Source organism: Arabidopsis thaliana, assembly GCF_000001735.4.
Source record: "Arabidopsis thaliana chromosome 1 sequence".
Lineage (NCBI taxonomy): Eukaryota > Viridiplantae > Streptophyta > Magnoliopsida > Brassicales > Brassicaceae > Arabidopsis > Arabidopsis thaliana.
The window spans coordinates 10,969,839-11,888,130 of NC_003070.9; the positions used below are offsets into that span (position 1 = coordinate 10,969,839).

Below are 918,292 nucleotides of genomic sequence, written 5' to 3' on the forward strand. Positions count from 1 at the left end.
CCACAAAATATCTGTACTCTATTTCTCAAACTAGGGGTCTGCAAAAAAATATTTTGATAAAATTGTTATAAATGGATACAATTAAATGTGATCAGCTTTTTTAATTTTGTTATGACTGGAAAAAATTAGAGTATCTTGGATTTAGAAGAAAAAAATCAAGACACAAAATAGTCCTTCTTTTAATATTTTCCACTAAGCCAACTAAAATTTGTTTCCTCATTTTTCTTGATATGTTTTTTTTTTGTTTTTTTTTTACGGCAACCACTCATTTTTCTTGTTACATAGGTGAAAATTAAAAATAAACTCAAAATTTACCTGAAATATTGTTTTAAAAACCAGTCGAAACACTTGATCTCCAAAATATGGTATCAACGATGGATTATTGAAAATCTTACGTAACGGTTTCAATTATTTCTCTACATATTTAGTTTTGTAGTATACAATGCATGAAAATATCATAACATAAATTTGAGTATATCTGTTTTTAAAATAAATAAAAATTGAGTATATATTGAGATATTAACAATTAATAATTTCGTGAACTTTAGGCCTAATCCTCATAAACCGTATTTTAAGCAACTTTGTCACTAAGTAAACTGCAAAGAATCAGAAGCGGGTATTCAGAAACGAAAGTGTTTGGAAACGAGAAAGCAAAAACTTTGTTAGAATTTAGTTCGTAAACACTATTTGATTATCTAAGGTTGCAACCCCAATGTTTTTGTGTAAAAGTTTCTTTCACCTTTTTTTTTCATATGCTTTAGTGCGTAAGATCTCAATATGTGAAAGTAAATCATGTGCATCAACAGTAAAACTCTTCTCCAATCGTCTAAAATTTTGTTTGAGGTAAACCGCGAACCATCAATCGGAGTTACTCTTTTTGTCTGTTATGTACTTTTAGCCATTTCTTTCAAATTGTTTTTGGTATTCGTTCTGTCTTATGCATTTAGAATTATTATTTTCCTTCACATATGTATAATCTTGTTTGCTTTGGTAATAAAAATACATGCGATTTTAGTTTGTCTGAAGGGTCACTAGGCGAACTTCTTCGAAAGTATATCAAATGGGATGACTTTGGTAGAGGTAATCAGAAGAGAAGGCTCAATAATTTCGGAGAATGTAAGGTGTTCTTTTCGAGTTATCGTCTATTGTGTTGTCGCTCGTCTTCAAAGTCTAACGTGCGCAAATTTACATTGATGATTAGTCAGAAAGTGAAGCAATAGTTGAGCTCTAAATGCACAAGATGAGAAGAATATATTATAACTACTACGTTGATTCCAATCATCACTGGACATTTTTCGCATAATGTCTCTTCATCGTCTTTTGTTATATTATTTTGGTAATCGGTGTGCGATACTACACGAATTTGAAAGCTTCACTAGCGCTCCTATTTTTTTACCTTTGAATTTAGTATATGTCAGGGATGGTCGAATTTGGTGGATGCATGAAGATCATGAAATCGAAACTGACGAGGATGAAACTCTAGAGCTAGTTATGATTTAGGTATTTGGGAGCAGAAGACACGAGATCTGTGTGATCAACAATGAGGCTGGCCTCCAACTGTCTCCAATTTTGTTTAAACTAGATCTTGAGCTATTAATCGAATTTGTTCTTTCCGCCTCTCACGAAGTTTAAGCCGTTTATCTTGATATGTTTTCTGGGATTCGCTTTTGTCATCATTCGCGTTTCGAATTCCTATTTTTCTTGCCATTTGTAATATCTTGTATTCTTTTATGAGTTTTGTTTCTTTTCCTCTGTAAGAAAATAATTTTATACAAAGATAGATCTTCTGGCTGGAGATGCGCTCCTTATTGTTAGTCGTTTATCAGTGTTTATGTTGTAATTATTATGTGTCTTGTTTTAACGATTGGAATTTGGGTGATTTTAGATTGTTTAACGGGTTATTGAACGAACTTTCTTGATTTATTTTTAACTGAAATATAAGTTTGGCGAAAGTAATTAGAGGTGAAAACTAATCAATTCCAAAGAATGTGGGGTGATCACTTCGAATTATTGTTAATTTGTGTCCTCACACATCTTTAAAGTTTTTTGTGCAAAAATTCACTTTGATGATTTAACTGGAAAAAATAAAAACAATTTTATGATAGTTTCTTCATTATTTAAAAATTTTCCTCATCAAATATAGGTACATCTTGTAGTTCATGGTTATTTTTTCCTTTGTTTGTAAGCTTTTCAAATCAATATTAATGAAATGAAAAAACAAAATTATTGTTATTTGATAAGAAATTTAACTAATTTTAAATGAAAAAAATTTAACAAAAACTAAATAAAAACATTGAAATTAATGTGAAAAAGTGAGAGAGAGAAACTCAAATTGAATTTGAAAACATTCAATGCAAAATGTTCTGGGCTTCTGTTATTAAGTTTTTTTTTTTTTTGAAAATCAAAACTCTATTTCCAAAACCCTTTTGTACTCTCCCACATTTTTTCACCAATTACATTTGTCAGCTTGCTTCTTTCAATATCCATATCTACAGTACTTATATATGATAAAAAAAAATAAAACTAACTTATAGATTTTAAATAGATTTGTAATTATCCAATAGTTAAAGAATATATACAAAAGAATCAATAGGTGACATGATCATAACAGTAAAATCTCTTTAACAACTTTGACCTCCGATTATTTAGCTTCCTGTTATTGCTTTTATAGTTATGTAGGTTTATCATGTCTGTTTTAGAAATCATGAAGATTATTTAGTTGACTTGTTGTTACCAAAGATTCATGTTTATGCTCGAAATAATAGAACAACTATTTCATGAAAATTCTCAAAAATATGAACTATCATAACAAAAATCCCTAAGAAACTGAGAAATATTTTTCAGTTTCAAAACACTATTTTTATACGTATAACACTAAAAAAGGCGAGCTATATGGTAAATCTAATTTATTTTTATTCTCTTAAACAGCTTACTATTTCGTAAGATTTGAACCTTTTATTACATCTTATTTCATTTTATATTAAGGAGTTTTCTCTTTATTTTTGTATTTACACACTAAACAGTCTACATCTAGTTTTCCTAGATCATTCATCGCTGCCACAAAATCTCTGCACTCTATTTCTGAAACTAGGGGTCTACGCGAAAATATTTTGATAAGATTGTTTGTTATAAATGGATACAATTAAATGTGACCAATTAGATTATACAATGGAAATAGAAGAAAAAGACAAGAGAAATATTATCCTTTGGTTACTCTTCTTTTCTATGTTTATAACTAAAATTTTTGTATCCTCTCATTTTTCTTGATAGGTGAAAATTAATACAAACCCAAAGTAAAATTCAACTTAGCTGAAAAAGTATTATTATATTGTTCAAAACACCAGTCGAAGCATTAGACTTCCTGTCTACAAACATAGTTACATGAAATACACACCACTATAGAGTAGTAAATAAAATCTTATTAATTATTAATCAAGAGGTAACGGTTAAAATAAATTTATTAAAATATTTATGTCATTCACTATATATTTACATTAATGTGTGTGTGTGTTTATGCGTGGAGACTTAACGTTACACACATTTTTTTTTTTTTTCTTACACACATTAAATTTTTTTTTTTAGTGGTCAACTGGAAAAATGTGTTTTGTATTTAGTAAATCTCTTTCCTTCTTTTGAAAATACTTTTGAAGAATAGAGTATGTATTTTCCAATAGTGAAGTAATTCAAAATTATCAAAACCATTAAGTTTATGGTGAAAAATATTTTGTAACCCAAAAAAATGAATTGTACTGAAATTTAAATTTAGATTAGATGGTTTGGTTCGAGCTTGTGATCTTTAATTTCATATGATTATTAGTTTTAAGTTAGTGAACGCTATTTTTTTTGTTCGTCTGGTTAGAACTATGTATGTGTAAATAAATGTTTATTAATTTAATTAAGTTCTTGGCCCAAAACCTATGAGAATTAATTAGTTGATAAATTACATGTGTCAAATAGGTTATAGTTAGTTTCTAAAATATTTAGTCAAAGATTTTTTTTTTGACATCTATCAAATAGGTTATAAATTATATGTGTTTTAATTTTATTGGTTAAAGTAAATGATCATATAAGTTATATTATTGAATAAATATATACTAAATATTACTAGTGTTGGTTAAAAACTATGGAAAATTTTATTGTTATAGAAATATTTTTGATGGATAAACATTGTTTATCTATTAAATATATAAAAGGGAAAGTTTCTTCTATATAAACTCATGATGATAAGATTTTGAGCAAAATTACCAATTTTGTTTTCTTCTTTTGTCAATACAAAGGCTTATAACATTAATTGCTTTTATTTTGTGGTAAAGAGATATCAACAGATTTTAGATAATAAATTCATATTTCTTAATGAAAACATTGTTATTGAGGGAAATTTTTTTATCATTGTATAGAAGATTCCCTCTCTAGAAGAATATTCATATGAAATGAGATGCTGGATACCCAACTAAATATTTGTATTTTTTAGAAATTTTGTTAGTAACGACTGAATGTAGTGCATCACATTAATTGAAAATGAATTTATTTGACTATCAATATAATAATAAATGTGTTAGTATCTTTGATTTCGATAAAATCCACAATATATACATGAGTGATCAGTGTGTATTGTGTTGTTGGAGACTGAACCATCAACGCTTTTTCGACACTTCTTCTTCTTCCTCCTTTCTCTCTTCATGCAAAATCACAGTTACAAGAAATAAACAAAAGATTATAAATCAAAACATAAAGAGACAAAAATGAGTGATGGTCGAGTTAACGCAGATCCTCAACAAGAAGAGAACATGGTTAAACCACCGGTTAAGAGATCTCTCACTCTCCTCATCGTGACTTACTTTTTTCTCTTCTTCGGCTCTATCGCTTCGAGCCTTCTCGCGAAGTACTATTTCGTCTACGGTGGCTCGAGCCGGTGGGTCTCCACGTGGGTTCAATCTGCTGGCTTCCCTCTCCTCCTCATCCTAATCTACTTCCCTCACTACGTTCTCAAAACCACCACTCGCCGTCCTTTCACGCGCTTCACGCTCCGCCATCTCATCTTCTCCGTGTTGATCGGGCTTGTTCTCGGTTTCAACAACTTCCTCTTCTCATGGGGAACCTCGTACCTTCCGGTGTCCACGTCATCGCTTCTCCTCTCGACACAACTCGTCTTCACTCTCATTTTGTCTAGGATCATAGTGAAACAGAAGATCACTTTCTCAAACCTCAACTGCGTTGTCCTGTTGACGTTAAGCTCTGTTTTGTTGGCTCTTGATTCGAGTAAAGATAAACCGTCCGGTTTAACCAAAACCAAGTATTTCATCGGGTATGTATCCACGATCGGAGCCGGTTTACTCTTCGCTCTTTACCTCCCCGTGACGGAGAAGCTATACCGTACCGTTTATTGTTACGCGATGGTCATGGAGGTGCAACTGGTGATGGAATTCGCAGCGACGGTTTTCGCGACAATCGGTATGGCTTGCGAAGGCGGGTTTAAGGAAATGGTTAAGGAAGCGAACCATGTTTTCACCAAAGGACCAACATTTTATTGGACGTTTGCGATACTAGCAAATGTGGTGACGTGGCAGCTCTCTTTCGCAGCCACGTCAGGGATGGTTTACTTGACGTCAGGTATCACCGGAGGTATCTGCATGACGGCGTTGCTCGCGATGAATGTGATAGGAGGTGTGGTGGCTTACGGTGACGTGTTTGGTGGAGTGAAGATTGTGTCGACGGTGCTATGTATTTGGGGATTCTCATCTTACACATACGGGATGTATATGAAGATGAAGAAGGAGGAGAAGGAGAAGGGAGAATATTCCGGCGTAAAGACGACGGAAGACAGCGGAGAGATGGAGGTGGAAATGGGAAATGTTAAAGATGACGTGGCGGCGGCGGATGATAGGGCTTGAAGATATCTGTGTGATTGAGACGGCCGTTATGATTATTATTAGGAAGGAAGCCAACAAAAAAAAAAAAAGTAGTAGTATCTTTTTGTGTTCTTTCTTTTTCTCACCTTATGTTTTTTTAGTAATGCATTTGCTTTTGTTTTTCTTGTTTTTTTAGGTTGTTTTGTTTTTCCTTTTCTGGTTATTTTTATGAATTATCCTCTTATCATGGCCACAACTAATGATGTTGTACACTTTTTAAGTGTGGATTTTCCAATGTCGGTTGATAAGTATGTATTTTTCTGTTATCTATGGGCTTTTGATTGGTTTTATTAGATATATGGTCTGTTATTTTCCCAGTCTCCAGTGACATTGATACGAAAATTATACACCCTGTGATGACAAACAACAACACCGACGATATATTGAGAATAAGGCGACGATAAGTAGTGTTGATTGTATCGGATGCTGAAAATAAGAGTAACTGTGACAATTTATTTTTTTATCCGGTGTGACTCTTGGAGTGGTTTCGGTTTTTTTATTTTTATTTTTATTGTTGATAAGAATAGGCCAAAAAAAAAAAAAAAGTAGGCCCAAAGGAATAGGTCCAGTGTAGTTATTTAGTGAACAAAAAAAATATTAACTTTCACCTATACAAAAATGTGAATTTTTTTTTTTGTTGGAAACACTTTTTACAAAAAGATGTGATATTATTTGATCTAAGAATATCCAGAATGTGGTTTACAAATGTATACCACCTGTTTAATGTTTTGACCATGTTAATTTCCTATAGCTTGCTTCAAATCCAACTCTCGATTATACTTACAGTTCAGAGAACAACAAAACTAATCCTCTGTTTTACAACACATGACTACATTGTTAGTGTTGGTGGCAATGCCAAAGCTCTAGGAGATAATTTTTTCAATTTTTTGTTCTTGGTAATGAAAGTTTTTGAGAGAGCATGTATTTATTTCATTTATAAGGATTTAATAGATTGTGTTTTATTAGTGTTTGACTTTTTATCATAATATAAAATTTGACGGGCGCTGGTAGCCTGGTACATGTCCTTGGCGCCGTCGAGTTGAGTTGCACTCTGGTAGAATCTTATTCCAAATTACTTCATGACATTCTCCAAGACAGAATGATCTCCTCTCTTTAAGAAATTTACGATTATACTGAAGTATGATGAATTTTACAAATGATATACTATTATACAAAACATATAACAATATATATACCTGTTACACTTACAGCCAATAACATATAAAAGAACAAAAAAGGAAAAAAGTTGTCGTTTATGGGAAACAACATACCAAACAAAGAAAATGAAAGTGCTCACGATCTCTAAGATTCCAATTAGACAAATATTAATGATGATCATGATAGTTAATTAGAGTGTTAATAAAATGAGTGAGGAAATAAAGAAGAGACACGCTTAATGGTGATGATGCAGCTTGGCATTAACTCGGTGTTATTTACGAACATTGTCTCCTTAATGCTCCTTTAGTTTTTGTATTTTTCTTTGAGCACTTTAAAATGAAAAAGATGGTTTTTCTTATTATCCTTTTTTCTTATGGCTTCTGGCTCTTCACTTATATTTTAAACTCTAGTAAAAATTTCAGAGCCCACAAAATCCAAAATTTTTGTTGCTTTTGATTCAACCACAAATTATATCGAAATTGTGATCCAGTGTAGGGTAATGTATGTTTCCATGACGTGTTTTAAACACCACGCTACAATGTTAACATATCAGTAATTAATTTCCTTAATTTATAAATCTCATAGTTCCTCATAAATGAAAATGATAAAATCGTTTAAAGATTGGTTAATTCAGTCCATAAGAACCATCAAAGTGTATTATAAGTGAATCTACAATATCTCTATATGTACTAAAGAAATTAGAAAAAACGAGGAAGCAGAATTCATATGCTATGAAACAATATTGATAGATTGCATGTATATACTTGTATTCAATTGTAAATAATAAGTAAGCAGTTCTTCGTATAGGTACGCATAAAGCATGAATACTCGTCGATCTAATATTTGTCAATCTTAAAGCTGATTAAATTAATTATCTAGATTTTTATAAGGTTTTGTAATATAGATCTCTTTTGATCGATGGAATATTTTCAAAAAGAGATGAGAATACAGTGAATGGACTTTTGGGGTGAATAAAAAACTGAGGGCATGATTAACGAAAGTGCGAATGTAATGAATGACTAATGAATAACGCCATTAAGCAACCCTAAAAATGATAGAGATTGGTCAAATATATATATAGACTAAAATTAAAAAAATGCATGTTGATATATATGTATATGAAAGGGGCCTTGCTTCGTTATAGGTTTGGAGATTAGAAAGAGATTAAATTCCAAAGATTATAGATGACAGATTTGAGCTGTAATAGGGAGGTTCACACGTCTATTATCATACCAATATACATCAAAACTCTGACAGAGTTGGTACCTAAGACTGTGCCTAAGAACCTACACTAGACACAGAGATAAATGCTATGGTCTGTTGCTTTTAAAATATTAATTACGTTTCCAAGGTTTGGGGTTTGGGATATATACTAATATCTAGAGTAGCATAATATATAGATTTCGCATTCCTTGATATGTAGTTTATCAATCATATAATCTTTTAGAAATCATGTTTTTCATTGAATAATTCAAGTTTTTGATTGATAAAATTACAAAACCGTAGAATCTTGGAATCATCTTAACAAAACAGAAAAAGTAGTATAGGTGTATGATGAAACTATTAAAAGAGGAAACAAAAAATGTAATTAATACTTGCAAAGTGACAAAATTTCTTTTAGATTGTTCATTAATTTTACGGAATTCTTTGTATATCAAAATCATTTTTTTTTTAAGGATAAATTTTATGGACTGATCGGAACAGTTTCGGTAGAAATGTAACAAAGTGTTACAGAGTAGACTATAGATCAATAATCCTTTATTTCGTTTTTGTTTAGAGTGATTAGCCAAACAATTATCATCCATAAAAGAAGGGCACGCAAAAGACGACTTCGGTTATCCATAATCCCATTAGAATATAAAAATACAATTAAGGTGTTATAATTGTGTCTAAACAAATTAGCCCTATAAGAGTCCATTAAGCAAATAGCTAAACTAAAATAAAAGATATAATTGTACTTAGATAATCGACGTATAAAGATACATGTATCCGTAGGACCGTAGCAAACTATCTTCGACCTCTAAAGCAAAGTGTGCCGCCTTCTTTCTTCCTTACATAAAAAATTTCAACTTAAAAAATGTAATCAAAAGTGGACATTCGTAATGTTCATCACGACTACTAGAGATACACATGAGATTAATCATTATAAATTTAGAATAATAACATAAACAACTAAACCCACAAATATATGCTTCTAATGATGAAATGATTATGTGGAAGACGTATAAAGGTTTTCACTTTTCACCAACTAAACTCTTCACTAATCCCCCCCAACCCGCACCCCACATATATTGTCTAATATTTATTATACTATTGTCATCAGCTATATAAGATTGAGAAAACTAGACATGAGTTATAATTCCTTTGAAGTAAAATTCCATGAGAGCATACTGAAACTAGCTGATCGAATTGTTGATATATTAATAAGGCCCCATAAATATTCCAAGTCTTAATTTATCCAAATATCATTTGATAAATTTAGCTTGTTAGGATAAATTATGTCATGGAGGTGTACATAGTGTCATAGTTTACGTCTAGTTTTTTGGCATCAGAAGATAACTGCTTTATTACTATAGTCAACACCTAATCCAAATTCATTACGTTCTATACTAAAAAGTAAACAAGCAAGACTAAAATCTTTCTGTATGATAAAATCAATGGGCTTTAAATTCTTTTAATGGGCCATAAGCCCATAAATAAATTCGTGTTTCTTTTTTTCCTCGACTGTTCTTCAGATTTCAATTTCTCTTCTCTGTTTCTTCTTCTTCTTCAATTTTCAGATTTGATAGCTCTCAAAATCGTTAAACTACAGAAACGAAAAAGGAAATTGCGGCGATCTAAGGTATGCAATTTGATTAGAACCCACCACTTCAATTTTTTTTACACCCTATTCAAAGCCAATTTGATTGAAACTAATTAAAAGATGCTATGGATCGTGAAGGTTAAATCCATGGCTGATGCACATTTGAAGCAAAGAGGCTATATCTCGGCAGTTGCAGCTGGACTCAATGCAGCTCTTGCAGCAATCTCTGCTAAGTTCTTCACATCTCTTGTAAGATGTGTTGTTTCTTCTTTCTAATCAATCACTAGTGTTTTTTTAGTTTGATCAGTTACTTAAAAAGTTTTAATCTTTGACAGGTGATTAAGTATGGATTAGTTGTAATCTGCAATGTGGTTATGTGGGCATGTTATGTAAACAGTTTAAGAGCTTTGTCCTCTCTACAAGCTACTGTCACAAACTTTGCTGCTAATTTTCTATCTTCTGGTTTAGCTGGTCTCTTTCTTTTTCAAGAATCGTTATCGTTTCGTGTAAGTTCTGTTTCTTGAAAAGTGATGATCAAAGTCTTTAGACATTGACGATTGTTTTGATGAAATGTGATATTTGGCTTTGTGAGTTGAATGAGTTTTGGCTAATACATTTTTAAAACATCTTGGCAGTGGTTTGCGGGAGCTTTATCGATTACTACCGGAGTTCTTATCCTCAGTAAGTCGAGTGTCGATAAGAAGGTAAGCTCGGATTAATGGAGAATCGAATATGATAGCTTCTGTTTTGGAGAAGGCTGCTTTTGGTTGAAAGGAATTAGAGATGTTAAGTTGTTCTGAGTTTTGAGTTTTAGAGGTTAAGGGAAACATTATGTTTTAAGTATGCCAATTTGGTTCAATTCTCTTGCAGCTAGAGTCTCTAATTATCTTGACATTTCTCAGTTTTTGACAAACTATTTTAGCAGCGTGTAAAAACCGACTAAGTGAACTGTGTATGTTTATAGAAGAACTGTTTCTATAGTTCGTCATAAATAGTCGAGAGAAAGTAAAAAACGAAGCAAACAAAAGGAAATGAATAGTAACACTAGCTAGAATTTGGATGAAACTAGTAAGAAAATAAGATCCAGTGCACCTTTGGGAGCTTTGAATACAGAGGCTGTTCTGGTGATAGATCGTAAATACCTAAGCCAAAGCTGGTGGAGTTACCCACTACTTTCGTTTTAAGACCAATCCCACACCATCATTCGAGGTAGGTTTGTATATCGTAGTAAATGTTGCATCAATCTACGGAAGAAGAACAATTCATCTATTATGCCTTACCATCATGCGATTGGAACCTTTCATTCTTATACTCCAACAAAAAAAGAGAAATTATTGGTTCACGTGAAACTATTTGCCATCACTTAGTTAAAATCTATATCATATGCATTTGTGGTGGAATTCATTATCCTTACTATTTTCATGCTCCACACAAAATTAAACTAGCTTGTCAATAAAAAAAGATCAAAACATTGATTCATATGAAGCGCTATTTACCATCTAATAAACTTATAACTGAAATTTATCATGTGATTAATTTGTTCCGGAATTTATTATTCAATACCATTTTCAGGCTATACAACAAAGTCATGCAAGATATTATACTATACTACTAGTTACTTAGTTTATGAGGGTAATCAAAACACATGGTTCACATGAAAATATGAATTCAGAATAAAGAATTCAATACTATTTAGCTACTAGTCCGAGAGTTGATACATATAGGATTCTATCATTTGAACTTTAAATTGAGGATTTGCCTTTTGTCCATTACCATGAATCCGGATCCATATCACAAATTGATGATTAAACTGAATTACTCGACCCGACATACTTCCACTTGGGTTCTTGGTCGGCAAATATCATCACCATCGTGTGAAATGCTTCTAGTCCCCACGCTAGAGAGTAGAGACTTCAACACGAAATGCATCATTTGCCAACCCCCGAATTCGCCGTAGTATCTCTACAACAAATCGTTCATGCACAACCGTCCTTTTTCTGTTGCCGCTGGCTTTCCCAATAGTGGATATGCGGTTCATCAAATCTTTTGGATCTGTTCATGTGTCGGAGTGTTTGTGTGTTCATCTTACATCTAGTTAATGTATTGTCCTCTTTACTTGATGCATAAACTTTATCATGATGCTTCTTCTTCTTGCGTAATTTATAAGTTTATGCACTTATATCAATCAAATAAAAAGTATCTACTCAGAAGAAAACTAATCAACGTAAAGTAAACCGTTAATAATTTATTTATATTTAGCTAAATTTAGATTTCATGATAAATACGTGGATTCCAAGCAACCCGACATGTTAATAAATATGAAAGTAAAGGACTATATATATATATATGGGGATCAATTAAATTTGGAACGTTGATTGCTACCATTTTCTTCGCCAGTTGAATGATGTACATAAGTGTAACGCCCGTGAACCAGAAAATCGGTTAGGATTTATGTTTAAATCGTTCGGTTTAATTGGTTAGATTAATGGAAACCCTAGAGTGTGTCTATAAAAGAAGGAAACTCGAAATTAGAGCTTTGGTTAGCCACTTTTTGTTTTGTAAAGAAGAATAAGAGAGAGAAGGAAAAAGACCAAAATCGTTAGAGTTTGGGAGGAAACAGTTTCGACATATCAAATCATTTTCGAAGGTAATGAAATTTGGTAAAGTTATTCCCAAGTCTTTCATCGTCATTCTCCATTTTACAGAAGTGGATTTTGATTTAAACTCGTTGAGTTATTCACAGTTTTGTAAGACACGTTTTCTCAGATGCAAGTTAAAACTAGCGGGGATTATAACTGAGATCGTGGTCTTGTCTGGTTTCCGATCGGCACGAGATTTTGTGGAAGGCTTGATGACGTCTAAGGCTAGCGTTTCACCGGATAGTTAACGGTTAGTTTTTATTTTAGGGTTTTGTCTTTGAGACTGTTTGTCTTTGATTTTTATGTCCAGTTTGCTTCAAGATTGTTTTTGGTTGTGTGACTTGTTGTAGGATGTTTCTGGACTGTTTCAGACGCAAGGAGAGTTTCTCCTGGTTATAATTGTTGTTAGAATCAGCTTGTTAAGGTGAGTGCGTGAACATAAGCTTATCTAAGCGATTGGTTTGTATGACTAGTTTTATGTAATGATATATAGATGTGGTGAATGTGTTTTTGGGTGAACATAACAAAAATAACAAACCAGTCATTTAACAGTTCACCCAAAAACACATTCACCACACCTACATATCATCACACAAAACAAGTCATACAAACCAATCGCTCAGATAAGCCCATGGTCACACACTCATCTTAACAAGCTGATTCTAACAACAATTATAACCAGCATAGACTCTCCTTGCGTCTGAACAGTCCAGAAACATCCTACAACAAGTCACACAACCAAAAACAATCTTGAAGTAAACTGGACATAAAAATCAAAAACAAACAGTCTCGAAGATGAAACTCTAAAATAAAAACCGACTGTTAACTATCAAATCCCTCCGGTGAAAAGCTAGCCTTAGACGTCAAAAAGCTTTCCACAAAATCTAGTGCCAATCAGAAACCAGACAAGACCACGATCTCAGTTACAATTCCCGCTGGTCCTAACTCGCGTCTGAAAAAACGTGTTTTACGAAACTGCAAATAACTCAACGAGTTTAAATCCAAATTCACTTTTGTAAAATGGAGAATGACGATGAAAGACGTGGAAATAACTATACTAAATTTCGTTACCTTTGAAAACGATTTGATATGTTAAAACTGTTTCCTACCAAACTCTAACGATTCTGTCCTTTTTCTTCTCTTTAAGTGGCTAACCAAAGCCCTAATTCCTTCTTTTATAGGCATATTTTAGGGTTTCTATTAACTCAACCGATTAAACCAGACAATTTAAATATAAATCCTAACCGATTTTATGGTTCACGGGCGAGGTTAAGTTGTTTTATTTTTTTTATTATGTGTTTGTCTTTGTCTAGTTTGTTTTCATGGGCTATAATTTTCTGCAAAAAATGTCGATTTTTGTTTTATGTAACTTATGTTGAAGAGGGGAAAATTCCAAATAAGTACTTCAGTGTGGAGTAAAAGCTAAAATATCTACTAAATCTTATTTAAGAATCCAACAAAATTTGGTCCAGGCCATATACTTGCGGTCTCTATGATCCCATCATACCTAGCTACTCCAAGCCTCTACCATAAAATCATTATTTATATTTCTGCTGTTCTATAGTTTGTTTGTTTTTTCTTTTTTTCTTTAAGCATATTTAATTTTTTGTTAGTAAAATGTTCTATAGTTTGTTGATCGCAAGACAAAAACTTGTGCCATATCTGTTGTATTATGTAATTAAGGATACTGTTAAGCCTCAATGTCCAGGGTCTGGGGTATTTGGACATCTCTTGGACTCCAAGCGAGGAAGGGAAAGAGATCCACTACTATATTTATATGTTTTACTTACCATATCTTGGATCCACGAGGGTAAGAGCAGCAAAGGAGGACATTTTCCTCTCTGCTCTCTTCTTCCTTTTTTTTTGTTTTTGTTTTTGTAAATATGTGTGTGGTAATCTTATTTCTGGTTAAAGTGTGTTGTCTCCTGAAACTCTCAACGCCAAATATAACTAAATTATTGTTTGTATTATTTAGTTCCATGTTAGTTTTTCTACTGTGAACATGGAATTTTTGTTAAACATTTGTTGATTTGGACGTTTGTGGAACGTTTCAAAGAACCGCTTGTCAACATTTGCACAATTGCATTCTCTTATTGGTTAACACAGTTTCCGGGATTCTAGAACGCCAAAAAAGCACAGAAGGTTTAATACTTATTGTTTTGTCTAAGGAGAAGGAAAATGCGCAATACTTTCTTAAACCTTTTGTAGGTTTATGAAGTGTTTGATTTTTCAGATAAAATGAGAATCAAGTTCGATGTACCATGTTCACATGTGACTTTGTACTATTTCGAATGTTTCTTGGCAAGTAATTTCGAATCCTTTTCGTAAGTAGAACTAATTCCACATGTCACAAAAGTGTTGACTTACCTATAGAAAAGGCAGAGGAACACATACACACACACAAACGCTTACTAAACTCAAAAGTCAGAATGATAAGGTCACAAACTACGTGCAAACCATTTCATCGGTCCCCATCTAACATCCTAAAATTGAAAAATCAAACCTTATATTTTTTCCTTGAATTCTCATTTTATTTGAATATATTTTCGATCTATAGACACACATTAATCATGATAGTAACCACATGTCAAAATCTTAGGACAAAGATAGAACCGACATGTAAGTCACTACTTTTGCCATGAACGTGCTTACCATTTTCTTTTATATTCCTACTACTTATATCTCTATCCTCTCCATATTTTTTACCCGTAAAATTATAAACCCATTTTCAAAATCTGATCTTTTTTTTTTCGTTGACAAATCTAGTTATGCCTCCTCCGGCAATGCTTGCGTTTGACGATGGTTTAGCCCGGAAATCTAACGATAATGAGTGGCAAGGTTTCAGAGTTTTTCCAGGAGAAAATACTAACCCTAACCCTAATATAAATTTCTTGGTTAAGAAGGCAATTCTGCAGAACGAGAAATCAATCACTCCTCTTTTCTCCCGTTCGTCGGCAAGAGATGATAGCTTCAGAATTGTGTTGCCGCCGGCGTTGCCTCCTCCTAGAGACTCCACCGTTCCGCTTCCTATGCTTCCGGAGCCGATGAGAGTCCGGAAGAAGCTTAGCCACCAAGAATCAGTCATATTTATGAGCAAATCGCGTTTCGCAGAGAAAATCCTCTACAAGGAAGAAGATTTCAAATGTAACGCCTTCTGCTTGTCTCTACCTGGCTTCGGAAAGAACAAGCTGATTAGATCTTCTTCGAAACGCCAAAATTCTATGGAGAAGAAGATGATCAGAGCTTCTTCCTTCACGGGATCAACTGTTTCTGTACGCGCCTCGCTAGAGAAATTCGAATGCGGTTCTTGGGCATCGACGACAGCTCTTATTCAAGATAACGGTCGGTTGTTTTTCGATTTTCCGGTTGAGATGACGAAGTGCAACAGCCGCGGTGGAAATGGAGGAAGAGATGTGCAAGAACCGGTGACCTCTGGTTTCTTATTCGATAGAGAAACAGAGACTTTGGCTCTGAGAAGCGTTTTAAAGACGAGGAGTACTCGTGATCACCGGAGATCAGCTGAGTCTTCACCGCAACGTCGTGTTAGGTTCTCGACTTCGTCTTCATCGGCTTCAGTTTCGTGCCCTACTTCGCCTCGAACTTGTATCACTCCACGTTTGCGTAAGGCTAGAGATGACTTCAACACCTTCTTGACCGCACAAAACGCTTGAATAAGGAAAACAAAAACAGAACACAGAGTTTTATTTATAATATGTATGTATGAAATGAGTGTAATGTATCTACGGATGATGTGTAAATATTATGGAGAGAAAGAGAGTGTTGAGTCTTTGAGAAATCAAAATCGATAAAGGGTTTATGATTCTAAAACAACTCAAAAAGTATAATTTTTAGTGTTTGCTTAGAAGCTCTATCTCCAATTTTTGAGGGTTTGTTTGGCTTTGTTGAATCTTTATGAAATAAATTTGACCAAGAGTAGATGATTATGAGAGTATTTTATAATCTATGTGCTTCACTTTTGCATCGAAGATCTGTTTTCAGACTTTAATCTACAATTTTTAGAGTGTACTCAATGAGGTATCAAAATCAATGAAATGATGGTTACTAGAGTAATTGCAAAAATTCATGTATGTTTCCAAGCTCTGTTTGTGACTTGCCTTTTCAGGTTTTAAGGTTTATTTTTAGGCTATTTTCCGTTAATTTTTTTGGTTGGTTTAGGAGATCAAAAACTTCATAAAACTGGACAAAGTGTTGGTAACATAACCTAAAAACTGTATAAAGAGAGCATAATACGATATTCAGACCCAAAACGCCAAATAACGCAAACTCGATAAGGAAAAGAGGGTTTAATGGGTTAGTGAATTCTTCAGCGTTTTCAAAACGGTTGATTTCAGTTTCTTGTATCGTAGATGACACGAACAACGTCAACAATCTGAGCTCTGCAAATCGGACATTTCCCTCCACTCCAATGTAGTTCGTTGGCACATTTTAGGCACATGCACATATGTCCACACCTGTACAAAACCGCCTCGACCTGTGTTTCGTCGCAGACGCAGCATTTTCGTTTCATTGGGTTTTCTTGGTGAGCCTTGTGTTGCAAGCTCGCGTTAGCATCTAAACACGTTTTGACAGAATCTCGTAGTACTGACATTTCTTGCTGAAGCTGTTGGATCTGTGATCTCATACCGCTTATCAGCTCCATTTCCTGAAAACGTTTATATGCGGCTCAATGAGTTTACCACTAGTGCGGTTGCGAGTTTCTATAGTATAACAAGAAATCGATAAACACTCACAGGTGACTGAGGATTCTGAACAACCAAGGCAGGAGTGGAAGTAACATCAGTGTCTTGAGAACTCCATGATCCTGCAGGAGACGATGCAGATATATGTGAAGACGACGATTGGCTCAAGTCATCTCTATCATCTTGCTCTTCACCTCCTCTTAATGGCTCTTCTTTGATTTCTTCATCAATTTCAAAATTTACTTCCTCCTCTTCTTCTTGTTGCAATTCCCATTTTTTGGAGTGCTTATCCGAGTGTGTCTGTACACGGGACATCATGAGATTATCGATCTTCTCTCGCAACCCGCTGTCGAGGAAATCTGTCACCGTTCTTCTGTATTAAGCAGGGAAATTCATTTTCTTAGTCAGTTATTAACCATTAAGAAACATGAGCTTGTCAATTTTGATGGTTACTTACCGCTCAAGGAGTCTGCATATGTCATCTTTCTCAGACCTAGTGTTCATTACTTCCAGGTACCGTGACTTCCTCAATTCCTCCCAGTAACTCCGAGGCCTAGCTATTTCACTAAGCCAGTCGTCGTTATATTCTCCATAATAAGACTGCTCATCTGCATACTCTTCTTGTTCTCCCCATCTATTCAAATAGGATGTTTCTTGTTGATCAAGGCACTGGTCCATCTCATTACTCTCATGAACTAGACCTTCTGTTTCTCGAGTTTCTTGCATATACTTTCCCACATTGTTCTCGTCTTGATTCTGTCTCAACCGCGATTCTCGAGATAAATATTCACTCGGGCTAGTATTTTCTTCTTCTTTCTTTTCAGACTTGCCATCGTTGCAAGTTTCTTCTACTTCTCTTGTTTCTTGCAGCTGAAGGCAATTCTTTTGTGAATCAACTGTTCCACTTACAGATTCTTCTTCCTTACATAACGTTGCTTCCTCTATCTTGCGGTTACGGGGTCTCAACCGCTCTGCGAAAAAAGCTTCGAGAGTAACACCACCATCCTTTAACCTCGTGCTTGTGGTAGTAGTTCCTTCTGTTTCTTCTACGGATTTGTTGTTCATCTCAGTGGATCGTTGATGATTCTTCCTCTTATCTGTTGCAGCCGCAGAGTTTACTACGTTCGCATGAAATTTCTCCCTGCGTTGCCAATCAAAGATTGAAAATCTGAAGAAAGTAAACCCTAAGAACTAAACTCAAAACATAAAACAGAGAATCTGAAAAAACCTTAAATGCAGAACAGCAGAGCCTGATTCAATTCGGTTTAATCCGGTTGTTTTTGCGTTAGACCGGTTTCTATCTTGAATCACAAGACAGCGATTGAGGTTCCTTAACCTTAGCATTGACTGGTTAAATAATGTAATTAGAAAAACCATTTAGTGGATTATGAATAAAGTCACAAATATGTTAGTTATTTTTATCAAAATAGTGAAAATATAATTTACCTGGAGACGACCACGTTGAGTAAACCTAGAAACTGCGTTGCGTTCAAAAAGCGAATCCAATTCACGGTGGCGATCACGTTCCATTTGCATAAGAAAATCGGTAAACGCTTGTCGTCCTCGTATCTTCGGAGAGAAACTAACCACCGGAAAATTACTTTTCTCCGATGACGACGAAGTGCAATAAGGCCTCGGCGTTCTGATAATCTCGAGTCCACCGCCACCGCCGCTGCCATTATCTCCAGCGGTTCGTTTCTTGTCTTCGTTGCTAAGCCTCCGAATTAGGTCAGCGACTCGTCCCCATTTACTTTCTCCGGAATCAGAAACCAAACCATGTGACCTAGATTCAATCTCCACCGTTCGATCAGCAATTTCAGAATCTCCATCGATTGATGAAGATTCTGAAAGACCGGAATCTTGAACACTAACTCCTGAATCGCTCCGACTACTACTACTCGCCGTAGATTGACTGCTACTCGGCGAGTTTCCACCGTTGGATCGGTTTAGCCTCGCCTCCCATATCTGAACCAAAGAAGAAGCCACAAGATTGTCGTTTCTCTTCGATTCTAACGGAGATTCAAGAACACGATTGTTCTTGTTATTGTGAGTTTCGATCCAAGAATCAACTAAATTCTCATCGGAGACATGAGATTTCAAAACCTCTTTCACCGGAGATTTCAGATTCTTTTGAAAAACGCCAGCGTTTTGGTTACGATCTCTTAAGATTAAACCGAATCTCTGAGGAGAAGACACCATTTTTTTACGATCTAAGAATCGAACAAACGAACATAAAATCAAATAATCATTAGAGTTTTTGAATCGATCGAAAGAAGTTAGAGGACAACTCTGTTTTCTCTGTCTCTCTACAAGAAGAAGAGAAAATGGATTTGTGTTAGTGAAGAGACAGATTTTTCTCTCTGTTTTTTTTTCCTGTTAAAGAAACAGAACAACAACAAACAAACGGTGGAGATACGATGATGATGAAGAAGCAAAACAGAACCAAACAGTATTTGTGCTTATCTATTTAGTAAGAGGACTTATAAATGTTAAGAGTCCTAAAATGGCTCTGTTTTGTCCCTTAAACTGGGGAACGTGTCTGTAAAACAAGGCAATAAAGAATGAGGTGTAAGAATACAGAGAAAGAAAAGCCTTATGTGGCCAAAAGTGATAAATTGTTATAGAAAAATAAAAAAGCTACTTATAATTTTGGACAAAATTGAATTTGAAAGATATTGTATAACACATGTCATTATACTGGTAAAAGCATTTAATTGTGTAATGCATGAAAAAATTAACATTGGATTGTTATACTAATTAAAGGGTGATTAAATTATTTAATAATTAAGGCTCCTAAATATGCTAGAGTCAAAAAGGAGCCGTTGAGGAATTTAGCCGTTGTCGAGTGGGAACCATGCACTTTCTGGATTTTATGCCACATCATAAATCAAATTGAAGAACTAAAGATAACAAACAATTTTAAATTGTATAACTGACAGGAACAAAAACTTTTAAGCAAAGTAAAAATAATTTAATTAGAGAAAATTAGATGTTCAACCCAAGTTTCATGTAGTGTGCGATTTTATTGTAGTGTGGTCAATAGGCCCAGGCATAGTGGTCAATGTCGTGCTTGGGTTAGTCGAATAGAGAGAGAACTTAGGACGAGTTGTGATTTGTGACTCTTATAAAACGATTTAAGAAAAAATAGTCTCTATACAAAATAACGATAATTGAAACCAATAATAAGGTTCACAACCGATCATTTTCGGATCCCGATGAGTTAACGATTAGTCAACGATAGAGTAAAACGACCGATTAATCGAGACTTAGTGTCTATGATATTGGCACATACGACATATATTTCGTATATATATTTCAGGTAACTGGGTATCGTTTATATTAGTTGCGGCATATGTGATAATGTATTCTTCCACACTTCGTATAGCTAGCTGACAATCTTTTTTCTTAAAGTTTAAGTATTAGGAAGTATTATCCGGTAGATAAAGAAGATGGACGATTGAAAAAGCGATTGATACGATTTTTCTTCTGTGATTTTTCCGACCGGCCGGCGTTGGTTCCGACTTCGATTGTACTCTTTTCTCCTTTATAATTCTAGCAAATATTAGTTTACATACATATATTTCAGTTATTAACAATGAGTTCTAGAGAATCAACTGCTTTTGGTTGGCCTCTTTTCACACTGTTGGCGATTTTCATGACCCAAAAATTGAGTTTTCTACAATTATTTGTAAGAAATATAAATTATAAAAACTAGAAAAATATATGAAAAAGTTTAAGGTTTTGACTAGTGAGAATTTGTTGTATAGTTCAAAAAAACTCAAAATTTGAACGTTTGAAAACTTGTTGAGATGCATCAATTTTCAATAAACGTAGCCTATGGTGAATTGTTTTTTTTTTTTTGTCAACATGTCTCTAATGGACCTATTTTTCCGTGCTAAAAAATGTGCAGAGGTAATATCGCTATTTTTGTTAGAGGATCTGAGCAAATTCATTATTAATGATTGTGCAAAAAATTTGTTAATTTCGATATATCACATTTTGCTTTACGGATTACTCGAAAACATACTTTGATGTCATCATCCAGTGTATATATACGTATGTTAATTGTAGACAACAAAATAAAATAATAATAGTCTCACATAACCGACCAAAAAACAAACAAAATTAAATCAATGGAAGTTGTTGACAAATAAATTTTACAATTAATCTAATCCAAATAAGTCAAAACCCTGATTTCAGTAATGTAAAGATCATTATATCATTTTTTCTCTTGTAAAAAGGTTTTTTAAAATTATACTATTAATATATATCATTTGATCAAAAAAAAATTATATATCATAAACATTATATACGACATGCAGGCAAGTCACTCGAATATTCAAATCTTAAAGTTGTGCCTCCCACGTAAAAGCATCACATTAGTTTCCAAACCCAATTGTATATATAAATTACTACACAACACACCTCTCATCAAACAAATTCATCAAAGCCAATCAAATTGAGAGAGATATCAAGAAAGCAAAATAATGAAGTTGGCCGTGGTCTCAGTCGTTGTCATACTCGGAGTTCTCGTGGCTTGGCCGGTATCGGCTGGCCGAAAAGACTTACCTGGAGCGGGAGGATACGGAGGCGATGACGATGATGATACAAAGTCATTGTTCCCTTTGGACAACCTATTATCGTTGAATTATTATGATAGGATTTGTCCAGATTTTGAGAAAATCGTTGTTACGAAAGTGAGGGAATGGACTAAGAGTGACTCTTCCCTTGGTCCCGCCCTCCTCCGCCTTATCTTCCACGATTGTGGCGTCACGGTATTGCAATTAATCGTTCAATTATATATAGCCAATGTTTTGATTCATATATGATTTACATTGTTCTAAAAATGGGTTTCACTATTACTCTATTAGAGATTAGAATTGTTCTTCCGTCTATCTAGACCATACTTGGAACATTGATAGTATATAGATATAAGTTTCTTAATATTGAAGACGGACTTGCGCACTTTATTCTGTGTATAAACGCATCTGAGTGTTTTGCGCATATCTAATATAGTTATGCATTTTAAAAGATAACAACTTGACATTTTTGTACATGAATTAACACAACTTTCAGGGATGTGATGCGTCTGTTCTTCTAGACTACGAAGGGACAGAGAGAAGATCTCCGGCTAGCAAAACACTAAGAGGCTTCGAGCTAATTGACGATATCAAGTCCGAGATGGAGAAATCATGCCCCGGCAAAGTATCCTGCGCCGACATCCTAACATCAGCCAGCCGTGCCGCCACCGTCCAACTTGGTGGTCCTTACTGGCCCAACGTCTACGGTCGTCGTGACTCCAAACACTCTTACGCTAGAGACGTAGAGAAAGTCCCTTCAGGCCGTCGTGATGTTACCGCCCTTCTCGAAACGTTTCAGTCATACGGTCTCAACGTCCTCGACCTAGTTGTCCTTTCCGGGGCCCACACCATCGGAAAAGCGTCCTGTGGCACCATCCAGTCGAGGCTTTACAACTACAACGCAACCAGTGGTTCAGATCCTTCGATTGACGCAAAATACGCTGATTACTTGCAACGCAGGTGTCGCTGGGCCTCTGAGACCGTCGATCTCGACCCTGTAACTCCAGCAGTGTTCGATAATCAGTACTACATTAATCTTCAGAAGCATATGGGAGTTTTGTCGACTGATCAGGAGCTTGTTAAGGACCCAAGGACTGCTCCGCTTGTAAAGACTTTCGCAGAGCAATCACCTCAGATATTCAGACAGCAGTTTGCTGTGTCCATGGCTAAGCTGGTCAACGTTGGAGTTCTCACTGGTGAAGATCGTGTCGGAGAGATCAGGAAGGTTTGCAGCAAATCTAACTCCAGAGCTTACTAAATTATAATCATCATCCCTCATGAGAAGGATCTTTTGTTTCTTGAAATAATTTCTTGTTTGGTTTTTGAGCTCTTTTCTATTGCAATTTTGTAATTTGTTGTATGAACAAGAACAAAAACTGTGAATTATTTTCGTTGCAACTTCGATTTACATGAGTTCTACACTTACCGTCACTATTTGATCAAGACAATACTTAATATCAGTCCAACATGATCAATTTATGTCAAAGGGTTCATGATGTTAATGGTAATAACCCTAAACGTTAACTCTAAATCAAGTTGTGATGATAGCTTTTGGTGCAAGAAAAATGAAAGATGGGAGACACAATTCAGACGCGATCACGTTTTTAGGGTTTCTATAGTACTGAAACTCATGGAAAAAACACAGTACAAAAGATGCTATATTCTAAGACATTGAAGAACCCCAAAATTAAGAGAGAACATAAATTATGCAAGTAGAAAACAAACCCAGTAGAAGAAAGCCAAGACCAGTTTTAGTTTCGTTTGCCTCGAAGGACACCCTTACTACGACGATTCTTCATCCCCAGCTTAAACTTCTTCTTCAACTTCTTCCCAATAGGTTTTAGCGACTTGTTTTTCTTCTCATCATCCATTTCCTCATCTACAAGCAAACAACAATAGTATCCCAAAACAGAACAAACCCTTAATACCAAAACTTTCAAAGATATACTTGTAGATGCACACAAAATTCAATATAAAGAAACCAAACAAAGCTTTTAGAGCGATACGTTTCTCTTAGAGTAACAACCTTCCCAAGAGTAATGAACTAACAAGCTCCTTCAAAGATTTCAACTAAAATGAATGATTCAGTTAAATTTCAGATTCTAAAGCTTAGCTTAAATTCGATTCTTCAAGCGTTACCTTATCTAAAACCAAATCGTACAAAATCAAAGAGGCAAATTTAGAGGAGGCATACCACTATCGTTGGCGATTGTAGTGGAGGCAGATGCAGACTCAGAGGAAGGCGTCGCAACTTCCATAAACGGAGAAACTGGGGCTTGACGAACTGGTAACTTCGGAGCAGCGAGTGCGGCTTCAATAGCGGCGGATTTGGCGTCTTCTCTCGTTAGAGTGAATGATTCCTTCTCCACTATTTCTCTTCTTATTGCTCTCAATCTCTTCACCCTCTTGCATCTCATTGATTTCGCCATTGTTGTGCTTGGGGAGATTTGAAATCAGGGTTTTGAGGCAAAAGGGGTTTTAATTTCTGCGTCGGACTTCTTTTATAAAGTCTAAACCTAATTGAGGAACAAAGGAATTGCTCCGGTTCTGTTTGGTTACGAGTTTAAATGTATCCTATCCAAGTTTAGAGCCTATTCGGAAAATTATTGGCCCAATTTAGGCCCAAATAAATAGAGAAGAACGCTTCGAATGGAAAACCCGATAATACCCTTCTTCGTCTGCGTGCAGATCACACTGTTTGATTTCTGAGGAGAATCCATTGTTTCCATTTGAAGAAAACTCTAACTTTCTCGTTGAAGCTTTGAGCTCTCTACCTCTTTATCTCCGGGTTAGTTTTGATTTGGTGTGGATCGGTAGTGGAATTTTGCTCTTCGTCTTGCTATTTCGTATGCGTTGTTGTTTCTCGATTAGCGAATCAGATCTTTGTTCTTTTGTTAGATTTGATAAATTTCGATAGATTTTAGGTTTGGATTGATTGTGTTATTGAACTTGAATGCTTCTGGTTGAATCATAGATCTAGTTTTGGCTTTGCTTTGTTATGCATTGTCGTGATTGAAATTCGAAAAAGCAATGGAAGTGATTACGAATTGAGATTATGACTTTAGAATCGATATTAGGATCTAAGAAGATTCTGTGGAAATTGAAATTGAAATTTTGAAGAAGATTCTGTGGAATCTAAGAAGTAAATGTTGATAATACTGTTTGGTTTCAAGAGTTAAGAGTTTAGAAGTTGGAGATGTGTATTGACTGTGGTTGGTTTGGTTTGAGATAAAGATGTGATTGTTTTGGTTTGATGGCAGAGATGTATAATAACATGGGACCTCAACCGGGGATGCCAAGACCTCCAGGAAACCCTGAGCCTGGTCCATTTGGTAATCCTTTCACTGGAGCTGGCTCGGGTTTTATCCGTGGTGGTTTGGGAGCGTATGGGGAGAGAATTTTAGGATCGAGCTCTGAGTATGTTCAGAGCAATGTAAGTGAACTCTTTATGATTCCATATCACACGTAATATCTGGTTTTCATGGTTTTGAACTTGTTGTTATCGCAATGGAATAGATAAGCCGGTACTTCTCTGATCCGCAATACTATTTCCAAGTGAATGATCAATATGTGAGGAATAAACTGAAGGTTGTTCTGTTTCCTTTCCTACACCGGGTAAGCTAGTCTTCTCTTTTCTTCTTCTGTTTGGGACTTTCTCTTATTATCAGCCATTTAATTGTACTATTGTGGGTTCTGCTTCAAACCCTCAGGGACACTGGACCAGAATATCTGAACCAGTTGGTGGTAGGCTCTCATACAAGCCTCCAATATATGATATCAATGCTCCAGACTTGTACATTCCCTTTATGGCATTTGGTACCTACGTTGTTCTTGCTGGTCTTTCATTGGGACTTAATGGAAAGTAAGTGTTGTGCTTCGTCTCCCTCCCTATGATTCCCTCTAAATAGTTTTCTGTCTTAGGTCTTGAATGATTGTTGTGGACAGAGTGATTATTAATCCATTTCAAACCTGATTGGTCTCTAGGTTTACACCGGAAGCTTTGAATTGGCTGTTTGTGAAAGGATTGGTTGGTTGGTTTTTGCAAGTAATGCTCCTGAAAGTAACACTTCTATCACTTGGTAGTGGAGAGGCACCATTACTAGATATTGTGGCATACGGAGGGTATGCTTTTGCTGGTCTGTGTCTTGCGGGCTTTGCCAAAATAATGTGGGGATACTCGTACTACGCGTTGATGCCATGGACTTGTCTATGCACTGGGATTTTCTTGGTGAAGACGATGAAACGTGTTCTGTTTGCTGAAGTAAGAAGTTACGATTCGAGCAAACATCACTACCTTCTTCTGTTTTTAGCCTTGGTCCAGTTCCCACTTTTGATATGGCTTGGTAACATTAGTGTTAATTGGCTTCTTTGAAATGAAAAAGACGTTTTTGTGAATTCTTATTGGTATTTGTAGCGTAATTTGAACGTTCTTGGCATTTGGCAATGTATGTTTGTTGTCTATTCTATTCATTTGCATGACGTGAAGAAAAAGTTATTTTGAACATCATTGTATTAGTCTCTTGCTACTTTTTGTTACCATTTTATCTCCATTTGTAGAAAGTAGAAACTCCAATTCGATAAAATAAAATATACACATTTCTATCTTCCTGTTGTATATGAAAAAAAGCTGGCATGAGTCTCCAACCAATGAGACAATTTAAATTATGGATTGACATGTAATCATTAATCAAAATCATTGTTCACTGAATATAATAATTTTCTCTCATCCCACAAGTAGAAGATATAAATATTTAGTACTAACTATAATTCATTCTAATCATTTTACACTTAGAGACATAGTCTCTCAGCTAAATAAAAATTGCATGTTTGTAACCATTTCCCTGAACTTATATTAAAATAAACACATCATGATCTATTAAAAAAACACATCATATTCTTGGTCTGCCTTAAATATATTGGTAATAAATAGTGGTAAAGTTAACAATTAGGTTGGATAATTCATTAAACTAATCAATATTGATTAAGCAACTATTCATGTCTCCTAGTAATTGTCACATCGTCGTTTGGATGATTCTAAGTTTCTAACTTAACCCAAATGCTACTTCAATAGACTTTGCATTTTAAAAAGTCAATGAAGTAAGCATAGTCTTGATCTTTGTTATCATTATAAATTCAAAAGTATTTACATATGATGTGTCCGGATAAAAATTGAAACTTGTGGACTTAAACTTAAGCCACCCATACCTTTTTAACGTTTTGCCACTTGATTAATCTTCAAGATTAGAGCTTTGAATAAAAATGATAGGATCTCACGATTGCCTTACATTCTAAGAAAACGTTAATACTTTTTTTTTTTTTTCTCGTAAATCATTTTAAAATTGAGAGAAGAGAAAATGAAAGAAAGAGAAGTTTGTTGAATCAGTAGTTGCAGAGACATGGTTAGTTCCGCTGACTCTGTCAAGTCATCTCTTTCTCTCCCGTTTACTTTACGCTCACATCTCTTTTTCTCCACAAGGACAAAAAACAGAGTCATTCATTTTTTCTCTCAAACTCTGTTTAAGAAAAATCGAAAAAAATCATTACTTTCCGATTTGCTTTCTCACTTTCTCATGCAACAAACGTAAAACCCACAAAAGAAATTCGAAGCACAAGTTTTGAAACTCTGTTTTTTTATTGATCAGAAACAATGTCTTTGATTCATAAAGGAGCCACCTTGGCTCTGTTTCTAGCGTTGACTATGGTGGTCAACGGAGTTTTCGGGAGATTCATCGTTGAGAAGAGTAGCGTGACGATTCTAAACCCTTTGGCAATGCGGTCTAAGCACGACGCAGCCATTGCTAACTTCGGTGTTCCTAACTACGGTGGTTACATGATCGGCTCCGTCGTTTACGCCGGTCAAGGAGCTTATGGATGTGACTCTTTTGACAAAACTTTCAAACCCAAATTCCCTCGTCCTACCATTTTGATCATCGATCGTGGAGGTAACTGTTTCATTCAAATTGTTCCAAATTGCAAGTTTTTGGTTAGAAATAGAAAGTTTTGTCATTTACATGAAAGTTTTGTTGTATAATATAGCAAAAGATTTCTCTTTTATGACTTAGTTTTACATCTTTCATCCAAATTCTTTTGCAAGTTATATAATCAACCAAATTTATGGTTAAGAGATAGAAAGTTTTGTCATTTACATAGGAGACTTGTCTTAACCTTTAAAGCTCTCTCTTTTAAGTCTTAGTTTACATCTTTCAATCTCCTTTTGATCCAAATATTACTTCAAATTTGGTAATGTTCCAACTTTCTGGTATACCAGACTTGTCTCAATCTTAATTTAGTTTGTTGAAGAACTTAAAAGCTTTCTCTTTTTAAGTTCATTGAGATTGAGACAAGTCTTTCTATTTGATTTGTTCCATATTTCTGTGTAGATGTAGAAAGTTCTGTTATTTACATATGTGACAGAAATGGTAAATATTTGGTTTTGATTCATTGTTTTGTTTTGCATTAGAGTGTTACTTTGCATTAAAGGTATGGAACGGTCAACAATCCGGTGTAGCAGCAGTTTTAGTAGCTGATAACGTCGATGAGCCATTGATAACAATGGATTCACCTGAGGAATCCAAAGAAGCTGATGACTTTATAGAGAAACTCAACATTCCATCGGCTTTAATAGACTTTTCTTTCGCCAATACTCTCAAGCAAGCTCTTAAGAAAGGTGAGGAAGTAGTCCTGAAGATAGACTGGAGTGAGTCATTACCTCATCCGGATGAGAGAGTTGAGTATGAGCTATGGACTAACACGAACGATGAGTGTGGTGCACGGTGTGATGAGCAGATGAATTTCGTAAAAAACTTCAAAGGACATGCGCAGATTCTTGAAAAAGGAGGATACTCTTTGTTCACACCTCATTACATTACATGGTTTTGTCCTAAAGATTATGTTTCTAGCAATCAATGTAAGTCTCAGTGTATAAACCAAGGGAGGTATTGTGCTCCTGACCCTGAACAAGACTTTGGTGATGGATACGATGGTAAAGACATTGTCTTCGAGAACTTGAGACAGTTGTGTGTTCATAAAGTAGCTAAAGAGAATAACCGGTCTTGGGTTTGGTGGGACTATGTGACTGATTTTCACATTAGATGTTCAATGAAGGAGAAGAAGTATAGCAAAGAATGTGCAGAGAGAGTTGTTGAATCTCTAGGTAAGGGACATCACAATAATTTTTAGTACCCTTTCTTCACATTCAGCGTCTTGAGTTTTCTCTTATTCTCAGGTTTGCCACTTGACAAGATCAAGAAATGTATTGGTGATCCTGATGCTAATGTGGAGAATGAAGTTTTGAAAGCTGAGCAAGCACTTCAGGTCTTGGCTCTCTTCTTAAATGCGTCTATATTTTACCGTCTTTTTAAACCGATTCACTGAGATTTTTTTTCTTTGTTACTTATAGGTAGGACAAGGTGACCGCGGAGATGTCACAATCTTGCCAACATTGATCGTCAACAATGCTCAATACCGCGGTTTGTTTCATTCCTTCTCATTGTAAATCAGTTACCGAAAAGTTAGGATTCTTAAGTTCTTTACCTGATTTTGTTGCTCAGGTAAACTTGAGAGAAATGCAGTACTTAAGGCTATATGTTCTGGATTCAAGGAAAGAACCGAACCCGGGATCTGTCTAAGTGGAGGTTATAGAAATTCCCTTGTAAGCTTATATTCATGTGTGGTAATAGAATGTACTAAAGAAGTCTTGTTTTGTTTACACTGTTGAAACAGATATTGAAACAAATGAATGTCTCGAAGCAAATGGAGGGTGTTGGGAGGACAAGAAGTCCAATGTAACAGCTTGCAAGGTACTTAGAACCGATGAACTTAAGGGACTACATTTTTATAGATATTTGGTTAGTTTTATACCTAAAAATGGATTCTATCAGGACACATTTAGAGGAAGAGTCTGTGAATGCCCTGTTGTGAATGGTGTACAGTATAAAGGAGATGGATATACATCATGTGAACGTACGTTCTTCAACTTCTACATTGATATCTTGTAGAAACACTTCATTATAAACATTTTGTGTTCTGACTTGAATGTTATAACAGCTTATGGCCCTGCAAGATGCTCGATTAACCAAGGAGGTTGCTGGTCTGAAACCAAAAAGGGCTTAACTTTCTCGGCTTGCTCGGTTAGTTACTCTACTGTGTTATGGCCTTTTCAGTAATAATGCCATAATGTTTGAAACTTACAAATTTTCTCCAATTGTTGAGTTCAGAACTTGGAGACATCGGGATGTCGCTGCCCTCCAGGGTTTAAAGGAGATGGTCTTAAATGTGAAGGTGAAAACTTTTATTTTCTCTAGAATTCAAAATCTCTCATCATGTTTTCTTAAACTGATTCATCTACGACATATAGACATTGATGAGTGTAAGGAGCAATCAGCTTGTCAATGTGATGGATGCAACTGTAAGAACAAATGGGGAGGCTTTGAATGCAAATGCTCTGGAAATCGTCTCTACATGAAAGAACAAGACACTTGTATTGGTCAGTAAAGATCTAAAACTTTTCAGATTCTTTTTGAAACAATCCAAGAATCATATTCTCATTTCTTTGTTTTTCGTTTCTCGCAGAGAGAAGCGGATCAAGAATCGGATGGTTCCCTACATTTGTGATTCTAGCTGCAGTTGCAAGCATATGTGTAGGTGGTTACGTATTCTACAAGTATCGTCTCAGGGTATGTTTCTCCAAACATTTTTTTTCTTCTCTTTACTTAATCTTCAAACTCATTCATCATCATGAATCTATTATCTATCTAATGATCATTATTTTGTGTCAAAACGAAAATGCAGTCTTATATGGATTCAGAAATCATGGCGATTATGTCTCAGTACATGCCATTAGAGAGCCAAAACACAACCGATCCAATGACTGGTGAATCTCAACACCAACAGCTGAGATTAACTTCTGCAGCCTAATTTTATAAATCTTGAAAAGATGAAATTTTTCTTAAAGAGAGCTAAAGATGAAAAAATTTCTTTGTTTAATCTTGAAAAATACTTCTTTTTGGGTCATTTTTATTGACTCTTTTCATTCTTGTAGATAAGATATATGCATTAAGATTTAAAAAGGAAATTGTATTGAAAGTGGTAAATCAAACAGCTCTTTGGTCATCTCATACAGAGAATGAATTGGTTGGGGAAATGTAACAGTAAGGATATTTTTATCATAAACAAAGTTTGAGGCTTTAATAGAAAAACATAAGAAATTTGGGGACATAAATGAAAATATACTAATTGTAAGATTAAGTTCTTCGGGAGAAGTCAACGTTAGAGAAAAAGAAGAGATGGAGAATACTTTGTCGCCGTTGTTGTCACCGTCGCCGGCAAGTGAAGTCGCTGCGAGAGTATCGTCTTTGTTCGTTTATCCGATCAAATCATGTCGAGGAATTTCTCTGTCTCAGGCAGCTCTCACTCCCACCGGTATCAACAAAAACTAGTTTCGAGAAAAATTTCTCATTTTTTGGTTTCGAATTCGATTTTTCCTTCTTGGGTTTCATATTAGAGCTGTTTCTTCATCTGGGTTTAAGTCTTCTTACGATATTTTCGATTAGCCCGTTGTTTAAGGGTTCATCATCATTCAGTGAGACTCCTTGTTGGTGGGTCTAAGTTGTCTTTAGTGTGACTCTGAGTCTCTGAAAGTTATTAAGTGGAAAGATTGATTTTTGTGCTGTCCTCAATGATTCTCTAAAAGTGTATAAGACTTGGAATGTGAATGATTAAGTGTGAAGTAATCCAAAACAGTTTAATGAAGTTGTCATTGTGAGAGCTGATGTGATTATTTTGGTGTGATTTGTTTGGGGAAAATTAGAAAAGCTAAGTTTTTTTTGGGGTTTGGTTGCTTAGGATTTCGATGGGATCGAAACTGGTTGATTGTGAATTCTAAAGGAAGAGGATTGACTCAGAGAGTGGAACCAAAGCTTTCTTTGATTGAAGTAGAAATGCCTAAGCATGCGTTTGGAGAGGACTGGGAGCCTGAGAAGAGCTCTAACATGGGTCAGATTGTTTTTATGTCTTCTTATTCAGCTGGCTTTTTGTTTTAATGAAGTTGGTCTTTTTCTCATCTTTTGGCTGTGTTTGCAGTGGTTAGAGCTCCTGGTATGGATGCCCTTAAGGTCTCCCTAGCTAAACCCGACAAAATAGCAGACGGTGTCTCAGTTTGGGAGTGGTCTGGCTCCGCACTAGATGAAGGAGAAGAAGCATCTCAGTGGTTTACAAACTTTGTTGGGAAGCCTTGTCGACTTGTTCGTTTTAATTCAGGTCTCATAAACTTTTTTCCTGTCTTAATCAGTTAAGCTTGACTCCTTTGAAAGATTTTGGCGGTGCATATTTCATCACAAGTCACATGTTATATTGCAGCCTATGAGACTAGGCCTGTGGATCCAAATTATGCTCCAGGTCACATTGCGATGTTCTCGGATATGTATCCATTCTTGCTTATATCACAGGTCAGAGGATCAAATTCGATTTCTTTCTTTCGGTTCTGCGTTAAACAGTCTCGTGCTATTTCCAGGGTTCGCTTGATTCCCTGAATAAGCTTCTCAAGGAGCCTGTACCGATCAACCGATTTAGACCCAAGTATGCTTCAGAAAGCCTTCACTGTTTTTATTGCTTTGTAACAACACTTGATAACTCTCACTGGGAAATGTTACAGCATCTTTGTTGATGGATGTGAACCATTTGCTGAAGACTTATGGACAGAGATCCTTATAAACGGTTTCACCTTTCACGGTGTGAAATTATGCTCTCGCTGCAAGGTATATCAAAACCTTGTCATAGTTCAAAACTCCATGAAGAATCTTCTTCATTTTTGGTTTTGTTCTTTTAAGGATAAGTTTTTTTAATCCGTCCATGATCAGGTACCTACGATTAGTCAAGAAACTGGTATTGGAGGTCAAGAGCCAATTGAGACTTTGAGGACTTTCAGGTCAGACAAAGTTTTACAGCCAAAGAGTAAACCACACGGAAAGGTAAAGAAAGACCGTGGTCCGGTTTATCGTCATAACAAATGAATACGAGGGTTTTGAATGGTAGATTTAAATATGATGCAGATATACTTTGGGCAGAACATGGTTTGGAAAGACGGATTCGGCGATGGAATTGGAAAAACAATTGAAATTGGTGATTCCGTTGTTGTCCTTCGAAAACTCTCATCTCCTGCTGAAGCAGCAACTTGAAAGAGACTTGCAGCTTGTTATATATATAATTGTGAATCTTCCACAAGAACTGTGACCACTTTTACCAGAACACCCCAAATCCACGTTTGACCCCCAATTGAAGCAACCACATCAAATATATTGATTTTAAATCTGAAAAGACATACGATTTAAAAATATGAAAGCTTGATTAATCAAAAAAGTCTATGAAGGACATATGATTCAGCTATCCACAGACCTCTCCCTAACTGTCTTCTTCATGATATTCATATTCATCTCCATAGCCATCTTCATAACCATTTCATCTCCATAGCCATCTCCATCTGCATATCAATCTTCATATTCACCTCTATCTCCATAGCCATCTTCATCTTCATCTCCAATGTGATGCTCGATATGAGAGTGAACCCTAACTCTGCAATCGGTCTCAAAAGCTTCACCGTTAGCTCCAACACCTTGGAGAGTGTTTTTTTCGCGATCATATGAATTACTAGCTTTGAAAACCATCCTACTTTATATAATAAGATGACTTTATATAGATTGATTAAGATTGTAAAGGAAAACATTTATTCATTGTTTAAACATTGTTAAGATTCTCCCATATTTATTATCATCATCTCTAATTTGATGGCTTGTTGGATTGATTATACCCGTCCCTGTCCAGTCCCGGCGCTTCAGGTGTTGCAAACCGGTTATTTCCCAATGAATACCAGTAAACATCTATGCCATCAGTAAGTAGTAGGCTGGGCAGCCTCTCTTGTAATGGTTTTAGTATCAGTTTTTATTGCAGTTTTCAACTCAGTGGGAGAACCCTTTTCAATGTGTTCAGTCTATGAAACTGTTGTGTCTAATTTGGTTGTATCAAAGCCAAGACTTGTGCAGTTTCACTCACTAGATTTGCTGTGTTTGTAACAATTCCCGGCACAGCGGTTTTGGCTTTTAAATTTATGGCTTCAGAATCAGCTACAATGGCGGGTTGGTAGAGCAGAGTTAGATGGAGAGGCATTGACTGTATATGTTGAAGAGGCAGCAACAATTAATCAAACGCTGGTTCAACTAGTTTTTCTGAATATAATAAGTCTTTACTTTTAATCCGAGTTTCTCTTAAAGTGTTTACTTTTATTTTTGGGAGTCCAAATAAATAAAATGCTTGCACAGAGAAAGCAAGTAACGTTTGTTATCTCATAGAAGGGAACAATGGTTAATTATGGATCTTGATGTGTGTGACTCTGAATAAAAAATAAAATAGACAGAAATCTTAAAACATATTTTCTTATAGAACTTCATTAAATTTTCAATGGTTTACAAAGAGAGAATACAACTTGCATCAAATAGTGAAACTTTTTATCTTACTTGGGAAGCAACCATAGAACCTATGTATCATCATCATCATCATCTAAAAGACACAGAGCATTGAATTTGTTGGGGCTCTCAAGCTTACAAAGATCTTGTTGCGGGTAATTAAAAACGGTCTTCCTGAGAGAATTTTGATTTTGCAGCATATGTTGTCTTCATAATATTAAACTCAAGATCCTCTACATGGTCTACAAAGGCGTAAATTCTGTGTACGGCATACAATCCCCGGTGTAGTCCTTTGACTTCAACAGTTAAGAGAGTATTTTTGTCGGGGTTAAAGTATAAAACATAAAATGGCTTAAGTGTTTGAGTCTTCTTCACCAAAACAATTTCACCTGAAGCAGTCACCCCAACAACGGAGAGATTATATTTAACCTGATCGACTTTATTATCATCCCTCAAAGTGTAGACATATGTCGACCATTCTTCTTTTCCGACATCCTCTAGAACCCACACACTTAACTTTAGGGGAAAACCACCATCATCAACATACTCTTGATTAATCATGCCTAATTTACCCTTATAGTTTACCAATTTAGTAGAAGAGCAGTATGTGTTAAGACGTAGAAACACAAAATTCTCAGACCTAACATCAAAGCAAACTAGCACATTTTTATCCATTGCATAATTAATTTTAGCTAGGTAATACAAAATCCCATTGATGCAAATTGTTCCATTACTATGAGGAAGATAGCGTAAGGGAGATTGGATCTTCCTCCACCCAACTGTTTCAGCTCCTAATGTAAGAATATGATGATCCGTTTGATGTTTATCAAAATCGAATATCGGGATTAATACCTTGAATTGCTTGTCAATCGGATCAAACCCTAAAAATTTACCGTAAGGCACGCTCTTGAAATCCAGTAAAGGTGGTAAGATCACATACCCATACTGCCCTGTGCTAGGGTTACATATCACACCCAAGTGATCGTCACCCTTCTTTCGGATCGTCATATTAGGGAAATAGATCAAACTAGAAGCATAACTACAACCGTGTTGTGGGCGTTTGTCTTCAAAGAATTTCAGATGGAGATTAGCGGCTACTACAAGAGACGACTTCCCAAGATAATTTTTAGGTTGAGGCAACGAGAAGAATTTCCACTCCCCTTCTTGTTCGACAGCGATTAAGAGATGTGGACGAGATGAAGACCTGGTGAGGAACAACTCGGTGAAGTATGACTGACGAATCATGGATTCCCATAGCTTCGACACGCAGCGACACCTCGCGATTGACTTTGAAGGCAATCTCGAGAGTATATCAAGAATGAGATCAATAGGAATGGAATCTGTGTTTTCTTCACTATTCATGATCGTCCTTGTGTTTGCGAGAAATCGCAAATTGGTGAATCTCTGGATTATGGAAAATATCTCTGTTCAAAGACACAATCCTAAAACTTGTCATTACAATCCCTAATTCTTATTTATAAACCCAAACCGACATTTAATTTTGTTTAATTATCAAATCTAAACTCAAATTCTTATTTATAAACATACACTGATATTTAATCTTCTTTAATTAAAAATATACAGATTTGATTTCCTTATTTGTTTTCTAATTTTAATTTTGATTTATTCTTAAATATAGTGTTAAATGGCATATTATTGTATTTTGATTAGTTATTAAAGAGGGGTGAATGAACAAGAATTTTTCTAAAAAAATGCTTGTGTTAAACTTGATTTTTTGGGTGAATAAACTAAGGGATGTTATTCGTTTATGATTTTAAAAGAGTTTTAGTGATTTAAATTATCATGTATAATCTGTTGTTATTCAATCAAGATTTATTTAAAATATGTTAAAGTTTTGTGTTATTCATTTAAGATTTGTAAAAAGTAATCTAAAATCTTCATAAATTTTGGGTTATTAGATTCATACTTTTATAAAGTCATTACAAGTTTTGTGTTATTCAATTAAAACAAAAGAATCTTTGAGTGTTAATGATTGTTAATGATTTAAATTATTATGTTATTGGTTCATGACTTCTTACATTTTTCTTCACAAAATGAAGTCATGAAAAGTCATGGAAAGTATTATCAAAATAGAGAGATTGTTTGAGATTCTTTACAAGATTATAAAAAACTAATCAACAAGATTATAAAAAACTCTCTAACAATCATTTAAAATCTTTCATTTCTACTTTTAAGGATTTAATTGAAGCCAGCTTAATAGTTGACCACTGAGCTCAAACTAGTTAACTCAAAGTTAGTCGGCGAAAGAAAAAAAAAACTATTTTAAAACACATAATTTCTTGCAGCCTCTAATCGAAGTATTTACTTTTATTTTTGGAAGCCCCAAATTACATGCAGAGAGAAAGAAAGAAGAGTTTGTTATCTAATCTCATTGCAGAGAACAAATGACGTGTCACGGACCAAAAAATCTTAATATTTAAAAATTCAAGCGCAAAAGTTTATATTTCTCAGTGAGAGATCTACATCATGTTAAATTTATTTTTTTGGAGAAGAGATCTGTCTTAATGTGCCTCGAACCCCGCACCTACACCGGGAAAATTTACCACTGGGCCAACAACTCACATATCTCTCTTGATAAAAATTTCATTTTTATTTACTTGATATGTGTGTGCTTTTTTTTCCGACAGTACCAAAGGTCTTTACTACTTCTAAATCCTCAATTAGACTATTACTGACTTTAGATGAAAATGAAAATTGACAGGATCTTCATAAAAGCATAATTTCTAAAGAAATTCTTTGACATAACTTAATGTTTACAGATAGAGAGTACAAATACAATTTGCATCAATTAGAGAGCTTTTTCAGCTGAGTAAGGTAAGCAATCAGGTTTTAAATCTAGTAAATTTCAATCATCTTCTAAAAGACAGAAAGCATCAAATTAATTTGTTAATGCTCTCAAACCTACTACGAAATGATCTTGTTCCAAGTGAGCAAGGGTCCTCACTTGATGATGATGTGCTCTGTTCTGGTGGGCTTAAAGATGGTGCAACATATGTTGTCTTCATACCATCAAACCTAAGATCCTCTACATGGTCTACAAAGTAATTAATGAACTGTATGATCGTCAAACCATTCTTCCTCTTCTCTAACACCTTGGATTTCAACACTTCGGAGAGTGTTCCTATCGGGATTAAATTAGAAAACATAAAACGGTTTCTATGCATAATTCTTCGCCAAAACAATTTCACCTGAAGCAGTTGCCCCAACAACGGAAAGATTGTTGTTAAAGACTTTATTCTCATCAGCCCTCACAGTGTAGGCATATTTCTTCTATTCCCCTTTCTCGACATCCTCTAGAACCTGCATACGTAACCCAAGGAGATATCCAGCATCATAATCCTTCTCCAAATCAACCAAACCTAATTTACCCTTATAGTTTATCAATTTATAGTTTATCACACTGGAAGATACATTAGAGTTAACAGCTAAGTAATACAGAATCCCATTAATGCATATCGACCTTTTCCAACGAGGTTCATAGGTAAAGGGACATATGATCTCTCTCCACCTCACATTTTCAGTTCCTAATGTCAAAATATGATAAACCAATTCATTTCCGACTCTACAGTTGAAGACTAGAACCTTGAATTGCTTGCCAATCGGATCAAATCCTAAAAGGGGACCGAAGTTTTGGTACGTTGTTCTGAGGTCAGGTGGTAAGATCGCATATTGTCTCGTGCTAGGGTTACATATCGCACGCACTTCATCGTCCCACTCCTTTGAGATCTGGATAATAGGGAAATATATCAAACTAGAAGCATAACTACAACTGTTTGGGCTTATGTCTTTGGAGAATTTCATATGAAAATCGGCGGCTACTACAAGAGACGACTTCCCTAGTGATTCTGAGGCTAAGGAGAGGAGAAGAAGCTCCACTCCCCTTCTTGTACAATCCCAATCAAGAGACGTGGATTAGAGGATGACCAGGTGTGGAACAACTGGGGGAAATCTTGACGACGAATAATGGACTCCCTCACTCCCATAGCTTCTACACGCAACGAAACCTAAGGATTGATTTTGCAGGCAATCTCGAGAGTATGTCAGGAACAGGGCCGGCTCAAACTTTTTGAAGACCTTGTGCTGATTTATAAAAATTGGCTTTAGTTAATACTGTTTTTAATTACAGAGATTTTTGGACCCTAAAATCTTAAGTAAAATTGGAAAAAAATTGACAGAGACTCTGTACTTAAAATTCCTCAATGGTTGCTAAAACTTTTGCATTTGTTCTATGGCTATATTATATTCAGTTACCAGTATAATTAAACTGAAAGGCATAAGAAACCTAAAGAAGCTCTCGAAAGAGGAACGAAGGCTACAGTGATACTAAGATGAATAGTCAAGTGATAAAAATCGCCATGTAACAGAGAGCAACCATCTTCAAAATTTGCGTCTCTGCTTCTTCTTCTTTTGGTTTTATTTGACGTATACACTGCAAGAAACATAATATTGCTGAAGTTTATTATATACGGAAAAATCTCGTAAAGTTCAAGGTCGGCGCTAACCTATAAAGCCCGAGAAACATGGGCTTTAACCATCTAAATATACGTGAGTTTCTCACTTTCTCTGATGATTATGCTAACCTTACCGGTATTTTATTTTATAGATTAGTGTTTTCTCTTGTACAGTTGTAATTTTTATCTCAAGTAACATAATCAACACGTCAATGAGGAGTATCTGCTTGGCGTAGCAGCAAGAAGAATGACTTGAACGTGAACGGAATGCTCGAAGACATGCATTCTTCACAGGATCGGCTCATCAAACTCATTGACAAGAATGTTCGCAACCGTCTCAGCTCAATCACACACCAAGGGGATTGTCGATACGAAGACGGCTTACGGCTCACATTTTTTATCCACATTATATCTCGGCATTAGTGAGAAGAGTTTGAAACGAAGGCTAGTTCAAGTAAGAGACTGGCACAATGTATTTCTACTTCTTCTTCTGGGTTTTTCTCTGACTTCACTGCAAGAAAAACTTTTGGTGCTGAAGTTGCTTTTCTCTTCTGGTCCAGAGCCACCAAAATCTTCTTTGCAGCCTAAAAACCGCTTACCAAAATCTATTTTCTGTTTCTTGAAATTTGAATCAAAATCTACTTTTAATCTGAGTTCTTGTACACTTTCGCTAATTAATTAAGCGTCTCTAATAATGTCATTGCAGAGGTATATATGAATCTTGAGATGTCACATTCAAAAAAGCTCACGAATTTCTCCTATTAAGAAAAAAAACTCATTTGTATTCACTTGATTGCTCTTTCACTTATTTATTCTGACTTTGATTAAGTTATTGTATCGAATCTTGATGTGTCACGGGAAAATAGAAATAAGCGCATGCACGTCTCATATGTTCACGAATATCTCTATTTCAAATCCAACTTCAAGTTATTTGCTTCATTGCAACATATGTGTGCTCCTTCACCTGGCACGATAGACTCTATGATATAATAGTTAGACTCTATGATATAAACTAGAACAAAATGGTAAGCCAATATAGTGCAAATTAAAGCTCACATAAATGAGGCTTTATGTTATAAATATTATGAAGAAAACTTCAGCATGGCTCTGATTATAGAAGAAAAAACATAATTTCTGAAGAATAAATTCGCATCAAATAGAAAGATATTTCATCTGACTTGGGGGGAGCAAAAGAGGCAATCAGATTTTGTCACCTAAAAGACACAAGGCATTAAATTAACGCCTCACTATCTGATTGCAGGTGAGCAACGGTACTCCCTTAATGATCTTTAAGTACGCTTCTGTTCTGCTGGGATTCTAGCTGGTGTCTCTTTCAATTCTTAAAACTAAACTGAAGATCCTCTACATGGTCTACAAAGGCGCAAACTGTATGAAAGTTGAGGCATTTGTGGTCTTCTCCAACACCTTGGATTTCAACACTTAGGAGAGTGTTCCTTCCGGGATTAAAGTAGAACACATAAAACGGTTTGCATGCATTTGTTTTCACCAAAACAATATCACCTGTAGCAGTCATCCCAACCACGGAAACATACTTAACGACTATATTCTCAGCCATCAAAGTGTAGACATATGTCGACCATTCCTGTTTCTCAAAATCCTCTAGAACCGTCATACGTAACTGAAGGGGAAATACACGTTCATAGGCATGCGTCAAATTAATCACACCTACTTTACCCTTATAGTTTATCAATGTAGTAGAGGCTGGATATGACCAGTATCGGTTCAGATCTAAGAATGGGTTCAGCTTTACATGGCGATTTCTATCACTTCATTTGGTGTTTTTCGCCATGTAACCATCTTCAAAATATGCGTCTCTGCTTCTTCTTCTTTTGGTTTTATCTGACGTACACTGCAAGAAACATAATATTGCTGAAGTTTCTTTCCTCAGTTTCGCTACAGAGCCACCAATAATCTTCTTTGCAGCCAAGAAACGTCTTACCAAAGCCATTTTGTGTTTTCTTTTATAGTTAACCTGTGTTTCTCATATGCTTGGTTTAGGAGCAGGAAGAGTGATTTGAAGTTCTGATCTGGAATGTCAGAACTCAGAAGTAATAATGAGAAAAGTATATATCTTCAGGACGATCCAAATTCTTTCCTCTGCTTTATGGAAAAGAGTTTGGAAAAAAAAATTCATGTATTTGTTTTTTCTGAAAAACACCCTTTTAAAGTCTTTTCATTGTCATGGATATTGTTCCTATTCTTTTTATTGTTTAGATATATTATATGCAATTTTGAAGTTTAGATTTTGGAACTAACAATAATTTTGTAGAAACATGTCAAAGAAAACAAGAATACTATAGATCTTAAAAGAATTTTTTAACATTGACTACGAAGAAAACAAAGAGTTTTATGAAAACGCAATGTAGATAAAACATTTATTTGCTCAACTCCAAAGTAATGTGTAACACAATTAGGACATGCTAATCAGGACGAACATGCTAAACAGAGTGATGGAGCTCACACATTGACACAAAACTTGTAAAATGACAAGTCACACTGTCAGCCGAAATAGCTAGACTCTTATGGTATAAAGCTTATTCAGCCAACTTCGACGTTGTTGTGCTTTAGGCTATTTCGTAGTGATAAATGGGCCTGACTTGAGTTGCTTTGCATCGTTAACATTAAGATCCTCGACATGGTCTGTAATAGTGTAAACTCTACAATGATTCTCCAATCCTTGGATTTCAACTCTTTGGAGAGTTTCTCTTTCGGGATTGAAGTAGAAGACATAAAACGATTTAGATGCAAACTTCTCCGACAAAACAATTTCACATGTAGCAGTCATCCCAACGGCAAGAGAAATATTGTAGAACATGACTTCATACTCAAGAAAAGTGCAGTCGTATTTCGACCATTCATGTTTCTCGACATCCTCAAGAACCCACATACTCAACTCAAAGGTACGACTTCCATTAGCGTTACCATGTTTCCAATCAATCCCACCTAATTTTCCCTTATAATTTATCAAATGATAAAAGCAATCTACGTCAATGAACGTGAATTTTTCAAATCTAACATCAAAGCAAACTATCACAAAAGACCTTTGGTTAACCAAGGGTTCATCAATTTGGATAGCTAAGTAATATAAAACCCCATTGATGCATATCCCTTCACAAAAAGGATCATGAGTTAAGGGGCAATGGATCTTTCTCCACCTCATTCTTCTAGTTCCCAAGGTCAGAATTTTATGATCATCAGGACCAGATGGATAAGCCATGAACAATACCTTGAATTGCTTGTCAATCGGATCAAACCCTAAATAGCTATACGACTTTACATACCTTCTCAGTTTAAGACCATATACTTTCCCGTGATAGGGTTACATATCGCACGCACTACATCTTCATCATTCACTGAGATCCTCATATCAGAGAGATAGATCAAGCCAGAAGCATAGCTACAAATTTCTCGGCTTATAACTTCAGAGAACTTAGTATGAAAATCGGCAGCTACTACAAGAGACGACTTTTCATATGAATTCCGAGGCTGAGTCGACGAGAAGAAGAGGCCCTCACCGTTGGCTCGTTTGACCCCAAATAAGAGACGTGGACGAGCTGAGGACTTAGTCAGAAACAACTCGGTGAAATCTTGACGGCTGAGGATGGACCTCCGTAGCTTCGACACGCAACTACACCTTGCAACTGATTTTGCTGGCAGTCTCAAGAGTATCTCGTAAACGAGATCATCATTCGGAAACGAATTCATCATTACCAGTATGTGAAAACTCCTAAACAGTTCGACCTAAGTAGATGCTGTTAGGGGAGGTGGGTTTTTAAATTAAACCTAGTTAAGCCCAAGAAGCATACGGGTTTTTTACCATCAACATTTATATTAACTTTTTACTTTTTATTCAGTTTTGATCGAAAACGTGATGGACTTAATATTACCAGAAAGAAGGTCATGAAGAAGACCTATGAATTGGTTTCTTGAAAATGTTTTAGAGAAAATAAATTAAAGAATCAGAAGTGTCCAATTCTTTCGCATCATGATTTTGATGTGTTTGTTTAGTTTTAAGTAAAGCATAAATGTTTCATTGTTAGTTAGTGAAGTGGATTGTTCATCAAATCTTAAGAGAAAATGAAGTACAAACTTCTAATCAATCTCCATGTTTCACTGATATCTTCATTCATCTATTCATATATGACTCTCGTTAGTACTTAATAAGTGTTCTTTTAGAACATACAAAAATCTGGAATTCGAATTTCGTTACTTAACCACCTAAGCTGAAATGTTTTATTGTAATTTTACACAAAGGCATATATAATTCTCCCACGAACTTAGAGCATATATAAGAATAACTAAATTGAACAAAACAAAAAAAAAAACAGTATTACTACATGAGCTTTTAAATAAGATTTCAATTTTCTACACGAAGAATTTAGATCCCGTTAAAACCATCAATGTTTATTTATTTTCTCAGTGTTGATTTGTTTTCAAAAAAAATAATAGTATTACGTGACTGACTTGATATTGATGTGTTTCTGTTTTCATCAAGATTTTGATGTGTTTTGTTTTAGTTTAAGTAAAACATATATATCTTTTCATTGTTGGTATTGAAGCGGCTAGTGGATATATGTGGTTCATCAGATCTCAACATAAAAAATGAACTTTATTGTTTAACCATCAACTCTAACAATTCAATCATTGACCAAAACTGAGGCAAAGGTTTCTTTTCTTTTTTTCCGAAAAAGGGTTGAGTGAGGCAATGGTTTCTTGACAGTCAAGTTACTGGATTTACAAAACACTAACGCAAAACAAGATAAGATTTTGTCATGATCAGGTTCCTTTCCTCGTATGCATAATCTTACTCTCTTGTTGATGAACAGACACGAGAAATGTTGAGAGCTCATCAGTTTACCTTTGTGCTATTTGTTAAGAAAAAGAGTTGAAACAAAAATTTCTATGGATATTTCAGGAGTTGAAATACAAGTTGACATTGACGTTGAAGCCACATATAAATTCCAACTTGTTGGGGGTCGGTTCGGGCCCAGATTGTAAAGGGCTAAACCGAGCCCATTTCCTAACAGAATGAGAAACCCAGAGTGAGTCAAAGCTAGATTCAACGAACAGAAGGAATGAGGAAGAGAATGACATGTGTACGGTGAAAGAGAATAAAGAGGGTAAAAGTGTAAAGCAACAGAGGAAAAGCCCTAGAAAGAATGTTCTATAAATACAGAAATAGAAAGAATGAAAGGATATGCGCAATTTCCGCTGACGGAGAAAGGACAAAGAAAGGACGCAAGTACAACATTCGAACTCGCTTCGTCTTCATTATCTCGCCTCGTCTTCACTCCACTTCGTCTTTACATTCTCATCTAATCGCTGGCTTGTTAACCTCGACGGATTCTTCATTTATTCCTAGAGACAACTTCGTACTTGTGTGATTCTTACATCAACACAACTCCTTCTTCACATCCTTAGATTATTCTTCTCACCGTTTTTGTCACTGTCCCATTAACCTTTTGGCTGTAGTTTAAGTGGTTAGAGCTCCTGGTAACACAGACTTCGTTGGGAAGCCTCGTCGACTTGTTCGTTTTGACTCCATTTAAAGGATTGTCGCAGTGCCGTAGATCTCACGTGTTTGCTATTACATTGCAGCCTTTGTGACTAGACCTGTGGATCCAAATCATGCTCCAGATCACTTTGTGATTTCTCAGTTCAGTTTGTTTCCTTTGGGTTCTGCTCTATATAGTCTCATAATGTTGTACAAAAGTTCTCTTGATTCCCTGAATAAACTTCTCAAGGAGCCTTTACCAGTCAACCGATTTAGACCAAGTAAGTTCCAATGAAAGTCGTAGTTAGTCTCTTCAAAGCTATTATTGCTTTCAAACAACAATTTATAAATTCTGTTACTGGGAAATGTGATCATTATTAGTGGACATTGAGATAAATTAACCAAGAAAAAAAATCGAATCAGACAGATTTAGAGCCAAAGAGGAAACCAAAGGGAAGGATGATGTAATCATAACCAATGAATTATTCGACTATTGATTAGGCGTTCTGATCTTATATATGTGACAATTTTAGCTAAACCAATAGAGTCATAGAGCTAAAAATACAAAATAAATAAGACAAGAATACAAAATAGTTAGGCCAATAGAGTGATGGAGCCTGTTAGCTAGGAATTCATACTTGTTCTGATGCTTGTTCTTCAAAGACTTGGAGAGATCACTAGATGTATGCCAGCATTGTTATGGTTACGATATTTCAGTCTTGTTGTAAAGGGATTGAGTTGAGTTGCAGCATTGCATCGTTAACACTAAGATCCTCTACATAATCTACAAAGGCGTTGCAAGCTATGCGATCAGGATTAGCTCCAAGACCTTGGATTTCAACACTTTGGACTTCGAGAGAGTTCCTTTCCGGATTGAAGTAGAAAACATAAAACGGATTAGACGCAAATTTCATGAACAAAACAATGTCACCGGTAGCAGTCATCCCAGCAACGGAAAGATTCTGCTTAACCTTAACCTTAACATATGTCGACCATTCATCTTTCTCAACATCCTCTAGAACTCGCATACGTAACTTAACGGGAAATCCAACACGATAAGCATACTTCAACTTAACCCCACATAATTTCCCCTTATAGTTTATCAATCCATTAAATTCAGAACGACATTTTGTGTCAACGAGCTTAAATTTCTCATATCTAACATCAAAACAAACTATCACATAATTTCCATCAGAATTCATAGCTGAGTAATACAAAACTCCATTGATACAAATCCTTGTCCACAAAGGCTCATGGGTAAAAGGACATTGGATTGTCCTCCATTTCAATTCCCCAGTTCTCAATGTCAGAATATAATGATCTACATCCTTGGAAGCTGTATAACCAGAAGCCATGAACAATACCTTGAATTCCTTATCAACTGGATCAAACCCTAAATAGCTATACATACCAAATACTCTAGGTTCAGGTAAGATAACATACTTTCCTGTGAGAGGATCACACAACACAGGCTTTTCATCTTCATCCTCCTTTGGGATACGCATACATTTAAAATAAATCAAACCAGAGGCATAGGTAAAATAAATGGATCCACTTATGCCTGCAGAGAACTTCTTCATATGAATATCGGCGGATTCTACAACAAGAGACGAATTCTGAGGCTGAGGCAGCGAGAGAAAGCTCCACTCGCTCCACTCACCGTCTTGTACAACAAATAAGATACGAGGACGAGCCTTGGACCTTGTTAGAAACAATTCGATGAAATATTTACGGCGAAAGATGGCTCTCCATTGCTTCGACACACAATGACACCTTGCTACTGATTTTGCTGTCGATCTCGAGACTATCTCGATGATGAGATCAATAGGGATCGAATTCTTCATGTTTTCCGTCGTATTTTGGTGATCGGACGGATGATGATGATATTAGAGGTGATATTGGGCCTTTAAATCATATAAATTTATATTAACTTTCTTCTTAGGGGGTGTTATTGGTTTATGATTTCAAAGAATTTTAGTGAAGTATAATATAGAAGTATGTTAAAGTTTTGTATTATTCATTTAAGATTTGTTAACTTAAAAGTAATCTAAAATCTTAAAATTTGGGGTTATTGGATTCATATTTTTATAAAGTCGTAAAAGTTTTGTGTTATTCAATTAAAGCAAAAAAATCTCTGATTGTTAATGATTTAAATTATTATGTTATTGGTTCATAACTTTCCACACTTTTTCACAAAATCAAATCATAGAGAGTCATGAAAAATATTATCAAAATATAGAGATTGTTTGAAAAACTTTATAAGATTATAAAAAACTAATCAACAAGATTATAAAAAACTCTCTAACAATAGTTTATAATCTTTCATTTATTTACTTTGTAGGATTTTAATGAAGTCATCGAAACTCTTTGTAAATTAGTAACCAATAACACTCGTGTAATCGGAAAAATAATGTAAGCATCCAAAAGCATATGGATGGGCTCATGAAGTTAACTAATGTTTTTCGTAAGTTGATACTTTTGATGACATTTTCCCCGTAATATGATTATTTGCTGGCGGGCAGTAGAAAAGCTAAGTTGTTTTTGGGGTTTGGTTGCTAAGGATTTCAATGGGATCGAAACTGGTTAATTGAAAATTCGAAAGGAAGAGGATTGACTCAAAGAGCTCTAACTTGGGGTCAGATTGTTGTTAGGTGTTTTTCTGTCTCCTTCTTGAACTGACTTTTTATGTCTTCTTCTTGAACTGACTTTTTATGTCTTCTTCTTGAACTGACTTTTCATTTGTGAATATAGTTTTGGCTGTTTTTGTCACTGTTTCCATTAATCTTTTGGCTGCGTTTTCAGTGGTTAGAGCTCATGGTATGGTTAATCTTATTGCGCTTTTCCATTTTAAAGGACTGTCTGCGGTGCTAACTGCTGAAGAGCTCACGTACGTGTTTGCTGCTATATTGCAACCTCTGACACTAGACCTGTGGATCCAAACTATTGCTTTAGATCAGTTTGCTATGTTCTAAGCCATGAAAGAAAACGAGGATCATCTTGGATTTCTTTCTTCCGATTCTGCTCTAAATAGTCACCATAACATATCCATGAAAGTCCTAGCGGTAGTCTCATAAAAGATTTGTTATGGCAGCATATTTGTCATTGAAAGTGAACCAGTTTACCTAAGAGTTATGGAGAGAAAGATCCTTACTTAAGAGTTATGCTAAACATTGCCAGGTATATCAAAAGCTAGTCCTATTTCAAAACTACATGAAACTTTTTTTTTTATCCATGGATAAGCTTTTTAATTTGGCCATGATCAAGAAAAAATTGGGATTGGAGCTTAAGAGCCGATTGAGACTTTTGACAAAGATTTACAAACTATTAGGCATATTCACGAATGTCTCCACAGTTGATGAAAATAGCTTAGCCAACAGAGTGATAGAGAATGTTAGCTAATGATTCATACTTGTTATGCTGCTTGTTTTTCACAGACGGCGCAGACTTGCATAGGTCACGAGATGTATGCCGGCGTTGTTGTGGCTTTGACTTGTTGATAACGATACTTCGGCCCTGTAGTACACCGATTAACCTTTTACTTCACAACTCGATTACTCTTTATTTTTGTTTCGTTATTTACTCGATAAGAAATGAATTATCTAACCCAACACAACCGAATGAGATAGTTAAAAAGAAGGAAAAACAAACAAAATAAAATAGCTAAGCTAACAGAGTGATTGAGCTTGTTTGCTAAGAATTCATAATTGTCCAGTTGCTTGTTCTTCACAGACTTGGAGAGGTCATGAGATGTATCTTGGCCTTGTTGTTGTAAAGGGCTTGACTTGAGTTGCAGCACTGCATCGCTAACACTAAAATCTTCTACATAGTCAACAAAGGCATGGCAAGCTATGTGATCACGATTAGCTCCAAGACCTTGGATTTCAACACTTTGGACTTGGAGAGTGTTCCTATCCGGATTGAAGTTGAAAACATAAAACGGATTAGTTGCATCTTCCATCGATAAAACAATGTCACCGGTTGCAGTCATCCCAGAAACAGAAAGATTCCGGTTAACCTTAACGACTTCACTCTCCGTCCACAAAGAGTAGACATGTTTCGACCATTCCGGTTTCTCGACATCCTCTAAAACCCACATACTCAACTTAACAGGAAATCCACCAACATGCCTAGCATACTCCAAATTAATCCCACATAATTTCCCCTTATAGTTTATCAACTGATCGTACCGATGTTTTGTGGCTATGAAATTGAATTTCTCAGACCTAACATCAAAGCAAGCTATGAGATGAGACCTTCCATTAGAATCAGAATAGTAAGCAGAGTAATACAAAACCCCATTAATGCATATCCTCTCCCAAAAAGGCTCATGTGTAAAAGGACATTGGATCTTCCTCCACTTCAATTCTCCAGTTCCCAATGTCAAAATATAATGATCTTCATCCTTCGAAGCTATAAAATCACAAGTATCCATGAACAATACCTTGAATTCCTTATCAATCGGATCAAACCCTAAATAGCTATACGAACCACCTACTCTAAGTTCAGGTAAGATCACATACTGGCCAGTGAGAGGGTCACACAACACACGCTTTGCATCCTCATCTTCCTTTGGGATGAACATTTTTTAAAAATAGATCAAACCAGAGGCATAGGTGCACTGATGTCTGCTTTTCCCTGAAGAAAACTTGGTATGAAAATCGGCGGCAGCTACTACAAGAGACGAACTCTCGTGACGATTCTGAGGCTGAGGCGTTGAGAGAAAGCTCCACTCACCGTCTTGTTGTACACCGATTAAGAGACGTGGACGAGCGTTGGATCTTGTTAGAAAGAGTTCGGTGAAAACTTGATGGCGAAGGATGGATCTCCATCGCTTCGAAACGCAACGACACCTGGCAACTGATTTTGCTGGTAATCTCGAGAGTATTTCGTAAATGAGATCAATCGGAATCGAATTCTTCATTTTTGCCGTCGTATTTTGGTGATCGGAAATGTGAAATCTCTCCTAAATTTTCTTACTACCTAATTAGATGAATGATGATATTAAAGATGGTGTATTTGCACCTATTTAAGTCCAATAAGTAAAACATGGTTTTAGTATGGGCCTTTAACCATCTAAAATTATATTTACTTTATGGGTTTTAGTGTTTGATCGAAAAAATAATTTTCAATGGCAACAAAAAAAAACATGGTTTGGAAGATAGATTGTTATGATGTTAATAATGATTTGCTAATCAAATTTCAACCGAAAATGGCTTTTTAATTTTTCAAGCTTCACTATTATATTCGTTCATGTATTTATGTGACTTCATTGTTTTAAACATTAATTCAGCTATTTGATCATTGAGCAACTGAGGTAATGGATATATATACAAAAGACTATCTAGCATGTATGTAACTTGCGAATAACGTCACCTAATAATGATTCAGATTCATATAATAAAATACAGTTAAACCTCTATAAATTAATACTCGATAAATTAATAACCTCTATAAATTAATAAATTTTTCCGGAGTTAGGACTAGGGTAAAAAGTGACACAAATCGATAAATTAATAAGATAATAACTTTTTCGAAAGTCCTATGTAAATATATGGTCTCATCAATATCATAAATTAATAATTGTATAAATATATCAATTATATATATACATTATATGTAAGATTTTTTTTTGAAATATAATTCTAATATTTTTTTGCTTAAATTTGTATTTATTCTTATTTAAATTTTAGTTCTAGTATTTTATTTTATCAAAAACTTTTGGTGTTTTTTTCTAAACATGATATTATTTTTTATTTGTAATTGATTTTTGAAAAATATTTTCTATAATGAAAAAATCCTATAGAAAATTTTGAAAAGTTACTAAATTAGAAAAATCTCTCTATAAATTAATATTTATCGATAAATTAAAACTTCTCTAAATGAATAAAATTGTGCAGTCCCAACATTATTAATTTATAGAGATTTTACTGTAATATAGAGATTTACTTTTTACTACTAAAACTACAAAATTTTAAAAATCAAATTTGATGTTTTTGAAATTAATCTACAAGTACAACAAAGAGACAACAAAATCTAACTATTTATTTGATTATAAAGAATACTTAAATGAAAATCATATAATTTAAATATAAGATTAAATATCCATAAAATATAGACAACATTTTGTAAAAATAAAATTTCTCCACATGTTAAATCACAGTAGCATTCATTTTGCTAACATAAAATTATCACATAGACACAGATTTTACCTTTTAACACAATAAGAAAGCATTTCTAAAAATCAACGGCTACTAGATTTGCCTATCTCAGAGACTTGACATCTTATAAAGATGTATGGTGTGTCCAAGTTAAGAGATCATGAATTCATGAACAATATATAGTTAAATATGGGGAGATTCGTCGATATATTGTTCATATATTGTGCAGAGAGCGCAATTGTTACATGCTACTAACGCTAAAGAAACCTTAGTTCTACTTCTCTTCTGCATCTAGCTGGTTGAAATTCGTTCGTACTCTCCTTTTGCATCGTTTGGTGATCTTGAAGAGCTCTGATTTCATACCCAAATATGTTATCTAGTTTCGTTTCAGTGATTATACCTGATTTCTCTTCAGTGTTTTCTTTTATGAATTCTTGTAAGGTTTCTTTGTGTTTGTATTCCATGGAAATCATAACTGAAGAATTGGCTTGTTTGAGTCAATCTAGTTTAGACGTCGACAAAAAAAAAAACTACAAATTTAATTATAATAATTAAATTTGATGTTTTTGAAATTAATTTGCAAATACAATAAACATGCAACAAAATCTAACTATTTATTTGATTATAAAAAATACTAAAATGGAAAATCATATAATTAAAATATAAGATTATATATCCGTAAAATATAGACAACATTTTGTAAAAATAAAATTTCCCCACATGTTAAATCACAGTAGTATTCATTTTGCTAACATAAAATTATCACATAGACACAGATTTTACCTTTTAACACAATAAGAAAGCATTTCTAAAAAACAACGACTACTAGATTTGCCTACCTCAGAGACTTGACATCTTACAAAGACGTATGATGCGTCCAGGTTAAGAGATCATGCATTCATGAACAATATATAGTTAAATATGTGGAGATTCGTCTATATATTGTTCATGTATAGGTTTATGAGAAACTAGGTTTTCATGTACTTAAATTTGATTTTAAACTTATTTTATTATTGTAAATTATTCTTAGAGAGCACATATAACTCTTGCAGGTTCAAGCTTCATGTTCATGTTATGGATGTGATTACACCTTATGGTTTCTTCAATCCCAGGATTGGATTCTTTGACAAAGTTGACCAAGACGATGGAAATGTATATAAGTATAAATTTTTTAATATATTCAACGAAAAAAGGAAATTTCTGTTCGTCCAAAAAAGAAAGGAAACAGAGAGATTAATATGTAAATAATAGATAATTACGGATTAGGTTGTAATTACTTTTAACCTAGTCTCCTCATTGTATGACTCTATATATACTTGTAATCTCTTCACAATAATATCAAGCTTCCTATTCTACAATTAACACTTTTTGTTGTAGACTCTGTTTCAGATGCTAAATAAAGATCAATAGGTTTAACCTAACACTTTTTAACCTAAAAATAATGATTCCGATTCATATAAAACTGTCACTGAATCTATAAACTGATTTAGACCGAAGTGTGTTCCAAGGAAAGTCCTCAGTGGTAAATGTGACGACATCATCTTTGTTAATGGATTTGAACCATTTGCTCAAGACTTAAGGACAGATAAATTGTAGAGAATATCACCTTTTACTTCAAAACTCGATGACTCTTATATTTTGTTTCGTTATTTAAGGACCCACGATTCATCAAGGAAATATTTCGGATCAGACAGATTTGGAGCCAAAGGGGAACCACAAGGAAATATATTGTAAATTTGTAATCATAAGAAATGAATTATCTAACCCAACCCAACCGAATGATATAGCTAAAAAGAAGGAAAAACAAACAAAATAAAATAGCTAAGCTAACAGAGTGATTGAGCCTGTCTGCTAAGAATTCATACTTGTTCTTCACAGACGGAGCAGACTTGGAGAGGTCATGAGATGTATCTTGGCCTTGTCGTGGTTTTGGCCTCTTGGTAACGATATTTTGGCCTTGTTGTTGTAAAGGGCTTGACTTGAGTTGTCGCACTGCATCGTTAACACTAAGATCCTCTACATAGTCAGCAAAGGCGTAATAAGACATGCAAGCACGATTAGCTCCAAGACCCTCGACTTCAACACTTGGGACTTGCAGAGTTTTCCTTTCTGGATTGAAGTAGAAAACATAAAACGGCTGAGATGCATATTTTGTCGACAAAACAATGTCACCGGTAGCAGTCATCCCAGAAACAGAAAGATTATGGTTAACCTTAACGACTTGACTCTCCGTCCACAACGAGTAGACATGTTTCGACCATTCCGGTTTCTCGACATCCTCTAAAACCCACATACTCAACTTAACGGTAGATCCACCATCATGACTAGCATACTCCAAAATAATCCCACATAATTTCCCCTTATAGTTTATCAATCCATTAAATCTAGAACGGCATTCTGCGTCAACGAGCTTGAAATAACATCAAAACAAACTATCACATAATTTCCATCAGAATTCATAGCTGAGTAATACAAAACTCCATTGATACAAATCCTTTCCCACACAGGCTCATGGGTAAAAGCACATCGGATCCTCCTCCATTTCAATTCCCCAGTTCCCAATGTCAGAATATAATGATCTAGATCCTTCCAAGCTATATTATTACGAGTAGTCATGAACAATACCTTGAATTCCTTATCAACTGGATCAAACCCTAAATAGCTATACGAATCACCTACTCTAAGTTCAGGTAAGATCACATACTTTCCTGTGAGAGGGTCACATAAAACATGCTTTGCATCCTCATCCTCCTTTCGGATGCACATACCATCAAAATAAATCAAACCAGAGGCATAACTACAAGAATAATTGCTTATGCCTTTAGAAAACTTCATATGGAAATCGGCAGGAGACAACTTATTCTCACATGGATTCTGAGACTGAGGCGTTGAGTAAAACCTCCACTCACCGTCTTGTTGTACACCAATTAAGAGACGTGGACGAGCCTTGGACCTTGCTAGAAACAACTCGGTGAAAACTTGATGGCGAAGGATGGATCTCCATTGCTTTTACACACAACGACACCTCGCAACTGATATTGCTGGTAATCTCGAGAGTATCTCGTAAATGAGATCATTCGGGATCCAATTCTTCATTTTAACCGGCGTATTTTGGTGATCGGACGGCGAAGATCTGTGAAAATCTATTCGACCTAACTAGATGATGACATTAGAGGTGGTGGATTTGAAACCTAATTAACCATCCTAATTTATATGGGCTTTAGTGTTGATAGAAAATTGTTGTCCAAAAAAAAAAAAGTGTTGATCGTAAAAAAATAATATTTCAATGACAAGATAAAATTTCTGTTGACAAAAATAAAAAATAAAAAAATGGCAAGATAAATTTGGTCCGATGAGGTTTAAAAAAAAAAAAGAAATTGATGGCTTCATATTTGATAATTATTTTCTTAGTGTTGATAAAAAAAAATATATATATATCACAGTTCACACATATCATAATGATTGATGAACAAACACTAAAAAGAATATTTTTGAAAAGGCTTTAGACCATCTCCAATGGTTGTTTTTATTTTATTTTTATAAAATAGAAAAAAAAATAGAGATTTCTACTTTCACTACAATAATTCTTTAAAAATAGAGATCTTTATTTGTTAGAAGAGAAAATAGAGGCAAAAAAATAGAGATAAAAATAGAAATGGGTTGGAGTAAAATAGAGGTAGAAATAGAGTATAGAGACAAAGATAGAGATGAGTTGGAGATGTTCTTAGAGAAAATACAATTAAAGAATGAAAGTGTACAATTCTTTTGCATCAGGATTTGATGTGTTTTGTTAATGGGTAAGATTGGGCTTTATTGATTCTGTCCAATCTGAGAAACAGAACGATCAGCCCACTACAATCTTCAGGAAGCCCAATCTCGGAAACAATTACTCCGGCCCGTAATGACGACCGCCTTGTCAATGTAAGGGTATTCTCGACAAATCACCTCGGGATATCCTATTATACGGACGACTAAATAGTAGAATGGCAAGTTTGGCGAAGGGCAACTTTTTGGACCCATCAACGGAGAAAGAACAAGCAATCAACTCGTCTTCAAGATCAGCTCGTCTTCAAGATCAGCTCGTCTTCAAGATAAGCTCGTCTACCAACAATCAACTCCTACTCAAGATCAGATCGATTTAAAGCACTTAGCTCGTTCCTCAACGTCGAGCTTGTAGTCCGTCTACCTCAGCTAAAGCTCGTGATCAAGTGACTGATTCTTCATCTTCCCTAGAGACTCTATTCGTACTTGTTTGATTCGTGTATCAACATGTTTGTTAGTTTAAGTGAAACATAAATCTTTCATTATTGGCACTCATGAAGTGTCTAGTGGTAATGATTGCTCATCAAATCTCAACAGAAAAAATGGTTTCTTAATCTTCAAATATTCCTATGACTCCATTGTTCAAACATCAATTCAACTATTCAATCAGTGAGCAACTGATGAGGTAATGGTTTCTTAACAATCAAGTTATTGAATATACAAAAAAAAACACTTACACCAAACAATATAACACTTTTCATGATCAAAGCAAGTCCCTTTCCTCGTAACTAAAATCCTCACTCTCTTGTCGTTACATTTTAAACAAAATTCTTGGTTCAATACGTTTACAATGTAGGACACACTTAAACGGAGGAAAGTCAGTTTAGTTTTCTTCTCTGCTTATTCTTGGTTTAGAAATCTCTCTAGGTCTAATCTTTTACGAGAACTATTGTGATGAATAGATACCAGAAAGAAGCTCATGAAATTTAATATTTAACCAAAAAAAAAAAAAAAAAAATCATGAAGAAAACTAAACTGACTTGTTAGTTTTTCAGTAGGTTTAGAGAAACTATCAAAAGAAGCAAAATTTTCAATTCTGTGGTACAATTATTTTTTTAGTTTAAGCGAAGCATAAATCTTTCATTGTTGTTACGTAATTGGCGAATGGTATGATTGTTCAAGGCATTGCTCAACAGATCTCAATAGAAAGAAACCTCTAATCCTCAATCTTCACTGATATCTTTATATTATATTTAAACATCAACAGAATTCAAAAGGCCTTTCTGCCCCTTGTTTTTTTGAAAACGCAATGTAGGATATAACATTAGTTTGCTCTCACAATTTGGACATGATAATTAACCAGAAAATAAATATAATATTGTAAACGACAATTAAGTCACATAACTAACACTTTTTAACCAAATTATAAACATTTCTATGTATATATGTGGAGTTGAATTACAAGCTGACATTGAAGTTGAAGCCATAGATATAGATTCCAACTCTTTCACAACCTCATGTCATTATCTTGTCACTGTTTTTTTTTGTCACTTTGTGATGTTCTCAGTCATATTCAATTTCTTTCTTTCGGTTCTACTCTAAATAGTCTCATAACGTTTTCCTTCGGTTCTCTTGATTCCTTGAATAAGCTTCTCAAGATACTACTAATAAACCAATATAGCTAGACCCAAGTATGTTCCAAGGAAATTCCTAGTTAGACTCTTGAAAAATATTTGTATTGCTTTGAAACAACAATTCACAAACTCTAGATGTCACTGCGAAATGTGATGACAGCATCTTTGTTAGTGGATGTGAACCATTTTTCAAGACTTACGGATAGAGAGATAATTAAAGAAAATATCACCTTTTATGGCGTAAAATTATGATCTCGTTTGCAAGATATATTAAAAGCTTGTCCTACTTCAAAACTCCATGAATCTTGTCTTTTGTTTCGTTATCTAAGGATCAGTGTTTCAAATTTTTCCATGAACAAGAACCCACGATTAATCAAGAAAATAGCTAGGTCTGCCGAATGATATAACAAAAAAAAAAGCAAAAAACAAAAATAAAATAAAATAGCAAAGCCAACAGAGTGATATAGCATGTTAGCAAATGATTCAATGACGGTTGTGATGGTTGTTCTTCACAGACGGAGCAGACTTGCAGAGGTGACGAAATGTATGCCGGCGTTGTTGTTGTTTTGGCCTCTTGGTAACGATATTTCAGCAATTCAGCCATTTTGTAAAGAGCTTGACTTGAGTTGCATTGCATCGTTAACACTAAGATCCTCTACATAGTCTACAAAGGCATAAACTCTGCGATTAAGGTAATCTTCAAAACCTTGGATTTTAACACCTTAAAGTGTTTTTCTTTTCGGGATTGAAGTAGAAAACATAAAACGGTTTGGATGTAGATATATATGACTCCGAAAAAACAATTTCACCTATAGCATTCATCCCACCAACGCAAATATTGTAGTTACACTGCTGAAATTCAATGGTCTCCGGCAAAGAGTAAACATGTCTCGACCATTCGTGTTTCTCGACATCCTCTAGAACCCACATACGTAACTCAACGGGATATACACCACCATGATTATACGCCAAATCAATCCCACCTAATTTACCTTTGTAGTTTATCAATTTTGTAGATGAAAAAAGGAAGCTTGATGCATTGATAAAATTGAATTTCTCAGACCTAAAATCAAAAGAAACTATCAGAAGATATCCATGAGCTGAACTAGCCAGAGTAATACAAAACCCCATTGATGCATATCTCTTTCCAAAAAGGTTCATGGGGTAACGGACATTTTATCTTCCTCCATCTCAATTTTTCAGTTACGGATAGAGAGATAATTAGTCAAGAACAACTCGGTGAAATCTTGACTGCAAAGTATAGACGCCCATTGCTTCGACACGCAACGACTCCTATCGATTGACTTTGTAGACAATCTCAATAATATCTCGAGAAAGAGATCATTAGAAATGGAATCAAAAGTTTTTCCACTATCCATGATCGGACGGAAAAAGATATTTGAGGATACAAATCGCAGAGACAGCTCTCACTAGTGTTGATAACCTAATTAGATGATTTTAGTTAATCTTAGGGAGGAGGTAAACCTAAGGCCCAAGACGCATGGGCTTTTAACAATCCAAATATATATTATACTTAAAAATAGTTCAATGGCAATTACATGGTTTGGAACTTTGGAAAATGGATTCCATTATGTGGGGAAAACAAGTGAAGTTGGTGATTTTGTCGTTGTCCTTTGAAAACTCTACGCTCCTGGTGAAGCAGCAACTTGAAAAAGTCATAAGCACTCTAGTCATGGAGTATGCAAATTTCTCCATCTCTTGTTCTCATCTTTCACAAGAGAATTAAGAACTAGTAACACTTTTATTAGGATGAACAGTCAGACAGATACTTGACTTAAATTTTCTTTTGATTCTTGCAAGGCTTCTCTGTGTTTATCTTCTTAAGAATGTCATTGTGAAAGCTTTGTTTTAAGGTCTCATTCATGATTTCTCTTTTGTTTTTACTTTTAATGGTTCGTTTTTGGCTTGTGTGCATGTTTCTTTCTCATAAACTAGTTTCGAAAGATTAGTTCTCTGTTTGGTAACGATTTACTTTTACTTTTTCTTATTAAATGAGAGAGACTGTTTATGTATGTTTGATACCGATTTAAGGGGTTTTGAATTTTTTTATTTCTCTTCTATGCAGGACATGTCTCAAGATCTATCAGTGACCCTCTTTCTATCTATAGTAAAACCTCTATAAATTAATAATGTTGGGACCGACAAATTCTACTAATTTATAAAAGTATTAATTTATCGATAAATTAATTTATTGATTTATAAAGAAATATTTTTTGTTTCATTTGAAAATTTCATGTTCAAAGTCTACGATATTGCGATACCTTTAGAACCACTTACCCGTAAGAAAGTAATTATCGCGTCTAAAATTCTCTACAATTTATCAATTTCTAGTTTTATACATTTTTTGTACATATAATATTATGTTAGGCATTTTATTTCACTACTCCTTCATAAAATTATAATATGCTTGAAATGATGCAATAAGATATCGTATTCAGATTGTATATATACAACTTTATCCTTTATATACAACAGAAAATAAAAAATACTAATTAATATGAGTAATTAACGTGTGAATGTTCATAATAAGTATATAAAAAATCATTGTCATATATGTTCCACTATATACATACCCATATAAACATGCTTATCATAAGTAGTCAGGGGCGGATCTATGTTGAGACTAGGTAGGGCACGTGCCCTATACTAATTGTTAAAACAGTTTTAATTGATCATTACTTATTGATATCTCTTGGCTCATTTGGCATAGAGTACCCCAGGTTAAGTTCCTGAGCGACATGTTCGAGCCTCTTTAATCACTTTATTTTGCTCAATTTTTTTTGTCCACGTCCTCTTTTAGTCTCTTTCTAGTTCCTACATGTTTTAATTCTCCTTTATTATTAACTGCAGTTCTTTTATTGATTTTATTGTTTTCTTTATATAAAATTATGTTCCTTCAATTATATTTATCTTTGTAATTCAAGTTTAACTTTAACATATTTTATGTCATTAATTTAGTATTAATACCAATGATTTAGAGTATAAACTTTAAACTGTGTGATATTGTTAGATGCTGTAAACTTTAAGTAATATTTTATTAATAATTTACATTTTCTATTATGAGTTGTAACTATGCTATTTCAAAATTAAATATTTCTAATATATGTACTTAAGTATATTTAGATTATTTCATTAAAATTAGTGTCTTTTTTAGATTTCAAATTTAAATATTTTAAGGGTGGAAATTATATTCACGTAATATTTTATTATTAAAGTATAAGTTTAATATTGTAAATTTTAATATGTGCCCCATACAAATTTTGTTTCTAGATCCGCCACTGTAAGTAGTCATATGATCTTTTGATTGATATATTGTTATTAAACAAAATTTATTGTAGTAAATTACAAAATTTATTGTATTGTTATTTGAAATCTGAAATTTGATTGTGTATTATGCAATGTAATATCTTTTTTATATTATTTGAACCAGTGATATTTTCTACTAAAAGTATCATTATCCATACATTGATTGATATTAAACATATATATAAGTTCTATAAATAAATTAGTTATTATTTTCATTATTTTAAGAAAAAAAATTGGAATCTTCTCATTAAATTTAAGTAATATTTTATTTTTAGAATCTTCTAAATATGTATAATTTATTTAATTTAATTGATATTATATGTTTTGGAAATAATTCGTTTATAAATGTATTGGTAATATCTGATTATAAAAAATAAAGGTAGCTTATATATTAAAATCTTTGTTACATATAATTTTTATGTTTTTATATAAAAAATGAAAGTAGTTATCTAATGTTATGGTAAAGGATTCTAAAGTTATCTCTCTATTCATGATCCTTGTATTTGTTGATCGGACGGAGAGACTCCACTTTATAGAGTTTGGGGCTATGGCATTTATCGGTTTGGGTTACTCAGTTTGGTTTCGGTTTAAAAGCATGAAACCGATCAGCATTCTTTGTCATATCTCGGGTCGTACACAAATCACAATTGACAATCTAATGATGGATGTTTGTAAGAGTCGTGTCTTGAGTGAAATTTGGGATCCAGTTTCAACTATGTAGTCATTTTTTCTTCACTAATTCATACATTTCCGCCAATAAGATAGATGTGATGGTTAACCTTTCAAGCTTATAGAGAGTTCGCTAGTAGTCTCTTCTTTTTTTTGGGTTCAGTTATGAATCATCAAAATCAGTTTCTCGTAATTAAAGACTCAAAAACCAACAGAAATGTTTTACTAGATATGTTACAATGGATACAAAACGCCAAGACATCTCCCGACTGACTTTGTAGGCAATCTCGAGAAGAAGTCGAGAAAGAGATCAATTGGGATGGAATCTAGAGTTTTTTCTTTCTCTATTCATGATCGTTGTATTTGTCAATCGAACGGAGAGACTCCAATATTATAGAGTTCGAAACCTAGGGCATAAATTGGTTTGGTTTGGTTTGGTTTATCTGTTTGATGTTGGTTTAAAGGCATAAAACCGGCTCGTACATTCCTAATTCAACATTTCTTTTCTATTTTGCTTATTCTTTCTTGGCGTATTACCACTCTGCCAGAGATTTTTGTGTCAAAACATTATCTTTGTGACAAACTGATATCTTCGTAATTCATATTCATATGACTTTACTGTTTAAACATCAATTATACTAATTCATATTCAGTCATTATATTGACTCAATTGAGGCAATGGTTTCTTAACGACCAAGTTATTAGATACACAAAGACTTACGCCAACAATATAACATTTGTCACTATCAAAGCAAGTCTTTTTCCTAGTGTATAAAATCTCAGTCTTCCTGTCGTTACATATAAAGTTAAACAAGAAAAAAGAAGGTTTTTCTTAGTTCAGTTTTGGAGGGAAAGGGCACATGACATAATATAAAACGGAGGAAAGCTTCATGATGTTACAAAAATGGTACGTGGTCGAGCTCTTTAACATAAGAACATTGATTAATTCAATTTCCGATGATTCATTTTTTTTTTTTCCATTCTACTTCCTATATTTGACCTTTTTCTCTTAAATCTTGAATTTGAGCAAATGACAGCTTTTGTAGCTACTGTTTCATTCAATCTGATTATCTCATATATGCTCTACTTGTGTCTATGTATGTTTCCTTGTCCCTCCGAATTCAATCACCATTTCTAAATTTTCCCCCGGTGTTTAAAAATATAAAAGGAAATTCCCACAATTTTATAAAAAAAAAACATTTAGCTCTCATTCCCAATTTCAATTTCGAAAGGTTTTCATATATTTCACATACACAACAAATTTTCAAACTGAGATATGACCTAGTAGAAAAATCCCAACCTCGTTAGTCGTTACCTTAGTCAGCAACGATAAATAAAACGAACAAACCCACTCCCTTAACATCGATTTATTAATAAAAACTAAACATATATATGTGAGTTTGATAAATAAATAAAAACGAATTTGATTGCGTACGTTTCTTTATTTTATGTATGTCTATAGTTTTGAAAAAATAATTAACGCAATACACTCATTCACTTGTGTCATCGTAAACCCTCAAAATTTTGGATTTCTTCCAAATTCCTAACCATTCCAAATGTTGGATCTCTTTAATTATTAATTAGGACAGGTTCTACCTCATAAATTTTCGCATTTTATAGTTTTCGGATAATTCGTCGAGGAATTATTTAACATAGATCTTTCCTTCGCTGGCAAATTAGCTCACATTTAGAGTTATATCCCAGTATTTAAGTGGGAAGATGGTTACTTATCGTTCAAGGATGTTACCGGAGAGATTACAAATGTATTCGTTTTTCACTTACGCCATATAACGTTTCAAGGATACGCGGGGATAAGTGAGATTATTTCCAACAAATGAATTTGGAGGATGTTATATACTTATATTTACCATTTTATTTGTATAACTACAAAAAAAAAATCATTTGTAAGTCAACTCTCAATTTCATCAAAAATATAGTCCACTATATTTATCCTCAAATTCTTTATATACCTTTATTTATATTGTATACATTGCTAGATTCATCTACTAAAGTAAAAGTAAGGGCCAGTTGAGTTACTACTGATCTAGGTGAAAAGTTAAAATAAGTGTCAAAAGGTGAAAAACAAAATAAGGTTTGCTTGAAGAGTGAAGATAACCCAAACTACCAAGTTCGAAAAAGTTTTTAACTTTTTTCCATAAGTGGCGGTTTCGTGAAGGTTAATATTTACTTTTGAGTTCTAGAATATGATAGCTACAACTTTTTTACCCCCTCATTTCCATAGATTTTAGAGCTAAGATAGAATTTGATGAACAGACAATACATTAACATACACGTACGTACGTACATATAAACGTATGCATGCATATATGACTATTGACTATATATGTATGAGAAAGAAAATGTGTGCAGTAATCTAAAATCACATAACTGACCATAGTTTTAGTTTTTATTTATAAAATCATTTGTATGTTCCTTGATTGAATAAGTTAATAGCTTTAGTAACAAACTTTAAACTGAAAATTTACCCAAAAAAAGAACTCAGAAAAAGATGTTCTAGAGAACAAGGAGCATATTGTAATAATCCTCGAGATAAAGTCCCTAAATATATATCTAATTATACTAAATCAACAGTCACTTTTTCAATAACTGATACATTCTCCTTTCGACATGTGACATAAGTCTCATTTTTTGATGTTTTACTTTTTTTAGATCAATTTTCATTTGTTATTGGAAAAAAAATAAGTTTCCACAAAAAGAAAAAGATATTCTCCTACATCTTAGCAACTCTTCTTTTTCACGTTTTAAGAATTCTCTGTTTTAATTGCCCCACTTCTACAATTGAACAACACCTCCCCCAAAAAAAAACTATCGCTCATCTCCACGGTTTTAATTTTTTTCTGCAACTATGATATCCAATTTTCCTCGACCATACATAATTATAATCTTTGCTGATATACCAAAATTTTAGAATTTTTTTATTAAATACAGTTTACAGCGATGAAGACATTAATTTTGGCATTTGTATTTTGCGGGAGAATACAAACAACAAGGTCAGTCATCTACTTCACATGCATTCAAATTTATATTCTTTTATGTTAGACAATGTTATAAGCCTTTGTTTCTTAATTCGTAATATGGTGTTATTTTCCAAATCTATAATTTGGCTTATTAGTTTGCAGTTGAACAAGCTAGGGCATGTATAGATGTGTCTTTATAGTTATTAGCGTATACAAAGAACAAATTGGACGATAGATGTGTCTTTCAATAATTTCTTATTTTTTCCTTACAATGTTTTTTTTTGTCTTTCTGTATTTGATGTTTTCTTCATAATAATTGCATTTTCTATCCCTCTCGAAAATTAGTACCTCAATCAAATTGATCTCAAGTCAAGTTCTGGACACAACTACCTTTTATCTTTTTGAATTTAATGTTAAATTATATTCAAAATAAAAATAAACGTTTTTCTTTGAATTTAACTCTATTTGTTTTCTTTTGGAAAGTTGATGAGTGATTGTCGGTAACTATACTAAAAATGGTTTTGCATTTTTCTATAGGTGTGGTATGCCTTGGTACGTGGAGGAAACAAGTTAGACACATAAGCACATATGTACTAGACGCAAATAATGTCACAAAAACGGTTTAAAATATCTGGTTTTCAGTTTGCATGTCGTACTTATAACCGAACGTGTGTAAAGTTCTCATGTCATATACCAGTTCTGTTAAACTAATGAAATATGTTCAGAGGTTTAACCACTATAACTATTAGACCCGATTTCAATTAATCAAGAAATATCCAAACTTTTTAATATATGCATTATGCTTTACAAAATTGTTTGATCTTCTAATGATGTAAAGACATTTACAAAATATAATTATTTAATTGATTCTAACTAATTTGTCCGCGCATAACGCTGGCCGTAAACTAGTTCTTCTTACAAATTACAATATCAATTTCCACTTTGGGCCGGAAATTTATATCCATAACTCTACTACGTACCAATTAACACATGTGTGTAAATAAAACTACATAATGGCATGAATGGAGTTTCGAATCAGTTAATGTGGGCGACAAAATAAAATCAGATTATGTTTTATTATTAAGTTTAGAAAGAGATGCTTCATTAAAAGTTTATGCTTTAATGTTAAATCAGACTATTTATTATGGGTACGACTTGTAAGCGTAATTCAAAGTTAAACAAAACCTAGTTGGGAAATGGGAAGATAGATGATTTGATAAAAACAAGACACTGTTTGGTTTCAGAGACTTCCTTTAGCATCAAAACACAAACAAAAGCGAAGCCTCTTGAGTTACTGCAAATAGAGAATATTATTACCCTTTTGCGACTTGTCAGCTTCAGATATTCTCACTTGTATTATTATTTTCACGGTAAACAATGCCTTAAATAAGAAACCCTGATTGGACTTTTGATCTGACTCTACTCTTCACTCTTTCTTCTTCTTTATTTTCAGTCATGATGTCTCTCTAACCCTAATCTCAAAAAATCCAAACTCCTTTTATTTATTTCTAAACCTTGATTATAGCTAGCAATGATTAATATAAGAATTTTTTTTCTGGATAAAGAATTAATTAGAAATTGAGTTGTAAATGTTTTGTGATGTCTAAAATTCTTTTGTTTGCAAATTAGATGTAAATTGATATATTTGAGATTTGTATGAAAGCTAGTTTTATTTTCCCTAAACAAGAAGTTCATTATCTTGGACTTGGAGGTTTTAGAGTTTGAAAGAGTTTACAATTTATAAGAAAAAATAATCACTATATATATATATATAGTGTATATAATGAATTGTTTCACATTAAATTGCAACAACATCAAATAAGGGTAACATACTAACATATAGTTTGTTTGTTTACTCTTTAAAAAAAGGGGATAAACTAAGAGCTATTTCTGCTATAATTTAGGAACAAACTGGATCACATGACAAAAATGCATCATAATTCATATTAAATTTTGTGTATATCTATTTCTCATGTTTAGAAATAACATTCTTGTGTGTTATACATGTTATCAGTTTTTCTTCCTAGATGGAAGTTTTATTGTTGGAGTCTTTTAAAACCATACTCACTATGTTCCTCTTTATTTGATGTTTTGGATTTTAGATAGAAATTAATAAAAAATATGTTTTCTATTTTTATAAAATTATTTTTTTGTTAGTTTAGTAATTTTATTTTTCTTTTTTTATTATTAGTCACAAGCAAAAATAATAACAATATTTTTATAAAACATTAATTTTGGTCGAACAAGTAAAAATAACTCAAAACATCAAATAATTAGAAACTAAAAAAGTAGATATTGTCAAATTTTGTGTTGAGTTCGAATAAGATAATGTGGTCTCCTCCAACAAAATTATTTAGAATAAATGCACTTCTATGACATTAGAGAACCAACTAATTTATTTAGAATAAAACACACATATATATTAACATATAAAGTAATTCTAATTGGCTTGATATAATATATAAGTAAAAAAATGATCTTAATAATCTCTAGTTTTCTTGGGTTGATCTCCACGAGTACAATTTGACTGACCATTATAGAAGTTGAGAAGCGTGCATGTAATAAAAGTTGTATATTACAAATTAGAGAGGAAAAAGAAAGAAAGAAAAAAGATTTGAAGATGTGATCAAGTGTGAAAAGTATTGGAGTAGTCTCCAAATTAATAATTTCGATGCTGGGCATTGACAAGATAACTCTGAAGCTCTCAACTTTAAGACCATCACTTCCTCTGCCACCATTTTCACGTTTACCCAAACACACACATATACAAACAAAATTTTGTTAGTCAATAATTATCACCAAACTGGGGTTATAACAAGGCTTTTGGATACTTGTGCTTGTTGATGTTCTAGGTTCGTATGATAACAAAGTACATCCGTTATATATATTCGAAACACACTTTAATATTAAAAATATATATCCAATTTTCTTGTGAAATTTAGATTATTTGGAATTAAACCTATTTCTCTTGTCTTGGCCACTTGACCGGTTTAGTTTTTTAGACGTATTTTATTATTTCTGTTTAGAAAATAACAACATATATCAACTGATTTTTTACTTCCAATCTCTTTTTGTCAGCACACAAATAGAAAAACGTCTGTAAGCTAAGCTATCAACTAAAACATTAACATATATAATCTTTTACGTTGATAGAAAATAAACATAAATTTCTGAGTTATTTTTTTTTTGGTTGGTGTGTCACTACTTACTTACTACTATACCTTTTTAACAATAAAGAAACACTATTTCTTTTTCTATTCAATATAATATATGTTTTCTATTTGTATAAATCCATTACCTTTGTTTGTTTTATACCAAATGTTCTTTATATATAAGTATATGCCACCTTACTCTATTGAAGTCAAGAACATATCAAAAACCCATGCAAGAAGCTCACAGAGAAAGACCAAACACTTTTGTCTCTTTCTTCAAAACTTTTACATATGATCTTTGCCTCTTTTCCTACAATGGGTTTTGCATAACTTTCACCAAAACCCTCCTCAAAAGCCCTTCACATATTCCCAACACAAGAAAATAAACTCTAAATCCACTTTCACCAAATCTTTTCATTTTTCAGCTAAAATGGATTCAACTGTGTTCATCAATAACCCATCTTTAACCTTACCTTTCTCTTACACATTTACCAGTAGCAGCAACAGTAGCACAACAACGAGCACCACCACAGACTCAAGCTCCGGTCAATGGATGGACGGTCGGATTTGGAGCAAGCTACCACCTCCTCTTCTTGACCGCGTCATTGCTTTTCTTCCACCTCCGGCGTTTTTCCGGACACGTTGCGTCTGCAAGAGATTCTACAGTCTACTTTTCTCCAACACCTTCCTCGAGACATATCTACAACTACTTCCTCTCCGACACAACTGTTTCCTCTTCTTCAAACACAAAACCCTAAAGAGTTACATTTACAAGAGAGGAGGAACAAACGATGATGATTCCAATAAAGCTGAAGGCTTTTTGTTTGATCCTAATGAGATCCGATGGTACCGTCTCTCTTTTGCTTATATCCCTTCAGGGTTTTATCCTTCAGGATCATCAGGAGGGTTAGTGAGTTGGGTCTCCGAAGAAGCTGGTCTTAAAACCATTCTCTTGTGTAACCCTCTTGTCGGATCCGTGAGTCAGTTGCCACCAATATCAAGGCCAAGGCTTTTCCCTTCGATAGGTCTCTCGGTAACACCAACCTCTATTGATGTTACTGTCGCTGGAGATGATCTCATATCTCCTTACGCTGTGAAAAACCTCTCATCGGAGAGTTTCCATGTCGACGCCGGCGGATTCTTTTCCCTCTGGGCGATGACTTCTTCTTTGCCACGGCTTTGTAGCTTGGAATCTGGTAAGATGGTTTACGTGCAAGGCAAGTTTTACTGTATGAACTATAGCCCTTTTAGCGTTTTGTCCTATGAAGTTACTGGAAACCGGTGGATCAAGATTCAAGCTCCGATGAGGAGATTTCTCAGATCTCCAAGCTTGTTAGAGAGCAAAGGGAGGCTTATTCTTGTAGCAGCTGTTGAGAAAAGCAAGTTGAACGTTCCCAAAAGCCTACGACTTTGGAGTTTGCAACAAGATAACGCCACATGGGTCGAGATCGAACGGATGCCTCAGCCGCTCTACACACAGTTTGCAGCAGAAGAAGGTGGAAAAGGATTCGAGTGTGTCGGAAATCAAGAGTTTGTAATGATTGTGTTAAGAGGAACCTCGTTGCAGTTGCTGTTTGATATAGTGAGAAAAAGCTGGCTGTGGGTCCCACCGTGTCCTTACTCCGGCAGTGGTGGCGGTAGCTCAGGTGGCGGTTCAGACGGAGAGGTCTTGCAGGGTTTTGCTTATGACCCGGTGCTTACTACACCGGTGGTTAGTCTTCTTGATCAGTTAACACTTCCATTTCCTGGAGTCTGTTAGTTTTTAGACTTTAAGATAAAGAGACTACTTGTGGTTTCCACTTCTGACGTTAAGACTGCTTGTTGTTTTCTCAAAATTCTGTTTCTTTTATCTTATTACTGTCTGTATGTAGTAAGTTTATATTTCTAATGTCAAATGTCTAATCTTTGACAACATGTCAACAACATATACAGACAGATTTCTAATTGCGTACAATCCAATCCTAAATCCATCAAACTCAAAAACATAACCCTTGGGAGAATGGTTTCACTTGAGCTTAACCTGGAGAATGAGATGAACTTTGCGGTTCATTATTCTCCTGAGTTCTTCATTGGCCTCAATTCCTATCCTCCTGCAAAATTAGCATCAACATAAGATCATCCTTGAGTCATTGATTAGTCAAAAGAATGAATTATGAACGATCTTGTATGCTCTTACCCGATCTTGCAACCGCCCTTGCCTACAAGAATCTTGCGTTGGCTAAGTTTAGGAGTGATGAGATGCTGTTCAATTCTAAGAGACCCGTCACGCAGCTCTTTCCAGTCCACTAGACGGTGCTCCAGACCATATGGTATTTCCTACAATTTGTTTCAATCAATCCTGTAATTTGTCATCTTGGAATAGACGGAAACTGATACAAAATGTTATACTAGTAGAGGTTGTATTATTACCTGATGGACATGGTCTAGTAATCTCTCCCTAACAACTTCAAGAGAAATGTTCTTCAAGACTTCTTCACTCATCGTGAATGCATCTTCTTCCCATGGTTTTTTAACAGCCTGATCCATTAAGTATTGGGAAAGATCTTTCACTCCTGATCCCTTAAGTCCCGATATCATGAAGTATCTAGAAAACCAAACAGGGAAAAAGCACATTTCAATCAATTCGAAGACTTCCCCGGTAATTGTTTTTAAACTGAGTCTGGTATATATATATCCACCTTTCATATGCCGGAAGATCTTGGAACTCCTCAGCAACCTTTAATAGATCCTTTTTCTTCTCAACCAGATCAACTTTGTTCATACATAAAACGCGCTTTTGTTTCGGATTTTCTTCTTCTCCCATGTATTTGATCAAGCGTACCACTCTTGAATCGGGACTAGATAAATCAAAGAGAAAACAGAATTCACAAACTACAAAATAAGTCTAAGAGAACTCTATTTCTACTTGTAATTAATGAAAAACCACAGTCATGATGCCTTCTTCAAAAGAAAGAAATAGATGTGTCTTCCCATCGGTTTACGGTTCTCAAGCTTATGGATAATCTCGGAGAGATGAACAAGATATGAAAGATATCGAAACAGAGAAGCTAGAAATAATAATCCCACCCTAAGATACCCCACTTGATGATGATGCTCATAACCATACTACTCTCAGTTCCGAGATAACTTATGTAAAGCTAACAAAGTACAAAAACTAGTAAACGACTAACCTCATGAGATGCCTATGGACATCAAACATAACAATGAGGACATCAAACAGGTCAACAGAAGTCCAAGCATTTTGCACACGAGCCTTGATGTCTTTGTAACCATATCCGCTTTTCTTCAGCATCAGACCCGGAGTATCGAAGAAACACTGCAAGGTTCACAAATATCAAAAATTCAATCTACGAATGGCTGATCTCCACAACTAACCATAACGAGTAGTTTACATATGCAACAGATATATAAGAGAAAACTTACGACTTGTGTATCTCCTTTTGTCAATACTCCTAACACTTCATGTGTCGTCGTGTTAGTCTTCCGTGAAGCAGCAGCAACCTTTGTTCCAACCTACACTTGGACATAACGAAACACTAAGCATAACTCTCATCAAGATGCAATAAACAAAGATACACAATCACTTCAAAAATTGCAACTTTAGGACTAATCAAGAGTCATAGCAGCACTACATAAACATATACACAATGTCTCAATTGATTCTCAGAGACCAAATCACAGGAATGTGAAATTAAGGAAATGAGCCAACCATGAAATTAGTCAGCGAAGATTTTCCTGCATTAGGTGGACCGATGATGCCGACATTAAGCGACTTCTGATCTTCTTCTCTAACTTCACCTTCACCAAGTTCTTCATCTGGTGACTCTAACGCAGCCTCTAAGAGAGCCTTAGCGAGAATCCTTGACCTATCAACACTATCCTCATCATCTTCAGAACTCTCTTCTTCTGCAACTTTCACTTTACCTTTCTCTGTCAAGTTTCCAAAGAAGGCTTTGTTTACTCTTTCTCTGTACCCTTTATCCCAAGTTGCTTCCTTGGGCTTCTTCACGGAATCTACATTGGAATCGTCGATTGGGTATTGACTACTATCGAAAACAGAGTCGCTGCTTGATCCGTCTTCATTGATGGAAGTGGGTTCGTCTAGATTCGGCTGCGCTGAGTAAAATCGGCGGAGAAAGTTTTGTGCTTGATGGGGATTACGAGGTGTTGTCTTCGTCGTCGTTCGTGAGATGGAAATTAGTATACGTAGAGATCTAAAAGCTTTCATTTTTGTAACAATGGCGAAGTAGCGATCTCGGAGAAGTACAGATTTGAACGAAATGTAACAGAAGAGGCTTCCGAGGGTTTTAGAGGTTTTGATGTTTTGGGGAAGTGGTGACAAAGTAACTCAATATTACAGATAGGCCCCTCACTTTTTGACAAATCCAACGTAGTCCCTAACTTTGTATTCGATATAATTACTACTAGCAAAGTAGCAATACAACAAAAATTCATACTAATCGTATCAATTGGAGTTTGAATATACAGTTAATGGAAGGAATATTAGTCAATTTTGTTTTGGCAAAATATTGAACAACATGGTGCAAACATTTTGGGTGAATCTGTATAATATAATACTTTGATCAATTCAGAAGAAAAGGAGACAAAGTTCTTCCTCCAAGTCTCCAACGACCAAAAAAAAAAAGGACTAAACTTCTGAGAAAAAACATCTCTGAGATCCCTAAACAATGTAATGGTAAACTAACTCACCTGGCTAAAGAATACAACAGATGGAAAGTTAATAACTTAAAATCAGATCATAAATTCAGTATCTGAACAAAAGTGAGTGAAGACTTGTTGTTGTAACAAAGCCTTCATCCATATCGCCTTTTCTTTGACGCTGGTTTGGTTTGGTGCCAAATTCTAAAACGCCATCCGCCCAGCAAGCCTACTCTCTGAGATTCGTCTGTCTATCGCTGCATTTATCGAGTTCATCTGCAAACCAAAAGAAACAAACTTGGTGTTGAGTTAAGAAGTTGGATGCTTTATTTTGAAAGAGTTAAGTGCGTATTGTTTTGGTTCCCCAAGGCAGTGAGATTGTGCAAAGGTACCAAACTTTGCAGAGTTAAGAATATAAAAAGAGCTGACCTGGGTTTGAAACCAAACCTGTAGAGTATGATCTTGTGGAACCAATCACCACATTTTTAATACAATACAATAGACAGGAAATATAATGAAAAACAAACAGATACAAACGCTATGTTTCTCACTACCTACTATTGCAAGCTACAAATGATACCTTTCGAACATTGATTCAAAATGCTCAAGTTTCTTGCCTAAGTCCTTCTTATCATATTCTAAGGGAAGAAATTATAAACTGAATAATACGGTGGTACCTCTTAGCACAGAAACAATAGGATCTGGAACAGAAATGTATAAATAAAGCCTACCGAATGGGTTAGACTTGCAAAAGCAAACTCTTCTTAACTTTAAAAAGGGTAAATCAGAACTTACCTGGCTGGTTTCATCGTGCACTTTGTATTTTGGTAAGGACATTCTTCTTTCCTCCTGCAGATACAGACACATTGCGTCAGATTGGAAAACCAAATGGTTCATTACTCGAAACTTTTCCAATTGTAACCATTCCAACATGATGCATAAGAAATTAGGAATAAACTAACCATAGACATCGCTTCATCATCCCATACAAGATAGACCTCATTAGGCTGATTGCTAGGAGCTTTGTTTGCAATTACAGGAGGTGGACCAATTGAAGGACCGCTAGTGTTTGGGCCAGAGGCATAAGAATGAGCATTAGTCCCACCTACGGCAACAAAACATGAAAAAGATATTACAATTTGATACAAAACAGCTAAACCAAATGTAAGTCAATGATTCTACGAACTTGGGATTGAACCTGGAATAGAATTGTTAGGCGGATAAGCATCTGCTGATCCTAAAGCATCTGCATGAGATGGTTGCTGAGCCCCACCAACAGGCAGAGGAGCAGAAAATGGTGGAGCTTGAGAAGGAATGCTGTTATTCACAACAGGGAACAGAGGTTGAGGAACTGGCATTGCAGGTGATGATGTAGGAATTCCAGGAGGAGTTACTCCAGTGACTGGTGATGGTTGTATGGCAGGAGCTGAGGTTGGAGTTGGAGTCATCCCCATATTTTGAACAGGAAAAAGTGGTTGTGGTCGATACCCTAAATGGGCAGCTGGAGGTACAGAAAGAGCTGGATTTTGAGGATACCATTGTTGCGGACGAGGAGGTGGCATTTGCCATACAGGAGCAGGATGACGCATAGGAGGACCCGGATAATACCTGCTAACACGAAATATTTTATCATGGTCAATAGCCATACATATTACAATATCTAAGATCATGAACTATTTCAAAAAACTGTTTACTACAGGTGTTATTGTGGTCTTGAAGAGGAGCAAAAGAATGGTTCTAGGACAAAGTTCTATCCTGAAAAATCACGAGAACAAGCTAGGGAAACTAAGAACCTTATGGGTCATAGTTGGTTAAGTGCAACAATATCTTAGATAACGATCTATTTCAAAAAATGTTTACTACGGGTGTTATAGTGGTCTTATAGAAGAACAAAAGTAGAAAAGTTCTAGGACAGAGACAAACTAAAGAAACCAAGAACCTTTTGCATCAAGAGAACTAAAAGAAAAAAAGTTCCCCATCATTTAGCATGGATCGGATTTTTAAAAACAGAGACAACATCTAAGAATTCAACAAGTAACGGCCATAGAGAGAGTATAGTATAATTAGTACATACATTGGTCGTGCAGGTACAGCACCAGGTACTTGTTGAGGCGGATATACCATTCCATATGGTCTAGGAACTACACCACCAAGAGGGGCAGAAGGAATCTCAACTTTTGCAACTTTGGCTGGAGGCTCATCCTCTGCAGAAAACATGACTTCAGTTCAAAAGGTACCATATGAAACAAGCAAACATAACAATAATATATAATAACTTTGATAAGGCAAAAAGCCGCATGCAAAATCAAAACGAATTCATGACCACTAGATGCAATAGATCTACAACACTTGATGAAGAGACATACAAATTTATCGCCTTACTTCTCTAAATCAATTGCTCATAATCTAAACAGTACTCTCACTATCTCAAATGCATACCTTCTTCTCCATAATGAGCAGTCAAGACATGGGGTGGAATTCCTTGCATTCCATATATTTCAATATCAGTTGAATCTCGACCGTCTTTAGCATTAGGAACTCTGGTGTGAAAATTGTAGATAATTTCAAAGTTAGTAGTGTCATGGAATCAAATTCCAAATTCAACAGGCAAACACATTGAACAGTACCACAAATTCCAAGAAAAACCTATCAAGCAAAAGCAAAAGCAAAAGACTGTTTCTTTACAAAAATTGCAATCAGAAATTAGGGTTTATGACCAGACATATACAAATTAACCAAACCCATTCAAGAGATAATCCAAAAAAACGATTCAAATTCCAGCAAACATACACAATCAACCGATTCAAACCACAACACAACAGTCACAATTAGCGCAATCTAACAGAAATCAAACGACAATCACACACAACAAGAGCAAAAAAAAAATCAGAACTTGAACAAAGATCATAGAGGCAACAACCCTAATATTCCAAATCAACCTAACACAACAAAAAGAGCCATAGGGAAAGGGTAAAAAGAAAAGGCACATACTTTGTAACATTCTCTTTATGAACCTGAAGAACATGAATCACCATGCCACTAGCTGTAGAAAGCTTCTTATGACAGACATGACACTTAAAGTGCTTAGCTTTCTGATGCTGCACAAGAATCTTCTCATCATCAAACTCTCTATCGCAGTAATAACACCACACCTTCTCTGTAGCTCTCTTCTTCTTCTTACCCATCACTAAATCTTTCTCCTATTTGTTGATTTCAAGATTTGATCTCAAAATTGAAATCTCCAATCTCTCAAAAGTCTCGTTCTTTGTCTCCTTCCTCCGCTCGCTAGGGTTTCTAATTGGTACAAAGCGTTTTCTCGATTTCTTCTACGATCTTCAGATTCTCTGTTTTTTATTTATTTTTACTTTATCTAATGGTTACTATCTTGTATTTATAAGAAAAGGTACTTTCTTGTGTAATATTTCGTAAAGAACCCATAACTCTTGTTTAATTATATATTTTTCCAAAATGCTTAGTAAGTTATATAATGATACTATTAGTATTGGTTATGTTATCCGTTAGGATGGTCAAGTGGTCTAAGAGCAACCTCATTAGACAACTTTTTATAGATGTTTTTAGTATAAATAAATAATAAAATTAAAGACATTTCACTTTTGTTGTGTTTAAAGTGTCTCTACAGAAACACAAATCTCAAACTAAAAACATTCATAATTTTTTTATTATTATTATTTATAGTTTTATATTTAAAGACATCTACATATAAGTGACCAATGTGGATGCTCTAAGGCCTTAGACTCAAGTTTTGGTCCTCGTAAGAGGGTGTGGGTTCAAACCCCACTTCTGACATAATTTTTTATTCTTTCAAGAGTTAATTTTCTTTGTCCAATGAAATCTCAAATTAACTTAATCTCAAATTAACTTAAAATAAACTGTGAGAAAACAGAAGAAGATTAACCAACAAAGTAAGTAATCTCTCTTACAAAGAAACTTTGACCAGAAAAAAGGAATCCATGTAACAGATAAGAAGAAGAGACTATAAGAGCTAAGAATTACATAACTATTAGAAAAGATTATAAATAGAGAAAAAAACAGAAGAAGATTAACCAAAAAAGTAACTAGTCTCTATTACAAAGAAACTTTGACCAGGAAAAAAAAAGAAGAGCAATTCCTATAACAAATAAGAAGAAGAGACGATAAGAGCTAAGAATTAGATAACTATTAGAAAAGATTATAAATAGAGGATAGCTATTCATTATTTCTTAAGTACATGAAACACTTGCAACAACAAAAAAGTTAAAGATATGGGTGCTAAATGGAATTCAATGATTATAATGGTGTTTGTGGTGACAATGGTTATAGCAATGGAAAATGTCAATGGAGAGACGAAAGCTCAATGCCATGAAGATTGCATTCTAGGTTGTGCCACCACAGGAAGAATTCCGATCACGTGCCTTCAGAATTGTTACCGTCGATGTCCCGGCAAACCTCGTCGTACATTAGGTAACCATTTTTCAGAAGGTAAAAACAAACAAACAATCTAACAATTTTGGAAATATGTCAAAGAAAATCTATTTTAATGATTATTGAGATTTTTACTAACTATATAAAATATATTCCCCTTTGTATAAATAAATTTGAAGTAAGTTTGACTAGTGTAATAATAATAATAGATTAACAATGGAATGTTCAAATGATTGAACGGTATGCTAATGTTTCGAAAATGTGGTGAAAAATAAAATAGCAACATAACGTTTTGAAATAGTAAAATTTTGAGATATATTTCGGTAATAAAGTGTTTTAAATCTTAGAAACATCATTGTCACTGTTTAGGTATACATATAGTCCTGAAAATATTATTTTTTAAATTAAACTCAAGAGATTATTTGGAAAAACTAAAGGTTAAAATAATCGATGGTTCTAATTTGTATAGTGGAAGCGCAGAAATAGAAGAGACGATGAGTCATGAATCAGTGTTGGACTCTTGGGACTTTTAAACTAGCTCTTCTTCTACTTTTGTATCCTCCTTATGTAATATGATCATTGTAAATTTGTAACGCTATTAAATAAAATAAAATAAAATTTGTCCCATGTTATAAATTTCTCTTGACTGTAAACACGTCTCTGTTTAACAGTTTAAGACTCCTCTTAGATTCGAATCTCATATTTCATAATTTTGGAAGTGACATGTAGCGGCTTATTGATTTTCTTGATTCATATTTTTTATTTTAGTTATTTCAAAGTGTGATACCTTGTGGATAAAGCAAAATCCATATGACCATATTTACATGAGACAAAAGTGAAACCATCTATGTTCAGCTTCAAGAGAAAAACACTTTGTTTCAATTTATACATTTAAAATAAAACTGCCACTACTACGTTTCTCCTATTGAAGCAAAATTGGCTCTCACTTGTTTTGCCGTTTCTCTGTGCTTAAATCCGAAGCTTTTACATTTTTCTACAACTTGTGCAATGTTTGTTTAATTGTACATTTTAGCTAATGGTTACTCTCTTGTGTTTATAAGAAAAGGTACTTTCTTGTGTAATATTTCGTAAAGAACCCAAAACTCTTGCTTAATTGTATATTTTTCCAAAATGTTTAGTAAGTTACATAATCATATTATTCCACTTCTGGTCCTCGTTAGGATGGCCGAGTAGTCTAAGACTATCTACAATGATTACCTATTTATAACACCCACTTTTTCACTTTTAACACTCCACATTATTTTCTCTCTCTTCCACATCATTATTCAACACCTACATAATTTTTAATCTTACAATAGTTTTGTTTAATAAAATTACAACACCTTACCCCACCATTTTTATTTCATATTTTAACCTATACATTATTTTTGGGTCTAAAAATGGTTTTTTCTGTATTTAAATCAAATGAAAATAGTCTCTGTTTATAGAGAATGAAAATTTATAAAATTTTATATAAATTATATATATATAAATATATATAAATATTATGAAATAATTGAAGTTATATAATTAAGATGAAACAAAAATATTAGAAATCAAAGCAACCAATCAAAATATAACACTTGTCACACTTATCTTCTCCCTTCTACTTTCACGGATGTTAAAATTTATCAACACTAAATTTGCCACATCAGCTACTTTTCAATTACAAAATACCATTATAGTGGAATTTGTTTTTTCACCAGTTGTAAAATGGTTTACAACAAACCATTGTAACTAGTCTAAGGCGCTAGAGTCAAGTTCTGGTCCTCGTAAGAGGGCGTGGGTTCAAACCCCACTTCTGACATAATTAACTTAAAATAGACATACTGTGTGAAAAAACAGAAGAAGATTAACCAACAAAATAACTAATCTCTATTACAAAGAAACTTTGACCAGAAAAAGGAATCCCTATAACACATAAGAAGAAAGACGATAAGAGTTAGGAATTACTTAATTATTAGAAAATATTATAAATAGAGAAAAAAACAGAAGAAGAGTAACCAAAAAAAGTAACTAGTCTCTATTACAAAGAAACTTTGACCAGAAAAAAAAGAAGAGCAATTCCTATAACAAATAAGAAGAAGAGACGATAAGAGCTAAGAATTAGATAACTATTAGAAAAGATTATAAATAGAGGATAGCTATTCATTATTTCTTAAGTACATGAAACACTTGCAACAACAAAAAAGTTAAAGATATGGGTGCTAAATGGAATTCAATGATCATAATGGTGTTTGTGGTGACAATGGTAATAGCAATGGAAAATGTCAATGGAGAGACGAGAGCTCAATGCCATGAAGATTGCATTACAGATTGTGCCACCACAGGAATAATTCCGATCAAGTGCCTTCAGAATTGTTACCGTCGATGTCCCGGCAAACCTCGTCGTACATTAGGTCACCATTTTTCAGAAGGTAAAAAAAAAATAAAAATCTAACAATTTTGGAAATATGTCAAAGAAAATCTATTTTAATGATTATTGAGAATTTTACTAACTATATAAAATATATTCCCCTTTGTATCAATAAATTTGAAGTAAGTTTGACTAGTGTAATAATAATAATAGATTAACAATGGAGTGTTCAAATGATTAAACGGTATGCTAATGTTCGAAAATGTGGTGAAAAATAAAATAGCAACATAACGTTTTGAAAGAGTGAAATTTTGAGATATATTTCGGTAATAAAGTGTTTTAAATCTTAGAAACATCATTGTCACTGTTTAGGTATACATATAGTCTTGAAAATATTATTTTTCAAATTAAACTCAAGAGATTATTTGGAAAAACTAAAGGTTAAAATAATCGATGGTTCTGATTTGTATAGTGGAAGCGCAGACATAGAAGAGACGATGAAGTCATGAATCAGTGTTGGACTCTTGGGAGTTTTAAACTAGCTCTTCTTCTACTTCTGTATCCTCCTTATGTAATATGATCATTGTAAGTTTGTAACGCTATTAAATAAAATAAAATAAAATTTGTCCCATGTTATAAATTTCTCTTGACTGTAAACACGTCTCTGTTTAACAGTTTAAGACTCCTCTTAGATTCGAATCTCATATTTTATAATTTTGGAAGTGACATGTAGCGGCTTATTGATTTTCTTGATTCATATTTTTGACTTTAGTTATTTCAAAGTGTGATACCTTGTGGATAAAGCAAAATCCATATATATGACCATATTTACATGAGACAAAAGTGAACCAGCTATGTTTCAGCTTCAAGAGAAAAACACTTTGTTTCAATTTATACATTTAAGATAAAACTGCCACTACTACGTTTCTCCTATTGAAGCAAAATTGGCTCTCACTTGTTTTGCCGTTTCTATGTGCTTAAATCCGAAGCTTTTACATTTTTCTACAACTTGTGCAATGTTTGTTTTGATTAAAGGTTAAACACATGAACTATAGATGGTTTGATTTCAACCACTCGATGCAAACCAGATTTGGAGGCTCTTGTCATAGCGTAGATCATCAGTTGCTCTGATTGAGGAAAGATGGCTTGCTTATCAATCAATTTTATTAGAAGAGCGGCTGGTTCGGCCTCTCTCTCTCCATGCCTTCTGCCATTTCGTTCGCACCAGATTGTGTATAATGTAGCTTGGAAAACATAACGAGCAATAAAGCTCTCGATCGACTTGATCATGCCATTGACTGGAGACGGAGATAATTAGTGCAATAGTGCTTGCCAGTTCGTTGAGTATCTTGTTTTGTAGATGTTGCTGCATCTAAAGGGAGACATCCTAAGTTTAATTCGACACCTCTATATTAAACTTATGATGTCGCAAGAAGGACTTAGTTAGTTTAACATTAAACCAAAAAAAAAAAAGAAGGACTTAGTTTAACTATTTCACACTATAATTTTTAAAGAAATTTTCACAGAAGTGGCTAAAAAAAAAATTGCTCTCCTGATTTGGCAAAGTGAGATGTGGTTTTCACCATTTGTCTTTTAAATGGTTTTTAGACCAAAATACCCTTAATGGGATCAACCAAACCCCACAGCAGTTGGTTTCGGTTTAGTTTCTATGGTTTAGTTTTAAGAAAAAAAGAAAAAAAAAATGAAACGAAGAAACCAAAGAAGAAGAAAAAGAGGAAGAGAAAGAGATGGAGAGATTTGAAAGAGAAGTAGAAAGAAGTTCAAACTTCATTATTCACTTCTTCATATTTCGACATCTCTCCATTGAACTCCAAAATTGAGGAAGAAATTTCTTGTTTTCAGAGATGAACAAAATGCAAAAACAAATCACAGATTCAAACAATTTAGCTTTTTAAACTAAAGATACTCTAGGTTTACAAGATTTATATATAAATAGTAATTAAAACGTATAAAAATGAGATTTTGAGAAAACAGCTAAAGATGGCCGCAAAATTAGGTTTGCAGAAAAGGATACACAGGTTGAAGATGACTGAAAAATTACAATTATACCCTTCATTAAATTTCTTCTGTGTACGTATATTCAATTTACAGTGTACGTACACAAAGTTATTTAGTCGAACGTATATGGTACGATTTCTAATAAGTCAAGCTATTTTATTACGTATTCTTATATCTCAATAATCTCCATACATACATAATAGTTAAATAGATATAGATGGTGAAATAATATTTGTTCCTCATATTGAAAATTATGTACGTATATGTGTAATGTACGTATATTTTTGTTGGTAAATTAATGTATGTACATGTGTAATAATATACGTACATCTTTGTTTGTAAATTAAATTATTAAGAAAATTTTATTGATACAATATTAAACCAATATTGGCAGTGGGCGAGATATATTCTAAGACGTTCATACGATGTGATTTTGAAATATTCTTAATTCTTGACGACTTGAGCAGTCAAATGTCATGGACAAGTATCATCAACGCATACCATCACCAATCTTGTAGGATATGACCTAGGTTGCTTGTAGCAAAAAGATTGTTTGATTGCGAGATAAGACATTGTTTGTTGTATGACTTTTCTGTTCTTAAAAACACTCTCCAATTTATAGTGTACGTACATTGGTACAAACCATGTTGACACATAGTTCTTGGAGTCACAGCTGGTGTACGGTCACCCGGGTGAGAAATGTTATCTCCGCCAGGTACACGCTGACTTGTGTACGTACACTCTGCCAACAGAAGACTGAATTCCCTTGGATGTTGAACAGTCAGCTGTGTGAGAATGATGTTCTCCTCAACATTCCCTATTCCATATTCTTCTACAATTTCATCGTTCCACTTGTTGTAATCATAATCTTCGCCACTACTTTCACTACCATCAATAGTAGGATCGATGGTACTTCCCTCATAGATCCATCGTCACCCTGATAATCATCATACCCATCACCATCTTCGTTGTCCCCCCCCCCATCTTCATCCTCATCTGTTTTATCGTCTTCAATGTCGTCTTCCTAATCTACGGCCTCATTATTTTCATCAACATTTAAAACACTATCACACACACGGTCACTTTCAGCATCGTCACCATGAGTCCTAGAGACATTATTCCTGAGTGTCTTGACAGTTGTAATGATAGAGACAAACAAGTTGAGAGAAGGATACCCACCACGAATAAAAAAAATTGTATCCCACCCTCACTTGACTGTCAATGTAGACAGGAGGGCGTTTAGTATCTATCATCACTAACATCTCTCTCGGTATCCAGTAACTAATTATGGGATTGATCTCTATGGACTTCAAACATCTCTCTCGGTATCCAGTAACTAATTATGGGATTGATCTCTATGGACTTCAAACTGAAAGTCTCGCTTACTGTACATACAAATTCCGTGTACGTCATGTTTTCCTTAACACGTACACAGCGACCAAACATGTCTTCCTCTGGTTCAAATTTCCATTTTTCTTCTTTGCATTTCCACTCACCGACCATAGTAAATACGAGATTATCCATTACCCAACTGCATCATAAATTCAGGAGAAACCCAATAAATGCAACTGAAAACATGATTATATCGACAAAAACAAATAGAATTTCGTTATACGCACTTATAAACATAAATATCTACACATTTACCATTTTCAACTAACAAAATTAGAAATAAAAAAATTCTGGATATTTTTATAAAAAACAAAATTGATTTCGAACACAATGAAGATCATAGTGTATTATAACAAAAAAAATCTTTAAAACTTCATTACTTACACGATAATGCTTGTCTTGGCCCCAAACTTCGTAAATAAACAAGATCAACACATCTTCAACATCAATGTACGTTAGCAATTAATGTTTGTTTCTGGGTTCATCTTTAACTCAACAATTATTATCAATAATTTTATAATATTATAACATATAATGATGATTTTGCATTAATTGTGACAAGAATCACGTCTAAACTTTTTGGGCCATTAAATGTTGACGTCATTTAGTTTTTAAAGGAAAAAATCTCCCTTCTAACTGTACAGCCGCACTCCTCAAAGTGAAACAAAAATATCTCCAACTAAACCGGAACAGTGTACCTAACTAAACCTGACTAACTAAACCGTACATTCAATAGTTTCTCAACTGTAGCAGCAAAGGTAAAATGGTCAAATTTTAGCTGAAAAGACAAAACGTAAAAACCACATTTGATTTTGCCAACCCCTGAAAATAAAACATGGTCAAAGGGTGTGACATGCAAATTACCCTAATTTTTAATGCAGACTTTATCATTTACACAGTTGACTTGTATATATTTTTGGAAATTTTGTGAGAGTCAGAAAATGACCAGCAGTTCTTTTTCTTTCTTTATAATTGCTGGTCGGGTTTCTTTAAATAAATTTTAAAAAAAAAAAGACTTTCTTTACCAAAGAAAGTAAGCGCATGAAATATAAGCAAATTATTTTTTCTGAACAACTTGAGATCCACAGCGCAATTCGACACATGCTCTAAAATTATCGCATTAATATGGTTTGTATTTTATAAGAAAGCTTCTTAAAAATATATTCTTAGAATAGTGTTATTTAATGGTAATTCAATTTGGTCATAAAGAAACTAATAAATCTTAAAATGTTTTGGAAATAGAAAGTCTTCGTCATATAGCAAACCCTTTAACAAAAATGTACTCATATAATAGTAGTCAATCGAAACAGACGATAACGTGTATACAAATACGTGACCATAATTGTTTAGATATATTGAAACTGTCAGACAATTTTGAAAAGTCGTATTAACAATTACGTTGTTAATGTAGTTTGGTGTTGATCTTGCGTATATAAAGGAAAGCTTGACGAAAGTAATTGCATCAGAGAAAAAGAATTAAAACACCCGAGACATCACAACAAAGAAGTAGTCGAAACCTAATTAATCCATCAATGGCGATGTCGGGAACATACATGACGGACGTGCCTCTGAATGGATCGGCCGAGAAACACTACAAGTTGTGGAGTAGCGAGACCCATCGCATCCCTGACACTATCGGCCACCTCATCCAAGGTGTCATCCTCCACGAGGGCGATTGGGACTCTCACGGCTCCATCAAGACATGGAAGTACAATCTTGGTTCGTATTTCTACTCATTATCTCATATATGTATAACTATTCCATTTATTCCTAAAACATTATTTTCTAAACCTTTTTGTTCTACAAAAACTGATTTTCTAAATGTCTTTAATTAATTCTATGTTAATAATTTGTAAACATAAAAAAATTCTCATTGAAAATATTTTAATTTATGAATGGTTATTGGTCCATAATTATATAATATTTTTTATTGAGAGTAAATAATGTATTTAAAATAAGTAAACACTAATCAGTGTTTCTTTTTCTTTTTGTGTAAAAAGTCCTAAATAATATCAATCGGTTAGGAAGAGAGTACATGTGCTGCATTCATGAGTATCCACATATCAATCACTAGTCAGTGCGCTGCATTCATGGTATCCACATTACAAATGATTTGTTTTAATATGGAAAAAGTAGGGTTTATTTAGTATAGTAAGAAATGAATGTGTTTGGTCATCATTCATTATATATGAAGATGGGAAGGAGGAAGAGTTTAAGGAGAGAACAGAGATAGACGAAGAGAAGATGGCGGTGACGATGACTGCGCTCGATGGTCAAGTCATGGAGGAGCTTAAGGTGTATATCCCAAATCTACAATTCATCCCCGAGTCCCAAAATGCTTGTGTCTGCAAAGTTAGTGTGAAGTGGGAGAAACGCACCGAAGACTCAGAACCCGCCAAGTTTTATAAGTTTCTCGAGAAGATGATTGCTGATTCGGATGACCACATTCTCCATAACCAGGAATGATGGATCGATATGCTTAATCATCATCACATTCTCCGTTTATTATATACGTTTATTGTTTGTTTGTAATTTGTGTTCATCTCGTACCTGATATTACTACTTCTTAATTTATATATATAACAATAACATCCTGGTGTTGTATGTCCAACGTTTATTTCTATACGTATCGTTTATTTTTATTCTATTTTTTTGGAAGGTATGGCAAAGAGATTTTCAATTGCTCTCAGCATAGCTGTCACTTGTTTTGCTATTTGGAGGAGACATTTAATCTATTGTCTAAAAGACTTAGGGACAACATATGGTAATGATAATCTCCTTACAAAAGCATAGCACTCTCTACATAATCGAAAAAAGGTACCATTACAGAAATCTGAGGGAAAAGAGTTCCTAAATCAAACGCAACAGTTCTAAACCTAAGCCTATTTGTCTTGAGATCATAATAGACAACATGAGTCATACCGAATCTTACATCGCAATCGTAAGGTGCGAATATAATCTCACCCGTGTGAATATTGCCTGTAATGAGAAATGCATCGTCGTCGTCTTGTCCAAATAAATGCATAGAATGACAAATAGAGAAACGTATCTTCGACCATTTCTCAGCATCTTCCATAACCCACAATTCAAATGTATGAAGTGAAGTTTCAAAGGCTAAAGCTACTTTCCCATGGTATTTTATCAAAGATGGAGAATGCCCCGGGCGGTAACATTGTATGCTACTCTCGTTTAATCTTGAAACGAGATCCAACTTTTCGGTCCTCACATCGAATCTCATTAAGCACCATTCCAACATATCCCCGCCCGTAAAAGCGCCATAATACAAAACCCCATCCATGCACACACTGTTAGTTTTGGGACGGTGATGAATGTTACATTCAATCATCCTCCACGATTGTTCAACTTTTTGTACTCCTCCTAATGTGAACACTTGATGTTCAGAAGACGGAACATTCAAGTAATCATTCATTCTTTCCGACATGCACAGTACTTTATATTGGCCATAGACTGGATCGTATCCGAAAAAGCTTTGGATGATCTTGCTTCTTGATTTCACTTTGGGTAAGTAAATGGACTTACCTGTTCTAGGGTTAGTTATAAGTTGTTGCTGACCATATCCAAAGCATATCAAGCCACTCACGTAATGAATATCGCAGCTACGCCGATTCGGGATTTGGCAGTTGGTGCGAGAGAGAGAAGAAAGAACTCATTTCCCCGCTGAGAAAGTTGATGAAGACAAGTAGAAGAACCATTTGTGGTGTCCTTTATCTTTATCTAAGCTATTGAGAGCATAGAGCAGATGTGGCTGAATTGACGAGAACAAGAACGGGAACGATCTGATGAAATATGGACTTCGGATGATTTCTGACCATAACTTGGACACAAGGAGAAACCTCGATACATCTTTCAAAGGCAATCTCTTCACGATCTCGATCACTATGTCTATACGAACCGAATCCGAATCGTTCCTGATCTCTGTCTTTTTAGTGCGACGTCTCGTCATTCTCATGACGTTTCTTGTTTCTCAAAGCATAAACCCTAACTTTTTCCCCACGGTCTCCTCTCTTATTAATGTATAGGAGACATGGACGATTTGGACTAAGAAGGCCCAAAGAGACAGGATTTGGACTTTAGGACAATCTTCTAGTACTAAATAATCTTGTGAACAAAAATATTGGTTCAAGATGGTAAATAAATAAATAAATCCATATTTTCATGAAAAAAAGTGTTACCATCTCTGTTTCATTCTGCATCAAGACAAACTCTACGATCCAATATATGCACATAAGATCAAACTCCCACTACGATATTTCTCCTAATCCGTAGAAGTAAGAAAAAAATTAAGAGTAACGCAACATGAACATTGGTTAGAACATCTCTTGTACACCGTAGATGTCACTTGTTTTGCTCTTTGGGGGAGGCAGTTTTTCTAACACCCAGCTCGGAGAGTCACTTAGCCAGAGACCTACACCGGTTTCTTTGTGCTTAAAATCCGGCGATTTTGGGGTTCTCTACATGGATTAGAACTATAAATGATTAGTATGTTACCTATATGTGAAAACGATTGGTTAAATGTAACGGAATTTTCACCTTGTCCACTCTATTGTCCCACCACTTATTCATGTTATCTACCAAGTCCTTCCATGATTCCTCTCCGGCTTCACATGTTGAAAGAAGCAAGATTGTTAAAGAAAATTCGAATTGCATCTTCCGAGTCAGAGACGAAAAGATTAGTTGTCATTCCAATTCATAGAATACTGCAGATTCATTGGTAAGAAAACTGTTTCCTTACCCTTTGGTTGTTTTGCGTATTTTGGAATATCAAACTTCACGTCTTTGAGCTCGGACAATATCTCTGTAGGAGCATTGTTAAGCCAAAGCGCTTGACTCCCGTCTTTCTTCTTGAAATCAGGGTGTTTAGGATTAACCTGTAGACAGAGATGTCAAGAAAGAAAAAGAAAGGAGAACCTTAGCCAAATGTATCACAGAATTGTAACAAATAGAACCACTAAGACAAGTTTCATTACCGATCCATTCTGTTTCATTTCACGGTAATCACACCATTCATTCGGTTTATCAACAAGATCAAACCAAAGATTAGTTCCAAATTCTCTTCCTCTTTGAACGCTAGCTAAGAACAAGAAGATGAATGTTCATGGTTATAATCAATTTTAAACAGCCAAACCAGTAAGGATATTACAGTAAAGAAAAAAAAGAAACGGGAATGATGCGCTAGACGCTTACCAGAATGCTTTAGCACACCTTCATTTTGATCCAACGTTGGCAAAACCTTTGGCATGGCTTTAGAACCTTCAATGTAGTGGAGATCACGAACCATTACTTGATGTGAAAAGCTACCATGAAAGCTTTTAAACAACTGAACATGTGCTTGGTCAGAATTTGCTCCAGATTGAATCACATCTCCTAAAATCTGTCCAGTAATATGAACCCGATCGTTTTTCTTCAAATAAGAGTTAGCCGTATGAGCTAAATCCCCTTCAAACAGTACCGGAATCCTGATGTTCACAAAATCAATAAATTTCTTATCAATAACAATATAGTAATGCATCATCCTAACAAACATCATTTCAATTTCAACTCAATAACAGCCCAAAATCTAGCAAAATGGACCATAGGTACTCAACAAAATTCAGAATCAAAACCATAATTTCAGAGTTCATGGCTTAAAGTCTTAAACTTTACACGAACCAAATCCACAGGTAATCAACAAAATTCAGAACCAAAACCCATAAATTCACATTTCATGGCTTAAAGTCTTAAACTTTATAAGAACCAACCTACAAGACAATCAACAAAACTCAGAATCAAAACCCAAAACTTCACAAATCATGGCTTAAAGACTTGACTTTAGCCAAGTACAGAGTTACAAAACGACAATAGACCAACATGCAAAACTCTAAAACCCAAAAAAGCAACAAACTTTCAAAAGACTAACCAGAAGTTACTAGATGAATCAGACTCAGACTTGGAATCAGAAGAAGGTTCATGAGAAATGACTGTGCCTGCCCAGAATTTTCCATCGAGTGTAGAGTCGAACTGAACTGGTTGGTGAACGTAACCAATTAAATCTATAGAGTTCGCGATTTTGGGTTGGTACGGTACCTCCATCGGTCTCGGCCACTCCTCCGACGATTTCTCAGCTCTGTTTCCTCCTCCTCCTCCGCGAGTACGGCTACTACTTTCCGTAGAAGAAGTTGAAAGAAATTGCTGAGAAGAAAGAACCCATGATTTTCTAGCAGTTGAATTTAACGAAGGTCTTATCGATTTCGAAATTGATCTTCCAAGAAACTGCATTTCGTGAAGATTCAAACTTTTAGCCTTTTAGGGTTTATGGGGTTTGACGACAAAAAAAGAAAGACTACGCCTTTTTAGATTCTCGGGTTCGTCAATAAACGGTGCCGTTTCTTCACAAAGTCGTTTCGCGGCAAAAAACTAAACGATGTCGTTTCGCGTACAATAGTGCCCTTACGAAACGATGCTGTTTTTGACGGGGCTGATTTAGAAAACGTAGCTTTTGTGAGGGTTATTTTGTAATTTATTTTTGTTTAGTTTGTCACTTCGCCGTGCGCGGCGGGAGAGAACGCTGGCGGAAAAAAGAAATCGGAAAACTGGAGAAACCCTAAATCGACGAAAAGGAGAGACCTTTGAATCGAAGCTTGGTGTGTTTATACTATGAAGAGTCAATGGTCTAATTTTCATCAGGTTTTTCATCTTTCTCTGATCTTAGACCCCCAATTCCGAACCATCTCTGATTCTATTCCCAAACTCGTTGTTTTTGCAGATTGGGAGAAACTCTTTCTTAGCTGCTTCTACTGTTTACGTTTCAAACGAATTCAACTTCTTAAACACTTCTCTTCTTAATCGAAGAAGCTTCTGTTTTGCAGAAGGAGGTAAATTGCTTAATTTGGTTGTGTGTTAATTCTAATTGTTCTTGCATAGTACATGAATTGGTTCAAGGGTATTGTCTAGATGATTTTTTTTATTTGTTGAGAAACGAATTGAATCGAAAAATATGAGCTTTAAGCTTGATGGTGGTACAATGGTACCTTGTGTTTGAGGAGTTTTGCTGATCTCTGTAATTTGAAATTTAGATCGATCCAGCTTTGTAGTGTTGAAATCGGAAGCAGAGTTCAACAGTGCATTGAGTAAAGCTCGAGGTAAATAAACAAACAGTCATTGGTTTCTTTTGTTAACTACTTCAGAATTATATGAGTTGCTTAGTATGATTCAGCTCTGCTTTATCTTCTCTTGATGTTATTCATTTTTTTCAGATGGATCTTTGCCATCGGTTTTCTATTTCACTGCCGCATGGTGTGGACCTTGTAAGTTTTAGTTCCATGAAAGCTTCTGGATAGTAAATCTTTTCTACGTGTGGCGTTATTAATTTTTGTATGGTTTGGCTCTAGGCAGGCTTATCTCTCCTGTGATATTGGAGCTCAGTAATAAATATCCTGATGTAACAACGTATAAGGTCGACATTGACGAGGTGTGTTTGCATCATTAGCATGACTTTTATAGGTTTATACAAGTGTCATCATGCGACCGAAGCCATCATTGTAAATTGTTCTGTTCTGTGGTTAGAAGATTTTAGAGTATCTGCTATCAAATGCCTTTTATTAGTCGATATGTCGAACCAAATGGAGAACTCAACTAATGTTAAGTCTGAGATATGTTGCTACATTATGCTTCCTGTAACTGGTTACTGATATCACATTCTCAAAAGCGACATAAGTCACTTAGTAGAGAAATTTTGTGGTTGAGCCACACACAAATAAGCTGTCTTGTTATGAGTATCATTGTAAGCTCCGTTGACAAAGATATCTCTTATTACATATTTGCAGGGCGGTCTATCAAATGCTATTGGGAAGTTAAATGTATCTGCTGTGGTAACATCCTCTGTTCCTTTCAAAAAATACTTTACATTTTAGGATCAAGCACGAGCTAGCTTTGCATCTATATGAACTCTAATATTATCAATGTTTGAGATCCATCTAATGGAGCATTATGATAATTTGATGAATGCAGCCAACACTGCAATTCTTCAAAGGTGGCGTGAAGAAAGCAGAGATTGTAGGCGTTGATGTGGTGAGGCTGAAGAGTGTCATGGAACAACTCTACAAGTGAGAGAGACTCTTGACTTCTGTACACTACATTGCTTTGAGTTGTGATTATCTTGTGCTTTTGCTTTTAAGTTAGATTCTTTGATTCTCGTGTTCCTGCAAATTCATAAGGGTGCTAAGTTTGGTTTCTATTAAGAGTTCTTTTTCCGGTTTAGAGCATAATAAAACTGAGTTAAAATAAAATGGTGTACAATTTGTTTGTTTTCACTCTTCATTCTAAATGTTACTCATAGTTTTTTTTTTTGTGAAAGAATGTGATTTGGACATGTTTCTTGGCCCAATATGGATGGATGAAACAGAATCGGGCTAGTCTTAAGAAGATTCTTATGATTTCTCTAGACCATAAAGACAATAAAAACCAGAACAAGAATTTTAGTTGGGACTTCAAATTTGGCTAAACCAAACCGAGATTAAACCGGAAAAGGACAGGACAGTGGTAAAAATCAGTGATAAGAGAAGAAGAAACAAATACAAAGGAGGGAGTTAGATGATGATAGTGAGTAGGACCGGATTTGACCGGTATAGTACAATCTGTTTTTACAGCTCCATACAGACACTTAACAATCATTAATGAATGAGAACATTTTATGTATATACACAACAACTTCTCTTATCTCTATCCTTTTATGATTTTATCTTTGTCCTTCTTCTCTTTGTATCGTAACACTACCACTGGATCGTACCCGATACAAACGAGAAACAAAAAAAAAACACTACAAATTCGATATAAGTCATGACTTATTATTGTAATTTTCTCATACAAATTTGGCAAAAAGGTTTTAAGAAATTTCAAAACAAATTGTATACTTTTCTTCTTGTTAATTAAAGACAATTATGTAGACTTACAAGTAATGATTTCTCCAAATTTTCAAAATTCTTTGGCGTAATTCACAACAATTGTAAATTTTCATTAACTTTTGTAAGTTTTCGGTTACACATTAATATAACCGAGAACATGAACATCACCAAACATGACAAAACGTGATGAACAATATCGATAAGCATTTTCGTCTAAACAATTTTTTAATATATAAGCAAAAATATATTTCGTGAAAACAAAGTCGTGGAAGTCTAATTTGGAAGTGGGTTACCAAGGGTTAAGTTAAGTGCTTATACACCAAATTATAATTTTATGCAACAAATAAAATATAATAAACGGTTTTACAAACACTTTCACAGTAAAACAGTTTACACACATAACAAAGATCTAGTTTATGTGCTACTCAAGATGATAAAATTTACTTTCACCACATGAAATCTTAATGAACGACTCAACCAACACTACATCACAAATTTTCTGTAAGTTTACATCCATTACTATGTAATAGTTCATATTTTATGAGGATCAATCTTAGATATAAAATAGCTCATTTTAAAAATAATAAAAATAATCCTATTTAAGGTAAAATTCTTTTGTGGTCTTCTTTTACTTCAATCCTTCTTTTGGTTTTATCGAAAGCAAGTATATAATAATGATAAGAAAAATAAATGGGATGACGAGAGAGAGGAGGGTGGGGAATGGTCAAAGGAGAAGGACAATGATTTGGCCCTCTTTTGTTTCTTCAGTACTTTTATTTCAGTCTCCTTTTATTTTCCATATATTATCACTAATCTTATCATCTTTTTTGCTATTCATAGCAAAAACACGATCCATATCTATGCTTAAACAGACTTTGATAGCCAAAAGCTGTCATGAAGTTTTATAGTATTAAGTGATAACTATCTATGAAACTTTTCCTTAAACTTTTATTTGAGTTATCAAGACTTGAGGAAATGATCCTTCAATTTGGCGAAATACCGATAAGTTATATCATATGCGGCAAAAGAAAAGTTAGAAAAGTTCACAACTCTTTGATTACTAGGTAAGGAAGAAGCTATAGTATAGGGTCAAAATGTTCTATTTGGTTCAATCACAGCATATGTTTTGTCATTTTATATAATTATTATATATTAGTGCAATTAAGATTGAAGATACCATCCTATGTGTTGTCATATCAAATAAGATTATGTCATTCCCAAAAATATATTTGATAAAAGAATAATACACTCAGTTTGTCTTCTACTAGACTGTGATATAGTTAAATTTATTGCAATTTTATGATGCTTACACATTTAGGAATGGAAACATATCATATACCAACAAATCCAAGATAATCTAAATCCAACCTACAAATATTCATATTTGGATATGTAGCTTCCGGATATCCATCCAAAATTTAGAATCAAATTCGTTAAAGACAAAAGAATTTAACATAATTAAATAACATACTGAAATAATTTTAAAAATCTAATATATCATAAAATAACAAACATTGATTACTAAATATGTATCTTTATAAATAAAAGATACTATATATGTATCTTCACAAAACATATGTAAGAAATAATTTACTTATTATATATACATATATATTTATGTCTAGATGTTAAATTAGAATACTCAAATCCGAACCTAATTTTGAGGGATCCAAATTTACTTTCGGGATTTTGGACCTCTCAGATTTTGAAATTTTGAATAGGATTTGGGATCATAAATAATGATTCATCCATATACACATTTATAAGTACTATCACCGTACAAGATAAGGCGATAGAAAATTAAATGTATTTTTCACAAAAAACCACTTGATTAATTACAACTGATATGTAGACGAATTTTCTGTGATTAAACTGCAGTTTTCTGATAATTAAATCAAGAACATTGCCACCATTTGAACTCTATAATCAAGAAGACAGAACAAGATCGGTAGGAGGTCCTAAGGAGGCCAAAAGGACTGACAAGTGTTTTCAATAATGAGAGTGATCTTTTGGAGCAGTGAGTCAGATCCATCAAAATGGAGAAGACTATTTCTCTCTCCTCTCTCAATTTCAATCTCAAAGAAGGTCCCATCTAAAGAAAGGCTAATAGATTGCCAGATTCTGCAGGGAGTAAATTGGCCAGCTAGTTTTCTTTCTATGGCCTCTCTGCACCACCACCTTCATCATTTTCAACCCTCCTTTTTTCTTCACATTATATTACTATTATCTTTATTACTTACTATTCAAAGAAAAAATTGACCATTTCTTGTGGAAATATGAACTTTTCATCACTATTCAAAGAAATTGAAACCATAAGTTAATTATGGGGGTTTTAATAAACAAATTCATTAGTTAATTATGGTTTTATATAACAAATTTTCAAAGTATTTAAATTTGAAAACGTTTGAGTTTTCATATATACAATAATCCTAGATAGTCTATCATTTAGTCATGTCGACCAAAACTTAAGACATAGCTCAGTCAAAGCCATGCATATATGCGGTCTCTTACCTCGATCACCAAAGCAAACTCAATGATCAACAATAAGGGAAACAACCCAATGATGATATTAATCTATTACTTAGCAAATATAAATATAACTATTGTTTTAAGCTTAGGAGACAATTTCTTAGTGGAGATACATGGACATATTTTTTTTTCTTAAGAGATACAATGACAGAAATGGTTATTATATTGTGATACACAAAAAATGGTTAATATAAAAGCAAACATACGACTTGATGTTTCTAAATCCCATGCCGTATGCTTTAGAAGTAATTATTGAAGTCTCGCAATATTAAAGGAGTGACACTCCAGTTTTTGTTTATGTATTACAATTACATTATATGCGTTTGCAATTTGTTTCTCCTTGCAATAAGTTTATTTTCTTCTTGAAAGCTTTTGGTATCTCTCTTATTGTGTCTCAAAAATAGGGGTTTCTAGTTTATAACTAAGGTGGGTAGTCATTGTCATGTGCATTGAGGGGACATACTAAGAAACTTAATAAAAAGATAAATCAAAATACTTTGAACTGCTCATTTTTTGTATTTTTACTAGATATCTTTCTAAAATAATCACGTGGGTCCTTTAGGGAGTGAAGCCTACACATTACAAAGAAATCGACATCATGTAGGTTCCATTTACCTAAATGATTGAGTAAACGGTCAAAAGCTTCTATCATACCATATGCCTCAACTCTTTCTCTCTTTCTTTTTCTTGGAACAAATATTCCAAATGAAACTCATTGTGTTAACTATTTTATAATTAAAAATCTTATTATGTTTATTAAGATTCGACTTAGCAAGTATGTGAATTTAGCGGAAATAAGCAGATTGATTGATACGACAAGAAAACTTCATTGCACAATACTAACTACACAAGCTTTCAATACAATCAATTTCAAGTTATAACTTCATCAGCTTGTACTTTCTACTACTTCATGCCACAATGTTAGTGACAAATCCAATATTCTGATTTAACCTTAAACAACAATTCTTATATCAAACTTTTCGACATTATTAGATATAAATAGAGAAAGAAATCAAAATTTTATATTAAAATATTTCATTGACATGTCATTTTGTTGCGATAAAACTCCTTGCAACTTTACATGACATCACTACCATTTATTTTCATGTTTTATCATTATTCACAGATTCACATGATACGAAAATAATGAGTCCTAGAAACTTGGTTTGAGGCTTAACTGTGGTTAAACAATTAGAGGTCAATTTTACAACCATTGAGTATTGTTAAAATTTGGAGAACAAAGAGACACAGAAATTCCACAAAATTTGGACATTCCAAACCTCTTACAATATTCTTATATATCATTCCAGTTTTAATAATCTATAAAATTTATCGTAGTACAAACTGGAAAAGAATGGCTATAGAAAGATTTATTTGCAAAATTCTTTAAGTGGATGAAAATGTACACGATTTTTTCTCTATATTTTTCATGTGCCACTCGAATTACCAATTTTAAACTAACTTGGCCATCTAGCTAATTAACTTAAATTATACTTCAAAAACGGTTTTCCGCATACATCTCATCTTCATGTGTTCCACTGCATTAGTTGTTTGCCCTCATCGTTGCTTTTGCAGGGTACATATCATATGTTGGAGATATTATATTAATCATAATGTAGAGAAAACATATTTGAAATTCTACATCACAGATTTAGGAAATTAACTAAGCATGTAATATATTTGATCGACAATAATATGATTTATATCTTCAACATATGGTATGTATTTCGGCATTAATGTTAATTTCCATTTCATGTTGTGCCTACTATAATAAAATCATAGAATGTATACATATTATATATATAAGGTACATAAATGTTTTTCTTTATAAGATAAATAAATAATATTGATTTAGATATTTTTTCGACGATAGAGAAAGAGATCTTAGTGGACTTCTGCAACTAAAAAGGCTGTATGACACATACACACGTCCTATTGTTTCCTATCTGTCCGACTACCTCGAACCTCTTGTGCCTTGAAGCACAGGCTGTCCAGGTGATACATATCCATTATCATATTTACTTATTAATAAATATATAGTAATGTATTTGTGTAAAAGACTCATATTGTATTGACATATATTTATCGAAAGTGACCACAAAATTTTGGTGTATCATTTATATACAAAACTTCAAATTTTCATAATTATATCAAATTTTGCAGTGAGTAAAATATATAACTCAATAAAGATGTACTTACTATAGTTTTTGTTTTGCTTTATTTTTGGTGTGCATCCTAAATAATTTAATGAAATTATATTATATTATGAAAATGTGTAGTTTTTTAAATTAAAAAAGAAACGTCAGGAGTCAGGTGGGAATTGGCATGGTTCTTGAAAAAGTCTGTATGGGTGAATGGGAACCCATCTCTCCGCCTTATGCCTCTTTTCCAATAAACGAATATTAAGATCTCTATTTCTTCCCTATATATTTTTTTAAAAAAATTTAATGTTAAATTATATTTAAAAGAAAAAGTGTACTTTGTTACAACTAGTGCAGCAGGTTATTAAAAGTATTTAAGACTAATTTCTAAGACTAGAAAAACTGTTAAAAATGATCAATATCGAGCTCGTAGCCAAGCTTGGAAGGCCTTATCGTAACGCCTATCTCCGGATTGTCTGATGATTGTGATTTGGTTCCGTGTCTGCTTATCAATCCATCCAATCACAGTGGCTGGTGTGTTGGGTGCAGCATCGTGTCTCCTACCGTTTCGCTCGCGCCATACGTGATAGATTGTGGCTTGGAAGATATACCGGGTTAGAAATCCTTCTACACGGTCCTGGAAATGAGTTGATATGTGAGTGAGTAAATGGGACCACCTAGTTGAATACCTTGTTTTCCATATGCCCTTCGCAAGCGCAGCCCAAACTGTAGAAGCATATGAACAAGAGAAGAAGAGGTGTTCGAGAGTTTTGGAGTTGTTCGTACATAATACGCAGTTTCCTGATACACTTCCACTGCTATTCCACTTCAGCATACGGTCGCCCGTGGGAAGCCTATTATGGATAGCTAACCAAGTACAGAGAGCATACTTCGGAGTAGCGTGACGGAACCACACCCCTTTGTGCCAAGAGACTGTGGAGGAGGTGGCCTTAATAAGATGCCAAGTATCCCTTGTGGAGAAATGTGGTTTGAAAACATCATTTTTTCCCCTCCATAGAACCGTATCTTCTGCATCACTATGATGTATGCGTTGATATGCCATCATCTCTTCTATCTCGTTTAACAGACTAGTGCGATGGCGCCGACGACTTCTTCTAGTCCAAGCATCTGCCACTGAAGCCTCCCTGGGTATCCCGAGATCTATGGTTCCTTTGTCACCAACGGTATCAATCAATCTCCCATGAGCGGACCAATGATCATACCAGAAAGATGCACTTTCTCCATTCCCCACCTCAACTCTACTAAACGATTTAGCTACATCCCTGATTTTAAGAATCTTTCTCCAAATCCAAGAGCCCATACTCGTGCTCTGTTTTAACGACCATATAGACTTCTTTCTGATTAAGTATTCAGCAACCCATTTGGTCCAAAGTGAATTGCTATTAGAGATGATTCGCCATACCAGTTTTAGACAACTTACATCATTTGCTTCCTTTAAATTTCGTAAACCCAGACCCCCCTCAGCTTTTGGTTTGCACACTATATCCCATGAAATTTTCGCCTTATGTGAACTCATTTCAGAACCTGACCAAAGGAAGGATGAACATAACTTGTCGATCTCTCGTATGCATTGACGGGGTAACCGGAAAGCAGCCAGCCAGAAGTTACAAATACTCCAGAGAACCGACTTTATCAGATTAAAACGACCTGCGAAAGAGAAGAAACGAAAAGTCCAAGTTGCGATGCGTTTTTTGATCTGCTCAAGAAGAGGTGAGTAGTCTGCTGACGTGAGCCTTTTAGTTACCAACGGCAAACCTAGATATCGCACCGGAAGTTGCCCCACATCGAAAAGAAATTTAGCCGCTATCTCTTGTTTGATTATTGGGGAAACCCCTGCCATGTATAAAGTCGACTTTTCCAAACTTATTCTCAAACCCGAACGTTTACAAAACTCATCAAAAACCTCCAGTATTCCTTCGATAGATCGAGTCTTACCATCTGAGAGAACCATCAAATCATCTGCAAAACTAAGGTGTGTTAGTCCCAAACGTTGACACTTCGGGTGGAAACCGAATTTCCTTACACCTGCAGCCTTATCCAGCATCTTCGAAAGAACATCCATGCATATGACAAACAGATAAGGCGAGAGGGAGCAGCCCTGCCTTAGACCCCGCTTGCTCTGGAAATAACCCACAAGATCCCCATTAACCTGAACCGAGAAAGAGGCCGTAGTAATACAAAGATTAATCCAATGAATAAACGTGGGAGAGAAATTCATGGCTACCAACGTGTTTGTAAGGAAGGACCATTGGACTGAATCAAAAGCTTTAGATATGTCGATCTTTATAGCACACCGCGCCGAGATCGAATCTTTATGATAATCTTTCACAAGCTCCGTAGCAAGCAGCAGATTCTCAATTAGCAATCTGTCCTTAACGAAAGCTGATTGATTTTCAGCGATAAATCTCGGTAACAACAGTTTCAAGCGGTTTGCAATAATCTTCGAGATGACCTTGTAGAGTACATTGCAACAGGAGATTGGTCTATAATCCCGCATTTCCTTAGCTGCCAACTTCTTTGGAATAAGCGCGAGGATGATGGAATTAATGCCCTTAGGAAGAAAACCCTTCTGGAAAAAAGATTGAACAGGCAAAGTGAATTCTTGTCCAATAATATCCCAAGTTGCTTTATAAAACTCTGACGTATATCCATCAGGACCTGGAGATTTATCCTTTGGCATTGAAAATAAAACTGTTTTAATCTCCTCTGATGAGACCTCTCTTGTAAGCATCTCATTATCACTGTTTGTACAACGGAACTGCAGGAGATCTTGCAACTCTCTAACCTCGACACCCACAAAATCCTCTGGAATTAGCTGGAGAAACTCTTTAAAGAATTTTTCAGCCTCAACCATGATGTCATCCCCTTGCACCACTCTACCATCCGTACAATAAATTTCCTTAATCATGTTTTTAGTTTCCCTTTCAATAACAGCTCTGTGGAAAGTTTTGAAAAAAAAAAATTCAATAAAAAAATCATATGGATCAACAAAAAAGAATGTTGAAAAATTCATATATATATATATATATATATATATATATATATATATATATATATATATATATATATATATATATATAAACCTTCTACATTTCTAGTAGTATTCTAAAAATATTTCCTCCTTCCATTTATTAAAAATTGTTTATATTTTTTCATGTTTTCCATATTAATGAATTTTAAGCTAATAAAAATATTTTAAATTAGTCTCAGAAAAAATCATTAAAAAATGTAATGATAAGAAAATAATGATAAATCATGGAAAAGTCAATTACTATATTTTATTGTATCATTGTATGGTTAGGAACTAATCTGGATTGTAAAAAAGTGATCAGTATAGTATAATACTAACAAAACTGTGTTTGCTCCAATAAAAAAAACATTTGTATCAATTACTGGTATGAATACATATAATTATTAAGTCTTACTAATTTAGTATACTAGTTAATATTTTAATAGACTTATCTTAAAAAAATGTTAAGCCCAAAGCCATTGCATTTTGCATGTGGAGGAGAAGGAACATGAAGGTATTTATGGCAGAGAAAGACACGTGTCAAATGCCCGTTTTGCCACCTACTGTATGTACGCCAATGGACTTATATATGCTACAAAACTGTTGCATAGATTGTTACAAATATGGAAACCTAATACGAAGATGTGGACCGACCATGTGCTTTTTATCCTCATCAATCTCTGAATAATCCCTTTTTATTTCTCACGCATATTACTTTCATACGTTTCTCTAATTATAGTTTTTTGCCCTTAATTAGTAAACTGTTTCTTAATTTTTTTCACTAAGTCTTATACGCACACGTGATATTTTTTGTCTATCACCATTCAGTATTCACTGGCGACACTAATTATTAGATCACTAAATCATGTCTTTCTTGTACGGAAGTTCTGAAAAGTTGGGTAAGTGTTTCTTTTGTTTTGTTTTAATACTAAGTACTAGTAACAATTAAAATGACCAAAATGAGAGAAAAATAAAAATAAAGACAGGTTTTAAAAAAATATGTATACGGTTTAATGATTTTTACTGACAATTAAATTCAAGAGATATACTAATATTTATATATGAATTTATTTTGTCGATAAACATTTTAGAAACCGGTTTGGAATTTTATGGTGTAAGAAAGATCCTGATATCGTCTTTATATAACGATTAAATCTACTTCCATAATTGTCCTTTGAAATGTGTTTATTCATAAGAAACTATCCTTACCTCACACAAAAAAAAAAAAAACATTGATAAAATCCCCGGACCATGAGGTGGGTTTAGTTCCCGATGAAGGGATCCTAAGATACATTTGCAAGTAAAACAAACATAGAGTTCCTACAAATTAATTGAATAAATCATAAGAAAACCATTTATCAGAACCACTTATTCGATTGTGAAAACTATCACTAACAAGAGTAGAAAACCAATGTATTTTATATAGTTTATATCAATATTGTGGCAGTCTCTACACATGACCTACTGTAAAAAGGACAAACTTAAGATAAACAATTCCCACAAAAGAACACCTACTTTTTTTTGTGTTAACATACTCTTAAAATACAAGAGTTGAATATGTTTGGGCTCCATACATTTATGTTACTCCGTGTTATATAATTTACGGTTTTCTGCAAAAAAGAAAATCACCATTTTCTATAAGTTTATCATTTATCTCCAATAATACACAAATTTCAAAATGTTTCTACGGTTACATACTTTAGATTTACAAAATTTCAAATATTAACTTGGATTTTTTGTAGTGAAAATTTCAATATGATATATTATATGTTAATATTTTATGACGACAATTTATATTACATATTATTTTTGATTTCGTAGAACTAACATCATTTTTAAAAATAAATCCAAAATTGAAAAAACAACACTTTAATAGAAATCGTCAAAACTCTTAAAAATCAATTAATTATAGATAGGTTTGTCAATCAAAATAACAGTAACAAAAAAAAAGAATATTGTAAAGCGTTTAAAATTTCTGTATTATCAAACTAATTACTATGATATCACACTAAACATAAATTGATACCACTTTAAAATCTTAAACTTATTGCTTGTTGTCTGTTGAAAGTACACAACATTTTATTGGTGTTGAAAAGAAAAATAAAAAAACTAACATTTTATTTTCATACTAGTAAAGTAGAAAAAACGGTGTTGGTGACTGGTGTAATTGATGACGCAGCTAAGACTTTTCAGCTGTCCCCGTGAAAACCTGTCGTCGTCTCTTCCCTCTCCCAATGAAATTTACCCAAACTACGAGTCCTCTTCCTTTTCTTTAGATTTATTAATCTACACTTATTACGACGAATATACTTTTATATAGTACCAAAATCACATACAACTTCTTTTATTCATGAAGAGACCAATAATTCATCAACGAATACAAGTAAGAAACTAATTTGACACTACCCACAAAAGCAAGAAAAAAAAACCCCACAAAAGTAAACACATTTTCGTGATTAAAGAGTACTACTTATTTTATCGTACCCGTTACAAGATATACCTAATAAATAAAACACGCTACATATATAAATATGGAATGCTTATTTATATAAAATATATATATGATTTTTGCCTATGGTTATATTGGTTTATAATTATGAAAAAGGAGCCCTATGAGGAGCACCTTTTCTTCTATTACCAAGTGATGAAAGAACCATCCCAGGCAAGTAATTGCTCTCTGGCTTCTTCTTCTTGCTCTTCTTCTTCTCTTTCTTATGACTATTGTTACCTTGCTCAGATTCATCTGAAATTACCAGTATATCCTCCCCATCCTCCATCGTCGATATCTCTCCGAGCTGATCATGTCCGTCCATTCTCAAACCCTCGAACGTAAAATCTGATTCATCAATTCTATAGAGAATGCTTGATAAATCATCTCCTTGATATGATAAATAATCCACCTGCATTCAATTTTTTTTTAATCATTGTTAGGTAACATAATTGTGTCTTTATAATAATAACAACGCATACGGCTAATATTGGACATGATAGTTCATAACTTAGGAGAGTGCCCACTTTGTACTTGCACATGTGTTTAAGAATATTAAACAAATGAACACATTAATCCAAATTTTTTGAACATGATTATAAAGCATAGAAAAAACAGCTGTTTCCCAAAGTTTTGTTTTTTCATCTTAAGTGTAATGATTTGTTTTAAAAAAAACTTTATGTCATATGGTTAAAAAGTTGAAGCAATCATTCTATTCTATTATTTTTTCCAATTTTTACAGAATAAAAACAATCAACAAGTGAATCTCAAGAGTTAATGGGTCTCACTTTTGTTCATTCATGGGTCAACTATGTCAACAACTTATAACTAATTTCCATGTTTTTATTGCACTAGGAAGGACAAAAAAATCGAATTATAAGGTTTAAGTTATTTTTTCAATTAGGGATAACCTAAAAGTAAAATAATTTCCAAATTTTTGTTGCAATATTATTACCTTGCAAGAGAGGGAACAAAAGTGGAATGGTTCTTGAAGGATTCTATCACAAGTGAAGCAAACATTTGAAGAAACCTTAGCTCGTGATTGTTGTCTTTGGTTTAAGAATATCACTTTGGCTCCATTAATTGTATATGGCTGAATATACAAATTCTCTATCAGTATAATAAATTAAACATCAAATCAAAATCTTTAGAAAGAGTAGAATTCACCTGAACATATGAACAATCTATGAGCTTCTCAAGATCACTCAACCGAACGACGTCGTGGTATACGTATCGTCTCACCTGCCAATTCATAAACGAAAGGATTTAATTGCCACAATTTTAACTAATGGGGTAAATTTCATAATTCCTTCAAAAAAAATCCTTCTTATCTCTATTGAAGCAAACAACAGGGTAATAAATAAATCTTATAATATTATCAAGAAGGATAGATTTGCACCAATAATGTTTTTTTGGGGAATAGTGGAAAATGATTAAAAAATATGAATTGATAAAAACAAAAACCTGTTGAAAAGAAGTTAAGGGAAGTGAAGGAAAAGGAATTTGGTCAAAGCTTTGATGTTCTTTGAAAGCAACAGCACAAGAGAAGTTGAACAGAGAAGACAACAAATTTTAAAGGAACCAAGCAATTTGAAAAGAGAAAGAATTAATAAAAGATGAGAAAAAGATACATACTATATATAGAAACAAACCAAATCCACACAATAGACAATTCAAGTCCAATTACTATCATCACATAAATCCATGATACATATAAATCTATACACTGTACGGTTGGTTATACATACTCTACAATTCTCAACATAATTAGAGAAATGATCATATGTTTAGAGTAACTAAATCAAACATGTACAATTCAATCTTAGAGGAAAAACTATAGTTATGAGAAATTTAGAAAGATGGCTTAAGTAGATGAACATTATAAAGAAACATATTTTTGGGGAGAAGAAAAAGTTTATGATAATGAAAGGTCCATTAAAAAACAAAGTTCCAAAAGCTCTATGATTTGCATTTTTTTTTTTGTTAACAGGGAAAATCTTAAACCGAACTCCAGACTAGTCCCGGAATTGAGAATTTTCCGGGAAAATTACCAAGAAAAAAAAAATGGTTTATGGTTAAATTTAACAATTTGCTAACGTTTGTGAGTATATACATATTTCGCTACAATCCAAACATCTCTTATGAAAGAGAGAATTTTCTTAGAGAAATCATACGTACACAGTGATTCAGTGTAAGTACAGATTTCATCACAAAAATATAATTACAATTCACACACAAAAAAAAACATGGGTATTGAAATTGTCAAGGAATCAAATCGGTTACCTGAAGAAGAGGATGAGAGCGATGAGAAGGGAGACAGTGAGGACAAACACTGAGACAACAGAGTAAGCAAAAAACGTTCTTTTCACTTTTACGGCGAGTTTCGTGGATTCCACAGCTTGAGAAGAAAGTCTCCGCCATTAAACCTTCAAGCCATGCAGGTTTCGTTGCCATCATCATCATCATCTCTTCTTCTTCTTCACCTTCTCTAACCATTTCTGTGGATTTTTATGGTAATTAAAGAGTCACTCAATTTATTGAAGAAGAAGAACCCTAAGAGAGATTTTGATTGGGAGCTTAAATTTTGGAGAGTGTGTGTGTGTGTGTGAAGAAGAAGAGTGTGTAAATGTTTATATATAATATCTAATGTTATGTGTATGTGTATGTATGTATATAAATGGGTTTTTGTAATGTAGAGGAGGTTCCAGAATTATTGTCGCTACGTATAGAGAGAGAAAGTGTTGGTTGGGTGGGTGGGAGAAAGAGAGAGAGAGAATGTCTTTTATTGAGAAAACGAAATGTTCAAAGAAAGATCAAATCTATTTCTCCATTGGCGAAAGATCCAATTTTAAGAGAGAAGGTGTGTGACAAAATGTCATGGAGTATTAAAGATTTAGTCGTGATTTTTCCATTGGGCAAAACAAACCCAATTTGAAGTTTTTGATTACCTTTTGCATTGAACAAAAAGATTGGACTGAGATATTTCTTGAGGGGGTTTTATCTGTTTCTTTCTGTTAAGGAAAAAAGTTAAAATAAAATTAGAGATGTGTTGTGTAGTGTATATCTATTGATCTTTTGTTTGTGGTGCATTTAATTTCATTGAGGACAAGTGTCCCTGAAGATTAGTTTGTTTGGAGGGATCTCTAAGGTTAATTTACCTTTTCTGGATATGATGACTCATGTCTCCCTTCCTTCTACCTAACATAAAAAAGAAGATGTGATTTTTCTATTTAAAAAGATTTTTAAAATTTCATATTTTTGAAAAGTTTTACGTAGCTTTTATTTATAACATTTACTATCATTTATAGCATAATTACGTATATTATCACTCCTATATTTATATCTTGCGAAGGCATAGGTGTAGTTATGGTGTGATATTTATATCATATGACATTGGGAAGATATAATGGATTGATAATGATAAGAAAAGATATGGAGTGATAATTTTATCATAATAATTTTTGTAATGATAGTGATTATGTTTATACTTTATTCACACGGTATATTTGCATTTTACTAAATAAAACTCGTGACCAATTCGAAATCTATAGAAATTTGTTAATGTTAAAAACGTAGTTATTAGCATAGGAAAAATAATATACTTGGTGTCATTATGCTATGCACAGATTTAAATTTTATATTAGAAGAACAAACAAAGTTTAAAAGTGTGTAATGTTGCGTTATTAGATTATAGATTAAAAAGTTTATATAAGTTCTTAAAAATTATATCAACATTGCCACTCTCTATTTCTCTCTTTCAAAAAAGATATTAAAAAAAATCGTATTTTTGCTTTTATAATAGTACTTCAAGTTTGTAGTTTTTAATAATAATCTCCCATGCAATAAACTTAGTTAAGCCCAAATCAAATACATTATATGATGCAATTATCCTAAAATCAATCATATTGCTATCCAACTAAAGAAAACTAATTTAATTTGAAAGAATATTTATATTTAGACTTTGAAAAATCAATTTGTTCACTATAAAGACTCTTTTATTGAATAATTAATTTTAATGTACATAAAATACCATTTTGAAATGATAATACATTGTTATTGTAAAATATTTATCTACATTAATGTATAATAAAAGTGCATGGTATAAGAACATCCTCAATCGATGGCTCTTAGATTTTTTTCTTATATATAAAAATATTATTATTTTAATATAATTTAGTTATATAATTAAATTTTACTTTTAAAATAAAATTAAACCAATATATAGAAAACATGTGTTTCATATAACTTAAGTTACCGAATCTCTTGTATAAGAGCATTTTTTTTACTCTCTCTTTTTTATAACATGTTTATTTTTAATAAATAATATTCATTTAATAACGCTCTATTGAAAATGCTCTAAGATATGAAAAAATGGTAAAAAAATAGTTTTTTTTAAATAAATATAATAACGAAAAAATACAAGAGAGTATGGATGGCAGAGACTTTGGCCTTGGCAAGAGTGCTGCTCCTTTTTTTTTTAAAGCTTTTAACTCTTCTCTTCACCTCGGTTTCTTAAAGCTTTCTCGCATTTTTGTTCTCTTTGCATCTTTAATATACTTAGCTATTTTTTGCTATATAATGTGTTCATACTAGTTTTGGTTAATTAGAATTATGTGCATGATTTTTAAAATTTGCGGATAATTTTGATTATTGCATATATGTATAAGTTTTTAGATTATTGAGACTAACGGTTGAAGAGTTGATGAATATGCTTACATGCATCACGAGTGCAAAGATCAAATTTGTTTGAGATGTTGGTGTAGAGTTATTAATGATTTCCAAACACTCAAGTCAATACAAACTTGCGAATAAATGAAATTATACATGCCCATGGAATGATGCGCTAATGTTCTTCGATTTATAATTTGAATATACTTCTATAATAGAGTATTTTTGCGAAAATGCTTTAGTTTACTTACATAATTCAATATACTTATCATTTTTATGTTAACTAATGAGATGTTTAAATGTGATTGATCGTTTAAAATCTTACGTGAATATCATCAAAAACTTATAATCTCGACTTTTAGATAGTATAGATTCAACGAATTGCAAATTTCTTATAAACTTCGGTTAATCTTTATATGGTTAAGTTGATGCTTTTTTATATCTTTGAGAATTGCTTGGATCTACTCTATTGATAAAACTTAAATAGTTTATGAGTTTGTAAAATTGTTAAGTAAAGTGAAGTATTTCAGATTGAATAGACAGTTTAGACTTGCAATTCGTATATAAGTTTTCAGTATTTTTTCATAAATTGATAGGATTACATATTTTTTTCTTGTGTCAACCAAATAGAATTAGTTTATTGGTCATTTTCCAAAACATATATGGTCAGATTTTCGGTTTTCCGGAAACATTTTTTTTGTTTGTATTGTGTAGCATTAAGTCTCATGTTATAAAATAAAGGCATCGTTGGCCCAATTATAGAAAAACCCAATTCGTTTATACGCTCTCGGAAGCCCATTTACTATGCTGTGGCATCTATTATTTGGTTAAATCGTTTCAAACCGAATCAAAACCATCTACAAAAATGATGCAAAGAGAACAATCAATTTTACTTATTCTATACAAAAATGTAAAAGAAAAAAAAAACTCCAAAATTTGTGTTGCTTAAGTTTATTTTTAAAAAATCAATTTAAAGATAAGTTTGTTAACAAAATGAATTCTAAACTGAAATAAAAATCATAGTAAACCATTTGAATGGCTAACGCCTAGTCAAATGGTTGAAATCAACAAGGAATATGCCATTAATTAACTACTTTTTATTACATTGTAGTATATCTAATTCAAACTCCAATATTAATGTATTATTCTATATATGACCATAACACAATGTTTTAGGTTACGCAAGAACAATTGCAAATCAAAGAAGTGTGACCCCAATGATTAATATGCATATACTTTATGTACACATACTCTTCTCCCGTTTTACTGCTTGCTCCCTATAAAATGATCGATGTTTGGAATGGTTTACCACTACCATAATTTAATCAAATCTTTCTCTCTACACACTTTTTGCTATACTAGTCACTAACGATACAAAGAACCTCTATACGTGGGATTCCAGTAGTCAGTTGCACTGTTATCGCGGTATGCGATTGGGGTATATGAAATAGGAACCAAACAAAGCCCTCTACTCCTTAGATCAAGATGCTTCGGTCCCCTTTTGTTGTGATCTTCTCTGTCCCATCCCCCCCATGGATCCTAAAACCATACATATGACATTATGATTAATTAGCTGAAGAGATTCCATTATCTAAAACGTCATGAAGAAAATATTTTATAAACGTTACCTTCATTGATGAATTCTTCATATAAGGAGTGCTTAGCAGCTGCATGTTCGTTAAAATCACCAACAGTCAACTAAGATAGTCATGCTTGCATAGACATGCAACAATTTACCTTCATTTTCGTAAATTTTACCGTGTATGTATATAATTTACCTTAACTTGCTCTTGATAAAAATTTATGTAAGTGATGGCCTCTTGAAGCACAGAAGCAGTATCAGTCTGAAATGTTTTCAAACGAAATGTTTCATTTTCTTCGTTGTATTTTTTGAAAAGAAACGTTGAAAGAGAGAAGAACTATATATGATTTATAAAATTAAAAAAAAAAACTAAAAGCTGTTACAAAAATAAAATATTTTTAAAATAATATGACAACAAATAAAGAAAAGGAGTACGGTCTTTTTTTGTAGTACCTTTCCAAAGGGAGACACAATTTGCTGTAGAGTCGTGATCTTGTCTCGAAGTTTGGCTTTGGGTAGTTCCTGCCATTTATTTTTCGAAAATAATGTTAGAATTTTGATTTTATTTATCCGGTATGATTCAAACAATTAATATCATAACATGAACAAATCATATGAAAATAATAGTGACAAATTATTTACATATGTTTACCATACAAAATCAGGGCAATTGTTATCTATATGTCCCATTACGAATCATACATTTTTTTTAAAGATTATTTTCACATTCAGTGTTTGTCGACGTATAGTTTTTTTTTTTTTTTTAAAGTAGATTCATCACTTGTTTTTTAAGTTATCCTAAGAAACACATTATATTTTTTGCATGAATTTAGACTTACTTAGGTACACACAAAACATAATGAGATTATGTAGATTATATTACCTTCTCTGGCGAAAGTGTAGAGCCCTCACTGCACTTGGCCTTCTTTGAAACCTCATCGGAAATTTCTTCACATCTCTTCTTTTTTCCAGCGTTTGTTGTTCCCAGTCTCACTGCTGCCTGCAAAAATAGCTTCCAAATTCGGGTTTATACGTCGGTACATAGACTTTCATTTGTAATATTACATTGTTTTGTGGATTTGAATTGTATATGCAGGATGACAATTCTAAAGGCGAACTAGAAACCTCTTACGCTAAGAAACAATCCATGCAAATAGTAGCAAAAGGAAAAATAAAAACACTTTACTAAGAAAAAAAAAGGAAATTTCAACTACCACAAACTTTACATTTAGAAATAATTCCTAAAAGCTTAAGTGGTGGTACTTTTGAGAATTTTCTCAAACTTATGGCATCTTCGAAACTGAAAATTATTTGTGGTTATTTTAGTATATTTTTCAAAATAGAATATATATTTGCCACAAAATGCTGGGAAGAAATTTTAATGCATGGTAGCATCCTTAAGCAAAGTTAAAGATTGCAACAGAAATATCAACGTTAAATCCATTCTAAAGTACAACGTATTATCAAATAATAAGCAAATTGAAACGACGTCGTTAGCAAGCTATGATAATGATATCACATATTTGATAGCGTATACGTACCAGAGATGCCGTTTGATGTTCTTTCTTGTTAAACTCGGATACGTTTAAGGCCTTAAAGCATGGCTTAAATGACGGATTAATATCCGTTAATGGCCTACTTAACCTTATATCAAGGAAACTTCTAGAACTTTCTATAGGATCATGGAACAAGGAACCACCACCACTTGAGCCATTATTGTAACAAAGATCTTCCTCATTTTTCACCTCCAAGGCTTGTCTGTACATAGAAATGTCGTCGTTTTGAGAATGATCATGATCGAAGTGATGATGAAGGTTATGGTTCATGTCGGGATTATTCGGTGGTGCAATTGACCAGTGCTTGCCTACAAGATCCGTCAACTTTGACAGCCGTTGGTCACTACTTTGATCGTACCTAACTTGATTTGGGTCATAGATCCAACCGTTACCATTACCGTTATGGCACGCTGGCTCGAATGATGGTAATTCTGATGTTGTTGATGAATTTCTTGATGCTATGTGATGATGATGATCCATCATTTGATCTCCTAAGCTTCTACCAGGCCTGTCCATTTTTTAAAAATTAATGTCAATGTGTGTGTAAGAATATGGTATTTAGTATTACAAAACTTAAGTTAAATATGGGCTCGATTTTTTTTTTGGTTTTAATGAATTTAGTGTTATGCTAGATTATTAATTTTACTTAGGAAACTCTACAAATTAAAACTTCCACTAAAATAATTTTGGGAAATTGTAAAAAGTTACAACGTGGTACTTTAATTTGGTTTGCATTTGACCTTTCGTTTATATATTTTTTTGGTATGATAACGTTTTCGTATATTGTTCAAGTAATTACGTTGTCGTTTATACTTTGTTTTTAAAATTGTAAGACATGATATTGGAACCAGTAGACGCAAAAACAAAAACAAATAGTATTTTATAAACTATTAAAACTTCTTTTAATTATAAAATAAGAATAAAAATACATCTTCGAGTGGCCAATAATAAAGATGAATAATCATAAGTGCAAAATTATAGGCATACCCTAACCAATCAAACGTTAAATCATTTACTGGGGAACAATAATTCAAAAGAGCTACTAATATACTTTTTGTAAACCAACTTTTAGACCTCTCTTTTGTTTCTAATGTTTTTATTTGTTTTATTTTTAGGCCTGGAGCATTCATTCTTTTTAAACAAACGAAAGTATTAATAGTGAGAACTAGATGATTTCTTTATGGAGTGGAGCGTAGAACCTAAAACCTTAAACTAAACTTTGAATCCACAATAACCGTTATGTGAATTGTAAGTAAGAACACGATACTAAAGAAGATTTGTTAATGGTTCGAAAAGATAAATAAAATTTAAGTGTTTTGATAGATGCTTACAAGAAGGCAAGACTCCATAGATGATTATGAGAAGATACTACATGGTCGCGAAGCAACTCATCGGAGGAGGAGGCAGGCTGATTCGAAGCCGAGAGAGAGTGATGATTGGAGGATTCAGCGGTTAGGTCCAAACGATTCGAAGCGCGTACGGTAGAGACGGAGAGATTGTCTTCTTCACAGCTAGCGTTGGCGTGTGAGTTATTATTACTACTCTTATGGTAGAAAGACGTCGAACTAATCGAGTTTGCATGATCATTATGATGATGTTGAACATCTTCCCACCATGATGAACTTGGAGTACATTCTTCCCTTAACATTTTCCTATCTTCGAGCTTTTTCTTTTTGCTTCTTTCTTTTATTTTGTTGGTTAAGAGTCTAGGATATGTGCATTAGAGAATATAAAGTGTATATATGATACGATCGGTGGTGGTGACAATATTATATGCTAGTGGGGTACGTCCACTACGTTACATTTAAATTACATATAGTTATATATAAGCCACCGAAGGATGTGTTATATGCGGTCTGCGTAAGATCGTACGTCAATTGAAGATGTGTTTGACCTCTACATGAACTTGTCACATTTTTCGGCAACTAGATGGATCTTGGAATATTTTACAATCAGTTAAAATTCTATAGAAGCTAGCATATTAATCTTTGGACAGGACAACATGCAGAGTCACACAACTAACTCAAAACTTGAGTTTCCCTAAACAGCATATATATCATATACTAACTAATTGATCGACAATAATAAAAATGGTTAATCTTTTTATTAGTAATAATTATTTCCTTTTCAACCATGATATTCTAGATAACATTATAGATTTTGGAGATTAATCTAAGTTTCAAAGATTTTAAATATCACTTTTATTTCCAGAAAGTTACTGGAATAATTTATGCCTCCGCCACAAGGAGACATATCTCTGGCATAATGTACATTGTCATCAGACTTGGTATTTACCATTTGGCCAACCTGTGTTACCAAGATATGCCTCCGCCACACGTGTATGCGGCCGGGTGCCACAAGTCCGTGAATGAGGCCTAAAAATTGTTGTTTCATTCTCTTGTACAAGCATTGGTGGGAGAAGGCATGACGATACTAGAAGCTCCACGCTTCATCAATCATAAGTGCATAAGGAGTAGAATCGGACTCGGAGTCAATAGTCACTAGCTAATCTTTTATGATGATTCGTTCTAGATCCAATATAACAAAATTTACGTCGTCTTCTCTTCTCTTCATAGTATAATTTATTTTTGGTTTATCGAGAGAAGCCAATTATTTGGCTGATTCCCTTGCTACATTAGGTTTGACCAACTTCTTTTCTTTGCTCCCCAGCTTTAATAAAGATTTTGGTTTGCCGACCAAAAGGTTAGATTTTTGTTTTTGACCGATAACAAAACTTCTGATATTGAAACTAAAAGTACATACTAATAGTCATTGCGAAATTGAAGGAGTTTAGATGAAAAAAGACTAAACTAAAAACTGATTATTCACATATAGTTGATTGCTTTCTACTTGCATGTTGTATCAATACCATTATAGAGCTTCTCGTATCTACCAAAAAAAAACTTAGGGCGAAAGAGGAAGGTGTAGAAAGGGGCAGTAGGGTTTATTTCTTTTAATTAATTTTCTGCGTCCAATTATTATAAAAAGTTGGCACACGATGCCAAACAACTTAAATTAAATTAACTTGGATATGTTAATTTAATATGCAAGCGTGATTATTGATACACGTTATTATCTTTTTAATTTATGTAACCAAAAGTAAGGGGGCAATATGGAATATTAAAATATTTATTTTGTAAGGTTTCAAATTACCGAACACAGAAGCACTCATTGTTCCAATCTACATATTTTCATATAATACTCCATAGCAAATCTCAGTGTGGGTAATCCAGTTTTCAGTAATTTTGAATTATGATAGAGTGAAAAAATATATGAACCAAATAGTAATTATATCCGTTGTAACTTGTAAGCATATTGATTGGTGTAACATATAAACTATATAATAAGAAGCTTTTAACTTTTAAGGTCATGAATTCACAATTTCGAATATTAATAACAGAAGAAAACACTATTTAATTAGTTGTGATTTATCATTTGTCATAAAACATCTAAAACACAAATCTTTTCTGTTGCAGGATCCTATTGATAACACAAAAAGATAAGTAACCAATACTAATAGAAATTGGAGATTAATTTTTACAACAACCGATAGTCGATTTTAGTTTCTTGTTTCCCCTTACGATCTAGTACGTAATATTGACTTATATCGTAAGCTTAAATTTGATGCTTACTTGTTTGGTGACACGAAACCTAGCAATAAAGGGTTACGATTCCATACTGGCCCTAACTTTTAATTTCAAAAAGATAATTTAAAGTATTAATCAATAATCACGCCTGTTTAATTAATTTATTATCGTTTCTTGGTGCGCTATTTATTTTCTCAGGCATTCATACCTTTTAATCCGAGTCCAATTCCACTCCAAAAGTTTCTTGTCTTTTGCGACATCTTTTTGTTCTTCTTTCACATATTTTAATAAATAACAATTTAAAAGGAAATTGAGTGGCCAAATTTTCTGAGGTTGACTTTTGTTTATTTCATTATCATTTCTATTTGACTCTGTATATAATAGTCAATAACCAATCGATAGCAACATAACCCAAGATGTTTTTCTAATGGCCGAAAGTTTAATTGAAAATATTCAATTAGTGATTATAGTTTAGTTAAATTACATGAATGAAAGTATGAAACCATGTAAACTTTTAGTGGAAGAGAACGATTAGGCAAGTAATGGAAGTATTCTAGGCCCATTTATTTATTGGTGTTTGGATTTTCTGCATAAGCCCATTCATGATTCATGCATGAAACAATATTTTTCTAAGTTCTTTTTCTTTCCCTTTTTGTAACGCATGAAACCATCAAGTTCAGGTTCGTTGTGCGAGGAAGTTTAAAATTTGCACATCACATATTTTGTTAAACGGTAAGGACTAAGGAATAACCAAAGCCAAGGAAAAATAGTTACAATTCATGTAGAGTACCAATATCATATATTCGTTTATAATTTGTTTACCAAAGTAAGGATTTTTATTTTGGCCAACCGCCAACCAAACGATCTATTAGAACAACACAATTTAGCAACGGTTCAAAACAGCCGAACTTGGTTATATAGTTATAAGCTAAGAAAGTTTTGTCGTCTTAGCCCTAAGGGTTACCTTGATGAAAACAGTAAGGGTGGGGTGAATAACTTGGTCCAGCTATTATTTAGGAACCGGACACCTAAATAGGATGAATTATGATGTGTTTTAGTCTCTTTTCCAGTTATCCACATTACGTATAGCGCCACATTACGTATTGTTATGGTCCCAAGTAAAATGTAGCCTTTGTAAAATTTGTCATGGCTTTGTAAGTGCTACATGCTATCAGAGCCGAGGAAAAACAAATACTAAAAGTTAAGCTAATATATAACATGCTACGTGATTCACTAAAAATAAGTACAACTTTACGCTAACAATTCTCATAAACAAAATTACATATGATGTTAAGTGATTCGTCCAAGTGTTAGTGAGAACTTTTAACCCTAAATATATGGATTATTCCTGTCAACATTAAATTTTGTGTCAACAAATTGCCCAGATGATAAATGATGTGATACGCTCTAATTGTGTTATAGTATAATATTTATCAAAATTGTAAATCATATACAATTAATAACTATTTTATATATTTAGCTAGTTAAAGTATTAGGTATATACCACTAAAGGTGGCTGGATTGATGAGGCCAAACTAAATTGTGACCGTCCGGCTAACTAAGTTTGATGTAACAATTGAATAATCATCTCACCAAATCCCTAAACTCTTGTCACCAGCTCTAGTATTTTGCTTACATTTCTATGCGATATTTTCTAATAATTAGATTAAGAACAGAACAATGATTAGTTGATTATAAGTCTATGACCAAATAAAATGATGGGCAAATGTTCGTTTTTTTTTCTTTGTTTCTAGCCAACAATGATGGCCCAATGTTCAGAAAACTTAACTTCAAAATAGTATTTATTATTTAAATATGTAATCATTATTTTTCTAATAATTATCTTACTTTTGTTTAGCTGTCTTTGTTAATTAAAGTAATGTTGGGTGCACTAGAGACTAGAGGCCCCAATTCAACTCATACTCGATTTATACCTTTCTCCAATTTCTCCACCTTGAACTAAGTAACTAACGCCTAACGGTAGATTAGTGAAATATATCAATAGAAGTTTTAAATAGAAGAATAGAATACCCAATGGTCTCTGTTTCAATCTTGTCCTTATTTTCTGAGTCCATATGTAAACAACGATTACTTTTAAGTTCTAAATAAAGTTATAAGTTGAAAAAAAAAAAAGAATAGAATCCATACAGTTTCATGAATATTACAACACCATCCTTTTTTTTGTCAAGCACAACACCATCCTTTTAACATCTATTTTTTTATTTGTATTTGTATATCCACATGTTTAAATAGATATATCGATTATCATACAAAAATATAACAAAAGTGATTTTGAAATATAGAACCGTTCAATTTATTTGAAACTAGCAGTTGAACACGTACGAAGTTATACGTTTTGGGGGAAGTCGGGCAAGATCTTAAGTTGGAGCACCAATTGCATGGTTAAATAACAGTTTTCTTATAATATAAGCACAGTCCCAATGTACGATAAACACATAACGATACTTAAAACATTGGTTCCGTCCAAAATTCTTGTATTATTATTTTTCAAATTGTTGATATGTATCCATGTTTCCTTGTGATGTTTTCGATTATATATTCACTGCTTTATGTTAATAACAAAACAGTAGTATGTACATATAAATACATTTTGCGGGTTTACTGATTTTTATACAAAATTTTGTAAAGTCATGAAACCTGTTATAGTCCATGACTTAGGCATGAATCCAAAGTTCAACCATTATCAAATAGTATTCATTTTATTATTACGCTACACAGTATCAATAAAATAGCAACTCGAATACATATATATGCGTAAAGATGCTATATATAAACTCCAACAACCCATGCATAACATTGCACCTTAGTTTCATAAATACGTACGCAATTCCCCATACAATCAAACATATTTTTTCCATCACGCAATTAACAGTTCCCATTATATACTATGTCGGTCATTCATATTTTAAGGAAAAATGGGAATATAAACCAAATGATATAAGTCATATATTGTCCACTATAAATCGAAAGATCCGTCTATTGTGGATAAACTTTAATATAGCTCGTATGATATATATTAAAATAATATCAGAAAATGAGATCTAAAACCAGAAAGAGTGTGTGATTGATCCAATAATTTGTTCTAAAGGATTACAAACTCATCATATGGATCAAAACGAGGAATCAAATTCCATTATCTACCAAAATCGTTGTAGTTTTTTTTTTTTGATTACTATAAACATTTTATATAGAAAAATTATTCGATTTTTCACCGGTTTCGGCTTAGTATATGAGATTAGGACTAAGATCTAGTTTGGTTATGTTAAAAAGTCTTGTTAATAGAAATATGTATTATCACATATCTTTTTCAAAATGAGCATTTATAATTTCTATAAAAACATATACATTTTCTAAAATATACCAATACACAATGGCATTTGTATACAAATACACCAAATTTGGTATAAAGTGTCGTATTTCAAGACACTCAAAATATGCCTTTTTTGTAAATATTTCTCAGAATTGTGTATATTTTCTATCACATAAAAGTAGATATAAGATGAATAGTTTTGGTATTTAATACAATTAGAAAAGGAAACTCGAAACCCGCTTAACAAGCCAGAAGGGCTAGGCAACAAACTGTCGGAAAGCTCTGACAGAATGCATGAGACTAACAAAAGGGGTGAAACAGTCATTTCATAACTCCAGTTGTTACACGTTGGTTGATTGATTATTTGTTGATTCTTGTCTTCTTCGCCACTGTTTGCTCCGCTCGTGTTAAAACCTTATATTATAAAATCCCTTCCAAAAAACAGAACCAACTTAGCCAAACGTCACAAATCCAAAACTCAAAACCGAATCGTTTTTAGCCTCCAAGAGAGAGAGAGAGAGAGAGATCTGCATATAGAGAATGATAGAACCGTCGATGGAGAGAGAGAATGGTGCTTTAACGGCGGCGACAACAACGACGACGGCGGTGACTTCTCCTCCTCCGATGGCTTCTTCACCGCGTCAAGCTTTAGTTGAGAGATTGAAAGATTATGGACAAGAAGATATTTTCTCTCTTTGGGATGAACTTTCACCAGACGAGAAAGATTTTCTCGTTAGAGATATTGAGGTTCGTGATTTCGATTTTTTTTTTCCAGATTCTTCGTTAAGATTTGGATCTCAGATTCAGTTTAAGCGTAATTAACTGATAACACTGTTATTTTATTTTCTGCTTACAGAATTTGGATCTTCCAAGAATAGATCGGATCATTAGATGTTCACTTCACTCTCAAGGTTTTTTAATTCGTTACGCTAATCAAATTAGTTAACATGCATTGTACTATAATCTCGGTTTTTCTCGGTTAATTAGGTTTACCGGTTGCGGCGATTGAACCGGTACCGGAGAATTGGGTTTCGACAGTAGATGGTAGAACAATGGAAGATAGAGAGAAATGGTGGAAAATGGGATTAAAAACTATCTATGAAGGCAAATTAGGTGTTGTGCTTTTATCTGGTGGACAGGTAAAATTAATTAATAATGCAATTTTTCTTAAGCTATATAATTAAGTTGCTACTTAGAGTGCTAAATGATTCTCTTGTTGATGGTTGAGATTGGGAGTTTTGGAATAATGCTGCTACTACCTAACTTAAAAAGTTGAATTAATTAGATTATAAGACTTTAGTGTAGTGTTGTGTACTTTATATAATTGCTATATAGTAGTTTGAAATGGAAATAAAAGTGTTGTTTAGATAAGTAGGGTTATTAAAAGAGACAATAATGGGTTCTATTATATTGGCAAACAATAATTCATGATTAGTTTTCAGACAAATCACTGTCGGTGGTGTTTTTGAGTAATTGCGTTTTCTAGGAGGAACCTTCTGATTAACTATAACGGTGCTGATGTTGATCACGTGATCTGAAAGATGCTTTATAGGATTCCGTAACTTTTTATTATTATATTAGGAGGATGCTCTGTTTCGTGTGTTGTAAGGAAGCTTGAAAAAAAATCTGGTTTTAAAGATACGTGTTGCTTGATGTATTACTTAGTTTCGGAGATTCATAACTTGAGAAGATCTTTTATACATCCCAGTTAACTTTTTTGCAACAATCCTCAAGTGATTTGATAATGAACATGGTTTGGTTTGATTACTTAGTTTCGGAGATTTGAGAAGATCTTTTATATATCCCAGTTAACTGTTTTGCAACTATCCTTGAGTGATTTGATAATGAACATGGTTTGGTAATGAAACTAATGTAGGGAACAAGGCTTGGAAGCTCAGATCCAAAAGGATGTTTCAGTGAGTAATTCTCATTTTTGTTATGCTCTGAATAAGCTTAGGTTGTTGCATTGCTTGAAGGCATGATGGTTACTTAACAAAGTAGTTATTGACTTATTTCCATCTTAGATATCGGATTACCATCAGGGAAATCGCTCTTTCAGATTCAGGCAGAGAGAATCTTGTGTGTTCAAAGACTTGCTGCTCAAGTAGTGAGTGAAGGTGAGTGAGACTACTCATGGCTTCTTCTATATTCCAACAGATATTTGTACCGTTATGCCATATTTGACACTCTTTTCCGCATAATATCTTACGTTCAGGTCCAATTCGTCCAGTTACAATACATTGGTATATTATGACTAGTCCATTTACTGATGAAGCGACACGAAAATATTTCTCGAGTCACAAGTACTTTGGTCTTGAACCAGATCAAGTAAGATGCTGCTTATTTGTATAAACATTCCTTATTGTTGTTTCCTTCGTCTCTTAGACCAATCTTGATCACTTCTTACTACAGATCAGTTTTTTCCAACAAGGTACTTTGCCCTGCGTTACAAAGGATGGAAAGTTTATTATGGAGACACCTTTCAGTGTATGTACAATTAAAAAATGACAAGCACTCACTTTTGTTTTCAGTACTCACTTAATGAGTTTAATTACATATCATTAACAGCTAGCTAAAGCTCCAGATGGTAACGGCGGAGTCTATGCAGGTACGTTTACTAAATTTTGATTCTGTTTTTTACTATCATACATATGTTCTATTCAAACCGTTGCTGATGCTGATCCGAGATTTTTACAGCGCTAAAGTGTTCAAGGCTATTAGAGGATATGGCTTCTAGGGGGATTAAATACGTCGATTGCTATGGCGTTGACAATGTCCTGGTTAGCTCTCTAGTGTAATCTTGAGTCTTGACATGTGTTTGTTTCCTCAACGTTGTTATAATATGGAATCTTGAAAATGCAGGTTCGAGTAGCTGATCCTACTTTTCTTGGATACTTCATCGATAAAGGGGCTGCTTCGGCTGCAAAAGTTGTGCGGAAGGTATATAAGATCATACAATGTAACTGGTCTAGAAAGATTTTAAGATTAAGACTTCATCTTCTTTATATTTCTGTATGGAAAAAAAACAGGCATATCCTCAAGAACAGGTAGGAGTGTTTGTTAGAAGAGGTAAAGGAGGACCGTTGACAGTAGTTGAGTATAGTGAGCTTGATCAGTCTATGGCTTCTGCTATTAATCAACGAACAGGACGTCTTCAATATTGCTGGAGTAACGTAAATTCCTTTTTTCTTCTTCTTCTTCTTCTTATTCTTATGAATTTCACTACTAATCCAAAGTTGTGTTTTACATATTTCTTAGGTGTGCTTACACATGTTTACTTTAGATTTCCTTAATCAAGTAGCGACCGGCCTAGAAAAAGATAGCGTGTAAGTTTCTCTTCAAATACAAACGAATCTGGCAGTCAAAATGTTATTGAATTGTGGTTTGTGGCAGGTACCATTTGGCGGAGAAGAAGATACCATCTATGAATGGATACACAATGGGACTAAAACTAGAACAATTCATTTTTGATTCGTTTCCTTATGCTCCTTCAACCGCACTTTTTGAGGTATAGTATCAATTCATTTTTACACAATATACTAACTAAAGAAACCAAATATTAAAAACTGAGAAATTGGGTTGTGCTATGTGTAGGTTTTAAGGGAAGAGGAGTTTGCACCAGTGAAGAATGTTAACGGGTCTAATTTTGATACACCGGAGAGTGCGAGGCTTTTGGTTCTAAGGTTACACACACGTTGGGTTATAGCAGCTGGTGGATTTCTAACACATTCTGTGCCTTTATATGCTACTGGTAACTCTCAAAACAAATCTTCTCATTACTGTGTTTTTATTTATTTTACTTTTCTGTCCAACGAATTTATTTTTCTTATATGCAAAATCGAATAAATTTTAGGTGTAGAGGTTTCACCTTTGTGCTCATACGCCGGAGAAAATCTTGAAGCTATTTGTCGAGGAAGAACGTTTCATGCACCTTGTGAAATTTCCCTCTAATGGTTTTTGTGTTTTTGTTTTGGGGTATTAAAATCTTTTCATCATTTTTATGTGCTTTGTTTTCTTTGTTTCCGGTTGTGGTTTATATATAAACTGATTATCTTCCCATGAGAGAGAGAAAGAGAGAGTCAAAGAGGTCTTGGCGTTTTATATCCATTAATGTAACATATCTAATAAAAATTTTATGTTGGTTTTTGAATCTTTTAGGTATAGTTTTGGAGATGAGGAGCAAAGCTGATTATTAGATGATTAATAATTAACAACAAAGAAAATGAAAAAAACTACAAGCGAACTCTTTATATGCTCGAAAGCAAGTCTCAAACATAACATATTAATGAGGAAAGTCTATCACATTAGTGAAGAGCGAAGTGACTAGATACAGATCGGTTTTAGTTGATCTTATAAACCGAAATCAAACAAAACCAAACCAATTAATGCCCTAGGTTCCGATCTCTATATATTGGCTCTCTTCGTGTGTGATTGGTTCGTCTGTAACTGTAGATTTTTTTGCTGTAAAATTTTTGTTTTATTTGTGATGACTATAGCTATAGATTTTATTGCCGTAAAAATCAGTAGATTTTATTAATTTTATATTTTTATTTAAGAAATTGGTTGTAAAAATAAGATTATGGTTGTATGTATTTTTATACAAAATAAATATTATTGGTAAATTGTACTTATGTGTTATATAATTGAATTCACAAATATCAATTTAATATATATATATATATTAAAAACAATGTAAGTTATATATATGTCATAAAGTAGATATTTACCTATTATTTATATCCATAAAACTAAATTTAATATATATATATATATATATATATATATATGTATATATATATATATATGAAAACTATAGTAATATTTTTAAAGAAAATGAGAAAATAAAGTTAAAAAAGAAAGAGAAAAAAATGTACAGACTTTCTAAAGATTATTAAATTGTGCTTTAGAAAAACATGAATTTACAGACAAAATAAAAAAATAAAATTATTTGGGCTGTGAGAAAAAAAAGAAAAGCTAAAGCAAGATTGTTTCAATTTTGAGGCTGTAACTTTTTTAGTGTCTTTAAAAATTTCTTACAGCCCAACCAATCATAGACTTCGTCCGATCACAATATAAGAAGATGAATAGAGAAAAAACCTTAGATTCCATTCCAATTGATGTCTTTCTCGATATCTTCTCGAGATTACCTGCAAAGTCAGTCGGGAGGAGTTGTTGCGTGTCGAACCGATGGGCCTCCATACTTGGCAGTCAAGATTTCAAGGAGTTGTTCCTGACCATGTCTTCGACTCGTCCACGTCTCTTATTCGCCCTAAAACCATACAACGGTGATGAGTGTCTCTTCTACTCGTCACCTCACCCTCATAATCACTATGAGAAGTCTACTGTAGTAGTAACGGCCGATTTTCACACCAAGTTCCCTAAAAGCCAAAGTGATTGTATCTACGCCTCTGGTTTGTTCTATTTTCCTGATGTGCGGATCTCAAAAGATAAGGACGAGGATTCCGTGCATGTGATAACCCTATCACGGGAAACTATGCGATCTTACCTAAACTGAGGACAAGGAGAGATACCAAAAGATTTTTAGGGTTTGATCCAATTGACAAGCAATTCAATGTATTACTCATCAATAATTCAGTTAATTATGAAACGGTTCATCATATTCTGACATTAGGAGCTGGAGGAATATCCAATGTCCCTTAACCCATTATCCTCAGGGTAAAGGGATATGCATCAATGGGGTTTTGTATTACTTAGCGAGTCATGATGAAAAGCCATATATGATAGTTAGCTTTGATGTTAGGTATGAGAAATTTAGGTTTATTAACAAAAAATGCCATTCTTATGAATTGATTAACTATAAGGGTAATCCCATATGGCCTTGTTTATACATTATTGGCTCATTTTCACATTTTGCGTAACCAAATTAAATATTGAGCTTTATTACTCTGTTTGCTTATCATATTGTTTATTTTCTGGTTATGATCGTGTTTACATGTTACTTTGAATTTACTTTTACCAAATTACTATATGATCTTGTATATAACTGCCGTTTTAATCCCTATCTTAAATAAATATCGTAAGAAAAGGTGGATATAATATAAGCTAGCAAAAATGTTTCAATTGATATTTTTGTAGATATCATTGCTGAGAAGCTAAGAGATTTTGATTTCTCAAATCTCAGTTTCTTCTCAAATTTAATGTCGTACTTGTTGTAAAAACGATATTTTTCTTTGAATATAATTTAACATTAGATTTTAAAGAAAAAAACAGAGGCCTTGGATGAAGGACCAAATTAAATGTCAACATCTCTCGTCAAGCCAATTTGTGGATATTATGGAGCTTAAGGTACTAGATCATATATAGAGTTCTTTCTAAGAGGAGGCAACAATGTGATGGATAGAATTGCGAGGGAAGCTTTTACAATTACATATGTAAATTTTGTTCCCAAACTTTATTCAACTGTGACCAATTGACTAAGCCTTTAGTTGAGACCCATTAGATAATGTGGGGACATAATGCTTAGCCAATTGGTCCAATGGAGGCAACAAAGTCTATTTTTCTTAATGCTATGTAATTTTAAGAAGATGCTCTGTGTCTTTTAGAAGATGATTAATGCTATGTAATTTTTCATATCAACTTGAAACAATATTTTTAAATCTTTCCGTTTAGAAAATATAGATCGACTGTGTTTTCTATATTAACAGCTTTTCCTATGTATCAGACCAACACAGGAAAAATGAAAGTCTCTAGTTTATCAACGTGATTATTATATTGGCAGCTAAGATTTATATTCAGTAAAAATTGATTAGTCTTTACAAAATATTGAAAACTAATTGAACATATTGATATTGCTTTTTTGTTAAAAATTGAAACATCAAACACGGACCACGGTAGCAGTAGGTCACTTAACGAACTTGGGAGCTGCAACGATTTCATAGAACATTTTTGTTTCTCCATGTAACTGTTGGACTTTCGTATCTCCCTAGCTAGCTATTTGCTAAAACCTATGAAACATTTTTTGTCACACCGTACATTGAAGGGTACAATACCACCAAAAGCACAAACTGCATCTGCTTTACAGCAAGATGGTATGCAATATAACCAATTTCTCGGTTTAGCATTAGTACTGCTTAACCAGTAACCTGAAGTCATATAAAACAAGAATAAAGCATCTAGATACTTCCCCATATATACATTCTACCAAAAAATGGATTCTGAATGAATGAAGTTATCCAAAAAAAAACTTAGGAATGGTCATGTCAGATGCAAGAGCAATCAATTAGCGAAAGTGTACAAGAACTCAGATTAAAAATTCATATATCTTTAGATGGTTAAAGCCCATGTTTCTTGGGCTTTAAGTTAGCACCAAACCTTGAACTTGACGAAGATTTTTCCGCGTATAAATTCAAGAGTCTCTGCCATTGTGATTTATCTCCGTCCGATAAATATATACAAGAACAATGAACAGAGGAGCAAACTCTGCTTCCATCCCTAATGATCTCATTCTTGAAATACTCTCGAGATTGCCTGCAAAGTCAACCGGGAGGTTTCGCTGCGTGTCGAAGCTGTGGGGATCCATGCTTTGCCATTCATATTTCACGGAGTTGTTCTTAACGAGGTCCTCGGCTCGTCCACGTCTCTTAATTGGGATCCACCAAGACGGTGACCGGTTTTTCTTCTCGTGTCCTCAGCCTCAAAGCCCATATGATAACTCTTCTATTGTTTTAGCAGCAGATTTTCATATGAAGTTCGGTAGAGTTGAGGATGAATGGGTTTATCATATTCTGACATTAGGAACTGAAAATGTGAGGTGGAGGGAGATTATATGTCCCTTTTCATATGATCCTCCTCGGGAAAAGCCGATATGCATCAATGGGGTTTTGTATTACATAAGTGTCGGTAGTTATTATTCACTTATAGGTTGCTTTGATGTTAGGTCTGAGAAATTCAAGTTTTTATATCTAAGCCCAGATTGCTTTCCAAACTGGTCTAGAAAATTGATAAACTATAAGGGTAAATTAGGTGTGACTATAATGGAAGATTATCATGGTGGATTTCCCCTTAAGTTGCGTATGTGGGTTCTAGAGGATGTCGAGAAAGAGGAATGGACGAGATATGCCTACACTTTGAGGCCTGAGAATAAAGTCGAGGACAATGACTATGTATATGTTGTTGGGGCAACTGCTTCAGGTGAAATTGTTTTGACGAAACAGAATGCATATAAACCGTTTTATGTTTTCTACTTTAGTCCTGAAAGGAACACTCTCCTAAGCGTTGAAATCCAAGGTGTTGGAGAAGAATGGTTTTATCATAATGTTTACTACTTTGTAGACCATGTCGAGGATCTTAGGTTTGATGTTATGAAGACAACATATGCTGGAACATCTAGAAGCCCACCAAAACAGAGCACATCAACATCATCTAGAGAAGATCATGAAGTGAGGACCCTTGCTCACCAGAAAGAAGATCGTCTTACGTTTGAGAGTGTTAACCAATTTGATGCTCTGCGTCTTTTAGAAGATGATTAAAATTTACAGGTGTCAAAACCTGATTGCTTACCTTACTCCTCAAGTCAGCTGAAAAAGCTCTGTATTTGATGCAAGTTGTATTCTCTCTTTGTAACCATTAATAAATCAAAGAAGTTCTTAAAAAAATTGTGTTTCTATTACGATTCTGTCAAATTTATATAAAGTCGGTAACATTAACACTAAAGATTTAAAGGAAGTAACGGCCTTTGGAACTGTCTATCACACGAGTGCTAGATATGTTGCAATCAAGTGAATATAAAGGAGCTCGAAGTTCTTAACACAAGAGATCTGTGAGCTTGTTTGGTCGGTGACACATCAAGATTCATACTTCTAATAATGAATATTAATACTGTTAAGTCCAAAAGATATTTCATGTTCTAACATCAATCATAATCAAATAAATAAAAAACATTAGTGGAAAAACATTGTCATTTCTACAATTGCAACAGCTACAGTTACAGTCACGATTTCTGCTGTAAGAAGCAGAGTGTTTCCTTTTGATACGCTCTTGAACCAAAAACGTTACCTACCCAAAATATTTAGCCACCTTTGACTTTTTGTTCTTAAGATCTATCTCGGCAACTCAATTTTCCTCCTAATCTTCGGATTTTTCGCCTGCGCTTGATAAGAATCTCACTGAAAACACCTTCTACTTTATAAATATAGTGTTCCACCTCTAGTTCAAAGATTACATTCAAAGAGGTTAGAGTTTCATATTAAAAGGGATACACAAATTGTTTAGCTTTTATAAATCAGAAATGTATCAGATGAACAAAAAATGAATACATCTAAGGAAGTAAAGAAGGGACACTAGTTAATCTCATTCCTTTCTCAAAGGATCCAAAACAAGATTGAGTTTACAATACTATATTCTTTCGGAATAGATGGGATGTCAAAAGCCTACTCGACTATCCGGGTGAAATGAAGCATGCTCAGAAATTCAGAGTTGAAAAAAAATTGTGAATTTTGTCTCTATGTTTGTGAAGAAGTTAATAACCATAAATCTTATTTATTTATCGATTTTGGTTAATGTTTACATTTTTACGAATTGAAATCGACAAAGTTTATTAGTTTATCGTGTTTATTAATTTATAGAGTTTTTTATGTAGCAATATGTCATTGAATTATTTAGTAAAATATCTTCGAAATCTCTCCTTATAAAAAAAGAAATATCTACGGAAAAAAACAATTTCTCACGTTTACATACTTTAAAGTTGAAATCTATAATATTTCGATATTTTCATTTCAAGAAAAACAGATTCATTGCCTTATAAAGAAAAAGTTGGAGAAAAATCAATGACAATCCATAAAAATATTTGAATAGTAATTATTGACAATGTGGTAAAAATCTATAAAACACTTTAAGATCTCTCCACTTTTAAAATCAATAACTCTTCACAAATTCATTTCCTAATAACCCTCAAGATATTTTCCATTTCTATATATATATTTCAGAGAGTCTTCGATGAATCGACATTCATATCTCTCTCCCATGAATAAGACGATCATGAATAGAGGAGCAAACTCAGATTCCATCCCTACTGATCTCATTTACGAGATACTCTCGAGATTGTCTGTAAAGCCAATCACTAGGTTTCGATGCGTGTCGAAGCTATGGGAGTCCATTATTTGCCGTCAAGATTTCACCGAGTTATTCCACAACAGGTCCTCGTCTAATCCACGTCTCTTAATTGGGGTTATACAAGGTGGTGAGTGGAACTTCTTCTCGTCGCCTCAGCCTCAGAATCATTATGGGAAGTCGTCTCTTGTAGTAGCCGCCGATTCTCATATGAAGTTTTCTGAAGACAAACGCCCACGTTATTATAGCTATGCTTCTGGTTTGCTATATTTCCCTAATATACGTATCTCAAACCATAATGACGATGTAGTGCGTGTGATATGTAACCCTAGCACAAGACAGTATGCGATCTTACCACCTGACCTGAGAACAAGGTACCGAGACTCAGGGCGGCTTTTTAGGGTTTGATCCGATTGGCAAGCAATTCAAGGTTTTGGTCTTTAACCGTAGAGTCGATGATGAATTGGTTTATCATATTTTGACATTAGGAACTGAAAATGTGAGGTGGAGGGAGATCATATGTCCCTTTACCTATGGACACTATGGTTTTAGTTGGGAACATATATGTATCAATGGGGTTTTATATTACATAGCTAAAGACCCTAATGATATGATAGTTTGCTTTGATGTTAGGTCTGAGAAATTCAAATTATTACATCTAGCCCCATCCTTCGTTCGTTTTTGGTCTACTATATTGATAAACTATAAGAATAAACTAGGTGTGATTAATTTGGAGGATGATTATGATGGTGGATATCTCCTTAAGTTACGTATGTTTGTTCTAGAGGATTTCGAGAAACAGAAATGGACTACATATGTCCACACTTTGAGGGATGAGAATAAAATCAAGGACAATGACAATGTTTATGTTGTTGGGGCAACTGCTTCAGGTCAAATTGTTTTGGCGAGGAATAAGGCATATAAACCGTTTTATGTGTTTTACTTTAATCCCGAAAAGAGCACTCTACAAAGTGTTGAAATCCAAGGTGTTAGAGAAGAAGAAGATTGGTTTCATAGAGTTTACTACTTTGTAGACCATGTCGAGGATCTTAGGTTTGATGTTATGAAGACAACATATGCTGCAACATCGATAAGACCAGCAGAACAGAACACATCAACATCATCTAGAGAAGATCATCTAGTGAGGACCGTTAAACGTAAGAGAGCGTAAACAAATTTGATGCATTGTGTCCTTAACAAGATGATTGAAATTTTACAGGTGTTAAAACCTGATTGCTTACTTTACTCTTCAAGTTAGCTGAAAAAGCTCCCTATTTAATACAAGTTGTATTTGTATTTTCTCTCAATGTAAACATTAAGTTATAGTAAAAAAAAATCTGAAGAAATTATGTTTTTATTAAGATTCTGTCAATTTTGATTTTGATTTATTAGTCACTAAGCCTGAGTAGAGAAATTTAGAAATTAGAACCCTATACGAGTGAAAAACATAAGATAAAAGGCAAAAGGTAAGTGTGGCGCCACATAATTTGAGATAAGATACTTAATGTGGACTTTATTTCAGAGAAAATACACATTACACAAACGCAAACACAAGGAAACCACGACAATGGGACAAGTTCAATCACCAACATATATACAACAAAATCAACCAATCCTTTTGTGATTTTTGTGGAACATTTGTCTAAAACTTCTCGGGCAATTCATCTGCTGACGAAACCCTCCTTTCCGGTTTCCATTGGACACAAAACTCGTCCAGTCTTCCATCATTTGTCTTAAATCCTTGAGCTTACTTTCTTGTCCAAAGCAACAATTCCCATGCATTATGCAAATTTTGGTAATATCCCAGTGTCTTTGGCAGAAATTTCCAAAGTGTGTCATGTCGAGAAATCTTATTTTGAGCCCGATTTTCTTGACATATTGATCAGCTTTGATCCTGTTAAGCACCTTTTGCTCGTTTTTGCCAGGGAATCTTAGTCTGGACTCATACCAATAGTTGTAGAACTTGATTGTTTTACGGTTAGAAATGACGAATTTAAATCCGCCATTGGCTGTATTGTGGGTGTCACTAAGATTTCCGTTGAAGAATAAATCGCAAGCGATCTGAAAATCCGCATCCGGATCAAATTGAGGAAATGGATCTCGAAGCCAAAGTATATCCATGTCCTTTTTCACAAACATTTGGCGGAAAAACAATATTTGAATATATCTATACAAATTCTCAAGCTAAATCAGTAACATAGATAAAGTAAACAACCTAAATTCTCAAACCAATACCAAACCAAATTTCACAGCTAGATCAGTTTAAAATTTTAAAAAAAAACTAAATTACTTAACCAAATAAAAATAAAAATAACCAAACTAACATAGTTTTAATAACCAAATGTCCATCATAAATTAAACATGCAAAACTTAGAGAGCTACCGTGAAGAGGAAGTTATATCCAAGCATTTTTTTTTTTTTTTTTTTGCTAAAATGTTAATATTCATATAAATGAAAGTTCGGACTTACATATTGCAGTACCTAAAACAAATGCAATTTTGGCAAAAAAAGGTAAAAACAAGATTACAATAATTTTGGAAAAGATTTGGGTAAATCTATCGGATCCATCGAATCATTAAATTTCGCCAACGTTTTCTTTTTTTTCGAGCAGTGATAATATTACGAACCTCTCGGTCGATGAAGTGAAAAACAGTAGCAGGAGAGATAAAGATCGAGTTGTGAAGCACATTGTTTCTTTGTTTCCAGAGGTGGAAGACAGAAGCTTGAGCTGCAATTTTGCGAAGGAGAGAAGGAGCCTTAGACGAATTAATACGAGTCCAGGACAGTAGCTCAGCCCAAGAGTTGAAAATGGCTTGCGAAGGGGTCAATCTGAAGAAAACAAGTTTCCAGATTACAGCCGAGAAGACACAATACAGCAGTAGATGGTCTCTAGATTCAGGCCGAGAAGAACATAGACAACAGTCTGTTGTAGTTGTGACACCCCAGGCTGCAAGCCTTTGTCTTGTTGGCAATCTGTTTAGGTGAGAGACCCACATGTTGAAGGCATGTTTGGGGACTGAACCCTTAAACCATACAGACTTGGTCCAATCCTTAACAGGTTTCTTTGGTCTCATAGCTTCCCAAGTTCTAGCAGCAGAGAAACCGTGACAAGTGAAATCATCAACAATCCAGACAAAGGTGTCCGGTGAAGAGTCAAAACAAGGCAACGCAATGGTTGTTAGGTGAATAAGCAAGGCAAGTGCCTGGTCCGTTCTAGGCGGAGAGATGAGCCAACCAACATCAGAGCAAGCGTCAGCAACCTTAGCCTGGATAGGGATACACAATGCTCTAGGGCCCGACGACCCAAACAACTTAAACAGAGGGCCAAGGGGACTCCAGTTATCGAACCAAAAGGATATTTTTTTCCCATCCCCTAATACACTAAACAAGAATCTGCCAGCAACAGTTCTTAATCTCAACAGAGATCTCCAAGTCCAGGAGTCTGTTGCAGATTCGTCGATTTCCCAAAAAGACTTGTTTCTAAAGTTGTGAAATTTGTGCCACGCAGCCCACAGAGACTCTTTTTCAGAAAAATAATAACCAGACTAATCTTAAACAGAGAGTTGTATTCAAGACCGTGAATCTCCTAAGGCCTACTCCCCCTTCCTCTTTAGGCAAACAAACTTCGGACCATGCAACCTTTGCCCCTTTCTTCACGTCAATATTGCCAGACCAAAGGAACCGAGCACATAAAGCCTCGATTCTTTTCACGCAGCCCTTTGGCAAAATAAACGTAGAGATCCAGAAATTAATAATCCCAGAGATGACTGAAGCGATCAGTTGAACACGTCCCGCAAAAGAAAGGCATTTCACAGACCATGATCTAAATCTCTTAGCCAGCTTCTCCAAAAGAGGGCCATACTCAGCTATCCTCAATTTCCTACACATCAAGGGCAGTCCCAAGTATCTCATAGGTAGGGTTCAAATAGGGAAATCATACCTTGCAATGGTGGAAGCCTCAATACGATCCAATCCAGCCAGGTATAAATGGGTCTTCTCTCTGTTCAATACTAAACCCGACCAAAAAGCAAAGTCCTCCAACGCCTCACTAATACCATGAAGTGAGGAGCTGCCACCATCAAAGAAAACCATAATATCATCTGCAAACATTAGGTGAGAGATTGATAGTGGAGAAGTTTTTGGGTGGTAATGAATATAACCAGCCTGGAACCTTGAATTCAAAAGACTAGAGAACACCTCCATAGCTAAAACAAAGAGAAAAGGGGAAAGTGGATTCCCTTGCCTCAGCCCTCTGGTACTCTTGAAGAAACCACCTGTGTTCCCATTAACACAAACAGAGAAGGTGGGAGTAGAAATGCATTGCGTGATCCAGTAAACAAATCTGTCCGGAATACCAATAGCCTTTAAAGCAGAGATGATAAAATCCCATCTGATGGAGTCAAAAGCCTTTCTCAGATCCACTTTTAACATTCCTCTAGGATCAATATTCTGCCTATTATATCCCTGCACTAACTCAGTAGCCAACAAGACATTTTCTGCTAGAAACCTCCCTGGCAGGAAAGCAGATTGAAAGGGGGATATAACCTGCGAAAGAAGACACTGAAGTCTGTTCGTAAGCAGCCTAGCAATGACCTTATACAGAGTGATAGGACCAAAGTCGTTGCAAGAAATAGGCCTAAAATCATTCATTTTTGAGGCATTCGTGATTTTAGGGATGAGGACCAAAGTCGTTGCATTCCACTGCTTCAACAAAACACTAGACGTGAAGAACTCACTCACCGCATCCGTCACCTCAGTGCCTATAACACTCCAAGTCTCTTTAAAAAATTCAACAGGAAACCCATCCGGCCCTGAGGTCTTGTTGCTGGGAAAAGAGAAAAAAGCTGACTTAATATCCTGACGAGAGAAAGACATGGCCAACTCTTTCTTCTGATCATGAGAGCATCTGAAAGGCAGGAGCAAATCGAAATCCTCTTGAATAAGCATAGGTGGACCCACTTCTCCACCAAGAAGATTAGAAAAATATTCAATGCAATGCTCTTTAATTCCCAACTGAGTATCAATCTTAACACCGTTGTCATCTATGATGATGTGAATTGTATTAACAGCTTTTCTTGAGTCTGCCATCCTGTGGAAATAAGACGTGTTACTATCTCCCTCACCCATCCAAGTAACCCTTGACCGCTGACAAAAGAAACTTTCTTCAGCTTTAACTAGGATGAGCCATTTCCTCTGGGCTTCCATCTCTAGAGCAGCATTCGGAATTGTCGGATCAGACAAAGTCTTGTTTTGGCGATATAAGACCAGATTGTGAGCTTCTTTAACTCTTTTCTCCAAGTTTGAAAAATTCTCCATGCTGAAGGTTCTAATAGGATTCTTAAGCGCCTTTAGCTTCTTAGACATTTTGAACATGGAAGAGCCCACCACATTGATCGAATACCAGAGCTCACCAACCAGAGAAATAAAGTCAGGGTTTTGAAGCAAGAAGTTATAAAACCTGAAAGGTCTTTTTTCTCTATGCATAAGAGGGTTGATAATAACTCCACAAGAGGCATGATCCGAGAAGTCTGGTTCCCCAAAAACAGCATAGGCAGACGGGAAGCGGGAGCACCAACTCTCATTAACAAGGATTCTATCTAGCTTTTTAGCAACCGGCCTTGTAGCAGACTTGTTCCACCAAGTGAAGGTATTACCCTTAAAAACAAGGTCACATAACTCCGCTTCGAAAAGACAATCTCTGAATACCTTCATTCTTCTATTCACATTGAGCGAAGTAGCCTGAGAATGTTCAGCAGGGCATAAAACCTGATTAAAATCACCCAACATAATCCAAGGCTTGCCATTTCCTGATAAAGACACTGACAAAAGCAACAACTCCTCCCACAACTCTTTTCTGGTGATTGCCTCATTAGCAGCATAGACAATAGACACAACAACCGAGTCATCTGAATCCGGAAACATCACCTCACAAGTAACCATTTGCAAAGATTTTGCAATGATTATCACTCTCACAGTCGGATGCCAAACTACCCAAAATTTGGTTATATCCAAGCTTAAGCAGAGAACCTAAGAACTCGGTTCGGCGCCACATCATCTTGAGGTAATCCGCCGCCATGAACTGCGTCTCGCTGGAGAAATCAACTCCGGTAGTCCTCAGAAAGAAGCAACGGCGGGGGAAAACTTCCAAGCACCTTGAGTAGGCTTTATCGTCCATACACACCACCACAACGTGGCGGAGTAGCCGCTAGGTCCCTTCGCCGATTCGAAAGCCTTCAAGAAACACATCAAACGTGGAATTTGGTTCCGCCCAAGCCTGATTCATTATCGTCACTATCACCGTCTTCTCCTTGGTCGATGCTTCTTTTAGGATTCTTGCCAAATTTCTCCTATCTTCTGCCTCAATCTATCCACAAAACAAAACTAAAGTACTTTAATGAACATGCTCTAGTAAGAATCCTCCATTTATATATTTTAAGACTACTTCTCTAGGACTATACTTGCCTTAATAATATAAAATTGGATACATCACTAGTTTTTTTTCAGGCAAACACATATATAATATACTTCAACTTGATTGATATACAACATGCTTCCAATAATATGATAAATGTGTAGATCATAAAGTTAGGTTACAAACGGTATCAGTATTGTTAGAGCTTTGTTTGACTCCAATCAGCGGCGGTACAAACGCTGAAAAGCTTGAAATTTGCTGCAGCGGTAGAGGCAGTGGCTGAACAAGTGACGCCAAATAGTAAATAACTAGAGCCAGCAAAACTGTCGAAACAAATAGAAATACATTCCACTTGACCACTATCCACTTTGCTTGAAGTAGCAATGACATCTGTCTCAGCGGCAGCGACTCTAGACCGCGGCTGCTGTTGACGGAGGGGCAATTGTTGGCCGCCTTTTTCTTAGGGATGATTATACTTCGAATATAGTCTTTAAGTCAAATCTCTTTCGCTTAGTATTGCTATGTGTACTTCTTGACTCATGCGTGCAATAGATTAAATACATCCCCGATTGTTTGTGTTAACATTTTTTCTAAAGTGTAACCCACAAGTTTAACCGTTCTAAGTTAAATTAATTTGTTAATTGTGAACGTTAAAGAGCAACGGGAATATATTTTTTTTCTTTTGGCGTCTATGTTCATACTTTGTAATTAGAAGTTTTCTAGTATATTTTTAATAAAGTTCGTTTGTTGTTCTTTTTTATTTGCAAATTAAAATGCGAATTTCATTTTTTTGTTCGTTTGATATAATCTGAGTGATAGCTAAATTGAATATTGTTGTGAAAAAATCAATGCGTGTCTATATGTATTAAATTTATTAGATGTTGTTGTCAAAAAGATGCATTAAATATATTTTTTTCCTTGGCCAGGTAGAAGACTAGAGTATAGTGACTATCGACAATCTTTTTCCAAGGCACCGTGAACGTTATCAAATTAGCTGGTATTATTAGCTTGTGTGGCTTTACTGTGACGTATAAAAGTAAATCAATACCAATAATAAATACAATCAAAAGAAGATTTGAAGTTTTTTCTTCTATAAATGATTTTCACTAACAAGCGTATAAGATTATAATTTGTCTATATATGATTTCATTTACAACCGTATAAGAATCACTTTAGTGGTAGTGTAGTACACTAATACTAATATACAATTTGCAAAATTGATCGTCATCTTTTACCTTTGATTGTATCCGTTTGACGTTAACTAAGATTGGAGTCATATATTGGACTTACAAAAAAAAATTCACAATGAACAGTCTTAAGACCATGTCTATAAAGCCTCTCTGATTAAAAAGATAAGAAATTCAGAATCCATAATCAAGACTAAAAAAAAAAGGATAAGAATCTCAACATTGTGACTTGTGAGAAGAGATTGTCTAATGAGAGCATCTCCAATGGATGCAAAATGGAGTTCTCATTGTTGGTTCTCTTGAAAAAAGAGTTGAAAAATAAATCAAAATGGATTAAAAGAGAGAGAGCTGTCTCTCTTGAGAGAGTTTTTGAGAGAGATGAGAGACGATGACGTGGTGCGTTATCATTGGTCAGTTGGTTTTAACAAAACAAGCAAAAAAAAAAGCGTGAAAAGAACCCAAACATTATTTCGTTTCCCCCAACTCTTTCTCTCTCTCTCTCTGTTCTTTGCTGAAACATGCGATGCCGATTGCTTCTGATTTCTCCTGTGATTGAGGTCACAACTGAGGCTGCTGGCGACGATTGAAGGTAGTACTGAGTGTTTGGGCAGAATTCATCATTTGCAGAGCCGCATGTCACGATCGGAGTGAGAGAGATGATGCAAATCGGAGATTCATATCGACCTCTGGAGAGTAATCGATGAAGGAAGCTCGTAAATCGTAATTGGTAAGAATCTACTTCTTTTTTGTTCTGTCAGATTGATAATCCATATAGGATTTATTTCTTATAAACGTTATGTTTTGGCTTCATTGTTTAAAGCTTCTCCTGATTCTATCTTGATCATTGTTTCTAATCATATCGATGTTTTGACTTACGTTGCTTGGAAGCTCTCTGGTTTTCAGGTGAATCGAGTTCTTGGATCTGGTATACTAATCTTCTTGGTTCCGATTCTTAATCGCAGATCATCTCGATGTTAATGCTCTAGATGTAAAGGTCAGTTTCTATCTAAATTAGGGGTTTGTGTAATAAAGCTGTGCTTTTTTTGTTTATAGACTGCGATTAAGGAGTGATTAGCTAGTTTTTATATGGTTTAGTGTGATAAAAATCTATGCTTCTGTTGTTTAATACTGCAGCTACAGAAGTGTAGAGGAGTTTCACATAGACTTTCATCTCAAATACTTATGGTTCTTTGCCTTATTCGTTTTCAGGTTATCTTTGTGTGAAGAAGTTGCAGGTTTTGGTTTGAAAAATTGCAGCTTTTAATTTTTTGAGTTATAGATTGCAGGTTATTTGCATGTTTTGGTTTGAGAAATTGCAGGTTTCTGCAAGGTTTGGTTTAAGAATACGAAGCAGCACTACCTTCTTTCCAATAACTGAAAGATAGTGAAGATGGAGGTTGAGTTGTAGGTTTCATGAGTTGCAAGTGTTTGATGAGTTACAGTTTTTTCTTAACAATGATTTGAGACTTTGGGTAGTTGCAGGTTTTCAATTTGAGACTTTGAATTCATATATCAATATTCCAGTTTGTTTTCTGCAATGTTTCAGCCATATCTTAACAAAGTTTAAAAATCTTGAGTTAGTTCTTTGTGAGGCAGATGAAATTATTTCAACTCAGATATTATCATATGCAAAGATGGCAACTAATCTCTCCCTATAGACCGACCATATCATGATTTTATTACACTAGTTGGTTGTTTGACAACAACATCAATAGAATTTTTCACACTATTACAACAATTTCAACATCAAACATTTCAACATTTCGATTTCAAAATCAATAGAATTTATTTTCTGAGAACTCTACAAAGAGAGACTACCATTGGACTTTACAAAACTAAAAAAAATAACATAAGTTCTCATCTCTTCAATTTTAAAATTTTATTCTTAAAAAAATGGTGAGAGTCCCCTAGGAGGCTCTCACCATTGGAGATGCTTACAGTCACATGGTGAGAAGTGAGAGAACTTGGAAGAAAAAGTTTATTTTGTAGAGTACAACTAAATAACTAAATAAAGTATTAATCATTTAACAAATATGGCCTATTAGCTCAGTTGGTTAGAGCGTCGTGCTAATAACGCGAAGGTCACAGGTTCGATCCCTGTATAGGCCACTTTTTTATTTTTGGTAATCCACAACTTGAAAAACTCGATTTGTGATTTTTGGGGCTAATACAACATGTGATTTATATCTGTAATATCTGACTCGATTTGTGATTATATTATATGGTCACTAACCACAATTATTTTCTTTAAACAAGATATAATCAAATGAATCATGCCTAACATTTTACATGATATATTACACATAGAAAATCTGGCCAACATTTAAAAGGCTCTCCTGAGGAACATTGAAGATGGCACTGTTTTCTCTACAAATCTTCCTAAGAAACGCATAAACATAATCAATGGCTATCCTCTTGTAGAACCTTGCCTCTCTCCTGGCTCGAACCACTGTGTTCCCCATTATATGCACCACTCCTGCGTCTCTGCACCCGTTTATGAACTCCACTTCGTCCCCTCCTCCGCTCATTTGGCTCGACCCCGTCACTGTGTGACTTGTCCGTTTTGTTGTAGTGGGAGCTATAACCGACTCTATAGAATCAAATGTATCAAACGTCGACACGTTCCTAATCTCGTTCCCATTCCCGTTGACCCCATCTCTGGACTGTCGTTGTTGGCTTCCGCAGACGCTGTAATCTTCGGAATCTGAGCAGCCTTCCATCATCGATTCGAGGCGGAGGAAAAGGAAGAGGCTTTCAAAGAGCCGTTTCTCAAAGTCGTCATCTTTCTTGTGCAAGTCTCTGTATCCGTACCTCGCAACGCAGCGGAACATGTGAAAGTTTTTGGGTCCGATTCTTTTTACAAGGAACCGTTCTTCCTGGGGAACGGTGTATACGGGAAGGTTCTTGACGCAGACAAAGATCACGACAGAGTGAGTTGCCGGCAGGTTTGTGATGAAATGAGAGAAAATGTGAGGGACTCCACTAGCTAGCTCGGTGTAAACAAGGCCAATCCCAGGAACACGGACAAGACCAAGGCTAGGACCGAGTCCGAGAATCCAAGCCATGGAGACTTTACTATGCATTTCAAACTCATACCTCTTGAGGGTTCCATAATGCCAAACATACATGATGACAAGAAACGCAGCCGCAATGACCAGCGGAACCCATCCACCTTGGTTAACCTTGAAGAGCACCGCCGAGAAGTAAGTGCATTCCACAACAAGGGATAGAAGAGTAAATAAGAGGACTAGAACCCAATGGCATCGCCAAACAAGTATCATGATCAGCATCATGAGAAGCGTTGTCACGAGCATGACAATCACAACTGCAGTCCCATAAGCATTTCCTATCTGGTTCTGGTTCTTGAATCCAGCAGTGACAGCTATGCAAAGGATCATGAGGATCCAATTGATGTCTGGAACGTAAATCTGACCAAGGAATTTCCGGGAAGTATGCACGACTTTAACTCTCGGGAAACATCCATGAGCAAGAGCTTGCTTGATCAACGAGAATGTTGCGGATATTGTAGCTTGGCTTGCAACTATTGCAGCAGCAGTTGCAATTATGAACATTGGCCAATATACTCTTTCTGCAACAACAAAAAACAAAAACAGAAACTCTTCTCTAACTTTGTCCAGAGACATCCATCGATAGTACGAAAATTGATAAGAGATATATATAACAAACTTGGAATGGATTGATAAAACGCGTCTTCGACATGATGCGGGTACTTTCTAAGGTATGCAGCTTGTCCACTATAAGCCAAAAGGAGGCAAGGAAACACAATTACAGTAAAAGCGAATTGCACAGCTGAGACTGGAAAATGAGAGAGATCCGCAAAGAGAGCTTCAATCCCTGAAATATGATGGACATAACAAGAAAATATGAATATCATAAAAGATGAAGAAAACGATAAACATTTGATCAGTTTCTTTACCTGTGATACTAAGCATAATGCCTCCAAGCGAGGTCCAACGATCTTGGCCTCCTCTTTTAAAATATCGAAATATATAAACCGGGGAAAACGCTTTCAAAACGCTTGGGTCATGTTTCCATATATTGAACATACCGATACTTGCAATAAAGAGAAACCAGAGAAATACAATGGGCGCGAAAAGCCACCCGACTCTGTCTGTTCCATAATGTTGTACACTAAACAAGCTCACTAATATCACAACAGCCACAACAACAACAATACCTGTAACAACAATCAAAAAACCTAGATTGATCAACTATCATCGCTAGCGTAAATGGGCACTGTAAAACGAATGATTTAACGTAATAATCAATACCGTTGTTTATATGAGGTAGGTTTACCCTGAGCCCACCCGCAGCAGATAGAACTGCAACAGATTAAACACGATGAAATACTATCCCGGTAGAAAAACAACAAAATGTATATATTTGGAAGGTCAATGAATAATACATTACCCGAAATGGCGGGAGTAAGGATTCCATCGCCTATCACCATGCACGTACCAACAAGAACGAGAATAAGTAGCGCATTTTTCCTAGAGGTACCGTTCTCTAACCATCTCTTGGTTTTTGCAGCAAAAGAACGCTCATGAAATGTAGTACGACTATAAGTAGTAAGCTCTTCATCAGTACGGTGTTGGTTCGGAATTGTGCTAACTTTTGCATGTCTACAGAGCAAAGAATAGAGAGCAAATGTACCACCTACTCACCAAACAAGAGACAATTCAACAAAAAAACAATACGCATAGCAAAAGCCCTGAAGCCGTGAAATGTAATACTACCTTGCCCATTATCGTTTGCTTTGCATACAACGAACACATATTTGAGGAGAGGGATGAGTGTGAGGGAATATATGATTAGCGATAAAGCTCCAATGATATCTTCAGGGTCTTTGATCCCTCGAGGAAATGTATTATAGAAAACATATAGAGGAGAAGTTCCCAAATCTCCATAAACAACACCAAGACTCTGAAATGAAAGCTGCAGAAGCAAAAACGCCGAGAATTTCTGCACCAAAACCGAAAACTACATTATATCCCCCAAACTACAAAATCTTCCATATAAGTCTCTACAACAGTCTTATAGCAACAACACAACACTCAGTGTTTAGCATCACAGAGCAACTAAAACAGCCAAGATTTATCAAGAATTATAATTAAACCTTTTCTCTATACATGTTCCTGAGGCGACCAGCTTCTTCATCCATAGGTTGATCAAGTGACTGATCCAAATCCCACATACTACCTCTCTCATCACCTTCTTCATCAATCTCACCACCACCAATGGATGATTCTACTCTCCCCGCCATTTCTTACTTTCTCAATCTTATCTTTGATTCTAAAACACAAAACCCTTTTGTTGCTATAAACCCAGAACCCTAAATCCCCTCTATAACTTCAAACCCAGATCTTCACCTAACCCAAAACCTGAATATAACCTCGAATTTGGAATCACCACGTTTCAATTCCAATTTGGTGGATTCGAAATTCTCAATTAACAGAGAACCTACAAATCCCTAAAGGAGAAATAAACATTGAAAATTCACAAAGTTTACACAAAAAGGCAAACATCTACTTATGTACTGCATCCCAATTTGAGTAAGAAATTAAAAAATCGATCCTTTAAACAAACGATTAAAGGTTTAAACTTTTTTCCTGAATTTGCAAAATCAAAATTCGTCAAAGAAAAACAGAGAACCCCAAAAACCCCTATGGAGAAAGTGAAACAATTTGAAATTCTTGTATAAAGAAGAAAATGTTTTCAACGTTATGGAGCATTTACTTTGGTGGGGCTCGGTTCAATTCACAGACTCAAATTACACAAAACCCAAGCGAAGACGATCGAAGTTATCGGGAAAAAGCAGAATTGGGTTTTTTGAATTTCTTCGTTCTCTTTTAAAAACGAATTTATTCAGCTGGTGATTGATAGGAACTAAGAACTAACTGAATTCCTGTTATTTTCTCAGAGAAAGTTCTCTGATTAACAGAGTAAACAAATCAGTTTTTTTGTTATGGTGAAAGAGAGAGAGAGGGAAGAAGAACTGGGGAGGGGATATATGATTACGACAACGACGAGGATTGAGAGATTTAATTAAAAATATAATTAGCGTTTTTAAAAATTATATAATTAAACTTTATGTCATTGTATTGAAATTGTATTATACTAAAACTGTCTCTGTCTTTTGGGGACATTACCTAATTTATTTACGTATATTTAAATTTCTATACAAGGCTGTCAAAAAATAAAAATACCAAAAAATTATTTACAAGTTTATATTCCTATAGATGAAATAGGGAAGAATAAAAAAAAGGAATAGTAACTGTATTTTTAATTTGTTAAAAATATTACAGAAACACAATTGATTTGTGTTGTTATTTTTATTAACATATATAATGTGGAGTATAAATTATTAGAATAAATAAATAAATTGGACAAAAACTTCGCTGCCGGCTTTGCCGCTAGGACTTCAAGCCCAGGTAAATTCTCTTTGAAGAACAAAACTTCATTTTTCCAGCTTTGACCTTGTGAGATTTTTTAACTTCGTTTAAAAAAAAGCATAATTAAGGTCAAAGTACACTGTTCTATCTCTATCATGTGGTCTCGTACTTTACCATTTTGGGTAACCAAAATAAAATGGAAATTAGAGTTCATCAAAATTTAATTTATTTATTCCTTAATTATATTGTGTATCATCTTGTAATACGTATTTATATGTTCAAACTTCAAACATTAGACATTTGACTCAAAGAAAATGATGTTCAGAAATAGATAAATCGCAAACAAGATAATGCTTGTTTAACAATACATACACCCCAAGTATTTTTTTCTCTCTTTTTTTAGTGTTTTAAAAAGACACGTTATCTGATAAATCTTATCATCAAATGACATTCTTTAAATCGAGGATGTGCAGTTAACTTATTGGTGTAATCATGTACGAATTTTTTTTAAGTCTATAATAGTACGTAATGTTTATAGCTTCTTCTTAAATATTTGACTAAACTTGATCTCAGTTGAGGATCTTCGACTTCGAGTATGTGCTAAAGATAAACAAATAATTGTGTTATCTTGCGCGTAATAACTAATAAGAACTGTGCTATATGTTTGGCCATGAAAATCAAAATATTTATATACTAAAACAAATCATTAAAAAAAAAATAAAAAAAAATCATAACGTGTCCTCATTTTATGTTGGTAACAGGTAAGATAACCAAATTAAAATTACGATACATTTATCAAAAAAAAAATGTTTCCAATTAAGTTATTTACTTTTCATGTATATGTGCATGTGTGAATTAAAAGATACGATTAAAACTGTTTTAAATTTCTTTATCTATGATTAGAACTTGAAATACATAAGAAACTTTAAAATCTATAGCCGTAATTATCATTTTGCGATGTTTCAAAGAAATGTCTAATAACACTCTCGATCGATCTTAGATAAATTATGATAAACAAGCTAAGTTAATGTCCATTTGGTTACTAGCTACCACTAGGTTAGATAGCTAAAAGCTAGCATTCAAAATTATTTAAATGACATTTTCATAATAACAAGACAGTCTTTTGAAAAAAAAAAAAAAAAAAGCCTTTTGCCTATGAATTTTAAGTTGATGCTTTGTATTTTTCGAATTTGTTTTTGTTAAATTGTAAATATTTCATTGAAAATGAACAAAATTTAGGTTACAAACATAAAATTTGAAATCTATACATATGGATCTATGGCAAAGAAGAATAAAAACATAGATGCATAAAAGACGGTTAATTAAAAACTAAATTTTCGATCCATTTTCTCAATCTGGTATTGAAGCGAGAGAAGATTTTTTTTCGCTTCCCTTGCATGATGCAACAAACTTTTCTTTTCGAATTAAAAGTTTCAAAGTGACCATGGACTGTGACAAAGTGTGTATCATAAAAAAAAATCTTGCCTACTCTGATGATCAACCTCGAAGTCTTTTAAAAAAAAAAGAAACTAGAATTGTATGGACTCATATGTTACTACGATATGTACATGCACGTGTTTGTAACCTAAAATTGACAGAATGAGACATACAAGACAGCTGATACGGTAACCATAAGTGGTCCTTGCCCGGAAAAGAAAAACAAATATGAAAAAAAACAAAGCTGGTCCAATTTTTATCATTATTTATTATTATATTTCGTTAATTGGCTAATTACAACAACATAGATAATAAATGATGTTTAATTACAACAACAAAAAATACACCTTTTGGTTCTGGAATATCATAATATCATTATTTTCTCCCATTATTTTATATCATATCACTCAACTCTTTTATTAAACATAGACCAAAGTAACAGCTATTTATTCATGATTTTATCACCACATTACTTTTGCAAATAAGAAAATAATATTTGGGTATCTAGAAGGTTAATCCAAGTTTCAAACTCCCATGACGTGTTGGTATTGTTACTGATACGGCACACGTGCATCACGAGTTATGAAGCAAAGAGGCAAACGGCAAACAAATAAATAAGATATAGTTTTGAAACCAAACGACCAAAACCCCTATTTTCTTTTCGCGGGCACCACTTTGAGGTCATATTTGAACTCCATACAAAAGGAGCTTGTGAACTAATTAAGTGCACATCTTTAATAAGTTTGTCTTTTATCAAAGTTTTAGGTCCTTGTTCAATAATTATTCGTTGTGTTTGGGGCCGCTCGCTGATAAACCTATGGTACGGTAAAAAAAAAGTTTCTATCTAGAACAGCTCTCCATCTCTTCAATTTTGCAAGAAGACTCCAAGTACTACTTTACTAGTATCAGCTATATCAGGGACATGCATTAGCTTTCTAGGCATTTTGGTGTAAAGGGATTTATTAAGAGTTAAGATTCGAGTTGAGACTAATTAAGTGTGCTATCATGCTTGTCCAAAAATAGTATTCATTATGAATAGACAACCCACATCAGTTTAAACTACATGCTATAGATACATTATAGCTTATAATAGTGAAACTATGGATGACAACCCACATCACCATGTACATGGGTGATTTATTTTGGGTATTAATAGCTCAAAAATCATATTTTAATTGATCAAACTATGAATTTGGGCCTGATTTGTATCAGTGAACTGATATCTTTGATACTCAGTATCAGGTGACGTGACAGCATACGGTTGGTCAGTATTTTCACTCAAATCAGAAGAAATTTTTTTTTTTAGTAATCTTATGTTTTACTATATTAATTTCTGATTTTGTAATTTTTTTTTGATACTTAACTGGTCTCACCAATGCAAACATATTTAGTAGGAATATCATAAAAATTCTTAAATAATAAATAAATATTATAAATAATACTAAAAAAATACTTATGATACTATATGAGTATCACCCATATACATGCTCTAACAAAATCAATACAAAGAAAATCACTACTAGGAAGTAAGTTCGAGAACTGCTTGTTGAAGGTGCTCAGGAGATGATTGGTTAGAATAGTCAGAATTCACATTATTGGGAGTTACTATAAAGAACCTAACTGTGAAGAGAAAGGATGGAATCAAAACAAAGATAAATGGAATCACTGGTTTTTTTTTTTTTTTTTTAAACAATTTCAGAATGTTTCAATATCAGAATGTTCCTATGCAACGGAAATGTGAGAACCATTAACAACGACCATCTACAACACAAGCTATTCCACGGACTGGCAAACCATCATTAACGTCGTCTCAAACAACTGGCACGATCGCATCGCAGGCTTTCTAGCTCGTTGTCTACTGCAGGTCTCAATTCATACTATTTGGCGAGAGTGCAATGAGCGTAAACATGGTGCATCCCTGAATCCATCAAGTCGGCTAGTCGGGTGGATTGATAAACATATTCGGAATCATTTATCGGCTATCAAACATAGTGGAGATCGAAGATTTGACACATGTTTTCAAATTTGGCTTCAAACTCGAGGGATATCATAAGTGGGAAACTCTTCGTAAATTTATTGTGATTTAAATTTAAAAATTTAAATTCTCGGTAGCACTCGTTGTAACAACTTTGGCCATTTCTTTTTAAATTTAATTTAACAGAAAATTCAAAAAAAAATATATATATATATATATATATATATCGAAATCCATGTCCTTAATGCCACTTATCACATTTTATGTCCCACAAAGACAAACTTGAGAAAACAATTTAAAACCATTTAATTTGTCATTCAATTGATTTGGTCGACTTAAATCGGATTAAATTTTAATTAATATGTATAGAACGCATTGCTGATTAACATAAAAACTTTGACGTATAATTTTTTAGGTTTGACCATTCGAACATGTTAACTAGTAATCTAATTTTCTGTTTTCGTTAACTAGTAATCTATTAATCGTGTACGTATCTACATAGCTTAAAGCCTAAAACTAATATGTTTTAAGTAGTTACTCTCTATCTAAATGCGTTAAGAACTCAGAAGTTTAGGCTTACTCTGAATAATAAAATGCATAAAAATTAAAGAGAACATTTTTAAAAAAGTCGACATTTCAAAAAAAAAAATACAATTGAATAGACCAAAACCTAACATGAACTGTCACAGCATGATAATGTGATAATATACGAATCCTATCAAATCTACTTTGGGTTAACATTAATTAATCCCAAAAAAAAATATACTTTGGGTTCTGTGTAGTTGTCATATGTTGTCTTATTACTAGATTTGGTTTTTACTTCAGGGTCGTTTTTGTTTCAAGTATAGTGTACTGTTTTTTTTTTTTTTTTGATAGGTATGGTGAACTGATTTGGGACCATATAAACACACATTGTAAGCTATTTGCCTTCTAAGATTACAAAGATATTTTCTTGTGATCAGAAATTGGATCCTTGGAATATTCCCTAAGACCCTAACAAGGATGCTTAAAAAGAGTGATTCAGCCAATTATCATTTGTCCCATATATGTTAGACAGATGTGACATTTAACAACAACTTAATCCTAAGCCGAAAGAAACATGATTCACTAAAGAAGTACTATTTTAGATTTATGCAGAGCTTTATTGCTAAATAATTTCCATAACATATGGAAACTTTCTCAAGTCTCTAAGAAGTACATGAATTAATATTTGTTCCGTTATAGTAACATACAAATTTATTCATTTAACACCCTTGGTTTAACAGAATATCAACTCCATTGGCTTTTTATTAGTTTCAATTTTTTTTAAAAACATATTTATATGATGAAATTTATACTATAATGATTTGTGTTAATACTAACCTTATTTCATCATCTGAATTTAAACCCGCATATACATGTTACTCAAACAAATAGGTCTAGGAGCTGTCTAAATCCTCTCATTAGTCTTTTTATAGTAATAAGTTACTTTTAATTCCTCTAGTTGTATAAAATTACATATAACCATAGTCAACCAATGAGACAGAGTGGAGAGAGATACGTTACAACTTACAAATAAATCAAGTCCATGAGGTGGGCTTGACAATATGCATTCAATTATATCTCCACACGTTCATAAAGGATCTATAAGAAGTCTACATTATTTAACTGATTAATTAAGTCTATATTATTTCATAACATTTCTCAAGAATTTTCGTTCATATCACAAAATTTGGATCTATACTAACAAGCCTATAGTATTTTTCAATAAAAAATGTGTGCTTTATGTATCCGCTATATTTAATGCTAATGTAGTAATGTTAAGTGTGTGTTTTTTTTGTCAAAGGCTTTGCTAATGTGTGAGTGAATTTGTATATTTCATACGATCGAATGCTAGTACAATGTTAGTTGAATCTAACGTCCAAATATAGGGTATGTCACAAAATCGATCTTATCCTTGACTATATATTGAGCGTGAATGAGAATTTTCGACGCATAAAAATAAGTCAACAAACTTGACAAAGAAATATAAGAAGTTGCTTGCAGTCCTTAAAAACGTTATTTTGTTCTTGATAAAAATTCGTAAAAGAAGATGTTCTTGTTGGGCCTAGAAACCAGAGTTTAATTGGGTACTTCAGAATTAAAAGGCCCAATCAAATCTCAGTTTATATTTGGTTACATAGAACTATAGAAGTAGAACTCAAAACGATGTACCACCAATACTTGCTTGGGAGTTTAGGCTGACAAAACATTCCATGATTCACCGAAATTTTGTTATCTATGTGGCATGTATATGGTTCATTCATTTATATATTAACAAAAAAAAGGACAATTTTTGTTCCAAAACAAAACAATGCATGATCAGGGTAACAAAACAAAACATTGCATGATTCACATTGACTTATTATTCCAAATTTGTTTCATTGATCATGATTCACGATATTTAGCATTAGTTACTATTTGGGTTAGTGTTGTTGATACATCACCATCTAACTTTAAATTCACATAATACAAAATAAAAATTGATAAAATCAGATTAAAAATGAATGAAGATGTATTTTTGTTTTCTTCTTCTTCTTTGAATTAAGTTTTAAATTTGGTTTCCATTCGGTTTAGTGTAAGTTGTGTAACCAAACCTCCCACTCACGAACAAAAATTCAGATTTATAAACATTACAAAAGTATCCACAATAATTGCTCCTACGACCTTAACTTAGTGTAGGTTAATTCCAAGGTCAAATCCTACAGCTAATTACATATCTAAACAAGCCACTTCCTTCATTTATTATCAATTTAAGCATCTAAAACCCAACATTTTTAACGGATAATAATTATCATCAACATGAGAAGAATAAAACACATCTTTCAACAAGAATAAATTAGTAAACTCAAATCATGTAATAATAATCAAATGAAAACAACAACAAAGAGTGTTGAGTCTAATACATACACATTACATTAAAACTATTGTTCAGATTCCAAATTTCTTCTTCTTCTCCAATATTACAAACTACAAAGAGAGAGAGAGAATGGTAATAAGAGAAGAAAAACAGTACAAGAGAATCATCATCTTGACAAATCTTCAAATATCTAAATCCTCCAACTGAATGTTGCTCTTAAGAGGCACATAATCTCCAAGATACCCACCAAGTTGATCATACAAAGCGGTCTTATCAATAGTCTGATGATGATAACTCTTACAAACATAGTAAAACACACTCTGAACCAACAAACCCACAAGATTAACCATCACAAGAACACCAACTAACAATCCACCAACCAAAGTCCTAGTAAAAGTTCCATACTTCCCACCACCATGAACCACAACAGCACCAAAAACAACTCCAATCAATCCACAGAGGAAAAGATAAACAAAGATTAACCCCATAGCCATCTTAGTCTTCCCTTTAAGCAACTCATAAGCTTTTCTCATAGCGGCGATTCCGTAAACCGGTTCAAGAACAGAGATTACACTACCTAAATGCCATAAAGCAGTGAAATAAACATGAACACCAAAGTATAGAACAGAGATTATAACCCCGGCTACAATAGCTAAACCTAAACTATTCAAATCAAGAGCTACGAGAAGCATCACGAGGAAGACAAAGAAGACTGCGTTATAAGCAAACATCAACAGAGCAACCCAAAGGAAAGTTATAAAGAGTCGTTTAAAGACTTTGGGAATCGCAGAGAGAGTTGACGAGAAAGAAACAGGCTTTCCGGTGTAAAGAGAAGCGACGGTGAAGACAACAGCAGCGGTTGAGAGAAGAGAGAAGGCAAAGAGGAAGATCAAGTAACTGAACTGGAAGATTAGAAGAACAGTCCAATCATGACGTGAACGATCTGAGTTTGGTGGGTCGGATTTGTCGAGTTTGGCTAAGATTGGTTGAGTGAAGAGTGAGTGAGCGAGGATAGCGAAGGAGAGAGGGAAGATGAAGGAGAGGGTTATGAGGTAGAAGGTTCTTGGAGATCGTTTCTTGATTGAGATTGATTCTTGAAGTAGTTGAGGTATTGTCAAGAATTGAAGCTCTTCTGGTTGGAGATCCATGGTTTGTTTCTTTGGAATGAGGTTTGATCGGAGAAGAACAGAGAGGAGAGATTAAGAATCACCGACGGGTCAATTTCGAAATCTGAGAGAGATGAAGTTTTTTTTTTTTTGTTGAGGTGTGTTTTGTTGATATCAAGAAGATGGAGAAAAAATGTTTACGGGTAAAGACTTTTTTTTTCCTTGGAAACTTCTGGGAAACTCATATAACACGTTTTGACTAGTATTGTTATTGTGACCATTTTTTTTTGGGGGGGGGGGGCAACTAATTGTTTATTTTTTGCTTTAATTAATATGATGGAATCGTTATTTTATGGGAAAATATGTAAGTGGTAAAGAGATGGACAAAAAGGAAAAGGAGATTTGGTCAAGTTTTATGAGCACAACTCTCTTTGCATGAGCTGAGACGCAATCATGGAACTAGACTTTCTATAGAGTTTATGAATCTTGTATACTTACAAAGAAATGGTAAGATAGGGTAAATCTAATTTTGATAGAGTTTAATTATGCACCTAATACCTAATATTCACCGTGAAGAATACTCTAGAAGAGTATTCAGATTTTCATATTTGTAATACATATATATGTACTACATTTTTTTAATGTTATTTATTTACATTTTGAAATTAAATAAATAAGTTCAAAGAATAAATATGATTTAATTTGAACGACATATCAGAAATGTTGTAATCTGTTTTTTTTTTTTTTTTGAATATTGTAATCTGAAAAATGAAAGTTTAATGGTTTGATATTTCGGTTGTATGTGTGATTATGTATGTTTTGATTTGTTTTCACGTAATAATGAGGAAATCAGGATCAAAACTTTAAAAAGAGCAAACAGAAAATTAATGATGTTAAAAGTTTATTAATACGAAGAAGAAAAAAAAAAGTTTTATTGATACGACCTTGTTTGAAATAGGATTAATAAATTTTCTGATGAAGTTAATTTATGATAGAAACAAAATCAAAGATTAATGCTTACTTCCACTGAATCTGAGGTGCAGGGAAATCACATGGACCGATGGTCCCAACAGTTAACTGTCCATGTCAACTTAAATACTACTAATTTACATAATTAATAGATGTGAAAATTATCTTTGCAATGAATATTGAACTTGTAACTTTTTGTATGTGTTTAATTTGGAGATCTTATAAGTTTACGTAAGGAAATAGAACTAGCAATCAAATGTTGGTGTATAAGCACTATCCTACACACACGATTTCTTTAATTATACTTTCAATTTCGAATAGAGAAATATAAGAAATGGACAAGACCGGCCGGTCCATGATTATATACTCTCAAGTTTCAACTTTTGTTTTGGTTTTCTAACTTTTATAAAGATATGTAACAAATGTGTTTTTAATCGAATGTGTTTTAATCTTTTTTCTTCTGGCACTAGGTTCTTTCTACACTAGCTACTTTAATCGAATGACTAATGGAATGTAATAAACCAATACTTAAACTAAACACTTGCCTCTTAAAGCCTTATTACAAGAAAAATAATAGACCGTGTATCATCAAAATATTGAAAAATAAATAAATACCCCAACACGTAATTTATAACAGTAAGACTATGAATGGAGGTAGCGGACAAAGCGGTTTAATTTGTCTGCGATTTAGTCCATCTCATTTTTGAGGCGAACAATAAACCGCTGCGGACCAAGTTTATTTGTATGTAAAAACGGTCCGTAGATGATCCGCTGCGGTTTTCTTCTATTTTTTTTGGTCATTGATGAATTGTAAATAAAAATAGTCTGATTCGTTGACGGTTTTGTCCGTCCCAACCGCCATAACCATTCAAACCCTAAATCGAATTCACAAGTCATAACAACTAATTCTCCCTAAATATAAGCATATCCTAACACAAACTAAAGAAATACCTATTATTATTTAATAAATTTAGTAAGAATACCTATTATTATTTAATGAACCATCCAAACCATACTTACAAAAGTAGCAGTCCCTATCTAAATAGAAACTGTTGATCTCAAGGTTTCATTTGCTAAAAAAAAAAAAAAAAAGCAACCACATTTCTTTCTCTATCTCACTCTCTCGTTTAACATTCTCATGAAATTAGGGTTTTAGAAAGATAGATCGATTGAAGATGAGGAAAGGTAAGAGAGTGATAAAAAAGATAGAGGAGAAAATAAAGAGACAAGTGACATTCGCAAAGAGAAAGAAGAGTCTAATCAAGAAGGCATATGAACTCTCTGTTCTCTGCGATGTCCACCTTGGTCTCATCATCTTCTCTCACTCCAACAGGCTCTACGATTTCTGCTCCAACTCTACCAGGTTTATATATAAAATCATGCATATGTGTGTTCTTGTTTTGGTAAAACAAAAAGAAAAGAAAATGAATGCTCTTTAATATGGACAGAAAAAAAGAGTTATTGAAGTTTTTTTTTCTAGTTGTAATTAATCAATACCATCATCACTTGGTTTCATCTTTTCTTTTTCGTTGGTTTACTTCTTTTTTTTTGTGAAACTTTCGTTGATTTACTTAAGAGAAATAAAATGCTGACAATCTTGCCTAGGAAATGAGATGATTAATCAAAGTGTTGCTTCATTTAGTTTTTTCTGTTCACTCGTACGCAAGTTTGAAATGCTTTTGGTCATCTTTTTTTTTTTCATATAATTTGGTATTGTATCCTTTATATGCTTTCTTGGGATATTTTATTATGTACCAGGTTTAATTCTATGGAAAGTTATGATCTATGTAGGAAAAGTTATGATCTTTTGTATTATGGATCCAAAAGAAAATTCATATTAAAGTTCATTCAGAAATAACTCATCTTGATATAAAAAATTTCTTCTGTTTTCTAGTTCCTAAGTTTATTTAATTTTTGTAACATCAGCATGGAGAATCTCATCATGAGATACCAAAAGGAAAAAGAAGGTCAAACCACTGCAGAACACAGTTTCCACTCGGTAATTATTTTTGTTATAATTCACAAATTAATATTTATCTTCACATGTTTTAAATTTATGGATGTTATATATGAATATAATAAAAATTTGTTGAAATTTTTTTTTTTTAGGATCAGTGTTCAGATTGCGTGAAGACGAAGGAATCAATGATGAGAGAGATAGAGAATCTTAAGCTGAATCTTCAATTGTACGACGGACATGGCTTGAATCTCTTGACCTACGACGAGCTCCTTTCTTTTGAGCTCCATCTCGAATCTTCTCTACAACATGCTCGAGCTCGCAAGGTAAAATAATACTGTTAATATACACACTTTATATAGTCTATACATTTATTAAAGGTTCTTGTCTCTTGTTTACTAATAATGTAGTCTGAGTTCATGCATCAGCAGCAGCAGCAACAAACAGATCAAAAGCTTAAGGGAAAAGAAAAGGTGAGTTCTTGGCTTTGGTATATTTTTTCCATTAAATACATGTTAATTTTATGTAATTTTCAAAGCTTAATTTACATATAACCATTTTTTCAACTGTTTGTATTATTTTTTTCTAATAGGAAATACTTATTGATGAATAAACTCAACATTTATGTTTCGTCTGTATATGTGACTTTTACATGTAAAATAAGTTAAATGTATAAAATAGCTAACTCATTTTTCATTTCTACTTAATTAGGGTCAAGGAAGCTCTTGGGAGCAGCTGATGTGGCAAGCAGAGAGACAGATGATGACGTGTCAAAGACAAAAAGATCCTGCGCCGGCGAATGAAGGAGGAGTTCCTTTTTTACGGTGGGGAACAACCCACCGACGTTCTTCACCTCCTTAAGCTACCACAACCAGGCCCAAATACAGGCCCATAACTTCTCTCTATCTATAAAAAACAACTGATAGTAAAAAGTATTGACCCGGTTTGGTTCGGTTATGTTGATACCAGACTATTAATTAACTTCGGTTAGACGTATTTACGACTTGATGCTATCTAGACCTTTTTGCCCTTCACATAAACTAATGATTACACTTTAATTGCCACTGAATCTTCCAACACAACACCACCCAGTTAACACCACCGTTGTCGTCCACCTTAGTGGTCGGAGAAACCAAATCAGTATAAAATTCTGATGACCGGGAATGCAAACTCAACGTCTTCTTCCCTCGAGATCGGCGGCGAAATCTTTTTGAAGATCTCCTAAAGATTTACATTTCTCATTATCTCTTTTCTCCCCATTTTCAAGTTCCGATTCATGCAACAATGAACCAAATCAAAGATCCAAACCCTAATCTACCGGAACGTCTCTTCGCCGTCGATTGCTATCCCGATAAAGCCCGTCTTAATATATATTCAAGACCTGAATATCTCGGTACAATTGCTAACCTTCTCAAAGGCTCTGAAGAATGGGAACGAATCAAAAGTTCACAATTTGGTAAGCTGTTCGAATTCCCTGTCGCTCGATGCTCACATTCAGGTAAGCTGATACATGGTTTATTATCCCGACAAGTCGTAACTAAAAAGAAACACGAGTTATGGTTTGTGTTTGGTGGACACCCAATACGTTTCTCTATAAGAGAGTTTCATATAGTGACTGGTCTTAGATGTGGTAAATTACCAACAGAAGATGAGGTAAAGAAGCATCAGGATTCTAAGTATTTGTCTGTGTGGAATAGGCTTTTCGGAGAGAAAAGAATGGTTACTATTGGAGATGTGTTGGAGATGTTACAAAAGAAGAAACTTTCCTCTTGGAAAAAGCTTTGTTTAGCTCTCATTGTAATTGTGGATGGTGTTGTTGTATGTAATGACCAAAGCTTTGTAACTCTAGATTTTGTGGAGATGTTGAATGATATAGACTTCTTTTTGGAGTATCCATGGGGGAGAAAAGCTTTTCTCGCAACTATTCGTCGTTTCGGGCCACCTAAAGATGCACCTAATCCGTTAGGGAAACTTAAGAAGCGTTTGAAACAGAAGACGAGTGCGTGTTACGGTTTTCCTCTAGCTCTTCAGTTACAAGTTTTTGAATCCATTCCGGTGATATTGGAGAGGATAAAAGATCCAAACGATCTTCGGGACTTCACTGAGAGGTCATCTGAGGGGTTGTCAATAGCGTTTCTGCTTCGTAAGAGTTATATTCTTGATGCTGAAGTTGATGACAAGCTTGTGGTTGCACATACATTGGAACCTAAGGGAATGATTAATGAATCTGAGTTGGTTTGGGAAACAGAGGTTTCTGATCCCAAGGTGGATTACATTTTGAGATTGATCAACGAGGGACATTGTTTCAAACCATTTGAATGGCCACACTTGAAAGCAGCAAATCAAGAGGTCAATATTCCAGATATTGATGGTGACAGCCTTGAAGATGTCACAGATGTTAGTCAAGCAAGGCCCAAAAAGCCTCTTACTAGGTCTTCTAAGAAGGAGAAGGAAGTTGTCAAGCCTCCTAGTATCCACAAACATACTTCTCAGGAAAAAATAAAGGCTAAAGTTCATGTTGGTGGAGAAAGTAACGACCCGGGGTATGTCACGCTTGCTTACTTGAATGACATGAAGGAGTGGATACTGAAACAGAATCAAGACCTTAGAAACAAGATTAGGGAGGATGTTAAAGAAATTGTTGTTGGTCCCAAATCACCAGCAGGAGGAGCATCTAATCTGCGTCAATCAAACAGGCTTAACACCAACAGTAAGGGAAAGACTGATGCATCACCTCCTAAGAAAACCGGCAACACAGAAACGCGAAAACGAAAAAGAAAACAGGTAGAGGTTCACTCCTTATCATCTGGAAGCGAGTCAGCCGGTGACATTGAAGGTGAAGAGGATGTTCAGAGTACATGGAAAGAGGACGGAAATGCGCCAAGCTCGGGTACATTTGATGAATGTGATGATTATGGAGGTGCTCTAAAAATCACTCAGGAAGGTGATGTGATGCAAGAAGAAAGTGACTTTGTAAGTGTTCTTTACATTCTTACATCACATTCCCATATTTTATCTGATTACATTTTGTTTTTCCTCCTGTTATTGCTTATGGACTATGGTTATAACAATATCAAATTTCTTGTAGGATCACTGTTCTTCAAATTGTACAAAGATGAAAGAATCAATGATGAGAGAGATAGAGAACCTTGAACTGAAGCTTCAATTGTATGGAGGACATGGTCTGAATAATTTAACCTACGACGAGCTTCTTCATTTTGAGCATCAACTCGAATCTTCTCTCCATATTGCTCGAGCTCATAAGGTATATAATATACACACTCTAGGATATAATTATTTAAGCGACATATATATTAGATATTCATATACAGCATGTACTTTGGTATAAAATAGTTTTTTATAAGCACACACATATCCCAAATTTCACAGTTTTAGTGGTTCATGTCTCTTGTTTATTAATTATGTAGTTTTGAGTTCATGCAGCAGGAGCAGCAGCAACAACAAACAGACAAGCTTAAGGAGAATCTCATGGTGTGTCAAAGGCACGAAGATGATGACATCATGCACCGGCAAGTGAAGAAGGAGAACCCACCGGCGTTCTTCAGCTCCTCCCGCCGCCACAACCAGCCCCAAGACTAGGACAACAACTTCTCCCTATCTAATAACAACTTAAGCAGATCGACCCGGTTTGGTTCAGCTTACCAGACGGTTAATTTATTACCGGTTATTTTCTTTGCTGACTTTCTAATGAACATGTTGACCATGCTATGATAGCTTTCTGGTTTATATTAAAAGGTTTTCTTTAGCAGAAATTAACCAAACCTGTGTTCTGTTGTGTTCTCCTAACTCTCATTAATATGTACAGATCCATATACGATAATTGTAGGAGAGAAACTACTCATATCATATAAATTGTTAGTATTTATTTCTAACAATGAAAAAAGAAAAAGAATTCGATAACAATTGGAAATGGAAGCTATCTAATCTCTAGGAATTCACAACTGGATAAAATCCGATAGTGGTAAAAACTCATAAACCATATAAGAAAGGATTGTAGTTGACAATTTTGGAGCACGTTGGCTTTGGGTTGACATGAATCTTTCTTCTTAACCGGGTGGCCATTTCATCTGTCGGCCTCCGAGGACGTGCAGATGAAGATGGTAAACAGATTGGCCTGAATGAGAGGAAGTTAATTCAGTCATGTGTATGAGGACGATGATGCTTAATTGGATGGAAAAGAAAAGAAAAGACTTACAGGCTTCAACACCGTTGTTGATAACCACACGGAACCCATCAAGGATTCCTTCTTTCTCAGCAACAATCTTCGATGCATGTAGAAGTTGGCCAAGAACCTCTACGTGTCTTGGTTCAGCCTGCGACGGCGGTTCAGAGGAAGATATGTTTCAGGTAAAATCTTAATCTGTTCCACCAAAATAATACTTTTAACTCCTTTTTTAGTGTGGGTGGCAGCATTTACATATATTGACCAGAAACAGTGGCACAATACCATGATGAAACGCGTTACTAGTTACAGAACACAATGATGAGATTCTTTGAGACCTCTAAGAGCAAGACCAAAGGAAGTCACGAGAAGAAACAGATTGAATGTTAAAACATAAAACTGACTCACCTTGCCAAGCGAGGTCAAGCCATCTCTCAACTTGGGAATGACCAAAACATGAACAGGAGCCTGAGGGTTAATGTCTCTGAATGCCAAAACGTTTTCATCTTCATAGACAATATCTGAGGGAATCTCTTTTGCTATAATCTTGTCAAATCTAAAACCACAAGATACACATACACAAGAGCGTCTAGCATAAACTTCCACGAATCACATCCAAATCAATAACGAAGAATTAACTAGGTCACATATTTGAAAGATTAGGATCATTTGTAGCAAAAACACAAACATGGATTGCTTTGAAATCAAAATTAAGAGAAACCATACATGGTCGGAGCTCCGGTGTCAGCAACAGAAGCCGCAGCTTTCGCGGCGGCTTCTTCATTATGAGCAGCACGAGTAGAACAGATCAATCTACAGAGCGACTAAACCAAATCAGGTCAATTACAATAATCTCCATAACAAAGACAATATAATAGAGAAACTATAACCTTTTAGAACGAGTATAAGGAAGAACCCTAATCAATTCTCCGGTGGAGAAGAAGATCCTCGAAGTCACACGAACAGATTGAGCAACTCTTCCCACCGTAGAGAAGTTCCTAAAAAACGAAAAACCTCAACGGCATTAGCAAATTCAACAACCAATTCCTTATTTCTGTATCGAGAGAGAGTTTCACCGAAGCAGCAGCATAGAGGAAGAAGTGACAGCCATTGAAGCTCTCTCTGCTTCGATTCGCTAACCGTTTCGATCGATTTTTCTTACGACATTTTCAATCAAACGACGTCATTTAGAGATTATCAACATACGTCGTCGTTTTAACTCTTTATTAATGGGAAATACCGAAATGGAAAACTAAAACGTCTAAAACCACCAAGAAGAATGTCAATGCACACACACGTATATATAATCCAAGATACAAATCTACTTAACGGTGTCCAACTTCAAATTCACAAAATATTTTTTTAGTCAATTAGTTGGTTATTATTAGGTCCACATTCTCACTGGATCTTCTCAATTCCGAATTCAAAGCTTTTTCTCAACTCCAAATGTCACCCTTGAGAGACAAGTATCCTTCATGCTCATTGATGACTCTTCTAACTATAGCTTTGCGTTCAACATGTTCACTATTCCTACCCATGGCCAAGCCCTTAAAAGTTAGGGAGATTTTGAAAACTACCTTGTTTTTTAGTTATTATTTGAAAAATACACTTTCTTTATTTTTAAAAAATATTAAAAAATTTAATATATAAAATAACAGTTTTGTCCAGATTTAAAACAAAAGCTGTTTTCTTGATAAATTAAAAAAAAAACGAAATTTAGAAAAAATAAAATAAAATAAATATATTATGTTGTTTATTTTTCAAATATTTTTGAGATAAAAATAGTTTATTATATTTATATTAAAATTTAACAAAATGATATCTAAAATAGTTTTTAGTCTATCACTTAATAAAGTTTATTTATTTATTTGTTTTGACGAATTTTAGTTAAAAATATTTAAGAGAAAAATTATCTTTAAAATTTTTAGTTGCATCAACTTTTAAATTATGGGTTTCTTTTTATTTTAAGTTCAAAATAATTTTAATTATTGCTAAATTTTAGTGAGCCTAGTTTAATAATTTATATATTAAAAATTTAATTTTTAGAAAAGAAAAAAGGATAGGGTATTTTTCAAATGAAAGCTCATAAAGAGATTATTTTCCCAAATTTACTGTGACAATCGCACGTTTGGCGTTGAGTCTTTCATTCGGCGGCTCCACATGTTCAATAGCTACTGATTAAACCATCAAAATCGAAACACTAACAAAAACAGTAATCAGTTAGTAATATGTAAGCAAACCATTTCTAATTTAACAAAGGAACTCTACTAGTCATCTCCGACAAATCAAAGCTATGGATAATTATCCATTGTCACATTTTTCAGTGTAACTTTTCATAAATTAATAACTTAATTTTTAATTTATAGTTGTGAAAAGTTGTGTCTTTTTACGCGACTTTACTTTATTTTATTTTTTGTTATACTCAAAATTGTATTTTACAGTCATTAAAGATATTTTTGAGAATTAATTGAAGTTATATATGTTCACTTAGAGTTGTATATTTTTCACTATGTTTTATTAGTGTTTCTATTATCTTCAATAATTATGTCCCTTACCAACAATTTTGTCTATTTAAACATTCATGTCTTTTTAAATTTCTATATATTTTTCCTTTTTTGAGAATAATTGTGTATATTTATTATTTCCTTTTTATAGAAAGTTGTATTCTTTGGCTACCTAATATTCATGTATATACTTTGTCATCTACAGTAGAAACTTTATAAATTAATACTTGATAAATTAATAAACACAATAAATTAATAAATTATGTTGGTCCCAAGTCGGGCCAATGTAAAAATTAAACAAAATCGATAAGATAATAATTTTTTTGAAATCTCTATGTAAAAATATGGTCCCAATAATAACATAAATTAATAATCAAAATTTTTAAGATAATCTACTATAATATGAGTCCAGTGTTGTTTGTTGTCTTTTCTTAAAGTTTGAATCTTGTTGAATTTCATCTGTAATTTTCTTTTTATTGCATCAAAAACTCCGGGTGATATCTTCTCAATATGCATCCAAAATTTGTGAAGAGTTCTAGATGCGAAAATTGGTTTCTTACGTGTCACTATTTCCAAAAGTTTCTCATTATCGTCTTCAACTTCTTCACCAACATTATAGACATAAATAGCAATTTCTTTTAAAAACTCTAAATTTTTTACTATGATTCATTTTTACCCGAATAGTCGAGTAAGCTCTTGACATTTATTCTATTCTGAAAGAATATAGTGTTATATTTTGCTTAAATATTTCTATAAATTGATAAATATTAATTTATTAATATATAAAATAAATTAATATCACTATAAATTAATAAAATTTCATGGTCCTAACATTATTAATTTATAGAGTTTGTACTGTATATTATTATTTTTTCCTTCTAAATAACTATGAATTTCAGTTATTTGTTAATTGTTTTCCTAGGATTGTTTCTGTGAAATGTTACATCTATTTACCATAATGTTTTTCTAATACTAATATACTAAATAAATGCTTCTGAGGATTCTCTTTATCATATTTGTTTTCCATAAAATTTATTCACTCAAGCTCATATAAGTCTTATATAACCTAGTTGTTTTTTAATCCTGCATGGAAGCTTCCAGCGCAGTCCATTAGTGGGACAATAAAATTAGAGAGTAGATGCATCTGGTGGGGAGTTCGCCTAACCTTCTCTTTCATTATATCATTGCCACCAACAATGAAGTAACAGACATGTCCCAGTTTTGCTTTCTTATCTGTTCCAAGCCATCTTGGATGTGTAAAACGGTAGAGGTAACGCGGACAGAGAGGATAATAGTCGCTTTCCCATTGGCGGAGAATCCTTTTGGCACTGACTAATTAGTCAGATGCTGCATACGCCCAACAGAGAAGGTGTTGTTGTTGGTTTCTAACAAGACCTACGAAATCCTTCCATGATGTGCTAGCCAAAACAGATGATACCTAGCCAAAAGATTTAGCAAAAGATTTAAGAAATTCTCAACATATATATATTAGAGTTTGTTTGTAAAGTAGTACGTTTCTAAAACAAAATTATAAAAGTAGTACAAAAACTATTCAAAATTAGAAATGTACTATAGGTGGTTACAGTTGGTTCTTTTGTGCGTCCGGTCATGCTACTAATAAACTCATGTAATTACAGTCATGTCACTGCAACTATAATTGTTGGCTGAGAGAGAGAGAGAGTCAGATTGTTAGAAAGAAATCTAATCTTTCTTTATTATATATTCCCTCTAAGTTTAATAATTAAAATGCTCTTTAGTAAATTTTATTTTTAAAAATTGATCATATAAATAAAATCTATGTTTTTTCGCTATCATTTGATATGCATTTTGTTTAATGATTTTAAAAATTTATATTATAAACCATTGTACAGATATAGAACACTGTACAAATATAGAGCACAATACAGATATAGACCACTGTATAGTTATAAAGCATTGTACATATGCATTTTATCATTTAATATGCATTTTTATATATTCGCACAGTTGTCTACATCTTCTGTACAACCTCAAGAGTATCTTGTAAACGAGATCATTCGGAATCGAATTCATTATTACCAGTATGTGAAAACTCCTAGGGGAGGTGGATTTTTAAATTAAACCTAGTCAAGCCCAATAAGCATACTGGGCTTTTTACCATCAAAATTTATATTAACTTTTTACTTTTTTTTCCAGTTTTGATCAAAAACGTTATGGACTTAATATTGCCAGAAAGAAGGTCATAAAGAATTGGAAAATTCTGATTCTTTAATTTGTTTTCTCTAAAACCTTTTCAAGAAACTAATTCATAGTGTTTGTTTAGTTTTAAGTAAAGCATAAATGTTTCATTGTTCGTTAGTGAAGTGGATTGTTCATCGAATCTCAAGAGAAAATGAAGTACAAACTCCATGTTTCACTGATATCTTCATTCATGTATGATTATATGACTCTCGTTAATACTTAATAAGTGTTCTTTTAGAACACAGAAAAATCTGGAATTCGAGTTTCGTTACTTAACCACCTAAGCTAAAGTGTTTTATTGTAATTTTTCACAAACGCATATACTTATTTGGAAAAACAGCTAATTATCCCACAAACTTAGAGCATATATAATTTAACTAAATTGAACCCAAAAAAAAAAAAACAGTATAACTACATGAGCTTTTAATTAAGATTTCAATTTCCTACACGAACAGTTTAGATCGCGTTAAAACCATCAATTCGGCAAACAAAGTTACTGTTCCGTTAACAGATACTAACTGTGCCGCATTTACACTGAAGAATGCCACAACCACAAAATAATGTCGTTTATGAAAAAACTGTTGATTCCTCCACGAACTTAGTTGTTTTAGCATATTTAAACATAAAACTTTCTCTTGTACCTATAACTACCTGAACTTAACTAAAATTTAAATTTAAATTTCTTACATAAACAATTCGAATCTTGCTAAAACCAAAATATTCGGCAAACAGTGTTAACAGATTCTGACTAAAATGTCGCGTTTACAATCTAAAATGTCACGTGGAACCACTAAATTATGAGTTAGTAAAGCAGTAATTTATAAATAAAAAACTTACATAAAAAAAACAATGTTGAAATTGAATCTTAATTTTATGATTAACTCACCAAATTGTTGACTTTTTTTCTTCACTAACTGAACAAGCTAACAAAAATACTATTGGTTAGAACTACTAATCATTGTCGTTTTCCCCATTCAAGAAACACTAATTATTTATTTTTTTGTTTCGTTGTTTAAGGATAACCATTTTAATTTGGCCATTATAAGGTACCAACGATTAATCAAGAAAGGAACTGGGATTGGAGGTTAAGAGCCGATTGAAACTCTTGAGAAATTTTCAAAGATTTACAACTGTTAGGCATTTTCACGAATGTGTCCACACGTGACAAAAATAGCTAGGTCAACCGAATGATATAGCTAGAAAAAAAGAAATGTAACAAAAAAAAACAAAAAAAAAAAAAAAATAACTAAGCCAACAGAGTAATAGATGTTAGAGATTATGTAGGGATTAATGGGCCCATGAGATGAGAGACCCATAATCCGGAGGAAGCATGTAATGTCCCACATCGGAAAAGTGGGAGGGACCTTGACTAATATATAAGAGATATGAGCCACTCCACTTATTGCCAATTGGTTTTAGGTTGGAAGCCCATACGACTTTAATAGGTGGAATGACTCATATCTCTTATATATTAGTCAAGGTCCTTCCCACCTTTCCGATGTGGGACATTACATGCTTTTTCAGGATTATGGGCCTCCCATCTCATGGGCCCATTAATCCCTTCCTAATCTCTAACAATAGAGCATGTTAGCTAATGATTCATACTTGTTATGCTGCTTGTTTCTTCACAGACGGCGCAAGACTTGCAGAGGTCACGAGATGTATGCGGGCGTTGTTGTGGTTTCGGCTTCTTGGTAACGATATTCCGGCTTTGTTGTAAAGGGCTTGACTTGATTTGCATTGCAATGTTAACACTGATATCCTCTACATAGTCTAAAAAGGTGCAAATACGATTACCTCTAAAACCTTGGATTTCAACACTTTGAAGAGTTTTACTTTCCAGTACAACGAGTTATATGTATATCCCATCGACAAAACAATGTTACCGATAGCGGAAAGATCGTGGCCAAATTTTCTCTCAGAATACAAAGAGTAGACATCTTTCGACCATTCCTGCTTATCGACATCCTCTAGAACCCGCATAATCAACTTAAGGGGAAATCCAACATCACGAGCATACTCCACATAAATCTCACATAATTTTCCCTTATAGTTTATCAACTGATAATGGCAGTTTTCTGCACCTTCGAACTTGAATTTCTCGGACTAACAATAAAGCAAACTATCACACAAGACCTTCTTCCATCAGAATCAGAATGTTGCGCTGAGTAATACAAAAACCCCTATGAATTAGTTTCTTCTTAGAGAAGATAAAATTAAAGAAGCAAAGTGTACAGTTCTTCGACGTGTTTTGTATTTAGTTTTAAGTAAAACAGATTTCTTTCATTGTTGGTATTGTAGCGGCTAGTGGTGGTATATATGTGGAATGTGGTTCATCAGATTTCAACGAAAAAATTTGATCGAAAGAACCTCGTCAAGAACAACTCCGTGAAATATGGACGGCGAAGCATGGATTCCCATAACTTCGACACGCAACGAGACCTGGCTATTGACTTTTGCAGGTAAACTCGAGAATATCGCGAGAAAGAGATCAATTGGGATGTATTTTCCTCCATTCATGATGAGAAAGATCTATGAATACGAATCGCACAGACTCTTAATTAATCTCAAGAATTTGAACCTATTCAGAGTCGGTACTAACCTAATTAAGGCCCAAGAATATTTCAATGGGTTTATTGATTTTTTCCGATGATTTGTTTTATCTTAATGGTACTCTTTTTTTTTTTTAATGATGATAATATATAGTTTCCTCTCGTATGATACATAATTGGTCCTTTAGGGTTGGGAAAAGGAATTTATAATTATTGCTCGAGCTAACAAGCTATATAATTTACACACTCTATACACATACATATAATTATTAAAGCGACATTATGTCTGGATAGGAATGGTACTAACACAATTCTTCGCCATAGTCGACGTTGCAAATTAACTCATGGTAGTCCCTGGATGTAATAGAAAACTTGACATGATGCTATTCCGTGATTTGATTGCTGTTGCTATAATTGAGCATGATCTCCCTTTCTCATTTGTTGAATATAGAAGGATTAGGGAAGCTTTTGCATATGCTAATTCTAGTATTGAAGAGTGGAGTAGAAATATTGCAGCTGCTGATGTTCTTAAAATATTTGAGAGGGAGAAAACTAAGCTTAGAAAGATTTTGAGTGAAATTCCGGGTAAAATCTATTTGACTACTGATTTGTGGATGGCACTCACAGTGGAGGGTTATTTATGCTTAACTGCTCACTACATAGATGAGAACTGAAATTTAAAAGCAAATTAGTATCATTTTGTGCTTTTCCTCCACCTCATACGAGATAAGTGAAAGTTTGTTTTTAGGTGTTTCAACTCGCCTTTGCCTTGTCTTGTAGATCTAGTCACTTGAGCGAGTTTGTTCTCTGTCTGAAATCATTTTCGGTTTTGTACTAACTTATTGATAGTTTAGTTTGTCAAATTTATGATTATGATTGAAGTTGTTTATCATTTGCTGAGTTTTGTTTAGCTCGTGGGATTGACGTGAGGGGGTAGGGGTAGCTATATTTCTGGGAGCGAACTCCATGTGAATATGAAGCGCCTGGATACAAGTTATGACTTGGTCTGATGCTTTGGTTTGATTAGTAGCTAGATGTGCCAATTTTGTTGTTTCATTCTCTTTGAAGTTTGCTTCTTTGGATAGTATAATAGTTAGATTTGACTTGAACAGTCACTGTCACTGAGAAGTCATTTTGATAACCCCTACTTAACTGATCATGAACAAAGCAATACTATTGCCAACACAAGTGACGTGGAACTAATTTTAATCTGTGTACCAAGTAAAATTATTTTCTGTTATTGAAAGCATCCTCTATTGGCCACACATACAATCTACCTTTGTAGAAACCATGCAAAGGTGTGTAATCCTGAGGTATGAAAGGCGAGGGCTCCGTGTTCAGGCCTGAGCAAAATATTCGTTCGATCCGTTTCGACTCGCTATTCGATTTGATTTGATTCAAAAAATCCGAATATCCATAAGATTTTGGAGCAAAGCAAATAGGAAAATGTAGTATTCGTAAAAATCGAAGCAAATAACAAATACTATTTTTTTTAAAGTCGGATATTCGCTTCGATCCGTATATATATCATAATATAGGTTGTGGATTTGTATATGTTGGGATTTGGGCTTGTATTTGTATCCTTTGGGCATGTGTTTTTTTTTGTGACACAGTTTTTATTAGATAAGTGGAATTTTTTAAAATAAAATTGTTTCATATTTTATATTTTATCCTAAAATTGTCGTTTTAGTTTCCAATCCATCAAATATAAGAGCGACGTTTCTGTTTCCTTTCTTCGACCTTTCACTATTTTTATCACTCAATTTGGTTACATAATTTATAACCAGAAAATTTCCAGTTGCTCTCAATCTCACACTCGTAAGCCATAAGGTAAGAAATTTGAAATCATGTTAAATAATTTTTAAAAAAAAAATTTGGATGTAGCAAAGCAAAGCGGATATCCGGCAAATATCACACAAAAATCCGGATATTCGTATTTCTGGATATTCGGAAATTTTCGGATCAAAGCAAATAATAAAATTAAGTATTCGATTAAAACGAATCGAATAACAAATATCCCAAATTTTCCGGATATTCGCTTCGTGCCCAGGCCTAGTGTTCACTACGCAACATTAATTAGCCAACAAGTGAGATTTACGTGATGTAAAAATGAAAAAATGCACCACAAGTCACCTTTTACCTAGGGGTCTAGGTTTAGCAATACGACATATGAAATCTAAACTGCCATAACATTTTTTATTCAACTTTAACCTGAAAAGTCTCTTGCAAACGGCTGGTTGGATCGAATGCAAGCAAAGTTATGTAGAAAGAGCAAAGACAATGCATATCGTTGTTAAATCTCTTTAGGAGATCGAGCTTCAAGTTTGTCCCCTCGTAGATCAAGAAAACAAGAAACTAAGAGATATGTACAACATGTCAATAAAAAGCACAAAGAGAGGAGACTAATTTTTACATTTTTTTTTTCTTGAATATCTGGAAGTTCAAGCCCAAAGGCCCTACATCTTCCAGAGGCGGGACTCACACCAAGTTAAATTCATCTCCTTTCGAGAAGAGATCCCTCCTAACGTGCCTCGAACTCAACTACTCCATTTGGAAGATTTATCACTCGGCTAACAGCTCGTTGGTAGTTTTTACACTTGTAAAGATGAAGCCCCGTCTTCGCATAAGCTTGACCAAGGCAAGATAAGTATGCTTTTTATGACACCCTTCGCCTTCACAGTAGGAGGCTTCCAAGGCACCAGAGCTACTGATTAAACCATCAAAATCGAAACACTAACAAAAAAATAATTATTTATTAATATGTAAACTAACCATTTCTAATTTAAAAAAGGAACTCTACTAGTCATTTCCGACAAATCAAAGCTGTGGATAAATTCCAACACATGCATGGATCAACCTCTAAACAATCAGAAGATGAAAGAAACAGAATTACATCTGATCCCTCTCCACTCGACGCTTGCCGCAGTTCTCCATATCATCATCCATGGGAATCGTCATATCCTCCTCCTCGTCAAGGTTGTTCCAAATTTCGACAGAAACCAGCTGACGATGCATTTTCGATCGACTTTTGTTTTTTTTACAGGCCATGCCATCTGTGCTCATGATTTCATCTGTTTGGGTGGGCTTAAGTTGGGCTTTCTCAACCCAAATCTCGTTTACAAATATTTTTAACGAAACGACGCCGTATTTCGAGTTAATCGACATACGTCGTCGTTTTCACTCTTTATATTTCGTTCACAAATATTTTCAAATAAATATTATTTTTAGAGACGAGAGGAGACGGCGACAATGGCGAATTTGATGATGAGATTACCAATTAGCTTGAGAAGCTTCTCTGTTTCAGCTTCTTCATCCAACGGTAACGCTCTTAAGCTCTAATACTTGCACAGTAATCTGAAATTTAAGCTTGAAATTGAAGCTGAGTCTCTGCGATTGATTTTTGATTTCAAGGTTCGCCGCCGGTGATCGGAGGATCTAGCGGCGGTGTAGGACCGATGATTGTGGAATTACCGTTGGAGAAGATACGAAGACCGTTGATGCGAACCAGATCCAACGATCAGAACAAAGTGAAAGAGCTTATGGATAGTATCCGTCAAATCGGTCTTCAAGTTCCGGTTAAGCAACTCGGTTATTCAATTCTGATTTCAAATTTCTTCGGTTCATAATTCTAATTTTGTGTTTTGTTTTTGAACAGATTGATGTGATTGAAGTTGATGGAACTTACTATGGTACTTTTCTTGTTCTTTGTGATATCTGTTCTTTGAAAGCTTATAAATGATAAATTCTTCCATTGGTTTAGGGTTCTCGGGATGTCACAGATACGAGGCGCATCAGAAGCTAGGGCTTCCAACTATACGTTGCAAAATCCGTAAAGGAACAAAGGAAACATTAAGGTATGTATGTGTTTCTTTAAAGAATGAAAATTTTGGATTGGAGACTTTAGATTTGCTTTATATTGAAGGTTCTTTGGTTTCTCACAGGCATCATCTTCGCTGAAGAGAGTTTATACTTTTATGTATATTGTTTGTATGATAGGAACTCGAGAGTGTGTGTATGAAAGTGGCTATGTTTAAGTTAATAATTAGAACTTTGTACAATCTTTGTGACAGATCTAGTGACTGGATTCTACGATCTATTTGCACACTAATAAGTAGCTGAAACAATGGTTCAAAGAATTTGATCATAAATTGGACTTGTGATGGTCGAGATGATGAGTATAAAGAAGCTGTGTTCCTTATAGCTTGATTGATTACTTTGAAGATCTAAGCAGCGTTCCGGTGGCGTTTTGTATGAACATTATTCTTCTGTTATCGGTTAAGCTTTGTGGAGAGGGTTCTTTGGGCCAAGAATCTATCTATCCTCTTTACAGAACACTAATGAGTCATGTTCCGCATATGTTGGACGCAATAGAAAGAAGTGGGCTGCTGATTGCGTCCATGCCTAAGGGAGGTTAGAAGCTCTGGAGTGGTATGTGATTACTTCTTCATTTCTTTAGTAATTCTTCTTTGGCCGATTGATACCAGCAAGAGAAAGAGGGAAATGCTATAAGAACCATGTAACGCTAAGAGAGAAACATCTTTCTGATTAGTATAGGTGACGCATGACCTCGAGGCGAGGTTTACTTCGGTAACTCGAAGGGAACTCGTATATTTGGATGTTCTTTTTATTAGTCTGCATTCAATATCGAAGATACGATCGAGTTACCAAGTAAATTAAGAAGCAGAACTAATAGCAAAATTTACAAACGCTTGCAATTGTACAACAAATTGCAATCATATTATGGAATTTTAACCTCTCATGAACACAAACTTTCAACCACTTTAAGCACAAAACACTGAGCTTATAAGAAGTGCAGAGACAGAGTATATAACGCGATGAAGATGATGCAAAAGATAGAGAAGTAATGAATGCAGAGCATAAACGAGGAAACCACACACTAAAGGTTTAACGAGTTACGACATATTGTATGTTTTTAACTTGAAACACAATCTTTGTTTGACTCATCAAGTTTTCATCTTCCATATTTTATTATGGTTGTTTTTTCATTTTAATAGAGTTTGAGTTTAAAATTTGCAACTAGCATTTAATTAAAAGGGTAAAAAACATTGTGTTTGTTTCTAACTACCAACTTTGAAATAACAATAAAATAATATAAAATGCTAGGTGGCAATGCTGATTGATGGACACAAATAATCAAGTCATTGATTTGGTTTGGTTAACGAATCTTATTCACAAACTAATTGTCAAACCAAGAAAAGACGAGTGGGGATTATTTTGTTCGTCACACTTAATAAAGTCTAATTATCTTTTCTTATTCCAATCATGGGAGACATTAAAACATAATCACGTTTCTATGGACCCAATTATTAAATAATTTACGTCAATTATAACAACAAAAACAAGGAAAACATTTAATGGAGTTATCATGCATAGACTCGTAGCGTTATTATACTTGTTTCTTGTTTTTGTAGTTATTATGAAGACAATTGTGATGTACATAATTATATTATGAAGAGATATATCAACTAATTAGTAATGCCTTCGTTTAAAAGTTAAAATTAACAGTTCTTAGTTGAGTACTTTAATGTGGTTTTTTACTTTGTAAGGAAAAAATGTATGAAGCAAAATATATCTACGTACAACTGGAAATGATTCAATTTATGAGTAAAACACAAAACAAAAGACACTAGAGATGACAAGAGACAACACACTACTCAAGACAACTCCATCTTCCAACAAATCTTGTCATGCCAACGTCTATTTATTACTACTTGTAAGCACATCGATTCATTAATACACTTATTTTTGTTTCTTGTCACTCCAATTTATACACTTATATACTAGTATAATTGTATCCGAACATGGGAAGTTTTGTGATTGATTAGAAGAATGTGGTGTTTTTATGCGTGGAAATATGATTGTTTTCATAAGTAAAATAATATATCAATTTTCTTCTGGTATTGATCCGGAGACTGGCACATATATGTCTAAAAAATCTATTTCGAACGTTTTATTACGAGTGTTCGCGCATGAAATCGAAGTTTTCACATAGTAATTTACAAATATGTATAAGTGTTTTTGTGTATGCATGCATGTATGTGTGAACATGTTGGATGGATAGTGAGGGCTGAGGACAAAAAGAAAGAGGAGATGCAATAAGACAGAAGACGCGTGCAATGAAGATTTCGGATTTGTTCGTATCCTTTTCAGTTGTCTCAGCCATTAATTCCTAAAACCCTATCTTCTCTTCTTCATCCATCTTTTTCGTTTCTAGAAAAATATCTTAATATAGTTACGTAAATATTTAGTGGTGGTATGTATAATTATGGCCCGCTTATTCAATTGAGGCAAATAACCATTTGAAGATCGAAACTCTATTATGTATTTCTTTTAACGAAGGAGAAATATGAATAGACAAAAACAAAAGTTTACAATGGTAGATTTTAGTAGGTGTGCCAACTATTAATTTCCTTCTATGATTGAAGTTGTAGGTTAAAATAGATAACTAATGCCATTCTATTCATGTAAACATATGGTGTTAAACTGTTAACCATTTAACCGTTAATTTATACCATCTACTGCTAAAAATTTAGAAACAATTGTACCATATCATATGTCAACTAAACTATTTTCATTATTTATGCCATTTGGAACACTTGATTGTTAATAAAGAATTTCAATATAAACTATTTAAACTAATATATCATAGAAAGACGACAAAAAAATACTCGACATATTTGTTATTCTCTTAATAAGGATTTAATTTAGCTAAAAATGAAAAAAATTGAGTGTCAAAAACATTAATAATACTTGAATGAAACTGTCCAAACACATATTCTCCTAAATTCCCAAGGAAAATATCTTACATTGATAGATTATTTATATAATTAAGAAATATTAATATATAGATTAACCGATATTTTTAAACTATAACAAAATATCATGATCCCAACTGTATTATATTGACATTTTATCGTATACCAAAATTAAATACACATGTTGACAAAAAAATAGAAACAAAAAATACACAATTGTGGTCCATTTATCCAAACAAGGATCTGTGTAACGTGTATTATTATAATTTCTTATTTAAATAGTTATTCAAAGTTGCTGTTGGTGATAATTTTTTGTTATATACATATGTGTGTGTGTGTGAGAAAGAGAAGAATCTCGATTAAGATTATCAAGCTGAGCATTTTTCCTGTCTCTTTTCTTCTTGTTAATGTTTGCTCTCTCCTAAAAACTCAAATCTTGAAAAAAGCTTCACAAGGAGGCATTTCTCTTCTCATTCTTTTTCAATTATCTATGTTGGTTTTTAGAAGCTGAAGCTGCCAGCATGATCTGGTAATCGCTACATACGACATACACACATCACTAAACTTCTTTATAATTTATGCACACACATACAGCTCTTAATGGCCACAACTCAAAGTTATAATTAGTGCATGATCTCTAGTTATTTGACTGCTTTTAATATATGTTTATGGATTCACGCATGTGTGTGTATGTACATAATTTACATGCATGCACTTTGTGTATGGTACACATCAATTTGAACCCGTTCAAAATTCTGTTTTTATTAGTATATATATAGATGTATGTGGTGTGTGTGTCAGTGTGTGTGTGTGTTTATAGATAGTAGTACTAGGTCATCCTGCAGCTTCAGTCACTAAATCACCAACAATGCAAAAAAGATATAAACACTTCATTTCATGAGAAAGGCGTTTCCGCCTTAACTTTTACGATCCCTCTATCACCATTGGAGAGGTAACGATACATTTACTTGTCATTTTCTTAATTTTACTTCCTATAGTAAATCCAATCCAATTATGTGTTATTTTCAAAGTATCACATCTTCATTCTCCGAAATATACGCATATATGTCTTAGTTACTGTGTATAATCAATATGTCCACAAGTTCATGTTTGTTGGTAGCTAGCGACGCGTTTACATGTGCCTATGTGTTTCTTTCTCTTGACCTATTATACTTAGATCTATTATTAAATAAACATATATCTTGTGACAAAGAAAAAAAAGAAGCGTATTAGTTTAGTGACAAGACCCATGATATTAACAACAATTTATCTTATATTGGAGACTTAGGAAATATTTCAATAAAATATATATAAGTTATTAATGAACTTAAATACAATTGGCTTGTTACACATCACTCTAATCCATGTGATAGATGTTCTACAAAATATACGTTTTTATTTTAACATGGAATCTTATGATTGCTTTATTGTACATACAATGAGAGCTAATAGATCAAACTTGTTTGAATGTAAATAATTTGGAATCTTTTTTGTGGGGATATAGAGTTGGGTTTTATAATCTCCTCGAGTTAGAAACAAGCATTATTGGTTTTAGATACATCTAAGATTAATCTTGCATACTATTGCCATTTTTTTGGCTGATTGTTACTCATATATAGTTCGACCAGAGAAAAATCAACGTCTACACTTTTCATGTACAACTGACTACGGCTCAAGCCTTCTCTAATATAGATTGTGCCATATGCAAATGTAACCAATCATCGACATTGAGATTCTCTGCTTTGATCAGCAACTTCTGTTTGTTTTAAAGATTCTTAATTGAAGGATTCATAATGGAATTTTTTTTTAAGATCGTGAAGATTATACTTCCTTATAGTTTGGTTTTAAAGATGTAAAATTTATTTCATATGGTTTCTGATGTCTTTTGATCATTTGTAAGTATATTAGTTGTTTGTGCAAACAATATTACTAGTTCCATGCATCGATACATATTTGATTAAGAACATTCGCCAAATGGTCAATACAATGGGGTATCAGATCAAAGATACAAACCAAATTAAGACCCTTGGAATCTGTAACAAATATGGTGCTGGAGATAGATATCACAATTCATAATAATTAATTATAGGATTTATAATCACCATTTTAATATTGATGTATCAATTAATGGAAACAATTGCACGGACCTACTTGCAGTATATGCAAAATGAAATTGGTTTGAGCTATGTTTTGGTATTAACTTGCTTTGTAACGTTTGAATCTTTTTTTCTAAATATATTCACATTTTAATATAACATTGTACAATTACAGATGTATGAGAACTATAATATCTAAACAAAGCCATGATTAATGACAAATAATAAATTTTCGAAAGTGAATATATTATTATAGAACTTAATTATTTATTTAAAAAGTAAAAACTAATCATAACTCATGAAGTAAAAAAATAGTTGGTCTAGCCAATTGCAAAGTAGTCACATATAACCACTTCGGTTAAGACATTGGCAAAGATCAAAAAGTCACAAACATACTTTTTTCTCTGGTTGACTAAATCGTCGAACCACCACATGTAATTAATTTGACTTAAACTAACAATTAAAAAGTAAAAATAAAAAGAATAGTGGTATTTTACTGATGGGAGGACATTTTTCCAACGATTATTTTGTTTCACGAGAAAATGACTATGTACGAAATCTTCATATATGTGAGAAATCGGTTTTAGTCAACTCACGACTTGGGCCAGATTTGGAAGTTTAATTCTTTAGAACATTTTCAACGGGAGTTCTCTTGAATAATTAGATGGATTCTCTTGAATTAGTAGAATAAAAATAAATATAAACGGATTAAAAAACAGAGAACTAGCTCTCTCAAAAGAGTTTCGACTTTTGAGTAAGTGATAGAACCGGACATGTGTCAAATAGATAAAATAATACATGACGTAAAAAACAAAAACAAAAAATGTATTAGGAAAATAGTTACCTTACTTTTAATTTACTTATCTATATGTCGTGATTTCTGGTTGGTTGCCTTCAGAGACGAGGACATGAGAAATGAGACCTCTGTAAATACTGCTACTAGTTTGTATAAAACCAAAACACTAAAGATTGTAGCATCAAGTTGTATTGTAAGCGTCACTCTGAATTTGTTATTGTAAAGAAAACATTCTACGCAGACAATATCAGATCAAATAACATCATTGTCTAAGCAAATCACTTATTTTTATTTTTTTTAATTGGAAATTAAGAATCATCTCTTTTAATTTTAGTGTCTCAAATTTTAAACTACATTTTCTACCGGTTGTCATTATTTCTTATGTTTTGCATATATTTTTCTTATGTTTTGCTCATTTATGTATATTTTGCTAGTTGAATTTTTTGTTCAAAATTTCCAGTATTTATAACATATTCAATTTTAAATTTAGCATTAATTTTTTAATAAATTTAATTTGATATTTTGAATTTGTTTAATTATTTTGTTTTTATATAATGATATAATGTGTGTTAAAAAAGTGGGTTTGACTCTATTAACAAAGAGATAAATATGGGCTTACAAAACAAAAGCCCAAACCCAACTAGTGAGTTACATCGTGAGATGAGACGGATTCACACCGGAAAAATCAGAGAGATTCCGATGAAATCTTGCGATCGGTTGGAGGAAGCGTTGTTGCAGTGCCACCGTCGGATGCCGGAAGGACCGGCAAGGAGATCCGGTTGCAGACATTTGAACAAGGCGTTTGCGGAGTGCGTGGTGGCGGAGGCTTGTCCGGAGGAATCAGAGGCGGTGAGGTCTCTTTGCTCTAGCGGCGGAACAAGCCTTAAGCGTAAACAGTGCGAATACGCTCAGCTTTCACTTTCTCTCTGTCTCTCTCGCCATCAGCGAGAGTTTGAGCAGCGTTAGATACGGTGGTTTTGTTGTTGTTGTCGGCGAAAGGTTATTTTGGATCTTGTGAGCTACGTAATTGGTAAAATTAGGGTTTTAAAATTCTGATTCTTTTTTCTGCATCTGTTGGAGATAGTAAGGATGGATATTTCTGGGAATTTGAATATGTTCATCATCAAATGGCAGAAGAATGATTTAAGGAAGGTTGTGAATTTTTGTTGAATCTGTAGTAATCCTTTATATGGTTTTGGTATAATGAATTGTGTAATCAAGAATCCGTTATTCAGATTTCTATAAGCTGCTCTGAACTGAAGCAGGAGCCATTGTGGTGGAATCATTTCCTTTTGTTAGCTACTTTCAAGTTTTGGCAGCTGTTGTTGGATTCAGAAATAAGGCTGTTTCTGTTTTTGTGTAAGATGTTAGATTCAATGAGGTTTCGAGTGTGATCAATCAACAGCCTCAGGTCTATTGGTTACTACCAGAAGTTTTGGTTGTTTGTCTCAGCTTCAGCATCTTGACTTGACGTTCAATCATCTGACTGGAACTTCATCTCGGTTCTTGTTCTCTTTGCCAAACATTAGTTACTTAGACTTTGCATCTAACAAGCTCAGTGGGAAGCTACAGCATAATCTGACCTGTGGAGGCAAACTTGGATTTGTCGAATAACAGATTAATTGGGACCCCTCCCCGTTTCTTTTCCATTATTGGCAGTCATGATCAGCATCAAGAATTCGTAATCGAAGAGGCTGAAACTGAGGGAAAACAGTTCCAAGGAAGAAAGATTGGGATTTTGGTTGCTGTCCTTGGTGGAGATGTATTTGTTCTTGTGTGTATAAACCGCTGCTCTTGCTGTTGTTCAAGAGAAAGGTCAGTGCCTCAAACTCGGCTTAAGGTTGTGACAGAGATAACTCACACACCAGTCTCTCCTCCGAAGTTCTTGCTAGTGCAAGTGAGTAACTTTGACTCAAATTGTAGACCTCCGCCTGGTGGCAATTGTCTTTCAGGAATTTAATATCCTTGTACGACTTCGTCTTGCAGGGTTAATCTCTCAAGCAGCAAAGCTAGGTGCACAAGGTGTGCCCTCATTCCGGTCATTTTCTTTTGAAGAGTTAAAGGAAGCCACAGACGATTTCGATTCATCACGTTTCTTAGCTTTGGAATTATGCAGGAAAATGGCTAAAACAGAGGGCGATGTGTACAACTTTGGATTCATACTTCTGGAATCTCTGATAGGACCAGTACCTACTACAAAAAGGAGAGGCCTATCTTCTCAACGAAATGGTATCATATAGGGTAAAGAAAAGAAGCAAATCTTCATCATTGTTAATAGCTGTTGCTGCAATGTTGTATTTGCAGACGTCATTTGGGAGCCAAGACTGTCGACAGAAAATAGGAAGTCCAACGGTCCTAACAACAAGCTCGCAGGAGTCTTTACCCAATTGCCATCTCAATCGCCAATAAATGTGTTTTGCTTGAACCTTCTGCAAGACTTCCTTTAAAGATGTTCTCTGGAACTTACCATATGCAGCTCAAATGCAGTCTGCCGCAGACGCTGAACGCAAATCTGATAAGTCGTCGTGAATCCAAAGGCTAACCTGATGATTGATAGTTGTTTTCGGATTTATAAATGTTATGTTTTATAAGTTTGGTTTTTCAGTAGAAAAATGTAATACTCTAGCGGCTAAAAAACATAGTTTCTTGTCTCTCTTGAAACTTTATTCGTTTAACAAATATTGATTGAAGAAGATGTTGAGTTTTGTAGTTGGCGAGAACTTCTCAATCTTCAAGAACAAGGTACTGAGGCAGGAGACTTGTCAAATGTTCTTGGAGAATTTTGTCTTTGAATTGCAGAATCGATCCCAAATATTTTATTATTATAAAAGCTACAAGAATACAGTTTCTAATACATGTATTAGCAAAAAAGTAACAGTAAAACCAAGGGCTACACACTTTTCTTAAACAGGAACTTTGGAGTCCACTGATTTGAGAACCTCCTCACCCATTTCCTTGCATCCCACCAGTTTCTGCATTTTCAAAACACAAAAAGACTTCTTTAAGTATATTGTCATTAACTTATACAAAACAAAAGACAGAAATCATCATACACATACATTTCCGGGGGAGTAGATGTCTCCGGTTCTGAAACCTTTGTTCAGAGCATCCACGACCGCGTCTTCAATCATCTTTGCAGCCTTTTCTTCTCCAAGTCCATACTTGAGAAGCATCGCCGCACTGAGAATGGTGGCCAATGGGTTTGCCTTGTCTTGTCCAGCTATATCTGGTGCTGAACCATGTATAGGTTCAAAGAGTCCAGGTCCCTAGTTTTCATCACAAGTTTAACAATCAATATATGATAATAATAAACAGAGGAACCTTGAAATATTAGATTTAGTCTTACTTACCGATTCACCAAGACTTGCAGATGGAAGCATCCCAATGCTACCAGTGATCATTGAAGCTTCATCAGACAATATATCACCAAAAATGTTATTGGTGACGATTGTGTCAAACTGCAATAATGTTTTTAAAAATGCCGTGAGTACTACAAGTTCCACTTCTGTGTTAGCTTAATCAACGGCTAAGCTTTATATATGCGCGAAGATCACCTGTTTCGGGTCACGGACAAGCTGCATCGCAGCATTATCGACATACATATGTGATAGTTCAACATCTGGATATTCAGAGGCTAAAGCTGTTACTCTTTTCCTCCACAATATTGATGCCTATACGAAACAAAACAAAAAAATAATTGTATAACGAAAAACACACAAGAGTGGAGTGGAAAAACAATTCAAAACATACATCCAAGACATTGGCTTTGTCAACAGAACACAGCTTGCCACGCCTTTTCCTAGCAGTCTCGAATGCAACACGAGCAATTCTGTCAATCTGAAGAAGATAAAGCAATGCATTAATACACATACATTGTCACAGAGCAGCAGATTGTGAAGAGTAAGTAGTACCTCGTGAGCAGCGTAGATCTCTGTATTAAAACCGACTTCTTCGCCATTTTCGTTGATCGTAATGCCTCTTGGCTCTCCAAAGTAAATACCTCCAGTGAGCTCCCTTACAATCATCATATCAACACCTTGTGCTACTTCTTTCTTCAGTGTGGAAGCATCAACTAGCTGAACAAGCAAAAACAGAAAAATTTGAGTATATTTACAACTAGAAAGCAAAGTGATAAGCAAATCAATACCTGTGGTAAAACTGTAGCAGGTCTCAAATTAGCAAAGACATTGAGATCTCTTCGAATGTTAAGCAGACCCATCTCAGGTCTCAGATGTTTCTCATTCTTGTCCCATTTGTACCTGAACAAAAAATCATCATAAAGAGAATAAATTTGCTGAAGAAACAACACACACACGCATTACACATACCCTCCGATAGCTCCAAGAAGAATGGCATCAGACTGTTTAGCAGCAGTGGAAGTTTCCTCCGGCAATGGAACTCCGACCAAATCCAAAGCTGCTCCGCCGAAAGGCATCTCCTGGAAATCAAACTCTAGTCCTTGGAGAAATCCAGCTTTCTGAAGCACATTCTTAGCAACAGATATAACTTCTGGACCGATACCATCGCCGGGAAGCAGAGTGATGTTATACCGTTTTTTCACCGGTGAAGCGGCGGCGCACCTAATTCGATACGGCGCACGAAACTTATGATCGGTGAGAGAACTGTATCTTCCCGGTATGATCTCCAGACGGATGTTAGTTTGCAAAAACGCCGCCATCTTTTTTTCGAGTTTAGGGCACCACCATCGGCAAAAACTAACCATTTGAGTATACTACAGAGACCGGTTATCTCTGGTTATTTGTTAACCTGATTTTGGTTCAATGTTCTCATTAATTTCAATTTTAAGTTCTATCAGCTTTTTGGACTCTCTCATGTCCACCATCCGTTCACTTGGCCGCGTTCATATAAACCAAAAACCGAACAACAACAAAAATTCGAAAATTCTCCGGCGACACCAACAATGGGAAGGTCTCTAATATTCTCTGGAAACATGTCATTGAGAATCTCTCACTTACCCAGATCATCTCTTCCGCTGCAAAACCCAATTTCAGGCCGGACAGTGAACAGAACTTTCCGATATCGGTGTACGAGGATTTTGTCTAATAGCTTCAAGTCCACAACGAGACTTCAAACCAAAGCTGTTCTGTCTGAGGTTTCTGATCAGACGCGATATCCCAGAATCGGCGCTAAAACCACCGGAACTATATCTCCGGCACACCTCCTTGAAGTCGTTGAACTCGCCGCTAAAACCGGCGCTGAGGTTCGAAATTTCATGTCTGTAGAATACAATATCTGAATTTATGTTTATTGGAAACAAAAACTCTTGATGAGACTTGAAATTGTGTTCAATGGTACTAGAATCAAGTTCTTGGGTTCGTAGGGCACAACTGCACAAGGAGAATAATAACAAAACTAACTTGAATTGAATCATCTGGTTTGTTAGGTGGTTATGGAAGCTGTAAATAAGCCAAGGAATATTACTTATAAAGGTCTCAGTGACTTAGTAACTGAGTAAGGACTTCTTCACCTTTTAAAATTGTTAGCTTGAGGTTTTAACTATGTTCATGTTGACTTGATTGGTTGAAGCTATTAAAGTTTTAGTACTTTTGATGAATTTGCAGTACTGATAAAGCAAGCGAGGCTGCTATTTTGGAAGTAGTGAAGAAGAATTTTAGTGATCATCTTATTCTTGGTGAAGAAGGAGGTATCATCGGCGATTCGTCTTCTGATTACCTCTGGTGCATTGATCCTCTAGGTTTAGCTCTCTTTACAAATCTCATTGCTTTCTTTTCATGTGTTTGTGTGGAATCTCTGAGATTTTTAGTATTAGTCTCTTAATTCCTTTATGCATAGATGGAACTACAAATTTTGCTCATGGATATCCCAGTTTTGCTGTTTCCGTCGGTGTTCTGTATCGTGGAAATCCCGCCGCTGCTTCTGTGGTAAATCCAATATATACTTGCACAAACCAGCTAATGCTTGTTAGTTCCTATTTGCTGATTCTTTGGTCAGTAGGATTAACAACAAAATCTCATCATGCAGGTAGAGTTTGTCGGTGGTCCGATGTGCTGGAACACTCGAACCTTTTCTGCAACTGCAGGTACTATGTGACAAGCTTATGTTTGGCTATATATCTAAATTTTGTCTAACTAGTTCACTTCTTAGGTGGTGGAGCATTGTGTAACGGGCAAAAAATTCATGTCAGTAAGACCGATGCTGTAAGTAACTTATCAAGAATCCAATTTTAAGTTTCGACATGGTGTGTTCAATGGTTTTGGTTTATTAGATATTTATTCGGGTTTGAATGAAGGTGGAGAGAGCACTTCTTATCACAGGGTTTGGTTATGAACATGATGATGCATGGAGCACTAACATGGAACTGTTCAAAGAGTTTACTGATGTGAGTCGGGGAGTGCGAAGACTCGGTGCTGCTGCAGTTGACATGTGTCATGTTGCACTTGGGATTGCGGAATCATATTGGGAGTACCGTTTAAAGCCATGGGACATGGCTGCTGGTGTTCTTGTAGTCTTCTTCATCCTTCTTGTTGTTTTTTTCTTACTAAAGTACTTAAGTTGTAGAGCTTAATCCATGTCAGAAAATGGACACAGATAGTTGAGGAAGCTGGAGGAGCTGTGACTCGGATGGACGGAGGGAAGTTTTCTGTGTTTGATAGGTCTGTTTTGGTCTCCAACGGCGTTCTTCACCCCAAGGTTTCATGAACTGTTCATACTTTTATCAATGCTTTTAATCTGTTGTGCTTAGAGATCAGGTCTCACATATTTTTTGTTTAATCGGTGTAGCTTCTGGAAAGAATTGCACCCGCAACTGAGAATTTGAAGTCGAAAGGAATCGATTTCTCGTTATGGTTCAAACCGGAAGATTATCATACAGAGCTTTAAGACTTGTTCAAGAAAGGTATATAAGATTACATTGTTATGATCTAAAGCTCTTATATTTGAACTGAAACGAGGTATAAGATTTGCGTTCGGATTATGAAAATCAATAATGATCATATTCCCCCTTACACTTCTTGAACAAAGGCTTCGTGGATCAACAGACCTGTCTTCCATCGTCCAGTCCACACCTCATACAGACCAAACTGAAGCTTAGTATCTTGGTTAAGCGCTGTGGGACTAACCAAGATTTCAAACAGGCCATCGGACTCGTCAGGTATATTGACGGGTTCTGATCCACCTTTCAGTATACCAAAGTTCTGGCTAACGGATTTGATTCTTTTCCACACTGTCTTGCCTTTCTTCCCGATTTTAGCAGACATGAAAACAGGGGCTTTGTCCCAACCGGTCGCATCCGGTTTAAACGAGATTTTAAAACCGATTCGATATGTTTTCCCGGGTTCAATCTTGTCGAATGAACCGGTTACTTCTAACCAACTCACCATCTTCAGCTCAGCAGGCATCCTAAAACCAACAATCAAATGAATCAGTTTAAGATTTTTGGTATCAGTAAACCAAAGTTGGGTTTATCGGTTAAGTCGGAATGAATCGGATGATACCTTGGTTCTTTAGGGATAACCCAATATCTCGAGTCACCTCCCCAAACAAAGTTAAGACCACTCGGTTGTGAAATCCATGCTTTTCTATTGTTCTGCAGAATTTAACAAGGAAAATACAAAAGCAAGATAAAACATTTTTAATCAAAGTTTGGTGATTTCATTTAAAAAGATGTTGCAAATTATCTTCAATAGCAAAGAAAAGAAACTCACATCTTGTTCCATTTTGGAGTCTGCCTTATGATGCGAACTCTTTTGTGAAGACATTTCTTGATTTGCCTTTTTTACAGTAGAGAAATAACAAAACCATATCTCTCGAAATGAGCTTTATGTAGAGTATTTATTTTCTCATGTCAAAAATTCAAAGTAAGATTGTGACAGAAGAAGGAAAAATAAGTAATTTACACAAAATCCTGACTTTTCTTTCGTTGGAGGGACAAAGTTAATAAAAATGCTTCAACGGCCAACGAGAGGGAAAGCATATATCCACAACTTGTTGGTCTTAATGTGAATAAAGAATCTGAGAATCAAACAGAGCAATTAAATGACATAAATTTTCTTCAAGTGCCAAGCTTATTCTTTCCTTCTCTTTTTTCCATTTTCTTTTGGACTCATAATCATTTTACTCATTTACTCAAGTTGTATCTCTTTTATAATAATCTCATTATTCACTCATTGCTGAAACGATTAGAGAAAGTTTCAAGCTTTTGGTAAAAAAATCGTTTCTTTCTCAATAATTACATTAGGGTTTTACACTACTCTTTTATAGACATTGTAGAAGGAGCTAGATATGGAACAGTCTAGAATATGGCAGATGCTGTGTAGCTGGCTATGGTGAGTCATCAGGCAAAACGCCCCTCCTCTGTACGATCGTTGCTCTGTTTTGAGCTGGAGTCTATTTTGTCTTCTTCTATTTGACTGGGCTGAGATGGGCCTTTTGTTGTTGTTGGGCCGGTTACTTGTTTGTTGCTCACACTCCCCCTCAAACTTGGAGTGGGTGAACCAGACACACCAAGTTTGCTCCTGAGATCAACAAATGCTCGGCGTGGAAGTGACTTTGTAAACACGTCAGCTAATTGAAAGGTAGCTGAAATGTGTTGTGTTTCGATCAGACCGAGTGCGACCTGCTCCCTGATGTAGTGATAATCGGTATCAAAATGTTTTGAACGATTGTGGAGAGCCGGATTTGCAGATAGGTACACTGCGGAGAGGTTATCACAGTAAACTTGTGTAGGAAGATATTGGGGAATGCCGAGATCTCGCAGTAAGAAAGAGATCCAAGTAATTTCTCGTGCTGCATAGGTTAGAGCTCTGTATTCTGCTGCGGTAGAGGAATTAGACACTGTAGGTTGTCGTTTTGCCGACCAAGAGATCAAGTTGGAGCCTAACAAGATGCAGAATCCAGTAGTAGACCTTCTAGTATTCTTGCAGCCCGCATGATCGCTATCACTGTAGGCAGAAAGAGTAAGAGTAGAGTTCCTTTTTATTGGCAAACCCATTCCAATTGTCCCTTTGATGTACCGTAGTATCCGTTTGAGCAGTCCGAAGTCAGAGGTTGTAGGGGAGTGCATTCTCTGACAAATAAAATTGACAGCAAACTGAATGTCTGGACGTGTGATGGTAAGATACTGCAGTTTTCCCGCAAGGCTTCGAAAATAGGTTGGTTCTGCAAATAGCTCAGAATTGAGGTTGTCCAATTGTTGTGGTAGAGGAGTTGGCATGGGGTTGCAATCACTCATTCCTGCCTGTTGTAAAATGTCTGTCGCATAAGCCGTCTGATGTAGAAAGAGACCATTAGCATAATCTTCAATTTGAATACCCAAGAAATAGCGAGGTGGACCAAGATCCTTCATAGAAAACCGATTCTTGAGAGCTTGTAGAAGATCTTCTAAGAGAGATTGATCACTGCCAGTCAACAAAATGTCGTCAACATATAACAGTAAATAGAGTATTTTTCCATCTTGATGACACACAAATAATGAGGGGTCCGATTTACTGCAGACAAATCCATAATCAAGAAGAAAGTTGCTGAAAGTATCAAACCATGCCCGTGGCGCTTGTTTCAAACCGTAGATGGCTTTCGTGAGACGACAGACATGAGTGGGTTTCTGAGGATCAATAAAACCTGAGGGTTGGTACATGAAGACCGGTTCTTGCAGCTCACCGTGTAAGAAGGCATTGGAGACATCAAGCTGCTTAATAGGCCAACCTTTTGATGTTGAGACATCAAGAACAAGACGAATTGTTGCTGTCCGAACCACAGGACTGAACGTTTCTAGATAGTCCACCCCTTCCTCTTGATCGAAGCCCTTAGCCACTAGACGAGCTTTCAGTTTATCGATTGAGCCATCCGGGTGAAGTTTGGTTTTAAAAACCCACTTGGAGCTTAGAATATTCATATCATCAGTTGGAGGAACCAACGACCATGTATGCAACATATGGACCCGGTTAATCTCCTCATGTACTGCTTCATTCCAACCAGGATGCTTCATAGCGGATGCAAGGGTTTTTGGTTCAGCAGTATTCATTCGAGAGGTGATGAGAGCATACCTCGTGTTTGGCTTTTGAATTCCTGCCTTTGATCTTGTGGTCATTGCATGAGAATTGATTACTTGTTCTTGATTTGCAGCAATCTCTTCTGCTACTGGATTCACTTCTTCATCACTTCCTTCATTATTAGAGGTAGGTTCAGGATCTGTCAGTTGTTCTGTAACTTGAGATCCTGCATATGTATTAAGATCAATCGGTTTAGAAAACAATTGGACTGGAGCTGCAGGTACTGAAATCTCACTGATCTTGTTATGTTGCCAAGCTTGAAGAAGAGGTGTTGAGTACTGAGGGACTAGAGATTGATACTTTTCCTTGAATGGTAGTTCAGACTCATTGAAGATAACATTTCTTGAGATATAGACCTTGCCTGTTGGAGGGTAAAAACAGCGATATCCCTTATATTGGCTGTTATATCCAAGGAACACACATTGCAAGGAGCGCGGATCGAATTTGTTTTGAGCGAGAGGTCTGAGACAAGGATAACATGCTGAACCAAACACACGGAGAGATGAATAGTCTGGCTTTTCCCCAAATAACGCTTCATATGGACTCAAATTCTTCAAGACAGAGGATGGTAAGCGATTAATGATGTAATTGGCAGTGAAGAAGGATTCTACCCAAAACTTCTGAGGTGTATGACTATGAAAGAGCATAGACAATCCAAGCTCCACAAGATGTCTATGTTTTCGTTCGGCCAATCCGTTTTGCTGTGGGGTATAGGGGCATGAGATTCGATGATGGATGCCATGCTCACTGAGATGTGTTTTTAACTTGTTGCTCACAAACTCTCCTCCTCCATCACTCTGAAATACTTTGATCTTAGTGTTTAGCTGGTTCTCTACCAACTTCTGAAACGAAATAAAAACTGAGAGAAATTCTGACTTGTTGTGCAAAGGATAGAACCAAGAGTATCTTGAATAATCATCAACAAAAATAGCATAATATTTGAGGCCTTGGTTGGATACAACTGGAGAAGGACCCCATAAATCACAATGAATCCGATCTAGAGGATGTAAAACACGAGAATCTGAAATTAAAAATGGTAGTCTTGAACTTTTCCCCATCTGGCAAGGTTCACAAACTGGAGATGTTCTGCTCTTATTTATCTGAATCGCCTTGCTGTTTTGAAGGTGCTGGAGAGCCTTAGAATTTGCGTGTCCAAGTCGGTGATGCCATACTTCCTCTGTTGCTGCACACTGACGGTTTGAATAAAGAGCCACAAACTCTTGATTCTCCAACACATAGAGCCCATTTCTACGAGGACCCGTGGTTACCACTTTCTGTGTTTGTAAATCGATTATGCAAACCTTATTAGCATCAAAGTAAACACCGCAAGGATAGTCATCACACAACTTTGACACAGAGAGAAGAGATTTTTGTATATTTGGAACAACCAAGACTTCATTTAAAGGAATCTTACCATTTGAGGATTTGATAGTGGTAGATCCAGTGTGAGTAATCGGGAGATAAGTGCCATCGCCAACCAAGACAGCATCATCCCCTTCGTACTCTGTTGCAGACTGAAGTCCATTGGTCGATGATGTTACGTGAGCCGTCGCAGCTGAGTCGGGATGCCATTCCTTGCCTGTATCATCTGAGACCCGGAGAGTAGAAAAAGCTTGTATTTCAGCCTGGTAATTGTTATCAAACCGATTGTAACACTTGAGAGCAGTGTGACCAGTGCGACCACATATCTGACACACCGGTCTTGGACCTGAAACTTGTGGGGAGGATTGATGTTGGGAAAACCCTCGTCCACGAGTTGAGTAGCCTCCTCTGCCTTTATTTTGACCAGAACGTCCTCTTCCTTTTTGATTGGGGTTGTATTGAGGAGATCCAGACTCAGATCTTTCAATGTTGAAGGCAAGGTGAGGAGTAACAGATGCCGCTTCTTCATATGATTGTAGCTTACTGTCAAAGCCTTGAACTTCTGAGACAACATCATTGAAAGTTGGAGTCGGAAGCTTGCTGAGAGAGCTTTGAATCACCGTGGTGATGGGGTCATAGTCACGACCAAGACCGTTAAGAAAACCAAAAATTTTCATTGATTCATCGACTGGCTTGCCAATGGAGCTGAGAGCGTCGCAGATGGTCTTGAACTCTCGGCAGTAGACAGAGAAAGGCTTTTCCTTTTTGGAGAGAAGCTGGAGATTCTGACGAAGTGAGAACTCACGAGCAACACTGCTTTTGTTGAAGTTTTCAGCTAGAGACACCCAAATTTGACGAGAGGTGCTTAGATTGTGAACATGACCAAGGACTTCTTCAGACAACGTGCCAAAGAGCCATGACCGAACTAACTGATCGGTACAGAACCAAGATTCATACAGAGGATTGGGTTCCTCGGAGGTGACTTCGCCATTGACGACAAGGCGAGACTGAGATGGTGCATTGACGGCGCCATTAACAAAACCTATGAGTTTTTGACTCGATAGGAGAGACTCGAATTGAGTTTTCCACAAGAGGTAGTTACTGTCTGTGAGTTTGAGAGTAACAGAACTTGTAACATGAACATTATCTGGAAAAGGGTATGAGGTCGCCATTTGAAATACCTGTTAAGGCTACAAAGGCTCTGATACCATGAAACGATTAGAGAAAGTTTCAAGCTTTTGGTAAAAAAATCGTTTCTTTCTCAATAATTACATTAGGGTTTTACACTACTCTTTTATAGACATTGTAGAAGGAGGTAGATATGGAACAGTCTAGAATATGGCAGATGCTGTGTAGCTGGCTATGGTGAGTCATCAGGCAAAACGCCCCTCCTCTGTACGATCGTTGCTCTGTTTTGAGCTGGAGTCTATTTTGTCTTCTTCTATTTGACTGGGCTGAGATGGGCCTTTTGTTGTTGTTGGGCCGGTTACTTGTTTGTTGCTCACAATTGCCATTTTCTTATTTACAAACAATGTAACTAGGGTGTATGTCGTTTATATTTGTCTTAGTTATTTGTTTTTGATTTGCAAATCTCTAAATTCTATCAATCTGTTTTTTTTTTCTTCTAATTTTCAATATTTTTTCTATGAGTAAATTATTATATCAACTGTTTCTAAAAATTATCTAATCATGGTATGTCTTAGTTATTTGCTTTTAGATTGAATTACATATTAATTAGATAACAAAAATGGTATCGAACTTCCACCATTGGTTCAAAAAGAAGGTACCACTACAAAAAAATTAATATGCTTAACATAATTTACTTATTAAGTTAGCCCTTTTTAAAAGTGAAATTCTAATTATATAATTGCTTGTAAAATTAAGGGTTTTGTGCAAAAAAAACTAAAAGTTGTTCTTTTTTGTAACTTTACCCTTCACGTCAAAAAAATGTAAAATTATCATATGAAATCTAAAATAATATACAATATAGCTTTTCTAATTGTTAATTTTTAAAATTTTGATAAATAATATATGTACATTATGTGATTATGAAAACGTTTATAGTATATGTAAAGTTAAGAAAAATGGGTTATATATTATTGCATATTATTTTGGATTTCATATATTTATTTTGTATTTTTTAGACGTAGAAGGTAAAATTACAAAAATAGAAGAGTTTGAGAGGGTTTTTTTTTACACACCCCTATATATAATAACACTAGATATTGACCCTCGGTACACCGCGGGTTGATTATTTGCGTTAGAAATTAAATTATTATTTTTATTTAATATTATCCATATTTAATATCAAGTTATATTTTGAATTCATCATTTTACATTTTATATCTATTTACTTTTGATGTTATATTAGTATTTGTTTGGTTTGATGTTGTTTAGTTTAGAAAAATCTTTTTATTATACACATCATTTATATAGAGTGTGTATTTTATGGTACGTAATTATGTGTTTGTTATATAATACTTTTTTTTGTTAAAAGTAAAAGTATTATAACTACCTAAAATGTATATGTAGATATGGATATGACCCGCGGTACACTGCGAGTTAATTTTTTTATGACAAAATTTAAGTTGTAATTGTTTTATTAATATTGTTTGTTTGTTTTTCTTAAATTGTATTTTGATTGTTAGTTCTAGAATTTCACCCACTGTATACCGTCTATATTAATATAGACCAAAACCCGTCCTACCGTATAACAATTTTCCGTATAATTGTATAATTTTTTTTTTTTTTTTTTTAATTATATTCCTGTATAATTATATTTTGATTGTTTATTTTAGGATTTCACCCATGTTATACATCTTGTATTAATATCGACCAACCCGTGCTACCATATAATATGTCCCGTCAAATTGAACACCATATTTTTTTTTTTTTTTTTTTTGAAGATTAGCTGAAGATATAACATATTAATTTGGTTTTTTTTTTGAAGATTAGCTGAAGATATAACATATTAATTTGTCTTATTTAAATATAGATATATATCTATGTATTATTTAGTGTATGATTAGTATTGTTTAGGTTTCAATATTTAAAATTTAGATACGAAACATACAGTTCATTAAGTAACGATGTAGCAGATTTTAAAAATTGATTTTTTTTGGTTTTAGGATTTTAGTATGAAAATATTAAAAGTATATAGGAAATGGTATGTACGTGAAATAAAGAATTATTTGTTTTTTTTTTGTTCCATATATACTAAATATTATTAAAAATCTGTATAATATCTTGTATTTAAAATTTAAAATCTAAATAATTAGTGCATTATTCTAGCTGAGATTGATCCGCAATATACGACGGGCTGTTTCTTAAAAATTTTTGTTATTTATAAACTTATGATTTTGTTGTATATAAAATTAACCAATTTATTGTGTATGATTTTTAATTCGATGTAACTCTTATATTTAAAGTATAGTATTATTTAGCTTTATTATGGCTGAATATTTATATGAATATGTTTTTGACCTGATCCATCAAAATCAAGAGGTTTTAACCCCCATGGCAAATATTTAGTTTTTGTACTTTAGATTTTAAAAATAAAATTTAATATATGATTATTATTTTTAGATCAAAGTAAATATAGTAATTTTAGGTTCTATTTTATAGTCAAAGTTCTAAACCATTCACGTTTGTTTAACTATTATTTTATTTTTTTCAACGAAAAAACTTTATTGAATAAAGATTATTAGGTCCGATCATAATACAACATATCATAAATCTAAATCAAAGGACTCAAACAATCCGAGAAAAACATAGAATCTATCTAACCTTTTTCTGCCAACAAATGAGCTAACTGATTACACGATATTTTAGTAAAAGAGAAAAAGATATTTCTAAACTTGGTTGCCCAAAAGTGAATATTTTTGCGTAAGGCTTCGGTAATGAAGTCCACCGTAAGAACCTTGATGATGTTGATGAGCGCTTCAGAGTCTCTATTTTTGATAAATTGATGTATAGCAGTCAGACCACACTTGATGCATTGACATTAGTAGAGCTTTAGCTTCAGCTTCCGGTGGGGTACGTACGGCTCCCCATCTTTTTGCTTCACCTTGACATGTATATTTAATTTTTTACTTACATAAACTTCTTTACAAAATAAAAAAAAACAGAACCGCAAATACAACAAAATTAAACACACGTATATATACACACAAACGTTCATATATGAATATCTAAATAGTTTGGAACAATAATACACAGGTCGTTACCAAAAAGAAAAAAGAAATACACAATTCTCAAGTATTGTGTTCTTTAATACAGAAATCAACATCAATACATTGACATCACATTCATAAAGAAGGGTAATACGTACAAAAAAATAAAAAAAAAATAAAAAGAATGCCCATGATGTGTGTGTTTGATAATGTGATGGGAGATAAACATATGTAGTATATATAGGCTTGGAATGATTAGGTCAATATTTTGGTGAGCAAGCAAAATTAATTTGCGATCTTAACTAAAATGGAATCAAATATACGTAATTAGAATATTTTAGGTATATGCTATAAATGCGATTTGTCATAATAATTAAAATTTTCTATAAAATCTTATGTATAAATATTTTGTAGTGTATAGCAATTAGTTATGTCGAGATATTTTAGAAAGATTTTTCCGAGAATATTGGCAAAGATTTGGGAAATAATTTGATGTGGTAAGATTATGATATTGTGAGGCACTAATATTCCTTAAAATCAAGTATATGCTTATTTTAAATAAATAGAAATGTAGATATGAGTAGTTGATAAAAAATCAAATTGTTGATATTCTCATATATTTCGAAATGAATGTATATTATTGATAATAGTGGAAAGTTTTAATGGCAATTGTTTAGCGTTAATCGTTTTGTATTATACATTTTTGGATTTACTAATCAAACCGGAATTATTGTTGTAATTGATAACAAAAGAATAAATTTTGGTAAGATTTCATTAGCATTTAAAACTATAATGATTTCCGAATCTAAGTAATTATAGATATGGTTAGTTAGGATTTAGTATCAAATTTAGTAATTAGGAATTAATGATTTGCGAATTACGTAGAGTTTATAGGGATTGATTTGTGCAATTTATTAGGGTAATAATTAACAATATCTATGTTTAGGCAAGTAGTTAGTGCAATATCATAATAGTTAAACAAAAGTTTGGTCATTGTCCTAAATAAAATATCTTGTTTGATTGATTTTATAGGGACTAAACATACAATATCAAAATTGAAAAAGAATTTTTCTACACAAATCGTTCCAAAAATGTATATGTAGATTCTTAATATAAACAACAATTATTCACTTGGCCCTAATTAAACCATCAGCCCATTAAGCCTCTTATTACCAAAACCCTTCAAACCCAACTTCTTTCCTTCTTGTTGACTTTCCTTCTTACTCTGTCGTTGACTCTCTTTGCGACTTCTTCTTCTCTTTTCTTCATCTTCTTCTCCCTGATTCCTTTTTCTTTTGTTGCAGGACTAAAATCCCAACACCTCCCTCCTGAGTTCTTTGATTAAATCCCCAATTTCAATTTTAGGGTTTTGATTCCCATTGTTTCTTTTGATTTATCTTCATTCCGGAAATTGCTCCGGTGAAACAGCAGCCACCGCCACATCTTTCTCCTTCTCCGGCAAGCAACTTCATTCCGGATTTTCGTCTGAGACTTCATTCTTGTCTCCCTCTTCGACCAAACTGACACTTATTCCGACAAAACCCTCTGATTAGACCGTCGGAATGGAATCACGGGTTTTGTTCTCTAGTCAATTCAACTTCCCGGTGAATTCACCGTTTAAGACCCGTGAAACCTCGATTGCTCCGCTCACACCTTCCCGGAATGTTCTCTCCTTCTCTTTCCGTAGTCCCGCAGAGAGATGTGCGATGAGGATTGTACCGCTTGTAAAAGCTGCTTCGTCTACTCCACAGATAGTAGCGGAGGTCGATGGTTCGTCTCACGAACCAAGAAGGAAGAAGCTTGCTGTGTTTGTGTCGGGAGGTGGTTCAAATTTCAGGAAGATTCATGAGGGATGCAGTGATGGTTCTGTTAATGGTGATGTTGTTTTGTTGGTCACTAACAAAAAAGGTATCACCTTTCTTCTTCTTCTTCTTCAAGTTATTTGATTTTGGTCTTCTAAGTTGCAATTATAGTTTCTATGTTGTGGTTCTTAGAGTTAATGAATCAGAAAAGAACTGCTAATATATGATTGATTAGTTAGTGGAATTTGAATAGCTTACTTGCTTAATTTCATCAATTTAGATTGTGGAGGTGCTGAGTATGCAAGAAGTAATGGAATTCCTGTTTTAGTATTCCCAAAAGCGAAACGAGAACCATCTGATGGACTCTCTCCTTCAGAACTTGTAGATGTACTAAGGTTAGCATATCTCTTGGAAGTCTTTATTTGTATCTTTACCCTTGGAAGTGAATGTGTTTACCTCTTTGTTGAAAGTTCACTATATGTCTCTCAACTTGATGAACAGGAAATATGGTGTAGACTTTGTTCTTTTAGCTGGATATTTGAAACTTATACCGGTCGAGCTGGTCCAAGCTTTTCCTAAACGGATTCTAAATATTCATCCTGCTCTTCTTCCGGCTTTCGGAGGCAAAGGTCTTTATGGTATAAAAGTGCATAAAGCTGTTCTAGAATCGGGAGCTAGGTAAAGTTTCAAGCTCATATAATGTTATGGATGTGTAGTGTAGTTTCTTTTTTCCCTTTTCTTGTGCAAGAAAACATTCAACGGTTTTTCTTTCCGTAGATATTCGGGTCCGACAATTCACTTCGTCAATGAGGAGTACGATACAGGTCGGATACTTGCTCAAAGTGCAGTCCGTGTGATTGCTAATGATACACCAGAAGAATTGGCCAAAAGGGTTCTTCATGAGGTACTACTAAAGAATATCTTTGAACATTACATTTCACTGTTCAGAAGATTTCATTTTCTTCTTTTCTTTTTTCCATCTTGGACTCAGGAACACAAACTGTATGTCGAGGTGGTGGGTGCGATTTGCGAAGAGCGGATTAAATGGAGAGAAGACGGTGTCCCTCTCATTCAAAACAAACAAAACCCTGACGAGTACTATTAGATTCTCAACAAATGAAGTTATTCATTGGATGTTAGATTAGTCACATTTTCAAAACAAAGTGTTTCAACATAGGTTATGTAGAAGAAGTTTTTTTGCCCGAAGTATAGATTGAGACATGTTTCTGATACTAAATTTTGTTTCGGTTGGGTCAGAATCATATGGAAGGAGATGAAATTCGAGTCAGGAGACAGCATTTTAATGCTTGTGTTGTATAATACCAACAGTCTTTATTCAATTTTTTCCTAGAATGTTTTATTACCTTGAAGTTTGGTATCATCTATAGAAATCAAAATCTCTGAAATCCAAAATACATATGCTAGCATGTAGAGTGTGCTTTAAGACGGAGCCCCGAGATAGAAAGCAAGGCGAAGAATGTCACTGAAGATTCCACCGGCTGTGACTTGAGCACCAGCACCAGGTCCACGAACAATCAGAGGCTGTTCTTTGTACCGTTTGGTTGTGAAAGCGATGATGTTATCAGCACCCGATAGCTGAGCAAACGGATGATCTTTTTTGTACCGTTTCAACTCGACTGTTCCCTTTTTCTCTACTGCATCTACAACTCCTACGTATCTCAAGACCTAAACAAAGACACAACGCAACAAAATCTGAAATGAGTTCTTTTCAAGACGGCGCATTTGGTGTTAAAAAAGTTTTGCCAAGGAGGTATTACTTACTTCTCCTGCTGCTTCAGCCTCTTCTCTTTGTTTGGATAATTCTTCATCAAACTGAGGAAGCTTCTCCATGAACTCTTCTGCTGATGCACAAGCCTGTGAATAAGAAATGTCAAAAGGATTAACCTTATTGTTGATGAATTTAATTGTGTGATTATACAGAGTCTTACTTGTAACGGCTTTGGCACAAGATTCTGGACTGGAAGGCCCTCAAGATCCAATTTTAAGCCTGATTCTCTGGCAAGGATTGTTACCTGCAGAAGTAGCAGATACGAGAAGGTTCAATATTTTTTTACAAGGTGCATTGGCTCGATTTGTTGACAGGAAAAAAACCTTACTTTTCTGGCAACATCTGTTCCAGATAGATCATCTCGTGGATCTGGTTCTGTGAAACCTGCTTGCTTTGCTTCTGCTACAACTTCACTGAAGCTTCTGGTGCCGACAAAGTTGTTGAAGAGGTAACTTAAAGTACCACTGCAGAGAGGCATCAAAGCAAATTTTAGTGTGAAGGTGCAAAGCAAGGCCATTGTTGTGTTATCTGAAAAAATTACTGTGGTACCAAGACGAAGAGGAGATACCTGAAAATTCCCTCAATTCGCAGTATTTTATCCCCTGTTTCGAGGAGACCACGTAAGGTGCTAATAATTGGAAGACCAGCTCCAACGGTGGCTTCATAAAAGTAATGTGTGTACGATTTTCGTTGAAGATCTCTGATCTTTAGATACTGCATTTACAGGAGTGTTACCAATTAGTCTCTCTGTTCATAAAATCACAGAATCTTAATGGATATATATCAAGATGAACATATATGTAGCTCCCGATCCAACAGTCATTTAAACAAATATCAAACACTTTACCTGATCAAGTGGTCCAGAGTTAGCCTTTTTGTTCGGAGTGACCACATGAATTCCTCGTAGCAACCAGTCGTAGTAACAGCTAGCGATGTCAGCATCGGCTGTACAATCAACCATAACAGAGTTTGGGATGAAATGATTTCCCTTCACATATTGGGTGAACTTCTCCATGTCAGCTTTTTCTCCCTCTTCTTTCATAAGCTCTCTCCATCTTGATAAGTCAATCCCCCTAAAAAGATGACGATTGTGTAAAGATTACAGCAGTAGAAACTTCACCAAAAAGGTAATGTATCAGGTTCGTTGGCTTACGATTCACTCATCAACATTTTACTTGAGCCCGTGATCCCTATAACACGCAAGTCAATTTTAAATTCTTCTTTGAGCACTGCCGCCTGTGAAAGGAAATTTAAAGATGATGCAGCTTGAACATTGATCCATATTTTACTATAATCTCGCATATAAGTATCACATACTCACCTGATCTCTAATCTGATCAAGTAAGGTTCCACCAATTAATCCCGGTCCTATGATTCCCACTGCCAAAGTGGTTCTCGAAAGGTAAAATCTTGAGTGCACAGCTCTTAATGCCCTGATGCAGTCTTCACGCTTGACGACTACTGTAATATTGAACTCGGAGCAACCTTGGGCTATAGCACGGATGTTGATATTGGCCTGCAGTTATTTAGGTATGGCAAATGGCAATGTATCAGCAGAGCTTCTAAGCAGAAAAAAGGATATGAAATGTATGATGAACCGTCATCTGATTTTCTTTGCAAACACTACACTTAACTTACCTTTGCTAATGCATTAAAAAAAGTGGCAGAAACACCAGGAGTGCTCGCCATTTTCTGGCCAACTGCTGCTAATATGCTACAATTAGGGATGATTTCAATCTGAATGAAAACAATGAAACCATAGTTTGAGAAAAATAGTAGATGCCAAAATAATAGTCCAGTTGATTTGCTAAGAGAATAGCTATTTGATATCTTTCGAAGAACAAAGAGAGATATAAAGGCACCTGGGAAAGGCGGCCACCAGCCAAAGCTTGACGAAATCTTGAGTTCAATGCTTCAGAAACAGCTTTCACTTCCTTCTCAGGTACAGCAAAGCACACAGAATGCTCGCTACTAGCCTGCATTTTATGTAATTATATTAAGAAGTTACATTTGACAAGGGAATACATAACTGATGAAAGAAATTATAAAGCTGAACTAAATAACCTGCGATATCATAATCACATTGGCTCCAACTTCCTTGACAGCAGAAAAAATGGCACTGGCAGTACCAGGAACACCAGCCATTCCAGTTCTATAAAGAATATGCAAAGTTTGTATAAGAAATACAATAAGCAGCCGAGTGTGTAATACAATATCCACTATCAGCTCACCCTTCTACATTGACAAGAGCCAAATTGTCAATCGTCGCAAATCCTTTCACAGGAGCGTCTAATTTGAATCCATCTTCATCATCAATCTGCCGGCATATCATTGTTCCAGGGGCAGAGAGGTTGAAAATATTCCTTATTACAATTGGAATGTCATATTTCATCACTGGAATAATGGTCCGAGGATGTAAAACGTTTGCCCCAAAGTAAGACTGCGCAGGCATATGAACATGAATGTTAGGTGTAAACAACGATTCTGGAAAACTAGGCATTAAACAAGTGCAAGAGGTTGGAAATTTACCATTTCCCAAGCCTCTTGATAAGAAAGAGTCTTCAGCACAACAGCTTCACTAACTGCACCGCACAAATTCATTAGCATAACACAGACAAACATGATGAGGAACACACACATATCATGGCTCAATAACTAGTCCTAGCTATATGGCAGTTAATGTAGGCTTGCACATACCTTTCCTGGGATCTGCACTGTACACACCATCAACATCTGTCCAGATTGTGAGTTGGTGAGATCTAAACAGAGCACTCATTATAGCTGCAGAGAAGTCACTCCCATCCCTTTTAAGAGTCGTTGGAATGTTCTGTGGTGTACTGGCTATGAAACCAGTTGCTATAATAATCTTTGCCGAGTTCTGAGTAAACCATTTTTCCAGTCTTTTTTCTGATTCCACAAAGTCAGGGTCAACTTGATTAGAGCTCGTTGGAATAACAACAAGCACATCCCTTGCATCCATCCAAGTGCAGTCCAATCCGCTCTAAAAGAAAAATAGACACAGGCATATAAGAAAGGTAAACCACAGAACAACTAGTTCTTTGTAATTAGGATTTTCTCGCAGAACATCATATATGACTTTAATACCTTTCTCACAACAGCAGCTAACATCTGAGCAGACCACAACTCTCCGTGGCCAACAACGAAGTCTGAGAAAGATTCGGTTGCATGACCAGCTGCAGAAATAGAAGAGTGAGATTTCAGAAGAACACATACAAATCCAATTCAATTACTTAATAACCTCCTCCTAACAATATGCATTGAGAATTGACAAAGGCAAAAAATCAGTACCTATGTAAATGGCACGAAGCATTGCTTTGAGATTATTTATATCATCATTTAACCGAGCCAAGAAACTTGAGAGTTCATCTCCATCAAGCAAGTCAACAGCAGTTGCTCGGTGCTTTTCAAGAACACCACTCAAAGCAGACAGATATGAATCATCACGAGACTCTGCTCTGTGAATGAGATCATACATCATATCAGTGACTTTCGACATTGCTGACACAACCACCAACTTCCTCTCAGAGTCATCCTTAACAACAACAGCAGCAACATCCTTTATCCTCTCAGAATTTCCCACACAAGTTCCTCCAAATTTGTGTACAGCCCATGAATCTCCTTTGGGAAGATGACCATTCTCCACAGAATTATCCAACGCTAAATCTATTCAAATGCAAATCACCATTAGCACAATAATCACCAATTTTTCCCAGATAACAAGCAAAATCAACGTCTACATTTCAAACCTGTGACGGAACCTAAGACACGAGGACTTTGCAATTCGCTTCTTACGCATTGACCTATACAACTCCGGCGCCTCAATTTCCCGAAAGAAACACGATTCGACACTAGTCGTTTCCCATAAATGAACGGAACACGAACCGCTAAATCTCCGGCCACCGCCGGAGAAGTAACAACCTTAGCCAGAGAAACCACCGGCATATTCTGTAGCAATTTGATTTCTATAGTCAAAACCAGTGGATTACTCACTTCATAACAACGACTTATTGCAAAAGAAAATGAAGAACAAAATCATACCGTAACTCAGTCAAACACTACCGGAGATTTTCAACACGAGAATTATCTACCGGAGAAGAAGACACCACTGAGATCGGAGAACCAACAAAATCGAAAACAGTGGCAATTTCAGTAAATTTTACTAAGAAGGAAGGCGACTTGTTTTTGTTATATATATATGAAACATAGTGGAGGTAATGAAACAGTGTACCTCAAACCTCGATGGTTGCCACGTGTAAGTTTTGTTTTACTTCTCTAATGAATGGACGGTTGAGATTCATTTAGATCTTAATGAAAAATAATGTTAAGAAAAAGACTGCATACATGTGTCTATACAAGCCACACTAGAGTCAAGTTGCTTAAAAAGCTTTTTTCATATAAATACTGAATACATGAAATTTGGTGAAAAGAATAACAACATGACATTTTAGTTTTTCTAACATTTTTTAATCCACCAACCTATAGTTTGCATTATTTTGAGAAAATAAAAATGAAACAAACAATTACATACATAGCTTTCCCCAATTCTTTGAGATATAACTCATCCAATGAGTTCTCATTCTAGTTTCCAAAAGAACCACACTTCACCCACAAGCATTATATTCATGAACAAACCTCTATTTGTGAGACGAATCCGTTGTTTACTTCATCACTTGTACGATGGTTCAATGGACTAACCAAGTTAACATTGAGTAAAGTCGAACAGGTTCAACCATTTTTCTATTTCAATTTTTAAAATAATCCCATAGAAAGAAATAAAGTAAATCCTTAGAGTAATGGCTTTATAAAATAAACAATTGGAGCACCGAAACTATCAGAGAAGCAGCTCGTGCGGTAGATTCCAATTGGCCAATCACACATATACTCAAGCCTCGCGGGTTCGAATCCATCTTAAACCTCGCGATTTTGTTTTTTTCCACGTCATCAGAATAGACTAAAACGGCCACTCGCCGGCACAGTAAGTGTATCCTTCTCTAATTTTCTTCTTAACCTCAAGATCACGGCCAGATTCGCCATTGTTATTGTCCCGCGACCGCTCCAATCTCGTATCACCACCACTACTCCAATCTCGTTGTTCCATCTTGAATCTCACTTTATCTCTCATTACCGGTAATCTTCCTCCGCTTTTAGATTTCAAACTCTCCGGCAAAATTTCACGGCGAATAACGGAATCAGAGTTTTCCCACAAGTGATCAGATCTATTATCCTTTGAACAACGATCGGAGCAGAGACTAGAGTCAGGAAAAGGCGGAAGCCAAGCTGGAACTGACGTCACATCCACCGATCGAGTCACCGCCACGTGATCCAAATCTCCTCCGAACGATCCGTCTCTTTCCCGTCTCGGTAACGGTTTAGCGAAAGGAATCTCAGGAGCGTAGGTAACGAAATCGGAGAGGTTACGGAGAACAGCGGATTTGATCAGGCACTGAGATTCAATATCGTGAACCGTAGAGCCACCGGGGAAACAATCGGAAGTAGATAAAGCGATATCTTGGAGACCATTGACGATGTCGAAGAGATTAACCTCCGTGCGATTAGCGGTGTTAGAGAACGACGATGCGAGTTCGGCGAGGGATTGTAAGAATTTGGTGGTGGTTAGGGTTAGAGTGTTGAGAGCGGAGGCATCGGTGGCTTTGTATCCAATAGATTGGCAGATTTGGCTGACGGCGATTTTGGTGAGAGAGAAGGAGAACTCTGCCGTGGATGTCGGTGATTGGTCGGAGGTTTCTTCGAATTTAAGTTTGGAGTTACGGCGTCGTCGCTTCATTGGTGGTGGAGAGATTTTGAGAGGATCGAGAAAGAGAGAAGGAGGCGAATTGGAGTTTATGAATTTTTTAAAGAACCCTAAATTTTGTGAAGTATCGAACCGGCGTTGCATTGGTTATCAGTGATTTTTAATCAGCACTACAAGCCACGAAGCCAGGATCTTATTCCATCCTAAATATTAATCTAAACAAAGTATATAATTGAAGGGAAAAAATAAACTGTTAACCGATACGGATCGACCGGTTTGAGCCCATCGAACCGCGAGTGAGACCCTTGACCGGTCATGTTTATCATGAAAAACATAAGTTTGAACATATGAATTCTTAAAACCAGTGAAAACCGGCGAACCGGTAAAAACCATCCCTTACGAAATTATTGATTTTTCAAGTTTTTAAATTTTGTTAAGATCACATATCGAATTCAGGATTTGGATAGCTTTACCTTAAATTTAACATATCTGAATCCATAGACCTGAAATCAAGGATTTCATCGATCCATTTTCATCTATAAATATGTTATTATCATTAATTTTTTACTTAAAAGACAAAAACATGACATAATTCGATGATAAAATAATGAAAAAGAACATAAAACAAAAGTTTGATAATAGTTAAAAAGTGATTTAATTTATAATGAATGATGAAATAAGACAAATTCTTAAAATTTTAAGCATCTAATTTTATTAGAAGGTTGTCCTCGATTCAAAGTGCTTAATAATAAGTTATTTTAGCAAATTAAATATTGGAGGCATGATAGAACATAACTAGGGTTCATTGCAGTCAGTTACAAAGAAATTTTTAGCATAATTTATTTTGGGCAATTGGGCACAAATTGGCTCTGTTTGCGACACACGCATTTTCCATTTACGCAACACGCCCGACGATAGTCAAAGAATAGCATACTTCCACACTCAAGGTATGTGTCACGTATCCCTGATCCCTCCATGATTCACATCGATGCTTTTTGTATTCATCGCTTGGTAACGATAGACACTTGCAAATTCCGCTTTCACAGTATCGATCATCGACCTTGTCACAACTACGCATGCTTTGGCACTCAAGGTCTGTGTTACATTCCCCTATGTGATTCACGTCGACTCTTTTGGTATCCATCGCTTGTAAGTTGTAACGTAAGACACTTGCAATTTCCATTGTCGCAATATGTCAGACCTCTCTTACAAGTAAGTAGGTTGTGGCACTCAGAGTTTATGTCGCATAGCTTGACTTTTGCAAGATCCATAATCATATGAATAATATGTTAGTCACAAATGAAAAAACTTGAAGCTTGAAGCTTCAGGTTGTATATATATTCTTAGGAAAGTATTATAGTGTAATTAATTAACATTAGATTTGAAGATTTATATTGATATATTTTTTTGTGAGAAGATAGTATATATTGATAACCTGACATTTGGTAACTCTTTTGTACAGCTAAAATTGTTTGCATTACATTTTAAGATATTCATGTTAAATTAAAATTGTTTGTAACACACCACCACAAGTTATAATTATCCGTAGATTGTCATCTGTCTAAATCAATTATATTTCCGGTTTTTGGATCCATATTCTTTGGTTGGTCATATATTTCAATAATAAAATTAAGGATTTAATGTTATACGATTAAGATTAAGCAACGTCATTTAGAAATTGCTTTCATCACTTTCAAACCAAAACGGGGATATGATCCTTTTTATTAATATAAAGTAATTATCTAACAAAACATATTGATTTCAGGGTTACATCTAGTTCAGAACATAATATTCATGTATGGATAAAAGGGGAAGCATTCGGAGGGATAAATTTCTCTGAAGGGGAAGGGTTAGGAGGCGTAAGTGAAGGGGAAGCATTCGGAGTTGTTCCTGTGGGTCTCACCGAAGGAGAAGCGTAAGGAGGCGTAAGTTTCACCGAAGGGGAAGCGTTGGGAGTTCCTGCAGGTCTCATCGAAGGGGAAGCGTAAGGAGGCGTAAGTTTCACCGAAGGGGAAGCGTTGGGAGTTGTCCCTGCAGGTCTCACCGAAGGGGAAGCGTAAGGAGGCGTAAGTTTCACCGAAGGAGAAGCGTAAGGAGGCGTAAGTTTAACCGAAGGAGAAGAGTTAGGAGGTATCGAAAGAGAAGCGTTAGGAGGCACCGGAGGAGCAGAAGATCCGTAACAATTGCCTATACATGCTTTGCCTTCCCTAGCCTCGATTCGTATGCTTTGATCTTCAATTTATTTTAAGAAAAAACAAAGGTATCAAATTAGTATACTGTATATGTTTTCAAAAACTAGAAACATTAATCACATATATGATCTGTAGTAAAAGAAAAATTCCAAATGTTTTTTTAAATCCAAAAATATAAAAGAAAGATAGATTATAGTAGTAAAAATAGCTTAAGTTTAACTTAGAACATGTGAGTTTTTTTTTACTTTGTTTTTAAAACGGCAGAATTTAACATGGTAAACATAAATTACATTTCCACACAACTTGTATAATTGGTTAATTATACAAAAATGTGAACAACTTCACTATTTTACGAATTCGCAATCAAAAATTCACATTTACTTACAAGAGAGAGACAAGAAGAGGCAAAGAAGAAAAGCCATCCTAAAGTATTGGTTTGCCATAGCTAAACAATGTTTTGGTATTGGAATGCTTGATGGTTAGCTTTTGTGAGAGAACTAGCTACTCTTGCGTTTATTTATATATCGGATGAAAAAACAGCTTTTCCACTTTATTTGGAATGTACTTTAAGTTTCAGATTGTGTCTATATTTTCATTATTATGACACTTATTATCATGAAATTTCAGATTTTGTCTATATTTCATATTGGATTTTGTCTATATTTCATATTAGATTTTTTCTATATTTCATATTAGATTTTGTCTATATACAGACTTTAATTTTGTCTTCAATTAGAAATTTATTTCGTCTATATATATAGAGCAGACTTTATTATCAGTTTGACCCAACGATCCAAAATAGGGAGTATATCTTCCACAGATAAAATTACTATACAGTTTTTCAAAGTGCTTTTTTCTTTCTTTCGTTTGTACCTTTTTGTATTAAAAAATAAAACAGAAAAAATTACTTGATATAAAATGTATATACTTTAACTTTAACTATATCCTTTACACTACTGTTGTTAGAACCATCATAACATTTGTTTTTGCATTTTTCAACCAAAAAAATCATTCTATGTATAACTTAAGTAATGAACTACTCCCTTTGTCCCATATTATTATATTTTGTTATTTTTACATAAAATTTATTATTTAATATTATTTTTAAGGAATTAACAAAGAGAAAAAATCTTCAGAATACAAGTGGTCATAATATACTAAATAAATTATGCATAATTATTTGCAAAAAATCTAATAAAATGAAACAAGAAAAAACAGTCTAGACTTGGGACTGTGGGAATATTAAATAACCGGTTACTAGAGCTTGGGTCAGACTATCTCATTGACATATATTGGTATATCTTCAACTATTAACATATATCTCACAAACGCGCACTAGTAGATGTACAAAAAAGAAGAAAATAAAGAGTTAAAGGTACCTTTGGCACATCATAAAATCCACTTACCCAAGATGGCCATGCCACCGGCACCAAGCAAAACAGCCGCATATGACTTCATTTGTAGTTATTAGATGGAGTAACAATTACTATCACAATTTAAGGAACCTGTACTTGTTTTTTAACTAGTATAGAATCCAACTTAGAAAGAAAAAAATGTTGTGATAGTTAAAAAAAAAACAAATTTGATCGTAGTTATTAGATTGAGTAACAATTACTATCACAATTTAATGGATGGAGTAAGAAAAATTTGAGAGAGAAGAAGCGATCGAGTGAGCAACTGGTAACAAGAATACAAAAATGTGGCTAGGTTTTAAGGCTATTTCGTTGTTCTTCTTGCTGGGAAGCTTGATCGTAGCCACTGGTACGGTTTGAATCACGAATACAAGAACGATGGCTTCACAAAATCGCTAATGCTCGCTACTTAAATGGCTGTAACAAAGCTCTTTATCATGCTTTTGAGTTTCTAGATGTCCATGCTTCTTTTGATACACCTCCTATCAGGGGAAAGTCATTCGTCAGGCACACACATTTTGTTTTCTCTTCTACAAGTTTCCGTTGATCTAGGGTTTTGTTTGTGAATTCGCTTTCAAAATAGATATGTGATTTTGTAGATTTTGGATTACTGCTTCTTAGGTACTGGTTTTTGTGCTTTTTTGTAGTGAAATTCTATATGGAGATTACAACAATTTATATACATAAGTTACTAAATTTAGTTTTTTTTTTCCAAACTACATTTAGTTTTGTTGGTACTGAATTTTGCGCGTTTGGTGTAGTGTTGTACTCTTTACTTCATGACATGTAATCCGGAACTTGATTGCACCAAAATGAGAGGAACGGTTTGTTATGTGTCTAAACCAATATTCAATTGTTTAATGTTATAAGATTGAGCATTGTCATTTAGAAATTGATTCCATCACTATCAAACAAAATAGACATTTGATCCTTTTAATTGATATTAATTAATAAAGAAATATATTTTTACATCTATTTTATTAATAGTATTCATTCATGGGAGTAGGAGCTTTAGCTTTATGACATTTGCAATGACATTTTCTTTTATGTTGTTCAATGGGGGTAGGAGCATTAGCTTCTTCGGAATCTATTATTGAAGGTGAAGGAGTAGGAGGTTTATGTTTATGACACTTGCAATGACACTTGCTTTTATGTTCTTCAATGTCCATATATTCTTGGTCGACTCCTTGTTCTGAATCTATCATTGAAGGTGAAGGAGTAGGAGGTTCATGTTTAGGACACTTGCAATGACATTTGCTTTTATGTTCTTCAATGTCCCTATATTGTAATTGGTTGACTTCTTCTTCTAAACCTATCATTGAAGGTGAAGGAGTAGGAGGTTTATGTTTATGACACTTGCAATGACATTTGCTTTTATGTTCTTCAATGTCCCAATATTCTTGGTAGACTCCTTCTTCTGAATCTATCACTGAAGAAAAAAGATTAGGAGGACATTTGCTGCCAACTCCTTTATGGTCCATGCATTCTTTGTTGGCTCCTTCTTCTGAATCTATCATGGAAGGAGAAGGAGTAGGAGATCTATAACATATGCCTATACATCCTTTGCCTTCCCTGGCCTCAATTATTATGCTTTGATCTTCAATTTATTTTAAGAAAAAAAAAACAAAAAATGTCAAATTAGTATAAGTTTGGTAACACTGTAACTAGAATAATCCCAAAGAATTTAAATTCATGAATATAATGGAAACATAGATTATGCAAAAAATGGTTTGAGTTTAACTTAGAAACGGCATAATTGATCATAAATTACTGAATAGAAATTACAATTCCACAATTTGTATAATCGGTAGAAAACTTCACATTTACTTACGAGAGAAGGACAACAAGAGGGAGAGAAGAAAAGCGGTCATAAAGTAAATGTTGGTCATAGCTAAACGATGTTTGTATTTGGATGCTTGATGAGTATGGATTGTGAAAGAATTAGCTAGTCTTGAGTCCATTTATACATGGGATGGAAGAAGATTTTTTTAGTTTTTTTTTTTGAAAAATGTACTTTAAATTTCAGATTTTGTATATATTTAAAAAAAATAAAAAATATGACAATAATTCAATCATCTAAGATACAAAGTCTATTTACAAATACAATTACTATAATACATTCACAGATTTTTAAAATAATAAAATCACAGCTATAGTATCCTATTGCGCATTACTTTTATTTAAACAATTTTATTTTTAATTTATTTGATAATATTATATTTATCAATATAGAATAGATTTTGTATTTCAGTAATAACTTCATGTTTAATATAGAGAAGACTTATTTTCAGCTATGATCTTATGATATGGAATCTATCTTCTACAAAAATAAAAGAAAATCTAAGACCAAGTCCATCGATAGTTTTTAGTGGGTTTCTTAGTTGGTTTCTAAGAGAATAATGGGCCTAAATTAAATAAAAATTCAACAATAATTTTAGGAACGTTCCTAAAATTAGGTTTTTGGAAACTCATTAGAAACGCATACGTGGCTATTTGTGATAGATTGTTTGTTTTAAACAAAAGGAAAATTTTCTCAGCTCTCTTTTGTTTGGTTTCTTCGTCGGCGATACCAAAGGCGATTCAGCTTGATTTGTTTGATCCAGCGTTTTGATCATGAAATCGGGAGAGCAACCACATATACTCAATATACAACCGCCGGAATGATGATCGACGATGAGATTGTTCACCAAATCAACTTCAAACCGGATCTTGTGGTTATATTGTTCAATTCTTTGTAACACCAGGAGCTTCTATCATGTGGCTATCTCATGAGCTCTTACCAAGAGGTAGAATCCAGCTCTGTCTCAAGTATATCTCTTTTAATGCACTTGGAGTTTTCTGAAATTTTTGCTCAAAAAACATGGTTGTGGCAAAACAGAGCCTTTATCTGACATAGAGATGGCTTAAGAACAGGCTAATAAATGATATGTTGTCTTAAGTTTTAGGTTCTATCTGAATGTTGCATGTTTGGTCAGAATGTCCTTCACCTTCTAGTATTTCGGCTTTAAGTTTTAGCTTCTAGTATTTCGGCTTCTAGTATATGTGTAATAACTTTGAGACTGAATGTTTGGTCTGAATGTTTTCAGTTTATGGGTTAATGAGATGAGTATTTGTGTTTGGTGAGTATTTGTGTTTGGTGAATGTTTGGTCTCAATGTTTTCAGTTTATGGATTAATGAGATGAGTATTTGTGTTTGGTCTGAATGTTTGTAGTTTACGGTTTTGTTTCATCTGTTAATGTCATGATTTGCTTCATTTTGCAGGACTGCGAAGAATAGAAATGGTGCCAACATCAATTGTGGAAGAGACCAAATGCTTTAAATGTATGTATTGTTGTGAGTTTTATCGATTAATGAGTTTGGTCTGAACTTAACCATATCCATTAATGACTGAATGTGTGTGTTTGGTCTGAAATTAACCATATTGATTTATAGATGAATGTGTGTGTTTGGTCTGAACTCAACCATATCGATTAATAGATGAATGTGAGTGTTTGGTCTGAACTTAACCATTTTGGTTACAATCGAGTAATGAGTTTTATTTCATGAGTTTCATCTATTAACTTATGTACTTAACCATTTTGTTTTCCAAATTTTTTTTTTAAGAAACCCTCTTAAGGATTCTACCATTGAACCATAAAAATTACAAAAAACTCTAAATTACAAAACTATCAAAATTAACCAATAAACAATTTGAAGAAACTCATATTAGAAACCAACCAATGTGGGTGCTCTAAGAAGATAAGTTAAGAATCCCAGAAAAGAAGAAAAGATACATATCTCCTTTCAAAAAATAAAAAATTTCTACATATCTCGAAACTGACTACATGTTCATATAAAGAGATAATCATCTATTTGGATGAAATCTCTCACACAAAAACCTAAAAGACCCTTTCTAGTATGAACTTCACATGGCTTGATCTTATTACAAATGTACGTAGGCAACCTCCATGATGTGCAACTATATCATAAACAAAATTCCAATTAGTCAATTCTCTCGTGGTGAAGCTCGAGTCTTGTTGAAATCATCGTCAAACCCGACTTGATTTATCATCCAATTTATCTGTGCCGGATTCACTCGCACAATTGTCGTGTGTCTAAACCAATTTTGGTTTTTGGATCTCACATTGTTTTCTAGAGGTCGGTCACACATTTCAAAAAATTTGAAAGATTTCATGTTATAAGACTAAGAATTGTCATTTGGAAATTGATTGTATCACTATCAAACAAAAATAGAGAATAGATCTTTTTTTTTATTAATAATAATTATATGAAGAATATATATTTCAGAGTTACATCTATTTTAAATATAATATTTATTTAGGAGCTTTAGCTTTATGACATTTGCAATGACATTTTTTTTTATGTTTTTTGTTGACATCTACTTCTGAATCTATCATTGAAGGTGAATGAGTAGGAGGTCTATGTTTATGACACTTGCAATGACATTTTCTTTTATATTCTTTAGTACCGTCCATATATTCTTGGTTGAGTACTCCTTCTTCTGAATCTAGCATTGAAAGGGAAAGATTAGGAGGACATTTAATGCTAAGTCCTTTCTGGTCTATGCATTCTATGTTGGCTCCTTCTTTTGAATCTATCATCGAAGGAGAAGGAGTAGTGGATCTATAACATTTGCCTACACATTCTTTGCCTTCACTAGCCTCGATTGTTATGCTTTGCTCTTCAATTTATTTTAAGAAAAAAATGTCAAATTAGTATACAACTGGTATTATCATGACATACAAGAATCTAAGAAAAAATAAATTCATAAATATAATAGAACATAGATTTAAGCAAAAATACGCTTGAATTTAATTTAGAGCCAGCATAAATGATCACAAACTGCTAAACATAATTGGTTAAATTATGAAAAATCTTGGAAATACTTTCACCAATTTTTGAAATACCAATGAAAATTCTCATTTACTTACGGTCCTAAAGTAAATGTTGGTCATAGCTAAACAATGTTTGTATTTGGATACTTGATGAGCTTGGTTTGTGAGAGTACTAGCTAGTCTTGAGGCCATTTATATATGGGATGGAAAAACAATCTTTTCACTTTTTAAAAAAAAATGTATTTAAAATTTCAGATTTTGTATATATCTTGATTTTTAGTTTTTAATTTAGACACTCATTCAATGATCCAAGATACATAGTCTATTTTTCACAAATACAATTACGATAATAAAATCACAGATTTTTAAAATACAATTACTATAATAAAATCACTGGTATAGTATCCTATTGGGAGTTATTTTGTTTTTTTTTTTGTTTTTTGGCAAAGGGGAGTTATTTTGTTTAAGAAACAGTTTTATTTTTTAATTTATTTGAAAATTTACTCTATATATTAAAAAAAAATCAATGTAGAACAGATTTTTTTCAGTTATAACTTTGTCTAATATAGAAAAGACTTTGTTTTCAGTTATGAGTCAGTCTTATGATATGGAGTCTATCTTCCACAAAGAAAAATATTATATAATATATATACAGTTTTTAAACTGTGTTTTACCTTGTATTATATTCTAAAAAACAGCTTTTTTATTTACTTTGTTAAAACTACTTGATTTAATAATGTTGAGAAGGCAAAACAAATATATATCACACTTTCTCTATTGAGCTATAACTCATATCTAAAGTTTTACTTTACATCATAATCATCTTATGCATAATTTAAGTAACGGATTTTAGAACTTGGATCAGATGAGAAGTGTGTGTACTAATAATTTTTATTATTTGCATATCTACATATACATTTTTGCAGCCTTTTTGTGAAATAAATCTTGGAGTTGAGACTTATTTACAATGGCTGCCACTAACTTTTAATTATTGGTTTTTTTGGGTAATAAATTAATTAACAAACGAAAAATATTCCAAATATATTCTAATCTCATATGTCACGCAGATATCTCCAAAATTTGAATTAGATTTCAGCAACTATTTAAAACAAAAAATGTTTGACAAACCAAAATACAATTGAAATCCCTTAAAATGAGCAAAACACACCTAAATACATTCTTTATCTATACAATAAATCTTATTTCTCCAAAATTTGAGCTAGATTTTGGCAACTATTTAAAACAAATATTTGTTTGACAAACCAAAATACAATTGCAATCCCGTAAAATATTTATTTTAATTATATATTTAAATTAGCGGTGTACCGCGGGTTTTTTTACGGGATAGATTTGGCGGGACGGTTTGACAAGACGTTACTTAATAACAATTGTAAACTATAAAATAAAAATATTATATAAATAGATTTAAAAATTTGCAACTTTAATATATACTAATTTAAAAAATAAATTGTTCTCACGGTATACCGCGGGTTAAAATCTAGTTCGTTTACATATTTGATTCTAATATATCTAACGCCTACGATATGGTGTTATGTCAGTTGCATTGACATTTTACTAGAACAATTTAAATTAAATTATGAACAATAGAAAAGTTATATGGATGCCCATTATACGGCAATTAGTAGATCCTAGAAGATTTAATCTCTAACATAAACTCTAATGTTGTATTTCAATGTATATGTCATATCTTGTATAATTGATTGATAACAGAATGCACAATTCCCTAAAATCTCTTTGTTCACAACAAATTAGTATATGTATCTTGATGATTTATACTGCACATATATGATTATATATTTAAATATTTATATTTAATATACTGGTTCAAGTTGGAGATAAAAAATTTTAATTTACAAAAATAAGTAAATAATCTATTAACCCTTAAAATGTACATGCTAGATTCTAGAACGATTAAATACCATCTAGCGATTTATTAAATATTGGTAATTAATCTGCATTCCATAAATGTCAAGTTAAACGTACGATATTTACTAAAAACTTGTGAAAATGGCATACTACTTAGTAAAATTTTAAATGTAATATTGTGGAATTAGTATTGTATTAGTTTACCACTATCCAAATTCAACTTCGCATACGCTTTTATTTAGATAAGACAGCTTTTTATATACATTTATTAGCTAGTACACAAAATATGTGCCCAATATTTGATGTGCAAATGAGAGAAAAAGTCAATACATCTATTTGTAAGCTCCGCTCTTAACTTAAACATCATCAAGCCCACTTGGCCATGACGGACATGCCACCAGCACCAAGCAAAACGGCAGCATATGACTTTAATTGAAGCTTGATGCTCCTTTGCATTTTTTGACCCATAAAATCGGCAGCTAGAAGGTCAACTAAAGCCATGTAGATGAGTAGTCCTGCCGAGGAAGCGTTGAGCAACCCAACTGTTATAAGCGATTCAGGGCTATTCTCTTTGTATGTTTTAGATAGTGCCATCCCTAGAACCACTCCAAAAGGCGTCGTCACCGCAAAAAAGAAAGCCATCACCGCCTTTTTAACCCACCCGTACTCCGCCTACATGTATTATCAAGTTCTCATCATATATATGATTTCATATCAATTCATTCAAAAGCACGACGTTTTTCAAGAAATCAAACCATGTGGAACTTTTTGTGTTTAAACCAAGAAAAGGAAGAAAAAAAAATCATGTGGAATTTAGTTTATAGAACCAGAATGGATGGGAGTAATTACTCGGTCCGACTAATAAATTAAGTGGAAAGGAGGAACTCACCTGAAGGATGCAACCGCCGAGACCCATGCCTTCGAACATTTGATGGAAGCAAAGCGCAGCGACGAGTCCTTTGATGGTGCAAGTATTGTTAGTGTCTCCTACCGATAGTCCTATCACTATCGACTGCACCACTATTCCTAGCTCCAATACCTATTCCATTTTATTCATTTCAGCTACTCACTTATTAAATCATAATTAGTGTAAATGGTTGTCACTCAAATAAAAGCAAAAGATGAAATATAATTAGTGGAATAAATTAAAATGAAAAATTACTTGTTCCTTTTTTTTTTAACAAAGAACTGTGTTTTATTTTTATTTTTCTAACTAACACAACAAACAGGGTAACAATTTTGTTTTACACTATGCAACCTACAATTAAAATTTGAGTTACCAGTTAACCTTAGAAAAATGGCATATTAATGCCTTCGTATGTGATAATGTGAATAATCATTTTTTTCCTATAAACGAACCAAGTTATAACAATTTCACTTAGCTTTTAACACAAATGTTTCTCAATGTGAGCATTTATAAAAAAACAATTTATCTGGTTTAATGTTAAAAAAGCATTTTTGTAATTAAATCAAGTTAAGAGAGTTTTATTTTTACAAAAAAAAAAAAAAACGAGAGTGAAGGAATACTAACGATTGCAAGAATACGATACCGCAGAAGCTGTAAATAAGAACCAAGCTCTTTATCATTCTCTCCATGAAGATTGTGAGGAAGAGTATGGCTATGAACATGGCCATGAACCTGTACGTGCCCTATCTCTTGGTCAGGAGTCTCAACGGATGCTACGTCAGCACGTAGATCTTTCCTTCCTGACTTGGTGAAGACGCTGGTGGTAATAGAGTCAACCATGAGCGTGAACACGGCAGACATCATGGCTACAAAGCCGGCGAAAGGAAACTTGTGCCAGGGGTTATCGTTAAGACAAGGAGATGAAAGCATCTCGAAAGAATCAGGCAAGACATGCATGAAACCAGTGGAAAGGATGATTCCGGAGGCGAAAGATTTTACGATGAGGAAGTGAGATTTCTCGGGTTGGAAAGCGGGAATTGATCGGGCAAAGAACGGGAGGCAAACACCGATTAGACTAGTGATGAGAATTGAGAAGATTGATAAGAGTTTGAGATCTAATGCTTTGTTTTTGTCTATACATGAGTAGTTGGATTTTGATTGGCAATCTTTATTGGATTGAGAGAGAGCTCCCGGGAAATGCGAGATGGAGAGTAGGAGAAAGAGAGCGATGGAGGCAGAGAAAATGACATGAGATTTAGTCATCTTTCTATTTGTTTCTTGTGGAGTTTTTTGAGTTTGATACAAAGTACATTATGTCTTAATCTTCTTATATAAGACAAGACTTGAACCCTCGACCTCAATCAAAGTAAGTGTCGACATTACTAATTAATCAATTGTCAACATGTTTTGTTTAGAAGATATTGAAATACTCAAAAAAAGTCTAAACTAATTCTAGGCATACACACACATATAAATTTCTTGAATATGTTCTCACTTGCAAAATAAAATAAATCATGATAGTAGTTCTTGGTTATAACTTATAAAGATAAAGATATATATAGAGAAAAAGAAATTCAATTTCATATATATAGTCATTAAATCTTTAGTATTAAATAAAATGAACTGTAATTAGGTGTTATATTTTTCTCGTTGTATACGGGAGTAATAAACTAAAAGTAATCAAAAAGGTTAGATATTATTGTATAGGTCAAATTTCTTGACACTTGATCAAACTGTATAAATATCTATGTTGGGTTTAATATTACATGTTGAAAAACTTTACCTATCATCATGTTACCCACGTTATACAAATATCGGCATATGGATAAGCCGTCACACTCCACAGTCCATATATGTACTTAGTGTACGTTTTTAAGTACATGATGTAATACAATAATAGTATTCTTTTTTATTGTCAAAAAAAATTATAAACCCTAAGTTGACTTCTAACTTTTTTAAAGCTGCTAATCCATGTGGATGAGGTATCGGAGGAATGTTTCAACAAATGAACATTGATGTGATTGTCTTACAACGACATACTAAGCTATAAACAAATTGATCAGCTTTATCAAAAAAAATTGATCATGGGTAGAGAAGGATACATAGAGGTTTTGAGCTCGGCTTGACGCGAGACCTAAGACTCGTACGAGGAATGACAGACTTGTCAGTTTTGTGTAACCAACAATATCATAAATATGTTAGGATTTAGTAAAGAAGAACACAACAATTGAAGCGGGAAAAAGAAGACAATGCCAGCTCAGCTTGATACACGTGGATATGCAGGACCACAAGACAAAGAATACCCGTTTTGCTTGTCCGCTAAAGCAATGGTGTACGGAGGAGACAACTCTTGTCTTGTGTGTGAAGGCAGAAGAGCCGTTACGCCTGAACCAAAGCAGGCTACAAGACAAGCTTGGAGGCTACTGCAGAGGAGCGTGTAGAGGAGAGGAACCGAGAAGGATCCAGAAGGAGACTAGGTTAAAATCTCTTGCTCTATTTAAGTTGAGCATTGTAGAGAGAGAAAAGTTAAGAAACACAGAGGCACTTAATCGAGAGTAAACTTGTATTGGGTGTTCTTGGGGAAACAGAGAGTGAAAGAGAGTGAATCTTAGTTAGCTTTGTAAGGGGCTGAGAGGGTGAGAAATCTCTTTGTAAATCTCTAAAGGTTGATATAGTGGATTCCGGGAGAGAGTTCCCGGCCCAGACGTAGCACCGTTGGTGTGAACTGGGTTACCATTGTGTGTGTGTTCTGTTCTGCATTTCTCATTACAAAGGTTCTGTTTTTGGTTCTAAGTCGAAGTTGGTTCTAAAGCTGAAACGTTCTTGGTTTGTGGTGTGTTAATCTTCACAAAATATATAACTTCAAACTTTAAAAGAAGGAAAAAAAAATCGGTGAAATTTATTTGAAAAAGCAATTTGGAATAGGTCGAACAGAATGTTATAAAAGCTCGTTGTTGACATATATATAATTCGTACGAATGTACTTCGCTGACTTTACTTCTACTTACATCATACAGAATACGAATCCTTTTGATAAAAGTTATTAGTCGTGTTGATTTCGAAATCGCACAACCACTGTTATTATACAATCACTAATCCAAAACCACCTCATTCGTTGTTAAAGCTAATATAAATTCATCCTACCAAAAAAAAGCTAATAAAAATTTATTTGGAAATTGCAACGAAAGATCTTAAAAAGTTTAATGTTTTATATATTCGGATTATGTTATGATTGGTATATGAATCGTTTTAGTTGAATTGGTATATAATTTGGTGGTCAAGTAGGTTTGCATAAAATTTAAATACTAGCTAGCTTTATAAACTTACATTATACATAAGCACATGCCTCTCATAACATATATTGGATTTTGGCCTTTTGGTCGTTTGAGTCAAGCAATTAAAATTTTATTTGAAGAATAAATTTAAACTATCAATATTCAATCATGCCAGACGAGTCGTTAAAAGTCAATGGAATTATTGGTTGATAAGATGAGATATTTTCGATCGTTCTTATGACTATCTAGATATGAAGATGAGTCATACAAGCTATGAGTTCAAAAACGGTGTAATTTTGCCTTGTTTGAAAGGACACAACAATTATGAAATTGTGTTAGTTTAATAAAGGTTTATGAGTCTTTAAGTCAAGACGACGTGCATAATCATATGGAATGAACAAATAATTAATCTTGTAAGCTTAATATTGTTACTTTGCTAGTAAGTTCTGAATTTAACTTTGACCAAAACTAAAAAGTTTTGAATTTGATATTCACTTTGTTATACGCATATTTTAGAATAGCAATGAAATTGGAAAATTTAAAAGTAGTATTGATTTTTTTTTTTTAATCAAAGGTTTGTTTTCATTCCATTAGAGTAGCTAACACATACAAGGATAAAAGGACTCTAAGATCCCAAAATTTAGAACAACATAATAAAGGGTATACCCCAAAATTACTAACATGAAAATAAGAGAGTAGATAGAGTTAATCGACAAATTATCTTTTGAGAGCTTTGAACCAAAAGCTAAGGGGCTTTGTAGAACATGTAAGGTCAAGGTTTGTCGAAGTTTCTTCCAAGAGCGAGTCATTGGGTGAACGAATTGTTAATGTCGAGAGATGAAATATCGTTGATGAGGGGGCTAAAGATAAGCTTCTCGCCGACACGAGGAGAACTACACAAAATAGTGATTTAGCAACTGTTCGGGCAATGGTGGTGGTGTCGCAGTGAGGGTTTAAGGGCATTTGACCAATGTTGAGCAAGTAAACAAACTCGCAACTTACGGTATTTGGTGAAGCTATTATAAGGGTTCGCACATGGAGAGAGTGTAAAGCCGTAACATAATAGGTGGATCCTCTCTCATATTGATTATGACTTCGATGATGCTAAATCACAATTTGGTATTGTGCATCCGTTCACAAAAGTTAATTAAATCATTCGAATTGTATGTTCTTTGGCGACCCGTACGATACTTGTTTGTTGATAATCCACACACATGGGCTGAGGAAAGTTTTAACCTACGGCCTAAGTACTAATCACATTCTTTAATCGAACTTAAGGCCCAAGTGCTAAATCACGACACATTCTTTTAATTTCATCAGAGAGACAATAACCGTAACAGCGCAACAAATAACAAACTTTAAAGACAAAATGTATTTCCAAAGAGCAAACGTGAAACAGAAAGATCGTGGTCATAAAGACAACATCGTGGGTTCAAGATGACTAGATAAACATGAGTTATGGACCTTACGGTTTTCCAAAAATCCATTTTTTAACCATTCATTATTGGATTCTAAGAATTTTTACTAATTTCTTAACAAAATCCAAAATCTCATTTCAATGGGTTTTTTTCAATTTCCTCTACGAGATCCTTTTTTCTTTCAATTTTCCATTTGATTTTTTTTTTTTTTTTTTACTTTTGTTACAAAATCCAAAAACCAAAAACTAAGGCCATGAATGTTTGTAATTTTAAAAATGGTTTTTGGATTTTGGTTTTTGGTTTTTAGTTTTTGATTTTCTTGGTTTTTGTTTTTGGTGTAGATTTTAGTTTCTTAAAAACTTGAATGGTAGTTTGTTTAGATTTTGGTTTTTATGTTAATGGATAATATTTTTGTAACAAAAAAATCTAAAAATAAAATAAAAGAATGTAATGGATGGTTTTATGATTTTGGTTTTCTTTGAAAAATTGTTAAAACACTCAAACACTAGATTCTCTATTTTTTAGAAAAACTTATTTTTTTCAAAATCTTGAATGGATATAAAATAGATTTTGAAAAAAACTAAACCAAAATCTAGTTTAAAAACCACACCCATTCAAGGTCTTAAAACTAAAATATTTATGTATTAGTTTTAAATTACAAAGATAATAAAATTGAGGACAGTTGAAAAAGAAGAAAAAAAAGTTTGTATGTATTTGGAAGTTATTTTTCTCAAGTAGAATACTGTGAAAGACGATTCAACATCCCTTATTTTACGGTTGTGTCAAGGAACATTCGAGAACTTTTTTTAATAACTCCTTAAGGGACAAGTTCTCTCTGTTTTTCTTTTTTCAATAGCTTCTCTGACACTTTATTCTTTCTTTCTGATATTATAAACCTCCGATTTGGTTTAGTTCAAAACTAGAAGCAGCAAAATTCTGAACACGTAAAGCTTTGTTTCACTCAGTGTTTCCCGATCAGATCCAATGGAGAGAGGTGGTTATCGAGGAGGTCGTGGTGATGGCCGTGGTAGAGGTGGCCGTGGTTATGGCGGAGGCGGAGGAGGAGGAGAACAAGGTCGTGATCGTGGCTACGGCGGCGGAGAACAAGGTCGTGGTCGTGGCTCAGAGCGAGGCGGCGGAAATCGTGGTCAAGGTCGTGGTGAACAACAGGATTTTCGAAGCCAGAGTCAGCGGGGACCTCCGCCAGGTCACGGTGGCCGTGGGACGACGCAGTTCCAACAGCCTCGACCACAGGTGGCTCCGCAGCCGTCGCAGGCTCCGGCGAGTTATGCCGGTTCAGTAGGAGGAGTCGCTGGTAGAGGCGCGTGGGGTCGTAAGCCACAGGTTCCGTCTGATTCGGCTTCTCCGTCCACCAGCACCACCGTGGTTTCTGAACCCGTTCGTGGTATATATGCTCAATTTTAATTTTGTTCGAGAACTCTTTGGGAAATGAAATTAGGGCAAATTCATAGAAGCTTATAATAAATGATTAGAACTTAAATTATGAAATCATTAGAGAGATTTATGTTAGTTAATCAATAGCTTTTGATGAATGTTTTATGTGATTATTGTTTAGCTCAAAGTTGTAATTATATTTTTGAAATGTGACAGTAGCTGAAGTTATGAATCTGAAGCCATCGGTGCAAGTTGCGACTTCTGATAGGAAAGAACCAATGAAGCGACCTGATAGAGGCGGAGTTGTGGCTGTGCGGCGTGTTAATCTATATGTGAATCATTATAAAGTGAATTTCAATCCTGAAAGTGTTATAAGACATTATGATGTTGAAATCAAAGGAGAAATTCCTACCAAGAAGGTTTCGAGGTTTGAGCTAGCTATGGTTAGGGACAAGGTGTTCACTGACAATCCCGATGAGTTTCCCTTAGCTATGACAGCTTATGATGGTCAGAAGAACATTTTCAGTGCGGTTGAGTTACCTACGGGGTCATACAAGGTGGAGTATCCTAAAACTGAAGAGATGAGAGGTCGAAGCTATACGTTCACTATCAAACAGGTGAATGTGCTGAAGCTAGGTGACTTGAAAGAGTACATGACAGGGAGATCGTCTTTCAATCCGCGTGATGTGTTGCAAGGAATGGATGTTGTGATGAAGGAGCATCCTTCCAAGTGTATGATCACTGTTGGTAAAAGCTTTTTCACTCGTGAAACTGAGCCAGATGAAGATTTTCGTTTCGGGGTTATAGCTGCGAAAGGGTATCGCCACACTCTGAAGCCCACAGCACAAGGTTTGTCTTTGTGTTTGGATTACTCGGTGTTGGCGTTCCGCAAAGCAATGTCGGTCATTGAATACCTGAAGTTGTACTTTAACTGGTCTGATATGCGTCAGTTTAGGAGGCGTGATGTGGAAGAGGAATTGATTGGTTTGAAAGTCACTGTCAATCATCGGAAGAACAAGCAGAAACTCACCATTGTAGGGCTGAGTATGCAAAACACAAAAGACATCAAATTTGATCTTATTGATCAAGAGGGAAACGAGCCGCCAAGGAAGACGTCCATTGTTGAGTATTTCAGGATAAAGTATGGAAGACACATTGTTCACAAGGATATACCTTGCTTGGATTTGGGAAAAAACGGTAGGCAAAATTTTGTGCCCATGGAATTCTGTGACTTGGTTGAGGGACAGATATATCCAAAGGATAACTTGGATAAAGATTCAGCTTTGTGGCTAAAAAAGTTGTCACTGGTCAATCCACAACAAAGGCAGAGGAATATAGATAAGATGATAAAGGCTCGTAATGGACCGAGCGGGTATGTGTACAAAGAACTTCACTTTTATTGTCTATCTTTTTAAAATTTTGTCAGTCTTATATTTTTGTATGTGTGTTTATGACAGTGGTGAAATCATTGGAAACTTTGGATTGAAAGTGGATACAAACATGACACCGGTGGAAGGTCGTGTACTCAAGGCTCCATCATTGAAGTTGGCAGAGAGAGGGAGAGTTGTGCGTGAGGAACCCAACCCGAGACAGAACAACCAATGGAACCTTATGAAGAAGGGAGTCACAAGGGGATCTATAGTCAAGCATTGGGCTGTACTTGACTTCACTGCATCCGAGAGATTTAACAAGATGCCTAATGACTTTGTGGATAACCTTATTGATCGTTGTTGGAGACTTGGGATGCAGATGGAGGCTCCTATCGTTTACAAAACATCGAGAATGGAAACACTTTCTAATGGTAATGCTATTGAGGAATTGCTTCGATCCGTGATAGATGAAGCTTCTCGTAAGCATGGTGGGGCTCGTCCAACTCTTGTTCTGTGTGCTATGTCTCGGAAAGACGATGGCTATAAGACTCTGAAATGGATAGCCGAGACCAAACTTGGTCTGGTGACTCAGTGTTTCTTGACTGGTCCTGCCACTAAAGGAGGTGATCAGTACCGGGCAAATCTTGCCCTCAAGATGAACGCAAAGGTTGGTGGAAGCAATGTCGAGCTTATGGATACTTTCTCTTTCTTCAAAAAAGAGGATGAGGTCATGTTCATTGGTGCTGATGTCAATCATCCCGCTGCTCGGGACAAGATGAGCCCGTCCATTGTTGCTGTTGTGGGAACTCTTAACTGGCCTGAAGCAAATCGCTATGCAGCTAGAGTCATTGCCCAGCCTCACCGCAAAGAGGAAATACAAGGATTTGGCGACGCTTGTTTGGAGCTTGTCAAAGCTCATGTTCAGGCCACAGGGAAACGGCCTAACAAGATTGTGATATTCCGTGATGGTGTCAGCGATGCTCAGTTCGATATGGTTCTCAATGTGGAGTTGCTTGATGTTAAGCTAACTTTTGAGAAGAATGGTTACAATCCAAAGATAACGGTAATCGTAGCCCAGAAACGTCATCAAACCCGTTTCTTCCCAGCCACAAATAATGATGGAAGTGATAAGGGCAATGTGCCTTCAGGTACGGTTGTTGATACTAAAGTTATTCACCCGTATGAGTATGATTTCTACCTCTGCAGTCACCACGGAGGGATAGGGACAAGCAAACCGACTCATTACTACACTCTTTGGGACGAACTTGGATTCACTTCGGATCAGGTGCAGAAGCTCATCTTCGAGATGTGCTTCACTTTCACTCGCTGCACCAAACCCGTCTCTCTTGTTCCGCCGGTGTATTATGCTGACATGGTTGCTTTTAGAGGAAGGATGTACCACGAGGCAAGCTCTCGTGAGAAGAACTTTAAGCAGCCGCGGGGAGCGTCAACCTCTGCTGCTTCGCTTGCCTCTTCATTATCTTCTCTTACAATTGAGGACAAAGCGATTTTCAAGCTGCATGCAGAGCTTGAGAATGTTATGTTCTTCGTCTGAAGAAGAGAGTGAGTTTCTTTTGTGTTTTGGGTCTCAAGCTGAACTTAAACCTATATTCGAAATCGGAACGCCCCAATAACGCAGTTTTAACTCCTTTTTTCTGGTAGAAAGGAGTTTGTGCGTGAATCTAATTGGGTTTTTCGTAGTGTGTTTCTTTCTTTTTGGTTTTGGTGTGTTGAAACGAATTTGTAATCTCTTTTGAGCAAAAACTACGTCTTCTTCTTTTTTTGGTATTATTGTATTTCAGACTCTGCATTCAGTAATTATTTCATATTTTGCTAATTTTGTTTCTGAGTTTTGTTAAAATGCTTTAGATCTCGGAGATTAGAATTACATGTTCAGTGTGTGTCTGAAATTTAGTAAGTGCATTAACCATGATCATGTTCGGTCGCTACTGAAGTATGATAAGCTCTGTATCATTCAATTACTTCATCATTCCTTCCACTTTTGCCCCTTGTGGACTACCACAGATGTTACAAGACAAAACATAATCTGTAAATTGCTAATCTCTGAACCTAAGACTTGATATGAAACATTTATTTTTATTCCCAATCGTTTTATAAAGATTCTGTTGCTTGCACAATCTCATTCACCACACTACTCATGTACTCCCAGGTTAATCAATCAAGTTTATTTGTGTCCGAAAAAATGGAAAAATATGAGAAATTCCCATCCAATTTTAAGGATTGTTTGAATGATCAAAGTATGGTTGTTTTAGAGAAATGACCTTAAACACCCAATTTTACGTTGTTCTCGTCCAAAACTAGCGGAAAATTTATAAATTTTTCAAATACCACAAGATAGTAAGAGTTTGTAAGTTATGGTAAGTTCAGAAGAAAAGAAAAATACATAAATGATAGTTTTTTGAGAATTGAATGCATATTTCGTCTTAGAGTCAATTAGTTACAATTAACATGATTAATTAATAGTTATTTTGTTGTTTTGTTATTTGTTGTTTGTATGAAATGGTGTTGTTATATATACATTGGATACTCTTATAGAAGTTGAAGCTGCAATTTCTTCGTTGCATGACTTCAACATTTGATACTCGTTAGTCAAAATCTTTTTCGTTACATCAGACTCGATCAGGCCACATAATCATATTTAGAACTAAATTACAATCAATTACGTATTGTTCCAAACTTCCAAAAGATAATTGACCACAAACACTCATTTCCAACAGAACATGACTATTACTGACTGACTCACAAGCATACACTAATAACTATATCCATTTCTCAACATATATCTTTACATCCATTTCTCAACATAAAGGATTGAACAAATAACTTAATTTTTCATCAAAATTAACAATAACCCTATCCCTATGAATTCTCAACAAAAAAAAGTTTAAAACAACACTAGCTACGAGCTCTCAAAATGTTTGGTCGTGTGTTCGAGAACATTTATATAATTAAGTTTTTTCTCAACTTATATAATTCCATTTAGTGAAAAATCTATAGATATATTTATATAATTAAGTTTTTTCTCAACTTATATAATTCCATTTAGTGAAAAATCTATAGATATATTTAAAAAGTTTACTATTTCTTTTTGGCGGTTTAGAGAGCAATTGTTTTTTTTAATAATTGAGTTAGTATGTTTGAGTGGTCGAACTACGTATTCACTAATTAAAGACATTTTAATCTTGACATAGTCATACCATTTTACATAAGTATGGCTAAATCAAAATTAAAATGATCTTAATTAGCGCAGTGCCTAACTAAAGTTATTTTAATTTTGACATAGTAAAAGTCTAGTTTATACAATCGCCTTTATAGTGTATAATGTATTAAATAATTCTAATCAAGCAAGTGTTTTACGCAACTGATGCTTTTGTTGAAATACATTATTAGAATTTAGATTAATATATAAACCGATGTGAACGTTATGAATTTAAAACGGTGTTGGCTAGTGAATGTTGTGAAATAAATATCAGTAAATTATGCACAAGTCACATAACTTTCAGAGATTGTGCTACACTGCTACGCCTATCATTCAGCAACATGATTTTTTATCTGTCTAGTTATCTCATGTTATAGCGGTTTAGTCGAATAATATATGATTAATCAAAATTTTACACACAAAATATACGTTCGTTAATTGTATCACATCATCAATAATAAAACAAAAGATCTTTTGACTCGAGCTAAGTAAACCACGTTACATACGTAATTGATTCTCCAATCTTCTTTATTACCTTTTTCAAAAAGTATGCGTATGAGCGAACCGATGAGTAAGTAAAAGTGATCGTTGATCTGTTGGAGATGAGAGTTTGTGTAATTGACTTCATCAATCTCTTAACTAAAAATAGCAATGCGTGAGGGAAATGTTTTTCAAAAGATGAAAAGACACATAAAAACCAATGGAAAATACAACATCAAAAGATTCTTTACATAAAATGGTAAAAAGAAAAATTTACAATCAAAGTTTTCTTTTTAGAAAACTGGAAACCCACGCTAATGCGTATACAATACTCATCAGTATATGATATATCAAATATATAGCCACATATAATAAGTCCATTATTAAAAAGTACCGTTATTATCATGACCAAAATTTAAAGACAATACACACGTACAACTAATATTATTTATTAAGAACATAACAAGTATTATTATTATTAGAAGTAGAAATTTTTTTCCAAAAGAGGAAAACGAAAACTTTAACTTTATTTACTTACCTAAAAACCTTAATTTTTGACACCTCTAGTGGGTTATTATAATGTCGTTTTCGATCGAAAGTGAAACAGAGAGACAGTGGACGCAAGAAAAAAACCGTGGGTGGATGAAAGAAAGTAAACATGAGATTTTTGTTTTTCTTTGTTAATGGTTTCCTTAAATAAATTACAAACATAATTATAATTAAGAAGAGAGTTTCAAATAAAATAAAATGAAATGCCACGTCTTACAGTTGCATCTGACTCTGTTTTATGTTAATTGTGACACAAGTTTAATACAGTTGTACTTTCTTACTTTTTGGTGGTTTCGTGGAAGATTACGACAACTTTACAAACTCTACGACTTAAGCTTCTCTGTTCCTACACCTTTTGTTCTTCTATTTAAAGCCCTCTGATTTGTTACTTCACATTCACAAGTTTTGAAAGCAAACACATAAAGAAAATTCTAGTTCAATCTTTTGTCACTCAAGAGTCTTCCCGACCGTATCCAGTCAAATACCATGGATCGAGGTGGTTACCGAGGAGGTCGTGGTGATGGCCGTGGCAGAGGCGGCGGCGGAGATCGTGGTCGTGGTTACAGCGGTCGTGGTGATGGCCGTGGCAGAGGCGGCGACGGAGATCGTGGTTACAGCGGTCGTGGTGATGGCCATGGCAGAGGCGGCGGCGGAGATCGTGGTCGTGGTTACAGCGGTCGTGGTGATGGCCGTGGCAGAGGCGGCGGCGGAGATCGTGGTCGTGGTTACAGCGGTCGTGGTGATGGCCATGGCAGAGGCGGCGGCGGAGATCGTGGTCGTGGTTACAGCGGTCGTGGTCGTGGCTTTGTTCAAGATAGGGATGGTGGTTGGGTAAATCCAGGGCAAAGTTCAGGTGGTCATGTTCGTGGTCGTGGGACGCAGTTGCAACAACCTCCGCCACAGGAAGTTCCTCCGTCGTCGTCGCAAGCTCAAGTGAGTCAAGGCGTTGCACCAGGAGACGTGGGTCAAGGCGGCGTCGGAGACGTGGGTAGAGACGGCGTCGGAGACGTGGGTAGAGACGGCGTCGGAGACGTGGGTCAAGGTGGCGTCGGAGACGTGGGTCAAGTAGGCGTCGGAGACGTGGGTCAAGGCGGCGTCGGAGACGTGGGTCAAGGCGGCGTCGGAGACGTGGGTAGAGACGGCGTCGGAGACGTGGGTAGAGACGGCGTCGGAGACGTGGGTAGAGGCGGCGTCGGAGACCGTGGACAGAGTCAGTCGGGACTATCGTCGGGTCACTTTGGTCGTGGGACGCAGTTGCAACAACCTCAGCCACAGGCGGTTTCTCAGTCGTCTTCGCAGGGTCAAGTGAGTCAATCCTTTGCAACAGGAGGCGTGGGTTTAGGCGCGTGGGCTCGTAAGCCTCAACTTTTCTCTGATTCGACGGTCTTACCTTCTAGTTCTTCGTCTAACGTCGTTGCTTCTCACACCGCTAGTGGTAAGCACCATAACTCTAGATTTTTCTTTGCCATATCTTTAAGCATTTGCTATTTTTCTAACGTTCAAGTAACTAAACAATGAGTTTGTTTTAAGGTGATTAATACAGAATGAGTTTGAGAAAAACTTATGTTCTACATTACTACCTTGGAGAATTAAAATTACCCAAAATTGCTTAAATCAATAATTTTAGAATTGCTTACAAGAAATAATTTTAGAACTTAACTAATTCTGAATATTATAAGAATATTAAACATAAACAAAGATATATTATATGAATACCTTTTTTGGTTTAATGAATATTTATGTGTTTTTGAGCTACAGAGATTAACAAATAAGTTATTTGTATGTTAATTTCACAGGTTCTCAAGTTATGACTCCGAAACCATCTTCTTCTGATAAGAAAGAACCAGTAAAGCGTCCTGATAAAGGTGGTAATATAAAAGTGAAAGGCGTAATTAATCTCTCCGTCAATCATTTTAGAGTGAGTTTCTCAACAGAAAGTGTCATAAGGCACTACGATGTTGATATCAAAGGAGAAAATTCTTCAAAAAAGATATCAAGATTTGAGCTAGCTATGGTCAAAGAAAAGCTGTTCAAGGACAATAATGACTTTCCTAACGCCATGACAGCGTACGATGGTCAGAAGAACATTTTCAGCGCTGTTGAATTACCTACGGGATCATTTAAAGTTGATTTCTCAGAAACCGAGGAGATCATGAGAGGTAGAAGCTATACGTTCATCATCAAACAAGTGAAAGAGCTAAAGTTACTTGACTTGCAAGCCTACATAGATGGACGTTCCACTTTTATTCCGCGTGATGTGTTGCAAGGAATGGATGTTGTGATGAAGGAACATCCTTCAAAACGTATGATCACTGTTGGTAAAAGATTCTTTAGTACTCGGCTAGAGATTGACTTTGGATACGGAGTTGGAGCTGCGAAAGGGTTTCACCACACTCTCAAGCCCACAGTACAAGGTTTATCATTATGTTTGAACTCCTCTTTGTTGGCGTTCCGCAAAGCAATTTCAGTCATCGAATACCTGAAGTTGTACTTTGGGTGGAGAAATATACGTCAGTTTAAGAATTGTAGGCCTGATGACGTGGTACAAGAATTGATTGGTTTGAAAGTCACTGTTGATCATCGAAAGACCAAACAGAAATTCATCATTATGGGGTTGAGTAAGGACGACACAAAAGATATCAAATTCGATTTTATTGATCATGCTGGAAACCAGCCTCCAAGGAAAATATCCATTGTTGAGTATTTCAAGGAAAAGTATGGAAGAGACATTGATCACAAGGATATTCCTTGCTTGAATTTGGGGAAAAAGGGTCGGGAAAATTTTGTACCCATGGAGTTCTGTAACTTAGTCGAGGGGCAGATTTTTCCAAAAGAGAAATTGTATAGAGATTCAGCCGCGTGGTTAAAGGAGCTTTCACTAGTCACTCCACAACAAAGACTGGAGAATATAAATAAGATGATAAAGTCTAGTGATGGACCTAGAGGGTATGTGGACAAAAGATTTTTATATTTATTTTTTAGTCTTATGACCTTAATCTTATCCTTTTATGTATATTTATGACAGTGGAGATATCATTGGAAACTTCGGATTGAGAGTGGATCCAAACATGACAACGGTGGAAGGTCGTGTACTCGAGGCTCCTACACTGAAATTGACTGATCGGAGAGGCAATCCTATCCATGAGAAACTCATGAGCGAGAGCAATCAATGGAACCTTACGACAAAGGGAGTCACAAAGGGTTCAATAATCAAGCATTGGGCTGTTCTTGACTTCACTGCATCCGAGAGTTTGAAAAAAAAGATGCCTGGTTACTTTGTAAATAAACTCATCGAACGTTGTAAGGGACTTGGGATGCAGATGGAGGCTCCTATCGTTTGCAAAACATCGAGTATGGAAACACTTTATGATGGTAATGCTCTTGAGGAATTGCTTCGATCCGTGATAGATGAGGCTTCTCATAACCATGGTGGGGCTTGTCCAACTCTTGTTCTGTGTGCTATGACTGGGAAGCACGATGGATACAAGACTCTGAAATGGATAGCCGAGACCAAACTTGGTCTAGTGACTCAGTGTTTCTTGACCATATCTGCCATTAAAGGAGAAACCGTTTCTGATCAGTACTTGGCAAATCTCGCCCTCAAGATAAACGCAAAGGTTGGTGGAACGAACGTGGAGTTGGTGGATAATATTTTCTCTTTCTTCAAAAAAGAAGATAAGGTCATGTTCATTGGTGCTGATGTCAATCATCCCGCTGCTCACGACAATATGAGTCCATCCATTGTTGCTGTTGTAGGCACTCTTAACTGGCCTGAAGCTAACCGCTACGCAGCTAGAGTCAAAGCTCAGAGTCACCGTAAAGAAGAGATACAAGGGTTTGGTGAAACTTGCTGGGAGCTTATCGAAGCTCATTCTCAGGCCCCCGAGAAACGACCTAACAAGATTGTGATATTCCGTGATGGTGTCAGCGATGGTCAGTTCGATATGGTTCTCAATGTGGAGTTACAGAATGTTAAGGACGTTTTTGCCAAGGTTGGCTATAATCCGCAGATAACTGTAATTGTGGCACAGAAACGTCATCAAACCCGTTTCTTCCCCGCCACAACTAGCAAAGATGGAAGGGCTAAGGGCAATGTGCCTTCAGGTACGGTCGTTGATACCACGATCATTCACCCGTTTGAGTATGATTTCTACCTCTGTAGTCAACATGGAGCGATAGGTACAAGCAAACCAACTCATTATTATGTTCTTTCGGACGAAATCGGGTTCAACTCGAATCAGATTCAGAAACTCATCTTTGACTTGTGCTTCACGTTTACTCGCTGCACCAAACCGGTCGCTCTGGTTCCTCCGGTTTCTTATGCTGACAAGGCTGCTTCTAGAGGAAGGGTGTACTACGAGGCAAGCTTAATGAAGAAGAATTCTAAGCAGTCGCGTGGAGCGTCTTCGTCTTCTGCCTCGGTTGCCTCTTCATCCTCTTCTGTCACAATGGAGGACAAAGAGATCTTCAAGGTTCACGCAGGCATCGAGAACTTTATGTTCTTTGTCTGAAAAAAAGTTTGATCTTAAAATATTTATCTAAATAAGAACGTCTCATTAACGCAGTTCTTACTCCTTTTTCTGATTAGAAAGGATGTTTGTGCGTGAATCTAATCGTTAGATATGCAGTTTGTTTGTTTCCTTTTCGTTGTTGGTGTGTTGAAAATAGTTTGTATTTGGTATTGTAATGCTCTTTAGAGCTGAAACTATGTCATGTTATGGTATTTTATTATAGTTTTCAGACTTTGGATTCAATAAATAGTTCATATTTTGCTACTTCTCTGTTTTGTGAAGGGCTTGAGAACTCAGACATGAGTACTCTAGTTTTGGGTTTACATGTTCTGCCTTGTGTCTGAAATTCCTTTTTTCTAAACCATCTATTCATGTGGAACATTATCTATAAGGTTATTTTGTGTAATGATCAATTGATCATGCATCTCTACTTTTTTTTTTTTTTTTTTTCTTTTTTTTTTTGTCGTCGATCATGCATCTCTACTACATATGCATTCCAACAAAAAAAACATAATGGTGCTCTTGTTTTCGATATAATATCAGTTATGGGCTCTCTGTTTTTATTTTATTTTATTGGACCTTACTGATATTTCTTGGGTTCATGAACCATAGCTATACCAAATCATTAAGGTGGATTTTGCACGATTTCTCAATGTTTAATTTCATGTATTATATACTCATTGATTGGTTGTTTGCAGAATCTTATTTACTACATTGACTCTCAAGAGTCCCCTCCTATATTTCATCAAATCTATCTTTTCATTTTATAATTTTTATGTAATGATAGATTCCTCATAAATGTTTCTTGAAAACTATAAAAAGGTAACTAACATTTTTTTCCTATATATATATATGTGTGATATATATCCCATATAAAAAGTAGCAACAAGAAAATGATTTTAGAGAAGTGATACCAAACCAAATGAAAAAGACATGATAGTCGAAGTGATTCACACGAATCGAACTATAATAATCTATACTCTATCTTATTCACATTTTATCATCTTTTTGTGTTTCATGTTATTTTCTTATGTATATATTCATTTTTCGTATATTCTTTTGTTTTTATCAAAATAAATTCATTTTTCTTTTTACCCCACTCATTAACATAAGTTAGCCATATATTATTATAAGATTTTTTTCTTGCCAAATAAATGTAAGAGTTTCTTTTTCCCACAACTCATTAACAAAGTTTGGCATATGTAAAAAAAAGAATGAATTTTAAACCTAATACTAGCCTTTAAAATTCAACAATTATTTTATTTTTATTTTCTTATTTTCGTGCAACAGCTGGAGTGTTTTTTTTTTTTTTTTTTGTGTTCCCAGAGATCGAGTGTTTTGTGTTTCTTCTCTCTATCGTTCACATTTGATTAAAGCTAAAGCTTTCTTCTTCTTCAATTGATGCTACTTCTGATTTACCCTTTCTCTGCTTTTTTCTCTCACTCTCTCAGTTTTCTCCTCCTTGATTCCTAAAGTCTTCTCCTTTGCGTGCATTTCTTCAATTTTCAGATTCTTCCTAAGGTACCCTTCTCAAAATTCTTCCTTGTTTTGCGATTCTTCATCGGTTCAATGGATCCTCTTTGACTTCGATTTTGAATCCGAGCTTCGTTATCCCTCGATTGCTAATTTCACTCTTTTGTTTAGGATTCTTTCCCCAATCTAGGTATTGCTTTGCTTCTCTGTATCTATCGAATCTGCATTTTGTTAGTTTCGAAAATTTTGAAATTAGGGTTCATTTGTGATTTGTTCATACATCTTTGTTAGATTGCAGAATCTGTTCATCATTTTTCGAATTCACATAACTCAGATTAGTTTGAATCTATTGAGATTGAGAAATTTCTTAAAAACTCTGGATTTGTGTGGATTAAGATTAGTGTTTTGAGATTGATCTCTTTGTCAATATGGTTTTTTTTGGTGTAGGTGGTAGAATGATGAAATGAGAATCGATAGATAAGAGTTTAAAGAGCACCAGAATCTTTGTTATCTTGCAATGTCGACGACGTCTTTGCAAACGATTGGTGCTATTAAGTCTTATCATCATCAAGCTCAGCATTTGGTTAAGAATTATCTCTTAGCTGATCCTTTTATTCCTTACACTTCTGTCCTCACCGGCATTTTCCTTTGCAAAGTGGTAAGTTTGGATTTTTGTTTGTTACTTTCATGATTCTGTAGATCTAGGGACGATTGATTAATGATGGTTACGTTTCTTGTTTTGTTTGCAGGTTTATGATCTTTGTCATTTTATCAGCAACTCACATTCTAAGACTTATATCATCCTCACGAAAATTCAAAGAATCGAATGGAATAACCGGTTTGTGTTTGATGATTGTTAACTCTTTTTCATGTTGTGTGTGTGTGTGTGTCTATTTAGGTTTTTGAATCGTTTTGTATTGTTTGGCAGTGGTATCTCGACAGTTCATGCTATTTTTATTTCGGCTATGTCGCTGTACTTTGTGTTCTGGTCCGACCTCTTTTCCGATAGGTGGCATAATGATCTTGTTGTTTTCCGGAGCTCACGACTTTCTTCTCTTGGTTTAGGGGTAAGCACTCATTTTAGTGGATCCAAAAACGTTAATGTAAAAGTCTATGAGAGAAGAATTTCAACATTATTACATTAATGATTTGCAGATATCTATTGGTTACTTCCTTGCTGATCTTGGGATGATCTTCTGGAAATATCCTTCTTTGGGTGGAATTGAGTATGTAAGTACTTGTTCTTGTCCAAACACTTTACTCTATCTAGTGATTTCTCTCCAAAGATATTCAAAATCCTCCTTATATTCTGCTTGTTGATGTTTCAAGGCTTATATACTTGCCTTGCTACATTGCTCAACATTACTAATGTGTAAAGATAGCTAACGCCAGTCGCCAAAAGCCCAAAACTAAGATCAAGTTGACATTTTGATTTCAGATTGTGCATCACTCGCTATCGGGGGTTGCAGTTGCCTACTCTTTATTTTCCGGGGAAGGACAGTTATATACCTACATGGTCCTCATCTCCGAGATTACAACCCCAGAGATCAACTTGAGATGGTACTTCCTCTTTTCTTCGTTATACCATATACAAAACTTATCACGTTCGCAACCTTTCTCCTGACAAAAAAGTGGATTGTCTCGGTGGTCTTATGAAGGTACCTGGACACGGCTGGTATGAAAAAATCATTGGCATACGTTGTTAATGGCGTTTTCATCTTCTTGGCTTGGCTGGTACTTACAAATCCTAATCAACATTCGACTCATTTTGATACTAGGCATTTATGTGTCTACTTATCACTCAAACACTTTCATGTCAGGTTGCTAGAATTCTACTGTTCATATACATGTTTTATCATGTTTATCTCCACTACAACCAGGTAAAGCTCACTATCTAGCGGTTTTATTGATTATGCTGATACCCAATTGCTTCAAAACCTTCCCCATGAAATTAATACATCACTATGGTTTCATTTCCGGATTTTTTTTTATGGTGTGATTGAAATGGAATTACTTTGTTTTGTGGGTAGGTCATGAGGATGCACATCTTTGGTTACGTTCTGGTATTCGGCGTACCAGCTGCGCTCGGTGTCATGAACTTGATATGGTTCGGGAAGATTGTGAGAGGGGTAAAGAAAACATTAGCAAAGAGATGTGAATGTTGAGATTGGTGAGTCTTCCTCACACCGTTTCTTCACTTCATCATCTCCTTACTTCTTCGTCCCTCTGACATATGCCTGTCTCTCTAGTGTAAGTAGTTTTTGTCTGATGAAGAAAGAAAAACGAAAAAACAAAAATGATAATGATACGATCCTCTGACTCTGTAAATGATCAAAATTCAAGTCTCTTCTTTACGTTTTCTCATTATACAATGTAATTCTGTTTTCATTCTAATAGTTTTGGTTCTAGGGTTTTGATTCAATTTCTGCTACATTTCGTTTAACCGGAGTTCGATACAGTACTACCAAAATGATGAACAACTGTTTGGTGTTCAAGTTCTATGGAAGAGAAAACATTTGGTCACCGGTTTACTATTTTTTTGTTCAATATTCTCAGTAACAACAACATAACTATTGCACATACATCAACATAGGGATTGTAATTAAATAGTTAGATAAAGAATCAAAGTTTAGACATTATAACAGCTAGCAGAAAATAACATAGTGTAGAGTTTGGTGGAATACATGTATTTAAACTCGGCTCGTGAAGGCCATTATATGTCTAGCTGTTCGTGGTTATCGTCGGCTTATAGGCCCATTCAGTGAACACAACTGCACAATATGTCACATGAATTGCGTATTCGTATGTCGACATCAATGAGTTAGGATAATGTACGGATACAAACAAAGCTATGTGGCTGATTCTGTATTTAGTCTTGTTTACTTTAATTTCCATTGTTTCTATAAGAAAAAAAAATAGTGTTTCTTTCTTTTCTTTTGTTAAAAAGAATAGTGCTTCTTATTAGAAAAAAAAAAAAAATGTCAACACTATTCATTCTACCGGTTTTGATCCGAATAGTGATAGAATAATGACATTTTTACACAAATTATTAGAAGTTAATCGGTGTATAACCACATAAATAAACCATATAATCTAAAGTTTTTTGTTTGTATATCAGTCACAGTAAAACAATTTATAATCACACGAATAGATTTTTATAGATTGGATTTCAGGTACAATTTGGTGTGTCATAAGTTAACATAGCGCACCAGTCTCTATCTAGAAATGTTTTCTATTTTCATTTCATTATTATTATTGGTCATTATTTCAACACAGCTCACTTTCTCTGTAGAAAAGCTGCATCTGTGAAGGGTGTGGGGGAAGAAAAAGAGAAGCACTTTTGGCCATAGAGTACAAACACTATACACATTACATACATCACTTCTTTTTTCTTTCTATAAACATTTGTATATATGAAAAACATTATATTATATCATATTATATTTGCTTCCCCAAATTGGCCCATTGTGATTTATTGTTGTGACCCCTCATGGGTTCCTTTTATTTCCCCTTTTTCACTAACAAATAAAATATTGAACTATCGTGTTCATAAGATGGACCTTACGTGTGTTTATAGGATCTGCATTGACTATGTATCTATATGAAGCATGGTTATTCAAGTTCCACTTAGTATTTTATTTGTTACATAAGGTTTCCACTTTTCTTTAACTACATTCTTAGTTGTTGAAATCTAGTTATAGGGAAAACTCGAAACTGAAATAGGGCTTAAGTTGTTCTACATAAACCCCACCAAGGTAGGATTGTTAACTAAGCTAGGGTTAAAGTTAAAGTACGTTAATATGTTGCAGACCATATCTTTTTCTTTTATAAAACGGTATGCCGCAAACTTACTCACTTCACTATTAACTACATTATTCTTAAATTTCAACTATACCATCTTAAACTTTTGATTAACAATTAGAAAGTTTGTGTCACTAAGCTTTTGATGCATTGAAGAAAGAGAGAGAGAAGAATGAGAAGGGAACCAATAATACTCAATAGAATGGCCTCCACACTCTTCCCCTTCCTTTGACTGCTCTCTCTGCCCCCTTTGACCACTTTCTCTCTCACTTAAATGCTTCCCCCACGCACCTCTCTCTTGTGCGTTCACTCACGCTCCAAATCCAAAAGTTTCACAACTTCTTTTTTTCTTTAATTGCATGATTATGTCCATGATTAGCTTTCGACTACGTCCTTCTAACACCAATGCTATATTGAGTAAGTTGCATTACATTTACGTGTATCCGTTCAAGTCTTTTCATAATCTCAAACCGTCTAAATCAAGTATCTCTCTAGCTAATACGATACTACAATGTAGTTTGCGTTCATATGGTTATGAAAACTCAAACATATTTAGATAACAAGTAACAAAAGATATGGTTTTGACCTAATTAAAAAAAGACTAAGCACCTTAATTTGGTGTAGTTAAATTCTATATATAGGAACCTAAAATATTTTTAACCACATAAATATTATGAATCCATATCTAGTCTAAACTTATTATGTTGAAACATATCGCATTAGGTGATATGAAATTGATCCACAGTTTAACCATGTATATTAATCAACTTTATATGATCACATTTCAATTTATATTGCATGGAATCAACAATTTACTTAAGAAAACATTGAGAGTGATGAAAACAAGATTAATTAAGACTTCAATATCAATTTATGTACTCCGATCATCACGCTCAACAATTTAATCACTTCCCTAATCAAATTAACTACATAATAATCATTTAAATTACTATGGTACTGGACCTCCTTGATGCTAATTATTATGGCGAGAAGAAGAAGCCAGAGCGAAAATGGAGCTAGCTAGCTTATTAATGGCTTCCACTAATCCATTCATGCCTTCTCTATTCATCTCAACATTAGATTCTTCGATCTTGAGTCTCCTCTCTTGTACGTTCATCACTTCTTTATGTCTCCGATCTTGTCTCTCCTCACTCTCCCTAATCGCGTTTGCGATCACTGACACACTCCTTGATAACGCAGCCGCTACTGTCGTCTCTTCATCTCTCTTACTACGTCCAACCTCCTCCACATCTACACCGCCGCCGCTGGGACCGGCGGTTGTGGTTGTCGGCATTGTTCTCCTTCTCTTCGCCGGAGATGTGTCTGAATACTCACTTGTATCAGAATCTGTGCTACTATCCTTCTTCAACCAAGTTATCAAACATAATCCAAACCAAATTACTAGTTAATATAAAAAAATATTAAAGATAATGTAATGTATATATTATTTGTACTTCTTCACTGAAAATAATAAAGTGTTTAATTAAGAGTTGTATCAAACAAAAGTATACATAAGAGTGTGCATTAAACTGTATATTAAAGATTTTATTTCTCAAGTGTAATCAGACATAAATTACAAATGTATGTTTTTCTTTAAATGTCAGATTATTTAACTCTCAAATAATAAAAACTAAACTTAGAAGTTAAGAAGAGAGAGAAAGAAGGTACCTACTGTGGGCAGTATTGGCTGAGCATGAAAAGAAGGCGGTGGAGGCGGTGGCAGTAGTAGTGGTCGTGGTAACGGCTGAGACGGTGGTGGTGGCGGCGGTGGCTGAAGTGGTAACAAAACAGGTTGCTGCTGAATGATTTGATGTACTTTAGGAACAACAAATCCTAAACCTTGTTGTATCACTTTTTGGATTTGTCCACCGCCTGAACCGTTTCCACTACTAATAGCAGCAGCAGCAGCCGCAACTGCAGCGGTTACAGCGGTTACGGCGGTAGAAGAAGGAAGCGTTTTACTCTCAACAACTTCAAACAAAGCTTGGTATGTTTGAGGTAACATATTACTTGGTAAGCTTCTCTCTTTCCTCTCACTCTTCTCCATCTTCCAGTACGACGCCGTTTCTCCAGCTGGAGCTGAAGATGAAGACGACTCACCGGCGGTAATAGACGATTCTACCCTTCGTCTCTCGTACTCTCTAACTTTTTTGTAGTCTCTCATGAGATTGTCCCATTTGTCATTGCACTGATTCTGACTTCTCATACAACCTTTTCTCCAACAGTAATCTTCTATCCACTTCCACCGTAGCTCCGCCGGTTTATTACTCCGGATATCTTGTTGCTGCTCCGGCGGTGGAAGGCCGATGGACCGCCGCATCCTCCTCTCATCATCCATCCTCTTGGCCTCAATGAGAACCATCGTCTCATTCAACGTCCAGTTGCCTTTTCTGTACTCTCTCATCATAACCAACCCACCACTTTGGTCAGCCATGTTTTCTTGAAATCTTGAAAAATCAAGAACTAGAGAGAGAGAGAGGCTTTTGGTAGGTGTTGGAGAAAGGGGAGAAGAAAGGGATTGTCTTGAGGTGGGGATAGGTGTAGTGTTATGTGTGTTTAAGTTTTGGGGATAGTTCTGATTATTATTTTATTTTGTGGGTGTGTGATTGAGAAGACTGGTCAAAATCTTTTTGTTGTAGTACTAAGATTGTCACCAAGTGCAATGAGAAAGGACAAGTATTGCAATATTGGGAGCCAAGTGAAAAGAAAACTATGTAATGTGTAACCCATTCATTCATTAAATTTTGTTTGTTTGTTTTGGCAACATTCATTCATTAGTTTATTAAACTGACCATTTTCTTTTCTTTCATTTTCTTATAAAATGTTCATTCATTCATGTCTCTCTTAATTTCTTTGGGGACAGGAAATCTTAGGTGAATCTAGCATTTCTAATTATGTATACAATTTCAAATAGATGGAGTTAATGTTTCAATGTTTCATAAAATCTACTTCCCCACTGTTTCTTAAATAATCACAATGGTGAACATTTGTGATTTGTAGATTTATCAAAAACGAAGTAAATGTGGTACGTATAAATTTAGAGACCAACATTATTGGTCACAAATTTGTGACTATTTAGCAACGTTATTGTGACTATATTTATGAAAATCAGATGAGAAATTAGTAAATGAAAATCGAGAAGAACATATCTATTGATTTTTTTTCTTGTTGTTAGGTTTTTCAATCACCATTTGCTACATATTTAAATACCATAAGTTTTCTATGTTATGAAAGGTAGGCAGAGCTAGACGTGTATATATACACGACAAAATATCAAGAAAACCACAAATGAGAACAATGCGATTTCGATAAATTTTATTAGTTTAGGACCACAAATAGTTCATAAGCGGTCTTATTCAACAAGGCAATTGCATGAGTGATGTATCTGTTTTCAAACTTATAAGAAATTGGAAGATTTTGGAGGCATCCTATGTAGATCTCGTTTCCATTTTAATAAAACAAATAAAGTGATGTATATACTTTTTTCAAACTTCGAAAAGCTATTGGCTTTGCATGATGATTGCTTCTCATACTTTCTTTTTAAAAAGGATTTGATTTACGAATCTCTAATTCATGTGCACGAGCTATAAGTAGAAGAGTATAGTTACTTTTTTAATTGTCTTTGCCTTGAACCTTATTTATGCGCATGTATGTTTGTAGAATATGTGAATGCTTAGTTTCCTTATTAATATAATTGTATGACAATTGGACTCCTGTATAGGGATTTCTTATTAGGTTTCTTACACAAAACATGTTTAGAAATATATACACACATGAAACATTCCTCGGACTGGAAAGTCTCATAGCTAGATCCAACATAGAATGAATATAACATCATGCAAATTTTCAAAGGACATCAAACAAAGTTGTACATAACTACATATATATATCCTTCAAAATTTGAAATTAATTTTTAGTTAAAAAAATTTCATTTTATATATCATTTTTGGTAATTATAAGATCTTATATCAAATTTGAATTTTTGTCATATCTGTAATCAATATATAAATTTTTGTGAAAAGTAAAAAAGGTTTAATGCAAATCGATTTTTCATTTCAACTACAATTTCTAGCACCAAACAATTATTTGTTGGTTAAAATTTTATATTATGTAAATATTTTAGAAAATCTACTGCAATGTGACCTTAAAGTTTAAACGCATACAAATATTTTTTTTTCATAATTTCTCACAGTAATTAGATGTATCAATGCGTTGCATGGTGCACTCATAACTTCTTCTTTTTTCTTAAACAGTATCATTTGCTCTAAAGAACTTTCTCACTAATCAAAATAGATAAAATAATATATGGATACTAATTTGCGTACACTACGTAAGTTGCATTGCATGGCGAGGGATATTATTACATCCCATATGAAAAACACAGACCGTTCATCATTGTCTGCACAATAATACGTAAACAATCAAGTTCCCACGTTACAAGTCTACGATACAGAGATATAAGTCTTTCATGAAAGTCTAAAAACAAATGATTTCTTAGGAAATGTAATGTATAAGAAAATTACGACCAACTTTTTGAAATATATATATTTATATCCAAATTTTTTTTGGATGATTTATACGCGAAAATCAAAATTGTATTTTTTCATCTACATATATATATATATATATATATATATATACATTACTCCGAAGTCCGAACAAACAAACGTGTGTATCAAATAAGATAAGTCGATCAGTAATTCCAGTGCCGGCTCTAGGGGAGTGCTAGAGGAGCAAAAGCACAGAGTCCTCAATTATTTTTTCAAATTTTTTTTCAATTTTCTTTAAGGTTTTAGGGTCCAAAATTTTCAAAAATTAAAAACCAATATTAACTAAAGTCAGTTTTTATAAATCAGCACAAGGTATTCAAAAAGTTTGAGCCGGCCCTGAGTAATTCCTATCAGTTCTGTACTAAGAACATTGAACTAATACTAGTGGTATTGCTCATGTTGTCATGGGAAGAGCCTTGTCTACATGTAATTTATACATCCGAAAAAAATGTTTGATTTCAAATAACTTGTTGATATATTGCAACTCTACTTTACAACATCACATATGTTCGAAATAAAAAATTTTCAAAAAGCTTTCAAATATCTTTACTTTGTTTTTATTAAATTTTAAATAATTTAAGACGTCTTTCATGAGAATGTGTGTGTCTATTCTATACCTATACCTACATATTTATAAGTATGATTTGCTTCAAAGTCGATGATATATCAATAAAATAAATAAAGAAATAAAATTAAACAAGTAAAGGATCTATCGAAATTTGCATGGAGGAGTGGATTGAATCATATGTAGTTCTGCATGCATGGATCGTGTATGCTTTTCGTAAAGATCATATCTCTTAGACCTTCAAAGTTTATTTGCTTTAAATAAATAAATCAAATCTAGTATCAAAAGCATACATGAATCAATAACAAGACCGACGTTACATACAACCTTAACAATCATTAAAATGCTATGTCTCTATTTCTCTCTCTCGTCTTATTTATGTTTGTTTGATGGTTGACATGCATGCCACTATAATTAGTCACGTCAAAACAATGAAACCCTAAGGTAAAAGTATATACTTTAAATTTTTAAAATGAATATTCTTTTTTGTCATGATATGATCAAGCTATTGATATTTTGTTCTTCTTAAAATAGTGCTTGTTCAAAATATGAAATCGAAATCTTTCACTTCAAACCAAAAAAAGAAAAGAAAATCGAAGTCTATACATGCAAGGAGTCGATAGTATTTGCAAGGAATTTGTGGTTTCAACTTCCAGTAATCATGACTCATCACGACCCTATAAGTAATAATATGCACAAAATCAAAATATACAGTAATTAATAAAAACTAATTACGTTGCATCTTTTTTCTGTACTTTTTCGAAGAAAACGGAAAGCGTGTTTTGTTTCTTCTAAACGGACGCTAAATTCAAATCTTGGATGTGCCTAATCGATTCAAGTAGCTCAGTTTTGGACGTCCACCAGAATTTTTCCGATAACATTTTCGTTTATATTAATATGATTTGCTAATTTCTAAGATTTCTCGGATGATTTGATGATATGGTTCACTTGATGCTAAATTACTAACTAAAAACGAAAAGAAAAGTTTTGTGGTGAAATTGGTGATGGAAGAAAATGAATATGAGGAACTTGATGGATGCTCAGAAAATTTAAAATAGAAGTTGATTAAGACATTGAAAACCACTTTAAAACTATATTGTAAGGTTTCTTAATTATGTGATAATATATCGTACAAAATTTATAAGAATTACTTTATAATAGTTTTACCTTAAAAATAAAATTTGATGTGTAAAATTAAGAGATAGTTAGTTCAATATTTCACTAAAGCAAATAATATAAATTAAAACCTGTCAAAACTAACGATGAGTAACAAAAAAATTACACAATCGTCTTATCACTTTGCTTTTACAACTTTGTTTTGCGTTTTTCAGTTGAAAACATCTAAATATTAGAAATGATATCATTAAACCTTTGATATACGGTCTTCAGTTTTTTTGGGTGATCGTGTTTTTGAAATCAAGTGTTTCTAGATATGCTGATGCGTTGTTGCTTCATTAATAAGACAAATTTGTTTTCGACAATTTTAATATTTTGATTTTGCTAAATCTGTCGTCAATTAAGTAGAAAAATAATTACACGAAAATATAGTAGCTATGATGGTGTTAATTAACTGAATGGGATGTGATGACTTTGATTGAAATTTACATTTTCATGGTTAGAATATCCAAAACAATGCGTGATCTCAATATTTTCTTACATATGCTTGAAATTTTGTTGTGAATTGTTTTCTAAAACTACGAAATAAAGTTGGTAAAGCAAATAATATAACGATTGTGTTTTTCTTTTTTTTTGAAATCCAGGAGGTTCTGGACCGAAGCCTCTAATTCCCCAGGTCCAAAACCACAGCATGTAATATTAGTTTCGTCCCAAGCGTCACTCGAACCGGCGACTTCTAAGTTTCGCGTAGGATTTTTACCAATTGAGCTAACGACACTTGGTATAGCGATTGTGTTTTGCTTGTTAGTTTTTAAGTGTTTTTCTTTTTTTGAATTTTGTCTTTTTTATTTTTGCAAAAAAATTTGTTTACTCCAACCTTCAATAATGGATTGAATGTGGGTAAAGAGGACAACATGGTACATTTCTAGCCAATTTGATTTTTTAAAGAGAGGATTATATGAGAAAACTAATAAACGAGAAAACAAAAGTCCATTTCGTCCTTTAGGACAGGACACTGAAAAGCCTGCGTCGCCACGTCAGCTTTTTTCAAGTAATTTAATAGTGTGCCAGCTAGGACCCCCCAAGTATTCCCTTTGACCAATCACTTTTGTAGGTTTGCAATTGCAATGCGTCTAAATAACATTATTTTTGCAATCCTTTTACTTTGGTTTTATATTCATTCACTTAGGTAAAGTGATATCATAAAATATCCATACGAACACTTCTAACATCCACGAGCTAAATTGACTCAACTCCTCTCAAAATCTAGGTTTTGGTCATTTCTTTCAACTTCTCGTTGCAACTGTAAATTTATGGGACAATCCATAACTATCAGAACGAGATGATTTAAGTGACCGAAGGACCAATATGATACATAAAAAGGTTCGAAGGGCTTTTTAATTCATGATAGGGCTTTTTAAAGGGCTTAGCCCATCAAGTAACATATGAATACCGAATATGTTTTTTTTTTCTATTTGATTTAAAATTGTTGATTTATCAAAGACAGTAGCTGAACTGAACCAATATCAATTTTCGCTCTGCTTATTTTCATAATTTTCTTTTTATGTATGGACAAAATTTCTTTATATCAAATCAACAATTTTATATAACAAAGTTTTCTTTATACTTGTTTATTTCATTTTGTCATATTAAATCTCTGTTAAGACAGTGTTAATCGACGTCTATCTTAAGCCCATAAAGTTTAGAGCTAACTTTGGACAATGCTTAAGAGTTAATACACATAATTATTATATATTCTAAACTATTTAATTATTTCCAGATATCTATATATGCTCTTCCTCAATTTTGTTTATTTTGTAAATTTATGGTTTAGATATATATATATATTAATATATATAATATTTTATGTATAGGGGTGTGCTATTTTTTTTATTAATCAATGATGTATCTTTAAGAAATATAATAAAAACAAAAATCATATTCGTTTATGAAATTTTTTATTAACAAGAAAAAAACGAAAACATAAATGTATAATTTAAATTTTCAAAATTAGTTGGTAAATCTTACTGCCCCATTTAAATTGGACACTAGGTCCCCAAGTGTTGGGCATGCCTTTATATGGTTTTTACTTTTAATGACCAAAAAGTGTGATAACCCCTCTTGGGTCCCAAACTTCCTTAAACAATAATTATACAAATATGTTAAGAACATAAGTAAAATAAAAAAGAAAAAATTATACAATCTAAAATGTTAATAGGTTTATATGTAAATTTACCATTTAGCTAGAGTCATTTACAAATTTGTGATATTCTTACTAAACATTGTAAAATTAGAATACGTACGACCAAATATGAACATTGAACTTGTCACATATATTGCCTCATTAAGTAATAATACGTATATACTGTCAATCTGTCATCCAAAGATAGGTATATTACTTTTCTTCGTTTTCAAGTAAATAAAAGCCTCATATAGTACTAAACTAATTAATTATGCTTACAAAAATATAGTACTTGGATTGAGATATCATAAAAGATATAAATATGTCTTTAAAACCTTACTCTTTAAAATAGAAAACAGAAAACGTTCACTAGTCAAGTTAATTCTTGTTAAACTCGACAAGACGTGAAAGTAAATAAGGATATGTACATGCATTGTCGTCGATCTTATCGCATCTTCTTCTTTAATAAATTTCTTGCTCAAGATTACAACATATTTGTCGGCTCGACCACGATAATTCCCCAGATAAAATTTAATATTTTCTTTGCAGTTTTTTAGTAAACACCAATGGTTTGCATCTTTTGAATATTTTAATGAATTGGTGAAATTGAGATAAGTTTTACGTATCCGATTAATATAGAAGTTCCAATGGCCATAACAAATAGTTGCTTCATGGTTGCATATTTATACTACATATATCTATTCTATATACCAACTTGTTTTTTAACTGCACGTTCTATTATATATTATTATTTAGGAGTTGTTTCAAGAAAATAAAATCAAATGTCAATGTTTCTTATTGTTAAAAAATTTCTAGTTCTTAGAAAAACTTTTATCATTTGAAAAATTATATTAGTAACATTTTAAATGTTTTGACATAGTGGAGTATCTTATCTAGTATTCTTAGTATGCTGACATAATCATTATGGTAATTACTTTATTGAATTGGGTTTATATTGACAAACGTAAAGTTTGATAATTTCATTTCAATAATTGTTGATATACTTTTCTCACATTACGCTTAAACGACAAGGCACTAAACTATCCATGATGTAACCCTCCAACAAATCAACATTTATATTTCCAAATTTCCCCTTGCGGTCACCAAAAGCTAATTACTTTCCTTCTTCTATTTATTTCAATACTAAAACATAAAAAGCCCAATTCCAAAAGATTACACTTGTCTTTAAATATTTTCGGCAAATACTTAAGAAATAAATGAAGAAAAGAATAACCGGCGTTGAAGATTTTGGGTTTTTTTTTTACTTAGAGAGAGTATATATGAATTCTATACTATACTCCTGCTGTTCTTTATTAATTGATTTTTTAGAAGAAAAAAAACTGTTTCAAAAAGATTTATTTTTAAGATTTTTTTATGCACTATGTATTAGTTATTATTGATGAATTTATTATTGATAAATTTTAAACTTCAAGATAAGTAACTAAATACCATTGGTTTATAATTATAGAAAAATGTAAATTACAAAGACTGATACATTTGTAATCAATTTTAATATATTTTTTAAATTTGTGTGTTTTTTAGAAAATTAATTTAAAAAACAGATGGAGTATATAATTGATAATTTTTTAGTTATATTAGAACCAGCAATTTTAAAAAGCAAAGTTCTGGTTTTAGTTGAGTGAAGTGCTGTCCCTGACCTACAACAGTACAACCTAACATACTAGTGTTTTAGACATTAATACTCATTAACAAAAATATTTGTTTTAGACACTAAAACTGGACCGGGTTTGGATTTGAGTATTATGTTTATGTATTTTTTGTTGGCGAAAAATCAATCTTTGTCTGAAAAGCTACATAGCCTTGACTACTATGGAAAAAGAAAATTTATCCACAATGTTACATGTATCGTATTTAACAATTTAGATATAACAAACCAAATATATAATAGGAATTTCGATCACATATGTATAGCACTTTCTTTTTTATTGTTTTACGAACTTTTTTTGCTAGTTACCCGGTTCATCAAAATTTAATTTGTTGACTGTGGGAGTCATATATCTTGAGTTTGTTTGGCCAATAATCTAAAGCTAATGGATGAACGATCAGGAAGATGCAAACTACATTATCCATCAATTACTCCAAGTCGTGGCCAAAGGCAATATTTTCTCATCAAAGTAAGAATTCAACGTCTAACAAATATTCAAATCAATTTCTGCATTTGCAGGGAAGGAGAATGAAGAAAATGAAGTGGCAAGCAGTGTAAAACTATATACGATTAGAAAAAATATAACAAATTTTAGCGAATACGATTATAAAATTATATACCCAACATATTCTTTGTATGTATATTTTTTAACATAAGTAGTGAGCATTAATGTTGTCGACGAAAATTTCATTGTTAGGTAGGGGCCATAATGATATGGAAGTGATCTTCTGCTTAATTAATTGTAGTTTTAAAGTCCATGACCAGTTCTTTTCATTGAGAAATAAATTCCTCTCCAATCTAAATCTAGTTTTAGATTTTTGTTTACCATTTTTTTATTTGAATTTCCATCAACCGAAAGAGCTTTTCTTTTGGTTTGCTTTATTTCTTTTTTCATGCTCTTTCAACCGTCAAAGTAACGTCTCTAGTCTCTTTGTCTACTTCAGTTAACAGTCTTCTACTCTCTCTCTTTCTTTTATCTTTTCTCTTTTTGTTTGAACCTCTTGCCTTGAGGAACAAAGTGTTGAAACATAAATTAAGAGATGCAATTTGTAAGAATTCATACACACAAAAGATATAGTCGGAACATTGGATTATGTTTTTCAATCTAAGTAACGGAACATAGGTTCATATACTGAATTTGTTAATGATTTTTAAAAAAAATCTCATACAGTATATATCGTTTGTATAAAATTTATTAGATTTAAGTGATAATTTGATTGATTAAAGGGAAGCTAATCATCAATATCATGCTGAATACTTTTGATCATGAGAGTTGCTTTTTGATTATATTATAACTAACTTCTTGGGATGATTAACTTAAAACTATATTAATTTCATTTTTAAAATGGTTTAGTTAGGTATACTATTAACTCATGGTTTGATTGGTAATTTTTAACCGCCTCGTCTGTAACCGAAACGCTTTGAAAGTTATCAATAAATAAAGCGATTAAAAGAAGCGGTTGGAATAAGTAGATTGTTGTAGAGAGATGTTGGGAGAGAAAAAAAAATAAGACGGTTGGATTTGTTTTTTATTTATTTATAAATTCACATATATTAATCATAATTTAATTTCTTTTTATTATTTTTATTTCAACGTTCCTATTATTTGACCGCTTGTTATCAATCATAACCATAATTTTACAGCTCATTTTAATTTATTCACCTTCTCTTCTGCTTGCTCTAACAATTTTGTTCAACAACTGCTAAAAAAACTGTTAACTATATTTGTGAACGATGTTATCAATGGAACCCTCAGTCGTTTGGGTTGAGGAAATTAGAAAGTAACATTATTAAGTCAGGGAGAGGTTACAAAAAGAAGGGACAATAATAGGTAATCAATAGGGTTGTTGCATTCTTAATTTGACAAATTAACTACCACTGATTTTTATAATTACAACAAGAGTTGACCAATTGTAATAATAACACTCATGATGTAATGACAAAATTATATATTGCATGAGTAGTTTGTACATTATATTTCGTAAAAATGACTAATTCAAGGACCCCATATAATGATATATATACTCTACTTCTTAAGTAAAGTTACCCAAGTTTTGTTCCAAAAAAAAACGTATAGTTACCTAAGTATGACTATTAGAAGGGGGCTATTTAATTTAAGGATTGTCAAGAAATATTAAAAACTTTTCAAACAAGTGTTTTTTTATAATGTTAATTTATCCTCTTTACCTTTTAATTCAAATGTTGTTTTATATATAACTTAAATTTTGTTTGCTAACAAGTATAGCTTTAGGTTTTCAATATAGATTTTTGATAAAACTATCGTTTTAATGTATGAATAATGAAAAAAAAATAAATATAATAATAACTTAATAAGGGGTAAAATCCAAAGTTTGTTTTAGAAAGAAAAAAAAATATGTGAAAATTTTAAATGACACTTACTGTGGAACAGGTGGAGTATTACTCTTTAATTAACCACATTTTAGGTTATATTTTCCTAGACAAAGAATCCATAGGGATAAGGAGTGAATCCTGAACAAAACCCAATTGAGCCCAATGAATAAAAAAGACATCCAAAGTAGGTTTGAAGGAAAGGATAGTCCATGCTCCCTCCATGTAGAGTGAGTGATGGTAAGTAAATGTGTCTTATGAAGCTATCGACACCAAGTTGGAGATAAACAAAATTGAAAAGCCAATGTACGTATGATGTTGATTCAGGATTAAAAATTTATAATATGGTTATAAAGTAACATATATCGTGGATTTGAAATCTGAAAAAGTCACGTACTGTATGTTGAATATGTAAGGTGTGTTAATTGTAAATCATTATATAATAACAGGTTCAAAGAAAACGAGTAGCCACCTGCCGATGCAAATTTTTTTTTGCCAATTACAGACAAATCAAAGATTTGGGATTGGAGAGGAGAAGATCTATTGAAACCGACACATTAGGTCCAAAACATTTCATTTTAATTATTATGATTTAACGAAATAGTAAAATACATATATCAACCTTTTTGGTCCGGTCCCTGTTCTTACGTCTGTGATCATAAAGTATAGAGTGATTTTTTATTTTTTTTCATTATACAAATTACAAATGACTAATTTAATTAATTAGTGAACTTTTAATTTGTCGATAACCAATAAGAATGATGGAAAACGGCAAAAGAGTCGACTGTTGAAGTTTGTCGGAAAGACACTCCACCAAAATATAAATACAAATCTTATCACTAGTGGAAACTGTCGAGTGTGTGTAGTTCTCTTTTCCTTCTAATAAAAGAATATTATCTTTCTAAATTCTTCCAAATTCATTTTGGAATTTTCTTTCCTTTTTCTTTTTGTTGACATGAAATTTTGGAGTCTTCTTCTATCGCCAATTACGACTAAAAAAACGATTTTATATATATCAACATAGCTCTAACAAGAACATGATAATCGCAAATATACATAGATTTGCCTATTTGTACACAAGCAAAGTTAGTTTTAATACTCAGTATATTACATCTCATGAAAAGAATTTACAGTTTTTTCTATTAAAGCTGTGGGAGTTTTCTTCTAAAATGTTTTTTTTTGTCGTCCTTGTAAAATGTTCTACATTCGTCATTTTCAGGCTATCTTTGATTTCGAAAGCTGTGGGCGTTTTCTTTTTTTAATTTTTTTAATTTTTTTTTTTTTTTGTCTTTTTCTACGAAAATAAAATAGCGTGCACTGTATTGTTTCTTTCAACTTTATTTTTTGACTAGTGAAAGACTAGACATTTTGTTGCCCTGCCCCTATATTTTTTGTGTTTATTTTAAGGTTGTTTTTTCTCTTTTTATAATGACCGTAAAATGAGTTTTTACAAAATCTGCTTCAAATATGTAATGAAAACCTTGATAATATGTAAATGTACTAAAAACAAAATCTTGATATGGGTACATGTGAAAATAGTATATTTCTGTTCTAAGAATATACTGTTTTATGTTCTAAAATATCAACAAATAGATATCTTTGCATTTTTTTTTATACATCAATATTAGTATTACCTACATTGTCTAAGAGATGTAACCCAACTTATGTCGCAACTAGAACTACATCTCAGAAATCACCGAGCCGAGAGAAAATTGTAAGAGTCCTCGACCAGCAAAACGTAGGAACATCAACTCAAAGCAGTCGAGAATAAGAACCACTGACTTGCATCAAAACAGAAGATCTAACCACACCACACAGAATCCGAAAAGAAGACATCCACCATCGTTTAAACTTTCAACCCTTGACCCAACCACCGGTGATAAAGACTTGTCCATTATAGTTTACTAAAGTTTATGATCAAACTTAAAATATCTGTTGTTAGATTGATACCTCTAATTCCTTTGAATTGCTTCTTAGATTTCCACTTTACCCTTCCACGATTTTTAAGCAATGGAAAATTAAGTTTCATTTGTTTCAGATTTTAATATTAATCCCCTTCTATGCAAATTGAGGGACCACGTAGAAAGTTGTGAGAATCTCAATACACAAAAGATATAGAAACAATGATTACATGCACAAGCACGAGGCCATAAATTTCCTTATCCTATACACATTTTCAATAAAGATGTAACATTCCAAACAGAAAACCCTCTTGTAGCTCACTCTACAAAAAAAAGAGTATAGAATTCCAATATTAAAGTTTATAGGTCGACTATTTCAAAACCAATTGCTATAAAGTAAATTGATTAATATTTTTATACTCTCTTCGATTTATAATATAAGTTGTTTTGGACCAATTTTTTTGTTTTACAATTAAATTGTTTTTAAGTTTTTATGCAAACTATATATTTATTTTAATATTTTATAATTATTTATATTATGCAGTCTCTTTTGTGATTGGTTGAACTTTTTAAAAGTAAATATTCTTAATCTTCGTACTTTTAGGTAAAACAACTTATATTGTGAAACGGAGGGAGTATATCATTTACAATTTCTCTTTATTTAGTTTTGTGGTGATTCCGAATATTAATTACAACTTGTACCATTTAATTCAACCATATTCGAAGAAAACATTAAAGGCAAAACAAATTAAGGGGAAAAAGAAATCAAAAGTTAAAAAAAAAAATTAAGACCAATGAGAATAGATAAGGGGTAAAAGACAAAAAGAGAATATAAAAAAAACAAATAGCATTTGGCGCCAAAAGTAAAACTAAAATGGTCATGTCACGTGATGTTAATTTTTGCTCTACGACCAAAGCAAAACAAACCTAAAGTTTTCCAAATCTCTGGGTCCCACTCTCAGATGTGCTGACTTTTATTTTTTTTACTTTTGTCTTAAATCTTTGGAAATTTTCAGTTTTAATTTAATTTAATTCATCTCTCTTTCTCACTCTATAAATCCCCACAGATCCGTCACACTTCACCTAGAGACCCTCCCACAGCTTTCTCGATAACTGACAATCCAACGGTTGAGATTCAGTTCTTCTAGATAAATTCACATATCCAAAGGACACGTGGCGGCGAGAGATGAAAGAAAGTAGCCGGAAGCAAGGAGCTGCGTCACCGTGTGCTGCGTGTAAGCTTTTGCGGCGGCGGTGCGCTCAAGATTGCGTTTTCTCGCCGTATTTTCCGGCCGATGAGCCTCAGAAATTTGCTAATGTTCATAGAGTGTTCGGTGCTAGCAACGTCAACAAGATGCTTCAGGTTTCTTTCTTCTTGTTCTTCTTAAGAATATCTAAAACGTGCTTACTCATATGTTGGGTTAGGTTTAATTAGGATGATTTTCTTGTTTCTTATTTTAGATGAGACATTACTATCATTTCCATAACTTTTTATTGACAACTACCACATGGGCCGACCCGTTTATATTATAAGTTTAGGGATTTAAAAACAAAATTGTTGAATTTTAAGAATTTAGGAATATGTTACATTTATTAGCTGATGTTGAATTTTAACCATATTAACTTTTGTTAGCTAATGTTAATGATATGATTTACATTTCTTAGCTAGCTGATGTAGAGTCTACATTTGAGATGGATTATATAAATTTTATATAGTCTTGCGAGATTAATTGGTCTAGTGGCTGACAAAATGTTTTAAAAACTCAACAGGAATTACCAATCCACCAGCGAGGGGACGCTGTGAGCAGCATGGTTTACGAGGCTAATGCAAGAGTGCGGGATCCGGTTTACGGTTGCGTTGGGGCAATTTCGTCCCTCCAGCAACAGATAGATGTGTTGCAAGCTCAGCTAGCTCTAGCTCAAGCTGAGGTGGTGCATCTACGTGTACGCCAGTCGACTAATTTCCCAGGGCACGGACTATGCCCGGATAGTCCGAGTAGCAGCGGGTCACCGTCTTCGAAGCAAGTGAGTCCACAGGACAACAAGGGCATGTTTAGCCATATGGACATTGTGGATGAAGCCAGTTTGGGAGAGTCTATGTGGTCTTGCTAGTCAATAATGCTCTCTTTCTGCTACTGCAATTTCCTCTTCCTTTTTTGGGAAATTTCGGGATTATTATATATTAAATTTAGGGGTAGGATATGAAAATGCTCTGTTTTGACTACAGAGTGAAATTATTAACATGATATAGATACATAAAAATACTAAATATATTTATATATTATAAATCTCTCTCTATATATTTATTAGTATTTGTAACTTTGTAATTCCGGGGTATTTGGGATTTGGTGTATGTGTAGGACCTTTGGATCATGATCCGGTAGGGTTATTTTGATCATTTCCAACCGAGGAGGGATCTTTGTTATTGACCTAATGTAAATTTGTGAGATATATTATTTATCTATATCTATATACAATTATGATCATGTAACCCATGGTGTGTGCTTGACTCTGTGAGCATATTATCGTGTAATGGTCATCTTTGATACTAGCTAAGTCTAGCTTAGCAATTAGCACTAAGCACTTGTATGGGCCTGAATTTTTATTATGCAAACTTATGGCCCATTTGTCTTTATTTTTTGGTTTCCTTGCAAACATTTGCCATTTGATAGTCGCTGATAGAATCGCTCGCATATGAAGGAAACAGAAAGACCGGACCGGAGCATGTGCTTGTGGTAAGAAATTTACAGTGAGCTTAAGAAGAAACACAAGTAATTTAGTCTATTATAGTTCAAGAGCTTCTCCTGCATTCATGCAAATGCAAGAGTGGTAAAATAGCATTATACTAAGTAAATTTGGTTATGCTCCTGTGCGTTATATCAGGATATTCCCTTCAAGCAATTGAGCTTCACATAGCAATCACTAGACCGCAAAATCACAATCTGTCAATCACCATTTTAGCCATAATTCTTTCTACTTGCGCAATCCAAATTTTATAAGGTTTTCGACAATGCATTGTTTTTCAATAAGTACAATGGAAAACAAAGAGATTAGAGAGAGTAACACAAAAGCAGAAAACAAGTTCCCTTTTTAAACATCCTTAGCAATGAGATCACCATTGAGAAACTCTCTGTAGGCAGCAACGGGCCAAATGAAACCACGGAAGATGATCCGACTAGCCAAAGGAACATCGATGATGATCTCTTTCATCGCGGGTTTCTTCTCACCACTAATAGCTATTAAGTAGCTTCTTCCAACCCACCCGATCCATCCAGCAATGTAGAGGAAAAGAATCCCTGGAGTAATGAACTCTCCCCAATGCCGCTGGTCTCCGTTCACTATCAAGTGCGGTAAACCGTCTGACCCGCATAACAATCCGTACTTCCCGTAGTTGTCGAACCTAACATACATTCATAAGCACATCAACTTCAAACCAATCCACAGTTCCACAAGCTCCTCAATAGATCATATCAATGATCAAATTTAACATGTCTAGCAACTTCGAAAACTCACTAACTCACCAAAAAAATCATACTAAAGCAATGGATCTAGCAAGTAATTCACTAAAACAGAGAAAAACTCTGTTTCAGAACAGAGGAAAGCTCTGTTTCAGAACAGAGAAAAAGCTCTGGTTTAACGAAGAAATAGAAATGGAAGACGAACCTGCGTTTGGTTTTCTCGATCTGAGCATTGAGAGCAAGAGCAGGGGCAGATTCAGGAGCGTAGAGCTTAAGAGAAGATTCAAGCTTCTTGATCTGTTGCTTCTCTCTTTTAGCGAACTGTTTTGAGTCCTTGCAAGGAGTCAAACCTGAGATATCAGCGACAGCTGGCATAGGAGCAGAGAGGAGGATGGAAGAGAGGGCGACGGCGGCGGAGAAAGCTTTCATGGATTGAGGTGTGGAGGAGGAGGATTTGTCATCGGAGCAGACGAATCTTGCGGAGGATTTAGGTACGGATTGAGTGAGAGATTTGTTAGATCTCGGGTTGAGAACGAGATTCGCCGGGATAGTGAGCGACATGGCGCTTTGTCGGGTTCTTTGGAGATTTCGAATTCTAGGGTTCTGGAGTTTTGGGTGAAGTGTGGAGAGAAGACTTATGGGAGGAGCTTTAGATTCTTGAGGGGATTAGTGGAGGGAGAGGAAGATAAGAGAAGTGGTCTTGGGGTGATGAGGTGGCGTGTTGTGATTGGTTGATAAGTAACATGTCACTGGATAAGAGATTTTGCCGCGGATTTTAATAGTTTTGTCATTTTGATGTTCAAGATATGTGGACTACACACGACTTATCTTTTATTTATTTTTAATATCTATACATATTATATATACACTGAAAATAATCATATATATATATATATGTAGCAAAAAAAAAAAGAGATGTAGTTTTTTAGTCCTGATTAGTTTTTTTTTTGGCAAATAGTCCTGATTAGTAAGACTGCAAAATTGAGTCTTTTATTGGTTAACCACATAATAAGAAAATGGGATCATGAGTTTGCAATATCAAAGAATTAAATCTATATATGACCAAAATAAACATTAGCAGAATTACAACTCCTTCTACCATTCCGCCGGAAGGAGGCTACATTTTTTGTAATGTTTGTTTGAAATGCTTCACAGATATCTTCTGATAAGATCTCTTGATCTGTCTCTGAAGTCTCAACACCTTAATTAGGGTTTCATCTCTTAAGATATGCTTTTCTTTAAAGTTTTACCATTTTTTCAATGTATTAACTGTCTATTTCCTGGCAGAAGAAACAAATTTCTTCACATTTACCCATATATATATTGTTTATAGCAAAAATATTTCGTCTTTTTTTTTTTGGTCTAATTATATCCGAGAGGAGAATTTGGTTGTGTTACCACATCATACTTTGAAGTTTGAACTCGTTGAATTAATAACACGCAGTTCTGATATATATTATTCTTTTGTGAAAGAAGTTCTGATATATTTCTAGATGTTTTTTTTCCTTTTTTTTCTTTTCTAGATGTTTCTTATAGAATAATCAATGTGTAAACCATTACTAGCTTTCTTATTTACATCAAAGAGATAGGAAAATACACAAATAAAGAAGGAAATTCATCCCAAGAAAACTAAAGACAATCAAAAGATTACAAGTTACAACAATTCACAATAAGTCAAACAAAAGCATCTTCCAATAGAGACAAGCAAGACAGACAAAGAAGAGAAAATGAAGGAAAATCAGACGTTGTGAGAATTGTCGGGCTTGGCGTGTGGAGACAACGGCGGAGAGGAGGCGGCGATAGCACCGGGAGGCGGAGCTGGAGCTCCATACACCTGAGGATTTGTACGGATCTCACGACGGCCGCGAGATTTTCCGAGGAAGTAGCAGCCAAATCCGAGAAGTAGACAGAAGAAAATTAGAGGCAGAGATATGACCACAACCAAACCCATCGATCTTGACTCTTGAGATCTATGTTCAATCTTCTTTCTGATTGATTTTTATTCTTGGACTCTTGTTCTTGCTTTGATTCTACTTCACATGTATTTATATGTATGAGTTTGTGGGAGGCTCTGGAAGGATCCGATTCTGTCCGCAACGTTTATGTCTTGTAAAGCTTTAAAGCTTAACGTTTAAATCTCAACGGTCATCTTTTTTTTTGGTCGGCCCATCCATACGATTTCTTCTAGTTTTTATAATCACATTAGTCATGTCTCATGTGCTTTTCTGGCTATGAAAGTATAGAGAATCAAACTCAAGTTGACAAGTTAAGTTACTTAGAAAATTAAAGTAAAAATTGTTAAATGTGATGGACACTCATTGGATTTGACGATTTGTAACCACTATTTCATTGTAATGCAAATAAATATGGGACTATTGATGGACTCATGCAACCAGCAATCTCAATCGGCCTGGTCCGATCTTACACATAGCTCGATCCTATTTTCACATGTCTAGCCTCTTTCTTGAATGAAAGATATTCATCATAAATAGCTAAATCCCAAATAAATATGTTAAAGTACGATTCGATGTTAAACAAAACAAAATGATTCGATATTTAACAGATTATTGGTAAAATGATCCAAACCCAGTGAAACAGCATAATATTCAAAGTATCATATCCAAATTGCAATCACTTTTTTCCCATGAACTCCAACAAGCCATACAAAGAGAAAAAGATATCTTCAAGAGTTACTTCTCAGAGAAGACCAAAACCACCCCTAAGGGCAAGAACCAGATGAAGAACAGAGCCTCCCTCTATGTTGTAGTCCTTTGCCGTTTTGTCATCAGCTAGCTGTTTTCCGGCGTAGATTAGCCTGCAAACATCCATGAGATATATAAGCATCCTAGAAATACTAATGAGAATCACTGTTATATGAGACAGCATAGATTATCAGCTTGCACGCAGAGTAGAATCGTTTGATGCCAAAAGCATAAGTAAACACACTCGAAAGGAGCTGCAATTTTCTCAAGAGGGAAGCAGCCAGTCACTAAAACATGAAAATCAAGTCAATGAACCGCAACTTATACAATCAAGTAAAAGAGCTGAGCTGAAAGGAGCTGCAATTTTCACAAGAGGGGCAAGTCACTAAAACATGAAACTCAAGTCAATAAACTGCAACCTATCTTATACAATCAGTTTTGACTCAACCACACAAACAACTCTAAGAGAGCTGAGACAGATATCACAAAGAGTTAATATAGTTCAAGACTCAATGTTCCCAAGGCAAAAACTTTGCGACTCAATTCTTCTGAAGTAACTGGAAAAAAAGAAGTTATTTACCTTTGTTGAACAGGAGGGATACCTTCTTTCTCCTCAACACGTTCCTTAATCCGATCAATAGTATCGGTTGGTTCGATATCAATCTCAATTTCCTTCCCTGTGAGAGTCTTCACCTTAATCATAGTCCCACCCCTAAGCCTCAATACCAAGTGAAGAGTCGATTCTTTCTGAATGTTGTAATCCGCTAATGTTCTACCATCTTCAAGCTGCTTACCAGCAAATATCAACCTCTGTTGATCAGGTGGTATTCCCTCTTTGTCCTGTTTTCATCAAATCCCATCCATTCATAAACCAATTAGAAGAAGACCAAATCAAAAGATCATTAACAATAATCTTAATCCAATCTTCTTAAACTCAGAAACAATTAACCATTCTCAAGCAATTCACATACCTTCAAGTGTACCATAAAACATAAACAAATACGAAATTAAGCAAACACATGAAGGATTAAGAGAGCCTTTGTGCTTACTGTTACACAGAAATCTAAAGAAATCTTAACATCGATCGCTAGATAATCGGGGAAAGAAAACCTAAAAATCAATCAAACAAAGCAAACCAATCTGTGTCTCCAACAATCAAACAAATTCATAGTGCAAAACCCTAGAATCCTAAGAAAAGCACGAGGAGGTGGAATTGGGAGACGGAGAAAGAGAGAAAGAGAAACCTGAATTTTGGCTTTGACATTGTCGATGGTGTCGCTGCTTTCGACCTCTAGGGTTATGGTTTTTCCGGTGAGGGTTTTGACGAAGATCTGCATTTTTTTTTTCCTTTCTTCGCTGAAATGGTGTTTATGAATATTATTACGGACGGGAAAAGTATTATATATATACAAATAAAATTTGGGATATAGTTTTGAGGATTTTGGAATAAAAATACTTTTTGAAAGATTTGGAATAAATCCTTTGATAGAATTCGTAATTAGCTTTTGGGCTACGCTATTATTTCTTCTCCATTTCTTATATAATTTTACTAACAATTTTAAAAATTATCTTTAAATCAAATATATTAATGTGGCTTTAAATATATTGAGATTTTTTTGTTTGTTTGTTATTTTAGGATATTTAACTTTTAAAAACAAAAATTAAAAGAGTTTTTAGATTTTGTACTAAAATTAGTTTTCTTAGATTTTAAGAAAATATGGGGACATTGAATTTTTTTTTTAGTTTTAGAACCAAAAACGAAAACAACAAATTGTTGACATTCAATTTTGTTGGAATCTAGAGCTTAGTGCAAAACCCACTAGTCTCTACATACTATGGACCATGTTGTGGCAGTGAGTGGTTTGACGCGAAACCTCTTAAATACTATGGTCAAAGAGATCAAGCTATGTTCAATTTTAGACGGTGATAAACCTGAAAGGTCAAATGGAAGAATCTTAAAAGCTCGACAACATTTCATTGGACTTGAATGGGTTGTCTCTCTAGCTAGCGTTTTGTTATTATAAACGCAGACTCATCGTGAAAGAATTCACCCTTTCATGTAGGTATTGGAGACGCTTCACGCTTGTTTGGACCATATGTGTATCCCAATGGCATCATACCAAAATTAAAGACATCTCTCTAACCGTTTTCTTCTCAACCACTAAAAAGCCTTTTCACCATCTTTATTCAAACTTGTTCACATATAGAACCCATGTGATTTTAAAAGTATGAACCATATGATAGATTACAAGATGGTCCACATTGACGTGAAGAGCTCATATAAAAGATGGCCTTTATTTCTTGTCAATTTATCACAAAGAGGTCTCTCATTAAGCCCAATGGATCGGATAATTTTAAATCCAACCCAATAGATCACTTTTCTCAATTCTCTATTCTAAGGTTTTTAAGCTTTGGTTTCTACATATAAATTCAATTAATTTTCTGCTGATTTTTTATTTTCACTGACATATGTTAGCTTTCTGAAAGTTGGTTTCAGTCAATTGAAAATTGAAATCAGTTATTCAACACCACAATAAAGATGCAACGAAAAAACAAAAACAAGTTACACATAGCTAACGCCTTACAATGCATGAGAGGACTTTATAAAATAGGTGATTCTTATCCATATTTTTGTATGTCTACATCTTGAGTTGTTGAATAAACGTGGTTTGTTCTGGTTTACTCCAAGTTGGTGAGTCTCTTAACATTATAGCATCACCGATGGCTTTTGGTCAGTTTTGGTATGCTTAATCAATCTCCATAAAATAGAACAGATAATAGGTAAATGAACCATTATAAATCTCATCAAACTTAAATATTAACTTAAAATCAAATGATAAAATGAATCGACTCCCCAATGTATATATGAATAAAAGGTTTAAATGCATGTAGCGGACGAAATTCGCTAAACGATTAGCGAATTAGATTATTATATTTTTGGGATAGATAACAATCTATTGTATACCAAATTTATTTCTATGTACAAACGGATCATAGTTAGTCCGCATCAGATTTGTTATATTTTTTGACATGTACTACTATAAATTATACTAGAGGTTCACTCCATAAACGGATTCGTCCACTCCAACTATCGTAACCATTCGTATCCAAAATTTTATTTTATTTGATATGTGAAATTTCTAATAATTGTACGTTGATTCATAAAGGAGAGAGAGATATTCCATATTTCCACAACCAAACAGATTTTTATTTTTAACTACGAGTTGAATAAAAATTATATAAAGTTGTATACCATAAATTAAGATTAAAAAATTCTGACGTGTATTGTCTTTTCATTTGCAGTGCAGGTATTAAAAAATAACGACAAGATGACACTTTTCCACCAGAAAAACGGGAAAACAGAAAATAAAAAAAGTTCCGTATACTAAAGGAAAAGAATAATAATAATAATAATAATAATATCACAAAAAAAATACGTCAGCAAAAATTCGGTTGACTCATTCTTGGTAAAACATGAACCGAAACCGGTTCAAGTCCATCAGGAATCTCAACATTCCAAATCTTCGCCGGCTCCGCCGCAACATCCACCACAACAATTTTCCCATCACCAGTAACAACACAAAGTTTACCGGAATCCGCCGTTACTTGCGTAGCTCCTTTAAGCATCTCTTCTCCACCTTCAACCACAACCACTTCTCTCCACTCTCTCTTCTCATCATCGTACTTTCTCACTGTCCCTCTCCTCTCATCCACCGAATAAAGAATCTCCTCCTCCATCGCCGCAACCGGGCCTCTCCATCCAACCAACATCTCCTCCGGCATAGGTTCCCAATCATCTTTAACGACGTCGTATATAGCTCCTTCTTTAACCGCGTCTCCTTTAACATTTACCATTAAAAGCTTTCTTCTATATCCAACAGCGTCTATAGCTTCTCGACTAAACCGTAAATCTCTCATATCTCTCAATTTCTCCCAATTAAACCGGTGGTTATTCCGGTTTTGTTCGGTTAGATCTAATTTCTCGACAGATTTCGCGACGGTTGATGAGAACTGAGAACTAATTCCGCTTGCGATGTAGATAGCTCCGTCGCAAGCTCCGGTGGCGCACCACCGTCTTGGAGATCCGATTCGAGGACCGGAGCTCCAGGATGACGAAATTGGATCGAAAATTAACGGGTGAGAGATCGCCGGAGAGAGTTGTTGGTTACTTCCGGCGATGAGAATGAGTTTTCCGGCGGCGGAGACGCATTGAATCGGTAAATTAAAGGAGATAAACGACGGATGACGGTAAAGAATCCGGTGAAGAGGCGGGTCAGGTGGTGGAGGAGGAAGCGGATACCATTTTGAAGAAACCGGGTTGAAACACATAAACCGGACTGACGGGTTGACCCGACCCGTATCCGATGTTGAATCGACGAAAAGAGCGTAGAGTGACGGAAACGAAGGAAATTCCGGCGAGTAAAGAAGACGGCGCCACCGTGTACACACGGCGGAGAGTAACGACGGACGGTGAACGAGAGACAGACAGATCTCTGAGATGTGATCGGGAAGTCCTTCGATTAAAGCGGAGTTTTCATTTCCGGTGACTGTTCTTCTTCGTTTCGCCGGCGGTGATTCTGCGGCGGTGGTTGACATTGATTCACGCCGTTTCAGTTTTTTTTCCATCTCTCTCTTTTTTTGTTTTTGTTTTTTTTTGGAGTTATTAAAGAGAGATAAAGGAGGCGTGAAGTGTAATGAATGAGAGGGAAAAGTAAGTAAAGGCGTAGGAGCCATACATATATCAAAATCGAAAAGGCCAAAGTTGGAAAGTGTTACCATCTCTATCATAAATACGTAAAGCTAACTTATAAAATTAAAATTATACATTTATAGCATCACATATGATTATAGTATTCAAGTGGCTATAGAGAATTTTATCAGTAAAATAATATTAGTTATATTTGATTATCTTATACAGTATTTTAGTTTCAGAAGCCTATCAAGTATCAACCATTAAACAAAGACGTGAAGACTAGAGATTTTTAGTAAGAATTGTGGTTGGTTTCCATCGAGATCAATTTTTAATATCGAAAAAGAACCGGTGAACAGAAATAAAATTTATTTTGTAAAAACTTAGTTTTGTTGGCTTAAGCTTTTAAAATATGTGACTTCATCCTATTTAAAATATACTCATGAAAAAAACAAGAATTAACTATATTAGGGTTACTTTAGCCTTTTTGCGGATGAGATAAAAAAAAAAAAGCAGAGAAAAATCACCATAATAATTATTATTTTTTAACTCTATCACCATAATTTTTTAATTAAAAAGAATTCTCATAAACATAAAAAATAGATGAAAGAAAAAAAGAAGAAGCTGACAAGTAAGTAAAGGGTAAAGGGGAGAACCTAATCTTCTAATTATAAAATTCTATTGGCATTTAGTCATTATTAACTTATTTCCATTTTCTTCATTGTCAATTTGTCATACAATGCAAATCTATATTATAATTATATGTTATTTTCTACATTTCTATATGAATAAATTTACAAAGTTTCCACTTTCATCTTTGTGCTAGTGTGTATAATCCATATTAATATTATGTGCGCATCTTATTGGATAATATTTTTGTTGATTCATTGATAATTATGATAAGGTCCAAAATCTCCCTTTTTAGAGCAACTTCTATTATTATTTTTTATTTTTCTGGAAGGAAAAAAAAAAGTGACAGAGACATCCGTTTGGTGTGTGATCCAGATCCAGCCTTCTTTTCCCAATCTTCTCAATAATGGATATGCGTTGGATTTTAACGTACATCAATCGTTTCTTTCTCCTGAACGATCAAGTTAGTTTGATGTGTGGTGCACTGCTGCTAAATATTAATTATTCGATGTGTTTATAATCTCTGTCTAACTGTTCATTGTTCAAGTCTTCCTTTTATATAAGTCATTGAATTATAACATAAATTACTATAATTTTTTTAAAAGAAAACTATCCAAACTAAGGCAAGAAGTTATTCAATCTACAATTTTATGTACTTGTGGGTTTAGCTCGAACACTTTAATATAGTATCCCGATTGCTTAAAGATCTTTACAGTTCAATATCTAGTGTGTGGCAGTATAAGAAAATAACTTCAACTAGTAGAATAGTTTAAGAATTGAAAAAGAATACCATGTAACAATTTTATGTTTATGCATAAACTTGAATAAATAAATTTGCATCGCATATGATACGGTTCATTAAAGATATTGGTATAGCATTTTTTCATAGACCTTTTGACGTTTAAATTATAATGTTTTTGAAAGAGGTTAAATGATTCATCATCTTAGAGGTGGAAATAAATAATGTTATGTTTTTTTTAAAAGTGCATTAAGAAAACTCTCCCTTTAGAAATATAGACGAGTTTAGAAGTTTTGCTTGAGAAAAACAAAGGATTGATTTCATTTTAGTTGAATTGGCCTATGATGTTAGTAAAGTGGATTTGTGGTGGCGGCCACCGGGCACGTGATAATCCACGTGGTTTGCGTGAATAATCCGGCGAGAGAACTTTTCAATACTTATATTATAATTTAAGTTTTTTTTTTCCTTTTTATGAAGATTTAAATTTTGTGCTTATAAATAAATAACTTATAAGTTTCACTTTCGGTGCATTTGTCTCTTCTAGTTAGAGGCTAACTTTTGGTAAGACTTGCAAAAAAGTAAACTACTTTTTCAGCTTAAACTCAAACTCAAGAACAAAGAATTTATCTCATTTTAGATTAATGTATATGTTTACCAAATGAGTTTAACACTGAAATAATTATTTTTATTTTTCAATGATAGTAAATTACATGTTCTATCGATTGGAATTTCATTTTGCCATTTATGTTTTAGTTTGAGCTGTAGTTATCAAATGAGTTAACTGATTAAATGATCATAAATGGAGAAAAAGAAAGAAAGAATGTGAGTATATGACTTTTCAAAACGTGATATTGATCACTCGTCAGAAATGTATACTACGTGAAAAAGGGGTTGTGTAATAGTTTTACAATTATATATATATATATATATATATATATATATATAGGTTTAGCTCTTAAGTCTTTCAAGGCTTAGAAACTTCTTTTGGAAAACTTATCTTCAAAACGGATGTGCCTTTCTTATTGCTAAGAGTGTTACTAATGACTGTAGACTACAATCGTATGTTGCGAGTGGTCATCCTTCTTGGCTTGAAGGGGTACTCTTCGCAGAAGAAAGGGTTTGTCCTCTGCTTGAATTTGAGTTTTTGGGTTGTATGGTTCCGGGTGTGGAGTGTGTTCTTTTGTAATGGCCCTTCTTTTGGTAGTAAGAGGCTTAGTGTATAGGCTTGATGATTGTTGAGTTGTTGTTCTCACTTTCAGATGTGTGACCTCTTGGGGTTTATGATGTGAAGTTCAACCCTTCTATTAATATAATTCCAGATGACAAAAAAAATATAGGTGGGAGGCGTCATAACTATATACGAGTGATATTGACTAAACTTGAAAAATACCTTGAACTTTGTCAAAAGAAAAATCTTGATTATTTGATTTTATTATGTATGATATAGGAAAACACACGTATATACACATAACACATGTAATAATCACATTCACATATAGTTATCTATATATATGAATACGAGAGAGCCAGAGAGGGCTCTGGTTGTTCTTTTCTCGAGCGGTGCTTTTGCAAAGGAACCAAGTTGGGTTCATTAAGCTTTGTGAAAACGTTTCGAGTTTTGTTTTCGATTTTCATAAGCTTGCCTTGATCATACCCCTGACTATTGTTAGATCATCTAACATCTATAGTTTCAAGAGGTGCGTGTCACTTTCCACATCGACACTTATTGTCAATTCGATAAGGTCTACCACTTTCTTTTTACTTGTGGGTTTGACCCCTAGTTATACATCACTAGTTAAATCGTATATCTAGCAAATGAGTATAACCTTCAAAAGTTAATCCTCTTATTTCGCGATCCTGCTTTTCGAGATGGGAAGTTGAGACTGATAACTAATGTTTTCATAACATTTTGAGTGACAAATATATATATTTTTTTTCTTTAATCAATAATCATTAACATGTTCAAATTTTGACATATTGTGTTCGTCAAAAGAATAGATATATGGCCAGAGATTCTTCAATATGACCTAGAATCTCGGACATTGGAATGATATTTCATACTATTATTATTAAGGGAACGCGTAATTAGATTTTGTGGTCCTCCTTTGACATTAGAATGTCAAGCTGCCCAAATCAAATCCGTTGACCAATTGGATTAGATTGTCTGATAAATTATAAATTACGGGAAAATCATCTAATACTATTGTTTAGCAAAAAACAAACAAACTAATATTTCGTTATTCTAACCCAAATACATGCATGCATTAGGAATTTAGGATGCGTCTCAATTATTTTTTATTTTATTTATTAAAAGACAAGTTTTCTGGTGAAGTTTGCAAAAGCATTAAATGTAGAAAGCTGCTCCTTCCATGGGACAGCACGTATTTAATAAAATAAGATAATTGAATAATAGAAACAAAAAAAATTGATTATTATAGTTTGGTGTCAGTGACAAAGACAAAAGAGTGTCGTCGTCTCTTCTAATTTATTATCATCAAAGCTAGTGATTCTAAATTAAAATGCTTCTCTGTCGTCCTCTCTTGCTCTTAACTAATTTCTCTTCTTTTCAGAAACTAAGAATAATTTGTATTTTTGTATTTTAGGTAGATATTTTATTTTCTTTCTCTTTAAGGCAAACTTTTAATCAGAAAAGGAATCCTAAAATACTACACATGTACATTTGTTAATTGTTATTGCTGTCAAAATAAAAAATAAAATCAGTCTTGTTATTAATATCGAAATCACGTGAAAGATAATTGAAGAGAAAGTGCTATTTTTAACAAAAAAAAGAAAGAGAAAGTGCTATTAAATCACACTTTTATAGTATATGTATAAATACGATAAAAGTCGAAAGCAATAGTTGTACTTGTACATATTAGAATACGAGATTGTAAGAGTTAATCATTTATAGACGATAACTAATTGGTATAGGCGTATAGTTATTGAATTTCTAAATATGTGATTCCCGGCTTTAACTTTTAAGAACGTTACTTGAATATTGGTTTGGAATTTTGTTGTGATTTTTGATGAACTTGTAAAACGTAAAAGAAGAAAACGATATTGAAACAAATCGTCTTAATGTTAGGGTTTTCTATTATTAAGTTTATGAATGAGTTATTTGACCAAAAAAAAAGTGTATGAATGATAAATACAACTTGAAGGCATTGTATTTACTAGGTTGCTTATATATATATGTCCCAAATATCCAATAGGACACATGAATTTTTTTTTTAATGGTAAATTCTATGTTCACTCGAATAGGGGTTTTCAGTGGCATACCTGAAGCATATTTTTAACCCCAATATATATATGGTAAAAGATCATATAATTGGGGGAGGGGTATTTTGGAAAGTTCAAACAAAAAATTAATGATGACATACATTATTCCACTAAATTTTGTTATATAGACACTAAAACCAAAATATTTTAATATATATCTAAGTGCATGCTTCAGAGTAGAAACACCACCACAAGTGCTTAATAATATACGGGGCCAAATGACACCCTTAAGCTCTTTCTTTGCCCATGGTCCCCCTAGCTAACACTACATTATACAGTACATGCATTGAGATCTTAAGTCAACTTATTATTATAGTGTCAACCCTGACATATTATATACTTTATTTGAAACATCTAGATGTAAGTAGGTTGTTTCAGAGATGTTATTGAAAGGATACATGAATGAAATGGTTGGATTTACATATGACTTATGTATGTGCTTTAATAGATTCCAAAGTCTACGTACATAAAACCAAAAAAGAGAGAGAAGGTCTACGTACAACGTACGTGTTGACTAGAAAGGAAAGGTTTAAAACCGTGTCTAAAGTATGAGTATATTTTTTTTGTGAAAGTATTTGAGTATATACTTTGAGATAAAATAAAACATTTGTTAAAAATAACTTATATTCTTCAATGTTAATTTCAATCGATTTTTGATGTTTGCATTTTTACTATTTCGGAACTTTGTTATAAGTCAACTTTTGTTGGAGTAGCTAAACTTTACTTCTGGATATCAAAAGCTAATCTCAATAAATCATCACAGCTCGTCATGGAAATATATAATGCATAATTTTTCTTTTGTACCAATAAATTTTAACTACCGTCATATATAATACGAAAAATGTTACGTATTGGTAATGTGTATTACTCCATTATATAAAATAAATTGTTACGTATTGGGCCGTGTAAGTCGTGTTTGTATTCAAAGAGAATGTGTGGAGGAGAGATGGAGATATGTAGTTTCATGCATGTACGCCATGTATAGTGATATGACGTCCAAATCGAATCGTGAAAACGAAGAAAATCTTAGACTGGCTGGTGTAGTAGTTAATTAATAGAGTAAAATAGAGAATAGTACGAGTTATTTTTCTCAAATTTTAAACAAAATTCAGTGTGGAACAATGAAATGTACGTATTAATCAAAAGTCGTACAATATTTAAAATGACATGTTCTTCCTCTTCATCTCAAAGTTGTAAAAATAAGTCTGTTCGTTTCGTCGCCGCATGTAGTTGCGGTTGCGGCAGACGCATATCGAAGCTGTTCGTTTCACTACCGCAGATAGATGCGGTAAAACGCTGCGGCCGACGCAACGTTATGCGGCGAAAAAAATTAAACGCGGATTAAATTTAGCGTTAGAATTAAAAAGCTGCGATTAATATGCCAAATGACAGAAATACCCTTAATATATTTAGAAAACAACGATAAAACCTAACTCTAAAACCTAACACATTCACGATCTGAAAATTTTCTTCTCTTTTACACAATTTCGATCTGAAAAAGTAAAGCTCAGCGATTTCGAATTAAACTCGGCGATTTCGAAGTAATGGGTTTTGTTTTAGAAGTTCTCTGGTTGACCCTGAAGAACAAGAGATCTGTTCGCGAGACCATTCAGGAAGAAGGGTTATATTCTACTCTCCACTTACCTCATAACCTTCAAGGTCGGCGATTACGTCAATGTCAAGGTTAATGGAGCTATTCACAAGGGTATTCCTCATAAGTTCTACCATAGTCGTATTGGTCGTATCTGAAATCTCACTACGCGTGCCGTTGGTGTTGAAGTCAACAAACAGGTTTCGATTACTCAAAATTCTCATCTGTTTGGAAGAGTTTTGATTGTTGAAATTAGGATTTGAACGTTATTTTGATTCTTTGATTTGGGGTTTAATTCGTCTTTGTGTGAGCTATCTGTTTTGAATTTTGTGATGTGTGATTAGTATTGGTTTGAAAGCTTCAAGCTTTTCTTCTTGGGTCCTTCTTTTGCTACTTGTATAATTTGCAATCAATCTACTATGATTCTTAGTGATGTTTTCATTTTGACTTTGATGTTTATCATTTAGTTGAATCTCTTGGAGAGCTAATTTTGAGTTTTGGGTTGGGTTTTAGATTAAGAACAGAAACATAAGGAAGAGGATACATGTACGTGTGGAGCATGTGCAACAGTCAAGGTGTGATGAGGAGTTTAATCTCTGGAAGAAGCAGAACGATGTGCTTAAGGCTGCAACAGTCAAGGTGTGATGATGAGTTTAGTCTCAGGAAAAAGCAAAACGATGTGTTTAAGGCTGCTGCTAAAGCTAAATGTGAAACTATTAGCACTAAGAGACAACCTAAAGGTCCTAAACCTTGTTTCATGGTTGAAGGTATGACCTTGGAGACTGTCACTCCCATTCCCAATGTTGTCAACGATCTCAAAGGTGGCTATTGAGTTGTTTCCATTTTCTTCATTCTCTTCTAAGAATTTTTGCACTTGCTTTGTTCTTTTTATGATGTTTTTGTATCAAACAAGACTGAATTCTATATTGTACGAGTTCAGATTTTGTTAGGAAAGATGGTTTATCCCAATCCTTTACCTGTTCCATTTGTATTTAAAATCGTTTCTGCATTTTTCAGAAAACTGATACTTTGGGAAAAGTTGAGACATCTAATCTCTTTCAGTGTTAGCAATTTATACCACACAAAAATAAACAGAGAGAGCAATCGAAACAAAATCTCTTTGTAAAGTTGGGAAGTGCAGACAGACCTTTTAATTGCAAACCTTTTAATTCCTTTGCAGCTTCACACAATTGCCTCCTCTTCATTCATTAGTTAAATGTTTGAGTTTGCTATTTTTGTTTTAACTGAGCTTATGATTTATCACAAAATTTTATTGTTATAATTATATATATTTAACTAAAAATTATTACTCCTTACCAAAAAAAAACTAAAAACTATTACTAGCTAAACAAATACTTTTTATTGATGTAAATATATTTAAATTACATTTTTTTATATTCAGAATATAACTAAAAAAGTAAATAAAAGAATTACATGAAAATTATCGTAGCGGCGTCGAAACGAACAAAGAAACCTGCGGTTGCGGCAGCGGCTGCGGCAGCGTCTGCGGCAACAAAACGAACAACAACCTGCGGTAGTGTTTGCCGCCACCGCTACCGCAGCCGCTGCCGCAACCGCCAGCGTTAATGAAACGAACATGCTAAATATATATATTTTTTTCCAAAAGTTAACGGTAAATAACTCAATATATATAGATATATATAACTCGATCACCTTACTTATTTATCTAATAAATTTATAAACATTACTCAATATCCTGAAAAATTGAGTTAAACTAGTCATGAACTAGTCTTTAACAGTAACGTAACGTATATAAGTAGAAGCACTCAATTTTAATTAGTTCTATTGAATTTGTTATCTTCGTTCTATCCATTTTACACCATTTATCTTACTCGTTTTGTTTTGTCTTTTTATAAAACTTACTCGGTTTTTTTGATAAACCTAACTCCTTTGGTTAGTAGTTAATTTCCTTCGTTTTGCTTTTCCAATTCTATGCATATTGTTTTAACCATTTTATTACTCCGTTTCCGTTTGTTTCACTACAATTATTTGGAGCTACAGTACTACAGTAGTATATAGTTCTATGTTCATATCAAGATTGTCTTCTTGGGAAACACTTGCCCTTTGACTGGATTTGTTATATTAAAAATTGTGCAAGCACGTGTTTGCTAAAATTTAAAATGAGAAGCTGTGAGCTAAAAGCTTCGCTGTTAGGTTCATCAACTAGTCTGTCTGGTGCTTCAAAGGAATGATGACACAAGCAATGATGTAATTGGCAAAAAGGTAGTTTTGTCGTTTAGTGCTTTTAAATCGAGAGGCAGGGGATAGATCAGAGTGATCCGGTATGGGTCGCAGATTTTGTTCGGTCCCGACATGTTTTTAGTTCTATTTAAATACTTTATAAGTAAAAATAATTCTATTGTCTCGTCTCTATTATTTACATAAATTGTATGTACATTAATTGTAAGGGAAGTATGTATATAACTATAAATCTAAAAATCTTAGATTAATAAATAATACATCAAAATGCCTAACTTACATATATGTATTTATTTATTTCTATAATGAATACAGTTTTTAATTAAGAAGTGAAAATGTCTCGTCACACTTTTCAAATAGGTCATTTGGAGATATATCACATATCGAACGAATCCATGATCCCTCCAGGCTTCATCCAGTTCACTTTGACCTCACTCACTCTTCTTCTTTCTTTCAGAAAATGATTTATATAACTTTTCTTCTTCTTTTAAACATATATATTTAACAATTTTTTATAATAATTTCTATAGAATTCTTTTAATATATATATCCACAAATCCACATAGTTTTGAATAATCTTTAGATAAACTAGTCCTCTCCTTCGATGAATACTTCACGCGTACTAGTTTTTTTTCTTCATGAATACTTGTCGTTGTGATGCAGCATTTTGAAACATGAATATCTTAAAGCCTTTTGCCCAAAAAAAAAAAGAATATCTTAATGCCTAATACTTGGATTACGTATTTATGTACCAGTATCGCGATCAAAACAATCACCTTTTATTCAGTCAAATTAAACATAATTTATGATTCATATATCCTCAAAAACATATTACAAAATTACCAGGTATCTTTGTATGCTATACACCACTATTCTAAATTTAAAAATTAATATAGAGTAATATATACTATTAAGTTTTAAAAATCGAGATTCATATTAATATAAAACATCTTACTAAAACAATGATCAAAGTTTTATTCATATGCTCAATAACATTTTTATGATTAAATTAAGCATACGTCGAGCATCATTAGTTAGGTTCCAAGTACAAAAGCCCATTTAGATTATTTTAGCCCGTTTAAGGCCCAATATGTTCTGCTTCACCTCTTGCTTAGGAGCCGTTGCCGACTTCTGGGAGCGACGCCGACGACGAAAGGGTAAACACGCCGCCGTTGATTCAGCCGGAGAATCAATGGAAAGTGAAGCAATTCAAGAGGATCTTCAGAATTTAGACGTCGAGTTAAAGGATGTTCAAGGTTAAAGCATTTAGATTCTTCGTTTTGTTTTTCTTCTTCGAATTTGTGTTTCGGTTGCTTTTGGTGTATATATAACTTTAGAAAATCATTCAAAGTCTCCATTTTTTCTGCTTTATGTAATATACATTGAGGTTTTAGGTTAATTTTAGACTTCATAGCCATAGATAATTGTCTCTGATCCTTGATGGTGTTAGGAACCAGAATGGGTTAAGTGAAAGTTTTAGTTTTTTTGAATTCGTGTTGAATCTGTTGATTGAAATCTCTTTGCAGGTCAGATAAGTGCTTTGATTGAGCATCAAGATAGGTTATACGAGAGAAAGTCTGAGTTAAAGACATTGTTAAAAGCATTAGCAGCATCAGGAAGTCCTGTTGCATCATCTGGTGGCTCTAGTGCTATAGAGAATTGGTCTGAGACATTTGAGTGGGATTCTCGTGCTGACGATGTTAGGTTTAACGTTTTTGGTATATCCAAGTATAGGGCTAACCAGAAGGAAGTAAGTGACTTTCTGTATTTTCTGATCCTAAATATGATTCTTGTGTCCGCGTTTGCTAGAAATTCGTTTGATGTTCCATTTGTTGATTCTTTGAATGATATGTCAAGATTATTAACGCTATAATGACGGGAAGAGATGTCCTGGTGATCATGGCAGCAGGTGGTGGGAAGAGTCTTTGCTATCAACTTCCAGCTATGCTTCGTGGTGGGACAACTCTTGTTGTCAGTCCTCTACTTTCACTGATTCAGGATCAGGTTAGTACTAAACTTATTGAAAATAGTCTGTGTAGGCAACCTATTTGCAGAATGATTAACACTTGATCGTTAGATATTCTTTGATTAGTATGTGTGTTATGACCAATTATTGCTTATGATTGTTCAGGTTATGGGTTTGGCTGCTCTAGGAATCTCAGCCTACATGCTGACTTCTACTTCTGGCAAGGAAAATGAGAAATTTGTGTACAAGGCACTTGAAAAGGGTGAAGATGACCTCAAGATACTTTATGTAACACCCGAGAAGGTATCAAAGAGCAAAAGATTCATGTCGAAGCTTGAAAAGTGTCACAATGCTGGCCGCCTCTCTCTTATATCAATTGATGTAAGTCTCTCCTAGTTTTAGTTTCTTACTCGGAAATTGTGCTCTGCCACCTATCTTCTCACTCTCTGGCTTTAGTTTATTTGGATATATCCGCACCGTTAAACAGAAAACCTACTTTATGAATGATCAATTTCCTATGTTTGGTTTCTTTGCAGGAGGCTCATTGTTGTAGTCAGTGGGGTCATGATTTTCGCCCTGATTACAAGAACTTAAGCATTCTGAAAACCCAGTTTCCCAAAGTTCCCATGGTGGCTTTAACTGTATGTTTTTGTTTTCATTTATGGGATACCCTGTGAGCTTAAATTAGACAGCACTAGGGAGCTTGCTTCACCTTACTGTGCTTATCATAAGGACCAATTTTCTTCTGATTTGAGCTCGTTGATCTTACGTACTCGCTAGTATTGTTTAGTTATTCTGCTTCAGTGGGTGCAGAATGTCAAATTCTATAACAATCTTTTAAATATTTTGTGGAAGGTTGAATATTTCATTTTTTCCTAATTCTTTATGTCTCTATTGCAGGCAACTGCTACACAGAAAGTTCAAAATGATCTGATAGAGATGCTGCATATTCCTAAATGCGTCAAATTTGTGAGCAGTGTTAACAGGCCAAATCTCTTTTACTCGGTACGCTTTAGTAATGATTTTTATTAGTATACTTTTCTCATGCTGTAGACAGTTTGTAGGCTTGAACATGAACCAGTAAATTGTCTTGCAGGTCCGAGAAAAGTCGGCAGTTGGTAAATTAGTGGTTGATGAAATTGCAGAATTCATACGGGAATCATACTCTAACAATGAATCTGGGATAGTCTATTGTTTCTCCCGGAAGGAGTGTGAACAGGTTTGTAACTAAACTGACCATCATATTCTCATTGTGCACATTTCATTTCTGATCATAATATTTTCTATTGAACCTTGGATTGGGGGAAAAAAGCTTACATATTCTGCCTTACATGCAATGGTGATAGATTGCAGGTGATTTACGAGAGCGAGGGATTTCTGCTGATTATTACCACGCAGACATGGATGCAAATATGCGCGAAAAAGTTCATATGCGGTAAGCTAATATTTCTTAAAACATGTAGTCCGTGGTGCTTACTTGAACCCGAGATTCAAAAATCCAGCTCTGATGCAGCTCGACTCTGCTCTTGATGATCTTGTTATTGATGTGCAATTTAAGCATTGCCTGACTTTTTGCTGTGTCATGTTCACAGATGGAGCAAGAACAAGTTGCAGGTCATTGTTGGAACAGTACGTATATTCTCTGTTATCATTCCATTATTTAGTGGTACAAGGATCTACGTTAATAAACTCTAATTAGTAAAATAATTGCTTTGCAGGTTGCGTTTGGTATGGGAATCAACAAGCCTGATGGTTAGTACTTAAGTAGTGCTAATTTTTGTTTAGTTGATATTTGATATACCTTCACTTTCAGTTTTCCTTAGTGCAGATTTCTTTCTCTTGGAAGCTATTATTCTTCCAGTTACATAATACTAGTAGCTACTGATTTCTTAAAATCATTATATTTCTAAAAACCACCATCCTTCGCGTTTTATTAATCACCATTCTTACTATCTTCTCTAACTGATACATGGGGCATTGCTGTAGTCAGGTTTGTCATCCACCACAGTTTGAGCAAATCAATGGAGACTTACTACCAGGTTCCAGTCTCTTGTCCACTAAAACTCGATATAGTTATAAGGCTGCCTCTTATAACTTAACCATAATATTGTAGGAGAGTGGCCGTGCCGGTCGTGATGGCCTCCCATCCGAATGTATCCTCTTTTTTCGTTCGGCTGATGTTCCCAGGCAGGTATGCTGCAATGTTACTGTACCCTGGTTATCTGTCCTGTGTATATATCTATATATTTCTTAGATTTAGTTGATGCTTTCCTTTTCTCCTCAACAGAGTTCCATGGTCTTCTACGAGTATTCTGGTCTCCAAAATCTCTACGATATAGTAAGATACTGTCAGGTACGCTGATTCATTTCCATTTCCTGAAGCATTATCGTTATTGCACCTGTAAATATCTGGAGCAAGCTGTGGCAATCAGCACCAACTTCCGAGAGAATTGTGTACCTTGCTAAGGCTTCTTTAGACTGACTAAATTGTTTTACTCTCTATCTTGTCACGTTAAAGAATCATGATCTTGAAATATTCTAAATTGTACGCTATCTTATGAAACCTTGGTTTCTGAACTACCTTCTTGCAGTCTAAAACAAAATGTCGTCGAAGCGCATTTTTCCGTCATTTTGGGGAACCATCACAAGATTGCAATGGTATTCTTGTTTACAGTTAGTTGTCCACTACTGATAGATTTTGTACTAGGTCTATTGATTCTAGATTTTCTGATGTGCTGATCGTTTGGTAAGGAATGTGTGACAACTGTGCCTTGTCAAGTGAGGTCAAGGAAGTTGATGTATCGGGTACGTCCCTACATTCGCTTGTTGTTTTTTTGAAATACATTCCCTTGCAATTTGTTTGGAATCAGCTTGAAAGTTTCATCTTCTGCCAAAACAATTTCAGCTTATTTTGTTTAAAGGACTTACAGTTCATTTCACTTTCTCATCAACTATCAGAGTATCAGCCATATGTCGATAATATCATAATTATTTTCGGTGTCATGATTTTTGCAGACCTGTCTAAGCTCGTGGTTTCTATGGTGCAAGAAACGCAAGCCAAGGATCAAAGAGTAACGATGTTACAGTTGGGTGACAAACTCAGAAATAAGCACAAGGATCTAAGTTAGTCGTGTTTTTTTCTTCATTTCCATTGGTGTCAACTGCATTAAAATTTTTGTTGTTAATTTTTACCTCTGTGGTTGACTTTAGTTGCTGAGTTAAAGAGAGACGAGGTAGAACATCTCGTGATAAAACTGATTGTTGACTCGGTATTGGTAAGATCATTGTCCATGTTTATAGTTCTCTGTTACAATCTGACACGTGATAAACCCAGCTCAAGATAATAGCATGTCAGACAAAAACTCTAGTATCTAGCAATGCCTTATAATCTCTGTGATTGTGCCATTAGTCTCTTTAGGCTGTAAATGAGTTTGTATTTTTTGCTGCAGAAAGAAGAATTTCAGCACACACCATATTCGACAAACGCTTATGTAACAATGGGACCATTGGCCAACCAATTGTTGCAAGGTAAGGAGAAAAGAAATACCTTCTCTTCACGATCAAATGAACACTATGTAGGCTTCGGGATATGGAATACCCTTTTTTCTCGGTTTGGACGAAGTCAAATCAAAAGAAGTCATAGAAGCAGTAAATATTAGAAGCATCATTTATCGGTTTAGTGATGGACAAAACTCTGAAAACAAAAAATACCTCCTTGTATTCTGGAACAGGAAGAAAGACAATCAAAATGGAAACCTCTAGCAGGCAAACCAAGAAATTGAAAAGAAGTATTACATTTTCCGGGTTGGAACTCAAGCTCGACGAGCTACGGAAAGAGATATCTGCAGCTGATGGAAGCATACTCCCTCACACAGTCCTCTCAACCCAGCAGATTGGCTCGATAAGTTCCCAAAAACCAGTTTCATTACAAGAGGCGAGTTTGTGCTAATAAAATTGGGTTTCATTATTATATGTCTATAGGCTTTCCTTTAATCTTTATTTGGTTGGATTTGCAGTTGGAGAGTATTATAGGAAAATTGAAAACAGAAAAGTATGGAGACAGGATTCTAGAAGAAGTGATGAGACACGAAGCAGTCTCTGAACAACTTGTTGAAGATCCAACAAAGGAAGAGACATGTAAAAGCAGATTAAGAAAGAGAGCTAAGACACAGAAGGATGTTGTATTGGTAGAGAGCAGCGGAGAAGAAGAAGCTTGATGGATCAATTATCTTCTAATCCAATCATCGTAGCTGTCAAGGTTCCACATTTACACTATTCTTATGTCAGATTTTAACCAATTCTAATTAAGAAATTCCTGTACTACCATTTTCTGCATAAGCTTCATTGTCTCTAATCAAGAAATCATCATCAACATGAATAGGAACAAGTGCAATAAAAGAAACATAGGGAAACCTCAATGAGAACAAGTCTCTTGATGTTCTACACCAAAGAGTAAGAGGACTCTGTTTTCAAAACTAAAACTAAAAACAAACAGACTAGAACATCAATTAGATCCAAACTCTTAACTGCCTCAAGTCATCAAACAACATCATCTTAAGAATTCCAGCAGAGCCTCCATGTCTGCGCACTTTTGCTTCATGTCTTTCAACTCTTCCTCAATATCTTGCACCCGAGTGTCTCCATGTCTGCGCACTTTTGCACTTTTGCTTTATAAGTAAACACGTTCGGAAAACGTAGGGTCAATTTTGCTTTAAAAGCATCAAATAGGTTTGAATGATAACGAGAACTCGAGGAATGGGAAACGCTTTGGCTTCTCATAGCTTATTGGTGGGCTGATTCTTTATTGATACTTACACTAACGTATTAATTGAGACACTAACTACATTTTTAAATTCCTTTTCCATCAAGAAACATAGTGAAATTATAAAAACTTAGGTAACATCAATGACAATAATTCTCTTTTACTTTTCCAAGATTAAACGACATTCACCCAATAAGACCCAAACTCCTAACTTGTTTTAATAACTCAAGTCATCAAACAACATTCATCGTAAGAAGTCTAGAAGAGCCGTCATGTCTTTCAACTCTTCCTCAATATCTTGCACCCGAGTCTCACCAACCTCTTTCAGTTTCTTCTCCAATCAATCCAACTTGAACCCAGCTTTTGTCAAACAAATTAGTGTAGAATACGCGTTGGCAAGATCATCAATGGAGAGTTCCTCAGGGGACTGACAGTGACACAGAATCTCAGTCAAGCTTAGTAGACTATTCAAGGATGTTGTTCTCAGATGTGGGTTCTTTGGACGGAATTTCGATGCAATGTCTGGGTGCTTTTCAAACAAACTCTTCACAGATTCTACCTACAAGTGAAAAATGGACGAATAAAGTAAAACTATATCAGATAGGAGTTCTTGGTGACCTGAAAACAAATCCAAAAACCATATATGCAGCTTGAATAGTGAGCAACTCGTACGATATGGATTTAAAAATTCATTTTATACCTGTGAAGGAAGAACTTGAAACCCATTGACATCGATGCTTTCCATCACTAATGAAGTTTCCACTAACACATCTGATTTGCGAACAACTTCAAGAACACCAACCTCGGCAACAATCTTGACTTCTCCATTCACCATAAACCCGCCATTTACGTCAAGAAGTTCGTTAAGGGGAAGCATTGATCGGAAACCACAGCTGGGAAGCTTCTGATCAAACCAGGGTTGCCCTACTATAAGGTCATAATCAACATACTAACTGCTAATCATATTGCTTAATCGTCCATGTTATCCTCTTTTCATATTGCTTCTCCATTGATCTTGATGAGAGACTACTCACAACCAAACTACCAGAACACAGTGAAAAAATGAAGAACAAGAGTTTTGCTGAATAAATCCTTTTATTGATTTCACTCGATTGAAATACAGAGGATACATGGTGCTTATACTAATACTACTTCAAGAACATTCTGGAACCTTTCCTCCTAATGATGGGATCTGTTTACACTTGTCTTGCATCTAGCCACTATCTTCTGAAGGGATATGATCAAACCGGTTTGATAGTACGATCGTCGGAGAGCCAGCTGGCATTGGTATCTTGACGCTCTCCATATTTTTGTCTCTTTGTGTTGCGCAGAGGAGTTAGCTCTCTTCTTTTTGCTCCTTTGTCGTTTGTGTTTGTGAGAACAACTTTCCACATTATATGGGCCATTAACATACTAAGCCCACTTAACAATTGTTTTTGGTGATTTAGCTAAAAGATGGAACAAACAAAGAAGAAGAGGAAGAAGCAAGTGAGCAAGGAAGGACAAGAAAAGAACAAAGTTGTGTTGTGTTGGTTAATGGCTAGCTAAACAAAGTTAATGGCTAAGTCAAGAAGCAATGAGTCCCTTAGTTTAACTATCGAAATAAGAAAGAGTGTCTTGATGGTTAATGTCTAGCTAAACAAAGTGTTAAAAGTTGTTGGTGTTAAAAGTGATGTCTAGTAGTAGTAGTTGAGCTAGAGTCTTAAGTGTGTATGTGCGTGTGTATTAAGTAGAAGAAAATTCTATAAGTATGTTTGTATGATGTTATGTAAAAATCATCCAAGTGATCAATATTAAAATGTAGCCTTTATGTTCCATACGTTTTTTGTGCTTCATCAAACAAGTAGACACAAAACATAATGTTAGGTGATTTCTGTACTTTATTTGACATGATTGTTTGATTACTAATTATCCGCTGCATAAACATATCATTACTGTCTCAAATCATCTTCATATGCATCATCAGCATGAATTGAAGTACTCATTTGTGTGCTAACCAACTGTCACAGTTCAGATTTAAGGACACTAACACGTTTTTTTTATTACACAAGTCTCTTGATCTTCTACTCAAAGATTAAGAGGACATTGTTCTCAAAACTAAAACGAAAGAGAAACATCCCAGAACACCAATTAGATCCAAAGCTTTAACAGACTATAATCTACTCAAGTCATCCTCATCGTCAGAAACCCAGCAGATATTTTGTAAAAACAACAGTCAAACAACAAATTTAAGGACAAAACTATATAAAAAAGCTTGATATGACTCTTTATTGATAAGGGCACATACGTATCATCAGCACTGATTGAGACAGGAAAGACATTTTTAAATTCCTTTTCCATCAAGAAACAGTGTGAAAATAAAGAAAATTAGGGCAACATAAATAACAAGTCTCTTTTACTTATCCAAGATTAAGAGGATTCTATTCCAAAACTAAAACGAAAACAAAAGAGACCAAAACACCATTCATAGCAACTCAAGTCATCAAACAACATTCATAGTAAGAACTCCAGAAGAGCCTCCATGTCTACACACTTATGCTTCATCTCTACGCACTTTTGCTTTATGTCTTTCAACTCTTCCTCAATTTCTTGAATACGAGTCTCACCAACATCTTTCAGGTCCTTCTCCAACCAATCTAACTTAAACCCGGCTTTTGTCACATAAGAGAGCGTAGAATATGCGTTGGCCAAATCATCATTGGAAATGTTCTCAGGGGACTGGCTCAGAATCTCAGTCAAGGTTAGTAGGCTATTCAAGTATGTTATTCTCATATGTGGGTTCTTCAGATGGAGTTTTGATTCGATATCTGGGTGCTTTTCAAACAGACTCTTCACAAATTCTACCTGAAAATATCGTATATATAAAGTAAGCATATCAGATAGCAACTTTTGGTGACCTGAAAACAGATCCACCAACCATAGTGAGCGGCTCTTAGGATATGTATTTAAGAATGATTTCTCTTACCTGTGAAGGAAGAACTTGAAACCCATTGACATACATGCTTTCCATCACTAATGAAGTTTCCTCTAACACATCTGATTTGCCAACAACTTCAAGAACACCAACCTCAGCAACAATCTTGACTTCTCCATTCACCATAAACCCACCATTTTTGTCAAGAAGTTTGGTAAGGGGAACCATTGCTAGGGAACCCCGGTTGGGATACTGCTGATCAAACCAGGGTTGTCCTACTGTTTTGTCACAAAACATACTAACTACTTCAGTCAAAACAAGAATTTCACAACACATACATTGAATCTCACTGCAACACGTCCTACGTCCTATAAGTCCATGACAAGTGGAACCATAAAGTGTTTTCCTTTGTCTGCCTTAGAAACATAATCAAGCAAATGTAGAAAGAATCACCTATCTTTTTGGAGAGTTTCTCCGAAGTTTGATTAACAACAGTTAGGCGATACTTTGTGTGTCTTTTCCATCCATCAGGCAAAGATTTGGAATCAGCAACATCAAGAAACAGAGACAAACTTTTAGTTTCATGATCCACACATCCCTTGGGATAGGCCAGAAGACGCGTGCGAGTAAAAACCCAAAACCAGTAAAGCAAAGGAACAATATCACGTAAACCTAAAATAAACGAAACGTTGGAGAACACGTTTTCTTACCATTTGGAGTCACCAACTACGAAATTATCAGAATAAATAGAATCAAAATCGGATTAGTTTCGGTTAAATTATGGGTAAGTCAAACCGGATGTATAATTATCGGTTAACTGGTCGGTTCAATTGGAGGCGTAGTTTTAAGAACAAATCCGAAAGTACATGTAGTTTTATCGAGATTAAAATTGTTTGGGATTGTGACACGTTTAGACACTTTTTGATAATATTATTACTTTTAAGACACTTATGAGGGAGTGGTCACTTTGCCATCTTTTTGAGAGATAATTGGACCAATTTACCCCTGAAGTAGTGATTACGCAATAATTTTAAACTCATTATTGTTGAGATCGTTTGGGTGAGAAATTATCCTCTTTTTATCATCTCTCTTCCATATTCTTTTTTTTCCATCATTTTCAGTTCTCTCTTTCAAAATCAATGTCGTTCTCTATAATTCTTACAAAATCATGGTCGTTCCCATTAACTTTCTCTCCTTTCCATAAGAAGTCACCAATCTTCATTATATCATGTATAATCTCCTCATAAACTTTCGATTTATCGTCTCCTCATAATCTCTTCAAGAAGTTCGGTAAGGGGAAGCATTGCTGGTGAACCCCAGTAGCGAGACTTCTGATCAAACCAGCATGGTGTTACTACTGTAAAGTCACGAAACATAAAACTTAAGTCAAAACAAGAATTGCACAACTCATAAGGACTTAAGTTTTTAGTCCTATGAGTCCATGAAAAGTAGAACCATAAAATATGTACTTTCCTTTGACTAAAAGTGAGAAAAGTGTCTAATGCTTCTGAGTTCTAAAATTCGTTATCAACTCTTTTAAAGTTTTTTCCTCAGATTTCGTTCCTGTTTTTTCTTTCCCCAAGTCTAATAAAATACCACTTATTCACATCAATAATGTTAGGTTATTAATGTATTAGGCGATTTGTGTAGTTTAATCAAAGAAAACGTAGAACAACAGACTTCTTTATCTATTTTGTTCAGTTCTCTTTGGCTTGCTCAATCTATCTTCAACTTTAGCATATGAAGTATTGAATGCACGACTAATATATAGCATGAAAAAATGCAGCATCGGCTCTTCATAACACACATGTTAAACTTGCACGTGAAATTGCTCTATGTAATTATACAAAAACACAAATTATTTTATGAGTCTCTCAAAGTCCTAAAACCACCCAACACAAATAGAAGCAATAATGTGTCCTGTAGTTTCTCCACAAGGCCAGGTCATTGTGTTTGCTTCCTTATAGAGAAGAATTACTGATTATTTCTGTATAAGCATCACTACTGTCTCGTATCATCTTCGCATCATCAACATAAGTTAATTTGACTACCTTTGTGTGCCAGTGGTCACAGCAGTTTAGAATGAAGAATACCAACAACATTTATTTAACTAATTCCATCAAGAAACAAACTAAAGTGCAATAAAAAAGACGTAGGGAAACCTCAATGACAACACAAGTCTCTTGATCTTCTACTCGAAGATTAAAGGACATTGTTCTCAAAACCAAAACGAAAAACAAACAGACCAGAACACCAATTAGATATAAACTCTTAACGGACTAAAGTCGATTCAAGTCATCCTCATCGTCAGAACTCCAGCTAAAACTTTTCCTTCAAGTCCGTCAAGTCCTTCCACTCTTCATCAATTTCTTGCACCCGAGCCTCACAAACCTCTTTCAGTTTCTTCTCCAGCCAATCCAACTTAAACCCCGCTTTTTTCAAACAAGTTAGTGTAGAATACGCGTTAGCCATATCACCAGTGGAGAGTTCCTCAGAGGACTCGCACAGGATCTCAGTCAAACATAGTAGGTCATTCAAGTATGTTGTTCTCATAAGTGGGTTCTTGGAACGAAATTCTGATACGATGTCTGGGTGCTTCTCAAAGAGATTGTTCACAGATTCTACCTGCAAGGGAAACATGGACGAACCTTCTCAGATAGCATTTTTTCGAGACCTGAACCATACCCACAAACCAAATATGCAGCTTGTACAAGAAAGTAAAGTTATATAGTTACAGGTACTTTTCTTACCTGTGAAGGAAGAACTTGAAACCCATTGATATCGATGCTTTCATGAACTAATAAAGTTTCCTCTAACACATCTGATTTGCCAACGACTTCAAGAACACCTACCTCGACAACAATCTTGACATCACCATTCACCAGAAACCCACCATTTTTGTCAAGAAGTTTGGAAAGGGGAAGCATTGTTTGGAAACCAGAGATATGAAAGTTTTTATAAAACCAGCCTTGTATTACTGTAAAGTCACGAAACATAGAACTTTAGTCAAAACCAGTTTGCACAACGCATACATAGAATCTCACTATACAACACAAGTCCCATATGAGTCCATGACAAGCTGAACCATAAAATATGCACTTTCTTTTGTCCACCTTGGAAACATAAACTAGCAAATGTAGAAAGAATCACCTTCCTGTTCGGAAAGTTTCTCCGACATTTGATTAACAACAGTTAAGCGATATTTGATGTGTCTTTTCCAACCATTAGGCAAAGATTGGAAATCCGCAACATTCAGATACAGTGACAAACATTTATTAGTACTTTCACCATTTCCCTTGGGATAGGCCACAAGATGCCTGCAACCATAAACCAAAAACCAATAAGCAAAGGGTGATGTCAGGTAAACCTAAAATGAAATGTAAACTTACAAAACATTAGAGAACAAGTTTTTACCATTTGGAGTCACCAACTACGAAAATATCAGAATCAATTGCTTGAGATTGCACAAAGGAGAAATTCTTAATCGTCCATGTTATCTTCTTTTCATATTGATCTTCCATTGTTCTTGATGAAGACTCCTCACAAGTCACAACCAAACGTCCAGAAAATAATCCTAAGAAAAGAACTAGAAGAAGATGAAAAGAGAATAAATCCGAGAACCGAGTGGCATGTACAAAACTTTATAATATCACACAACAACTTTTATAAGTAGAGTCACTTCACTGTCAAATAGGTTTGAATGTGAATCGTGTTGATTACGAAAACTTGAGAATTGTGAAAACGCTTCGGCTCCTGATAGCTCATTGGTGGGCTAATAGTCCCAAGTAAATCATTTTCAAAAACACTTGACTTTCACCAACAAAACATTCACTAACACCGTTTTAGATGACTTATACTGAGAGATTGTTAAGTGATGCGAGTTCCGACGTTCTAAATGTTTTCTCCCCAAATTTCCTTCCTTTATTTTTTTAAACCAAATCTGATAAAATTATGTTATTAACCTCATAGATCACATAATCAGGCTAATGGCCAATACATTTAATAACGTTGGGCGATTTATTTACTTTAAATTCTACAAATGTTTCACCTTCTTTATTCCTTTTGTCATTTCTCTTTGGTTTGACTTTGGCATCTAAAGTGTTGAAACTAACGACTAACTAGTAACATAAGCAAATGCGATCAGCCTCTTGTTCTTCATGACATGATATTTTGTTATAAAGTGAGAGAAAACTTGTATGTCAAATTTGGGAATAATCACTGTAACATAGACATACGTTTTGCAACAGGAATAAAGTCGCTGCTACACCCAACAGTGACCCAAGATTAAGAGGACAAAGTTCTCAGAACTAAAACGAAAAACAAACAGACCAGACACCAATTAGATCCAAACAGCTAAGTCTTAACAGATCGACTCAGGTCATCCTCATCGTCAGAACTCCAGCATAAACTCTCCTTCAAGTCCTTCAAATTTTGTTCAAGTTGTTGCATCCGAGTCTTACCAACCTCTTTCAGTTTCTTTTCCAACCAATCCAACTTAAAACCGGCTTTTGTCACACAAGTTAGAGTACAGTGCGCATTGGCGAGATCAACATTGGAGAGTTTATGAGGGGACTGGCACAGAAGCTCAGTCAAGCATAGTAGGCTATTCAAGTATGTAGTTCTTAGATGAGTGTTTTCCAGACGGAAGTTTGATGCAATGTCTGGGTGATTTTTGAAGAGATTGTTCACAGATTCTACCTGCAAGTGAAACATGGACTAATAAGTAGTTTAACCATATCAGATAGGAGTTTTTCGAGACCTGAAAACATACACACTAAACCATATATGCAGCTTGTGCAAGGAAGTGGATTATATAGTTACAAGTACTTTTCTTACCTGTGAAGGAAGAACTTGAAACCCATTGACATTGATGCCTCCATTAACTAACAAAGTTTCCTCTAACACATCTGACTTGCCAACAACTTCAAGAACACCAACCTCGGCAACAATCTTGACTTGGCCACTAACCAAAAACCCACCATAAAGTTCTGTAAGTGGAAGCATTACTTGGGAACCGAAGGTAAGAGACCTCGGGTAAAACCCGCCCCGTGCTACTGTAAAGTCACGAAACTTAGAAATTTAGTTAAAACAAGGATTGCACAACACATACATAGGATCTCACTACAACACAAGTCCTATGAGTCCATGACAAGTAGAACCATAAAATATTGACTTTCCTTTGTCCGCCTAAATTAGAAACATAATCTACCAAAGGTAGAAAAAAGTTGAAAAACTCACCTTCCTGTTTGGAGAGTTTCTCCGACATTTGATTAACAACAGTAAGACGATATATGATGTGTCTTTTCCAACCAGAAGGCAAATCATCAGGATCAGGAACACCAAGAAACAGAGACAAACATTTATTAATGCTATCACCATATCCCTTGGGATAGGCCAGAAGATGCCTACAAGCATAAACCAAAAACCAATAAGCAAAGGGTAATATCAAGTAAACCTAAAATGAAACGCAAACATTAGCAAACATAAGAGAACAAGTTTTTACCATTTGGTGTCCCCAACTACAAAAATATCAAAATAAATTGCATGAGATTGCAAAGAGGAGAAATTCTTAATCGTCCATGTTATCCTCTTTTCATATTGGTCTGCCATTGATCTTAATGAAGTCTCCTTGCAACCAAACCAAAACAGAAATACCAGAGGATGAAGAGAGACTAAATCCTAGAACCGAGTGTCACACTACCATACTTGATAGAGAAAATTATCACACAACAACTTTTATAAGTAAACAGAATCGAGAAAACGCAGAGTCACTCACTTTAAAAGCATATAATACGTGTTTGAATGTGACTCGCGTTGATTACGAAAACTTGAGGAATGTGAAAACGCTTCGGCTCTTCATAGCTCATTGTTGGGCTGATAGTCCCAAGAAAAAGAACATTTAACTTTCCCTTGTTCATTTTCAAAACAAAGCATTCATTAACACCGTTTTACATGATATTTACCTCTTAGATGGCCAATAAATTAAATAATGTTAGGTTATATTAGGCGTTTTGTGTAGTTTAATTTAATTTATACACTTGTTTTGGCATCTATAGTGTTTGAACTAACGACTAACTAGTAACATGAGCAAAGGCGATCAGCCTCTGGCTCTTCATGACATGATACTCTGTTATAAGGAGATAGAAAACCCCTTATGTTAACCAACATGAAGTTGCTCTATGTAATCATACAAATGATTCCATTTCCACTTTTGTCCGTCTCTCAAATGTTCTTATTCATCTCGGAGTCAAGCTTTGCCCTAAATCCTCGAACCTTAATTGAAACAATGTCCTTTAGTTTCTCCACAAGGCCAGGTCTTTGGCTTTGCTTCCTTACAGTTTCAATCAGAAGCCGATATTCCGATAGCGTAGCCTCTGGTAAAGGTTCCAAGAACTCACACTTAGACAAGATCTCCGGAGGAGGAACACCTGTGACCAGGTTTGTGTCCAGTTTTGTTCTGTCTTTCTTTGTTTTTTCGGGTTCTGTAACCAGAGGACCATCAAGAGCTGAAGGAGATGCACCAGGAATTACTTCCCGTGTGAATGGTAACGATCTTGCAGGTTGCAAGCAGAATTCTATCCACTGGTTGATTAATGGAGATGGGCCTCGGACTCGTCCTCCTCTTTGTTCTGCTTCTTTACCAGAGTCAGAAACAGCCGGGATCGCCTTGAAAAACAATTATGCTTCACGGTTTAGTGTCCAGATATGTTATATCGTCTTTAGAACAAGAAGCATTCAAGATATCAGATGAAGGGTTAAGTGATTTTACGACGGTAACTTACCCATAGATCAGCCCATAAGGTGGCACCGGATTTGGGAACAATCACTGTAACATTAGACATACGTTTTGCGACAGGGATAACATCGCTGCTCCAACCAACAGTGACCCAGACATCTCCGACATTGAAAGCTTTTAAATAGTTGTTACTATCAAATAGTCTAATCTATAAGCAAAAGGGGAAACAAGATCAGCCACCATTGTCATTTTTTCTCAATAACTATAGAGGTTGAGTGAAACACGTCAGCCTAAACTCATCTGTTCTCTTTAGGGTATGGAGAGATAGTAAAGAGGTAATAACCTGTTTCATGAGTGATGCCAGATTTTTCTCCACTGCTAATCTTCCGCCAGGAACTTGTGAATCCAGGTCTGTCGTATTGTATGATGCTCTCATGTATTTGAGAACAGCACCAACAACCTCTCTAGGAGAATTCACCATTGCGATCCTTCCTGCAAGCTCGGGTCGCCACAGATCAGCCCAGTCCTAAATTCAGCAAAATGTTCAGTGATATTCACTTCTTTTAAATAGGAAAACACTAAGACAGCATTTAGCAACAACAAAGTATACCAACCTCTATCGGTGCCAATTTATAATTCTGAAATTTGCTCTTTTTGTATGCTATAACCATGGTGCCCCAGCGGTATGGCACAGCCCACGTTTCACCGTCAGGAGCTTTTTCTCCCGCATAGTTCCTGCGGAGATAAATCTGAGACTTTCTAAGTCATGAAATGAACCCTATGAACATTCCCAAGCTAGCAGAGTACGAAAACAAAACACATGAAAGATTATGCCTATTAAAATCTCTCAAGCTAGTGTTCTTTCAAAAAGACTCATATTCATATTGTTAAACCACTGATTTAAATTCTCACCTTCCATTTATCACTCAAGCCTTTATACCAGTCTTGATCTTCTATCCCTTTCATTGGCTCAATTAGCTTTTCCTTAATAGCAAAACTAAGCCAAGAATCACCAATGCTGATCATATCAGCTGCTGCAGTTGAAGCAGCCCCCTTTTTTCCATTCTTACTTGGTTTCGATAGATCGAAAAAGATCTCTTCAAGATTTCCTCGAAACTGAGTCTTTAACCTCACTCTCTTCCCTTGTGAGCTCATAAACTCCTAAATTCCATTCACAGAATCCAACAACATACATTTTCAACTATAAGCTTAAGATTCAAAATAGAAATGGAAACACAGACAAGTGAAACTAAAACCTTGATCCATGATGGTGGCACTGAGCCACGCAAGGCAACGAGTTTTAGCGGGACAGTAAGAGAATACACTTTAGACTTGTACGCTTCGAAATCAGCTTCCAGTTTTTCTTCATCTTCAACTTCATTTAGATTCTCTTCACCTGCAAAAACATTCCATTGGAACACAAAATTCAAATCCATCGAAATCCCAAGAGTGACGAAAATGTTCAATTTCACGCACCAGCTACAGTTTCTGTGTTGATTTCATTCTCTGTAACGACAATCGGCGGTGGTAGTATTCGAGCGGAGGCCGGAGAACAGACGCGGAGGCTACTTAAACCGATGAACAACACGGTCGAGGCAGAGAGACCAACGATCCTCTCATGAAACCGTTCGTCTCGAGAAACTCGTGCAATGGTGATTCCCCTTCCTCCGTCGCGTCGGTTTCCTCCGCAGTAGAAGCTCGCCGGCGGTTTCACGGAAATAATCGCCGCCGTAGCCATCGATATAACGCGATGGTGAAACAACGGACAACAATGGCTTCTAATCTCAAACCGGTTCAATCAAACCGCTGGGCTTATACCGTAATGGGCCTTAAAAATGGGCCCAATGATTTCGACCATTGTAGAGATTAGGCTTAGCTAAGGTCTAGCTGGCAATAATAATTGGGTTTTATGAAGAAAGCGTCGGTTGACACGTGTGGGAGGTCAAGATCGGCACGTGCGAGACCCACTTCGTTTCTTCTCATTGGTCGTATGCTTTGGAGAAGAAAGCATCTTCTTCTTCTTCACACACTCTCTCTCTCTCACTCTAGTTTTCTCTCTCTTCACTCTTACCATAAATCACACAAACAAAATAAAAAGTCGATTCCTTTTTTGTTTTTTTTATCTTCTCCTTAAGTTATATTTTTTTTTTTTTGCTTTACAGCTCAAATTAGTCATCTTCTTCTTCCTCTGTCTCAATTCTTCCTCCTCTCGGATCCATTTTTAGAGGTTCTTATAATTCTTACTAATTCTGTTTGCTTTTAAAGCTATAACCTTTGATATTGTTGGAAAGAGTGGGGTTTTGGGTCTTTTGCTGAATCGTTTTTTGGATTTGTTATATTGTTCGAATCTTCAGTTGTTATTGTGTTATAGGATTGGATGGTATCTGGGAATTTCGTAATCTATGTTAAGCTAGAGCTGTTTTTGAGCTCTTTTGTTGATGATGATTTTGAGATTGTTGGCCGAATTTAGCTCTCGTTTTCTGATTTTAGCAATTGGAAAGTGTGTATTGGTTCTTGTGAGGCAATTTCACTGTTTTGAGTACTCAAAATGTAGATGAGAGCATGCATAAGTTGTGTGGAGACTGAGCTTAATGTGTAGTGTAATTGACAATTAGTTTTGTGGGCTTTCCTTTGTTTTTCAGGAGTCTAGTTTCTTACTTGAACATAGACATGGAATCAACTAATAACTGACAACCAAGAGGCTGTTCTTTTCAAATGATTGGTAGTAGTTATATTATGCTTGGACAGTGCCATGATGGGCATCTGTGAGATGAAAAGCTGCTGCTCATGGCTTCTTTTGATCTCGTTGCTTTGCTCACTATCTAATGAAAGTCAAGCGATTAGTCCTGACGGTACGTCGATATGAATCAACTATTACTATTCATAGCGTCCTGGACCTTTTATTGAGCTTTAATCCTTTATTGCTTGTTTCCATTCTTCAGGCGAGGCGCTTCTGAGCTTCAGAAATGCAGTTACTAGATCAGATAGTTTCATCCATCAGTGGAGACCGGAAGATCCAGATCCATGTAACTGGAACGGAGTGACATGTGATGCAAAAACGAAAAGAGTTATAACCTTGTAAGTTTTCAAACTTGTCAAGGTTTACTGGTTTTCTCTTCAGTATTTGTGCTCCCTAATACTCTTGTTTCGCAGGAATCTTACTTATCACAAAATAATGGGACCTTTACCTCCTGATATTGGAAAGTTGGACCATTTAAGGCTTTTGTATGTGCTCTCTAGCCTTATTCATTTTTATTGCTTAAGAGAGTACTTCGATTCTGATCATCTGTGTGTCATTGCAGAATGCTTCACAACAATGCTTTATATGGAGCAATACCTACAGCATTGGGAAATTGCACAGCATTGGAGGAAATGTAAGCGCTTTTCCAGGATTTTATACTGATTCCACATGGTTTCTGAGAGACCAATTCCAGTTGCTTATGGTCATCAAAATTGTCCAACTGGTTTTGCAGTCACTTGCAGAGTAACTACTTCACTGGACCAATCCCAGCTGAAATGGGAGACCTGCCTGGCCTTCAAAAGCTGTATGTTTTTTTCTCTTCCCTATACGTACTTGCAAGTGCATCCTTCTTTTAGTGTATGCAATATCTATTTGTTTTTTGTTTTCATTTACTTCTATCACCATCTAGGATCATGGTAACATATGGTTGACTGCATAATGTCTTCTCATGCACATTATATTCAGAACTAGTTATACCTAAACTCTTGGTGAGCAATTTGAAAAGCATGATAATGTATTGTTTACTTCAGATTCACATATTGATTGTTCTCTTTTCTCTACTAAAACTGACTTTTGACTTTTTTATTTTATTTTCAAGGGACATGTCAAGCAACACTCTCAGTGGACCTATCCCTGCTTCGCTTGGGCAGTTAAAAAAGCTTAGTAACTTGTGAGCACCTTAATCTCTAACTTCCGCTGTAATTTATCATATTGCAGTCCTGTGAATCTTTCTGTTTCGTTTGTCTTATGAAGCAATGTCTCGAACAACTTCCTGGTGGGGCAAATACCTTCAGACGGAGTGCTCTCTGGATTTTCTAAGAACTCGTAAGACAATAAACACCCTTTTCTTCTTGTAGGGATAGAAAAATAAAGCCTCTAAAGTTACATTTTTTTTTTTTTTTTGTCAATCCTCTAAAGTTACATTTATACAGCTGATCTTTCATATTTCGCTTATATTCGAGATGATTTTTTGAACCACATAACTATTTAGCTAGATTGTATCAGTGCGACTGAAATTATATGATTCTCAAACTGATGCGTTACTACTACAGCTTCATTGGAAATCTTAACTTGTGTGGAAAGCATGTTGATGTCGTGTGCCAAGATGATAGTGGAAACCCTTCATCACATTCTCAATCAGGTAAAAGCAATTATGAATTTCTTGTGATATACAGGTTTTGTTGTGGCTCTCTATCAGTAAAGTTATATTTATTTGGTGTCTTATACTTTATAGGTCAAAATCAAAAGAAAAACTCTGGTAAGCTGCTGATTAGCGCATCAGCAACTGTAGGTGCGCTACTCCTAGTTGCACTCATGTGTTTCTGGGGATGCTTTCTATATAAAAAGCTCGGTAAAGTCGAGATTAAAAGCCTTGCAAAGGATGTTGGTGGAGGTGAGCCGTATTGATTTTTTTTGTACAGATATTATCTCGTTAAATATTGGGAAATTTCATATTTTTCTCTATCTCCTAAATCTTCATTGTGACTTTTTCAATTCAGGTGCGTCTATTGTGATGTTCCACGGAGATTTACCTTACTCTTCCAAAGATATCATTAAGAAGCTGGAAATGTTGAATGAAGAGCACATAATTGGATGTGGAGGCTTTGGAACGGTGTATAAGCTGGCCATGGATGATGGCAAAGTCTTTGCATTGAAGAGAATTCTAAAGTTAAACGAAGGGTTTGATCGGTTTTTTGAGCGGGAGCTTGAGATTCTTGGGAGCATCAAACACCGATACCTCGTGAATCTACGTGGATATTGCAATTCACCAACATCAAAGCTACTGTTATATGATTACTTGCCCGGTGGTAGCCTTGATGAAGCACTTCATGGTATGATCAATCTGCTCTTTATGGCTCTCTTCCATATTATGAATGATTCACTGAGAAGTTTGGTTCTTGAATTAGTAGAGAGAGGCGAGCAATTGGACTGGGATTCACGCGTAAATATCATCATAGGAGCTGCGAAAGGGTTATCATATTTGCATCATGATTGTTCTCCTCGGATTATACATCGTGATATAAAGTCGAGCAACATTTTGCTTGATGGCAATCTCGAGGCACGGGTATCGGATTTTGGTCTAGCCAAGTTGTTGGAAGACGAAGAATCTCATATCACAACCATTGTTGCAGGCACATTTGGGTACCTAGCTCCAGGTACATATGCCTTTTAAAAGTCTTTACTTACATAAAGATTTGATCTTTCAAATGCTGAGACTTTTCCATTTGACAGAATATATGCAAAGTGGTAGAGCAACTGAGAAAACCGATGTATACAGTTTTGGGGTTTTGGTTCTTGAAGTCTTGAGTGGGAAAAGACCAACCGATGCTTCCTTCATCGAGAAAGGCCTTAACGTTGTTGGTTGGGTATGCAAATAAGATTCTTTTTCAATACTGATATTTTGTTACGACAAACTTGACTAAAAAAGCTTTTGACTCATGATTTACAGCTAAAGTTCTTAATCAGCGAAAAACGGCCAAGGGATATTGTTGATCCAAACTGTGAAGGAATGCAGATGGAGAGCCTTGACGCTCTACTATCAATAGCAACACAGTGTGTGTCTCCGAGTCCAGAAGAGCGTCCAACGATGCATCGGGTTGTCCAGTTACTTGAATCAGAGGTCATGACTCCTTGTCCCAGCGAATTTTATGATTCCAGCTCTGATTAATTGCATAAACCCACCAGTCGAAACCTCGAGAAAAAAAGTAAACCGAGTCCGGTTTCCCGGGGAAAGCCTTCAAATGCTATTCGATTTCCGTTTTTGCTCCCCGAGAAAACCTGCAAATACCAACGAAGAGCCATAATTTTCCAGTTAATGGAACAGAGTCTTTGTGTTGTGTTGCCATTTACTTTGCCCCTCCAGTTTTACCAGATTCGAGCCATTCATTTTCAGCCCTTTCTCTTTTTGTTCTGATTTTTGGTATAAAAACTTTTATTTGAACATGAAATTGAATTGTATAGTTGTGACCTTTGTAGAAAAACTACTCTCTGCCTTTATGTTCTTTTGAAATAATCCATGTTCCTTCATCTTCTTCTTCTTCAGTCTCAATCAATCCTGATTCAGTTACAGAGAAGCTGATATCGATTCAAAACCAACATCGATTCAAAACCGGTTCATTAGCAGGGAAACAAATGTTAATGATAAGGGAAGTAGTTAGAGAATGTACAAGAAAGTTTCAGCTATCAATTTCTTTATGTTCCAAATCCAACATCAAATTTGTCGTTTGATGCAGCATTGAGTTGATCTCATCCATTTTTGGGTGTGATAATAGATCATCTCCAACAATAAACTCATGACCAACCCCATCAATCTCGATGGAGCTGCAACCAGGAAACTTTCTGATTCCCAAATCTTTCATTTTCCTTCTCACATTAGTTACATCTTCCCATCTATTAGCAGATGCATATACACTTGCAAGCAGAGTATGAGCACTGGAATCACTTACTTCCACTTTCTCAAGCTTTTCCGCTACCCGTTCTGCTATTTTTACATTCCCATAGTTCCTAGCAGCACTAAGTAAAGAACAGTATACAGGAACTAGAGTTTCATCGCTTTCACCACGCATCTTATCTATCAATTCCTCTGCTTCATCTAACAAACCAGCTCTGCATAGTAGGTCAATCAGACAGCTGCAGTGCTCTGATTTAGGCTGGACGTTATGTCTTTCGGTCATCGAATGGAAAATCTTACGGCCTTCTGCTACAAATCCACCATGATTGCAAGCTGTTAAAACCGCGACAAATGTTATAGCGTCTAGTCTAACACCAACATTTTCCATTTCGTAATACAAGTCCAGCGCTCTTCCTGACATCCCGTTCATCGCAAGACCGTAGATAAGTGATGTCCACGAAGCTGTGTCTCTCTCCTTTATTTCATAGAAAACCTCTAGAGCTGTCTCAATGCATCCACATTTTGCATACATGTCTACAAGAGCAGTACCAACTACTTTATCTACTGTAACCCTGTTCTCATTTATGTACCCATGAATCCATTTTCCTTGCTCTAAAGCTCCCGTTTGCGCGCAACCTGTCAAGAGAGAGACTAGCACGAAATTATCCGGCCTAATTCCCGCAGTTTGCATGCACCTGAACAGTTCCAATGCCTCATCAAACCGGTTAAACTGAACATACCCATTCATCATAGCTGTCCACAAAACAACATCCTTTACAGGACTTCTCTCAAACAAAACTCTAGCCTCATCAATCCTACCAGTACTAACATACCCAAAAACCATACTAGTCCAACACTTAACATTCTTGTCTCTCATCGAATCGAAAACCGCTCTAGCCTTATCGAGACACCCACATTTACAGAACATATCCACCAACGCATTCCCAATCCTAACACTCATTTCAAATTCTGTAACAACAAACCTATAAATCCTTTCACCAATTTCAAGATTCTTCAAAGCCGAACAAGCCGAAAGAGTGCTCACAATTGTACCTTCATCAAACTTCAAATTGCTCTCCTGACTCATCCGCTTAAACACACCAATGGCATCCTCAAACCTCCCATTACCAACATAACTAGAAATCAACCCATTCCAAGAAACAACATCTCGTTGAGGCATTTCATCGAACACTTTATGTGTGATCTCTATCTTACCCAATGAAGCATACATTCCCATGAGTGAATTAGATACATAAGAATCGAACTCAAGCCCAGCTTTCACAGCATAACCATGAACCTTCTCACCTTCTATAACCTTCCTCAAACGACCAATTGACTTTAGAACAACCGGTAACGTGAAATTATCAGGATACAATCCTTGTCCTCGCAATTCACCGAACAAAGCCAAAACTTTCGTGAAACTTTTACCATCAGCAAGAGATTTGAGCATCTTATTGTACATAAGAAGTGATGGAGTTTGTAACAAACTCATGTTCATGTCTCTTTAGGGGATGATATGAGATAATGAGAATGTAAAGTTGTGAACTTTGTAGAGAAAGAGAGTCTTATTATTCAAAGTTCCATCCTTTATTTTTTAAAAATCAAATTTTACTGAAAAAGAAAAGATCATTATCATTATCAGAGTAAATTACAGAAGAAACAGAGGATTGTATCTAACAAAAGATAAAACAGGATTCTCACAACTGCGTAAAGAAATGATTCAAGAGTCTAGAGTTAGACTCATGTTGATACATAAGAAAAAAGGAAGAAAACACACAAATCATTACTCTTACAAGATCATATTTACTCGTCGAAAACATATCTTTACTTACGATGATAGGTAAGAAGGAAGAGAAACACAATCATATCTTACACATACTTTTTGGTATGTATATGTTAAAGAAAGGGCATCACTGTTGCTTGGAGTTTGATTCCACGATCTTGCTTGCCGGAGCTTTCTCTTGTTTCTCTACGTACGCAGACGGAAACCATCCAGCTTTGCCTTTGTATTCTCCTTCTGACCAGCCTGTACCAGCCACCTGAATTTGTTTCATCAAACAGAACAAGATTGTTAAATCATTTTTTTTCACTGTTTTGTATGTATTGTTGAAAGGGTGTGGCAGGAAATACCTGTCGCACAATTACATAATCATCGACAGCGAGACTGAGTTCCCCTGGGGCTTGAGCATCAAACGGGTGCACAACCTGTTGAAACAAGAAAACATTAACTCTTGTTCCTCAGGATTTGTATAATCACACTCTAACCAAGTTAAGTATTTTGAAAGGTATTACCTTTGCAAGAAAGTAGGAATCATTCTGGCTGAGAAGTTGATGATTGTGATGATCATCAGACCCATTGGACTTCTTGATCTCTTCCTGTGGACTAGACTTAATTTCTTTCTGATGATTGGATTTGGTTTCTTCTTGTGGACTGGACTTCATTTCGTCCTTGGGACTAGGTTTGGTTACTTCTTGGGGATTAGACTTGATTTCTTCTCGACGACTTGCTTTGATCTTTCCCAAGGGATTTGATTTGATCTCTCCTGAGGAATTTGAATTCGGTTCTTGTTGGGGAAGAGAAGCACTATCCTCTATATGTAAAGGTAGTGACTTTGGTGATGATCCTATAGCTTCTTCCTCAGCAATCATCTGAATAAGAAGAAGGCAACCAGCTCACGTAACTAAGTGTATGTAGTCATTATCTGAAGTATATAAATAGAGAAAGTTACTGACCTCGGAATGTAGCTTGTCGAGGATATCAAGAGCATTACGATGATATGATCTTTCAGCTTCAACCTGCGTTGGTAATTTCATTTCATATCCAATCCAGGGACATGTAAACAATCATGAGCTTTGAAAGGAGATTTACCAGAGCACGGAGGCGCTGAGAAGTTACGTTCTGCTGCTGATCGTCGACTTCCAACATGGCCTTAGTAGCTTCTTTACCAAGAGTTTTCATACTTGATTTGAGCTCAGCCAATCTCGATTCAGAATTCTTAAGTTTTATGTAGGCTTCTTCAGAAATATCAGATTCCTTCAACTTTGATCTTCTCCTCAGTACATCAGTTGCCTGTTAATCGAAAGCTTTAAATGCCGCAAGAAATTCAAGGTGCCTCAAAACAAACAAAAGAGAAGTTCAACAAGACTTTACCTGAGCTTCGACTTCTTGTCTCAGCCTGTCATAGTGATTCACCAAATGCCGAGCATCCTCCAAAGGCGCACTATATATCATTGTACGAATTGGCTCACAAACCTACACAAATCAAATTACTGTAACTACACTCACAAAGTTCTCTTGACAGACCCTGCCCGGTAAAGATTAGAGAATAATATATAAACGTTCCAAGAAATTTACCTGCTCACTAAGAACTCCGAGGAGAGTTTCCCTCTCGCCTTCCACCGACTTGTAAGAGGTCCCAAAGTGATGTGCGACTCTTGATAGAGGAGTATTAGCATCAGGATTCTCATCTCCATATTTCTTGAAATCTTCAGCAAACTTCAACCCTATGGACATACACCATTACAAATGTGATTCCAAGAAGCACTATATGAGATGAAGTAGGAAACAAGAACATACCTATCTCAACAACCTTTGTGCCAGTCGCAATGAAACCTTCGAGTCCACGAACAATGTTCCTTTGCAAACGCTATGAACAGAACAACTTTGATAAGCCAAAACTAAAGAGATTATTATCCGAGAAAGCCTCAACAAAAAACCTAAAATATCTTTACCTTAGCAGCTTTAGTAGAGCTATAAAGATCTTGAAGTTTCTGATGACAATGAAGCTCTTCTTCATCAACAACAACAGCATCAGCATTAACATGCCCTAAATGCTTCAAAACCGCCTGCACAAAAACCAGATTATTTTTTTAATACAAATAAAGAAACCTACACAAATAACACAATCTTGTCTGATATTATTAGAAGGTAATCTAAACCTAAAATCAAAACAAAAAAGGCAAAATCTATGTCTAAAACAAGAAAAAAGTCCCATACTTTTCACCTAACTATAACCAATTCATACCTCAACAATCCTATCTACCCCCAAGACTATAAATTAACCATCAACCACTTCAAAGATTCCACCTTTATTAGAAATCCATACAACAAATTCTTCTCAGTAACCAGACATATAAATCTAAGAACACAGAAATCTATTACAAGCAGAAAGAAACCCACTTGCTGTTGCCTCGCGACTTGCTCTCTGAGCTTCGCAGCTTGCTTTCTTATAGCTTCCATGGCTTTCACCAAAAACAAATCAGACTCAAGTCGGTTTCTTCAGTACCAAACCAATAGATCGAGAGGTTTCGCCAAAAGGGTAGTTGAAATTACTTAATTAGAAGAAGCAGAGAGATTAAAGGTTGAGTTTTTTTGCAATAGATCTTTAACTCTCTTCTTTACAGGTAAGGTAACAGTCTGAGAAACAAAAAGGTAACGACAATGGAATGAATTAGTGGAGAAAGTTGAAGAAGCTAACTCCTTTGGTTTCAACACTTTCTTTTTGAGTGGTCTTCAATTTTGTACTTCTTTAACTTTATTTTTATTTTTAATGATGTTTCATTTTTATATTTTTCCTTAATCGTCTTTAATTAACGAAAGCTTATTATTCTGTCTATTTTAATGGCAATTATTTATTGGACCGCATGTCAAAAAATATTATTATCTTCATTTCTTTGTTTATTTGGCGAATATCGTTTTCAACATGAGGTTATCATATAACTTTCATAACAATAAAATAAATTTAAGACTTATATAATTAGTCAATTGCTGTCAAAATAAATTAAAATACTAGTCAATTTCTTCGGTCACTTTTTTGGACTGTAACTGATATGGTTAGGGCCGGGCAAAATATTCGTTCGATCCGCTTCGATTCGGTATTTGATTTGATTTGATTCGAAAAATCCAAATATCCGTAAGATTTTGGACCAAAACAAATAGGAAAATGTAGTATTCGTAAAAACCGAATCAAATAACGAATATTGTTTTTTAAAAAATCGAATATCCACTTCGATCCGTATCTTTTTATATATATTAAAAATATAGTTATATCTATATATAGATATCATAAATAGTTTGTGTATTGTTGCCATTTTATGTTTTTATGTTAAGATATTTGTTTGTTCATTTTTTTTTCATGTTATGTTTTGATCAATGGCATCAAAAACTATAGGTTTTAGTTTTTGGAATTAGTTTGATAACATTTTGCTGACCGATGATACCAACAACGGTTGTGTTTGGTATTTAAAACTTATTTTGAAAGCATGTTTAATAAAAACTTTGAATATCTGATATGGTTATATAGTATACAAATTTTTTTTAATATTTAAATGTATCAAAGCGGATATCCGCAAATATCACAAAAAATTCCGGATATTCGAAATTCCGGATATCCGGAAATTTTCGAAGCAAAGCAAATCACAAAATCAAGTATTCGTTAAAACGAATCGAATAACAAATATCACAATTTTTCCGGATATCTGCTTCGTGCCTAGACCTAAATATGGCTATTTGATTTTAGGAAGAAATTTAATTTAGTAAGTAGAGATATTATTTATACTGAATATTCATTACATTGCAATAATTATGAATATCAGATAATAAAAACGCTAGCTCTTAACGGCAACGTTTGCTTCATAAGTTCCCGGAGCAATCCATGCGTTGAAACGATACCGTTTTGGTCTCCAAGTCATAGCCAACAAGGAAATCCATTTGAACCATGTTTCCGTATATAGCAACTTCAGTTGTCGGAATCATACTCAAGCACACTGTATCTTCATTTAGTTTCACGAACGCGTTTATCGGACTCAGCTTCACGTCGGCGTTCGTGAAATGCATTGTTATCGCCGGCAAACCGATCTCTTTGTCTCCGGATTTGAAACAATGTGTTAAAAGCCCTTGTGGATCACTCACACGCTTTGCTCCGGTTACTGATTCTTCCACGGCCGTACCAAAGTCATCGTAAAATCCTGAGTCGAGAAGGGTAAGGGTTGTACCGGAATCGATTATGATGTTTCCGGTTCTCTTTGATGATTTCCCGTTTAATCCGTATCCTCCTCCGGTGTATGGAAGCTTGGTTTTGCCGACGGTGACTGCTTCGAGTGTCAAGAAATAGTAAGTCTCGGGGTCTTTTTGGATTAAGGGTGTAGTGAGCGTAGCGGAGTCTTTGCTTGGATTGGAAGGTATCGAGTTGGTTCCTAGGTTTATGACGCTTGTGCCGTTTGTTGTAGCTGCCGTGTGTGACAAGCAATACGAGAATTTCTTCCCTATGGAAGAACCAAGCTGGGAAACTAACGATAATGGACCACCTCCGAGTCCGATGATTCCGGATCCGGTTTCTTCGAATGTACCACCGTTGTTGTAGCCGCAACCAAAGACAGTACCGGGGAAAGAAACAGAGGAGCCAGAGGAAGAATCAATGGAGATTGTTTCGGTCGCAACATCTCCTTTGGTAAACGAATTATCTCCATAAGAGTAACGGTATTTGCAGATGTCTTTAGATTCGTCGCATCCTTCTTCGTGTTCGGACAAGGCTTGACAGGTTTTTGAATCGCAAGATTCTGTTTTGTAGGTGGAAGATTTCTTCTTGTCGAAGAGTGGACTGTTTTGTTTGTAACATTGTTGACATGGCTTACATTGGACCCAAGTTAGGTCACTTCCCGTGTCAGCAATGGCGAAAACTTTCGACGGTGGAGTACCGATTGAGATGGACATGAAGTATTCGCCGCCATTTGAGATTAAACCGGATTGGAGATCGGTTTTGGTTGTGAAACGGCGAGAACGTGAGATTGATCGGAGGAAAGCAGCGTTGAGACGGTCAGAGACAGTGTGGTGAGGGTTGTAGAGTGGAGAATGAGGAGAGTCACGGTGGATTAGCTCGACGGTTAAGTTCTCTCGGTTAGCTGAAGAATTGGAAGCAAAGAAGAAGCTGATGGCTAAGAGAGAACAGTAGAGAAAAGTTTTGGTTGCCATTTTTGGATGATTTGGTAAGTTTGTGGTGTAGACTTGTAGTGAGTCTGTGAGTGAAAGAGTGCAAGGGTTTATAAACAGCATGAAAGGGAACTTGAAAAGATTGAAACGGCAACGAGTTTGGCGACGTGGTGAGAATGTGATTGATAGATTAGCTTTAAATTTCATTAAGACTGCTAAGTTATTGAGAGGTTTAGTGGAGATGATTATTGATTTATTTTTAAAGAAAAAAACAGAGTCGTAGCATTAATCTTGTGAATTGGATCGTTCTGATTTTACAAAGTGTAACGTAAATTATAAATTTTCAACAAATTCTTAGGAAAGACTTGGAATTGAAATAATTAAGCTTAACAAAAATATAATACTACTTAGTTATGATTTATTTATATTTCTGGTTACATTTATATATCTATGAAGCATTTCTTCAAACCGGACTCAAAACTAAATAACCAAAACAACAAAACCAGATAAACCCAAATTGCACATTTCCCAAATCTCTCAATCATCAAAATCGAATCTAGCTGATGCATGTTTCGCCATTTTAATGATCTCAGCTGCTTCTTTCCTCATCTTCTGTTGTTCCTTAAGCGCTTTCTTCAACATTTTCCTTTGATCTTCCACTGGAAACGCATTCAAATCAGATAAAAACTCATCGAAATCAACGTTCCTCTCTCGACCAGAAGAGTAAGTAGCAGCACCAAATGATTTACAGTTTTTGAGATTCTTCTTGTTGGTTGTTGATTTTTTCGGTGAAGAACGCCAAATGGATCCGATGAGTTTCGACGGAGATAACTTATCGAACCATGACGACTTTGATTTCGGTTTCGATTTCTTTTCTGGTTCTGAATCTGTTGATGGTGGTGTAGCTAAATCGATTGACGATGATGAAGATGGTGATACGATTCTTCGTTTCTCTTTAGGAAGCTTCTTCTTCGTTTGTTGTTTCACTGGCGAGAGAATTTTACTCTCACTGATGTTTCCAGAATCTGAGAAATCTCCACTTCCATTAGAGACAAGCTCAGCTTGAGAACTCGATTTCAAATCCAGATCACGTTTTTTTCTCGAGAGATTACTCGAATCTTCATCAGATAAACTCACAGAGCCAGTTTTTTTACCTGGATTTCTTCGATTTCCTGAGAAATTCACATTCACGCTTTTGGAATGTGAGAGAGGCTTCTGCCTATTCATCGAAGAAGATGAAGATACCGGTTCGTGTCGTGGAGCAGCTGGAAGAGATTTGAGGCGACGGAAGCGAGATTCGAGATCATCTGGAAGAGTAGAATCGGTGAATCCAGAACAATTGATAGCAGCTACTTGCTCCAAATCAGAAAGCTCCTTCGCTTGCGAAATTAGCTCTTCCACTGCTGAATCGTCTGTATCTGAAAAATACCCAAAATCCGCCATTATCGATGAGATCAAGCTTCTTAGGGTTTATTTTTTGCTTTTTGGTGGAGACGAAAGAAATAAGAGTGAGAGAGAAAGAAAATGATAAAAGTCGTCACAACGGCTAATTCATGATTTTGTCAGTTACGTTGGCTCCGATTCTGTGCGCGTCAATTTTGATGACTAACCCACAAAATGTGTGATTAAGCTTTAATCTAATTACTTTATTAAAGACAATTTTAATTTAAGATTCTATTCATATAATATGTAAGCAAAAACTGGTGTCTTTCTCTCAATAAGTTCCACTAATTATCTTTTCTGTGGTTTCTTTGTGTTACAGATTTGATTTACAATGGATCAAGATCCTTGTACGATGATGTTAATGAAACCTTGTCTTGTTCAAGCCGGTGATAAACCGGTTTGGTTCGTATGTACAGTGACAGACTTGAGACGACGCCGAGGATAGACAAGCAACCCCAAAACACAAACGTTTTGAAGTAGCAATCTCTTCCGATGCAAACGATTGAGTCAGACACTATTGGTGTTATATCGGGGCTTGCGTTGGCTTCGTAAATGGAGGCAGCGATGTAACCGTATAAGAGTGAGCCGATTGGTATGTTTGTGATGAGAATGTTGTGGTTAACACCTACGCTATTGGGTCCAAAGAGATCAGATGTTATGGAGACTGCGGCTGCGAATATGAAACCTGAACTCAGACCGATTAATGCGGTTGCGGTCTGCAATGCTGTTTGTTGTGAGGATGATACCGCTAGTAAAAAGAAAGCGATTGGAGTTGGTAAGAGTGCGATTGCAAACCAGCCGGTTCTTGTTAAACGAAATCTCCTGCAAGATCCAATATTCTTGATGAGAATATGTTATTTCAATTTCACATTAAGACATTCCTTAATCTAAAATGAAACTTACTTGTGCATAAAATCTGGTGCGGCAGAGAGCAATCTACCGAAGAAGGAGAATGAAGAGTAGATTGTGACTAGTGTAGTAGAGTTTTGTCCCAAAGACTGAGCAATCTGTCCCAAATTGTTGCTGTAAACAAGGCCAATTGTGCCACCACAGAAATACGCAATGTAGTATAACCAAAACTCCAATCTACTTATGAGCAATCGAAACGAATGTTCATCACCGAGCCTCACTGTGTTCCCTTCCTTAGCAGTCCCCATATGTTCATACCCGGTTTTGCTGGAAACGGACGTTTTTTGGTTCTTGAGCTCATCTATGTTAAGCATAACATAGCCAGAGCTTTCATGGTTTAAACGAGCGTTAATGACCGGAAGAAAGTAATCCCGAGCATAAACGAGAAGAGGAGCACACAAGGGGAAAACCAGAAGGACGACAGCTCCAATGAAATTCAAACGCGCTGATGAAGTACTGGAACTAGATAGGAGAAGGTGGAAACTCGTAATGACAGCTAAAACATTCAAAATGGTAAACACATGGGAGTCATGTCTGCGGGAATCATAGTCCGGAGTAGTATCTAGAGACGGTTTAGTAAGAACTGGGTAAAGAGCAGCAAAGGAAACAACAAGGGGAACCAGAGAGTTCAGCAGAAGGTATAGATTGGACGACGACGGGTTAATTGCATTGAAAGCAAGGGAGTACAATGCTGCACTGATTCCATTGAAGCTTACCGTTAAAGATAAGGCGAGAGCACGATTGTTCGGGAAATGACGAATGCAGAGGATGAAACATGCTGTGTTGAACCAACAGATACTTAATCCAGCTAACAAGCAGCAGAGAAACACCTATCATGTTGAAAAGATTCAATTACTAAACCAAATCAAATGCAGTTCTCTCACGATTCTAACAAACTAATCTACCAATTCCACATTCAAATCAGATCCTTGAAGCAACAATATCTTAGTAAAAACTAACAAGAATTTCGTATGAATCTTTCGAATTCAAGTAGTTATATATATGTACCAGAGAATAAGGCAAAGTGATGATGTTGGTGATGACTAGCCACTGAACACCGTAACCAACAAATCCCATAGCCGCCGCAGCGAAAAGAACGACGGAGAGAGGGAAATAACCTAAAGCAATCCCAGACGACCATCCAAACGCTTTCCCCAAATCAGAAGCCACGGCGAGGTAATTTAACCTCACCTGAGAAATTCCGAGAACTGATTTGAGATGGGAAGAGTAAGCTGAGAAATCGAAGTTGGTTCCCGTCGATGCTTGGATCCAGATCGCTGCCACAAGAACAGTCCATTTCCGCCATCGACCGAACATGGTCCTGAGAGGCGGAAGATGTTTCCGGTGAAACTTTGTTTCTCCGTCGTCGAAGGAGGCTCGGTTAGGTCGGAGTTTATCTGAAACATCTCTGATACGAGGTCTCATATACAAAGGAAGATGATTGATGTTGACCGATGCTTGCAAAAAAGCGTTTAGTTGTTCATCTACCGCTTTTGATCTTTGTTCAATAAAAGGGATTTTGGGTTTTTGATGTTAATTTTTTTATTTTATTTTAACAAGTGTCGTATTTTAAATGTTTTAGGTAAAAATGGTTTAGTTGGTATTGATTTAGGCAACACTATTTATTTTGCTTTGAAGTGTAGAAAACGTAAACTGTCAAAATAAACGTAAATGAAAACAAAGAAGTGGTGAGAATTAAGGAATCTTGCACCTTAGACTAAGAATCAAGGACCATGTCAATATCATATGGTTTAGACCAACGAATTTCTTATTGGCAAAGCATTTAAATTTATTATAGTGGTTAAGATTGGTATGGTTATGAGGATGAGGTAGCACAAATGATGAACTTCTAAATTCTAACCATCCAAAAAGAAGTATTTTGAAGGTTTCAAAGCTACGATTCTTTTGGTAAGAATCTACGAAGGTGACCAACAAGTAAGTAACATAGAGCCTCATTAGATCCCAAATTTTGTAATCCTTTGGCTTTTGCTATACCATAATCGCAAGTATCTTCCTAAAAATCACTATCGGTGGAGTGATTAAGCTAAAATGGAGCTGTTAATTTATCATTTTCCATAATTCAAAACACACATGCTTGCTATCTTTAAATAACACACTATTGAAACAATTTTGGTAGATCAACACCAACACATTTTATTTTGACTTTTGGCAAATTTATCCTTCACTTGTAACAACAAGACAAATTGGTTCGTTTTTTTCGAAATTATGACTTGGCATCTACGTGGCAGTGGTTTAAGTAGATGACAGTACACGCAACCGCTGAAGCAAAGTTTCGTTGGGTTCTCTTCTCTCACGAATATTCTTCAATACCAACAAAACCAATTCAATTCGATTTCCCAGCTGTCACTCTTCTTTTTCAAACGACCTTTTTTTTTTAATTTGTTTCTTCTTCTTCTTTCTAATTCTCCTCTCGCGATTTAGCTTTATTCAAATCAAAAATCTTTAATCTTTCTGTTAAATTCTCGTCTAAAGCTTCCTCCTTTAACCCCCTCTGTATCGTGGTATGTGTTTGATTCTTTATTTTCTCTGTAGGGTTTTGTTAAATTTTCAATAATTGATCGCCGAACAGATTAGAAACTTGTAGTTGATTCGAAATTAGACTTCTTTGTTGTTTCTGATTACCGATTTAGGTTTTTGTGTGTTTGTAAGTCTAAAGTTTGATGCTTTATGATTTTCTTGATCAGATGGAAGATAGAGAGACACATTTAGGAACTCGGGAGGTTAATGAAACATCTCCTGATTTGTTAAAGAACACGCCTTCGAACATTGCGAGGTTGGAAGATGTGATTGAGCAATGCCATGGTAGACAAAAGTATCTTGCTCAGACTAGAAGTCCATCTGATGGGAGTGATGTTCGGTGGTACTTTTGTAAGGTTCCTTTGGCTGAAAATGGTGAGTCTAATTGGCTTAATTGGTTGGTTTGAGGGTTTAATAGAGAATGCAATTGTTTGTTTTGTCGAAATGTCTAATGGCTGGATTAAAGATGTAATGTGTTATTGTCTTTTCTGCAGAGTTAGCTGCTTCAGTACCTCGCACTGACGTAGTAGGAAAGAGTGAGTATTTCCGTTTTGGTATGAGGGATTCTCTTGCGATTGAGGCGTCTTTCTTGCAGGTTCTTCTTCTTCTTCTAAGCTTTTGTGGTTTTACGATGTATTTGTATATCTCGACAAGTTCTTGCCTCTTGGCTGTTTGGTTCAAGATTTGAATGAAACTATCATATCTGATAATATTTTGGGATATTTGTGCTATAGAGAGAAGATGAGTTGTTGTCACTCTGGTGGAAAGAGTACGCAGAATGCAGCGAAGGTCCGAAACTGCAAGTTAATTCTAAAAAGAAATCAATTGAAACTCCTTCAGAAGCTTCCGTGTCCTCTAGTCTATATGAAGTTGAAGAGGAGCGAGTAGGTGTACCTGTTAAGGGTGGGCTATATGAGGTACATTGTGCAGATATTTAAAGAATGTTTTAGAAGTTTCTTGTAAATTTTACGTGTTGAGCCAGTAGAGTCCTTGTGTGCAATCCATATTTCTGACCACGGAACTGGAATTCTGCAGGTGGACTTGGTGAGGAGGCATTGTTTTCCCGTGTACTGGAATGGAGATAATCGGCGTGTGCTTAGAGGTCACTGGTTTGCTCGTAAAGGTGGCCTAGACTGGCTTCCGATTCCAGAAACTGTTTCTGAGCAGTTGGAGGTTGCATATCGTAACAAGGTTAGATATCTTTCTGTGGAATACAATTTGAATTTGTGATCCCCATTTGCCTAGAACTAGAAGTAATTGATGCATTTCTGTTAAGGTTCATAAATCCACTAAAGCTATCTCTTGTTACATTTTATCTCTTTCTTTTGTATAGTTCTATGCGTATATATTGTTGATGATATGACAATAGCACCAATTACTTTGGACTTTTCAACCAGGTTTGGCGCAGAAGAAGTTTTCAACCCTCTGGGCTTTTTGCAGCTCGTATTGATTTGCAGGGTTCTAGTCTGGTATGTGTTTGATTTCATGGGAAAGAACTGTAATTTTTTCGCCAGTATAATGGTTGCATAGATAACATTATCTGAAGTCGTATATGTAGGGACTCCATGCTCTCTTTACTGGGGAGGATGACACCTGGGAAGCGTGGCTTAATGTTGATCCTTCTGGGTTCTCTGGCATCGTTGGATATACTGGGAATGGAATTAAGTTGAGACGTGGTTATGCTGGCTCCTACTCTCCAAAACCTACGCAGGTTTTAGACTATTCTGATTTATTTTCGTAACTGTCTTTGACTCTATACTTACCAGTCTCTAATGAAAAATCGAGTTAACTTCCATTTCTATATTTTTCTTATTAGCTGGTTAGTGTTCTTGTGATTGAACACACATTTCTTGTGCATTTTTTTAGGAAGAACTTCGCCAGCAAAAGGAGGAAGAGATGGATGACTATTGTTCTCAAGTATGTTTTAGTATACTTTTGTTTTCCATGAATGGCATTTGCATATCTGATCTCTGTCGTCTTATTTTTAAAATATCTCCAAATTTGAAGCTCTCTGAAACTGTTCTTTTGTGTTATTTTTTCCAGGTCCCTGTTCGGCATCTTGTATTTATGGTTCATGGTATTGGCCAAAAAGGAGAAAAGTCTAATCTTGTTGACGATGTTGGAAACTTTCGTCAAATCACGGCAGCTTTAGCGGAACGTCATCTAACCTCTCATCAGCTCAGCACTCAACGAGTTCTTTTCATCCCATGCCAGGTGGCTATACATGTATTTTTATCCCCTTCTGTTTTCATCTCTGTATAGTATGATCTTACTTTGTAGATTCTGTCTTTCTCTATTGTTTTTGTAGTGGAGAAAGGGTCTAAAGCTAAGTGGTGAAGCTGCTGTTGATAAATGTACTTTAGACGGTGTACGGCGTTTCCGAGAGATGCTAAGCGCAACTGTTCATGATGTGTTATACTACATGAGCCCCATTTATTGTCAGGCTATAATTGATTCGGTATTGATATATCCCAAATTTTATGCTCTCTCTGTCTTCTTACCAAATTGAAACCTATTCGTGATTGAGTTTTTAGATTTTGTGACACCAGAAAACCTTAATAGATATTGTTACTTTAATTTTCTGTATTGTTATAACTGATAATCTTGTTTAGTATGAAAAGTGAATTGTGCTCCATTTTCGTTTTGCAGGTTTCAAAGCAACTGAATAGACTGTATCTAAAATTTTTAAAGCGGAATCCAGACTATGTCGGAAAGGTGCCCATCTTGTTTTGTCTTTTCATTCAATTGTTGACTGGTGTAAGCTTGCATGAAGTTGGAATTCATGGTCTGTTCATGGACATATTACAGATTTCCATTTATGGACATTCTCTGGGGAGTGTTCTCTCCTATGACATCTTATGTCATCAGCACAACTTGTCATCCCCATTTCCAATGGATTCAGTATACAAGAAATTTTTCCCAGATGAAGAATCTCCTCCAACTCCAGCTAAAGCTGACAAACCTTGTAGTTCACATCCATCATCAAATTTTGAGCCAGAGAAATCTGACCAGTTGAATAACCCCGAGAAAATCACAGGTCAAGATAATAACACGATGGCTAAAGAACCAACAGTATTGGAGCATCACGATGTCATCCAGGAAGATCCTTCATTGATCTCTGATTCTGTTGTGGCCAACGTGGGTTTGGAAAGACGAGGTGGCCAGGAAGATGACCATCATGATTCTAGTGGTGCTATATCCTCACAGGATGTTCCAGATGGAGCGGACTGTAGAACGCCTGATTCTCCATCATGTTCTCAAGAACAATCATGGGATAAAGAAAGTGTCAACTCTAATAATGAGGAGAGAATCAAGTTGTTACAAGATGAGGTAAATATCGGCACTTTCAACTGTTCATTCTTGGATGAGATATGCAGTTTAGGTTCTTGTAAGCTTTCAACTCTTGTGTTCATAGCATCTGGTACTTTCTTAGTTTTGTGTTCTCTGTGGAAGTGTTGTCCAGTTTCTTTACTGTCTGACCGAAACAGAGAAGTAGTTATGTTTCCATTGATGGTAGTTATTGTTATCCCAGGTTAACTCATTGAGGTCAAAAGTCGCACAACTGCTATCAGAGAATGCCAGAATATTATCGGATGGTATTGTTTCTGACCCTTGATTTCTATCTTTCCCATATTTTGAGTTGTGTTTGAAAACTTCTTTTATGTACATCTTAGTGATGATATGAAATGATGTTATCAACAGAAAAAGCCAAGACATCTGTGGCGCCTAAGGAGCTCAACAACGAGAAGGTGCAAACTGAAGATGCCGATGCACCTACAAGCTTTACTCCTTTTATCAAGTACCAAAAGCTTGAGTTCAAGGTCTGGGATTGTACAATTAAAATATATAAATCTCATTCAGAAACTACACTGAAAAAAGTCATTCTAACTCTTAACTGCATATTCTGCTCAGGTTGACACTTTCTTTGCAGTTGGGTCTCCTCTTGGAGTTTTTCTTGCCCTTCGAAATATACGTCTTGGGATAGGTAATACTTATTTATGTAATTTCAGGATTGTGAAAACAAGAGATCCAAGAATTTTTTGTTTTTTTCTTGTATGTTCTTTACGCTGCTATTGAATTGCTTGTTTACCTTTCCTTGCAAAGTCTCTTTATATGCTCTAAAAGCTGTTCAATATGTGTTAGGTAAGGGAAAAGATTACTGGGAAGAGGAGAATGCTATTGAAGAGATGCCAGCTTGTCGTCGAATGTTCAATATATTTCACCCCTATGATCCTGTTGCATATAGGTTAGTCTTCATGGAAATAAAACAGCTTGTAGCTAGTTTATGATATCGCTGTCTTTGTTACCTTCTTTTGCAAGTGTGTAACGCCAACTAAACTTTTGTTTCACGCAGAGTGGAGCCACTTGTCTGCAAAGAGTACCTTCCCGAACGACCCGTTATTATTCCCTACCACAGAGGAGGCAAGCGGTTGCATATTGGATTACAGGTACTTGTAATTTTGTGGTTTGGTGTTTCGTTTTACTTCCTCTTCTAATTTGTTTGCTCTATGTAATGTTCTATAGGATTTCAGAGAAGATTTTGCTGCACGTTCACAGAGAATAATGAATCATTTTGATTCAGTAAGGGTGTGTGTTTTCAGACTTCTAATTACTTTTATCTATGTTTTAGTGTGACCCCAAGTTGTTATCTTTTGTGTTTCAATGTACAAAATACTTACCTTTAAATTCTCATGCAGACAAGAGTTCTCACTATTTGTCAATCCAAAAGTGCAGATAACCTAGACGGTAAAAAAGTTGTTACTTCGCAAGGTTTTTTTCTATTACCTCTGATGTACTTCTAAGTATACTTGCATGTGTGATGGAACAGAGATGGAAGAAACTGATGACGAAAAGGATGATAGGTCCTATGGTTCCTTAATGATAGAGAGATTAACTGGAACTCGAGACGGTCGGATAGATCACATGCTCCAGGTGAAGTTTTGATGCATTTCCACCTAATTTATAACTTTTATGATTTTGTTGCATTCACCTTTTCGTTTGGTTCTTGGATAAAAGAATCAGTATGTACTAGATTTGGCTAAAGCTCTCTAGTTTGCATATAATGATTGCTGAAATATTTGGGTGATGCAGGAGAAAACCTTTGAGCATCCGTATCTACAAGCAATAGGAGCTCATACGTAAGTGAAACTTTTCATTGCTTACACATTACATGTAACGTTTAGAGCCAAAAACTCAAGACTGCTATATACTGTGCAGGAACTATTGGAGAGATCAAGATACTGCTCTTTTCATAATTAAACACTTGTATCGCGAGTTACCAGACGGACCAAACTCGCCCACGGAATCCACCGAAGGAGATGATAGTCCAAAAGACTCAAGTAGACCTCATAGCTGGATAGACAGAAGAGAGGCTGATTATGATGATGAAGAGCTTCCTTTAACATTCTCCGACAAACAAATCACTAGAAGCTTCTCTGCAGAAGCCAAGAAATATTTGAAGAAGCCTTAAGACTTTGACCGTAGGTTTATATCGTATATCCGGTGAAAGCTCCCTGATTTTGTTTTTGTTTCCTGTGCAGAAGTAACATCTAGTGTAGAAAATGTGAAAAGTAAAAACTCCGACATGGTTTTGCCACATTGTAACCATAATTTTACATATAATAAAGCAAAACAATGAAAGCTTCTTCCTTTGGGGTTATTTTTTCGTTGTTAGCTTTGCTTGTTTTCAGGTCTGGAGTTGAAGATGTTTAGCAGACATTGGCTGAAACACCGAGTCAGACTCTAAAGCTGTAGCGAGTTCAGGCCACACAATAGCAGAAACCGACCACGAGCCATCATTGCAGGCGCTAGGTCGCTGGTTCAGGTAACCAACTCCTATTTTCTCAACCGTTGAACATACAGTTCCTAGGAAAGGAGCACCAAATCCAAAATCCAATTCAGCCACAGGGAACCGTCGTCCTGAAGACAAGACCAAAGCTGGTCCTTCTTGTCCGAGAACCACCCGAGCCAACATCAGTCCAGGTCGGTGACTCTCGATCCAATCTATCAAATCTGTGAAATGAGTATCGTTTGTCACTTCTGTTATCGATTTATGCACTATGTTTGCTATATCTGACACATGGTTTTTCTTCAGATTTTCGATACTGGCTTCACCTACAGCTATAGACAATACGTTTCCTATGTAGCTCGAGGTAACGGTCTCAAGTCTTCCTCTACCGTCGACAAGCCATCCCATCTTGCAGGTTTTATGACCGCTCTCTATAGAATCCACCATTTTCTTCCACACATAAGCGGAGAAAGCTTCAATCTTTGTCCTGCTCTCTCCGTTTACAGTAGCTAGAGCTTGCAACGCGTCTAGGCTCGAAGCACCGATGTGGTAGAGACGCTTGATGAGCGTTTTAGACATCGGTATGTTCTTAATGTCTTCCTCACTGCATTTTATGAAAGTTTTGTCCAAGTGAGGGTCATAACGTGGAGGAGAGCGTGCCCGGAGGAGGTTTCTCCTGTGATCTGGTACACAAGAAACCGGCTTATTTCTCGATATCTCTGACCACAAAGTGAGGAATTTCCCGAAGGAGCTCGCGTCTCCTAAAGCATGATCAAACGTGAATGTTAAAGCGAGGCCTCCACATTCGAACTCTGTCGCTTGAATCTGTAAAGAGAAATCCGGGTTAACCTGTACCAGCTTTGATTGGAGAAACGCATCAAGATTGTAAAAATCTAAACTCTTGAGATCGACATGAGCTCGGGCTTCAACGAACAAAGCTCCATTGTTGTTACAGATGATCATAGGCTCTTCTTGTGATGTTTCATTGGGAACAATCTGACCCGCGAAAGGATAGAAGTAGCTGAGAGTTTGAGAGAGAGAGCTTTGGAGGGATTTGACGATTGTTTCAAAGGATAATTGTGGTTGCTTGGGGTAGAAGTAAAAGTAGGTCACCGGAAAACGGCCGGAAAGAAGGTCAAAATTTGAGAGATTAAGGCTATTAACTTTCTCCGGTTGGTCGCCAGAAGCTTTGACTATGAACTCTCCGGTGAAACTAACATCAAAGATTTTCATTTTCAGTTTACCAGTAGGTAAAAAGGTTCTCAAGGGAAGCTTATGCTAAATGATATTTATTTATAAGAACATATAATAAGCATAGAAAATATAATATTTTTGTTCGGTTGTTTGTGATTATATATTCAAAGGAATGATCACTATCCGTTTTGAAAAAATCTTATGTTTTTGGAACATAACATTACATCACTGTCATTTTGGATAAAAGTTTGAAGAGTACGACTTTATTCAATAACAATGGTTCAAATTATCGGTGAAAGGTGAGACTGTAAAAGAATATTCGTTCGTACTCAAAATTATGATTTATTATTATAAGTTGGTGCGATAGTACAAACTTTAGTGGTTGATAGATAAAACAGATCAATGCTTGACCTAATTTTGTTGCAACTTTATTCAACAAATTGAAACGAGATCATCATATGATATTAACATGTCATTTCACTAAATCTTCTATTGTTTTTGTCTAGTTGACTACAGAATAATAGAACCAATTCTTATGTTATTTTATGAGTGCAATAAACAAGACACATTAAACAATTTCTTCTCAAGAAAATTCAAATATTCTCAGTAATTCAATGCACACAACGAAAATTTCGAGTTTATTGAGACAAAAATGATCCAAGTCCTTTAATACTTTGTGTTGTGTGTGTATGATTCACTGCTTCATGATTTCTACAAGAACCATATTCAAATGCTGAAACAATGGAGTTATGCGACAAAACTTTCTAAAGAACGAAACTTCCTATTCCCGACGAATCTCAAACTCAGCTCCTATAGGTAAATGATCACTCGGGTGATGATGATTCGGTAAGAAACCGACAACATCTGGAGAATCCGGCTCAGGTAGTTGAAGGATACTCACAGGTTTAATGAAGTCTGAAGGAGAGATGAAGATGTAGTCAAGTGTGTTTGTGAAGCCAGGAGTGCAATTTGTGAACTTAGGCTCTCCTCTTGTGACTTCATAGACACTAGACAGAGGAACTGGAGCTTCTTCTTCTTCTATGGTCTCTGTGGGTTTAGCATTACCCGATACTAGGTAACTATAAACCTGGAAAACGACGACAAGTATCAGGATTTTACCACCGTAAACCCAATCTTTTGATTTTGCAAATAGATTGAACAATTAGGGAAACTCAATGTAAGAAACTGAATCAAACCATATCCCCAGGAATTGAATTGAAGTCGCCAGCTAGTAGCAATGAAGGTGTGCACTCAAATTCATCTGATATTAGTGTTTTGAACTGAGCTAGTCGTGACAGTAGATACTTGGCTTGAGCAAGCTTGACATCAGCCAATTCAGGGTCCCTAGAGATAAGTAAACATGAGATGAAAGTTTAAAGGGTGGTAAAAGATAATCTTCAATCGGTGACAAGTATTTTTACCAGTAAAGATGTGTGTTTGCCACGATAACGATATGCTGAAACGGCTTGTTGATCCTAAAAGCAGCCATTATTCCAACGCAATCACGTTTTAGTCTCACTAGTGGATCATTAAGGTCACGACTGTCTTTTCGAGAATCTTTTGTTTGGGGCAGATTTGTGGAAACATGTGAAGAGAACATAGATAAAAGTTAGTAATGATGTTGAGATATAAAGAAACAGCACAAAGTATTTGCTTTCTTTTCCTCCAAAAGGACAAATTTATCTTTCGCTTTCTCATCACCTTTTCCTTCGTTGGATGTCTCAATCTTCTGTTCGCTGCAGGAAACACTATCTGCTTTTATTGAGTCCACAAGATCATTATATTCGATCCGTTCCTTTGTGACTAACTCTGCACTAAATCAAAAGAAGAGTGTTGTTTCAATCAGATTGATGTTTTTGCATTAAGTTAACGTCTTGTCAGGCTTAATGTTTTTATCATACCAGCTTGGCTTGTAGAAGATTGCACAACCATCACGCTTCCTCTGGCCGGTTCTCTGAATATAAATCCCAGAATATCCCAGAGAGTCCATGTTATTTCTGTAAAAGCTATCGTACTCATCTACTTCCTGCGAGCATTGCAACTATATAACTAACAAGTGGAGACACCCTTTTGTTAAACACAATTCAAAGGCCCTATGAACAAACAACACTAACATTTTTACAGGCCTGAGCTTGTCTAATGGATTGAACAAAAGAGAAGAATGAATTTTGTGTTTCATACGAAAAGGGTATCTCAATACTACCTAAACACAAAAGAAGAAGTTTTCACAAGAATAAAGTACCTGCAGACAAAAGAAATCAGCCTGGAGATTTTTGAGAACGCTGAGAATTGCATGTGAACGAGCTTTCCATCTGCAACACAAGAAAAGGAAGACCAAGTCACATTTACTACAAAACCATAACCCTTTAAGAAGCACCATTCCCTAATATTTTAACAAAGTTAATATATCGCTAAATCCAAAGTACATATTGGGTAATGGATAATTAACGTGGGTAAGACCAAACACAATATTGCCTGCTTATAGCTAAGTTCCTAAACATTCATAGAATCCATTGTTGTTTTCTGAAGCAAATCTTGACTATACTCCAGGCCATTGATTACACAACTCACAGAAAGAACTCTTGACTAGTATAAGTAAATTTGATCTCGAAACTGAGAAATGTAGAGAAAAATAATTACTTGAGACAGGCAGGTGGAGAGTGTGGGAGAAGTGCACTCTTCACATAAACCTACAAGAAATATAAAGCTCAAATAGATAAGAAACTCAACAAAGGAAAGAGCTAAAAGAACTGTCTGTATCTATAAATCAAGCTCAGAAATTCGTAAGATCGTTTAAAACTACAAAATTCGTCCAAATATTAAGCTACAAAATATCACAAAGCATATGAGAGATTAAAAAGCTTGATTATTTCTTACCTGAGCTAATATGTTATATGAAACAAGACGGAATCTGATACCTGAAAACACAAAATTCTCATTACTAGTACCAATTCTACTTAAACTTATACAGTTATATAAAGCCACAAGCTTTGATAAGTAAAGAGGAATAGCAAAAAAACCATCGGATTTATTTCTTGAACCAATATCAACTCCTTCAACAGATTCAAATTTGCGAACTTTTGGTTCAATTGCAGGATTCGTACTCATTCTTCTCGAAATAACTTTCCTGCAGACACGAGAGCTGTTGAATCAAAGGGTCAGGAAAAAAAACAATCCTTGAACATCAATATTTAGGTCAAAATTAAGAAGCTGATTTAATTCCCCATAAAATTTCAATTACAGCCCAGATAAATTCGAGATTCTAGAGGATTGGTTCCAATATAAAGATGAGAAATTTCTAAACAAATTGTATTCCTCAACGAAATTGCCCAATGACAATGAACAGAGACGATCAATTTAGTTGCATTACTAAATACGAAACTTGAGATTACAGAAAATGAAACTGTATATTGATTGATACAGAAACGAAGAAACCCACCTGGGAAGAAGAAGATTCGGACGAGGAAGATGATGCAGAGTTGTAGAACTAAACATCTATAGTGACAACAATTGACTTAACCCAATTTGGCTTTAGATTGAAGAAACTCTTGTGGGTTTTCAAATAAAATAGTGAAGAATTCGATAATTATCATTTGCTCCCTGTCTTTATATTAAAGTAGTTAGTGAGCCTTCATTTTATTTATTGGAACTTTAGAACCAAAAATAGGTCATTAGTAGGTTCATTTACTTTCCAACAAATAAAAATCCAATCGAAATCAACGTCAAAATCCAAAACCCAAAATTTTCAAAAATTCCCAAAGCACCTATATATATAACTATATAAGTTAGTATGAGTTTCTAAATCATTTACTGTCAGATATTTAGTCTATAAATGGTTGTGTACCAGACTAAAATCTAATTAATCGATATTTAACTAATTCACCATTACGGACCAATATACACTATTGCGAATTAAAAATTTCCATACTAACACTCACTTGAGCATAAAACTTTATAAGATGAGAAATTATAGATATATTTCCCAAAAAGCTTCACACCAATATTAATATAACAAGGGGATTGACGTAAATGACACTAAAAAACTTTATTATTCCAAAAAATGACACCTTTTTTTTGAAATTTCCAAAATAGCATATAAAATTTTTAATCCTCTATAAATTAATTAAATAATAAAGTTTTTTTTATTACTATTTGTATCAATCCCCCAAATAAAAATGAGAGCAAACATTAATCTAATATTAAATTGAATCAAAAAAGTTTTTAATAATAAAAATATATACCCTAAATTGAAAATAACAAACCCAAATATAATACTACAAACTAATTTGGTAAAGGACATACTACAAACTAATTTGGTAGAGGACATGCAAGCAATGGAAAACACTAATCACAGAACCGATATTCGTCAACAAGCACATGTCTCACATGCATGGTCTTGAACCGATATTCACAGTCTTCAATTACGTTCCGGCCACAGTTTCTCCATTGTGCTCAACAATTTCTTGTATCGGTATGGATTTCAACAACAAACCTAGTTTAAATTTTCAGGTTTTTAAACCGCTTTCATCTTCGGATTTATTGGAGCACAACATGTTTCATTGTGATGGTCTATTGCTAATGGTCATGGGAACCAAAATTTTAGTTTCCAATCCGTTGTTGAAAGAAGCAAGATGGATCAAATGTGGCTATAGCTTTGAGTTTGACCATTCCATCGATGCATATGGTCTTGGATACATTAGTAACGAGTCACCAAGTGGTTGTAATGATTACAAAATGGTTAGGTTTCGGTGTCCTAATAATTTAAGTGTTGAAATCTACGATTTCAAATCTGATTGTTGGAAGGTTGTTGTTGTTGATAAAACCTTCCATGGGTTCTTTCGACTACCATTGTCAAGTGTGTGTATAGGAGGAACTCCTTATTGGATAGGTTATAATATCTACGGTACCGTTTCGATACAAAGTTTCGATTTCTCAAAAGAGAGATTTGAGACCTTGTTCGAGTCTCTTCATCACTCATCCATCGGGATCCAGTGGAAAGATTCTCTTTCTTTAGGGATTTTCCGTGGAGATCATCTTTCTTTGTTACGTGAACCGCACTTAGCAGGTAAGATATACTGATGAAGAAGCATTGGAGTAGGTTAATGACAGTTTCTATAGCTCAACTTCCCAAGTTTCCAATATATCCAAGTCACTTCATTGAGAACAATGGTAAGATTCTGCTATATATTCGTCACTTTGTAACTAGGTCAATTAGCATCTACGTTGTGGGAGAGACATAAGAATGCCCGAAAGTTGAATGTTACTCTTCTATGGAGTCTTCAATTGGTGGTCCTGGTTGCTACTATATATGTCCCAAGCTTACTTCCGGTTCCAGGCTTTTCGAGGTAATTAAGAGGAAGAAGAATAAGCGTGCTCCGATCCATTGCTACGAGTTAAATGGTTATCTTCTTTCATGTTTATAATGGTCTTTACTTTCGAACTCTATAAACATAGTGGGATAACTTCATAAGAGTTTGAATCTGGTTCGAAAAAAGTGGGAAACAATATTTATGCATACAAATATGGTTTTTTATTTTGATTATTTCTATGTTCATATTATTGCTTCGGCGGATCTGAACTCAATGCCAATGAGCAAATGATCACTCGCTTTCGGTGTCTCGTAATATAAGATCATGATTTGATATTCGAGGTCTTTATGCATCCGTGGTTCCTTATTCCCCAAGCTTAATCTCTTTATTGCATAAATTGTATACGTTCTCGTCATATATTCTACTTATTTACTTGGTATAGTTATTTCTGGATATGACAAAAAGTAAACTCTACATTAATATTTTGGAGAGATTTTGAATAAGTATGGGAAAATACAAGAGAAGAATCTTTAACAAAAAAAAATACAAGGGAAGGAATGTTGTTTAAAAAGAGTTGTTTCATAGATGAAAAGTGCTTTTCTCTTATCTTAAGAAACCATCTGAATTATAACTTCTACATATATAAACGCCATGTATCACTGCTAGTGAGGTCTCCGGCGTTTACTCGGAGAATGGCGAGGTGAGCGTAAACAATGGGAGGTACCATCCTAAAGGGGTATGCAGCATCTTTGTAGCTATAGATCATGATATTGAACTTTGAGAGAATAGCATCCACACCAGCATCTTCTGGCTTCATGGACGTCTGAAGATAAGGGAACTCGAAGACTTTTCTTGCTCGAATGTTTGATGCAACATGTATACTAGTAAAAATAATAACGAACCAACCCAAAGTCAACAACTAGATCGAACATGGCAAAACACGTACAAAACAAAAAGTAACAAACAGAGGAGAAACAATTATGAGTAGAGATATTACCTTTGAGCTCCATGGAGATGATCTTCATTAATCCCAAGCTGCTCATTATGGATGTTCAAAATCTCTTCGTCAACTCTAAAGAATGGTCGCCAACTGTGATACGTCTAATGTATTTTGAGTTGGTGTGTACTCAAGAAATGCTCCATGAATGAAACCGGAGGCTAGATTTCTTCTTCGTCCTTCCTCTCAGCTAGCGTATCTTCTTGGTTTAATGGAGTCGCTATGAATCAATAACCATTTCTCTCTCCAGTGTTGAAGCTGGTCAGCTTCTTGCATGCAAGCCGCAAGAGTCATTTGTATCCATCCCACCTGATCAATTTCATCACATTGCCTATGTCTTCTTTCATATCTCCTTTAAGTATTTACGGAGAGAAACTCCTCCTCTAAGCATTTTAAAGATGTTGGATAAGAGAACAGTCGATAGATAGAAGAAAAGGTGTGAACAAACTAGGGTTCAAGAACCGTTGGATTTTTCTTGTAGAAAAAGTAACATTTGATGATTCTTCCCCAAATCCATAGGGTTTATAGAATCTCGAGCAGAGAAAATGAGAGGTTGAGAAGATGATCAATAACTTGACGAGAAGATATTAGGGTTTAGAAGCGACGGAACTTGGTTTGGGCTTCTCGCAGAAGAAAGAAACTAATATCGTTGGTGAGAGTTGTACAAGGAACAGAGTGTGAGGAGGTAGTGTTTGCAGATGATCGATCAAATGATTAAGAAGAAAGAGAAGAAGACGAACTTGAAGATGATGAAGTGTTTTCAAGAATGGGTATCTTGAAGCGCGAAGCCCTCACACTAGTGTTCCAACGGTAAATGAATGAAAGTTTATATAATACAAAACTAAATAAGGACCCACGCTATGCAACATGGGAAAATATTTGTAGAAATTTTGGATTGCTAGTTTACATCATAAATCACAGTCATAATATTTTCTATTTAATAAGCTTTTGTAATTTTATATATTAAACTTATTGTGTCATATTCCAATATGTAATCCTGCAATCGGATCAGTAAATTTGACAATCCTTCAGTAATCCATCTAATGTTAAAATTCATTGGATCATATCCATCTATGTTTTTTTGAAAAAAACAAAAACAAATCAAATACTGAATAAGTTTTGAAAACAATAATAAATATCCATATAAAACAGTATACACATTCAAGTATTGCTAAAAAAAATTAAAATATATATATTGTAGGGATTGTTAGGTTTAGTAGTCAATTTCAAATCTTCAAGATTTGAAAAATTCTTGCAAATCAAGTTTAGTACAAAATATATGAAAATTGTTTTCTAAATTATTGAATGTAAAATATAGTGAAAACGTTTTTTAAAAAAAATTATTTTGTTAATTGTTCTTAATATTAACTAAGATATAGATTTGGTCTGATATAAATATTATTTTGATATGAAATTATTATCATTTAAGATGAAGTGTGTAAAATTAAAATCAAGTTTATTATGATGATATAGATGTTAAATTGTATTGCAAAAGTAAATATGTATGGTGGAAATTTGTTTTTTTTTCTAAATACTAAATTAAAATATATAAAAATACGGAGTTACTATTTATAATTTAAATATCATCAATAAACTTAAGTGTATAAAATTAAATTGTATAATAAAATAGAATACATAAGCCTGAAATTTTGTAATAAAAAAGAATTATTTAAATTAAATAAAGAAAAATTGTAAATTGCTATTTTACTATTCCAAATTCAAATATTATCAATAATAATTTACATTTATATCTTACACCTACTTATTTAGGTGGATCTTATCTGGTATATATATTACATTGTTTTTCTCAATTATATGAGAGAAATAAAATATAATTATTGGCTATATGTTTCGGTTGATCTCAAACTCAACGCCGATGGGTAAATGATCACTCGGATGAATTTCATTGGGTAAGAAATCGACTTCGTCCGGCGAATCCAGGAGCTTCACAGGAGAAATAATTTCAGAATGCGTGTAGAACATGTAATCGAGTGTTTCAGCAAACCCTGGCACATTATTTGTGAACCTTGGCTCTCCTTTCGTAAATTCATACACACTTCGTAGATCAATATCAGACGGTATATTGTCTGAATTTATGTATTTATGCACCTGAGGAGAGTAAGAAAGAGAATAAATCCATGTTTCTTGAACAAAACTACATTAACCAAGCATGGTTGAAGTTATACGTAGGGTTTCGAATTGAAGTCACCAGCAAGGATCACCGATGGACTGCAATTTGTTAGCGCTGATATAATCTCCTTGAACGAGGCTAATTCAGTCATTAGAGTCTTGACTTGAGCTAGCTTTAAATCATCCCATCGATCAGGTTTCCTGAGTGTAAGAAAGTAAGAAAAGTATTTTAATACGATCAAAAGGTTAAAACTATGTATATCGACTCAGAAAGCGATCTAGTTAATTAAAAGTAAAATATTTACCCGGATTTTAAATGAGAGCTTGCAATAATAACGACATGATTAAATGGTTTTAAAATCTTGAACGCTACCATTACCACAGAAAGCTCTTCAGCGTTAACAACGTCACTAGACTCACTACTTACGGTACTACTACTCGGCGCCACGCAAAGGTTTTCATATTTGGTGTATCCTTGGATTCTGGTTGTTTGGTATGTAATGAACTCTGCACTGTTTAAAATAAACAAGAAGGAAGGAGAGACTTTGTTAGGCACTTTAGACAATAAAATTGTAAACTATAAAACTGAAATTGTATTCAACGTCTTAAATCTCTATTTATACAATTTGGGCTTGAAAAAGATTGCGCATTCATAGCCTTCTTTATTTTCAATAGGAATTCCAGAGTATCCTTGAGCTTCCATGTTTCTATCGAAAAAACTATGGTACTCGTCTACTTCCTGAAAATGGATTGATTGATATATATATTAGAATTCATATTAGCATACAAAATCCTATTTATGTGTGGCACGAGAGAATGAGAGAGCTAAACAAACTTGTAGACAGATGAAATCAGCTTCAAAATTCTTTATATTATCAAGAATCGCCTTCGAACGTTTCTCCCACCTATACCAAAAATTAATAACATAAATTGCGGAGGAGCCTACAGGATAGACTCTGGAGGAGAGACATACATGAGAGACGACGACGCCATCCGCTACACAAACACAAGACCCTTACTATTAAGAGCATGTCCATCGATATGTCAAAACATATATAAAGTATACTTGTATAACTAAGAGATTTTTGATAATACGACAATGAGGGAGTAAGAATAAACTACATGAGCTAGGGTGTTGTAAGAGACGACTCGAAATCTGCCTGCATATTTCAACACAAACAAGCCAATATTAGCCTATATATGTCATAGAATATTTATCATATAATTATTTGATATAGTACCGTTACTACGATGAGGCTTGTGACTAGGGACAATATCAACCCACTTTTCGGATTTCTCATGTTTCTGACATAAACAATGCTTCCACATGCCTTTTGTGAGAAATTGGATCTGAATTGTAAAGATAGTATCGTAAGTAATTGAAGAGAAGATGTTATTTTCGTATATCTTATATCTATGTATCAATGAGAATATATATATACAGGAATGAAAAATCATCAATTAATTTAAGATATCAATGCTATAGATTTTATTGATTTTAAAATGATATTTTTAATTGCACCTGATTTTACTAATAATTGACATTTGCCACATGTTTCTCTCTGTATAAAACTTGTTGGAAAAAAGTTATTTCTCACATGGTTTCCTAATTGATGTATTACAAGGTTGGTTGAAAAGCTATCCTAGTTAATGTAAGATTTTACGTTTAGTTTAAACCAATAATTATGCTAAGTTATACAATAATTAAAAAAAAAAATCTGTATACTTTTAATTTTTAATTAAACGAGATCAATTATATGTAGATTTAGACTTTATAATTAAATAAAATTATATGTTAGTTTGGATTTATAAAAAAATGGTTATAGTTTATTTACAATAAAATGAACTTATATGTCAGTTTAGATTTATAAAAGACTGGTTAGGGTTAAGATTTACAAGTAAACTAGGTTAGTACCCATCGCATGATATTCATGCTTTAATTAGTTTATAAATTTTGCTACTCTATATATTACTAATATAGTTAATACTTTGTTTGTCTATAAATATTTAATTGTGTAATTTATAAATTTTAAAAGTTTATCAATTTATTATTGGTATCATTTAAACATGGATACTATTTAATTTATTATAAAATTAATGTGTCCCTTTGTAGACGTAATTAATATTTAGTATATGTAGTTGTATATATGGTGTGTCGGGGTATAGTGATATTTTATTAACATCTTATTAGTGTGGATTAATAGTGTGGATAAATGTTAACTTCTACAATTTACAAAGTATAAAAGTCTATATTAAGTTTGAATCGTATAGTATATATAGTTGTATACATTGTGTGTTAGTATAACGTTATGTGTTAGTATATACATTGTGTGTTAGTGTATAGTAGAATTTGTAAACATGTATATTTTAGTAAATATTTGTTTTACGAATCCTGTTCTATTAGCTGAGTATTCACATATAATGAATAAAAACAACAAACATATAAATTATCAAAACCAATAATTTAAAACCACAAATTTTAAAAATAGAATGAACTTATATGTCAGTTTGGATTTATAAAATAGTGGTTAAGGTTAAGACTTACAAGTAAATGAGATTATTTGGATTTATAAAAGAATAGTTAGGGTTTAGATTTTACAACTAATTCAATTTATTGGGGGTTTAATGAATTTTGTTTATTTAGATAATACTAATTTTTTAATTAGGAGGTGTTATTGATTTCTAATTTACAAGGAATTTTGATGAATTCAATTAAATCCTTGAAAGTAAAGAAATGAAAGATTTTAAACGATTGTTAGAGAGTTTTTTATAATCTTGTTGATTAGTTTTTCATAATCTTGTAAAGTTTCTCAAACAATCTCTCTATTTTGATAATACTTGAATAACACAAAACTTTTAATGACTTTATAAAAGTATGTATCTAATAACCCAAAATTTATGAAGATTTTAGATTATTTTTTACAAATCTTAAACGAATAACACAAAACTTTAACATACTTTAAAAAATTTTGATTGAATAACAACAGATTTTACATGACAATTTATATCACTAAAACTCTTTTGAAATCATAAATGAATAACACCCCCTTAGATTATATAGTAAATTTTGATTGACTAATTAAAAAGAGAAGTTAAAAATCACTTGTTTGTTTAATTTTTAATTTTTATTTATGTATTGTATGACATGGCATAATAATTGGATTAAACTAAAAGGAGGTGGATAAAAGAACCCATAAAATATCCTTTAATGTAATCAATATTGATCTCTTCCTCGCATCATCGCATGATAACCTAGTTAATGTTGTAAATATTTTTATCTTAATATCCTATACCCTATTAATAATAAAAGGAAATCTTAAAGAAAATAACGTAAACTTGTTGAATATTACATTATATGCCATTACAGTAAAGAACAAATAAAAATAGAACATTAGGGTCAAAGTTATTTAAATACTTTTTTTTTTGAATACGAGGAAATTCTGGATTATAAATCGTAATTTTCAAAATCCGAAATCACATCATATAATTTTAGTTTTGTCCTAAATAAAAGTATTTAAATAATTAAATTTACATATTACCAATAGTCTAAAAATCTTAACATACTATCCATGTAACCGGACCATTTTTCAAGATATATATACATTTTGATTAAGGATCTCTAGAAATCTACTTCTAACACTCAACATTTTTTTTTTCATTGTAAACAGCTTTGGAAGTAGAATCCATCATTTTTACCAAATAGGAGAAGATTTCTAAACTTTTTATTTTATTTCTCAATTGAATCATGTTTTACTGTCTCTTTTGTTATATGTGTGGCAATGTCAGTAGTCCTCCAACTGAGTTTTAGGATTCTAAGTAGGATATTCATTAAATTGATAAATTGGTTGTTATTAGATTTTTTTTAATCCTTAGATCTTTTTATTCAGATATTTTACATTTTGAAATCAACTTGATAATCCTTTGTTAGATTCTAGATATTTTTCTATATCTAGAATCTATATCACCAAAAGTATTCCATGAAATGTCTGAATTAGTGTGTATTGAGCACTGCCATTTTAGCCATCGAGAATTATGCTAGAAAGTATTGTGAACTACATGAACTTGCTTGTTAATGTGAATTTGATTAGGAGATTTCAAATTACAGTTTAGTAATCAAATAGTCAAATTTTAGTGCTTGATTCCTTGAGATATGATTAATCTGATTGCGTTCATATTAATGGAACATGGCGTTTACTCTGACTTGAGTGATCACAGCTCAAGACTGTCGCTTGCGCCGGTGCTCACACTCTTTTCTTCGTGGTGTTTTATGTATCTCTAAATCCCTTTGATATTTCTCTTTGGTAATTCATCACGGTTTAAGATCTTAGAGATTGCAATGCGATTTGTTATATGACTGATAAAAGTATAGCAATATGTATATTTACTTACGTTAGGAGAGGAATTTAATTTATTGATTATTTATTATGCTGAGAAATCTTGAGATTCAATAAGACCAATCTCAAGAGTCAAGACATTGTGTATCACCAATCCAAAGATCAACATGGTGAGATCCTTTTGTTTTGGTTCCCATTTTACCAACTCTGCTTTCAGTCTGATTGGAATTACCAACATGATGAGATCAACATAGACATTTTTTTTTTTTGGTGTTTAGCACATGTATACTAAACAATACAAGCGCAGGCTTCAAAGCTACGCCAAACACTTGATGGTTACTAACAAGGACGGACGAAATAGTAAGATGGTAACATTATTTCTATTTGATCTTTTAGGCTTCTTCTAGGTTGGTATAACGTTATCTCGTGAATCAAAAGACCCTCAAAAGATGTAGTGTATACACACTTGACACTGAAAATTAGTAAAAACGTGGTGCCCACCAGACCATATGACTCACATTTAGTTGTTACTACCTCTACGTCTTGAATTAAACTCCAATTTGGATTATGACCTTGCTTCATTATTTATACTTGGAATCAAATAGAAAAAAATGCATGACTATTAATAAGGTCAGACCATTCCTCTCTAAGAGAGAAAAAATGTCTTGGAAGAAAAGGGATTGGAGTTCATATTATTATCTTTGTGTATTGTGGTCCATTTTCCTCCATTCACACTTTAATCATATGATGAAACATCTTTGATAAATTTCCAAATACAAACATAATTAAAATCCTATAGAATGATATTTGCTTCCGGGAAAGTCCTCAAAAAATGAACTATAGTTAGGGGTGTCAAAATGGGTAACCCAACTCAACTCAACTCATAATCAAATGAGTTCATTTAATTTGATGGGTTGAGTTGTTAAATGGATTAACCCATTTAAGTAATAATTTAATTAATTATTATTATAAAACAATAATAAATAATTACCATTATTAATTCATTATCATCAAACTTAGGATATTTACGGATTCCACTTTTTACGGATTTACGTTTTTGACGATAAAATCATGGGTTTAAGTTTTTGACGGGAAAATTACGGATTTACGTTTCTGGCGGGAAAATTACGGGTTTAAGTTTTTGGCGGGAAAATCTCGGGTTTACGTTTTTGGCGGGAAAATCACGGATTTACGTTTTTGGCGGGAAAATCACGGATTTACGTTTTTGGCGGGAAAATTACGAGTTTACGTTTTTGGTGGGAAAATCTCGGGGTTACGTTTTTGGCGGAAAAATTACGGGTTTACGTTTTTGGCGGGAAAATCTCGGGGTTACGTTTTGGGCGGAAAAATTACAGGTTTACGTTTTTGGCGGGAAAATTATGGATTTACATTTTTGGCGGGAAAATCTCGGGTTTACGTTTTTGGCGGGAAAATCTCGGGTTTACGTTTTTTGCGAGAAAATCACGGGTTTACTTTTTTTTGCGGGAAAATCACGGATTTATGTTTTTGGTGGAAAAATTACGAGTTTACTTTTTCTCAATTTCATCTCTTGTATATTTAAGAAATTTGGAAAAATATTAATTTTATTAAATTGGTTTAGATGTGTTGGTTAAACTTAAATTGGCATTGGTTTAGAGATTTTAGATGGTTTTATTCAATTTTACAAAATTTGATGGGTTAATTGGGTAAACCATTGAAACCATTAATCATTACAACCCAACTCATTTTACTCATCAAACCAATTGACTCAACTCATTTGACCCATCAACTCATTTAAGTCAAAATTTTCAATTCATTAGGGTTCATGGGTTGAGTTGAGTTGAGTTGACCCATGAATTTTGACCCATTTTGACACCCCTAACTATAGTATGATATTTATTAACTGTTCCAACGGAAGCGTGTTCAAGAAGGTACCCTTTTTTCCTTACTCTGTTTCATTTTTCTTGTGTTACACGCTACAATTTCGCGTAGTATACAAGAAGTAGAACTGATACAAATATTCTGTACATGACTCTAAAAGAAACAGATTTTAAAAGTTCAACAATCAAATTATAGAAACTCCATTACTCATTTTGATATCACACAGATAAGTAACAACAGAATATGGTTTATTCACTCTTGGGTCTTGGCCTTAATATGCTACATAGTTGCAGCTTCGTCTCTATATGCACATGCATAGCGATAGGCTTAATCAGATTGGAAGCAAAATTGAAAATTTTGATATATAGATATATTTTCTTCTACACAACCTCTGTAAATGAAGTTATCCGATCTCATTTCTTACGTAGCTGGAGTAGCTACAAAGCCATATAGCCAGAGCCGTCCCTAGGGATTTGGTGGCCACAAGCAAAAAAAAATTTTGGACCAACTAATTATCTCTCTTCATTACTATCTTCATAGAATCTTATACCAAATCCTTTTAATCTTATACCCGTTTGCGTAAAATTCCATCAGTTTTTTTGTATCCACAACACGACTTGCATTTGAAACAATTTGTGTTATATAGTTTATTCGGAAATAGCCTAAGTTGGTTTATGGACTTTGAAAGATGCCTAAAAACTTTGCAGGTGTGGCTACAAAGTAAGTCAGTCGTTCGATTTCTCTCCATAATAGGTGTATGCTATACATAACACTTTTCAACTATTCATAAAAAAAGAGAACTATTATAAATCACAAACTCAATTCGGGTTCACTGTAAAACTTTGTGCTAGACAGCAAATTAAAGGAATCGTTATAGTAATGAAATAAGCTTATCAAAAACGTGCAACCTAAGAACAGAAACAAAACATTTTAAAACATTCACATGAACAGCAACATCTTCATCTGCCCTGAAGACAATGAAGAATCTTGGGCTCTCCTTGTTGTTCCATAGAACCGACAGCAAAACTACTCATTCCATCACCATAAAAGTATCTCAAAGATTCATTTCTTTTTCACGTAATCTGCAAGTAAAAGAAAACAACTCATTGATCTATACTATTAAAGATCCTGACTGTGAGATATCTGATATTCTGTTCAGTTCTTGATTAATACTTACCTTGTATTGTGTATTGGTTCTCTCTATCTCAACTGTCTTCATTCTGATCAAGCTCATTGCCTAATCACTGTTTCCACACTCTTCCAACAGATTGGTCTCATTGCTTATACCATCATCGTCACTATCCCCATGCTCTTCACTCTAATCACTCTCATTGCTTATATCACTATATTCGCACTCTTCAAAGTGATCACTCTCCCTACCTATATCACTATTCATCACTGTCTCCTCGCTCTTCGCTCTGATCAGTTTAATGGCATCCATCACTGCCTTCATCAGCTTCACAAACATGCTGCATAGTGTTTGGATTACCATGTCGGTTCTTCGCTGATGACAGTCCTCTAAGTGTCGTATTTACCCCATCCGTTTAGTTTGGACGTAGACACCCTAATATTACTTATATGAAGTGATATAGCTGCAAAAGAATCTAGTTGTCAATAATGCAAAAAGAATTGAGAGATGAATAGTCATTATGTTACAATTATTGCTTAATGCTTACCCGCATGCGCTTCGTGCTTCTCTCAGTTTCTACATTGATATCTCCAGGCTCTTCACTGTGTTCAATCTCATTAACAAGTCCTTGAAGAGGTGTATACCCTTTATTACCTTCTTCGGCTTCAGAAACATGTGGAAGAGTACTGTTTGAATAATTATCAAGTCGAGTCTCCGCTGATGAACAGTCCTCTAAGAGTCGTATACCCCATTGTTCAATATCACTATATCTTTTGTCTAATTGCTCAATCTTTATATCCACATGATCGTAGTAGTTCCGTTGAGCTAGAGCAGCATTATCTTCGTTTAGAGGGATACGACAGTCCAATATAGCTATATTATAGCAATCCTCCCCATAATATCTATCTTTATTAACTTCGAAATAAATGTCATAATCAAAGTTGTTCCCAAATCTGTCTTTGAACTCACATTTTACCTCGAGCTCTACTGGCTCCTCCTTATTAGTTACCAATGCGCCAATCCTAAATCTGAAGAATGGTTGGGAGAGATGGACGTGAAGTATAGGAATGGTCAGAGAGGAGCTTCCAGTAGTACGGTAAGTGAAATATGATGGCACTTCTTCTTTCCCTGTAAATAACATGTAGTTGAAAATAATTGATTCTTGGTGATGAAGGACAGTTTCTGGATCCAAGTTGAAGCAGTCCAAGAAACTGAGTACGACTTTAGGAAGAGAAGAGGAGGCTGTGTCAATATTGTCTGCTTTCATCACCTCCATCCCACTTGGATATCCACTCAATTCAACTCTGGTCAATGTACCACAATTTCGAAACAAAGCTTCCTTAAGATGTTTCAGTTTAGACATGTGTAGGAACACACATTTTAGCCTGCTGCAACTGTTCATGCTTAGCTCAGTGAGGTTAGAGAATTTCTCGATCCACCAAGGAACCTCTTCAATCGCTGTTTCGTCTAGATAGAGCACTGAGATGTTGGTTGAGATTTCAGGAAAGCTCCTCAACTGTGAGCATCCACTGAAACAAAGGTAATCAAGAGATTGGAGGTTGATTCCGGTGGGCAGAGTCTCCAGATTTATGCAGTTTATTATGATCAAGTCCTTCAGTTGATTGAGATTCTGAAATGAGGAAGTAAGCTCCACCAAACTTGGGAGATTCTCGAGATGCAAGCTCGTCAAAGTGGGAGACAACATCATCGCCAGGAAGGGCGTAAGCGGCTGAACCAAATAACAAGTTTTACGGGTTTTCAGTGGCAAATTACTTTTAAAGTTAAATTTTAGAAAATAAATCTTTAAAAACGAAAAGAATAACAGTACTAATGTATTATGGGTAAATCTCATCGGTATTAATAGATTGTTTGGAACTTTCCATTCACGATCACATCTACTCTTTATTAAAACCGATTATTTTTTAATTACATAATATATGTCATTAGAAAATAGCTAAAAATAATAAATTAAGAAAATCCCATGTATAATTTTCTTTTACGTTTTAATGATATCACGACAAAGGAAAAAACCCAATTGATATCATCTTTAATTTCTTATTTTCTTTCCATTTTTATCTGTTTTTTACTTTTTATTTATTTTTTTTTAAAATCAGATATTTTCTTCTTCATTCTTTGTAACCAAAATTTACTTTCCAATCAAATTAAATTATTCATAAATATATAAAAATTAGTGTTTTTTAAGTTTTCACACGAGTCAACGACAATGATTTTTTTTTACTTTTATAAAAGTGTTAGGGAAAGAGTTTGGAGATAATGTTAAGTGTAGAACTACTTACCTTCTCTTCTTCCCATTGTTTCTCATCACTCTCTTCTTTTGATATTCTAAACTCAACAAGATTCTCGAGATGTAAATTAGAAGGGAAATCTTCAATGTTTGTTAGATTTAGATTGAGAACTGAGATGTTGGTTGAGAATTTGGGAAAAGTCTTCAACTTTGAGCAATGATAGAGATTGAGGCGGTCAAGAGATTTGAGGTTGAATCCGGTAGGAAGAATTTTCAGACTTTTGCAGTTTAGCATGTCCAAGTTCAACAGTTTATTGAGATTTCGTATAGAGGACGGGAGCTCGACCAAACTCTCGCAAAACTTAAGATTAAGTATCTCGAGATTAGTAGCTTCAGAAAGATCTGGAATTACTTTCAGGTTTGATGATCCGTGCAGATCCATTTCCTTTAGACATGTAAGTGGCTGTATCCAACAAAAATCAAACATAGAGCTCAAAAGAAATTACACATCATGTGGCACTATTGTCATAAAAAAACAAAATAACAACATAAGAAATTATTCTCAAAACTTACCGCAACTCCTTCCCATAGCTTATGTAGCTTGCTGTACTGCATTTCGAGCTTGACAAGGTTTTCAGGACGAAAACCAAAAGGCATACACCTCATTGGAAATTTGGACCAGCACAATAGTTTGAGTGTACGGGGCAAATAGTCGAAACTTGGAGGTAAATGCAAACCGTCTTCTTTCAAACCAAAGTTCTTAATTTCTAAGAAACGGAGATTAGACATCCCTTTGAAGGCCCTCTCATGTACATCCAACTCACGAATATTCCTTATATCCAGTGATATACCTAAAACCTTTTGAGTACCCTGAAAAATATGATATATATGAGAAATAGACAACCCCATACAATTCATCGTTTATCAGATGGCATCTCTTAAACCTTATACGTATATTGAGTTATGAAAGGATCAAAAATATTTTTTTTAAACTTACAGTGCATGCATTGAGTATATCATGTATATCATTTGGATCCACCAGAAATTCTCGTTCTCCAGGTTTGTCAATGGACTGAATGCGAACAATTTTTCTACCCATTTCTTGTAGCGAACGGTGCATCACCACATAACCTTGTCTGACATGAATGAGGGACTTATCAGCTAGGTTTTCTAGTGCAAAACTAACATCACTATCTGCCAGCAAGGACTTGATGGTTGTGACTTCCATATGATTGAAAAGACATGCGATATGACGAAATATCTCTTGATCTTCACTCTCTAACCCATCATAGCTGATTCTTAGTATTTTTTCAATTTTACCGTCTATACGTAGACTATTCTCAAGCCTTGGCAGCATATCCATCCAGTATTCCATATCCCTCCTCCGCAAATATTTACCCAAAAGATTAAGACCCAAAGGAAAATTGCCCGCATGTCTTACTACATCAACTACAAGATCCTCAAAACCTTTAGGAGCATAGTTTTGCTTGAATGCAGATTGACATAACATCTGACAAGCATGCACATCAGTTGGGAAACTTACTTCATAAATATGATCAATTCCATGAGCAATCAAGAAGTGCTTATCATTTGTAACCACAATGATTCTGCTCCCATATCCAAACCATTGAGTTTGACCCACTAATGTATCTAGTACCATTATATCATCCAAATCATCAATAATGATAAGAACTTTTTGGTGCTTTAGCCTCTCTTCCAATGCAGCTGGATCATCTATCTTTATGTCTTTTTTCCCGAGAATTTCAGATAGGAAGTGTCCTTGTAGCTGCAACTTCATATTGGGGTCGTCCGGATTGGCGCCACTATAAATATTCCGACTATAAGATACAAAAGCCCTGTCGATGAAAGTGCTACCTTGGAAATGTCGAGAAAGTCGTTTAAACAGAGCTCTTGCAATGGTAGTCTTACCAATCCCTGAGGAACCCGATATACCAACCATTCTCACTTCTTTAGATTCCAGTTGCAGCAGTAAACTCATTTCAGCGATGTGATCTTCGATGCCAACAAGTTCCTCAGAATCCTTGGGTGTAGTTAAAAGCAGTTTACCCAAAACATCATTGGCTATTTCTTCAATCATTTTTGCTTCGTCGTTCCTAATAAGATGAAAGATAATTTAACAAATATGAAACAACAATTTATTTCAAGATGTATCTAATAATAAAAAAAACATACCATTTGGCAGAGTCAAATCCAAGCATATTCGCTACAAGAGTCAACGCTTTCTTCCATTGATTTTTCACTTCCTCATCTGTTTGTCTCTTGCAAGTATTTTCAAAGATCTTTCCGAAGTCGCCGATTTGATGCCTCACTTGGGAAGGATCCACATGGTAGAAAACTGGTATGACAATTTTATCATTGCAGTTTACAATCTCCAGCAACTCGTTAAGACACCAGCTCGATGAAGCGTAGTTTTTTGAGAAAACGACCACAGCGATCCTGGATTCCTTGATGGCTTGTTCAAGATCGGGCCAGAGAGAGTGGCTTCTCTCGATCTCATTGTCTCTGAAAGCAGTGATTAGTTTCCGATCAAGCTCTTTGAGAAAGTGGCTACGGAATGTTACGCGGACGTCTTCCCCTCTGAAGCTCAAGAAAACATCATATAACCAATTGTGAGAAGAAGATGACGAAGCCATAGAGAGAGAGAGTTAGAAGGAGGAAACAAGGAACGAAGACTTTTAAGAAGAGAAATAGAGGAGAAGTAGTGAGTCTGTCTTGGTGGATATAAAACATTTAACATAACAGCTTAGAGGTAACTTGACTTAATCACGGCCACACAAGTTTTCACAATTATTTCTTAGACTTTTCTGATGCAACTTGGCGGAAGTTTCCTCTTTGTTGACTCAGTGGTCACAACCATCTTTCATAGCCTCTTGTCTTTACATTACTATCTCATTCATTTACATATTCTTAATAAAGATGTATAGTTCATCATACTCCAAATCAAGTAGATGTGCTTCTCATTTTATGCAAAGGAGAGGTTTTATGGAGAAGTATTCTCACGGGCAACATGAGTTTACTGTGAGAAATAGCAAAATGATCATTACATTAGAACGGAAAATGGGTAAAAAAAAACTCTCCTTTATCCAATAACATGTAAAAAACCGTCAACTTTTATTTTGGTATTTAAACCCTCACCTTTTAAAAAATGGTAATATAACATCTAATATTATCAAACCAAATAAATATCAAATAAACTATTATTTTGAAACATAAATAAAACAATTTAGTTTGTATTTATCTATTTCAAATTCGAGTTCGATTTCTTTTCCAGTATTTAGTTGTTGATTTTTTGCGATATAAAAAGTAAGTTTCATTGCCAATACAAATCGTTATGTAAACTAAAATTAGTTTATAGCTTAGCATATTTAATTTTATTTTTGTTCAAATTTGTTCTAACTTTTGAAATTTTAGGAAAATAAATCTTAAACCAAATTATTTTTATTATTTATATTTATTTTGTCTTATTTTAAATTAATTTAATAATCATAGGTGTTATTTTACCATTTTAAAAAAGGTGAGAGCTTAAAAACCCACAAAAATAGTTGACGGTTTTTTACATGTTTTTGGAAAAGGTGAGGGTTTCTTTACACATTTTACCTATTAGAACTAATAAGACACACATTTGGAAAGATTTTAAACAAGGACTTATTTGTGTTAAAATGTAAATATTGTCAACACGAACAAAGATAATCTAATTTTGATGCTAATTTTTAAGATTTATTTAATCAAAAATAAAATAAATCATGCATTGCTTAGTCTTGGTTCTGAATCTGTATTCATGTTGGAACTCTATTAAGTAATAAGTATCACGTTGATACTATCAACCACTTGCTGAACAATATAATAGACTGAAAATAGAGTAAAAGCTGCGTTATTGCAGTCTATATATTTTCTACAAAAGAAGTTCGAATCATATGCTAAACAACAAGAGATTTGACTATGAAGAAGCTAAGTCATTACATTATCGCAATTGGTGTAAAACTAAAATAAGCCACTGGTGTATGAGATTTTTGGGTTACCTGAAAACGTGTGTCCAGCTGGAAGGATACTGAAGTATCTCTCGCAAGATCGTTGAATTCAATGAACGCTGGACCATAACTCGTAATTTTCCAAACCCGAAGCCACAACCTCTAATTTTAGTTTTGTCCCAAATGAAAGTATTTAAATAAATAAATCTACATATTACCAATAGTCTAACAATCTTAACATACTATCCATGTAACCGGACCATTTTCCAAAATATATATACATTTAGATTAAAGATCTCTAGAAATCTACTTTTAACACTCAACATTTTTTCTTCATTGTAAACACCTTTGGAAGAAGAATCCATCATTTTTATCAAATAGGAGAAGATTTCTAAACTTTTTATTTTATTAATCAATTGAATCATGTTTTACCGTCTCTTTTGTTATATGTGTGGCAATGTCAGTAGTCCTCCAACTGGGTTTTAGGATTCTAAGTAGGAGATTCATTGAATTGATAAATTGGTTGTTATTAGAATTTTTTTATCCTTAGATCTTTTTATTCAGATATTTTACATTATGAAATCAACTTGAGCTTGTGTCAACTATTCATCAAAGAATATTGTGTTTCCAACGACTTCCTTCTTCTTAATCATTGAGCTGAGACATGACCAATCGAAAGGAGGAATCGCATATGGTCCTTTGACTAATCCATCAGCCATCGATTTGTGTGCAGCCTCAGTCATATGAAGGCCATCCCAGGCCACATACTTTGAAGGATCACTACAAGCTTCCACTCCTACACTCCCACAACTTCTACTTAAGTTGAAGTTGTACGGCCCTCCTACACCGCAACAAGCTGACAAGTGTCTGTTTATGAATCCTGACAATGTCATTGATTTTAGAAACTCGGTTAGTACCGACTCATTAACTTGGTTGTGAAGAAATCAAGAAGGCTAACCGTATTTACTTGGTTCTCGGCCAAGGCGCAATGAAGCATTGTAGTAGTCAGCATATATGATGTTGACGTGAGGGTTAAGCTTCCTGAGTCTGTTGAGTTCTTCCTGAAGCTGCTCACTGTGGTATTCTCCAAACTTGTTCAGCCATTTCAAACATCCTGTTAAAGGATCATATTCTTCCATGTTTGATGTTTGGTGTAATGTCAAAAATGCTACTGAGCATCCGAGAGGGAACCCTCCGGGCACCAGAAATGTTCTTCCTCCCATACCAATCAACTCCTGGATTCAACACAGTCCCAAAGAAACACACACGTTATAGTTTTTTACTCGTTATTGTGACTAGCAGATCAAGAATCTTATTAAAATGGTTACCGTAATCGCAGAAGAAATAGTACTAATCACCAACGGAACAAGCTCTTTGACCTCGTCCAATGGTCTGAGTTGGAAGAATGGGAAATTGTAATCATTAGCTCCAATCTCTCCCATGAGAATCAAAGCATTTCCAATCATATCTCTACAATCTAAGAACAAATACAAGTTAGCTCAAACCACTTGAAAACAAATACATTATAATCACTTTACTAAAGTTGATCTTCACTATTACTACCTGATGGTAAGCCACATAGATTTGGTAAGCTCTGCTTGAAGATCTTAAGCTGAACTCCTAAACTGAAGTTGTGAGGACAATGGTATCCTTTCTCTTCTAGAAAAGAACTTTCCAATGCAGTTGCTGAGGCTACGGCAAAATTAACTCCTTTCTCAAAGTTTCCATTTGTAGATCCGAAGTAAGGAGGCACATAAGGAAGCCCCAAAAATTCAGCTGCAAAGAAAAACAAAATTGGAGCATCACTTGAGGTTTCACAATGTTAACTTGCTGTTCAAGAAAATAGAAAAACAGAGAAAGATTTGACATAAGAAACCTAAGAATTCAGTGAACAGAACACACAAAATTAGAATGCTTTTATGTAAATTTAACCTAACAAAACTGCGCCAAAACAGTCAATTTACACATAAATAAAGAGAAGTACCGATGAAGTCAATGATGAGGCGACCGTCAGAGAAACGACCGGTTGGGTGGTGGAAGAAAGTTTCTCCGTACGGTGGAAACGCGCTCATAGGAAGATTGTTATGATCTGAGAGACCTAGCAAGTTTCCAGTGTCGGCAATCGAATCGCCGAAACTGATGATCGACTCGAAGTTCCGGCACTGCGATTCCGAGCTTACGATAGAAACAAAAAGAGTAGATAAAAAGAGGCTACCTAGTTTCATCAACACATGAGAATCTAGCGACGCCATGGGAGTGGTCCAGAGTGACTTTCTGTTTTTCTATCTTTTTATTTACTTTATATATATTATTGTTTTGGAATGTACCGTTAGTGATCAATGATGATGACTCAATGAGCCTTTCTTGTTGCCTTATAAAGAAAGGTGGGACAAGGCAATTTACTTTCTATGACCTACAAAATTTTGTATTTGTATCGTTTAAAACGAGCCTTTCTTGTTACCTTACCCACCCTCTAGAAAATATCAAAGAAACAAGTAACAACCATGAGGGAGTGGTGGGGTCAGAAAAACTAGTCAATTTCTTATAACTTCTTATCAAGAGTAAAAATCTTGTTCAGTAAATTAAACAACTAACGAATAACGATCATATACTCCAATTGCTCTTTTATTTAACCTTAGCCTTTTTGAAGCCACAAGCATTGTTAAGTCGAGAGGAATAAATAGAACGAGGCCGACAATAATACCCGAAAGAAAAGTGAGAGTAATACTATTTTACACAACCTATACACTTTTTAGGAAGTGTAGAACCACGTTAGAAAATTAGGTCTAAAAGCTTATTATCTCACGCAGTCAAATGATTTAAACATTTTGTTTTCCTAAAATAATATTAAATTAAAATCTAAATATGTTTTGGCCAACTATCAGAGAAAGATATTATAATTATAGCAATATTTTTTGGTTGATCTGAAACTCAACGCCGATGATCACTCGGGTGACTTTATTAGGTAAGAAATGGACTACATCGGGTGAAATCCAAGAGCTTCATAGGTGAAATAAAATCAGAAGGCGTGAATAACACGTAATCGAGTGTTTTAGCAAATCCTGGCACATATTTTGTGAACTTTGGCTCTCCTTTAGTGAATCCATACGCACTGCATAGTCCAAAATTCAGTGTCTTCTTCTTCACCTCCCAAAGGCCACACAATCGGTATATTGTCTGAATTTAGGTATGCATACACCTGAAGAGAGTGTGAAAGAGAATAAAATCATGTTTCTTGGACAAGAAGAAACGAAAACAAAATAACATTCCAAATATGGTTGAAGTTATACATCACTCGAGGGGTTCGAATTGAAGTCACCAGCAAGGATCACCGATGGACTGCAATTTTCTACAGCCGATATCGTCCTCTTGAACATGGCTAATCTAAACATTAGAGACTTGGCTTGAGCCAGTTTTACATCATCCCATTCATCAGGTTTCCTGCGTTTGAAAAATTATGAAAATCATATATATATGAAAGTTGGCCAACTCTCTCCAAATGAGTGACACATCATCACACAATAAAATGACATGTGTCATTCTATATTAATTAAATTAAAAGAGTAGTAAAACTAATTGAGAAAAAATCAAAAGTCTTTTGTTGTGTTAAATTCTTCATTAATTTCACTCTTAAATGAATTTTCTAAAAACATTCAATTATAAAAATTCATAATAATGTATCAAGCACTACTTTCATTCTATTCTACTTATTTTATTAAATTGTTTTTTTATCAATAATCATTAATTTAATGGCTAAATATTTACTTGTGTTGTAGTTTAGATGTTTGCTACGTAACCTCATATTAATTTAGTAATTTTAGTTAGATATTTTCTTATTATTACGTTTTCTGAATATGGTTTATCATATGACTTTCTTTCTGTACATTTTTGTGCGTTCTGATAACTTGATAACATCGATATACAATTTTTTTACGTAATAGTCATCTGAGACATTGGACATACCAAAAAAAAAAAAACATGACTATATGGCTATATGCAAGGGAAGATAATTAAAGTGTTAACTTAGATTACTAAAATATCATAATGTGATATTGTGTATTAGATGATGATAGAATATATGGAATAAAGAATTGTTTATTACAACTAAGTTAGACAAGTTTCAAAATACATAAGTAATATAACTACATACATATGTATCAATATATCATATATTGTTGTTGTATCTGATCATGATAGTGAAATATTAAAATAATAGATGTATAAATATTTATATTATATTTGAATTGATATTTCGAGTTATACATGAATCTAATTATAAAAAATAATAGTTTTATTAAATAGATATGAATTTATCAAAATGAACATCGAAATCAATAAAAAAACTCATAATCATATTTTTCCGATAATTTTAAAAATAAAAACCCACGCGTAGCATGGGCGCTCATCTAATATATATTAATAAACCAAAAGGTTAAACGAAATACTCATAAATTTCTAGCTAATGAATATTAATTATTTTACCCGGATTTTAAATGAGTGGTTGCATCTTACAACAATAACGACATGATTAAACGGTTTTAAAATCTTGAAAGCTGCCAATATTCCGAGGCAATTGCAATTTAGTTTTTTAACTGCATCACCACGTATGGTACTCGCCACACAACGGCTTTCAGCAAGATTGTTGTAGTCTACAATATTGTATGTAATCAACTCTGCTGTGTTTGAAGAAAAGAAAAAAAAGAACAAGGGACTTTGTTAGGCTCATTAATTAGACTTAAACCCTAAGATCACATTTTACGTGTTAAAGTCTCTATTTATACAATTTGGGCTTGAAAAAGATTGCACAGCCGTCTCTTTTATATCCTTCTCCTCTTGGAAAATAAATTCCAGTGTATCGAAAAAACTAATGTACTCGTCTACTTCCTGCAAATGTTTATCATGAATTTAGGCTTACACAAGTCCCCCCCATTATGTGTGATACGAGAGACAAAGAAAAAGAAACCTGTAGACAGATGAAATCAGCTTTAAAACTCGTTATATTATCAAGAATCTCCTTTGAACGGTTATCCCACCTATGAAAAAAAGATTAAAAGCATAGGCTTGATCTTTCTTTTGATAAACCATGAATCAACCAGATTGAACCGGAGTGGGCAAGTGGCACGAGATGGGTTAGTCTGCTATGGTCCATCTCAATTTATCGGAATAAAATCCTTAGATAGAGGATTGTTTTATTTAGCTAGTGTCGGAATGAACATTTGGAATTTCTAATCATGAACCCCAAAAAAAAATCATAAATAAAATTTTTGAAGAGTTTACTTGAACAGTTTTCATCAATAAAGAAAAAAAATTGTTAGCTCCAGACGCTTGATTCAGCCATTCGGGTTGTCGTATAAATTCAAGTTTTGATCAAACATTGTCTTAAATTGATATTTCGGATCTAATGAATCATTAAGTTTGGTTTTTAGATCATATAAGTTTGGATTTTTTTCTTGGACTCACTTGAGAATGGGATATTCGTATCTCAAAGCTCATACGCCAAGAGTCTTGTGACAAGGTTCAAAGTACATCCCAAGGTATATCATTTTCCAAAACACCCAAGATCATTACGGTAGAACCGTTAAAAGATGATGAAAAAAAGATGATGAAGAAGATCAGAAACTTGATGAGAAATTGTTTCAGACAGTAACCCACAAACCAAGAAGCTGCCCCACCTAAATAATGCAATGAAACCGTATCCACAGAAATACACACACACATAAATAATAAATATTAGAATAATGCATGGGGGTAAAGACATTTCGCCGAAGACTAAGAAATGATCCAAAACTCGAAGACCCTTAAGAGACTACTAAGTCGTCGATAGCTTCAACCTCTCTTCTCTTATCTCTCCGATATTTTAGTCTTATTCTCTACCATATATCTTCACTTCTCTATTCTATATAAATGCATAAACCTGAGTCACGCTGATAAGTAAATTAAGAAAGGAATATTAATTAAGATGGCATCTTCTATAGTCTCCTGCAATATAGCTTTTTCGTGTATCGATGACAGTCGATAACTCATTTTAGAGCATGTGCAATGGATAGAGATTTTATAAATCGTTTATTTAATGTACAATGTGCAATGGATAAAACTTAAATAAATAATAACCGTAATTTTAAATAAAATAAAAAAATTAAATTTTTGAATCGATAACTGTAACTAATCAAAATTTTATCATATTCGTTCTGGTTCGTTTTTTTCTTTTAAAATAACTCATTTGGATATTTTCTAAGTTTCTGGATATTTTGGTTAACCGTTTGGTTATTGGTTCGATTTTATTTTATTTAAAACTTAAATCAATAACTCAACTAAATTATATGCATTAAAATAATATATTCGATAGACTTATAAAATCTCTAAATGAGTTATCGACTGTCACGTCATCGATACACGGAAGGGCTATGTTGTAGGAGATTTTTCAGATTGTGGTTTGACATGTATTTATTTGACATGGAGGTTTATCTTGCAAAAAAAAAATTACATATAGGATTTTTTTTGCACAAAATCCTTATGTTTTCAAACGGAGTTATCTAGTGCCACGTCATCTATACACGGGAGGGTTGTATTGCGGGTGACTTTAGAGATGGTGGGGTTGACTTGCATAATTCGAACTTGGAGGGTAAACTTGCAAACGAGATTGATTTGGAGAGTTATTTTGCAGAAAACCCTTATTTATTATATACATGTGTTTTTCATATTTCACAGATTTATCAAATGCAAATACACACATATTCTATCAAATATCCAGAATGGGAAGTACTTCAAGACAATTATAAAATATGGGAAGTAGAATTTGAACAAGATAATTATATGATAAATTGGGAGGTTTGACGAGGGAATAATTAAAAACAAAATCTACTATAATATGTAGTTTTTACTTTTGAGAGCATAATTTGATAAATTAAATGAGTACTTTTAATATGAATGAAGAGATGAGAGCACAAATTTCCTCTATTCGAAATATTTAGTTGATAAACAATATGTAGTTTTAAGTTATAATTTCAGAAATGAGTACTTTTAATTGCTAATAAAGAAATAAGAGAACAAAATTACTCTTTATCACAAATTAAGATATGAAATATAGAGTTGATAGTAAATTTAAAAATTTATTATTTTACTTGTAAAAATTAACCAACTACTGTCCACATAATTCATATATCATCGAAGAGCATCATCCACCACAAACAAAAATAATATATCATCTACGACTATGATACTTATCATCTCACTACAACAAATATCTACATTATTAGCCAGTGAAAAGCGCTATAATATGTCATTAATAGCGTTTTCATAAACGCTGTCTTATGCCTTTGTTATTTTAGACATATACGATAGCGTCAGAATTGTATGATATGTTATAATTTTCTACCATAGCTCTAATGAAATGCTTTATTAGCACATACCAATATTTTTGTTAAATTATTTAATAATCCATATTCTTCGCTATGTTAGGTGTTTTAACCATAACATTACGAAAACGTTACATTACATTTGAAGTTTTTAGTAGCATGATTTGTAAATGCGATAATATATGTTTTTCATAACAATGATAACCTCTTATGATCGAAGTAACCGAAACTTTTTAACAAAAGCATCATTCATTTGCAATAAAACATCCAATACACATAAGTTTAAATCCAGGATACAAAATACAATTCTCAAGCCATGTTCTACTTAACTACATTATCCAAAACGAATTACAAACTAGGAAACACAACAAAAGTCTCAAGAGTATAGTAAACCTCAAGACATGATAACCTTGTCCTCTGGCCATGCAATGGCTGTGCCAAGTGCATCTTCCATGATCTCGACTTCATCTGATGGCCTCCACACTGTTACATCGCTTACTTTCACAATATCGACCCACACTTTAACTGCATTATCATCCAATGGAACAAAGTGAACCTTCTGTTTTGGATCGTTTGTTGCCCAACGTCTTTCAGCCATAACTCGTTTCTTTCCAGTAATATCCATCAACTTGCACTTCATATTTTTCTTAGAAATGCCTTGATTGAAACACTGCCATGTTCATAACATTAATAAACCAAAGACTGATCAGACAATTTGACAGAAGCAATTTCAAGATACTAAGGAAACATTTACCTGAGATTTTTGTAGAGTTTTCTGTATTGGAGAGCTTGAACCATTTGCATTCTCCAAAGGAGTTTCAGATCCTGAAGCTGAAGACTTAGAACTTGTGGATTTAAAAGCTGCAGATTTAGAACATGCGGCTGTAGATTTTGCCCCTGCTGAAGATTTAGAAGCTAATCCTGAGTGCTGAAGAGATAACTTCTGATTACCACTAGCAGATGGGAGATTTTCAAATACCACTTTATGCACAGGCCATGATACAAAAGCCATCAAACAATCCTCAAGGTACATCATTTCCATTGTAGGCCTCCATACAAATGTTTCTCGCATTAGCACTTTATCCACAAAAACATTAACTGCGCTCGGTCCAAGAGGAAGTCCATTAACTAATGCATTTTTCTCTTGGGTCTGCCATCGACCCTCAGCAACAATGACTTCATCTGTTGACAAATCCAATAGCTTACATTTGTTCTGAGAATTTCCTCTAAGGCCCTGTCAAACACAATCAGTTAAAAAATCAAATAAGACTCTGTCTCTACTTGATAAAACATGAACTCATCAATAAGCTGACTAAGAATGTGCTGAAATCTGCAGTTTACCAAAGGCGCAATGTCTCTGCTTCATTCTGGTAAGTTCATCTTGCAACTCATTGACCTTTTTCAATAAAAGAACTTGCTTCTCTTCCATGTCAGTCATGCACTTTCTCTTGACTTGGAGGCAAGCTAGTTTTGTTTTACTCATGCCTCTACTCATTGCTCTCAGCCTTCCCGGATTGTCTGGTCCTAAGAGTTGAGAGAGGTGATCTTCTTCTGGATTTGCTGACGTTGGTGGACCATCACTTCCAACCAGCTCAGCCGCCTTTCTCTACAGAATATGAAATTTGTGTCATCTAATAATATTGGGAAAGGAAATCATTCACACTCTTGCAGTGATTACTTACAATCTGTTCAGCAGCATTAGTGTTCACCGGCGTACCATCCTTTTTGGTACGGGACTTTACCCAGAACTTTAGCCTTGTCACTTCTGATGGATCTCCACTTTCAAGTTTCTGTGTCAAAAGGAAAATATCATTCAAAGTCTATGAGAATGCATTCTTACCGGAAGAGACAACATACATGTCAATTTACTAACCATGTCTTCTGCTAATCTCACCATTCCTTTACGACTTGTAGTATGAGGTATCTGATTCCTCCTCCTTTCTTTGTATTTATCACTCACAACCTACCAACTAAACATGTTAATAATTGACAAATAAAATTTTAAATGGTCATAATTCCAACTCATTACCTTAAAGGCTGCGCTAGTTTTGATTTTAACAAATTTCCGCCATTCTATTGGGGAAATATTCATTGGTCTCAGATTCATCTTTTGCTGATTATTAGGAGCCAGATTAATATCCTTGACAGTCCGAGACTTGTATGACCTCCACAGACTGCCCATTTGCTTTAGAACAGCAACCCTTTGAAACTCTTCATCAAGCTCAAACCTTGCCTGCAATCATTTACCATCAGACAAAGTATGGAAATAAACCTTTACATAACTAATCAAAAAAAAGAAACTGAAAAGAAGAATTTACCTGCATAGATTTCCAGGGAACAGTTTTCATATCCTGACTAACATCCTTCCAAGTTTCAATTGTGATAGGAACATGTTCACGTACCAATGTGCCTACATATGATGCCAGCTTAACTGAACCTGGACCAACAGGATCTCTCATAATAGTGTACTCAACTCTTTCTCGAACAGTTGGATCCTTGGCGATGTTCTTCATCTTTGTTGGTCCCCTTTGTCTCTTACGCTTAGCCTGAGGCTCAGTTCTTCCTGACAATTCAATCTCCCCTACCGCCTCTTCCTCATTCAGCCCATCCTTATCAGTCACTAAAGGATTTTCCTTTTGTAAAAGATCCTCCTCAGCTTGTTGGTCTACTACAGGCTCAGTTTGAGGCTCAGTTTGCTTAGCCGAAGGCTCAGTTTGCTCAGCTGCTGTATCTTGGGGCTCAATGGTGCCTATATACTCTGGCTCATCATCTGCAACTTTCTTCTTTCTTTTCTGTCCACCTTTCTTCTTTGGTCTACCCATTTCAGTTCACCTGCATTTCACAGAAAGAATTCCATGTCAGTCATACTTCAAAAAACAAAAATGACAACAAAAACTATCATGAGTAAACATAGAGCATGCAAGGCATAAAACAATAACACATAAAATGAATAAGAATCTACATTTGACACATAAATTCCTTCACAATCAGATCTAGCATATTCAGCTTCATCCATTTCAGCGTCCATGTCAATATCTGCTGGTAATGGACCAATCTCTGCGTTTCCTTCCTAAGCATCTTCTTTACTATATCTTCTAGATGAACCTTTCATAGCAACATACCAACTAGATGAATCATCTACCCTTGAATAGAAGACTTGCTTCGCCAGAGATGCTAATATAAATGGATCCTTTAAAAAGCTGACTTGACTGTGATTCTAGTTAACCAATGTGAACCCATCTTCTACCTTAACCCCATTACCTCTAACTGCCCATTGACACCGAAATATAGGAACATAGAACACATTGTAGTCCAACAATATGATGTCAGTTACTGTCCTATAGTACGATACCAAGTCAACAACCTGTGATGTATCTTTAGCACTAGATCTACATATAGTTGTTGCTTCATAATAAACTCCACTATTCTGACTTTCCCTTTCAAGTGATCGTGTGTGAAACCGTTGTCCATTCACAATATAACCAGTATAGGACCTTGCACTACACCGTGGACCATATGCAAGCCATTTAATTGTATCTTCATGTCCATTTGAAGAAAGAGGTATCTACCAAATGATAAACTAAAAGTCAGTCACTTATATTCTCATAAACCATAAAATTCAGTTAGCAAAAGTATTTGCCTGTTCTTTTAACCAAGATGCAAAATTTTTGGCATGCATATTCAATAAGAATGATGCATCACGTTTACATCTTGGATTTGTGTCTTGGAGATATTGCAAGTGCATGCTGTTCACAGTTGAATACAGGAATTTGAAAAATCAGCTTGCTATATTCAGTTTCGTAAATGAACATTAGATAAATTTCTGAAAGCGATAGAACTTACTCCACATAAGGATCCAAGGCAGCCATATTTTGGATGACAGCAAGATGGGCTATGTTCTTATCTACTTCAGTGAGCATAAATGAAGTTCCTGCGGATATTGGACGCCCTTCTAGTATGGAGTTGTTCTCATACTCTGTATTCCTTTCTGGTTTCTCTTCTACACTTGTAGTCTTTTTCAGAAAATCACTACAGAACTGCATGCATTCTTCTGCGAGATAAGACTCAGCAATACAAACGTCTGGTTTTACGGAGTTTCGTACAAAATCTTTCAGAACTTTCATGTACCTACAAAGTGGCAATGAGAAACATTATTCTATGAAAACATACAATTTTCACAGAATAACAATTTTTAAAAAACTGAAACTTTACCTTTCGAATGGATACATCCATCTAAAATGGATTGGTCCTCCTAGTCGAGCCTCTCTTCCCAAATGTACAGTCAAGTGAACCATAATATTAAAGAAGGTGGGTGGAAAAAACCGTTCAAACATACAAAGAGTTTCCACAATTTCAGCTTCCATTACTGAAATCACCTCTATGTTAATAACTCTCTGACACAAGGGATTGAAAAATGAGCATAAGCGTATTATTGCTGTCCGAGGACCTTTTGGTAACAAACCCATTAGTGCAACAGAAAGAAACTACTGCATCAAGACGTGATAATCATGAGATTTGAGTCCCATTATCTTACAATCTTCTACTGATACACACCTTCATATATTAGAACAATACCGATCAGGACCTTTAAACTCAAATAGATGCTTGCAGAATGTTTTTTTCTCTGATTTGGACAAAGACCAAGGTGCTGCTGGAAGGTTTGTTCGTTTTCCTTGTGCGTTAGGATGCAAATCCTTCCTTACACCAAGATCTTGCAGATCTTTCCTAGAATTAAGCCCATCTTTAGATTTTCCACAATGTAACAAAGTAGATACAATGCTTGCACCCACATTTCGCTCTACATGCATTACATCCAAGTTATGCCTTACCGGTAAATTCTAAACAATAGAAAAACAGTTCATAAGGATCACACCATAAACGTCACTTAAATGATCAATAGATAAATTAACGTTTACCTCCCAATAAGACAGCTTGAAAAAAATGGATCTCTTCTTCCATCTTGATAACTCATCTTCGTCTACTTCTACTTCCTCATCTTCTTCGGATTCACTAGATTCATTGTCACTATCAGTGACTGATTCAATGCAGTCATTCCTTTTTCTCTTCCTCCCAGATTCTTTAGCATTCCCGAAATCGTTTTTGAAGTTTTTCAGGTTATGTGAAACTTCACGACCTGTTAGAATTCTTGCCTTTCTCCCATGTTCTACCTTTCCGTCAAACCAAGCCTTCTTGTTTTTATAACTATGTGTTGGTGCCAACCCTTTTCTATGACACATAAACACATGCTTTCTGCTATATTTCAACCACATACTATCTGTGCCTTTTCCACATAGAGGACAGCCCATTTTACCTTTAACTTTGCATCCAGCAAGGTTTCCATAGGCGGGAAAGTCACTGATGGTCCAGAAAAGCATTGCCTTTAGAGTAAATGTAGTCTTACTGAAGGCGTCATATGTTAACTCACCCTTCTTCCACAGATGGTTAAGATCTTCAATAAAGGGTTCCAAGTACACATCAATACTATTTCCAGGTTGTTGTGGACCAGGAATAAGCAGGCTTAGCATTATGTTCTCATTCTTCATACATTGGTCAGGAGGCAAATTGTAGTTTACTAACAGAACAGGCCAGCAACTATACCTAGTATTCTTCATGTTGAATGGATTAAATCCATCTGTGGAAAGGCCAAGCCGCATGTTTCTTTCTTCAGCAGCAAATTCAGGATACTTGTCAATCATCTTATCCCATGTAACTGAATCTACAGGGTGACGATGTTTTCCATCAGTGCTTTTGTTACTATAATGCCACCTTAAGTCCTTGGCCATTTCCTTTGATCTGAACATTTTCTTAAACCGTGGAATTATCAAAAAGTATCGTAATACCTTCTGTGGGACTCCTTTCTTAGCTTCACCAGTTTGCATGTAATTCTTCCACCGTGACGCATTGCATTTAGGACAATTTTCTAGATTCTTGTACCTCTTTCTAAATAGACAGCAGTCGTTTACACATGCATGAATCTTTTCATATCCCATATCAAAGCTCTTTAAAAATTTCTTGACTTCATACAATGATGTACGAAGCACATTGTCTGCGGGCAACATCTCTGGCAATGTTCCAAGCAGTTCATTGAAACTCTTATCAGACCAACCATTTTTGGTCTTAATCCTAAAAAGAGTCACTATAGCCGACAATTGTTGTGGTTTAAACAGCTAGGATATAGAGGTGTTTCAGCATCTGCTAACTTTGCCAGGAACTCATCTTCTCTTATGTCCTCACCCTCTGCAATCTCACCTAAGTCAGCATCAAAACACTAAGCTGCTTGGTATAGCTCCAAAATTTCAGCATTCCACCGACTGAAGTTGCTTTCACAGTCAACCACTGAGTCCACGTCCCCATGATGATACCAATCAGCTCTCAACTTGTAAGCCTCATCCATCCCCTTCTTACAAGATTATCCACCACATCGCTGCCTGACTGTCGTTCCACACTACGACAGTCTTTGCAGGGACATATTATCATGTCAATGACTCCTAATGCAGCAGCCACATCGGTTACAAATTTCTGAGCACCTTTCTCATATCCAGGATCAGCTCTTCAATAAATGAGTAAACAGGAAAAATAAAAAACCTCTTAAAGCAACCAAACCTAAACAGAAAACTAACCCATATTAATTATCTGCTTACCTGCATAGACGAACCCATGCCTTGTCCAACATTATATGTTCTAAGCTTAATTAAAACCTTTGTAAGAGCAATTCAAACCATAAGCAACATTAAACTATTGAAGACAGTAACTCAAATAGCATCACAGACAAGTGCTCTTGGACCAATATACCAACTTATCTCTTATCAAGTTCATCAAATTAAGAAATAAACAATGGCAAACACAATCGACAGTAGCTCTATCTCAGATTAAATCAAAGACACATGTTTTAGGACCAACAAATTACACTATCTCAGCCAATAAAACCAATCGACAACAATCACAGCAACTTAAGTAAAGAACAGAACAAAAGAATCACAGCAACTTAAGTTCATACAACTCATAAGTAAAGAACAGAACAAAAGAATCACATGCACAAAATTTAGTTGAAAGGGACTAACCTGTCGTGTGAATAGAAGAAGAAAAGTTTCAGTTCCTCGACATTGCAATCACCAACACTTGATAAAAAACGATAATCAGTATAAGTTGAAGCAAAAAGTTTAAGAACTCTAAATCAATCTACCCTAATTTCATTCAAATCACAAAGCCCTAAATATTGAAAACAAATCGATGCATATAAACCCCAAAATCAAATCGTCACAAAGAACTAGGTCAAATTGAGAGTACAAAGGAAATTAGAGTAAGACATGCCTTGAATTTGAGCTCACTGGTGGCTGCGACAAGGTTAGAGCTCACTGGTGGCTGCGACAAGGTTAGAGCTCACTGGTGGCTGCAAAATAGAAGTGGATTCGATGAGATTAGGTCAAATTGCGAGTAAGATGGAAGCTGAAATGGATTAATAAGGAAGAAAGACAAGGTTGAAAGAGAGTAACCTTGAATTTGAGCTCAACGGTGGCTGAGCTGGAGAATGTGGCGGCGGAGAATCCGAATTTCTGGCCAGCGACAAGGTTGAATCGACTTTGGGTTGCAAATTGGAAGTGGATTCGATGGAATTGGAAGTGGATTCGACAGATCTGAAACGTTTAGGCTGAAGACTGAAATTTTGGTCTTCTCGATTTTGTTAGATTTTCTCGAAGCTGCAGAGGGAAGTGAATAATTTTGCCTAAGTGTTGGCGCTTAAGTGAATAATTTTGCCTAAGTGTTGGCGGAATAAAGTATTTTAGATTGCTAGAGGATTTTTGGTCTTAACATTTATAAGGTGCTATTAAAAAGTAACCAAAAAATTAAACTCATCTTTTATAGCAGTTCAGGAAAATGAGCTATCCTCTACTGTTATCAATGATGACTTTTTTTGTAGTGTCTGTCAATTATAAACCGACATTTTCCAATAGACTCATCAAAAATACAACAAGATCATATCTTTGAAAACCATCTAGCGTACATCATATATTTTTGGCGATGATCTTGATGCAGTAGAACTCGCTAAATGATTCATAACCCGACCATCACTATTGTTGTCATCACTTTTTTTTGTTCAACGAGAGAGAAATCACAATTTTTTAAAAAAGAAAAAAAAATTATTGAAGAAAAATCATATTCTATTTTTTTATTGTCAATAGAATTTTTATTGATAGGATTCAAGTAGGAATAGTTGGCAAGTACAAAAACACTTCTGGAGACATAAGCCAGCGAGTAAAGAAATGTAATCAATATAGTACTAGTACTGATCTCTTCCTAATGAAAGTAATCCATAAAGACGTATTTGTATATGTGAATTAGATCAATGAATTTGAAATGAGTATAGTGGTTGAACTGAATTTTTTCTTGGACTCACTTGAGAATGGGATATTCGTGTCTCAAAGCTCATACGCCAAGAGTCTTGTGACAAGGTTCAAAGTACATCCCAAGGTCTATCATTTTCCAAAACACCCAAGATCATTACGGTAGAACCGTTAAAAGATGATGAAGAAAAGATGATGAAGAAGATCAGAAACTTGATGAGAAATTGTTTCAGACAGTAACCCACAAACCAAAAAGCTGCCCCACCTAAATAATGCAATGAAACCGGTAACAATCGTGTCCACAGAAATACACACCCACACACACAAATAATAAGTATTAGCTAGAATAATGCATGGGGGCAAAGACATTTCGCCAAAGACTACGAAATGATCCAAAACTTGAAGACCCTTAAGAGACTACTAAGTCGTCGATAGCTTCAACCTCTCTTTTCTTATCTCTCAAATATTTTATTCTTATTCTCTACCATATATCTTCACCTCTCTATTCTATATAAATGCATAAACTTGAGTCACGCTGATAAGTAAATTAAGAAAGGAATATTCATTAAGATGGCATCTTCTATAGTCTCTTCCATGTTTCTCTTTCTCCTTCTTCTTCTTGTATTTCCACATATAGATAATGTCCTTGGCGCACGAATGGAACTCCGTGAACTTGGTGAGTATTTTTTATTTTGTCTCTAAATATTCGTAAGTTATTAATATTTTACTTTATCAGTTAGGTTTATTAGGGGTGTTGAGTTATATATGTATGTGTAAACCGTTTAATTGGTACTGGTGCAGGAGAGATAAATTATGCTGATCCACTAGGTTTTACTCGGCCCATTGTCCCCATTCATGTTCCGGGTTTTCCGCCTCGGCGGCCAACTATTCCGCAGTTACCACCATATCGTCCCAGAAGGTGCCCTTTCTGTTATCCTCCTCCTCCCCCAAAGGCTTTCCCAAAAAACTCACCAAGTCACTGATGTCACTATAGCTACGAAATTGCGTCAATAAATGTATGCACGTTAATTTGTTTCATTTGTGATGTGTGGGGCTCTTTATCTATTATATGCATGTCACGTGTTTGTCATATTTGCAATGTATCATGTATGTGGCTCTTTATCTATTATATGCATGTGTTTGTCAATTGTCATATTTGCGATGTATCATGTATGATGTATGTGGGCTCTTTATTTATTATATGCATGTGTTTTTCATATTTGACAGATTTATCGAATGCAAATACACACATCTTCTATCAAATATCCAGAATGGGAAGTACTCCAAGACAATTAAAAAAATGGGAAGTAGAATTTGAACAAGTTAAATTATATGATAAATTGGGAGGTTTGACGAGGGAATAATTAAAAAAAAAAATATATCGCCGAGAAACACTTTAAAAGGTAAACCTTACCCTGACTTGTTATTAACAAAAATGCTATGCTGACATGTCACGTTTAGAAAACTCCATAACCCAATTAATTATTTGTTTTTTTCTTTACTAGAATATATACATCAATTTGTCTTTAATATAACTACCACATATTTAATTTTCACTCAACTAATTAAACAAAATTACAATTTATCATCCCATTAACAAAATCGAACATCTAACATGAGTAATCTTAATAATCATTAACACAAAACTATTTAATAAATTTTACAATTTTGAACAATATATCAATCAAAATATCATATGACTACTTACAATATATGATAAGCATGTTTATATGTGTATGTATATATTGCAACATATACATCAATAATTTTTTTTTGGGTATACTTATTATGAACATCATACGTTATAATTAGTCATATTGATTAATATTATCTTTATTTTTTGTTGTATATAATGGATAAAGTTGTATATATACAATTTGAAACAGATATCTTATTGCATCATTTCAAACATATTATAAATTTATGAAGTATTAATGATATAACATGTCTAACATAATCCTAAAAATTAAAATTCATTATATATACAAGAAAAAAATTATATAAAACTAACAGTTTGAATTCTCCTCCGATTTTAGTCTTTGATCCAATTTTTTTAATATAGTTATAAAGAATCTTAACAAACTGTCTAAATCAAAAGATTTTAAAAATATTAAATCACTTTTCTCAGGTTTAAATCACTTTTCTCAGGTTTAAGTACTTTTAATTGTTAATAAAGAGATAAGAGGACAAAGTTATTCTTTATAACAAATTAAGATATGAAATATAGAGTTGATAGTAAATTTAAAAATTTATTATTTTACGTGTAAGAATTAACCAACTACTGTCTACATAATTCATATATCATCGAAGAGCATCATCCACTACAAATAAAAACAATATATCATCTACGAGACTACGACTATGATACTTATCATCTGTCAATTATATACCGACATTTTCCAATAGACTCATCAAAAATACAACAAGATAATATCTTTTAAAACCATCTAGCGTACATCAAGTATTTTTGGCGCGCGATGATCTTTCTTTCTATGATGCAATACAACTGTAACAATGTTTATCATCCAAATCTAGTTAAATAATTAAGAGTAAACAGCTACAAAAATGGCTCTTCTTTTTCTTCTCCATATGCATTTTGTCTATACCTAAAAATATTATTCATTTCATTTTTCTCCTCTTCTTCAGTTACATTTGTTGCTGAGAGTCACAGTATTGTGGATACTTACAACTGCAAGGATGATTTCTCACCTGCAAAAAGTTTGTCTCTCAATATCGCCTCAAGAAGCATATACAAGATTGCCGTGAAACTATGTTTTACCTTCCGTAATGTGAAAGATACCCTTCTAGAACTTCTTCTGATCACTTTATCCTTCACCTTGTCAATCTATTAGAGTACAGTACAGTGTTAAGCAATTGGAAGAGAATGCAGTAGGAGTTATCCTGGCGAGAGCGAAGGAGAGATTGAAATGAAGAATACCAACCTTGTGATGTGGAATGTAGTGATTCCAAGCATATCGTGCTTCACCGGATAATAAGAGCATAGACCGAGGAGGAAGATATAAGGCCTTTTTGATGCAAGAGGAGTCACCCGACTTCTCAGCATCGGTAGTTGAGGCTTTCCATGTGGAAACAGAGTATCTTCTGAATTCCATAATACAAGGACCAGCTAAAGAAAGGCTGAATATGCAATCTTCAAATGCTGAATGTGTATCAATATGAGGCGATAATCCCACACCAGATGGGTACTCATTTACCTAATATTCACAAGAATTCCTCAGCCTTCAATGTAGTTAAGAACAATTATAACAGAATCTTGATCTATATACAGAGTCTGATGATATACCGTTAACTGGTCCAAATTCAAGCTTGCTGAGCCGTTGTCAAAGTTCGGGAACAAATAGATTCTTTCAAGTATAGGAGAAACAAACGACGGAAGCTCACCGAGACGCTTTTTGGTATCAACATTTCTTGTCCCGTAACAAAACTCATATCCATAGTGTTGAACACGCCGTTTAGCAAGACCAATCCAATGTCGAGCATCAACAGCTGCAAGCAATTGCTGATAAAGACATGAACAATAATAAGTAACACAAGAGGTAAAAAAAGAAATCAAATCCCTACAACATAAGCACATTACTAAATACCATGTACCTGTTCTTCTGCCACAGTGACAAAATCAGGTAACAAGAAAAGCCCTGGAATATTCAACTCTGAATCAATCAAAGACACTGGAACACAATCATTCACCTGCGTCTAAGCAAAAACATAAAAAAGGCTCATTGCAAGCAGATACCAAACAAACATAAAGTCTCTGTCTTTTGGTAAAGATCAAAACTTTGCAACATAGAGATCTAACATTACATAAAGATCAAAACTTTGAGATCCATATAAAAATCTAATCGTGATATGATAAGACCCATTAATTGGAAGTACCTCGGAAGGTAATTGAAGAACTGAATATCGAATATGCAAAGAACGTCCTTTAAGGTCAGGACATGGTCGACCACTCAAAGCTTCTAGAGCTGCTTTCGCGGAGAAGGGATCAGCGAAAGAGACGATAACACGAACGCCGCTATCATCCGCCGCGTAGACTCCGTTTACTTCACCGAACTCAGCGAACACCGCCGCGATTGCGTTGTGTGTTAGTCCAACCGCCGGTCCACAATTCGCGACGTATAGATTTGATGAATTTGGTTCTCCAGAAATGGAAGATGGCGATGATTGCGTCGGACGGACGAATCGCGGCTGAACCATTCTCGGAATAAAAGACTGTAACTTTCTCCGATCGTATAACGGCGAGGTATCTTCGCCGATATGTTCAATGAAAAAAACGATGACGTTTACTTGAGTTAGAAGTGTCAATTGGGCTGTCCAAAGTCCAATGGTCATGTCCACTTGGAACATTTTTTTCATGGGTTCTAATGGTTGGTCCTTAATGGACAATGGTCTGAAAATTTGTCCAAGACCATTAAGGACCATTGTCCAATGGTCAGCCCATGGCCAGCCCATACAATGATGTTTATATACAATGCATTTTCACACAATCTCGTTAAAAGCTCTATTTATAACACCATAACATCAACATGAAATGAAGTAATCAACAGTGACAACTCAAACATGCATCTAAGACTCTCTATATGCACCTACAAGTAAAGAAAAGAGACTACAATGGCTACAGGGAGAATGATTTAACAGAGAAACCCACACAAAAAAAAAGATGACTTGGTGAACTAGAGTAAGAAGATGACCTCCCACGTCTCCCACAGACTCAAAACTTACATACAATTCACAAAGTCGAGTAGTTACATAGATTCTAACCACAGAGACTTTGTTCCTAAAGGGTTCAAAAGAAGGAGAAAGGTTTCAAATTTACATTACCATGAAAAAGGAATTGGGAGACTGAACAAGACGTTTGAGCTTGTGCTTTCTCTTCTCAAGCTCAGCTGGAGCCTACAAACAAAACAGATTCAAGCAAAAACAAAATTAGCTTAGAACTTTTGTTGTATCATAAATGGAAAAACCTCAAAACTGTAGTTAAATAAATGTATCTTGCATGAATAACTTATTTTCCCTATCTTGTATGTTCACAGACAAATTCAAACAAGTTTAAAGGAATGTTTTTAGTTATCCACATGATGTATGATTCTCAGAATCTTGAAAGTGATCTAACTTATTGGACTTCAGTAGTAGTGGCAGCAACAATTTCGTGTTAGTCTTTTTCATTCCCACAACAATAAGAGTATTATTGAATTAGTCATCACTTAATTGATTTCCAACGTTTGGTCAAACAAGTGACGGATTGTGGTGAGAAACGATTACTTAATTGTGGAAATTAGCTATAAGAAATGTTCATAAACATTAGCGAACACACACTTAGCTCCATACATAAACACCAAGCTCTACACAATTAATTACAAGCTCTACCAAAACCAAACTCTACATATTCTGTGAGGCATTTCATCAAACACATGGTTGGCATCAAAGGAAGGGAGAGAGAGAATAACAAAGAATAGCAAATAAGTGAAATTTGGACAAACCCACAAGCTGAAATCAAAGAAAGCATATGCAGAATCACAATTAAGGAATAGCAAAGAACAAAGCGATGAAATTGCATCAGGACTTAGAGAACAAAATCGATGAGACTAACATATGAACGCATATTTCAGAGAGAACTTATTCTAATCAACGGATTCATATTCTAATAGAACTAACCGGAGTAGGAGTCGAAAGAGAGGTCGAAGCGAGAGAGAGAGAGAGAGAGAGCTTCGTCGCCGAGAGAGAACAAAGTCGACGTGTGAGAGAGAAGAGAAGAAAACTGATGTGTTGAGAAAATTGATGGGCCAACCATAGACCGTATGGGTTAGCCCATTATACCCGTGGACAAAATTGGTCTTTAGACCATATGACCCGTTTTAGTTACGAACATTATGGATTGGGTTTAGCCCATGGTTAGATGACCATTTGACAGTTCTAACTTGAGTTATGGGCCTCATTAGGCCCATTTGATATTCACATGGGCTGATTAATATATTAAAAGAAAAAAAAAAGAAATTTGAGAAAGGAATAGCTAGGCCTAGGGCTTCGTCAGGAATCTCCATGAAACGCAAGGACGTACAGATTTTGTAGCAGCCGAAGTAAGTTAGGTCCGATATCGCTACAGTATCTAGATTGCCTGCGAAGTCTGTAATGAAGAGCCACAAAAACTAAAGTCATTTGCCGAATCAAATCTAGGGTTTGTTTAGGAGGCGCCATGAAATGTAACGAGCGAGATTGTAATAACGATAACGGGGAGGAAGATGAGAAAGACACAAACACAAGTAGGTTAGACTTAGATTCGCTCCCTCTTGATCTAAATATGGTTGTACTAGCTAGATTGCCTGCCAAGTCTCTTATGAAGTTTTGATTCGTGTCAAAGATGTGGCAATCCATCATCCGAAGCCGAGGGTTCATTGATTACTTCTTCTCTATGTCCTCGAAGCAATCGCGGTTAAATTACCTGCTACCACTGCTTTGATCGTGGGATACGATCCTATTGATGATCAACACAAAGCATTATCCTTGAAGAGAAAAAGGTATGATATCTAGTGGTCATCTGGAGAACAAGTTATGAACATTGGGAGATGGTGAAGTATGGATACACATTAAAGATACCCCTTTACCTTATAGGGCGGGTCATCAAGCGAGTGTATTCATCAACGGTTTTCTCTACTAAGCTGCTTTCTTAACCAAAACTAAAGAGACAGTTTTGGTTTGTTTTCATTTTAGAACTGAGAAACTGAGTTTTATCAATGCACTTAAGGGTTTTGTGCAATGGGGAAGTGAAGCAGTATTCATTGAATACAAAGGGAAGCTTGCTTCCATTGTGAGCGACCATTATGATCGGTTTCCATAGTTTCGATTTATGGATACTAGAAGACGTCGAGAAACATGAATGGTCAAAGCAAACATGTGTGTTTCCCTCCTCTTTTTGGGATGATGTTGAGTGTGCTAAAATGTCATTTCCAGACACCAACAAGGCTGGTGAGATCATTATTGCCCCAAAGAGGTTGTCACTCAATTTTCGACCCTTCTACATTTTCTACTACAATGTTGAAACAAAAAACATAAGAAGAGTTAAAGCTCCTAGGATTTGGAGACAGTGAAGAGTTTAGGCGCTCTTATGGATTCGAAAGAACCTCCGGCTCCCGTGAATCTCTTGTTCTGATCGCACATAACCACACGTCCAGAGTGTTGGCTTTTTTAAGGATCCTAGAATTAATTTAACTTGATTCGTAGGATCCTAATGTAAGAGATAACTGAAAACTTGCCTTTTATTTTAGTTTCATTATTTTATCATGTTGATTTTTCAAATTTTCAACACTAAACAAGCTACAGTTTGTATTGTTAATCTTTTGGGTTTGCTGAGACGTGTGTTCATTATTTATGTTCATGTTTTTACTTCTTTAGTGTGTTCATTTGCTCGCTATATAGGTAGGTGTGGGAAGTAAATAAATTATGGATTGAGAAAGAGATATACAGAGTATTGATGTTTTTGCGAATAATATATCCAAAGTAAGATTTTCTATGAAACAAAATATATTTGATTTTAGCAGATCTATTTAGTTATGTATTTTAAGAACAAAAAACAAAGTAAAAACAAATTTATGACCAAACTTCTTCAAATATAATTGAAATATCCGGCTCTACGGCGCAGAAATACATTACCCAATACATAAAAATATAACTGACTTAAAGGTAAAACCTTCAACTCTTACAACAATTAACTGAAAAGAAAAGACATTATTAGAGATTGGTCTTTTGAAATGGACAAAACACAAATGCAAACTACTGAAACACATCACACAACGGTGGTGTTGGTGGTGGTGGTGGTGGTGGCGTTGTTGGAAGGCATGTGACCGGTGGTAGTAAGACCAACGGTTGGTGGTTGGTGGTAGTTGTAGTAGTTTCCGTTCATGAAAGGGATGTGTGCATGCTCTGCAGCATAACCCACTTGTTCATAAGGATATTCCATCAACATCTCCATGAATGGATCATCTTGAAACGGATACTGATGATTTGGATCCAAACTGAGATTATCATAGATTCCATGTTGGATCTGATGATTAAAATCCACAGGAGCTTGGTATTGAATATTATCACTAAAAGCAGTAGGGATATAGGGCTGAATCGGCTCATACTGATTCTGAGCCATAGGAGGACCGGCACCCGCAACAGCAAGAGGAGCCGCACCCACACCCGCAACAGCAAGAGGACTCGCACCCGCCCCCGCAACAGCAAGAGGAGCCGCACCCGCACCCGCAACAACAAGAGGAGCAGCACCCGCACCCGCACCCGCACCCGCAACTGAAGTATGAAGCGGAGGAGGAAAGGAAGAAGAAGACGCACCATTGTTTGTAAGGAGCATGACACTTGAATTAAGCTGATTGATATAGTGATCAATATAAAGACTTAAATCTTGAAGGTCCCTTGCACCATACTGATGCTCACTCATCTTACCTTCAACACAATCAAACATAAATTGCCTAAGCTGAGATTCTCGGTTTTCACGACGTAGACTCTCCAGTTTCTTTGTTTCTTTGGTAATTTTGTCCTGCAAGTAGGTCTCATGACTCATCATCAGCTTGGATTGTTCTGTCGCCGGCCTCTCCATAAACATGGAAACCGCCTCTTGAACACCTTCGGTTGACGGCCACACCACTGGATTCTCGTACGGACTGGAGATTACCGCACATGCTTTGACGCCGCAGAGAGTTGTTAGCTCATGGAGTTTGTTCGTTATCCCTCCCTTCCTCTTCCTGAATGTGGTTCTCCTTGAGGTCTTATTAGCTATGAGTGATAACTTAATTTTCGACCTCATTATCTTTGTTTTTCTTTTCTTTGGTGTGTGTTTTGTTTACTTTCTTGGCCCAAGACTGTCTTGTTTATATAGAAATGAAAATTGTGCTTTTACACAGTACGTGGCTTTTCACGTTGCTGGACTCATTAGATTTGTTTTGTGTTTACTGTCTCATTAATTGACGAGGCCACTAATTAAAGCTATGTCTAAGAATAGATTTTCTTTTCTTTTTACTAAGAATAGTTTATCTTCCTATATTACTCTCACTTTTCTTTTAAGAGTAATTTAAAGTTTTGTTTATAAACTATGAAATTTAGTAATAGTTTGAAGTGTTTTTTTTTCTTCTTTTTAAATAGAGTACTCCATCTTCAATTTACATGTAAAATCATGAATATATACAAGCTCAAAAGAGTTGTTTATTTATAGAAAAAAAATGAAAACAATATAACGTGAGTCTTACGAAATATTTAGAAAGCACGAAAGTTTTTGAAAACAATGTAACATGAATCTCACGAAATATGTGTTCTATTTCTAAGAAAATCTTTAAACTACCTATATACATTAAAGGAGAACATACCAAGAAGTTTGTAAACCAATATAATAAGATAATAAAATATCATTAAAATTTATATTAATTAATTTAGTAAAAATATTTGATACTTACAATAATAACAAATGAAAATATATAATAGTAGAGTATTAGAGAAAAATATATTTTTTTAAATCTCAGATTTGGTTATATGAACTTTTTTAATAAATATATTAAAAGAACATTTGTCATGGCCTGCAGGTCCACCTGATTTTTTTTAATCATTAAGTTGATTCTAATTAAAAGGAAATTTGGATAAAATAACTGTTTTATACATTAATAGATGGATTTCTTTCCTCTTTTGGCTCAGTAATAAATTAGTTTAGAGATAATTTGTTAAATCATGCATATATTATACCTTTTGGAGAATACTTTTTCTTTTATTGGGTTAGAATATTTCATTGCATTGCCAGCTAATTATAAGCTGTAAATAGGGAAATTAAAGATTTTAGACTACGTATAGAAAACTTCCAGTTGTTTTTACATACCCAAAGAAATATCTAAACTTTAAAGTATTAATATTTAAATATAGTTTAATTATATATTAATTTTTGGTTTAAAAGCAAAAAATGAACCAATTAAAAAAAGACAAGTGTAATATACCCAAAGTTCAAGTTAATATACCAAAAGTTCTTATTTAAGAACCTTTCTCTTATTTCTCTCATACTTTTTTTGTGTGGTATGATTATAATGAGAGAGAATCCAAAAAAAATGGAGGTCTAACAATAACCAAAAAATAAGAAAAACAAGAATGCACATCGTTAATTAGACTTTGTTTGACTGGTTCTCTTCTTATCAATTACATTTACAAAATGTAGAAATTTCTCTAAAATAAATAGCATATTTATTGATTTTTGATTAAATGTTTTCAAATAGTTATAAAAATACTATAGAGTAGAAGATATTACATGAGAGAATGGTAAATAATTCAATCCAGTAGTAGTTTAATTTCCATTCTCTTTAAATGCTAAATTTTATTTCAAGCTCACCGTATATTTTTGGCTCAGATAATAAATAACTTTCATCTGCCATAAAACACTAATTTTCATGTTTATTTATATGTTTAGTTAGGGGCGACTTAAGCTACTTATAGTTATAGGTCATGTTCAAAAGTTTAACTATAGATATCTTAAATAAGGTCCATATATATACATAAGAACTTTTTTTGGTAATCACGATCCGTTTAATCTATGTATTTAATTTACACATACTAAAACAATTCAAGGTATAGTCGATCTTATCTGAACGTTGTAGTAAGCATAACTGGTCACCAAAAATATGTTCTTAGTTGAAGTACACACTTGAATCCAACCCAAAAAACCTCGTCAGTGTTGGGATGATACACGAAGTGAAGCCTATAGTTGAAATAGAACGCTAGGAAGCCATTTTTCTAAAAAAAAATCTTAATGAATACTTAGTAGGTGATAGGTACAGATAGAGATACATTAAGGCTTGTGTTAATTTCAAATTACCTTAGGCCCATAATATATGCATATCCTAAAATATACCTTATTTTCTTAATATCTCAGCTTTTTATTTAAAATTTTCAGAAGAGCCAAATCAATTTAACCATATTCAATCTTAATACAGTCTTTAAAACGGTTTTTAAAGGAGAAGCTTCAGGTGGCACGCATCGAACTAGGAAGACCCTCTAAATCAAGGAGAAGTATCAGAAGGCACTTTACTTAAACACCACAGTCTACTGCTTCTACTTGGAGTTGTATTCACTGAATTACCTGCCTTAGCAACTGCAAACAAAAAATAGAAAACCAGTCTCTGTCCCATCGGAGAGGCCTTACACGGGACCAAAGCAAAGGCCTTTGGGGTGCTCTTTAGGGTCACATGAGCTAAGGATGCTACTCGGTGGTGCAAGGGAGTTATAACTCTTTCAAGATTTCTCCCATTCTTGAAAGAATCCAGAAAGCAAGATTCGCAAGTGTTCGGGAATATGCTTCAAGAAGCCCATGCATGACCAATGTCCTGAAAACAAAGAAGAAGGATTTAATATCGACAAATAATTGTATTGTAAAGTATGACATGTTTCAGAACATAAACTAAGAAAGATGTAATTAGTTCTGTTTATGTTTACATTGCCATATTGGATCTTTGTGGCATTAAGAAACGAGTGAGGAAGATTAGAGTGTTTGGATTTGATCTGATTTCTAAGCGCTTCTTTTCGGTTCAAGAGTGATTCACTGCGACCAATTTCAACAATGGTTCTCCTCGTATATATACTCAATGGTACTTCTCCTCCTATATATACAACTTCCGTCCTGAACTCTCTTCAAAATATTTAATCATATAAGTATTTAACCATAATGAAGGCTTGAAAAGTATTGATGTTTTTTGGAAACAAAATCCTATCTGATTTTGGCAGATCTATTTAGTTATGCATTTTAAGAACAAAAAGCTCGTAAAAAATAATTTGTGACCAAACAGAAATGACTTCATTGAAATAGAACTGACTTAAAGGTAAAACCTTCAACTCTTACAACAACTAATTGAAAAGGAAAAGCATAATTAAATACTGGTCTTTTAAAACAAACAAAACACAAAATGCACACTACTGAAACACATCACACATTGTTGTTGTTGTTGTTGTTGGTGGTGGTGGTGGTGGTGGAAGGCATGTGACCGGTGGAAGTAAGACCAACGGTTGGTGGCTGGTGGTAGTTGTAGTAGTTTCCGTCCATGAAAGGGATGTGTGCATGCTCTCCAACATAACCCGCTTATTCATAAGGATATTCTGTCAACATATTCATGAATGGATCATTTTGAAACGGATACTGATTTGGATCCAAACTCATATTCTGGTTCAAATTCATATCATAGTTTCCTTGTTGAATCTGATGATTAAAATCAACAGGAGCTTGGTATTGAACCGGCTCCTGTTGATTTTGATTCAAATTCATATTCTCAAACTGAAAATGATCACTAAAACCAGTAGGGACATAGGGCTGAACCGGCTCATACTGATTCTGATTCATAGGAAGACCGGCACCTGCAACACCAAGAGCTTGGTAGTGAACCGGCTCTTGTTGATTTTGATACAAATTCATATGCTGATATTGAACATTATCACTAAAAACAGTAGGGATATAAGGCTGAACCGGCTCATACTGCAACTGACTCATAGGAAGACCGCCACCCGCGACAGCAAGACTCTGGTAGTGAACGGGCTCATACTGATTCTGAGTCATAGGAAGACCGGCACCCGCAACAGCAAGAGCCTGGTAATGAACCGGCTCTTGTTGGTTTTGATTGAAGTTCATATTCTGATATTGAATATGATCACTAAAACCAGTAGGGACATAGGGCTGAACCGGCTCATACTGATTCTGGTTCACATTCATGTTATGAAATCCAGTAGGAACATTAACCGCAGCTTGATCTGCAACAACAGGAAGATTGGCACCCGCAACAGCAAACAGAGGAGGAACAGTTACCGCAGCTTGATCAGCAACAACAGGAAGATTGGCACCCGCAACAGCAAACAAAGGAGGAACAGTTACCGCAGCTTGATCTGCAACAACAGGAGGATTGGCACCCGCAACATCAAACAGAGGAGGAACAGAAGAAGAAGACTCACCATATTCTGTAAGGAACTTCTTCCTGGCATTAAGCTGATTAAGATATTGATCAGTAAAAAGACTTAAATCTTGAAGGTCCCTTGCACCATACTGTTGCTCACTCATCTTGCCTCCAACGCAATCAAACATAAAATGCTTAAGCTGAGTTTCTCGGTTTTCACGACGTAGACTCTCTAGTTTGTTTTGTTCTTTGGTGATTTGGTCCCGCAAGAAAGTCTCATGACTCATCATCGTCTTGGACCGTTCTGTCGCCGGCTTCTCCATGAACTCCGAAATCACCTCTTGAACACCTTCGGTTGACGGCCACACCGTTGGATTCTCGAACGGACTGTAGATTACCGCACATGCTTTGATGTCACAGAGAGTTGTCAGCTCGTGGAGTTTCTTCCTTATCCCTGCATTCCTCTTCCTGAATGTGGCTCTCCGAAAGTGTCTATCAGGTATGAGTACTAACTTAGTCTTCGTCCTCATTATCTTTATTTTTCTTTTCTTTGGTGTTTGTGTTTGTTTAGTTTCTTGGCCCAAGACTGTTTATATAGCAACGAAAAGGGTGATTTTTTACTCAGGGTGTGGCTTATCACGTTTCTGGACTCATTAATTTGTAGTTACAGCATTAAATCTTTTGGCTACTGTCTTATTAATTGATTAGGCCACTAATTAAAGCTATGACTAAGATTGGATTCTCTTTTCTCTTTACTAAATATAGTTTATCTTCGTATATTACTCACTTTTCTTTTAAGAGTAATATTAAGCTTTGATAAACTGTGAAAATTTCTAATATTTTAAGTGTTTTTCTTTTCTTTTCGAATAGAGTTTTACAGCTTAATTTCCATGTAAAATCATGAATATATAAAAGCTTAGGAACTTTGTTTATCTATAGTAAAATTATTTCGGGAAAGAATTAACGTGTCTTACGAAATATTTAGAACGAGCGAAAATTTTGAAATATGTAGACATTAAAGGAAGCCTACATAGAAAAAAGTTTGTAAACCAATATAATAAAATAATAAATATCATTAAAATTTCTATCATGTTTTAATATATAAAAAATGCTCTTTTATATGTATAAAAATTTATCTTTACAATAATAAAATATAAAAAATAATAATAAAGTAATAAAGAAATTTTTCCTTATAAAATATTAAAATCACAGATTTAGTTATATGAATTAAATTTTTAATAAAATATTTTTAAAAAATCTGCCATGGCCAGAAGGTCCATCTAATTTTGTTTAGTCAATAAGTTGATTTTAATTAAAAGGAAATAAGGGTAAAACTGTCTTTATACATTAATATAATAATATATATGGATTTTTTCCATCTTTTGACTTATACACTAATATGACTATTTATGACATTAAAACGTATCAATTAATGTACACGTGTAAAATCATGATTGGATATAAAAGAAAATCAGTTATTTTAGAGATAAATTATGAATTCATGCATATATTATACCTTTTGGAGCATATATTTTTCTTAATTTGGTTAAAATATTCATTGTACTGCCAGCTAATTATGAGCTGTAAATATTTGAAACTAGAAATTTGACAAGAGGTTTAGAGCACTTCCAATGGTTTTCACATATCCCAAAAAAGTATCCCAACTTTTAAAGTCTTAATATTTTTAATAATTTTAATTTAAAAATAAAAATGAACAATTAAAAAGAGACAATTGTAAAGTTCTAGTTAGTATACCCAAAGTTCTTATTTGAGAAATTTTCTCTTCTTTCTATCTTAAATTTTTTTTTAGTTATGATTATAATGGGGGAGTATCTTATTAAGACCCTCCAATAATTTTCATTTTTATTTATATGTCTAGTTAGGATGTTTGAACTATATATATAGGTCATGTTCAAAAGTTTAGTTAAAGATTTTTTAAATATGGTAAAATAATCTTTTGAAAAGTTATAGGTCCTTATTGAGTTATATGTATATGAAATTTTTTACAAGAACAGTTTTTTGGTAATCAAGATCCATTTGATCTCTATACTTGCTATATTGAAAACAATTATGGTCTGTTCGATTTTCTTTGAGTTAGTAAGCATAATTGGCCTTTAACAATATTTTGTGTTAGTATCGGATGGCACAGTTGAACTTAAATCCAACCCAAAAAACCTCATTAGTGTCGGGATGATAGACGAAGTGAAGCTTGCCATTTTGTTATACTTATTAGGTAGTATGTACAAACGGAAACTCATTAAGGCTTTGTGCTAATTTCAAATTATCCTTAAGCCCATAATATGTACATATCCAACCAAGATAGATCCCTTCTAAATGAAGACTTCTTATACTCCAATCTTGCTAGTGACTTAATGGAAGTGTGCAAAAGATAGTGGCTTGGTGAAAATACCTGTTAGTTGATCATTTGTCGAGATGACAGCTAATGCTTCATTCAAAGATGGAAGTCGGGATAGTAACCTAATTGAGATTCAAATTAGATTTCAAGAAAGTAGTAATTAAAATGATTCTAGTCTAGTATATTATAAATAGATTATGGTTTTGGACATTTTTGTTTTGAATATACCTTATTTTGTAAAGTATTTTCTGGAAGAGACTAATAAATTTAATCATAATCAATCGTATCAATTTTTTTTCCCGGATTAAAAATTTGCTTTTCACCGTGAAGTTATGAACAAAATTGTATGAATTCGTACTTTAACTGCAATATGTTAATACATTTACAACATCTCAGGCTTCATAATTTAAAACCTTCAAAGTAAAGGAGAAGCTTCAGGTGGCACGCATCGAACTAGGAAGACCCTCTAAATCAAGGAGAAGTATCAGAAGGCACTTTACTCAAACACCACAGTCTACTGCTTCTACTTGGAGTTGTATTCACTGAATTACTTGCCTTAGCATCTGCAAACAAAAAATCTAAACCAGTCTCTGTCCCATCGGCTTTGTTCATGTCATCGGTTAAAGAATGCCTTACACGGGACGAAAGCAGAGGTCTCTCAGGTGTCCTATAAGGGTCACGGGAGCTAGGGAAGCAACTCGGTGGTGCAGGAGAGTTAGGGTTGCTTAAAGAATCTTCTTTCAAGATTTCTCCCATTCTTGAAAGAATCCGGAAAGCTAGATTCGCAAGTGTTCGGGAATATGCTTCGAGAACCGCATGACCTATGTCCTGAACACAGAGAAGAAAGATGTTTCAGACCATTGGACTAAGAAAGATGTAGTTAGTTTTGTTTATTTATACCTTGTCATATTGGATCTTTGTAGCATCAAGAAACGAGTGAGGGAGATTAGGGTGTTTGGATTTGATCTGAGTTCTAAGCGCTTCTGCTCGGTTCAAGAGTGACTCATTGCGACCAATTTCAGACAACGGATCTTTAGCGAATGACCACGATGCTCTTACAGGGGATTTACCATTGCTGCCTTGTTCTGTAATCCTTTCTTTCCAAGCAAACATAGCAGATTCTAACTTGTTAACTGTCTCGAGTGCTGCATGTTCGGTTCCCAGATTGAGCGATATAAAGATTTCATCTACTGTTGCAGATTCCACAGCCAACATCTTGTACAGTTCATCACCGAGGCTGTTCTTTCCAGACTGTTACAAAACAAGATTTTAGAGGTAGTTGTATAATTATGACTATCACAAGGGATAATAAAGAGTGCAAGCTTACTTTAGGTATTGCTTCCTTGATAACAATGGGAACTGGCATTTCAAGAAGAATGTTTTCGTTTATGGCTTTTGTAGCTTTGAAGACTTGATAAACAACTTTTCCTTTGTCAAGCAATTTCTTCCTTCCTGAGTTAGAGAGTCCAGGTTTAGGCACTTGTGGCGATGGAAGCCACCATCGTTTGCTCTCACTTGTACTCTTGTTCTTCCCTTCAGCTCTACTACCAATCTCAGAATACCAAAACTCTGTGTTCACCATAGAATCCAGTGTCTCCTGTGGAGTTGTAATGCAACTTTAATCAGATCAGGAAATAGAAGAATAAGAAAAGACAAGATTAACAAAAGAGATAATCCGCTCACAATTAGCATTGAGTCCAACTTCTGAAGAGCTGGGAGATTCATATGAATGTCTGCGCGGGCTTTCGGAGTCATTATCTGTTAAAACAAGGATTCAGCTCAGTTTCTTCCTCTGGAGTATATCTATTTATTTTAACACCTTAGCTACGTACCTCAAGTGATCTTCCATTGGCATCATTTTGCTTAGAAGGGACTAACTCAATCATGTAGTTAGTTGGAGAAAGTAGCCAATCCATTTCCCTTCTCCATTTCTGTTTCTTCTCTTCACACAAAGGTTCCAATTTCCAGAGCTCGCCAAAAATCGACGCTGCAAATTCATTAAAGTCAGTTACTCTTAACAGTTCACACGAAACCTCTAACCATATCAAAGAACATAAAGCTTAAGAATGCTAGGAAATTGTAAAACATACTAGCAAGATGTGTTACAGCATTTGACAAAGCCAAAGCTACTTGGACACCCTTACATCCCCCAGTGACATCTTCGCCGAGCAATAACTTAGAAAATTTCTCCTTCATAGCTTCCACATCCAAATGACAGTACACATACCCTGGTTTCTCCTTAGCATCAAAATGTTGGCTACTGCCATAGCCTTGTTTCTTCTTCTCCTTAGCATCAAAATGTTGAGACCTTCCAGATAAGTTCAAACCATCGCAACTGTGTTCATCATTCTTCATCGGTAACCATTTCGAAGAAAAAGAGCTAGAGGCATCTTTGCTTGATGAACAGCTTGAAAATGCATCATCATCTAACGAATCTGTAAGACATCCATCTCCTCGACTTGTTCCACTCTCTTCTTCATATGATTGATTATTGATAATACAAGTTTCCAAGCCATAATATGTAATCATTTCTGAAAAGAAAGGGGTACACCACCCAGTAAGAACTTTAACACATATACTTTCACCTTATATACTGTAGACTACAAAGTGGTAAGACACCGAAACTTGCACACTACAAAGAGATTGACAAAGGTAAAAGAAGAGGTCAACAATAGAAAACTAATTAAACACTGCGTATCATTAAGAGACCGTTCAGATTTTGACTATAAAGAAAACCCCACCTAGTACATCTATCTACTTCTTGTCTCATTCATCAAAAATGAGAATCAAGCAAATGGTATCACTAGACACGTTATTTATGCAGACTAGTGTTGTGTTTTCTATACAAGAAAAAACAAATGATAAAAAAGGAATAAAAGTCGTTGTGTTCCCTCTAGTCTTTAATAGCTAAAGTCAAGACTTTTGCTAACCCAAGACTGCTAAACAATTAAAATGCTTCCATTCTCAAAAGGAAATGTATAAAAAAGTCTCAAAAACAATTGAGTTAGTATCCCCATGTGGTGAAAATTTCCAAACGGACCCACTACAAAGACTTTTTATAACTTGTCACGACATGGCATTTTTTCAAACGTTCAAAAGCATACTATAAAAACATCATTATTTAATCAAGCACCAGTGATTTGATTTAATAATGATATCTACCCTTGAAATATGAGAGTTTTGTTTAGTCTTAATAACCATGTGAAACCAATAAAACTACCTACTCTTGGCAGTTTCTGAATAAATATGATTTTAAACAAATGAAAAACTTAGAGGACCCTCAAATCCTGAAACCCCACCTCCTAAGAAACAGGGTTTGGTTTAGATAGGTTATTTGATCATCACATAAAATGCTCTCGCATCATATTAAATTAAGGCATTGATGTCTCGTGGAAAGCTACAGACTTCACGCCTTATTTATTACATGAATGACCTGGTTGGTGTAGATCTTTAAAGGGTCTGAATATTGGTCCCATACCAAAACCTAAACCGGTCACAAGACCACTCACTTTTGTTTGAAAACTATACACCCAACAGTTATAGTCTAAATATTCCATATCATGCCCATAAATGCAATACCTAAAAGCTAAAAAGGTCACCATTGTAGCTATAGATTCATACTTTAAGTAAGCATCGTAAGTGTAAGAATGCAAGAATAGAGATTGGTTAAATCAGTAACTTACTATCTTGTTCATGTTCATCGAAATCGATACTAATCTCCCTCTCCCTGCTACAGCAAGCCAACCTTCTTCTCATCAGCATCATCCTTTCTTCTCTTTTGAATTCTTTTGTTGAACCAGAGAGAAGAACAAAAGCCAAGTTCTTTTCTATCTTTATCGCCAAAAAAACAAGTTTCTCCTTCTTAATCAGATGATATTAAATACACCAACCATCTTGTCCCTGCATAGAAAATTAATTACACATTAAAGATTTTACAGTCAAAGTCAATTAAAATAATTTTTAACTCATAAAGTAAAAAAGCTAACAGCAAAATCAAAATTTTAAACTTAGGTTTGTTCTTCATTATCAGCTAATATGCAACAAAACAACCACTATGCAACAATGAACAATGGAAGAAGACAAAATCATGCTTCACCATTTTAGAATATTATTAATCATACACAAAGAGACAAGAAGGAAGAATTCTTTTTTTCAACTGTACAATGAAGATAAGGCAAAACAAAAACTGAAACTCACTTGTGCCTTTTTTTTTTTGGTACTAATCAGCTTTTTTCTAATGGGGTTACTAATACAACTTTTAAGGAAAGGATTAGTAATGATGTAAAACTTTTAGTATAAAGAGGACCTTTAGCTACTTAAAAAGGCAACAATCTCAAAGTTCTTTAACTAATCTCAAAATGAAATCTTTTAAACAGATTTAACTACAAAGAATGAAACCCTAAACCAAAGAACCTAACAAAGATTTGGCTGATACATAGATCAACAAGACCTAGAACTACACTAAGAGAAACATGAGATAGATTTTGAAGAAACATTGTAAAAGAAATTTGAGCACAAACCTCAATTTCTGAAGCGAGCTTATAGGAAAAATCTAGAGTAGAAGACGATGTACTAGATCAAGTAGAATCTGAGCTTTAGAAGCAACCACATTCGTCCGTACAGTAACTGAGGTGTAATAACTGAGATGATTCCAAAAAAGAATGATCGATGGAGGAAGAAGAAGAAGAAGAAGTAGTAGAGGAATGGGTGAGAGAGAAGTAGAGAACATTTATTGTGGAGGAATATTTTTGTTGACAATGGAAAATAAATATTTGTTTTTGAAAATTAGAGATAGTGAAATAATAACAGCCGTAGGATCTTTGTTGAGCTGTTAGACGGTCGTGATATAGTGAAAGGGTTTGATTTGACAAAAGATCGAATAAAGTGGTCAGATTTATAAAATTTCAAAAACCTATTTACCGGATACTAGCGCCGCTGGTGAGAGACAATATGTATATAGACAAGACCAAATTTGGATTATATCAAAAAGATTAAACCATGTTTAAAGATACACTATCATGTAGTAATAAAAATTTCAAATCTTACTCAAATAAGAAATAATAATACAACGATGTCAAAACTGGAAAACCAGAATCATACCCACCCAGTTTCAGGGTTTATCTCTGCTGCTATGAATCATCAGTCCTCTTTCAATACCAAACACCATGAATCATCAGTCTTCTTCCATTGGTACTTCAGGAATGTCAAACCTGTCTTCTTTAGCCGGTACTGGGGCAAGTGACTTGTTGTCAAGGAAATAACATAACATGGCATAACATACTCAGATTTATATAATCACGCTCTTAAGGTAATTTCAAATAGAAATTAGAAGAAAAAAAGGATATAATTATCCACCATAGGATCTTCTTTCTCTCCACGGTTTCTGCTATCCTTAAGCTCTCTCAGAATCTCAGGAGTAACCTACAATCAAACAATGATAACCCCAATAAGTGGTGATCTACAAAACAAAAAACTTTCAAAAAATTTAGAGGTAGAAGAAGCCTTACAAGATGGTGTTTTTGCCTCTGGAGGAGAGTTTGGAGATGTTCTTTGTCTTCCTTTAGTATTTCATACTTGTACCTGCACATTGGCTAAAGCATGAGCTTACAAAATAACTTAAAAAGTTTTGTTTGATTTGTCAGACATCTTTGTAAGGACTAAGGCGAATATTACCGTTGCACAAAGGTAAGAAGAGACTGGTGCCAAATCACAGGCATAACTCTTATATCGTCAACAAATCTCATGAAGTGAGCAACCAATGCATCAAGCACCCGATACGGCATACAATATTTCTTCTCCAAAAGAACTTTTATAAAGTAACTGCGTCGTAAGAGATTATCAGCACATTCTCACAACTATTTAATTGAATGGGAGAAGGCAATCTACTATCTAACTCTCTCTATTATAAAAGTCAAGAGAATAGTACACGTTACCTTGTTGTGCCACAATAATCCATCTCAGCCAGTCTGTTCAAGGCAACACTGCAGTTCATGTAAAGAAATTAATAATTTGAAACGAATAATCTGAAAATTGTAGAAGATGTTCTATTTATGCAATCTTTGTATCGCATACCATGAGTGAAGCATAGGGATCGAACACTTTTCAAGAATGCTCCCTATAATTACAGCTTCTCTGAGATTGCATGTCCCCGACTGAATAAAGAAAAACCCAAGGAACTAGTAAGAAAACTAGTCACATTCTGAAATAGTTACTGTAGTAAGTTCAGGAGGAGGAATATATACCTTACAAAGCGGGAATAGTATCCCTTGATTGAAAGCACTAGGCTTATACAGTGACTTTTTCAGAGCCTGGTACAGAGCAAAGTGCAGCTTCTTGTGCTTTCTAATATCCTCTCTCACTCGCGGAAGCAAAACATAGTTATAAAACCGTTGAACTTGTCTGTCTTTCAAGTTGGAAGCAAAGATCCTTGTGGCTTGATACAATGCGTTAGGTGACCATTTCTCTGGCTCAGTCAAGTATAAAACATCCTCCCAGTGTTCCATTGAAGTAACAAGCTTAAATGCTTTTGGCAATTTCCCAACTGTATACTCACTCATAAACTTGCCAACACTGCATAACATCATCTCAGAAACTTGAGAACCACTTCAAAATATCGCAGAAGGAATGGATAGAACAAAACATTACCCTTTATATAACTTAGTTATTGCAGGGTCCATTTTAGGATCGGGACGCTCTTCTGCAACGGAAAGGTATCAACTTTACAATCAGCAAAGAAATACAAAATGATCAAACAAAAGCTGCAGAAGCAAACCAACCTTCAGCTAAGTCAGCATCCTTATCTTTGAGCTTCTTGATAATGATATCAGTAAGCGTACGTTGAGGAGGAGCATTCTTATTTAAGAATGACTCAAACAACTTCTCATCATCCTCATTAATCTCCTCCTAATATAAGTTACATAACAATATCAAAACATAAACATGAAAGACTCAATTTTGGCATCGTTCTAAGCAATTCAATCTAGAGCTTCCATAAACTAATGCTATATAGAATCAAGATACTCACTTGCTTATCGAATTGGCTCTGGTTTTCAAAGGTTCCATCAAAATCATCAATATCATCTTCTTCCTCCTCCAGAATTTTCTGCTCCTCTCCAGCAGTCGCAGCGCCGGCAACAGCAAAAGCGGCGCTACTAGGGTTTCTCTCGGCGTTCTCTTCATCAGCAACTTCCTTTTGTTGGGCAAGAGCTTGTTTCATGATCTTCTCGCTCATACCAGCTTCAATCAACTGCAAAAATACCCAAATTATCGATCAATTGAAACATTCTAAAAGCTTGAAATTTGAAAAAATGACGAAACTCACCTTTTCCTGTTTCTGATGGGTTTTTGGAACCTTTGATCGTTTCCTGGAAGAAGCGACGGAGGCGTCATCGGAGATAAAAGGTTGAGTGTTGACAATTCGATCTCGCTTCTTCGCCATTGTTGGTGAAAGAACGATGTTTTCCACAGGACGGCACAGGTGAGAAAGAGTAGCAATCCAGGAATCTAAAACCTTTTGTTAAAACCCTAATTGATTTTGTTTTAAAAAAAAAAAACTTTTTTGGGTAAATGGATTTACGGGTTGGGTTATTAAACTTATGGATCTTTAATTCAGCCCATTAGGCCCAACTATATTTTTATCATATGGGTCATCTTTTTTAAGCAGTGAAAAGTGTCATACGACCTACTTCCTACTACATGTAAGTTTGATGGATCATGGATTCATGGCAGGCCCGGTCCTACTTGGGGACCAAAGCAACAAAATAATTTTTTTAAGGTTATTATAAAACGTTTCAAATTTTTGGGGGCTTTTTTAATAAAAATAATTTGTTTGGGGACCTATTTGAAACTATTTTTTCTTGCAAAACTTTTGAGAAAATTTAGGGGCCACATTCATTTATTTCTCTTATTAGCCCCCTTCAGGGCTTGCCCTGATTCATGGGTCTCGGATAATAGAACGAGTAGCATGAGCTAACTATGTAAGATATAAAATATTAAAATCTATGGATAATATACGATATATGGATAGCCGTTTTTCTTCCAATTTATCAAAAATTCTATGGACATTGGAGGAGTTTGAAGGGAGAGCAAGATATAAAATCTTGAATTCGTTTCAATTTATGTTTATAGGATGAAGAATACTGGACAAATTTTTTTTTCCAAAGAGTTTATAGGCTGTTGGCGGAATCAAAAAAGGAAAAAATGTAATTTACATCGGTTTCTACTAATATTTCACTAATCATGATGAAAAATATATTATTATTATTAAAAAAACATGTATGTCATTATTAATATTACCCATTTATCATAAAGTAAAAAAAAACATATCATATAGATCAAAAATGTAGTAATAAGAAAAGACTAAATTAAAATTCTAAACTAATAAAAGTTAAGTAGCAAACAAAACTAAGTTGCAATACCCAAAAAATTTTAGTCGTTATCAAGTAATGATTTTCTTTTCTACTAATTTTCTCTCTTTTTATACTAATCGTGAATTCATAATTCATAAGCATTTTAAGGGAATCAAAATGATCATGTGATGATGTTATCTCACATCAGAAAGGCTTCCCCGGAAAAACTCCGCCCAAAACTTTGAAAATGAGTTTACAATTTTCGAACTTACATGTTACTTCATTGACATATAATCTGCATGTAACCGATTGAATACATTCAAAAATACAATCTCATTAATCCTTTATTTACCGTTCATCTAGTATAAACTTATTTGCTTACTTTCGTGGTATGCGTATGTATTCAAGTTGGATTATTCTAACAATGCTTTAGAACGGAGAATAAATTAGTGGGAGACAAAAAGGAAATAGGCGTGACCCAGAGTTGGATTAATTGTAGAATTAATTAAATTAGATTAGCACTTTAATCAAATTAGTTTAAAAGTTTTCAACTATATATATGTAGTTACGAACTTCTTCTTCTTTTTATGTAACGTAATTAGGAACTTCATGTGGAAAATCGTGAAATTTTAGTTGGTTCTTCATATTTCTTTTCCAAAATCTTGACGAAAGAAAGAAACTTTTAAAATTCCAATAGACTCATGTTCCGAACTTTTTGGTATGATATATTCATCGACATCGTATTCTGAAAAGGCATTATGCCTTGATGGTCTTATTATTGGGATCTAATATTTTCTAATTATACTCAATAATTAATGAGGAAAAGAAAAAATAAACTAAACTACTAAATAATGCGAAATTTTTATCTTTTTGTTCAAAGATATAGGTTATTGCGGCACTACTGTTTTTCTATTTTTGTGTTTGTATACCAATGAAACATAATGAGTGTAGGAGTTCAACATAACACTAAAAATTATTTAAATTTAATTAATTTGATAGAAATTTGTTTTGATCGTTGTATTATACTGTGTCTAATATTTTTTGAGAAAAAGCACTGTTATTATTACTTGAATATGTATGTATTTTTAAAAATAATATTCTTCTACTTATTACTAATTATTTACTACTTTCATATTATAATTTAATTTGTTTTATAATATTTTTATAAACTACTAATCACTAGATCATTTTAGTGTTTATTTATATATTTATTTGTGTAAAATATACATTCCATAGCTCTATATACCATGAGTTATCTTCAATTAAACTGTCAAAGGAAAAAAGTGTTTGAAGACTTTTTTGTCTTAAGAAATTTTGAATTGTCTTGATTCTAATCGATGTTTACCAACTAAAATTAAAAATATCTACTTCAATAATGTTTAATATATCTTCCTTATTTGTTTATATGAGGATCCTAGTCTAGCTATACTACATATAAGCAAAACAACAAAAGTTTCAAATTTTGTCATGAAATTTTTATATATAAAAATGGAATCATATATCAGTAATGATCCTTGGACCCCATCTTAATTATATGTAGCCACACACATATTTTCGTGATTGTGGTTTGATTATTAATGATATCCTCAAACTCACTTTAAATATTTTTCTGTCAAGTGTGAACTATAAAATGAAGTACTATACCACAAATTAATGTTATATCATTCAATTTTTCACTCACCCTTTTTGTTCCATCACCATGTGAGGTTTTTCACTTCCAAATATAAACGAACTAAAGCATTTTTACAAATACATGGTTATGGATGTTTATATAAAAATAAAGACAATTTTCAAAATTTAACGAATTTGTAATTTTTAGATAGAGAATGGGCATACGGACTAATCAAGTGTTACTTCCATATACAATTAGTTTCTTACGCAGCATGAAAGCAAAAGTTCATCTTCATGAGAATTTCATTACTCCAAAGTTTCATCTTTCTGAATGAGCATTAGTCCAAAGATTGGTTCTTCCAAACCAAAACCCAAATTTGTTTCCCCACTATTCTATATATGGGCATTGGACAGATCGCTAAGGTTACTAGAAATTATTTCATATGTCCAATTCTCCTAGTAGATGAGGATGGAGTATGAGATGTTGAATTTATGTGTATGCTTAAATCATGTTGGATAACTGTATTATTTATCGGCAATATCATCAACACCTCATAGCAGTTATGATTGATTTATCTGATGTACTATCACCAACACCTTAAACGACATTTAATTTAAAGTGGAGGAATTAAGTGTTGTTATAGTTTTTTTTAACACTAAAGTGTTATAATATTTATTCACAAAAAATATTAGCTAAAATGTTTTAAAATTTCATACAATCATCACACATTAAGTTTGACAACGTAACATTTTCAGACACCCTCTTGTTTTTTTCTTACAATTTGAAGATTTACCATTCTTCTTAATATTCTACTACTCTGTCATTGATCACTTAGTACTATGTTTGAATGGTGGCTTTAATATACGAGTGGCTGTTGGAATCTGTTCTCATCTTTATGTGAGGATTCCTCGAATAGGCCATTTAAGGTGGACGTTCCCTTAAATGAAAAAGAATGTAATTGATGGTGACTTAGTGGGTTTTCATTCATAATTTAATGTCCGCTTGTGGAATCTTTATTCTCAATAATTTACACTACATACATATGTGAACGTGCTTTAAATTTCGGCCAATAGATAGGGAGAAGTACACATATAAAGAGAGAGAGTAACAAAAACATCTGGCATGTTAAGTGGACAAAGGCACAAAGCATTTCTTGATTAAATATCCAATATGCGTATATCTGATATATGTAACTCATGATTTCCTTCTAAAAGAAGAAATCTTGAGTGTTATTCATATCGAGGCCAATGCCATTTTTGGTAAGTATTAGTGGGAGCATGCTCCTTTTCTTATTTCAAAGTATCATCAAATTGACTATGATACGACAAACAATGCCATGTTCGAACACCAACTCCTTTTAATGGAATCACAGTTTTAAACGAAACAAGAGGAAATACAAAACAAAACATAGGACTTTTGGGGTCCACTAATGGAGCCTTCTTAAGTAGCATCCTTCTCCCTTGTGTTGATGAGAAGAAGCTCAATCATTTCCTCTAGAATTCTATAAGTTCTTTTTTCTTATAAATTTGTTACACTTTTTAAGGTTTTGATTGTTCGATATTTATAGTGTTTTCACTAAGCTTTAAGTTATTGAGATGGTGAACCGTGATAATTCTATTGTGGCTTTATCCTTTTTTATGCTCTTCTTGCTTGTGTTACATCTGCATTTTGAAACTACAACAGCTGCGCGAAAACCAGTTAGAGTGTTTGGTCCGCCAAGTTCTATCGAGTGGTCACCACCATCACCACCAAAGGATGACTTTGAATGGTTCGAGATCAATATATACAAGAACATTGAACAAACTGCATTCCGACCCACTGGTCAAGGTCCTAGCCAAGGCATCGGACACAAGGATCCACCTGGTGCTCCATAAAAAAACAAATACTCGTATCCATATTTGGTTTGAGAAACTGATGTTCTTGGTATTGATCCTTCTTTTGTGTTTCTCTTTATGCAAACGGTTTTATTTTATTTTATATGGAGTGGTTATGAATATGAATCAATTAAAAGAAGGATGGGTTATATTTTTGTTCTTACTTACCAAAAAGGTGAGATCAATCTCCCATTATTTTATTTTTTCTAGTCCGCACACCACTACTTTGTTACAATTAATATATTGATAATTTAACACAATTACTAAAATTGAAGTATAACTAGATGTGAAAAACATCGTCCAGAACAGAAGTTAATTAAATACCACTTGTACGTCTGCATCTTCAAAGGCAGATATCGACATTTTGATGCCTTGATGTCAAAGGTATCGACATATGTGTATAACACCTCGATTTACTTGTCACCCTCAAGATAGGTTTACTCCCTTGGAGTATCTTTCTAACTCTCTTCCCAATGTATAACAATGCTTCCCGATATCTCTTTATCTTTAAATCACTCTCTTCTTTCCCGTCTACGTTTCTAAACTTTTTTATATTTATCTCAACATTTAACCTTATTCATAAATTAATGTCTAGGACCACAAAACCTATTTCACAATTATTTTTTTGGTAAATAATCCAATTAACAAGTTTATTATGTGTTTCAAGTGCAAAAGAAAGGGATATATTTGGTTATGTAATAAAAGTATACATGGACCACCAACCCCTAATTAACATGTTTACTTGTGTGTTTTGTATTATCGAAAGGGTAATATTTAGCTATCTAATAAAGTATTTGCATATTTATTTCGTTTGTTTAATGTAATACAATATACATGGATCATAAAACCCTAATTTACATGTTTACTTGTGTGTTACAAGTGTTAAAGAACGCGAGTGTTTTGGCTATATAAAGTATACAAAGCCCAAGTCCATCAAATCACAAAGTAATGTCTCAATTACTTCTCTTCACCATCTTAGTATTTTCTTCCGTTTTTGTAATCGGATCCTTAAGCTTCATCCCACCGCCTCACCCATTTGATCCCTTGACTGAGATCGAACTCAATCTCGTCCGTAACATCATCAACGAAAGGTACCCCATTGGTCTGGAACATAGGTTCACTTTCCAGTACGTGGGTCTCAACGAACCCGACAAGTCCCTAGTCTTATCCTGGGTTTCATCACAATACCACAATGTCAAGTCACCACCACGTCAGGCATTCGTCATCGCTCGAGATCACGGAAAGACCCGAGAGATCGTCGTGGACTTTGCCTCTCAAGCCATTGTTTCGGAAAAGATTCACGTAGGAAATGGTTACCCTATGCTTACAATTGACGAGCAACAAGCAACCAGCGAGCTTGTTCTCAAGTTCAAGCCGTTCCGTGACTCAATCAGGAGACGTGGCTTGAACGTGTCCGAGGTTGTTGTCACGACCTCAACGATGGGATGGTTTGGTGAGGCGAAGCCGGAGAGGCTTATAAAAAAGAGACCGTTTTATCTGAATGGGTCGGTGAACACTTACCTTAGACCTATAGAAGGAATGACGATAATCGTTAACCTTGACCAGATGAAAGTAACGAAGTTTAGAGATAGGTTTACGAGTCCTTTGCCTAATGCTAAGGGAACCGAGTTCCGTATCTCGAAGCTAAAACCGCCGTTTGGCCCGTCGCTTCAAAACGCCGTCCTTTTTCAGTCGGAGGGGCCTGGGTTTAAAATCGATGGACACACGGTCAGGTAAAACTAAAATATCTGTTTTTAGCTATATACTGAAAAATTCATATTTTATAGAAAAACGATATTGTATCTATTAAAAAAAAAAAAAAAATGAAATCCTAATAAAACATACATTTAATTATTATTCTGTTTTATTTTTAAAATTTTATGTGTGAAGAATAGATGGGCAAATTGGGAATTCCACATGTCATTTGACGTACGAGCTGGTCTTGTTATCTCTCTTGCGTCCATTTTCGACATGGACGTTAACAAATACCGTCAAGTCCTATACAAAGGCCATTTGTCGGAAATATTTGTACCTTATATGGATCCAAGTGAAGATTGGTACTTCAGAACTTTTTTTGACTGTGGTGAATTTGGTTGCGGCCAATATGCTGTGTCTCTTGAACCTTACACCGATTGTCCCGGTAACGCTGCCTTCATGGACGGCGTCTTTGCAAGCCAAGACGGAACTCCGATAAAAATCACAAATGTTATGTGCATCTTCGAGAAATATGCCGGAGACATTATGTGGCGGCATACCGAAATTGAAATTCCCGGCTTAAAAGTAACAAATTAAACTATCATGATCTACCCAACTAAATTCTTCAATTTATTAGTGATATATAATATGGAAAACTTTTCTATTTAAATAAGTGCTGATGTATAGATCACAGAGGTAAGACCGGACGTAAGTCTTGTGGTCCGGATGGTGACGACCGTGGGGAACTACGACTATATAGTTGATTACGAGTTCAAACCTAGTGGTTCCATCAAAATTGGGGTAACATGTCTTTCAAAAACTTTTCTAGCTTATTTGTTTTTGGTAGGAGAAACTTTTTCTAGCTTATTACATACATTTTACTTTATTGATTTAAGAACTTAATTGTTAATCATTTCTATTTTTGGTATATTGGAATATTCAGTTAATATTTCAGAGAAATACAATATTAAATTGTATTATACTAAACATTAATTGAAATTGAAAATGTAAATATGAGACACAAACACAGAAAGCATATTGCTTGTGATAAAAAGTTAAAAAAAAAATCGATTCATTTTTGTTTAATATATAGACTCAGACTCAATCATACAAACAAAATAAATAGATTCCAACTCTACCAAAAACAAACAATAAGATTTAACAGGATCAATATTCCCAATTTTATTTTGTTCTAATGTTACCGTTTTAATGTGCCTAGGTCGGTTTAACAGGTGTTTTAGAAGTTAAACCGGTGAAATATGTTAACACATCCGAGATCAAAGAAGACGATATCCATGGGACAATCGTCGCGGACAACACCATTGGAGTTAACCACGACCATTTCGTGACATACCGTCTTGATCTTGACATTGATGGCACGGATAATTCTTTTGTCCGTAGTGAACTTGTGACCAAGAGGACACCAAAATCTGTTAACACGCCTAGGAAGAGCTATTGGACAACGAAACGTAAGACAGCGAAAATCGAGGCCTAGGCTCGGGTGAAACTAGGGCTGAAAGCAGAGGAGTTGTTGGTGGTTAACCCTAGTAGGAAAACAAAGCACGGTAATGAGGTTGGATACCGTTTACTTCATGGGCCGGCTTCTGAAGGTCCACTTCTGGCTCAAGATGATTACCCACAAATTCGGGCAGCATTTACCAACTATAATGTGTGGATCACGCCGTACAACAACACGGAGGTTTGGGCCAGCGGTTTGTACGCTGACCGGAGCCAAGGCGACGACACGTTAGCCGTTTGGTCCCAAAGGTAATTTACACCTCTATTAAATCTTTAAAAAAAATTTCATCTGTTGCATTGCATGATTTGAATAATCGCATAATCAACTTTGATTTGAAACCTAATATAATTCAACTTTAAATCAACAAATATATTCGAAGGGCTTAAAACATGAACGAGCTAACACATATGATTTTTTCTTGTTTTTTTTTCCTGAAAGCGTAGTATATTTCCGCCTATCACAATGATATAGAAAAATGACTTACATTATTTTTAGATAAAATTTTAAGAGATTAATAAAGAAAATTATATATATAAAAATTCAGAACTTTGAAATTTATATATATAAATTTTAAGCTTAGTATGTGCTTTTTTTTGTGGGGGACTAAAAGTTATGTAATTGAGTGCGACAGGAATAGGAAAATAGAGAAGACAGATATAGTGATGTGGTACACTGTCGGATTCCACCATGTCCCTTGCCAGGAAGATTTTCCGACGATGCCTACTTTGTTTGGTGGCTTTGAACTCCGACCGACCAACTTTTTCGAGCAAAATCCTGACCTTAAGACCAAACCCATCAAACTCAACACCACACCAACGTGCACTGCCAGGAACGATTAATAACTAGCTTACCATTAATGATTTGATCTCTATGTGTATTCATGTGTATTCATGTAAACTGGATAATATATGCAATTAACTAAATTGACTGTTAATTTAAGGTCTACTAGTTATTATTGATAGAGTAGTTACTTTTCTATCAAATTGTTGTTAGTATTATCTCTTTTATTTTTTGGTTCATTGCTTAGTTGGATGGTTATGGAAACTATATAGCCCGAATGACTATACTTGCTTTTCTTTAGCACTAACTGCAGAAACACATAATTTGTTACAATGAGAACATTGTCCCATGCACAATAAGTTTTCTACTTGGAATTATATACTAACTCTATTATTTCCTTTCATGTGTGGTTCTAACTTCTAACTCTAGGGTATAGTTCTCACATTCTATGATTGATAAGATCATAACCAGAGTAAACCGACATTTACTTGGTCAGAAATTGAATGGAGATATAGTATCCTGTATTAATGACTTTTTCTCTCATTCATTCACGTTCCATAGACCATAGTAGTTACAAAGAAATTGTGTATGCAAGCTTTCAATACCAATTAGTCGGATGTTAAACTTTCATGGGCGTCTCTACCTTTGTTTCACCTTGTGATATATATTAGACTTTATTTGAACACATAATATGCATGTTTGAATCCACGTACTAACATATCACCGATAACTACATATCTTAGAATTACAACAAAATATTTATATACAAATCGATTCACTATTTATGTATGTGATTTCTTATAATTACTTGATCATACAAAGGATCCAAAAAATTCACTGCATTGGTTAGATGAGGCCCATCATAGGACCACTTTGGATTTGCGCATCTTTTTGTAGCCCCGTAAAAATGACATTGCATTGGTATATTTTTCGTTTATATAAAATAATGTAACGAATCTAATCATGTTAATGACATACATAAACTTAAAGGTATGATTAATAATCTCGGTTACCGCAATTATATGGATGTTAATAGCACACTAAACTATCCAGGTAAAAATGATGATGTTCATAAGTTGAGAAGTTTTAAGCGACTGAGACAACTCTCCTTGACGTTGATGATGAATTTGAAGAAAGCCTACAGCTTTTCACAAATTTTGGATGCTGCCAAAAAGACAGTTTAAAGAGTTTTTTGATGGAATAAATTTTTTAGAGATAAGCTCTAATGATATTTCAACTTTAAATAAAACAAAATGACAATTGAATCATATTTAAGTACATCAACTTAGTTATCTATGCAAAGAACTATTACCTTACATAAAAATTTAAAATTATTATTTTATCGAATATTGTGTATTTTTTTTTTACATTGATATAATTCGAGACATACAACATTAATTATGTTATCATGTTTATTAATTTATCAAATATTTACTTGTAGATGGTTTATAAATATCTAGCCAAGCTATATAGCCCTCTTGATCGTATATACGACCACAAAGTCCTCTTGATAACGAGACAATTTATGTATAGGACCCTAAAACCCTCTTGGTGACGAGACATTTATGTCTAGGACCAGAAAGCGTTTACAATATGTTTTTCAAAATTTCAAAAGAAGAAGAAATATCTGGCAGCCTTTTTCTGCTCAAATTCTCTGGTCTTTTTTTTTTGTGAATAAAAAAGAAATTTACTCTCATTGTTCTCCGTAAAGTTTTGGAAAGAATAAACCTGAAGTATCAAAAGTCAGTCAGCTTTTGCAAACTTCCCTTCTTTAAATCAGCCAACCAACTGAGAAATTCTGACTGTTAAGCAACACTTTCTTTCTGTTTGTGATTAGCATTAGTACATGTATTGTCAACAAGAAAAAAAATTAAACTTGAAAATGCCCAATAAGTTTTCTACTTGGAAATATATACTAACTCTATTATTAGTTCTAATTCTAGGATTTAAGATCGAGACATGGCTAGCAACTATTTTTTAATATTCAAATATTTTTTGCCCAAAAAACAAAATTCGTATATTTTGTGAAACAACTTAATGTTTAGAACAACAAAACCCTAACTTACATGTTTACTTTTCAAGTGCAAAATAAAAAGAAAATTTTCCTATATATAGTATACATAATCCAACTCAATCAAATCACAAAGCAATGGCTCAAGTTCACTTAACCATTTTTATATTTTCTTCCATTTTCGTAATCTCATCATCTAGCTTCATCCCACCTCCTCACCCCTTCGATCCCTTGACCGAGACTGAACTCAAACTTGTCCGTAACATCATCAACAAGTCGTACCCTATTGGTCATAACCATAAGTTCACGTTCCAATATGTGGGTCTCAACGAGCCTGAAAAGTCCCTAGTCTTGTCGTGGCACTCATCACCAGACCGCAACGTCAAACCACCACCACGTCAAGCTTTTGTCATCGCCCGAGATAAGGGCATGAGCCGAGAGATCGTTATTGACTTTTCCACTCGAGCAATTGTCTCGAACAAGATCCATGTAGGCAATGGTAACCCAATGCTAACTATTGACGAGCAGCAAGCAGCCACCGCGGTTGTTCAAAAGTACAAGCCGTTCTGTGACTCGATAATAAAACGCGGCTTGAACTTGTCGGAAGTTGTGGTCACCTCCTCAACGATGGGATGGTTTGGTGAGACAAAGACGAAGAGGTTTATAAGAACGATACCCTTTTATCTAAACGGATCGGTGAACACGTATCTTAGACCAATTGAAGGAATGACGATAATCGTTAACCTTGACCAGATGAAAGTAACGGGGTTCAAGGACAGGTTCACGGGTCCTATGCCGAAGGCTAACGGGAGAGAGTACCGTATCTCAAAGCTCAAGCCGCCGTTTGGCCCGTCGCTTCGAAGTGCCGTCGTTTTCCAGCCGGACGGTCCAGGGTTTAAGATCGATGGACACGTCGTGAGGTAAAATAATTAACAAGTATAATTAAAAACATGGTTTTAAGAAGAAAAAAAGAAAGAACAATTATGGCTATAGATCAAATTTGGCAAACAATAGTTAAGCCTATTTATGGAAATCAAAGTCTTAAAGTCGGTAAAAGGTGCAAATTAGATATGCGGACAAAATTTTGAATTAAAATGATATGTCAAAAGTTGTAGGAACTGAAACTTTAACAGTCAAATATACCTTTAAATTATTTTTCTCTAAATTAGCCAAATAACTGAGGAGCTCAACTTTTGAATCTACATCTTTCTTACTATCTTACTAATATTATTTGAAAAAAATTATTTAATGGGCATTTAAGTTCAAATTAGATTTAATAGTGAAGAATTTGTACATATCATTGTTAGGTGATCATTTATGTGGTATTGCAAAATATGGTAAAAACCAATGTCTTCAGATCTGACGCAACTCCGCAGTTGAACGTAAATCCGATGATCCAATCACTAATCCGGTTCCGGTCTAATACTAAAATTCGTTAATTATAAATATGGCTTCTGCTATATAAACTCTGTGAAAGAAACATGGAGACCGACACTATAACTGTTAAATATGAAAATAAAAATTACAATTTTCTTTTATTGATATTTTCGATGTGATGGTGAATAGATGGGCAAATTGGGAGTTTCACATGTCATTTGACGTTCGAGCCGGTCTTGTCATCTCTCTCGCGTCCATTTTCGACATGGACATGAACAGATACCGGCAAGTCCTATACAAAGGTCATTTGTCGGAGATGTTCGTACCTTACATGGACCCAAATGACGACTGGTACTTCATTAGTTACCTAGACTGTGGTGAATTTGGCTGCGGCCAAACTGCCGTATCCCTTGAGCCGTATACTGATTGTCCCCCGAATGCCGCTTTCATGGATGGCATCTTCCCGGGACAAGATGGAACTCCTACAAAAATATCGAATGTTATGTGCATTTTCGAAAAATATGCTGGAGACATTATGTGGCGACATACCGAAGCTGAAGTACCCGGCTTAAAAGTAATAAATTATAATATTATATTCTGAAATCTATCTTCGTTTATAATATTGTATAGGTTTTTCTTTGTTAATAAACAATATATTACATAGTTTACTAGTGATATATAAGATATCAATAAAAATTATATCTACACAAACTGTTGTTGCAGATCACAGAGGTTAGACCAGATGTAAGTCTTGTAGCCCGGATGGTGACGACAGTGGGGAACTACGACTACATCATCGAGTATGAGTTCAAACCAAGTGGTTCCATCAAAATGGGGGTAACATCGTTCGAAAACTTTTCCAAACTTTATACATGCATTATATATTGAATTAGGGACTTAGTTGTTTATCATTTCCATATATCTTCGGTTACAGCTCCCTTTATACATTAAAATATTATGTTTAGATTTAGAAGCAACGCAATATTTTGGTGTATTTATAAAACAGTAGTTGAAAATTCTAAATGTAAATGCAAGACCTCAAACAATTTTATCAGAAAAAAGACTGAAAACCAAAATGTGAAAAAGAAAGATTTTTTTTTAGATTATATTTGTATTCAATATAAACACATAAATGGATGTTACATTCAAACTCTAGCATAAATAAATAATAAGATTTAACCATGCATGTTAGATCGATATTCCCAAATTTAATTAGTTTTAATGTTACAACTTTGATGTGCGTAGGTCGGTTTAACCGGTGTTTTAGAAGTTAAACCTGTGGAATATGTTCACACATCAGAGATCAAAGAAGACGACATCTACGGGACAATTGTTGCTGACAACACCGTCGGAGTTAACCACGATCACTTCGTGACATTCCGTCTTGATCTTGATATAGATGGTACGGAAAATTCATTTGTTCGTACCGAACTCGTGACCAAGAGGACTCCAAAATCTGTTAACACACCGAGAAAAAGCTATTGGACAACAAAACGAAACACAGCAAAAACCGAGGCAGACGCTCGGGTGAAACTAGGCTTGAGAGCGGAGGAGTTGGTGGTCGTTAACCCTACCAAAAAAACTAAGCATGGCAATGAGGTTGGATACCGTCTACTTCCTGGGCCGGCTTCAAGCCCACTTCTTGTCCAAGATGACTACCCACAGATTCGGGCAGCATTCACCAACTACAACGTGTGGATCACACCGTATAACAAATCGGAGGTTTGGGCTAGCGGTTTGTACGCTGATCGGAGCCAAGGTGACGACACATTAGCCGTATGGTCCCAAAGGTATTTTACATCTCTACTAAAAATTGATTCTTAGTATCATTCGAATTATCGTAGTACCACATTTAATTTGAATCCTAATATAACTTTTTAATCAACGAATATATTCCAAGCCTAACTTCAAACACGAATTGAGAAAATAAAGGGTTGTATGTTTACGGGAAATGGGTAAAATTGAAATTAAATGATTAAAAAGTTTTACTATATTATCTTTTTAATTCGTAAAAAAAATTGTGCAAAACTAACCAATTAGTTTACTTCCTTTTTTTTTAAATGAAAATTTATATTTTTACGTATCTTTAAAGCACTTTGACGTAAGATTATATATAAAAAAAAATATAAAGAATTTTAAGGGATTAGTACAAGTAAAAGTATATATACATAGATCTGTCTCAAATATAGAAAAATGTAAAAACCTGAAATATTTTTGAAAACAATACAAATTTTATGAATAGGAGATGATCTTATTTGAAATTTTAGATATTATTTTATACTTATGAGACAAATTTCTGTGTATTATTATGGGACCAAAAATTATACAAATGAATGTGCAGAGATAGGGAAATAGAGAACAAAGATATAGTGATGTGGTACACCGTTGGATTCCACCATGTCCCATGCCAAGAAGATTTTCCGACGATGCCTACTATGTTTGGCGGCTTTGAACTTCGGCCAACCAACTTTTTCGAGCAAAATCCTGTTCTCAAGGCTAAACCTTTCAATCTCACCACCATTCCAAAGTGTACTACGAAGAACGAATAATAACCAGCTCATCATTCGATGAATGGCATTCATGATTTGATCTTTATGAGGAATTGTAAAGAGATTCCAAGAGATAATCATTATTCATGTGTATCCATAAAAATCAGATAATATGAATTAATAAAAGAAAGAAATTGATTTTTCGATCTTTTTCTTATAACTCATGAATGCTGGTTACGTTCGTTGTTCTTCATAATTTCAGAAGCATGATATATATATGAGAAAATTGACTAATAGGACTACACTTTTAAGTTTTGAACATAGAAATATTTGTGGTAATAAAAAGTAAAGCAAAATCAGTATCGTAATCTCTCTTGCGTTCATTTTCGACATGCACGTAATCAAATGTCCGCAAGTTATTTTATATAAAAGAAAAAACTAACAAAATTATACGGGCAAGTTCTATGTAAAGGCCACTCTTCGAAGATGTTCATACCTTACATGGACCCGAGTGGTGATTGGAATTTCATTACCTACCTTGATTGAAGCTGTGATTAGTCTGCATGTCCCCTTAGATTATTTAGCAAGTGCAGTTTTTAATGGATGGAAAATTTATTATAGGTCAAGAGCAATGTGGGATATAGGTTTTGACCCTTATGCATAATTCGGCCCAAACAAAGATTGGCTGAGTTAACATGCTACTTACACAGGAATTTGGCCCAACTTAACAACACTCGTGTCCAGCGGAAAAACAGTTTGACCCACAATCTTGGTTCGGTCCGAAGAGAAGGGCAAAAAGTAACCATGTAAAAGGAGACAAAATGAACCCTATGTTAAGCTCATAGCCTATATATAAGTAGCCAAAAATATTATTTGTAACAATATCAGACCATAAGTACCGAAAGAATTAAAGAGAGAATTGCTGCCTAGCCTAGACTATAGTTTTTTTTTTTTTTTCCGGTACTGCATGTTGTTTTGCTGATCGGTAGATTTTTTTTTTTTACTCTTTTCGGTTATTCAATTCCAACTTAAACCAGATCCCATTGAACAAACACAAGAGTAAACCGAAATCTCCAAAAAGGGATTATAACCCGGAATTGCACAAGAGGAAAAATATGGAATCACTATACTGTACATTTAACCTCCTCGGCTCTGGTCAACAAAATGAACCATATACCGGCCCAGTAGATTCGGCCCACACAGATACATGTTTTCATTTACTCCAAAGTTCAAAGGCAACCCGCACCAATACATATGTATTGATGCATTGTGCATGTATAATATCCCAAATTTTACTCCAAAGCAACATACATTTTGTCAAACATAAATCACTTCTATTATATTTGCATCAATAGAGCAAGACTTATAGTTTAGTAATTTGTATAGCAACGTCGTTTAGACACACGGAAATATCGAACTGGTAGCAAGAGAAGATATCATTTGAGATTTCGTAGATTATGTGTTAGGTAGGTAGGGTAAGACATAAGTCAAAGAACTACCATATCATATTATATGTGTAAGTTCGTGTAGTGAATTATGGCCCAAGTGAATTATTACATATAGCTATGCTTGTCCAGAGAAAATTAAAACAGTATATAACATGGGTCTACATGTCCAAAGAAAATTATTACTGTATATAATATGGCTCTTTTCTCCATAACAAACTATTACAGATTAAACTATATCACCATACGTTATATCCCTCTGATACTAATAGTTTGATGTTTTGTGGTTTTCACACATATTAAGAATTCAATCATTGTTTAATCAATTTAACTTTGTTTTTCATGTTAAATATTTTTAGTAATTATCAACCAGTAGTTGTGTAAGAAAGTTCATGATTTCTAATAATTGTATCTTGAAGTTTACAATTTACAAATATAAATCAATAAAAATAAAGAAAAATAGAAGAAAATCAATCTTTGTAGAACAAAGGAAATATAAATATTAGTTTCCTAATTATTCTTTTCGTCGAATGGTTTAATAGAGGTCGCTTCTTTGATTTCTACTTAAACGTCTATTTCTCACGTGCAAAAAGAATATATATTAATTTAATACCATCAAGGCATTTTTTTGCCTATAAAAATTTGAAGTTAAACATAAACCAAATCCATTAAAGCAAACAATAATACCTCACAAAGAACAATATGGCTCCACTTCACTTCACCATTCTCATCCTTTTCTCTTTCGTTATCGTAGTCTCATCCTCAAGCTTTACTCCACCGCGTCACCCATTTGATCCCTTAACCGAGACCGAACTCAAACTCGTCCGAACCATCATCAACAAGTCGTACCCCGTTGGTCCGAATCATAAGTTCACTTTCCAATACGTTGGTCTCAACGAACCCAACAAGTCTCTAGTCTTGTCTTGGTACTCATCACCGAATCATACCATCAAACCACCACCACGCCAAGCGTTCGTCATTGCTCGAGACAACGGAAAGACCAGAGAGATAGTCCTTGACTTTTCCTCTCGTGCCATCGTCTCGGACAAAATTCACGTAGGAAATGGTTACCCTATGCTCTCAAACGACGAGCAAGAAGCATCCACCGAGCTTGTTGTCAAGTTCAAGCCGTTTATTGACTCGGTCGCGAAACGTGGCTTAAACGTTTCGGAGATCGTGTTCACGACGTCAACGATTGGATGGTACGGTGAGACTAAGGCCGAGGCGGAGCGAGTTATTAGATTGATGCCGTTTTATCTTGACGGCACCGTTAATATGTATCTTAGACCTATTGAAGGAATGACGATAATCGTTAATCTTGATGAGATGAAGGTATCGGAGTTTAAGGACAGGTCAGTGGTTACTATGCCCATAGCTAACGGAACGGAGTACCGTATCTCGAAGCTTAACCCACCCTTTGGACCGACGCTTCATAACGCCGTCCTTTTGCAGCCGGATGGTCCGGGCTTCAAGGTCGATGGACACATCGTGAGGTAAATGATTAACAAACCCAAAAAATGACTAATATTTATGGCTATATCTCTTCCTTTGGCTCCATACGAATTATAGATCAGATTTTGCAGACAACATGCTATGCATGCTATATATGGAAATTATATTTTTAAAGTTTATCAGTGGCAAATAGCCAAATGGCATTTTTTCCTTTGGCTCCTTACGCATTATAGATCAGATTTTGCAGACAGCAATTATGCATGCTATATATAGAAATTATATTTTAAAAGTTTGTCAGTGCAAATGGCCGAATAGTAGTAACAGTGGTTTGTGTCTTTGTGAGGTAAAATGATTAACAATTATAGGTTGCTAAAGTAATGATTTGCTATGGATTTCTTATTGAATCATGAATCAAGGTTTAACATGCTTATATAGAGAGAGATAGAACTAAAGAATTGGAAAAGATAATGATAATGGAAACTAAACATATCTCTCATATTATGAGAATATTCTAAACCGCCGAATATAGGTCTCTCTGTCTCTCTATTTTCTATTAGCTCCATACGCCTGATATATGTAGATCAAATTTTGCTAAATCTGATAATTAAATCTATAAACTGTGTCGGTGTAAATAGTTCTCAAAACCTGATATATTTTCTTTTTTGCTGTTTTACGAAAATATTCTCTCAAGTGAAAGAAATCTCAAAAGTCGTCCTCACCAACCCACTTTTATTCAGCCTATACATTTCTTGAGTTTAGTCTATCCAGGACACATATGGGATGGATATCTTAAATTTCAAGAATTAGGAGAAACAATTACCTGGATCTGGATTAATTAATTTAATATACTCTCAACTTTTGAAATAAAGTTTATGTTTGGTGATAGTTTAAAGTATCACTGTACTTATAACTAGATAAGGCCCGCCTATTTAGGCGGGTGTATCCGAAATTTTCAAATATTCGAATGGGTCTAAACTTGAAAACCCGAAAAACTCGAACCCGAACCCGAATAGGTATCCAAACATATCTCAAATATAAGTATAAGTATAACTAATATATACTTATACATAGAAAATATTAGGATTTTTTTGATATTTTAGTTATTTTTGTGTATTTTTAGATATATTCGAGCAAAACTACTCGTGTTGTTTTGGGAGTTTTTGAAATTTTCAAGTAATTTAATAGATTTGCACACACAATTTGATATTTCAATATATAAATAAACTCGAACCCGAACCCAAACCGAACCCGACCCGAAATCTTAAATTACCCGAACGGATCCTAAACTTCTAAACTCGAAAACCCAAACCCGAAATACCCGACCCGAATACCCAAACGCCTAGGGCTAATAATTAATAGAAAAACAGAAATCCACAAAAATATTTAGAAACCAAACATTGTTGAAAATATATTTCTATATATGCCGTAATCTTGTAAGTTAATTTTAACATCATGCAAATATTAAATGAGTTAAAATTAATAAATGAAAATAATTGAAAAGTTAAATCCTATAAGCTAAGCTATTTTTCTCAAAATGTTCTATTTTCACTTATGATTACATGAGTTAAAGACAAATTTGTTATTTTCCTTTTATTGAATAAATGTTAATTGTTTATAAATATATAGACATATAAATTAGTATATGTAAATTTGTTTACTTTTTAAGATTTTCTATTCTTTTTAGAAAATAAAAAAGTTAAATTTTAAATGACACATGTAAACATCTGATCGTTTGACTTGACACATGGCACGATCCTATGAGTTAGCAAATTTGAAAACCATACTTTATATAATAAGATAACTCTTAAACATATAGTTTTTCTAAAATATATAATTAAAATTAAATCCGAACTAAATCTAGATATCTTAATCTTAAAATTAAATTATCCAGATTTGAAACTCCACCTACCATAAATATTTTAAAAACTAAATCTCAAATCTTGTTTTGCCTACCCCTAATATCAGTAGTGTTTACTAGTAAGCAAAAGCAAAGCCACCAATATTGCTTCACCAACAAAATTTTAACCCAGTTTGCCACTATTATTATAAGTAATCTACTAGTCTCTCATTTTTCATGTGTATGCTTATTCCGTTAATCCTTCATCTTTAAAAATACAAAAACAGAACAACTGTTGGTTTGCTTTTGCTACTTTCATTATAACCATCATATTCTTGAAGTTCGGTGTGTCGAGGACCCATGCACAATAAGTCTGTCCCAGTCTTTTCTATTTTGAAATATATATGTATCATATGTGTGGTTCTAATATTTTCGTGGATACAAAATATTATTCCTCAGATCCCTACACAGATACTTTAGGTTTCAAAATTTGGCATCATATTCTTGTTTATTCATTTATTCACACTCAAAGGTTTTCGTAATACTTTCACGGTTTTATAATATAAGACTTATTTTATCACTAAAATTAATTAAACAGACACTATTTCAATCTATGATGGGTATGGGGTCCTATTTTTGTATTTTCCAATAATGGCATTTTAACGTTTTATAAAAAATCTTATCTTTGGAATCGTTTTGTCTCGGTAAAATCTACAATGCGTTCATTGTATATATATTGCTAAAGAAACATGCATGCAAATTAATACCTATTATATCTGAATTTTTGGAAAGTAAACATGTATATACCACTTACTAATTTCATACATATGGTGATGAGTAGGTGGGCAAATTGGGAATTTCACATATCGTTCGATGTTCGAGCTGGCATCGTCATATCTCTCGCATCCCTTTTCGACACGGACGTGAACAAATACCGGCAAGTCCTATATAAAGGTCACTTATCGGAAATGTTCATACCTTACATGGACCCAAGTGATGATTGGTATTTCATTACTTATCTTGATTGTGGCGATTTTGGCTGCGGTCAATGCGCCGTATCTCTTCAACCGTACACTGATTGTCCAGCGGGTGCAGTTTTTATGGATGGTATTTTTGCTGGTCAAGATGGAACTCCCGCAAAAATCCCAAAAGTTATGTGCATTTTTGAAAAATATGCTGGAGATATCATGTGGCGACATACAGAAGCTGAAATTCCAAACTTAGAAGTAAGAAAACATATAGTTGTTGTTATGTTATGACTTATGAACAATCACTTATATAAAATACATGATTTGTATTTGCATATATAATGATGCAGATTACGGAGGTTAGACCGGACGTAAGTCTTGTAGCCCGGATTGTGACGACCGTGGGAAACTATGACTACATAGTTGATTATGAGTTCAAGCCTAGTGGTTCCATCAAAATGGGGGTAAAACCGTCTCTTTTCAACTTTGTCTTTAATATAGTATATACATTTTCATTTTTAATAATATGATATAAGCAGCAACATGAATCACGTGAAATCGTGAATCATGAATCATGATTAAACGATGACAAAAAGAATTCAGATTAATGATAAGGACTAATGACAGAAAATCAAATCTTGGTTGGACAACCATATTCTCAACTTTGCTTTGTTAATTAGATATTGGTCTGGCCATTTGAATCATTCAATTTGATTTGGCTGTTTCATATATATATATATTTTTTTTTTTGGGTTCATTCGATGTTAAATTATCTAAACCAACTAGAATCAAATTTGGTTTGGCTCGGTTTTGATAAATTTCGGTTGGTTTGATTTATATATTTTTTTAAAAATCAAATTACATACAATTTTGAATAAAGTTAAATTATGTTTTAGTGTATATTTTTACTAAAGTTGGTTTATTCGATTCGGTTTTCGTTTGTTTTATATAGATGAGAAGAAATTATCAATATTGATAAAAAGATAAATTATTGTCAATTTAGTTTTTGTTCGATCGGTTCTAAATCTAATGATACCAATTTAATATGTGCAGGTCGGCTTAACCGGTGTTTTAGAAGTGAAACCGGTAGAATATATTCACACATCCGAAATCAAACTAGGGGAAGACATACACGGGACAATTGTCGCCGACAACACCGTCGGTGTTAACCACGACCATTTCGTGACATTCCGTCTTCATCTTGACATCGACGGTACCGAAAATTCCTTTGTTCGTAACGAACTTGTGACCACGAGGTCTCCAAAATCTGTTAACACACCGAGAAAAACCTATTGGACAACGAAGCCAAAGACGGCCAAGACCGAGGCAGAGGCTCGGGTGAAACTAGGTTTGAAGGCGGAGGAGTTAGTTGTGGTTAACCCTAACCGAAAGACGAAGCATGGCAATGAGGTTGGATACCGTTTACTTCATGGATCCGCTGCAGGCCCACTCCTGGCCCAAGATGATTTCCCGCAGATTCGAGCTGCATTCACCAACTATAACGTGTGGATCACGCCGTATAACAGGTCAGAGGTTTGGGCAGGTGGTTTGTACGCTGACAGGAGCCAAGGCGACGATACGTTGGCAGTGTGGTCTCAAAGGTACTTTATATTTCTGATAAAATTTGACTATATTTCGTCCGTTGCATGATTAGAATAATTAATCGTATTATCAATGCTATAAGTTGGAGATTTGTAGAATTAACATATAAGTATATGACAGGAATAGAAAAATAGAGAAGGAAGATATAGTGATGTGGTACACCGTCGGTTTCCACCATGTTCCTAGCCAGGAAGATTACCCGACGATGCCTACTTTATCCGGTGGCTTTGAGCTCCGACCGACCAACTTTTTCGAGCGAAACCCTGTCCTCAAGACCAAACCCGTCAAAGTTACCACCGCTCGAAAGTGCACTCCTAAAAACGATTAATAAACAGCTTAATCATATCATTGATGAATTTGTTCTACTTGATGATGGACTGTAACGATTCGAGAAATAATGATGTGGTTTTAAATAAGTTGGTTTTGTTTGTATAATCATCATGTCTTTGTTGATCAATTAATTTTTCGTTTTCTCTATTTTCGCGTGATTAAAACTCGAGTGCATTCATAATGTGGTTATAAAAAAACAAGTGAGATTCTAGTTAACGAAATTCAACAACTAAAAGTGAATACTTCCCCCCCCCCCCCCCCCCCCCCCCCACAAATTTCAAGTATGTTTTACATCTATGCATGTTTCAGTTTATAGAGATTCTTGATTTCTAAACTTGAATTTCTATTGTTATGTTCAATTTGTTCATTCTTTTGTTTCTAGTCTCCACTCAAATTTTTCATATTACTACAATTGTTTTTATTATAGAAAAAGAATCGTTACGTGTTGTATTAATTACGGAAAACAAATTAGCATTCATTCTTTTGAGAATACGACATCATAAAGTTTTACCGTTTCGGTGAAAATAAATAATTAATCACTACTTAAAAGAATAAAAATAATTATGCAACAATTTTTCTATTTTCTTCCAAATTAATATGGTGTTAAATGATATGGTTATAATCACAAATAGAGAAAAAGAAAAACAAATACTTGATTAACACAAAAGCAAAGTATAGAACCCAACAACCCAACCATAAGAACAAGGAACAAATCCACTCTTTACAAACATATATACGTAAGCAAACACAAATAGTTATTCTCTGTAATCGTGGAGTAGGTCTCAAGCAATCTCGTCTTCCCTCTAAAGGGATTTAAGAACAAATCAATGGAAATTCAAAAACAAGATAACCGGGATGGGCGACCCAAATCTTTTCTCTTTTTCATGTTCATCTTTCTCTTTGGTCTCGCGGCGTTCTTCCTATGCCTTTCGGCCGAGTTTCAAAAGGCTAAGGTAAATAAATTTTCAAGTGACTTGCTGCTCAAGTTATGCATTTTACGTTCTATAAGATAACATGATTCGGGGTTGAGGCTTTGCTAAGAGCTCAGGTTTTCTTAAAGGGGAAAGATCTGAAATGGGATGGAGAATCGTGTTATTTACCAGAAAATCGTGCTTTCGGGCTAGGAATTGCTGCTTTGGTCTGTGTTTCCGTTGCTCAGATCGTCGGAAACGTTGTGATCTGTAGAGGTTTCACGAAAACGGACAAAACCAGAACGACTATATTTTGTATAATTCTTCTGTTGTTTTCTTGGTAAGAAGAAGATGAGTTTACTAACAAAAAACAAATAAGTTTGAAATAGCTTGTAATTTGGTGATCTATAGTGTTGTCACCGGATTAAATTTGCAAGTACATAATTATATAATACATGAATTTATTGCAGGGTTAATTTTGCCGTTGCGGTTACGTTGATAAGCGTTGGTGCAAGCATGAATAGAGAGCAGATATACGGCAAAGGGTGGCTAAACCGTGAGTGTTACCTTGTGAAAGACGGTGTGTTCGCAGCGTCTGGCTTTCTCTCCGTTACGACGATGGCCGCTATTCTCGGAGCGTTTGCGTTTAAAGTCAAACCATCATTACAGGTCGAGAATCATGACAAACGTCACACTCAAAATGTGTAGTAGTTTGAAAATTAAGTAGAAATTTTATCAAATGGAAATGCATGCAAAATAGCAAAATCTTTACAATCATATGGATATATTCAAGTCAAAGAATCATATAATTAAAAATATATAGAAGACTATATAGATCTGCAATTAGTTCATTATATGCTGTTATTATTATATACAAATACGAACGCAATTTATAATGGCATGATACCGTTTGCATTTAACATTTTAATCCGTATATCAAAGTGTATAATTGCAAATTCTATTTTATCATTTTTTGTTTTGAAAATGATGGGTTTTTTTTAAATAATCAAATAGGTTCTAAAGTTGAAAATCCGCGTTTAGAAATAAACAGCGTTTTCAGTTTTGAGGCCTGCTGAAACGTGTTTGGCGAGGATAGTGAGATGAAGAGAGATTGATGGTGATAGTGTTGCTAGTTGATGGAGATTGTTCATCAAAGTAATTCTCAGAAAACTGATTAAAGGTAAAAACGACGTCACGCCAAACTCTTCGTGTTTAAGAAACAACATCGTTAGTTAGGCCAAATCCATTTCAGCGTAATGTAGAAACATGTTCAAGCTATAAGCAACCTAGCTATAGTACATTAACCAGTTTGTCCATTAAAAAAAGCTATAGTACAACCAGTATATGATAACAAAGCCACAATATTTAATCAAGCAAGTAATGTTTCTTGAGCCATACGCAACCTAGATATAGTACACCCAGTCATTCATTATGCATTTCAGCGATTTGGTTTGCTCACACGATACATTCAATAATTATTGTCATTCATTATGCATTGGTGATTAATTACCCGAAAGTTGATGAGAGAAAATGAGCAAAGGAACCTTAAACATACCGAGATCGAACCAACTATTAGAGATAAGTATTTCACAAAATAAAATGATTCTACGATAAAACTTGCCAAACTACATGATATTTACCCGTAGATGGATCAAACGAGAGTTTTGTTTTCTTTTTTCTTTTGTTAACATGCCAAAATTCGATCGGGTCTAAAGTTTTCATGTACATTCCCGAAATGGACCACAAAAGAGTGCAAAAATGTTAATGAGCCCAAACTATTGGTCTCCATATAATGTCTTGATAATGTCAAGAGTCACCTAAAATAACACATACATAAGAGTCATGCAATGAAAAAGTCTATGCATTTGCAGAGAGACTTATCAAATCAAGCAGTTTAAATATTCTTTGAATCTATAAAGCAACCTAATTCAACAATTTGAATCACCATTTCACACTGAACTAGTAGCTAAAACTAAAAAAACCAAGAACAATCAGTGATGCAAAAAGAGAACATATACAATAAATGGATTCAAGCTTTTAAGTAACTATTAAAGATCACTTTAATGGATTGGTAGGTTGTAAAATTACACTATCTATACAATACAATACATACAAGAATTCATGAACATATCAACTGAGGTTTTAGGGCATTCTAAAGCAAAATGGGAATATCATATGAGTTTCTAGGGCATCCAAGCCAACCTCCCGGTAAATAAGAATATTAGTTATGTTTTGTTGCGTGCATTCATCTAGATAATCACAATAACCATTATCATTGGCAATTAGCAAAATACTACCACCTTTATTCTAAGGATTTCAATAAACTTCTTCAATCGATTGTGGTTCTCAATATCAGCGGTTTGGTTACCATCTTTTTAATCAAAAGAACAACATTAGATCTTAAAAATACTAACACAAATTCTGGAAATACACTAAAACCTGAAATTAGGGAGAAAATTTACTAAGGCTCTTCTCAGTCGCTACTACAGTTAGATAGACAAAATTGGAACTATCAGCCTTTAGTTCATATGAGACAATGTCCATAATGGAGCCAATATCTCTCCTTTTTGGGGTGTCACCCTCCTCATGCCAATAACCAGTGAGAGGATCATTTGCTTTTGAATTTGTATACCCCTAAGTTAAAAATCGATATGTGGCTTTGGAGGGGTTTTATACATAGCTGGTCCAAACATTTAAGTGCGATGGAAAAAAAATATACTTTCGACTTTGAATGGATCCATCATTTATTTTTGTTTAAAAATTGTGTATGAATTAGTTTAACTAGTGCAAAAAAATAGTAGGTTGTGTTCCAAAAATATACAAATATATATCATCTAAATTAAATTGAATGATTAAATATGTAGGTTAATGGTTTATATAAAACTGGTCCAAGACTAAAAGTGATAAAGTTTTAGGAAGCAAATGATTATATTATTCTAGTTCATATTAGAAGTTTGGCATCAGGTCTTACTGTAATTTGTAATTATTTTTTCAATAGTTTTTGTTAATGAACATCTTTCATTTTTGTAAACAACAAAATGGTTCTGGCCTGATCTCCAATAATATATAGTCCAAGATAAGTAAATAACATAAACTAAAAGAATAATAATAAAAAAATGGTTTCAATCTTAGTAATTTTTTAAAACAATTTCAAACCGAATTCAAAATTTCAACATTGTGGAACCGAACCAAACTATTTTCTATTATTTATGCCAAACCGAATCGAAAATTTACCGTGAAAACTCAAACGAATAAAAAACCGGATTCCGGTTAAACCACCTCTAAATTTTACTGTTACACGCGTGTTGGTTTTGCTTTTGCTATTGGGGGACCGCCTGGTGTATCAGGTAGAAGCAAAACAAAACACAAAACTCTTTTCTCGTTACTTCAAAATCTCTTCTCTCCTTCACGTTTTTCTCATCTCCAATTTCACTCTCTCAGTCTCAGATCTGAGAGAACTCCACCGGATCAGATTCATCGCCGCCACCGTTCACGGCACCAATCATCATCAGAACAAATCTTATTTCGCATGGTCCAATTTCCGATTTCTCATCGGAGAAATCCCTAATTCAATCCCGTTTCATCGTTATAACCAATCGGAGAAATCACCGCTCAAACTTTGTTGCTAGGGATTTGAGTGAGTGAGAGAGGAAGATGGAGCAGCTAAAGACAATTGGAAGAGAGCTAGCGATGGGATCACAAGGAGGATTTGGTCAGTCGAAAGAGTTTCTCGATCTGGTCAAATCAATCGGAGAAGCACGATCTAAAGCTGAAGAAGATCGGATCGTTCTAAGCGAGGTCGATATACTAAAACGAAGATTATTAGAGCCAGATATTCCCAAGAGGAAGATGAAAGAGTACATTATACGACTCGTTTACATTGAGATGCTAGGCCACGACGCTTCTTTTGGTTACATTTACGCCGTGAAGATGACTCACGACGATAATCTTCTTCTCAAGCGTACTGGTTACTTAGCAGTGACGTTGTTTCTCAACGAAGATCATGATCTTATTATCCTTATTGTTAACACGATTCAGAAAGATCTTAGATCCGATAACTACCTCGTCGTTTGCGCCGCGCTTAATGCGATTTGTAGGTTGATTAATGAGGAGACGATTCCGGCGGTTTTGCCTCAGGTTGTTGAGTTGCTTAATCATCAAAAGGAAGCTGTGAGGAAGAAAGCTATTATGGCTTTGCATAGATTTCATCGCAAATCTCCTTCTTCTGTTTCGCATTTGGTTTCTAATTTCAGAAAGAGGTTATGTGATAATGATCCTGGTGTTATGGGAGCGACTCTATGTCCGTTGTTTGATCTTATAAGTGAAGATGTTAACTCCTACAAGGATTTGGTTAGCAGTTTCGTTAGCATTCTCAAACAGGTCACTGAGAGAAGATTGCCTAAGAGTTATGATTATCATCAAATGCCTGCACCTTTTATCCAGGTTTCGTGTCTTTGCTTTAGTTTTCTCTTGTTGATATCTTAGTTTTTGCAACTGGTGATAATAAAAAAATTTGGTTTTTAGATCAAATTGCTGAAGATAATGGCTTTGTTGGGTAGTGGTGATAAGAATGCGAGTGATATCATGTCTATGGTGCTTGGAGATTTGTTCAGAAAGTGTGATTCTTCTACCAATATAGGGAATGCGATCCTTTATGAGTGTATTCGCTGTATTTCTTGTATACTTCCGAATCCCAAGCTTTTAGAAGCTGCTGCTGATGCTATCTCCAAGTTTTTGAAGGTTTGTTGTCTTCCTGGTATGTATGCATATACTCTTGTTAACCTTACGATTGTTATTTAAATCCCGGGCAAACTATTTGCAGAGTGATAGTCACAATCTGAAGTACATGGGTATTGATGGTCTTGGTCGATTGATAAAAATAAGCCCAGACATTGCTGAGCAGCACCAACTTGCTGTGATAGATTGTTTGGAGGTGAGCTGAAGCAAGAGAATTTTTTTTTTTTTTTTTTTCATGTGAGCTAATTGTTTGTTTTCTTGCCTGATGTTCGTTTCGTTGCTACTGTTCAACAGGATCCAGATGATACACTAAAGAGGAAGACTTTTGAATTGTTGTACAAAATGACCAAGTCGTCTAATGTAGAAGTGATTGTCGACCGAATGATTGATTACATGATTAGTATCAACGACAATCATTACAAAACTGAGATAGCATCTCGTTGTGTTGAGTTGGCCGAACAATTTGCTCCAAGCAATCAATGGTTCATCCAGGTAGCAAGCCAACCTCCATTGTAACTGTGGCCTGACAATAAACATATATACTCTTTGTTTCTGACAGAAGTTTAACTGTTTCTGTACTGCAGATCATGAATAAAGTCTTCGAGCATGCAGGAGATCTGGTAAATATTAAAGTGGCACATAATCTGATGCGTTTGATTGCTGAAGGATTTGGAGAGGACGATGATGATGCAGACAGCAAGCTCAGATTATCAGCTGTATGTTGTTCATTCCAGTTTCTGTTGGTTCTGCATTAATGTGCAAAGAAATCGGTAGCTTTTGTTTTGGTGATATATGAACTCATTTTTAGCAGATAATTGAGTTAATATCTGAAATTGCAATCTTAAAGTTAGTATTGAGTAACTTCAGTCACCTTTCTTACTTCCTGGTCTTGTGTTGTTGGCTTAGATAGTGTGATGTTATTGGCTTATGAGTGTGTTTTTCTTGATGCAGGTGGAATCGTACTTGCAGCTTATTAGCGAACCAAAACTTCCATCCCTGTTTCTTCAGGTTGATTTTGTTCTCTGATCTCTCCGCATACCATTTTTTTCCGCAACGAATTTTTGTTTCTTACTATTGGGTTTAAACTTCAGGTCATTTCTTGGGTTTTGGGAGAATATGGCACAGCTGATGGGAAATATTCTGCCTCCTATATTAGTGGAAAGCTGTGCGATGTGGCAGATGCATACTCAAGTGATGAAACTGTAAAGGTATCTCTTCAGCTTTTAAATATTATTCACCGTGAAAACCTTTACGTGCTTAGCTGTTCTGGTCTTTTAGTTCTGTGTATGCTGTAGTTTCTTGTAACACTCGACTTGTCTTTTACATCTCCATACTTAAGTTGCATTCGGACAACATGGTGAGACTGAATATCATGAATATGTGACTCAACCCATTGCGTGTTAACTCTTCTTCCTAAAATGTATAATCAACAAAAAAAATTTAACCTGGTAGATTTCTGTCAGAATTAATTGCTAGTACATGTACATGAGAGTGGTGATGTTTCTACTTACTGCAAACTTAATCCAGTTGTTTCTTGTATAACTACTGCCTAAAATGGCTTCCTCTGCTTTATGAAGGGTTATGCTGTTTCTGCACTGATGAAGATCTACGCATTTGAAATTGCATCTGGGAGAAAGGTGGATGTTTTGCCGGAGGTATGTATCTTTAGACGGTCCTGAAGTGAAAAACCAAATCTATAGCCTGCTTTTTCACGGACTGACTGGTTTTATATTGTAGTGCCAATCTTTGATTGAAGAGCTATTGGCTTCACATTCAACAGATCTTCAGCAACGTGCATATGAGCTTCAGGCTCTCCTTGCTCTAGATGCCCGTGCTGTTGAGACTATACTCCCTTTAGATGCTAGTTGCGAAGACATTGAGGTAACGTTCTCTCTTCACTAGCTTCCTTTGACGTGGATTTCGTGAATCTTATGGTCCTTTTCCTGAATTAGGTTGACAAGGATCTTTCATTTCTCAATGGCTATATCCAACAAGCTATCGAGAGTGGAGCACAACCTTATATTTCTGAGAGAGAGCGCTCGGGCATGTTTGAAACAACCGATTACCATCCCCAAGATCATCACGAAGTTCCAACTCATGCTCTTCGATTCGAAGCCTATGAACTTCCAAAGCCATCAGTGCCACCACAAGCTTCAAACGAGCTTGTTCCAGTACCCGAGCCTTCTTATTATAGCGAGTCACACCAGCCAATTTCAACATCTTTGGTTTCTGAACGAGAGTCATCAGAAATTAAGCTGCGACTCGATGGAGTTAAGCAAAAATGGGGTAGACCGAGCTATCAATCGACCACAGCAGCTTCTTCTACTACTCCACAAGCAGCAAACGGTATCTCTACACACTCAGATGCAGGAGTTGGTTCATCTAGCTCAAAGCCTCGAAGCAGTTACGAACCAAAGAAACCCGAAATCGATCCCGAGAAACAGAGACTCGCTGCATCCTTGTTTGGTGGATCATCATCAAGAACTGACAAAAGGTCTTCTTCTGGTGGTCACAAGCCGGCGAAAGGAACTGCTAACAAAACCGCAACCGTACCCAAGGAAAATCAAACCCCTGTTCAACCGCCACCGGACTTGCTCGACTTCGGTGAGCCAACTGCCACAACCGCTACAGCAATGGATCCTTTTAAAGAATTGGAAGGTCTTATGGATTCTTCGAGCCAAGACGGTGGTTCATCCGATGTGATGGGACTATACTCAGATGCAGCACCTGTGACAACAACCACAAGTGTTGACTCTCTCTTATCCGAACTGTCTGATAGCTCCAAAGGAAACTCACGCACGTACCAACCTCAAACCTCCAAAGGACCAAACACAAAGGAAGCTCTTGAGAAAGACGCTCTTGTTAGACAAATGGGTGTGAATCCAACAAGTCAGAACCCTACACTGTTCAAAGATCTCCTCGGCTAGACGAACCATTCTCCGACCAAACCAATCCATTCATCGACTCACATCATCATCATCATCATTCCATATTTGGTAATGTGCTGTGGGGTTTGGGAATTAATATGTTTCCAATTCAAGAACAGCTTTTTGTTGTACCTAAATTACTTCTCAATAGGAACCATTCAGTTTACAAAACACAACAGAGAGGTAAGTCACGCATCGAGAACTTTTTTTTCTTTTTCTTTTTTGGTTTCTCGTTTAATTTTGGAGTCATCAGGTAATGGTTTTGAGTTTGTCTTGTTGTGTCTATAGAACATTTGTAACATCTTTTACTTAAGAGGTATTTAATCTTCTTTATGTCAAAGAGTTTGTCTCTGTTTATTGGCATTTTCGTCTAAATCTCCTCCGCCATTTATTTATTCCTCATTTCACAAGTTTTAGTCTCTGAAATTGTCACCGATTGAAACATTTAAACTGACGATAGAAATGGTTAAAACGAGAGAAAAATTATGTAGTTTCATGGCAACCAAACCTTGTGTTATGGTGTAAACTTGATTTGAAAGACAACAATAGATACAAAGCTATAAGAGGCTTTTTATCGGAAAGGTGTCCCTGTCCTCGATGTGTGCAGCAACATGAACACGGTTGATGTTAGATGGGGTTCTCCACCATTTCACAAGATGAAAAATGAAAAAGTAACTATTTAGATCATAGATGAAATCTTTCGTTATGGTTACGAGTTTCTAGTGTGTGATACTGACGTATTCTTTTCTAGACAATCTTTTATTGCCAAAACATGTCTTGATGTTCACAAGGCAAGCTTTAATCTCTCTGGACAAAGGTAGAATAGGTGTAATCTTGCAATAAAAAGTTGTTTCCGAGCAGGAACGATAAGAGAGATTTTCAGAAGACGAGTGAAGATATATCTTTAGAAATGGTGTAGTTCGGAGGACGAGAAACGTAATTGGAAACCAGTTCTCCTCTTCAAACGCTGTGAGAGGCAAGAAAACGCCTTCTCGGAAAGATGAGTATTTTGTAGACTCTGAATCTCTGATGATGATTTGATGAAATTAAAAGTACTTTCAAGACTACCAAAATCAGATATGTTCTTTCTTTTTACTTGAATGTTTATAACTGAAAATTGTATCCATCTTGCATTCTAGACCTACTCACAATGATCGGGATAAAAAAAAAAAAAAACAGCCAAATGATTTATTAGAAGGTGTTCTTTTATTTAATAACATCTTCATTTAACTAATAATGGAGAAATAATTCCTAGGATCAAAAGCACCTAAATCCTTTGGAAACTAAAATAGGAGCACCTAATCTGAAAATAAAAAAGCAAGAAAACCTTCCTAAAACTAGAAAAGCGTTAAGTCTCATAAAACCAAACTAGCAAATAGCTTCGACGGCGAGTCTCTTAGCCAAAGCACCACACTCCGCTGCTCCAAACTTATCCTCGGAAACATCAATGGAACACTTTTCTTTTCCAACACATTCTTGGGTGAGGATAGCCGCAGCATTGTTGCTTGCTTCACAAGTTCCTTTCTCAAAAGATCCGCAATCGCCTCCTGGGTTACCAAAGGAAGCAAATTTGATGGCAGAAATCGGTTTTCCATTGCATGAAAGCTCAAGAACGTTCTTCTCATAGACATTTGCACAAACACTTCCAACTCCAATTGTTTGAAAATTGACAAGTGAGGGGTTTCCTCCAATCTCTTCAAACAAAACCAAGGTGTTGTCTCCTTCCGAGTTCAAGAAAGACCGAGGAACATGGTACCTAATATAAGTGAGTAAAAAGAGATTTCAATTTTATTTTATTTTATTAAAAACAGTTTAAAAATTTTAATTTTCAGACAAAACAAATTGTATAAAGGTTTGATTTTGAAACATAAGCAATTGAAAAAATATTACCATCGTTGTGTAGGTTCTCCACAATTTGTCTGACATTTTTAAGCATAGTAAGCTCCTCTATAGTTACACTCAGCGGAACAACCATCTATGTCTGAGAGAAAAGCTGGCCAGTAACGTCCAATGTTATTTCCATTGATCCAAGCCGTTCCTTTTCCAAGTCCCAAAAGATCGACCACAACTGGTTCACTTCCCAAAGGAGCTTTGAAAGTAGTCTGAAGGAAACATTAGAATAATACGATTTGAAAATGCATCTATAATTTTTTGGTAGCTATTGATTTTAATATTTACTTACCTTGTACCAAGTCATGGTTCAGTTGAATGGTACACTTTCACCTGACCATGTCGAAGGTGATTCTGAACTAAAGAGTTGGTTCTCAAACCCGCTTAAACCAGTTTTGTAACTCCATTTATGAGTAGACAAATCTTTAACTATAGTTTCATCACCATTTCTTCCAATGATAAAAACGGGTCCAGTGATTCCAGCCGAAAAGTTTTCGAAGAAAGCACCATAGTTCTAAAAAGAAAAACATGGTTAAAGTTAGGACCTTAAAAGAATGGTTTTAACTTAAGAATGATAAGATTTCAAACTCACCGGAAGGCCTACGGTTATGCTAAGGAGAGTAATGACATTAGCACCAGGGTTGAACTTTGCGTCTTGCTCAAAAACATAGTGAAACTTTCCATTTTCAACGCGATAATTACCTATAATAAAAAAATGAAGAATAATCTAAAAACTGTTTTATTTAGGTGTTAAGTGTTGTTTCAAAGGAGATAAGTCATTTACTTACCAATATGTTGTCCATTGACAAAAGCGTGAAGAACATGAGCAGTACTGTTGATACGAAGAGACATATTTTTCCCCAAAACCGGATCTTGTTCTTTGAGATTAACCGTAGTCATGTACCAAAGATAATCACTTTCGTCATTGCTTACTACTTTCTGATCAAACAACTGTCTCATTGTAGATTCTCCTTTCCCTTTCAAGAGGACACTGTCGATGTTCTCTGGTCTCCATGACCATTTCAAAGTCGAAGGCTCGTTCTCAGCTTCATTCGCTTTCTTAACCATCACCGAAGTTTGAGTGTTAATCTGAAATATATAAAACCATTAAAAAAACATAAGGATTATAACTTGAATGTAATAATGATCACCATAAAGAAAAACTGAAAAAAACTTTGAATGTAACAAAGACAAACCTTGGCGGTATTATAAGTCTCAGTTTTGCAATCCGGTAAAATGCTCACAGACCAAGCCGGGACATCATAAGATGTTCCTTGGAAATTGATTTTTGCATCTGACGTTTCATTAACGTTTCCAATGAAACAACTTGATCCTTCTTCTGTTTGATAAACTGTTGCCTATAATAATATGTGTTCAAGAATAAATTCAAGAGTAACACATTTAAATATATTAACTGAAAAAATAAGCAGAAAATGAGAATTACCGTGACTAAATTTCCAAAATCAACGGTGGAAATGTTTCCATAAGTGAGAGTTTTCTCCATAGCATGAAGAACATCATGAAGCTGTTTCAGGTGTCCGTATTTTGGTTGGTTCAAATTACCTAATAAATATTCATCATGTTAGTACCTTTTATTTTAAAAATTTTAAACTAATTTAAATGTGAATATAGTTTTTATATATATACCAAATTCGTCAAGAGGAGCATCGTAATCATATGTTGTTGTGATGTACGGACCACCCGCAGTTCTATCAAAGTTGGTACCTCCATGATACTACAAAACCAAAAATAAACATTCATTTTCTTTTTTGGATGATCATTCAATTTTTACCATGTAGATATTATAAAATTTTATTTTATTTTTTACCATGTAATAGTTCTGGAAAGTTCCTTCTTTTTGGAAAAATCTTGCAACGGCAAAAGCAACATCTTCGGTTGTTCTGTGAGGATCTTTACCTCCCCAATTCTTATACCTATACAAATATAGAATAAAAATATTTTTATAGATAAGAATAAATAAAAACAAACCACGAGAAAACATCTCTCGATCAACAAAATTCAGATTGCATAAAAGTATTCGTTCTTATTATTAGTAAAAAATATTAACTATAGCAATAACAAAATGAAAACTAACCAGCCGGTCCAATTCTCAGTCCACATTTTTGGAGTGTTGGGGTTGTTTGGTGAAAAGTTATCACAATAATAACCATTGCATGTGTTTAACTACAAAATCAAACAATTTATAGATCATTAGTGTTAATAAATGTATAAGTTAATTTCATGAAAAATCATTAACGTTAGCTAATTTTACCATTGGTTGAGGAGCATCATCTTGTTGACACATGATCCACGGAACACCAACATCAAGAGAATTAGCCATGTTTGCACACCACTGAATATATGCTTTACCCGCTTCTCCATATGATCCAATCACATTTCCATATTCATTCTCAATCTGCAAAGTTTGGAAAACTAAAATCAAAATTGTTGTAATCTAGTTCTCGCTTTTGTCGTCGAACTTTGGTAATAGGCTTTAAGAGATAGAAACAAAAGATTGTATATTATATAACCAAATAGATGTACATAATGGATAGCATAATGTAAAAAAAAATATTACCTGAGCAAGGATAATTGGACCTCCTTGTGATGCAAAAAGCTTCTCTTTCTTGACCATTTCTACTATCATTGTCGTAAAATTTTGCATCTCATTCTACATAGAAATCATCCATATACAATTAATAAAAATAAAAATATTACATATAAGATTTGATAAATGATTATCAAATGTAGATTACCATAAACGCAGTATTAGTAGTTCTGAATTCCATTCCGGGCATGTTGTGAAGCCACACTGGAAATCCTCTATTGAAAATGATTATATAAATAAAATATCAAAATTAGTGAAGAAAGATATTAACAAAAAAACAAAAAAATGCAAAAAAAAAGATAAAAACATAATATCACTATAAGCAAAGTGAGATTCTGAAAACTACCTTGTTTTTGAGTTTTTAGTTGAAAAAAAACTTTCATTATTTTTAACAAATATTATAATTTTAATATATAAAATAACAGTTTTTCTGGATTTAAAATAAAAGCTGTTTTTTTAATAAATTAAAAACTCGAAATTTAGAAGAAAAATAAAATAAAATAAATTCAATATCTTGTTTATTTTTCAAATCGTTTTTGAGATAAAAAAAGTTTATTTTTATTTTTATATTAAAAATGATATCTAAAATATTTTTTTAGTCTATCACGTAATAAGGTTCATTTATTTATTTTATTTAAAAATATTTAAGATAAGAATTATCTTTAAAATCGTAAGTTGCATCAACTTTAAATTTATGGATTTCTTTTTATTTTAAGTTCAAAATACTTTTTATTCTTGCTAAATTTTAATGAGGCTATTTGAATAATTTCTATATTAAAAGTCAATTTTTAAAAAAGAAAAATGATAGGGTATTTTTCAAATGAAAAATCATGAAGAGATTATTTTTCCAAATTTAATCATTATCAAATGGATAGACTAACATATATATATATATAAACTAATATCACTAAGAATGTATTGATGATATTAATAAGTAAAATTAAGCAAGATTAGTTTAGTACCCGTAGTTCCACTCTGCGCAAACATATGGTCCTATGCGAAGAACTCCATACATTCCTTCATTTTGAATGGTTTTCAAGAACCGAATAAGATCTAGATTTCCAGAGAAATCATATTGACGACGAGTAGGTTCATGTGCATTCCAAAAAACATAAGTCTCGATCGCATCAAGACTTCCTTCTTTGCCCTTCTTTATAAGATCCGGCCACATCTAAATGTGACAAAGTAACAACAAAATAAACGCAGTTAATTAATAATCTTATTATGCTAAATATATATAATAGATTAACCATTAACGTAGATGTAAGTTACCTCAGTGGTGCTTCTAGGATAATGGATAGAACCAGAGAGAAGAACTCGACGATGACCATCAATAGTGATGGCACGACCATCATGAGAGACGATTGTGGCGTATGCACAACTACTTACTAAAACACAACACAAAATAAAACTTAGAGAAACCATTGTTGTTATGTAGAATTTTCTTTTTCTTGAATGGAAAAGAAATAAGAGAACAATGGTATATATAGACATTGGAAAAAATCTTGACGTAAAAGATTATTTGAGATTTTGTTGAAATATGATTTTGTAAGTTTTAATTGTTTAGATATTGATAGGATTTTGAAGAAAAATATATATTTTACGTCATATGCTTCTGCGATACCTTTCACTCCCCAACTTCAACAACATTTCCACTTCAAAATCGAAATCATAGTATTTTTTTCTGACGAAAAAAAAAAAAAAATCAGCTTATTATCCCTATTATTGTGGGTTTATTTATCCATTTAGTTTTTCACTTAGAAAAAATCTTAGCTGACTTGGTAAACACAAAAAAAAAAAACAGATTTTGAAAATAATCTTTTAATAGATTTTCTTTCTTACAAATTCCAAATGATATTGTTCATTGGAATTATACACCTATATTAATCTCGATGGAGAACTCGATTACAACAATTTTGTTGTTGGAGATCCCGTATATCTTTCCCAAAAATTATTTTTGAAAATTTAAACAGATTTCTCTAAATCCATATTATTCTCAATATTCCAAAAAACAAAAAAAAAACAACCCGTAGATCTCTCCCAAACAAACAAATTCTTGAAAATTCACATAAACTTTTAATTATCTAAATCCATATTATTCTCAACGTTTTTTCCCCCAAAAAAAACAAACAAAAAGAAACACTCCACATAAAAAGTTATTAAACTGATTCACCAATACATGCATATATACAAAACTTTCCCAAAAAAAAAAGAAGAAAAAAAAATGATCATCAACGTTAATCAGTAAGAAAAATATTTCAACCATATTAAATACTCTTCATAGATACATATAGCTATATATACATCATATAAAACAAATTATACATCCACATTTTTATATTAAGCTTAATGTTAAATTGTTACGATAATATATGTAGAGAGGATGCTAATGGATCATTTCCACTTCTTTCGTCCGAACATGCCTTTGCCTCGTTTCCCTCCGAACATGCCATGCTTGCTTCTTTTGCCTCCGAACATACCGTGCTTGCCACGCTTGTACTTCCCTCCACCAAACATACTATGCTTTCCTCGCTTGTACTTTCCTCCTCCGAAAAACCCTCTTTTGTATTTTCCGTGGCCGTGGTGCCCGTAGCCTCCGTGATGACCCGCATGGTGACCTCCCATTGCAGCCGCTGCCGCTGTTGCCGCTCCTGCTATCAATCCCCCAACTCCTCCTCCAAACCCTGTTATATTCACATGAGGAGAGCATTCAATCAAAGGTTACTTGGCATGTGAACCTATCAAACCAAATTGGGCTTATAAAACTAGACCAACATTATTTATAATCCATATTAAAACATTGTAGCATTATTTATAATCCATACTAAACTGAACCAAAGCCATGTTGACAAAAAAAAAACACTGAACAAAAGCCACATTCTTCTATGTTTCTAAATTAAACAAAACAAAAAAACATTTTTAACTGAACAAAAAGCCACATATATTATATCATAAAAAGAATTTAATCAATTATTCATCAAGACATTAATTATTTTACTATTGGTTTCTTTTTGGTTGATATAACCCGCAAGAAACTTTCTTTAAATTCTTGTTCGAATTTGAAAAACTTAGAAAATCAAAGCATAAATCATTTATTATCATTTTCGTTAAAACCAAGCTTTACTTTTTGGAATTGCACATCGCATAACGCAAGATTTGGTTAAAGAACCTATTTTGGCTTTTGAATGAACCAAGATTAACTATATGCATCCCTTTAAAGAAACATTTTGTCTTCTCATAATATTTTTGAGAACTATACTATATAAAACACCACTCAAAACAAACACCAATCGGACTAATTTGTTAATAGCAAGGGCGTTTAACTAAGACTAAGAGACATAACCACATAAGACAACATTTTTGATTAAATAATAACCTGGACGAGGACCGGATGGTCCGGGATACCCGGCGGGAGGATAAGCACCGGGTGGAGGTGGGTAAGCGGCCGGTGGATAGCCGTGAGGTGGTGGAGGATAACCTTGCGGAGGGTAACCTCCCGGTGGAGGATAAGCTCCCTGCGGTGGAGGAGGATAAGCTCCTGGCGGATACCCATGGCCGTGATGATTATGATGTGAGAAGAATCTTTTGTCTTGTTCGTGGTGGTCGTCTTTACCCATCTTTAATTAAAATCAAGAACTTGAGAGATAATAAGATGATATGAATAGAGAGAGATACAAGATATGGAAAAATGAACTATATACTATGTTATGTTTAGACACATACATGTGTGCGATATTTGGTTATGTGTAGCGAAAAAGGCTCTTAGCTATTGATTTAAACCGAAATGGACGCGTTGATGCTTGCTCGTTTTAACAACGCATTCTTATTCCTCTTCTGATCATGACACGTTTCTTCTCCATCAGAGGATAAAATAATTGTGACCATTCATATGCATTAAACAATAATAACGAAATCGTTGCTCACACGACACATTAGACTATTAGAGCAGAAAGCCATCAAAGATTAGAGAGAGGAGTAATTTCACAAAATCAAACAATATTAAGATAAAATGGTCAAACTACATAATATTCTCCGGTAGATGGATCAAAAGAGAGTTATTGTTTTGGTTTGTTAACATACCAAAGTTCAAACGGGTTTAGAGTTTCATATACAACCCGAAATGAACCACAAAAGCCAAACCATTTCTTCTTAGATAGATACAACTACGTTAGATAAACATCACCAAATCAGACGGATTTAGGGAAATGTGGTGAGAGGAGCTTCATGATCTCTGTGATTCCGACTTTGTCTTTGCCATCGAAAATCGTCTTCAACTTATCATCGCAGTGAATCTCCTTCTTGTTCGCCGGATTCTACAATGAGGCAAGAAATGAATCACTCAAACAGAAACTATGAATAATCCAGAAAACAGAGAAGTTTATGGTCTACATTAGCTGCTTGTTGTTTACATTGAACAACCAATTCAACATATAGACATCATCTGTGTGTATTACATTAAATAGACTAATTCCAAAACTCAAAGAACACTACAATTCCAAGTTCTCTAAGATAATGACCAACACAACAATCCAAGTAATCTTCACAACCAAACCCACAAGATGCTTCATGTATATAGTCAAAACCAAACAATCCATTCTCAACCACAAGATAACATGCATTTTACTCAAGATCCATGTTCTACATAACAATCAAATCATCCGCCACTAAAATGCTTAATCGATTTAGTTTACATGCAACAATTCCTTCTCTAAAGCAACCAAATCCCTAAGTTCATAAACAGATCTACGCAAAGTAAAAACCTTAGAAAGCTCCAAAATCAAACAAACCTGGAGATTGTGAAGCTTCACATACTCCCAAACTTTCTTCAGAGCGGAACCACGAGTGAGTTCCCTTTCTCCGGCGAAGCTAGCTAGCTGCTGTGACACCGGACGAGTCTTGAATATCCCTTTTCCTTCTCCGGCTACAGTAACGGCCTCAACAGTCGCCGCCTTCGACATCAGTGTCCTGAACCCTCCCAAAACCCTAGAAATTCCCGCCATTTTTTATTTCCGAAAAGAGAAACAAACAACGACTAGAGAAGAAGCTAAAACCCTAACAACAGTCAAATAGAGAAAAATTCGGCGAGAGAGACAAGAAAGACTCTTAAAAGAAGATCGCTAAACTCATTTTGGGCCTTTCATAAACTATGGGCCTATTTGGGCTTCATAAAAAACGAAATATTTAGGATGTTTTATCGAAATTAAAGGTAAATGTAAGAGCTAATGTGCAATTTAAGAAGATAGCTAAAATTCAGTTTGGGCCTATTTGGGCTTCAGAAAAAAGAGAAATAATTAGGATGTTTATCGAAAATAAAGGTAAAATGTAAGGGTTAATATGCAATTTAAAATGAACTTTTAGTCTTCGGTGACAAACGGCACCGTTTAATAGTTTGATGCCGGTCGCTATTCGTACATGGCGGATGCTCCGTCGCAACATCGCCGTAGAGAGTCTTCTTCGCCGCTGCGTCACCGTCAACTTGGATGAGACATATTCTTAAAAGGAGAACGATGTGGTGAGTGGAAACCCTAATCGATATCAGTGGTTGTTAAATGTATTAGTTGATTTTAGTTGTCTTAGTCTACTAGAGATTTTTAGTTCTTGTCTCTGAGTGGTGAATGACAAGGTTTTTCACAAACTTGGTTAATATCTATGACTTAAGAGATGACATGTTTGCTCATCTTCTCTGGTTAGTTTATCTTATCTTTGTTAAGATAAAGATGCTTATGGTCATTTAGTAGACTAAAAACGGCAACTTGTGTAGTTATTATATGTGGTATAAAGGGGGAAAGAGCATGATTAGATCATATGATGATCTCTCTTGCTTTCGTATGTATATCACTCACTAGAAAGGATGATGTATTTAGGTCTGAGAAAGCAACACAAGTTAGTGAATGACGTTTCAAGTTTTTACTTGGAAGGGTTAGAAGATGGTTCTTCTAGGTGATGATAATGACACTTGACAAAGTAGAGAGTGACATGGATTTCTCTTCTTGCATCAGCTTCCACTTGACTAAAGTGAATCACGTTTTAATGTGTAAGCATATCTTGTGGGCCTTTCTCATCCAATGATTTGTTTTTTGCTCCTCTATGTTGTTTTGCAGACACTGTAGCTTCCCCACTTCTTCTTTTTGGTTTTAAATTATTGTGTAGCTAGTAACGATGTGAAGTATAACAACAGCCATTTAAAGTTTCAATTATTCGACTCGTATTTATCATGAAAGCGAAAGCACATTATTCCTGTAGCTATTGTTGACATAAATTCTGCAGTTGAAAAAAGTCTATATGTGTGGTAAAGAAAACTTCAAAGTACCAGTAAAGTTACTTGAGATGATAAGGAGAGCCATGGTCAGGTGTGTTTGCTTATGTCCTGTCGTTGTTAGTCTTATTATCCGCAAGTTGTTTAATTATCTGATACATACATTTCATTGATTTTCACCAGTTGATATGCACTTGCAGGTGACTAGTAATGTGTAGAGATAGAGTAGACCTTTTCTTTTTAAGGAACCCCACAAAAGATACAACAATCATTTCCATGGAAGAGTGGACCGAAAGTTTAGTCACTGTTTTTGCAAATGGGAATTAGTATATACTTGGTTTCCCTTCTTATCTCATACATTATCTCACTGTTTTATTCTCAAACTTAGGAGTACTATCATCATCTAGCCTAAAATAAAAAGAAAGTCGTCGGATATATATCTCGGATACGTAAGTAAAATCGACCAAAATTCGACGACTTTTATCTTTTCTAATACTACTATTATTCCTTGGTTGCAGTGGGGAAAATTTTCTTTGGAGCTTCTTGGAGTTACTTAGTTGTTGTTACCTTCGGCTGCACGTTTACCGCAACTTCACCCGATGCAGTGCCATGTAAGCCATGAGCCGATAACCCACCAACATCACTCCCATAACAAACACGTCTATCCAGAGATTGTTCAATCCCATTGACTTGATTGCTGGGAAGTCTCCAACTCTGCACCAGACTCCTTTTGAACACTCATAGTAGTCGTCATCAGTGTATTGAATACCCAAAAGCAGCTTGTAGCAGTAGTAGCTGTAGCTTAGGTACTTGAGCCATACGATGAAGGGAGGAATTTGTTGCACGTAGTATCCTCCGGCTATGAGAAAAACGAGTGTAGTAACAGATGCTAACGTTGTGGCTTGCTTGATGTTCATAAGCAGAGCACCGAAGGCTAAGCCAAGACCTTGAGCAACAAGGACAGAATAGAGAACAACCAGTAGCGAGAGGATAAACGTTGTTGGGTCAGGTTTAAGTCCACCCATCCAGTAAATTATGAACACAAAAGCAGTTGGAAGGGCAAGTTCCAAGGGCAGGTCCCCAACGTTTCTAGCCATGAAATAGGAGGAAAGACGGTACATTCCGGAAGACCGTTCCTTGATTAGCATTCTTTTCTCTTGTGGAAATGTGAAAACCGCGTTGTATAGCGGGTAGAAGCCCCAAAAGACCGAGAAGAAGAAGAGCAAAGCAGTCTGCATTCAGAATAAATGTAGAATGATGGTTAGAATTAGAATACTGATGTCTGAATAAAATGTGTGTTAGCATCTAGAAGAAGAGAGCCTTACTCTATCTTGGATGTGAGATTTTGGAGTATGCCACCATAAAAGGCCACCAAGAAAAGCAACACTGATGACTTGGAAAATCCTGAGCTTGTTGAAAGATTCGAATCTCCTCTCTCTGACTCCTCTTTGGAGCAATACAGTGAACTGGTACCACCAAGTTGTGCACCATTGTTCTGACTTGAGGTTTTTGGCTGCTCCATTTAAAGAACAGATAACATCAGATTATTAGTGGTGTAAAAGAGCAGAAGCAGAATATAACAAAACTACTTCAAAAAGTGAAAATTACCAGCAGCTTTGGTGTATTCATAGCTGTGGGATTCCGCATTGCATAGTTCAGCTTTCAGTTTAGTAGAAATGTTCTTCTCATAAGCTGAAACCAGGGTTTCTTTTACTGTCTTCTGTTCTTGTTCCGAGGTCTCCTTCTGAGTATCAGGTGGGATTCCTGAGGTTTGCCAAGTTTTCATGAATTAGAAAGGAGTTTGGTTTTTCCTCATCTTCTAGAAGCTTAAAGAGAAAGGTAGCTTACCGTTGGCGAGGTCAAGTAAGAGGTCAGCTGGGTTAACTGTCAAGGAAGTGGAGAATCCTAGAGAACTGAAATATTCCACAGCAGAAGAGGCAGCGCCATAGTAGATGGGACTTCCTTCAGATAGCAAAACCACCTTGTCAAACATATGGTAGATGCGGCTTGATGGCTGATGAATGGTTGTGACGACTGTTCTTCCTCCAGAAGCCAACCGTTTGATTGTGGTCACAATGCGATGAGCAGTGGTTGAATCAAGACCTGAAGTGGGTTCATCAAGAAGGAGCAAGCTAGGATTGATCAGCATTTCTTGACCAATGCTAACCCTTTTTTTCTCACCTCCTGATATTCCTCTGAAGAGTGGTCCTCCTATCATGCTGTTTGTACACCGATTCAATCCGAGTTCAGCAATAACTCTGTCCACATGCTCTGCTTTCTCGTCTCTCGTCAAGCTGCTTGGTAGCCGTAGAAGTGCGGTAAAGAAGAGAGTCTCCCAAACCGTGAGGTGAGGGTACAGGACATCATCCTGAGCAACAAATCCTGTTCTGCGCTTGATGCAGCCAGAGAAAGGCTGACCGTTGTACATGACTTTACCTGAGAAAGTTTTGGAGAGACGGCCCCCGAGAGCTGATAGAAGAGTGGTTTTGCCACTGCCTGATGGACCTAACATGGCTAGAAACTCTCCGGGACAAACCATTCCCGTTATCCCATTCAAAATCGTCTTCTCTTTGCTTTTCCATGATCCCATACACTGACTTGTCTGCTCTATCTTAACCTTGTACACAACCTCCTCAAACTGTACAACCACAAAGAAACCGAATGGAAAACATCGTTAGAATGATGTCATGTCTTGTAATCAACTACCAAGCTATTTGAAGAAGAGAAAGAAATACTTCTGATGAGATTTGTTGCAGGTACAACTCAAAAGCTCAGCAGAAAATAAAACAAGAAGTGATCAAGACACACACACCTTGAGAGTTATGGGATACATAGACATCTGGAGACCAGGTTGTGAAGTAATCGTAGGGAAGGCTAGTACAGACTTGCTCTGCGTGTCTGACATATCTGGCAAACCTTGAACCATGACTCCACCATCTTCTTCAGGCCTTGGTGCTATGCAGTTCTGAGGCATGATGACTCCTGAACCAGTTTCTGTACTCGTCCTTGTATTTGTTAACTGTTGCAGCCGTTGTGATGCTTTTATGGAAAGCTCTTAATGGTCCTAATGGTAAGAAAGCTTAAAAAGCAAGTGGCTTTGGTAACTTTCTTCTTGATCTCCCTCAAAGGGAAACCATGTGAGCACATGAATATATAGTAGTATGGAAAACACCCTCTCACACACACTTAGAATTACTCCTCTGTGTTGTAAGAACAGAAAAAGGAAGAGAGAGAGACATACAAAAAAAAAGGCTTTCTTTACTATGTTGGCCGATCAATCGTCTATGGTGGGTTCCCACTTTCTCTATCTCTCACTTTCCTTTTGGTTAATTTATTCTAAAGCTAACTCCTTTACCAAATATTTATACCTATCTCTTCCTTTGTTCCAATTATCAGAATCTTACCTCTAATTCCAAATAGTTTTAAGGCCATGAATGGATGCTGTTTTTAAATTCAGTTTTTGATTTGGTTATTAATTAGTTTTTGACTATTAGATTTTAGTTATAGACTTTGTTGTTAGATTTTTGTTTTAAAAACCCCCAAAAACGGTTTTTGGTTTTTGATAAAAGAAAAATAACGTAAATGGAGTAAACACTAGATTCCCTAAATTATAGGAGAATTGAAAATCTAAAATCGTGAACTGTAGATTACAACAAATAAAGTTTTCCTAAATAAACCAAAATTTAAAAATCTTGATTGGTATGAAAATGAGTTTTTAAAAATACAAAGACCAAAAACTCTTTCAAAATCTACAAAACATTCAAGGTCTTAAATAATGCACCCTCTTGAAGTCTTGACTCCTTTGGATTCTAATAGTTTTGAACTGTCGCTTTACTTACACAAAGTTGTTTCTATTTGAAAATTCATCAGCTGTGGTTGTCAGGTTCTCTCGAAGCTCTTAACCGTTTGATGTGATTGCAGATTACCAGAGTGACATGGTCGTTAGCAACTTACCAAGATCTTAAAAAAGGTGCTTCAAGCATAAGTATTAGATGCCTACACGCTTCAACTATTCGACTTGGTAACTTCTTGAACTTGTTTCTTTCACACAAGATGATTTACATTTGGGCCTTTTACATTTACATAAAACAAAAAGTGGAAATGAAAAGGAAGAGACTTTGCGGCTTTTGCATTATACATGACCAATAATTATGCTCTCCACCATTTCAGAACTCTAAACCGCCTCTATCACACCCGATCCAAGTGGGAAGATCCTCTAAATCTTCAAAAGACTAAAATATCTTATATATCTTTAGATGTATATCTCACATGGCCTCTCATATCATTTGCTATATTTTCTGCATTATCAAGCTTTCATGTGCTCATGTTGTCTGCATGTGAAACACTTTTGTTTCGTCAAGAAATCGTTTATGCCTTAAAAAAAATAGCACACCATATAAATAGTAGATAGATCTGGTGTTGTGGTCGTAGATACTCTTCCTTTCGCTATCCATATGCAAAAACTCAAAATTGTTGCACATCACAACGACATTCTTTTTAGTGTCTCATGTCTTTCGGTTCGTCATATCGTGTAGGAGTTCATATCACACATGAAAAAGTTGCAGCATGCCCGCGACAAAACCAAAGGTTATATTCTTGTGATAGCCTGAGAATCTTATACCACTATTCTTGTCTAACCACCAGAGATTTATTGTATATATGCGATTGCTCGGATTTTGAAAACATAATATGTCTTATCCGGCTACTACTAAATCTAGATTTTGTAGAGGTTAAGTTAGTTTGATAGAGAATTTCTTTAATGTCTGGTTAAAATGTATGGATAGAGACATGCATATAGAATGATCAGGCTTAACCTCTAGTGAATTCTCCATCATCCAAATAAAAAAGACAAAGTATCTTCGCACGTTGTTCAATTGTTGTTATTTGAACCAAAGGGGATACATTTTTAGACAGAAGTTGACACTCTAGGCATCTTTTCCAACGTCACATTACTATAGCAATTCTATGTGTTCTTTTTTTCTTTACTTTAAAAAAAATTGTTTACAAAATATTCTAAGCTCTTTGGTGCATTTAATTTCTAGATCCGGAGGTAGTCTTTCGTAAACAGGGGATGAACCCGGATCGGTGGATCCAAGAAGACAAGTCTAGATCCAGTAAATCCTTTGTATAGTTGTAACTAAGGAATGCATAATATTTTTTTCCTATGGTCCAAGTCTCCAAGAGAAACATTTCAGAAGTTAGTTTTTGTCATCGAATTGGAACAAATACAAATAATTTTAGTTATGTAAGATATTATTAGGTAACCTGTTATTCTCTCATTCTTAGAATTAATATTTCAACGATAAAACTAATTAATATGTTAAGAAATATATTCGGACTTGAAAAGAAGAGTAAGATTTATTATATTTTATTTTCGTTAATATGATGAAACAAGAGACAGTTTCGTTATATGTGGAAACGTTGTATGGTCGGAAATAGCCGGTGAGCATAAGATAACCAATTTGAGTAATGAAGAGCGAACCAGGCTAGGTCTTTGTATATGTCAGGTAAATGATCGCTTAAAACACATAAGTTAACCAAAAGGCCTCCCGTTCCTCCACCTGATTTTCAAACTTGAAACTTGCGATCGAGCACAAAAGGAGTCCCAACTTAAAAGTTATACCCTTAGCCACTACTATCATATGAACACATAATTTAATAATCAACTGTGAAGTATTATTTATAGTGACAACTGTATATAAAATAGATACAGATATACTATATATCACATAGGTGATAAATATGCACATGAAATTTTTATATCATTCTTTCTATTTTTGTTATTACAATCTTTTTCAAACTTTAATTTTGCAGTTAAATAATCAAATGAGGATATATAATTATATATTGCTTACTAGTTGTTATCAATATTACCACAACTCTATTAAGAAAGATTTATTAATTACTTTTGTTTTTATCTGATTTTATAAATTAGGAAGAAAAAAGGAAAAAAATAAATAAAAATTGAGACAGCGCGCGAGTTATATAAGTTGGGTTGGCGACTTTGATGGTTTTTTACACATGGACTTCAAATACTCTTACAACAACTGGTATTTAATTATTTATGATTTTCATTGCACAATTTCGGCGAAGCAATGTAGAGGTCATATGTGGATTAAAAGAAGGATCTGATTCTTGCAAATATTACCTTCTTGGCCATTGAATGCAAGAGCCAACACAGAGAACAATAGGGGCATGTGGAGCTATATTATAAGTTTTCTTATTACTAATTGTAGAAAATGAGAATAAAACACATTCCTTCTTGGTTCTTTTATTAGTTTATTCTCTTGTTATTTTAAAAATGTATTCTAATATTCTCCATGTGCATTATTTTTCTCTTGACCTTTTTTAATTTTATCTATAGAAAGAGACTAGTTCAAAATATTAATAGTGAAAACTTTCTAAATTTTCTAATTTTTGTTTTGCTTCAGCAAATCATTTAAAATGGATAACATGATAATCTTTTGTTCACGACTAGTTTCTAGAGGTTCGTTGCATGGTTATTTGAGTTGGGGGTGTTCATGAGTTAACGTCGGATTCGCATAGCAATAACATTACATGTATAGACGAATTTACGCATAATAATTGTTATTTTTACCGTAATGTGTTTGCTTTGGTTCGTGTGGTTCTTCCTTGAGAGAGCTCATGGTTATTTTAAAGAATAGCTCACGGACGAAACTGGTATTTGTTTTGTTTTTGTTCAATGCCATTGACGGATTTGATTTTTTGGGTTATCAGTGAAAGGCTTCCATTCATTTTAGTCTTCTATGAATTAATCATCACTGTTTGACAATGTAAGGTTTTTTCTTTGAGGTGTCATCATTTAGATATGTTTCAAAATCGTTTTATTACTTCATTTATTTTGAAAGCGTCATTGTTTTTGTCGTCGATGTCAGTGGTCTATTTGATTTTGCTTCCATGTTTTAAATCTTCTTTTTGCCATATAATGGATATATCTCGTATAACATCGAAAACTTTTCATTTTTTATATGAAATATCTATATTTTAGAAAGAGATAAAAGAACACGGCTCTAATTAGCTAGCCTTGGACGAGCTTGAAGTTTTTTTGTTTTGTTTTTTTAGTGTGACCATCATACCTTGGAAGATGCGTTGGTAAATTTGCATGTTAATTAGTTTGTATATTATGCATATGGTATCATATTCTACGGTTATTTCGTTATATTTATCCACTGTGAACAAATAGACATTTATACAAATGTTCATCTTTTGCATAATATATTATAAAAAGTTACATTCATTTTGATACCTCTCGTTCTCCAAGTTATTCCAACTACATTATTTGTTGAGTTAATTACTTTTTCTGCAATTTTATTTCCCAATCTATTATAATTATAAGTTTATATCACTTTTATTTTGCATATTTTATGCTATTCCGTATTGTCTTATCAGCTGAGGTTAGCAGTCAATTTTTTAAATTACTTTTTCTTGGTTAGGGCTATAATACTAAGGCCAAAGCTTTATGCAGAATAAACTGTTGGAAGATTAATTCATACTGTACTACTTGTTTTGTTTCGAGATGTCGCGTTGCGTTTACGAGCATTGCGAATGTTTTTTTCTTATCCCATATTCCATTAGCAAATTTTGTCCATATTAAATTATAATATCTTGGAAGATTGGGAATTAAGATGATTTGGAAAGAAGATTTACTTATGGCCGGTGTAAAATGATAGTTCGAATACGATCCTCCTCATCTTGATTCCCTCGCGTGGAAAGTTCTCCAATAAAAAATTCGGATTCTTTGATTTCTTATGTAATTCAAATATATGTAATGTCATTCTTTGAGTTATATAACCCACTAGCATGAATCGGAATATAAGACTATATATTATTTGAATACTAAAGATGCCAGAATTTTTCTGTTTTTTCAAATATGAAAGCAACTAAGAATTTAATGTTCAAATGGCCTAAAATTTGTAATATCATGTTTGATCTAGCAGAACTTTAAAAAAAAGAAACAAATTGCGTGAGTTAATGGGTTGTTGATGCATATATGACTAAATAAATTATGTACGACATCAGAATTTGTAACTTTGGATGTTTAACTGTAACATTAAAATTATACATTCGTTGTTAAAAAGAAAGAAAAAGAAGAAGAAGAAGACGTTAAGATGTTAAAAATAGGGTTCAAAACCAATCATAGTTGTGAGGACTCTTGGTTTAAATGGTTAAACGGATTAACCTTTGAGATCTTAAAACTTAATTAATCATGCATGTTTCATTATATTGTGATATTTTTATAAAGTTAAGTATGCAATTACTTCCAATCATAACAGATTGATCGGTTTAGTTTAAATATTGTTCTATTGTTACACCCTCAATCTGTTCATCCCCTTTCACGGTCCAAGTACTAAACCCTAGAATCGTTTGCACAATATGTAAGTTTGAATCAAATACATATATATATAGATATATATATGTACCTCTTTCGTTTAAGAAAATCTTAGTGAAAGAGACTTATCCTTTCACTTTCAACTTCATTCGTTTTACCCTTTAACCAAAAATTAAAAAATGATATTTCCCCCTACCCACGAATCCTCAAAAACGAGATACCATTGATATATAAAAATCCCATTTACCAGGACTTAATTCATTATTTTAGTATATAGCATATTCGTGTGTACATATATCTGACTCTATTACAGACCTATTCACCTTGTTATTCAACCAAAAAAGAAAGAAAGAATGATTCACCTTGTTTCATTATATTATAAATATATACACACGAACGGCTAATTCATGATTCTAAGTTCCATACATATTTTTTTTGAGTTTGATATTAAACGCTTTATACGTTGATTTAAGTTACAGATAATATAAAGAAAAGGGCATCTAATTATCTTCAAAGAATATTAAATACGCAGTACTTACATAGATTTTATTACATATTAACATTTTTTATATAATAGATAGTATAAAATAATGTGTACTATTTCAGATCTTCGCATAGCATTTGATCTTTTTAGTGTGGACTCCAAGTGGAGCTAGACAGTCTTTGCCTTTTTTCTTTCTCTTCTTTTCAAATTTTGTTCTGATTTTTAATTGTATAAGATATTGTTTTTACTAATTAAAATAATTTCTTTGGTAGAAATCTTTGGTGCGCATCCTCTCCGATGGCACCTCTTTTTGCCACCAACTTGCTTATATTATATTAAGAATATAATAATTTTATATATCATATACATTATTTTGTTATAGAATTATATGTATGAATATTTTAATGCATGTATAAATAGTAGAGTATTTTACAAGTATGAGAATCTATTTCATTGGTCTACCCGTAATTAATTTTAGAGTCAATATATAGAAGTATAAAATTATTGAATTAGGGAGAATTAACGGTAGTAATAAGAATTTGATTAGCCGCACACGCATGAGTTTACCACATTTGGAAACAAAGAAATAATATCTTATAATTCACAATGACTGTTTTCTTCTATCATTTTCAAGAACATTGATCGTAAAATTCATAATACCATATCTTCAAGAAAACATCTAAAGAGGTTTCACAACTTGATGATTAGATGGATTAGTTGAATTTCCTACAATGTTTTCTCAAGTCGTATTGTAATTGTATTTTATATTTTATTTTTGCTAAAATTATTCTAAATTTGCTCTTCTGTGATATTTCTTTTTCATTTTATATGATATTAACATTTATAACAAAAAAAAAATTGATTATTAATTATAAAACAGTAATTAACTAATTAAGTAATGTAAAATGATGATAGTCGTCGATATATGTCGTAGTGGTGGAGAAAATGTCATTTAGTGAGTTTGAATATTAGTTCAGAATTTGACACGTGTTGCGCACTCTGACACTCCAGTGGGGGGTACTTGTTCTCATGTCAGGTCCTGATTACGTTCAAATTAATTAATTAATAATTGATTTAAGAACTTAATATTGTTCAAACAAGGGGTAGATGTGACCCAGCCACTAATTCAAATTTGATTCTACTAAAACTTGTTTATCTAATTACTATAAAAAGCAAAAGCAAGTATTAAGTACGTAATTTCTCCACTTAATCTAATTCTGATATTTTCAAAAAAAATTCCTGTTCTAGTCCATTGCAGTATTGCACCGCAACATTTATAGTTGAAAACGGTAGATTATACACACGTATAGTCAATAATCACAGTGAACAAGGTTATAAGAAATATTGTTAGTCTTAATATTTAATATTGTATCTATGAAACATTCAAGCTTTGCCATTATTAAGGTTGTCTCAGAGTAAATAAAAGAGATTATTTCGATTTTATCATTTTTCATCAAAATGTTTTTGAAAAATGTCATTTCAACTAGAATTTTAAGGATTTGTCATTTTAATACTTAAAAATATACGTATTTATGTTTTTTCAGTTGTAAAAATACATACTTTATACTAAATACTAAAACCTTAAAAACAGATGGAATCGAGTAAATCCAAACATAACGAGTAAAATACATGTTTCTGTTTGTTACCAAATAGGAGGAAAACTTTAATCATATTTTTATAGTCTGAAAAAAATATATATAAACTATTCAAAAAATAGTAAATTCATTTAAAAAATATTAAATCCGTAATTAATTCTAAAAAATATATATTATATTTTCTTGCTTTAAAAAAACGAAAGAACTAAAGGAAAAATGTGTGATTACAATTATCCAGTTTCGCTAGGTTTTAAGGTTTTAGTAAGGAATCTCATCAACCATTCAATTCATACAATCAATATTACTCATTGAAGACATAACTCATCAAGCTTAAACATCCATATTTTCAGGCATCTATATCATATGATCTACACAAACAATTTCAAACACATATACGACTAGCTCCCAAGGTGTTTGATCTAAATTTTCAAATAATCACAAATCGATTTACTAGATAGAGTATTTAGAATACTATAAATGTGACAAACAATTAGTCGCAACAAGTCATATAATAAAAAATACTACAAAATTTAGGTAAGAAGACGGCTCAAGACTTGTCACCACAGTTGCAAAACGGGATCATGTATTGGCTTAATCCAAATTCTTAATATGAAATTGTCTCCCACAATTACTAAGTCGTTTCATTAAACGAGTAACAAATCCGTGAATTTTTCGGAAAACTCAACAACTTTTGAGCTGAATGCCTAAATCTATAGTGCATCACCATCTGCATCTACTCAATCTACTGTATCCACTATATAGTTTTACTTAATGTTTTTGGTATAATTTTTCATTTAGGTCATTTTAATCGAAGTTGTGAATTTGTGATATAAGTTAGGAAATGTTTTTTTAGTATTAGTTTACTATATAAAGAGAGGATGTGAAATGAAATGGAAAGAAAAAAACAAACACACACACGCGTGGAAAGTGGGAGTAACGTTGGGATGCAATCTTCGATGTTAGCTAAGAAAGCACTCAAAATGAGATCAGAAATTTTCTCACTCTCACCAATCATTGTCTCTTCTATCTTTTTTATAACTCAACTTTATTTATATTATCTTCTTCATTTCACATCATCTTTTTGTATACTGGTTTTCCCAACTGTAAATAATTGTATCATGATGAATATTAAGAAGTTTTACTTGACTGTTACAAATTTACCTTTACTTGTGAAAGATGCTATAGAAGAATACTGTTCACATGGAAGTAATTAACTATGCTGTTAGGGACTACTGGTATGATAATATAATCTTATACACTATGTTACTCTTTTCTTATTGTTGATTTTTTTGTTCATTTGATAGGTCAATGAGAGGAGACGACACTGAGGTAGTTTAATTGAGATGAATAACCAACTCTAATTTGTAAGCAGATATTAATTCAACAAGAAAGAGGTAGAGAAACTTTCATCTTTAAAGAACATTGGTATTATATTTATACAAATGTAGTTATTGCCGATTAAATTTGAAATGTAAAATCCATCAACTTTTCTATTACACGTTTATACTTTAAAACCAGCTATATTATTATTAACTTTTGAATGATAGCAAAAAAGAAGAAGTAGAAATACGTTTTCAAAACATGAACACGTGAAAATAATATATCATTCATCGCCAATGATTCAAATAGTTGACTGTCTCGAATTTTACGAAACAAATTTGGCTAGAATTAATGATACTACATAGGAAAAAAGTACATACGCCAAAATAACATGACATGATGTGTGTATACGTATACATACGAAAGACAAGATGTGAAGAAAGTGATAAAAGAAGATCTTTCAAAGTAATGTTTGTCTCTTCTCATTTGATTTTCTGGCCCCTCATCCCCTTAACCCCTAACCAATAATTTAAATTAAATAATTATATTAGTTGTCTTATATATAAAGACCCAAGTAAATCAGTCTAAATAATTGTACTTGATCTTTATTTTTTCACTTTATTTATAAAAATAAACAGAGAACGGAATATTATGTATGAATATATACATGTATATATATTAATATATACGTATAATTTTTATTGACGTTAAATATATTATGTACACTACTTATAGACAATCTGTTTGGTATGCATAATATGTTTGGTAACCTCATCGATTACTAAACTCGTTAAAACACTCTCATCTAAATATTTATATGTTTACATGAAAAATCGAACTAAGTGATGAATAAATAAAAGTGTCAATTGGTATTTTTCAAGGTAATTTAGCTCATCCGTTAACAATTATTTGCAGGCATGTTTTAATTAGTATTTTGCTAAACTGTTACTATTAATAGATTTTGCGATGAATTTTAACATTTTAACGTGGATGTGATCATTGTTACGTAAGTGTTTTCTTTTGTAACGACCGTACGTATGTTTTAGTGATAATTAACATCCAAATCCATAGGTGCCTATCATCTAGACATCTATATAGAATTTAGTGTATAGCAAATCATATTATCTACATTAATTCAACCCCATAGGTATATCATCGTAGTGAGCTAGAATATGATATGAATGGAAGTTAAAGCACGCATTCCTATTTACTATGTTTATTATCATGTGTCACCTATCTTGTTCATACTTTATAGCCTTACGACTTTGAAGCGTCGAGATAATTACAAAATATTCCAAGTTTCTATATTTTCATTTACTTTATATCATTGTTTTAAGAGAGTTAATTACAAATTGAACAATGATCCAACCCACCAATCCTAACAGAGAAGATAACCCTTAGACTAAAACTATTTTGGAGAAAATAAAAATAAAGTTTAGGATTGATTTCATAAGTAGACTAGTTTTAATTAATTACAAAAAGTGGAATTAAAATTCTGTAAAGATATTAAATTAAATTTGAATAAATTAACAAACAATAATATAAAATACTTTCGAATATCAACCTGAATCAGTTTACAAATGATCAAACTTCGTAATATGTCTATATAAAATCTAATGTAAATATAGAGTCTCATTAATATCATAAATAAGAAATTGTATAAACTTTCAGAAATATAACTAAATAAAATGGTTGGTATTTCGTATAATCATTGATACTATGGCTGCAAATCAGCAAATGTGAAATTTGTGACTGCAAACAAAAGTTGATTATATATTGGACGTGATGACTTTTAAAAAATTATGTATTACCTAAAACTCTGTTCCTCATTACTCTCATATTCTATTAAACCTACTCAACTGATTTTTTTATTAATATCCAAAGAAATCAACAACTCATATAAACCAACTATACCAGATTCGTATTCATCGTGACATTGTAAAACAGCTTTTGTTTTTGTTTTTGTTTTGTGGGAAAGGTATATGAAATTAATCTACCGGACAAAGCGTGAGAGACCGATCAATGTGTCTTTGTTTGTCCTTTTTTTCACTAGCAACCCATTGTTGGAAAATCAATCGCACGTGATTGTTCCTTTACTATCATGCTACACCAAAAAGTTACATTTATTTTTCAAGGATTTGATATGTTTATTTGTCAAACAGAAAAACTCATGCTATCATTCTACTCAGGACACGCAAAATATGATTTATACGTCCACCAAAACCTGGACTTAAAGAGTATATATTATGGAGTGTGGACACTTCTTTGTGAATTTGATCAAGAGTAACTCAAAATAAATATGACCAAATGAGTTAATCAGAAAATTAATCAAGATTTTGAGTTTTCATGTTTTCTGTATATTTTAATTAGTGTGGCTATATGTGATCAATGTTGGATTGTTTCCTTATTTCTACTTTTCCATTTTTTGTAAGAATTCATAATACAATTTTCTTGTGCTAAGCATCTTTATACTCAATTTTTTTTTTATAAATATACTCTCGAATAAAGAAGATTACGTTCATGTTTATGGTCAAATCACTAGTATACCTTTTGGTTCTTTTGCTGATTTTATTCGATTTTTTTTAGTTAAATATTTTATTTCCACTCTTTGTGTCAAGGGTATCTGTATATTTTAATATATAATTTGTTGAGTTTTTCTTAGTTAATAGATTTAACCTTTCAAAAACATATATAGCCAGCCCAATTTTTTTAATTTTTCTTTTTTCACATACATCGTATTTCTGAAAGTCCTAAACTTATGTTCTTTTGACGTAATTTGTTCTTAAAAAAATAGAATATTTGATTTAGTTAATGCATCCGATTTCAGACAAACCTATTTAAAACAAAAACAACCTAAAGTCCCATAACATTCAATACTCATGGTGCACAATAGAATCGAATATAATTCCACGAATAGAAAAACGGCGGGTAGTTAATACTAGCTACTATAGTAAAAAGTCATTACTACAAAAATATGTGTTCAATGATTTAGTTACCCAAACAATTCTTTTTGTGAGTGGAGGAAAGTATTGATACAATTTTTGATATCATTGTGAGGTTGACCATCTTAACATATCATATCATTGTGGAAGTGCTATACACACACACATATACTAATAATTAATATATATGAAAAGTATATATGTTCGGTTTTCGACTAGGATTTACAAGTAAAACTTATCACTTCAATTTATAGATATCTGTTTTTTTTGTTTAATCTTATGGTAACAAGAAGATCTCAAGAAAATTTTTGAAACTTGTTGTCGCCCGTAAGAAATTGAATTTTTATCACATAAGACCTAGCTAACCATAATTAAAAGTGTGCAATAGGAAATTTTGAATTTTGTTTCCCCAACTCCCTTTTTAACCACTAAATTACTGTGAGTTGATTGTTTTCCTTTTCCTATTGTTGATTCTATTGAACTATATTTAGCTTCCAACTAGACAAACCAAGTTACCCCTAATAAAGATATAGGGTTAAACCCAAAATAAAGATATATATGATAATCATAAAAAAAAAAAAGATATATATGATGGTATTAATAAAAAGTCATCAGCATGCAAAACCTTAGTCATATAGTTTCAAATCAGATTACACATTTTTAACAAATCCTTTGTAGTAAATGCTGTATATATTTACAGTGATCGATCCTTGTCGTGATCATGAATGCGACATTGATGCCATTAATATATATACTCTCTAAAATCTTTTTTGATTTGTCTAGCAAAATTCTTTTTGATAATTAAATGCCTAATTAGTCATATAACTAGTTCATAGGCGTGTGTGTTTTCGAGGATATTAGACCATCCTGGTCGGGCCCGTAAACCCACTTGGGAGTATTTATAGCGCTAATCATTGTTTGTCTTAATCATCATCTTGTGATGTAGCTAGCACAACTCGTCCACCATTGTTTTTTTCCCTTTTTCCTTTTTCGATTAATTATTTCGTTGCACTCTTACACAATCCTTAATAACTTTGCACCGCCCATTATTAACAAAAACTAATTATAAAGCATTTGGTTTGATCAAACGTAATGCTTATTTATAGGTAAGATGGTTTATGTTTAAGTATTCAAGGCTTTCAAGCCATAGTATAGTGTCTTTAAGTTGTAAAATTAGTAGATTCATTTTTTGTTACCAACGAAGTTAATTATGGAACTTTTTTTGGGTGTAAATGAGCTTTATCTACTAATACAAATGATTGCGTGTAAGATATGGACTGATAAAATTCAACTAGTTATAACATGATAGTTTGGCTGTAGAATCATGATTTTGCTTGAAAATAGTAGAAACCCGACTTTACGTATCACTAATGTTTTGCTTTTGAATCACATCATAACATTTTGAGGTTTTCCATCCGAACCACAAATTCATATTATGCCTCAAACTGGAAAAATCGTAAATTAACGTTAGAAAACCACTAATATATGATCTTATGTAGAGTTCAAAAGTTTGCATTGAAATCAATATTTGACGTTACAATGTCTGCGTCAGAGTATAGCAGAACCACGACTTGGCATAATTTTGGAATAAAGATTTGACGAAAACATTGTAAGGTCACAATCACATCGGAATCACAATATCGAGATTTGTCATATAATTTAAGAATAAATTATTTAACACATTTTGTGTTTATATATATTGAAACAGTATATGTATATAGCCAATGTGGAATTATGTCTGTCTCATTTGGTGAAAAAAAATTGCTGCCTCATTTGATGTCATCTATAATGGGCCATTATAAGAGGCCCATAAATAAAATATAATCTGGGCCTGACTTACTGAGTTTTTGACCCATAGAATCATTTGAGATCCGACCGTTCTGCAGGAGGAAGAAGATCATCAGAGATCGAAGAAGAAGAAGAAGAAGGCAATGCTCGAAGATCGTTTGTAGAAGAAAACCAAACGAAGCAGAGTAACAATGGCTTCGACGGTGGGATTAGCACCGGGGCTCTCCCGGAAATTGAAGAAGGTATTGGATTGTCGTACAGATAGTCCGGATCTGGTGGCGTCGCTTAACGCTTTATCCTCATTCTACGACGAGAACAGTGCTCACGCACGGAGAAATCTCAGATCGACGATCGAGAAACGAGCGCTTCAGATCAACAGTGAGTTCCTTAACGCGGCTGATTCGACTCAGATCGCATTGGATCGCGTGGAGGAGGAAGTGAATGCTTTAGCTGATTGTTGCGATAAGATTGCGGCGGCGCTAAGTAGTTCCGCGGCTACCACTAGCGATATTATTAGTACTACTGAGAGGCTAAAGCAAGAGCTTGAGGTTACTACTCAGAGGCAAGAGATCGTTAACTGTTTTCTTCGTGATTACCAGCTTTCGAATGAAGAGGTGAGTGTAATCATTAACTTAATGGTGATCAGATCTCTGGAATATGAAAATGAGTGTTGATTGTTTGATGCAATTTTGGCAGATTAAAGCGCTTAGGGAAGATGAATTGAATGAGAATTTCTTCCAAGCGTTGTCTCATGTTCAGGAAATTCATTCCAATTGCAAATTACTTCTTAGGACGCATCATCAGGTGAGATTTGCTATATTTTCACTGTGTTTTGCGAATTGTGTTTATTTTTTTGTGCAAAGTGGATTGGTGTGGTTAGTATTTGAGTGTATGGGACTTGTATACAGCGTGCGGGTTTGGAATTGATGGATATGATGGCTGTGTATCAAGAAGGAGCATATGAGCGCCTTTGCAGGTACATATCTGCTTGTTTTTTAGAAGACTTGTTAGTAGAAATTTAGAGTTTGGGTTTAGCATGACCTCCGTATTGATAATTGGTGTATCCTGAACTTCTCTGCAATGTCTCTTTACAAATCCGTTTCTTTCCAAGAAGGCTTGTTGGTAGAAACTTAGTGTTGGATTTAACATGAATTCCTCATTGCTAATTTGGAACCTAGATAGTTTGGGTGAATGTAAACTGTTTTTCATGGTTTGTACTTGTAGGACGATTATTTGTTTTCAAAAAGGGTCACCTTTTCTAAATTCGTTTAGGGCGAACGAGAAAACTCAGTACTGGCTGTTAAAGCAGAATGTTCATTATTATTGCCTTTGTTTTTGCCGTGAGCCTAGAGTTCATAGAAGTTCGAGGTATCAATTGTAACCAAAGAACCTTGAATTTTCTAGGTGGGTTCAGGCTGAGTGTAGGAAACTCGGTGATACGGATAATCCAGAGGTGAGTGAGCTTTTGAGGACTGCTGTTCGTTGTCTCAAAGAAAGACCCGTTCTCTTCAAATATTGTGCAGAGGAGGTTAGTCTTTTGGCGTCACTGAAGTTTAATTCTCTGTGAAACTGCTACGATACAGCTATATGGGGCATGTTTGTCGAGCTCCTTATGAACTATGTCAAATCATTCAGGTAGGGAATCTGAGGCACAATGCGTTATTTAGAAGATTTATTAGCGCTCTTACACGTGGAGGGCCTGGAGGAATGCCTAGACCCATTGAAGTTCATGCCCATGACCCCTTAAGATACGTGGGAGACATGCTTGGGTGGCTACATCAGGTTTGTGACCACATTTTCTTCTCATATGGTACCCTCATTTAATCCTCATGCGACTAATGTAAGAGTGATGATTTGTTTACTACACTCAACAATAGATAATCATGTTTGTGAATTGAGTACCGGATAATCATGAACATTACTATATTAGACTAAATATCCTTTTATTTGTTATTTCTTTCCTAATGTAAAATGTTACTTTGGCTGCAGGCTTTGGCATCAGAAAGAGAATTGGTTCATGCTTTATTTGATATAGACTCAGCTGACCATCAATCAAACGCAAAAAATACCTCTGAGAATATTGCCCTAAAGGCAGGAGAATCTGACTTTACATTTGTTCTGGATAGAATTTTTGAAGGAGTTTGCCGTCCATTTAAAGTGAGAGTCGAACAAGTTCTGCAGTCACAACCAAGTCTTATTATTTCTTACAAACTCACCAACACCTTGGAGTTCTACAGCTACACTGTGAGTTTTACATAGCCTCTTTTTGTACTTGTCGCTCTGTATATTATATGACATTTATCAATCTGGTGGTTTAATCATTGCCTCATTGGTTTCTTTTCCACCTTGCAGATCTCAGATTTACTTGGGCGAGACACTGCACTGTGTAATACAATTGGAATGGTAAAGGATGCTGCACAGAAAACCTTCTTTGACATTCTTAAAACCCGAGGAGAGAAACTTCTACGATACCCTCCACCTGTAGCCGTTGATCTCTCTCCTCCTCCAGCTGTCCGAGAAGGAGTTTCTCTTACTCTTGAGATTATCGAGAATTACAACAGTATGATGGTTTCTGCTTCAGGAGAGAAACCGGCTTTTGATCCCGTCCTCTCTGCACTGCTTGACCCTATTATTAAGGTACATGAAAGCTCAAACTTATGAAATATCGTGTGCATCGAAAACCATGATTGTGCATTGAAGCAGATTTCTCAACTTTCTCAAATCCGCAGATGTGCGAGCAAGCAGCAGAGGCGCATAAATCAAAGAAGAGCGGCCAATTACCCAGAAGAAGCAGAACAAGTTCTGACTCAAGCCAGTTAACCTCAGTCGATGCTCTACTCTCTAGCAGCCCATCCCCACCACAGGTATCATTTGCCTATATAAAACCAGTACAGTTTATACGTCAACGTTCATAGCCCAAAAAATTATCCTAACTTTCATTTCTTCTTATGATCTTTTTGCAGAACAACGAAACACCCTCAAAAATATTCCTCATCAACTGTTTATGCGCGATCCAACAACCATTGCTAAGACACGATGTTGCGTCCCAATACGTAACCAACATTGGATTAATGATCGAGAACCACATAAACCTCCTCGTCCAGAATGAAGTTGACACACTACTCCACAAATGCGGTCTTTCAGACAAAATGCAAATCTTCCGCTCTTCCACATCCGAACTTCCCTTATCTGAACGACAAGACACTTCACCCGCGATGCTATCCGAATGCCTCAAGGCATTCTTCGGCCTCGTTTTGGGAAGCGAAGGCTCTCTTCCTGAGTTTGAGCAGATACAGGTCCCTAAACTCAGGTCTGAAGCTTGTGTCAGGGTCGCTAAAACTTTAGCTGAAGCTTACGAAGTTATATACCAAGCTGTAACAGATCAACAAAATGGATATCCAGATCCAAAGTCTCTCGCCCGACATCCACCAGATCAGATCCGAACGATTCTTGGTATATGAATGTACGCTTGTTTTTTTTCAATTATCTTTCGTAATCATACTTGTAAACCAAACAATCAATTTATCTTTTCATCTAAATACTCTTATATATATTTACATATCAGGTTCAATCATTTTCTTTATCTACAGTTAGTTACATCTGAAGGTGGGCTTCGTTCAAAAGCGTGTCATGTGCTTTGATTCCAGTTGCTTTCATCTGATAGAGAAGCTTAATGGCTTCAATGTAAATCCCATTCTGCATATAACTTGCGACCATAGCGTTCCAGCAACTAACACTAGTCTCGTCCTTACTACTCTTAAAAACCTTTTCCGCGTCTTTCACCTTCCCATACTTCCCATACATCTCAATTAACCGACATCGGATCAAACAATCTGACTCAAATCCGAGCTTTATAGCATTCGCATGCACTTGTTGCCCGCTTCTCCCACCGTCACTGACCCATGAGCATGCTTTTAGAACATTAGAGAACACTGAGACGTTCTTCTTGATTCCATGGTTACCCATTTCGATGAAATCGCGGATTACTTCTTGAAACTCTCCTTCTCTGTAATCGTTAGTAACTTTCGCTGCCCAAGCAACAGTGTTAGCATTAGAGAGCTGGTGTAACACGAGATTAGCGTCTTCCAAACACCTGAATTCTCCGTAGAAACGTATCAAAGAACCCGATAGATATGAATCTTCTTCGTCTATAAACCCTAGCTTATGACACAAGGCATGAACCTGTTTCCCTAACTCGAAGTCTCTAATCATGGCACAAGCTTTCAAAACGCAGCCCAAGATCCAAGACGGAATCTTGAAAGCACCTTTCTGAGAATGTTTCAACATCGAAACAAAAAGGAAAGCAGCGTCCTCGTAATCACCCATTTCAATACAACCGAGGAAAACAATTGCCCAGGAATGAAAATCTCTGTGAGGCATTCTATCGAACATCTGGCGTGTAATATCTAAACGCCCACACGAAACATGCATCAAAAGAAGACGATTGATAAAAGTGATCGTGGGTCTAATACTAGACTTCATGATATGCACTTGTAGCTCGTGAGCTCCACGTTGATCGTTTTCTCTGGCTGATTCTTTGGCAAGACAAGAGTAAATATCTTCGTTTCCTGGTAAAGAAAGAGAATCCATTAGTCTGAGAATATCAGAAGTAGAACAACGAGAACTTGGATTTTGCGGTTGAATCTGAGGTTGTTGAATAACGACGACAGGTTCTGATTTTTGGTGTTTAGGTTTCCTTAGAAAAAGTTGAACATCGAAGTTGGTTCTGACATCATTCCCGACGCTTCGTGCGGTGGAATTGTAGTTAAAAGAAGGAACTAAAGACGGTGGAGATGGAGGTAAAGCTAATTCCAAAGTTTTCATCTGAAATTTTCTTTTGCAGTCGCAGAGCTTAAAGAGAAGAAAGATTCATAACGAATATTTTGTAGAAGAAGAAGATGAACAAAGCTACAAAAGCCAAGCCGGTTCGGTTCTTTTGTTTGAAATAATTTTAGGTCCGGTTTGATTATAAATCCACTAATTAACGTTAAATATGACGAACTACGCACAGATTTCGCGCGTGTACATCACTGCCACAAAACTTGCTTATGTTTGCAGGCGCGTGTGTTTGTTTATGTGTTATATAAACGTGTTTAAGGAAACTAATTAAAATAAAAATCCATTGGATTTTGTACTAAACAAAGGTAATTAATAGTGACACCTCTTAAAGAGATAATGAGTGTACGTTAGTAAAATGCACACGTCACATCTCTTCTTCTTCTTCTTCTTTTCCACTTCAGTCTCTGTTTTTAGCTCTGTGATTTGAGTTTTTATTTTGCGGTGGCGTTGTATGGCTATGGCCTTTCCTCTTTCTTATACTCCGACGATTACTGTTAAACCAGTAACGTACTCTCGGAGATCGAACTTTGTAGTTTTCTCGTCGAGTTCTAATGGACGAGATCCTTTAGAGGAGAATTCAGTACCTAATGGTGTGAAAAGCTTGGAGAAGCTTCAAGAAGAGAAGCGTCGTGCTGAGTTATCTGCTAGGATTGCTTCTGGAGCTTTCACTGTACGGAAATCTAGGTGAATTCCCATTTACCAAATCAAGAAGCATGTATTGTCCTAATGGAGCATTGATTCTGTAAATGTTTTGTCTTGATTCTCTTTTGGTTCTTGTGTGTTTTTGTTTTGGTTTGTACAAGTTTTCCATCTACAGTGAAGAATGGTTTATCTAAGATTGGAATACCAAGCAATGTTCTTGATTTCATGTTTGATTGGACTGGTTCTGACCAAGACTACCCCAAGGTTCCTGAGGCTAAAGGCTCGATTCAGGCGGTCCGGAACGAAGCTTTCTTCATCCCTTTGTATGAGCTTTTCCTTACTTATGGTGGAATTTTCAGGTTGACCTTTGGGCCTAAGGTTTGTTTCTTTCTTTATCTTCTGATTTCTTAACTACAGAGTAAAAAGTATTGGTTAAAGAATCCAATCATTTTGTGTTTGCTATTTGTATTGGTAGTCATTCTTGATCGTGTCGGATCCTTCTATTGCTAAACATATATTGAAGGACAATGCAAAAGCTTACTCCAAGGTAATAACCACTAGCAATACCAACATTTTTTACCAATGAATGGTCTCGTTTTGTGATTTTTCTTATACATCATTATCTATTTGTATATCTTAGGGGATTTTAGCTGAAATTCTAGATTTTGTGATGGGAAAAGGACTCATTCCTGCTGATGGGGAGATATGGCGTAGACGAAGGCGTGCCATTGTTCCTGCATTGCATCAAAAGGTAATCAATTCGTGAAAAAGGATAAAAAGTATGATCCTTTTGAGGTAAGAAAATATAGTCATTGTTTACATTTTCTACTGTTTTATAGTATGTAGCAGCTATGATTAGTTTATTCGGAGAAGCTTCAGATAGGCTTTGTCAGAAGCTTGATGCTGCTGCATTGAAAGGGGAAGAAGTAGAGATGGAATCACTCTTCTCTCGTTTGACACTTGATATTATTGGCAAGGCGGTTTTCAATTACGACTTTGACTCCCTTACTAATGATACCGGTGTGATCGAGGTTCCCTCATGACTATCCCTCTTTGCCTTCAGTTTTCTTTTACCTTTTTGTGTGTTGGATCAGTAAAGATGAAATGCTTCTTGTGTTCTCTTTGTTAGGCAGTGTACACTGTTCTAAGAGAAGCTGAAGACAGAAGTGTTTCACCTATTCCTGTTTGGGACATACCCATTTGGAAAGATATTTCCCCACGTCAGAGGAAAGTTGCTACTTCCTTGAAATTAATCAATGACACACTTGATGATTTGATTGCAACATGCAAGGTATAACTCGGAGTTTAAGTTCAAGAATTGTTCTTGCTCTTTGGATCTTGATTCCATTTTCTTGTCTTTATAGAGAATGGTAGAAGAAGAGGAGTTGCAGTTTCACGAGGAGTATATGAACGAAAGAGATCCTAGCATCCTTCACTTTCTTTTAGCTTCAGGAGATGATGTAATAGTCTGTTCTTTTTTCGAATCCGATAGCTAATAGGTATCAGCTTCAACGGATCTTAAATTCTGTTTCAGGTCTCTAGTAAGCAGCTTCGTGATGACTTGATGACAATGCTTATAGCCGGACATGAAACATCGGCGGCAGTATTAACATGGACCTTTTACCTTTTAACAACGGTAGAGAGTGAACATATCAACCTAAATCAAACAGTTAGTTTACTCCCAAAGAAAATTTGTAACTTTTGTTGGTATTGCAGGAACCAAGTGTAGTTGCCAAACTTCAAGAAGAGGTATGAATACATCATTCTTGAAAATGATCTTTACAGGAACATTCACATGTTAAAAGAAGAGTTTGTTTCTATTTAGGTTGATTCTGTAATTGGAGATAGATTCCCAACCATACAAGATATGAAAAAGCTGAAATACACTACTCGAGTCATGAATGAGGTAAAAGGCAATTGAAAATTCACTACTGGTTGAGGTAAAAGCTTATTTGATTTACCTTTTTACTTTGATGTTGTGCAGTCATTGAGATTATATCCACAACCACCAGTACTGATCCGTCGTTCTATAGATAATGATATACTTGGAGAGTATCCGATAAAAAGGTCACGAAAGTTTCAACATTGTGGTTTTCGTTTGTAACTTCTGAGTTCTGATAAGAGATTGTGTTTTAAAAAAACTAACAGGGGAGAGGATATCTTCATCTCGGTTTGGAATCTACATCGAAGTCCTCTGCATTGGGATGATGCAGAGAAGTTCAATCCCGAGAGATGGCCTTTGGATGGACCAAACCCAAATGAGACAAACCAAAACTTCAGGTAAAAGACTATTGTTTGTCACTTCTCATTTCATTATGATTTGATTATATCTGGAAACTTTTCTTCTCCAGTTACTTACCTTTCGGTGGAGGACCGCGGAAATGTATAGGCGACATGTTTGCTTCCTTTGAGGTAAAGAGTTAGTTGACATCAATACTTGTGACATATGAGTACCTGCTTCAGATGTTCTTGTAGTGACAGAAATCTCTGTTTGTAGAATGTGGTAGCAATCGCAATGCTTATTCGAAGATTTAACTTTCAGATTGCACCAGGAGCTCCTCCGGTAACTCTTTCTGTTCAGTCTCAATACGACACAAATATTTGAAAGCTGAACTAAGAGAAAACTTGAAATGTAAACTGAAAGATCACTAACAGTTAATTCGTTTCTCGATATTCGTTTTGTGGATGTACAGGTGAAAATGACTACAGGAGCTACAATACACACCACAGAAGGATTGAAATTGACAGTAACAAAGAGGACAAAACCTCTGGACATACCATCCGTACCGATACTTCCAATGGATACTTCACGGGATGAAGTTTCATCTGCTCTTTCTTAAGTCTTCATCTTTACAAAACTGAAAACAAACAAGCTCAGATGAAGAAGCAAAAATCTTGTGTTAGAACAGCAAATGTTGAATTGTTGGAACATGACCAATGCTTTCTGATTATTTATCTGCACTGTAAAATGCAGACAAGTAAAATGAGAAGATTTATTATTCTTTGGAAAAAAAAATGTTTTTGTCTGCACAGTGAAGATAATATAACTTCTGGGTTCTATGTAAGTTCAAATATTTTCTAGGACATAAATACGAACCTCTGATTTTACATCAATGAAGTGATCAGAGATAAAACACTTCCATCTAAACATCATAGACGTTGACTACTTTGTCTAAGATCTAGGAAAGATCTCTGCTCTTGTTCCGTATGTGCAACATTGAGTCCTATAAAACAAAGCTTTTATCGATCGATCTGAAAACCTCGGGTCTTCCGTTCAAGACCGATGTTTGTTCATGTTCTATGTCTATGGATCTGCTGGATAAGATCGTTGTCGTTATCGACGCCATCTTTCTTTGTCGCTGACTTCTCTTTAATTGCTTCTTTCTCCAGTTTCTTCTTCTCAGCCTCGGCTTGTTTTTCATTCTCCTCTCGGGATTTGATGAATGTTTTCATAAAAAGAGTCAGAATCTTGGTCACTGCAGATAGAAACATTGGTCAGAATATCAATGAATATTTGCATTTGTCCCACAATGGCTTAGACAATTTAGAAGAAGAGATTTGTCAATGTACCTTGCTCAAAAGGACATCGAGCTGGATCCTCACCGAAGTAGTGAGATAAAGAATCTGCATTTCTTCCCTGTGAATTGCAATTAATTTTAGGATTGGAACATGAGTTTGAACTGCTTGTCCCAAAAAGTGTTTAAGTAACTGATGAGCTGTTAAATATAACTCACCACTTCTGAATATAGCGAAGCAAGCGTCTTCACTTCCTCATCAGCCATATCAAGAAACTCCTTCAAGACCTGAAAACATAAACGATCTCACTTGAAACAGCTACGAAGATTTTGTAGTTCTTATCATTTGCCAATTTAGATTAATCAAGATGCCCATATGAGGAAACTAAGAACATATTTTCACATGTATCTCACCTTTCTGAAGCCCAAAGAAATTGCACCATCATTTTCTGAAGCCATGAGTTCTTGCTCAACCTTTTCAAGGCCTTTAGTCGCCGCTTGCATTTCTTCAGCCAACGTTTTCAATTCAATCTGCATTTTTAAGAAAAGAATAAAGCAGGTGCAATAAACAAGAAGGTGGAAGCTCACAGAAGTAACCATGAATAACAAGCATACCTTTGAAGCAGCTTCTAAGTGAACAAGGTCATTAGCAAAATCCAGCAATTCTGGCATTTTTTCACCAACAAGCTAAACAGTAGAAAGGAAATAAGGTATTAAGTTCATCTTCAAACAGCACCTTAGACAACTAACTGCATAAACAGTATGATGCACTTCTAGCACAAAGATGCGCTCTTGAAATAGTGATTAGAAAATTGATACCTTGCATAAGTAATGCATCAAAGTCATTTTGTTATTTCTAGCACGAGTATCAGATAATTTAAGGAGACTGTCTAGTTTGAACCCAACAGCAGACCCTGCAACACAAAGGCATTATGAGCAGATGCTTTCAGAATATCAAATTTGAAATCAATAGGAAAATATGATACCTCTCGCAGTTCCCTGATTTAGAGCATTTCCCAACGTTAAAATTGTTTGCATAATTTGACGCAACTTTGCAGACTCCTTCACCTGGTACATAATAATGAAACTTAATTACCAAGATGGAGATATATTGCCATGACTTAGAAGATCTCACCATCCACTATACCTCTTTAGTAGCAGCGTTTATTGTATTTAGGCAGCTTTTTAACTCCTCCACCTGAAAAGAACCAAAAAACCAACAACGATTACAACATGTGTGACGACAGGAGCGACCAAATTCGGAGAGTTTGACTTTTCTACCTGAGAAGCAAAGGTAATCTTAAAGCCAAACACTCGTAACTTTGCTTCTATACGTGGAACCTTCATTAGTTCCATGAAAAACTGGTACATTTGCAAGGTTAAGAGTCAGAGCAGAGATGATATACAAGTATAATCCAACGCTTTAGCAACTAAACAAACCTGTTCACACTTTCCAAGCATTTCCTTGTCACCAGTATAATTCTGAAAACAAGAACAGCATATGATTTAACTTCAGGGAATAATAAAGTGTTGAAAGGAATTTAGTCAACAGGATCTTTCTTTGGTTCAGAAACATTAATCAACCATTCAGAAGGGAAGGAAAGTAGGATTTCCAAGCAAGAAGAACCTATGAACCTGGTGCTAGAGAGAAATATGACAATGAAAATTGAAATTACCCTCAACAGTTCCATCTCTTCCTTGGTCGGACAAAATTTGATGAGATTTTCAACCTGGTCAATGTCCAGAGCTAATGAATCCAAGGCTAGCACTGCACTCTAAGATAAGAAATAGATTTGAAAGTCTCAATTAGTAGAAATCTGTAAACATTCATTGAAAAGAGATTTAACTATGCAAAATGATAGATGAAGAAGATATGTAATTATGTAAACACCAAAATCCAAAACTTGTATGTTTATTCCCTCTAAACAACCACTTCACAGTATTGTTACAATGCCAAAATGATGAGCAGAAAAGATACTGAAAGCAAAACTTACAAGCATATCTGGCAAAGGAATCTTTATTTTCGTGAGCATTATTTCACAGTTATTTGCTCTTCGCAGGTCAACCTAATACAAACACAGAAAAAAAAAAGGGGGTTAGAACTGAAAGATAAGCAAACTAAGAGGCAAGAACGTAATCATTTATTATAGTTATAGAGTATCCATTTGAGAGAATAAATGATGTTTGCAATGTCTATCAATTGTCAACTTCTTCTAGCAACCGAAGTTAACTTTAGATCATCGAAGAATCCATCTGGTTAATGTACACTATATAGCTGTAGGTGATACCTACTTAATAGATCCACTCTTGGTAATATTTGGTTTACCAAACTGTCATTTATATATATAGATGTTATATGTGTACAGAGGTGAAATTGAGCTGCCTCACCAATTGAACTTTCTCAGGTTTGCTGATACTAGAACCCCGGCGACCTGTGCTCTTCTTAGCTGTGGTATCTGAAACTGCAGAAAAAAGACTCTCGAGCTCTGATATATCTATTTCTGGGGCCCTGTCATGAAGATTCGTAAAATTCATCGGATTAGTTCAACAAAAATAGTACTTTATGGGAAACAGGTAAAATCGCAAGACAGAACTGTAAAGACAATTCATTTTTGTTTCATAATTGTTATCAGTGAATTATTCGGAAATCATGTATGTCAAGCTAAAACATTTAAAAGAAAGAAAAACACAAAGAGAAACCCACCGTGGTTGATTTTCCTGTTTCTGAGTATCAGCCCACAAACTACCTTTTGCTGCCCGAGTAACTTTAGACCAATGCAAAGGTTTTAACGCGGTTTTCTTAGGTGCAGCAGTAGGAACACTCACACCTCGGCCTCTTCCAAGTCCCAAGGAAGCTCTCCCCCTTCCTGCAGGAGGAGGTGGTGGTGGTGCATTTGAACCTTTTGCTCCCAGTGGTGGTGGGCCACTACTTGTACCACGACCCAGCCCTGGTGGAGGAGGAGGAACAGGGGTCTTGGATAGAGGTGGTGGAGGCGGAGCAGGGGTCTTGGATAGTGGTGGTGGTGGAGGAGGAGGGGGAGCACCCAACCTTGTAGATGAAGGAGGAAGTGGCGGAGGGGCTGGTGGCTTGGGGGCATTTGAAATATTAGCTTTAGGAGGAGGAGGTGGAGGTGGTGGTGGTGTCGAAGGTGGGCCAACACGAATAGAACCAGAATGAGATGTAGGTGGAGGCGGGGGTGGTGGTGGTGCACATTTAGCAGCAGGAATTCTTGTGGGAGGAGGAGGAGGTGGAGGTGGAGGTGGTTGCGCCTGACGCTTATTTCCTGTGCTCCCAAACGACGGAGGCGGTGGTGGCGGTGGCGGTGGTGCTGAGGGCGAAGGAATGCTTCTTGAAGAAGGAGGCGGAGGAGGAGGAGGAGGAGGACGTGGTGGTGGTGGTTGAGCTAATGGCGGAGGGATGCTTCTAGATGGCAGTGGCGGGGGAGGAGGAGGTGGTGGTGGAGGAGTTTTATTGATAGGTTGATGCAATGTTGTCAAAGGATCTCTATTGCTGAAACTAGGGAGAGGTGGTGGTGGGGGTGGCTGTGAGGGTGAGAATGAAGTTGTGCTCGTAAAAAGAGGGGGAGGAGGTGGCGGTGGGGGTGGCTGTGAGGGTGAGAATGAAGTTGTGCTCATAAAAAGAGGGGGAGGAGGTGGCGGTGGGGGTGGCTGTGAGGGTGAGAATGAAGTTGTGCTCGTAAAAAGAGGGGGAGGAGGTGGCGGTGGCGGTGGAGGCAGAAGTGTGACATGATCACCAGAAGATGGTGGATCTGATGGAAGATTCAAAGGGTTGTCGACACTGTCTTTCGCTGGAATTTCATGATGATGGTGATGAGAGAATTCATGAGGCTCCTCTGACGATTCGTGAGCGACAGACAAAGTAATGTCGTCTGTATCATCATTATCAAAAGGTATATGAATACGAGGTCTCTGAATGGCTTCAAAGCCTTCATCTGAACTATCAGCGGCACTAGATGTGTTTGTCTCCTCTTCAGAGTCAGGAGAATTAAAATAAAAACTCCCTTTGTGCCGAAATCTTGTAAACTCTTTTGCATCATTAATGGCAGCAAGTTGTTTCAGCAACCACAAAGCAGCATCATCTCCATTCTCAGCCAAATCCACACCGCTAAAAAGTTCTTGAACTCTAGAAAAGGCTTCAATGGGCAATCCACCAGTCTCATCACCATTTACTATTGGGGTTGGAACTTTCTGAGGCGATGCATTCTCAACTTCTCCAAACAAGACCTGAATGCAAAAAGAATGGAGTTAGAAAAAAGCACAAGTGTAGCTTAGCATGAGTATTGACTAGCTTTATCCACCAATGTAAGGTTAGTCATTTTGTGTGTGTTTGAACCTTTCCGCACCCATATTTTCTCATATCCTTTACATTCATATGAAATCAAAAGAAATGGATATTAAGGTACATACCTCTGCTCGAAACCCTTTTGGGTAATGATCCTTGGCCTCCCAAAGAATATCCAAGTTGTCAGAGTTCAACATTAGTATGTTGGACCTGATAAATGCAGTATTAAACATCACACGAAACATCATAACCTCTCGTTCTGGATCCAAATCCATATGCACACACTCCAGTACAACATCTCCTTGAACCCAGCACTGGATATCAATTTTGATTACGTCACATTCTGCCTGGAGCCATATGGTACAGATTTACGTTACTCAGAAGAGTGATACTTTATAGAAGGTGTCAAACAAATCATAAAACATAAGATCAAACCCACCTGTCTGTAATGGCGAAGGGGTTTTTTCTTATCAGACATAGAATACACCATCTCCGTTGAAAGACCAGATTTACTACTATAGTTTCTTCCAAAAATACGTATAATCGGTCTGCAGCCATGTTGAGAGTCAAAGTTTGGGATACCTCGAATTATCACACAATCCAAAGAAAGAGCTCTTTCAGGAGGTGGCCACTCAGAATTAATGTTCCTCCTCGCTACATACTGAAGATAACGAAGTTGAGAAGGAAACGGATTTAACGGTGAAAGCAGCTGCAAGAGACCCTTGGGAGCCTCTCGATGCACAATCTCAAGAGTTCTACGCTCACCACTATGAACTTTCCTGAAAATCAGAAAACTAGCTAGAATAAAAGCCAAAAGTGGCCATCCTCCTCTTTCACAGTGAAGAAGAATAACATCCTGACGGTTCCCACGAGCAAGCCAACTCTCACAAACACGGAGAAAATGTTGAATCAATGATAAAGGAAGCATAGGACAGCCTTCATACTGCCTCGGATACTCAAGAACAGTAACATCATATTCACAGAGAGTTTCAGCAAACACGCTTTTTTTCTCCCCTTCTCGGAAATTAAACGCTAAAAACGACGATTCCGGGAATTCTTCGTGTAAATCATTGATAACTTCATGCAAGAAGATCTGATACAAGCTATCAGCCAACACCTCCGTGCAAAAACATGAATCAAAAACTGTACATTTACACACAGATTTTGAATATTAGATGTCTATTAAGCTAAATTGTTAAATCACTAATACATGATTAAGAAAAGAAATGGTGATGATTACCATAAACTCTATCAGCAAATTCAAGTAATCCATCTGGTGGTCTCTTGTAAAAGAATCTACTTAACAAAGACATTGGAAGAACCTGAGACGACAACAACAACAAATCAGCTAAATAGAAGCTATACGACTAATCAAAAAACGAAATGCACAAAATACTTAGTCTGATTATTGTGGTTTATCAAAGTCAAAAGCTAAATCGAATCAAACAAAATGGGGGAAAATTCCAGAAATTAAAATCAAATTGGAGGTGAATCTAACATGAGCATCAAATTGAGGATTTGTAAACACTGCGACTGTATTAAAACCCTTCGAAATTAGGGTTTATAAGAGGAGGAAGAAGAAGACGAAAAAGTAGATGATGAAGATACCGATGACTTACCTTGTTAGAATAAGAAGACGGCTATTTACAATCACCGATGCAGCTGAAGCGGCGGAGGCGGCGGTATTGCGGCGCAAAGGCTTCCGGTGGAGAAGACAAAAGGATGAAAATCGGGAACGTTTGGTTTTCAAATTTTGAATAATGTTTAGGAGAGACAGATACAAAACCAGAGACGGATTGCTTTTTCGGTTTATTTAAAATAACATTTCCCAGTTCTTTTATGTTTTTTGCATCTTTGATAAAAGTACTCATCAATCGAATAAAAATTATTCAAACTGTTAAATTTTCTGATATATTTTGTGGAATTATAATTATGATAATACTATAATATATCCTATTTTTAATAATATCTATTTTGGTTTGGGGGTAGCCGAACAGTAGTATATGCCAAGCTTGTTCATGCATTTGTGACAATTGTAATGAACGTTTTATGGACGTTAGAATATTAAGAAATTTGGTTTTAAAATTATAAAAATATCCTTTTTCGTTAACAAAATAAAATTAAAGTAGATGAAATAGATTTTCTTGTCGTGATTTAAAAGAAATTTGTAGTGAATGAGACTCGTTTTATTTTCTATGTAAACACCAATTAATAATTATCTTCGTATTTTTGTCAATTGTTTTTGGTAACGATTGATCCTCTATATATTAAAATAGAATTTTTGGTATTTATGTGTTAAGCCCACAATTATTCAATTTTTTTAGTTTTCATTTATTTAATTTTATTATCCAATTTATGTCAAACACTTTTACTACTTATTCTTATTAACTAAACTTAACCAAAATTAAATATGTCAATTTTTTAAATAAGATAACTTCTATAAAGATTTTTTATATTAAAAATTGAGTCCAAACCAAATATTTATTGAACAATTTTGACTAAATACATATTTAACACTCAAATACTTATGATTTATGTTATTGTGGTTTTTTTCCTTGAAATTATTAAACTTTAAAAACACATTTTTCTTAATTATTCCAAATACTTATCGTCTAGACACAGCTTGTGCTTTATTAAACTAAGCGTCAGACATAAAAACACATTCTTATCTAATAAAAGATTAACATATGTGACACAAAAATATTGTAAATGAAAAAGAAAGAATTTGTGACATGGCTTGGTGTTTACGGTAAAAAGGTAAAGACGCGGATTGGCTACTGCTAAAAATATACATGTTATACCCGATATTTATCTAAAAATACATTCTTATCTAAAAATAAGAACACATTCTTACTGCAAAGCGTCAGACATAAAAACACATTCTTATCTAAAAATATACATGTCATTTTACGGGTCATAGTACACACTTGAGGAGGTTCTAAAGCCATTACTTATATGTCCATTTAGATTTAAGATTTTTCATGATAATATTAATGGATCACAATGAATAATGGTTTTATACCCGATATTTTATCTAATATGACTACGAATTGGAGCTAGTTAATCTAAAAAGCCTTTTACACACACTATCTGAGAACAAATATATACATGAGCAAATTTGGTTCGAATTTTGTTATATATATGTTTGTTAATATTTTGTTTTTCTACTTTCTGAAACTTTCAAATGTGGTCTGATTTTTTAAAATTTCTAATTCAGATTATCAGATAATTATATTACACTATAACACCAAATCTATTTGCTTTCACTACCAATTATTACTATGTTCTACATACAATTAATTAGTTTAGTACTAGATATTAACCCGCGGTATACCGCGGACCTATATTTTTATTAAATAAAAATAATTGAATATTTTTTAGGATGATTTAATAAATTTATGCTATTTTTTTATTTAAATGTATAATTCACCGCGAGACGAAATTTTATAACTCAAATTTTAAAGTTTTAAGTTGTATTTGTTTATTTTGTTAAATGTTTAATATTGTATAATTATATTTTGATTGTTGTTTTTCGGATTTCACCCGTAGTACACCATCTCATATTAATATCGAATCAAACCCGTCAATTCTAGGATTTCACCCGTAGTAATATCTAATTGTATAATTATATTTTAATTGTCATTCTAGGATTTCACTCCTAATTCTATCGCAAATTATTATCAACCCAAACCAGTCAATTCTAAAATATCACCCGTAGTACACCATCCCATATTAATATCGAATCAAGCCCGTCAATTCTAGGATTTCACCCGTGGTAGTATTTAATTGTATAATTATATTTTAATTGTCATTCTAGGATTTCACTCCTAATTCTATCGCAAATTATTATCAACCCAAACCAGTCAATTCTAAAATATCACCCGTAGTACACCATCCCATATTAATATCGAATCAAACCCGTCAATTCTAGGATTTCACCCGTGGTAATATTTAATTGTATAATTATATTTTAATTGTCATTCTAGGATTTCACTCCTAATTCTATCGTAAATTATTATCAACCCAAACCAGTCAATTCTAAAATATCACCCGTAGTACACCATCCCATATTAATATCGATTCAAACTCGTCAATTCTAGGATTTCACTCGTGGTAGTATTTAATTGTATAATTATATTTTGATTGTCATTCTAGGATTTAACTCCTAGTTCTATCGCAAATTCTTATCAACCCAAACAGTCAATTCTAAAATTTCACCCGTAGTATAAAGTTTAAATATTTATAATGTTTAAATTTTTTATAAAAGAATCAAAATGTGTTTTAAAAAAAATAAAGTTTTAAGTGTGTTTTTTTAATATTGTTAATTTTGTTTAGTGTTTAAGATTATATAATTATATTATGATTGTTATTATATGTTTTTTTCCATAGCATACTATCCCATGTTATTATCCACTCAAACCCGTCACACCATATAACCCCGTCCCGTGAAATTAAACACAAATTTGTCATTTTATTATAAATTTCAAATATTTATAAAATTAGAAACTTCAAAAAAGATTAATATTGATCCAAACTTCATCATTGAATTTTGAGTGTTATATCTAAGATTTCTCTCGCAGTATATCGTCCCGTATTAATATCTTTTATATTGTTTAAATTTCTTGTAAAATTTAATTTATAATTTCTTAAACTTTTTAAAGTTTCAATTTTTTAAAATAAATAACCCTAGTAAACAAACCATTTAATCTTGGATACCTCATAAATCAAGTTTCATGATCATTCGTAATCGAAATCATTTTGGTCCTTTTTATAGTATGGCTTGACCATTGTCCAATTTTTTTAAGCGATGTGGGACATTCTAAAATCGTAATTATTATCCACCCAAACCCGTCCTACCATATAACCCAGTCCCGTGAAATTAAACATAATTTTGTCATTTTCTTATAAATTTCAATATTATAAAATTTGAAACTTACAAAAATACAATATCGACCCAAAAATCATCATTGAATTTTGATTGTTATATTGAAGATTTTTCCTGTAATATATCGTCTCGTATTAATATATTTTTATATATTTATAATGTTTAAATTTCTTGTAAAATTCAATTTATAATTTTTAAAACTTTATAAGTTTTAAAATTATAAATATTTAAAGCATTTTTTAAAGATAAACTTTATAAAAAGTTTTTAAAATTATAATATTTAACTTTTGATAAAGTTATAATATTTATAATTTCTTGAAACATTTTAAAGTTTCAATTCTTTAAAATAAAAAATCCGAGTAAAATCGGATAACTATTTTAATTTTAGACGCCTGATAAATCAAGCTTCCTGCTCATTCGTAATCAGAATCATTTTGGTCCTTTTATAATATGGGTCTGAACTATTGTCCAATTTTTCTAAGCGATGTGGGACATTGTACACATATTATTTCTTCATAGGTTGAATAATATATTTCCGTTTTAAAAAATTTGAATTACATCATATTCAGAAAAAATATAATATTTTATTAACTATATATATTTTATATAAATTCAAAATAAATAAAGTATAAGATCAAATAAAAATGAAAGAAGAATTATATATTTATGTTTAAATTAGGTAGAAATATTTTAGGAAATTAGTTAAGGTAAATAAGAAATATGGTTAGTTTAGAGATATTGTTTATATTATGTAATTAAATCATTAATTTCGTTTTTAATTATTATTTTTTAGGTAACTTTTCCAAAAATTAATGTTATCCAAGATCAGAACAGAATTAAACATGTTATCCAGGATCCGAATAGAGTTAAATCGGGTAAAACCCACCCATTTGAATTAATTGTTGAATTATGGTTCACATCTTCAACATTATCTTCAAAAACCTCCTACAAAAATGTATATATAGATTAATTATTTCACTTATATTAAAATATATAAAAGAATTTGTTATGTTAAAGTGCATATACTATATATTTATATCGTTTAATTTTCAATTGAAAAACACAATGCATTTAATATAAAAATTCTAGATGTATAATTTTGATAAAGAGATTATCATAATACTAAATATTAGTATGTTCAACATACAATTAATTATTTTAATATTCTACAATATTATTTAATTTCTTGAATCACGGTTAAGAGATTATCATTAAGGGAAGGAAGTTAATCTACAATCAATAAAAAATAAAAGTAATTATGATCAACTCAATAAAAAAACTATTGTTTTTGTCATCTACCAAATTATAAACCTCAAATTTGTAGACACTTTAAAACTAAACGTCTATTTATTTACGAATTTGACTTTAAATAAACCACATACAATTTGAACAATTCTGCCAATGTTCGAGACGAAAAAAATAAATAAAAAATCTGCCACGTTCTTTTTTTTTCCAGCTTTTGTCTTATGTACTCCAAATTGAAATAAAACGAAAGTTTTCTAGTGAGTGGTGAATGCGATGGACCATGAAGAAAAAGACCTACGGACCAGAACGAATATATCATCTTGAATTCAACTGTTTTAACTAAGACCATATCGAGGACGGACCAAAAATAACTTATGGATTTAGTTTGCATCATGATTCTCTGTTTTAACCAATATCAAGCATTTTTAAGAGATCACACCATGTCACAAAGTAGATAGCTTAAATATGATAGAAACACAAGAGCAAGAACAAGTCTTATGCAATGTTATTTTGATGCTTAAGATAAAGTTACTGCAGATGAGGATTTGATTCATCAGGTTGAAGCCTTGGAAGCAGCAACTTCCAAGAGTTGCTTGACCTTAGTGATATAGTCATTCATGGCTTCTTCCGATGATTTCCCTGACATCATAAACAAAGAAAAGTTCAAATTCAATTCCCCAAGCACAAAAAATTGTTGAACTTGAGACAAGAATCCAAATTACAAACAAATCACTAAGCTAAAAAAGTTGATCACTTGAATTGTTTTTGTACCTTCAACAGCCTTCCAAGCATCCCACTTGGCTCTCTCCTTCATGCTGAACATTCCAGGACGACCTTTGAATCAATCAATAAACAAATACACATTATTAACAACATTACAGAAAAGTGAACTAAGAAGCAAAAATAGAGGATGTTAATATTCAGACAAAAATATTAACTGGTGTCCACAGGCCCAAACTTGGCTTGCTTGTAGAGTCCGTAGAGAATGAGCAAATCCTCGTTGGATGGCAACTCCGTGAGCGTATTCACTTTCTCAGCGTGCTCCTCAAATTCCTCCTGCAGATATATAAATCAGTGAAACAACAAATTCGAAGAAAAGATTCTTAATAGCCTAATACACCATCAAACATATTACTACTTAAAATTCTCAATCGGGATACAATAATCAAACAAAACTCAATAAAACCAAACCTAGCTCAGATTCAAAACTATATTACCCATCAGCAAACAGTGTTTAACAAATCAGTTATAAGAACAGTAAATGGACAAAATCATACAGAGAAAAAGCGTGATCAGTAATAATTCAATTCCATAAAGTGATCATTCTTGACTATACAAGCTTCAATTTCGTAACTATAAGGAACCTATATATCTGCAAATCTGGATCAAACAAGGCTACCAACACAGAAAATATAGAATTCAGGAATGGTGAACACAAACAAAACTAAGATCCGAGTAGTAATAAACCGAAACCGAGATCGGTTTGGTTCATTTTGGATCTGAACGTACCTTCAAACCCATGATGAATAGACGTCGGAAGTTGAGATTGGTAGGAGAATTAAATCAGTGTAAGACGGAGAAGACGAGGACAACGCGTGAGATATATATGGGCGTCATGATAAACCTCTCAGGCCCATAAGCCATAACTATTAAATATTTTCTTTAAAGGAAATAAATATTTTTAGAGATAGATACTGTATACGTGGATTCAGACACCCCGTTGATTGGCTTATTCTGATCAGTATGGGTACAACTGTAAAACAAAGAACATGTTCTGTTTTTTCTTTTTTTTGCTCATCGAACATGTTCCTTCTCCATTGAAATGACAATATTAATTTTCTGTTCCATCAGAAAAACCATAAGCATATCCTTTTGTAAACTTAAATAGTTTAATGAAAAAAAAACTATTTCTGTTTCTGTGCTAGTTGAATATTATCCTTTGGATCATTTTAGATATCCAGACACGTAGATTTCTTCCCACTACAACAAATCAAACCAAAAGGGATCTTTGGTGATTATAAGAAAAAAGGGAGGAAATCTTGGAAGATTACCTAACAAATCAAGGAATATAAATGTTAGATCAAAACCATAAAGACCATTCCTCCACAAGTAAACTAAACTAAATTAAAAAGAGGTTAAGGTTAGGTTATAAAACTGTACAATCAAGGCAAAATCCTCTATAGTCGCTTCACCAGGTAAACAAAAAAAGAAAAAACGGATCAATTTGCTCTTATGTTATCCCCCAAACAGCGACTATATCAAGTGTTATCTATGTCAAAACTCTCGAAATTTACTTGATATTCATTACTGAACATCAAAAACACATAGAGAGCATAGACCTGTTCGAGCAGAAATCTTCTCAATATCGCTTGCATTCCTATAATAAATCTTACCAATAGAGAGATGCTACTGAGGATAGTACGGTGGGCGGTACTGAGGTGGTGGCATCCCATAACCAGTTTGCTGCACATAAAAGACGGGTCGAGAAGCTGGAGCTGGAACCGAGCCAAATAGAGCCCTTGGGTTGCCATATGGGACAGCAACACCAGGAAGTATTGAGCTTAAAAGACCATATGGGTTCACTTGTAAAATCTGACTAGGAGTAGGCAAAAGTGGTGGTTGTTGTTGCGGCCTCAGAGGTGGGATTGTCAAATTATATTCCATACTTGAACCATTAGCAACTCGAGGACGCTTATTATCGACCTTTTGTTCTTGTGGTTGTTGGGGATTAGCAGGTGAATTGAACTTAGTGGCACGCTTCCTCTGAGCTTTCTGATCCTCCAACTCCTTAACACATTCTTCGAGTTTCTCTTCCATGAACTCGGACTCGATGTTTTTCTCTTTCACGACTTTGATAACTGCTCTCAAAGCACTTAGTTCTTTATCAGTAGCTTCGTTCTGCACCTTAAGAGAGTAATTCCCTTCAGCACAAACTCTCTTAGCAGCTTCTCTAGAGTTCTTCAAACTAGTTTTCAAAATCGAAACTGGTTCAAATTCACCCACCATCTCATTCTCGTAAATGAATCTAATAGCAACAAGTAATCTCCCAGTATCCAAAAACTTCTGAACGAGAACTCCTATTCGATTTCTATCTAAACCAATCTTCTTGCAGATCGTTGTTGCTTGTTTATACTTAGAGATCAAGAAAATGTAATCACAAATCTCCTCAGTACTAAATAAAGACCCTAATTCAAAAGCTGCAACCAAATGCAAAAACCCTAACGCTTCTGATGGTTTGTTACCTATATTTGGTTTCCAATCATAAGCAATAGTCCTAGCTCTTTCTCTCAAATCATTCGTGAGATTCGCATTGATCTCAATCAAAGCTTCTAATAACAAAACGAAGATCCTCTTCACATCGATCGCTCTCGCCGAGGAAGACGACGATGGTGATGAGCAATGGTAAGAACCTTCGATTGCATCTAGAACCAAAGGTGCTGGATTCTCTGAGCATCGAATCGCATTAGGAAGCTCTTCATTGATAGATAAACGCTTCCTCGAATTCTCAATCATGTAGTTACCCAAACCTTTTCCATCATTCTTCTCACAAAACTTTCTCAATTCCGGCCAAAGGACTGGTGTCTCCGTCGTAACCGCCGTGGGAGTTTCGATATTACCGGAATTGGAACTAGTCACGGCTGATTGGAGGCGGTTAAACAATGAAGACTGGAGAGAAGAAAAGTGAGAGTCAATCTCAGACCATGAGAGGTTAAAAGATGGTGAAAGGAGAGATCGATGAGCTTGAAGATCATCGAAAGCTTTCTTCAATTTTTGTTTCTTCTCATCAATTTGATTAATCGATGCGGCGATTGATTCCGCCGCCGTCATAATCTGAACCCTAGGTTTATTAAATTGCTTTGCTCCGCCGTATCGGAATCTCAATCTCTGAGACCGAGAGAGCGATTTATTTCCAAATCAATCACTACTTTAAAAAAAACTTTATTGCTTATATATGTGAACAGAATTTGACAAGGCTTAAGATTCCGGTTAATGAATCAAATCCCTTTGGTCCAATTATCTAAACCAGATTTTCCTCAATCTATCGACTCACTTCCTGAGACCAAGAGAGCGATTTATTTCCAAAGCAAAATAACTATTTTTGAATAACTTTATTGCTTCTATATTTGACAGGCTTATATGGTCTGGGATTAAAATGTCAAATTTTCTATTGGGTCAAAACAGGAAAACAATTCCGGTTTATTAATCAAATCGCTTTGGTCCAATTATCTAAACCCGATTTTCCTCGGATTTGAAGGAGAAAACATAACCAAGAAAAGATATAACTTGCCAAAACAAATGGTTTCTATAGTGACCATAGAATAACAAGAGACGACGACATGGGACGTTTTCTTTTCACACCCGACGTTTCCTTGGTAATCTGCAACCATTATGAGCTTTCCTAGTAGTGTCCTCGATGTAGACTATCGGATTCTGATCAGACCTCGAGTTGGTGAAACCGTCTCTAAACGCGATAATAGCTTTCTTCTTCTTTCCGAAATGCGTAAATCCGTTCACCTTAACCACCACAGATTTCAGCCCCATAGCCTTAGCTCTTCTCCCAATGTTTTCAGCGGTTGCATCAGCTGTGTAATTCGTCATCTTCCTTCCACCTTTCAGATCGGGTAAACTACCAGATGTAGCTTTGCATTTGACGTTTCCTTTGGAATCTGTAACCGTGACAAAAGTGTTGTTCCTCAACATCTTGATGTGAATGATGTCAGCATTCGTTTCGAGGTTTGGGCGTTGGAAATGAGAGAATATCCCTGCGGTTCTCCTTCCTTCATCTTCTATTACTTCTCTAACAAAATCCAGGTCGCTTGACTTCCCTCCACTGCGGGAATTCTCCTTAAGAAGCGAAGAAGATTGAGTGAAATTCTCGTAGCTTGATAAACTTGGAGCAGAGAATCCGCTTCCTCCCGTGTTTGGTAAGCCTGGATTCGTCTGACCGAACTGATCAGGTAGAGAGTTTGGTAATCTTGATCTCAGTGAACTTTTGAAGGTAGGAGGAGCATTAGGAGCCGAGAAACCATTGACTCCTCTGTTTAACAAGCCTGCTTTCATATCACCAAAAGTTCTCAAAGTCGAAGGATTAGGCTCCGGAGAGGAACCGATTCTTCCCGTGTTTGATAAGCCTGAATTATTTGCAGACTCTCCAGAAACTGGCACTTGCTCTCTGAATCTCCCTCCTGTTCAAGAAGAATCCACGAAATAAATAATCAATCAATACAGATACATTATAATTCCCTCCTTGCATATAGCCTAAGCTGCTCCAAAGAAATGTTTTCCAGATTCATGATTTGTAGATATCTCGTTACCAATTGCAATAATTGCCTAATTTCTGAATACAGCAAATTGTTAAAGAGCCATAAGAAGCTGATCCTTGAGACTAATTGATTCAAATCCTCGTTCTGTACTTCTAGGCAAAGGTTAGAATCCTGAACAATACCTAATAACGAAATTACACATTTTCATGGAGGACAACATCACTTGACGATAGTGGAAAACTTAAACGCCAAATCCAAAATATTGATTGTACAACTCAAATGCATAAATCAGATCAAACCCAGAAGAAAATTGTTCTCGATTCAATCATAGTTCTGGGTCATAACTCAAAATTGAAGAAGCAAAATATGGATCGGGAGAGATAAAAATGGGAAATGACGAACCAGAGAAGCCATCAGATTGAGACGAAAATCGACAGACCGAATTGATTCCACCATAGCTGCGAATTAATGAAAGAAGTGAAGAAGCTCGAAGATGACGAGAGACACCATTCATTTTCTTCTCGAAGCAAATTTTGGGGGTTTAGGGTTTTTTCTTCTTTCAAACATTTGTGAGCATCTCGATCACATCGTACATAAACGGTAGATCTACAAATGAATTTTGTATTACTTATTGGGCTCTCATGGGCCTCCATAAACGTATTGGGCTATCACCAATGGGTTTCATTTCAAAAGAAAAACTGAATGATACAACATTTACACATATCTTCTTGTGCTTATGATCTTAAACAGAGAACAAAGAATTTGAACAAAAAGTAAAAAACGAGCAGAAAGATATACAGTTTGTTTGAGTTTGACTATAGGTTCCAAGCTTTTTTACCTTTGTATCCCTAACGTAACAAAGACTCTTCACAATCCAAATTCTCCTTCTGAAACTCTGCCAAATCAGAACAGACTGAGAATTTGACCCATTTCTTTCCATCCATATGATTTAAACAAGGTTTCATCAAGAAACCAATGACCACCATCACAAAGCTCACAAGAGCCACTTTAATAGTAGATAGAACAATAACCAAACATATCAGTACAATCGGAGGGACACATATCAGAATCGAACCAACGGTTCCAACAGGTATCTTATACGGTCTCGATGCAGCCGGATGTTTCTTCCTCAGTCTAACAAATGCTATAAACTCCAAAATCATTCCACCACAGTAAAGCAAATTCTCTGCAGCTATAATCTCTTGAAAGCTTAATCCTGACAAGAGTAAAACACCTGAGGCTGAAAACAGAATCCCTAGTAAAGGTGTCCCGTAGCGAGATCTTTGCGCAAAGATCTCGGGAAGTATACCGAGTTCAGCCATTCCAAGTAGCTGAAAGGAATCACTACTCATTTCGGCTAAAAACATTCCCATGTTTGATGTAGCTGCAGCCGCTTGAACCCACAATTGTAACCATCCTCCACCGATGGCTTTAGCAACCTCAGCTAGATATCCATCTGTCCATAACTCACGATCCAACGGTATAGCCCCGGTTCCAGACAAAAGAGGGAGGAAGTTCGAAAGAGCGACAAAGATAACACCGTAACACAAAGCCTTAGGAAGTGTTTTCTTCGGATTTGCCACTTCACCGGCCAGTGTACTAACCGAATCCCAGTAGTTCAGATTCCATAAAAGCGTGTTGAGATACAAGTTCCAGTTGACATTTCCTAAATCCATCACAAGCCATCTCGAAGGCTCGAGCTGCGGAATAGAAACCAGACTCATTACAGCAAACGGAAGCATAGAGAAAACTCCCATAAACACAGCGGTCCAACCAACAATGGTTAGTCCTCTATAGTTTAAGTAAGTAAGCAATAGAGTCAAGATCAAGATCGATGCAACTCTTGGCAAACCAGTAGCTAAAGCCGGGACCGCGGACTTCAAATAATCGAGGAAAAGAACAGGATACAAAGCGTTATCAATAACACCGCAAAGCCATTTCATCCAACCTACTTGAAACCCCCAAAAGGTTCCCAAAGCAGAGGAGACCCAAACAACAAAACCGCCGTTTATTGGAAACATTGTACTCATCTCCGCAGTGATTAGTGCCTCAGGGATACACCAAATGAAAGGGAAGATCACAAACCCTAAAAGAGCTAACAATGGTCCTGCTGCATTCACACTACCTTCAGCACCGAAAGGACCTCCTGAGACTTCGTAGAATATGAGGAAAACGAGTGGTAACATTGAAACTTTCTGAATCGAATTGTTTCCTTCTTTAGACGATCCACCAACATCGCCATCATCATCATCGTAAAGATTACCATAAGCAAATTCATTCATGTTATAGTCTCCCATGGTAATGAACTAATGATACTTCCCTTCTGAATCAACACAAAGAAACAAAGAAAAAAAAACAATCAGATAAATTCTTGGATCCTTATACGAAAGTCTAAACATTTACGAGAGGTAAAGAAGTACAAACCGTGAGAGAATCTAGGGTTGTCTGAAGATTGAGCGATGCTTTAAGAAGAAAACAAAACTCACCCATATCGTTGTACTTGTCATATCCTGGAAAGGATTGAAGAAATTGTGGTTCTCTGTTTTGAGAGTGTCCATATCAATGACAAGTCCTAAATATTTAATAAATTATGCAGATGGAGACGATGGTGATAGAACCTCCGATCAATTGAGACTATAGCGATTTTGTTTGCGTGTCAAACACTGATACTGCTTTTTGGGGTTTTGTGAGGGTTTTTTCTCTCTTTCCAATCATTGGTGATGAAAACTTATCCAAAGATCCAAGCTTTGCAACTGTTGACCAGACTTTGATCGAAGGTTTTGTTCAAAGACTTCAAATTTCCAAAGCCATGTTTCAAATCGACAATGGCAACGACAAAAACATAACAGAGATACAAACATTGCACATTTTATTGGAACCGTGCTAACGATGACCTAACTTTACGAAAAAACTACAACTTTAGAACAAGCTGTGAATAAAACAGAGTACAGACTATGAGAAATTAAGCTTTTTTGGCTATAGCTTCCAAGCTCTGTACTTAACATAGACGAGGGAAATAACTAAGGACATTCTTAACGTATTAGAGTTTCTTCGTATTCCCGAGTCTGCTGTTGAAGGTCCGGTAAGTCAGAACTGATGGAGAATTTGACCCATCTCTTTCGATCCATATGGTTCAGTAAAGGATGTATCAGGAAACCAATGATCATCATCACAATGCTCACTGCAGCTACTTTAAGAGACGAGAGTGCTACAACAGCACAGATCAGTATGGTTGGAGGAATACACATGAGGATCGAACCTGTGGTTCCAATAGGTATCTTGTACGGTCTTGATGCAGCAGGGTGTTTCATTCTCATTCTAACAAACGCTATAAACTCTAAGATCATACCAACGCAGTAGAGTAAGTTCTCTGCAGCTACAATCTCTTGAAAGCTTAGCCAAGACAAGAGAACAACACCTGACGCTGAAAACAGAATCCCTAGTAAAGGTGTCCCGTAACGTGACCTTTTGGCAAAGAACTCGGGAAGCATACCGCGCTCAGCCATTCCGAGAAGCTGAAAAGAGTCACTACTCATCTCGGCTATAAACATTCCCATGTTTGATGTAGCTGCAGCCGCTTGAACCCACCATCTCAACCACGCTCCACCAAGAGCTTTGGCCACATCAGAAAAATACCCATCTGTCCATTTCTCACGCTCTAGCGGGATTGCCCCGATTCCAGCCAAAAGAGGGAAGATGTAAGAACAAGCAACTAAGATCACACCATAAAACAAAGCCTTTGGAAGTGTATGGTTGGGGTTTTCAACTTCACCAGCTAGTGTACTAATCGAGTCCCAATAGTTTAGATTCCAGAAAAGCGTGTTAAGATACAAATTCCAGTTCACATTCCCTAAGTCCATCACAAGCCATCTCGAAGGCTCTAGCTGCGGAATCGAAATCAAACCCATCACAGCAAACGGAAGGATGGAGAAAACTCCCATAAGCACAGCAACCCAACCAACTATAGTTAGTCCCCTGTAGTTCAGATACGTCAACAAAATAGTCAGCACCAAGATCGATGCAACTCTCGGTAAACCGCTACCTAAAGCCGGGACTCCAGACTTCAAATAGTCAAGAAACAGAACAGGATACAAAGCGTTATCAATAACACCACTAAGCCATTTCATCCAACCTTGCTGAAACCCCCAAAAAGGTCCCAAAGCAGAGGAAACCCACACAACATAACCACCATTCTCGGGATACATTGTTCCCATCTCCGCAGTAATCAAAGCCTCAGGGATACTCCAAATGAAAGGAAAGATCACAAACCCTAGAAGAGCTAATAATGGTCCTGCTGCATTCACACTATCCTCTACACCAAAAGGACCTCCTGAGACTTCATAGAATATGAGGAAAACAAGTGGCAACATGGAAACTTTCCGAATCTTATCGGTAGCTTTAGGCGGTGATGATGGAACCTCATCAGCACCGACACTTGAGTAAGGAACTTCATTATTCTCGTACTGACTCATCTCAATAGACGCGGAGGGGTTCACAGTGATGATTCTCCGCTTCTGCATAACGTCATCCAGATTTTAAACGGATTAGAACTCTCCCACATCCCAATAAGGTTTTCGTTATCTGCAACAATCCTTATAAATTACTCAAATTTGCTACAGATTCTGAATTTTGAATTTAGGGTTCGTTGTAATTGGGAAAGCAAAAAAGGACAGTTTTTTATTACTTTTCTCAGATGGGTATCTTCAATATGCATTAACAAAATCCAAAAGAACGAAAAAGGAGCTTAGACTAAAAGATCTCAGAACTAGATCACTCAAAAGTCAAAATTAGTGAACGATGACAAAAGAATAAATCTTTACGAGAGGTGAAGAAGCACGAACCGTGAGAGAATCGAGGGTCGTGTCTTGAGATCTCCGTCGTTCGTTAAGTTGATGAATAATGAAAGCTTTTGGAACGATCCAGAGATACTTGAAGAAGAAAACAAAACAAAGCCCTTTTTGTCGAATAAACCCAGATTTCAAAAGAATGAATTACAATTATTTATATATTGGAAAAACAGATATATTTGGCCTCGTGTCATCGAGTGGCTTTTTAAAAAGATTCTTGCTTCTCGGAAGAAATGTTTTTACAATGTGTGAGAGATCATGGAAGATGGAATCTGGATCTCAAATTTGCGTATGTGCTTTTTATACTACAAAAATCTAATTGAGAGTCTTAATTAGTTTACTAAATTGCTATAAATTGAGGAAGAAAGCTCTTCACTAATGCTTTTTTTTTTAGAAAATAACCAAATACACATGATTTAGAAACTTCAAACCAAAATGAAAATGTACATAATATATGAAATATAGTATGAGATTTTTTTTTTTTTTAACCCAACAAAAGATATGGAATTCATATACCACTATTAAACTTTGAATGGTTACCTAGTGTATTGCGGATCGGATTAAAGTTAGATCAATCCACACTTAATTCATGATTCGCAATTGCGGACCAATATGTAAGATTGGGGATTTAAAAATTTCATACTAGTAGGCACTTGTATATAATAACTATTTGGTTTGTTTTTTGCATTCACTCTCCAAAATCATTGTACCCCATCATAAACTTGACACCAATGTACCATTCTATGTTGTAGTGCAGACTATTGTCTATTGTTTGTTCTATACTATAGTCAAACATTTTACTTACCAAAATAATATACGCAACTACGCATGGTCTAATTTGCATCATATGAACCAACCTTTCAAAGCCTATATTATATATACTGTATTTTGAAAAATAATTACCCAAATGATAATTGAACAAGCCAAAAAAAAAGTAATTCAGGCAAAAAAAATTAGAATTTTGGTTGTTGAATTCATGGGTCCCTTGTTTAAATTGGACAAGGACAACAATACATGATTAAATTTAGGCACGTGTTCAAAAACTAAATTATATACGGATCGGTGTTTGTGGGTAGTGGCTAGCCTTTAATTGGGTTTGTACCACGATACACATGTAGCAATTGCCGTATGTCGTGATAATACGGTACAACTATTTCTTACCAATCAAACAAGAGAAAACTTCAAATATCTTCCTTTTGTGTAGCCTCAAATTAAAGAAATCTTATCACCAACAAATTCTCTTCTTTATATACATACGGCAGGCTTTTTTTGGTAAAGAGTTTTGGATTTTCACAACTGGAAAAAATAATCTTTTAATCTGTACACAAAGTATTGTGGCTTTTGTTCCAACTAATTCTCTTTAGCTTTTCGCCAATTTAAAGTGGTGTTATTCAATTATAGAGTTAAAGTCAATTCTTTAAACTTTAGATTTGTTTTCTGATATTGCTTTTAAAAATATGTTTGTATGAATTTTAAAATCTCTGCAATATGTCCAAGAATTTTACAAAGAGATTTCATTTCAAATGAATTAATATACAAAAATTTTACCAGTATTTTAGTTTTGAATAACACTGGATTTTAATGAAATATTTAAAATCTTAATTGAATAACACTAAACTTTAAAATCTATTAAGCATAATTTACAAAAATGAGTTCTAATAACACTAAATTTTAAAACTGGATTTAAAATCATTAGTTAAATAACAGTGGATTAGTGTTGGATTTCAATTCTATTAAAATCCATTAACTAATAACACCCCCTAAAGCTACAAATCAATACCAAATATCCTTAATAAAACACTAGTCGTCTCTCTATACTCTCTCGAACAAAGTCTCAACCGGTTTGGGTTGGCTTTTCTTTATAATAATTAACCACTTTATTTTTTTTGTGGGCACAAGAGAATTAACCATTTAACATTGATTATACTGTTTTTAAACTGACATTTTATAAATTAAGATTTGGAATTAGTTCACTATTCTGGAGTGGTGAAAAAACCTCAACCGGTTTCAAATGTAATTAACCGTTGTTCACATTTCTCATAGCTTAAATTATGAATAAATTTCTAAATCTATGAAATTTCTATATGTAAACAGAGTTGTTCAAGTCCTAAAGGTGGTTACTTGGTAATGGTGCAGTGAAACAACCAGCTTTTCTTGTACTTGGATTCCTTTACTTCAACAAGTTCAAACTCCAATCATTTACTCAACGTACTGTTCAATGTCAACCATCAGTGTCACGGTAACAAAGGATAAAGTTCAACAGTGAATTTATTTACCAAAACCAAGTCTTCAAATGTCCAGGGATATTATACGCAAAGTCGCAAACTCAATGAACTAAAAACAATATTGAAAAAGAATCAAACAATCGTGAAAATTGTGGATTGATACAAAAAATGTGGGAAAGATTTAGTAGTTGAGAGCGGAGAGAAAAACCGCAACAACTGTGGATCTATCCCAACGGTTGTCTGGCCGCTTACTGAATTAACAGCTATTCCTTTACGCATCCTCGAAAATGGCCATGCCATCAGAACGAGGCATGTCCTTCGATACAAGGTGCAATAAACAACAACAACTCAATAACACAAACAAACTCAAGTATTCAAAAATGAGATTCTTAATGAGAACAAGTATGTAGGATAGATTTAGTAGCTGAAAGCAGAGGAATCAATCCGCTTCACCTGTGGATCTATCCCGACGGTTGTCTGGCCGCTTGCTGATTTAACAGCTCTCTCTTTCTGCACTTTTGCATTAAAGACTATGTCACTGTAATTTGACATAGCCTTCGATACATAGTGCAATTTTCTCATCAATCTCTTAACCCCAATCACACAAAGCTCAACACCATAAATTTGAACAAATAAAACAAAAAGCATCAAACTTTGCTACCGATTCAGGATATACTGTAAATTAGAGCAACACCCATCTAAGAAAGAAACTATGACGCAGGATTTGACATTTAACGGCGGCTGATACAAGAGTGGAGAATTAGGGTTTTAAGAGAAGAGAAGAGAAGAGGGTTCCATTAAATACAGAAATGTATTCATCAATCTATTGGGCTGACCCAATAAAGCCCATAGTGTTTTAATTTATCCGGGTCGAGTTGCGATAAACCGGGTCCTTAAACGGCGGCTACTACGTGATTAGTAAAATTAGGGTTTAACGATTAAGGACGTCGCTTCAACTATATAATCAATTGGGCCGTCCACTAGAAGCCCATGCTCTTTCGTAAGTCGGTTCGGGTTATACCGGGTCAATTTAGACAAATCGGGTTGCGTTTTTCACTCTGTTTTTCGCGGGAATGGGAAATCTGTGAAACATGTTACTTTTTTCTTCATCGTCTTTGCAATTACGCGAGATTTTCTTCCCGCGGATTTTCTCTGTGTTCGTGAAGCTGAACTTTCTGAACTCTCGTGGGTTTTCGTCTGATTCTGCTAAAGCCCTCGCCGCCGGTATCTCTAAAGCAATCAAAGAAGGAAACTTTAACTTGTTAGATTCTTCTGTCTACGGTTCAAATTTGCAACGAAACGAGACGAATTTGGTCCTTCTTTCGCTTGAATCAGAACCCAATTCTGCGCTTAAGTACTTTCGATGGGCAGAGATCTCTGGAAAGGATCCTTCTTTCTATACCATTGCTCATGTTTTGATCCGAAATGGGATGTTCGATGTTGCAGATAAGGTGTTCGATGAAATGATCACCAATCGTGGGAAGGATTTCAACGTTCTGGGTTCGATTAGGGATAGGTCATTGGATGCTGATGTTTGCAAGTTTTTGATGGAATGTTGTTGTAGATATGGTATGGTTGATAAGGCTCTGGAGATATTTGTGTATAGTACTCAATTGGGTGTAGTTATACCGCAGGATTCTGTATATAGGATGCTAAATTCTTTGATTGGTTCTGATCGTGTTGACTTAATAGCTGATCATTTTGATAAACTATGTAGAGGAGGAATTGAGCCTTCAGGTGTGAGTGCTCATGGATTTGTGTTGGATGCTCTTTTCTGCAAAGGAGAGGTTACAAAGGCTTTAGATTTTCATCGACTAGTGATGGAGAGAGGTTTTCGTGTTGGTATAGTTTCTTGCAATAAGGTTTTGAAGGGTCTTTCAGTTGATCAGATTGAGGTAGCTTCTCGGTTGTTAAGTTTGGTTTTGGATTGTGGTCCGGCACCTAATGTGGTGACTTTTTGCACGTTGATTAATGGGTTTTGCAAAAGAGGTGAAATGGATAGAGCATTCGATCTTTTTAAAGTTATGGAACAGAGAGGGATAGAGCCAGACTTGATCGCTTACAGTACTCTGATTGATGGATACTTCAAAGCAGGGATGTTAGGAATGGGTCATAAGCTTTTCTCGCAGGCCTTACATAAAGGTGTGAAGTTGGACGTGGTTGTGTTCAGTTCAACGATTGATGTATATGTAAAATCTGGGGATTTAGCAACAGCTTCTGTTGTGTACAAGAGAATGTTGTGTCAAGGGATTTCCCCTAATGTGGTTACTTACACCATTCTCATAAAAGGCTTGTGCCAGGATGGTAGGATTTACGAAGCTTTTGGTATGTATGGTCAGATCTTGAAACGTGGTATGGAGCCATCTATTGTAACTTATAGCAGTCTCATTGATGGTTTTTGCAAGTGTGGGAACTTGAGATCCGGGTTTGCTTTATATGAGGATATGATAAAGATGGGTTATCCACCTGATGTTGTCATTTATGGTGTGCTTGTTGATGGCCTTTCTAAGCAAGGGCTCATGCTCCATGCTATGAGATTCTCTGTTAAGATGCTAGGCCAGTCGATCCGGCTCAATGTTGTAGTTTTTAATTCCTTAATAGATGGCTGGTGTAGGTTAAATCGTTTTGACGAGGCTTTGAAGGTGTTTAGATTAATGGGGATATATGGTATAAAACCTGATGTAGCCACATTCACCACGGTTATGAGGGTGAGTATCATGGAAGGTAGATTAGAAGAAGCATTATTTCTGTTTTTCCGGATGTTCAAAATGGGTTTGGAACCTGATGCCTTAGCATACTGTACCCTAATAGATGCATTCTGCAAGCATATGAAGCCAACCATTGGGCTTCAGCTGTTTGATCTTATGCAGAGGAATAAAATCTCTGCAGATATTGCGGTATGTAATGTCGTCATTCATTTGCTTTTCAAATGTCACCGCATAGAGGATGCTTCTAAGTTCTTCAATAATCTTATTGAAGGAAAGATGGAGCCTGATATTGTGACATATAACACAATGATATGTGGCTACTGCTCTTTGAGAAGGTTAGATGAAGCAGAGAGGATTTTCGAGCTGCTAAAAGTTACACCTTTTGGTCCCAATACCGTTACTTTGACTATACTTATCCATGTACTCTGCAAAAATAATGATATGGATGGTGCTATAAGGATGTTCTCCATAATGGCGGAAAAGGGCTCTAAACCGAATGCTGTCACATACGGTTGTCTAATGGATTGGTTTTCAAAATCCGTCGATATCGAAGGTTCTTTCAAGCTTTTTGAGGAAATGCAAGAGAAAGGTATTTCTCCAAGCATAGTAAGTTATAGCATCATAATTGACGGTCTTTGCAAACGAGGAAGAGTGGATGAAGCAACAAATATCTTCCATCAGGCCATAGATGCAAAGTTATTGCCTGATGTTGTTGCCTACGCAATTCTTATCCGTGGTTATTGCAAGGTTGGAAGACTCGTTGAAGCTGCATTGTTGTATGAACATATGTTAAGAAACGGAGTCAAACCAGATGATTTGCTTCAACGAGCCCTTTCAGAATATAATCCCCCAAAGTGGTTGATGAGCAAAGGGGTCTGGGTACACGATAAACCGATGCCTGATTAAGGAATTTAGAGCAAATGGTTGATGAATATGATCATATGGATTGGTGTTTTTTCAGGAGTTTCCTATCATCAATCATCAAGGTGCATGCCTCTTGTCTCTCAGCTCAAACAAAACAGTCACATTGAGTTTTTCGAGATACATCAGTGAGTCACTTGTGAGTTCTTTAAATACATCTTGTTTTACAGAGGAATCAACGTACGATGTTGTTGTCCATGTGAAGTTCTAAGGAGAAGCAATTAATAAATAATGTTGATTAGAGCTTTTAGTCAGACATAAAAGAGTTTGGCCAGTAACTACTAATCTATGAACAAAAGTCAAATGGTGAAAATCCTAACACACCCATATGGAAAGTTTGAAACTTTAACCACATTGTCATGTTACTACAATTGATTGATAACGACCGTACCAGAACTCCTCGCCCGGTTTATTTAACGAAACCAATGGCAATTGACCATCTATGTGCCAGATCTGTTGGCCCGGTTTTACTCAACCGATTGAGACCGGGTTTTCATTGCTCCGCCTCTTGATGCAAATAGCAAATAAGTAGTTGAAATTATGTAGTTTCAATCCTCAATTGTGAACCGGGCCGGAGTTAAGTCATGTCGGTTTGGGCCTCGTATACAGTGTTAGGCTGTTAGCGTTAGGTAACTAAAGAAAACATTTGTATTTCTTACATTATTTGCAAATGACAAAAATGAATTATTTTGTTTGTATTTTGCGATTGAATTAAGAATTATTGTATAATTATCTATTTATGAGATACATTTAATACACACAATTATACCATGTTATTATATTGACAATTTTTAATCTGGCTAGTATTATTTTAAAATTTAAATACGAATATTTATATCAAACACATTTTTGTAAGTCATTATTAATATTTATAAAAACAAGTAATCACCATTAATATCAGTCATCCATGTGTGTATGTCATTGTAGATGCTTGAGTGTATAATAAATGTCCGCATCAAACTTTTTAGCTAATCTTTTTAGCTACAGGACCCATATTTTGTCTACAACGTTATTATTTTGATATCTACGTTTGGACTAAATTTCTAATGATTCAACAAAGTCACATACGGATACGGTCCACTAAATCTTAGTACTTCTGATTATTTTTCAAAGGGTTATTATTACTGCAAATACTCATTATTATAAGTAGAGGTGTCAAAATGGTTAACTCAACTCAACTCAACTCATAATTTAATGAGTTTAAGGTTAAATGAGTTATGGGTTGACTCAACTCATTTTGTTAAAATTTCGGGTTTACGTTTTTGGCGGAAAAATCACGGATTTACGTTTTTGGAGGGAAAATCACGGGTTTACGTTTTTGGCGGGAAAATCACAGGTTTTCGTTTTTTGGCGGGAAAATTACGAGTTTACATTTTCGGCGGGAAAATTACGGATTTACGTTTTTGACGGGAAAATCACGGGTTTATGTTTTTGGCGGGAAAATCACGGGTTTACGTTTTTGGCGGGAAAATCACGGGTTTATGTTTTTTGGTGGAAAACTTACGAGTTTACTTTTTCTCAATTTTATCGCTTGTATATTTAAGAATTTTAGAAAAATATTAATTTTATTAAATTGATTTAGATGTGTTGGTTAAACTTAAATTGACATTGGTTTAGAGATTTTAGTTGGTTTAATTCAAATTTACAAAACTTGATGGGTTAATTGGGTAAACCATTGAACCCATTAACCATTACAACCCAACTCATTTTACTCATCAAACTAATTGACTCATCAACTTATTTGACCCATCAACTCATTTGAGTCAAAATTTTCAACTCATTAGAATTCATGGGTTGAGTTGAATTGACCATGAATTTTGACCCATTTTGACACCCTTAATTATAAGCAATAAATGAATCAGTGAGGAGGTCAAGGGCCTTATTTTGAGAGAAAGAGAGATCACAAAGTTTTGTTTTTAAAATTCCAAAGCAAAAGGATAAAGGCAGATGCATTCTTCTGTCGGTGCTCTTTATTCCTCAGCCGACATTAAATAATTTAATTTAATTTTTATTTTTTATTAATGGAGTAAGTATTTGCAAGCCTCGAAAAATAAAAAATTATAGCACTGATTGACGCTGAATGAAGTAGACTAAAAATTGCATCTTTCATGAAAACACATTTCGGTGTTAGTACCAAAGAGAGTCTCAAACTTTTGCTTGGATTACTTGTTAAATGATAATTGGTTGCTCTGAATCGTATATCTACATATCCCATGCACGTATTTTCTTTTTCTTTTCCACTTTAAAGTTAGATCTCGACCTTTTTCCAGCACTAAAAGTGAGAAATAATTTATTTCATAATAATATTCCAGGATTTAAAAAAAAAAAATCGAAATTAAACTGAGTATGATATCAGATAAACACTATAATCGTGTCATGATTTATCTTTGAAATCAATATTATGCATGTATGAGTTTAAATTTTCTATATTCTTATCAAGCTTACAAAATCTATCAACATCAATTGTATTTTACTCAATGTAATTTAGTGATTTATAATGTTTAGAGATAAGTAAGAAACAAAAACAAAAATATATATTTAGAGATAAGTGAAAAAACAATGGACAAGAAAAAGTAAAAAAGAAAAATAACATTTGGTCCCACCCCACACTCCTATGTGATGGAGGTTCCAAACATAAATGATGAAGAAATGGGTTACTTCAAAGAAGTCTCACAAAGAGTAGTAATCATTAGTTATGATTTTTATTGCTATACTAGAATCTCAAGTCAAAAGTAGGCGAGATAAGAAAAGTAGACATCGTTGATATTTCGTTAGAAATTTATCAATGAAACCGCTCCATCAAAAATAATAGTGGCATACCTATAAATGATTTTTTTCGTTCCAAATAGAATGGCTATCTACGTATACGAATCCAGAAGAAGTTTATACTTTTGCTTTCTTTAACGCTATGAGCTTAAACATTTGCTAGTCGGTCACAACACATAGTTTTTTCATGTACACTATCGTCTCAAATCGAGAAAAAATTCCGAAGTAGTCTTCAACCATTTTTGTTTCCTTGAACGCATTTGCAATAGCTTTATCTCCAACTGAAAAAACTTTCACAAAGAGCAAATGTCGTATATGCACATGTCACCGAGCTTCACAATTTTGGCTCTTTAGCATTCAAAATATTGAACTCTCATTAATTTATTTCCTACCAAATATTGAACTCAAATTAAAATAGCCCACAAGCTGATCTCTTTGCCACAACTATTTGGCTTTATAAGCGTCAATTATATTAGTTTATTTTTTGGTTTTGAGTATGTATTTTTTGTTTTATAATTTAGCCTAAAAAATAAGCAGAAGAAGTGTATTTTTCGAAAATCAATCACATTGTAGACTATTTTTACAAAATTTCTCTGTCTATATATATATATATATATATTTATTTTTTTAATTCCAAAGCCTATTCTGAGACATAAGAAAAAGCCGAATGAGGAAGTGAGAAACAGAAAAAGGAGAAGTGAAAGAGATTTAACAATTTGTCTAAATTATAAAAAAGGGAAAGTCTTTTTACCTCTGTCACAAATTAAAAACAAATATACTCCACCAAATAAAATAAAAATACAAAAAAAAAAGCCGAAAAATCAAGTGAGAGAGAGAGGAGGAAGATGGGGACGAAGGAAAGCGAATGAATCAAACCTTACCGATGAAGAAGAAAGAAAATTGAAAGATATTTATTTATATCTCTAAAGCCTTTCTATATCTCTCTGTTTAAGTATCACTTCCTGTCCCAAAACCAAAAGACTTGAGAGTGTGTCTTTAGAGAGAGATCTTCTCTCTTTTATCTTACGACTCTCACTTCTTATCTCAAATCTACTTCAACTCTATTTCCAGTCTCCACATTTTCCCACAAATTTCAACTCTTGTTCTCTTCCTCCAAAGTAAAAAACAAAACACTGCAAGTAAGTAAGTTCTGTTCATATTCCTCTGTTTTTTTTTGTTTGTGTGTTTGTCAGATCCATTCTCTATAGCTTGTGAGCTGTGACCATTGTATATATGAGACTTGTTTTTGCTAATGGGCACTTGTAAATCTCTCAAAGATCTGATCTTTCGATGAATTTTCTGCACAACTGTTTTTTCCCCCAACTTTTCTCGAACTCGAAATTTTTGATTCAAAGTTTCGATCTTTGGAAAAACTGATGTTGTTGAAATCAACAACTGTTGATGTTGAGAGCTATATTTTTAGCGTTAAAACAAATGAGAGTAGTTGCGTCTCATGTCTTCCAAATTCAACTTTTTTGACCTAGTGGGATGCTTTTAGGGGATGCTTTAGTTTTGGGGACCCATAAATCAAATCACCTATGAAAAAAATGTGATAATGCAACAGAACTTGCACTGTGTTGTGTTAAAGTGTTTATTTTCAGATCTCATCGATCCATTTCTTCTAAATCTTAATTCTTGTGTGTATTGTATTGATCAAAGATCCAAACTTTCATTGCTGATCCAGCCGTTTTAGTCTTCAGTTAGGCTTCCATATTCATTACAAAGTCATGTTTTTGTTGTTTCATAGTGAAATAAATAAGAACCTTCTATAGTTGATTCACTGAGTGTTTGATCTGATTATATACTTGGTTTCACTGAATGTACAGGTGAGGTTTGGTTTTGGTGTTATAGAATTATGAAGAGCGGGAAGCAATCTTCGCAACCTGAAAAGGGTACTTCCAGGATCTTGTCACTGACTGTCCTGTTTATCGCATTTTGCGGTTTCTCCTTCTACCTCGGTGGTATATTTTGCTCTGAGAGAGACAAGATTGTAGCCAAGGATGTCACAAGGACGACTACAAAGGCTGTAGCTTCCCCTAAAGAACCTACAGCTACTCCTATTCAAATCAAATCCGTTTCTTTCCCGGAGTGCGGGTCAGAGTTCCAAGATTACACCCCGTGCACCGATCCAAAGGTAAAATAGATTCACTCTCACTTTGTATAGTCACTTCTAGCTGCTGCATATTATTGAACTATTGTTGTGTTTCTTGTTCTCAGAGGTGGAAGAAGTATGGTGTCCATCGCTTAAGTTTCTTGGAGCGTCATTGTCCTCCGGTATATGAAAAGAATGAGTGTTTGATTCCACCACCAGACGGGTATAAACCGCCTATAAGATGGCCCAAGAGCCGAGAACAGTGTTGGTACAGGAACGTGCCTTATGATTGGATCAATAAGCAAAAGTCTAACCAGCATTGGCTTAAGAAAGAAGGAGATAAGTTCCATTTCCCTGGTGGTGGTACCATGTTCCCTCGTGGAGTTAGTCACTATGTTGATTTGATGCAAGATCTGATTCCTGAAATGAAAGACGGAACAGTCAGGACCGCCATTGATACTGGCTGTGGGGTTAGTCTCTCTTCAACTACTCAAGTTCTCTAATCAGTTCTGATCGGTCGAGGTTATAATTTTCCGTGGTTTCTTTGGTAGGTTGCGAGCTGGGGAGGCGATCTTTTGGACCGTGGGATACTATCACTCTCTCTTGCTCCAAGAGATAACCATGAAGCTCAGGTTCAATTTGCTCTTGAACGTGGAATTCCTGCGATTCTCGGGATCATCTCTACGCAACGTCTCCCTTTTCCTTCAAATGCATTTGATATGGCTCATTGTTCAAGATGTCTTATTCCCTGGACAGAATTTGGTAAGCACTAATATCTACCTACCAATGCATTTGAGTTGTTGTGATTTGAACTAAGAATAATCATCAAAATGTGTTCTCCGATCTTGCAGGTGGAATCTATTTACTTGAGATTCACCGTATAGTTCGACCTGGAGGTTTTTGGGTTCTTTCTGGTCCACCTGTGAACTATAATAGACGATGGCGTGGATGGAACACAACCATGGAAGATCAGAAATCTGACTACAACAAGCTTCAGTCACTTCTAACCTCCATGTGTTTCAAAAAGTACGCTCAAAAAGATGACATAGCCGTGTGGCAGAAACTCTCAGACAAATCTTGCTATGACAAAATCGCTAAGAACATGGAAGCTTACCCTCCCAAATGTGACGACAGTATAGAACCTGATTCTGCTTGGTACACTCCACTCCGTCCTTGCGTGGTTGCCCCGACACCTAAAGTCAAGAAGTCTGGTCTCGGATCAATCCCAAAATGGCCCGAGAGGTTACATGTCGCGCCCGAGAGAATCGGTGATGTTCACGGAGGGAGTGCGAACAGTTTGAAACACGATGATGGTAAATGGAAGAACAGAGTTAAGCATTACAAGAAAGTTTTACCAGCTCTTGGGACAGACAAGATAAGAAATGTTATGGATATGAACACTGTTTATGGAGGTTTCTCTGCGGCCCTCATTGAGGATCCCATTTGGGTCATGAACGTTGTATCATCGTACAGCGCAAATTCGCTTCCTGTTGTCTTTGATCGCGGTCTCATCGGGACTTACCACGACTGGTAACATTTCTTTTTGTCAAAAACACTCTGTTCATTGTTTGATCTTTGTGCTATTAACCTGAAAACCGAAATTGTAGGTGCGAAGCTTTCTCAACGTATCCAAGAACATATGATCTTCTTCACCTCGACAGTCTTTTTACCTTGGAGAGTCACAGGTACGTTATGAATGATGAGATACATTGGTCAATATCACTCAATAGGAAGAAAATGTAAACTGTTTTTAAAGAATGCCTTAGAAAGTGTTTGGTTTTGGTGTTAATGTGTTTGTTGAACCATATGGTAATGTTTTCAGGTGTGAGATGAAGTACATTTTGCTAGAGATGGACAGGATCTTGCGGCCGAGTGGATATGTTATAATCCGAGAATCGAGTTATTTCATGGACGCAATCACAACGTTAGCGAAAGGGATAAGGTGGAGTTGCCGGAGAGAGGAGACTGAGTATGCAGTCAAAAGTGAGAAGATTCTGGTTTGCCAGAAAAAGCTATGGTTTTCGTCAAACCAAACCTCTTGATGAGACCACCTGTATCATAGTGTTTATCATCTCCTGTGATGCACACTACAGAGAGAAGGATCTAGTCCTTTGAGTCCAAGATATAGCTCTATAAACAATCTCCTTTTTTTGTTCTCTTTAATTTCTTGGGTATTTCACGGTATAGATTGATATTATATATTTTTTAATTATATTTTTAATATATAGATATATTAGTATGTGGTTTAAACACTATTATTATCAAGGTCTTAAAGATTTGCTTTGCAAGAGTTAAAAAATGTTGGAGTAAGGACCTCTTGATTAATAAATTGACTGACGCAGCAAGTTGTATCATGTCTTCAAGGAAACCCGAAAATCACCTATATGTTGGTGGCAGAATAATGCTATCTGGAAGATGAATGGATATGACCAGATTCAGGGTGGATAAAGAGCAAGTATGCATGCAAGTTTGATCAAATGACTTCTTTTCGCTGGACTGCCACTAAGGACTTAAGATCATATTTATGGGTTACTCGATCCAAACTACGATCGGCATTGGAAGCTCAAGTTTGGTGCTCTTTTAGAAGGATATTTAACCATGATGTCAAATAGAGCATAACTAGATCAGAGATGGTTGACACATTTTGGAGAGAAGCGACTCATTTATATCTTTTAAGTTAACTGAAAAAGTTAATGAAAGTAGAAAGATGGAAAAAGGACTCATTTATTTCTTTTATCACAAAGGATATCTATTTATACAATACAAAGTTGCACAATGAACAACAGTATAAGTTCCGAGTAACTAAAAAAATTCTCGCAAATACTAAACAGACAATCGAAGAAAATGGTTACTTTGTACGGTTTTGCTTCTCCTCGATTCCAGATTGAGAGAAGCGTTTCCTAAGAACTTCAAGAACATCTTCCATCTTCACACCCCTTTTAGATAGAAGCACCATTGCGTGGTATAAAACATCAGCCATCTCTGATGGTGTTCTTGAAACTTCCTCATTATCCTCCAGTGTTCTGCATAACTCGTCAGCTTCTTCCCTGAAGCCGAATATCCCAATAAGCTTCATAAGAATCTATAGCTCAAATTCAATTATACAGATAACCGACAAAGTACCTGATCTTTGAGCAAAGCAGAGCGTCATCCGTCAACAACCGTCGAGTCCATGATGGTTTACCTTCTTGAGGAACTGTTGATTCTTCTTTCCGCTTGGAAATGATTGATTCTAGCGAGTACAATGTTGTTAATGCTAGCTTGTTTCCTGAAGCCTGTGATTCAGTAAGAAAGTAGTTGATATTCTTCAGATTTCAATTCGTCTCTTGATACAGGAAAAGGTAAAAACCAAATTCAACAAAGGCAAACCTCATCATTGTTTAATTGATCAAAAACCGATGTGTAGTAACAAGTCTCTTCCCCTGTGTGACAGGTAGGTCCATCAGGTGTTCCAAGGTAAATAATCTGAGAAAATAGAGACCAATGAGTTTATGAAGAATAACACTGCATTGATTCATATCTGTGGTCCACGCAAACATACCGAATCACGATCACAATCAACATACACATCAAGAATATTGATGAAGTTATTGGATGTCTCTCCCTTAGTCCATAAGGTAGATCTTGATCGACTAAAGAATGTAGCTTTCCGAGAACTGATGGTTGTGGAGAGGGCCTCCCTATTAACAAAGCCTTGCATCAATACTGCTCCCGTATCAACGTTTTGTGCTATTGCCACAGCTAATCCTTTGTCATCCCATTTAATGCGGTCCAACAAGTTATCTACCTAACACAAGAAAACAACAGAAACCATGATTAGCTACCAGGGAACACAACAGCCGCATATACATTGCTTATTGAGACAGTAATAAAAGGCACAATGGCAACACTACCAACACAGAAAAAAACATTGTCATTTCAATCAAACAAGCCCCTCTCTAATAGTATAAACAGTAAATGCATTATCGGACTAGATATTAAAGCCAAAAGAGAAATGTCTCAATGAAGATTATTCAGGTTGTGGAGGACAGATGTAGCCCATGCCATCACAGATTCAGATGACCAAGCAAACGATGTACACCTTTAGAGAAAACTCCAGACCAAAAGATGGAAACCATCAAAAAGCCTTTCCTTCTCTCTTTTTTCTTTACCAGAGATGTAACAGTTCAAACTCATTTGTCAAAGAGTAGGAACCTGACCATCTCTGGCCAAATCTCAATTGTACATGACGTAACTAAAATAGATTAACAAATGACACATCTTACATGAACCTCCTTTTCTCTAAATTAAAACATAAGTTACTTCGGAAGGCATCACAGTAATTCAGTGATGAATTAATCCAACTCTGAGAGCGCAAGACAATACATATTTCCTTGAAAAGATATCAACTGTGATGAACAAATGGAGCCAAGTCATCACGTAACAAAGATGACCAAGCAAACGATGAGCACCTTGAAAGAGACATCCAAACCTAAAGATGGAAACCATCAAAAAGCCTTTCCTTCTCTCTCTTTTCTATACCAGAGATGTAACAGTCCAAACCCACATGTCAAAGGGTAGGAACCTGACCATCTCTGGCAAAAATCCAAACTTTACATATACAATTTACTCCAGACAATGTTCATAGAACTAAATTACTTTTGGCATAACAATATACTTAAATGCTTTAATAAAATGTGATGAACAGATGTAGCTCAGGCATCACCAAATGCAGATGACCAAGCAAACGATGAGCATCTTAAAAAAGAAATCCAAACTCTAAAAATGAAGCTCAGGTTAAAAAGCTTTTCCTTCTCTCTTTTTTCTCTACCCGACATGTAACAGTAATTACTCATATGTCAAAGAGTAAGCACCTGACAATGTCTGGTTCAATATTCAATCTAAATTCTAATCGTTCTTAGATAACAATTAAACTTAACACGATTCCATTGCAGAACATTCTATCTATAAGTTAAGATTACACAGAAGATGTTTACCTTAGCTTGAAGAGCAATGTTCTTATTATCATTGCACGCGAATACGACATTGGATCTGCTTCTCAGCTTAGTATCTCTAAAGGAATAAGGTTTGGGGATGAAGCAGCTACTTCTCGCTAAAGACTGAGCTAATGCATTGTACGATACCGCCATTTTAACGCTACGAGAAACGAAAAGTGGCGGCGGATTGAAAAAAAAAAGCAACGGAAGAGATTAACCCTAATTGTTCTGAAGTCAATGTGATAGTGAAGGGCTTTTTAAAGACCGACTCAGCAATGTGTGCAAATACTAAAATGCCCCTATTTATGTCTTAATATTAGGAATTACAAAAGCAATCCCTATTAATTGCTTGAAATTTCAAATTCCGCCATAACTTAAGTTTTTCTCTATTCTTCGTCTCCAGGAGATCCAAAAACCCTAGAAGAGCTAGCTCTCCGAGTTATCATTTTCAACTATTCGCGTTGGGTTACTGATATTTTCCCGGTCATCTCCGGCGTTAATTTTCCGATCAGGTTAGTAATTTTACGATTCTATGAATGTATGCTTGTCTTCGTTTAGCTTTCTAGTTTTCTGGAATCGCTTTTGAGTAGATGCAAATTTGTGGATTTGATGACGATATAAGACTAAGCATTCTTTTGTTATTCTCGATTCAGTCTCATTTTCGTAGGGCTTGATTGATGCTAATTTGAGTTTAGCAACTAATTGTTGATTCCAGATTTGGTTTTGAAAGCTATATCTATAATTCGGTCTCTTAAGATGATGAACGGTGGCATTGCCATTAATTCCTGCTTGAACCTCTGGTTCCTGAATTGAATATATCTTCGTCTAGATGTTATGTTTGACTGAATTTTTCAAGTTTATCATTGGTATTTAGGCTCCAAATTCTCAAAGATGGCAGGAAACCAATCTTTAAAAGATTACTTGAAGAAGTATGAAAGTAGTGATGTTGTAGAGAAGAAGAAGAAGAAGAAGAAGCAGAAGAAGCCATCTAAACCTGAACCAAGAGGTGTTTTAGTTGTCGACGAAGATCCAGTTTGGCAAAAGCAGGTTGATCCTGAAGAGGACGAAAACGAAGATGATTCAGCAGGTAAATTGCTTGACTGTTTCTTGTTTCTTGGACTTGTGCATCTGTAATGCTTTCACTTCCCTGATCTAATAACAGTTCACATTTACATATTGTGTTCTCTTTTCATTTGTTTCGTATAGAGGAAACACCTCTGGTTGATGAAGACATTGAAGTTAAGCGAATGAGGAGGTTGGAGGAAATTAAGGCAAGGCGTGCTCATAATGCCATTGCTGAGGATGGAAGTGGGTGGGTAACGTTACCTCTAAACCGTGAAGACACACAATCTAATATTTCTCCTCCACGTAGACAAAGGACTCGTAATGACTCGCCCTCTCCTGAGCCTGGGCCTAGACGGTCGGTTGCGGATAGAGTTGATACAGATATGTCACCACCACGACGGAGAAAACGTCACAATTCGCCTTCACCTGAACCTAACAGAAAACATACCAAGCCTGTTAGTTTGGATTCAGATATGTCACCACCTCGCAAAAGAAAAGCCAGGAATGATTCGCCTTCACCAGAACCTGAAGCTAAATATCTGAGTGAAGATCTATCTCCTCCTCGTAGGAGACATGTTCATTCTCCATCGCGTGAATCTAGCAGAAAGCGTTCAGATTCTGTTGAGTTGGACGATGATTTATCTCCGCCTCGCAGGAAAAGAGATTTACATGGTTCACCTGTCTCAGATGTAAAAAAGAAGAGCAATGATCTATCTCCTCCACGGAGAAGAAGATATCATTCTCCATCACCTGAACCAGCTAGAAGGTCTTCAAAATCTTTTGGCTCGAATGCTGATTTATCTCCACCCGGCCGGAATATAAATATGAAGGATTCTCAAGACTCAGATCTTTCGCCTCAAAGAAAAGCCGCAGATTTGCGACGTTCTTCTGAAAATGTGTCCAGGAGTTCCAATTTTGATAGCTCTCCCCCAAGGAGACCACGCAGAGATTCATCACCTCCTCAAATAAGCAAGGAGCAACGAAAGACCGGATTGATTAGTGGCAAAGACATTGGAAGTGAATATCGAAAGAAAAAGGAGGATGAAAAATTGAGGTAATTATCAGAAAGTAGACTAAGCTTTTTAGAATCTGTTACTGCATTTTAGTTATAGGCATCAGGTTTGTTTCAGTTTCAGTAGTATTGGGCCAAGAGTAGTTTCCTATTTCCTTGAAGTTTCATGTTGCCTACTTCCTAAGTTTCTAAGATTTTGTCTTCTGTGTCTTTAAATAGGGAATTCATAAAGAGACCAGTCTTCAGTAACGATGATTTGAGATTCGCGATTGCATGTTTTTAGGCTACCATCTTTCTGACAAATTATACTCTTCTACAGGTTTAAAAATATGGATTCCGAGCTAACTGGTCAAAACGCAGAAGCAGTGTTCCGTGACAAGATCACAGGTGAGGACTATAGGTCCCTAGTCGTTATAAGTTGCAGTAAGAATGCATAATCTCATGTCTCACACCCAGATACTTATTGATATTGCAGGGAAGCGTATATCAAAGGAGGAATATCTTAAATCGAAGCAAAAAAAAGTGATAGAGAAGCCAAAGGTACTGTGTGTCATTAACTCTATACTCCTCAAAATATGTATATAATCTGAATCTGAGAAAATTAGAGTTACGAATGTATTGTCTAATTCTTGTAGGAGATAAAACTGGAATGGGGCAAAGGTTTAGCTCAGAAGCGTGAAGCTGAAGCTAGACTACAAGAACTTGAGCTTGAGAAGGATAAGCCATTTGCTCGGACAAGGTACTTTATTTATTCTTCTTCTTGAGCTCGAGTTTGAGCTGTTATTACTTGGTTATTTATTCTCACAGTGTTTATCTCTGTTGTTTCAGGGATGATCCGGAGCTTGATCAAATGATGAAGGAAAGAGTTAGATTTGGAGATCCAATGGCTCATTTGGTCAAGGTATTGAAAATACTTCTGCTTACGACAAAATTATGAATAACCATGATTATCTTGTCATAACAGCATTATCCTAACGTATTGCCGAGTTTTTATATCGCAGAAAAGAAAGTACGAGACAACTCTTGTGGATCTAGGAGACGATGAGGAGATGAAAAAATCTGGGTTCATTATACCACAAAGTGTGCCTAAACATAGTTGGTTGACGAGACGGTTGGAAGCTGCATCAAACCGGTATGGGATTAAACCGGGTAGACACTGGGATGGGGTCGACCGTAGTAACGGTAAGCTCCTCTAATACATTTCTTTTCATTATTCACATTCAAAGATTCCTTTAGAAGATTATTTCTCTGATCTGTTTTATCTTTGGTGTATTGGTTCAGGAACTGAGAAGGATCTGATTAAGAAGACCAATGAGAGGAAAGCAACGGAAATAGAGGCTTATCTCTGGTCCGTTGCAGACATGTGAATCAGATTTTGTTCGGCAAAATGTGGTTTGATTCAGGAGATAACCATTCTAAACTGAGGAAGTTTGAATTCTGGTTCTAGTTTGAAATGTGAGATAACTATACATACTAGTATGGCCTGAGTCTTGTCCGGTCTGTCTGATGCAGCCGGTAAGTAAGAAACCAGTAAAAAACCAAACTCAACGTTGAGAAACCGGTACAAAAACAGAACTCGGTTAGTTTAGACTTTCAAATCTTTTTCTCTGATCATCTAAACTAACTGTGAATTGAATACAATCTGAATTTCTTTGAAACATCCTTGTAGAACAAATTTGTTCTAACAATATCGAAGTGGTCCCGAATAAAGAGAGAAAAAAATTCTAAAGTTGTAAGTTAAATCAAACATGATGAACCATCGTTGTTACTTGTGTGATGCAGCATGTAATCTAAAGGTTAGATTCGGCAACTTTATACGGGCCAGGCTAATCACTCATTGTTGTGTAATGCTTATTACTTTAAAGGTTAGGTTCGGGAATTTTGTATGGGCCGGGAGGCCCTTTGAGGGGTTTTATGTTGTTTCCTTGCAGATTATGGACACGAAAAGTTTTCCAAGTTGTCAATTTGTCATTGTGAAATTAAATTACTTCATCGGATTTGATTATTGGTGGTGAATCAACATCTCTCAATAAGAAAAAAATTCTTCAAAGGGTGTACACGCTCTCAAATATACGAACACTTGTTTATTCTAAGACGTGGGTCTATTTTTGATTTTGGTTGTAGCAAAAACTAGTTCACTTGGAAACAATTTTTTACTTTAACTATGCTTTTTTGGTTTATTAAAGTATTGCGTAATGCGCTAAAAAAAACTTAATTTGGTGTTTTGAAAAATAAATAGATTAAGGAAACCTAGGAAATAGGGATTGGAATTTTACGTAATCTTCTTTGGAAGTGGGAATAATCACCTGATGATGCTTTTACCTTTTCTCACGTAGGGCTATATTATTCATTATTCATTTAATAACTGGTTTAACTTTAGTACTATTCTCTAGAACTGATAGTTTCGAAAGCTTGTTTGATTCGATTATATAAATTTTTAAAGAAAATTGTATTTTCAATTTAGGAAGAAGATTATAAAGAAATATATGATAGAATGAGATGCCGATCGAGTTCAGGGAAGAGTTCTTCGGTATTGAATACCGATCGAGAAGATTGCTAGCTCGGTTGTGGAAAACGGTCTTGATTGGAAGCTTCGCAAAGATTTGCGAGGCAAAAGAGAAAGGGTTTTCGGTTATTAACTGAGACACAGTTGAAGTCCAAGGTAAGGGATGGAGTAACGGTCCTTATATATAGAGAGACCAGAGTAGACGAGAACATAGAGAATGGTCTGACGCCAGTAAGCAATTATACATTATTAAATAAATTCATATGGAAATTCAAAGAAAAATACATAATACCTTCGTACATTGTAGTGGGGTACCGGGGATGTTCGAACTTCGGTTATGGGGTGTAAATTTCGTGCATTAAATTGTATTAAATTGTACTATCTCTTTAATAAATTTCGTGCATTAAATTGTATTTGTAGATTTAACCTGGGTCAACTGACTCATCTTCTCCATGAATGTGTCCGCCACTGATACATTGTAATTTCATCAAATTGTTAATTTTGTCTATTGTTTTGATTAAACTAAGAGAAATTTTGAGTTAAATAAAAAAAAACGTATTTTCGGATAAATTTATATCCATAGTATTTGTTCTCTCTAAAAAAAACTTTCTGCAATTAAGAATTTTTGAAATTGAAAAACAAAATCGAACCATAATCTCACTGTTTACGAATATGTCAATTCAAATTAAACACTGTTTTAATAGTTAAAAGGAAAAGGGGAGACATTAGGAAAGTACATAGCCCATGATTTGAAACTGATCTTTAATTTCCTCTTTATCAATTTTTCAAACTGGTTATACGTATATAGATAAACGTAATTTTTAATTTAACAATATACATAAACACATTAAACTTATAGCTCTAAGAACAAACGATCAAGATTTAATTTGTAGTTATTGTGTCATTCCCAAACTTATGAAAACGTGTGATAGTGGGTGTTTAAAGGTTTTGGATGATACACGTCTATACATTAATAATTCTCGTTTCGTTTTTCTAGAGTCGCGACACATTTAATAATAACAGTACTATTGTCATGTCCATCACTCAAAATTACGTTTTGAAGTTAATAAAATTTGGAAGTATCCAAACTTACATTTAATATAATACATTGTGGACGTACAAACTGCTTTATACTACATTTGTACACAATACAAACGTTCACAAGAACATTGATGAGTTTAAAAGTTTAGTTGTAACATTTTTATATCCTCTCAGCAATAACTAGAACGACAACTCTTCTCTCACTCGTTTCCAGCAAACTCAGCAAGTTTTGAGACCAAAATTGTATATCGCAATATACAAATGTTGGAATTTTAAGATTTTGATGGTAGTTTGAAACCATAATTAGGAAAATGGTAGTTTAGGAATTGTTTTTGTTAATTTACACAATTATTATGAAATCTAAATATTTTCCTATTTACATAAATGGAATGTGATCTAACTATGGAGTGAAAAGATGTCTAAAAAGGAACATAAAATAAAATTGAAAAGCCCTAAAGCTGAAGAACATGTTTGTAATTTTTATTAGTAAAAGAGTATAACAAATCCAAAAGACAAAGTATAATGTAAGACAGGATGGGAAGCGTTTTGGAGACATTGACTATACTTTTCTTGCACATTAATTAAATCTCAACTATAATAAAATTCATGTTACAAAAAAAAACTATAGTAAAAGTTAACTCTTGCACATTCATTTGTATTCCACCATAAAATTATATTATTTTCAAAATATTTGTTTATATCTTTTATACACCTTTTCATACACATATTATATTTTTAGAACATTTTCAATATACTATAAATTTAGGTTTTGGATGAATTTCTACAAAATTATTAAGGTTTAAATCACAATTGTTTATTTGTAATAATAATTAGTTATATCTAGTGGTGAACACTTCTTACAATAACTGCTTTTCATTTTATTTTCGTAAATAGTATGAAATTTCTTATTTTCATATATGTCTTGGAACTTTATTTGGAGTTTTGTTGTCCCTCTGTTCGAAGCATTCTTTGCTTAAAGACAGGTTAGCCCCAGGAATAAAGCTAAGTTCCCACCCCCAACGTTTTGGGTTAAAGAGATACATTCTAATTATATTTTATATTTATGTCTCTGATTTTATTTCTTTTTAAGAAAGTTTAGCATCGTCGAACATGTTGCACATATGCTAAATGCTTTTATACACTGCACCTTAGAATTTTCAATGTTTTCAGATCGAACTACAGTTGGATCATTACAAAAAAATAGTTCAATGCTTTTAGTATATACATAGTACTACTACTGGATGTTTAAACAGAAAAAGGCAAAAAAAACTAATGTTTGTTGCATTTTGTCATTTAGTACATTATTCATTATAATGTATATGAATGTTGTTTAATTTTGTTTTGTTTTGTTTTACAAACAGAAATGAATTGTTTAGTACAAAATAATTTAAATACCCGACCACTGGGAAAACCAATTCATCATAAATGAACTATGAATCTATGATCACTCTTTAAATTCGTACATGAATTAAATCACATGTGAAAATTCATACATTAACCATGTAAATTTAGTGAATCCTTATACAAACTATCAAAGGTTGGTTTATATTGATTATGATTGATCCAAAAGCCTTTAATCAACCGTCTACATTTGGTAAGTCATATGATCCGTTTTTAAGAAAACAAAGTAACTTAGTTTTATTTTACTATTAATGGACTATGTAAATTCATCAAAACATGTATAAACGTATATACTGTATATTAGTGTTATATGTTATAAGCTTCTTCTGTATAAGTTTACTAAGTTTTTTTGACAAGGTTTTTTTCAGTTTATGTATAAATATATACTGTCTATAAATCTATTAAATCTAAATCGATGCCGTTTTGATTTTTACAACATTTCATATGACAACAAATTTAGAAGGTTGACTAACAATGTTATGATCAAAGTTGATTCAAGCCAAAATTATTAGTTATTAACTAGATCAACCTAAATAATCCATGTATGTAGTTTAATTGGTGGCCATAATTTACAGAGAAGTGTAATGCCTATTACTTAACCGCGAATCAACATCACGATATTATCAGCCTATACAACTTTGGAGAATGACTCCTTATGCCTATCATTATTTAGTAATTTTATAATTAAAAGTTTGTGTTTTAGTTTACCATCTTTATCGGAATCAAGTGAGTTTTTTCTACATATTTTAATCTAAAATTAAAAGTAGAAAAAATCGATGACCAACACGACTAAGTAAAGTCAAGCTCGTTCATATCACTTTCATATAATTATTTTAAATGCTTCGAACTCGATACATTCTTTCAAGCTACACTGAGAAACTTCATTGTGATTAATATCAACACCTTTTTGTCTGAGGTTAACATTTTATGTTACTAGTATGCTTTTTCTTATATCATAGAGATTCAGCTCGTTTGTACTTCCTTAGAAAATTTGTAATTCACTATGTTATAACCTTCAGTGAAATTCGAACATGGCCAAATATTTCATCATTAACCCCAAAATCAAGAATGCTTGTCTTTAAAACTCTTTTGACATTTCACTTCCTTCGTACTTTTCACGTATATGAATGAAAATAATAAAATTTATAAGAAATCTTCGTTTAACATTTCTTTTCTAAAAAAGTCATTGCATGCATGAGATACTTACATATGCAATTGAAGAAAACAAAATTACAGTACAAATATTTATTCCAAAATACATTAACACATCGTCAATTCTGCAAGCTTTTCTTCTATAGCAATCTCTAAACCTAGCATAATTTGGTTTAACGAGTCAAGAAAAGACAATTTTTTATTTATTTTTTAATATGGTCGGACCATTACACTATATTATATATTAAAGAAATGAACATGACAAACAAACACATCACATGTGTAAAATAAATAGAAATAGTTGTATCATCCCATACTTCAATACTCCATCCACCATGCCAACATTAATCCATGATTGGGACACTATTTAAGCAAACACTTCAACTTACACTTTCACACTATATTATATAACTCCAAATGTCCAAATGAAAAAAATTCAATGAACAAGTTATTGATTCTATTCACAATCGATGCTTCTTTACTCATTTAGTAGAAACATAACAACAAAAAATTGGCACACATGATCATAACCAAAACAAGACAAAACGATGAAACACACATATATTATGTATAGTAAAATAAAATAAAAAGAGATGATGAAATGAACCCACACAAAGCGAATCGTGATGCGACGGTTCCCTTGGCCTGTCAAATGTATCGTGACCAAAACCCGACCCGGTTTCAGCTGTCTCAAACCAATCAGAAACCGCCACGTATTCTACTTCCACCACACGTAAGCCATCTCCGTCACCGGTAGACAACATGGGCCCTCTTTGCCGTCTCTTCTCGAGACCAATATTTTTCCTCGGCACACCAAAATAATAAACCTCCGTCAAAACTCACGGTTCTTTTTTATTACATTAAACGCCGTTAAACATTCTCTTTCCTCCACGTATATATATATACTCTTCGTAACTCTTGTCTCTCTTCTCTTCGTCTAGTTAAAACTCTCGGAGCTCCTTTCAGTTCTCGGGTCACCCAATAACCCGACTTCTCGACCCGGTTTCGTCTCTGTTCTCATTTTTTCCAAATTTCTCTTCCGGAAAATGAAGATTTCTATGGGTTTTTGAGTTTGGAGATTTTCTCAGTGAAGTTTATTACATAATCAGATTCGAAGAAGAAGACATTTCAGGTGAGTTTATAAAAATTCTCTTTTTTGAAGATTTTTCTCGGGAAAATAAGAAAACAGAGAGATTCGTTGCTCTGTTTCTGTTCTTCTGTAGAAACGATTAGTCACTGGTTTTTTTCCGATCGATCTTTTCAATACTATTTTTTCCCGGAAAAAAAAAGATTCAGAGATTTTTTTTTTTTTTTTTGCGTTACCTTTTTCTGCAAACATTTGTCACTTGATTGATTTGATTTAGACAGATTCGATTCGTCATTTTTTTCTGATTAATACCAAAATTTTCTCACTAAACCCAAATCAGAAACTTCACCGAAAAATGTGTATTCATTCTTCAATATTAATATAAATTTTCATTTTCATTCAAAAGTTTCCCGGTATTTATTGTTCTTTTACTTTTTTGAGAAAACGCCGAATTTTTTCTCAAAAACATTAAAAGCAAAATTGTAGTATCATAAATTGTTTTCGTCCTTTTGTAACACATTTATTACAATTACTGTCTGTAACACTACTACACTAATCTTCTCTGCAGCCATTGATGGTCTATTTATAGACGTAGACTCAGAACTAACCCCACTCGTGCCGGCTTCCTAAATAGACCAAAGCCTTCAAGAGGAAAATAAAGCAGAAGCTAGCTATCTAGTATCTCAATAATCTCAGATCATATCGCTTCATTTCTCAGATATCGAAACACAAAGGTGAGTGAGTAATAAACAAAACCCACTAATCAAAATTTTATTTTTTGGATTGTAATGATTAAGAAAAAAAGAAGAAGTCGTTTTCTGAGGTGAGAATAATAATGGTTTTTGTATCAGTTTTTGCCTTTGCTTTTGATATCAAAACAGAGTTTTTTTCGTGATTCGTGATTGTTTTTGCGATTTTATCTTTTACTTTGGATATAGTTTTAGTTTTCATGTCGCGACACGCTTTAGATTGGTCCATCATCACTCAAAACCCTAAAAATAGAAACCAATCTCTTTTTCTTTTTCTTAACACGTGACTGTCAAGATTCCATTTTCTTGTTATATTTTTCAATTTTGTTTTGCTTTTCTAGTGTTTCCAATTGTTTTCTTCTTTACTTATGTATTTGTCTTGATCGATGTTAAACACGCGGAATCAGAACATATTATTTGATTCTCTTGAGTCATCACAATAATCTGATTTTTTTTTAAAATGTCATAAATTTCGGCTACTGCAAAAAAAATGTAATTATTCTTCGAACTTTTGTTAGTTGAGGGATGGGTTTAGGATCTTTTGCTGCACACAAAAGTATTAAGTTATTCTTTAACAAAAAAAAAAAACTATTTAAAGTAGAATAAAGAAGCATTTGTCTCTATTATGATTGTCTTTAGAATATATTATTACTTGTAAATAATGTGTTTATACAATTTTCAGGTGTTTAGATTTGCACAATTAATTTTTAAAATATTAGTATTTCTTAACTGGGTCCTATTTTCTGATCCCCAAGCTCTCTTTCTTTTCTAGTTATAACATCTTTTTTTTTTTAATAAAGAAAAGTGTAACATGTAGTTTTAATATCTCTTTCAACACTTTTGTCTTTATCAAGATCTCTTCACTAATTTATACCCATCTTTTTTTATTCGCTCTTAAAATAGGTAACACAAATATCCGACCATGGTGTAATGTAAACTGTTTTTCTTTCTTTCCATTTTTAAAAAATGGGTTTAGTACTTGAAATATTTAGCATTGGTTCTTTATGAGTTAAACTACTAACCAGTCAAGTTACATTTTCTTTTTGTTATAACATGAGTAGTTGTTTCCTGACTAGAGATATGTCAACAACTTTGTCCTTTTGTGTTTGTGTTTTGCGTTATAAGAAAACGACAATTGAAATCCAAATACCCTTTTCTAGCTATATGTTCCTAACTTGTAACTAATGTTTACATGTGTACTACGATTACATAAGCTTTACCCGTGTTTTATGTCGGATTGTGAGAGTGAGCTCTACTTTAACGTTCTTAATTACTTTTTGTTTTGTTTTGTAGAGTATTATTATTGATTTGAGTAGAGTAGTGTGAGGTTTGGTTTGTGATGATGTTTAATAGAGTACTCTCTGGTTTTATAGGTCTGAAAAGGCAGAGAACAACTCAAAAAAGAGACCAAAAATGTTTTCTTGCATAGCTTGTACCAAAGCAGACGGAGGTGAAGAAGTCGAACATGGAGCGCGTGGAGGCACCACTCCCAATACTAAAGAAGCCGTCAAAAGCCTAACCATTCAGGTCTCTCTCTTCTTTCTTTGTTGATCCTTCTTCTGCTTTTATTTTCTTTCACTTTATTTTATTGCTTTTCTCTAATTGCCTTGCTCGTGAAACAAACAAAGACACAAACCCCAATTAACGTATCTTAGAGGACTTAAAAAGGGTCCATATATTTGACTATTATTCGTTTTCTTTACCAAAGAATAGAGTTTGAAGTCATTAGTATATAGAGGTTACTGTTGTTTAGGACAGAGATCTTACAATGAGGTAACTTCACTTCATTTTTTGGAATCTTTCACCAATCTCTCTTTAATAGTTTTCATGTCAGTGTTTGCTTCCTCTCTATGTGACTAGACATATGAAAGTCAAAAACAACTACTGAAACAATTTAAACCCTCATTGTACATATCCTTGAATTATGTAGCCAGTTGAATTATCAGGACTATCATTAAAGCTTATATTGGGGTCATACTTTGATGAATATTGCTAGTGAAGCTTGATCTAAATACCTTTCTCTCAAATAAGCTTTAGTGGATTCTTACCTAGACAAGGAAATAAAGAAAGGGTTTTTTGGGGTGGGGGTAACTATTTTAGTAAATCAAAAGAACATAAACAAAAGAAATAGTGGGCCGTTATGATTGTGGTGCAGGCTAAGAAGACAATATGAAGTTTCTTTTTTTAATACATATGTTTAATTATGTTAGATCTCATAGCTTTATTGTTGTTCTTTTAATAATGATCATAGTAGACCTCTTTTTACTTCATTGGGCTAAAAAGTATACTTAGTCATACTTAAAAAGGCTTGAAACTACCTATAATGTTTGTGTACCGTTATACTCAACATTCTTGTGTGTTTAAATGGATTACTTTGATAAACAAGATAAAGTTTTTGAATGTAATCGGTCTTTTTGGGTGCATATGTTACGCAGATTAAAGATATGGCTTTGAAATTCTCTGGTGCTTATAAACAATGCAAGCCATGCACTGGTTCCTCTAGTAGTCCCTTGAAGAAAGGACATAGATCATTTCCGGATTATGACAATGCCTCTGAAGGTGTTCCATACCCTTTCATGGGTGGAAGTGCTGGTTCAACTCCTGCTTGGGACTTCACAAACTCCTCTCATCATCCAGCTGGACGGTTAGAATCAAAGTTCACTTCAATATATGGAAATGATCGAGAATCTATCTCTGCACAGTCTTGTGATGTTGTACTGGATGATGATGGACCAAAAGAGTGGATGGCTCAAGTAGAACCTGGTGTTCATATCACATTTGCTTCTCTTCCCACTGGAGGAAATGATCTCAAACGGATCCGTTTCAGGTATTTGAACTACTCAAAACAATCTCTATATCTTCATGGCATTCAACGCTGAAACATGAGATAAAAACTAACAATTACTTGTGTCTTGTTTTGAAAGCCGAGAGATGTTTGATAAGTGGCAAGCTCAACGGTGGTGGGGTGAGAACTATGACAAGATCGTTGAGCTTTACAATGTACAGAGATTTAACCGCCAAGCTCTCCAAACGCCTGCAAGATCCGACGATCAGGTAAACACATATATCCTTAGATCCCTTAGTCTTTCTTCAGAACAGGATCTATATGAATCTTGTCTTTTAAGCCAGAGAGGGTAACACAAGTTTATATTTCAGTCACAGAGAGATTCAACGTACTCAAAGATGGATTCAGCAAGAGAAAGCAAAGACTGGACTCCAAGACACAATTTCAGACCTCCAGGATCTGTCCCGCATCACTTTTATGGCGGCTCTAGCAACTATGGACCAGGAAGTTATCATGGAGGACCACCGATGGATGCAGCAAGAACCACAACTTCTTCCAGAGATGATCCACCTTCCATGAGCAATGCTAGTGAAATGCAAGCTGAGTGGATTGAAGAGGACGAGCCTGGTGTTTACATTACCATCAGACAATTATCAGATGGGACTAGAGAGCTACGTCGAGTCAGATTCAGGTATAACAAAACGTCTAAAACTAAGCATTTGCTAATCATATACATTTTGAAAGTTGGTAATCATACCGTGACTAACCGGAATCTATGGTTTTGTGGTTTAATCAACAGCCGGGAACGGTTTGGGGAAGTGCATGCAAAGACATGGTGGGAGCAGAACAGAGAGAGAATACAAACACAGTACCTCTAAGCAAACGAAATATTATGAGTACCAAAATCTTTAATTAATTAATTAATCTCCTTCACATAACAACACAAACTACACACATTTTGCTTATCTTTTTGTTCATCTTAGCTTAACATCTATACATAAATTAAGTGTTTTGAAATATCATTTCTAATCAAAGCTGATTACATTTACATATAATTATAAGTCTATAACTATCGTGTAAACCATGTCGTGTGTTTTGTGACAAAGATAAAGAAGTCAACTATGAACCTAAAAGAATTTATCAACATGCGGTATAGACTATAGAATAAAAAAGTCAACTTTATTATTTGCTTATAAGTTATAACGAATACAAAGTAGAGTTGACCATTTGAGTTTTTAGATGAGAAAACCATAAACTTGGAGGAAAGTCACCATAGTTCCATCAATGGCTGAGATTTCTGATATTACTACTCAGACACAAACCGTTGTCTTGGACATCGAAAACTATCAATCCATTGATGATTCCCGGTCGTCGGATTTATCCGCTCCTCTTGTGTCCGTATCGTTCGTTCAAAAGGTGAGCCGCCTCTTTTATGTTGCGATATGGTTTCTTAATTTGTCGTGAAATATTTGTTAGTCCAAATCAAGATTTTATATTTCGTGTGATGTTTGCTATAGCCTATATGCAAGCTCAATCTTGACTTTGGTTCTAATTATTGGTAACTGATTTTCCAATCTATGAAGTATGATAATCAAATAAAACAAACATTATTGTTCTCTCTTTAGTTGATTTTTTTTGTTGAAAGTACTCTATAGTTGATTGGAGAGTTCGTGGGGACATTCACTATGATATTTGCCGGTTGCTCAGCCATCGTGGTAAATGAGACGTATGGCAAACCGGTGACACTTCCCGGTATAGCTTTGGTATGGGGACTAGTCGTAACGGTTATGATCTACTCAATTGGTCATGTCTCTGGTGCACATTTCAACCCTGCTGTTTCTATTGCCTTTGCCTCTTCTAAGAAGTTCCCTTTTAATCAGGTGATCCAAAGATATCTACAATTGTAAAAAAATACCTCATACTATCTTTATAATGTTATTTCATGATTTCGACCATATTCATAATTATAAGCAGCAAAATATGTATTTCCACTAGTTATTTGTTAAATCAAGTTTTTCTCGTTTATTCCATTTCGCATATTTGGTCATTTTACCATAGATATCATCTATACCAACTAGTCTTACATTGTATATGTAATGTGGTGGTTGTATTACAGGTTCCGGGGTACATTGCCGCTCAACTTCTCGGATCGACCTTAGCGGCTGCAGTTCTACGGCTTGTGTTCCATCTAGACGACGATGTTTGTAGCCTCAAAGGCGATGTTTATGTGGGAACATATCCGTCAAACTCAAATACGACCTCGTTCGTAATGGAGTTCATCGCTACTTTCAATCTAATGTTTGTTATATCTGCTGTCGCAACCGATAAACGGGCCACCGGGTCATTCGCTGGAATCGCTATTGGCGCAACCATAGTACTCGACATCCTTTTCTCCGGGTAACTATTCTAAGTCTCTTTTGAAAAATTTCCATGGTGATTTTGTTAAAACATAAGCTAACAATGTTTTATTTTCAAGGCCAATTTCGGGAGCATCTATGAATCCAGCAAGAAGCTTAGGGCCTGCACTTATATGGGGATGTTATAAGGATTTATGGTTATACATAGTTTCACCCGTGATCGGGGCATTATCAGGTGCATGGACTTATGGTTTGTTACGATCGACAAAGAAATCATATAGTGAGATTATTCGTCCAAATTGCAATAAAGTATCTTCGAGAGATCGCCAAGAAGCTTCCCAAGATGAGATTTGTGTTCTACGAGTGGTTGATCCGGCTAATCAAAACTATTTTATATGTTCATCACCTACTGATATCAATGGCAAATGTAATGTTACATGTAAGTTGGCGTGAATTATATCGATGTACTATTCACTAAACTAGTTTACAATATATAATTCATAAGTTTATTTATGATACTGATGTATCATATTTTTATATAAGATTTGTCGAGCTTTTTTACTATTTTAACATTTTACCGATTTATATCAGTTTTACACTGATCAACTCAATATCGAAATAATTTATTAATTTAACGAGTATTAATTTATAATAATTTATTGTATTGTATATACTTTTTTTTATATGCGAAAATGATAAATATCTAATTTTAAAAGAAAACATTGTCAAATTCATTCTTTAATTGATGTCATCTTCAATATATGACGCATATATTTGTTTATGTAATAATTTGTTTTAGTAGTTTATGTAACGATTTTGTAATTTAGTTTTGATAGTAACTAGGATATGACCCGCGGTACACCGTGGGCTAATTTTTTGTTTTCTATTTATTTATTTTTACAACTATTGAAATTGTTGCTTATAATATTGTTGTTGTACACCGTGAATCGAGTTTTTTAATATTGAATTTGCAGTTGTATTTGTTTTGTTTTGTTAAGTATTTAATATTGTATAACTATATTTTAAATGTTAATTCTAAGACTTCATCCTTAATATACTATTTCGTATTAATATCGACTTAAACATGTTCCATCATATAACTCCGTCCCGCAATATAACCCTTCCTAAAAAATAACCTTGTCACGCAATATAACATGTCTCGTATCTTTTATATATATTTAAATATTCATAATATTACAAACTTTTTTATCTATTCTAAATATATCGATTATAATATAACTCGTCCTAGAATATGACCTGCAGTGTACTACGGGATTAATTATTTGATATTTAAAAATATAAATAGATGAATTTTTCTGTGTATAATATTTTTTATTGTACGTGGATCGATTTTGTAATTAACATTCTTAAATTTTAAGTTATATTTGCTTGGTATAATTGTATTTTGATTGTTAATTCTATGACTTCACCCGTGGTGTACCGTCTTGTATTAATATCGACCAAAATCCGTCATACCATATAACCCCATCTCGTTAAATTAAAAATCATTTTGCTATTATTTTTTGAATAATATTTTTATTTAGAAATCATTATTCGAGTTCATTTAGAAGTTTGCTTTCAATATATTTAATTTATCTAATTTAATAGAGTTTATCTATATTATTAGTATTCTAAACGTATTATTATAGAGTTTCATTTGCATTTATTATTTATTGTAATCTTTAGTTGTTAGCATTCAAACTAAAAAAATTCAAACCAAACCGAAGCTATAACATGAAAAGTAAAGTATACATCAAAATAATAATTTGTATAGGCTAGAGAAAAAGAAAAGACAAACGTATGGTGTGATTATCTTGTTGAGTGTCAAAGCATATGTAGTCATAATTAAATGGACGTAAACACAAAAACATCATACGAAAATCTCTAAAAATATTTGAAAATTTACATTTAAGATTCACAAAAAAGCCAGTTGCCCATATGAAAAGCCCGTTAATATAAATCAAAACAATGTATAATTAATATTGTGGACCAAATGGTCCATTAATGCCCAAAAGTTCTGTTTCGGCAAGTCTCTCTTTAACGATGGACAATGACAATAATTGATAAGTGATGACCTCGGTGTCTCCGTCCCTGCTTCCACATCCAAAAGGTAAGCGACTTCTAAATCTTCTTTTTTTCTTTAAGTTTCACAGTTTAAGACATCGATCAAATTCTTTTCAGATCACTGGATTCAATCCAAGCCACCATTTTTGTCAGGTAAGGATCTCGATTTTCCTTTGTCCTATGGGAGATTCAATATCGTTGTTGCTCCATCGTTTTTCTTCGTTCTCCTGTGGTAAAATTGGTGGATCTAGTGAGTTAGACATGAAAGTGGATTTATCACAGACGCATATTGATTGTTCTGGCTTCCATTTTTTGAATTCAACTCATCACGCTTGGTAATTATAGAAGCCATGCACAAATCAATTAGAAATTCTTTTCTATCGATTTTCAAAACTTCAATAGATAAGAAAAAAATATGAACATATAGTTTAAATGTTGTAGCATGTTTTATTTTTGTAATAGGAGCATGAAATGGTTGATAGTTTAACATAGCTGAAACGAAAAATGTAAGAACAATCGTATATTACATAAAATCTTAGGATTATAAAAAAGAACATGTGCAAATTCTGTTGATGCACGAATCACACAAGTAAGAAATTGGGATCTCTAGGGAAAGAAGAAAAATCTTTCTTTTAATAACGAGCCCGCGATTAGGCAAATTGGACGGATTACAAAGGATGATCTCTTTAACGAGTATAGACGGAGTATGAACGAGCCGATTGTAGATGAAAGGCGAGCTTGAGGCCGGAAGACGATCTTGATGTCCGAGGAAGAATAGAGTTTATTCGTTTTATAGCTGAACCTTGTAAAAAGCTGCCTACGTACCCTTTGAAAGGGATCAAGCCATACGTAGTTTATATCGTAATAAACGAGCTAGGCCATTACTGAAGGTATGTCGTATGTTGAGTTAGGCAGTTTCGAGACGATCCGGCGGGAAGGTGATGAGCTGAGCAGCTTCTTGAAACGTGTGAGTAGGTAAGTTACTTCGGGCGGGCAAGTCGGCGAGACACTTCGGACGGACAAGTAAACGAGCTACTCGGGACGGGCGAGTGGACGAGATACTTCGATCGGGCGAACTGGCGAGCTGTTTGAGACGGGCAAGCTGACGAGCTGTTTGAGACGGACAAGCTGACGAGCTGTTCGAGACGGGCAAGCTGACGAGCTGTTCGAGACGGGCAAGCTGACGAGCTGTTCGAGACGGGCAAGCTGACGAGCTGTTCGAGACGGGCAAGTTGACGAGCTGTTTGAGACGGGCAAGCTGACGAGCTGTTTGAGACGGGCAAGTGGATGAGAGCTCTTTGTCTCTGCGTGTCAAGCCGGATCCAGATCCTTTTGACAGGACATGCTATTCCGTATTTATAGTACTCTGCGTGTAGGGCACTCCTCTAGGGCTTTGACGAGCCTACCCTCTTGACTTAACATTCTGCTTAGGCCTTTGATTTGGATTTGGGCTTTGGGCCAAGCAAGCCCAAATCTAACCCCTAACAAATTCTAACATTAATGATGAAGTTTCGAGAATTGAGTGACTTACTCGAGAAAGAATAATGACAAATGAAACAGCAATCGATTTGTGACAGTTTTTTTTAATCTTGACAAAAGGTACAATGTTGGTGTGAGATGGAGAAATGATTTTGTGTTTGCTGAGTTTAGATCTTGGAAATGAAAGTGTATTTATAGAGTTTGAAAGGATTGATATGGTTTTAGGTTAGAGAATATATAAAATTTAAAAGAATATAGTTTTGAGAAGATTTGGTATATTCGAAATCTTTAAATTAGGAAAAAAGAATATGCTAAGTTGATGCTTAAACAAATAAGGATAAAATATTTTTGTTATGAGCTAATTTCCTTTATCGATAAGGTGAAATAAATATCGAATTATTTGTAGGAAACAAATGATAAATGGAATTTATTCATCGCAGTTAAATAGGCAACATTTTCCTTTGAGAAATAAGTTTGTTATAATTTTATATATTGTCCATATCTTTTACAAATCGGAGAATAAATGTTGTTTTACTTGAATGTTGGAAGTAACCTTCAAGTAAAGCTTGTATTAAAGAAATATTAACGCAATTGTTAATGTGGTTTTCTTTTTTGTGGGGATATTTTACCTAAAAATATATAACCAACGATCAACGATAATTAAGGAATGAGTATAATATCTGCGATATAAGCAAGATCCGTTTCAATATTTTTAAAATTATGTTTACTAAGGGGGTTTTATTGGTTCTTACATTTATAATGACTTTAAAATCTTTATAAATCCACTGTTATTCAATATTGAATGTTCAAGACTTTATTAAAGTCTTGTGTTATTGGTTTGGTATTTTAAAAATTGTTTTTACAATCATTACAAGTCATGCGTTATTGGATTAAAGATTTTAAAAATTTAATCAAAGTCATGTGTTATTCAAATAAAATGAATTTAACAAACTTTATGACTCTAATAAAGTATAGTGTTATTGGTTTAGTGAGTTTAAAGCTTTTTCTTCATATAAAGACTCTTCCAAAATAATAGATGCGACCTTGATATTTCGAAAGTTTTGTAAAATGATTATTATTCCACATCAAATACACAACATACTCGTACACCTAAAAAGTATCATGATTATTATCCCCTACCTCCTAAAAAGCAAACGCCACACAAAACAAAAGAGAAAAACTGTTTCGTCACAAACAAACACTCATCAAACACTCATTAAAACTGTAATGGTAATGAAAAACTCAAGAATACTAAACGGTAATGAAAAACTGTTTCGTCACAAAAAAACACTCATCAAGCTCCTGTAGCATCCGTCCACATATTATGAGATATTGTGTCTCTCCAATTGTTAGCATATTCTCTTTGTTGGGATTCCAGAATTCCAACATCTCCATTACTTTATTACTTTATTGAAAATAAAAGTTTAAAAATCTAGAACAATTCTAAAGAAACAAAGACAACCAATGCAATAAAAATATAAAAACTAACGTGCAAAACACATAAAAGAAAGAAATTATACAAACAAGACAAAAAGAAAAAAGAAAATTTATACGTACCACTGTTTATCAAGTTCTTGCTAATAATGATGTTGTTGAGAGCGTGAAAGAGCAACGATATATATAATGAAGCAGAGGAAAAAACAATTTATTTCACAAAAATTAAAAAGGCAAGAGAAATATATTTCTAATACGATATTTACTATGATATCTACAAAGTTAACAAAACTCTACAATAATATATCCTTAAGAATGAGAAAGATTGTGAGAATATGTCAGATTCCGTGATACAATACTTTTGTAAATATTAGAGAATCACGAGATTCCTAAACTATTGTAGTCATTAAAAATCCACGTAAATCAAGATTGAATAAATTCCACTTAGGGTTTTTGTTTTTATGCTGAATAAAATAATTGTGGGCTGTAACATATATTGGGCCAAACGAAAATAATTAGTATTATGGGCCAACAAACATAAGTTTAAATGAAAGCCCATACATATTAAAATCAATTAGGGTTTTTAATGTTAAACATGGCGGCCGACCTTCTTCTTCTTCCTTAAGACAACACATAATGATAGAAGCAAACTGGGGAAGATGAAGATGGAGTGGTGAAGAACAAAACCGTATAACCGTTCGGTTCAGAGGTGCCGAACCGAACCGACCCGTAAACCGAAATCCTCAAAAGAAATTGCCGATCGGTTTGCTACTGTTCAAAACCTCGGTGCCGAGAACCGAAACTGTCGGTTTTTTCGGTTCGGGTTTCTCGGTTTCTTCCGAACTCCCAGGCCTAGTTTGGTTTTATTTTTCACGAGTTTTGCTTCTCTTTTCATCGGCGACGACGACGTCGAGTTTCTGTCAAAACGTTAACGATCCGACTCGAGCGTCGACAGTAAGAGAAGAAGACAGCGATTGTGTGTAGATCGACGGCGAACGTGTGTCGATCCGTCTCGATCGACGGAGAATACGTTTCGATCCGGTTTCGATCCAAATCGGAGAGTTTGAGGATCTAAATCGGAAATTGCATTAATACTCATCTCCAATCTCTTCTGAAGGTATGATTCATTAGATTTGAGTGTTTAGATCGTCATTATATAGGGTTTTGATTTTGCCTTTTAGATTGAAATGAACTTGATTTGGTTTGGATTTTAATACTTGGATTTTGATTTTACTTGTGCTTATTGTAAAAATTAGTAGATTATGAAGTGTGATTACTTGTCAGCCTATGCGTTTGTATCATACTTGATACTAGGATTGATTGATACCAAGTAATCAATTTCTGATTTTAATGTGTGTACTGTCTACGAAGGGGATGCAAAGAAGTATGTGGGTGTTCCGGGAATGAACTCTATATCTAATGCCTTGTGTAACGAGTCTGGTCCTTTTTCGAATCTTTCTAGTCGAGAGCTTGAACTCAAATCTCTGAAACATCAGTCTCTGTTATCAACTCCGTGATCAACATTATTGTAGGTGTTAAAAGTATGTTTGGAACTGGTATTGCCAAGCTGGAATGATTTCATTACTTGGATTTAAACACTCGCTATTGCAATACTTGGAAAAAGATGATTACTTTGTGTGTTCGGCTATTGCAATACTTGGAAAAAGATGATTACTTTGTGTGTTCGGCTATTGCAATACTTGGAAAAAGATGATTACTTTGAAATGAGTTTGGTGTTTATGATAAGTTGTGTTATATACTTTAAGTGTTTGAGTTATGAGTTTGTGTGTTATATAATTTAAGTATTTAAGTTGTGTTCTATGCTTTAATAATAATGTTGTGTTCTTGTGTTTAAGTTCTTTAACTTGTGTTTGGTTTTATGAAATGAGTTTGGACTTTAGTTATTTCTTTGTGTTTTGGCTATTGAGTTTGGAAAAAGATGATTAAGGACCTACCATTGTAAGAACAAAAAATTCAGGGACAAAATGAATCCCTTAAACTATAAAATTTTAAATTTATGATTAAAAAAATATTAAGGGACCCTAATGGTCCCTTACCATTGGGGTTGCTATAAATTTCCTCTTTTACCCTCCTTTGATACTTTGGTAAACCCATAAATATTCCTAACAACCTTCACTTCTTTTTTGTCTCTTTTTTCTTCTTCCTTGCGCCAGAGTCCGAATCCGATCTACCACCACTACTCGTACCGCCGGTCATTTACTGCCGCCGATTTCAAATTATCCGATCATTTCCGGCGATATCCAATCGCAGACTGAGGTTGTTAGTAAGTTTCTTTTGTTTACTTTCGCCGATAAATTTCATATTTACGAAAGCAATCTAGAGAATTTTTAAGGTCGCTCGACTTCTAAGTGTACTTAATTGATATAGATAAGTTCGATAGTTCTTCGTCTGTGTAGATACATTGAATCTGTGCATGCGCTGTGATTTTATCTGGCTTTTGCTTCAAGAAAATTGCAATTTGTTTGATCGTAGGTGAATCTGGGGTTTTGATCAGCGATTATCTTTGTCACTCTTTGAAAATGGCTGTGTAAGTTCTTCTCTCGCCCTATTTTCTCGGGATATTATTAGAAATCTCTCATCTATAAAAGATATTAGTGAATTCTGTGTGTTTAAAAATTCCTTGATGCAGTGTTGCTTCTGCTCCTGGGAAAGTTTTGATGACTGGAGGCTACCTTGTACTCGAGAAGCCAAATGCAGGGCTTGTGTTGAGTACAAATGCACGGTTTTACGCGATTGTGAAGCCAATCAACGAAGAAGTCAAGCCTGAAAGTTGGGCATGGGTATGTATCCTCTTCTCATTTATGTGTTATTGGGAAGTAATATTGTTGCAGCATTGAGGGGTTTTCATGTTGTGTGAGACAATTGTTGGTTTGTTTGTTTGCTTATTTTGCCAGAAATGGACAGATGTCAAATTAACATCACCACAGCTCTCGAGAGAAAGCATGTATAAACTGTCACTGAATCATTTGACTCTTCAGTCTGTGTCTGCAAGGCAAGATCCGAGAGACTTCTTCAGATGCGCTGCATATTTTTTTTTTTATCTCGATAATATAAGATTTTTTTTTTCATATCAAGACGTGTCTGTGAGATTTCATTTTACAAATATAAGTGATGGAGCACTTACACTATTTCTTTTTTTCTTAAAAAATAAACAGTGATTCAAGAAACCCCTTTGTAGAGCATGCGATACAGTATGCTATAGCTGCTGCTCATTTGGCAACCGAGAAGGACAAAGAATCATTGCACAAACTCTTATTGCAAGGCAATCTTCAAGTCCTTGCTTCTTTTTTTAATCATTTTTGTTCATGAAGAAGAGATTGTATGAGTAACCATTTCTTTAAATGTGTGTTTGCAGGTCTTGATATAACAATATTAGGCTCCAATGACTTTTACTCATATCGGAACCAGGTTTTCTATCTTTTTCTTTGCTGAAACTGTCTAAAGTGCACTTGCATTTGTTGATATTTCCTTTGATTATTCAAATCCTTTTGAGATGTTTGTACAAAATGTTGATGTTCTTGTATATTCTAATAGATAGAATCGGCTGGGCTTCCATTGACACCAGAATCGCTGGGTACCCTTGCACCGTTTGCATCAATCACATTCAATGCTGCGGAGTCAAATGGTGCTAATTCCAAGCCTGAAGTAGCAAAAACTGGCTTAGGTTCTTCTGCAGCAATGACAACAGCTGTGGTTGCAGCTCTGTTACATTATCTTGGAGTGGTTGACCTATCTGATCCATGTAAAGAAGGAAAGTTTGGCTGTTCTGATCTAGATGTTATCCATATGATAGCACAAACGTCTCATTGTCTTGCACAAGGGAAGGTCGGAAGTGGGTTTGATGTCAGCTGTGCTGTCTATGGAAGTCAGCGTTATGTTCGCTTCTCTCCAGAAGTCTTGTCATTTGCTCAGGTTCATAACGAGAAGTTTGTTGTATATAAATTCTCCACTAAGGAAGGGAATTTTACTGACTCCCAAGTTTTGTAGGTTGCAGTAACAGGTCTGCCATTAAATGAAGTTATTGGTACAATTTTGAAGGGAAAATGGGACAATAAGAGAACTGAGTTCTCTTTACCACCACTGATGAATCTTGTAAGCAAACAATCAGACCTAAATTCTTACCTAGAAAAACCTGTTGTGAACTTCACCAACTTCTTATTTCTTTGACTTCTGTGAAATCTGGTGTACTAACAAGATGTTGTCTTATTTAGTTCCTTGGAGAACCTGGAAGTGGTGGATCCTCCACACCATCAATGGTAGGTGCAGTAAAGAAGTGGCAAATGTCTGATCCAGAGAAGGCACGAGAAAACTGGCAGAATTTGTCAGATGCAAATTTAGAACTGGAAACTAAGCTAAACGATCTGAGCAAATTAGCTAAAGACCACTGGGATGTTTATCTACGAGTCATTAAGTCTTGTAGTGTGCTTACTTCTGAAAAGGTATATTTCCTTTCGTGGAGTATTGATTTCGTAAGATATTTTACATGAAGGGGCAGTTTGGTTCATTTGACTTTTGTATCTCATGTTTAGTGGGTGTTACATGCTACTGAACCAATCAACGAAGCCATTATTAAAGAACTCTTAGAGGCAAGAGAAGCTATGTTGAGGATCAGAATTCTTATGCGTCAGATGGGTGAGGCGGCTAGCGTTCCGGTAAGTGATTTTGTTCTGTTTTGATAGTTGCTTCAGATCTCAACGGACCATTTGTGCATGATTACTTAGTGCTGTTGCATAATAATACTCGTCTGGCTGTAGAATCTTAACAGCATACATGATATACGGGTTCCACAAATTCCGCATTTAGAACAAATTGACTTCATCATAATTGACCTCGAGGGACCATGGAATTGCAGATAGAGCCTGAATCTCAAACTCAACTTTTGGATTCTACAATGAGTGCTGAAGGAGTTCTACTTGCTGGTGTTCCTGGAGCTGGTGGATTTGATGCCATATTTGCAATCACTTTAGGGGATTCCGGCACCAAACTGACCCAGGCATGGAGTTCGCACAATGTTTTGGCCTTGTTGGTGAGAGAAGATCCACATGGCGTTTGCCTAGAAAGTGGTGATCCACGAACCACATGTATTACTTCAGGCGTTTCATCAATTCACCTTGAGTAAACAACATTGTTTCAGTGTCCAATTATTAGGTGCGTCACCAAGTTCGGTTGAGTATACTGTTTTGCATATAGACTTGGGTGCTAAATTTCTTGGTGTAAGCATTTTTATACCCATTGTAAGGTCTTTAACTCTTGGAAAACTTGCGGGAAAATAAAATAAAGTTGATTTCAAATCTTCTCATTTGTGTTTGTTCCATTCATTTGTGGATTTAAACCTACCAATAATCTTTACAAGAACAAGTTCCACCTTTAAACAGGTGAAACCTGTTTCTGTCTCTTACAACAATCTCTCTTTCGTAGATCATGGAGATTTTCTTTGTATATGTGTGACAGTCACTACACATCCTCAGGTTTCTAGCTATTTTAATGATAGACCCTGGAGGTGTATACAATAGTCCAAAGGCAATAGCCACCTTTTGGCTGTGTCCTTTTAATCTCTCTTTCTTTTCTTCTTCATCTACGTTTAGCAATATCTGTGTCAAGTCTGGTGAATATCCTTCGAATTTTAGTTGCCATTCCATCTGGTGTAGCATCTTGTAGATTTCTTTGCATTTTGGGTGCGATCGATCTTGTGAAACGAACCTGTGGGTTTTACCTTTTAGCTCGACGATGCTAAAACCCGGGGTTTGTTTCAAACCCTTGATAGCGATTTCTGTTCGAGTTCTGGCTACATCATCCCACATTTGACCTTGTGAATACAAGTTAGAGATCAGCAAATAGTCACCTGGGTTGTGTGAGCTTAGCTTAAGCAGTTCTTGAGCTGCTATTTGGCCTAGCTCAATGTTCTGACGAACTCTGCATTGACTTAAGAAGGTTCTCCAGATAACATCATTTTTCTCAATTGGTATGCTTTGGATAGTCTCCAATGCTTCCTCGAGCAATCCGGCTCTTCCCAGAAGATCTACAAGACAGCCGTAATGCTCAGCCGTTGGCTCCACCTTACCTTCCTTTAACATTTCTGCGAAGACTCGACGACCTTCTTTAACAAGACCAGAGTGACTACATGCATTGAGAACACTGACATACACAACATGATCTGGTTCTAAACCTTCTTTGATCATCTTAGAGAACATTCTTAAAGCTGATTCTCCTTCTCCGTGCAACGCAAGTCCTGAGATCATTGCACTGTAAGTCAAATTATTCCTCTTTTCCATCTTCTGAAATATATGCAACGCTTTGTCTAAGCACCCGCATTTAACGTACATATCTACTAGTGAAGTTTGGACTATTATGTTGAGTTCGCTTATGTTTCTCAACAGGAAGCCATGGATGCTCATTCCTAGATTGAGTGCACCGGTGTTGGCACAAGCTAAGAGAGCACTAACCATTCCACTTTCTTCCGCCTTCAAATTCGTTTCGCTACACATTCCACGGAATAGTAACAAGCATTCGCTCCACATTCCCATGCCTGCACGAGCAGAGACCATCGAGCTCCACGACGCAGCTGTTTTAGATTCCAGTTTCTCAAAAACCGCAGAAGAAAGTTCCATCTCTCCACATCTTCCATACATATTGATCAAACTATTCTGAACAAACACGTCAGCTTCAAGACCGAGCTTAAACACTTGCCCATGAATCTGCTTCCCTTCTCGAATTGACTTCAAACGAGTGCAAGCCTTGAGAAGACACGGGTACGTGAAATTATCTGGCTCATTCCCTCTCTGCATCATCTCATTGTAAAAACACAATGCTTCCTCGAAACTCATTACGTTAACATACCCTCTAATCATTGTATTGAAATCAAAGGTACAAGGATCATCTATGCCTCTGAATATGGAAGCTGCGTAATTCATACTGTTCTCCCATCCCGAGTGAGCGCATTTTGCGAGAACGCTGCTGGCTGAGAATGAAGAAGAATAGAACAAACTTAGCTTGATGAATCTGGCGTGAACTTGCTTGAACTCGTCTATGTTGTGGCATCTCTTCAAGAGGTATAAACATTCTTGCTCTTTCCCTCCAAAGTTGTTGACTTCTGGGTTATGAGTTAAATCGTCTCTAGAAGCCAATAGAGACTGTAGAATTGGTGCCTTGATCATCCTCTCCTCATAACCATTAAGAAACTAGGGATTTTGGTGTCCGAAAATGTCAAATTCTGGAATCTATGATTATATAAGAAAGATTTGAAAGTTTTTAATGAGGGTTTTTGAATCTCATCCCTCGAGATTTTCATGGAAAATATGAGCCACAAGTAAAAGTATTTGAAGGTTCTGATAAGTTTGTGATTAGTGAGAGAGAAAAGAGAGTGGGGTGCTTTGGATTTTCTCTCCATGCTATGTGTCAGTTGTTGGGACCCTCCTTAAAATTGAGATTCAAACACGATTTCAAGTGGTTCAATCCGGTTCGGTTCTTCTAAACCGATCTAATCGAAACATAAATTGGAGGAGTCACGGGCAAGTAGTCGGAAACCAAAACAGGTTTCTTTTGACAAATGAAGTCTTCTCACAAAACTATAGAACTGAAATAATTGAGGATATAGGAATTTTGTGAAAGCGTTTTACAAATAGTGAAATAGATATGTTGGTGAATCATCATTTTTGAAGTGAGAATAACAAGATACCAAAATTATGGTATCCTAATCACGGATATGTTTATAAGTTGTTTTTCTTTTTGGGTTCAATAGTCAACAGATAATAGACAGGGTGGGTCGCCATTAATTTTTACTAATTACAACTTTTCTTATGATAGTATGTTGTTTAGGTTTATCTAAATTGGCGCATAATCTTTTTGGTTTCTGTCAACATTTGAACTCCACTAAGAACAAGTGAAACAAATAAGACTTTTTAAATCATCCCATTTATATAAGTTTAGAAATCATCCCAAAAAACCTCATTACATATGTGAATGAATATACGGCCAAACAACGTCAGAACACAATAATAATGTCATTCCTCACATGCTTACTCTGATTTTGAATTTTCAAATATTAAAAAAATTCGACAACTCTTATGCGCATATTAGTTAGCATATACAGTTCTTTGTATATACGAATGCTAATTTAATTCTCAACGGTTTTCAGACACAATTGGAAATCAATATTAACTGTAATTAAGTTTAATCAAATATAAAATCATTAAAACGTTGACGAAAAAAAGAAAAGTATTAATTATTAATAATTATTAATTCCATATATGGTTTTTTACATTTCAAGCGTGTGAGTATGTAGTGTAGATTTGAAACACACACGCATACAGGCGCGTGGGGGATAAACGTAACTAGTGTGTGTGTGTGTAGGAACCAAATTATTAGATTGGTCGTGACAATGTGAACCACTCGCTAGAAAACGAGCCGTGATTGCCACGCGCTTTCACCACCCGTCTCCATCGTCACGAACTATGTAAGACTCGTGGGTCCTTTTTTATCGATTCATCTCTCTATAGATTTCACCGTCTCTCTGCCGTTTCCTTTCTCCAGATTCTTTTTCTCAGAGAGATAAAACAAATATCACAGCTACCAAAACAGATTCCTCTTACTTCTTCTTCTTCTTGTTCTGTGTTCGTCTTCTCAGATTCAGCTTCGACTTTTTTTTTGTTTCTCACTTTTATACAAAAGGTAAGATTTTTTCATCTTCTTTTGCAAAAGATTTATTTTGTTCTGTTGCTTTAATTGGTGTCTTCCTTCAGAGACACAGCTCATTTTTTTTGTTTCATTCTATTTGAAATTTTCATGAATTTGCTTAATCTATCAACAGTCATGATCTGAAATTTTGCTGCATGTATTCTTATTAGCAAGTTCGATTCGGTAGTGGATTTAGAATAATTAACCAGTTTAGTTTTTTTTTCCCTTTTAGTTTTTTCTTCTATAGGCTGCGTTCAAAGCTGGAAACTTTTAAGTGGGTTTGGTTAGATGTTGAATTAATTTTTTTCATGGACAATTGATTTGACCATGAATTTGTCAAAATGTCAATTTAAAAAGCTTTTCCTTTTTAGGTTTCAATGCTCTCTCGTGAAACGTCCATATATGCCGGCTATTTGACTTTGATTTTTATTCATATGACAAAACTAAAGCCAATTTGGTAACACATATACTTATCCTAATCCCAACTCTTTCTTTGTTTTTATCGTCTTTGTGTCTGAACCAGGAACCTTGTTTTGTCTTAAATCAGAGGAAATGGTGATGTGATTTGTGGTTGCATCTTGTAATTTTCTCTATTGGTGGTGTGCTTCTTTTGATTGTGTAAAAAAACATGGAGAAGAAAGATGAAGGTGAAAGCTGGAAAGAAATGGTGAGAAAGATGCTTCCTCCTGGAGCTCCTTTACCTGAAGATCCATCGGAATTTGATTACTCTATAGCTTTAGAGTACACTGGTCCTCCTCCTGTTCATGATATCCCTAGAGTTTCACCTGTTGATGTTAATCCTCGTGTGAATAATCCGATACCATTACCGGTCTCTCGTATAGCGGGAGGAGTCACAAGCTCTTCGGGAGGTTCGCCAGCTAGCTCTGAGTCTGTGGTCTCTGTGTTGCATAATAACCCTGAATCATCATCTGGCTCAGCTTCTGTATCACCAGTTTCTGGTCATAGACAAAATGGGAATCAGGTTCGTAGACCGGTTGTGAAATTCAAACCTGTCGATGATCATGATCGAATTGAAGGTAGAGAAGCTGCAGAGGAGGAGGATAACAATGTGGAGGCAGAGACAGAGAGGGAGAGGAAGGTTCATGAGTGTACTGCAAGTACGAAGAGACGGAAGAAGAAGAAGAAAAGTGAGTGTTATCGATGCGGAAAAGCGAAATGGGAAAATAAGGAGACTTGCATTGTGTGTGATGAAAAGTATTGTGGAAACTGTGTGCTTAGAGCAATGGGTTCGATGCCTGAAGGAAGAAAGTGTGTGAGTTGCATCGGTCAAGCTATTGACGAATCGAAACGGTCTAAATTAGGGAAGCATTCTCGGGTATTGTCGCGGTTGCTTAGTCCATTGGAAGTTAAACAGATAATGAAGGCGGAAAAGGAGTGTACTGCTAATCAGCTGAGACCTGAGCAGCTGATTGTGAATGGTTATCCATTAAAGCCTGAGGAAATGGCTGACTTGCTCAACTGTCTTCTACCGCCTCAGAAGTTGAAACCCGGTAGATATTGGTACGACAAAGAATCTGGTCTATGGGGCAAGGTAATGTACTACTATATATGTAACGGTTTTGGTACTTGTTTCAGGTTGAAATTGCTTTGTTTGTTGTTTATTGGCTATTGTTGTTGTAAACAGGAAGGAGAGAAACCAGATAGAGTCATTAGCTCGAACTTGAACTTCACCGGGAAGCTGTCCCCGGACGCGAGCAATGGGAACACGGAAGTTTATATTAACGGTAGGGAGATCACAAAGCTTGAGTTGAGGATTTTAAAGGTAACGTTTGATATTGTCTTGTTTTAAGTATCACATGTCAAGAAACAATCGAATATAATAAACCTTGCTTGTGTGTATATATCTCAGCTAGCAAATGTACAGTGTCCACGTGATACTCATTTTTGGGTATATGACGATGGACGTTATGAGGAAGAAGGGCAGAATAATATCCGAGGAAACATTTGGGAGAAGGTAAAATATAATAACTCTTCATCAGATCCTTATCAAGTGTTGCTGTTTTAAGAAATATCACGAGTTTTTTCGGTTTGGTTTAACCAGGCATCTACGAGGTTCATGTGTGCGCTGTTTTCTTTACCTGTTCCTCAAGGACAACCTCGCGGAACGGTGCAACCATCGAGTAATTATGCTACTGTTCCGAATTATATAGAGCATAAGAAGATTCAGAAGCTTCTACTTCTTGGTATTGAAGGTTCTGGAACTAGCACTATCTTCAAACAGGTAATGTTTAATGGATGTAATGTGGAAAAAATGAAGATTCAATGGTTGCTTATTGAGATTTCTTGTTGACTGAAACAGGCCAAGTTTTTGTATGGAAACAAGTTTTCAGTGGAAGAGCTTCAAGATATTAAGCTGATGGTACAAAGCAATATGTATAGATATCTCAGTATCTTACTCGATGGAAGAGAACGATTTGAAGAGGAAGCTTTATCGCATACGAGAGGTTTAAACGCCGTTGAAGGAGATTCAGGAGGTACCATTTATCCATTACAAAACGATTAAATTTGGCTTTCATATATGAGTTTCTTGATTTCTTGACATGTTTTTCTTGCAGGGGAAGAAGCAAACGACGAGGGTACTGTCACTACACCACAAAGCGTCTATACCTTGAACCCGAGGTTGAAGCATTTTTCGGATTGGCTTCTAGATATCATAGCAACTGGTGATCTCGATGCGTTTTTCCCAGCTGCAACACGTGAATATGCTCCATTGGTTGAAGAAGTTTGGAAAGATCCGGCTATACAAGCAACATATAGACGAAAAGATGAGCTGCATTTCCTTCCTGATGTCGCGGAATACTTCTTAAGCCGGGTATGAACGAAACCCGGGTTTAGGTTCTGGTGTTATCTTTTCCATAATGATTCAAGTGTTAACTTAGGCTTCATTTGCAGGCCATGGAAGTATCGAGCAATGAGTATGAGCCTTCGGAGCGAGATATTGTATACGCAGAAGGTGTTACACAAGGAAATGGATTAGCTTTCATGGAGTTTTCTCTTAGTGATCACAGTCCAATGTCTGAATCTTACCCCGAAAACCCCGACGCCTTATCATCTCCTCAGCCAAAGTCGGTTAACACTCACTTATTCGCAATCTTGAACCGCAAGCTTTGGTACTTATTATTTTCAATCCTTTCCGTTGCAGGTACCAGCTTATCCGCGTAAACGCAAAGGGAATGAACGATAGCTGCAAATGGGTAGAAATGTTTGAAGATGTACGAGCAGTCATCTTCTGCATCAGCTTAAGCGATTACGATCAAATCAACATCACACCCGAAAGCAGTGGAACAGTCCAGTATCAGAACAAGATGATCCAAAGCAAAGAACTTTTCGAATCAATGGTTAAGCACCCCTGTTTCAAAGACACACCTTTTATCTTGATCCTAAACAAGTATGATCAGTTCGAAGAAAAGCTAAACCGTGCACCGTTAACATCTTGTGACTGGTTCAGCGATTTCTGCCCCGTGAGAACGAACAACAACGTACAGTCACTAGCTTACCAAGCTTACTTCTATGTAGCAATGAAGTTCAAGCTTCTTTACTTTTCTATCACGGGTCAGAAACTGTTTGTGTGGCAAGCTCGGGCTAGGGACCGCGCGAATGTGGATGAAGGGTTTAAGTATGTGAGAGAGGTTTTGAAATGGGATGAAGAGAAGGAAGAGAGTTACTTAAATGGTGGTGGAGAAGATTCGTTTTATAGTACGGATATGAGTTCATCACCATATAGACCGGAGGAGTAAAATATTAAATCTCCATGAGGAAACTCTTGATTAAATGATTTGTTGTTATTTTTTAACTTTTAAGTAGAGAGATAATGTGGGAAGAAGAAAAATAAAATTATTTGTAATCGCAGAAATTTTTTATTTGAATGCCAAGGTTTTGTAAGTTGGTACACCAAATTGTTTCTTTGAGATTTTCTTACACATAATGTATATGAAGGTTTTAAGAAAAAAAGTTATTGAAAGCTAGTAGAGAGATTAGTTATTTGTCTAGAGAATAAAACATATCCAATCTTTTTAAGGTGATAGGTAGATACATAATCAGTGAAATTGTTGTGATCTTTTTGGACAAAGAATAATATGATATTTTATATGTTTAGAAGTAGCAAAGAGTAGGAAGTTTGGTGAACTGCACAAACAGAGTCATGTGAGTCATGAGAGTAACTTCAATTCAAAGCAAAGGTTTTTAATTTCCATCTTATCTCCTTTTATTCTTTCTTTTTGCATTCTATTTATTGTCATCATTTCAACTCTCTTTCACATCCATATTGCCAATTTTAGAAAAACAAAAGAGTAATGGGTCACTTGAAGCTCTCATCTTCTACACCAACTCTTCTTATTGTTCTCTTGATCCTTCACTTTCTTATGGTTTCTGCAGATTTTACAAGAACTCGAGTCAATTATGCGATGAACCGCGAAGCCACCGAAGGAAATCAGGCTGGAGGATTCAATCAAAGAGCAAGGATTAACCACGGGAGCTATCGTGGGCCACGAAAACATCTAGTGAATCCCACAGTGGTAGATGTTTACACAGTTCCTGAATCTTCAGTTTGAATTGAAGATTTAACTATACAAAGATCAGTTCTTGCAAGCAATATAAGGAGTAAAGTCTCTTATGTATTTTCTTAATGTTGAAGTAAAAAACCAAAGTGGATAAACAAAGTTTCTTTGAGTTTGCAAAGTACTTTTCTCTCTTACCATATATAATGCTGATAGTGAAATTTACTTGAGAAGAACTCGATGCATAATAATACACTGCAAAAGTTAAAGCCTAAAGAGCAAAGTTCCTATAAAAAGTAACACAGTTAAAGTGTTTAAAGTTCTCTATTTACAGCTTAGACGAAACTGGCTCTTACTTCCATTGTAGAATATTGGTGTTGTTGAGGTACATAGAGCAGAAGCTTAATGAATTTTAGTTGCCTGTATAATCTATATAACATACACTATGATTTGGTTTTGTTCTGGCACACACATAAGTAAAAATCGTAAACAACGAAAAACAAAGATTCGAGAGTGGTTGTAAGGAACAATCTTGTATCGGTGTGATAAATATCGAGTTTAAGCAACTTTGTTCATCCATTCTTAGATGTTACCGGTGGCATCGCATTGCATTCTTCTAGTAGATTTAGCAAGTTGTGTTCAGGGGCACTAAGTGATGGCAAGATCGAACGATTTGGCTGAGGCGGGCGAGGCGGTTTCGGTGCTGAGCCATCAGACTCAGAAGCAGCCTCATCTTTCACAATCTGCAAATCACCTTTTCTCCTCATAGACGCTGATACTCTCTCCTTCCAGATTCTCCCATCCTGTTTCATCAAAAATTCCCAAAAACGTTTACAAACTCAAAACTAAGAGCTTTCTATAAACAGAACAACAAAGAACCATCTTTTTCATGGATGTTACATTTAGAATGGATGGTTCAGGTAATGGACACTGAATCGGTAGATCGTTGTCTAACGGCTCGACCGGATGTTCCACCGGTTTAAACTCTGTAGCTACTTCAATCCCATGAGTAGCAGTAGTTGCAGTTGTGGTGGTTGCTGCAATAACATCAGAATTTGGAGCCAATACTTCCTTATCATCCTGGTCAAAGTAAGACATTTTTCAATAACTAAGATTAATCTAACAAAACCCAATTCGTACAATTGAAAAAGGCCAAAGCTTTTAGGGCAAGCTAAACGAATTCAAGCATATCATGAACAGTAGTGTAGAATCTAATCTGGGTATTTCAAATCCGAGCTAAAGGAGAGATTTTTCCACTGTTTTGAACCAAACAAAGATCTAAAGATTGAACTTTCATAAGAAATCGATCTAAAATTGGATTTTCTCATCGAACATAGAAGCTGTAAAAAGATGAAACAGAGAGCTTACGATTGCACTTTGTGTTCGTCGATGAGTGCTTCTACCAACAGAGAATCTTGAAAATATACCAACCATGGTTTGATTGAATCTGAAATCTTCTTAAGACCTTTAAAGATTAAATCTCACTTGGTTTTGATTCTTGACTTTGTATGAAGAAGACGAAGAAACACAAAAGAGAAATTTAACTTGAGCCACTTAGAAAAAGAGAAGGTTGCTTTATATCTCCAGGTGAATGAATGGATGATAAATGCTTTTTGATTTGCTTATAGCTTAAGCAGATTCTCTTACTTATGCCTTCACTCTGTTTCGTTTACTTTTTTTTTGTTGTTGTCCTCTTTCAGCTTTTCTTGGATTTGGAAAATCTAATTATCATTATTCTAATGAATGTATTTTGTGTTTAATTGATGATTAAGAATCATATAACTGTAATAAACTACTGGCGTTATTTTTATAAATGTTGAGTTGATATAATTTTGTTTTTTATAATGTCACTGTCCAATACAAACCTCATTTTTTGTCAGTGGAAGATTTATCTAAAATCTTACAAAGTGGAATACAAAATAGGATAAATTAGAAGTAAAGCCCGAAAGTTTTAAGGAAAACAATGCCCAAGAATTGTAAGAGAAATTAAGCCGACAGACAACATAATGTCCCGAAGACTAAATTCAAACCTCATTTCAAATAAGGAAAAATATTTGGTTAGAGAAAAAATAATTATATGGATGTTAGACACCAAATATCTAACTGTACATACTATCAGGCAATTTTAGGATTAATAAAACAAAAATTAATCACACCTCCCCATATTTGATTAATAGCCATTTGGCCTTGTCTAATTTGCTGCAATTTCTTCGTAAAATGAGCATAAGAGGATAATGAGCTTATAAAGCATATTATAATAATTACATGATTCATAATTTGTTGGAAATCCATTATATAATTGAATCATTTGGACAAATCGCTGATAAGAAATATATTAGTAATTAAGAGAATTTCCTCTTTCTCTTATCTCTCACATATCCTTGAGAGAGAGAGAGAGTTCACTTGTATAAACTTTTGTTTCCGGTTAGCCGGATATGTATATCTTTCGTCTTAGTGCGATCTCAATAATTCTGGCTATGTGTCAGACTTTTGTCACCGGTTTTGTCCGGTTCTCTCGCCGTGACGAGCTTAGATCTCCATCTTAAGCGTTTGTCGACATCTCCGCCTTCTTCATAATTCTCTTTGTTTCCACCAAATTGTTTGAGGAATAACATCTTCATCTCTTCGTTTTGGTCACAACGTACGAGCAAAGATCAAGCTACATCAATTTTGGGTGTAGCCAATGATGAAGCTTCCCCGACGATGGTGCTAATTGGAGATTTTGAAGCAGCTCTTTAGACTTGATCCGGCAGAATATCGACATCTAGGCGCTTGCATTCGAGATCGACAGAAGGCACAAAGATCTTCATCGGTCACTGGCCGATTGATGGTGGCAAATCAGAACTGCAGTGGTGTTTGGCGATTCCAACGGTGGAGCTCGTTTGTCTCGACGCGTGGCGAAGGGGAGTAAAACGTCCTCCACGCGTGTCAGCACTTAATCATTATTGCGTTAATGTTTTATTATATTTTCAAACGATTTGGGTTGGACATGAGTTTAATTTTCGCTGTAATGTTGGGCCTTCTGTATTTTGGCCTTATTGGACTTTTAATGGAAATGGTCGACAAAAAAAAAAAAAGAAGAAATATATTAGTAATTCTTCACATTAAAACCATAAAATACATTAGTAATTTGATGCAAAGATATTATTCCTTAATGGAAGTGATGGAAGTCGATTTTTAAGGCCCAAAAAAAATAAAGCCCAAAAGACAAAAATCTAAAGTTTTGAAATTTCCTTTTCTGATTCTGAAGTTTCCTTTTTTGTTTTGAAATTTTCTTTATATGATTCTAAAGTTTCCATTTGTTTTGTTTTTTTTTCCCTTTTTTCGATTCAGAGCACAACTCTATATAAGAAGCAAGACTCTTCATCAATAGTGGTGTTATCTGAACAACTGAAAGAGAATGAGAAACTCCCACCAAAAAAAAAAGAAAGACAATGAGAAACAAAAAAATTTGCTCCTTAGTTGTGGAACCGCTCCACCACGATCTCGTAGAGTGTGTCCTGGAGAGAGTTCCGGCGAAATCGCTGCTGAGGTTCATGTGTGTATCGAAGAGATGGAAATCCACAATCGAATCCAGGTATTTCCAAAAACGTCAGTTTATCCGTCGTCTAGACGAAACCCACGTGCTCTCAGTTTACATGTCTTGTGATGATACCCTTTGTCTTTAGTCAAATATAATAGATCATGGAAATTATATGATTTCAATTCTAATTAAAATTCTCAATTATTAGATTCCTTTTGCATTCTGTGTTTGATTAGTCAGTTAATAATAGTAAAACAAACTGACATATTAATAAAAAAATGCATCAAGATAAAAACGGCACTACATATAATTGACATGTGAGATATTCTTTTAACTAAAAACCTTCGATAACAACTAGTATTAAAGTTTGACAAATTTGATTTCTTTTGAGTCATTGATAAAACGTTAATAAAAGTTTACATTAGAAATAAAGAATACAGATGAAAGATATGTGGTGAACATTAAAATATTCTTCGTCGCATCATTAAAAATATAGAAATTCATGCTAATTGTATTTTTGATGATAAAATTCAACCTTTTGAAACAATTTACAACATGAAATTAGAAACTTTTTCTGATAATTTGTCTTTGTTATCTTTAAGTACGAACATATATCATCAATCTCTTTCATGTTAAATTAATTTAAGAATATATAAGCTTTTTCTAATATATCATCTATATTTAAAATTTCCACCTAAGTTTTTAAATAAAATAGACATCATTGGAATTACAATTATGGAATTTAGTAATTTACAACAAGAAAATCGTATATATATATAATGTGGAGTTCATCACTTTCTTCCTAGGGGGATTTGGTTCACTTGGCACTAAAATGATCCGAGATGTTGCTATCCTAACTGTTTCGTAGAAAGTGTATAATGTAAACATTGTGTAGTTAACTCACCATATTATATTGTTTAATAGACCGGAACACTAAAAAATTTTACTGGTCAAAATAAAAGTTTAGCACTTATCCACGAGAATCAAACCCATGAAAAAATCGAGTTTATGACATATGCATTAACCTTTTACTATTACGCTACGACCACTAGAGGTTCACATCTCCAAGCCGAATAGAAATCCAATGTAACAAATATGATAGTCTGTTTATTAGGCCACCCATATTACAAAGATGATAATATGTTTTTTGTAACAATGGTGTATGACATACTTGGTGAATTATCTAACTTTGGAGAAGTTTTATGTTTTTTAATATTTAATTGATGATTTAATTAAATATCAAAAAACATTTCATTTTATGTTTAGCATCTAAAAGACTCTACTCTACATGAGAGGATGTGGAAGACAAGTAGTGTGGGCTATTCATATTATGTAACAAAAGTTATTTATATATCACTACATTCAAATAGTGATAAGTTTATGTGAGAAAAATGGCAACATTTAGTTTAGTGTTTTTTGTTTTTTCTTGATGGTGAGAAGTTTTTTGTTTTTATTGTGATGTAAAACCTTTAATCGATTTTTGGTATTGTTATACTTGTTGTGAACTTTATATACAAAATACTGTTCCAAGAAGGAATCAGGCCAATGTAGAGGGTACTGTTCGTCAAACAAATCAGTCCAGTATTGAGAATCCTGTATCAGATCCTCGTCTGACCCTGATCCTAGAATCTCATCCGTAAACGAATCTTCAGATTTATCTTCACTAATATTTGCAAACTTTTTCCTTTCCTCAATTTCTTCTACTTCCCGCAAGACGGCCTCATCTTCATAACAATCATCAATATACACACGATCAGGTTAAACATGTTTATTTGTATATAAGGCATTGCCTTGTTATCTTCTTCAATAAGAAACATCTTTTACAACCTCAAAGTGTTCTTGACATGTTCATCCATCCAATTCCTCTTTGATACGGTGAAAACACTTTTTAGATATATAGTAAGATACGTGTATGTTTGTTTTTCTTACCCCTCCCAAAACAACGTTAATAAAGGACGATGTAAGGCGTATTTATAATTTTATAGTCTATATTTTAGCAAGGTTTATCTCATCATGAAATTATCTAAGTAAAATGTCGATATTTTAGCTTAAGGCATGTCTAATCTCGGACTTCTGAATATAAAGCTCAGATGCATCACATATAGAAGACGAGCCTAAAGGAGAAAGCTTTTGATTGCGAATGTTTTGATTGACACATGTGATGTACCGGGAAATAAGAGTAGATATGAGAAAGCTTTTGCAGTAGCTACAAAACATAAAAACAGAGTACTTCAAGCAAAACAAGAGTACGACCCATTGTGGTTCATAATGCACTTGGGAAAGAGAAAGAGAGATTGAACAGGTCACGTGACCGGTTAACTAAGTAACATGATAGCTTGGATTCCCCATTAAATAAAAAATAAACTTATCGTTTTCTGACATTTTTCCTCCCATGTTTCCCGACTCACATGTGTCCAACATTAATCGATAATATGATTAGCTGTTAGCTGATTTTTTTTTACAAATCAAGATCAGCATCTATAGGGTTTATTTATTTAAACAGAGTAATTTGATTGAAATGGACATCAAACATTAAAAACAGAGTTCCACTAATAATAACAACATGGAAGCAATAAGAATAGGTTTTGGTCTCCCTAACGTTCACAGCGTCCCTCTTTGTCTCACTACCACTCGCTGTCTCTTTCCTCGCCAACGTTTGCTTCACAGCCACACTCCTTCTTGGAAACCCGCAAAACAACAAGACTTTTTTGTTGCAAGTTCTTCTAAGAAGAGTAGTGATGATCTTGAGAGTAGTCTTCCAACGCCGCACTTTTCTCCTTCTCTTTGGGGAGATCACTTCCTCTCTGTTTCCCTCAACCGCGCTGTGGTAGGTGCATGTAACCCTTTTTCACGTATCGATCTTGCTGCTGAAACCATAGTTCTTAACCAGCCATTTTCTTTTATTTTTTCCTAGGAGTTTGATGAGCTAGAAAGAGAGATTGAAACTACGAAGCCGCTGGCGAGAGACAAGCTCATGTCTTCTGAAAGCAGCGACAAGGAGAAGATTCGCCTCATCCATTTGCTTGTCAGCATGGGGATCTCTTATCATTTTGATAAGGAGATTCAAGACATCCTTAAACACAGTTTCACAAAGTTAGATGACATTATAGTTGGAGAAGATGATTTGGAAACAATCTCCATCATGTTTGAGGTCTTTAAGCTATACGGTCATAAGATGTCTTGTGGTAAGATATATCAGTTTCATAGTTTCACATAACATGTACGCAGTATATCATAACTTAAAAAAAATATGTATTTACTTGGCCTACGTGGTTTTATTGTAGATGCCTTTGATAGATTCAGAGGTAATGATGGGAGGTTCAAGGAGAGTCTAGTCAGAGATTTTAGAGGAATGCTACAGTTGTTCGAAGTTGCGCATCTCGGAACACCCTGTGAAGTTATAATGGACGAAGCACTGAGTTTCACGCGGAATCACTTGGAGTCTTTGACAAGTGGTAACGCATCCACTGCTAGTCCCCATCTCTTGAAGCATATACAAAACTCATTATACATACCTCGATACTGTAACATAGAAGTACTAGTGGCAAGAGAATATATATCTTACTACGAACAAGAAGAAGGTCACGACGAGATCCTGCTCAAGTTTGCGAAGCTTAACTTCAACTTTTGCCAGTTTCATTACGTCCAAGAACTCAAAACGCTCACCAAGTGACATACTCATATTCAATCTAGTTGATGACACTGGTCTCTGTTTCAATTAATATTCTCAATTCATATTTTTTTTTTTTATGGTTGCAGATGGTGGAGGGACTTAGATCTTGCATCTAAACTACCTTACATTAGGGATAGACTTGTAGAGAGCCATCTCGTGGCTCTGGGACCGTACTTCGAGCCACACTATTCTCTTGGAAGGATCATAGTGGCTAAAATCAACATGATCATGGTTGTTGTGGATGATACATATGACGCATATGCAACCCTTCCCCAAGTTAAAGCTCTTACGGAATGTTTGCAGAGGTACTCAGTGCGCTCTCGCTCTCTCTTTCTCTATACTCAGCTCATCACTCACTCACTCGTGGGAAGAAAAATTTGGTATGACCAGGTGGAGTATTGAGGTCAGTGATAAACTACCAGACTATTTACGAATCGTCCTCGGAAGTTTGTTTGATGTCATGGGAGAGATTGAACGAGAAATGAGACCGTTAGGAAGATTGTACCGTGTGAAACAAGTGGTAGAGAAGGTAATCTAGCCAAACAAACAAAATTTGGAACCAGTATGTATGTATATATAATGTTAGTGATGAAGCGGAAGCTCATAGTTAGTGGATTTTAATTAGTTCTTCCATACACAGATCAAGATCATTACAAAAGCGTACCAAGAGATAGCAAAGTGGGCACGGACGGGTCATGTATCAACCTTTGACGAGTACATGAAGGTTGGGGTATTGACAGCCGGGATGGCTGATTATGCAGCTTATTGCTTTATAGGAATGGAAGATATCAACGAGAAGGAAGCTTTTGAGTGGCTCAATTCTAATCCCTTAATCATCAAACATCTGACTGCAATGTTCCGTCTAGCAAATGACGTAGGAACCTACGAGGTACACTGCATATCAAAGGGATCTCTTGGTTCTTTTCTTTCTATTTCCCACTTCTTTTAGTCCTTCATGAAGAAATGATATTTTTGTAGACTGAGATAAACAGAGGAGAGGTGGCTAATGGGCTCAACTGTTACATGAAACAATATGGAGTTACCAAGGAGGAAGCATCCCGAGAGTTGCGTAAAATGTACGTATACCGCAAAAAAGTGGTTGTGGAGGAGTTCATGAACTCACATGATCATGTGCCGCGTCAAGTTCTTCTGCGATGCCTCAACATTGCACGTATCTTCGATGTGTTCTACACGGAAGGTGATGGATACAGTGAACCCAAGGGCAAAATCGAACACTTTATGACATCCTTGTACCTCCACCCTATACCCCTTTCATAATGACGTGGAACACACACCAATCTAGGTCTATTCGGGGATGCTTTGAAATTAAAAAACAAAACAAAAGTAGTCCTTTGTTCTCTGTTTGTTCACTGTTACTCTAAGGCATGACTACTGTCACTCTGGTATCTGTCTAAACTCTTAAGAACTTTGAACACAACCAAACTAATTTAACTAAACATCGAGAAGTAAAAAGAGATGGTACCTTGAGTTTTCTATCTGTAATTTCATGGAGCCTCCAAAGTGCTTGTCCATGACCATGATCTCAGATTACTCTGCATTGTTAAGTTTCAGAACATCAATAGCTCTTTTTATAGTAGCATTATAAGCACTCAATAGGCTAACAAATTAACTCCTTCTCATCACGAATTAAAAAGAGAATATGATTAAAATGTTCTCTTTTCTCAGCAGTAAATTGTATAATTCTCCGGCGGAAACAAAACACAAAGCTCGAAACTTTACCATTATATTGGTTTCCCTCCGTAGTCTACGGCAAAGGAGAAAAAAAGCAGGAGCAATCCGACCAGATGGAAACGATCATTTCAGAATCTTATCATGTCCTAACGACGGCGTCTCCGGCGAGGCACATCGGTGAGATAAGTGAGAAAAATGGGTCTGTTTGGATATGGATGTAAGGCTAATAAGCCCATTGGGTTTTAGATCAATCTTTTGTTTATTACAATTTGCACCCTTCTATTTTCTATATTTGATGAAAAATATTAAGGTTTTTATGTATCAGCGACAAAATCAAAATACACATAAGCACAACTACATTTACCTCCATGTTTGATGACACATAAACAACTCAAAATTCCATATGAAAATTCATCAATTTCGCAATTAAAGCTCTATTATGTTATTTGTGAAGAACCAAACATGAGAACTGATCATCAAAACTAACCTCAATTTGACTTTTAACCGTCGAATGATTTTAATCATCAATTTGAATCTCCGTTTGTGCTCCTTGCAAGTCTTATAATGCCAGTAACATTGGTAACACCATCGTCACCCATCTCGTTGTTGTAGAAATCATTCACAACAGAAATGGTCACAACGTTGGATGTTTCTACAGAGTGAAATCGCACAACACCATTAGAACCCTTAACACCAGCGTCGTCAAACAATTTTCTCCTTATACTTGTCGGATTGTTGAGGTAACTCCGGTTGGTGTGTTTTGTTACCATAGCAGACATTTTGAAGCCATTAGTATAAAAGACTTGTGCATCGCCTACTATCCCTTTGTCTTTATCCACCCGACCGGAGCAGTCCTTTTTAATCAGTGTGTTCTGGTTGTCATCAACAATGGGGTCAAGGGACAGAAATAAATTCAGATTCATCGTTGTATACTTCACATCCAAAAATTGCCTTACACTCATATTGCTGGTAACAATCACATGCGATTTTGCTGTAACGCCCCGACCGCCCCTACCAGTGGGTCTCACGTCCTCTTTCGCGTCCATGGGTCATCCCCTATCCGACGGTTGGTATGCAACGTTCGGGAGGCTTTAAAGACTTGTTATCGATCTACAAATCAAATTAAATTTGGGTTTTACTTTAACAAAAGAGATGTCTAGACTCTCTATGTAATAACCAAAACTATGTAGGCAAAATTGCAATTGTAGAAAATATTTTTGCAATGCTTTAAAACCCTAAAAACCTAAATTGAACAACGGACTCTCGTTCGGCCGTTTCATCAACAACTCTCTCCTGTAAACGAAACAAAGAAATGGCTGGACAAAAGCAAGAGCTTCCCGTCTCCGGCGAACCTTTAGCCGTCGAGAGTCCGATGACCAACAAGAAGAAGAAGAAAAGCAAGAAGAACAAACATACAGAGGAAAATCATGAAGTCGAAGAAGTGCCTCAAGAGGTCACTAATGGTGTAGAGGAAGAGTTGAGTAATAAAGAGAAGAAGAAGAAACGTAAGAGAGAGGAGAAAGAGTCTGAGAAGAATAAGAAGAAGGATGTCCCGGAGAAGAAGCTTGAAGCTGAGGATTTAGGAGAAGGAGAGAGTGAACAACAGAAGGTTGTTGTGACTGGGAAAGGTGTGGAAGAAGCAAAGTACGCAGCTTTGAAGACTTTTGCTGAATCGAATTTGCCGGAGAATGTTTTAGATTGTTGTAAGACTTTCGAGAAGCCGTCTCCGATTCAGTCACATACGTGGCCGTTTTTGTTAGATGGGCGTGATCTTATCGGGATTGCGAAAACTGGGTCAGGTTAGTAATGTTTATGGAAGTGTGAAAGTTTTGAACTTTGGTTGAAAAGATTGAAACTTTTTGTGTTTTGTGTGTATTTAGGTAAGACATTGGCTTTTGGGATTCCTGCGATTATGCATGTGTTGAAGAAAAATAAGAAGATTGGTGGAGGATCAAAGAAGGTTAATCCTACTTGTTTAGTTCTTTCTCCTACACGAGAATTGGCTGTTCAGGTATATATATTGTTTCTTGTTCATTATGATTACAATGTGAAAATGAAAACGTATGGTCAAGTTTCTTAGTGTTGTGTTTGTTTTTGGTGGTTTGGTAGATTTCTGATGTTTTGCGTGAAGCTGGAGAACCGTGTGGTTTGAAATCGATTTGTGTGTATGGTGGAAGCTCTAAAGGGCCTCAAATAAGTGCAATTCGATCTGGAGTTGTAAGATTTCTTATTATGTTCTTTGATTAGGACATTCTCTTATGTTTCTGGATCAGTTGAGTAATGTTTTTTCTTGATTTATTTGTTAGGATATTGTCATTGGTACGCCTGGTCGTTTGAGAGACTTGATTGAGTCTAATGTGCTTCGTCTCTCGGATGTTTCCTTTGTCGTAAGCAGCAGAACATCTTTTGATTATGTTATTTGATGACTTAGCCTCGTAGGATCATCATCATAGTCGTTGCATCGTTTCTTGCTCCTATAATGAAACAACGGGAATCATATTTTCGAGTTATTAGATGGTAACAGAAGTTCCTACATGTCAGGTATTGGATGAAGCAGATCGAATGCTTGATATGGGTTTCGAGGAACCTGTCCGGTTTATATTGAGTAACACAAATAAAGGCAGGTGGTTTTTACATTTCACTTAGCATTCTTGTGAGAAGCCAAATTTGATATATGTGCTAAATTGTAATGAAAACTCTTCTTCTTTCTTATCTGTCTTATAGTTCGTCAAATGGTTATGTTCAGTGCAACTTGGCCTTTGGATGTTCACAAATTGGCCCAGGAATTCATGGATCCAAATCCAATCAAGGTCTGTTTTCCTCCTCAGTTTGTCTTTCCTCACCTGCAAGTTGCTTAAAATTTCCGATGATCATTCAAATTTCTTTCAGGTGATCATAGGTTCTGTAGACTTAGCTGCCAACCACGACGTTATGCAAATCATTGAGGTATGTTCTATCGGATCATCCTCATAGCAAGTAGTGTTGTCCTTTATATGATACTCTTAACAAGGTTTGGTTACAAATGCAGGTCTTGGATGAACGTGCGCGTGATCAGCGTCTCATTGCATTACTAGAAAAATACCATAAATCTCAAAAGTAAATTTGCTACTTAATCATTGAACTCTTACCAGATCTTTCCTTTTTCAACATACTAATACCAAGCGTTTTGGTATTTTCAGGAACAGGGTTTTGGTATTTGCTTTATACAAGGTGGAAGCTGAACGTCTCGAGCGTTTTCTTCAGCAAAGGTTTGATCTTTTAGCCCAAATCACATCAACTAAAGAGAAAAAGATCTTTGATATTATTGCTCATGAAATTCGATATTTACTCAACTATTTTAGAGGTTGGAAAGCTGTATCTATACACGGAAACAAAGCACAGAGCGAACGTACCAGGTCTTTATCATTGTTCAAAGAAGGATCCTGCCCGTTACTGGTATGCGTACTCTTATCATTCCGCAATTCCATGGCTAATAAAAATACATTGACTGGTTCTGAAACAGAGCATTGACACTGTTTTATAAATTACAGGTGGCTACTGATGTTGCAGCAAGAGGGCTTGATATCCCGGACGTGGAAGTTGTGATAAACTACACTTTCCCTTTAACAACAGAGGATTATGTACACAGAATCGGGAGGACAGGAAGAGCGGGTAAAAAGGGCGTTGCACACACCTTCTTCACGCCACTGAACAAGGTAATACTGAAAACACTCTTTTTAAAAATTTCTTTGAGCTACATCCTTTCCACAGAGTTGTTGAGAATGGAAATGATTCAAATTTGATCGTATCTTCCTTACAGGGTCTTGCAGGAGAACTTGTGAATGTTCTTAGGGAAGCAGGACAAGTAGTGCCAGCTGATCTTTTGAAGTTTGGCACTCATGTAAAGAAAAAGGTTTGATTTTCTTCCCTCACATTTTTGATTCTCCACACAAATTGCTTCTTCTTCTTCATCATCTGGATTCTGGAGTGATTGATGAGTGTTTTGTTTGATTAAAAATTGCAGGAATCAAAATTGTATGGAGCTCATTTCAAAGAAATAGCTGCTGATGCTCCTAAAGCTACGAAGATCACATTCGATAATTCTGATGACGAAGACTAGCTTAGTTTATTATTTTAATGGTATCATTATTTTATTATATTTACTTGGACAATGAAACCTGCATTTGATTTTCGTTTGTGGTCTGGGGCTTGGCCCGAATAACAAAAACAAATATATTTCAGAATTTTCATTATATTTGTATGCAATTTTGTGTTACTAGTTATTAAACTTTTATTTGTCCACAAAAAAGGTTATATTATTTTCCTTTGATGAAAAAAAGGTTTTATCTTTTTTCTTGAAACATTAATTGATCAGACACTTCAATATATTAATGACACTAATTGAGGAAGTATTTTTGCTATTTTGATGCTTCTTGGCTGCATAAAGCCAACGTGAGTGGTATGGCTCCTCCTTAGATGGATATTTTACATTTTACATTTTACATGATTTTTTCTTAGTTGATGTTATACGATCTATTTGGGTCGACTTATATAAAAATACATATATTTTATTGTTGCAATTATTAATTTTTCTCATAGCTAAATGTTCTTAGATCATGGCTCTAAAGTGTTATAGGGTTGCGAATGTGGTTGACAGTTTGTATTTATGAGTGTTTGTTCTAAGCTATGTTCTTTGCATCGTAAAGTCGTGGACATCCCGGATTAGTCCCGAGTCTTGTTGGACACACAAGCTATCTTGTTTGGCAGTCTAGCCGCTCTCCTGCCCATCGTTGTGATTTGGACAACGTTTGCTACTGTTCTTCTTATTCTCTGGTTTTTCTTTACTCTTTTCTGTCATTTACAAAAAAATCCAGCACGGATTTACCTTAGTCGCCCGGTATATGGGTAATCGACAATATGGAATGAAGAGCTTGAATCGAGAATGTATTTAAATGGAGATTTCTTGATAAAATGTATACAATTTTTTTTGAGAAAATTTTGGGGTGTTTTAAAAGGTTTTTGGATTGTTGTATGTTTTGGTTATATTAATTTTCCGGTTAAATTTACATTTCACCTGATTTGGCTGGTTCTCCATAAACGTAATAATATGCCATATTTACAAGGTTAAACAGTTAGACTATCCATTGGAGATGGAAGAATCCCATGAGGGTTCTAACCATTTTTTTAAGTTTAGGCTGCAAATTGCATATTATTACGTTTTCTAAAAGTAAACGATTTATTAATCAATGTGCGATTTTATGAAACGAGATCAGAATAATATTGATGGTTATTTTTGTTAAATGTAATACAATAATGATTGGTCGTTCATTATTCTCTTTCGCCCTTTCGGGTAGGGTATAGGTTAACAAAGTCGATTTAGTTAATTTTGATTTAAGTCACGTTTACTAATTGAATTGAACGTACAAAATCTCAATGCAAAGTATATTAAAGAGACCTAGAGTATTCAAACTTCGTGCGGATGTATAGACCGATCTTCCAAAAAAAAAATATACATCCATGCAAATATTTTATTTGAGTAGGAAAGACCCTGAGAACGTGAAGCAACAAGCTGCAAATTATATAAAGATAAAATTTAGTGCTAGCAAATGCAACTCCAATTTCAAATGTCATTTGTCTTATTCCGAGCGGATTCAATGGACAATGGCTTGTCAAAATTGTTTAAAACTTTGAAAGCAAAACAAATTTATTTTTTGCGTTTTTCAAGTGATATCTACCTTACAATAGAAATTCACAAGAAAAAATCTTCCAATAGGCAAACAAAATAATTCTTTATTCAATGTTTTATTTTCAATACACAATGGAGTCTCAACTCCTACACACTTCGAAACACAAAGCAGAGAAGGAAACGTGGGTTTAGCCCTCAGAGATAGGAACATAAAGCCACTGTATTATTTGCAAAAGAAAACAGAAATAAAAGGGAAAACGAGACTTAGTCATATGACTAAATCAGTCTTCCCTGTACTTTTGGGTTGCGCCCTCTCCTTCTTCATCTTTATCTTTAGTACGCTCAGCTCCATGCCTAATTCCTTTAAGTGTAAGGCCTCCTCCTTCTTTCATTGTTGCATCAATAGTATAATAATATAATATAGATCCATCAGATTGAACTATCCCTAAATGATCACTATTACATTGTATCTTGATATAATTTATATATATATTTATATAAATACTTATTGTACTCCTCCATGAAAAAATTCCAGAATCTGCAACACCAGAATTCTTGCCAATAATATCATTAAGATAAATAGTCTGATTCGAACCGGTGTACTTCAGCCGATATCCTTTAGAATCATCTGCTGGATCCTCTATATTAATCTTCGAATACGAATCGGTAGTACTGAGAGAATTCGAACAAGAATTCGAACGCATCCCAACCAGGTGTCGATCCCTAATTAGTATCCAAAATATGAACTCATCACGGTATAAGGAAGCAAGACACGTACTCGCTTTATTATTATTTTTCATTCATGCTAATTTTCTTACTTTTATATGTGCCACAAATAGATACGGACCATCTCTTCCGATTTACTAATATGACTCTGTGAGTTACATAGATAAGTTGGGATAAGTAGGGAGCGTGCGTTGGTTCACTCCGAAAACATATCGAGTGGATCAACAAAATCCCTTTGGCAAACTGTTACTCTTATTTTGGCGTCAAGCTGGTAAGGTGTGCCTTGTACGCCCATATATGCTAACATTTCCTCCCGGTTTTCATTAATCACATTGTTGTGGAATTCCACTCTCCACTTCCCTCAACACAAAGAGTGGAGAGCAACTATTGGAAATGATAGTTTGCCAATAATACCGCGATGTTTGACGTTGCTTCGTCCGGATGATTCCCAAACAAGGCGTCGAAGCAGCTTCCCTTCCCAAGGAACGGTCATTCCACAACCAAACCAAACTTATAATTTATATTTATTTATTATTATTTTTGTTAATTATATTTATGAAAATGACCCAACTTCCAAATTATGTTTATTTAAAATAATCCAACTTACAAATAATACTCTATATAGAATGACCACGAATAATTTTTTTTTTATTCTTTCTATAATATAATATTCTATATAGAAAGACCCAACTCACAAATTATTTTTATTAAAAATGACCCGACTTACAAATTATTACAATGAAAAAAGACCCATAGCCATAGGTTGGTTTACTCTCGAAAGACTGTCGACTTTTTTAACTCAGCCTCGCCGGGAGACAAAAGTATTAAAAACTGTAATTGACTTTTCAAATGCTGGTTTCTCCATTTAATATAAAGTATAACCTCAATAAATAATAAAGTATAACTTTCTAATTTTGATATTTATTAATATATGAATATAACAGTTTACATCGATTGAATTAATTTGATAAATAATATTTTTAATTTTTTTTTGCTAACTATCATATTGATGCATTTCTCTAAATCTTGAGTAAATGATTCATTCATCCATAAAATGTTAGTTATAAACAATTTACACCAATTGATTTTATTTGATAAATAATATTTTTGGTGCTTTTTCTAATTATCATTTTAATGTATTTTTTTAACTCTCGAGTAAACGATTCATTCTAAATTTTTCAGTTACATTGTTTAAAACTTATTTACAATTACTTACATTTTTAAAAAAATTGTTACGTTTAAAGTATTTTTAAACAAACAAAAACGTAGTATTGATTTAGTATAATTAAATATTAAATTCACTAATATTCATTGTCACTAATCATATATATATATATATATATTAAAATATGAAAACATGAAATAAATTCTTGTCATATTATTGAAGTTTTATACTTTAATTTATTTCTTTAAAATTTCATTGCTTTTATGTTTATACATAAATTTATACGACTTATACAACTAAATTTAAATAAGTTTATTTATATTTGAGTTTAATATACTTTGTACCTAATTAAATTAGAATTATTTAATTAATAAGTTAAAACATGTCAAATTTTTATATAAGAAAAAATTCATGCATGATTTTAAATTTTTAAATAAATTAAATTGTGTTGATTTTTTTAAAAAGTCTCTTTTATAACTAAAAAGAAAAACTCTCTCTAGCACTAATATTGAGGCAATAATCCTAATAGTTTTCTCCAACGCTGGTGGAGCTTGGGCTCGCCGGCGTCAGAATTTCTCTCCTCCTATTTGTTCACTTTACAAACTTTTGTTTTTTCTTTTTATCTTCACTTTAATTTTCATATTCATCAAACATTTCCCTCTTTCGCCTTTTCCTTCTTGAAAGCTTCAGAAAGTTATGACAGAGATCGAAGTTGGCATCCGGCGAACTCTCTTCCTCTCAATCTGCTCACGTGTATGCTATCAAAAGCGGTTTGCATCCATACGCCGGCTATCTTTCAAATCTGAGATGGCCACTCTTCGGGACGGAAAGATGCTTCCCCGTCGTGTTTAGAAAATATCTTGATAAGGCGATGTCTAGTATCTAGTCCTAAACGTTTGGATATCTATTCAATTCCGGATAGATCCATTTGATTCTGAATATTGTGGGTAAATGAGTTTAGGATGCATCAGTATATTTTAGAATTTTAGTTTGCTTTTAGATATTTTCAGTTTAGTTTTTTCCTTTTGGGTATCCAAAATAGTGATTCTTTTTTTTTTTAAATGGTTAAATTTGAAGAAAATCTGGTTAATGTTTTGACGATATAACTAAAAGCTTGGGGATATTTTGAGTATTTTGACTATTTTAGTCTAAAATAATTGATATCTTTAGGTTTTCATTTAAAATTTTGGTTAATTGGGTTATATCAATTGCAATTATAATTGATATTTTGGATATATAATAATATTTATCGTATTTTGGGCCGTGTTCGGTTCTGGTTCTAAAATCTGTTTTGATATTTTGTCAATCAAGTTTGATTAGATTTCTCTTTTTCGGTTCATTTTAGTTTGGTTTTTTGGTTTTAGTTTTTTTATTCATGCCTAGCGGTATCATTGACAAGCAAAATATCACTTCCAATAGTTGCTATCCACTATTTGCTTCTAGGGAAGTGGAGAGTGGTTTACCACAAAAATCTTTTCTGCCAAAAATTCTTAACCTTGACAGAATGGTAGTGTATTTGCTTACATACTCTTACCAGGTTGGTGCCAAAAGAAGAGTAACGTCTAACCAAAGTTATTTTTCTGCTTCACTCGATACATTGTCTGAGGGAACCAACTTACAAATTGTGTTAGTTTAACTTTGATGCAAACAAAAAAAAAAAAGAAAAAAACGAATCAAATTTTGTTTGTTAAAACTAACCCAACTTATAAATTAGATTTATAAAATGATTCAACTGACGAATAATATACTATGAAAGAAAGACACAACTCATAAATTACTCTAATTAAGAATGACCCAACTAACAATATTTATACGTTGGTTTACGCCAAATTGTAATACAATCGCTGCTCTCGGCAATAAGTATCTGGTGCATGCTTCTGTAAACCGCTTCTTCTCTCTGAACGACAAAGAAGGCGATTACCCAACAAAGCACCCTTTCGTTAATTACTTTCTGGCCGGCGTCGTCTCCGGCGTCGGCCATACGTCCTTTCTCTTTTGTTTGCAGTTTATTTATTCAAACATCTTCTTCAGTCCAAATTAATGATGGGGGTCTCGAGATTGATGATGAGAAGAGATGGGTTTCACCTACACTTAAATCCACGGTGCCTGTCTCAAATCTATTTCCCTGACTCGTTATTGAGTCATTCTACCCACCACCATATAAATTTGGTTTCGATTTCACAGAGTCATGTTGGAAAGGCACATCCCTTGAAGATGGACCAAATGCCTCGTCGGTATCGCAACCGTCGAAAAACACTCCGCCTTGCTACAAATACTACTCTCTCTTCCATAATTATGCGATTTTGTTGGCTCCTCGTAGCCATCTATCTCTCTTGTAGAGCGTTTTTCCGACGTCCACTACTGTGTTATTGTCGGCGTTCCGTCTCCGATTGCGTTCCATCTTCTTCTTGTAACCAATTAGTGATCATTGGTCCACAAATGAAGTGGCGTTCTCGGCAGTTGTCATTTTCCTCCGCCAAATGGTACGGAGATGTAATTTGGATATTTGATCCTGGTATCATTGGGGCTCAGATTGACAATGAAGGCGACTTGAAGAAGTGTTTCATACAGACACTGTTTCATAGCACCGGTTCGAGACAATCCATAAGGATATGGTGGAGAGAGATCATGTTGTCTTTGATTCTACGAATATACCTCGACAAATTTTTGCCTTGGATATCATTATCGATCAAGGAAGTTGGGGAGTCATCAGTCATTAACTTCAGCCTTTGGGGATGTCTACATGGAACGAGATTTAGAAGATGGTACTCACCATTTCAAAAGTTATCAGCATTGGCTATAACCAAGAAAGATGTCATCTCCTCTAGTTGGAGATGTTTTAATGGGATGCGATGTAACAGATGGATCGCAACCAATAATCGTTTTAAAGTTTATTGGAGTTTCGTCAAAATGATGATAGCCAAACACAACGATCATGTAGGATTAAGGAAGAAGACGAATAAGGAAGATAGTGGATTTGATAATTTATTAGCGTGTAAGGCTTATCAAAGAAAGTAGCGTTTAATTCACTTGTTCGATTGTATTTTCTTCTTAAATTTTAATCATTTCTTGGTTGTATGTGTAATGTCTGAGGAATAATTATGTAATCTCTGTTTCAATTTTAGTGAAGTAAAGCAAGATGTTAAAACAAAAAAAAAGACCCTCGCATGAAGACAAAAGTATTATAAATCTATTGATTTTTTTTTTACATTGTCAATATATTACTGGCCCTCTAAAGTCGTTTCGCTATGTAATTATATTTTACATCTACAATACTAATTAATAATTTTGTTTTGTTTTGTTATTTTTTGTAGAATTATAAAGAGGTCTTCAATATAGATCTGTACATCCTATCAGAACAAAGACCAAAATATATATATATATTTTTTCTTGGGCAAAAAGTTGTTTTCATTCCATTAGGTTAACACCCAAATACAAAGATAATAGGATGATAAGATCCCATAGATTGAAGTACAACAATAAGGGACAGACCCCAAAGCTACAATAAGAAGGATAGAAAAATACATAAGGTTAATCAACAAGAAATTGACCCCAAAGCTACAATAAGAAGGATAGAAAAATACATAAGGTTAATCAACAAGAAGTCTTTGAGAGCTTTGGGTCAAAAGCAAACATGCTTTATGGAACCTGTGAGATCAAAGTTTGTCGATAATTCGAAACAACGATTTAGATTGTTTCTTTTTAATTGTTATTTGAACCAACAATTTAGATATTTTATCAATTAAACTATTGATATTTAATTGGATAATAATTTTGGCCAATTTCGATCTGGTTTTTGTTCGGTATTCAAAATTTGCAAACTATAATAAAATGCGGCAAAGTCATAGATATTGTAAATATCTCATATGGGGAAAGAACTATATATAATTTTTGTGAAAATGAGTTGATAAAAGATTGAAACATTTAAAAGAAAAACTTATAGTTTCATCTCCCTTGAATTGACTATTATTGTGTTGATTATGGCTTTGAATGGTTGTGTAGTATGTTGCGGATCAGAATAAAATCGGATTACGTACTTAATTCACTATTTACCACTGCAGACCAGTATATACTATTAAGACTAAAGATCTTCATACTATAGTAAATATTCTATAAATTAATAACCTCTATAAAGAAAGTTTTCTAAAAATGACAAAAATCGATAAATTAATAGATAATCATAAATTTATAATCGTATAAACTTATCCATATATGGAACCTAACAATTTAGTGAGATATGACTTTGTTTTTCTTAAAATCATATATATGAAAATTGACCAACTCTCTCCGTATAAGTAACACATCATCACACCAGTGAGTACCACATGTCATTTTAAATTAATACAATTAAAAATTAATAAAACTTAGTGATTAAAAATAAACAGTCTCACATTGCATTAAATCATCCATCAATCCCACTCTTAACTAAATATCTTCAGAATAAAAGAAAAATACAAAATCATGTTAATGTATCACACTACTTTCATTCTACTTTTTTATTTTGCTATTTTTAAATAGTCATTATTCGATAATAACTAGAAGTTTTTCTTTTATTGCAGCTTAACTGTTTGATACTTCGCATTTCTTAGTTTGATAATTTTAATTTAGTATTTTCTTATTATAACATTTTTTTGTCTACATGATATGACTTTTTTGTGCCTTATGATAAATTGGTAATATTAACAATGACGTGCACGTTTTTTCAAGTAATGGTGTTTTGAGACGTTAGATTTACCAATGAATTTAATACACGATACTATTTCCAATATGGCTATATACAAATGCAAAAAAAGATATCTAAAAGTGTTTTCTTAAAGGACTCTTTAATTTTTGCTTTCTTTTTTCTCTTTGATATGAAAACTTTTGAGAATAAGTAGTTAGTTATACATTTTTTATTCAAATGATGTCAATCTAATATGCAGCCATGAGTCTATCATAATATGACTGGAGTACTAGATTAGAAGAGAATACATAGAATAAATAACTGTTTGTTTAGGATCAAGTTAGGCAAGTTTCAAATTACAAAAGTAACATAATTGCATATCATTTTATCATATATTATTGATATAAGTATTTCATAATAGTTTAAAAATGATTAGAATCTTGGGTATATAGATAAGAAGATTTATACATGAAAAACGTATAATTGATTTTTGAATTAAAGGTGAATCTAACTATAAAAACATAATTACATAAAATAAATATAAATTTATTAACTACATAATAACATACACAAAAATGAACATAATCTAGCAATAAAAATAGTTAAACATAAAAAAAAAAACTGTTTTTTCAGATAGTTTTTGTTCAGAAAAACTGTTTTTAGATATTTATCTTTTAAATTACAAAATTAGTAAAATTAATAATTATTACTTTATCGATAAATTAATACTTTTATAAATTAATAAAATTTATTAATCCTAACATTATTAATAATATAGAGGTTTAACTGTAATATCCACCATGAGCATAAACTCCATATATTCATAAATTCATTGTTAGTTCGTTTTTTCATTCAACTCCCCAAAAGCTTCCTACCATCATAAACTCTATACAACCATACATTAAAGTATGTTGACATGTTGTAGTGCATATTATTGTCAGATGTTTTGCTTCCCAAAATAGTAGTACATATGGTCTGATCCGTATCATATTTACCAATCATAGAAAGCCTATATATCATTCAATTTTGAAAAGTGGATCGTGTTTGAGAGATAAAAAAATGAGTAAATGACAATTTTATTTTTTTGATGAAAATAATTTGAATACGAATTGTTTAACTCAACGTATAAATATTTGTAAATTGGTCATTCTTAATAATAATAACAAGAATTATAATACTTTTATTGACGAGTAATAAAAATAATATGAAGTCATTGTTATAAAAAAGTAATTTGGAAGTTGGATCATTCATAAGAAAAATATTGTTTGACCAGGTTCTTTTTATATGAAATAATATTCGTAAGTTAGATCATTCTAAATAAACATAAATTGTAAGTTGAGTTTTAAATTAAAATAATGTGTAAGTTGGGTCTGAATACATAATGTGTAAGTTGGTTCCAGGGGAGAGAATACATTGTTTTCTTACTATTTCCTATTTCTTCGGTATTAATTTAAGTTATGTTTTTGAGAATTTTTCTTGTTTTCTTTTTAGTGATGTTTACAACTTTCTATTCAAAATAAAATGTCATTTATTTTCTGACCAAATATATTTTTTAATTGGTTAAAATCATTTTATTTAATGGTATTTTTATGTAAAAGCGATAAATTAATAAAAATTATATGTTTGTGTAATAGAATATTTAAACATCAATTAAAATGATATAGAAAGAGTATTATAAATTGATTCAAGAGCAAAGTGTATAAAACCTACTTGACAACCGCATTCTGAGGAACATAGGATGAAGACGGTTGTTTCTACATTTTTCGAAGACTCAGAATTTGTAGTGTTGATCTTTATCTATTTATAATTTTTGTAAAAAACATAACTCCATATCATCATAAATTCATTGTTTGGTTCTTTTTTTCATTCCACTACACAAAAACTTCACGCTATTATAAATTCCATACCATTGTATATTGTAGTGAATACTAATTATACCACAGTATGACGTTTTGTTTACCAAAATATTGGTAAATATAGTCTTATAAACCGCATCATATGTAACAATATTTTGGTTTTATGAATATGTTGGTGCATATATAAAGAATTAAAAGAATTGATTTGAACTCATCAAAATATAGTTATCGTATTAGTCAAAAGTGTTAAAAGAATTTCATAGTTAAGCATACTTGAGCTGAGAAAATCTTATGAAGGATGACATTCTAAGAAGTGATTGTCAGAATCGTGCAAGTGAGGACAAAACATAAAGAAATATCATGTGGTGATTTATAGGATCGGTAAACAAATCTTGAAAGTCTCCCGAACATAGCAGACCAACCGTCAAACAAGGGTGGACCAATGAACACAAGAGAGGATGTGGAGCCACTAGAAGGGACGGTTGGGATATTACAAGTGATATCAGAGCCAAATCGAGACGAATGTAGAATCAAGAAGACTCTCACTGTCAAGAGTAACGGTCTTGGTACGCAACGAAGACATTGCGATTAGTTAGTAGAGGTGAACTATAATACCCTGGTTTTAGAATATGGTCGTGTATGGAGAGAGTCTTTAAAATAATTGACTTAGCCATCTATGTCATCAAAGTGTACTTATCTTTTTAGTCAAATGTCCTGAGATAATTCCACAATTAAACGTGTTTAAGCTGGAAAAATATCAAGATAGATGACCTTCCAGGAAGTAATCGTCAAAACCGTGTGAGCGAAAACAAAACACAAAAAAAAATATGTGATAATTTATAGGATCGATAAAAAAATATTTAAAACCTCCTAAACATGGCGGTCAGCCGTGAGACAGGGATAGAGTTCATAGGCCTTGGAGAAGACGTAGATGTCTACTGAATAAGACGGTCGGAACACTATAATATAGACCAACCATTTAAACAATATATATATATATATATATATATGTAATATACTTTTTAAATTAAACCGTTTTTGAGAGATAAAAATGAATAAATGACAATAATTTGAATACGACTTTGCTTGACCCGACGTACTAATATTTGTAAGCTGGTCATTCTTAATAACAATAATGATAATAATAATTTTGTTGACGAGTAACAAAATAACTTGAAATCATTCTTATTAAAAATAATTTGTATGGCTCATTCTTAATAAAACTAATTTTTTGAAAATTGTCTTTCTATATGAATTTTATTCGTAAGTTGGATTATTCTTAATAAACATAATTAGTAAGTTGGGTCATTTTTAATAAAGATAATAAGTAAGCTGGGTCTAATATGACGGCCCCGTGGGGAGAAAATATTTTCTTACTAGTAAATTGGGCTCAAGAGCAGGGAGATATTTATGACAACGGCTTAACAACAACATTCTCAGGAACATGAGGGTGAAGACAGTTGGTTTTATATTCTTTCAAGACTGATCAGAGTTAGTAAGGTTGATCTTATTTATTTATAAGTTTATAACCCATGTAAAAAAATAAAATTCTATAGCATTAAAAATTTATTATTGGTCCGTTTTTTTAATTCCAACTCTCAAAAAGTTCTATATTGTACCATCATAAATTTCATACCAACATACATTTTATGCTGTCTATTCTATACTACAGGTTTTGTTACCAAAATATTTGTTTATATGATCTTATCCGCATCATATGGACCAACTATTCACAACCTATATATAACATGTTTTTGAAAAGTGGAACGTGTTTGAAAGAAAAAAGAAAGAGTAAATGACAATTTTTGTTTTCTAATGACAATAATATTTGAATACGACTTTGCTTAACCCAACGTATAAATATTTCTAAGTTTGTTTCTGGTGAATATAAATATTTGTAAGTTGGTCAGTCTTAAATCTTAATTAATAATAATAATAATATTATTTTTATTGACGAGTAATAAAAACAAGTTGATGTCATTCTCATTATTAATAATTTGTAAGTTGGGTCATTCATAATAGAAATTTTTTTTTGAGTTGTGTTTTTTTTATATGAAATATTATTCTTAAGTTGGATTATTTTTAATAAACATAATTTGTAAGATGGGTCATATTTAGTAAAGATGACGTGTGAGCTGGTTCTGATAGCGAGATGACGACGGCTCCCCGAGAAGAAATAAATTGTTTCCTTACTAGTAAATTGGTTCAAGAGCATAAGGGATTAATTGGTTGGGATGAGATAGAAATTAATGTTAACTACAACTAGAGTACAACTTTTACCAAAAACAAATTTTGTTTTTATTTTTAATATGTACATAGATGAATAGATGCGTTGAATGAATAGTTGGCACTGACCGACAAATTAAAGATGCGTTGAACATTTAAATGTGTGTAACTAGATTATCATATTTTAGAGCATTATTATTGATAGTTGTTTAGATTGATTCTTAAGAAATTTTGGAGATAAAATGATATATTACATGCTTCTACCTTTAGAAAACTAATATATTATATAAGAGATAAAATGAGATGTTCTTAGCTTTCATTTCAAAATTTTAAATGTCAATTATAAAAAAATTCTAAGAACTAAGCTAAAACTAACCTAAAATACTACCAATAATAATGTTCTTAAGGATGTCTTACAACATCATTGTACATGTAAGCATTGCATTATATATACTTAATCTTAGCCGTTGGATGTAATTACGTCTTACACAATATTGCCTCCTCTGATAAAAAATGATAATATTGCCTCCTCGTTCCCTTCTCCCGATTGCATCCGTTAGATTAGATAGAACCTCCAAAGATCTTAGCCGTTAAGATCAAAATGAAAACTCTATTTAAGAACAAGGTTTCCTTTGTTATTTCTCACATCAAAACATTTCTCACATCAAAACATTTGAAATATTTCTATATAGTATATATGCCTACTTACTTAGAGAAGGTTTATAATATATCTGGTAAAAATGTATACGTATACATGACTGATGGTAAGGTATTTGATCTTGACCATGGCGAGTCCGCGTCTATTTATGATTATATTACTGCTGACATATATACAAAGTTTGAAAGAAATTTTGCAGATGTTCAAGGATATCTACTGAAGTATGACGATTACAATATAATGCTTAATGATTATCTTGGTAAGAGTAACGGTGTTCGAGACAATGCAATTCATACATGGAAGAGTTCAGAGTGTGTTAATATAAATATACATCCAGATGAAATGAAGATATGGTGCACCTCTAATGATTTAGGGATCTATCAATCAGATGGGCATTCAAAGTTTTATAGTTCTGTTATTGCAACACACAATAAAGATGGATGTATTAGTGTCAGGGGTTTTGAGACCGTTGCTGGTGAGCGTATGAAACATACTCCAGATGTCAAAAGAAAGAAGCTGAAGATGAAGCAGGACAATCCAAATACTAAAAAAGTCATTCGACCATAAAGTCTCACTTTCCTTTTTTTTTTTTTAATTTCTGTTTTTGCAAATAATACAGTGGATCTATGTTCCACATTTGCTTTTTCTTTCTTGTTTGCTTTGTGCTTCCAAGTTTGTAGGAGTTGAGACTCTGTTATAAATATAAATCGAAAATAAAACATATGAATAAAGGCATGTTAGTTTGCTTATTGAAAGAATGGTTCTTCTGCTCTTATTACTAGTAACTAGTAAAGTAAATAATAATATATTAGTTTTGCTAGCAAAGTATTAAACTACTTTGACAAATGACGGAAGAAAATTGAATTAAAAGCAACAAGTAAATTTTTATTACGAATTTCGTGGAAAATAGTTGGAGATTTTATGAAATGAGATCAAAATAGTGAACGACCAGTAAATAATGAGGGTTAATTAAATGTAATACAATAATGATTGGTCGTTCATTATTCTCTTTGGGATAGGGTATAGGTTAACGAAGTCGATTCGTTAGCTTTGATTTTAAATCACGTTTTTGAACTACGGTGGTGTTATTGATTTGTGATTTAAATAGAGTTTTAGTGATTTAAAAATGTTATATAAAATCTGTTGTTAACTTGTTATTCAATTAAGATTTTTGAAAAGTTTGGTGTTATTAGTTTAAAATTTGTAAAAATCTTCATAAATCTGTAGTTATTAGATTCATACTTTATAAAATCATTAAAAGTTTTGTGTTATTCAATTAAAACCAAAGAGTCTATAATTGTTAATGAATTAGATTATTATGTTATTGGTTTATAACTTTCTACATTTTTCTTTCCAAATTAAAGTTATGAAAAATTTATTAAAATAGAAAAATTGTTTAGAAAACTTTACAAAATTGTGAAAAACTAATCAACAAATTTATCGAAAACTTTCTAACAATAATTTATAATATTTTCTTTCGTTATTATCTATAATTTTATCAAAGCCATCAAAATTCTTGGTAAATTGAACTGAAACATACAAAATCTAAATGCAACCTGTGGTTGTAGACCGATTTTGGAATTGGATGTGGTTCTCGATTGGAGAAAATATGAAGCATATTCACTTCTCAACACCAATGAAGCACCCGATTCCTTTCCTTTTCTAGACCACACAAAGTCAATAATTCACTTTAAGAAATGAATCCAGACGAGTTATATAGAAATTTTGACTAGGAAGATTTTTTTTATAAAAAGGAAAAAACTTTACAATTTAAAGTAGTCAATCTGAAAAACTAATGACTAAAAATAAAAGACCATAAGCTTAGCTTTTATGGGATTTGGTGGAAGAGTTCTCCTAGTTATATCGTCCAATTCAGAATCGTCTGCAAACGATGGAACGCTCTCTTCCAGGACAAGGGCTTTCATCAACAACCAGAAGATGACGTTTCAATTCATTTGACCTAAGATTTATTTGGTAAGCGTCAATCCCAAGATAGTATTGATATGATGTAAAAGTTGTAACAACGTTTCTGAAATAGTTTTAAATTTCTCAACCTCCCACCCAAAATCGTGGATTAAATATCTCTCATTCATGTGCCTTTCTTCCAAGTCTTTGATTTTTCCCTTAATACGTAGTCTATTAGGTAACGTGTATTATTTTACTGTGACATGATGCCGAGGATTGACATCATGGAGAGCTGGAGAAGGATGCATGTAATTTGACTCGGTAATTTAAATAAAAGACCGCCACTGATCCAGGTAAGTTATCACTACGACTCATTTCTTAATACAAATCATTTTGTTCGAATAGTACTTCTCCCATTTTATTGGTAAAATTATATTTGGTTTAAATATTTATGTATAGACATATCAGTTTTTTTTTTCTTTTTCAATCTTAGAAATCTTTCTTCAAAAACTCCTTAAGAATCTAATACTATTTAACTAGATGATAGGAAATTTCGAAACAGAAAAAAAAAACGAAAAGATGGAAAACTCCTACACCATTGGTGAAACGTTTTGTAGCTATTTTATTTCCTGTCTTACTCTGTTTTGTCTTCAATTAATAGCTTTGTAAATAGTCCTTTCTCATTAAAATAATATTTTTTTGAAAAAAAAAATTAAGATGCATAATTCTTCAGTTATATATATTTGTTATCCAACAAAAATGTTAAATTTTCTAAATATCTAAGGAAAAGCACATTTGTCCAATTAATTAGACAAATTACAGAATGAGAGAAAATTCTACAATAAAAATAAATACAAAACAACCCATGCTCCAACTCATGTCGATAAAATACCAAAATTTTCATTCTCTAATCGATTAAAACAAAATCTTTAGAATCTTCATGGTTTCTTATTTCTAAATGGTTTGACACCTCCACCTCCATCACTAAGTTTGTTGTCCTCACTCTTGATTATCTGAAGGAAAAAAATATTGTTACTTCAATACGTAGAAGCTTTTCAAGAAAATCAAAAGAATCACCACATATGACCACTGTTAGAGTCATACATTCTGAGCCCATCAACCTCATCTTTCTTGTTCACACAATTATGTCTCTACGCTGATCAATCATTGTTAACTTTGTCACCAAATTTTTGACCACATACATCTTGATTTCTTCTGTTTCTGCCTCGACTTAAGGAGCAACGTACATCTAATTATTGTGCAGTCAATATGAAAAAGTTTTAATTTTACTTACGTAGTCATTAAGCCTTGCACTGTTTTGGTAACAAGATTAGGTTAAAATTAATCATAGCTGACAGAAGAAATTTCATTGTTAAGTTAGGTTTGCAGCTTACTTGAGGATGCATCAAATTTGATATCTTTTGTGGATTTCTTGAGATAAGCACGACTTGAACTGCGTCTTGGAAATATATAATACTCTTAAATGAAGAAAAATATAAGTTTAGTGTTTCACAACATAGACAAATTTTTATACTCCTCTTGAATTCGTTTGAAGATTTCTCAATATGACCAACCATTCCTTCAACAAGGTTTTTTAGATTATGTCTTTTCCGTGTGCTACCATGCATGTCACGTATATCCCCATTTTAAACTCTCCGGGAGCACCAAAGGCTTTGGGTTGGTCTCCATGGTTTTTACTTCAAAGCCATTTCCATCACTATCAGGTGTGCTTTCAATATTCAAATGTTTATAAATCAAAAGAGTTTTTTTTTTCCTTTCCAAGATGGTAATACGATTTTCAGATGAACTATATATATCTCCTTTAGAAACTCCATTTTTCTTTTGTATACCATTAACTACCAACAGAAGAACTAAGTTCTCTGACTTTAAGTTTTGTACGACTAGAAGAACCTTCATCATCACTAGACTCATGTTTTCTAACCTTTCTCATTCCGTTATGAATCATAGGTTGAAAGATGGTATGATCTGTAGGGTCTCTTGGCATTAAAACATTGATTAAAAGGTGTTTGCCTCTATTTGCTTCAGATTGTCTTTTTAATGTTTGGAAATATTTGGCTTGACTCTGTATGAAAAAAAAGTCAAGTTTCAATCAAGTGAATATATTGGAAATTTATAGCTTCCAAGTTTCTTTTTAAAGATGGTTTTAATCGATATATATTTGGAAGCTATATATTCCTCTAATTCACTTAATTGAAACTTAATTTTTTTTTCCAAAACAAAGTCAAGCCAAATATTCCAAACATTGAAGCAACAATCTGAAGAAAATAGCGGCATACGCCCTTTAGTTAGCCAATGTTAAAATGTCAAGAGACCATGCAGATTAGATCCAACTTTCAAGCTATTTTTTTTTAAGGAATGTAAAAGGTTAAAAGACATGAGTCTAGTGATGATGAAAGTTCTTCTAATTGTTCTGCAACATTCAAAGTCAGAGGAATTAGTTCTTGTACTCGTAATGAATGGTGTATGAAAAAAGAAAGGAAAGATGCGAAAGAGATTGTTCATCTTAATATCGGACTACATTCCTGGAAAGAAAACAGGTCTTTTCTTATAAACGTTTTAGGACTCGACGCACATATGGTAGTGATGAAAATGGCTTTGAGATTAGAATCCATGGAGATTAACCAAAATCCATTGGTGCTCTCAGAGAGTCTAAAATGGAGGAAATATGGCAGAAGTAGTAGCATATGTAAAAGACGTAAACTGAGAAACTGTTTTGAACGGTAAGTAGGTTATAATATTGAGTATGTAGAAGAACTCAAGTGGGGGTATAATAATGTGTATATTGTGAAATACCAATTCATATTTTGCCTTTTCATATGGGTGTTATTTCTAAGATGCTAAGATGCAGATGGATGTTCAAGTATGTTATCTCAATGGATCGCAAAAGATTCCAAATTTGATGCAGCCTTAGGTAAGATGCAAACCTAACTTAACAATGAATTTACAGTGTCATGTGCGTTTAATTTTAACCTAATCCGATCGAGTACAAAAGTAATGTAGGACTTAGTGACTACATTAGTTAATTAAAACTATAACATCGACTGAACAATAATTATATGTTTGTTGGTCCTTTGGTCGAGACAGAACCAGAAGAAATTGAGATGTATGTAGTGAAAGAGTTGGTGATAGAACTAATAGTGATTAATTTGTTCAGAGACAGAGTTGTGTACATGTAAACTATGAAGATAATGTTGGTGGACTGAGAATGTATAAATTTAACAGTGGCTATGTGGTTAGTCTTTTGATTTTCTTTAAAATTTCATATGTATTGAAGAAACAATATGTATTTTCAAGAAAATCAAAAGACACAGACAACAAAGTTAGTGATTGAGATGGAAATGTCAAACCGTTTAAAAATAAGAAACCACAAAATAATTAAAGTTTTTTCTATTTTTATCAACTATAGAATGAAAATTTTGGTATTTTTATCGACATAATCTAGAGCATGGATTGATTCGTTTTTTTTTTTTTTTTTGGATGAACTGTTATTTTTATTATTCAGACCAAATCTGAGAATTATTTACAAACTAGTTACCATAATGAAAGGCAAAACCATAGTACATCCAGCAAGAGATGCCCTAGTTAGCAGACTCCATGCTTGTGAAACCATTGTTGGAAGGATGGCCATAAGCTCGGAGTCGGACCGATGCAACCTGTTTAGAATCGTTTTATTATTTCTATCAAACGGGCAAAGTGACTTGTCGAGTAAAAGATTTTCTTTTCAATGCTCTCATTGCTACGCCAAACATTCTCTCTTTCAGTTGTATTTGTCTAACTCTAAATTTGTTATCTTCAGGTATATTATAAGAGAATTTAGCAAAAGTTAATTGGATAGTATATATAACTGAAGGCTTATGTAGCTTAGCTTTAATTTTTAGGATATACCCTACGCCCATTTTTGTCACATAAAGTGTTTACAATGGAGAACCAGAATTGAAAGCAATGGGAAAGTCTTAATTTCCAAGTAACTGAGTTTGATATCAAAGCAAGAAAAGTTTAAAACTCTTACAATGTATAGAAAATCATCCATACGATTCAAGTAAGATGAGAAAACCTAATCAACCATGTCAATAAAATGCTTAGTGCAGAAAAGGCAATTTTCATGAGAATAGAATTCCTACAATAATGTTCAATGAAACAAATGCTCATGTGCCCACCAAGTCCCAGCTTCAGCTTCATATCAATCAACTATAACTTGGCATATGTGAGAAAGCTTTGTGGATGTAAGAAGCTCCATGATTATATCGGAAGCTTTGTCGGGTATAGGACAATCTATGAAACTTAGAGTGAGTTTTTTTAGTACTGCTGAATTCTCAAGAAAGTAATTCACTAGATTAATCCCAGTTTCCTCTCTTATAATCAGTTTGTTAATCTTAACATATTCCAGAGTCGATGTTAAACATCGAGGCACACTCCTAAGGTCGATTTGCCTTGGCACCGAGTCCTGCGAAAATATACAAACAAACTGAGTTTACAATATATTTCAACAATGTTGTTAGGGTAAATGGGTATGCACTTTTAGTATATATGCTGTAAACTTTTACTTAAAAACATTTCTGTAAAGAATTTTTCTCTAAAATAATAGAGTGTGAAATTTTTTAAAAAAAATTTGAATTGTTGACTTTAACAAAAATTAACGTATAATGAACAAGAAATTGAAAAAAGGATTGTTACCAAGATTAGGTTTTTCAGATTTGGGCAGCTCTCAAGAAAGGCTGTCAAGAATTGTAACGATGTACTGTAGAAGGAAGCCTGCAAATGAGACAAGTTATGGAATGTGGGAATCTGCAGTCCCATTTTGGAGTAATGATAAAGGACCTGCAAAGTAGAAAGAAGAAAGATAGATGTGAGAAAATGTTTTCATGGAAAGTTAAATTGTTACATATGCATCAAAGAGTATATGTATATATCTATACCTCTAGAGTAAGATTAGTGATGATCATATGTCTTACACCAGAAATACCCGTGAGAAAGTCACGGATTATATCTCTCTTACTTAAATCCGCCGGTTCCAAAGGACTAGTGTCAACATTGACATTAAAGTCAGAGTCGAGGTCTATTTTGACCAAGGAACTCAAATTCTTTACCACTATCTCTAAAACTCATATACTTGAGTCTCGGGGCATCGATCTCAACTGAAAAAACTGTACTATACATTCCCCAGTAGAACGTTAAACAAAAGATCTTCAGAGTTTGAGACCTTACACGCAGAATAGACTGAGATTCTTCATAATCAAAATAATTACCTCTCACCATAGTAAATTCTTCAAGGACAGGGCATCCTAAGAGGAGCTTCTCTGTAATCTTCGACGGACCATCGTCGTAATAAACGTTTTTGAGATGCATGATCTTGAGACAAGGTAAAGAAACAACAAGCTCTTGATGCTTCATTATCCCAACATTTGCAAGCTTTAAAGAAACCAATGTCTTGCTCTTATAAATCTTCTTAGGCATGAATTCTTTAATAATGACAGGATTCTTGTTCTCAGCATCTAGATGTTGAACTCCGCGATCAACCGCAGTGGCGATCCACTCCAAGAATCTGTTGGTACATACATGTTGGACATGGGCTTCGCCCCACCAACATGTTTAAGAGCCCAACACATTGAAATCAGCAACAAGGAAGGAAGGAAGAAAAGATCGGCCCATTAAAGATAAAAGAGCCCAGCATCAGACGAAGCCCGCCTCGAGGAAGCTGTTGATCAAGAGAAAGTCCCACATCGAGAAGAAAACTGTACTATAGACTGTCCTTGCAGTACTATAAATACTGACAAAGGAATGTCAGAAGCGGGGACCGAAAAATGGGCAGAGAAAAGCAATAGAAACTTCTAATTCAGATTCAAAAGCATAAGTCTAGTTTTGACTTGCAAAGTTTGTATTTACGTAAGTTTAGGCTCGGCTGTGGAAACACCTTGTAAACAGCCGAACTTCAAGGATATCAATAAAGATCTTCCTTAAGGCTCGTCATTTCATTCTCCGGTTTGGAGGTTCGGTTTTATACTCCAACAATTGGCGCGCCAGGTAGGGGTCTACCACAAGAAAAGGAGAAGAGAAAGCCGAGGAAGATCTACGAGAAGGAAGGATGCCGGGAAGCGAACATGAAAGCGACCGTGGGGAGTTCGTCGAAGACACCCCAGACAGGATTCAGCAGGTCGTCATAGCTCCAATAGGAGGTGAACATGGAAAAGACGCGACGAACCCGATCGAAGTCAATCCTGTGGAGAACGAACCAGTACTCAACACACCAACACCGACCGTAGGGTTAGAGCCGGGAGTACAAGGAAGGGAAGGACGTCCAACCCGAACTCCACCAGCATGGCCGGATGACCCAGGAGCTTTGATGCGTAGCATTTTGGCGCAAATTCAAGCTCAGGATCGAAAGAATGCCGAACGGTTCGACGTTCTCACTAACGCATACACGGACCTTCGAGGTCAACCAACAGCTCGACATTCAGAAGGATTCGCAAGCGCCATGCGCCGAGCAAATAACACAAGGCCGAGTGGTCTAAATGCCGTTGGACGTAGATATCAAGAGCGATCTCAGAACGAGGGAATCCAGGAGCTGAGAAGTACGATCCAAGCGATGTCCCAAAAAGTTCATCAGGCGACCAGTTCCGCTCCTGAGTTAGAACAGATCCTGGAAAAAACCCAAAAGACACCTTTTGCCGCACATATCAGCAACGTCCCAGTTCGGCATGATAACAAGATAGTGTTAAAAAGTTACGAAGGTAACACGGATCCACAACAATTTTTATCGGCTTTCAGCGTCGCCACACAAAGGGCCCATTTCCATCCGAGCGAAGCTGAGGCCGACAAATGTCACTTATTTTCCGAACATCTTACGGGCGCGGCCTTGAATTGGTTCTCCGACCTACCTGCTAATTCAATAGGAAGTTTCTTGGAACTTTCAATCGCCTTCCTGAAGCATTATTCCATGTACATTGAACGCGGCACGACACACGCAGACCTTTGGACTATGGCCCAAGGCCCGAAGGAACCGCTTCGCACCTTTATTGACAGGTTTAAGGCAGTCGTCTCTCGCATCGCCGTCCCGGATGAGGCGGCCATCTCGGCATTACGCAATACCGTGTGGCACGAGTCGCGTTTTCGCGATGATTTGTTGCTAAATCGGCCGGTGTATCTAGAAGACGCCCTCCACAAGGCAACGCGCTATATCGAAATGGAAGAAGAAAAGCTGGCCTTCAGCAAGAAACATACTTCTAACAAACAGTCAAAAGAAAAAGTTCAGGATGATTATTACGAACCCCGTCAACACTATAACCAGGAGTACCGGCAGAAGACCGAAAGGAAGGCTGCATCGTATCTCGTAAGCGAGGCAGACCCAGTGGCTCAGCCAGCCAACCTTGAAAAGGCTCGGCGAACAGATAAAGAGGGGGGTTTGGACCAATATTGCGATTTCCACAAGCGATCTGGCCATTCCACCGCCGCATGTCGGCACTTACAAAGCATTCTATTAAACAAGTACAAGAAGGGCGACATCGAGGTTCAGCATAGACAATACAAAGGCCACAACAACACCTACGCGGCACGAGGAGGCCGAGGTGGCAATAATGTATTTCACCGTTTAGGCCCACACACCGGCCGGCAGCAAGAAGCACCACCAATCAATGAGGAAGAATGTCATCCAGACATGGAACCCCCCAAACGAAACCGAGAAAACGATCAACAACAACATAACGACGCACCAGTTCCCCGCCGAAGGGTTAACATGATTATGGGAGGCCTAACTGCTTGCCGTGACTCTGTACGATCAATCAAGGAATACGTTAAGTCAGGAGCCGCCACTTTATGGTCGTCACCTACGGCAAAGGAGATGGTCCCCCTAACCTTCACCTCGGAAGACCTTCTCGGCGTAGATCTGCCGCACAATGATCCGTTGGTAATCGAGCTCCACATTGGAGAAAGTGAAGTCACTCGAATCTTAATCGATACGGGAAGTTCAGTAAACGTTATATTCAAAGACGTCCTGCACAAAATGGAAGTCCATGAACGTCACATTAAGCCATCAGTCCGCCCCTTAACAGGCTTCGACGGGAACACAATGATGACGAACGGAACAATTAAATTGCCGATCTATCTGGGAGGGACGGCAACTTGGCATAAGTTCGTAGTCGTGGATAAGCCAGCAATCTACAACATAATCCTGGGCACACTGTGGATTCACGACATGCAGGCGATTCCTTCGTCATATCATCAGTGCATCAAAATTCCAACAAGCGTCGGCATCGAAACCATAAGGGGAAACCAAAACTTAGCTCGTACGTGCTTTTTAATTGAATGCAAACTTCGAAAGGAGCTCGACTTATAGCAATTAAAGGACGCCGAACCCAAGGAATCTGCCGAACCATCCACTAAAAAGCGAGCTTCCGAAGCCAGCAGTGATGAGCCCGCATCTAAGAAAAGAACAGAAGAAGAAAATTCTCCTACCAGAGAATTGGTAGTTCAAGTTAACATCGATGACTCAAACGCAGAGCGGTGTGTGGGGATCGGCGTTGATCTTGCTGAAGATATAAAGACCGAGCTCATAACATTTCTTAAGAGAAACGTCACAACGTTCGCCTGGTCAATAGACGACATGGTCGGCATAGATCCCGAGGTTGCTTGCCATGAATTAAACGTTGACCCAACCTTCAAGCCAATTAAACAAAAACGACGAAAGCTCGGCCCGGAGCGCTCAAAAGCTGTTAACGATGAAGTTGATAAACTCCTCGGCGCTGGTTCCATTGTCGAAGTTAAGTACCCTGAATGGCTGGCAAACCCCGTTGTCGTAAAAAAGAAGAACGGAAAGTGGAGGGTTTGCATCGATTTCACGGACCTCAACAAAGCATGCCTAAAGATAGTTTTCCGCTCCCCCATATTGATCGGATGGTTGAAGCCACGACCGGCAACGAGTTACTATCATTCATGGATGCTTTTTCTGGGTATAACCAAATACCGATGCATAAAGACGACCAGGAAAAAACATCTTTTATTACAGACAGAGGGACGTACTGCTACAAGGTTATGCCGTTCGGACTAAATAACGCCGGGGCTCGCTATCAGCGATTGGTAAACCAAATGTTCGCCCCTCAGCTAGGAAAGACAATGGAGGTTTACATTGATGATATGTTGGTCAAATCGAAAAAATCCGCAGATCACATTGAGCACCTAACAGCCTGCTTCGAAACGTTGAACAAATATAACATGAAATTGAATCCGGCTAAATGTTCATTCGGTGTAACGTCCGGCGAGTTCCTCGGATATATTGTTACAAAGCGCGGCATTGAAGCAAACCCAAAACAAATACGAGCAATCCTAGATCTCAAGTCGCCGTGCAACAAAAAAGAAGTCCAGAGATTGACAGGGAGAATAGCAGCGTTAAACAGATTCATCGCGCGGTCCACAGACAAAAGTTTGCCGTTCTACCAACTACTAAGGTCGGCAAATAAGACATTCGAATGGACAAACGAATGTGAAGACGCTTTCAGTGAACTCAAGCGGTATTTGTCAACTCCCCCGGTGTTATCAAAACCCGAAGAAGGCGAGCCCTTATACCTATACATTGCAGTATCAAGTTCCGCGGTCAGTGGAGTAATTGTTAGGGAAGACCGAGGAGAGCAGAAGCCAAGATAATCTTGGACGGACTTAAGAAGCGACTCGAGGCAAAAAAGGGAACCTGGGCAGACGAGCTTGATGGAGTCCTTTGGTCACACAGAACAACTCCTCGGCGTTCAACGAGCGCAACACCCTTTTCTTTGACATACGGAATTGAAGCCATGGCACCCGCAGAAGTAAGCGTCGGCAGTTTACGCAGAACTATGCTCGTCAATAACCCACAACTCAATAACCGAATGCTCTTAAGTAACATTGACGACGCAGAAGAACTTCGCGATAGCGCCCTCCTTAGAATACAAAATTATCAGCAAGCCGCCGCTCGGCATTATAACACCAAAGTAAAGCCTCGATCCTTCACAGTCGGCGATTTGGTCCTCTGCAAAGTCTATGAAAACACAGCCGAGCTTAATGCAGGAAAACTCGGCGCTAAATGGGAAGGCCCTTATCTAGTATCCAGAGTGGTACGCAGTGGCGTTTACGAACTACTCACCATGGCCGGCGAAAACATTCCTCGATCTTGGAACGCCCACAATCTGAAGAAGTATCATTCCTGAAGAAGAAGTTACCCTACAAACCTCTGTTTATCCACCTTTGAATAAGACTTATGTACAACAACATACCATGTGAACTACGATCGGCTTGATCCCCTCTGAAGGAGGGGTACGTAGGCAACCCACTCTCGGGTGCAGCTGTCCTTTGTAAATAAAAAAAAATGGACTCCTTACCTCAAGGAGACACCGTTCAAAACGGGCGAACATTTTAAAGCCGGGCCCAGAATTCATTTTCGAATGATTTCCCGCAAAACTTTGCTCGAATGATGGAAAAAGTTTAGCCAATCTCAGGTTGCATAAACATCAATTCAAAGCAAAAAGGGGTAAGCCGGGCACCAGATGGCAAGATAAGCCACCCGCACCAAAAGAGAGTCCAGTATGTCCGTCGCTCCAGTGCAACGCGTTTTAGCGTCACCCGCAATAATAAGGGTCGGTAGAAGACGTTCTGCGACCCATTAAGCGAAAAAGACTCAAAGCTGAAACACAAAAGGTTTTGCAAAGGGAAACCAGATTTTTCATTAATAGGATAAAAGGTGCAAACAACGTCCGGCGAAGCAGATAAAAAAAAACAACAAACAACTTAAAACAACATAAACAAAAGAAACAAAAGGAAGCAGAGTAACAATCAGGGCCCTCTCGACGAGCTAGCCTCATCCTCGCGAAGTTTAGCACGACAGTACGCCCTCAGAAAAGGCGGCAGTGGGTTCAACTTGCCCAGTCCGAAGCGTTCCCAGTCCTTGGGATCGGCCTCCAACCTCCTCATTCCAAGCTCCATTTCCTGCATCATGCGGAGGAGCTTAGCATGGCGGCGGCAGTAAGCTCGGAGTTGCCCCTCCAACTGCAGAAAACCACCATCTAAAAAATTCAGGATTCAGGAAAAAGCAAGACATGAAGAAAGATTCTTTAAATTAACTCACCGTGCGAAACCAGTATCGGAATCGCGCCGCCTCTTCAGGATGAAGATGACGAAGAAGATCCGCCGGGTACTTCACACTGCCGGGAACAAAATCACGACCGACGGGAGTGAATGACGGCGAGGCGGCGATCACTGGAGGCCTCCTCCAGGGGTATAGCGGTTCGCCGACTGGAAGCGCCGGGCGGCGAATCACGCGATCTTCCACTACGCGGATCGGAGAAGGTGAACGGTCACGACGGGGACACCCGAAATAACCACGGTTCGACGTCGACGAGGAATCAGGCTCATCATCGGAATCTGACGACGTACCTCGAGAGACCTGAGAACCTGACATAGTCAAGAATATTCTAAGAAAATTTTTAGTTTCAGAGGAAAGGCGAAGAGAAATCGTTGGAGGTGAAGAACACTCATCTCCGAGAAGTTCCTTTTATAGAGTCCGAGCAATGATTGATTCCTTGGACGAGGCGCCTCATTGACTCCTTGCAGTGAACCGTCGCTTCGGTTGGCGTGACACGCTATAATGATTAAAAAGAAAACGGAACAGAACACGGCAACATTTAAAACGGTACAATCACAAGCACAAATAGCAAAAAAACCGCATTCATTAATGCACAGGAGGGTACGAATTATTCAAGAAAGGGAAGGAGAAATGATGAAAGGACAAAGTTCAACAAAAGCCCCAAGAAAAAATAGGGCCCATAGTCAAAAAGAGACGAGCATACATCAGGCTCGCAAAAGACAAGAGCAAAAGAACAAAACGCCAACTCAAGGCTCGGCATTCGAAGCTAGTACGGAACTGTCCCCAATGGTTGGCGCAGTCTCGGCATGTGAAGCAGGAACGGGGCCGTCTTCAGTAGTAATCACGGCCGCTGGCTCATCATCAGAGATCGTCACAATCGCCTTCTTAACTCCCGCAGAAACCAAAGCAGCGAGTTTAGGATCGGTGAAGAACTCGGTTATGGGATCAATCTCGCAAGCTGCCAGGACCCCGAGGTTCGAGCCAAATTGGTTAATCCAGAAGGGAGACTCCTCCGAACCCAGCACATTTTCCGTCGAACCATGAGGAGCGACAGGCGTGATGACACTCCCGCCGTTCACCAGCTCCGTCACGACGAACGCATCAATTTTGTCTTTCCACTCCTTGGCCTCGTCCTCAAACTCTTCAAACGTACTCGCCGGTATAGGGATTTTATCCTCATCGGCTAGAAACTTCAGACAGCTAAGTGTACCGGTTGCTTGCGCATGCATCTTCACCATATGCGAGGCATTTTCTGTCTCAGCAATATGGCGAAAGATTTTTTCCGAGCGTTCGTAATACTTGTTCAGAAGCTCGGCACGCGTCTTCTCCATATCCTCTGCGAACTTCTCTTCCCGAAAACGCCGAAAAATCTCTTTCTCCTCAGCCAGCCGGGCCTCCAGCAGAGTTTGTTGCCTCAGAACATTCTCGAGCGTCGCAGCCTCTTTCGAACGCTCAGCTTTTAGAACGACAATCTTTTTTTTCAAAGCTTTCAACTCCTCAAAATCCGCCTTAGCTTGTTGATTGTTATAAGCAATGGTACGCTCGGCATTCTTTAATTTGCCCTCGAGCTCCAGAATCTTTTCACGAGCCGAGCGCAGATTGCGATCATACCGCGAGATCAGGAGGTTATTCGCCCCAACAGCCTGCCAAGCGCGCATATTGTCTTCGTCAAAAAAAAAAAAAAAAAAAAAAAAAAAAAAAGGGAGTAGAGAAAAGAACGTCTTTCTACTTGCAGCTAACCTGGCACTCTGCACGCGCCCACTTCTCGAAAAGGTCAGCCTCGGCCAAAAACTCATGTTCCGGTTCTCCGGGAGCTCCAACCACCTTCCGAAGGAAGCGAGCACATTCAACCCGGTCGGCAGAAAACGGGGAGTCCCTGACTTTGTACTCATAGCGGAATGAGTGATCAGCATTTGCCAAGAGACGGGGCCCGGCTGAAAGGTCGACATCACCGCTCCCAATACGCCTCCTTTTGTCCAAAGCTGGAACGACCTCTTTAGAAGAACAGGGACGCTTAGAGCCAGAGGTATCAAGGCCGCTCCTCTCCCTATCCACGCTGCGGCCAGATGATCCTTTCTGACCAACGGTGATTGGACGAGCTTTGTCCACTCGGGTCACATCGGTAACGTCCCGACGTTCGGCGCCAAACGTACCCTTTTTGGTCTTATCCTCAAGACCCTTGCGATTTTTCTCGGCTACATCAAGACGAGCCTTGTCCTCATGAGTTTTGTCAACTATCGCTAGACGAGCTTTGGATTCAGCCTCCTTGCGAGCTCGTTTCTCACGCATGAGGGTTGCCAAATTAACATTTTCGCCGGACATTTTCTTTGGACGGGCCGAACTCTTTTGCGGTTTGCGCTTGTTCTGTTTCTTATGCTTCAGACAGGGAACCTGTTTCCAGTCAATCGGAGCTTGTTCTCTCAGAGTCTCGGCCTGATCAAGGATTCGTCGAGAGCAATTTCGAAGGATTCGAAGATTCGGCGCTGCAAAAAAATAATAAAAAGGAAAATATTAAACGAAACTGAAGACAAAAATAAATGACGACCCTAGGAGAGCCGGACAGAGGCCTAAAATCTACCATAATCAAGGTTCCATTCAATCCTAAATTCAACCGAAGGATCCTCCACAAGGTTCCGGTCCACCTTAGCATAGAAGTATCCTCCTAACCAGTCCCGGGTCTTGGAGGGTCCGTTTTCGAGAATCTTGAAACCTCTAACTGAGCTAATATAATGCTGGCCGAGCTTGTGAGGTACTTTACTGAAAGAAGTAAGTTCTTCCATAAGCTCCACTGAAAGGGGAATGCCGCACCTCGCGCAAAGCATCTGGAGGCAGGCTGCAGTTCGTATCGAAGCGACCGTCAGTTGGGATATAGCAATCTGACGGTTCCGACAGAATCGCATGAGAAAGTCGGGAATAGGAAAGCGAAGTCCCGTCTCGGTGAAAAACCCTTCGAAGAGACAAATGAACCCCTCAGGACAATCGCTCGGCCGATCTGTGTCTCGTGGGATCCTAATAGTTAGAGGGCCCGGCAACAAGCAAAAGTCGGTCGTTTGGCCAACAGATTCACGGGTCGACGTAGTGGGTCCCAGATCGACCATCTCGTTTTTTCTAGATTCACCCGAAACGTTTTCATCCGCCGATTCTCTCTCATCGTCGGCATAACGATTCCCAGCTCCATCAGAATCAGTATTAACTCGCAAACACGGAACAACAGTAGGAACGCGACTAGAGGAGGGAACCCTATCTCTAATGGCGGAGATTTCGCGACGATCTATCCCGGAGGAAGGAACCTCAGCAGAGTTTCCACGATGAGTCGAAGACCCGACAGAACGACGAGACGACTCCTCGGACCAACCTATTGAAGGAGATTTCTTCCCCGAAAGGTCCGAAGGAGTTCTCTCGCGGATGTAAGAGGCGACGGAGTTGTTTGGAGATGAAAAACCCATTGCTTGAGACGAGAAAAAACACAAATTTGGAAGAGAGGCAGAAAATGTAACAGAAGGCACGCATACAAGAGAATGCAGAACGAATCAGAAAATCAAAGTCGAAGGGTTGAAGAAAGTTATTACCTTTGGAGCGGAGTGCTTCGAAGACGGCTGATGTTGATTTAAGACAGAATAGACTTTCCGGGAGCGACAGAAGTAATGGGCTCTATGCCTAAAACCTAGCAATAATGATTGCAGCTGGGCCCGCCCACGCGTCTTCAGGGACTTCACGCACGGTAGGGAAAGATCCAGAAGCTTAGCAGCTGGCAGCGTGAAACCGTACGGCTTCCTCAAGGTCCTGAGTGGATTTCGAAAGGGGGGAGTAACTGTTGGACATGGGCTTCGCCCCACCAACATGTTTAAGAGCCCAACACATTGAAATCAGCAACAAGGAAGGAAGGAAGAAAAGATCGGCCCATTAAAGATAAAAGAGCCTAGCATCAGACGAAGCCCGCCTCGAGGAAGCTGTTGATCAAGAGAAAGTCCCACATCGAGAAGAAAACTGTACTATAGACTGTCCTTGCAGTACTATAAATACTGAAATGAAATGACGAGCCTTAAGGAAGATCTTTATTGCAAGCTTTAAAGAAACCAATGTCTTGCTCTTATAAATCTTCTTAGGCATGAATTCTTTAATAATGACAGGATTCTTGTTCTCAGCATCTAGATGTTGAACTCCGCGATCAACCGCAGTGGCGATCCACTCCAAGAATCTGTTGGTACATACAGTGTTACCGCCAAAGTTTACCTTGAAGTATTGCATGTGTAACCCACTATTAAACTCCATATATTTGTTCACGACCATCTGGGAGGCTATTCCATTAGGAGGGAAGTCACAGTTCTTTAAGTCCAATCCGACAACCTTTAGCCAGACAAATTCCCATCTCTTAGATAAAACGCTTGTCTTAATCGAATCTTTGATCCCAAGGTATGAGACTATCTTAGCTACCAAATGATCTGGTAATGTGCTGATTCTATCGCACTCCATGATCGCTAAAAAAAACAAGGACAATATCAACAACAAGAACGAACCTTATGCCTTGAGAGTTTCTCAATTTATTCCAAAAACTAGGGCTTTTTAAAGCCGTTTAAAATCAGGGGTTTATTAAAGTCGGTTAAAAAACAACATGAGCTAGTTCTATAGCACTCCATCGCTTAAAGATGAAGAAAAACAACATGAGCTAGTTCTATATGCCTTGAGAGTTTGTTGACTAAACTTACGATCGAGGGAGGAGGAATGAAGAACGTAACTAACCGTCGGTCAACTGAATATGGCCGGAGATCTAGCTTTAAGGTGAGCAAGTGATACCTACTATATAGTTTATATAGTTTTTCATAAAGACCTTTACAAGGATAACATTTACAAAAATTACCATTATAATTAAATACATTAGCTTCTTAAAATATTTCTTAATTTTATTAATTATAAATAGATATATTTTCTATTTTGATGAGAACAAAATCTTCTCAAAATCTAGTTGTCAACTTTTCATTCAACTTTTTCTTTTTTTAAAAAAAATGAAATTAAAGTGAGTTTTATTAAAAAAATGTCAAATTAACAAAAAAATTGTGGTCTCACACATTATTTTAGAAACTGCTATTCTTAAATTCACAACTAAAATTTTCTTGATATAGTTTTCTTTCATTTTAAAATTAGTTATATTTTATCAAAAATGGACTATTGTTAAATTAATCAATATAATCTAAACTAATATTATAATATATCAAGATATTTTTTATATAATTCCATTTAAAAAAATCTCCCCATTAAAATTAATTTAATCATTTGATTATTTTTAATAAGATTATATATATTATTACATAAATCTTAGTTTTCAAATATGTAAGGAATATAAATTAAAATACACTAAATAGCAAGTACTCAGTAAAATTTAGTTGCAGATATTTATGTGTTTATGATATTAACATATTCAAGTAAACAATTAATAAGGAGATAACATGTTTTTTAAAACTTGTATGAAATGTAATAATATATAATCAGTGAAAAAGTCTGCTCACTCATATTTTGATCTTCCTGTTCCAGCTAAACTGAAGAAATTAAGGTCCCATAACCGAGAAGTTTGTCAAAAGTTTATATTAGGTATTTTTAAATTTAAATAACAGATAAACTTTACATGGCTTTATCAATATCTTCAGATATTTTAGATAAGTCCAGTAACCACTGTAGAGGATTATGTTATTAGTCAATCAGTAACTTAAAGTTAAAAACTATTAACTAATCCACTTTAAAGTACGTTAAATAAAAAAATTAAGAAACAGAAACCAAAAAAAAATGGAAAGTTTCGGGAAGGCTTGGGTATCAAGTAAATAAAGGAGTATTGATAAGCTCTCTACCAATTCCTAATTTATCTCCTCTTTGGATTCGAAACCCTTATTGATGTAGGAAAAGGCAAACAAAAAGGCAGAGATTATTTAATGTAAGAGAGGCACTCTCTCTCTCCCCCTTCTCTCTATCCTTTTTTCTTTAGAACTTCGAGTTTTTGGTCTGATACGATGTCTACGTATTATAATGATCATCTCGCGGCTGCGGAGAAGGACATAAGCTCGAGTAATTTCTGTAATTTAGTGGATGCTTCCGTTATGTTATACGACGAAGAACACCGTGATCTTCTTCCAAAGAAAGTAAACTCCAGATGCCAAGCGAAGACAAAGAAACAAGAAAAAGAGAGTGACAAGAGATTCTTTGATCTCTTCCCTAAAAAAAGAAGAACTTCGGTTGTTACTGTAAGAAACCCTGAACAAAACCAACAAAATCTTCATAGGGTTTCTACTTCTTCATCGCTCCTCGACCTTAACACGATCCCCGGTGATTCTTCTGACCCACGTAACGAACTTCAAGGGCTTTTATCTTCTTCTTCATCATCGTTTCTTGGAGATTACGAAAGGAAAACCCCACAAAACGCTTCTTCTTCTTCAACTTTACTTGCTGAGTACAACACCGAGATGGCAAACCCACCAAACCCTAATTCTGAGACAAGCCTCAAGAGAAAGCATAGTGATAGTGAACCCAAGAAAGCAAAGACTCCTTATTCATGGAAAGGGAGAGAGGCGCCGGAGTGGCTGGTCAAGATGATGGGAACAATGCAGGGAAGCGAAGGCCCGAGGCTAATCTATGAGAAGACTCTGACCGAAACAGATGTCAAACCAGTCCAGAGCCGTCTCTTAATGCCTTTCAACACCCTAATTCGTAACGACTTTTTGACGCCTGTTGAGTTGAGAATCCTACTAGAATTAGAAGATGACACGGATGGAGTTGGAGCGACTCTAGTGGATCCATGGGAGGTAAAGTGGGGTGTGATTTTGAAGAAACGGGAGATGAAGAAATATTCAGGGAAAGGAAGCTTGAACTACGCTATAATATGCGGGTGGAACGATATCGTTGAGGCTAACGTATTGGAAAAAGACGATGACATCAGTATTTGGTCTTTCAGGCGAGGTAGAAATGGAATCCTTTCCTTTGCCCTTGTTCTTCCTCCTCCTCCTGACATGGCATAGAGTATCTCTTCCCTTGCTCTCTGTCTCTGACAAGTTTCTTGATCGATCTATTCGCACAGTGATTCTGGAGGTTTTTGGTCTAGTTTTTCTTTTTCATTTTCATTTTTTTTGGTTTTTGGTCTAGTTTTTTCTTTTTTTTTGGTTAATAGGTTTTTGGTCTAGTTACAATTAGGGTTTTAGTAGGAGCTTGATATGTTGTTTCAGATCTTTAATATGGTATGAAATAACATTTTGACATGAATATGGTTTCTTGTTTAATCTACTCTAGTTATGCATTCCAGAAGTCTAAACTATTAAGGATCAATCATAGGAAATGATTTGCTCAATCATATCTCCTAATTCTCTGTCAATTCTCTAATTATGTAAACTAGATATTGTAATTAAGTCCTCTGTGATACTCTAGCTAGACTCTGTTTTGTATATATACTCTCATTGTGATATTGAATAAATCATCAAGTTATACAAAGTATTCATATAAACATGGGTCTCGAACCCATCACCTCCATCCGGGAGATTTACCACTAGACCGTCAACACCAGATTGCTGATGAAATTGATCAAAATCATGCAACTCTTTTTGTACATTCATTCCTCCAACATGATCAACCAATGTTGATTTATACGCATTGAGATTCTGATTTCAAACTCAGTAAAAAGAGTAAAATGATAAAATCAAAAACAAAATTTGTTGCCAACCCAACTTTTTTTTTTTGTTTTTGCAAGTACGGTTTCAAAGAGTTTCATCGAATAAGAACTCTAAAGTTGTTAAAAAAAAAAAAAGAACTCTAAATTAGAGTTAAATTCTGAATCCATACCCTCTCTACCCTTGAACTCACCATTCACCAAGCCCCAGAGCGTTCTCTATTGACAATCATTCATCAATGCGAAATAGTCTTCAACATAGTCTTGTTTCTGCGACTCATGCGCTTAATTTCTAGCTGTTAGTTCCACTTTGGCTCCTTCTGCTGCAATCACTTCTTCAGCCACTTCCATAGTACGTATTAACTGACTGGTCTTTTGAACATGTTTTGCTTGCTTTTGAAAATCATTATGTTAAATATGTATTTCGTTGAACATGACTATCAATTCAAACCAAAATTATAGGCGTACAATATATATATCGAGGAAATCAACCCCTATCATTAATCTTAGTAGGAAAACCCCCTATCATATGCAAATCCCTTGCATATTTATACAAGTATTATTCTTCTCACTTAATTCAGTAGTTATGGCAAATTATATTGTATGGGTGATATTATGCTTAATTATGTTTCTTTGTGTCTTTTAGTGTATACGTTTTAACAACTTTGCACAAAAACCAAAAACGTTTTCATAAAACTTTTTCAAAACAATAAACATAGTGACTATACATTAGCAACAATAACTTTACGTCTCAATAAATTAAATAAAATGTATAGCAATTGTGAGTTGTTATATACAGTCTCAAGCTCAAATACTAAATACAATATAAATATATCTAAATATAATCAAAAATAATTTATGTATACTTGATTTTAGAATGATATAACATGTATTTACCAACAAAGAGGGACACATGCCATGTATCAATTTTTTTTATAGTTTCTAATAAAGAGATAAACCCTTATTTATTATATAAGACTAGATGAACATCCATAATACGCATGGAATTTTTATAAAACAAATTGCAGGAAAAATATGATTATGATTTTTGTTGCTTTTTATGTTCTGTTTTATTATGTAATTAATAAATTCATATCTATTTTATCTAATTATAATTTTTATAATTAAATTCATATATGACTCAAACTATCAATTCTACATTTTTTTAATATAAATCTGATTATTTATATACATATTATCCTAATTTTTCACTATCATGAACGCTTACAATAATATATGATATATTGATACAATGTATGTAGTTATATTACTTATGTGGTTTAAAACTTGCCTGACTTAATTGTAAGAAACAATTCTTTATTTCATGTATTCTCTCGTCATCTAATATATCAACCACATCATAATATGCTAGTAATTTTAATCAATACTTTAGATGTCATCCTTTACATATAGTCATATAGGAGAGAGTCTCATTTTTTAGTTTTTTTGGTATGTCTGACGTATGGAAAGACCATTACGTGAAAAAATTGTAAGTCAATGATACCAAGTTATCATAACAGACAAAAATGAAAAAAGAGAATGTTATATTCATAAAACGTAATAATGAAAAAATATTCAAGGTAAAATTACTAAATTAATATGAGATTAGATAGCAAACATCTAAACTACAACACAAGTAAATTTTTAGCTATTCTCGAGTAATGATTGTTGAAGTCAAAACTCGCACAATGGAAATCGTTATTAGGGTTCTCTCGAGGAAACGAACTTTGTAAAAATCTCAAAAAACAACAGAATCGATAATAAACCGAGGATGGTGTTCTTGATATTATTGATGAAAAAGATTATTTTAATCGTACAAGTGTTTAGAATATAGAAAGAAAAGTGTCTAGCCTTCAAAGTAAGAGCTTTTGGATTGTCTGAAGGTGAGAGCGTGTTTTCTTTTGTCTCCCTTATGCCCAGTCCTTGAGGTGCTTTATATAGAATTCTTAAACCTCTTTTTTAGCGATATTCTCAGAAGATATCCATTTATCCTTAAGTCGGCTCCAGAAAATAATCGGCTTATGGATATATTCCTTATTCTCCGGAGACTTCAGGAAAACTTCTTGATTTGACAATATCCTCGAAGATTCTCCTACATCATACGCTTCGCCCGTTAAAAAGAGAAAGATTATCGGCGGGTTCCCGAGCAAAGATGAGCCGTATACCGACCACTTCCTTTTAATGGCCCTCGACGACTCTTCTATTCCTGAAGACCTCCTCGGAAAATCTCTATCGAGATACAGGGTACTCTTTAGATACGTAGTTAGTGTTTATTTGTCACCGAGCCGCCAGCTACCCTCGATACTTACCTTGTTTCTTGTCTTTCGCAGATCATGCCATCAATTTCTTTGAACCTTGTCCTGACGATCTCATTCGGGCCCAAAAGAAACTGTCTGTCGGAAGTGTGATTGGCTAAAGCATTTTTCGAAAAAAGTCTCGATCGAGCATTAAAATTCTCGAACGGTATTTCCTACTCTTCTATCTCTGCGTCTTTTGATCATCAATCAAGGTTTTTCGTGGAGATGCAAGCAACAAAATTGACCCTTCGGTAAATGTCGGCTCAAAAGAAGAAAGAGGCCGAAGAGAGGAGACTTGCCGAGATAGACGTGGGAGTCTCGGCGGTTACTCCGAGGGAGTCGCGTCCGAGACGATTCCTATGCCGGAATGGAGCGCGGGTGTGGTAAACCCTACCCTTCCTGCAGTGCTGGACGGTACCGAGGCGAATGAAAACCGCCTGGTTCTTGATGCTACTGCACATGCAGAGGGTATACAACCGATAGCCGCTTTGCCGCCTAGAGGGCAAATGAAGGCTTTGGAAAAGCGCCAAAGGAGCACGGACCCCGAGGCGAAGAGTAAAAAGAAGAAGAAGAAGGCCAGTCGGGAAGAGGGCGAGCCAATTTATGTAGACAAGATCGCCTCGGCGAATCTTATCGCCTCCTGTGGGGGGCGTATTCTTCCTCCTCCTGAGAAACTTCTAGAATCTGAGCAATATGCTGAGGCGTCATCGTTCTTTTTGAGGGTAAAACCTGTTTCTTTTGTTCCCGATCATAGTTTTGGACTTGTTCTGATATTTATTATCATTATTATTTTTTTTAAACTAGGCTTTCTCCTCAATGAACAAGATGGTGCGATCCTACGATTCCACCACGCGGGCTTGTCTCGGTGCCAATGAAAAGTTGGCCGAGGCGGAGAAGAAACTCGCTGCTGAAGGGCATGCCCGAGCCGAGGCTGAATCAAAGGAAGTAGAGGCGACTCTGGCAAAGGAAAAAGCCAAGGAGGAAGTCATCGTCCACAAGGACAAAGATAGCTAGCTGGCCGAGCATAGTCTCAAAATGACCAATAAGCTATCTTCCGACCTCCCACGCTATAAGCGTATGCTCAACGAGGAGAAGGAGCGTCGGGAAAACGAAGTGGCTCGAGGCTATTAGGAATTCTAGGCGTGAGACCTCAGCAACCTTTGCTGACAAGTTTCAAGCCACCGAGGCGAAGATGCTTCTTTTCTATCAAGCCTACGATCGATATATGCTCCTCGTCCAGGCGAAAGCCAACGATGAGTTAATTACCGCACTTGAAGGCGGAGGGGCCCTTGCTAAGGAAAAGAAGCAAGTGTCGCACTAGCTTTGGGAGTATGGTGACACCGAGGCGGCATACACCAAGTTTGCTGAGGAGATAAAGAAGAAGTTGATGATTCCCCTAGTCTCTCCCGTCTCCATTCCATACAGTCTTGGAGTGAGGTCCAGTGAAGTGCTTTCGGACAAAGTGGGTGTCGTTAACCAGGCAGGCTCAAATCTGCGCGACAAGACGCGCCATTCTGAAGATGAGCCTGCTCAGTGACCTCGAGGCGGCACTTTGCTTCTTGCTCTATTTTTTATTTTTTTTGTAAAGACTTAAGCGTTGATGGTTGTATTGAACTTTCGAATGAGTATTCAAAGGCGTTTTAGACCTTTTATTGATCGTTACGTGAAATTCCTAAGTTGAATGTAGGTAGGAAATTTTGTAGCCGAGATAATCGGCTCGAGACAAGTGTAATGAGAACTGGGTTTAAGTAAGTAGACTTGAATTTTCTCAGTCTATTACCAGCGTTTAGAAACGGGCTGGGACAACGGTGTTAAATATATAACCGAGGTTTCAAAAGATAGAATTGACAGCCTGCTTGGAGAACTTCCGATCAGATTCTAATCTTAAATATTTGTATAGCGCGCTGTAACCGAGGCAGTGTAATTCAAATTGAAAACGTGACAAGTCGAATATTGTTGAAACAACTTTGGAAATTCCAAGTAAAAGACACTTAAAAACACTTCTCGGAAAATGACGTGGGAGTATGGATATACAGATCCACTCCCTCCTTTTTTGATTGGGGGGGTAGCTGAACTCATCTGAAGATGAGCTGTCTACGTACCCTTTTCAGGGATCAAGCCACCTCATAGTTCAAGTCCATACATACCTTCGGGCTTAGTTATAGTATTTTCTTAGGTGCATGACGTTGCAGGATCTCGTAACTGCTTTGCCATTCATGTTGGCGAGCTCGTAGACGTCGGGTCGGACGATTCTGAAAATCAGGTAAGGACCTTCCCAGTTAGCCCCCCAGCTTTCCTGCGTTCACCTTTTAGCTATTCTCGAGTAATGACTGTGGAAGTCGAAACTCGCACAATCGAAATCGGTCTTAGGGTTCTCTCGAGAAATGAACTTTGTGACAATCTCAAAGAACAACATAATCGATAATAAACCACAGATGGTGTTTTTGATATTATTGATGAAAAGGATTGTTTTAATCATACAAGTGTTTAGAAAATAGAAAGAAAAGTGTCTAGCCTTCAAAGTCAGAGCTTTTGGATTGTCTGAAATTGAGAGCGTGTTTTTTTTTTTGTCTCCCTTAAGCCTAATCCTTGAGACGCTTTATATAGAGTTCTTAAACTGTCTCTCTAGCGATATTCTTGGAAGAATTCCATTTATCCCTAAGTCGGATCCAGAAAATAATTAGCTTATGGATGTATTCCTTATTCTTCGGAGACTTTTGAAAAACTTCCTGATTTGACAATATCCTCGAAAGTTCTCCAATATCATTTCTGAGACTCTTGGAAATGATCCGGTTTTCCTGAAAATGATCTTTTGAACGTTATTGGATTTCTACAAGTCTTTGCTTCCGATTTTCTTTAGGACTCGGTGAACGTTTGACAGGTGACTTCGGGGCAACCGTTGTGTTCCAGCCCAAGGTGGATCATTGAATAAGTTCCCGAGGTAATTTGTTTGGCTTGGGGCGTTAACCTGTTTTATTCCCATGGCGATCGCGGTCCTTACTGTTAAATTCGATATTGCTTGTGGGAAATCCGATCCAACAATGACTATTAATAAAAAAATAAAAAATATATGTAAAGTAGAATGAAAGTAATACTTGATACATTAGTATGACTTTTAATTTTATTGAATATTTAAAAAAAATTAGTAAACAGTAAGATTAATGAAGGATTTAACAGAACAAATTACTTTTGATTTCTCCTCGATTAGTTTTGTTATTCTTTATTTTTTAATTATATAAAACGATACATGTTAATGTAATGATATGACACTCATATATAAATAATTGGTCAACTTGACCTGATGCATATGATATGTAGACAAGGAGAATAAGTAGAAAATAAAAGGTCAAAAATTAAATATATACTAGATTTTAACCTGCGGTACACCGTGGGACTATTTTGTTCTTTTAAGAATAACAATTTAATTTGTTTAGTCGATTAAAAATATATTGATTTAATGTTTATATTTTCTGAATGTACAACTCTTATATCTGTATATTATTTAATATACAATTACTATGTTTGATTTTTACTGTTAAAAAATATAGGAACAATAACGTACAGTTCATTAAGTTAAAATCTAGATTATAACTAAATAATTGAAATTTTAATTATATTTATTTTATTAATATTATTTGTTTTGTTTAGTATTTAAGATAATATAATTGTATTTGGATTGTTATATGATTTCACCCGTGGTATACCATATCGTATTACTATCGACCCAAACCCGTCCTACCATCTAATCCCGTTCAGTGAAACTAAACATATATAATGGATTTCACCCGTGGTATACCGTCTCGTATTACTGTCGACCCAAACCCGTCCTACCATCTAACTCCGTTCAGTGAAATTAAACATTTTGTTTTTGTTATTTTTGTTTTAATAAGACTTTAATTTAAAAGATATATCATTCAAATTAATTGAATTTTTTTCTTTCAAATGGTTATTTAATTGTTATAAAATCCATACATTATAATATTCTAAACCCGTCCCACCATCTAATCCAATTCGGTAAAATTAAACATTATTTTTACTTTTTTGTTCTAATAATTTTTTTATTAAAAATATATAATTCAAATTAATTTAAAAGTTTTCTTTTGAAATGGTTATTTAATTTTATAGATTTTATATATTATATATATTCTAACGTTTTTTCGTTAAATATTCTAAATATTTTATAAATTTTAAATAATTTTAATATTTATCTTTAATAAAGTATAATACTAATAAAGTCCTAAGATTTTTCCTTTTTAAAAATAATTAGAATTGATAGAGATATATTAGATAAGGAAATGCTAATAATTAAGAATATTAATTAATTGATAATAATTAATGCCAATAGTATTTTTTGTAAATAAGTTCCAACTTAAAAATTTATTTGTTAAAATGGCTGCAAAAATATATATGTAAATACTTCTAAAACTACATATTACTAAAACTCAAATGTTCAATTCTACTCTCATGAAAAATTATTATTCTGTTCTACAACAAACTCAAATAATATGAAGATAATTAATCTAGGCAAGTATCTTGTTGCACGTCACAACTATCTAAAGCCATCGATCTCTATAACCGACTAATATTCTTTCTTCTCTAAAAAACATATTCATTTGTTTGTCCTTTCGTATTCTCTACGCCGAAATATACCGACTCATTGAATTCTTTTTTCGGTTTAATTCTACAAGAATAATTAGTATTTTTAGCATTAAAATATAATAATTGGTGTGGTTTTACTATATTAGATTTAGCCTTATATTTTGGATAGTATTTATGAATATGTAAACGTTATAATTTGTTTGGTTCAAAATTTACAATAACACATTTTTGTAACTGCTATTAATGATGATATTCGAATTTTGGTAACTATATTATAGTATTTCAAAAATTCTAAGCCCTATATTAACAGAGCCTCAAATAAAATTATTTCACACCACCGATATTCATCGAAACTTTTGTCCAGACCGCCAACACTTAGCCAAAAAAAAAGAAAAAAAAACTCTCAAATTAAAAATGAAACCCTAATTTTTATATATCTTCTTCCTCTTTTTCTCTTTTACCTCTTTGATCCCTATTCTTTTTTTCTTCCTAGATTATTCTCTTCTCCTAGCTCTTTTTTACCTCTTCACTCTCTTTTCCTATGATTATAATACCCTTGATCTATTGGATTTTAGTAATTTCTATCTTTGTCACTCTCGCTCTCATCTCCATATTCTTCTTCTTCTTCTTAAATTATTTCTCGCTTTTGACTTTGTTGGCCTGAAACCCCAAACTATCTTCGACGCCCGGTTCTTTGCCATTCAATTGTGTCAGCCTCCTCCCACTTTATCCTTCTCGTTTTCATCCGCTAGTACAATTTTGTTATGGGTCAGATTTACGAACACTTGGATTTGATTTTGTAGGGTTGAGTTGATCGATTTAGGCTAGACTGATTTCTTAGAAGCTTTTGGCCGAAGTTATGATAATGCCCTCTAGGTGTTTGACGAATTGCCTCATTAATAGTTTGCTTGGTTTTTTGACATTGTTTGGCGTTTTGTAGGCTGATTCATATAATGATTGTATTGCTTAATTCTTGAAAGCTGGTTAATACACATAATGTCTTGGTCTTGTTTGTGTTGTACTCCAGTTTATCTCTCCGTCATCTTCGAATTAATGACCGCGAAGGTGATTATAATTTCGTTCTCTTTCTCATTTTGTTGCTTACTTTATTGGGGTTTTTTCATTTTTTTAAGTACTCCTTCCGTACTTTTATAAATGATGTTATAAGCTTTTATTTTTGTTCTTAAATATATGATGTTTTAAATTTTCAATGCAAAACTAATTCTATTTTTATTAGTTCTGATGATTTTTATTCTGTAAATTATTTTTTTATTAGTTGATTAAATAATAAATAATGTTTTAGTTTAAAAATAAACAAAATTAAATAATTTTTTAATTTATGCGCATTCTTCTAAAATATCAACTAAATAAGAACGGAGGAAATATAAATTATTCTTATACATGATAAATAATTCTTATTTGAAACAAACTTTTGGGTGGACAATCGATATTCTTTCACACACATAAAAATGCCGAATTCATTGTCATAACGCCCTCTTTTCCTATATTTTACATCAACATTACTAATATATAATAATTATATATAATCATTTCAAAATCGGCGTCTCGCTTCCCATGCATGCGCATTTAATTAACGCTGCCAAAAAAAGCATGTGAGTATATATAGTAAACTAAACCTTTCATCAAGTTAACTAATTAAATTTTAATATTAAAAATTAAAATATATAATGATTATTTTAAAATTGAATTTAATTATTTATCTAAATAGCAAATTATTTTCCAATATTTTTTCTATGATTTATTTTATCGTTTAATAATAATATATTAACATCAAATTATATTAACAATTGATCTCAACCAAATAATCCAAAACAAACACCACCATATAGAATTTAAACTCATGATTATGAAAATCTCAGATTTAGTTATGCAGTTAAAACTAGACACGAGATTAAGATATTATTATGATGTGTTTATGATAATGACGACAACGACAATACAACGTAAGTAAAAAATATATATATATATATATATACACGTATAATCTTTGACCTATTCAATAAAACGTGAAGAAAAACCACTACTTCTATTTTTCTTGTTCATCGAGTCTGAATCCAATATTATGCACTTTTTTTTCGGTAGCAGGACTCTCTTCTGTCCGTTTTTCCTCTTTTTTGGCAGCATTCATGAAGGTTACTATGACTTACAAAGGTTATAAAAAAAAAAAAAGGTTATAAATACACTTGACGAAGGGCGGGGGTGATTACAAATTGCATGCAAATGACGGTTTATTATCTTTTTGTTGTTAAAGGGAAATAACGGTTTATTATCAGTGTGCAGACTTTTATCAAATGAGATAAAAATCATAGACAATCAATCTAATACTATTGAAGTACATTTATTCAAATGGGTAGAAAGTTTGCAGATATTTACAAGAATGTCCTTGAGTTAAAAAAAAAATTTCATGAAAAATACATGTTTAGAAACACGAGATTATTTTTGAGCCGGTTTTAAAAATATCAGATTATAAGTTCCAATATAAGTCATTCATTACAATTACAAATAGCCGTTTTTTCCAATAAAGATCTAATCCTACAACAAAAATTTTGGGAAGAAAATCTTTAATTATTTCCAATTATTTATTCTTTTATTCAATAGCACTAGATTTTAACCTACGGTATACCGCGGGGTTATATCTTTTTTAAAAAATAAAAATTTAACTTGTTTAGAGTATTTAACATATATAGAATTTAATTTTTCTGTATTTTCTAAATGTACAACTCTTATATCTACATATTATTTAGTGTACAATTACTATATTTAATTTTTACTGTTTAAAAATATAGGATGAATAACATACAGTTCATTAAGTTAAAATCTATATTATAACTAAATAATTTAAATTTTAATTATATTTATTTTATTAATATAGTTTTTTTTTTTTAGTGTATAAGATAATATAATTGTATTTTGATTTTTATATTTAGGATTTCACCTATGGTATACCGTCTCGTATTACTATCGACCCAAACCCATCATATCATCTAATCCCGTTCAGTGAAATTAAACATATCTAATGGATTTCACCCGTGGTATAGCGTCTAGTATTTTATCGATCGAAATCCGTCTTACCATCTAACTCCGTTCAATGAAATTAAACATTATTTTGTTATTTTTGTTTTAAAAATACTTTAATTGAAAAGATATATAATTTAAATCAATTTAAAGTTTTTATTTCAAATGGTTATTTAATTGTTTAAAAGTTCATATATTATAAATATTATAAACCCGTCCTACCATCTAATCCCGTTCGGTGAAATTAAAAATTATTTTTTTGTTTTTTGTTTAAAATAATACTTTAATTAAAAAAATTATAATTTAAATCAATTTAAAAGTTTTTTTCAAATGATTATTTAATTTTTATAGATTTCACATATTATAAATATTCTAAACGTTTATTCCGTTAAATATTTTAAATGTTTAATTAACTATAATATTTGATCTTTTAATCAAGTATATTAATAATGTCCTAAGATTTTTCTTTTTTAAGTAATTAGAATTGATTGAGATATATTAGATAAGGAAATGCTATTAATTAGGAATATTAATTAATTGAAAATAATTAATGTCAATGGCATTCCTTGTAAATAAATTTCAATTTGAGGATTTATTTCATAAAATGGCTGCAAAAATATATATGTAGATTCATAATTACGTAGATTTTTCAAATTAGAAAACTAATTATATTCCTATGTCATAGAGATTTATAGTATTTATTATATTCTACAAGATTACTAATCCAATCAGATATTTTTTAAAACATTTCTTAATCAAATCTAACAAACCTACTTTATATATATATATATATAACATTATAAATATTGAATTAATATGTTTGAATTCGAAATTAGTTTCAATATTCAAAATTTATTTAAATAACTGTAAAAAACATTTAATTAAACCATCTTTTATTTTTGATAATTAAAATATAAAACATATTTTTAAACATTTAAAAATAAAATTAATTACATTTTTGGTTTGATATTAATTTCTGTTAATTAAATTAATTGAATTTTAATTTTGATAGCAACTATTTATTAAATATCAATTTTGATAGCATATATTAATTTCGGTCAAAAACATAATTTTCTCGCCATAAACGTAAATCCGTACTTTTTCCGCCAAAAAACGTAAACTCGTAATTTTCTCGTCAAAAACGTAAATCCCTAAATTTTTGCCAAAAACGTAAACCCCTAATTTGTTCGCTAAAAAAATATTCCATCCAAAATGTAAATCCATAATTTTCTCTTCGAAAATTATGAATTAAATTTTCAATTTTAATAATAATAATAATGAAAATTATTGATTATTGTTTGATAGTAATTATTAATTAAATTATTACTTAAATGAGTTATTCATTTAACCATTCAATCTATCGAATAAATAAAATGAGTTTATAAATTGACTAACTCAACCATTCAATTTATTAAATAGAATGAGTTCATAAATTGACTTAGATGAGGTCCGCCACTTTTTTAAAAACTGGGCTCGAAGCTTCCTCGTTGTTTCCTCTTTTGCCCCTATAAATACAAAAACTTCGAGATCCGAAGAAAAAAAACCCACCAACAATATAGATGTCTTCCTCCGGTAGTCCGGTACACAGTACCCTAATTTCTAACTCCGGCGATGAAAACACTGATCATTCCTCCGCAGTACACAAGCTTATCGCTGTTATCAACGGCGGAGCCATCGGTTTGCTGCAGATCACAGAGAATTCCTCAGCTTCAACCAATACTGCAGATCGTCAAGCCACTATCCTCTCTTTCTGTGTCTTTATTCTGATCTACGTCGTCCTCCGAGTCACTGAAGTAAAGCTCAATAGAAACCAAGCTCCGATCCATCACTTCGTTGGACACATCAGCCATCTTTTTGGGGCTCTTGCAGCTCTCATGCTCATCTCCATTGTTTCTCCCATCTTCACTCTCATCGTTGCCCCTCTATGGCTTGTTTGGTTCTTTGCTGTTATGTATGTCTTTTTAGTAGAGGTCATTTGCATGGTGGAGATTAAGCGTCCAGGGGACGCAAATCTTACGGACCAGATCTCTCAAGTATAGTAGTTTAAACGTAGCTTGAGATTCCGAGCATCAGGTTAATGTATTAGTAGTAATTTATACTTTATAGCATAAAATCATGTGTTTTTTCTTTCTAAGTTTTCGAACCCTAATCGTGTATATAATAAAAGAATGAGTCGGGCCTACTTTAAAGCCCGAAACAAATAACCAAAACGGCCCATATACTTCTTAGGGTTAGTTTCGTCAAAATACCAATAGTTCCAAATTCCGCGTTTCGTGTGGGAGAGAAAAAGAAGAAAAAGAGAGTCCAACCATATCAGTTTGCTTTCACAGTGGAGTCGGTGCTCTCTTTTTTTTTCTTCTCTCTTTCTTTTCACCTCTCGCCGGATCCCGGCGATCTTATAGGAGGCAAATCTATCAGTATCGTTATTCTAGGATCTCTAACAAACAATGAATCGCCACCACGATCCCAATCCTTTCGATGAGGACGAAGAAATCGTCAATCCTTTTTCGGTAACGTTTTCTCTTTCTCCCTGAATCTTCGATTTCTTTTCGTTTTTTTCTCTAGTTGGATTTTGTGTGTTCGCGACGGTAGTGGAATCTAGATCTCTCACTTGTTGAGTTTTTATTTAGTTTTGTGCAAATGGAAAATAGCAGAAACTGAGGACTGAGAACTGTGTAATGTCATTTTGATTACGGAAGGTTCATTTCTATTTGAAAATGATATTAACAGTGTTGAGATTATGGATCTCTCGATGTTTATTCGGAATACTGAACTTATATCTGTGGATCTGGAAACTAGGTTAAAAAATTTCTAGAAATGAATAGTGTTTGTGAGTAATTTCTTCCAATTTGGAGTGTGACTCATTCGTTTAGTTTTGGAGAATCAAACTCATTGTTGATTGATTCTTTGTGTTATTGGTGCTTGACGTTTGATAGTTTTTTGAATTTTAGTAACTTTTGATAAATTTTGCAGAAAGGTGGTGGAAGGGTTCCTGCTGCATCTAGGCCAGTTGAATATGGTCAAAGCCTTGATGCTACTGTTGATATTCCATTGGATAATATGAATGTAATGACATCAATATCTTCTAAACTCTTGAACCTTTCTAACTTGGATTTATCTAACATGTGTGTTTAATTGATGCAGGACTCTTCACAGAAACAGAGAAAGCTTGCTGACTGGGAAGCTGAGCTCAGGAAGAAAGAAATGGTTTGTACTATTTATAGGACTTTGTCAAATATATCGTCAATGTGCTTCTTAATTTTCTACTGATTGATGTTCTTTTGTGTAATTTCACCCAGGATATAAAGCGAAGAGAGGAAGCTATTGCTAAATGTAAGCAGATGACAACTTGATGACAATATTATTCACTAGTTTTGACTTTCTTTGAACTATCTCTTCAAATTTCGTGGTGGATGATAACTAACCATAGTCGTTTAATTGTGTTGCAGTTGGTGTGCAGATAGATGATAAAAACTGGCCACCGTTTTTCCCAATCATACACCATGACATTGCTAAAGAGATACCAGTTCATGCACAAAAGCTGCAGTATCTGGCTTTCGCTAGTTGGTTAGGTAAGGCTAATCTTGTTTTTCTGTCTTTTTTTATCACGTGTATCTAATGTGTTGAATTGTTGGGCTTGTATTTGACTGTTCGACTATTAAAATTTCAGGTATCGTTCTGTGTCTGGTATTCAATGTCATTGCAACGATGGTCTGCTGGATTAAAGGCGGAGGTGAGCCTACACTATATTACAATGTTTTATATTATGAAGGTAACTTTTTTTATGAGAATTTTGATTGGATTTGGTTCAACTAATGGTGGTTTTAAAATATCAATGATAGGTGTTAAAATCTTTTTCCTGGCCACAATATATGCATTGATCGGATGTCCACTCTCTTATGTACTATGGTACAGGCCACTCTACCGAGCCATGAGGTAATATTCCTGCTCACTGGTTCTCTTCCATTTGTATAAGTACAATTACAGGCGATATAATTGAAATACATTTTACGGCCTTGCAGGACTGACAGTGCTTTGAAGTTTGGTTGGTTTTTCTTCACCTACTTGGTGAGTTCATAAAACCTATTTATATCTTACCTTTAAGTAGATATACTTCCATTTTCCACATGATTGACCTGAGCTCCTTACAGATTCACATTGGCTTCTGCATCGTTGCTGCCATCGCCCCTCCAATCTTTTTCCATGGAAAATCATTAACGTAAGTCTTCCAATAATAGCCTACGTTTCTACTTGCGTTTGAGTGTACTCTTACTTCATATGTAGTTGGTTAGTCTGGTGAGGGCTTCAATTGGAAAGTTCTAAATTGTTCTGAAAGGTTTATTAATATTCAGTTGTTACAAAATAATGAGGATTATGACTACAAGTAGAAGTGAGAATCTAGCTGTGATTCACCTCTGTATGTTTTGTTGCCTTGAGATTAACTTAAAAACCCTTTCTCTTATTTCGATCAACAGGGGTGTGCTTGCAGCAATTGATGTCATCTCAGACAGTTTATTAGCTGGGGTATGAGCTATACACCTATTTTACATTTCATGACGACGCCTATAATATATTCAATGTGTCTAACCCTAATGAATGATGGCAGATCTTCTACTTTATCGGATTCGGTCTCTTCTGCTTGGAGTCACTGCTGAGTCTATGGGTTCTTCAGGTAAGCCTCTGATCATACTTTTCATGGCTTCTTCAAAACTGTTGACGTTGATGAAACCAGTAAACATTTGATTGATCTGGTTTCCCATTTTGGCTTTGCAGAAAATTTACCTCTACTTTAGGGGAAACAAGTGAAAAGGAGATAAAGAGGAAGATGATGGTAATTTTCCCTTACGATATAAGGTCTGAAATATGTGTATCTCCTATGAATGTAATTACCATTTTACCGTTTGATGCGTTGTGTTGATTGAGGTAAATTCTTTAGTTACTATAGTAGCAAGAGAGAGTGGTTGTTCGGCCATTTCTTTATGTTTTTTACTCTGTTCTTCTCTGGTCTGTAATATACCAATATCGTCTCTTAGCTTTTGGGATTTTTTTTCGGCGAAGTGGATGGACTATTTAGACAAAAAAAAATCATAGCTATGAATTATTAGTAGCGACTCTCTTCGGTCTGAATCTTAGAATCTGGTCCTTCTGATTATCATTGCGTATAACAAAGTATAGATGTTTCGATATGGCCGTGAACTTTATGAATTTTTTTTTTTGCAAACACCATGACTCGAGAGAGATAAAACTTCGTTAAATTCTTCTGTTGAGCAAAATAAGAACTTTTTTTCATTTGCAAACTCCATGAGTCAAAACTCAAAAGAGATTAAAGTAATTTTTTTGGAAAGATTTAATGTGAGTCCATAGTTTTTACTTTTTAACCTAACAAATTCTCTGACCCGTTATAGTTTCATGCTTGACATGGAAGTTGTATGGTGGTTGGTGGAGACTACGTTCAATGTGTCCAAGAATAAGCAACTAGTGCCGACTCTATCGCGGTCGATAAATAAACCATGGTTTTGTTTTTTTAATCCCGATGTAATCTCTTTTACTAATTACCCTACGGTGAAATTCATGAGTAATAAACTTCTGGTATCTGTTCACAAAAAAAAAAAAAAAAAAAAAACTCTTGGTGTCTTTATTAATTGGTAGGCTTGAAGCCCATTGTTAAGGTAACGCAAGAAGGCTTTGATCCCTATAGAAAAAAATAAAAGCATAAAAAGGTAAGTTGTTCAAAGACCATAAAGATTCGAAGCCAAGGGGGGATATACGGTGACGTGTAAATGTGACCCACATAATACTCTCTCCTTCATCTTCAGACCTTAAACACCTAATCCCCATCTGTCCAATTAGAATCTCCCACGTGTCAATTCAAATATCCAAATCCCAAAAAAATAAGCAAATAACCACCAAGCAACGTCTCCCTCCATGCCCTGTTAGTTTTATCACTTCATCGGCAACTCCACTCCTCTCCCAAACTCTATTCTCCAAATTATCTTTTAGCCAAAAAAATCAAACAAAATTACCATAAGTTTATTACTTCATGAAGTAAATAAGATATGATCTTTGGTTTTTTAATGGCTATAAATGTTTTCTTATCCTCTTATCTTATCAACAACATCTTAACATAGAGACTAATCAACATTACAAACAATTTTACTTCAAGAAACCAAAACATGAGCCAATCATCACACAACCACATTAAACCAAAACAAAACAAAATAAAACTCCTTTTCTTCTCTGCAAATTGCCATCTGTTTTTCCTATAGACCCATTGTCCTCCTCTCATTTCTCTCTTTCCCCATTTAATCTTATTTTCAAAAAAAAAAAAAATCACATCTCTATATCACCACACAAAAAACCATAAAATCAAAAATCGTTACCCACATTTCTTTCATTCTATCCTAAATCCTCATCACTCAACCTGAGCTCACAAAGCTAAACAAAAAAAAAAGAGCTTAGGCGGAGAAGAAGAGGAGACCAAAACACCAAACAAACAACAATGGCTGTCTCAACTATCTACTCAACACAAGCTCTCAATTCAACTCATTTCTTAACCTCTTCTTCCTCCTCCAAACAAGTCTTCCTCTACCGTCGTCAACCACAAACCAACCGTAGATTCAACACACTCATCACTTGCGCACAAGAAACCATCGTGATCGGACTAGCTGCTGACTCTGGCTGCGGCAAAAGTACCTTTATGCGGAGGCTCACCAGCGTCTTTGGTGGCGCTGCTAAGCCACCAAAAGGCGGGAACCCTGATTCCAACACACTCATCAGCGACACGACCACTGTGATCTGTCTTGATGATTACCATTCTTTGGATAGGTACGGTAGGAAAGAGCAGAAAGTCACCGCTTTGGACCCACGCGCCAATGACTTTGATCTCATGTATGAGCAAGTCAAAGCTCTTAAGAATGGTATAGCCGTCGAGAAACCGATTTATAACCATGTCACTGGACTTCTTGACCCTCCGGAGCTTATTCAGCCTCCTAAGATTCTTGTCATCGAAGGTCTTCACCCAATGTAAGCTACACATACTCTGTTATGATACTCTGTTTTGTATCTTAGACATACTCAAATTTTAGAGTTTGGAAGTCTCTTATCTTGTCGGAATTTCGATGATTAAGAATCTGGACTTAGATTTATACTAGAATCAGTATCAGAATAATTAAAGATGGATCTTTGAATCTATGCATGTAGTGTGTGACACCGATTAATTTTTATTCGAATAATTAAGTCTATAGTTTTGGTACTTGTAATGTTTTATAATAATATTTATCTACTTGTGAAGGTTTGATGAGCGAGTAAGAGACTTACTAGACTTCAGTATCTACTTGGACATTAGCAACGAAGTCAAATTCGCTTGGAAAATTCAGGTGAATTTCTTTGAATAATTCAACTACATTTACACCATTTTGTGGAACGTTTTCGGTTTATCTTATAAAACTGAATCTGTAACGTTTTTGATGGTCACAGAGGGACATGGCTGAAAGAGGTCACAGTTTGGAGAGCATCAAAGCGAGTATCGAAGCCCGAAAGCCCGACTTCGATGCATTCATCGGTAACACTCCTAATTTCTTGATGTAACCCCGTGTCATATTCGGCTTGATCAGTTTATAATATTTTCAATGGCTTATACAGACCCGCAAAAGCAGTACGCGGATGCGGTCATAGAAGTGCTTCCTACGACTCTGATCCCAGATGACAACGAAGGGAAAGTGTTGAGAGTGAGATTGATAATGAAGGAAGGTGTTAAGTACTTCAGCCCGGTTTACCTGTTCGATGAAGGTTCAACCATCTCGTGGATTCCTTGCGGCCGCAAACTCACTTGCTCGTACCCTGGCATCAAGTTCAACTACGAACCTGACTCCTACTTCGACCATGAGGTACATTCATATTGCATAATGACATATTGTGAGAAATGAATGAAAATGCATGTGTATGAGAATTTAGACTCATTGCATATATCTCCCTTTTTGTTTCTCTCAGGTATCAGTTTTGGAGATGGATGGACAATTTGATAGACTGGACGAGCTGATTTACGTGGAAAGTCACTTGAGCAACCTCTCGACCAAATTCTACGGAGAAGTCACTCAACAAATGCTCAAACATGCTGATTTCCCGGGTAGCAACAACGGTACTGGTCTTTTCCAAACCATTGTTGGATTGAAGATCAGAGATCTCTATGAGCAGCTCATTGCCAACAAAGCCACTGCTCGTGCAGAAGCTAAAGCCTAAAACAAACGAAGCGAAGCCAAATAGAACGCGTCGATAAATACATCCGCAGTTTCTTCTTTTTCTTATTTCTTTCTTTCTTTATGCGTTGTTTACCGCGGATTTTCATGGCGAAAAGGACGGTCTTGCTTGTTTGTAATTTGTGTGGAGATAAAAAGAAAAAGCCTGTAATGTAGAGAAGTGAATAGCAGAGCAATAACAGTTCAGTTTATAGAACGCCTTCAAAATTTGTTCTTTACAGCATCAAAGTAGATTCAAACCACAAATCAACTAAGCAAAAGAAAGAACAGTTTTATCCTATTGATCATACTCATGTTGAATACTTGAATGTCAAATAGCTTTTGGATTACAAATTACACAGTTCAAACTTCCTTATAGATTCCATATAAGAAAGCAAAGAAATTATACATACAAGTAACAATCCCATTTTCTTGCAATCACCAAGTACTACTTTGGGTACCAAAACATGCCTTTGATGCCTTCTGGATCAGCCTCAAACCCCAAGTTCTGATAGAAATCCACAACTACAAAAAAGGAACACAGATTCAACAACTAAGTAAGAACAAATCCAAATATTTTGACCACAAAAATTGCAGATTAAACAGTGATTCGATGTTTTACCTTGACTATCTGCAAACAGAGATATGTTACCAATATCTCTTTGAAGAAGAGCCCTTACAAGTTTTTCAACAAGAGCTTTACCTAGCCCTTGACCCTGAAACGTGAAAACAAACACAAACACCAATTAACATCAAACACAAAGCATTTATATTGGCAAGCAAAAACTAAATGCAAAAACCATATCATTTGTTTTGATTAACCTGATATTCAGGATCAACAAGAACATCCCAAATTGTAGCATTAAAGGCATGATCCGACGTCGCACGTGCCATACCAATAAGCTTCTTCTCCTGCTGCTTCTCCCCATCCCCGCCTTCTGTGTCAAATAACTTCTCCAAAATCCGCTAAGATGTTCATCAAAACATCCTCTTTGTATATATATACACATTGCTTATAGTGAGTCAAGAAAAGTGTTATACTTAGTTATAAGCACCTGATGAATCTGAATCTGATGATGACTTCATTACAGAATGCAAAGTAGCAACCATATAACTATTCTTCAAAGCAGCAGCTAGTTTCACTAACGGTCTCCTTGGCCATCCCACCTATATTTTCCCATAAGATAACCATAAATGAGAGTTTTTGAAGTATCATCAAGCATAAACAGAGCACAGGAGTAGTGTTTTAAACTACCTTATCACAAAGACCTTGAAGATCATAAACATCAATCTCACCACCAGAAGAAAATATGATCTCTTCAACTAAACCATCTTCAAGATTTCTCTCAACTAAAGTAAATTCCACAGGTAACAATGGCTCAGTCTCTTCTTCTTCATCATTGACTATAGAAGGTGGTTCCACAAGTTGCGTACTATTATTATTCTTCACAAACCTGCAACAATGGTGTGTTATAGTATCAGCCCCTAATTTCTCATATGAGTAAGTAAAGTATGAAGCTTTTTCAGTACCCAGATCGGATTGACTCCCAGAAATTGGCTCTGAGTCGCAAAGTCTTCAACTTTCTACTTCCTGAAGAACAGAATTGTAATCTCAACTCTTGATACGAAGACCCAAATCTTCGAATTTGAATTGTGAAATTGAAAAAAAAAGTCAACAGATTGATGAAGGATAAGTACCATGTTGAATTGGGAATGTGAGATTGGAGAAAAACAGAGAGTGATGATTCGATGGATATGAATTAGGAGGAGGGCTACTACAACAAAGACGATGTTAGTAATATGGTTAAGAGATGAGAATTTGAATGTTAAAAAGGAGGAAACTTACATAGACGAAGACGAAGAAGAAGAAATTGGGATTAGTAGCATTTTTTATTGGTTATGTGGTTGAGACTTGAGAGTAGAAGAAATATCAGACAAGAAGAGAGTTTAGCTTAACACCTTCCATTGGGGCTTTGGCCCTCGTCATCGACTTTTGTTATTTACGCTTTTGCCCTCTCCCTTATTTTTGTTGAATTCATCAATTTGTTTGTAAAGGATTGTTACTGGGGACTTCTTATAATTTTTTTTTATCACATACAAGATGAAATTGAAGACAGATTTTTCTGTTTGACAGAAAAGAAAAATAAAGAATACATAAATTTCTAAATTAAAATATTTATATTCACATTTTAAGAAAAGTGAAATGTAAATTTACCAGCATATCAAAATCTATTATCATTTTATAAGATTTTCGCAACCAGTTTTGTTTCGGTTTTGTTTTTCCTGGATCGGTTAGCAATTTATATATATATATATATATATATATATATAAATGACTATTCAAAATAATCTTAAATTTATCCATTTTCATAAAATCTTAAATTTTTAACATACTTTGGTTCTAATAATCAAATTATTAAAATAATCATTCAAAGCAAATAAAGAGCCGTGGAAGCTTTAGAATATTTGTTTCTAACATTTCTTAATATACTTCATAGATCACTATTGGTTGGGATTGCAAGTATGAAGCTGCTATCAAAACTGATCATTGGTGCTATGAGGTACTTCCAGTGATAGATTTGGGCTTAACATGACATTCCAACCTAAAATCAATTGGCAATAAGTAGAGTGACTCTAACTCTTTATATACTACTTGATACTAACCCCAACTTCCAATGTGAAACTTTCTTCATTAACAACTAGCGTCTCAGTCTCAGCCAATTGCTAGCGCCTTCGCCAAGTCCACGACTAACGGCCTTCGAGGATATGTTGCTGAATCTATTGTTTCTCCTCATTTGGCCTTCAACATTAACTCCATCAAATGAATCTTCAACCTGCTATTACTATATGAGCAATTATTGTCTAGTCAACGTAACAAACTCAACTAGAGGACGAAGTTTTCATCGACAAATCTCATCTTCCTCAAATGGAGACAATATACCTTTGTGACAAATTTTTGGAAAGCTGGGACATCCTACTCCTATATAAAATTTATGTATGTTGTACAAATCTCACAACATTTACATATATAAAATAAAATAAATAAACATTTTCCATCATCTTTTTCATTAATACAAGCTTATTTGACATCCAAAGCAAACTGCTCTCATATTTTAAGTAACTCGCCAGCTTTGAGACCATCAATCGTGTTTCGCCACATCATCAATCCTCAGCCGACGACCGCTAGCAAACTCTGTCGGACGGCAGGAACAGAACACAGTAACGATCCGAAGATTCCGGTAAGAGCATAAGCTATTGCACAAAAGGGAAGAGCCTCTGGCTCCTTAGCCGACAAAGCTGCTGTTCCAAGTCCATGAGCACTGTCCATAAAAAATAGAAAGGTCATGTCTTTTGATCCTAATGGCATTAATGCATAATTTTAATTCAAAATGTGAAAGATCTTTTGTAATGGAGTCACCTTGAAGCAGTTGCAATTCCCCGAGCAATTGGATCACGTAAACGCAGTTTGTCAAGAACAACTTGTACAAAGTTAGCTCCAATCAGACCAGTCACAACGACTACAGCTGCTGTAAGAGACGAATTGGTCCCTGAAAATGTCCAACAAATTCGTTAGGGATGTTCTTTAATGTGTTGAGAAGAAGAAGAAACATATATACCTTCAAAGAGTGATACAATGCTAAGGGCCAATGCAACCGTGATGCAGCGAGGTAGGATTGAAACCGTTAAAGAAGGTTCTAAACCGACTAAACGTCCAACAAGAGCAGTGGAGTAGAGCGAGAATACCGTTGAAACTATCACAGATGTGAAGATCTCAGCTGCGTGCCTCTTCACGAGCTGAAGAAGACAGAGGCAAACCAAAGCGATTGTTACCAGTTTTCTAAAGCAAAACAGAACAAGTTTGTTGTTTGTTTTACCTTTCTTTGTTTGAACATGGAGAAAGCGAAAGAGAGAATGACAGAGCCAAGAAAACCCATTAAGATGTCACCAGCACCAGGATCTGATGCTACTTTGGTAAGGTAGTTTCCTGTCACCATTAAAGAGCAGTTAACAAAATGCTTTTACTTTCTGTTTTAGGTCAAAAAAGGGTTTCTCTATAGTTTCTTTCATAGTGAAGGTAACTTTACCTAAAACAGGATCAAGTCCAGATCCTGAAGCATACCCAAAAGCTAGAGCAGCAAGTACTGCAGATAGCGCGCAGCAGATTATCGGATGGAAAACTTTCTTAATAGAAGATGGCAACCTGGAAGAAAGAAAGATAAGACACTGAGAATAACCGCGAGATAGAGAGGCTTAAAGATGGAGAACAAAGAAGGGTTTTTGAATATTACCCAGAACCTACAATGTAACCTAGCACAGTTGAAGAAAGAAGGAAAGGGAGAGAAGTTCTTGCACTTGTCCCCAATGAATTAGGGTAAAACAGAGCACCAACAAACGACACAACAAAGATTCCACTCCAACTCCATAGCTCAAGTGTTGAAAATGGTGATGGTTTTGCCATAGGCTCGGCTTCCGTCATTTCGGTTTTCACCATTTTTCTCACTGCAATAGCTGTGTACCCTGCTACACAAAGTGACGCCAACCATCCACCGGCTATACAAACAAACATTCAAATCAACATTGACATCAGATCAGCATTAAATAATAAACAAAACAGAGCAATTAGACAAAAAACCCATAAAAGCTACCAGAGAACACAAGATCATTAACCAAGTGAAGATCAAGTTCATACCTACAATGTAGCAGATTTTGACACCTGAAGCAGCCGGAATATCTCTAACAGAAAGAGGAAGAACAACAAGAGAAGGAACATAGAACAAAGGAAGCCATCTTTGGATAAACAGAAACGCAGGCTCGAAGAAATTCATCAAACCATTTGCAGCAGCAGGAACAACCGAATCAAATATCATAAGAACAGAGAAAATACAGAACATCCCAAACAAAGCACTTGGGAACTTAATAGACGCTGCTACAAACGCCTGCTTCAAGAAATAGTCTGCAGCAAGAATGATCCCAAGTGATACCAACAAGTGACTTATCGCAATTACCTGAACGAAAAATTCAAAACTTTAAAAAGCTGTTACAATAAAATGGTAAATAAACAACATCGTGAAGCTTACGTTACGAGAGATCGTTGATGTGTTTCCTGTTCCTGCACCATCCATAGCTTGGACTGAGAGTTTTCTCTCAAAGTTCATCTCTTTAGAAGAACCCATTTGTAGAAATCTTTGGCCATCGGGTTTACGGAATTTTGAGAGATTCAACTTCTGGGCACCATCAGAATTGAGAATTTTCCCATTTTTGGAACCGAAACGGATCTTAGAGCAAGAAAGACGGTTCCTTGCTGGAGAAGAAGCTAAAGGAGAGAAGATAGGAGTGGCTAAAAGAGTAGCCATGGGTATGGAGACGACGACGTGGATGTGATTCTAAGAGACGGCACATCATAGTCTTCTCCATCTTCGTTAATGATGTTTGTGATTGAAATTGGATTACGATATTTGTATGGACAAGAGAGAAAGTTCTATCGACAAGAGGATCCAGTTTTGTCTTTTTCCGGGTTAGGTTTTTCCGTTAAGAAAGGTCTTTTGTCTACTTTAATTTAATATTAATATAGTTTTTGATACATCTTTTTTATTAGAGTATTTTCTAACGTAACTTTTATCATATCCAATAAACCAAATTTTACAATTACAATAGGCTTGAAAGATGACAATAAATTAAATCTTCGAATATATTTTCATACAAGTGAATGACACTAACACCAATTTCCTAACCTTTAAAACCGAAACCAAAGTCAGCTAACAAATAACCTAAACCTAGACCAAAAGAAACCTTTAGTTATGACACTCATAAGAGATTACATATTTTTCTTCTGTCTAGAGATCAATTGTAACGGTACTCATGCTCCTCGTACTGATGAGTATTGTAGTGATATTCATACTGAGACGATGACTGCTCATAAGCTGAAGCGTAGTGAGAAGAAGGGGAAGTGGAATTGTAGACATGATGGTGATGGGAAGAAGTACCGAGCTCTGTCACAGGACTAGACGACTGTGTTTCATGTTTGTCCACTCTTACCTCTGGTGTCTCTTCTTGGTGAGTCTCTTTTTCTGATGATGATGATGATGATAATTCTACTTCTTTCTCGAATGAATGGAAAATTGGGTGCAAGTAAGCATCTGCAAGATCTGCTTTCATGTTCAACTCCGGTTCTGTTTCCTTCTCTAACTTGTCTTTCGCCATTGCTTCCTGTTAAGACCAAAAACACGGGTCTTTGTAAGAAGGCTTTAAACCTTTTTTTTTTAGGAAGAGAGCCCAAAAGATTCTTTATTTACCTCAAGAGGGTATTGTCGAAAGGCAGGTTCGAAGCGGTGTTTGCAATACTTGTGGAAAGAAAGTGTGAGAATGGGTAAGATGATAAGCAATGGAGTTGAGTCAGCTGCCTTTTTAGAAGCCAAAAGTCCCATTAGCAGAAGCTGAGATATCAACAAGCTTGCGATTATCCGGCCATGAACGTGCGGCCAAAACGCTCCACAACTCTCGTATTGTTGGTTGTAAACATTGATTATCTGCATTGTAAACCAAGAAAGCACCATCAAGAAAACCCAAAATTTAGCGGAGAATTAGATACGACGGGTGATTGGGTATGAAACCGAACCTGATGGCGATAGACCAAGTAAGCAAAGGCAAAGAATATGAGAATGAAAGGAAGAAGAATGGGAGTAACAGCAGTGTAGACAATTCCCAAGAGGAAGTAGAGCTGGAGAGATGGGATAGTCTCCTTGAAATCGACAAAACCAGGGTCCATTGCTCTCACTCTATCTTCTTCAGTCTTCACAATAAACATGTTCTTCAAGTGGAAAATCACGAGGGGCTTTAACCGGAGAATCTCACCTGCAATCCCAGCCCATCCGTCAACCATTATGTATGTGATAAAGAATGTAGCTTTCATCGGTATGGAGACCCCAATGGTTCGAGGAATCCTGCATAAACACAATAAACAAGAGCATTTAAGATATGAGTTTTAATTCAAAGTTAGAATCTTTAGACGGTTAATAGAAGTAAAAGGTGGTTTACTGAGATGGTGATTGGTGAAGGAAAGAGTGCAGCTGCTCAAACGCGGTTCCAGCAATGATACTTCCCAAGAACACATTAACTAACATGAAGTAATAGTACTTTGCTGCTGCTCTACGCTCAAGGGTTGATAAAGCGATGTATCCCTCAATCTTCGACATAATTAGCAGAACCGTAGGGAGAATCCACAAGAAAATTTTCAGCGCAAGACCGGGGAGGAAACCCTGTAAGAATGACTTGATGAAATCCCTGCAATAAATACCAAGGAGAGGGATCAATGGTCTAACATACCAAGAAGCAAAAAACCGAGATAGATGGAGAGACTTACAATCTAGTAACAGGTCTGAGGAAAGGTGCAACTCTGTCAAGACCTTCTAAATTGGCAAGAGATTGCACGAAGGCGATAGGAATCATGTAGAAAAAGACCAAGGCAAAGACTGAGACACCAATTACGAGTTTCCGGATGGTTAAAGAGATAAAAGGTATAGCAAGGTTTTGCCAATAGATATCACGAGGCTCTGGAGCACTACTCGTTAACCATAATGTCGGATTCTTGCTCTGCTGCGTCTGTGCACAAACAGCAGCACCCCATCGTGAATCAAACGACACAAATGCAACAGGAAGCATTAGCTTGGAGTCCTTGAGAACTTTTTGACGCTCCAAAGACATCTGTATCACCAAAGATGAAACGAGGTTTAAGTTTCTGTTTCAGCAGTAACTTAAAAAGCAAATGAATGGCTTACATTGTGGTCAAACTCCTTGATTTGTTGCTTGTAGTACTCAATGGAATCAACCCTCTTACCCCATAGACCAAGAAAACCTGTCTGAAAAAAGAAAATCCGCCCATCACAATCAACATCGTTTCATTTCAAAAAGCTAAACAAATGGCGTGGGAGAGACTAACTCTGCAAGTAGGCTGCTTATGCGGATTACGTTGATGCTTCAGCACATAATAGTCAAACCAACGTTGCAACTTCGCTCTTTGCTTCACCAGCTTTGCGTAAGTGTTCGCATTATAAACAGCCTGAAACAAGAATGTTGAATTCATCAATCACACACTAACGCATTCTACAACTAAAGTAAGTGATGAAGGACAAACAAAATTACTTGATGACAGAGGTAATGCTCAGGGTGATTCGTCTTAAAGAACTGATCAACGGTATCGGGAACCGAGTGACCAGGCATGTCAGGGACGTTTCTAACAACAACCTGCAAAAACAAACAGTAGTATATATAAACATAGATGCAACAATTATCCATGTTTGAAGTTTGCGGCTTTTTCACTCACAGTGAACTGTTCTGGACGCCTACGCTGTGAAGCTAAATACTGCAGACGCATAATAGCGACATTATTGTATTCTCTGTAGAGCATGAAACATGCCCAGAACGTGAAAATGTACTCTACTGCAATATGAAAGAAGAACCTAAACACACACACACACATACACAGAAATGTTAAACTTTAGCCAGTAAAACTCATTGATTAGTAAAGCATAATTTTAGTTCACAAGTAAGCTCACTTTGAAGATTTGGGCTGAACATTGGATATAGAGAGCTTATCGATATTGCTGACCACAAGTTCCTTCTTCAAGAAGAAAAGTGTTCCACTTGATACATTTACTGGAACAAGAACAACAAGCGCTAATACCATCACTGGTGCAAAGATCTTCAAGCTGCCAACAAACCAACAAATTATTCAGATTCTCACATAAATTTTTACAGTAACTTTCCCGGGGAAAAAAGAAAGATATCTAAAGAGTGACTTTTTCTCAGGAAACAAACACGAAACAGTGAACAGAAACGAAACTTCTATTGCTTTTGTCTTTGTGGAATACAGAGCAGACAAATCTGAAACTTAGCTGTACATTCTTTATATTGTTAAAATAAAGTACAATCATTCTCACGAGTAAAGATTCTTAAAACCGTGAAATTCGGGAATTTGTCACTCGTAAAAATTCGTTCTTGGAGATTACAATCAATCCCACAAAAAACCCACAAGAACAAGAACCAAAAAAACATAAATTTTCTCGAAAGTAACAATTTTTCTCTCGAGAACCATTAATCAAATCTTAGTGAAATAATTATGTAGGACAATAAAAATAAAGAGCAACTGTAATAATCAACATTTTTCTATCAATATTGAAAAAGTTTCGATTTTTTTGTTCTTTCATTTTCTCGAGATATTGACTTCTCAACAGATTTTACTAGCAAACAACTCAAACTCTCAAAAAGTTTCGTTTTTTATGTAAGACAAAACCAAATTCCGAGAAGAAGAAGATAAAATACTTACCCGAGAGTGTAAATCCTAAGGAAGATAGCAGAATCAAGACCAGCATGACGAATAATCTCTGATTCACTCATTTTCATAGCTTGAGGCATCCAATTAAGGAACGTGAAGTAAGTCTTGTAGTTGAGGTTTACGAATTTTCCGACGAGAGTTCTGTCGGAGCGCCGAGGACTGTTTCTTTCTCCGGTGAGATACCATTTGGGGAAGTAAACTCTGTCGTTGATGGGTTGGATTCTTAAGACAGCGAATGCTATAAGAAATAAGAAAGCACCGAAGAGGTTGATGAGAGCTGAGACTCCTATGTCTTGTAGAGTCGCCATTGTTGATAAACTCGAGAGAGAAAGAGAAGAGAGATGGGTTTTGATGGAGAGTGGCGTAAAGGAGAAAGAAAGAGAATGAAGAAAGTATCCAAACTCTAGGAGTTTCTAATATTTTTATTTTTGAGGTTTTTTTCCAATTGTTATATAAAAATATTATCCATTTCTATAAACAAATGATTTTTTCTTCACCTTACCAAAAAAATTAAAAAATCTTTCTACAGATTTTATGGTAAATTATTTTGATCTAATACTAAGATAGATGACATCCGAAAAGATAAAAAAAATTCATAATAGTTAAACATAAGTTACATAATAATGTTTGAAAATTATTTAAACTAAAACCCACAAATCATTGCATGTTTATCAATTGTAATGTATAATTATAACTAATTGACATAAGGTAATACCATATTATATATATAAAAAAATTATGGACAATATATTATATTGTATACAGCTAATTTTCATTTCCTCTTACTTATATTTTGGAAATATCTTTAAGACCCCTTGATATTTGTATTGTACTATTTCATATGTTTTTTTTTGGGTTGGAATTAGGTTTAGAGCCAAGAGATAAGAGAAACCCTCAACATTTGGTGTCAAAGTATCATGTTGTGTGGGCCGGATTTAAATTTGGTTAGATATCAAAATCTTTTTCTTTTGGGAAATAAATTTTGAATAATTCATTTGATGTTTTTTTGTTACGATTATATTCCTAAAGAGAGTATGAGAATTGAGAAATGCTCATTGCTTATTGTAGTGACCAACTATCAAAGTAGTAGCACGCGTGAAATCATCGAGTGATGGAGTAAATTTCGTTTTCTTTTGACTTCTTTTGGTATACTAGAAATTAAATAAGGTTTGATATATGGAGAAGCATCTTGTATTTGCCTTTTATGAGTTTCTGTATTAACTTTTCAAATAAAGGCAAAGTTTTCGGTTACCTAATCTAAATAATGGATAAATTATAACCAAATGACAAATCATGATAAAATTATATTCTTCGTATTAGGAGATGTACTTATAGTTTTTAGGTAGGACATGCATTTATTTTGGTCGAGGAAATCAAAAAGCTTTGCGGGAATAAAATATGGACTCGTTTTAGCTTTATTTAAAATATAGAAGAAAATTTTGACGAACAAGTTTTTGTCAACAAACGTTATACAATTCTATACGTTTGATCAGTCATACAATTTTTAGTCATTTCAGGAATAAAAATATTATGTACAGAGTCTATGATCTTGATAAATTTTAATATCGCTTTTGCTTAAGGTTTTGGGATTAGTAACATGTCTTGATGCGCTCATCCACGTTTATCTACTCGTTGGCAATAAACATTATGCTAACATTGCTTGTGTTGCCTTCTTATGACTTAAAAAAGTATTGTTTACATTCTATCCACAACAAAAATATTTGACTTTTACGTTTTAATTAACCACCGATTAGTTTGTACGAAATCGCGACTAAAAAAAAATATGTGACGTAGTAGTGGATAGTAAAATTATCTGTTTTCATTCGAACTCAAATTCGGGTTGATGATTTTTATAATTATATATGCAAGGATCATTATCAAACCATTTGATTTCATAATGTTTATGTGTCAATGATGGTAAATTGGAATTATTCGAGTTTGTAATAAACAATTGTAATATACTAACATCCGTCCTCGTGATTCATTGATGACACTCCAAAAGTCCCATATGCACATTATGCAATTATCAGCCTTTGTTTATCTTGTCTTATGCGCTGTCTTTTATTCCATCAAATTTTGTATAGTCTCGTGTGCGTTGTTGTCCACAAAAGAGAGCAATAGTTTATTATTACTTATCTTTTGGCGGCGATTACAATAATTTAGTACACAAGCTCAACTAATTGTTTGGTTTCAATTTATGCATATTCACATACACTTAGAAAGTTCCAATTCCAACTTGCAACCACATAGTTTAGCACTGGTATATAAATTAAAGACTGGGCTTACAAGTGGGTTTTATGGTTTTTTTGCTTTAAGAAACAAAAACTTGTGATCTTTCATATTTCTACTTTCCTACTGATTTTTTTTCTCATTTGTTAGTAGTCTTCTTTCATATCGATGCAATTCCATGGATATTTTGTTGTTGTTGTTGTTGTGTGTGTTTTTTGTTCTGATCTTAGTTACGAACCGAGATACAAGATTTCATCAAACCTCTCGAGCTTTGGACCTCCGTATTCTTCCATACTAGAAGTTACGAGGTAGGGTTCAATCAGTAGAGTTACCAACGCCTTACTCCTTGTGTTGTTGTTGTTCTTTTTATTGGTTGTTAAAAACCAAAGATAATATTTTTTCTTGCATGAAGAATATATTTTTAAATTTGCATATATAGCAGAACATGAATGAATATAAAACATCAAACTTTTGATATGTGTATTTAGTATAGATAAGACTTGGTCAAATCAGAGGAACATTCTTAAGTAATCATCCATGCGTTTGTACTTGACGTCAGGATAAAGACTAGAAGCTTCTTCGTCTTCTCCGACTTCGTGATCAGTGAGACATCCTTCATAGAAAATGTGATAGAAATGTCCTATCCCTGCTTGGTGTGGAATCTCCATTTCTACATACATGTAAAAGAAATCAAATAAAGTTGATGGGCTATATTTTTCAAATAGACCTAAAGCCTGGCCCATTAAGGATATGTTGCCGAACATAAAGTAGATTACGTTACACTATTGCTTGGACTTACGTTCAATGTTGGCGAGGAAGTCTTGTGCAGCAATATTTGTTTTCTCCAATTCTTTTCCGGTTAGCTTTTCCCAGATCTGAACTAATTCCAACTGCGTGAGAACGTTGTCGGGAGGTCTAATATTCACGGTTTTGTTTAATGTCCGTGGATCGTTTAACGTTTTCGCGGTGTATTTTGCGATATCATCTTCATCCGCAAACACCACTACAAATATAAAACGGTTTAAATTGATTGGTTTAGATGGGCTTGATCTAATTTAAAGTCTTAAAAGGTATATAACCACAAAGAGTTAAAAAAGAGTTTGAAAATTTTACCTTTTACATTTCCATCACCATAAATATTAACTTTTTCTTTCGGAGGAAGTAAAGTTACCATCTGAGACAAGTTTCCGGCGAAGTAGGCGGCAAAGCAAGCACCCACAACGTAAGTGTAAGGAATTCCGGCAGCCTCTATCGCCTGACGCACTTCCATTTTCTGGTCAAAGGTTTCTCTTCCGGGCGGTAGCGCATGTCCCATACGTGGTGGATCCATACCAAATTCAGATGGTAAAAACCGCTGAAATTATTAATCTTACGTATATCATTATAATTACAACAAGAAACAAAAAGTAATAATAATCAACAAGAGTATCAAGTTTCTTTGTATGCATGCAATATGGATCTTTTACCGTTGACGTTTTTTTTCTTATAAATGAAATGTAAATAGTAAAACAAAAATAAACTCTCCGGCTTTTTTAATTTTATTTTCGTGTGGTTTCTTTACTTATAAGATTTTTTTCAGATTAACCGCACAATTTTCTAAACCGATCAATCATAATTAAACTTTAATTTATAGTTTATTATACCTTTACGTTACCAGCCTCTTTGATAGCTTCGACGAGCTTGAGCTGGACTAGAATGTTATGGCTACGGAAGTGAACACCGGACATGGCGGAGACAACGACGTCAACAAGTTTCACGGCGGATACGAGGCTTTGATGGTCGGAGAAAGAACCTTCAACGATACGTGCGCCGAGTTTCTTGAAAGAAAGAAAGAGTTGGACTTTCTCGATTTCGAGACCAATCTCTGGCCTCTGCAAAACGTAAGTCTCGTGACCTTCAGCCAAACACGCCCTTACTATCCTCTTCCCTATGTATCCAGTCGCTCCAACCACCAAAACGCGCGTTTTCTCGGTGCGTTTGCTCTCTCCCATTTTTTGTTCTCTCTCTCTCTCTATAGATCAATGTTTTGGTTGAAAGAGCCTCTCTTGATTGTGTATATATATAATGAATCGAAACATATACATTTACATATATATGTGTACACCTAACCGATAATTGTATGCATTATAAGTAAAGATATCGACATTTGATATGATGCCTATGAAAGAAAATACGTATTTTCTATTAATACTTTTCTCACCATATCCTTTTTCAATGAATACTTATGACAAAATATACTCTTTGATTATTTTAAAGAATTTATATTAGGTAATCCACGATTAGTAAATAATATCTTAATTCCGAAAATAGTACATAATTGGATTGTAACACAAAAATAGAGATGTCTATATGAAAACAGATTAGTCAGTTCTTGGGTCTTTACCAGTGTGGAACCATAGTCTCTTAATAATTTGACTAACGTGTTCGTTTACTAATGTGTCTCACGACACCTGATGACTCCACTAGACCTTTCTGAAAGCGATTATTGTTCTAACTCGTGGTGACATGTTTTGGTGGGATCTTTCGCTAACACTTTAATTAGAGAATAGAGATTAATTTGGCCGTTTTAGTATACTTTGACAAAAATTAACTATTTCTGACATAACTATTGACTTTAGAAAAAACAATTCGCCAACTCTTCAATTGGAGTTTGAAAACATGTAACATGAGCAGATTTTTATCTCCATATATAATTAATCTATATTCTATACCAGTTAAAAAGCTTACGCATGTATTCATTTACAAACATGACATCATTTGTTTGAAATTCTATGTGTATATAGTCAATTTTTCAATGGTCACAAAGAATCCCCTAATCGGCCACAATTTTTTCTTTCTTTTTCGGCCATCATATTCACATAAAATTTGGTACAATATGTGTAATATAGATTAAAAATCTACAAATAGGTGTATTTTGTAAATCTCTAAATGCTCCGAAGTAAATAATTGTTTAAGTGGTGGCGTTATGACCCACACGCCGCACTCTTCTGAGCTATTCAACCTTATTGTGATGACTTACAAATGTCATCTGAGCTTTTTAGATTCTTTGCAATGGAATAATAATCCTTATTAGTAGACTAGTAGTTCACCTAATCTCGACATTTTTTAAAAAATAAAAATAAATGATCAAACGCCATATGAAAACAGAGCTTCTCTCTTTGTTTGCGTTTACTCCTCTTTTCACATAAATTAAGTAAAGTAACTTTTTATTTTATTTTTTAATTATTTTTTTATTAATTTAATAATATTAATTGTACTTTTCTCCTCTTTCTATTAGTAACAAACAAATATAATAATAATATAGATACAAAGTGGAACAAAAAGAAAACTACAACATCAAATTGTATAAAACATAATGATTTTCTGAAATTAAAAACACAAAAATTATGATATCTTTTGAAGGGTAATAATTTTGTAACATTTAAACATCAACTATCAAACGTTATTAATTTTATCATAAACAACAGGAAAAAAGATTGAAGACAATGAACAAATTAACCCTACGTCATGCAGTTTTCTATAGATTTTGTTTTTGTGTCAACCTCACAAACTAAATTAAAATATGTAAGGATGATTGGTTTCTCAAACTGGATTAGAATACAACATCAACAAACCTGATGCTAGATACCAAAATATTCATTTTAAAATTTATACGAAAGATTTCGAAGTAGACAAAAATTGTCTTAAAAATATTAAAAAGCTGGTCAATCGATAGGGAAATGCATATTCTTGACCAACTCTATAAGGTTCGTCACAAAATCTTGACTGCTCGAGAGAGTGTTCTCCACATAATATGAATGCAGACTACTAAATTACAAATTCCGATTAAATCAACACAAAAATAGATACGAATTTCTGGTGAAAGTTAATGTATAATAATGGCCAATATTATTTTAGAATCAAATGAAAATGTGAATGAGAAACAAAGGATTACGTGCCTTTTTCTCGAAGCGGGGCTGTGGACTAAAGAATTAGAAGATAATTGTGGGAGAAAACAAAAACAATTATGACAAATAGATAAGAGAAATTAATTATGGGGTTGGTGAGAGCACCGTGATTGGTTGTGGAAGATGCCACGTGTGAAGATTTGTGTTCTATCCTTAAAAAAAAAGAAATCATTCTTGTAATAATTAAAAAGTAGTTGAATTTGTGTTCTGTCCTTATAAAATTGGTTACAGTTTCAGTGTTTCGTCCAATATTCAAGGTACCGCTAGAGATTTGTTGGATGTTTGATTCACACCTACACTTGAATGGAGTAATTGGAGAAATTAGGAATGAGACTAAAACCATGGTTGTCTCAAACTATATGTTGGTCCATCTATATAAAGTATATCTATGAGATATAATAATTTTCAAAAAAGTTATAGGTCCATTTTTATGTATGTTATATTTTTTTAAAATCATAGACTCTAATTAATATCTATATATTTTTTTCAAAACCCCTATTTATATACACCATTTGTTTTTAAAACTGAAATCACTTAGGCCAACTCCAATGAAACTCTAAAACACCATTTTAGTGTAATTTTTGCACTAAAAGCTCTCCAATGGAACTCTAAAATTCACACCATTTTAGTGTAATGCTACAGTGTTACATCAAATTTGGTGTGATACTATTCACAACTCTAAACACTATTCACTTATTATATCAATAAAAATTCAATTAACAGATATAAAATTACAAATGATTAATAAATATAAAATATAAAAATGAATGTATACATTAATATATTATATCTTTTGAAATTGTTGATTTAATTATGATATTTTTATATTATTATGTATGAAAATACTTAAAATAGTTAAAAATTTATGTATTTTTAAATATATATTTCAATGTACTATTTTTATAATGTTATGTATTTCTATACTAATAATAAATATTAATCAAAACTATTAAATAATAAAAGAAATCTTTTAAATAAATAATATAATAGTAGATTATTCTTTTAGTGTGATTTTTGGTGTTATGGTTGGAGAGAACATAAGTTTTAGTGCTAAAAATAGTGTAATTTGAACACCAAAATGGTGTTTAGCCTTGGAGATGCCCTTATACATGATAAAAAGTAAAAACGCCCTTGGTTACAAATATCATATTACTCTACTTTGATCTTTAAAACAAAAAATCTTATTATAACATTTTTATATATCTTTGTATATGTTTTGACCTTGAAAATTTCTCTAAGTAATGAAAGATGTTTAATACTATATCCATTAATGCATGTTTCCACCGGATTAGGCAGTTGAATTTGTTGAATAATTTTTTAGTTGATTATTTCAAAATTTGCTATGTCAGTGTATTTGTTGGACGCCTTGAACCATCTTTAGCAAAAGTAATGTATTTGTTTTAAATCAACCGGTTTAAATTCATGCAAAAATAAAATTCTTTCACAAAGGCTAAAAATTTGACCAAGTCAGTGGTAGATAAAATAAAAAATAAGAAAAAAGTTTTTGATCTTCTCGAAAGCATGCACTTTTTGAATTAACAATGTAACTCAAATGTCAAAAGCCAAATCTTATGACTTTTTAACTTATAAAACATTAATAGTTTATGTATTGGAACATTCTGCATGACTGCATCTATGTGCCCCTAGTTTAATGAATCTAATTTAATGAATTACATCACTATACCCAATAATAATGTAAAATTTTTTCTCACATTTCAAAGCACTAGATCCCCAAAACTGACTGGGCCTTTAATGGGCTGTATTATGTGGATCTTTAATAAACTTAATCTTTAGAGAATTTTAATTCTCTTTCTAGTAGCCGTTATCTACCATTTAATTAATTAGTATTAACATTTTTAATTAATGATAAACTTTTTCTTAGTTGGTATTAAAACGTAGATTACAAAGTCTCTTGTTCTAGATTCTGTTTATAGATTTTGATCTTCCATGTTTCAGTTAGTTTATGTTTTGCCCTTCCTTGAATTCGGATTTGTTATGCATTAGAAGTTGTGTTTGTAGGCTTCCCATATTCTTGGACTTTAGACTCTTAGTTATTATGTTGTTTGTCGGCTTAGTTTCTGCAATTGTTTCGTTAACTGCCAATTTTGTAAAACTAAATCTATAATTTATTTTTAAGTGAAAAGAAAAACGTAGATTACATGGAAACTCCTTCCGAGGTTTGTTTCATATTTTGGATTCAGAATTTCTTGAAAACGAGAATAAACACTTCATAAATGAGATTACTAAAATTAATAATCTAAAAACACAAATACCATTTACGAGTATTTCAACCGAGATACCTGAATGTGGTATGAATTCTTTCTCTTGCGTTTAAATCGATTGGAATGAAATAAGAAATCTATTTCTTCGTCTTTTTTTAGTAAATCCGAGTTTTCATGAAAACAAAATCTTGACTATTTTTTTTTATTAAGAAGCTTAAATAATATATAAGGTATTTTGTAATTTTTAAAATCCTAATTTCTGAACAAAAAGAAAAATCTAATTAGTTTGAAGAATATAAATCACGTGTTTTTTTCCTAATAACTTTTAGAATTCCTCTCTCTTCTCACTTTGTTAATTCTACATAAAAATTGGTTATGCTGCTTATACTATCTGGAAAATACTTTTTATGTAAAGCTCATAGCTGTAACAAAAATAATTTCTAGAATGAGATTTCTGTATTTACCAAAAAAAGTTCCAAAAAACAGGAACAGGATAAAATTTTCCAATTGAAGTATACTTCTGACGTAAAAGCAAAGCTCCACCACCGTTAGATTATTATCATATCTCTAAATAGATTTTAAATTTTGTTTCTTTTTAAAAAACATTTTTTGTTTCCTTCTTCTTCCCCGTTAAGCGGGAAAATTCTGTCGGGATCTCCGGCAACAAACGCGCCGGAGTCAAGATTTTGTCTCTCAACTGCTTCTCCTTTCTTTCCCCATTGTAAATTTCTAAACTTTAGCCAGAAATTGACCCAAAACCCTAAAATTTGTGTTTTTGGTTCTCCGACCTAATAATGGAGGAGTCTCGAGGATCTTCTGATCAAGAAGATGAACAAATTGTTCAAGTCAGGGAAGCTTTAATGTGTCCCGACGGTGAAAAGTTTGAATCTTTACGAACGGCGAGGTTCTTAAACTACACAACGGCATCTATCGACGACGATGTCTTTGACCTTCCTCTCGATGCGTTTGTGTGTAGACCACCGGAAGGGTTTGATCCAACGGCGAAGATCTCGTTTCCAGGGTGGGGAACTCCGTCGTTGAACTGGATTGAGTGGGTTAATGTAATGGCTAAGTCACACGCCACGGTGTGGAAGAAATCTGGTGTTTACGATGCGATTTTGGCGTCTAGGTATCAGATTAAGAGGCATGATGATTTGATTGTGGCGTTGGTGGAGAAATGGTGTATTGAGACGAATACATTTGTGTTTCCTTGGGGTGAAGCGACGTTGACGTTGGAGGATATGATTGTTCTTGGAGGATTGTCTGTTACTGGGAACAATGCTTTGGCTCCGGTTAAACGAGATGGTATGAAGGAGGTGGAGGAGAAGATGAAGGAGGCGAAACGTTATATTGAGGTGAGTTTGGAGAAGAAATGTTGTGTTAGTATGTGGATGAAAGAGATGATGAATTCAGGGAATGAGATTGAGCATGAGGCGTTTATGGTTTCGTGGCTTTCGCGTTTCGTCTTCACTAATTCGGGTGACGTGTTGAGAGAGAAGCTGTTTCCGGCTGCGGTTCAGCTTGCTAAGGGTGTTAGGTTGGCTCTTGCTCCGGCGGTTTTAGCTAGGATTTACGGGGATCTTGGGGTTTTGAAGGAGTTTCTTACTGGTTATAGTGAGAAAGAGACAGTGGTGGTGAAGTCTCCGTTTCAGTTTGTGCAGGTTTGGGCTCTGGAGAGATTCATGGCGTTGCAGCCACCTGGCCAGCCGAGTCAGTTAAAGACTGGTGAACCGCGGATAGCGCGGTGGCATCATTATGGTGGTGGTCAGGATGTGTATGGCTATCCTGAGAATATCAGAGCGGTGTTGGACTCGGCTAAAGAGAGTTTCGACTATCGTCCATATACAAAACCTGTGAATAACTTCAGATTCCCAAAGTTTTACTTTGAAGATGACTGTTGGGTTCGAGTAAGACCTGATGAGAACATTGTAGCCTTTGGTCGGTGTTTGAGGTTTGCTAAACTGGTTGGTTTGGATTGCATTGAACCTTATTATCCTCACCGTGTGGCATTGCAGTTTGGTTATGATCAGGATGTTCCCGGCGTAGTTCCAGCTAGAATTGAGACGCCGGAATTGGCCTGGAAAGATTATATCCGTCCCATTGCTGATGGAATGTTGTACTTTCCTGCTCGGCTTCACGAGGCTGATGTTACGGTTGGGTACATTCGGTGGTGGAAACTTTCTGTTGCGGTTTTGCAGTTAGGGGCTGAGAAAATTTTCAAAACGCTTCTGGCTTCACATTCAAAACAGAAACCTGTGACTACAACAACAACTGCTGCAACGACTCCTACAAAGGTAACAAAGAAAATATCAGCAGCAAAAGCTGAGGGAAAAGATCAAGAGGTGGTAAAGAAGAGGGAAATAGAGACAAAAAGAGAGACATCTGTTACTGGATCAAGCATCGAGGTGAGTAGAGCAGATGGTCGAAGCCATGGCAGTAGTAGCTATGCAGGGAGTCTCACGGGTTCAGAGCAAGCAACTAAGCATCCTTTCAAGAAGCCTGAATGGGTTCAGAGATCATCACATAGACCGAAAAAGAGCCCTGATAGAAGTTCTGATGAGCCTGAATGGGTTGAGACATCATCAGCTCGATCGACAAAGAGTCCTGCTAGAAGCTCTGATAATCTTAAATGGGTTCAGCGATCCTCACCTAGATCGACAAAGAGCCCTGATAGAAGCTCGGGAAGAGCAGCGGATGATGTTAAGGATCTTAAGGGAGCTCTCAGGGGCTCGGGGGGAACAAAGAGTCAGGGTCATGTCACGTTTCAGCTTCCTAGCTCGCCTGGGAGATCTCCATCCAAGACACATACGTTTTCGCCAAAGCAAAGTGGTAAAATGATGTGCTTTCATGTTCAGGTCTCACTGTTGATTCTCTTGTTTCTGGATTGACATCTTAACTTTCTTTAACAGATTCTCCTGTCAAAAAACCGAACATGTTACCTCGGGTAGCAGACTTAGCCAAGCAATCGAGCTCTTCTCCTTGGGTTCCAAGACATACATCGTCTGTTGCTCATCCTCCTAAGCAAGAGAACTACATAAAGCACCACAACTCCACAAGCTCACGAGTTTCCAAAGAATCGAACAGGACACCATCTGTTTCTAGTTATCCTTTAAAGAGGAAGACGTCACAAAGATCTCCTGAAGCTATTAACTCGCGTGGTCAGAAAAATCCCCCAAGCCCACGAGTTTCAAAAGAACCGTACATGTCATCTTCTTTGTCTGTCTCTTCTTCTTCAACGAGGAAGAAGCCTCCAAGATCTCATGAAGCTGCCAATTCACGTGGTTACAACCATACCCCAAGCCTGCGAGCTTCAAAAGAACCGTACAAGTCATCTTCTTTATCTGGTTCTTCTTCAACGAGGAAGAAGCCACCAAGATCTCATGAAGCTTCCAGTTCACGTGGTTACAATCATCCCCCAAGCCCGCGAGTTTCAAAAGAATTGAACAAGACACCATCTATTTCTGGTTCTCCTTCTGCAACAAGGAATAAATCACCAAGATCCTCAGAAAATGTCAACTCATGTGGTAATTCATCATCCGGAGGCAATTCTGTTGTCAAGAGAAATACTGACACAAGCATCATAGTTTCCAAACAAGAATCACCAATAAAAACTCAGCTCGATATCAGTAAGGCTAATAAGTTACTGGAAGAGGTGGTGACTCTACGGGAACAAGTTGGCGAAGATGGTGAAGTGACATATCAGATACCAAAGCAACAATTTGAAGATCTAAGCAAAGGGGTCCATAATGTTCTACATGATCTACAATCTATTAAATTCGCATTGAACATACAAGATAATGATGATGCTTAGTTCTTGATCTCTTAGAATCTGACTACTAGACCTTTAAAATCTTCATCTTTTTTTGTTCCAACTCATTCAATATAAATACTTTGAAGTGGGATCCAAAAGCTACACAAAAGGGTAGACACAGTATAATCTAAACAGTGCAAAAACTAAGACAATGTTTGAGTTCTTACTAGCTTAAAGCCTGTAAAGAACCATTCTTTTGAAACTACAATCCTGTCAACTAAAGTCTGGAGCTTTACTGCTCGAAAACGGCTACATTTACGCATAACAAGCTGCACACTGCATCAAAACATGTCACAGAGACTTACTGTAATGATGAGTAACCAGGTTGGCTTGTTTGTGTCACCTTTTTACAACAATCTCCTATTGTTCTTACGAATTTGGTGGCCACTCCTCAAGCAATTAACCTCAAAAATCTCCAAAATCAAGACAAAGAAACCAAAATGGTTGAATCAAAGGTGGAGTAGATCCACACAAGGATCCAAAGCGTTAGCTATCAGAAAGATAAAACAGTGTTCTTCGTCAAAATGTGTGAAGGTGAAGAGACTTGAGAGAGTTCAGAGTTATATTGTATTAAACACGTGGCATTTATAATTTCAGATTTTGTTTTATGATAGAAAGAAATAGAGAGTGATTAGTTTACATAATAATGAGCTAATGACAAATAATAAAAAATTCTTGATGAGAAGATCAGATTCTCTCAAATGCTCTCCCATGTGACATGTGTGGAGATGATGAATTTATTAATCTTCCTTGTATCATTGACCTATTATTGCTCTCCTTTTCTCCTTAAAGGTTTCATTTTTAACCCTCTTTAAGAATTTTGTTTTGTTGAGGTTGATCCAAATTATTTCTTTCTGGGGTAAAGTCTAGATTTTTATGTTCTTCTGATCCAAAGTTTCTATTTTTGTTATCTGGGTTTTGTTCTGTTCTCAGTTTCGTCACGTTTTCCCCTTGAAAAAACCAATTTTGTTTTTGAGTGAAGTTTCTAGCTACTCCTCTATAGCTTTCAAACGTTGACCAAATTTGTTTGTTCTCTCTCGTTTTCATCGACGACTCTTGACTTTTCTGAGAAGTTGGGTTTATCTTTTGATCGAAATCGACAAAAGAAGAATCTGATCTGCAATTTCCTTACAGGGTATATATATATACTCCTCTCTTTGGATTATGGGTTTGGAATCTGTAGCTTTCTCTTGATAGTGAATGTTCTATCTTGATCAGGAATTGTAAGAAAGATGGGTTCTTTCAAGGGTCATGCTTTGCCTGGTACATTGTTCTTGGTAGTTGGAGTATGGCACATTTGGAGCTCAGTTGTTAGATACATATCGAATCCTAGTTCATTTCGGGTTAGAGTTTGGCATCCTGTTCCTGGTTTCAATGATAGGATCAAGTACTTGGAGCTTTACGTTGTTACTATTGGCTCGTTCATTGACTTGTGCATTGAGTTCTTGTATTCAACTCATCTCAAGTTCTTTGTTAATGGTGTTTTGAATCCTTCCCATATGAATGACTTTGAGCACTCTGGGATGCTTCTCATGTTCTTCATCCTCGGATTTATCGCTTTGCTCTCCGAGAAAACAAGGTATTAAAAATGTTCTGTTTAATGATACCATTTATGGCAATGATAGTTATGGGTTGGATCTTTGGTGAGTTGAGAAATCAAAAGTTGTTTAAAGTGATTCTTGACTTGGTTTTTGATGAAAACTATCCTAGAAATGGATCTAGATCGTTGATAATATGATTCAGTTATTGATAGATTCATCAAGATTGGTATTTTTCTTTGAAGTTAGGTTGGATCCTTGGTGATTTTGAGAACTCAAAAATAATTAACTAATGATTCTTGACTTGGTTTTCAATGAAAACTATCCTAGAAATGGATCTTGATCATTGATAATAAGATTATCAATAAATCAATCGTCAAGATTGGTATATAACTTTAAAGTTAGGTTGGATCTTGGGTGAATTTTGATCCTAAATATTCATTATTCTAGACTATGGTTGTTAGATCTAGATCGTTGATAATATATGATTTGACTATAGATAGATACATCAACTTTGGTATTTAGCTCTGAAGTTAGGTCGGATCTTTGGTGGTATTGAACTCAAAAGTGGTTTACTAGTGATTCTTGACTTGATTGTTAATAAAACAACCATAGAAATTGATGTAGACGAATATATATGAATCAATTTATTCATCATGATGCTTTATTTTTTGTCTTAGGTTACTTCCTCTGCCACAAGAAGCTCTGTGTCTAATCGCTGCAACAGCTTTTACGGCAGAGTGTCTTCTCTTCTTCTTCCACTCCACAAGCCACAAAGGTCTTGAAGGTTATTACCATCTCCTCCTCGTCTTTCTCATCGGTCTCTGCGTCATCTCCTCAATCGCTGGAGCAATCTGCCCTACAAGCTTCCCAGTAGATCTATGCAATGGCATTGCAATGACTCTTCAAGGCCTCTGGTTTTATCAGACAGCTTTCACTCTGTATGGCCCTATGATGCCTCAAGGCTGCAGTTTAAAACAAAACTCTGTAGTTTGCAGATCAGTTGATTCAGAAGTCTCAGGAGAGTTTCTGGCTAATTTTCAGCTCTTTTCATTGGTTCTTGCTGTTCTTGTTTGCGTTGTGGGTTCATATGTTTTTGCAGCTTCAAGATTTGGAGTAAGTAGATGAGAGATTTAGTAAGTAGAAATTAGGATTTTGTTTTCCTCTTCTTCTTTGTTTCTGAATTTCAGAAAGAAATAAAGTAATAGTCTTTTTTTCTTCATCTGCATTTGGAGGCGTTTCCGTTTCAAGCAACCAAAACTTGTGAAACACACATAAAAGTAGTCTTTGTGTCTGCAAATAACGAGCCAATTTTGAGTTATTTAGTGTCATTGCTTTATTTTCTAACAAACAATATAGCAGAAAGATGAATCTCAAAGAAAGAGGACAAAGTGTTTATTGAAAACTCACTGAAAATTGATTATCATAATATTTTATGCTCTGAAGAAAGAAGTGACGAACAAAGTGTTTTCACTTCCCATTACATTAGAGGCTCAAAGCAAAGCATATATAGAAGAGTACATATACGTATAACCCCAATGCCTTTAAGTCTTCGACTTCACCTGAAAGACCTTTAAACACTGATCCAAGCAAAGTTGGAAGATTAACACGATAGAAGGAACCAATTTCAATGTGGATGGATGGTATGGTCTGGTTGTAACCTCTCTAGAGGTACTTGATCATACCCCGACCTTCAACGCTCACTTTCGTAGCTTGTAGCCGCTTCTTCTTTGTTCCTTTTAGCTGCTGAAGTTTCTTGTTCATCTGCAGTTATAACACAAAAGAACCAGCTCAAGGACTATTAGAGAAAAGAAAGAGCAACAAAGGGTTTTTGTTTATATACTGTCACAAAAAGGTCTCAGATTTTGAGCCAGTACAAGGCTTTCTTGAAAAGGATTTCACTTGTATTTACCATACCAAATCAGTACTTAGATGGTGTTTTGTTTGTCAGTGAAAAAAAGATAAACGGTAGAAGTCTTTTTACCTTGACCCGACGCTGGTCCTGAGAAACCTGTTTTGCACGGGCTATGATCTCATCTGGATCAATCTTGGATTGAGGACGGATCAAAAAGTCCAATGGGGTTGCTTCCGGCCTCATCGTCATTTGCCTGTCTCCCCTTGAACTCTGACCCGAAGTCAGACCAGTTTTACGTTCCCTGCATATTTTTCAACAAACAATGAGTAATGTTAAAACATAACTTTTAGAAGTTCATATATCTACAAATTTGGAAGATTTTTTCCATACCGAATTTCCAAGTCAAAGTCACCATCTCTGGACTCCATTGTCGCTTTGTTGCTAGGTCTATCCCCAGTAGAACAAGAAGAGAAGCTATGAATCAGTATATGAAATGTGAAAGCGAGTAAAATAAAAAAAATAAAGGTTTCGGGAAATACTTCTTCACTGGTGGTCTTCTATAGGGAACCCTATCTTCATCGAGATTTCTCATGTCCTCAAACCTAGTACTCTTGTTGAAAATTGGACGAGACTGCATCATCAAGTATACAGTAAGTAACTGGCTGGAATTTGATTCGAGGGATTGGAGCTCTTGAAAAAGATGATTACCCATTTATCAACCAAATCCTTAGCAAGTCGTCTGTTGGAATTAGTTTCCTCGTCGGACTTTGATAAGAACATAATGACCTGCCAAAGCCAGAACAAATTTAAGTTCCTGAGTATAAATCCTACATACCGATTCTTGTCAATTTGAATCAGGTAATGTATCCTAACCTTTCCAAGCCCACTCTTTTTCAATTGCTCCCTTCTATCATACTGGTCCAAGTCAATCGGAAACTGCAAGACAGACTCAGTAATTGGTAAAGCAGCTAAAAAGGCTCAAAATCACGGAAAAACCCTCAACAGGAAAACAAGAGCATACATCAGTAAGAACTCTTAGAATAGCTGCACGGATGTTTATATTTGGCAAGCTTCCATCTGGAAGAGGCTCAAGCCAATTCTTCAACAGGGTTAAAACTCCATGGTCCAGGAATTCTGTTTGAAGCTGCTTCCTGGATAACGAAAAATAAACGTATTACAAAACAGATTGTTAGAAAGAAACAGTATAAGATAACAGTAAGTTAGCAACTTACTTTCCAAGTACATCGGTAAGAAGCGAAAGTTTCTTAAGCTTGTTGATAGCAGGCTTCCCCTGTCTATTAAGTTCTGCATCTTCCTCAGCAGTAACCTCAAGCTCAGCCATCACATTCTCAACCAAAAGCGCAATTTCCGCAGGATTTCTTTCAGTCTTTTTCTTTTTCTTCCCCATTTTGAAAAGGTTATTTACCTCATCTTCATCCTCACCCTCTTCTGCCTGTTTATTCATAACAAAAGCATTTTGTATCAACAAACAAAAGCTAGACTCAAAGATCAAAATTGAAGATACACTACTCATACCTGAGGATAATGAGTTGGAGAACGGTCTCCAGCGTCACCTCCATACCTCTCAGAAGGATCCAAACCAGTATCGTCAATGAAATTATCATCATCCATAGTCCTAACACCTTCTTCATCATTCTACAACAGAAACGAAACACTTTTATAAGTCGAAAAAACAAAATTCTCTCTCAGGCAATCTTATAACTATAGTCAATCTACTGCACCTCTGGGTTATGAGCAATAGATTTCCACATCTCATCAATCTCTTCTGACTTCCTTTCGCCACGATTCGGAAACTTATGCCTCTTCTCCTTCCCACTACCACTACTACTTCTCTCTTTCTCCTTCTTCCTCTTCCTACCAACCTTATCATCATAATCAGTACTACCACCACCTCTTCCTCCCATAAACTCATCAAACTCAGCATCATCCACATCCTCATCAATCAATTCCGGAACATCAATAGTCACACGTTCACTAGAAGATTTCTTCACCAATCTCTTCCTTGGTTTAGCTACTTTATCATTATCATAAACAGGCGTTTGTGATCCTTCACCATCCCAATCTCCAATATCATCAGCCAGATCTTCATCAAAATCCTGAAGTGGCTCTGTAGATGGCTCGCGATCATTCCCAAAATCATCAAAGTCCACTATTGGCTCTCCATCTACATCACGGTACCTGGAAAAAAAAAATACAAAATCTTATGAATCTGAAACACAAAGGATTCAAATCAATAGGAGATTGAATCTGCCCATGAATCAAAACACTCTCTTTTCACAAAAACGAAATCGAAATTTGGGAAATTGAAAAGAGATCGATTTTGGTAACCCTAGATTCAATCAAAGGTGGGATTTTTATCTGCACAACGAAGCTAAAAATATGAAATCGAAGAGAAAGGATTAGAATTTACGGATCATCCTCGAAACCCATTTCTTCTCAGCTTCCAGAAAATGATTCGAAAGAGATAATTTACGAATTCTTTGATCTTCGAGTTGTTGTGAGAGGCGAAGAGGAGGGAAGGGAAGGGAAGGAAGAATTTGGGATCGGGCTACTATGGAATATTCGACGGTCACGATTGAAGAATTATTTTAACAGTTTAGATCTCGCCACGTCATCAATTCTCTGAGTAACAGCAATTAATTAGTATTGACTATTGACTTCGTGTTAACAAAGTCAACTGTCTCTAGTCAAAAGAGACAAAACATTAGATCAATTACTTGTGAGAGGAGTTGTGAGTTGTGACTAACTTTTACTTGTCGTTTGAACCGACTACAAATAAATATTGATGGTTTGGGGATGTTTATAATCTATACATCAAAAATGGTTAAATCGATATCAAACTTTGAATGGCATATATGCTTTCTAAAGCATAAGAGGGCTTGGTGCCTAAGATTGATGTTAACGAATTTGAATTCAAGTATGAATCTTGATTGCATTAGCTTAACGTCTTAAATTGGTGCATTACAACATATATTTGAGGATGTTGCTCTGTATACATGGACCGAGGATTTATAAAAAAAAAAACATTTTGAATCCCGCATATTTTGTCTCTCTATTGACTCATTCATCTACATTATACAAGTGTTCAAAGTCCTCGTACTCGTCATGATTCTAACATATCTAGGAACCTTCCGTCATATAATTATCTTGAACGGTTTAAGCCCCTATTCGAGAAACAGTCATGGTCGTTGTCTCTATACCAAGTGTTGGAACTAATTAATACATAGCATTGTGGAAAGCAAAATCCAGGTTCCTATATTAAGAGAACTAAACAGAAACAAAATAAAGATCGAATATTGACTAGTTTTGTTTAGAGAACATTGCAAAAGAAAAGAAGAAAAAAAAATCAAAATGAAATGCAAGAAAGATATAAGCATTGCTAGTGTTACACCTTGTTGCTTAGTTTCATCTGCTTGTCTTTACTTTTGCGCTTCGTCTTCTTCTCTTTCCTTTTGCGTCCTGCATTGTGGTTGATTTTCACCAAACTTGGAACATAATAAGAGCAAGAGCACACAAGCGGCGAAAAACAATACACGCGTTCTCCGACCTCCACAGATTCTTGGGAGTTTGCAGCTTTTTCAAGATCCACTGTTCTCAAATATCTATTATCTCCAATGACGTAAGCCGTAGAGGTTTTAACTTTGTCTGAACTAAAAAACACGACAACTTTCTTCTCTTCGTCAATGAAAAAACTGTCATTACGATCATCAAAGCGAAGATCAATGCATGGTTTCCTATCAACTCTTAAGAATTTGCTCCACGACTCGACATTAGGATCAATCTTAATTGTCATCCATATCTCTATCATCACACATGTATTTTTCCAGTATAACACTGCGACTGCAAGTTTCTCTTCTTTAACAGAAGATAGAGTCCAAGTATCCCTAAAAGAATGTTTAAACGGCAGAGGAAGAATCTGTCCAAATCTCTCGGTTGTAAAATCAAAACACAGTATAAAATCATATCCATCCTATAAATTTTTATCACCATGGGAAAGAGTAACTATTGTTTTTTTATCTACAAGAACTCTTAACATATCCAAGCGCCTGTAACGATGCGTTTTTGAGACATTTATCTTTGGTGGGGGAGGGGATAGAAGAAGTTAGTTCAAGTGGAGAAGAACTTTCTCGTACGAGTAGTTTTTTATCACATGGTTCTGACTCAGAAACAAAATAATAATCGACTAATCTTGTTCAAAGGACATTACAAAACCAAAAAAAAAAAAAACGCATGAAAATGAAATCATCAATTAGTCTTCTTCTTTCCTTCAACTAGTAGAGATACACCTTGTTGGTTCGCTTCCTCTTACTCTTCCTCTTCTTATCTTTCCTTTCATGTTCTGCATCTTCTTTAAATTTCACTAAACTTGGAACATAAGAGCAAGAGCACACAAATGGTGAAAAAGAATAAATGCGGTCTCCGACCTCCACAGATTCTTGTGGGTTCACAACTTCATCAAGATCAACTTCTTTCAAGCATCCATAATCTCCAATGATGTAAGCCGTATTGTTGCGTTCAGATTCGTCTATATCAAAAACCACGACGATTTTCTTCTCTTCGTCAATGAAGAAACTGCCAGAATCATCGTTAAACTTTAGACTAGTGAGTGGTTCCATTTCAACTGCTAAGAATTTGCTCCATGACACCGCATTCGGCTCTATCTTAGTTGTCACCCATACCTCCATCTCATAGGTATAGCAGCGCTGATATAAGACCGCAAGTTTCTCTCCTTTAACACAAGATAGTCTCCCAGTCTCTATAAAATCATGCGAAAACGACAAAGAAAGAAGTGGTCCAAATTTCTTTGTTGTAAAATCAAAACCGAGTAAGCAATCATACCCTTCCATTACTTCTCTTCCCTCAGTCAAAAAATAAGCATTTCCATTTAACGACGCGCCGGGCTGATAACATTTTAACCCCTTGTTGGGAATGCCATAAAAACAATCCCATGAGTCAGAAGAGTTCATGTCGTAAATCTCGTAGTAGCCTTGTTCAGAAAAAAACCTCAAGATCATGTGGTTCTTGTTGTTGTCGTACCCGAGAGCATATGTAACGCCTATGTGGTAATCATTCCTAGTTTTGATCCAACGAATTTCTCCCAAATACGGGTTCCAAACTACGAGCTTGCTTGAGTGGTTCCTTGTGACGCATAACAATAAACCTTCGCAATAAAACACTTTAGATATCTCGACTTGATTAAGTAAATTACCTATTGGCTTTATAGATGGATCAATGAACTCTTCACTGTTTTCATTGAGGCCGATTCCATGGAGATTGAATCTCATGGAATAAAGCCTATGATTCATTATCGTGAACCCTAAAAACTGATTTCTAGCTTCTGTTTTACATAAAATCCGGTTCTTGGAAAGAACGTTCCATAGTTTGCAACTAGATCTCACTGCTTTAAGAGAAGTTATCGGAACCCTACACAATATCTCTTCGACTAAATCAAGTGAAAGGTCGGACATCATCGTCATTGTTTGCAAATAGAAAATTAGGGTTAACTTTCACGCCCACCACTCTTTTTTACGAGGATTATATGTGCATCAGAAAGAAGACACACCTTCCTCACTAGGGTTTTACTTTTTCTATACAAAAAAAAATTCTTACTTTCATAAGATAAATAAATATGTGGTTTATTTTGCAACAAAAATAATAATATTTATGTGGTTTATAAATTATAATCGATATTAATTGTTAAAAGTAAAAAACTTTCTCACTAAGTTAGTAAAATGGTAATTTCCTTTTATGAGAAAGCATTCTTGCTAATTGCTATCATCGGAGTTATTAGTTTGTATCGACTATGGTGGATCTTACACATATACGTATTTGTTTTTAATATGATAGGAATACTACTATCTTCTTCTTCTTCGTGAGTCTAATAATCCTTTATTAAACCCTAGAATTCACACTATTTCTACTTTTTCTCTATCGAATCCCGTAAGCCTCACGTCAACAATAATCCGGTTTAAATCTGGTTCACTATTTCTTCTAAATTTGTAAGAAATAAAGATCTTTATATGTAATTGATAAAATGTGGGAACAGCAATGCAATTGATAGGTTTTATGGGGTTAATTGCATAAATAAAAGAAAGATTTGGGCTTAATTTTAAATGATATATTCCCTGTCAAGCCCACGCAGCTTCCTCCTCCTCTTCCCCGTCAGAAACACGACACGAACCAATCACCAAAAAATTTCTACCTCTTTTGATTCTAATCAATCTCACTCCAATTTCTGCAAAAATCAAACCTTTTTTTTATATTCATTTCACATCTCTGTTTTTCCTCAGATTCCTCAAACATTACAGATCTTCAGGTAATTTTTCCCCTGATCTATAGTTTTAATTACGTTTGAACAATAATTCAGTAACAGTTTAGTTTCTTACATTGCATAGATTCTGGAATCGGTGTAGTTCTTTAGATTTTTTGTTATCGTGGCATTTATTAACTAAAAAGTTACGTTTTTTATTTGTACCCTGAGATAAAAATGTGACCTTTTTAGCTTCCTTGGTTTTATCAGTTCATATGCTTAGGAACTGTATTGATCAATGTTAAGTTGGAGAAATCTGATTGTTGGATTTTGGTAGGTTTTCTATTTATAAGCAGAACTTGTTCTGTTCTTGTGTGAAGCTTTCACTGGTTTTGGAAATTGGTGAATGTGATTAATGGGTAGCAGTGAGATGGAAAAATCAGGTAAAGAGAAAGAACCTAAGACTACACCGCCTTCGACTTCTTCATCTGCTCCTGCTACTGTTGTTTCACAGGTTTGCTTTTGGTGTAAATTTGGTCTAGCAAAGTGTTTTTTGTTAGTGTCATGCTTTGATGTTTAATGTTTTGTGTTTTTAGGAACCTTCTTCTGCTGTGAGTGCTGGAGTGGCTGTTACTCAAGATTGGTCTGGCTTCCAGGTCTAATACGAGATTATTCTTTGTTTCTTTGTTGCATTTTGGTGTTATGGGGTTCATGTTTTTCTTGTTGAACAGGCTTATTCTCCTATGCCGCCTCATGGTTATGTAGCATCAAGTCCTCAACCTCATCCTTATATGTGGGGCGTTCAGGTAAATCGAATTTTTTTAGATGATTTTAAGCATTCTTTGGAGCTTCAGGGGATTAGTTGACGAGTCCCAAAACTTTTACTATAGATATTTGCATACTTGGGATAAATTCCCTTGGTCACTTGTGTAGATTTAATCGAGATTAATATTTTCTACCATATATAGTACGTTAGGTTAATGAATGAATGTAACGACAACTTAAGACATTGTTATTTCCTTTTTGTAGCATATGATGCCGCCTTATGGAACACCGCCTCATCCGTATGTTACGATGTATCCTCCAGGTGGCATGTATGCTCATCCTTCATTACCTCCGGTACTGTTACAGTTTGGATGTTCAGTTATGTTACTCAAAAAAGTGAATGTTTTTGTAGTTTCTGTTAACATGTTCCGTGCTGCAACAGGGGTCTTATCCATATAGTCCCTATGCAATGCCTTCTCCTAATGGAATGGCTGAAGCTTCTGTGAGTTTTCTCTGTTATCACTGTTTTTATTAGAGTATGGGTCAGATGGGATCTTGCTTGAAGAATGTTTTGGATTCAGGGTAATACTGGAAGTGTTATTGAGGGTGATGGTAAACCATCTGATGGGAAGGAAAAATTGCCAATCAAAAGATCAAAAGGAAGCTTGGGAAGTTTGAATATGATTATAGGAAAGAACAATGAAGCTGGAAAAAACTCAGGAGCATCAGCTAATGGAGCTTGTTCTAAAAGGCATGTGACTTCATATTTGTATGAACATCATATTGGCATGAATACTTATGATTGCTAGCTCTAGCTATGATAATGTTATTGGATAATTTTGTTGAAATTGTCTGATTTGTTCTCGGTTTAACAGTGCTGAGAGCGGTTCTGATGGATCAAGTGACGGAAGTGATGCAAATTCACAAAACGTAAGTTTCTAGCATTTCATTAAATCGTTGCGTTGGATTTCATATGAAAATTAAGGAGCGTTTATGAATATGGTATTGATTTTTGTAGGACTCTGGCTCTAGACACAACGGGAAGGATGGTTAGCTAATATAGCTTTTTAGTTCTCATCTCTTAACATGTAATAATGACGTACATGTTAGAATCTGCTTATTTTGAGGTTTCTCTTTCTTGTTTCGTAATTCAAGGTGAAACAGCTTCAGAGAGTGGTGGTTCTGCTCATGGACCACCCCGTAATGGAAGTAATCTACCAGTGAACCAGACCGTCGCTATCATGCCAGTGTCGGCTACAGGTGTTCCAGGCCCACCAACAAATCTAAATATCGGAATGGATTATTGGAGCGGTCATGGGAATGTTTCTGGAGCAGTTCCTGGAGTTGTAGTAGATGGTTCCCAATCACAGCCATGGTTACAGGTTTCTGTAAGTATCTCCTAATCTTACTTCTCCTTTACGTTTATCCAAGCAGCGTGTTTGATTGTTTTGTGAAATCAGGATGAGAGAGAGATTAAGCGACAGAGACGGAAGCAATCCAATAGGGAATCTGCTCGTAGATCCAGGTTGCGTAAACAGGTAACATAAACATGTTTCTTCAAGCTGATCTAGCATCATCATGCCTATCAAGTATGAATGATCAAAAGCTTTTCCTTTTCTCTTCTGTGTTCAGGCGGAGTGTGATGAGCTAGCACAACGAGCAGAGGTTTTGAATGGAGAGAACTCAAGTCTTAGAGCAGAAATTAACAAGCTTAAAAGCCAATATGAAGAGCTTCTTGCTGAAAATAGCTCTCTCAAGGTAAAAGATTACAATAAAATCTTCTTCTACAACATCCATAATCTGCTTGAACATAAATTGAAAGTTGCTGTTTTCTCTGGTACCCGTTGTTGCAGAATAAGTTCTCGTCAGCCCCGTCACTGGAAGGTGGAGACTTGGACAAGAACGAGCAAGAACCACAGAGAAGTACACGTCAGGATGTTGCGTAGACGGCTCGTGGTTCCTTCCACAACTCAGCTTGACTCAAGAACAGCAGCTAACAGATATATGTAATTTTAGGAACCAGATTTGGTGTGATTTCTTTAGTGTTTAAATAGGAGGAAGCATGAAAAAAAAAAATAGTCTCTTCTTTAACAAACTGTGTATATCTTTTCTTCAGATTTTGGACTTTTTTGTCTCTCAATAAAATGAACTCGGAACTCTAGACACATTGAGTTTAGCGATTGCGTTTAGCTCGAGTAGAGAAACGCAAACGCTAATCTTTACTCTTTAAAACGCAAACGCGATTGCGTTTTGTTTGTGAGCCACAAATTTCGGAGTCTTCTTCTCAATCTTTGAATACTTTTTCGAAATATCAAAAGAAGGAACAAAAATGCAAGCCATCGGTAGCAGCCATGGCAGGAGGCTCTGCTTCAACCACTATCTCTCCGATTCCTTCTCCAAATTCCTCTCTCCTTCTTCTTCTCCTTCCCTTCTCCCTCAGGTAACACTCTCTCGTTTCCGCTGCGAAATCTGTGGAAACTATCTCTACTAGGTTAGGTTTAAGTGTAGAGTTTTGAATTATCGAAATTGTCTGTGTAACTGTTGATGAACCAAATCTCTGAATCTCTTGGGTTTGATGTGTAATCTTAATTCCAGTTTTCTTGTTGCTTTCGTTTGTTAAATTACAGAGATGCCATTCGTTCTGTATCCCCAAGCTTGGAAGTAGTAGTACCAATGAGAATGGCAGAGGAAGAAGTGTAACAGTGAGAGCTTCAGGAGATGAAGATTCTAATGAGAACTTTGCTCCTCTTGCTCCTGTTGAGCTTGAATCTCCTGTAGGACAGCTTTTGGAGCAGATTCTTAGAACTCATCCTCATCTTTTACCCGTTACTGTCGATGAGCAGCTCGAGAAATTCGCCGCGGAAAGCGAGTCTCGTAAAGCTGATTCGTCTTCCACACAAGACATTCTCCAAAAGTAAGTCTTTTTGCTTCAAGTTTTTGAGTGAGACTGTGGGAGAATCTTGCAATGCTTAAGTACATAGCCTTAGCCTTAGATACTGTATTGGTCGAGGTCTACTTGAAGATGTTGTTGTGTGGTTGATTTGCAGGAGGATATCTGAAGTTAGAGATAAGGAAAGACGTAAAACTTTAGCAGAGATCATTTACTGTTTAGTGGTACACAGATTTGTGGAAAAAGGAATCTCTATGATTCCTCGGATTAAACCAACTTCAGACCCAGCAGGACGGATAGACTTATGGCCGAATCAAGAAGAGAAGCTCGAAGTCATTCACTCTGCGGATGCGTTCGAGATGATACAGAGTCACTTGTCTTCAGTTCTTGGAGACGGACCAGCAGTTGGTCCGTTAAGCTCTATAGTTCAGATAGGCAAAATCAAGCTAGGAAAACTCTATGCTGCTTCTGCTATGTATGGATATTTTCTCAGAAGAGTAGACCAAAGATACCAACTTGAGAGAACCATGAACACACTTCCGAAACGCCCTGAGAAAACCAGAGAACGGTTCGAAGAACCTTCGCCTCCTTACCCGTTATGGGACCCGGATTCCTTGATCAGGATTCAACCAGAGGAATATGATCCCGATGAATACGCGATACAAAGAAATGAAGATGAGTCATCGTCTTATGGATTGAGATCATATGTTACGTATTTGGACTCGGATACGCTTCAGAGATATGCCACGATACGTTCTAAAGAAGCCATGACTCTGATTGAGAAGCAGACTCAGGCGCTCTTTGGACGACCGGATATAAGGATACTCGAGGATGGAAAGCTCGATACTTCTAACGACGAGGTTCTGTCTCTGAGTGTCTCTGGACTTGCGATGTTGGTTTTGGAAGCTGTGGCTTTTGGGTCTTTCTTATGGGATTCAGAGAGTTACGTTGAATCCAAATACCATTTCCTCAAGGCTTGAGTTTAGTCCTCCTTGACATTTGTACCTTTTTGAGAGTAGTGAATGTAAATGTTAAATCTCTCATGTGAAATTGGTAGCAACTCCTATTCGTAAAATGTAATAAACTTCACTTCAAAACTTTAGACTTAAATCAAGCATATTAGCTCAAAACTGAAAACTCAATTCTTTACGTATTATTCTGTTTATATTCAAAGGAGCGTAAATCGTTTCCCATTTTTTATGCTGTGGACTGGTTAATTCAACTGGTTTCAAATCCCACTAGTATACGTTTTTACGACTTAAGTAAAATTGAACTTTTTGTAATGAATATCATTAGTACATCAACTTGAACACGGTACCACAAGCGCACAAAACTTGCTTAATAATTAATCTAAAAAACATTATCATTATCCATTTGTGTATAAATATTTTCCCACAAATAAGTATGGAGATGATTACATGACATACCCCACCATATGCACTTCTCCTAAGTCCTAACTAATTGAGTCATATCTTGTGTGTTGTAAGGTTGTAACCACATTATTATTATTGGTTAAATATCATTTTCTAATAATTTTTGTTAGAGAAGAACATCCTCAATTATTGTTATGTGGATTATGTTTGTACTATATAATATGGATCAAGACCCTAGTGAGTTACATATTATAATAAGCTTCTTCGAATAGATAATGTTCCTAGCTTCATTTTTAAGGCATCTCTAAAATCGATGATATTGAGTAGATAATCATTAGCACTTCTAGATACTAATATATTAGCAATCCAAAATAACAATTATCTAATTTAGCCTATTTATATGTCTTCCAAGACACTCTTTTCCCCTAAATTCTCATTGTTTTCTTTAAGACTTCAAATAGTTAAAACCTGAAACATAGATTATTCAATTATTAGTTTTCAGTTTAAAAATAACAATAAGTGTAATAGTGGAGTTTAAATACGGATTAGTTTACTCTCTCACTAGTAATGATGAAATCCACATGCAAATGCTCTTGTATAAGGTCAACCCTCTCTAGAAGATGATGCAGTTGAGTTTTTCTACCTTATTCAATACCTCAAAGACTTTCTCATTCTTCTCTAATTGATTGATGATTGCTGAATTTGGACCTTGTTTTTAGTTTCCCTATTTGACCCGTTTGTGTATACATATACATTGTTTTTGTTTGCTATTAGCCGGTGAATGTTTTGGAATACAATTATGGTGTTCTCTATAAATTTAGCATCTCTATAATTTAAAATGATAAATCATTTTTTAGTTTGTCTTAATGAATTTTAGAAAGAAAAATTCAGCTTACGAAAGAGTTTTTTTTTATATAATAAATATTCCGTTTTGTAAGTCTTTTTCCGTCTCTATCTTTCCACTTCATAAATTCTTCGTTGTGGCGATTCTTGTCATCACTTTGATGTCTTTCTTTTTCCATTTAAGTTCGGTCGACAGAATAACTTTTGGTATAAGTTTATTTTTATATATTGTTAAATTAAATTGGAAAAAGAACGTCAAACAAAAGAAAACTAGTTTGGAAAGAGTTTCGAACCATTTTAAGAATTCATATGAACCGATTGAATGTAAAATGAGTATTCTCTAGATTTTTAAATTGATATAATCGTACACAAACTAATTATTGACATGTTTTCGAAAAGTAAGTTAATTAATTTATAAGCTGAAGCAAGGTAAATTAACTAAGGTTTCAATTCTCTTGGACTAATAATGCCTTTACTAGAAATATTACGAAAAACACATTATACCTTAATGTCCGATGAATTAGTTAAAAAATTGATTCATGTTTTAATTTATAAAAAGAAAAGAAAAATGCATCAAGTTTATAATACAATTATCTATAAGAATATTCTAATGGATAATGTCAAAATAAACAAAGGAGCATATGTAACGTTTATCTTTATTTGTTAGCTGAGTGCATAAGCTTGCAGACAATTGAACACTGCGGGCCATTAGTGATTGTGTGTACAGATGGTAATGGAATCACTCTCTGTCTCTCAAAGAAAAGTGAAAAGGCAAAAAGAAAAAGAAAGATTGCTTCCTTCGTAATAGTACTATAGATTCAGCCTCCAAATTTTATATTTTATTAGTTGACAAAACAAAATTCCATTTATTAGTAAGAATATATGTGCCTTCGATATGTATATATTTTTAGACTGAAAATGATCGGATAAATTCATTGTTCATGCAAATAATTCAACTATTAGTAAATATATTAGTCGTTGTTCAATACAACTAATGTAAAAATATTAGTAAATATGATAATTCAATTTAACTATTCTTCACAAAGCAAAAAATATTAGAATAGTAGTACGTAACAAAGAACCATCTTACCATTCACCTGCTAAACCCACTTTTCTAAAATTAGATGGTAAGACAAAAACGATTTTCAACTCAAATGATTGATATATGGTTATTCTACTAAAACAATTTACGTATCATATATGATTGATATATGTATCATATATTATATCACAAAACTATCAGTTTTATACTGAAATAATCATTATACAGTTAGAATAACAAATCAGTGATTAAATAGTTTGGTCCTTTTAATTACTTTTGCATATAAGTTGATGACAAGATGCATGCATAGAGGTTAGAGAGGTAAGAGGTTGGTAAACCAAATCAACTAAATACAGTTTTACATATTATTCTCTTTATGACGGCAACTACACTTTTACATATAGCGGCCCTCTTCGCAAAATATCAAATCTGTTAAATATTTCTGTCGACCAACTGAGAAAATATCATATCTGTTAAATATTGCTGTCGACCAACTGAGAAAAGATTACATAAACTATTAGTTGTGTTGAAGAGTTGGTAAATACAGAAGGGTTAGTTAATTAGCGCAATTGAAATGAAGTTTGATCGTAACACTTTTGTTTCTTATATGATTAAGTTAACTTATTTTGGTCAAGATTCGGTAGTTCATTTTAGGTTATTCGATCTTATTTTATTTCTGTCAAAGTAGGGGTTTAGGTTAATTCGATCTTTGGTTTACGGTTTCTGAATTATTCAAAAGTGAGCTCTTGAATATATAAATATTGAAACAACTACTTATATTATGATTAATTGGATGTTACGGCGATTTGGTATCTGCTGCCAACTAAAAGAAAGGGACAGTTTGACTAAAAGTTTATTAAATGCTTAAATATATAATCTACTAAAACATAATGTTTCACTACAAACTAATACTGTATCTTATATCGATGACACTAACGAATCTGCTCTTGATTTAATGAAGAGTAACATAAAAATATTATGAATATATAAAGAGGAAGTGAACAAAAGATATATATAAAGAAGACATATAACTAACATAAAGAACAAAGGAGTCTTTCGAAATGTTTACGTTTGGCTGTCCATCGTTTTGGAATCTATGCCTTTTTATTAAATTTTTTTGTCGAAAACCTTTTTATTAATATAAAGTGTTGATTAGTGTAACCACCTAATTTGAACACCTACACGTAAAATATGTATTTATATGATTAATTATATTTAGTGATGAGGATGACTGGTGGATTATAGACACTCTGCATGGGTATACAGATAAAGACCCTTTGGTGTCCATTTCATGCTTAGTTGTCATTTTTATTCATTTGGCTTTCATCCACTCAAAATGACAAATCTACCCTTTGATATACACGTACCTAAACATAAGAGTAGTATACCAACTATTTTTTTTTATAAGCTAATATTACTCTCTGTCCTTGTTTTTTTATCACATGCTAATTCCACTATAATTGGAAATGAACAGCTAAAAAGAAATAAAACCAGTTAAAGACTTATTTTTCCAAATGCCTATACACGTAATCTACTAAACACGAGTTTAAAATTTTCAAATTACATAAAATTAAGGTAATTTTCTTAGGAACACTTAAATACCTTCTCTTTTGACATTATAAATGACGGGGGTAAAATGTTGGTTAGGCTTCCCAATTGTTTGTCACCATCATCAATCTCGTGCAGTCCGTTTGTAAAACTTTGCAGTGTATGTATCTTATGATCATATATGAAATTTATGACTAGCTAGCTTAACGCTTCAATCTTTGAGTGCAAGGGAGAAAAGCCTCTCCATTATTGGCTGACATCAATAAGAAAACATCTCATTTTCTTTCAAACTAAATGATTTTAAACCGGAGAAGAATTCGTTAAACATACAATTTTTGAAATTGAACACTTTGATACTAAGTTAGGGCATCCGGTGAAAGGGCTCCCAAATATACAATTTTTGAACCTTGTGCCTCAAACCATACTAAACTCTCTAACTTCACGTGGTCGGCTACATCAAATGAAGGACGATCGAAAGCCTAGATGTTTTATTGTTTCAAACTTTCTAGATCGACTAAATGTCACAAGAGAATTTTTTTTTTTTTTTTTGGTAAGGGATCTTTCCCATATTTGAGCAAATTGATGTCGTCGGGAAATTAGACAGGTTATCTAATTTTTTTTATAGTGTTAAATAGGCAATTTAGTTATTAAATTTATATACCTTTACTATGTCAGTTTTTACATATCTTAAAATGTATTTTCAAATTTACTAGTAATCATAGTAAATGACGTGGTAATTTTGATATTTTTATATCGCTATTTATACGATTTGGATTAGATTTTGTTAGATAAAGAAATAGTCTAGCTATTCTAATATACAGTTGCTTTAACTCAATATTTCTTTACCTTAGTTAATTTATATATTTTTGGAAGATATTTGGTCCAGTTGTTAATCAAAAATTTATTTAATGTCTTTGCATTATGTTAAAGGTTTGTTTCCTAAAAATTGCAAATCATACTATAAATATTGCATGAAATTCAAATCATGAACTGCTAAAAGTAATCATAATGAAATTTTTAGTCGAGTTCTCTGATCATTCTTTTTTTTTTAAATCCACATTGGTTTGATTTTTCTTGATCGATCATCTTTAACATCACTAATATACAATAAACAGCTGCAAAACCGTGGCAGACTAATTAAAAAAAAGAAAGGGTAAAGCTGGAAAATATTGACAAAGAGGACAAATCAGAAAAGACTATTGAATAATTTACTCTCCCTTATATAAACACCACGAGCGTGGAAGCCAAAGAGCAATTTTCTCCCCCACACCAAAAGATAAACCTCTCTCTCTCTATCTATCTTATGTCAAAAGACAGATTTATTAACAAACACAAATCATAAATCTTTTTCTTCTTCCGAGAAAGAATGTCTAAATCATCGTATAATCACATCTTCATCTTGATCTTGTGTTTATGTTTGAGATCATCATCAGCCTTCACGAATCTCAACACCTTAAGCTTTGAAGAATCACTTTCTCCTCTCTTTGGAGATGCCAATCTCGTCCGTTCACCTGATGATCTCTCCGTTCGTCTTCTCCTCGATCGCTATACCGGTATATACACATATGATCATCACATGGGTTTTATATCTTTTTAAATGATATGGTGATGATGTCATGATGATGATCGATGATGATTTATATATACAGGTTCTGGTTTCATATCATCGAATATGTATCAACATGGATTTTACAGCTCCATGATTAAGCTTCCCGCTGATTATACTGCCGGCGTCGTCGTCGCCTTTTATGTAAGTCTCCGGCCATTTGTTTTTTTTTTTTTTTTTTCTGTTTCATTACCACTAAAATGTTTTTTTTTTCGTTTCTTTCATCCATCTGCATGAATGTTTTTTGTTTTCTTTTAGTTATTTAATTATTTGCAGATAGTTTTCATTATTTGTTTTCAAAAGATCATGAACTAACTAATTTGATCTAATTTAAAATCTCTTTTTTTTTTGTGGCCGAGAAAATCGTCAATACCACACTTTTTGTCGAAGAACCCATGTCACATTTTTTCCTGTTTGGCTGCCTAGAAAATAGTCATTAATTTTCCCAAGAAAATAGTTCTATGTTTCCCAAGAAAAAGAGCACCAATCTTTAAATTCTAATTTTATGTTAAATGGTTACTAAAGCTGAATTTATATTTTGATTTTGTTGTAGACATCAAACGGAGACGTGTTCGAGAAAACACACGACGAGTTAGACATAGAGTTTCTAGGGAACATAAAAGGAAAGCCGTGGAGGTTTCAGACAAATCTATACGGAAATGGAAGTACACATAGAGGTCGTGAAGAGAGATATCGTCTCTGGTTTGATCCTTCTAAGGAGTTTCATCGTTATAGCATTCTCTGGACTCCTCACAAGATCATGTAAGCTTTTTTCAATACCATCATTTCTTTTTTACTTTTTCCGGTTTAGCTTTTTCAATAGCGTTGACCAAACCCGGTTTGTCAATATATTAAATTTGGTGGGACGATGAAAGAATGTTTGTCTTTCACCGAACGTTCTTCTTCACTTTTTCGGTTTTTCCTAAGATAGTTAATAAATATTCGATTTTTGGTTTCTAAAATACAGTTTTCTAATCACTTTTTTTCATTATTTTTTTTAAATTTGATTTAATTTTTTAAAAAAATCGATAAGGGGTCAGCTTTTTCAAAACAATTAATTCGTCATTATTGTTAAACACCAGCTTAGAGTTATCTTTTTTTGACGCGTAATCACGTATTAATAAGCCTCAGTTGTCACGCGTCTTAATTTAAAGCCAAAATTAACTGTTGAAAATTTTGATTTTCTATTGACCTTCGTTTTTTAAATTAAAGATGGAGAAACGTTAATCATATATCTTTGAAAAATAGAAAAATAGTATATGAGTTAGACTTTAATCAATGAGATCAACGTAGGCCTCGAGTGGCAATTAAAGGCTACTTTATTGAGTACTGAAGATTAATTACATTGCGCGTAATTAAACTATAAATCTCTCTTTATTAAAAAAATTAGTGAAAACAATTTTAATCATAACTTCAAATAATTTTTTAATATTCCTTTTTCTCTCTCGTTATTTCTTGTTTGTTATAATTGTTACATTTCATTAACAATTGCGAACTACTATATATCTTTTGAATTTTTTGTGTAATTAGTTTTGTCATTAACGTAACTTGTGTAACAATCATTCCAGATTTTGGGTAGATGATGTGCCAATAAGAGAAGTGATCAGAAACGATGCAATGGGAGCAGATTATCCGGCAAAGCCAATGGCTCTTTACGCCACCATTTGGGACGCTTCTGATTGGGCTACTTCCGGCGGCAAATACAAAGCTAATTACAAATTTGCCCCTTTCGTAGCTGAATTCAAATCTTTCTCTCTAGACGGTTGCTCCGTTGATCCTATTCAAGAAGTCCCCATGGATTGTTCCGACTCAGTCGATTTCCTTGAGTCTCAAGATTACTCTTCCATTAATTCCCATCAACGCGCCGCCATGCGAAGATTTCGACAACGTTTCATGTACTATTCTTACTGTTACGATACACTTAGGTATCCTGAGCCTCTACCGGAATGTGTGATTGTTCCGGCTGAGAAAGATAGGTTTAAGGAAACGGGAAGGTTGAAGTTTGGTGGTACGGAGGCGCGTGAACGGCGGAGAAATCGCCGGCAGCAACGTCGGCCTGAGATTGAGATTGAGAGTGATCCTGACGACAGAAAACTTTTATAAGATTTGTTTGTGCCATTCTTTTTACTTAAAATTCGTTTGTGAGTATAATAAAATAAAGAGTAAAGATTTGAAAAAGAAAGAAAGAAATAGAGGATAAATTTGATAGGCCTTTGGGCTTTCATGAATTGTGAATGATTTAAGCTCATTCATTACCTGTAAGTCTATAACACAATTAGGACATGAACATGGTAAACAAAAAAAGAAAACATCATGCTAATAATAAGTCAATAGAGAATTAGAGATATACAACCACGAGCCCAAGTTAGACTTCTTTAATAATGGGTAGGCTCAGACCATCGATTGCTTTAGGCCTGGGTAAATAAACCTAACCAAATGGATACTAAAATTCTATAACCGAATGAACCGAAACTAAATTAGTATTGAACCGAAATATTTATTTATAAAATTCGAGCTCAGACTCGCACTTAACATCTAACCCGAACTTAAACAGAACAAATCGGTTGTGACGTCAGGTAAAAACCAGTCCGCCCGAAAGCTGAGCTCGAAGCTTGCAGATGACTTATAATTTAGTCGATCTAAAAACCTAATTTCAAGATTAGGAATCCGATCAGGTTAATACATAATCAACCGACAAAGGTTAACATAAAACATAAACTTGTTCTTAAAGACAAAAACCTTTTAAGATATAAAAGTGTTTAATATGGATAAAAGTCTGAAAAATAAGATATAAAAGTGCTTAATATGGATAAAAGTCCGAAAGATAAGAGTGGTCGACATAAGTCAACAGTTGTCGTTCGCCTACCTAACAGATCGTCTGCAGTGTTCCTAGCTCCAGTTTGTCTGTAGTTTTCCTAGCTCGCAGTTCGTCTAGTAAACGGCTTGTCTGCAGCTTTTGTGGCTCGCAATTCGCCTAGCTAACAGCTCGTCTACAGTTTTCCCAGCTCGAAGTTTGTTTAGCAAACGGCTCGTCTACAACTTTCATACCTCGCAGTTTGCTCGCCTAACAGCTCGTCAACAGCTAGGAGTTCATCAATAAATCGCCTAGGTGGAAACTCATCAACAGTCTTCCTAGCTCATCAACGGTCTTCATAGCTAGCCGCTCATCTACAACTTTCTTAGCTAATAGCCCATTAGCAACTTTCCTAGGTCGCAGCTCGTTAACAGAGCTAACAGCTCGTTATCAGCTAACATTTCAAAGTCGGGATAACAACACCCAACACGAGCAATATCTCGTAGCACCAAGGAAAAATCATCTTTTCTACTATTCCTTCTCCAACAAGTCAAGTCAATAACATGGGGAGCTCCAAAGAAGGTTACCAAGACTCCAAAATTCCAGATCTCAACTTGAGCATCATCGCGTCTCCCCTTCCTTCGCTAAAAGTTTTGAAGCAGCACAAAATGACTTTTACTTTCGTCATCATGATTTCGATCACCAATGGAGCATCAAAACAACTCAAAAAGTTACGATATTTGCTGGAATAATCAGCAATAGTCACACAAAGCAAAAAAGAAAGCGGATCACGATTTGAGGTTATGATTTGAAAGTTATGATTTTTTTTCCAAGACGATTCAGATTGACACCACTTGAAAACATCCAACTTCGTGAGCAATTCAACATAATTTACATGGCGATCAGCATATCAGTTTGAAGCCCCGAGGCCTATCTTTCTAGAAAGACCAACCTACACCTTAATGTCTAACTCATCAAAGAGTTATCACAAGATCTCTGTGTCCGCTGTAAAGTAATCACTAGTCGGTAGGAACGACCCTTCATAGACGAACAATGCAACACTAGCATCAGAACAACAACTCTGAGCTCAGCCTCTCACCATTTCTGCTCCCATCAAGATAAGTATTCATGCTTTACACTTTATCATTTAATCTTCACATTTGTTGATTGTTGAAGTTAAACTCTAAATTGAGTCCAGATTCAAAAAGCCTAGTTTACCTAGCATCGAGCTACATTCAAAAGATGAGAATAATTCTCGCAGTTAAGCCGAGCTCAACGCTCGCAATTACACCTATAAATTGAGCCGAGTTCAACGCTTGCTTTTATGTGAATAAATGTTTTGTAAAAACTGAGACCTCGTCTTGCATTAAATCTTTAAAACAGGATAAGCCGAGAGTTCCTCGCACCTTAAAATAAGCTGAAAAGCTCACGTATCTTACTAAACCAAATGATACTGGCATGTTTGCAGCTCATCGCAACTTATGTTTTGCAGTTCAACTGCCCGGCTATCTCGCAGATCGCTAGACAGATGATCCAGCTGCTCATATGGCAGAATATCTCGCAGCGCGTCAGCCAGATCTTCTAGCCGCTCATCTGGCAGTCCTTTTTGCAACTCACCAGACAGATCATCCAGCTGCTCATATGGCAGTTCATCTTGCAACTCGCCAGACATATTATCTAGCAGCTCATCAGCCAGATCATCCAGCCGCTCACCTGGCAGTTCATCTTGCAACTCGCCAGACAGATCATCTAGCAGATCATCTTGCAGCTCGTTAGTCAAATCATCTAGCAGCACATCGCAGTTCTTTAGCCCATGTTCTTCAGTTCATCCTTCACAACTCAACGAAATTCATGCCTTGCAGCTCATGTTTGAAAGCTCTTCAACTCATGGCTCGTAACACATTCATCGCAGCTCAACGGCTCATGCTCGTTAGGCTCATCAGACTACCTAACTCACGAGCTTAGCCTTGTTTTATATTTTCGACGCATGCCAAGCTAGATTGTCGTATCTTGGAGGTTCAACGGTTCAAAATTTAATTCGCATCTTCATAAAGTATAAGCCGAATATTCACTTCTTTTAATTTGGAAAACTCGAAATAAACATTCGAAATTCCCGAACTAGGGGAGGGGGCTTATTGTTTGTGAAGGAATTAGCACCCCCGACAATACCGACTTAAACTAGAAGAATTACGAATTAAACTGAGATTTTAGTCAGTTTAGCCTGTTAATGGGCCAAAATAAGGAGGTCGCCCGACGACCTTAACCCGAAGTAGGGAGATCGCCCAGCCGACTTCCTACTTTGAAGAAAAAGATGTTTTCCTCTTTGGAAATAGCAAGTCTTCAGAGATAAAGAAAATTAGATGATTCAAGCCTCGAAGAAGTGGAAGTTTAGCATATCTTTAAACCGTCTTAATAGTGTATAAATAGAGGGGTTTGTCCCTAGGAATCATAGTGTTTAGCATATTCTAGGAATCATACGAAAAAACCTAATTTTCTAACTTGTTCTAGAGCAAAGACCCTAACTTTATCTCTAAGCAGTTTTATTCATCTTTTTCATTGCGTCTTTGATTACAAAATAGCAAGAGAGTTAAGTGAATTTGTTTCACCCTTTTTAAACAAATTCATTGTGTGATTTTCGGAATCAACAAAGAGATTAAATACAAGAAACAGAAATGGGAAGGGGAATACTTCACCTAAAATTGACTTGGCAATAGAATCGCAAAGTTCTTCTTACCAATAAAGAAAAATATTAATCATGAAATTATTATTTTTTCTTTCTTGTGTCTATTTTTGTGTTGCGTTTGAGAGTATTTTGAGTTTCTTTGCATGTATGTGATTTTTTCTTTTTTTTGTATCGTGTTTGAATTCTGTTGTCTTTGGGTGTGTTTTGAGTTTGGGTGAATTGTCTTCGTGTGTCTGTGTTCGTGAAGTTATGTGTTGAATTTTATTTTTTCTGTTGGTGTTTGGAGTTTATTTGCATGTGATATGATTTCTATTTTGTATCGTGTTTGAGTTTTGTGTGTTTATGTTTGAATTTTGTTTTCTATGGGTGTGTTTTGAGCTTGGGTTGATTGTGTTTCAGTGTCTTTGTGTTCGTGAGATCATTTAGTAACCCGAACAAGCCCAGCCACATGGGCTCGTCAAATGCAAATAACTTGTACGAAAGAATGCATGAGATTAGAGGGAAAGATTTACTTTACCTGACCTCTATATGCTCTTGTCTACTGATTCGCCTCCGGAAATTGGGTTATGTACAGCTCAAAGATACATGACCTCTCATTTGATCTTGGCTACTGATTCGCTTTCTTGAACTTTTGTTCTTTGCAGATCCACTCTCTAGTATCCAAAACATTTTGTAAGCAATTATAATGGGCACAGACTAGTATAACATACAAACAAGAAAATAAAACTACAAAATTATCCCCAAAGGAAAAGAACAAAACATGGTAAGAATCTTACAGAGCCTGACTGGTTGTTAATTTTTTGTTATTTAATCTTGACAGGTTATGCTGTGTAATGAAGAACCCGACTGAAAAACAGAAATCATCAAGTTAGGAAAACAATCTCACTCAATATGAGTATAAACTGCGAAACGTTTTGAGACGGCATTAAGATAACCCAAATCATCTAGGCAGAAAATTTGATTCAAACAGTGCTTCAACACTCACATTTGCTCCTGACACGGAATTGAGATATGAGTTGTCACCTGATTGCTGAATCATTTACCAATCAGATTGATTATGTTAGAGCTCGGAAATGGAGACAATAAACATATAAAGATATAAAGATAGCGAAATAAACAAAGTGGTATGTATAAGTATAGATTCTTCTTGCATGACTTTCTTCTTCACAGATACAACGAAAGTGACACCACAGTCATTAGTCCAAATCCCATTAAACCGGATCATGTAAATATGATGGTTTCGTTCAAGTCCAAGCCACAACAAAATGATGCAATGGATAAAAAAAACGGACATACAAATAAAGTTAGAAAAGAAAGCAACATATAATTCCTGCAAAAATCATTCTGCAACCAAAATTTGTGGTGTAAGAGGAGATGAAAAACATTAGTCACCTTAGTACTGGTCAGGAAACATTTGGTTGCCTCATGTGTAAAGGACTCTCCAACAACTGAAATCCGATCCATGACATCGTTAGTATTTACCTGGGAAATCAAGATGTGATAGAGAAATATCTTGTGCTTTAATTAGTTCCTGCAAGTTATAAATCACTTTAACACATCAGACATATCCATAAAAAGATTTTATCAATGTATGTTTAAATTTGACCATTTTCCGCTCAAGTATCATGTATCTTAGTACAAAACTATTATGTTAACAGTCTACTAGATAGCAAGAACATAAAAAATACAACCTCAGAAATGAGAAGATGTTTACCTACCTGACCCTTTTTCCGAGTAGACTGAATCAATTTCTTATGTTTAGTTATTTTCAACTTCAGAATCTTCTATCTTGTATTGATTAAAAAAAATACATTCTATAAGCAATACACTAAATACAAAAGACTATATAATAAAACCACAAAAATAATGCTGATGTAGAGAAAATCTTACTAAGTATGATCCAAGTCACCTTAGGACTGAGGAAATATTTGGTTGTCTCATTGGCAAAGGATTCTCCAATAACGAAAACTCATCCCTGATATTGTTAAAATTGTACCTTGCGAATCAAGATATATGATATTTAATTAGTTCTTACAAGTTATAGATCACTTGAACACGTCAGACGTTTCCAGAAAAAGTGTGTTTATCTACCTGACCCTTCTTCTTTCGGGGAGACTGAATGGCTTTCTTAAATTAGGTTCTTTTCCGCTTAAGATCCGTCTACCTTGTTATAAAACCATTCTATTAGCAGTATACTAAATACACAAGACCGTAAAAAACAAATATGAAAAGAGACAAAGATAGTTCATCTACCTGACACTTCCTTTTTCTTAGTCGACTGAATCACTTTCTTGTTAAATTATTTTCAGCCTAAGAGTCCACCATCTTGAAACAAAACCATTCTATTAGTGGTATACTTAATACAAGACTATACCTAAAATAAAACCACAAAAATAATGCTAATGGAGAAGGAAATCTTACGAAGTCTGATCCATTCCGGGATTTGACTGATTTGCTCTTGTTGTTTCTATTAATTTTGACAATGAAACAGTGTCCAAAGCTGAAATATCGAACATGTTCATTAAGTATGACAAAAACCAGCTTTTACGATTGGTTTTTTCCTTTTCTCAAGTATGTATTCATAAGAAAATATGAAGCAAAAGTATTTAAATGAGAAGAAATCAAGAAGCTTTACCCTAAAACTTTAGTGTTTTTCTTGGATTTTGAATCATCACCGATACCCCTTCACTTAAAATCACATGACGAAACATATCTAGTTGTTAACAAAAAGATTACATCAAGTAAATACATTGGTTACCTCTTTACTTTTGTATGTAAGACACCATTTTCGCTTGTAGTGGCTTGAATTTCTCTTTTGGAATAGTATACAAAGTACAAAATTGTTAACAAAAAGATTAATAGTTGTAACTTGTAAGTTGTAAGAGATAAAAAAACGGAAGAAAAATAGGAAGATAAAGATACTTACCTGAAATTGACTTGGCAACAGGATCTCAAAGTTCTTACCAATAAGAAAAAAAGATATTAACCGTGACGTTATTGATTTTTTTTTTCTTTCTTGTGTCTAGTTTTGTGTTGTGCTGTATTTTGTTTCTTTTGTTATGTTCTGCTTTTTTGTTACCTTTGAGTGTGTTTGGAGGTTTTTTTGCGTGAGATATGATTTGTTTTTGGTAGTGTTTGAGTTTTGAGTGTTTATGTTTGTGTTTTGAGTTTGAGTGCATTGTGTTTGAGTGATTTTCGTGTCTGTTTCTAGATAACGTGTGTTTTCCGATAGTGTGAGTAACCAAAACAAGCCAAGACTCAGTTCTTCAAATACAAATAACCTGTCGAGATGACACAACAAACATGAGAATAGAGTGAGAGATATCTGACCTGTCATATGCTCAAAGATATCAGCATGAGGCAAGAAACACGACCCTTACTTGGACTTACTACTAAGCCAAAATTTCACCTGAAATACAACACATAAACCATAAAATGAAACCACAAAATCAATGCCAAGAAGAAGAAAAACTTGGTAAGAGGTGTTTATATAGCCAAAATCTGACCGCTTGCTAACTTTATTACTTTCAATCTTGATGTGTATGACAAAGATCCAAGCTGAAAAACATAACTATCAGAAACAATCTCACGCATGAGGAACAAAACGGCAGAGAACACATTAAGATGATAAAAAGAGACTCCAATGCATCATCTAGGCAACAAACATAAATTGAAACAGTGATCGACTGATGATGAAACAATTTAAACTCATCTACTTGAACAAATAACAGAGAAGTTTGATGAAACAATTCCATAACATTAAACTCTTATGATCACTCTTTATAAATCCATGTACGCGATTATCCTAATTGGTAGATCTCATAACCATCAAAAACAACTAAATTCCAACAGAAATCAAGCAAACAATTTCAAAACTAAAACCCTAAATTCCAAATCAACATACACACTGATCGAAATCTTGCGCATCTTCTTCGATTTGGTAGTACTATCACACGATCCAAATCCAATCTGCGTATCCATCGTTGGATTATCACCGACCCAAAATCGAAACCCTTGGATCCCGATTTGAACTAACCCAACGAATCAGACGACATTGAACATGAATCAATTGATCGGAGAAAAGAATCAGATGAAGATAGACGAACAAAATCGCTTCTCCACTCAAATTCAAACTCGTTTTGAAGAAATTAGAAATGAATTTTGAAATTTGAATATTCGTTGACGGTTTATTTGTGGAAGAAGAGTTTACGTTGCGAAAATCAGCTATTTATGTGATTCTTCGACACAAAGAACACGTAGATTTACGATTATGCCCTTATGCGTATATGCTCGAACGGTATTATTTTCAAAATTGTGTTTCCCGCTTTGGAGATATTTAGTTAGAATCCCATTAAAAACTTTGGAGATAATAGGTTCAATTTGTTCTTAAAAACTAGAGTTGAAGATGAACCCTTCTTTTAATTAGTAGCAAATTATCATCTGCTTGCTCTATTTTTTTTTATCCATTTAATTAGTAAATATACAAACTTTGTTTATTTAGTTTTCATTTTTTTTACATACAATTATATATTTCCAATATAAATTAGGGAAATTTTATATAAAAAATATTTTGAAAAGTCAAATTAAAGAGAGAGAGAAATAAAGCTCATGAATCTCTCTTGTTCAGAACAGAAAAAAGAAAGATTGGTTGACAAAGAAACCAAATCGTTGAACGCTATTTAAGTGAACGAGCTCCCCAAAAGAAGCCAGAAGGGCGGCTGTCTATAGTATATATCGGAGGAGTCTTCTGATCGCATATAAGAAAGATTGAGGAGTTGCAAAATGTAAATGAAATCCTTACACTGATAAAATCTTGGCCGTTGTTAAATAGTCCTATTTTTGTACATAATGGACCCCAAAAACAGAGCTCTCTGCCTATAAATGGTGAGATTTCAAATTATGCTTTTAAAGAGAAAAGTTTTAGGGCAGCCAAGAAAAGCTTTGTACGATGAGTATCATGAGATCTTCTCAAGTCATCTTCCAGATTTGAATAGTTTCTTCTTCTTCTCCTCTTGCCTTAGCTTAACAACTTGAGGAGAAGATTTGGTTCTGTTTTCTTTTCCTCTTCTGTTCAGTTTTGTTTTGTGTGTTAATCTTTGTCTTTCTTATAGATTTTGTCGGCACCGGAAGAATAGAATATAAACTAACAATCGCACAAAACAAGAACCTACAATCCTAACAAATAAAATCATCCAAAACCAAAACTTGATTGATAAAACCAAAATCCACATAAAAAGAAATATTAATGGACCTTAACAGTAATGATAATTCTAAAATGTATGCTATGTTTCTTATATCGCCACTCTGTTTCAGTTCCCACCAGCACTACAACATATATTTACATTCTCCTATCTATGGGATGCTTCTAAACCAACATAAACGATCCTCCATCAATCTCCGAATTCTTAATGGTAATGTAGAGAAGAGACAAGCAAATAGCAATAAGTCCCGACCAAACATACACAACTGTCGGTGTTTTTCCTCCTCTTCCCATTAAACCTTTGGCAAACGGATACATATGAAGCAAAACCCAACTGGCAAAGAATGTCCCTCCAAGAAGATTGCTCCACTGTGGATTCGCACTGAAAACCGTCCTACAAACCGCGAAAAGTATCGCTACGATGTTCAAGATTATGATTGTTAACGGTGGAATCATCAGAGCAGTCCATTTAAACAGATAAAGATCAGCGAACTCGTCGTCTTCATCATCTCCTCCTGTTGAAGATTTTGAAGTCAAGGTGAAGGAGATTTCGACTCCGGCTATGACTTTGAGTATACCTTGTAGTACAGCGACTAAATGTGCGCTCGTGCCACCGATTAACCAGAACTGCTCGTTTCTCCACCATTCTTCTAATGAGATACCTGACCATTTGACTTCAAGAACAGCTAATCCACAGAGAGACAATGTGATAATCAAAAGGTAAATGAGGAATGATCCAGTGAGGGTTTCAACAACGAAGTGACCGGAGAAGAGAGATAACGGCGGGAGGAAGCAGTAGGTTAAGATGAAAATGCTGGTGAATGGGTAGATTCCAACATTGAGGTAAGCGATTCTCTGGAGGAGTTTGAGTTTTGGACCGGCGAAAATGGCGTTGTTTCGAGAGAAGAAGATCTCTACTGATCCCGTAGCCCATCGGAGAACCTGGTGGAGTCGATCAGTTAGGTTTATAGGTGCGCTTCCACGGAATGCGTCTGGCTCTGTCACGCAGTAGAATGATCTCCATCCTTTTTCATGCATTCGAAAACCAGTCACTACGTCTTCGGTTACAGAACCATATATCCATCCAACGTTGAACCCCCATTCAGTCTTGTCTTCATACCAGCACGAGATCACGTTAACCGCCTCATTCACAGTCGCGAAATCAAGCGGTTTGCGGCTTCCAGTCAAAGAGCCAGGTGGGCGTCCTAGCCGGCTTGAGTGAACTGTAGCTAGTGGTCTACCTTCAAACTCTGCCACCTTTACCGAATTCACTAGCATACTCGAGCTACCGAATTGCTTCCGAATCAAACCAATATCAAACCTATCCTCCTCGTCAGTGTAGTACTCTGGTTCAGAAGCTACGGTTGCAGGACTGCGTTTCTTGATCAGCGGGAAACAGTAGGAACCAGAAGGTTCTTCCTCAACCACAAAAACATCAGGCGGGTTGAAACCGTAAAGCGCGGTTCGACGGAAGAGACACCCCGTCCCAACATACATTGGACCTTGGATCCCATCGAGAGCTCGCAGATTAATGTCGAAGAAAACAGTATTCTTGTTAGCATAGCGATCAGATGGATCAATTCCTTCAAACCTCTGCGGAAACTGAACATAGGAAACACGGTCGCCGTCATGGTCCATCATGAAACAGATCCCATCTCTAAAAGCTCTTGAGTTATAGACATAGTGGTCACAGTCCAAGTTCAAGATGAACGGTCCATTAGACATTATAGCCGAGGCTCTGACCAAAGCGTTCATAGCTCCTGCCTTCTTGTTATGGTCATAACCAGGACGTTTCTCGCGGCTCACGTAAACAAGCATTGGTAAACGAATGTCTACTCCTTCAAGATCCAGTGCGCGCCCCTCACCGCCTTTCCCTTCCACCGGTTCATCACCAGGAGGATCAAGCAACACCTGTAAACAAATCACAGAGTCAAACACAAGCACTATAACTAACGAATCGGAGATCAAACCGTGCGTGTATAAATTACCTGTATAACACTAGCGTGATCGCCTCTCGAATGGTGCGGTCCAGAGACAGCCCAAGTACCGGGCCAATGAGTTCCATCACTCATCCAAGTAGCTTTAGGAGCTACTAAAGCAGGCCTTGGTTCCTTAATTTGATCCTCTTCAACTTTCACCTTCCAATGCTTCCATTTCTCTAAAGCTTTAATCTCTTCTTTGCTATTAAACGCATCCGATCTCCTTCTTATCGAATGAGGCAGCGCATTAACCCGAACCTTAAACTCATCATAAGCTCGTTTAACATACCGTCGCTCTCGAACAAAATCATGTCTCACCTTATCCTTATAAGGATCCCTCTTCAAACCAAAGTAACTCTCCGGATTCCTCGGCTCTATCTTATGTTTCCTGCAAAACGGAACCCATATTTTCGCAAAGCTAGCCGCTTCAGCAATTGCTTCAAACGTAACAAGCGATCCTCCATCATCTGAGATATAAACAGAGAGCTTCTCAACAGGATAATCAACAGATAAAATCGAAAGAATTGTGTTGGCTGTAACTAATGGAGGCTCTTTCTCTGCATCAGCCGTTGAAACAAACACATCAATCCCCGGAAGATCTGATTTCCCGGTCGGGTTATCCGGGTTTGGCGTTTCGAATGTCGCCTTTAAGGCTTCGATATCGGTTGCGTGGTTCACAGGAAACAACTTAGGGATTTGGTCAAGTAACCAAGAGAAAGCAAACCAGAGTTCACAGATTACAGAGAGTAACCATAACCATAATGCTTTGTTGTTTGGGTTTCTGATTCTCCAGAAGAGAAACAGAGCTAGAGATACTACTCGAACAACTATTAGAATCCTGTAATAAAAAAACAAAACCTAAATCAGAAAAACATCCTTAAAAGATCATGCTTTATGACAAATCAAAGTGTTTGTAACAGACACGACTGAGATTTTTTAAATATATATTATTATTACCGATAAAGAGCGATGATGATCGGAGAGATTTTGACGACACGAGTAAGAGAATAAGATATCTTGGAAAGCAAGGTATCGTCTTCTTCTTCTTCACCTACGTTGATTCTCACATCGGTTAGATCCGGTTCGTTGTCTTTACCAGATGAGCCGGAAACGATGTCTCCGGAAACGGACGGAACCGACTCCTGATTGGAATCGATTTCCAGGAGAACGATTGAAAGCGACGCCGGACCGGGATTGTTGTCCGGCGTCGGAGGGATCTGGACGAGGTACTTGTTGTAATCAGAGCTGCTTCCGAAATCGCTGCCGGAATTTGATACGTGGCTGATTCTGGGATGTCTTAGAGGAGATTCTCCGTCCATCATTTTCAATAAATCTCTTGTTTTCCGTCGCCGGAATCTGGAGAAATGAAAAAAAAAAAAAACGGCACTGAGTAAAAAAGATTATTTGGAGAATCAAAGTTTCGATTTTTAATGAAATATGTGTGTGAAGAAAATTAATTGGGAATCAAATCCAAAAGAAACTCTTACCCTTTTTGATATAAATCAGAATCAGTGATGAGATTTTCAAAATGTTACTTTCTTCTCTGTTTTGTTTTTTCATTTACCATAAACGGAAAATTCTGAAGAATTCACTAAGAACAAAACTTTATGAATTTGGAGTGTTGTGTGAAGATATGGGTTTTATGCTATTGAGGTTTTCTACAAAATCTAATTGAATGGTCAACAAATTGGTGTGAGAGGAGATTTTGTTTCCTTAATCGCATATATTAGCTTTGAAAATTTGTGGAAATAGTTATTAATTAAAATGTGTTGAACAGCTATTAATGCTGCAGCAAGAAACGAAGAAGTGTACACCAAGGGGGTGGTGGAATTGGGAAATTCGAGTAATTAGTAAGGGTATTTCCGGTATTTGACACTTTTGGTGCTGATTCATGACCGCGCTGACTGAGAAAGGGAAAAGATTAGGACTAAATATGGCGTAATTTTGTAATTGAATTTAAATTTCTATAAATTAGTCACTTTTATTCAGTGAATGTATTAAATCAGGATATAATTTCTTTTATTTTTTAAAAGACTTTCTTTAATGATACTCATACAATGAATGTAGAAAATGTTTTTTCTCGTTGGAAATTAAATTTGATATATCCTTTTTAATTTGTAATAAATTATTCAAAATATTATTTGAAATATTTTCATTAGTATTTTAGTTAAATAGCATTCAAAAATAACAACACTACAGTAAAAAGTAACTTAATATAATAAATAAAAAGATCATAATTGAACAAGCAACACACTACGTTTTTTTATAAGGTTTACTCGTTCATAGATTGACAAATGTTTGCTTTTTTCATTTTAATTATTTTTAAGATATATTCGTCGCGAACCAAAGTGTCTTTGTTTTTTTCTTTTTTTGAAGTGTTTTTGTTCTTGGCATCGATGAAGAAGAACGCATCCAACAAAAAAAAATACCTTCATTAATCTACTTGAGATGATAAATTGTCGAACATTCTTTTCACATAGGCTTCCATCTTCATTTTCTTACTCTAGTGAGTGTCATGCATTGTCAAAATTTTATCCATCAGCCCACCTTCGCTCTTGTCTTTAGTAGTTTTGATTCAATTAATCAATCTATTCATAGTAAAGAGTTAATGATACATCTTTAAGAAGTAAGCACTGTTAATGGAATTCACTGAACTTAATGGAGCTTTGAGCTCTCCCATTTTCTCATTTTTTCTCATAACCCTATCGCTAAAACCCGGGAGAATTTTACTACCAAAAAGAAAACCCGGGAGAATTTATATGCATAATGTATTAAATGTAGATACACTTAACCGTCGAGTTTATGATGAATAATGTATTCAGTTTATGCTAAATCTTCCAACCTATAATATTCTCACTTGCCAGTTGATGCCCTTGTACTACTAATTTAGTTGACGAAAAATTGTATCACTAAAAGTTTGTAAGGTATGTTTTTTTTGCCACAAGTACACCGCATTATTTATTTGTATTTAAAAGATTTCTTTTTTTTTTTTGCAAAATAAGTGTTGTTCTCATTATTCTATACAAAAATTTATTATTTTTGATTATTGATATTAAATATATTATTTAATGATATTTTAATATAAAAATCAACTATTTACATAATCTAAGTAGTTTTTTAATGTGTGTAAAATTCTTAAAATACAAATAAATTGAAATAGAGGAAATATATGTTTTGATGATTTTTATTATTTTATAACCCTTTTAGTTACACCTTCAAAATAATTTTAGTATATATTATATTATTTGTATGTATTGATATATTTATTAATTAATCGATCCCGTAGGCATGCATCAATTCGTTGAAACTTTGAACAGTTTATTTTGTTAAGTTTCGATTGATTTTTCGAATATACTATATATTTAGTCGTACAAAATACAAATGAAAAGTATATGGTTTGGTAGAAGCATTAATAAAAGAATGTCACCTAAATAGAAATATATGCTACATTTCATACTCATTCTCGGAAAGGATATAAAGTATGTTAGGTTTGACTTTGAAATTATAAACACTTGTATATTTCTTCTTTTGAATTTATAAATACTTGTATTTGAATATTTCTCCACGAGTTAGAACGTTTCGGTTTAACGATTCTAAAGAATAGTATGATTATCAAAACCTTGTTAATCCAAAATTATACTCAACAAAAGACTCTTGAATATTTAACTAAAAAAATCGAAAGACATAAACAGTTTTTCATTTGGTCTGTGTATGATATGTTTAGTATTATAACTTGTTTAGCTCCAAAAAAAATAAAAATTAGTTATTATAACTTGGAATGGGCCATACCAAACAAGCTAATTAGACGAAACAAAGCTTGCACGAAATGTGGTTCTAAACATAGTGTGGATAAGGCTTAACTATGCATTTTTAAGTGTTACAAAAACTAAAAGTTATTTTTTATGAACCCAAAAATAAGTGAAGTGCCGTTCGCATGAACTTCTCTCGAGATAGCTTCTAACTAGTTCTTCCGTTGTAATATTGTTTCACGTAATGGACATATCAAATTAATAAGGATTATATTTATATATGGAGTACGTATGATTTGTATATAATGTGTAGCTGAGTTCTTCTTCTAGATAGCTTTTTTTTTGTTTGGTTTGGTATGGACCGTATGGTCAAGTCAAAAGGCTAAGGAACATGTCAAGAGCATTGAGATTCAAATATACAGTAGAGGTCAAGTTTGATATTGGGCCAGATTTAGAATCTTGGCATAACTAATAGGCCCAAATTTGCAGTTCAAGCTGAGTAGTGTTCTCTAATAATACCATTTGCATTCTATGGTTAATAATTAGAGCAACTCCAGCGTATAGAATTCATGTAGTTTCTAAAAAAGCAAAAAGTATTAATATTTTACTTTTACATCCAAAAAACCAACGTATATGAGTAATAGAAACGATTCTAATATTAGGAATTTTAGAGATTCTCTCTCATCTGTTTCTTAACTTTTCAATAAACTATTGCTGGAGTTGGTCTTAAGGGTGGCTAAATATCCGTAATCCGATTAATTAACTCGATTATAAACAACTAATCGGTAGTTGAGTTCGAGATCCTTGAGCCACATTAAACTTGATTTGGTTCAAGGTTCAAGATTTCATATTTTTTTCGTATTTGTATAGATTCTTGGAATAATAAATGAACTTTTAGCTTCAAAATCTCAGTCTCTTTCCATGAATCTTCTAATGTTTTTTACCAAATCTTTGAACAAAATCTATACAAATTACCAATATCACCCTTCACTCTTCTCCAACGTAGTAGATCCTCTCCTCTCCCCCTCTTTCCTCCTCCCTCCACCGCAGCAACACAACCAGCTAAAACAACCGGAACAACAACAACTACTCCGGCAACACTCGGTGTCGGGGCATTTTAGACATTTCCAACAAGAGCATTTCGGACATTTTGGCTTCCCAAAGCAGCTGCTGCATTTGAACGTGGGACAGCAACAACTACTAACACAGCTCGGTTTCTTGCAGCAAGAGAAACATCCCTTCAAAGTCGGACACGAACACTTGAAACAACCGCAGTCGCCACAACCGCAGCCGCAACTGCAACTAGGTTTGGGACACCGAGGTTTGGGACAACTGCAGCTAGGTCTGCACAGTCCGGAACAACAACATCCTGTGGATTCATCTCGCCGACGGATTTCTTGCCAAATCGTTTTGAGACGAGACTTAGTGGTTGTATTTTCCATGTCTTGTATAAACCGGTATAGGTGTCTAATGTAGTCCGGATATATCTCAAGGTTGCAATGTCCACCGCCTTTAATCCAGAGCGGTTCATACGGTTCCTTTGCCATTTTCCAAAGCCTGTTTCCGTGTAACCAATTCACCACATCATCCTCTGTTCCCTGTGTAACAATAGACAGTAAGATTGGTAAAGTTTTACGGATTCAAATAGGGCCGAGGCTAAGGACATGGATATGAGACAGATTTTGCTTACGTGTATGACAAGAACCGGGCATTTCACCTTCTTGATCTTGTTTACGTTCTGCAATTAAACATTACAAATCAGTAAGAGGATAGTGTTAGAACCCCAAGACCGGTTACCTTACAAATTAGCTATAGCCACTTCTAAACCAATTAGCTTTCACATTAGCCACAGCCACTTCTAAACTGGTAAGCTTCCACCTTAGCCACTTTCATAACCTATCTTAACTTTCATCAATCCATAGGACTTATACGAAATGTTGTTCATGTAAAATACTATCCACAAGTAAAACACGGTTCCAAAAGAAACTGTTCTTATTTAACTAAAGTAGCATGGTATTGTCATTCACACTTCCTAAACTAGGACTTGAAGCACTTAAATCGCCAAAACAACAAGCAGCAACGAGTTTTCATACCGAATAAATGTCACAACAAAACTTGAACTTGACATGACATAGAACACGAAGACCAGAGAGAATGCCGCTATGAAGAACGACACCTCTAAGCCGTGGAAGCTTAGAGGCAAGGTGCAGCGTTGGACCGCTGCCAACAGATTGACCATACAAGATCAAATCTTCTTGCCCTACCCCATAATCCGTCTGCAAACACTCATACGCCGCCTCTATATCTGCATATGTATCGTACTCACTCGGCTACAAACACAACATAGAAAACCACAATTAGTCAAATGAAAACCGGAGAAAATTCTCAATCCCATCACCTAAAAATTCAATATTCCTAGACTCTATGAGATTAATACAGAACATTCCAACAACCTATGAAAAGATTTCTAGGTAACATTTTCGATGAAATTAAGTTATTGGGCTTAAATCTATTAAGCATTTTACTAGAGAAGATGCATTTTGACACACCTTACCAGTAGAAGCTCCATAGCCTGAATAATCATACCTGAAAAATAAAACAAAGATAACAAAAAATTAAATCAAAACTCGAAGCGACAAAAGTATAAATGAACCCTCATAAATTGACTGACCTATAGTATTGATTATAACAATGAAAGGTTACAACTTATATTACATCACCTACCTATGTTCAGATTTAAATCTAACGTTATAAAAGAGTAAATACAAATTGAACGGTGGTAGGTGAGAAATTTCGAATTGAAATTCTGGGGTAAACAAAAAGGTCAAATTCAAGAAACTAAAACGACACTAAACAAAACAAAAAAAAAGAAAACACCAAACATTTTACTAAAACCATGCAAATTTTACACACAAATAAAGGAAAAAGAAAATTTGTCGGAAATATCACCAAATCTGAGCTTTTTGGGCAACGAGACAAGAACCCATTTCCCAAAAGCGTGAGCTTTCTCAAGAAGTTGAAAAATACTTTAAGGAGTTAAAAAATGTGAACCTTTAACCAAAAAAGAACAATTTTTGTAACGAATAAAATCTTAGGAAAAAAACAACAAAAGCTAGGAAAAATATGCTTAATTATGATTAGCTTAACAAAATCTGCTTAATTTAATTATAGTTCTTGATAAATCTGTGTATACAATCCTAATAAGCATTAAAAACAATCATTTTCAAGAAATCTCAATAAGCAATTTATAAAGTAAGATAAATACTAAATACGAAACGACGACGTATTAGGAGTTATGAACATCTGAGCGAGAAAGAGAGAGACCCCATGAGATTGACTCGGAGATTGACTTTGAGTTGAACAAAGAGATCGAAGAGTTGTCCCAAATCTGCAGCATTTCCATGAGAGTAGAGAAGTGTGAGTCTTGCGTTAGGGTTTCTAAGGTAAAAAGCTGTGACTTTGTTGCCGCGTCTTGTCTTTACTACTTTGACGTCGAGAGATGGGTCTCCGGCGGAGGGAAAAGTGGAGGAGGAGGAGGAAGCGGAGGATACGGCGGAGAGTTTGCCGTCGGGGGTTTTGGTGAGGTGGTAAGTGGGAGGAGAGGGTGGGAAGAAGGCGAATTTGGCGGCGAGGTGAGAGAACATGCACCCCATTATGTAAGTTAGTTACGGCGGAGAATACAAAGGTATGTGCATCAGTCCGCCGCTAGAGAGAGGGACAGAGGAGGAGAGAAAGGGGTATACACAGAGACTGAAGAGAAACAGAGAGAGAGAGAGAGGCTCTGGTTATGTGAGAAAGAGAGAGTACAGAGGAGGAAGAAGAAGAGAGAGAAGAGTGTGTGTGTGTGAGTGTGTGAGGAAGCGTGTGAAAGTGAACGTGCGTTTCCTAGGTAATTGGTTAGTGCTCTGTCTTTACTGTTTCTTCTTCGTTTCTTTTTTTTATAACTATTTGTGTTTTTCTCTTCATTAATTTTTTACATGTAATTATTGTTTAAGTTTGGTTGCTAATTGTAATTTAGGGATTTAGTAATGGACTTTAGTAATTACATCAAAATTTAAAATTTCCCCTAAAACTAAAATTCTAGATACATAATATTAAACGCAAAAAATAGGGGTTGAAAGAATTTCCAAAACATTTATAGACGTTGTTTTCGTGAAAGATAATTAATGATGTATTTTTTATATTTTTTTTTAACATTAGGACTGTGATTTTCTTTCGAAAAATATGTTTATATAGGCAAATATCTAGAACATCATTAATCAATATCGAGAACTAAAACATTGGGAACTCAGTAATTGGTAAGATGATATCTAGAACATCAATCTATAGACTACATTTAATTTAAAACTTATGTTATGTTATGTAACGTGTTTTTGAGTTTGATATAAAAAATACAGAGTGACAGACCCACATTTATTAATGTTATTTGATACGAAGCATGTAACGGGACCTTTCATTGTTCACCTATCGTCCAGACACATGCAATAATTGCATGTTTTTTGTCTTTCGTATTATAATATAAAAATTAATCAGTCGATTGAATTGAAATGTAAAAGTAAAAGCTATCCAAACGAAAATTTATAAATAAAAACTTTCAAATAATAATATATGTATTTTGGTGAAAACAACAAATACTATATAATTCCAATAATTAAAAACAAAATCTAAATTTATTTCTGTTTTCGATAATCAATTTTTTTTTTGTAAATTGTTAAGTATTTATACCATTTTCAGATTTACAACCGCGGTTACAGAGGAAACAAAGAAGACATAAAGCCTAAAATCTACAACAAAAACTTACAAATACCACGAAGAGTATTTATGTTTAGCTCGAATGAAATTTGTATCTATGGATAATTGTGCAGGTCCATCAACCTCTGGGGAATAAACAACTCTTGTGCAAAGTAGCAGTTGGGAAGCTCTATAATACTCATGTTTTTATGTATGCGCTTTTTTTTTTTTTAGGATCCTCTTTGATAGAACTTAAGAAGTCTGTCTAATTGTCTATAGAAAGATATATCCCCATGTTCGGATATGGGGTTTTCGAATCTCGTGTTTGGCCTTCTCATAACCGCTGATCTTGTTGATATAATTAGGTGATGTAACCTATCAGTCGCAGTGTCGCACAAGATGGTGATGATACACATTATAAAGACATATGTCCATGATATGTCTGACAATTAATGTGTTTCCAATTTTCTGTGCTACATGTTTTCGCACTCTTTACATGCGGAAGGTTTTCTTGCATATTCTCTTACTCCCTCTATTTTACATTATTTGTAGTTTTAAAATTTTATTTTTTTGCAAAATAAATGTTTAGTTTCATTTTTCTATGCAATAATTAAATGTATTTAATAGTTTTAGACCAATTATATTTTACATCATATTTTTTTATTGATTGGTTTAGTTGTAGTTAATGATGTTTTTATAAAAAAAGAAATGAATTAAATAAAAAAATTTGTGTTTTCTTAATTTTCATAACTTAAAATTATTTCCAACAATCATTTACTTGAATTTGGTAATGATTTTACACAAAATTATTAGGTCACGAAATTGGTATTTAGTTTAGAACAAATTACTAGGTTGTATAAGTATTAGTAATCTATTATTTTCTGATTAACATTAAAGTTGATTATTCATGTGTTACAATAATGCATATTCTTTTATAAATAGAAAAATAAAAAAAAAGAAGAAGAAGAGAACGATCATAGTAAATCAAATCACGAGTTTTAGGGGTATTCACATAAGTAACGTCATCCATTATTTTTTCTAACAAACTGTCATTAAAAAAATACATTATGAACTTCTCCTTTGAATCGCATTTCGAGTAATCAAAAATACTCTAAGAAGCACATGGTAACTATGTATCAAAAAGAGGAAAACAAACATGGTAACTAACAATCCGAAGAAAAACAAAGAATATGTTTCGATTTATATATCTTTTTTGGTCAAATCTAACTATATTTTCTTAACCAATAAATACTAATATTTATATACTTCCTTACGACTTAAACACTTTGTTTTTCACTTGATCACAACTCAAATATAATAAAACGTGTGAACCAAATGCATTTGTTTTTGTCAAATACCAAATGCATTTAGATAAAACTATATTCGTAGTTAAAAGATGTCGGCCAGAAAAACAAGATATATACAAGTTTAATCGATGGTTATATCAAAGTAGTGATAAGTGCAATTTCTTTGGAAAAGTTGTGATCGATACTAAAATAATATTTCAAGGAACACCAAAAAGTCCGACAAGTCACCAAGCTACGCATTTGCGCAGATTACTCTACGGAGGCGCGTGGGAAGAAAGAAGAGCTCTCGAGCGCGTGAAATATAGATCTCGTGATGTTTAAAGATGTAGAAACAAACTCAACAAGTTATTCGATTGGAGTTTGACTTTGGCTCTAAAAGAGATCTGTATGACTCTTTGTCCGTAAGTGAGTCCCACCACCACACAAGCTTAATCAGTTTGCTTACTATTTTAGATTTTGTACAAATCTCTTCTACTTTTGTGGTCCTCTCCACTCCTGCTCTGCCACGTGCTTCACTCTGATACAAATTTATTGTATTTTAAAGTACAAAATGTTTTGTTACTTGTCTTATTTTTTTGGTTGCCTTGGCTCATAACAAGTAAAATTTAAACCATTAGGAATTTTTTTTCTCTCATGAATACGTTTGGAATTGTGGTAAAAGAACTGCAATGCCTGGTTCAAGGCCAATTTGGAAGATCATGTTGAATACCATGTCAGTAATGGAAAGACCACGCTAGGACCATCTGCGATAAGGGAAGTACCATGGTACAAATGATTTATTGGTATGTAACCACTTCATTCAGAATTATATAAATTTAATTTGGGTGATGTAATTATTTCATAAGACATTATATGTACTAACCATATTTTATGAAGTTATTCAATGGAATTTGTATAATGGTTTCAGAGTGGACATTGGACAATAAGCAAACCTTTGCACCATAATATTGTATGAGTTTAATCTCTAAAAATTTGGTTTCCTAAGTAGTGGTTGATTTACGACAGTTATAGACCGATAATACTAGGGGTTGATACCTTGCTCGCAATGTTCAATAGAGGCACTTTTTGTTTTCATATGTAAACAATTGTGTTTTCTGTTAATTATTTGGATAGGTAAAACAACATTTGCTTGTAATCGATAAAAGTGAAGTTTGGTTGAAGTAAGAAATTATATTTTAAGATGAGTAAATTTTTATGGAAAGGGTGGTAGTAAAGGCTAATCAATTTTGGCTTCATCTTTTAACAAATGTACAAAGGTAAAATTGATAATGCTCGAAGGAGAAATTTTTAGGTTTTATATGTAAAAATTTGTGCTTACTGTTACTTGCGGAGATAACAAACATTTCATAGTAACCGATAAAAAAATTTGGCTGTTGTAAATCATGTAGCAAATACATCAAGAAAAGCTAGTAAAGGTTAATCAATTTTGGCAAAATATATCAATAAATCACAAAGGTGAAATTAATAATGATAGGTAATTATTAGGGAGTTCATGAATTATAAAGATACCCGAAGGTGGAAGGCACCATTAGTAAATCCAACGCAAATTAAGTGGACAAACAATACGACTAAGAAACAAAATATTTTCACTTAATTACCGTACTATTAATCTGATCAAATCATGCTTTAGTACTGATTAGAGCCTATATCATAATTATGTTTATAACAGCCTTTACAAACAAAATTCAAAAACGGTGGCCAAGATTGTGACAGTCCTAAACTTTTGCAAATCTTTTTGGTTAATTAACCACCGAAAATACACAAAACAATCGATATTCAATGTACTAATTAATTAGCAAACAATGATACACTTGTCCAGTAAAGTGTATTTTAATGTAACTTTTCACAGAGTATTTCGTGTGTATAGATGTAAGTTCTAACTAAGGTTTCTTTTATATAAATCGTCTGTCTAGGAAGGCTTAAACGTCACTCTTCTCCTTACAACGTGGATTCCAACATCGATACATTTGTTTTCATCCAAGAAAAAATTGCGAATAACACAAACAAAAACAAACTGAATAAACTAATCGGTCGATAATCGAGCAACTAAATACTCCCAAATTAAAAACTGACAATGGACTATTATAAAAAATTAAACAAGGTCTGAGAATGTGAAACGATTCGAGAGCCACGTGAGATGAATATCGCATTGAATCAAGAAACTAATAAAAGTGTACAGATATTAAATATGAACATAAATTTAAGGGTGCATGCCCTTCGCTGGGACTCGTGCACTCACAAATTTCGACATGCCATTTGTTTGTAATTATGGTTTATCGCAAAAGACGTGAGGATAAGACAACATCTACTATTTAAAATTACATATAACAAATGTAAAATAACAAAAACCTTAAAATTCAATTTTAATGCATAATAATCCCAAACAAATAAGATCAACTTATCAAAACATAACTTTTTAAAATAGAAAAGCCTTTTTACCAAGATTAATTATCCAAATTGCAAACAGTTTATATTTTCTTTTGTCATCTAGTGAATTGTGGATTTTTTTCAAGAATTAAAAAAAAACACATTTTTCTTGAAAAAATATAAAGGAAGAACTTTTGTTTCTTGAGGTTGACACGAAAGAGGTGATGGTACTCGTGATAACTATTTGTGGATATCGAGCCGTGAAAAGTGAAAACCACAGTAACTTTTCACTTCCATCTCAAGAGTATTTGCTCCGTTGTAGTTTGAGAAACGAATAATAAGGTAATTACGATTACGAATCATAGAATGTGGCATCTATATGCAGAGAAAATAAGAAAAAGAAGAGACAGATTAGATAGTTGTTATTATTCATTGATCACACGATTCCCTTCTTTTATTTCGAACATTTATATCATTTTGATAGTACGAAAAACAGTCGTATATCACATCAACTTGAAATAAAGATAGGAATGATTAGAATGATGAGAAAAAGCTGTAATCCTAACTTTGATCACTAATTAAACACTAAAAGAAAGTGTTAATTGTTGACTTAAACAGAGTAGAAGTGAGTGGTGTTGTCGCTTTCCAAATATAATCCGTAATTACTGAGACAAATAGAACCCAAATTTGAATAATTTATTACTAATGTCGCTCATTGTCATAATGTAATAAATAGACAAATAAAATAAGATTTTTTTCTTTTTCTTTATCTTACTGCTTTAAAATAAAGCTCGAGTGATTTTGTTTCTGAAAATAAGAAAGTGAGGGGAGATAGTGGAAAGAAGAAAACAGAGAAGAGACACGTGAATACAGGGACAGAAGCTTTGAGAGATAGTAGTATGTGTCTATGTGACATAAGGATCCAAACAGGCCAGACACTCATCATCTCTGTCAACTTGCCAAGTAACACAAAAATAGTACCCACACACAAAACACTCTCTACGCGCTCTTCAAATTTAGAGATCACAACAAAATTGTTTTCAATAGTGAAATGGAATGTTTTGACCAATAACTCTTTTATTTCGTAAACACTTTTGACTAATGGTAGAATTGTTTCTCAGATTTTTTTCTGCAAAATTATAAGAGATACTGTTTGTCAATTGTCACTAATAAGGTGGTATAATTGAACAAAACCCATTTTCCGCAAAATTGTGTTACTGACTGATATATCAAAGCCTATAAAATCTATATGGAAAACTAAATTGGAATAAAATCATGAAGCATATGAGAAAGCAGAGAGAAGGAAGAGGCATAAATTGGGATTGTGAATTATTCGGCTCTATATAGTAGGAAACCTCCAAAAAAGAAAAGAATATTACATATGAAACCATATGTGAGATCTAAGAGCCTAGCAAGAGTTTGTTTTCTCTCACTATTCATATGTACACAAACCAACTTCTTCTTCTTCCTACGTTAGAAACCAACAACGTACCTGTTTTTTTTTTTCTTGTTGTTTCAAGGAGGCTTTGGAACTCGTTTGAAAAAAAAAAAAAACTCCCTAGGACAACGTGTGAATAATATCTCCATTTTTTTTTTTTTTGAGTATTTTCCATTGATTGTGTTTGTGTATCCTGCAAATGAAAGAACAATGCTCTCTCTCTCAATATATATACAGTTGCAACAAAACTTCTGAGACAGAAGATTTATGAGTTTTGAAAGTGTTACCCTAAAACGAGAGACTAATTCCAAGGTTGTGACAAAGAGACCCTTGAAGTTGATGCTTCTACTCCTCTTCTGTGTTTAATCGCAGAGTTTAAGATCTCGTATTGTTCATTCACCGACTTGTACAAAGCTTGGCTGTATGCTTCTTTCGCCTGCCATACCACAAGAATGTATTTATATGCATGATGAATTACTCGATCTTGAAACTAAAGTCATTGGTGTGCTGAGTGTTACAGACAGACCTCATTAGGGCTCTCGCAGTCTGCTGTGACGTCTGAGAAGTTGATTTCAGGAGCAATTGATAGTCCAGTACCGTGAAACCCAACTAATCTTTTCTCTCCGATTTCTTTCTCAACCTGGCAGATGCACAATGAAGTGATGATGAGAGGAAAGTCAACCAGAGTTAGCCCAAAACGGAGAAGAGAGACAGAGAGAAGAAAACAATCAATACCTGGGGTGGAGGGGGCATGATGTCATAGCAAAGCAAAGACATTGGATATATATGTCCAGGAGCGCCAGAATGTTCAACCAGTCTTCTCATGTTGTCTACCGAAGAAGCATCAAAGGGTGCCTGAACATTACTAGATTAGTACTTGCATATCTACCAGACTCAGATAAGATCTCTGTATTCCATCAAATAACTTACAGGAAACCATTCCCCAGTAGAAGGATTCGGGCGGTCCCTTCCACCGCTTGGTGCAATCCATATAAGTTGACCGCCAGACCTACAGGGTTCATCAACATTAGCAGACTAAACATCAATGTTTTCCTTTAATGTCTGTTCCTATGAGATCAAATAAGAACACTCGCTATTTAGTTCCATTAACCTTAGCATTGTAGCCATCTCCTTTAAGCTTCGTGTGTTTGCTTTTCTTTTCATGTCAACAAGCTCAGGATCATCATTCATGTGCTTTTTCGAGTAAACACATATGAGGTTCCTGAAAGCAGTAGAAATCCCGGAAGTCATACAAGGTTGCTAAGATTACACTTCAGCCCATCAGGTAGCATACCATTGCAAATGAAAGCTCGTGATACCTTCCCATACTGAACGGCTTACAAAGAGGATCAGTGATGACTCGATCACCAGCCACACATTTCTGCAACCAAAGAAACAAATAAGAACAGAGACAATAGCGTATAATAGCTCAGAACAAGGCTCGAAGGCTCACAATGTTCTCTCCTATGAAAGGAGATTGTGCTTCAAGCAATAGAGAAATGACAGCCGGATCAGCTTCACTTTGATGGTTTGATATCAACACGATATTGTGTCCCTGTAATTAAACAGTTGAGTATTAAAGTCCTGAATGGAAAGAACTTTAACTGTTGATGAAAGCAAACAGCATTAACTAGAGCACAAGAAAGAGGGAAGATGACCTGTCGAATCTTGTCTTCCAGCTCAGAGAATATAGAAGCATTTCCAACGTACGAATTTCTGCATAACATATTCAAGGGTTGTTAGTAGATGAACACTTGATGGCAAGAAGAAAACTAGAAGATCCAATGATACTAACCAAACGATATTGCTTTCTAATTACATTCAGTTATGAATAAAATCTGATAACTAAGAGTGCATATTCCAGCTTACTTGAAATCAATAAGAGGACGGATGTATGTATGGACAAACATGTAGTAGTCAAATGGTTCTCTGACTGCTTTATGATATGGATTAAAAGTATAAGGATCCTGAAATATTCACAGCGCAAGGAAGCTCAAGTAAAAGAATTTTTAGATGACATCTCCTAGTAGAAAAATCATTCCAAGAGATTGACAGAAGAAGTACCTCCACACCAAGAAGCATGCGATCAAAAGCAACAGACATGTTTGATACAACAGTTTCATCTGCCCTGGAAGCTCCACTACTTAAAACCTAAAAACCATCAGTAAGACAACAATGCAAAAGTTCAGTGGACTGATGTTCTTTAATCTAATTAATTCCAAAGCATAGCACTAATCGTACAAACTAGTGAGTGATAAAAGGATTCATTTACTGCATTTTTGTAGTTCCAATACAATTCTTCCATTCCTGCTGCAACATTTGCTGGCAACCTTCCAGCTTCAGCTTCCTTCTTGATACCAGATAAAAGATCTGACGATGGAAATGAAGATAAACACAATGTTAATACAAGCATTGTTACACATCCATCCAGAAACTCCTACTTGCACTTTTTGAAAAAGGAAATTATCTGATTGCATCCTTATGAACTGATCTTCTTAAAGAAAGCGAAAGCATATCAAGAGCAACACAACCTAAGAATTCCAAAGACGTTCTTATCCATTTAACAAGAATGGAGCAAGATCAGAAGCAAAAGGCAAGAAGTCAATTCAATGAACCTTATCCAGTCAAACAAGAAACAAACTCGAATATCGATTATGAACACAAAGGAATCGAACAATCTCCACAACTCTAAATTCCATTTCCGAATTGCTACCACAAGTCAATTCAAATTCCTCAGGAAAGAAGACGAAGAAGAGTAACTAACCTTGTTCACTTCGCGCATCCAAGAAAGTACGGGAATGACTAAGCTCACTCGGCGTCTCACCGGCGGCTTCATTGAAAGCAATGCTCGCCGCGACGGACGATTCTTTATCCTGAACAAGCTCAGACATGGCTCTCACACTAACGCCGCCGCGAGAACGAAGAGGCGGCAGAAACAGCTTCTTCGCGGTTAATCTGAAAGATACTAATCCACGAAGAGTCGACGAAGCGAGTGGATAAACCGGAACCCTAGCGGAGGAGGTTACGGTTGCAGCAGCAACGGCAACGGTTGCGGCGGAGGAGGAAAACGTGAGAGTCATTAAAGCGTGTTTGGTGATTGGACGAAGCAGAGCGTGTGGAGTGTTTATGTGTGTGTGACGGAGATCTCTTCCTTCCTTTTTATTTATCCCATGAGTCCCTCTTTTTCACGTTTTTATTTTTTATTTTTCACCAAATTAAATACTCTTTTTTTTAATAATTTAATTTAATTTCCCCTTAGTAATCTTATTTCATTGAAGAACTCATAATTATAATGATACTATGTAGTATTAATTTTAAATTTAATAAAATTAAAGAAGACTCAAGACCAAATTATAACCTCACATCTTTATTTTATTTTTTGTTAGTTGCGTCCGTACATTGTATTTGCCTTTGTGTTTGTTTGAAGAAGTAGTCATGCTTATGTGTACACATAATGAATTATCTAAATATAAATCATGTGACGTCGACAACGAAAAATCACGTAACGATTCTTAAATTATAGATTGTGGAAATAGTCGATAAATTAAAAAGTTTATGTATCTTTTTTCCCTTGGTTGCGTCAGTATTTAAATTTGTTGGAATTTAAAGAAGTCATATTTGTTCTCGTGCACGTAATGATATTTTAAAATCGTGTACAACAGTTATAAATTTTAAGATAGTTGACAAAATTTAAAAGTTAAACTGTAAAATTAGATTTACAGTTTGTCACTTCATATTCACTCGTGATATTTCACACACTGACTAGATAAGCTTCAATTATGATATCAGATTCTCTCCTTTTTTCTCATTTAAAGAGTATCGTGAGTTTGTTTGTGACATAAACGGCACAAAACTCAATTCCACCAACTTGAGGATTGGGTTTTATGACAAGTGTCAGAGTCTGAGTGGTTTATATATAGGCCGAGAGAACCGAATCGAATCAAAGGGTCCCATTAGGCCATTACTGCAGGAGACTCTGTTATTGAGTGAGAGAGACACTAATAAAAGTTTGATACTTCGACAACAACAAAAATATCTCAAACTAGAGTTTTGATTCCAAGTGACACCTAAAAACTCCAGTACATTAAAGCATGAAAGCAACTTGTAGACAGGAGAGTGAAACCTCTATCCGAGGAAGTTGATGATCACCAAATGGAGGACTAAGTTGCAGAGAACAAAATCAGCAAAAGCTCTCTCAGGTGCTAAATCCTGCAGTTTTCAAAATGATATTTCGGTTATTATACAATAGTACATTGCAGGAATCTAATGAAACTATTGGGGTGTATATAAACCCCAACTCCCAAGGGAAAATGAGATCAATGACAAGTTTCTCAGAAAATTGATTCCCATGTTCAGATTTCAGAAGTTCTTTTTTATCATCTATATGTCCAGAGCCTAGTATATTTCTTCGATGGAATCAATGTACTAACCAAGTGATTGGTCACGAGAATCTCTAACCCTCCCACATCCCCAACCTAAACCCTAAGAAATTCTAAAATGCCTAAACAGTTTCTGCCTACTTCCCTTTCAAACTCTTATCTCATACAGCTGAAAACTGACTTCAAACATAGCCACATTCCCATAAAAATCCTCCTAGTTTAGTTTTAATAGTCTTCCTCTTGCACTACACTAACAGGAACACCTTAAAAATTAGAATTGCAGTGTCACTACAGCTTAGATGCAAAAAGAGGAGGGATGAAAAACTGCCATTGTTATAACAAAAACAGCGGTATGATTACTGAAGAGAAGTAAACTTGTCATCTAATGTTTTCGGAAACATCATAGCATTACCTTGAATTCCTTGTTTTCTTTGTTCACTTGAATCCGGAGGCAAACTATAAACACAAAATAGAGAAGACTGTTAGTTTTAAACATACATTCTCAAGGTATAAGCATGTCTGTAATAAAATCCAGATAAACTTACCAGCAAGAACTGCTGTCCCGATACAAGAGAGAACTCCAGATAGGAACGAGTTAAATGGAAATGATCCCACCAAAGCCATATAAACCACCTATTCAGTGAAAAATAGAGATTAAAACTCACTCACCATTTCAGTGAAATGCTACTCATCAGCACAGGGAAGTCAATTTACTTATCCATCATGATTTTTTTACTACTGAGAAATAAGTCAAGAAACAGAGAACAAGAGATGTCTCATTTCCTCAGATGAATAGACTGGAAATTTTTGTCTTGAATCCTTAGAAACACACTGAAACATCTACCATTTCATTCAATTTAAAGCGAGACAAAAGCTTGACACTTCCACACGTAACAGAACAAACCCATTTGCAAACCAATGCTATGAATACTACATTGCAATTTGAAGTTAAAAGGTTCGTAGGGTAGATTTGCAGATCTAAATCGATCACCTAATCTACAAAATTTCATTAACCATGGACGCGTGAAACAATACAACAGATCTAAAGTTTACTAAACAATGACTCGAGAATTGCAGATCTAGAGAAGCCATAATACAAACAGATTAGAGTGTACCTGAATCAGAGCGGTGAAGACAGCGAAAACGACATACAAGTCGATGATCTGCAATCATAAGTTACAATGAAATTCAATTTCAACAGATTTCGTAAATCACCGATGATCCTTCAAAAAAAAACGAAGGTTTAAGAGAAAACAACAATGGCGGACCTTAAGATTAGTCGGAGTAGCAGAATAAGCAGACCGAAGAGATCGAAATAGATCCTGAGCATCCTTACTCGTCGATTTCACCATTTTCAATCGAAGAACAACAAACAAACACAAATCCCTCTTTTCTTCGATTGCTCTTCTTCTTCGTCTTCACGAGTCTTCAAGTCGTTTATCACTGTTAACAAACTTATACTCTAGATGACGTCGTTTATCAAGCGGGCCTATCTAAAGATTTATTTGGGCTTTAGTTGAATATATTAACGGCGTCGTTTTTCTATTGTACTTATAAACCATTTAAAATAAATACACAGTAACCACAAAAATTCTTGCTTCAATTCCGCCGAGTAAGTAGTAACCACATTTTTCTCGCTTTGCCGTCTTCTCCGGCGATTTTCAGACACTAATTTTCTCTCCGGTTGTTGCAATCATATTTTCTGTCGGAAGATATTGAAATCAGAAACCGGGAAAAATGACTTCGTTTCTTAGTTTCTCCGCCATTTCAGCTCATCCACCTACTTTTTCCGGCGCTTCATTTCGTCCTCGCTCTTTCTCTCCCCGGTCATTATCTCTCTCTATAAACTATGTTTCTTCATTGAATTTCATAGATTAATGTATATAATTGATAAAGTATCAAAATCTCTGCATTGGTGTTTTGAAAGTCAGGATCTTTTGCAGAATTGCGTAATCAGTGAATCCATGAAGTCGAGAGATTAGAGAAATTGAAAGTTTTGCTTAGTTGATAATGAGAAGTTAAATGAAGCTTCTTTTTGTGTTTACAGATTGTTCAAGTCTTGTGTTAAGTGCACTTATGCTGAAGCTGGATTAAGCAGCGCTTCATGGTCAGCCCCTATTGACATTGTGGCAGATGTCAAATCCGAAAGGGTACGAAAGTGAAAGAACGAGCCTTTTTTACTTGTGTGTATATATGATTTTCGTGTCTCAATTGAAAAGGCTTTTTCTTTTACTTAGGTTGTAGTTCTTGGTGGGAATGGTTTCGTTGGCTCAGCTATCTGCAAAGCAGCAATCTCCAATGGTATTGAGGTTGTGAGTGTTAGCAGGTATAGAAAAAGTAGGAACAGAATGCTTTTTCATTGAAGTCATGACCAGTCTCGCCTTTTATCGATGACCGATCTCCTTGATTGATTCTTTAGGTCAGGTCGTCCTAACTTCGAAGATTCATGGTTGGATCAGGTTACATGGGTTACTGGTAATCACTTCTGTTTTGGTTATATCAAAGATTCACATAAACATGTCCAAGTGTGGATTATTAATGTGTTTTTTTGTCTTTGTGGGACATTGTAGGTGATGTTTTCTATTTGAATTGGGATGAAGTACTTCTTGGTGCTACTGCTGTAGTTTCAACCATTGGTGGTTTTGGAAATGAAGAACAGATGAAAAGAATCAATGGTGAAGCTAACGTTACCGCTGTGAATGCTGCTAAGGATTTTGGTAAAGTATCTCTTTAGCTGAACACCAGAGTTATTATTCGCATTTCTGTGGTTTTTTCATTTCGATTCTTTTATCGTTTGTAGGGGTCCCTAAGTTCGTCTTGATCACGGTTCACGATTACAATCTTCCGCCATTTATTCTCTCCAACGGATATTTCACTGGAAAACGTAACGCGGAGGCAGAACTTCTTTCCAAGTATCCCACCTCAGGTAACGTTTTGGGTTTTTTAAATATCCTATCAGAAAGCTTACCAACTTTCTTTTATCTTATTTTTGTTCTTGTTGTTCTTAAAGGAGTTGTGCTAAGACCCGGTTTCATATACGGGAAACGAAAAGTGAACGGAATCGAGGTCCCGCTTGATCTAGTCGGGGAGCCACTAGACAAGATCTATGATTCAGCAGAGAGGTTCATTAGACCATTGAGGTCTCTCCCTGCATCTGATCTCATCTTGGCTCCACCGGTTAACGTCGATGATTTAGCACTTGCTGTGATCAACGCTGTTAAAGATGACGACTTCTTTGGCATTTTCACTATTGAGCAGATCAAAGAAGCAGCTGCAAAAATGAGAGCGTGAAGAGTCTTTAGATAGATACCAAGGAGTGGTTATTGGTTTGTATAATTGTATGCGAAAAGTATTAATAATTACATGAATAGCTCTCCCTTTGTCAAATTGTAATGTATATCATTTGTAAACGTATATATTATTTACTTCTACGACGAGAGTAATCGTAGGTAGGCCTGGGACTAAAATCCGTTATCCGCGGGTATTCGAATCCGGATCCGTGATCCGATCCAGAAAACCGAATAACCGGGTGCGACGGATCCGGATACGGGTAAAGCATTTACGAATCCGGCGGATCCGGATACGGATCCGGATTATGAAAAAAATCAGAGCCGAATATCCGCATCCGTTCAATATGTCTACATATTTGTATTATGGGCTTAAATTATATTTGTATCCTGGGCTTAATCAAATACACATTATCAATGTTAAGCCCAATAGTCCAATATTAGCCCACTACGACAAAATGATGGAATTTGAGTTTGTTTGGGACTTAACTATTAGGGTTTCATAACATATTTTTTCTGCCGCCGTGAATGTTTTCTCCATCACCATTTCCTTCACTATCTCCATCTCATCTCCATCTAATCTCCATCACCGTCTCCCCACCATATTCATCTCGGTTCCACCGTCGTAAATTTATGGACGGAAGTTTACTTACGGGAATGATGATACATGGGATTCAAAGTGTCGACGGCGGAGATGAATGAGGAGGAGCAGATTGGACACCGTTAAAGACGAGATCTTGGTGGTATGTGCCTTGCAAAGTCTGATGTCGGGCACACGTCGATCTCTTTTGGTGGTGAATTCAATCTGGTTGGTGAAATAGGAAATTGAATTTGTTCCCAAAAATAAACGGATCCCGAATATCCGCGGATATCCAGTTTTTTCACGGATATTCGAAATCCGGATATCCGAGGTTTACGGATCCGGATGCGGATCCTAAAACTACATATCCGCCGGATACGGATACGGATCCGGATACTCCAAAAAACCCGGATATCCGGATCCGTAACAGGCCTAATCGTAGGTTGGTAAATTCTAGAAAAATAAGAGATATAAAAACTATATAGTTGTGACATATTCATTATTCAATATGAGCCATGGCTACACAAACTATATAGTTGTGACATTTTCATTATTCAATATGAGCCATGGCTACACAAACTATATAGCTGTGACATATCATACACAGAATAATATTCCCATGAATGCATGTATATATAGATCCTTTGGTTTTCCACCGAATAGTACAAACGTGTATATGATAAAAGTTTAGTCTTGAATTTTATAGATCTTACAAGATTGGGAAGACAGCCGTTTTCGGTACCAACTAAACCCGTAGTCACGGCCGGTCCATCTTAATATGCTGTCTAAAGCCCAAAAAATAAAAACTGGCCCATTATAAAACAAAGTTGAAAAAAATTGCGAGGTACAATTTATCAACTAAGTATTCTTCATCCGTCTAGACATCAAAAGAGTTCTAACTCTCTCCAAGAGATATCGATCTAGTGTTCTTTCTTAAGCCAATCGAAATGTTATTTATCCATCCTCAAATTAGCCAATTCCAAATATTGTTTTCAAATTATAGCCTTTTCCAAAGATTGTGTTTTCAATGAATAATTGTAGAAATTTAATTTTGATAGTTTTTTTATAAGAAAACTACGCAAAAAGTCCAGACTTAATATCCAAGGTGATATCTTTTCCAAGTCAATAGTTCATTGACTATTATGCGTATCTTCTATGTTTTAAAATAAAATAAATTTTGCTAGTTTAGAAATGTGATAATTATTGGAAGTATATCAATGGAATTTTTTATATCTCATTTAGTATGTCTAATTTTGAAAGTTATCTGTATTGAAAATGATTAAATATTCTTACCCTTATAAACCATATATCACTTCAAAATTTATGCTATTGTAGTATTGTTTATAGAAAAACGGAAAAATAAAAATCATTACAAATAAACGCGGCAATGAAACAGAAAAAATAAAAACCATTAAAAATAATCGCGGCAAATTTAAATAACGGCTATCGAAATAATGAAAATTATTTTTTGTTAACAAACATTTTTCTGGAGAAAGTTTTTAAAAATTGATTAAATATTCTTATAACTTTGTAAAATAATATTTTCAAAAACTTCTAAACTATCCTCAACTAATAAAATTTTATTTGCCACTTGCAATACAACTAAAACTTTGTTAGACCTTGTACGCAATAAAGAAAATATTTTTCAATGTCGATAGCTATCTCCATTCCAATGGCCCCCCTAGTCTATTCATCGATTCACAATCTTATCAATCATGTTCCGTCAATACACACTTTTCTAATTTCAACAATTTTATAATTGTTGCCCTCGTTACATTTAATTGTAATATTTTTGTTCTCCTCATGATAATATTATTCCATTATTGTATTCGACCATATCTATCTGCGTGTATTGACCGCCTCTTCAATTAAGTCACCACCCAATAAGATTTCGACGTTGACTGACCGACTTGTAGCTTTAATAAAGCCCACATGATTTGCTTTTCGTCCAAGCAAATTTTTGGTTAGAGAAAGAGGAAAAAAACTCAGGAACCGCCGACTTAAGAATTTCTTCTTCATCATCTCTCCAATATCGCCGATTATATATAAATGACTCTTCGATTCTGTTTCTTCTTCGTCGTCATCGCCGGCTTAGGGTTTTCTCTATAAGCAAATCTTATCTTCTCCTTTTCCTCCGTTTTTTCTGGTCAGCTTTTGCTTTTAGATTACCCTTGTTGCCTGCGATCGATCTGAAAAAAGAGGTCCGTCATGTTCATGTTCATGTTCAGTTTCTTTTCGTTTTGTTTCAATTCTTCTCATGCGATTTGAGGATTTTTTTTTTTATCTTGAATTGTTTTTTTTTGTTGAAGTCGATGATTGTAGATCGGCTTAGATTCGTTTGATTTTGAGTGGTTTTGTGTTGTTTTGATTGAGTTTTTGGATGATTCGTGTGATTATGCTTACGATCTGTGTTTTTTCGTCTCTGATTTTAGTTTATTTTGAAAATCAGTGAAACTGCGATTGATTTGGTTCGATTTGTGGATTTTGTGAAGCAACAGAGCTATTTTGACTTGAGAGATGAATTTTAATTTTTATTGAAAGCTAAAAAGTTGCTGGTTTGGATGTTGCAGGAACTTTATCTTGCTGACGGCTGTTATAAAAAGACGTGGCATTTCTTCTCTGATTGTGTTTATTTTTATGACGGAGAAGATGAACACACTTGTAATCTATCAGACTCTAACTGTTACTGTTGGGTGAGTTTCAAGCTCATGGCTTGGGTTTATTGTTCTCATTTTTCTGTGTTGGTGATTGGGTTTACTTGTTTTTGTTGGTTTGTTTCTGTGTTTATCTTTAGTGTCTCATAGGATCGTTCTTGTTGAGTGTGATGTTCATTTCTTATTGCTTCATTCCTATGTAGGTTGATTTGTACCTTCCGTCTTTGTAATGGATCTTTGTGCTCTTTATAACACAAGATACAACAAGAAGTAATGAAAGACTGTTCATAATGTTACTTACTGATGGAAATTGTAGCAAATGTCTTTTGTGAAGGAATGATATTACAGGATCATAGGTCTCATATAGTTATGCTGATTCTTTCTTGTTTACTGATTCTTTATCATGTAAACTGTGAGGAGTTTTTGTTTGACTCTATTCTCTGTAATATAGTTGTTCAATATTTTAAGCCTTTTCCATTTCTTTTGTGCAGTGTTTTCTAATGCTGTCGGCAAGACACTATCTTTAGGACTGCTAGGGAGTTTAGAGGTTACACAGTTGACTTTTTCTATCAAGGTTATAGGTTTAGTATTGTTAATATATAGAAATGGAAGCCAAGATCGTCAAGGTGTTGGATAGTAGTAGGTGTGAAGATGGATTCGGAAAAAAGAGGAAGCGCGCAGCAAGCTATGCTGCATATGTTACTGGAGTTTCGTGTGCAAAGCTGCAAAATGTGCCCCCACCGAACGGGCAGTGCCAAATTCCTGACAAAAGAAGAAGGCTGGAAGGTGAAAACAAGCTTAGCGCTTACGAGAATCGCTCTGGGAAGGCGCTGGTCAGATATTACACTTATTTTAAGAAGACTGGAATCGCTAAACGTGTTATGATGTATGAGAATGGCGAATGGAATGATTTGCCTGAGCACGTTATATGCGCCATCCAGAATGAATTAGAAGAAAAGAGCGCCGCAATTGAGTTCAAGTTATGCGGTCACAGTTTTATTTTGGACTTCTTGCACATGCAAAGACTAGACATGGAAACAGGAGCAAAAACCCCTCTTGCATGGATTGACAATGCAGGAAAGTGCTTTTTCCCTGAAATTTATGAGAGTGATGAAAGGACCAATTACTGCCATCATAAATGTGTGGAAGACCCAAAACAGAATGCTCCTCATGATATCAAACTTCGCCTAGAGATTGATGTTAATGGTGGCGAGACACCGAGGTTAAATTTGGAGGAGTGCAGTGATGAGTCTGGTGATAATATGATGGACGATGTTCCCCTTGCTCAACGATCTTCAAATGAGCACTATGACGAGGCTACGGAGGATAGCTGCAGCCGCAAGCTCGAAGCTGCTGTTTCGAAATGGGATGAGACTGATGCTATAGTCGTCTCTGGTGCCAAGCTTACGGGAAGCGAAGTACTTGATAAAGATGCAGTAAAAAAAATGTTTGCTGTAGGCACAGCTTCTCTAGGACATGTACCAGTGCTGGATGTGGGCCGTTTTTCCAGTGAGATTGCTGAAGCTCGTCTAGCACTTTTCCAGAAGCAGGTTGAGATCACTAAGAAACATCGAGGGGATGCAAACGTTAGGTATGCCTGGCTTCCTGCAAAGAGGGAAGTTTTATCAGCAGTGATGATGCAAGGACTTGGAGTTGGTGGAGCATTTATCAGAAAGTCCATCTATGGTGTTGGGATCCATTTAACCGCTGCAGACTGCCCTTATTTCAGGTATTTGCCTCGTATTCATCTGTTTTTTTCATGTTTAGATCGTATATTTTACCTTCCTCTGCAATAGGTTCTTTGTGTGTCAAGTACTAACTATGAACTTGTTTACAGTGCTAGATACTGTGATGTTGACGAAAACGGAGTACGTTACATGGTTTTATGCCGTGTGATTATGGGGAATATGGAGCTTCTTCGTGGTGATAAAGCTCAGTTCTTTTCTGGTGGAGAAGAATATGACAATGGAGTCGATGACATTGAGAGTCCAAAGAATTACATTGTCTGGAACATCAATATGAACACACATATATTCCCGGAATTTGTTGTTAGGTTCAAGCTGTCTAATCTCCCCAATGCTGAAGGTGATTAGTTTGTTCTTTTTTTTGTTCCTCACATTCTATCTTCCCCCATTCAAATCAACTGATGACGCATTGAAAGGGAGACAGCTTAGAGATCTGGCTGAAGCTCAGGTCTCAACTGATAAATTTAGAAAAAAAAGTTCCATGTGTGATAATGATAAACCTAACGACCTCCGGTGTTATAACACATTTGGGTTTCAAGAGACAAGTCTCTGATTCATCATCCGGGGGTCGGATGTGATACTCACGCCTTAATGGGTATTTCGATCCATCAAAATTATGTTTTGTGTAGTATTAGAAGTCCGATGACATACACTGGTTTCTGCAGGTAATTTGATTGCTAAGCGTGATAACTCAGGGGTCACTTTGGAAGGACCTAAGGATCTTCCTCCTCAATTGGAGTCAAACGTGAGTTTGGTTACTTCAGTTTTTCTTTGTATGATCTTATTAAAGAAGAGGGACTGAACAACTATATGTGGTGTTGTTGTGTTTAAAAAGCAGGGAGCAAGAGGTTCAGGAAGTGCAAACAGTGTTGGTTCAAGCACTACAAGACCCAAATCTCCATGGATGCCATTTCCTACTCTGTTTGCAGCAATCTCACATAAGGTTGCAGAGAACGACATGTTGTTGATCAATGCTGACTACCAACAACTGAGGGTATAGAAAAAAACTGATTCTGAGAGTTTGCTTTATGATTGGTAATTGCATAAGCTGGAATACATAAGAAATTTGTTGTGCAGGATAAGAAGATGACGAGAGCGGAGTTTGTCAGGAAACTGCGGGTGATTGTAGGAGATGATCTGCTAAGGTCCACCATAACAACCCTTCAAAACCAGGTAAGATAGTAGTAGTAGAGATATTGTTGTTGATCATAAGTTTACTTTGTAAACGGAAATGCTCAACAAAGGTTTTTTGGTTTTAACTTCAGCCAAAGTCGAAGGAGATTCCAGGAAGCATCAGAGACCATGAAGAAGGTGCAGGTGGATTGTAAGTAAAGTGGATGATGATGATGACGAATATCAAAAGGAAGCTGCTTTTTATCTATCTACCTGCCTTTGTGGTTCTCCTTTTGACTTTTTCTAATTTTAGACTTTTGGTTTTGGGTCGGGTCGTTGGTAGAGTTTAAAATGTGTCGACTTTTCTTTCTGTCGTGAAAAATCGTACTATATTATATGATTCTACTTAGTCAATGATGTCGTTGGGTCTTTGTTTCTTTAGCTGCAAGCAAAACATTGTTGTGGAAGTCGTTGAATCTTGACGAAAATTTGGTCGTTAAGCCTATCGCGTGAAACTTTTCTTCACTATACTTTTTCTCATTATTCTGTTAGCTTTATTAGATGCCTCACATTTGTGTGAAGGATTATTTAAGAGTATGATAACTGGTCACCTCTGGGTTCCTTTGACACTTGTGTACTACGGGTAAATCAAGACTAGAGGAATACCAGGAGAAAATAGTGTTGGTCCTCTCCTCCCCTTTAGAGCTCTATATGATGCGCACTGAGTAAGCTTGGCCTCTGACGATGAGAAGCTAGTGGATATCTCGATATTCTAGGTCCAATCAGTTCGATTTTATGGAGTCTCTGTGGAGTAGAGTAAACGGTCAGTTTGGGATCTCTTTCTCTATAACAGCGATTTGGAATCTGATCCGAGTGGTTCACCCAAAAGTACAATGGTTCTGGCTGTTTTCTTTTCATGGTTATAATCTGAAGCATTATTTTATTCCTTTTTGTTTGTGTTGTGAGTCGGCATTTTAGCTTTAAACGAATTTAAAACCGAGGAATTGATGATGAGCCTAACTCTTGCATATTACAGAGGATTGGAGCCATGTATCTTTCACTTGGACTTCGTACTACAACTATGACAGCTCACTACCTTTACAAGATTCGGGGCTCTCATCTACCTTTAATGAGCTTATATGTACATTGTCTAGCCTCGACGCTCTGTAAGCTAGTGACCCAAGCAATCCTCAATGATTTATGGCGTGATTGGGAATCAGAGACTCCATGGAGAGCCGGTATATACTCGTGTTTTCGACATAATCCACAATGGCAAAGCCGGTAGACAGGAAGTTCCTATCAACAACAAACGATCCTTCAAATGTTCCAAGATCGGAATAGAAACATCTTTTGTCTTCTATAGAACCAAGACTCAGCTTCTCCTTCGAGAAGACTGTCCAAGATTCATCTTTTCACACACTTCCTGAACAAAGAAATCTTCTAGCTAGCCATGAGATCCATGATCGCAGTTCACCATCAACGGCATTGAAGGTGGGAAATCCCTCAAGACACATTGCGATTGCTTCGATCCTTAATCACGAGCGCACCATTGATAGAATTTAGAACTATAAACCCTATCCTTTAACTCTCTGTACTTCTCTATTGATCAACAATGGTGAATACAAGAACTCTAATTCCTAACTATACCATGACAGACACGCAGCTCTAACTCTAACGAACTCGCAGGTTTGTTGTTACACGTAAAAATTGATCACGCAGGATTTCCTCTTTCTTTCCCACATGTGCTCTTATCATTAGGTTCGTGAAACCTGTAGCAATAGAGCTACAAATGTACGTATCTTTTACAATAACACTAGGATTAAACCCGCGGTTTACCGCGGGAGATTTTTTATTTAAACAGTTGTCAAAATAGTATTTGAATTATATAATTTAGTTTAACCCGTGTTGCGTCCAATTTAGTATTGTAATTATAATTTTAGATGTGTCAAAGGTCATTAACAATTCCATTTTACTCATTCTCTATTAAATAAATACAAATTCTAACCCGCTTTTGCAGGTCGGTATTTGTTTTTAATTTTGACCAAGAAATCATCCATCAAATGATTGATTTGGAAATAACTTTGATTTGGAAAGTCTTAATGGACAGTTAAGATTGTTAGTTTAAATAATATCCGGAAAATGTGTGATTTTACAAAATTTTGATATATCGAATATTGATTTTTAAATACAATTTCTTTCCATATACATAATTATGAATTATTGTAAATTCTAATCCGCTCCATTACTTGATTCGCGAGCTCTTAATATTGTTTACCAACATAATATTTTTTCATAATATTTTTAATAAAAAATATGTAAAATTAATAACTATATATTTGGTTTATTTTAGATTGATTTTTTATATTTAGTTATTTGAAATCTTTGAAAAATCAATAAATAGGTGATAAGTATTGAATATAGTGTGTTTAAGAAATATTATTTAAAGTTGAAATATAGTGTGTTTAAGGAATATAGAGCGATGACCAAATTACCCTTGACGATTATGATTAATAATGTACAAAATCCAAAATTAAAATTGAAATTGATGACAAATTAGACTATTTTTCATTTTGTACTTCCCTTTTAATAATAACAGGATTCTCCAACTTGTACTGTATATGTTTTATTTTTAATCGATTTGGTGATTTGATTATATATATATATATATATATATATATATATATATATAAGTTCCATAATGATTTTGGTTGATATATATTTTTTGTTATTAAAAAAGTTCCATAATGACTTTGGTTGATATATATATATATATATATATATATATATCTTGTTATTAAAAAGTTCCATTATTCTACAACTAACAAAATTGTATCTAAAATTGTATCTCGTCGATTGATCACAAACTCGCAGTGGCCTCATTTGATAACCTCATTTGATAACGAGACCGAGTATCTTTTTTTTTTAAGAAAAATTATCAATTATATACAATTACTAAAAAGTTTTTACATCATATGTATACTATTACCCACTTACTAGTTCCTAATAGTTACTAATTTAATCCCGCTTAAGAAGTCCTCGGCCAACTTGCATTAATATTTGCTACAAATACATACATGGTTAGTTGATAGTAATACATACTTGTATAGTAATTATTTTTATTAGTACTTGTACTAGTAACTATTATTACAGAAAATTGTATTTGTAACTATCACTTTTTTTAACATCTGACTTTGTAACTATCACTTTATCACATGTGATTATATAAAACTAAAATAGATTAAACAAAACAAGTTAACAAATAATAATCAAAACATAAGCAAAATATAAGCAATATAAGAGACAAGTGATAAAATGTTCAATTGTACGTTAAAATTTGAGATATTAAAACAAAAATATGATTATTAAATGTGAATTCAACTAACTAATAAGATGTAACAATACAAAAATGAAACAACTGTTGTATTCTAATTATGCCAAATTGAGGCACGAAAACCGATTGGAAAATTAAACATTTTTTTCAATCTTGCCATGAGAAGAGCAATAAAAAGAGTATCAATGAAGTGTGTTCTACATAGTGGTTTTATTGCAATGTTATATGGATACCTCATTGATCCAGTGGATTGGGTTCCATGGAATAGCGGCTTTGGACGTTTGTCTATTTTGGATTATGATGAATGCAAAAACAAAGGCTCATGAACAAATACAAGCAACATAGGGAAGTAGATGTGGTTTTTGTGGATCTAAAGAAAACGGCGAATTTCACAATAAAAACATATAAATAGAGATTTGTGGCTTGGTTCCACCGGAGTTCCGTACGAAAGTGGACTGTGATAATATTGTGAACAATATACTAACATATAACATAAGATACTTTAAGAAAAAATATTTACGAATTCTTAAGCAAAATATATTTGAACAATTTTTTCCACCATTGAAGCCTCCGATACAAAGTTTCGTCTTCCATGAGAGTCTTCCATATCTAATTCGTTTGAAATACTCGTAGATGGTGAATATCATTTTTCTTGTCGAATTAACAAATACAGATTCTTCAAAACCCATACAATCACATGTTATGGTAAGGTTTAAACACATTAGGCCTTGAGGTTTAAGATAATACAACATTCCATAAATTCAATTTGGGCCTTGACTTTAAGATACTACAAACCCATTACATCAGACAACATCTACGATAAAGTTAAATCCAAATTATAAAGAGCAATATAGGAAAGAAAGACTATGTTCTGACTACATCTCGTAAAGTTAACATGTCTCCAACACTCCACTCAAGTTGGAACATATGTAGATTGCAAATGCATAACATGTCCAATCCAAGTTAAAATAAGCACTGTCATTTTTACTTTTATGGGCCTGTGATTGGGCCTTGTAATGGGCTTGAAAATTAATAAATGGTTTTATTATGTTTAGTTAGCTATAGAGAATTTCATCAAATATAAATATTCGAAAAAACAACTAAGAGAATACAAAAAACATGATTAACTTGAATTGACAATTCGTTTTGTTTGTTTCCAACAAATTGACAATTCTTATGTATGAATTTAGGAATTTTTGTCTTTGTAAATAAAATGGGGAAAAAAAGAAAGAAAGAAAGGGAGAAAAGTGATACAGTGACAGGACTGTGAAAGAGGGCACAATAAATGACAAAACCGATTGGGGGGGGAGTTTTGTCGTTGATTGGTCCCCACTGGTACTCGTGACAGTAACTTCGTTTTTTTGACCATTTGGTTAAGGTCCTACCTCCTTCCTCTTGACACGTCACTTCCTTCGCCACCGTCTGACATTTTTCTCAACACCTCTCTCTCTTTTTTTCTGGTCCCTTTTGACTCTTTTTCTAAGTATTGTTTTCGCTATTACTAAGATTATGTTTCGTTTATTGTTTCTTAATCTTAGCCAACCAAAAATTGACTACATTTCTATGTTTATATCATAGTAGTTTTTGTAATCATATTGAGGCTATAAATGGTTATATAGACCGCACCCAAAATCGTATCACAACAGTGTTGAAGCAGTGTCAAAATTTTTACATATACATATATATCTATATATTTTTGTTACTATTTGAACCGTACCGTACTTCTCCCACATCACAAAATGCAGTCACTATTCGGACCTTAATTTTCTTATATCGATTATTAAACTGAACATTCTTAAATCTTAACCAAACAAAAGTAGCTGATTTTATCCCTATTTTTCAAACCTAATAATTTATGTGATAAGGTTCAAGGGAATATTAAAAAGAAATAGTAATGTGGTAGTTTTTGTGTCTAGATTGAATATGCTGTTACTGATTTATATTCTTCAACCAAATTGTTACATATTTCTCTACTCGGTTGAATAGACTATAGTGGATTTAATACACTAGACAAGTTTTTTCTTTGTAATTTACATTTAAAATACAAGTAAAGAGAATGTATATGTATGGTTTAACAAAAACAATTATATATATTTATATATATGTGTGTCAGTGTGTGAATGTATAATTTATGTGTATGAGAGTATATTTTGGTGTGTTTGTAGGTATGTAATTTGGCTGTTTATTTAATACGGAAGGGAGAGAAAGAGGGAGGCGTTGGTTCCCGCGAGAATTTCGCCTTATTATCCGTTGTCCTCTTAGAGAATAATTTATTTTTGTTATATTTGTCTTCTCCACTTTTCTGCATTATTCTTTTCTTTTTCTCTTGTTTTTTTCTTTATACAAAAAAAACTCTACAGAAATTTTATACACCTACTAAACTATCATCAGTTCATTACATTAATTAAAGAAACAATGTCTCTACGTCAAATATTAGTAAATTGATTGACATTACTGAATTAATTTATTAATATTCTGCAAAAATTATATATACCATAGTTTCATGAAATCTTTTCACACATTGACGTTTGAATTAACGTTGATAGGACCCACAACACAGCTTCTTCCCATGCAAAAAGTTCCTCGAGCTACTCAATTAAACACTGCAAACTTCATGAAAATAGTCTCTTCCTTTGCTCTTTAATTTTCACTTTTTTTTGTTTTGTTTTACACTTCTTGGTTAAAAGTTTGTTTTTACATTTAGTTTCATAGTTCCTATCTTCTTCTACTGTATAGCATAAGATTATACATGTGTTGACAATAGATATAATGATACTGTACATGTAGGAAGAAAGTGTTCAAAAAATTCAAAATGCAAACTCATAATAGTCTTGTTTTTGTACTTTTTGGAATTACAGGCTATATATTGAAAAGAAAATAGAGAAAGGAATAAGAAAGAGATGTCTCTTGAAGGGTGAAAACAAGGAGCGTCAACTTTACTGGTCACTTTCTTGTTTATCAGTATAACACCTTTGCAACATTTGGCAATATCGGATCTGACGGCTGACAGAGCAGCAGAGAGCCAACAATCGAACCGTTATGATTACGACACGTGGATGAGTGAGTGTTTGTACGAAAGATCCAAAGTTGAAATGATAATGTAATGATGGTTTAATAATATATGCTTTTGACATTCTGTGGACTTCGTGCTCTTCTGTTCGTACGACAGTAAATAATTTCGACCAGTGTTTCAGTCTTTGCCTCAAACGCAGAGAAGAAAGAGAGAGAGTGACAGAAGCAAGCTCAAAATATAATTATACTATTACAATTTACATATATGAAAAATGTTTTATTTCTTTTAGCTTTTTAACAAAAATATATAGCTCATGTAACTATTACTTCATGTCAAGGGAAAAAAGAGTTTACTTAAATATACATAAATTTGGTTATCTCTAGCTATCAAAGGGAGATGATTTCGATTTTTAGGCAACATTGTTACTAGTCATTGAGTTGCTAAATATAATTGCAAACTTTCTTTTTTGACTCAAAAAGTATAATTTCAAACTTTAGTAGTACACTTTATTTTATGAAATTGTATGATTAAAGTGATAATAATTTAAGAGGAAAGTCAATAAATTTTGGGGTAGCCCAATGAGAAAGGACAGATGAAAGACTTTTAGCTAGGGAGAGAGAATAAGACCAATTGTTCTCTTTTTCCCATAATTCTCCTTCTGATTCTTATGGATCTACTAATTTGTGCCATCTCTCTTTATGTCATTAACATATGCATACATATTATCATAAGATGATTCATCATCTTAGCACCAAAAACTTTGAACGTTTATATACATGTAAAAGAAACTAATCAAAGTTTGTGTTGACTATATGATTAGCTAGTTTTTAGAATGTAAATCTATTGCAGCTTATATAAATATAAGTTTTGTTTGCAAAATAAGTATATGTGATAGCATTTAATAGTTTTGATGAGTGGGTGGGTGTATGTTGCAATTATTGGTGAATGATTACTACCTTTTGCATGCCTTTTATATTCTGTTTTGCTTTCGGAACTTGAAAACGATAATAATAATTTTAAATATATAATGTTTGGGATGTTTCACGTTGCACGTGACATGACAATGACACAAGGCCGTGTTTCAATTGTCAAATGCGACTACCCATACAATGTGAAGACAACCATACTTTCAATTGTCAAATTCTTAGTTATTTTCTTCAAGAATTTGAATGATTTTGAGTTTTCCAATCTATATTTTGGTTTATGAATAGTTCGTAGATCATTTGTCGAGTACATATTAGTTGCCCAATGATAGTTAAATCTTACATAGTAACTAAGGAAGTAAATGGTGTCCCAAAAATTTATTTTCGCCAAATTCATTTAGATAGAAGCTAAATTTTGTTGAATTCTATTAAATTCATCTAGATTTAAGAATTATAATAATACCAACTGATACGGAGATATATTCATGTCAATTCTATATACACAAAATATCATATAATAGATAATATTAGAATTCTTAAACATCGATCACATTTTAAAATGTCCCCCCAAAAAAAAATGTCATAAACATCGATCCGGCAAGAGGCCTTGGCACGGTGGAGTTTAGCTCAAATTTGATTATGACATTGTAAATTGTGTTTGCTTTTTTTTCACTGGCGATAGGTTTAGGTCATTCCGGTCAGCATTTGTAAGAGTTATCTTAAATTCTCACTTAAAGTTATTACTATGATCTTATGTACCGGCTACACCTTCACGAGAGCTTATTTAGACACGAACTCGATCGGGTTTGTCATAGGTTAGGTTAACCCAGTCCAAAGTTTTTCCTATTTTAAGCAAGTTTTTAGTCATTTTTAACCAAAGTTTTCCTCTCACCATGTTGCTTCTTGTTAGATCATTTATTTAAGTTGTGATTAATGGTAGTTTTGATTTGTTCACTCAAACTTTAAACCTTATGCATTTCATGCTTTGAAAATATTACTGAAAATGGTTAAATCAAACATTCATGAGCTTTACAAAACTAACTAATGAGAATTGATGATGATGTTTAGTACTGAACTAATTGGAGTTGTATTGCAATGCTCATTGATTATCTAATTGCAAATAAAATGTCTAATAATTATGTGATAACGGTTAGTACTATGTAAGTAGATTAATCATATTTGTGATATTGAGCTCTGATACAATCCTCACTTGGCCAAGTTTTCAAAACCTTTCTTTGATGACTTGTTCTCCGATCATCTATCAAATTTAAACTTAGTCTATCATTCGATCAGATTTCTCCTAGTTTGAAGTTCGATTCAATTATTATTTTCTCAGTCTATTCGATTAGCCCAAAACTTTTAAAAACAAATTAACCCAGTATTCGATCATTCTTTTGAACATGACTTAGTTGTCCTAACCAAACCAACCTGATATCTTTATTGCAGGATGCAAATGTTAAACATTTTCGGTCTAGTTGTATGAAAAACATAAATTTTCCATTTAATTTTGTTGAAAAGTGCTTTTTTACTCTTTTTAAAAAATAACAGAAACGCTCTTTACTCTTTGTAAATATTATTTTCTAATAAAATTTATATCAACCAAAATAATATTATTATCCAATTAACCTAGACTTAAATTAGTCATATATATTTTCGAATATCAGTGAGTGAAAAACATATAAGGAGCCCAAAATATAAAATATATAGGCACAAATCATCATCATTTTAGTTTTGTTTGAATATTTAACTATGGAATTTCTATTTCCAATTTTAGTATTTGTATCGAAATGATAAAATTACACATAGTAAACTTTATTTAGATAATGAAAACTTTGAAAACAAACGTCTACCGTCAATTCAAATCTAACACCATATCAATTTAGCAATTATTTTATCTCTATTTACTCAGCTAGGTGTTGGTCATTTTCACTGTCGCATATGGATGGCAATCGTCATGCTTAATATAATTATGTGTGCTCGAGGAAGACAAAATGCTGAGAATAGAGTGTTGACGACTAAGGAAACATCAAAAACCTAAGTGAAAGCAATGAACTAAATATTCTTTGGTGGGAATCTACCTTATACATTAGAATTATTCTATTTTTCTCTTTAATGTCTTTTACTTTTTCCCTATCATATATTCAATGAACTTTTGTGGTACGTCGTCCATATAGTATATTTCAAGAACAAGTCCCAAAATTTATACTTTGGACCTAAAAACATATACAAGATTTGTTTTACGAGAATAAAGAGATATGGTTTGCTTTATTGTATAAGTTAATTATCTTTTCGAAAAGCTTATGGTGATAGACAGTTCATATGCTTTCTACCTACTCTAAAACCTTAAGGCCAATCATAAAGGTAATCATTAATCATATATTATCTATCATTCACGTCCATTTCTTTTCTTAACAAAACTGATTAACATTTCTTTTTGTATAAAAAAAGTAGATATTCTTCTTACAACTTTACCCATTCCTTTAATATGTTTGCTTTCTTTCATTCATGTCCTCTTTTGTCATTCTTTCTTTTACACCTTTTTCTCTCTTTTCTTTTTTTCTTTCTACTTTTTTTTCTTTCTCTTTTACGTCTTTCCTTTTTCTCTATTATTATTCTTTATCTATATATATTTTTTTTTGGCAAATCTTTATCTATATTTATATATCTTTATTATCAGATTGTAAAATAAAAGTTCAACCAAAGAGTACTGAACATTTATTGTGCCTCTAATAGTTGATTCTTTCACTAGCTCTTCTCAATAGAGAAGGAAAAAGAACAGTGTGTGTCAAAGTTCCAAGACCAAGATAGGACATTAAGATTTTAAGCTAAAAAAAAAAAAAAACTTATTCAATTGATATGAATATCGAAACTAGTCAGTAGCCAAAATATAAGTTAATTGATACTAATTAATTACTACCTAGCTACAACAATAAATTTAGTGAGATCGACCCAGAGTAAACTCAAGATTTGGCTTGAAAGGGCTTGTTCCCGAGATGCTTGATGAGCTCATCTCTTCTGATGATATTCTCTCATAACTTGAGCACTTTCCATCTAGTTCCTTCTGTTGAAATTAAACCCCAAAAAGAAATCATTAACCAACTAGCTAAATTTTCTATTGTATAAATGGTTTGCATTTTTTTATATGTACTTGTATATGATATCAGCATGTGAATGTAAATAATTTATAAATAAAATATTAAGTGCAGAAATTCACGCAACATTAAGTAAGAGTGATCTCAACATTTAACTAGGGTTTAAGGTTGATATTGTATCATCCATAATTAAGACATTAGTTCTAATTAGATGTAAGCTTACCCTATTTATTGTCCTATGGACTAATGTTTGACATTGACACAAATATATATACATAATTATATTTCTTATTGTTCAATGGAAGCTGCCATGGTTTTGCTTTTGCCCATATTTGCTTATAAGCCAAACATAGATAACCGCACCTCACGGCTTAAGCTTTCACAAGTCACAATATATGCGTGTCAAAGGTCAAAACAAAAACTCATCCTGGTCAATGTCAATGAGATTAGTTTTTTTTTTTTTTTTTCGAATAGTGTCTAAATAGCGAAAATACCTTTTGCTTTTGAAAATTCCTAAAGCAAACTTTAATGAAAGCCCTTTTTGTGGCAGCCCTTTTTAGGATTTCGGGTGACTTAGCAATGAAATGATTTCGACAATGCATAACTAAATTGATAATAGTTCATATGCTACACACAAAACATATTCGCGTATATATAGTTATATTTGTAGAAAGGGATGTATCGTACCTCAGAAGGTAGCATAATTTCTGCAACATTATCGATTAACTTCCCATGCAAACGTGCTTCTCTGCAAAAGCAAACAAAAGTTTGTTATATGAGATATATTTATGATATCCGCTTTACATAAATGAATAAATGAAAATAAACTAACCAAAGAAATAAACAAAAAGAGGAAGAAAGTGAAAAGGAAGATAAGAAATTACAAGACGAAAGAAAACAAAGTGTTTTCCTTTTGGTAATAACAAAGTTATTTTTATCTCTGTCGACTGGCATGGCTGTTTGTTTAACGTAAGCAAAATTGATAACGATTTAATATTATAGTCTGACATATATATTACTTTATTTTAGTATAAAGTTGAGAAATCAATCTTTTCCTCCTGTCCATGTGTTTGCCCATTTGTTCATGTGTTAACCATTTTAAAAGAGCTTTAATTTACTTAAATATCTCTAGATAATTTGAAGTCTAAAGTAGTATATCTATTTTTGTTTTCGTTTTGTTATTGTTAAGTTAGGAAAATAAACTCACTTTATATATATACATTAGATTTATGCATACAAATTTTAGGATTTTACTAAGATTTTCATGTAATGAATCACTTTGGAAATTAGCTTTTTATTTGGGGAAAAGTTTCTTCCACTAATTCGACATATTCATAATATATATAAGTAAGATCATTATATATATATATATATATATATGTGTGTGTGTGTGTTGTTGTGACTGTGGAGAGAGAGCAACACATGATGATTAACCCATCATGTGTTTTGTCTCAACTCGGATCTATTGGGTTTGTGGCTGAGAAAGAGACAAAACAGGACTACAAAGCAGAAACATAAACATTACCCAGTTCTTAACTACGCTAATATAGATATAGAAGCATGCACATGCTTAGCGAGATTCCACATTCCATATAGTTAGTTATATATAGTAACGATGGAAAAATCATCTATATCTAGCTAGGGAAGTATGTATAGATAGACCGTACATATATGTACGTACCCGGAAGAATTGGTCCATAGACCATTTGATTTCTCTAGAGGATTCGTCAATTCCTCGCTATCTCTCGATTTTCTATTCATATCGAACATCCAGTCGTCTGAGTTATTATCTCCTGATGATCCATTTTCATAGACATCAGATTGTCCTGAATAACATTAAGAAGAAAGAAAAAAACAAATTAGGGTTCTATCAGAATCACATTTCAATTAATTATTAAATCATATATATCCAATAATTTGACCCATAAAGAATCTGAATTATTTCTCTAACACTAACCTGACGAAGCTGCTGCTTTGTCGGTTGTCTTCACTGTTCTGTACATCTGATATTATAAAAAAAAAATGTGCATCAATATATAATTAAGAAGAGACCAAAGTAAATGATAATTCGTCTAAATCCGTATATAAAGATTAGAGAGATGCATGTATCGAATTATATGGAAAAGGAAGAAGAGACCAAAGCAAGGAGACCATTGTACTGTTGTCTTCCGACACAGTTGAATAGTACCAACCAATTTTCAAAATAAGAAACATATATACACACACATTTTTATTCTATATATATAATTATATATGCACAGACACATTGGAAGATAAAAAAAAAAACGAGAAGAAAAATATAAAACTGTTCGGACACAGAAGCATTAATTGACATTATTAATGAAGTTTGCGATTTTCATGTACCCATGCATGAATTTATGTGTCTAACCATGGTTAAATTCTAGCCCATTCAACATATGGAGAAGTGGAACCATGGTTAAGTTAATAAACCCTCTCTCTCTCTCTCTCTCACTGTGACTCTGTGTAAGACCAAAACCATTTCATCATTGAGAAATGATGGTGTTTCTTGTACTCTCCCTTTCTGTCTATATTTATTATTATTAAAAAAAAATCCTACTACCTATATATTCATTTAAACTAAGAAATAATCCCTAATTAGATTGTCCTAAGATTTTGTGTTCTTATAGGCATATACAATATCTACATATACATTACAGAAACTATAATCAGGTAATCCTTAATAGATGATAAATATATAAAACATATGATTACGCAGAAACAAAGTCTAAATTTTGGTTTATAACCCAAGAAACAATGGATGATAAGAAACCAAAAGTACTAATGTTTTGATTGATATTCTTAGGAGATTTTTGTTTTTCTAATAATTAGCACAATCACTTACGTAATTTCCCCATCTCTCTATTTCTCTCTCTACCTTTCTATTCTATGTGTGTCAGTAATAGTAATATTGAGTAATTTTTGGTTTACTTGTAACAGGACAAGTTTATTCTTCCAAGACGAAATTTTTTTTTTAGACTTGCAAAAAGAAGACTGTCTATCGTCTATCTATGAGGACCATCAGATCTAACACGAAGAAACGAAGAAGAGGATTTTGAAAAATGTTTTTTTTTTTTTTTTTTTTTTTGTTGTATAAAATATGTATGGAATGTTTATATGCATTTTTCTTTTGTCTGTAACGCAACCAAGGAATGCATTATTGGTATGCAAAATTGGATTTAATTAAGATAAGAATAAAAAAAGGAAGGTTCAGAAGAAAACAAGATTCGATCTCTTCTGACTCGAGTGGAACTCTGATTTAAGGAAGTCACCGAGTCAAATGCATCGATACCCGAGAAGAAGATTATTATTATTAACTAATTACATACTTATTATGTACATTTATCTTTTTCTTCCCATCTAATTATGTACTTAATATGGATGAATTTGTAACAATACTGTTAATCAATTTACCTGTAAATGGGACTTAACATGAGCCAAGGTTAGATCTTTGACATCCATGAGCTCAAGAACTGATTTAGGTGTTGCTCCTAATTAGCAAGTGAATAAAACAAAAACATGTTTAGTTAAAAAGGGTAATTAAGAAATGGAAAAAAGAGATAAGCTTTAAGGTTAAAGGGACATACTTTCATGGCCACCGAGTAATTCAACGGCGTGAACGAACCGGGCATGAAGAGTGGTGGTCCATCGCATCCTAGGAGCTCTCATGCTTCGTTTAGCTGGGAATCTTGGCATGAATCTGGCTCTGTTTAGAGTCTGGTGATGATGATTGTGGTAATTAGGGTTACTAACGCTACTAGTATTAAAGCTATTGTTGTTTCCGGTTAGAGCCGGCGAGGAAGTGGAGGAAGAGGGTATTAGAGACGACGGGTCGAAAGGGAAACATGGCGGTGGCGGACGGTGAGGATGATGATGTGGAGGAGGGTTGTGGTAAAGTGGTATTCCTCTTATTGGTCTTAAGTGAGTATTAAGGTCGTGAGCAAGAAACCCTTGTAAGTGTTGTTGTTGCTGCTGTGTCGGAAATTGGAAAGAGGTCAAGATGTTAGAGCTGTTGCAATTAGGGAGAAGTTGTGGATGATGATGTTGTTGTTGTTGTTGATGATGAGAGATGTTAGAGAGCGAGAGGTCTTGGAATGGATGATTGATTGTTTTTGAGGTGGAATTAGAGACGAGAGAAGATGTTCTTGAATCAAGAGCTCTTCTCCAAAACCCTAAATCGAGTTCTTCATGATCTTCTTGATCTGTTGTTGATCTTCTTCTCTGCCATGTCGATGATGGTTTACTGTTTGGTGGACTTATTTGTAAGGATAAATCGGGCTGAGCAGGAAACAGCTCCATGAAAGAGACCTTTAACTTCTTCTTGAAGAGATTCTTCAGTCGGTTTCCACAGATGATGAACCCTAGTTCTTGTTTTCTTGAATTAGGACAAAGAAGATAAAAAGAGAAAGATATCCTTTTTTATTAAGGGTATAGGGAGGAAAATAGAAAAGGGTATTGAGGATTTGAGGAAGAGATTTCTGGGTTTTGTTGAGAATGTTGTTTATATTGTTTGAGGTTAAGAAGATTTTGCAAAGATTTTTGAGAGATATAGAGGGAGAGAGAAAATCAATGACAAGGTAGTATGTAGTGAATGGTTGTTTCTTTTGTGTGAAGTATATGTGAGAAAATGACACTTGAGTGTGTGTGAGAGAGAGGAGAGAGAAGGTGTTTGTGTGGACATGGGGGGCTAGAGGAACTTAGGTTAAGAAAGGGGGAAGAAAAGCAAAGGGATAAAGAAAATGAAAAGAGAAAAGAGAAAGAAATTGAAAATAAAAAAACAAAAGTGGTAAATGGTAAATAAGGCTTTCTTTTTTCTTTCTTTCTTTGCACTCTTTTGTTTTCTTTGGAGGAGAAAAGTAAATCCTTTATTTGTGTTTTCAAACCATTTTTATTGTTCTTTTCTTAGTCTACATTCCACCTTTTATTTTATCTTTTCACTCCCTTTTTTTTGTTTCTTCACTATAACCAATAAATTTGAATAAATGGAATTTTTAAAAATATATTGGTCTCATAATTAGTGGATTGCTTAAATTGAGGTTAGGCACTTCTATATGGTTTTCTGATTTTGTTCTAATCATTTCTTTAGCGATGGCCGTAAGAGGTTAAGCAAATTAGTGACCTACGAAGTTCTAAGAAAAGTCGAAATGTTCATTTTGTAATAAAGTGATTTTCATATGAAAATTCCTTCGAATGTCTTTTTCTAAACATAAATTAAGTAAAATATTCATCACATGAAGAAGAATAGAAAGGTGAAAACTTTGGAATGGTTTATCTTTAGCATCCCACACGCTCTCTATCCTTTGCTTTTAACTGAAACCCAAGGTTGATTTCTCCTTTTTATACACCCTATATTCATTCCAAAAAGAAGAATAAAATTTTAATAAAGGTTAAATCACAAATATTAAAAAGTAGGAACAAAGAAAAAGATGAAAAGTGAGAGTGAGAAAAAGGAAAAAAAGAGGAACAAAACAAAGTTTGCTTATTTTAGCTTGTATGACTCTCTTTCACATGATTATCACTTTTCTCTTCTCCCTATGTTTTTTTTCCTTGAATTATACCTTAATGATTAAAAACCCTTACCACATGTTTTTTGAATAATCTGTTTCCTCAGAGTGATGTTCAAATCAAGTCCAACATAAACTCTGCAACTGCTACAGTGAATATCTCAATGAACGATAGCGACCAATGTGAATTACTCGAGTACAATTAATAACTGATTCCAAAGTCTCATATATATATATATACGGTATAAACCAGTGTTTGAACCAATCCATTTATTACTAAATACTGCTGAATTGAAAATCTAAAATATTAATAATGTATGAAATAATTCAATTGATTTATTATTATGGTCATTTACCGAAACAAATATTATGTATTACACGTGTTTTATATTATTTACTTCAACACGTTATAATTGAAATTTTAATTTCTCATTAAAAAACTACCTAATATAAAAATAAATATAAATAAAAAGTAAAAAATAGAGTGAAGAAAGTCTCTCAAGTGAGAAACTATGAGAAACCTACGAAGACACTTGTTTATTCTCCATTGATCAAATTTTATTTTATAAGTAAAATCTATTTATATAACTAATATTTATTAAAATACTATTTTTTTTTTGAGAAATCCAAAGAGTATCTCACTGATGGAAATGCTTTTATAGAATATAGACGATTAAAAAAAAAATTGTTTGTTTGGTGTCACATTTGACAAAATGCATGCAAAACAATCAAACTATATACAAATGAAGTTTACATTCGAAACTTCAAATTAATTAGTAGAAATTTGTATCATGTTCATAAAACCAAATTTAATAGCATGTCATACAAAAAGGATTGAAACCTTCTAATTACAGCCAATATTGTTGTTCTTTGTCAAAAGGACAATCAAAATATTTAAAGAAAAAAGTCCAAACCCAATCAAATGCCTAATTTTAAACAATAGTAATTTAGCTATATTGATTTACAAAAAAGTATGAAGAAACCAATAATCACATCACTCACTACATGGAATAAAAGAGAGGTTCATTGAATAACAAAATTTGAATGCTTCAATATTTGATTGACTCTAAAATATTGTCGAAAAGTTATTTGAAGGATACCTGCAAATTTATTACTAGAGATTAAAATAAGGGATGTGTTCAGTTTAACCCATATATTAAATCATCGTGACATAATGGTTAGTAGTGCCGATGACTTAGGCATAGAGATCGGCAAGATACCTCCATAGGGAATAGAAATCTCCATAAGAAAACGACATTTGATCTTAATTTTCTTGAAATTCACAAAGATGTTTCTATAGCTGATTTTCATTTTGATTAATCAAAGCAATATTACTATAAGCATTCTACATTAATGACAAATTATTAAACTATTACTATTAGATTCTTGATTTTGGGTAGGGTTCCCAACAAACCCAAAAACCGGTGTACTTTTAATATCGAACCATATATGCATGTTTGATAGTTCATGTTATTTTATGAACCATGTTTAAATGAACTTTAGAGAGACATAAACCATGTTTAATAGTATTGATTTTATTTTAAAATTGGAATCAAATTTATTTTTTAAATAATGTCGCGAGTCTTATATATAAATAAAAGATTGTAGCTGCACTAATTATTTAGTCTGTTATGTGGTAAGTAGAGAGAGCTTAGAAATCTCACAACATTATTTAGTCTGTTATGTGGTAATTATTTAGTCTGTTATGTGGTTTTACTTACAAAATCGTTAGGCGAAAGCAAATAGAGAGAGCTTAGAAATCTCACAACATTAAATGTGGCAGAACCTCCCTCACTTTTAAAATTATGAAACATTAATGGCAGCAGCAACCATTACGGAGAATCAAATTCTTACAAAAATAATAAACTTTAGTAGTGCATGTGAAATTGCGAATATGTATATAGAGTCGTATTACATGAATATATAGGTAAGTTAGGTACGGATTTGGCTATTGAATAGTCAATGCGGCAATTAGAACTACGGTCTAATAAAACACACACATGCTTCGAGGATGTATATAACTAGATACTTGTCTAGAAAAGCACACATTATTTAAGTCTATTAACCTTGTGGCTCTTGTATGATGATAAATTTTTAAAATATAGAAAATAAATCTATACATACATATAAATATAATTTCTACATTTGAATACAAAACAATAAAAAATTTATAGGAGACCTTGGATATCAATCCAACTGTAATAAGTATGTAACCATCCCGTCGAAATCTTTAACAAAACATTAAGCTGGAGACGAACTTAAAATGGTGATCTCAAACACCATGACCAACAAAACATAGGTTATGACTTATGAGAAATACGATAGATGAATCACCTTTCTAAAAGATTATGTAGGGTTGGTTTTGAGCAAAGTTAGTGAAACATTTGTTTTGAGCGTCCAAAATATTCTAAAATCTACATCATCAAATTATTTGCAATCAGGCTTCCAAATTAATTAATTCTATAGTAAAAAGCTTCAAATTTTCCAAATCATTGGAAATAACGTCAACTGTTTTTACATTTGCCCCCAAAATTTCAGAGCCGTCCTGCAATTATGGAAGACAAACCACAATCTATGTCACATAGAACTTACCATACATCAAATTATGTATGCACATTAGGTTTTAGTTTATAAGTTAAACCACCAATGCTCAACTTTTGACCTTCTTGGAGCTTCAATCCTTTTCTGAAGCAATTTGACCCCTTTCATTTACACAGGAAACTCAGTATGGAGACAGGAATGTTTCTAACATCGAACATCCAAAATCACACTTTAATATTCTCTACATGCTAGAAGACCATAATTTTCATATTATTTGATTTCTAGTTTTTCTTTTTTTTTCTTTCAAATAACTAGGACACCACACATCTTGGGCTTTGTCACAGTTATGTCACAAGATGTGGTGTGTCCTATATATCAACAGAGCATTCAAGTGAGAGCCCTCTATCAAAATTTGTTTGGTGCTTAGATCAAGGGTTGTTATTGATGTATGAATGAACTCAAGGAATTAATTAAGTTAATGAATAAATATGATTCTAGTGAATTCTATGACAAGAGTTCCCGACGTGATAAGTGCTTCACATCGAAGCTCGAACATTTTAAAACTTACGGTGATGACAATTGACAATATCAAACAAACCATTATAGTTTGGGAAGTATAATTTTAAATATTCAATAGTCAATATACCATCATTTCACTATTTAAGCATATTTAGGATATTTCAATCACAACATTCGTTAATTCATTTTATACTTATATTTTGGTGGATTGTGAAAAAGCAAATAGCTTTTAAATAAAATTTCGATATATAAGTACCACTACCACTACGAACCATTCAAATTTTCATATTTTCAAATATTTGAATATGGAATAATAAAACAAACATACACTATTTTTATTTTCTAACTTCAACTCTCGACTGTTCATATCAAATTATTCCAATTCATTAGCTGTAATTAGATTAAATATTGAAAAAAACAATTTATATTCAACGTTTCCAATACATTGATCTTTTTTTCGCAAGTTCACATGATAAATATCAGTTTTTTGAATTTTCTAACAACGTACGTTGATATACACAAAGATTTTAGCCATGTAGATTTGAAAATATGATTACCAACAAATAAAGTAGACTATCATAGATAATTATAAAAAGTTTGATTGGTAAGAGTTACGAAAACTATTTTTCTTTTCTTTTCAAATATAAACCAGGTAACTTAGAGTGTGTTTACTAAGAATCATTTAAAGAAATATTTTTATCAACATTTTTTGGTACTTATAAAACAATAATACAACTCTGATATCTTCTATATACAACCTTCTATTTGTTTAACAAGTTTAACTGTTTAAGACTACCTCAACCACTATGCCACATATGTATGTAAATATATTTTATTTTTTCTTCGAATAAAGGAATTATCAAGATGGTTGTTAGGTAATACTATCTTATACAAAATAAAATAAAATAATTGATTTCATTCTTTGGTGTGATCATACCTCACAAAAAAAAAACATTCTGGTAATGTTCTTTGAATTTCAACCTTTATAGTACATTCAACAAAAGATTTTGTTCCCATTGAATGGTGGCTCTTTTCAGGTGGAATATTATTTTTCTTTAATTTTATTTATACAATTATAAATGTGCATTTTGAATTTTGGTATCCATTTAATAATATTTTAAGTAAATGAGAATATCTTTTCCCAAACATTATTCTTTGATTAGGTTAATCTGTCTACATCATGATACATATACCTCTCTTCTTCCCGCATAATTGTTTAGTAACTTAACTTTTGTTTCACATCAACACTTTTCTCACAATATTTTTTCACAAAGGACTTGTGATAAAAGGTTTAAAGAAAACCAACTTATAAAAACAAAACATAATTATTACCTAGATGAAAAAAAAAGTTAGGCATCGCTATCATTTTCCCCCCAAGAAAATTATAATCTACACAACTTTAACATAATATTGAAGTGCAAATATTCAATTCACTACTGATAAAACAAACTACACTACACAGGTTTTTTTCCAATTAGTAAAAACAATTCAGATATCATTTTCCTACTTTCGAAAATAAGAATTATTTAATTTCACATATTAAAATTATTTAACTAATTTTAATTTTAATTTAGTTCGTAGGAAAATCATAGGTACCAAAATAGTTGTAGAAAATTAGTAGGAGAGATTTGGTAGGATAATAGTAGAAAATATTCTCTTATGAATCTTTTGGTAAGAACATGGTGAAAAAATACCTTTCATTTTTCTACAAAAATTTTTACGAGATTTTCTACGAAAAGTTTTAGTAGGAGATTTTCTACGAAATTTCTATCAATATTGATTTCCTAAGAAATATTTTTTATAAATTATTTTCGTAGAAAAACGGTAGAAAAATATGTTTTCTATGAATTTTATACGATTTTGGCCGTAGAAAAACTTGTTTTTTTAATAAAAGATGTTTAAGATATTTTAGTAGAGATATCTCATGATATTTGCAGCTATAAAGGTAAACGTAAGTGATAAAATTTTGAAACAAAAAAATTACAAAATTGAAATAATTAAGTTAACAAATATATATAGTAAAAATGTATTAGTTTCTAATAATTATTATGTAATTTTATTATGGTAGTTTTCTATGTAAAGTCAAACCATTAATTTTTTGAAATCATTGTTGATTTGGAAAACCAAATGGAAGAAAATAATTAGAAAACAAGTTAGTCAAAAATTACAAATATGTAATGTTATACATGAATTGTTAAAACATAATGTATTATTATAACTTATAACTTATAAGTTATATATAGAGTTACCATCAGGAATTTCTTTCTTACAACACGTTATCGATTTTTTTGTTCTTTGTTTATGTTTTGATATATAATAGTGATTACTAGGATCAATTATGGGATCGTCACAAAAAACTTTGTGTCATTGTCTCCCATATCATTTTTCAATATTCTCATAGGATTAGGTACTTTTTTCTCATTTGAATGACCATTTTACCCCTTTTCTCTCTCTTTTGTCTCCATTTTCACTATTGTTACAGATAAGATGCAACACTCCAAGCAAGCCATGATCTTCATTTTCCTTTAAAGAAATCAATAGTGCAATTTGTCGTTGGTTTGTATCTGGATTCGAATTTGATTTTGCAATTAGGGTTCTTATGAAATTAAGATCAACTTTTAAGTGTAATTTCCAAAATAATCCCAAATTAATTGTTACGAGAGATAAGAGTTTGGGTGAGAAAGAAAAGGCCGTCTCTGTTGATAAGATGTTGTCATCTTTAAGGGATTCAAATAACTCCTTGGATCAAGTTTATCCAAGTAACTCCCTATCCAAAGTTCTCAAAATAATTTAGATTCTTAATTAAAATTCATAATTGATTCAATATATGTCTATGATTGAAGCATTTGGGTTCCTTATATTCTCGGTAGGGTTTAGATTTTACTCATCAAAACGAATTTAATTGGGATTTATTGGGTTTAATTATTTTGTTTGGGTTCCTTTTGTACTATCCTTACGGTATAGATTTTATTATTATTGGGTGTGTGATAAAAAACAAAAAAAAATAAAGACGAAACTGAAAATTTCTGGGAAAATTAAGAAGAGAAAGAAGCAAAGAAGAAGTAAGAAGAAGAAAGAAGAAGAGGAAAATCGAGAGCAAAACCGTTATTTCTTACAGGAGAATGTGTCCAACTCCATTAACCCAACAAAGTGCTATTTTTAGAGTTTTTGAACTTAAATGTACCTAAATATGTAAAAGCCTTGCGGTTACTATCCACACATAAAATAAAAACACCATGGGATTGTAAGTTTTCTATTCCAAATTAATGATTTAGTAATAACATATGCACGTATACCTTTAAAAAAAATGCATATATACTTTATTGGTGATTACAAGATATTATTCTAAGATCAATATTATTCCTCACATATGAAAATTCTAAACGATGAATTTCTTTTTTATTAGTGTGTCAAAAGTACAAATTTAGTGGACGATTGAATTGATTCTCTTCCAAATATTGATGACATTAGTAACTTAGTTAAATTAAGAGGGAAAAAATATCATGACAACGAGCATATTACCTATTTGTAATGACTCCGTTTAATAAATCAAATTGTTTTGTTGAAAAAAAAAAACCCTCTTTGTTTCACAAGAATTCAATTTTCTAATTCCACAACGAAAACTCATCACATCAAAAAAAATTTCATTCCAATTTTATCACCATGTATATACGAAATCAAACATATATGCTGGTTTTGGAAAGTTAGTACGAAAAAGGTATCATCTAACGTAAGTGAATTATGCTGGTTGTATTAATCTTTTATCAAATTTATTATTTACGTTTTTTTTCATGTTACTTTTTGGAGCCATAAATATATGTGGATTTCAAAGTGGAAAATGCGTTGTTACTCGAATGTTTCAAAGGTAAATTATGCTTTTAACAAAATAGATTTTTTTTTTAAAAGGGGAAACAAAATGAATCTTTCCAGTGACTTTGAGCAAAGACAGGTTTTTTTCTTCTTCTAATTGCCCTACAAAATCTGTTCAAAGACTACTAATCACTCACTCCACTCATATAAATATGATATTAGCAAAAACGAGTTAATTTAAATAGTATACATGCATAATTGACAAAAACCATTAACATTGCTGAATTCTTCTTCTTCTTAAATTTTGTTCTATCGTCTTTATATATTCTTTGCCCATATGTAAATATAATAAACAAGTAGTCGTTGGTTAAACTCCGTTAAATATTCAGATATTGTCTAATATTTTTTGGAACTATTAAGTCTTAATGAAAACAGTGTATAATATTTCGACAAACAATAAAATCCATTAAAAAAAAAACTCTATAAATGATTGTTTACATTTTTTTTGTATATATAAATGCTGTAGAAGAGTCCATGTATTTAGGATTACATGTCTATAAAATCGGATTTCTATTATTTTTACCGCTGCACGACAAAAGTAAAATTAAGTGCATAAATAAAAATTAAGTGAAAAGTCCAACTCTCCAAATCCGTCTCTAAATAAAAATCTTGAGAAAGGTCCATGCATCATGTTAAAGAATAAAACATGTCTAAATTATAAATGAAATCTAGTTTTATCCGGTTTGGTTTGATTGAATTGATGTGTTTATTATTCTCTCTATCTCATATCAATTGATGTTTAAGGTTGTTACACATAAACTATTTTTTTTTGTTTTTAAAATTAAAACATCATTTATAATTTATTTTAAAACATTTTAACTAGTAGAAAAACAATCTACCAAATGCAAATGATCAATTTTTTGGAAATGCAAATGATCAATTTTTTGGAAATGCAAATGATCAATCTACCAAATGCAAATGATCAATGTAAGTTCCTTCTTCTTCTTTTCATCTAATATCATCAAATACTTAAAAACCTATTAAAACTCAAGTAATATAAAAATATACAATTAAACACATCTCCCTGAAGTCCAATTAGTGTCAGTAAAAAACTTTCAAAGTTAGTTGTTTTGCTTATAGACCCATTAAACAACTTTCTGTTTCTATTTGGGGGTATAAAACAAGTTTAAGTGTAAGCCCTAGTAAAAAGGAAGATCCACCAAAAATGGAGGAACCAAAGAACAAGCCCTTGCCTTTGGGGTTGAATATTATCTTACTTCCCAAAATCTGAAATTTATTTGGTCACATTTCTTGATCTTTTGATGAGATAACTACATCTACTACAAAGAAGTTTCCTTTTGTGTGTTTCTCAAAGTTAGACATAAGAAAACGTGTAGATCAAGCAAGTGACTATGAGTCACAAAGTCTCCAAAAAGTTAGACGAGGAGCAAATCAATGAGCTCCGGGAGATTTTCCGGTCATTTGATCGGAACAAAGACGGAAGCTTAACTCAGCTCGAGCTCGGATCACTTCTCCGAGCACTAGGGGTTAAACCAAGTCCAGACCAATTCGAAACGCTAATAGACAAAGCCGACACTAAAAGCAACGGACTCGTAGAGTTCCCGGAGTTCGTAGCTTTGGTCTCTCCGGAGCTTCTTTCGCCGGCGAAGAGGACAACTCCTTACACGGAGGAGCAGCTTCTCCGATTGTTTAGGATATTCGACACGGATGGCAACGGGTTTATCACTGCGGCGGAATTGGCTCACTCTATGGCTAAGCTTGGCCACGCCTTGACGGTGGCGGAATTGACGGGGATGATAAAGGAGGCGGATAGCGATGGCGATGGCCGGATTAACTTCCAGGAGTTCGCAAAGGCTATTAACTCTGCTGCATTTGATGATATATGGGGTTGAGTCTTTTTCACTGGACTCTTCCTTAATTTTCCCTTAACTTTTTTTTAGTTACTATGTTTAGTTTTCACTATTCTACAAGAAATTATGTACTCAAATTCAAAATAATTACTTCTCAAGTCGAAATTCGGGTTCTTTTTGTTCATTTTAGATTCTTGATAACAGTTTTGGTTATTGATCTCTTACTTGTGGCGATTTCATATGTTATACTAGTAATGATAATGATGTATAGTAATGATCTCTCAAAGTATATGAAACTTTATTCAAGCGTTAGAAAGAAAAAGACATTGTCATGTTTACTACATAGTTGCTTCAGGATCTATCAACAATCACATTAATTTCTGCAATTAAAAGTTAAAAAAAGAAAAGAGAGAGGCTCAATTATGTCAGAGAAAGATGGGACTTAGCTGCATCATCTTTCATCTTTGTGCCATCCACTGCAAAATGTCTTTCCTGACTACACCATTGAACCCGCCACCTGTAACATAGCTCGGTTGAATCAGACTTGCTGCTAGACCGCCACTGTAGTAATGTCTGTACTGAGTCGTAGTTCCATTGGGTCTCGGCGGTTGGATCATCATAGAGACAGACGGGAATGGCTTGTGCCGGAAGTGTTTCAACGAGGTAAACAAATGCCTATCGGATTCACGGTTTTGTGGAGTCTGCGTCGTGTTCGTGTGCGATTTGGGACGGGACAATTCCGTTAGTCTCTTTGCCTTGTCCATGTTGGAATTGCTGTTGTGTGGTAGTTCTGGCCGAGTACGGATCTGAGCTGCTGGTTTCATCTTATCGAGCCAACGAAGAATCCAATTTCCGAGATTCCTACCAACTTCTATGTCTCTTTCTTGTATGTTCTTGTGAACCGAAATCGCCACATCGAAGATTTTACGAGTCCTCCTGAAAACAAATCAAAAAGAATGCACAAGAGAAAGAGAAGCATAGTCAATGCATAACCCTAAATGAATGAATCTAAGCTTCTGTCAAATCTCACAAAACACAATCATGATACTAATTTTCTAATCACAACGATTCGAAATCATCAAACACAACACTAGAATCAACATAAGCTTTTGTTCTTGATTCTAATTCCTAAAAATCAATCACATCAAAACTGCTACAATTTCTAAAGATGAATCGATTTCAAGTCTCATTGATTGGTTTGAGTAAACGATTCGAAAACCTAAACCGAATCAGCAATTTCAACAACAGAGCGACGCAATTTCACATTCTGGAAAAACCAAATTTCTCAAATGCGATTTCGTATCCAACGACATATTTATCAGAATCGAAACGATCTCGATTAGAAATCTAACCGATGAAGAAATTGACGGATTTTGGGATGTTTCGGAGTAACAAGCCGACGCTGGATCTTCAGAGCGAGCCTATAAGTCCGTCTCAGTCCCAAGAAGTAAGCTGTTCCTAGAGTTATCTCCCAAAACACCATCTTCTTTCTTCTTCTTCTTCTTCTTCTTCGGCTACACGATTATCGCATGATCGCCATTTTCGTCAGTCACTGACCTTTTGGCTGGTTAACGGTGATGCGATCCTCACCGTCTATTTCCTTGTTCGAAGAAGTCATTGTGGGCCGTCTGTTGGCCCACTTTAACGGAGTAGATATATGGGCCGTCTGTTTTTTCATAATTTTGTAAAGTTTCCCAAACAATATCTTTGTTTTGATGATACAACTTTATTTTGTGAAGAAAAATGTAGAAAATCATAAACTAATAACATAATAATTAAATTTATTAATAATCACAGATTTTTTCTATAAATTAACTCAAATTTAAATTTACATAATAAATTAACATAATAATTAAATTTATTTAAATGTTTCTAATATTCTAATAACAAAGCTTATGAAAGTCTCATTAAAAAGATAGTCCAGAGTTAAAATTTACATGGATTGTTGGAACTAATAAGGAGATAACTACGGAAACTAATGAAACATAACCTAAATAAAAGATCAACACTTATAATCTAGGAGAATAATTTTTCAAAACATAAGATTAATTAACTAAATCAAACCGTTCGTTTGATTTTTTTTTTCACTTGAAAAAAGCAGAGGCCAACGAGTGTTATAATTTTTTTTATAAATTACTAGTGATTGTTACTTCGTTTTCACAAATCATTCTCTTAACATGACAGACAAATCTAGCCTTGGATACTATTTATGTTGGCCTTGTACTTGTCTGATAAATTTCTGTGTATCACTGTTATTTCTCATCTGCTTTGCGTCATTCATTGCTTGGATCATGGTTAGATCCAACGATGTGAAATTCCAAGTCTACGACGCTGAGCTGACACATTTCGATCTCGAAAGCAACAATAACCTCCAGTACAGTCTCTCTTTGAATCTCTCCATCCGAAACTCGAAGAGTAGTATCGGAATCCATTACGATAGGTTTGAAGCAACCGTTTACTACATGAATCAGCGGTTAGGAGCTGTTCCCATGCCGTTGTTCTACCTTGGAAGCAAGAACACGATGCTTCTCAGAGCATTGTTTGAAGGCCAAACTCTAGTTTTACTAAAGGGTAATGAACGCAAAAAGTTTGAAGATGATCAGAAGACTGGTGTTTATAGAATTGACGTGAAGCTGAGTATTAATTTTAGGGTTATGGTTTTGCATTTAGTCACGTGGCCGATGAAACCAGTTGTTCGTTGTCATCTTAAGATACCATTAGCATTAGGTTCCTCTAACTCAACCGGAGGGTTTGATTTCCAGTCAACCAGATGCCACGTTGGCTTCTGAAGTTTTAAATATTTTTAAGTATTTAATCTACTTTTGAGTAAATTTGAGTAAAAGATATTCAAAATATTTAGATATTTTGTGTATTTTCGAGTAGTTTGGATAAATTTGGTTATAAAAATTGATTTTGGGGAATTTCGGGTAATTCGAATCCGAAATATCCGACCCGAATCCGATTTGAACCCAAAATTTTGCAATACCCAACTATGGCGACATAAATTTTGCAATACCCAACTATGGCGACAGAAAGATTTTTGCCTTTTCTTCAAAATGCCTAAAGTAAGTGCTATTCTATGTTGGTGTAATTATCTATTGATTGATCAGGCACAAGAAAATGTTACTTATTGGTCAACTGGTAAAAGATACTTCTGCAAATCTTAGGGAAGCTAGTGAAACCGATCATCGTCGAGATGTTGCTGTAAGTGTGTGTTTCTCAATAGGAATAACTTAGAAAGATGTGAGATTTGTTTTCATGAAAACATCACATTCTGTGAAATTTATTTACTATTGATGGTTCTCTTTTATGAATTGGTATTTGCTGATGCAGCAAAGTAAGAAGATTGCAGATGCTAAACTTGCAAAGGATTTTGAAGCAGCGTTGAAAGAGTTTCAGAAAGCACAGCATATTACAGTTGAAAGAGAAACTTCTTATATTCCTTTTGATCCAAAAGGTAGCTTTTCTTCAAGGTATGAAAAACCTAGTTACGGTTACTTCATCAGTAGAGATAACCACTATGTTCTTTGTTACATGATTGCTATACTTGTGTGGTTGGAAACAAACTGGTTCAAGCACATAAGTTGTTGACTTTGAGTCCAATTAAACTATAGTTTTATCTTGACTTGATTTTACTTTGATGCCTCTTTTTTCTTATATACCAGTGAGGTAGACATTGGCTATGATAGATCACAAGAGCAGCGTGTCCTCATGGAATCTAGAAGGTAAGTAAGTTCTATATATGCCGCATATCTCGGTAAATAACTACCACCTTCATACTGGTGAACTCTCTCTTTCTTCATTTGTAGGCAAGAAATTGTGTTGCTTGACAACGAAATTTCCTTAAACGAAGCACGGATAGAGGCAAGGGAACAGGGGATACAGGAAGTTAAGCATCAAATCAGTGAAGTAATGGAGATGTTCAAAGATCTGGCGGTGATGGTAGACCATCAAGGAACGATCGGTAAATCTCTGAAACGAAAAAAGCAACAGTCAAGACCTAGAATAAAAAAAACAGTCAAGACCTAGAATGCTTTGAGTCCAATTCTCAATCCTCTTTACTTTTTATTTTTTTATTTTTTATTTTTTTATTTTTTTATTATTATTATTCTTTTAATACTAGTAGGTTCATGACCGAATTCTATAATCCCTCTTAGGCCCGAAAGTACAGCATGTAATATTAGTTTCGTCCTAACGTCGAACCGACGACCTCTAAGCTTCACCTAATATCTTTATCAATTGAGCTAACGACACTTGAGTTAAATTTTATTTTATTGCAGATGATATAGATGAGAAGATCGACAATTTACGTTCAGCAGCAGCTCAGGGAAAGTCCCATCTCGTGAAAGCATCCAATACACAAGGATCAAACTCATCCCTGGTAAGAAAATAAAAAGAATAATCTGTTATTTGGTTAGTTGTTTTCATGTTCCTTACTTCTCTTTTTCTTTCTTTCTGGTGATTTATGCAGATGTGTTTGTGTTGGAAGTGAGAATCCTAGATTAAATCCTACAAGAAGAAAAGCTTGGTGTGAAGAAGAAGATGAAGAACAAAGGAAGAAGCAACAGAAGAAGAAGACGATGTCGGAGAAGAGACGTCGTGAAGAGAAGAAAGTCAACAAACCAAATGGGTTTGTGTTTTGTGTGTTGGGCCATAAGTGATGAGATAAGGCCCATACGAATAAGTGTTTTGTTGTTGTCTAGTTAAGGTCCAACAAGATGAGTGTTGTGTTGTTAGTCTAAGATAGAGTCATGTTGTGTAAGAGTGAATTAAGGAGTTGAGAGTTCCAACATAGTAGAGTGGCTGATGTAAGTCTTAGGACAATGATGTGGTCTAGACTCTAAGTGTGTAGTGTAGCAAGTGGAGCAAAACCACTATATGTATGAGTGTCTTTATGTTGTGTAAGAACATCCAAGTAATTAACAATGTAGTCTTTGGAGGAAAACGCTTTTGTGTCTCTCTAGAACAAAGAACAAAATCTGTGTGAGAGACAAGAGAGCAAGAGATCTAACTAAAGTGGTTAGATATGTGAGAATTACAACAGTTTGCTAATGGTGATATTTGGGATTATTCTCCTCGTCATTCTCGTAGTAATCGCAGAGATTGTGATGGCAAGAAACACAAGACATTGAAGAGAAGTTCGGTTTTTGGACATAGAAGTCTGAGTGTGCGAAGCCATACTTGTTGTGTCTGTATATTCACTTCTATCATAATCGGCCTTCCGTCGCCGACTCTTTGTTGGTACGGTTTGGTTTGGTTTTGACCAAAATTGTATTCGTTTACGTTAGGTCCAGAGAAAAATAACCAAAGACTAGTGACAAGAATTCTCAAAAATTGACAAGGCACTTTTTAAGATTTAAGGTTTTGGATTTATTGAAGGTTCAAAGTTTCGCTTTAGTTTTGTTGTCTTTCGGAAAAATGATATTTTAATGGTATTTTTGGAAATAGTGATGGTATTTTTGAGAAAAGAGCTTGTTTTTGTGGTATTATTGAGAATCTCATTATATTAAAATATATACATCATCTAACATAGTAGTATATTCTTTATATATTTTTGTGGTATTAATGTTTTAAAAAGTATGTTTATGATTTAAATTATAAAGTCAACAAAAATCATGTAAAATGTAAAAGTTCCATTTTAATTATATTTGAAATATTAATGTCCCTATAAATTTATAGACATATTCTTTATATATTTTCTTGTTGTTTTCTATAAATAAGGATTCCTATCCTAATATTCATACAATAGATATCCATAAATAAGACTTTATCTATTTTAATTGATGTACTACCAAAATAAGCAAAAGGTAATAATCTCATTTATTTATTACTATATATAAGATATCTTTACATATACATATGTATGTGTAAGATCTAGATAGTGAGAGATCAGAACAAGAGAGAGATTAAAAAAAAAAATGGAGAAGCAAATATTTTGTCAATTCTTAGTCGTAATGATGTTATTGTCATCATCTCAAATTCAGGGAGATTTGAGGAAAGGATGTTATGATTTAGGGATCACAGTTTTGATGGGTTGTCCAGATTCTATTGACAAGAAGCTTCCAGCTCCTCCGACACCATCCGAAGGTTGTTGCACTCTTGTCCGAACCATCGGAATGAAATGTGTATGTGAAATCGTCAACAAGAAAATCGAAGACACCATTGATATGCAAAAGCTCGTCAATGTCGCCGCAGCTTGTGGTCGTCCCCTTGCTCCTGGTTCACAATGCGGAAGTGAGTCTTGTTTATTTTATTTTTTCATTTATCCATTAATTAGGAATCTAAGACATTTTAACCATGCAAAAGATACTTTTTAACCCTTTAGAAGTATATTTATAAGTATGTAATTCAATCAATAGTTCATCATAGTTTCTTTTTGTTTAGGGTTACTAAATAGTTACATAATATAAACATTCCTACGAACGTTCAAGTTTAATTTTTTATTCGTTCATAGAGATGTTTATGCTCTACTTGTGATTCTTCTATTTCCAGGTTACCGAGTTCCTGGTGCATGATGGGATCAATGCGAATATGCAATAACTTAGATGTCAATTTCTTTGTTCACAAAATAAGAGCATATAGATGCAAGAGTAATATGATAACCGTCCTATTTTCTACATGATTGTTGGCGTTGCTTAGTCAATTAGTCATTTTTTTTTTGACCGGCAAATCAATTATATTAATATCATATTCAAAGTTACAATATCATAGTCAATTAGTCATTAATTGTTAAAATATGTTGCCAAAAACATATGTTCGCAAATCAAAAGAAATTTTATTATTTTTTTTAAAAACCATACGTTACAAACTTACAATTGGCGATGCAGTAACGGTTATAAAATCTGAAATAAATTGGCAATATCCCACAAGTTGCATTTAATTTTTAGTTCTACTTACTAGACCTTCGTAAACCGAGTTATGGAGTAGGAATGGATAGGAATTATCTCGTGATCCTCCCTATACGGTTCGTTTGAGACACCGTTACTTTTGGTTAAAAAGACTTTGATTGTAAAAGATGTGACCGTTACTTTAAATATTAATAACAGTCTGATATGCTGTAGAACTCTCACAATGTTACTAAAACTTTGATATGCTATAGAACTCTGACTGTTTTTTAATGTTAGAATATTTATTTTTTACGAATAATGAGTATGATCAAATTCAAAATCAACTTGTAGTATAATGACGAAAAATCACTGAAAATACTAAACTGCATCTTTGATTAAACTTGAGTTTATTAATAATTATTCAAATAATACGAAAACATATAATAAATTGTTCATAAAGAACTGAATATATAAAATTATCTTAAAATGAATATATATATATATATAGATAGATATATACATATAGTTTTCCCTCCATCTAGGCTATCCATATAAACATCCACATTAGCGTCCACCTAAGCGTCCATTTATGTATTAAAATATATTTAAAGAACAAAAAAGTAACCTTCAAAAGAAAATTAAATTAAATTTATATACAACTATGAAATCTCTCCCACCATATTATATAGAGCAATGTTTATGGCTAATATTTTTTTATGTCTAAGTTTGTTACAAATACAATATAAATTAGGTAGTAATAGCAACACATTCATATAATACAAATATTATATATATAAAAGTTGGTCATCTCTCTTCATATGAATGACACATTATCACACAAGAAAATAACATGTGTCATTTTATATTAATTAAATAAAAAAATTAACAAAACTATTTGAAGAAAAATCAAAAGTCTTTTGTTGTGTTAAATCCTCTATTAATCTCATTCTTATATAATTTTTCTAAAAATATTTAATAAATAAAAAAACATAATAATATATCAAGTACAACTTTCATTCTACTCAATTTGTTTTATTAAATTTTGTTTATCAATAGTCATTACACCAGAATGACTAATAATTTACTTATGTTGTAGATTTACTTTTGTTGTTGTTTATAATGTTTGCTACCTAACCTCATAATAATTTCGTAATTTTACTTGAATATTTTTTAATTATTACGTTTTGTAAATTTGATTTATCATATGACCTTCTTTCTTTTTATTTTTGTGCGTTTTAATAATTTGGTAACATTGACATATAATTTGTTTAACGTAATGGTCTTTCGAGAAGTTAAAAATACCAAAAAACAAACAAACACGAGACTCTATATGGCTATATGTAAGGGATGAGATCTAAAGTGTTGACTTAAATTACTAGTATATTAGGATAGTGTACAAGATGACGAAAAAATATATGAAATAAAGAATTGTTTGTTACAATTAAGTTAGACAAGTTTGAAATAACATAAGTAACATAACTACATACATTGTATCAATATATCATATATTGTTATCGTATGTGTTTATGATAATGAAAACTTAAGATAATAGCCTAATAGGTATATAAATATTCATATTATAGTAAAAGTGTAAAACTGATATTTCGAGTTATAAAAAAATTTCATCATAAACAATTATAATTATATAAAATAGATATGAATTTATTAATTACACAATAACACAAACATAAAATAAACATCAAAATCAACAAAAAAAACTATAGTCATAATTTTTCCGACAATTTTAAAAACAAAAACTCATGCGTAGCATGGGTGTTGATATAGTAAAGTTAAAAATTAATTACAGATCAAGGCTAGGATGCAACACTTCACCTCTTTGCTATATATCGATTTGATACTCTCACTTATATCTTGCTTTGGTTAGTTTTCCAAACAATCATCTATTGAAAAATACAAAATAATAGAAGACATAACGCTATATAACATCTAACTAGTTATCTCATACGTAATATTGAAAAATTGATACTGGTTTTTATTATTTTTGTATAAAAACATATTATTCTTATCCATCAATTTAGCATTTCATATAATTATTGAATTTAAAAAATAATTAAAAATCATTCATATATACTCATGTTTATTAGAAACATAATAGAAAAAGTAAGAATTTAAAATCTTATTATATAAAGTACGGTTTTGAAAGTTACTAACTCACGAGATCATGACACGTGTCAGGTCTATCATTGAGATGTTGACATATGTCAAAAAAAATTCTTTAAAAAGAAAAAATAAACATATTTACATATATTAATTTATATTTCTATATCTAAAAAATTTAACTTATAATTTTCTTCATTAAAAAAGAAAACTAACAATAAGATGGAGTATATAGAATTAAATTGTATTTATATTGCAAAATTGGATTGTATTTGAATTGTATACAATCAAATTAAATTGTATTATATTATGATAAATAGATATTTAAATTGTATTGTAATATCGAATTTGTAAGATTGAAATTTAGTTTAAGGAAATACTAAATTAAATACTGAAAAAATATGAGTTACTATTTAAAATTCAAATATCATCAATAAGTTGGAGTGTATAGATTTAAAAGGCAGTTTATTATGATGAAAGAGATACTTAAAATGTATAGTAAAATTGAATATGTATGATTAAAATTTTATTTAATTCAAAAATTACTAAATTAAATATTAGAAAAATGTGTAAATCACTATTTACCATTCAAATTTTAAATATTATCGATAAATATTTGAATAAATTTATATTTTATACCTACCTATTTAGGCGGACCTTATCTAGTATTGTATACAAATAGAGAACAAGTAGAAGTGAAAGAGAGATAAGGTTTTCGTAGAAGAAACCTTTAGAAGCGTTTCTCAACAAGTAGTGACAGTTGTCATAACACTATTGATTCAGTTACCAATAACAATTAATATTTTTTATAATTAAAATATTACTTTTTTTTTTTTGAAAACTTCCCTTGTTTTTGTCAATGGACTATTAAAACACTGGGAAATTTGCAAACAAAAAAACTATAATCATTAACTTACTATTCTGACTTGAAATATAATATTCTTTGTATTATATGTAATATTACCAAATTTGTCCTTATTGTCTCAATACCACCACCTGCCACACTACCGCCGGCCACCATCGACTCTGGTCATCACCGCCACCGGCCACCACCAACACCGGCCACCAACACCGGCCACCACCACCACCAACTCCACTCACCACCAACATCGGTAATCACCAACACCGGCCACCACCACCAATTCCGGCCACCACCGACTCCGGCCACCACCACCACCACCGGCCACCACCGACTCCGACCATTATCAACTCCGGCCACTACCACCGCCGGACACCACCAACACCGACCATCACTACCGTCGGCCGTCACCGATTCCGACCACCACCGACTCCGGCCACCACCACTGCCGGTCACCACCATCTCCAGCCTCTTCCACTCTATCAAATAGATCAATTTAGTCAATTTACTACCCTCTATTATTAGTTTCTACATTTTAAAAATGATAGTGTTAGTTTCTTAATTAGTTTATCAAAAACAATTCACCAAACATTATTGTCACATTTTGTTTTTCGAAAAGTAGCCAAACAAAAGTTTATTGTGAGCATGAGATGTTTATATGGTGTGTTTCAATTTTATAATATTGTAGCCAAACAAAAAACCATCTTATTATCTTACCCATAAAACCCCGGAAATTAATGGAGGTCTACACACCTAAATTTCGAAAAATAAATTTGCATTTTTAAGGCGCATATGAGATGTTTATGGCAAAAGTTCAATTTCAGAAGATAATAGCCAGACGAGAAACCGTGTTAGAGAATTTCCTCTTTATTTAACCAATGAGAACCCCGAACAATTAATACTGGTCTACAAAAGGCTCCTAGTTTTTTTATTAACTCGTACTTTTAAATGCTTAGACGAGATATTTATGGCAACTCAAATCTCATCGTATCATTTTGTAAAGAGTAACTATGCTATGTAAAGTTACCCCTAAAAAGCTAGGTCCAGCGTCCACAGAAGTTCTCTGAATTTTATTTAATGATTTGATTTCTTTTGATTTGTAAAATTATTTGAAAATGTGATGTTATCGTTCTTAATTGTATTTAATATTACATGTGGTGAACCTATAAGTAATATATAAACGAGAGTACGAGGAAACATTTCCCTTGCAATTTGTTTTGAAAAGTTTCTTACAAAATGGCATTTTGGTTAAGTTTGATATTTTTCTGCTTTTGCACATTTGCATCCTCAACTCCACCGGATGATCCGGTCAAGTGTGAGTCAGGAAACAACATGTGCACTGTGACGAACTCGTACGGAGCCTTCCCCGACCGTTCTATATGTGAAGCGGCAAAGGTGGAGTACCCCAAGACCGAGGCTGAGTTAGTCTCTATAGTGGCTGCAGCCACTAGAGCCGGCCAAAAAGTGCGGGTTGTGACTCGGTACGTTCACAGCATCCCAAAGCTCGTTTGTACTGATGGAAAGGACGGTGTTCTCATAAGCACCAAGTTTTTAAACAACGTGGTGGGAACCAATCCCGAAGCCAAGACTTTGACAGTTGAGAGCGGTGTGACGTTAAGGCAGCTTATCGGAGAAGCGGCTGAATTGGAGCTGGCTTTGCCACACGCACCATATTGGTGGGGACTCACGGTTGGAGGATTGATGGGGACAGGTGCTCATGGAAGTTCGTTGTGGGGTAAAGGAAGTGCGGTTCATGATTATGTGAGTGAGATAAGAATGGTGAGTCCCGGTTTGGCTTCTGATGGGTATGTTAAGGTTCGGGTTCTTAGCGAGACAATAGATCCTGATGAATTTCGTGCAGCCAAAGTTTCTCTAGGCGTTCTAGGTGTTATCTCTCAAGTAACTTTCCAGTTGCAACCAATGTTCAAGAGATCGTTAACCTTTGTTATGCAAAACGATTCGGATTTCGGAGATCAAGCCGTGACTTTCGGGGAAAAACATGAGTTTGCAGATTTCTTATGGTTACCAAGCCAAGGCAAAGTGGTGTATCGAATGGACGACCGAGTTCCGGTCAACACTTCAGGCAATGGCTTGTTCGACTTTTTCCCATTCCGTCCACAACTCTCTGTAGCGTTAGCCATCATTAGATCCTTAGGTAAATTTATTCTTTGTTTCTCAAGATAACTAATACAAAATATATTTGATCATTTGCATAGTTTTTTTGGTAAAAAATATTTGATTTGCATAGTTATAATGTTTCTTATAAACAACTGCTTCATGATATGAAGAGGAGAGTGAAGAGTCATCCGGAGATGCAAACGACAAGTGTGCGAGAGCAGAGCAAATAACGTCGTTTTTGTTTTCCATCTCCTACGGTGTGACTAACAATGGTAAAAATATTCGTTCACTTACTTATGCATCTTTCTATTGTTTCCATATGTATGAGACTTTACAACTTTCTATCACATATTCATTTGTAATTTCCACGGGCAGGTATGGAATTCACAGGCTATCCGGTGATCGGAAAGCAAAACCATATGATGTCGTCGGGTACATGTCTAGACAGCCATCAGGACGGACTGATCACGTCTTGTCCTTGGGATCCACGGATAAAAGGCCAATTCTTTCACCAAACAGCATTCAGTATCCCTCTCACACGTGTCAAAGGTTTCATCAACGACATCAAAGCACTCGTAAAGATTGAACCGAAATCTCTCTGCGCCCTTGAACGCAGCAATGGTATCCTCATCCGTTATGTGACATCCTCTCCTGCTTTTCTTGGGAAAGAAGAAAAAGCTTTAGATTTTGACCTAACTTACTACCGAAGCAAAGATGATCCCTTAGCACCACGTCTCTACGAGGATTTCATCGAAGAGATCGAACAAATGGCGATATTTAAATACAATGCATTGCCACATTGGGGGAAGAATAGGAACCTAGCGTTTGATGGCGTGATTAGAAAGTACAAGAACGCAAACACGTTTTTGAAAGTAAAAGAGAGATTTGATCCTTTAGGGTTGTTTTCGACGGAATGGACCAACCAAATTCTAGGTTTAAAAGGAAACGTGACGATTGTGAAAGAAGGATGTGCCTTGGAAGGACTTTGTGTTTGTTCGGATGATGCTCATTGTGCTCCCAAGAAAGGTTATTTGTGTCGACCAGGTAAAGTTTATACAAAGGCTAGAGTTTGTACTCATGTAAAATCAGTAAATGGCTATGACGATCATACCAAATTTAATTTGATGTTTAATCGTATATGAGAAAAGTGAAAACAGAACATTTTACAGAACAACGTCTTTTGTTCATTATGACAAGCTTAACAAGTTTTATGGTCGGTCACACGGGCCTTTGTTGTTGGGCTTTAGCCGGTTTATTTGGTTCAATTCGGTTTACATGGTTAGTCCTCGAATAAAATAATTTCGGTTTAAGATTTGTTACGGCTCCTCCGTCAATGTATCGTCGTTGATCCCAAATTTCTTCTGAACAATTTCGATTTTGAATTCGCGCTGAGTGATGAACGGCGCTTCTCCGGCTCATTCATTGGTTTCGACGACCGCCGTAGCTGGTGGAGGTGGAAGCAGTGGCGCCGCCGCTGGTCTAGACGATTTCCATTTTCCACCGGATATTCCCTCAATGCAAGAGCGAAAAGACGAAGCTATGCGTGGTCAGTTCTTACTCTTTTCCCTTTTCGTTTCATGATTTCGAATCTTAGGGTTTCAAATTAGAGGTTTTCTATAAGATTCGGTAATCAAATTTCTCAGTGATCAGAGATTTGAGTATCACATCTCCAAATTTAGGGTTTTTGATACTATCTGAAAATCCCAATTTTGTTTCCCTGAGTTTTTTTTATTTGGTTGATTGATTTGTTGATTTAACAGTAACTTCTTTAGATAATTAGTATTGCTAATTAATTACTAATAAATGATTAAGGACATGAGTAGATTAAGAAAAAGCTTGCTTCAGTTTCAAGTGTTTGTTTGAGATATGTTATGTAATAGGTTTGGTTTTTGTTTTGATGGTGTAGTTTTGAAAGCTGATTTGATGACTGAACTTGACAAAGAGGTTAAGTCTTTGGAAGAAGATAGTTGGATGTTCGAAGGTCCTCGTTCTCGAATCCATCTTATATCCAGAAGAGGTTAGTTTTCTTCTTCTTCAATCCTATTTTTCTGTATGTCACAAAGCTGTTTTCATGTGTACGTTTATATCAATCTTGAATAAGTTTTAACAGCAGTAATGATCCCAATGGTTCAAAATTTCATGTATTTGCCATTCTCTAGATTAGGCAAGTCGGTATGGTGAGAACATTTGATCGAATCTGCGGGTTTGTGTGTGTGTTTTCGGTGTTTCGTCATCACTAAGACACTCTACTGAAGTATATTTGTTTCTGATTAGGTAATTTTCTAAAGAAAGGAGGTGAAGTGAAGCTATGGTGAAATTAAGCTTTGTTCAGCTTCCTAGATGATCGGATTCATTCAAGTAAGAAATATCAGAAATGGTCGTATACGCTTTGTTTCGTGTTCTTCACAAATGTCACTAAAACGTTAACTTTATATTTTCCCATTGTAAGGGACAAAATAGTATTTCTATGGTGTTAATATACAAGTGAGGAAATCATTATTCGGCTAATGAGTCTATTACTCGAAAATGAAATTTCAATATTCTCAAGAATATAGATAATCAACTTTCATCAAAGACAATTTTTAAGTTTGAATAATTAATTTAAAATCCAGATATTTTTCTTGATTTTTTGTCTAACTTGGTACTTTTTATTAGTTCCTTTAAAAAAATTAGGTTATTATCATCTTCCCAAAACAAAGATTCTACTATATGTACGGAAAAAGAAGTACCAAAAGGTCATTATTAAATCCCAAAACTTGTTTACCTATTTTTATCAGGAATCAATTGATCACCACTACCTAAAAACCACAAATTGCTTAAGTTTGTTAACACTGATTGACAAGTGTCATACAAGTAATCCCATTTGCCACGTGTCATGTCCTTTTTATGTAACCTAGGACTTGAAAACCACAAGTGCAAGCAAATAACCTAGATGACACTTGTTAGAGAACGACGTCACCAAGAACCTCTCACACTCTCTATTCCACCACTTATTTACCACGGCACCGCCTTCTCCGTGGCATCTTCTTCATCGTCAAGCCCTGAAACATCGCCGATTCAAACCTTAAACGATCTCGAGAAACTCTCCGTTTTAGGACAAGGAAGCGGTGGGACAGTCTACAAAACCCGTCACCGGAGAACCAAAACGCTTTACGCCTTAAAAGTCCTCCGGCCAAATCTCAACACCACGGTCACCGTCGAAGCCGACATCCTCAAGCGAATCGAATCGAGTTTTATCATTAAATGCTATGCCGTTTTTGTTAGTTTATACGATCTCTGTTTCGTGATGGAGCTTATGGAGAAAGGATCTCTCCATGACGCGTTACTTGCTCAACAAGTTTTCTCCGAGCCAATGGTATCGAGTCTCGCTAACAGAATCCTCCAAGGGTTACGTTATCTGCAAAAAATGGGAATAGTTCATGGAGACATAAAGCCTTCAAATCTCCTTATTAATAAGAAAGGAGAGGTCAAGATTGCGGATTTTGGAGCAAGTAGGATAGTAGCCGGAGGAGACTATGGATCGAATGGGACATGTGCTTATATGAGTCCTGAACGTGTAGATCTAGAGAAATGGGGTTTTGGAGGAGAAGTTGGATTTGCAGGAGATGTGTGGTCATTAGGAGTTGTGGTTCTTGAGTGTTACATTGGAAGATATCCATTGACCAAAGTTGGGGATAAACCGGATTGGGCGACATTATTTTGTGCAATTTGCTGCAATGAGAAGGTGGATATTCCAGTGAGTTGTTCGTTGGAGTTTAGAGATTTTGTTGGGAGATGTTTGGAGAAGGATTGGAGGAAGAGAGACACTGTGGAAGAGCTTCTTCGTCATTCTTTTGTGAAAAACAGATAGCATTAGTCTCGGTTTGGTTTTCAGGGTTGAGAAAAGCAAGTCATAAACTAAGGAACCGAACTTTAGTTTCAGTTTGATCCGGTTTAATTTGAATTTTTGGGTTCGGTTTTCCTTTGAAATTCTTTGGTTCGGTTTAGTTTGAACTTTTTGGTTTGATTCGAGTTCAGTTTTGAAATTTTTATTACTTTTGACTAGGCTTAAAAATTTAATAACTTTTTTAAAAATACTTGATTTATTTTTTCTTACAAATTTTCTGTTTACAGTAAAACCTATATAAATTAATAATATTGGGACAAAAAAAATTTATTACTTTGAAAGGTATTAATTAATAAAATTGTATAAATTTTGTTAATTCTAACAAAAAATTTGATATAAAAAGTTTTTTTTTCTTTATAATCAATAGTATTTCTGAAACACAATTACAAGTAGAAAACAATTATTAAATTTAAAAAATAAAAATAGAAATTTGATGTTGTAAAATATTAGAATTCAACACTACAAAAAATTAATAAAAACTGAAGAAAAACATAACTAGTCATTTTTTACATATGATATTTATAATATTATATATAGATATATATTGGTAAATTTATACAATTATTAATTTATATTATTGATGAGACCATTTATTTATATAAGATTTTCATAAAAAAAATATTATTTTACTAATTTATCCGAGTTGTATCAATTTTTACATTGGTTTCAAATCGGGACCGAAATAATTTACTAATTTATAAAGATTATTAATTTATTGAATATTAATTTATAGAGGTTTTACGGTATTTGAAATAGTTCGGTTTAGTTTACACTAAACATAGACTCGGTTCAATATGTTTTGTATGAAATTTTTGGTATTGTGAAGTTATGAATTTTAGTTTAGTTTGGATTTATTCGGCATTCATGAAGGATTAATAATGTCAAAAAAAGAGAACAGATGAATAGTTATGTTGACTTAATAAGTTCGCATTGCTCTTCTTCAAGCAAAATAAGCGAAAAGTTCAAACAAGAGACTGAAACATGACACAGATTCTCATATTGATAGAGAATTTGTGTAAAATTGAGAGTTGTATGAAGCAGTAATGTTAAACCACTTTGATACAAGAAAGAAGAAATAAAAGATCAGCGTATGAAAAATGAATATGCTGCTCTCAGGGACTGTGTTACCTCAAAAGACTTTAAAAACTCCCAAAATCAAGGATTTTGCCTGAGTGAAATAAACATAATATAAATAACTAAGCAATTAAACTTGAATAGTTAGAGTTTGATAGACAACTACTAAAGTTGATCTTTAGTTACCTTGAGAGATCTAAGGTTTCAGGAGAGAGGAGACCCATCTGTTGAGTCAGATTATCCATATGCTTAGTTTTGTCCCATCCATTTTGTTCCTGCTCTGTTTCATTGTCCACTGGTGTTGAATCCATATTATCTGGAACCGGGCTTGACATGAGTAAGCGTTCGAGTAAACCGTAATCAACAGGGTCTATATCAGAATCCATTGGAAAGTCGTCAATGTCGAAGGACAAAGAATCATCGATCAACAGATCTGGATCTAGTAATGGACTAGAACCTCCCAGGTTTGGTTCCATGAAACTCTCTGGAGGCTTCTCTGAATTATTTTCCGGTAGCATATGAGTGAAGTCGGGAAGAGTTAGATCATCAGGTGAAGGAATACAGTTCTCGGTTGCTTCTGATGCTGCCGAAACATTTTCAGGAGTTGTTTCAATTGGTGATGATGACTGTATCTCAGAAGCTGTAGGCATTTCCTTAAGAGTTATACCCGATACTTGGTTTGATGAAGTCTCCATCTCTGTTCCCTCGGTAGTAGACGTACCATTACCTAGAAGGAAACCATCATCGCCGGTTTTGTAAGGTTCCATCTTCATAAGCTGTTTAAACATTGCTTTGGCTTGCTCGTGCATTGGAGGTTGATACTTCACTATCTGTCCATCAGGAGTAGCAGAATCATTATTACGGACAATGCCGTCTCGCTTGAATCTCCGCTTCTTACTGGTATCACTGATGCGCCTATTACTCTCGTTTTGCTGATTCTGCTGCTGTAAGAATTGAGATAGAAAATGAGGGCTTTGTACTGCCTTTGCAAGGAATGACATTAATTGTTGTTGCCGATTCTCCATGCCCTGGAGACGCTGAACCATCGTTTGAAGTTGGTTATCAGTGGACTGTTGCTGCTGTCTTAATCTGACGAGTTCTTGCATAAGGACGTTCTTATCTCTTTTAAGCCTTTCAACTTCTTCTTCGAGACCAAATTTGCCAACTTCAACACATGCGCTAACAGATGAGTTCTGTCCATTCGAGTGCTGAGATCGCTGATGTCCCTGTCCCTGTCCATGGGCAGGTTTTCGCCTAGTTATTGATTGTAGCAAGTGCTTCTGACCTCTTAAAAAACCTTCATTCGCAAATTCCCATCTATCTGGGTCAACCTTCCTGAAACCCTGTATCAAGAAAAGACACGCAAAATGGAATGAAAATGGATTCCACCAAGACCAATGAGAAAGAATTCATCCGACAGCTTTAGAAGTGCAAATCTAAAACCTTCAACACATAGTCTTTTAACTGCCAACTATCCACAGATTGAAACAGCCATATACAGGACGTAACTGATCAGTTGGCACATGCATCAAGAGCAATTTTAATTCAGAAGTCAAGTAAATGACCAATCATGGTCAATTTAATATATGAATCATGAAAACTACTTTATTTATGTTCCTATTATGGGTCTTACCTACCACCCAAACCGAGGAAAAACCAAAATATCTAATAGGGATAACTGAAAACTAAGAGGGTGAAAAGTATCTATGATCTACCAGTGTAATCTTTATGTCAAAGTCTGCATGGTATAAACTCATAAAGATTGAATTTTGCTTCAAATAGTGCCCAACATGTAAGACATCATGTACCACACAGACAGTAACTAAGGAATAACTGGCAAACAAGAACTGTCAGCAGAAAATTCAAGCTCCTTTAAGTGCATTCACCATCTTGCAGCATCACGAGCATCCTGCTCTAAATATTATGCAGTACAAGCTCCATTCACCATGACCTTTAGAGCAAAGCTTATATAGTTATCTACTTATATACACAATAAAATCTCCATCCAGCCTATATGAATAAAAAGTATTTAATCTAAGTGCAACCGTACAGAGCAAACCTATGGTTCCCGTAACTGACATGCCAGATAAAGATTTAAAGTCACACTAATAACAATATAGATATTCCAACACTAAACACCCATATATCTACTTAAGATCTAGTTTCTATTCCAGGCACTCCTGATCACATTGGCCTTTTAAGGTTTTCAAAGACGTGAGATATCTCCACTAAACCTTGACTCATCTACAACAAAATGATAGATTAGTAAAACAGAAAGTTGATAACCTTGCACTCAGGTCATGATCAACATGAGACTTGCTCTCTTATTCCAAATTTCTTCTTTCTTCTCCTTTATAATGAATGCTGAGAAAATTCAGGAAGGTTTATTACTATCTTACGACTATTACTAAACCTGATTACAGAGAGTCAAACAGACAACAAAGACAAAAAAAAAAGGGTATACATCTCTATTCTCATCCCCCTAAGTTTGTATGTACAGTCAGCTTCATCAACGCTCTCACATATCTATCATTTCAAAGCCGTGAGGTTCTAAACTAAACAATCACAAGATATCAAGTATTGCAAATAAAGTAGTCTCTAAAAAGCATACTCATGAAACTAACTATCGATTCTAATGGATACAAAACTCCTCTGCTCAGAAACATAAAGCAACCATGGGAACAACATTAATGGAACAAAATCCATAAAATCGAGAAATGATGAAGTAAAAAAAAAAGGCGAAGGGAAAGGGAAGAAGATTACATAGGTATTAAGCTGTCTAACGAAGCTGGAGAAATTATTATGCTTAAAGTTCTTAGGAAGAAGATCGCGAGCGAACTCCGGTGGTTTCCAAACGATAAAACTGTTGTTATTAGCACTCCAAGAGACAATCGAATCTGTATTGTGATCATCAACCATATCATAGGTCTTGCTCAGAAACGGAGGAGGCGCGTTTGAACTTAGAATCGCCGCAGGCTGAGGTTGAGGAGATGGCTTAGTCTCCATTGAATCTCCTCCGCCGTCGCTTGTGGTTACTTTGCTCACATCCATTCGGATTTTTGATTCCAAGTCAATATTTGGGAATTTTGAGAAAATTAGGGTTTTATATACGAAACTGGTGATTTTTACAATAGGTGAGAGAGAGAGATAACTTTTGATTGAAGATCTAGAGAATTCTCAGAGAACATTCACGAGAGATATGGGCGGAGAGAGATATAGATCAGAAGAGAGATTTTGAAATCGATGGAGAGGACGAAAGAGAGACGACGGGAGACTCATGAACACTTACGAAATTACGGAATTAGACATTTCGCTTTTTCTCTTAAAAGCGGATGATTTATTACGTGTCACTATATTATTCGCTATTACGCTCTGTTTTTTCTTTTTGGGCTGACTAGCCTGACACGAGTATCGATTTTAATTCGTTAAAATAATAAATTGAAATTTTATTTTGTCTTACAATCTTTTCAAATTCCATCAGAGATTTATGTATTAGTAACTAACAAAGTTTTTTCAAATCTTTTAAAAATAATAATAATTAAATCTACAAACTATTTTGAATAATAATAAAAGTAGATTTTTAAATCATTAGTTTAATAACACTAAATTTTATTAAAAAATTTTAACTTCATAATTAAATAATATATGATTTGTAAATTTTACACAAATCACTTAAAATACTATATTAAATACATCGTCTAAAAAATAAAGTCATGGTTTTATTTCCTCTATGTGGATCTCTACTTTCATATCTGTATTTTATTTCAATTCATATTTAGATTTTGTACTTTATTTATGAGTTCTTTAGTTATGAGGTTGAGAAGTTTTTGTTTAGTTTTAATGTTTTCCTTTATTCTAGGTTTTTTCCATTTGTATCTATTTTTGTTTACGGAAAATATGTTTGTTTGTCGGTTTAGCTTATAGAAATGTATTTTTTTTTGCCGGCATATGTATTGTAATAGGAAAACGGTCTATTTTCCCATGATAACTATGACATCATGCCAGATAGAGCCCGAACAATGACCACAATCCAGATGTCCACGAAAAGATACTTCTCGATCTATATCTCCCAAAATCGATAGTTTCATCTATTTCCCCATATATTTGGGTTTAATCGGTTTGCTGACCAGACCCTATAAAATCCACTCAAACCGATACCAAACCACTTTATATGTCAAACCTTCTTAAAAAAAAATAAAAAAAATAAAAAAAAACAAAATTGTTGTCGGTCAAACGGTCTATTTCTCCATGATAACTATGACATCATGCCAGATAGAGCCCTAAGTATGACCACAATCCAGATGTCCCCGAAAAGATACTTCTCGATTTATATTTCCCAAAATCGATAGTTTTCATCTATTTCCCCATATATTTGGGTTTAATCGGTTTTCTGACCAAACCCGATAAAAATCCATTCAAACTGATACCAAATCACTTTATATGTCATACCTTCTTAAAAAAAAAAAAAAAAAAAAAAAAAAAAAAACAAAATTGCTGTCGGTCTTGTCTTCTCCATTCTTCCCATAGAATTCCAGATTATGTTTATTTGAAAAAATAGTTTATCTCTCTCTTTGATTGTTACGATGGGTGTTAGATTTACTTTGAATCCACATACAAATTTGTCGTAACTAATGAAGAGATATTCAACAAAGCATTTTAAACGCATTCTAATTGCTAATAACGTTAACATCGACATTGACCTGAAAACTGGAATCGTTGCTAAGAATATGGCTAAGAAAGAGAAGATCAAGGTGAGCTTCCGCATGAATTTTACAATTCACAAAAGAACAACCCAATTAAACAAAATCAACATCTCAATTATTAAATAAGTTTTATCCAATTCTATTACTGTTCTTTCAATTGCTCATCTTAAAATCAATCTGGGAATTATAAACACCAGAAAACAATCAACACAATCCATCAAGTCGACAATGGCTGATTCAGTGTTATCAATCTTCTACAAAATGAATCAAGTGATTTCAATGGGTGGAATAATGTGGGAAGGTCTCAATTCGAGTTTAATCAAAATCGATGAAGCTTTGCTTAAGCAGCAGATCCGAGCGGAGATGAGGAATAAAAAGAGAGAAAAAAAAAAGATATAGGAAGAAGAAGTAAAAAAAGGTTATATTTATGATTAAAAAAAAAAGAAGAGGAAGAAAAGTAATACTGCATATGTAATTAGTAATTTACTTTGTAATTTCCTAAATTAGAGCTAAATAGCTTTACCCGAAAAGGAAACAACAAAATACAGGAAGTGTTCCTTTTTTGTGTGTTACCGTAACATTATAAAATAACCTCCCATTATTTTCTCACAATTACTCTACTACACATCGAAGAGTTTACAATTCTCAGATCGAATAATCAAAATCTCTCTTTGAAGATGTCGATAATGATAACACACCGTTACATGGTCAGAAACGTTTATGCCGTTCCGTTTCATACAAAATACGGATTTGGTTTCCATTACTTCTCTTGTCTCTTTGGTTTACATGATGTAAAGTTGGTTCCTTTCTTCGGCTTGAAACGTTTTTATTACCCACAAAAAGTTCTGTATAACTCGAAACCTTCAAATTCTAAACCGGTTAATGAGAAGCCGATTCAAGAACCGAGTCAAGAAGGAGAATTGTTTGGTGGTTCGGTTACAATGGGTGCTGCTCCGTCACCGAGACACTTGCCAATTCCAACTTTTTGCATGTCTTCTAAGCTAATAAAGACTTGAATGAGACAGAACTGTGGACTTTTGTAGTAGTTGCTAATTGTAATAGATCCTGGCCACAATTAGATAATTGTTTCGTTTTTTATTTATTTTTCTGCTAGTGTTTTATGCTATTGTTACCTTTCGAGTCGTTTGTTATCATCACTTACGAAAACTTTAAAGAGTCAAAATAAAATCTAAAGTATACGATGTATATTGGTAAACATGACAGTTTATATAATACAACACTACCACTGCTTTGAATCTCCATCACTCTCTGTGGTTGCTGACATCTCAATCCTATCTGGACAAGACTTGTGGTTCAAGTAGTGGATGAGATAATCAAAAATCAAGATACGAAGAGAATCTAGGAAACCTAAGAACATTTAGGTTACCTTTCTTTCCGAAAAATGAACCAAACCCATCAATGTTTTTATACCTCAAGCAAATGAGAAGACACGATAATGACCAAGTATAATAAATATTGAAACCTGAATCGAAGAATGTATCAAACTTATCAATGTTTCTTTGGACTTTAAAACAAACGACAACAACCTCTATGTTGATCTTTGCAGACATGCCTTTACCCATCTGTGTGCTGCTTGCAGCCCTTTGGTCCATAATGCTGAGCAGATTTCTTCACCACTTTCTTACAAAGATAACAGAAATGTGCTTGACATGCCCAACAAAACAAGTGATTGTTGTTTCCCGCCTACACAATAACAAACTCCAGAATCATCTCATGAACCTCAAAAACCTATAATTCTCTGCCTTTGTTAAAACCAAATTTTTTTATTTTCTTACCTTTCCATTGAACTGGCGGCAATTAGGACATAACTGACCGCGCTGTGGAAACTGACCGCCTTGTGCAAACAGTTGCGCTTGAATCTGTCCAATGACTTGTCTCTCATTCATCATCTCATTCCATTCTTGGATCGCCTCTTGTGGGAACAGTTCACATTTTCCCTCACTTTTTCCCAAAAAAAAGACGGAGCTTACTTAGTTCCAAGATTTATATACATATGTATCTGTTCTTTTATATATGTAACATCACTAACCTGAAATGTTCATAACCAGTGATAGCTTCGTTGCAACGGTAACAAAAGTATTGACCACAGTTATTGCATACCATTTTGTTACAACCTCCGGTTCTTGAGATGGCTATTTTGCACGACGGACATTGTTTAGCGCTTTTCATTATCACCTTCACACTCATAATCTCATTGATCATTTCTTTCTCTTTCCGCCTTTGTTCCTCTCCAAGACGAGAAGAATCTTGACGCTCCTGTATAGAGATTTACATGTAAGAAAGAGTCAACGGTTTAACAAAGAGAAGATCAAAGGCACAATAATGATACCTGCAAGATTTGAAGCCTAAGTTCCGGGCTCATGCAAGCCACACCCACATGTCTCTTTTCCTTACAAAGTGTACAGAAACTGAAGTAGCATTTGAAGCATAAAGCAAGCTGTTCCTCGTCCTCTATGCAAGGGGTTTCACATCTAGGACAGTAAGCAACGTCAGTCATGGATTCCAGTGTTTTCTGTAACATAAGAGTTTCCCACCGTTCATACGCTTCATCGCCCAACAATCTCTTCAATATCCCTGGCGGAACAGTTTCTCCACATTTCGAGTCCGGACACTTGAGCTTGTTAACTGTGCCTTCAGTGACATGTATGTCTGTATAGGTCTTCATACATTTCAAACAAAAGAAATGCTGGCATGGTAACTTAACAAAGTCGATACCTGTAGAGGGTGTAAAACAACTGTAAACCAACCCACATTACTAAAGAAAACAGCTATGAAGAAGAACAAGATATACCTGCAGATTCAGAGAAGCATATGCAGCACTCATGCAAGCTCTGAAGGAAGCTATCATGACGTTTCTCATCGTCATAACTCCTAATATAAGGAATATCTGAATCCGGAGAACGACTTCCAGACACAGCACGCTTATCTCTGGAACATGTAACACCATAAGGACCAAGAACAATCTCATTATCAAAACCAAGATGAGAAATCGACGAGTTCTGTAGCCAATCTGTCCACTGGTACAAGACTTCTTGCCCTGGCTGTTCACTCCATAACGAGTCCAGCTTAGAGCAGAGACTTGAAATCTTATCAGGATTCATCCACTGAACACTTATTAAGAAATAAGGCGGTAAGTGGCTCGGATAAGCTTTTGGTAATAAACATTTCAACACAATCGGTGGAAGGTGTTGCGCCTTGAAAGAGTACAAGAAATCCTCTGACTCTTTGCTTGAATCAGCTTGTAAGTTAAGCTTTGTAGAGATAGTATATTCACTAGTAGCTTCAACGTTTACATGAACCTGCACAAATCAATACTATTAGAATATATTGTTATGTCACATTACCGATACGAAACATGTCAGTACTAAGCAGCTTATTTCTGACCTGAAAGTATCGCATATCGTTATACCGATCAAAGATGAACATGTTTCCTCCATATATGTACCCCAATGCCAAAAGCTGTTGAAACATCACAAAGGTCAAAACTTGATATGAATAAATGTCCTAAAGCTATTGAAACATCACAAAGGTCAAAACTTTATAGCTCAGTTTACCTCATCTTCCTGTAATTGATCATTCATCTTTAGTTGCTCCTCTGTTAGCTCTGGCTCACTGACACTAGATCGCAAATCTTTCAGAATTGTCAACATAATATCTTCCTTCGTCTCATATTCATCAACACCATCAGCAATTTCTTCACTTTCAGCTCTCTTTAACTCCGATTCCTCACAATTCGAATGATCACTAGAACTGTGATGAAACTTCTCCTCCATATTCACCGAATGCGAATTCTGTTTCACCTTTAACCTACTCAATTCATCAGCCAAGCAATCAACAACATCGGATTCAGCAAAATTCACCTCCGGTTTCTCCACGGGACGAGGTTTTGAATTTGATCCACGGCTGCGTCGATTCCGGTGAGACTTTGAAGGTTTTGTAGAATGATCGAGGTTTTGGATTGGCTGAGAAGTAGACGGAAAAGCTGCTGCAGATGATAAATCCGTCGAAGTCGTGTCTTCTTTCTGATGCTCTGATTTTGGATGATCGTTGACTGGATTCACAATCCCAGCGTCACGGCGGATGTAGCGGCGGTCGTGATTTCTTCCACTGCCTCCGTGTGTTCCTCTCATGGCGGTCTTGCAGCCAAGTTTGGGTCCAGAGAGACAAACAAACTCTGTTAAATGTTAATGCACTTTCTCTACTTGACGAAAACAAAAAAAAATGTACTTTTTTCTACTTATGTTTTTTGGGTTTTTATGGATTGTGTCCGAAAAATTCCAAGTTTGGTTTATTTACCGGTTCGATAGAGGAAACCGAATCTTAAATACCATGATTGAACCGGAGAAGACTTGGTCAAAGAGAAAAGAATAATTACGTTTCATGTTCACATTTGCATAATTATGGTTCCATATTTTTAGTATCATTGATCGATTGCTGGACAAAATATTCGTTCGATCCACTTTGACTCGGTATTCGATTTGATTCGATTTGAAAAATCCGAACATCCGTAAGATTTTGGAGCAAAGCAAATAAGAAAATATGGTATTCATAAAAATCGAAGCAAATAACAAATATTGTTTTTTAAAAAATCGAATATCCGCTTCGATCCGTATTTATATATATATATATATATATATATATATATATATATATATATATTAGAATATATAATTATGTCTATATATAAATATCATAAATAGTTTGTGTATTGTTGTTATCTTCTGTTTTTATGTTAAGATGTTTGTTTGATCATTTTTCTTTTATGTTATGTTTTGATTAATGGCATCTTAAACTATCGGTTTTTGTTTTTGTTTTAATTAATTTGATAACATTTTGTTGACTGGTGATAACAACAACAGTTATGTTTGGTATTTAGAACTTATTTTGAAAGGATGTTAAATAAAAACATTGAATATTTGATATGCTTGTATAGTTTACAGATTTTTTTTATTATTTATATGTATCAAAGCAGATATCCGCAAATATCACAAAAAAAATCGGATATTCGAATTTCCGGATATCCGGAAATTTTCGAATCGAAGCAAATCACAAAATCAAGTATTCGGTTAAAACGAATCAAAAAACAAATATTATAATTTTTCCGGATATCCGCTTCGTGTCCAGGCAGTATGATCTTTTACACACACATGAGTAGTACTATGTTCATAAATCGTAACAAAATAATATGGTTTAAATATCCATATTGAGCTAATAAAAACGAATAACAGTTTTAAATAAATCGAAAACATAAAATAAAAATATCATGGAGATCCACAACAACATATGTTCATAGATGTATACACAGCTTTGTGACTTTGTCACATAATCTTTAATGATATCCAATAGGAGCCGGAGCTTCCTTGAGTTCATGTCCTTTGAATTGTATATCCTGCACACATAAAATTCCATATTGTAACGAAATTTACATTTTATACCAATATCACATTGTTTTATCATTTTGACAAATAAACTATACAACTCCTTACCGAAGCATAGTGGTTAATATCACGGTGGTGAGCTTCGTCAGCTCGTATAACATAAACCACATCCCTAAGCGTTGCATCTTTAGGCAACCGCCAGTAATCGATTGCGATGGCTGGAGCTGGCGAGTTTTCGAATTTTCCGGCATCAATGTCTTTGAGAAATTCAGTGTAAGAATTTACAGCCTCTTCTTCTAAGTATCCAGTGATACGATGAGCAAGTTTGGGTGAAATTACATAAGCCAGGAAATATGCGTTGAAGAAAACGCCTTGGACCGTGAACACAATCGCTCGTTCGTACCTTCAAACACCGGTTCAAATGATAAATGAATTACACAATTCCAAAAGTTTTAGGTTAGAACTGTTTCTATTAGATAACCGATCTAGGTCAAACCAAACTTGATTAGAAATGTAATACAAGTTACGTGTTATTTAGAAAAGGTAATAAACTAAAAAGGTACATGCATGCATATATACATACCATTTGGGTTGTGAAAGTTCGATGAAAGTCATGAGATGCATACGCTCGTTCTCAGCCTCTTCGAGCAAAGCTTTGATCCATCCCCCGCTATGTTCGAACCTCCGGAGAGATTTCAAGTGCAAAAGCATCCCCCCGACCATTCCCGGCACCGCAGCCACCGTCTCTAGCAACATCGCATGGCACATGTGCTTCCTCTATACTCAAAAATCAAATTATTCAATTTTTGAAAAAACAAAATCATGTTAAAAATAAAAGAACAAATGAAGAAGATTTAAAATTTCTGATTAAATTACCTGAAAAAATAGTTGAACCGGTATTTTCAGAGTTTGAACGGTCCAATATGCGAATTTGTCAGTGAAATTGGAGGGTTTATGATGTTTAGTTACATCAATGGACACATCCGGTTTGTATGAATCCCATGGCTGAAAACAATTCCACTTCCAAGCTGAACCGTCCGGTTTAGTGATCTTAGTAGGAGGTATACCCCAATAAGTGGATATAACTTTACCATCGGCCGTTCGGATAGGATTTTCTGGCTGGTTATTCCCACTTACCGGAGATGACGTGTCAGAGCTCAATAGCCGAACATTGGGCAAGTGGCTAATGAGATGTCCCCTGAATCCTCCAATTCCTAAACCGGAGGATTGTACCGAAGATGATAGTACCGGTCGAAGAGTGCGGTAAATCGATCTGTAGGACATGAGTAACAACAGTTGGGGTGTGATGTATCAACGAGTTTTGGTGGTGAGAATAGAAATACTAAAATTATGAGAGATGGTTTAAGGTTATGATTGATCTTCAGATTGGGTTATGTTCATATGTGGCAGATAAATTATGAAGAGATGAATTTATATACACGAGTGATTATTACTAATCTCGGTCAAGTTCAAAGTTTCTTGGAGGATGAATAAGAATGGAGGAAATGTTTGACACGTTTTGTTACATTTTATGTTTGTGGAAAAGTAAAAGAACATGTGAAATTACTTAAGGATTGTGTTTGTCACCATCATATTATATTATTATCTTATTGTTCAATAATTCATATATTCAAAAAAGTACTACAGTTTATCACGAGATAGACACACCAACTATATTATTACACATCATGAAATTACAAACTCAGATCATGTTACTATCATAATATACAAAGACGCTTAAATTTTTCCTATATTTCGTATATACCTTGTTATATTTTCTTAAACAAATGTTAATTTAGAATCTATACTATATTTGATAAATAGAAAAATTAAGAAGAGTTTATAATATAGAAAAAAATGTGGTTCTCTCGAATCAGAATGAATTGCTACTTTTACCACTCAAACACACACACACACACACAAAAAAAAAAAAAAAAGAAAGATAGAAAGAAAGAATGAATTGCTACTGTGTTAAAAAATGATAAGTTGTTTTAAGTTTGTTTTGGTTTTGATCCAAAAAAGATGTTGAGATAGAAAAGGACTATTGTATATTTTTCTGAAATTATGTTGTACTAGATTTTATCCCGCGGTATACCGCGGTGACAATTTAACTTTTTAAAGTTAGTATAATTTTTTTTTTGCAAATTGAATCTATATATAATATATTTTTATTTTATAGTTTACAATTGTTATTAAGTAACGTCCTGCCAAACCCGTCCCGCCAAACCCGTCCCGTAAAAAAACTATTTATTTATATTAATGTTGATCTTATTTATGATATGTTTATAAATCATTGTCTAAATATTTTTGTCGATGCGGGACGTTGAACCCACACATTTTTTGCTAATTTGTTAATATATGTTTATTTTTAAAATTTTGAATTATAAAATATGACGGAAAAAATTAAGATTTTTTTAAAATTCTATATATTATATAATGATGTTAAAAAATTGTAATATATCGAACTTTTTATAAGTTTAAATATTAATAATGTTTTATAAATTTTAAATATATAAATAATAATATTTAAAAAAATTAATATTTTTGCTTATAAGGTAATGACATAATAACTCTAAAAGCAAGGATTTAGAAGATTTAAATCTTTAATTAAATATTTTCATTAATAAATAATTAATGTCAGTGACATGACATATTAAATAAGTTCAAATACAAAATTTATTTATTTAAACAAAAAACGTTCAGTAAAAATAATATTTATTTAACAAAAAAATTTGTTTTAAAATATTGTTAGCAAATATGTTTATGCTAATTTTAAAGGATTGATTTGAAGTTTGGTGGGATTAAATTTGATTGATAATGTGATTGACAATTTAAATCAAAAATTTAAAATAAAATTAATTATTTTTAAAAAAAGATTTAATGCTAATGACATTAGATTGTAAATAAGTCCAAGTTCATGATTTATTTGCTAAAATAGCTGTAAAAATGTATATATAGATTTGTTCATCTATTTCTTTAATATTTTTGTAAAGATAAGTGACTCATAAATCGCACTAGTAGATTACGTTAATTGAGCAAATACAAATATTTGGCGATGTCCATATACTAGCACCTAAGAAGTAAAGTCCTTGTATTCGTATTACGTTAATATTTCAATTTTTAATGTTAATTTGAAATCATCCCGAAGAATCCAGAGATCTTGAACGTTGAGTATGTGGTTTTTAATTTTTAATCAGTGGTAAATATTTGTGAACCACAAAAAGTAAAAAGTCCATGTCTAGTTTTTGAATTGTTAACTGTTCATATTACGAAGTTGTTTATATAAAATACCAAAAAAAGGAGATATTTTAGAATATCTCATATGGTTTTTGTTCACATACATTTTCTTTGTTTTTGCTTGTTCTATCTCTCTGTCTTTAATGCCGTTCTCGACTCTCGAACCGATCAAGCGTTGCACTAACATGTGCCTTCGCTGACCGATAGAGCTACAAGAGTTAGGCACCACAATCTCATCTTTTAACACTAAACTAACAATACAAGATAAAGTAACATATATCTGAATAAAGACAATTTATATGTATAATAAACTAGTGTACTGGAAAGAAACGTTTAACATAAGTACATAACATATGATTATATTTAATGATGCTGAGAACAAAAGATACTTAGGAATAAATCTAATGTTCATCGTTATAAGTTATAACACAAAGCATTAAAAAAAAACGTTATACTTAAGTCCCAAATTTTGGATCTAACCATTAAGGTTGCTCTTAGAACACATAATATTCTCTGTTGTTACCTTGTTCTCTATCTGCTTTGATCAAGCTTCGTCATCACGTTGCGCACTAATGTGCAATCGTAGACCAACGGGCTACAAAAGCCAGGTGCCTCAATTGCTAAATTAGATGAATCTGAACATTTTTGTCAAGGAATTTAGGAAAAGTGACAAGAAAAGCAATATTAAATCCTATCCATATCCATTGAATTGAATGCATTTAAAAATTTAGAAGTTTTAAGATTTCAATTCTCCAATGACGAATCTATAAACTATCTCCTTTCTTTATATGTAATGTTTATAAACTATCTTCTTTATTTTATTACTTTGTTTTTGTTAAAGATATATTACCAATTTTAGTTATTATTGTCTGCTTCTCAGCTACAAAATTGTTTTCCTAATAAAGAATTAAAGATCTTATCCAATGTCCACACGTTTAGTATTTTTCTCCATCTACACAAAAAAAAGAAAAGAAAAGAAAAAGATATTTTAGAATATCTCACATGTGAAATGATCATGATCAACTTCTCTCTCTGTCTCTTCCATGCCTTGCTCGAGCATCGAACCTACCAAGCGTTGCACATTAATGTGCCTTCGCTGGCCAGGAGAGCTACAAGAGCTTGGCGCTGTCTCTGCAGCACATAGCTAATTTAAAGTTGATTCGTCAAATCCAGCAAACTTAGTTATAGAATAAAACATTTTTTGGCGTTTTGCCAAGGAAAAAAAAGGGGATTAGTTGGCTTCAAATAAACCAAAATTAGCTAAATGTTCATAGAGTAAATAAGTGAATGATCAACAGATAATATCATTATGCATGGAGTATGATCAAGAATACAGACTGAAAATTTATATTTACTCAAAATGAAACAATAAATAATACTGTCGAAATGAAATTTGATGCTAAACTAAGAAGTATATAATGAAGAAAACAAGTATTATCGCTAGTTAATTTTTATATGATTATGGTGTTAAAAAATAAAAATAAAAGTATATAAACACAAATATTGTATATTTTCGTGAAAATTTTAAAAGAAAAATGTTCTAAATTCTAGATTTCTTAGGTTGTCTGCTAAAATAATGTTAGCAGGTTTCTTAAAACCAAAAAAAAATTCATAAAATTTACTTGAAAGCATGATGATAGCTACTAAAAAAAATTCATAAAAAGATATTTAAAAATACCTTAAATGTTTATCTTTATATAACAACAAGACCTCTGCTGCTGCTATGCTTTCACTGGCTCTCTCTTTTCTCTTTTCGCCCAGCTCGAGCTTCGAACTAATCACACGTTGCACATTAATGTACCATCGCAGACCAGTGCGCTACAAGAGCCGGGCGCCAAAGTTACAACTTTTTACTAACTTAAAAACCTTTGGTCACCTATATAATAACTTCAATAATTCTTTTCTATTTTTGAGTCAAAAACATAATTCACTCCAACAGTAGTAGTAATTACTAGAGTTTCTTTGAGTTTTTTTTAATAATACAACAATTAACTTTACCATTTTATCTTTTTGAAAAAAGGTTTACCATTTTTTACTTCTTGTAGAGTTGTAGTAGTATTATCATAGTATGGTGCATGTGTGTTACTGTGTTAGGTGTGTATTGTTTTGTATATACGAAATAAATGTTTGGAGGCTTGGAAAATTTTTCAAGGAAAAAAAAATCACATCCATATGACCATATCTATTAATGAGCAACACTCATTTCATCATATAGATGCCGAGTGATCATTTAATACACTGTAAGAAAATTTAAAGCTTTCTGATTCCAAAATTCTCAAATCTTTTTATTACAGTGTCTTTCATATTCACTTTCTTACAAAGATTATTATTACCAAATTTAGTTACATGTCTGCTGCTGAGTTTCAAATAAATTATTGTCTTAATAAAGATCTTATCCTATCTCCACACACGTTTCCTCCTTTTTATTTCTCACTTTCAAGCTTAGAAAGAATATTCTTGTTCGATTTTTTTTCTCCCGAACATGATCTTTCAATCTCAACGACGATTTCTCAGTGACTAATACTACATTTGTATACATTCTTCATCATCATCATCATCATCATCTGTGTTTTTGTTCATATTCATTTTTCAGTTATCGTTTTCAATTTTTAAAACTTTTTTTCTTGGGTTTCACAAAATTTGTCGTTAATCGATGAATTTGATTGTTTTCAAGATCACCCATCTCTCGAATTCACGAAATCTCTCAGCTTTTCCGTGATTCTTGGTAAAAATTCACAAAATCGAAATTGGAGAAAGAAAGAAAAAATTAGGGTTTGAGGAAAAGCTTCGATTTTTCACACGATGAGTCATCACCGGCGAGATTCCGGCGGAGATGTAGTTCACGTGATTCCCACAAACAATCCTCCGCCGGATAATTGGTTTCCGAATCTCGGCGATAGTGCTGTTTGGGCGACGGAAGATGATTACAATAGAGCTTGGGCTATGAATCCCGATAACACCTCCGGCGACAACAATGGTCCACCGAACAAGAAGACTCGAGGCTCTCCGTCGTCTTCATCAGCCACGACTACTTCTGCTGCGAGCAATCGTACTAAAGCGATTGGGAAAATGTTCTTCAAGACGAAGCTTTGTTGCAAGTTTCGTGCTGGGACTTGTCCGTATATAACGAATTGTAACTTTGCTCATACGGTGGAGGAGCTTCGTCGTCCACCGCCGAATTGGCAGGAGATTGTGGCGGCTCATGAGGAGGAGAGATCTGGTGGTATGGGAACTCCTACAGTTTCTGTGGTTGAGATTCCACGGGAGGAGTTTCAGATCCCGTCTTTGGTGTCATCGACGGCTGAGAGTGGGAGATCTTTTAAAGGAAGACATTGTAAGAAGTTTTATACTGAAGAAGGATGTCCTTATGGAGAAAGTTGTACGTTTCTGCATGATGAGGCTTCGAGGAATAGAGAGAGTGTTGCTATTAGCTTAGGACCTGGTGGTTATGGAAGTGGTGGTGGTGGTGGAAGTGGCGGTGGTTCTGTTGGTGGTGGTGGTAGTAGTAGCAATGTAGTAGTGCTTGGTGGTGGTGGTGGAAGTGGAAGTGGAAGTGGGATTCAGATTTTGAAGCCTTCAAATTGGAAGACAAGGATTTGCAACAAATGGGAGATTACTGGGTATTGTCCATTTGGTGCTAAGTGTCATTTTGCTCATGGAGCTGCAGGTAAAGATTCTGCCTTTTGTTCGATTTCGTTTGCTTTATGAATGGAATGGTTAGGCCTGAAGATAAGGACGGGATTGAGTTCATAGGTCTCTAGTGGTTAGCCAAGTTTTTAGTGACTTCTCGTATGTTAGTTTAAACTTTAAACCAATGTTGCTTGATGAATGGGTTAAAGGTGACTAGAGATTGGACGCTGAAGCTCCAAGCTGAGTAAAATGGTTATTCGCTTATTCGCTGACCCTGTCGGGTTCTGTATCTTATGACACCGCTATCTTTGGGTTTTTGTTGGTCTGTGGTTACCATTTAGTCTGTTAGGTTATTTGTTAGAAGTTTTAGTCAACGGTGCTTCATGGTTAGACTAGTGAGAATGGTACTAAAGGTTATATAGGAGACTAACTAATGGATTGAGTGCTTATATCAGTTGAGCTCGCCGCAGGAGTACTGATAAACATTCATTTTTGGTCTGGTATTGTAATGAATCTGACGAGTTGTTGAATCTTAGGATAGAGTTATAGGTTTCTCGAATTCTCAAAATTTTGATAGATAATCTGTCTTACATTTGTGAAAAATGTTGAATCTTTGATAGTTTCTTATGGGAAACAATTTCTTAGAATTGTTGAACGATATGACCTTAGAAAGTTCCGTAGTCGTGTAGCTTTAAAGTTTTGAGTCTTTATGATTTGCAGAGTTACATAGATTTGGCGGAGGACTCGTGGAAGAAGAAGGCAAAGATGGAGTATCACCCAATCCGGACACAAAGCAAACAGTACAAAACCCCAAAGGACTATCAGACACAACAACACTTCTATCTCCAGGAGTACCTCATAATGCAGATGCCAGTTACCACACTGGAGTTGCATTGCAACGAGCGTCTAGTGCGGTTACACAAAAGCCTGGAATTAGAACTCATCAGAAGTGGAAAGGACCGGCGAAAATCAGTCGGATATACGGTGATTGGATCGACGATATTGAATGATGTTACCTCTTTCTTTTTTCTACACATTTAGATAACTGCTAAGAAAATTACAATCTCCCTTTTTTTGCATGGTACATTTTGTAGAGTTTGTATATGTGTAATCCTTGTATCTGTTGTTGTTGTTGTTTGTTGTTGTAGATTATGACTTATGTTATATTATCATCTTTCTTTTGTATCTTTTCCATATTTGATTTTTTAAAAATTTCATAATTTGATTATAAAGCCACAATTTTTTTTAATCATAACTAGAAGATCGATCACCGTAAAACTAGAATGTAGAATTAGATTAGAGCAAATTAATTGGCCACGAAGATAACACGTAGCTTTTGTCACCAAAGACTCGCTCAAAACTCTAAAAGCTTTGGCATATGTATGACCTTACCTTTCTCCTCATTTCTCTCTTCCCCATTGACATTACCCTTCCCACACGGCAACCTCAGAATAAACCCTTTCTTCTTCCTCAAGCTACCTATGAAACCAGTCACAATATTTCTGATCCGGCCGTTTCACTGCACGGTCTCAAAATGTCTATATCCACGACCGAGACAGACAATTTCAAACCAGTCCATACCCTCGTTTCCTCCCCGGTCACCATAGTCTTGACCGGTAGTCTTCTCTTCATCATTTTCACGGGGTTCTTCTCCTTCTTCTTCTGTGGATGTTTATTTAGGAAACTCATGAGGATTTGGAATAACCATCGAAACCGAAACCGTCCTAGTAACCTAATCCAACCGTCTAATCCACCTGAAAACCTCGGTCTCGACTCCAAGATCATTGAATCATTCCCTGAGTATCCTTATTCGGTGAAAGATCATGGGACGGATCAATGTTCCATTTGTTTAACAGAGTTTATGGATGATGACACTATTAGGCTCATTTCTACTTGTAATCACTCCTTCCACACGATTTGCATTGATCTTTGGTTTGAAGGACACAAGACTTGCCCTGTATGCAGGCGTGAGCTTGATGTAGAAGACCGGACATCGCTAGAAAAGCCGCTAGAAGTTCCTGAAATCGATCTAGTTAGATCTGAAATCCACGACGAGCCTTTGCCCCGTGACACAGTGACAATCATCGTTCACGAGGAGCATCCTAGTACTACTATTGGTAGTTTAGAGCATACAGATGAAATCGAAAGCTATGAAAGACGAATGAAAGCATCGAATTTGCGGTTTTGGAGGTCACATTCTACTGGACACTCTATAGTAGTTAAGACCGAAAACGAACAAGAAGAAGAAGAAGAAGAAGAAAAAGATGAGATTAAGATACGTATTGAGATCTCTGGAGAATGTCAGTTTGAAGATCACAAGATGACTTTACCAAACAGAAAGTTGTATTGCGTTAGGGGAACTTACTCTGTAGGATAGAGCCTGAGAATGTGAATTGTCTTGGTTGATATATCATCTATAATAGATCCAAGACCGGAATTAGATTCTAGGTTTTGATATATTCTTTGTTTCGGCCGTTCCATTTTTGTAATTTTTTGACACTATAGGTTATAGTTATACATATAGAAGATGTTGAAGATTGTTGTAATGTTTGTACTTAAATTCTCATTATTCAGTACCAATCATACTTTCCTTTTTTCATTTGTGGACTTCATAAAATTCTAAAAATATTTTTAAATATATGTCTTATATATATAACATAAAAAATTAAGTTGCATTTTATCGTTCCGGTTTGATATGGGAGGTGTCAATTTGATAGAAATAGAAATATTGGGAATAACGTGATATAAATCAATAGAATAGGGGAACGACTAAGAGTTTATAATATTACAATGTAAGACCTATATTTTACCATTTGTTAAAAAAAGAGAACCAACCAAACTTGGAGAGAGAAATGGCGACGGCATCGGAAAATTCAAGAGGAATCAGCGGCGGTGATCGAACGGCGAAAGCTGTCGTCGCCGATCAGATTTCACAAGCCGTAAATTCCACTGCTAACCTTCTTCATCTGATGCGTCAATCGTCTTCTTCTCAGGTATATCTTCTTCAAACCCTTTTAACGCGTGCTCATTTAGTCACCGTTGGATTAAATAGGATCTAGGTTGAATAATTAGGGTTTGGTTTGATTCTGATGATAGAAAATGTGGATTTGGTGAATTGTTTCAAACATAGGTGCAACAGTTTCGTAGTTGTCCTATTTCATTGGAAACTAGTTATCTCCTCCTGTTTCATGTAATAAGACCACAATGAAACACAATGTGAGGTTATTAGGATGAGCTTTAGATGTTTTTTTTTTAATCTCTAATTATGAGTATTCGCTGTGTGTAGGCTCAGTTGGCAAAGCTCCCGAAGAATCTGTTGGCGAAAGCTTCACTGACTAAGGCCACTGGACAGGTATGTATGTTATGGTGTAGAATGTATGATGACATAAGTAAGTACTGTGTGTCTTAAGCATTTTTTTTTACATTTTGTTAAGGCGTTGGCGCAGCTTCCTCAAGTGATTTCATCTCTAGATGCTCATATAGAAAGCGGATTGCACAGGTTTGATCTTCTTTGACATGCACTCATCATCAAATCTTGTATCACTTAGAGTTGAATTTTAATAGATAGCTTTAAGAACAATGAATGAGAAATGTGATAAGAGAATACTACTCCCTTTGATGATGAAGAATGTTTGTAGCTGTTGTGTTCTCTAACCCTAAGTTTCGTTTTCTCGATACAGCGGTGTTCATCTAAACACAGTAACCCAGTTACTTGAAAACATGGAAAGCACACAGCTTCGTGCTCTTCGACAATCTAATATTTCCCCTGTGGTGTAAACTCTGATCTCTTATTAGCAATTAGATGTTTCTTTCTTCTGTTACATTTTTCTAGCAAGCAATTGAGATTATCATAATTGATTTTTGTCCATAGGACAATTGATCTCCAGCTCATTTGAAAATTTCAGACAAATGACAAGTAGTGATCTCCAAAGATAGACACATACGGCGTTCATCTTCTTCCAAGGAACACGCTTCCCTAATCTCCTCCACCAAAGAGTCGTTTCCACAACAGAGAGAAATATATGGTTGTGACTTAGTTTTTGATTTCCGTCTGCGTACCCATTGTGCGGAATCTGATTCCATAATAGCTCTGGTTGGTTGCTAGCTAGATATCTCCGCTGGTCACTTTTGGGATCAGATTTAGTTGGCTTGATTCTTCATGATGACTGCATATTCACGATTAAGAATGAATATGTGAATCTTTTCTGCAATTATTGAAATAGAAAGGTTTTTCTTTTGTGTTCAACTTTTGGGAACTCGTCTTTGAGCTATGTGAATCTCCACTCTTATTCGGCCATGTTTTCTTTGCTGTCATAAAATTTAACAATGTCATAACCACCAGTTTAGCAGGCTTATTTTGATGTGGTTTTGGTTGAAAACACGATTTATGGGTTATTATTTTATTTCTAGTTGACTTTCAAAATCAAGAGAATCCATAACAATTACAAAAAAAAATACATTAACTTGGTTCTAAGAGGCTTGTTCGTTTGGCAGCGACTGTCAAACGAACAACAGAACAAGTCGCTGATCGCAGTTGATGGTCGCTGGTCGCAGTCGCTAGTCACTGGCGACTAGTACACGAACAGGGCCTACCAAGCTTGTGAACATCAGTAGGATTTAAATTTCCACCAATTCTTCTTTTTCACGAACTTTTTAATATTTGTTTTGGGTAAAATAAAAGAAGCGGGAACGCCACTTATTGAGGTGACTCCAATGGTCACATACTCACATTTCAGTACTCTCTCTCTTTCTGAATCAATTAGGGTTCCTCTTCTCCGTTGAGTGAAAAATTCCGGTGGGGTTTCAGGTCTTTCATTTTTTCTTCCTGTGAAATTCTTTTGGTTCGTCTTGCTTATTTGATTTCGAAGAAGCGATTTCATGAACAATCTCGATGAGTTTGGATATCGTTTGCTTCTCTTTTGTATCTCTCTAGGGTTTTGATTTGACCTTCCATAGTTGCTTGTTGGTGTTTTTTTTAAACTTACTTCACACTGAGAATTTTGCATTCCTTGCTGTTTTCAGGCTTATCTGTTTAGTTTTAGGTTCTGACCTAAACCTGTGGAAGCTGTTAGCTAGTATGGATAAGTTAAGTCAGTTGCCTGAAGCGCTACTAGTGAGAATTTTGTCTTTACTGTCTGCTAAAGATGTTGTTTCGACAATGGTTTTGTCGAAACGGTGGCAGTTTCTTTGGATGTTGGTGCCAAAGCTTATATATGATGATAGCTATCAAGCTATTGAGTATGGAAGCTTTTCGCGGTTTGTTGACAGGTCATTCACTCTGCACGATGCGCAAGTTCTAGATACTTTGCATTTCAAACTCGGTAAAACCTCATGTGGTACTGGAGATATTAGAGTTTGGATTAAAACAGCAGAGAAGAGCTGTTTGCGTGAGCTGATAATTGAGATTGATAAGTCTAATAGTGATAATTCTTCAGTGGTACTTCCAAGGAGCCTGTATACGTGCTGTAGAATGCTCGTGACTTTGAAGCTTAATAACGCGGTTCTTGTGGATGCTACGTCCTCGTTTTCATTTCCATCTCTCAAGACTTTGAGTCTTGTGTCCATGAAGTTTCCAGGTGATGAGCTGATCAAGATGCTTTTATCGAATTGTCCTGTTCTTGAAGACTTGGTTGTGAAACGCTGTCCCTATGACAATGTGACTACTTTCACTGTTAGAGTGTCTTCTCTAAAGTGTTTAGTCTTGCATGAAACGGAATTAGCCAGTATAAATGCTGATTGCGGGTTTGTGATAGATACTCCTTCTTTGGAGTGCTTAGACATTGAAGATGGTAGGGGTGGTTTTTGTGTCATTGAGAATAATATGACTAAGGTTGTGAAGGCAAATGTTTGCAATTCTTATGTACATACGCAGCAGCTCATGGGTTCTATTTCTTCCGTCAAGCGTCTCTATGTATGTATACCATCCTCTAAGGTAATATGTTTCTATAGTTCTGTTATCTACATATATTATTGGTTTCTTTGTGATCAAATTACTTATGTAGTGTCTCTTATGCAGGATGCTTATCCTGTTGGTAGTGTCTTCCACTGTCTTGTACGTTTAACGATATGCACATGTGAGACAGAGTGGCTAAATCTACTTATGTGTGTACTCAGAGATTCCCCTAAATTACGAGAACTCAAACTTGTTAAGGTCTGCAGATCTAAACCTGAATTATTCAGTCTCTATGATATATCAGCATATATTTTCAGTAGAATAACAGTGTGATGATATCTTACTTTTATCTTAGAACCATGTCTATCGATCTCATCAACCGCGGCCGTGCTGGAATGAACCGAGTGCAGTTCCTGAATGTCTGTTGACAAGTCTTGAAACTCTCGAATGGGTAAAATATGAAGGAACAGAAGAAGAGAAAGAAGTAGCGGCATTCATCTTAAGAAGTGGAAGCTGTTTAAAGAAGGTGACTATCTCCTCTAAATCCACTGACATCAACAAGAAATTTGAGATGCTCAAGGAGTTGTCATTGTTGTTCAGGCGTTCACCTACATGTCAGATTGCATTCGACTGAAGTTTAGTTCAGTCTTCTTCATTAGTCAAGTTGGTCTGTGTTTGATCCAATCTTATAGACTTGTGTTTTCTCTTCTTAAAGAAACTAGTTTTCCCTAGAAACTTATGTTGCTCAAGTTTTTATTCTTTTGACGTTGTGTATTCTTATGTCTTATAACCCTTTTGAGTTTTTATCTTATTTAGCTCTGCTTCTCACTGCATATTCTTCGACAAGCGAAGAATGACGTTCTAAAATGGTCAATGAACTTAGAGACATTTTGGTCTTTTTGTTTAGTGTAATCCGTTATGAGCTTGGATTTAGGTAGATGGAAATATGAATTGACCACGTGTAATCATTTAGAGCAAAATGATATTGCAAATGGTCTAATGGACTCGGATACGCAAGAGGTCGTGGCAATGGCTAATCACATCTCCTTATATCTTTAATGTGTTAAATATGACATTGTGGCTTCTTATTATTATAACCCGTTTGCCTTTTCAGTTTCACACAAATGGCAACAAATCCTTATGGCTGCATATGTTTTCAATTTGGATCTCTTTAAACTCAAAACAAGTATTAAGGCAATCTCTATGATGTTTTGTAAGTACCTTGAAGAGGTCTTTTGTAAGTTGTAACCTTTTTTATGTAGGAGAAGAATCACATCTTCACCTTTTGAGTTTTTGACTTGTTCTTTCCAAAATTTGCACTTTTCAATTGTTGCAATGGCCAATATTAATGATGTGACCCAATCTATTTGTATAGCCGAAAGAACCCAAAATACAAATGGTTTTTTTTTTAAAAAAAGTTTTTTTGCTGAAAATATATTCTTTTTTTAGAAAATTTATGTTCATAATTAGTTATTGGAATCCTAAAGTGGCATGAAAAATGCTTAGAAACAAGTGGGCATTAGGAATCAGTATGAGATTCTTTAGAATTTGTGTTTGAAAACAATTTCTCTTTTCGACTCCTTCAATGTTAAGTCCTACATGACACGTAAGCTGTGAAAGCTACGAGCAGAGACGATTTTAGCCATCAACCAAACGACACCGTTTCTAAACAATATTTATTTTTGTATGTTTTTAGTGTAACAAAATTACAATTGAAAATTCCAAATTTCGAGAAAGAGAGAAGACCCATCGCCGCACCGCTTGAGTCACTCTTCTTCCCGGAGAAGAAAGAAACAACAACAAACATATTCACCATTACCTTCTTCTTCTCCTCCTTCTCCTTCGTTTCTCACTCCAAATTTGGAACCCTAAATCCTAATATCCTTCGATTAGTTCTCTTCTCTATCGGAATTCTTAACGTTGAGAGGAGTCTGATATTTGCCGTGACTCAAGAGATTCCAGGTGTTTCCGACGTATATATTTACATATGGCGTCGTTGGCTCTGACTTCTCCTCCCTCCGTTAAGATTCCTTCGTATCTCTCCTCGTCGTCTTCGTCTCTCTTCTCCCGTTCCTCGATTTCTTTCAGGACCACTGAGTCTCGCTCTCGAATCTGCGTTTCTGGTTACGCGGTGAGCATTGAGCATTTTTTTTCCTTCATGTTAATGAATGAATTCGATATTCACATTGCGTTTCATGTATTTGTTATAAGAAAATTCAAATTGTTTTTGGATGAATCTATGCTTTGATGATCTGTGAGATTTTTCTGGATTTAGTAGATGCTATTAGCAGTTCGTTTACAGGCTAATTTTGTGAGAATTTGTGTGTTGTCGTCGCTCTTGGCTTGACTTTGTCCATGTATGTGACTGTAGAATTTGGAATTTGGAACTTTCAGCTTTGGAATCTTGTGTGTTGAATACTGTTCATGAATGTTTGGTTATTCTTATGTTTGTAGAGAGATGTAAGAGAGATCGTGTGTTGGTTAAATTTTGTGTCTAACATTTTGAATTTGGTTTCACAATTCCTTGTCATTGTGTTTGATAGAAATGCAATTTGCCTAAGGCACTAAACGGGAACGCTCGTGTTCCAATTATTAATGAGACGACAATTCCTAAGTTCTTTGATTCTTCACGGTTGGAGAAATCGGTTAGTAGAAACAATACTAAGCTCAAGTTGTTCTCTGGTACTGCTAATCCAGCTTTATCTCAGGTAGTTTTCTCGAGACCTTTGGTTGTCTTTTTTAATCAAGTTTTCTTCTGGTGAAGTATATGCTAAACTCTTGGAATTTTGTGAAGGAAATTGCTTGGTATATGGGTCTGGAGCTTGGGAAGGTTAGCATAAAGAGATTTGCTGATGGAGAGATCTATGTTCAGCTCAAAGAAAGTGTTAGAGGTTGCGATGTCTTTTTGGTGCAGCCTACTTGCACTCCAACTAATGAGAATCTCATGGAGCTATTGATCATGGTGGATGCTTGCCGAAGAGCATCAGCTAAGAAAGTCACAGCTGTGATTCCGTATTTTGGATACGCAAGAGCTGATAGAAAGGTAGGTTCTTTTTGTCTTCTTCAATGGTAGATACAGTATGTCAAGTAATTTCATCTGATGTATCTATTGATGTTTTCAGACACAAGGGCGTGAATCTATTGCTGCCAAATTGGTAGCAAACCTTATAACAGAAGCCGGTGCAGATAGGGTTCTGGCTTGTGATCTTCATTCAGGACAATCCATGGGTTATTTTGACATACCAGTGGATCATGTCTATTGCCAGGTATCTTAAGTTTCAACCTTTTTGATAGACAAGCCTCTACTTTTTATGCAACCTTTAAAATCTTACACAATTGTGATTACATTTCAGCCTGTGATACTTGATTATCTTGCTAGCAAGTCAATTTCCTCTGAGGATTTGGTAGTGGTTTCTCCTGATGTTGGTGGAGTAGCCAGGGCACGTGCATTTGCTAAGAAATTATCTGATGCACCACTTGCCATTGTCGATAAAAGGCGTCACGGCCACAATGTCGCTGAGGTAAAAATTTAAATTTACCTTCATTTTATCCTTTCTACACGCAAGTTCTCATGTGTTGATAATACTCTTTCCCACAGGTCATGAACCTAATCGGTGATGTTAAAGGGAAGGTGGCAGTAATGGTGGATGATATTATTGATACAGCTGGTTAGTAAAAATTGCCAGAAACTCCTCTTTCCGTTGATATGTTTGTTATAAACAAAAGCTTCCAAACTCTAGGCCATAATCGAGATATTACTAAATAGAGATTATTCTGTGATTTGCAGGCCATACATTACTAAGAACCAGTTTTTTATCTTCTTATTTACAGGAACCATTGTGAAAGGAGCAGCTCTTTTACACGAGGAGGGTGCACGTGAGGTTTACGCTTGCTGTACACACGCTGTTTTCAGGTAAACCCATTAGCTTGAGTTTTACCAGTTCTTCTCCATTTTCGTTTATGAAACTAAGAGACCGTTTTCTTGAATGAATCAATGTCACAGTCCTCCTGCGATAGAGCGGTTATCAAGCGGTTTGCTGCAAGAAGTGATAGTGACGAATACTTTACCAGTAGCGGAGAAGAATTACTTCCCGCAGTTAACGATATTATCGGTGGCTAATCTTCTGGGTGAGACCATTTGGCGTGTCCATGATGATAGCTCCGTTAGTAGTATTTTCCTTTGATACTTGTTGGTTTTTGTTAATCGGTTTAGGATCGGTCTAAGTTCCTCTTTTTTGTTCTACTTCTTCTCGACAGTTTCTAGTCTAACCATGTCTTGCTTCTCTTACTCACCTAAAGTATGTCACAGTTCTATCTTTTCTTCTTTTTAGCATAATAGAGTTATGAGATATCAATGACAATAAAATTTTAATATTTTGGTTTATTGAAAATAATTACATTATGGTGTAAACATTATTTCTCAGGATTTATTGAGAATTTCTAAATTAACAATTTCCCCAACTTGCATATTTCTGGCAATAAATAGTTTTGGCATTTTATGAAATAAGTGACTAATTTTTATGGTTTAGTGTTCTTTCTTCGGTTAACCAATTTTTATTGCAAAAAAAAAGGAACAAATTAGGGTTTTATCAAGCCCGTCGTTGCATATAAATAGTCTTTTCATCGCCGCTTGAAACAGATAAGTGTTTCCTTCGTCTCTCTGTGGTCCGATATGTCTCCCTATAATCTCTGTTTCATAGTTTAATCATATTCTTTTGTGGTTTTGAATTCTTATGTTCGAAAATCTTGAGTAGTTGCTGTGATGTAACTACCGTGTGCCAGAGATGAAGTTATTCATCGTTGACGGCAAACATAACCTTAGAGTTCTAAGCTTTTCTTTTGTTCTATTTTTTGGTGTGTGGTCGAAGTGACGATAAAGAATTCACAGTCTGTCAATCCACTGACAACATTTGAGTGATGTTATTGTGATATCTCGACAGGTTCTGATCTACTCTTAATAAAAACCCTCCCAATGATTTTTTTTTATTAGATCATTAGTTTTGTTGAAAGTGGGGCAGATGATGATTATCATAAAACAAATGGGTAATTTGCGACTGATAATATTACATTGATGTGTTTTTCACCTTGGAGAACTGATGTCCCCAATCTCATATTCTAAGTTCTATTTTTTTTGGTATTGATAATGAATTCGTGAAGAGTTCGATTTGTTTCTTCTTGTCATAAACATTAAGCCAATTAGCAGAGCAAGGGCGTCTAGTTTAAATGACGTGAGTTGCCTTGAAGGTTGGCGATAACAAGTTTTGCGATTCTCCGTGCCTATCAAATTTTGTTTTTCGTATTGATAATGGCCTCGAACAAGTCGCTACATTCGTTTTTTTTCTTCCAAAGATTTTGTTTCAAAAGAAGTCTCTTATGTAATAATTAAAATTCAGAATAAAAATCAGGTTATTTACGATCATAACTAACCAAACGCTTAGACAATATGCTTATCAGTTGAGATTATAGTCCCGTAGGTGGAGCAATGGTCGGATAGTTAATGTGCAGCTATGATTAAAGCATATTTGTAGACTAAATGTTTGGATGGTTAAATTAAAGCCCAATTATGATAAGAACCTTTGTAAACCGGGGATGGGTTCAATGTACAAAAGTGTATATGTCTGAACATTAATTCAACAAATTGATGGCCATGAATCCCATATTAGGAAGGAAAAAAAACAATAAAATGAAGGTAAAGACCACCATAATGGGGACAATTTTCGTCGCATTTTTTTCCAAAAAAAACACGTTAGTCCTTGACTCATTTGAAGACAAGCTCAAAGTGATATTTGCGAGTTGTAACGGTAAACGATTGGATTCCCTAACTAGGCAAATACCACTATGGACTTTATGTAGAATATGGAAGAGTCGAAATCTCCTGGGTTTATCAACGTCGGTCTAGCGAATGGAGACGAGATGCACAACAGGCGATCACTGAATAGAAACGAGTCGAATTAAATGGTTGTCACGTTAGGAGAAAATTTTGATGTGGTAGAGTTGATTAATACAAATTTTGAAATTTTACAATAAATAAAAGAAAATATATGCAGTTATTTATGTATATCTATGGCAAAAAATAATTGATTGTTTTTTGTTTTAAACAATGTTTGCGCCTATATGGTTGTGGTAAGCTTCAAATGTGTTACAAACTGAACTCTGACAAATTTGTTTCAATCTCTCTATAGCAAGTTAGTCATAAATTCCAATAGCAAATCGTTACGCTTCAAATGTGTTACAAACTAAACTTTGATAAATTTGTTTCAATCTTTCTGTAACATTTTTCATCTACCTTTGCATCCGAAGCTGAATTTCACGATCAGAATATTGTTTTTTTAGATTATTCATGTCGATAAACTCAAGAGTTACATTTTGCATATCTGGATAAGCCCTCACTAAATCTTCAATAGCAACTCTCACCTCTTTTTGGATACGTCTTTTATCCGAAGCCACTCCAATAACAATGGTGATCGAAAAAATGCCATAGTAAGTATTTTTGTGTTTTTGTGTAAGAGATAAAAAACGCTCGGAATGAAATATTTTATGTCGTAAAATCCACCTCGTGGATCTTTAGGGAATCAACATTCTTCGAGTTCTTATTCAAAAGTTCCAACAATAATATCATTCATTCTTAGTTACAATTATATAATATACACAAATTGTACACTAGTATACTGTAACAAAAGAGCAACAAGTATCTTTGATTTGGTTGTAAGAAATTGCTACTCTTACCCATAACTCTATTTCAATCCACAATTTTGATACAAATTATCTGTTTCTTGATGGAATAATTACCAAGTACCATTGTTAACAATAATGTTTTATAGCTTGAATACCCATAACAATAGTGCTCCCCTTTGGTGTCTATGAACCTTTTCGATGCTTCGTAATCATTACAAAAGTTAAGCAGAAACTATTTTGAATATGTTGTGTATTGGTCATCCATAAGGTTCCAAAATACTGCATCACTTATATTCTCAGCAATCGCGAGCTTTCAACAATACACTAAAAGTTTGATTATAAATTTATTAATGTAATCAATAGTTGTTTTTCTATTAAAAAAAAGGAATGAAACTAAATATTATTTACTTAATAATGCAATCAATAGAGTTGATTATTCGATTTTAGAATTCTTCTTATAAAGATTGCAAAATTTATTTAGAAACTTTTAGAATAATTTTACAGATTCACATAGATTTTATGGGGAATATCACCTTTACCCTAGGATTTTGAAAGTCTTATTGGTTCAATTTTTTTTAAAAGTTAATCAACCAATAACACTAAACTTTATTATAATCTGAAAAGTCAGTAACTCAAGATTTTGATTTTTTTTGTTTGTTCAAACATTTTGAATGAATTTCTAAAATTATTAATTCAATAACTCATAACTTTTAATGTACGTAAACTTTTTATAAATATTGAACCAGTAACACTTACTTTTGATAAAACATTTATAATTCAAGATTTAAGTTATAAATGCTTCATAGTTAACAGAATTATAACTTAAGCATTTCATGTACAACTCTTTAAGTTATAAAACCTTCACAGTTGACAGTGTCAAAAGAGATTTGTGTGACGTGTGAAATTGTGTGAAAGTTGACACGTGGTTAAAATAGTTTCAGCCTATATTGTTCTCGTTTAATTTTTTACAAAACTGTTCAACCTCAAACTTTGTTCGAACTCACTAAGATGTGCTTATAAACATAAAACTCTTTCTAACCTTTCTTGGTAAGAACGTTGAGTGTTTATCCTTTTATAATCGTATGTTTCCCACATTTACGGAAAAAGTGAGTAATTTGCCAATTGGATCAGCAAGAGAGGTTACTACTTTATGTAATCAATTACTTGTAACCCACACAATATACACAAGAACTCTTGATTTGCCGCAATCAAATATCAACTGCTGCACAAAACATAAGTTCTACATAACTGCTGCATAAAAATCTCATATACACAAAAGTCAATAACCCAATAACATTCTACATAAACAAATTCATAGCTTCTATCACAGTATCATCAAATAGGATCGAGAAAAATAAACGCATAACCGAGAGGGATAGCGAAGATTTATAAGCAGGACAGTGAGGTGATGAAATTGCAGAGAAGCTGCTATGTAAGGATTCTAAACGAGTTTGAGGAGATTCTGCTTCAGAAATACCAGCAGCGGAACATAGAGCGAGAGGAAGCCATCCTCTGGAGGGGGAAAGCGGACGTCTTTAAGGCTACCTTCTCCACGAAAGACACATGGAATCATATCCGAACATCATCAAATCAGAGGGCGTGGCATACAGGAGTTTGGTTCGCTCACGCAACGCCAAAATTCTCTTTTTGTGCTTGGCTCGCAGTTAGGAATCGACTTTCCATGGTTGATCGTATGATGACATGGAACAATGGGACACCCACGACCTGTGTTTTTTGCTCTAGCCCTATGGAAACACGAGACCATCTGTTTTTCCAATGCCACTATTCTTCTGAAATCTGGACTTCAATCGCAAAGAATGTGTACAAAGATGGTTTTTCCACAGATTGGTCTGCTGTGGTGAATTACATATCTGATTCTCAGCCTGATTGCATCCAGAATTTCTTATCTAGGTACACATTCCAAGTCTCCATTCATTCAATCACGGTGAGGCGTCACGTTCAGCTTCAAACCTCATGCGACAGATAGACAAGACAATTAGAAACCAGCTATCGACAATCCAAAAGAAAGGGGAACTTCGACTCGAAAAGGGGCTGCAAGTATGGTTCGCCATGCGTCCTTAGCATCCTCCAAGAAAGAAGACTCTGTTTTTGCTCTCTCCATTCTATTTACTCTGTTTTTGTTCTAGTTCTGTTTTCTTTTATTATCAAAATCTCAAAAAAGCTGATGTAAAAAGTATATTTTTCTTTTGAATATAATTTGACATTTTATTCAAAAAAAAAAAAAAGGATCTATGAGCAGAGCAAACCTTATGCATCTTCTTCATACCCAACTTTCTCATATGGATGTTAAAGTTTCTAAAATAGCACTTAATCTGCATTATTATTGGCTAAAATGTAGAGCACGCGAAAATTCTGGGCGTGTAACATGAAGAAAGTGAATTTTTTATATATAATAAGAAACATAGGACTGGATCAGACTGGGAACCAAGATGAATATTCATAATGGTGAATCCTTACAAAAGACTACACAGACACAACAAATGAGTTTTGAGACCGTGACTAGGTTGATTAGAGATCTCAAATGCTAGAGTCATCATCAACCCAGAAACAAGAATCCTACTTTTACTGACACTCTTGATTGTTACACGCAGAAATAATAAAGACACAGGAAAAGAGAATTAACTGAACTCTTCAAGACTTTTAAAATGGACTCACATGATGGTGCATCGGCCCTTTTCTTCGTTTGGTTGCGCTGGCATTTGCTGGAACCGGTGTGACTCTGAGGGATTGTATGTGAACTCAGATGTGTCAAGCCCATACTGTTTCAAAAAAAAAAGCAATCAGTGAATCTCGGTATCGCACTAATGCTTTTTTTTAATTTCAGCACGTTATAATCTTGTTACCTTTTCCCTCATACGTGCACTCCAAGGGTCACTGCGGCTTGGGCGTTGGTCCAAAGTAGGAGCAACTGGGACACCAGTGACAGGGGCGGCTTGGCGGTTGATGAATGGCTGCCTGATTTGTTGCCTTGGAGCAAGATATTCATCATCACTGTCATACTCTGCTGGTGTATTAGCTGCCCTGACCATAAGGGCAAGCAAGAAGAGTAAAGCCTGCGAGTAAACAAGACATCATTAAGAGTTTTTAAAGATGACATGTTTCTATTGCCATACAACAGTCTACAAACACTTCCGCAGGGATATTTATCTTTCAAAGATAGTTTGTTCTTGATTTTCAATGATAGTCTGAACTTGTGCTTGCTATTACCTCGAAAACAACTGCTCCTAGAGCTACCCATCTTACAATCTTCCAGTTCTCTCTAAGGAAATTATATATCGTATCGAAGTTTCCAGTCCTGTCAGAAGGAAGTTCCTAGAGAACAATAATACAAAACGGTTAGCTAAGTACTTGTGCAGTCCTGTCTGCAGATCATGTCAAGTTATAAGGCAACATGAAGTCTAACCCAAGAGGGAAACAGACAAAAAAAGAAGATAACTCACATCTCTCCAGCTGTTATCGAAGAAAATAAATGCTGCGAATCCAAGCTCCACCAAGATCAACAAGATCAGAAGAAGAGAGTACTATTCTCAATTAAGGAAATGAAAGGTTAAGACTTTTAGTTTGCTTAAGGATCCTATCATAACTAAGCAAAGATACCAATAACCTGAGCATATAACTAAAGGTCAAGGCAGTATTTATCTAACAGGAAATGTTGGATAAGAAAAGCAAGTTAAGTAATTAGGATACGCAAGATAAGCAGCAGACACTCCTCGAACAAGTACCAACACAGCCACAGCAAGAAATAACAAAGAGAGCCACACCAATACCAATGAACAAGTATATGAACCTGCATGATAAAACAAAATCAAAGAACATAAGAACTAAAGAAGTGCAACAAACCAAGACTCTGTTTTTGAACCCAATATATAAAGTAAAAGACGATAATCACATACCACGCTTTGGGAAGATTGTCAAAGATATTAGAAGACAGTGACACAGCCATAAGAATAGGCCTCCCAAACGAAACGTAACTTTGATCTCCATTAGTCAAATCGAATGTAACAGAATTATCGGTAACTCTCTTGTACTCAACGAATAAATAGATACCATAACCAATCATGCCAAGTCCAGCAACAGCCAGGAGAAAGTTGAGTAACTTCAACAAACACTCCAAACAACCTCTACAAGCCATCTTTTTTTTGTTTTCACGACTTAGAACTGTTGTATGATTTACACTCAGCGTTTCCCTTTAATTCATCAGTCCAAAGAATTATCCTAAAAGAACAAAAAACTAAATTTCAATGAGTTCATAATAACAATCCCAAAGATAGATCAATGATAAAGATTCTATCTAAAATATCATCAAAACTAAGAAATGAATTTTGACTAAAAATCAAACTTCAATGAAATTGTGATGTCCTGCCCAAATTCAATTGCTATACACACGAATCAAGCCTCTCATAGAGCTGAGAATGAGAGATACACCAATTAATTTTCTCTAATCGACATAAAAAACGACCAAATCACAGAGATATCTCGTAATCTAAGAGAAATGATTCCACCAATTTTTTTTTCCGTGAACAAAATTACGAACGAATAAGTTCAGATCGGGAGAACAAAATCGAAATTACGCAATCGAAGCACGAGATTGAGAGAGTGGAAGAAGAAGATGATGGAAACTTACGGAGAATTGTTGAGAGATGATTCTTCGATGTTCGCGATGGTTTTGAGTTTTTTTGTGTTGTTGTTGTTCTTGTCGCCGAGAGGAAGGGGATGAAAAATCCAAGGATGGGAAAATATTTGTTTGGAATTTTGCTGTGTCATACAAATGCCAGCTGGCAATTTAAATTTGAAGATGAAGTGACAAGTCCAATGGGTAGATAGGCCATTTTAGTTTTTCAGGAGCCCAACTACGAATACGTGTGTCGTTGAATAATTTCAGTTTACAGATTCTTTATCCTTTCTGATTTCTGTCGGCAATTAAAATTAGTTTTGTGTGGAATGGAATGTACTACACATGTCTATATGTCCTAAAGACTCCAAGACATTACAAAATACAAAGCTTTAGTTTTATTTTTTTGAAGTTAAATTTACAAGCACTTTTAATATTTACGTATAAAATCTTTTCTGAAAATAATTGAAGATTTGTGTAGTCCGTTCGATTTGTTTACAAAAGGAAGCTATGATAGAGCGAAATTAACACGAAAATGAAAATGCTTTGTTCATCGCCTAAAAGGCAGCTTAAAGGATTTGTCTATCCTACGAAATTGTCACGAGCTTTCACGAACCAAGACTGTTCTGTGGGTTAAACAATATTTTTATCGAGAAAACGTATTTTGTATGTTTATGATCTGCGTTAAATATCTTATCAATTTTTTATTACCTTGTCCGTCAAAATATCCAAAAAATAATTTAGAAATTCGGTTTATAAAAATGTTGTTTTCAAAGTTTAATTGTTAGAATTGATAATCTCATAATGATCATTTCGAAAAACCAAAAAAATTATCACATTGTATGAAGGATTTTGACAAAATTTTATTCGGAAAATCACTCTCAACAACATAAATAAACAAAAAAAGTTTGTTTTATATAAAAAAAATCAGTATAAATAGGTAAATGGGATTACTTTACACACTAAAAAGTACCAATTTGAGTTAATACTAAGATTTTGGGTTGGACATTAATACATCAAAGTCACCGATTCTCATTTGAACAACTTCACTTCTCCGATCAACGATCAATAAACGTAACAATCACTCCGATGTTCCTAAAACACCAAAATGATAAAGCGTTAGCTCTCGAGATGAGAGAACTTAGTTATGAATTGTTTTTGGGTTTTTAGATTTTTACAAAAAATTAGTAGTCAGATTAGTAGTCGGAAAATCACTCTCAACAACATAAATAAACAAAAAAAGTTTGTTTTATATAAAAAAAATCAGTAGTCAGATTACTTTACACGCAGTCAGATTAGTAGTCGGAAAATCACTCTCAACAACATAAATAAACAAAAAAAGTTTGTTTTATATAAAAAAAATCAGTAGTCAGATTACTTTACACGCAGTCAGATTAGTAGTCGGAAAATCACTCTCAACAACATAAATAAACAAAAAAAGTTTGTTTTATATAAAAAAAATCAGTATAAATAGGTAAATGGGATTACTTTACACACTAAAAAGTACCAATTTGAGTTAATACTAAGATTTTGGGTTGGACATTAATACATCAAAGTCACCGATTCTCATTTGAACAACTTCACTTCTCCGATCAACGATCAATAAACGTAACAATCACTCCGATGTTCCTAAAACACCAAAATGATAAAGCGTTAGCTCTCGAGATGAGAGAACTTAGTTATGAATTGTTTTTGGGTTTTTAGATTTTTACAAAAAATTAGTAGTCAGATTAGTAGTCGGAAAATCACTCTCAACAACATAAATAAACAAAAAAAGTTTGTTTTATATAAAAAAAATCAGTAGTCAGATTACTTTACACGCAGTCAGATTAGTAGTCGGAAAATCACTCTCAACAACATAAATAAACAAAAAAAGTTTGTTTTATATAAAAAAAATCAGTATAAATAGGTAAATGGGATTACTTTACACACTAAAAAGTACCAATTTGAGTTAATACTAAGATTTTGGGTTGGACATTAATACATCAAAGTCACCGATTCTCATTTGAACAACTTCACTTCTCCGATCAACGATCAATAAACGTAACAATCACTCCGATGTTCCTAAAACACCAAAATGATAAAGCGTTAGCTCTCGAGATGAGAGAACTTAGTTATGAATTGTTTTTGGGTTTTTAGATTTTTACAAATGATTCTTGATGATGATGGAAATAATCTGCTCATGACTCTTAGTCTCTTATAGCTTCTAACGGCCTTCTCACATCTGCCCGTTATTAGCCTCCATGCGTCATTTCTAAATCTTTTTTATTGGTCACTTGATTCCACACTTGCCAACTCACACCTGCTGTGGTTCTGCAACAGACATGACTGGACCGGACTAAATAAGGTCAAACCGTATCGGGTTTGGTACACACGTGGCCGATCATCATCAAAGGGCTTACCAATATTACGATGGACTCGACCACAGCTGATAGAAGTTCCGATATTACAAAAACAGAAAGACAGAAGGGTTTACCTATGATTAATGTCTGAAAAATTTGATATTTGAAGCGAATCAACAACAACAGTCGGGTTCGTGAAAAAAAAAGATTTGATCGGCTAAACTTGGTCGGTATGATTCTCATCTATCTGGTTGAAATTCTTCAAATTGTTGCTATTGTTGTGTGATTTTCCCCTTTTTCTTTGAACTTTGGATCCGTGTGAAATCAATTCTGGCGATTGGGATTGGTATCACTGTATCAGTAATATCAGATTTTCTTCGAATTTCTTGGAAGTAGTTGAGCTTTGTCGAATTCAAACCTTCTTCAAAAAAGAAAAGAATAGAAGAATGAGAAGTTTTCTCAAATTTTTGGAAAATAATTATTTTTGTCACAGTTAGTTAGCGAATGGAGAAGTAGAAAAATCAGATATTTAGTGATACTTTCTTGGGGATTCTTTTGATGTTTAATTGAAGATTGGCTCACTGATTTTATCTTTGAAGGTCTTAGTAAACGTTAATAGCTTGACGTTATCATTAGAAACTCAAAAAACTTAAGTCTCTCTCTAATTATTAGCTTTCAGGTTTATCGTGGAAGGACTTGTCAATGGCAGACGTACCTGGATACCTGCGCACTTGTTTGGATATGGGGAAGATAGCTTTCTTAGCAATCCTTGTATCTACAGGGATTGTGTTGCAGATTCTGGTATCCCCCAAGAGATTCTTTCAAGTTTTGATCCTGCCTGTTTATGCTTCTCCTGCCAATAGTAGATTCATACTTGTGTTTAAACCCTTTGTTGCTAATTTTGTTCCAGGCTTGTGCTCTGTTCAATAACTGGTGGCCAATGCTAAGTGGTGAGTTGTTTCGCTCGACCTCCAATATCTCTTTGTTGGTTCGATCTTTAGTCTTGCAAACTGCATTTTATATCGATGAAAGTAGTCTGTTTTAAATCTTGTTTGGTTACATAAAAAGTGTCAGGGAACTTGGAAAAACCATTATTATATCAATGGTGATGGATTTTAAACTCTTTCTTGCGGTTAATCAGAATCTGATATTGCTTTGCAGTTATAATGTATGTGCTCCTCCCAATGCCTTTGCTCTTCTTTGGTGGATCAGACAGTACATCTCTATTCAACGAGTCAGATAATAGGTAAGCAATTTATATACAGGCCTCCATTGTTTGTTTAGGTTTGCATTTGCATTTACGTTACATTCCAAGTGAACCCACAACTACAATTATCGACTTTCTAAGTCTAGGTATATCAAAGAAACTCGCTGAGCTTACATGAACATTTTCTTTTATGCAGTTGGATCAATGCAGCCAAGTTCTTGACTGGTGCATCAGCAGTTGGAAGCGTCGCGATACCATCGATTCTAAAACACGCCGGACTCATCGGTTGGGGCGCATTAGCCCTTGATCTCTCATCCTACGTTGTCTTCCTCGTGGCTATTTTGGGTTACATTTGCATAGGAGATGCCAGTGACAACTATTACAGCTACATTTAAAAAGACACACACAAATTCATCATCATTTGTTTAAACCTCAACAAAGTCTCAGCCTTTTATCACTTCCCCGTTCGATTGATGCTTCGAAACGAAAACATCTTGTTTCTATGGAATGACTCACTGATTGGATTTTCACAAGTTTAAGAGTTTGTGTGTCAAGTGTATGTATGAATGATTTTTTTTTTGGGTGGTTTTGTTACGTTTTGATGTATAGAACATATTTATTATTTGGTGGAATATATATAAATTTTCTTTACAAAAGCATATTGAAAAACTGAGTCTTTTAGATAAAGAAGCTGTGAAAAGTGTTTGAATGCGAGCTCTCTGTGTAAAGAAAGTTTGTGGCTTTCTCTCAAAATTATCTCTCAGATCTTCAATATCTTGTCGTCGATACTATGGAGATAAGATACCGAATTACGGAAGCTATCGTCGAGGTTTCTCTAATGAAGAAGCTCTTATACTTCGTCGTTTATCTGAGGGAGGTCTTGTACATGCACGCCACTTGCTCGACAAAATTCCTCAGAGAGGAAGTATCAACCGTGTTGTTTACTGGACTTCGCTTCTTAGTAAGTACGCGAAAACTGGATACTTGGATGAAGCAAGGGTTTTGTTTGAAGTAATGCCTGAGAGGAATATCGTTACTTGTAATGCGATGTTGACGGGTTATGTTAAATGTAGGAGAATGAATGAGGCTTGGACATTGTTTAGGGAAATGCCGAAGAATGTTGTTTCTTGGACTGTGATGCTTACTGCGCTATGTGACGACGGAAGGAGTGAAGATGCAGTTGAGTTGTTCGATGAAATGCCTGAGAGAAATGTGGTTTCGTGGAACACTTTGGTAACGGGTTTGATTAGGAATGGTGATATGGAGAAGGCAAAACAGGTGTTTGATGCTATGCCTAGTAGAGATGTTGTGTCGTGGAACGCTATGATTAAAGGGTATATTGAGAATGATGGGATGGAGGAAGCGAAACTATTGTTTGGGGATATGAGTGAGAAGAATGTAGTTACTTGGACGAGTATGGTATATGGTTATTGTAGGTATGGAGATGTTCGTGAAGCTTATAGATTGTTCTGTGAAATGCCGGAGAGAAATATCGTTTCTTGGACCGCTATGATTAGTGGGTTTGCTTGGAATGAGTTGTATAGAGAAGCGTTGATGCTTTTTCTTGAAATGAAGAAGGATGTTGATGCAGTATCACCAAATGGTGAGACTCTCATTTCTCTTGCTTATGCTTGTGGTGGTCTTGGTGTTGAATTTCGTCGTCTTGGTGAGCAATTGCACGCACAAGTTATATCTAACGGTTGGGAAACTGTGGATCACGATGGAAGGTTGGCGAAAAGTCTTGTTCATATGTATGCATCATCTGGCTTGATTGCTTCAGCTCAATCTCTGCTTAATGAAAGCTTTGATTTGCAGTCTTGTAACATTATTATCAACCGTTATCTAAAGAACGGGGATTTGGAGCGAGCTGAAACTCTGTTCGAGAGAGTCAAGAGCTTACATGACAAAGTATCTTGGACATCGATGATCGATGGATATCTAGAAGCGGGTGATGTATCCAGGGCCTTTGGTCTGTTTCAGAAACTTCACGACAAAGACGGGGTTACATGGACGGTTATGATCTCAGGTCTTGTCCAAAACGAACTTTTTGCAGAAGCTGCATCCTTACTGTCAGATATGGTGAGATGTGGTCTGAAACCGTTGAACTCGACTTACTCTGTTCTTCTTAGTTCTGCGGGAGCCACATCGAATCTCGATCAAGGGAAGCATATACACTGCGTGATTGCAAAAACCACGGCTTGCTATGATCCTGATCTCATCCTTCAAAACTCTCTTGTCTCTATGTACGCCAAATGCGGAGCCATAGAGGATGCTTATGAGATATTCGCAAAGATGGTTCAGAAAGATACAGTTTCATGGAACTCTATGATCATGGGGTTATCGCATCACGGCTTAGCGGATAAAGCCTTAAATCTGTTCAAAGAGATGCTTGATTCGGGGAAGAAACCGAACTCTGTAACGTTTCTCGGAGTCCTCTCTGCTTGTAGTCACTCTGGACTCATCACCAGAGGTTTAGAACTATTCAAAGCGATGAAAGAAACCTATTCGATCCAGCCCGGAATCGACCATTACATCTCGATGATAGACCTTTTAGGCAGAGCCGGAAAACTAAAAGAAGCAGAGGAATTCATCTCAGCTCTGCCTTTCACTCCAGACCATACAGTCTACGGCGCATTGTTAGGCTTATGCGGACTCAACTGGAGAGATAAAGATGCAGAAGGCATAGCGGAACGAGCTGCAATGCGGTTGCTAGAGCTTGACCCAGTCAATGCACCAGGACATGTGGCGCTATGCAACGTGTATGCGGGACTAGGGAGGCATGATATGGAGAAGGAAATGAGAAAAGAGATGGGAATAAAAGGAGTGAAGAAGACACCAGGATGTAGTTGGGTTGTGGTTAATGGAAGAGCTAATGTGTTTCTCTCTGGTGATAAGTCTGCAAGTGAAGCTGCTCAGATGGTTTTGCCAATCTTTTGTGGTAATGAAATGCTTGAGGAGGAAGAAGAGAAACCGTTGAGTCTATGCCATTGCTGAGAGTTAAGCACATATGTTCGCTATAGTTTGTGTATGCTCACAACAACTTTGTTTACAAAAAATAAGAAAACGTAAAAAATACAAATTCACTTGTAATTCTGCTTCTTCACTTTGACCTCCAGGAACCATGACCAAACTTGGAAAATAGGTACAATGCAAAGGCCAAGGATCAACCACAGAATCCAATTGGGTTTTACTGATCAACTTATTCTCCTCCACAACATAGATCCAAGCTCGTCCAGTTTCATCACAAGAACAAATGACGAGCCTTTTACCATCAATGAAGTAACTTGGCTGAGAGTAGGTTTTGGTCTGTACTAAATCCGGCATGTTAGGAATTGACACCTCCATGAAACTCATCCAGTTCACATCCCCAGCATACCAAGATGACGTTTCAATTCATTTTAACAACTAGATCCAAGATTTATTCGGTTAGCGTCAATCCCAAGGTAGTGGTGCGTGAGTTAACCAGGTTTAACAGCTCAGATACCTATAAGCTTGGTTGATACCAGTGGATTCTTGCTTTGTAGCATGGGTGAAGGAGCCGTTGTTTGGAACCCCTGGTTAAGACAGACTAGATGCATCGAGCCCCGAGGTTAACGAACCTAGTTTGGATTTTCTTGGCATAGGTTATGATAATAATAAGAGTCAGAGGGTTGAGGAAATTGATTACAAGACCCTTTCGGTTTATATGGAGGACTTAGACTCTACCGATACGTGGAAAGATGAAGATTTAGACGAAACAAAATATAGTGAACTTGTGACCATTAACTATTACTTAAGGGTTGTATCGTTGAATGGAAGTTTGTATTGGGTTACTCGAGAGAACGATTCTTTAAGTTTTGTGACCTACCAAGTGGGGAGAACCATGCTCGCGATGCTCTTGTCCTTAGGGTTTTTAGGGATCGGAAGATCGGTTTTCGTTGTTGAAGCAGTGCCATGTAACAACGAAGATTAAGATTTGGGTGACCAAGAACAAAATTGATAAAGGCCCGGCCCAGAGCTGGAAGCTTCTCCTTGTTCGCCATTGGGTATATTGTTTTCAAGTCACTTACTACTCACTTACGTTTTCAAAATGACTATAAAGTTTTCCCAGTTGGGGTATATATTATTAACCTATTGTTGTTCATGAAAATCTCCAAAATCCCTCATTTTAGTCTTTTTTAGTCATAAAGTCTGGATTTTTCTTTTCCGTGAGAATCTGGATTTTATAAAATGTTAACTAGTTAATATATTTATGAGACCCATATTCTCTCCATTCTTTATTAGATTTTTTTTTGGCAGATCGATGGTTCTTTCATTATTAGCCATATACATGTAATTCTTATGTTATTTAATTTTATGATATAGCAATTAAAAAAAATCTCATATAATAAACCCGGAGATGTCAAACCTATATTATGTAAATGCAGGCTAAGATATTTTAAATTTAAATAATGTTTTATAAATACCTTACAATTAATAACATAACTTTTTCATCTATAAATAAAGTTACAACTTAAATTTATTTTGTAATCTCTTTCTCCATAGCTTATACTACCAATCATGGAATGGTATCTTAATTATTGTTTGATTGACACAAAAAAAGCTTTTCAATTAAAATTTAACAATTGTAATGATTTATATTATATACAAATAAAGTTGCATTTATGTTATTTATAAATTTAGCCTTACATATTTGCTGGTTTCAATTTAAATATTTATATATGACAAAATTTACTGGTGTTAAAATACATTTATTATATATGTTTATATATATATATATTTGTTTCAATTGTAAAACAAAATGCATTGAATATAAATCCTACTATATTATTTGGGAAGTACATCTTAAATGTAACCTTAATTTTTGTAAGTAATTACATAGGTACGCCATTAGAAATAAAATTTTAAAGAGTAAATTAATTTATCTCTTTAAGGATTAAAAAGTCAAATACTAATTTAATTAATTAAATTTAATTAAAAAAAAATACATTATTAATTTCTAAAAATAATAACCAATCAAAATCAACATATAAGATTTGATATCTAAATTTTAATTAATTTAATTTAATTAGAAAAACGAAATACATTATTAATTTCCAAAAAAGTAACCAATTAAAATCAACAAATTATATTTGATATCTAAATTATCATATTAATTTTTTATTAATTATTATAGTTCACTTCTCATCTTTATATGATTCTATTTTTGCGGAAAAATAATATCATCATTATAAAAAAATAATTAGAGTCTTTTCGCATATGCCATAATTTGAATTTTTAAAAACGAATATAAACTGTTCAATACATGAAAAAATATTATAACGGGTGAAAAATAGATTTAAGAAAACTTTCTACTGAGTAACGAGTCATAATTTGAAATATTTATATTCAATTTCATACATATTATATTGAAAATTTATAATCTTATATACTACAATAATTAATAACATATTACATGTGATTTAATTTTTAATACAAGCTAGAAAATCCTAGAATTGACGGGTTTAGATCAATATTAATACAAGTTGGTATACTACAGGTGAAACTCTTAAATTAACAATCAAACTACAAGTGTATAATCTTAAACACTAAACAATATATATAATATCAACAAAACATATACAACTCACAGTTTACTATACATTTAAAATCAAATAAAATAATATCATATATTTTTAAATCATCTTTACAATAAAAGTTTTTAGTTTAACTAAAATATAAGGCTTTTTGGATCTAAAGACGGGTCATCAAAGATTTCCTAAACTGAAGCAAAATATACTGAATATTCAAATATCTATCTGTTACCAAATTATAAACAAATAAGTTAATTTAATATTTTATATACAAAATCAATTAAATCTTAATCACATAAAAATTAGCACACAAAAAAAAGTATTCAACAATTAAAAAATTATCAAATCTCTGTGTTATATAAGTTTTGATACTATATTCGAATAAAGTGTAATATACCTTTTCAATTTGTATTCTTTAACTAATTTAAGCTAACTAATATATTTGCTAATCTTATACCTATCAAAACCGACTATAGTTTCTTATCTCTATAGTATTTTTGCAAGACTTTTTTGGTGGATTTGGATAAAAGTGCATTCGGATCATATGGTACATTTCCCTATTAAATAAATATGGTGCACTCCTATGTTATTAGCTAAAATATTTAGAATATAATTCAGAGTCATATCATTAATAAAATTAATATTAATAAAATAAATGGCTTTTTGGCAAGACGGATTTGGAGGGACGGGTTTTTGAATCAACATTAATAAAAAAGTAAAATATAATTAATCCATAGTTTCAATACGGGTTAAATCTTTAATTTATTATTTTCTAAGACCACTAATATTAAACATATCAAATCATCCTAATTTAGAAAAGATTATATAAAACCAAAAATGTTATGTGGTATGTATAATGTTAATATATATAAAATTAAACAATAAAATATAAATGTATTAGAGAATGATACAATTTGCAAAATTTTTATATATAAAAAATAAATCTTAAATTTTAAAATTACTACGTTAAAAAAAAAATCACGGGACGGGTAAAGAAATTACAGAACGGGTTTTATTTTGGAATTGGGTTATATGGTGGATGTATTGGAATTAATATTTATAAAATATTAAAATATTATTAATATGCTGTTTTAATAGGGGTTAAAACTTCAGTTTTTTAACAATTGTCTCATGGATTCGTGGTATAGCGTTACTTAATATCAATTATAAACTGTAAAATATAAATATTTTATAAAAATAAAATTTGTAAGTTTTAATATATTACTTTTAAAAAATAAATCGTTCCGCGGTATACCGCGGGTTAAAATCTAGTAAAATCTTTATATGAATACTACGTGATTTCGAAAAAGGTTTTAAAATTGAAAATACAATCACACATGATTTTACTTTGGATTTCTAAATCAGTTAAAATCCATTTGTTGTTTATTTACTCAAAATCATAAAATTGGAAAATATCAAATTCACTAAGATATATACTTTTTGGACAACTTAAATATAAATAATGTATATAAAACAAAAGGAACTATACATATTATTCTTCCAAATTTAGGGCAAGGCTTTACAAAAAAACAGAGACCTGATGAAGAGAGGAAACGAAGAGAACAACCACAAGACCTCCTCATCATCGTCTACACAACGTCTTAGCCGCCGTAAAATCTCAGCCGGAGAAAAGTCCGGCAACGTCAATATCCCTCTGGATCTAACGGTGGAGATACTCAAGAAACTACCGGCAAAATCTCTCTTGAGGTTTCAATGCGTCTCGAAGCAATGGTTATCAATCATCAGCAGCCGTAGAGACTTCATAGACTCGATCGTGACTCGATCTTTGACTCAGCCACCACCGCGTGATATCAAACTCATCTTTCACCACCAAGTTCTTTATCCGGGACCTCACTTCTTCATCTTCTCGTCTACTTACCCTCAAAATACAGACAAAGAATCATTAACAACCAGAGCCAGCTCGTATCACTATGTCCGTGGCTTGATTTGTTGTTGGTCACACTGTCCTACTACGGTAGACATATATAACCCTACCACGAGGCAGTACTATACCGTACCGGATACTAACCGGTACCAATACATAGAAACTTGCTTCTTTGGATACGACCCTGTCGAAAATCAATACAAAGTAATGGTCTTACCAAAATACTATATGGAGGAGTCGCCTTGTCAAGTATTCACAGTGGGAGATCCCATAGAGAAGCCTTGGAGAGACATCCAAGGCATTGGAGTTCACTTTCTTTTGAAAGATGCTGTTTGCATCAACGGTGTTATCTATTACCAGGCAACTAATGAATATGGTTCCACATATTTCTTGGTGAGTTTTGATGTTAGGTCCGAGAAATTTAATCATGTCAAGGCACCGAAAATACTGACGGATCATCCTTGCACTTTGATAAACTATCAAGGGAAGTTAGGACTTATAATGTGTTGCAAGAAGGGCTTGGAAATTTGGGTTATGGAGGATGCTGAGAAAAAACAAGATTAATGGTCCAAGATTATCTTTTATGAGATGGAGGGTTTAGAAAAATGGTATATTGACGGTGTCACTCATGGTGGTGAGATTGTTTTTGTCCATTGGGGGTTAAAATGTTACAATGCATTATATGTTATCTATTTTAATCCAAAGCGAAACAGTATGAGATACGTTGAAGTCGAAGGTGCAATGGTGGAGAATATAGAGGATGGACATAAATGTTATCTTCGTACATGGGCTGTTCCGAATCCTGTCGAGAATACAATGCGTTTGTAACTTCTTTTCACAAGGTGTACTTTCTTATACAAATTAAACTTATGTTATTTTTTTAGTCACGATTAATAAAGCAATGTAGCTCGTGATACAATAAAGCGGCTGGTAATCATGTCGAGAATATAAATATCATTGTAGGATTCGTTGATATTTTCTCATATTGTCAAATTGGGTTATGATCTATACAATATATAAGAAGTTAAGATGCAATTTTGAACATACTCAGCCTTTTCTCACTTCCCAACGTACTCGGTTACTACGAAACACCGATAAAGAACTCACATCTCCAGGCAAAGATGGTTATACATCAGTTGGTCTGTAGGTGCGGATTAAGTTACTAGGTGGTGTATCATACGTCTGCGGATTGACCATTTGTAGTCTTTCAGCCTCCTTGCATTGAAACCCTATATGTTTTATAGCCTATATGTGAACTGTAGAAAGATGGTTCAATTCAATATAATTTATTCATGTTGGGAAATACAACTCCTCAAACAGGGAACACAGGATGATAACATGTGAAACATAAAACATGTACAAAACTCTTTTGTTGCCGAATAACAGGATAAAGCGTTATGTTTTATTTCCGAATCGGATTCAGGACAACTAGATTTTAACCGAGTCCACTAAACATTCTTCAATCTAGTCTGCTCTAAACAATCAAAAATAATTTATTTTTGAAATAATTACTAGAATAGAACACAATTGTATGTTTATTCCTAGAATAGAACACATCTTTTTTTTATTATTCACATGTTTTCAGTACTTGTGTAATTACAATTAACACCCTTGATTAGTTTTAATTAAATATTTTTATTAAATTCGTTTTTAATTAAAAAATAAATAAGAAAACAGTGATTATCCATGTCACCAATCCATGTCATTTACCCTAATCCACGTCATCCGAAACCAAAAATTCTCTTAAAACTTTCAGTTTCTCATTTTTTCAGCATATCTCACTGTTCATCCGCGCAAAAAGAAAAAAAAAAAAAAGAAATTGTCGCTCTCTTCTCTCGTTCAGTCGACGGAACCCTAATTTTGTCGCCGTTCTTTACTTATCTCGTCTCTTTCGGCCAAAACTCTTTCGGTGGTGTCAAATTTCAAGTCATCAAAAATCAAAACCCAAATCAAAGAAGATGTATGGAATTTTATATGATTTGTTACAAGTTTGAGTTGAATCAAGAATAACTACTCTTTTACTTTGATTTTATATGTCTCTCGTTTAGTTTTCCTCTCAATCGATCTATTTAGAGATATTTCTACTTCTATCAATGTTTTGATTCATATGGTTTCGTCTTCCTCCTATGTATCTCTCAAACATATTCTTACGTTTCTTAATTTGATTGTTGTTATTTGGCCAATAAATTTCATATTGTCTTCCCCAGAAAAATGTTGCTTTTCGATTTGTATTATAAATCAGCCGTAAAGTGATGTAACTCAGCCGTAACGTGATGTAACTCAGCCGTAACATATAATTTACACAACCTTTCGTCTTCCCTGAATAATAACTCAGCCGTGACATATAATTTACCGAACCTTTCGTCTTTCCTGAAGCATATAACTCAGCCGTAACATATAATTTACACTCATCTTTCATTTGCCCTTGAACATATAACTCAGCCGTGACATGTAAATTTATAGATGTCTTCCCTTAAACATATAATTCAGCCGTAATGTAATTTTACAGAACCTTTCGTCTTCCCTGTAACATATAACTCAGCCGTGACATGTAAATTGACTGAACGTTTCGTTCTCCCTTAAACATATAACTCAACCGTAATGTAATTTTATCGAACTTTTCGTCTTTCCTGGAACGTATAACTCAGTCGTGACATGTAAATTTTTAGCTTCCTAAAAAACCAGACAAGAATCTCGTAACCATTTATTTTTCGAGGCCGAGAGAGATTATAGGCTAAAGGTTTAGAACTTCCTTATAATTTCAACCAAAAACGAAAAATATATAAAAAACGGATAACCATATAAGAAAAACACAAGTAAGGAAATTGAAATTGAACTTGTAACTCTGCTTCTTCTCTTTGACCTCCAGGAACCAGGACCAAACTTGGAAAATAGGTACAATGCAAAGGCCAAGGATCAACCACAGAATCCAATTGGGTTTTACTGACCAACTTATTTCCCCCCACAACATAGATCCAAGCCCGACCAGTTTCATCACAAGAACAAATGACGAGCCTTTTATCATCAATGAAGTAACTTGGCTGAGAGTTAAATTTGGGATGTTCTAAATCCGGCATGGTAGGAATTGACACCTCCATGAAACTCATCCATTTCACATCCCCACCATACCGATTATCAATCTTGTTCTTTGTCACCCAAATCTTAATCTTCTTTGTTACATGACACTGCCTCAACAACGAAAACCTATCTTCCCTAAAAACCCTAAGGGCAAGAGCATCACGACGACGGTTCTTCCCGCTTGGTAGATCACAAAACTTGAAGAATTCTTCTTACGAAAAATTGAAGCTAAGTAAGAAGAACAACAAGGGATAATTGACATGAGTCTTGTGATAATGAGCAAGCCAATACAAACTTCCATTCAACGATACCACACTTAAGTTTGTTAAGCGAATGGTAACACTTCCCTCAGTAATTCGTCTACTATATTTTGTCTTTTCAATCTCTTGGTCTATCCACGTATCGGAGGCAAAGTCATGGATTTTCCACGTATATTGAGAGCCTAAGTCTTTCATATAAACCGAAAGTGTTTTGTAAACAATTTCCTCAACTCTCTTATTATTATCATAACCTATGCCAAGAAAATCCAAACTAGGTTCGTTAACCTCGAGCTTGATGCATCTAGACTGTTTTAACCAAGGGTTCCAAACCACGGCTCCATTACCCACGTCACAAAGCAATAATCCACTGGTAGCAAACAAATTTTTATGTCTTTGAGCTTTTAAACCGGGATTATTTAAGGTTAACTCACGCACCTCTACCTTGGGATTGACGCTTACTGAATAAATCTTGGATCTAGTTGATAAAACGAATTGAAACGTCATCTTGTGATTGTTGATGAACGTCTTGTCGTTGAAGAGAGCGTTCCATCGTTTGCAAACGGTTTTGAATCGGTCAAGAGAAGTAGGAGGGACACGAGATAGGATCTCTTCCTCCAAATCCCATGGAAGCTTCTCCTTATTCGCCATTAATTAGTTTGTGTAAGACTGTAAGTCACAATACTTTTTCATATATATAGACGACTCTTTAATGATAAGTTTTCTTAACTAGGGTTTCCAACTGATTTGTTCACATATAAATCTCCAAGAATAATTCTATATATACATTTTTGGAGGGGATTTTTGAAGATAATGTTGAAGATTTGAGGTATAATTCAACAATTAATTCAAATGGGTGGGTTTTACCCAGTTTAACTCTGTTCGGATCATGGATAACATGTTTAATTCTGTTCTGATCTTGGATAACATTAATTTTTGGAAAAGTTACCTAAAAACTAATAATTAAAAACGAAAATTAATGATTTAATTACCAAATTTAATATAACAATATCTCTAAACTAACCATATTTCTTATTTACCTTAACTAATTTCCTAAAATATTTCTACCTAATTTAAACATAAATATATAATTCTTCTTTCATTTTTATTTGATCTTATACTTTATTTATTTGAATTTTATATAAAATATATATAGTTAATAAAATATTATATTTTTTCTGAATATGATGTAATTCAATTTTTTTAAAACGGACATATATTATTCAACCTATGAAGAAATAATATGTGTACAATGTCCTACATCGCTTAGAAAAATTGAACAATGGTTCAGACCCATATTATAAAAGGACCAAAATGATTCTGATTACGAATGAGCAGGAAGCTTGATTTATCAGGCGTACAAAATTAAAATAGTTATCCGATTTTACTCGGATTTTTTATTTTAAAGAATTGAAACTTTAAAATGTTTCAAGAAATTATAAATATTATTACTTTATCAAAAGTTAAATATTTTAATTTTAAAAACTTTTTATAAAGTTTATCTTTAAAAATGCTTTAAATATTTATAATTTTAAAACTTATAAAGTTTTAAAAATTATAAATTGAATTTTACAAGAAATTTAAACATTATAAATATATATAAAATATATTAATACGAGACGATATATTACAGGAAAAATCTTAAATATAACAATCAAAATTCAATGATGAATTTTGGGTCGATATTGTATTTTTTTAAGTTTCAAATTTTATAATATTAAAATTGATAAGAAAATGACAAAATTATGTTTAATTTCACGGGACTGGGTTATATGGTAGGACGGGTTTGGGTGGATAATAATTACGATTTTACAATGTCCCACATCGCTTAAAAAAATTGGAAAATGGTCAAGAGCCATACTATAAAAAGGACCAAAATGATTTCGATTACGAATGAGTATGAAACTTGATTTATGAGGTGTCCAAAATTAAAATGGTTTGTTTACTAGGGTTATTTATTTTAAAAAATTGAAACTTTAAAAAGTTTAAAAAATTATAAATTAAATTTTACAAGAAATTTAAACAATATAAAAGATATTAATACGTGACGATATACTGCGAGAGAAATCTTAGATATAACACTCAAAATTCAATGATGAAGTTTGGGTCAATATTAATCTTTTTTGAAGTTTCTAATTTTATAAATATTTGAAATTTATAATAAAATGACAAATTTGTGTTTAATTTCACGGGACGGGGTTATATGGTGTGACGGGTTTGATTGGATAATAACATGGGATAGTATGCTATGGAAAAAAACATATAATAATAATCATAATATAATTATATAATCTTAAACACTAAACAAAATTAACAATATTAAAAAAAAAAAACTTAAAACTTTAATTTTTTTAAAACACATTTTGATTCTTTTATAAGAAATTTAAACATTATAAATATTTAAACTTTATACTACGGGTGAAATTTTAGAATTGACTGTTTGGGTTGATAAGAATTTGCGATATAACTAGGAGTTAAATTCTAGAATGACAATCAAAATATAATTATATAATTAAATACTACTACGAGTGAAATTCTAGAATTGACGAGTTTGAATCGATATAAATATGGGATGGTGTACTACGGGTGATATTTTAGAATTGACTGGTTTGGGTTGATAATAATTTGCGATAGAATTAGGAGTGAAATCTTAGAATGACAATTAAAATATAATTATATAATTAAATACTACCACGGGTAAAATCGTAGAATTGACGGGCTTGATTCGATATTAATATGGGATGGTGTACTACGGGTGATATTTTAGAATTGACTGGTTTGGGTTGATAATAATTTGCGATAGAATTAGGAGTGAAATCCTAGAATGACAATTAAAATATAATTATACAATTAAATACTACCACGGGTGAAATCCTAGAATTGACGGGTTTGATTCGATATTAATATGGGATGGTGTACTACGGGTGAAATCCGAGAAACAACAATCAAAATACAATTATACAATATTAAACATTTAACAAAATAAACAAATACAACTTAAAACTTTAAAATTTGAGTTATAAAATTTCGTCTCGCGGTGAATTATACATTTAAATCAAACAATAGCATAAATTTATTAAATCATCCTAAAAAATATTCAATTATTTTTTATTTAATAAAAATATAGGCCCGCGGTATACCGCGGGTTAATATCTAGTATTTTACATTCTTTTTTGTTTTACTTCATAATATCTGAATTTTACAAATCTAGAGATATTCATGAGATCTATATTCTCTCCATTCGTTTTTATTATTTGTTTTATTTTTTATTTTTTATATTGTCAGTAAATCTATATTTTTGTTTAAAAAAAAATATAATTCTTAAACTAATTTCTACATGCATTAATTTAAACCGATGAAGGAACTATACAATTATTAATCAGGGATCGAGCATTACATTACATCTAGATAGTAGACCATCGAGGTTCGAAACTCTGCCTTTCACTCTACAGTCTATAGCGCATTGCGAGGCTTATAATCTTATATATGCGGGCTCAACTGGAGAGATAGAGATGCAAAAGGCATAGCGGAACAGCATGTGATGCTTTTGCTGACGCTCGACCTTGTTGATGAACCGGGACACGTCTGTGCGACATGTATGCGAGTTTAGAGCATCTCCTATGGTATTCAATATCTTGTTCCAAACTTTATATTTGGTGAAAAATCACTCCAATGATGCTCTATATTTTGTTCTAAAAACATATATGAACAATAATTTGGAGCAACACTAATCATATCATACGAACGGTTCATATCACTATTTTTATAGCACAATTTTTGTTTCACAAAGTACACCTCAATTTTATATATTACTTTTTATACATTAAAAATTATATATTTAAATCAGTATCTACTTATTTTTATAAAATGTCAATTTTCACACTAATTATATCTACAAAGTAAACACCACTCTTTCACATTGTTTGATGTATGCATGTTAAATTTCGTATAGCCTTTTCAATAGTTTATATTGTTTTGAACGTTCTCTCCAAAATGGACTTTCTTATAGCCTTCTCAATAGTTTGCTCTAAGATGATGATACTTAAATAAAAATGTATTAATCATTTGATCTCTGATTTATGTATTGTAATGAAATTTTATTAGATATTTGTTTTAAAATAAACTATCTATGTAGAATTTGTAAACTTCAAAAATAAAGGACTATGTGAAAAATTTAAATATAATATACTTAGAATATTTGTTTTAGAGCAAAAAAAATAAAGCGAACTAACAAACTATATATAGAGATCTCTAGATTTAGAGTTAAAAATAAAGTCAGCCATAGGAAATGGTATTAAGGAGGTATATATAAGATGGAGACGGAGATGAGGAACGAGATGGGGTTAGGAGTGAAGAAGAGACCAGGATTTTAGTTGGATCGTGGTTATGATGGAAGCTCATGTGTTTCTATCTGGTAATAAGTCAGCTTGTGAAATTGCTCGGTTGATTTTGCCAATCTTTTGTGGTAGTGAAATTAGGAAGATGTGAAACCGTTGACTATCTGTCATCATTGCTGAACTGAAGTGAAGCACATATTTTTTTTCTCTTTATTTTTTTTTGTGGAGAACTGAAGCACAACGTTACATTTGTCTAGTTGTATTTGTTTACTAATTTTTTTTTATAGCATTCAAATACAAATTATTTTTATTATTCTTGTTTTTGTTTGGAAAATTGCCGACAAGAAAAAGTTTAAATTATCACCACAATTGCATTTTTTCTTTTAATCTGGGTAGAGAATTGGAGTTGTATGTAAAAACTAATTTCAGTTACCCTATTTCTTACTAATAAGATTAAAAATATACTAATCGATAGATTAATAATTGTTAATTATCGATTTCGTTAGGAAATCACAAATTCAATCAAATAACAAAGGAACTAATAAAATCTGTTATAGAAGGGACATATTTTCTTGGTTTAACACCAAATGGGCTTATAAACAAAGTAGACATTTTTTCAAAAATAATTTGAGAAATAGGTAGTTTTTTTAGAAATTTGTGAAATAAACATTCTTTTTACTTTTTGTGAGATAGAGTTTATGTGTAATAAGCTAAAAGACAAAAATTTTGTCAAATACCACTTTACCCTTTACTTTATATGAGAAAGTTTTATTGTGTTTCCAATTTTATAGTATTTAAATATTTAGACTAATTATTATATTATAGTTAAAAAAAAATTTCATCTTTATTTTTTTGTATTAATATTTGTTAACTTCCAAAACAAGATGATTTCTATATATTCAATTATCAATCTCGTACACTAGCATTAAACATAGTTTTGTACACTAACACTTGTATACCAAATTATTTTATCCAACAATATTTATATAATATATCCTAAATCGTTAAATGCACCGACTTTGACTCATATTTATTAATTAAAGTAATGATTGTTCATAAATTTATATTAATATGATGTTGTACACCATCATGTACATCATTAAATAACCATGATAGTGTACTAATATTTGTATACTTTTATGTACACTAATCTCGTATACTATTATTTAAACTTTGTTTTGTACATTATCACTTGACAAAAATGGTTCTATTTTTTGTATATGGGGTGTACAAAGTAGGTGAAGGTATACGGTATTGTAGATGGTGTACGAGGTGATATATGGTATGACTCATTATCTCATCATTTCATATATACTATTAATATTATGTACACCATATTTTATATCATCTCCGTATACCATTGTATTATATAGTTGTACACCGCTATATATTGTCGTTTGTACACCACTTTATACATTGTCATATATCGTATTACGTGTATTACTTCTTAGATCAATATTATTCATTTTCTACATACACTATTATTTGTACACCACTTTTTTATAATATCGCGTACACCACGAGGTTGAGATTAAATAAAAGAAAATGTTACATATTTATGATAGATAACAAAATTAGATTTTTTAGATTCATATAAATCTTTTAAAGATTATATGTTTTTATGGTAATTATTTTAAAAAAAAATTATAGCAAAACAAACTAAATATGTATAAGTAAAAATAAGAAAAAGAAAAAGTAAGTTTTGTCTTTATTTGATTACATGACAAAACAAGAGAAGGTTATAAAGGTCATTTACAAATTAGAGAAGAAAAAGAAATGTGTCTATTCTCCATATTTATAAAAAAAACTACCTACTTTACAAATTATTTTTGTAAAAAGTATCTACTTCACAAAATATCTCAATCATTTAATCTGATTTTAGACCGACATTATAATCTTACCTTTCACACAACAAATTCGTTCATTTGTTGAAATTTTGTACATTTCCATTTCATTAAAACTTTATAGTATATACTATAAACAGACAAAAGAAGATATAATATAAACTTTTGTATATGCGAATTTAGGTGAGAAAATATTCACTGGTTCTCTCTGACTCAGAGGGTTCAGTGTAACTGTCTACCAAACAAACAAACCAATAGAAGAAACCAAAACCCTCTCTCTCTCTCTTTCTCCGCCCCTCCTTCTCTGTCTCTCCTCTGCATCTCCTCTGTTCCTCAGGTTTCTCTGCTCATGGCTGCTTATGGTCAAATCTCCTCGGGAATGACTGTAGATCCTCAGGTTCTCTCTTCCTCCAGAAACATTGGAGTTTCCCTATCACCTCTCCGGAGAACACTAATCGGCGCCGGAGTTAGGTCTACTAGTATCTCTCTCCGTCAATGTTCTCTCTCCGTTAGATCGATTAAAATCTCCGAAGATAGCCGCAAACCTAAAGCTTATGCAGAGAACGGTGCTTTTGATGTGGTGAGTGAATTCGTCTCTTTTTCTTCTTTCCCCTTAATTGCTAATTTTTGTTTTCGTGTTAGTCACGTTCTGTTTGATTCTCTTTATAGAAAATGTCTTATTAGGATTCAATCTGATTTGTTACTATTTTGAATTTGGGGTTTATTGTGTATAGGGAGTTTTGGATTCTTCATCATATAGATTGGCTGATTCAAGAACAAGTAGTAATGATTCAAGGAGGAAGACTAAGATTGTGTGTACGATTGGACCGTCTTCGAGTTCTAGGGAAATGATTTGGAAACTCGCGGAAGCTGGAATGAATGTGGCTCGTTTGAATATGTCTCATGGTGATCATGCTTCTCATCAGATAACTATTGATTTAGTTAAGGAGTATAATTCTTTGTTTGTTGACAAAGCTATTGCTATTATGTTGGATACAAAGGTATGCTCTTTTTGTCTCTTGTGATGGAATTGTTATGAAAGTTTTGAGTTTTAATGTATTTGTGTGGTATTGTTTTGTGAAGGGTCCTGAGGTTCGAAGCGGGGATGTACCGCAGCCGATATTTCTTGAAGAGGGTCAAGAGTTTAACTTTACTATCAAGAGAGGTGTTTCGCTTAAAGACACTGTTAGTGTAAATTATGATGATTTTGTGAACGATGTTGAAGTTGGGGATATACTTTTGGTGGATGGTAAGAGTACTTGTATCTTTGTGGTTTGTTGGAGTCTTTGTTTTAGTTCATTTTGTAATGAGAGATGGCTTCTTGTGTTTTTTATATTAGGTGGAATGATGTCGTTAGCTGTTAAATCAAAGACGAGTGATTTGGTGAAGTGTGTGGTTATTGATGGTGGAGAGCTTCAATCTAGACGTCACTTGAATGTTCGAGGAAAGAGTGCGACTCTTCCATCCATTACAGGTTGATACCAGCTGATGTTTTTCCAATATCTTGCATCAAGGAGCTTTTCTAATAAAATGTTTTTGAGTGGTTATATTCTGGTTTTAACTCCACGCAGACAAAGATTGGGAAGACATAAAATTTGGAGTGGACAACCAAGTCGATTTCTACGCCGTCTCCTTTGTTAAGGATGCTAAAGTTGTCCATGAGTTGAAGAACTATCTCAAAAGTAAGCCTGGTCCCTTTTCTTCACTCTCCTATTATCTTTGGTGAAATTTCTGTGAAACTAATAGAAGATTTCCAAAAACATTTATAGCCTGCAGTGCAGACATATCGGTGATTGTGAAAATTGAAAGTGCAGACTCTATAAAGAATCTTCCTTCTATCATATCTGCTTGTGATGGGGTTGGTTTCAAAGTCTTTTCTGTCAGAGTTTATATGTTGATACTTAGCGCAGAGCCTTAGCTTATATAATTATCAATGCTTTTTCAGGCAATGGTTGCTCGTGGAGATCTTGGAGCTGAACTTCCCATTGAAGAGGTCCCGTTGTTACAGGTAAATCCAAGACTTGGTTTCTGAAACATTACTTTAGACTCTGTTGGTATTTATGCATTTGCTATTGTGTCTTAATTTTAGGAAGAAATAATCAGAAGGTGTAGAAGCATTCATAAACCAGTGATTGTTGCCACAAACATGCTAGAGAGTATGATTAATCATCCAACGCCTACAAGAGCTGAAGTCTCTGACATTGCAATTGCAGTACGTGAAGGCGCAGATGCTATCATGCTTTCTGGTGAAACCGCACATGGAAAGTTCGTATTTCTAATTAAAGCCTTACCTTTTGACGTCAATATAACTTACCATGTCATGTGATCTTGAATGTTCTTTGGTTTTAATTCTCGGATGTCAGGTTTCCGCTGAAAGCTGTTAACGTAATGCATACTGTGGCGTTGAGAACCGAGGCAAGTCTACCTGTCAGAACCTCGGCATCCCGTACCACTGCTTACAAGGTACTCACACATTCCTCATATCAGAAATATTATATATGATATGTTAGGCAAATGTGAATGTGTTAATAATGATATTTTTGTTACAGGGTCACATGGGCCAAATGTTTGCTTTTCATGCTTCTATAATGGCAAATACACTGAGCTCACCGCTAATTGTATTTACGAGAACCGGATCCATGGCAGTGCTTCTAAGCCACTACCGCCCATCTGCAACAATTTTCGCCTTCACAAACCAGTAAGTGTTTGTTCATCTGTCAATCAGGAAATGTCCTATGTATGCAACTTTTAATCGATGAAATGGGTTTTGATCGATCTTTTGGTTTATTTCCTTTAGGAGAAGAATAATGCAAAGGCTTGCTCTTTATCAAGGTGTCATGCCTATATATATGGAGTTCTCGGATGATGCAGAAGATACATATGCCCGGTCTCTCAAACTCTTACAGGTACGTTAACCATGTACCTTCTCATCTATCAAACATTACATTTTCGGCAGTTTTGCTTACACTTAACTTATACATCACTCAGGACGAGAATATGCTCAAGGAAGGACAACATGTAACTCTTGTCCAAAGTGGCTCGCAACCCATTTGGCGTGAAGAATCAACACATCTCATACAAGTCCGTAAGATAAAGATAGGTGGATGATGTTTTTACTTCTTGAGCTACACAACATCTTGCTTTTACTCAGCTTTCTTTCTCTTACACAGTTCGATCCATATTTTTTTGAATCACTCACAGTGAATCAAACAACCATATAAAATTTTAAGTTATTGAAGCTTTTTTTCTGGTTATAGTTTAGTACCTAAATGTTTGATATGTCATGGAGGATTTCTGTCTATCTCATCTGATTACTTATTGGTAAGAGTAACCCATATAACACATTACAGTTAAGTCTTTAGAGCTTAGGAGTTTAAAGAAGAAGTCTTTTCGACGAAAAAGACTGATCCGATTTAGCCTTTTATTTATGAATCAGTTTGCTGTTACATCACCGGAAAACTGAAAACCAAACACACATTTGTTAGACTTTAGAATCCTTCTCTCGTTCCTCTTCACTCTCGGTGTCATAGTCATCATCACTCATGTCTTGCATCTCATCTTTTCCTTCTAGTTGTATAGGTTTGTACCATTTTGCACATGCAATGTATACCACCAGGTCAATGCTCGTCAACGCAGCCAGGAGGAAATAGAATCTGTCTAAGTGACCTTTGTTGAGATTCCTTGGAATCCAACCAGGCATGTGATCCTCTGTTGAGATCTTCACCACCATTGTTACCAACAAGCTACTAACAAAGTTCCCCATTGACATTGACATCATACACAGAGCGCTCCCGAAGCTCTTTAGTCCGTCTGGTGTTTGCGCGTTGAAGAACTCAAGCTGACCCACGTACATGAACACTTCTGATGCCCCGATGAGTGAGTATTGTGGAGCCTGCAAAGAGTAGAAGAGTGTCAATACTCGGAAGTTTCTTTTGTAAGTTGTTGATTTTAGGACCAAAGTGAGTTTTAAGGTCTGTGTTCATTACCTGCCAGAAGATGCTTAAGGAGCTTGAGCCATCACAGTGAGTACAACTCTTGTCTGCATACTTAAGCCTATAGCATTCCACAATCCCGGCTGCAATCATAGCTATGACAGCAATCACAAGTCCGATTCCCATCCTGTGAAGCTCGGTGATTCCTTTTGATCCATTCTTTTTGAATCTGTTGGCTACTGGCTCGAGAACTCTGCGGTACAGGAATATGAACAAAGCGACGCTAAGGATGTCGAAGCTGGACATACTTGCCGGGGGGATTTTGAAATCTGAGACAGAGGTATTCATTGCAGCGCCTTGCTCCACAAAGAGAGAGGCCATTTGAGTGAAGACGACTGAGTAGATTATAGTGCAGAGCCAAATTGGCATCAGTCTAAGAATACACTTGACTTCCTCGACTTGTGTCACTGGACAGAGCCTCCATGGGTTCACTGAGTCTTGTTTCTTGTCATCTAGATCTCTAGCTGTGATGTACGCTGCTTTGTCCAAGAACCTGAAATTCCAAAAGGAACATGTTAGAACACTTCATGGCATTGAAGTATATGGTGAAACTGCAATTTTTGGTGACTTACTTGAATTCATCGGTATGCACTATCCTTCTCCCTGTGTTAACTGAAGCATTTTTCCCTTCGCTGTCTCCGTCATACATCTCCTCTCTCCCTCTTAATGGTGCCTCCACCGATGATTTCTTCGTTGCAGCGACCAAAACTTGGCAAAACCTCGAAAGAGGATTCCCCGTGGGCTTGAAATATCGGTATCTCGGTGTTCCAACAAGGAAAAGAATCAACCCAATGATAGCAGAGCCAGTGGATGCCCAAAACCCGAGTGCCCACATTCCCTCATCCTCAAAATACCCCAAGATGGTGTTCGAAAAGAGCGATCCGAGGTTTAAAGCAAGGTAAAAGTAGCTGAAAAACGCAATCTTCGAGTACCCTTCTTTAGGATGCTCCTCATCGAACTGATCCGCTCCAAGCGTTGCAATGTTTGGTTGGTAACCGCCATATCCCAATGCGATCAAGTAGATCGAGAAGTAGAACATTGTGATCTCCATCATGGAATGTGAACCACAAGGCGTGACTTCGTCCCCACAACCTCTTGGTCTAATCAAGAACATGTATGATGATAGCGATAGCGATGAAAGTCCCTGCGTTTTCACATCCAAAAAAGCGTTCTTATGAGCTTAAAACGTTCCAACTTAAAAAAGATGAATCACATTTTGATAGTTGCTATTACTTACAATGACAAAAATGACTTGGAAGATAGCACAAGTCTTGTAACGACCCCAATACGAATCGCTGAGAAACGCTCCAACCAATGAGAAGATATAAACAGTCCCTGTCCATTTGCTAACGTTGTTAGCTGCGTCTGCGTTGTTCTGCTGCAAAACGCGAGTTAGGAAGAGCACCAAGTTCACTCCAACTCCAAAGAAGGCTAGTGTAGCCAGCCCCTGGTTCACTGTTAACCGGAAAATTAGATTAGAACCCGGTTTAGAGAGAGTTAACCAAATTATTATTGATTTGAAAGAAACCAGAATAGATGAAAGAATTGAATGAATGATTGTTAATAATTGTTCCGTGTTCGTCAAGATGATGTTAACATTTCTTTGGTTGGATTGTATTTAATGACTACTTCATTATTGTTCCACCTTCTAACGAAATCAAATAAAAAAATGATAATGAAATCTACAAATAACTACAATTTTAGCAAATTAAATTCTTCATGCGAAATACAAATCGTTAACTAATAATAATTATTAAAACTATTACGTGGACTCTACTAATAAATCATCAAACCAAAAAGAAAACCCACTAGAATCTCTTAAATTGTACTTTGTATAAAAATAAATGCTTTGTGTAATATTCTTAAAATATAATTTAATAGTAACATAATTTTGTAAAGCAAAATTTGAAAATGTTAGGAGAAAAATGTGAAGAAGTGGACGTGGCAAAAGCCAACGTCATGGGACGACGAGATGGGTAATTACGTGTAAGGCAACGTAATTCCACTAACACATGCTTTCCTTGCACTTATTTTAATTTATTAGTGTCGACTTTCTCAAAATAACTTTTTTTCCTTTTTTTGGTTAAATTCCATAAAAGTATCTTTAAAAAACCTAAATATCTATCTCCATATATAGAATCACTTACAAATCTGAATGTTTTCACTTTCAGTTATTTTCTAAATGACAAACTAGATCCATTAATTTTAACAAAAACACTCAATCATTCAGATCTCTTACATCACATTAGTTGCGTTTGAATTATTAGTATTTTGTTTTTTGGAGAAAATGATTGAAAAGTACACATATGTTTATTATATAATAACTATTTTTCATCATAAGTATTCTTTTTGCTTTACATAAGTACTATAATTGTTGGGATCCCTATAATTAATAAATAAAAAATAGCAAGAATTTATGGGAAATTTACTAGATAAGTCTGGAAATTCATTAATGATGCGTCCGTTATACAACAAAAAATTATATGCATTTGTCATGTGGTTGGGGTTTTTCTACCAAAACATGCAGCGTACGTTCGAACACATGGATATGTCTTGACACGTTCACGTAAAATTCGAAGTTAATTCTAGTTATTAATGTTGGTTCTATTGTCACTTTCCTAGTTTCTGATAACTTATTACCTCAAAGATAAGTATGCATATCAATCAATCTACACACTTTTAGATATACATCATATCGGTATCTAGTTTTTTTCCCTTGTCAGTTCAATTCATACGTTTTTTTGTCGGGATATATATCTCAATTTATACGCTACACATAATTTTATATACAAAATAATGTAAACATGTGTGTAGAAATATACAAATCATGTATTAAGCCATACTAATGATTTGAATCCATGAATTATATAGGGACCGGCACTGAATATACCTTATGCAAAGATGCTATGAGTTTGCATGTGGTATCTTTGAGAAAAGGACGTGAAGAACAAAATAAAATAAAATAAAAGATTCTATGTTTTAAGGTGTCGATCATATATTTTCCTCCGCTTTGGTTTATATTCTAGAGTTGATTTCTTAGCAAAACTATATATTTATTTCAATTTGATATATAGTTAAATTGTAATTTTGATTAGGGAAGAGAGACATACGAAGAATGACGATGCCAGCAACCCATTGGCCTGAGTTAGAACGAATAGAGGGACGACCATAGTAATCCACTGTCCCATCTCTTGTTTCTTCTTCTCCTTCTTTCTTCTTCATCGTCTGCATTTTCATTTAGTTAAATTTAATTAACTGATACACACACATCAATTTATCTATAAATATATAGAAAGATGCTTTATATGCCTAATTATCTACTAGTCTCTACAACCTTTTGTGCTCTTGATATGGAGAAGATTCATGAGTTCGATAGTTTTGTATTTTCCGGAACTTAACCAAAAACTAAAAACGTTTTTTTTTTTTAACTCTTACTTTTTGTATTGGCACGTAATTCTCGTTTCGTATACACAATTTTCAAGATCATTTGGAATCATTCTCAACTTTCAATGACAGCACTAAACGGAAAAATACTTACATCTATATATTTAAATTAAGAAGATTAGATATAATAGAGCTAATTAATTAAAAAGTATGGTGTATTAAAAAGAAATTTGAAGAAAAAGAAAAGATGTTGAGCTAAGTTTTTGCACATAAAGATCGTGACTTTCCATTGCACTAAGCATGTCCTTTTGATCATGCTCTTCTTGAGCCACCAAAAGCTTAGAAAGTTTTTACTATAACAATGAGTAACTTAAAAAGAAAATATTTCCTTTTGTAGTCACATATGAAATTCAAGAAACAAGAGCCTTAATCAGATAATCAAAATCTTATAAGGAAGAAAAGCAAAGGTCCATTACTTCAAACTCTGATTAATATATCAAAGAAAATAAAGAAACAATTGAAGGGACAAGCTTAAATATTACTTACGTCTTTGTTATAAATCTCTAGGCAAGACATTTTGCGATGATATATGATTATATGTATGTGAGTTTTGGCAAGAGAGTGATAACGAAATTTCTCTTTAGTTTTGGTGTTTTTTTTCTTTCTTCTTTTCGTAAGTGATATGAGAGAATTAAAACAAAGGACGAAGAAGGAAGAAGCAGAAAGCAAGTTCAAGCTTGGGTGTTGTAGAGAAGAGAATGTTGAGAATAAATAGAAGTTTGGAAGATGATTTGAACGGTTCTGATTTTACATGGGACACTCACATGCCCAATATCTATTTTTAATTGTTTTGTTTCTGAAAAAATACTTTAGCACGATGAAAAAAAAAGCTCAAAAGCACAATTTTAATTATTTAGGAAATCAATATTTGCATTTTCCACCCAATAATTTTGTTTTCTCTGGCGCTGAAAGGCTTCTTGTGCTTTCGAAACTTGGGGATGTGGCTGAGGCTGATGGTCGGAGGATATTTATTTATTTATTTTCGTAGCAAAACTTAAACGTTTGGTAGAAATAGATTTAATTAATGATTCTATAAATTTCACTACAACGGAAAATCCCAAAATATTTGTTGTTAGAAAAAAGAGGTACCACATTAAATTAAATAAGTACGTATAGACTGAAAAAATTGAAGGTTCGAATAATTTCTTATATCCAATTTAGATTTCAAATTCTAAAAGAAAAAAGAATATCTTTCTATTCCTGAAGTTACATTATATTTTATGTTGAACACTCGTGATCACACATGTATACTATTAATTGGGAAGCATTGTGTGAACTACAACATTGTAAGGGTAGTTTAAAACTAACTAAATGAATATTTTTGCATGGGTAATTTAGTAAATTAACAACTACTCCAACTAAATAAATATCTTCAATTTTTCTTTTTTAAAAAATGATTTAAATCAATAAATTAAGAAAATTTTTGGATTTTAGATTTGTAATTATCTAGAAAATGGTTTCAGTATATATTTAATATTTTAATTAGAATTTAAATGATATAAACGTTTAAAGTACTTTTTTTTTAAAACAAGTAATTTTCATTATTTTAAAAATATATCACTAAGCTAAATTTGAATTATATAAAAGAAAATATATTTTTAAACGTATTATAATAGTTACAAGCTTTTGAAATATTCATTATACTAGATTAAATTATTTATTTATTTTTAAATAGTAAAACAAAGTTTAAATACCAATATTTAAAAATTTTAATGCAAATATTCAAAATGAGAACCATCACTAATATGATTTTTTTGGCAGATCATTAATTGTATTCGAACAATAATGACTACCATATTTGCGATAATGTATAAGGATAAGTTTAATTTAAAAACATACCAAAATCGTTGAGATCTAATTTTAGCTTTAAAAAAAAATATTTTCGTTATCCTAAATTTAAAATATGTAATTCAGATTAGTTTTTTTCCAGTAAAGCTAAAATTGAATCCAAATTAAAATCTAATTTTATGTACAATCTATCTCTTATAAATGTTATGCATACATTCATATTGCCTCACAATCAATCTAGAATATTGATTCCTTAAAAAAATAGATAGAGATTCATATGTAAATTACTTCATGTTCTAATGATATTTATCTCCTAATTTTACTATCCATTTATGCGTATGCTTATAGATTTTTCTTTCAGGGTCAACATTAGATTACAAAAAACTAGCCGGGTGTTGGTCAATATTATACAACAGATAAAATTATGGAATTAACAATCAAAATATAGTTATACAATCTGAAACAATAAACAAAACAAATATAACTTAATTTATGTTTTAATTTTAACTAAAATCAACAAATTTATCAGTTTATTAAAAATAAAATAAAAATTAGCTTGTGGTACCCTACGTGTAAATCACTACGATTTCATGAGGTTGCAATATCAATTTATACAAATTTTGACTTTTAAAATATACTTTATATAATTATTGAAAGGTATACATTAAATATCGGTTTTATATACTTCAATATCATAAATTTATAAATCACAAATTATTTTTAAATATATTAATCCAAGATCTACCACAGGTCAATCCCTTGATTTTTAATATATTACAATAAGAATATTTAAAATAATAAAAATATTATTTAATTTTACGAAATGAAGTTATCTGGTGGAACGAGTTTGGGTTGATACTCATACGGGATGATAATCTACGAGTGTAATCTTAGAATTAACAATTTTAACACAATTATACAATCTTAAACACTAAACAAAAGAAACAATATTTACAAAACAACTATAACTTAAAATTCGAATTTTTAGTTACAAAAAAATCGAACAACGGTGTACCGCGGAGTAAAGTTTACATTATATCATCTAATTGATCAAATTTCAAACAAAATCAATTAATTTGTATATACATCAAACTAACAAAAATACACAGATTTTCCAAATATCTCTATATTATTCCGCAAATAGAAACAAATCTAACATTCGATTTACTATGCAAAACACAAATGAAATATAAATAATATAAATTAATAAAAAATTTAGTTATTGTATCATAAATAACACTATACAATTTTTCTATGCATATTATAATTTACACACTACAATATCTTTCACTAAAAATATATTCCAATACATTTTTTAAAATATAAAACCCGCACATATGCGGGGTCAGAATCTAGTTTATGTTAAATTAGAACGTTTATTTATTTTTATTGTTTTGAACACAGAACATATATTTATTTAAATGATAAATCCCATGATTAAAAACAACTAACTTTTTATTATTAGAAAACTATAGCATAACAGACAGTTTAAAAACAGAACTATTTATGTCATAGTGGCGTGGCTTAAATTTTAAGTTCATTTGTAAAACAATAGTTGCATTTGGTAACACACACCTTGTTTCTGGAAACGCATAGTTTTCATTTCGAGAGAGGACATTATTAAACTCTTAATATTTTTGGGCAAAGGCATATATATAAACCATTACTATACTTATAAATTACAGCACTACCAGTTCTTCATCACTCAAACTTAAAATCATATTACTAATTGTAAAGAATCTCTATCATTTTTGTAAAAGTTAATTTTCAAAACACAAATGTATAACAAGCTAGGTCATGACTAGAATATCACAAGGACGATAATATACAAATATATATATGATCAGTGGTTTTTTGGGATCAACATGTAGAGATTTCTACCGACAATATATCGTCTATGTACAACCTAACTAAACGCAAGCATGCCTTCAACTTTCTATACTTTCTCTTTGTTTAATTCATGTCTCTGGTGAATATATATATATATATATATATATATATATATTTTTTTTTTTTTTGTTCAAATGAATTTTGTTCTGTTAATGTTACTTTAAATCAATGACGTTGACATTACTTTCTCTTCCTTTTTTCCTTTCCTAAGATTTCGATTTTTCAGCTTTTGTTTTCAATTTTCCCTAGTGTGGACCAGAAAAACGAAATATCAAAATCATTAAGAATTAATATCGAATTGAAAACAGACAAAAAAACAGACTTGAACAGGATGGTACATATGCATTTATACGTGTAAATTCTGCAACCAAGTAGTTTTTCAATTATTTAGTTATCAGTGTCTTGGTTCTTAAATATGCGAGTCGATCGACATTTACTTTTTTATTTAGTACATTGCACAAAAAAAGAAATGAAAAGAGAGTTTCACTTTCACCACAACTATTCTATGACTTTCGTTTATTCAAAACAAGTAAAATACTAGTACATGATTATGAGTTAAGCAAGCCGGTAAAAAATATAATCGACTAGTAATCGACATGAGTGACCAGTCAGTAACCTTTTAGTTGATAAATTAGGTCGTTTAGACATTAATTAACTAGTAAATATTCGATTAGCCAGTGAATTAGTTTACTGCTTTATAGAACTACTATATATTTTTGTTTTGATCAAATAGAACTACTATATTATAAATGGGCATTTCGTTGGGGGAAAAAGATTCCCAAGATTTTTTTTCCTTAAACAGAATTTCTGTTAGATTTATACAAAAATTCCAAACAATACAAAGTATAACTAAATTGAGTAAACAATATTTAGTGGGTTCTTAACATGCCGAGCTTAAGGGTTACAGATACCAAAAACACTGTTTTCAATTTTTAATTCGTATAAAATAAGTTTCTAATAAATACGCTTCGAAATTCATTTTCGTTTTGATTATATAGATGGTGAAATCAATTTCAGGGTAGTTTTTATTGCCATTGATCAGATTTGTGGGGAAAAAGAGTGTATGGATCCACATAAAGACACATACTACAAAAAGATTATAGGTGCATGTTCTTGGTCGAAATGATAGAGTTAGACAATGACATTTGATTTCTAAAAATTATGTTTTTAACTTTTAAAAGAAGCCAAATGGAAAATGTGTCATGTTACTATGATCAGTTGATCTTACCTATCATAGGAAAAAATAAAGGAAGTTCTTTAAAAGCAATCATCTTCTCCATTACAATTGTGGAATAAAATGAGCACTGTTTGGGAACACACACAAAAAATTCCATGTAAAGTTTTTTTTTTTTTTTTTTCTTTTTTAACTTTAATATTCCATGTAAAGTTAATTATGCCCATTGTTTTTTGTTTTCCATATAGTATTGTAAGTTTTTTTAAATATATATTGTAATTTAGTTTCATTGGACTTTGGGGTATTTAAAAGTATTCTTCACTAGAATGATACGTAATTAACAAAATTTGAAAAAAGTATAACTCTAAAGCGATCGAGTTATTTTTAGACTCAAACGCCAACTTTAAACTACAATGGTTAAAAGAAAACTATAAATGGAAACGCACTAAAAGTGGTTCCAAACCGCCACCAAGTTTTTCTAAAAATATTGGATAATTTTAGGGTTAATCTATACTAGCTAGTTTTATATTAGTGCTAAAATTCGAAATTTACCAAATATTTGATATTCTGAGCACTTTCAAAATCTAAAGATGTTGATTAGATAATAATTAATTTGAAATCAATTTTACTGTCATTGTTTGTTTTATGGAGGATGATATGTTTCCGGTCAAAAACTTGTCATGCTTCTTATCGGAAGAGAAGTATACGTCAACACCTCATAATTTCTAAGTTTAAGAAACCATTAACGATGATATGCACATATATTTGCAGGTGAAAGTGAAACCTTTCATATCGAAACTAATCAACTAGTTAAATTATGGAGTAATCAAGTACAAGAGAACTGTACAAAACATTAAATGACGATAAACAGCCAAAATCAATTTCATCTATTTCTATGGGGTATTCTTTTTATCCACACTCCTACTTTATACATTTGTTTATCCGAACCAAAGCAATTTTTACATAACAAACCTAAACTATGTAACTGCTAGATAATTTCGACATTATTATTATTAAATAATCTAATAAACTTGAACTGTATAATCGTTAGCCAATTAAATAAAAATAATAACAAATACAAAAAGCTCTATTAAATTGGCTAATAGTTATATAGTTTAAATTTGTTATTTAAAAATTATATAAATTTAAGCTAAAAAATACAAAAAATTATAATTTAAATTGAAAAAATGGCATGAAAATAATTAAGGTCGATTTTAACAGCATATGTACAAACTGAAAAGCAATTGCTCGTATTACGTCCACCCACTTACTTATCAAATTTTTCTCTCTTACGTAACCAAATCACCTTTTTGGTTTTTAAATAAAACAACATCCATTCAAAAAAATCTGCTTTTGATAAGAAAAAATAATAAATTAAAGCTGTAGAGAATCAAGAACAAATCACTTATCATGAGGCTTTACCAATGTCCCCATATGCACAATAGAGCAATTAATTGATAAAAATGTTCTTACAAAACTTAATATAAATATGTAAAAAGTCCGCATGAGCTCGAGTTGGATCCCACTTCACTTGTTTGTGTATATAGCTATTGGTTTATTTTGTTTTATTTTTATTTTATTTTATTAAGACATCAACATCCATACCAGATTAATTTTAAAAACTAATTTATTTTTAGAAGAAGAAGATAATAGGTTAACAAATTGTGGTGAAATTCGGTCATAATCACTCTATTTGCCTCTGAAGGAGACAATAACCTGAATTAGCACATTGCTTAGCTCCACTTTAAATTTATTTCATTGGTCCAAGTCATATATATTCACAGCTCATAATAGAGCTGGGTAGATTTCATTTTTTTTTTCTATCGTGTGAGTGCTTTTTAAATAATGTTTTCTCGCTTGATTTCATTCTTAATGCCTAAGTTCGGTTCACTTGTTTGTAACAAACTAGGTGATTATGTTGCTTTTATTTATTTATTTGAGATTATGTTGCTTTTTTCTTTCTTTTTTATTACCAATGTTTTCAAATTAAACCACACCAGAGAGGAAGTTAAACCATACAGGTTTATGAGTTATAGAGAGTAGATGCGATGGTGCAAAATATTGGTTTAAGTACCATTTTGATTATTTTCTACAGTTAAATATTTGATTTTGTTAGAACTATTTGTTCCGCATATAAATTTGGAAGATTTGTGTACTAGTATATGAGTGTGTGACAATCCTACACTTTTGAGATAACTTTTGGATATGAGATCAACTCACACTTATTAGTAGATTTGATTGCATATAACATCAAGATGCACATGTTTCAAAATATTTCAAGCAATATTTTTGTAGTTAAATCATATTAATGTATAGATATTCTATGACGGATAAATAATCTTAAGAATGAATTTCAATGCACGTACAAAAAAAATTCATGTTGAAAAATAACTCGTATAATGCATGTCGAGTAGCTTTGGAGCTTTCTAGAGTAAAATATCGTCTTGGAAACAAAACGAAAACTACAAACTAATTGTAAATGAAAAATGTGGATGGTTCATAGACAAAAACACTAAAGAACGCACACAAAAAAAAATACTTCTCCTTTCAAAGTTAATATAATAATGGCATGAGAATGTATCCATCGGATACCGCCAAGAAGATTAACTGAGTCAAGTTCTCAATAAATATATCTATACGAGGAAAAAATTGTGATAGAAATTTTAATTTGAAAGCATAATGATTGTATAAAAGATAGGACAATAGTGAATTTTGGGCCAATAGAAACCCTAGAAATAAAAAAGGACACAGTCCCGTCCACTATATATACTTACTCCATCATCCACAAAGCCTCAGGTCCACACATACTGTTCATTGTGTGATAAATTACATCATCGGCTTCACTTATCACTATAGTGGACTGTGGACTAAAAATTAAGAATTGGACTAGATTAGGTTACAAACAGACGGAACTGGTCTAATCTACAGATAATTGAACCCTAAGCCATACGAGAATTTGCTGTTTTATTCATTTATTTATAAACTTAAATTAAATGACGCTATTATACTTTCGTAACAACGAGCAAAACGACGTGGTAAGGGTACAATATAACTTTTAAAGAGATTGTTTGTAGATCCATAGATTTGGTGTGGCCAAAATTGTTTGGTTCAGACAAATAATAGACGGTGCAAGCTGATTAAGATAGATTTGGAAGATTTCAATTATACTAAAGACTAGAAGACACGAAAGGTCTTCTTTTCATGTATATTCCTTTTCTTTTTTAGTTAGTTTAATCAAAGACTCCATCCTCAATATTTTGTGAGCCTTCATTTTCATCATAAAAAATACATAGCAATTTATCAAATTTGGCATGGTATCAAAGCTTCCTTTTGATCTGAGATTGCTCGATTAGTTTTTATTCAACCCAAAATTCAAATTGTTAAAGAAAATGTTAATCCATACTTTCAAAACCTTTTTTTTCCTTTTGATGAAGATCATTAAAACTTATTAGTCTGTAAGTTTAATACATTCATCAATATTAGAATAATGTTAAATATCTATAATGTATATATGTATGACTAATTATCCACTAACAAATCATTAGAATCCAGAGCTTAGGATGTGTGTGACTCAAACAGATTAATCATATTTAAGGAAACAATTAATTGTTTATCTTGTATAGATATGATTACGTTTTACTATTAATGACATTTGTTCATCATTACGTATTACGTTATCGACTATAGTATTTTGGAAAATAATTAAAATAGAAAGCAAATCATGACCTAATTCTTCCATATTACAATGCTTTTTTGTTTCAATTTTAGAGTTCTCGTTGTTTTCAATTAGTACACTTGGCTCTTTTGTCTACGCCACTAGACACTAGTTTTACTTTTCACATTTAAATAAATTACGTACTAATCATTAGCCAAGTTTTCAACTTATGCATATGCAACATCCATTATCTTATAACCGTAGATTATTTTATATAGTAACTTTAGTTTATCAAACTTTTGCCTCGCCAAAATTTGGTAAGTTTGCACCACTTATAATATTTTTGTGTTATTTTATCAATCCATATATATGTAGCGTGACATGTCTCGTTGCGGTCGACAACTATTGATGAGCTGTATATAAAGTTCATAAATAATACTAGTAATTCATTGGTCTGTATAATCGCAATTATGGCTCTTTAATGACACCATTGGGAAATAGATTATCCTTCTTTAAATGTCTAAAATGACTCTTCACGTACGGCTCTATTCATCTTAATGGTTAATGAAAGGTCATTTACTTTTCAAATGATAGGTTTATTGGTTCACCAAGCACGGAACCGGTAGTTTTAAGTCAAATTTCCAAATCTGGTACGTTCAACCAATTGCATACGGCTGTCAAACTATTTTGTTTTGGATAAACTAATTATCCACTCAAATCATAAGAGTTTACTTTTACTAAGAGAGGATACAATTAATATAGTTACAAGAAGCCAAACAATCCAAGACATCAACCAATATATTGGTCGAGTAAATTAATGGTAAAGCTAAAAAAACAACAACAATACTCAAATAGAGACTTTTGGATAAAGATGAACTCACAATTCATCCAAATTAAAATAGCATACAAAACAAGTGAAATCGATAAAAAAAAAAACAACGTCTTTAGCTTGGTAGTCCTAGTGGAAACCAAAATAGAAGGAAATAAAGCCTCCAAGATCGTTAAGGCCAAACATTTAGCATCAATAATTGTTGAACGATAAATGATTGGCATCCTCGCTTCTGTTCCAAGCAGAATAGCCTTAAACAAAATGTTCCACTTAACAATAATAAGCCCGTAAAGGAGAATTTCAGAACCATGAAAATCCAAACAAACGAGACTAAGGGTGCAAATAAACATATAACTAAGTTGTATTATTTTAAAAATGCTTTCGATTTTAGGTTGTTATAAACTATAATTATCGTAAATTAAATTAATTAATTTGGTACAGGTCTAAATAATATTATGTTATAGTTCAATATCATATATATGATTATTTTCATGTATATATATTAGTTAAAAAGACATAAACTCTGCATAACATTTAATTCATTATTCGGTTCTATATGTTTCAATTGCACTAAATTCAGTTGTGATCTTGTTTGTTTGGAATAAAAGACAATGAGTCAATCAGATTGTAAACAAATTAACTTGGATACTGTTTGGGTCGATTCAACTCTTAAGATCAGCCACGAGTTAGTACTTAGTAGGCTACTTGTCAACTTGGCTTGTGTGTATGTGGTTGTTATTAAGTACGGCCATGCAATCGCAGTTTTCAATTCTTATAATTTTCCTTTAAAGCTTTTCAAATAGATAGGATTTTTAGTGACATTCTGAAACATTGTTGTCAATGTCGTCTTATTGTAAATTCTTGCCTATTTTTGGTTGGTCTCTCGAAAGTATGTCTATTACTGTTCATGTTATTCATTGTTCTTTGTACAAATGTGATGTCATTTTGCATAAAACCTCGCATTCTCATATTAATTACTTTTAAATTAAAACAAGTTAAAGTGAAGACAAATAGAAATTTAGGTCTTGATTTGACAGCAAACCTTTAAAGCTATTACTGGTAACATCGAATCTGGAAATATGTGGAGTAAAACGTACGTATTGATAATAAAAATCCTTTAATTTAAGTTGATTCTATAGAAAAAATCGTCTATTCGATAATTTATTCTGTAGTGGCTAGCTAACTGCTATAAATCTCAATGCTAAAACAAAATTATGTGTATTTCAATGTTTTCTTTCGCACTGTGTTCTATAGTACTTATGTAACATATTTGCTAAAAACATTTACGTATATGATATTACTGATGACTTACCTAGTTATATATAATCTATAATTCTACGAATGATCAACCAAAATCAGAACGTTTTTTTTTTTTTGTAAGCACATCAATATTCATTAGGCATTTGAAATTCTGCATATTCTAGAGTTTAAACTTTATCTCTGACATCATTTTTTTTTGGAGCAAATATCGCTGACATAACGAAGTTCATGATCTCTTAGCCAACGCCAAAAACACTTCTTAGTGTTCCAATTTATAACAATACTCATAATTAGGATCGTTTTAGCATTATCCTTTAGATTCCGTATCTCATATTTAATATCCAAAAGCATATTTAAGATTGATTTGTTTTTAGGTAGAAACAAAAAAAAATGATTTAACAAGCATAATTTGGCTTAGAAGTGAGAGGAAATCTATATTTTCTAGACTCCATGTTTCATCAAGCACTAAACTTGCGAGTCTTTAATATATACTGTATCCTTTCTATATTTGTATGTTTTGTATTATAATTAATTATTTTTATCATCAGTCGACACTCAAACTAATCTCAATAATCTAAAAAAAAAACTGAATATATTGTCCATTTAACGCATATAAAATAATCAATTATGATTGAACTTGCTAGGGAAACACTCGAATTCTAGCTCTTCAACTTCCAGAATAGACCCTTCAACCAAGGTATCAAAATTATAGCAAATTATTTTTGACTTGTTAATAAATATTTAGTGGCCATTCCAACCAAGTAGTGTGTATTGTGGTCTAATGGTTCTGAGAGTGAGAGTAGGTCACTTGTTCTATTCCATTTAGGATAAGTGATTTACGTCTTAAACGTAGTATTATTATCTACAGTTGGCCATGAACACCAGAAGAAATTATGGGACAAAGGTTCAAACTCCTATACACAGTTTATATTAAAAAAAAAAGAAAAAAAAAAGTGAATGGCTTATGTAATCAACAATACGTGGATATAGAATTATATTTCTCCAATACAATGCACACTATAAGAAACTATATTACCATAAGAAACAAAAAAAAGCACTATAAGATGTCATATATTACTTGATAAGGAATCGTAATCGATGCAACTTTACGTTAATATATATGTATGCGTACACTATTATATACTATATGCGACGAGCTGTTTACCAAAAACCCGTTAGTGGCTTTTGATTCGCTTATGTAAGCTCATACATCAATGGGGTTCGTCCTTACTTTAGCACGTTACAAATATTGATTAGATTATGTCTTCTTTCCTAATTTATCAAATATGTCCTCAAACGTGGATGTAGAACAAAAAGTGTCTTCATTGTTCGTGAGAAAACTCGAAAATATAGTCAGGACTCAGGATCATTCATGAGTAAGAAGATTCAGGATTAGAAATTTAGAATAGCGAAGAAGTGAACCTCGCTCAAGAAGTTTTTATCCTCTAAAGGGTTAGGATATGTTCAAGTTTTCACCGATATTCATACTCCATCCTCTTGAGTCTTGATACCCGATCACTCTGGGTTCTTACAAAACAAAAATTGGCGGGAGCAAAAAGTCACAAATGCTAGCTAAGATTTTCTAGGAAGCATTTTCTATATAATAGCTAGAATCTCTATATTCAGTTGCAGCAAAAAAAATCTGTATATTGGATCGAGTTTTAAATTCATTCATTTTTTTTTGTTCTTTTTTTCAATTCGTGTCTGTCAATTTACATTTTCTATTTTCCTCAAGTTCGAGCAGACAAATCACTTACGAGATCATTTTTGAGAGAACTTTGCAAGTTTGCTACGTCACGCAACGCAACAAAGATGCAAAACCTAACAATGTAGTTAATTTATAAGAGTTTTATCATTTTGTTAGACCCGTGGACTATATAATTATAAATGTAATAGCTTGTATAGATCTAAATCGGTATTATATTGATATATGGGTTTGTAAAAAATGTATTTAGATAAATCTTTCTTATGCCCTCAGTGAGTTTATATAATATTAAGAAATATGACACGAGAAAAATATGTATTTTGTACGGTACTAATTATCCATTTTACTACCATACTAAAATTAAAACAAAAATATATACTGTTTAGTTGGAAATTAAAACAGTGTGACCCGAATTCTCATGTTCCCCCTTAATCTAAATTAAAACAAATCATTTCAAAGTTGAAGATGTTATCTATATATTTTGTCGTGTGAAACAGCTAATAATTTTTTTTTGGTAGAAAGACACAGTTATTAATGATATATGAACTTCCACGTTTTATTTAGAAAATAAAATTGTCCATAAAACAAATATAGATAATAACATAAAATGCAATTCAAATTAGAATTTTTATAATTTATGGCCACAACAAGATAATTTCAGCCAATTCGATAATATTTTATTTTTATTCAACTGTTACGTGATATGTGATTTATTCTAACAATATATTAATTTTTTAACTGAAATTTTGGAATGCATTTATTTACATATACATTTTTACAGCCAATTTGTGAAATAAATCATGTAGTTGAGACTTATTTACAATGGGTGCCACTGGATTTTAATGTTTATTTTTGATAATTAGAAAGAAAATCTTCAAATTAAATATTTGTTATTTAACAATCTTCCCAAAATCTCTCTACATTAACTACACGATTAGTTACTAAAATAAAAATTCCAAAATATTTAATATCATTTTAATCACTACAAAATTATCATTTTTGATATTGCTTTTTTGCATAACTATAACAATTCGATTATAATCATCAAACCGCAGAGATATTTGATAGCATTTAATTAGTACAAAATTACAAAATATTTAGACAATGATTCATAAATTTATCATAAATAAGATCAATTTTAATAAAATAAATGATTTTTTTTTACGACACGAGTTGGTGGAACGGGTTTGGCAGAACGTTACTTAATAACAATTGTAAACTATAAAATATATAGATACAATTTGCAAACTTTTATATATGCTAAATTTTAAAAATAAATTGTTCTCACGATATACTGCGGGTTAAAATCTAGTATTATATCTATATGCTTAATCTATCATCATGTGATCTATATTGGATTATTATTTGGAACGTTAAATATTGGTATATCTAAGTATGGTGATACAAAACAAATATATTTTTACATATGTATTCAGAAAATAAGACGTTACATTTTCGACCACATTCTTATATGTACTTATGTAGCATTTTATCATTTTTTAATTGAAGCACTTGCTATTTATCTAAATACACCGTCACTTTTTATTATGGGACTTCGTCTCACAGTTCCTTAGCAAATCACCTGGAGGACATCCGTTTTTGGGCGAATAAATTGGCAAGCATTCAGTTTGGTTTTATTAGAAGAAAGAGAAACAAATTAGCACATGTCTTAGCGAAATATGATTGTACCTATTCTTATTTTTATTTTGGTTCTGGTTCTTTACCTATTTGGCTTGATCGATACTTTTGTAATGACTCTAATTGATTAATATAATTATTTTGACGTAAAAAAAAAATCAAAGGCCGCTTTGTGCACAACTAAGGAAAGCTTGGGCTTTAAGGCTACATACATAGTTTAAAGGCCCTATAGACGACATATGCTTTAAAGTTCAAACCAACTAATTAATCAAATGTCTATTTTCACACACAAAAAAAAAATAACTAATCAATCAAATGCACATTAATTTTTTCTTTTATTATTATATTAATTTTCGTTTAAATGGACAAATACAATGATAGGTTTACACGGTCAAACGACCCATAAAATGGAAAAAACCCTAATCAACATATATAAGAAATCTGAAAAGGGTGATATTCGGCAGCACCGACACCAATTCCAAATTTGGCGATAACAAGAGGTTTTTCGTTGCTACTCCAATCCGACTCGAGCGACATGACTAGAGTTATTGATTCCCATCACAAACCCAAAGCCATGGAGTATCATCAATGATCTCTAGGTTTTGTTGGACTTCTATGGTATTCCAATATTTGGTCTTATAGTGGCCTACACATTGTTGGTATCAGATCCCGCATCACGGGTTCGGGACCTACCAAAGATTGCCATGTAGGTAGGAGAGGCCCAAAGGAGGAAGGGCCCACGGTCTTCGCTGAGCGAGGAGGAGAATACGAGCGAAGTGGTCACACCGCGAGGTGGATGTGACGACGAGATCAAAGTTGTTCGGATTGAAGAGCCAAGTGGGCCGGAAGATAAGGTTCAGGGAGCCCGGAGTCAATTCAAATTTGAACGTTTGAATAGTTAATTCGAAAACTAAAAAGGATACATTTAAGATGGAATAATTGTGTGTAAATGAGAATTAAATGTATTCCTTGAGTATAAATTATGGGTCAAAGGTCATGTAAAGACACACGCATTTTTGGGCAAACATACTATACACATTTTCTTACAAAACTCATAGTTTTCTCTATAATCATTAATTCATTTTTCTCATACATTTGTCATCAAGAATAATCCTTCTCACTAAATAAATAAATACTTGAGTGTGTGAATCCGACATCCACAGACATATTGGCCGGAAGAAATTGCTCTCAACTTTCGATGAGTTAAATGACCACGGTCTTCATCATAACCTTGCATAGGCGTGTGTAGAAACGATGGGAAAGTATATCCATATTTTTTTAGTTATTTTAGTTTAACTTTCACATTAATTTAGAGCATGTTTTGAAATTGTAAAAACAACGAACTAAGAAAAACTGTTTATATCTCTAGTTTTGTTATCGTAGCTTTTATGGTCACCACCGAAACTATCATGACCATTATAGTTCCCACTGGCTATTACCATGACTAGTTTAACCGCCAGATTTTATCTGGCCACCACTAAAACTACAACGACTAGTTTTCTGATTGTAGCTCTCTTAACGTCTACCGAGACTAGTTTGACCACCATAGTATCCTTGGCCATTACCAAAACTAATATTATCGTTATAATATGCATATGTAAAACAGTTTATGAATGATGTGATCAATAGTTGTGTAAAGATTGTACAATTGTTCTTACAATGCATATTAGTTGTGACTTAGAATACATAATTTTATATGTATTTATCTCAAATCCTTATATATAGATTCAACTGCCTCCCATAACCGGTCTCAACTATCTGCTAAAATTACTCTCATAATTTTTTTAATTGCATTTACTTCTTTTTTTTATTGCATTTACTTTTAACTAATCGTTTTGAATCTTTTACAAAATAAAATCATTTTGCAAAAATCTAATTCAAAAGCAAAACTCAAACGATCTAATGCGACCTAACGAAGAACTCAAGAAATTATAATTCACTGCTTACTTACTCTGATTAGCATTTAATATATATATATATATATATATATAAATATTTAATTAATGTTATAAATCATAGGTGATTTGATTTGCTGCAAAGAAAAACAAATTAATAAAAAATGACTTGTGGAAACGAGAGAGAGAGTGTTTCTCATGATTTCAAATGAAACGTATATAAGCATAATTGAGTAAAAACTACCAATGTAGATTCTCTACTAATATGGGTAAGTTTTCTCCAAACGAATGTATTTTGACAAATGTTAATTCAAATAATCTGCGGATAATAAAGAAGAAAACAAAATATGGTAGTTCATTAGTTTTTGATATCGTTTCACCCGAGAACCGAGAAAGGTAAAAGTTTGCTCTCAAGTCTGTTTTTTAACAGAAAATTATAATGATAAGTGATTAATTAGTAGAACTCGTTCTGTAATTTTTTTACCGTCCCGTGATTTTTTTTAAAAATAGTAATTTTAACATTTAAGAATAATTTTTTATATAGAAAAGCTTTGCAAATTGTATCATTCTCTAATACATTTATATCTATAGTTTAATTTTATATATAGTAATATTATACATACCACATAACATTTTTGGTTTTATATAATCTTTTCTAAATTAGGATGATTTGATATGTTTAATATTAGTGGTCTTAAAAAATAATAAATTAAAGATTTAACCCGTATTGAAACGGTGGATTAATTATATTTTACTTTTTTATTAATGTTGATTCAAAAACCCGTCCCTCCAAATCTGTCTTGCCAAAAAGCTATTTATTTTGTTAATATTAATTTTATTAATATTAAATTTATTAATGATATCACTCTGAATTAGAATCTAAACATTTTAGCTAATAACATAGGAGTGCACCATATTTATTTAATAGGAAAATGTACCATATGACCCGAATGCACTTTTATCCAAATCCACCAAAAAAGTCTTGCAAAAATACTATAGAAATAAGAAACGATAGTCGGTTTTGATAGGTATAAGATTAACAAATATATTAGTTAGCTTAAATTAGTTAAAGAATATAAATTGAAAATGTATATTACACTTTATTTGAATATAGTATCAAAACTTATATAACACAGAGATTTGATAATTTTTTAATTGATGAATACTTTTTTTGTGCTAATTTTTATGTGATTAAGATTTAATTGATTTCGTATATAAAATATTAAATTGACTTATTTGTTTATAATTTGGTAACAGATAGATATTTGAATATTCAATATATTTTGCTTCAGTTTAAAAAATCTTTGATGATCCGTCTTTAGATCCAATAAGCCCTATAATCTAGATATTAACCTGCAGTATATATTTTAGTTAAACTAAAATTTTTTTATTGTAAAGATGATTTAAAAATATTTGATATTATTTTATTTGATTTTAAATATATAGTAAACTGTGAGTTGTATATGTTTTGTTGATATTATCTATATTGTTTAGTGTTTAAGATTATACACTTGTAGTTTGTTTGTTAATTTAAGAGTTTCACCTGTAGTATACCATTTTGTATCAATATCGATCTAAACATGCAATTCTAGGATTTTCAACTTGTATCAAAAATTGAATCACATCTAATATGTTATTAATTATTGTAGTATATAAGATTATAAATTTTCAATATAATATGTATGAAATTGAATATAAATATTTCAAATTATGACTCGTTACTCAGTAGAAAGTTTTCTTAAATCTAGTTTTTACCCGTTATAATATTTTTGTATGTATTGAACAGTTTATATTTGTTTTTAAAAATTCAAATTATGGCATATGGGAAAAAACTCTAATTATTTTTTTATAATGATGATATTATTTTTCCGCAAAAATAGAATCATATAAAGATGAGAAGTGAACTATAATAATTAATAAAAAAATTAATATGATAATTTAGATATCAAATATAATTTGTTGATTTTAATTGGTTAATTTTTTGGAAATTAATAATGTATTTCGTTTTTCTAATTAAATTAAATTAATTAAAATTTAGATATCAAATCTTATATGTTGATTTTGATTGGTTATTATTTTTGGAAATTAATAATGTATTTCGTTTTTTAATTAAATTTAATTAATTAAAATTAGTATTTGACTTTTTAATCCTTAAAAATATAAATTAATTTACTCTTTAAAATTTTATTTCTAATGGCATACCTATGTAATTACTTACAAACATTAAGGTTATATTTAAAATGTACTTCCCAAATAATATAGTAGGATCATAGATAGAAAAGAACCTTCTTCGCAGACAAATTTATTGAAAAGTAATATTAAAAAAAAATAACAACTTTATTACCAAAACAATCTTTTCATATCGCAAATTAGGAAAGTTGGACCATACAGATGTCATGTATCAACATGTAAAATGGAGAGCAAATAAAATGACACTACACATCCTATTTTTACATTCTAAATATATTTGTTCACTATTAAGTTCTATTTTGTTTTTAACACTACACAACTTTTATTTCAGTTTCATTTTTCTCATACTTTTGAACATGTTTTGCACTTATCATAATCAAATTTATATCACCACTGTTAAAAAATATAAAATAGATTGGGGTCTTTTTAGGCACAGTATTAGATTTGGTGGATGATACGCTAATTAAACGGATTAGACGGCTATCAAATGGGGTTATACCGATTGAAATATGTCTAAGATCTTTTAGTTTATTTTAAATAGTTCAAACTGTATTTTTGTTTTCTTAAAAAAAACTTTCATATATCATTTACTTCAAAGTGTTTCAATTATTATTCAATTGTATATAAATATAAAAATTTTATTTAAAAATTTTGTTTTGAGATTAGATTTTTAGGCGTTAGGCTGCCAAAAACACCGATACTATTAACCGATTCACTAAGATTACGATGTGTAAATGCTAAATATAAGAGAAGATAAAGGACCTAGTTGTCAATAAAAAGCACCACTTGCTAATTGAAGATCATTGTCTACGTGTGAACGAGCTGGCAAAGAATATTAAACCCCTTTTTGGTCAAATAAAAAAACGTGTAAACATAAATCTTTTGGTAATAAAAATCAAAACCAAAATATTATCCAATTTGTCTCCATCCTTCCGTTTTTTTTTTCCATTACCGTACGCCGAAGAATCTGCCCCAAGGTACCGATTTCTCTTCTTCCTCTGATTTTCCGATTTCTTCTCTGTTTATAATCGAATCCGAAATTTTAGGTTTTTTTTCCGTGGGAAAATCTCGAGAGAATATGTTCGGAGAGAAAGAAAAAACACTTCGATTTGGTTTTAAATCAATTGGATAAGGATAATTAATTTAGGTTTATGGCTCTGATTCCCGATAAAATCGCATGATGAATTTTTTTTACAAAAAGATCGAGAAACTGCGTTGACTTTGGGTGCTAATTTTGAGAATTTAGGGTTTGGGTTTGTTTAAAAATTAGTGTTTGATTCGTTTAATTATTTGTATGAATTGTAAAGTTTTAATTTTTTTTACTGGGTTCCATGGATTGGTCTAGATTTTGCTTTTTTTTATTTATTGTAGTGTTGGTTGGAGAATTTTGATTTTTTTTAATGATGAATTGGTTTTGTTTGCAATGTGAATATGATTAAGATTTGGATTAGAATGGATATGGTATTGAAAACGTAGTGAAATGTAATTGTGTTTTGGGTTTGTTCCTTGTGGTCTAAAAATATGCAGAAGTTTAAAGGTATTGATGGAACAACCGAGGAACAACAAGACCTCTCAAGAACAAGCTCGTGAATCGCTCATCGAAATCTCCTACACTTCACCCGAGGAAGACGAGGTTATAACCTACTCAGATGTGAAGCCTGTCACCTATATCTCAAACGGAAGTGCCAAAGGAAACAAAGATGATGCGGAGAAGCTCAGAGATGAGCTGATTTCGATATCCTACGACGAGTCACCGTCGCCTTCACCGGATGTGGATGTAGCTGTTTCGCCGACCCTGCCGAACGGTGTATGTCGTGGATAGGAAGTTAATGTACAGCTTGAAGAAGTCTTTACTTTCTTATGCAAAAGACTTTTGGTTTGGTCTAAAAGTTGACCATTGTTATATGTTAACGTTTCTTCCTTAACTATATGATTGAAAATCAATGAAGTTTCTTTTATTGTGTGCTTGTTTGACCTGTCTTATATAAAGTTAAAAGCTCTGATGAGTCTCATTGGATGATCTTTTAATCAAATTAGTATCACACTGATACAAGTTGAGAGTGGTAAGAAACATTGAGAAATGAAAGATTGAAACTAAAGCATGGATTCTCTTGTTTTGCTCTGTTTTTCGAACATTTGGGAAAGATAAAAGGCGAAGAAACCCTAGTGAGCAGCGTCTTCTTCTTCGCAGAACTTGGTGTATTCCTTTGGACCCATCAGAGCTTCCAACTCCGCGGGGCTGCTCGGTTTCACCTTTATCATCCAACCATCTTCATAAGGGCTTGAGTTGATCTACACAAATGAAAAATCGACTAATCAGATTGATCTGCGCCACACTACAAACAGAGGTATTTTTCAAAATGTAAAAACTTACCAAACCAGGTGACTCGGTGAGCTTTGTGTTAACCTCAATGACTTCACCAGAGATTGGAGATAGAATCTCACTTGTGGCCTTAACACTCTCAACAGCTCCAAAGCTTTTTTCTTTGCTCACTGAACTGTTTGCTTCAGGCAGCTCCACAAACACAACTTCTCCTAAATGGTCCTGCACAATCATCGACATATACATATAATCTCTCTCTTTCAGACACATAATCTGATCTAAACTAGTTCTAAGAGTTATGTCTTTGTTACCTGCGCATGGTCAGTGATACCAATTGTAGCAACTGAGCCTTCATGTTTCACCCACTCATGTGAATTTGCATACTTAAGTCCTTCCAACACTTAAAACCCCAAACAACCACTAAAGAATTTCAGACAAGAGTCCTAAAACAGAACCAATGCAACATACAAGTTGTGTCAAGATGTTGTTTTCTTACCTGAGGAGAAGCATCTGGAGATGGAGAAAGCTGGCAAGAGATGAGATTTGGAGGCAGAAGAAGAGAGCTTGAGAGCATTTGCTGTAGAGGAAGCCCACATTCTCAGTGCCATTCCTTTTTCTGGTTTGTTTGTTTACTTTGTTTTGAGTTTTCTCAAAGGAAAAGTGGGAAAACAGTAAAGAGAGATCTTAATTGCTTTTATTGACGTTTGTGTTCTATCTTTAGATGTATGGCAGAAAACAAAGGCCTCATCTTAATGTTGTCGTCGAAAAAAGTGTGACCCAAACTTTCTCGACCAGTCAGAAGGTTTTGAATTTGAACAAAAAGTAAAATGAAAATGAATAAAGAAACCAAAAAAAAAAAAAACTTAAACGGGGTTATTTCGGCCCACAAAGCTGATAAACACAATAACTTGAGGTTTACGGTACCTTATAGTGTCGGCCAGAAATTGAAATTTAGAAGGTAATGAGTAATTAATCCCACATCGGAGAACTTTAAGGATCTAATCTAGTATATAAGAAGCATGAGTTAGTGCATTAATTAACAATTGGCTTTTAGCAAGACAATCAGCACGGACATTGTTTAAACGTGGAATAAAAGATAAAGAAAAACGAGGAAAGCTAGACTTTAAAGAATAAAATTTTCTAACTCAGAAGAAAAAGCGGGTCACTCATCAGAAGTGTCCAAAAGCTGTGTCAACTCCTTGCAATCTGTCTCAAAACTATATATTACATGATATATATTAAAACTAGTTGTTTTAACTTTTCAAAGAGCAATGTCATGGATCGGCGTAATGTTTTGTGATTTCTTACAACCATTACTGATTCAAGTGATCATCTTCCACGCAAAATTGCAGGCGGGGGATGTCTCACAAATCAATATCTCTCCTGAAATAATCTCAGTAGAATCTCTGCCAGGTCTGAAATTCAGACCCGATCCGCAACATATATGCCTAGGCCTGTTACGGTTATCGACAGCAATGTGACAAACGCGGTGCACCAGGTGATGGATGCAATGCAAGCGCCGGTCTACTTCGAGACATACATCATAAAGGGGAAAAATATGAATCATTTGACGTGGGAAGTGGTGGACTCGATACGGAAGAACAAAGTGTGCTTGAATGGCAGAGTCAATAACTCCTTGTGTGGTGGTGCAAGGAAAGAGCTTGATCTCTTTGCATCTCTTGTCGACTGCTTTAATCTTAATGGTCAACCGAGTCGCCATGAGAATGTTGACATCGTGGTGATCAGAGAGAACACGGAAGGCGAATATGCAGGTCGGGAGCACGAAGTTGTTCCCGGTGTCATAGAGAGTTTTCAGGTGACAATGACAAAGTTCTGGTCAGATCGTATTGCTAAGTATGCTTTTGAATATGCTCACTTCAGCAAAAGGAAGAAAGTTACAGCAGTTCACAACAATGGAAAATACGAAAAACTAGCTGATGCGTTTTTCTTGGAGTCTTGTCAAGAAGTTGCTAAAATGTATCCAAACATCACCTACAACGAAATCGGTATTAATAACTGCTGTTTGCAGCTAGTAGAGAAACCAGAGCGATTCGACGTCATAGTAACTCCAAATCTCTATGGGCTATAATTGCAAACATTGCTTCTGGTGTTGCTGGAGGAAGTTTTGGTGATGACTATGCAATCTTTGAGCAAGTTGGATCAGTAGGAAACCATAAAAATCCTGTGGCGTTACTGTTCTCTTCGGTTATGATGCTGAGACATCTTCTGCTTCCTTTATTTGCCGACCGGCTTAAAACCGCCGTGACACGTGTTATCTCTGAAGGAAAGTGTGGGAACAGTAATACAACTACACAAGAGGTTGTTGATTCTGTAATTGCAAACTTGGATTGACTTAACACAGGGTTTCTGAGTTTTCTAACCACATTTTTTCCAAAGTAACTTCGAAATGTTTTCCAAATAAGTTTGCTTGATACTTTATTTGGGTTCTCTTTGTAAAAGTTTTCACAACTGCTCCATGCAGCGGAAAAGAAGTTACTGATTCAGACATAATGTAGCTCGACCTTACAATATATAACAATGGGAATAAATGGCACTACATTGAACTGTTCATAACATTTTAAGTATTTTCTAACAAAAACTCAGGAGGCTGACCAAAAATGAGTTAATGTAGTGAAGAGAGCTTTTCTAACAATCTGTCAAAGTCGTATGTACTCGCATCTGTTTCCATTATTCTTTTGCCAATCCCATCTGAGTTCTTACATTGCAGCTTTTCCAGCTCCTTTGGGCATTTTCTTTGATGCAGCTGAAAGATCGGTTTTGTCTTTAGAGACTGAAAGAGTCGATTCTACAAAGGACAGTAATAACTAAAAAGTATAACTGGATTTGAGAAAAAAGGTTCATACCGTCTTCAACGTCCTTGAGCTGGTAGTAGTGAGGAGCTAACTCAATCAACCACTCTGGTTTCAACTCTGTTACCTGCATTTTCGGGTATGGGAGTTTTAGTAGCATACAGACAAACCGATGAATGAAACCAATAAGTTAAACCAAAAGTAATTAAGAACAGAAATACAATTATGGCTAAACCTTGCAGTATCAAACATATTAATTACCTGTCGCATGTATTCCTTGGACGTAAGTACTAGTTCGTGATATACAACCCATCTCGGCAATACCTACAACACGCATTGAGAAAAACTTATCAGTATTCAAAGTTTTGAGATTCTGTCAAATCAGATATTTGTGGTTTATGTAGAGTGAGAATTCATTAACCTGAGATAAGCCCGAATTGGGATGTATGTGCACTGTCTGGGGATGTTTCACTGTTCGGTACGATCCATTCTTCTGTAGCTTTGCAGTGTGCGGAAAAAACCCTGAGTATATAAGTAAGAAGTTCATTAGCAGAGGCATAATTGTAAAGAATTATACATTTCAAATCAACAAAAAGGAGAATGAGATTGGCAATTACCGGCTACGATGGATTTTCTAACTGAATCCAATTCATTCAGGTTTGAGCTGATATCTATTTCCACCCTTTCGAGAAGTCCCTCCAATTGATCACGGATATCTCTGGCTCTTTTCATGCTCCGGACCTGAACACATGTTTAACCCAAAACAAAGGTCAATTGGATCCACATGTGATCTGATAAACATAAAGAAACAACTTGGTACCTGAATGTAGTTCTCGTAGCACCACTGAGTAGAGAAGTTTGTTTCCTTCCATGAACTGTAAACCTGAAGAGAAAAACAAAGACGATAAACATACAGAGAATAAAAGTATAAACTAGTGGAAGAATGCAGAAAAGGAGGAATACAGAAGGTTCAAACCTTTAGCAAAGCAATATGGTCACCGACATTCCCGGTGTGGAAATTCATTCTTGCGTTGTCCGCATGAACTTGTTTGTCCTTGGGACGGTAGAAGATAGAGCCACCAATTGACAACATAGCAGCGATTGATATTATCTCATCGGAGCACTTATACTTGTCAGAAACAACAATCATTTTCGACAGCATTGGATCAAGGGGGAACTCTGCCATCCTTCTACCAGCTTTAGTCAATTCCCCGAGCTTATTTAGAGCACCCAGAGCAAAGAGCAGTTCTAAAGACTTTACAAGTGCTTCAGCAGGTGGAGGGTCCATGAAATCGAAGTTTATGAGATCATGAATTCCAAGACTCTTCAAAGCAAGCACCACACTAGCAAGATTCGTCCTCTGTACTTCTGGCACCGTGTTTTCCTCCAAGTCATTGTTGTAATTAAACGCAGTGTACAGACGATAACACTTCCCTGGACTTGTTCTTCCAGCACGACCAGCTCGTTGAGTTGCAGAAGCCTTAGAGATAGGAGTAATAAGCAAAGATTCCATCCCTGTCCTCGGGTTATATGACTTCATCTTGCTAAAGCCTGGATCAACAACATACTTTATACCATCAATTGTCAATGATGTTTCGGCGATATTTGTTGCTAGGACAACTTTACGTGCCCCTTCTGGAGTTGGCTCAAATATTTTTGCTTGGAGTTCACTTGGAAGATTTGCGTAAATTGGGCATATGATTAATTCACGGATCTTTGTACCCAAACCTCTTATCCTGTGCTTCAAGATCTCTTCTGCAGTTTCAATTTCCTCTTGACCAGTGAAGAAGACCAATATATCTCCAAGTGGCTCCCTCACATGGATCGTAAGGATAGTAACTATGGCTGCGTCCATGTAATCAGCTTCAGGTGCACTTGTATAGTTGATTTCAACTGGATACCTTCTTCCAGGAAAACTAAAAATCGGGGCTGTATCAAAATAATCAGAAAATTTTTCTGCATCCATTGTTGCACTAGATATCAACAACTTCAAATCAGGTCGAAACCGCGCTATATCCTGTCAAATATAAGAAGAGTCAATCAGAATGTATCCAAGGATTTAACCCTGGTTACACAAGTAAGAAGAGACATTGTACAAGAAAATCTACTTGCCTTGACTAATCCAAACAGTATATCGGTTGACAAGGTCCTTTCATGTGCCTCATCCACAATAACGACACTGAAATGTTTTGCAATCAGTAAGCAAAAACGTTTAGCTGTCCAATAGTGATAATAAAAAAATGTGCCAGAATATTCATTACCTGTAGCTGGCCAGGTCTGGCTCACCAAGCAGCTCGCGCAAAAGCATTCCATCAGTCATATACTTCAGAACTGTTTTGTCTGAAGTACAATCCTCAAATCGAATGGAATAGCCAACCTGTGACAAGTACCAACCAAAGTTCAGATTCTGAGAGTGAACCGACAATTTAAAACAATCAGCTACCAGCAGAAAAAGACGAAAAACAAGCATACCTCATGTCCGAGTTTGACACCCATCTCTTGAGCCACACGGGCAGCAACACTCATAGCTGCAACTCTTCGGGGCTGCGTACAACCAACCTGAAATATAATAGAAAAGCATTACGGTACTTTATTTGATAAAGGAGCTACTCTACTAGCCAGTCTATACTTTTGAACTCATTCAACCACAAAGGTCATGGACAATAGCTTTCTTCCTAAATCCAAGTATACGTTTAATAAAACAGCTTTTGAAGAAAAAACAAACAACTTCACATGAAAATAAGAAATGGCTAAGTTTGTTTTCAGCAAGCTAACAGCTCTTAGTTAAAGAAATACCACCAATTTGTTAGCAACTTCAACTTCAATGCTACAATTTGGGACAAGCAGTAGGTTGTACCTTTCCACGCTTTGTGTAACCAGCTTCATGGAGATATTGTGGTATTTGTGTCGTTTTTCCTGAACCAGTGTCTCCCACAATGACAAGAACCTAATATATTAAAAAAAGTTGAAAGAAAAAGGTTTCAAATTTCAATTGCATGTAGCAGAGAAAGCCATATAGTGAAAAACAAAAACGTTATGCACAATTTCATAATCAAACATTTCAATCTAAATCTTCATTTGTACAAAACACTGAAATTTGATACGTTCCTTTACTCAAAAATGATTCCTTCTCTATCGATCTTGAATCAGTTACACATACTCAAATGTTATAACCGGAAAATACTGTTTTCGATAGGGATTGGTGAAGTATGCTTCTCGTTTGTTATTAGATGATATCAAAAATGGCATGAAAGCTTGAATTACCTGATGCTCTTCCACAGCCTTAAGCAGTTGATCACGATACGTATAAATCGGCAGACTTCTTCTGACTTCCTGATTCACAAATAAACAGATGCAAGAACATGTCAAGATAAATTTTAGTTTTTGCTACGGATATAAATTCAAAGAAACATACAAGCTTAACTTATCTTGAATTACATCCTAAAAAGAAGATCTGGTGGTTGAGTTTGATCAAACAGAGTTAATGAGAAAAAATAGAAAAAGGATAGTACCTGAAGTTCCTCTAAAGCTGTTTTCTCTGCCAAATCTTGAGATTTTTGTTTTGCATCCATAGCATCTTCATACTGCAGTACAAAACAAGCAATCAGCTAAAACTCAACATATGAAAGAAGGTATCATCAGGTTTAATAGACATCATAGGCAATAATACATTTTCACCAGCCATGACAGATTCCTTTATGAAGTTTATTTGGTCTTCAAACACAAACCTGCGAAAAACATGTTTAAGATTTAGAATCCCCAGATCATGGGACTATCCATGTTTAAGAGCTGGCAAGGACTATTTCTCAAACGAGATAAACAAATTCGAAATCAGTAGAATAAGAATAAAAGAACAATATGCAACAGATCTTACTGATAATCGTCTGAGGCTTGCTTATTCTTTGCACCAAATTTTAATGTTGCTTTTCCTGCATTACAATGTCATTTAAATTAGCATACAAGTAAACAAAGTCACTTAAATCAGTGGATAGTTAAAAAATGACTGGTTAACAGAAAAGAGTTAAAACAGAAATTACCAATCTGATGGTCCTCCCAAGCTTCTTGCTCTGCGAATGGATTCATTTTCTCTGTTGAATCCAGGTCCCTAATATAAAAAATATGATTTAGGACGTCCGAAAGAATTTTGTAAAATAAGAAAGATAGATATTCCTATTGTAAGTGCAAGCAGAGAAGAATGTGGTGGATCACTAGCAAATCGCTCGTTGTCGACTCACCTGTATCGTTGAACAGCAACAGAAAACCTCTTCTCCTGATCAACACCTCCCTCTTGATCATAAGCATCTGGAATTCTATACTGAACTCCGAGAGGTAGGAGTAAAAGGGAGAGGCGTTAGATATATAGATATTCTACATAACCAAGTGGGAGAAGGGTCCAGCAAGATGAAAACGTTACCTCCTCGACGTTATCTTCATCTTGTGTTCTTTTCTTCACGAGGTCATAAAGCTCTTTCTTGTACCTATCAAAGATAACAGATCAACCCAAGCTCAATCAACTATAACTAAACATACTTTCTTAAATATGAATACAACCATCTAACTTTTCAATTGCAAAAATAAATTTTTTAAAAATGCACTATTCATATACAATTGAAAATGTTTATTCCTCATCAAAAGAAGCATGCTGCATCAAATAGATGTTGGCAATGGCAACAACCACCTTGATACAAGAAAGATGTAACAATTACCTAAACTCACGAAGCTCCGTTTCTGTGAGCTTTTCACCTCCGAAAAGATATTGTTCATCTTCTATCTCATCCCTATGGAGAAAAGAATAAAAATGGGAGAAATCAATTATAGAAGATAGATCCATAAAAGATAGAAAACTGCAAAAATCTTTATGTCATGTACCTTAGTTCATCCAGTTTCTTTTGTTCTCTCTTCTTTAAGTATTCTTGTCTCGAGACTTTCCTGTATCAGACCCACCAAAAGATGATCAATAACATGGACAGCACAAAATAGCCTCCAAAGAGATTATTTCAACAAGTAAGAACACCCTCAAGAGTACTTAACAAGGAGATGATTGACATAGTCAAAAATTGGTAACTGGAACATCATATAGTATTTTAACGGTGGGATTTTAACATACAACACCCAGGTACATTATTGACTACTGTTCTTGTAAATCATGCTAGGTAACTAAACTTAATTACCTAAAATCACTGTTAAAAAGCGATCATCACAAACAAATAAAGAAGGAAAAGGTTCATTACCTTAAGGAATATAAATCATCCTTCTCCAAAGCATTTGCTCTTCGAACAGCCTCTTCTGTTTTGCAATAAAACATAAAACCAAAATGAGAATATCAGGCAAAAAATACTTATGTCTAGATCACAATGTATCATAGAAATGTTCATATATGTTCATGCGCAAATTATAACAGAGTGTACCTTTCTCTTTCTTTGACAACGTTTGCTCTGTTAGCTGATCAATAAACAAACGAAAATAACATGTCATTGACTTTCACATGTACAATACATTGATAAGTAAACCATGCTAACTATATACTTCTTGTTTGGTTAGTGAATTTGTCTTAGCATACAAGATTGGATGACGAATAAATGTGAATATTTTTGCTTAATTCATCTTCCATACTCAAACAAAGCTAGATTTGCCTGCTATGAATTACGAGAAAACTCATTCATTAATAACTTGTACATAAATTGCCGACAATACTTACCCCCGGTTTGCTACAAACACACGACCTATTCAGAGCACAAAACAGGAAAAATATACCAAGATTAGATTGAGGCATACCTTTCGTGTCCGTGCAGTATCACGATCTTTTAAATGCTGCTCCAGTTCTTCTCTCTCCTTTTGGTCACGCACTCTTTCCTCTTCTGACTGTGCGAGTGGACAAGAAAGAAGAACATTATAAAAGCACACGTGAATGCACATATATCTATAGAACATCTCCCAGTTATTGGAGTAAACCAAAGACCAGGAATCAGAAAATAGTTGAAATGCGTTGAGAGTCCAGATATACCTCAGAACCATCATCCTCTTCAGAAACCTTTCTTCTAACGTGTCTACTATCCTCTCTAACGGCCACCTACATTTATGTTATACATTTTATCAGATCAGATGCCAAGCTATAACTTACCATTAAGAAAGAAAGAAATTGGAATCTGTCAATGAGGAAAAGAAACTATGCCTCGCCATCACTTTCATCTGACTGCCCACTTTTCTTTCTAAACCTTTTCTTGCCCTTATCTGATTTTCTAGATTCAGAAACTGAAGATTTTTTCTCCACAACAACTTCGTCTTCATCATCATCAGCATCTAAAAGAGCATATGTTTTCTGCTTCCTCACTAGCATTGCTGCCTCTGCTTCATGTTTTTGGTAGAGCTGACAGAGAAGTAAACCAAATTAAGAAAACCAACCAAAACTACAGCTAAGCTCATATCCATACATACTTCTCACAGAAACAGAAACTAAAAAAGCATCTCGTTCCAAAAGCTTCAAAGAGAAAACACAAGAACGATAAAGTTTACAGCAAACTCACATTTACACCAGCAGTTTTACGGGGAACTCTGGCAAAAATTTCTTCTGCAAACGAACGAGTATCACCAGAAGACGAAAACCCGTAATCCACCAACTCTCCCACAAGTTCAGTTGGTGATTTTGTTTTTTTAGCTGCACACAATTTGTTAAAGTTTTGGGACAGTCAAGCAAAAGTTCTTACATAAGCTCCATGATCCAAAATCGAAACATCAAATTACCCATTGCAATGAGATAGTTAACAACAGCCGCTTGAGAGTAGCCAAGTAGCATCATCAGCTTATCCGAAACCCAAGTCTTCAAATCATTGCTCGCCATTCTTACTGTATTTGAATAAACAAAGCAACACCAAGAATTTCAAATCAAAATCCATTCTCTAACCATTTCACATTATTTCATTGATATACGAATCAAAACAATAATTAGTGAAACTATACAAGATTCTCAATTTTAAAATTCACTTCGCAGCTTGAATTCTCATAGCTATCAAATCAACCGTAGGCAGCAATATCTCCGAAAAATCGAAAGTAACAAAACCTAATTTATAAACTGACACAAATTATCCTAATCATCGAACTAATGGAACAAGTTACAAACCCTAGATTTCGGTAAACTAAGGGTTCAGGTTTCTCGAGAGTGAGAAGATTTCGAGAGTGAGGATCTCTGTTTTCGAAGCTACCGGTGGGCGCGAATATATATATCGGAGTCTATCGAAGTATTTCACCCGAGTGGGTGGATAGAAAAGGCGGTGAGAGTCTCCGACGTTGAAGGAGGCCAACGATGGAGAAAAGGGAGGCGGTGAAAAACAAGTGTTTGTTGTTTTATCAGATTTCAAATAAAAAGCGTGTTGTTTTCAAGTTTTACTTAAATCCATAAACATCGCGTCGTTTTACTTATACAGATGCGAATAGAAACCTTTTCCCAAATTTAAAGAGAAACTGCACGCTATTTAACTCATATAGAAGCCAACTGTTTGTTGTTCTTCTTAGTTTTTAATTAAATGGGCCAAACTGGACTATATGGGCCTCCCAAGCCTTTGAGCAGTAATGAACAAAGGATAATTGACGAATCGTAAGCGCAAAACCGGCGCGTGAGTATCACGATCGGTTTCTGTGAAACACATCAGAGCAAGCCTTTGACGTGATTCCTGGCTTGGTCTCTGATTTCCCGATTTGGAAACTTCTCGATAACCTCTGATCCAAAAGACGATATGAGAGCTCTTCTTGCAGTCTCCAAGTCGATCCCACGAGCTTGGAAATAGAAGAGCTGGTCTTCTTCAAGATCACTGATAGCAGCTCCATGAGAGCATTTGACATCATCTGCAATGATCTGAAGATTCGGTTTTATGTTCACGGTGGCTCGGGGTTTCAGAAGGAGGCTCCGTGTTAGTTGTCCCGCGTTGGTCTGTTGAGCGAATCTGCATATTACCACACAGAAGTTAAACCGATGCTAAGCACACCAAACCAAACTGAAAAGTTTACCTGTTAACTCGGACATTGCCATCGAAAACAGCTTGACCAGAGGAATGAGCAACAATACACTTGTGAAGCTGTCGTGAAGCGCCTCGTGGATGGTCTAAGATAATTTTGCTATGGAGATCAAGAGTCTGCTCGTTGACACACATATGAAACGTGGTTAGCTCTGTGAGCGTATCAGGCCCAAGCTGCTGCACATGAACATTGTGCCTCCCAAGTTTCCCACCAGTACTCACTTCCACAAGCTCATATTCACTCTCTGCCTCCTACAGAGTTCACCACATGAACAATTCAGCATAAAACATTCCGAAGCCATACCAAAACATCCTATTCTATAAACCTTTATACTACAAAGAGGAGAAGACAAAATCAAAACTCACATGAGGCTGAAACTAAACTATTCATCCTCATCAACAATTCAATCATAAAGATTACAACTTTTCCAAGTTCAGCAATCAGCAGCAACAAAACTAAACTAAGACACTCTCCTCAGACAGCAATAAGATTCCTACTTTCGTACTCAAATTGATATCAAAACATCCAACACTAATCTAAGCCACGAGAGAGTACTACCAAACAGTAATAGGCTAAACTACTGATTCAACAATTCAAGAATTCTACTAATACCAAGCCAATTAGTTACTGGAAAGACAATAAGAGAATGAGCAAAGATTGAACCTGTCGGACAAAAGTCCACTTGATATGAGCAGAAGCCATGGATTCTTTCTGCAAATAAGAATGCTTCAATTTCGCATTCTTTTGAACAACAACTTCCAAAACAGGATTCGTCCAATAAAACCCTTCTTCATCTTTACCAACAAATTCCTCAACGATACCAATCTCTCCTCCTTCCTCCACTAACACAAAAACCCTAGGATTCGATACCGGTAACCGTTTCGATTCCCGGTCACCAGTTTCACCAGAAAAGTACCTCAAATAAATCGGATTCTCGACCTTACATCCTTCAGGAACATAAATCACCATCAAATCCGGTGCTCCCATACCATTAATCGACCAAAACAAATCACCAGAATCAAAATTCCCGATAAACTCAGAAATCCGGTTCGTTAACTCATCCGGTAAACCAGAATATTTCCCGAAGTAAACCCCATCGGGCAAATCCGATGGACCAATCGTCAAATTCGACACGAACCCATCAATAATCACAGCGTTTGTGAACTGGGTTTCCGTCAGATTATCCAAAATTTCCGAATTTCGTTGCTGGGTCGAAATTGGTTCGATTTGAGAAGATCGGATTAAAGATGTATCGGTGAATCGGAAAGGTTCGTCTTTTCGTGACGGCCATGGCGTAGATAAAAGAGTCTCAGCGGAAGAATCACGGATTCTTTGAAGAGGTAAAGAAGAAGAAGGAGAAGCTGAGAGAGAATCTTCGAGAGATTCAGCTAATTGAAGTACAAAAGGGTCAGAGAACGAAGCTTGTGCACGAACAGAAACACTTGTGGAAGTTGTTCTTCTGTTAGATTTCAATTTTGGTTTAGATGATAGATTTGGTATCAGTGATAAGCGACCGAGAACTGTGGCAGCCGCCATTAATGGATTCCTTCCTTCTCTCTCTCTTTGCTTTTCGCCGCGATTCCCACAAGTACTTTCTCAAATAGAGTGTGTTTTTTTTCTTGTCTCTCTTCTCTTTTTTTTTTGTTTTCCGTCTCTATTTTATTGTATTTGTAATGTTGTTTAGTTTGGGCTAAATGGGCTTCTATGATAGACTCATTTTAACTTAGGACCGGCCTTAATACATTATTATTACTCAATTGTTTTGGAAAGAAACTGTGAAAGTGTGAAAGTTAGCAAAAAAGTGTGAACCATTTAGTTAAGTCTCGGTAATTTGCGAGGCATACCTTTTGACCATGTTTTATTTTCAGGGATTGGCAAAGTGAAAGATGGTTTTCACGTTTTGTCTATTTAGCTAAAATTTGATCCTTTTGCCCTTGCTGCTACAGCTGAAAAACTGTTAAATGTACGGTTTAGTTAGTCAGGTTTAGTTAGATACACTGTTCCGGTTTAGTTGAAGATATTTTTGTTTCACGGTGAGGAGTGCGGCTGTACAGTTAGAAGGGAGATTTTTTTTTATTAAAAATGAAGTGACATCAACATTTAATGGCCCAAAAAGTTTAGACGTGACTCTTGTCATAATTAATGCAAAATCATCATTACATGTTATAATATAATAAAATTATTGATAATAATTTTATTCGTATTCAAGGAAAGGTGTCAATCTAGCGTAAGCCGCAATACTAGATCGACTTTCATCTCGCACGGCTCCTAAGTGATAAAAGTAAAGAAGAACTCATCTTCTTTCTTTTTTGATTAAATTATTGAGTTAAAGATGAACCCAGGAACAAACATTAATTGCTAACGTACATTGATGCTCAAGAAGTGTTGATCTTGTTTATTCACGAAGTTTGGAACCAATATAAGCATTATCGTATAAGTAATGAAGTTTTAAAGAATTTTTTTGCTATAACACACTATGATCTTCAGTATGTTCGAAATCAACTTTGTTTTTTATATAGAAACCCAGAAATTTTTATTTCCAATTTTGTTGGTTGAAAATTCTAAATGTATAAATATTTATGTTTATAAGTGTGTATATCAAAATTCTATTTGTTTTTGTAGATATAATCATGTTTTCAGTTGCATTTAATGAGTTTTTCCTGAATTTATGATGCACTTGGGTAATGGATATTTCCGTATTTACTATGGTCGGTGAGTGGAGATGCAAAGAAGAAAAATGAAAATTTGAATCAAAGGAAGACATGTTTCGTCACTGTGTACGTGTTAAGGAAAACATGACGTACACGGAATTTGTACGTACACTAAGCGAGGCTTTCAGTTTGAAGTCCACAGAGATCAATCCCATAATTAGTTACTGGATGCCAGGAGAGATGTTAGTGATGATAGATACTAAACGTCTTCCTGTCTACATTGACAGTCAAGTGGGGTTGGATACGTTCTTTTTGATTCGTGGTCGGTATCCTTCTCTCAACTTGTTTGTCCGTCAAGACACTCGGGAATAATGTCTTTAGGACTCATGGTGACGATGCTGAAAGTGACCGTGTGTGTGATAGTGTTTCAAATGTTGATGAAAATAATGAGACCGTAGATGAGCAAGACGACGTTGAAGACGATAAAACAGATGAGGATGAAGAGGAGGGGGACAACAAAGATGGTGATGGGTATGATGATTATCAGGGTGACGATGGATCTATGGGGGAAAGTACCCTCGATCCTACTATTGATGGTAATGAAAGTACTGGCGAAGATTATGATTACAACAAGTGGAACGATATAATTGTAAAAGAATATGGAATATGGAATGTTGAGGAGAACGTCATTCTCACACAACTGACTATTCAACATCCAGGGAAATTCAGTCGTTTGTTGGCAGAGTGTACGTACACAAGTCAGCGTGTACCTGGCGAAGATAACATTTCTCACTCGGGTGACCATACACCAGTTGTGACTCCAAGAAGTATGTGTCAACATGGTTTGTACCATTGTACGTACACTATAGATTGGGAAGTGTTTTTAAAAACAGAAAAGTCATACAACAAACAATGTCTTATCTTGCAATCAAACAATCTTTTTGCTACAAGCAACCTAGGTCATGTCCTACAAGATTGGAGATGGTTTGCGTTGATGATACTTGTCCATGACATTTGACAGCTCAAGCCACTGACATTTGTCCATGAATTTAAAATGTTTCAAAATCACATCGTATGAACGTTTTAAAATATATCTCAGCTACTGCCAATATTAGTTTAATATTGTATTAATAAATTTTTCTTTATAATTTAATTCACAAACAAATATGTACGTATATTATTTCACATGTATATACATTAATTTACCAACAATATTACACATATACGTACATAACTTTTCAATATGAGGAACAAACATTATTTCACCATCTATTTTTATTTAATTATTATGTATGTATGGAGATTATTGAGATATAATAATACATAATAAAATATTTTAAGTTATTAGAAATCGTATCATATACGTTCCAATAAATGATTTTGTGTACGTACACAGAAAAAATTAGATGAAGGGTATAATTGTAATTTTCCAGTCATCTTTAACCTATGTATCCTTTTCTACAAACCTAATTTTGCGGTCGTCTTTACCAGTTTTCTCAAAATCTCATTTTTTTTTACGTTTTGATTACTATTTATAAATAAATCTTGTAAACCTAGAGTATCTTTAGTTTAAAAAACTAAAGTGTTTGAATCTATGAGTTTTTTTTTTGCATTTTGTTGATCTCTGAAAACAAGAAATTTGTTCCTCAATTTTGGAGTTCAATGGAGAGATGTCGAAATATGAAGGAGTCGATAATGATTTTTAAACTTCTTTCTACTTCTCTCTCAAATCTTTCCGTCTCTTTTTCTTTTTCTTCTTCTTCGGTTTCTTTGCTTCAGTTTTTTTTTTTTTTTCAAAACTGAACTATAGAAGCTAAACCGAAACCAACTGTTGTACGGTTTGATTGCTCCCAATTAAGGATATTTTGGTCCGAAAACGATTGAAAATACAAATGGTGAAAACCATATCTTATTTTGACAAACCATGAAAGCAATTCTTTTTTCATCCACTTATGTGAAAATTTCTTTTCTTTTTTTTTAATAAGTTACAGTAGTTTTTTACCAATTTTTAGAAATCTTTTCAAAATCTAAAATTTGAATACTAGCTAGCTAGCACAAAAGCTAGTAAGAAACAGAGTATGTAATGCAAGCGGAAATTATCTTGGGATGTTCCGCTACCGCTACATCAAAACCGCCGGGATCATATTAGGGGAGGCAATGTAACGATGTGATTCGAGAGCTAATATATTTTTGACTTTTGTAGTTCTTTTTTTCTGCTTGAACTAAAAACAAAAAAAAACTTCTCTATTAACTATTTGTGAAGATACAACTATCAAATTGTATATTCAACATTATTTCAATTGTTGTTAATATTTTAGGTTCTTTTTGTGAATTCTTGTTTTGTTTAATGAAAAGATTATAATAAAAAGTGTGTGGCTAGCTTAATTGAGTTAATGTTCTTATACTATACGACGAGAGAATACTCTCATGATGACTGTGTGTTTTCAATAAAATATTTCGCTGAATTAAATAACGGGTTCAATTTTTCATTTTTTTGTTATTGTAGATGTCCCTTGGGTGAAGAAACTAACTTTACATATCAATGGAGAACAAAAAAAAGAATAATCAATGTGAAACTAATAGTAAAGCAAACAAACAACTAGTGGTGTTTTGTCGTGTCCAAAAAAGTGAAAAACGCGGTAATAGAAATAATTTAACATTTTAAAGGTTTTAGTTAATGGAGATTAATTTGATCACATAGGCAAAAAAAATATGCATACCAATGAAAAGTTGTTCATTAATTAGATTTTCCAAGTCACTCTGAGGTGGAAGGAAAGCTAATTGACTCTTCTTTGACAAAAAAAAAAGAAAGAAAGCTACTTGACTCCTGGTCGGACTCGTGTTCACATTTTCATTTATCAAACAATATACAATTAGAAAGGGAAAAATTCAGTTTCAAGTGTTTCTAATCCTATCAAACAATATTGCAAATTAGAAAACTTATTCTTCTTTAGACACATCTACGTAATGAAACTATGTATGTTAGTAGAGACAAGAATTCTATAACTTTTTACCAAAAAAAAAAAAGAATTCTATAACCTTTAAATTAACGAACTCTAGCCTTCTTAATATACGTACTCCAATGTAAAACATTCAGTTAATAATCATATAATTATTTATTCTTTTTGCACGAAATAATTACTTAGAGTTGAGCACAAACTGATTATTCATTTCGAAGGTTTTATTGTTAATTGACATCGAGGCAACTACTGAACTACTTTAAGCTATGAAGCCCCTATATTGGTATAGGTCATAGAAAACAGTATGGTGTTTATAAACATAAACTTCAAACGGCAAAATGTCTACATGTATTTAGTAAAGACGGCAATACGTTTTTAAGTCTCTGAGTGAGTCAGTGTGAAAGCTTTTGGTTCAGGTGGGCCAATGTTGTGGAATTTGTGGGACGTTCAGACAAGTAAGTAATCTTCAAACACTTTCGGTCTGTATTATTAAAATGTAAAAATAGATTACTATTACTATATTTAAGTTTGTATTAATACTTTTAATCAACCTTTTAGCCTTTTAATCTTCTGCTATATATATATATATATAATCCATACCAAACGGTCCAAACTTACATTTTCCCCTCTCCCTCTAAGTTTCAACATAATCAACCTCCAAATTTCAACCTCTTGTCTTTAATTTTGTTCAAAGAGGGAATTTGAAATCTTGAAACCCTTATTTAGAAATAAATTTCGTGTTCTTGTTTTTCTCTGATATCATAATCTGTTTTTTTTTTCTCACTTGTTCCTTGAGCTTTAAGAAAGACAACTATAGGACTTAGGGTTTCTGTTTTGTGGAAGTTTCACACTGTTTTCGACAAGAAATTTTTAAATCAAGATCAAGAATACGACTGAGTAAATCATTTGAAGAAATTATAGATAAAGAAAATGGTAGGATCATTTTTACCACCTGGTTTCAGATTTTATCCAACAGATGAAGAACTTGTAGGTTATTACCTGCACAGAAGAAACGAAGGGCTTGAGATCGAGCTCGAAATAATCCCATTAATGGACTTATACAAGTTTGATCCTTGGGAACTTCCAGGTATGTTGCTTCTTGTAAAAAATAATCAGTTTTTACTATCTATATTATAACATACCAAGTTTTTGTTCATTACAGAGAAATCCTTCTTGCCAAATCGAGATATGGAATGGTTTTTCTTCTGTCATCGCGACAGAAAATACCAGAACGGATCTCGAATAAACAGAGCAACTAAATCTGGTTATTGGAAAGCCACTGGCAAAGATCGAAAAATCGTTTGCCACTCTTCTTCTTCTTCATCATCTTCCTCTATCACCGGCTGCCGAAAAACCCTAGTTTTTTATATGGGTCGAGCTCCTTTTGGTGGTAGAACCGAGTGGGTAATGCATGAGTATCGCCTCTTCGACAACGATACTTCACAAGGATCACTAAACTTCAAGGTAACAACATCATAAACCAAACAGATGAAAAAATAAAAAACTTGATTCATAGTTTACCATTTACCAATTGATCATTTTCATTTGGTATTCTTCCGCTCTTTAGGGAGACTTCGCGCTGTGTCGTGTGATAAAGAGGAATGAGCATACGCTTAAGAAATGTGAAATTATCTCACCAGAGGTTTCAGATGAGTCATTAAGCAATAATGTTAACAATTTTTGTCAAGCAAGTGACCTAGAAAAGGGTTCTTGTGATGCAAGTAACACACGTTTGTCTTCTCCTGATTTCATCCTTGAATCATCTTTTCAGGTTTAGCTACTTAAATCCAAACTCTGCGAAAGTCCCATTCGTTTATCAATATCACTGTGTCTCAAACTTCATTACATTGTTTTTTGTAGGGAAATTCACATTCAAAAACAGAAGAAGATTCCGGTTTCCAAGTATTTACATTACCCGAATTCGAATATCCGCTAGAGGTTTTTGCAGATTTGAATTTCGATTTGGAAATGGAGGATCCATTCATGTTCGATTATCATCCAGAGCCTCATATGAACAATGAAGTCATGAGCCATCACATTCGTGGGTAAAGAAAAATATTATAGTTCACTAGACTGAATCTCAAAACCAAACACTCGAGATGGATCAAGATCTAACTACAATCACATTTATTGAATATAGATTTGTTTGTGTGTATAGTTGCATATTATAAAATGTAAAGCTACAAGATTCTCTTCAGCATCAACTAGTAGACTAGTAGTTATAGATACACTTTTTAAAGACTTTTTAGGTCTCAAAAGTATGTATAATCAATGTTGTATATCTACTAATTACATAAATAAAAGTGACCTATAAATTATCAGGAGACACTTTGTTGAGATTGGCTTAGTTATTTAATACAAGGAAGCAATATAAGGACTACAAAAGACCAATACATCATCAAGACTAACCTTATTTTCATCTCCAAATATAGATTCTTTTCCATCTTTCCTCTTAGCATATGACAATCCCAATCTTGATTTAGCCACCCTCAAATCACCAATCCCCGAGTTCGTATCCGGACCCGCAAATCCGCCCATCACGGGAGCTAAAGGCGGTCCGATAAGAAGCCCGTCAGCTCCAAATTGAGGCCCTCCGCGAGCATAATCAAATAGTGCTGCTCCACTTCCTCCAACCTTAGGAAGGACGATTGGGTCATCACAATCCTCGAGCCAATAGAAGAGGAAAGCATCAAATGTATCGTAATAATCATCAGTACTTCTATATCCTTCCGGACTAAATCCACCAAACTTGAAAGACTTGTCTTTAGTGTAAGCTATGATAACACATGGACCTTTGAAGTCACAACGCTCGTGGAACTTTGTTGCACCAAACCCATCAATGCTTGCCTTGTAGCAACATTTTAACTCTCTTCCTAATAAAAAAGATTGTTATATAGTTGAAGAACTTTAGATAAGAAATATACTTATTCCTAGTGGTAGAATATATAAGTCCACATGTTGCTACAAGGACTTAGATTGAGAAGAAGGGAATAAATTTATTTACCTTTTAGGAAGGTTTTGTTTACCATTGAAAGAGAGAAAGGAATTTCGACATCGTCGTGGTAAGCCGGTTGTTGCGGCGGCCGGATATTGTCTATTTTCTTACCGGAGTTCCAACCGAATAGACTGTTGTAAGGACTTATTCTCTTCAAGGTCTTGAAGGTTACAGTATGAAATGAGTTTGAGATGGCACACGAAGCCATTTTCTTGCAAGTAACGGCCACACAACAAAACCCACAAGAAGAAAAGTAGACAAAGCATCAATAATTGTGGTTTTCAAGAACTTGTGGTTGTCATTGTTTTGCTAACAAGTGTCCAATCCGGTTTAACCAAACAAAACCAAAAACAAACCAAACGATAGTTGATTTTTATTTGGTAAAAACTAGAGAGGCATGTTTCCTCCAAATCGAATTCATCAAGATAATCACGATAATAAGTTATTTTACATCGTGCAAAGATCTTTCATCGAAAAAAATCAAATTTCCTGAGTGTAAAAAGCTCTGAGGAAGAAGCTAAACATATTATTTGTACTTACAAAGTAAAACCTGAAGTTGTGGTGATCTCTCTGAAACCCAAAGAGAAGCTTATTTCTGCTTTTATGAGGTTGCTCCAAAGATACGGATTCGCTGCTGAACCAAACCTCGGCAACAAGGACAAGTGACTTTGCTTCCGCCGTTGTTGCTCGCGAAGAAGCTATCACTGCAACTACCACACACAACTTGATGCGCACAAGGAAGAAACACCACAGAGACTTCATCTTTCATACAGATTATGCATTCTCGATCATAGTTTGCTTCATTGTCATAAGACCCTTCAAGCTTATCAATTTCTTCAAGCAGCTTAGCAATGTTTTCTCCTTGAGATTTTTTGGGTTTCCAAGCGTTGTTGGATATGTGGCTTGAGTCACTATCTGAAGAGGCTTTGAGTCGACCGAGTTCTTGCTCCAGTCTTTGGTGATCGTCTTTGTGTCTTTGGAAGTCTAGTTCAATTTTGAGTCGTAAAGTCTCAAGCTTTCTCTTGTTGTGACCCTCAGCTGCTTCTTTTGAGCGTTGTTCTTCCTCCATTTGAGCCAGAGCCTCCTCTTTTGCCTTCTGCTCTTGCCTCCATTTCGCCTGCAAATAACATATGAACAGGTAAATATAAAAAGAAGTTGATAGACTAACCATCATTCCATGTTTAATTGAGGTAAAGTAAATTGATATTTCAATTATCAGTCATCAACCACAGTCCAAGTAAGCAAATCTAGAGCAAGGTTTTGAACACAATGTGCAGCAACATAGATAACGTACCCGCAAGGCGCAAACAGGTAAAACGTCAGGAACGAAAAGAAAATATAGACCACCATGTAGAGAGAAAAGCTATCCAGTGGAACATATCAATAGGTATAGCAAATCATTTGGCTTCTACAACTCGAGACGGATTCTCCAAGATTATATTCATATCAAATCCAGGTTCCATCTACCCTAGCAAAATATGTGGCAGACACAGACTATACCTCTTGAATGATCTTTGAAGTCTTATGGCATACTACCATCTAAGACAGAACCAACTTCGCAACTAGATGTGTGCCTCAAATGATAACGTACGTAAATATTTTGAATCCTAAGTAAATGTACTTCCCACAATTCTAGAGTTAAAAGTATAGAGGATCTAGAGAACTTTCACAGTATAAATGAATATAATATGAACCAACGTACCTCAATCTCCTTTTCATACTCTGTGATTTGAGCTAAAGTCTTATATAGGGCCTTAATCTTTTCTTTTTCAGCTGTAATCTCATCCTGCAACTTCAATATCTGTTTCTCCCATGCCACAAGCTTCTTCAAGCATTTTTTCTCCTTCTTTGATGCTTCCATGCACGCTTTAAGCGATTCTGATGCACTTAATTTGGATCCCTCCCGCTCTGCTCGAATCTCTGCATTTTGATTCTCAAGCTTTCTTACAATTACATTGGCCCTGTCATTTTGACTGCAAGCTTTTCTGAGTTCAATTTCCTTGTCAGTAAATCTTTTCGCAGTTGATTCTTCAACAGCCTGTTTCCCCTTTTTCAGCAGTTGGATTCCTTCTCTTTCACTACTCAATGTTTTAAGCTCAGCTAATTCCTCGCTGACCTTTTGTGCGGCTTGCATTGCGTTCTTCTGAGCCCACTCTTTCCTTTCCTTTACTTTCTTCTCGAAATCCTTAACCTGATGAAGCAGATCGACTATCACACAATCCTTATCATCCACACCCACCGATTCCAGATTATCATCAAGGTTCAGATCACGAAATTTCTCCAACACCGTACTAACACTTTCTTCACTCCCTGACTTACGTGGTTGCTGCCCACAACTCTTCACAATTGCAGGATCATTACAAGCTTTGCTATCACCAATAGTATCAGACGACTGTATTTGCTTCTGCTTCATACTAGCACGATACCCAGCAGCAAACGCTGCAACATTCCGCTTCAACAAGGACTTCATGGATGGCGAAAGATTAAACCTTTTAGGACAATCAATCTCTCTCTGCAACTTCAACTCAGCACCTTTCATAGAAAACCCATTACCAGAAAACTCAGGTCCTCCCCCATTCCCAAAACCCCAACCTCCATGGAATCGACACAACGCTGGTGCCATAAAACCAGCAATATCTAGAGTACCACCCGTACCAACATCTTCTACATTGCTATCTTCCTTAGTACAACAACTAGACCTATTCGTTGGGACATCCAGAGTACTTGCCCTACCAACATGGAGCTCACTCATTAACAAACACCACATTGCATCACCTTTACTCAAATTAGGCTTAACTTGTTGCAACAAGTAAATCATACCCGCAAGCGAATACTCCTCCAAATCTCTCAAATCCGTAAAACCAGTCTCCGTTCGATCCTCACCGTTCCCATTACTCCCACCTCCACCTCCACCACTATTCAAATAAGATAATGAATTATTCACTATATTAGTCAACACATCCAATTCACCATAACAGTGTCCATTACTCAAAACCGCTTTCAACGCAACACGTTCCTCATAGCCCAATTCAAGAAGCTTAGAAACAGCTTGATTATACAAAAACTCCAAATGTTTCAGCAAAATCTCTTCCAAATGCTCCTCTGTACAATATGCCCAAAAATTCTCCTCAGGATTCTCAGTAACGGAATTCAAATTGACAGAACCGGAATCAGTAAGACCAGGATGATAAACAAGGTTCTCAACAATTGATTGTGACATAGCAATCTTCTCGACCCAACATAACGGTGGGTCGGATCTAAATGCAGCGGCTTTGATCCTACGGGTCGGTTTCACGTGCTTCTCCCTCACAGTACAACCCATGCCAAAATCTGAAACTGAAAGAGAGATTGAAAAACAGAGAGACGATAAAAATGAAAACTTTACCAACCAAAAAACATGGGTTTGAAGAAATGGAATTAATTTATTGAATAAATAATGATTCGATGATAGAGACGGAGGAATACGAAGAACTTACTGATCGGTGGTGGTGGCTGAATTTTCTCGGCTAAGAGAAGATGAGAGTTTCGGCGAAAAGGTTATGCGAGAGAGAGAGAGAGAGAGAGAAACTTTGTTTCGGTTTCTTCCATTTCTGGCGGCGCCAGAGAATATATTTATGGGCTTTGAGCCCATTACTTGACTGAACTTATTTGGGCCCATATATCCGAATTCAAACCGACAGCGTTTTATTATAGGTATGGGTTAAAATCCGATCTGTTTGTTTGGTTTCGGTTATATAGAATGTGAAAACAGATTAGTTTGGTTCAGTTTGATTATGGTTTTGATTCGGTTTGGTTTTAGTTAGGAAATTAACTTTATATTATATAAATATAATGTTTGAACTAATAATATTTTAATATAGTTATACTAACATCTATTGTATTAATAAATTAAAATGTACATTATGATTATATTTATCTCAATTAGTTTAGTCCGATCGACTGGTTACATTAAACTCGGTTTCAAATTCTTATTCTTTTTATAAAACCAATTGGTTAAGAAGCAAATTTTGTTTTTGGTATAAACATTTATTTCAGTTTGGTTTACAGTTTTGTGATCCCTTCGATGCTTATCTATTCTAGAAACCCTAATCTATAACTTCTTAGATTTTGGCAAAGCAATGGACACATATATATAACTTCTTGCTTTTTGAAATTTCTTAGATTTTGGATTTTGGTGATATTCGCTTATATGTTTGGATGCCCAGTGGTACGTAAATGTTGTTCCTTTGGGTAATTAACCAATGTCCATCAGTCCATGCATCTGCGTTTTGGATGTAGAGTTTTTTTTTTGCTATAAAGCTTTTTTTATGTAGAGTTGGGATACCATTGGCATTAATAAACAAATAGTGTGCTAATTCCAGTTGTAATTATATACATTCTCTATAGCTTGTGTTACATCGTCTATAGAATTTACCACATTCTCATATAAGAAAAAACGAATGGAAACAAAAGAGGTTTTTGTATGCATCTTCTTAAGCTGAGCCATCATAGTTTGAAGTAAGACGTGGACAACTCCATAGCCGCACTTTAATGGCTATCCAAGCGTCTCTAGAGACGTCAATGTCCAAAATGTTCTTACATGACTCTTTCCTTTGTCCTTTTATTCTTTCTCTCCCATTCCTCCAAATCCCACACACATACATGCACATACATATACACGCATACGTTACGTAGATGCATACATACATGTATTGGCTTAGTGGTCATGATGGAACGAGATTGAGAAACTCAACTCTGTTTGCTTGCTTCTGGAAGGCATCTTCTGTTGAAGTGTCTTTTACAATTTCTTTAGACAAGATGTTTGGATTTTAAAACCCTTTTAACAAAAAAATAAATAAATAAAAATAAAGATATTTGGATTTTGCATTGTGACCTCAAATCTCTTTGTTCCCTAAGAACTTCGACCATTTTGTCAAATCGACATACCCATATTGCCTCCTTTTGAATCAGAGCATTTGTTCATGATGGTATGAATGGCATAGTGTTTCTTTTTGTATTCATAGCATTCGTCAAACTTTCACATTTTTATTCCGCTAAATCCATTACATGCTAGCCTCTATTCAAATAACATGGGTAGTAAAATTTAAATGTTAGTAGCCTCTATTCAAATCAGTTTTTTTTTTACATTTTAGTAATCTATTAAAATCAAGTTTTTAACGTATCATATTGAATATTCTGAATAAATAAATAAAAAATATATATTCTGAATAAATTATATTCATTTCAAACGTTTTTGATGTTTCATCACTTTATAACTATTCATATCGAATCACTTTTTGTAATATGTATTATTTTTACTATGACAATTAATGTTTTATTTCCCAATATACATTGCCTTTTTGTATAGGGATATTAAGGCATTACCAAGTTATATCGTTTTATCCAGCCGACTTTTGGATTTTTATGTTGGATCCGAAAAAAAAATCTTCTTTTTAGCATTTTCAATTTAATACGTTTTATAGGGGTGTATTCAATCAAACATTTTTGTTTGTTTTAACTAGTTCTATATTATTAAATAATAAATTTTTCGATATTTTTTCTCTTGATTGTCTTTGTTTGGATGCTTCTTGGTTGAGCTTGTTAGCTCCCTATTATCATGCATCCTTTGAGTTATTTTGGTTGTTTTAGCTTTACCATTTGCTCGTCCATTATGGTGGTCATTGGATTGGTTTGTGTGCCTCATAGTAGTTCTTTGTGTCTTTTCTTTGCGGAGGCAAAACATGTTTAAATTTAAAATTATTTTTAAATTTGTCCAAGAACAGTATTCTTGATAACTTCAAGAGATTTTTAAAAAATGTTCCCAAGTAAAAAACACACAAAACTAAATCCCATAATTTTAAGTGGAATTTTGTAGGATTTTATAATAAATTATAAATCATATCAACTTTCCTAATTCATCCAAAATCATATAAAAAAATAAAACTCAAATAATTTAAAATACGGGATTGAACATGCCCCTTACTACATTTTCCACTACCAATATTGATTGACAATGCAGAAGAAATAATTCAATTAATTAGAAAAAACAAAATTAACCACTCAAGCGTTAAGATCCATGCCGAACAATCTAAAGCTTCAATATTCGGATATCTTGATTTGGTTTAGAACATCAAAAATTTTGGTTTTACAAAAGCTTTGCCGAATTAGACTGAATTAGAATTTTGATTATATTCAATTTGAAAGCCAATATTTGAACTGGAACTAAAACTTCCTTCTATGTATACACAAAGATAAAACTAATTTCCAAATAATTTCAGTTAATTTAAAATAAGATAAATTAATTTCCATATATTTCACTTATATTATAAAATCAGTTTTGACATAGAAATAACTCAATGCCTACTCCACCTCGAACCATACACAGTTTATGTAAATTTAAACTCCACATAACTAATCAGCTTACACACCTCAATCCAACATCAGCTTAAACCACACCATACTCGATTCGGATTCAGATCACAACAAAATCAAATTGAAAAATGAACACATATAAGTTATAACATAGATATACCTGTAAGATCACGGTCAAGATAATTTGAGTCCAAATTTATATATAGAAGCTCATATAGTAAATGAGTTGAGCTTAGCTAGTTCATGAAATATCTGAATTCATTACGAGCTAAGTTGAATTGAGCGAGATAGAGTATTTTGATACTTCGTAGATTATATACATGCATCCATAAGAAAACAAAAGAAGATTTTACGATGGAGATCGTGACTCACACCATGTCACATGTGAAGTGTAGTTGACATAACAAAATAATAAAGAAGAATAAGAAAAAAGAAAGACAATATAGAAATTGGCATTATAGAAATTGGCCCCATCAAATAATTAGACAACCGCAAACCAAAACTAAAGCTGCTCTCGATATGAAATCCAACCTAATAATCACAGTTATTGTTACCCTTACCCATGTTTATATCTTTCATATGTGTATATGCACATAAAAGTTCACGTTTATGATTTAGCCTATAGAATTGAGTGAACTGCCAAACAATAAATTGTCGGTTTGGTACAACAACAAAAGAGAGAGAAACTAAATTTCCCCTGATTGGGTAACTGAATTTCCTGTGTGCATGACCCATAGTAAGTTTTATTTTATTTGTTGCCTCAGTCTGGCCCTTGATAATTTGGATTTATGGCAAATATTGTTTTTTTTATTAACTTAGCATACCTATTTCTTCTTTGATCAAAAAAAAAAAAAAGCATACCTATTTCTTACGTGAGATAGTTTAACAAATGTGATGTATTTGATAAGAGAAAAAATATTGAATATGATAACTGAAAAATATTGTACTAATTTGATCAGAGTTTACAGTATTTTTATATATATATTAACAAACATGTCTATTAAACTCAACTTTTGCAGAAAGGTGAAAGTTTAACTTCCGTGCTCATCTTTTTTGTCGACGAGCGATTATCGTTTATAGTATATTAAATTAAAATATCATCGTAACATATCCATTTACATGTAAGAGTCCCATGGATCAATAATATGCATTAAAAAGCAATACTTAATTTTCAAGATATCTTTAAAAATAAAAAGATAACTCACGTTTAAATCGTGAAAAAATACTTCTCATAATTCAGAAAAATAATATTTCTAGAGTTTTTTTTGTTACTTAAAGATAGATTTTGTAAGTTTTCTATGTATTTTATAATTTTTAGTATTTACCAATTGTCTGTCGTCCAAAACAAAAGTAATAAAAAATTGTTGACTTTCAAAAATATAGATTGAAAAATGAATTTATAAACTTACTATTAGTTTAGAGTTATAGGAAGTTATTTAGAACAGAAAATGATTCATTTATAATTAAGTTTTTATATAATATTGGTAAAAACTCTAAGAAATAATTTATTTTCTTATTATAAAGTTAATTCAAGACTTTTAAATAATAATAAGCAATTTTTTTCTAGCAATAATTAATAAGTAAGTTAAAATTGTTTTTTTTTTTTTTATTCTAATATGTGTTTTTCTATACTATATTAGTTTAGTTTAAGTGCAACCCCTTCTAATTAAGTGGTGTATATTTGTATAATAAACATGTCTAGAAGACCAATTCTACATATTCACTATGCGGATATGAACCTGAGTAATGACAAAGCGACACCGTTATCACATATATGATAAAACTATATTACATATAAATTATTAAGTTTAAATGTGATTTCTGTAAATATTTTTGTCTACAAACAAAATTTAAGGAAGATTTAAAAAAAAATCATATCAGTATTTGTTTATTACAAGGAAAAAGTATAACCTTTTACAAGAAAATATACTTTTTCTCAAGAAATTTGCCTATTTTGCCACTAGAACTTCAGATTCTCAAAAAAAAAACTTGTTTTTTTGTTTTTCTTTTTTTTTATTTCAATTTTTCATTAATATACCCTCTATTTAACTGATAAAGGCAAGTTGCAAAAGAGGGTGTGTGTTTGCCCCACTCCTCACATAATGTCATAATAATACAATCTTCGAAGTTTTCGCAATTCACATTCCTTTTTTCCAAGTCCCAATACATACACATATACAAACACACACATATACACCCAAACGTTATGTAACTGCAAAAAAAATATCGAAACGAGATTCTACAATTAGTCTCTAGTCAAAGAGCTTCATGGCAATGGTGTGACCCCAAAGTTAGTCTTCACATGTTTCTTAAGTTTCAAACATTGAATTTTTTTCCTTTTATAAATAGTTAAGACTTATCTTCATTTTCTAAAATAGTCAAGATTTATATTCCTCTTAAAAAATAATTTATTTCCTTCCTAAGAAGAATTATTAGATTTATTTTCTTTGCTAGTATAGATTGATGAAAGTGAGGAAATGGGAGAAGAAATGAAGAACACAGGATGTGTCTTCTTCTTCTAAGTCACTAACAAAATCAACAAAGAGGAGAAGCCATTATTATATAATAGAGAGATTGAGAGAAGAGATTTATCCAAAAAAATATTGCAATTCTTCTTGGAGTGAATAATGCCAGTCCCTCTTGCACCATATCCAACACCTCCGGCACCGGCACTGGCTCCGTCGTACAACACTCCTCCGGCAAATGGTAAAATCTTTCTTAAATGGACAAGCTATTTTTAATCCAAAAAGATCCTCTGTTTTCATATTCTTTTACAAAAGTTTTAGTTTCTTATAAGATTGATTTTTTGGCTTTATTAAACAAGATTGTTTTTGGTCATGCATACTTGGAAAAATCAAATATTTTCAGATTCCCAATTTGTTTTACTCTTCATGGGAAAAAATTGCTCAATTATTTTCCCAGAACCACATTTATTTATTTCACATGTGTTCATAATCCATTTGAATGTACTTTTTTTGGTTAAAAAAATAAATAAAAACAACTTGAGATTTGTAGGAAGTACAAGTGGGCAGAGCCAGTTAGTGTGTTCAGGTTGCAGAAACCTTCTGATGTATCCCGTCGGAGCAACCTCCGTCTGTTGCGCCGTCTGTAACGCCGTCACGGCCGTTCCTCCGCCCGGTAAAATCCTTTAAACCATAACAAAAGAGTTTGGTTAAAGTCTTAAAGAGATCTTTGAGTTTTGTAATAACTGATTGGGCAATGCAGGAACGGAGATGGCACAGTTGGTATGTGGAGGATGTCATACACTCTTAATGTACATTCGTGGAGCTACAAGTGTTCAATGTTCTTGTTGTCACACTGTTAATCTCGCCCTCGAAGGTTTACATGCATATTGATCTTTATATATTACTTATTAAACAAAAAACATCGATCTTTATATTTGGTGTTTAATCAGATTTTTATTGACTGTTTTTGTTTGGGTTGTGGTTTAGGGAATATATACAAGAAACCAAATCCAAAATGAAAATATTTTTAATTTTTACGATCGAGGTCGTTATATATTACAAATTTATTACATGTTGTCGTTTATCGACAATATGTATTGTAAGGATTTAAACTCAGATTATATTGCAAACTAGGAAAAAATATTTTATTATATGTTCTGCTTAGTTTATTATGTGTTTTTATTCAAAAATACTTTTTACAATAAATTATATTGAGTTTTGGTTTTTATGATAAAACAATAAAACTAGGTTTGTTTATATATGTGTGGGTCTAGTTTAGTTTCGATTTTGAGATATAAGATAATTAAACCGAATTTTGGATTTATTTTGCAGGTCTTGTTTATGTTTAGGTTTAGGTTGTTAAAACATTTCGGTTTTAAGTGTATTAATAACTTTCATGTCTTGCAAATGTAATCAGCAAACCAAGTAGCGCATGTGAATTGCGGAAACTGCATGATGCTACTAATGTATCAATATGGAGCAAGATCAGTGAAATGTGCCGTTTGTAACTTTGTCACATCTGTTGGGGTTAGTTCTCTTTCTTTATCCAAAAAGATCGGTTTTAAATCAGTCGCAAACTAACAAAATTACTTCTCTTTTTTTTTTAACATCAGAACGTTTCTTTATATAATGTTTTATTTTTGGTTGCTATTGTTTTGATAATTGCTTGTAGGGTTCAACGAGCACGACTGATTCGAAGTTTAACAATTAAAACTTGGATCTATCTACCTATCAATACATATTGAGTTATGAGCAATATAGAGGAAGCATCAAATCTTTTTCACTCTCTCTTCGATCAAGAATCCGGCAGTGATGAGTTTGAAACCATTTTCGGAAGTAAATGAAATATGTAATTCGTCGAAATTTCTGACTTTGGTCTCTTTGTCCGTTTGTATAGAGCTATCTCTCTTCTTTGGTTTTTGTTTTGTTCTCTTAAGAAAAATTTGATTCACCAGTTTGTAAGAGTGATTCAGAAATCAAAGCTAGACTTTTTATGCATGAAAAAAATAGATTGTTTTAAATGCTTATGCATACTCCGATCCTTTTCAAGCATTTTAAAGCACAAAGGACGTCGGTGACAATTTTCATTTGTAAGTTCATCAAAATATATATGCTAAGAAAATTTGGAAATGTAAAGTGAACTTACAAATGAAAATACATGTAAGAAACCTTTATACTTGATAGTCTCAAAAATAAATTGTTGAACCAAAAAAACTATAAAGTATTATTAGAATGTGGTTTGGAATGAAGAGATCAATAAACCTTATATATTAGAGTAGAATTATAGATGTGGGACATTCTAATAAGTATATAAACCAAACAAAACTTAATCGTGATACAACAAAACAATGGGACGAATATGTAATAAATAAAACAGAACCCGAAAAGGTTTTGTCCCTCGATATTGACTAAAGTCTGAATAATTCCACGCAATCTGTCTATGGATAATTGGGGTAGACTTCACTCACGGGTTCATCTATGATTTGATCTTTGGTTGGTTTAAGTGTCTTTCGCATGTCTTTTCGTTTCTTTGGATCACGGCAAGATTCTTGACATAGATATATTTGAACATTTTGCTTGGAGATTTATTTAAGGATAAGATTTAATTTCGTTTTCTTTGTCTGATGTTCTACGTAGAAGAAGATCCATGTGACTTTGAAATAGATATCTCTTGATTTACTTTGGACTAGTCAATTAATCTGAATTAACCAAAATGCTACTAAGCTTATAGATAAAGGTGAAAAATATTTCAAGAATTTCGGCAGCCAAATCTATCGATACACATTTGACATTTCCTGTCATTGTCACGTCACTTACCAAAAACTAATGGCTAAAATCTCTGACCATATCAAATACTCCAACTTTTGTTCCATACCAATCTGGCATACAAAAAATGTCAATAGAATGGTACACCAAAACGATATTTATAACACAACCTAACAAAATTATTGCTAACACAAACATGCTTTTATTTTATATTTTATTTTGTGTAAAAACTCATCTCAAGATTTTCAACAAATGATATTATAAAAAAACGAAAAGAATTTCAATATAAAAATGCCGATTTATATTTTTCTCATAGATTAGAAAAGATAAATGTTTAACATTTTGTAAAAAGAAAAATTTCAAGTAACCTTTTTTGTCTTTATATTTCTGTAATTCATTTTGACAAGGAACACATTCTATATTTATTTTTTTCCTGAAAATCGACATTAATATTTGAAATGTCATTTATTTTGAAAATCATGAAAAATGTAATATTTTGCTTCAAAGAAAAAGTAAGTAAAGCAAATGAACTTTAAAACAAACACAGAACAATCACAAGCGAAAAAAAAAAAAAAAACCGGAACCCAATTACTCTAAGATGAAATATGTATCATACTCAAAAAGTACATCAAACATGGAGTAGTCCATTGAAAATCTGACAGCTTTTAGCAACTGCCAAACTAAATCAGACCCAAAATTATCGGGTTTTTTCACACACAGGTTGAGACAGGAACATATCACTACAGAAATGTCAGAAAAGGTTGGTGAGTGTTTTTCAATCGGTTTTCAACTTCAGTGTCGTTTTGTCAAAACAGACCAATTCTAAGAAAATATCAAAGAGGCATATTCTATGCAATGTTCTAGACCTTCTTAGTAATCTTATACATGCATAAGAATAAAGTTTGGTAGATAACAAAGGAACAAAGCATTATATACCAAAAGCATTTCATATGCCCACATTGTTATCATCATCTCTTACGGTCACAAAAGCATTACCTTTCCTTCTCACATGGACCACTAATATGTGTTCCATGTCCAAAAATGAATTATTGACACCATTACTTAGGACCAAAGGTTAGAATTAACTAGAGGCTACAGGTATGCAGACAAAACTGTTTTCGGATTTGGAGTTTATTGTTAAATGATTGTAAAGTTTTTCATGAAATGTTGAATTGTTGAGAAGTTTAATCGGAATATCGTTGAGTTCAGTAAGAGATTTACGAGGATGCACCACGATATTCAGGACTAAGAAAGTTGAACTCACTAGTCACCTCTAATACAGAAAGTCTGCCACTTTACAGTTTACATGCTTCTTTTGGTTTCTATTCATCTCCCATGGCGAGTTCAAGAGCGTAATCGTCTCTTTCCTGCAATGTAACATCGATAAAACTGTTAAAAGCCCAATGCCAAGGAAAACTTAAAAGAACTTTAAATCATTTTGAATCCTGATAAGAATAATGGTAAGTTTGATCTCTTTGACAACATCAAGTCCATTACTAGTCCTAGTGAACGGCCTATAATTAAAATTAATAAATCACTAAGTTTCTTAACGGATTACAGTCTATCCATCGATTGAGTTAGATACACTTCACCACTAGTCTTTTGAAATATATGTAGTTGCATGTTATGTTCATATCTGGAGTACCAAAGGCCCTAAGTTTCTTAACGGATTCCAGTGTCTATCTATTTATCTAGATATACTTCACCATTAGTGGTCTTACTCATTGTTGATTTATATGATTTAGAGGACTTGTAACAATAAATTGAACTAAGAAATTGCTTGCTCTGAAAACTTACAATTGGTCCACGAGCAAAGTATCTTCCAAATTGTAGCCAGTAGACCTGTGTATGCCATACGATTTAGAACAGCGTAACTAGAATTAAATGAGAGAATACAAGTATTGTTGCAGCAATTCTTGGATTTTCAGAAGATTATTTCTTATAATGAGTTACCTCGTCCTCGTCTTGTGTTTCTACTTCAAGGTCAGATGTGGGGAAACCCACACAAAGAAGTGCATACCCCTGCATGTATAAGCCACAGAACTTAAATGCAAAATAAAGTTGAAATCAAGATTTAAGTGCCAAAATCACTATACTTTGCTAATGATTAGCACACTTATTACTATCCTCAGAGTTAAAACCTTTGCTTCAATATAATTGATTTCTAAGAAGAGGAAGTTGCTCCCCCTATAATACATAAAAACATTCTCTAAACGCTAACAGTTAGGTAAGTCTTTTGACACTGTATAAGGTCAAGCGATGAGATTCGCTTAGGATAATAAAACCTTGCAATTGAGAGATTAGTTAAAACATTCACATTGGTTTTGTTGATTCAATAAGAGTTGGTCCTAGTTTTCCAACAGACACTGACTATCATCATCACAAATTGTCTATGTAGTTCCAGCCTACTTGTGTTTCTGGCCATATCACAAACCTACCTCCCTAAAGCCTAAGGTAAAGGGATATTATTACCTGGGACTTCAGTTCTGCTGATATTCCCAATGCTTGAGGCTGCCTCAGCTCTCCAGATTTTACACGTACAGCACAACTAGTACAACAACCTGCCCACATAAGATTGTAAATCTCAAATTGTAGAGTAGACACATCACTAAGTTGAGCGCTTAGCCAAAGCATACTTTCAACATGTAAATCTCAGAGGAACATTTTTTTCATGCATATAGCTCTAACATAGCTCCATTAGTGATTGGCTTATCCTAATCATCTACTGATCTACATCACATTTAAAGCTTCAAATATATGATACGAGTAGGTGACAAGAAAACATATACAACCAACTGAAATGGATCAAGAGAACAATACCATGCCTGCAAGCAAACGGAAGACTAATGTTCTGAGATTCAGCTGAATGCAATATATACTGATCCTGCATTTCAAATAGATTTCCACATATCAACGAACGGAAACCAGTGATAAGCCAGACAACACGATTATATCAACCACACTACACAATGTCCAGACGTAAGAATAGTTACAAAACTACAACAAGCTAATTCATATTTGCTTAAACCAAAAGAGCCACAAGCAGCAAATTCCTTCTAATTTCCTCCTCTAAGGCGCAACGAACATCGAAATGGAAGCAAGAGAGAAACAAAAACTAAGTAGAATCAAAATTAACTATAGCCAACGAATCCTAGATCCAAAGCCATAAAATATATTTGAATCTCGAAACTACAGAGCATACATTGCAAATCTAGAGTATAACTTATCCAATCTAACCTCTGGAACCTCGAATTCGTGAACCACTCCTCGTTGTCGATCGTGAACAGTGACTTTGTGCGAAGGAACAACCAACGATCCTCTATCTGATGGAGTGGAAACTTCTACAGGAATCCGGAACTCACACGTCGCAGTCGTAGCTCCTCGACGGAAATTCGTAATATATCTCCGATTAATCGGAAAATTCTTCTTCTGAAGCGAAGTACAAAATGTACAGGGCAAAATCAGAGCCATAGTTTTGGAGGATTTTGATTTTCGCGGCTTTTACTAGTCGAGAGGTTGAAGAAGATAAGAGAGTGTTTCTGAGAAAAGAGACCAATCAACCATTCCACTGCTAAATCATAAACCGGAAATACAAACCAAAAACTTTTCCGGTTTACAAAATTCGGCCAATTAAACCACCAAAATCCGGTAGAGGCGGTGCGTGGATATCAGATTAGGCCAGCGAAGCATCTCTACGTGGCAACTAGATAGAAAGCTGGGAATTGAAACAAGACACGTGGCGACATTAATAACACGTGGAATTAATGTGACCCATTTGGACCGACGAAGCCATGCATACATTTCCTTATTTAAATCGAATAAGAATCATTCAAGAGTAATTAGTTAGAGTTTAGAGAAACAGAAAACTAAAGAAAAAAAATATGCAATCGGCGAAACAGAAGATAAGCGATATGGCTAGTACAGCCAAGGAGAAGATGGTGATATGTCAAGCAAAAGCTGATGAGAAGGTTCTAAATTTAGAATTATGCTAATGATTTCGTTTAACATCATTGATATGATTAAATAGTTATGGATTGTTTGATTGATTCAAATATTAATGACGTGCAGGCAGAGCGGGCGATGGCGAGGACGAAAGAGGAGAAAGAGATAGCGCACCAACGGAGAAAGGCGAAGGAAGCAGAAGCGAATATGGATATGCACATGGCTAAAGCGGCTCATGCGGAAGACAAGCTTATGGCTAAGCAATCTCACTACCATGTTACTGATCATGGTCCCCACGTGCCTCAACAAGCGCCTGTACCGGCTCCCGCACCGGTTATGGGACACGGTTACGGGCATAATCCTACCGGAGTTACCTCAGTGCCTCCTCAGACCTATCATCCGACTTATCCTCCGACGGGACATCATAATCATCATCACTACTAATCCGACCTACTATCTTTTTAAAATAAAAAAAAATAACCTGATTATACGTGTGGGGCCTTTAGTGGTTTTCTTAGTTCTTAGGCATGTGCTTAAAATTAAGTGATTAAGCGTTGAGTTGATGTTTGCAACTTTGCGTACACGTTTGTTGATAAATATTTTGGTTATTCCATGCACTATCTTGTATGTCAAGAGCGTGCGCGACTCACGACATCACTTCCATTTGACTTTCTGAGTATATCATTCATTTAATAGAAAGTTTGCACTTATAAACCTGGGAAAACCAGTACAATCCCTTAGCACCGGATCCCATTCTTGACAAGTTTTTCCTCCGGCCAAAATTATTTAGAAAAATGCGTTTTCAGAACCTAAATACTAAATTGGTGTCAGCTGATTTATATTGTAAAGTTGTGTTGAGTGTTTAAATTAAAGTAATATGATTATACTTTTTGGTTTTTAAGATATAATCCGTAAAAATATGTTATTTAGTAATTTAATTATACATTTAGAGATTGATTTGTGGAATATTAGTGAAATCAGAATTTTACAAATTTAGTAAAAAATTGGCCATTGAGACATTAGTGAAATCAGAATTTAGACTCGTTACATTAACGAAAATTCAGATTTTAGATATAAAATTAGTGAAAACCAAAACATATATAAAAACAAAATCAGAAAACATTAAACATTAAACATAAATTTCAAAATATATAAAAATATGGTGTGATTTACTAACAAAATTTAATCATATAAAACCCTGTTATTGATAAAGCTTAATTGATTTAAAAACAATAATATTAGAATAATGGAAATTACGAATGAGAATCTTATTTTATTTATAAAAAGAAATTATTATTTTTCTTATCTTAAAGACAGAAGAAGAAAATGAATAAATCTGTTACTCTTAAAAAAAACCATTTCCAAACATTATGATGAAGAAGAAACATGAAAACGTTTGTAAAACAAAACTTGAAATTTGAAACAAAAATCAAAAGTCAAATGATAAGAAGTACTCCGAAGTCCAAACTAATCTTTTAGTGCAAGGTGGAACATAAAAAAATATTAGGCAACCACTGATTATTTAAAAGAACAGCAACATGAAAATGATCATTTTTTGGTTTGGAATGAAAAAAATCAAAGTGTTTGCTTATGGTGATGAATGAGAAACTGCGTGAAATAAACTATGGTGTTCGTTTCTTCTGATTATGTTGCATACCCATATACTACCTCAAGCTCGGTTCTATATATAAAAGAATCTCATTGTTCAGTTCAACTATTTGTTTGTCCTACTGTAAGAAAAAAGTACTCAAATATGTTTCTTTGTAAATTGCTTATGGATTTCGTTTCGTATATGCAGTCATCAAATGTTTGTCGTTTTGGTATTGCAAAAGAGGATTTAACGACACGTTGTTTATAAGATTCTCTGCGAACTTAGAACAAAGGTCAAACCACACTGAACCAGTCTAAAATTGTTCATGGGATCAACGGTGGTTAAGCTTTAACCAAAAAGATTTCAGGTCTTTACTAAACCAAAATATGAAAATCCTGGATTTATTTGTTACTTAACCAAACTTTGTGCACATCACAATTGTGGCGTAACGTAAACAAAGATGGAATTCGAATTAGATGAAGAAAAAAAAAAATGGAATTCGAATTTTCAATTTCGAAATGGGCGGTCTTTTCTTTCATTTTGAATTTTGAAATTTCTATATAACAGAAATAAAATTGGAATTTAGAGCAAAGGAAATTAAAAAGCCGTTTAAAGAAGAAAAGCTTCTACTACAAGTTTCTCTCTAATATCTCGTATTTGAAAACCCCAAATTCTCATTTTTGAAAAGTCTGTCGAAGAGTAACGGTGGTTTTGCGGCGGCGTTTCTTGGGTCACCGGCGATGATGATCTAGGAAGGTTGTTCTCTGAGTTCGGCTAGGCTAATCGATTCTAAGGTCAGTTATAAGCGGTCTCCCAAATTCCAGATTCAGTCGAGCCGATTCCGATGAATCTGTTTCCGATGTATGTTTCTCTGTTACTTGATTCGATTACGATTACTTTTATTTTTCCCAATTTGGTACGTTAAATCTTCTTGAATTTTATGAGTCTTGTTCGAGTGATTATGTGGTTTTACGCTTTCAATACATTCTCCGGTAGTTTTTTTTTCTGATTCGTGATTTGGTTTTGACAGATCATCAACGATCTCGAGACTGGGAAATAGAAATGGATTAGGATTCGTGACTTTCAAAGATGATAAATCTTTGAGGGATGTTAATGAATAGATGGATGGAAAAACGCTCGATGGCCTTAGTAGCATCACTGTGAATGAAGAAGCGGCGGTAGAGGAGGCGGTGGTTGATATGAAAAGGCATATACCGGAGGCCGCTGTGAGGAGCGGTGGTAGTGACTGGTAAAGTGGCAATCGGAGATAAACTGGTTTTGTGCATCGCTGTGCCTCCGGTTCAGTGTTCTAATCTTTTGGTTTAGTTTTTTTTCAAGTATGTTCTCTTCAATCTCTTTCTTATGCTGGTTCTTTTGATTTTTTCTTGGATTTGATGCTCTTTCAGTTTTCTTTTTGCAGCAGCAAATTTCAGAGAATTCTATATGGGTTGTTCACAATCACTTAACGAACGCATTGATATACATGCACACATACATAACATACATTACATACATGATTCTTTGTTAACTTATTTGCTTGCTTCCTCATTTTCTTACTCCATTCCTTGGTTAGTCATTTACTTCGTCAGTCCCTTACGTGTGCTTACTTGTCTCCTTATTTTTCTTCTGTAATTCTTTGCTTATGTACTTGTATGCATTCATATATGCATACATTCATACATGCATATATACATATATTCATCTATGCATACACACATATGTATTCTTGCATACTTCCTTGTACACATTCATTATTGCTTCTCTGTTTCTTTGATTCGTTGTTTACTTCTTTGCTTCCTTGATTCTTTGTCCGATTCTTTGCTTACTTGTTTTTCTGCCTTCATGAATTGCTTGCTTTATTTCCAGTGTCCTTGGTTTATCTTTTTACTTCATTGTGTGTTTGCTTCCTTCCTTGTACACATTCATTATTGCTTCTCTGTTTCTTTGATTCGTTGTTTACTTCTTTGCTTCCTTGATTCTTTGTCCGATTCTTTGCTTACTTGTTTTTCTGCCTTCATGAATTGCTTGCATTATTTCCAGTGTTCCTTGGTTTATCTTTTTACTTCATTGTGTGTTTGCTTCCTTCCTTGTGTCCTTGCTTGCTTCCTTGATTCCTTGCTTACTTGTTTGCTTCTTTATTTTTCTATCCTCAGTAACTGTCTCATTTTATCTTCCATTAAAATATGCATTTTGCTTACATAGTTCATTATTTGGTTCATTGAGCGTCTGTCAAGAAAAATTCCTTTCGATCGCGAATGTCGCTACCTCATAGAATATCTCTTTAGTGTATGTGGAATAACTGTTATCAAATAACCTTACTATCAAGTTCTATGATCATTATTCTCTCCAATTAATTGTTGGTTCTAATTGTCAGGGTTTGAGTGAGACCTCGCATTTACTTGCCACCATCTTCTGAACTGCCTCATGGATTCTCTGGCACAAGGTTTGAATTCCGTGTTTTTTCCCCAAAGTTCAACAGTTTGATGCGATGCCGCAGATATGGATTAATATAAAGTCAGACCAACCGACAAAGGTATTCTAGATATGAAACTCGTTTGATATAGATATTCTTTCTTTTGTTCCTCTGAATCATTCAGTTGATTTCTATCATTAATTTTGGTATCTAGACAGATGATTTTGTCATTTATTGTCCCAGATGAACAGAAAATCATCCAACGATTGTGACCATATTCTTGCTTTTGTTCCAGAAGAAGATGAAACAAACTTCATGGTTCTCGGTAAGTTGAGTTAGTTTTATAGCTGAATCTTACAATCTTGTATATCTTTCTGGCACTGTGTATTGTAGACCAAAATTTTGTCATGGGCTAATTTTTGATAGCTTCATCCTTACAAGGTATTCTGACACTGCAAATATGGATCACGTCAGCTCCTTGTACCTTTCTGAAGACTAAAAAGTGACATATCAAAAATTAAAGTTATCTACAAGTACCTTTCTCATATCGCTTAGTGTTCTCATACTCTTAAGATCAGTAGTGTGTTTGGTGTCTAATTAAAGTTTTCTTTCATTTTCTTAATGAAACTAATGAACATGTGTTTCTGCTTGGTCGACACTAATTTAGAGTTTGAGGAGGACATGGAGAGGTCTATATGCGATATGAGAAGCTAGGTAAGCCAACAATCCCCTAATGAGACTACTGTTAATGAGACGTTCCTTCTTGTAAATTAACATGTAGGGAAAAGGAGAAGACAATGATAGCCAAACAGGAGAGATAATATACACAACAACTTGCTCAATTGGAAGAACACTGAAGAAAAAAGAAGCGGGTAAATAATAGCCTTACATTTTTACACCTTCTCTATTTCTCTTGTTGTATGACAGAATGTGAAATCTCGGGGTGTAGGATGACAAAATTTCAGCATATTGAAGAAAATTCTCGGGCTATAACCTGGATGAGTAAAAGATTAACTTCTCTTCATTTGACTCTAAAGGTAAAGAAACCTCTTACGATTTTTTTAAGTTTGTCTGAAAGTATGTAGTCTATGACTTTGCTATCTTACTAGCTTATCACTTGTCTACATTCTTTTGGAAGCCTATGACTTTGCTATCTTACTAGCTTTTCCCTTTCATCCAGTCGCTTTCATTGTCCTTTATGAATGGTTGTCTAGGTGTATATCACCATTCACCAAAGTATCTTACATGCTTATTCTGCTTGTTGGTCACTACATATAGTTTATCCTCCTATCGCCTCTTTGGATCAGTGTTTTTCGTTTCAAAGTAAAGACAAATTGCTAACAAAATAGTGTTAAAATTTCAGCAGACTAGTGGCTCACTTTACAGTGTATATGGCTCAATTGTGGTTGTTAGCATTCTCACATTGTATATGGCTCAATTGTGGTAGACAGAAATATATAGCACAATTTCAGTGAGAAAGAAATTAAAGTTTGTGATTTACTAAATTTTGCAAGGAAGAAGAAAGGAGCTGATTATGGCTGCATTCTTGTTTTGTTAGAGCCCTTGTGACTGTACTAGCACCAATCTATTCCGTCTGATAATTGGACATGTTACTTATATGGGGTGGTTAAACTGGTAAGTAAGATTGATCATGCATTTGTAGTGTTTAATACCATTTTCACACAAATAGTTTGTCTTCCTTAAAACTGTAAAAGTGAGAATTTACTTGATTTTCATTTTTGTTTTGTTTGATTGTGAAATAAGATTTTGAAAGGTCCAGTTATCTCCAAGAAAAAATATCTATGAAATTGGTTCTGCTTCCTGGCATCCATATTTCTCAAAATTTGTCGTTGTTTCTGAGATAAACATGGTGATGATATTATGTTGTTTCAATTGGATTTCCTTAGTTAAGTAGGTAGTGGGGAATGGGGATCAATATAGCAGCAGAGAGTGATGTGGTTTTAGTATGAGGAACATGAAGGCATCAAGGTATCTAAATTTAATACTCTTGTTTCTACTATGATCTTTCATATTTTTGTATATCGGATCTAGTTAATAAATGTGATTTCAACAGGGAAGATGCTTGAAAATTACTTAAAGAGAAGCAAATTTTCCATTAAGTTCATGCTCAGAACATATGCAGTTTCAGGTATATTATTCCACTACAGTCACAGAAGTTATCGTCTCTTTTGTTCATAGCTAATAGACTTCTCAAAATTCTATAGTGATTGAACATGTTTTCTTCTTTGTTTCTTTGTTTCTTTGATTCTTGGATTCTTTGATCTTTGTTTACTTAGTTGCTTCATTGGTTGCTTAACTTGTTTGTATGTTTCCTTCTTTATCACCTTACTTGTTTCATTGTTTAATTACATGCTAAACTTGTTTTCTCAGTTTTTCCTTCATTGCTAGCTTCTTTACACAACTTGCTTGCTTCCATGATTTGTTTACTTACACAATTAGAGTAATAGTGATGAAAATTTGTGTTGAACTCGGAAAATTACAACTATTTGCAACCTAAGAGTTGACAACAAATCCTTCTAAGACTTCCACAAATGAATAATGTTAGATTTCATTACTTCTCTCGCAAATCCATTCGCCTCTAAAACATCTCTTCATTGGTTGTTTAACTTATTTGTATGTTTCCTTCTTTATCACCTTACTCGTTTCATTGTTTAATCACATGCTAAACTTGTTTTCTCACTTTTTTCCTTCATTGCTAGCTTCTTTACACAACTTGCTTGCTTCCATGATTTGTTTACTTACACAATTAGAGTAATAAGTGATGAAAATTTGTGTTGAACTCGGAAAATTACAACTACTTGCAACCTAAGAGTTGACAACCAATCCTTCTAAAACTTCCACAAATGAATAATGTTAGATTCCATCGCTTCTCTCGCAAATCCATTCGCCTCTAAAACAATTCTGGAAGAACTCAACTTCTCCTCTATATTCTTCAGCTCTTGGTTGTAGTTTTCAAAATAAATGGTGGCACACCATTTACGAGAATCAAAACAATGCGCTCCAAATTCCTGATCCCGTAAGCGAAATGATAGGTAGACACGTTGATCAGCTGAGTGGATTTCCCATCATACCGACAGACTCCATTCTTAGGTTTGATATATGTTTCAAACACGTATAAACATCATAACATTAATCAATATTTTTTTCACTTGTGTTGGATTCTTTCTTTCTTTGTTCCCTGTATACTTCAATATTATCTTAAGAGTAACATAGAATATATGTCATCAGATAGTAGGAAGATTGCTTCAGCCACTAAAAGCGAGAGCTCAACCCCTAGTCCTTCAGCCTCATCTTTCTGCTTCTCATTGGTGAGATCAGTCTCTTTAGTGTAAGGAATATTATTGACTGACCTAAAAGGTAAAGAGAATATCTAGATTGTAGTAATCTCTTATTGTTACGGATAACACCGTGAGCCATTGACATTGATTTCATCTTTTTTGAGATGGTCGAGATGTCTGAAGGATTCATCGAATATGGCTCTAGATGCAGTTTTTTTTTGGGGGAGATTTCAAATCTATGAATCAACATATAACGAAACAAAAATCAGATTAAATATATCACAAAACGTTCGATTCAATCGGGCAAGTGAGAGAAGACGAACCCTAGATTAATAGAAAGAAAATAAACGATGCAGTCACCTTGTTGTTGTAGTGTTCTCTGAAAACTTAATCTTAGACGAATAATATCTATTTGTATATAGGAAAAAGGCTTTAATGCTTTGTGGATTAAAAGGATATATATAGAGGAAAGTAAGGAAATAAATATTTATGAGGAAATTTGGTAGAAGATAAGTTTTTATCTTAACTAATGATATTATTTTATATATTTTAAAAACAAACCCCCGCGGGAGTTATAGATTGCTTTAATACTAACATTAGTAATGCAAAAATACTATACTACTAGGATTTAACCTGTGGTATACCACGGGGCAAATATTTTATTTATATATAGTAATCTTAAATTTTACGGTTTTAAATTTAGTATTAAAATTATATAATTTTATATTAATATTGTAAAAAAAAATTAGTGATGATAGAATAATAAATAAAGATTTAACCCGTGTTATATCAATGCAAACCCGTCCCACTATATAACTCGTCTCATAATATTTTAATATCTTTTTATAAGGATAAATATTAATAATGTTTTATAAAGTTAAAATATATCAATAATAATATACCATTAATGCTAATAGATCCCCTTAAAAAAGAATATTAGTGTGTAGTACATTTTAGATTTGAAAAGATTTAAATGATTGTTGTGATATATTTATTTTAATTCTAAATTTTAGTAACAAAATTGATTTATATTTAGATTTGAGAAGAAATTTGTTAAAATATTAAATGCTAATGGCATTGGATGGTAAATAAATCCCAACTTGAGGATTTATTTCATAAAAGTGCTGCAAAAATGTATATGTAGATAAATCTATTTTAACATAATTTTTCTTTTATTTATATATTTAGTATTATTAATTTTATTTAAAAAAATTAAAACATAAGACAAATATGATGTGTTATTTTCCCTTACTTGTATTTTATTGTTCAAATTTTTTCTATTAATAAAGCTATTTAAAAATATTTTGACTAATTATTAGAAATAAAACTGCCAAAATATGTACATGTTTAGCATATCTATTAGTAAAAAAGTTTTTCTATTAATCAAACAATTATAGAGAAATATAATTTGACTAAAAATCCGGGTTGACACTTCCCATTTATACCCTTGATCTGAGTTTTTTGTGATAATTTCATAGATTTGTTGGTTCTGGGAAATAACTTCTAAAAAGTTGTATGTGTCATATGCTGCAAAAATCTAATCGTGAATGGTGAATTCTAAACAAAGACGTAAAATTTTAAGGAAAACATAAATCTTACCGTGAAACTTTGAGTCAGTCGAGATACCATATATATTAGAAAAATAAAAGACATATATAAAGAGAATTGTGGTTGTTAATGAGAGACACATTTCTCTTAACTCAAATCCATCTATTTCATACTAATGCCAAAATTCCAAACATCTAATCCAACTTCTCTCTCTGATCAATCTCCAAATCTTCATATGCAAATCCCCTAATCGAATGTCTTACTCACAATTGTATGTTCACCTCTCCATTATTGATTTTTTTTATTTAACATATATAGAGATTTGTTGTAATTGCACTCGAACCAAAACAATAAAACATTTGTTATTTCAAAACCCTTTTCCAAGACGAAAAAGAAAACCCATTTCCATAGCTAACCTAGTGTGAATTTTGTTTTCTCAGATTTAACCTCCTCAAACGGTGAAATGGTAGGATTAATTTATCAAAAACTTACCTATACGGGTTTTATTTCACTTATGATAAAACGATTCGGCCCATTAACCCATTTTGTTTTTCTGCTAACCCATTGGCCCATTTAGAATTAAAGAATCATCTGATTTAGTCATTTCGATGGTTTTCACTTAAACCCTAGTCTAGTCATTTCTCAGACTCTGACCTCACTGATCTCCAATGGCGAAAACCCTAGCTCGCTCCACAGCGTCACGCATCACCAAGCGCTTAATCTCCACCTCCGGAGCCACCACTCCTTCCCCTTCTTATATCCTCTCCCGTCGATCAACCCCGGTGTTCTCCCATGCCGTCGGATTCATCTCTTCCTTGAATCGTTTCACAACGATTCGAACTCGAATGGATAGGTCCGGTGGATCGTACTCTCCTCTAAAATCCGGTTCGAATTTCAGCGACCGAGCACCCACTGAGATGGCGCCGTTGTTTCCTGGCTGCGATTATGAGCATTGGTTGATTGTAATGGACAAACCTGGAGGCGAAAACGCTACTAAGCAGCAAATGATTGATTGTTATGTTCAAACCCTAGCTAAAATTATCGGCAGGTTAGGGTTTCTTTCAATTTCGTTGATTCATTAGTTAGAAGAAGCATTTAGTTATTGTAATTAATAATCTCTTGTTGTTTGTTTAATCAGTGAGGAAGAAGCTAAGAAGAAGATTTATAATGTATCGTGTGAAAGGTATTTTGGATTTGGTTGTGAGATTGATGAAGAGACATCAAACAAACTTGAAGGTATGTCTTGTTGTTGTTGTTGTTGTTGTTGTAATGTTGGCGATGTAATGGATGGTTGTTGATTATTGTGTGTGTGTTTCAGGACTTCCTGGTGTTCTCTTCATTTTACCAGACTCTTATGTTGATCAAGAGAACAAAGATTACGGAGGTGAGTTTTATGTTAATACTGTTGTTAGTGATTGCTTTAACACAGTCTATGTTTCGTAGTTCTCTGTGTGTTCTGTTTTGTGTCATAATCGATCAAGACTAAGCTTAGAACTAGAATTTTCATATATCTACTCTCAATTAAGCACAAAATCTCAGGCGTTGTTAATGTTAAGACTGTGGAGTGTGGAAGTAGAATCCGTTTCCTGCACTCAACTAGACATAAGACTCTTCTGTGTCACTTTTGTGTGTTCCATGAGTTGTTCCCTGTAGAGAAGCCAAAACATTTTGATTCCAGCCTTAAGTGTCATCTTTGACACCGATCTTTAGTCTGTTTGTTTGATAGAGAAGCTGTTTGTTTGATAGCTGAAGCTCGAGGGTCAAATCTTTAAACTAGCGTCTCTGTTTTGGTTTACTTGTTAAGTTCACTGCGTAATCAAACTCTTCTTCTAACGTATTGTGCAGCTGAGCTGTTTGTGAATGGAGAAATAGTTCAACGTCCTCCAGAGAGACAGAGAAAGATCATTGAGTTAACGACCCAGAGAACCAATGATAAACCAAAGTACCACGACAAGACCAGATATGTCCGAAGAAGAGAGAACATGCGTTGAATCCAAATCTGATATCAGACCATACAGAAGTTGTTGTTCAATGTTCATGTGTCTGCAAGCAACAGATGTTTTCTGTTTTGAGGTCTCTCTCTCCTTATGTAATGGCTTTGTAGTTTGGATTTTAGAACTTGGAATTGGCTAAAACTATTATCATTGCATATACATAATTTGGCCTTTGAACTATGGTTTTCTCGAATTATGAAAATAAAACCAAATCATTGAATTGGTGAGGCCCATTGGTGAGTATATTTAGGTAACACCGGTTATTTCCAATTATTTGACTAAACCGGGTTGAGAAGTTTAAACCGTGACTTAACCGGTTTCGTTACCTAGACTATAAATAACTCTCTTCTCCTCCACTCAACAAATTCTATTAGGGCACGCCGTACAGAGTTTACTCACTAAACAGAGGATTTTGATTCCAATCCGAATCAGCTTGAAGCAAAAATCGATCCATGGCGATTCTTTGGTGTCAACAACAAAAGGGTAAATTCTTTAACTGTTCTGAGGATTGTTTATGAGAGTATTATAAGTCACTACATTTGGTAAGCAAAGTGTTGTTTCTCAAACGAAGTGACTTATGATAATCTCATGAATGGATTTTGCAACTCTTAAAGAGAGCATAGTTCTTGTGGTGCGGCTTCTTGATATTAGGATCTAGAGCATTTTGGTAGATGGTTAATGTGATTATGGTAAGGTAGAGAAAACATTAGTTGATATGCAGCAGCTAAAGCGTGAAATGGATTCTTGGTTTTTAGTATATTATCATCTTTTTGTGTGTTTGTAATGCAGGAATTCTCAGCCTTATAGTCCCACTGTCTTCTTGTGTCATGGATTAGAGAAAGTGAAAGGGAAACAACTAAATAAATCCCAACATCTTCCACCTTACCGGCCTTGAACATTGATAGCTGTTAAAATGGAAGATGCTTTGGGATTTATTTTGTAGTCTTTCCTTCTAAATAGTGTTGTATGGTGATACAGCACACGAAAATGGTTTCAGGTTTGTGTATTACAGATGCAAATGTTTCAAGCTTCTCACATCCTACCTTATATTGGAAGGTGGAACCCTATGATTCACTATCCATTTCTATACCAAAACTTGACCAAAGAAGCTGTAACTGTGTTGATACTTGTTACAATTGAGTCTTTACTCCCACTATATGTATCTATGAAATAAGATTGCTTTCCACCGTAGATTGATCTTCTTATAGACAAAGTGATCAAACATAGTATAGGTGAGGTGAGGTAGGAAAGATATGTGTGAGACCTTATCTTGTTGTAGCTGACTTTGAATTTTCTTTATTCTCTAATGTATTGATAAGTGTGGAAGAAACATTTTTTTGATAATCGAAACAAAGTGATAGAGTACTAGAGAATCATCATTATCCAAACCAAAGCTTATACATCTCTCTAAACCTTTCTAGTTCTAACAAGCTCTTTTCTTGCTCCACAGTCATTTTTTCTCTTTGGACTAGACTTAGACTACTTATTGTATATACTTACGATAAGATTGCTTTGGTTGACTTGTTACTTATCAAAGTGTTATAATTCTCTACTTTTTGTAAGCAAGGTTGCTTTCCAAATGAAGTGACTTGTGATACTCTCTCATTTGTTGATAGGTCTTATTATGGTTCTGTTTATTTAATTAATGACAACCACTTTTTGTCAGCTCTTTTTTCAAAACTTTAACAAAATTTTGGTAGTAGTTATGTTTATCTGAATCTCGAGGTAGATAGATTTTGAGATTGAAAAAGGGTATTGGTCCATACCCTTATGGAAACAGCAGACATGCATGCAATCACAAACTTCCATTTCTTAAGTTTCTTCTCATCTCTCCACCATGCATGTGTATTATACCTCTATAAAAAACTCTATATCTACTAGAACAGAGAAGAAGCCTCCACATCTTTTGGCCTGTGCATGAGAATGGAACATATCTACAAATTCCAACATTGGCTCTTCTTCATAGGTCTTGGAGTGTTGCTGTCTCTTTCTCTGTGTAAGTTCTTGTCTAGAATTTCCCTCTTTTTCTCTCTCTTTTTCTTCTTCTTATACTATACACCAATTCCATATTTGAATATTGTCAATGTTGCAGCTGTGAAGGCCAATGACTTCGAAGGTTCCAATGATAGAAGAAGCATTGCTCTCAAGGCTAGAAGCTTCGTTTCCATAAACGAAAACCGCACCGCTCTTTCCAGAAAGCTACTACTCTCTCCCGGTAATTCATAGACACTGTTAGTGTTTGGCTTCACATGTTCTATTAACACTCTTTTATGTTTTAGGATCAATCTCTTTGTTTTTTTATGTATTAAGAACCTTAAAGACAAAATTTCAGACATTGGCGATGGGACCAACAGAATCGGACAAGATTGCTCAAAAGATGATATTGTTCTCTTTCAAGGCTCAACAAATCCACTTCCTAGTGGAGTTCCTTCATATACAGTTGAGATCTTCAACTCTTGTGTCTCGGATTGCAATATAGCAGAGATCCACGTCAGTTGTGGCTGGTTCAGCTCAGTCAGACTGGTTAACCCTCGAGTTTTCAGGCGACTCGACTACGACGATTGTCTGGTTAACGATGGTCAACCTCTTGGTCCTGGACAGTCACTCTCCTTTCAATATGCTAACAGCTTCTCTTACCCTCTCTCTGTTGCTTCAGTCTCTTGCTTCTGATTTTAGATACTATACCAAGTTTGGTCATTTCCACAAGACTCAAAAAATGAGAAGTATTTTGGTATTGTACTTCATGTAGTGGATTAGATTCTAACTTCAGGTAGCAGTTGAACAATGTTGCTAATGTTATTGTCAAGAAAGAGTTATTTAATTTAATGATAAGCCAAAACAAACCTTCATAGTGAGTACCATCCAAACAGTACAAGTTTTTTTTTTTTTTTTGGCAACCGATATTAAGTAGAACGTGCCAAATTATCCACTTTAACATTCAAATCATAAGCTTATAAAATCTTTCTAAACCACTCTTATTATTTTGTTTTAAGAATTAAAATTTATTATGATTTTTATGATATTTGAAATCATGCGAACATTATATTTTAGATTTATTTTTCACGATTGAAAAATAAATTATCAATTTATTTCGTATGAGAATTCTAAATCCTCATCAGGACCAATACTATCTAGATCCGAACCAAAAACTTCATGTTGAGTCATAGACGAAAATGTGAAGTTTGGAGTCAGTGGTAGAGGATATTCATAATCAACTCGTGTTGATTGCAATGAGGAAGCACCATGCATTTCTTGGGTCGAGCCATTGAACCAGGAAGAGGGAAAAGGTTCAAAACCATTGGACTGTGGCATTGATTGTGTAGGATCTTGAGGTTGCGATTGAGCCATCATATGAGAATGATACTTATCAAAAGGTTCTTCGAATTGGTCTCCATTAGATCCTGATGATTCTTCGAGTAAGCTTTGAAGATAAGCCATATACAATGAGACATCAGGATCCTCTTGAACCGCCATGGCACTGGGAGGAATCGAAGAGGTCCAATTTATCGGCTCTGGTCTAATATCTTGATGCTTTGGAATGTTTTGAGGTAAACGGTCACATGGTTGAGGACTCGTTAGTTGTTGAACAAGGCTTTTGAAGTCGTTCTTGTCTATGATGTAGACTTGCACTCGCGGTTGTGTTTGCGCCAGCTGAGGTACGGAGTTAGAGTCAGCGTTTAGTTGGTCGTAGTTACTCTTCCGCTTATTCACTCTCAAGTAATCATTTTGTGGTCGCTGATACATTTTTTAACAACAAGAATGTTTGTCACTCGTTCGCTAGGAAGAAAGTGTGCCAATCATTAGCTAGGAAGCTTCACGAGATAAGTAAGAATATTACACATATATACAACAGTTCTTTATTCATCATAATTCATTTTAAATTCCTGATTTTGCCCACTTTAGTTCTTGATTTATTTCAATAATAAGATGATCCAACTTTAATACAAGGATATTTGTCCTTTTAAATTTGTTTTCCATTTTTTCCATAGAAAGTAGAAAATATGTATCTACAGGTCATTGAAGAATAAAGCCCAATCGGTTTGGATTTGGGCCTGCATCTTTGTGTTGGTTCTGCAACTTTATTGGTTTTTCTAGTTTTGAATAAGTCTCCACCTTTGTAGGAGAAAGAATCGTGACATTAGTTTAGTTGCGAGAGTTTCGTAGCTTCAGTTGCTTTCTTTGTAAAGTCTATTTATTGACTAATCTGAATTCAATGCAAGTAAGAGTTTTTCAGTATCTGTTCTTGCAAATCTTTGTTTTTCCTTAAAGTGAGATTTGATAAAACAACAGTGGTATCAGAGCTTGTCACGAGCTTGGTACAAAAGAGAAACACCATGAGTGAAAAGGAGTCGGTGATCATACCAAAATTCGATGGTGATTATGAGCATTGGGCTATGCTCATGGAGAATCTGATAAGATCAAAGGAGTGGTGGGATATCATTGAGACGGGAATTCCAAGGCCGGAGAGAAACGTGATCCTCACCGGAGCGCAAAGAACAGAGTTGGCGGAGAAGACGGTGAAGGACCACAAAGTGAAGAACTATCTATTTGCATCAATAGATAAGACGATTCTCAAGACGATTCTGCAGAAGGAGACGTCGAAGGACTTGTGGGAGTCAATGAAAAGGAAATATCAAGGGAATGATAGGGTTCAAAGCGCTCAACTGCAGAGGTTACGGAGAAGCTTTGAAGTTCTTGAGATGAAGATTGGAGAAACAATCACGGGTTACTTCTCAAGAGTGATGGAAATCACTAATGATATGCGGAATCTGGGAGAAGACATGCCAGACTCCAAAGTAGTGGAGAAAATTCTGAGAACATTGGTCGAAAAATTCACATACGTTGTGTGTGCTATAGAAGAGTCTAACAACATCAAGGAGCTTACGGTGGATGGGCTTCAAAGTTCTTTAATGGTGCATGAGCAGAACTTGAGTAGACATGATGTGGAAGAGAGAGTGTTAAAAGCTGAAACTCAATGGAGACCGGATGGAGGAAGAGGCAGAGGAGGAAGTCCAAGCCGAGGAAGAGGTAGAGGGGGTTACCAAGGAAGAGGGCGTGGCTATGTGAACAGAGACACGGTAGAGTGTTTCAAGTGCCACAAGATGGGACATTACAAGGCGGAGTGTCCAAGTTGGGAGAAAGAAGCGAATTATGTTGAGATGGAGGAAGATCTGCTTCTCATGGCTCATGTAGAACAGATTGGTGATGAAGAGAAACAAATTTGGTTCTTGGACTCGGGATGCAGTAACCACATGTGCGGTACAAGAGAGTGGTTCCTCGAGTTGGATAGTGGTTTTAAGCAGAACGTGAGACTAGGAGATGATCGAAGAATGGCGGTAGAAGGAAAGGGAAAGCTGAGACTTGAAGTTGATGGAAGAATTCAAGTGATCTCAGATGTGTACTTTGTGCCAGGGTTGAAGAATAACCTCTTTAGCGTGGGTCAACTACAACAAAAAGGGTTAAGATTCATCATTGAAGGTGATGTGTGTGAAGTGTGGCACAAAACAGAGAAGAGAATGGTGATGCACTCAACGATGACAAAAAATCGCATGTTTGTGGTTTTTGCAGCTGTGAAAAAGTCAAAGGAGACTGAAGAAACAAGATGCCTTCAAGTGATCGGCAAAGCTAACAATATGTGGCACAAGAGATTTGGACATCTCAACCATCAAGGCTTGAGATCGCTAGCTGAAAAAGAGATGGTAAAAGGCTTACCAAAGTTTGATCTTGGAGAAGAAGAAGCAGTTTGCGATATATGCTTAAAGGGTAAGCAAATCCGAGAGTCAATTCCAAAGGAGAGTGCGTGGAAATCAACTCAGGTTCTGCAGCTTGTTCACACAGACATTTGTGGACCGATAAATCCTGCATCAACCAGTGGGAAAAGGTACATTTTGAACTTTATAGATGACTTTAGCCGGAAGTGTTGGACTTATTTGTTGTCGGAGAAGTCAGAAACATTTCAGTTCTTCAAGGAATTTAAGGCTGAAGTCGAAAGAGAATCAGGAAAAAAATTGGTATGTTTGCGGTCAGACAGAGGAGGAGAATATAATTCGAGGGAGTTTGACGAGTACTGCAAGGAATTTGGAATCAAGAGACAACTCACCGCAGCATATACGCCACAACAAAACGGTGTCGCAGAAAGAAAGAATCGGAGCGTGATGAACATGACGCGGTGTATGTTAATGGAGATGTCAGTGCCAAGAAAGTTCTGGCCTGAAGCTGTTCAGTATGCAGTGTATATACTGAATCGGAGTCCGTCAAAGGCTTTAAATGACATAACTCCGGAAGAGAAGTGGAGTAGCTGGAAACCATCAGTTGAGCATCTAAGAATATTTGGCAGCCTAGCATATGCTCTTGTCCCGTACCAGAAAAGAATCAAGCTTGATGAGAAAAGCATCAAATGTGTGATGTTCGGTGTAAGCAAGGAATCCAAAGCCTATCGTCTCTATGACCCTGCAACAGGAAAAATATTGATTAGTCGGGATGTTCAGTTTGACGAAGAAAGAGGCTGGGAATGGGAAGATAAGTCGCTGGAGGAAGAACTTGTGTGGGACAATTCTGATCATGAACCTGCAGGAGAAGAGGGTCCAGAAATAAACCACAACGGGCAACAAGATCAAGAGGAAACAGAAGAAGAAGAAGAAACGGTAGCAGAAACGGTTCATCAAAATCTCCCGGCTGTTGGAACAGGAGGTGTTAGACAGAGACAACAACCAGTTTGGATGAAAGATTATGTTGTTGGAAACGCCCGGGTGCTCATAACACAAGATGAAGAAGATGAAGTTCTTGCGTTGTTCATTGGACCAGATGATCCGGTTTGCTTTGAAGAAGCGGCTCAATTAGAGGTGTGGAGAAAGGCGATGGAAGCAGAGATAACCTCCATAGAAGAGAATAACACATGGGAGTTAGTTGAATTACCTGAAGAAGCAAAGGTGATTGGGCTGAAGTGGATTTTCAAGACTAAATTCAATGAGAAAGGAGAAGTTGATAAGTTTAAAGCAAGACTGGTTGCAAAGGGCTATCATCAGAGATATGGAGTGGATTTCTATGAGGTATTTGCACCAGTAGCTAAGTGGGATACTATCAGATTGATTCTTGGCTTAGCTGCAGAGAAAGGATGGAGTGTTTTTCAACTAGATGTGAAAAGTGCGTTTTTGCATGGAGACCTAAAGGAAGATGTGTTTGTTGAGCAGCCTAAGGGATTCGAAGTGGAAGAAGAATCCAGCAAGGTGTACAAATTGAAGAAGGCCTTATATGGCCTAAAACAAGCTCCAAGAGCTTGGTACAGCCGTATAGAAGAATTCTTTGGTAAAGAAGGGTTCGAAAAGTGCTACTGTGAACATACACTGTTCGTGAAGAAAGAGAGAAGTGACTTCTTGGTGGTAAGTGTGTATGTGGATGATCTTATTTACACAGGAAGCTCGATGGAGATGATTGAAGGGTTTAAAAATTCTATGATGGAGGAATTTGCTATGACTGATCTTGGAAAGATGAAGTACTTCTTGGGAGTTGAGGTCATACAAGATGAAAGAGGTATTTTCATCAACCAAAGAAAGTATGCTGCAGAAATCATTAAGAAGTATGGAATGGAGGGATGTAATTCAGTCAAGAATCCAATTGTGCCCGGACAGAAGTTAACAAAAGCTGGAGCTGGTGATGCTGTTGATCCAACTGAGTTTAAGCAACTCATTGGGAGCTTAAGGTACCTAACCACCACTCGACCAGACTTGATTTTCTCTGTAAATCTAGTTAGTAGGTACATGGAAAGTCCAAATGAGCAACACTTGTTGGCTGTGAAGAGAATCTTGAGGTACGTTCAAGGTACGTTGGATCTCGGGATTCAATATGAACGTGGTGGTGCTACAGAGTTGGTTGGCTTCGTTGATAGTGATTATGCCGGTGACGTCGATGACAGAAAGAGCACCTCTGGTTATGTGTTCATGTTAGGTGGAGGAGCTATAGCTTGGGCATCTAAGAAGCAACCAATTGTGACATTATCAACAACGGAAGCAGAGTTTGTGTCAGCTTCTTATGGTGCGTGTCAAGCGGTATGGCTCAGAAACGTTTTGGAGGAGATTGGCTGCAGACAAGAAGGAGGCACACTTGTGTTCTGTGATAACAGCTCCACCATAAAGTTGTCAAAGAATCCTGTACTACATGGAAGAAGTAAGCACATTCATGTGAGGTATCATTTTCTCAGAGAGTTGGTGAAGGAAGGAACTATTAGACTTGACTATTGTACTACTACAGACCAAGTTGCAGACATCATGACTAAGGCTGTGAAACGTGAAGTGTTTGAAGAGCTTCGGGGAAGAATGGGAGTAAGAAGAAGAGAAGAATAAACCGAAAAGTGTGTTTTCGGTTTAAGGGAGGGATTGAAGAATAAAGCCCAATCGGTTTGGATTTGGGCCTGCATCTTTGTGTTGGTTCTGCAACTTTATTGGTTTTTCTAGTTTTGAATAAGTCTCCACCTTTGTAGGAGAAAGAATCGTGACATTAGTTTAGTTGCGAGAGTTTCGTAGCTTCAGTTGCTTTCTTTGTAAAGTCTATTTATTGACTAATCTGAATTCAATGCAAGTAAGAGTTTTTCAGTATCTGTTCTTGCAAATCTTTGTTTTTCCTTAAAGTGAGATTTGATAAAACAACAGTCATTATGTATGTGTATCTTCCTATTTTCTATTTTTATTTTAATTCGAATGGAAGGTATTTTCATGGAATATATAGAAATATATGATAGTGCTAAGTATCTATTTGTTTTTAAGAAAATTTTCTATTTTTCTCTCATTTCTACATGTTCTCCTTTTTATTTTTGTACGAGTTTTTTTCTTCATTACAATCCTAGATATGTTTTAGGTACTATACAAAAAAAATTCTTGGTAAAAACATTTTCATACAAAAGAAATAAAATAGATTAAGAGATATCATGTATTATGTAGATTCATTTAACACCTTAAATTCATATTTTGTAAGATTTTTCCCATTTAATATGTCTTTTGCGTATGATATCATTGTTTAAGACAAGAATATGTTTCCATCGAACAAACTTTAACTTTCCTTTTAAGGAAATTATAACGACATGAGTAATATAATACTGATATCGAAAGTATCTTTGGTAATTGGTGATATGAATTTGTATAACGTTTTGACAAAGTAGATACCACTGACGTTAACGGTGCATTGACATACGTATCGTAGGTACAATGAAAAGTGTGGATACGTATTATATGTCGACATTGATGTTATACAGAAAATTATGATGCAATAACTATGTAATCACGCTCTCAATAAAACTTCGTTGTCCATATATAGTCATAAGACATATCTTTTTCCCGGACAATAACCAAAATATATCTGTTTTGATCAATTTTCTAATGTCGAATAAACAATCATCTCAGCTCATTTCATTGCACAAAGATGGTTTATACCTTCTAGACCTTAATGAAACCACGTCTTTGAAGCTAAACGTGCCCTTTACATTACCGGCCCAAACTGAACCAGTCTGTATTCTTTCTTGCCGTGGAGTGATATGTCTCACCCGCAAAGACAACAATGAGTTAGCTATTTGGAAACCTACTTCAACAAAATTCAAGAGAGTACCGATGATTAAACGGGGTCAAACCCAAAATCTTTTGGGATTCGGTTATGACCGGGTTTTAGATGATTACAAAATTGTGACGATTATCGACAAGAAAACCTATATCTTTACGTTCAAAGAAAGTTCTTGGAGAGAAAGCAAACTAATTCCCTCTAGTGATTGCTTCTTCAAAGAGAGGACCGGTACGGTTGTCGACAATTGTATGTATTGGATAGCAAACCGGTTCAACAAAGAAAAATTCATCTTATGCTTTGATTTCGTTAATGAAGAGTACTCAAAACTAAACGTTCCGATGATGCTATCAGGATTGGAGTTCAATTCATGGTTAGATGTTTCAAGGGGAGAACTATGTGTTATCAATCACTACCCAAGTGTAGATGACAATTTATGTGTATGTCGACGAGAAATTAGAAGCGGCAAGAAGATTGCGAGATGGGATAGCGACCCGTGGATGAATGTAGCGGGAAACGATGACGAACCCGTTGATATTAGGTTTGTATGCATAGCAAAAAACGATGAAGTCTTTGTAGTGGTGCGATGTCGTAGTAAAGAAGAAGAGGACAATGTTTTTGTGTACAATAAGGAACAAAACGAGTTCATTGAAGTTTTATTTTCTAGTCATTTGAAAGTGTTGGGATGTATGACTAAACTTATGTAACTCCTTATGAAAATATATGAAACTACTAAACACTAACTCCTTATTTTATAGCGAATTGCTCAACTTTAAGATCTTTCGTATTCTCAAAGGCACAATAAAGTAGTGTTTTAACAGCTCTGTACTGCTGTAACCTATAAGCTCCGAAAGATTGCACCTTTGATAGTAGAGAGACACTAACCTAAGAGTCAAGTGAAGAAGATGGAGCATCTTAGTAACCTCTCCATCTTTGACTAGATATTGGTATAACCCCAAACGGAGATGCATGAGGCAGAGGAATTGTGCCCGGACCGAGAATTCCAGGTTGATCCATTGATGAGAATGTATAGTTTCTTGGTGTTAGTGGTGGAGGATATTGAACTCCTGTAGACAGCAGCGGAGAAGGTGACCTAGGGGAGAGCAAATTCCGGTAAGCAGTTGGAGATTGTGGACGATATTGGGACGTTGGAGTAGGTAATATCCCTCGACCGTTGAATCGAGGAGAAGGAAGACTATTATTATGCATCTGTTGTGGCGGACCGTCGAACTTAGGAGTTGGCAAAATGGGTGTGTTTCGTGCAGAATCATTGAACCGTGGCGAATGATGATTATGCGATTGAGCTTGACCTTCCACCTGTGGCTGCTGTTGATTGTCATGAGATGGCTGCATTTGGTTTTCATTAGGTCCAGAATCTCCAAGTGAGCTTTGACGATAACGCATATACACCGAGACAGAAGACTCAGCTGTATTAGACCCAAACTGGTCTCCATGACTGATAATTGGTTGTGAACCATGTGGCAAAGGATGCATTGGAGGTCTAGCAACAAACTCATGAGTAGGTTGAGCCATTACAGGAGGAGGAACACAGGGCCGGTTTATCTGTATTTGACCCACTGGTCTAATCTTCTGCTGAGGCTTCAACAGATTCCGAGGAAGAGGCTGAGGTAAACTCTCACGCGACGGAGAATCCGTAAGCTGTTGAACAATACTTGTAAAATCATTGTTGCTCATGCTATAACCTTGTGGTTGTGGTAAAGGACTCTTCTTTATGTTCTTCCCAATCTTATTCACACCTAACTGATCATAATACCAACAAGTCCTATCCATCTCAAACAAGAGAGACTAAACTCACAAATTCTGATCTAAAACCTTAAGCTTCAAAGAGGAACAGAGTAAGTAACAGTTACAGGATCAGATATTGTCCTGTATCAGCCAAAAACTTAATCTTTAACAGCTATGAAACCTCAATTACTGAATCTAGAATACCCATTATCCACTTATGCATCTAAAACCGAATCAGTCGCATCTGAAATCGAACGCAACAATCACATTACGTCTTTATCCACTAAATTGGTCGGAGAAACAATGATAATGAGAAGAAAAGCCTTTCACCTGAAGAAAATCGAATCCACAGGATCCTAAACCCGTGATTTAGGTCAGGTCTCTCAGCAGAGCGAAAGAAAAATTGAAGACAAAGCCCTAATTTTCATCAATGGATGGAGTTTTAGTGAAATGGTCAAAAACAAAGAAAAATGAGAAATGGGGTGAGAGAGGCTCGAACTCTCGACCTCAGGATCACTCAGTAGCTATGAGACCTACGCGCTAGCCAACTGCGCCACCACCCCATTTTGTTAGCTTAATTCAGATATAACTAATGAAACCTAAAATGTTCCTACAAGGTCTCGGTCATATGTTCTGTCTGGGAGAAAGGTACCTCCTTTCATCAATCTATAGTCAGAACAAAGAACAATCTCTCTCTTTCTCGTTCATAAATCTCCAAAACCACTCGAGCAAGAAGAGAACCGAGTCGGGCAATCGCAAATTTAGTTTCTTTGTTCACTGAAGCTTCAAAGGTATGACCTTTATTGATTTTGTTTTTTTTGGATTTCTCTTCTCGTAAATCAATCACTGAGATTGGTAATATATGGGTTTTAGCCTCTTAACCTAATCATCGAATTAATCATTCAGGTTCTTTGAGTATCGAACTTCTCTGTTTTCTCAACTTGAAAGCAAAGCAAAATAACATTTTTAGTTGTATCGATTAGCTAATTTTGATTCTTTGGAAGTCTTACATTTCTGGTTGATTGCTATTAACGAATCTCTAATTTGGTCCTCCTCTAGTTGCAAAATTACATTTGTGTGTGTTTTGTGTCTTCAGCTTTTGAATTAAGAAGCTTCTAGGGTTTTATAGAGCTTTAGATTCTTTCCTTTAAATGCATTACCTTATAATAGAATTTGGTTTGTTTTATCAGTGTTTTGAGTAATTGGAATTGAAGGAAAGATGAGCAATGGTGGTTTGAGCATTGATGAGAAAGAAGGGTTGATAGACAAAGATGAAGTCATGATCCGTCGAATGAAGAACAGAGAAAGACAACGTAGGTATCGAGCCAGGAAACGGATGCGGGAAGAAGAAGCGGGTAACGATGATAATCTTTCGTTTGAGACAATGGGAAAACAAGAAGAAGAAGAAGAAGAAGACGAGGGACTAGAGTTTAATGGACCTAGTGGTTATGTTGAGAACTTTGTGCGGCGGGTTTATTGCGATAGAAATTGGAAAAAAGAAGCTAGAAGAGCTCATTTGATTATGAACAAGGCTCAAGATAGTTCTTGTGAGTCGGTTAAACGGAAGATAAGGCCGCATCGTCGAGATTGGAAAGCTGAAGCTAGAAAGAAGAAAACTTGATTCTTGAGGATTGGTCAGGTTGCTAGAGGATCTTGCGAGGTGATCGAGGAAGAGAATGCACAAACAAAGCAGATTTCAGATTCAATAATCTCTTCAAGATTTCTATTTTTGTAGATATTGGAAATGATCAAGACAAAAGCAAGTGATTTGCTTTTTCTTGTCTGTGACTCTGTCTGTGTATTCGAAGATCCATGTAGTATTATACTAAGGTTTATGTGTGTTGTGTCTTATTGATTAGACAAGAGGAAACATTATCACACTGACTTAAGAAAACTGTGCATATGGTCTCCCTCTCGACTTAACTTACTTAAGATTTGTCTCTCTTCCTAAGTTTGATGTGTTAGGAGAGACATTTTTGACCATATGTACAAAATCAGTGATCATGACCATTAGTCTCTTATTTTAGACCATTTATACTCGATTTCTTTTTCTTTTTTATCATATGAAATTGTGTAGAAATATTAACTTTTTCAGTAACTAACTCATATTACTCATATCAATATATACAAGTTTACTCATTGAGGAGATACAACAATAAAACGATACAGACTCAAACATAGAGCAAAAGAAGAAACTTGTCGCTCTATTTTAAGATTTTTTTCTTACAAAACTAAAATCTACAAAATTACTGAAGCCACTAAAACGAATTAATTATGATTTGACCCCATAACTTTCTAAACTTCCCAAAACACACCCTTTTAACCGATTTTTGAAATCAAACTTGCTCTGAGCTGTTCTTGCGTATAGATCCTAAAACCCATCTTCACCGTCGCTTGTTGAATCATCAAATCGTTAACCACCGACATACTCGCGTGATTCACTTCCAACTCCAAATCCATCAACGCCGACATCAACCTCGCCGCCGGATGATTCCTCTTACTAGATTCAACTCTAATCATTGCGTCCCAACCAATTATCTTCACTTCAATCTCCATCCCCACCGGTTTAATCGAAGAACACGAAGACGACATATCTCCTCCACTAGCACTCGCTTTTCTTCCGGCGAGCTCGAGTTTCACTTCCTCGAGCTGGTTCTTGATTTGGAGTTTCTCTGACTCTGTTTTGACTACTTTGGATTTAAGCTCGTTGATGTAAGCGATTGCGTCACCGAGTAACGAAGCTTTATCCATTTTTGAAACGTTTGGTACAACCGCTCGTAACGCGTAGAATCTTTGGTTTAGTTTCTCGCGTCTTTGTCTCTCTGCTTCGACGTGGTTTAGTGGCTCTTCTCTACCGTTTGCTGGCTTTCTTCCTCGTTTCTTTGGACGTTTCTCTACTGCTACTTCTTTCACGACGGAAGCTTCTAGATCGGAGTGATCTGATTCTCCGGCGGTTTTATCTCCGAATGATAGAACTTTATCTTCGTTCAAAACCATCGACCTCTTTCTTTTGTTTTCGAATTGTGTTTGACCCGAATAAGAACTTGGATCCGGGTTTCCGGAGCTTCGTTTACCTTCATCGCCGAAGTTTAATATCTCGCCGGATCTTGGTTTCACTAAAGTAGAACTTGACGTCGAAAAATTAAGTTCTCGGGAGAAAGTGTTATTGAATTTCGGATTCTGGGTCTGAGAATGAACCGGACTCGGAGTCGGATCCAGATTCGGGTTTTCGGTTATTGTGCTTGAGCTACCGTTCTCAAACTGAATAGACTTTGAAAAAAGCTGGGAGCTAGAACTTGGAGCTCCGTTACCCGGTTCGTTAGATCCAGGTGTTCCAATCGGGTCATTAATCCACATAGACGGGTCGTTCTCACCTTGATCCGGGTCAAGATTCCAATTAAGACCCGATAAATCTCCAGCTCCGCCGTCGAAATTGAAAAGAATTCGAACCTTGTTAATAAGGTCCGAACTCTGTCGGATCGGCTCCGTTGACCCGACTTCCACAACTCCGTTCGCCGAAGGAATACACGCAATAGTATGCATCCCAAACACTCCTCCTTGCTTAGCCCGTTCACAACCCGACCCGGATAATTGATCTGACCCGGAAACCCAAACCGCGTTACCCGTTGCAAACGCTTTACCAGCTAATCCCGCACCGCAAGCGAAGCTCTGCGTCATCGAAACCAAGAAAAACCATTCCGTATCCGTCACCTCCTCATCAACAGCGTCATCCGACGGAGCAACACCACCGGAGATCAACGAGTTAAGCTCTCTCAACACTTTTTTCCTGTACTCCTGATCCGCCGGAGTAGAAAACGGCGGCGAACTCGATCTCCGTCTCGGGTTTGCTTTATCTTCTTCACCTTTGTAATAACCATCTCCCCATCCGAGCACGGAGGCGCCGGAGAAATCATACGACGGTTGCCAGAATATAGCGTAGGTCCAACCTTCGTGTGTTCCTTCAATCAAAGCTTGTAAACGTTGCTGAAGAGTCTCTTGATTAAATCCCGCCTGTGCCGGAATCTCCATCGCCGGCGTCGGAGTTGTTTCAGTCGTCGCCGTCGTGGTTGTCGTCGACGCCGGAGGCCATAAAGTTGAGATATCGGAAGAGCTCATGAAAGCTTCCATCATAGAAGCGTTGTCGTCGGTGGTCCAAAGATTCATCGTTGGTTGTAGCCGGTAATCAGTCATTCCATAAACCGGTGACCGGTAAAAAAAAACACGTTTTTAATGAGAGAGAGAGAGATAGGAGAAAGTCTTCGTAGTGGAGAAAAATGGAGAGCGTCTGCGATTATTATATGTGTAACTGATCTTGAGGGTGAATGTGTAAATTTGTTGTTAGGGATATTACGTGGCGAGATTTCATTGGGAAACGTGGATGGTTGTAAGAGAGAGAGAAGCTTCGATGAACTCACATCCCGATTTAACCCCATCGACTGTTGGATCGACGCGGTAAGAATTAAGACCGGAAGTGAGTGAGATCGTACGGCTGTTTGGTCGCACGTGTATCACACGCTCTTTAATGATTGACTTAGATTTTAACTGATTGTTTCTTTTGTACCAAAGAGTGAACTGTGAGCTCAGTGGAAAAACACTTTACTATAACTTTTCACCTATTTTTTCGATTTATATTTGTCGTTTTGTCAACTTTTAGAATATATTTTTTATAACAGATTAATTACTTATTTTATAATGTTATTTTAAAATATTAAAAATCAAAATTTAAGATTTGTAATCTCAATTATCAAATACTGTGTCTTAGCTTAATTAATTTTGAGATTTGCATATCTATATAACGTGAGTCGTTGCTAATAATTCACTAAAGCAAAAATTTGTGTTTGTCTTAATATGTTAAATTGCAAGAGAGTGAAATGCAAGTGAGAATCTCTATCTCCAAAAACGATTCTTGTCTGCTTAACTAATTAATTTGTTGACGACTAAATAAACTAATAATTTATTAATTTGACCAAACGCTATTATTAGCATATGCTTTAAGAAAGGAAGAACTCCTTTATAATATTTTTAGTTACATTCACATTTCACGATAAACACATGCTAACAACGTTATATTGTTTGTTTAATTTACAATATTAAAATTTTATTTTTAAAGTTCGAACAATAATTCAAGGATTAGGTCATTAGGTGAGTATGAGTGAATAACATAAATCATTTGGCATCTTTTCCTCCATGCATAAATTTATCACAATAATTTAGCATGCCACCAATATGGTCCCATTACTCCTAACCCTTACCTAAAAACCAAAAATAAAACAAAAAGAATTAAGATAAAATAGTATATATATATATATATATATATACTTCTAAAATTCTATCTTGCGAAGACAAATTCTTACTAACAAAACACTAAACTTATGTTATTGTGTTCTTGTAGATTTACGTTGTCTTGTGATAAACTCAATGATATGTCTTTATACGTTCAGATTAATGATACTCCGGTTGATTTTTCTTATTAAAACCATATTAAACTAAAGAGTATTTTACCAACAATAAATAGTAAAATAATTTTGGGATCTAGTATACCATTTTTTGTAAATAACAACCAAAATAACTTTTGAATATAATTTTCTGAGACATCTGTATTGGGTGAACTCGTCAATGAACGATTCAACAAACAGAAAACAACCAAACCATTGTCTGGTGGTTGTGAGTCGACTTTTGAACATGTTTACTATAAGAAAATTATGAGAAGATGTTACACTAAGTTTTGGCTAGGTGATTCGTGATATCATATTTCATGTCGACTTTGGGGGTGACGCCACTAGAAAACAACAATATCCCACTAAGTAATGAATAATTAGTGGGATAAATATAGAGATTTCCCCCCTTACTTCGAGAAATGAGATAACAAAGATGACAGTTTTCTTGTTATGTTGTTATGTTGAGCTTAGAATGGGGATGATGGAGTGTTCTGACTTCTTAGAGAAAATGGTTGAAATTTTTTAAGTAGAGAGTCGGGTTGATTAAATGAAGATCTTACTATCACCTTGTTGAAAGAGAGGGACATTAGTCGGGATTCGGGAACAATGTGGAACGTAAGATATAAATTTCCCATATGTTATTTCCTAACTGCATGAAATAAAAATATATCTGTTACCTGATCCAAATTTGTATGTGACCAATTCGAGTTATTCTTAGATTTAGAGAAATAGAGAATCATCAATTGGTGTACACTTTCGATAGATCGTCGAACATGATATAATGATCTTGATTGATTTGGCATGCTCGAATAGCTTATACAATGTGTTACATATGTTAGGTTAATAAGTGACTAGGATGACCTTGTAGAAGCGCCTCAATCTATGTATCTTTTGTTGATTGAGTTCCTAAGTAGCAATAATTTATTCATAATTATAATAACATATGTTCATATATATACATATGTATATAAATTTACATACAATTTTGGATTCGCTTACTTTTTAGGAAGGGTCTTTTCAATGATTTTGAAACATGCAGACACAAATACACGATCATATAGACTTGAAATTTTTCTACATGTGAATGTGTAATAATATATTTTTCCTGATATTAGTTGTATTTTCTTTCTTTTTTCCTTTTAAAAAATGAATCTGGAAATTAATTACATGGTTAAAGTAATACTAGCTTGAAATGAAGATTAAGTGCAGAAGGAGGAATCCCACTAGTCACGCCAAAAACATATTTAATCCTTTTTTAATTTGTAATGTTTATCTTCAATTAGCTGTCCATCGCATTGTTTATCTTAAAGTTTAGGTTACATCAAAATCAGATACTATATATTTTAATAGTAACTGTTTCTCGTGAGTATTATTATATAGTAAACTAGATTTTAACCTGCGGTATACCGCGGAAACAATTTATTTTTTAAATTAATATATATATAAGTTTATAAATTGTATCTATGTATAAAATATTTTTATTGTATAGTTTACAATTTTTATTAAGTAACGTTCTGTCAAACCCGTCATGCCAACCCGTCCTCTAAAAAAAAGTCATTTATTTTATTAATGTTGATCTTATTTATGATATGTTTATGAATTATTGTCTAAATATTTTGTAATTTTGTAGTAATTAAATGTTATCAAATATCTCTACGGTTTGATAATTATAATCATGCAGAAAAGAAATATCAAAAATGATAATTTTGTAGTAATTAAATGATATTAAATATTTTAGAAGTTTTATTTTAGTAATTAATCGTGTAGTTAAGGTAGAGAGATTTTGGAAAGATTGTTAAATGTCAAATATTTAATTAGAAAATTTTCTTTCTAATTATCAAAAACAATTATTAAATATCAGTGGCAGCCGATGTAAATAAATCTCAACTCCACAATTTATTTCACAAAATGGGTGCAAAAATGTATATATAGATGATAATAGTAAAATAACAGTGAATCCGTCGTGACATTACCTATTCATAACTTAAAAAGATTTTCTGTTAATCAGTGATTTTGTTTAAGCATCAAATCAAAAGACACATCAATTTGCTTAAATTATAATCGAGATAAAATTGGTGATAATGATATTGAATTATACTAATATAAAAGAAATTAATATAATCAATCATATTGGACGGCAGGTGGGACACTTCATAAGATTAATTTTAACAATTCACATGGACCACGTGCATTACTATGCTTTCGATCTTCTTTGTTTCCTTTCAAGATTTGATTCCTTTTAAGTTCTAGAAATAAGAATCTACAGAAATGTCATCTATACATCGTAAACATTATCTCGATAGTAAAAATTCAGCTTAGAAATGTAAATAATTGTTAATGCATCATTCGTATCAATATCGACGATTACAAAGACATAAGTCAGTGATTCAGTTAGGAATCTTACGATATTACCATGCTTCTCTCTATTCAAGAAATACCATCCTATTTGTAACAGATTTATTAATTCTTCTACATATATCTGAGCTTCACTCGTAAGCTCGATCACTCGTTTACATGTCTCATACCGAAGATAACAATTTATTAAATATTATACTACCTTTTTTTTTGCAGATTCAACTTTTTCAATATATAATATTACTTTTTCTAGATAAAGAAAACGGTATTAAATATGATCTGATTTCTAACTTTTATCATTTTAATTTGTCGACAACTTTTACCACTATTGGAAACTACAAAGGAATCCATTCGATTCTAAATCAAGGGTATTTACAAGTAGTTGCCTACTTGCCTTTAGTATCAGAAGTATAAAAAGGCTTCAAAATGTCTTGTTTCTTGCGCAAATATTTAAATCAAAGATTCTTGGTGCTTCGAGATGGTTTATGGAATAGTTTAGTTAGAGCATCTTCAACACATCCCTATTTTTGGCCTTAAACTTTATTTTTGTCTCTATTTTACTCCAATTCATCTCTATTTTCACCTCTATTATAGAATTCTCTATTTTTTTCTCTATATATAAAGACAAAAAATAGGGATCTCTATTTTTTCTCCTATTTTTCTTTATAACAAATAGAAATCTTTATTTTTGAATAACCATTGGAGTGAAAATAGAGATCCCTATTTTTTTCTATATTTAGAGAAAATAATAGAGACAACCATTAGAGATGGTCTTACACATTGTTTGTAATAAAATCTTGATACTCGATTAAAAAAAAAATTGTTATTAAGTTTGTTTATGTATCTGTTTTATTAGCTCATCATTCAGCTTTTTCTTCTTCTTTTTTATTTGCTCTATCGCAAAAACCTATTCACTAATAGATTTTAAAACAAAAGATTTCTCGAGACTAGCTCGACTCTCTAATGGAGATTGATGAGTGAACTCGTAAAGTACAGACTCAAATATTAAAATCATCAATTTCTTTTAGAATTTTGGGGACCATTTATTTTCTTTTATAATGATGGTTTTACTCTTAGTCCAATACTAACGACCACCAAATTAGTATATTTTTACTAAAAAATATTAATAAGGTTATATTTTAATAATCTTTTAAATAATTATTTTAAAACAATCTCCTTATTATTAAAAGGAAAGTACAAATTAAAAAATAGACAAATTTGGCTTCAATTTCAATTTTAATTTTGGATTTTGTACATAGACATTAAAGGTAACTAGGATTTAACCCGCGGTTTACCGCGGGCAATCGGTTTATTTAGTTCTTATACTAAATATTGAAATAAATAATATAAATTTTTTAATCAAACATAACTAAATAATAATTAGGATTTTTTTATTGTTATTTAATGATAAGAGGAATGTGTTTAAATTTTTTTTGGTTGTTATTTACTTATTTTTGTTGAACAGTTTAGATTGAAGAGAATTAATTTTATTGAACGGTTTAGCTTGAATCGGATCATATAAAGTTTAAGAGATTGTTAAGACCAAATTACCTTTAATAATTTTGAATAGCAAAGAAGAAAATCCAAAATTGAAATCAAAATTGAGGCCAAATTAGACAAATTTTCAATTTGTACCTCCTTTTTAATAATAAGAGGATGATTTGGTCAACTCAATCTATTTAAGCTTATAGGATCCACGTTATTAATTTCGGGTGGGTTAAAAGTAATGATCTCTTAATCACGGATTCAAATACATAATCGGGTTTAGCATCCAAAGTAGACAATCTTAACCGTTCAACAATATCGATATCTCTACTTCATTTTGGTATCTAAATATGAGTATATTCCATCCCAAAAAGAACTATAATCACAAAAAATATTTCAAAAGCACTTATAATCGCAAAAAGAATTACACCACTTTTACTATTTTACATTTTTGTTACTACTTTACTTATATTTAAATTACATACACATTTACTAATTAATACACATATTTAAACACATTAAAACACATTATTCTAATCACTAAATAACAATCAACCAATAAAAATCTCAATCATTATTTATAAAAATTTAAAATAAAAGAAATATTTTATAAATTTACAATATAAAAATATAATCAAAATACTTAATTAAAAAACATATAAAACTGAGGCCCCCGGTAAACCGCGGGTTAAATCCTAGTTATTACAGTAAAAGAGATAACAATTTCTTTTCTAATTCGGATAAATTTTTCATTGTACCAGCATAAGTTTATGTATGTTTTCAAATAGAATTCTATAATTTTCACTGTTTAAAAATCGTGAGCCAATAGAAAACAAGATTCAATTGGTTTTTGGGTGAAGTTTAGTTTAAAATTTCAATCTCAATACCGTATTTGGAAGTATAAGACCTTTATGACACTTTCAATTTGGTAAATAGATAAATTCTGATACACAGATGTTGGGAGATAAGTTATGTTGACCAGTGTCTCACTAGGCTAATATATCTCATAATGAGGTTAAGGTCAAATTTGAGTCCATTGGAGAACTTCAGGAGTTGATATACATTTAAAAAGGTGGTTAGATAAAGAAGCACATTATTCATGCTGCGATTACAAAAAATAGGTGGTCCACACGTTTATGAGCTTCGTCAGCTAAACTTTTCCCATCAAAAAAAAAAATCATTTTTAGGTCAAAATCAAGCACTTTTTTATTTTTTTAAAGCAGAAATTTTAAAAAAAAACAGCAAATTTTCAAAATTATGAAGTTTCAAATTCACTAGTAAAATCAAATAAAAATAAAATAATTATGTAACACTTGAGATTAAATTCTTTTATCAATTTGATACTTTGCCATATCATTAAAAAAAAGAAAAAAAAAAGTGTATGGTAAGCAATGTGTTGTCGTCTACTGAGGGTACTATTACGGCGGCCCATAAAGAAAACGACTGCGAATTTGTTTTTATTGTTTTTGTGTTTATTTGATTTCCACTATGTTTATAGCACGTTGTGAAAACTATTTGATCCAATTCTATCTACTCCACACTTCTTAAAGATTTCGATTTTTTAAAAATAAATTTTATTTCTTTTGAGGTCTAGCAATTCAACCATCAAATATGATCTTAGGGGTGGGCGCAAGGCGAGTACTTGCTATTTTAGGGATATTTGTTACTCGACTTGCCTTGTATGAGTAATCAAAATAAGTACTTATATTTGGCTTGTTAAAAACGAGTACTTGCAATTTCAAGTACTTGCTAAAATATGATTGCCTTGCGAGCTACTTGCCTTGTCATGTTACTTGCTACTTGCGAGTTACTTACACTTACTTGCGAGTTATTACTTGTTATTTGCGAATTATTTACAAGTATTTACGAGTTATTACTTGCTACTTGCGAGTTACTTACAAGTTATTTGCAAGTATTTGAGAGTTACTTGCAAGTAACACTTTCGAATTACTTGAAATTACTTAATACTTTATTTATCATATTTTTTACCTGTTTAAAATTTACTTTACTTCTAATATAGTTTTTAAATGTGTCTAACACTAAAACAATACAATATATGTATATAAAATGGTAAAATAATAACGAGTAACGAGTCAAACGAGTCGAGTATTAGTTTTTTTTTCATTACTTGTTACTTGACTTGTACTTACAAGTATCTAAATTATACTACTTGTTACTTGCCTTGTTAACAACGAGTACTTGTTTTTTCAAGGCGAGTACGAGCCAAGTAGCGAGTATAGGACGAGTAACGAGTACTTGTGCCCAGCCCTATATGATCTATCATAATATTTATTCTATATAATTGTTGGAAGATACTTTTATAATTTTAAGATAACTAATCAATTAGAAAATTTTAGTTAACTCTTTTTATCAAAAAAAAAGGTTCCCCTGTGCATTTTTAATAAAACTTTTGATGTAGTATTAAGAAGAGTTGGGTTGGGTGCAGTGCAACTTTTTTGTTTTTTTCTTATATAACCGAAAAAATGATTATATGCGACCACCATAACATGCAAAAAAGTGCACACTGAAAATTTATATTGATGGCCTAAAAAGATTATTAAAAAGGAACAAAAAAATCTTGTGACTACCATAAAACCTTTGTCCTAGAGATGTGTCCATTTCCTGGTTTCGTCGTCATCAGCTAGTCAAGATCTTATCGTGTTCTACGTTTGGCCAAATATGTTTTCTACTTTATTATATTGAGATGTTTGCCTTGGTTTATCATTTTTCTTATTACCCAACTATTTTATTTTGAATAACTCTAAAAAGTCCTAAAACAGTCAAACCATTGCATATAATGAACAACATCAAATTAAATCATATAATTAACTTTTAAAAATTTATAATTCTTATAATTCTTTTCTTTACTTTACAAGTGTAAAAACATTTTCATCCAAACTTTCCTTTAATGTCTTATAAAAAAAGCACATGTTAATATCTCTTGAAAATGAATATGCTATGCAATGTTTGTTTCAAAATCGTAACTTTATGTTAGTTAACTTGTTAGCGATTAGATGGATTAGTCATTGTAAAAGTTTTCAGTATCTGTTTAGCTTTAGTGAAGTATAGAGAATTATACAAGATTTCAACGTTACGTTTCTATTACATGATTATCTTTTAAATACTATATATCTTGTAGAGGTATTTTATTCATCTTTATCACTTTTAGTTTTGCAACATTTCAGTTTCGAATTTTGGGTTGTTTTGATATGGTTTTCGTTTAAATTCGGGTTCTAACTTCATATACAAACGATTGTCAAATAATAGGAGCTTGGACATAATATATAGGTGTTAACTGTTAAGTTCGTAATTACTTTTGTTAGGATTTATTCAAACAAAATTTCAATACAATTTCGGTTGAGTTTCAGCAAATTTAAACTAGATGGACCATGGATACATCAATTTTTCTTTAAGAATGAATGATTCTAGGATTTTATGTCATTTTTGAAAACAACACCAAAGCTTTAAACAATAACAATAATAATTCATTTCTTAATAGGGTTCTCTTTACTATATTCGTCTATGTATTGTTTTCCTTTGATACATAGATTGCCGACAAAAAGAAATTGTTTTGAGGGTTTAACCGACTAACTGTAACAATTAGTTGCTAAACTGTATCATTGATTATCAAACCAAACGATCGTTGAACCAATCTACTGATTAGTGGATTAATAATAGAAAACCGTATTAGCCATCTAAAATTGTGTCAGTTTAGAATCGACTGACCGAACAACCTCTGCCGATTTTAGTAATAGAAAACCGTATTAGCCATCTCCAAAACCAGATTTATCATACTAGCATATAAATGAGTGCTACCTACCAACCAATTCACAAAACCTATAGGATACAAAAGTTGGTCCCAATTTTGGTAAAGAGAAAATACTCGTTTAAATTGTTTCCACACAATCTTATGCCCTACCCATTCTCAGGCTTTATTATGATAATGTCTTAACAGTAATCTTAAATCTTTAGATCACATATATAGTGCACGTGACGAAATTGTCATCCACATATGGTTGTGTCAGAAAAATTGGCCATTTTTATGTGTGACCTTTCACCTTTAGTGGTAGGTGCCCACTCCTCCCCCTACGTTGACACTTCTGTATGGAGAAATATCTAGTAGAAACAAACAATATCAAAATAAATGGTGGAAGAAAAAGAAACAAACCTTCTAATTATAATATTTTTATATCCTATATATATATATATATATATAAGATCAAGATGTGTATATGAAATACATATGTAGATCGTAGACTAGACACTTTGGTAGGGAACAAATTTATGATTTTATTGAGACACGTTTTTAAAGAACATCTTGTTTTTCTCTTTAAAAGGTTATAGGAAAAGAATAAAATAACTTGCAATTGAAAACTTATGTGGTCCAACTGAACGAAACAGCTTCTTCCCCTGCCAAAGTGATGCTTATTGGGCCCTAAAGTTTTTAAGACCTAAATGACGTAGTTAAGGCCCAAACCTATCAGATCTTGTGTCAAGCATCAAGAGGTGAAAGCAAACTAGCAAAGTTTCTCTTGGGATTTCATCTTGAGATGGATTCAACTCGTTCTTGCTGAATATCTTCTCATCATAGAGTGTTGCATGCACGGTCCTTCCTCCAAACTATTGCCCATCTATTGAGGATAAGAACATAAGGAATCGTTTGAGCACAGCAAGACGAGGATAAGACGAGAAATACAAAGGCGGGATTCAAATGTGGTTTGCTCAGAGACAACATATAGTTTGTTCTGAAAATGTTCTAAAAAGATTGCATTCTTATGTATAAACAGTTTTTTTTTTTTAATATAATTTAACATAATATTTTTAAAAAAAAGGATATTTTCCTAATCTTGTAGATATTACTAAATCTCTCTTATGTATATTTACCATTTGTATTAGGGCTTTGTATAAATACTCGACCTTGAGGTCTAAGGAATACAAGTCATTCATTCACATATTATTGAGTTTGACACCATCGAGACTGAGACCGAGAATTAACTCGCTAGGGTTAACACACATTTAGGGTTCTGTCAGGAGCCGCCATGAAACGCAAGGACGATGACCAGGAGGACAGATCATGTAGCAGCGCAAGTAAGTTAGATCCGATCCCTCTTGATCTAAAGATGGCTACAGTGCCTACCAAATCTCATATGAAGAAGAGTCACCAAAATAAACTCGAGGAAGATGAGAAAGAAGACACAAACCCTAGTAAGTTAGAGTTAGATTCGCTGCCTCTTGACCTAAAGATGGCGATACTGACTAGAATCCCTGCCAAGTCTCTTATGAAGTTGCGATGCGTGTCAAAGATGTGGTCTTCCATCATCCGAAGCCGAGGTTTCATTGATTCCTACTACGCTATCTCCTCGAAGCAATCACGGTTTATAGTCGGTTTGAGTAACGCTGCATTTAACGAGCCTGAGAAGCAGCTTACCTTCCTCTTCTCGTTTTCCCACGAAGACGGAGAGAAGTCTTCTTCTTCTTCTTTGGTACCCAACTTCGAGATGGCAGTTCCCTGCAGCTTAGCTGGCCTCTCACACTCTTTGGCTTCTTTCCATGGCATTCTCGCTGTTGAAGGTAAGGTGATGTGTAACCCTAACACGGAGCAATTCACTACGTTACCCGTTGGCACCATCTTTGTGGGGTACGATCCGATTGACGATCAATACAAAGCGCTCGGCTTTGATTTTGATAAGAGATGTCATGGTAATGCTATTGGTCACAAGGTTTGGACATTGGGAGGTGGTGAAGGAATGAGACAGATTAGAGGTGACCTTGCACCTTATAGACCGATACTACTACCAAATGTATGCATCAACGGTGTTATCTACTATGGTGCTCATACCTTATCCCAAACCAAAGATCCAGTTATTGTGTGTTTTGATGTTAGATCTGAGAAACTAAGTTTTATCACTGCACCTGCGGTTGTCCTCCAATCGGGGATGAAGTCTATACTCATAGACTACAAAGGGAAGCTAGCTTCTATTGTGAGAAACTCCTGTGGTGGTTGTATCAGCAGTTTTGTTTTTTGGATACTAGAAGACCCCAAGAAACATGAATGGTCTAGGCAAAGTTGTGATTTTCCCTACTCTCTGTGGGATTATGTTGGGAATGTCAGAATATGTTTCTTTGGCACCAACAAGGCTGGTGAGATCATTATTGCCCCAATGTTTTTGTCACGCGATGTTCGGTCCTTCTACATTTTCTACTATAATGTTGAAACAAAAACCATGAGAAGAGTTAGGCTCCGAGGAATTGGAAGCGATATAGAGTTTAGGCGCTCTTATGGATCCGAAAACAAGTTGTGTAATTGCCATGTCCGTATCGCACATCAACACGTTGAGAGTATTGCCTTTTTAAAGGATCATATAAATTTAAGAACTTGATTCCACTTATACTAATGTAAAAGAGCATTGGAAACTCTGTGTTTTTTATCATTACAACGCTTAGTTTGTTGTCTTTGTGGTTTCTTTTGTTTCAAGTGTGTGTTCCTCTCCTCAGTTCTTTATTTTGTTGTTTTATAATATCACGTATTGAAGAGCCACGGAAAACTGTTGAACTCACACCACTTTCACTCACAAACTCCATCTCTCACAACTCTGTTTCTTGTTCTTGATAAAGAGAAAAACACAAGAACACGTTTAAGAACTTTCATGTCTTTATTGATAGTAAACTTGGATACTTGGATATAATCCTTACACCACATATAAAATGAAAATGGAGGTATTACATACCTAGACTAGAGTAACCTTGGCAAAAAATAAAATAAAAAACAAGGTCAGAATACATGGAACTCATGAAAAAGATATTATCGGATCCAAAGAAGCATTTAGAGGTCTCCAAAGCTTCCTAGAGCGTCTTCCGGTGATTGTGTTGCGGATTTCTCGATAAATCATCTTAAAGAGAGTAGAAGGATGAATCCTTTGGTCGTTGTGTAACACATTGTTCCTTTGACGCCAAATTTGGTATGAAGATCCACCAATGTGGACTCCTTTGCCGAGTCGAATCTAGTGAGAAAGACACAACAAACCCAAGTAAGTTACATCAACGTCGAGAGTGTTGGCTTTCTTAAGGCTCCTATAATTTTAACTTGATTCCACGGATCATGTATGTAAGAGAGCTCTACCCTTTCATTACTTCTTAGTTTCAATATTTAATCAACTGTTTGATTTTCAACACCAATCAAGCTAGTTTCAATATGTAAGAGATGTATGTTTATTATGTTAGAAAGTATTGCTCGCTTGTCATCAACGTTTATGAGTCACACTTTCATTTTGTAGCACTTGGTAGGCTGATGCTAGTAAGGTACACATGAAGACTCAATAACCAGTTCCGTTCTTGTAGACAGCAGAATCCAACCATGAGAGTTATGGTGTGGTATTGCAAGTTGCCCATCGTTGCAATAGATCGTTTTCTTTTTATTTATTGTAATATTGGTTGGTTTTATGTGTAGTTTAATAGCTAGACATATTGAATTGAAACGGGAAAATACAACAAAATGAGAAGATTGATATTGTGACCAGGACAGAACAATGTTTGTACCTGTTCTTCTTCACCACTAACAAAATCAGATACAAGGAAGAGTCCTGGGATATTCAGTTCAGAATCAGCCAACACAAACATGGTTACATGGAGGTGGGATCGGACACAAAAAGAAAGTTTATGACATTGGTAACTCTTACCAACTTACAAGTTACAACACATACATAAAAGATCAAAACTTTGAGCCGTCAAGAACAGAAAGTTTATGACTTTGGTATTCCCCTTTCCCAGATGTACATTCTATGCCGTCAAGAAGCAACAATACCTCTCTAGGTGGCCAAAGCATTTCCAAGCAAGAGGTGATTCCTTTACCTTTAGACTTAAATATTTCTTTTAATCGAGTAGCATAGGGATCTCTTTGTTGGATTTTGCTGAGAATTCGGTGAGAAGAAACTAGAGGATATCTTGTAAATTGTATCTATGACCACTTTGATGTTTGCTCGATGCAAATCATTATTCTTTAGAAAAGGAATATAATTATGTTGTCAATGGAGTTTGTTTTTGTTCGTTGTTTGGGTTCCACGGTTTTACATTCCCAGTGTTTATATGATGCTTGGCCCCCTCAATAGATGTGCTTAGTGTTTAGTATATATTCCTTTTCTTAGGCCATGTTTATGTGTTGGTTTATTGTCTTATAGTCGGTGTGTTCATATTATCTTTGGTTTTGGTTCCTTTTGCAAACGGTTATTAGGTTTAGTATTTCTTCTTGTAGTCCATGTTTATGTGTTATTGTTGTGTTATTATCATCTTGTAAGTTGTAACATGCTCCCATTTGTTGATGTTTCTGATCTTTTAGGATTTTCTTGACTTGGACTTTGTTTGTGGTCACCTAACTTTCTAACTCACTTACTTTTTCAACAAATGTTAGAAAACAGGTTGGTCTTGTGTCAAAAAAGAAACTTATGATTCGGTGGTGTCTCTATTGGCAGGATTTGAACATGACACACACGAGCTCCTACTGAATAAAGGGAATGTTTAGTTGTGGATATAACAAGTATATTTACATAATTTTGGACACAATTTCAAACAGATGTACACATTTTTGTGTATATCTATGTATGACATATTTTTTTAGAATCGAAAATCAAATTAGAATTGTATAATGGGAACGGCAATATTGATTTTTTGGTGAACCAAAAAAAGGCAAAAATGGCAAATCCACAAGTTCAATAAGGAAATCGTATATCCAAAATATTTGGGCTACAAAGTGACATTTTGTATAATAATCCCATAGTTTTAGGATTACACTTTTTCTTATCAGGAGATCTCATATTGAAATCTAGATTAATCTGGAAAACATTTAAAATAGTGATCAAATATGATTAAATTTATGATATAAGAAATTATATTTTAGTCTTTCAACTAACATTGTGAATTTTTGAAATATAAGGCCATAAATTGCTTAGTTAATATATGATATCTCATCTAAGTGATCTTCAATTGCTAGGACGAGAGTACCACTTATATCTTTTGAAACTCCACACTTTTTCTACCTTTTAACCAAGCATTTTAATATATAATCAGTCTTTATTTTTAACTCGTATTTACTTAAATACTATACAACTGAAAATGACAAATTTATCGTGATGGGCTTCTTTTGGAGGAAACATAAGTAGCACGAATGTTGATAAGGAAAGGCCATTCGTGTGCCACTCTTTGTCGCCTCTCTTTTTATTTTTGTTTTCCTAACTATTCTTTATAAAATAGAATTTTTCTAAATTGGAAAAGAAATAGAATTTTCATAGTAATGCATTTTAGAATTTGGATCCTAATCTGATATTCAGAAAAAGGTTTTAAAACAAAAGTTTGGAAGGAAACAACAAACTCTAAAACTTGTCTTCCACGACTTAAGCAAATAAAATCTCAACATCTACTCTTTATGAACTCAATCCAACTGTCTTCGCTTTTAGATCTAGAAACCGAGTCACGAAGAGAGGTCTAATAAGTTTATAGTAGCTCTAAGCTATAACTCTAGGTAGTTTGTGTTACGGACAAAACCTATCTCAACGTTATGATATATAGAACAATTAGCAAAGTACATTAATGCTATAAAATCCTAGCAGAGCTAGGAAGAAAAACACCGTATTAATTGTTTTTGAATCCAACAACATTTACATTGACGAACAAATGAAGAAATTCAGGAAAAAAACCAATGCAACAATGAGTACTTCGTTTTGTGGCCGGTATTCCTTTGGCTCAACATTTACGATTAAGAAAACGTAACAAAATATATTCTACAAAAAGAAAAATTGAAAAATGAATGTACCAAGATTCAACTTTGGAAAAAAGACAAAGAAGATAAAGTTGATATTTATAAAGTGAAGAGCAAAGGGAAGAAGCGGTCGATCACTTGTTCTGTAGGGCTTCCATGCACATGCTATTGCCTCCCCCCCCCCCCCCCTCCCCCCCCCCCTCAATTTGTTCTTATATTCAATATTAATAATTATGTTAAGATTTTTTTCCTCAATTATTGAGTTTTTATATAGATTAGTGAAGGAAACTACTAGAAAATTATAATTATAAATTATGTTGAAATATATGCTTGTTGGTTTTTCAATATTTGAAATATCGTTTAACAATTCATAGTAAAATAAAGTTATTATTTGGCTTTTTAGAACACCATTTTTCTCTAGTATTATTCTAATAAAATTTAGTTTATCTCCTTATTTTTGTTGCTATTTGAATTTATTTATTTTTTTGAAAAGAAAAGTTTTTTTAATTAATAATGAGTTTACTCCTTAGAAAATATAAGGTCCCTCGAACCATGATGTGTTTGTTTCAATCACCACGAAACTAACATATTCTTTTTGCTCGAAATAATTATTCTGTTACGTTGACATTTCCGAGTCATATTTAATTGTAATTACACATTGGATCTGCTAATTATTTATTGCTTTAAACGATAATGATTGGTGGTCTATGTAATAGTGGACCAGTACCTAAATAATTAAGCGATATATGTGCAATTGGATAATGCATGTAATCCGTGATTCTTTGTTTACTCCGAAATCGTTAGGGGTGTAACACATGTCAGCCTAGGATTCACTAACCATTTCCAAATATCCAGTCTAGTTTTCTTTTTAGCAAATTACTTCCATCACATATCAAGAGTTGTACACACATTCATCATATTACCATTACGAGTCTATCCAAGTCTATTAAAGATTGGAGTCGTGAAAGGCTACTTAATTAGGCCATCTATATTATTGTTACAAGATTGATAAAGATTGAAAGTTGTCACACTTTGAGAAAACGCACCTTTGTCACTTTATTAGCAGAATGAGCAATATTTTTCTTAGATCAAATAGCTTTAGTTTGTAAATTCATTAACATAATGTATAGCCAATGCCCTAGGTTCTTTAAAGCTTGAAAATCTGGTATTGATTCAAACCGAAGCTCCACATATTGAAAGTGAAGTCTCCACATATATGTAGGTTCTCATAATTTTCAATTTTTCATCCCGTAGTATTTGACACTCCGACCAATTGTGTTTATCTTTTTATGACGTAAACGATGAAATATCTCCGAAACTATAACACTTTTTTTGTTCTCTCGCACACGGTATACTATTCTAACTAGGCATGAAATTTTGATCCGACCCGATTGTACCATCCCAAACCAACCCGAGTCTTTTGGATTTCGATACAAATTAGTTTGACATTCGGAGAGATTGGAATTTTTGTTTATAAACTGGATTCGATCCGATAATCGATTGGTTATTAATAAGCCAATTTTAGCCGGAGAAACCCACAAAAAATAATATAATATTTTTTAAAGAATAGTAATAGTTAGTTGACAAAAAGATGAAATCTTACTACTTATTAGACATAATGATATCAATTGTTATGAATAATTTGATAATAATTGTTAGTGACATGTTCTTACAACTATTTTTTTGGGTATGATATGTAAGTTTTAATAAGCTGTCGTTTTATTTTCCATGTGAACCAATATCTCTCATACTGCTAACATAAGATTCGATCAGTTAGTAGGAATAAATTTACGGTATATAAATTAGTAATCGCCAGATTAATAATAACATATTTCCATCACTCTTACATTCTTACTTAAATTATTATGATAAAGATATATAGAATCTCTGGGTAGATTTGACTAACGAATAGAGATGTCGTGGTGGGTAAAAAAGTCCAGCCCTACCTAAACCCAAAATAAACCCGCCCACCAAAAACCCAACTTTAGAAAATCCAGATGGGTTTTTGATTTAATGGATAAAACCCGAAAAAACCTGATTGTTCCGAGACTACCCGTGGGTACCCAACTTGGTTTCTGTCAATTTCTTAGAGTTTATTTCAAGTGCTAATATACTATTATATGTATGTTGTATCTATAATTTGCTTATAAATATATTTTAAATTGTATTTATTTTCTGTATTACATATATATTTGATGGGAAAAAGGTTGAATTGCGTTTTTGGCGGAAAAATATTAAATTGCATTTTTTGGCGGAAAAATGTCAAATCCTTTTCTTGGTCGGAAATGTTGAATGTCGTTTTTGGCGGGAAAATGTTAAATTGCGTTTTCGGCGGAAAAATATTGAATATCATTTTTAGCGGGAAAATGTTAAATTGCGTTTTTGACAGAAAAATGTCAACTCCTTTTTGGCGGGAAAATGTTGAATGTCGTTTTTGGCGGGAAAATGTTAAATTGTGTTTTTGGCGGAAAAATGTGAAATCATTTTTGGCGGAAAATATTGAATCGCGTTTTTTGGCGAAAAAATTTTGAATTGCGTTTTGGCGGGAAAATATTGAATGTCGTTTTTGGCGGGAAAATGTTGAATTCCGTTTTGGCGGAAAAATATTGAATGTCGTTTTTGGCGGGAAAATGTTGAATTGCGTTTTGGTGGGAAAATGTTGATTGTCGTTTTTGGCGGGAAAATGTTGAATTGCGTTTTGGCGAGAAAATATTGAATGTCATTTTTGTCGGGAAAATGTTAAATCGCGGTTTTGGCGGAAAAATGTGAAAAGAAATTTGACGAGAAAATGTTGATTCACTCGAAAAAGGACTTAAAAAAAACTCGTGGATACGCATAACCCAATGAGATAAACCCATATGGGTTTTATTTATTTGGGTACCCAAAAACATTTTAAATCTGTGTTTTTTTCCAAAAAAAATAGATCTATGGCTTAAAATTTTATGTGGGTTTTGGGTATCCAGCGGGTTTTAACCCATCATTAACATCTCTACTAACAAAAGTTTATATATTTAGTATATAGTATGTAATTGACGCCAAAAGTAATGATGTTCAACGAATCTAACGAATCAATCGGCGGATTCAGTTAATCAATTGAGTATAAAAATCGGCGCATTTGATTTAGCTAATCGATTAAGTGAATATTTAAGTATGATTGTTTATTGTACTCAACCATTAGTCCAATTAATCAGAGATATGTAAATGAAATGGAGACTATAAACGTTAATTAAATAATATGGTCAACTGAAAGTCGAAATTACTAGGTTACAAATATATGAAATAATTATCAATCAACACATTTACATATGACCCACACATTACACGACTTGATACACCTTTTTTTTTTTTGGGTGAAATGTCGTAAACTTATTCTACATTCTACAACACGATGTTGATATTCTTGTATCAGTTCCAATTCATATAATTTATAAAATAGTTAATTATTTTGGAATTCGATTTAAATTCACTATTCTTTTATATTAACCATCTTACGAGATGCGTTTCTGAAAAATAATTTGATGCTAAAATTTAAATTCATAGGAGTCCAAGATAGTGTTTGCATAATTAAAAGAAATTGTGTTGCCAAAAAAATAAAGAAACAAATGATTGTCTTTCATACAAATTTGCGGATAGGCCAAAAACCGATCTGATTGATGGTTGGTGAACCGACGCAGCTCTCGTCGTATGATGTACATGCAATGTATATATGCATAGCATAACATATAGTTTGTAAGAAGACATATACTCTCATATTTTTGGTCTAATATAATGGGAGCTTTCATAACAATAGAATATGGGACTAAAGAAATGAATGCGTAGACAAAAAGTAACATGTTTGTTTTGTATTGTAGCTTCCTAGATAACACAAGTTACATAACGATTCTTAATAATATTCAGCTTACATTGGGACATCATCCTCTTCCAACACATGCTTTTAACTTATGAATAAGCTTTTGGTTATATATTTGTCCAAAAAAAAAAAAAAGCTATATATATACACATTAGAGAAATATATTATATAACTAAAGATACATACTAATTTTATTATTCTTTATTTAAGCTTTTCATACTAAATTTGTGTAAAGAATATTATTATATGTAAATAAGAGAAAACACTAATGACAATTTATATTTGGTTTATAATAGTGTTATCTACACATTCCAAGTTAGTAAAATATATAAATTCCATACGACAGCAAAATAAAGTTAATTGTTTCATGTCAAATCCATAAAAATGACATATGCCCTATATTTTCTAATTAATGCATCTATACATTCAATTTTCATCATCCATTTTTTTCTGATTTTTTTTTTTGACGGCAAGCATTTTCTGCAATTAATATGTATGAAAATTCATAATTGAACGAGTCTACATTATTTTCTGATTTTTTTCATCTATATGAAAAAAATAAAAATAGAAACTAAAATTCTAGTGTGTAAGTCAAACCAAAGTACCAAATATTGAGCGAGTCTACCTACATGGGAGGACGTGAAGTAAGAAAAAGTCAGAAGACTTCGCAAAGATGATGAGTTTTTTTTTAGTAGTTTAATTTCATTAATTATAATAGTCAATCATAGATTAGATATTTTAGCTGGCCAAATCACTTTTTCTTCAAATCAAAATCTCCTTTTAACCCAATCTTTAACAACCAAAATTGACAAGCTAGCATCAACATACACACATATACATCAACCCTCTGTCAAAATCTCCCTCTAATCACTCATTATGATTTACGAGTATCTCAATAATACCTCAATTTAATTACTTTAATTAGCTTTAAAACACAATATGTATATACTAAACAAAAATCCCAAACATGCTCCTGGTTCCTGAATTTCTGCTCAACAACCGCCGAATATATATTTTATTCTAAAAACTATAATATTTCCAAGCTTTTGCAGTTAGAAAGTTACACAATTTGCAAAAAAACAATTAAGTCAAGACTAAACAAAAATTACAGTATTGATTAGTTTCTGACTATCAAACACCAAAAACTAATAAGCCAGATTAATTTTATAACTCAAAAACTGATAGAACATTTTAAGGTTTATATTTTTAATTTTGTTGTTGAATTTGTAGAATCACAGAATAACTAAACACCAATTTAAATAATTCCAAAATTCGAAAAGTCTTGTAATTGATAAAACTTTGCAGAATCTGAATCACATATCTATATTACAAATTATAAACAACAATTAAAAAAGAATTTCAAGAAACTAATATTGTTGTTCCCTTTTCTAATACAAGAACTTTAAAAAAAACATGTAAATGATCAAACTAATAATTTGCAAAACCAAAAAAAAAAAGCCTTAACAAAAAAATAATAATCTCAACCTCTATACAATGGAGACCGTTGTTGAAATATCATCTTCGAGACTCGAGATTGCCGGAAAACCTTGATCGGACTCGGAAAATTCCAGCCTTTACCCTTCCCGGTCGCCGGAACCGGAACCGGAGAAAATCCAAATTCTCCGGCGACCGCAACGGATCTTGATTTCTTCATAATAGCCGGTTTAGTATCTCCTCTGTTTCCCATAAAAATTCTCCAAAACGACGACGTTTTCTTACTCCTACCATGATCCAAACCGGAATCAATAACCGAATCCGGTTTAATCGGGATCGCCATAGATTTCGATCTCCGAAACGCCGGTTCACATTCAATCAAACTCGCGACTCGGCCCACCGATCCAACGCCGGATATATTAAAACTGATATCTCCGGCGAAGATAGAGAACGACGAGGAAGACGAAGAAGACGAAGGAGAGAAAGATACGGCGGCGCGTGAGCTACACGAACAAGGAAGATCGTGAGCACAATCTGGACAAAGAGAAGAGAGACGTTCGTGGAGACAAAATGGACAAACGCCCCCACCGCTAAAATAACCGCGTTTTGAAAAGTGTTTTGAACATTGTGAAAAACCATCTTCGTCCATGTTTTTGCGTTTTGAAGATTCAGAGAATTTTCTTCTTTCTTCAGTTTCTCGGAGTTTGAAGAAGTGAAAGAGAGTCGAAAGAGAGAGTTTTTATAAAGGCTCGTGTGTTTTAATTACGGTTAAATTATTACGGTGCGTTGCACTTAAACACACAGAATTAGCTCATAAGGTTGATGGTTATTTACGTTTGTGCCATCATCAATGGAACCATTCAGTTCATTCACGTGTGGCATGACTTTGGAAACGACTTCTCTTTCCTCTAGTTATTTATGAACATATAAATCGAACCAAATTGAATTTGATTCAAAAATTTAAACGAATCTGAATTGAATTTTTTCTATACTTTTCATTTTTAAAAAAATATATGAATGCTGTCAAAAAAAAATATACATATATATATATGAATTATTATTATTTATTATCTTTTATATAACCAGAAAATCTCAAATCATAACTCATAATAATCTCATAACATGTGGAGAGCAAGAAACTTTTATTTAAAACATCCAGTGTTGAACCAATGATAGAAATTGAAATGAAATAATTGATACTACAGTGTATATGTGTAATTACACCAAACTAAGGCTTTGAATGGATGTTGTGGTTAGTGCGGACTAATCTGTCAGCGGTCCAGTCCATATTATTTGTGGGGCGGACAACAAACTGCTACAGACTTAGTTTAAAGACGGTCCGCAGTTAGTCCGCAGCGATTTTCTTTTATTTTTTTTGGGTCCGTATCATAACAGAGTATAGTTTATGAATAGTAAACAAAAAGCGGTCTGGTCTATAGACGGTTTGTCCGCTTGAACCGTTATAACTATTCAAAGCCTAACTATTAAATCAGAGAAAAAAATCTAACACAATTAATTCATATATCTGATTAAAATATAGTATCGATATGGCAATATCCCAAAAAAAATTTGAACCGGTTAAAATTTTGAATTTAGTCGAACAAAATTGAATAGCCACCTTTGAATTTAAAATTTCAAAATATATATTTGTGGATTGAATGATCTGAAAATATTGCTAAAATGGAATCCAGGAGTTCATAAATCAAAATATTTGACGTGTAGAAATAAAAGCATGTATGTGCTTAGAAAAAGACAGTTCCGAGTTATGGAGACAAGCTTACTTACAAAGAAAGTGACCTGACCAACTAATAGATTTAGATCATGGCCACTTGGTTTCTAGGCAAATAATAAAAATAGTTGTTGAATTAAAATGGAACACGTAAGATTCGACGAAAAGAAATCTAATTTGCTGCTTCAGATTTCTGAACCCTTTTTGATTAAATTTAGTTGTTGACAAAACTCACTACTTCAATATATTCTCGTTGAACTTCAGAGTTATACAAATCTAAGTCAATGAGTAGATTGTAATTATGTGCTGCTAAATTTGAGTTAAAATTTAGTATGGAAGAAGACTATAGAGATATATGGAAATCCAATTTTATCACCGGTCTAAAGAGATGTTACATTACATCATCGGTAATGTACATTGATATTATTCTATTCTCGATTTACAATTGATGATATGTCGTAACATTGTGATACTTTTATTGAACTTATGTCGTTAAATGCTCTTAAATCTCTATGGTCGAGTTTTTGGTTTTGGCAAAAAATCTCTTTTTTATCAAAAAAATCTCTATGGTCGAGTTATTTGCCATGTTCCTCTAGAAATTGGTTGTTGAGATGATTCGGTGGGCTTTGTCGCTGGATATTTAAATTTAACAATTTCTCACTAACATATAGCTAAGAAATGGGCCTCAAACCTTCTCGATTGTGGGCCAAACGTTCAACAAAAGTAGTTTATTTCTATTACAATAAAATTTAGAAAGCTAACAGAGCTTGATTAAAAAACGGTAAAAAATGTGTTTTTTTAGTCAAATCCAAAACAGATTAGGCGCATAATAATTGTTTTTTTTATAACTTTTTTCTTTCTTTCCAACTCAAATTCTAGAAAAAAATATATCTCATACACTATATATTAATAAAGAAACACATTTAAAAGAATAGCATTTAACTATCGTGATATATATAAAAAGGATAAATAATGTATCGCAACCAGAGCAATCCTCAACCATCTATCTAGTGAAGTTATTATATAAAAACATCAATAAAAGTGATGAATTTTTGTCTAAAATACCATCTTTTCGAAAAATCTTACAAAAACAAAAAAAGTTTACGAATTTTTTCATTTATTAACATTTTAAAATGTACGTATTTATGATTTTGTTTTGCAAAAATACGTATTTTATATTAAATTCAAGTATGTTTTGCACAAAAAATATATAATTCCTCTTCTTGGATTGATCGAATGAATTTCAAGTATGTTTTGCAAAAAAAAAGAATTATATACTATAAGTTTTCATTACTGTTTACTTTTAATATATGTTCATGAAAATTATTTTAATAGAAGTATTTTTTTCTTTGGACAACATTTAAATGCTATGGTAGTATCAAATTTCATAGAAACACTATACTATATTAAACGATATATTGCACAACACAACTACTATTATTCAAAATTTCGCAGGCAATTTTTCAGAGAAAATATAGCGTATATTTTGTAGTTCTGTAACTTCTGTTCATAAAACATACATAGAGCTGTGTCACGAATATTACATCTCATCTATTGGATCAAAATATAATATTACCCAAAATTAGTGGACCTATAGATAAGAGACAAAGAAAATTCTTAACATGTAATATTCTGATTAGGTATTTTGTCTTCTATTTCCGGCAAGCGACTAAAAAAAGATTTTAAAAAATCCTACTATATAGTACTATATATAAGGATTGACTTAAACCAGACCAGAGCTCAAATAATTGGAACTGTTTAAAATTAATAATGGAGCTAGTCTACGCTATAAGTCATTATTATTAAAGGATTAGTTGAAAACTTAGCTAACCCAATTAATATTTTCTCTGTTGCTTCATCCAAGACTCATCCCTCTCTTGATTCGATACGGCAACACTTTATTTATAAATTTTTCATAAAACATGATGGTAAATCATTTTCGGGATTCTACAGTTTATATTTATCGTGCAAATAAATTTTATTTATAATTTGTAACAATTTATTGCCTAATTGTATTAGATTGACAATACAAATGTAATAACGTGCTCAAATTCTATTTTTGATTAATGACTAACATTCTCTTCTTTTTTTAAGGCTAACTTTCCTACACATATAAATTTAATGAATAGAGCTATGTGAAAAAATCATATATAATCTATAACCAGAAAAAAGATTTGTGACAAAAATGGATGACATGTACTGTTGCTATACAAGTTGTAGGAAAACAAATTACACTATTTAAAATTGATTTATTGTGGAATATGGAAATCACTGAATTAAAAATAAGCAAAGGATATGTTTTGTCACTATTAAATAAAGGAGGTTGATGGATAAAATAAAATACTTAAAACAGAACAGTATTAGAACAGAAATATAGGCAAACAAGAAACAGGTTAAGGATTAAGACAGTACATAAATAAGGATAATTTTTGTAGAACCATCGAATAAGATGGTGTCCATTGATTAGGGTTGTCATTATCTTTCTTTTCTTATTGTTCATTCACATCCACTAAATTAAAGAAAACTAATGCATATAATAGTAACATAAATGGCATCATCGCATTACATAAACTTAATGCCAACTATACAAAATTAGTGACATTTATACACCTACATCAACTTTGATTTTATATTCATATATCTTTTATATGGCTTTTTGTACATAGATATCCATTACTGAGGTGATTATTGTAGCCAGAATTTATTTGGAAAACTATGAGTATTGTTAATTATTGTTAAACACTTTAAGACCTGGATATAATCTGGTTCGGAATTGTTTTGTCCGGTTTAATATTGTGAAAAGAATGTAAAATGAATATTAAGTTAGTCATAGATCGAATTCAGTACTTAGTATAAACCATCTATAATGAATAATCAGTAAATCATACATAATCGAAATCATAGTCTATAAAAATCAGACTTTATTTTTACTTAGTAGTTCAACCACCTATAATGGCTCATGGAACTTGATCCTGCGTTAATCAGTAAACTAATATTCTCGATGGTGTATACATGTAACATACATATTATGTTATTTGAGCTATTTTCCGATGAAAGGTAAAATTGTGGTGTTTTAGAGAAAGAGAGGGAGAGTGACTTAAACATCTACTTGGATCAAACAACTTTGACCATGACTTAGCCACTCGATCATCCCATCTAACGGTGGCTAAGCCTCCCACTAGACATTTAGATTTTTACGTACCAATATGGACTTCGATTCGACTTGGTCTGATAATCCTACGATCAATACGTGTTTGGAAGGGTAAAACCTGTCCCAATGTCCACTCATGGTTATATAAAAGGTTTGACCCAAAACTCAGCTATACATACCTCCTATACTATAGATCCTAAAAGGGAAAATTTTCAACCTTACATTAGAGAATATTCACTCAACAACACACCTTGGCTCAACCAAACTTAGATTTAATATGATTTTTTTCTACTTCTTAATCATATGTATACATTATTCAGATCAAATTTCATCAAATGGTATGGTTTTGTTAAAAAAACAATAATCAAACGATCTTGTTAAAGATACATATCATTAACTCATAGCGGAAGAAAGGTTAGCACCTTTTTTTCCAACCCTCATATGCGTTGTATACTTGTATTATTAGTAAGTTGTCCCGTTATTAGATCAAAGAACATATCCGAGTATTTGTCTCCACAATTTAACAATGGTAAAATCACATTCGCGAAAGTAATTCAAGATATACTATGTAGTACGTACTCAACTCTTCAAAATTTAGTGGAATTTTAGCATTGTTTTTCAGAATCAACTACGGATTTACCATTTTTTTTAGATGGCATTGGTGGATTTTGACTTTTATTAATAGTTTGTGAATTTTGTCTTTTTTTCAAGCTATTAAAATATGATTTAATATGTGTTTTATCCATTATATTTGGGTTTAGTCGGTTATGGTTGTTTTTATGGTTTAATATTTTATATAAAATACATATTTTTACTAAAAAAAATCCTAAATATATACATTTTTAAGTATTAAAAAATAGTAATCCGTAAAATTATAGTAAAAATGATAATTTAAAATAATTTTTTTTCAAAAATGACAAAATCAACAATAATCTCTTGTTCTCATATTTTAAAATAAACTTTGTTTTGGATATGTAATGTAAAATATTTTTATGGAACTATCAATTAATTTATAAACAAAATAGAAAATACCCAATTATTTTTGTGCGTATATTAACTTTAGAAGGAAAACGTGTGAAAATGATATTTATTATTAAACCAAAGGACTTGAAAAATATAACAAATTAACAGAGTGTAAAGTAGTATTATACGTGTAAAATCATTAATCAAATGAACAATAATTACGTTACTCTGTTCATTAATGACGATCCAAAACAGTTCTTCACTTGATTAGATTGGGTGAATTTCTTTTCTGTCTTGAATTGAATCAGATATTTTTGATGTATTTCCCATTATGTGTATTTTAAAAAGTAATGAAGAATAAAGAAAATTAAAGTTTTGGAGATTAAACATTACTATAAACAAATAATAAATGTGAAAAGGAGAAGAAGAAAGATGGAAAGTGGGAAGGATGGGTTCGGTTCATTGAACCCTCCTTACCAAAAGCAAGGTCTCTCTCAGCTTCGGAGTCTAGGTTCGGTTTTAGGTTCGGTATAGTCGACTTTTGTGCGGATAAGAACGACTCTTCGCTCTTCTTTTTACACGAACACTTCTCTCTCTCTCTCCTCACTCTCTTTCCTCTTTCTCTCACTAAAGAAAAAACTAGCGATCGAAGAGAATCATCATCAAGAAGCTACTATCAGAGAAATCAAAGCCCTACAACACAAGAATCAACATGGTAATCACAATAGAAGAAAGATTTGAAATTTGTTAAAGTCTCTGTTTTTTCTTTCTTCTTCAAATGCTCTGTTTTTACTTCAAAGATCGATTCAAATTCCGTCAAGAACTCTTTTTTTCACAGCTCTGATCAATCTTTATTCGTTTTTACCCAAATTGGGTTCTCTCAAAACTCGAATCTTTTTTCTCCCAAATTGATTCTTTTTAAAATTCGACTCTGTTTTTCAATAGACTCTGTTTTGTTTCTATGGTTCGTTTGATGCTCATTCGTTTTTGTTACAGGGAGCTGAAGAAGAAACCAATAAGACATATCCTCATTGGCTAAAACCTCTGCTACGAGAAAAGTTCTTTGTACAATGCAAATTACACGCAGATTCACATAAGAGTGAATGTAACATGTACTGTTTAGACTGTACCAATGGTCCTCTCTGTTCTCTCTGCTTATCTTTCCACAAAGACCATCACGCCATTCAGGTTCGTTTTTCCTTTCTTAAATTCTTTACCTTTTTACCGTGAGAGAGAGAGAGAGAGAAAGAACATGTGGTTAAATCCAGATTTTGTTAGTTTGGTTGGTGATCTAACTTTATTTTTTCCATTTATTATTCCGGGATTCTCGGGAAAAAAGTACCAGAGAGTGTTTTGATTCTGAACTTTGTTTGTTTGATTAAATTTTTTACAGATAAGAAGATCATCATATCACGATGTTATAAGAGTGTCGGAGATTCAGAAGTTTCTGGACATAACAGGAGTTCAGACATATGTGATCAACAGTGCTAAGGTTGTGTTCTTGAACGAGAGACCTCAGCCTCGACCAGGCAAAGGTGTGATCAATACTTGTGAAGTCTGTTATCGAAGCCTCGTTGATTCCTTCAGATTCTGCTCTCTTGGTTGCAAGGTAACAAAAAAAAAACGTTTTATTTGTTGGATTTGAGTGAAAAAACATTAATGTCTTTGATCTTAAATGCTTTAGGAGTTAGTTGTGTGTTGGTTTGGTTGAGAGAATTGAGAAAGTAAAAGAAATTTTCTATGTTTGGGTGAGAAAATGCGGGAAAATCAAGTATATCCCGGTAAAAAAACTAACATTAGTGTCAAAATTTTTGGTCGGTAAATATATATTTACTTGTGGAGAAAGTTAACTCAATAAATATTGTATAGCTATTTTGGGGTTTATGTAATGAACCAAATACTATTTGAAGAAGAAAAGTATAAACTTAGTTGAATAGGTAAACTAACTACTATTCAATAATTTTCCTTATTAATGTTGATTTTGTAATTAGACCGTCATTTATTCTTTAATCCTTGTTTGATGGGGATTGAAAAAAAAGGGATTTTTTCGTGTTGGGTGGGCGAGAAAATGTGGGGCAATGATAGCAACTTCAAGAAATTGTGAAGTAGAAAAATAATAATAGCATTTGGGTTGACGAGAAAGTATGGGAGAAAATTCCAAGTCAATTAAAAAAAAGCTTCGTCCTTAAGCAACACTTCGTTTTAAAGGTCTTTTCATTTTCATTACTTTTCTAATGGATGGTAACATCTTCCTATTTGTTGTTTATAGGAGGTAATTACTAAGATATCCTTAGCAAGAGCTTGAAACTTACGTTGATCTTGTAATGTTTTTGATTAGATCTCTGGAATATCGAAGAAGAAGAGAAAGGAATGGACGAACAATCTTTCGGATTCTGATGATTCGTATAGCAGTACGAGTATCGGAAGGCTCAAGAAGAATGATGACATTATGAATAATAGTTTCACACCATCAACACCGCCTTTATCAGCCGTGAATCGTCGAATTGCAAAGCGAAGGAAGGGAATCCCGCATCGTGCTCCTTTCGGAGGACTAATCATAGAATACTAAGAAATGGTAATGTATAGTCTTATGCTAATAACCATCACTAGTAGTTTCGGGGTACATATATGTATATATATATATATCTATAATGGTATATAAAGCAATGTAAAATAAAAGCTTAACATCATAGTATTGTGTAGATATTAAAGGGGTAAAAAATGTTGGGAAGATGATAGAATGAGGCATGAAATGAATACTTGTGCCTGTATATTTTGAGCTCAATGGACAAATATGTAAATGTAGAATAGTGTTGTGGACAAGACAATAGTGATAAGTATGTGATGAATGTGAATGGAATAAAGGTCATTTTACTTTCGATGTACTTGTTTCTTGTTTTTTTGTTCATTTTTCAGTTTCTACTAAATATCAACTTGTATTTTTCTGAAAAGTGTGTTCATATAACTAAATCCATTGATGGCAAGGAATCTGAGAATAGAGAGAAAGAAAGAGAGTTATTTCGCTCAACTTGTATTTGACTATAGAATCGACTTCCTAATTTAAAAGATGTCATTATTAAAAGATCTCACTACTATTTGACATTTACAGGGGAAAAAAAGTAGTATATGAGGCAAAATAAACACGTACGTATGAACAATGATTTAATAACATTTATAAGAATTCATCTTAATTACTCTATAGATTCTAAAATTGGTGTGTTACACCTTGGATTTTATCTCCAATATATAATTTATTCATGAAATTTTTATTGGAATATATTTCAAATGATTAGATCTACAAGAAACTTGGAAATTTTCTCAGCCTGAAATACCACTATATATTTTAATGAATTTTAAGAAGTTTTAATTGAATAAACTAAGATTTCCATATATTATATCAATAAAATTTTGTTAAAATTTATTTTCAGTGCATTATTTACATATATTATAGCAACACTATATATAAGAATCAATGATTTAATAATTAATGGATTGTGCTTAGATTTAAATTTTATTAAAATTCATGATTGCATAACAATAACACACAACACTTCCCTCTTCTATACACTCGACTAGTTCCAAAGATATCCTATAATATCGTCTTCAATCCCTAAACTCTTAAAGATGTATCAATCTCATCATCAACAATAAAGATAACATTCACAGCTAATCTAAACTCTAATAATCTAAACATGTAACAACTAATTGTATAAATGTGTTTTTAATGAGAAGATTCATCTTAATTCCTTAGTAGGACAAGGCCATGCTCATCAACTCGTTAGATGATCAGCAAAATTTGTGGAATGGATCTGAAAAGTGAATCACCGGCTACAAACTAAGGTATATATGATTGCCAAGAGTGTAGTTAACGATTTTCAACGAGTATCTCAAAAGGGTAACCGGCATGAATTCATGATCTAATGATCATGATCGCTCTTCTATCATGGTGTAGAAGAGAAAGCTCCATTTGGTTTCAGTTTATTCTAGTTCTTTATATATGTTGGCGTGACTAAACCCTTGCTCCTGTGGCTTTTGTGTTTCCTTTGAACTATCTTCCTTTTCTTAATAAATCTAGGCCCGGTGGACCTAGAAAAACAAATGTTCACATGAGTTGTGCACGTGAGGTAACTTAACATGCCAAATGTTGTGCTACTATTGGCAGACCATAATGGCTCGAGAGGGACGAAGCCAATGATGCGTTTTGGAGGAATAAAGAAAAAGGAAAGACAGAGTCCAACGGCATCTACTTGTACTGAGAGTGGGCTTTTAAAGCTTTTTTATGTGCATTTTTATTTGTGGGACTCATTATCGTCATCTCTTCTTTTTGCCCATCCGATTGTCCCAAACGGCATATAATTGCTGCTGATGATGTAATCTTGGCCGTTGGATTCTCTCGAACTTGTTAGAAACGTGACACAAAATTTTAAAATCCACATTGTTCGTCATGTTGTCATTTTGTTATTGTAATCATGTAACAGTACTATAAAATGAATAGAAAAAGGAACAATTCTGGAACAAGCATGTGTCATGATGTTGCCAAACCCACTCACACCACGCAAATTGTTTCGTCCGATTGTCCAACAATTTTTCTAATATATTAATAATGTACTATTTTAATTGATTCTTAACTTATAGTGATAATCGTAAGCTAAGTGGAAAGTGAGATGTGATTAATCCATAAAACAATTCGTTTGTTTTCGTTTATGAACAGGTGACCAATATTCACCTACCTTTTATACACTGATCGGTTGATTATAAATATAACAAATCCACATAATAGTGCTCTAAGCTATCTAATTAATCTATTGAGGATAGGTTCGATGTGCTGTTTAAATATTATGGAAGCAAAAAAAAAAAAACTTTTAACATGGATCATGGATATAGCCTATGAAAGTGAAATACGTCATACACAGTTCAAAAATATTATCTTTTTTAATTAGAGGAAATTCGTTCAAAATTTTCATTGTAATTTTTATCGACCATTGTTGATGTTTTGAATGACAAGAATACATTATGCCTAACAAGTTTAATTTATGAATGAATGCAAATTTATCAAAATAATTAATATATTTTAAAGTAATATATAAGATTAAAGAAAAACTAAAACTAAAGTACATTGAGTTCTTTTCTAGTTTACCGCATATATTAAATTAAATATTTAGGATATTAGGGATATTATTTCACATCAAAAGTTGAGTATAATTTTAAGTGATATATATAAAATATAAGTTTCTCCACCTATAACCAGTGTCGTGCCTAAGGTTATCGGAGATTAAGGCGAAGTTGAAATCGGAAACCAAATTTTTTTTTTGTAATATAAATTTTAAATAAAATAAAAGTAAAAAAATTTCAAACGATATAAAGTATTAAAAATAAAAGAAATAAGAAACAAATAAAACACTAAGACACGATCTTCCTTTGATCTCAATAAATTCTTTCACGAATTTAAGAATTTAAAACCTAAATCAAAAATTTTATTTATAAATTTACAACCTTTACTCAATTCCGATTTTGATTTCTTTTTTGGTTTGAGATACGTTTCCTTACGGGTTTAGAAATCTCGATTTTTTTTTTTCTTTATTTATTCTCAATTTCCTTATTCTAAGCCTAATTGTGTATAAATAAAAAAAAAAGGTATATGCCGGATTCAAATTTGGGTTGTTTTCCATTAAAGAGTTTTCTAAAACCATTCTAATACACTACATTTATGATAATTAGGGGCCCTAAAATTTTTTAATATTTTCGTTATCTGAAATAAATATCTTTTTTTTGCTAAATAACTAATTAGTTTTAAGTTGGAATCTCATAATCTAATATATTGGAATGTTACCACTCTGACAACATTAATTAGTTCTAATATATATATACATGCTAAACTTTTCTATTGAAATAAACAACGTGAGATCAAAGAGTGGAAAACAAAACTAAGACGAGATAAATAGAGTTTTTTAAAAATTTGTCCGTAAGGATATTTGGGCCAAACATACACCTGAAAGAGTAGATTAACAGGCTTTATTTCGGTCCATAGTATCACTTGAAACGTTTACTTATGCAAGCACCGAAGCACCCAAATTTTGACCATACCAAAAGAGAACACACATGCAAGTCTCTCGATCAATTCACGTGTCTCTCAACCGCTATGACGTGGCCTCTATCCTCTGTTCTTATACCTTGCTCTTGAAGGCAAAGATGAAATAATTCAAGAACAAACCAAAAATCCCCAAATTGGAGATCAAGATGTCATCGGCGCAAATGGATCCACACGACAAGATGAGATCGCGTGACATAAGTAAAGTCGCGAGAGGCCAGCAAGCACCAAGACCAGCTCACACTCCCGGTACGGTGTCACCCCCACCGGAAAATGAGGCAACGTTTCGAGCAAAGAGAGGAGATAGTGGAAGAGAGACGGATGCCGCGGTGGAAGAACGTTTTCCAGTGACTAATGAAACGCGACATTGTTTCAATCGGTTCATGCAATACCATAAGTAAGTTTTAAAATTGAGTTCCACTAAATAAATGATTAAAGTGCATGATTAACGTAGTCACGATTTTTTTTTTTAATACGTACATAGGTGTATTGAGAAAAATGGAAGAGATGCGAATGATTGCAACAACTTGAGAGATTACGTACGTTCAATTTGTCCCGAAGAATTGGTGAGCAAAATTTGGTAGATTTTTTTTTTAATAAGAAGCTTAAGATTGAAGAATAATATATGATCACTCCGATAATATTCTTTGATTCTATTTTTCGATGTTTTTTATTTGTGAAGGTTGAAAAGTGGGAGGAACAAAGAAAGTCAGGGACATTACCAGCGTCAATATGAAGATTAGATTATCGCATGTCGTTGTGGCCTTGTGGGGACTGTCCATATAGTAGTATTACTATAACCAAACCAATGATCAATTGAATAATTAATTGATGAAATCATGTCTTTAAAAGTTCTACTGTTCTTTCTGCAAGTTCATCCAAATCTGAATCTAAATATATTTAAGTTGCAAAATCAGCCGAGGTTAAGCAATATAGTCATTGAGCTATAGATATACATCGTAGAACAATAACTTGAAAATGAAAACGACATCAACTGAAATCTATCTACAAAAGAGTCATATCAAAACGAATAACATTATGTAGTTGAATACATCAAAATCAAGATGGTAAACTCGAAGTGCTTTTTCTTTTCTCTGCCAAGATGACTACTACCTTGAAGCTTTAATTTGATTCCATCATTTGGTATCAGAGCTTCAAAGATTTAGAAGCTTTGATACCAATTGACAGGTTCAAATCAAAGCTTCAAAGTACAAGTCAATTGGTAGAATGATTCATTGACTTTTTGTTAATCAATTTTGACGTTCTAATGAATAATTGAGGAAGAAAGAAAGTTGCCAGCAACCCTAAACTACTTCAGTTGATGTTCATAACATGTCTATATATATATGTGAATGAATGTATTTTCTAGAGTAACCCTAATTACATGGGCTAAGAAACATAGATTTGTGGGTTTGTATTGGACTTGTCATGTGTCACATTGTTGGGCTTTAACAATTAGTAATCAAGTTTTAAATTTGGTCACATACCACTAAATATATAATTAAAGTGCGTCATTAGTATATTAACGAAAATACTTTTTTTGTTTAAGACGAAGGTGTATTGAGAAAAAACGGAAGAGATGCGAATAATTGCAATTGCAAGTTGCAACAACTTAAGAGATCATTAGATCAAGTACGTCCAATGTGCCCCGAAGATTTGGTGAGAAAAAGCTTTCATAATATTTTAGGGAATTGGACATGTTTAGGCACTTTTACAAACTTTTATTCCTTTTGAAACACTTCTCACCTACAAGGCACTTTTCCTTGTTTTTGAAAAATAAATGGACAATTATATCCCCACCCATCTAAACCAAAAATTTACTTAACCGGTTAAAAAGGTTTTGTTTTGATTTGGTTCCCTTCTAATAAATCGACAGTTGATATTTACAGATGAGAAAAGGAAGTTACCTTCGCCGACTGAAATTATCTCACAATATCAATGTCGATGGTTGTTAATTCTTCCGACCAAGCAATTACTATGGAAAGTCTCGGAATCTCCAGGTCACTGTTTCTTGAATTGGTTAATATTACTGTGCAACGATCTCTCTCCCTTCAAACAAAACCTCTGGAACAATTTAAATTGAGTTGCCTCCGGCTTAACCAAGGCATTGTGACGATGTTTTTTGCAGCGAATTAACCGCCACTGTGATTGGAGAGATGACGTAGAAGTCGATTAGGAATCTCCCCCTGATTCGGGTTATCGTTTGGATCTGACTCTGTTTCTGCATCGTCTCCTCCGGAAGAAGTTTTAAAAAGGAAACGACCTACAAGGCTTGATATACCGATTGGTGTTGATGGATTTGTAACTCCGATTTTTTCATCGGCTGATGTAACTGTGACGTCGAGGGAGGAATGTAGAGAGGTTGAAAGAGAAGATAATGATTATTCTGTTTATTGTAAGAGAGGAAGAAGAGAAGCTAGAGAGGTTGTGTCAAGTTGGGCTCCAGTGATAATGTTAGATGAGCAAACAAAAAAGTGCTAATTTTATCGATCTATAAACACATTCGCAGCAAATCAAAGACATACTTGTCCATTAATGATTGTCCAAGTAGTCCAGTCCATATGGTCATCAAATGACTCACATGGTAGTTTCATACTAATACATAAGTTTATACATAAACAATAAACGTCAATCCAAAGTACATTATCCATGTCTATTTGACCATTTATCCACATGTGTATAGACATGTTGAGACAATTTTATCGAGTTATAAACACATTCACAGCAAATCAAAGACAGACTTGTCCATTAATGATTGTCCAAGCAGTCCAGTACATATGGTCATCTAATAAGTCATATGGTAGTTTCATACTAATACATAAGTTTATACATGAACAATAAACATCAATCCAAAGTACATTATCCATGTTTCTTTGACCATTTATCCACATGTATATAGACATGTTGATACAATTTTATCGAGATATAAACACATTCGCAGCAAATCAAAGACATACTTATCCATTAATGATTGTCCAAGCAGTCCAGTCCATGATCATCTAAAGACTCACATGATAGTTTCATACTAATACATAAGTTTATACATGAACAATAAACGTCAATCCAAAGTATATTATCCATGTTTCTTTGACCATTTATCCACATGTGTATAGACAGTCAGTTATGTAGACCTCAGTCAGTTAAGGAACTTCTCCAAATCTGCCAACATCTCTACATATTTTAATGTAGACGTAATAGGTTGGTTTGAGGATATGAGGACACCGTCAACAATGAGGAGATAAGCAAGCCGAAGTCTATGGTAAGAAGATAAGGTCTTGTGATTAACATTTTTGAAATATCACCTAACGTAGCATTTATGTCTTCACCTATTAGCTCTTCACAATGTTGGATATTATAAATAAAATTAGCACACGATTGAATAATTGGAGCAAATAAAATGATTGGAGAAGATTAATACCTTACATTTGAGGACCGAGTAGAAGTTACTAGCACACGCCGGAGACGACGAATCGATTGAGAGACAAGAAAATGAAGACGATGACGGGAGAACAACTGTTGACGACGACGACGGGAGAGGACGAATTAATGTCAGCCGATTGAAAGCTTTGTTGACGATAACGACGGGAGAGGGACGAGGAAATGACTTTGCCGGTAGAAAACTCGTCGGGATGATCGCCGGAGTCGAGATGATGTTATCGGCGTTGTGATGATTTTAACTGCCCAGATAAATGAAACTGTAAAATCGTCGTGAAGAATTGGGTGAGAAAGAGAAGTTTCTCACAAATTGGTTTTAGTTTAGAGATTGAGATTAAAAAATTAAACCGAAAACCGGCTAAATTTGTTAGGTTTTGTTAAACAAACGATTTCAGGGTAAAAGGGTAATTCTACTGAGTTAAAGTGACTAATGCTTTTAAAGTGCCTATTTGTGGCCAAAGTTTCGAAATAGTGTCTTTACGTGTAATATTCTCAATATTTTATTATTTCTTATAAGAACTAAAGATCGAACAATTATTTTGACTCCAAAAAAATTCTTCTCTCGTAAAGTACTTGTTTTTCATCGTCAGTTTGAAGATTAGATTAATTACATCATAAGAGTTTCTGATATAATTACGAGATAAAATCTCAATTCTCAAAAGTGACCAGACATATTTAGTTTGGTCGTTGTGTCTTGTGTGGAACTGGCCATAGTACCAAAAATAATGACAAATAACTTAATCATGTCTATAAATCCATATTTTGGTGTTAATCTAGATTCTGTCCGGACAAATTCTGCTGTTATGCAAGTCTCTGTTGAATCGTCAAAGTTTATTCTTCAACCCCAACACGCAAAGAGCAGGATTGATGTCCAGAGAATTGAATAAATAAGATTTCAGACATGGTGTTATAAGTTAAAAGGATATCAATTGAAACCTATAAAAAACTCCTAGCATAAGTTGAATGCACCAAAATCAAGATGGCAAACCCTATTTTTTTCTCTACCAAATTGACTACTACCTTGAAGCTTTGATATGACTCTCACAATTGGTATCAGAGCTTCTATTTAGAAGCTTTGATACCAATTGTTAGGTTTAGGTTCAAATCAAAGCTTCAAGGTACAAGTCAATAAACAAAATGATTTCTTCTTTTTATTTTCTAAAGAAGAGAAACTTTAGCAAAGACAATATGAAGAAGAATTGAGGAAGAAAGAGAACTGCAGGTAACCCTAAACTAATTTTATTGATCTTCATAACATGTCTATATATATGAGTCTACATCTTAGAATAAACCTAATTACTTGGAAAGGAAACATGGATTAATGGGCTTGTATTGACTTGTCATGTGTCACATAGTTGGGTTTCAACACTTTACATACACAACACACATGCAAAGCGGATCCACAAAAGATTATACATAAAACGGAACTCAAAGATATTTGGAAAAAATCTAGTCCTACTTGACAAGGACCGATTCTTACTCCTTTGCCAAAACAGGGAAAAAACACTTTTGGAAGAGATGGGAACGATTGCAACAACTTGAGAGATTATGTATGTTTACGGTCACCACTAAATCTTTCATAATATTTTATTGTTTCTCACTAAACTTTAGATTTTCTTTTTCACACAAAACTATTGATTAAGAAGTATTATTACTCGCATTAAATATTATACTTTAATTTTCTCATTTTTATTTTGTAAGATTATTCTTTCTCTATTTATTTATTTTCTGATATATTGTTAATTGTTGTAGTTTTTTCTTCTCACTGAAGGTTGAGAATGGGAGGAACAAAGAAAGTCTTGGACATTACCATTGTCAATTTGAAAAATTAGATTACCGCATAAGTCTCTGATATACAACCAAAAATATTTAGTTTGGTCGTTGCATGGACTGTCGATATTTCTAAAAAGTAAAAAACCAATGATAAGTCATCTCTACTCCATTTTTACTGTTAACCCAAATTTTGTCCTGACAAATCATGCGGTGTATATACATAGTTCTCGGGCTTCCAAGATTCTTGGAATCTACTTGATCTCTGTTGTATCGTCTAATCTACAGCATGCAAGGAAAAATATTGATTTGTGAAGAATCAAATAATGATGATTTCAAACATCAACATCAATAAAAAAGCAAACATACTTCTGGCTTTAAATTTTGAAAACTATAAATTCACATTTTACATAGAAATACTCCAAGATACTGTTCTCAAGATCCAACTAAGAACAATAAGTTAAAAAGGACTTCAAGGGAATTGACTTCTATATGCTTTTTTTTCTCTGCCAATTTATTAATACTTTGAAACTTTGATCTAAAACTAACATGTGGTATCAGAGCTTCTATATATATAGAAGCTTTAATACCCAATGTTAGGTCTAGATTGAAGCTACAAAGTACAAGTTCATTGGCAGAATTATTCATTGTGGCTATTAATCAATTTTAACATTTTTATATACACATCACTCTTGCCAACTAGATCCACAAAAGATCCTACAAAAAAGGAATTCAAATATATTTTGGAAAATCAAGTCCTTACTTGATAAGGACGATTCTTGCTCCTTTAATTTGTTAACAAGAAAAAGAAAAAATATCTCATATCTCGGATTAATACCTCACAAACCGACCGATTTATGTATTTCTGATTTGGTTTAAGTTCAGGTTCAATTTATAGAGAAGTTGGATTAAAAAATAACCAAGGCCTATGTATTAATGTTTTTTTTTGCAAGATTATGCGCTAGGTTGCATGGAAACTCGCTCCGAGGTGCGTTTCTCGTTTCCGAAACGTTTCGGAAACGGAAACTCTCCGGAAATACGAAAAACGTCACGGAAACGCGTTTCCTAAAAATCTAGGTTTAGAAACACGATGGAAACTTACGTTTCCAAAATAGAAACTCACGTTTCCGAAATAGACATACGACAAATCTTTTTTATTGACTTTAAAAATTTAATAACTAAAATTGAAAATATTAAAATTATTATTACATATAAATAATTTTGGAAGACTTTGAGTTTTAAGATCTTTCTTTTGTTAAACCAGATTTGAAAAGAGCTTTATATTATCTTTGATAAAACTAATGAAAATGTTGGTCTAAATTAACTATTTGAACTTGAACCTTTTAATTTTTATCTTTTAGAATTTTAGTTTATTTATTTAATATTGATATTTTGGACTTGTATTGTTTAAATCATTTTTTCTTTAATATAGTTTTATGTTAATGTTATATATATATATATAATGTTATATATATGTATAAATGTGTATACGTTTCCAAAACGTTTCCAATCCCTAATTTTAAGAAAAAATCGTTTCCCGTTTCCGAAACGTTTCGTATCCGCATTTCCGTTTCCGTTTTCATGCAACATAGATTATGCGAATGATTGCAATTTACAAGTAACAACTTGAGAGATGTACGTTCACTATGTCGCGAAGAATTGGTGAGGAAATCTTTCGTAATATTTTGTTATCCAATGGTATTTATCTCGATTGTAATCGTTAAATCATGAATGGATGGTTAAATATTTACCAAATAAATAAAAAGAAGAAGAATAATTAAAATTTATATATTGGTGAGCAAATATTATTATTCCGATTAAATTATACTTTTTAATTGTTGTTTTGTAAAATTGTTCAGTTCTGTTTTGTTTTGTAGTCTCTATTATCATCAGAGTTGTTTAGTTTGATCGTCGTGTGGACTCTTGACAGTCCTCATAGTCTACTAAATCTAAAACCAATGATAAATCAACTAATTAATTAAATAATCATGTCTATAAAGTATAAACTATATTTTTATGTGTTAACCCATCCAAATCTGCAAGTCCATACAAATTGACTCTAAATATATTGAAGCTGCAAAATCAGCCAAGTACAAAATTGACTCTAAGTATATTGAAGCTGCAAAATCAGCCAAGGTTACGCAATATAATCATATAGCGATCGATGCATCAGAATAATAAGTTAGAAAGCGATATCAATTGCAAAATAGTATAGAGTAGTATAAAAATATGAAAACACTCTGAAGTTGAATGCACCAAAATCTAAATGCATTGTTTTGTCTGCCAAATTGACTTCTATCTAGAAGCTTCTAGTGTGAAGCTCTGATACCACTTGTAACGTCCAAATCAAAGCTTCGAGTTACAAGTCAATTAGTAGAATGATTTATTGTTTTTGTTTCTTTTACTTATGAAAAGACTCTAAAGCAAAGCGAAGGAAGAGATGAGGAAGAAAAAGATTTGCCCAAACGGCAAACACTAAATTATTTAGATTGATGTTCTATTGTTCATATGAACAATAACGTCTATATATATGTGAATCTGATTCGATAGAATAACCTAATTACTTGGGCTTTTTTTGGGCTTATATTGATTTATCTGACAAGTCTGATCCCGGATAAAGTTCATGATTTGGTTAAGTTCGGTTCAATTTAAAGAGAAATTATATTGGGCTTTAAAACCCAGGCCCATATAAAAACGACTCACGTGGTATTATTAATAACCGGAGCCCTAGACCCGCCGTGAAATCGAGCGATTGAGAGCACTTCGCAAAATCAGAGCGACAAAAAAAAATAAAAACCAATCCTTTCGATTCCAAATTTTTTGTTACTCACTCGCACGAGTTTTATTTGGTCGTTAGTTATCTCTTTCGTTGAATAACGGTTTTAATTTAAACCGTTACTTTTTATCAATGGCGACTTCGTCACCGTCTCTGAGTAACAATGGTCTTTCCTCCGTCGTCACGCCTCCCAAAACTCTCCGTGGTCTCAATAAGCCTAAGTGTATTCAATGCGGCAATGTAGCTCGCTCCAGGTATTGCTTCTACGCATTGTTTCATCGAAGGACTTAGGTTTTTTACATCTGGGGTTTCGATTTATGGATTGTTCTTGGGTTTTTGATCTGAAAGGATTCGAATTTGTCTTGTATAGTACTTTTTCGTTTTGATTTAGGGTTCATAGGTTTGTGGGTTTGGGTTTTTATTCATGATTTGGTGATTAATCTGTTGGAGATTGTTTAAAGTTTTGAGCTTTAGTATCGAAAGATCAGTTTTTTGAGATTATTGGTGAAGTAATTGTAATTGTATTGCTTGGATTTGATAAATGCAGGTGCCCTTTTCAATCTTGTAAGGGTTGTTGTTCAAGAGCAGAGAATCCCTGCCCGATTCACGGTATGTTTGCCCTGTCAAATCTCAACTTCATAATTAGCTAAAGTGATCAGTTTTAGAGTTTAGTGTTGATAACTTTGATTGGAGAGTTCTATTCTTTCACTTGGTAAGTTTAGAGTTTAGTATTCTTGACTTCTATAGGGTTCGTTTGGTTGTCTCGGGACAAAAAAACCTATAAAGAACCATAAGACTGATTCTTGGAATGTGCTTGTGATTAGCTGAGAGATATAGAGATGTTATCATGGACTGTTTTGTGTTTCTTCTTATGTGTTTTATTTCGCTGCAGTTCTTAAAGTAGCTTCAACGTCTGGTGAGAAGACGCAGGCGCCAAGTACTCCATCTTCAGAGCAGAAAGCAACCGAGGGCACTCCCGGGTACATATATATAAACTAATTTTCTGTTTTGTTTGTGCTTCCATGGGCAAGTGAATCTTAGATGATAAACCGGTGTTTGCTTACTAATACTTTGATAGGAGATTCTTCAGCTTTCTTGTTTTATTGCACGTAGTTGATAGTGAGATGATATATTGGTCTTGTGGAACTAAAATATGGCGCTTTATGTTGACGTTTTCTTCTTTTGGAAATTGTTTCAGGAGTACCACTAGAGTTTCGTCAATCCGGCAACTTTCTAGCAACTTTGCTCAGTTTAATAACCTGAATGCTTCTTCCCGCCAGAGAAAACCTTTGACGATAAAGGTATACTAATTAAGACGTCTTTCATTGACTTTAGTACTCTATGAAAAATCTCCATTTAGTTGTTTTCCTCTTATCAGTTTTTGTTCTGTCTATATTCTATAGGATGCTCAAGCTTTAAACGAGTGGCGGTTTACAAAGCTAAAAGAGTACAGAGACAGAAACATTGAAGTAGAAAATGAAGCTTTTGATCGGTACATGAGTAATGTGAATTTACTCGAAGAAGCATTTTCATTTACATCTGTTCCTGATGAAGAGAGTCATGGAACAGCAGCTCCTGAGCAAAACAAAGAGGAAAATATTGTTTCAGAGCTTAAACTGAGGCTGAGATCGAACTCTGCAAGAACAGAGAGCTTTAAGAAGCGGATCGCGGAGACAGTCAAAGCCGGTTTGGTGAAGCTTAAGAGACTGGATTTAGGCAGTTCTTCAGATGATCAAGATGATATCAAAAGGCGGGTCAAAAGAAAGAAATGGGAAGAGAAAGGTTCAGCTTTGAATGAAATAATCGATAAACTGAACAAAGCAAGAACCGAAGAGGATCTCAAATCTTGCTTAGAGATGAAATCAAAGCTCTGTGGTCAAGTTTCTCCCACTGCTGCTTCCGAGAAGAACAAGATCTTTCCGGGTGTAGTCCGAAAAGTTGAGATGAGTGAAGAAGCACTTCAAAAAATCGCTGAGAATCTCCAATCTTTTGACAAAGTTGGAATGTTGTGAAGTCGAGAACATCCTGTGGATGAACTGAAAAGTTTGAGTGGCAAGAAAATTTCTAGATCCTTCGTGACCACGGTATTGTACAATGATCAAACATCCCTCAAAACTGATCCTGAAGACTCCAAAGACTCAAGAGATTCTTGTAAAGTAGTGTTGAGCATCATTTAGATATTAGAACTCAGCCATGGATAAAGCTGTTGATTCTATCTCATTGGATTTTTTTCACTGTGTGTTGTTGCTTTGTTAGATTTGAAATTGCTCATTGGATTACCTTTGACTTAATAAATAGTTGGTTTGGTTTGGTATTGGATAACCGCTCAGTCTAATTAGACCGGTTTGTTTTTTTGGAAAAAAATGAATCCATCCATCCATAGGCCACTTTCAACACGTATATTTGAAAACGACTAAAACCAAACTCTTAGATTCTAGTTTTGTTTTGCTGCCCCAATTCCACTATTGATCAAAACATATCCAAAAGTTTTTGTGGAACTAAAAAGTAAAAATAACGTTTAGTTTGTTTCCAATTTCAACCATATATATCTTATTCATATATGCATGTTGTGGTTGTCTCGTGTGTGTAGTATTCATTTACATTATGCAAACCAACTGGAAACATGTTGAATGGGTTATGGGTTGGTGGTTGGGACTTGAGGATCAAACAACTCAAATGAGCTCATTATAAGTTAAGCTCTCAATAATCATTAATTTATTTTTGTTACCACCTAATATTTCTACGAAGGGTTGGTGTAACAATTTTTAATTGTAAGATAATTGTGTAATCATTTTCAATATTAATTTTTATTATGTATTTATTTTAAAAAGTTATATAATACGTAACACATTTAGTACTTGGTTTTGGTAGCTTCATCAATGTACCATCCGAAGTTCCAAAAAATAAAAAAAAATGTCGATTTCACCGTTGGTGAAAAAGAAACTAAATTGATATGTATTATTCATTTTTTAGAAGAGATTATGGGTTTAAATCTGAAACTTCTTAGTTAAATTTTTAATTAATTTATTTATTTTGCATGCTTTATTATATATTTGAAATTAGAATCTACATGATTAATGATTTTTTTCTCAGATAGAATAAAAAATATATTTACTGATAAATTATTCTTTTACATCTTTCCGGATTCGCTACTAATGTGTTTTTGTTAACTTTAACCAGATTGCTTATGGATTATGATATATAGTATCCATTACTTAAAAAGTAAAAGAGATGAAAAACCAAGAATAATTAATGTCACCAAACTATCAACAACAACAAAAAGAGAGTGTAATATTCAAGATAAACGAATCCTATTATATAAAAAAAGGTGGGAAGAAGTTGCTGTCTAATGATGTAATTATGTTAACTAGTGTGCTAAGGAAAGAAATCAAGCAAGTCTCACACATACACATGTTATGACTTATGATTAGCGACAAGCATTTCATTTTATTTTATTTTTGCTAAGCAAACCTTTTGTTTAGTAAAATAGACAATGTGCAAAAAATTCCAAACTTCTTAAATTGAAAAAAATACTATATTTAAATTTACCTTTTTAAGTAAGAAATTAAAAGATTTTGTAGTACACTACATGTTTTAAAACAACCACTATCCAAACAAAAACTTGGTCACCGAATAAACTGTAGAAATATCGATTTCCGTCATTTAAATTCACTTTATTTTTGGTTGTTTTTTTCTTGGAATATGCAAGAGTAATGGCGTGGTTGAAGACACGAGAGAGAGAGAGAGAATCCTAAAGAAAAAGCCAAAGCATATTAAGAAGAAGAGAACCAAAACGAACAAACCCAACCCTAAAGAAACACTATTATTAAACCTATATTTATAGACATTTAAAGAGAGAGTGAAAGGTGCAGAAGAAAACAGAGACAGAGTTCAAATACCTTAAGATCACATCATCATATAGCTTTTGTATCATTAAAATGGCAGTTCAAGCTCAACACCATTCCTCCAATCTCCTCTTCCTCAATAAAAGGTTCATTTTCTCTCTGTAAATTCATTATTTGCTTTTAGTTTTGCTTATTGATTACGGTTTTATGTTTCTTTGTGTGAACAGAAACGGGAAAGAGAAAGAACATAGTAATTTTACATTACAATCACAAGCAGCTGGAGATTTTCTTGATCAAACCAATATGTTATTCAACAATGGAAGTTCGTAAAAGTTCTCTTGTTTTTTCCATTAAAATTTACCAAAATTAGGAGACAAAATGAGAATGTGTGTGTATGTCTCTTATTATAGGTTCTAATCAGAGAAAAAGAAGAAGAGAAACGAACAATCATCAGTTATTACCTATGCAGTCTCATCAGTTTCCTCAAGTTATAGACTTATCTCTATTACACAACTACAATCATCCACCGTCGAATATGGTTCATACAGGACTCCGATTATTTTCCGGCGAAGATCAGGCACAAAAGATTAGTCACCTGTCTGAAGATGTTTTTGCTGCACATATCAATAGGCAAAGCGAAGAACTTGATGAGTTTCTTCATGCCCAGGTTTTGATTTCGTACGAGACGATTTGGGTTACGCAAAAGTTTTGATTTTGTTCTCATCGGAAAAAGTGTAAAACTTTTTTTCTTTTGTATAGGCGGAGGAGCTACGGCGTACATTAGCGGAGAAGAGGAAGATGCACTATAAAGCGCTTCTTGGTGCCGTGGAAGAGTCGTTGGTTCGTAAGCTGAGGGAGAAAGAGGTAGAGATAGAGAGAGCCACGCGCCGTCACAATGAGCTGGTGGCACGTGACTCGCAGCTGAGAGCGGAGGTGCAAGTATGGCAAGAGAGAGCTAAAGCGCACGAAGACGCCGCCGCGTCGCTGCAGTCTCAGCTCCAGCAAGCCGTTAACCAATGCGCCGGTGGATGTGTATCGGCGCAGGATAGTAGAGCGGCGGAGGAAGGGCTATTATGCACCACAATCAGCGGAGTGGATGACGCCGAGTCGGTGTACGTGGATCCGGAGAGAGTAAAGCGGCCGAATTGCAAAGCTTGCCGGGAAAGAGAGGCAACGGTGGTTGTGTTGCCGTGTCGGCATCTGAGCATCTGCCCGGGATGTGACCGGACAGCTTTAGCTTGCCCGTTGTGTCTCACGTTGCGGAATTCAAGTGTTGAAGCTATCTTTTGCTAAATGGGCCTAATTCAAGCCCATTAGGTTGTTATCGTAAATAGAACTTAGTAGGTAACACAAATATAAATTTCATTGGTATATGATATACCGTATATCGAATCCACTAGCTATTAAGGAAGCCCTCTAAATTTTACAACAAAAGAAGTTTTTTTTTTTTTTTTTTACTTTTCATTACTTGGGATTCTTTACACAGATATGGGATATGGAAATGTTGCTATTCGTACAAAATAGTTAACTAAGCTAAGAAACCCATTTTTGGGGGGCCTAAAGAAAGGGTTACAGATTTCTATCTTACAAATTTCTCAGTCATTGGGATCTATACCTTTCTCTGCTTCTTTTAACTGATCTTCATAATCGTCCAACAAGTAATCACAAATCTCCAGTAACTGATCTGCCAAAGGTGGTATTCCTGGGTTACGCCCATCGTTGTAAAGATGAGCATTGTACTTTATCTGCCAGACATCGTGTCTAAACTGTTCTCGGTTTCTGTACTCTATCTTCCGTACCTTATCTCGGATTGTCGAGAGATCCATCGGGTTTTCCACGATATCAAGATAATCTGGAGCTTCCTTCTTGGATACCGGTTTCAAGAAGAGACGTGACACTTCTTCTTTTAGTCTTAGTGTGTCCACTATGCGTTCCAAGATGTTTGCTAGGCCAACCTGTTGGTAATTGAATTGAGGAGAGAAAACAAACAAAGGTTGAGGTTATGTAGACATATGAAAGCATGCTACGTGGCTATAGAGCATTTACTTCAACTGAACAAAGTGAAATATGGAAGCAAAGAGAATTTTACCTCTCCTTTTTTGCGTCGTTTTGGTTGAGGCGCATATTCTGCACCATCTCTTTCAAAGTCGGACACATAGCGGCTTCTGACGTTTCGACCTCTTTCTGACAATCTTCTATCGTTTTTTCGAGGAGGATAGTCTTCTAGATACCCTTCTACAATTTCGGGTTGCAGTTTCTTTTTCTTCTTTTTCTTCTTGGCTTTTTGTCGTTCCTCTTCCTCCCTCTCACTCCGTATTACCTCTTCGTATCTTCTGATCTCAGCTATCTCATTGGGTTCTTCTGATACACTCATATCATCATAATCTCTTCTCGCCCTTACTTCCCTATGTCTTCCCGTACTTATCTCCTCTTCTTCCCACCATACTCTATCCTCTTTCGGTCTCCGCTCCAGAGAATTCTCTGACAATCTAAAGCTCTGCTGCCTCTGAAAACCCGCCAGTTCTGCCATTCTTTTTGTTTTCCGGGACTCAAACCGTGGACTCTCTTCAAGACTACTCATGTCATGATCATTCATCTCTTTCGAACGTTTTATAACAAGTTTCTTCTGAGGCTGTTCTCTTTCTGTCGGTGGTCGTATCACAAGATGAGGCCTACGCGATTCAGCTTGATCTGTGTCCATACTTAATGATGGCCGCGGGATAGAAATAGTGTGCCTGCTTGAGGCTGCCTGATTTCTCTCTGTACTAGACAAGGGTTGTCCAGAGACGGAAGGCTTGTGTGATTCGCTCTCCCCTCTCTCTCTGCTAAATGTAGGCATCAATGAATGTGAACGTCTCTCAGATTCACCCTTTGATTCTTTAGGTTTTGCCTTACTTGAAATCTTGAGTTTGCTGATCTTAGATGTGGACTTAATCCCAGTGTCTATGTCAGACACCACCGCTTGCTCAGAACTTCCTGGAGCTTCAGAAACAGGTTTATCTGACAAATCTCCAGCGGGGATACCATATCTAAACTTCAGAGGGAGACCCCCAGTTTTGGAACTTAACTTATCTCCCTTCAGAGCTTCATCTACAGAAGTTTTCATTGCACTTTTTGGCGCAGCTTTGCTGTTCTTAATAGGTTTCAGCTTGGGCAGACCTGATGGTTCTGAAGAACTCGGTTTTCCGGCAGACTTATCCATATCTATGCCTTCGGGTTGTGATTCTGTATTTTCCCTGTATCTTGGGCAGTGTTTATTGGTTCTCATGTGCCCATGCTGGCCATGAAGATAATATTAAACACTTTTCTCTACGAAGTAAGTTTAGATTCAAAATCTAGTCTAATAAGTAATTATACCTGACCACAGGCTCCACAAACAAAGTTCTCTCTCGCCGATTTCTTTTCCTTGAATACCTGGTTTAGACCAAAAGAACAGGCAACACCTCAGAATGACCATAAACTAAATTTTATACATGCTGTACTGATTTGATTGTACCTTTAGGTTTTCGTTCAGTATTTTGACCTTCTTCAACTGGCCCAAAGAATTGCTGTTCTCTTTTACCTGTTTACCTTTGGGGGTCTTTATAATAGAATCAACCTGCCAATGAAGATACGAGTTGGTCAAGACATGCAAGACATCATGGTTTGACACAATAATTAAAGAAAGCAAGAGCAAAAGGTTTTAAAACAATTTCAAATTTGTACTGACATTTCTGTTGTCTTTGATGGTGCTCTCATTTACTAAGAACGATGCATCAGGTTGGATGGCAATAGGTTTCTTGTCCATGGCATTGGCCTTTCGTACAGGTTCACCACTCTGCAAAGCTATATTGGGTCGTGGGGGAGGATAAGAGCCCATTCCCTCTCCCACACCTTTCATCTTCTTCTTTTTCTTCTTCTGATCCTCATCTACATAAGCATCACCAGTCAGTGATTTATTGATAAAATGAACCTTAAGCTAATAGCACAAATGCTTAGTTGAAAGCATGTACCTTGCATCAGCAGTCGGCATAACTCAGCATATTCAGTAGCTTCATCTTCAATCTCTTCATCTGTCTCAACTTGAGATGGCCGCCGTCTCATCTTGAGACCTTTAACTCCATCCAATTTGTCATTCTTAGAAATGTTAGATTCTTCCCCCTCCCCACCTTCCTCAGCATCAAGTAGATTTTCCAGATCTCCGGCAAAGGAGTCCAAGTCACTATTCGCCTCATTTTCGCTTTCATTCTCATCACCATCAAAAGCTGAAAGGGACAAAAGCTGTCTATCCCAAATCTCCTGACACTTTTCTCGGGCCTGCTGTTGCATCTGCAGGAAAGACATTCTCTGGCCACGAGCATACTTGCCTATGGTTGTAGGGTCAACCTTAACACCGGATGCAGCCTGCTCACTTGATAGCTTCCGTATCATAGCTATACGATGCCATCGAGTTTGCTTGGCAATTATCTCATCAGGGACATTAAACTTGATAAGAACCTACAAAGATAACAGCCAAACCATCTCTTATGTTCAAATTTTCGATGGGATTTAATTTAGTAATAGTTTAGAAGAAAATGGGTAACTTGTAAGTATTTTTAGCTGAACCAAAGAAGTGTACCTCTCGAGCTGCTTCCATGCTTAATCTGCGAAGATCAGCATCTGTACCAGTGACAGTTGGGGCTCCACGGCCGGCTGCTGCCTTTTTCTTCATATGCCCGGCTGCAGCTGGTGCTTTTGGCGCAGCTCTGACGTAGCTAAATCCTAGACCCCGTCCAGAGGGATCACCAACCCCAGTAATTTCCAACCGCTCTATATTTGCTCTGTCCTACTCAAACCCACAAATGAAAATCAGACATGTGAGTATTGAACCGGCCAAGTACAAAAGCATGAGCGATGACTGATCAGAAGTATCAAATCCACTTCCACTGACAAGATTCAGAAAGGTTCTTAACAAAACTAGAGAAGATATATCTGAAATAGTTTCTAGTCTTGTTTGCAAAGAACTAATAATGCATCACCCTGGCTTATCTATAAAAGAGAACCAAGAATAAACACGACACGACTTTTACGGATTAGCTGATTAGTGATGACTAACTCCCAAGTTCCTAACATAAATTACAGATAAAACCCACTGGCTGGGTAAACTACTAACTCCCAAATATAGATAAGTGATGCCCACCTGATTTGTACAAGCAACAAAATTACTGCTCAGGTTCCATGGAGTAATCTGCAACTCCCGCTCAATATGTGATGCAGCAGCAAGAGCAATAGCTTCGTCTGGGAGCTGAGCCAATGCATTTGATATACTGGCAGGTAATGTAAACCGGGTGATCCCTAAATGTTTGAGCCGATACAGCCCAGCTAGCATACTCTCATAAGAACATACCTAGGACAACAAAATAGAGAATATTATGCATCTTTCCATTTAATGCTACTTTGGACAGTGGAAAACAGAGTGGTGTATAAACCAATGAAATGAACCCAAAGGAGAAATTTACATGCTCTGGTGCCACAAGCTTTTTCAGCTCACTCTCAGGAGGTTCTAGTAAACTATCTTTTTTGGTCCAATAAGACTGGCCATTTTTATCCCTCTGCATTGTGTATGTACATGTAATAGATCAGCATGATGACGCAATAAGAAAAGAAGAAAAAAAAACGCAAGTGTGCAACTCCTAGATGCTGCAACTTATGCGGAAGTAATAATATGATGAGATACCTTCCAACAAGCAATAATTTTCATATTCTTCTTGATGATTGCATCTGTCAAGTTAGAAAATAAGAAAGACAGCTCATCTGCAGCAATTGGGTGCTCCCCCCCACCACGCTTAAAAAATTCTCGGTACACATAAACCAACATTCTGTTCACTAAATAAGTCTGTAGATTCTTTGATCCAGGAGACATTACTTCCATGCGAGGTTCCTGGAAAAATATAATTAAAATAAGATGTAGATTGCTACAATTAAGTACTGCAGGTAAAACTTATAACCAGACTCTTGTAGTTTAAAACACAACTGAAATGAGCATCTCCCATCTCTCTGATCGCTGGAGTATCTTCCCCAGCAATATCTATTTATTCTAGATCTGCTAGCTTACTATACCCTTCCATCACTTATCCTAAAATTTTGCTAGGACACCAACGTCAAAATACTAAAGGAAAAATGATAACGGAAAAGATTAGTTTGATTCGCTCAGGCTAGTAAGCCCATTGTTACGCTACTAAATTCACAAGCATGGAATATATAGATTCAATCTTAATTATGTATGTGTGTGTGTCTGGGGGTATATATATGTAGTTGGACATTCCCTGGACCAAAATTCTAAGAGAGAAATCTTGCGAAAGGCAAACCTGTTGTCCGACAACAACTATCTTGTCAATACGCCTTAGAGAGAGCTTTCCTTTAGGAGACCGGACCAACAAGTAATCTGTTGACTGCAATCTCTGCGGAAAAATAGGTGCTTTATACATATTTGTTTCAACAGATGACTGACTGCAACCAGCGTGTATCTCCCCAAGGAAAGGAGATTTGTCCCCAGGTTCTAGAATCATCACATTCCCTAAGGTGTCACTTTGATTGCGCAGCAAGTTGCCACGTTGATCCTCAGGGGATGACTTCTGATAATATGTGCACAAATTTGCACCCATTCCTGCATTGCTGAGCATCAGCGGCCTCTCCTCGCAGTACCTACGGAGATCAATGCAATAAAAGAGAGACGTCCAATAAATGTCTTTTCCTAGATCAAAATAACCGCAAGATCCACAAAGTAACATGCATAAAAAAACTAAACAAAGTTTCCAATTTGACTCTCAAATAGAAGGTCATCTTACTCCATCAAGAAAACATGGCCATCTTTAGTAGATAGGTCAGATTTCTTTTTGAATGCCCCAGGAGGTCTCAAAGATTTATTTTCGCCAGGTAGCTTCTGTGCCCATGGCCACAGATGTACTTTAGTACGTATAAGATGAACCAAGGAATTTGGTTGAACATTTTGTGCAGCAAGAGACTTTTCATCGTCAAGTTCCTTTCCCTTATAGAACATCTTCACTGCTTCTGTTTCCTTAAAATCTGCAAAACAATTGTAGCAAGTGAGCTTCAAGATATTTCTGTGAAACCATTAAAAAAGTGTGTTCTCCAAATAGAATCTATGTCATAATGCAGTAGAAAAAAGTGAAAATAGAACAACAACCTAGCTTTCTAGAAGCCTTGGCTCTTAAAGAAGAGACAGATTCCTCTATGCCAACGTGTAGCTTGCTTCCTTTACCCCCCAGGCTCTTAACTATAATTTTCATGGATCCTCGGGTCGGTAACTTTCCTTGCTGTTTAATGGCTAGCTCATTGTCATGTGGATACCATAAAGCTTTGGGCCGGTGAAAATTTGCTATGTCTTTACTGCAACGAGTTAACTCAACACATTTTAATAGAAACTACTAAAATGGATGTAGAAAAGCACATAATTGCATTTGAAGTGTGGAAACATTTTAGAGGACACAAAAGAGTGGAAATAAAAACGATATGCGAGTGACCACTTACTTGCTCAATTTACTCTTCATCGTCTGCAGTTTAATCGCTGGTACTGAATGAAAAACTCTCAAACTATGAACACTGGATTTATTAGTATTTGCCTGCAGTTGCTGAGAGCTTTTCCCATTCATATAAAACTTGTCATTGGAAAGATTAAATTGCCACCCAGAATTTGATTCACAGCCTTCTTGAAAGGTTTCATCCTTGGATTTTGAAGACCGGGATACAATCATAGCTCCAGCATGAAGTTGAAGATTTTTGCTTTCCTCGTTATCGAAAATTTCAAAGACCATTTGCTCATCTTGAAGATCAAAAATTAGTTTAGATCTGCTCAACTCTTTCTCTGAGTCCCATATTATACTATCTAACCATGCCTCATCCCCCAAATCCCTCTCTCGCAATACAAGTCTGCTAAAGCGCCCAAGGGCGTCTTTTTCAAGTCGCTTAATCTTCTTTACTCCAGCTTCATCATTTCCACTAAGATGATTCTCATCCCACTGGGATTCTAATCTTAGCAGTTGTGGATGATGTCTACTTTTGTTAGTGGACTCGTTTGTTGACTGGGAACCTCTTGAGCCAAAAGACTCCAACAGATTGGCAGAAAAAGGCACAAACATATTATTGTCCGCTTGAACTTGCACTCTAGAGTTCACCACATTCAAGCTTTCTTGTTCAGTCTCTGAATTTGTTCCTTTAACCAGCATACCTTCCGGCTCAAGTCCAGGTTCGAAGATCTCACCAGAATTACCACTAATTTCAGGAGAATGTTCCCAAATAATCCGACGTTCCCATTCATGCTGGTCAAGAGGAAAAACTTGCATCGATAATTGAGATTGGCACAGAGATGAATTATCATCTATGAAGTCTTGCTTCAACAGTTCACCCATAATACATGAATCTCTTCCTAGCTTCGTAAATTCTCTTGATTCTGGTGTGATACCACCTATTGTGCTAGCTTTTACCAGCTGTAAACCCTCTCTAATTGGAAAGGGAACATCCAGCTGAATCAGATCAGCTTGTTCTACATGAGTATCAATCCTACCATGGCTCTTCAGGAGTACCTCCTCATCGTCTTCAACAAGCTCAGATATATCCATAGATTTGTATTTGTCTGTACGAAAGAAGTCTATGATGTAAGAGTTCCACATGAAGAAGTGAATTACAAAAAAAAAAAAAAAAGGAATGCTGAGACAACAGAAACGATAAGAAAAGGAGAAAATTGGACAAAACATGGAATTTGCCTGGAAAATTAAATAGAATGAATCACTTCATATTTGTGGCATCGAATACACAGATCTAGCACATTCTTGCCAAAAAGAGACTGAGCCGCATAAAAGGAAAAGGTCTTTTTGTTTCAACACTTAGCCCTTTAGAATTGAAAGGGAAATAAAAAATGGAGAAACGTTTTTTGATGGACAGCACCAAAAAAACTCAATAGGGTTCGAGAAGAAACAAAAAGAGGAAGAACATTCCAGATCACATACCTCTACAAGTGACATATCTATTTTCTCTCCTATCCCGTTTCTGTGGAGGCTCATGGATAGCAAATATCTCGGAGAACTGTAAGATAACCATACCATCTTCCACATACAACGTAGGCAGTGGGGTGGCGCCTTTGTCATCCAATGTACCTTCCAATAACTCATCCACCTCCTCCTGAATGTTTTGATGAGATCACTAACATAACAAAATCATCCCACAGCAAAAATATGTTATTTGAGACACAATTTCCCTTTATTTTGAGGGGAAACTGACCTCCTGGACATCTTCGGTGTCCATATGATCCTCTTTATCCAAGATGCTAGCCTCCTCTTCATACTCCAAGGCCTTGTCTTCCTTTAAGACAACTGCAACGCAATTTTTTTTGTCTTGTTAAGTTTATATTCTCAAGGACTTAAATCACACTAGACTACAGCTTTGCAAGTAATCATTTGCCTGAGCTCAACAAGTATAATTACAGGAAGAATGACTTAACAAAACCAATTTGAGTGATGAGATAACACAACAAAAGTACACTTTACTATGGGATAATTGTTTTGTTCAAGAAACGGAAATTTCGAAATGCAAACCTGGTTCCCTCTTTTCAGTTTCAAGAGATTTTTCAACTGGCGCTTGCTCCTCCTCTTGTTCTTCTTCCTCGTCATAATCTTCATCATCAAACACAGAAGCTCTGGACTTTAAACTACCCAAAGCAACTGCAGTCGAAAAATACTCCTTTTTTGGCAGTAGATGATCTTCCTCACTGACTACTTGAACTTCGGGCCCATCGTACTCTTCATCAATATCCTCATAATCAACAGCATCCTCAGCTTTTCTATCATAATCTACACAACATATCACCACAGTCAATGACGCTGATGACCAGGATTTGGTAGTGTAAATAGTGTCAGTATGTAAATGCTACGGGCAGGAATGTTGCATATTTAAAGATTGTAAACGTGAGTAGTTAAAATGTTTATGCATATAAATTACGCAAGACACTTTCTTAAACAATCCAATAATAATTGGATTATGACTACAACGAAAGTAAGAAGAGTGCAAGACCATTGTGATGGAAACATTCACTGGGAGAAAAACTTTCTAGCAGGTTTCCTAGAAGCTACTCCAGTATGGTTTAAAGAAACGGTAGAATGAAAACTAGAAGTTAAATGAACAATAAAAACTGCATAAGATAGACGACCCTGGCAGACAACATCACCTTGCTCAGCTGGATCACTTGCTGTACGTTCTGATTTTGCCAATAACTGTTGAGTTTAGAAACACCATTATTGGCATCCCAGTACAAGAAAAAGAGGATTAAAAACCACATAAAAGACTCGCAGTTCACTCGTCTATAAACTTTAGAAGATAAAATATTAAAGAGTGTGTAGAACGTTACATTTATATCTGGTAGAGATGAACCCAGCTTATCTGCCAATGCAGAAAGATGTTCTTTGGCGTCCTGAAAAGTTTAAATGTTAGCATTGGCACAGGTATGCTTGGTGGAGAATTTGCAACTCATAGTTAATAAAATACATATATCCTAAGTCCAGAGAGAATAGACAGAAAAACTGAGACCGATAATGAAAATAATGTGTTCAACAAGGTCATCATACTGAAAGCGTAAAACAGATTACCTCATCAAGGTAATCAGCGTCCAAGTCCCCAGAGTTATCAACATTTCCAAAGATGAATCCAAGGTTAAAACCCCTGCTGTTGTCCTCATATTCATCATCGTCATCTGCAGCAGACATGTAAAATATTGGTGTTCACCAAACAAATCTTGGCAGACATGTAAAATATTGGTGTAAAATGGGAATGCATGTGATAACTGATTATCATCACGAGTATTCAGAAATCACAAAGATTGCATGTTAACACTCTTGTTAAACTGCTAAATCCAAGGTCACATAATCATTGGATTCCTCTCCATCATCTTATCAGGCTACAGTAGCCTCCATCTAGTGAAACTACTATTCCCATTCTCTTCGTCATCTAAGATCCTACAAACTCAATTCCCTCTAGAAATTTAGAAAAAATAATCTTAACTATACCCTAGAACATGTCCAGGATCACTCAAGACTGCTCCTTTTCTACTTAAAGAAATCCAAAATATTCAAAACCGTAAATCGGTCATGAGCTAGCCTAAATGCACCAAACACTAGCTAGACAGGGACATCTCTAGTTTCACAAACTGTAGTAATCCAAAATTCCACAACCTAATATTTCCAATCTCTTTGTCAATTAAGATCCTACAAACCAATACTCAGAATCACTCAAGGCTGTTCCTTTTCTACTTAAAGAGACTTAATCCGAAATATTCAAAACCGTAGAACAATCATAAGCTAGACAGGGGCATCTCCAGTTTCAGAAATCATGTCGACAATGGACTGGACCGGAAAAAAGAAAAGCAACAAACTTTGATAAAGAAAGCAACATATATATACCTGAGGAAGTCTCGTTGTGGGAACCCTTGCCATTGGATTCAGCCATATTCAAAGATTTAACTACAATGGTGACAATCGGGAGACGACAAGGCAATTGTCCTTCCCAAATCCCCAACCATTAAAACTCAATCAAAACCTTCAAAAGAAACAAAAAAAACTACACAATTACAAGCCAACCTAAACGGACCTGGAAACAAAAAAAGCTAACTTCTTTATCTGAAACTTCATCAAAAGAGTCTCAATTTGGCTTTAAAATCACAACCAAATCGAAACCCCATTGATCAATTTTCGAGTTAAGCTGAGTTGCAATCAAAGCATTGGATAAAATTGAAGAAGACGATACGATACCATTCACTGATACGAGATTGTTGGATTGGAGGGTTCTTTCTTGAAACCCTAATTGAGGGTACAAGTAAGCTTCGCCGGAAAGGTAAACCAGCTCAATCGGACGAGACGGTACGATGTCGGAGAGAAGTTCCGAGGTAAGCAAACTCTCAAATCGGAGGAAAAAAAAAAGTAATAACAAAAAAAAGAAGAAAATTGCGAAGCGACCAAGACAAGATTGTGAGGGCATTTATAAAAGTTTTATAACCCGACCCGAATAAAGTTTGAGTCCGGGTCTAATTTCTTAACCAGGAAAAATCAATTTCGTTGTTTGGTATGGAGGTGGTTAAGCAGAAATAGAGTCGGTTCTGAAGTAATTTTTGTTGTTGTTTAATCAGTGGTAATTTTACGAATTTAATAGATATATACCTATGATATTTCTTTAAAATATCTTTCTACCAAAATTGCAAAAGAAAATTGAATTTTAAAAGTATTATAAAAACATAACTGTTATAGTTCTACATTTAAATTTTCAATTTTTAATAATATTTTAATCACTTTAATTTTATTTTTTCGATCGACTAACATTCTAATATCCAAATTTAAGGCACACAAGTTTAATTGATAGTTTTATTTTTTTCATCGAATAACATCGGATGTGAAACTCTTTATTGCATACCTTGTACATATATAAAAATCAATAACATGTTGATTTTAATTATATAAAAAAATTTAATATTAAATAAAACCAGATTGAATAAAAATGGATATTAAGAAAATATATAGGTTCTTTTATTTTATGGACCACTGCGTCGGTAACTATGACGAAGTAAAACGGCAGTAGCCGTTAAAAAAAATAAAGTAAAATGATCCATATAGACAGATCGGAGATGTCGCTGAAAAAATAGAAGTGTCGTTGGAAAAAATAGAGATATTGATCTAACAACGTAGGAGTCGTGAAAAATATAGCGGCCTAAATGAACATAATCCAGCTTTTCTTCCATTGTCAGTTTTGAACAACCAGCAACGAATTTTATAATAAATTATGCCATTTATTTCTCATTTCGTTCTTTAATTTTTAGTCATCAAATTTAATCGCAACGACCAATACAAGAAGAACATGGTATAATCATACCAAATCATTGATTCAATATTACCTTATTAGATTTTATAAAATTCATTATCCATTCAACAATTGTACCTCAACATTTTCAAATGTACCTCAACAAGCAATTTTTTCTTTATTTAGTTTAACCTAAACAAGGAATTTATTTTTATTTTTACCATAACCATCATGAACTTTGTTGACTTGTTAAATGTCTCTATCTCCTTCTAACGAAATTATCAAAATCAATTTCTGTTCCTTATACTCCAACCAAATAGTGGTCCTGATTCTAAATCCTAGTTCTAAAATTAAGCCTTGTATTTTCTCTTTTTTATTAACGTAAAATCAAACAAAACAAATATCTCAAATATTTTGTTAAGAAAAAAGAATTCTTTATTCAACGAAAAATATGGATTAAAAAGAACACCAAAGCCACGTGCATTGTCACTTCCCAACTTTAGAAAAATTGTATTTATATAAACAAGTTTTATCTAATTAGCAGTTTTATGTTATTTTGTCTTTAATCTCACTTCACCGTCTCTCTTTCACTCAATCTCCGTGATTCATTTTTTCTCCGACGTTGCTTAATCCTCGAAATCTCCGGCGATGGGTGGTTGCGTCTCCTCCAACCTCCTTACTCCGACCGATGACAGCAGCTTCTCTCACCTCACCAGCTCCTCCTTAAGCCAACATTTCGTCAAGCTAACTTCCACCACTTACGGTCTTCTCAATCTCGACTCTTCTTCACCTTCTCCTCCGTCTCCTTCCTCCTCCTCCTCCGCCAAATCCGTTATCACGCCAATGACTCCGCCTGAGAGATTCACTATCAACGGTAAGGAGGCGGCGATGATGATGGTTAAGTCTGAGCCGACGACGGAGGTTATTAACTTCTGGGAGCTAATGTCAGGTTTAGACGGCGATACTTGTCGATTCTCTCCGATTCCGGTGAAATGTAATGGATTTTCCGGCGGATTAAAGAAAGAGAACTCCGATCCTAATTTGAAAAACCCTAACGATTACGAGGTTTTGAAACCGTTAGATCCGAAATTAGCGGAGGAATCTGAGAGGTTATGTGACGGCGGAGAGAATCGCGTTGTGATTTATACGACGTCGTTGCGCGGTGTTCGACGGACGTTTGAGGCGTGTAACGCCGTGAGAGCTGCGATTGAGAGTTTTGGTGTAGTGGTTTGTGAGAGAGATGTGTCAATGGATAGAGGATTTAGAGAAGAGTTATCCAATCTAATGGCGGTAGAATCGACGGCGGCGGTGTTGCCGCCTCGGGTTTTTGTGAAGGGGAAGTACATTGGTGGAGCAGAGGAAGTGATGAGATTGGTGGAAGAAGGATTGCTTGGTGAATTGCTTAAAGAGATTCCGAGGAAGAAAGATCGGTGTGGCGGCGGTTGCGGTGGTTGCGGCGGATTAGCGTTTTTGCCGTGTTCGGGTTGTAATGGAAGCTGTAAAGTGGTGGAAGGATGGGGGAATGATGCAGTGGTGGTGAAGTGTAAGGAGTGTAATGAGAATGGTCTTGTTCGTTGTCCAATATGCAGCTAAATCAACAATACACTAGTAATAATCTCAAATTTGGAATCATATATCTAATACTACTACTACTATTAGAGTCTCTCTGTGTCAAGATTTATGCTGAACCTTTAAGGCAAAGATCTTTGGTTCTGGTAGAGATACGTTCTTTGTTTGTTGGTTAGTTTTACATAAAAATCAATACAAAATGTTTGTGTTCTTTGTTGTTTTCTTTTAGAATTCTTCAAATAGTTAGTCTTATTTTGGTTTCATTTTGAGTCGATGAACTGAAACTGAGATGATGTGATCAATACATCGTTATGCTCGGAAAGTAAAAGTTGGATTGAGTTTGGTCACAATTGGATTGAGTTTGGTCACAATTGGCTATGTAGAGTTGGAGTTAGAAATCAATAGGCCTAGGCAAATAAACCGAACCGAATGTACCGAACCGAAACCGATGAAAAAAAACAAATCCAACCGAACCAAAATTTGAAAATAACCGAATGAAAATTAAATTCTATAACCGAAAGAACCAAAACCGAATGGATACAAACCAAAATATTTTAGATAACCAAAATTATCTTAAAGATATTTTTAAAAATATTAGTTATTTTTAGAGTAAATAATTAAAAGTACTTAAAAATATATATATATAATCGTAAAAGCACTCGAAAATAACCCAAAAATATTTGAAAATATCAAAAACAACCGAAACCGAACCGAAATTTCAAAATAACCGAATGGATATTAAATTTTAAAACCAGAGCCGAAACCAAACAAAAATTTTAAAATAACCAAATGGATACTAAACATTAATACCGAAAGAATCGATAACTGAATGGATACGAACCGAAACCAAATAGATAACCGAATGTCCAAGGCTAGAAACTAAGTAACCAACATACGATATAATTCTTCTGGTCTACTAGTACGAACCGAGGAACCCTGATCACTAAAATCGAAATGAAACAAAACTAACCGAACTGAATAGGCCCAGTCCTAAAGATCTAAAGTCGATCAGCTAGGCCCAGTCCAAAAGATCTAAAGTCGATCAGATAGGCGTTGTGTCAATAATATCATCACTTCATAATATTGAAATCAAAAACTTATCGTATGTAATAGTTGACTAATTAAAGAGTAATAAGAGTATGCTAATCAACTGGTGCATCGTGCCAGTAACTCGTACTTTTGATTTTGATTATAAGGAAAAAATATAATAATAAAATTATTTTATTTATGATTTTTTTTTTTGTTAAGGAATTTTTAATTTATGATTTTTTTGTGGCAATCCAACAAGAGAAAACTCATATAGATCGGTTTGTATCACTTGGTGCAACAACATTTATTTCCGAAAGGAGAAGAAGTTAGACAACGTCCGGATGAGAAACCAGCCTTCCTACAGTCCGAGGCACATTTACCGTCCCCGTACGTTGCCGAACACATCTGCTTGCATTGATCATCAATTCTCCCTGTAGGTTTGATCTCTGCATGTCCACCAAGTCACCACATGAAAACCATATATAATCATATATATATGCATGATTTATATTTATACAGACATACATAATTACATATCAATGTTCTTGCTTTCAAATGATGAAACGTACTTAGAATATAACAACATATATATAACTAGAAACATACCTGAAGCCAATACGTTGTAATTGGATACAAAAGCAGCCAATATTAATAAGAATAAAAAAGTCACTGAAGTCTTTGTAATACCCATTTAATTTTGTCTTTGCTCGTTGTATCAAGTATAAAAGTATATTAAAAGAAAATGAAACTGTGATTTTCTAGATTTTAATTAAAGCTCAATTTATAGTACAATTAGGTTCTTTGAATGTAACCAAAAAACAAGGTTGACATTCATTTTTCTTATCATTGATATGGATCTTCCATATATATACTAACAATATTTTATTTTGACTTAAGATTTGTTTCTTACTTAACATTGGTGGATATTCATTCAATAGATACTAATAATATTTTATTTTGACTATATATAAAATATTTTTCTTATAAAAAATATTAGTTAGTAAATCAATCCACCCGATGTTTTTACATACAAAATGTCCATTTTAGTTTAAAAACCAAGGTTAACCTCCTAGGATAAATCTGTTGGGCTGATTTTTTACTAAAACCCAATTAGGTTTAGTATTATCAAGTTGTATGAATAAGAAATGGACCATAATGGTTTGGCCTGCTCACGATAAATCTCCGGTATATGATGGGTCCGATTTGAAAGGAGAAAACGAGTCACCGAAAGATTTGGTCTCTTATATTTCTCGATTCCTTGAGAATAGGATTCATGGAGAGAGTGGTTATTCCTTCACGTCATCCACCTCCTAGATTTCTGCTTGATTTTGTGAAGAAACAAATTAAAAACCTAAGTATTTCAAGCCTATATAAATAGGTCATGCTTCAAGTCTTGGAGAGACACAGTGAAGTCTTTGATAGTTACACACAAATAGCAATAGCAAAAGCTCCAACAATCTCTTTCTGTTAAAAGTAAGTCTCGAGAGTATCGTAGTAACTATTTTCGTTAGAGTTGAGTTTCGAGTGATGCAAAATCAGTTTATAGAGGTTGTATCCTGAGATCCTTAAATCACACAGAAACTGTCACACTACGGGTGATTTAAAAGGTTAAGGGAAGAGTTCATCAACTCGTCTCATCTCATGTTCTTTCCTTAATGTTTGTGATTTTGATTTCAATTGCCTTTACGTAATGTTTGCTAATTTTAGCTCCTACAAAATCAAGACGAATTAGTTGAGTATTGATGTGAAAACCAGATCAGGAGACTAATTGAAGTATTGAACTCCATTTTGAGCCTTTTGCATAGAAACCTTGTTCCGAACGCACAAGTCTGCTTGAAATTGACCAAGGATGAACATACAAAAGTGATTTCAATTATTCATCACTTGTGGATACTAATGTCATTTCTGTAAGGGATAAAAAAAGCGATAGCTAAGTGATTTGATATGCCTTTAAAAATCTTTACATCATTTATTTGAAGTAAAAGAACATTAGTGATTAATATACATTATGTCAATTTTATGGTTTTTGTTTGATATAATTTATTTAGTCCGTGTAAGTTGTAAATTATGACTACTTAATATATTTTTTTCTGGTAACAATTTTGAATCTTAGGCCAAAACCCAAATTAATCCTCATGGCCCATAGATTCCGTGTATTATTTTTTTGCCGTTAAAGATGTTTATGGGTGGTCAACGTACGAAGTAAAAAAAAAAAAAAAATCAGACTCTTGAAAAGAATCGATCTCTTCCCTGTAGGCTATGCTATACGGTTATACCCATAGAAAAAAAATACACATTTCAAATGTAAATCACTAGCCAACAATTTTATTTTTCAAATATTTTTAAAAGGCAATAAAACATAGGTTTTAACAACAATTATCAAATTAGAGCATAAAATTGTTTGTGTCTGACAATGTTAATTTATACAGGTTATAATGTATAAAGTCGAAGATATGTGGTCGAATATTTGTCAAGAGGCTGTGTGATGAATATCTGTCGGCATAACCCAAATTTGAGATTGCTTTCATAGATAGGCTAATGTTAGTCCTAATCAGAAAGTTTGAAAACTATTATTTTATTTTTTTGTCAAAACGTTTGAAAACTATTTAACAACTCTTTTATTTTGGAAAAAAGAGTCAATATAGACAAAAGTTTGTGAGATTATGACTTACCATCTGTTTGTTTCAAATTATTTTCCAGAATCAATAATTTCGGATCATAGACAGAATTATGACCCTCAATTTATTTTGTTGTAAAAAATAGTAATTGTAGGGAAATTCAACGACATTTTTCACAGTGAATGTATAAACGGGTTCCTTAATTTGTAGTTACTGAAAATTACAAGTTAGTTGGGAAAATAATATATTTTCTGAAAATATTTGAGAAATTTAAAACAAATATTTAAAAATAGATTAATATTAATTTAGGTAAAATTTTGTTCATAATTTTTGTTTCCCTTAAATTATCTTGAATGGAAATTTTTAGGTTTCTCTTTCAAATCTTTTAGACAAATTTCTCTTTCAAAAAAGAAGGAATTAAAATTCATAAGAATGTTATAATTCCTGTAATAATATTTATTTTTTAAGCATCTTAATTATTTTTGTTACTTTGTTAGTGTATTGGAAGGGAAATGATGTATATATGGTTTGTTATTTTTATCAAGCAAAAATAAGAAACAACTTAAGGTTGAAGTATATGGTTGCTTTACCACCTACAATATAATGTCCCATGCCCTTTTCAAATTTAATCAGCTCACTCGGACTTCGATTGCTAAAATGTTGATGGCTATGTTTTCCATCGACATGCTGAAGTATCAAGCTAATGTTCAATCTCCCAATGCAAGTCTCCGTATATACAATTTGAAGACAATGCACTGTCATACTGCATTTAACTGAATCGTGTCTTGTAGCCTCTTTCATTAGTGACATTGTTCCAATTCATTAATCGAGCCAAGTTGGATCCATTATCTTGCGTTTAACGAGATTCTTGATCCGTATAATTAACTATATTCAGACATTTTTGTGTGTTCCAATATGCTTACTTCTACACTTTTCTCGATAACATCACTATTTTTTTAGTAATATTAGTCAGAAAATTAAAAGAAAAACAAAAAAAAACTATTGGTTACGTAATTTGATAAGTGGTAATTGGATTGTCGTATTTGCACAAGAAAAACGACATGAGGATTTTCCAACGAAAATGAAAAAATAACATAGTTGCACCAAAAGGTGAAGTAATTATAGCGAAGCGAGAATCTTATTACGCTGCGTTATTATTTGGTACACTTTACTTAGATGAAAGTCAAAATAAGTATCACTTCATTCATTATACAAGTCCTTCATCAAAATGACAATGATACTTTATCCAGATAAACTAATAAAAATAGCCGTGTTATATGCTAGTTTTTTATACAGTAAAACATATAAATTAATATTCACAAAATTAAGAAATATTATAAAACATTCCTGGAATAGGAATATTGTAAAATAAAAAAATTCAGATGTATAAAATAGTAATAATTTTTCAAAATATATTAATGTATTAGTTTTAGCTGTTTAATAAATAAATAAAAGTTGACGTTAGATTTCATCTCTATTTTTGTTGTGTTTTCAAAATATAGTATTAACTAGTATCGTCTATAACTTCGTCATCAAAATAGCCAAAACTTCTTTCAGTTTTTTATTTTAATCTAAGAATCTTTAATTTTAATTTCGAATATGTATCATTTCATTTCAATAGACTATATATATCTTTCTAATTCACCATCAAAAGATTTTTATTTTTAATTTAATATATATATATATATATATATATCTTTTGCATAAGTGAATTCTATAGAGTATAGACTTTCTAATTCACCATCAAAAGATTTTTATTTTAAATATCAAAATGTTCAAGTTGGAACTATAAAATTTATAATATCCAAACCAGTAAACTTTTTTAAGATCAATTTTCTCTACTCATATTTTTCAAATTAGTTTTAAGATAAAATATTAAATGATAATACAATTAAAAAATTTGAGATTTGAAATTTATAGAAAAAATAATATTACTATAAATTAACATATACATCATAGTTCTGTCATTAACTCATTATTAATTTAGAAAGTTTTTTATAAAATACGGATTCACCATGTGCGTTTGAACCAAAGTACAAATTTACCGAATATTAACTCTCACTATGGCCTATGGGCTTTATGATTCGCAAATACAAAAGATTTAAGCGATAAACATATATTCTCGTGGTTGTACAAATATGGCAATCTTCGTATCATAATTTGGATTCAAATTCAATAGTGGGCATGTAAGAAATGTAGAATGAAAGATGAGGGATGTGAAAAGTTCTACCATTTAGCTTTTTTTTTTTTTGGACATCTTTTAGCTTTAATAGTCAAAGATAAAGAACTAAATGTAATGACTTCTAAAATAGCTTAGTAAGCAATTGAAAGAGTCGTTATTCAAGTTTTGTATATAATATCATTCTTTAACTTCGTAAATTTTATGATTATAAATATTATAAAAAAATTACCCTCCACCATTAACAAATGTTAAACCCCAAAATCAAGACGTACTATCAATAGAACATGAGACATTTTTTAACAAACTTTATTTTATATTTTGTGTATGTGTATGTATAGATAATCATACAGATAAATGAAGAAGTGGGTCTAAAGACGAAGAAGACTCAGTGAAACTACTCCAAAGATCAACATTATCATCATTATTCCAATGAAGATCCCATCGCTGCATCATAGTATCACCATTTTCTTCTTCTTCATCAAAACTCTTACGATGACACGGATTATGATGACCATTGTTCAATTGCCAAGCTACGAGCCGGTCAAGACTAGCCCAGTTGCTGCAAACCGGTCTTTCGGTTATCTTCTCTTGAACGGGAGAGAAATCGAGTTTGCTTGGAGTCAGGAAACTTTGGTCGACCGGGCTCTCGGATTTAGGTGTCTCAAGACTTGGGAGTTGCATGAATAAGACATCATCTTGATGTTGAGTCGTTGTTTGGCTCTCGGGCATGCAAATGTTAGAACCGGTACGGTCCATGTAGAGAAGAACATGGTCTAAACCGGTAACGTTTTGAGTGTTGTGAAAGGTGGGCCCCTTCTCTTCCTCCGTGTCATCAGGTAAAGAAGATAGAGTGATTTTAGGACAATCGTCAATCTTTTGATAGTTCTTCTTCCTGAACACTCGACATACCACCCAACCTTCTTCGTTATAGCTCATTGGATCTTCTGTAACAACATCAGCATAGCCCTGATAATGGAACACAAATCGATCTTATGAAATGCAATAAGAGATGATTAAATCTTGATGATGTAAAAATGCAACTTTTATTTTGAAACAAAAAAAAAAATCTTTTATGTTGGTTTTTCTTTTGGATATGCAACCATAACTAGTTAACTACGTATTGTTTGTAGAGCCGTGTTAAACTATTTTAAGCCTTGTGAAAAAATCTTTTTATATAAATGTATATATGATGTGTTAATTTCATAAGAAATTATCTTATTGTAACTCAGAGAATCATGTTCGATTACTTTAATTGCAGATGCTAAAAGAAGGCTCTAGTGCGTACTAAATGAACCAAAACCTTTTATAGCATGAAACGAATCTAGCTAATTCTTTGACTATAAGTTTGTAATTTGTTTATTCTAACCTAAACTGCAAATTGATGATTGCTATATATACTTACATTAGACATTGGAGTATCGTCGAGGCGATACTCATGCATGATCCAGTCGGATTTCTGACCGTGAGGAGCTCTTCCTTTGTAGAACACGAGTGTCTTCCTCAGTCCAATTCTCCGGACACAACTGCAGATGATTTTGTCACGTCCGGTAGCTTTCCAGAATCCAGCGACTGTTGCCCGGTTCGTCCTGGTCCCGGTTGGATACTTCTTGTCCTTGTGGCTGAAGAAGTACCAGTCGTTTTGTGGCGTTGAACCGATTCTACATTCCTCTGCATTTGCATACCAAAATGGTTCAAAAATAAAGAACAAAGAAATAGAGAGTTCGTAGAAATGAAAGAGTTTTTTTTCATATTTAGGGTTTAACCTTGAATATCCCAAGGCTCAAGCTTGTTTAGATCAACTTCACGAATGACATCAAGATCGATCTTTTGAGAGTTAACTTTCTTACGGAGATAGTAATGGAGAAGTTCTTCTTCGGTGGGATGGAATCTGAAACCTGGAGGCACTTTTGATTGTCCATTAATCGAAAGATTGACCTTATTATCAGCCATTAACGAAGATAGCAATATATTTTTGGGTTTTTGCTCTAGAAGAGTAGAGAAGTTGTATGATTACGAGTGGAAATGGTTACAACTTAAAAAAAAGAAAGCAAACGATGAGATAATTTATAATGGTGGTAGGACTCGACGAGACATAGCCCCCAAAAGGGGGAAATTGTTATTTAAACAAAGAAGTTCATGCATTAAAGTGTCTTTATGAAATTAGTATAATTTAGTAAACAGATGTTTCTATGTTTAAATCGAGTTTGATCATACGTAAGTTCTGACGTAAGACATATTTCTTTTGACGTGTAATGTCATGTCATGTGTAATGTATAAAACGGAAAAATACTAACGTAAATAAACGGGTTTAGTGGGGGATTAATCTTTGTGTTTTCTTGCAATTACTTATTGCAGAATTTGAATTCCATGTGTTTTGGTCTTTACTAATGTATGTAAATATAAAGTATAGATTTGTTTAGAAGAAAATAAATGTAAATTATTTTCTAATATAGCTACGTATATTAAAATAATTTTCATTAATATATCACACACTCGTTTCATGATCTACGTCATCTACATTCTACCATGTTAATTAGTTATCTATTTTTTCCCATGTTTTTGGTATGTTCATTCCTTTCGATGTATCCTAAAAATACATCAATTTTTTTTTTCTTTTCATAATCTATCATTTTTATTCTAATATCTGGTGTCACCTAATCAAGATAATGTGTGTAACATTAACGAAAGAACTTTCCATGATTTTTTTTCTTCTTTTTGGACGATTTTCGATGTTTAATTGTACTATATTTTTTGGTGTATTTAAGTGACAAAAACGTGATGAAAGTCAAAGAAATTGAAACAAGCGGAGAAGAGCAGGGGACATGCTTTTTGCACAAGTGTGACACTTCATCTTCATTTCATCATTTAATTCACCTCTGCCTTTAGTGCATGTCCAATTAGTGCATGTATATTTCAATCTAGCTATTCATCTTAAATCGGAAATAGTTATTCAGACCATCTTACATAGTAAGTTTGAGTATTCGATGGTTATGCGAATACCAAAAAAAAACTAAAATGAAGGGTAAGGCTATATAGCCATTAATATTTAACCGTAGATATTGAAATAGCTAAAAAGAATAGAGAGTATGAATGTGGGAGTGACAGACTGACATGTTGGAATATCCACTTCCAGCTAAAAAGGTGATAGTTGGATTATGTACACAAATAACTGAATTAATTAGCAATATTTGTTTATGAAAATATATGTATATATTCAACCATTTAACATACATATATGTGTATATATTTTAGTTATGGACTTAATTATTGGAATTAAGCATACTGATATAATATGATTTACAAATAGAGGCTGGAGCAATGACACTTTAATCGTTTTCTTATTATATAATATAAGTATATAACATGTACATAAAAGTTGTTACCCTACATGCACTGTACTTATCATTTGTCTGTTGATGGGATCTTTGTGTTTCAACATTAATAATGATGTTTTGTTTCTCTAAATTCTATGCTTAATCATGCTTTTGGGTACACAATTGATGGATTAACTAATACCACATAATGATTAACCACATTTGACCTCTCATTCTTTCACTTTTTCCATTTCTTTATTCTAGTTTTAATTGAGTTGAGTGTGAAGTTTCACCTCGTAATTTGTTCCCATACTAATATTTTGATATATCATTTCGTCATTCCCTTTTGTTAAATCATGTGTGTCCCATGCTCACATGTATGTTATTAACTGAAAACTAATTTCGAACAAAAATATCACAAAAATTAATTCACATTTGTCATTAAATCGAAATAAGGAGAAATAAATTAAATATTCAAGAGAATGTTAAGGCTTTTACACTAAAGTTGATATATATTGAAACAAGAATATTTAATTTATCTAACATGTTAACTAAATCATTGAAGGTGCTCCAAAGTTGATGATCTTGCTGGAGCAAGTTAAGAGCTCACATCATTAGAAATCGTTATGTAGAAGACGGATGTGAGTCATGTGACAAAGGGATGAAACCGGTTTAGCTAATCTGAATCTTTGTTGGTTTTGATTCCTGCAGGTTTAGCTAGTTTGGCTCAAATGGTCGAATGGTTTGAGATATAAGAGAACTGTTGGGCTGGATCATCAAAGGAAAAGGTCGAACTTGTATGTTGTTGTGCTTAGCTTAAATTGTTATTTTGTTATACCTTATGAGGATTAGTTTGAGTTTCCGTTCAAGATTTTATCCCATTATCATATTTTGTTTCCTTTCAATTTTTAATCTCGCACCAAAATCCAATTAATACATTTGAATGTGATGAGTTGGTTATAGTTGCATATGGTGTGAGTGGTGATGCAGAAAGAGAGTGTAATATGTAATTCAATCAAATAACGTTTTGAATGATTAACGAATTAGTGCTAACTTAATAAGACATAGTCAATAGTTAATAATTAAGTGAAACTGCATTGGTTGGTGAAGCATAGCAAAAGTTTGGATGTCAAGCAATTCCGATAAAAGTATAGTCATACTGACGTAGTTACCCACTTTCTGCTTTTTACTTGGATTATAAAATATCCACGTAGTTAGTTATTTGAATAGTTTAGATACATACTATCATGCATGAGCAATATCTACGTAGAATTCAAATTAAATAACATTTTATAATACAAATCAGTAATACGACAAAACTAGATCATATAATATTGTGAGTTTTGGTTGAATAGAAAGTGACATCCACACGTAGTTGCAATGACTAATCAAATTCTTTTGACCTATAAGTTAAATTATGTAACAAGTCGCAAAAGTGTCCGTTTTTCTTGCTTAGCTTCTTCAAATGTGTCTTGTTAACGGCAATCATGTGACATATATAACTAGATCATTTTGAATATATAATCCTTCAGCACAAATAATCGCGTTATTGATGATGATGATACACATTTATAGGTAAGATAATATACTGAATAATGCAGTAAAATAAGTGTTTGTTGGGTAAATTATATATAGTGTAGTAAACTTTGTGAATGTGTAGAATCATCTCTTGAGAAGTTTAGAGATTTGAAGAATGCACCGAAGAGATTTTCCATCGCGAAGCAGCTGAAACGCATCGTTTATCTTCTCAAATGGAAGCTCATTGGTAATAAAAGGTTCCAATTTCACAACCTACAAATCAAAGATTCCAATTAATATCACTAAAACACAAAATTACTTCTTGTTTCTAAGATTAGAAATTAGAGACAAATTTCAGACCCCTTTCATGCATTGTTGGGCGAAATTTGGAAGCTGAGATTTGGGCTTGAAGCCACCAAACACAGAACCGGTGATTCTACGGCCGTCGAAAAGCTCCATTGGGTGAAGAGGCAATGTTCTTGGCGTCGGATAGATCCCAACAAGTACTGTCGATCCCCAACCCTATCATCAAAATAATGTTTCTCATTTCCTTCTTTATCAAGTAACTAAATCAACATCAAGTAAACCAAATTAAGATTTTGATCTCAATTCATAATATTATTATGGACTTACGACGTGAGTGGATAAAAAGGCTTCGCGAAGAACATCAACGTTTCCTGTACATTCAAAGCTATAGTCCACGCCTCCTCCCGTTATCTCTCGTATCATCTTTTTGTATATTGATCCATCGCAAATTCGCAATGGTTAAAAATTTTAGTTAACAATTTTTTTATTTTTTTTACAATTATTGATATTTTTTTGTTATAAGAAAATTGGTATATTACCTGATGTACTGGCTTAGTTAAGTCTTTAGGGTTTATGAAATCTGTTACTCCCATCAGTTTACCTGCAATATTTGATTGGAGTAATATGGTAATTATATGGACATAGTCGTAGATTGGTACGCTCCACAAAATCTAGTAAACCTTATAATCAGTCCATTTGGTCCTGAAAAATATCATTTTGTTTATGTTCCATTATGGCGTATAATTGGAAAGTTGGAAATTAAACTATTGCATTCGCATTCTTAAGTTATTTGCTTCACTACTTTTCGAGATGCTTAATTAGATAAGTGGAAAAGAGTTTGGGAAATTTGGTTTTATTTTCCCCATATCAACCTTAGTATGTAGAAAAAGAGCGAGAGCGCAATCGAAGCATTGGTGAAAAAGAAAGTAACGTACCTTTCTCAAATTTGGAAGCATTAGCATCAACACCAATGATCCTAGAAGCTCCTCTAGCTCTTGCACCTTCAGCAACCTTCAGTTCTCATTCATGAAATAAATATATCATTTTCACTTCATATATATAAGTGAAAAATTAATTTTTATCATACTTTGGATGCATAAATGGATTAATGAAGTTTAATCTTACAGCGAGTCCAACGGAACCCAATCCAAAGACAGCAGTGCTTTTTCCTTCCTTCACATTTGCAATGTTCCAAGCTGCTCCAACCCCTATTTTTCAAAACGACGTCGTAACATTAAGAAGGAAACACCTCATGAAACTATGCATGCTTCTTATTTTTACCACTTATGTATATACTTGAGGTGGTCAATGGACCACGACAATATGTAACAGTAAATTAAAATTTACTGTTACAGAGACAAATTGAAATAACTGCGTTTTTGAAAGGAGAATTAAATGTGTTTTTGAAACCAAGGTCCTATCTTCTCCTTTATTCCCTAGCTAGTCCCAAAACTCACTATGTTATCTCCCACAAAGGATATGATAATATATCATTTCTAAAACAAATAGCAAGTTCTCGATGTTCAAGACTATATGGACAAAAATCCAAGAATCCAATTGCTATATACGAGTAAATTAGTAACTAACCAGTTGAGACACCACAACTCAAGAGGCTCATTTGCTTGAGAGGAGAATTAGGATCGATCTTGACGACGCAAGCCGAGTCCAAGACAGTGTATTCGGTGAACGTGGAGGTGTTAAGGAAGTGATATATAGGTTGGCTTTGGCTCGAACCACCGTCCTTGTTTATGGTGGTTGAGAATCTCGTCCCTCCATCATTCACCATCACCCTCTTCATAGGATCCACATGATATCGCTCACAGAGATTACTTTCTTCTCTCTTACACACTTTACATTCACCACATTCTCCATTGAAAGTCGGAATCACGTAGTCTCCTTCTTTCACATCTTTTACTCCTTCTCCAACACTCTCTACAATCCTATCAAACATATAACCGAAACATAGAAAACATATTTAGTTAGCGACACTCATAGGCGGTTATAAAAGGGTTTAGATATCGGGATATACCCGACAGCTTCATGGCCAAGAATCCTTGGAAATGCTCGTTCAGCTTCGTTCTTTTACACACCAAAAATAACATATTTTTGATTAGATTACAATCAAGAAACATTGCAATTTTTGTACTGATTCGAGTATATATCCATGAGTACCGTGCCGTTCCAACATCCGAGATCGGTGTGGCAAATGGAGGAGTAAAGAATTTTAACACGGACTTCCATTTTCTGAGGAGGATCGACGCATATTTCTTGAATTACAAGCGGCACTTTTGGACCCCATACGACAGCAGCTACATGCATCACATACATGCATCATTACTATCATAATCATCATCATCATCATCATATGCATCAACAGCATAATGATAGGAAACCATCTCATTGGTGAGTCATTTACTTACCTTTACAAGTGATGACCTTTCCTTGAGTCTCCGCCATGTTCTTGATGCTTTTTTCCTTTTGTTATGTTAGATCTTTCTTTTATGAATGTAGCTCTATATATACAGGACTGAGATCTATGTATGTCTAAATATAGTCACATGTATAAATATCCAAATCGAGTCAATAATCCCGAGAGAGGTGGGTTTGATAAGATTGATATAACCAATCTCTTTACATAAACCATCGTAATGCGAATCTCAAATTCGGCGCTCCAGTCACCGGCTGATAAACGACCGAAAAATCGATGGTATCTTAAATTTTGTTTGTGCTCCAACTAACTTTATATTTCATGCAAAAATTTAAACTATACTATCTTCACATAAGATTTGTGAACTCCTAGCATTAAAGACCGTCATTGAATACCGCCAATCTTCGTGATTTAGACAACGTCACGTCAAATTTATGTACATTGTTCTAAAAATATTGTGTGTTTTAAACGTCAATGAAACTGGATAGATTTTCATTAAAATAAAATACAATAATTGCAAAATTTGGTAATGTATGGTGGAGAAAATAAGTGGTAGGTTTTGGCGGGGACTACTTACTTGATATTAAATGGCTTTCAATGGCACACCAATCACAAAATGGACAGAGTCTGGTGATAGAAATGACTAGAAAATGGTGATGATGTGTAATGTGTGTGCACCAATAGTATAAAGCCTTAAACCAGTAAACCCTCGTGTGGTTGCATTGTAATATCGGATTTAGAATCAAATACGTAAACTCGGTGCATAAAACACTTAAATTTTAGCTCGAATGCTTTAGAACATCTCCAATGTATTCATCTCTTTTTAATCTTATTATTAGTATTCTATTTTAGTGTAAGATATATAGTGAGACTTGCCACTTTTTTCCAAAAAGCATATCCTCTTCCGAAATTCGTTAAATATTCGAGGAAACTTAAATATCCGGTGTTCTAAAACAATTAAACAAGCTTTCATGTGAAAACGGTTGAAAGCTCATTCAATTAAATTTATTTTAGTCTCAAAACCAAGCATAATTATTTGAAAAGAAAAGATTAAAATTTGAATAGAAATGGTCTCTGTTAATGTGGAAAAACACATTTTGCGTGGATCTTCTAACTAACCGTAGGGGTAGCGAAATTAATATGAGCATCGTTTATAGGAATTAGGGAGCAAGGACTTGTGAGTTTTTGAACACAGTAATTTGATCTTGCCGTCAAATACGCAGACATTTCTTGGGTTTTAAGTATTTTTAAAGTTTAATAAGTTCAAAATATCCACAAATTCTAACAATCTAAAAAATAAATTGGAGACAAAACCGAACCGTTTAATGCATTCAACACCTAACACATTCAACATCTTTTGATAAGTGTATATTTTAGAACATACGCACGAATGTCCTAGGGGCTTCAGCCGAGACCAACAAAAAAAAAGGGGAAAAAATTGCTTTAAGAAAAGACGAATAAGAAACATTATTCTTAAAGGTTTTTTTTATCAAAATGTTTTTTTCTTAACCTTTATTTTTCAATTTGTTTGATAATAATAGGTCTTTTTTAATAGTTACTGCTTCTAAACCTTTTCTTAAGATAATATATAGTGATTTTATTCCGTAAATAAAAGTCTATAGTGATTTTAATATTTTGTTTAATAATACATAAAAAACATTAGGAAGTTTATAAAATTCAAATTGGATTGTTTAACCACCGAAAATCGAGTAGGTGAATTGGAATCGTACAATATTTAAAACGACGAATGTCTTGTATCTATCTCAATAATGTTTGGATGAATACTTGAAAAAAATTTCATAATGAAGATGTACTTTAAAACCTCATAAACTCTCATTCATATTTTGTTCAATTGTTGTAAAAAAAAAAAAAATCCCATATATGTACAAAAAGATTGTAAATGGTAGCTTCATACATTGCCTATAAAACAAAAATAACACACTACAAACTAGAAAGTAAAAACTCAGTCTCGAAAAGCACAAACATTGAGTAACCACCGTTGTACCTAGACCGCATTTCGTACTTGATGACGTCACAAATTAAGAAAACCACCAAAACATTTTTTTAATTATATTATCTCTCGAAATTTCCAAAGTTGACTTTTTAGATATTAAGAACTGACAAAAACAGCTGTTCTAAGTTGACCTGTTTTTTGATCTCCATATTACAACAACACAACCGCTTCTGTTGTCCTTCGGACAAAACTAAGAACATCAAATTTGATCCAAACTCTTTTTGTCATAAATCAATTTTTTATTCCGACAAAAAAAAAGAAAAGAAATCAGTTTTGACTTTCTTCGAAACCAATAACACACGATTGTAAAATTGTAACTGTACGAAGTAACTTCTGGATGTGTGATATGTTTTAAGCTCTTTTCTTTTTAAGAGATAAATAAAAACTCTCTACGAGGTTTTTTTTACCCAAAAGATTCTCAGGTAAAGGAAGAAGAAAGAAGCATCATCAGATCCCAGAGTTACATTTCGAAAACAAGAGATGAGAGATGCAGACAAACATCTTTACATGTCTGTGTAATGCTGTTTTTAAGACGACACAGCGATATATATATTGCGGAGACATGAGATATGTGAAAACCTGTAAAGCTAAGATCAATGCATTGGATGCCTCGGTGATCTCGGACGAACAGGCGTCTTTGAAGGACTCACCCTGTAGAATAACAAACCGTCATAAAACCGAAAAAGAGAACGAATTTGTGTCGTGAAGATCGGTTTTGTTTCACTGACCTTATAGGTAAAGAACCAAGAACAACTCCACTGCAGTTGAGAGCAGCTATTGCGCTTTCCGCCTGTGAAGATATAAAGAAAGACTACTCAGAATATGACTCAAAGAAATGTGTGGAGGTGTGTTCGATTATTACCATTACGAACTCTACAAAAGCAATACGAGTCGAGTGTTGATAATCTCCAAGCAGCCTCAGGCGATAAACCTGTATTAACAACAATCTAATTAGTGAATTATTGCACAAAAGAATAACAACTTTGTTGCATTCTTAGCAACTACAACATTGTTCACCTCTCCGCAGAAGGACTCAAAAAAGATCTTCACGTCTGATTGAGTCACCTATAAGCAATTTATACACAAGTGTGAAAGGGAGATACTTCATCAAGTACGGTTAAGTTAAGAGAAATGATTCAAGAGAGTCACCTTCTTGTCTATGTTAGTACAGTAGATAGTTCTTGCACACATCTCACGCTCATCTTCAGTCTGCATAGACAAGACTAAATCATTTTCCTCAGTCGCTAACCATCAGAAACTTTGCATAGTAGAGGAAAATCTCACCCTAGGCAAAAATGTCGGGTTAACCGGTGCTATAGCTGTTTTGGATGGTAAAACTTTCACAGGATAGAATCCCAACATAGTCCCCGATAAATTTAGAGCAGTCATCGCACCCTCTGAAAACAAAACCACAAGACATTTAACCACTGTAGTACACTGATGATACTCCAGAACCGAGAAAATGAAATAATACCTTCATCAGTGAACTCTATGAATGCAAACCGAAGGACCGAGTTTGGGTCACCGCATATGCGACAGTCAACAACCTGTTAAAACCAAACACAGTAAGACACACAACCAAGCACAATGATGGAGTTCATAGATGAGAGCTTCAAGAAAATATTTTCAACCTGTCCACAGCTCACAAACAAACCAGCAAGCTGCTCTTCAGTGACCTATAACACCCAAACCACACAAAGAAAACGTCAACAATGAAAAAAAGGTCTTGAGGACAATCATAGAAGAGATAAAAAGTGTAAACTTTCAACCTGTTGATCGAGATCAGAGACGTAGACGGTTCTACGGATAACATCTTCTCGCTGAGCCATGCTTGTTCGAGCATTCATCCTTCGTTTCCCTTGACCAAAACTCTTCTTCTACACCACCCACACACACACAATCAAAACGAATGATATGGATATAAAGTAGTCTCATCAAGTAAAATTCAAGCTTTCAAATGTACAATCTTTCTTTTCAAAGATCTCCAACGAAAACGAAACACAATTGATCCAAAGCTATGAATCGTAGACTAAACAAAACAACACAAAATTTGTGAAAACACAATCAATTAACAAAAACCCTAATACAATTCAGTAAAGTTAAACCTCAATTCAACAAAAGATCATAACTTTGCACAGGACAATCGACGAAAACCAGTGTCTCTTACCCGTCGGAAACCACCGTTTTCGTTACCGTATCCGCCATTTCCGGTACCAGCAAAGCCATTGTTGCGGAAGAAGGAACCAGCAGAGGTGAAGAAACCACCGTTAACACCGTTACCTCCTTGTTTATTCAGAGAAGGAGGAACAAACTCTTCAGCCATAGGATTAAGCTTAGAGAAAAGCTCCTGAAGCTCTCTCATATCACGCTTAAAGCTCTCACCACCGTCAACGCCGTCGGATCTCGCCACGTGTGACCCGATCTTGCTGTAAAGACCTTGATCGTGCCGGAGAACTTGATCGATCCTAGAGTGATGGTTCTGATCATCGGAAGAAACGCCGGAATCTTGACTAGTCATTGAAGATGGTGGTGAAGACGGCGGCGGCTGGATCACGACTCCTCCTGCATCAGCAGCAGTAGCTGCTGCTCCAGTCTCAACAACCGCCATGATCAGAGAGAAACCCAATAATCAAAATCGAAAATTTTAAGGATAATTGTGAAGGAATCGGCCGATCGGGTTTATGAGTTGAGGAAGAAAAGGAGAGGAATCAGCATAAGGTGCTCTCTGGAGGAAGAAGAAGAAGAAGAAGAGAGAGAGAGAGAAATAAAGAGACGATTAAAGAGTGATTAATCAGAGGATCGGTGATAATTAATGGTATTTGATCAGAGTGATTAAGTAAGGATTCGTTGAGAAACCAAACTAGTAATGAGTTTACTTCACTTTGTGTTTTTTTCTTTAACTGCGGTGAAAAATAGAGTGTGATTGGATAACGTAGAATCCGACCGTACCGGGGAGAGATAGAGAGAGCCTGGACTCTGGAGTGTTTGGTCTGTTTTATGAGTCTAATTTTACGGATTTAGAAGGAAACATAATACGGTAGAAAAAATATGATGGTAAAAAAGGAGGATACACTAATATTTGATTAGAGATATTAAAAACATATGTCTACCCAAAATATAAGTTTAATTAGTTAAAATTAATACTATTTTATTATATAAAGTTAGATTTAACTTATATAATCGTAATATGTTTTAATTAAAATATAAGATGCCGTCATTTCTCCAGTGTAAATTTTTTAATATATATATTTTAAAAAGTCCTTACCCTTATCAAAAAGGAGTATATATAATAAGTAAGATTTTTTATTTTCTATATATTCAATTTTTTTATTTTATTAATATATTAAACTAGTAACCTCATTCTATTTATTTTGTTGTTGTTAATATATTCAAAGAAAAAAGTAAAAGTTCTTTATCGTATCAAAAATAAAAAATATGAAATTTGTTAACAAAATATTTACCTTATTTTGTTATTTTTGTTGTTTGTTAATATTATTCAAAAAAATATTAGAGTTCTTTATCCTATCATAAATATAAAATATAAAATTTGTTAATGTTAATGTAGAAAATTTTAATATTCTTAGGAGAGCATGCCATGTGGCAAAACTGTAATTCATGAAATCACAACACATTTCAATTAATTGATTATATTTTAGAAAGATTATTAGGTTAGAATAAGGATAACCAAGTTCAATATAATTCATGATATAATAAATAGAGACCCTTACAAATATATTTTTTGAATATTTTTCTTAATTTTTTTTATTTTTTTTGGTTAAGATAAGTGTAAGATATAGATGTCAGCAAAATATACAAAATGTCAAAATTTATAATTGGTGTTATCATTAATCTATCTAAAACAATTATGAAACTAATTCAAGTATGTTAGTAAATATATATGCTTCTATATAAAAACATTACTAATAAAAATAATATCTTCTTGAATGTTCCTTTCTCTCACAAATTTTTTATTTACCTAATGTTAATTAAATTGAAAAACTATATTACAAGCTATATATATATTAGAAGAGGGTATTCCACAAAGTATAAAACTCAGTTAGGGCATTAAAACATGAACACCACAATAAATTTGTATAAAAAGCTGAAAAAATAATTGGAAGTTACTGTTCAATTTTCTACAAATAGTTAAATGGTATTATTTGGTTTTTGATAAAACTTTAAATTTACTTTTCATTTTTGATTTTCATTGTTCAATTAATTTTTCACACGTTCTAAATTGAGTGTAACCTAATCTAATATATTATGGACGCCCATCTATTATCTATTTTACTAACAGCAAGTTTGGTGATTTACTCTTTAACATTATTTTTTGTAATATATGTAAATATATACATATTTAAATTAGTTTATTCAAACAGAAAATATATGTAAATAACTCTATCTACTAACTCTTGATTAACTTTGTATTTTTTGATTAAATTTGCGTCCATATCTTTACTAAAGAACTTGCTGTTAGTAAATTACCAGGGACTTTAAGGCAACCAACAATGACATATTTTAGACAATTTTACTTGGTAATGCGTTCATATGACAGTTCGAGAGCAAAAATACTTTACAATAAAATTCTGGTAACCTTACTCAAATTGATGAATTTTAGAGGTTAGATTGAGTCTCAAACTGGTCATTAACTATGTTGTTATAGATCTGTGTGTAGTTTTGACACAAATATATATATATATATATATATATATATAGGGAAAAATGTCAAAAATATTCTTTGTTGTAATAAAATGCTAAACAAAGCCCTAACTTTGACTCGGTTAAATTGATTTGCTAATTTTTATTGATTTTTCATTTAATCGTTAATTTCATTTATATATCACTACAAGAAATACATGATTTGCATCCAACCCACAAAACGTCAAAAACCAAATTTATTTTATAATATTTGGTGATACTAATGTTTCCTTCAGATCTCACCGGCTTTTTTCATTCTTAATATGCATTTTTCTTTGTCATCTTCTTCAACCCTTGCCGATTTAGCACTATTATCGATCATGCCCAGGAATGTGGTTTCCAACTTACTGAATAAGGAATCAGTGAGTATGCTTTTAAAAATCTCCGGGTAATTATATTTAGCTGTTGATTGTTTTCTAAAATATTCCATCAGGATTTCCAAAACGATTGAGTTGGAGAAATATGAAAGGTAAAAACATGTTAAGAGAAGTTGTGGATCAAGGAAATCGACATAAGCATTTAACTCAAATGATATTGTTACATTTTGTTGTTATTTTGTTTAAAATACAAATTAAATGAATCCATCAAATATTCGTAATGCATATGTGTATATATAGTCACTTTACTCTGATGTTCTACTTTTGGATGAATTACGTAAACTGGAAATATAAAGAAAAAAGTGTATTTCCGACCAAAACCAAAAGCAAAAACTTAAAAAGAATATGTGTATATATATATATGATATTTTTATTAATTAATTTTTATCTTTTAATTGACAACATATTGTTGAACGTTTTCAACAAGTCTCATGGTTTCATCTCATCTATATATCCATGGAAAAACAGAGTCACTTCTCCCACTTTCATCCCGACACATATTTGTTGAATCCGGATGGATCGCTCAAATACAACTTTGAGCATCTAAACCATTTTTTAGTGAACGAGAGCATGATTCAAGAGGAAGACTGCAAGTGTATCGTAGAAAGAGAAAACAAGGAGAGAGGAAGCAGCTCAAAGTCAAAACAAAACAAGAAGAAAATGAGTTTCAAGAAGGAAAATGCCAAAGCTGATCCATGTTTTAGAAATATGGTGGTAATTATCAAATATATTAATTATTATGTGTTTTTAAAGGTAATCAGATATATAATATATGTTTTATTTTTTCAGGAGAAAAAGGTTAACAAAATCAGGAATTTGCAAACTGTGAGAGATATTGATGAAAGCAAGGTGATTGAGTTGCTACAGAGAGGACCAGTTATTTTGTGTATAGAAGTATCATATGAATTTAATTTTTTTACGGGGGTGAGTAAATTACACATATAGACATATATTTTTCAATTACTATACATTATGATTTTCATTATAATGTTTCTTATAACCAAAACGACAGGATAAAGTTCTTAGAGGATATCAAAGAAAGGGTCTATAAGATCATATGATTGAGTTGACGGTTATGACACTACTCTCGAATGCGCTAACTACTTTGAATTTAAAAATTCATACGGTTTTTGCTGGGGGAAAATGGATTTGGAAAACTAATTCGAAAAAGTAGGCGAAAAAAACACGAGCCATCTCTAATCAATGTTTTCATGTATCGAGAGATATACATAATAATATAATATTTTTTTTCTTGGTATATGAATTTGTATTGTTTATAGAATATATGAAGATAAATAACAAGATTTTACAAGTCAAACTCAAACTACATCCTTCTTTCTTAGATTATTGTACATCTTGTTCTCCATATCCGTTGTCTTCTTTGGATCCTACACCTTTTTGTACATATTCTAACTAGATCATTACACTGTAAGTCAAATTGTTCCTGTTTTGCACTTAAAATACATGTTTAGTACGAAGTCTTACTAGATCATTACCTTCAAATTCGTTTCTAGCTATATTTTTAATATGCAACTAATTGTAGAATCACTTTTGGAAATAGAGTTCTTCAACAATATATTAATATAGATGCTTAATGCTAATAATGTGGAGCAGTCAACAATGTATAAGGTCCTAACTCCTAATTTAACTCCTAATCCAAATCAAAGCAAGTTTCATAAGTTACCACATATTAAGTGGGTCTGAGCCCGGCCCACAATTATTACATAAAGCCCAGAAAGAGCTCGACGGACTTGAGACGGTAAATTAATTTTGTTAATTGCCAGCAGCAACGACGGACTTCAAACGGAAATTTTTATAGCTTCTCTCGTTCAGTTCTGCTTCCGACAATCAAACACCACTTTCTTTGGATGATTTGGAATCTCTCTGTTCAGCTTCTCTGCTACTGCCGCAACTGGAGATGCATAAGTCGAGTTCTAGTTTCTGTTCAGAATCTGGAGTCTAATTTCTTCAGGTGATACGGTTCTTGTTCTTGAAACCCTGAGCTCTTACGTTCTCGAATTTGAGGGATATACTTTGATTCCTAGGGTTTGTTAGAATTGACGAATTGGGTTGTTATAAAAATAGGATTTTTTTTAAGTTGTGTGTAGTTTAGGCGAAGAATTATAGAAATTGGGGGTTAGGGTTTTGTGAGAGATGAAAGGAAGATCGTATCGGTTTTCAAGTACGGATCCTCATGAGGATTGGGTTGATGGACTTTGGACTGTGGATTGTGTTTGTGGTGTGAATGACGATGATGGAACAGAGATGGTTAAATGTGATGATTGTGGTGTTTGGGTTCATACTCGTTGTTCTCGTTTTGTTGAAGGACAAGAGCTTTTTACTTGTCATAAGTGTAAGAGCAAGAACAATGTTAATGATAGTGAAGAGACTGAGGTTGCTCAGTTGTTGGTTGAATTGCCTACTAAGACTTTGGGAATGGAGAATTCGTGTACTCGGAGTGTACCTTTCAAGCGTCCTTTTAGGTTATGGACTGAGATCCCAGCTGAAGAAAAGGTTCATGTGCAAGGAATCCCGGGTGGGGATCCGTCTCTTTTTGATGGATTGTCGTCGGTTTTCTCCCGGGAGCTGTGGAAGTGTAGTGGTTATGTGCCTAAGAAGTTTAACCTTAAGTATAGAGAGTTTCCTTGCTGGGATGAGCAAGAGAAGGATGAAGACGGTGCAGGGGTTTTGTTTTCGATGTCGAAGGAGAATGTGATTGCTGCTCCTGTTAGTACTTTGGTTGGAATGAGGAGGAGTCTTGATGGTAAAGGAGGAACCAATGACGTGAAGCTTGGTTGTGACTCTGGTGAAACGGATAGAAAACATTCTCAGGGTGCTATTAAGAAGGATAAGAGGTTGCTTCGTCCTATGATGACGAATAAACGAAGAAAAGAATTGTTCGGTGCTTCAAAAGAGCGGATGAAGAAGAAGGTTGAAGTTGTAGACAAAGAAGAAGATGATAAGAAAGGTTTTGTCGGTAAAACAGGTCAGTGTTTTGCCATTATGTGCTCACATCTAGAATCTTGTTTCCATTGGTCTTAAAATCCCTCTTTTGTTTCTTTCAAATTACTAGGAAATCGACCTGCCAGTGATGCTAAACCATCAGAATCTCGTAAGGACATAGAAGCAGAAGGTTTTACTAGCGACGTTGGGATCACGAAGAGTGTAAAGGCCAAGAAAGCTGCTCTGGAAACTGGCGGTGATGAATCTGGTAATACAGAAATTGGTGTTGAATGCTCCAGAGAACAGAATCTTTCTGACGTTCATGCTAATGGTACTGGAAAACAGGAAGAGAAAGCTGGTCATCATTTCCGAATTGTGCTTAAAAGCTCTGCAACTACTGATCCTTCTGTCCTCGGAGGAAGAGATGTTCCACACAATGAGGCTAATAAGGAGGAGGAGGTACGTCTTAGATTGGCTAAAACTATACCAATATGAAGCTTACCTTTGAATTATTCTTGATTAGATCGATATTATTATATTGCAGCGGTTTATCTTGCAACAAATATTGAATTTCTTTCAAACTAATTTGATCTCATGCTCTCCTAGAAAAGGCTTAAAATTGGAGCTATAAGGAGTTGTTGGATGTATAATTTGCGGTAGGAATAGGGAAGCTTAACTAGCAAGAAGTGCCTTGTAGACTGTAACAACTGTTTGAATTGACATAGGGTAAATTTGGTTTTGGGAAAATTGGTTTGTTTTTGAACTTTTGTTGAAAGGATTTTAATTTTGCTTAAGATAACTGTGGGGAAGCAACTGATAATTACTTATTTTACAGAGACAAGGCACAATAGCTGATGCTCCAGAAGATAATGCAGCTGATTCTTCTGAAAGTTCCCAGAAGCCTTCTCTTGGTTCCATGGTTGGTAAAACACGAGAAGGTGAAGAGAAAAATTGTGATGATGTTAGTAGGAAAATCAGTACGAGGAAGAACAAATTCCAAAAAGAAACAGCTGATACTGGTGCCAGTGGAGCTCTAGGCCTGCAGACTCTAGACCATATGGATTCTAAAGTGTCAGGGAGCTCTGCGTCTCAGATCTCTGGAGGTTCTGAACTTAACAAAATGACACCGAGCAGTTCACTTCCTGATGATCACAAACCGCAGTCTGTTGAAATGGTATCAGAGGGAATAAGTAGTGGCAATAGAGACAGAGCTATCGAATTAAAACGAGAACTGGTGGTTTCAGAAACTGAAAAAGATATTCAGGAAACAAAGCCTGGATCTGTTTTATTTCAAGAGCCATCAAAGCCTTGCAGACCTATTCCGCATACGGTTTCAGGAAATGGTAGGCCTAAGATGGTAGTATGCATTGGAAAAACATCGTCAAGTTCAGCCACTGAAAAGTCCCCTAAGCCCTCAACTTCCAGGAATTCTATTCCTGGCTTGAAGCAACAACCAGGTGATGATGATAATGATGCTAATACCAATGATGAGGACTGTGTTTCCAGTGATGTGATCCGAGAGAGAGATGGGGATGATGAACCTTCAGAGAAAGCTCCGAAACATCCTAAATTTTCTATTACCTCTAAGAAATCGATGCAGCATAACCGTACTTCCCATTCTTCAGTTTCCAAGACAAGAGAGTCTTCCTCTTCTTCAAAGACATCTTCAGCAACTCGGATTAATGGTGGTTCTTCTGAGGCTCCTAGTAAACATTCGCTTTCAGGAACCTTCCCGAAAAATGAAAAGCCTGGACAATCAATATTCCAGTCATCAACTAAGAACCCTGTGCAGTCTATAATTTCCCTTGCTCCAAATCTGAGCGATGAAGAGGTGTGTGAGTCAGAATTCGATCTCTTTCTCATTTGTCTTCCCTATTCTTCTACTGTTTGACATGTTTTGTTTGTTCCATTTATGACCAGCTTGCGTTAAGACTGCACCATCAACTCAATAGTTCTCCTCGAGTTCCTCGTGTCCCCCGCATGAGACAGCCTGGTAGCTTGCCCCTGTCTCCAACCGCCCCTAGTTTTAAGCGCACTTCTAGTTCTGGTAGCAAGGATCACACAACGGTATGATATAAATTCTCTCTTATCTCTTTTAGGCTCAAACTTGTTGGCTGATTATGTATTTATTTGGCTAGTTTTCCAGAAGGAAAAACAAGGATACATCCAAAGAAGGTTACTGCAATTTACGTGATGATGATAGATGCAGTACAAGGAGTGCCAAAAATCGTCGGTCTCCTGATAGGAGGACACAACAAGACAGTGGAAGCAGAGGAGGGAGTTTGTGTTCCAAAGGGGAAGAAAATGAAACCACCAAAACCTCTTCTTATTCCTCTCGGAAAGTACTTCTCCCGCCAAACTCGACTACAAGCACAAGCAGCGGACCATGTTCATCCAGCGAGTTGAATGAGCATAATAAGCCTTCTCCACACAGTTCCCCTAGGAATAATGGTACTCCAGTACATCGAACTTTGCCAGGATTAATCAATGAAATCATGAACAAAGGCAAGAGGATGGCATATGAGGAGCTCTGTAACGCAGTCTTGCCGGTATTGTTATGTCTCCTTACCAAATATATTTCTGATCTGAGACATATCATCATCTAGGCTCTAGGTCACAGACTAGCTGTTCTAATGTGTTGTGTTGTTCTCTTTCTTGTAGCACTGGCCTCACTTGAGGAAACACAACGGAGAACGATATGCATATTCAAGCCATTCACAGGCTGTTCTTGATTGCCTGAGGAATAGGCATGAGTGGGCTCGTCTGGTTGATCGTGGCCCCAAGGTTTTTTTACTAACTCTCCATATGTTTCTTTTCTGTTGTCTTCAACATATAACCGATAAGAAAATGATCTTAATATTTGCGGTTGTTTTCAGACTAATTCCGGGAAAAAGAAACGGAAGCTCGATGCAGCAGAGGAGGATTCAGATGAGAACGAAAGCAGTAAGGGAGGAAGGAAGCGACTGCATCAACATCACTCTCAAGGAGAAGAGTTTCCCAAAGGAAAAAGGAAAGCAAGAAAACGGAGAAGGCTTTCTATTCAAAGAAAAGGCATTAAAGTGTTGAGAAAGAAGAGAAACGAAGAAGAAGTTAGCGAAGAAGACGAGGAAGATGCGTTCTCGGACACAAGCGAGGAGAGCATCTTCTGCGATGAAGAAGAAGAAGAAGAAGAAGAGGGCCACACTGCTACTGGTACTGGACAAGTCTCTGCTAGTAGCTCTGAGGAAGCTCAAGCCACTTCATGAGCCTCCTCTCTCTTCTCTCTATGTAATATAGAAAGTATATGTGTATTATATAGCTCTTGTGTATTTTACCAAAAAGCTTTTTCCTCAGTAGACAATACTAATAATTTAAGCTTGTCTAGAGTGACATATTGGGAATGGGATGATCTTTTTGTGAGCTGTATTTATGTTTTTGTGGTATAATATAAAGTTAGGAACAACAAATCTAGTTTGATGTGTCCTCAATAGTAACAAAATCCCAAGAGAGAGACCTTACTTAGTTGCTGTTCAGATTCTATGAAACTAAAGACAGCTAATGAGATTTGTCTCTAGCAAGACAGGAGAATCTTCCTCAAAGGCATCTTCGGCAGCTCGGCTTAATGGTGGTTCTTCTGAGGCTCCTAGTGAACATTCCAGAAAAATGAAAAGCCTGGCACAATCAGTATTCCAGTCATTAATTAACTAAGAACTCTGCGAAGACTATAATTTCCCTTGCTCCAATCTGAGATAGAATTCTTTCTCTTTTTTTTCGTTCGCCTTCCTTATTTTTTACCATTTAATAATTAACCAGCTTGCTTTAAGACTGCACCATCAACTCGAATAGTTCTCCTCGTGTCCCACGCATGAGACAACCTGGTAGCTTGCCCCTGTCTCCAATCGCTACTAGTCTTAAGCGCACTTCTAGTTCCAGTAGCAAGGATCACGTAATGCGGTAATATATGATATAATTTTTTATCATCGTCTTTTAGTTTTAGCCAATACTCTCATTTAGTATCTATTTGGTTAGTTTCCAAGATGATTCTTTATCATAATGAATGGGCTCGTCTGGTTGATCGTGGTCCCAAGGTTTTCTAACTCTTCCCATATTTCTTTTCTCTTGTTTCGAAGATATACAATAATGGCCTAAGAAAAATCATTTTGTTTTTGCGGTTGGTTTAGAATTCAGACTAATTCGATGAAAAAGAAACGCATGTTTAAGTGTTGAGAAAGAAGAGGAATGAAGAAGAGGTAAGCAAAGAAGATGAGGAAGCGAGGAGAGTGTTTTCTGTGAAGAAGAGGGCCACACCACTACTGCTTGCTGCTAGAGAAGTCTCTGCTAGAAGCTCAAGCCACACTGTTCACGACCCTCCTCTTATTCTCTCTATTGAAATTATGTAATGTGTACGCATTATTTATCTTTGTGTATTTTACCAAAAGCTGTCTTCTCAATTTACAACAATATTTTAAGCTTCTAGAGGGCATATGATTGGACGGTATTTATGTGAGCCATATTTATGTTTTGTGGTTTAATATAATTATTTGGGAACAAAAAATCTAATTTGATGATGTGTGCTTTTGCATATGCTTTCGTGATAGATCTATGCCACTTACGCTTTAAAATGATTTGTAAACCATGTTAACCACTTTTCAAAGCTTTTAAAATCCTTTGTAAATTATTCTATGCTACTTACGCTTTAAAACGATTAGTAAACCATGTTAACCACTTTTCAAAGCTTTTAAAATCCCTTGTAAATTATTCTATGCTACTTACTTACGTTTTAAAACGATTTGTAAACCATGTTAACCACTTTTTAAAGCTTTTAAAATCCCTTGTAAATTATTCTATGCTACTTACTTACGCTTTAAAACGATTTGTAAACCATGTTAACCACTTTTCAAAGCTTTTAAAATCCCTTGTAAATTATTCTATGCTACTTACTTACGCTTTAAAACGATTTGTAAACCTTGCTTCTCTCTGTAGTGACAGTGTTTTTGTGGGTGTTGATTTTGTTGTTATTTATCTTATCAGGTTATAATGCTAGAACTGTATTCTGTTTGTGGCTTGTGGAAGTTGAAAAACAATATGACTTGGGAATTTGAATTAGACATTGAATTGGGAGCTTCTTTAGTGCTCATTGATGAGCACATTACCTATCACGCGTTGGTTGATATTCTTGTAGAGGATTTTCAAATAGATAGTTCAACCAATTCTTTGAAGCTTAGTTACAAGTTAGTCTCCACGTCTACAACCATACAATCTCATCCTCTTTATATTAGGAACGATAGACAGCTTTGCAACTTTTATGCACAAATTCTCACAGAGTGGAGGATTGCTTCAGTTATGTTTGACTGTAGAGCAAATTTCTGTGACAGTTGAGCAGGTTTTTCAATAACCTTCTTGTGTTATAATTTAAAAAATCCTTGTAAAATCATTATTAAGTCAGTGATTGTGCTTATTACAGGCTGAGACTACTTCAAATCCTTTTGTTTCTCATTCTGTCCCTAATGCTCAGGTACTAATCGTTTTAAAAATCCTTGTAAAATCATTATT

General features: G+C 34.5%; 200 protein-coding genes, 38 long non-coding RNA genes, 23 other non-coding genes and 27 pseudogenes across 421 annotated transcripts; 142 read left to right on the top strand and 146 right to left on the bottom strand.

Moving 5' to 3' along the window:
* The first annotated feature begins 4,544 nt into the window (after positions 1-4,544).
* PUP4 (purine permease 4) lies at positions 4,545-6,460 on the top strand. 2 transcript variants are annotated; one of them, NM_001198190.1, is made up of 2 exons: positions 4,607-5,959; positions 6,437-6,460. In NM_001198190.1, exon 1 carries the CDS (start codon positions 4,743-4,745, stop codon positions 5,889-5,891), a length of 1,149 nt encoding a protein of 382 aa, NP_001185119.1. In that variant the 5' UTR covers positions 4,607-4,742; the 3' UTR covers positions 5,892-5,959; positions 6,437-6,460. The 2 variants fall into 2 exon arrangements, with proteins under 2 accessions (NP_564365.1, NP_001185119.1); NM_102821.3 differs by lacking the exon at positions 6,437-6,460 and having other exon boundaries at positions 4,545-6,225.
* Positions 6,461-9,807: 3,347 nt separating this feature from the next.
* AT1G30845 (cell growth defect protein) lies at positions 9,808-10,887 on the top strand. Its single transcript, NM_148494.3, has 4 exons — positions 9,808-9,909; positions 10,009-10,119; positions 10,206-10,376; positions 10,506-10,887. The coding sequence occupies exons 2-4, from the start codon at positions 10,018-10,020 to the stop codon at positions 10,587-10,589; spliced, it is 357 nt and encodes a 118-aa protein (NP_683335.2). The 5' UTR covers positions 9,808-9,909; positions 10,009-10,017; the 3' UTR covers positions 10,590-10,887.
* A 736-nt stretch (positions 10,888-11,623) lies between these two features.
* Positions 11,624-11,946, top strand: AT1G06377. Its single transcript, NR_139072.1, has one exon. It is a non-coding gene; the product is annotated as an other RNA (long non-coding RNA).
* A 3,278-nt stretch (positions 11,947-15,224) lies between these two features.
* Positions 15,225-16,457, top strand: RSH4 (root hair specific 4). The gene has a single exon (NM_102822.3). It carries the CDS (start codon positions 15,278-15,280, stop codon positions 16,178-16,180), a length of 903 nt encoding a protein of 300 aa, NP_174370.1. The 5' UTR covers positions 15,225-15,277; the 3' UTR covers positions 16,181-16,457.
* Positions 16,458-16,657: 200 nt separating this feature from the next.
* AT1G30860 (RING/U-box superfamily protein) lies at positions 16,658-19,755 on the bottom strand. The gene is made up of 5 exons (NM_102823.4): positions 18,656-19,755; positions 18,438-18,556; positions 17,667-18,350; positions 17,261-17,582; positions 16,658-17,172 (listed from the first exon to the last, which is right to left on the bottom strand). The coding sequence occupies exons 1-5, from the start codon at positions 19,406-19,408 to the stop codon at positions 16,858-16,860; spliced, it is 2,193 nt and encodes a 730-aa protein (NP_174371.2). The 5' UTR covers positions 19,409-19,755; the 3' UTR covers positions 16,658-16,857.
* A 1,884-nt stretch (positions 19,756-21,639) lies between these two features.
* On the top strand, positions 21,640-23,245 carry AT1G30870 (Peroxidase superfamily protein). Its single transcript, NM_102824.3, has 2 exons — positions 21,640-21,984; positions 22,286-23,245. The coding sequence occupies exons 1-2, from the start codon at positions 21,697-21,699 to the stop codon at positions 23,045-23,047; spliced, it is 1,050 nt and encodes a 349-aa protein (NP_174372.1). The 5' UTR covers positions 21,640-21,696; the 3' UTR covers positions 23,048-23,245.
* AT1G30880 (uncharacterized protein) lies at positions 23,164-24,314 on the bottom strand. 2 transcript variants are annotated; one of them, NM_102825.4, is made up of 2 exons: positions 23,984-24,310; positions 23,164-23,668 (listed from the first exon to the last, which is right to left on the bottom strand). In NM_102825.4, the coding sequence occupies exons 1-2, from the start codon at positions 24,216-24,218 to the stop codon at positions 23,541-23,543; spliced, it is 363 nt and encodes a 120-aa protein (NP_564366.1). In that variant the 5' UTR covers positions 24,219-24,310; the 3' UTR covers positions 23,164-23,540. The 2 variants fall into 2 exon arrangements, with proteins under 2 accessions (NP_564366.1, NP_001320667.1); NM_001332931.1 differs by having other exon boundaries at positions 23,235-23,859; positions 23,984-24,314.
* A 90-nt stretch (positions 24,315-24,404) lies between these two features.
* On the top strand, positions 24,405-26,385 carry AT1G30890 (Integral membrane HRF1 family protein). Of its 2 annotated transcripts, none has more exons than NM_102826.4 (5): positions 24,405-24,577; positions 25,050-25,222; positions 25,306-25,404; positions 25,500-25,651; positions 25,774-26,385. In NM_102826.4, exons 2-5 carry the CDS (start codon positions 25,052-25,054, stop codon positions 26,159-26,161), a joined length of 810 nt encoding a protein of 269 aa, NP_564367.1. In that variant the 5' UTR covers positions 24,405-24,577; positions 25,050-25,051; the 3' UTR covers positions 26,162-26,385. The 2 variants fall into 2 exon arrangements, with proteins under 2 accessions (NP_564367.1, NP_001077633.1); NM_001084164.1 differs by lacking the exon at positions 24,405-24,577 and adding an exon at positions 24,602-24,635 and having other exon boundaries at positions 25,774-26,296.
* A 646-nt stretch (positions 26,386-27,031) lies between these two features.
* Positions 27,032-30,971, top strand: VSR6 (VACUOLAR SORTING RECEPTOR 6). Its single transcript, NM_102827.2, has 12 exons — positions 27,032-27,731; positions 28,250-28,942; positions 29,015-29,103; positions 29,189-29,258; positions 29,340-29,423; positions 29,512-29,588; positions 29,670-29,751; positions 29,836-29,918; positions 30,006-30,069; positions 30,146-30,274; positions 30,361-30,464; positions 30,580-30,971. Exons 1-12 carry the CDS (start codon positions 27,437-27,439, stop codon positions 30,703-30,705), a joined length of 1,896 nt encoding a protein of 631 aa, NP_174375.1. The 5' UTR covers positions 27,032-27,436; the 3' UTR covers positions 30,706-30,971.
* Positions 30,972-31,023: 52 nt separating this feature from the next.
* On the top strand, positions 31,024-33,388 carry AT1G30910 (Molybdenum cofactor sulfurase family protein). The gene is made up of 8 exons (NM_102828.4): positions 31,024-31,209; positions 31,633-31,782; positions 31,870-32,046; positions 32,146-32,234; positions 32,300-32,364; positions 32,441-32,543; positions 32,646-32,756; positions 32,838-33,388. Exons 1-8 carry the CDS (start codon positions 31,074-31,076, stop codon positions 32,961-32,963), a joined length of 957 nt encoding a protein of 318 aa, NP_174376.1. The 5' UTR covers positions 31,024-31,073; the 3' UTR covers positions 32,964-33,388.
* An 857-nt stretch (positions 33,389-34,245) lies between these two features.
* AT1G30920 (F-box family protein) lies at positions 34,246-35,606 on the bottom strand (the record flags this gene model as incomplete). The annotated part of the gene is made up of 1 exon (NM_102829.2): positions 34,246-35,606. The coding sequence occupies one exon, from the start codon at positions 35,604-35,606 to the stop codon at positions 34,404-34,406; it is 1,203 nt and encodes a 400-aa protein (NP_174377.1). The 3' UTR covers positions 34,246-34,403.
* A 1,667-nt stretch (positions 35,607-37,273) lies between these two features.
* AT1G30921 lies at positions 37,274-38,400 on the bottom strand (annotated as a pseudogene). The gene has a single exon.
* Positions 38,401-40,049: 1,649 nt separating this feature from the next.
* Positions 40,050-42,442, bottom strand: AT1G30925 (F-box/associated interaction domain protein; the record flags this gene model as incomplete). The annotated part of the gene is made up of 4 exons (NM_001332932.1): positions 40,050-40,465; positions 40,598-40,709; positions 41,358-42,000; positions 42,042-42,442. 4 exons carry the CDS (start codon positions 42,440-42,442, stop codon positions 40,050-40,052), a joined length of 1,572 nt encoding a protein of 523 aa, NP_001319119.1.
* A 1,230-nt stretch (positions 42,443-43,672) lies between these two features.
* On the bottom strand, positions 43,673-44,104 carry AT1G06383. The gene has a single exon (NR_139073.1). It is a non-coding gene; the product is annotated as an other RNA (long non-coding RNA).
* Positions 44,105-44,944: 840 nt separating this feature from the next.
* Positions 44,945-46,075, bottom strand: AT1G30930 (F-box family protein; the record flags this gene model as incomplete). The annotated part of the gene is made up of 1 exon (NM_102831.1): positions 44,945-46,075. The coding sequence occupies one exon, from the start codon at positions 46,073-46,075 to the stop codon at positions 44,945-44,947; it is 1,131 nt and encodes a 376-aa protein (NP_174379.1).
* A 578-nt stretch (positions 46,076-46,653) lies between these two features.
* On the top strand, positions 46,654-47,048 carry AT1G06387. Its single transcript, NR_139074.1, has one exon. It is a non-coding gene; the product is annotated as an other RNA (long non-coding RNA).
* A 716-nt stretch (positions 47,049-47,764) lies between these two features.
* AT1G30935 lies at positions 47,765-49,210 on the bottom strand (annotated as a pseudogene). Its single transcript has one exon.
* Positions 49,211-52,115: 2,905 nt separating this feature from the next.
* AT1G30940 lies at positions 52,116-53,551 on the bottom strand (annotated as a pseudogene). Its single transcript has one exon.
* Positions 53,552-56,499: 2,948 nt separating this feature from the next.
* Positions 56,500-56,946, bottom strand: AT1G30945 (annotated as a pseudogene). Its single transcript has one exon.
* Positions 56,947-62,519: 5,573 nt separating this feature from the next.
* AT1G06393 lies at positions 62,520-63,060 on the top strand. Its single transcript, NR_139075.1, has 2 exons — positions 62,520-62,793; positions 62,925-63,060. It is a non-coding gene; the product is annotated as an other RNA (long non-coding RNA).
* Positions 62,711-63,406, top strand: AT1G09095. The gene is made up of 2 exons (NR_143467.1): positions 62,711-62,792; positions 63,297-63,406. It is a non-coding gene; the product is annotated as an uncharacterized misc_RNA (transcript).
* Positions 63,407-66,153: 2,747 nt separating this feature from the next.
* On the top strand, positions 66,154-67,670 carry UFO (F-box family protein; the record flags this gene model as incomplete). Its single annotated transcript, NM_102834.2, has 1 exon — positions 66,154-67,670. The coding sequence occupies exon 1, from the start codon at positions 66,342-66,344 to the stop codon at positions 67,668-67,670; it is 1,329 nt and encodes a 442-aa protein (NP_564368.1). The 5' UTR covers positions 66,154-66,341.
* Positions 67,671-67,713: 43 nt separating this feature from the next.
* Positions 67,714-70,246, bottom strand: AT1G30960 (GTP-binding family protein). Its single transcript, NM_102835.5, has 7 exons — positions 69,621-70,246; positions 69,335-69,424; positions 69,082-69,227; positions 68,590-68,748; positions 68,321-68,495; positions 68,088-68,227; positions 67,714-68,001 (listed from the first exon to the last, which is right to left on the bottom strand). The coding sequence occupies exons 1-7, from the start codon at positions 70,137-70,139 to the stop codon at positions 67,917-67,919; spliced, it is 1,314 nt and encodes a 437-aa protein (NP_174383.1). The 5' UTR covers positions 70,140-70,246; the 3' UTR covers positions 67,714-67,916.
* Positions 70,247-70,411: 165 nt separating this feature from the next.
* Positions 70,412-73,935, bottom strand: SUF4 (zinc finger (C2H2 type) family protein). 3 transcript variants are annotated; one of them, NM_102836.3, is made up of 7 exons: positions 73,562-73,913; positions 73,010-73,110; positions 72,645-72,774; positions 71,769-72,178; positions 71,533-71,675; positions 71,366-71,419; positions 70,412-70,846 (listed from the first exon to the last, which is right to left on the bottom strand). In NM_102836.3, the coding sequence occupies exons 1-7, from the start codon at positions 73,753-73,755 to the stop codon at positions 70,775-70,777; spliced, it is 1,104 nt and encodes a 367-aa protein (NP_564369.1). In that variant the 5' UTR covers positions 73,756-73,913; the 3' UTR covers positions 70,412-70,774. The 3 variants fall into 3 exon arrangements, with proteins under 3 accessions (NP_564369.1, NP_001322001.1, NP_001077634.1); NM_001084165.1 differs by having other exon boundaries at positions 70,443-70,846; positions 73,558-73,891; NM_001332933.1 differs by having other exon boundaries at positions 70,437-71,419; positions 73,562-73,935.
* On the bottom strand, positions 70,738-70,883 carry AT1G06397. The gene has a single exon (NR_139076.1). It is a non-coding gene; the product is annotated as an other RNA (small nucleolar RNA).
* Positions 73,936-74,789: 854 nt separating the features above from the next.
* AT1G30972 (Plant thionin family protein) lies at positions 74,790-75,628 on the top strand. Of its 3 annotated transcripts, none has more exons than NM_001123921.2 (2): positions 74,790-75,049; positions 75,462-75,624. In NM_001123921.2, exons 1-2 carry the CDS (start codon positions 74,833-74,835, stop codon positions 75,476-75,478), a joined length of 234 nt encoding a protein of 77 aa, NP_001117393.1. In that variant the 5' UTR covers positions 74,790-74,832; the 3' UTR covers positions 75,479-75,624. The 3 variants fall into 3 exon arrangements, with proteins under 3 accessions (NP_001117393.1, NP_001322000.1, NP_001077635.1); NM_001332934.1 differs by having other exon boundaries at positions 74,790-75,031; NM_001084166.2 differs by having other exon boundaries at positions 74,790-75,628.
* Positions 75,629-77,130: 1,502 nt separating this feature from the next.
* Positions 77,131-77,978, top strand: AT1G30974 (Plant thionin family protein). Of its 2 annotated transcripts, NM_001123922.1 has the most exons (2): positions 77,131-77,409; positions 77,821-77,978. In NM_001123922.1, exons 1-2 carry the CDS (start codon positions 77,193-77,195, stop codon positions 77,835-77,837), a joined length of 234 nt encoding a protein of 77 aa, NP_001117394.1. In that variant the 5' UTR covers positions 77,131-77,192; the 3' UTR covers positions 77,838-77,978. The 2 variants fall into 2 exon arrangements, with proteins under 2 accessions (NP_001117394.1, NP_001077636.1); NM_001084167.2 differs by lacking the exon at positions 77,821-77,978 and having other exon boundaries at positions 77,131-77,487.
* A 439-nt stretch (positions 77,979-78,417) lies between these two features.
* AT1G30975 lies at positions 78,418-78,714 on the bottom strand (annotated as a pseudogene; the record flags this gene model as incomplete). The annotated part of the gene is made up of 1 exon: positions 78,418-78,714.
* Positions 78,715-79,744: 1,030 nt separating this feature from the next.
* AT1G30980 lies at positions 79,745-80,891 on the bottom strand (annotated as a pseudogene; the record flags this gene model as incomplete). The annotated part of the gene is made up of 1 exon: positions 79,745-80,891.
* A 1,269-nt stretch (positions 80,892-82,160) lies between these two features.
* Positions 82,161-83,457, top strand: AT1G30990 (Polyketide cyclase/dehydrase and lipid transport superfamily protein). Its single transcript, NM_102837.2, has 2 exons — positions 82,161-82,478; positions 82,954-83,457. The coding sequence occupies exons 1-2, from the start codon at positions 82,292-82,294 to the stop codon at positions 83,223-83,225; spliced, it is 459 nt and encodes a 152-aa protein (NP_174385.1). The 5' UTR covers positions 82,161-82,291; the 3' UTR covers positions 83,226-83,457.
* An 81-nt stretch (positions 83,458-83,538) lies between these two features.
* Positions 83,539-84,729, bottom strand: AT1G31000 (F-box/associated interaction domain protein; the record flags this gene model as incomplete). Its single annotated transcript, NM_102838.2, has 2 exons — positions 83,539-84,376; positions 84,470-84,729. The coding sequence occupies 2 exons, from the start codon at positions 84,727-84,729 to the stop codon at positions 83,539-83,541; spliced, it is 1,098 nt and encodes a 365-aa protein (NP_174386.2).
* Positions 84,730-84,892: 163 nt separating this feature from the next.
* Positions 84,893-87,121, bottom strand: OSB4 (organellar single-stranded DNA binding protein 4). The gene is made up of 6 exons (NM_102839.5): positions 86,677-87,121; positions 85,965-86,236; positions 85,748-85,851; positions 85,513-85,648; positions 85,311-85,378; positions 84,893-85,231 (listed from the first exon to the last, which is right to left on the bottom strand). The coding sequence occupies exons 1-6, from the start codon at positions 87,033-87,035 to the stop codon at positions 85,088-85,090; spliced, it is 1,083 nt and encodes a 360-aa protein (NP_564370.1). The 5' UTR covers positions 87,036-87,121; the 3' UTR covers positions 84,893-85,087.
* A 145-nt stretch (positions 87,122-87,266) lies between these two features.
* Positions 87,267-89,199, top strand: TO2 (thioredoxin O2). The gene is made up of 7 exons (NM_102840.5): positions 87,267-87,443; positions 87,523-87,631; positions 87,833-87,898; positions 88,013-88,063; positions 88,148-88,227; positions 88,583-88,627; positions 88,767-89,199. Exons 1-7 carry the CDS (start codon positions 87,414-87,416, stop codon positions 88,863-88,865), a joined length of 480 nt encoding a protein of 159 aa, NP_564371.1. The 5' UTR covers positions 87,267-87,413; the 3' UTR covers positions 88,866-89,199.
* A 2,387-nt stretch (positions 89,200-91,586) lies between these two features.
* AT1G06403 lies at positions 91,587-91,862 on the bottom strand. Its single transcript, NR_139077.1, has one exon. It is a non-coding gene; the product is annotated as an other RNA (long non-coding RNA).
* Positions 91,863-94,744: 2,882 nt separating this feature from the next.
* AT1G31030 lies at positions 94,745-97,363 on the bottom strand (annotated as a pseudogene; the record flags this gene model as incomplete). Its single annotated transcript has 1 exon — positions 94,745-97,363.
* A 2,308-nt stretch (positions 97,364-99,671) lies between these two features.
* Positions 99,672-102,726, bottom strand: AT1G31040 (PLATZ transcription factor family protein). The gene is made up of 4 exons (NM_102842.3): positions 102,132-102,726; positions 101,016-101,090; positions 100,804-100,941; positions 99,672-100,260 (listed from the first exon to the last, which is right to left on the bottom strand). Exons 1-4 carry the CDS (start codon positions 102,342-102,344, stop codon positions 99,955-99,957), a joined length of 732 nt encoding a protein of 243 aa, NP_174390.2. The 5' UTR covers positions 102,345-102,726; the 3' UTR covers positions 99,672-99,954.
* A 2,833-nt stretch (positions 102,727-105,559) lies between these two features.
* AT1G31050 (basic helix-loop-helix (bHLH) DNA-binding superfamily protein) lies at positions 105,560-109,451 on the bottom strand. 8 transcript variants are annotated; one of them, NM_001332940.1, is made up of 8 exons: positions 108,986-109,415; positions 107,640-108,162; positions 106,982-107,098; positions 106,552-106,620; positions 106,295-106,360; positions 106,145-106,183; positions 105,899-106,055; positions 105,575-105,793 (listed from the first exon to the last, which is right to left on the bottom strand). In NM_001332940.1, exons 1-8 carry the CDS (start codon positions 109,300-109,302, stop codon positions 105,780-105,782), a joined length of 1,302 nt encoding a protein of 433 aa, NP_001321896.1. In that variant the 5' UTR covers positions 109,303-109,415; the 3' UTR covers positions 105,575-105,779. The 8 variants fall into 8 exon arrangements, with proteins under 8 accessions (NP_174391.5, NP_001321895.1, NP_001321896.1 ...); NM_102843.7 differs by having other exon boundaries at positions 105,560-106,055; positions 108,986-109,451; NM_001332939.1 differs by having other exon boundaries at positions 105,575-106,055; positions 106,982-107,110.
* A 5,376-nt stretch (positions 109,452-114,827) lies between these two features.
* On the top strand, positions 114,828-118,751 carry GlcNAc1pUT1 (N-acetylglucosamine-1-phosphate uridylyltransferase 1). 2 transcript variants are annotated; one of them, NM_102845.5, is made up of 15 exons: positions 114,828-115,319; positions 115,429-115,483; positions 115,560-115,711; positions 116,449-116,488; positions 116,597-116,689; positions 116,788-116,900; positions 116,985-117,059; positions 117,141-117,180; positions 117,270-117,352; positions 117,435-117,512; positions 117,602-117,745; positions 117,831-117,898; positions 117,966-118,080; positions 118,167-118,323; positions 118,426-118,751. In NM_102845.5, the coding sequence occupies exons 1-15, from the start codon at positions 115,113-115,115 to the stop codon at positions 118,521-118,523; spliced, it is 1,518 nt and encodes a 505-aa protein (NP_564372.3). In that variant the 5' UTR covers positions 114,828-115,112; the 3' UTR covers positions 118,524-118,751. The 2 variants fall into 2 exon arrangements, with proteins under 2 accessions (NP_564372.3, NP_001319120.1); NM_001332942.1 differs by having other exon boundaries at positions 117,831-118,080.
* Positions 118,752-119,652: 901 nt separating this feature from the next.
* AT1G31072 lies at positions 119,653-120,087 on the top strand (annotated as a pseudogene). The gene has a single exon.
* Positions 120,088-121,993: 1,906 nt separating this feature from the next.
* AT1G31080 (F-box family protein) lies at positions 121,994-123,061 on the top strand (the record flags this gene model as incomplete). Its single annotated transcript, NM_102847.1, has 1 exon — positions 121,994-123,061. The coding sequence occupies one exon, from the start codon at positions 121,994-121,996 to the stop codon at positions 123,059-123,061; it is 1,068 nt and encodes a 355-aa protein (NP_174394.1).
* Positions 123,062-124,568: 1,507 nt separating this feature from the next.
* AT1G31090 (F-box family protein) lies at positions 124,569-125,811 on the top strand (the record flags this gene model as incomplete). The annotated part of the gene is made up of 2 exons (NM_102848.1): positions 124,569-125,042; positions 125,350-125,811. 2 exons carry the CDS (start codon positions 124,569-124,571, stop codon positions 125,809-125,811), a joined length of 936 nt encoding a protein of 311 aa, NP_174395.1.
* A 434-nt stretch (positions 125,812-126,245) lies between these two features.
* On the bottom strand, positions 126,246-126,761 carry AT1G31093 (annotated as a pseudogene). Its single transcript has one exon.
* Positions 126,762-127,195: 434 nt separating this feature from the next.
* Positions 127,196-130,580, bottom strand: AT1G31100 (annotated as a pseudogene; the record flags this gene model as incomplete). The annotated part of the gene is made up of 1 exon: positions 127,196-130,580.
* A 1,895-nt stretch (positions 130,581-132,475) lies between these two features.
* AT1G06407 lies at positions 132,476-132,966 on the bottom strand. Its single transcript, NR_139078.1, has one exon. It is a non-coding gene; the product is annotated as an other RNA (long non-coding RNA).
* On the top strand, positions 132,940-133,806 carry AT1G31095 (lactate/malate dehydrogenase, NAD-binding domain protein; the record flags this gene model as incomplete). Its single annotated transcript, NM_001332943.1, has 5 exons — positions 132,940-132,952; positions 133,060-133,142; positions 133,374-133,424; positions 133,526-133,558; positions 133,786-133,806. 5 exons carry the CDS (start codon positions 132,940-132,942, stop codon positions 133,804-133,806), a joined length of 201 nt encoding a protein of 66 aa, NP_001321637.1.
* Positions 133,807-134,274: 468 nt separating this feature from the next.
* AT1G31110 lies at positions 134,275-134,348 on the top strand. Its single transcript has one exon. It is a non-coding gene; the product is annotated as a tRNA-Ile (tRNA).
* A 50-nt stretch (positions 134,349-134,398) lies between these two features.
* On the bottom strand, positions 134,399-138,257 carry KUP10 (K+ uptake permease 10). Its single transcript, NM_102850.4, has 7 exons — positions 137,377-138,257; positions 136,997-137,222; positions 136,671-136,916; positions 136,532-136,582; positions 136,177-136,437; positions 135,927-136,094; positions 134,399-135,828 (listed from the first exon to the last, which is right to left on the bottom strand). The coding sequence occupies exons 1-7, from the start codon at positions 137,521-137,523 to the stop codon at positions 134,537-134,539; spliced, it is 2,391 nt and encodes a 796-aa protein (NP_174397.2). The 5' UTR covers positions 137,524-138,257; the 3' UTR covers positions 134,399-134,536.
* Positions 138,258-144,854: 6,597 nt separating this feature from the next.
* AT1G31130 (polyadenylate-binding protein 1-B-binding protein) lies at positions 144,855-146,357 on the bottom strand. The gene has a single exon (NM_102851.4). It carries the CDS (start codon positions 146,088-146,090, stop codon positions 145,125-145,127), a length of 966 nt encoding a protein of 321 aa, NP_564374.1. The 5' UTR covers positions 146,091-146,357; the 3' UTR covers positions 144,855-145,124.
* A 1,745-nt stretch (positions 146,358-148,102) lies between these two features.
* On the top strand, positions 148,103-149,947 carry GOA (GORDITA). Of its 2 annotated transcripts, none has more exons than NM_001198191.2 (5): positions 148,103-148,380; positions 148,944-149,016; positions 149,127-149,300; positions 149,385-149,447; positions 149,686-149,947. In NM_001198191.2, the coding sequence occupies exons 1-5, from the start codon at positions 148,193-148,195 to the stop codon at positions 149,833-149,835; spliced, it is 648 nt and encodes a 215-aa protein (NP_001185120.1). In that variant the 5' UTR covers positions 148,103-148,192; the 3' UTR covers positions 149,836-149,947. The 2 variants fall into 2 exon arrangements, with proteins under 2 accessions (NP_001185120.1, NP_174399.2); NM_102852.3 differs by having other exon boundaries at positions 148,155-148,380; positions 149,133-149,300.
* Positions 149,948-149,988: 41 nt separating this feature from the next.
* AT1G31150 (K-box region protein (DUF1985)) lies at positions 149,989-152,837 on the top strand. Of its 2 annotated transcripts, none has more exons than NM_102853.3 (3): positions 149,989-151,947; positions 152,063-152,239; positions 152,419-152,837. In NM_102853.3, exons 1-3 carry the CDS (start codon positions 150,259-150,261, stop codon positions 152,572-152,574), a joined length of 2,022 nt encoding a protein of 673 aa, NP_174400.1. In that variant the 5' UTR covers positions 149,989-150,258; the 3' UTR covers positions 152,575-152,837. The 2 variants fall into 2 exon arrangements, with proteins under 2 accessions (NP_174400.1, NP_001321227.1); NM_001332944.1 differs by having other exon boundaries at positions 150,027-151,947; positions 152,403-152,829.
* On the bottom strand, positions 152,766-154,382 carry HINT 2 (HISTIDINE TRIAD NUCLEOTIDE-BINDING 2). Of its 2 annotated transcripts, none has more exons than NM_102854.5 (6): positions 154,234-154,382; positions 154,048-154,155; positions 153,884-153,970; positions 153,566-153,713; positions 153,191-153,308; positions 152,766-153,109 (listed from the first exon to the last, which is right to left on the bottom strand). In NM_102854.5, the coding sequence occupies exons 1-6, from the start codon at positions 154,266-154,268 to the stop codon at positions 153,042-153,044; spliced, it is 564 nt and encodes a 187-aa protein (NP_174401.1). In that variant the 5' UTR covers positions 154,269-154,382; the 3' UTR covers positions 152,766-153,041. The 2 variants fall into 2 exon arrangements, with proteins under 2 accessions (NP_174401.1, NP_001322980.1); NM_001332945.1 differs by having other exon boundaries at positions 153,191-153,355.
* Positions 154,383-158,893: 4,511 nt separating this feature from the next.
* On the bottom strand, positions 158,894-160,401 carry AT1G31163 (F-box associated ubiquitination effector family protein; the record flags this gene model as incomplete). The annotated part of the gene is made up of 4 exons (NM_148497.2): positions 158,894-159,127; positions 159,252-159,678; positions 159,768-159,987; positions 160,252-160,401. The coding sequence occupies 3 exons, from the start codon at positions 160,399-160,401 to the stop codon at positions 159,473-159,475; spliced, it is 576 nt and encodes a 191-aa protein (NP_683338.1). The 3' UTR covers positions 158,894-159,127; positions 159,252-159,472.
* A 376-nt stretch (positions 160,402-160,777) lies between these two features.
* AT1G31166 lies at positions 160,778-161,143 on the top strand (annotated as a pseudogene; the record flags this gene model as incomplete). Its single annotated transcript has 1 exon — positions 160,778-161,143.
* A 2,428-nt stretch (positions 161,144-163,571) lies between these two features.
* On the top strand, positions 163,572-165,351 carry SRX (sulfiredoxin). Of its 5 annotated transcripts, none has more exons than NM_001198192.1 (6): positions 163,572-163,752; positions 163,845-164,008; positions 164,089-164,122; positions 164,194-164,287; positions 164,504-164,544; positions 164,655-165,006. In NM_001198192.1, exons 1-6 carry the CDS (start codon positions 163,683-163,685, stop codon positions 164,846-164,848), a joined length of 597 nt encoding a protein of 198 aa, NP_001185121.1. In that variant the 5' UTR covers positions 163,572-163,682; the 3' UTR covers positions 164,849-165,006.
* Positions 165,352-166,348: 997 nt separating this feature from the next.
* Positions 166,349-166,559, bottom strand: AT1G06413. Its single transcript, NR_139079.1, has one exon. It is a non-coding gene; the product is annotated as an other RNA (long non-coding RNA).
* A 1,141-nt stretch (positions 166,560-167,700) lies between these two features.
* On the top strand, positions 167,701-168,077 carry MIR167d. The gene has a single exon (NR_139811.1). It is a non-coding gene; the product is annotated as a microRNA ath-MIR167d precursor (primary transcript).
* A 1,856-nt stretch (positions 168,078-169,933) lies between these two features.
* On the bottom strand, positions 169,934-170,214 carry AT1G06417. The gene has a single exon (NR_139080.1). It is a non-coding gene; the product is annotated as an other RNA (long non-coding RNA).
* Positions 170,215-170,632: 418 nt separating this feature from the next.
* On the top strand, positions 170,633-172,878 carry AT1G31175 (cytochrome C oxidase biogenesis Cmc1-like protein). Of its 2 annotated transcripts, NM_001332947.1 has the most exons (3): positions 170,633-171,998; positions 172,088-172,123; positions 172,218-172,878. In NM_001332947.1, exon 1 carries the CDS (start codon positions 170,711-170,713, stop codon positions 171,065-171,067), a length of 357 nt encoding a protein of 118 aa, NP_001321341.1. In that variant the 5' UTR covers positions 170,633-170,710; the 3' UTR covers positions 171,068-171,998; positions 172,088-172,123; positions 172,218-172,878. The 2 variants fall into 2 exon arrangements, with proteins under 2 accessions (NP_001321341.1, NP_683340.2); NM_148499.3 differs by having other exon boundaries at positions 172,088-172,878.
* Positions 172,623-174,879, bottom strand: IMD3 (isopropylmalate dehydrogenase 3). Of its 2 annotated transcripts, none has more exons than NM_001332948.1 (8): positions 174,430-174,879; positions 174,249-174,360; positions 174,013-174,177; positions 173,852-173,938; positions 173,656-173,772; positions 173,452-173,559; positions 173,161-173,367; positions 172,623-173,073 (listed from the first exon to the last, which is right to left on the bottom strand). In NM_001332948.1, the coding sequence occupies exons 1-8, from the start codon at positions 174,822-174,824 to the stop codon at positions 173,005-173,007; spliced, it is 1,260 nt and encodes a 419-aa protein (NP_001322636.1). In that variant the 5' UTR covers positions 174,825-174,879; the 3' UTR covers positions 172,623-173,004. The 2 variants fall into 2 exon arrangements, with proteins under 2 accessions (NP_001322636.1, NP_174403.1); NM_102856.3 differs by having other exon boundaries at positions 172,824-173,073; positions 174,430-174,812.
* Positions 174,880-174,933: 54 nt separating this feature from the next.
* IMPL1 (myo-inositol monophosphatase like 1) lies at positions 174,934-177,092 on the top strand. The gene is made up of 9 exons (NM_102857.2): positions 174,934-175,322; positions 175,506-175,573; positions 175,684-175,817; positions 175,916-176,004; positions 176,105-176,162; positions 176,228-176,280; positions 176,373-176,585; positions 176,672-176,773; positions 176,864-177,092. The coding sequence occupies exons 1-9, from the start codon at positions 175,023-175,025 to the stop codon at positions 176,960-176,962; spliced, it is 1,116 nt and encodes a 371-aa protein (NP_564376.1). The 5' UTR covers positions 174,934-175,022; the 3' UTR covers positions 176,963-177,092.
* On the bottom strand, positions 177,085-177,709 carry PP2-A9 (phloem protein 2-A9; the record flags this gene model as incomplete). Its single annotated transcript, NM_102858.2, has 2 exons — positions 177,577-177,709; positions 177,085-177,481 (listed from the first exon to the last, which is right to left on the bottom strand). The coding sequence occupies exon 2, from the start codon at positions 177,478-177,480 to the stop codon at positions 177,085-177,087; it is 396 nt and encodes a 131-aa protein (NP_174405.2). The 5' UTR covers position 177,481; positions 177,577-177,709.
* AT1G06423 lies at positions 177,169-177,414 on the top strand. The gene has a single exon (NR_139081.1). It is a non-coding gene; the product is annotated as an other RNA (long non-coding RNA).
* A 706-nt stretch (positions 177,710-178,415) lies between the features above and the next one.
* AT1G31210 lies at positions 178,416-182,663 on the bottom strand (annotated as a pseudogene; the record flags this gene model as incomplete). Its single annotated transcript has 1 exon — positions 178,416-182,663.
* Positions 182,664-186,859: 4,196 nt separating this feature from the next.
* On the top strand, positions 186,860-188,845 carry AT1G31220 (Formyl transferase). The gene is made up of 5 exons (NM_102860.3): positions 186,860-187,571; positions 187,746-187,860; positions 187,967-188,143; positions 188,243-188,369; positions 188,457-188,845. Exons 1-5 carry the CDS (start codon positions 187,226-187,228, stop codon positions 188,568-188,570), a joined length of 879 nt encoding a protein of 292 aa, NP_174407.1. The 5' UTR covers positions 186,860-187,225; the 3' UTR covers positions 188,571-188,845.
* On the bottom strand, positions 188,780-193,436 carry AK-HSDH I (aspartate kinase-homoserine dehydrogenase i). The gene is made up of 18 exons (NM_102861.3): positions 193,314-193,436; positions 193,022-193,220; positions 192,564-192,938; positions 192,360-192,448; positions 191,952-192,255; positions 191,784-191,836; positions 191,486-191,694; positions 191,319-191,406; positions 191,117-191,230; positions 190,893-190,991; positions 190,576-190,770; positions 190,408-190,490; positions 190,102-190,327; positions 189,823-189,968; positions 189,583-189,718; positions 189,415-189,498; positions 189,248-189,340; positions 188,780-189,151 (listed from the first exon to the last, which is right to left on the bottom strand). The coding sequence occupies exons 2-18, from the start codon at positions 193,215-193,217 to the stop codon at positions 188,906-188,908; spliced, it is 2,736 nt and encodes a 911-aa protein (NP_174408.1). The 5' UTR covers positions 193,218-193,220; positions 193,314-193,436; the 3' UTR covers positions 188,780-188,905.
* A 583-nt stretch (positions 193,437-194,019) lies between these two features.
* On the bottom strand, positions 194,020-195,090 carry AT1G31240 (Bromodomain transcription factor). The gene has a single exon (NM_102862.2). It carries the CDS (start codon positions 195,058-195,060, stop codon positions 194,227-194,229), a length of 834 nt encoding a protein of 277 aa, NP_174409.1. The 5' UTR covers positions 195,061-195,090; the 3' UTR covers positions 194,020-194,226.
* On the top strand, positions 194,801-195,184 carry AT1G31243 (uncharacterized protein; the record flags this gene model as incomplete). Its single annotated transcript, NM_001332949.1, has 1 exon — positions 194,801-195,184. The coding sequence occupies one exon, from the start codon at positions 194,801-194,803 to the stop codon at positions 195,182-195,184; it is 384 nt and encodes a 127-aa protein (NP_001322433.1).
* A 682-nt stretch (positions 195,185-195,866) lies between these two features.
* Positions 195,867-195,992, bottom strand: AT1G31245 (annotated as a pseudogene). Its single transcript has one exon.
* Positions 195,993-196,718: 726 nt separating this feature from the next.
* On the bottom strand, positions 196,719-197,709 carry AT1G31250 (proline-rich family protein). The gene is made up of 2 exons (NM_102863.3): positions 197,605-197,709; positions 196,719-197,259 (listed from the first exon to the last, which is right to left on the bottom strand). Exons 1-2 carry the CDS (start codon positions 197,660-197,662, stop codon positions 196,820-196,822), a joined length of 498 nt encoding a protein of 165 aa, NP_174410.2. The 5' UTR covers positions 197,663-197,709; the 3' UTR covers positions 196,719-196,819.
* A 1,902-nt stretch (positions 197,710-199,611) lies between these two features.
* AT1G31255 (uncharacterized protein) lies at positions 199,612-200,558 on the bottom strand (the record flags this gene model as incomplete). 2 transcript variants are annotated; one of them, NM_001332951.1, is made up of 3 exons in its annotated part: positions 200,463-200,558; positions 200,020-200,228; positions 199,612-199,905 (listed from the first exon to the last, which is right to left on the bottom strand). In NM_001332951.1, exons 1-3 carry the CDS (start codon positions 200,518-200,520, stop codon positions 199,612-199,614), a joined length of 561 nt encoding a protein of 186 aa, NP_001321536.1. In that variant the 5' UTR covers positions 200,521-200,558. The 2 variants fall into 2 exon arrangements, with proteins under 2 accessions (NP_001321536.1, NP_001321535.1); NM_001332950.1 differs by having other exon boundaries at positions 199,612-200,228.
* On the top strand, positions 199,807-200,221 carry AT1G06427. The gene has a single exon (NR_139082.1). It is a non-coding gene; the product is annotated as an other RNA (long non-coding RNA).
* An 828-nt stretch (positions 200,559-201,386) lies between the features above and the next one.
* On the top strand, positions 201,387-201,997 carry AT1G31258. The gene is made up of 2 exons (NR_143572.1): positions 201,387-201,417; positions 201,894-201,997. It is a non-coding gene; the product is annotated as an other RNA (non-coding RNA).
* Positions 201,998-205,720: 3,723 nt separating this feature from the next.
* On the bottom strand, positions 205,721-207,524 carry ZIP10 (zinc transporter 10 precursor; the record flags this gene model as incomplete). Its single annotated transcript, NM_102864.2, has 3 exons — positions 205,721-206,026; positions 206,244-206,393; positions 206,886-207,524. The coding sequence occupies 3 exons, from the start codon at positions 207,522-207,524 to the stop codon at positions 205,721-205,723; spliced, it is 1,095 nt and encodes a 364-aa protein (NP_174411.2).
* Positions 207,525-208,510: 986 nt separating this feature from the next.
* AT1G31270 (uncharacterized protein) lies at positions 208,511-209,365 on the top strand (the record flags this gene model as incomplete). The annotated part of the gene is made up of 2 exons (NM_102865.2): positions 208,511-208,591; positions 208,629-209,365. The coding sequence occupies 2 exons, from the start codon at positions 208,511-208,513 to the stop codon at positions 208,818-208,820; spliced, it is 273 nt and encodes a 90-aa protein (NP_174412.1). The 3' UTR covers positions 208,821-209,365.
* Positions 209,366-210,159: 794 nt separating this feature from the next.
* Positions 210,160-210,624, bottom strand: AT1G31274 (annotated as a pseudogene). Its single transcript has one exon.
* A 1,041-nt stretch (positions 210,625-211,665) lies between these two features.
* On the top strand, positions 211,666-215,558 carry AGO2 (Argonaute family protein). The gene is made up of 3 exons (NM_102866.3): positions 211,666-212,359; positions 212,566-213,721; positions 213,807-215,558. Exons 1-3 carry the CDS (start codon positions 211,939-211,941, stop codon positions 215,272-215,274), a joined length of 3,045 nt encoding a protein of 1,014 aa, NP_174413.2. The 5' UTR covers positions 211,666-211,938; the 3' UTR covers positions 215,275-215,558.
* Positions 215,559-218,281: 2,723 nt separating this feature from the next.
* Positions 218,282-222,747, top strand: AGO3 (ARGONAUTE 3; the record flags this gene model as incomplete). Of its 3 annotated transcripts, none has more annotated exons than NM_001332952.1 (4): positions 218,282-218,560; positions 218,669-219,403; positions 219,765-220,914; positions 220,994-222,747. In NM_001332952.1, 4 exons carry the CDS (start codon positions 218,455-218,457, stop codon positions 222,477-222,479), a joined length of 3,477 nt encoding a protein of 1,158 aa, NP_001322307.1. In that variant the 3' UTR covers positions 222,480-222,747. The 3 variants fall into 3 exon arrangements, with proteins under 3 accessions (NP_001322307.1, NP_001322306.1, NP_174414.1); NM_001332953.1 differs by having other exon boundaries at positions 218,381-218,503; positions 218,726-219,403; positions 220,994-222,709; NM_102867.2 differs by having other exon boundaries at positions 218,455-219,403; positions 220,994-222,735.
* Positions 222,748-223,786: 1,039 nt separating this feature from the next.
* On the top strand, positions 223,787-226,559 carry AT1G31300 (TRAM, LAG1 and CLN8 (TLC) lipid-sensing domain containing protein). 3 transcript variants are annotated; one of them, NM_001332954.1, is made up of 10 exons: positions 223,789-224,000; positions 224,124-224,142; positions 224,400-224,610; positions 224,702-224,790; positions 224,881-225,019; positions 225,108-225,182; positions 225,391-225,512; positions 225,611-225,686; positions 225,773-225,832; positions 225,983-226,474. In NM_001332954.1, the coding sequence occupies exons 3-10, from the start codon at positions 224,470-224,472 to the stop codon at positions 226,115-226,117; spliced, it is 837 nt and encodes a 278-aa protein (NP_001322744.1). In that variant the 5' UTR covers positions 223,789-224,000; positions 224,124-224,142; positions 224,400-224,469; the 3' UTR covers positions 226,118-226,474. The 3 variants fall into 3 exon arrangements, with proteins under 3 accessions (NP_001031121.1, NP_564377.1, NP_001322744.1); NM_001036044.2 differs by having other exon boundaries at positions 223,787-224,142; positions 225,983-226,559; NM_102868.4 differs by lacking the exon at positions 224,124-224,142 and having other exon boundaries at positions 223,787-224,000; positions 225,983-226,559.
* Positions 226,560-227,773: 1,214 nt separating this feature from the next.
* AT1G06433 lies at positions 227,774-228,290 on the top strand. The gene has a single exon (NR_139083.1). It is a non-coding gene; the product is annotated as an other RNA (long non-coding RNA).
* A 224-nt stretch (positions 228,291-228,514) lies between these two features.
* Positions 228,515-230,303, bottom strand: AT1G31310 (hydroxyproline-rich glycoprotein family protein). Its single transcript, NM_102869.3, has 2 exons — positions 229,426-230,303; positions 228,515-229,116 (listed from the first exon to the last, which is right to left on the bottom strand). The coding sequence occupies exons 1-2, from the start codon at positions 230,185-230,187 to the stop codon at positions 228,727-228,729; spliced, it is 1,152 nt and encodes a 383-aa protein (NP_174416.2). The 5' UTR covers positions 230,188-230,303; the 3' UTR covers positions 228,515-228,726.
* Positions 230,304-243,119: 12,816 nt separating this feature from the next.
* On the top strand, positions 243,120-244,729 carry LBD4 (LOB domain-containing protein 4). Its single transcript, NM_102870.3, has 2 exons — positions 243,120-243,445; positions 243,853-244,729. Exons 1-2 carry the CDS (start codon positions 243,269-243,271, stop codon positions 244,192-244,194), a joined length of 519 nt encoding a protein of 172 aa, NP_174417.1. The 5' UTR covers positions 243,120-243,268; the 3' UTR covers positions 244,195-244,729.
* A 108-nt stretch (positions 244,730-244,837) lies between these two features.
* On the bottom strand, positions 244,838-246,303 carry PSAF (photosystem I subunit F). Its single transcript, NM_102871.5, has 2 exons — positions 245,746-246,303; positions 244,838-245,482 (listed from the first exon to the last, which is right to left on the bottom strand). The coding sequence occupies exons 1-2, from the start codon at positions 246,099-246,101 to the stop codon at positions 245,173-245,175; spliced, it is 666 nt and encodes a 221-aa protein (NP_174418.1). The 5' UTR covers positions 246,102-246,303; the 3' UTR covers positions 244,838-245,172.
* Positions 246,304-246,971: 668 nt separating this feature from the next.
* On the bottom strand, positions 246,972-247,708 carry AT1G31335 (uncharacterized protein). Its single transcript, NM_102872.3, has one exon. It carries the CDS (start codon positions 247,489-247,491, stop codon positions 247,279-247,281), a length of 213 nt encoding a protein of 70 aa, NP_564378.1. The 5' UTR covers positions 247,492-247,708; the 3' UTR covers positions 246,972-247,278.
* Positions 247,709-247,856: 148 nt separating this feature from the next.
* Positions 247,857-249,780, bottom strand: RUB1 (uncharacterized protein). Its single transcript, NM_102873.5, has 3 exons — positions 249,487-249,780; positions 248,823-249,082; positions 247,857-248,355 (listed from the first exon to the last, which is right to left on the bottom strand). Exons 1-3 carry the CDS (start codon positions 249,577-249,579, stop codon positions 248,238-248,240), a joined length of 471 nt encoding a protein of 156 aa, NP_564379.2. The 5' UTR covers positions 249,580-249,780; the 3' UTR covers positions 247,857-248,237.
* Positions 249,781-251,428: 1,648 nt separating this feature from the next.
* On the bottom strand, positions 251,429-252,989 carry KUF1 (KAR-UP F-box 1). 2 transcript variants are annotated; one of them, NM_001332955.1, is made up of 1 exon: positions 251,429-252,989. In NM_001332955.1, exon 1 carries the CDS (start codon positions 252,974-252,976, stop codon positions 251,681-251,683), a length of 1,296 nt encoding a protein of 431 aa, NP_001321346.1. In that variant the 5' UTR covers positions 252,977-252,989; the 3' UTR covers positions 251,429-251,680. The 2 variants fall into 2 exon arrangements, with proteins under 2 accessions (NP_001321346.1, NP_174420.1); NM_102874.4 differs by having other exon boundaries at positions 251,472-252,951.
* Positions 252,990-259,033: 6,044 nt separating this feature from the next.
* Positions 259,034-260,215, top strand: AT1G31355 (annotated as a pseudogene). 2 transcript variants are annotated; one of them is made up of 2 exons: positions 259,034-259,371; positions 259,685-260,215. The 2 variants fall into 2 exon arrangements; another variant differs by having other exon boundaries at positions 259,043-260,215.
* A 409-nt stretch (positions 260,216-260,624) lies between these two features.
* On the bottom strand, positions 260,625-260,774 carry MIR404. Its single transcript, NR_139812.1, has one exon. It is a non-coding gene; the product is annotated as a microRNA ath-MIR404 precursor (primary transcript).
* Positions 260,775-262,479: 1,705 nt separating this feature from the next.
* RECQL2 (RECQ helicase L2) lies at positions 262,480-267,756 on the top strand. 8 transcript variants are annotated; one of them, NM_102875.4, is made up of 20 exons: positions 262,480-262,647; positions 262,918-263,141; positions 263,249-263,395; positions 263,523-263,738; positions 263,894-263,998; positions 264,258-264,362; positions 264,454-264,576; positions 264,704-264,792; positions 264,950-264,986; positions 265,076-265,109; positions 265,344-265,396; positions 265,471-265,548; positions 265,645-265,710; positions 265,949-266,015; positions 266,109-266,162; positions 266,373-266,480; positions 266,568-266,632; positions 266,807-266,885; positions 267,089-267,291; positions 267,374-267,719. In NM_102875.4, exons 1-20 carry the CDS (start codon positions 262,482-262,484, stop codon positions 267,572-267,574), a joined length of 2,220 nt encoding a protein of 739 aa, NP_174421.3. In that variant the 5' UTR covers positions 262,480-262,481; the 3' UTR covers positions 267,575-267,719. The 8 variants fall into 8 exon arrangements, with proteins under 8 accessions (NP_174421.3, NP_001077639.1, NP_001319121.1 ...); NM_001084170.2 differs by having other exon boundaries at positions 262,482-262,647; positions 263,298-263,395; positions 267,374-267,708; NM_001332956.1 differs by having other exon boundaries at positions 262,484-262,647; positions 267,374-267,756.
* A 703-nt stretch (positions 267,757-268,459) lies between these two features.
* Positions 268,460-269,525, bottom strand: AT1G31370 (Ubiquitin-specific protease family C19-related protein; the record flags this gene model as incomplete). The annotated part of the gene is made up of 3 exons (NM_102876.1): positions 268,460-268,678; positions 268,820-269,023; positions 269,367-269,525. 3 exons carry the CDS (start codon positions 269,523-269,525, stop codon positions 268,460-268,462), a joined length of 582 nt encoding a protein of 193 aa, NP_174422.1.
* A 1,087-nt stretch (positions 269,526-270,612) lies between these two features.
* AT1G31380 (TRAF-like family protein) lies at positions 270,613-271,261 on the bottom strand (the record flags this gene model as incomplete). The annotated part of the gene is made up of 2 exons (NM_102877.1): positions 270,613-270,963; positions 271,085-271,261. The coding sequence occupies 2 exons, from the start codon at positions 271,259-271,261 to the stop codon at positions 270,613-270,615; spliced, it is 528 nt and encodes a 175-aa protein (NP_174423.1).
* Positions 271,262-271,390: 129 nt separating this feature from the next.
* AT1G06437 lies at positions 271,391-271,636 on the top strand. Its single transcript, NR_139084.1, has one exon. It is a non-coding gene; the product is annotated as an other RNA (long non-coding RNA).
* Positions 271,637-273,343: 1,707 nt separating this feature from the next.
* On the bottom strand, positions 273,344-274,554 carry AT1G31390 (TRAF-like family protein; the record flags this gene model as incomplete). Its single annotated transcript, NM_102878.2, has 4 exons — positions 273,344-273,658; positions 273,784-274,010; positions 274,184-274,350; positions 274,448-274,554. The coding sequence occupies 4 exons, from the start codon at positions 274,552-274,554 to the stop codon at positions 273,353-273,355; spliced, it is 807 nt and encodes a 268-aa protein (NP_174424.1). The 3' UTR covers positions 273,344-273,352.
* Positions 274,555-275,386: 832 nt separating this feature from the next.
* Positions 275,387-276,723, bottom strand: AT1G31400 (TRAF-like family protein; the record flags this gene model as incomplete). Its single annotated transcript, NM_102879.2, has 4 exons — positions 276,537-276,723; positions 276,272-276,438; positions 275,870-276,087; positions 275,387-275,731 (listed from the first exon to the last, which is right to left on the bottom strand). The coding sequence occupies exons 1-4, from the start codon at positions 276,641-276,643 to the stop codon at positions 275,387-275,389; spliced, it is 837 nt and encodes a 278-aa protein (NP_174425.1). The 5' UTR covers positions 276,644-276,723.
* A 255-nt stretch (positions 276,724-276,978) lies between these two features.
* Positions 276,979-279,749, bottom strand: AT1G31410 (putrescine-binding periplasmic protein-like protein). The gene is made up of 7 exons (NM_102880.4): positions 279,246-279,749; positions 279,026-279,165; positions 278,682-278,930; positions 278,384-278,518; positions 278,113-278,295; positions 277,816-277,977; positions 276,979-277,699 (listed from the first exon to the last, which is right to left on the bottom strand). The coding sequence occupies exons 1-7, from the start codon at positions 279,505-279,507 to the stop codon at positions 277,256-277,258; spliced, it is 1,575 nt and encodes a 524-aa protein (NP_174426.2). The 5' UTR covers positions 279,508-279,749; the 3' UTR covers positions 276,979-277,255.
* Positions 279,750-279,761: 12 nt separating this feature from the next.
* Positions 279,762-284,077, top strand: FEI1 (Leucine-rich repeat protein kinase family protein). 3 transcript variants are annotated; one of them, NM_001198193.1, is made up of 14 exons: positions 279,762-279,996; positions 280,412-280,621; positions 280,712-280,847; positions 280,923-280,994; positions 281,072-281,143; positions 281,243-281,314; positions 281,609-281,680; positions 281,764-281,835; positions 282,063-282,151; positions 282,245-282,403; positions 282,510-282,842; positions 282,921-283,166; positions 283,243-283,376; positions 283,460-284,077. In NM_001198193.1, exons 2-14 carry the CDS (start codon positions 280,522-280,524, stop codon positions 283,676-283,678), a joined length of 1,776 nt encoding a protein of 591 aa, NP_001185122.1. In that variant the 5' UTR covers positions 279,762-279,996; positions 280,412-280,521; the 3' UTR covers positions 283,679-284,077. The 3 variants fall into 3 exon arrangements, with proteins under 3 accessions (NP_001185122.1, NP_174427.3, NP_001320669.1); NM_102881.4 differs by having other exon boundaries at positions 279,780-279,996; positions 282,918-283,166; positions 283,460-284,041; NM_001332962.1 differs by having other exon boundaries at positions 279,780-280,621; positions 282,918-283,166.
* Positions 284,074-285,907, bottom strand: AT1G31430 (Pentatricopeptide repeat (PPR-like) superfamily protein; the record flags this gene model as incomplete). Of its 2 annotated transcripts, NM_001332963.1 has the most annotated exons (2): positions 284,074-284,085; positions 284,178-285,899. In NM_001332963.1, one exon carries the CDS (start codon positions 285,897-285,899, stop codon positions 284,187-284,189), a length of 1,713 nt encoding a protein of 570 aa, NP_001319122.1. In that variant the 3' UTR covers positions 284,074-284,085; positions 284,178-284,186. The 2 variants fall into 2 exon arrangements, with proteins under 2 accessions (NP_001319122.1, NP_174428.1); NM_102882.2 differs by lacking the exon at positions 284,074-284,085 and having other exon boundaries at positions 284,098-285,907.
* A 90-nt stretch (positions 285,908-285,997) lies between these two features.
* AT1G31440 (SH3 domain-containing protein) lies at positions 285,998-288,976 on the bottom strand. The gene is made up of 10 exons (NM_102883.5): positions 288,582-288,976; positions 288,134-288,247; positions 287,979-288,048; positions 287,757-287,905; positions 287,553-287,654; positions 287,271-287,471; positions 287,135-287,197; positions 286,694-287,050; positions 286,532-286,606; positions 285,998-286,440 (listed from the first exon to the last, which is right to left on the bottom strand). The coding sequence occupies exons 1-10, from the start codon at positions 288,639-288,641 to the stop codon at positions 286,312-286,314; spliced, it is 1,320 nt and encodes a 439-aa protein (NP_174429.1). The 5' UTR covers positions 288,642-288,976; the 3' UTR covers positions 285,998-286,311.
* Positions 288,977-290,012: 1,036 nt separating this feature from the next.
* Positions 290,013-291,396, bottom strand: AT1G31450 (Eukaryotic aspartyl protease family protein). The gene has a single exon (NM_102884.2). The coding sequence runs from the start codon at positions 291,369-291,371 to the stop codon at positions 290,034-290,036; it is 1,338 nt and encodes a 445-aa protein (NP_174430.1). The 5' UTR covers positions 291,372-291,396; the 3' UTR covers positions 290,013-290,033.
* Positions 291,397-291,604: 208 nt separating this feature from the next.
* Positions 291,605-293,526, bottom strand: AT1G31460 (vitellogenin-2 protein). The gene has a single exon (NM_102885.3). It carries the CDS (start codon positions 292,770-292,772, stop codon positions 291,867-291,869), a length of 906 nt encoding a protein of 301 aa, NP_564380.1. The 5' UTR covers positions 292,773-293,526; the 3' UTR covers positions 291,605-291,866.
* NFD4 (Major facilitator superfamily protein) lies at positions 293,080-295,125 on the bottom strand. The gene is made up of 3 exons (NM_102886.2): positions 294,690-295,125; positions 293,676-294,511; positions 293,080-293,594 (listed from the first exon to the last, which is right to left on the bottom strand). The coding sequence occupies exons 1-3, from the start codon at positions 295,104-295,106 to the stop codon at positions 293,099-293,101; spliced, it is 1,749 nt and encodes a 582-aa protein (NP_174432.2). The 5' UTR covers positions 295,107-295,125; the 3' UTR covers positions 293,080-293,098.
* Positions 295,126-295,977: 852 nt separating this feature from the next.
* Positions 295,978-301,863, top strand: SGR2 (shoot gravitropism 2 (SGR2)). Its single transcript, NM_102887.5, has 22 exons — positions 295,978-296,203; positions 296,387-296,594; positions 296,714-296,814; positions 296,954-297,136; positions 297,255-297,410; positions 297,617-297,688; positions 297,778-297,930; positions 298,086-298,136; positions 298,263-298,433; positions 298,528-298,677; positions 298,869-298,934; positions 299,028-299,549; positions 299,752-299,815; positions 299,922-300,040; positions 300,132-300,204; positions 300,363-300,465; positions 300,574-300,667; positions 300,744-300,806; positions 300,917-300,965; positions 301,048-301,151; positions 301,311-301,357; positions 301,437-301,863. Exons 2-22 carry the CDS (start codon positions 296,387-296,389, stop codon positions 301,687-301,689), a joined length of 2,802 nt encoding a protein of 933 aa, NP_174433.2. The 5' UTR covers positions 295,978-296,203; the 3' UTR covers positions 301,690-301,863.
* Positions 301,390-303,456, bottom strand: AT1G31490 (HXXXD-type acyl-transferase family protein). The gene has a single exon (NM_102888.3). It carries the CDS (start codon positions 303,238-303,240, stop codon positions 301,906-301,908), a length of 1,335 nt encoding a protein of 444 aa, NP_174434.1. The 5' UTR covers positions 303,241-303,456; the 3' UTR covers positions 301,390-301,905.
* Positions 301,906-303,237, top strand: AT1G31485. Its single transcript, NR_139813.1, has 2 exons — positions 301,906-302,201; positions 302,314-303,237. It is a non-coding gene; the product is annotated as an other RNA (long non-coding RNA).
* A 278-nt stretch (positions 303,457-303,734) lies between the features above and the next one.
* Positions 303,735-306,798, bottom strand: AT1G31500 (DNAse I-like superfamily protein). Of its 8 annotated transcripts, none has more exons than NM_001332964.1 (10): positions 306,641-306,798; positions 306,222-306,328; positions 306,079-306,119; positions 305,842-305,891; positions 305,444-305,513; positions 305,103-305,227; positions 304,903-305,015; positions 304,623-304,758; positions 304,398-304,545; positions 303,735-304,288 (listed from the first exon to the last, which is right to left on the bottom strand). In NM_001332964.1, exons 1-10 carry the CDS (start codon positions 306,694-306,696, stop codon positions 303,983-303,985), a joined length of 1,152 nt encoding a protein of 383 aa, NP_001323327.1. In that variant the 5' UTR covers positions 306,697-306,798; the 3' UTR covers positions 303,735-303,982. The 8 variants fall into 8 exon arrangements, with proteins under 8 accessions (NP_001323327.1, NP_174435.2, NP_973944.1 ...); NM_102889.5 differs by having other exon boundaries at positions 306,222-306,343; NM_202214.3 differs by having other exon boundaries at positions 303,767-304,288; positions 306,222-306,323; positions 306,637-306,734.
* A 780-nt stretch (positions 306,799-307,578) lies between these two features.
* Positions 307,579-308,624, top strand: AT1G31510 (F-box associated ubiquitination effector family protein; the record flags this gene model as incomplete). Its single annotated transcript, NM_102890.1, has 3 exons — positions 307,579-308,266; positions 308,311-308,370; positions 308,443-308,624. 3 exons carry the CDS (start codon positions 307,579-307,581, stop codon positions 308,622-308,624), a joined length of 930 nt encoding a protein of 309 aa, NP_174436.1.
* A 520-nt stretch (positions 308,625-309,144) lies between these two features.
* On the bottom strand, positions 309,145-309,801 carry AT1G31520 (uncharacterized protein; the record flags this gene model as incomplete). Its single annotated transcript, NM_102891.1, has 3 exons — positions 309,145-309,391; positions 309,508-309,600; positions 309,743-309,801. The coding sequence occupies 3 exons, from the start codon at positions 309,799-309,801 to the stop codon at positions 309,145-309,147; spliced, it is 399 nt and encodes a 132-aa protein (NP_174437.1).
* A 1,548-nt stretch (positions 309,802-311,349) lies between these two features.
* AT1G31530 (DNAse I-like superfamily protein) lies at positions 311,350-312,630 on the bottom strand (the record flags this gene model as incomplete). Its single annotated transcript, NM_102892.1, has 6 exons — positions 311,350-311,616; positions 311,694-311,838; positions 311,943-312,149; positions 312,261-312,376; positions 312,473-312,542; positions 312,584-312,630. 6 exons carry the CDS (start codon positions 312,628-312,630, stop codon positions 311,350-311,352), a joined length of 852 nt encoding a protein of 283 aa, NP_174438.1.
* A 5,909-nt stretch (positions 312,631-318,539) lies between these two features.
* Positions 318,540-323,961, bottom strand: AT1G31540 (Disease resistance protein (TIR-NBS-LRR class) family). Of its 3 annotated transcripts, NM_001123924.2 has the most exons (7): positions 323,399-323,961; positions 322,203-323,319; positions 321,779-322,075; positions 321,258-321,668; positions 319,508-320,689; positions 319,009-319,423; positions 318,540-318,913 (listed from the first exon to the last, which is right to left on the bottom strand). In NM_001123924.2, exons 1-6 carry the CDS (start codon positions 323,857-323,859, stop codon positions 319,406-319,408), a joined length of 3,486 nt encoding a protein of 1,161 aa, NP_001117396.1. In that variant the 5' UTR covers positions 323,860-323,961; the 3' UTR covers positions 318,540-318,913; positions 319,009-319,405. The 3 variants fall into 3 exon arrangements, with proteins under 3 accessions (NP_001117396.1, NP_001319123.1, NP_174439.2); NM_001332968.1 differs by having other exon boundaries at positions 318,557-318,913; positions 319,508-321,668; positions 323,399-323,937; NM_102893.3 differs by lacking the exons at positions 318,540-318,913; positions 319,009-319,423 and having other exon boundaries at positions 320,668-321,668; positions 323,399-323,915.
* A 1,646-nt stretch (positions 323,962-325,607) lies between these two features.
* Positions 325,608-327,541, bottom strand: AT1G31550 (GDSL-like Lipase/Acylhydrolase superfamily protein). 2 transcript variants are annotated; one of them, NM_102894.4, is made up of 5 exons: positions 327,179-327,541; positions 326,758-326,970; positions 326,523-326,671; positions 326,162-326,429; positions 325,608-326,074 (listed from the first exon to the last, which is right to left on the bottom strand). In NM_102894.4, exons 1-5 carry the CDS (start codon positions 327,444-327,446, stop codon positions 325,797-325,799), a joined length of 1,176 nt encoding a protein of 391 aa, NP_174440.2. In that variant the 5' UTR covers positions 327,447-327,541; the 3' UTR covers positions 325,608-325,796. The 2 variants fall into 2 exon arrangements, with proteins under 2 accessions (NP_174440.2, NP_001031122.1); NM_001036045.3 differs by having other exon boundaries at positions 325,671-326,074; positions 326,153-326,429.
* A 433-nt stretch (positions 327,542-327,974) lies between these two features.
* AT1G31555 (uncharacterized protein) lies at positions 327,975-328,571 on the bottom strand (the record flags this gene model as incomplete). Its single annotated transcript, NM_001332969.1, has 2 exons — positions 327,975-328,393; positions 328,485-328,571. 2 exons carry the CDS (start codon positions 328,569-328,571, stop codon positions 328,289-328,291), a joined length of 192 nt encoding a protein of 63 aa, NP_001321999.1. The 3' UTR covers positions 327,975-328,288.
* A 2,208-nt stretch (positions 328,572-330,779) lies between these two features.
* Positions 330,780-331,128, bottom strand: AT1G06443. The gene has a single exon (NR_139085.1). It is a non-coding gene; the product is annotated as an other RNA (long non-coding RNA).
* On the top strand, positions 330,855-331,200 carry AT1G06447. Its single transcript, NR_139086.1, has one exon. It is a non-coding gene; the product is annotated as an other RNA (long non-coding RNA).
* A 1,743-nt stretch (positions 331,201-332,943) lies between these two features.
* AT1G31570 lies at positions 332,944-339,326 on the bottom strand (annotated as a pseudogene; the record flags this gene model as incomplete). The annotated part of the gene is made up of 1 exon: positions 332,944-339,326.
* A 1,832-nt stretch (positions 339,327-341,158) lies between these two features.
* ECS1 lies at positions 341,159-342,151 on the top strand. The gene is made up of 2 exons (NM_102895.4): positions 341,159-341,567; positions 341,693-342,151. Exons 1-2 carry the CDS (start codon positions 341,462-341,464, stop codon positions 341,872-341,874), a joined length of 288 nt encoding a protein of 95 aa, NP_174441.1. The 5' UTR covers positions 341,159-341,461; the 3' UTR covers positions 341,875-342,151.
* Positions 342,152-343,122: 971 nt separating this feature from the next.
* On the bottom strand, positions 343,123-346,744 carry TRM9 (RNA-binding (RRM/RBD/RNP motifs) family protein). 4 transcript variants are annotated; one of them, NM_001332970.1, is made up of 8 exons: positions 346,565-346,686; positions 345,731-345,802; positions 344,786-345,156; positions 344,504-344,605; positions 344,196-344,411; positions 343,834-344,106; positions 343,671-343,736; positions 343,123-343,600 (listed from the first exon to the last, which is right to left on the bottom strand). In NM_001332970.1, the coding sequence occupies exons 3-8, from the start codon at positions 345,104-345,106 to the stop codon at positions 343,538-343,540; spliced, it is 1,041 nt and encodes a 346-aa protein (NP_001322355.1). In that variant the 5' UTR covers positions 345,107-345,156; positions 345,731-345,802; positions 346,565-346,686; the 3' UTR covers positions 343,123-343,537. The 4 variants fall into 4 exon arrangements, with proteins under 4 accessions (NP_001322355.1, NP_973945.1, NP_174442.2 ...); NM_202216.1 differs by having other exon boundaries at positions 344,504-344,599; positions 346,565-346,630; NM_102896.3 differs by having other exon boundaries at positions 344,786-345,802; positions 346,565-346,744.
* A 358-nt stretch (positions 346,745-347,102) lies between these two features.
* Positions 347,103-348,056, top strand: AT1G31620 (uncharacterized protein; the record flags this gene model as incomplete). Its single annotated transcript, NM_102897.1, has 4 exons — positions 347,103-347,169; positions 347,331-347,424; positions 347,618-347,714; positions 347,979-348,056. 4 exons carry the CDS (start codon positions 347,103-347,105, stop codon positions 348,054-348,056), a joined length of 336 nt encoding a protein of 111 aa, NP_174443.1.
* A 633-nt stretch (positions 348,057-348,689) lies between these two features.
* On the bottom strand, positions 348,690-349,709 carry AGL86 (AGAMOUS-like 86; the record flags this gene model as incomplete). Its single annotated transcript, NM_102898.1, has 1 exon — positions 348,690-349,709. The coding sequence occupies one exon, from the start codon at positions 349,707-349,709 to the stop codon at positions 348,690-348,692; it is 1,020 nt and encodes a 339-aa protein (NP_174444.1).
* A 3,144-nt stretch (positions 349,710-352,853) lies between these two features.
* AGL92 (AGAMOUS-like 92) lies at positions 352,854-354,338 on the bottom strand (the record flags this gene model as incomplete). The annotated part of the gene is made up of 2 exons (NM_102899.1): positions 352,854-352,990; positions 353,081-354,338. The coding sequence occupies 2 exons, from the start codon at positions 354,336-354,338 to the stop codon at positions 352,854-352,856; spliced, it is 1,395 nt and encodes a 464-aa protein (NP_174445.1).
* A 2,074-nt stretch (positions 354,339-356,412) lies between these two features.
* On the bottom strand, positions 356,413-360,953 carry ROPGEF14 (RHO guanyl-nucleotide exchange factor 14). 2 transcript variants are annotated; one of them, NM_102900.5, is made up of 8 exons: positions 360,685-360,953; positions 359,848-360,064; positions 358,255-358,695; positions 357,997-358,151; positions 357,848-357,922; positions 357,492-357,761; positions 357,065-357,415; positions 356,419-356,992 (listed from the first exon to the last, which is right to left on the bottom strand). In NM_102900.5, the coding sequence occupies exons 2-8, from the start codon at positions 359,927-359,929 to the stop codon at positions 356,636-356,638; spliced, it is 1,731 nt and encodes a 576-aa protein (NP_174446.2). In that variant the 5' UTR covers positions 359,930-360,064; positions 360,685-360,953; the 3' UTR covers positions 356,419-356,635. The 2 variants fall into 2 exon arrangements, with proteins under 2 accessions (NP_001320846.1, NP_174446.2); NM_001332971.1 differs by lacking the exons at positions 359,848-360,064; positions 360,685-360,953 and having other exon boundaries at positions 356,413-356,992; positions 358,255-358,980.
* Positions 360,954-361,085: 132 nt separating this feature from the next.
* AT1G31660 (bystin-like protein) lies at positions 361,086-363,702 on the bottom strand. Its single transcript, NM_102901.4, has 11 exons — positions 363,486-363,702; positions 363,189-363,410; positions 362,941-363,067; positions 362,810-362,861; positions 362,407-362,734; positions 362,237-362,316; positions 362,098-362,145; positions 361,838-361,984; positions 361,672-361,744; positions 361,510-361,585; positions 361,086-361,402 (listed from the first exon to the last, which is right to left on the bottom strand). The coding sequence occupies exons 1-11, from the start codon at positions 363,600-363,602 to the stop codon at positions 361,338-361,340; spliced, it is 1,335 nt and encodes a 444-aa protein (NP_174447.2). The 5' UTR covers positions 363,603-363,702; the 3' UTR covers positions 361,086-361,337.
* Positions 363,703-367,697: 3,995 nt separating this feature from the next.
* On the top strand, positions 367,698-372,051 carry AT1G31670 (Copper amine oxidase family protein; the record flags this gene model as incomplete). The annotated part of the gene is made up of 7 exons (NM_102902.2): positions 367,698-367,987; positions 368,978-369,726; positions 369,889-370,278; positions 370,390-370,494; positions 370,913-371,162; positions 371,205-371,460; positions 371,844-372,051. Exons 1-7 carry the CDS (start codon positions 367,720-367,722, stop codon positions 372,049-372,051), a joined length of 2,226 nt encoding a protein of 741 aa, NP_174448.1. The 5' UTR covers positions 367,698-367,719.
* Positions 372,052-374,015: 1,964 nt separating this feature from the next.
* On the top strand, positions 374,016-378,107 carry AT1G31690 (Copper amine oxidase family protein). The gene is made up of 5 exons (NM_102904.3): positions 374,016-374,923; positions 375,570-375,954; positions 376,104-376,217; positions 376,626-377,170; positions 377,722-378,107. The coding sequence occupies exons 1-5, from the start codon at positions 374,142-374,144 to the stop codon at positions 377,927-377,929; spliced, it is 2,034 nt and encodes a 677-aa protein (NP_174450.2). The 5' UTR covers positions 374,016-374,141; the 3' UTR covers positions 377,930-378,107.
* A 1,751-nt stretch (positions 378,108-379,858) lies between these two features.
* AT1G31710 (Copper amine oxidase family protein) lies at positions 379,859-385,749 on the top strand. The gene is made up of 5 exons (NM_102906.4): positions 379,859-380,807; positions 383,445-383,829; positions 383,922-384,035; positions 384,625-385,172; positions 385,294-385,749. Exons 1-5 carry the CDS (start codon positions 380,017-380,019, stop codon positions 385,499-385,501), a joined length of 2,046 nt encoding a protein of 681 aa, NP_174452.2. The 5' UTR covers positions 379,859-380,016; the 3' UTR covers positions 385,502-385,749.
* Positions 385,750-386,237: 488 nt separating this feature from the next.
* On the top strand, positions 386,238-388,257 carry AT1G31720 (chitin synthase, putative (DUF1218)). Of its 7 annotated transcripts, none has more exons than NM_001332973.1 (4): positions 386,244-386,456; positions 386,552-386,754; positions 386,885-387,083; positions 387,429-387,796. In NM_001332973.1, exons 1-4 carry the CDS (start codon positions 386,331-386,333, stop codon positions 387,453-387,455), a joined length of 555 nt encoding a protein of 184 aa, NP_001321402.1. In that variant the 5' UTR covers positions 386,244-386,330; the 3' UTR covers positions 387,456-387,796. The 7 variants fall into 7 exon arrangements, with proteins under 7 accessions (NP_001321400.1, NP_001321402.1, NP_001321401.1 ...); NM_001332975.1 differs by having other exon boundaries at positions 386,247-386,456; positions 386,545-386,754; positions 387,429-388,257; NM_001332976.1 differs by having other exon boundaries at positions 386,247-386,456; positions 386,564-386,754; positions 387,429-388,257.
* A 1,416-nt stretch (positions 388,258-389,673) lies between these two features.
* On the top strand, positions 389,674-394,450 carry AT1G31730 (Adaptin family protein). The gene is made up of 10 exons (NM_102908.3): positions 389,674-390,857; positions 390,939-391,154; positions 391,237-391,347; positions 391,446-391,643; positions 391,736-391,867; positions 392,103-392,159; positions 392,243-392,359; positions 392,729-392,806; positions 392,889-393,032; positions 393,104-394,450. The coding sequence occupies exons 1-10, from the start codon at positions 390,069-390,071 to the stop codon at positions 394,076-394,078; spliced, it is 2,817 nt and encodes a 938-aa protein (NP_174454.2). The 5' UTR covers positions 389,674-390,068; the 3' UTR covers positions 394,079-394,450.
* Positions 394,451-395,446: 996 nt separating this feature from the next.
* BGAL15 (beta-galactosidase 15) lies at positions 395,447-400,001 on the bottom strand (the record flags this gene model as incomplete). Its single annotated transcript, NM_001332978.1, has 15 exons — positions 395,447-395,834; positions 396,038-396,167; positions 396,302-396,482; positions 396,561-396,670; positions 396,757-397,057; positions 397,165-397,326; positions 397,413-397,531; positions 397,616-397,703; positions 397,797-397,902; positions 398,064-398,152; positions 398,241-398,384; positions 398,547-398,639; positions 398,725-398,791; positions 399,539-399,747; positions 399,849-400,001. The coding sequence occupies 15 exons, from the start codon at positions 399,999-400,001 to the stop codon at positions 395,447-395,449; spliced, it is 2,340 nt and encodes a 779-aa protein (NP_001319124.1).
* A 745-nt stretch (positions 400,002-400,746) lies between these two features.
* On the bottom strand, positions 400,747-402,359 carry AT1G31750 (proline-rich family protein). Its single transcript, NM_102909.3, has 2 exons — positions 401,953-402,359; positions 400,747-401,260 (listed from the first exon to the last, which is right to left on the bottom strand). The coding sequence occupies exons 1-2, from the start codon at positions 402,191-402,193 to the stop codon at positions 400,971-400,973; spliced, it is 531 nt and encodes a 176-aa protein (NP_564381.1). The 5' UTR covers positions 402,194-402,359; the 3' UTR covers positions 400,747-400,970.
* A 196-nt stretch (positions 402,360-402,555) lies between these two features.
* Positions 402,556-404,463, bottom strand: AT1G31760 (SWIB/MDM2 domain superfamily protein). Its single transcript, NM_102910.4, has 2 exons — positions 403,364-404,463; positions 402,556-402,889 (listed from the first exon to the last, which is right to left on the bottom strand). The coding sequence occupies exons 1-2, from the start codon at positions 403,574-403,576 to the stop codon at positions 402,764-402,766; spliced, it is 339 nt and encodes a 112-aa protein (NP_564382.1). The 5' UTR covers positions 403,577-404,463; the 3' UTR covers positions 402,556-402,763.
* AT1G09105 lies at positions 403,906-404,774 on the top strand. 2 transcript variants are annotated; one of them, NR_143468.1, is made up of 2 exons: positions 403,906-404,088; positions 404,495-404,761. It is a non-coding gene; the product is annotated as an uncharacterized misc_RNA (transcript). The 2 variants fall into 2 exon arrangements; NR_143469.1 differs by lacking the exon at positions 403,906-404,088 and having other exon boundaries at positions 404,322-404,774.
* Positions 404,775-404,921: 147 nt separating this feature from the next.
* ABCG14 (ATP-binding cassette 14) lies at positions 404,922-408,047 on the bottom strand. Its single transcript, NM_102911.3, has 5 exons — positions 407,645-408,047; positions 406,681-407,470; positions 406,441-406,596; positions 406,158-406,345; positions 404,922-406,064 (listed from the first exon to the last, which is right to left on the bottom strand). The coding sequence occupies exons 1-5, from the start codon at positions 407,804-407,806 to the stop codon at positions 405,414-405,416; spliced, it is 1,947 nt and encodes a 648-aa protein (NP_564383.1). The 5' UTR covers positions 407,807-408,047; the 3' UTR covers positions 404,922-405,413.
* Positions 408,041-409,896, top strand: AT1G31772 (Defensin-like (DEFL) family protein; the record flags this gene model as incomplete). 2 transcript variants are annotated; one of them, NM_001332979.1, is made up of 3 exons in its annotated part: positions 408,041-408,119; positions 408,754-408,853; positions 409,368-409,576. In NM_001332979.1, 3 exons carry the CDS (start codon positions 408,096-408,098, stop codon positions 409,574-409,576), a joined length of 333 nt encoding a protein of 110 aa, NP_001322915.1. The 2 variants fall into 2 exon arrangements, with proteins under 2 accessions (NP_001322915.1, NP_001031123.1); NM_001036046.2 differs by lacking the exons at positions 408,041-408,119; positions 408,754-408,853 and adding an exon at positions 409,102-409,161 and having other exon boundaries at positions 409,334-409,896.
* An 11,464-nt stretch (positions 409,897-421,360) lies between these two features.
* On the top strand, positions 421,361-424,910 carry AT1G31780 (oligomeric golgi complex subunit). Its single transcript, NM_102912.5, has 9 exons — positions 421,361-421,925; positions 422,008-422,115; positions 422,220-422,287; positions 422,716-422,839; positions 422,947-423,093; positions 423,301-423,555; positions 423,664-423,948; positions 424,041-424,175; positions 424,275-424,910. The coding sequence occupies exons 1-9, from the start codon at positions 421,503-421,505 to the stop codon at positions 424,770-424,772; spliced, it is 2,043 nt and encodes a 680-aa protein (NP_174458.2). The 5' UTR covers positions 421,361-421,502; the 3' UTR covers positions 424,773-424,910.
* Positions 424,852-426,180, bottom strand: AT1G31790 (Tetratricopeptide repeat (TPR)-like superfamily protein). Its single transcript, NM_102913.3, has one exon. It carries the CDS (start codon positions 426,133-426,135, stop codon positions 424,906-424,908), a length of 1,230 nt encoding a protein of 409 aa, NP_174459.1. The 5' UTR covers positions 426,136-426,180; the 3' UTR covers positions 424,852-424,905.
* Positions 426,181-426,563: 383 nt separating this feature from the next.
* Positions 426,564-429,876, top strand: CYP97A3 (cytochrome P450, family 97, subfamily A, polypeptide 3). The gene is made up of 15 exons (NM_102914.3): positions 426,564-426,834; positions 426,954-427,170; positions 427,268-427,339; positions 427,433-427,543; positions 427,632-427,823; positions 427,922-428,083; positions 428,157-428,252; positions 428,327-428,428; positions 428,509-428,541; positions 428,618-428,698; positions 428,777-428,859; positions 428,941-429,072; positions 429,144-429,204; positions 429,290-429,355; positions 429,486-429,876. Exons 1-15 carry the CDS (start codon positions 426,602-426,604, stop codon positions 429,630-429,632), a joined length of 1,788 nt encoding a protein of 595 aa, NP_564384.1. The 5' UTR covers positions 426,564-426,601; the 3' UTR covers positions 429,633-429,876.
* Positions 429,769-436,971, bottom strand: AFH14 (Formin Homology 14; the record flags this gene model as incomplete). 2 transcript variants are annotated; one of them, NM_102915.4, is made up of 18 exons in its annotated part: positions 436,230-436,971; positions 435,851-435,932; positions 435,050-435,753; positions 434,736-434,957; positions 433,012-434,552; positions 432,696-432,816; positions 432,302-432,373; positions 431,984-432,082; positions 431,748-431,789; positions 431,589-431,669; positions 431,455-431,505; positions 431,294-431,375; positions 431,127-431,221; positions 430,923-430,994; positions 430,722-430,838; positions 430,527-430,595; positions 430,363-430,429; positions 429,769-430,268 (listed from the first exon to the last, which is right to left on the bottom strand). In NM_102915.4, the coding sequence occupies exons 2-18, from the start codon at positions 435,921-435,923 to the stop codon at positions 430,084-430,086; spliced, it is 3,693 nt and encodes a 1,230-aa protein (NP_174461.3). In that variant the 5' UTR covers positions 435,924-435,932; positions 436,230-436,971. The 2 variants fall into 2 exon arrangements, with proteins under 2 accessions (NP_174461.3, NP_001321171.1); NM_001332980.1 differs by lacking the exon at positions 436,230-436,971 and adding an exon at positions 436,109-436,179 and having other exon boundaries at positions 430,084-430,268.
* A 3,956-nt stretch (positions 436,972-440,927) lies between these two features.
* On the bottom strand, positions 440,928-442,395 carry ACBP6 (acyl-CoA-binding protein 6). Its single transcript, NM_102916.4, has 4 exons — positions 442,250-442,395; positions 441,679-441,796; positions 441,512-441,574; positions 440,928-441,379 (listed from the first exon to the last, which is right to left on the bottom strand). The coding sequence occupies exons 1-4, from the start codon at positions 442,259-442,261 to the stop codon at positions 441,294-441,296; spliced, it is 279 nt and encodes a 92-aa protein (NP_174462.1). The 5' UTR covers positions 442,262-442,395; the 3' UTR covers positions 440,928-441,293.
* A 158-nt stretch (positions 442,396-442,553) lies between these two features.
* FRL2 (FRIGIDA like 2) lies at positions 442,554-444,664 on the bottom strand. Its single transcript, NM_102917.4, has one exon. The coding sequence runs from the start codon at positions 444,566-444,568 to the stop codon at positions 443,147-443,149; it is 1,422 nt and encodes a 473-aa protein (NP_174463.1). The 5' UTR covers positions 444,569-444,664; the 3' UTR covers positions 442,554-443,146.
* Positions 444,665-444,856: 192 nt separating this feature from the next.
* On the bottom strand, positions 444,857-446,606 carry NFD3 (Ribosomal L18p/L5e family protein). The gene is made up of 2 exons (NM_102918.3): positions 446,407-446,606; positions 444,857-445,926 (listed from the first exon to the last, which is right to left on the bottom strand). Exons 1-2 carry the CDS (start codon positions 446,516-446,518, stop codon positions 445,094-445,096), a joined length of 945 nt encoding a protein of 314 aa, NP_564385.1. The 5' UTR covers positions 446,519-446,606; the 3' UTR covers positions 444,857-445,093.
* Positions 446,607-446,612: 6 nt separating this feature from the next.
* PUT1 (Amino acid permease family protein) lies at positions 446,613-448,626 on the bottom strand. Its single transcript, NM_102919.4, has 2 exons — positions 448,429-448,626; positions 446,613-448,327 (listed from the first exon to the last, which is right to left on the bottom strand). The coding sequence occupies exon 2, from the start codon at positions 448,299-448,301 to the stop codon at positions 446,853-446,855; it is 1,449 nt and encodes a 482-aa protein (NP_174465.1). The 5' UTR covers positions 448,302-448,327; positions 448,429-448,626; the 3' UTR covers positions 446,613-446,852.
* A 124-nt stretch (positions 448,627-448,750) lies between these two features.
* On the bottom strand, positions 448,751-451,123 carry PUT2 (Amino acid permease family protein). Of its 2 annotated transcripts, none has more exons than NM_202218.3 (2): positions 450,846-451,123; positions 448,751-450,518 (listed from the first exon to the last, which is right to left on the bottom strand). In NM_202218.3, exon 2 carries the CDS (start codon positions 450,474-450,476, stop codon positions 449,037-449,039), a length of 1,440 nt encoding a protein of 479 aa, NP_973947.1. In that variant the 5' UTR covers positions 450,477-450,518; positions 450,846-451,123; the 3' UTR covers positions 448,751-449,036. The 2 variants fall into 2 exon arrangements, with proteins under 2 accessions (NP_973947.1, NP_174466.1); NM_102920.3 differs by having other exon boundaries at positions 448,751-450,585.
* Positions 451,124-452,797: 1,674 nt separating this feature from the next.
* AT1G31835 (uncharacterized protein) lies at positions 452,798-453,846 on the bottom strand. Of its 2 annotated transcripts, NM_001332981.1 has the most exons (2): positions 453,530-453,846; positions 452,968-453,392 (listed from the first exon to the last, which is right to left on the bottom strand). In NM_001332981.1, the coding sequence occupies exons 1-2, from the start codon at positions 453,722-453,724 to the stop codon at positions 453,348-453,350; spliced, it is 240 nt and encodes a 79-aa protein (NP_001321071.1). In that variant the 5' UTR covers positions 453,725-453,846; the 3' UTR covers positions 452,968-453,347. The 2 variants fall into 2 exon arrangements, with proteins under 2 accessions (NP_973948.1, NP_001321071.1); NM_202219.2 differs by having other exon boundaries at positions 452,798-453,846.
* On the bottom strand, positions 453,479-453,649 carry AT1G06453. The gene has a single exon (NR_139087.1). It is a non-coding gene; the product is annotated as an other RNA (small nucleolar RNA).
* Positions 453,847-454,067: 221 nt separating the features above from the next.
* Positions 454,068-456,980, top strand: AT1G31840 (Tetratricopeptide repeat (TPR)-like superfamily protein). 2 transcript variants are annotated; one of them, NM_001198194.1, is made up of 2 exons: positions 454,068-455,800; positions 455,888-456,876. In NM_001198194.1, exons 1-2 carry the CDS (start codon positions 454,168-454,170, stop codon positions 456,688-456,690), a joined length of 2,436 nt encoding a protein of 811 aa, NP_001185123.1. In that variant the 5' UTR covers positions 454,068-454,167; the 3' UTR covers positions 456,691-456,876. The 2 variants fall into 2 exon arrangements, with proteins under 2 accessions (NP_001185123.1, NP_174467.4); NM_102921.5 differs by having other exon boundaries at positions 454,152-456,980.
* A 3,281-nt stretch (positions 456,981-460,261) lies between these two features.
* AT1G31850 (S-adenosyl-L-methionine-dependent methyltransferases superfamily protein) lies at positions 460,262-464,277 on the top strand. 4 transcript variants are annotated; one of them, NM_102922.5, is made up of 7 exons: positions 460,262-460,610; positions 461,298-461,605; positions 461,689-462,033; positions 462,115-462,325; positions 462,415-463,093; positions 463,171-463,248; positions 463,386-464,277. In NM_102922.5, exons 2-7 carry the CDS (start codon positions 461,327-461,329, stop codon positions 463,603-463,605), a joined length of 1,812 nt encoding a protein of 603 aa, NP_174468.1. In that variant the 5' UTR covers positions 460,262-460,610; positions 461,298-461,326; the 3' UTR covers positions 463,606-464,277. The 4 variants fall into 4 exon arrangements, with proteins under 4 accessions (NP_174468.1, NP_973949.1, NP_001319125.1 ...); NM_202220.2 differs by having other exon boundaries at positions 460,419-460,614; positions 463,386-463,861; NM_179405.4 differs by having other exon boundaries at positions 460,601-461,170.
* On the bottom strand, positions 464,222-466,769 carry AT-IE (histidine biosynthesis bifunctional protein (HISIE)). Of its 3 annotated transcripts, none has more exons than NM_102923.4 (5): positions 466,540-466,769; positions 465,105-465,350; positions 464,933-465,028; positions 464,687-464,838; positions 464,222-464,610 (listed from the first exon to the last, which is right to left on the bottom strand). In NM_102923.4, the coding sequence occupies exons 1-5, from the start codon at positions 466,690-466,692 to the stop codon at positions 464,412-464,414; spliced, it is 846 nt and encodes a 281-aa protein (NP_174469.1). In that variant the 5' UTR covers positions 466,693-466,769; the 3' UTR covers positions 464,222-464,411. The 3 variants fall into 3 exon arrangements, with proteins under 3 accessions (NP_174469.1, NP_001322576.1, NP_001322577.1); NM_001332983.1 differs by having other exon boundaries at positions 464,270-464,610; positions 465,105-465,689; positions 466,060-466,769; NM_001332984.1 differs by having other exon boundaries at positions 464,270-464,838.
* On the bottom strand, positions 465,582-465,735 carry AT1G06457. The gene has a single exon (NR_139088.1). It is a non-coding gene; the product is annotated as an other RNA (small nucleolar RNA).
* Positions 465,950-466,143, bottom strand: AT1G06463. Its single transcript, NR_139089.1, has one exon. It is a non-coding gene; the product is annotated as an other RNA (small nucleolar RNA).
* Positions 466,236-466,434, bottom strand: AT1G06467. The gene has a single exon (NR_139090.1). It is a non-coding gene; the product is annotated as an other RNA (small nucleolar RNA).
* Positions 466,770-466,880: 111 nt separating the features above from the next.
* AT1G31870 (pre-mRNA-splicing factor of RES complex protein) lies at positions 466,881-470,437 on the top strand. Of its 2 annotated transcripts, none has more exons than NM_001036047.3 (9): positions 466,881-467,051; positions 467,431-467,626; positions 467,746-468,658; positions 468,936-469,003; positions 469,092-469,156; positions 469,252-469,355; positions 469,445-469,517; positions 469,618-469,798; positions 469,898-470,437. In NM_001036047.3, the coding sequence occupies exons 2-9, from the start codon at positions 467,431-467,433 to the stop codon at positions 469,981-469,983; spliced, it is 1,686 nt and encodes a 561-aa protein (NP_001031124.1). In that variant the 5' UTR covers positions 466,881-467,051; the 3' UTR covers positions 469,984-470,437. The 2 variants fall into 2 exon arrangements, with proteins under 2 accessions (NP_001031124.1, NP_174470.1); NM_102924.3 differs by having other exon boundaries at positions 466,895-467,051; positions 467,414-467,626.
* Positions 470,438-475,651: 5,214 nt separating this feature from the next.
* Positions 475,652-480,394, top strand: BRX (DZC (Disease resistance/zinc finger/chromosome condensation-like region) domain containing protein). 2 transcript variants are annotated; one of them, NM_102925.3, is made up of 7 exons: positions 475,652-475,848; positions 476,372-476,537; positions 477,926-478,079; positions 478,988-479,379; positions 479,477-479,606; positions 479,709-480,028; positions 480,137-480,394. In NM_102925.3, exons 3-7 carry the CDS (start codon positions 477,966-477,968, stop codon positions 480,213-480,215), a joined length of 1,035 nt encoding a protein of 344 aa, NP_174471.2. In that variant the 5' UTR covers positions 475,652-475,848; positions 476,372-476,537; positions 477,926-477,965; the 3' UTR covers positions 480,216-480,394. The 2 variants fall into 2 exon arrangements, with proteins under 2 accessions (NP_174471.2, NP_001323364.1); NM_001332985.1 differs by lacking the exons at positions 475,652-475,848; positions 476,372-476,537 and adding an exon at positions 477,449-477,484 and having other exon boundaries at positions 480,137-480,354.
* An 82-nt stretch (positions 480,395-480,476) lies between these two features.
* On the top strand, positions 480,477-482,230 carry NIP3;1 (NOD26-like intrinsic protein 3;1). 3 transcript variants are annotated; one of them, NM_102926.3, is made up of 4 exons: positions 480,499-480,753; positions 480,993-481,217; positions 481,454-481,734; positions 481,814-482,230. In NM_102926.3, exons 1-4 carry the CDS (start codon positions 480,622-480,624, stop codon positions 482,145-482,147), a joined length of 972 nt encoding a protein of 323 aa, NP_174472.2. In that variant the 5' UTR covers positions 480,499-480,621; the 3' UTR covers positions 482,148-482,230. The 3 variants fall into 3 exon arrangements, with proteins under 3 accessions (NP_001323362.1, NP_174472.2, NP_001323363.1); NM_001332986.1 differs by having other exon boundaries at positions 480,477-481,217; positions 481,814-482,194; NM_001332987.1 differs by lacking the exon at positions 481,454-481,734.
* Positions 482,231-486,963: 4,733 nt separating this feature from the next.
* AT1G31910 (GHMP kinase family protein) lies at positions 486,964-494,058 on the top strand. 2 transcript variants are annotated; one of them, NM_102927.3, is made up of 12 exons: positions 486,964-487,788; positions 488,846-488,948; positions 489,165-489,219; positions 489,322-489,472; positions 489,587-489,684; positions 489,848-489,954; positions 490,048-490,100; positions 490,227-490,604; positions 490,680-490,784; positions 490,904-491,131; positions 491,222-491,344; positions 491,545-494,058. In NM_102927.3, exons 3-12 carry the CDS (start codon positions 489,212-489,214, stop codon positions 491,809-491,811), a joined length of 1,518 nt encoding a protein of 505 aa, NP_174473.1. In that variant the 5' UTR covers positions 486,964-487,788; positions 488,846-488,948; positions 489,165-489,211; the 3' UTR covers positions 491,812-494,058. The 2 variants fall into 2 exon arrangements, with proteins under 2 accessions (NP_174473.1, NP_001185124.1); NM_001198195.1 differs by having other exon boundaries at positions 487,289-487,788; positions 491,447-491,987.
* AT1G31900 lies at positions 487,765-488,393 on the top strand (annotated as a pseudogene). Of its 2 annotated transcripts, one of them has the most exons (2): positions 487,765-487,788; positions 488,043-488,393. The 2 variants fall into 2 exon arrangements; another variant differs by having other exon boundaries at positions 487,765-488,296.
* Positions 492,017-494,019, bottom strand: AT1G31920 (Tetratricopeptide repeat (TPR)-like superfamily protein). The gene has a single exon (NM_102928.5). It carries the CDS (start codon positions 493,844-493,846, stop codon positions 492,026-492,028), a length of 1,821 nt encoding a protein of 606 aa, NP_174474.1. The 5' UTR covers positions 493,847-494,019; the 3' UTR covers positions 492,017-492,025.
* A 1,037-nt stretch (positions 494,059-495,095) lies between the features above and the next one.
* On the top strand, positions 495,096-499,369 carry XLG3 (extra-large GTP-binding protein 3). Of its 6 annotated transcripts, NM_102929.2 has the most exons (10): positions 495,211-495,359; positions 495,737-495,822; positions 495,913-496,917; positions 497,011-497,148; positions 497,236-497,340; positions 497,428-497,607; positions 497,686-497,860; positions 497,942-498,198; positions 498,279-498,451; positions 498,529-499,327. In NM_102929.2, exons 3-10 carry the CDS (start codon positions 495,994-495,996, stop codon positions 499,121-499,123), a joined length of 2,547 nt encoding a protein of 848 aa, NP_174475.1. In that variant the 5' UTR covers positions 495,211-495,359; positions 495,737-495,822; positions 495,913-495,993; the 3' UTR covers positions 499,124-499,327. The 6 variants fall into 6 exon arrangements, with proteins under 6 accessions (NP_849737.1, NP_001185125.1, NP_174475.1 ...); NM_179406.2 differs by lacking the exon at positions 495,737-495,822 and having other exon boundaries at positions 495,096-495,359; positions 495,889-496,917; positions 498,529-499,369; NM_001198196.1 differs by lacking the exon at positions 495,737-495,822 and having other exon boundaries at positions 495,147-495,359; positions 498,529-499,347.
* Positions 499,370-499,643: 274 nt separating this feature from the next.
* On the top strand, positions 499,644-500,172 carry AT1G31935. The gene has a single exon (NR_143573.1). It is a non-coding gene; the product is annotated as an other RNA (non-coding RNA).
* A 45-nt stretch (positions 500,173-500,217) lies between these two features.
* On the bottom strand, positions 500,218-501,643 carry AT1G31940 (cystic fibrosis transmembrane conductance regulator). Its single transcript, NM_102930.3, has 3 exons — positions 501,251-501,643; positions 500,783-500,962; positions 500,218-500,685 (listed from the first exon to the last, which is right to left on the bottom strand). Exons 1-3 carry the CDS (start codon positions 501,314-501,316, stop codon positions 500,455-500,457), a joined length of 477 nt encoding a protein of 158 aa, NP_564386.1. The 5' UTR covers positions 501,317-501,643; the 3' UTR covers positions 500,218-500,454.
* A 379-nt stretch (positions 501,644-502,022) lies between these two features.
* On the bottom strand, positions 502,023-502,812 carry AT1G06473. The gene has a single exon (NR_139091.1). It is a non-coding gene; the product is annotated as an other RNA (long non-coding RNA).
* Positions 502,813-503,270: 458 nt separating this feature from the next.
* AT1G06483 lies at positions 503,271-503,516 on the bottom strand. Its single transcript, NR_139092.1, has one exon. It is a non-coding gene; the product is annotated as an other RNA (long non-coding RNA).
* Positions 503,517-505,784: 2,268 nt separating this feature from the next.
* AT1G31950 (Terpenoid cyclases/Protein prenyltransferases superfamily protein) lies at positions 505,785-508,710 on the top strand (the record flags this gene model as incomplete). 3 transcript variants are annotated; one of them, NM_001332993.1, is made up of 7 exons in its annotated part: positions 505,785-506,232; positions 506,320-506,590; positions 506,690-507,074; positions 507,165-507,383; positions 507,469-507,607; positions 507,719-507,967; positions 508,057-508,710. In NM_001332993.1, the coding sequence occupies 7 exons, from the start codon at positions 505,969-505,971 to the stop codon at positions 508,354-508,356; spliced, it is 1,827 nt and encodes a 608-aa protein (NP_001320348.1). The 3 variants fall into 3 exon arrangements, with proteins under 3 accessions (NP_001320348.1, NP_001320347.1, NP_001319127.1); NM_001332991.1 differs by having other exon boundaries at positions 505,969-506,229; positions 508,057-508,356; NM_001332992.1 differs by having other exon boundaries at positions 507,719-508,710.
* On the top strand, positions 508,677-508,883 carry AT1G06487. The gene has a single exon (NR_139093.1). It is a non-coding gene; the product is annotated as an other RNA (long non-coding RNA).
* Positions 508,884-509,294: 411 nt separating this feature from the next.
* AT1G31960 (uncharacterized protein) lies at positions 509,295-509,816 on the bottom strand (the record flags this gene model as incomplete). The annotated part of the gene is made up of 1 exon (NM_102932.1): positions 509,295-509,816. The coding sequence occupies one exon, from the start codon at positions 509,814-509,816 to the stop codon at positions 509,295-509,297; it is 522 nt and encodes a 173-aa protein (NP_174478.1).
* A 108-nt stretch (positions 509,817-509,924) lies between these two features.
* STRS1 (DEA(D/H)-box RNA helicase family protein) lies at positions 509,925-513,052 on the top strand. The gene is made up of 13 exons (NM_102933.3): positions 509,925-510,569; positions 510,651-510,781; positions 510,880-510,987; positions 511,077-511,157; positions 511,312-511,390; positions 511,495-511,580; positions 511,660-511,716; positions 511,799-511,866; positions 511,950-512,018; positions 512,112-512,205; positions 512,301-512,465; positions 512,570-512,662; positions 512,774-513,052. The coding sequence occupies exons 1-13, from the start codon at positions 510,083-510,085 to the stop codon at positions 512,867-512,869; spliced, it is 1,614 nt and encodes a 537-aa protein (NP_174479.1). The 5' UTR covers positions 509,925-510,082; the 3' UTR covers positions 512,870-513,052.
* A 5,111-nt stretch (positions 513,053-518,163) lies between these two features.
* Positions 518,164-519,480, top strand: AT1G31990 (uncharacterized protein). Its single transcript, NM_148501.4, has one exon. It carries the CDS (start codon positions 518,367-518,369, stop codon positions 519,342-519,344), a length of 978 nt encoding a protein of 325 aa, NP_683342.2. The 5' UTR covers positions 518,164-518,366; the 3' UTR covers positions 519,345-519,480.
* Positions 519,481-525,984: 6,504 nt separating this feature from the next.
* Positions 525,985-526,269, bottom strand: AT1G06493. Its single transcript, NR_139094.1, has one exon. It is a non-coding gene; the product is annotated as an other RNA (long non-coding RNA).
* A 1,294-nt stretch (positions 526,270-527,563) lies between these two features.
* On the top strand, positions 527,564-528,058 carry AT1G06497. The gene is made up of 2 exons (NR_139095.1): positions 527,564-527,704; positions 527,928-528,058. It is a non-coding gene; the product is annotated as an other RNA (long non-coding RNA).
* A 385-nt stretch (positions 528,059-528,443) lies between these two features.
* AT1G06507 lies at positions 528,444-528,757 on the bottom strand. Its single transcript, NR_139096.1, has one exon. It is a non-coding gene; the product is annotated as an other RNA (long non-coding RNA).
* AT1G06513 lies at positions 528,591-528,873 on the top strand. The gene has a single exon (NR_139097.1). It is a non-coding gene; the product is annotated as an other RNA (long non-coding RNA).
* Positions 528,874-529,443: 570 nt separating this feature from the next.
* Positions 529,444-529,681, top strand: AT1G06517. The gene has a single exon (NR_139098.1). It is a non-coding gene; the product is annotated as an other RNA (long non-coding RNA).
* Positions 529,546-530,045, top strand: MIR5648. Its single transcript, NR_139099.1, has one exon. It is a non-coding gene; the product is annotated as a microRNA ath-MIR5648 precursor (primary transcript).
* Positions 530,046-531,644: 1,599 nt separating this feature from the next.
* Positions 531,645-532,543, bottom strand: AT1G31983 (annotated as a pseudogene). Its single transcript has 2 exons — positions 532,330-532,543; positions 531,645-532,099 (listed from the first exon to the last, which is right to left on the bottom strand).
* A 1,194-nt stretch (positions 532,544-533,737) lies between these two features.
* On the top strand, positions 533,738-537,824 carry AT1G31993 (annotated as a pseudogene; the record flags this gene model as incomplete). Its single annotated transcript has 1 exon — positions 533,738-537,824.
* Positions 537,825-538,446: 622 nt separating this feature from the next.
* On the bottom strand, positions 538,447-539,071 carry AT1G32000 (uncharacterized protein; the record flags this gene model as incomplete). The annotated part of the gene is made up of 2 exons (NM_102934.1): positions 538,447-538,659; positions 538,739-539,071. The coding sequence occupies 2 exons, from the start codon at positions 539,069-539,071 to the stop codon at positions 538,447-538,449; spliced, it is 546 nt and encodes a 181-aa protein (NP_174480.1).
* Positions 539,072-539,502: 431 nt separating this feature from the next.
* AT1G32010 (myosin heavy chain-like protein) lies at positions 539,503-542,202 on the bottom strand (the record flags this gene model as incomplete). Its single annotated transcript, NM_102935.1, has 3 exons — positions 539,503-540,399; positions 540,497-541,239; positions 541,335-542,202. 3 exons carry the CDS (start codon positions 542,200-542,202, stop codon positions 539,503-539,505), a joined length of 2,508 nt encoding a protein of 835 aa, NP_174481.1.
* Positions 542,203-542,713: 511 nt separating this feature from the next.
* AT1G32020 (F-box family protein) lies at positions 542,714-543,229 on the bottom strand (the record flags this gene model as incomplete). The annotated part of the gene is made up of 1 exon (NM_102936.1): positions 542,714-543,229. The coding sequence occupies one exon, from the start codon at positions 543,227-543,229 to the stop codon at positions 542,714-542,716; it is 516 nt and encodes a 171-aa protein (NP_174482.1).
* Positions 543,230-544,755: 1,526 nt separating this feature from the next.
* On the top strand, positions 544,756-545,757 carry AT1G32030 (plant-specific B3-DNA-binding domain protein (DUF313); the record flags this gene model as incomplete). The annotated part of the gene is made up of 1 exon (NM_102937.1): positions 544,756-545,757. The coding sequence occupies one exon, from the start codon at positions 544,756-544,758 to the stop codon at positions 545,755-545,757; it is 1,002 nt and encodes a 333-aa protein (NP_174483.1).
* Positions 545,758-548,579: 2,822 nt separating this feature from the next.
* AT1G32040 lies at positions 548,580-550,232 on the top strand (annotated as a pseudogene; the record flags this gene model as incomplete). The annotated part of the gene is made up of 6 exons: positions 548,580-548,642; positions 548,729-548,800; positions 548,908-549,417; positions 549,500-549,679; positions 549,810-550,004; positions 550,026-550,232.
* A 618-nt stretch (positions 550,233-550,850) lies between these two features.
* AT1G32045 lies at positions 550,851-551,038 on the bottom strand (annotated as a pseudogene; the record flags this gene model as incomplete). The annotated part of the gene is made up of 1 exon: positions 550,851-551,038.
* A 6,770-nt stretch (positions 551,039-557,808) lies between these two features.
* AT1G32049 lies at positions 557,809-558,530 on the top strand (annotated as a pseudogene). Its single transcript has one exon.
* A 16-nt stretch (positions 558,531-558,546) lies between these two features.
* Positions 558,547-561,512, top strand: SCAMP5 (SCAMP family protein). The gene is made up of 12 exons (NM_102939.4): positions 558,547-558,840; positions 559,304-559,396; positions 559,475-559,537; positions 559,630-559,663; positions 559,780-559,902; positions 560,001-560,063; positions 560,173-560,266; positions 560,353-560,398; positions 560,482-560,549; positions 560,806-560,854; positions 560,937-561,002; positions 561,104-561,512. The coding sequence occupies exons 1-12, from the start codon at positions 558,778-558,780 to the stop codon at positions 561,134-561,136; spliced, it is 795 nt and encodes a 264-aa protein (NP_174485.1). The 5' UTR covers positions 558,547-558,777; the 3' UTR covers positions 561,137-561,512.
* Positions 561,513-562,360: 848 nt separating this feature from the next.
* On the top strand, positions 562,361-564,801 carry PRK (phosphoribulokinase). Its single transcript, NM_102940.6, has 5 exons — positions 562,361-563,353; positions 563,622-563,706; positions 563,807-563,891; positions 563,972-564,216; positions 564,320-564,801. The coding sequence occupies exons 1-5, from the start codon at positions 562,830-562,832 to the stop codon at positions 564,566-564,568; spliced, it is 1,188 nt and encodes a 395-aa protein (NP_174486.1). The 5' UTR covers positions 562,361-562,829; the 3' UTR covers positions 564,569-564,801.
* NSI (nuclear shuttle interacting) lies at positions 564,769-566,599 on the bottom strand. Of its 3 annotated transcripts, none has more exons than NM_102941.3 (8): positions 566,411-566,599; positions 566,263-566,336; positions 566,095-566,155; positions 565,820-566,018; positions 565,620-565,731; positions 565,387-565,502; positions 565,187-565,280; positions 564,769-565,089 (listed from the first exon to the last, which is right to left on the bottom strand). In NM_102941.3, exons 1-8 carry the CDS (start codon positions 566,449-566,451, stop codon positions 565,013-565,015), a joined length of 774 nt encoding a protein of 257 aa, NP_564387.1. In that variant the 5' UTR covers positions 566,452-566,599; the 3' UTR covers positions 564,769-565,012. The 3 variants fall into 3 exon arrangements, with proteins under 3 accessions (NP_564387.1, NP_973950.1, NP_001077641.1); NM_202221.2 differs by having other exon boundaries at positions 564,781-565,089; positions 566,263-566,339; positions 566,411-566,500; NM_001084172.1 differs by having other exon boundaries at positions 564,844-565,089; positions 565,387-565,499; positions 566,263-566,339; positions 566,411-566,478.
* Positions 566,600-567,403: 804 nt separating this feature from the next.
* LrgB (uncharacterized protein) lies at positions 567,404-570,058 on the bottom strand. Its single transcript, NM_102942.4, has 8 exons — positions 569,643-570,058; positions 569,255-569,570; positions 568,854-569,115; positions 568,650-568,765; positions 568,440-568,549; positions 568,182-568,359; positions 567,983-568,112; positions 567,404-567,884 (listed from the first exon to the last, which is right to left on the bottom strand). Exons 1-8 carry the CDS (start codon positions 569,916-569,918, stop codon positions 567,734-567,736), a joined length of 1,539 nt encoding a protein of 512 aa, NP_564388.1. The 5' UTR covers positions 569,919-570,058; the 3' UTR covers positions 567,404-567,733.
* Positions 570,059-570,154: 96 nt separating this feature from the next.
* Positions 570,155-574,328, bottom strand: AT1G32090 (early-responsive to dehydration stress protein (ERD4)). Its single transcript, NM_102943.6, has 11 exons — positions 573,887-574,328; positions 573,117-573,269; positions 572,885-573,020; positions 572,704-572,805; positions 572,501-572,620; positions 572,340-572,420; positions 571,925-572,265; positions 571,600-571,845; positions 571,181-571,505; positions 570,858-571,091; positions 570,155-570,771 (listed from the first exon to the last, which is right to left on the bottom strand). The coding sequence occupies exons 1-11, from the start codon at positions 574,201-574,203 to the stop codon at positions 570,406-570,408; spliced, it is 2,421 nt and encodes an 806-aa protein (NP_174489.1). The 5' UTR covers positions 574,204-574,328; the 3' UTR covers positions 570,155-570,405.
* A 1,993-nt stretch (positions 574,329-576,321) lies between these two features.
* Positions 576,322-578,178, bottom strand: PRR1 (pinoresinol reductase 1). Its single transcript, NM_102944.3, has 4 exons — positions 577,768-578,178; positions 577,238-577,478; positions 576,924-577,127; positions 576,322-576,794 (listed from the first exon to the last, which is right to left on the bottom strand). Exons 1-4 carry the CDS (start codon positions 578,113-578,115, stop codon positions 576,634-576,636), a joined length of 954 nt encoding a protein of 317 aa, NP_174490.1. The 5' UTR covers positions 578,116-578,178; the 3' UTR covers positions 576,322-576,633.
* A 4,160-nt stretch (positions 578,179-582,338) lies between these two features.
* AT1G32110 lies at positions 582,339-582,472 on the bottom strand (annotated as a pseudogene). Its single transcript has one exon.
* Positions 582,473-582,587: 115 nt separating this feature from the next.
* AT1G32120 (serine/threonine-protein phosphatase 7 long form-like protein) lies at positions 582,588-586,553 on the top strand. Its single transcript, NM_102945.3, has 2 exons — positions 582,588-585,122; positions 585,203-586,553. The coding sequence occupies exons 1-2, from the start codon at positions 583,088-583,090 to the stop codon at positions 586,102-586,104; spliced, it is 2,937 nt and encodes a 978-aa protein (NP_174491.2). The 5' UTR covers positions 582,588-583,087; the 3' UTR covers positions 586,105-586,553.
* A 352-nt stretch (positions 586,554-586,905) lies between these two features.
* AT1G32127 (plant viral-response family protein) lies at positions 586,906-588,864 on the top strand. Of its 2 annotated transcripts, NM_001332995.1 has the most exons (3): positions 586,906-587,239; positions 587,323-587,683; positions 588,323-588,864. In NM_001332995.1, exons 2-3 carry the CDS (start codon positions 587,337-587,339, stop codon positions 588,768-588,770), a joined length of 795 nt encoding a protein of 264 aa, NP_001321101.1. In that variant the 5' UTR covers positions 586,906-587,239; positions 587,323-587,336; the 3' UTR covers positions 588,771-588,864. The 2 variants fall into 2 exon arrangements, with proteins under 2 accessions (NP_001321101.1, NP_001321100.1); NM_001332994.1 differs by having other exon boundaries at positions 586,906-587,683.
* Positions 588,865-588,916: 52 nt separating this feature from the next.
* Positions 588,917-592,082, bottom strand: IWS1 (Transcription elongation factor (TFIIS) family protein). Of its 2 annotated transcripts, none has more exons than NM_102946.4 (11): positions 591,929-592,061; positions 591,240-591,696; positions 591,034-591,153; positions 590,730-590,950; positions 590,519-590,648; positions 590,371-590,433; positions 590,206-590,283; positions 590,037-590,128; positions 589,888-589,944; positions 589,627-589,798; positions 588,917-589,406 (listed from the first exon to the last, which is right to left on the bottom strand). In NM_102946.4, exons 1-11 carry the CDS (start codon positions 591,946-591,948, stop codon positions 589,308-589,310), a joined length of 1,509 nt encoding a protein of 502 aa, NP_174492.2. In that variant the 5' UTR covers positions 591,949-592,061; the 3' UTR covers positions 588,917-589,307. The 2 variants fall into 2 exon arrangements, with proteins under 2 accessions (NP_174492.2, NP_001185126.1); NM_001198197.1 differs by having other exon boundaries at positions 589,023-589,406; positions 589,654-589,798; positions 591,929-592,082.
* Positions 592,083-592,903: 821 nt separating this feature from the next.
* Positions 592,904-594,995, bottom strand: AT1G32140 (F-box family protein; the record flags this gene model as incomplete). Its single annotated transcript, NM_102947.1, has 2 exons — positions 592,904-593,488; positions 593,805-594,995. The coding sequence occupies 2 exons, from the start codon at positions 594,993-594,995 to the stop codon at positions 592,904-592,906; spliced, it is 1,776 nt and encodes a 591-aa protein (NP_174493.1).
* A 660-nt stretch (positions 594,996-595,655) lies between these two features.
* Positions 595,656-598,807, top strand: bZIP68 (basic region/leucine zipper transcription factor 68). Its single transcript, NM_102948.4, has 13 exons — positions 595,656-595,834; positions 596,106-596,282; positions 596,365-596,424; positions 596,500-596,574; positions 596,798-596,887; positions 596,976-597,035; positions 597,115-597,284; positions 597,409-597,463; positions 597,552-597,582; positions 597,689-597,921; positions 597,994-598,071; positions 598,166-598,291; positions 598,387-598,807. Exons 2-13 carry the CDS (start codon positions 596,184-596,186, stop codon positions 598,477-598,479), a joined length of 1,170 nt encoding a protein of 389 aa, NP_174494.2. The 5' UTR covers positions 595,656-595,834; positions 596,106-596,183; the 3' UTR covers positions 598,480-598,807.
* An 8-nt stretch (positions 598,808-598,815) lies between these two features.
* On the top strand, positions 598,816-600,600 carry AT1G32160 (beta-casein (DUF760)). The gene is made up of 3 exons (NM_102949.4): positions 598,816-598,973; positions 599,161-599,447; positions 599,581-600,600. Exons 1-3 carry the CDS (start codon positions 598,863-598,865, stop codon positions 600,401-600,403), a joined length of 1,221 nt encoding a protein of 406 aa, NP_564389.1. The 5' UTR covers positions 598,816-598,862; the 3' UTR covers positions 600,404-600,600.
* Positions 600,601-605,481: 4,881 nt separating this feature from the next.
* On the top strand, positions 605,482-608,192 carry XTH30 (xyloglucan endotransglucosylase/hydrolase 30). The gene is made up of 4 exons (NM_102950.4): positions 605,482-605,782; positions 605,879-605,979; positions 606,389-606,597; positions 607,404-608,192. Exons 1-4 carry the CDS (start codon positions 605,596-605,598, stop codon positions 607,936-607,938), a joined length of 1,032 nt encoding a protein of 343 aa, NP_174496.1. The 5' UTR covers positions 605,482-605,595; the 3' UTR covers positions 607,939-608,192.
* Positions 608,193-608,667: 475 nt separating this feature from the next.
* On the top strand, positions 608,668-610,709 carry AT1G32172. The gene has a single exon (NR_143574.1). It is a non-coding gene; the product is annotated as an other RNA (non-coding RNA).
* A 1,389-nt stretch (positions 610,710-612,098) lies between these two features.
* Positions 612,099-613,960, bottom strand: AT1G09115. The gene is made up of 9 exons (NR_143470.1): positions 613,948-613,960; positions 613,734-613,812; positions 613,566-613,637; positions 613,404-613,472; positions 613,203-613,308; positions 613,031-613,100; positions 612,705-612,843; positions 612,298-612,342; positions 612,099-612,158 (listed from the first exon to the last, which is right to left on the bottom strand). It is a non-coding gene; the product is annotated as an uncharacterized misc_RNA (transcript).
* Positions 613,961-616,552: 2,592 nt separating this feature from the next.
* CSLD6 (cellulose synthase-like D6) lies at positions 616,553-620,197 on the bottom strand (the record flags this gene model as incomplete). 2 transcript variants are annotated; one of them, NM_001332996.1, is made up of 4 exons in its annotated part: positions 616,678-618,423; positions 618,501-619,329; positions 619,449-619,847; positions 619,979-620,197. In NM_001332996.1, 3 exons carry the CDS (start codon positions 619,811-619,813, stop codon positions 616,678-616,680), a joined length of 2,940 nt encoding a protein of 979 aa, NP_001321681.1. The 2 variants fall into 2 exon arrangements, with proteins under 2 accessions (NP_174497.1, NP_001321681.1); NM_102951.2 differs by lacking the exon at positions 619,979-620,197 and having other exon boundaries at positions 616,553-618,423; positions 619,449-619,813.
* A 2,891-nt stretch (positions 620,198-623,088) lies between these two features.
* Positions 623,089-626,218, bottom strand: AT1G32190 (alpha/beta-Hydrolases superfamily protein). Of its 2 annotated transcripts, none has more exons than NM_102952.4 (5): positions 625,565-626,218; positions 624,790-624,826; positions 624,334-624,570; positions 623,931-623,978; positions 623,089-623,838 (listed from the first exon to the last, which is right to left on the bottom strand). In NM_102952.4, exons 1-5 carry the CDS (start codon positions 625,891-625,893, stop codon positions 623,221-623,223), a joined length of 1,269 nt encoding a protein of 422 aa, NP_174498.1. In that variant the 5' UTR covers positions 625,894-626,218; the 3' UTR covers positions 623,089-623,220. The 2 variants fall into 2 exon arrangements, with proteins under 2 accessions (NP_174498.1, NP_001077642.1); NM_001084173.1 differs by having other exon boundaries at positions 623,117-623,838; positions 624,795-624,826; positions 625,565-626,144.
* Positions 626,219-628,500: 2,282 nt separating this feature from the next.
* AT1G06527 lies at positions 628,501-628,880 on the top strand. Its single transcript, NR_139100.1, has one exon. It is a non-coding gene; the product is annotated as an other RNA (long non-coding RNA).
* Positions 628,881-631,282: 2,402 nt separating this feature from the next.
* Positions 631,283-631,496, top strand: AT1G06533. The gene has a single exon (NR_139101.1). It is a non-coding gene; the product is annotated as an other RNA (long non-coding RNA).
* A 336-nt stretch (positions 631,497-631,832) lies between these two features.
* ATS1 (phospholipid/glycerol acyltransferase family protein) lies at positions 631,833-635,336 on the bottom strand. Of its 2 annotated transcripts, NM_102953.4 has the most exons (13): positions 634,848-635,336; positions 634,356-634,453; positions 634,148-634,234; positions 633,953-634,050; positions 633,742-633,799; positions 633,537-633,638; positions 633,403-633,464; positions 633,195-633,305; positions 633,014-633,092; positions 632,819-632,938; positions 632,610-632,723; positions 632,371-632,519; positions 631,833-632,276 (listed from the first exon to the last, which is right to left on the bottom strand). In NM_102953.4, the coding sequence occupies exons 1-12, from the start codon at positions 635,161-635,163 to the stop codon at positions 632,385-632,387; spliced, it is 1,380 nt and encodes a 459-aa protein (NP_174499.1). In that variant the 5' UTR covers positions 635,164-635,336; the 3' UTR covers positions 631,833-632,276; positions 632,371-632,384. The 2 variants fall into 2 exon arrangements, with proteins under 2 accessions (NP_174499.1, NP_849738.1); NM_179407.3 differs by having other exon boundaries at positions 631,833-632,519.
* A 431-nt stretch (positions 635,337-635,767) lies between these two features.
* On the bottom strand, positions 635,768-638,028 carry ATDAD1 (Defender against death (DAD family) protein). Of its 2 annotated transcripts, none has more exons than NM_001332997.1 (5): positions 637,731-637,939; positions 637,578-637,625; positions 637,008-637,095; positions 636,875-636,918; positions 635,768-636,707 (listed from the first exon to the last, which is right to left on the bottom strand). In NM_001332997.1, the coding sequence occupies exons 1-5, from the start codon at positions 637,812-637,814 to the stop codon at positions 636,645-636,647; spliced, it is 327 nt and encodes a 108-aa protein (NP_001320444.1). In that variant the 5' UTR covers positions 637,815-637,939; the 3' UTR covers positions 635,768-636,644. The 2 variants fall into 2 exon arrangements, with proteins under 2 accessions (NP_001320444.1, NP_174500.1); NM_102954.4 differs by having other exon boundaries at positions 635,814-636,292; positions 637,731-638,028.
* Positions 638,016-640,130, top strand: AT1G32220 (NAD(P)-binding Rossmann-fold superfamily protein). The gene is made up of 7 exons (NM_102955.4): positions 638,016-638,288; positions 638,510-638,612; positions 638,700-638,788; positions 638,882-638,937; positions 639,033-639,179; positions 639,263-639,388; positions 639,473-640,130. The coding sequence occupies exons 1-7, from the start codon at positions 638,200-638,202 to the stop codon at positions 639,751-639,753; spliced, it is 891 nt and encodes a 296-aa protein (NP_564390.1). The 5' UTR covers positions 638,016-638,199; the 3' UTR covers positions 639,754-640,130.
* A 145-nt stretch (positions 640,131-640,275) lies between these two features.
* AT1G32225 (uncharacterized protein) lies at positions 640,276-640,787 on the top strand. Its single transcript, NM_001160915.1, has one exon. The coding sequence runs from the start codon at positions 640,278-640,280 to the stop codon at positions 640,449-640,451; it is 174 nt and encodes a 57-aa protein (NP_001154387.1). The 5' UTR covers positions 640,276-640,277; the 3' UTR covers positions 640,452-640,787.
* A 1,265-nt stretch (positions 640,788-642,052) lies between these two features.
* RCD1 (WWE protein-protein interaction domain protein family) lies at positions 642,053-647,581 on the top strand. 6 transcript variants are annotated; one of them, NM_179408.3, is made up of 8 exons: positions 642,053-642,530; positions 642,900-643,022; positions 643,475-644,712; positions 644,821-645,068; positions 645,394-645,473; positions 645,567-645,722; positions 645,806-645,901; positions 645,994-646,380. In NM_179408.3, exons 3-8 carry the CDS (start codon positions 643,589-643,591, stop codon positions 646,054-646,056), a joined length of 1,767 nt encoding a protein of 588 aa, NP_849739.1. In that variant the 5' UTR covers positions 642,053-642,530; positions 642,900-643,022; positions 643,475-643,588; the 3' UTR covers positions 646,057-646,380. The 6 variants fall into 6 exon arrangements, with proteins under 6 accessions (NP_849739.1, NP_001320331.1, NP_001320332.1 ...); NM_001332998.1 differs by having other exon boundaries at positions 642,090-642,530; positions 642,900-643,339; NM_001332999.1 differs by having other exon boundaries at positions 642,159-642,530; positions 642,900-643,253.
* An 8,196-nt stretch (positions 647,582-655,777) lies between these two features.
* KAN2 (Homeodomain-like superfamily protein) lies at positions 655,778-660,907 on the bottom strand. Of its 3 annotated transcripts, NM_102957.4 has the most exons (6): positions 659,806-660,907; positions 659,633-659,709; positions 658,158-658,203; positions 657,882-658,026; positions 656,888-656,948; positions 655,778-656,169 (listed from the first exon to the last, which is right to left on the bottom strand). In NM_102957.4, exons 1-6 carry the CDS (start codon positions 660,515-660,517, stop codon positions 656,044-656,046), a joined length of 1,167 nt encoding a protein of 388 aa, NP_564392.1. In that variant the 5' UTR covers positions 660,518-660,907; the 3' UTR covers positions 655,778-656,043. The 3 variants fall into 3 exon arrangements, with proteins under 3 accessions (NP_564392.1, NP_001322280.1, NP_001322279.1); NM_001333001.1 differs by having other exon boundaries at positions 655,778-656,948; NM_001333002.1 differs by lacking the exon at positions 659,806-660,907 and having other exon boundaries at positions 655,862-656,169; positions 659,633-659,735.
* An 8,995-nt stretch (positions 660,908-669,902) lies between these two features.
* Positions 669,903-670,555, top strand: AT1G32250 (Calcium-binding EF-hand family protein). The gene has a single exon (NM_102958.2). It carries the CDS (start codon positions 670,005-670,007, stop codon positions 670,503-670,505), a length of 501 nt encoding a protein of 166 aa, NP_174504.1. The 5' UTR covers positions 669,903-670,004; the 3' UTR covers positions 670,506-670,555.
* Positions 670,556-670,719: 164 nt separating this feature from the next.
* Positions 670,720-672,051, bottom strand: AT1G32260 (envelope glycoprotein). Its single transcript, NM_102959.5, has 2 exons — positions 671,816-672,051; positions 670,720-671,399 (listed from the first exon to the last, which is right to left on the bottom strand). Exons 1-2 carry the CDS (start codon positions 671,944-671,946, stop codon positions 670,922-670,924), a joined length of 609 nt encoding a protein of 202 aa, NP_174505.1. The 5' UTR covers positions 671,947-672,051; the 3' UTR covers positions 670,720-670,921.
* A 703-nt stretch (positions 672,052-672,754) lies between these two features.
* On the top strand, positions 672,755-675,399 carry ATSYP24 (syntaxin; the record flags this gene model as incomplete). 2 transcript variants are annotated; one of them, NM_001333003.1, is made up of 7 exons in its annotated part: positions 672,755-673,212; positions 673,574-673,667; positions 673,797-673,936; positions 674,129-674,188; positions 674,273-674,427; positions 674,744-674,844; positions 674,935-675,399. In NM_001333003.1, the coding sequence occupies 7 exons, from the start codon at positions 672,755-672,757 to the stop codon at positions 674,953-674,955; spliced, it is 1,029 nt and encodes a 342-aa protein (NP_001320542.1). In that variant the 3' UTR covers positions 674,956-675,399. The 2 variants fall into 2 exon arrangements, with proteins under 2 accessions (NP_001320542.1, NP_174506.1); NM_102960.2 differs by having other exon boundaries at positions 674,882-675,364.
* A 951-nt stretch (positions 675,400-676,350) lies between these two features.
* On the top strand, positions 676,351-677,163 carry AT1G32280 (Bifunctional inhibitor/lipid-transfer protein/seed storage 2S albumin superfamily protein). Its single transcript, NM_102961.2, has 2 exons — positions 676,351-676,697; positions 676,956-677,163. Exons 1-2 carry the CDS (start codon positions 676,382-676,384, stop codon positions 676,976-676,978), a joined length of 339 nt encoding a protein of 112 aa, NP_174507.1. The 5' UTR covers positions 676,351-676,381; the 3' UTR covers positions 676,979-677,163.
* Positions 677,164-681,488: 4,325 nt separating this feature from the next.
* On the top strand, positions 681,489-683,542 carry GulLO1 (D-arabinono-1,4-lactone oxidase family protein). Its single transcript, NM_102963.2, has 3 exons — positions 681,489-682,422; positions 682,556-682,657; positions 682,761-683,542. The coding sequence occupies exons 1-3, from the start codon at positions 681,504-681,506 to the stop codon at positions 683,525-683,527; spliced, it is 1,788 nt and encodes a 595-aa protein (NP_564393.1). The 5' UTR covers positions 681,489-681,503; the 3' UTR covers positions 683,528-683,542.
* A 119-nt stretch (positions 683,543-683,661) lies between these two features.
* Positions 683,662-684,995, top strand: SAMBA (valine-tRNA ligase). The gene is made up of 3 exons (NM_102964.5): positions 683,662-683,931; positions 684,292-684,402; positions 684,660-684,995. The coding sequence occupies exons 1-3, from the start codon at positions 683,781-683,783 to the stop codon at positions 684,698-684,700; spliced, it is 303 nt and encodes a 100-aa protein (NP_564394.1). The 5' UTR covers positions 683,662-683,780; the 3' UTR covers positions 684,701-684,995.
* A 322-nt stretch (positions 684,996-685,317) lies between these two features.
* On the top strand, positions 685,318-686,235 carry MKK10 (MAP kinase kinase 10; the record flags this gene model as incomplete). Its single annotated transcript, NM_102965.1, has 1 exon — positions 685,318-686,235. The coding sequence occupies one exon, from the start codon at positions 685,318-685,320 to the stop codon at positions 686,233-686,235; it is 918 nt and encodes a 305-aa protein (NP_174510.1).
* Positions 686,236-687,125: 890 nt separating this feature from the next.
* On the bottom strand, positions 687,126-690,633 carry HSFA1D (heat shock transcription factor A1D). 2 transcript variants are annotated; one of them, NM_102966.4, is made up of 3 exons: positions 690,109-690,633; positions 687,532-688,688; positions 687,126-687,439 (listed from the first exon to the last, which is right to left on the bottom strand). In NM_102966.4, exons 1-3 carry the CDS (start codon positions 690,394-690,396, stop codon positions 687,427-687,429), a joined length of 1,458 nt encoding a protein of 485 aa, NP_174511.2. In that variant the 5' UTR covers positions 690,397-690,633; the 3' UTR covers positions 687,126-687,426. The 2 variants fall into 2 exon arrangements, with proteins under 2 accessions (NP_174511.2, NP_001321152.1); NM_001333004.1 differs by having other exon boundaries at positions 687,148-688,688; positions 690,109-690,623.
* A 1,343-nt stretch (positions 690,634-691,976) lies between these two features.
* On the top strand, positions 691,977-692,284 carry AT1G32337 (uncharacterized protein; the record flags this gene model as incomplete). Its single annotated transcript, NM_001036048.1, has 2 exons — positions 691,977-692,096; positions 692,246-692,284. The coding sequence occupies 2 exons, from the start codon at positions 691,977-691,979 to the stop codon at positions 692,282-692,284; spliced, it is 159 nt and encodes a 52-aa protein (NP_001031125.1).
* An 885-nt stretch (positions 692,285-693,169) lies between these two features.
* NHL8 (NDR1/HIN1-like 8) lies at positions 693,170-696,282 on the bottom strand. The gene is made up of 7 exons (NM_102967.3): positions 695,624-696,282; positions 695,454-695,528; positions 694,861-695,368; positions 694,399-694,784; positions 694,099-694,325; positions 693,845-694,010; positions 693,170-693,752 (listed from the first exon to the last, which is right to left on the bottom strand). Exons 1-7 carry the CDS (start codon positions 696,197-696,199, stop codon positions 693,624-693,626), a joined length of 2,067 nt encoding a protein of 688 aa, NP_174512.1. The 5' UTR covers positions 696,200-696,282; the 3' UTR covers positions 693,170-693,623.
* A 765-nt stretch (positions 696,283-697,047) lies between these two features.
* On the bottom strand, positions 697,048-698,852 carry AOX1D (alternative oxidase 1D). Of its 2 annotated transcripts, NM_102968.3 has the most exons (4): positions 698,324-698,852; positions 698,031-698,224; positions 697,556-697,850; positions 697,048-697,458 (listed from the first exon to the last, which is right to left on the bottom strand). In NM_102968.3, exons 1-4 carry the CDS (start codon positions 698,729-698,731, stop codon positions 697,399-697,401), a joined length of 957 nt encoding a protein of 318 aa, NP_564395.1. In that variant the 5' UTR covers positions 698,732-698,852; the 3' UTR covers positions 697,048-697,398. The 2 variants fall into 2 exon arrangements, with proteins under 2 accessions (NP_564395.1, NP_001320824.1); NM_001333005.1 differs by having other exon boundaries at positions 697,139-697,850.
* Positions 698,853-701,660: 2,808 nt separating this feature from the next.
* On the bottom strand, positions 701,661-701,836 carry AT1G09125. The gene has a single exon (NR_143471.1). It is a non-coding gene; the product is annotated as an uncharacterized misc_RNA (transcript).
* A 562-nt stretch (positions 701,837-702,398) lies between these two features.
* Positions 702,399-702,645, bottom strand: AT1G06537. Its single transcript, NR_139102.1, has one exon. It is a non-coding gene; the product is annotated as an other RNA (long non-coding RNA).
* A 282-nt stretch (positions 702,646-702,927) lies between these two features.
* Positions 702,928-705,549, top strand: AT1G32360 (Zinc finger (CCCH-type) family protein). The gene is made up of 2 exons (NM_102969.4): positions 702,928-704,351; positions 705,035-705,549. Exons 1-2 carry the CDS (start codon positions 703,487-703,489, stop codon positions 705,322-705,324), a joined length of 1,155 nt encoding a protein of 384 aa, NP_564396.1. The 5' UTR covers positions 702,928-703,486; the 3' UTR covers positions 705,325-705,549.
* A 143-nt stretch (positions 705,550-705,692) lies between these two features.
* On the top strand, positions 705,693-706,910 carry ATL1F (RING/U-box superfamily protein; the record flags this gene model as incomplete). Its single annotated transcript, NM_001123926.1, has 1 exon — positions 705,693-706,910. The coding sequence occupies one exon, from the start codon at positions 705,693-705,695 to the stop codon at positions 706,689-706,691; it is 999 nt and encodes a 332-aa protein (NP_001117398.1). The 3' UTR covers positions 706,692-706,910.
* Positions 706,911-707,086: 176 nt separating this feature from the next.
* Positions 707,087-708,854, top strand: TOM2B (tobamovirus multiplication 2B). Of its 4 annotated transcripts, none has more exons than NM_202222.3 (5): positions 707,087-707,307; positions 707,601-707,666; positions 707,749-707,813; positions 707,995-708,085; positions 708,220-708,854. In NM_202222.3, exons 1-5 carry the CDS (start codon positions 707,167-707,169, stop codon positions 708,232-708,234), a joined length of 378 nt encoding a protein of 125 aa, NP_973951.1. In that variant the 5' UTR covers positions 707,087-707,166; the 3' UTR covers positions 708,235-708,854. The 4 variants fall into 4 exon arrangements, with proteins under 4 accessions (NP_973951.1, NP_849740.1, NP_564397.1 ...); NM_102970.3 differs by having other exon boundaries at positions 707,107-707,307; positions 707,995-708,087; positions 708,220-708,779; NM_001036049.2 differs by having other exon boundaries at positions 707,107-707,307; positions 708,186-708,779.
* Positions 708,841-709,091, bottom strand: AT1G06543. The gene has a single exon (NR_139103.1). It is a non-coding gene; the product is annotated as an other RNA (long non-coding RNA).
* On the top strand, positions 709,048-711,001 carry AT1G32375 (F-box/RNI-like/FBD-like domains-containing protein; the record flags this gene model as incomplete). Of its 2 annotated transcripts, NM_001333006.1 has the most annotated exons (4): positions 709,048-709,109; positions 709,337-710,246; positions 710,331-710,465; positions 710,563-711,001. In NM_001333006.1, 3 exons carry the CDS (start codon positions 709,392-709,394, stop codon positions 710,839-710,841), a joined length of 1,269 nt encoding a protein of 422 aa, NP_001319128.1. In that variant the 3' UTR covers positions 710,842-711,001. The 2 variants fall into 2 exon arrangements, with proteins under 2 accessions (NP_001319128.1, NP_564398.1); NM_102971.2 differs by lacking the exon at positions 709,048-709,109 and having other exon boundaries at positions 709,392-710,246; positions 710,563-710,877.
* An 894-nt stretch (positions 711,002-711,895) lies between these two features.
* Positions 711,896-714,682, top strand: PRS2 (phosphoribosyl pyrophosphate (PRPP) synthase 2). 2 transcript variants are annotated; one of them, NM_102972.3, is made up of 8 exons: positions 711,896-712,338; positions 712,751-712,915; positions 713,002-713,250; positions 713,330-713,473; positions 713,561-713,728; positions 713,806-713,875; positions 714,039-714,120; positions 714,211-714,682. In NM_102972.3, the coding sequence occupies exons 1-8, from the start codon at positions 712,195-712,197 to the stop codon at positions 714,389-714,391; spliced, it is 1,203 nt and encodes a 400-aa protein (NP_174516.1). In that variant the 5' UTR covers positions 711,896-712,194; the 3' UTR covers positions 714,392-714,682. The 2 variants fall into 2 exon arrangements, with proteins under 2 accessions (NP_174516.1, NP_001322345.1); NM_001333007.1 differs by having other exon boundaries at positions 711,896-712,915.
* A 389-nt stretch (positions 714,683-715,071) lies between these two features.
* Positions 715,072-715,156, top strand: AT1G06547. The gene has a single exon (NR_139104.1). It is a non-coding gene; the product is annotated as an other RNA (small nucleolar RNA).
* Positions 715,157-715,221: 65 nt separating this feature from the next.
* AT1G32385 lies at positions 715,222-715,306 on the top strand. Its single transcript, NR_139814.1, has one exon. It is a non-coding gene; the product is annotated as a snoRNA (small nucleolar RNA).
* A 90-nt stretch (positions 715,307-715,396) lies between these two features.
* Positions 715,397-715,538, top strand: AT1G06553. The gene has a single exon (NR_139105.1). It is a non-coding gene; the product is annotated as an other RNA (small nucleolar RNA).
* Positions 715,539-716,489: 951 nt separating this feature from the next.
* AT1G06557 lies at positions 716,490-716,780 on the top strand. Its single transcript, NR_139106.1, has one exon. It is a non-coding gene; the product is annotated as an other RNA (long non-coding RNA).
* Positions 716,781-718,290: 1,510 nt separating this feature from the next.
* Positions 718,291-718,869, top strand: AT1G32390 (annotated as a pseudogene; the record flags this gene model as incomplete). Its single annotated transcript has 1 exon — positions 718,291-718,869.
* A 356-nt stretch (positions 718,870-719,225) lies between these two features.
* TOM2A (tobamovirus multiplication 2A) lies at positions 719,226-721,750 on the bottom strand. Of its 3 annotated transcripts, none has more exons than NM_102974.5 (7): positions 721,528-721,750; positions 720,797-721,118; positions 720,591-720,690; positions 720,344-720,424; positions 720,111-720,215; positions 719,747-719,956; positions 719,226-719,662 (listed from the first exon to the last, which is right to left on the bottom strand). In NM_102974.5, exons 2-7 carry the CDS (start codon positions 721,033-721,035, stop codon positions 719,555-719,557), a joined length of 843 nt encoding a protein of 280 aa, NP_564399.1. In that variant the 5' UTR covers positions 721,036-721,118; positions 721,528-721,750; the 3' UTR covers positions 719,226-719,554. The 3 variants fall into 3 exon arrangements, with proteins under 3 accessions (NP_564399.1, NP_001031127.1, NP_973952.1); NM_202223.3 differs by having other exon boundaries at positions 719,268-719,662; positions 720,797-721,309; positions 721,528-721,627; NM_001036050.2 differs by having other exon boundaries at positions 719,265-719,662; positions 720,797-721,627.
* Positions 721,751-723,960: 2,210 nt separating this feature from the next.
* Positions 723,961-725,737, top strand: AT1G32410 (Vacuolar protein sorting 55 (VPS55) family protein). Of its 5 annotated transcripts, none has more exons than NM_179410.4 (5): positions 723,961-724,087; positions 724,530-724,658; positions 724,768-724,807; positions 725,019-725,103; positions 725,261-725,737. In NM_179410.4, exons 2-5 carry the CDS (start codon positions 724,560-724,562, stop codon positions 725,457-725,459), a joined length of 423 nt encoding a protein of 140 aa, NP_849741.1. In that variant the 5' UTR covers positions 723,961-724,087; positions 724,530-724,559; the 3' UTR covers positions 725,460-725,737. The 5 variants fall into 5 exon arrangements, with proteins under 5 accessions (NP_849741.1, NP_001077643.1, NP_001077645.1 ...); NM_001084174.1 differs by having other exon boundaries at positions 724,537-724,658; positions 725,261-725,728; NM_001084176.1 differs by having other exon boundaries at positions 723,990-724,083; positions 724,537-724,658; positions 725,261-725,728.
* A 20-nt stretch (positions 725,738-725,757) lies between these two features.
* AT1G32415 (pentatricopeptide (PPR) repeat-containing protein) lies at positions 725,758-728,126 on the top strand. Its single transcript, NM_102976.2, has one exon. It carries the CDS (start codon positions 725,773-725,775, stop codon positions 728,056-728,058), a length of 2,286 nt encoding a protein of 761 aa, NP_564401.1. The 5' UTR covers positions 725,758-725,772; the 3' UTR covers positions 728,059-728,126.
* A 440-nt stretch (positions 728,127-728,566) lies between these two features.
* On the bottom strand, positions 728,567-729,019 carry AT1G06567. The gene has a single exon (NR_139107.1). It is a non-coding gene; the product is annotated as an other RNA (long non-coding RNA).
* Positions 729,020-732,156: 3,137 nt separating this feature from the next.
* On the top strand, positions 732,157-733,065 carry AT1G32420 (F-box and associated interaction domains-containing protein; the record flags this gene model as incomplete). Its single annotated transcript, NM_102977.1, has 1 exon — positions 732,157-733,065. One exon carries the CDS (start codon positions 732,157-732,159, stop codon positions 733,063-733,065), a length of 909 nt encoding a protein of 302 aa, NP_174520.1.
* Positions 733,066-735,093: 2,028 nt separating this feature from the next.
* Positions 735,094-736,519, bottom strand: AT1G32430 (F-box and associated interaction domains-containing protein; the record flags this gene model as incomplete). The annotated part of the gene is made up of 3 exons (NM_102978.2): positions 735,875-736,519; positions 735,339-735,787; positions 735,094-735,174 (listed from the first exon to the last, which is right to left on the bottom strand). The coding sequence occupies exons 1-3, from the start codon at positions 736,485-736,487 to the stop codon at positions 735,094-735,096; spliced, it is 1,143 nt and encodes a 380-aa protein (NP_174521.1). The 5' UTR covers positions 736,488-736,519.
* Positions 736,520-742,105: 5,586 nt separating this feature from the next.
* Positions 742,106-745,324, top strand: PKp3 (plastidial pyruvate kinase 3). The gene is made up of 12 exons (NM_102979.2): positions 742,106-742,597; positions 742,752-743,018; positions 743,101-743,266; positions 743,357-743,491; positions 743,589-743,699; positions 743,787-743,875; positions 743,963-744,025; positions 744,107-744,282; positions 744,381-744,480; positions 744,567-744,715; positions 744,815-744,923; positions 745,006-745,324. Exons 1-12 carry the CDS (start codon positions 742,367-742,369, stop codon positions 745,123-745,125), a joined length of 1,716 nt encoding a protein of 571 aa, NP_564402.1. The 5' UTR covers positions 742,106-742,366; the 3' UTR covers positions 745,126-745,324.
* On the bottom strand, positions 745,309-750,150 carry NRT1.5 (nitrate transporter 1.5). Its single transcript, NM_102980.4, has 6 exons — positions 749,940-750,150; positions 749,120-749,234; positions 747,247-747,464; positions 746,582-747,153; positions 746,004-746,502; positions 745,309-745,909 (listed from the first exon to the last, which is right to left on the bottom strand). Exons 1-6 carry the CDS (start codon positions 749,967-749,969, stop codon positions 745,499-745,501), a joined length of 1,845 nt encoding a protein of 614 aa, NP_174523.2. The 5' UTR covers positions 749,970-750,150; the 3' UTR covers positions 745,309-745,498.
* Positions 750,151-768,279: 18,129 nt separating this feature from the next.
* Positions 768,280-769,488, top strand: AT1G32460 (uncharacterized protein). Its single transcript, NM_102981.2, has 2 exons — positions 768,280-768,454; positions 769,005-769,488. The coding sequence occupies exon 2, from the start codon at positions 769,021-769,023 to the stop codon at positions 769,297-769,299; it is 279 nt and encodes a 92-aa protein (NP_564403.1). The 5' UTR covers positions 768,280-768,454; positions 769,005-769,020; the 3' UTR covers positions 769,300-769,488.
* AT1G06573 lies at positions 768,459-769,481 on the bottom strand. Its single transcript, NR_139108.1, has one exon. It is a non-coding gene; the product is annotated as an other RNA (long non-coding RNA).
* On the bottom strand, positions 769,466-770,561 carry AT1G32470 (Single hybrid motif superfamily protein). The gene is made up of 4 exons (NM_102982.4): positions 770,297-770,561; positions 770,112-770,200; positions 769,852-770,022; positions 769,466-769,769 (listed from the first exon to the last, which is right to left on the bottom strand). Exons 1-4 carry the CDS (start codon positions 770,406-770,408, stop codon positions 769,641-769,643), a joined length of 501 nt encoding a protein of 166 aa, NP_174525.1. The 5' UTR covers positions 770,409-770,561; the 3' UTR covers positions 769,466-769,640.
* A 683-nt stretch (positions 770,562-771,244) lies between these two features.
* IDH-IV (isocitrate dehydrogenase IV) lies at positions 771,245-772,152 on the top strand (the record flags this gene model as incomplete). Its single annotated transcript, NM_102983.2, has 1 exon — positions 771,245-772,152. The coding sequence occupies one exon, from the start codon at positions 771,245-771,247 to the stop codon at positions 771,887-771,889; it is 645 nt and encodes a 214-aa protein (NP_174526.2). The 3' UTR covers positions 771,890-772,152.
* A 15-nt stretch (positions 772,153-772,167) lies between these two features.
* Positions 772,168-779,950, bottom strand: ESP3 (RNA helicase family protein). 2 transcript variants are annotated; one of them, NM_102984.5, is made up of 28 exons: positions 779,728-779,945; positions 779,352-779,453; positions 779,135-779,265; positions 778,783-778,977; positions 778,615-778,680; positions 778,386-778,472; positions 778,019-778,052; positions 777,842-777,896; positions 777,480-777,539; positions 777,317-777,388; positions 777,025-777,088; positions 776,846-776,925; positions 776,648-776,715; positions 776,485-776,539; positions 776,281-776,338; positions 776,123-776,194; positions 775,875-775,943; positions 775,468-775,557; positions 775,083-775,169; positions 774,872-774,987; positions 774,723-774,789; positions 773,587-774,627; positions 773,431-773,493; positions 773,228-773,351; positions 773,032-773,132; positions 772,872-772,934; positions 772,665-772,737; positions 772,168-772,564 (listed from the first exon to the last, which is right to left on the bottom strand). In NM_102984.5, exons 2-28 carry the CDS (start codon positions 779,446-779,448, stop codon positions 772,518-772,520), a joined length of 3,135 nt encoding a protein of 1,044 aa, NP_174527.2. In that variant the 5' UTR covers positions 779,449-779,453; positions 779,728-779,945; the 3' UTR covers positions 772,168-772,517. The 2 variants fall into 2 exon arrangements, with proteins under 2 accessions (NP_174527.2, NP_001185127.1); NM_001198198.1 differs by having other exon boundaries at positions 772,222-772,564; positions 776,846-776,895; positions 779,728-779,950.
* A 9-nt stretch (positions 779,951-779,959) lies between these two features.
* On the bottom strand, positions 779,960-782,352 carry ABCI7 (non-intrinsic ABC protein 6). The gene is made up of 3 exons (NM_102985.4): positions 781,284-782,352; positions 780,612-780,871; positions 779,960-780,547 (listed from the first exon to the last, which is right to left on the bottom strand). The coding sequence occupies exons 1-3, from the start codon at positions 782,154-782,156 to the stop codon at positions 780,253-780,255; spliced, it is 1,428 nt and encodes a 475-aa protein (NP_564404.1). The 5' UTR covers positions 782,157-782,352; the 3' UTR covers positions 779,960-780,252.
* A 1,063-nt stretch (positions 782,353-783,415) lies between these two features.
* AT1G32505 lies at positions 783,416-784,285 on the top strand (annotated as a pseudogene; the record flags this gene model as incomplete). The annotated part of the gene is made up of 1 exon: positions 783,416-784,285.
* A 2,567-nt stretch (positions 784,286-786,852) lies between these two features.
* NAC011 (NAC domain containing protein 11) lies at positions 786,853-788,280 on the top strand (the record flags this gene model as incomplete). Its single annotated transcript, NM_102986.3, has 4 exons — positions 786,853-787,318; positions 787,394-787,695; positions 787,799-788,002; positions 788,092-788,280. Exons 1-4 carry the CDS (start codon positions 787,162-787,164, stop codon positions 788,278-788,280), a joined length of 852 nt encoding a protein of 283 aa, NP_174529.2. The 5' UTR covers positions 786,853-787,161.
* A 92-nt stretch (positions 788,281-788,372) lies between these two features.
* On the bottom strand, positions 788,373-789,486 carry AT1G32520 (TLDc domain protein). Its single transcript, NM_102987.5, has 2 exons — positions 789,236-789,486; positions 788,373-789,104 (listed from the first exon to the last, which is right to left on the bottom strand). The coding sequence occupies exons 1-2, from the start codon at positions 789,432-789,434 to the stop codon at positions 788,584-788,586; spliced, it is 720 nt and encodes a 239-aa protein (NP_174530.2). The 5' UTR covers positions 789,435-789,486; the 3' UTR covers positions 788,373-788,583.
* Positions 789,487-789,588: 102 nt separating this feature from the next.
* Positions 789,589-792,797, bottom strand: AT1G32530 (RING/U-box superfamily protein). The gene is made up of 3 exons (NM_102988.5): positions 792,703-792,797; positions 790,929-792,562; positions 789,589-790,343 (listed from the first exon to the last, which is right to left on the bottom strand). Exons 2-3 carry the CDS (start codon positions 792,546-792,548, stop codon positions 789,828-789,830), a joined length of 2,136 nt encoding a protein of 711 aa, NP_174531.1. The 5' UTR covers positions 792,549-792,562; positions 792,703-792,797; the 3' UTR covers positions 789,589-789,827.
* A 4,849-nt stretch (positions 792,798-797,646) lies between these two features.
* Positions 797,647-800,211, top strand: LOL1 (lsd one like 1). 7 transcript variants are annotated; one of them, NM_001123927.2, is made up of 6 exons: positions 797,647-797,867; positions 798,037-798,283; positions 798,593-798,715; positions 798,803-798,916; positions 799,460-799,569; positions 799,715-800,211. In NM_001123927.2, the coding sequence occupies exons 2-6, from the start codon at positions 798,205-798,207 to the stop codon at positions 799,751-799,753; spliced, it is 465 nt and encodes a 154-aa protein (NP_001117399.1). In that variant the 5' UTR covers positions 797,647-797,867; positions 798,037-798,204; the 3' UTR covers positions 799,754-800,211. The 7 variants fall into 7 exon arrangements, with proteins under 7 accessions (NP_001117399.1, NP_564405.1, NP_849742.2 ...); NM_102989.3 differs by having other exon boundaries at positions 797,647-798,283; NM_179411.3 differs by having other exon boundaries at positions 797,647-798,715.
* Positions 800,212-801,782: 1,571 nt separating this feature from the next.
* Positions 801,783-804,456, bottom strand: FdC2 (2Fe-2S ferredoxin-like superfamily protein; the record flags this gene model as incomplete). Of its 2 annotated transcripts, NM_001160917.1 has the most annotated exons (7): positions 802,131-802,175; positions 802,606-802,650; positions 802,762-802,830; positions 803,030-803,077; positions 803,281-803,369; positions 803,629-803,692; positions 804,055-804,279. In NM_001160917.1, 7 exons carry the CDS (start codon positions 804,277-804,279, stop codon positions 802,131-802,133), a joined length of 585 nt encoding a protein of 194 aa, NP_001154389.1. The 2 variants fall into 2 exon arrangements, with proteins under 2 accessions (NP_174533.1, NP_001154389.1); NM_102990.5 differs by lacking the exon at positions 803,030-803,077 and having other exon boundaries at positions 801,783-802,175; positions 804,046-804,456.
* A 189-nt stretch (positions 804,457-804,645) lies between these two features.
* On the top strand, positions 804,646-805,604 carry AtLEA4-1 (Late embryogenesis abundant protein, group 1 protein). The gene is made up of 2 exons (NM_102991.4): positions 804,646-804,776; positions 804,877-805,604. The coding sequence occupies exons 1-2, from the start codon at positions 804,690-804,692 to the stop codon at positions 805,192-805,194; spliced, it is 405 nt and encodes a 134-aa protein (NP_174534.1). The 5' UTR covers positions 804,646-804,689; the 3' UTR covers positions 805,195-805,604.
* A 1,322-nt stretch (positions 805,605-806,926) lies between these two features.
* Positions 806,927-807,719, top strand: AT1G32570 (uncharacterized protein; the record flags this gene model as incomplete). Of its 2 annotated transcripts, none has more annotated exons than NM_001123928.1 (3): positions 806,927-807,202; positions 807,372-807,590; positions 807,680-807,719. In NM_001123928.1, the coding sequence occupies exons 2-3, from the start codon at positions 807,463-807,465 to the stop codon at positions 807,717-807,719; spliced, it is 168 nt and encodes a 55-aa protein (NP_001117400.1). In that variant the 5' UTR covers positions 806,927-807,202; positions 807,372-807,462. The 2 variants fall into 2 exon arrangements, with proteins under 2 accessions (NP_001117400.1, NP_174535.1); NM_102992.2 differs by having other exon boundaries at positions 807,018-807,135.
* Positions 807,720-808,562: 843 nt separating this feature from the next.
* Positions 808,563-808,874, bottom strand: AT1G06577. Its single transcript, NR_139109.1, has one exon. It is a non-coding gene; the product is annotated as an other RNA (long non-coding RNA).
* A 559-nt stretch (positions 808,875-809,433) lies between these two features.
* AT1G06587 lies at positions 809,434-810,056 on the top strand. The gene is made up of 2 exons (NR_139111.1): positions 809,434-809,627; positions 809,972-810,056. It is a non-coding gene; the product is annotated as an other RNA (long non-coding RNA).
* AT1G06583 lies at positions 809,434-810,056 on the bottom strand. The gene has a single exon (NR_139110.1). It is a non-coding gene; the product is annotated as an other RNA (long non-coding RNA).
* Positions 810,057-810,784: 728 nt separating this feature from the next.
* AT1G32575 (uncharacterized protein) lies at positions 810,785-811,865 on the top strand. The gene is made up of 2 exons (NM_001333012.1): positions 810,785-810,903; positions 811,712-811,865. Exons 1-2 carry the CDS (start codon positions 810,892-810,894, stop codon positions 811,793-811,795), a joined length of 96 nt encoding a protein of 31 aa, NP_001321731.1. The 5' UTR covers positions 810,785-810,891; the 3' UTR covers positions 811,796-811,865.
* Positions 811,622-812,127, top strand: AT1G06593. Its single transcript, NR_139112.1, has 2 exons — positions 811,622-811,866; positions 812,028-812,127. It is a non-coding gene; the product is annotated as an other RNA (long non-coding RNA).
* Positions 812,128-813,704: 1,577 nt separating this feature from the next.
* AT1G32580 (plastid developmental protein DAG) lies at positions 813,705-815,866 on the top strand. The gene is made up of 4 exons (NM_102993.4): positions 813,705-814,649; positions 814,740-814,837; positions 814,920-814,985; positions 815,447-815,866. The coding sequence occupies exons 1-4, from the start codon at positions 814,270-814,272 to the stop codon at positions 815,590-815,592; spliced, it is 690 nt and encodes a 229-aa protein (NP_174536.1). The 5' UTR covers positions 813,705-814,269; the 3' UTR covers positions 815,593-815,866.
* Positions 815,867-815,967: 101 nt separating this feature from the next.
* Positions 815,968-818,448, top strand: AT1G32583 (tapetum determinant protein; the record flags this gene model as incomplete). 2 transcript variants are annotated; one of them, NM_001036051.4, is made up of 4 exons in its annotated part: positions 815,968-816,078; positions 816,385-817,591; positions 817,688-817,810; positions 817,928-818,448. In NM_001036051.4, the coding sequence occupies 3 exons, from the start codon at positions 817,513-817,515 to the stop codon at positions 818,263-818,265; spliced, it is 540 nt and encodes a 179-aa protein (NP_001031128.1). In that variant the 3' UTR covers positions 818,266-818,448. The 2 variants fall into 2 exon arrangements, with proteins under 2 accessions (NP_001031128.1, NP_001322889.1); NM_001333013.1 differs by lacking the exon at positions 815,968-816,078 and having other exon boundaries at positions 817,513-817,591.
* MIR400 lies at positions 816,098-816,199 on the top strand. The gene has a single exon (NR_139815.1). It is a non-coding gene; the product is annotated as a microRNA ath-MIR400 precursor (primary transcript).
* On the top strand, positions 816,454-816,533 carry MIR5654. Its single transcript, NR_139113.1, has one exon. It is a non-coding gene; the product is annotated as a microRNA ath-MIR5654 precursor (primary transcript).
* Positions 818,449-818,676: 228 nt separating the features above from the next.
* On the bottom strand, positions 818,677-819,339 carry AT1G32585 (VQ motif-containing protein-like protein; the record flags this gene model as incomplete). Its single annotated transcript, NM_148502.1, has 1 exon — positions 818,677-819,339. The coding sequence occupies one exon, from the start codon at positions 819,337-819,339 to the stop codon at positions 818,677-818,679; it is 663 nt and encodes a 220-aa protein (NP_683343.1).
* A 590-nt stretch (positions 819,340-819,929) lies between these two features.
* Positions 819,930-823,934, top strand: AT1G32590 (annotated as a pseudogene; the record flags this gene model as incomplete). Its single annotated transcript has 1 exon — positions 819,930-823,934.
* Positions 823,935-824,963: 1,029 nt separating this feature from the next.
* Positions 824,964-825,845, top strand: AT1G32600 (F-box associated ubiquitination effector family protein; the record flags this gene model as incomplete). Its single annotated transcript, NM_102995.1, has 1 exon — positions 824,964-825,845. One exon carries the CDS (start codon positions 824,964-824,966, stop codon positions 825,843-825,845), a length of 882 nt encoding a protein of 293 aa, NP_174538.1.
* On the bottom strand, positions 825,771-827,383 carry AT1G32610 (hydroxyproline-rich glycoprotein family protein). Of its 3 annotated transcripts, none has more exons than NM_001036052.2 (2): positions 827,215-827,383; positions 825,861-827,128 (listed from the first exon to the last, which is right to left on the bottom strand). In NM_001036052.2, exon 2 carries the CDS (start codon positions 826,927-826,929, stop codon positions 826,054-826,056), a length of 876 nt encoding a protein of 291 aa, NP_001031129.1. In that variant the 5' UTR covers positions 826,930-827,128; positions 827,215-827,383; the 3' UTR covers positions 825,861-826,053. The 3 variants fall into 3 exon arrangements, with proteins under 3 accessions (NP_174539.1, NP_001031129.1, NP_001322551.1); NM_001333014.1 differs by having other exon boundaries at positions 825,861-826,895; positions 827,215-827,302; NM_102996.3 differs by having other exon boundaries at positions 825,771-827,303.
* AT1G32620 lies at positions 827,363-827,447 on the bottom strand. The gene is given in 2 exon segments: positions 827,363-827,399; positions 827,410-827,447. It is a non-coding gene; the product is annotated as a tRNA-Met (tRNA).
* A 44-nt stretch (positions 827,448-827,491) lies between these two features.
* On the top strand, positions 827,492-831,521 carry AT1G32630 (FAM50A-like protein). 2 transcript variants are annotated; one of them, NM_102997.4, is made up of 2 exons: positions 827,492-827,675; positions 828,075-831,521. In NM_102997.4, the coding sequence occupies exon 2, from the start codon at positions 828,104-828,106 to the stop codon at positions 828,503-828,505; it is 402 nt and encodes a 133-aa protein (NP_174540.1). In that variant the 5' UTR covers positions 827,492-827,675; positions 828,075-828,103; the 3' UTR covers positions 828,506-831,521. The 2 variants fall into 2 exon arrangements, with proteins under 2 accessions (NP_174540.1, NP_001322452.1); NM_001333015.1 differs by having other exon boundaries at positions 827,497-827,675; positions 828,099-828,838.
* On the bottom strand, positions 828,281-831,569 carry MYC2 (Basic helix-loop-helix (bHLH) DNA-binding family protein). The gene has a single exon (NM_102998.4). It carries the CDS (start codon positions 831,073-831,075, stop codon positions 829,204-829,206), a length of 1,872 nt encoding a protein of 623 aa, NP_174541.1. The 5' UTR covers positions 831,076-831,569; the 3' UTR covers positions 828,281-829,203.
* Positions 831,570-840,692: 9,123 nt separating this feature from the next.
* Positions 840,693-840,886, bottom strand: AT1G32650 (uncharacterized protein). Its single transcript, NM_001333016.1, has one exon. The coding sequence runs from the start codon at positions 840,791-840,793 to the stop codon at positions 840,719-840,721; it is 75 nt and encodes a 24-aa protein (NP_001319129.1). The 5' UTR covers positions 840,794-840,886; the 3' UTR covers positions 840,693-840,718.
* A 315-nt stretch (positions 840,887-841,201) lies between these two features.
* Positions 841,202-842,542, top strand: AT1G32660 (F-box and associated interaction domains-containing protein; the record flags this gene model as incomplete). The annotated part of the gene is made up of 1 exon (NM_103000.1): positions 841,202-842,542. The coding sequence occupies one exon, from the start codon at positions 841,202-841,204 to the stop codon at positions 842,540-842,542; it is 1,341 nt and encodes a 446-aa protein (NP_174543.1).
* A 911-nt stretch (positions 842,543-843,453) lies between these two features.
* Positions 843,454-843,753, bottom strand: AT1G06603. The gene has a single exon (NR_139114.1). It is a non-coding gene; the product is annotated as an other RNA (long non-coding RNA).
* Positions 843,754-848,195: 4,442 nt separating this feature from the next.
* Positions 848,196-848,441, top strand: AT1G32680 (annotated as a pseudogene; the record flags this gene model as incomplete). The annotated part of the gene is made up of 1 exon: positions 848,196-848,441.
* A 2,592-nt stretch (positions 848,442-851,033) lies between these two features.
* AT1G32690 (DUF740 family protein) lies at positions 851,034-851,986 on the bottom strand. The gene has a single exon (NM_103003.3). The coding sequence runs from the start codon at positions 851,841-851,843 to the stop codon at positions 851,241-851,243; it is 603 nt and encodes a 200-aa protein (NP_174546.1). The 5' UTR covers positions 851,844-851,986; the 3' UTR covers positions 851,034-851,240.
* A 5,534-nt stretch (positions 851,987-857,520) lies between these two features.
* On the top strand, positions 857,521-860,095 carry AT1G32700 (PLATZ transcription factor family protein). Of its 2 annotated transcripts, NM_103004.3 has the most exons (4): positions 857,521-857,752; positions 858,034-858,225; positions 858,431-858,646; positions 859,376-860,095. In NM_103004.3, exons 1-4 carry the CDS (start codon positions 857,750-857,752, stop codon positions 859,604-859,606), a joined length of 642 nt encoding a protein of 213 aa, NP_564406.1. In that variant the 5' UTR covers positions 857,521-857,749; the 3' UTR covers positions 859,607-860,095. The 2 variants fall into 2 exon arrangements, with proteins under 2 accessions (NP_564406.1, NP_973953.1); NM_202224.1 differs by having other exon boundaries at positions 857,629-858,225; positions 859,376-859,921.
* A 747-nt stretch (positions 860,096-860,842) lies between these two features.
* AT1G06607 lies at positions 860,843-861,606 on the bottom strand. The gene has a single exon (NR_139115.1). It is a non-coding gene; the product is annotated as an other RNA (long non-coding RNA).
* A 1,668-nt stretch (positions 861,607-863,274) lies between these two features.
* Positions 863,275-863,868, top strand: AT1G32710 (Cytochrome c oxidase, subunit Vib family protein; the record flags this gene model as incomplete). Its single annotated transcript, NM_103005.1, has 3 exons — positions 863,275-863,522; positions 863,610-863,705; positions 863,808-863,868. The coding sequence occupies 3 exons, from the start codon at positions 863,275-863,277 to the stop codon at positions 863,866-863,868; spliced, it is 405 nt and encodes a 134-aa protein (NP_174548.1).
* A 315-nt stretch (positions 863,869-864,183) lies between these two features.
* Positions 864,184-864,388, bottom strand: MIR829. The gene has a single exon (NR_139816.1). It is a non-coding gene; the product is annotated as a microRNA ath-MIR829 precursor (primary transcript).
* Positions 864,389-865,063: 675 nt separating this feature from the next.
* Positions 865,064-866,793, top strand: AT1G32720 (Cytochrome C oxidase polypeptide VIB family protein; the record flags this gene model as incomplete). Its single annotated transcript, NM_103006.1, has 5 exons — positions 865,064-865,125; positions 865,254-865,286; positions 865,381-865,559; positions 866,335-866,384; positions 866,566-866,793. 5 exons carry the CDS (start codon positions 865,064-865,066, stop codon positions 866,791-866,793), a joined length of 552 nt encoding a protein of 183 aa, NP_174549.1.
* Positions 866,794-871,071: 4,278 nt separating this feature from the next.
* Positions 871,072-873,470, top strand: AT1G32730 (electron carrier/iron ion-binding protein). Its single transcript, NM_103007.2, has 5 exons — positions 871,072-871,360; positions 871,654-871,715; positions 871,999-872,086; positions 872,305-872,407; positions 872,510-873,470. Exons 1-5 carry the CDS (start codon positions 871,239-871,241, stop codon positions 873,116-873,118), a joined length of 984 nt encoding a protein of 327 aa, NP_564407.1. The 5' UTR covers positions 871,072-871,238; the 3' UTR covers positions 873,119-873,470.
* A 1,351-nt stretch (positions 873,471-874,821) lies between these two features.
* Positions 874,822-876,509, top strand: AT1G32740 (SBP (S-ribonuclease binding protein) family protein; the record flags this gene model as incomplete). Of its 4 annotated transcripts, NM_103008.4 has the most annotated exons (4): positions 874,822-875,097; positions 875,179-875,273; positions 875,362-875,618; positions 875,711-876,509. In NM_103008.4, the coding sequence occupies exons 1-4, from the start codon at positions 875,045-875,047 to the stop codon at positions 876,242-876,244; spliced, it is 939 nt and encodes a 312-aa protein (NP_564408.1). In that variant the 5' UTR covers positions 874,822-875,044. The 4 variants fall into 4 exon arrangements, with proteins under 4 accessions (NP_564408.1, NP_001323257.1, NP_001323258.1 ...); NM_001333017.1 differs by having other exon boundaries at positions 875,179-875,618; positions 875,711-876,244; NM_001333019.1 differs by lacking the exon at positions 874,822-875,097 and having other exon boundaries at positions 875,150-875,273; positions 875,711-876,244.
* HAF01 (HAC13 protein (HAC13)) lies at positions 876,409-886,927 on the bottom strand. Its single transcript, NM_103009.4, has 22 exons — positions 886,726-886,927; positions 886,378-886,513; positions 885,568-885,671; positions 885,330-885,392; positions 885,150-885,195; positions 884,521-884,775; positions 884,207-884,298; positions 883,936-884,107; positions 882,461-883,562; positions 882,117-882,319; positions 881,758-881,995; positions 881,278-881,614; positions 880,647-880,850; positions 880,429-880,521; positions 880,110-880,316; positions 879,549-879,755; positions 878,944-879,427; positions 878,661-878,860; positions 878,448-878,549; positions 878,309-878,365; positions 877,041-878,228; positions 876,409-876,906 (listed from the first exon to the last, which is right to left on the bottom strand). The coding sequence occupies exons 2-22, from the start codon at positions 886,421-886,423 to the stop codon at positions 876,547-876,549; spliced, it is 5,760 nt and encodes a 1,919-aa protein (NP_174552.1). The 5' UTR covers positions 886,424-886,513; positions 886,726-886,927; the 3' UTR covers positions 876,409-876,546.
* Positions 886,748-887,105, top strand: AT1G06613. The gene has a single exon (NR_139116.1). It is a non-coding gene; the product is annotated as an other RNA (long non-coding RNA).
* A 1,136-nt stretch (positions 887,106-888,241) lies between these two features.
* Positions 888,242-889,630, top strand: AT1G32760 (Glutaredoxin family protein). The gene has a single exon (NM_103010.3). It carries the CDS (start codon positions 888,413-888,415, stop codon positions 889,355-889,357), a length of 945 nt encoding a protein of 314 aa, NP_174553.1. The 5' UTR covers positions 888,242-888,412; the 3' UTR covers positions 889,358-889,630.
* A 938-nt stretch (positions 889,631-890,568) lies between these two features.
* Positions 890,569-891,085, bottom strand: AT1G32763 (Cysteine-rich protein). The gene is made up of 2 exons (NM_001036053.2): positions 890,969-891,085; positions 890,569-890,808 (listed from the first exon to the last, which is right to left on the bottom strand). Exons 1-2 carry the CDS (start codon positions 891,051-891,053, stop codon positions 890,648-890,650), a joined length of 246 nt encoding a protein of 81 aa, NP_001031130.1. The 5' UTR covers positions 891,054-891,085; the 3' UTR covers positions 890,569-890,647.
* Positions 891,086-895,390: 4,305 nt separating this feature from the next.
* Positions 895,391-897,316, bottom strand: NAC012 (NAC domain containing protein 12). Its single transcript, NM_103011.2, has 3 exons — positions 896,926-897,316; positions 896,565-896,830; positions 895,391-896,128 (listed from the first exon to the last, which is right to left on the bottom strand). Exons 1-3 carry the CDS (start codon positions 897,110-897,112, stop codon positions 895,505-895,507), a joined length of 1,077 nt encoding a protein of 358 aa, NP_174554.1. The 5' UTR covers positions 897,113-897,316; the 3' UTR covers positions 895,391-895,504.
* A 2,597-nt stretch (positions 897,317-899,913) lies between these two features.
* AT1G32780 (GroES-like zinc-binding dehydrogenase family protein) lies at positions 899,914-903,088 on the bottom strand. Its single transcript, NM_103012.4, has 10 exons — positions 902,721-903,088; positions 902,473-902,609; positions 902,330-902,379; positions 901,888-902,240; positions 901,426-901,508; positions 901,236-901,311; positions 900,840-900,901; positions 900,628-900,723; positions 900,355-900,516; positions 899,914-900,267 (listed from the first exon to the last, which is right to left on the bottom strand). Exons 1-10 carry the CDS (start codon positions 902,755-902,757, stop codon positions 900,139-900,141), a joined length of 1,185 nt encoding a protein of 394 aa, NP_564409.1. The 5' UTR covers positions 902,758-903,088; the 3' UTR covers positions 899,914-900,138.
* Positions 903,089-903,435: 347 nt separating this feature from the next.
* On the top strand, positions 903,436-903,642 carry AT1G06617. The gene has a single exon (NR_139117.1). It is a non-coding gene; the product is annotated as an other RNA (long non-coding RNA).
* Positions 903,643-904,669: 1,027 nt separating this feature from the next.
* On the bottom strand, positions 904,670-907,711 carry CID11 (CTC-interacting domain 11). Of its 2 annotated transcripts, none has more exons than NM_001036054.2 (10): positions 906,910-907,549; positions 906,512-906,619; positions 906,374-906,418; positions 906,217-906,289; positions 906,027-906,139; positions 905,892-905,951; positions 905,760-905,807; positions 905,605-905,673; positions 905,467-905,532; positions 904,670-905,387 (listed from the first exon to the last, which is right to left on the bottom strand). In NM_001036054.2, the coding sequence occupies exons 1-10, from the start codon at positions 907,348-907,350 to the stop codon at positions 905,190-905,192; spliced, it is 1,221 nt and encodes a 406-aa protein (NP_001031131.1). In that variant the 5' UTR covers positions 907,351-907,549; the 3' UTR covers positions 904,670-905,189. The 2 variants fall into 2 exon arrangements, with proteins under 2 accessions (NP_001031131.1, NP_174556.1); NM_103013.3 differs by having other exon boundaries at positions 904,680-905,393; positions 905,471-905,532; positions 906,910-907,711.
* A 3,761-nt stretch (positions 907,712-911,472) lies between these two features.
* On the top strand, positions 911,473-916,177 carry AT1G32810 (RING/FYVE/PHD zinc finger superfamily protein). The gene is made up of 7 exons (NM_001084177.2): positions 911,473-912,803; positions 912,891-913,219; positions 913,596-914,591; positions 914,681-914,827; positions 914,899-915,309; positions 915,422-915,544; positions 915,637-916,177. The coding sequence occupies exons 1-7, from the start codon at positions 911,972-911,974 to the stop codon at positions 916,003-916,005; spliced, it is 3,207 nt and encodes a 1,068-aa protein (NP_001077646.1). The 5' UTR covers positions 911,473-911,971; the 3' UTR covers positions 916,006-916,177.
* The last annotated feature ends 2,115 nt before the right edge of the window (positions 916,178-918,292 follow it).

What these genes read in the sequence shown, in the direction of transcription:
- PUP4 (NM_102821.3), top strand. Translation starts at nt 4,743, where the DNA reads ATGAGTGATGGTCGAGTTAACGCAGATCCTCAACAAGAAGAGAACATG.
- AT1G30845 (NM_148494.3), top strand. Translation starts at nt 10,018, where the DNA reads ATGGCTGATGCACATTTGAAGCAAAGAGGCTATATCTCGGCAGTTGCA. An exon ending in CTAAGTTCTTCACATCTCTT is followed by an intron (nt 10,120 to 10,205) that starts GTAAGATGTGTT and finishes AATCTTTGACAG; the next exon opens with GTGATTAAGTATGGATTAGT. An exon ending in AAGAATCGTTATCGTTTCGT is followed by an intron (nt 10,377 to 10,505) that starts GTAAGTTCTGTT and finishes ACATCTTGGCAG; the next exon opens with TGGTTTGCGGGAGCTTTATC.
- RSH4 (NM_102822.3), top strand. Translation starts at nt 15,278, where the DNA reads ATGCCTCCTCCGGCAATGCTTGCGTTTGACGATGGTTTAGCCCGGAAA.
- AT1G30860 (NM_102823.4), bottom strand. Translation starts at nt 19,408, where the DNA reads ATGGTGTCTTCTCCTCAGAGATTCGGTTTAATCTTAAGAGATCGTAAC. An exon ending in CTCAACGTGGTCGTCTCCAG is followed by an intron (nt 18,557 to 18,655) that starts GTAAATTATATT and finishes TTATTTAACCAG; the next exon opens with TCAATGCTAAGGTTAAGGAA. An exon ending in TCTGCTGTTCTGCATTTAAG is followed by an intron (nt 18,351 to 18,437) that starts GTTTTTTCAGAT and finishes TTGGCAACGCAG; the next exon opens with GGAGAAATTTCATGCGAACG.
- AT1G30870 (NM_102824.3), top strand. Translation starts at nt 21,697, where the DNA reads ATGAAGTTGGCCGTGGTCTCAGTCGTTGTCATACTCGGAGTTCTCGTG. An exon ending in TCCACGATTGTGGCGTCACG is followed by an intron (nt 21,985 to 22,285) that starts GTATTGCAATTA and finishes CACAACTTTCAG; the next exon opens with GGATGTGATGCGTCTGTTCT.
- AT1G30880 (NM_102825.4), bottom strand. Translation starts at nt 24,218, where the DNA reads ATGGCGAAATCAATGAGATGCAAGAGGGTGAAGAGATTGAGAGCAATA. An exon ending in TACAATCGCCAACGATAGTG is followed by an intron (nt 23,669 to 23,983) that starts GTATGCCTCCTC and finishes GTTTGCTTGTAG; the next exon opens with ATGAGGAAATGGATGATGAG.
- AT1G30890 (NM_102826.4), top strand. Translation starts at nt 25,052, where the DNA reads ATGTATAATAACATGGGACCTCAACCGGGGATGCCAAGACCTCCAGGA. An exon ending in TGTTTCCTTTCCTACACCGG is followed by an intron (nt 25,405 to 25,499) that starts GTAAGCTAGTCT and finishes TCAAACCCTCAG; the next exon opens with GGACACTGGACCAGAATATC. An exon ending in TCATTGGGACTTAATGGAAA is followed by an intron (nt 25,652 to 25,773) that starts GTAAGTGTTGTG and finishes ATTGGTCTCTAG; the next exon opens with GTTTACACCGGAAGCTTTGA.
- VSR6 (NM_102827.2), top strand. Translation starts at nt 27,437, where the DNA reads ATGTCTTTGATTCATAAAGGAGCCACCTTGGCTCTGTTTCTAGCGTTG. An exon ending in TTTGATCATCGATCGTGGAG is followed by an intron (nt 27,732 to 28,249) that starts GTAACTGTTTCA and finishes GTTTTGCATTAG; the next exon opens with AGTGTTACTTTGCATTAAAG. An exon ending in TCTACAAGTATCGTCTCAGG is followed by an intron (nt 30,465 to 30,579) that starts GTATGTTTCTCC and finishes ACGAAAATGCAG; the next exon opens with TCTTATATGGATTCAGAAAT.
- AT1G30910 (NM_102828.4), top strand. Translation starts at nt 31,074, where the DNA reads ATGGAGAATACTTTGTCGCCGTTGTTGTCACCGTCGCCGGCAAGTGAA. An exon ending in TGAGAAGAGCTCTAACATGG is followed by an intron (nt 31,783 to 31,869) that starts GTCAGATTGTTT and finishes CTGTGTTTGCAG; the next exon opens with TGGTTAGAGCTCCTGGTATG. An exon ending in AGAGTAAACCACACGGAAAG is followed by an intron (nt 32,757 to 32,837) that starts GTAAAGAAAGAC and finishes AATATGATGCAG; the next exon opens with ATATACTTTGGGCAGAACAT.
- AT1G30960 (NM_102835.5), bottom strand. Translation starts at nt 70,139, where the DNA reads ATGAAAGCTTTTAGATCTCTACGTATACTAATTTCCATCTCACGAACG. An exon ending in CTTCGCTGACTAATTTCATG is followed by an intron (nt 69,425 to 69,620) that starts GTTGGCTCATTT and finishes GTCCAAGTGTAG; the next exon opens with GTTGGAACAAAGGTTGCTGC. An exon ending in TACTAGACCATGTCCATCAG is followed by an intron (nt 68,228 to 68,320) that starts GTAATAATACAA and finishes AACAAATTGTAG; the next exon opens with GAAATACCATATGGTCTGGA.
- SUF4 (NM_001332933.1), bottom strand. Translation starts at nt 73,755, where the DNA reads ATGGGTAAGAAGAAGAAGAGAGCTACAGAGAAGGTGTGGTGTTATTAC. An exon ending in TGCTCATTATGGAGAAGAAG is followed by an intron (nt 72,775 to 73,009) that starts GTATGCATTTGA and finishes TGTTTTCTGCAG; the next exon opens with AGGATGAGCCTCCAGCCAAA. An exon ending in ATGATGAAGCGATGTCTATG is followed by an intron (nt 71,420 to 71,532) that starts GTTAGTTTATTC and finishes CTGTATCTGCAG; the next exon opens with GAGGAAAGAAGAATGTCCTT.
- AT1G30972 (NM_001084166.2), top strand. Translation starts at nt 74,833, where the DNA reads ATGGGTGCTAAATGGAATTCAATGATTATAATGGTGTTTGTGGTGACA.
- AT1G30974 (NM_001084167.2), top strand. Translation starts at nt 77,193, where the DNA reads ATGGGTGCTAAATGGAATTCAATGATCATAATGGTGTTTGTGGTGACA.
- AT1G30990 (NM_102837.2), top strand. Translation starts at nt 82,292, where the DNA reads ATGGCGATGTCGGGAACATACATGACGGACGTGCCTCTGAATGGATCG. An exon ending in GACATGGAAGTACAATCTTG is followed by an intron (nt 82,479 to 82,953) that starts GTTCGTATTTCT and finishes TTATATATGAAG; the next exon opens with ATGGGAAGGAGGAAGAGTTT.
- OSB4 (NM_102839.5), bottom strand. Translation starts at nt 87,035, where the DNA reads ATGCAGTTTCTTGGAAGATCAATTTCGAAATCGATAAGACCTTCGTTA. An exon ending in AGGTGTGCTAAAGCATTCTG is followed by an intron (nt 85,852 to 85,964) that starts GTAAGCGTCTAG and finishes TCTTGTTCTTAG; the next exon opens with CTAGCGTTCAAAGAGGAAGA. An exon ending in ATACGCAAAACAACCAAAGG is followed by an intron (nt 85,379 to 85,512) that starts GTAAGGAAACAG and finishes CAACATGTGAAG; the next exon opens with CCGGAGAGGAATCATGGAAG.
- TO2 (NM_102840.5), top strand. Translation starts at nt 87,414, where the DNA reads ATGAAGAGTCAATGGTCTAATTTTCATCAG. An exon ending in CTTCTGTTTTGCAGAAGGAG is followed by an intron (nt 87,632 to 87,832) that starts GTAAATTGCTTA and finishes TTTGAAATTTAG; the next exon opens with ATCGATCCAGCTTTGTAGTG. An exon ending in TGCCGCATGGTGTGGACCTT is followed by an intron (nt 88,064 to 88,147) that starts GTAAGTTTTAGT and finishes GTTTGGCTCTAG; the next exon opens with GCAGGCTTATCTCTCCTGTG.
- AT1G31040 (NM_102842.3), bottom strand. Translation starts at nt 102,344, where the DNA reads ATGGTTAGAGAAGGTGAAGAAGAAGAAGAGATGATGATGATGATGGCA. An exon ending in TAGATTGTTCATATGTTCAG is followed by an intron (nt 100,942 to 101,015) that starts GTGAATTCTACT and finishes TTGTATATTCAG; the next exon opens with CCATATACAATTAATGGAGC. An exon ending in TTTGTTCCCTCTCTTGCAAG is followed by an intron (nt 100,261 to 100,803) that starts GTAATAATATTG and finishes AATTGAATGCAG; the next exon opens with GTGGATTATTTATCATATCA.
- AT1G31050 (NM_001332939.1), bottom strand. Translation starts at nt 109,302, where the DNA reads ATGTTAAGGGAAGAATGTACTCCAAGTTCATCATGGTGGGAAGATGTT. An exon ending in CTATGGAGTCTTGCCTTCTT is followed by an intron (nt 108,163 to 108,985) that starts GTAAGCATCTAT and finishes AAAAATGGACAG; the next exon opens with GCCTGGTAGAAGCTTAGGAG. An exon ending in TTTATCAAGAGCAAGTTAAG is followed by an intron (nt 106,184 to 106,294) that starts GTAAATTATATA and finishes ACGAACATGCAG; the next exon opens with CTGCTAAGCACTCCTTATAT.
- GlcNAc1pUT1 (NM_102845.5), top strand. Translation starts at nt 115,113, where the DNA reads ATGATAGAACCGTCGATGGAGAGAGAGAATGGTGCTTTAACGGCGGCG. An exon ending in TTCTCGTTAGAGATATTGAG is followed by an intron (nt 115,320 to 115,428) that starts GTTCGTGATTTC and finishes TTCTGCTTACAG; the next exon opens with AATTTGGATCTTCCAAGAAT. An exon ending in TGTGCCTTTATATGCTACTG is followed by an intron (nt 118,324 to 118,425) that starts GTAACTCTCAAA and finishes AATAAATTTTAG; the next exon opens with GTGTAGAGGTTTCACCTTTG.
- KUP10 (NM_102850.4), bottom strand. Translation starts at nt 137,523, where the DNA reads ATGGCGGGGAGAGTAGAATCATCCATTGGTGGTGGTGAGATTGATGAA. An exon ending in CCTTACTCCCGCCATTTCGG is followed by an intron (nt 136,583 to 136,670) that starts GTAATGTATTAT and finishes AATCTGTTGCAG; the next exon opens with TTCTATCTGCTGCGGGTGGG. An exon ending in GTTTTATCAATCCATTCCAA is followed by an intron (nt 135,829 to 135,926) that starts GTTTGTTATATA and finishes TTGTTGTTGCAG; the next exon opens with AAAGAGTATATTGGCCAATG.
- AT1G31130 (NM_102851.4), bottom strand. Translation starts at nt 146,090, where the DNA reads ATGGATCTCCAACCAGAAGAGCTTCAATTCTTGACAATACCTCAACTA.
- GOA (NM_001198191.2), top strand. Translation starts at nt 148,193, where the DNA reads ATGAGGAAAGGTAAGAGAGTGATAAAAAAGATAGAGGAGAAAATAAAG. An exon ending in CAGAACACAGTTTCCACTCG is followed by an intron (nt 149,017 to 149,126) that starts GTAATTATTTTT and finishes TTTTTTTTTTAG; the next exon opens with GATCAGTGTTCAGATTGCGT. An exon ending in AGCTTAAGGGAAAAGAAAAG is followed by an intron (nt 149,448 to 149,685) that starts GTGAGTTCTTGG and finishes CTACTTAATTAG; the next exon opens with GGTCAAGGAAGCTCTTGGGA.
- AT1G31150 (NM_102853.3), top strand. Translation starts at nt 150,259, where the DNA reads ATGAACCAAATCAAAGATCCAAACCCTAATCTACCGGAACGTCTCTTC. An exon ending in TGCAAGAAGAAAGTGACTTT is followed by an intron (nt 151,948 to 152,062) that starts GTAAGTGTTCTT and finishes AATTTCTTGTAG; the next exon opens with GATCACTGTTCTTCAAATTG. An exon ending in ATATTGCTCGAGCTCATAAG is followed by an intron (nt 152,240 to 152,418) that starts GTATATAATATA and finishes GAGTTCATGCAG; the next exon opens with CAGGAGCAGCAGCAACAACA.
- SRX (NM_001198192.1), top strand. Translation starts at nt 163,683, where the DNA reads ATGGCGAATTTGATGATGAGATTACCAATTAGCTTGAGAAGCTTCTCT. An exon ending in AAATCGGTCTTCAAGTTCCG is followed by an intron (nt 164,009 to 164,088) that starts GTTAAGCAACTC and finishes GTTTTTGAACAG; the next exon opens with ATTGATGTGATTGAAGTTGA. An exon ending in GGAACAAAGGAAACATTAAG is followed by an intron (nt 164,288 to 164,503) that starts GTATGTATGTGT and finishes TCTTTGTGACAG; the next exon opens with ATCTAGTGACTGGATTCTAC.
- AT1G31175 (NM_148499.3), top strand. Translation starts at nt 170,711, where the DNA reads ATGGGCTTACAAAACAAAAGCCCAAACCCAACTAGTGAGTTACATCGT.
- IMD3 (NM_001332948.1), bottom strand. Translation starts at nt 174,824, where the DNA reads ATGGTTAGTTTTTGCCGATGGTGGTGCCCTAAACTCGAAAAAAAGATG. An exon ending in ACAAAGCCAATGTCTTGGAT is followed by an intron (nt 173,773 to 173,851) that starts GTATGTTTTGAA and finishes TGTTTCGTATAG; the next exon opens with GCATCAATATTGTGGAGGAA. An exon ending in CTGCAAGTCTTGGTGAATCG is followed by an intron (nt 173,368 to 173,451) that starts GTAAGTAAGACT and finishes GATGAAAACTAG; the next exon opens with GGACCTGGACTCTTTGAACC.
- IMPL1 (NM_102857.2), top strand. Translation starts at nt 175,023, where the DNA reads ATGGGAAGGTCTCTAATATTCTCTGGAAACATGTCATTGAGAATCTCT. An exon ending in CCGCTAAAACCGGCGCTGAG is followed by an intron (nt 175,323 to 175,505) that starts GTTCGAAATTTC and finishes CTGGTTTGTTAG; the next exon opens with GTGGTTATGGAAGCTGTAAA. An exon ending in ACATGGCTGCTGGTGTTCTT is followed by an intron (nt 176,586 to 176,671) that starts GTAGTCTTCTTC and finishes AAATGGACACAG; the next exon opens with ATAGTTGAGGAAGCTGGAGG.
- AT1G31220 (NM_102860.3), top strand. Translation starts at nt 187,226, where the DNA reads ATGGAATCACGGGTTTTGTTCTCTAGTCAATTCAACTTCCCGGTGAAT. An exon ending in GAACTTGTAGATGTACTAAG is followed by an intron (nt 187,861 to 187,966) that starts GTTAGCATATCT and finishes CTTGATGAACAG; the next exon opens with GAAATATGGTGTAGACTTTG. An exon ending in GTTCTAGAATCGGGAGCTAG is followed by an intron (nt 188,144 to 188,242) that starts GTAAAGTTTCAA and finishes TTCTTTCCGTAG; the next exon opens with ATATTCGGGTCCGACAATTC.
- AT1G31240 (NM_102862.2), bottom strand. Translation starts at nt 195,060, where the DNA reads ATGAAGCGACGACGCCGTAACTCCAAACTTAAATTCGAAGAAACCTCC.
- AT1G31250 (NM_102863.3), bottom strand. Translation starts at nt 197,662, where the DNA reads ATGGCAAACCAATACTTTAGGATGGCTTTTCTTCTTTGCCTCTTCTTG. An exon ending in CCTCTTCTTGTCTCTCTCTT is followed by an intron (nt 197,260 to 197,604) that starts GTAAGTAAATGT and finishes AATAAATTGAAG; the next exon opens with ATCAAAGCATACGAATCGAG.
- AGO2 (NM_102866.3), top strand. Translation starts at nt 211,939, where the DNA reads ATGGAGAGAGGTGGTTATCGAGGAGGTCGTGGTGATGGCCGTGGTAGA. An exon ending in GGTTTCTGAACCCGTTCGTG is followed by an intron (nt 212,360 to 212,565) that starts GTATATATGCTC and finishes GAAATGTGACAG; the next exon opens with TAGCTGAAGTTATGAATCTG. An exon ending in GCTCGTAATGGACCGAGCGG is followed by an intron (nt 213,722 to 213,806) that starts GTATGTGTACAA and finishes TGTTTATGACAG; the next exon opens with TGGTGAAATCATTGGAAACT.
- AT1G31300 (NM_001036044.2), top strand. Translation starts at nt 224,470, where the DNA reads ATGTCGACGACGTCTTTGCAAACGATTGGTGCTATTAAGTCTTATCAT. An exon ending in GCATTTTCCTTTGCAAAGTG is followed by an intron (nt 224,611 to 224,701) that starts GTAAGTTTGGAT and finishes TTTTGTTTGCAG; the next exon opens with GTTTATGATCTTTGTCATTT. An exon ending in TCATCTTCTTGGCTTGGCTG is followed by an intron (nt 225,687 to 225,772) that starts GTACTTACAAAT and finishes CTTTCATGTCAG; the next exon opens with GTTGCTAGAATTCTACTGTT.
- AT1G31310 (NM_102869.3), bottom strand. Translation starts at nt 230,187, where the DNA reads ATGGCTGACCAAAGTGGTGGGTTGGTTATGATGAGAGAGTACAGAAAA. An exon ending in CTCAGCCAATACTGCCCACA is followed by an intron (nt 229,117 to 229,425) that starts GTAGGTACCTTC and finishes ACTTGGTTGAAG; the next exon opens with AAGGATAGTAGCACAGATTC.
- LBD4 (NM_102870.3), top strand. Translation starts at nt 243,269, where the DNA reads ATGAAAGAAAGTAGCCGGAAGCAAGGAGCTGCGTCACCGTGTGCTGCG. An exon ending in ACGTCAACAAGATGCTTCAG is followed by an intron (nt 243,446 to 243,852) that starts GTTTCTTTCTTC and finishes AAAACTCAACAG; the next exon opens with GAATTACCAATCCACCAGCG.
- PSAF (NM_102871.5), bottom strand. Translation starts at nt 246,101, where the DNA reads ATGTCGCTCACTATCCCGGCGAATCTCGTTCTCAACCCGAGATCTAAC. An exon ending in ATCGAGAAAACCAAACGCAG is followed by an intron (nt 245,483 to 245,745) that starts GTTCGTCTTCCA and finishes AATGTATGTTAG; the next exon opens with GTTCGACAACTACGGGAAGT.
- AT1G31335 (NM_102872.3), bottom strand. Translation starts at nt 247,491, where the DNA reads ATGGGTTTGGTTGTGGTCATATCTCTGCCTCTAATTTTCTTCTGTCTA.
- RUB1 (NM_102873.5), bottom strand. Translation starts at nt 249,579, where the DNA reads ATGCAGATCTTCGTCAAAACCCTCACCGGAAAAACCATAACCCTAGAG. An exon ending in ATGTCAAAGCCAAAATTCAG is followed by an intron (nt 249,083 to 249,486) that starts GTTTCTCTTTCT and finishes TGATGAAAACAG; the next exon opens with GACAAAGAGGGAATACCACC. An exon ending in ATCCCTCCTGTTCAACAAAG is followed by an intron (nt 248,356 to 248,822) that starts GTAAATAACTTC and finishes GGATGTTTGCAG; the next exon opens with GCTAATCTACGCCGGAAAAC.
- KUF1 (NM_001332955.1), bottom strand. Translation starts at nt 252,976, where the DNA reads ATGGCTCCTACGCCTTTACTTACTTTTCCCTCTCATTCATTACACTTC.
- RECQL2 (NM_102875.4), top strand. Translation starts at nt 262,482, where the DNA reads ATGTTCTGCTTCACCTCTTGCTTAGGAGCCGTTGCCGACTTCTGGGAG. An exon ending in CCCGGAAGGAGTGTGAACAG is followed by an intron (nt 264,577 to 264,703) that starts GTTTGTAACTAA and finishes CAATGGTGATAG; the next exon opens with ATTGCAGGTGATTTACGAGA. An exon ending in CGCGAAAAAGTTCATATGCG is followed by an intron (nt 264,793 to 264,949) that starts GTAAGCTAATAT and finishes TCATGTTCACAG; the next exon opens with ATGGAGCAAGAACAAGTTGC.
- AT1G31410 (NM_102880.4), bottom strand. Translation starts at nt 279,507, where the DNA reads ATGGCTACGGCGGCGATTATTTCCGTGAAACCGCCGGCGAGCTTCTAC. An exon ending in TGGCATCACTCATGAAACAG is followed by an intron (nt 277,978 to 278,112) that starts GTTATTACCTCT and finishes TTTTGCTTATAG; the next exon opens with ATTAGACTATTTGATAGTAA. An exon ending in CCTTATGGGCTGATCTATGG is followed by an intron (nt 277,700 to 277,815) that starts GTAAGTTACCGT and finishes TTGTTTTTCAAG; the next exon opens with GCGATCCCGGCTGTTTCTGA.
- FEI1 (NM_001332962.1), top strand. Translation starts at nt 280,522, where the DNA reads ATGATGGGCATCTGTGAGATGAAAAGCTGCTGCTCATGGCTTCTTTTG. An exon ending in TTAAAAAAGCTTAGTAACTT is followed by an intron (nt 281,681 to 281,763) that starts GTGAGCACCTTA and finishes TGTCTTATGAAG; the next exon opens with CAATGTCTCGAACAACTTCC. An exon ending in ATTTGGGTACCTAGCTCCAG is followed by an intron (nt 283,167 to 283,242) that starts GTACATATGCCT and finishes TCCATTTGACAG; the next exon opens with AATATATGCAAAGTGGTAGA.
- AT1G31440 (NM_102883.5), bottom strand. Translation starts at nt 288,641, where the DNA reads ATGGAAGCTATAAGAAAGCAAGCTGCGAAGCTCAGAGAGCAAGTCGCG. An exon ending in TCGACAAGCTACATTCCGAG is followed by an intron (nt 287,051 to 287,134) that starts GTCAGTAACTTT and finishes CTTCTTATTCAG; the next exon opens with ATGATTGCTGAGGAAGAAGC. An exon ending in ATTCCTACTTTCTTGCAAAG is followed by an intron (nt 286,607 to 286,693) that starts GTAATACCTTTC and finishes TTGTTTCAACAG; the next exon opens with GTTGTGCACCCGTTTGATGC.
- AT1G31450 (NM_102884.2), bottom strand. Translation starts at nt 291,371, where the DNA reads ATGGCAACCAAAACTTTTCTCTACTGTTCTCTCTTAGCCATCAGCTTC.
- AT1G31460 (NM_102885.3), bottom strand. Translation starts at nt 292,772, where the DNA reads ATGGCGGATTTTGGGTATTTTTCAGATACAGACGATTCAGCAGTGGAA.
- NFD4 (NM_102886.2), bottom strand. Translation starts at nt 295,106, where the DNA reads ATGAGACCTCGTATCAGAGATGTTTCAGATAAACTCCGACCTAACCGA. An exon ending in TCACTTTGCCTTATTCTCTG is followed by an intron (nt 294,512 to 294,689) that starts GTACATATATAT and finishes TCAACATGATAG; the next exon opens with GTGTTTCTCTGCTGCTTGTT. An exon ending in GCACCAGATTTTATGCACAA is followed by an intron (nt 293,595 to 293,675) that starts GTAAGTTTCATT and finishes TGGATCTTGCAG; the next exon opens with GAGATTTCGTTTAACAAGAA.
- SGR2 (NM_102887.5), top strand. Translation starts at nt 296,387, where the DNA reads ATGGAAGATAGAGAGACACATTTAGGAACTCGGGAGGTTAATGAAACA. An exon ending in ACTCTCCAAAACCTACGCAG is followed by an intron (nt 297,931 to 298,085) that starts GTTTTAGACTAT and finishes GCATTTTTTTAG; the next exon opens with GAAGAACTTCGCCAGCAAAA. An exon ending in TGGATGACTATTGTTCTCAA is followed by an intron (nt 298,137 to 298,262) that starts GTATGTTTTAGT and finishes TATTTTTTCCAG; the next exon opens with GTCCCTGTTCGGCATCTTGT.
- AT1G31490 (NM_102888.3), bottom strand. Translation starts at nt 303,240, where the DNA reads ATGAAAATCTTTGATGTTAGTTTCACCGGAGAGTTCATAGTCAAAGCT.
- AT1G31500 (NM_001332966.1), bottom strand. Translation starts at nt 306,696, where the DNA reads ATGTTTAGTTCTACAACTCTGCATCATCTTCCTCGTCCGAATCTTCTT. An exon ending in CATATAACATATTAGCTCAG is followed by an intron (nt 305,892 to 306,078) that starts GTAAGAAATAAT and finishes TATTTCTTGTAG; the next exon opens with GTTTATGTGAAGAGTGCACT. An exon ending in ATCTTCTACAAGCCAAGCTG is followed by an intron (nt 305,016 to 305,102) that starts GTATGATAAAAA and finishes CTTTTGATTTAG; the next exon opens with TGCAGAGTTAGTCACAAAGG.
- AT1G31540 (NM_001123924.2), bottom strand. Translation starts at nt 323,859, where the DNA reads ATGGCTTCGTCATCTTCTTCTCACAATTGGTTATATGATGTTTTCTTG. An exon ending in GGATTTGACTCTGCCAAATG is followed by an intron (nt 323,320 to 323,398) that starts GTATGTTTTTTT and finishes TCATCTTATTAG; the next exon opens with GAACGACGAAGCAAAAATGA. An exon ending in AACAATGGGAAGAAGAGAAG is followed by an intron (nt 320,690 to 321,257) that starts GTAAGTAGTTCT and finishes TATTTGGTTCAG; the next exon opens with CCGCTTACGCCCTTCCTGGC.
- AT1G31550 (NM_001036045.3), bottom strand. Translation starts at nt 327,446, where the DNA reads ATGGCGTCGCTAGATTCTCATGTGTTGATGAAACTAGGTAGCCTCTTT. An exon ending in CCTCATCATTGACTTCATCG is followed by an intron (nt 326,971 to 327,178) that starts GTACTTCTCTTT and finishes TTTTCTTTGCAG; the next exon opens with CTGAATTTTTGGGGCTTCCT. An exon ending in CTATTTCTTCTGCGATTACG is followed by an intron (nt 326,430 to 326,522) that starts GTAACCATTTTA and finishes TGTTGAATCCAG; the next exon opens with GAGTTGATTGGTATGGGAGG.
- ECS1 (NM_102895.4), top strand. Translation starts at nt 341,462, where the DNA reads ATGGCATCTTCTATAGTCTCTTCCATGTTTCTCTTTCTCCTTCTTCTT. An exon ending in AATGGAACTCCGTGAACTTG is followed by an intron (nt 341,568 to 341,692) that starts GTGAGTATTTTT and finishes GTACTGGTGCAG; the next exon opens with GAGAGATAAATTATGCTGAT.
- TRM9 (NM_102896.3), bottom strand. Translation starts at nt 345,361, where the DNA reads ATGGGCTGGCCATGGGCTGACCATTGGACAATGGTCCTTAATGGTCTT. An exon ending in TCACTGTGGCAGAAGAACAG is followed by an intron (nt 344,412 to 344,503) that starts GTACATGGTATT and finishes TGTCTTTATCAG; the next exon opens with CAATTGCTTGCAGCTGTTGA. An exon ending in TATCTTTCACATTACGGAAG is followed by an intron (nt 343,601 to 343,670) that starts GTAAAACATAGT and finishes AACTTTTTGCAG; the next exon opens with GTGAGAAATCATCCTTGCAG.
- ROPGEF14 (NM_102900.5), bottom strand. Translation starts at nt 359,929, where the DNA reads ATGATGCTGATGAGAAGAAGGTTGGCTTGCTGTAGCAGGGAGAGGGAG. An exon ending in CGATGAACATGAACAAGATA is followed by an intron (nt 358,696 to 359,847) that starts GTAAGTTACTGA and finishes CTTTCTTTTCAG; the next exon opens with AAATGATTACATATTATGGC. An exon ending in CAAAGATCCAATATGACAAG is followed by an intron (nt 356,993 to 357,064) that starts GTATAAATAAAC and finishes CTCTGTGTTCAG; the next exon opens with GACATAGGTCATGCGGTTCT.
- AT1G31660 (NM_102901.4), bottom strand. Translation starts at nt 363,602, where the DNA reads ATGGCGAAGAAGCGAGATCGAATTGTCAACACTCAACCTTTTATCTCC. An exon ending in GGATGCTGACTTAGCTGAAG is followed by an intron (nt 362,862 to 362,940) that starts GTTGGTTTGCTT and finishes TTTCCGTTGCAG; the next exon opens with AAGAGCGTCCCGATCCTAAA. An exon ending in ATCCCTATGCTTCACTCATG is followed by an intron (nt 362,146 to 362,236) that starts GTATGCGATACA and finishes CATGAACTGCAG; the next exon opens with TGTTGCCTTGAACAGACTGG.
- AT1G31690 (NM_102904.3), top strand. Translation starts at nt 374,142, where the DNA reads ATGGCTCAAGTTCACTTAACCATTTTTATATTTTCTTCCATTTTCGTA. An exon ending in CTGAAGTACCCGGCTTAAAA is followed by an intron (nt 375,955 to 376,103) that starts GTAATAAATTAT and finishes CTGTTGTTGCAG; the next exon opens with ATCACAGAGGTTAGACCAGA. An exon ending in TTAGCCGTATGGTCCCAAAG is followed by an intron (nt 377,171 to 377,721) that starts GTATTTTACATC and finishes ATGAATGTGCAG; the next exon opens with AGATAGGGAAATAGAGAACA.
- AT1G31710 (NM_102906.4), top strand. Translation starts at nt 380,017, where the DNA reads ATGGCTCCACTTCACTTCACCATTCTCATCCTTTTCTCTTTCGTTATC. An exon ending in GTGGTTCCATCAAAATGGGG is followed by an intron (nt 384,036 to 384,624) that starts GTAAAACCGTCT and finishes TAATATGTGCAG; the next exon opens with GTCGGCTTAACCGGTGTTTT. An exon ending in TTGGCAGTGTGGTCTCAAAG is followed by an intron (nt 385,173 to 385,293) that starts GTACTTTATATT and finishes AGTATATGACAG; the next exon opens with GAATAGAAAAATAGAGAAGG.
- AT1G31720 (NM_102907.2), top strand. Translation starts at nt 386,331, where the DNA reads ATGGAAATTCAAAAACAAGATAACCGGGATGGGCGACCCAAATCTTTT. An exon ending in CCGAGTTTCAAAAGGCTAAG is followed by an intron (nt 386,457 to 386,533) that starts GTAAATAAATTT and finishes TTCGGGGTTGAG; the next exon opens with GCTTTGCTAAGAGCTCAGGT. An exon ending in ATTCTTCTGTTGTTTTCTTG is followed by an intron (nt 386,755 to 386,884) that starts GTAAGAAGAAGA and finishes AATTTATTGCAG; the next exon opens with GGTTAATTTTGCCGTTGCGG.
- AT1G31730 (NM_102908.3), top strand. Translation starts at nt 390,069, where the DNA reads ATGGAGCAGCTAAAGACAATTGGAAGAGAGCTAGCGATGGGATCACAA. An exon ending in TGCCTGCACCTTTTATCCAG is followed by an intron (nt 390,858 to 390,938) that starts GTTTCGTGTCTT and finishes TTTGGTTTTTAG; the next exon opens with ATCAAATTGCTGAAGATAAT. An exon ending in CTAGTTGCGAAGACATTGAG is followed by an intron (nt 393,033 to 393,103) that starts GTAACGTTCTCT and finishes TTCCTGAATTAG; the next exon opens with GTTGACAAGGATCTTTCATT.
- AT1G31750 (NM_102909.3), bottom strand. Translation starts at nt 402,193, where the DNA reads ATGGGTAAAGACGACCACCACGAACAAGACAAAAGATTCTTCTCACAT. An exon ending in ACCATCCGGTCCTCGTCCAG is followed by an intron (nt 401,261 to 401,952) that starts GTTATTATTTAA and finishes TGAATATAACAG; the next exon opens with GGTTTGGAGGAGGAGTTGGG.
- AT1G31760 (NM_102910.4), bottom strand. Translation starts at nt 403,576, where the DNA reads ATGGCGGGAATTTCTAGGGTTTTGGGAGGGTTCAGGACACTGATGTCG. An exon ending in TGAAGCTTCACAATCTCCAG is followed by an intron (nt 402,890 to 403,363) that starts GTTTGTTTGATT and finishes GCCTCATTGTAG; the next exon opens with AATCCGGCGAACAAGAAGGA.
- ABCG14 (NM_102911.3), bottom strand. Translation starts at nt 407,806, where the DNA reads ATGCCTCAGAACTGCATAGCACCAAGGCCTGAAGAAGATGGTGGAGTC. An exon ending in CTTACTTGACCTCGCCAACG is followed by an intron (nt 406,597 to 406,680) that starts GTAAGCTACCTT and finishes GGCAAACCTCAG; the next exon opens with GAATCCCACCTGATACTCAG. An exon ending in TGAATACACCAAAGCTGCTG is followed by an intron (nt 406,346 to 406,440) that starts GTAATTTTCACT and finishes TAAATGGAGCAG; the next exon opens with CCAAAAACCTCAAGTCAGAA.
- AT1G31780 (NM_102912.5), top strand. Translation starts at nt 421,503, where the DNA reads ATGGCTTCGACGGTGGGATTAGCACCGGGGCTCTCCCGGAAATTGAAG. An exon ending in TCAAATATTGTGCAGAGGAG is followed by an intron (nt 422,840 to 422,946) that starts GTTAGTCTTTTG and finishes CAAATCATTCAG; the next exon opens with GTAGGGAATCTGAGGCACAA. An exon ending in TGGAGTTCTACAGCTACACT is followed by an intron (nt 423,556 to 423,663) that starts GTGAGTTTTACA and finishes TCCACCTTGCAG; the next exon opens with ATCTCAGATTTACTTGGGCG.
- AT1G31790 (NM_102913.3), bottom strand. Translation starts at nt 426,135, where the DNA reads ATGAAAACTTTGGAATTAGCTTTACCTCCATCTCCACCGTCTTTAGTT.
- CYP97A3 (NM_102914.3), top strand. Translation starts at nt 426,602, where the DNA reads ATGGCTATGGCCTTTCCTCTTTCTTATACTCCGACGATTACTGTTAAA. An exon ending in TTCACTGTACGGAAATCTAG is followed by an intron (nt 426,835 to 426,953) that starts GTGAATTCCCAT and finishes GGTTTGTACAAG; the next exon opens with TTTTCCATCTACAGTGAAGA. An exon ending in GAGACAAACCAAAACTTCAG is followed by an intron (nt 429,073 to 429,143) that starts GTAAAAGACTAT and finishes TTTCTTCTCCAG; the next exon opens with TTACTTACCTTTCGGTGGAG.
- ACBP6 (NM_102916.4), bottom strand. An exon ending in GTTTGGGCCTGTGGACACCA is followed by an intron (nt 441,575 to 441,678) that starts GTTAATATTTTT and finishes ATTGATTCAAAG; the next exon opens with GTCGTCCTGGAATGTTCAGC. An exon ending in TGCTTGGAAGGCTGTTGAAG is followed by an intron (nt 441,380 to 441,511) that starts GTACAAAAACAA and finishes TTATGATGTCAG; the next exon opens with GGAAATCATCGGAAGAAGCC.
- FRL2 (NM_102917.4), bottom strand. Translation starts at nt 444,568, where the DNA reads ATGACGGCGGCGGAATCAATCGCCGCATCGATTAATCAAATTGATGAG.
- NFD3 (NM_102918.3), bottom strand. Translation starts at nt 446,518, where the DNA reads ATGAATGGTGTCTCTCGTCATCTTCGAGCTTCTTCACTTCTTTCATTA. An exon ending in TCAATCTGATGGCTTCTCTG is followed by an intron (nt 445,927 to 446,406) that starts GTTCGTCATTTC and finishes CTTCTTGAACAG; the next exon opens with GAGGGAGATTCAGAGAGCAA.
- PUT1 (NM_102919.4), bottom strand. Translation starts at nt 448,301, where the DNA reads ATGGGAGACTATAACATGAATGAATTTGCTTATGGTAATCTTTACGAT.
- PUT2 (NM_102920.3), bottom strand. Translation starts at nt 450,524, where the DNA reads ATGCAGAAGCGGAGAATCATCACTGTGAACCCCTCCGCGTCTATTGAG.
- AT1G31835 (NM_001332981.1), bottom strand. Translation starts at nt 453,724, where the DNA reads ATGCTTTTTGTTTTATTTGTTCAAATTTATGGTGTTGAGCTTTGTGTG. An exon ending in CCGTCGGGATAGATCCACAG is followed by an intron (nt 453,393 to 453,529) that starts GTGAAGCGGATT and finishes CTTGTATCGAAG; the next exon opens with GACATGCCTCGTTCTGATGG.
- AT1G31840 (NM_102921.5), top strand. Translation starts at nt 454,168, where the DNA reads ATGTTACTTTTTTCTTCATCGTCTTTGCAATTACGCGAGATTTTCTTC.
- AT1G31850 (NM_102922.5), top strand. Translation starts at nt 461,327, where the DNA reads ATGAAGAGCGGGAAGCAATCTTCGCAACCTGAAAAGGGTACTTCCAGG. An exon ending in ATCGGGACTTACCACGACTG is followed by an intron (nt 463,094 to 463,170) that starts GTAACATTTCTT and finishes CCGAAATTGTAG; the next exon opens with GTGCGAAGCTTTCTCAACGT. An exon ending in TTTACCTTGGAGAGTCACAG is followed by an intron (nt 463,249 to 463,385) that starts GTACGTTATGAA and finishes TAATGTTTTCAG; the next exon opens with GTGTGAGATGAAGTACATTT.
- AT-IE (NM_102923.4), bottom strand. Translation starts at nt 466,692, where the DNA reads ATGGCGGTATCGTACAATGCATTAGCTCAGTCTTTAGCGAGAAGTAGC. An exon ending in ACATTGCTCTTCAAGCTAAG is followed by an intron (nt 465,351 to 466,539) that starts GTAAACATCTTC and finishes TTCTTGTGTTAG; the next exon opens with GTAGATAACTTGTTGGACCG. An exon ending in ATCAATTAAACAATGATGAG is followed by an intron (nt 464,839 to 464,932) that starts GTTTGCCTTTGT and finishes ACTGAATCACAG; the next exon opens with GCTTCAGGAAACAAGCTAGC.
- AT1G31870 (NM_001036047.3), top strand. Translation starts at nt 467,431, where the DNA reads ATGGCAGGAAACCAATCTTTAAAAGATTACTTGAAGAAGTATGAAAGT. An exon ending in AAGCCATTTGCTCGGACAAG is followed by an intron (nt 469,356 to 469,444) that starts GTACTTTATTTA and finishes CTGTTGTTTCAG; the next exon opens with GGATGATCCGGAGCTTGATC. An exon ending in TGGGGTCGACCGTAGTAACG is followed by an intron (nt 469,799 to 469,897) that starts GTAAGCTCCTCT and finishes GTATTGGTTCAG; the next exon opens with GAACTGAGAAGGATCTGATT.
- BRX (NM_001332985.1), top strand. An exon ending in TCAAAAGCCTAACCATTCAG is followed by an intron (nt 478,080 to 478,987) that starts GTCTCTCTCTTC and finishes TATGTTACGCAG; the next exon opens with ATTAAAGATATGGCTTTGAA. An exon ending in CTCAAACGGATCCGTTTCAG is followed by an intron (nt 479,380 to 479,476) that starts GTATTTGAACTA and finishes TTGTTTTGAAAG; the next exon opens with CCGAGAGATGTTTGATAAGT.
- AT1G31910 (NM_102927.3), top strand. An exon ending in TACCACCACTGATGAATCTT is followed by an intron (nt 490,785 to 490,903) that starts GTAAGCAAACAA and finishes TGTCTTATTTAG; the next exon opens with TTCCTTGGAGAACCTGGAAG. An exon ending in GTGAGGCGGCTAGCGTTCCG is followed by an intron (nt 491,345 to 491,544) that starts GTAAGTGATTTT and finishes ATGGAATTGCAG; the next exon opens with ATAGAGCCTGAATCTCAAAC.
- AT1G31920 (NM_102928.5), bottom strand. Translation starts at nt 493,846, where the DNA reads ATGATCAAGGCACCAATTCTACAGTCTCTATTGGCTTCTAGAGACGAT.
- XLG3 (NM_179406.2), top strand. Translation starts at nt 495,994, where the DNA reads ATGGAGAAGAAAGATGAAGGTGAAAGCTGGAAAGAAATGGTGAGAAAG. An exon ending in GAGGAAACATTTGGGAGAAG is followed by an intron (nt 497,341 to 497,427) that starts GTAAAATATAAT and finishes TGGTTTAACCAG; the next exon opens with GCATCTACGAGGTTCATGTG. An exon ending in TTATCATCTCCTCAGCCAAA is followed by an intron (nt 498,452 to 498,528) that starts GTCGGTTAACAC and finishes TTTCCGTTGCAG; the next exon opens with GTACCAGCTTATCCGCGTAA.
- AT1G31940 (NM_102930.3), bottom strand. Translation starts at nt 501,316, where the DNA reads ATGGTTGGTATATTTTCAAGATTCTCTGTTGGTAGAAGCACTCATCGA. An exon ending in GACGAACACAAAGTGCAATC is followed by an intron (nt 500,963 to 501,250) that starts GTAAGCTCTCTG and finishes TACTTTGACCAG; the next exon opens with GATGATAAGGAAGTATTGGC. An exon ending in CTGAACCATCCATTCTAAAT is followed by an intron (nt 500,686 to 500,782) that starts GTAACATCCATG and finishes TTGATGAAACAG; the next exon opens with GATGGGAGAATCTGGAAGGA.
- STRS1 (NM_102933.3), top strand. Translation starts at nt 510,083, where the DNA reads ATGGCTGGACAAAAGCAAGAGCTTCCCGTCTCCGGCGAACCTTTAGCC. An exon ending in GATTGCGAAAACTGGGTCAG is followed by an intron (nt 510,570 to 510,650) that starts GTTAGTAATGTT and finishes GTGTGTATTTAG; the next exon opens with GTAAGACATTGGCTTTTGGG. An exon ending in AAGGATCCTGCCCGTTACTG is followed by an intron (nt 512,206 to 512,300) that starts GTATGCGTACTC and finishes TATAAATTACAG; the next exon opens with GTGGCTACTGATGTTGCAGC.
- AT1G31990 (NM_148501.4), top strand. Translation starts at nt 518,367, where the DNA reads ATGATGGGGGTCTCGAGATTGATGATGAGAAGAGATGGGTTTCACCTA.
- SCAMP5 (NM_102939.4), top strand. Translation starts at nt 558,778, where the DNA reads ATGAATCGCCACCACGATCCCAATCCTTTCGATGAGGACGAAGAAATC. An exon ending in TTCCATTGGATAATATGAAT is followed by an intron (nt 559,397 to 559,474) that starts GTAATGACATCA and finishes TAATTGATGCAG; the next exon opens with GACTCTTCACAGAAACAGAG. An exon ending in CTGCTGGATTAAAGGCGGAG is followed by an intron (nt 560,064 to 560,172) that starts GTGAGCCTACAC and finishes TATCAATGATAG; the next exon opens with GTGTTAAAATCTTTTTCCTG.
- PRK (NM_102940.6), top strand. Translation starts at nt 562,830, where the DNA reads ATGGCTGTCTCAACTATCTACTCAACACAAGCTCTCAATTCAACTCAT. An exon ending in ATCGAAGGTCTTCACCCAAT is followed by an intron (nt 563,354 to 563,621) that starts GTAAGCTACACA and finishes CTACTTGTGAAG; the next exon opens with GTTTGATGAGCGAGTAAGAG. An exon ending in ACTCCTACTTCGACCATGAG is followed by an intron (nt 564,217 to 564,319) that starts GTACATTCATAT and finishes TGTTTCTCTCAG; the next exon opens with GTATCAGTTTTGGAGATGGA.
- NSI (NM_202221.2), bottom strand. Translation starts at nt 566,451, where the DNA reads ATGCTACTAATCCCAATTTCTTCTTCTTCGTCTTCGTCTAT. An exon ending in CACATTCCCAATTCAACATG is followed by an intron (nt 566,156 to 566,262) that starts GTACTTATCCTT and finishes TCTGTTCTTCAG; the next exon opens with GAAGTAGAAAGTTGAAGACT. An exon ending in TCTGTTTGCAGATAGTCAAG is followed by an intron (nt 565,090 to 565,186) that starts GTAAAACATCGA and finishes CCTTTTTTGTAG; the next exon opens with TTGTGGATTTCTATCAGAAC.
- LrgB (NM_102942.4), bottom strand. Translation starts at nt 569,918, where the DNA reads ATGGCTACTCTTTTAGCCACTCCTATCTTCTCTCCTTTAGCTTCTTCT. An exon ending in TGGACTTGATCCTGTTTTAG is followed by an intron (nt 568,550 to 568,649) that starts GTAAAGTTACCT and finishes TAATGGTGACAG; the next exon opens with GAAACTACCTTACCAAAGTA. An exon ending in CCATGTTCAAACAAAGAAAG is followed by an intron (nt 568,360 to 568,439) that starts GTAAAACAAACA and finishes TGTCTTCTTCAG; the next exon opens with CTCGTGAAGAGGCACGCAGC.
- AT1G32090 (NM_102943.6), bottom strand. Translation starts at nt 574,203, where the DNA reads ATGGCGACTCTACAAGACATAGGAGTCTCAGCTCTCATCAACCTCTTC. An exon ending in GTTCAGCCCAAATCTTCAAA is followed by an intron (nt 573,021 to 573,116) that starts GTGAGCTTACTT and finishes GTGTGTGTTTAG; the next exon opens with GTTCTTCTTTCATATTGCAG. An exon ending in AGCATTACCTCTGTCATCAA is followed by an intron (nt 572,621 to 572,703) that starts GTAATTTTGTTT and finishes TTCTTGTTTCAG; the next exon opens with GCTGTTTATAATGCGAACAC.
- PRR1 (NM_102944.3), bottom strand. Translation starts at nt 578,115, where the DNA reads ATGGGAGAGAGCAAACGCACCGAGAAAACGCGCGTTTTGGTGGTTGGA. An exon ending in TGGTGATGGAAATGTAAAAG is followed by an intron (nt 577,128 to 577,237) that starts GTAAAATTTTCA and finishes TTATATTTGTAG; the next exon opens with TGGTGTTTGCGGATGAAGAT. An exon ending in CTTCCTCGCCAACATTGAAC is followed by an intron (nt 576,795 to 576,923) that starts GTAAGTCCAAGC and finishes ACATGTATGTAG; the next exon opens with AAATGGAGATTCCACACCAA.
- AT1G32120 (NM_102945.3), top strand. Translation starts at nt 583,088, where the DNA reads ATGGAGGAGTCTCGAGGATCTTCTGATCAAGAAGATGAACAAATTGTT. An exon ending in GTTTTCGCCAAAGCAAAGTG is followed by an intron (nt 585,123 to 585,202) that starts GTAAAATGATGT and finishes TTTCTTTAACAG; the next exon opens with ATTCTCCTGTCAAAAAACCG.
- AT1G32127 (NM_001332994.1), top strand. Translation starts at nt 587,337, where the DNA reads ATGGGTTCTTTCAAGGGTCATGCTTTGCCTGGTACATTGTTCTTGGTA. An exon ending in TTGCTCTCCGAGAAAACAAG is followed by an intron (nt 587,684 to 588,322) that starts GTATTAAAAATG and finishes TTTTTGTCTTAG; the next exon opens with GTTACTTCCTCTGCCACAAG.
- IWS1 (NM_102946.4), bottom strand. Translation starts at nt 591,948, where the DNA reads ATGGGTTTCGAGGATGATCC. An exon ending in CTATTGCTCATAACCCAGAG is followed by an intron (nt 591,154 to 591,239) that starts GTGCAGTAGATT and finishes TTTCTGTTGTAG; the next exon opens with AATGATGAAGAAGGTGTTAG. An exon ending in TTCTAAGAGTTCTTACTGAT is followed by an intron (nt 590,434 to 590,518) that starts GTATGCTCTTGT and finishes TCTGTCTTGCAG; the next exon opens with TTTCCGATTGACTTGGACCA.
- bZIP68 (NM_102948.4), top strand. Translation starts at nt 596,184, where the DNA reads ATGGGTAGCAGTGAGATGGAAAAATCAGGTAAAGAGAAAGAACCTAAG. An exon ending in ATGGAATGGCTGAAGCTTCT is followed by an intron (nt 597,036 to 597,114) that starts GTGAGTTTTCTC and finishes TTTTGGATTCAG; the next exon opens with GGTAATACTGGAAGTGTTAT. An exon ending in GATCCAGGTTGCGTAAACAG is followed by an intron (nt 598,072 to 598,165) that starts GTAACATAAACA and finishes TTCTGTGTTCAG; the next exon opens with GCGGAGTGTGATGAGCTAGC.
- AT1G32160 (NM_102949.4), top strand. Translation starts at nt 598,863, where the DNA reads ATGCAAGCCATCGGTAGCAGCCATGGCAGGAGGCTCTGCTTCAACCAC. An exon ending in CTCCTTCCCTTCTCCCTCAG is followed by an intron (nt 598,974 to 599,160) that starts GTAACACTCTCT and finishes GTTAAATTACAG; the next exon opens with AGATGCCATTCGTTCTGTAT. An exon ending in ACACAAGACATTCTCCAAAA is followed by an intron (nt 599,448 to 599,580) that starts GTAAGTCTTTTT and finishes GTTGATTTGCAG; the next exon opens with GAGGATATCTGAAGTTAGAG.
- XTH30 (NM_102950.4), top strand. Translation starts at nt 605,596, where the DNA reads ATGTCTAAATCATCGTATAATCACATCTTCATCTTGATCTTGTGTTTA. An exon ending in TCTCCTCGATCGCTATACCG is followed by an intron (nt 605,783 to 605,878) that starts GTATATACACAT and finishes TTATATATACAG; the next exon opens with GTTCTGGTTTCATATCATCG. An exon ending in GCGTCGTCGTCGCCTTTTAT is followed by an intron (nt 605,980 to 606,388) that starts GTAAGTCTCCGG and finishes ATTTTGTTGTAG; the next exon opens with ACATCAAACGGAGACGTGTT.
- AT1G32190 (NM_102952.4), bottom strand. Translation starts at nt 625,893, where the DNA reads ATGGGGTGCATGTTCTCTCACCTCGCCGCCAAATTCGCCTTCTTCCCA. An exon ending in ATGGAGCTTCTACTGGTAAG is followed by an intron (nt 624,571 to 624,789) that starts GTGTGTCAAAAT and finishes TTGTGTTTGTAG; the next exon opens with CCGAGTGAGTACGATACATA. An exon ending in TTTGTTGTGACATTTATTCG is followed by an intron (nt 623,979 to 624,333) that starts GTATGAAAACTC and finishes GTTTAATTGCAG; the next exon opens with AACGTAAACAAGATCAAGAA.
- ATS1 (NM_102953.4), bottom strand. Translation starts at nt 635,163, where the DNA reads ATGACTCTCACGTTTTCCTCCTCCGCCGCAACCGTTGCCGTTGCTGCT. An exon ending in TGGAAGACAAGATTCGACAG is followed by an intron (nt 633,639 to 633,741) that starts GTCATCTTCCCT and finishes GTTTAATTACAG; the next exon opens with GGACACAATATCGTGTTGAT. An exon ending in CTTTCATAGGAGAGAACATT is followed by an intron (nt 633,465 to 633,536) that starts GTGAGCCTTCGA and finishes CTTTGGTTGCAG; the next exon opens with AAATGTGTGGCTGGTGATCG.
- ATDAD1 (NM_102954.4), bottom strand. Translation starts at nt 637,814, where the DNA reads ATGGTGAAATCGACGAGTAAGGATGCTCAGGATCTATTTCGATCTCTT. An exon ending in CGGGACAGCAGTTCTTGCTG is followed by an intron (nt 636,919 to 637,007) that starts GTAAGTTTATCT and finishes TTGTGTTTATAG; the next exon opens with TTTGCCTCCGGATTCAAGTG. An exon ending in AAGAAAACAAGGAATTCAAG is followed by an intron (nt 636,293 to 636,874) that starts GTAATGCTATGA and finishes TGAAAACTGCAG; the next exon opens with GATTTAGCACCTGAGAGAGC.
- AT1G32220 (NM_102955.4), top strand. Translation starts at nt 638,200, where the DNA reads ATGACTTCGTTTCTTAGTTTCTCCGCCATTTCAGCTCATCCACCTACT. An exon ending in CCTCGCTCTTTCTCTCCCCG is followed by an intron (nt 638,289 to 638,509) that starts GTCATTATCTCT and finishes TTGTGTTTACAG; the next exon opens with ATTGTTCAAGTCTTGTGTTA. An exon ending in GAATGCTGCTAAGGATTTTG is followed by an intron (nt 639,180 to 639,262) that starts GTAAAGTATCTC and finishes TATCGTTTGTAG; the next exon opens with GGGTCCCTAAGTTCGTCTTG.
- AT1G32225 (NM_001160915.1), top strand. Translation starts at nt 640,278, where the DNA reads ATGTTTTCTCCATCACCATTTCCTTCACTATCTCCATCTCATCTCCAT.
- RCD1 (NM_102956.3), top strand. Translation starts at nt 643,589, where the DNA reads ATGGAAGCCAAGATCGTCAAGGTGTTGGATAGTAGTAGGTGTGAAGAT. An exon ending in CTGACTACCAACAACTGAGG is followed by an intron (nt 645,723 to 645,805) that starts GTATAGAAAAAA and finishes TTTGTTGTGCAG; the next exon opens with GATAAGAAGATGACGAGAGC. An exon ending in TAACAACCCTTCAAAACCAG is followed by an intron (nt 645,902 to 645,993) that starts GTAAGATAGTAG and finishes TTTTAACTTCAG; the next exon opens with CCAAAGTCGAAGGAGATTCC.
- KAN2 (NM_102957.4), bottom strand. Translation starts at nt 660,517, where the DNA reads ATGGAGCTGTTTCCTGCTCAGCCCGATTTATCCTTACAAATAAGTCCA. An exon ending in ATGTTAAGTCCCATTTACAG is followed by an intron (nt 658,204 to 659,632) that starts GTAAATTGATTA and finishes TTATAATATCAG; the next exon opens with ATGTACAGAACAGTGAAGAC. An exon ending in CTATGGACCAATTCTTCCGG is followed by an intron (nt 656,949 to 657,881) that starts GTACGTACATAT and finishes TTGCTTTTGCAG; the next exon opens with AGAAGCACGTTTGCATGGGA.
- AT1G32250 (NM_102958.2), top strand. Translation starts at nt 670,005, where the DNA reads ATGAGTCACAAAGTCTCCAAAAAGTTAGACGAGGAGCAAATCAATGAG.
- AT1G32260 (NM_102959.5), bottom strand. Translation starts at nt 671,946, where the DNA reads ATGGTGTTTTGGGAGATAACTCTAGGAACAGCTTACTTCTTGGGACTG. An exon ending in ATCCGTCAATTTCTTCATCG is followed by an intron (nt 671,400 to 671,815) that starts GTTAGATTTCTA and finishes ATTTGTTTTCAG; the next exon opens with GAGGACTCGTAAAATCTTCG.
- AT1G32280 (NM_102961.2), top strand. Translation starts at nt 676,382, where the DNA reads ATGGAGAAGCAAATATTTTGTCAATTCTTAGTCGTAATGATGTTATTG. An exon ending in TCCTGGTTCACAATGCGGAA is followed by an intron (nt 676,698 to 676,955) that starts GTGAGTCTTGTT and finishes TTCTATTTCCAG; the next exon opens with GTTACCGAGTTCCTGGTGCA.
- GulLO1 (NM_102963.2), top strand. Translation starts at nt 681,504, where the DNA reads ATGGCATTTTGGTTAAGTTTGATATTTTTCTGCTTTTGCACATTTGCA. An exon ending in AGCCATCATTAGATCCTTAG is followed by an intron (nt 682,423 to 682,555) that starts GTAAATTTATTC and finishes CATGATATGAAG; the next exon opens with AGGAGAGTGAAGAGTCATCC. An exon ending in CTACGGTGTGACTAACAATG is followed by an intron (nt 682,658 to 682,760) that starts GTAAAAATATTC and finishes TTCCACGGGCAG; the next exon opens with GTATGGAATTCACAGGCTAT.
- SAMBA (NM_102964.5), top strand. Translation starts at nt 683,781, where the DNA reads ATGAACGGCGCTTCTCCGGCTCATTCATTGGTTTCGACGACCGCCGTA. An exon ending in AAAAGACGAAGCTATGCGTG is followed by an intron (nt 683,932 to 684,291) that starts GTCAGTTCTTAC and finishes TTGATGGTGTAG; the next exon opens with TTTTGAAAGCTGATTTGATG. An exon ending in CCATCTTATATCCAGAAGAG is followed by an intron (nt 684,403 to 684,659) that starts GTTAGTTTTCTT and finishes GTTTCTGATTAG; the next exon opens with GTAATTTTCTAAAGAAAGGA.
- HSFA1D (NM_102966.4), bottom strand. Translation starts at nt 690,396, where the DNA reads ATGGATGTGAGCAAAGTAACCACAAGCGACGGCGGAGGAGATTCAATG. An exon ending in TTAGACAGCTTAATACCTAT is followed by an intron (nt 688,689 to 690,108) that starts GTAATCTTCTTC and finishes TTCTTGATACAG; the next exon opens with GGTTTCAGGAAGGTTGACCC.
- NHL8 (NM_102967.3), bottom strand. Translation starts at nt 696,199, where the DNA reads ATGAGAGGAACACACGGAGGCAGTGGAAGAAATCACGACCGCCGCTAC. An exon ending in ACGATATGCGATACTTTCAG is followed by an intron (nt 695,369 to 695,453) that starts GTCAGAAATAAG and finishes TGATTTGTGCAG; the next exon opens with GTTCATGTAAACGTTGAAGC. An exon ending in ACTGGTTATGAACATTTCAG is followed by an intron (nt 694,011 to 694,098) that starts GTTAGTGATGTT and finishes TTTGGGAAAAAG; the next exon opens with TGAGGGAAAATGTGAACTGT.
- AOX1D (NM_102968.3), bottom strand. Translation starts at nt 698,731, where the DNA reads ATGTCCTACAGATCGATTTACCGCACTCTTCGACCGGTACTATCATCT. An exon ending in CGGTTCAACTATTTTTTCAG is followed by an intron (nt 698,225 to 698,323) that starts GTAATTTAATCA and finishes TTTTGAGTATAG; the next exon opens with AGGAAGCACATGTGCCATGC. An exon ending in GAACTTTCACAACCCAAATG is followed by an intron (nt 697,851 to 698,030) that starts GTATGTATATAT and finishes CGGTGTTTGAAG; the next exon opens with GTACGAACGAGCGATTGTGT.
- AT1G32360 (NM_102969.4), top strand. Translation starts at nt 703,487, where the DNA reads ATGAGTCATCACCGGCGAGATTCCGGCGGAGATGTAGTTCACGTGATT. An exon ending in TTTTGCTCATGGAGCTGCAG is followed by an intron (nt 704,352 to 705,034) that starts GTAAAGATTCTG and finishes TATGATTTGCAG; the next exon opens with AGTTACATAGATTTGGCGGA.
- TOM2B (NM_102970.3), top strand. Translation starts at nt 707,167, where the DNA reads ATGGCGACGGCATCGGAAAATTCAAGAGGAATCAGCGGCGGTGATCGA. An exon ending in TGACTAAGGCCACTGGACAG is followed by an intron (nt 707,667 to 707,748) that starts GTATGTATGTTA and finishes CATTTTGTTAAG; the next exon opens with GCGTTGGCGCAGCTTCCTCA. An exon ending in TCTAATATTTCCCCTGTGGT is followed by an intron (nt 708,088 to 708,219) that starts GTAAACTCTGAT and finishes TGAAAATTTCAG; the next exon opens with ACAAATGACAAGTAGTGATC.
- PRS2 (NM_102972.3), top strand. Translation starts at nt 712,195, where the DNA reads ATGGCGTCGTTGGCTCTGACTTCTCCTCCCTCCGTTAAGATTCCTTCG. An exon ending in CTAATCCAGCTTTATCTCAG is followed by an intron (nt 712,916 to 713,001) that starts GTAGTTTTCTCG and finishes AATTTTGTGAAG; the next exon opens with GAAATTGCTTGGTATATGGG. An exon ending in TGGATCATGTCTATTGCCAG is followed by an intron (nt 713,474 to 713,560) that starts GTATCTTAAGTT and finishes ATTACATTTCAG; the next exon opens with CCTGTGATACTTGATTATCT.
- TOM2A (NM_102974.5), bottom strand. Translation starts at nt 721,035, where the DNA reads ATGGCTTGTAGAGGTTGTTTGGAGTGTTTGTTGAAGTTACTCAACTTT. An exon ending in TCGATAACAGCTGGAGAGAT is followed by an intron (nt 720,216 to 720,343) that starts GTGAGTTATCTT and finishes ATTGTTCTCTAG; the next exon opens with GAACTTCCTTCTGACAGGAC. An exon ending in TAGGAGCAGTTGTTTTCGAG is followed by an intron (nt 719,957 to 720,110) that starts GTAATAGCAAGC and finishes GTTTACTCGCAG; the next exon opens with GCTTTACTCTTCTTGCTTGC.
- AT1G32410 (NM_179410.4), top strand. Translation starts at nt 724,560, where the DNA reads ATGGCAGACGTACCTGGATACCTGCGCACTTGTTTGGATATGGGGAAG. An exon ending in GGATTGTGTTGCAGATTCTG is followed by an intron (nt 724,659 to 724,767) that starts GTATCCCCCAAG and finishes ATTTTGTTCCAG; the next exon opens with GCTTGTGCTCTGTTCAATAA. An exon ending in TTCAACGAGTCAGATAATAG is followed by an intron (nt 725,104 to 725,260) that starts GTAAGCAATTTA and finishes TCTTTTATGCAG; the next exon opens with TTGGATCAATGCAGCCAAGT.
- AT1G32415 (NM_102976.2), top strand. Translation starts at nt 725,773, where the DNA reads ATGCGAGCTCTCTGTGTAAAGAAAGTTTGTGGCTTTCTCTCAAAATTA.
- PKp3 (NM_102979.2), top strand. Translation starts at nt 742,367, where the DNA reads ATGGCTGCTTATGGTCAAATCTCCTCGGGAATGACTGTAGATCCTCAG. An exon ending in TCATATCTGCTTGTGATGGG is followed by an intron (nt 743,876 to 743,962) that starts GTTGGTTTCAAA and finishes ATGCTTTTTCAG; the next exon opens with GCAATGGTTGCTCGTGGAGA. An exon ending in ATTTTCGCCTTCACAAACCA is followed by an intron (nt 744,716 to 744,814) that starts GTAAGTGTTTGT and finishes TATTTCCTTTAG; the next exon opens with GAGAAGAATAATGCAAAGGC.
- NRT1.5 (NM_102980.4), bottom strand. Translation starts at nt 749,969, where the DNA reads ATGTCTTGCCTAGAGATTTATAACAAAGAC. An exon ending in TGCTGGCATCGTCATTCTTC is followed by an intron (nt 747,465 to 749,119) that starts GTATGTCTCTCT and finishes TCCGGTTAACAG; the next exon opens with TGAACCAGGGGCTGGCTACA. An exon ending in GTGCATACCGATGAATTCAA is followed by an intron (nt 746,503 to 746,581) that starts GTAAGTCACCAA and finishes TTGGAATTTCAG; the next exon opens with GTTCTTGGACAAAGCAGCGT.
- AT1G32460 (NM_102981.2), top strand. Translation starts at nt 769,021, where the DNA reads ATGGAACAACCGAGGAACAACAAGACCTCTCAAGAACAAGCTCGTGAA.
- AT1G32470 (NM_102982.4), bottom strand. Translation starts at nt 770,408, where the DNA reads ATGGCACTGAGAATGTGGGCTTCCTCTACAGCAAATGCTCTCAAGCTC. An exon ending in CTCCAGATGCTTCTCCTCAG is followed by an intron (nt 770,201 to 770,296) that starts GTAAGAAAACAA and finishes TGGGGTTTTAAG; the next exon opens with TGTTGGAAGGACTTAAGTAT. An exon ending in GTATCACTGACCATGCGCAG is followed by an intron (nt 770,023 to 770,111) that starts GTAACAAAGACA and finishes ATGATTGTGCAG; the next exon opens with GACCATTTAGGAGAAGTTGT.
- ESP3 (NM_102984.5), bottom strand. Translation starts at nt 779,448, where the DNA reads ATGGCGAGCAATGATTTGAAGACTTGGGTTTCGGATAAGCTGATGATG. An exon ending in GTTACACAAAGCGTGGAAAG is followed by an intron (nt 775,170 to 775,467) that starts GTACAACCTACT and finishes ATTATATTTCAG; the next exon opens with GTTGGTTGTACGCAGCCCCG. An exon ending in CCAATTCGGGCTTATCTCAG is followed by an intron (nt 772,935 to 773,031) that starts GTTAATGAATTC and finishes TGCGTGTTGTAG; the next exon opens with GTATTGCCGAGATGGGTTGT.
- ABCI7 (NM_102985.4), bottom strand. Translation starts at nt 782,156, where the DNA reads ATGGCGGCTGCCACAGTTCTCGGTCGCTTATCACTGATACCAAATCTA. An exon ending in AGTGGACTTTTGTCCGACAG is followed by an intron (nt 780,872 to 781,283) that starts GTTCAATCTTTG and finishes TGAACTCTGTAG; the next exon opens with GAGGCAGAGAGTGAATATGA. An exon ending in GGCAATGTCCGAGTTAACAG is followed by an intron (nt 780,548 to 780,611) that starts GTAAACTTTTCA and finishes GGTAATATGCAG; the next exon opens with ATTCGCTCAACAGACCAACG.
- AT1G32520 (NM_102987.5), bottom strand. Translation starts at nt 789,434, where the DNA reads ATGGCTTCGTGTGCCATCTCAAACTCATTTCATACTGTAACCTTCAAG. An exon ending in AAACAAAACCTTCCTAAAAG is followed by an intron (nt 789,105 to 789,235) that starts GTAAATAAATTT and finishes CTTTTTTATTAG; the next exon opens with GAAGAGAGTTAAAATGTTGC.
- AT1G32530 (NM_102988.5), bottom strand. Translation starts at nt 792,548, where the DNA reads ATGGGTTGTACTGTGAGGGAGAAGCACGTGAAACCGACCCGTAGGATC. An exon ending in AGTATGAAAAGGAGATTGAG is followed by an intron (nt 790,344 to 790,928) that starts GTACGTTGGTTC and finishes TGTTATTTGCAG; the next exon opens with GCGAAATGGAGGCAAGAGCA.
- LOL1 (NM_179411.3), top strand. Translation starts at nt 798,415, where the DNA reads ATGCATACTTGGAAAAATCAAATATTTTCAGATTCCCAATTTGTTTTA. An exon ending in TGTTAATCTCGCCCTCGAAG is followed by an intron (nt 798,917 to 799,459) that starts GTTTACATGCAT and finishes AAATGTAATCAG; the next exon opens with CAAACCAAGTAGCGCATGTG. An exon ending in ACTTTGTCACATCTGTTGGG is followed by an intron (nt 799,570 to 799,714) that starts GTTAGTTCTCTT and finishes AATTGCTTGTAG; the next exon opens with GGTTCAACGAGCACGACTGA.
- AtLEA4-1 (NM_102991.4), top strand. Translation starts at nt 804,690, where the DNA reads ATGCAATCGGCGAAACAGAAGATAAGCGATATGGCTAGTACAGCCAAG. An exon ending in AAGCAAAAGCTGATGAGAAG is followed by an intron (nt 804,777 to 804,876) that starts GTTCTAAATTTA and finishes AATGACGTGCAG; the next exon opens with GCAGAGCGGGCGATGGCGAG.
- AT1G32580 (NM_102993.4), top strand. Translation starts at nt 814,270, where the DNA reads ATGGCGAAAACCCTAGCTCGCTCCACAGCGTCACGCATCACCAAGCGC. An exon ending in CTAGCTAAAATTATCGGCAG is followed by an intron (nt 814,650 to 814,739) that starts GTTAGGGTTTCT and finishes TTGTTTAATCAG; the next exon opens with TGAGGAAGAAGCTAAGAAGA. An exon ending in AGAGAACAAAGATTACGGAG is followed by an intron (nt 814,986 to 815,446) that starts GTGAGTTTTATG and finishes CGTATTGTGCAG; the next exon opens with CTGAGCTGTTTGTGAATGGA.
- AT1G32610 (NM_102996.3), bottom strand. Translation starts at nt 826,929, where the DNA reads ATGGATAGGACTTGTTGGTATTATGATCAGTTAGGTGTGAATAAGATT.
- AT1G32630 (NM_102997.4), top strand. Translation starts at nt 828,104, where the DNA reads ATGAGCAATGGTGGTTTGAGCATTGATGAGAAAGAAGGGTTGATAGAC.
- MYC2 (NM_102998.4), bottom strand. Translation starts at nt 831,075, where the DNA reads ATGACTGATTACCGGCTACAACCAACGATGAATCTTTGGACCACCGAC.
- AT1G32690 (NM_103003.3), bottom strand. Translation starts at nt 851,843, where the DNA reads ATGGACGAAGATGGTTTTTCACAATGTTCAAAACACTTTTCAAAACGC.
- AT1G32700 (NM_103004.3), top strand. An exon ending in AAGACCATCACGCCATTCAG is followed by an intron (nt 858,226 to 858,430) that starts GTTCGTTTTTCC and finishes AATTTTTTACAG; the next exon opens with ATAAGAAGATCATCATATCA. An exon ending in TCTGCTCTCTTGGTTGCAAG is followed by an intron (nt 858,647 to 859,375) that starts GTAACAAAAAAA and finishes GTTTTTGATTAG; the next exon opens with ATCTCTGGAATATCGAAGAA.
- AT1G32730 (NM_103007.2), top strand. Translation starts at nt 871,239, where the DNA reads ATGGCGACTTCGTCACCGTCTCTGAGTAACAATGGTCTTTCCTCCGTC. An exon ending in GAATCCCTGCCCGATTCACG is followed by an intron (nt 871,716 to 871,998) that starts GTATGTTTGCCC and finishes ATTTCGCTGCAG; the next exon opens with TTCTTAAAGTAGCTTCAACG. An exon ending in GAAAACCTTTGACGATAAAG is followed by an intron (nt 872,408 to 872,509) that starts GTATACTAATTA and finishes TATATTCTATAG; the next exon opens with GATGCTCAAGCTTTAAACGA.
- HAF01 (NM_103009.4), bottom strand. Translation starts at nt 886,423, where the DNA reads ATGGCTGAATCCAATGGCAAGGGTTCCCACAACGAGACTTCCTCAG. An exon ending in TAGATATGTCACTTGTAGAG is followed by an intron (nt 883,563 to 883,935) that starts GTATGTGATCTG and finishes TCTTTCGTACAG; the next exon opens with ACAAATACAAATCTATGGAT. An exon ending in TACTGAACGAAAACCTAAAG is followed by an intron (nt 878,366 to 878,447) that starts GTACAATCAAAT and finishes GGTCTAAACCAG; the next exon opens with GTATTCAAGGAAAAGAAATC.
- AT1G32760 (NM_103010.3), top strand. Translation starts at nt 888,413, where the DNA reads ATGGGTGGTTGCGTCTCCTCCAACCTCCTTACTCCGACCGATGACAGC.
- AT1G32763 (NM_001036053.2), bottom strand. Translation starts at nt 891,053, where the DNA reads ATGGGTATTACAAAGACTTCAGTGACTTTTTTATTCTTATTAATATTG. An exon ending in TTACAACGTATTGGCTTCAG is followed by an intron (nt 890,809 to 890,968) that starts GTATGTTTCTAG and finishes GTGGACATGCAG; the next exon opens with AGATCAAACCTACAGGGAGA.
- NAC012 (NM_103011.2), bottom strand. Translation starts at nt 897,112, where the DNA reads ATGGCTGATAATAAGGTCAATCTTTCGATTAATGGACAATCAAAAGTG. An exon ending in TGAGCCTTGGGATATTCAAG is followed by an intron (nt 896,831 to 896,925) that starts GTTAAACCCTAA and finishes ATGCAAATGCAG; the next exon opens with AGGAATGTAGAATCGGTTCA. An exon ending in ACGATACTCCAATGTCTAAT is followed by an intron (nt 896,129 to 896,564) that starts GTAAGTATATAT and finishes TTCCATTATCAG; the next exon opens with GGCTATGCTGATGTTGTTAC.
- AT1G32780 (NM_103012.4), bottom strand. Translation starts at nt 902,757, where the DNA reads ATGGCGGAGACTCAAGGAAAGGTCATCACTTGTAAAG. An exon ending in AAAGGTCATCACTTGTAAAG is followed by an intron (nt 902,610 to 902,720) that starts GTAAGTAAATGA and finishes TGATGCATGTAG; the next exon opens with CTGCTGTCGTATGGGGTCCA. An exon ending in TAACTAAGCCAGTACATCAG is followed by an intron (nt 900,724 to 900,839) that starts GTAATATACCAA and finishes ATATACAAAAAG; the next exon opens with ATGATACGAGAGATAACGGG.
- CID11 (NM_001036054.2), bottom strand. Translation starts at nt 907,350, where the DNA reads ATGGCGGTTGTTGAGACTGGAGCAGCAGCTACTGCTGCTGATGCAGGA. An exon ending in AAAACGGTGGTTTCCGACGG is followed by an intron (nt 906,620 to 906,909) that starts GTAAGAGACACT and finishes TGGGTGGTGTAG; the next exon opens with AAGAAGAGTTTTGGTCAAGG. An exon ending in GTACTAACATAGACAAGAAG is followed by an intron (nt 905,808 to 905,891) that starts GTGACTCTCTTG and finishes AATTGCTTATAG; the next exon opens with GTGACTCAATCAGACGTGAA.
- AT1G32810 (NM_001084177.2), top strand. Translation starts at nt 911,972, where the DNA reads ATGAAAGGAAGATCGTATCGGTTTTCAAGTACGGATCCTCATGAGGAT. An exon ending in AGGTTTTGTCGGTAAAACAG is followed by an intron (nt 912,804 to 912,890) that starts GTCAGTGTTTTG and finishes TCAAATTACTAG; the next exon opens with GAAATCGACCTGCCAGTGAT. An exon ending in AGGCTAATAAGGAGGAGGAG is followed by an intron (nt 913,220 to 913,595) that starts GTACGTCTTAGA and finishes CTTATTTTACAG; the next exon opens with AGACAAGGCACAATAGCTGA.